Source organism: Eurosta solidaginis, chromosome 5, assembly GCF_040869045.1.
Source record: "Eurosta solidaginis isolate ZX-2024a chromosome 5, ASM4086904v1, whole genome shotgun sequence".
Classification (NCBI taxonomy): Eukaryota; Metazoa; Arthropoda; class Insecta; order Diptera; family Tephritidae; genus Eurosta; species Eurosta solidaginis.
This window is the reverse complement of record NC_090323.1, coordinates 198,375,743-199,382,028: the sequence shown is the minus strand read 5'-3', so window position 1 is coordinate 199,382,028 and position 1,006,286 is coordinate 198,375,743. Positions and strand designations below refer to the sequence as shown.

The 1,006,286-nt window shown below is 37.7% G+C and overlaps 10 protein-coding genes across 17 annotated transcripts; 6 read left to right on the top strand and 4 right to left on the bottom strand.

Annotated features, from left to right (window-relative positions):
* The first annotated feature begins 33,264 nt into the window (after nt 1–33,264).
* Nucleotides 33,265–40,665, top strand: RhoGAP68F (Rho GTPase activating protein at 68F). 4 transcript variants are annotated; one of them, XM_067787427.1, is made up of 9 exons: nt 33,265–33,389; nt 34,275–34,430; nt 35,962–36,087; nt 36,157–36,192; nt 36,269–36,342; nt 37,575–37,705; nt 37,766–38,523; nt 39,087–39,193; nt 39,877–40,665. In XM_067787427.1, exons 2-9 carry the CDS (start codon nt 34,385–34,387, stop codon nt 40,072–40,074), a joined length of 1,476 nt encoding a protein of 491 aa, XP_067643528.1. In that variant the 5' UTR covers nt 33,265–33,389; nt 34,275–34,384; the 3' UTR covers nt 40,075–40,665. The 4 variants fall into 4 exon arrangements, with proteins under 4 accessions (XP_067643528.1, XP_067643530.1, XP_067643529.1 ...); XM_067787429.1 differs by lacking the exon at nt 33,265–33,389 and adding an exon at nt 33,396–33,596; XM_067787428.1 differs by lacking the exon at nt 33,265–33,389 and adding an exon at nt 33,396–33,601.
* Nucleotides 40,666–41,449: 784 nt separating this feature from the next.
* On the bottom strand, nt 41,450–43,588 carry eIF3l (eukaryotic translation initiation factor 3 subunit l). The gene is made up of 4 exons (XM_067787426.1): nt 43,431–43,588; nt 42,808–43,286; nt 41,773–42,745; nt 41,450–41,709 (listed from the first exon to the last, which is right to left on the bottom strand). Exons 1-4 carry the CDS (start codon nt 43,458–43,460, stop codon nt 41,575–41,577), a joined length of 1,617 nt encoding a protein of 538 aa, XP_067643527.1. The 5' UTR covers nt 43,461–43,588; the 3' UTR covers nt 41,450–41,574.
* A 16,364-nt stretch (nt 43,589–59,952) lies between these two features.
* On the top strand, nt 59,953–60,933 carry ND-SGDH (NADH dehydrogenase (ubiquinone) SGDH subunit). Its single transcript, XM_067792181.1, has 4 exons — nt 59,953–60,117; nt 60,212–60,438; nt 60,496–60,602; nt 60,670–60,933. Exons 1-4 carry the CDS (start codon nt 60,033–60,035, stop codon nt 60,806–60,808), a joined length of 558 nt encoding a protein of 185 aa, XP_067648282.1. The 5' UTR covers nt 59,953–60,032; the 3' UTR covers nt 60,809–60,933.
* On the bottom strand, nt 60,694–61,930 carry Atg12 (Autophagy-related 12). The gene is made up of 3 exons (XM_067792182.1): nt 61,776–61,930; nt 61,578–61,714; nt 60,694–61,510 (listed from the first exon to the last, which is right to left on the bottom strand). Exons 1-3 carry the CDS (start codon nt 61,822–61,824, stop codon nt 61,388–61,390), a joined length of 309 nt encoding a protein of 102 aa, XP_067648283.1. The 5' UTR covers nt 61,825–61,930; the 3' UTR covers nt 60,694–61,387.
* A 1,163-nt stretch (nt 61,931–63,093) lies between these two features.
* Fitm (acyl-coenzyme A diphosphatase Fitm) lies at nt 63,094–69,393 on the top strand. Its single transcript, XM_067787424.1, has 3 exons — nt 63,094–63,229; nt 63,294–63,997; nt 66,933–69,393. Exons 2-3 carry the CDS (start codon nt 63,493–63,495, stop codon nt 67,607–67,609), a joined length of 1,182 nt encoding a protein of 393 aa, XP_067643525.1. The 5' UTR covers nt 63,094–63,229; nt 63,294–63,492; the 3' UTR covers nt 67,610–69,393.
* On the bottom strand, nt 69,228–80,237 carry Gdap1 (ganglioside induced differentiation associated protein 1). Its single transcript, XM_067787425.1, has 4 exons — nt 79,844–80,237; nt 70,683–70,875; nt 70,432–70,614; nt 69,228–70,156 (listed from the first exon to the last, which is right to left on the bottom strand). Exons 1-4 carry the CDS (start codon nt 79,985–79,987, stop codon nt 69,666–69,668), a joined length of 1,011 nt encoding a protein of 336 aa, XP_067643526.1. The 5' UTR covers nt 79,988–80,237; the 3' UTR covers nt 69,228–69,665.
* Nucleotides 80,238–87,408: 7,171 nt separating this feature from the next.
* Nucleotides 87,409–90,842, top strand: DEF8 (differentially expressed in FDCP 8 homolog). Of its 2 annotated transcripts, XM_067792179.1 has the most exons (3): nt 87,409–88,205; nt 88,400–88,444; nt 89,872–90,842. In XM_067792179.1, the coding sequence occupies exons 1-3, from the start codon at nt 87,506–87,508 to the stop codon at nt 90,615–90,617; spliced, it is 1,491 nt and encodes a 496-aa protein (XP_067648280.1). In that variant the 5' UTR covers nt 87,409–87,505; the 3' UTR covers nt 90,618–90,842. The 2 variants fall into 2 exon arrangements, with proteins under 2 accessions (XP_067648280.1, XP_067648281.1); XM_067792180.1 differs by lacking the exon at nt 88,400–88,444.
* Nucleotides 90,843–178,139: 87,297 nt separating this feature from the next.
* On the top strand, nt 178,140–181,519 carry LOC137254480 (homeobox protein Hmx). The gene is made up of 2 exons (XM_067792178.1): nt 178,140–179,220; nt 180,984–181,519. The coding sequence occupies exons 1-2, from the start codon at nt 178,140–178,142 to the stop codon at nt 181,517–181,519; spliced, it is 1,617 nt and encodes a 538-aa protein (XP_067648279.1).
* Nucleotides 181,520–184,108: 2,589 nt separating this feature from the next.
* LOC137252129 (probable ATP-dependent RNA helicase ddx42) lies at nt 184,109–186,286 on the top strand. The gene has a single exon (XM_067787407.1). The coding sequence runs from the start codon at nt 185,263–185,265 to the stop codon at nt 186,277–186,279; it is 1,017 nt and encodes a 338-aa protein (XP_067643508.1). The 5' UTR covers nt 184,109–185,262; the 3' UTR covers nt 186,280–186,286.
* A 136,186-nt stretch (nt 186,287–322,472) lies between these two features.
* On the bottom strand, nt 322,473–971,313 carry RhoGEF64C (Rho guanine nucleotide exchange factor at 64C). 4 transcript variants are annotated; one of them, XM_067787395.1, is made up of 9 exons: nt 968,531–971,313; nt 834,135–834,180; nt 723,129–723,247; nt 512,642–512,741; nt 502,051–505,543; nt 347,325–351,283; nt 341,482–341,877; nt 327,417–327,644; nt 322,473–323,594 (listed from the first exon to the last, which is right to left on the bottom strand). In XM_067787395.1, exons 5-9 carry the CDS (start codon nt 505,532–505,534, stop codon nt 323,463–323,465), a joined length of 8,199 nt encoding a protein of 2,732 aa, XP_067643496.1. In that variant the 5' UTR covers nt 505,535–505,543; nt 512,642–512,741; nt 723,129–723,247; nt 834,135–834,180; nt 968,531–971,313; the 3' UTR covers nt 322,473–323,462. The 4 variants fall into 4 exon arrangements, with proteins under 4 accessions (XP_067643496.1, XP_067643498.1, XP_067643499.1 ...); XM_067787397.1 differs by lacking the exon at nt 834,135–834,180 and having other exon boundaries at nt 968,531–968,661; nt 968,854–971,313; XM_067787398.1 differs by lacking the exon at nt 834,135–834,180 and having other exon boundaries at nt 968,531–969,545; nt 970,291–971,313.
* Between the last annotated feature and the right edge of the window lie 34,973 nt (nt 971,314–1,006,286).

Here is a 1,006,286-nt window from a genome sequence, read left to right as displayed (position 1 = left end):
GCGTCCACTGCAAAACTCAAATATTTTCTCGTTTTAAAAAGATCGATCGCGATCGTTCGTTTGAAAATCAATATGATGTTGTAAAATAAATAATCTTTTAAATAATGGTGATGCAATATATTTGAGTTTTCCCTTGATAAGTTGAATAAAAAGAATATCAATTGTTTTTGTTTTTATCGGCCTATTGATAAATCATTCAAGGTTCGAATCGAGCTCAAGGCCAGAAAAATTATTGATATTGAGGATATGAGAACTATACACACACGAATATAGTTGGTAAGTTCTGGAAATGGAAAAGCCTAGAAGTATGCAGCGTAAACTATAAAAGCGGGGCGGCGAGTAAGAAGTAATTCAGTTTGAGTTGAGCAATCAATGAGTTATTGATTAAGCACGCGATCTGGCGGCCAATAGTAGAGTTTAATTTGAGTTATCAATCAGTTTGGTTATTAAGCCAGCGAGTAGCAAAGTATAAGTGTTATTGTGAAGTACTTTAATAAAGGCCATTTTTCCATTATTCAATATTGGAGTTATTTATTCAACAGTTTAGCGATACGAACTTAGCAGAGGATTGCAAATAAGAGGATTTGCAAGCAAATTCGTTACAATTGGTGTCAGAAGAGGAATTGTTGGATAAATTCTAGAGGACAACAAGGACATGGCAAAGTTCAGTGAATTGAAGATCCAGCAACTGAAGAAGGAGTTGGAGAACTTCAGGCACGGCTACGAGAGGCAATGGAAGCAGAAGGAATTGATGTGGAAGAGTATGTTTTTCATCTTGATGGCGAGGAGACAACGAAAATTGAAGAGAAAAACGAAACATCGCAGACGGTTAGCAGCACAGACTTGAACATGATATTGGCTGCAATATCTGCACAAACATCGACAGTAGCATCAATGTCGCCGCAACTGGCATCTCAACTGGAAGCACAAGAGGCACGTATAACAGAAATGTCATCACAAATATCCACCAATATGTCATCACAACTGGAAGAACAGAAAACGTATATGTCATCACAGATGGAATCCCAAGAGACACGTATTACAGCGAAGATTGAATCACAGGAGACACGTATCTCAGAAATGTCGTCGCAAATGTCATCTCAACTGGAAGAACAGAAGACATATATGGCATCGCAACTGGAAGAACAGAACACATATATGATATCTCAGTTGGCTCAGCAGTTGAAAGCGCAAGAGGATCGCATATCATCGCAGTTGGAGGGTTTTAGTGCACGACAAGATAAAATGGAAGCTGAGATGGATGCTTTGAAAGATCGGATTCAGCAGTTACAATTAAATCGTCCAACAGTTTCAGCGAGTAATCCAAAGGTAAAAACACCATCCTTTGACGGTTCTGTTCCTTTCCAGGTCTTTAAGCTACAGTTTGAGAAGACCGCAGCAGTGAACAACTGGAATGTGGAAGATAAAGTTGCCGCACTCTTCGTAGCATTGAAAGGACCAGCTGCCGAAATCTTACAGACTATTCCAGAGTACGAACGGAACAGTTATGACGCATTGATGGCTGCTGTAGAACGGCGATACGGAAGCGAACACAGGAAACAGATATTTCAAATAGAATTGCAAAACCGCTACCAAAAAGCTAACGAGACTTTGCAGGAGTTTGCTTTGGACATTGAAAGATTGGCTCATCTTGCAAATGTGGATGCACCCGTGGAATACACGGAAAGAGTGAAGATTCAGAGCTTTATAAATGGCATACGGGACGTCGAAACGAAGCGAGCCACATACGCGAACCCAAAGCAAACAATTTCTGAAACGGTATCCCATGCATTGACTCAGGAAACGGCGTCATTATTGAGTAAAGCAGCATACAAAGCTCATCGTGTGGAAGTAGAAAGGTCAGAGTGGGTAGACGCAATATTGGAGGTGCTGAAAGGATCGCAAAAGCGGAGTGAAAAAGTTATCAAATGCTTCAAATGCTGGAAGTCCGGTCACATTGTACGTCATTGCGATCTTGGTCCTAATAGTTCCAACAATGTGGATGACCGTAAACGCCTCACCGGCGGAAAGGTGTTCCAGCCCAATTTCGGTGCAGTTGGGAAGGCCCGTACAAAGTTGTGAAGAAGATCAGTGATACCATCTACCGTATACAAACCACTGGGAAACCACGGATTAGAAGGGTGGTACATTTGGAGATGCTAGCGGCGTTTAGATTGGGAGATATGTCTGATCGGGACGATCAGACTTAGGTGGAGGGCAGTGTTACGAATATTAGCAAAACTAAGGAGTGCTGCCATTTCCAGGCGATGCTAAGCAGTGACGTGAATTCACATCAATAATTCAATCATTATGTATCTACATAAACGAATCAATAATTGCGTCTACACATATGTACACATTCCGACGAGCACCATTTACATACAAGGCAGCGAGAGATGAGATGTCACACACAGATGAATTTACTTATACGATTATGTGTGTGCGGGAGACTGTAAACTACAAACTCACATATGTACATCTGAGAAGCGCTAAAAAGTGAACAATTGTAAACAAGTAGAAACTATATGAGAACTATACACACACGAATATAGTTGGTAAGTTCTGGAAATGGAAAAGCCTAGAAGTATGCAGCGTAAACTATAAAAGCGGGGCAGGCGAGTAAGAAGTAATTCAGTTTGAGTTGAGCAATCAATGAGTTATTGATTAAGCACGCGATCTGGCGGCCAATAGTAGAGTTTAATTTGAGTTATCAATCAGTTTGGTTATTAAGCCAGCGAGTAGCAAAGTATAAGTGTTATTGTGAAGTACTTTAATAAAGGTCATTTTTCCATTATTCAATATTGGAGTTATTTATTCAACAGTTTAGCGATACGAACTTAGCAGAGCATTGCAAATAAGAGGATTTGCAAGCAAATTCGTTACAATATAATACTAATAAGATTAAAAGCAATCTACCACGTATATATAACTTTTTTTCGACTGATTAAACTCAACTTTTTGCATTCGCATCGTAGGAAGAACAATCGCGATTGCTCAAAAATTCGATCTCTCACGATAAATGCCAAGTTCAACGAACGTTCGTTAAAATATTTTTCGTAGTTGAGAGATCGCAGGCAATAATTTTGTGTATACACATCGAAAACGAACGAGCGTACAAAGCGATCGATCGCGGCGGAAAGGCTGCTGTGAAAAGTTGTTTATCTAGTCTCTCAAAAACGAAAAAGGTATACATATATTGTTTTGCAATCGTTCGTCCTTATAAGTATTTATCGCGAGAAATCGCGAACGTAAAATGAGGTAGTACGAGAAAATCATGTTTTTGAGCAATCGCGATCGAATTTTTGCGCACCCTGATTTATTCTTTCCGCAAGGATTGTTTACGTTTTCGCTTCACCTTCCTCTACTCCGGCAGCTTGCTTTGACATATACATAACTAGACCCAACGAACAGACACAAATTATACCTTTATATTAAATCAATAGCCGCGGTATTAGTTGTGGAGTTGGAAAGCAACGCATACGAGAATGGCCAGGCTAGAATGGAAAGGCAAATATTGCGAGATTTGTGTAATCTATTTGAGATGAGTGAGGAATTGTAAGAAATTGAACTTAAAATTGTAAAGTTTAATGACTTATTTTCTTATTTAGGTTTTAAAAAATACTTTCGGTTTAATAAGAATGCTTTCAAGTATATGTTAGATACTTTTGCGGGGCAAATACGTCCAAGGACTTCGACATCGACTTGTTGTTTTTGATCTGGAAACATATAAAAAACAATCATCATCGAGCCTTTTACGTTTCTTAACAAGTTTTACTTACATTTTTGTTAAAATTCTGGTATAAATTAATAAAAAAATAAAAAGAACATATTTTTCCAGCAACAAATTTGCAACTTAGAAAAACGGAACTACGATCGAAATGCAGAATAAAAAAAATCGAACGATTCGAAGTTGAATCGAAAGAGATTGGAACTCAGAATACCAAAATTGCCAAATCGAAAAAATTCCAATCCAAGTCGAAATGCAGAATAGCGCTGACTATTAAATTGCTGCGCATAAAATTAGTACTACTAAATTTCAATACGCATTATACTCAGATGGAACTGAAATATGTGTCTATGTTTCACCTCAACACTAATTCTATGTATCAACCCTAAAAATGGTGTGTATCCACTATTCATCGCAACCGATTCAGCTATATGTTATACACAATGGCCACCAGAGGTTTGTGTCGCCGATTGCTAGATGGGTCTCCTAAGCATTATATAAGCGAGGATAACCCTTTTTTTTATGCGCAAACGTAAACGTAAACGCTTGTAAAAAAACACGGCTAATGTAATCGATGGATTAACAACAAAACCCCGTCATATGAATTCCCCTACAAGAGTACTGACTATCATATGACTATCATCTGATTGTCAGCAATGTCAACCTAACGATCACATTCTGATATCGGTTATCGAAGCATAAAGACGCGCCTTTTTGGAAATTAAAATTAATAAAGAAAAATCTTTTTAATAAAATTAAATTGCAATCGGGTGTGGAAACTGAGCAAAAACAGAAAGGAAAGCGAATATTTAAAATGGATAGTGATACGGGAGAAGAACCTCCCAAAAAAGAAAGAAAAAAGAAAAAGAGGGGCAACAGAGACAAATTGGAGTCGGAGACTAAAAAAAAACCATCTGAAGATAAATCGAACGAAATTATGGATGATTCAATGGAATCCGAGCAAGAAAATGGTAAGGTAAAGGAGAAACCAGTAGACATACAAGAAAATACACTAGAATACGGAGAATACCATAAGGGTCCATTTATAGTTTATATTGACAAAAACGAAAAAAAACCTATAAACAATGTGACTTTAGCCATGCTTTGCACGAAGCTAGGTATAACCAACATAGATGTGAGCAAAGTTGGATTTTGACGTTGTAAAATAGTCGCAAAAAGTGCAAAAGCAGCAAACGACATCAAAAGCCACCCCGGATTTAAAGAAAATGGCTACGAGGCAAAAATACTAGAGCACCTAACCTCAAAAGCAGGTATCATCTATGATATTCCTGTAGACATAACAGATGAAGAACTGAATGAATTCATAAAATCAGACACTCCAATAATAAAAATCCAAAGACTGTTAAAGGGACCAAAGGAAGATAAAAAACCCACGGAAAGGGTTAAAATTATATTCAAAGGCAATGTGCTACCAAAATACATCGTTTTCGCATCAACTAGAGTTACAGTAAAACATTATATAATGGTACCACAGTGCTACAAATGTTATAGATATGGACATTTTGCTATGCACTGCAAACAACAACAACAAACGTGTTATAAATGCGCAGAATATCACGAAAACAAAAACAGTGCAGACTGTACAAACACTAAATGTGCAAACTGTGGCCAGGAACATGTTGCAATAGCTAAAACCTGCCCAGCCAGAGAAAAAGAGTATGCAATCAAAAAAGCAATGATTGCTGAAAACCTGACTAGAGAGATTGCTAACATATACAGTACAATTAAAGAAGCAGTTAAAAAACACACAATAGTAATACCAGCCAACAACAAATATGTTCCAAAACATTGGTGGGATGAAGAGTGTACGAAATTAATAAGGCTACGAAATGTAGCAAGAGCGAAATTTTTACAAGAAAATAGTATCGAAAACGGAAATGCCTTGGCTGAAGCAATAAAGACAGTCAGAAAACACATAAAAGAAATTAAAAAGAATAAGTTTATAGAAACTTTAAACGAACTTTCAAATCCCACAAGTATTAGTCAGTTCTGGAAAACTTCCAAAAACATTGCGAAATACAAACTCATGGACAGACCAACAAAAATACGATTTTCTTGAAACCATTGCTGGAGATAACCCTCCAAATAATAATTTGCTAAATATACAATGTTTTAAAAACAATACAATGCCCGAACCATCAAAAGAAAGATTTAACAACTTCATTAGTAGCAGGAACCCAAATTCGGCCAAAGGACATGATGGGATCAGCTACAAAATTATCCAAAACTTAAGGGAAGAAAGTAAAAAAACATTATTTGACTCAATAAATGAAGTATGGAAATCAGAACGAATTCCAAAAGACTGGAGAACTGTCAAAATTGTACCAATACGAAAACCGGGTATGGACCCGGCAGTACTTACGAATTACAGACCAATAAACCTCTTACCAATATTTTTAAAAATTATGGAAAACCAAATTAAAGAAATAATAGAACAACTCATAACAAACCAACTACCGGAACAATCATATGCATTCAGAAAGAAAAGGTCAACTTCCAATTGTATAAATCATGTGCTACTAGCAGTTGAAGAAGCTAAAATGAAAGGGCATCAAGTAATGGCAGCTTGTGTAGATATAAGCAAAGCATTTGAATCAGTAGATATAAGCATACTAGCAAACATACTTAATGAGTACAGAATACCAAAGAAAATAATTACCTGGATATGGTCATTCCTAAATAACAGGGTCCTGAAATTAGAAAACATATATACAACTACAAGGCAAGGGTTATGTCAGGGAAGTGGTCTAAGCCCACTTCTCTTCAACATTTACACAATTAGTCTACATACACTAAACAACGAAAACTGCAACATCTTTCAGTACGCGGATGATTTTTTCATAATATATCATCACTACAACTTACAGCAAAAGATATATTACAAAATACAGTAAATCAATTCAATGAAAAATGCAGGGCTATTAAACTCAAAATAAATCCAAACAAATCCAGCGTTACACATTTCAGTCGACGTCAAGAAGCGATAAACTGTCAAATTGAAAACAACACAGTGCAGCAAGTGGCAACAGTAAAATATCTCGGACGTATGATCACAACAAACAATTCCATAGCTGAACACGTTCAAAAAATAACAACTCATATAAACAAAACAGGTAACTTTACAAACATTATTAACGGGATTAAATATGGAGCCCACCCGGCTACTGGTTTACAGCTGTATAAAGCTATAATCAGACCTAAAATTGAATATGCAGCATCATCATTCTCAAATATCAACAACACAGCACTATCCAAACTAAAATTATGTATGAATGTACAACTTAGAAGATGCTTGGGCCTCATCCGATCAACTCCTACAAATATACTATACCACATGTCGGCGGAACTACCACCACATCTAAGGTTTCAGTTCGCAACAGCTAAAGAAATTGCAAAATGTTTTGCATATGAACTACCAGCTAAAAGATTTTGGAAAAAAATAACTTTATGAACACAAGCTACTACAAAGTATACCAGGAATATAAAGATATATTTAACAGCATAGAAGTAATAAAGACAGCATCAGATCTAACAAAATAAGTTTCACACTAAACTTCTTCCCAAGAGGGAAACAAAAATCTTCAACATCAACGGATATTATCTTTCAGATATTCAATCAGAAGTTAGAAAGACTTCATAATGAAGGATTTACAATAATTTTCACGGATGGTTCAGTGAAAGATAACATCACCGGAGCTGCTTTCCATTTGGAATCAACAGACATAACACACAGCTTTTATGTAAACCAAGAATTATCATCAATGACAGCAGAACTGATCGCTATAGATCAAGCACTAAACTATATAATAGAAAACAACTACACAAAAATTGCAATAATAACAGACAGTTTGAGCGGGCTAACGGCCATTAAAAATAACAATGCTTCAAATTTCATTATCTAATATATCTAATATCTAATCTAATATATATTATAAATATATTATAAATGGCAAAGTTTGGATGTGAAGATGTTTGGATGTTTGGATGTTTGTCCAGACGTTTGTCTTTGTGACTCAATCACGCAAGAACGGCTGGACCGATTTGGATGAAATTTTGCACACATATAGCCAATAGTCTAGAAGGATCTACTAGCTATATATTTTTCAAAAGGGGCGTGGTCCCCGCCCCCTAGGAACAGTTATAATTTAATTATTATATTTTTTCGTCTTTGCGACTGAATCACGCCAGAATGGCTACACGGATTTTGATGAAATTTGGGACACAGACAGTAGTCTACTAGCGAAATTTTTTTCGAGCATGGAAAGAGGGGTGGGGGTCCCACGACCCCTTCGAGAAATTATTTTTCATAATTTTTACACATTATAACTTTACGTATACTGGCCTTCACCAATATCACAGACTCAAGGGGTCAAATAAGTCGAGGGCTTACAAAGTAAGCAGTGACACCCTCCGCCCGCCCCCCCCCCCTTTATCTCCCCCTCTGGTGTAAAATCCATAAATTGTTATAACTCAATCTAAATTTTCTCCTAAATCAATAATTTTTGGTATCTGGTACATACAGAACGAGATATAGACAATTTTGGAGGAACGATCAGTAGTACTCTCCTCTACTCCACCCATCCGCCCTCCATCAATTGTTTTTATTAGCACGCTTTTATTAGCTTTACCTGTATGTTTCTATCTAACTTTTTATTCGCTCCAATGCGCCTGCTGCCTTATTAACATGGTTTTATAATTAGCTTCACCTTATTTGTAATCCCGTAAGGGTCATATCGAGACCCTTCCGGGATCATTTCTGGATGGTTTTCGGGATCGGTCCGGGATTACGCCGGGGTAATTTCGGGATCATTTGGGACCCTTCCGGGATCATTTCTGTATAGTTTACGGGATCCGTCCGGGATCCCGTCGGGGTTATTTTGGAACATTTTCGGGACTATTCCGGAATCATTTCGGGACTATTTCGCGATCATTTGGGGACCCTTCCGGCATCATTTCTGGATGGTTTTCGGGATCCGTGCGGGATCTCGTCGGGGTCATATGGGGACTTTTTCGGAATCATTTGGGGGCTCTTCCGGCACCATTTCTGGATGGTTTTCGGGATCCGTCCGGGATATCGTTGGGGTCATTTGGGGACTTTTTCGGGATCATTTGGGGGCTCTTCCGGCATCATTTCTGGATGGTTTTCGGGATCCGTCCGGGATCTCGTCGGGGTCATTTGGGGACTTTTTCGGGATCATTTTGGGGCTCATCCGGCATCATTTCTGGATGGTTTTCGGATCCGTCCGGGATCCCGTCGGGGTCATTTCGGGACTTTTTCGCGACTAATACGGGATCATTTGGGAACCCTTTCGGCATCATTTCTGGATGGTTTTCGGGATCCGTTCGGGATCCCGTCGGGGTCATTTCGGGACTTTTTCGCGACTAATACGGGATCATTTGGGAACCCTTTTGGCATCATTTCTGGATGGTTTTCGGGATCCGTCCGGGATTCCATTAGGGTAATTTCGGGACTATTAGGGGATCATTTGGGAACCTTTCCGGCATCATTTCTGGATAATTTTCGGGATCCGTCCGGGATGCCGACGAGGTCATTTCGGGACTATTTCGGGATCATTTGGGATACCTACGGGCATCATTTCTGGATGGTTTTTGGGATTCGTCCGGGATCCCGTCGTGGTCCTTTCGGGACTTTTTTTCGACTAATACGGGATCATTTGCGGACCCTTTCGGCATCATTTCTGGATAGTTGTCGGGATCCCGTCACAGTCATTTCGGGACTATTAGGGGATCATTTGAGGACCTTTCCGGCATCATTTCTGTATTGCTTTCGGAATCCTTTCGGGATCCCGTCAGGGTCATTTTGGGACTATTTCGGGGCTAATACGGGATCATTTGGGGATCCCCTAGGGGTCGTTTCGTGACTTTTTCTGTTTTATTTCGGGATCATTTGGGGACCCTTCCGGCATAATTTCTTGATGGTTTGCCGGATCCATCAGGGTCATTTCGGGACCATTTTGGGATCATTTGGGGACCCTTCCGAGATCATTTCTGGATCCGTCCGGGATGCCGTAGGAGCCATTTCGGGATTTTTTGTTACTTTTCCGGGATAGTTTTTGGACCCTTCCGGGATCATTTCTGGATCTGTGCGGGATCCCATCTGGGTCATTTCCGGACTATTTCGGGATCATTTTGGGATCCTTCCGGAATCATTTCTGTATGGTTTTCGCGATCCGTCGTTGATTCCCTCGGAGCCATTTCGGAACCTTTTCTGGAGTATGTCGGGGTCATTTGGGGACTTTTTCGGGATCATTTGGGGCTCTTCCGGCATCATTTCTGGATGGTTTTCGGGATCCGTGCGGGATCTCGTCGGGGTCATTTGGGGACTTTTTCGGGATCATTTGGGGGCTCTTCCGGCATCATTTCTGGATGGTTTTCGGGATCCGACCGGTATATCGTCGGGGTCATTTGGGGACTTTTTCGGGATCATTTGGTGGCTCTTCCGACATCATTTCTGGATGGTTTTCGGGATCCGTCCGGGATCCCATCAGGGTAATTTCGGGACTATTAGAGGATCATTTGTGGAACCTTCCGGCATCATTTCTGGATAATTTTCAGGATCCGTCCGGGATGCCGACGAGGTCATTTCGGGATTATTTCGGGATCATTTGGGATACCTACCGGCATCATTTCTGGATGGTTTTTGGAATTCGTCCGGGATCCCGTCGGGGTCATTTCGGGACTTTTTCTCGACTAATACGGGATCATTTGCGGACCCTTTCGGCATAATTTCTGGATAGTTGTCGGGATCCGTTCGGGATCCCGTCACGGTCATTTCGGAACTATTAGGGGATCATTTGAGGACCTTTCCGGCATCATTTCTGGATAGTTTTTGGAATCCTTTCGGGATCCCGTCAGGGTCATTTCTGTTTTTTTTCGGGATCATTTAAGGATGGCTTTCAGGATTCGTCCGGGAGCCCGTCAGGGTAATTTCTGGACTTTTCCCAGACTATTTCGAGATAATTTTGGGACCCTCCCAAGATCATTTCTGGATGGATTTCGGGATCTGTCCGGGATGCCGTCAGGGTCATTTTGGGACTATTAGGTGATCATTTGAGGACCTTTTCGGCATCACTTCTGGATGGTTTTCGGTATCCGCTCAGGATCCCGTCGGAATTATTGCGTGACTTTTTCGGGATCATTTGGTGTCCCTTCCGGCATCATTTCTGGATGGTTTTTGGGATTCGTCCGGCATCCCGTCGGGTTCATTTCGGGACTTTTTCTCGACTAATACGGGATCATTTGCGGGCCCTTTCGGCATCATTTCTAGATAGTTGTCGGGATCCGTTCGGGATCCCGTCAGGGTGTTTTCGGAACTATTAGGTAATCATTTGAGGACATTTCCGGCATCATTTCTGGATAGTTTTCGGGATCCTTTCGGGGTCCAGTCAGGGTCATTTCGGGACTTTTTCGGGATCGTTTAGAGATGGCTTTCAAGATTCGTCCGGGACCCGTCAGGGTAATTTCTGAACTTTTCCGAGACTATTTCGGAATAATTTTGGGACCTTCCCAAGATCATTTCTGGATAGATTTTGGGATCAGTCCGGGATGCCGTCAGGGTCATTTTGGTATTAGGTGATCATTTGAGGACCTTTCCGGCATCACTTCTGGATGATTTTCGGTATCCGTTCGGGATCCCGTCGGAATCAATGCGGGACTTTTACGGAATCATTTGGGATTCCTTCCGGCATCATTTCTGGATGGTTTTCGGGATTTGTCCGGGATCCCGTCGGGGTTATTTCGGGACCTTTTCGGGGCTAATACGGGATCATTTGGGGATCCTCTAGGAGTCGTTTCGTGACTTTTTCTGTATTATTTCGGGATCATTTTGGGACCCTTTCGGCATAATTTCTTAATGGTTTGCCGGATCCATCAGGGTCATTTCGGGACCATTTTGGGATCATTTGGGGACCCTTCCGAGATCATTTCTGGATCCGTCCGGGATGCCGTAGGAGCCATTTCCGGATTTTTTGTTACTTTTCCGGGATAGTTTTTGCACCCTTCTGGATATGTGCGGGATCCCATCTGGGTCATTTCCGGACTATTTCGGGATCATTTTGGGATCCTTCCGGAATCATTTCTGTATGGTTTTCGCGATCCGTCGTTGATTCCCTCGGAGCCATTTCGGAACCTTTTCTGGAGTATGTCGGGGTAATTTGGGGACTTTTTCGGGATCATTTGGGGCTCTTCCGGCATCATTTCTGGATGGTTTTCGGGATCCGTGCGGGATCTCGTCGGGGTCATTTGGAGACTTTTTCGGGATCATTTGGGGGCTCTTCCGGCATCATTTCTGGATGGTTTTCGGGATCCGTCCGGGATATCGTCGGGGTCATTTGGGGACTTTTTCGGGATCATTTGGGGGCTCTTCCGGCATCATTTCTGTATAGTTTTCGCGATCCATCGTGGATCCCCTCAGAGCCATTTCGGAACTTTTTCTGGAGTTAGTCGGGATAATTTAGGGACCCTTCCTGGATATTTTCTGGATGGTTTTTGAGATCCGCCCGGGAGCCCGTCAGGGTCATTTAGGAACCTTTTCGGGACCATTTTGGAACACCTTCAGGGATCATTTCTGTGTGGTTCTCTGGATACGTCTAGAATCGTGTCGCTCTCATTTCGGGTTTTTTTGGGACTATTCGGGGAACTTTTGGAGACCCTTTCGGGGCATTTATGGATGGTTTTCGGGATCCGTCCGCGATACCGTTGGGGTCATATCGTAGCTTTTTCTGGATAATTTCGGGATCATTTGGGATCCTATCAGGTTATCAGCTCATTTAGTTCTTTTTTTTACTCAATTACAAAAATAAAATGCATTAGACAGAAAACAAAATTTTAAACAGATAATAAGCAGGCTAACGCTGACTGAATCACGCCATAACGGCTACACGGATTTTGATGAAATTTGGGACACAGACAATAGTCTGCTAGCGAAATTTTTTTCGAACATAGAAAGAGGGGTGGGGTTCCCATGACCCCTTCGAACAATTACTTTTTAATTATTTTTACACATTATAACTTTACGTATACGGGCCTTCACTAATATTACAGACTCAATGGGTCAAATAAGTCGACGGCTTACAAAATGACCAGTGACACCCTCCGCACCCCTCTCCCCGTCCTCTCCCCCTATGGTGTAAAATCTATAAATTGTTAAAACTCAATATAAATTTTCTCCTAAATCAATAGTTTTTGGTATCTGGCACATACAGATCGTGATCTAAACAATTTTGGAAAAATGAGCAGCGGTACTTCTCCTCCCGCCATCCGCCCTCCATCAATTGTTTTTATTAGCACGCTTTTATTAGCTTTACCTGTATGTTTCTTTGTAACTCTTCATTCGCTCCAACGCGCCTGCTGCCTTATTAAAATGGTTCTACAATAAGCTTCACCTTATTTGTAATCCCGTTAGGGTCATATCGAGACCCTTCCGGGATCATTTCTGGATGGTTTTGGGTATTCGTCCGGGATCCCTTTGGGGTCATTTCCGGACTTTTTCGCGACTAATTCGGGGTCATTTGGGGACCCTTTCGGCATCATTTCTGGATGGTTTTCGGGATCCGTCCGGTATTCCGTCGGCGTCATTTCGGGACTATTAGGGGATAATTTGGGGACCTTTCCGGCATCATTTCTGGATAGTTTTAGGGATCCGTTCGGGATCCCGACGGGGTTATTTCGGGACCATTTGGGGTACCTACCGGCATCATTTCTGGTTGGTTTTCGGGATCCATCCGGGATCCCGTCGGGGTGATTTCGGGACTGTTTCGGGACAATTTGGGGTACCTACCGGCATCATTTCTGGATGGTTTTCGGGATCCGTACGGGATCCCGTCGGGGTCATTTAAGGTCTTTTTCGGGATCCGCCCGTGATCCCGGAGAGGTCATTTCGGAACTATTTCGGGATCATTTGGGGTACCTAGATGGATGGTTTTCGGGATTCGTCCGGGATCCCGTCTGGGTCATTTCAGGACTTTTTCGGGATCATTTGGGGTATCTTCCGGCAACATTTCTATATGGTTTTCGGGATCCGTCCAGGATCCCGTCGGGGTAATTTCGGAACTTTTTCGCGACTAATGCGGGATCATTTGGGGACCCTTTCGCCATCATTTCCGGATGGTTTTCGGGATCCGTCCGGGATACCGTCAGGGTAATTTCGGGACTATTTGGGGATAACTTGGAAACCTTTCCGGCATTATTTCTGGATAGTTTCCGGGATCCGTCGGGGATCCCGTCAGGGTCATTTCGGGACTATAAGGGGATCATTTCATCTTTCATCTTTCTTTAGAGGGATCATTTCACCTTCCGGCATCATTTCTGTATACGGGGTCATTTCGGGCCTATTTCGGGATCATTTTGGGGTACCTACCGGCATCAATTCTGGATGATCCGGGATCCGTCCGGGATCACGTCGGGGTAATTTCGGGAATTTTTCGGGATCATTTGGGGTTCCTTCCGGCATCTTTTCTGGATCGTTTTCGGGATCCGTCCGGGATACCGTCGGGACCATTTCACTACTTTTTTGGGATCATTTGGGGTCCATTCCGGCATAATTTCTGGATGGTTTTCGGGATCCGTCCGGAATCCGTCGGTGTCATTTCGGGACTTTTTCTCAACTTATACAGGATCATTTAGGGTCTCTTTCCGCATAACTTCAGGATGGTTTCCTGGATCCGTCCGGGATCCTGTCAGGGTCAATTCGGTACTATTAGGGGATCATTTGAGGACCTTTCCGGTATCATATCTGGGTGGTTTTCGGTATCCGCACGGGATCCCGTCGGGGTCATTTCGGAACTCTTACGGGATCATTTGGGGTCCCTTCCGGGATCTTTTTCGGGAATGTTCCGGGATCATTTGGGGATCCTTCCGGTATAATTTCTGGATTGTTCTCGGGATCCCGTCAGGGTAATTTCGGGACTTTATCAGGCCTATTTCGCGGTCAATTTCGAACCCTTCAGAGAGCAATTCCGGATGGCTTTCTGAATCCACCCGGGATCCCTTCGGTGCCATTTCAAGACTTTTTCGGGATCACTTTGGGACTCTTCCGGGATCATTTCTGGATCCGTCCGGGATCCCGTTGGGGTCCTTTCGGGGCTTTTTCGAGACAATTTCGGGATCATTTTGTGAACCTTCCGGGATCATTTCTGTATAGTTTTCGGGATCCGTCCGGGATCCCGTCGTGTTAATTTTTTTTACTTTTTTGGGAAAATTTCACGGTAATTTCGAAACTGTTCCGGGATCATTTGCGGATCCTTACGGGATAATTTCTGGATTATTTTCGGGGTCCCTTCGGCGTAATTGCGGGATTTTTTAACAACTATTTCGGGGTCAGTTGCCCTCAAAGATCATTTCTGGGTGGTTTTCGGGACTATTTCGGAACATTTTGGGACCCCTCCGGCATAATTTCTGGGTGATTTTCGGGATCTGTCCGGGATCCCGTCGGAGTTATTTCGGGGTAATTTTAGGACCCTTCCCGGATAATTTCTTCATGATTTTCGGGATCTGTCTGAGTTTTTTCGTGACTTTTTCCGGGCTATATCCGGATCATTTGCTAACCCTTCAGAAATCGATTCTGGATGGTTTTCGGAATCCCGCCAGGGTCATTTCGGGTCTATTTCAGAATCATTTTGGGACCTCTCCGGGATAATTTCTGGGTGATTTCGGGATCTTCCGGGATCCCGTCGGAATCTTTTCGGCACTTTTTCCGTACTATTTCGGGATCATTTGCGGAACCTTGAGAGATCAATTCTGGGTGGTTTGGGGACTTTTCCGGGATCATTTGGGGATCCCTCCAGAGTTATTTCTGGATGGTTTTCGGGATCCCGTCAAGGTCATTTCGGGCCTTTTTCGTGACTATTTCGGAATCATTTTGGGACCCCTCCGGGATACTTGCTGCGTGATTTTCGGGTTTTGTCCGGGATCCCGTCGGAGTTTTTTCGGGACTTTTTCTGGACTATTTCCGGATCATTTGCGGACAGTTCAGGAATCAATCCTGGATGGTTTTCGGGATCCGTCGGGACCTTTTCGGGGCTAATACGGGATCATTTGGGGATCCTCTAGGAGTCGTTTCGTGACTTTTTCTGTATTATTTCGGGATCATTTTGGGACCCTTTCGGCATAATTTCTTAATGGTTTGCCGGATCCATCAGGGTCATTTCGGGGCCATTTTGGGATCATTTGGGGACCCTTCCGAGATCATTTCTGGATCCGTCCGGGATGCCGTAGGAGCCATTTCCGGATTTTTTGTTACTTTTCCGGGATAGTTTTTGCACCCTTCTGGATATGTGCGGGATCCCATCTGGGTCATTTCCGGACTATTTCGGGATCATTTTGGGATCCTTCCGGAATCATTTCTGTATGGTTTTCGCGATCCGTCGTTGATTCCCTCGGAGCCATTTCGGAACCTTTTCTGGAGTATGTCGGGGTCATTTGGGGACTTTTTCGGGATCATTTGGGGCTCTTCCGGCATCATTTCTGGATGGTTTTCGGGATCCGTGCGGGATCTCGTCGGGGTCATTTGGAGACTTTTTCGGGATCATTTGGGGGCTCTTCCGGCATCATTTCTGGATGGTTTTCGGGATCCGTCCGGGATATCGTCGGGGTCATTTGGGGACTTTTTCGGGATCATTTGGGGGCTCTTCCGGCATCATTTCTGTATAGTTTTCGCGATCCATCGTGGATCCCCTCGGAGCCATTTCGGAACTTTTTCTGGAGTTAGTCGGGATAATTTAGGGACCCTTCCTGGATATTTTCTGGATGGTTTTTGAGATCCGCCCGGGAGCCCGTCAGGGTCATTTAGGAACCTTTTCGGGACCATTTTGGAACACCTTCAGGGATCATTTCTGTGTGGTTCTCTGGATACGTCTAGAATCGTGTCGCTCTCATTTCGGGTTTTTTGGGACTATTCGGGGAACTTTTGGAGACCCTTTCGGGGCATTTATGGATGGTTTTCGGGATCCGTCCGCGATACCGTTGGGGTCATATCGTAGCTTTTTCTGGATAATTTCGGGATCATTTGGGATCCTATCAGGTTATCAGCTCATTTAGTTCTTTTTTTTACTCAATTACAAAAATAAAATGCATTAGACAGAAAACAAAATTTTAAACAGATAATAAGCAGGCTAACGCTGACTGAATCACGCCATAACGGCTACACGGATTTTGATGAAATTTGGGACACAGACAATAGTCTGCTAGCGAAATTTTTTTCGAACATAGAAAGAGGGGTGGGGTTCCCATGACCCCTTCGAACAATTACTTTTTAATTATTTTTACACATTATAACTTTACGTATACGGGCCTTCACCAATATTACAGACTCAATGGGTCAAATAAGTCGACGGCTTACAAAATGACCAGTGACACCCTCCGCCCCCCTCTCCCCGTCCTCTCCCCCTATGGTGTAAAATCTATAAATTGTTAAAACTCAATATAAATTTTCTCCTAAATCAATAGTTTTTGGTATCTGGCACATACAGATCGTGATCTAAACAATTTTGGAAAAATGAGCAGCGGTACTTCTCCTCCCGCCATCCGCCCTCCATCAATTGTTTTTATTAGCACGCTTTTATTAGCTTTACCTGTATGTTTCTTTGTAACTCTTCATTCGCTCCAACACGCCTGCTGCCTTATTAAAATGGTTCTACAATTAGCTTCACCTTATTTGTAATCCCGTTAGGGTCATATCGAGACCCTTCCGGGATCATTTCTGGATGGTTTTGGGTATTCGTCCGGGATCCCTTTGGGGTCATTTCCGGACTTTTTCGCGACTAATTCGGGGTCATTTGGGGACCCTTTCGGCATCATTTCTGGATGGTTTTCGGGATCCGTCCGGTATTCCGTCGGCGTCATTTCGGGACTATTAGGGGATAATTTGGGGACCTTTCCGGCATCATTTCTGGATAGTTTTAGGGATCCGTTCGGGATCCCGACGGGGTTATTTCGGGACCATTTGGGGTACCTACCGGCATCATTTCTGGTTGGTTTTCGGGATCCATCCGGGATCCCGTCGGGGTGATTTCGGGACTGTTTCGGGACAATTTGGGGTACCTACCGGCATCATTTCTGGATGGTTTTCGGGATCCGTACGGGATCCCGTCGGGGTCATTTAAGGTCTTTTTCGGGATCCGCCCGTGATCCCGGCGAGGTCATTTCGGAACTATTTCGGGATCATTTGGGGTACCTAGATGGATGGTTTTCGGGATTCGTCCGGGATCCCGTCTGGGTCATTTCAGGACTTTTTCGGGATCATTTGGGGTATCTTCCGGCAACATTTCTATATGGTTTTCGGGATCCGTCCAGGATCCCGTCGGGGTAATTTCGGAACTTTTTCGCGACTAATGCGGGATCATTTGGGGACCCTTTCGCCATCATTTCCGGATGGTTTTCGGGATCCGTCCGGGATACCGTCAGGGTAATTTCGGGACTATTTGGGGATAACTTGGAAACCTTTCCGGCATCATTTCTGGATAGTTTCCGGGATCCGTCGGGGATCCCGTCAGGGTCATTTCGGGACTATAAGGGGATCATTTCATCTTTCATCTTTCTTTAAAGGGATCATTTCACCTTCCGGCATCATTTCTGTATACGGGGTCATTTCGGGCCTATTTCGGGATTATTTTGGGGTACCTACCGGCATCAATTCTGGATGATCCGGGATCCGTCCGGGATCACGTCGGGGTAATTTCGGGAATTTTTCGGGATCATTTGGGGTTCCTTCCGGCATCTTTTCTGGATCGTTTTCGGGATCCGTCCGGGATACCGTCGGGACCATTTCACTACTTTTTTGGGATCATTTGGGGTCCATTCCGGCATAATTTCTGGATGGTTTTCGGGATCCGTCTGGAATCCGTCGGTGTCATTTCGGGACTTTTTCTCAACTTATACAGGATCATTTAGGGTCTATTTCCGCATAACTTCAGGATGGTTTCCTGGATCCGTCCGGGATCCTGTCAGGGTCAATTCGGTACTATTAGGGGATCATTTGAGGACCTTTCCGGTATCATATCTGGGTGGTTTTCGGTATCCGCACGGGATCCCGTCGGGGTCATTTCGGAACTCTTACGGGATCATTTGGGGTCCCTTCCGGGATCTTTTTCGGGAATGTTCCGGGATCATTTGGGGATCCTTCCGGTATAATTTCTGGATTGTTCTCGGGATCCCGTCAGGGTAATTTCGGGACTTTATCAGGCCTATTTCGCGGTCAATTTCGAACCCTTCAGAGAGCAATTCCGGATGGCTTTCTGAATCCACCCGGGATCCCTTCGGTGCCATTTCAAGACTTTTTCGGGATCACTTTGGGACTCTTCCGGGATCATTTATGGATCCGTCCGGGATCCCGTTGGGGTCCTTTCGGGGCTTTTTCGAGACAATTTCGGGATCATTTTGTGAACCTTCCGGGATCATTTCTGTATAGTTTTCGGGATCCGTCCGGGATCCCGTCGTGTTAATTTTTTTTACTTTTTTGGGAAAATTTCACGGTAATTTCGAAACTGTTCCGGGATCATTTGCGGATCCTTACGGGATAATTTTTGGATGGTTTTCGGGGTCCCTTCGGCGTAATTGCGGGATTTTTTAACAACTATTTCGGGGTCAGTTGCCCTCAAAGATCATTTCTGGGTGGTTTTCGGGACTATTTCGGAACATTTTGGGACCCCTCCGGCATAATTTCTGGGTGATTTTCGGGATCTGTCCGGGATCCCGTCGGAGTTATTTCGGGGTAATTTTAGGACCCTTCCCGGATAATTTCTTCATGATTTTCGGGATCTGTCTGAGTTTTTTCGTGACTTTTTCCGGGCTATATCCGGATCATTTGCTAACCCTTCAGAGATCGATTCTGGATGGTTTTCGGAATCCCGCCAGGGTCATTTCGGGCTTTTTTCGGGTCTATTTCAGAATCATTTTGGGACCTCTCCGGGATAATTTCTGGGTGATTTCGGGATCTTCCGGGATCCCGTCGGAATCTTTTCGGCACTTTTTCCGTACTATTTCGGGATCATTTGCGGAACCTTGAGAGATCAATTCTGGGTGGTTTGGGGACTTTTCCGGGATCATTTGGGGATCCCTCCAGAGTTATTTCTGGATGGTTTTCGGGATCCCGTCAAGGTCATTTCGGGCCTTTTTCGTGACTGTTTCGGAATCATTTTGGGACCCCTCCAGGATACTTGCTGCGTGATTTTCGGGTTTTGTCCGGGATCCCGTCGGAGTTTTTTCGGGACTTTTTCTGGACTATTTCCGGATCATTTGCGGACAGTTCAGGAATCAATCCTGGATGGTTTTCGGGATCCGTCCGGGATCCCGTCAGAGCCATTTCGGGACTTTTCGTGACTACTTGGGGATTATTTTGGGACCCTTCCGGCATCATTTCTGGATAGTTTTCTGGATTTGTCCGGGATCCCGTCGGCATCATTTCGTGACTATTTTGGTGTCATTTAGGAACCCTTCCGGGATCATTTTAGGTTTCTTCGAAACCGGTAATTCAGCACACATGGCCGTGGATTTACTGCAAATTATTCGTAATTAAAATTCGGTATGTTTTACCTTTAATATCTAACACAGTTTTTCGTTCTATTTTTAAATGAATCCTGTAACGAACTGTTACAACTATAATTACAATTTTTGTAATATTTTAACCAACTAAATACCCGAAAAAGCAACACTACTTTCATTTAAAAAATTCTTTTTGGTTTTAGCTAATTGAAGTTTCACTCCTTTGTTCTATGAAGAGTAATTCTTTCACCCCCGTCATATCAATTAATTTAACTTAAAAACAAAATGTATGTTTTTTTTAATTCGAAAAAAGTGTATTGTACTATTCATGTAAGCGTGCCTATCAGCTCATTTAGTTCTTTTCTATTAAAAAATAAAATACATTGACAGAAACAATTTTTAAACAGACAAGTTGATAAGCAGGCTAACGTGAATTGCACATATATTTTATTTTCTCCTTGCGGACGGGGCCGCGGGTAAAGGCTAGTATATTATAAATGGGAAAGTTTGGATGTTAAGATGTTTGGATGTTTGGATGTTTGTCCAGACGTTTGTCTTTGTGACTCAATAACGCAAGAACGGCTGGACCGATTTGGATGAAATTTTGCACACATATAGCCAATAGTCTAGAAGGATCTACTAGCTATATATTTTTCAAAAGGGGCGTGGTCCCCGCCCCCTAGGAACAGTTATAATTTAATTATTATATTTTTTCGTCTTTGCGACTGAATCACGCCAGAATGGCTACACGGATTTTGATGAAATTTTGGGACACAGACAGTAGTCTACTAGCGAAATTTTTTTCGAACATGGAAAGAGGGGCGGGGGTCCCACGACCCCTTCGAGAAATTATTTTTCATAATTTTTACACATTATAACTTTACGTATACTGGCCTTCACCAATATCACAAACTCAAGGGGTCAAATAAGTCGAGGGCTTACAAAGTAAACAGTTACACCCTCCGCCCGCCCCCTTTATCTCCCCCTCTGGTGTAAAATCCATAAATTGTTATAACTCAATCTAAATTTTCTCCTAAATGAATAGTTTTTGGTATCTGGTACATACAGAACGAGATCTAGACAATTTTGGAGGAACGATCAGTGGTCCTCTCCTCTACTCCCGCCATCCGCCCTCCATCAATTGTTTTTATTAGCACGCTTTTATTAGCTTTACCTGTATGTTTCTATCTAACTTTTTATTCGCTCCAATGCGCCTGCTGCCTTATTAACATGGTTTTATAATTAGCTTCACCTTATTTGTAATCCCGTAAGGGTCATATCGAGACCCTTCCGGGATCATTTCTGGATGGTTTTCGGGATCGGTCCGGGATTACGCCGGGGTAATTTCGGGACTTTTTCGGGACTATTTCGGGATCATTTTGGGACCCTTCCGGGATCATATCTGTATAGTTTACGGGTCCGTCCGGGATCCCGTCGGGGTTATTTTGGAACATTTTCGGGACTATTCCGGAATCATTTCGGGACTATTTCGCGATCATTTGGGGACCCTTCCGGCATCATTTCTGGATGGTTTTCGGGATCCGTGCGGGATCTCGTCGGGGTCATATGGGGACTTTTTCGGGATCATTTGGGGGCTCTTCCGACATCATTTCTGGATGGTTTTCGGAATCCGTCCGGGATATCGTCGGGGTCATTTGGGGACTTTTTCGGGATCATTTGGGGGCTCTTCCGGCATCATTTCTGGATGGTTTTCGGGATCCGTCCGGGATCTCGTCGGGGTCATTTGGGGACTTTTTCGGGATCATTTTGGGGCTCATCCGGCATCATTTCTGGATGGTTTTCGGGATCCGTCCGGGATCCCGTCGGGGTCATATCGGGACTTTTTCGCGACTAATACGGGATCATTTGGGAACCCTTTCGGCATCATTTCTGGATGGTTTTCGGGATCCGTCCGGGATCCCATTAGGGTAATTTCGGGACTATTAGGGGATCATTTGGGAACCTTTCCGGCATCATTTCTGGATAATTTTCGGGATCCGTCCGGGATGCCGACGAGGTGATTTCGGGACTATTTCGGGATCATTTGGGATACCTACCGGCATCATTTCTGGATGGTTTTTGGGATTCGTCCGTGATCCCGTCGTGGTCCTTTCGGGATTTTTTTCGACTAATACGGGATCACTTGCGGACCCTTTCGGCATCATTTCTGGATAGTTGTCGGGATCCCGCCACGGTCATTTCGGAAATATTAGGGGATCATTTGAGGACCTTTCCGGCATCAATTCTGTATTGTTTTCGGAATCCTTTCGGGATCCCGTCAGGGTCATTTTGGGACTTTTTCGGGGCTAATACGGGATCATTTGGGGATCCTCTAGGGGTCGTTTCGTGACTTTTTCTGTTTTATTTCGGGATCATTTGGGGACCCTTCCGGCATAATTTCTTGATGGTTTGTCGGATCCATCAGGGTCATTTCGGGACCATTTTGGGATCATTTGGGGACCGTTCCGAGATCATTTCTGGATCCGTCCGGGATGCCGTAGGAGCCATTTCGGGATTTTTTGTTACTTTTCCGGGATAGTTTTTGGACCCTTCCGGGATCATTTCTGGATCTGTGCGGGATCCCATCTGGGTCATTTCCGGACTATTTCGGGATCATTTGGGGATCCTTCCGGAATCATTTCTGTATGGTTTTCGCGATCCGTCGTTGATTCCCTCGGAGCCATTTCGGAACCTTTTCTGGAGTATGTTGGGGTCATTTCGGGACTTTTTCGGGATCATTTGGGGCTCTTCCGGCATCATTTCTGGATGGTTTTCAGGATCCGTGCGGGATCTCGTCGGGGTCATTTGGGGACTTTTTCGGGATCATTTGGGGGCTCTTCCGGCATCATTTCTGGATGATTTTCGGGATCCGTCCGGGATATCGTCGGGGTCATTTGGGGACTTTTTCGGGATCATTTGGGGGCTCTTCCGGCATCATTTCTGGATGGTTTTCGGGATCCGTCCGGGATCCCATCAGGGTAATTTCGGGACTATTAGGGGATCACTTGTGGACCTTTCCGGCATCATTTCTGGATAATTTTCGGTATCCGTCCGGGATGCCGACGAGGTCATTTCGGGATTATTTCGGGATCATTTGGGATACCTACCGGCATCATTTCTGGATGTTTTTTGGGATTCATCCGGGATCCCGTCGGGGTCATTTCGGGACTTTTTCTCGACTAATACGGGATCATTTGCGGACCCTTTCGGCATAATTTCTGGATAGTTGTCGGGGTCATTTCGGGACTTTTTCTCGACTAATACGGGATCATTTGCGGACCCTTTCGGCATAATTTCTGGATAGTGTGCGGCCACCGTGGTGTGATGGTAGCGTGCTCCGCCTATCACACCGTATGCCCTGGGTTCAACTCCCGGGCAAAGCAACATCAAAATTTTAGAAATAAGATTTTTCAATTAGAAGAAAATTTTTCTAAGCGGGGTCGCCCCTCGGCAGTGTTTGGCAAGCACTCCGGGTGTATTTCTGCCATGAAAAGCTCTCAGTGAAAACTCATCTGCTTTGCAGATGCCGTTCGGAGTCGGCATAAAACATGTAGGTCCCGTTCGGCCAATTTGTAGGGAAAATCAAGAGGAGCACGACGCAAATTGGAAGAGAAGCTCGGCCTTAGATCTCTTCGGAGGTTATCGCGCCTTACATTTATTTATTTATTTATGTCGGGATCCGTTCGGGATCCCGTCACGGTCATTTCGGAACTATTAGGGGATCATTTGAGGACCTTTCCGGCATCATTTTTGGATAGTTTTTGGAATCCTTTCGGGATCCCGTCAGGGTCATTTCGGGGCTTTTTCGGGATCATTTAAGGATGGCTTTCAGGATTCGTCCGGGAACCCGTCAGGGTAATTTCTGGACTTTTCCGAGACTATTTCGGGATCATTTTGGGACCTTCCCAAGATCATTTCTGGATGGATTTCGGGATTTGTCCGGAATGCCCTCAGGGTCATTTTGGGACTATTAGGTGAGCATTTGAGGACCGTTCCGGCATCACCTCTGGATGGTTTTCGGTATCCGTTCGGGATCCCGTCGGAATCAATGCGGGACTTTTACGGAATAATTTGGGATTCCTTCCGGCATCATTTCTGGATGGTTTTCGGGATTTGTCCGGGATCCCGTCGGGTTATTTCGGGACCTTTTCGGGGCTAATACGGGATCATTTGGGGATCCTCTAGGGGTCGTTTCGTGACTTTTTCTGTATTATTTCGGGATCATTTTGGGACCCTTTCGGCACAATTTCTTGATGGTTTGCCGGATCCATCAGGGTAATTTCGGGACCATTTTGGGATCATTTGGGACCCTTCCGAGATCTTTTCTGGATCCGTCCGGGATGCCGTAGGAGCCATTTCGGGATTTTTTGTTACTTTTCCGGGATAGTTTTTGCACCCTTCCGGGATCATTTTTGGATCTGTGCGGGATCCCATCTGGGTCAATTCCGGACTATTTCGGGATCATTTTGGAATCCTTCCGGAATCATTTCTGTATGGTTTTCGCGATCCATCGTGGATCCCCTCGGAGCCATTTCGGAACTTTTTCTGGAGTTATTCGGGATAATTTAGGGACCCTTCCTGGATATTTTCTGGTTGGTTTTTGAGATCCGCCCGGGAGCCCGTCAGGGTCATTTCGGAACCTTTTCGGGATCATTTTGGAACACCTTCAGGGATCATTTCTTTGTGGTTCTCTGGATACGTCTAGAATCGTGTCGCTCTCATTTCGGGTTTTTTTGGGACTATTCGGGGAACTTTTGGAGACATTTCTGGATGGTTTTCGGGATCCGTCCGCGATAGCGTTGGGGTCATTTCGTAGCTTTTTCTGGATAATTTCGGGATCATTTGGGATCCTATCAGGTTATCAGCTCATTTAGTTCTTTTTTTACTCAATTACAAAAATAAAATGCATTAGACAGAAAACAAAATTTTAAACAGATAATAAGCAGGCTAACGCGAATAGCCCATATATTTAAAATTTTCCTTGCGGACGGGGCCGCGGGTAAAGGCTAGTTATATTATAAATGGCAAAGTTTGGATGTGAAGATGTTTGGATGTTTGGATGTTTGTCCAGACGTTTGTCTTTGTGACTCAATAACGCAAGAACGGCTGGACCGATTTGGATGAAATTTTGCACACATATAGCCAATATTCTAGAAGGATCTACTAGCTATATATTTTTCAAAAGGGGCGTGGTCTCCGCCCCCTAGGAACAGTTATAATTTAATTATTATATTTTTTCGTCTTTGCGACTGAATCACGCCAGAATGGCTACACGGATTTTGATGAAATTTGGGACGCAGACAGTGGTCTACTAGCGAAATTTTTTTCGAACATGGAAAGAGGGGTGGGGGTCCCACGACCCCTTCGAGAAATAATTTTTCAATAATTTTTACACATTATAACTTTACGTATACTGGCCTTCACCAATATCATAGACTCAAGGGGTCAAATAAGTCGAGGGCTTACAAAGTAAGCAGTGACACCCTCCGCCCGCCTCCCTTTATCACCCCCTCTGGTGTAAAATCTATAAATTGTTATAACTCAATATAAATTTTCTTCTAAATCAATAGTTTTTGGTATCTGGTACATACAGAACGAGATCTAGACAATTTTGGAGGAACGATCAGTGGTCCTCTCCTCTACTCCCGCCATCCGCCCTCCATCAATCGTTTTTATTAGCACGCTTTTATTAGCTTTACCTGTATGTTTCTATGTAACTTTTTATTCGCTCCAATGCGCCTGCTGCCTTATTAACATGGTTTTATAATTAGCTTCACCTTATTTGTAATCCCGTAAGGGTCATATCGAGACCCTTCCGGGATCATTTCTGGATGGTTTTCGGGATCGGTTCGGGATTACGCCGGGGTAATTTCGGGAATTTTTCAGGACTATTCCGGAATCATTTCGGGACTATTTCGCGATCATTTGGGGACCCTTCCGGCATCATTTCTGGATGGTTTTCGGGATCCGTCCGGGATCCCGTCGGGGTACTTTCGGGATCATTTGCGTACCTTCGAGAGATAAATTCTTGATGGTTTCCGGGATCATTACGGGACTTTTTCGGGGTTATTTTGGGTCCCTTTAGACATCATTTCTGGATGGTCCTCGGGATTCGTCCGGCATCCCGTCGGGGTCATTTCGGGACTTTTTCGCGACTAATACGGGATCATTCGGCATCATTTCTGGATGGTTTTCGGGATCCGTCCGGGATCTCGTCGGGGTCATTTGGGGACTTTTTCGGGATCATTTGGGGGCTCTTCCGGCATCATTTCTGGATGGTTTGCGGGATCCGTCCGGGATCTCGTCGGGGTCATTTGGGGACTTTTTCAGGATCATTTGGGGGCTCTTCCGGCATCATGGATCATTTGGTAACCTTTCCTTCATCATTTCTGGATAATTTTCGGGATCCGTCCGGGATGCCGACGAGGTCATTTGGGACCATTTCGGGATCATTTGGGATACCTACCGGCATCATTTCTGGATGGTTTTTGGGATTCGTCCGGGATCCCGTCGTGGTCATTTCGGGACTTTTTCTCGACTGATACGGGATCATATGCGGACCCTTTCGGCATCATTTCTGGATAGTTGTCGGGATCCCGTTACGGTCATTTCGGGACTATTAGGGGATCATTTGAGGACCTTTCCGGCATCATTTCTGTATTGTTTTCGGAATCCTTTCGGGATCCCGTCAGGGTCATTTTGGGACTATTTCGGGGCTAATACGGGATCATTTGGGGATCCCCTAGGGGTCGTTTCGTGACTTTTTCTGTTTTATTTCGGGATCATTTGGGGACCCTTCCGGCATAATTTCTTGATGGTTTGCCGGATCCATCAGGGTCATTTCGGGACCATTTTGGGATCATTTGGGGATCCTTCCGGGATCATTTCTGGATCTGTGCGGGATCCCATCTGGGTCATTTCCCGACTATTTCGGGATCATTTTGGGATCCTTCCGGAATCATTTCTGTATGGTTTTCGCGATCCGTCGTTGATTCCCTCGGAGCCATTTCGGAACTTTCTCTGGAGTATGTCGGGGTCATTTGGGGACTTTTTCGGGATCATTTGGGGGCTCTTCCGGCATCATTTCTGTATGGTTTTCGGGATCCGTCCGGGATCCCGTCGGGGTCATTTCGGGACTTTTTATCGACTAATGCGGGATCATTTGGGGACCCTTTCGACATCATTTCTGGATAGTTTTCGGGATCCGTCCGGGATCCGGACGGGGTAATTTCGGGACTATTTCGGGATCATTTGGGATACCTACCGGCATCATTTCTGGATGGTTTTCGGTATCCGTCCGGGATCTCGTCGGGGTCATTTGGGGACCTTTTCGGGATCATTTGGGGCTCTTCCGGCATCATTTCTGGATGGTTTTCGGGATCCGTCCGGGATGCCGTCGGGGTCATTTCGGGACTTTTTCGCGACTAATACGGGATCATTTGGGAACTCCTTCGGCATCATTTCTGGATGGTTTTCGGGATCCCATCAGGGTAATTTCGGATATATTAGGGCTCATTTGTGGACCTTTCCGGCATCATTTCTGGATAATTTTCGGTATCCGTCCGGGATGCCGACGAGGTCGTTGCGGGATTATTTCGGGATCATTTGGGATACCTACCGGCATCATTTCTGGATGGTTTTTGGGATTCGTCCGGGATCCCGTCGGGGTTATTTCGGGACTTTTTCTCGACTAATACGGGATCATTTGCGGACCCTTTCGGCATCATTTCTGGATAGTTGCCGGGATCCGTTCGGGATCCCGTCACGGTCATTTCGGGACTATTAGGGGGTCATTTGAGAACCTTTCCGGCATCATTTCTGGATAGTTTTCGGAATCCTTTCGGGATCCCGTCAGGGTCATTTCGGGGTTTTTTCGGGATCATTTAAGGATGTCTTTCAGGATTCGTCCGGGAACCCGTCAGGGTAATTTCTGGACTTTTCCGAGACTATTTCGGGATCATTTTGGGACCTTCCCAAGATCATTTCTGGATGGATTTCGGGATTTGTCCGGGATGCCGTCAGGGTAATTTTGGGGCTATTAGGTTTGCATTTGAGGACGTTTCCGGCATCAGTTCTGGATGGTTTTCGGTATCCGTTCAGGATCCCGTCGGAATAATTGCGGGACTTTTTCGGGATCATTGGGGTCCCTTCCAACATCATTTCAGGATGGTTTTTGGGATTCGTCCGGCATCCCGTCGGGGTCATTTCGGGACTTTTTCTCGACTAATACGGGATCATTTGCGGGCCCTTTCGGTATAATTTCTGGATAGTTGTCGGGATCTGTTCGGGATCCCGTCAGGGTCTTTTCGGAACTATTGGGAGATCATTTGAGGACCTTTCCGGCATCATCTCTGGTTAGTTTTCGGGATCCTTTCCGTGTCTCATCAGGGTCATTTCGGGACTTTTTCGGCATCATTTAAGATTGGTTTTCAGGATTCGTCCGGGATGCCGTCAGGGTCATTTTGGGACTATTAGGTGATTATTTGAGGACCTTTCCGGCATCACTTCTGGATGGTTTTCGGTATCCGTTCAGGATCCCGTCGGAGTAATTGCGGGACTTTTTCAGGATCATTTGGTGTCCCTTCCGGCATCATTTCTGAATGGTTTTTGGGATTCGTTCGGCATCCCGTCGGGGGCATTTCGGGACTTTTTCTCGACTAATACGGGATCATTTGCGGGCCCTTTCGACATCATTTCTAGATAGTTGTCGGGATCCGTTCGGGATCCCGTCAGGGTCTTTTCGGAACTATTAGGGGAACATTTGAGGACCTTTCCGGCATCATTTCTGGAAAGTTTTCGAGATCCTTTCGGGGTCCAGTCAGGGTCATTTCGGGACTTTTTCGGGATAATTTAGAGATGGCTTTCAGGATCCGGTCGGGGTCATTTAGGGGTGCGTTCGAGATCCCGTCAGGGTCATTTCGGGACTTCTTCGGGACTATATCGGGATCATTTCTGGATGGTTTATGGGATCCGTCCATGACCCCTTAAGGGTAATTTCGGGACTATTAGGTGATCAATTGAGGACCTTTCTGGCATCACTTCTGGATGATTTTCGGTATCCGTTCGGGATCCCGTCGGAATCAATGCAGGACTTTTTCGGAATCATTTGGGATTTCTTCCGGCATCATTTCTGGATGGTTTTCGGGATTTGTCCGGGATCCCGTCGGGGTTATTTCGGGACCTTTTCGGGGCTAATACGAGATCATTTGGGGATCCTGTAGGGGTCGTTTCGTGACTTTTTCTGTATTATTTCGGGATCATTTTGGGACCCTTTCGGCATAATTTCTTGATGGTTTGACGGATCCATCAGGGTCATTTCGGGACCATTTTGGGAACATTTGGGGAACTTTCGAGATCATTTCTGGATCCGTCCGGGATGCCGTAGGAGCCATTTCCGGATTTTTTGTTACTTTTCCGGGATAGTTTTTGCACCCTTCCGGGATCATTTCTGGATCTGTGCGGGATCCCATCTGGGTCATTTCCGAACTATTTCGGGACCATTTTGGGATCCTTCCGGAATCATTTCTGTATGGTTTTCGCGATCCGTCGTGGATCCCCTGGGAGCCATTTCGGAACTTTTTCTGGAGTATGTCGGGATAATTTAGGGCCCCCCCTGGATATTTTCTGGATGGTTTTTGAGATCCGCCCGGGAGCCCGTCAGGGTAATTTCGGAACCTTTTCGGGATCATTTTGGAACACCTTCAGGGATCATTTCTGTGTGGTTCTCTGGAAACGTCTAGAATCGTGTCGCTGTCATTTCGGGTTTTTTTGGGACTATTCGGGGAACTTTTGGAGACCCTTTCGGGGCATTTCTGGATGGTTTTCGGGATCCGTCCGCGATAGCGTGGGTGTAATTTCATAGCTTTTTCTGGATAATTTCGGGATCATTTGGGCTCCTATCAGGTTATCAGCTCATTTAGTTCTTTTTTTTTTACTCAATTACAAAAATAAAATGCATTAGACAGAAAACAAAATTTTAAACAGATAATAAGCAGGCTATCGCGAATAGCCCATATATTTAAATTTCTCCTTGCGGACGGTGCCGCGGGTAAAGGCTAGTAAACGAAATAATCAAAAAAATACACAACAATCTTGATATCGCGGAATTCCACTACATTCCTAGCCATCGTGGCATAATGGGAAACGATACAGTAGACAAAGCAGCAAAGAAAGCTCAAGAAGAAGGAACAGAAAAACACTATAAGATTACATTGAAGGACAGTTACAATATCATTTACCGAATATTTAAACAAAAATGGCAATCCCAATACAGTGAGCAATCACAAATAAAAGGAAGACAATATGGAACTATTCAACCCAACATAACAAGTAGGCCATGGTTTTCGCATAAAGTATTCAAAACCATGAAAGCAACTGACATAAAGAAAATAAACAGAATCTTAAGTGGACATGGCTTTTGCAAAGCCACTTTGAACAAAATGAACGTTACAGAAGAAATAATCTGCGAAAATTGCAACGTACCTGAAACCATAGATCATATCATCATTTTCGATTGTTCAAAATACAACACTACCAGAGATAAGTTTCCACCTTTAATGCAATCAAACTCAATTGTCAATTACATGAGCACATTTAACAATCAGCTGGTACCTTTAATAAAATTTGTTAAAGAAACCAAGCTAGACATCTGAAAGATTCACAAAATAAGAATTAGTTATGGCGTTATAGCTTCTAAGTAAGCCGGGCCAAGGTAGTCTTTCATCCAAATAAATGAATGGAAGCAACTTAAAACAAACAAACAAACAAACAAACAAAAACCTAACGATGAGCGCCTCACACAAACTTTCTATCACAAACTTAAGGGGACTTGCGCAAATGTGATGTAAACAACTGTGTACGTGTGAGTTTTTGTCTCCGTCTTATACACCAACATCGCCTACTGATTAAGTATATAGCCGTACTGCTCACTCTCATTCCTTTTCATGAATCAGTGCTGACACTCTAACTATCAAAAAGTGTCATGAATGATAGTTTACTGTAGATATCAGGTTTGACTGTTATACTCTCATAAATGACAATTGTTATATTCCGCCAAAAATGAAACAATGCTTTTTGCTTTTTATTTACTTTATTTCATTACGTTTTTAATTTTGTACGTGATAAAAGCATACGCGTTTCTTATTTGTTTAAAATAAATAGTTTTATAAGAATTCGAGTTCAGAATGTTCAATTTAAATTCAGAAAATAACAAAACAACAGAATAGCGGTTTTCTCTTGCGGAAACACATTTAAAAATGAATCACCACTAACCACTATTATTTTTCGCGTATCAATTTTTTTAGTGCGCCCCATACATTCCGAGAGCTTTTGGTATTTTTTAATATTATTTTCGATTTTTTTTCTTTTAGCATGGAGCTTTGAAATGCTCTCTTTTTCATTTTTTAAACTTATTTTTTATATGGTTTTCGTCGGTTGAAAATGGCGGAATTTAAAAAATAACAAAACAACCGTGATAATCATTTGATTGTCATATGACAGTCAGTAGTGACAACATGATTAAATCGGATAAACTGTTCTCGCATACATACAACTCCGTTGAGAATTATGTATCTGTCTCACATGCATAATGGTATCTGCTGTATGTTCTTTTGTTCTGTACCAGGTGTCCGAAGCTTTCCCAGTTTGAGTCCATGTGTGAGCGATTAAAGGAACATGTAAATTTGAGTATCAATGTTTACGTCATCGCAGGATCAGCATTGTCAATTACAAGTGTGAGTGTATTAGTAAAACTATCAGCGTTTCTTGTAGGGTCATAATGCAGTTGAATCCGCATGCAACTCTCGCTCTGCATATTTTTTTTTTTTTTTTTTGTGAGATTTGATTGCATGGAGGAGGACCTTCTTATATTTGAAAGTCCCAGTTCCAGGTTATTGTCCAATGCATAAAATTATTAATTTCTGGATTAACTTTCCAAAGTATGTAAGTAATTTAGGCTCCACTAGTACACAATGGTAATACCAACTGGCCAGAACCATGTGTAGTAGCTTGCTATTTGTATTTAACTATGTGCTTTGTAAACTAGTTTTTTCATGGCACCACGCCAGGTTATTTTCAAATTACAGTTATATGTATGTTTGTTATTTATTAAATTTGTGTTTATGTCCAATTTAATTTGGTAAAGGTCTTTAATTTGTTGATATTTTTCCAAATCTTCATATCACAATAGTTTCAATTTTTGTTTATTTTCAATTTAAGTTGGTATTTTTGTCCACTTTCTTTGTTTAAATTTTCCAATCTCCAATATCACTTTATGGTTGTATGATTCAAACCCAGTAATTTGTATAATCCGGTGAGTTTTAATATAATATATACAGATGCCCTAGTCCATTCAATTGTGGTAATTATTTTTCGTTTATTTCATTTTTGTAAAAGTATTTTCGTCTTATCAGGTGTTATATTTTATATTTATTCTGGTTATGTGTACATGACTGTACATTAGTATATAATACGGATATTTTCAATCCCGTTATTAGTTCTTTTGCAATAAAATTTGTAGTTGGATGTATGCAACGAAACTGCATAGTACATATGTTAAACAAGCATGCTTTTTCAGCATCAATTATATACACTCCGTTAAATTGTTCCGTTTATTTTCGAGAATTTTATTTCCATTAGTATGTATGTATATGAACATTAATTTTCAGTGGCCTGTTGCCAAGTGTCTTCAATGTTAAATTTAATTTTGCACGATAGCAATTATATGTATGTTTTTGCACAAAGTGCATGTTTTATTTTAAAGTTTTTTAGGATTTTTGCCCGATAGAAAATGATTGTCATTTTTTGCACAATTTGCATATTTTTACGATACAGCGCACAATTCGTAAGTATTTTTAATTAATTTTTGTCATTTCAACTCCCGCACTATCCGCCATTTTATTCTCAAACCGCGTGAGTAAAGCCCCTTAATAACACGCGGTTGAGTTGTAAGGAAAACCGAACTTGACGCGACAACGTCAGAAAACGAAGTGTCGCTCTGCATAACTATTTCGCTGTTAACCCTCTATCAAGCGCAAATATAGAAACTGGCAGCACTGTTCTTTGTTGAATGTCAAAAAATAAAACGAAGGCGTAGCAGAAGTCAGAAAGTCAAACAAAAAAAAACCGAAAACAAGCAAAACGCAAGGTAAAATTAAATACAAAATTTAACAACTAATAATTTTATAGTTTTCGTCGATCACTCTGGTGAAGCATAGAACAATTTAATCGAAAAATGCTACATTAATTGCAATGGTGTAATGGCTAGATATAAAAAAACACCAAAACATGAAAAACACCCAATCTCAATACCACAAAAAAACCAAGGCAACAAAATATAACAAAATTTTGATAAGCAAAGTACGTTTATAAAAAATAGTAGAGAAAAATAATATCGCTGTGTTCTTTAGCATTGGGAGGTCGTTCAATTAGCCGCGCTTAATAAACACCAAAAAATGTTTTCATGAACTTACATAAAGGTTATCCAATTAGAAGCCTATATATGTACAAAAATACTACATTGTTTACGACTTAAAAAGGAAATACCATATATAACTTTTCCATGATCTCCGAAATTGGTATGACGTCATTGTTTTAAACAAACGCTTCAAGAAAAGTGAAGTGCTAGTTTACTATATTACATACATATGTACTAACTATCAACTGCAGACCTTGATGCAGACATTAGTACCTTGCACAATTCCTGGTGTGCATATACATATTCTGTGACTCAAGTTTGTACCTTCTAATATCCCCCTGATAAGTCCAAGTGTTTTTATATAGGTGTGTGTGTAACAATAACAACCTTGTTACGTAGTTGCCTATAACATAAATGTTTTTAAAGGTGGATACATTATCTTTATACACTATTCATTCATGATAAACGCCTGTTATTATTTCCAGTATTTATCTATATATATATATATACATATATATATATATATTTCGCTATTGGCATATGCGCCATTCTTGTAAATATTTTTTAAGTACCTACTTATTCTTTTTATAACCAAATAATTTCATTCTTTTTCAGTACGCCAACTTAAATTATAACAAATACAAGTTATATTTGTGAACTGAAAACGTATGTAGCTGGGTAATTAGCTGTAATTTAAACGGTAATACTAAAACCACAGGCAGACAATGGATTCTACATTGAGAAATGCGCATATCAAATCTCGTCTTCCTGGTAAGTATGTATATGTAAATATCTGCACATCTGTAGCTTTATACATTTGTAAAATGCTATCTAAAACCCCGATTAAGTTTTATCCATAAAATTAAAGCTGTTTTTGTTTTGTTTATACATATTTGCATGTGCAGGGCTAGTATTAGAATTTGAGAACCCTTTGAACAACTGTTGATAACGTCTTATTCTGGAATTTAAATCGGTTTCCACCTTCCAACGGAGTGAGGGCCGTCCTCTTCCTCTGGTTCCATAGACGGGTCCCGATAAGAGTACCTTTTTTTTCGGGGCAACACCTTTTATTCGCATAACATTGTCTAGCTAGCGTAGCCGCTGTGTTTAAATTCGCATAGCCGCCGCATCTGATGTTGTCAGAGTCCATGCCTCTGCACCTATAGCAGGGCGGGTACGATGAGTGCCTTGTAGAGCGTGATGTTCTTTTGCCGAGAAAGGTCTTTATTTTTCAATTGCCTACCTAGACCTACTCCAAAGTAGTATTTATTGGCAAGAGTGATTTTGATTATGCTTACGTAGGCGTGCTAAGAAATTATTTCTTTGTTAAAAATAACTTTAAAATGCTTCCTGGAAATTTTATGAAAAATATTTATCATGGAACTTGTGGGTGGGGAGGGAGGGGATGGCCTGAAGGTTTAATGTGGCCACATAAATCGTTCCCGAGATGGTCGGGCTAGCACCTTAATGGTGCTGTGGTACCGGAGCGTACCGGATCTGTATCCGGCAAAGGACCATTACATCGATAACACTCCCCAAAGCCTTCGGGGAGCAACCTTACCGCTACAACAACAACAACAAACCTGTAGGATCTGTTTATTTCCGGATCAGCACAGTATACCGCAGACCCTACTCCTTCCACTACTTGCGAACCATCTGTGTACACATGTATCGCCTCGTCCGCCATTTGAGCACTCTTGCGCCAACCGTCCACCTCTATTGTGGCCAATTTTGACTGTTACTTTTAGTTTATGCAACCGAAGTGAAAATCTTAAGATCAATTTAATCTTAGCTGTAGCTAATAAACTCGCACTAAAAACTTGGTCTAAATGCCGCATGCCTGATATTTTCATATAATTTGCATGTATTTTGTGCTTCCCTACGTATTTCCCCACGAGTTGTATACAGGGTTACTGAAAATATTTTCATTTGCAAAGCCTAGCCCTAAAACTGGACACTAATTTTTTTTTCGAAATAACGTCCGGCAAAATCAGTCTTCAACTGGCCATGTCGTAGGTCTTTATGTGAATCTTTAACAAAGAATCGCAAAAAGTAACCCTGTATATTTAAGCAAAAGTTCTATAATGTGAGGTCGTTTTATATATTCATACGCTTCCTTGCTTAATGTTTGTCAATTTCTTAAGGTTTCTATTAAATAAAATGAAAAACTTTCTCTTTATTAATTAAAAACGTCACAAATATTTCTTGCCGCGTAAAGGCTAAAACATTAATTGTAAGATAACTTTACCACTTAATCATAATAATTATTTATAGAAATAATGCTTTTTTCGTATCATTCTAGGGCCATCAATTAATACCGTAGTTGAAAATTCAGAAGAGCCACAGCCAAGTCTTTCAGATTTACATGATTTTGAACCGAAACTAGAATTCGATGATACAGAATTATTAGCACCAGCCACGTTGCCAAGTAAATGTGATGCTTACCTATGTATTTGCCTTTGTACTATTAATTATCATATTTTTTTATTTACTATAGAGGATGTTATTGTTGACGATTTTGTATTAGCTGAAGGTGGGTCAAACAAAAAAAATTATAAATACAGAGTTAAAATATATATTTATTCTATAAAATATATTTACAATTTTAGACGAATACATCGAATCTGCGGACATAGTAAATACGTTAGAAGACGAAGATGATTTTGAGGATCAGCTGCGCGAGGTTTGTTTGTTTTTGAATTTCTTATGCCTACCGTATCGGACAAAACGTTTTAGATGGAACATGGCAGTTTTAAACCATATGTATACAATTTTATAGAAAAAACAAGTAAAGGTGTCTAAGTTCGGGTGTAACCGAACATTATATACTCAGCGTGCGCTTCAATTGTACATTTTATTTCAGATAAATTACTTATCCACATAACACGTGTCACCGCCCGTTTAAAAAAAAAAAATCTCCCCATTCCCTCTTACAGTAAAACTTTATAAGTGAAATATCATTGATTCAAAACTATTTTTTGCTAAGTTATAGCTTATTATTCTAGTCTACGACCCTTTTAGACTTGTTTTATATCTAAGTTGCCGTGTTCTTTAACCGATCCCGTCCATTTTTATTAGAAGATTTGTGTACCCAATTTTATTACGATCCGTTAATTTTTCTTCGGTGCCACAACCATCTTCAAAAATTTTAGTGTTTATCAATTTAATGTTATAATTCAATTTAGAAAGTAAAATTCTATTGACACAAAGCTCTTTTTCGCTAAGATATAGCTTATTATTTTCGTCTACGACCCTTTTAAAAATCTTTTATATAAAAGTGGGCGTGGTCCTTAATCGATTTCGTTATTTTTTTTTTTCAAAGCATTCCTTATAGTAAAGGCAACCTCTCTGCCGAATTTTGTTACGATAGGTTTAACGATTTTTGATTTATGATTAATAATATTTGTAAAATTGATTTTATCACAAATGGGCGGTGCCATGCCCATTTTAAAAAATTTTCCAAATTTTTATCAAGAGTCTGAATATCCATATGTCAAATTGCAGCATTCTAGGTGCATTATTTACTAAATTATCAGGTTTTTGTGTTTTCCAAAATTTTATATATATATATAAAGTGGGCGTGGTTATCATCCGATTTCGCTCTTTTTCAGTGGCAATCTATTCTGGGTCCAGATAAGCTAGTGTACCAAATTTACTCAAGTTATCGTGCTAACGGACGGACAGACATGGCTCAATCAATTTTTTTTCGATACTGATGATTTTGATATATGGAAGTCTATATCTATCTCGATTCCTTTATACCTGTACAACCAACCGTTATCCAATCGAAGTTAATATACTATGTGTGCAAAACACGCTTTTAAAATTTACAAAAATCGAAATCATAAAATAAATTTGTGTTCAATGCCTCAATTATGTTTCATTGTGTAATTCTAATCACTCCTCATTTTTTAGGAACAAGCGGAGAGTATTGTAAGCGTTAGAACCAAGTGCGATTTTCTTGGTACCGATAAACAAGGCAGACATATATTTGCCATTTATGCATCAAGATTTCCAGAGAAATCACAAATGGAAAAATTCATTAGGTAACAGAGTTTAATATGTATGAATATATATAAGCCAATTATTATATATTTTAATTGCAGTGATGTTATCAAGGAAATTGAACCTTTTGTAGAAAATGATTATATTCTCGTCTACTTTCATCAAGGTCTGCAAGAGCATAGTAAACCATCAGCACAACTATTGTGGAATTCATATAAAGAATTGGATCGTAATTTTCGTAAAAATCTAAAAAATCTCTACGTCGTCCACCCAACTTTATTTATACGGTTTATTTGGAAATTTTTTAGTCCCTTCATAAGTGAAAAATTTCGTCAAAAACTTGTCTATATATCCAGTTTAGATGAATTACGACAAGCATTGGGTTTATCAAAGATAAAAGTGCCCGATAGTATATGTGATTTTGATGAACAATTAAACGTGCGTAATAAAGCTAGTTCAGGTCCATTTGGCTACGGCGGTTACGGTAGTGGTAGTAGTAGTAGTAGCGGCAGTAGCACCAGCAACGCAACAAAACAAATGGCCATAACAGTGCAATTTGGCGCACCTCTTAAATTTATTGTATCCAATAGTCCATGTCTAAATTCCATTCCACCAATTGTACGGAAGTGTGTGGATTTACTTTCCATGACTGGCATGATCGATACGGAAGGTATATTTCGTCGGTCAGGTAACCATACGGAAATCATTGCATTAAAAGAACGTGTGAATCGTGGAGAAGATGTGGATTTATCCAAAGTTAATGTACATGTAATCGCTGGTCTATTAAAGAGTTTCCTTCGTGATCTTAGCGAACCACTACTTACATTCGAGCTCTACGATGATATTACAAGCTTTTTAGGTAAGTGCTTATGTTCTTAAATTTTTATTATTATTCAGTAGGAGTTCTTGGAATCGAATAAATACCAGGCGCGATAACCCCCGCGGAGATTTTAGGTCAAGCTCCTCTTCCAATTTACCTCGTGCTCCTTTTAATTTTTCCTACAAATTAGTGGGATCTATTGGCAGGAGAAAAATACGTTTAATACTTATTGTTAAAACAGCTAGGTTTTTCATTAAAGAGATGTCAATGCCATGCCAATTATAGAAGTAATATTCTAATCAATGCCAACAATTTCTGATTCTTCCACATATAAGAAAAAACTTATATATGTGTGGGTGGGAGGTATGTTCCAATCGTGGGCTTTATCCCGTCTTCCACAGTGAGAACTTCTTTATGCTTTAATGACAAGTAAACTCAACGAGGTTTCGGTAAAGGTCACCTATGAATTTCGGTAAATCCGCTACTTCCACTTTTGAATTTTGTATGGTGTTGGTAACATTTAAGTGTCGAGTTTTATTTCTGGGTTTAAAAACTTCCAGATTTAATAAGGCAAAGTACTAACATCTACTTATCCATTGCAGATTGGCCGAAGGAAGAACGTTCACGGAATGTGACCCAACTTATAAGAGAAAAATTACCTGAAGAAAACTATGAGCTTTTCAAATACTTAGTAGAATTTCTTGTTCGTGTAAGTTTGTCGACCTTGAAGCGTATTACGATAGATAGAAAACATCTTGCAAATGTGTTCGCCGGGTTTTAACAATTACCTTATGAGTTCAAAAAAAAAATACAGTTAAGACATCCTCTAAAAGCAGCGACAGCAGACTATTTTTTATGTATTACAAATGTCATTTATTTAATCAGAGAATAACGTTCGAATGTAATCTAAAGCTATTTAACTTTATTCTGAGGCCATCATTCTGTATTGCGAACGATAACTCAGACGAACGATTCGCCTCCAAACGATTTCGTCTAGCAATGGTATCCTCTATAAGTTTCGTTCCTCCTTTACATTTCTAACTCTATGTCATACAGGAAGGCCAAAAGCAATTGTCAAATGATATGTCAACATCGTTTAACATAGCGCAATACACTTGCGATTCGTCTCTGAGGCGAAACGAACGTTTGTTTCGTAATACGGAATGACGCCCTTAATTTTTTTTTTATTGAAAGCAGTGATGAAATATTTAGGCTATAAAAAAACTAACTTCGCTGTTTTTAAAGGGCGGTGAAAAAAAATATTTTTTTTTTTTATTTTTGAAATCTTCACGAACCCGGGGCACATTTGCTACTGTTTTTGGTGATAAGTTCCAATGTACATATGCATATAAATCAAAAATTAGTTTACATTACTGTTACATCTCCTTGCAGGTTATGGAGTGTGAGGACCTCAATAAAATGACATCTTCTAATTTAGCCATTGTTTTTGGACCAAATTTCCTATGGTCCAATAGAAACACCAGTTTAGAAGATATTCGACCAATAAATGCATTCATTGATTTTGTGCTACAAAATCATAAAGGCATTTATCTAATCGATGTTAACCAACGTATTGTACCTATCGGCTGAGGGATGGGGTTGAAATGAATCATTAAGTGCATAACGCACAAAAATTATTTTAAACTGTGGTTTTACTAGGATTTAAAAATAAATTGTATGAAGACTAGTAGTATTGGCGATGCATGAATTTTGTATTATATACTAAAATTTGAAATAAGATTTCGTATTGCATTAAATTTATAATAGCAAAAAAAAAAAAGAAGTTATAATGAAAAAACAAAAAAATCAAGCACTCCATAAGTATATTTAGTATGTGTGTAAGTGCTCTGTTGAATGATAAATAGATACTATATATTTACAAGATGTCTAAGAAATAAATATGTATGAAGAAATTTTGATGTTGAAATTCATGCAATACACTTTAGACTTGAAATTCCTACATATTAATTTCTTATACATGTTTTAAAAGGAAAGTTATTGGCACAAGAATTGATGCTAATTTTTGTACAATGTTAAAAGATCATATTTAATATTTTGTTAGTGTATCATTTAAAATATCATTACATTTTATTTTACTATATAATTTTAACCAAAGAGAATGAATATTGTAATTGGTGAAATTTTATTAAAATAATAAAACGCAAATTCATTTTTATTCAACTTTGAAGCCATATATATTTATGATTCTATGGCTGGGAATTCGGTTCGTCCGATATTTTAAAATTTCCTTATAAGACGCAATCGCCACAGATTTCGGATAGGGCTGTTTGTTTTCCCTAAGACGGCAAACCATTAAAAAAGTTCGGTTCAGTCGCTCGCGTTAACTAAGAATAGCTTGACACGTTTTGTGCGTTAGTAAACTGCCGCACATAGTATTATCATTCAAAATTCTCTTGAGGTCGTGATATTTTTAAATAAAGTTTTTCAGTCTTAAAAGGACATAGAAATTTGTATATTAGGATATTATTACTATATTCTTGATTATAATGAAATCTACTTAAGAGGAACCGTCCAAATTGTTAATTATTGTATTAAATTGTCGGCTGTGCCTGATCGAGGTTTTAGAATGCTCTCTTTTTGAAAATCTTAGCTTAGATTTTGGTGCAATTTAATTATAGCTGTACGACTTCTACGCTTATTTTAGATTTGAGCCCTAAGTGCTCCCAGTTGGCATCAGTTATTCCAAAGTAGGTATAACTGCCGTAACTTGTTCGGCAGTTCTACTAATTTTGAGTAGTAACTTTCAAGTTTAATTAAACTTTTAAAATTTAATTTAATTAACGGTGAATTTTATGATAAGGTTCTTTTCATATACAAAGTAAACGATTTATATTAAATAGTATTTTATACGCACCTGCACATTGTAAGATCTTTAAAAAAAAATCCAGATAAAAAAGCGCAATCCGATGTGTTTGAATTTCTTACATGAAAAGTGTATAGAAGATAGTGTGGAGACGCGATATTTATTATAGTTTCTTTTTCTGAGCCAGAAATTATACAATTAAAAAATATTTTTTTACTGAAACGCATAATATAATTCCTAAATATGATTTTTTGATGCCCAGTAGCTCATATGTGAATATTTTTCAGCTTGCGATTTAGATCATTGAATTTTATTATTTTACGCACAAAGAAGTCTCCATAACGATGCGAGACTTTTGTGTCGGCAATGTGAATCATGTCATCATCAATATAAAAGTCCAACTAGAAAAAATATTTATAACCGTTTTAATAAACTGCAAAGTTTATATACCAAATAACCCTCACCTCAGAACCAGATTTAAATTTTCCTTCTAAACCGCTGGAACCTTTAGTCCAAACCAAATTACGCATTTTATGTTTAAAACAAAGCAAGCGAATAAGTAATTTCGATATATCATCCTCAGTAGCATTTGGATCAATAAACGAAGCCAATTGAGCCAATGGCAATGTGGTATACAATTTCAAATATGAACGGGTTGTAGGCAAATCGTTTTGTTGACGCACTTCATCCATAAATACCATTAGTTGATGTTCCATTGGATCTTTAACGTAGTCCTCCAATGGCGCATCGGCAGCAGGTGGACATGGGCTGACAAAACGTGGACATGCGAAAATGTAAAACGATTTGAATACTTCCAAGTCACCGCATTGCATCTTAAACATAGCATCATGATAGTTTTTCTCACGTAACACCTGTTGTATGGATTCATCAATGCATTGTGGATGCAATACTAGGCAAATTGCTAACAAATGATACATTTGTTCAGCTTGCTTATTAATTTGATCATTCTGATACGAACGTGTGCTATACAATTGTTTAGTACGTTGAATGTACAACAAAATTTCAGAGAAAGTGCGTATAGCATCAGCATAACGACGCATCATCATGTAGGCGAAGCCAACGTAATATGAAGTAGATATTTGGCAGGCAGGTATATGAGAATACTGTGACTTTTTATGTATTTCAATTGGTTCCAACACTTTGATGGCTTGATAGTAATCTCCTAATAGAGAATGTACGCGCAATAATCCCACCAGCGAGAAATAGCCTAACATTTTGTAAAATGACAACTCTCCAAATTCACCAGCAACAGCTTGAGGATCATTACCTTGTGATATTGCTTCCAATTGCTTTTTAATGTTGGAAATATCGACGAGCGAGTGAAGTACATTTAAAATGCAAAGTATACTCCACACATTGCTATGATTCACGCAAAGTTGTTGTATCTCTTCCTGGGTTTTATCAGTAAGACGAGCCCTGTATAAGTTAAGTGTTACTTTTAATTTAAGGAAATAAGATATTTAATATGTGCAGCCTACCTGTATTGCGCGAAATTCTGAAATTGATAAACAAATTCATCAACCAACTCCCACAGCCAGATATCAGGCAATTCCAAAGAGACTGGACTTTGGGCAGAAATAATTAAATTAAAGAAGTCACAATAATTGAAAAACGAATTAATTCTCTGCTCCAACTTCGGACCACCAGGTATGCGTGCATGTATATGACGATAGTACAATTCCTTATAGAGGATAAGGAAAACTTTATCATTATCTACAATTGCGGCAACTTCTTGCTCATCAGGCCATGCAGTTTTGTCGAAGTGATGATCACTTATTTGTGGAAAAGTATTCTCGTACATATTTTGTATGTCGAAAAGTACACCTTCTTTGATGGATTGACAAAAATTTTGCAAAAAGAATTTGACATTGTCAGGCATGCGGCTTGCATAGTATGAGCGCTCATACTCCAAATCCAATTGTGGATCACCAGTGTGTCCATAATCATCATAGTAGTCCTTAGGATTGAAAATAAAAACAATTATTTGGTTTCGCTTTTTTCGAGCGTACTGCTGTCACTCTGCGCCGAAAGTGTGGTTATGTTATACTTGGTCAGTGCAAACTAGTCGTGCAATCTATATTTTAATATATTTTTCACTTACAACATTTCCATAATCTTCAGCATTGTACATTATTGAGTTTTACACAATCTTTTAGTAAGTAATCGTCAAATTTCCAATGTTTTCTCACAAAGAACAACACGCCTGCGATAAACTCTGCCACGAAAAAAAAACTTTCTGGTTGTCAAACAAAAGCTCTGTTCTTTTTTATCGCCACTCTTGTCAAAACTCATTAGGGCTGACATTCAATACGCCGTCTAAAGATCACAACCACAATGAAGCAAAACTTGACAACCGTAGCCAAGCATCGGCTTCTTGATTACTTTGAAAGCCGGAGACACCAATATAAACTACAGTAAACGGTAGCGACAACCTGACTAGGCCATTCTGACATAATCGGTTTAAGGGCTAGCGGGGGGAGATCTCATCGGCAGCGTCTGGACACCTCTAGGTGCGGCTGCAAGCGGGCGTCTGTCTTGGAGCAAGCGGCTCGCTATATAAACGTGCCAAGTAATATTTTCACCCCCGCTGAGCGGGTTGTGCGCTGGGCTTGGGACCCGCCACGTAAAACCATACTCCAATGAAATATAACAACAAGCCTCGGATAAATACACTCTCTATTGATGACGACCATGGCAAACGTTTGAAGGACAATGAATTGAGGGCATGCACCTGGAACGTCCGCTCCCTGAATGGGATTGGTGCAGATGGCCGGCTGGTTGATGTCCTCGTCAAAGCAAAATCTGACATCACCGCCATCCAAGAAATGCGTTGGACGAAGTAAGGAAGAAAGAAGATCAAAAATTGTGACATATATTGGATTGGCCATACGAATAAGCGCAGTTTCGGCGTCGGATTCGTGGTGGGAGAGAGACTTTGTCGACAAGTGCTGGCGTTCACGCCTGTGGACGAGCGTCTAGCCGCTATCCGAATTAAAGCAATTTTTTTTAATATATCATTCATCTGCGCCCATGCGCCGACAGAGGAGAAAGACGATGAGGTGAAAGACACTTTTTATGAACAATTAGAATGCACAACGAGCGCTGCCCCCGTCATGATATAAAAGCCGTGCTTGGCGACTTTAACGCCAGGGTGGGCAAAGAAGGTGTTTTTGGCCCTACAGTCGGAAAGTTCAGCCTGCACAATGAAACTTCTCCTAACGGACTGAGGCTGATTGACTTTGCCGGTGCTCGAAACATGGTCATATCCAGCACGAGGTTCATGCATAAAAAGATACACCATACATGGCTGTCTCCTGATCGAAATACTCGCAATCAGATCGATCACGTTGTGATAGACGGACGGCATGCCTCCAGTGTTTTAGATATGCGCACGATCCGAGGACCTAACATCGACTCGGACCATTATCTCGTTGCAGCCAAAATACGCACCCGCCTCAACGTGGCTAAAACCAAGGAACAAAAAACACAAGGAAAGCTAGACGTCGAAAAGCTTCAAGCACAACAGACTGCCAATGATTTCGCAACTCGACTCTCACACCTGCTCTGAAAGCACAACTCATCCTGAAGGAATACAGGAGCAGTGGGAGCATATCTCCAAAGCACTTCGTACTGCCGCCGAGGAAAAAATTGGTTACCGGCGGCCACGAAAAAACAACTGGTACGATGAAGAATGTCGCGTTGCAACCGAAAGAAAAGACGCTGCCTACAGGGCTACGTTAAAAGCGAGCGCGACAAGAGGAGTGAGTGAACGCTATCGTGAGTTGAAAAGGGAAGCGAGGCGCCTTTTCAGGAAGAAACAAGCAGAAGCAGAAAGGCGTGAGTGCGAGGAGCTTGAGCTGATAGCCACCAGGAATAACGCCCGAAAAATCTACCAAAAAATACGGCGACAGACGGAAGGGGGCAAACTCCTGTAGGAATGAAAACGACGACCTTGTAACTGATGCCCAGAGAGTGCTTAGATTATGGAGGGAATACTTCTCTGCTCTCCTAAATGGAGGCAACAATTCACCGCGCAGAGATGAAGAACCCGATCCCGCAATCGATGATGATGGAATATATGTCCCCCCGCCCGATTATGACGAAGTTAGAATAGCAATAACCAGATTGAAAAACAACAAGGCCGTGAGCTCTGATGGATTACCTGCGGAGCTATTCAAGTTCGGCGGCGAGGAGTTGGTAAGGCGCATGCAGCAGCATCTTAGCAAAATATGGGCGGACGAAAGCATGCCCGACGGTTGGATTGTAAGTGTTCTTTGCCCAGTCCACAAGAAGGGGGATACTGCAAAATGCACCAACTATCGTGGAATCAATCTTCTTAATATCGCATATAAGGTCCTTTCAAGTGTATTGTGCGAAAAATTGAAGCCTATCGTGAACCGGCTGATTGGATCTTATCAGTGCGGCTTCAGACCTGGTAAATCTACCATCGACCAGATTTTCACCATGCGCCAAATCTTGGAAAAACCCCGTGAAAAGAGAATCGACCCACATCACCTCTTCGCCGACTTTAAAGCCGCCTTCGACAGCACGAAAAGGAGCTGCCTATATGCCGCTATGTCTGAATTGGGTTTCCCCGCAAAACTTATACGGCTGTGCAAAATGACGTTGAACAACACCATCAGCTCAGACAGAATTGGGAAGGACCTCTACGAGAAAGTAAACGAGGTTTCAGACATCGTGACCCCCTATCGTGCGATTTCTTTAATTTGATGCTGGAGAAAATTATACTAGCTGCAGAACTTAACCGCACTGGAACAATATACTATAAAAGCGTGCCATTACTGGCATATGCTGATGACATTGATATCATCGGCCTAAACACCCGCGCTGTTAGTTCTGCTTATTCCAAACTGGAAAAAGAAGCGGTAAAGATGGGTTTGATGGTGAATGAGGACAAAACGAAGTACCTGCTGTCATCGAGCAAAGAGGCAGCGCATATGCGCCTTGGCAACCACGCTACTGTTGGCAGCCATAATTTCGAAATAGTAAAAGACTTCGTTTATTTGGGAACCAGCATCAACACTAGCAACAACATCAGCACTGAAATCCAGCGAAGAATCAATCTTGCCAATAAATGCTACTTTAGACTAGGTAGGCAACTGAAAAGTAAAGTCCTCTCTCGGCGAACGAAAATCATACTCTACAAGTCACTTATCGTACCCGTCCTGCTATATGGGGCAGAAGCATGGACCATGACAACAGCAGATGAAGCGGCTTTGGGAGTGATTTATGGACCTCTACGCCTTGGCGATGGCGAGTACCGAAGAAGATTTAATGATGAGCTGTACGAGCTATACGCAGACATCAACATAGTCCAGCGAATTAAAACGCAGCGGCTGCGCTGGCTAGGCCATGTTATGCGAATGAAAGATGATGCTCCGGCCAAGAAAGTGTTTCTATCGGAACCCGCCTATGGAAGCAGAGGTAGAGGGTGGCCCCCACTCCGTTGGAAGGACCAGGTGGAAAACGATTTAAACTCCCTTGGTGTGACCAATTGGCGCCGGTTGGCGGAGCGAAGGAGCGACTGGCGCGCCTTGTTGGATGGCCATAACCGTTTAGACGGTTAAGCGCCAATTAAGTAAGTAAGTAAGTAAGTAAACGGTAGCTAAAAATTTAGAAAAAATATTAATTATGTTTAAAAAACGCCCAAAAGAATGATTTTAGATTTTTTTCTGCTATTTGCTTCTATTTTAGTTTTTATTGACAAAACAAAAAGGACGCCACTCACTGTCGCTTCCAAAAAATAGAATTAGGTTTAATCTGGCTATAACAGCTTTCGTGATTGATTGTCGTGCTGCTCTGTCGCGCCGAAAATAACGACACTCATAAGAACATGTGTAAAAATAATATGACAGATTTGGCGGCGAAACGCCGTCGTGAATGTAGTCAGCCCTATTGAAGGCCTTTTTATACTCAGTTGAGCAGAGCTCACAGAGTATATTAACCAGGCATGCTTAACCAACGAACCGATATTATTTCGTTACGATAATCAACGTTAATAAACTAAACAAAGTCATTTCGTTTCGCTTATTAACGTTAAGAACGTCAAATTAACGAAATGATTTTGTTTCGTTTTCTGCCATATCAAAACGAAATCAAATCGTTTATGTTGATTATTAATTTCAAACTATGCTGGCAAAGCTGATTGATGGGCGGAGTCATTAAAGGTGAAAGCATTAGCCAAGCTGATTGCAACTTTTCTAATGAATTTTGACAGTACGACCATTTCTCAGAGTATTTTTGACATTACCACCAACGAATTACACAAACAAATTACATAGAGTTTGTGTGTGTATGTCCGCTCGCTGTTACCACCTTACGGCTTCACCATGGCTATAGCATTGCCAGCACAATTCAAACATAAAGTATCACGTTTTTGTTAACGTTTTTAACGTTAACGAAAACTTCGTTTCGGCTAAAAACGAGATACAATTTATCTTGATAATTTCTTTATCGATAATATTTCGAAGTGTTTCAACGGAAACGGTGGACATTTTTTGATAAACGATTAGCTTAACGTTAAGGTGCATCCCTGATATTAACTTTGATTGGATAACGGTTGGCTGTACAGGTATAAAGGAATCGACATAGATATAGACTTCCAAATCATCAGGATAAAAAAAAATTTGATTGAGCCATGTCCGTCCGTCCGTTAACACGATAACTTGAGTAAATTTTGAGGTATCTTTATGAAATCGGGTATGCAGGTTCCTGAGCATGATTTTTAACCACCGTTTCCATAATTTTTTCATCTGCGGTCAGCGTATTAATTGGGCGCAGTTCCTCCGGCCTTACTGTATTTTTGACTTTTTCAACAGGTACTATAGTTGATACTTTTCAGCAATTTGGAACAATGCTACTGTTTGTTGATTCGTTTATTAATTCCTTGTAGAAGTGAGCAATGTAAATCATGGCATCTTTAAATACCCTCTCCGACAAAAGCTTTTTTCCACCATATTTGTTTCTAAAAGATTTAGTAATGTTCGTTATATCATCTAACTCTACGTCGGTGAATTGAAAGGTGTCAATTGCATTATTTACACTTGTTTCTGCCGCATTCGGAATTATTTCAATGCTATCATTAATGTCAGCTATGCTCTGTACAAAAAATGTATTTAGTGCATTGGCTATATCGTATTCCTTCTCAAAGCATTCACCGTTAATTACTATTTTGCTAACGACCTTTTTATCATCGGTGAGCTCAGCAAGATCTTTTAAAGACTTCCCCATCCGCTTCATGTCTCCTTCACTATCGAGCACTTTATCTTCCATGTATTTCTTTTTTTATACATAGCAGTTTTTTTATATATTTTTTTAACGCCATTATAATCCTCCCAGTTGCCAATATTTCTGGAAGTATTATATGATTGAAGTTTTCTTTTGTGCAGTTCCCTTAGCTCACAGTCACACCACTTATTCCTCAGTTGTATTTGGATCCTCTTCTCATACGTCAGTGCTTGCATAGCTCCAGTTAAAATATTGTTCAGGATCTCAGTTCTACTTTCTACTCCTACACGAGACACAGAGCTAAAGTCGCATGTTCGCGACAGATTTAAAAGATATTCTGCACTATAGTACTCCCAATTGGTGACAGTAGCAAATTTTCTCATTTTTCAGTATTTAGCTGTTGGTACTTTAAAATGAATTGTTTCATGATCGGAAATTCTATATTCACTTACATGTTCAGTTTTAACTTGCTCGTTCTATTTTCGTAGAAGAGTGCTCAGTTATTATTGTATTGAAATTTATCCTTTGTACCATAGCCATTTGTGCAAATAAACTTATAAGCTGGTTTGAGTATTTTGATGATATATTCATATTAATACTAAAATCTCCAACTATTATAATGTTGTCAGATTCCCTGAGGTGGTCATTGATGATATTGTTTAAGTATGTCATGAAGTCAGCATCACTGCTATTTGGTGAGTGAAAGAGTACACCAATTTGCCTTTTTAACGCACATAATGCACCACACATTCCTTTCAATAGCTTTATTACACACTATGCTATATTGTAAATTTTGATGTACATACATTAGAACACCACATGTATGTCTACTGTGGGAATCGCAGCGGATGAATTTATATGTGGAAATATATAGCTCAGAATCCATGATTATATCTGTTGTTATTGTTTCCGCGCATAAAAAATGCTGTTTTTTTTTTATTTCAATAAGATGTTCCAGCTCTAGCTTATTTGCTGTAATACTATTAATACTAAGATATATACAGTCCAAGTTGAGCACTTTGTTACGCAGGTTTGTATTATTTTTTTACTTATGTTTTGTGGTTACAAATTCCCTCATTGGGTGCTAATAGCCAATCTTCCTCTTCCTTGCCATGAGCTTTTGTTGATACACAGGACACGTTGTGTCCATGAAATCGTGATTTTCGTCCAGTCCCAGATTTAATTCTTTATTTGCCCTGATGCAGTTGATGCATTTAATTATTGCTTCTTTATTGCATACCACATATTTATGCTCACCCAAGCATTTTGTGCATACTTCTTTTTCTTTGCAGTCACTGGCTTTGTGATTGAAGCTTATGCATTTGAAACAACACAATACTTGCACTGCATCATATACTCTGCACCGCTCCCAGCCTACATTGAGCCTTTCTCCGGCTAGTATATTCATAAAAGCTTCAACCTCCACTTCAAGTACGGCATTGTAGTAAAATTTCTCTTTTTTTTTTAACTTCATACTGCTTGATAATTTTTATATCTGTTTCAGATAGACAATTATTTTGGCGTTTAATTCTCTGGATAAGCTCATCATTATCATACTTGAAATTTATACCAGTTACAATAACGGTTGGTTTCACTTTCATAGGAATCTTCACATTGTAATTATTTCCGAGGCTGTTCTCAACAGCATTTTTTATTTTCTCACGATCATGGTCATTTGCACTTCCTACAATCACTACACCGCTTTGTCTTGCTACTATATTTGTAATTTGTAGCTCCTTTAGATCGACTTTCAAGTTCAGATCATTTTTGATTTTTTCAGCACATTGCTTTGTATTTGGCTTAACTATTAAGGGAAAAGCTTTTCTGATCTCTGGCAATGTTTTTGTTACAGCTGCATACGATGCCTCGGCTTCAACATTGCCGTTTCTCTTTATTTCTGTGCATATTTTTTTATTTTCATTACTAATTTTTTCAATCATTTTCTTATTGTCATTTTTATTGCTTTTTAACTCTTCGCATGGTTGCTCACTGCTTCGCTTGAACCCTTCTGCTATTTCGCGGATTTTGTTTACTTCTTTCGCAAGACTCTTGAGCTTTTTGCATTGCTTTGATTCTTTCACTAAATGCTACTTCCACGGCTTTAAGTACGTGTTTAATCTCTCGCTCATTTTTCTTTAGTAAATTATCAAACTCATTTGTAAAGCGGCAGTTACCCACCGACGTGTGCCGTATGTAGGTAGGTTGAACTGGCCGGTTCATGAGGACCTCACATAGATTGATTGAGTCCGTAGTGTTACCAGAAGTTTGTTTTAACGACCAAGCTGAAAAACCCTATCAAAAACCAGGACCTATGTTATAAAATAACTCCGTCCTCTTGGCAAATACTAGAAGCTTTCTAGGACTTAAGCCACTTGCTGCTTCTAGATCTGACAGCTGTATCACTCCTAATAGCTGGAGTCTTAGCCTGGCAAGTGCAGGGCACGAGCACAGAACGTGCTCAATCGTTTGCTTCTCCAACCCGCACTTCCTACATCTGCTATCACTGACCAAGCCTAGGTTAAAGGCATGTGACGCCAGAAGGCAGTGTCCAGTCAGAATACCCGCCATGAGTCTACAGTCCTCTCTTTTTAATGATAGGAGCAACGGCCCCGCGCTTGAACCCACGCCTTTCCCGCTTGGTCGATCATGTGCACCTCTCGACTTCGCTCAATCTCGCCCAATCTAATTGGGACATCTACGGAGCAAGCTTCAAGGGATGCGCCCTTTTTAGCTATTTCGTCCGCTTTTTCATTCCCATCTATTCCCATATGCCCTGGGACCCAATATAGATTTATGCTTCTCCCTGTCTCGATTCTCTCCAGAGACTGCTTACACTCTAACACGCATTTAGATGCCATGCTATGCGAGATTATTGCCTTAATTGCTGCTTGACTGTCAATATAAAAGTTAACACGGTTGCAGCTTAAGCTATTCTCTTCCAGGGTTTCTACTGCTTTGGTTACGGCTAATATTTCCGCTTGGAAAACGCTACAGTAATCCGGCAGCCTGTAGGATCTGCTTATTTCCGGATCAGCGCAGTATACCGCAGACCCTACTCCTTCCACTACTTTGGAACCATCGGTGTACACATGTATCGCCTCGTCCGCCATTTGCGCACCCTTGCGCCAACCGTTGTTGTTGTTGTTGTTGTAGCAATGCTCGCCCCACCTAATAGCCGCGACCGATCACAAATTGTCATCAATATCCTCTAACGGGAGTCCAAGGAAACTTGCCGTTTCAACAGGGGTGGACCATAAGGAAAGGGGCGTTAGAGGCGTTGGTTCCACATTACAATTGAAGAGATGGTTGGTGTCATGTGGGGACACATTGCAAGCGGGGCATACATTTTGTATGTCGGGGTTGATTCTGGATAGGTAAGAGTTTAACCTGTTAGAGTATCCAGAACGAAGTTGAGCAAGAGTGACACGCGTTTCCCTGGGGAGTATGCGTTCCTCTTCCGCGAGTTTTGGATAATTTTCGTTAAGTACTGGATTCACCGGGCAATTCCCGGCATAAAGGTCCGAAGCCTGTTTATGGAGTTCACCAAGGACCTGCTTGTGTTTTTTCACTTCATACGGCTGGGTTCTCAGGTGCCATATTTCCTCAAAATGCTTACGGAGATTACGCCTTAAGCCCCTAGGCGATGCTGGTTCATCAATCAGATGTCTGTTGGGATGCCCAGGTTTCTGGGTATTCAACAGAAACTTTTTGGTCAGCATCTCATTTCTCTCCCTGATGGGGAGTATTCTCGCCTCATTATGCAGATGGTGTTCTGGGGACATAAGAAGACAGCCCGTGTCGATTCTGAGAGCAGTATTTTGGCAGGCCTGTAGTCTCTTCCAGTGGGTGATTTTTAGGCTTGGCGACCATATGGGTGACGCATAGCACGTAATCGGCTGGCTAATTGCTTTGTATGTAGTCATGAGAGTTTCTTTATCTTTTCCCCAAGTACTGCCAGCGAGGGATTCGAGGATTTTGTTATGGCTCTGAATTTTCGGAACAATTGCGGCTGCGTGCTTGCCAAAATGTAGATCCTGATCAAACGTCACACCCAGGATTTTGGGGTGTAGGACAGTCGGTAGCATAGTGCCATCGACGTGGATGTTCAAAATGGTCGGCATTTGGGACGTCCATGTTGTAAATAAGGTCGCGGAAGATTTAGTCGGTGATAATGCCAGGTTTCGCGAGGCGAAAAAACTGGAGTGATCAGGGAGGTAGCCGTTTATTTTGTTGCATAGCGCATCGATCTTAGGGCCTGGGCCTGTGGCCATTATTGTGCAGTCATCGGCGTAGGAAACGATTGTGACTCCTTCCGGTGGTGAAGGTAGCTTAGATATGCAGAAATTAAACAAAAGTGGGGATAGGACACCGACCTGTGGCACCCCTTGTTTAATTCTCCTTGGTTTTGATGTTTCGTTTCTAAATTGCACCGATGCCTGCCGACCACCCAGATAATTTGCGGTCCACCTTTTAAGACATGGGGGAAGGGTAGACCCTTCCAGGTCTTGCAGTAACGAGCCATGGTTGACCGTATCAAAAGCTTTTGATAGGTCTAGCGCTATGAGTACTGTTCTATGGTGGGGTATTGATTTAAACCGCAATTTATCTTGGTGCTAATGGCATTTAGCGCGGTGGTAGTGCTATGGAGTTTTCTGAAGCCATGCTGATGAGGGGCTAGCTGCAAATTTGCTTGGAAATAACGGAGCAAAATGGCTTCAAGCGTATTTGCCACTGGCTGGTTTCCCAGGCTTTAGTAGCGGGACCACCTTGGCCATTTTCCATTTCTCAGGTATGACAAAGGTGGAAAGAGACAGGTTGAAGACATGCGCTAAATATTTGAAACCCTCTTTCCCTAGGTTTTTAAGCATCGGCATGGCTATGCCGTCTGGGCCCACTGCTTTGGATGGTTTAGCACGACCAATGGCGTCCTCAACCTCTTTAGCGGTGATGGTGATTGGTGACGCGCTGAATTTGTGTTTATGTGCGTGTCTATTGGCTCTCCGTCTATCTTTGTCGACCGTAGGATGCATTATATATTGTCGGCAGAAAGCGCTCGCGCATTTTTTCGCGTCCGACAGCACTTTGTCGCCAAAGGCGATGGAAACTTTGTCTTTGTGCTTAGCCGGATTCGATAGGGACTTTACGGTGGACCAAAATTTACCCACACCGGTAGAGAGGTTACAACCTCTTAGGTGCTCCTCCCATTTCGCCCGCTTGTGTGCATCCACAAGCAATCTGATGCGTTGGTTTATATCCCTTGTTTGGGGGTCGCCTGGATCAAGCTGTCTTATAAGGTCACGTTCTCTCGCTAAGTTTGCGGCCTCCGCCGGGAAGTGGGCCGGATTTCGGGAACTCTCCCGGCGGGAATGAAATGTGCCGAGGCGGATTCAATGACCTTGCGGAAGGCACCCTCCCCTTGGCGGGCATCAGTCGGGATAGGGAGGGCAGCAAAGCGGTTGTCTGTAAAGGATTTATATTCTTCCCACTTTCCTTTTTTGAAGTTTATGAAAGTGCGTTTTTCAGTGACGATGAAGTCGGCGGTACGCTCAAGCGAAATAAGTATGGGCAGGTGGTCGGATGCCAATGTTACCATCGGCTGCCAGTTCACGCAGTTTACGAGTTCTGCGCTCACGATTGAGATATCTGGCGAGCTATGACAGCTTTCTACCATACGTGCGGGGCGTCTCCGTTTATTGTGCAGAACGTCGTTTCTTCTATTTGATCCGCCAACATCTCACCCCTACTGTCCGCCCGCAAGTTTGAATGCCATAGATCATGATGGGCATTGAAATCGCCTAAGATAATGCGATTGTTGCCAGTGAGTAAGGCCCTGATATTAGGGCGGTATCTACTGGGGCAACAGGTGGCAGGAGGAATGTAGATGTTGATGATTTCTAGGTTTGCATCGCCTGACCGGACAGATAGGCCTTGACGTTCTAAGACATTGTCCCTGCGGTCGATGCCAGGACCAAATATATAATATTGCACAGAGTGGTGTATGATAAACGCGAGACCGCCTCCATTTCCGCTCTCGCGGTCTTTCCTGTGGACATTATACCCATCTGCAATGCAGAGCTTGCTGTGAGTTTAGTCTCTTGAATCGCTGCAATGCGGATGTTGTGCCGCTTCATGAAATCGACTATCTCCGTAATCTTCCCAGTTAGTCCATTACAGTTTACTTGCAGAATTCTGAAGTACATAAGGGGAGACGCCGCCACTCTGGGGGTAACTGACGGGTGAATACGCCTGGGTTGTGTGTGCCAACCGTTCACCTCTATTGTGGCCTTAAGATCTCCCTCGAAGCGCAGATAGGGAATCATGTAGTCTGTTCGTCTTGTGATTGATGACGCTATACTACTATGGCCATATGGTCGGCGCTCAAGCTGTCCCGAAGCACCGAGCCTGATTCCGGTCGTTAACGCTTTGTTCTTTGCTACCAGCTCTACAGGTGGGATGTGCAAAATGGAATACAGTGCAGCCGTCGGGGTTGTTTTCAGGGCTCCCGTAATGCTAAGCATCTATAGTCTGCATACCCCCTCTAATTTTTTGAGGTATGTTGTTTTTTGTGTGGCTTTCCACCAAACAAGAACTCCATAGTATAGAATAGGGCTTACAATCGCTGTAAAAACCCAATGAGAAAGAGAGGGCGATAGGCCCCACGTACACCCCAGCATTATTTTACATGCATAGAGTGCCGTTGAGGCCTTCTTGACCCTCTTCTCCACGTTGAGCTTCCATGACAGCTTACTGTCTAGGATGATTCCTAAATATTTTGTGCAAGGTTTCTCCTGTAAGGTCACCCCTCCTAACTTAGGCCTGGTCCAATTTGGGACCTTGTACCTCTTTGTAAACCAGATCATATCCGTCTTCTCCGCATTGACTTTCAATCCGACATTAGATGCCCAGGTGTGAATATCGCGAAGCGCCCGATCCACCAAAGAACTAATCGTTGGAAGGCACTTTCCACTTATGACAATTGCAACGTCATCTGCGTAAGCCGTAAGTTTTACGGGTCCCTCATCGAATTGCCTGAGCAGTTGGTTGATGACCAGCGTCCACAGCAGAGGTGATAGCACCCCTCCCTGCGGCGTGCCCCTGTCCACTGATTTCGTGGCCTCGTACAATCCCCATTGTGATGTAATTGTGCGTTGTACGTACGGACGTTTGTCGTACGTAAAGCGGGAGTCATTGGTGCCATATGTTGTATCGCTTTAGTCGCATCCCTAACGTAATCAGCTGTTTATGGTTACGACGGTAAACCAAAAACCAATTGATTGGCTACGATACGGTTACGGCCTTAGCGGCACCAATAATCGATTGCATTGATTCCCATAAAGCTGGAGACATTGGTGCTTTATCGGTAACCGTATCGGTAACCTTATAACAGCTGATTCGACCAACCTTATGAGAATCAATGTAATCGATTATTGGTGCCGCTAAGGTCGTAACCATATCGTAGCCAACCAATTGGGTTTTGGTTTACCGTCGTAACGATAAACAGCTGATTACGTTAGGGATACGACTACAGCGATAAGACAAACGGCACCAATGACTCCGGCTTAGCGGCACCAATAATCGATTGCATTGATTCTCATAAGGTTGGTCGAATCAGCTGTTAAAAGGTTACCGATACGGTTACCGATAAAGCACCAATGTCTCCAGCTTAAGGTTGGTCGAATCAGCTGTTATAAGTTACCGATACGGTTACCGATAAAGCACCAATGTCTGCAGCTTAACGCGTTTGACCGAACCCTCAAGCCCGTAGGAATCAATGTGTGCCTCTGTGTACATGTACATAACATATTTGTGTGTGTATTGTTTAGAGCAAAGCACTGTTGCAATTGGTTTGATTTCTCCGTTCTGGGCTACGTACGTACGTGCGTTGAACGTTGGTGAGTTTTCGTTTACAATGCACACTCATAAGTTAGGTCGTGTCAGCTAACACGTTTTTTCTACGTACGTTCGTGAGTAACTGCCGCATTAAACTCTGCTAATTGTTGTCCATTTTGCTTTACCACCATTTGCATATCTTTCAGGATGTCATCAACGTTATGTACATACTGTACACAGTCAGCACACATAAGCTATCATCCGGTGGCAAAGTCCTGAGCCAGATAAATAATTTTGCATGTAAATGCAACAACAACGATTTGAGCCAGATAAATCCAGACAGAAGTCTGGTTCAATTTGTGAGCCAGATAATTTGTTAATTACTTCTTTTTAGGTTGGAAACGCGGCCTTTAATATACCTACTTTTTCAAAAGTAGATGTCGCTGTTTAGCCTTTCGCCGTATGAATTAAATGAAAAACAGCGGCGACATCTGCCTATCACATTTCACGTGTGCGAAAATTTCACGACATCTGCTTCTCAAGTCTCTCAATAATCCAGAGCTTTCCCGTGAAAATTGAGCGTGAGGCGGAGCTGTAAAACTCACTGAAAGACGGCAATAAACCTAAAGGCCGTGACACAATGACATTTTTCATAAAGATGCGCTTAACACAAGCTTATGCATTCCAATAACATCGCCACAATCAACCAAGATGCTGCGTTTGTAAATATGACGGAACTTCAGACTTGGCAATTGTAGTTTATTACGCCTTGCCCATTCACATAAAAAATTTCGCGAAGCACTGTTTTAAATATTCTCCCTATACAACAAAAATACTTGCCAACATATTTTGTGTCGTATTAGATTGTTATATTGCAGTTTTCAATTGCGAAAAATGTTAGAAAATTTACCAACCAGTGGGAAAAATTATTTCACTTGCAAAGTGTGCCAACACCCTTAGCCAAAGCAAATGTCAAATTCTTCTTCTTATGATTTCCTTGGAACAAAATTTGGGAGACGGCTACTTTTCAATATCAGATGGCGCCAGTGTCGCTCATTCTACCGTTCTCCATAAAAATGCGTGCAATCTACTCATAATGGTAACGCTTGTGTTTAAACTCATCTATATTAAAAAGTGCTTATGTGTTGGGGCTTTAAGCATCTCACATTCTTCAAGTTTGGTGACGCTGTATTGATCCAAGCCTGAGCATTTTGTTGTTAAGTGGTAATATTTACCACACACCCCTTCATACCGAATTTTTGTCGCTTCTCCTCGTATATTACTTTTGCATTTGTCACATTTTTTCTCCATTCTTCTTTCCACATATACAAAATTTATTATAAAAGTAGTTTACAATAGGGGGACTCATGTAACCGTATAAATGCCTTATAAAGTGTGTAAACGTATAAATTTATATAGTGCGTAAACGAGCTGTCAAATTTTGTATGAAAAATCATTTACACAATTTGTATAAATTTACGCGCACATTTCATTGTGTAAACGCGATAAATTCAAAGGAATGCAACTTTGCAGACATTACAGCAGGCATTTTCATCAGAAATCTCCAACATCAGCAAGTAAAGGCGTTTTAGTTTTGATTTTTCACTTAATCTTGGCATTTTTTAATTTGTATAACAATCAAAAAAAATTTGTTTGGCAGTAATACAGCTGATAAACAATCAAGTTTATCAAGAGTATTACTAGGTGCGTTCATATAACAGCGTGTGTGAATGGATATAATTTTATACCTTATAAGTTTATATGCTTTCATGAGTCCCCCTAATGTTTTTGCATCAAATAACTGCAGAACATTTATGTCCGCTAATTGTAGTTGAATTTTAGAGTTTTTTTTTGTATATTTTTCACAAATATTAAGTGCGTATAAATAATTTAAAAAGATTTTAGAATATGCGCATATTTTTCACCGCTTTCTTTCACCTATCCAGTGAGGCTAACATGCCAACCTAATAAAACCGCACTGCGTTTTTTTAGCGCACGCAAACAACCGGCGGTTTTTGCCCTAACCCAAATAAGCATGCGTTGCGACAATGTAAAGCATGTGTGCAAACGTCAAATCTAAATGTCACGCAGAACAAAAATTGGAAATCGAGTTAGGTTTTCACGCAGCAAATTCAATTTGGGTTGCTTTCATAAAAGTTTTATTTGCATGAGACATTTTTGACAATAATGGCCACAGGCCCAGGCCCAGAGATCGATGAGCTATGCAATAAAATAAACGGCTATCTCCCTGATCTCTCCAGTTTTTTCGCCTAGCGAAACCTGGCATTGTCACCGACTAAATCTTCCGCGACATTATTTACAACATGGACGCCCCAAATGTCGACCATTTTGAACATCCACGTCGATGGCACTACGCTACCTACTGTCCTACACCCCAAAATCTTGGGTGTGACGTTTGATCAGGATCTACATTTTGGTGCGCACGCAACCGCAATTGTTCCGAGAATTCAGAGCCGTAATAAAATCCTCAAATCCCTTGCTGGCAGTACCTGGGGAAAAGATAAAGAAACGCTCATGACCACATACAAAGCAATTAGCCAGCCGATTACGTGCTACGCGTCACCCATATGGTCGCCAAGACTAAAAACTACCCACTGGAAGAAACTACAGGCCTGCCAAAATACTGCCCTCAGAATCGCCACGGGCTGTCTACTTATGTCCCCAGAACACCATCTGCATAATGAGGCGAGAATACTCCCCATCAGGGAGAGAAATGAGATGCTGACCAAACAGTTTCTGTTGAATACCCAGAAACCTGGGCATCCCAACAGACATCTGATTGACGAACCAGCACCGCCTAGGGGCCTAAGGAGTCATCTCCGTAAGCATTTTGAGGAAATACGGTACCTGAGAACCCAGCCGTATGAAGCGAAAAAAACACAAGCAGGTCCTTGGTGAACTCCATAGATAGGCATCGGACCTTTATGTCGGGAATTGCCCGGTGAATCCAGTACTTGAAGAAAAATATCCAGAACTCGCGGAAGAGGAGCGCATACTCCCCACGGAAACGCGTGTCACTCTTGCTCAACTTCGTTCTGGATACTGTAACAGGTTAAACTCTTACCTATCCAGAATCAACCCCGACATACAAAATGTATGCCCGCTTGCAATGTGTCCCCACATGACACCAACCATCTCTTTAATTGTAATGTGGAACCAACGCCTTTAACACCCCTTTTCTTATGGTCCACCCCTGTTGAAACGGCAAGTTTCCTTGGACTCCCGTTAGAGGATATTGATGACAATTTGTGATCGGTCGCGGCTATTAGGTGGGGCGAGCATTGCTACAACAACAACAACAACATTTTTGAGAGAAAATGACTTGCGTGCGTTTATATTAGGTTTGCATATAATTTAAGCTTGTTAAAAAGTGGCGCGTACCGTGAAGTCGCTAGATATGTGTTTTTCCTAAAGATTTCCGACCACTCGTTTGTTGCTTCATTGAATCGCGACATTATAAATGCACTCTCTTAACGACTTTTGCTGTCAAGTTTTGATAGGGTTTGACTGGTTGTTTTTACATTTCCTTATCATTGGATATTTTGATTTTTCACATTGCGATTTTCGTCCGCAAAATAATATTGTGAGAATAAATTCGGGAAATATGGTGTCTTGGAGCAGCTTTTCACGCCCTTTGGCGGCTTTTGCGCAATATCGTAGCATATTACAATCACCAGTGTGCAAAAAAGGTGGATAAACGTGCATAAATCCAATAAAATCTTGCAGATTCCATTACGCAACCCGATTGTAATAAGAAAAATATACACATGATTATTTTTACAGCCATACAGATGCAAACACGCAATGCTGGGGACCACGGACATCATCAATTTCATATACAACCCTCACGTTTTCAGTGGCACAAATTCAAAGATCTTTTGCACTATTATACGATGTTAGGCCTTATTCCAATCACAGCTATAGTTTTGTATGTCAACATTTTCATTGGCCCTGCTGAACTAACAGAAATACCGGAAGACTATGAGCCGAAATATTGGGAATATCATAGGGTTAGTTATTGGTTATAATTTTTCTATAATTTATACTAAACTTGCTTATATTTACAGCATCCCATTTCTCGCTTCATCGCTCGTTATTTGCATACAAATCCACAACAAGAATATGAAAAGGCTTTACATAATTTTTACGAAGAATGGGAAAAATCCCTTTTGAGGTATACTCTAGTCATTCACAAAGAAACTGTTCTCTTCTAAACATATCTTACTTTCACCAACTTTTAGAAAACTTGAGAAGGACGTTAACGCTAAAATGTCTGAGCGTCATGATTACAAATCCCATTATTATCGCCCTGCCATCGCAAAATACCACAGAATTTCTAAGGAAGTTGCCGATGAGCTGGAGGAATTGCGTGGCAATTAAATTATATTGATTACTGCGTTTTTAAAGTAAGGCAGTTGATTAAGTTTTTAGAATTGCTGACAACTGCATATTGAGAAAAACTTGTAGTAAAGAACTAATAAATTTAACTCATTCAGTTTAAAAAAGTTTTATTTCATATGCTTAATGCATTTCTACATAAACTATCTAAATATCGTCGGTGGTACTGCAAGAAATCTTTGACTTTTTGTGGCGATAACAGTTACCTCTGGGTGCCTTTCGAGGAGGGTTCTAATCGATTCGAAAAACAATTGCTTAGAATTTGAATTTTAACAATAATTAAGATGTTTAAACAACTTATTAAACTGAAATCCACTACTGCTTTGTCTCAAATCAATCGATTAACCAGAAAAAAGGAATTTCAATTAGAATATGTATTACAGTAGACGAATTTTTAGCCTGCCTACTTCTAAAAGGTGCAATTAAAGCACATGCAACAATTAAAAATTAACAGATTGCAATGCAATATCACCGTCGATACGAGAGCTGGAACACGATACAGAAATACCTAACTCTAAGCTTTATATTCTAACTTGAATGCATTCAATGTATTCTTCAGCGTTAACCCCAAGCTTGATTCTTGCAATAGTACAGCACTAACTTCCCATTTGTCCCATGACATTCGTACAGATTCCTAATAATCTGGTCAGGTGCAGGCGCAAAAGTTTGATTCACATACAGAAACTAGAAAATAATACACCATAGTTAAAAAATAAACCCAATATACATGGTGTATTGTGTGGGAACTTACAATTTGTTCGCTGGCATCTAGCTTGAGGTATTGGTGTATGAATTTCTGTATCCAGCTTACAGTTTTGCTAGGATCAACTGTCCATTTGCGCTTCTTAATGATTGGTACATTGCCAGTGGCATTTAATAATATACAAACTGTCGCGCAAATAAACAAAGCAGTGATGATAAAGATGTATTACAATAAATAAATATTTACCTTTAGAATTATCTTTATCCGTTATAGATGTATCATCGGTATCTGCCATTGTTTATTGTAATCTCAGAGTTAATAGTTGTTTTCAACCAGCAATGCTAAAAATGTATAGGCAAATAGGCAATATCGAAAAGCCAAAATATAAATGAAAAATACATACAAACCAAAGATGTGTCAAAGAATGTAGGCAACGCGGTACAGCGATTAAGGCTCATTTATAAACATTTTCACAGCATATTTCTTCAACAATATTACATTTGATTTAAAGCCTTAAGCCGGAGTCATTGGTGCCGTGTGTCGTCTCGCTGTATCCGTATCCCTAACGTAATCAGCTGTTTATCGTTACGACGGTAAACCAAAACCCAATTGGTTGGCTACGATACGGTTACGACCTTAGCGGTACCAATAATCGATTGCATTGATTCTCAAAAGGTTGGTCGAATCAGCTGTTATAAGGTTACCGATAAGGTTACCATTAAAGCACCAATGTCTCCAGCTTTAAGCTGTAGATATTGGTGCTTTATCGGGAACCGTGTCGCTTACCTTATAACAGCTTATTAGACCAAACTTATGCGAATCAATGCAATCGATTATTGGTACCGCTAAGGTCGTATCCGTATCGTAGCCAACCAATTGGTTTTTGGTTTGATGTAACGGATACAGCGATACGACATACGGCACCAATGACTCCGGCTTAAAATAAATATGCAGCAGAAGCGCTTAACAAGCCAACCTAATATAAACGCACGCAAGTTATTTTCTGTCAAAAATGTATCATGCACATATAACTTGCATGAGAGCAACCCAAATTGATTTTGCTGCGTCGAAACCTAACTCGATTTCCAATTTTTGTTCTGCATGACATTTAGATTTGACGTTTGCACACATGCTTTACATTGTCGCAACGCATGATTATTTTGGTTAGGGCAAAAATGCCGGTTGTTTGCGTGCGCTAAAACAACGCAGTGCGGTTTTATTAGGTTGGTTTGTAAGTGGCTTCCATAGGGCGGTCGAAGTTCAATCGAAGATATAGCGAACTTTGGAATCATTGGCGCATAGTCAATTCAAATTACGTTGCGATGTCGAATTCTTCTTCGTACGCTTTACATGTAGCAAAGGTTGAAGATGGCCAAAATTTGTATGTCAGATGGCGCTTGTGTCCCTGAATCTGCCGTTCTCCATAAAAATACGTGCAAACTACTAATCGCTCGTAATATTGCTATGAACGCATCTATATCAAATCGTTGATTGTGACGCAGCCATGCGCGTCATTTTTTTCGGTAGTTGGTCACCCTTTACATATTTTAACAGAGCTCTTGTATTTACATAGGTAATATAACAGAGAGCGTTGACGTTTGTCTTGTCAAAATTTAAGCTCCCAAAATAAAACAGGCGATTACGGATTATAAGCAGGAAAAACAGCTGGTGAACTCATTTCCATAATTTGTGCAAAAATGGTAAAACATGTTTTATTTTCACACGAACCATTAATTAAATTAAGATTTAAAAAAATATTCACAGATATATCGCGTCTTGTTGAAACAAATGGGTTAACGGCTATGCTGCAAATAAAATAACCAGGCCAAGTGAATTTGTAATCATTGCTTATTGAACTTTGACACACGACAGAGTTGCAGCATACGTACATTGGAGCTTTCACTCAAATCTAGCAAAACGAAAAACAAACAAGAACCATACCTACAAAATTAAGCAAAAAGGAATGGCTACGAAACGACGACCATTGCGCCCAACGCCTAGTTCCACTAATATGAATTTTAGACCAGGCGGCGCTGATGTGAACAGAAATGAGTCGAAAGGTACACGTCCAACTGCGCCTCCAAGTAGCGTTAGAGAAATACTTGTTATGATGATAATGTATGCATGCAAGAAAACTATATTCTTCGATACAAATTTAAAGGTGGCGCTATATTTGGGCAGCTTATTTTTGGTATCATTGATTGGTGATTTTATACCATATCCTAAAACATATTTCGCACGTTCAGATAATTTATTTAACGTATATTTTGTAAAAGTTGGTTGGGGCTGGACGTTATTAATGACCGTTCCATTTCTTGCCATGACATCTTATACTCTGTGTTGTGGTGATATTAAGAAAGTGCTACAGCATCACATGCCACGCATTGTTATTGCAACATTCTTTTGGTATTTTTGGACCAAAATGTTTAACGTGATTGAAACTTCATATGGACGTTGTACAGTAAAAGGTATGCAGTTAAATATTGATACATTGTTTTCATTTTCCCACTTGATGATTCCAGCATTACGCAGTAAAGTTCTAGACATTCCAATATTAAATGGCGTATCTTTTTAAAGTAGGATTGCTGCTTTCCATCTTGTTTCAAGCGCGTATAGGCGCAAACATTGCCCAGGCGAAACACGGCTCCAAAGGAATGTGGTGTGCAATGCAGTTGCTGGTCTAGATTAATACCTTTCACTATCAATCTTTGCTTTTCGCTTTGGCAACGTTAACACCTATTTAATTTTTAATTTAATTTAATTTATTTATTTACGATCTTGAAGATCTATATAATTTAATAAGGTACAAAGTATTTTTAATGTTTACATATTTGTTTCAATTCATTGAATTTCTTTGACTTCAACTATATAATAATCTATAAAATATTTACTAAATAAATTTAACTACTTTACAGGTAGCGCTTTACAGTAGCTGTATAATAACTTTCTGAATTTTTTGGTATTATTACAGTTTTTAATATCAATTGGCAGATCATTATATTCTCTAATTCCTTCGTAGTATATACTTTTTTTATCGAATTCAGATCTCACTACCGGCAAGTAAAAGTTGTTATTGTGTTGTTATTGTGTCTATTGAGCAATGAAATGAGATGACGAAGAAGATAAAACAAATCGTTCCAACACGAATATTCCGATCTGTATGACCTTTAATGGGGTAAGCTCCCAGTCGCTAACTGAAACAGTTGAGCTTTTTGCGGAATTCTTTAAATCTAACTTTGATGATGCCAATGTAGGTTTGGCTGGCTCTCATTCGCGCTCGGGACTTTGTGATCAGATTGATTTTGGCTCCCTCATTATCTCAGAGGATGATGTTCGCAATGCTATGCTTTCCCTTAAACCCTCGCTAAGTTGTGACACTGATGGCCTTTGCGCCTTTGTACTGAAGCACTGTAGTTTAACTCTCTGCGCTCCCATTTGACATATCTTCAATTTATCTCTGTCCTCCGGATCTTTTATCGATTGATGGAAAAGGAGCTCAATTTGTCCTATTTTTAAATCTGGTAATAAAAATGACATCTCTAACTATAGGAGTTGTCTTTTATCATTAAAAGGGTGATTGACCCGCGTCAACATGGGTTTGTTGCTGGTCGCTCTACTGTCACTAATCTAGGGTCGTTTTCTGATTTCTGTATCTCTGCATTTAAGGATGGCTGCCAGGTTGATACCAATATACCGACTTCTCAAAGGCTTTTGATAAAGTTTCACATCAAATCTTACTATCTAAACTGGAGTATATCGGATTTCACTCTGTATTCTTATCTTGGTTAAAATCATATCTATCGAACCGAGGGCTGCAAATCCCTACATTTTTATGCAACGTCTGGAGTTCCTCAGGGTAGCATTCTCGGGCCTTTGTTGTTTGTGCTTTTTATAATTGATATTGGTTCCTGTTTTTTTCGTCCTCTTTCCTTCTATATGCAGATGATTTAAAGTTATATCATAGAGTTAATGGAGAGTCGGATTCCCTGCTCCTACAAAATGACCTAAATAATCTTATTGAATGGTGTAATGCCAATAATCTCTTCCTCAATGTGAATAAATGTTTCCACATGTCTTTTACTAAATCATCTAACTTATATTCTACCCTCTACGATATCGCAGGTGCTCGACTGGTTTCGGTTAATGAATTTATTGACTTATGTGTTGTTTTTGATTCCTCTTCTTTTTTTGTCAATCATATCTCTTATATGCTTCCCAAGGCTTACAGAAACCTTGCCTTTCTTCGTAGATATGCAAAAGACTTTTAGGAACCTTATACAAGGAAGGCTCTTTATACCTCTCTCGTTCGTTCAAAACTAGAATACACCTCAATTGTTTGGAATCCTAACTATAGCTGCAATGCTGCCAGAATTGAAAGGGTTCAAAGAAAATTGACTCGTTTTTGTCTATTTTCACTCAACTTTGACGACCCAATTCTATCCTATCACTCGCGCTGCTTACTCATAAATCTCCAACCTCTCGAATCTAGAAGGATAGAACATCTGCTAATGTTCGTCTATGATCTAATAGTTGGCTCTCTTGATTGCCCAGTTCTCTTAGCGAAGGTGTCATTTAATGTACCTAATCGGAGTCTTCGAACATTTTTGCCATTTTACATGAGTGCTTGCAGGGCTAATTATTGTAATTTTGACCTAATTTTTCGGGCACTAAATGAATTTAATAGACTCTCAAGGAGGTTTTTTATTGATTTTTCTTTGTCGAGAAGCATCTACAAGTCAACTTTGCAAGAGTTCCTATAATCTTTACTTGCATTATCTTTTTATTTTTTGTTTTCGCTAGTCATGTTACTTACGTTATTCGTTGTGGTTTTCAGTTGATTATTTGTTTAAGTATTTATTTGCTTTTGTATTCTAGTCTGTAAGATTGTTTAATCATAGACTGAATAAATTATACATACGTACATACATACATACATGTATAGTGGTAGTATCCTTGGCTACTAGTACTGGAGAATATCGGACTCATATCCGAACAAGGATTGTTGTACCAGCAGCACACCATGAAACATTTGCGCAATTCACAAGTCTGCCATTCGTTGTAAAGTTAAAATTTTAAAAAATTTTTTTCCATGGTTTCCAATATAAAAAGTTAATTGAAATAAAACACATACAACGAAATTCCGCCACACACAAAGTCAAGAAAAATTAAACAGTGCTATTGGCTTTATATCACATTGGGGAACATCCTCTTATGCCCAGCACGAAGCGAATTATTTTTTGTATGTCTCCTAAACAAACTCCTCGAACACCAAACATCTACATTGGGATGATAACAAATGTCTGAATGCGTTGTCTGATCAGGGTTAAAAGTTGCAATAACAATAATAAACCTTTTAATTTTGGCTTTTAACAAAATAATTTCCATTTCCTAATTTCTTTTTAGGTTTTGGCACAAAATCAACTTGTCTTAAAGCAGGTTACCTCTGGAATGGTTTCGATATATCTGGACATGCATTTATATTAATACATTCAAGTTTAGTTTTAATTGAAGAAGCACGTCCCATTGTCAAGTGGGAATGTATTAAAGATTACTTACGTAACGAAATGCATGATCGTAGCGTTGCTGAACACTCGAGCACAAACCCATTGAGGAATCTCTCCGAGGAACAAATTACCAATCTAAAATTTCTCTATGGACGTCTTACACCCGTTATACGTACTTTATTCATTGGTATGGCTATGTTACAATTATTATGGGATATTATGTTAGTAGGCACTATGCTCTATTACCATCATATGATTGAAAAAGTAGTTAGTGGTATAATTGCAATACTTACTTGGTATTTTACTTATCGCTTTTGGTATCGTACTAGTTTGCTACCAGATCCGGCAGGTAGTGGCGCATTTTTTTACCAACGTGAAAATAGGGAAACATTTATTTATACACGTCGACCAACGATGACAACAGCAGCACCTTCCACCAGTGTTGGTTGTCGTTGCAATGTTCCTGGCGGTTCTTCTGGCTTGGCAGCGCCACCCACATTTATGGGTATGCCATTATATACCAATCCAAGTAGCCAAGCGAGCACAAGCAATCGAGGTTTAGAGATGGACTCCTAGTGACTTAGAACATATTTTATTTGGTTATATTATGGTTGTTTGTTTGTCAAAAATTTGAATTTTTTGCTTTAAACATTGTTTTTTTTTAACCAGTCGTGCGGTTATATGCGGAAAATTCTGACCAATTGTCTGTTTGTCTATTAAACAGGTAGTCGAAACTAGTTTCGTGATCTTGTTTTAGTAACGTCAAATGCACTCAACGAACTGTAAATGTCCCTGATCTCTCCAGTTTTTTCGCCTCGCGAAACCTGGCATTGTCACCGACTAAATCTTCCGCGACCTTATTTACAACATGGACGCCCCAAATGTCGACCATATTGAACATCCACGTCGATGGCACTACGCTACCGACTGTCCTACACCCCAAAATCTTGGGTGTGACGTTTGATCAGGATCTACATTTTGGTGCGCACGCAACCGCAATTGTTCCAAGAATTCAGAGCCGTAATAAAATCCTCAAATCCCTTGCTGGCAGTACCTGGGGAAAAGATAAAGAAACGCTCTTGACCACATACAAAGCAATTAGCCAGCCGATTACGTGCTACGCGTCACCCATATGGTCGCCAAGCCTAAAAACCACCCACTGGAAGAAACTACAGGCCTGCCAAAATACTGCTCTCAGAATCGCCACGGGCTGTCTTCTTATGTCCCCAGAACACCATCTGCATAATGAGGCGAGAATACTCCCCATCAGGGAGAGAAATGAGATGCTGACCAAACAGTTTCTGTTGAATACCCAGAAACGTGGGCATCCCAACAGACATCTGATTGACGAACCAGCACCGCCTAGGGGCCTGAGTCATCTCCGTAAGCATTTTGAGGAAATACGGCACCTGAGAACCCAGCCGTATGAAGCGGAAAAACACAAGCAGGTCCTTGGTGAACTCCATAGACAGGCGTCGGACCTTTATGTCGGGAATTGCCCGGTGAATCCAGTACTTGAAGAAAAATATCCAGAACTCGCAGAAGAGGAACGCATACTCCCCAGGGAAACGCGTGTCACTCTTGCTCAACTTCGTTCTGGATACTGTAACAGGTTAAACTCTTACCTATCCAGAATCAACCCCGACATACAAAATGTGTGCCCTGCTTGCAATGTGTCCCCACATGACACCAACCATCTCTTTAATTGTAATGTGGAACCAACGCCTCTAACACCCCTTTCCTTATGGTCTACCCCTGTTGAAACGGCAAGTTTCCTTGGACTCCCGTTAGAGGATATTGATGACAATTTGTGATCGGTCGCGGCTATTAGGTGGGGCGAGCATTGCTACAACAACAACAACAACAACTGTAAATGTGAGCAGTTGCCGAGTATTAACTCAGTACTAGCTCGATTGAAATGTTTAACCGATTTATTAGCAGACACTTCACAAAAATTAGTATATAAATGATTTATGCTTAAAAATGAGAAATATGTATGAGCTGGTTTTAGGTCAGCTCATCAGGATATAGCTTGGTTTTCATGTATTACAATATGAGCGCATTGGCTCTCTTCAAAAGTTGGATTCTACCGAAACCCACGACTGGGATTATTATTTTCGGTACTACTGAATATTTTATTTCTTACTTGTTGTTGTTTAGTATTAAGATATTAGAAATTATAAAGGTATATAACTGAGATTTCCCGTAATATGGTAACGGCGAATACGTATATATTCATTAAGTGCGAACTATTTTAGAATTAAAAAAAAAAACTTAAGATCTATGCCGAATATGACACAATTAATTACTACTTTACTTAGATCAACACTTGGCTCTGAAAAAAAAAAAAAAATAATAAATATCTTTTATATGATTTGGTTAAAGAACTGTGCTTTATTAAGATTTGGATAGAAACCCCTTTTTTAATGCCATTTTTTAACTTAGTTATGTACAGGCCGACGATTTCAAGATCTCCTAGCTTATAATTATTTATTTTTTTTTTTATACCTTAAATAATTGTATTTTGAAACGCAGTGACCGGTAAACATATATGTAAAACTCCTTTTTTGTAGCAATATAGGAGTATTACATATATGCCGGTAAAGCTTAACTTAACTCAAAATATGTGCAGCTATTTATGTGCAAGTGCGGCAAACATTGCCATACCTAATACTCCAGCCCCAGCACCTATCTTATAATTAGCTGGCGTATTTTGCCAAATATCTTTGAGTATTTTAAAATTACTTGGCATTAGTTTTTGATAGGCAGTACGTTTCTTGAAACGCAAAAAGTAACTCTCCACATATGGCATTTTACCATATGACCAATAATAGTTTTCGAATCCCAATTGATATAGTCGATGTAATAATAAACCAAAGCTAACATCAACTAAAGAAAATGCATTTGAAATCAACCATTCACGTTCAGCGTTGTCTTTGAAGTCATTGTCGATGTAGCGCAATACATTTTGGATGGCATCGAGTATTTTCTGAAACTCCACACGTGACTGCACCAATCGTTTGCGTCTATCCTGTAGATCCAGTTTACGCAATAGACTTGCTTTATTCGTTTCCGTGTCGTCGATTGATCTTTTTAGTATTTCATGAACCTTATCGTTATTCTCTGTAAGTAAACAAGAATTGGATATAGAGGGCTAATGGAAAATGCAGTGCATCGGGGCCAAAATTGTTATAGTGCAGGTATTTAGAAGAAAAATATTACGGACTTTCATCGGGGGCTTTGCACATAAGCTCCTTCAACAAGCCGTACACTAGCTTTTCCAAGCATAAACAATTTGTGTCTAAAACCACCTCAGAAAAAAATTTGCTCTTTAAAAAGTTTTACTTGTCCAAGCTAACTTTGGTTTTGCCCAGCAACGAATATCATCATCTACTTACTCAAACAAGATTTGCGTATTGGTCCAATAAATGGTGGTTTCGGTGTCAATTTTAAATCTTCATGAATGAAAGAGCCCAAACTGAGCGCACCCACTGGCAGATTGTTAATGATACTTTCGAAGAATTCAATTTTTTTGAATTCTGCGGGATTGTTGCAGCGCGGTCTCAAGGCGTTATGTATATCTATTGTGAAATGTACATAATTCTTAGATGAGACATTTAACTTTTTAAGAACCTAAATTCATACCGACCTCCTCTATATTTATTTTCCACATAACCTATAATATGACTCGAGCCTGGTATGACGAAGATCCCATCTTGTAGTACAGGTACGTCTCCTTTTGGATTAATGTTGAGGAACCATGTTGAATATTGCTCGCCATTAGCTAAATCAATTGCATATGGCACAAAGTCTATATTTTTCTCGTAAAGTATGAGGATGACCTTAAATGAAAATTTAATAATGAGTTAAAATCTTTATAAGCAGATGTTTTTGTTTACATTAATAAAAAAAAATTAAAATTAAGTAAATAAAACTTAAAAAACCCCTAATATCGAATTTTTTATTCAGAACTAAACTTTAAAAACAACCCTATAACAAATCCACACCTTATACCTTTCGCTTGATTCTTTTATTGTAAAAACACTTTCTAGCGCTGAAATAAAATGAATTCCTTGTAACAGCCAGGCCAATACCTTTCATTTTATACCAAATCGGATTCCGGAATACCCTACTCTCTTTTTTTCAACACACTCGAAGCCTATCCGGGTTCATGTTTTGAGTCTCAAGACCCCAGTGACCCAGCGGCTTGAAATATATTTTAAATTGTGGAATGAATTATGTAGAGAGAAGTGCGCGTGCAAGCATACTTTTATTTTACTTTATTTTAGCTTAATTTTATTTCATTTCGCTTTATTTTATTTTATTTTTATTCCGTTGTATTTCATTTCATTTTATTTTATTCTATTTCATTTTATTTTATTTTATTTTGTTTTATTTTATTATTTTATTTCTTGTTTTATTTATTATTTTATGATGTTTTTTTTTTATTTTAATATTATATAATATTATATCGACGACCGCCGTGGTGTGGTGGGTTTAAGCCCTGCACAAAGAAAGACCGAAAAGTATGAAGCAATTTTTTCAATTAGAAAAAAGGGTTTTCTAAGAGGGATCGCCGGGATGCGCGTACAAGCATACCTTTATTTTACTTTATTTTATTTCATTTTATTCATATTTTTTGTTTTTTAATTTTGTTGTATTTTATTTTATTTTATTTCATTTCATTTTTTTATTATTATTTTTTTTGTTTTATTTATTATTTCAGTTATTATGTATTTATGTTATTTTATTTAAATTAATATTTTTTCTTTTATAATTTTTTTACTTAATTTTTTTATATTTAATTTTATTCCACTTTATGTTTGCTATGTAAAATTATAATAAAAGGGCAGCTGGGGTTATTCCTAAAAGTAACGTCTCCTGGTTTAATTTCTTTTTCTTTCATACGCCGGCTTAAAAACCGCAGTCGAAAAAGGAAATTAAAGTCGTCTATCTGGAAAATAGAACATACTAGCTTATGCCCGTGGGTTTTACCCCACGTTTCTATAAAAATTTGCAAGCTACGCGTAACTGGCCATCGGTAAAACATGAGTTAGTAAGATTGACTTCTGCTACAGCTAATGACTGTTGTTGTATGATATAATCATATTTGTAACAGGATTCCCCTCGCGTAGGTGAGGTTGACAATTGAGTTGCAGAAGCTCTAAAGCTATAAAGGTTTGTATTGCGCTCATCAATAACTTAATTCGCAGCTAATGATCGTCCTTGAGCTTCATTGATAGGGATAGGAAATTTGAGGCATTTAAAATTGAAAAGACAAATCTATCGTTATCAATGGAATCCTTGGTTTTAAACTTTTTGGTTTTCGAAATTTTCCGATAAAATGAATTGCTTCAATGACATTCGTAAAAGTTTTCTGATGAAAAGCCTTGTCCCACTACATAAGCGTGGAGATTCGAAATACTTACTTACTTACTTAATTGGCGCTTAACCGTCTAAACGGTTATGGCCGTCCAACAAGGCGCGCCAGTCGCTCCTTCGCTCCGCCAACCGGCGCCAATTGGTCACACCAAGGGAGTTTAAATCGTTTTCCACCTGGTCCTTCCAACGGAGTGGGGGCCGCCCTCTACCTCTGCTTCCATAGGCGGGTTCCGATAGAAACACTTTCTTGGCCGGAGCATCATCTTTCATTCGCATAACATGGCCTAGCCAGCGCAGCCGCTGCGTTTTAATTCGCTGGACTATGTTGATGTCTGCGTATAGCTCGTACAGCTCATCATTAAATCTTCTTCGGTACTCGCCATCGCCAACGCGTAGAGGTCCATAAATCTTTCGAAGAACTTTTCTCTCGAACACTCCCAAAGCCGCTTCATCTGCTGTTGTCATGGTCCATGCTTCTGCCCCATATAGCAGGACGGGTACGATAAGTGACTTGTAGAGTATGATTTTCGTTCGCCGAGAGAGGACTTTACTTTTCAATTGCCTACCTAGTCCAAAGTAGCATTTATTGGCAAGATTGATTCTTCGCTGGATTTCATTGCTGATGTTGTTGCTAATGTTGATGCTGGTTCCCAAATAAACGAAGTCTTTTACTATTTCGAAATTATGGCTGCCAACAGTAGCGTGGTTGCCAAGGCGCATATGCGCTGACTCTGCTCGATGACAGCAGGTACTTCGTTTTGTCCTCATTCACCATTCGAAATAAGGAAGCATAAATATTATGATGTTGTTGTTGTTGTTGTAGCAGTGCACAAATTGTCATCAATATCCTCTAACGGGAGTCCAAGGAAACTTTCTGTTTCAACAGGGGTGGACCATAATGAAAAGGGTGTTAGAGGCGTTGGTTCCACATTACAATTAAAGAGATGGTTGGTGTCATGTGGGGACACATTTCAAGCGGCGCATACATACAACCCCATTTAATATTATGATATTATGGGCCCTTTTTAAGGATCAATCGATGAGGAGAAATTTCTGATGGCTCAAAAGAGCTAATAAACTCAAATGGATATGCACAGCTTGGGACTCTTCCACGACTATGTTAATAGAGTGATAAGTTGTCTTGGTTCTAGTTATATTAACTTCCTCATTTTAAGGTGCCTAAAGTGCCTTTTCTCAAAGCCATTTATAGTTTGTAAAGATAGATTTAATATTTGGAAGAAGCATTAGCTATTAAAGCCTCAGGTGATGTCATAATTTCTCAAAAACTTGCAGGAAAAGAAATCAAATCTGTTAGTAAAGGAATAGGAATTTTGCCATAATTAATTTCAGGAAGTTGTTTAGCAAAAGCTGCTGCTGAAGTGTTTCCGCCAAATTGCCTTCTAATATTTCTAAAGAGAGTCAATTTTTGTACGTAAAGCCGTCTAAAGACGAAAAAGCACGCATTTACTTCAACTGCGGCTGTTCCAGCAAGTAACAGCACCACCTTTGGGATGATAATTACACCTTAAATTCTTAAGGGTTCGGTCTAAAACTTGCAGCGACTGTTTATGAGTCATGGTGCACACATCGCACACCCTCACTTTGGCCTGACCGTTTGCTTATGTTGCACATCGGTGTATCAGATGTTTGCAGACAGTGGTCATTTAAATGCGGAGTTGTACGTCCACCACACAAAGGGTATCCCCGGTATATGAGAATGCAACTGCAATTGTGATTTGCTCTTACATCAATTATTCAAATTAAACAGAAATGTTTTTTTTCCCGGTTTCTCCAGGCGTATCCAAAAATAACAATCCTAAAGATAACATGAAAGAATACTAAAGGAATAACGACGAAACCCAACTCTGGAATCAAACTTTACGTGGTGAAATAAGCTAAGTTTTTAAGACAGCCATAGTTCTGAAAGTCCCATTTGTCTAGTTTTTTTTTCAATTCCATATATTACTGGTGCTGTTATTACTTAACGTCATATAGCTCCTTACCAATTTTCATTATTCCATTTGTATGGTAGGTGCCACCCTCTTGTTTTATATTGAAGTTATGTTTAGCCTATGACAATCTTTGGAAGGTTTCTAGTGGGTGATTCAAATTTAGTTGTGATCGGCCGATCTGTTTAAGACGCAACCCGATTCATACCTACATACAAACATTCATAATTTTAACTTGAAGTTAACAAAAAATTTAACGGCGGAAGATTACTAAACATCCAAAAGGAATAACAGCCAAAGAACTCTGTAGTCAAACTTTAGCTCTTATATTAACTTAAGTTTGGACGGCAGCCATAGTTCTGAAAATCACATTTGTAAGGAAGGTGCCACGCCCCCTTTTCCCCAATTCCACATTTTACTGGAGGTGATAATTTTCATTATCCTACCATTACTACATCCAGAGATATGCAGAATGAAAAATTCCATTTATATGGGAGGTGCCACGCCCCCTTCTCCCCCAACCCCACATTTTCTTGGGGGTGTTAAGGATTGACCTCATATAACTCCTTACTGAATTTCAATGTTCTAGCATGAATACCTTCAGAGTTATGTAGTACCAAATATTCATTTTGTATGGGAGGTGCAACGCCTCTTTTATATATCGATATTATTTTTAGCCTATGACCATCCTTGGAATGCTTCTAGTGGGTTGTGCAAATTTGGTTGTGATCGGTTGATTCGTTTAGGACGCAACTCGATCTATACCTACATATGTACATACATACATACATAATTTGAATTTTATATATGTGACCCGGTCTATGAAAAGGTGGCTTATGACTCAAAAAAGAAATTGCGAGAAACAGCTGTTAAAGATAAACAATGCATTTCTTCAGTTTCTTAGTAGTAGTAATTTTTTTGAGTCATAAGCCACCTTTTCATAGACCGGGTCACATATCTAGATTAGCAGAAATAATGAGTTAAAATCTTTATAGGTATATGTTTTTGTTTTCATTAATAAAAAAATGAAAATTAAGTAAATAAAACTTCAGAAACCCCCAAAAATCCAATTTTTTATTCAGGGCTAAACTTTAAAAACAACCCTATCAAAAATCCACTTTATACCTTTCGCTTGATTCTTGTATTGTAAAAACGCTTTCTTGCGCTGAAATAAAAAATGAATTCCTTATAATAGACGGCCAATACCTTTCACATATCGTACAAAACGGATTCCGAAATACCCTTGATATACATTTTGGCCTAGATCTTTTAAACGGGTTGGTATATCGCAACATAATGTACTCTCTTTTGTTCAACACACTCGAAACCTATCCGGGTTCATGTTTTTGGTCTCAAGACCCCAGTGAATCCAGCGGCTTGAAATATATTTTGGACTGTAAGTTCATATAATGGGGAAAGCTGCATTAAATTATGTACAGCTGTAATTTATTTTAACTTAATTTTATTTTATTTCGTGTTATTTCATTTTATTTTTATTCCCTTGTATTTCATTTCATTTTATTTTTTCTATTCTATTTTATTTTGTTTTATTTTATTTTTTATTTTATTGTTTATTTTACGATGTGTATTTTATTTTAATATTATATTATATATACATTATATCGTCCGCCGTGGTGCGGTGGGTTCAGACCCGCGACAAAGCAAGATCGAAAAGTAAGAAAAACGTTTTTTTTTTTCAATTAGAAACAAGTAAGGACTGGCACAGCCGAAGACTTCATACCTTTCATGAATGGGGCTGAACAATAATCTTATCTCATTCATAATATCCGCCCCAGCGGGTTAGGGGGTTAGAATATACCCGCGGTAGGTATGCCTGTCGTAACCTTTTCAGGTTGCCAGCGCAATATATAGCTTCTTCAAACCCAATTGTCAACCTCACCTTCGAGCGGCGAATCCCGTTTCACTAACAGACGAGGCTCAGGCGACCCCAAGCTCCTCATGGAAACTACGAAAAGTTTCTTATCTGAACAATCGGTTGTATGAGATATATACTATATATATTACCGATCTATACAGCTTTTTCAGACAACACGAGTGCTCTATACGTAAGCATTTGGTGAAATTTGAAGCTTCTAGCTGTGAAAATGGGGCAGAAATTACGAAAGGTTTCTTATCTGAACAATCGGTTATATGAGACATATACTATATATACCACCGATCTATAAAAATTTTTCAGACAACAATTAATGCCCTATACGTAAGCATTCGGTGAAATTTTAAGCATCTAGCTGTGGAAATGGGGCAGAAATTACGAAAAGTTTCTTCTCTGAACAATCGGTTGTATGAGATATATACTATTTATATTACCGATCTATAAAATTTTTTCAGTCAATGCCCACTCAGCATTTAGGTGATTAAATTTTGAATTTCCCTACATTTCAATACAATTTGATTACTCTTTCTGACTAAATAATGTGTTATCATACAACTGAACAAAAGAAATAATCAAATATGAATACTTTTGATGATCAAAAACTGAATATAGTTTTTCAATCACATTTTGGAATCATATTTGAATCAAATGTCTTTACTTTAGGTGATCAAAAATTATAATCATTTTTCATTCAGCTTTCTGAATCTTTTCTGACAATTTATGTTGACTGAATAATGAATTTTATACTTGTTAAAATTGTACTTTTCATTGAAGATCTTATATTTTCATATACACACATTTTTTCAATCATGAAGTTCAGACAAAATATATTAAAATTTTATTCTTCAAGACAAGAAATAATGTATATACTGCTCCTAACAAAAGATGTCCCCAACCATTTCTTCACCATCGGCTTCCCAGAAAATACAAATTATACCATTAGACAATACAAAGGTTATGAACTATTTGAACCCCAGGTAAGTGAAACTCTCTTGACATATGTACCTGGATATGGCTTCAACATCCCGTACCATATCGTATTTTAAGATGTTGACGATCATAGCTGATGCTGGATTTTGTAGTCGCAGGTGTATATTGGTCTAGTTTGTTTGCGAATTACCTTTTGTTCAATAGCTCACTTCCGCATGCTTTCTTCCCCTTGAAATAAGATTACTATGTAGTATCTTATTTTGTATGAGATATGAAGAATAAATGCATGATAATCGCATTCAAAAATGATTCAAAAATCTCAACCAAAATGATTGAAATATGTTCACGAATATGATGAAAAAATGACCGTGAAAAGCATTCAAATATTACTCTAAAACAATTAAAGCCCAATTTTACAATGATATCAGATATGAACAAAAAGCGTTTCCAAATATGAATCATAAATGATTATTCAAGAATAATCACATTTACGGTACATTTTCTCCCGACGATACGTTAATTTTCGAACAGAAAATGCTTTTAAATGTGAACATTTTTAATCATCTGGGGGTATGATATTTGAATATTTTTTGATCAAAATTTTCAAAAAATGCTGTCTGGGTAATGATTGCTGTATACGTAAGCACTCTGTGAAATTTGAAGCTTCTAGCTGTGAAAATGGGGTAGAAATTACGAAAGGTTTCTTATCTGAACAATCGGTTGTATGAGATATATACTATATATACCACCGATCTATACAATTTTTTCAGACAACAATTAATGCCCTATACGTAAGCATTCGGTTAAATTTGAAGCCTCTAGCTGTTAACATGCGGCAGTAATTACGAAAAGCTTCTTATCTGAACAATCGGTTGTGGGGGATATATGCGACCGATCTCATCCATTTTTTAGACAATAATATGTGCAATATACCAAAGCATATGATGAAGTTTGAAGCTTCAATCTGATAAATTGAGAAAGATATGACAAAAATCCTCTTTTCTGAAAAATCGGTTATATGAGGGATATATGCTATAGTGGTTCGATCCGACCGGTTCCGACAAATGTCTAATCGGACACCACCCGCTCACCAAATTTTATGAAGATATCTCAAAAATTGAGGGACTATATTGCATACAAACAGACAGACGGAGATGGCTAAATCAAATCAGCTCTTCATCCTGATAATTTCGGTATACTTAATGGTGAGTCTATCTATTTCCCTTTAAGGACTTACAATTTTGAGATTCGTGATGAAGTTAATATATCATTTCATTTTCATGAAAGGTATAAAAAGGGGTTTCTAAGCGGGGCCACCAGAATGCGCCTACAAGCATACTTTTATTTTACTTTATTTTATTTCAATTTATTTTTTTTTTTTTTATTTTGTTGCATTTTATTTTATTTCATTTAAATTTTTATTTTATTTTAAAAAATTTTTTTTTTCTTTTATCATTTTTTTTTACTTAATTCTTTTTTATATTTAATTTTATTCTATTGTAAAATTATATAAAAGGGCGGTATTCCTAAAAGTAACGACTCCTGGCTTAATTTCTTTTTCTAATGGTACATACGCCGGTTTAAAAAACGCAGTCGAAAACGGAAATTAAAGTCGTCTATCTGGATATTAGAACATATAGCGTAAGTAAAGTTAGACTCAGGGACGAGGTTAAGGGAAGGTGGGATTTGCAGCAGAGGACAGTAAAGTCCGCGACCGTGTGGAGACAAAATGGTGGAGAAAAGCGCATAACATTTTCTCTTCTGAATATAATGTCGCCCCGTTGGTTCTACTCAGAATTCTCGAAATTTTCTACATTCCTTTCACAAAATATTTCACACTGAATAATAAAAGGGGTAACATTACCTACAAATTCAGCATTTTTTCAGAGACCTTGGTGACCTATTGCAAAATGAAGGTAACTTTTTTTCAGAAATGAAAACGTCATTAATTCTGTGGTCACAAGCAATAATCGCCTAAGTCCTATCCTTTTACACAGGACTTAGGCGATTATTGCTTATGACCACAGAATTTTGCGTTTATTAATGTTGAAGATACGATAAAATTTACTTTATTTGGAATGGTCGTTGGTTTGTAATGGTTTCGGCCTTTTTATCCGCCAAAAAAAATTTTATAGCAATTTTTCCCCCTGATTTGAGACAAATAGCGCTAAAATATTAACAATAAAATGTAAACTTTGGGAACTTCAGACAGATTTACATATTCTAGACCGGGCGGTAGAAGCTGCTAACTCCAAAAAGCAAAATTGTACAGTGGAAGAAAAGAACTCAATTAAATGAAAACGTCACTCAAAATTCTAAATTTGCAAATATATTAAAAATAGATGAAGTTAACATTTTTCACAACTTTATTGGAGTTAGCAGGTTTTATTTTATGTTCAGTAATTTTAAGTGATTCTGGTCAGTATCAAAAAGTTAGTTTCAGCGAAAAGTGAATTTAGCAGCTTTTAACGCGTCGTCGTTGTTGTTGTTTATATAAGCGCCAAGACTGTAATTAAATTAGTTTGCGGTTAATTAGATATTTTAATTTATTATTATTGTTGTTATGTTTTTTTTTTCGGTTTTAGCATTGAACTTATACCTAAGTGTGAAAAATATGAATGCAATCACATGACCAAAAATATATTTTATACGTACTTTTTGTGATTGAAAATTATATGGATGGAAGTAAAGTACTAAAGTGTCGTCCTTAAATTGTGGCGCTTTAAATTCCTTCACAGGTGGAGTTGAAGGAGCTGTAGAAATTACATTATCAACGGTATTAACGGTATTCTCACTCATAATTTTTCTTTTATTGAGTCAACTTCAATTTATAAAGCTTTTAGTTAAGCAAATACACCAACTGTTATAATAATTATTATTTGATTCGTGGTATTAAACTGCAGAAGTTCGAATGTACTTAAATTTATTTAAATTTTATCACATGCTCGGCTTTTCGGCTATCTGTGCAGTATGTTTCCCTCGAATGTGTGAAGTGGACTGAGCGCGATCGAGATGTGTGTTCGACTGTTCGGCGGCTGGTATTTCGGTTAGCTACATACGTAAGTACAAATTGTATACAGAGAATTTAAAAAAAGTTAAGTTAGTTATTTGTAATTGTTATTATCTAAACAAACATACAAACACTAAATCATATTTATTCAGATACAAATACATTAACACTTATGAACAATTTTAGATTGCGTGTTAAAGATTGTTAAAATTGGGCCTTTGAAAATAACTCATCTTTCTCGTTTGTAAACAATTAATAGACACACGGGGTTAGAGATTAAAACAAACAAAAAATTGTGATGAGTCTGAAATGTACATACTTCCACGACATATCTAATTATTTAAAAATTTTTTTTGCAAACAATCACCTTTGACAGTTCCCAAATAGGAGTAGGCAGAGTTGAATCCGCTTTGAAGGGCCAAAATCTGTGATGGGGCTTGTGTTTAAGGTCGGTCGCGGGACCAACAAAACTCCTTGAGGATCATCACTATCATCATTAGTTGGCGCTTTACTCTGCTTCGGAATAATGGGTGTAAACTGGGGGTACCAAAAGAATTAAAGTCTTCTTCCATCTGTCTCCCAAATAAGTTCTGGTCTCCTTATCTGCTGGAGCATCTGCGTCAATTCGCATAACAGCAGCTAGACAGAAAAGCTTTTAGCCCTTTACAACCTTCGATACACGCCGTCGGCATTACGGACATGACCATATATCTGCCAGAGAAAGTTGCTCTCGGATACATCAGGCTAGGTATTTTTTGAAGACCGTGAATTTTGATCATGAGATTTGATGAGGTATATACTTTTATGGTAAGAGTTATTCTTCGATTAATTTCTTAGTTGACATTATTTTTCAGGCTGATAGAAGCAGTTCTGTGGTAGGTTCCCTAGAGAAACTAGCGGAGTCTTCAAATAAGGCCAATCTTGCCGGTAACATCCCGATATATCTACGTTTCCTAGAAGTTTAATTTACAATAGTGAGGTGATTAGAAATCAAGTCATAATTTATTCATAGCCGGGATTACTCGGAAGCTTTGATGAATTCGGCGGCCGCCGTGGTGTGATGGTAGCGTGCTCCGTCTACCACACTGAAGATCCTGGGTTCACACCCAGTGCAAAGCAACATCAAAATTTTAGAAACAAGTTTTTTCAATTAGAAGACAATTTTTCTGAGCGGGATCGCCTCTCTGCAGTGCTTGGCAAGCACTCGTATTGTATTTCTGCCAAGAAAAGCTCTCAGTGAAAACTCATATGCCTTGCATATGCCGTTCGGAGTCGGCATAAAACATGTAGGTCCCGTCCCGCCAATTTGTAAGATAAATTAAAAGGAGCACGACACAAAGGAAAGCTCGGCCTTGGATGTTATCGCTCCTTACATTTTTTTTTTAATTTTTGCTGAATTCGGCCACAATATTTTTGAGCGTTTAAGCGTCATTTCGGGCTGGTACCTAAACGTATTGGGTTTATATCCGAAAAGTTCAAAAGGGGGAATATCCATAAAATAAGTGAGGCTCATTTTACAGCTTTTCTGTTTCGATGTGGCTCGGATTTATTTCGACTAGAGCAGGAACACGCTTTCCACCTGGTTCTTTTAACAGAGTAGGGTGCTTTCCTCTTCCTCGGTTTCGATATGTATAGGTACAGAAAAAATACTTCCCAGGCCATATCATTTTATTTTATTCAAATCATATGGCTTAGCCAGTCTAGCTGCTGTATTTTAGCTCGTTAGATTATGCTGACACCTTTATAGTTCTTGAACAGCTCATACATATTTACCTTGCGAGGCTCTGGTGACCCGAAACTCTTATGGAAACAGGCGTTACGTTTTGGATCCACATCCGGTAAAGAACCCTCAAAAAACCTTCGGAGAGTGTCTGTACCGCTAAAACAACAACAAAAACAACGAGTACGAATTCTAAGGCGTTATTCAAACATTTTCTAATAGAGGGCGTTTTCAAACGGCAGCCGAGATAGGGCGATATTTCCATTTGCCGAGAGAGTGCTTTACTTTTCAGCTTTTACTCAGTCCAAAGTATAATTTGTTGGCAAAGGTTAGCAGATTTACCGCGTCTGAAGCTGCGCTTATAAGGTCCAACCAGCCAGTACACGGTCGGCTGCAATCTTTGTTGCTGTTGCAGCGGTAAAAACACTTCCCGAAGGCCAATGGGATGGATTATCCATACACAATTTCGCTAACATTGGAACTACAATTCTGTGGATACGCCCCACCTGGCCATTGCCTCTTGGTACACCAGTCGCAGTTACTAAATGCTGAATAAAGTGTACCCTGCAATATTCCTCAAAAACCCCAGCCGTAAATGCTGTTCCCCTATCGGATATTATTCTTTTTGGATTACCAAAAACCAATGACAACTTTTCCAAACTATCAATAACTGATGCAGCTTCTGTTGACCTTACTGGGTACACCCAGACGAACTTAGAAAACCCATCAACAACTACCAGAATATATTTGTACCTTTTAGAAGTCAAATCCAAAGGACCTACATGATCTATGTGAAAAGTTCCTAAAGGTGCATCTTCTTTATCGATTGGAGAGAGAAATCCTTCCTTCCTGTTTTGCCCTCCGTAATAATACACTCAACACAATTTCGAACTACCCTGTCTACTTTTGAACGTAATTATGGCATATAAAATTCTTTCTCCAAGCATTCCTGCGTTGTCTTTACGCCAAAATGTCCTTTACTATGCACAATCTTAATTATCTCTTCCTCTATAGCAAACGGTACTACCAACAGTTCCGTCGTTGGATCTTTATATAATAAATCATATTTCACAAAAAAGTCTGAATACTGCTCCCTCTCAAGTAATTTCCGTATTGTCTTAATCCATTCATCGCTCCTCTAAGCTCCTTTAAACGATGCCTAATTGAATCTTCTACTAACAAACACGCGACACGACTTAATGCATCTACATGTTTCATCTTTGTTTCAGAACGGTGTTCAATTGTAAAATCAAAATCCTGAAGGAAAATAGCCCACCTTGAAACTCTAAGTGGAACCTCAACTTTCTTCATAGTTTGAGTGAAAGCATTACAATCTGTTACTAGTTTGAACTTAAGCCCCATTAGGTAAATACGCCATTTTTTAAGTGCCTCAATGATAGCAAGAACCTCCAGTTCATACGAATGGTATTTTTCTTCTTGTTGACTTGTGCGACGACTCATATACTGAACGGGATGATATTGCTGATCGGTAGTATCCTTCTGCAATAATACTGCTCCGTACCCATACATGCAAGCATCCGTATGTACTTCCGTCACTGCTCGTGGGTCATATATCTTAAGTACTGGGGCACTTACTAAGGCTGCTTTTAATTGTTCAACAGCCAAACATTCTTCTTCACTCATTTTAAATTTTACATTTTTCCTTAATAAATCAGTAAGAGGCCTAGCTTTAGAGGCATAGTCAGGTACAAATCTTCTAAAGTAGGATGTTAGTCCTAAAAAACGTTGTATTTGCTTTGTATTATTTGGCATAGGGAAATTAGTAATAGCGCGAGTTTTCTCGACAGATGGTTTTATTGTTCCATTTTCTATCAAATAACCCAGAAATGATACTTTTCTTTTCAAAAACTGACATTTGTCCCATCTTATTTTAAGACCGTATTCTGAAGCACTCTTTAACACAATTTTCAAGCTTTCAATATTGGATTTTTCATCCTTTGTTGGAATAATAATATCGTCCATATAAACAACAATGGTACGATTTGGAATAAGATCTCTAAATACTGAACTAACAAATCTACAAAATACTGCTGGAGAGTTCGATATACCAAAGGGTACGTATAAAAATTCAAACTGTCCACTATGAGTAACAAAAGAAGTATATTTTCGAGAATCCTTATCTACATGAAAAAATCCATTTGCTAAGTCTAAAGTTGTAAAAACATTTGAACCCTGTAATCGCTCAATTACATCATCGATCAATGCCATTGGAAAATTATCCTTAATTATTTTTTCATTCAATTCGCGATAGTCACAGCACATTCTTTTGGTACCATCTTTTTTAGGCACCAAAACTATTGGTGAAGCATACTCAGATATACTTGACTGAATTATTCCATTTTCTAACCATTCGTTTATTTGCTTTTCAATATAAACCTGATCAATACGAGACGTTCTTCTAGGAGTAGTGTACACTGGTATATCATCTTTAAGTACAATTTTCATAACAACAGGACTTTCTCTTTCCTTTACTGACTTATATGTATTCACTGTTGATGACACCAAACATGCATTTTCCCTACTTAGGTGTTCTAAGTCAAGTGATATTTCGTTTTTCTTGAACTCTTCTACAGACATGGAGATATGATCAAACTCACTAAACAAATCGCAACGCTCATTAAAGATTTTAGCAAATCTTTTAAGGAAAATTGCCTCACCTTCTCTAACCAACATGTCCACGTTCTTCAGAACACAATTACCTATTATAGCGGCATAACGCAAATCTACTTCGTTTACGACATGAAATGTAACGTCCATGATTACATTATCAATGTCAACCTTCACATCCAAACTTCCTATAGTGTCAATGGCACTTTCCTTCAAACCCATTAGTCGACGTCTGTCGCTATTTAATTTAATTTCATTATCCATCATATCTAAGATATCTTTACGGATAATACAAAGATCACAACTTGTATCTAATAAAGCAGAAAATTTATACCCACATAATTGAATATCTTTAAATATTAATCCACACTTGTCACGCAAAATATTAACACTCTGACCTGTCTTAATAGCATTGTTTTTTGATACTACCTCGTTACATTCGAAGGATCTGTGTCCCATCCTATTACATTTGTAACAACGATATTGTTTCCCTTGACAATTATTAGCAAAATGAGATGCATCTCCACATTTAAAGCACTTTTTTGATTCCGTATTTAAACCACTTGACTTTGATTCAATGCGTTTTACTGGTGATGAAAATATACCTCTTTCTGCGTTTGTTGGGTTTGACTAACCTTCTCATAAATCTTAATTTGTCTTCTTAATTCACTCACATCTTTGGCCTGATATAAAACTGATTTGTTTATTTTAGAGTCAGGTATCCCATTCATAAAATAGTCAATTATGCTTTCACTATCTAAACTGATAGGCTTTCCTATCTCTATAATAGAGTAAAGATATTCAAGAAATGATTCATTATGTTTTTTGCGACGATTTCGCAAAAGCTTGTGTACCTCTGATGAAGACAACTTCGCTCCAAATTCATCTATAAGAGCCTTTTTCAATGAGTGCCAATCTCGTATATCCCTAACACCCCTAATATACAACCTAGCTGCACCTTTTAATAATTGCTTGGCATAAATGAACATTTGCAAACTATTCCATCCTACAATAGTTGCACTATCTTCAAACTCACGCACTGATTAACGTCAAGTGAGTATACACCTGTAAAAGAGGATACACTATCTTCAATATCCTTAAGGGTAAAACGTGAAACATTCCGGGTTTGTAAACCCACTTCAGCAGCTTCCTCGTACCGACTAACACTCGATTCAACATCACTATCTTCGCGATCAGAAAGGCCGAAATGTTCGATTAAGCGCAACTGCAAATTCGACTTATTGCCATCTGTGGTTAAACCTAACTCCCTAAGCTTTTCCCGCAATACTGCTACAGTTGCACTTCTAATAGTTTGAAGAGATCCATTTCTTAATATGTTTTTTTTTAAATCAACTAAGCAAAACTAAACCTAAACGCCGGTTACAAATATTTGTTTTATGTAATACAAAAGTTAAATACAAATAATATATGTATGTTTTTACAAAATTAATTACGATATGAGTTGAAAAGTATTTTCAAATAAAATTTTTTTATAATATTTCCTACTGGCTTGAATAATTACATTAGAATATTTAGAAACATTGTTTACATTTTTTGTTTTGTCTTCTTTTTTTAAATCGGTTTTAATTATTGTCTTTTTGTTTATACATCATTATTGTCATTGCATACTCACAATACTGATTTCCTTTTTTCTCAAAAATGCAAAACCAACTTTTCTACGTATCTGGCCCTTTAGATGTTCGATATGTTTTCTGCTTCTTCTGCCTTTTCGGTACACGTTCTGCTTTCTGTTGCTTTACATAATTAGTGATAGTCTTCCTCAATTTGGTGCAAACCCATTTTTATTTTGATACCAGAGTAAATTGTTTCATTTTTTTTTTACTTCCAATGGTGGTATTTCACGCCGATTTTCAATAGAATTAATTTGTTTGAGTTGAAGTATTTCTTACAAACAACGTTTGGATTGAAATTCAAAACTTTTATTTTTGATTAGTAGATGAATTTTAGAAAATTTTTCTTTCAATTTATTGTTTTTTGTTTTGCTCAATATCTTTTCATGAGAGATTTACACATGCAGATATTTTTAAAAATTTTCCGCAAATGTTCCATGCACACACATACGTATATTTATGATGAGATCGTTTTTCAATTTAAACGGATTATCGCACACATATAAACGAATAATATTGCTGCGGTTGAGACCCCAAAGATGTAGCAACATTTGGTTTTAACACATTTTTTATATTTAAATATTTATTTTAATAATTATGTATACTAAATTAGTACATGAAATTGTTCTTTTTTTTAAAAGATTTTAAAAATTAATTTAAATTAAGGTTTTGTGTGTTCCGGCGTAATTATTTTTATATTTTTTCTACAACTGAACTGATCTGATTTTTTCTATTCCATTTATACTATTTTCCCTGAGTTACCTTCTTTGTTTCTTCAGAAATAGATTACTTTGTTTTAGTATTTTAGTACTTGAGTTGGTACTATTCCTACATCTATATTGGGTCCCAGGGCATATGGGAATGAAAAAGCGGATGAACTAGCTAAAAAGGGCGCTTCCCTTGAAGCTTGCTCCGTAGACGTCCCAATTAGACTGGGCGAAATTGAGCGAAGGCGAGAGGTGCACATGATCGACCAAGCAGGAAAGGTGTGGGTTCAAACGCGGGGCTGTAAAGTGTCGACGATTATGTGTAGGTCTTTCAACCTTAGACTAACAAAGTAGCTTCTATCATTAAAAATAGAGGACTGTAGACTCGTGACGGGTATTTTGAATGGACACTGCTAAAACCTCACCCATCTGAAAGCAAACGGTGCTGCATAAAAAATCGTATGTGTCGGGCCTATAATATCTCTAAGGCCACTCTGCTGTGTCAGCTGTTTTTTATTTAGGTTTTGTGTTTGATGACAACCAGTTCAAAATAGTTTAATAGTACATATTTGTATATTTTTGCGATCTAATAATGTAAACACTTTGACCTCAAAACAAAAGATGAATTCCGTACGAGGAAGCTTAGCCAGTATACCTGGAGCATTGACCAATTTTATCAGCGAAAGTGCTTCCAATTTGTTACCACAAAATAGCTTCACAGGCAGTGACAGTGGTGCTGTTGGCAGTGCAACAACAAACAATGACGATGACGTTAGCTCAACAGCGTCGCAAAGTGATAAATCCTATCCAATACCAGCCTCTTTGGTAAAAGAACAATGGCGTTTAATATTCACATCCGACGCAAATATACAAGATTTGGAAGCAGCTATAGCGCACTGTCGTGATTTGGTAATGTTATCAGATGAGTGCAGTGAGGAGAGACGGTGGTTGGTACGCCATTTGGTCGATTTACGCCTCTCCCTTAAAGAATTGGAATCAGCACAGGCTGATCCGTTGGAAGTAGCGCCTCAAGTAAAAACAGTCGTGGGACATCATTTCAATATACAAAGAAGTGGTCATATTGCTGCACGACAATATTGTGATCATTGTAGTGGCATTATATGGCGTATGATACAAACAAGTTATATATGTAGCGATTGCAATTTTATGGCACATCAAAAATGTTTAGACAGTGTTGTGCGTATATGTGCGCATGTGATTGCGTCGGAACGTCGCTATCCTGTTGATGAAATTTGTCCAGAAATTGGGTTGGCTGCTCAAAATTATAAATGTGCGGAGTGTGGAACGCTGTTGAATTTTAGTGAGTTTCTATATACCTATATGCATAGTATGCGTGTAGGTATGCACATCGGCATACAGTCATACATACATACATATATTTTTGCTGATAAGATAAATTATACTAATTCGAAACATTAGCTTGCAAATAGCTCGCGGCTATAATTTCATTCATTTTTATTTTAAATTTTAAACAATTTTTTAATTTTATTTTAGCACTACCTGAGTCGGTTAGCTGTTTTGGCTCAAACAAAAAAGCGGGTAAAGACTATCAGTTATAAAACGCTTACACCAGGGAAATTTATTTGAAATAGCAACCATTGTGTTTTTTCAAAAGAACTGGCTATTCATCCGGAAATTATTCTGTACTGTCCAAAATAAAGTAAGAAGACCAAAAAAACCAAAAAAAAAAAAAAAAAATTGGAGAACTTTGTGCTGAATTTTCCAGACGAATAGAGGCAGCCGTTATGAAAAAAAACTTGCACTATAAAACAAAACAATTGCATTGCTATCAACAATATCATTAGTATATACTTTTCCTTACTTGAACACTTCCTATATTTCTATATAGTTCCCTTTGCGCCATATCAGTGCTCTCCAGACATGAGATGTAAGGATAGATCGAAGAGCAAAGCTTTCGACTCTATAAATTTTGAAAATCTTGTCAAAAAATCCCTGTGGAGGCAGATAATGTTCAAGAAACACAACATTTACAGGAACCATTTCCCAGGCTTGTACTTCATGGAGCTTCACAAATTTGCCATTCGTGGCACGTCAATTTGGCTGCTAGTCCGGCCATCTCAAGAACCTTTTAGGTCTGTGGATTTTAGACCCTACTTGCAATAGGCATGGTTAACGCGAAGATATTCTAAGCTACGCAATCCACACCCATTTATAGGCTTGAATGAAACGACAGCCTGTGGTCGGTTAAAACGTAAGTCACCCCATTTCGAAGAAACGCCGTAAATAATATACTTCATGTACTTGGGGAATGGTCCAGAAAAGTTGTTAATGATACAAAAGACAATAGGCAAATCGATCTTGTTTTATCCGTCGTTATACCGTCTTCTGCCCTCAATGACTCACTGTAGGAAGTGAAAGGCTTCCAGACCTCCGTACTCAAAACTATCATACGGGTGTCTCCTTGTGACAGAAGAAAGGAACGATAGAAAGCGATATGAAGAGCTAGAGCAACTACAACACAAACTGGTCAAACCGTTGGAAAATGTTGACCGGTCATTGCCGAGCGCATTATGTCGTGTAATCGACTGCCAGCATCTTTATTTTTATCGGAAGAGGAAGGTCTCGATATCATATCAGTAGTAACTCAGTTAAAGTCATTCTAATCATAGTTTTATTGTCAATAACCGCAACGTCTCATTACTAGCTCCACCTTTAGCAATTAAAGATGAGGTTATGTCTTGTGGTACCTATATAGATCGGAGCTCGCGAACAGTATGATTTCTGAATATGACTAACGTTTTAAGGCACTTAAGCACTATAACCATAAAAATAGTGGTAGTGATCCATTTTTAATGTAAATATTTAACACTACATACATAACTTCCACCTTCATCGCATATTAACCTTATAAGACAAGAGAAATACATAATATATCTAAACAATAATTCATACATTGTATATTATATATTATTAACCCATTCTTTCTTGTTCTATCACTATAATAGAAAACTCCTGGATTGAACCACGCTTGTGTGACTATAGTGGACTATATTTTTGTCCGAATTGCCATTGGAATGATAGTAGCATCATACCTGCCCGTGTCGTGCATAATTGGGATTTTACACTATACAGGGTGTCACGTGCCTCGCTTCAAGAAATCACACTCTTCTACGATAAACCTTTGATAAAACTAGAAGAGGCTAATCCAAAACTTTTTATATTCCTAGAAAAGTTAGGTAGCGTCAAAAAGTTACGTCAAAACTTATTTCATATGAGAAAATACTTTCTAAAATGTCGCACAGCTAGCGAAGAGAAACTTTTGGATAAGCAATTGAGTGCTCTATTTATGCAAGATAATTTAGGCTCCAACGATTTACGTCACCACCTAATACAATCCACCGAATTTTATTCAATCAATGATTTAGAATTAATAGAGAAAGGAATTTTATTTGATTATATGCAGAAGCTATTTAATGCCTTCGATCTGCATATACGCCACTGTGAATTGTGTCGCGCCAAAGCGTATATCTGTGAGATTTGTAGCAATAATGAAGTGATATTTCCATTCGATGATGGTTGTATTATGTGTGATAAATGTAATTCAATTTATCATCGGGTTTGTATGACACGCAAGAACATGATTTGTCCGAAATGTGTTCGCATACAAGAACGTAAAAATCAATTAGACAGTAATAATGGTGCGAATGATGATGATGATGCTACAAATGCTAGCGAAGAAATTAATAATTAGCTAAGATTTTAGAATTAATCAAATAACGAATGAGTTTATGTATTTTTCTAATTACGCAAAAAGTCGTATGTAATAACTAATTTGGGCTGAATAGTTTGCCAAACAATTTAATGTACTTGTATATACTATAATTTAAGTATATCAAAACACGCCTGCTTTGAATGCAATTTATTTTTATGTAACATTGACTTTTCATAATCGTAAATAAATTGAGATTTTGAATCCCGAAAACATGACTAAGAAATGTTTACTAAGTGGAGACTGGCCCTGATACAATGTTCTTATATTTGGAAAATTGTATAGAAAGTTTTATACAACATTTTGTCTATTTTATGAATAAGGGGGTAAATTTATGTTGAGGGTGACCTTGAACAATTTTTGGATTTTTCTGATTCTCGTACCTAAAATCAGTCGAAATTGTTTTTGGTTGGATGACATCCAATTTTAAAAAAAGTCTGCAGCTTCCTCGATAAGGCGTAATTTATACTCTGCCGCTAACGACTTTGGTAGTCAACTGCATTACCTGAAGGTGCATTGGGTAGATAATACAGTATAATCCCTCTATTATCCTGTTATCGTAATTTTATTACATTTCCCTTTGCTTTTAGTAACTTTTGGAGACATTCAATTAAATTTCCCTTTAAATCAACAACAGCAGTAGGTTGAAATTCTTTTTGTAGTGGTGAATCTTTGGTGGTGATAAAAACACTCCCCATTAATTTTGGGGAGTGCTCTTAAGGTACTAGCCCTGGCCTTTTTTAAAGTACTTCACAATAACACTTCTACTGCTCGACAAATAGCGTGCTTAAATCAAACTGATTCTGTCGTGCCTCAGCTGCTGCTGCTTTTATACTTTTTGGTTTCCTCGTTGACATATTTCTAGGCTTTTCTATTTCTAGAATTTGCTACCAGCTATAACATAACTACAGATGCACGTTATAGCTTCTCATATGCGCGTGTATATATGAATGATACTTCCACAGATAATTGCCTACTTTTGGGAGCATCTCAGATAAGATATATGCATGTGTTCGTACGTCTCTCTCCGCTACGTGTACGTACATATGTGTAAACAATTGATTCGTTTATGTACACAAGTGACTGCCTGCTTTATTGTTGTTGTGGCTTCATTTACTTAGCATCAGACTAGTGATGTGAGTATCACTTAGTGTCACTAATATTCGTCACAATATTCTCTGTTGCCTCGTTCGCATATCTCTTTAAGGGTCTAGACTTTTTGGAACAGCTGCTATTTATCTCTCCTATATGTATCTGATATTCACATTTTCTTGTTGTTGTTGTTGTAGCTATAAGGACACTCCCCGGAGGCCTTGGGGAGTGTTATCCATGTTGATGATCCTTTGCCGGATGCAGATCCGGTGCGTTCTGGTAACAAGCACCATTAAGGCACTAGCCCGACCATCTCGGGAATGATTTAGTATGACCACGTGAAACCTTCAAGGCCATACCGCTCTCCCACCCCCTAGATCCATGACGAACTTGGGGTCGCCAGATCCTCGGCTGTTGAAGTAACAGGATTCGCCACGGGTAGGTGAGGTTGACAATTGGGTTGAATAAGCTATATTTTGCGCTGGAAACACCTTAAAAGGTTTGTGCTACACACCGCCCGAATAAGTTTGGTATTTTATTTAATTTCGCCTCAGGCATACCTGCCGCGGGTACATTCTGAGATCCCTAACAAGACGGGGGCATTCACATTTTGTCTTCTAGTTATATGTGAGTAATAAATTCTGCTTTTAGCTGCTGCCTACTTGTATGTGAAATATTCTCTTTGCTGTTACTTCGCTGTTTACATGTATTTGTGGCTGCTTGCTTTGATGTTTACATGTACATATGTGTGGCTGCTTGCTTTATTGTAACGACATGTATAACTTTCTAGCGCAGACATCGTGATTTGGGCGCTGAAATATTGTAATCCCACAGACTAAAAGTTACAACCTCACCTACATACATACATGAATGCTCTTGGTGCTAACTTTTTGATCACCTGCAGTACTTAATTTAACAAGTAAATTGTTGCACTTCACACACTAATGTATGTACATGTACCTTGCTAAAACATATGATATCCTCAGTAGGCTAAGTTTTCAGAGTGTTGAACTGTAAGATACGATTTTCCATTATTCCAGTCAAATTTTGTTAATAGACAATCCGGTTGCTGTGTTGTACTATTTCCACAGCCCTTATTACCTTCCTTCCTGGCTCGCCTTTGGGGATAAGTTGTCTTCCTTGGTCATCAATTCGAGTAGATGGGAAATCCAATATGAGAACTTGTTCATGCAAACTCGGCAACAAAATCAACTTTGGCAAAGAATGTGTTAGCCAAACTGTGTGTTGTCTTGAGCGCGGCAAAAAGAGGTGGGATTCGTTGCTGCCATTTCAGAGTATTCAGTTTCATGACTTGATGTTGTAACCCGTAACCCACAACGGGCTTAGATATTATAGCGGTAAGGTAAGAATGTCGTCAAAGGTGACAAAAATGCATAGAACTTAAGGTTCGCGGTACCGTATTCATATCCGAAGAAGTACTGCCCATACCTGTAACACTCTCCAACATAATAGATAACCTCGCCTCTGTGAGATGATTCCAATATGAATGCATACGCACACATCTTTAGTAGATAAGGCAGGTTTCTTAAGAAAGGAGAGGCAGGGATGACATAGTTTGACTGCCACAGGTGATGTGGATTTGTAATGTGGAACCGAAGTAAAGTACTTCGGGGTCATCTTTGAGATAAAGCTCCTACAGCATTACTCATTAATTCCACGTCACCTAGGGCCACGAAGTCCATAATGGTATGTCAAGGTCTAGCAAATTATGTGGCTGCAGCCAACATGTGCTGAAGTGAATGTATTCAATGGTGGTAAAACCCAATACAACCTATGGCTCGGTGGCCTGGGTATCGAGAACAACGACGAAGATGCAATGCTAACAAAACTCCAGCGACTGGCGTGTGTATGCATTGCATTATTCCACAACACCGTTAAAAGAAAATATGAATGAATAAAAGCCACCACACGTAGCGATGGATCAGTCGCCCAACCGAACCTTCCTGAACTCCGCAAATGACATATATTTTTGGAAGAGAGAGAGAGAGCAAAGAGAAAAATAGTGTTGGGGGTCTATAGTACAAATCGCTACGGAGCGTTCATAGGCCTCTCGAAAAATAAGCAGTTATTCTTACAGGGTCAATAACCGCATAGATAAATTATAAATTGAGAGCACATTCGAGTGATACTTGCCAGTTCTGTGAACAAGCAGCGGAGACGGCTGTACATATCTTCTTGGAATACGACGCAGTCTCAAGACGTAGAAAAAAGTTTTTGGGGTCCTCATGGGCAGAGCATTCGCACACACGAGCTCTCAAGCCAAAATAGTTACGTTACTTAATCAGGGAAGTCGATTGAATGAGTTACTGTGAAAGGGATGGGGCACAACAGACCAATGATCGCAGTGCAGTCCGCAACACTTATCTTTCTATATATGCTATTAACTTAAGATGATATTTCCGGGCGTACCGAATCTATATTCAGCAAAGATATATCAACATCGATAGCACTGTCCAAAAAGATATGACGGCGGATAGGGCCGGCTATCTTCAGCGGGTGATAGAAAGAGATACAGATACTAGCCCGCTGGTTTCGGTAGCGATTTACATGAGAAATTTTTGTATAAGTGCGTCGGGGCCGTCAGAAGGGACTGGTCTGGATAAGTTGATAAATTACAAAGGTGCATATTAATTGCGACTGAAGAAAACAAACTCGGTGTGGTTGACAAGAACTTCAAGGTGAGTCTTAGCCGTTACAGCAACAACATCAGAGATCCATAAAGTAAATTATAATAAAAAAAATGGGTTCCTGCTATATTCCTGTCCTTTTACTGGACGATTTTACGACTATGCACTTGGCCGCTAAAGACATTGGCGCCTAGAAAAAATCTATAAACTTACCACAGCAGGGGGTTCTATGCGTCGGATTTGTCCTGACCATAGGCTGTTTTTTCACTGTAATACTATTCAATTTATAGCGCTTTGCTAACAAATTATCCTTGGAGCAGCATGCTGTAACTCGAGTGCTTCATGCTCTATTGCTCCGAAAATCTACCAAACCTACATAGTTTTGGCCCAAGAAGGTTGTTTTCCAAGCGTGTCTCGTACTAAAGATAGATGCATCTAACTGGGTGTTATGGGTTTGTTCCCAATACACTACCTGCAATTTCGGTTCTCTTCTCAGCCAACTTCAATAAGTAACCATTGTTTTTTCGAGTAGCTCAAACTCCTGCTTCCTTGAACAACAATATCTGTAGGTTCTATAAAAACAACGCCTGTCACCAGCCGTCTCCGCCTCATTTTCATGAACGATGCCACTGACGGGTATACATATTTGCTGTGTTCTTCTGTCAATCCACATATCGAACAACACTGGGCACTCCAACATTGAGGCCCAGTTCCATGACTGCAACCGAACACGTGACCTATACCTATACCATCAAGGAACACTCTTCTGTCCTTGACCCCCAGGTTGACGACCTTCAAAGCTTAACTGCTAAGATTACAAAAGTAACCGCTAATTTGCGATGGTCACAACGTCCACCGTGAGCTAGGAAAATGGAGGCAGTATCGCAATATTACTCATCACAGCGTGCAATATAGCTTATTTGATCTGACTTCGCCATGTCAACCGCAAAGACAAAAACATCTATGTACTTTTGATCATATTTTGAAAATCGTATTGTTCACAACGACTTTAAAGCATACCAAGAACTTTGGCATTCTAGTTTGCCTGCTGGTAGGGGACAGGACCCTGCAGTGAAACGACGTTCAGCGAGATGAACTGAAATCATCTCACCAGAGGCGTGGGAAATTGTGATTGATAGCCATATATCTAAATCGTAAGGATATTTAAGCTGCGTTGAAAGGATATCGATGCCAACACTTTCATCTGACCACCTACCCCAACTTCTATTACTAGATCCTTCATTAGCGAATAACTACTGATGGGCAACAAGGTGAGCATGAGTTTCGCAACGTCATCGATTCGCCTAGATTGATACACGTTGATGGCATTCAAGAAATGCAGCCGAACTTACCAACAGAAGAAGGGAAGCCTTAGCCATTGAACGTCATCTTCTGGACAGCTAAATACGTGGTACCCTTAAATAGCGGAGTCAAATTCCAAGGCAGGGGGTTTGTTGACGAAAATAAACGAGCCAAATGGGATAAGCATCTTAGGAGCTGCAACCTCTGTGCTGGTAAACTCAGGCCTACATGACAAGAAATAACTAGAAAGCAATAGCTTTTGGCGACCAAGTTTTATCGGATCCGAAGAAATACGGGAGTGCTTATCTGCGACAATTCGTGATGCATCGTTCGGTTGACAAGGTTAAACCAGGAGCCATAAGGCTCGTGTGCAGACATAAAAAGGACTCCGTGTTCATTACGATTACGGATATAGAGGTCCACGAAGCCATCAATAAAACTGTTCTTTGATAAATCCTAGCTCACCAAATCAGTAAGCCCAGACGGTATAGTCCACTCCTTTAGTTAATATCCCTTTAGCCATTCCAAAGCCGCGCCAACGTTACACCTACGCAGTTTGACAAAAATGTAAATATGTTCTTAGAGTCCATGAGCCAACTTGTACAGACAAGGAATAAAATAAATGAGCATTGTTTGACAAGTCTTCTTTCTGGGTAAAACATAATCGTTATGCTATGGTTTGATAACAGTTGAAAAGTACATTCTTTTTCTTAACTTAAGCCTAATAATCCAAACATGTTCAACTAATAATAACATAGAATTTCGAAGTAATACTTCCGAGGGCAATGAGGCGAGAAAACTCCCCATCAGGGAAAGAAACGAGATGCTGACCAAACAGTTCCTGTTGAATACCCAGAAACCTGGGCATCCCAACAGACATCTGATTGACGAGCCAGCACCGCCTAGGGGCTTAAGGAGTCATCTCCGTAAGCATTTTGAGGAAATACGGCACCTGTAAACCTAGCCGTATGAAGCGAAACACCACAAGCAGGTCCTTGGTGAACTCCACAAACAGGCGTCGGACCTTTATGCAGGGAATTGCCCGGTGAATCCAGTACTCAAAGTAAAGTATCCAAAACTTGCGGAAGAGGAACGCATACTCCCCAGGGAAACGCGTGTCACTCTGGCTCAACTTCGTTATGGATACTGTAACAGGTTAAACTCTTACCTATCCAGAATCAACCCCGACATACAAAATGTATGCCCCGCTTGCAATGTGTCCCCACATGACACCAACCATCTCTTTAATTGTAATGTGGAACCAACGCCTCTAATACCCCTTTCCCTATGGTCCACCCCTGTTGAAACAGTAAGTTTCCTTGGACTCCCGTTAGAGGATATTGATGACAGTTTGTGACAGCGTGCTTTGCACACAGAGTATATTAACGTTGATTGGATAACGGTTGGTAGTACAGGTATAAAGGAATCGAGATAGATATAGACTTCCATATATCAAAATCATCAGTATCGAAAGAAGAAATTTATTTAGCCATGTCCGTCCGTCCGTAAAACCGATAACTTGAGTAAATTTTGAGGTATCTTGATAAAATTTGGTATGTAGGTTCCTCGGTACCCATCTCAGATCGCTATTTAAAATGAACGAAATCGGACCATAACCACGCCCACTTTTTCGATATCGAAAATTTCGAAAAACCGAAAAAGTGCGATAATTTATTACCAAATACGGCTAAAGCAATGAAACTTGGTAGATGGGTTGAACTTATGACAAGGAATAGAAAATTAGTAAAATGTTGGACAATAGGCGTGGCACCGCCCACTTTTAAAAGAAGGTAATTTCAAAGTTTTGCATGCTGTAATTTGGCAGTCGTTGAAGATATCATGATGAAATTTGGCAGGAACGTTACTCCTATTACTATATTTGTGCTATATAAAACTTAACAAAATCGGATGACGAACAGCCCACTTAAAAAAAATTGAAAAGTCAAATTTTAACAAAAAATTGAATATGTTTACTAGGGTGGTCCTTATTTTTGAACTTTAAAAAAATGGTCGGGGCACCCTGTCATATGATTCTCCTCAGAAAAAAAATTAATACGTATTTTTTTATTTTAGTTTTAGAAGCATTTTAGAGGTCGCTATCATGCATCAAAGTTTTGGAAAACGACTTTTGAAGAGACAAAATACCTATGAATTCATAATATTATCTAATGGCATGCTTTTATTAGTATATGTATTAGAGCGATTCAAAAAAATTGCCACCCCTTAGGGTTAAGTTAGAGCACTAATTTTTTCCAAGGCTAATATTTTCCAAGGCCTAAAGTTTCAGGGGGTAAGACCGAAAAAACAAATTTTTTTTAATTTGAATCACCCTAATGTATATATTCAGTTGATATTGAAATCAAAAAGTAAGAACTCATGTTATTATTGAAAACATCGAATCTGAACTTCTAAATAGTAGCATGCTTTGATATGTTTATAAGTGAAAATAAGTTTTTAAATTCAAAAACTAGGTGGCGTTGCATGGCCGTGAACTACATTTTTTTTTAAATTGTAACCCGAGTTGGCTTTGCACACACCTTTCTATACATTGGTTTGTGTTTTATAAGTGAAGTCAGCTGTTGAAACATTTTTCAAATTGAGAACCCAGTAGGCGCTGCATGGCTGTAAGCAAAATTTTTTTTTAAATAGTAACACGAGTTGGCCTTGAATCTTTGCATTTAGTTGTAACTTTTCTGTATTTTAAAGTGTACGGGTTGCCTGTTATAAGTTATCATGGCGTCTACAAGTAAAAAAGCTAGTCTATCAACTAGAAACAAAACCAATATTTGGCTTCTCGGACAATCAATACCAAATCTCAATCAGTCAAAGTTGCCTTCTTTTGGCGAAGTGTTACGTTTATTCTTTTATAACAAAAATGAAGAAAAAAAATGTGCGGGATTCTGCGAATCTTGCCGCATGTGAAGTCATAAAGTTATGGGAAAAGGCCAGTATACCAACAAGATTGAAAAAGCATGTGATCAATAAAATAGAAAAACTCTTCAATGAATGGCGTAATCTAAAAAAAAAATAAAGAAAACAAAAAAAAAAAAACGTTCGAAGAAGTTACAACAACAGGAACAATCCTGGCATCGTAACTTAGAAGATCTGTTTGATATCGCGCATTCTGAAGCTTTGATTATTATGACAATAGAAGAGGATAAACAGTTCTTACTAGCACAGCGACAGCAAAACCGACCGGGTTTAATTGGCTCTGTAGATAAAAAAAAAATAAGGAAATGTGATCAGATAAAAAAGAAAGCCGAACACATGCAACAATTGCGTGAAAAGGAAAATAAAAGCATCTCGGATATGACAGAAAAGGTCCTACTTTCTTTATCGACCACAAGCGAAGAATCGTCTGGATCTGATTTCGAAAGACGTTGAAGTCAAAACCCCCCAAAAAACGAGCTCGTCAAAATTTAATCAGTAGCTACCTATCTGCTAGCCTCGATGTTGCTAAATTAAGTGATAGAAAAGCCACTATGGTCGTGTCGTCTACCTTAAAGAGTGTTGGTGTCAATCTTTCAGAGTTTAATGTGAATAGGTCTTCAATACGTCGAAATCGTATAAAAAATCGGAAAACACTGGTGGAATCCCTTAAAAGAGAATTTAAACCTGACGTACCACTTACAATTCATTGGGATGGCAAAATTATTGAGGATATAAGTGGGCATGAAACTGTAGATCGGTTACCAATTTTGGTATCTGGGGTTGGTATTGATCAGCTTCTGGGGGTTCCAAAACTTGAACATGGAACAGGCGCAGCATATGCCACAGCTGTGCACGAAACAATAAAGTCATGGAGTTTAACAGATAAAATTAAATGTGTTCGTTTTGACACTACATCTGTTAATACGGGCCTAAAAAATGGTGCTTGTATTCTTTTGGAGCAAAAAATAGAGAAAGATATGCTTTGGCTGGCTTGTCGTCATCACATAATGGAGATTTTATTGGAAGCGGTAGTGGTACAATCCTTGGGCCCCTCTAGCGGACCTGATATTCAGTTATTTAAAAGATTTAAGAAGAACTGGCATAGAATCAACCAAAACGAATATACCACAGTAATTAATGACGCAAATTCATCACACATCATTAATAATTTTGCGGCAGACATGCTTTCTTTTGCCCAAAAACATCTCCTAGCATATCCACCCCGAGATGATTATAAAGAGTTGCTGAACCTTACTATAATTTATTTGGGAGGAGTCCCTGAAAAAGGGGTTTCTTTTAGAAGACCTGCTGGGCTACACCGTGCTAGATGGATGGCAAAATCTATCTATTGTTTAAAGATTTTTCTATTTAAAGACCAGTTTAAGCTAACGAAACAGGAAGAAACAGCAGTGAAAGATATATGCCTTTTTACAGTTATTATTTATATTAAATACTGGTATGAGGCTCCTGTAGGATCCTCCGCACCAAGAAACGATCTACAGTTATTAAAAGACCTTGCATCGTATGAAGTTGTAAATGAAGCAGTAGCCAAAGTAGCCATGAAAAAAATACTTGGGCAGTTGTGGTATTTGTCGGAAGAGTTAGTGTCTCTTGCTTTTTTGACGATCAAATTTCAATACAAGAAAAGAAAAAAATGGTGGAGGTGCTGGGAGTCGAAGGCTTAGAGGACTGCCCAAAAAGAAAACAAATCAACATCAAATACATCTCTGACATGGGTATAGAAGATTTTGTAACCAGCAACTCTTTACGATTTTTCAACATAATGGGCGTATCGTGTCAGTTTTTGAGAAAAGATGTGCAAACTTGGGAGGATGATCCAGAATTTGAAGCTGCGAAGAAAATCGTTCATTCCATGCGGGTAATAAATGACATAGCTGAACGTGGTGTCGCTTTAATGGAAGAATATAATAAGTTATTAACAAATGATGAGAGCAAAAGCAATATCTACTTTTGTTGGTGAAAGATTACAGAAAGAAATATCCAGATACAAAAAAATCAACTCCTCTTAATAATTGGTTATCTGCTTAATTATTAAAAGTATTTTTATTTTGAAATTGTTACTTTTGCGAATCCTTTATAATACTAAATAAAAGTTTATACTTAACATTTTTATAAAAGTTCAAACGTTGGTAGCGACCCCTAAATATTTTAGAATTTTTTTTTGTTTTACTCAAAAATTAGTTTCTCGGGATAGAGAATCGAATGAAAGGGTGCCCGAAAGAAATAACAAAAAAAATTTTTTTTACCCATATAACGACCACCCTAATGTTTACAGTATATAAGTAAATTATGTCAACATTCAACTCCAGTATATGGTGCAACAAAATACAAAAATAAAAGAAAATTTCAAAATGGGCGTGGCTCCGGCCTTTTTAATTTAATTTGCGTAGAATACTTTTAATGCCATAAGGCGAAAAAAAACTTTACCAATCCTTGTGAAATTTGGTAGGGGAATAGATTCTATGACGATAACTGTTTCTGTGAAAATGGGCGAAATAGGTTGAAGCCACGCCCAGTTTTTATACACAGTCGACCGTATGTCCTTCCGCTCGGCCGTTAACACGATAACTTGAACAAAAATCGATATATCTTCACTAAACTTAGTTCACGTACTTATCTTAACTCACTTAATCTTGGTATTAAAAATTTCGAAAAATGAAAAAAATTCCATAATTCTATACCAAATACGAAAAAAGGGATGAAACATGATGATTGGATTTGCTGTTTTGACGCAAAATATGACTTGGGAAAAAACTTTGTAAAATCGGTGTCTCACCTACCATATTAAGTAGAAGGAAATGAAAAAGTTCTACAGGGCGAAATCAAAAGCCCTTGGAATCATGACAGGAATATTGTTCGTGGTATGACATATATAAATAAATTAGCGGTACCCGACAGATGATGTTCTGGGTCACCCTGGTCCACATTTTGGTCGATATCTCTAAAACGCCTTCACATATACAACGAAGGGCCACTCCCTGTTAAAACCGTCATTAATACCTTTAATTTGATACCCACATCATACAAACAATTTCTAGAGTCAATCCTGGTCCACCTTTATGGCGATATCACGAAAAGGCGTCCACCTATAGAACTATGGCCCACTATCTTTTAAAATACTCTTTAATACCTTTCATTTGATACCCATGTCATACAAACACATTGCAGGGTTACCCTAGGTTCATTTTCTTACATGGTGATTTTCCCTTATTTTGTCTCCAAAGCTCTCAGCTGAGTATGTAATGTTCGGTTACACCAGAACTTAGCCGTCCTTACTTGTTTGATATAAATTCACTGAACGACTTCCTAAATCACTGCCAGTTGTCCCAGGATATGAAGAACAGACCGGTAATCGAACTACCACCACAAAAAAAGGGATTCTTCTGAATGATGGTTACATAAACATCTTTGTTAAACTGATTTCACGAAAAAGAACTAATAAACGACAAGGAAACATTCCAGCTTAATGAGAAACAAAGTTACATCGTGTTTGTAAGCATGTGTGCTGTGAAAAGGGTTCAATAACCATAAAGGATTGTTAAAAAAGGGGATGTTTTAAGCTACATCTTTATTTATGAGGCTACTCAACGCAGAATATGTTCAAGGTTTGTGTTTGAAAAAATACAGCGAATTCCTTGAGCATTATAATTATCTAATAGATATATCATGAACTTAAAACGCGTAATTAGGGGAAATGGTGGACGGAGCTGTTCTTATCCGCGTTTTCTTTCTTAACGTCTTAAGAAGCGTGTCTCCAACCCAGGGCACAACTACGATCACGGGCTTATCCTAACAAAACCTTCACTGGGGGTCTGCCATGACTGCCGAGGGATCAACGTGTTTGGTGCAGATGAAACGTAGTGGACTTTGAAGCCATGTTTCTCCATAAATACATCTTTTCCCAAGACAGGGAAACCAGCCATTTGAGTCCAAACTAATTGACTATTAATTCGAGCTACAAAATAAGAACCCCCATAGACTGGCAGATACATAGATATGGTGAGAGTTTCCCTGTGAGCACAGCCCTATGTTGCCCGGGTCTCGTTCAAACACCTCATTTAAGCCGACTTGCCGAAGGAAGTTTAGTATTCCCTTTGTCTTTGTTTTCATGTGCTAATACTCTACAGTAGGCTACAGTAAGCCCAAAAATTATTTCCTTTATCTGGATATGGCGTCGCATTTCTGGATGAAACTGTTGGAAGCCTCTTCTGGTGAGTCACAAAACCGGCATCTTATTAAAATTATAAAAAAAGATTCTTGGCTTTATTCGCCTCCAAAGAGATTTGGCAGACTTTCTCACCCAATATGCGACGTGCTTCTTCTTTTTTCTAACTGACAAGAGGTCTTTCTTAATTTTGATGTTGCTTTTCCCGGGACTTGAACCTAGGACATTCAGTGTAGTAAGCGGAACACGTTACCACCACAACACGGCGGCTGCCCGTTATAATTAAACTACTTTTTGAGAGCCTAATTCACACTCTATCGCGAATTGTGCTAAAACTTCCCAAACAGCAATTCTATACTAATTTAATTGTATTTGACTTCACAAGATCGCCTTGAGTGCGGCTTGAATATGGCTGAGTATGGCTACGATCTACTTAGAGTATGCACATCGTAGGCTTAGTTCAATACAATGGGTAATAGCAAGACAAATTCTTGGATAAATTCCCAAAGACACCATTATTCTGGTTTGCAGTCCGAAAATGCTGGCTGAAATTCTCTCTGGTGTTTTGAAGCATTCCCCAAACTGTACGATGTTGTGAGAGCCTTGGATGCTTTCGATTCTGCTGGGATTCCACGTAGACTTGTCTTTACTGACCCGAACTGCTCTGGTCCCTGGTATTATTTCAGCGATTTTCGTGCGAAGTAGTAAGTATATCTATCTTTGGATAGCTGTCTGTATAAACGTTTCCCTGAGGTGAAAAGTTTATTCTTTCATAAGATTTTGTATTAATGCACTGCCTCTCCTACTGGAACAAAGCAACGTGCGTTGACCTGCCACTACTTAGTATTTTTTTTCGCCCGTAAGGAAAAAAATCCAATGAAGGGGGGGGGGCGGCAGATCTGAACCAGGTTACAATCGAAGTCTTGTTTGGAGCTGTGTCCGTGCACCTACCCTATGTTGTGACTATATTCGTTCATCATCATTTGTTGGCGTTTAACCACCTAAGCGATTTTGGCCGTTTCGTAACAAGTCACGCCAGCTATCCTTGTCTTGCGATAACTGACGCCAATTGAGAGCACCAAAGGAGGCCAGATCTTCCTCCGCCTGCCTCTTACAATTCAATCGAGATCTTCTCCTTCCACTGTTTCCAAACTGGCGTGTCGACTGAAATACTTTCTGGCTGGAGCCTCTTCGTCCATTCGCATAGCATAACCTAGCCACAGACTGCCTAAAGCTCATACAGCTCATTATAACCACTTCTATACTCGCCGTCGGAATCACGTACAGGACCGAAGTAGTTTACTTTCGAACACTCCAAGAGCCATCTCATCTTTTCTCGACACCGTCCATAATTCCGAACCATACATCACGGAAGTTATGATGAGCGGCTTGTAGACCGCGATATTTGTTCGCCCTTGAGAGGACTTTACTTTAGAATTTCTTACTTAGTATAACTGTTGCCAACAGTTATTTTCCGTTCGCTCCAAGCTGGTATTGTTTTCGCTGTTAATGCTGGTTCCCACAAAGACGAGGTCCTTTGCAGTCTCGAATTTATATGCGTCAACAGTGACGTGCCTGCCAAGCGATGTGAGCGACATTATTCGTTGGTAAAGAATAAAATCCTTTAGAGGGAAGGCGCTAGATATACACTGGGTTGTTACAATTCAAGTCCAGGTTCGAATTTCTTCCGTAGGATTATAATGCCTAGTTTTTAGGTGCGAGTCTAAATTACTGTTAAACTTAAGCTCAGTTAAACCATCCTAGTTTAAGTGGCCAACGTTGAAGGGGTTAATTTTTCTGGAATTTAAATTTCGAAAAAAAAAAACCTAAGTAGTCCTTTGTCGTGCAACAGAATTATGATTCGGTCCGCAAGTATTTGGGAAACGTACGAAAAGTTCCACTGTATTAACAATAAAGTCCAAAAGTAAAAATTTTTACACTACACATGCATTTACGTATTTCCCGGAGTTTGCTGCCATAGGAACCGACATTGTACCATGTTAATGTTGTTGTTTTTGCTTTTGGAGTAATTTAGTCATCGGTCATCCATTAATTATGCACTCTTTACTTTTATGTTGATAAAGAACTTTGCTATGCAATTAAAATTTTGCATTGGACAAAAATCATTTCGTAGTGGACATTGTGGCAAATGAACAAAGAGAAACACTCATAATCCCACTAAATTGGATTAAGAGCTTAACATTTATGCAAATGCGTATGTTGTCACTTCACAACAACTGACTAAGAGCAAAAATAAATGTAGAAATAACAGTAATAAGTATCACCTCATGAGTTTGTAAAAAGTGTATTTATGTTATTAAAGTTTATTTTAGCCAGCTACAAACTCTCCAATCCGGTTGGTTAAAAACCTAGATCGTTATTAAGTTTGTAGTTCGATCATTAAAAGGTTAGTTAGTTTATGTCGTGGTAAGAGTAGCTCCAATTATAAATATCACATAACTTCCCCTCACCATAACAGCGACTTTATTTTTATGTATTCGGCTTAGCCGAACTCTATAGCCCCCGATTATGTAGAGGGAATTTTTCGGACAAGAACTGCCAACCTTCTATCGCAGGGTGTGCGAAATATGGCTTACCACATCAAGGGGCCTGTTATGGCAGACATGTATTTGTCCCCACATTTAATAATAAACTGCTGAGCCCACCTTGTCGCGCAGGCAGTCGTACGACCAAGATGAACTGAAAAACTTTAAGACAAAGGAAGGATGAGAAGGAAAAGGCAATAGCGTCGCAAGCCGGGGAAGAGGAAACCACTATCTACGATGATTCGGACGCGGATAGTGAGGAAAGTATGCAGTCTGCCAGCCGGGACGGAAACTGAAAGCTAAGAAGGGAGCTAAACGGAGAGTTTAAGAGAACCTCTCACAACATAAGACAGCAGTAAGAATTCGGTAGGGTCCATGAGACAGGGGAAGCATGTCAAGGGCAGTTCACTCACAAAGGCTTTGCTAAGAGCAATCGTTGATCGATGTAGCCGAAACGAGGAGGAAAAAGACCCCAGTGAGCAGAAGAGGCAACGTTCTGCTGGAGACAACAAGTATGTTTTTAAGAGGCAGGAGGGAGAGGCAATACGCCCCAGTCTTAAAATGACAAGGCAAGCTAGCCAGAATGACAGGATTCACACCTCTAAAGCTGCAAAGTCTAAGTAACGAAAAAGCTACAATGCAGAAAGAGGAGGGCAATAATGGAATACAAAGAAAAAACGAAAAAAACCTACGAAACATGGTACAATGGGGTTGAGATGGGATCTACAGCAATAACGCTATTTTAAAATTGCTGAAGAGAGCTTGTCGTGTCTTTCAAAGGCAAGAATGTGCACGGTTGAAGGTGATAGATAGATCACTGATTCCCACGGTACCAAAGTACAAGATTAGATACCACGTTTTGTAAAGCCGGGGGAGTCGCTTAACATGAGACAGCGTCAAAACCCGAAAATACCATTACGCTACAATCAGATTTGGCGAAAGTAAACGAAGGCAAGAGTTGCACAAAGAGGAGTGCAGACTGATGATGGGCAATCTTGCTGGACACTGCCTTCTTATGTCTAACGCTTTTAAATTATATCTCGCCAGATATATGGAGCGCGGGTTTCAGGTGACCAGACTAAGACTCCAGCCAAAAGGAGTGACACAGCTATCAGATCTAGAAGCAGCACTCGGGAAATGTCCTAGAATTATTTGATAAACGACTTTGTTATTTTTAACATAAGTTCTAATTTTTGAGAGAGTGTCTTAGTTCGGTCGTCATTTATGGTATCACTATGGGCACATTCAGCTTATGAGGTCGTTACGAACCGACCAGTTCAACCTAAAATAACCTTACCCTGCAAACTGACATCGGAAAGAACCACAATTACACGGCACAGTTTTCAAATGAAGGAATCGATTAGTTAGGGCCAGGCACTTGTTGATTTCAAATGGATGCTCCAGTCGCTGCTAGTTAAGGTGGGTCAAAATGTGTCTAACATAGCAAGAATATGTGCCTAGCAGCAGATACCAGTACTAGGGCCTCTCGCTACTTTTAAGACTTTGATCGACTTATAATTCGAAATTGACAAAAGCGTGGTCAGAAATTATTTTCAAAGTTCAAGGTTTGGGTTATTTCTTGTACTGAAACTGAAAAGAACCATGAGTGTTTTGTAGCGAGGAAACATCACATCTTTAGTTCGTCACAAAACCAACTTTGGTATAAGGAAGGTTCGTGAGAGAATATGCTCCTCTTTTGCTGTGCGTTTAGTATAGACTATGACAATTAAGTTTTGCGATGGTGTTACTGAAGTGGAATAATCTGTGCTGTCAATATTGCTATGTTCACATGTGCGTTTGTATTTGTGGATTAAGTTTCTCGATTCCCAAGAGTTTGAAGGCTTTTAATTATAACAAAATTGACTCAATTAAGAAGTGAACACACAGCGAGCTGAAGACACGATAAAAAAACTCTCCACATGAGACCACAAATATTGGTCATCCCATACTCAAGCTAGCCTTTGCATCAGTCCAGTTCAAACAATGAAAAACGACTAGTGTTTGTACTGAAGTCACAAATTATTTGTTCACATTTAGACAATGCAATTACTCATACAAGTTATTGTTATCATAAATCATACCTAACTATCCAATAACACCCAGGGTTCAAGTACTTATCAAAATGAAAAATTTCAGGTTGAATTCGCTAGCCACAAGGAAGTCAAAAAAATTAATAAATGCTTTAAAGGGAATTCCTTTTCCAATTAATTCGATAATCGCAATATTCATGGCTAATTAATTCCACACATACACACCTACATACACACATCCATACATAGCGCGCCAATAAACAAACACATTGGCCACACAATGAACCCCACTACGGTAATAACTTGACAACTTAGGACGTAATTTTTTACAAGTGAATGAGCTACATATACAGACATATACACATAGATACACTCAGAGCCACCTGCATCCTTTCCACCAGCCGCATATTGAAGATTGAACAAATTTTTCAGTAAATAAACCACCCTTCAGATTAGCTGTAGCCTCAACTGGTAACGAGTACGACAAGTGGAACAAATTAATGTCACAAACATATTTTAACTTTGATGGGCATTTTTGCAAGGAAACGTAGTGGAACGATTCTTCCTGAACACTATTACATACATACATATATAGCATAGTAGTCATGAATATTCGTAAACAATCTCAACCCCTGTTGTTGTTTGTCTCATTATCGCATTAGAGCATCGACCAAATTGAAAGAGAGTGTGGACCAACAAGCACAGTTGGATATATCAGTGACTGGTTGTATTTTATAGTTAAAATACTTGCCTTGGAGACCAAACTAGGCTTGGAGTAAAACATGCAATATGAGAACCTCATTTCGCCCTCCTTCTAAGCATAAAGTAAATAAATCCTTTGGATGATATGATTTTTTCCGTTAAATAGATGGAAGGCTCCCTTTTCGTTGAATCCAGATGCAAACGCCGATAAGAATACCATCCGATCCGGGTAGTTTTTTTCCATTCTCATAACATAATGTAGCCAGCGAAGCCTTCGTGTTTCTTTATTCCGACAGGACTATCAACTTTCTGGATAACTTTTCTCGCGAATTCTTCATTAGCCATCCCTTCTTCTCTTGACATAGTTCATCTCCCGCGTCACTATAATACTTCCAAACATTGCGCTTTCACTGCTCGACTATATTGCCAGATTAAAGGGCGGCTTTCGGTGCATTACTGCCTGCAATTTCATCTTGGCATATACGTTTCTTGCTTTCTTTGAATCCGAATGCGAATACTGATAATAATACTTTTCGAGCCGGGAAGTTTTTTCCATTCTCGATGATGTAGCCTGCGAAGCCTTTGTGTTTCTTTATTCCGACAGAACTTTTAACCGTCCGGATAACTTTTCTCTAGAATTCTTGACTAGCCATCCCATCTTCTCTGGACATAGCTCAGGTCAAAGATTGTTCGGCGACAAATTTTCAGTGCATTACTGCATGCACTTTCCTCTTGGCACGGATTAGTGGCTCGAGTCGATATTTGGGTCCAGTAAAATGCGTCCATGATACAGATATCGTGCCTGACGTGATCGATTTAGTTCCGTGTTCTTCGACAGCCAAGTATATAGGGTTGTCCTACTATACTGAAACCTGGTTCTGCATAAAATACTATTCCGAATTTCATATTATACCTTGGAAGCTGAGTTTTCCGACTATAGAACCAAATAGCAATGCTTTGCCCATCGCGGCTTTAAAGCCAACAGGCATGATTTTGATGTCATGCCGATGGTGGTTAATTTATGTATTTTTTAATTTCTCACAAAGGGCGTCGTTATCCACGTAGGCCGCATCATCTATAGGTGCGTAGGCGTGTCTTGATGCGGATCGCTGCTCTGAATTGCGTTTCTCTCCTCATGGAAACAAAGCTGCCTTAAAGGTCTTATGAGCTAATTTGATCGAATTGGAAATTGTACGGAAGTGGCGATCCCAGCTAGCGTCCAAGGAACATCTTTTCGTTTCTCGAGGCGAACACAACTGTAAGATCAACACAGAGTGATCCCATTAGAAAGGTAGAATAATTTTCTACGCCCCAGCCAGGGCGATTCCAAAGTCTGAAAGTCCAAACGACAATATTTGAATAGGCTATATTTGACCTTCTTTATCATACTTTAGAAATATGATGGGGAATACTATCGTGTCTCATTACGGAACATTGTGCTATCCAACCGTTGTTTCGTCGATGGCGTATAACAATTTTTTAAAGCGGCTTGTGGGGGCAAGAGACATAGAACTTTCGGAATTGATTAGGAATTGTCTGGTTGGATAAATGTGTCCCCTCCAGGCACTCACTAAGGGAACTCACAATGAACCAAAATGTCTTCGAATGGAAATGTGAAAGCTCTCACATACCGTCTCCGAACCTTACCTGACCAACGTCATATTCTATGATAAAAAACCGGCATATGACTCCACCAGTAACTGCAGCCCATCATGAGCCTCGAGCTTTCTCCCTTTAGAGATATGAGCCACTTTGTATGAGTTATATCGTAGGATTTGCACATTATATTAGAAATTTTGTAGTCCGGCGAGTGTTTTCACGACTTTCCTGGTTGATAGATGATATCCTACTCCTATGTATAGGTAACCTTTCATAATAGTGCATCTGTACCCTCTTCTATCTCCTTCGATGGGGACTTAGCACAAAAAACGTGAAATTCTTTCCAGTAGAAGTATCACAAATTTTGCATAGGTACCTGCCAGCGCTTTAAGTATTAAGCTTTTTCACATAAAGCTTTACAAGGACATACCTAAAAAAAGCTCTGAGGCTGGTTTAATCGTCAAAGAGCTGCACATGTGTGTGTGTGTAGTCATTACTGATTTAAAATAATGTCGACTTTATCCTTCTGTCCTCGTACTTTTGTCTAAATCCCAAAATAACTTTCACAGCTGATAAGACCGAGGACAATGGCATATCGTCGATTGTGTTGCCAATATCGTCGTTGGTTATTACTTTTCGTATGTCCTCATTTTGTCATGGCTATCCATAAGCTGCATAAGTTTTCAAATGTTATAATGCGTTTACAGTATTACAAAGTTAAATGTCGTTATAAAGGGTGACTTAATTTGGTTTTTTTAGTCGTTTACGCGACGAATTTGATTTTTGATTACAACCGCGAAGGCGAGGCATTTTGCTGCTAGAAGGGATGAATAGGAGGAAGGACGTTCTTGTGCCACACACAGTGATAAGCTGTGAACACGTGTTTGCTTTGTAATAAATATTTGTCAGTTTGTATTTGCTCTCATTGTTCATTGAAAGGACGACAATAAAATGTCAATTACGAAGAGTTGCAAGTCATTTTGGTGACATTAAGCATGTTTTGAGTATTACAAACTTAAGCGGATCTTTATGACATCAAAGCCAAGTGAAGTGAATTCAACACGCGCCAACAATTATCATACACTTTATTGGATACGTAACTTACAAGCAAATCAAGTTTTTATTGAGACTGTGACAGACCCTGTAGAAAAAAATTAAGCATTGCTAAAGAAAGCTCACAAACAGAGCTGTTCAAAAATGTTTATATGGAAGTGCAAATCACAATACATATAGAAAATAATATATACCCTATAACTTTTTTAAATAAAAAAAAAAATAATTTATATTAAATATTCAAAGAATAAATTAAATAAATTTAATGAATAAATTTTGAATTCAAATTTTTCTCAGTGCTACAATATTTAAATAAAAAAAAATTTGGTGTCAATTTGTTAGTGCTTTTTCTTTGCACTTTCATATGAAATTCAGGCACTTTCATATGAATCAAATTAATATGTGAGGGCATATGGGAGTGCTATGAAAATATTTTTTTATATTCGAAGTATGAATTTGTATCTGTGCCTATTCTTCAGGGCAAAACAAAACCAATAGTGCTTTAAGTGTGTAGGGGTTGAGCAGCTCTGCTCACTAATGCCCGAGTTTAAATTCCAGTTATAGTTAACTAGAGTTTAACGTTTCCACTTTGTTCGACAGAAGTTTAAATTCGCTCTGAAAAACCAGATAAACTAGTGGACAAGAGATTCCAAGGCGGAACTCACTTATAGCTAACTACAAAAAGCCAGCTATTAGTTGGTTGGAAAGTCATACAGCTTTGCCATGGTCACCACGGTAAGTGCGAAATTAAAAAAGTCGAATCAAAATAACCGGGATGCCTGGTGTTTCAGTGAGAGTTTAGAATCTAGTTAAAGTTGAGTAGAGTTTAACTTTGTCACTTTGTTCGATAAAATACAATTTTGCTGCTCATATCAGCTTAAGCGGCCGAAGTGGCAGGGTTGAACTCCAGTTAACTTTAACTAGAGTGAAGTTTAACTAGAGTTTAAACTTGCCCGGCATAAGTCAGACATTTAATTGTAAAAATTTTAAAACGTAGGAAAATTAAGGAAATTGACCCAGTCTCCTATTCGTCGTATGTGCTATACTTCAATCATATTTTATATTAGAAACCGTGTAAAAAACTATAAACATAAGATTTTACAATAATCACGACACTCTTGTGAATTGCCCAACTATTTCCTGCTGGGTAGTTTCAAGTTATATACACGTGCATAAAATTTTTTTTTCAAATAAGAAAATAACTCAGTTTAAATTGTAGACATACTTTCTTTACAAAATTGGAATATACATTTGTATGTATGTAAGTATTTCAAGTATACTAGGTAATTGTAATCTCTTCACAAAACTTTTGATTAAATGAAAAAAGTTAAGTAATCCAGTATTGAATATAAACAGCTTATTTGTAACTTCATTACCTGTTTGTTGCCTCGGCTGCATGCATACATAAATTTCCGCTTCTTCATTTATTCTGAAAATTTTTAGGAGGTTTCAGAACGTAGTAATATCAGTTAACGCCACTCTGAGTACCCAAAAAACTAAACTTCAAAATCAGACAGATACGTGTCATCGCTAGAAAGAAAATCGTTATCATTAAATGGCCCCTAGCAACCCTGAAGGGAAATCAGTAACTAGTGATACAAATTTCTGGTTCGCAACTAGACCTCAAGTGCCAAATAAATACTAGTTCGTTAGTAGCTAGATGTTCTTCAGCTATAAAAAGGGCGGCTGTCGTGGTTGTTGTTGTTGTAGCAATAAGAACACTCCCCGAAGGTTTTGCGGAGTGTTATCGATGGTGATGGTCCTTTGCCGGATGCATATGCGGTACGTTCCGGTGATCAGCATCATTAAGGTACTAGCGCGACCATGGCCAGATGAAACCTTCTAGGCCGTACCGCCCTCGCACCCCCTAGATCCATGAGGATCTTGAGGACGACAGAGCCTCGTCTGTTAAAGAAACTGGATTCGCCAAGGTAAGGTGAGGTTAACAATTGCGTTGGAGAAGCTATATATTGCGCTGGCAACCCCCTTGAAAGGGATGCACTTTATTTTAGTCACCTCTTACGACAGGCATATCTGCCGGGGGTATATTCTAAGCCCCTGACCGGGCCGCCGTCCACACCGAAGATCCCGGATTCACGCCCCGGGCAAGCTTAGGTTAGGTTGAACTGGCCGGTCCATGAGAACCTCACATAGACTGAATGAGTCCGTAGTGTTACCAGAAGTTTGTTTTAACGACCAAACTGAAAAAACCCTATCAAAAACCAGGACCTTTGTTATAAAATAACTCGGTCCTCTTGGCAAATACTAGATGCTTCCTAGGACTTAAGCCACTTGCTGCTTCTAAATCTGACAGCTGTATTACTCCTAATAGCTGGAGTCTTAGCCAAGCAAGCGCAGGTCACGAGCAGATAATGTGCTCGATCGTTTCCTCCTCCAACCCGCACTTCCTACATCTGCTATCACTGACCAAGCCTAATTTAAAGGCATGTGATGCCAGAAGTCAGTCTCCAGTCAGAATACCTGTTATGAGTCTACAGTCCTCTCTTTTTTCTCAAGAGACTGCTGACACTCTAGCACGCATTTATTATATGTCTTAGTTGCTGCTTGACTGACAATATAAAAGTTAACACGATTTGCAGTTTAAGCTATTCTCTTCCAGAGTTTCTACTGCTTTTTTTACGGCTGATATTTCCGCTTGGAAACCACTACAGTAATCCGGCCTGTAGGATCTGTTTATTTCCCGATCAGCACAGTATACCACAGACCCTACTCCTTCCACTACTTTGGAACCATCCGTGTACACATGTATAGCCTCGTCCGCCATTTGAGCTCCCTTGTGCCAACCGTCCACCTCTATTGTGGCCTTAAGATCTCCCTCGAAGCGCAGATAGGGAATCAGGTAGTCTGTTCGTCTTGTGATTGATGACGCTAAACTATTATGGCCGTATGGTCGGCGCTCAAGCTGAACCGAGGCACCGAGCCTGGTTGCAGTTGTTAATGCTACCAGGTCTACAGGTGGTGCACCGGGCAAAGCAACATAGGAATTTAAGAAACAGGTTTCTTTATTTAGATGCCGTTCGGAGTCGGCATAAAACAAGTAGGTCCCGTCCCTCCAATTTTTAGGAAAAGTTAAAAGGAGCACGACGCAAATTGGAAGAGAAACTCAGCCTATCTTTATCTTTTGTATTTATATTATAAAAACGACAGTTTGGAATTTTATATTTCATACTTAACATATATTTTAGAAATAGGCCATCAACAAAAAAACTGCTACCAGCTCTAAGGAGCTTCAACTATGAGTATGTGTTTTCCCCATAGTTCTCCACCAGTTCGGAACTATCGAAATATGAAATGATATCGTACTGGAAGCAACATGCAGAGTTTCGGTCCGGCTCTTAGCCAACGGAATATAACCAAGAACAGAACTAGATCTCAGCTGAAAACCTTTTACACTAGTTCGGAAGTATCGAAACAGCGCCGAAAAGAACTAGTTATAAATTTGAGATTTGCATCTAGTTCGGAATTAGTTAAAAGGTAGTGCAGCGCGCACAATTTCCACCGCATAGAATATCGCAATATTAAATTCGCCAGTTGAAGGCATGTAAAAGAATGTTCTAGATGCGCACTAGTTTTGAACTAGAGGTTTTCCCTACAGGGAACTTATCCAATTCATGTCATCCCTTCTAAGTGACAACTGAGGTACTAGCACCCATAAAGACGAAGTATTCATCAATCACGAGAGTTATACTCCTTTCTCTTGAGCGAAAGTTGGGACCAAAATTGGTTCTCTCTATCTCATAAAAAGAAGCCTTTAGGCTGTGATTAATTGCATTAAGTTCACATCTGCATAGTACTCCTATAGTTTACTATTAAATTTTCGTCGATTGTAATCTATATTTGGAATGGACCATATATTTTTCGGGGTCTAGGACAATTGATAAATGATCTGATAAATCCTCTGATTATGGCCCGGTTTTTCAGTACAAGTTCAACTCGGTTTGGCAGTTAAACTACGCTTAAACTTATTTTGCAGTTTTTCAGTCTACTTTAACTGAAGTTTAAGCTCGAGTTCGCCTATCAGTTATTTGCGTTTGTACGAAATGGCGTTGAATATACCCAACAAGCATTTGGGCTTGAGTACCATTAGAGCTCATGTTGATAACTACGCAAACTTCTAAAATCTCAAGAGTTGTTTCGAAACAGTGGCTCAACTGGAGGGAACTTTTTATAAGGCAAAATATGCTATTGCTTAAGTTGAAAAAACGTAATTAACAACTTGTGGTTCTCTAACTGGACTCAAATGTATGATTCAATAATGTTGATGTAGGACCTTCGGTGTGGCAGCCGAGCACGCTTCCATCACAACACGGCGGCCCGCCTATATAATTTATTCTTGATTAATTACGCTTCATTACTGCTATCAACCAGGTGCTTATTTCTCACAATATACAGCTGTTGGTTTTGGTGGTACCACCTTGGAGATTTTTTTCAACTCTACCTCAACTCGATATATAATGTAAGATATCAACCTGAAAAATGGGTTGAATATTCATTTGAGAACTGTATATTTCTCAAAATCTCTCGAAATTAGGATAATAATTGAAAATATTAATGACGTTGGAGATCAACTCGAAAACTTATAATTTTACAAAATTTCTCAAAGGTTGGATAGTGACTGGAGAATGAAGTTGGATATCAACTCGAGAACTATCTGGTTTAAGAACAATTAAATAATGATGTTGGATATCACTTCCAGAATGAGATATATATTTCGCCGGAGAAATTTTTTCCATGTTTGTTGGGTAAACAAAATGCAGCTGTTGCCGTATCTACAAATTATCTAGATAATAAACCAATGTTGCCGCACAAAACAGCATACCCCAAAGGCGGCCTTAAATTGTGACTGAAAAACTGCTCAATAGTTTAACTGGAGTTTAAATTTGACTAGAGTTTAAGCAAGCTTAGTTTAAGCTTAGCTTAACCAACCACTGATAAACCGGGCCTATGAGTCATATATGAGAACACAAATGAAAACATACTTACAGTACGTTTTCCTTGTTCGCCGGGAGAGCACTTTCGTTTTCAATAGCTTGTTGCATCTTTCACGGCCTCGAATCTGTTAACAATATCGGGACTGCCAACACGTGAATTATCCGATTTTTTCATTGAAGACAGCAAGTACAATGGCTCCTCTTCGTTTACCGCAGAAACCGTTTCATTGTACCGCAAAGGTACAATCTTCGAATACGACGCTTTATATTTTCTGTTCATTTTACGTTAGGTGGAATTGTTAATTCAAATATTAATAACAGATAAACAAGGAGAGTCGAGCCAAAGGTTGAAAATGTCAAATCGCTTCAATTATGTCAGAAAGTAAGTAAGAATCGCTCTAGCTCCAAACTCTCCTATTAAGAGGCGGTCCTAGCTGTAGTTCTGCTCCTTCGCAGTGCTTTCAGCCTATACTTTTATTAGTGGATGCAGAAGAAAACAACATCTAAAACTTAGAAACAAGCTTTTTCAATTTGAAACAAATTTTCTAAGTGGGGTCGCAGTGGTTGGGCAAACATTCCGAGTGTAGAGTTTATTATCCTTGAACTTTTAACGATCTGTCTTATTATTTTTTGCAGGTGAGGCTCGCTTTTAACAACTAAAGGGAAAACGACTATGTCGAATGCAAGTTCTGGAATTATAAAGCATACTGAGAAGGCGACTAAGAAGGCATTTAAGCAGGTATGGTTACTAAGCAGGCCAATGGCAAACATCGGAGGAGCAACAGAAGGCAAAAAGAAAAAGCTGATGGACATCACCCTATCCAAGTTACTGTACGGGCCGGAATTGTGGGCAAACGCACTGAGTAAGAATAATCGTTATAAGCTTCTAACAGCTGCGCAGCGAACAGCAGCTCTGAGAGTAGCCTCCACTTATCGCACTGTATCAGGATCAGCCGTACAAGTGATTAGTGGAACAAACCCCCCGACCTATTAGTGCTGGAAAGAAGAAGGTTATGGGAAACAAAAAGGCAAAATGAAAGTCGTTAGGAAAGAGAGCATGGAAGAAACCTTTAGGTTGATGCAAGAACGGTGGGGAAATAAGCAACGAGGCAGATGGACAGCGCAAGTCATAACAGATATTGAAGCATGCAACGCCAGAAGATTTGGCAACGAAATTACTACGTAGCCAAATGTTCTCCAGGGACGGGTACTTAAAAAATATTTGCACAGAATAAATAATACCTAATATCCTAAGTGATTTTATGGCGATGTAGACGAGGACGATATTGAACACGCATTTTTTAATCTTCGCCAAAAACGACTATTGCTCGAGAAAAGTGTTGGCCAAATCACTGTTGATAATGTAGCAGCAAAAATCCTCAGAAAGCCAGAAGAGTGGCAACAAATCAGTGTCCTTGTATAAACCATACTCAAAGCAAAAATGACCCGGACGCAGGAACAACGAGAAATATGTAACATCACCCTGAAGTTATGCGATAGTAGTCCCGGAGTGGGCGACGGCTCCAAATGGGATAGTTTTTAGTTCATGGACGCAGGTTCAATATAAAATGTATTCCTACAACTAGTTTTAGTGTGACCGATAAACTACTGATCCAGGATGCTTTATTTACTGCAAAGGGGCAATGGCTTCCTTTGCCATAATTTTAATCGCATCATAATCGTGAAATACATATATTTGTTGAGTATCGAGCTCGAACTAATTTACGATAAATTGTTTTCACCGCTGACATATATGTATGTAATTAGCACGCATAATAATTTCCCTGCAAAAAATCGTGCGATATATCCATAAAGAGAGCGGTCTGCGATTGATATCTGTTGTCTACAATGGCGTATAATTGATCCCCTATAGTCCTTTTTGGGTTTATTGGCATCAGTCAGTTTGAATTGGCGGCCACCGTGGTGTGATGGTAGCGTGCTCCGCCTACCACACCGTATGCCCTGGGTTCACACCCCGGGCAAAGCAACATCAAAATTTTAGAAATAAGGTTTTTCAATTAGAAGAAACTTTTTCTAAGCGGGGTCGCCCCTCGGCAGTGTTTGGCAAGCGCTTCGAGCGTATTTCTGCCATGAAAAGCTCTCAGTGAAAACTCTTCTGCCTTGCAGATGCCGTTCGGAGTCGGCATAAAACATGTAGGTCCCGTCCGGCCAATTTGTAGGGAAAATCAAGAGGAGCACGACGCAAATTGGAAGAGAAGCTCGGCCTTAGATCTCTTCGGAGGTTATCGCGCCTTACATTTATCAGTTTGAAATTAGAGTTTAAAAATTATAACATCCGTTAGAAATTCCGTACGGGTAGAAAGAGGACTTGTCCGACAGTACCCATAGGCGAGCAAAAGAGACTTGTGTGATCCTGGATGTAGAGGCCCGACACTACCCGTTCAGGCATAAACACATACAATTGGTCTCTCAATAGGACATGCTCAAACAAAAGGGACCACTCCAACCCATCTAAAGAGATCTGAACTGGCTATAGTCGCATACTCCTTTGCGATTCTTCCCGGATTCATCCTAGACTAGTCGCATTTTTGCAGGGTTATTTTTATACTCAGTTGAGCATATCCCACAGAGTATATTAACATATTTAACATATTTATTAACATATATATTCATCCTGACACAACAATTTTGAAAAAATTATTTAACAGTGCCAGTCACGTGTGATACAATAAGGTATTCTGATAATTAAAAATACTTACCATAAAAAAGGGGAGAAGTAAAAAAATGAGAAATAGGGATACATTATAAAATGAAACACAAAGGGGGGGGGGGGGGGGGAATGAGGTATAAATATTATGAAAAAATGAAATATAATATGTAAAAGTTCACATTCAATAATATAGAAGGTAATTAAAATAGAGTTGTAGTGGTTAACAATCATTGTAAAAAAATAAAAACTTTATTTGTAAATTGCAGTGTATTAGTGTGAGTTCCAAAGACATACCGCGTTGATAAAAAATTGACGTTCTGATGTCAGAGTTTTGTGTCTAGTGTAAATAAGCAGTGCCAACCTTGACGATTGAAGAAACTGAAGCCTCTGGTATAAATAGTTTGGCTCCTGCGTATGAATAACCTTATGTATGAACAACAATGTTCTGAATTTTAACAAATTTTCAAAAGAAATATTTAACAACTTTACGGCATACGCAGACACATGGTCAAGTCGTTTTAGCCTAAATACGTATCTGGCAATGTTGTTATAAACAACATTAAGCTTAGTTTTACATACAGAGTCGCAATTAGTATAAATCTCACAGCCATACAGTAGCGTAGGTATTAAGTACGCTTTTGCAAGAAGAAGTCTAATGTGTAAAGGAGTGAAAGCATTCCATACACTTTACCTACTCTACTAATGATATGATTATTCCATGTCAGAATTTGATTAAATACCAAACCAAGGTTTTTCGCTGAGTCAACATATTCAATAACTGCACCGTCTAGCATTACCTTGTCTAAGTTTCGTGTATCGAAGGCGAATGACAATACATTTAGATTTGGCAGGATTAATTGATAAACCATTCGCAGATTCCCATGCACTTACATTCGTCAATTCAGAGTTAATATCATTAATACACATGCCAACACGATCAAGAGGACAGCACACATATTGTTGAACATCATCAGCATAAATATGAACATTACAATATCTTAGCGCATTGGGTAAGTCATTAACATACAACACAAACAACAAAGGGCCCAGGATTGAACCTTGCGGAACACCCCTGAGTACAGGTACAAAATTAGACCTATTGCCACCAACATACACAGCCTGAGATCTATGCACTAACTTTGATTGGATAACGGTTGGTTGTACATATATAAAGGAATCGAGATAGATATCGACTTCCATATATCAAAATCATCAGTATCGAAAAAAAATTTGATTGAGCCATGTCCGCCCGTCCGTCTGCCCGTTAACACGATAACTTGAGTAAATTTTGAGGTATCTTGATGAAATTTGGTATGTAGGTTCCTGGGCACTCATCTCAGAACGCTGTTTAAAATGAATGATATCGGACTATAACCACGATATCGAAAATTTCGAAAAACCGAAAAAGTGCAATAATTCATTACCAAAGACGGATAAAGCGATGAAACTTGGTAGGTGAGTTGAACTTATGACGAAGAATATAAAATTAGTAAAATTGTGGATAATGGGCTTGGCACCGCCCACTTTTAAAAGAAGGTAATTTAAAATTTTGCAAGCTGTAATCTGGCAGTCGTTTAAGATATCATGATGAAATTTGGCAAGAAAGTTACTCCTATTACTATATGTATGCTTAGTAAAAATTACGACCACGCCCACTTTATAAATAAATTTAACATCTTTACAGTAAATAAGTAAATTATGTCAACATTCAACTGCAGTAATGATATGGTGCAACAAAGTACAAAAATAAAAGAAAATTTCAAAATGGGTGTGGCTCCGCCATTTTTCATTTAAATTGTCTTGGATACTTTTAATGCCATAAATTGAACAAAAATTTACCAATCCTTGTGAAATTTGGTAAGGGCATATCTCCTATGCCGGTAACTGCTTTCTGTGAAAAGGGGCGAAATCGGTTGAAGCCACGCCCAGTTTTTATTCACAGACTACCGTCTGTCCTTCCGCTCGGCCGTTAACACGATAACTTGAGCAAAAATCGATATATCTTTACTAAACTTAGTTCACGTACTTATCTGAACTCACTTTATCTTGGTATAAAAAATGGGCAAAATCCGACTATGACCACGCCCACTTTTTCGGTATCGAAAATTACGAAAAATAAAAAAAATGCCATAATTTTATACCAAATACGAAAAAAGGGATGAAACATGGTAATTGGTTTGGGTTATTGACGCAAAATATAACTTTAGAAAAAACTTTGTAAAATGGGTGTGACACCTACCATATTAAGTAGAAGAAAATGAAAAAGGTCTGCAGGGCGAAATAAAAAGCCCTTGGAATCTTGGCAGGAATATTGTTCGTGGTATTACATATATAAATAAATTGGCGGTATCAGATGATGTCCTAGGTCACCCTGGTCTACATTTTGGTCGATATCTCGAAAACGCCTTCACATATACAACGAAGGGCCACTCACTTTTATACCCCTCACTAATACCTTTCATTTGATACCCCTATCGTACAAACAAATTCTAGAGTCACCCCTGGTCCACCTTTATGGCGATATCTCGAAAAGGCGTCCACCCATAGAACTAAGGCCTACTCCCATTTAAAATACTCATTAACCCCTTTCATTTGATACCCATATCGTACAAACAAATTCTAGAGTCACCCCTGGTCCAACTTTATGGCGGTATCTCTAAAAGGCGTCCACCCATAGAACTAAGACCCACTCCCTTTTAAAATACGCATTAACACCTTTCGTTTGATACCCCTATCGTACAAACAAATTCTAGAGTCACCCCTGGTCCAACTTTATGGCGGTATCTCGAAAAGGCGTCCGCCCATAGAACTAAGACCCACTCCCTTTTAAATACTCATTAACACCTTTCGTTTGATACCCATATTGTACAAACGCATTCTAGAGTCACCCCTGGTCCACCTTTATGGCGATATCTCGAAAAGGCGTCTACTCCCTAAGCTAAGGCCCACTACCTTTTAAAATACTCATTAACCCCTTTCATTTGATACCCCTATCGTACAAACAAATTCTAGAGTCAGCCTTGGTCTACCTTATTGCGATATCCCTAAATGGCGTCCACCTATAGAACTATGGCCCACTCCCTTCTAAAATACTCTTTAATACCTTCCATTTGATACACATGTCATACAAACACATTCCAGGATTTCCCTAGGTTCATTTTCCCTTATTTTGTCTCCATAGGTCTCAGCTGAGTATGTAATGTTCGGTTACACCCGAACTTAGCCTTCCTTACTTGTTGTTTGTGCTTTTATTTACATACTCGCATATACATACATGCGTGTGTTTTCGATTTTATCCGTATATCTCCTTTGCTGCAAGATTTGTTGGTGTATTCGTACATGCATAAATAAATATGGCTGCGGCGCAACGCTCTGTTGGATGGATGGAATTTACTACGAATGCCTTTGATCTTTTCAACCGAATGAGTTTTTAATAATCTTTTTTATCAAGAAATTTTTATTGTATTTTGACATTTTATACCATAGCAAAGAGTTTTTCACAGTTAATAAAATTGTGCGCCTCTTTAAAATTTGTGGTTCGAAAGTCCCTCACAACTATTCAGTGTTAACCAGTGTTGTTTGCCTTTTAAATGCCACTTTCGATTTCATCTCTCCCATCCTTATGATTTCATCAACATCCTACGGGCAACGGATGTAATCGTCTACTTTACTCTCCATTTTTCAGCTTATTCTTGTCCATCCCTTATTCGATTTATCTCCCTACGACCACCACTCTCAGCCTCTGTCCCAATCCCCCTCAAACTCTCCATCTTACTCTTACTCTCACAAATGGCATATATCCAGAATACTATGGCTTAAACAGATAAAATACGTCACCGTCACGAGGTACTCCATTATCCCGCTGACAGAACGGATATGACGGATGCAAAGACTGATATGTCGCTTTTTTGTGTTTACCATTAAAATAAACAGAGTTGTCAGTTTCTTCATTCTCCGCCAAATAAGTGACGTATTATATCTGTTTAAGCCATCAGATAGGGCCGGTCAAGTTTCAGGATAGAAGCTTGCAGGATAAGCTAAAACATAATACGAACGGGCACTGCAATTTTCTGCCAGTAAGCCGGAATTAATTGACATTTTCGGCAACAAAATATGGTGCCTTCATTCATTAACTTCACAATACTACCTAATCTAAACTTCGATAGAACGTAACTTCAAACCAGTACCAGTAGAATCTGAAATAAATCAAGGTGAGCAAACAGCTGGCCCTTCTTCTCACATTGAGCTATGTATACCGCGCCGAACGTGGAGGGCCCACCAAAAGAGTTCAAACATCACAACGCCTTTAAAGTAGGCTATGTAAGCTAGGAGATGAGTCCTTTGATAATAAATATACTGTAATGTATCTCACGAAAAGCTAGTAGGAATAATGTACCTGTACATTTGGGCCACCATCCTATAGTGTGCTTGAAATCACATTTAGCTCTGAGCATTATACATCAAGGTTATGGAGGGCCTCTGATGGCCCTACCGTCTCGAACCACGCAATTGTTGCAAGTGGGGAAATTTCATGATTGCCCTTCACCTTGGATTGACCAGTACGATTTTTTTGCGTATGGCTGAAGCAGCTTATGACTTTCGACAGCTTACGTCTACGTATACCCTAAGTACCACCTTTAGGTGGTGAGTTAATCTAGGAGGCGACAACTTGGTAAGACCACTGCAATATAATCCCTTTGAGCGCTATCTGGAAAATTTTATTGGCTGGTCCTTATCCCTGTGAGGGGGGCTGTAAAAGTGCGTATGTCTGTGATCAAGCGGTTTAATTAACAAACGGTCGCTGCCGGTAGGTGTGATTCAGATTAACCCAGTTTCGGTGTTGGAGTAGTGGTGACAGTGAAGGTGTGCGGACTCCGCAATTTAACTCTTTGAGACACAACTCAACGATTCGGTATGCCTGCAATGCATGTGGAAGCAATCTCCAAAGTACTTCGTACTTAAAGCCACGTTGCAATCAAAAGAAAGGATGTTGGATCCTGCAACAGAGCCACGTTGAGATTGAACGCAACAAAAGGAGTGTGCGAACACCGTGGATTAGAAGGTTAACAGAGGCGTCTTTTTGATTAAGATTCACATTTTTATTTAGATTTGGATTTAGATTTACATTTAGATTTAGATTCACATTTCGATTTGGATTTACATTAAGGTGTCCACTCAGGTCTACATTTGGATTTAGATTTAGATTTGTATTTCGATTTAGGATAAGATTTATATATTGAATTCGGGTTAGTATCAGACTAAGATTTAGATTTAGATTTAAGTTTGAATTTAGATTAAGATTAAAATTCAGACTTAGATTTAGATTTCCATTTGTATTTAGATTAAGTTAAGCATAAAGTTTAGACTAAGATTTAGTTTTAAATTTATATTTAGATTATTATTTGTATTTAGCAATTGTTCTTGTTTTATCGGAATATTGATAAAGGATTGCAGGTCCGATTCGGGCTCAAAGCCTGTGACATTAATTTTTATGATAATTTATATTTAGATTAAGATTTGGATTTATGTTTAGCTTAAAATTTAGATTGAGATTTACAAATTTAAATTTCAATTAAGAATTATATAGCGATTGAAAATTTAAGCAAAAAATCGGCGAAATGCGAAAGGCTTCAAACTCGGTGACCAGGAGTTGATCTGCATCAAACACCATGCAGAGTATGGTTGTCCGAAAGCACGTTCTAAAATTGAAATATATATTGTCTCTGCCCCATTTACAAGAAAGCAGATGGTGTGCCAGCTATCACTGAGTCAGCCGTTTAAGTATCGTAAACAAGGTTCTATCAAGATTATTGTGCGAGAGATTGCAGCTTACTCTGAGTCGACTGATTCGACCTTCTCAGTGGGGCTTTGGAACTGATGAGCTTATCATAGCCTAGATTTTCATTATACGCCAAATATTGGGAAAGCTTGCGTAATACATCACCACTTCGTCGGTTTTTAAGCCGATATGTCTGAATTTCCTCGCAAAACTTATACGAAAACGCCGCCAGCTCTGTGAGAAAAGGTAGGGACCCATTCGTGCCATTCGGAACTTAAAAAGGTTGCTGAGAAGTAACCGCCTGTCATACTATTTTTTTTCCGATGCTGCAGAAAATTATACAAACTGCAGACTTGAGCCACTTTGGAACAATATTTTATAAGAGCGTGCAATAATAGCCATGTCGGCCATCATTTCATAATGACTCATTTTGTAATATTAATTAGAAACTACTACACACCTACAATTATAAAATGTGCAAACATATTTACACACTTTGTAATTTACAAAAAACCAAATAAATTTGCAATTAAAACTTGAATTGTTTGTGAAACAAATAAATATCAATTTAGGTGTACTTTTGAAAAGGACGCGACGGTCCCGCGCAGTGCAGCACCAAAAGGTGTATGAATTAAAATCAAAACGCTGATCTAATTCATTTTCGCCAAATTGGTTGCAGTCAAATTAATTTTCGTTGCCACAAAAACAGCCATTATACACATACCTATGTATAAAGATATGTATATATCCCGACGGGGTTCTGGCATTCGTATGCCATGGATACCACACTTTTACCGCAATTCTATGTATGAATTGAGTTGTTGTTTGGTGTAATAATTGTTTGCTTTTAATTAAATCCTTGGCGAAATTTTAGCTGCAATTTGAAAGTCGATGAGAAATGAATTTTCAAATTTCAAAATAGATCAGCAATTATGCATATTTTTGATGAAAATGTAATAATCGAAGTTATACATACATATAAGTATACAACAGAGTGTGCAAAGAAATGCACTAAGTGTAAGAGGGGCAAAGGAGAGGAGTTTTAGGCCGAGCTTCTCATCCAATTTACGTCGTGCCTCTTTTAGTGTTCCCTACCAGTTGGCGGGACGTGGCCTAAGTACATGCATGGCAGCTGAACTTTTACTGATAAGCTTTTCATAGCCGAAATACACGTGGAGTGTTTGCCAAAGTACTGCTGTGGGGCGTCCCCGCTTACAATTTGTTTTTCTAATTGAAAAAACTTTTTTTTCGGTGTGTAGGCGAAGCACGATACGACCACATTACGGCTTTCGCATATATATGTACATGCACATGTTAACAATTGGCGCAGTCGTAAGATCACAAGGTTTTGTCCTCTTTTCGCGACGGCCCTGCTCGCTTGGTAGTTCGTATGCTACAAACCTATTTTGTGTTTTTTTGGCAAATACTAGAAGTTTCTTGTACCTAGATGAATTGCTGCAACAAGATCTGGTAACTCTGCCACCCCTAATAGCTGGAACCTTGACCTGGTGAGCGTGGGATACGAGCACAAACACTTTGTGAGTCTTTAATAGTAGGCTGTGCACATGATGTTAGAAATTTTGCAGCCCCGCACTTCTGTGCACGCCTTTCCTGCTTGATTAATCATTTGCAATTCCTGTCTCCTTTTGATTTCTCCCAAACGGATTGGGACGTCTATCGTCCAGCTCATCGACCTTTTCTTTACCTTCTACCCCTTTCCATTCCAGAACACTTCTTGATAAAGTACTGTCTGATATTATTGCCTTAGTCACCGCCTGACTATCAATATATAGGACCCGTCCTATGAAAAGGTGGCTTATGACTAAAAAAAACTACTACTACTAAGAATCTGAAGAAATGCATTATTTATCTTTAACAGCTGTTTCTCGCAATTTTTTTTTTTGAGTCATAAGCCACCTTTTCATAGGCCGGGTCACATATTATGTTTATGTACTTTAGTGGCATATTGCAATAACAATAACCACGTTTCTCACAAATTATTATAGCGACAAAATTTCTCAATTGTGCGGTAGCGTACAAATACAAAACAGTAGTAGCCCAGTGGTTGGGTGAATGTAAGTTTCAGCGAGTTATCAGCGATTCGAACTACGTGTTCTGCGAGTTCTGGGTATTTTCTTTAAAAACTGGATTCGCCGGGCAATTCCTAGCATAGAGGTCCGGTGCCTGTTTGTGTATATCATTGAGAACCTGCTTGTGCTTTTTGCTTCATACGGCTGTATTCCGAACAGAAACTGTTTGTTCAGCATTTTATTTCTTTTCCTAATGGGGAGTACTCTCGATCCATTGTGTAGGTGATGTTCTGGGGCAAAAGCCGTAGCGGTTATGAGGGCAGTGTTTTGGCATGCCTGTATTTTCTTCCAGTGTGTAACCTTTAGGCTTGGCGACCATATCGGGGACACATACCATGCAGTCGGCCATGCTTTGTAAGTGGTAATGAGCGTTTCTTTATCTTTATCCCAAGTGCTGCCGGCAGGGGATTTGAGGATTTTGTCACGGCTTCGGATCTTAGGTACAATTGCGGTTGCATGCTCTCCAAAATGTAGATCCTGATCAAACGTTATACCCAAATGGTTTGGGGTGTAAGACATGTAACGAAGCTTTTTCGTGCCCCGCTGCTTCTTTGATATTTGCTGGGGTATACTCGCCGTGCCCAGGGTTCGTTTACAATAAATTTGTATTAAAGGGGCACCTTGCAAATCGATTTAATATAAAAAGACTTCACTCTCTTTATTGGTTCTAAATTCTATAATATAAAATAAAACGTGTTTGTATACTTCATTTTCAATTTCACTTGGATTATCTTGCGGTATCCTTGATTGCAGTGGCGGGCCTTAGCGGTCCGGCCGTATTCCGTTAGCTGGGTCCCGTTAGTATGTGGCGTCGGTGCCTTGACGCGCCTTATGATGGCGTCTCTCTCTGCTGCGGTGCTCTGACGCGCCTTACTAGGCGTTTACTTGTATTACTTTGCTGCGCCTTGCGTCGGCGTCTATTTGCATTGCTGGTTGCTGGGTAATTCTCTGCCACGCCTTGCGTCGACGTCTACTCGTATTTGCTGGGCGATATTCTGTCGCGCCCTACGTCGGCGTTTACTTGTATTGCTGAGGCGATGCTCTGTCGCCGTGTTCCGTTAGACGGATCCCGTTGGTATGTGGCGTCGGTGCCTTGACGCGCCTTACGTCGGCGTTTACTTGTATTACCCTGCTGCGCCTTGCGTCGGCGTCTATTTGTATTGCTGGTTGCTGGGTGATTCTCTGCCACGCCTTGCGTCGGCGTCTACTCGTATTTGCTGGGCGATACTCTGTCGCGCCCTACGTCGGCGTTTACTTGTATTGCTGAGGCGATGCTCTGTCGCGCCCTACGTCGGCGCTTACTTGTATTGCTGAGGCGATGCTCTGTCGCGCCCTACGTCGGCGCTTACTTGTATTACTCTGCCGGTGTACCTCTGTTGCGCTCTGCCGCCGCGCTTGGCGCTGGCTTACCTCTGCTGTCGTGGTTCGCGCTGGCTTACCCTGGTTACGTTGTGCGTCGGCGGACCTCTGCTGCGCTTTGCTGCCGCGCTCTGCGCTGGTTTACGTGCGTTGCCGCTCTGTTGCGGCCTCTGCCGGCGTACTTCTACTGACGGAGGTGAGCGGGTGTCACCTGTCGATGTTGCGCGTTACTGTGGCGGGGCCTTTGGTCTTTGGGGGGTGATGCGTAGAGAAGGTCAACCGCAATCACCATTCCACGACTCGCTCCTATTAAGCGGATTCCTATTGCATAGAGAAGGTCAACTGCAATAGGGATATACTTCGCTAGTAGCTCTGGTCACGACCACAGCTCCGTGCTGACTGACTTTGCTGCCGCGCTCTGCGCTGGTCTACGTGCGTCGCCGCTCTGTTGCGGCCTCTGCCGGCGTACTTCTACTGACGGAGGTGAGCGGGTGTCACCTGTCGCTGTTGCGTGTTACTGTGGCGGGGCCTTTGGTCTCTGGGGTTGATGCGTAGAGAAGATCAACCGCAATCACCATTCCACGACTCGCTCCTATGAAGTGGATTCCTATTGCATAGAGAAGGTTAACTGCAATAGGGATATACTTCGCTAGTAGCTCTGGTCACGACCACAGCTCCGTGCTGACTGACTGCTGTGCTGCTGTGTCGCTCCTTTTATGGCTGTTATGTTTTGTGTTGCTAGCTCAAATGGTTGTGTGCGCTCGTTGTGTTGCTGAGATTTGTTAGTTGGCCGTGTTGCTGTTAAATGTTGCGACCGCTCGTTGTGTTGCTGAGACTTGTTGGTTGATCGTGTTGCTAGAGCCTTTTGTGGCCACTTGTTGTGTTAATGTCGTGTCAAATATGTTGTGGGGTCGTTTTGTGTGGGCCAAATTAATGAGGATTTATTTCGTCCTCACACTCCCCCCCCCCCCCCCCCCCCCACACTTCAGAAATTTTGCCCTCGGTGCCCAGTATTCGTATGCGGGCCCTGCCTTTTACCACCGTGACGGTGTATTTCCGTGTGCGAAATTTTACGCGGGAGCGTTCTTTGCCTTCGGCGATGCGTCGGAAAATGTCTCGCACGCGCTTAGTTGCACGCGTGTTCCTGACGTCGGCGCCAGTAGCGCTTGGTGGTGTAACGTTGCGTGCGACGTCAGCGTACGTGTTTGTGCGTGTGGTTCCACGCGTGTTGCTGACGTCGGCGCCGGTAGCTCCTTCCAGCAGTACTACCCTGGGGCGCTTTGCTTCCTCCTCCTCGTAATGCTGGCGCATACGCTTGACGCTCTTGTTTAGTTTGGCGTTATGGCTCTCCATCTTGGGTTGTTGGGTTTTTTTGGAAAAGAAATTCGTAGCAAAAGAACGAGTTGTCACCTCGGTGGTTTGCGATAGAATGACCGGTGCTTGCTTATCCTCCCATCCTTGATATTAATTAGATTATTTTCCCTGAATTTATTTTAATTTCCCGCGATGGTCTCTGCTGCATGATATGGCTTTAGCTCCCCAATATTGACCGTTTTCTCCTTCCCGCCGTTGGTTTTTCGTAGTTTGAGTATCACTGGTGATACATATCCTAGGATCTGGTAGGGTCCGTCATAATTGGGGGCCAACTTTGCCGCGAAATTTTCGCCGGCCTTGGAGAGATGGTGTTCCTTTGCGAGCACTAGTTCGCCGGCTACGGGGGTCCATTTTCTCCGCCGTAAATTGTAGTGCCGTGCTTGATCTGCCGCCGCTCGTTCCATGTTCTGCCTCACTATTCTGAATGCCTCTTGCATTCTGTCAGATTTCTCTTCTGCCGTTGTGGTAGCTGTGCCCATCCCCAGGTTGACCTCGTCAAACAATGCCCCTGGTAGTCGCGGTTCCCGTCCCTGTACGAGGAAGGCTGGACTGTATCCTGTGGACGCGGTCACACTGGTGTTGATGGCCAGCTCGATTTCTGGGAGACGGTCGTCCCATCTGTTGTGCTGTGATCTGGTGAGTTGTGCTATGATTCTCTTGATTGTCCTGTTCGCCCGTTCCGTCGGGTTTTCTTGCGGGGTGTAGGGCGCCGTGAATTGTTGTCGTATCCCCATTTCCCTGAGGTAACGCTGCCACATTTTGCTGGTGAACTGGACGCCGTTGTCCGATATCAGTATCTTGGGAGCACCAAATCTCTGAACGCACGGCGTAGGCCTTCTGCTGTCGCACGCCTCATGGGGACCAGTTCCACCCATTTGCTGAAGCGGTCGAAAAATACTAGTAGCATCGTGTTCCCGTGTGTGGATCGTGGGAGTGGTCCAACGAAATCGACGCATACCTAGGCGAATGGTTCTTGGGCCACTTGTGTGAGCATCTTTCCGGCCGGCTTTTGCTGTGTTTCCTTGTACTTCTGGCAACACTTGCACTGTCGTACGTGTCGACTGATGTCCCGAAACATGCCGGGCCAGTAGTAACGGTTGGCAATCCGCGCTACTATCCGGCGGATGCCCATGTGTCCAGCGCTTGGTATATTGTGATTTTCTTCTAATACTCGTTGTCGCAGTGGTGTGCGTACACAAAGTTTCCAAGGTACCGCTTCCTCATCTTGTGACCGGCAGGGAATATGGCGGTACAGTTGTCCATCTTGTATCATGTAGTCAGAATATTTCTCGGGGTTAGTGCGCACTTCATTCACGCGCTTGTGCCACCACTTACATGGTCGCTCTGTTGTCGTTGCCAGTCGTAGGGTCTCCAGTGGCTGTCGTGATAGTGCATCCGCTACCAGGTTCAGCTTTCCTTTCCTGTACTCTATGTCGAAGGTGTGCTGCTGAAGTTCCAAGGCCCATCGTGCTATACGGCCGGAGGGGCTTTCGATGGAGTTTAGCTACTTTAGAGACATATGGTCCGTGATTACCCTGAATCGGTACCCTTCCAAGTATGGCCTCATCTTGCGTATTCCCCAGGCGATCGCGAGGCATTCCTTCTCGGTAGGCGAGTAGTTGGTTTCCGCCTTGTTGAGTTTCCTGCTGGCGTAGGCGATCACCCGTTCCCCGCCTTCCAAATCCTGTGTCAATACGGCGCCTAGCCCAAAATTGCTTGCGTCCGTTTGCAAGGTGAAGGTCTTGGTGAAGTCCGGACAGGCCAGTATCGGTGCTTCCGTTAGTTTTTGCTTTAAGACAACGAAGGCTTCCTGTTGTTCGGCTCCCCACTTCCAGTGTTTGTCCTTTTTCAGCAGGGTTGTGAGTGGCTTGCTGATCGTCGCGAAGTCGGGCACGAATCGTCGGTACCAAGATGCTATACCGAGATACTGACTCACCTCTTTCGCGTTCGTTGGTGGTTTCAGGTCTTTAATGGCTGCAACTTTCTCGGGGTCGGTGTGAATTCCCCTGTCGCTTACTACGTGTCCTAGGTATCGAATTTCTTTCTTGAAAAACTCGCATTTCTCCGGATTTATTCTGAGGTTGGCGCGCTGTAGTTGTAGCATCACTTCTTTCAGGTTGCGAATGTGCTCCTCCAAGGTGGATCCTATAATGATTATGTCATCGAGGAGGCGAAAGCGTAGGGTTCCATTTCAGGCCCAATAACGTGATCTAGTGCTCTTTGAAACGTTGCGGGTGCAGAGTGTAGGCCGAAAGGCATAACGCGCCACTGGAATAATCCGCGTCCCGGTACTGTGAAAGCTGTGTAGGGCCGGCTCTTGGGATCCAGTGGTATTTGCCAGTAGCCGTTCTTCAAGTTCAAGCTGCTGATATACTTCGCTCGTCGTAGTTTGTCCAGGATGTGTTGTATTCTGGGTAAGGGGTATGCGTCGGGTACGGATCGGGCGTTGAGCAGCCGATAGTCCACGCATAACCTCCACTTCCCGTTTTTCTTCTTGGCCAGTACGATCGGTGCGCTGTGTGGGCTACAGGATGGCTCGATGCATCCTTTCTGGAGCAATTCGTCAACTTCGCTGTTGATGATTGTCTGCATGGCTGGGTTGCGTGGGAAGTAATGTTGCTTGATGGGGCATTCGTCCGTCAGGACAATCTTGTGCTCGGCTATTGTCGTCACTCCACTCATGCTCTCGAATTTTCGGAGTTCCTTTGCCAGAAAACTGCGCACTCGTTCCGCTTCTTCTTGTATGTCGTCGTCGTTGTTTTGCATAATGCCGTCGTGCTTGAAGTTACTACTGCTCGGTGCTGTTACACTCTGAATGGTTCCAGATGGGGCTCCGGGGGTGTCGTACCCGGCGTTACCCTTTCTCGCTCGTGTTATACTCTGATTAGTCCCCGGGGTGTCGTACCTGGCGATATCCGTTCTTGATGATGTTGAATTTTGAATAGTCCCAGGGCTGTCGTACCTGGCGATATCCGTTCTGGCTGATGGTGTACTTTGAATAGTCCCAGGGCTGTCGTACCTGGCGATATTCGTTCTTGCTGGTGTTGTTCTCTGAATAGTTTCTGGCGCGGCTCCAGGATTCGGTGTGTGTTGGGCAAGGGGTCTGGTTAGCACGAGGTGGCCTTCTCCACATGATATGGTGGCTCCCATTCTTCCTAGCGTATCTAGGCCCAGTATGATGTCGTCGATCGCTCCGGGTATGACGTGTAAAACTGTGTGGAGTGACGCTTCTCCGAGGCGTACCTCAGTCCTTATGGCGTCGAAGATGGTAGTGCTAGTCCCGTTTGCCATCGTTATTTTGATGGCCACTCTCACCATTTCTCCGCTTCCCGAGTTCACCACACGTTCTGCTTAGCTGCTCGAGACGAAACTTCTTGATGCCCCTGTGTCGATGACCGCTTCGGCTGATTCCGCACCGAGCTTGGCTACGGCGTAGAGGCGACCATGCTCTTGGTACATTGTTACTGCCGTTTCAGCGCTGGGTTTCTTGGGAATCGTTATTGCCGTTTCGGCGCTAGGTCCCTGACGTCGGCGGCAGCATTCGATGGTTCGTATATCGTTGCGGCCACATTCCCAGCAAAAAATTTTCTGTGGGTTTCGGCACCTATTGGTGTCATGCCCTCGTTCGCCGCATCTCCTGCATACGCCGTTGGGGTCGTATCTCTGATTGCCTGGAGGCGTGTGGTTCGTTAGATTCGGTGGTGGTGGTGGTGGTTGTGTTGCAGGTTTTGATGGTGACACCCGGGTTGTGTCACTGGCGATGTGTCGCGTAACTTCGCGGTGATGTCCGCCTGATGATCTTCGATAGTCCTCGCGTATGTTCTCGTATTCTTCGGCAAGTGTCAGGAGCTCTGCGAGATTAGTGAAGTCCCTCCGACGGATGTAAAGTTGGTAATCGGGGTGGCTGTTACGGAAGATTCGTTCCAGCCGCTGTTCGCTGGTGTACCCTGCGTGTCTCATCAAGCTCTGGATTCCTAGTACGTAGTCCTTATACCTCTCCTTGTTGTGCTGCCTTCGTTGGCGTATGTCGTCGTCGAGCCGCTCGAAGTACCTGGCTGGTAGGAAGAAACGTAAAAAATCCTTTTTGAAGCTTGTCCACTCTCCCCAGTGCGCATTGTTATTGCGGTAACATTGTAGCGCGGCGCCCCTAGTAGCTCGGGCATGGTTTTTGGCAGGAGGTCCACGTTTAGCGCGTATACTTCGGCTAACTGCTCTAACCGTTCGATGAACGCTAACGGGTCCCGTCCCCCTTCATACTTTACGGACCACTTTCTTACCTGGTCGATGATGGGCGCGAACACCACGGTCGGTGCTTGAGTTACCTGGCATGTATAGTTCATGGCTGGTGCCGTCATTCCCGCTGGTAAGTACGGTTGCGTGGGTTGATATGTGCCGGTTGATGGTGCCGTAATTTCTGATGGTACGTGCTGTTGTGTGGGTACTGTACTCCTGGGAGGTGCCTGAGATGTACCGTTGGGTGGTACCGCTATTCCTGGTGGTAAGTACTGTTGTGTTGTACGTATTCCTGGGAGGAAACGCGAATTGAGTTTGTTCTACTGTTGTAACGGCGACCTTCGGTGTGCCTCCTCCGTTCGACGGAGTCGGTGTCTTAACCTCATTTACGTCGCTCATGTGCGTAGTTTCCTTGTAGGTGGTTTGTAGGGATGAAAATTTTTCGTGGATTTCCGAGTCCGTATTTGCCTTTGAGGCCAGTGCTGCTATGCGCTTTCGGATTTCTCGGGTGGTACCTGTCTGCTCAATACCCAATTCCTGTGTGATGGATATCAGCTGCTCCTTTGAAATTGTGTCTAACCACGTGGTATCAATCTGGTCGGCCATTTTACGGTTAGGTTTATAGTCAGGAATGTTCCTTCTGACGTGGTAACGATTTGCAGGGTCCCTGCTCGGGCGCCAATTGTAACGAAGCTTTTTCGATTCGTTTACAATAAATTTGTATTAAAGGGGCACCTTGCTAATCGATTTAATATAAAAAGACTTCACTCTCTTTATTGGTTCTAAATTCTATAATATAAAATAAAACGTGTTTGTATACTTCATTTTCAATTTCACTTGGATTATCTTGCGGTATCCTTGATTGCAGTGGCGGGCCTTAGCGGTCCGGCCGTATTCCGTTAGCTGGGTCCCGTTAGTATGTGGCGTCGGTGCCTTGACGCGCCTTATAACGGCGTCTCTCTCTGCTGCGGTGCTCTGACGCGCCTTACGTCGGTGTTTACTTGTATTACTCTGCTGCGCCTTGCGTCGGCGTCTATTTGTATTGCTGGTTGCTTCTCTGCCACGCCTTGCGTCGGCGTCTACTCGTATTTGCTGGGCGATACTCTGTCGCGCCCTACGTCGGCGTTTACTTGTATTGCTGAGGCGATGCTCTGTCGCCGTGTTCCGTTAGACGGATCCCGTTGATATGTGGCGTCGGTGCCTTGACGCGCCTTACGTCGGCGTTTACTTGTATTACTCTGCTGCGCCTTGCGTCGGCGTCTATTTGTATTGCTGGTTGCTGGGTGATTCTCTGCCACGCCTTGCGTCGGCGTCTACTCGTATTTGCTGGGCGATACTCTGTCGCGCCCTACGTCGGCGTTTACTTGTATTGCTGAGGCGATGCTCTGTCGCGCCCTACGTCGGCGCTTACTTGTATTGCTGAGGCGATGCTCTGTCGCGCCCTACGTCGGCGCTTACTTGTATTACTCTGTCGGTGTACCTCTGTTGAGCTCTGCCGCCGCGCTTGGCGCTGGCTTACCCTGGCTGCGCTATGCGTCGCCGCGTTGACGTGACCTCTGTCGGCGTACCTCTGCTGCCGAGGTTCGCGCTGGCTTACCTTACTCTGGTTACGTTGTGCGTCGGCGGACCTCTGCTGCGTTTTGCTGCCGCGCTCTGCGCTGGTTTACGTGCGTTGCCGCTCTGTTGCGGCCTCTGCCGGCGTACTTCTACTAACGGAGGTGAGCGGGTGTCACCTGTCGCGGTTGCGCGTTACTGTGGCGGGGCCTTTGGTCTTTGGGGGTGATGCGTAGAGAAGGTCAACCGCAATCACCATTCCACGACTCGCTCCTATGAAGTGGATTCCTATTGCATAGAGAAGGTCAACTGCAATAGGGATATACTTCGCTAGTAGCTCTGGTCACGACCGCAGCTCCGTGCTGACTGACTTTGCTGCCGCGCTCTGCGCTGGTCTACGTGCGTCGCCGCTCTGTTTCGGCCTCTGCGGGCGTACTTCTACTGACGGAGGTGAGCGGGTGTCACCTGTCGCGGTTGCGCGTTACTGTGGCGGGGCCTTTGGTCTCTGGGTGTGATGCGTAGAGAAGATCAACCGCAATCACCATTCCGCGACTCGCTCCTATGAAGTGGATTCCTATTGCATAGAGAAGGTCAACTGCAATAGGGATATACTTCGCTAGTAGCTCTGGTCACGACCACAGCTCCGTGCTGACTGACTGCTGTGCTGCTGTGTCGCTCCTTTTATGGCAGTTGTGTTTGGTGTTGCTAGCTCAAATGGTTGTGTGCGCTCGTTGTATTGCTGAGATTTGTTGGTTGGCCGTGTTGCTGTTAAATGTTGCGACCGCTCGTTGTGTTGCTGAGACTTGTTGGTTGATCGTGTTGCTAGAGCCTTTTGTGGCCACTTGTTGTGTTAATGTCGTGTCAAATATGTTGTGGGGTCGTTTTGTGTGGGCCCAATTAATGAGGATTTATTTGGTCCTCACAGACAGCGTAATGTAGCGTAACGCTATCGACATGAATGTCCAATATGGTTGATATTTACCGTGTCCATATTGTAAATAAGGTCGCCGATGATTTCGTCTGTGACAATGTCAGGTTTCGCAAGGCGAAAAAACTGGAGAGATCATGGAGATAGGTGTTTATTTTATTACAAAGCTCATCGATATGTGGGCCTGGGCGTTTGGGCATTATCATGCAGTCATCGGCGTAGGAAACGATAGTGACTCGTTCTGGTTGTGAAGGTAGGATCGATATGTAGAAGTTAAACAAAATCGGAGAGAGGACACCACCCTGTGGTACCCCTTGTTTAATTCTTCTGGGTTTAGATTTTATGTTCCAGAATTTCACCGATGCTTGCCGATCAGACAAATATTTTGCGGTCCAACTGTTTAAACATGGAGGAAGGCAGGTCCCTTCGAAGTCTTGCAGTACCGTGCCGTGTTTGACCGTATCAAAAACTTTTGCTAGTTCTAGCGCAACGAGTACCGTCCTATGGTGGGGTTTTTGATTTGTTATGTTCATGCATCCTACTGTGCGACACATAAAACAATAAAGGATTCCGGTCTTTTTATCCTGGTATGAGCGTGAGTCGTTGAATATTTTCAACGGCCCATAAACTGCACATTTAACATAGTGGAATCACCGGGCGGTAGGTAGGTTGAACTGGCCGGTCCATGAGGACCTCACATAGACTGATTGAGTCCGTAGTGTTACCAGAAGTTTGTTTTAACGACCAAACTGAAAAACCCTATCAAAAACCAGGACCTATGTTATAAAATAACTCCGTCCTCTTGGCAAATACTAGAAGCTTCCTAGGACTTAAGCCACTTGCTGCTTCTAGATCTGATAGCTGTATCACTCCTAATAGCTGGAGTCTTAGCCTGGCAAGTGCAGGGCACGAGCACAGAACGTGCTCGATCGTTTCCTCCTCCAACCCGCACTTCCTACATCTACTATCACTAACCAAGCCTAGTTTAAAGGTATGTGACGCCAGAAGGCAGTGTCCAGTCAGAATACCCGTCATGAGTCTACTGTCCTTTCTTTTTAATGATAGGAGCAACTCTGTTAGTCTAACGTTATAAGACCTACACATAATCTTCGACACTTTACAGCCCCGCGCTTGAATCCACGCCTTTCCCGCTTGGTCGATCATGTGCACCTTTCGACTTCGCTTAATCTCGCCCAATCTAATTGGGACATCTACGGAACAAGCTTCAAGGGATGCGCCCTTTTTAGCTAGTTCGTCCGCTTTTTCATTCCCATCTATTCCCATATGCCCTGGGACTCAATATAGATGTATGCTTCTCCCTGTCCCGATTCTCTCCAGAGACTGCTTACACTCTAACATGCATTTAGATGCTGTGCTATGCGAGATTATTGGCTTAATTGCTGCTTGACTGTCAATATAAAGTTAACACGGTTGCAGCTTAAGCTATTCTCTTCCAGGGTTTCTATTGCTTTGGTTACGGCTAATATTTCCGCTTAGAAAACGCTACAGTAATCCGGCAGCCTGTAGGATCTGATTATTTCCGGATCAGCGCAGTATACCGCAGACCCTGCTCCTTCCACTACTTTGGAACCATCGGTGTACACATGTATCGCCTCGTCCGCCATTTGCGCACCCTTGCGCCAACCGTCCACCTCTATTGTGGCCTTAAGATCTCCCTCGAAGCGCAGATAGGGAATCATGTAGTCTGTTCGTCTTGTGATTGATGACGCTATACTACTATGGCCATATGGTCGGCGCTCAAGCTGCCCCGAAGCACCGAGCCTGGTTGTGGTCGTTAACGCTTTCACCGGGCGAGATAAATAAAAAAAATACAGAAGATGTACGCTATCTGAAATTGTAGTGATGTATTTTCAACGGTCAGAAGAGGTAGTATTTTTACACGCTTTGAAAAAATAGGAGTAGAAAAATAAATACCTTGCTACGAAAACCATTACAGAAACTCTTTTTTCAGCATATCAGTGTCACCTAACGCCAATGAAGAAGAGATACCCAGGACCAGTGCGAGTTTACATAATGTTTGTCATCGAATCTAAATAAAAAACTTAAACCGTGATGAGCAGTAAAATTCAATGAATGCGTCTAAAGTATACTGACCTCAAGTTCAACTGCAGTTGAAACTTTCATCGAAAAACCGGACATAAAAGGGGGAGGTGTTATCTATTATTTAAGTGAACTGTAGTAACTTTGCGCACTTAAATGGGCTTCGGGTTTGATGAAAAGTTTTACAGTCCGATTTGAAAGTGATCGTAATACTTTGAAATGCGTGTCTATCTCTAAAAATACATTCATATTGCCATATGCTCTGTTTATTTGTCGTTAGGAGTCGGAAGTAAAACCTATCTCCTTCTAATATAATATACAATTGAGCAGAAGATCCCCAAAAAACTCTTGTCAGTGAATCCATGTTGTATTACCAATGTTACCAAGTCATTATTTACTAAAATATGTCAGGGGATATACTAGCCCCGGGGCAGTCTGCCTAAAACAAGAAGATGCTGATCCGATCGAGCCGGATTCATATATTCTAAATTACAATCCATAATTGTAACATTCCACTTATCTTAGGCCCGGTTTTCCAGTAGTTGGTTAAACTAAGCTTAAACAAAGTTTGCTTAAACTCTAATCAAATTTAAACTCCAGTTAAACTACTGAGCAGTTTTTCAGTTACAGTTTAAGGCCGCCTTTGGGGTAGAATTTTTGTGCGGCAACATTGGTTTTTTATTATCTAGATAATTTGTAGATACGGCAACAGCTGTTTACCCAACAAACATGGAAAAAAATTTCCCCAGCCAAATATATCTAGTTCCGGAGGTGATATCCAACATCATTATTTAATTATTCTTAAGTCAGATAGTTCTCTAGTTGATATTCAACTTCATTCTCAAATAACTATCCAATCTTTGAGAAATTGTGTAAAATGTATAGTTCTCGAATCTCCATCGTCGAAACCTTCCTTAAGACATCATTCTTAAATTATTTTCCGATCTTTGAGATATTTTAAGAAATATACAGTTTTCAAATGAATATTCAACACATTTCTCCAGTTGATATCCTACATTGGAAATCGAGTTTGGAGTTAAAAACAAAATCCCAAATCAGGTACCACCAAAACCAACAGCTGTTTACTGTGAGAAATAAACACCTGCTTGATAGCAGTAATGAAGCGTAAATAATCATAAATAACTTGTATATATTTTACTTTATTTTCGTGAAAATACTGTGGTATGGAATCTTTTATTCGAGTCCAGATAGAGAACCACAAGTTGGGAATTAAATTTTTTCAACTTAAATAAAGCATTTTTTGTTTTATAAAAAATTCCCTCTTTTGCTGAGTACGCCATGGTTCTCAAGCTGAGCCACTGTTTCGAAACAACTCTTGAGATTTTAGAAGTATGCCTAGTTATCAGCATGAGCTCTAATGGCACTCAAGCCCAAATGCTTTTTGGGTATATTCGACACCATTTCGAATGAATGCAAATAACTGATAGGTTAACTAGAGTTTAACACAGCCAGATCGGCAGCTTAAGTTCAGCTTAAACTTCAGTTAAAGTAGACTGAAAACTGCATAAAAAGGTTAAGCGTAGTTTAACTGACAAACTGAGTTGACCTTGTACAGAAAAACCGGGCCTTAGTGGTCTGATTTTTAGAATTCCATTGTTTTAGCGAAGTTTTTGCATAAGTAAGGTGTAATACGACAGTTATAGTGTTCTTCTTGTAGGAAAGGCAAAAATATTCCTCAAAAGTCTTCAGTAGCGCTGCATAGGTGAAAATCCTTAGTTGGGTATGACGTGAATGCAAATAGTTTGTTTTAACAAATACCTGTTTTTTGGAACAAATTAAATATACATAGATATATGGATGTAATAGTTTAGCACGGCCTTACTTATGGAAGCCAACACAAAAAATAACCAAAAGATGAATTTCTGTAATTAAATCCAATAAATTACCATCGATATGCAAAAAAATACTAAAACTATCAAATTTTACTCCTGAAAAATGCAAAAAAAACAAATTTTTTCGTGGACAACATTGGTGAAAAATTTTCAGTTAGCCGAATGATAGAACAAAGAAGAATTTAGAGCAAGACAATTGACGGCTTACTTCACCTGGTTATTCCACCATGACATCTACAATACAACTTTTTTAAAAGTTATAAAAGCGTTTCTCTATTGAAAGATTTATTAGTTTAACAACAAGTTGAATTAATTGTCTTCTGCTTGATTGAGATAATAACAAGAGTTTGGCGAAATTGCGTAAAAAAAAAAAAAAAAAAAAAAAAAAAAATAGCGCCAACACCCAATCTTTAGTTTTTTCTACCACTCTCTGATGGTAGTAAACTAATGAATAATACAAATATTTACCTTTCAGTAATGCGGTATTAATTAAACAAAAATATACCTACATAATTAAACTAAAGATATAAAACAAAAAAATTTTTAAGTTAATTGCAAAGTTGATTAGTTTTTTATTGGCACGCTAATTGTAATTAATTTTGCTTACATTTTTTGCTCGTTTTTTAATGACAAATTTATTTATCTGAATTATAAAATTTGTATTTAGTAGGGCTGTGAACTGCATGCGGATTTTTCAGCTATCCGGATAAACCGGATATTCGAATAACCGGATAGCTAAGCAAAAAATCCGGATATCCGGATAACCGGATTCGTAAATGAAAAATCCGGATATCCGCTGTTCCGATATCCGGATACGTAAATGGAAAATCCGGATATCCGTATGTCCGGGTACTGGAATATAAAAGTTGAATATATGCATATGAGAATTGAAGGAAGCAAACATAGAAAAATTATTCACAAAATATTTTTGTAGATTATTGAATTAACGTCAAAAATTAAAAAGCTACAATAAAAAAAAAAAAAATAAAAAAAATATATAAAAATTTTACAAACATCAACAATTTCACAAAGCGTCAATTTAAACTAATAATGAGTGCTAAAATGGTCAGCAAGATTTGAGATCATTTCCAAAAAAGTGAAAATAAGAACAGTACCATTTGTTTATATTGTGAAAAAAACGCTACAAAATACAGGATCGACATTAAGTCTACGGAGCTACTATCGGTTTTTCTGTCTTCAAGAGAACGGTATAGGCGCAGCTTTTCTATCTGAATCTGCGCCAGAATATAAGCCGAGTAGCAGTTCATCACAAATTAATTTTGATCACAATTCGGAATGTTCAGAACCCACAATGAAGAAAGTTCGAACATCACGCGTAGCTCAAACTTTTCGCAATAAGTATATGTCGAAAGAACGTCAAGAGATAATAACACAAGCCTTGGCTAATATGATGGCTGTTGACTTATTGCCTATTTCATTGGTGTAATGTGATGGATTCAAGAAGTTTGTTAATGTCCTCGAACCAGAGTATGTAATTCCTTGTCGCAAAACAATTTCCGGTAGAATTCAAGCCATGCATAACCGTGAAATAGAGAAAGTTAAGAAAAATCTCAGCTCAGCATATGATATAGCTTTGAATACTGATTGCTGGACATCAAAAGCCACCCTATCCTATATGGGACTTATAGCGCATATTTAGATTCTAATTGGACTCCTCGCTCTTTTAATTTGCTCACCGAAGAAATTACTGTAAGCCACACTGCTGAGAATATAAAAGACTCGTTTCGAGATGGCATTGGAAGAATGGGATATCAAAGAAAAAATCACAACTATTGTACACGACAATGCGAAAAATATAACAAATGCTGTTCGGCGCTTGAGCCCTGACATAACCAGTCATCCATGCAGTGCACATACACTTCAATTGAGTGTTAATTTAGGAATGAAACTATCGGAATGTTGTGGAGTCATCCAAAAGGTTTCGAAACTGGTGATGAGTTTCAATCATTCGAATAAACGCATAAAATCATGTGGAAAAAATGTGCAATAAAATGGTTACTGCTGATATGAATGCCCAAGAAGAAGCTCCGGAAAACAGTGATCTCACGGCCATGGATATACTCCTAAATGATAATGACAGTGACACAAGGGCGGAAGACGAGTTTCAGCTCTACTTATTCGAAGAACAAATAAACCACAATCTCAGTGCCAGCAATTGGTTGCAAGACCATGAAAAAATATATCCCAATATGGCGAAAATCGCCAAAAGATATCTTGCGGTACCTGCCACTTCAACAGCTTCTGAAAGGGTATTTTCAAGTACTGGAAATGTAGTTCGTCCCACACGAAACTGTTTGAGTCTGGAAATGGTATCGGCACTTGTTTTCTTACACCAGAACAAGAAGAAAATAGTTTAACATCATATATTCACTATTAATTAATTTAAATGCGCCACGAATTTGTTGTTATTAATGTTAAATAAACATATATGGTACGTCAATTTGGTGCTTACACTGGATTTCCAAAAATACGGTTATTAACCAGATCTTCATATATCCGGATAGTCTCACAGACGAATATTAACCGGATATCCATGCCGTCCGGATTTTATCCGTGTCAACGGATATCCGTAAGGATATCCGGATATTCGAATATGCGGATAGTCCCAGCCCTAGTATGTAGGTTTGAACCCCACATATTCTTATGTATAGGTATACATACATACATACATAAATTTGCATTAATTATATAATAGGTATTTGCATAGAGGTTTGATGAAATTATATGCACATCACAAAGAAATCATGTGCACGTAGTTCTATTCATATACATATGTATGCACATACTTGTGTATGTATATGTACCATGCTATATCAAATTTCAAAAAAAGGTCAAAATTTTATTTGTTAAATTTCAATAATCTCCACCTGTGCAATATAAATATCCTATCAAATATTTGCTGTGATTTTATTTTCCTTTTATTCCTTTGCCGCAATAATTTATTCTATAAAACCTCAAAACAACCCCAGCAAAATACACATTTTTTATTACCTCAAAAGAGCGATGATGATGTTCGTTAGCAAAAAATAATATAATATACAGCATATCGCTTTGCCAACAACACCAACAAACATACATACATATTTATACATAAATACCGGGCGATCCCAGTCCACAAAGTCAAGAGCTAAATATTGCATCAGTGAAGTTTATAAATGTCCATGGAAGGCAAAAAAAAAAAAAGAAACAACGGAAATAAAAACGAGCAATGGCGGATCCTGCCCTCGAACTCATAGTTATGAATATTAACAAATATGTATGTATGGAAGTGTAATGTAATATGCAAGTAATAAGCTCATAAAACTGTAAAGGCATGCCTTTTTACAAACATTAACAAATAAACACAACGTGAATATGTATTTGTGAGCATATTTATCCTGCGCATGCGCCAAGCGTTCCTTGTTTATGTAAGGACTACCCTTAATAATACGTGTAAATTCAAACAAACACTAATTCGCATATACATATATGTATATATGTAATGCTATAGGAAAAAGAGAGAAATTCACCATATTCTCTTGTATCAAACAGAATATTATGTTATCCCTGTAGGAAACATTTTCAGTAAATACGTTTAGCGTACGTACGGAGGGATATTGAATAAGAAATGTAAAGCATATGAGCTGACTAGGAAAGACACGACTGCCTACATCATATGGCCTTTTTTCAAACTTGTACAAATGTGTACACTAGACTGGGTCGATTTATTAACCGATATCGCGCCATCGATTTTTCGATAGAATTTGAGCTCAGGAAAGAAAAGTTCCATTACGCATACCCAAAAAAATAATTTTCGAGCCTTCGAAAAAAAGGCGAAAGGGTAAATTTTTCGACCAAAACACTCCCCAAAACCAAAAAATATTTTTTTTTTCAAAAAACTATTATCGCCAACATTTTTACAACAAAATAATTTTCGAGCCTGCAAAAAAAAAATAGCGAAAGGGTCAATTTTTCGACCAAAACACTCCCCAAAATCCAAAAATATTTTGTTTTTCAAAAAGCTATTATCGCCAACGTTTTTACAACAAAATAATTTTCGAGCCTGCGAAAAAAAAATGGCGAAAGGGTAAATTTTTCGACCAAAACACTCCCCAAAACCCAAAAATTATTTTTGCTTTTCAAAAAACTATTATCGCCAACATTTTTACAACAAAATAATTTTCGAGCCTGCAAAAAAAAATAGCGAAAGGGTAAATTTTTCGACCAAAACACTCCCCAAAATCCAAAAATATTTTTTTTTTTCAAAAAGCTATTATCGCCAACGTTTTTACAATAAAATAATTTTCGAGCCTGCGAAAAAAAATAGCGAAAAGCTAAATTTTTCGACCAAAACACTCCTCAAAACCCAAAAAATATTTTTTTTTTTTTCAAAAAACTATTATCGCCAACGTTTTTACAACAAAATAATTTTCGAGCCTGCGAAAAGAAATAGCGAAAGGGTAAATTTTTCGACCAAAACACTCCCCAAAACCAAAAAATATTTTTTTTTTTTCAAAAAACTATTATCGCCAACATTTTTACAACAAAATAATTTTCGAGCCTGCAAAAAAAAAATAGCGAAAGGGTCAATTTTTCGACCAAAACACTCCCCAAAATCCAAAAATATTTTTTTTTTTCAAAAAGCTATTATCGCCAACGTTTTTACAATAAAATAATTTTCGAGCCTGCGAAAAAAAATAGCGAAAAGCTAAATTTTTCGACCAACACACTCCTCAAAACCCAAAAAATATTTTTTTTTTCAAAAAACTATTATCGCCAACGTTTTTACAACAAAATAATTTTCGAGCCTGCGAAAAGAAATAGCGAAAGGGTAAATTTTTCGACCAAAACACTCCCCAAAACCCAAAAAATATTTTTTTTTTTCAAAAAACTATTATCGACAACGTTTTTACAATAAAATAACTTTCGAGTCTGCGAAAAAAACTGGCGAAAGGGTAAATTTTTCGACTAAAACACTCCCCAAAACCAAAAAAATATTTTTTTTTCAAAAAACTATTATCGCCAACGTTTTTACAATAAAATAATTTTCGAGTCTGCGAAAAAAATGGCGAAAGGGTAAATTTTTCGACCAAAACACTCCCCAAAACCCAAAAAATATTTTTTTTTTCAAAAAACTGTTATCGCCAATGTTTTTACAAATGTTTTTACATGCGTCGTTCTCCTTTAAATTTTTCCTACAAATTGACGGGACGGGACCTATTTGTTTTGTCACCACACCGAACGGCATCTGCAAGGCAGATGAGTAGTCACCGAGAGTTTTTCATGGCAGAAATACACTCGGAGTGCTTGCCAAACAGTGGCGAGGGGCGAGCCCGCTTAGACAAATTGTCTTCTAATTGAAAAAACTTGTTTCTAAAATTTTGATATTACTTTGCCCGGGGCGCGAACACAGGATCTTCGGTGTGGTAGGCGGAGCACGCTACCATCACACCACGGCGGCCAATCGCGAGTTTGGGGTTGGAATAAACCTTTATGATTGCTGCAGCAACTGTAGATGTATTAAGATGGACCAAAGTGTGCAGGATTTGCTAAGCCAATGACCGCCATAAAGCAGACGACGGTAAGTTACCCTAGGTCAACTATTTCTCAGAAATCGTACGGAGGTATCCAATAGGTAAATGTGCCCTTTGGCTTATTAAATATGTTTAAGTCTCTTTTTTTAATGTATTGTTTCGGTCCTCTCGGTCGCTTTGCAAGTTTGCAGCTCAATGGTTAGCTTCTTAAAGCCTGATCGGAATCTTTCAGCCGTTTGGTAGGAAATTTCTATATATCTTAGGAGGCACCCGTATAAATTGGTTTCCCTACCTACACGCATTGTAATGAAGTTTACAGTGCATTATAATGGTGGTTTCAGATATTAAGTTTGCAGCTTAATGGAAAGTTTCTAAAAAATTGATCGTAAAATTCCACCCGATCTGTACGATTTTGCTAAATATCAAGATCTGTTCGACACCACTGCTCTGTTTGACATGGATTCTCTTTCCCAGCTAGCATAAGTTTTTTTCTTGGTAATGCTTTTTAATATATCTTCAAGAAGTCATATTAAAAGTTTCAGCTATTTAACATATCAGGAAGTTAATTAAAACTCCATAGCAAAATTTTCGTATTCACCTCGTGTTGCATTGTCATTGCGTCTTGGGTATGCTCCAATTTCCAGATTCTAGCTACACGGAAAAATTTTCAAAAATCTATTGCGAGATTCCCCCTCTGTTCGCTATGGGCTAACTTTTACAACTATTTTTCCGATACGAAATAAAATGGTTGGAAAATCCGCTTATAAACAAAATTTAGCTCTTTTATCCTTCATACCTCCGAAATTATTTTTATTATTATTCCACATCCGATTTTCAAAATTTATATATAATTCATTTGGTCTTGATAAGCTTTATTATTTATTCCAATGACACTATCAACGTAACCTTCAAATTTGGTACAGACTTTTCTACACTTTTTTCGACCGTCTAATGTGCCTGCTTCACCCACCAAAGTAGAGGAAATGAAAAATGTTGGCTAATTTAAGAGAAACCAAAACAAGCGTGGTGGAGATTTTGGATGTGAGCAGAATATTTAGGGGAATGTACTCTCCTTTGAGAACGTTTGATAACTTGTATACCTTCCCAGTAGACAAAACTGTTACGGAGTAGACAAATTAAAAGGCCTCAAAAAGTAATGAGTAGGGAGTTATGATTGTTGCGTTCTATATCGATTCATCCGATCACAATGAATTAAAAGTTTATGAGCGATATTTTTTTAACGTTTTAATTTATATACTTCATTTTCTCCAGAGTCGCTCCTCGATTTGGCAAACACTTCGAGCGTAGCAATAAAAAACATCTCAGCGAAAATTCATCTGCCTTTCAGATGCCGTTTGGAGTCGGTAGAGAACATGTAGGGGACCTACCGCCAATTTGTATAAAAATGTTGCACAACGAAAATGAAAAGAAAAGCTCGGTATAATTTTATATTTTTATTTGTTCATATCTGCGCAAAGCTCATACAGCCTCCTCCAATATTATTAAGTATCCTAACATATTCTGTAGATTTTCAATTTATTCAGGCAATTTTTTTTATCAAATTTCGTAAACTAAATTCTTCTTTTTTAATTTCGACAGTTTAAGAAAATGCTTCCATGAATTTTGTAAATGAAATCTATAATATACAAACCAAGCTGAATGCAGTTTTCGGAAAATATCCAAAATTCGAGAAAACTTTATGAAAGTTTTGTACTTTTAATTTAGTTTTAAATCAAAAAAGTACAAGTAATAAGTCTCAAGTTTTTTAGAATGGTGTTTCAGATTTTTTTCCATTTAAAAACCTAAAACCTGCGGAAGGAAATATAAAGTTGATTGTGCTAAAAAAGAAATTCAGAAGTTAGTTTCATTTATAAAATTTCAGGAAGTATATTCTAAAAATATCGAAAATAAAACAAGAAGGAATTTAATAAATAATTGGCCCTAGGTGCTATTGGACGCAAACTAATGCCCGACATTTCTTGACTTAAATATTCACTACTGGGATATGCTTCAAAACGTGAGCTCATGGTATACACAAGTTTATATACGCCAATATATTTGTATATATATATATATTCATATAAATGTACATTTGAGTATGTGTTCACACATACATAATCACACAAGAACCATTTTACCAAATAATGAAATCCAAAATACCATTTGCGCTCCCGGCATTGTGTCTCAGAACTCTTGAAACCTAAATCAAGAGCTAAACACCCCTAATATTTGTGGGTACATTAAGACTAATGATGATTGAAATGTGCTCGATGGCGTTCTACACCTTGCGAAATATGCGTACAGCTTACATACTTTCAAGGATACATACATACATACATATGTATGTTCGTACAATGCTGTACGTAGATATTTACGAATTTAATGAAACTCCATTTGCTTTGAGGCAATTATTCTTATGTTTATTTTACCATAGATTATTTCGGTTAACATATTTTTTGAAATGTGCATGTCTACGTTTGATGTACATTAATGGCTGTCTCATCCCAAAGCAGGCCAATCATTCCTTCTTAGCGATAGCTGGCAGCAGGCGGGAACACCAAAGCAGATCAAGTCTTCTTCCTCATATATCGCTCAAACCAGCGAAAGTCGAATCCTCCTTCTGCTGCTAAATTGGGTACGAATAATAGTCTCACATACCAGTGGAGAATATGGAATGGACCCCGAGAGAAGAGTCCATCGGAAGATTTAGGTTCCTTACCATGAGTTAATGGTAAGGAAGTGTAATGATAGTAATTGTAGGAGGAATGCACAACTGAGTTGAGGGGGACTATTGTAGGAAGCCTGTTCTCTATTGGTACTCCCTATTGGCGCCAGCACCCTTAGACCACCTCCATAACTAAAGTACACTTCTCCCATATATTACCAGGTCGTCATTTTAGTTTTTGCAGTAATTTGCCACGGCCTTGAATCTTTTTAATAGCTGTCAGATTTTCTGTTAGAATTTTCGGGTATTAGCACAGGGCAGCATCAGAAACTCCTTGAAGTCATGTCGTTGGGCTAAACGTATCTTCGTTTCATCGTCCCTCTTCTCTTAATGACAATGCCCAAAAATGCGATTAAGCAAGTTGGTTACCCAAGTTGCTCTTCTGGCTTCGCGAAAATGCTTTAATGCAATTTGTAGCGATACCTAGTGAGTGAACAATGTGCTCGCAGTGCTCGCCTACATCGGCAGGGCGCACGCAGATTGCTCTCAGCGAGCAGGTGTGAGACCTGGAGGGAACTAATAATCAGCCGCCAGAGTCGTGTCCAGCTGCCAACCTTTGCTTGTGTTATTGCGTACATTTTCGTCGATGTATAGAGGCGTGCTTTTAACTTGACTGGCACAAGATAATGGTTCGAGTCTATATTTTGACCTCGTTAAGTGTGTCCTGCTAGAATAATGATTCCTTTCTGTTATCGCTCACGACGTGATCAATTTGGTTACGTGCTTGTGATGCAGATTCTTATGCTGTGGTCTAGTGCTACAGATTACCATATTTAGAGCTGCGCGAAGTACCTTGCACATCAACCCCGATCTATTGGGAGATGTGACATTGCGAAATTTTTCCAGATACGAAAGCAGAGACGCGTTAAAGTCGGCAACCATGATTTATACATCCTGGCGGGGGCAGACAGCGTATGTCTTTTGTAGTTACCCACAGGAAGAATCCATAGCCCCGATAAATGTTATCGATTTACTTAGGTACTTAGTCAACTGGAGCTTAACAGTCTAAACGGTTTTGGCCGTCCTACAAAGCACGCCAGTCGCTTTTTAGCTGCACAGCCGGCACCAATTGAAATACCAAGGGAACTCAAATTGCTTTCCGATAGTCCTTCCAAGTGGGGTTGGGTCTCTTCCTCTGGATATAACCGATGACGGGAGTTTCCAACGTACACTAAGATTAAATGACTCGCTATCTTCAACAAGGTAAATAGCGTCCTGATGAATAATTTTGTGGCACACTGTAAACGCCTGATTGAGGTCGTTTATTAAGACATCGAAACATATTAAAACAATATTAAAATGTTCATTTAAAATTCGTATAAATTTTTCATTCTAAAAAAATAAAAAAAATATCAAACCATACATCAAAGACTTTTGTGAATGTTTGGGTAGAGCTTAATTGTGCAAAGCTAAAAGGACCATAAATACTTGCTCCATTTCGGATACTGTTTTTAAACTATGCTACAAAAGAAGATATTTTGATATGCGGGAAAAACAATAATAACAATTTTCAGTAAGTTGTTTAAAAATAATTGTAGAATTCATGCCGAAATAAAACCAGACAGTGAGATCATTAGTACAACAACAATAATTTGACGGCCTAAATAATTCGGTCATGAATTTAAAAATGTTTGGTACTCTTTTGCTAATTTTCTACTACCTTAAGAATGTACTTTGCAGAAGAAAGCCAAACTTGATATATCTTCACAATAGGAACTGGGACATGAAAGAAAAGAGGAGAGGATGAGAAAAAGGGAAGGAAAAGTAGAGAAATTGGAAGAAAAAGTAGAGAAAGTTGGGAGTAAGTGAGAAAAGTAAAGAAAAAAACAGGAAGAAGGAAAGTAAAAGTAAGAATAATGGTAATGGTTTGAGACAAAGTATGAAAAATGAGGTTAACAGGAAGTGTTAGAATAACATAAGGAAAATTTTAAGAGTAATAGTGATAGTTAGACTTGGCTAAGAGCAAGGGCAGGACGAGTAAGAGGAATAACGGGAAAATTTACGGAATAATGAAAGGAATGGGGAAGTTGAATTGACCGATTAAGGTAAACTTGAACATGCATAGAGGAGAGTAAATTAGAGAGGGAGAATAGGGTTAGCCATCGCAGAGACAAGTGGATAGATGGAGAAAGTCGGAACCAGTTTGTCGGGTTTAATCATACGGCTATTTCATGTTTGTCTAAATGTTTCCAGTTTAGGTAAGATTCTGATAAGCCACATATTTCTTGTTTGCCATCAATGAATTTTTTATAAGCTCTGCTTTTTTGAAGCAACATTGCTGTTAAACCTAAAACTTTTCCATTACCACTCAGGAAAAGTAAATAACACCCTCCCACAAAACGAAACAGAGACCAAAGGCGTTGTTTTCCTGTACGTTACTTCATATTTCAGAAAGGCATTAATGTAGAAATTTTTTATGATACTGAAAAATCATTGCTGCAGATAAGTCAAGAAGCAACACTGAAAAATAATTGTTTATAAAAAAGTTAGCCACCAAACTAGCCGTAAAGTCATGCAACGTTGCCATAGAAGTAACCACCGCTAACTATTTTTTGGTTTTCATGTCATGCAGGGATAACCAAACCTGACTTTTTCAGCCAAAAAAAACAATTAGCTCCTTTCAAAGAATATAGTCAATAAATGCGGTCTTCAGCTTATAGTTAACTAGTAGTTAGCTTCTTATAAGTTCCTTAGTAATAACATCACCATAAATTTTTTAAAAATATATAAGCTTCTGAAGTTAAGCCTTCAACACCGAGGAAAATTGATAAGAAGGAAGAGCTGCGTAAAAAAAGTTTGTACATTTGGACGAATAACCCCAATGTTGGTTACAGAAAGGTGACATAACTTACAGGATTATCCTAGGATTTGGGGAGGACAAGGCGGGAAGTGGCCATCCAAAGGGATCAGCAGACGCACAGTTGGAGAAAAAATGTCATATCCCTTATTAGGAAAAACCCATACATGTCAACAAGAAAGGTTGTCAAAATAGCCAAAGCCACACTTAAGCAAGACACACAAAGCAAGCATAGAAATTCCATTAAAACGTACAAAAAAAGTAGTTACAAAACGGAGTGCAAAACAGACGTCAAAAAGCATTTCCCTTGCACGCAAACTCTATGAGAACAAAATGGCAAACAAAAATGTTTATGATTATGTACGATGAAATGTATTTGAAAATGGACCTGAGAAGGTTGCCCGGTACCCGGTTCTACTGCTTACAGTCTGGAGAGAACATTCCAATTCGAAAAAACCACCTTGATAGAATAGCTTCTACGTTAGAAGCCATTTACTCAGAAATTTACATGAAAGAGTGCCTCCAAAACCCTCTTCTGCCATTATTTCTTCGCCATAATGGTAAATCTACGTTTTGGACAGACTTGGCTTCTGAACATTACGCACATGCCACCCAAAAGAGGTTCTAAGATAACAATGTACATTATGTTAGAAAAAACTTGAGTCCAGTCAACGTGCCTCAGGTCAATAAAACAGTTGTACAAAACTTGATGTCGGATATTTCCAAAAAAGTTGGGTCACGCGGAAAGTAACAAGTAAAATCAAATAAAATGATAAAAGTTCTTTATGTATTTCCAGGTGGTAACGCTGTCATCACGAAAAAACTCACCAGTGTCTTTGGGGAAATTTAAAATAGATTACATACATATACTAGCAGACCCGGCAGACGTTGTTTAATAAGCTTTTTCCATCCTACTCTGCCCTCCCCCCTCTTAACTTTTTCCTAATCCTTTCATTCATTCCTCCCTCCCTCTTTTTCGCTTCATCTATCTCCATCTTCCTCTTATTTTATCACTTTCTCGGTCTCCTTCTTTCTTCTCTCAAGTTCTTCTCATTCTTCTTCATCCGTTATTGCCTGTCCCAGAGGGCGATATGTATTTTGTTCCAGTCCCAGTCTCAGTCCCACTCTGAGTCTCAGTCCCAGTCCTAGTCCTAATCTCAGTCCCAGTCCGTCTCTGGTATACTTCCCCGAAAAAAGGATTGTAAATACTAATATAGGCAAATTTATATACCAAATTTCAAGCAAATCGAATAGGACGTATGTAAATAGGTATGTGAGTATTAGGGCGGGTCGATTTAAAAATCGCTCATTGCTCTGCGAAAATCATATTCTAGGGATCAAAAAAAGAAACTTTGCCGAAGGTACCATACCTCTAAAACGAATTCTGATGCCCCCCCCCCCCCCATTTTGGGTCGAACTTTTGGGTAGGGGCAAATTTTGAAAAATCCCACTTTGACCCATTTAGAGTGCTCCAATCGAGTCCAAATGTATGACCGACCCCCACTAACTTTCGAGGCTCGACCCTGGAACCCCCCTGGGGGTATGGTGTATGGTATGGAGCAATGGGCGATTTTTTTGCCTCCCCACAAATCGACCCGCCCTAGTGAGTATTATTAATTCATATCTTTATTTCGGCTTCGCATGCATATTTATCAGTTTTCCCGGTTGAGCTTAGAGCTCTCAGCAACAGCTTTCATTTGATAGCCATATTACGCACATCGAAATGCAGATATTCGTTGCTTTTGAAATTATGCTTAAAAATTGCACATGGTACAACTAAAGACTCTCCTGAATTAAAAAAAAAATGTCATAGTACCTGTAAATCGCGGGCCCCCTTAGAAACCACGGCCCGGGGCTAATCCCCAACTGTCCCCCCCTCTCGGCGGGCCTGATGATGTGCTATACTTGATATCGTTCACTATAATATTTTTTATTGAACACCAACCAATTACACCGAAGTATATCCGCACCACCTGAAAATATGAGTACCGGTGCGTATATGTAACATTTTATTATTACGTTTAAACATATAAAAAAATTTGCAATAAAATAATATTGCGACTATAAACTGAGATATAGCCTATCCTATATTTCAAACTAGATCAAACTATACACGGGGTGCAAAACAAATTCTAAATCGGTTCAGTAGTTTAGGAGTCTATCGCGGACAAACAACGTGACACGTGATTTTTATATATATAAAGATAAGTGCGTAAACAAACAATAAAAGCGGCAAAATGAAGATGAACAAGTAAGTCAATTCTGTGGGCAAACGAAAATGATGCTTGAATGTAGCACAGGGATGGTTCATGGGATCACTATTGTCCCGAAGTCTCCTCAAATTGTGGCTTCTCTCCAATATTTCTTCCTCTTCAATAAGTAGTAATAACAATAAACTAGATATTTTGTTATATATATATATATATATTTTTTATTGTTAAACCGTTCAAATTCCACTACAATTCTGTTATGCGCTTAAAATATTTTATTTATTTTTCCAATCAACAGCTGTTTTGTGTCGTTACATCGATGTTACCACCTATTTTAAGGGCCAATTAATAGTGACTTATAACCATAAAACCATGACCAAATAAAATAGCTGATCGAACCTACCTTATGGAAATCGACGTAATCGATTAATGGTGCCATACCATAACGCTAACACCATAACCATACCATAGCCAACCAATTGGTTTATGATTTCTCGCCATATCCATAACCTAAAAATATTTAAGTGGTGAACTTAATAACTTTTTGTATATTTTATTCATTGTTTTGGATACGTTATGACTAAGAGACTTATTTTTTGTTGAATATGTTTGTAATTTTTTTCGTTTTCACTATTTTTAGGTTAAGGCACCATTAATCGATCACATTGCAGATGGTTATAGATATGGGTATGGTTACGACTATGGCGTTAGGGTTTAGGAAGTTTAATTTGCCCTTTAGTGGGTAAACAATTATCCGGCTACTTTCGTGGGCAGAATAACAAAAGGGTGCAAAAGTTGCCACATGAAAAAAGTTGCCGTGGTGAAGAAAGTAGTTACCACATTAGAATCAGGCGCTTAGGCTCAAACTTTCAACCATGAGCAGATTTGATTCTTTGTGTCGAAAAAGTTAGAGAAGTGAAATTTCTCCTGAAGAAGAAATGTGTACTGCTTTTGGAATGCTAAAGCAGCCAAAATATGACGAAAGGCGCTCCTGTTAATGAGCCGGAAAAGTTCGTTTTTTTTCTGTATGGCAGTATAGTTTTATGCGTTTGCTACACTGAAATGATTTATGATGTAACATGGATTTCAAATTATTTCAAATTATATAGAAATTACTAAACAACTAAGTGGTGAAGTAAGGTTAGGTTGAACTTCAAAAAAGACTTCACATAGCCTGAATGTGCCCATAGTGTTACCAGAATTTGTTTGACGACCTAACGGAAGAACTCCAATCAGGTGCCAGGATTTATATTATAGAATAACTCTATACTAAAAGTTTTCTAGGACCTAGCTTAATTGTCGCCTCGAGATCTGTCAACTCTGCCGCCTCTGATAACTGGAGCCTTGACCTTGCGAGCGCAGGACATGAACACAGAATGTGCTCAACCGCTTCTTCCTTCAGCTCGCACTTCCTACACCTGCTGTTACAGCATGTGACGCCAGAAGGTAGTGTTCAATTACTATTGTTAGTGAGGCTTTGCATGAATTTTAGTAGTAGAAGTTTCATTTAATTATGTAAAAACTTTCCCTTTAAAATGTCACTGTTGCACGGTGTAATATGTATGTATGTTGCTGGGGTCTATGTGTACATTTTACGGTTAATCATAATTTCGCAGCCTTTTGTATTGTAACCGCCATATTATTGCTTTATTATAATCTATACATACATACATGCATATGTATGTATATGTGCTACATCATTATTTATATGTATTTACATTAAGGCCACACGGCTTAAATGAGCGAGAAAACATGAAATAACAATTTTAAAAGTTTTTTTATTATTGTTGTTGGATTCGTCTGAGTACAATAATGGTGGTTGCTCTTGTGTGCATCCACACATACGCACATACATACATATGTACACCCAACAAACACTGAAAACAAAAATCTCAAATGTTTGAGAAAAACATTGATTCTCAGTTTGATATTCAACATTATTTATCATTTGAAACAAAATATTTTCTCGACTTTTTCTCAAACGTAGAATATGTTTTTCTCTCAAATGTTTGAGAAAACATTAATTCTCAGTTTGATGTGCAGCATTATTAATCATTTGAAGCTAAATATTCGCTCAAATTTTTCTCAAAGGTTGTTCTTCAACTTGAGAATAGTTTGAGATATACTTGCATTTGGTTGAATTCTGGTTGAAATCCATCGATATCATGGAATATTTTCTTTAATAATAGTATGAATACTCTTTGTGCCAATGTGTCCAAATTTTAAAGTACATAATAAGTGTTCATGAAACCCAAAAATAAAATAAAACAGAGTACAACATGTTTATTTTACATCAATGCTATCGATAGTGTCGTCGATAGTGCCGTTGATAATTCGTCGATCTCTAGTTTGCATACTTTAGCTGGAAATGTAAACAAGCGATTTGATTGAGTGAAGTTGAACATAAAGTGAAAAAAATAAGGAAGTATTTATACATTTCAATAATATTAAGTGATATTGTACTACATTATGCATAAATCTAAACGAGTTAAAAGTGAAGAGAGGCAAATAATAAATTTGCTTACCGAAAGTGGCACAACAGTGGATTCCATTTTGTTCCGCTTTATTCTCGTTTGAGAAAAAGTTGAGAATCCAAAAATTCTCAATTTGAAAATAAAGAGAAATTCCATATTAAAAATGTGCCTTTTAGCTTGAGAATGCTATCAACGGTTATTTGAAATGCATTTGAAAACTAACGTTTGAAATGTGAGAAATGGACTGATTCTCAAATGTATCTCAAACTGAAAATTGACAAAAATGTTTATTGGGCAGTTTCCAATGGTAATGGCGTCTGCAATGTTAATAAGTTGATATTGGTGGTGGTGGTGTTGGTGGTGTTGGAAGGCAATAATAACTTGCATCATTTTTAAATACCCTGCAGTCAAAACATTTAGCACTTAACTTTAGAGATACATCGGAGCTAGTATGAGTTGCAAAAGTCACACTTTTCCCCCCAACAGAAGCAACATGTATTTATGTCATTATTGTTATCTAGTACTTACGTTGTCGTGGTTGTTGTAGCAGCGATTCTTTTTTAGTGGCGAGGTGGTTTTTCAGTGCGAGTTTAAACTCCAGTTAAAGTTGACTAGAGTTTAACCCTGCCACTTCGGCCGCTTAAGCTGAGAAGAGCAGCAAAATTTTACGTTATCGAACAAAGTGGCAAGGTTAAACTCTAGTCAACTTTAACTAGAGTTTAAACTCGCACTGAAAAATCCGGCATGAGAATTCTATAATGATGTGCGATGCTTGATAAAATTCTGATATTCACTCAATGTTGAAAAAGCAAGGCACTTCATCTTTGAATTTCTTCTGCTCAGGTGAGTCGAACTTCGACACAAAGCTTATGTTCCAGATACTTCCACAATGCATTGCCTTCTTTTCACCACCAACACCATTTTTTCCTGCCGTCATACTTCAAAGCTATGCATGATGCCCTTCTCCATATTTTACATGGAAATAAAACTGTTCACCTCCACCCTCACCTATACTTAGACCACTTAGATATATATTTCATTGCAGCTTTATGTCTTCCAACATTAACATTTTTCACTTCCTCATTTCTTGCCTTTTAGGCCGTTGGCTGGACTTTCAGTCCCTCCAACACTCGTGCAAACCCTTGGCTTGGGTAAGGCGATCCTTCGTTGAAATCAATGACTGAGTAGCCTGCCTGCCATATAAGGATTTGTCTTCCTCACCTCGAGGATGGCTCCTATACCGCGATAGCTTATTTGGTGTTCAAAGCCAAAAGAAACTTCAAGGTTGTTTAAAGTTATAATGCTTCCCCTCATATTGTAATGTCACATTCAGCCAAGAAATGTATGGCAATAATGACTTCGCCAGCAATATACGGCCCGTTTCCGCAAATGAAGATATCACTCTGTGCTTTCCAGGCTAGTTTCCGTTACCTTCATGCAATTAGTTTCTTGCTTCATTTCGCCTAGCTTCAAGTTATAATATACCTGAGGTACTGGCGCTTAAGACTTAGTTGCCTTTTTTTTTGCCTTGCATTGGAGCTCTTACACCTGATGTACTGTTCCTCAATTTCGGCAGTTCCATTTTTAATGCCGTTCTTTTGAAGAGGAGCTTTACAAAATCGAAATTACTTCCTGCATTTGGAAATACAAACCCGTTTCAATAAATGGCTCCTTTGGATATTCGTAGGCAGTGCGTTCCGTACCTGCAAACCATTTCCTTTTTTTGATACTTTAAGTTTTCACCAGCCCAATGTCCTCCTCACCAACACAGCAGATTTCTTCCTTAAGTCAAAACCCGTGCAACTAGTTTTCAGAACCATTTTTGAACCATTGCAGTAGTGGAAAACAGACTTCCTAGGTGAACTTTCATCTGGATACTTTAACGGGCTAATCTTTTACTTATCCCAGCTCAACCCGAATCATCATCTTTTCAACTGTAATGTGGAACCAATGCCTCTAACAGTAACTTCTCTATGATTAAAACCTGTTGAACCCGTTAAATTTCAGGATATCTTGTTAGAGGATTTTGATGACGACTGTTAGGTATTCTATTCCATTCGATCGTGCCAAATGGCGCTAGTGCAACAGCGGAAGGTCTTATTGTAATCTGCCGTCACCTTTGGTCTAATCTAGTGGTAAAATTCCCGCTTAGCATCGCCTGTTTCACATTGCACGTATTCATTGGTGGCAAGCGATTCTGAGATATTGGCAACGGGATCGGTTGAAGGACTTCGATGGAGGATTGCTGCATCTTTCGAAAACAAATGAAAAACAGTTTGAAAGAAATGATATGTCTCAATTTATAGGTTTTGCTGAGACCTTGAGCACTCCAAACTTGTTGTTGGCACAATTCTGTCTTTTTAGGACTACTCTCATTCCATTGATAAATTCTGATTGTATACTACATTCATACATACGTTTTATTATACTCAGTTGAGCAGAGCTCACAGAGTATATTAACTTTGATTGGATAACGGTTGGTTGTACAGGTAAAAGGAATCGAGATAGATATAGACTTCCATATATCAAAATAATCAGGATCGAAAAAAATTTGATTGAGCCATGTCCGTCCGTCCGTCCGTTAACACGATAACTTGAGTAAATTTTGAGGTATCTTGATGAAATTTGGTATGTAGGTTCCCGAGCACTCATCTCAGATCGCTATTTAAAATGAACGATATCGGGCTGTAACCACGCCCACTTTTTCGATATCGAAAATTTCGAAAAACCGAAAAAGTGCGATAATTCATTACAGAAGACAGCTAAAGCGACGAAACTTGGTAGATGAGTTGAACTTATGACACAGAATAGAAAATTAGTAAAATTTTGGACAATGGGCGTGGCACCGCCCACTTTTAAAAGAAGGTAATTTAAAACTTTTGCAAGCTGTAATTTGGCAGTCGTTGAAGATATCATGATGAAATTTGGCAGGAACGTTACCCCTATTACTATATGTACGCTTAATAAAAATTAGCAAAATCGGAGAAGGACCACGCCCACTTTTAAAAAAAATTTTTTTTAAAGTAAAATTTTAACAAAAAATTTAATATCTTTACAGTATATGAGTAAATTATGTCAACATTCAACTCCAGTAATGATATGGTGCAACAAAATACAAAAATAAAAGAAAATTTCAAAATGGGCGTGGCTCCGCCCTTTTTCATTTAATTTGTTTAGGATAATTTTAATGCCATAAGTCGACAAAAATTTACAAATCCTTGTGAAATTTGGTAGAGGTTTAGATTTTAGGACGATAACTGTTTTATGTGAAAAAGAGCGAAATCGGTTGAAGCCACGCCCAGTTTTTATACACAGTCGTCCGTCTGTCCTTCCGCATGGCCGTTAACACGATAACTTGAGCAAAAATCGACATATCTTTAATGAACTTAGTTCACGTGCTTACTTGAACTCACTTTATCTTGGTATGAAAAATGAACGAAATCCGACTATGACCACGCCCACTTTTTCGATATCGAAAATTACGAAAAATTAAAAAATGCCATAATTCTATACCAAATACGAAAAAAGGGATGAAACATGGTAAGGTAATTGGATTGTTTTATTGACGCGAAATATAACTTTAGAAAAAACTTTATAAAATGGTTGTGACACCTACCATATTAAGTAGAAGAAAATGAAAAAGTTCTGCAGGGCGAAATAAAAAACCCTTAAAATCTTGACAGGTATTCCATATATAAATAAATTAGCGGTATCCAACAGACGATGTTCTGGGTCACCCTGGTCCACATTTTGGTCGATATCTGGAAAACGCCTTCAAACCACTCCCTTTTAAAACTCTCATTAATACCTTTAATTTGATATCCATATCATTCTAGAGTCACCCCTGGTCCACCTTTATGGCGATATCTCGAAAAGGCGTCCACCTATAGAACTAAGCCCCACGCCCTTTTAAAATACTCATTAACTCCTTTCGTTTGATACCCATATTGCACAAACGAATTCTAGAGTCGCCCCTGGCCCTCCTTTATTGCGATATCTCGAAACGGCGTTCACCTATGGAATTAAGGATTACTCCCTTTTAAAATACTCATTAACACCTTTCATTTGATACCCATAATTACAAACAAATTCTAGGGTCACCCCTGGTCCACCTTTATGGCGATATTTCGAAACGGCGTCCACCTATATAACTAAGGCCCACTCCCTTTTAAAATACTCATTAACACCATTCGTTTGATACCCATATTGTACAAACAAATTCTAGAGTCAACCCTGATCCACCTTTATGGCGATATCCCTAAATGGCGTCCACCTATAGAACTATGGCCCACTCCCTCATAAAATACTTTTTAATGCCTTTCATTTGATACACATGTCATACAAACACATTCCACGGTTTCCCTCGGTTCATTTTCCTACATGGTTATTTTCCCTTATGTTGTCACCATAGGTCTCAACTGAGTATGTAATGTTCGGTTACACCCGAACTTAACCTTCCTTACTTGTTTTTCTGAACTGTTTGATGCTTAACGGAGTTTGTATTAATGTTGAAGCTCGTGATATGTTTGTATGTATGTATGTATTGTTGAATCACTGAAGCATATGAAGTGGGTGGTGGTGAAAAACGCTATTACGATTATGATGTTATTTATTATCATGCCAACATTCAAACACACATGTACACAGCTAACACATACTTACATACATATATGTGTACATTCATGCTTATGAACATATAAAAGCATTATTGGAATCCTTTTAGCTGCGTGTGGGGTGGTAGGGTATATGTATGTACATGTGGCTCAATCTAAACGGCTGAAGCGCTGAGATTTAACGATAGCCAATTTTAGAACTCAGTCGAAAAGGATATTCAGCGCTGTGAGCATGTACGATATAATCGCGAATTAGATTTAACGGTATTATAATGACTTTTATGCATTTTCACTTTGACAAATGCCGTCGGTAAATGATTATTTAAAGTTTGAAAAAAAGTGATATAAAAAACTTAATTGAGAAAAATATTGCAAATATTGCAAAACACAAAAAAAATTGTTTAAAGGAAGGCTTAAAGGGTCATTAGTGAAATAGTAAAAAAAAAAACCAACCAAGACATGCTCTTTATTACACAAAAGGTGAATGTGTATTACAGATAAAGCTGATTTTATAGAATCGGTGAGTGTTTAAACAAAAAAGTTTATAAAAATTAAAAATGAGTTTAATAAACCTTTGGCATGTGATACTGACAATTAGTAAAGATAATAAATCTGTAAATTTCGATAAATAATTAATAAATACTTAAACGCATCTTTAGTAACAATATCCTTCGTTATGAACTGTTTTCCGTCGGCGTTATAGTTGTGAATGTTTTTGAAACAGTCTGGCCTCCCCACCTATGCCAAAGGCTGTCTCGGAATGGTAACGTGCCAACGCATAAATCACTTTTTTTAAACCTCTTCATTATATTAAGTGGACTTACATAAAGTAACAAAAGTAATGGGTAACATGGCTTACTTAATTGGCGCTTAACCGTTTAATCGATTTAAGCTGTGCAACAAGTCGAACCATTCGCTTCTTCCACTGGCGCCAATTGGTAATACTAAGGGAATTTACACCGTTTATCGCCTGGTCCTTTCAGCAGTCTGGGGGCCGCCCTCTTTCTTTTGCTTCCACAGGCGGGTTCCACAAAATACCTTCTTTCATTCGCCTAAAAGCTTGTCAAGCTCATCATCGCCGACGCCAACGAGGAGAGGTCCTTAAATCTTTCAATGAATTTTTGCAGGGCCGGATTAACAAATAGGCAGAATATGCAGTTGCCCCTGAAATTGGGGGCCCCCGAAAAATGAAAAAGACTTCTAAAATTTTCTTACAAATATAAAATTCTAGAGAGTGAAAGAAAAATATAATCAGAACTGAAAATAATTTTAACTCAAATAAATAAAACTCAATTGACCGCATTCAAAAGGCGACGACCGACGAACTAGACAAGGTTCCTAAAAAGAACATTTCCGTCTCATTTGACAAATTGTATTAGCGTTCAAAGAAGTGTATTGAAGTGAAAGGAGAGTATATTGAATAATAACAAAGAATTATCTCAAAAGATACACTTGTTGTTTTTATTTTGAAAAATTTCGGTTATTTCTGGAACAGAGGGTGTAGAAGCCTTCAACTCTATTTTGACTGCTATGCGTTCAGTGAGTCAGTCATTGCAAAGTGAAAAAGCAGATTTGCAAACTTGTGCTTTTTTGTACGGATCGTTAGAAGAGATTTTAGTTTCATTCCGTGAAAAGTTCAATGACTTCGAGGAAAAAACAAAACAATTATTATCTGGTGTAGGTTATACAGAAACCGTAAAACGTACTCGTCGTAGAAAAAAAAAAAAACAACCTAAAGACGGAAATGCTCCAGAAGTAGAATTTTCGCCTCGCGATGATTTTAGGACAAAAGGTTTCCTCGAAATCATCGACAATCTTCACAGTGAAAGTATATTTTTCGTCAACTTTTCTCTAAGTGATGGAGACCTCCACGAAGCTATAAATAACTTAGTTATTTTTTATTTAAGAGATTTTGAAGAATTTTTCATTGAAATGAAACAATTCCAAAGTTACGTGAACTCCAGATACACTGATGCACAAAAAACTCATAGTCATTTGTATAAGATTCTAATGGAAGATCAGTTAGCCGATGTATTTCCTAACACAGAAATAGCTCTTCGGATTTTTTTAACATTAATGATCACAAATTGTTCTGCCGAACGATCCTTCTCGCAGTTAAAAAGAATCAAACCTGCTGAAAGAGCTACAATGCGACAAGAGCGACTCGAGATGTTAGGTATACTTTGCATTGAGTCAGATTTATTGAACAAAATCGATATTGATGATATAATTGATGAGTTTGCCGAAAACAAACGTAGAAAACGACATGTTTGAAATGTAGATAGTAATTTTATTGATATTATTGAATTGTGACAATAAAATGTTTATGAAAGATATAAGTTTGTATTTTTTAATCGAAAAAAGAAGGGAACGGACGTGAAAAAAGACCCCTAAATTGATGGTTGCCTAGGGCCCCGTTGAGGGTTAATCCGGCCCTGAATTTTTTTCTCTTGAACGGTCACAAAAGCGTCATGGTCCATACTTCTGCTCCATATACAGCACTTATACGAGAGGTGACTTGTAGAGCATGATTTTCGTTCGCCTAGAGAGGACTTTACTTTTCAATTGACAACCTATTCCAAGGTCGCATTTATTAGCAAGAGTGATTCTTCGCTGGATTTCCAAGCTGACATTATAGTTTGTGTTAATACAGTTTGAAATAAGCAAGACTTAACGGCGGTGATATTCGCATAGATCTCGTTTAAAAAATTTGGCTGACCTGATGGTGTTGTTCAAAGTTATTTTACATAGCTTCATACATATATACGCGTAAGTTTGACAGCGAAACCAATATCAGACATAGTGACATATAAGCAGATCCTTTTCGTGCTGTCGAAGGTGGCTTTAAGATCGGCGAACAGTAAAATGTATTTCCTTGTCTCTTCCAAGCGGAAGTTCTTGATATAGAGAAGGCGTGTACGCTCTGGTCGGAGGACTTGGGGGGGGGGGGGGGGGGGGAGGGGAGAGGGCGCTGGCGCGAGGTGTGATTTCACTCAGATAGCTCAGCAGTATTCATGGAGCTTAACTCCCCCATCACTTCGAGATGCTTCGTCCACTTACAACAATTAAAACTAACATACATAGCAGATTCAAGGTGTTAGCTGTCTTCAGCTGGTATTCCTCGGAAACCTGCAGGATAACCAAGCAAACGTGACCGAATTACGACAGTAAGAGAACAGAGGACCTACTAAACCGGGCAAGCAAAGAAATCTTTATGATCACTGCCACAATAACGGAACACTGCCACATGACCTGTATGCTGAAAAAATGGGAATCCATAAATTCCCAACTCTAACAAACACTAGGTTTCTAACTATGTGCAGGTATATACTGCCGGAACTTAAGGAAGTACCTAAATGCTCTGTAAAAGATATCAGTAGGTTCATCGTCCGTTCCACATGGTTCGAACGGAGCACCAAGTAGCCATACGATAACAGCAGCAATTGGTTCCAGAAATGTGCAACGAAATGGTGCCCCGTGTGCTACTTGGGCTCGGATCTTTGGTATCCGGGTGGCACAACAACCAACCAACCAATAAGATATGTGCCAATTCTTCCTTGCTCAGGTTCTTTTTCAAGATTTGGCGCATAGTGAAAATCTTGTCGATAGTAGATTTACCAGCTATGAAGCCGCATCGATAAGGCCAATCAGCCGATGCACTGTGATCTTGAATCTTTTTTGCAATATACCACTTGACGGGGCCTTATATGCGATACTAATAATTCCGCAATAGTTCATGCAGGTTGCAGGATCCCCCTTTCTGTGGACTGGGCAAAGAACACTACGATTGCAATCCTCAGGCGTACATTTGTTGGAACATGTTTTACACAGAACCAAAGCCAGACTTTTTGCCACTGTGACTTTCTCATAGTGGGGTCGGGTGACTTTCATTCCATCATCATCGATTGCTGGCTCATCAGCTTCTATTTTACTCTAAAAAAATGGTTACAGTACACTGTTAAAAATTTGAACCTTAATTCAAAATCGTGCAATTTTCGAAAACTTTTTGTATTAAATTGTAAGTTTCCCAATTTACCACTGTATTTTTATACTCAATTGAGCAGAGCTCACAGAGTATATTAACTTTGATTGGATAACGGTTGGTTGTACAGGTATAAAGGAATCGAGATAGATATTGACGTCCATATATCAAAATCATCAGTATCGAAAAAAAATTTGATTGAGCCATGTCCGTCCGTCCGTCCGTCCGTTGACACGAAACTTGAGTAAATTTTGAGGTATCTTGATGAAATTTGGTATGTAGGTTCCTGGGCACTCATTTCAGATCGATATTTAAAATGAACGATATCAGACTATAACCAGCCCACTTTTTCGATATCGAAAATTTCGAAAAACCGAAAAATTGCGATAATTCATTACCAAAGGCGGATAAAGCGATGAAACTTGGTAGGTGAGTTGAACTTATGACGCACAATAGAACATTAGTAAAATTTTGGAAAATAGGCGTGGCACCTCCCACTTTTAAAAGAAGGCAATTTAAAAGTTTTGTAAGCTGTAATTTGACAGCCGTTGAAGATATTATGATGCAATTTGGCAGGAACGTTACCCCCATTACTATATGTATGCTTAATAAAAATTAGCAATCTCGGAGAACGACCACGCCCACTTTAAAAAAAAAAATTTTTAAGTCAAATTTTAACAAAAAATTTAGTATCTTTACAGTATATAAGTAAATTATGGCAACATTCACCTCCAGTAATGATATGGTGCAACAAAATACAAAAATAAAAGAAAATTTCAAAATGGGCGTGGCTCCGCCATTTTTCATTTAATTTGTCTAGGATACTTTTAACGCCATAAGTCGAACAAAAATTTACCAATCCTTGCGAAATTTGGCAGGGGTTTAGATTCTAGGACGATAACTTTTTTCTATGAAAAAGGGCGAAATCGGTAGAAGCCGCGCCCAGTTTTTATACACAGTCGCCCTTTGTCCTTCCGCTCGCCCGTTAACACGATAACTTGAGCAAAAATCAATATATCTTTACTAAACTCAGTTCACGTACTTATCTGAACTCACTTTGTATTGGTATAAAAAAGGGCCGAAATCTGACTATGACCACGCCCACTTTTTCGATATCGAAAATTACGAAAAATGAAAAAAATGCCATAATTCTAAACCAAATACGAAAAAAGGGATGAAACATGGTAATTTGATTGGTTTATTGACGCAAAATATAACTTTAGAAAAAAACTTTGTAAAATGGGTGTGACACCTACCATATTAAGTAGAAGAAAATGAAAAAGTTCTGCAGGGCGAAATCAATATTACATATATAAATAAATTAGCGCTACCTGGCAGATGATGTTCCGGGTCACCCTGGTATACATTTTGGTCGATATTTCGAAAACGCCTTCACATATACAACTACCACCACTCCCTTTTAAATCCCTCATTAATACCTTTAATTTGATACCCATATCGTACAAACACATTATAGAGTCACCCTATCCCTAAATGGCGTCTACCTATAGAACTATGGCCCACTCCCTCCTAAAATACTCTTTATTACCTTCCATTTGATACACATGTCATACAAACACATTCCAGGATTTCCCTAGGTTCATTTTCCTTATTTTGTCTCCATAGCTCTCAGCTGGGTATGTAATGTTCGGTTACACCCGAACTTAGCCTTCCTTACTTGTTTTTTTTTTGTTTAAATTTGTGCGGTTCTGATTTTAAACCAAAACGAAAAAGTTTAAACTTGTATGTACTTGGAAATTTAAAAATAAAAAAATTGAATTTGTGAAAAGCACTGCGAGTCATAGATTTTTTATGACAGTGGAACTAGCGAACCCTCCTTAGCTTTGCTGTGGTTTAGCCCAGTCTAAAAATAGTTCGAAAGTAATCTAAGCCATTGCATAGTATTTCAGTCTGCTTTTCTACTAATCTGTCTTCCTATTTTCTTAGATCTTGCTTTAGCTCTCTTCGGTTCTTCTTTTTTATCTCCTTGTTTCTTTTACTTTTCGGCCTTCAAATCCGATTTCTTCTCATTTTTCGGCATCCCAGTCCCACTACCTTCCTTTCTCGTCTTCCTCCTCCATTATCCCTCTTCCTTTTTTCGTCCACGTCAGGTTGGGTTAGGTTGAACTGGCCGGTCCATGAAGACCTGACATGAGTCTGTAGTACTGCCAGAAGTTTGTTTAACGACCAAACTTAAAAACCCTATCAAAAACCATGACCTTTGTTATAAAATAACTGCTTCGTCTTGGCAAATAGTAGAAGCTTTCTAGGCCCTTCGCCCTTAGCTGCTTCTAGATCGGACAGCCGTGTCACCCCTAATAGCTGGAGTCTTAGCCTGGCAAGCGCAGGGCACGAGCACTAAATGTTTCTTCCTCCAACCCCTTTCTAGATCTGCCATCATTGACCAAGCCTAGTTTAAAAGCATGTGACGCCATCAGGCAGTGTCCAGTCAGAATACACGTCATGAGTCTACAGTTCACATAAACTTCCACTTCTTTTTGTCTGCCTGTTCATCTTTCTCTACCTATTAATCTTTTTTTCATATCGATTGTGATCCTCATCCTCCTCTGCACTTCTCTCTCTTTTTATACCCTCACCCTAACCTAACCTAACCCTTTCGCCAGTGGGTATCCTACCTATCCTATTTCTTCTCACTCCCTTTCCCTCTGCATTTGCTTTATCTCTGAATTTTTCTTTCCCTCTGCCATGTACTTTTCCCTTTTAGTTTCCATTTCATCTCCACTTTCTTCTTCCCTTTACGCCGCCACCTCATCTCTCCCATCTTTTCTACTTTCCTATGTGCCTTCGCCTACTACTCACTTCCTTCATATGAAGGATCACTATATCAAGTAAATATAGCGGACGGCGACCGTTTGGAAAACACTCCGAGTGTATTTCTGCATGAAATACGTCTAGGCGAAAATCCATCTTCTTGCAAATGCAGTGCAGAGTTGAAATAAAAGATGTAAGTAGCGTCCCGCCTGTTTGTAGGAAAAAACAAAAAGCAGCACCGCGCAACTCATATTCTTAATTTTTATCTCAACAGGCATTGTAAACTTTTCAGAGATAGTCATGGTATGAAAACGAACTATGTATTTTGATAATTATAAATTATTTGTTTCATATTGCATATCTCTGGAAATCGACTACTGACTAGAATGTCACCCTATCTCGGCTGCCGTTTCGAAAACGCCCTATCTCAAAAAACTTTGAAAAAACACCCAATTTCAGAATTTGCTTCAAAAATATCTTAAATTCAAAACATTTTGACATTAGCTGGGATGTTTATACCATGGTTCAACTATATGGTTGGCTCATCTGTAAAGCAACAAAATATGTCTGTGCAAATTGTCAAAATCTGTGTATTGATGTTGGTGCGAATGGTATGGAATGAAAACGTAAAACTTAGCAGTTTTTGTATGTCTAAGAAAATGTTGCCAATGTGTTGGTTTCATTTTGAGTTTGCCATCTCCTTTTGACAATCCCTTCGGCCATGCAATGAAATAAATAAAATCAGCTGATGAGATGAGCCAACCATATAATTGAACCATGGTTTATACAAACATTTCAGAGCTAGACCTATTTTTAAGCAAATTCTGAAATAGGGCGTTTTCGAACTGGCAGCCGAGAAATATTTATGATAAAATAATGAAAATTGGTAAAGAGGTTTGGAAACGGGTGTCGGGAGAGGAGTGTGGGAGAAAGGTTGAAGGGAAAAATTGTGAATTAGTGAGAAAGCGGGGATGAGGTCAAGAATGAGAGGAATAAAGGCATGGGTTGGGCGAGGATGATTTTTAAATCCATGAACCCAAATTTCTGGCAGAACAAAGTCTGTCGTATCCGCTTGTTTAAAATAGATATAGAAGAAAAAGTCATGATCTAAGACTAGTGAAAGTTATGCTGCAACGCCTTCCAACGATTAGCTCTTTGATGGATCGGGCGCTTCGGGATATTCATACCTGGGCATCTAATGTCGGGTTGACAGCCAACGCGGAGAAGACAAAGAGGTATAAGGTCCCAAATTTGACCAGGCCTAAGTTAGGAGGGATGACCCTACAGAAGAGACCTTGCGCAAAGTATCCAGTAATCATTCTAGGCAGTAAGCTGGGATTTTTACAGCGATTGTAAACCCTATTCTACACTATGGAGTTCTTGCTTGGTGGAAAGCCACACAAAAGACAATCCACCTCAAAAAATTAGAGGGGATATGCAGAATAACAAACTGGAGCCCGAAAACAACCCCGACGGCTGCACTGCATGCCATTCTGCACACTTTGCCTGTAGACCTGATAGCAAAGAACATAGCGTTAACAACTGCAACAAGGCTCAGTGCCTCGGGGTAGCTTTAGCGCCGACCATACGGCAATAGTAGTATAGCGTCATCAATCACAGGACGAATAGATTACCTGATTCTCTATCTGCGCTTCGAGGAAGATTTTAAGGCCACAATAGAGGTGAGTGGTTGGCGCAAGGGTGCTCGAATGGCGCGAGGGGATACATGTGTACACAGATTCCAAAGTAGTAGCGTCTGCGGTATACTGTGCTGATCCGGAAATAAACAGATCCTACAAGCTGCCAAATCACTGTAGTGTTTTCCAAGCGGAAATAGTAGCCGTGACCGAAGCAGTAGAAACACTGGAAGAGAATAGCTTAAACTGCAACCGTGTTAGCTTTTATATTGACAGTCAAGCAGCAATTAATGCAATAATCTCGCACAGCACAGCATCTAAAAGTGTGTTAGAGTGTAAGCAGTCTCTGGAAATAATGGGGACAGGGAGAAGCATACATCTATATTGCGTCCCCGGGCGTATGGAAATAGAAGGGAATGAAAAAGCAGATGAACTAGCTAAAAAGGCGCATCCCTTGAAGCTTGCTCCGTCGACGTCCTAATTAGATTGGGCGAGATTAAGCGAAGGCGAGATGTGCACATGATCAACCAAGCAGGAATGGCGTGGGTTCAAGCGCGGGGCTGTAAAGTGTCGACGATTATGTGTAGGTCTTACAACCTTAGACTAACAAGGTTGCTTCTATCATTAAGAAGAGAGTATTCTGACTGGACACTGCCTTCTGGCGTCACATGCCTTTAAATTAGGCTTGGTCAGTGATAGCAGATGTAGGAAGTGCGGGTTGGAGGAGGAAACGATCCAACAGTTTTTGTGCTCATGCCCTGCACTTGCCAGGCTAAGACTCCAGCTATTAGTAGTGATACAGCTGTCAGATCTAGAAGCAGCAAGTGGCTTAAGTCCTAGACAGCTTCTAGTATTTGCCAAGAGGACGGAGTTATTTTATAACATAGGTCCTGCTTTTTGATAGGGTTTTTTCAGTTTGACCGTTTAAACAAACTTCTGGTAACACTACGGACTCATTCAGTCTATGTGAGGTCCCCGTGAACCGGCCAGTTCAACCCAACCTAACCTATGTTGCAAATGTGGAAATTTTTAAGAATTTTTAAAATATGTTTATTAGCAAGTAAATTTAGTTCAATAGAGGAAAGTTCACATCTTAAGTGTCATCTCGCATTAGTAATTGTCACATTTATAATAAATAACATAACATAACTGTTTATTTATTGTCATACATATATCTATGTCTTACCATATACCTACATACATATATAATGTTTAAAATATCTTACAGTTATCCCTAATTTACACTTTGGTCAAAAACAAGGTGAACGTGTCAGGCATCTTCATTTATCCAATTCCTGCACTGAATGAAATCCCATTCATATATTCACATTATTTACTTGATTGTGTGCTACATTTGTACCAACATACATATATTCATTCATATGTATGTATTTCATAGTACACTTAATCATTTATTTCATTCGCTGCATTCACATTACCGGTCACTTCATAATGGGATTTAATTACAATTGCAATTCGTTCAAACTTGAGTGCCACAACAGCCGTAAAGGTATTTGCACCGAAGCAAATAACTTCCTCTAAGACGTATTAGATGACCATTTACATACTATGTATACGATTATAAACATGCTAATGTATTTATATAGAATGCATTAAATATAGTAAACATGCACATTAGGGCGGCCCTTAAACATCATATTACCGATTTGTTTCCAGTCCCATCCCTTCACGGTAATAATTAATCCCAAAATACCATCCTTTGTAAAAAGGGTCAAAGTCAAGATTTCTTTATAGTGTAACGAATTTAGGGTATTTCTGCTTATTTGCAACCTTCTACTAACGTTCATATCGCTAAATTGTTGAATAAATAATTCCAATATTTAATAATGCAAAAACGGTCTTTATTAGACTACTTATACTTCGCAACCAATAGCGTGCTTAAATCAAACTGATTGCTGCTTACTCAACTTTCGCTCCTTTTATACCCTCTGCTGTCTCATTCGCATACTTCTGGGCGTTTCTTCTTATAGAATTTACTACTTAGTTACCAGCTATAAACTTACTACCTATAAACTGCAGATGCACGTTTATGGCTTCTCGCATAGCCATATGCGCGTGTATATGTGAGTGATACTTCCACCGATGATTGCATACTTTTGTGAGTATCTCAGATATATGCATGTGTTTGTGCGTATCTCTCCTCTGCTTGTATGTACATATGTGTATACATAATGATTGATTTGTTTATGTACATACAACTGACTGCTTAGTATCGGCTTAGAGATGATAGTATCCCTTAGTGTTGCTAATATTCGTCACAAGAGAAATTCTAAAAATTTAAATTGAATTTTTTGATTTCTAATACTCAAAATCAATAATAAAATGAATTGAATTTTTTGATTTCTAATACTCAAAATCAATAATACCATAGTTGGCACTATCGCAACTAAATTTCAACATTCAGTATTCATAAGGTAATCTGAGCTTGGATCCCAGTATAGCACACCTTCAACGTTTCAAGTCGGGCCCAAAATTTATTTGTAATAGGACTATGTTCAACTGCTGTATTATTGATTTTGGGTATTGAAATTTGAAAAATTTAATTTTAAGCAATGTGGAATTCGACCGGGAATACAATTCATAAGTGATTCTTTGACCTTCTGAAGATGTGAGAATGGAAAACATCGTTTATTTTATTTATTAGGAACACCCTAATGCATATGCGTATGATAAATATATATACACATAGACATCTCAAAATGTAGTGACTGTAACCTGGTCATAGTCAAAACATATTAAAGATACAATAAGCAGCTTTCTAATGACCACCTTTATAGGTATAAAAGGAATTTCCCAAATATCTCGTCCCGTTAGAGCTTAGAAGGATTTTCTCCTTAATGTTGAATCGTCGCAAGCTCACAAACAACGTTCCAAGTTTTAAGTGAGTGTGTAGCTTACCAATAACAATACATCGATCGTAAGAATCTTCCTGTTTGTGTTGATTGCATGTTTCCAAACATCGTTTTAAAAAATGTTCAATTATCTCAAACCGAGCGAATTTGTTCTTCAATATATGTTTTTTGATTGAGAACTATGGACTATGCGCTTAAAGTATCCAATTTATCGGGAAGATGCATTCAGTTCTTGACCATCAAATCGCTTTTTCTTTTACTGGGTAGCATTACCTATGAACAATGTTTGAAGTGCCTAGCACAATGAGAAGGTACTTAGAAACCCCTGCAGTGAATATGAGAGACATTCACGCCAAGTGACAGTTTCGCAATACTGATTTAATGACTACTTCTGAGCTGCTGCTAATCTGATGCAGAGCCAAACAGTTGGCAGTCATCCAACAGTGCTTTAGTCTGAGCGATCAATCAAAGGCAGCGACTTTTCCAAGAATCATCTTTCCGAACGCGTTCAAAAGGCCATTTCGTTGGACATCACAACGTTAAAACTGTCACTTGACAGCAGCGTCTCTTAAATTCTGTGCTAGTTCGGAACCAGTACGATCCTCTGCAGAGCCGTTAAAAGCAAACTTCATCTTTGAAAAGAAAATAACGATAGGCAAATCGTAATTGGTGGTTTAAATGATTCTAGTTACTAAATATGGTTTGTATGGGTCAGTGGTGAACACGAGAGCTTTCCAGAGCTTTGAAAAACTATTCGGCGGTCACCTAAATGTCGCGTGAGCGCAGTGGCGGGGATTTAAAAAAGCAAGCAGTCTATGCTTAATCATTTTAATTGTACACACATCATACTAAAAAAAAGTTGCATTTGTATTAGAATAACGATTTAAGAAAATGGTTCCCAGGAGGGACTAATAATCCAGAGATAGTCCTGATATTATCTTGAAAAAAAAAAAAATAAAAAATAACGAAATCGTATCGAAAAGCATTACAAAATACATCCAAATGATGCTTGTAAAGTCGCAAGATGCTTACGAATACAATTCCAAAATGCTCAGAAAGTATTTATGATCCGGAGACAGCTCCAAAATGATGTAGAAAAGACCCTAAAACAGTTCCGAAACGATACCTAAAATAACTGTGATATAAACTTATTAATTCTTAAAACAATCCCGAAATGGTTGTTATTAAATAATCCCGGAAGGTAATAGTACCGAAATGAACACGAAAAGAATTTTGAAATTATAATGAGATGGCTCCAAAGCAGTCCCGAAAATAACACTGAAAGAGTCCGTAAATAAATTATTATGTTGTTCCACCAAAACAAACTCAAAAGTGGATGACTTTTCAAACAAGTTCACGTCCCGGTTTGATTTACACCATTGCCGCTAATCGCAAATTTAACGAACATACTTAATCAGATTGAAAAGATGGGACAATATCTCATTAAAGAAATTGATTACTCCTTTCGAAGACTGTCCTGTTTTTACTTGCTTTTATTACAGATCACGGAAGGCTATAGTTCTGTGTTTAGAAAGATATGTAGATAATGATGTATATCGGAACGATTTTGGGTCACCCCTTGTCAAATTTGGGTTCTCTCTTCGAGAACGAAAATCGACACTGATGATGGCACAACGTCGAAACCGGTTTGCCTCGAAACCAAATTTGACAAGGGATGACGGAAAATCGTTCCAATATACTTCATTTATCCACCCTGTCTGAAAATCAACAAAACAAATTAATATGTAGATTAACCTGGGTCGATTTGTATGGACGAAAGTTAACCGATATCGCGCCATCGGTTTTTCAATAGGATTTGGGCTCAGGAAAAAAAGTTCTACTACGCATACCCAGAAAAATAATTTTCGAACCTGCAAAAAAAACATGACGAAAGGGTAAATTTTTCGACCAAAACACTCCCCAAAACCCAAAAAATATTTTTTTTCTTCAAAAAACTGTTGTAAAAACGTTGGCGATAACAGTTTTTTGAAAAAAATATTGTTTGGGTTTTGGGGAGTGTTTTGGTCGAAAAATTTACCCTTTCGTCATTTTTTTTTGCAGGCTCGAAAATTATTTTTCTGGGTATGCGTAGTGTAACTTTTTTTCCTGAGCGCAAATCCTATCGAAAAATCGATGGCGCGATATCGGTTAATAAATCGACCCAGTCTAATGTAGTCTAATGTAGATACTTCAACACAGCCGAGTCGTATATCACTTTGTTTTTAGTAATTCAATTTATGTAATTTTAAATGCCAACAGTAAAAGGCAGCGAACCAAGATGAAAATTGTTTCAAAGATGACAGTTAAGTTCACTTGACTATTAACATACCGTGGCTGTGGTTCGTTGATATTTAACACCTCTTAATGCGTATTTAAGCAGCCGTAAAGTTTTATGAATGAATGAAATTTTCATTCATGCCCCTTATATATAAATGTAACTAAATTACTTATATGCAACAAAAAGAATAATTAACATGAAAAAGAGTATCTTTTAAATAGTAAAAAAAAGAGAATGGAAAAACATTTATAATGATAAGTCTGTGGTCATAAACTATTTGCTATTTGTGGTTTTATGCTATATTGCAATAAAGTCACTGTATAATTCATCGTTGTGGGCGTGACCATAAACTGATTGTTCCCATTTATTTTCAGATGCATATTCCAAATAATGAAATGTCATGATTATCGAAGTGAACTTTACTTAGTGAAATATTTCTCGAAAATTCGGATAATTATATCCAAAGAAGATCTCTTAGCAATCGAAGACGTACCGAGTTTCTATATGCGTGCTTTTATAATGTATTATGTATTTTGCTTTAACAAAAAAAAAAGCTTAATATAGTTTTAGTTCAATGTATGGGTAAAAAAGCGTGTGTCATGCTCGTAGTTTTTGATAAAAAGGGCTCAAGCTGCTCAACAAAAAAATTAACTAAGATAAAATAGATATGGTCCTTCAGCGGCGTATTCAGTCTTTGGGGAAAGGGTAGAAGTCATTGTCATTGTAATTGAAATTGTCATAATCATTGTCATAATCATTTTCACTGTCACTGTCACTGCCACTGTTATTGGCATTATGGCTGTCACTGTCATTGTTATTATCATTGTCGTAATCGTTGTCACCGTCATTGCAAAGGAAATTTTCATTGTCACTGTTACTATCTTTGTTTTTATACTCAATTGAGCAGAGCTCACAGAGTATATTAAGTTTGATTGGATAACGGTTGGTTGTACATATATAAAGGAATCGAGATAGATATAGACTTCCATATATCAAAATAATCAGGATCGAAAAAAAATTTGATTGAGCCATGTCCGTCCGTCCGTCCGTCCGTCCGTCCGTCCGTTAACACGATAACTTGAGTAAATTTTGAGGTATCTTGATGAAATTTGGTATGTAGGTTCCTGAGCACTCATCTCAGATCGCTATTTAAAATGAACGATATCGGACTATAACCACGCCCACTTTTTCGATATCGAAAATTTCGAAAAACCGAAAAAGTGCGATAATTCATTACAAAAGACCGATAAAGCGACGAAACTTGGTAGATGAGTTGAACTTATGACGCAAAATATAAAATTTGTAAAATTTTGGACAATGGGCGTGGCACCGCCCACTTTTTAAAGAAGGTAATTTAAAATTTTGCAAGCTGTAATTTGGCAGTCGTTGAAGATATCATGATGAAATTTGGCAGGAACGTTACTCTTATTACTGCATGCACGCTTAATAAAAATTAGCAAAATCGGAGAAGGACCACGCCCACTTTAAAAAAAAAATTTTTTTTAAAGTAAAATTTTAACAAAAAATTTAATATCTTTACAGTATATAAGTAAATTATGTCAAGATTCAACTCCAGTAATGATATGGTGCAACAAAATACAAAAATAAAAGAAAATTTAAAAATGGGCGTGGCTCCGCCCTTTTTCATTTAATTTGTCTAGGATACTTTTAATGCCATAAATCGAACAAAAATTAACCAATCCTTTTGAAATTTTGTAGGGGCATAGATTTTATGGCGATAACTGTTTTCTGGGAAAATGGGCGAAATCGGTTGATGCCACGCCCAGTTTTTATACACAGTCGTCCGTCTGTCCTTCCGTATGGCCGTTAACACGATAACTTGAGCAAAAATTGATATATCTTTACTAAACTCAGTTCACGTACTTATCTGAACTCACTTTACCTTGGTATGAAAAATAAACGAAATCCGACTATGACCACGCCCACTTTTTCGATATCGAAAATTGCGAAAAATGAAAAAAATGCCATAATTCTATACCAAATACGAAAAAAGGGATGAAACATGGTAAGGTAATTGGATTGTTGTATTGACGCGAAATATAACTTTAGAAAAAACTTTATAAAATGGTTGTGACACCTACCATATTAAGTAGAAGAAAATGAAAAAGTTCTGCAGGGCGAAATAAAACACCCTTAAAATCTTGCCAGGTATTACATATATAAATAAATTAGCGGTATCCAACCGATAATGTTCTGGGTCACCCTAGTCCACATTTTGGTCGATATCTGGAAAACGCCTTCACATATACAACTACCACCACTCCCTTTTAAAACTCTCATTAATACCTTTAATTTGATACCCATATCGTACAAACTCATTCTAGAGTCACCCCTGGTCCACCTTTATGGCGATATCTCGAAAAGGCGTCCACCTATAGAACTAAGCCCCACACCCTTTTAAAATACTCATTAACACCTTTCTTTTGATACCCATATTGTACAAACAAATTCTAGGGTCACCCCTGGTCCACCTTTAAGGCGATATCTCGAAACGGCGTCCACCTATGGAACTAAGGAATACTCCCTTTTAAAATACGCATTATCACCTTTCTTTTGATGCCCATATTGTACAAACAAATTCTAGGGTCACCCCTGGTCCACCTTTATGGCGATATCTCGAAAATGCGACCACCTATACAACAACCACCACTCCCTTTTAAAACCCTCATTAATACCTTTAATTTGATACCAATATCGTACAAACACATTCTAGAGTCACCCCTGGTCCACCTTTGTGGCGATATTCCGAAAAGGTGTCCACCTATAGAACTAAGCCCCACACCCTTTTAAAATACTCATTAACACCTTTCTTTTGATACCCATATTGTACAAACAAATTCTAGGGTCACCCCTGGTCCACCTTTATGGCGATATCTCGAAACGGCGTCCACCTATGGAACTAAGGATTACTCCCTTTTAAAATACTCATTAACACCTTTCATTTGATACCCATATCGTACAAACGCATTCTAGGGTCAACCCTGACCCACCCTTATGGCTATATCCCTAAATGGCGTCCACCTATAGAACTATGGCGCACTCCCTCATAAAATACTCTTTAATGCCTTTCATTTGATACACATGTCATACAAACACATTCCAGGGTTTCCCTCGGTTCATTTTCCTACATGGTTATTTTCCCTTATGTTGTCACCATAGCTCTCAACTGAGTATGTAATGTTCGGTTACACCCGAACTTAACCTTCCTTACTTGTTGTCTTTGTCGTTGTCTTTGCCCTTGGCAATGGAGCTAACCATACCGAAGCTCCTGAATTGAAGTTCCTAGATAGCATCAAAATTACTTGTAAAAAAGTTCTTCTGACAGGTGTCGCACCCTGCCAGTGGTTTGGTGAATACTTCGAATGATTTTCCGAAATGAAAATATTTTCATCGATAATTCACAATAAACAAAAAAATGCGTGAGTACCAAGGGCCCTTGAAGTTTGAGATAATTTTAACTGAGACGATTAATTTCGGCCAATTTGAGAAGAGTTTCACCAACTTTTTTTCGATAACAACCAACACCTACAACCTGTTGCTTTAGCATTTATCGTCGATAATCCGATTTGTTTTTGATCGATTTTATACTGAATCGATTAGTTGCCGATAACAAGTTGATAATACGCCGATAAGTAATTTATAATTTTTCGATAACAAATCGATAACGTTTGGATAACATATCGATAATTCTTCGATGATAGACCGATAAGTTTTCGATAACATAAAACTGATAACTGTTCGATAACATATTGACGATAAACAGTCAATACCTTTTCGATAACATGTCCATAACTTTTTATAAGAAATCGATAACTTGTTGATAGTAAATCGACAAATTTGCGATAGAAAATCAACAACTCGTCGATAAAAAATCGACAACTCATTATTAAACAGAGATTATCGAAAATAAATTTATAACATTTCGTTAAAAAATCGTGTTTCGTCTTTGTCTCGTCGACAAGACACCTATGACAATGCGATAACTCATACCGTGAGCAAAGATGCTTACACATCAATCATGTTTTCGAGTGGAGCATGTGAAACTTCCATAAATGCCCTTTGAAACTCCTTATCCTTCGGCATTGATCGCCATTCTTCTAGTTTAAAAAGCTACAGCTGCATGAGGGCCCTTTACCAATGAGAAGATTGCCATCGGTAGCACACATTATTATTTCAGGGTACGTCTTTGAAAGTGGTATAGTGCGACCATCGTGGCCCCACCTCTTCCTTGCCCCTGTCCGTAAACTATTGTTTTAATGTAATATACACCAATTTAACACTTTGAGCTCAACATTCAAATCTGCCACTGCAAATATGCCACTATACTCAACTCATTACATTTTCTTTTCTTGTTTTTCCATTTACAGGCCCATTGTTCCGGCTGCGTCGGTGCCAGCAAGTACGTTGACCACAAAAACAAAAAAAGATTGTCGCACAATTAAACGCAGACGTAGGAACGCATTGTTGAACTGAGCAGCACTGCTGCCACAAGCGCCGCGTTGCAAGTGCATCATAAACTGCGAGGCATTTGAGAACGATCAACTTAATTGCAACTTTCAAATACGATTGTGTCGTTAAAGTGTTTGCAACAAAAAGTTTGTACTGATTTAAGCGCCAACAAAAAGTGAAGAACTTTTTATCAAGGATGTTGCAGAATCCTTCAAAATATCATCCAAATCCATTTTCCCACTTGTTAGCCTTGCACAGCACTCAAGCTGTGGTGAATAATAATAACGGTAGTTTAGTCAATCACCATCAGACGCATTTATCAGCATTGCCGCCCGTTTTCGCAGCTCAAAATCATTTACAACAATTACAGCAACACCAGCAGCAACAACAACAACATCAGCAGTATCACAATCCACACGCTGGAATTTTTGCTACCAATCAACAGCACAATAATAACAACAACAACACTTTTCTGTTACAAAATCAACCACCACGTCATCAACACCAACAACAGCAACAACAGCAACAACACACCAATCATCACCACCCACATTTGAATGCAGCAACTACAACAACAACACAAACACGTGCACAAGAGCTTTTGGATACGACGAATACCTCCCTCGATATGGGCAAGTCCTTCACGATTGCCGCCATTTTGGGTTTACAAAAGAGCGCCATGGAGAATAGTCGTAAAGATTACAACAATGCAATTAATTTATCGTTGAATAGCAGCAATAGCAACGAAGATGGCAGCAAAGAGTCATATGTTGGACGAAGCACACGTAGTAATCAACAAAATTTTAGTGACGATGAATCCGAGAATAACGAGCAACAATCACAACATTTGCAAATGCCGAATAGTGGTAGTGGAGGGAATGGCGGCGGCAGTGGCCTTAAGGCATTGAAATGTGTCAGAAATAATAGTAATTTGTATCATCAAGGTGCTAATCATTTTGTCGACTGTAACGGCAATGCTAGCGCTGCATTAATACACCGTTATTTACCAATTCCTGTCTCGGCTAAACCAACAGCAGCTTCCCCATTTGTGGCAGCAGCTGCCGCCGTTACACAACATCATCAGCTACAGCAGCAGCAGCAACAACAACAACAACATCAACAGAATTTATTATTGTCACATGTGCGTTCGGTTGCGTCTGCCGCTGCTGCCGCCTCATCAGGTACATCGTCTGCTTTGCAAAGCTTACAACAACTGCACCAACATCACGCGGCTCAACAAAGTTCCATAAATCTGCAACGTGAGAAGCATAAATCTGGTGAGTGAAAACAGTTTTTGATGTGTGAAATATGGTTGCCAGAATATTACGTACTACCGAGGCTCTTCCCTTTTTTCCTCTTTCCATCACTCTATCCTTCTACCTCTCTCTTACATATCCGTCTTCCCCTCCACTCCTTATCCTTTACATATATCCCTTTTTTATCTCACTCGATCATCTCACCTTCCCACTCTCTGTTTCGAACTATAAATACAATTTTTTAGAACAGGTCCCAAGTGTGTACCAAATTTCAATCAATTCGTACCATGAATCAGTTTTTTTTTTAATAGGTCAGTCTCTGGCCCATTTCCCGAAAGAAAGTATCCTATTTTTAACCTGTGTAGAAAATTTCCTGGAAATGGTGCAATAAATACGATTTTTATTTTGAAATAGGTCGGTTCGTGGTCCTCTTCACTTAAGTAACATTTTTTATCCTGTTCCAAACGAGACAAATCCAAATCTTATTTAGTTGCTTAATTAGCGCCGTTGAAACGGTTTTAACCATCCAAAAATTTGTGTCAGTCTTTCCAGCGGAGTGGGGCCTCCCTGTTGTTATTGTTGTTAGCGATAAAGATACCCGCCGAAGGTTTTAGGGAGTGAAATCGATGTTGCTGGCCCTTTTCCAGGCATGGATCCGTTACTTTCCGGTAACAAGCATCGTTAAAGTATAGGCCCGACCATCTTGGGAACGATTCAATATGAACAGAGCCTCGGCTGCGAAAGAAACATGATTCGCCACGGATAGATGAGGTTTACAATTGGATTGGAGAAGCTATAAATTGCGCTGACAACCTTTTGAATCATTTGGATATTTTAGTAGCCTCTTACGACAGGCAAACCTACCGCGGGTATATTCAAATCTCGACCCGAAAAACACCCGAAAATTTGCGGGCATTATTCCTGGTGCAAGCAGCTCAAGTTTCTCGCGCTCACGTCTTTCTGCCACCCTTTTTTCTCCCCCTTTTTCCTTTTCAACTCGCGGTAGCGTTCACTCACTTTTCTTGCTGCGTTTGCGTTTAACGCAGCCCTGTAGGTAGCGTCTTTCTTTCGGTTGCAACGCGGCATTCTTCACAGTACCTTTTTCCGAGGTCACCAGTAACTGTACCATGAAGTGCTGTACACATATGAAGTGTTTAGAGATACGCTCTCACTAGTCCTGCATTCCGCAAGATGTCTTGCGGCCTCAGAGAGCAGGTGTGAGAATTGCGAAATCACAAAAATAAAAAATTGTTTAAGTCGTTCTTAGGTCATAAGCAATGTGAAACTTGGCTGTAGGTCCCTGAGTGACTAGGTTCCTGGACTTAAAGTATAACAACTTGAACATCTTCATATATTTTGTCCTCCTGTTGTGATATTTAAAAACAGAAGTTCCTAAAGTTTTAGAAAACTCGCAGCTTCAACGGGGTTGGACTCAAGTAAAAGTTTTGTCACAAGAGTTTCTTACACCCATTAATCGCAAAAATGATATCATGCCCTGTAAGGAAGCAAACACACATTTGATTGGTCTGGGTTGGTTTAGTTTAAATGGGTAAGGGCTTATCCTATTATAGTCTCCATAGTGGTTCGAGTCACATTAAGTAAGTCTGCGCCCTTCACTTCTTCATTGTGGTGACTTCTGGCCTGTTTTCTGTTCTACTAGAAGCGAGTTTTGGTTCCAATGAAAACGCTAAAGAGCCTCTTCCTGTTATATTAAATGATTTTTCTATTATTTGAGCACCGAGTTTGGGTTCTGTATTTCAAAATCTTTCTTTACATCATTACAGATAATAATACCAAAAAATCGTCATTAAAAAATAAACGTGTTCGCACAATCTTCACACCCGAGCAGCTAGAACGTTTGGAAGCCGAATTCGAACGACAACAATATATGGTTGGTCCAGAGAGGCTTTACCTCGCACACACACTGCAATTGACCGAGGCACAAGTGAAGGTGTGGTTTCAAAATAGACGCATAAAATGGCGAAAGCATCATTTGGAAATTACACAACAACGCCTCGCACTCTTACGACAAACTCAAATGCCCGCTACAACAGATCCTGTCCCAAGTGGTGCTGTTGCAATGGCAGCCGGAACATTAGCGAACCCCACAGTCATGCCAAGCAATGCAAAATCAAATAATGATGCACGCACATCATCACCGATTAGTTGTGGTGCCGACGATGCGGATGAGCTGAGTAAACATGGTGAAGAATATCATTCATTGAGTCGTGGCAGTCATACGAGCTCTGAATCTGATTTATCGATCTGCAATGATTCCAATGATGCAGGAAGTGCGGTGGATGGTATTCAAGATACATAAAATTTGTGATGATTGTGATATTTCTGTTTGGTGTTTGTACATACTTATATACATGTAATCTAATCTAATAAATAGCCCTAGTTTAGAATATCAAATAATAAGGATTACAAATAAGCAAAAATTTAGAAAATGTTGTATTGTGTTTTTGTTTCTAAAACATTTTTGAATGCATTTAAAATAAATATCTTACTGGTATATAAGTAAATTATTTTCATATTATGTATAATTAACGGTATATATTATGTAGTTGTGTTGTTTTTATTCATTCATTAATAAGCCATTAAACTATTTAAGTCGTCTTGTTGTAAACATGGTCCCTTTTAGGCGTAAACACTAAGGGAGACCCAGTCACCTTAAATCTATCCTTTCCAACTTCGAGGGGACTTCGCCATTCCTCGTCCAGGGTGTTAGTATGAATACATTCTTGTGCCGAGCGTCTCTTTCCATTTGGAATTTTGTTCTATTCTCAGTATCAAACCAAATGTCACTCAATTTGGACTGCCTTCACTGAATGTCATATAAATCTCGCTTTCTACGAGGGTCCAGTACCTCAGTATCGAAATTCACGGCAAGCTTTAATGGAAGTGAAACCGGAATAAAAAGATGATAAAAAAATTTTAAGGACTACCTTTATATAAATGGACAAAAAAATAGAAGGCAATTTTTCCTTTAATACAGACATAATGTTGTTGAATTTTGACTAAAAAACTTTAACAATAGCTCTTGTAAGAGAATTTTGGGATTTAAAACTATAAAGGTGGAGCGCAATCTTTCAAAATAAGGCAAACCATGTACTTGGGATTAACTAGTTGATAATTTAAAATTTAAGCACGCACTCTACCTTTATAATTTTAAATCCCAAAATTCTTTTATAAGGCTATTGTTAAAGTTTTTTAGTCAAAATTCAACAAGATTATGTCTGTATTAAAGGAAAAATTGCCTTCTATTTTTTGGTCCATTTATATAAAGGTAGTCCTTAAAATTTTTTTATCATCTTTTTATTTTCACTTTTTTAGTGCTGCCTACAAAAGACATTTGGAATTTTGGGTCCTCACTCACGGCCCAAGCTTCAAGTCTCTAGCTCATCGGGAAGTTACTTAAAAATCGATTGCAAGATTCCCCTAGCTTTTTAAGGATTTGCAGTTATCTTGACTAGCCCGCCACCTAGCGGAAATTTGTTTTCATAAGTTGTATTGTCACTAGGTCTCTAACTAAGTTCCAAGTTTCAAGTCTCTAGGTAACCGGGAAGTTAGTTAAATATGGATTGAAAAATTCCCAAATTAAAATTTGTTTTATTACCATCTCGATCCGCGTGCGCCACCTAGCGAATTTTTTTTGCTCAAGTGTTGTATTGTCACCGGGTTATGACCCCCGGCCCAAGCTCCAAGTCTCTAACTCACCGACAAGTTACTCAAAAATTGATTGCAAGATTCCCCTCGTTTTTCAGGGATTTGTAGTTATCTCAATTAGCACGCCACCTAGCGGAATTTTGTTTCCTACGGATTGTATTGTCACAAAGCCTCGAACTGTGTGTCAAGTTTCAAGTCTCTAGGTCACCGGGAAGTTAGTTAAAAATGGATTGAAAGATTCCCAAATCAAAATTAATTTTCTTAATATATCGATCCATGCACCGCCTAGCGAAATTTTTTTGATCAAATATTGAATTATCACCGGGTTCTGTCTCCCGGCCCAAGTTCCAAGTCTCTAGCTCACCGGCAAGTTACTCAAAAATCGATCGCAAGATTCCCCTCGTTTTTCAGGGATTTGTAGTTATCTCAATTAGCACGCCACCTAGCGGAATTTTGTTTTCTATAGATTGTATTGTCACTAAGCCTCGAACTGTGTGCGAAGTTTCAAGTCTCTAGGTCACCGGGAAGTTAGTTAAAAATGGACTGAAGGATTCCCAAATCAAACTTAATTTTCTTAATATCTCGATCCATGCGCCGCCTAGCGAATTTTTTTTTCATCAAATATTGCATTATCACCAGGTTCTGACTCACGGCCCAAGTTTCAGGTCTCTAGCTCACCGGGAAGTTACTTAAAAATCGATCGCAAGATTCCCTGCATTTTTTCAGGGATTTTCGTTTATCTCGATTCGTCTGCCACCCGGCGCCATTTTGTTTTCCACGAATTGTAGTGCCATCGACTCGCAAACTATGTGCTATGTTTCAAGTCTCTGGATCACCGTTAGTTAAAAGTCGATCGCAAAATTTCCACTTTAAAATTAATTTTCTGTATACTCGATTCGTGCGCCACCTAGCGGATTTTTTTTCAATTGCATTGCAATGTCTCCCATATCTGAACTATGCTCTAAGTATCAAGTGTCTAGCTCAACGGCAAGTTATCGAAAAAGACTTTTCTGTGGGTCAAGAATTCGTATGGAAATGAGGGAACAAACATGAAAGCGACTTAACGTAAAGGTAAAAGGTATAAAGGTATAAAAAACAGTATAAATTGTATATAGTCACATACCGACACATCCTCTACCAATAATTATCATTAGTCACATACTGACACACCCTCTACTAATAACTGTCATACTCTTCTTACTTATACCATTTCCTCTTACACCTTTCCTTCGCTTTCCATATCCGCTCACTTATTAGCTATATTTCCGTAAACAACTTCCAATAAATAAATCTCTTTCTCTTTATTCGCAATTAACAACAACATTACATATTACAGTTACTATTATTAGTTTTAAGCTCATTTTTGTGAACTTAGTTATAAGCATTGCAGAAATTTGGAGATCATTAATAAAGTTTCATTCGAAAAGAACGGACTTCTTATTGGCGCAGTCGCACGCGAACTAAATACGCAAAATCCCACTACGTAAAAAAAGTTAAAATTTTTACTAAAAGCAGTTAACACGTCTCAAAATACGGAGTGTTTTTGAAATAAAGAAAAAGAAGCAGAAACTTGTTTCATAAAAAGTTAAAATTGCGAAAAAAAAACGAAAAAAAAAAGAAAAAAATCGTTTATTAATACGTACATACGTACCTAAAATCAAACGAATAAAAACTGTAATAAGAAAGTTTGGAAAAGTTCCAAAGACATGTGAATTCGTTAATATAAATATTTAAGATATTGGCTTATACCTAGACATTTTTTGAAAAGTGTTTTTTTTCTTTTTAAAATTAGACTGCCTATATATGTACATATGCATAAAACTGTACATGTGTAGAGAAAAAAACTGTAAACAGAAAAATTGAAGCAGAAACGATTGAGAAGATAATAAATCAGTTAAGGGTCATTTCAAAGACATTTGAAACCAAAACGCATACGAATGAGAAACAAAATTACCAAGAGAAACAGCTTCCGTTTCTACACAATCAAATTTACATATAAGCACAGTAAAAACTGATAGACACAACAACAACTTCCGTTCCAACAGAAGCAATTCAGCAAGAAAGTGTAATGAGTACTTAGAGCAGCAACTTCCGTTAAGCATAAGCGATCCAGTGAGAGAGTGAAGCGAGCTTTAAGAGCAACATCAAGAACTTCCGTTCCAACGCAAGTAAACAAACGTTAAAGTAAAGTGAGTATTGAGAGCAGCAGCGACAACTTTGTTTCCAACTCAATGCACCAAAAAGCTCAGTCACTAGTACGAGCGACAACATACGTATATACAACAACAGAATCTACATAAATCAATGTATATATACATATAAAAAAAAAAAAAACAAAAAAAAAACACTTTTAAGTATTAACATTCAGTTTAGCGAAACAAGACAAAATTAAAAATGGATAATTTTGATGTTAGTGCTAAATTTAAGCTTATTTCAACTAATCTTAATAGTGTTCCACCGTATGATGGGAATGAAAACGCCTTGCTAGGGTTTGTAGAGCGAATAGATTTGATGATACCAACTTTAGAATCTTTTCCGGATGATTTACAAGTTTTACTTATAGGAAATATAAAAGATAAAATCGTTGGTAACGCTAGACGGTCATTGTTAATTAATGGCAATCCTCATACTTGGGAGCTAGTCAGGAAAGTTCTAGTAGATAATCACGGAGAGAAAAACTCTGTTGATGAAATTATTGATAAAATTAGGTCTTGCCGATGCGAATCAACAATAGAACATTTTTATAATCAACTTAATACATTATTATGTCGTTTAAATAATGCCTTGCAACTCAGTAATACTAAGATTGCTGGTATTAATTATGAAAGTAATGGGCGAATTGCTTTGAACTCTTTCAAGCACGGCTTACCAGAGCCAGTCAAAAGTATTATAGTTAGTCGAAATCCCAAAGATTTGAAAAGTGCTTACGATATTATAAAATCTAATGGGTACTTAAAATATAATGATCGGCATAGTTTTTTTAATAATAATAATAGTAGATACAAACAACAAAATAGAACAAACAGATTTTCGAGCGAGTTGTACAATACAAATAACAGTAACGTACAAAATAATATGAGTAACAAAAACGACTTACAATTCAACAACAATGTTAGCAGAGGTCATTATTACAATAATCATAATGATGCCCGTTTTCAACAACAATTAGGACAGCATAGTAGGAATGGCTTGCATCCAAATGCTTCAGTACAGTCGAGGTTATATTCTAATAGCAGTGGTCAAACAAATCGATCACAAAATCCATATCGTGAAAGTTCTTTTATTCCGAATACTATTAAAACGCAATTTAATGGAGATCCTGGGCAGGCAACAGTCGAACCAATGGAATTGGGTGTTAATGAAAATAATCAGGATTTTCAACTAGCCCCACAAGAAAATTACCTTATATAGTTGTACAAACACGTATAAAACCACTTAGATTTATAATAGATACGGGAGCAGAATTTAGCGTAATTAATCCCAAAATATGCAACCCCAAATATGAAATAAAACCCACAGTATTTTCATTGCGTGTTTTAGGAAGAAAAATATTCACAACAAATGAATTTAGAATACCGCTTTTTAAAGAGTTTAATAAAAATCCCTACTTTGTACATTTTGTAGAATACCCTTTTCACTTTTATTTTGACGGTATTATAGGGAATAACATTTTACTTAATCTAAATGTGATAATCGATTATAAAGGTAGGAAAATAATAACAGAAAATGCAACAATACCTATATATTTTAATGAAGATGAAGAAATTTCACTAGAAGATTACACAAAAAATGAAGACTTGCAGATATTTAGTTACGAGGAGGAACTAGAAATAAATCCAGTTGAAAGGTTTCCCAAACATTTAAATTGTAAGGATAGAGAAATTTTGACGACAGTTTTGAATAACTACCAGGATATTTTCTATAAAGAAGGAGAAAACCTACCTTTTACCACCGAAATTCAGCACAGAATACTCACTAAAACTGATACCCCTATATATACCAGACTCTATAGATATCCCGTAGTACATCGCGCGGAGGTAGACCGGCAGATTAAGGAAATGCTAGCCCAAAAAATTATCGTTCCCAGTAATAGTCCATATAATTCCCCTTTGTGGGTTGTACCCAAAAAGGCAGACGCAAGCGGAAAACCTCAATGGCGCGTAGTTATTGATTACCGGAAATTGAACGATCAGACAATTGATGATAAGTTCCCAATTCCAAATATGCAGGACTTATTTGACAAATTGGGAAAATGTAGCTATTTTAGCACTATCGATTTGGCGAAGGGATTTCACCAGATTGAGGTACACCCTAATGATAGAGCCAAGACAGCATTCTCAACAGCAGACGGTCATTATGAGTTCACGAGAATGCCTTTTGGGCTGAAAACGGCACCAGCAACTTTTCAGCGATTAATCAATTATGTTTTAAGGGACCATATAAACAAAATTTGTATTGTCTACTTAGATGACATACTAATTTTTTCTACAAGCTTTGATGAGCATATTCTTTCTATTAAAAAAATTTTCGATACATTGCGTTCAGCCAATTTAAAAATTCAATTCAGTAAATGCCAATTCGCTGATTTAACCACAAAATTCTTAGGGCATATTATTTCAAAAGAAGGTATAAAACCAGATCCGTCAAAAGTAAAATGCATAGAAAATATGATACCCCCAAGGAATGTTAAAGAAATAAAACAATTCCTTGGAATGACAGGATATTACCGCAAATTTATACGGGACTACGCAAAAGTAGCTTACCCTATGGTTCGCCTGTTGAAGAAAAATGCGATTTTAGACTTCCAAAATATTGACTTTTTGAACGCTTTTAATACTTTAAAGAAACTGATAACCAGCGAACCAGTTTTACAGCCCCCTGATTTCAATAAAAAATTCATACTCACGACAGATGCATCCCAATTCGCTATTGGTTGTGTGCTAAGTCAAAATAGTCACCCTATATGTTACGCTTCGCGAACTTTGTCGGATCACGAAATTCGATATTCTACTATAGAGAAAGAAGCTTTAGCTATGGTTTGGTCCGTGAAACATTTACGTACTTATTTATATGGGCGAAAGTTTGTTATACAAACGGATCACAAACCATTGACGTGGTTGCATAACATCAAGGAGCCAAACATGAAACTTCAGAGATGGAAAATTCTTTTAAATGAATATGATTTTGAAGTAACATATATTCGAGGAAAAGATAATGCAGTTGCGGATACCTTAAGTAGATTTTTTGACCAACTTGATGATAATTTAGAATGTAGATATATACAACAACATAGGAGATGGTGAAAATAAAATCGAAAGTCAGGAAGCGGTAGATGATGACTTAATGTCAGTGGATGCAACGGCGCATAGCGCATTAGAAGATAACTTAAAATACATATTTACAACAGAGAGATGCATTAATTGCTATAAAAACCAAATTTATTTGAGCTATGGCCAAGAGGAAAAATTTTACATTAAAATAGTAAACAAGAAGTGTCAAACTCATATTATAGTCACTGAAAATTCCGATTTAAAAAGTATCATGCAGAAGTGTCTAATAAATAAAGGTGTTATGTGTATTTACTGTGAAAGTACTGAGCTTTTTGTAAAATTTCAGTATTTGTATGTAAATTTCTTTGAAAATAACAACCTTAAGCTTTACAAATCAGTTGTAAAACTTAACGAAATTACAGACAAAAATGAAATTTTAACAATTATAGAAAACGAGCACCAACGTAACAATCATAGAGGAATACAGGAAGTTTTCCTTGAATTGAAGAATAAATATTTTTATCCAAAGTTATATAAACTGATAACGTACTTAATAAATAATTGCTCAATTTGTCAAATAGCTAAGTTTGATAGAAAGCCAGCCAAAATTCTTTACCAAGTAACAGAGACGCCCACTCATTTTAACGACATTGTACATATAGACATTTGGTTTCCGTATAGGAATACCATGTACCTCACAACTATCGATAAATTTTCAAAATATGCTACCTTTCATAGAATTAATGACAGAAATTGGATAGCAATTTTAGCCGCTTTGAAGCAACGAATCCAATTTTTAGGTAAAATGAACAAAATTGTGTTTGACAACGAAAGGTGTATTTTACACAGTGCTGTTCGTTTGTTTTTAAAAGAACAGAACATTCAAACACATACGACAACAGCATACCTAAAAACTGGAAATTCTGACGTAGAGCGACTTCACGGAACTTTGAATGAACATTTACGATTAATGGAAGCCGATATTCAAAACAAAGATCTAGATTTAGACGAAAAGCTTTTTAAAATTTTCATATCTTATAATAATACTATTCACTCGACAACAAGGAAAAGACCCATAGATTTTATAATAAAAAATTTCAGTAAAGAATATATTGATGAACTGAGTAAGCTATATGAAAAAGAAAAAGCCGAAAGAATTCAAAAGTTAAATAAAACTAGAGATCAGGAACCAAAGGAGCTCGTAGATAACATTGTTTGCAGTAGAAAAATTGCTAAAAATAAGCCTAAGTATAAAAAACTAACTGAATATAATAAAAATGGTAATTATGTTACTGATAACTCAAATAATCGAAAGCCTAGATATTATAAGACACAACTAAAAAGACGTTACAAATTTCAGGAGTAGTATAAGCATTAGCGTCATTATAAGAGATTATTTCAATTCGTATAATTAAGGTTCAGAGATGTGCTTCTTATTTACGAGGACGCAAATGTCTTAGGGGCGGAGGAGTCACATACCGACACATCCTCTACCAATAATTATCATTAGTCACATACTGACACACCCTCTACTAATAACTGTCATACTCTTCTTACTTATACCATTTCCTCTTACACCTTTCCTTCGCTTTCCATATCCGCTCACTTATTAGCTATATTTCCGTAAACAACTTCCAATAAATAAATCTCTTTCTCTTTATTCGCAATTAACAACAACATTACATATTACAGTTACTATTATTAGTTTTAAGCTCATTTTTGTGAACTTAGTTATAAGCATTGCAGAAATTTGGAGATCATTAATAAAGTTTCATTCGAAAAGAACGGACTTCTTATTATATTAAACTTGTTTGAGTGGTAGAGTAGCGTAGAAACGACATTGTTTCCAATAAGACCGATTTCGACCCTGGAAAAATCCTCTGGTGTTCCAGATGAAGACAAGACGAATCATAATATCTCGTGGCTAGACAGTCAATCATGAAGTTGCTCGATGATTCAACCACATCACCACACAGACGAACCTCGCTACCATGAGAGAGTAGTATCTGTCTGTCTTTTGTTGTAGCTTTTCGGCGAAAGAAATCCGCTTAAAAGACGCACGGGATACCGCTATGGTCTGGGACTTAGATAATCCCAAGAATAAAATAGTTCATTGCAATCGCAAGTGTGATAAGGCACTCTCAGAGTAGTCCCATTCGCCACAGAGTTGAGATCAGATGTAAAATTCTCCAAGTAGTAGCACTGAATAGCATCCCATCCTAAAAACGATTCAGAGGATTGTGTAGCGTAACCCTTTCAAGGCATTGCCAGCGCAAATTATAGCATCTCCGGGCACATTTAGCAGGCGGGGGTTGAATGACTTAGAAGGTTCAACGTGGTCATATCAAATCACCAGTATTTAAATGGTGTTATTTTCCGGTACGTACTGGATTTGTATCATTCAAATTATCATCAACTTTCGGGAAAGCTCTTTATCGCCACAAGAACGAGAAGAAAAAGATCCCATCCATTATATTGATGAAAAACTCTTCCACCACCTTTTATTTTAAGTTTGACTCATATGTGAATCATTTAACTATCCTACAGATCCATATGAATTCCTGTCCCAAGTCCGTTTGCATAACTGGAAAGAAAGTTGTTAGGAATGCTAGAGTGACCTAAGTCAGAAAGCCCGCGATGATCATATAATGAAGCCTGATGAACGACCGCTGACAATTACCTCCACTGTCCGTAGCACTGACACTAAAATTTTTTTAATGTTCGCCGTGCCCATTTCCTTCCAACAGACCAGCACTCCATAGAGCAAAATCGGTTTGTTTGCCATCTCATAGAGCCATTGAACAATACTTGGCGAGAGTCCCCAGTTCATACCTATGGCGCCAGCAGCTGTACAAGGCAACCGCGACTTTCCTCGGCCTATCCCCCTCTATTTAAATCAAGACAGCACTGCATGCGGGGATCTTATATGTCCATTTGGCAAGAACTTACATCTAAAGCATCGCGCACGGTACACAGAAATTTGCCAGTGACCTAGTTATCTGGTCGTGGTTGTTGTTGTAGCGATCAAGACACTTCCCTATAATTTTTAGGAGTTCTATTGATGTTGATGGTCCTTTCGCGGTTATAGATCCGGCACGATGTAGTAACAAGCCATAAAGGCCGACCATATTGGGAACGATTTAATATGCGCTTATAAACCCCTTTTGTCCCAAGGTCAGGCCGTCTGCGAAGGAAACCACTTGTCAGCAAATTGATTTTATTTCACTGAGTAGGCAACTGAAAAGTAAAGCCCTATCTCGACGAACAAAGATCACACTCTATACTCTATAGTATATAGATAGTTAAATTCAGTTTTTAAGTCAACTTCTCGAAGGTGATCATGTAAAATTGTATGCCGAAATATCCCGCTACATTTTGAATTATCCCAGAATTATTTTTCGTTTTGAAATAATATTAATTTTTTACAGGAGTATTAGTCGCAGTCAGAAAAATTTTGTGTTGATTTTCATTACAATAATACATTTCTTTAAATGAAAGACGTATCGATTTTTTCGGTAGGATATCAACAAAAATAACTAGGCGCTACCACCGATCACGTTCATAGTGGCTACGGAAGAAGTCGGAATTTTTTCTCGTGAATTTTTTTGCCGAATTTGCTTTTTTTAAATTTTGTGTTCATTTTCGAACCCGTTTCATTATTTCTTGTTAGCAAAACGAATTTCAACGTCTGCAATACCGTCGGCAAAGTAGATAACTGTGTCAAAGGAACTGCACTTTATTACCGACGCTCTTACTAACATTGGCTCTGCCACTGCATTTTCGCTCAGTTTTATTTGGAAGTGCCTGACGCGTGTGTTTGCTTATTGTTTCGTGCGCGTTTAAGTGATCGGTAAATTTAACAAAAGTGTTTAAAAATATATTTAATTGTGTTTTTTTTAGTAATAAAAGTGCGGCTGAAGTGAACGAAAGTAAAAATTATAATTTAAATAGGTATAATATCAAAAAATTGTGAAGTGAAAATCTAAGCAATGGCGGCCATTGCTAAAAATTGAAAGCGGAAGGAAATGTAAGTACATAACATAAGTTCATAACAGAGGCTATAAAGCTTTGAGGATTTTTTCCCGAAATGTACGAATTTCATACTCCGAAAGCTTTCTATTTTGATAATGCCTATTCAGCATTGGAAAATATGTAAATAGATACTGCACGAAAATTCATTTCATTTAAAGCCAAAAAAGTTGAATTTTTTTAATTTCTTAATTTCAACTTCTTTGATAAAGCCTTGTATTACATATACATATGGACATACTTCGAGCTAATTTTGGTGGGTGAAACCGATTTTTTACTGTGAAACTAAATCTTTCAATAGCTTCAAATAATTTTCGCTCGTGTATAAAGCACTAATCAGTGCTACTGGACTTAGCGAAATATACAGGCTTCATACAGCTTACTATATTTATAAATTTCCCTACAAGAATACTGACTATCATCTGATTGTCAGCAATGTCAACCTAACGATCAGCGCCTCATATAAACTTTCTATCACAAACTTAAGAGGACTTGCGCAAATGTGATGTAAACAACTGTGTACGTGTGAGTTTTTGTCTCCTTCTTATACACCAACATGGCCTACTGATTAAGTATATATCCGTACTGCTCACTCTCATTCATTTTCCTGGATCAGTGCTGACACTCTAATTATCAAAAAGTGTCATAAATGATAGTTTACTGTAGATATTAGGTTTGACTGTTATACTATCATAAATGACCATTGATATATTCCGCCAAAAATTAAACAATGCTTTTTGCTTTTTATTTACTTTATTTCATTACGTTTTTAATTTTGTACGTGATAAAAGCATACGTGTTTCTTATTTGTTTAAAATAAATAGTTTTATAAGAATTGGAGTTCAGAATGTTCAATTTAAATTCAGAAAATAACAAAACAACAGAAGAGCGCTTTCCTCATGCGGAAACACATTTAAAAATGAATCACCACTAACCACTATTATTTTTCGCGTATCAATTTTTTGAGTGCGCCCCATACATTCCGACAGCTTTTGGTATTTTTTAGTATTATTTTCGATTTTTTTTCTTTTAGCATAGAGCTTTGAAATGCTATCTTTTTTATTTTTTAAACTTATTTTTTATATGATTTTCGTCGGTTGAAAATGGCGGAATTTAAAAAATAACAAAACAACCGTGATAATCATTTGATTGTCATATGACAGTCACTAGTGACAACATGATTAAATAGGATAAACTGTTCTCGCATACATAAAATTCCGTTGAGAATTATGTATCTGTCTCACATGCATAATGGTATCTGCTGTATGTTCTTTTGTTCTGTACCAGGTGTCCGAAGCTTTCCCAGTTTGAGTCCTTTTTCATGATTATAGGCTGTCGTTGGGAACATGCTGACATGCGTGAGCGAACAAAGGAACATACATAAATTTGAGTATCAATGTTTACGTCATCGCAGGATGAGCATTGTCAATTACAAGTTTGAGTGTATTAGTAAAACTATCAGCGTTTCTTGTAGGGTTGTTGACAAAAATTGCTTGCTGATGAAATTTAGTCTCTCTATATAGGAAGCAGGGATGGTTGCTAACTACAAATTTGGATAACCATTGACGATAAAATAAAAAATTAATTTTTAATCATTATTCAAGAAAACTTGTGTGACGAATAACAAGGTATTTTTTTATTCAAGCATTTCTTGAATAATGAATAACATTTTCTCGTTATTCAAAATATTCTGATTGGTGATAACCGCTCATTCTTATTTTTGTAAATTTTGAGTAAAGGGTTAAGTTAATATTCATTATTTAAAAGCTATGGAATAACAATAAAATTTACGTAACCAGTTCGCGTGTAGTTATAAAGCTTCCTAGGTTAATACCGAGATGATTTTGGGGAGTATTCGAGGGGTTTTTTGGGGGCATTTGGGGGTAATTTCCGGGACAACCTGAGGATCCTCCCGCGGTCTTTTGGGGTCATTTCGGGGGCTCCCTCAGTATCTTTCTGGGGTCGTTTGGGGGTTGTTTCGGGATGGTTTTTAGACTCCGGGATGTTTTCGGGAACTCCCTCGGGATCATTTGGGGGTAATTCCAGGATGTTTTTGGGGACTCCCACGTGGTCATTTAGCGGACATTCCGGTATGGTTTTGAGTACTCCTTGGGTTCCCCCTGGATCATTTGGTGTCGTTCGGGGTGGTCGTTTGGGGCTTATGGGGACTCCATCGGGGTCATTTGGGGGTCTTTCCAGCATAGTTTTTGAAACTGCCTCGGGGTCCTCCAGGGGTCAATTGGGGGTCGTTCCGGGATATTTGTGGGGACTCCGTCGGGTCCTCCCGTGGGCATTCGGAGGTAATTTCGGGATGTTTTGAGGACTTCCTCGGGGTCATTTGGGGTTAATTCCGGGATGGATTTGGGGTCTCCCTCGGGGTCATTTGGAGATCGTTTCGGGATGTTTTTGGGGGCTTCCTCGGGGTCATATGGGGGTAATTTCGGGACGATTTTGGGGATTCCCTCGAATTAATTTGGGGATCGTTGCAGGATGTTTTTGGGGACGCTCTTGGGATCCTCCCGGGGTCATTTGGTGGTCGTTCTGGGATGTATTTGCGGTTTCCTTCGGGGTCATTTGGGGATTGTTCCTGGGTGTTATTTATAAGTCGGGATATATAATTCATGTATTATTTAAAAAAAAATGTATGTATACATAGATACATACAAACATATGTATAAACATTTTACTTCAAATGATGAAAATAAAAAAAAAAAAACGGCGAATTTAATATCAAAGTGGTACAGATCTTAGACAATAAAGTAAGTAAGAACGTCTTAGATTACATTGATAGGTAGATTTTTATTTATTTATAATCTTTTTTTAAGAATGATTTTGCTTATATATGAGATGTAGACATATGTATGGGAAACATGTAAACAAATATTCTTGAATTGAATTGGTTATCAAAATTTTTAAAATTAAAACAAATATATGTACATACCGAATAAAAAGTTTTCATTGATTGAATAATGAGGGAGTAACTATTGTGACTACTCTCTTTTTTATTTATGTGTATAAGTGTGTTATTTTGCATAGCCGGTTTTAGTGGCCAGCGGCTTTTAGCCCACCATCCTACTGATTCCATAGACATTTTCCTCAGTTGGAAAAAACATTTTTTTATGTAGTTCTTTTTCTTATCATTTCATGTAAGTGTTTTTTTCTGAGTGTAGGTTGATTGAATTTACTATTCACGTTCATGCCAGTTTAGCGGCAATTTTTAGAACTATTACATTTTGCAAGAACGCGTGTTTCAAAATTATGGTCCTTAAGCCTATTATATCGAGGCAAGTTGTGCACCGTTGCGTATGAAAAAAGCCTCTCTACCGCTGCTGAGGAAGGCAACGGGGTGTTGTATTTAAGGAAAATTTGTTTCACAACCGGATAAAAAACGACTGCTAAAAGATTATTCGTTACAGGTCGTGTAAATATTTTTTTACCTGAAGTTGCGTTCCAGTGTTACTGAAGATATCAACTTCACTAGAGCTAGTGCTGAAGATGTTACCGAAATCAAAAAACTCATCTATCTTGTTTGTTGGATTTGTCGTTGCTAAAACTACGGCTTCCGCATCCGTTGCTGCAGTAAATTTTTTCTGTGTTTTGGTCGAGAATTTGAATTACGGATGGATTGCAGCTGCTAAAACTGCCCATTTTCCGCAATCCTCAACTTCAAAAATTTCCTTAAAAGGTGCTCCACTCTTTCAACCAAATAATCGACAACATCAATGCAAAATGTTGTTTCGACGTTGGTTTTGACAGCTAGCAACTTTCTGCGCAGTGTTATGATACACGGCATCAAATACCCATAGGTGCAGTTTTTCTCACCTTGCAGTTTATTCAAGGTATCAATAAGGGGCCGTGTGCAGTTCAAATAGTCTTCTAAATATTCAAAATCAGTATCTTGCATGGTGTTTATTATTCACACCGACTCACTGAGGGGTTATTTTTTTATTTTTGAATAACTGAATAAAAATTGAAATTTTATTGTTATTCCATATTTTTTAAATAATGAATATTAACTTAACCCTTTACTCAAAATATACAAAAATAAGAACGAGCGGTTATCATCAATCAGAATATTTTGAATAACGAGAAAATGTTATTCATTATTCAAGAAATGCTTTAATAAAAAATAACTTTTTATTCATCAATCGGAAAATTTAAAGTGATGAATAATTTTTTATTTTTTATTTTGATTTGTTTTATTTCAAAATGACTCAACCCTGATAGGAACTATTGCGGCACTCCAGGGAAGATAGTACATTGTGGTCAGTTTCGTAATTGCTCAATTTTTTTTCAGTCCCAATATATTAATAAAATAATTAAAAAAAATGTTTTTAAGTTAAACGGTTTTACTGAAAACATTACTTACATGAAGTAATAATAATTCTAAAGCTAGAAAATAATTAGGTAGGTCCTAGGTACTAGACGTCATACTCCTCATCAATCTAGGGCGTTGACCAGACAATTAAATAAAAGCGTTGGACGCGTCAAATTTCTATTGATAGTCATATATAAGACCAACTGAACCTTAATCAGGTTATGCTACGCCTCACATTTTTAGAAATTTCACGCGCCCAACGCTTTTATTTAATTGTCTGATCAACGCCCTATATTGATGATGAGTATGATGACTAGTACCTAGGACCTACCTAATTATTTTCTAGCTTTTAGTATTATTATTACTTCATGTGAGTATTGTTTTCGATAAAACCGTTTAACTTAAAAAAATTGTTTTTAAATTATTTTATTTTCAAGTTTTTAGTCTTTATTTAATTGCCTATTATTTCTCATTCTATTTAGTTCATTGAGTGACTCATTATTACAAGGACTCTTTCCTGACAATTTGTTACAATTTAAGTCCTCAACACATAATCCTTCCAAAGACTTTACTCGACCCGGCACACGTATGCTTGTCTCTCCTCGAACTCCAAAATAGTTTGATGTCACTTCTACCGGACTGTATGTAATATTTGTTCCAAATATGAGCCAAATCGGACATCATAGGTTGCTTTCTGTTCATGTATGTATTATGTGTTCCAAATATGGACCAAATCGGACCACAAATACAAAAATTTTGAATATCTCGATCTTTGCGCCACCCAGCGGCGATTTTTTTCACAGGCCGCTTTCTATTCATGTATGTATTGTAACGAATTACTGCAATTCCTCTTATTTCAAATTCTCTGCTAAGTTCGAATCACTAACCTGTTGAATAAATAACTCCACTTTTCAATAATGAAAAATGGCCTTTATTAAATCAAACTGATTGTCGCGCCTCTACTGTTGCTGCTTTTATACTGTGCGATTTCCTCGTTGCATCTTCTAGGCGCTTCCAGAATTTACTTAGTTACTGGTATATAATTATAACTACAGATGCACGTCTGTAGCTCTCATATGCGCGTGTCTTTGTGAGCGACACTTCCACAATTACAATTGCATACTTTTGGGAGCATCTCAGATAAGATATCTGCATGTGTTTGTGCGTTGCTTCTCCGCTGCGTGTGTACATATGTGTAGACATAATGATTGATTCGTTTATGTAGATACATAATGATTGATTTATGGATGTGCATACAAGTCACTCTTAGCATCGGCTTAGAGATGATAGTATCCCTTAGTGTTGCTAATATTCGTCACAGTATTATGTGTTCCAAATATGAGCCAAATCGGATCACAAATACGATTTTTTGAATATCTCGATCCTTGCGCCACCTAGCGGCGATTTTTTTTAAATATGTCGCTTTCTATTCATGTATGTATTACGAGTTCCAAATATGAGCCAAATCGGACCACAAATACGATTTTTGTGAATATCTCGATCCTTGTGCCACCTAGCGGCTTGTAGCTTATCGGGAAGTTACTTAAATTTCAATTACAAAATTCGTGCCAACCAGCCAACCAGCCAGCCTGTCAAAATAAAACCACTTAAAAATATATATAGCCTCAATATACTGAGGAAGAAGAATTTAAAATTACTATAAATTGAAATAAAAAAGACAAAATATTGCTTTTTATAAAAAAAAAAAAAACTAAAAACAAGTACCAACTTTGTTATTCATGAAAATTAAATATTTAAAAAATATTCAGAAGTTCTTTCTTGGGTACTAACTAAGAAAACCTGTACTGGTAATATGTAAATTTCCTGTTATATAACCAAATAGGTGTAAAATTGCATGAATAAACTGAGTCGGTCCGTGTGGAGCTCACGTAAGTATACTTAAGAGGTCCATAGGATTACGAGAAGTTTACTCAACGACCAAAATGAAAAACCATATGAAAAACCAGGAGCTATGTTATAAAATAACTGCGTCGGCTTGGCAGATACTATAACCCTTCCAGGACCTATGCTCCTTTTTTTTCTGACAGCTTTGTCAGTCCTTAAAGCTGGCTTCTTAAGCTCGCAAGCGCGGGACTTACTTCCCACATCTGCTATTACTGACAAGGCCTAATTTAAAAGCTTGTGACACCAGAAGGCAGTGTCCTGTCAGAATATCATGTGCCTACAGTCGTCTCGTTTTAGTGATAAATGTAACCTTTTTAGTTTACGGTCGTAATACCTGTGCATGATCTTCGATACTTTGCAGCCCCATGTTTGGTTCTACGCCTCTCCTGCATGATCGATCATGTGCAACTCTCGCCTTATTTTGCTGTCGTCTAATCTCATTGGAACCTCAATTCCGCTCTCATCCGCACTTTCATTTTCATTTATGTCCGCGTATCCAATATGGATGTACGTAAGTATATTTCTCTCCCTAACACATTTTTAAATGTTGTACTATATGAGATTATCGCCGGAATTGCTGCTTGACTGTCAATATGAAAGTTGACGCCGCAGAAGTTTAAACTCTTTTCCTCTAGTGCATCTACTGCTTTGGTTTGGGTAGTTGCAGTTGTTGATGGTATGTTCTTCACCACCATCGCCTCATGTTTAACCATGGATTTCCCTCTGAATCTTCTAAAAGGGAAAAGCATTATATACGCAGCCATCAGCGTCTGTGATAGAAAGTTAATAGATTAATCAAAGCCTGGAAGCGTCTTTGGGTTGTCAAAGTTTTGCGATACAAGGACAGAATTCTTTGGCCACTTTACGACATAGATGAGAACCGAAATTTCGACGACACAAACAACATCGCGGAAAAATTGCAGCCGAAAACCAGAAATCTGGCTATATGTGTTTTTTAAATATTAAACTAATTGAGATGAAATAAAAATAAATAAATGCGAGGCGCGATAACCTCCGAAGAGATTTTCCAATTTGCGTCACGTTCCTTTCTATTTTTCTCACAAATTGCCGGTAAGGGTCCTCTACTTCTAACGGCATCTACAAGGCAGATGAGCTTTTCATCGCAAAAATACAGTCGGCCTGTTTACCTAATGCCTGCTGAGGGGCGACCTGGGTTAAAAAAACTTGAAATTTTCTAATTGGAAAAACTGTTGGCAACTCATGTATTTGATATTGACTTTTGAAGATACATGGCAAGCATACATGTGACGCTATGTTAGTTAACACAGATAATATTCAAGAATGTTCTACATTGCATGACAAAAGCAAATTGCAATATTCATTATAGCAATGTTAAGTTTATATGCTATGTAAAACTTAACATTGAAAGATTGATTCAGTTTTGTAACGCCGGTGTGACAAGTTTTCTGAAAGAATTAAATAAGAAAAGATAAAAGAAATTTAAGTGGAATCAATAAATTTTGATAAATAGCTAATGTGTTGTGATTTTTATTGTCTCTGTACGATGGTGTACAAAGTGTTCCTTAAAGTTAGATTATTATAAAGGAGATCTTAGTTGCTGTTGTTGTTTCTGTTGCATAACGGATTTGCTGGCTGTGTTGGTCTGGTTGCTGTGGAGGATTTGTCAATTAGGATTGCGGTGTCCTGGTTTGGTGTTATATAATATAAATTTAATAAAAACTCCAGGAATTCTGTTTGGGAACGTAAGGAAATAAAGGTTCTGTGTGAGATAATCTCCAAATTAATAACAATCTAGTGCGTGCAACCCGGAAATCACCCTTAACAAATGGGGTGCGTGTTACGCTTCAAAGTGGTAAGACATTTCTTATGGTAAGAACTAAGCTTTGTAAACATACAAATTAATAAATGTAAGGCGCGATAACTTCCGAAAAGATTTTAGGCCGGGCACCCCTTCCAATTTGCGTGGAGCTCCTTTTTGTTTTTCCTACAAATTGGAGGGACCGGACCTACTTGTTTTATGGCGGCTCTGAACGGCATCTGCAAGGCAGATGAGTTTTCACTGAGAAGCTTTTCATGGCAGAAATACAATCGAAATTTTTTTAGTTGAAAAAACGTGTTTCTAAAATTTTGAGGTTGGATCTTTGGTGACTTTTAAGTTAATAACATATAAATGTACCCAATAACATTATTTATGTTGTATAGAAAAATCTTTGTGATCCTTTGCAAATTTACCACGTACTATACAAATGAAAGTATGCCTTTATATGCGTAACATATGGCAGTTAAAATCTTTGAATGGCTCTACTGGAAAATTGTGGGTTTTTTGAGTTATGACACCACTGAAGTAAATGAGCGATATGTACTGGAATTTACCCATCATTCGGTTTACCGTTGTGTGCAGTGACATAGGAAAAATATATGACCCCGGCAGAATGTCCAGCTCAATTTTGCCAGGAGCTAAATATACTAGATTTCCCCTCCTATTATTAACGGCCCTCTAAGAAAACCATATCGTAACAGTTTGTTGATGCCTTTTACAGATAGCCCCAGCTAGTGTTGCTTGTCTAGGTGCTGCCTAGTTTTTTTTACATCTTGACAGTTTGTTATAATCTTCTACGGATGGCCCAGTTAGTGTTATCAAGGTGGGCGCTGTAAAAGATTTCCTAGGTAGGCTAGCCAGAAAAGTATAGGCTGATAGTTTATTAGCGCCCTGTTAGCGTAACCATTGAAAATACTCCTTAACTACCTAGCGACGCAGTGATGAAAAAATTACACAGAGCCTTTCAGTGTATAATAAAATTTTGTATAAAGGCAGATATAGTCCGCATATATGTAGTTTTGTTTAGAAAATATGAATGATGCCTCTACTGTACATGGATAACATTTTCTACTCAGCCAGAACCTTCAGTAACTAAATATAACTTACTATTCAGCCAGAACCGGGAAACCTAGGCAGGCCGCATTCAGCACCTAGACTGAGTTTGATATTCGGATATTACATACATATGTACATAGCAGGGATGCACCTTAACGTTAAGCTAAAGGTTTATCAAAAAATTTCCACCGTTTCCGCTGAAACACTTCAAAATATTATCGATAAAGAAATTATCAAGATAAATTGTATCTCGTTTTTAACCGAAACGAAAAGCTTTCGTTAACGTTAAAAACGTTAACAAAAACGTGATCTTTATGTTTGAATTGTGCTGGCAATGTTATAGCCATGGTGAAGCCGTAAGGTGGTAACAGCGAGCGGACATACACACAAACTCCATGTAATTTGTTTGTGCAATTCGTTGGTGGTAATGTCAAAAATACTCTAAGAAATATTCGTACTGTCAAAATTCATGAGAGAAGTTGCAATCAGCTTGGCAAGTGCTTTCACCTTTAATGACTCCGCCATCAATCAGCTTTGCCAGCATAGTTTGAAATTAATAATCAACATAAACGATTTGATTTCGTTTTGATATGGCAGAAAACGAAACAAAATCATTTCGTTAATTTGACGTTCTTAACGTTAATAAACGAAACAAAGTCGGTTCGTTGGTTAAGCATGCCTGGTACATAGAGAGATATTAGCCGTGCTTTTTTTCACACGCGTACACGTTTTCGCGTAAAGAAAACGCTTATCCTCGCTTAGATAATGCTTAGGAGACCCATCTAGCGGCAGTGGTTAAATAACTACAGTGGTTAAATGCTACAACACAGGGTGTACCGAAAAGCGGAGACACAACCCTCTGATGGCAATAGGGTATAACATATAGCTGAATCAGTTGTGATAGATAGTGGACGCGCATAGAATACATGGAATTAGTGTAGAGGGTGAAACATAAACACATATTTCAGTTACATCTGAGTATTGAAATTTAGTAGGAAAAATTTTATGCGCAGCAATTTCAGAGGTGTATATAAAGTTTGTCGCCTAGCAGTCCATATAAAGTTTAAGCGTAAACGTATATAGAAGTAAAAAAAACCAGGCTATTTTAATAGCCGTGTTTTTTAACACGCGTATATCCGTTTACGCTTCAACTTTATATGGACTGCTAAGAGACAAACTATAAATACACCTCTGAAATTGCTGCGCATAAATTTTGTCCTACTATTTTTCAATACGCATTATACTCAGATGTAACTGAAATATGTGTCTTTGTTTCACCCTGTACACTAATTCTATGTATTATATGTGTGTCCACAATTCATCGCAACTGATTCAGCTATATGTTATACCCTATGGCCATCAGAGCGTTGCGTCTCCGCTTTTCGGTACACCCTGTTGCTGTAGCTAGTTGTTTTACCACAGCCGCTAGATGGGTCTCCTAAGCATTATCTAAGCGAAGATAGGCGTTTTTTAACACGCGCAAACGAAACGTATACGCGCGTGTTAAAAAACACGGCTAATATCAAACTTGCCATCCGTCGGCAAAGTCGATAAAATGTTGCGAACGAAGTGCACTACATTACCAACGCTGTTACTAACATTGGCTCTGCCATTGCATTTTCGCTCAGTTTTATTTGGAAGTGCCGGGTGTGCGTTTGCTTATTGTTTCGTGCGCGTTCAAGTGATCGGTAAATATAACAAAAGTGTTTAAAAATATATTTAATTGTGTTTTTTAGTAATAAAAGTTAAAAATTCTAGTTTAAATAGGTATAATATCAAAACATTGTGGAGTGAAAATCTGAGCAATGGCGGCCATTGCTAAAAACTGAAAGCGGAAGGAAATGTATATATATATACTAGACGTTGTCCTGCCCTAAATTTGGCATATCTGTATACATTTAATAAGCTGCCCTCCCCCCTCTTCACTTTTTCCTAATCCTTTTATTCACTCCTCCCTCCGTCTTTTTCGCTTCATCTATCTCCATCTTCCTCTCATTCTTTCTCTTTCTCAATCTCCTTATATATTTTCTCTTCTCTCAATTCCTTCTCATTCTCCTGCATCTCTTATTGCCTGTCCCAGACGGTGGTATGTATTTTATTCCAGTCCCACTCCGAGTCTCAGTCCCAGTCCTAGTCCTAATCCCAGTCCCAGCCCGTCTTTGGATAATATATTACTCTGTACTAAAGCACTCATCAACAGCTTTCATTTGTTATCCATATTCTACAAACACATTCTAAGGGTACTCGGGTCCACGTCTCGGCCTATAATCGACCGACGCATCCGACCGACAACACCGGCGGCCAACTAACACACATTTAGCCTTTCTTTTTATACTCAGTTGAGCAGAGCTCACAGAGTATATTAAGTTTGATTGGATAACGGTTGGTTGTACATATATAAAGGAATCGAGATAGATATAGACTTCCATATATCAAAATAATCAGGATCGAAAAAAAATTTGATTGAGCCATGTCCGTCCGTCCGTCCGTCCGTTAACACGATAACTTGAGTAAATTTTGAGGTATCTTGATGAAATTTGGTATGCAGGTTCCTGAGCACTCATCTCAGATCGCTATTTAAAATGAACGATATCGGACTATAACCACGCCCACTTTTTCGATATGGAAATTTCGAAAAACCGAAAAAGTGCGATAATTCATTACAAAAGACCGATAAATCGACGAAACTTGATAGATGAGTTGAACTTATGACGCAAAATAAAAAATTAGTAAAATCTTGGACATTGGGCGTGGCACCGCCCACTTTTAAAAGAAGGTAATTTAAAATTTTGCAAGCTGTAATTTGGCAGTCCTTGAAGATATCATGATGAAATTTGGCAGGAACCTTACTCTTATTACTATATGTACCCTTAATAAAAATTAGCAAAATCGGAGAAGGACCACGCCCACTTTTAAAAAAAAATTTTTTTTAAAGTAAAATTTTAACAAAAAATTTAATATCTTTACTGTATATAAGCAAATTATGTCAAGATTCAACTCCAGTAATTATATGGTGCAACAAAATACAAAAATAAAAGAAAATTTTAAAATGGGCGTGGCTCCGCCCTTTTTCATTTAATTTGTCTAGGATACTTTTAACGCCATAAGTCGAACAAAAATTAACCAATCCTTTTGAAATTTGGTAGGGGCATAGATTTTATGGCGTTAACTGTTTTCTGTGAAAATGGGCGAAATCGGTTGATGTCACGCCCAGTTTTTATACACAGTCGTCCGTCTGTCCTTCCGCATGGCCGTTAACACGATAACTTGAGCAAAAATCGATATATCTTTACTAAACTCAGTTCACGTACTTATCTGAACTCACTTTATCTTGGCATGAAAAATGAACGAAATCCGACTATGACCACGCCCACTTTTTCGATATCGAAAATTACGAAAAATGAAAAAAATGCCATAATTCTATACCAAATACGAAAAAAGGGATGAAATATGGTAAGGTAATTGGATTGCTTTATTGACGCGAAATATAACTTTAGAAAAAACTTTATAAAATGGTTGTGACACCTACCATATTAAGTAAAAGAAAATGAAAAAGTTCTGCAGGGCGAAATAAAAAACCCTTAAAATCTTGGCAGGTATTACATATATAAATAAATTAGCGGTATCCAACAGATGGTGTTCTGGGTCACCCTGGTCCACATTTTGGTCGATATCTGGAAAACGCCTTCACATATACAGCTACCACCACTCCATTTTAAAACTCTCATTAATACCTTTAATTTGATACCCATATCGTACAAACTCATTCTAGAGTCACCCCTGGTCCACCTTTTTGGCGATATTTCGAAAATGCGACACCTATAGAACGAAGGCCCACTCCCTTTTAAAAATACTCATTAACACCTTTCATTTGATATCCATATCGTACAAACAAAGTCTAGAGTCACCTTTGGTCCAGAAAGGCCCACTCCCTCTTAAAATACTCATTAACTCCTTTCGTTTGATATCCATATTGCACAAACGAATTCTAGAGTCACCCCTGGCCCACCTTTATGGCGATATCTCGAAACGGCGTCCACCTATGGAACTAAGGATTACTCCGTTTTAAAATACTCATTAACACCTTTCATTTGATACCCATATCGTATAACGCATTCTAGAGTCACACCTGGTCCATCTTTATGGCGATATCTCGAAAAGGCGTCCACCTATAGAACTAAGGCCCACTCCCTCTTAAAATACTCATTAACTCCTTTCGTTTGATACCCATATTGCACAAACGAATTCTAGAGTCACCCCTGGTCCACCTTTATGGCGATATCTCGAAAAGGGGTCCACCTATAGAACTAAGCCCCACGCCCTTTTAAAATAATCATTAACACCTTTCATTTGATACCCATATCATACAAACAAATTCTAAAGTCACCCCTGGTCCACCTTTATGGTGATATCTCGAAAAGGCGAACACCTATAAAACGAAGGCCCACTCCCTTTTAAAAATACTCATTAACACCTTTCATTTGATACCCATATCGTACAAACAAAGTCTAGAGTCACCCCTGGTCCACCTTTATTGCGATACCTCGAAAATGCGTCCACCTATAGAATTAAGGCCCACTCCCTCTTAAAATACTCATTAACTCCTTTCGTTTGATACCCATATTGCACAAACGAATTCTAGAGTCACCCCTGGTCCACCTTTATGGCGATATCTCGAAAAGGGGTTCACCTATAGAACTAAGCCCCACGCCCTTTTAAAATAATCATTAACACCTGTCATTTGATACCCATATCATACAAACAAATTCTAAAGTCACCCCTGGTCCACCTTTATGGCGATATCTCGAAATGGCGAACACCTATAAAACGAAGGCCCACTCCCTTTTAAAATGCTCATTAACACCTTTCATTTGATACCCATATCGTACAAACGCATTCTAGAGTCACCCCTGGTCCATCTTTACGGCGATATCTCGAAAAGGCGTCCATCTATAGAACTTAAGTCCACGCCCTTTTAAAGTACTCATTAATACCTTTCATTTGATACACATGTCATACAAACACATTCCAGGGTTTCCCTCGGTTCATTTTCCTACATGGTTATTTTCCCTTATGTTGTCACCATAGCTCTCAACTGAGTATGTAATGTTCGGTTACACCCGAACTTAACCTTCCTTACTTGTTATATACATATATAGATTTTTATTTTTCACACTACACTATAATAATAAAACGGAATTCAGATTTTTGTTGCATTTGAAAATCGGCTTAAAAATTGCACATGGAACAACTAAAGGCTCTCCTGAATTAAAAAAAATGTCATAGTACCTCTAAATCACGGCCCCCTCAGAAACCCCTGGCACGGGGATAAACCGCCCCCGCCCCTCCCCCCACACCCACCTTCTGGGCGGGCCTGGTGATGTGCTACACTTGATATTATTCGCTATAATATTTTTTATTGATAAGGACGTTGTTTAATTAAAGCGACGGCAACAACAGGGCGACGGAGCGCGTACCAGTGGCGTAGCCAAGGCGAGGTGTCGGTACAAACGTTCTACCTGATTACCTTTTAGGGGGGTTACCAGTAGCGGCGGTTGCGGGTGGCGGCTTCCTGCGAGGACGCTGCCTCAGTGGCGGCGGCGGGGGAACCTGCGAGGAATGAATAGAATTGTGGTTAGTGCCGGTCCGCTAGCTGGACACCACCGCCTCCATGCCCGCACGATGACAGGGCTGGACGCGGAGTTATACCAGCCGGAACTCCGTAGGTCGATCCGTGGGCTGAGGGGAAGTGCACCTTACGGCACAGCGGTAGCCCCTTTAGCTGCTGGACCGGTCTACGGCCGGAGCCGGGGCCCAGGGGAAAAGGGCCGGAAGGTCATAAGGCGGCGAGGAGAAACTGGGCCCGAAAGCACCACGCTACAAAGCTATAGAACCGGGTCGGCTGGAGCCTTAGCTGAGAGGAAGGGGCGGGGGAGCCCTAAAGCAGCGAGTCCCACTTACTTAGCTGGGACACGGGCGAGAAAACCATAAAGGCGACAAGCCGTTGTCCCCGCAAGCTAGTCAGGAGGAGTGACTGGGTTGCTTAATAAAGCACCCACTTCCTCTGACTAACCTGCGAGGAATGAAGTGACAACAGCAAATGCATTCTCTTTTATACTGCTTCTGCTATGATGCGAGTGAGAAATGAACCGCTAAATGGGTACTTAAGTTTGCCAATTACTGTGAGTTGGCGTACTGTGTGCATATTATTGTTATCGCCAAATGCTATTCGCATGCATTGGTATGTAGCTGCCGCTGTTTGCTACCTGTTAATGTACTATGTATGTATACTCTCAGTCGTAGGTGAACAAGGGTTAGAGGGGGGTCTCAGGCGTAGGAGAAAAAGGGTTACAGTGGGGGTCATACTATTGTAACCGTCTGTCCTTCCGCTCGGCCGTTAACAAGATAACTTGAGCAAAAATCGATATATCTTTACTAAACTCAGTTCACGTACTTATCTGAACTGACTTTGTATTGGTATAAAAAATGGCCGAAATCCGACTGTGACCACGCCCACTTTTTCGATATCGAAAATTACGAAAAATGAAAAAAATGCCATAATTCTATACCAAATACGAAAAAAGGGATGAAACATGGTAAATGGATTGGTTTATTGACACAAAATATAACTTTAGAAAAAACTTTGCAAAATGGGTGTGACACCTACCATATTAAGTAGAAGAAAATGAAAAAGTTTTGCAGAGCGAAATCAAAAGCCCTTGGAATCTTGGCAGGAATACTGTTCGTGGTATTACATATATAAATAAATTAGCGGCATCCGACAGATGATGTTCTGGGTTACCCTGGTTAACATTTTGGTCGATATCTCGAAAACGGTACAACTACCACCACTCCCTTTTAACATACTCATTAGCACCTTTCATTTGATACCCATATCGTACAAGCAAATTCTAGAGTCATCCCTGGTCCACCTTAATGGCGATATCTCGAAAAGGCGTCCACCTATAGAACTAAGGCCCACTCCCTTTTAGAATACTCATTAACACCCTTCATATGATACCCATATCGTACAAACAAATTCTAGAGTCAGCCCTGGCCTACCTTTACGGTCATATCTCGAAAGGCGTCCACCTATAGAACTAAGCCCACGCTCTTTTAAAATACTCATTAACACCCTTCATTTGATACCCATATCGTACAAACAAATTCTTGAGTTAGCCCTGGTCCACCTTTATGGCGATATCCCTAAATGGCGTCCACCCATAGAACTATGGCATACTCCCTCTTAAAATACTCTTTAATACCTTCCATTTGATACACATGTCATACAAACACATTCCAGGGTTACCGTAGGTTCATTTTCTTACATGATGGCTTTCCTTATTTTGTCTCCATAGCTCTCAGCTGAGTATGTAATGTTCGGTTACACCCGAACTTAGCCTTCCTTACTTGTTTTTTTATAAAATTAATAAAGTACAATGAATTTAAATAAAGTGTTCCAAGTCGAACATATTTTTAAATTGTACTCAAGTTGTTAAAAAAGCAAGTTAACCGAAAAAGGTGCCGAATTTTATATCCCGATTGTCTGAAAGAATAAGCGAAATCAGTGATGCAAAATCCTTTGGTAGGCTCCAGTAGTTTAAAGTCTCCTATGAAAAGATTCACAGCTCATGCTTAAGTTGCATATATCTTCAACATGTATGAGAAGAGTTTGATAAATCACTTTATTAGCTGAACTATAAAATAGCGTATGAAATCTTAATTTTGATTACCATACTTCATCATTCAAGACCCAAGTCTCCCGGTTTGACATTTCCTAAAGTTGGCGGCCATTCAGATTTCATCTTTTCGGCTGTGTGGACGTGCAGTGTCATGCTCGGTTCAACTGCAATAATTTTGGACTTTTTCGGTTGAGCTGAAAATCAAAATAGGCCTAAAGGTTGGCTTCTGTGCTCCATGCTGGCGTTTTGACGGAGTTGGGAGGTGCAATGCTTCCCTGACTTGGTTTTTTGCACTCCTAACAGGAATCAGTGAAAATTAAAATCTGGCGTGGTGCCACATAAAGACCAAACGTTTTTTATATACGTAACGTAACTAACTAAATAGTGAAAAAAGACATGGCTACAAGCCACTAATTGGATTCTGAAATACATATTACTGATTTTGTGTCTGGCGTGGTGCCAATAAAAAAACAAAAAAAATTTACATTACGGGAAATAACGGAATTGAATAACGAAGCCACTGTGAATAACGTAGCTTTTGTGAATAACGGAGGAACAAGTGAAATGAAACGACAAATTGACTTTGAATAAAATTAAGATAACCTGGCATTTTAAGGGCTCTTTTAAGCACCTTGCCATTCGACGCTTGCGAATGCAGTGCCAATTAAAACCAAAAAAAAAGTTGGCGGCCCTATCCAAAACTAGTCCCTTCGAGCGAATCACATTGATTATAGCCTATCAACCTAGTTTAAATATCACCTACAGGTTACGGCTCCTTTTACAAATGTGAATACGTAGACGCATATACATATTTACCAGGCGAGGCTTTGTCCTTCACAAGAACACTAAAAGTTGTGAAGCAAAAGCTTTTCCAAGACAGTCGAACTAATGGCCGTGTGTGCTACTACCCTAACGTAGTGGACAGTCGAACTAGTCTGAAAACTGAAGCTAGGCGGTCATCCATAATGAGCTCTTATATCATATCGCCGGAAAACAGCAGTTAACATATTATACTCAACTGAGCAGAGCTCACAGAGTATATTAATTTTGTTCGCATAACGGTAATCCGTAACGGCATAAACTAATCGAGATAGATATAGACTTCTATATATCAAAATGATCTGGGCAAAATAGAAATTCATTTATCCATGTCCGTCCGTCCGTAATTACGGTGAGTCAATTTTGAGGTATCTTAATGAAATTTGGTATGTAAGTTCCTGGGCACCCATCTCAGATCGCTATTTAAAATGCACGAAATCGGACTATAATCCCGCCAAATTTTTCGGTATCGAAAATTTCGAAAAACCGAAAAAGTGCGATAATTCATTACCAAAGACCGATAAAGCGATGAAACTTGGTAGGTGGGTTGACCTTATGATACAGAATAGAAATTTAGTAAAATTGTGGACAATGGTCGTGGCCCCGCCCACTTTTAAAAGAAGGCAATTTAAAAGTTTGGAAAGCTATAATTTGGCAGCTGAGTATGTAATGTTCGGTTACACCCGAAATTAGCCTTCCTTACTTGTTTCAACTTAAAATCGGTCGACTTTCATTCTAAAATATCGTTTTAATTTAACGAAGACTCTTGAAATTAATGTTGTGAACACAAACGTCTGCAAACTTTGGTCTAGATTTTAAAAATTTTATCCAGGGTCCTTGCAAAAATTTAATTATGTAGATGCGCCGAGGATTATACGATTTTAACCCATGAGCTACGAAATGACATCCACTTATACTGCTTATGATTTCCAGGGCGGCATCCTTGGCCGAATAGTCACTCCCCACTCAAGGTGTTTCTCTGGTGTAGCTCGGCAGCATAGGGCGAAAAAACATCCGTTAGAAAGTATTCGGAGCTACACCTAGAGTTTCTAGGAAACTGACGTCGACGAAGGTACATATGATTTCGAAGTCGCAGTCCTATAGTTTCTGTGCTGGCATATGGTGTGAGGGTCAGGAGAAGTGGTAGCGACTGGTGGTTGGGATTGCTAGTGTTCGCACATCGGGATTTGTAGCTCTTAATCATCTGGAATTGTAGCTCGAAAAAACTGGATGGGCCCTGTCATGGGTATTAATAGACCATTAATAGCAACCGTAAGTCGCATTTGTGCGTGACCGCCAAGAAGCCTCAAATGATTTAAAGGAATTGTGTTCGCGACGATTATTAGGACTTAACCCCAGGCGAAACTACGCTTTGCAATAGATATGCAGACAAAAGTGCGACCATTTTATGTATCTCTATTTCTTTTAAGCAGACGCAGCAGTACCAATTCCAAAGACTGGGGTTAAGTTCGAAGCCTCTGTGGAGTAAGTGTACGGGGACAATCCCTCCATAAGGAGCTACTCCTGAAACATTTTGAACGATCTGCGAGATTTTGAGGCAAAAACCCCGCAATGGCCAAAACGTTGATTTCCTTAAATACATACAAAAAAAACCTTTCCTAAATATTATTTTTTTTAATAGAAAAATCAAACTTTTTAAAGTAAGAACACCGGCGTACGACGGTGCGCCGCCCACGCCGCCGCCACCGATAAAGTGATCGGCGTAAACCTGTATATTGTACACATAACACATGATCGTTCTCAAGTTAATATATCAATTCAGTTGTGCAAATACTTACAGTGATGGAAAAAAGAATAGGGACAATTGACTGCAAAACACTAAATCAATAATATCAGCAGGTGTTTTTATTTTTTTGTTATAGGTGTACCACTTATGCAGGTCTATGATTGTGTGGATTTGATTTTGCAACTCTTTTCACAAGGATTTTTAATGTATAATTTTTTTTATACTCAGCTGACCAGAGCTCACAGAGTATATTAATTTTGTTTGCATAACGGTACCCCGTAACGGCATAAACTAATCGAGATATAGACTTCTATATATCAAAATGGGCGAAAAAAAGTAATTTTTTTAGCCATGTCTTAGTTGGTGGGTTGGACAATGGGCGTGGGTCCGCCCACTGTTAAAAGAAGGTAATTTAAAAGTTTTGCAAGCTGTAATTTGGCAGTCGTTGAAGATATCATGATGAAATTTGGCAGCAACGTTACTCCTATTACTATATGTATTTTAATATTTAATATTTAATATTTATTTATTTGAACATATTTGTACAAGTAAGACTATGTCTTTTAGATAGTACATCAATTAGATCTTACAACTACAAATTACATATAAAAAGGAGTTTTCTTGAAGAATAAAAGGTAAAGAAGACAATAACATTTAAAAAAGAAAATCTGTTAATTTTTATATGTACATTATGTGAAAGGAGCATCCTTGGCCCATTAGTTGAATAATCAATGATAGAATTATATAATTTAAAGTAAGTTGATAGAATTATATAATTAAGATAAGTTATGGATTAAGGAAAGATATTACTGCTAGTTTGAAACATCTGGCTTTTCTAATTGCTTTCGTCTTGGAGGGTAGTGAGTTCCAAAGACGGATTGTACTGACAAAGAACATTCTGGAGGATGTCACGTACTTAAAGTTAGGGATCAATAGATTCAGAGTCCGAGTAGACTGATACAAAGTTAGTTTATTAAATAAGTAAGGCGGATATTGAAAATGTAGTAGTTTGTGTAAGAAACATAAATTTCTAATTTTTAGGAAAGTACGAACGTCGCTTCCGAGAATTTGGGCAGCGTACGAAGATATATGGTCAAATTTCCCCTTAGAAAATACGAACCGAGCAGTATTGTTTATGGCTAGCTGCAATTTATTAAGCGACAGCGAATCAAGGCTACCATAAATAAGTTCTCCATAAGAAATGTGAGGTATTATAAGAGCTTTGACTAGCTTCATTTTAGCGTCTCGCGGTAATAAATAGGCAGTTCTGTATAAGTTACGAAGGATATTATAGATTTTACCAACCACAAAGTTGATATGGTCAGTGCAGGTCAGATTTGAATTGAGTTTGAATCCTAAATTGGTGCCAGCATCGTGAAAAAATATTTTATCGCCATTAAGCATAATTTCAGGAAGGCTGCTTAAATCATATGTTATGTTCGATATTGTCATCGCCTTAGATTTTGTAGCATTCAGAGACAAGTTATTTAAAAGAGCCCAGTTCCCGATGCGTATTAAATCATCATTCAGCCTAATAAATAAATCTTCCGAAAGCCCGATCGGACGAGATATGTAAATTTGGGTATCGTCAGCATAAAGGTGAATAGACACATTATGGCAGCAAGTGACTATATCGTTAATAAACAGAGTAAACATTATTGGGCCTAGGATAGATCCTTGCGGAACACCAGACATTATGGGCTTCAAATCAGATAACTTATCATCGCACTGAACTTGCTGAAAGCAGCCAGTGAGATAGCTTTGCATTAACTTAATTGCGAAAGGGCTGAAGTTATATGCTGTTTCAAGCTTGCGACGAAGTAATATTTTATAATCAACCATGTCAAAAGCTCTTGAGAAATATAGAAGCACTAGAACTGTGAGTTCATTATGGTCGTAGGCTGGACGTATGTCCTCAATAATTTTTAACATAGATGTAGCACAACTATGCCCTCTTCTAAATTCAGATTGAGCCTCAGATAGTAAACGGTTATTATAAACATAGTCAGTTATCTGCTTTGATAGTAATTTCTCGTATACTTTGGATAGCGCAGGTAGCAAGCTTATTGGTCTAAAGTCTTTGCATGAAACCGGAGTCTTTGATTTAGGAACTGGAATGACATTAGCCCTTTTCCACTGAGTAGGAAACCCACAGGATGTGATTGAAAAATTAAATATATGCGTTATCTAGGAGATTACATAAGGAAGAAGAAGCTTGATAAAACGTACGCTAATGCCATCGATTCCTACTGCATTGGACCTAATAGCCAAGATAGCATCCACCACATCACCCTCTGTTACTACTGTGAAATCAAAAATATTGGTATTCGGTCTATCCTTTACCGCAATCATATCTTCGTTATCCTTATTGACATTAGCATTAGGTGTACTATGATTTGTATGATCACACAAGAAATGTGCATTCAAAACATTTGGGTCTACGTTGCATTGCAGATGATCATTTTTAGATATTCCGAAACAGCGTAGATTTTTCCAGAGAATTTTGGAAGGAAGTTTGGAATCAAATCTAATGCTGAAGTAAGCTACCTTAGCATTTCGGATGCAGAGGTTGGTTTGGTTTCGTAAGAGACGGTAGGCTTCCCAGTGGTAATCATTCTGGCATCGTTTCCACACCCTGTAAGCTCTCTCTCGTTTTTTTTTATTAATTTCAAGATCTCTGATGTAAACCACGGTTTTTTATGGCTCTGGATTTTTACGGTCTTTAGCGGGACGTATTTATTAAACAGGTAATTAACGTGGTTATTAAAATATTGTAATTTTTCGTCTAACTTAGAAAATGACAAACATCCACACAAGTCAAGACGAGAAGCCTCTTCACTAAGGGCTTCTAAGTTTACACCATTGTAATTCCCATACGTTATTTCAAAGCCGGGTTCTTTTACATTGAATTGCAAATCATATGATAAGAACATCATTTCATGGTCAGATATACCTTCCATAGGGAGTTGGTCAAAATGATTTACGTAATTGGCATTGTTAACACAAATTAGGTCAAGCAAGGTAGGCTTACTGTTATTAGCAAAGCGAGTTGCTAATGGATTTTTAATATTTCACACGCTTTAAAGTTATTTATAAGGGACTTACTTCGGGAGTCATTATTAAGAATATCTATATTAAAATCCCCGCATATAATCACATGCTCATAATATATAGAAAATTCCGACAATTTCTGAAATAGGACTGTCAGGTCATTGGACCTATTAGGGTTGTAGACACCAGCAACAAAACATTTTACCCGAGCGTCACCTATCTCAATAAAGATGCTCTCAACTTCACTTTCATGCTCTGACCGATACAATATTTTTAGATGTAAGGAAGCTTTACAGTACAACAGTACAGTTACAACACCTCCACCTCGAACGTTGCGTTTCCTGTCGTTTCTCAATAACACATAATTACCAATTTTGTATGCGTGATCATCAACATTGAATCTAAACCAAGTCTCCGTAATACAAATCAAGTCAATGTTGTGGCCATCAAATAAATACGAAAGGTAGTCCAATTTATGTGCCGTAAGAGTACGAGTATTTAAATGGCACATATTAAATGTTTTATGACTTTTGCAAATTTGACCCAAAATACACCTCACATGCCCACTGTCACCACAATCATTATTCAAATTACCTATAAACATAACAAATAAGCGAGATGTTATCAACAAAGCAGTATGAGATTATAAAGAGTTTTGGAGAGAGGAAGAATACGGTAAGAGGAATAAATAAAGAAAAATTACCAATAACATAAATTGAAAATAATCTATTTACTACAGAGAAAACCATTGTATTAGAATGCAACTTAACTTTCACACGAAGCGCGAAAGGTTTTTAAAAAATCAACCGTCTTGCTTGGTGGTTCAAATCAAATCTAAAAATCTTTATTGATCTTCTCTTATTTATAATTTATTTACTTACCACTACATAAAATTGCTTCGCGCTTAAGTTCTAAGTAATGTAAAGCTTAAATGTTTACTTAAAACCAATTTCATCATTTGATGAAATAGGTTTAGCCTTGAAATGGCTTGCCCTTGAAAAATCAATAAAAATAGCCAAATTAATTTTTGAGTCATTATTTACTTTAGCTTTTTCTGTTTAGATTAAAAATGCAGAGCTTAGGATATTTGAGATATTATTTAATTTAGCTCTTCCTGTTTAGAATCAAAATGTGTGGTTACTAATTGGCAGTGTAGCAAAGACACATCTGACTCATATGCCTAAGTGTTTCAATGAAGCTATATTTGTTTACTTGGTGAGTAAGTACTATGGGTGAATGGTGGCGTTAACTCCCCCTCTTCTAAATCGAAGCGTCCCGTCTTCGAATATATAGTTGTAAGGTGATTTATTTGATTTGACAATTTCATCAATATTTTTTCCTGTTCTATACAATTTTTCAACTTAATTTTAAAATCAATACATATGATTAATTTATAAATGAAATATATAATTATACTAATGAACAAAAGAGTAGTAAATGACCACCAAACGGGATTCCTTTTTATTTCTTGCTTAAGTGGCGTTAGTACATTAAAATTGTTCTATCTTAGATCTATATTTTTTGTTTCAACATACTGTTTCACAAAATATGGTTTAAACTGTCCATCTTTTAGGTATTTTCAAATTTTTCCTGAGGGATTTTCATATCTTACATTATCTATCATAACCAAATCTTGAAAGGTTATCAAACAAACACCCTGTAGAGTATGATTATTAACTTTATGTTCTCCTGCAATTATTATAGCTCCATCTTTTACTATTCTTATGGGTTCATTCGCTTCATTCAGCTTTGTATAGTTTGCTGGTTTATTATTCAACAAATTTGATAAACATGTGAAATTTTTCTCTATCATACAAAAAGCATTATTTAATTCTCTTTTACAAAATTTAACGGAATAAAATTCATTGTAAAATTTTATTATTTCATTTTCAATTAGCAATTTTCCATAATTTTGTGCTATAGCTATTGTTTTATATAATTTACACATCTTATTTACTTTTGGATATTTAATATAAACAACTATTAAATGATTACTTTGTGCGATCTTAAATTCTGAAACATCTATGACGTCTGTTATCGTTACATTAATCTGCTCTTTACTTATTATTTCTTGAATTTCCGACATATCCAAAATTAAAGGGTCCAAAATTCCTGCTTTTGACAATGTAATAGTCTGTATTGTGTTTTCAAGTTCAGTGATTATACGTCTGTTTCTTTGTATTAAAAAGGTCACTTCATTAGAGCTACCTTGTAGTTGTTTTACTATTTGTGTTAATTCCGTTATTGTTTTAAATATTTGAGAATTGGTTGTAAATTGTTTATTACTAATATCTATTAAATCATTTACTTTATTTGTTATTTGCATAAAATCGTCATGGTCAGGTGTACCTGTAATCCACTACCACACTGTTATCAACTCATTAATCCCATTTTTTGTCTATTATTATCAATTTTTAATTGGTTTAATAATGTTTTTATCATTTGTATTTCAAAGTCCATTCCCAAATCATCAATTAATTTCTCGTCAGATTCATATTTTTCCACAACGTCATGAAACTATGATAAATTTGTTAAGTGATATATTGTTCCATAACTTTCAAAAATTGCTGCATCTTCCTCCTCCACCAATATATAATTTTCTCTAGTGTAATCAATTATGTCCGACGTGACAATAGTGAGATTCAAAAATGTCAATAAGATTTGTATGAGTTTCTTCATCCCTATAAAATAACGTATTTAAACTTTAATATTATCCTTATGAATTATTCTGTTTCTATTTTGTATTTTAACTTTATTCCCCAAATCTTCTACTACTACCTGCTTTCTGTACTTCGGTTTTAATTTATTTCTTTCTCCATATTTTCTTCATATATAACCTCACCCCTGTGATAACTTTTCTGAAGCCTTTTTTTATTATGATGCTTTAGCATATTTTCCTGCACCGATTTTAGTCTATCCCTTATATTAGCGTGAGTTTCTTTATTGAATAAAATATTACAAGGTTGTTTACCTGTCAAGGAATGTATTGTTTTATTATACTGCTGTACCGCCCTCATAATTGATTCTAAATCACTTATTAGGCTGTGCTCCTGTTTGAAACAACGGGAAATTTCTATGAGTGTTGAATGAACTCTCTCTATTTGGCCATTGCTAGTGCTGTGGCGTGGCGTACAGTAATAAATTTGTATATTTAAACTTTCCATTAGAGATTTGAATTGTATCGTACTCAAACCTGGTTCATTATCTAAAACTATACTTCTAAATAAATACTTCTAAATAAATAAATAAATAAATAAATAGTTCTAAAACCTTATCTTCTAATTTTACCATATCTTCAATGTATTTCACCACCAGGTACTTAGAATAAGAATCCACACATATCAGAAATTTCAATTTCTGCGCAAAAAAAATATCAACATGGAGTTGTTCCCCTTCTTTTTCTGGAATGGGTGCCTCACCTATCGGAATAAGTTTTGGCTGTCTTTCATATTTATTATTATTACATATATTACAATTTTTTACATATTGCTTAAATTGTTTTATCATTAACGGCCAATAGTATTGCTGTCTAATTTGAGCTACATTTTCTCTGTAATTCCTATGTGCCCTATTACGAGTTTGTTCAATAATTATTCCTTGATCCTCTCTATTGATTATATCATTCGGAAACGACTTCGAATATAGAAATTTCATCGTAGGGTATGCCTCCCTTAAAACATGTTTAATCTCATAAAGCACCTCAGGTGTGCAAAATATTCCTGTTACTATTTTTGGATTTAAATATTCCGTCAAAACTGGAGTTATATTTTCCGGTAAGTCGTATTCGATCAAAAAACGCTTGTTACCAAATGAGGAGATGGTTTCCAACGTTGTAATTCTTGCCCCTTTATCAATTAAAATCTGCTGTTTAAAATGATTTAATGGTTTTTTTGTTGCATGAATTTGATATTCATCACTACTCTCTGCGGAATGTTGGGTACACGTTAATGAATCACCCGAATTACTTGATTCTTCTGAAGTAGATAAATTATTTAAAATCTGTCTTGATAATGCGTCTGCAACGACATTTGTAGCCCCTGGTTTATAAACAATCTTTGGCGAATATTCTTCAATAAACGCTCTCCATCTTTTGAATTTAATGGTCGGATTTTTTTCGGAAATTGCAAACGACAATGGCTGATGATCGGTATGAATTTCCAAATCATTCACTCCATAAATATAATTACGTAAAGCTTTTAACGCCCACACTATAGCAAGCAATTCCTGCTCATTAGTAGCATAATTCAATTCTGTAGAGTTCAATGTCTTTGAAATAAACACAAATAGGGTTTCCTTCCTGTGACAATACGGCCCCTAAAGCCACATTCGAAGCATCAGTGATCAACACAAATTTTTTGTTATAATCAGGCTGTGTCAATTCTATATGTTGAGATAATAATCTTTTTAATTTTTTGCAAGCAGCGATGCCCTCTTCATCAAGGTTAATAATTTTCTTTTTGACAAATGCTGCGAAATTCTTCCATTTTCGCCCTGTAAATGTTTGGTTAATGGTTTTGCTATTACTGCGTAGTTTTCCACAAACTTCCTATAATAACCCGTCAATCCCAAAAATCCTCTCAACTGACGTAATGTTTTTGGTGTTGGGTAGTTTTGTATTATTTCAGTTTTTCTTGGATCTGTCTTAATGATATCTTTTGCCACTACATAACCCAAAAATTCTACCTCTTCTTGGTAAAACTTTGACTTTTCTGAAGATATTTTCATGTTTGCTTTTTTAAGTATTTCAATTACCGACCTCAAATGTTTTTTGTGATCCTCCAAATCCTTTGAAAAAACTATGACATCGTCGACATACACATTGCAAAACTTTCCCACAAATTCCCTCAACACATTATCCATAGCTCGCTGAAAAATACTCGGTGCATTTTTCAACCCAAACGGCATTCGTAAAAATTCATATTTCCGTTATTCACTGAGAATGCCGTTTTCTCTATGTCACTTTCATTCATCAATATCTGGTGAAATCCAGACTCCAAATCAATAGTGGAAAAATATTTAGATCTTCCCAAATTTACAAGTATTACTTCCGGATTAGGCATTGGATATCTATCTGATACTGTTTTTTCATTAAGTTTTTTAAAATCAATTACCAGTCTTAATTTTGGACTTCCATCTTCATTCATGCCCTTTTTTGGAACAACCCACACTGGAGAGTTATATGGACTTTTACTTTCCCTAATTATGCCGTTTTTCAACAAATTTTAAATTTCTTCATTAACAAATTTGTTCACTGACATAGGATAAGGGTATTGCTTTGACCAAACTGGTCTTTTTTTAATGGACCTTGTGGCAGCGCGCTGCCCTCAAGTGGCCCAATGAAACCAGGCTAATCCTGTTCACGCGATCGATTTATATATATATATATAATAACTTTTTTTTTTTTATTTTGCCGAGTCTTTGATGGGCAGCGGTTTGTCAAGCGTCACGATCTGAGACTGCTCAGCTACAGAAGAAATTTCATCAGCCAAGCGTAATACTTAAAGAGAACAGAAGCAAACGTATTATACATTAATTAAGAGAGGTGAGAACAATCTTTTTTATAGAAAAACGGGACTCCGAGCTATCAAATGTGTTTGAGTGAGAGTTATAATCTTGGCATAAACGCCGAAAAGGTCCATTTTGTTCGAAATTCGTTCTACAATGTTTCAGCAGAAGAGGTTTGAAGTGTCTCGATGTCCGAGAGGGAACACTTAAGTTCACTTCATTCAGAAGGAATGGGCTCGAAATTGATCCATTTAAAAGTTTTGTCATAAATATTACACCAAGCATTTCCCTTCGGCTAGCAAGAGTTGGAAGATTGATAAGCTTTAATCGATTAGTATAAGGTGGAAGATTAGTTAAAGGGTCCCATTGAAAATTTCTTAAGGCAAATAGTAAAAATTGTTTTTGTATTGATTCGAGACTGTCTGCATGGACTTGATAACGCGGATTCCAAATTATCGAGCCGTATTCTAATACTGGCCTAACTAATGTTGTAAAAAGTGCTTTATTTATGTAAGGGTCGTTAAATTCTTTTGACCACCGTTTAACAAATGCAAAAACACCTTTGCCTTTATTCACTGTATCATTAATATGAAGATTGAAACTAAGTTTGGAATCCATCATGACTCCCAAGTCAATAAAATTATTTACAGTTTCTAGACTATAGTTGTTAATTGTATATGAAGCTGGTGGCGAAACTCTCCGAGAAAAACACATGAATTTACATTTTTTGAGATTGAGCGGCATATAATTTACATTGCACCAGGTAACCAAGTGATTTAAATCCATTTGAAGCAAGGAATGTTCCTCAACCGAGGCACATGATTTGAAAAGTTTTACATCGTCTGCGTACATCAAGATTTTTGAGTATTTAATTGTACCAGATATATCGTTTATGAACAACAAGAACAGAATCGGACCAAGATGGCTGCCCTGAGGAACACCAGAAGAAACATTGATGACCCCAGAAAGTGTATTTTTAAAGATTACTTTTTGCGTACGATAACCAAGATACGAAGAAATCCAACATATAAGACGGGGTTGAAAACCGAGCTGACTGAGCTTATGAATAAGTAATGGGCGTGATACTTTGTCGAAAGCTTTACTGAAATCGGTGTAAATTACATCAGTGTGAAGGCCTTTTCTAAATCCATTAGAAACGTGGGTGGTAAATTCTAGTAAATTGGTGATAGGTGATTTGCCCTTACAGAACCCATGCTGCGAGCTTGCAATTATGGGGGAAATAGAGAATGTTAGGTGGTGGGTAACAATAGCCTCAAATAACTTTGGGATAGCGGATAACTTTGCTATGCCCCGGTAGTTTTCTATTGAAGACCTGCTTCTATTTTTATGAAGCGGAATAAGAAAAGATTCCTTCCATATTGTTGGGAAAACGCCATAAATTAAAGATAAATTAAATAAATCTGTTAGCGGCTGATAGATGTTTGCAGCACATTTTTTAAGAAAATGTGTCGGGATCCTGTCTGGGCCGTATGAATATGATACTTTTAGAGTTTTTAAATAAGATAATACATCTTCTGAAGATATAAATGGAGCTCTGATTGAATAACATGAATCAATATCGTATGGGTATTCATTAGGTGAAACGTTGGTCTCAATAGAATAATTTGATTTGAAAAATTCCGCAAAGAAGTCGGCGATCTCTTGATCATCGCTGAAAATATTATCCTGGAATTTCATGGATGATGGAAACCCTTTCACCCTGCGTTTAGAGTTTACGAATCCGTTAAATGCCTTCGGGTTGCAAGTTATATTTCTTTTCATTTTACAAAGATAAGCTTTGTAACACTTTTTGTTCTTTCCTCAATTGTTCGTATTTCCGCTTTGATGTCAGTGCGAAAGGGCAAATTTAAATTCAAATCACTATGTGCTGTGCTAACTTCTTTTCTTATTTTTTCCTGCAAATTTTTTACTGAAGCTTCCTCTTCTTTAACAACCTCGTCTCTATTTTCCTCGATAGATAACCCCGAAGCCTCCAAACACAGATTATTCAGTATGTTTCCGGATTTCAAAAAAATTTTTCCAATACTTCCCTGTTTGTTTTTTAATTCAACTCTTTATTTTGGATTTATTTGGATTTATTTCGGTTGGTGCTTTCAAAATTATATCTTCTGAAATATTTTTTGTGGGATATTCGTTTCCCATATTGCCGGTATCACCTTCGGCAGTCGCTTTAGTACATTCCTGTTTCAAGGAAGAAAAATATTTTTTTAATACTATATTTCCGGTAAAATCTTCGGCGGGAGCCTTAGGATTTTTGTATCGCAAGGGGTTTAAATTCTCAAATTTTTTACTTTTCTTTTCATATTTTTCTCTTTTGTTGCCGGTAGGTACATCGGCGGGCGCCTTAGGACTTGTATATCCCAAGGGGTTTAAATGTTTACTCTTAACAGTTTTCTTTGTATTTTTAAATTTGTTTGCTTAAATTTTTTTGGTTTTGCCGGTAAAAGCTTCGGCGGGAGTCTTAGGACTACTGTGTCCCAAGGGGTTTAAAATTGCATTATTGTTGCCGGCATTTTCACTGTCTGCCATTTCAGATTCAATATCCGAAATAATTATGGTTTCTTCTCTATTATTATTTATTATTAATTTTTTATTTTCAAAATCCACCACCGCATTAATTTTTCTTAAAAAATTGAATCCAATTAAGAGATCCGATTCCAAATTATCGATCTCATAAAACATCTGTTTTATACCAAACAAATGTATTAGGTGGTAATATTTTATTATGGTATAACCATTAATGGTTTTTACTCTTTTATATATGGCAAGCTCATTTTTATTTTTATAAATTCCTGCTTTTATGTAGCAACTTGTTGCTCCAGTATCAATTAAAATTTTAAAATTTTTACATACAGCTTTGTCATATTGCAGGATATATGGCAAGCTTAGCTTTGATCTAAAAAATGGTCCTCATCAATATTATTAACTCGTTGTGCTTTGTTTGGTGGTTGAACACTTAACTGTGCACTAGCATGTGGTCTTTTATCAGCCACATTGCTCTGATTATTTTTAAAGCACTTATTTCGATAATTACTTTGAATATTATTTGGCATTTGTTGTGGTCGGTTTTGAATCTGGATACTCAGATCGACATCCATAGGTGTCGGTCGAGGTTGATCATGCTCTTGAACCGTCCTTTGGTTGTAATCAATTTGTGGTTGGCTTCGCCCCAACCGTAAATTATTGCCAAAGTTATTTCTTCGAGGTTGGCTTTGTGCAAATCGTAAATTATTATTAAAATTGTTGTTAAAATGATTTTGTTGCCTACCCTTAACTATGTCCGAAAAAGTTGGTGTTTTTCCAAACTGTAATGCGAAATTTGCTCGCATATTATTTGATTCAAGCTGTTGAGCTTTCGCAAGAGAATTTGGCAAATCACTTGGCGAAAATGAAAACAATACTTGGGACAAATTGCCATTTAATCCCGTAATAAATATTCGTAACGCATCGCGTCTATTTTTAGAATTTAATTCTTTGGTCACCGCACTATCTGATCCGTACGTCATTATAGTTTTATTTATAAGTAAGATTAACTTTTCATTCACTTTATTATAATATTCAATGATAGTGTTATTGCCCTGACGCAATATACTCATCTCCTGCTCAATAATATGAGCAGGTCTCTTCAGCATACGCGAAATCAAGGCGGGCCAATATAGCGTCAAAGTTCAATACTGTGCCGTGATTTGAAAGTATATCATTTGCTTCATTAGTTACCTTGTTCCTCAATATTGTCAAGGCAGCGAAATACTTACGGCTACCCCTAATGTACAAGCTCATTGTATTGTTAGCTGACTCCCTCCAGCTAACATACTTGGTTGGTTTACCACTAAATTCCGGTAAAGATTTTATGACATCCAAAGATTCATCGCAATGAATCTGGGGATCTATTTCTTCTGTCCTATAATCCGTCACTGTTGCTGTCCTTGTAAGGTTCTCGATTTGTCTTTTCAAATCCGAGACCTCCAATCTAAGAGAAGCATTGGTAGCTGCTATTAATCTGGCTATAATTGCCTCATTATCTCCATTTACGGACATCTTAGAAAAACTCTCTATCAAACTGTCCAGAATGTCGCACAAAACAATAAAATAATTTCCTCCTTAATTTAATTCAAATTAATAAAATGGCTTTCTCTTAAGTCTTTGGTTATTCTTTAAATACAGAACCTTTTTTATTTCATGGTTATTACCACAATAATTGCAATAGTAAAGAATCTCGTAACGGGGCAGACTCGGTGTATTGCCCATACAAACATTTAATTTGTTTTAAAATTTTGTGAAAATATTCTTAGTTATAATTCCTAGTTTCAATGTAAATACATAACTTATAAATAAACAGCGACTCACTGTAGTTGTCTTCTACTACGCTATCAGTTTCATCCTTTGTTGCTGCTACTGGTGTTCTTGTTGCTGCTATTGATGCCCTCTTGTAATTTCGTGGCTTTTGGTCTATATTTGTTTTATCACTCTCTTATTTTATTTTGCTAATGCCGATTAGATGTTCGTTTTCACTTTGTCTCGTAATCGAAACTTATAGAGTTTAAAAGTCTCTTGATTTTGTTTAACTTTTCTCGTATTTTATACGATACTTGTTTTTATTTTGATTTGGTAACTAGAGATTTATGTCTCTTTTTATTGTTACCTTTAGGAGATTTTTTTAAAAAATTGCTCCTGGGTTTGTTTTACTTTTCTCATATTTTATATGGTACTTGTTATACTCAGTTGAGCAGAGCTCACAGAGTATATTAAGTTTGATTGCATAACGGTTGGTTGTACATGTATAAAGGAATCGAGATAGATATAGACTTCCATATATCAAAATCATCAGGATCGAAAAAAAATTTGATTGAGCCATGTCCGTCCGCCCGTTAACACGATAACTTGAGTAAATTTTAAGGTATCTTGATGAAATTTGGTATGTAGGTTCCTGAGCACTCATCTCAGATCGCTATTTAAAATGAACGATATCGGACTATAACCACGCCCACTTTTTCGATATCGAAAATTTCGAAAAACAGAAAACGTGCAATAATTCATTACCAAAGACAGATAAAGCGATGAAATTTGGTAAGTTAGTTGGACTTATGATGCAGAATTGAAAATTAGTAAAATTTTGGACAATGGGCGTGGCACCGCCCACTTTTAAAAGAAGGTAATTTAAAATTTTGCAAGCTGTAATTTGGCAGTCGTTGAAGATATCATGATGAAATTTGGCAGGAACGTTACTCATATTACTATATGTACGCTCAATAAAAATTAGCAAAATCGGAGAAGGACCACGCCCACTTTTAAAAAAAATTTTTTGTAAAGTAAAATTTTAACAAAAAATTTAATATCTTTAAGTATATAAGTAAATTATGTCAAGATTCAACTCCAGTAATGATATGGCGCAACAAAATACAAAAATAAAAGAAAATTTCAAAATGGGCGTGGCTTCGCCCTTTTTCATTTAATTTGTCTAGGGATACTTTTAATGCCATAAGTCGAACAAAAATTTACCAATCCTTTTTGAAATTTGGTAGGGGCATAGCTTTTATGACGTTAACTGTTTTCTGTGAAAATGGACGAAATCGGTTGAAGCCACGCCCAGTTTTTATACACAGTCGTCCGTCTGTCCTTCCGCATGGCCGTTAGCACGATAACTAGAGCAGAAATCGACATATCTTTACTAAACTTAGTTCACGTATTTACCTGAACGCACTTTATCTTGGTATAAAAAATGGCCGAAATTCGACTATGACCACGCCCAATTTTTCGATATCGAAAATTACGAAAAATGAAAAAAATGCCATAATTCTATACCAAATACGAAAAAAGGGATGAAACATGGTAACTGGATTGGTTTATTGACGCAAAATATAACTTTGGAAAAAACTTTGTAAATGGGCGTGACACCTACCATATTAAGTAGAAGAAAATGAAAAGGTTCTACAAGGCGAAATCAACAGCCCTTGGAATCTTGGCAGGAATACTGTTAGTGGTATTGCATATATAAATAAATTAGCAGTACCCGACAGATGATTTTCTGGATCACCTGGTCCACATTTTGGTCGATATCGCGAGAACACCTTCACATATACATCTAAGGGCCACTCGCTTTTAAAACCCTCGTTAATACCTTTAATTTTATATCCATATCGTACAAACACATTCTAGAGTCACCCCTGGCCCACCCTAATGGCGATATCTCGAAAAGGCGTCCACCTATAGACCTAATGCCCACTCCTTCTTAAAATGCTCAGTAACACCTTTCGTTTGATACCCATAACGTACAAACATTCTAGAGTCACCCCTGGCCCACCCTAATGGCGATATCCCAAAAAGGCGTCCACCTATAGACCTAATGTCCACTCCCTCTTAAAATGCTTAGCAACACCTTTCGTTTGATACCCACATCGTACAAACATTCTAGAGTCACCCCTGGCCCACCCTAATGGCGATATCTCGAAAAGGCGTCCACCTATAGACCTAATGCCCACTCCCTCTTAAAATGCTCAGTAACACCTTTCGTTTGATACCCATAGCGTACAAACATTCTAGAGTCACCCTTGGTCCACCTTTATGGCGATATCTCGAAAAGGCGTCCACCTATAGAACTAAGGATTACTCCCTTTTAAAATACTCATTACCACCTTTCATTTGATACCCATATCGTACAAACACATTCTAGAGTCATCCCTGGCCCACCCTAATGGCGATATCTCGAAAAGGCGTCCACCTATAGACATAATGCCCACTCCCTTTTAAAATGCTCAGTAACACCTTTCGTTTGATACCGATATCGTACAAACATTCTAGAGTCACCCCTGGCCCACCCTAATGGCGATATCTCGAAAAGGCGTCCACCTATATACCTAATGCCCACTCCCTCTTAAAATGCTCAGTAACACCTTTCGTTTGATACCCATATCGTACAAACACATTCTAAAGTCACCCCTGGCCCACCCTAATAGCGATATCTCGAAAAGGCGTCCACCTATAGACCTCACGCCCACTCCCTCTTAAAATACTCAGTAACACCTTTCGTGTGATACCCATATCGTATAAACATTCTAGAGTCACCCTTGGTCCACCTTTATGGCGATATCTCGAAAAGGCGTCCACCTATATAACTAAGGATTACTCCCTTTTAAAATACTCATTACCATCTTTCATTTGATACCCATATCATACAAACACATTCTAGAGTCACCCTTGGCCCACCCTAATGGCGACATTTCGAAAAGGCGTCCACTTATATACCTAATGCCCACTCCCTCTTAAAATGCTCAGTAACACTTTTCGTTTGATACCCATATCGTACAAACATTCTAGAGTCACCCCTGGCCCACCCTAATGGCGATATCTCGAAAAGGCGTCCACCTATAGAACTAATGCCCACTCCCTCTTAAAATGCTCAGTAACACCTTTCATTTGATTCCCATATCGTACAAACACATTCTAGAGACACCCCTGGTCCACCTTTATGGCGATATCTCGAAACGTCGTCCACCTATGGAACTAAGGATCACTCCATTTCAAAATACTCATTAACAGCTTTCATTTGATACCCATATCGTACAAACATATTCTAGAGTCACCTCTGGTCCACCTTTATGGCGATTTCTCGAAAAGGCGTCCACCGATAGACCGAAGGCCCACTCCCTCTTAAAATGCTCAGTAACACCTTTCATTTGATACCCATATCGTACAAACAAATTCTATAGTCAGCCCTGCTCGACCTTTATGGCGATATCCCTAAACGGCGTCCGTCCATAGAACTATGGCCTACTCTCTCTTAAAATACTTTTTAATACCTTCCATTTGATACACATGTCATACAACCACATTCCAGGGTTACCCTAGGTTCATTTTCCTACATGGTGATTTTCCTTATTTTGTCTCCATAGCTCTCAACTGAGTATGTAATGTTCGGTTACACCCGAACTTAGCCTTCCTTACTTGTTTTATAGTCATTTGAACAGAGCTCACAGAGTATATTAAGTTTGATTGGATAACGGTTAGTTGTACAGGTATAAAGGAATCGAGATAGATATAGACTTCCATATATCAAAATCATCAGGATCGAAAAAAAATTTGATTGAGCCATGTCCGTCCGTCCGTTAACACGATAACTTGAGAAAATTTTGAGGTATCTTGATGAAATTCGGTATGTAGGTTCCTGAGCACTCATCTCAGATCGCTATTTAAAATGAACGATATCGGACTATAACTACGCCCACTTTTTCGATATCGAAAATTTCGAAAAACCGAAAAAGTGCAATAATTCATTACCAAAGACAGATAAAGCGATGAAACTTGGTACGTGAGTTGAACTTATGACGCAGAATAGAAAATTAGTAAAATTTTGGACAATGGGCATGGCACCGCCCACTTTTAAAAGAAGCTGTAATTTGGCAGTCATTGAAGATATCATGATGAAATTTGGCAGTAACGTTACTCCAATTACTGCATGTACGCTTAATAAAAATTAGCAAAACCGGAGAAGGACCACGCCCACTTTAAAAAAAATTTTTTTTTAAAGTAAAATTTTAACAAAAAATTTAATATCTTTACAGTATATAAGTAAATTATGTCAACATTCAACTCTAGTAATGATATGGTGCAACAAAATACAAAAATAAAAGAAAATTTCAAAATGGGCGTGGCTCCGCCCTTTTTCGTTTAATTTATCTAGGATACTTTTAATGCCATAAGTCGAACAAAAATTTACGAATACTTTTGAAATTTGGTAGGGGCATAGATTTTATGACGCTAACTGTTTTCTGTGCAAATGGGCGAATCGGTTGAAGCCACTACCAGTTTTTATACAGAGTCGGCCGTCTGTCCTTCCCCTCGGCCGATAACACGATAACTTGAGCAAATATCGATATATCTTTACTAAGTTTAGTTCACGTGCTTATCTGAACTCACTTTATCTTGGTATTAAAGATGGGCGAAGTATGACTATGACCCAATTTTTGGATATCGAAAATTTCGAAAAATTAAAAAAATGCCATAATTCTATACCAAATACGAAAAAAGGGATGCAGCATGGTGACTGTATTGGTTTTTGACCCAAAATATAACTTTAGAAAAAACTTTGTAAAATGTGTGTGACACGTACCATATTAAGTAGAAGAAAATGAAAAAGTTCTGCAGGGCGAAATCAAAGCCCTTGGGATCATGGCAGGAATACTGTCCGAGGTATTACATATATAAATAAATTTGCGGTAACCGACAAATGATGCTCTGGGTTCCCCTGGTCCTCATTTTGGTCGATATCTCGAAAACGCCTTCACATATTCAACTAAGGGCCACTCCCTTTTAAAACCCTTTTTAATAGCTTTAATTTGATATCCATATCATACAAATACATTATAGAGTCACCCCTGGTCCACCTTTAAGGCGATATCTCGAAAAGGCGTCCAGCTATAGAACTAAGGCCCACTCCCTTTTAAAATATTCGTTAACACCTTTCGTTTGGTACCAATATCGTACAAACACATTCTAGAATCACCCCTGGAACTAAGGCCCACTCCCTTTTAAAATACTCTTTAATACCTTCCATTTGATTCCCATATCATACAAACACATTCCAAGGTTACCTTAGGTTCATTTTCCTACATGGTGATTTTCCCTTATTTGACAAAGGATGAAGGCAAATCGTTCCAAAAAATGTCACCCTTGGTCTACAATTTGGTCGATATTTGTATGTAATATGGAATTAAAAACCTCTTATAAACCATCTACGAAACCCTACGAAACCAATGCAGCTAAGTTTTCAGCTGAGTATGTAATTTTCGGTCACACCCGAACTTAGCCTTCCTTACTTGATTTAAATATAAATATGTATTTATTTGTAGCGATGTAAATTCAATTTCTATATTCCTGTAGATGCCGCCTTAAGGTCATACATTTTAACGAATATGTTAAAGAAGAACACACATTTAATTCGGTAGCAAATTAAAATCCCATTAACACTTAATAAAAGATCTTGATTATGTCAACCCACTAGGTTTCGAGTAGTGTTGTTGTTAAAAATTTAGTGCACTATCCCCAACTATGGTTTTGTGGTAGGAGAATACAATAGAAATAATTAGCAGTTTGAAAACAGATAGAACCAATTAAGTATACCCTTTGTACGTTGGTCTGTTTGTTCCTTAAAAATACAGTTATTGTACACATATCACATGACCGTTCTCAAATAAATAAATATATTTGTTCAATTTTTGTTATATCTGAAATTTTATGAGGTAATTTACTCACTACCTCAAATGAGAGGGGGAGTGAATAAAGTAATTAGCATTTACTTCAATTCATTTAACCTTGATTAAAAAGTATTCTTATTCCTCAGGTCTAGAGGAAAAATCTTTTGTTTGTTTTTCATTCACACAAACAAATTTTTTATAAACAGAACAAATTCGCAATTGCGCAGCTTTTATTTTATCCACGTGGTTTTAATTTGGAAACACTGGATATGGATATAGTCGTGATAAAAGTGAGTGCACCCTTCTCCGAGAGTCAATAAATAAAGAAAAAATATCACTTATTTGGCGCTTTGTGCCATATTTTTCGTAAACCGAGCGCCTGACACTTTTGTCAAAATAATACTCGTATTTTTCGTTCATTATTGTTTTAAACTTATTTTGAAAATAATTTTTAACTTCTTTGTTTGATATTATTCAAAAACGTGTTTTTTTTTGTTTTTTCACGCTATATTTATTTATTTGTAGCGGTGTAAACTCCATTTCTACCTTTCTATCTTAAGCTCTTTAAATTTACCGCATGTGTTAAAGATGAACAGACATTTAAATCGGGATCAAATTAAAGTTCCATTAACACTTAATACAAGATATTGATTATGTCAACCCACAAGGTTTCGAGTAGTGTTGTTGCTCAAAATTTAGTGCACTATCCCCAACTATGGTTTTGTGGTAGGAGAATACAATAGAACTAATTAGCAGTTTGAAAACAGATATAACTAATTAAGTATACCCTTTGTCCGTTTGTCTATTTGTTGCTTAAAAATACAGTTATTGTACTCATATCAAATAATCGTTCTCAAATTAATATACCAACTCAATTGTGCAAATACTTACAGTGATGGAAAAAAGAATAAGGACAATTTACTGCCAAATACTAAATCAATTATATCAGCAGAACTTCAACATCTTCCTTGGAATAGTGCAGCCTATAAAATAACATTTAAAGGTTATTTAATTAAATTACATTTTATGACTAAATAACCTATATTGCTATTTTAATTTACTTTACATGGATGATCGCCTTGGTGTTGTTATTATAATCAGCTGTACTTGTATACAGGGTATTATAACTTTAATTGGATAAATAAATAAATATAAACTTCTCTATATCAAAATCATCAGTATCGAAAAAAAATTGGTTGAGCCATAACCGTCCGTCCGTCTGTCCGTCCGTCCGTTAACACGATAACGTGAGTAAATATTGAGATATCTTCACCAAATTTGATCTGGACTCAGAATAGATTGGTATTGAAATTGAGCGAAATCGGATGATAACCACGCCCACTTTTTATATATATAACATTTTGTAAAACACAAAAAAACCTGATTATTTAGTAAATAATACACCTAGAATGTTAAAATTTGACATGTGGACTGATACTGAGACTCTTGATAAAAATTTGAAAAAAATTTTTAAAATGGTCGCGGCACCGCCCACTTGATACAGAAGTAATACTACATCTCCAGACTCAAGCAGAAAGTAAAAAGAAGCGAGACGTGCACAATATATAAGCAACGAATTAGTTCGCAAATAATGGTCGCTATGCTTCGAACGTGCCAGTTACTCGGTGTCCTTTAACATAACCAGCGTTGACTTCGCTGGCCTATTTATGGTGAAGACGTCCCCCTTGCGACGAGCTAGCTACTCAAAAGCATACGTTAGCGTATTTGTATGCTTCTCTATTAAAACAGTCCATCTCGAATCTTGCACAAGTTAGACAGCTGAGGTCTTCAGAGAAGCCTTATCTTGCTTCGTAGGACGATGCGGATTACCCCACAAAGTAATGTATGATAATGGAAAGGCATTCGTTGGGCTTATACTTATTTGCAATTAAAACAAGAGTTGTGGCGCGTTTTTATTTATTTTATTTATATTTTCTTATTGCTCCATACCCCATACGAGTGCAATTTTATAGGGCTTTATTAGAAGCTTCAAGAACGACGTTTTTACCCGTAATAACGCAAAAATATCAAGAAACACGTTTTGTCCCTATTATTTTTTCCAAGCCGAACTTCTACTGGTTCATTTTTTCGCAAAAAAACCACCTTAAATTGCTATTTTTATAGGGTGCACTATTCCAAGAGAGATATTGAAGCTCTGCTTATATAATTTATTTAGTATTTTGCACTAGTTGTCCCTATTATTTTTTCCATCATTGTATATAAATAAACAAATAAATAAATAAATGAAAGGGCGATAACCTCCGAAGAGATTTAAGGCCGAGCTTCTCTTTCAATTTGCGTAGTTTAATTTTTCCTAAAAATTGGCGGGACTGGGCCTACATGTTTTATTTCGATTCCAAGCGGCATCTTTTCATGGTAGAAATACAACCGAAGTGTGTGTCGAATCCCTTCCGAGGGGTGACCCCACTTAGAAAAAAAAGTTTTCTAAATTTTTGATGTTACTTTGCCCGGGAGTTGAACCAGAGCCCTCGGTGTGATAGGCGGAGCACCCTACCACCTACCACACAACGGCGGCCGCCAATTACCATATATGTCATACTTCTATATTGTTACTAAAGCTGCGTACACTCGCAAACATCGTGTTAAAATTTTTGTTTTGTATTCAATAATCGAATTTACCTAAATTAAATTTTTTTCTTGTCACACTTATGCTGCTACAATCACAAAAATTTAGTAGGCTGTCTTTTTTCCAATCCTAAACTCATTTTTATTTACACACCAAAATTTTGTATAAATAGCACCTACAAATTTCAACTTCCTTCACTTTAAACTTAAAAATCAACGCAAAATCTTTAAGAAAAATGAATTTAGGCAGTTCTTTCGTGATACTTTTTTTCTTCCTTAGCTGTATTTTTACTAACACGAATTCGGAATATCGCGTTGTTGGTGGCAGTGATTGCGATAGAAAGGATAGTCCATATGCGGTGGGAATATTTATTGACAAGCAATATAGATGCATGGGTGCTTTAATTACTTGGACGAAGGTGCTTACATCTGCCTTTTGCTTGGGAAATTACGATGCGCCTCGTATCACTATTAAAACTGGTGCAAGCGATTTACGTCACGCAAAAATAGTTCGAACTGGGGAGGGTATAATTCGTCCGAGTGATTTTACTACGAAACCGGTAGAAATGGATTTAGCTGTGATTCTTTTGAATAATCGTATCAATTTTAACAAGCTACCATCATTATCACTTTGCGAAATTGAATTAAACCCGGGCGAAAAATTGCAAATCAGTTCATGGGGTTCGAAAACTGGAATGGATTTGGAAGTTTCTCATATACTCCAATCTGCAGAATTTGAAGTAATACCAACCAACGAATGTAAGGAGCAATATGAGGTTCATTATGCTGTGGAAAGGAGAACTCTCCCACCAACAGCAATTTGTTTAATGGATACGCAGCATGGAAAGAATACGTGTTGGGGAGATGCTGGTGCACCGGCCTTTAAGGATGGAACACTTTGTGCGATGGTAGCAGGTGGGCACCAACATTATCCGATTATATACACAAGTATGAGGAATTTTTATGTTCGAAATTTTATAGAAAGTGCGAAAAAAGCGCATTCCAAGGGGTTTTTTTAAATCGACTGCTGAGTTTACCTAACTCGGCTGAACGCCCCATCTGAGAACTTTTTTAATAAACATTCTAGCTCACGTCAAAACACAGAATTTATGCTAAGATAGAGCGTTTTCTGAACGCCAGCTGAGATATGGTGATATGTCAATAAGCAGTCCAAATGGCAACATTTCTTTTTGTGTTATTTACAAATAAATAATAAAAAATGTAATTACGAATTAAGAAAAAAACTTTGGTTGTATTTAATTAAAGTGTGACGCATGCAAATGCCTTAGGATGTGAGATCAAATTTTAAACATAGCTTTAAAGTTCCCACGTTTATGAATGTAATATGAGACGAAAAGAAAATAACGAAATAAGTGAGGCAAACTTGACCGATCCATATCTGTATAAAACAGTTGATCCAACCAACCTTATGGAAATCAATGTATTTGTTATTGATATCTTAGCATACCGCCTTTGTCATAACCTTACCATAGCCAATTAATTAGTTTTTGGTTTTCAACCATATCCATAATCTATAATTTTTGCTTTCGCGATTTTATTCACATTTTGGCGTTATTATTTTTTGTTCTGAAATGTTTTGGCTAAGTAAGTAAGTTATTGATTGTGTAGCTTGTGAACAGTTTCTTTTGCATTTTTTTTCTATTTTAACACGCTTTTATTAGCTTGGCCTGTATGTAACGGAACTTTTGAGCTTAATTTTCACCGGTTTCTAGAAGTCTGATTAATTTGAAACTTTGCATACGTATCAAGGACCGATGACAATGCATTAATGTGGTGGTGTGGTGACAGAAGGTCAGCGGCCATAAGGTCAATTGGCCTTATTACCACTTTGAATGGCCATACGTTTGATTGACACTTTGCACAAGTATCAAGGCTCGATGACAATGCATTAATGTGATGGTGTGGTGACATAAGGTCAAGGGCCTTAAGGCCAATTGGCCTTATTACCACTTTGAATGGCCATAAGTTTGATTGAAACTTTGCACACGTATCAAGGCTCGATGACAATGCATTAATGTGATGGTGTGGTGACATAAGGTTAAGGGCCTTAAGGCCAATTGGCCTTATTACCACTTTGAATGGCCATAAGTTTGATTGAAACTTTGCACACGTATCAAGGCTCGATGACAATGCATTAATGTTATGGTGCGGTGACATAAGGTCAACGGCCATAAGGTCAATTGGCGTTATTACCACTTTTAATGGCCATAAGTTTGATTGAAACTTTTCACACGTAAAAAGGCTCGATGACAATGAATTAATGTGATGGTGTGGTGACAAAAGGTCAACGGTCATAAGGTCAATTGGCGTTATTACCACTTTGAATGACCATAAGTTTGATTGAAAGTTTGCACACGTATCAAGGATCGATGACAATGCATTGCACAAGTATCAAGGCTCGATGACAATGCATTAATGTGATGGTGTGGTGACATAAGGTCAAGGGCCTTAAGGCCAATTGGCCTTATTACCACTTTGAATGGCCATAAGTTTGATTGAAACTTTGCACACGTATCAAGGCTCGATGACAATGCATTAATGTTATGGTGCGGTGACATAAGGTCAACGGCCATAAGGTCAATTGGTGTTATTACCACTTTTAATGGCCATAAGTTTGATTGAAACTTTTCACACGTAAAAAGGCTCGATGACAATGAATTAATGTGATGGTGTGGTGACAAAAGGTCAACGGCCATAAGGTCAATTGTCGTTGTTACCACTTTGAATGACCATAAGTTTGATTGAAAGTTTGCACACGTATCAAGGATCGATGACAATGCATTAATGTGATGGTGCGGTGACATAAGGTCAACGGCCATAACGTCAATTGGCCTTATTACCACTTTGAATGGCCATAAGTTTGATTGAAACTTTGCACAAGTATCAAGGTTCGATGACAATGCATTAATGTGATGGTGCGGTGACATAAGGTCAATTGGCGTTTTTACCACTTTGAATGGCCATAAGTTTGATTGAAGCTTTGCACACGTATCAAGGCTCGATGACAATGCATTAGTGTGATGGTGTGGTGACATAAGGTCAACAGCCATAAGGTCAATTGGCGTTATTACCACTTTGAATGGCCATAAGTTTGATTGAAAGTTTGCACACGTACCAAGCCTCGATGACAATGCAATAATGTGATGGTGGGGTGATATAAGGTTAACGGACATAAGGTCAATTGAACTTGTGACCACCCAAATGACCATAGATTTGAAACCTTGCACATAATGCGAAAAACGCATTCCTTTATTAATGATAGAAGTGGATGCATGGCACATCTACGAAAGAGCATACTAGAGCCCTTTTTAACACGCTTTTATTAGCTTGGACTGTATCTATCTTTGTATCTATGTATCCATGTATGTATGTAACGGAATCTGGAGTGGAGCCGAGAGCCTCGGTAATGCAGAGCTCCGAACTCCCTTGCACCCTTTGAATCATTTTAAGATAGGTACTTTTAGTTGGTGCAGGCCACCAGACCAAGGCAGCATAAAGAAGAATCGGGCGCACAATGGCTGTGTAAATCCAGAAGGTCAACTTAGGGGAGAATCTCCAGGAGGTGCCAGTTGCCCTCTTGCAGGTGAACAGCTCTGCTGCTGCCTTCTTGGATCGGTCCACTATATGATCACTCCATAATAGCTTCCACTACCTTGAGGCGCGCGGATATACCACCCCTATCAGCGTGACGGCGGCCCTATAGAGGTTTACCGACCTGGCGTCGTCACAGGCAATTAGCTTGACATTGCCCTGGAACCACCCTGCATCGAAGTAAGATGGTGGTGTACCAGGGTTGTCTTTCGTAACCTTAACGGCCACCGTAGCGAGCGCGGCCTCGATCCAGTTCCACTGTTGTTTCGGGATCCTGCCATCTTCGCTGCTCTCGTCTATAATGCCAATGATCTGCCGACCCTTGGCAATTTCGGCGAAAGACCGCGTCCAGCCTCCCTGCGTCTTGGCCCTTTTCGGTGCAGTGGGGTTGGATTCATCCATGGACCGCTGGCGTTTCGAGGCTTCATCACTCTCGACTAAAACTTTTAAAATTACTTGAATTAAAAAACTAAAAATAAATAATAGTTAAAAAAAACTAAAAAACACGCTTTTATAGCTCACCGAACTAAAAAATAGAAAATAATTTTCAATCAAAAAGAGTTTATATAACAGTAGTAGAAGGTCAAACACTCATTTATAGTGAATCACCTCAAAATAAAACTATAATAAAATTTAAGTTATTAACAGAATAATTTAATTCATAGTAAAATCGAGGGGTGCAGTACAATCATTCTATTGGCAACTATCTGAGAGGAAAGATATGAAATGTAATCAAATGCACCCCACGCTTTTTAATCTGAATTAAATTATTCTGTTAATAACTTAAATTTTGTTATAATTTTATTTTGAGGTGATTCACTATAAAGGATTGTTTGACCTTCTAATACTGTTATATAAACTCTTTTTAATTGAAAATTACTTTCTATTTTTTAGTTCGGTGAGCTATAAAAGCGTGTTTTTTAGTTTTTTTTAAAATTATTATTTATTTAATAAGTTATTAAGTTATAATTCTTTATGCGCCTTATGAAAAATTGTTGAGAGTGAAATTTTAACGAATTTGGCACAAAAGTGAGTTTGTATGTATGTTAGCTGTGAATTGCACGCGCAGAATTGTTTTGAGTGGGATGTACATTAGACCGGATTGGTTCCCATTAAAACAAAAAGGTGTGAAGTCCGCCTTTTAATTTCAAGCTTACGCTGAGAGAGTTTCGCCGAAATTGATTTTTTGCTTGGATATTTGACATTCGATTTTTTAATTTATACGTCATTATTTTGGTCTTGGAAATCTGCATTTTTGATTTTAATGTCATTTCGGGCTATGGAGGTGTTTTCACTTGATTAGGTCCCCGAATTGTGTTCTATCACCCCTAAAGTACCTATTTGTTTTACCCTTGTTCTTAAAATATAAAGTTAGTCGATCAGGTGCAGTTGGCACTTGCGAAAATTGTATAATCAATGAATGTTTTTCGTTATTTAGTCGTGAAAATGACCCCAGATTGAAGTCGGAAGATCGGCAATACAAATAATTCGAAAAATATATATATATTGTATATATATATATATATATATATACATATTGTTTAGACACATTTGCTTTTTTTATTAAACATATGTATTAGGGCGGGAAAAATTGTATGGGGAAAAAATTCCGGTGCACATCCAGTTTCTGAATCTATGGGTCATATTTAGTAATATTGTCCGTGGGACCATAGGTCTGAAATAAATTTCGAACCTCCCTAATTTTGTTTGAAAATATTTTTTTTAGAAATTGCTATTATTATTTTTGTTAGATAATATTTTGGGCTATTTAAAAATCGAATCTGCAATATGGAAAAGTAAAATATTCGTCGGTTTTTGCAACAAATTCGTCAATTTCCCCAAAAAGGAGCGATAAAATGCGAAAAATAGTAGGAAAGCGCCCTATAGCGACAACTATTTTACTTTTCCATATTGCAAATTCAATTTTTAAATAGGCCAAAATATTTTCTAACAAAAATAATAATAAAAATTTCTAAAAAAATATTTTCTAACAAAATTAGGGATGCTCGAAATTTATTTCAGACCTGTGGTCCCATGGGCAATATTACTCAGTATGACCCATAGATTCAGAAACTGGATGTGCCTTTTCAAGAATAAATTTGACCCACCCTAGTATGTATATATTGGCCTACAGCTCAACCATACCTTGAAGAAAAGAATTATTTGCATGCAATTAAAACGTATTTTTAATGATGACAAAGAAGTATAACTTCTCACGCAGGTACATAAGTACACACACCCCTTTTTATACTCAGCTGAGAAGAGCTCACAGAGTAGATTAACTTTGTTCGCATAACGGTACCCCGTAACGGCATAAACTAATCGAGATAGATATAGACTTCTATATATCAAAATGATCTGGGCGAAAAAAGAAATTCATTTAGCCATGTCCGTCCGTCCGTAAACACGATAACTTAAGTACATTTTGAGGTATCTTCATGAAATTTGGTATGTGGGTTCCTGGGCGCTCATCTCAGATCGCCATTTAAAATGAACGAAATCGGCCTACAACCACGCCCACTTGTTCGATATCGAAAATTTGAAAAAACCGAGAAAGTGCCATAATTCATTACCAAAGACGGATAAAGCGATGAAACTTGGTAGGGGCGTTGACCTTATAACGCAAAATAGAAAATTAGTCAAATTTTGGACAATGGGCGTGGTACCGCCCACTTTTAAAAGAAGGTAATTTAAAATTTTTTTAAGCTGTAATTTGGCAGTCGTTGAAGATATCATGAAGAAATTTGGCAGGAACGTTACTCCTATTCCTATATGTGTGCTAAATAAATATTAGCTAAATCGGATGAAGAACACGCCCACTTAAAAAAAAATTTTTTGAGTCAAATTTTAACACAAAATTTAATATTTTTACAGTATATAAGTAAATTATGTCAACATTCAACTCCAGTAATGATATGGTGCAACAAAATACAAAAATAAAAGAAAATTTCAAAATGGGTGTGGCTCCGCCCTTATTCATTTAATTCATCTATAATATTTTTAATGCCATAAGTCGAACAAAAATTTACCAATCCTTGTGAAATTTGTTTTCTGTAAAAATTGGCGACATCGGTTGAAGCCACGCCCAGTTTTTCTACACAGTCGACCTTCTGTCCTTCTGCTCGGCCGTTTACACGATAACTTGAGCAAAAATCGATATCTTTACTAAACTTAGTTCACGTACTTATCTGAACTCACTATATCTTTGTATAAAAAATAGCCGAAATCCGACTATGACCACGCCCACTTTTTCGATATTGAAAATTACGAAAAATGAAAAAAATGCCATAATTCTATACCAAATACGAAAAAAGGGATGGTACATGGTAATTGGATTGGTTTATTGACGCAAAATATAACTTTAGAAAAAACTTTGTAAAATGGGTGTGACACCTACCATATTAATGCCCAGTCTTTTTGGAAAAGTTTTAAGTTTACGTCGCGATTTAAAGCTGCTGAATTTAGATTTTACCCAAAATTGGATTTTTTTAGAGATTTCATTTTTTTACGACACCGTTTATAACAACACTAAGTTTAAGCCTCAAATTTTTTAAATCGGAAAAATTTGTGATTTAAGCACCTTACGCCGAGATTTATACAATATTCGATTTATTTATAGACATCCGTATGTCATATTTTTGTAAAAAAAATAAACGTGAGATATAAAAAACAATTTTGTTTCAAATTTGGTGGGCAGAATGTATCATGTTCCAGTTTCTAATTGGATCAGTGATGATAGTGACAGAGAGAGTGATGGTGAAGAAGATGGTACCGTTGAAATAGTACCACGCCAATCCTGCACATTCTTTCGCCGATTTAACATGAATTGGCTTAACGATGATGAATTTTTTGCACGATTTCGGTTGACGAAAGGAACAGTCGCCAGGTTTGCCGTTCAACCCAACTCGGTAAATTTTACAAGCAATATATTCCATTGAGATACGTTCGTGATTAACCCGTAAATATTAAAGTTCTTATATGAAGTTCACGGAGTATAACACCTTTGAACCAGTTATTAATCGCGCTACGATTTTTCGCAAGCGGAAGTTTTCAAATCACCGTTGACGACTTTATTGGTTGCAGTCGCACGAGTTTCTGCATTATCAACTACTTACCAACAGATGGCGCTTAGGGAAGTAAATTGACCTTCAATTAAAGTAACTGATATTTGCCATTCGTGACATTTACAAGTTTTTGTAATGTAATAAAATTGTGATACTGACATAGTGTATAACTAAAAAAAATGTTTGAAATTAATAATTCGACGCATGAAGATACTCGACCTAAATAACTTAGTTCTCGATTTCACTAATTGTCATAACAATCCCTTATACTATAGGCTGGAATTACCCATTTCAATTTTTCATTCCAGTTCATTTTGCGGTTAGTGTTTGATAAGTTTTTGAAATCTATTTTTAAGGAAATCAAATATTGGTAAGTAAAAATATATAATACTAGCGGCCCGGTACGTGCTTCGCTACGTATAAAGTGAAATATTAAATCAACCTCATTTATTACAAAAAAAGATATTTTAAAGCTTAATCAAAAACATTTGGATAAACAGTATTTTTTATTTTTCCATTTTGAGCAGGAATAAACAAACGGCTGGGGATACCGACTCTGGAACAGACAACATAAAGTTGGCAATGTGAAAAAAATTATTTCTCCAAATTCACACCACAAACGTTAAGTGTTTGCCTTTGGGCTTTGTTGATGGACATCGCAAATGATAAACGCACAGGATATTGTAATCGTTTGAATTCAAATGGCATACCATTTGGAATCATAGGGATACGCGATATTAAACAAACTTCTCCTTTTGATTTACCAGTTAAGATCGCAGCTTCAATCAAATTTGGCAAAATATTTTTCACTGTCAATCTGGTGCCATTACACAGTTTTGGTGGATAAATATTTCGCAATAATATAATCAAAGAACACACTTTCAGATTCAAACAATGCGGTGGCATACCAGCCGGTACTAATGAATTTAAAAGTTCAATTGGATAATTCATTGCCTCATCTTGATTCATAGCACTGTCAATTGATTTATATGTCGTGACTATACCTGGGAGTTTTTATTGAATTTGAAAATTAATAGCATTGATATGAATGTTCTTCGGTGCTGAAATGGTGCGTTCTCTCAACCAATCATGATTTCTGTAATTCTGAAGAATATTTGGAAAAACACAATTCATCTATCGATTTCGTAATTGTACAAAAATTGTTCGGTACAGTGATCAATCCGTAGGTTCTGTCGATTTGTATTTTGCCATCACCAATCTCTAACAATTGTTTTGAAAACTCATGGGCAGCTGGATCATTTTGTTGGTGAACATGCATTTTAATGTTCAGTGTCAATTTTTGTACATATCTCCAAAGAACTGATGACTTCAAATCAATCTGATCGAGGAATTACAGGCAATGTTTGTCGAAAATCCCCTGACAGTAATATCAAAGCACCACCAAAAAGCTGTTGATTACCACGTAAATCTTGCATTGTTCGATTAAATGCTTCTAGTAATTTTTTATTCGCCATTGTACACTTATCCCATAAAATAATTGACGTTAACCGCAGAACTTTTGCCATAGCAGAGTTTCTTGAAATACTGCAAGTTGGAGTTTCAATCACCTGCACATTCAATGGCAATTTTAATGCAGAGTGTGCTGTCCGACCACCTTCTAATAATGTAGCAGCAATTCCCGAAGATGCAAATGCCAATGCAATTTTCTGTTCCGATCGAATAGCCGCTAAAATCAGTGATATAACGAACGTTTTGCCTGTACCACCAGGTGCATCCAAGAAATACAATCCACCTGCATTTTTGTCAATGGCTTGCATGATTGTGTCATATACATGTTTTTGCTGAATATTCATTTTGGTTATATTCGATTGTACAAATAAACGCTAGTCATTAGAACTGAATTCCTGCTCACGTTGCAATTCACGATCAAACAGATCATGCATCTCACGATTTGGTGCGACCATACCCAATTGTATTAATGTTTTATTTTCAATCGTTAGACACATATCTTCAATTATTATCAAACGAACATTTCCAAAGTTATCAACAAATCAGGATTTCTTGCATGATGACGCATATGAATTAAAATATCTTCTGCAACATAATGTTTATATTTGTTCCATAATTCAAGTGGATTTAATGGCATACATGTTGATAATATAATGGCAAATAGCATTCGTATTCGTTGAGGATGAGCCGAAAGAGATGCATCATGAAGTGTTGAATCCCAATGTGCATCATCCTCCAACAAATGCAAAAGTTGGCATGCTTCACGGTATGTTTGACACAAATGACCGTTGATTGTTCTCAATTCTTGAAATGATTTTGGGACATTCACGTTAACTAATAACAATCTCAAATAAAAACACTCAACATTGTTTGGATGTACTATATATATTCTCCCAATTGCATCTGTTTGGAAAATGCCAGAATGCACATGAACTGCTGTTCCTTGTTTAGTTTTTGAAATTTTTTCGAAGACACATTCCATGTGTAATACTGAGGCTCTTCAGAATATAACAAAGTTATCGCAAATGTATCAGTTTCGCATAATTTGAAAAAAGCTGTTAACGTAGTTGCTGGTGGTTGTGCTGCTCTTTCCAATACATTTGCTACATTATAATATAAACACGTTGGCCATTCTAAAGATGTACAGCCAAGTGAACAACCGCAGGATGTCTTTCGTGCATTGGAAATGACATAATCCTCCAGACAGCTTCATTGCTACTAATATAGCGCCCCATTTGATACTGAGTAATTTCATCATTTGTATTATCACCAGCAACACCGAAAATTGCCATATCGCTCCCTTTATTTACATACTTGCAAATACATATATTTAATGGATTTGACAGAATTACAATATTCCACATTTATATGAGCATTGAATATTTTCTATAATAATGGACAATACGGAACCACCCAACGATTATCAACTTAAACTTCCTGGTTATGCATTCTAAGGGTTGCCGTTTTGCCATTATCATTAGGTGATCTACGTTGATACAACGGATATCCGTCATTGCCCATTATTGTGTCTGAAGTAAATTGCCTTGGGTATCGTTTCGAACACTTTTCATCAATCATACATGGTGAATTCACATTTAGTTCACCGCACGGTCCATGTATCATGTTTTTAACGACAACTTGAAATAACTCAGGATCAGCAGTGTGTTCAGAAATTTCAGATGATATAAGGTTACCGATTTGATCCGGAGTTATTTTATGTACCAGCCAAATTAGTATATGTGCGTGCGGCAGTCCCCTTTTCTGCCATTCGATGGAGTAAATATGGCAACGCACATCCCCAAATACATATAATTTCACAATTAAATCCATAAGTGCTATACATTTATGCCGAAAAACACGCGAAGTAATGTCATGACGATCGGTTGTCGACTGTCCTGCAAATAAATTGTTTTTGATGTCATACCACTGCGGATTACATGTAAATGTAATGAACAGATCCGGTCGACCGTATTTTCATACATAACACATTGCGTCTTGTGTATATTCGTTCATATTCCGTGGGCTACCAATACAAGAAGGTGGCAATATAGTTAAATGTCCGATGTCATTAATATTAGCATCATTCGCTATCGCATCTTGCAAATTAATATATTGTTCAGATCTTAATTTTGCTTGGTTGAAACGAATAAAATTAAGACGTTCTCTTTCTATTTTGACATACATATCAACGATATACTGATGATATAGTTTACCACATCTCAAGACATAATTTTGTTTTTGTGGACGAACCATCAATGGAGACGAATAAAAATTCATGGCATTAATTTTTTCTGTACATGTAGACCTGAAAATAAGTGCATAATGTGACTTAAGAAATTTATACAAATGATGAAATGTCAACACACTGAAAATATTATTTACCTGTTCGTGGATCAATCATTGGTATATTGATATGGTAGCGATCGTCACCTTTCCAATGCAATATTGGGTATTGTAATGCGTCGTAACTACGATGAAGTTCCGAAACACGTTGCAATTGCTCATTTTTGCAATGAAGTATAATATCACGGGATTGAAACTGATCACCAAGAATTACAATTGCAACCTCATCAATTGTCGGTGCATTGAATCGCCATCAACAATAAAATAAATTTGCAAACATTTATAATCAGCGTCGGGTATGGCAATTACGAACTAGCTTGATGATAAATTTGGCCCTGAATCTGCCACATGTATGCAATTTTAGGTATATGCATAATAATTTTTAAAACTATAGAATACGTCATTTAAAATGCCGAATTGTATTGTTGAATATGACTCAAAAAGTGCTTTGAATTTTCAGAAGTCCCAAAAATTCGGGTGGAATTTCTAATGCTGGCAATATCACTTTGCCATTACCACAACACATGCCGGGCGTTTCGCCTGGAAATTTAGCCGCATCCCAATGTGGACATATTGCGTCCATTATTCCAATATATCCGTACATACTGTAATCAGTCTGACTGTTGTAATTGCAGCACGCATAATTTCAGGTACAACAGATCTATTTCGTGCATTACGTTTACGCTGCGATGCATTAGCTTGTGCTCGTTCATCTGGAGTCTGTGATCGCCTTTGTAATGCCGCAGCATTTGCATGACGCGTTCGGAGACCTATATTTCCTCGTGTGGGTCGTGGCATTTTTCTTTCAATTAAAAAAGAATAAATTAAATTTAAAAAAATGCCTACATTAATAGTGGTACACCATATGTTTTTTCAAATAAGGAAACACACATGCATTCGTGAAATTCACTTCAACAGTTCAAAACTTACCGTTTTTTGCTCGGAAATTCGCTTTGCGCTATATTTCTTCTTTTCACAAATTCACACAAACTTCAATACTTATTAAACAAAAACACTATTTGCATTTTTATGTAATAATTTGCACTGCGGTAATTTGGGACACTACTGAGCGTATTGGGCTGCTTCGTTTATTCTGCTAACGGATGGTGTTGACAAAACGCTCCAGAGATATTTACACTCCAATGTCATTTATTCTCCTAATTTGAATTTTCTTAATGCTAAGAGCCAAAGCTCTATATATCTATCTATACAAAATATTCATGAATTTCTCTATGCAAAACAAAAAAAAAAAAAAAAAAAAATGCACCGTAATATTGTTCGATGTCTTTTCAAAGCCTACTTTGTTTGTCGATCTGCCTGCTACATACATACATCTAATATATAAAATTCTTCTGTCACGGTTTTAGAGGCTGAACTCCTCCGAAACGGTTGAACCGATTCGCATGAAAATTTGTGAGCATATTGGGTAGGTCTGAGAATCGGCCAACGTCTACCTTTTTTTCAAAACGTGGACCCGGATGAAACTGATTGTGTCTAGCTTAAAAACCAAGCATTTTACCTTCATTTTTATTTGTTTAAAGTTTTGTAATTAATTACACAGCGTATCATTATCTAATATACTTAGTGATGTAAGTACGAACCCTAGAATGTGCTTATACAATATGGATATCAAATGAAAGCTGTTGATGAGTACTATAGTACAGGATAATTTTCATACAACTGGGGAGTGCTATAGTACAGGATAATTTTCATACAACTGGGAGGCTAGAGTCTCGAGATAAAGCCCAAAACATGGACCCGGGTACCCCTAGAATGTGTTTATACAATATGGATATCAAATGAAAGCTGTTGATGAGTGCTATAGTACAGGATAATTTTCATACAACTGGGAGGCTAGGCTAACGTAAGACGAAAGTACATACATTTTGAGAGCGAAAAAGCGTAGCTAAGTAGGTAGCAAATCGTTTAGTAAATGATTAAACTATTATTGATGTATGTATGTTAATATGAAAACGTATAATCCGCTGGCTAAGTTGGATGGGTCTGACCAAACAAACGGGTTTTTGGTGTGTATTTCAAAATAATTTCACCATACATTGAGCGCTTTTCAGCGACTTCAGGTAAAAAATTATATTGTTATGAGATCGAATATACCATTTTAACTGGTTGTAGTACATAAGAATGCAATCTCTTAACCTGAAGCCGAGTTCCCAATTGGTCTATATCTCGAGTCCTTAGTTACCCAGCGAAAAGAAAAGCCCTCTTTTCATTAGCATTTATCAACAACTTAGAATGTATACTCATGTGGTTCAACCACATCCTAGGGTTATCCGGGTCCACATTTTGGTCTATATCTCGAGACCCTAGTCACGGAGGGGCATGAAAAATAATCTATACTATAGCAATCATCAACAGCTCCCGTTTGCTACCCATATTGTGCAAACACATCCTAAAGTTATCCGGGTCCACGTTTTGGTCTATATCTCGAGACCCTAGTCACGGAGGGGCATGAAAAATAATCTATACTATAGCAATCATCAACAGCTCCCGTTTGCTACCCATATTGTGCAAACACATCCTAAAGTTATCCGGGTCCACGTTTTGGTCTATATCTCGAGACCCTAGTCACGGAGGGGCATGAAAAATAATCTATACTATAGCAATCATCAACAGCTCCCGTTTGCTACCCATATTGTACAAACACATCCTAAAGTTATCCGGGGCAACGTTTTGGTCTATATCTCGAGACCCTAGTCACGGAGGGGCATGAAAAATAATCTATACTACAGCAATCATCAACTGCTCCCATTTGCTATCCATATTGTACAAACACGTCCTAAAGTTATCCGGGTCCAGGTTTTGGTATATATCTCGAGACCCTAGTCACGGAGGGGCATGAAAAATAATCTATACTATAGCAATCATCAACAGCTCCCGTTTGCTACCCATATTGTGCAAATACATCCTAAAGTTATCCGGGTCCACGTTTTGGTCTATATCTCGAGACCCTAGTCACGGAGCGGCATGAAAAATACTCTATACCAGAGCCGGCCACACAAATACGAGAACAATTGCATAAGTGTGTGTAAAAATTGAGTGAAAAATCCCCACAGTGTGCTCAAAGAAAATGTGGACTGTGAAGTTTTAAATTAAAAAGGACTTTGGCTATTTGATTTCAAGCTAATGCTGACTATATTTACTTATATTCGTATAACTAAGAACGCGGAGGTCGAGCTAGTCAGATAAAACTTTTTTATAAAAGAAGGTAATGCAAAATTTGCTTAAAAAAATTTACTTTTTCATTAGGAAAGAACTATAAAACAAAGTAAATGTAAAGATAGAAATATATATTTTCAAAACTTAAAGTTATTCAATAAAAAAAATGTATGAAAATTAATAAAACTAAGTAGAACGTATAAAAATATATTTATATTAAATTGTCAATATTTATTAATAATTAATTAATTATTACTAATTATTAATAATTAATATATAAATTGTCAATATTAATATGTACTAATATCGACTGTGGTCGAAATTCGACCAACGTGTATTTTTTTCAACTCAGTCTATGCATCGAGGGTTGGAAATATAGCAAACTTACTTAACTTTTTCTTTAAAATTTTGAATTTGAAAAACCCTGTACTTTTTGATTGTATTTTCTTAAATTTTCTACAAACTTTTCACGTGTAATTATAACGTTTTGGTATGGAGTTCCTTAAACAAAAATATAAAAATTATGTAAAATCAGATGAAGTTGACATAGAATTATGGTGAAATTACTTGAAATTGAATTGAAAAATAGGGTTTTCTACACCACCCGGAAGTTCCCCGTTGGCGCGCTACCGAAGTTAGTTTTGGGAGCTCGGTTCCTCAGTAGGCCTATATAACCCATATACATATATCGCCCATTTACTTCAATAGTGTCATAATTCAAAAAGCACGAACTTTTAGTTAAAAACGAAGAAATTTGCTAAAGGAATGTAGCCTATTTCACGCCACCCGTTTAATTTTGTATAAATACATATATAATATTAAGTGTGACACAAAACAAAAATTTCGAGTAGAATAGAGGATACCTTCATAAAAAATAAAATAAAAATATAAAAAAATTATGTAATGAGAAAGAAAGCAGAGTTTACTAAAAAATGTTTAATTAAAGAAAAAAATAAAGTACTTAAATTGCGAAAAAATTAAGTGAAGTGAACAAACAGTTCCATATAAAAACGCAATAAGTGCACTTAGACTTTTTCCGGGGTTTGATGTGATCATTGTGGAAATATGAAGATTCTAATGTTCGGATATTTAATGTTGGGATTCCCATTCAGATCTATGTACGTAATTAATTTGTATTAAATTTGTAAACACTCCATTTCATAAATATATATGACCATATCTACCATAAAATATCGTCTGTGAACAATACAATACTAAGATATAAAAAAGCAGAATAAATTAGAAAGAAAAGAAAAACAAACAAAAACATTAAAGTTATTCACGTAAACATATTTACTAAAATAAAATTGATTTCATAACTTTAAGCGACATAAAAAAATTAGGGTTATGGGATCTAAGCATCCGATTAATGGATACATAATCCAACAAAGTTAGCCTAATAATAAATATAGTGGGTAATATACTGACTATGCACGCTATGATGCCGGTTGCCGTTTTGACCTAAAATCAAAGACGTTTTTGGGACGTTTTTTTGTTTCGTTTAATATGCATCGTGAAATTTTCCGATTCATTCAAGTTGCAGTTAAATAATAATAAACCAATTTGAAATAAGAGAATATATAATAAAATAAAATAAGAACTAAAATAAATTAGCATAAAAGGCAATATAAAAAATTTAATGTTATATTTTTGTGACTTTTTTTTTCGTTCAGTATAAGACGTACTTTATCTAAAATGAGGATTAAATCTGCAAATGCAAAAACATTTTCGGGCAACTTTGCCATTAATTGTTATAAATAAATTAGTTAGTTTCAACTAAAGTTAACTCATTATTTGTGATTTCATGTTTTTTTGAAAACAACTAAAATAAAAAACAAAGAATCTGTTAAATAAAGACTTATGTATTTACGTTTAACTGAAATTTGCCACAAAAAATGGGCCGGTCAAAAATTAATTCTATTAAAGATTTTTTGGTACGCTACAAATTATTTTGGAACAATTTTTTAGGATTTTGGTAGAGACTATTATAGGTAAGCGGCTACAATGGGGAACCATATTTGTATGTAGGTGAATCATTTGTGCTTTCGAATTTAGCGAGTATACATAAAATTTGAAATTCACATTAGAAAACTTAGACAATTGTTCCCAAAGATGGCGCGCTTGTGCAAGAAAATAACTTACGATATTTGTATGAATTGTTCGAATTTACAAAAAACTTTTTCTATTAATTATAAACAAATAGAGTAATATTTGTTAACAAAAATAGGTCTATGCACTGCGGCTGATCAATACGAATCGATTCATATAACTTTTATATGATTTTACGTATGCTAAGTATGCGAAACAGCCTGTCAATTGATTGTATGGAAATTTTGTTAGCGTATTAATACATATATAGATGTTCGAACGAACTTAATAATACTAACTAACGTATTAAAAGTCACTTTAACATTGCAGCATAGTAGCACGTACTTTTCCTTTTGCATTCACTGTTGATTTTAGTGAGTGACAAGCGAAAGCAAACGATCGTGATCACACATTGTTAGTGTAGGTGTGAAAATACGAACTTATATTGCACAATGTGCAACTTTTGGCCGGCTTTGCTCTATACTATAGCATTCATCAACAACTTCCTTTTGATACCCATATTGTACAAACACATCCTAGGGTTACCCGGGTCTACGTCTTGGCCTATATCTCGAGCCCTGATATCCGATTCTTACAGAACAGACAGTCAGAACAAAGCCTAAAAATTTGGTTTGGATAGGTGAGCCCGTTCTTTAGTTATAAAATCACAACGCAAAATGGCATTCATTTCTATTAAACGGTTTTATTGAGCTTGACTTGACAGGCAGGCCGCACGGTCGCATGGCCGCATGCACGGCCGTTGTGAACGAATTTTGAAATTGAAATTTAAGTAACTTCCCGATAAGCTGCGAGCTTGAAACCTGGCATATAGTTCAGAACCCGATGACAATGCAATAATAAGAAAAAAATCGCCGCTAGGTGGCGCAAGGATCGAGATATTCTCAAAAATCGTATTTGTGGACCGATTTGGCTCATATTAGGAACACATAATACATACAAGAATAGAAATCGACCTATGAAAATAAATCGCCGCTAGGTGGCGCATGTATCGAGATATTCACAAAAATCGTATTTGTGGCCCGATTTGGCTCATATTTGGAACACATAATACATACAAGAATAGAAAGCGACCTATGAAAAAAATCGCCGCTAGGTGGGGCAAGGATCGAGATATTCACAAAAATCATATTTGTGGCCCGATTTGGCTCATATTTGGAACACATCATACATACAAGAATAGAAAGCGACCTATGAAAAAAATCGCCCCCAGGTGGCGCATGGATCGAGATATTCACAAGAATCATATTTGTGGCCCGATTTGGCTCATATTTGGAACACATAATACATACAAGAATAGAAAGCGACCTATGAAAAAAATCGCCGCTAGGTGGCGCAATGATCGAGATATTCACAAAAATCATATTTGTGGTCCGATTTGGCTCATATTTGGAACACATAATACATGCAAGAATAACAAGTAAGGAAGGTTAAGTTCGGGTGTAACCGAACATTACATACTCAGTTGAGAGCTATGGTGGCAACATCGGGGAAAATAACCATGTTGTAAAAAGAACCTAGGGTAACCCTGGAATGTGTTTGTATGACATGTGTATCAAATGAAAGACATTAAAGAGTATTTTAAGATTCAGTGGGCCATAGTTCTATAGGTGGACGCCATTTAGGGATATCGCCATAAAGGTGGATCAGGGTTAACTCTAGAATTTGTTTGTACGATATGGGTATCAAATGAAAGGGGTTAATGAACATTTTAAAAGGGAGTGGGCCTTAATTCTATAGGTGGACGCCTTTTCGAGATATCGCCATAAAGGTGGACCAGGGGTGACTCTAGAATGTGTTTGTACGATATGGGTATCAAATTAAAGGTTTAATGAAGGTTTTAAAAGGGAGTGGTGGTAGTCGCCATAAAGGTGGACCAGGGGTGACTCTTGAATGCGTTTGTACAATATGGGTATCAAACGAAAGGTGTTAAGGAGTATTTTAAAAGGGCGGGGGGCTTAGTTCTATAGGTGGACGCCTTTTCGAGATATCGCCATAAAGGTGGACCAGGGGTGACTCTAGAATGTGTTTGTACGATATGGGTATCAAATTAAAGGTATTAGTGAGGGTTTTAAAAGGGAGTGGTGGTAGTTGTATAGGTGGTCGCCTTTTCGAGATATCGGCATAAAGGTGGACCAGTGGTGACTCTAGAATGCGTATGTACAAAATGGGTATCAAACGAAAGGTGTTAATGAGTATTTTAAAAGGGCGTGGGGCTTAGTTCTATAGGTGGACGCCTTTTCGAGATATCGCCATAAAGGTGGACCAGGGGTGACTCTAGAATGTGTTTGTACGATATGGGTATCAATTGAAAGGTGTTAATGAGTATTTTAAAAGGGAGTGATCCTTTGTTCCATAGATGGACGCCGTTTCGAGATATCGCCATAAAGGTGAACCAGGGGTGACCCTAGAATTTGTTTATACGATATGGGTATCAAATGAAAGGGGTTAATGGGCATTTTAAAAGGGAGTGGCCTTAGTTCTATAGGTGAACGCCTTTTGAGTTATCGCCATAAAAGTGGACCAGGGGTGACTCTAGAATGTGTTTGTACAATATGGGTATCAAACGAAAGGTGTTAATGAGTACTTCAAAAGGGCGTGGGGCTTAGTTCTATAGGTGGACGCCTTTTCGAGATATCGCCATAAAGGTGGACCAGGGGTGACTCTAGAATGTGTCTGTACGATATGGGTATCAAACGAAAGGTGTTAATGAGTAATTTAAAAGGAGTGGGCCTTGGTTCTATAGGTGGACGCCTTTTCGAGATATCGCCATAAAGGTGGACCAGGGGTGATTCTAGAATGTGTTTGTACGATATGGGTATCAAATTAAAGGTATTAATGAGGGTTTTAAAATGGAGTGGTGGTAGTTGTATAGGTTGGTCACCTTTTCGAAATTACGGCATAAAGGTGGACCAGGGGTGACTCTATAATGTGTTTGTACAATATGGATATCAAACGAAAAGTGTTAATGAGTACTTCAAAAGGGCGTGGGGCTTTGTTCTATAGGTGGACGCCTTCTCGAGATATAGCCATAAAGGTGGACCAGGGGTGACTCTAGAATATGTTTGTACGATATGGGTATCAAATGAAAGTGTTAATGAGTATTTTAAAAGGGAGTGATCCTTAGTTCTATAGGTGGACACCGTTTCGAGATATCGTCATAAAGGTGGACCAGGAGTGACCCTAGAATTTGTTTATACGATATGGGTATCAAACGAAAGGGGTTAAGAGCATTTTAAAAGGGAGTGGGCCTTAGTTATATAGGTGAAAGCCTTTTCGAGATATCGTCATAAAGGTGGACCAGGGGTGACTCTAGAATGCGTTTGTACAATATGGGTATCAAACGAAAGGTATCAATGAGTATTTTAAAAGGGAGTGGGCCTTAGTTCTATAGGTGGACGCCTTCTCGAGATATAGCCATAAAGGTGGACCAGGGGTGACTCTAGAATGTGTTTGTACGATATGGGTATCAATTGAAAGGTGTTAATGAGTATTTTAAAAGGGAGTGATCCTTTGTTCCATAGATGGACGCCGTTTCGAGATATCGCCATAAAGGTGGACCAGGGGTGACTCTAGAATGCGTTTGTACAATATGGGTATCAAACGAAAGGTATCAATGAGTATTTTAAAAGGGAGTGGGCCTTAGTTCTATAGGTGGATGCCTTCTCGAGATATAGCCATAAAGGTGGACCAGGGGTGACTCTAGAATATGTTTGTACGATATGGGTATAAAATTAAAGGTATCAATGAGGGTTTTAAAAGGGCGTGGGGCTTAGTTCTATAGGTGGACGCCTTTTCGAGATATCGCCATAAAGGTGGACCAGGGGTGACTCTAGAATGTGTTTGTACGATAAGGGTATCAAAATAAAGGTATTAATGAGGCTTTTAAAAAGAGTGGTGGTAGTTGTATATGTGAAGGCGTTTTCCAGATATCGACCAAAATGTAGACCAGGGTGACCCAGAACATCATCTGCTGGATACCGCTAATTTATATATATATATAATACCACGAACAGTATTCCTGCCAAGATTTCAAGAGTTTTTTATTTCGCCCTGCAGAACTTTTTTCATTTCATTCTACTTAATATGGTAGGTGTCACACCCATTTTACTAATCCAAATACCATGTTTCATCCCTTTTTTCGTATTTGGTATAGAATTATGGCATTTTTTTCGTTTATCGTAATTTTCGATATCGAAAAAGTGGGCGTGGTCATATTCCGATTTCGGCCATTTTTTTACCAATATAAAGTGAGTTTAGATAAGTACGTGAACTGAGTTTAGTAAAGATATATCGATTTTTGCTCAAGTTATCGTGTTAACGGCCGAGCGGAAGGACAGTCGGTCGACTGTGTATAAAAACTGGGCGTGGCTTTAACCGATTTCGCCCTTTTTCACAGAAATAAGTTACCGTCCCAGAATCTAAGCTCCTACCAAATTTCACAAGGAATGGTAAATTTTTGTTCGACTTATGGCATTAAAAGTTACTAGACAAATTAAATGTAAAAGGGCGGATCCACGCCCATTTTGAAATTTTCTTTTATTTTTGCATTTTGTTGCACCATATCATTACTGGAGTTGAATGTTGACATAATTTACTTATATACTGTAAAGATATTCAATTTTTTGTTAAATTTTCTTTTAAAAAAAATTTTTTTTTAAAAGTGGGCGTGGTCGTTCTCCGATTTTGCTAATTTTTATTAAGCATACATATAGTAATCGGAGTAACTTTCCTGCCAGATTTCATCATGATATCTTCAACGACTGCAAAATTACAGCTTGCAAAACTTTTAAGTTACCTTCTTTCAAAAGTGGGCGGTGCCACACCCATTATCCAAAATTTTACTAATTTTCTATTCTGCGTCATAAGTTCAACTCACCTAAAAGTTTCATTGCTTTATTCGTCTTTGGTAATGAATTATCACACTTTTTCGGTTTTTCGAAATTTTCGATATCGAAAGAGTGGGCGTGGTTATAGTCCGATATTGTTCATTTTAAATAGCGATCTGAGATGAGTGCTCAGGAACCTACATACCAAATTTCATCAAGATACCTCACAATTTACTCAAGTTATCGTGTTAACGGACGGACGGACGGACGGACGGACATGGCTCAATCAAATTTTTTTTCGATCCTGATGATTTGATATATGGAAGTCTATATCTATCTAGATTCCTTTATACCTGTACAGCCAACCGTTATCCAATCAAAGTTAATATACTCTGTGAGCTCTGCTCAACTGAGTATAAAAAGCGTCTTATGAAAAAAAATCGCCGCTAGGTGGCGCAAGGATCGAGATATTCACAAAAATTGTATTTGTGGTCCGATTTTGTCCATATTTGGAACACATAATACATACATGAATAGAAAGCGACCTATGATGCGCAATTTGGCTCATATTTGGAAAAAATATTGCATACAGTCCGGTAGAGGTGACATCAAAATATTTTGGAGTTGGAGGAGGGACAAGCATAGGATAGGATAGGTTAGGTGGTAGCTGCCCTGATAAGGATAGCTCACTTGGACAACACGAAGGTCCGTTGTGATACCACATACACCAAAAATAACGGTGACTTAGATCTAGCTACTTAGAGAATCGTTGGGTAGCAACGATAAAGCTCCGAATGATACCGATCTCAACTTTGGATATATCCTCGGGAGATCCAAGTGAGTCGCGACCGAAGTACTTTCGCCTAATTCTGGCAAAAGCTGGACAATCAAGCATAAAGTGATGTGGTGATTCCACCTCATTATCCTCCATACAGCTGCAGGAGGATGGAGTTTCCAGTATATTGAGACGTACCGCATGGATACCCATGAGACAGTGCCCTGACAAAACCCCAATGACCATTGATAGGTGAGCCTTAGTGAACCCAATTATTTCAGCAGACCTCCTGTCAATCACTTTTGGCCAGAAAGATCTTGCTACCCTTCAAGACGTGGTATCCGCCCAGCGTTTGCTGAGCTGATTCGAGGCCCAGCTATGGAGGAGCAATCCACAGGTGGCCAGCGGGATCCCGAAATCCCTACAGCCATCTTCATCCGGTTCAGTTGTACCGATGCGGGCTAAGAGATCCGCTTGACAGTTACCCGGGATATCACTATGGCCCGAGACCCAGATAATCTTAATTGTAAAATAATTCGATGCAATCGCAAGCGAGGTCAGGCACTCCCAGACCACCCTCGATCGCACTGTAGTTGAGCTCAAGGCCTTGATAGCCGCTTGGCTATCAGAGTAGCTGTTAAATTCCCTAACCGTGGTAGCACTGGATAGCATTCCATCCACCGCATCCTTAATCGCAGCAATTTCCGCTTGGAATACACTGCAGTGATCAGCCAACTTAAACTTGCGGCTTAAATTTAGCTCTTGACAAAAGACCCCCCACCAACCTTTCCATCCAGCTTTGACCCATCCGTGAACAAGTTAACCGGTCCCATGCCCCAGATAATTCCTCTTCCCCAATCCTCTCTCTCTGGAATAACTGGGGTGAAGGTTGTATAGGGAGCAGTTATCGGCATACAGTAGTCCGTTCTGTCCGGGATGAAGTCGAAACTGGTAAGAAGGCTAGAGTGTCCGCGATCAGAAAGTCTATATCCCATATCACGAAGCCCGACCAACGACCTTGCCGCGGCCGCCTTTCCCGCAATATCTACTGGGTATATGTTCAGCATGACGTTCAGTGCCAAGGTAGGTGTTGTTCTGAGAGCGCCACTGATACCGATCAGCGCTGTCCGTTGCACTGACACTAACATTTTGGAGGTGCTCGCCGTGTCCAGTGCTTTCCACCAGACCAGCACCCCATATAGCAGAATCGGTTTGACCACCATCTCATAAAGCCAGTGTACTATTCTTGGCGAGAGTCCCCATCTCTTTCCGATAGCTCCTCTGCAGCAGTACAAGGCAATGGCGGCCTTCCTGGCCCGATCTTCCACATTGGGTCTCCAGGACAATTTCTTGTCCAAAACAATCCCCAAATATTTAACCATATCAGAAAGTACCAGCGGTAACCCTTCAATCGAGGGAGTTCTGAAATCGGGCATCTTATATCTTATTTTGAAAAGGACCAATTCCGTTTTTCCCGGGTTGACCGCCAATCCACATGATTCAGCCCACCTAGCCACAGTATCCAGGTAGCCCTGAAGAACATCGCGCAGGGCGCCCAGAAATTTGCCTCTGACTAGGATAGCGAGGTCATCTGCATAGGCAACCACCCGACAACCATTGGCTTCCAGCTCCACAAGAAGCTCGTTGACTACCACAACCCAGAGGAGAGGAGATAGGACACCCCCCTGTGGCGTGCCCCTGCACACCTTCCTCTTAATTATGGGCCCTCCCCACTCCGCTGCGACAATTCTGCCGCATAGAAGTTTGCTAATAAATTCAACCAGAGCCGCCTCGACTCCTAAACCCACCAGAGCTCTTTCGATTGCCCCCGGTAAGACATTGTTAAAAGCTCCCTCGATGTCTAGAAAGGCACCCAGAGCATACTCTTTGTGTTCTAGGGACCCTTCTATTTGCTTTACAATCGAATGGAGAGCCGTTTCCGTCGATCTGCCCTTGCAATACGCATGCTGTGAAGCCGACAGTAACCCCCGAGGTATCCTTTCCCGTAGGTACAGTTCAATCAACCGCTCAAACGTCTTAAGAAGAAACGACGAGAGACTGATTGCCTGAAATCCTTAGGTGATACATGAGAGCTTCTGCCGGCCTTCGGAATGAAAATAACCCTAACCGTGTGCCAAGACTTCGGGATATAGTTAAGCCTGAGGCAGTTAGTATATATGATGGCCAACCAGCGGCAGGAAATCCCCAAAGACCTTTAAAGCTGCGCAGGAATGATTCCATCCGGGCCCGGAGACTTATAGGGCTTGAACGACGCTATAGCCCAGGTTATTTGACTTTCCCGTATTGGAATGGCAGGCACTTCTGCATGGCCAACGACCGCCGACCATGCAGGCAAAGATCCCTGCGCAACTGGGACATCGGGAAAATGATTGTCCAGTAAAAGCCTTAGGGACTCCTCGCTACTCATCGACCAGTCCCCACCATCATCTCTCAGATACCCCAGGGGAGCGGGGTTCCTAGAGACTATTTTTCTAAATCTCGCGGTTTCATTGCAGCCTTCTACGTTTTCGCAGAAGCTTCGCCATGCATCTCGCTTGGCTATCCTTATTTCATATTTATAAATTCCCAGACTCACCTTATAGAGCTCCCAGTCCGAGGGTAATTTACTCCTCCTGGCTCTGTTGAAGAGCCGCCGACTCGACGCTCTTAGGTCGTCAAGAGAATCCGACCACTAGGGCGGCTTGCAATTCCCCCTGTAAGTTTTCAATGGGCAGGACAGCTGAAAGGCTTTATTGCTGGCGGAGGTGAAGTTTTCCACCAGAACGTCTATCTCAGATTCGGACAGGCCCGAACTAATGATAGGCACCGCAGGCAGTAGCTCTCCCAGCTTCCTACACTACAAGTCCCAGTTAGTACTTTTAGGGTTCCTAAAAGATATTTTACCGGGACGTTCTTCGTTCACTGAGAACTGAATAAATCGGTGATCAGAGAAGGAGTGCTCGTTGAGAACCCTCCATCCAGATATCCGACCTTCCAGTTCTCTACTAACCAGGGTGAGGTCCAGGACCTCCTACCTTACCGCAGTAATAAAAGTCGGGTCATTCCCCCTATTACATATACAAAATTCCTCATCTACAATAAAAGTAAATAAAGACTCACCTCTAGTGTTGGTATCCGAGCTTCCCCAAATGCTATGATGGGCATTAGCATCGGCACCGATGATCACGCCAACACCTTTCCGCCTTGCTTCAGCGGTGATTTCACCCAGTATCGCAGGTGGTGGTCCCACTACGTCCCCGTGGGGCATGTACGCTGAGACCACCCACAGTTCATTACTTCCTCGCTCGAGGCAGACCGTGGTTACGTCAGCATTGCTGAAATTAGAGAGAATAAAAGCTTTAATCTCTTTTTTAACAAGGACACAGGATCTAGGCCTACTTGCCTCCCCATGCACCAAGGTGTTGAATTTTCCAGTCCTTAATCCAGAAATCTTACTGCCGTTACTACTCAGCCACGGCTCCTGGACAAGGACTATATCCACTCCGCATTTTTCAAGGCAGAGCAACAAATTTGCGGAAGCCGCCTTAGAGTGCTGAAGATTGATTTGACGGATTTCCATCAAAAGCGCTCTTCTTTCGCACCCCATCCTTGGCGGATTCGTATTAGTCTTGTCCATTCTAAAAAAAAAAAAAAAGTCCCCCCTCAAGGCCGCTCTCCGGAGCCGATTGTGTAGTCGCCCTTTAACGGTCTCGTGGTTATCTATGCTACGCAGAGAGGCCACGCGAGGGTTGACGCATTACCTATGAGTAATGCGTTCAGAGCCAGACCGGACGCGAAGCGGGAAAATCTTCAACCGAACCTACACCACCAACTTAACGGCGACGGAGCCGGAACGTACCTTGAGGCCCGCCACGGTTTTAACGGGACGTGGGCAGGTGCAGCATTAGCCTACCAGCCATTTCGGTAGGGTTTCACCCCGACCTACTAAAGTGGCAGAATACCGCACTACCAGCCCAAAGTCATCAAGTCAAAATGTAATGTGAAATCAAAGTCCTAAAACAGTCCAGTTCGTCACCGTTGTGTACCGATCTTGACTCTTAAAGAGTCCTCCCTCCCCTGAGCTCGGCACAATGACTCAGGGGGTGCGGGTTTTATCGAGTTGTCCTCTCTAGATCCGCCATTATCAGTAGAAGCAGGGGCACCTCGTGCAGGACGTGATAATTAATCACGCGTGACATTCGTCACTATGGCCGGTCTAAGACTGATATCAGTACCTGATCCAGAGCCTGAAACCACTTATGATATCCAAGCCAAGTATCTTAGCCCCCAGGGACAAGCATACGTGGCGCAGAGTCGAGTAAAGTCTTTGGAAGGATTATGTATAGAGGACCTAGGTTGTAACAAATTGTCAGGACTAATAATGAGTCACTAAATAGAATGAGAAATAGTAAGCAATTAAATAACGACTAAAAAACTTGCAAATAAAATAATTAAAAAAAAATATTTAAGTTAAGAGGTTTTATTGAAAACAATTCTTACATGAAATAATAATAATACGAAAAGCTAGAAAATAATTAGGTAGGTCCTAGGTACTAGTCATCGCACTCCTTATCAATCTAGGGCGTTGATCAGACAAATAAATAAAAGCGTTGGACGCGTCACATTTCTATTGATAGTCATAAGTAAAACCAACTGAACCTTAGTCAGATTATGCTACGCCTCCCATTTTTAGAAATTTCACGCGCCCAACGCTTTTATTTAATTGTCTAATCAACGCCCTAGATTGATAAGTAGTGTGATGACTAGTACCTAGGACCTACCTAATTATTTTCTAGCTTTTCGTATTATTATTATTTCATGTAAGTATTGTTTTCAATAAAACCGTTAAACTTAAAAATTTTTTTAATTATTATATTATATATATAGATATGTGCATATAAAAAGGTAGATTTTGATTAATGATGACATATAGAACAAAGTATATTATGGGGCATACTCGAAGATTGCCGAGCAAAGCTCGGTCGCCCAGGTACTATAGTTTAAAGAAAAAACTAAAAAAACACGCTTTTAAATAATATCAAACTCAGTAGTTAAAAATAATTTTCAAAATAATTCCAAAACAATAATGATCGAAAAATACTAATAATATTGTGAAAAAAAGCGTCCGGCGTTCGATTTACGAAAAATATGGAACTAAGCGCCAAATAAAGGATATATTTTTTTATTTTATGAGTCTCGAAGAAGGGTTCACTCACTTTAATCACAGCTATACACAGAATCCCCCATTCCCCCATCTCTCGTCGAGCCCGGCTATATCCATATCTAGTGTTTCCAAATTAAAACCACGTGGATAAAATAAAAGCTGCCCAATTGCGAATTTGTTCTGTTTATAAAAAATTTGTTTGTGTGAATGAAAAACAAACAAAAGATTTTACCTCTAGATCTGAAGAATAAGAATACTTTTTAATCAAGGATAAATGAATTGAAGTAAATGCTAATTACTTTATTCACTCCGCCCATTATAGGTTGAGGAAGTCTTTGGGTAAATTACCTCATAAAATTTGAGGTATAATAAAAATTGAAAAAAAAAAAAACAGATTTATTTATTTGAGAACGATCATGTGATCATGTGTACAAAAACTGTATTTTTAAGAAACAAATAGACAAACGTATTCTATTTGTTTTCAAACAGCTAATTAGTTCTATTGTATTCTGCTGCCATAAAACCATAGTTGGGGGCAGTGCACTAAATTTTGAACAACAACACTGCTCGATACTAAATGGGTTGACATAATCAAGATCTTGTATTAAGTGTTAGCATCTTGTATTAAGTTTAAACATCTCTTCATCTTTAACACATTCCGAAAATTTAATGAGCTTATGACGACATCTATAGGAATATAGGAATTGAGTTTACCTCGCTACAAAGAAGAAAAGGGTGCTTGTACTTATGTTCGCGCGTGTGAAGTTATACTTCTTTGTCATCATTCAAAAATAGTTTTTGATTGCACGCTAATAATTAATTTCAATAAAACAATAACGGGACTTGAAAAACATTGTCAATAAAGTTCAGTTTAAATCCGAAAAATTTTATAAATAACAAGTAAGGAAGGCTAAGTTCGGGTGTAACCGAACATTAATACTCAGCTGAAAGCTTTGGAGACAAAATAAGGGAAAATCGCCATGTAGGAAAATGAACCTAGGGTAACCCTGGAATGTATTTGTACGACATGGGTATCAAATGGTAGGTAGAAGAGTATTTTAAAAGGGAGTGGGCCATAGTTCTGTAGGGGGACGCCTTTTCGAGATATCGCCATAAAGGTGGACCACGGGTGACTCTAGAATGTGTTTGTAGGATATTGGTACCATATTAAAGGTGTTAATGAGTATTTGAAAAGAGAGTGGGCCTTAGTTCTACAGATGGACGCCTTTTCGAGATATCGCCATAAAGGTGGACCAGGGGTGACTCTAGAATGTGTTTGTACGATATTGGTATCAAATGAAAGGTGTTAAAGAGTATTTTAAAAGGACGTGGGCCTTAGCTCTATATGTGAAGGTGTTTTCGAGATATCGACCTAAATGTGGACCAGGGTTACCCAGAACATCATCTGTCTGCAGAACTTCTTCATTTTCTTCTAGTTAATATGGTAGTTGCCACACTCATTTTACAAAGTTTTTTTCTAAAGTTATATTTTGCGTCAAAAAATCAATCCAATCATCATATTTCATCCCTTTTTTCGTATTTGTATTTTGTTGCACCATATCATTACTGAAGTTGAATATTGACATAATTTACTTATATACTGTAAAATAATCCAATTTTTTGTTAAAATTTTACTTTTAAAATTTTATTTTTTAAAGTTGGCGTGTTCGTTATCCGATTTTGCTAATTTTTATTTAGCACACATTTAATAATAGGAGTAATGTTCCTGCCAAATTTCATCATGATCAACGACTGCCAAATTACAGCTTGCAAAACTTTTAAATTACCTTCTTTTAAAGGTGGGTGGTGCTACGCCCATTGTCCATAGTTTTACTTTTCTATTCTGCATCATAAGGTCAACCCACCTACCAAGTTTCATCGCTTTATCCGTCTTTGGTAATGAATTATCGCACCTTTTCGGTTTTTCATAATTTTCGATATCGAAAAAGTGTACGTGGTTATGGTCCGATTTCGTTTATTTTAAATAGCAATCGGGGATGAGTGCCCAGGAACTTACAGGAACTTTAAACCCCCCCTTTCCCTAGGATCATTTGATTTTTTAGGTCGTTACAATGCAAATATTTGATGTTTTTATGTCTATGTTAATAACTTTCTTTAAAATTCTGCTACGTATTTACTTTGTTGGTGATATTATATTTTTAATATGCAAGCATATGTATGTACGAAGTGAACACTTATATTTTAATCATATTCTGTTTCATAATAGTTCTGCAATTTATTAAATATACAAATGTAGATGTTAACTTTTACCATAATTTCATAAAGTTTCCTTATAAATTTGCCTAACGAACATCTACATACATATTAGAGGTTTACGCCGATCACTTTATCGGCGGCGACGGTGTAGGCTCTATTATATACCGGCGGCGGCGGAGTGCCGGCGTACGCCGGTGTTCTTACTTTAAAAAGCTTGATTTTTCTATTTAAAAAAATAATATTTAGGAAAGGGTTTTTGTATGTATTTATGGAAATCAAGATCTCGCAAAACGTTCAAAAATTTTCAGGAGTAGCTCCTTGCTGAGGGATTGTCCCTCGTTCGCTTACTCCACAGAGGCTTCGAACCTAACCCGGTCTTTGGAATTGGTACTGCTGCGTCTGCTGAAAAGAAATAGAGATACATAAAATAGTCACACTTTTGTCTGTATATCTCGTGCAATGCGTGGTTTCACCTAGGTTTAACTCCCAATTATCGTCGCGAACATAATTCCTTTAAATCACTTGTGGCTACTTGGCGGCCCCGTAAAAAGGCGACTTACGGTTGCTATTAATGGTCTATTAGTACTCATGACTCTCGTGGCACAGGGCGCCTCCAGTTGTTTCGGCTGTTTTTATGAGCTATTCCCGATGTGCGAACAGTAGCAATCCCGACCACCAGTCTCTACCACGCCTCCTGACCTTCATACCATATGCCAGCACAGAAGCTTTAGGACTACGACTTCGAACCTTCGATACCCTTGTTGACGTCACTTTCCTAGAAGCTCTAGGTGTAGCTCCGAAGACTTTCCAACGGATGCTTTTGACGCGCTATGCTGCCGAGCTACACCAGAGAAACACCTTGAAACGTTATGAGGTGACTATTCGGCCAAAGATGCCGCCCTCGAAATCATAAGTAGTCTAAGTGAATATCATTGCCTAATGGGTGAAAATCGTATCATTTTCGGCGCATCTATATAATTAAAATTTTACAAGGACCCTGTATAAAATTTGTAAAATGTAGACCAACGTTTGCAGACGTTTGTGTTCACAACATTGATTTCAATAGTCTTCGTTAAATCAAAACGATATTTTAGAATGAAAGATGACCGATTTTAAGTTGAAAGATGTTAACTTCTGTTTTCCGGCCTTATGATATAGGAGTTCATTATGGATGACCGCGTATATTCAGTTTTCAGACTAGTTCGACTGTCCGCTACGTTAGGGTAGTAGCACACACGGTCCTTAGTTCGACTGTCTTGGGAAAGCTTTTCCTTCACCATTTTGAGTGTTCTTGCGAAGGACAAAGCCTCACCTGGTAAATATATGTACCTACGTATTCACATTTGTAAAAGGAGTCGTAACATGTAGGTGATATATAAACTTGGTTGATACGCTATAATCAATGTGATTCACTCCAAGGAACTAGTTTTGGATAGGGCCGCCAAATTTAGGAAATCTCAAACCGGGAAACTTGGGTGTTGAAGGATTAAGTGTGAAAATCAAAATTAACATTTCAAACCCTATTGTATAGTTTCGCAAATAAACAACAGATGTTTGAATGTCAGCCCAAGTGATTTTTCAAACCCTTATACGTACATACATATATCCTCAACTTAAGTATGAGGTAAGAATCATTTCAAAGGAGTGTGTACGCCCCTAGAACCTACTAAAGGATATTGCGTCACTGATTTCGCTTATTCTTTCAGCCAATCGCAATATACATTTTTTTTTTAAATCGGCACCTTTTTTGGTTAATTTGTTTTTTTAACAACTTCAGGACTATTTGAAAACATGTTCGCCTTGGGTCATTTTATTTGAATTCATTTTTCATTATTAATTTTTTGAAAAAAATATGCAAAGTGAGCATATAAATTTATTATATAACTTTTCTTTTAGTGTTTTGTTTTAATAACTTGGTGAATTGGGTGATGGAAAATCCGTGTTAAGCTGACATCGAAAGCGCCTGTTTTTTTAAATTACTTTTGAACAGTTAGGAATATTTAAATTTCGCAATTAGTTTCTTATAACTGGCAGTATTGCGCATCCGTTGATGCCACTTTCGACCATATCCGACTAATTTTCGACATAAACAATAAATGGCCTATACAGTCTTAAACGAGTAGAAAATATAGTAACGCGCCGGACGCCGCCGCCGCCGCGCCGATATTTTTGACATTCGGCGGCGGCGGCGTTTATCGGCGGCGTATATCTCTAATACATATCAGAGAACAGCAAAAATCGAACAAAACAACGTTCGATTACATTCGGCAACATGATCGTGTTCAATGATCCAACTTGCTTAAACGAACATAATCGACATTGATTTAAAATCAACCAACTTATTGCATGCGTGAATATAATCAATTCAGGCGTTTGCTCGTTTGCCTCAACCGCGATTCCATTCATCGGAATGAAAAGGCAAATATGAAAACTCCATGGGTCTGAATATTTGCATGATTCTTCTGTTCTTACGTCACGGCGACAAGCTACATATAAACATTGCTTACGGTTCGGTTTGTTTGTCGAACTAAACGATACTAATGGTGATTTCTTTTCTAGACGAAAATGTCGCCACTTTCAGGGGCAAACATTTTTAAGATTCTCCTTCGCCCTGTGAAATTGTAGCCACTTAAAATGTTCAGTGCCACCCTGAATGACTTGAAAAGAAAAAAATTGTAAACATTTTTACAAAAAATGCAGTTCGTGTATTTGTTCGCTGTCAACTGTGATCGCAAATTGCTTTTGAATGACGCATGATGCGACACATACGTATATATATAGCATTCGCTTCAGCTTCGTGTGATTCATAAGCTAATTGACATGGCTGTTTTCTGCACAGTCAATGGCAGCGAGGGCAAGTAATGTTAAATTTTTGGCCATTTTTTGCAAAACTTTTAAATTACCTTCTTTTAAAACTGGGCGGTGCCACGCCCACTGTCCAAAATTTTACTAATTTGCTATTCTTCGTCATAAGGTCAACCCATCTACCAAGTTTCATCGCTTTATCCGTCTTTTGTAATGAATTATCACATTTTTTGTCTTTTTCGAAATTTTCGATATCGAAGAAGTGGGCGTGGTTATAGTCCGATATCGTTCATTTTAAATAGCGGTCTGAGATGAGTTCCCAGGAACCTACGTACCAAATTTCATCAAGATGCTTCAAAATTTACTGAAGTTATTGTGTTAACGGACAGACGGACGGACATGACTCAATCAATTTTTTTCGATACTGAGGATTTTGATGGAAGTCTATATCTATCTCGATTCCTTTATACCTATACAGATAACCGTTATTCAATCAAAGTTAATATACTTTGTGTGGAAAGCAGGCTGAGTATAACAAACAGTGGTTCACATGCTATTTTGTGCAGCCTTAGAAAAAATTACTCTGTCCTCAAAATGATTTTCCATAGATTCTTTGACAAGAGTACTTTTAAATTGCTGGTTTTGCCGTGTAGTCGATTCAAAAATGTACACCAATTTTCAATGATATTTAAGGCGAGAGATTGTGTAAGTGGATTCATGAGGTGTTGACAGTTCCATATTACCTGAATAATACCGGATTAGTGTTACGGGTATTTGTATTGGTTATTGCGAAATCGATCACGTACAACTAAATTAGGGGCACCTTACAAAAAATTGTTTTTTCGTAAGGTTAAATACAAATTTTTGTCCATGTGGCATCAAAGGAAGTTATTTTGCCAATTCCATAGCCAAGTAGGCCCACACCCATCACACTTCCACCGCGATACCATTCAGTTGCCTTCAAATTTTTATTTTTGAGTTCTGAAATGCAGGTCATTATGGAACGTCATACATAGTATTTTATTGTTTCAGACAGTTCGCTGTGTATTGTCATAGACGTCGTATGTCCAATATTTCTACATTTGCCACGCCTATGTCGTAAATAGGGTGGCCGAGGACGCGCTCGCCTATGGAAGAGCGATTCATTTTTCAACTTAACCCATAAGGCAAGGTTAGTCGTAATGTTTACAAAAAAATAGACTTCAAAAAATTTCGTTTTATGTCAAAATTTTTAAATGAACTTACCTTGAAATTCCTCTACCATGTATCAAACTTCAATAAAAACACAAAAAATTGGTCTTTATAAGAGACAAAAAAAAAAAAAAAAAAAACAAAACGGAGCACCAAATTTCGTTTCTTTAACAATTTTTTATTCGCGAATATTAAGTAACTAATAAAAAAATTCAGAAGTTCGTTCTTGCGTAATCACTAAGCACTGGTTGCCACACCATTTTTCATTTGGACCCAAAAATTCATCGAAAAAAGGACCAAGTCATCAAATGAGATCTTAGATTTAAGGTTGTTTCCATGGATTACTATATCAAATTTGGTCAAAAGAAAGCACATACAACAAATAGGAAAACTTGAGAATGTGTACTTGAATGTGTTCTAGTTATAAATGACAAATACTAGAAGCTGTCTAGGACTTATGCTACTTATTTCTTCTAGAACTGATAGCTGTGTCAGCCCATAAAGCTGGAGTCTTAGGCTGGAAGCACGGGGTACAATATGTGTTCGATCGTTTTTAGCTGCGACCGTCACTACTCACATTTGATATCATTGACAAGGCCTAATTTAAATGGCTGTGAAACCAGAAGGTACTGACCACCCATAATATCATAAGCCTACAGTCGTCTTTTTTTAGCGATAATAATAACTTTGTTAGTTTAAGGTCGTAAGACCTGCATACGATCTTCGACACTTTTCATCTCCGCGTTTGTTTCTGGGTCTTTCCTGCATAGTTTATCATGTACAGCTGTCACCTTCGCTTACTCTCGTCCAATATCATCGGACCCTCTACGAGAAAAGCCTAGAAGATGCAATATAGATGTATGTTTCTCCCTTAGGATAGGCTGACAATACCCAAGACTCAGCTACCGTTTCACTATGCCGCTTCTACTTAGTTTAAGCGTTTATTTTACACCTTCTACTAAAGTTCGTATTGCTAAATTGTTGAATAAATAACTCGAATATTCAATAATGCAAAATGGTCTTTATTAGACTACTTTGAAATTACTTCACAATATCACTTATACTTCGCAACCAATAGCGTGCTTAAATCAAACTGATTGCTGATTACTCAGCTTGTGCTGCTTTTATACTCTCCGCCCAAATGTCTAGACGTTTCGTCTTCTAGAATCCTCTATCTGGTCACCAGCCATACGCGCGTATATTTGTAGTGTGTAACCATATGCGTGTGTATATGTGAGTACTACTTCGGCTGATGATGACATGCGTTTGTGAGTATCTCTCTGCTGCTTGTATGTATGTGTGTACATCATGAACCAATAAACAGATCCCGCATTAAAAATGAGAGAGCACAAAAATCATAGTTGGCTGGAAAATAAATGTTCTCGGTGTGACGTCACGCTTTTGACAACATGTTTCATTGCTGACACAGTGTTCAGACTTTATTCCAATCAGAGTATTTTGCTACACTCTTACCTCCTACTAGTAAATAGTATTACTACTTAATATCTTTTGGTTGAAGTTTTCATAGCATACGTATGAAAAGCTGATTGTTTACAAGTGACGATTAGATGAAATGACGCGAATTCATTGTTCGTGTCTTAAGACATGTTTGTTTACATTTTACTCACAGTTTTTGTACTTTTTTCGTACGGAATGAGAATGGAAGGAGTACAATGTAAGTAAAATATGTGTCCGGGCGCAATCTGTAAAGTCTGCCAAAATTCACATACAGCACTTATTGAAGTTTTATATAAAAATGAAGCACGTTGAGTCAGTGAGGACATCTAACCCTGTTTTGCGATAACAGTCGCCAATTGGGAGCACCAAGGGAGGTCAAAGCTTCCTCCAACTGTCTATCCCAACTCAGTGGAGGTCTTCTCTATCCTCTGATTACTAACTGTAGGAGCGTATTCGTTCATCCGCTTAACATGACCTAACTAGCGGAGCTTTCTGTTTTTATTCGCTGCACTATCGATATATATGTGAAAAGCTCATATAGCTCATCATTCTATCTCCTTCGATACTGGCCGTCGACATCACGGATAGGGCTATAAATCTTCCGGAGAACTTTTCTTTCGAATACTCCAAGAGCCACCTCATCTCCTCTCGACACCTTCCATGATTCCGAGCCATACATCAGGACAGGTATGATGAGGGACTTGTAGAGTGAGAATTTTGTTCGTCGAGAGAGAACTGTACTAATTGCTTAAAGAAGCACCTGCTGGCAAGAGTTATTCTCCGTTTGCTTTCTAGGCCGACATTGTTTTTGCTTTTAAAGCTGCTTCCAAAATAGACGAAATCCTTCACAGTCTCGAATTTATATCCGTCAACAGTGACGTGGCTGCAAAGGCCACGATGGCAGCAATTACTTCGTCTTGTCCACATTTAGTGCCAGACCCACTTTTGTCTGCTTCTTTATCTTATACCAACTTTTCGCCTCCACATTTGAACACCCCGGCGGGTATCCCGTCATTACTTGGCGCCTTTTGATTTTTTAACCGTGATATTGTCATTCTCCCTTCTCCATACTTGGATGCCGGAGTATGTTTTTCATCATCGGAAATCGGGGTATCGGTTTCGTCTTCCCCCACGCTCTGTACGTCAGCTACCAGATCGTCATTATCATTCCTACATGAATCTGCCCCGGTCTTGAAACCTTTTGTCACTAAAAGAGCATGAAATATGTATGGTAGAGCGAAAATAATAATATTTTTTCGCGATAAATATCTGGGGAGATAGAGCCCACTTTTCTTCCAGAATGTGGTGTGCTTATGGGAGCATTAATTAGTCATCCTACACGTTTTAGGCCGACCCCATGCGCATCTGATAAGGCAAATAACTTTTTTGCTGAGAAACATTTCATGGCAAAAACACAATCGAAGGGATTGCCTAGCCACCAAATCAATTTGATGTTAGTTGTTCGCCCGCTTTCAAAAAGGAAGAAAAAATATACTACGAAAATTTAATTTTTTCTCCAGCGTAGTCGTTTACTCAGGTAATAGTTTTAAATACTCCGAACATTGGTAGCGAAATATGAGAGAAATGTAATAAATCGAAAAACTTCAAAAGCGCTACGTCATCAAACGTTTTTTTTTTTCAAATTCGATTACAAATACAACAATTCCGAAATGCCAGATCTTGGCTCATTTGTTTATGTGTGTACATGCTGATTAATGTGTTTATGTACACAGTGTGGTTCGCTTCAATGTTTTTTTGTGTTGGGAGTTTATTACTAGTGTAATATTTGTCACAATATGTATAAAACTATTTTTTCTTTGTTGTAGTAAAATTTGCTCCAAGTGCTACCAAACGCCCCGATTCTAGTGTGGTAACAACATTCTCCGCCACAGTAACGAAATCATGTGGCAACTTTTACACCCTTTTGGTATTCTACCTGCGAAAGTAGCCGGATAATTTTTTACCCACAAAAGTAGGTGGTTACATCGAAATAAACACACAACAGCTGTTGTTCAGAAAAGGGCAAAACTGAGAAATAAAGAATTGTAAGCGCAAATAAGTAAAGATAATAGTAAAAAAGAGTTGCCTCTTGCTATACATATTTGTTTACATTATGTAGTTTCACAGAATAAATTAGAATATACCCATGTAGAAACTTATCATGCATAATATGCATATACACATCGTCCCGTTTATTCGTTAACCTCGTATCTTCAAGTGAAACATTTTCGGTAAAGCGAACACGGTTGCCACACCATGTTTTCATTTGGGACCAAAATTCATCGAAAAAAAGAACCAAATTTTTGTTTTATTTTATTAGTATAAAATACAAAATTTTAGGATGTTTCTATATAAAATTTGACTAAACATAGTGAAGACTTTCAATTCAAGCTGAACAAACAAATATAGGGGCATGCAATCAAAAAATGGTACTATATTTTGACATAGGATAAGTATATGGCTTTCACCAACCAAACGTTGTGAACCTAGTTTTGGTCAAAAAGCTCTTGGTTCCAGCATTATGTTGTGGATTGCAATGAAATAAAATGTATGGTGCAGTTAGGTTTTAGTAAGAAACGGTTCAAAATTTGCGTTCTAGTGTTGCCGAACTATGTATGTGGAAAACTCAGTAAATCATAAATGAAACTAGGCAATTTTGTTGGTGCTATTTTTATAGATGCTTACCTTTTCTCTTAGCGTTTAAACTTAATATCAGATCCTAGATTCAGTAAGTGTGAGTTTTGATCCCAGGAGTCAGGGATTCTGCTAGCACCTACGGAATAATTTTATACAAAACATTTCGGAAGGAAATCAATCAAATCTCTTTTGCATTTGCTTCCTTCTGTCTTCGAGTTAAAATATTTATTGTTCGAAGATACTTAGTTTTCAATTACCTTGTGTGGCTTAACACCACAATAGTCCTGGAATTCCTTGAACTCATTGAGCTGGGTGAGAAAGATTTAAATATCAAATTTCCAAACGAGAAGTAATGCATCGAATTTCTTTGTATAAGTTTGAAAGTATATTAGGCGAGAAGCAATTTTTATTTTCATATATTTTACATAGCGTTGTATAACCGATCGAAATATGTAGCCGTTATTAATATTATTATAAAACAAGAGTTGTTTTTTTGATTAGTCGGTTATTTCATCAACAATTAACGACAATTTGTTTACCAATACTTTTCTTTTTAATGCCTGGCTTAATTATATCCTAGGTGAAATGTTATTGTTCTGGTACATTTTACTGACTGAGCAATTTTTTATGGTGAGGGTTCCATTGAAGTAAATTCAAAATTTTATGGGGGCTAACGAAAGTGTGGCGAATTTTTGGGCAATACTGTGAATTTTTACCAGAGTGAAAAAGAAAGAAAAGTACCAATCGTAGCTACTGCCTAAAAAAGACCAAAATTGGAGAAAAGGAACCAGCGGACCAAATGGGGTTGGAAGGGACCATTTTTGGTCCAAATGGACCAAAGTGGCAACCGTGAAAGCGAAGAAAACTACCATTCAAATTTCTCCACAGACACTGGTGAGTTTTTTGGTGATGGCAGCGTTACCACTTGGGCCAGAATCGCGAATAAAAGAACTGGTAACGATATTTGGTTACATAATGTTCTGGGAACTATTTTACCGGCAACGCTCAGAATCGAGGCGTAAGAATACTTTTAAGAAATTTCCAGAGAATTTACCCAAAACAATTCATTACTAGTTTTTTAATTTTTGGTAAGCGACTTATTGGAAAAGTGCCTACTGAGCTGAGGCGATATCTGGGAGAACTTAGGAATTAAGAAGATGCTGGAAACTACAATGCTTTCTTGTTTTTTGTCACAGTCCGGCAGATCCGATGAGAATTTCAGTAGAGGCGCCGTTAAAAATTCGAAGTTTTATACCTTTGGTGGCGATGTTAACTTCAGAAAATCTCCTTGGAGTGTATGAAGAAATAAACGTTTTCGGCATGACAGTATTCGAATTGAGTATTGATACCAATGCTGTGTGTGGCACCGAAAACTTCGCGGTGGGTGTTATGATGCTAAATGGTTACAGCAGTACTCGGGCGGCGGCCGCCGTGGTGTGATGGTAGCGTGCTCCGCCTACCACACCGATGATCCTGGGTACACGCCCCGTGCAAAGCAACATCAAAATTTTAGAAATAAGGTTTTTCAATCAGAAGAAATTTTTTCTAAGCGGAGGCGCCCCTCGGCAGTGTTTGGCAAGCACTCAGAGTGTATTTCTGCCATGAAAAGCACTCAGTGAAAACACATCTTGCCTTCATAGTCGTCCTACGATCTCTTCGGAGGTGATCGCGTCTTACATTTAATTATTTAGTACTAGGTCAGATAACTGCAGATGGACAATATTATGCTGAGCATAGCTCAATACTGTTCGATACAAAATTCTTATGGGAAGAAATAATCTGGATAGACATAAGTACAGGATTTTTCATAAAGATGTTAATGCTAAGGGTAAGATATAGGATATACACCGTCTTCGGACGCACTACGAAAAGCTTGCTGATTGGTTTAAGAGAGAAGTTTATCTAGTGAATTACAACCCATTGCAGTTCAGGGAAAAGTTTTGCAGACGTTGTGGCGGCCAAGACAACATCACGCTTTTTTGTTCGCTGCAAAGTGCCCAGTAACATAAGGAAAGTTTGCCTTCGAGAAGCTACTCGCCTGACGATTACTCCATTTGCTCCCACGCCTAAGCACAGTGAAAAATTTCAGTGTCACGATGTAACAGAGCAGTGAGAAATGTACTCACTCGGCCAGTACCGTCGTGGATTTCATAGGGTTCCTGATAGCCAAACAATTGGTGTATCGATGAATGTCCTGTTGCCTCAGATAAGAAGGACACTGTCCACAGAGCTACGACAGATGACGGAAGATTTCAAAATAAATTACTGCAGGAATTACAAGGGCAACCTGATAACTGATATACAGAGCGCATATAAGTTAGAGAGGGAATAATTCTAAGAAATGCAAGATAACAAGCGAGATGACGAATGATGAAATATATAACCAAGCGCAATTAATCACGGACTACCGGCCAAGTTGTTTAAACACTGACGCGAAGGTTGGTAAAGAGCATGCAGCACCTCTTATGCAAAATATGGTGGGACAAGTACTTGCCTGAGGATTGGATTTTGCCCTGCCCGATTCTCAGGAAAGGCGATCTTGTAAATAACATTAATTCCGCTGTATTAGTCTATTTAATATGCGATTTTATCTAGCCTACTGTGACAAACACTGAAGCTCAAAGTCAATAAAGAGATTTGACTGTACCAGTACGTCTTCAAATCAGGAAAACCTTCCACAGAGTACCTGTATGCTGGTTTGTCGGAATTTCAGTTCCCAGCAAACTGAAGGCTAGCTAGGACGTAGACAGAGTTGTCTGTGAAAGGGCATAACTGAGCAGAGCATAACTGTGCAGATCCATTAATTACTTATTTATTTAAATCGTTTTCCACCTAGTCCTTCCAGCATAGTGGGTGCCGCCCCTTCCTCTGCTTCTGCAGGTGGGTTCCGATAAAAATACTTAGCCTGAGCATCAGCTTGTATTCGCATAACATGGCGCTGGACTATGTTGAGTTCTGCACTTTCCCCACTTTCGTAGACGTCTACACATGGCCCCACCCTCCCTCATACTCTACAAGTCACTTATCGTACCCGTCCTGCTATATGGGGCAGAAGCATGGACCATGACAACAGCAGATGAAGCGGCTTTGGGAGTGTTCGAGAGAAAAGTTCTTCGAAAGATTTATGGACCTCTACGCGTTGGCGATCACGAGTACCGAAGAAGATTTAATGATGAGCTGTACGAGCTATACGCAGACATCAACATAGTCCAGTGAATTAAAAGGCAGCGGCTGCGCTGGCTAGGCCATGTTATGCAAGTGAAAGATGATGCTCCGGCCAAGAAAGTGTTTCTATCGGAACCCGCCTATGGAAGCAGAGGTATAGGGCGGCCCCCACTCCGTTGGAAGGACCAGGTGGAAAACGATTTAAACTCCCTTGGTGTGACCAATTGGCGCCGGTTGGCGGAGCGAAGGAGCGACTGGCGCGCCTTGTTGGACGACCATAACCGTTTAGACGGTTAAGCGCCAATTAAGTAAGTAAGTAAGATTCTGCGATAGTTGGCGCACTCTGGCAAATACCCTTTCTTGTGGACAGGGCAAAGAACGCAGATTCCAATCATCCTACCATATTTTGCAAAAAAGGTGGTGTATGTGCCTTGCCAACTCCTCGCCGCCCTATTTGAATAGCTTCGCAGGCAATCCATCAGCAACCGCGGCCTTTTTGTTTTTTTAATCACGCTATTGCTATTCTGACTTCGTCATAATCTGATTGGGTTCATCAACTGAGAAGTGTTCCCTCCATAATCTAAGTACTCACCGGACATCTTCTAAAAGGCCGCCGTTTCATTCTTACAGGTGTTTGACCCGGACTTATAACCTTCAGTCTGTGGCGGAATTTTTTGGTAAAATTTGCGTGCGTTATTCTTTGTAGCTAGCAGCTCAATATCCTTGCACTCAAGTCTTCTCTACTTTTTTCTCTCTGTAAAGGCGTCTAGCTTCACTTTTCAACTCGCGGCAACGTTCACACACTCCAATTGTTGCGCGCGCTTATAACGTAGCCCTGTAGGCAGCATCTTTCCTTTCGGTTGACACGCGGCATTCTTAATCGAACCAGTTGTTTTTGCGGTCGCCAGGAGCCAATTTTTTTTTTCTCGGCGGCAGTACGAAGTGCTTTAGAGATATGCGCCCACTGCTCCTGCATTTCGTTGGGTTGACTTGTACTCTAACAGAGCAGGCGTGATTGTCGAGTTACGAAATCATTGCTAATTTTTGTCTTTCGACGTCTGGCGAAGTCGATCAGCCTCAGCGCATTAGAAGAAATTTCATTGTGTAGGCTGAACTGAGTTAAAATGCCCTACAAAAATCCGATTAGTGGATGATCCAGGATGATCAAGGATGGTCATTTAGGTTTTAGAGTAAGAATAGTGTATGGAAGTGGTTTGCTATATGGGGGAATAAAGAATGTCAGCGTAAGTGTAAGTAGCATTATGTGGATACAATGATGGAGGGGAGCTGATTTGAGCAAAATCAGGCAGCAAATCAGGGCAAAGGAAAAGAAAAGAAAAAAGGAAGGGAGAGTAAAGAAAAGATTGAAAGTCAATTTCGTAGCTGGAACCGAAACCGGACGGCGTATTATCAATTTGCATAGTGTTATCTATTTGCTGCCGATTAGTTTTAGGTTTGTTGTGGGTGTGTTCTCTACGAGGTAAAGATGAGTTATCAATTTCTTATCAAAGTGTGCGAAATTTGCTATCGATACCAAATGCTAGTGACTTTTTATCGACAACTTGTCGATTTTTTAATGGGAAAGTTATTGATTTATTATCGGAGTGTTACAAATTTGTTAACGGCACGTTACCGATTTCTTACAGAAAAGTTCTCGAAAGTTATCAACTTGTTATCAAAAAAGTATCGGTACGTTATTGAAAATTGGTAACGATTTACTTTTGAAAAGTTATTCGTTTTTTTATCGAAAACTTATCGTATCGCAATCAATCAGGATCATTTTAAATTTGTTGTTGGCGACTTACCGATTTGACATCGAAGACTCAACGATAAGGACGCGAAGCCGATGATGCGGCTGTAACAGACCAGTAGCAAACCAACAACTCGACCAGAATTCGCTATCGGCCGATAATAAAACAATAAATTGTCGGTTTCGGTTGTTATAGACAAGAAGCCGACGAAGGTCTTGGTAAAAAGCCCGAAAAAAGTTATTTTTTAAACGATTTTATTTAGCTTGACTCTGTGTAGCGGCCGGCCGTTGTTAACGAATTTTGTAATTAAAATTTAAGTAACTTCCCGATAAGCTACAAGCTTGAAACTTGGAATATAGTTAACACCCCAATGACAATGCAATAATAAGAAAAAACTTCGATAGGTGGCTCATGGATCGAAATATTCCAAAAAATCGTATTTGTGGTCCGATATGGTTCATATTTGGAATACAATACATACATGAATAGAAAGCGACCTATGAAAAAAAAACGCCGCCAGGTGGCGCAAGGGTCGATATATTACAAAAACTCGTCCGATTTGGCTCATATTTGGCACAAATATTACATACAGTCCGGTGGAAGTGACATCAAAATACTCTGGAGTTCGACGAGGGACAAGCATACGTGGCGCTGAGTCGAGTAAAGCCTTTGGAAGGATTATGTATTGAGGACTTGGATTGTAAATTGTCAGGAAACCCTCCTTGTAATAATGAGTCACTAAATGAACTAAATAGAATGAGAAATAATAGGCAATTAGGTTAGGTTAGGTTGGGGTGGCTGCCCGAGGGCACACTTAGGCCAGTAGTACTAGGCCCGTTGTGATACCACGAAAAACACCGTTACCTCTCCTCTTCGAACCATTTTGAGGACCTGATGAAAGCTACCAGGTCCTTGACGTCATTCTCCACAACCTGACTCATAGTATCAAGAAATGGAGCTCCCAGAAAGCGCTGCCGTGCTCCGCTTAGCGCTGGGCAGTTGCAAATGAGTTGAACCACCATTTCCTCCTCCTCATCTTCTTTACAACTCCTACAGCAACGACGATAAGGCGCTCCTAGCCTTTCTGCATGCCTACCTATGAGGCAATGACCCGTTAGTGCCCCCACAAGTGTGGAAATTGTATCCCTTCTTAGGTTGTACACGTGACGGGACCTTTTAGGATCCCATTTAGGCCAGGTTACTTTCGACGTTCGACATCCCGGTGTTTGTAGCCATCTTTCGTCGGCTTGACGATAGATGTGCTCTTTTAGCATTAGCTTGCATGTGGACAGGGGCATGCCTAAGCGTTCTTGTGCAGGAAGAACCTGCTTGGTTGTACCCTGCCTAGCGAGTTCATCTGCAATGCAGTTTCGCTCGATATCCCTATGTCCAGGGACCCATGTGAGGTGTACACGGTTCTGTTGAGCCATCTCTTGAAGAGATCGGCGACAGTTTAGTGCTAGTTCAGAATTGAACGAGTGGGAGCCCAGAGATTTTATGGCAGCTTGGCTGTCGCTGAAGATAAAAATTTCTTTGCCGACAATGTTTGTCCCTATCCTAGCTGCGGCTTCCATTATGGCTGCAACTTCTGCCTGGGATACACTGAAGTGGTCGGGTAGTCTGAATGAGAGCTGGAGGTCAAGGTCCCATGAGTATACTCCACCCCCAACTCTCCCGTTTAGCTTGGAGCCGTCCGTGTATATGGAAATGATGTTGCCCATAGAAGGCACTTATCCGACTCCGTCCAGTCATCCCTGCTGGGTATGTTTATCTTAAAGTTGGTTTCCGCAACTGTTGTGGTCGCACAGCGATCTGTGCTAGGAGGGAGAAAACTGTATTTGTTTAGTATACTTGAGTGTCCTGTGGTCCTGTTGTTCCAGCACGACAACTCCCTTAGACGCAGGGATGACGTTGCCGCTGCTTGATGACCAGCCAGATCCAGTTGAAAGATGTCAAGAATGACCTGAAGAGCTTCGCTAGGCATTGTTCTTAGAGCCCCGCTTATGCTTATCATGCTGGATCTGTGGACTTTACCCAACAAGTTTAGGTTTGACGCCTTGCTCAAGGCTGACCACCATACGACTACCACATACAGCAGTATGGGTCTGATAATCGCGGTATAAATCCATCTGCATATGTTGGGGGTGAGTCCCCATTTTTTGCCAATGGCTCTTTTACACGTATATAATGCAATGTACGCTTTCTTTTGTCGCTGGATAACGTTGTCCTTCCAGTTCAGCTTTTTGTCCAAAACTACGCCTAAAAATTTGGCTTTATCTGCCAGGCTTAGGCGCACCCCATTTAGTTCTGGTAGGTTCAACGATGGTATTTTGTATCGTTTGGTATATAAGACAAGCTCTACTTTATCGGAGTTGATGCAGAGTCCACATCGGCAAGCCCACAAGGAAACCTCTCGCAATGCTACCTGCATCAAGTCGCACAAAGTTTGAGGGAACTTGCCTCTGTAGATAATCGCTAGGTCATCAACATATGCCACGACCTTCCCGCTCCCCCAACTAGTATCTCTTAATAGCGAGTTTACCGTTAGGTTCCATAGTAAGGGGGAAGGGACACCACCCTGGGGCGTGCCCCTTGCGACAAATCGTGTTATCTCGACCTTCCCGAGTGAGGAAAGCACTTTCCTTCCCCTGAGCAGTTGATCAATTAGTCCCACTAGGGGTCTATTTACGTCCAGATCAGTTAAAGCAATGTTAACGGCGTCTGGACTTATGTTGTTGAATGCTCCTTCAATGTCTAGGAAGGCCACAAGACAATAATCCTTTTCGAACAAGGATGTTTCTATAGTAGAGACTAGGCTGTGTAGCGCAGTCTCCGTAGATTTACCTTTGGTGTACGCGTGTTGATAGTCCGAAACGAGATTCCTATCAATGCCTGTAGTGAGAAAATCGCTAACTATTCTCTCTAGGGTCTTGAGTACGAAGGATGAAAGACTGATAGGTCTATAGTCCTTCGGCTCGTAATGAGAGGCTTTGCCTGCCTTAGGAATGAATATGACCCTGGCGCTCCTCCATGCACACGGAATATAGTTCATAGCCAAACAAGCGATATATATGTGCCGCAGCCAGTTGGCTGATACCTCCAAAGAGTAGATAAGTTGAGCGGGTACAATCCCGTCTGGTCCAGCAGCCTTAAAAGGTTTAAAACTTAAAAGGTTTTGACTGCTCACCTCACTCTCTCCTCAGTGAAGGGTATATTCACAACTTGGTTTGCTGCAGGTACTTCCGGTGCGTTTGTCATATTTCCCGGGAAATGTGTGTCCAGGAGCAGCTCTAGAGTTTCCCCTTCTGTGCTGGTCCAGGTAACATTCGGTCTCCGCAGAAAGCTAATAGCTGTTTGCGTCTTAGAAAGCACGCACCGTAGCCTGGATGTGTCCACGACACTTTCGACTCCAGTGCAGAAGTTTCTCCATGAAGTTCTCTTCGCTTGTCTCAGGAATTTTTTGTAGGTTCTTAGTTTGTCCTTGTATTCTAGCCATTGTGACCTGTTATCAAAGAATTTGGCTTTGTTAAACTGTTCTCTACAGGATTTACGAAGTAGGTCCAGATCATGGGACCACCAGTGAGGTTTACGCTTACCGCGCGGTTTTGGCAATGGACAGGCCTGTTCTAAGGCTTTTGAGAAAGCCGATGTGAAGGTTTCTACCAGACCCTCTAGCTCCATCGTTGATGAGGGGCTTTGTGGGGGCAGTTCTGGTAGTTCTCTTGCTAACAGCTCATTATGTAGTTCCCAGTTTGTATTACGTGGGTTACGTCTCGCAATGGGCTGATCGACGAAGAACTCTAACATTACTTCAATATAACGGTGGTCTGAAAAGGAATGTTCCTCAAGAACACGCCATTTTTTAACCCACCCATAAACGCTTTCGCTACAAATAGTGAGGTCAATAACCTCTCTACGGTTTTTAGTAATAAAAGTTGGTTCATTACCTACATTGCAAACTACAAGGTTAGTTGTTAAAAGGTACTCAAAAAGTGACTCACCCCGAGAGTTTATGTCGGAACTACCCCACTGCACGTGGTGGGCGTTTGCGTCTGTCCCAATTAGCAGATGGCCTTTGCTTGAGTCGGCCACCAGATCCTTTACCGTCTTTTGCGGAGAAGGTTCCTCTGCGTCGTACGGCATATAAACGGAGGCTAGCGTTAATTGGGTGCCTCCGCTTGCCAAGCTGGCCGCTGTGACGTCACCATTGCTATAATTAGGCAAGAGAAAGATATTTAGCTCAGACTTTACTAAAATGCATGTTCTCACTTTACCTTCATCTGCAGCTCGGATGAGCTTAAACCCAGTGGCCCCCAATCCGCAAATCCTTGAGTTGTTCAACCAGGGTTCTTGGATAAGGACCACTTCGACGTCTCCTTTAGAAAGGCGACTGATGAGAGCAGCCGAGGCTGCCTTACTTTTGTGCAGGTTTATCTGGAGCAACCTCAGCATGAGCTTGCTCAGACTCCCCTGCCTCCATCACCGTGATGTTGGGATCCTCTCCGTCGCTATCCAGCAGAGCATCCTCCATCGACAAATTGCCCAGAGCCCCTGCGCAATTTGACGTGGCGGAAACCAGGCTTTCGGCGTCGGAGATTTCCGCTTCCACTTCGGGTGCCTCAATGTCCGTGTCCAAAGAGGCACTCGAAAGGGATGCGCGCTGTGCGTCCCCACGGTATACGTGAATTACGACCTCCCCGAGGCCGTAAAACACTCTTCCTTTGCTCCGTCTAAGGGGCTCGAGAGCTTCCTTATTCAGGGCTAACACGACCTGTCTCCTAGGTCCTACAGCGTCCTCGACTTGGATGACACCCCAGTCCTGCGTTGGGAGAGCCGGGTTCATCAGTTGCAGCATCCTGAGAATTCTCTCAGGTTCTGCTGGAACCGCTGGAACCCATGCCCTGTCCCTTGGCCGAGCCGGAATGTCCTTCCAGTCAACGACCTCGATAATCGCCCCGGTATAGACTTGTCCCAGCTTTGCGGCTGCTGCCTTGTACAGCGCAACAGACCTTGCGTCCTCGCAAGCGAGTACCTTGATTTGGCCCTGGTACCATCCTGCATCAGAACCTCGCGGCGGACTACCCGGAGACTCCATCAGCACGTCGAGAACGGCGTTACCGATTTCATTCCGGACGTACGGCCACTGGTCTTTAGGGATTGCACCACGGTCATTCCCTCGGTCCAGGATTCCTATAAGGATCCGGCCCTTGGCTACCTCGGCAAAGCTGGGTTTGGCTACCGCGGGGTGATTCTGGTGCCTTTTCGGCGGTGGTTTGATGTCCTCATCGGACCTTTGACGTTTATATGGGGTTGCGCTTGTTGGCGGAGAACCCCGAAAATTCGGCAGTAGAGCTCGCGGCCTTTCCACCGAATTCCTGGCGTTCTCTGACAGCGTTTCCAGCGGAACACCCTCATACCTTGACAGGACTTTTGCAGCCCTTCTTTTGTTCCTGTGGAACGATCCCTTGTGGGACTCTTCTTAAGAAGGGGTCCGACCCGTAGTTGCCCTCGCGGTCGTACCCCCGGATGATGTCTTCATTATGGCTCCTTTCTCCTTTGGCTCAGTGTGACCAGATCGTGGAACCCCTGTCACAGCCGTGGGGAGAACAGTCGCCATACCGGCGTCAGACGGGCGCCCAACATCAGCAGGCGCGTCAGTGTTCGCCGTTGCCAGCGCAACTACCTTCGCCGCCATACTGGTGCTTGCCCCCGTCCGATCACCTAAGACTGTGTTGACTGAGGTTGCCCTCTTGTCGTCCATGGGGAGCCGACCCGTCGTTTCCAACGCAGTCGCTCCCCCGGTTAAAGTAGCTGTAGCGGCTTGTTGCCCCGTAGGCAATTAAATAAAGACTAAAAACTTGAAAATAAAATAATTAAAAAAAACTTAACTTAAGTGATGAAAAATACCACAACATGAACAAATTAATTATAAAAGCCATCCTCAAAGCGAATGATTATCCGCCAAAACTGGTTTCAAGATTAATAAATCATTATAAAATGCCCATCAACAACAAAAACACCGTCCCAATATTAACGAACACCAACGCCCAACAACAATCAGCAGAAATTAAAACTATGACAATTTCATATTTCCCGTATGTTACAAAATGAACAAATTCAAAGAGTTCACTGCCAACGTCCGTTTTGCGTACAAAAATAAAAACTATGTTGGGAAAATGTATAACAAGATTAAAGACAAAATACCAACAAAGAAAAAAAAGAACGTTGTATACAAAATAGACTGCATCGACTTCCAGCGAAGAAAAAGTTACATAGGCACTACATCCCAACATTTATACAAACGCCTAAATCAACATAGAAAACTGTTGAGAAGAAAGAAACAGAAAAAAGTGCACTCGCCCTCCACGCTATTACTTTTGGACATAGATTTGACTTTGAAGGAACTAAAGTATTGGCTAGAGAGAAAAGTTGGGGAAAAAGAATCCTATTAGAAGAAATATTTATTAAAGCTGATAAAAACTGCGTTAATAAAAGAAGCATACAAGCTAAAAACATCAGCAACATATACACGTGTATTTTCTAACTATGTCAGCAATCATCAGCTGCTCTACATAGTCCATCAAGCACGAACCGGCTGACAAAATATCAACAAACGTCAAATACGTATATATATAGTTTGTTGTTTAAATTTACACTGTATTCATTTTACTACTTCTTTCTTTTCAATTTTATTCAAATTTATAAAATACTAATCCCAAAGCCCTATAATTTAAAACTTTATATATGACCATTTCTGCACAATGCAGAAAACAAAATATCTATACAAAACAACTGGACAAGGAAGAACGCAGTAATTTCGAGTAAGAATCTGTGATTTCAATAATAGTGTTATATATGTACTTTTGTGTGTATATGTAATTAATAATTATTAACCCTCTTTGCAATGCAAGGCCTTATATACTAAGTTTTATATTTTTTTTGTCATTACGCCCTGAAGAAGACCAAAATAAAAGGTCGAAACGTTGGCGAGAAAATAAAAAAGGCGTTTTTCTGATTTATTGGACTGTAAACCCGAAACCAAAAAACAAATTTACAATAAATAAAGAAAACAGTCGGTAGTACAAAAAAAATTAAAAAAAAATTGTTTAAGTTAAAGGGTTTTATTGAAAACAATACTTATATTAAGTAATAATAATACTAAAAGCTAGAAAATAATTAGGTATGTAGGTAATAGGTACTAGTCATCACACTCCTCACTAATCTGCAGCGTTGACTAGACAATTTAATAAAAGTGTTGGACGCGTCAAATTTTTATTAATAGTCATAAGTAAGACCAACTGAACCTCAATCAGGTTATGCTACGCCTCACATTATTTGAAATTTCACGCGCACAACGCTTTTATTAAATTGTCTAGTCAACGCTGTAGCTTAGTGAGGAGTGTGATGACTAGTACCTATTACCTACATACCTAATTATTTTCTAGCTTTTAGTATTATTATTACTTAATGTAAGTATTTTTTTCAATAAAACCGTTTATCTTAAAATTTTATTTGTTTAATAATTTGGGAAAAATTTAAACAACGTGACATCAGGACACATCAGGACGGACAAAGCGACAGCTGTTTCCATTATACCTTGTAAATCTCTTTAAAGCCTTTTCTCCCGGTAGTGGGATTTGAACCCCCACTCCTACGATGGTTGAAGTGTTACAAACAGCTGTCGCCTTGTCACGTTGTTTAAAATTTTCCCAAATTATTAAATAAAATTATAAATTAAAAATTGCTTCAAATAAATGTTTTCATACATTTAAAAGCAATGAGGGCAGTCCCTTCTTAATTCATATACATTTTTTATACTCAGTTGAGCAGAGCTCACAGAGTATATTAACTTTGATTGCATAACGGTTGGTTGTACAGGTATAAAGGAATCGAGATAGATATAGACTTCCATTATCAAAATCATCAGTATCGAAAAAAAATTCGATTGAGCCATGTCCGTCCGTTCGTCTGTCCGTTAACACGATAACTTGAGTAAATTTTGAGGTATCTTGATGAAATTTGGTATGTAGGTTCCCGGGCACTCATCTCAGATCGCTATTTAAAATGAACGATATCGGACAATAACCACTCCCACTTTTTCGATATCGAAAATTTCGAAAAATCTAAAAAGTGCGATAATTCATTACCAAATACGCATTAAGCGATGAAACTTGGTGGGTGAGTTGAGCTTATGACGCAGAATAGAAAACTAGTAAAATTTTGGACAATGGGCGTGGCATCGCCCACTTTTAAATGAAGGTAATTTAGAAGTTTTGCAAGCTGTAATTTGGCAGTCGTTGAGGATATCATGATGAAATTTGGCAGGAACGTTACTCTTATTACTTTATGCCTGCTTAATAAAAATTAGCAAAATCGGAAAAAGACCACGCCCACTTTAAAAAAAAAATTTTTTTTAATTCAAATTTTAAATGAAAAGTTAATATCTTTACAGCATATAAGTAAATTATGCCAACATTCAACTCCAGTAATGATATGGTGCAACAAAATACAAAAATAAAAGAAAATTTCATAATGGGCGTGGCTCCGCTCTTTTTCATTTAATTTGTCTAGGATGCTTTTAATGCCATAAGTCGAACAAAAATTAACCAATCCTTGTGAAATTTGGTAGAGGTTAGCTTCTAGGACGATAACTGTTTTCTGTGAAAAAGGGCGAAATTGGTTGAAGCCACGCCCAGTTTTTATACATAGTCGACCGTCTGTCCTTCCACTCGGCCGCTAACACGATAACTTGAGCAAATATTGATATATCTTTACTAAACTCAGTTCAGGTACTTATCTGAACTCACTTTGTATTGGTGTAAAAAATGGCCGAAATCCGACTATGACCACGCCCACTTTTTCGATATCGAAAATTACGAAAAATGAAAAAAATGCCATAATTATATACCAAATACGAAAAAAGGGTATAAACATGGTAATTGTATTGGTCTATTGACGCAAAATATAACTTTAGAAAAAACTTGGTAAAATTGGTGTGACACCTACCATATTAAGTAGAAGAAAATGAAAAATTTTTGCAGGGCGAAATCAAAAGCCCTTGGAATCTTGGAAGGAATACTGTACGTGGTATTAGATATATAAATAAATTAGCGGTACGCGAAAGATGATTTTCTGGATCACCCTGGTCCACATTTTGGTAGATATCTCGAAAACGCCTTCACATATACATAAAAGGGCCACTCCCTTTTAAAACCCTCATTAATACCTTTAATTTGATACCCATATCGTACAAACACATTCTAGAGTCACCCCTGGTCCACGTTTATGGCGATATCTCGTAAAGGCGTCCACATATAGAACTAAGGCCCACTCCTTTTTAAAATACTCATTAACACCTTTCATTTGATACCCATATCGTACAAATAAATTCTAGAGTCACCCCTGGTCCACCTTTATGCCGATATTTGGAAAAGGCGTCCACCTATAGAACTAAGGCCCACGCCTTTTTAAAATACTCATTAACACCTTTCATTTGATACCCATATCGTACAAAAAAATTCTAGAGTCACCCCTGGCCCACCTTTATGGCGATATCTCGAAAAGGCATCCACCTATAGAACTAAGGCCCACTCCCTTTTAAAATACTCTTTAACACCTTTCATTTGATACCCATATCGTATAAACAAATTCTAGAGTCCCCCCTGGTCCACCTTTATGTCGATATCTCGAAAGGGCGTCCACCTATAGAACTAAGGCCCGCGCCCTTTTAAAATACTCTTTAACACCTTTCATTTGATACCCATATCGTACACAAAAACTCTAGAGTCACCCCTGGCCCACCTTTATGGCGATATTTCGAAAAGGCATCCACCTATAGAACTAAGGCCCACTCCCTTTTAAAATACTAATTAACACCTTCCATTTGATACACATGTCATACAAACAAATTCCAGGGTTACCCTAGGTTCCTTTTACAACATGGTGATTTCCCTTACTTTGTCTCCACAGCTCTCAATTGAGTATGTAATGTTCGGTTACACCCGAACTTAGCCTTCCTTACTTGTTTTATTTTTGAAAAAGGCAGCTCTGATGTGGCTTATCTTCAACCCATGGTCAAGCTCTCATTAGTTTAAAAACATTAAGGCAATTCTTAAGATCTCCTATTCGCTGAATGTGCTACCCATTAATCTTTTTTATATTGAAAACAAGGGAAGCAACTCAATTCTTAAAATTTTACATGAATACGATACTTGTCAATTGCTCGATTTTCTAGATGAAAGCGTGTATGGTTTACCACTTCACGAGTACTTGGTACTCAGAGTTTTTTTTTTTTAAGATTGAGTAATCGAACTATCCCATAAGGGACTAGTGTTGATTCACTATAGAGAATTGTCGACGAGAGGGACACATATGAACATACAATATAAAGCCTTCCACCATTCATATTACAGAGTAGTTAGTTAGCATGCAGGTACTACATATGCACATACATACATGCGAAAATTTCCGGTTAATTTCGAAGGACGAAAAGCTTATTACAAAATATTATGTCGAATTTTCGCATATCCTTTAGCTTTAAGCTTTAAAAATGTGGTGAAAAGCTCTAGCACTGACTGCTTTTTCATTATTCCGCCTGGGGAAAAATGGTGTCATTGTCACTAAGTCGCAATCAGCAACCCAGTTTACTCACCAGGCAAACGAACCTTGCAAGCAACTAAGTTCTCTTGAGTGATTTTCTTCATTAAATTAATATACTCTAGGACGCATGTCCTGCTATACTTTCTCTTTATTCCGCTAATTTTGAAACGAATTTTGGCAAGAGCAAATGTGAGTTCGTTAACCAGCCGAACTAAATTTGACACACTGAACTCGTGAGCTCAAGTTTGATTCCCTTGCGGGTTTCGGGTGCTATGATGTATAAGTACATATGCATAATGCTCTCGTACATCAGTCGTCCAGACAAATTTGTACGGTGGCATTGCAAGTTAATGCCAATGAATTATTGCTGTCGATGCTTTTACCGTTAGTCACGTGTTTGACCATGGCAAGGTACTAATTGTAACGGCAAGAGCAGCGGAGCGACAGTGTCAGTAATAAACAGTAGCTCCACCACCGTATGTATGTATGCATGTACCTGACCTTACTTAACCCAGAATGCAAATGTAAGTGTGCGGGTGTGTGACTTACGGGTTGATTGAGTTTTGCGAATGCGTTGGGATGGTGGGATGAATTCATTGTCTTTAACATATGACATATAGATTTTGATTTAAAAAATAAAAATTTTATTTTATTTTTAGTATGCATTTGTGTAATTTCTGTAGAGGTTTCAACACTCTGTAGGAGAGTAGTAGGTAGTGTGACGTCTTCCGGGTACTGTAAATCGGCCGTGGGACGTGTGAAATACGCTCGACATGTAATCAAATCAATGTAGAAAGGCAGCGGCATCTCACATACAAGGCCTGACAGACAATCAGTGAATTGTACGAATGAGTGATTGGTAAATTGACAGTTGTATGAAGAGTAAAAGGAAATACGGATGAGCAAATAAAGTTAAGGAGGTAATTTGTGCAAACTTTTATGGTTGTTAAGAAGTGGGATTGATGTTATATGCTAATATAGTTTTAATGAGATTGAAGGAATTTCTAAGGTCATATTCAATTTCCGTTAACAAAAGACGGCACGGGTTAGGCTCTTTATACAATGAGGGGTTGTCGTTATCTGGAAAAATCTTGGCCTGCTTTCTCCATTAAATATAAGTATCTAAGCTCTATAAGGATTCCAAATAAAAGCTTAACTGGAAAAGATGTGTTAAGCAGTTGGTCTACCATATTCTCAGCTTTGATTGATCATATCTGCGACATCCGATGTTGTATATAGTCAAATTGCACTCCTTCAAAGTGAGCATGCATAGTCTAATCCGCAGCGAATAGCTCTGTTGCCTTTGTATATCACATTTAGCCTTTTTTGGAACAGGATTCTTCCTCTCTTAAATGTACGTGCACAGAAACATATCTTCAACGTCCTTCCAGCGGAGAACCCTACATGCACTGAAAACGAAATCGATTTGGGTATAATTTATTAGCAGACAGCTTGAATGCCAGAGCGATATTAAAGAAGTAAACGGGGAGCAGCGGCTCAGAGAAAGGTGCGAAGAGGTACGCTACAGAGTGTGGTCTTTCCCAATTGATTCGATCAATGGTTGTGAATAACATGCTTCATGACCTCGAGGGCGGTGGTTGCCAGGTAGCTGTCTATGGCGATAGCCTTGTAAGCCTTGTGAGGAACGTTCAACTGTACTACCTATATGTCATGTTCAATCTTGATAAAACGTAGAAGGCCTTTTTCCCTACAAGTTACACGATCATTGAATTTAGACCCGCCCCAATTGGGGAAGTGCCGCTGCTGCTTTCTGACGTACCTTAGTATCAATCAATAATTCTTATTGGCTAGTGTTGTTGTGCTGCTCGGACATTTCGTGAAGTTCTGACAGTATATAACTGTCCATAGTTTTAAACCTAGTGTGTACTAGACATGGGCATTTGCGCTGGTAGTGAGTTGCCGCACTTCTGCAAATACTGTCAGAAATGAATATCTCTCACGTTCTCACCGACAGCAACGTACAAGCCCTGTCTATATCGTGAAACTCTTGAAAGTTACTAGCCAAATCGGGAAGACGGACTGCAGTGAGACCATCCCCAGTCACCTCTTAAATGGAAATTCAGTTTGTGACACCTGTCTAAGCTTAGCATGTGATAATAGGATCACGAAGTCACACATCGGAAGGCTTTCTGAGGATACCACTGGGACCATAAAGGCTCGCGTAGTCTTACTGCTGAACAAGTTGCAATTTCTTCAGAGTTAAGGTAGTTGGCTTAGAAGTACATTTATTGCAGTGCATCAATTAGACTCGACCTTAGTGCACCTGTTACCCCTTGGAAGGCGCTAGCTCTACTCTATCCATGTTTTTAATATTTCATAATTTATCCATGGACGGCCTCTATACTTTAGCTCCATATTTTAGTATTGCTTTGATGGTTGCCGTATATAGTGCATCAGGAGTATGGGTTAAAGACCCAAGTTTCTACTGACGAATAACGAATAGAAGGCTTTATAAGCATTTTTGACCATAAGTTCGATGTTGGTTTGCCGGCTTAGTTATATCTCGGTGATCAGATATTGCACTGTTGTAGAGTGAGAGAAAGGGTTCATTTAGAGAGGGCAGTCGAAGCTGTGGTATTCGCTTCTGTCAATAAACAGCTTTAGCTCCGTCAAAATAGAGTCTGTGTTGAGGTCTCTGTTGGCTGTTGGACCTGATACATTGGTAAAGATGTCGTCTGTGTATGCGACTACCTTCACTCCATTTTTATTGAGCTCCCCTCCCTGGGGAGTTCTTTTGATCATGAAGCGGGTAGTATTTATTAGGTCTGTCGGCAGTTGAGCTTGGCTCAAACTGGTGTAATATCGAAAATCCCCGAAACAGTTATTATTTATTTATTCTAAATACCATCCTTCCTCGGTGGGAATGCGAAGAAGAGCCTGCCCTTTAGTTCGCTGCAAATTTGGAGCTTCCTCAACTACGGGATCTCCAAAGTTGCACTATATGTACGATAGGACATGGTGACCGATAGGGCAAAGATTTAATAATCTCTTCTAAAGTTATACTCACTGTATATTATACGGGATGCCCTTTAAGCTCGTGAGTTGTAACTGCTATTTTAATTACAAAACCTCGTAAGCAAGCTCGTTGAGATGTCCTTTATACACTTTGGATCAGTTGATATTAACAAATTATTAGCATCGAACCCACAAAACTTTCGGATACGTCATTTATTGCTAGTACATTAAAAAACCGATGGTTTTGGCGCAGCTCCTTTATTGCCAAGTACTATGATTTCCTCTATTTTGTAACAATTTGAGGATACGCAACCGACTTGACCGTACTCTTTAGTGAATAAGTTTCTTGTGTCACCAGAACGTTTCAAATTCGTTGTTGTTGTTGTAGCAGTGATTCGTCCCATCCAATAGGTTCAACCAATCAATGTCCTTTAACGCGAGCCCAAGGAAACTTGATGTTTCAACAGGGGTGGACCATAATGAGAGGGGTGTTAGAGGCGTTGGTTCCACAATACAGTTAAAAATATGGTTGGTGTCATGTGGGGACACATTGCAAGCAGGTCATATGTTTTGGATAAGTAAGAGTTCAACCTGTTGTGGTACCCAGATCGCAGTTGAGCTAGAGTGACGCACGTTTCCCAACGGAGAGTGCATTCCTCCTCTTCTAGTTTTGGGTATTGGAACCACATATAATTTCAAATTCGTCTCAATTGATTCTTGGCCTTCAACGAGATGTTCTGTTTATCGGGCACTTTGTACTACTAACCTAAGAATCCTAAAAGCTATTCTTACAGGACACTGTAGACTGAACAGCCACATGCAGAAGCTGGGCATACTATTGAACACCACATGCCGATTTTGCGATCGATCAGCGGAGAAGGCGGGTCATATCCTCCTGGAGTGTGACGCAATCTTAAGACGCAGGGCGAAGTTTATGGGCTCATCATGACCAGAGGATTCTCACATTAAATCCCTCAAGCCAGGTGAACTGCTAGCGTCGATCAGAGATGTCGGTTCGGATGAGGTCCTGTGAAGAAGCCGAGGGCACAATAGACTAATGGTTATTTTGGCTTAGGGAAAATTGTATCTTTTTCGAAAAGTTTTTTGATAGATGTTATCCTGCTTATCACAAAGTAAATTGTTTTCGGTTTACTTTAAAATTATGAAAATTAAGCATTTTATTTAGGTGATTTAGAAATTCTTTTTCAGCTCTGCGTTGTTAATTTTTGTTGCCCTTTTCTGTTTGCTAAGTTGATTTGTCGCATACATGAGGATATGGCAAGATACACTGTACGAAAACTGCTGGTAGAAGGTAGTCCTTTCTCTAATTTTCCGGCTATTTATGATCGTTTACTTTCAACTTTCAATGTGATCGCTCAGGAGAAGTGCGATTGTTTCAATTTGAAAAACCGCCAAAAACTTCTTTTCTTACGCCTTTTGATATCAAACTTAACTCCCGTATCGGGAAAAGAAATATTTTAAAGTCAAAGTGGAAATCTTGTCCGCCCATTATCATCCTGTTGCGTATAAATATTTGAGAAACTCTCCGGGTTTCATAACTTTGAGTTTTTACCTGTAGTACAGTGTTTTTATCGCTACAAGAATAACAACAACTCGTTGTATGAGACAACTATAATTTACAGACATGAAAGTTGAATGAGAAAAATAATCGTTTCCGCGGCACCCTAAACAATGTCTAAAGACTCACGGCTACCCTAGCCTTTACATATCCCCTGGATGACGGGGACTGCGCATTTAAACACATGTGGTGAGCACATGTCGTTTTCGATTGGCCTAAGAAATTTTAAATGCCGAGCCTTCAAACGAGTTCACATTCGAATCCTTTCTTGTAGGAAACCAAGTCCCGTAGGTTATACCATCGCATGCCAAATGAAATATGCTTTTGATAAAAAAATAAGGAGTAAATAGTGATACCCTTTTAACAGGGATGCCGTTTCACATCACATTTAGAGCTTCCATAAGCTATGATCTTCATGCTTCTGTACCCCTTCCATACTACTCTAAAACGCTGAAGCTGTAGTTTAAGATATATCGATCCAACGATTTTTACTTCCACACCGAGAGCTATTACCTCAGAATCCATTTTGCCACATTTCCTTTGCAGGATAAAAGCCCCTTTAACTCTATATTCTTTAGTAAGTCTCCAGTACAGCCTAGGGTATCAAAAAGACTCCTAGCTTAGTAAAATTATCAGAAAGGCTTTGTTGTGGCTGATAAAAGAAGGCAACTTTAGTTTTGCTGGTTAAGAAAAAAGCAGATTCTACAAGCTTCCAGAGTACTGTTGTTTGTTTCTTAACGGCGCGTTATCGGCGGGTTTCAGATGTGTCAACGATTTTATTCTAAAGTTGTATCGGTATCTTTCTCATAATGAATTGATGAGTGGTCGATAACAAAGCGACAACACGCCGATAACAAATCGATAATTAACCAACAACACGTAGATAACGTATGGATACATTTTCGATAAATAATTAATAACCTTTCGAAAACAAATCAATACGATTTCTGTAATAAATCGATAACATTTCGAAAACCAGTTGACCAAGTTTCGATTACAAGTCGATCACTTTTGGTTACATATAGATAGCCTTCGATACAAAATCGACAACTTTACGATAAAAATCCTATAAGTCATAGACAGAAAATCGATTACTCATCGTTGTTTGTTATCGATTGCAAGTTTATAACACTTCGATAACAAATCGATTATTCGTGTATAAGTATATGTACGTTGCTGAAATTGATAACACTCAATCAGTCTATGTGAGGTGCTCATGGACCGGCCACTTCAACCTGTCGATACAAATGATATTTCATCGATTACAAATCGTTACCGTATCGAAAACAAATGGATAATATGCCATCTGCCCCCCAAATTCCAGCTTTCGCTAACACTAAAACTTCATCGCCAAAATATGTTAGTATCAAGTGCTCAGAAAAGTATGTAACATTTAGTACGACGTGGCCATAAGGAATACTCGACAGAGTCCTGTATAAAAGTATATGAGTTAGGCTGTTATTCCTTGCGGCAATATGGTACTAAATGTTGACAATACTTGTTGATCGAGAAGTTCAACCTCACCTACGTCGCTGAGTGCAGTAACATTTCTTTGAAGCAGCTGCTTTGGATTACAGAATTTGTAAACGCGATACAGCCTGTGTCTTCCGATCTGTCGGTGTCTTTACATTAAGTAACCGAGTTTATTCGATTGAAGCTACTGATTTTTGTCCATGTATAACACATAATATACAAAAGTGTCCTCACATAAAAGCTTCTGTCTTCCTATGTACGTAAGTTGCTTGACACCACCTTAGGCAGTCCTTCCATTGCCACATCTTCAGTTCATGCGATTCATATTATTTTATTTGGCACAATTTCAATTCAATTTCTTCTTTATTTTTTTCAAAATTTTTTTTTTAGTCCAAGCCTTTACTACTTACTACAAAGTTGCTCGATTTTTCTGAAACATTGAAGAATATGGTTGAACATAAGAAATTGTATGAATTTTGATTATTTTTATACTCAGTTGAGCAGAGCTCACAGAGTATATTAACTTTGATTGGATAACGGTTGGTTGTACAGGTATAAAGGAATCGAGATAGATATAGACTTCCATATATCAAAATCATCAGTATCGAAAAAAAATTTGATTGAGCCATGTCCGTCCGTCCGTCCGTCCGTCCGTCAGTCCGTCTGTCCGTTAACACGATAACTTGAGTAAATTTTGAGGTACCTTGATGAAATTTGGTATGTAGATTCCTGGGCACTCATCTCAGATCGCTATTTAAAATGAACGATATCGGACTATAACCACGCCCATTTTTTCGATATCGAAAATTTCGAAAAACCGAAAAAATGCGATAATTCATTGCCAAAGGCGGATTAAGCGATGAAACTTTGTAGATGGGTTGACGTTATGACGCAGAATATAAAGTTAGTAAGATTTTGGACAATGGGCGTGGCATCGCCCACTTTTAAAAGAAGGTAATTTAAAAGTTTTGCAAGCTGTAATTTGGCAGTCGTTGAAGATATCCTGATGAAATTTGGCAGGAACGTTACTACTATTACTATATATCTGCTAAATAAAAGCTAGCAAAATTGGATGAAGAACACGCCTACTTTTTAAAAAAAATTGTTTTTAAATTCAAATTTTAACAAAAAATTTAATATCTTTACTGTATATAAGCAAATTAAGTCAAAATTCAACTGCAGTAATGACATGATGCAACCAAATACAAAAATAAAAGAAAATTTCAAAATGGGCGTGGCTCCGCCAATTTTCATTTAGTTTGTCTAGAATACTTTTAATGCCATAAGTCGAACAAAAATTTACCAATCCTTCTTAAATTTGGTAGCGGCATAGATTCTATGACGGTAACTGTTTTCTGTGAAAATGGGCGAAATCGGTGGAAGCCACGCCCAGTTTTTATACACAGTCGACCGACTGTCCTTCCGCTCGGCCGTTAACACGATAACTTGAGCAAAAATCGATATATCTTTACTAAACTTAGTCCACGTACTTATCTGAATTCACTTTATCTTGGTATAAAAAATGGCCGAAATCCGACCATAATCGAAAATTACGAAAAATGAAAAAATGCCATAATTCTATACCAAATACGAAAAAAAGGATGAAACATGGTAATTGGATTGGTTTATTGATGCAAAATATAAATTTGGAAAAAACTTTGTAAAATGGGTGTGACACCTACCATATTAAGTAGAAGAAAATGAAAAAGTTCTACAAGGCGAAATCAACAGAGTTTGGAATCTTGGCAGGAATACTGTTAGTGGTATTGCATATATAAATAAATTAGCAGTACCCGACAGATGATTTTCTGGATCACCTGGTCCACATTTTGGTCGATATCGCGAAAACGCCTTCACATATACATCTAAGGGCCACTCGCTTTTAAAACCCTCATTAATACATTTAATTTGATATCCGTATCGTATAAACGTATTCTAGAGTCACCCCTGGCCCACCCTAATGGCGATATCTCGAAAAGGCGTCCACCGATAGCCCTAATGCCCACTCCCTCTTAAAATGCTCAGTAACACCTTTCGTTATTTACCCATATCGTACAAACCTTCTAGAGTCACCCCTGGCCCACCCTAATGGCGATATCTCAAAAAGGCGTCCACCTATAGACCTAATGCCCACTCCCTCTTAAAATGCTCAGTAACACCTTTCGTTTGATACCCATATCGTACAAACATTCTAGAGTCATGCCTGGCCCACCCTAATGGCGATATCTCGAAAAGGCGACCACCAATAGACCTAATGCCCACTCCCTCCTAAAATGCTCAGTAACTCCTTTCGTTTGATACCCATATCGTACAAACATTCTAGAGTCACCCCTGGGCCATACACCCTAATGGCGATATCTCGAAAAGGTGTCCACCTATAGACCTAATGCCCACTCCCTCTTAAAATGCTCAGTAACATCTTTCGTTTGATACCCATATCGTACAAAAATATTCTAGAGTCACCCCTGGTCCACCTTTATGGCGATTTCTCGAAAAGGTGTTCACCTATAGAACTAAAGCCCATTCCCTTTTAGAATACTCATTACCACCTTTCATTTGATACCCATATCGTACAAACACATTCTAGAGTCGCCCCTGGCCCACCTTAATGGCGATATCCCGAAAAGGCGTCCACCTATAGGACTAAGGATTACTCCCTTTTAAAATACTCATTACCACCTTTCATTTGATACCCATATCGTACAAGCACATTCTAGAGTCACCCCTGCCCACCCTAATGACGATATCTCGAAAAGGCGTCCACCTATAGACGTAATGCCCACTCCCTCTTAAAATGCTCAGTAACACCTTTCGTTTGATACCCATATCGTACAAACATTCTAGAGTCACCCCTCGCCCACCCTAATGGCGATATCTCGAAAAGGCGTCCACCTATAGACCTAATGCCCACTCCCTCTTAAAATGCTCAGTAACACCTTTCGTTTGATACCCATATCGTACAAAAATATTCTAGAGTCACCCCTGGTCCACCTTTATGGCGATTTCTCGAAAAGGTGTTCACCTATAGAACTAAAGCCCATTCCCTTTTAAAATACTCATTACCACCTTTTATTTGATACCCATCTCGTACAAACACATTCTAGAGTCGCCCCTGGCCCACCTTAATGGCGATATCCCGAAAAGGCGTCCACCTATAGGACTAAGGATTACTCCCTTTTAAAATACTCATTACCACCTTTCATTTGATACCCATATCGTACAAGCACATTCTAGAGTCACCCCTGCCCACCCTAATGACGATATCTCGAAAAGGCGTCCACCGATAGACCTAATGCCCACTCCCTCTTAAAATGCTCAGTAACACCTTTCGTTATTTACCCATATCGTACAAACCTTCTAGAGTCACCCCTGGCCCACCCTAATGGCGATATCTCAAAAAGGCGTCCACCTATAGACCTAATGCCCACTCCCTCTTAAAATGCTCAGTAACACCTTTCGTTTGATACCCATATCGTACAAAAATATTCTAGAGTCACCCCTGGTCCACCTTTATGGCGATTTCTCGAAAAGGTGTTCACCTATAGAACTAAAGCCCATTCCCTTTTAAAATACTCATTACCACCTTTCATTTGATACCCATCTCGTACAAACACATTCTAGAGTCGCCCCTGCCCACCCTAATGACGATATCTCGAAAAGGCGTCCACCTATAGACCTAATGCCCACTCCCTCTTAAAATGCTCAGTAACACCTTTCGTTTGATACCCATATCGTACAAACATTCTAGAGTCACTCCTGGCCCACCCACCCTAATGGCGATATCTCGAAAAGGTATCCACCTATAGACCTAATGCCCACTCTCTCTTAAAATGCTTAGTAACACCTTTCGTTTGATACCCATATCGTACAGAAATATTCTAGAGTCACCCCTGGTCCACCTTTATGGCGATTTCTCGAAAAGGCGTTCACCTATAGAACTAAAGCCCATTCCCTTTTAAAATACTCATTACCACCTTTCGTTTGATACCCATATCGTACAAGCACATTCTAGAGTCACCCCTGCTCACCCTAATGACGATATCTCGAAAAGGCGTCCACCTATAGACCTAATGCCCACTCCCTCTTAAAATGCTCAGTAACACCTTTCGTTTGATACCCATATCGTACAAACATTCTAGAGTCACCCCTGGCCCACCCACCCTAATGGCGATATCTCGAAAAGGTGTCCACCTATAGACCTAATGCCCACTCCCTCTTAAAATGCTCAGTAACACCTTTCGTTTGATACCCATATCGTACAAAAATATTCTAGAGTCACCCCTGGTCCACCTTTATGGCGATTTCTCGAAAAGGCGTTCACCTATAGAACTAAAGCCCATTCCCTTTTAAAATACTCATTACCACCTTTCATTTGATACCCATCTCGTACAAACACATTCTAGAGTCACCCCTGGCCCACCTTAATGGCGATATCCCGAAAAGGCTTTCACCGATAGACCTAAGGCCCGCTCCCTCTTAAAATGCTCAGTAACACCTTTCATTTGATACCCATATCGTACAAACAAATTCTAGAGTCAGCCCTGGTCCACCTTTATGGCGATATCCCTAAATGGCGTCCATCCATAGAACTATGGCCTACTCTCTCTTAAAATACTCTTTAATACCTTCCATTTGATACACATGTCATACAACCACATTCCAGGGTTATCCTAGGTTCATTTTCCTACATGGTGATTTTCCTTATTTTGTCTCCATAGCTCTCAACTGAGTATGTAATGTTCGGTTACACCCGAACTTAGCCTTCCTTACTTGTTTCTTTTGATATCAACACGATTACTCGTACAACTTTTTGTTTGTCTCTTATGTCCGAGCAGATTGTGATCGTTTTGAACAAGTGAGCATAATGGTATAGGCCAAAAATGGTTGCAATGGTTGCTAGCAGCCAATAGCTAAAAGTAGTTACAACAACAACTAAATTAGTATGTAGATATTTGTACAATGCGTTGTTGCATTTGTTGCCGAAGATGCTTTGGGTGCGATTTGCTTCTGGTGTTTTTTAAGGCACTTTTCAAAACTCTTCAGAAGTCAATGTGTGGTGATGGTGGGGTCGTTTATGAATTTGGCATTCGCATTGGTAGAGTAGCTGCAGCACTGGTTAAATACCGTAATGAAGTCTGCTTGTACAATATAATGTTCCATGTTTGCCTTACGTGCTTGGGATGTGTTATTTTCATTTCAAATTCATGCATCTGGCGCTGCAGGCGTTTACATAAACGTTTTTCTTGCGTCGTTTTTTCTAACTTCATTTTGGTATTGCATTTCTTTGGATTTCCGATTTGGTTTACTTGGTTGAATTTCCAGGTTTGGGTCTTGCTTGAAATCTTAAGTTGTAAAGTGTTTGCATGTATGTACATTAGTCCGTATAAAAAAAAACCAAAAGAGTATGCAGCACGTGTCTAAGATCAGAGTCGGCGAACCTTTATCCAAGGCTGGTAAATCTTTATAAATATTTCTATGTACCGGAGTAACGAGGAGCAGTAATTTCGACGTAATCGCTTTTAGTTGCCCCGTACTATTCAAGAAGTATCATCCTCGGAGCAGGCTTGAAGGCCTAGGGAAGGCGCCGAACCTAACCTTGGACAAAGAGGTTGGTACTACTGTGGCTGCCGAAATATATTTATTTAAAGCGGTCACACTTCTTATGTTGTTGTTGTTGTAGCGTGTCATTCCAAGAAGGTTTTAGGTAGTGTTATCGATCCTGATAATTCTTTGCCCGATATAGATTCGGTACGTTCCGGTAACAGGCACCATTAAGGTACAAGCGAGAACATCTCGGTAACGATTTAATGTGACCAAATTGAAATTTCTAGGCCATTTTTCCACTCACCCCCTAGTTCCATGAGGAACTTGGGGTCGCCAGAGCCTCGCTTTGACAACTGGGTTGGATAAGCTAAAAGTTGTGCAGGAAACTGCTTTAAAGGTTTGCGCTACACAACACCTTGGATGATTTAGGTATTTTAGTTGCCTCTTACCACAGGCGTACTTGCCACGGATAAATTCTAAGCTCCCTAACACGCTGGGATGTCAAATTTCTATCAGTGTGCCACGTGAAAAGCATGATTGCATCAAATGGGTTGCTTTAGACTTACCCCCAACACTCATCATATAGTTACAAATTCCTACCACCAGCCCTTGCCTACGTCTCCTCCTTACTTTTCGGGCTCAAGCACTCGTGAAAGACGGGATAAAGTGATAGCCTTCGAAATCATAAATATCTATCTTCCCCCTGCAATCTGGTTTTGCAGTGTATACCACCCCTGTAATCAGTGCTGGTTAAAGTTGTATAATCCTCGTTAGCTTTAGTGCTCAACAGAACCTCTGACATTCGAATTTAATAGCTGGTGACAGAAAACAGGACCTTGCAAGGCAAATATTTGACAAGATGGTAAGCGCGGTGATTTTAGGCGGCAGTTTGTTATGTATCCTTCGGTTACAAAGGTAAGACTGACGTACTAACATAAAAAAAAAACTTTGCGTCTTTCATCATTAAGACAGCAGAGGTTAACGAATCCATTCAAAAAGCGAAGTCCTCAAATTCAGTAGGCCCAGGCCGCGAAGCCATTTCGATTCCAAGCAACTTGGCAATGAGGGAGGTCCATATTGTATCGGTCGGCAGTAAAAAGGCGATTAACTTATATAAAGAACAAGGTTAAAAGCAGAGGGGCTAAAAACAGATATGCTAACAGCGAAATATCCACAAAAGTGTGGGAAAAGAAATAAAGGGCAGTTAAAACGTTTATTTCATTAAAACGAGGGCACCATTTTTTTCCCATCATTCAATTCACTCAATTAAAACTTAACACACCATATTATACCAAACAAATAAGGAAGGCTAAGTTCGGGTGTAACCGAACATTACATACTCAGCTGAGAGGTAGGTAGGTTGAACTGGCCGGTCCATGAGGACCTCACATAGACTAATTGAGTCCGTAGTGTTACCAGAAGTTTGTTTTAACGACCAAACTGAAAAACCCTATCAAAAACCAGGACCTATGTCATAAAATAACTCCGTCCTCTTGGCAAATACTAGAAGCTTCCTAGGACTTAAGCCACTTGCTGCTTCTAGATCTGACAGCTGTATCATTCCTAATAGCTGGAGTCTTAGCCTGGCAAGTGCAGGGCACGAGCACAGAACGTGCTCGATCGTTTCCTCCTCCAAGCCTAGTTTAAAGGCATGTGACGCCAGAATGCAGTGTCCAGTCAGACTACCCGTCATGAGTCTACAGTCCTCTCTTTTTAATGATAGGAGCAACTGTGTTAGTCTAAGGTTGTAAGACCTACACATAATCTTCGACACTTTACAGCCCCGCGCTTGAACCCACGCCTTTCCCGCTTGGTCGATCATGTGCACCTCTCGCCTTCGCTTAATCTCGCCCAATCTAATTGGGACATCTACGGAGCAAGCTTCAAGGGATGCGCCCTTTTTAGCTAGTTCGTCCGCTTTTTCATTCCCATCTATTCCCATATGCCCTGGGACCCAATATAGATGTATGCTTCTCCCTGTCCCGATTCTCTCCAGAGACTGCTTACACTCTAACACTGCTTACACTCTACTCAGCTGAGAGCTTTGGAGACAAAATAAGGGAAGATCACCATGTGGGGAAATGAACCTAGGGTAACCCTGGAATGTGTTTGTATGACATGGGTATCAAATGAAATGTGTTAATGAGTATTTTAAGAGGGAGTTAGTTCTATAGGTGGACGCCTTTTCGAGATATCTATTTTACAACGTTTTTTCTAAAGTTATATTTTGCGTCAATAGACCAATACAATTACCATGTTTCATCCTTCTTTTCGTATTTGGTATAGAATTATGGCATTTTTTCATTTTTTGTAATTTTCGATATCGAAAAAGTGGGCGTGGCCATAGTCGGATTTCGGCTATTTTTTATACCAAAATAAAGTGAGTTCAGGTAAGTACGTGAACTAAGTTTAGTGAAGATATATCGATTTTTGCTCAAGTTATCGTGTTAACGGCCGACCGGAAGGACAGACGGTCGACTGTGTATAAAAACTGGGCGTGGCTTCAACCGATTTCGCCCATTTTCACAGAAAACAGTTATCGTCCTAGAATCTATGTATTTTGTATTTTGTTGCACCATGTCATTACTAGAGATTAATGTTGACATAATACGGTAAACATATATACTGTAAAGATACTCAATTTTTTGTTAAAATTTGACTTAAATATTTTTTTTTTTTTAAAGTGGTCGTGTTTTTCTTCCGTTTTTGCAATTTTTATTTAGCACATATATAGTAATAGTAGTAACTTTCCCTTCAAATCTCATCATGATATCTTCAACGACTGCCAAATTACGGCTTGCAAAACTTTTAAATTACCTTCTTTTAAAAGTGCGCGGTGCAACGCCCGTTGTCCAAAATTTTACTAATTTTCTATTCAGCGTCATAGGGTCAATCCACCTACCAAGTTTTATCGCTTTAGCCGTCTTTGGTAATGAATTATCGCATTTTTTGGTTTTTCGAAATTTTCGATATCGAAAAAGTGGGCGTGTTTATAGTCCGATATCATTCATTTTAAATAGCGGTCTGAGATGAGTGCCAGGAACCTACATAACAAATTTCATCAAGATACCTCAAAATCAAAGTTAATATACTTTGTGTGCAAAGCACGCTGAGTATAAAAAGGGCTCCCCTCCCCTTTGTATAATATGGTGTGCTCAGTGATGTGCATACTTATCAATTATGCAGGACTTCGATCAAAGTTTGGATGAGATGAAATTACATCGTTTATTCTGAGAACATTTTAGGATTACTTCGGGAACGTTTCCTGAACATTTCGAAGCGAATTCAGAAACACTCCGTGATTATTTGAAACTATTCGGGTCAGTTTTTAGGAACACTTCGTGATTATCACTTTGGCACAGCTTTTGGCTTACTTCTAGACGATTTGACTTTGCGCCGTCCTCAGTACCATATTTTGCTCCGATTCGTTTTTATCGTTTGTACGAACTGTAAATACAAGAAACCATTTTGTCTACAAATCAAATTTGACTCGAGATAACGGCAAATCGACTATTGTGCCTCACAATTTTTTTCGAAAATGCCTTGGCAGAATTTTTCGAAATAGCAACTATTTCCTGTTTTATACTGTCTAATGTATATATTTAAAAGCAAGTGGAAGCACTATTTCTTTATTCTCTTTTCCTTTAACTATAACTCTAAAGTAGATTTTAAAAGAAATAACAGAAAATTAAGCAAACGCATTTAAAGGTTTAAAAAGAAAATAAAAAGCAAAAAAATTTAAACGACATCACGTGACCAAAATATAAGAATAAAATGTTGTTTGTGCAGCATAATTGCGTTCAAGATTTCAAGTTCATGTTTGTTCGTCTTTGGCCGAGTTTTCATTGCGTCTTCGTGCTGCTTGGAATATTTTTTGAAACAGTGTCTCTTATCCAAGGAATAGAGTATATAGCAAGAATTTGCCTCATCCTGGGAACGGAGAAGACCTAACAAAAATAAGAAAAGTGTACTGGTATTCAAGTTCCTGAACCAGTTCTCACTTAAACCCACAATCGCGCTGCCACTCCACTTCCTCAATTTCCTTAGATATAGCATCTTTTTACCAAATATGGAATATCGGCTTCACCTGATCTGCCGATTTCAATATCTTTATTTTTATGAAACTAACGTGGGTACAATTTTTAAAATCGCATTCACCATATACACACGAGGTGTGTTCAAAAAGTATCGCGAATTTTGTGTTTTTTTCAAAAATTATTTTTTTATTCATGAATATCTATTTTGTCCACTTCAAAGTAATCCCCATGAGATATTATACACTTGTGCCAACGGTTTTTCCAATCTCCGTTGATAAAAATCGAATGGCACAAGCCAATCGATATGGCTAGCTCCTCAGCAACTTCCCTAATGGTGATTCGACGATTGGCCAATACCATTTTCTTCACTTCATCAATTTTTTCCCCTGTTGTTGAAGCGCTCGGGCATTCGGCACGCTCTTCGTCGTTCACATCTTCTCGGCCTTTTGACAACATTTTGTACCACTGATAAACGTTACTTCGGTCCAAGGTAGCTTCTCCGTATGCCACAGTCAACATTTGCATCCGCGCACTCAATTTCGTTTTTCGCACAAACAGGTTCTTTGATCCATTTTTTTAATAGGTAAAATTCGAAGACGAGCTAAAACACGTGCAAGCAAAGCAGCTGTCAACAATTAAGTGAACATTCAAAATGGCCGAGCTTGTCGGCATAAGTGAGTTACATGAGTACCAACATAACACCACAAAAAGAAATCGAATTTCGAATAAACGTAACGTTCCCCTGCCTGATAGAACTTCTCTATCTATCTACTTGCCCATTAAACAGATGCATTTGCCATATTGTAGCATCTGCAAAAAAAAAATTTGTATTCCCCTTAACAAGTTTGAGCTCTGTCTCCCCTCGTATTCCACCCTTTTATTTTATCTATTTTTTCTTCTAATCTTATTAAGTTCTCGTCCTCAACCCCCATCTATTTTTCTTCATCTCCTATCTTCCCTTCTGACTTTCTACATTTGAATCCACATTTTCCACCCCACTTTATTTGCTATCCCTCACCCCCTCCCTATTTTTTATATAACTCTCCCTTCCCTCTCGCTGTTGTACCCACTACCTTTTGCTCAAAACCTCATTCAAACATTCTATTCGATACCCATTTTGTTAAATCACATTTTGGTCTATAACTTAGCGAGGCTCCACATATGGATCTCAAACCCACTTACAAGCCATCTACGAAACGATCTTGAGTTGTCAAGTTACCAATAGACTTCGCATTTGCTTTTAAGTATATGAGATTAATCTATCCGAAAGTCTGATTTAATATTACAACTCGCACCGTCCCGATCTACTTTCCGGAAAGGAATGGTCCCAAATATTAAGCTTGCCGAAAAAGAGCCTGTGTACAAAACTTCAAGCAAAGCTTGATGAAGAGGTGAAACCATATCAGTAACCAGGGCCTTCATACGTTATAAAATATATATTGCTCTTTCTAGATCTGATAACTGTGCCACTCTTAGCAGCCGGAGTTTTAGCCTTGCGAGCGTAGGGCATGAGCATAAGACGTGCTCAATGGTTTCCCTCTCTAACCCGCCCTTCTACATCTGCAATCACTGCCAAAGCCTAAAATTTAAAATCATGTGACGCCAGAACGTATTGTCTAGAGGAAATAGCCATCGTGAACTAACATACCCCCTTTTTAAATGATTAGAGTAACTTTGTTAATCAATGGTTTGAAGACCTGCACATGATCTTCAAATCCAGCGCTTAGTTGTCATGCTTGCGGCCGCCGTCTATTCCATATGCACCATATGGACATATTTCTATAGATGTATATTGCTGCTGGCTGTCAATGTAGACTCTACGCGACTGCAGTTTAAGCTATTTACCTCCAGTGCTGTCAGTTTTCTCAAAATTTTTTTTTAATCAAAATTTCTTATTTGCTGTTATAGTTATTGCCAAAAAAAATGCTCAAATTTTTTAAGTATTTGAAAAGTGAAACTTCTCCATAGGAATATAAAAATAATAAAGAGAAGTAAAACTGTTTGATACAGATTTATTAAAATAAAAAAAATTCTCACAAAGCATTAAAAATATAATATATATATATATATATATATATATAATTCTAGTTACAGTATGTAAAGCTTCTTTTATGAGACAATCTGGAATGAACAGCCGGATCAGAGTCTCTTTGCAAATTCCACCTTCCCTGGTACCGATTCTCCATAATCTTGATATCTTGGTGAAACCTTTCTCCTTGCTCTTCGCTTAAATTACCCAAATCGGTCCAAGTGACTGTGCAAATAATGGATTTTAATACTCATGTTGCAGCCAAGGTCTCTGAACTTATCCAGCATATTCTCCACTAATTGAACATAATTTGGAGCTCTATTATTTCCCAAGAATTTTTTTATAACTTGCACGAATGATGCCCACGCATTTCGTTCAGTTTCGGTCATTGACTTATCAAAATCGTTGTCATTCATAAACTGCCTTATTTGGGGACCGTCAAAAACTCCTGCTCTAATCTTATCTCTACTTAGATTAGGCATTTTGCTGCAAATATATGCAAAACATTCCCCATCGCGATTCAGAGCCTTAACAAACTGCTTCATGAGTCCTAATTTGATGTGCAACGGTGGTAGGACGATCTTTTCACGTGGAACTAAAGCTTCATTTAAGATATTTTTATCGCCAACAATAATTTTTTCGCTCTTAGGCCAATATTTTTGCCGGCAATGTTGTTGCTTGGATCTGCTATCCCAGAGACACAAAAAGCAAGGTACTTAGTATAACCACTCTGTTGTCCAAGAAGAAAATTGACCATTTTAAGATCAACACAAATGATCCATTTGGTATTTGGTCTTAGTATTTTATATTTTTCATCACTAATGCAATGTTGTTATATTCTTCTTTGTGCGCAATTGGAATTGATGCATACACATTGCCATTGTGCAATAAGACGCACTTCAAACTTCTCTTGGAACTGTCCACGAAGAGACGCCAATCGCTAGGTAGATACTTGGATAGCCCCATTTCCCGCATAAGACCATTTATATTATTACAAAACACCAGATTGTCTTCCTTAGTAAAAAATGTTAAAAAAGCTTTATCCCTGGTGCGGTAATAAGTTATTTTTGTTCCACGTTCTAACAATTTTTTATCATTTAACCTCGAAGCTAACAGTTCAGACGCTTCTTTTGATAAGACCAAATCTCGAATTAAGTTATTCAACTCGCATTGATTAAAACGTTGAGGAATATTTTCTGTATCTTCGAAAACACTGTCGCAATCACTTAGATCATTAGCGGCATTATCTTCAAACTCCGAACTCGGCTCTGGAGAATCATTCAGTTTTGAAATGGGAACATCTTCGGAATGGGGAATTGGACGGCGTGCTGACGGTAAATCGGGATACTGCCATTTATTTCGATTTTTCCTATTAATACCAGCAATACTCACTAAACAGAAGTAACAGTCGTCCAAATGATTTCTGGGCTCTCTCCAAACTATCGGCACACCAAACTTAAGCCTATTTCGTTTTCCTTGAGTCCACTGTCGCAAATTTACACAGCAAGTATTGCACACGATGTGTGGAGCCCAGTTTTTATCTTGGTCACCAAGATCTACTCCAAAGTAATCTAAATACGATTTTTAGCAAATTCCGAAATAGGTCTTATGTTTTCTTTAAAGGTGTATTCTCCACAAATGTAACAAAATGTGTCAGCGTAATTTTTACACCGTCTTCTATTGGAAGTCATTTCTATTTAGATCAACACTTTTTAATAAACTTTGCCAACTGCAATAAACCACTTCTTACAAGCAACTAACTTCCGATATGCAATTGGAGCGCAATAAGAAAAAATAACGTTCTCAATAAAAAGGGTGATCCCTTACACCAATTTGACAGTCAGAAACAGTTACGGACTAAAAGAAATTACAGCCAGGTGATCCCGTACGCCACTTTTCTGACTGATGAGAGCAGAAAAAGAGAGTAAATTGAGCTCTCTCCAGTCAGAGAGCTGCAGGTTTTAGTCAGAAGAAGGCAATCCCGCACCTTTTGGTGTTGCTCTCGCACTGAGAGCGGATTTGTTAATTTTGGCAGTTTTACTAGTTTTGGTCAGAAAAGTAATGGATCACAGCTAATATTATACAAATAAAATTCCCGTTAATCAGCTAGCAACTACACAAAAAATAATATTTTCGGAAACTGCTTGTACCGAATTTTATATACCATCCAGTAAATGAGTTACTAAGTTAAATTAACCGAATTCATCAAAAAAGCATATCTTAAGCGAACCGGTTTGATACCTATAAGTTGACTGGAAGGTAAAATATACTTATGAAATGAAAAAAATATTTGAATTAAAAAAAAAATGTTAAGGTAAGCATTTTTTTTGGCGAAATTTTTTTTTAGGTCATAAGTTTAGTGGAGGGTATAAAAAAGCTATGTATATCATGGAAACTAGAGCTGATAGAGAGAAATTGATTACAGATTTGAATTCAGCGCTACCAAATTAACTAGAATCAGTAGATAAATTCAAAGAAGCAATTTTTAATTTTGTCGGGCTGTGTTTGTATATGGCAGCTTGAATGATTTTTTATTTCCGCATGCGCACAGTATACCGCAGACCCTACTCCTTGGCATTACTTTGGAACCATCGGTATACACGTGTATCGCCTCGTCTGCCATTTGGGCGCCCTTGCACCAACCTTCTATCGTGGCTCTAAGAAACCCATCGTATCGCAGGTAGTGACCTAAGTAGTCTTATCAAGCTGCCGTGAGGCATTGAGGCTCCTTGCAGTTGTCAACGCTATCTTTTTCTCTACCAGGCCTACAGGTTGAATACGCAGAAAGAGATACAGTGCAACTATGGGTGCCCACATTGTGCTAAGCTTTGTTAGCCTACATACCGTCTCTAAGTTTTTTTAGTACGTTCTTTTTTGAGTGGCCGTCCATCAAACAAGGACTCCTTAGTATAGGACGGACTTTACAAGCGATAGAACCCACATACAGCCCAGCATTATTTTGCATGCATAAAGCGCTGTCGAGGCTTTCTTCACTCTCTCTTCCACGTTGAGCTTCCACGACAATGAACCGTCTATAATGTTTTTTGGATATTTCCCCTGCAGGGTCACACCAGGTCGAGGAGGTACCCTGTGATAAATTTCAATTAACTCGCGCCATAAATACGAATTTTCAGAATAGATCGGGTATTGCTCCACTTCCCGGTACGAAAAGCTTCTCATATACTAACACGGCCAAAGAGGTGCCCCTGTACGAAATTGTAAGCAAATCGCACCGTAAACTACATATTTCGGAGGTGATCTGTCTCTGGTCCACTTACCGTAAAGAACTTTTTCTAAACTAATAAGTCAAATGAGTAACCCTCTATAAAATTTCAAGGAAACCGCGCCATAAAATATTTTATTTAGAACAGCTCCGCCAATCTTGCATTTACCGCAAAAACGGAAAAAAAACTGTAAGCGGATGCCCCTCATCTTATATATTATTTCTAATTGCTGTTTTTATGCACAGGCCTCGTTTTCGCTGTTATTTGGAATCCAAATCTATAAATTAAGTTTTGGTTGTAAAGATGGAGATTCGTGCTATTGGCGAGCTTTGGGCATTATTAGTCGCAGTGCTTTTGTTTAGCTATATTTTATTAAAATAATTTATTAAAAATAAATGATTGTGAGCACACAAAGAAATCTATTTGTACTATGGTACTATTGTAAATATTTTATTAGAACTAACACTGCATTACCGGCAGTTGCTAACATTCGCCAGATGGCAGCGCAGGCACATGTAAGGTTATAAATGTTTGATTGATAGAACAGCTGATTTCTGTTGATATTTGGTATGAATATATAATATAATAATGTGACGAATATAACCAACACTAAGGGATAATATCATTTCACTTGTATGTAAGCAGTCACTTGTATGTAGATAAACAAATCAGTCATTATGTCTACACATATGTACATACAAGCAGCGGAGAGATACGCACAAACACATGCATATATCTGAGATACTCACAAAAGTATGCAATCATCGGTGGAAGTATTACTCACATATACACGCGCATATGGGTATGCGAGAGGCTATAAACGTGCATCTGTAGTTTATAGCTGGTAACTAAGTAGTAAATTCTAGAAGAAGAAATGCACAGAAGTATGCGAACGAGACAGCAGAGAGTATAAAAGGAGCGAAAGCTGAATAAGCAGCAAGCAGTTAGATTTAAGCACGCTATCAGTTGCGAAGTATAAGTGTTATTGTGAAGTATTTTGAAAGTAGTCTAATAAAGACCATTTTAGCATTATTGAATATTGGAGTTATTTATTCAACAGTTTAGCGATACGAACGTTAGTAGAAGGTTGGAAATAAGCGGAATTTCACTAAATTCGTTACAATAATTTGAAATTCGGGGTTCAGTGTTATAAATTTCTTAAAAAGGCTTTTTGTTTAGTTGGCGGCCACCGTGGTGTGATGGTTGCATGCTCCGCCTACCTCACCGTATTCTCTGGGTTCACACCCCGCGCAAAGCAACATCAAAATTTTAGGAATACGGTTATTCAATTAGAAGACATTTTTATAAGGGGGTCGCCCCTCGGCAGTGTTTGACAAGCGTTCCGGGTGTATTTCTGGCATGAAAAGCTCTCAGTGAAAACTCATCTGCCTTGCAGATGCCGTTCGGAGTCGGAATAAAACATGTAGATCCCGTCCGGCCCATTTGTAGGGATAATAAAGAGGAGTACGACGCAAATTGAAGAGAATCTCGGCCTTAGATCTCTTCGGAGGTTATCGCGCCTTAAATTTTATTTTTGTTTGTTTTTTTTTTGCTTAGTTGACCACGACAACAGGATCGATATGCGGAGAAGGATTATGCGCTATAAGAACCAGGATGTACCACTCAACTTCAGTCTGGAGAAAGGGTTCAGCAGTAAGCGAGTGCTGATGGAGTGGAGAAAGACCACCAATGTCAAAGGCAGTAGATCGGGCAACGGTTGGTAGATGGAATGGGCCAAACAAAGCAAAATCAAGGATACCTGCGAGAGAAACACTGGCATTAACAAGCCCAAATGGACGCACTAAAACGAAGGAAAGAATTTCCCAGAAAGAAGGAGAGGGTAGTTTCAAGCCAGGGCGCACTACTGTTGGGAAACGTGGGAACGATACTGATTATGCGAAGCCAATCCGTCAAGCGCAAGCTCTACGAAGCAGTTCATTGGTCAAACAACAGGGTGTGAGGGAACGAATCAGGATAATGAGTACTAGGATGAAACACAGGTACGACAAGGACAATAATTCGGAAGGTTTCCGGGAGGGAGATTTGGTACTGCTATACAACCCTACCGGCGGAAAGGTATTCCATCCAAATTTTGTTGCAGTTTGGAAGGCCCGTACAAAGTTGTGAAGAAGATAAGTTATACCATCTACCGCATACAAACAATTGGGAAACCACGAAATAGAAGGGTGGTTCATTTGGAGATGCTAGTAGCAGTTAGGTCGAGAGATTTGTCTGATCGGGACGATGGTGGAGGGCAGTGTGACGAATATTAGCAACACTAAGGGATACTATCATCTCTAAGCCGATACTAAGCAGTCACTTGTATGTACATAAACAAATCAATCATTATGTCTACACATATGTACATACAAGTAGCGGAGAGATACCCACAAACACATGCATATATCTGAGATACTCGAAAAAGTATGCAATCATCGGTGGAAGTAGTATTCACATATACACGCGCATATGGCTATGCGAGAGGCTATAAACGTGCATCTGCAGTTTATAGCTAGTAAGTTTATAGCTGGTAACTAAGTAGTAAATTCTAGAAGAAGAAATGCATAGAAGTATGCGAACGAGACAGCAGAGAGTATAAAAGAAGCGAAAGCTGAGTAAGCAGCAAACAGTTTGATTTAAGCACGCTATCAGTTGCGAAGTATAAGTGTTATTGTGAAGTATTTTCAAAGTAGTCTAATAAAGACCATTTTTGCAATATTGAATATTGGAGTTATTTATTCAACAGTTTAGCGATACGAACGTTAGTAGAAGGTTGCAAATAAGCGGAATTTCACTAAATTTGTTACAATAATTTGAAATTCGGGGTTCAGTGTTATAAATTTCTTAAAAAGCCTTTTTGTATAATTTTCACAATTTTAAATGAAACTGAAAAATACTCGAAGATATCTTCGAAATCAACGTTCTGAACTTATCTATACTTCATAAAACATTTTTTCACTAGTTAACTGTATTTTTAATTTCCGGTATATCAACATGCACAGTGGAACACCGCCAAAAAATTTCACTGCCAAAAAGTTTCCAAGTCAATAAAAGTTTTAAATTAAAATCTTTTGAGATTCCTGGCATTCCATTTAATTGCAAGTGATTTTCGTATGTATGTATGTACATGTGTATGTATCTAGATATCAGATAAAAAAGCAAACCAAATGCTTCGTCGTCTATTTTAGTGAGTTGTCAGTTGGCAATGGCAGTAATGGTGTTATAGAAGCTTCCAAATGTCACCATATTTATTGTAACAACCATTTTGGGTTTTTCTTTTTGTTGCATTTTATATTCACGACATTGTCAACACAAATGTTCTGTTGAAATATCCATTTTCTGTTAAAATCGAAAAAACAAATGAAAGCACTAAAAAACAAAAAATACCTGCAACAATTGCAGGTAGGCAACTAACAAGCAAATGCCCTCACTGACAGCCGGTGTTGACAAGTTCAACTACAACTACAATAAAAAAAGAAAATAAATAAACATAAAAACATCAAAAGTGTGAGCAATTGTTGCAAGCGACAATGTTTGTGTTTTTTTTACGTTTATATAGTTGTTGCTATCGGTTTTGCTGCAACAGCGCCACAATTTGTTATGACGCCTGAAAATATGCAACGTGTTAAATGACATTTATGAATGTTCAAGTGAAAAAAACTAAAGAATGTGTCGGACATGAAATGCTGATGGCCAACGCGTTAATACGATTGCCGTTGATGGCTTTGGTGTGAAGTTTAAAGCTTTAGTGTGTTGTTGTGTTGGGCCAAGGGCGCTTGTCTGTTTTGTACATATGTATTAATTATTGTTGTACTGGGAAATGTATTTAAATAAATATATACCTGGAAAATAAAGGACATTGCACTGGCTGATCTTAATCGGTAGATGTTAACATGTGAATCAATTTGAGGGCCAGGTTTAACTGTCCGGTCAATAAAAACTTCACAAGGGGTTTTTATTTATTAAAAGTTCTGTCATTAAATATGAGCAAATTATGATTGCATAGCATGGCATGCGGTATGCTGTGCTGATCCCGAAATAAACAGATCCTACAAGCTGCCAGATCACTGTAGCGCTTTCCAAGCGGAAGTATTAGCCGTAACTAAAGCAGTAGAAACACTGGAGGAGAATAGCTTTAACTGCAGCCGTGTCAACTTTTATATTGACGGCCAAGCAGCAATTATGGCAATAATCTCGCATAGCACAGCATCTAAAAGTGTATTATAGTTTAAGCAATCCCTGGAAAGAATCGGAACGGTGGAAACCATACATCTATATTGGGTCCCAGGGCATATGGGAATACATAGATGGGAATGAAAAAGTCAATGAACTAACTAAAAAGGGCGCATCCCTTGAAGCTTGCTCCGTAGACGTCCCACTTAGATTGGACGAGACTAAGAGAAAGCGAGAGGTGCACCTGATCGGCCAAACAGGAAAAGCGTGGTTACAAGCGCTGGGTAGAGTGTCGAAGGTTATGTGTAGGTCTTACAAGCTCAGACTAACAAAATTGCTTCTATCAGTAAAAGGAGTGAAGTGCGAAGTGCGGGTTGGAGAAGGAACCGATCGTGCACGTTTTGTGCTCGTGACCTGCGCATGCCAGGCTAAGACTTCAGCTATTAGGAGTGATACAGCTATCAGATCTATATGCCGCAAGTATCATATGTCCTAGAAAGCTTCCAGTATTTGCCAAGAGTACGGTGTTATTTTATAACATAGGTCCTGGTTTTCGATAGTACCTTAATAGTGCTTGTTACCGGAACGTACCGAATCTATATCCAGCAAAGGACCATCAACTTCGATAACACTCCTCAAATCCCTCGGGGAGTGTCTTTATCGCTACAAAAGATCTAAGGCCGAGCTTGTCTTCCAATTTGCGTCGTGCTCCTCTTGATTTTCGCTACAAATTGGCCGGACGGGACCTACATGTTTTATGCCGACTCCCAACGGCATCTGCAAGGTAGATGAGTTTTAACTGAGAGCTTTTCATGGCAGAAATACACTCAGAGCGCTTGTCAAACACTGCCTAATTGAAAACCCTTTTTTCTAAAATTTTGATGTTGCTTTGCCCGGGGTGCGAACCCAGGGCATACGGTGTGGTAGGCGGAGCACGCTACCATCACATAATAACACCACGGTGGCTTTAGCTTAGAAATATTTTAGGTCTTAATGAACAGTTCAGGCCTTCTTCTCTGTCATCTCTATCAGAAAAGAAAAGGAGAGCAAATGCATTAACGCGCTTGTTATGTCGGAACAAACCAGGTCATGCATTTGATTTTGTTCAGCGATTGCTGCTCCTTGCGATATCTCCGGCCCCAGACTAATTAGGCTTACTTGACAACTAGCACCACATGATGAGTACCCCATTGTAGTAAAATGGAGTAGTGCGCGAAAAATCTTTATTGCTTTGTTACGGTAGCTTTTGACGTTTGACGTGAGGATTTCGTTCAGTGAGGGCTCGAGCATAAAGATCGTAATCGCATATCCCACAGAGGGAGAACCTTAAAATTGTTGCTGTTCATAACTGGAAAAATAAAAGTATTATCAACATTCAGAAGATATGCATCGAGTACCAAGGACATAATACAAAAATATTATCTAGTTAAAGTCCGGTTTTTTGAGGATGTGAAGGAAATACAGTGGGCTATTTTGGAAGAGTTGAGAGACAAGATGGCGCTATGAAGCCTACCACTTCACCACTGCTGAACATACAATCACACAATTATACGTCTACGGTCTGTGCATATGATGACTTGAGGGCTAAACGAAAGGGAAAGAGGTGACAATATGGCTTTGTAAAGCTTGCCTTGGCGGCTGCACAACTCGCCCTTACCGGCTTACCGGCTATGGCCACAAAGCTGGTCCCGTGGGAAGGTGCGTTACAGAAAGTTGCAGAAAGAAGCGGATGCAGCACACCGCACATTAATTAAAGGGTAATTGATAGTGGATAACCGTCCTCAAACGGGGACATTCTGAGGTTAACTCAGGCCCAAAATAAAGTCCTGATGAAACAATCAGGTAGCGAGTTTATGTTCCTTTCTGTGCGGTAAGAGTAAACTATGATCTAAATTTACACCACCCCTGACTGTGGTGGTTAAAAATGCTGAAAAAACTTACTGGTCAAAGTCCGTGTTTATAACCAGAAGGCGATTACCAATGCAACGCCTTCCAAGGATCCGCATGTTATGGGCGGTCACTAAATCACTCAACTCAATAAACTCAAGATGAGCCTAAATTAACATCCCGGATTAGCGTAGGAGCCGCTCATAGCGTCCCTGTAACCCCCGACAGAGAAACCAACTGGCCGCCAAAATCATTGCCGAGCGGGGAAGATCGGTTATGCCGAAGCATCAATCCCCCTCACTCAGGCTGTCCGCGTAGTAGATATGCCCGAATACAACATCTCCTACGGACTGACCCAGGGAGACTCCGTGGCCCCCTCAGAGTGCATGCCCTATCGTTGGCAATCACCGCCCTCTTCATACAACGTGAGCGGTAGTGCGCCTACACTTGCCGTGAAAGATGGCTCTGTTGGAGGTGGGATAGTGCTTAAAGCAAACCTGTTCCCCGCTAAGGTATCTTTAAGTCAAGGCCATGGCCAAGCGTTTAGGATTATATGTATCTTTTCCACGTGTCTAGCCAGCGGAGTAGCTATGTGTGAAGACAATATCTCTGACTGACTCACCTTGGGAGACTGATTTGAATTTGGAAAATCTGCATATTTATATGCCAATGCTCATCAACGATAGAAGAAGTAGATCGTTATTTCTCTTGCTTGCACTGTTGGTGACATTTTTTAAAAAATCTGTTTATAACCCATTTGGTATGTCTTTGCTGTTTTGTTTTTAGTATGGTTGATCCATTGGTGGATCGTGGTATTGTAACGCTTTGTTACACAATTTTGCAGTTCATACTGTCTGATTTTGTAGCAGTTTGACAAACTATGAATCTAAAGAAGCAGTTCTGGCTTCCGCATACTTTTCACGACATGTGATATGATATGACATCACATCATACTTCTATGATATAATCATTTGTGATATGATAGTTTTTTTCATGATTCCTGTCATTCAAGTTAACGAGTCATCTGCATATCCTTGTCCTGAAGGATTCACGAAGAACGAAGCGAGTGTGTGTGTTTGGAGGACATCTCCTACTGATCACAATGAAATCAGTCATCCCCTCCATCCCCACATTGAATTTTCTGCCTTTACCATAGACAGACCCCCAGGTCTACAACAGCTCCCATTGATAACTAATTTTAAAAATAACTAATTTAAAGAATATAAATTTTGTAATATTTTCAAATAATAAGAAACATTGTACATAGTTTTTTTCGCATAGGCTCTTAGCTACACGTTATACGTGCGCAAAGCTGGCAGACCCAAGTGCTCAAAAATAAGTTTAAGTTGTTTGATAATTAAGTGCATTTTAGGTGCTATTTAGGGCCACAAAAAATAATTTAGGTGCTCATTTGGTTTTTGAGATATGCGCACAAAAAGTGACGTTAAGCTAGCAGACCCACAATTTAAATTTCATTTTATTTTAAATAAAAAATATATCAAAATTAGGAGCTATTTAGGTGCTTTTTTAGGAAACAAAAGATAATTTAGGTTTTTATTTCGTTTTCGAGATATTCGCAAAAAAGGGCTTAACGTCAAGCTAGCAGACCCACAATTTAAATTTCATTTTATTTTAAATAAAAAATATATCAAAATTAGGAGCTATTTAGGTGCTTTTTAGGGCCACAAAGATAATTAAGGTTTTTATTTCGTTTTCGAGATTTTCGCAAAAAAGTGCTTAACGTCAAGCTAGCAGACCCACAATTTAAATTTCATTTTATTTTATATAAAAAATATATCAAAATGAGGAGCTATTTAGGTGCTTTTTAGGGAAACAAAAGATAATTAAGGTTTTTATTTCGTTTTCGAGATTTTCGCAAAAAAGTGCTTAACGTCAAGCTAGCAGACCCACAATTTAAATTTCATTTTATTTTAAATAAAAAATATATCAAAATTAGGAGCTTAACGTCAAGCTAGCAGACCCACACTTTTTTGCGAGTATCTCGAAAACTAAATGAAAACCTAAATTATCTTTTGTGGCCCTAAATAGCACCTAAAATGCACTTAATTTTCAATCAACTTAAACTTACTTTTGGGCACTTGGGTCTGCCAGCTTTACGCACGTACACGATATCCTTGTACACGTAACATCATGGAAGTAGACCACGAAAATTTTTATAGCTCACGCCTAACAGCAGATTTATCATAGCTTAAGTTATTTTTATAGAATAAACTCATAATAGATACAAAAAACTCTATTGTAAACTTAATCATTTGCATTACTCAACCTGGTCACATAGTCTTAACCTCAGCCTATTTTTTTTCTTATCGCTCTATATATTTTGTACCCATGTAACGTCAAACCCAAGTTCATATATAAATCACGATATTTTGCAAAAAATAATAAAGCTTAATAATAAGATTTATAACTAATTCAATGGAGTTTAGCATACGATGAAACGTGAAAAGGGACGATATAGAATGAATAGCTACATATATTAAATATACACACATACATAAAAATATACGTGTGTGTATTGTTATGATAAAAAGTAAAAGTAGAAAACAAAGAAAGCGAAAATCCATTATGTTAGAAATCCATGAATTGAAGTGGCCGAGAGGTAATAAAAATATGGTGATTGCTAGGCGCGATTGGCTCACCTTTTGAGAATAACCTTCTCACAGGCAATTGAGTTTTATGGATGCGCATTAAAGGAACAAAATATGTTTACATATAAACTTACATATTGAAGTATATAGACGTATTACAATTACTTTAGTAGTGCTGCAGCGATACTTCAATATTGCCGTTATTATTTTTCTTTTAGAAATTTCTGAAAGTATAAGAAATACTAACAAGTAAGGGTATCTAAGTTCGGGTTTAACCGAACATGGAGCGTGAGTTTCAATTGTACAGTTCATTTCAGATAAATTACTTTTCTAATCCTATAAAAGAGTGGATATCTTTTAGACAAAAATGGGCGTGGTCCTTAACCGACCCTGTCCATTTTTTTGATTAAATATTGAGATATCTTCACCAAATTTGGTAAACGCGCTTATCTGGACCCGGAATAGATTGGTATTGAAAATGAGCGAAATCGCCCACGCCCACTTTTTACATATATAACATTTTGGAAAACACAAAAAACCTGATTATTTATTAAATAATACACCTAGAATGTTGAAATTTGACGTGTGGACTGATATTGAGACTCTAGATAAAAGTTTGAAAAAATTGTTTAAAAGGGGCCTGGCACCGCCCACTTGTGATAAAATCAATTTTGCAAATATTATTAATCGTAAATCAAAATTCGTTAAACCTATCATAACAAAATTCGGCAGAGAGGTTGCCTTTACTATATTTTATCAATGGGACTCTTCATTTAATCTTCCACCTTATATTAATCGATTAAAACTTATCAATCTTCCAACTCATGCTAGTTGTAGAGGAATGCTTGGCGTAATATTTATGACAAAATTACAGAATGGATCAATTTCAAGCCTATTTCTTCTGAACGAAGTGAACTTTAGTGTTCCCTGTCGCACTACGAGACACTACAAACCGCTTGTATGAACGAATTTCGAACTTAACGAATCTTTCCGGTTTTTGTGCCAAGATTATAACTCTCACTCAAACACATTTGATATGTTATTATTATTATTATAAGGATTGCTTTGGCGAAACATTAACGAAATCGGTTAAGAACCACTCCCACTTTTATATAAAAGATTTTGAAAGAGTCGTGGATGAATAAAATAAGCGATATCTTTGCAAAAAGAGTTTTATATCAATGGTATTTCATTTCCCACGTGGATTTATAACAATAAATAGGAAAATCTTCAAATTTTAAAAAGTTGGCATGGCACCGCCTCTTTTATGACTAAGCATCTTTCTATGTTTCGGGAGCCATAACTCGAAGAAAAATTTGTTCAGAATAGGACCATATGTATACGTAGATATTATTGCGCAGCCTTGTAACACTATTAAGCACACAAAACAAAGAACAACAGCATTTGAGGTGTACAGCTGGGTATGTAATGTTCGGTTTCACCCGAACTTAGATTTCCTTACTTGTTTTTTCTATTAATATTTCATGCTATAAAAAAATATGTATTACCAGTTTTATTACGATGCCTTAATTTTTCATCGAGTTATGTCTCCCGAAACATAGTAAATTGCTTAGTAATAAAAGGGGCGGTGCCACGCCCATTCGCAAGAATTTGAATTTTTCCTATTTCTAGGTATAATTCTACGTGGGAAACGAAATTCCATTGATATAAAGCTCTTTTTTTTTACAAAGATATATATTATTTTATTCGTCCACTAATATTATAAAAAGGTTTTATATAAAAGTGGGCGTGGTCTTTATTCGATTTCGTTAATTTTTCTTGGAAGCATTTCTTGTAGTAAAGGCAACCTCTCTGCCGAATTTTGTTATGACAGGCTTACTGGTTTTTGATTTACGTTTAATAATATTTGAAAAATTGATTTTATCAGAAATGAGCGGTGCCAGGCCCCTTTTAAACAATTTTTTCAAATTTTTATCATAAATCTCGATATCAGTCCACACATTAAATTTCATTCACATTCTAGGTGTATTATTTACCAAATAATCGGGTTTATTTTTGTTTTCCAAAATGTTATATATGTAAAAGTGGGCGTGGTTATCATCCGATTTCGCTCAATTTAAATAGCAATAGGAGATGAGTGCAAATGAACCCATATGCAAAACACGCTGAGTATAAAAAAAATTGATGATATAACAAATCCAAATATATACAAATCTAAAGCTTTTGAGTTGAGTCTAGCAGCCTCTCATAATGTAAATACAAACCAAAGAGATGTCGTCTAAAATGTTCTCTGTAGCTAACTAAGTTTCACCATCTGGTTTCACCTCAATATTATGCTTCATGGATCACTTCACGTTTTCTATGAAACCGAAGTATTTAACAATTTCTGGTAATACAAGCGAGACTTCGTTCAACAGTAAATCCAGAAGCAATGCCTCAAGAAACCATAGAGGACTATCTCATCGACAGCATGGCTTATGATAAGATCACTCTACAATAAACGCAGAAGTGCAGAAGTGTTGAACGTAGTCAAGGCAGCCGAAACAGCGTCCCACCGAGCAAGACCGGTAAGTCTTGCTGGTTACGTTAGACGTCAAGAACGCTTTTAACTCAGCCAGGTACGATACCATACTTCAGTCATAAGAACGCTATTTAGGGAACCTCAATACTTGCTACAAATTATGAGGGACTGCTTACAGATCAATCGGAAACCATCCACGGTCAAAGAAAGTTGAAGATAACAGGCGGAGCATCCCAGGGTGGGCATGCAAGAAAGTGCATTCCTCATTGTTTTTGCAGACGGCGGGCACCTGTCATAACAACACAAAGCTGTGAGCTGGCACAGCTCAATCTAAATCTAAACCAGGTCATAGCAGTATTAAAAGAGGGATAGCCGTTGTCATTAGCATGACGGTTGGAGGCCAGCAAATAGAGTAAGCTCACCCTCGCAGAGCACATCCAAGGTGCTTGCTGAAGAACTGCGCACACAATGGCGAATCTCAGAAAATTATTGGCAAGTGATCTAAAGTCATGTACAATGAAGCTGCTTGCATCATTATTTCCGTAAATATCTCCACAGCATGGGTAAAATTTAACTCCCGAATACCTTTTTCGAATGCGAGAATTTCATCCAACAGGAAGGTATAATAGATCCTTGGCCACCTTTCCCCGAGCAGTGTCAGCAATAATAACGTCTCTTGAGCTAGCCCAACCTTTTCAGCCCAATCAAAAAACGAGACCGTACTAAATTGTACAACGCTTTTTACTAATTTAGTACCGGTTAATTAAATTTATTACCCTTCTATTTTAAAAAATACTGAGGGTTGGGCTAGCTTAAGTTTAATTGCGCATATGGGTTGGGCTATCTTAAACTTGATTGTTTTTTGATTGATCTGAAAAGGTTGGGCTAGCTTAAGAGACCTTCAATAATACATATATGAGGCATATACTTCTCACAAAACGAGAAGTTGTCTAGCCCATTGGCGTGAGGGTAACCATGGAGATTTCGCAGCGGACCTAGGTTGAACTGGCCGGTCCATGAGGACCTCACATAGACTGAATGAGTCCGTAGTATTCGCAGAGGACCTAAGTAATGCTAAATGTTGTCCCAGATACAGATCGGTGGAAGGAAAACAAAAGAAAACCTAAATGGCACCCTTCTACAGTACCTACTACATTGACACCAGAGGTCTGCTTTGAGTACTAATAAAGTTAGTGCACTTAGTCATGAGCCAAAAAATTGTGTCTAAATGTGTACTTAGTCAAGTACAGACAAATACTATGAGTGATTAGCACATAAAATAGAAAATACATACGTGTGCCCCGCAACACATATGTCCCATACATATATGACATTGTTGAGTATAAACTGAAATCATAGTCGCTTTAACTCAGTAATATGTTGGTTTCGTGTGTAATACACTGTACACTTCGTTTATTATCGGTTTTTTCTTTAGCGCTGTATTCAGTTTAGTTTCGTGTACATCGTTGTGTTGCTAGCGTCAGAAGACTGATATGACTATATTCATTTTATTGTAATGTTAGTCATAGTGATTCAAATTACTCTTTTCGTATAACACAGTTGACTTTCTTGCTCAGTAAGACAATTGAGTACTGAGCTGCTTCGTGGCTTATGAGCGGTTATTCATTTTACGAAGCATGACTATGTAAATGTGTTTTAGTGGATATAAGTGCTTGATATTCTTTGTTTGTGTACGCACTGATACTAATTTTTTGGTTAGTCCACTAATAACCTTAAAACATGAATAATTGCAGCTCACTGATTGACACTAAACTCGATGATGAATTTTTACTCAGTTAACATTATAATACATAATTGGCGGAAAGAATCTTTTTAGGACGGTCACACTCTTGTTAGTGTGTCACGTGCAAGGGATGGTTGCATCGGACAGGATGTTCTGGGCTAGACCCCAAAACCCGAAGCTCCGGTAACTTTTATAAATCGTTTGTGGCTCCTTGCTATTTACGCCCAAGGGCGTCCGGTAGTCTGCGCCTTAGCGCCCCAACTACCTTCTAGCTGCCCCACTGCTCAGCAAGCCACAACAACATTCTGCAGTTAAACTGTAATGGGTTAACTGGGAATATCACGGAGATAGTTCATTTCATGAAGCGGCATAACATCCACATTGCAGCGATCCAAGACACCAAACACACAGCAAGATCTGCTCTACAGACGTGCTCTGGACATAACGTCCACAGAAAAGAATGCGAGATCGGAAATGGAGGCGGTCTCATCTTAATCACCCACCACTCAGTGCAATATAATCTATTTGATCCCGACATCGGCATCACGCTACCGACTGCCTTACACCCTAAAATCTTGGGTGCGACGTTCGATCACGATCTACATTTTGGAGAGCATAAAACTGCAATTTTACTGAAAATTCAGAGCCATAATAAAATTCTCAAATCTCTTACCCACAGTACTTGGGGTAAAGACAAAGAAACGCTCATTACTACTTACAAAGCAATTGCCGGCCGATTGCATGCTACGCGTCCCCGATATGGTCGCCAAGCCTAAAGGTTACTCACCTGAAGAAAATACAGGCCTGTCAAAACACTGCCCTCAGAACCGCTACGGGCTGTCGTCTTATGTCCCAGAACACCACGTACACAATTAGGCGAGAGTACTCACCATTACGGAGAGAAATGAAATGCTAAACAAACAGTTTCTGTTGAATACCCAGAAACCTGGGCATCCCAACAGACATCTGATTGATGAATCTGCACCTCCCAGGGGCTTAAGGGGTCATCTCCGTAAGCATTATGAGGAAATATGCCACAAATTTCATACACTTCCCTACCGCCAAAAGCAAATTTTAATCATGTTTGAAAGCAGCTATGTGCTTTAAAACGGCGCAAATATTTATCACGTTGTTATGAGTTAAAAAATATGATTTTTTCTTTCACACATCTATAACAGGCTTTCCACAAAATATTTCAAAAATACGACATTTGCAAAATTTTGCAAATGGACACCAGAAATAAGTTTTTTTGGTCTCCCGAACAGTTACTGAAAAATACATAACAGTTTTTGTGAGCGCAGCGACGATATGCTAAGCAGAGCTGCTCAACCCCTATACACTTAAAGCACTTTTATTTTTGGTACAGATACAAATTCACACTTTGAATATCAAAAAAAAATTTCATAGCACTCCCACATGTCCTCACATATAAATAAAATTATTAAGGAAGTTTTTGATTTTCATATGTAAGTGCAAAGCAAAAACAATTTCATATGAAGCCAAGGCACTTCGGTATGATATTAATATTTACACTAACAAATTAACACAAACATATTTCACAAATATTATAGCACTGAGAAAAATTTTAATTCAAAATTTATTCATTAAGGGGATTAACAAAATTCTGTAAACATTTAAAATAATGTTTTATTTTATTTCAAAAAGTTTCAGTGTACATAAAATTTTGTATATGTATTGTGATTTGCACTTCAATATAAAAAATTTTTAACAGCCATGATGCTTATGATCATAGTTTGCGAATGCGAACCAGTGAGCTGCAATTATTCATCTTTTAAGGTTATTAGTGGACTAACCATAAAATGAGTATTCGTGCGTATGCAAATAAAGAATCGTATTCACTCGTATCCAAACACACATCTACATAGTCATACTTCGTAAAATGAATAACCGCTCATAAGCCACGAAGCAGTTCAGTACTCAATTGACTTATTGAGCAAGAAAGTGAACTGTGTTATACGAAAACACTTATTGGAATAAGTAAGACTAACAGTGCCATAAAATGAATAAAGTCATATCAGTCTTCTGACGATAGCAACACAACGATGTACACGAAACTAAACTGAATACAGGGCCAAAATAAATTCGATGATAAACGGAGTATACAGTGTATTACACACGAAATCAACGTGCTACTGAGTTAAAGCGACTATGACATCAGTTTATACTCAACAATGTCATACATGTCTGAGACATATGTGTTACGGGGCACTCGTATGTATTTTCTATTTTATGTGCTAATCACTCATAGTATTTGTCTGTACTTGACTAAGTACACATTTAGACACAATTTTTTGGCTCATGACTAAGTACTCAAAGCAGATCTCTGATGCGAACAACCGTAACATCCCTAACATAGATTTGTAACATTATGCCTATCATTGGGGAAAATATAGTGCGAAGAGATGAATTTTAAGTGTACCTGCAATTTTTATGCATTGCTATTTTGTTTGGAAAGACAAAGAAAACAAGAGAGGAAAAAACAATTTATATGTAAAGAAATTGAAAGCTTCTATTTTTCGGATTATTTATTTTATTGCTTCGTTATTAAAATTTCATACATATATTGGTTTATGTATACAGGTGTTTGTATATGTATGTGTGTGTAAAATAAAATTAATTCATAATCGTGTAAGTAAATTGTATACGCGTAAGTTTAATAATAAATGTCTGTAGATAGGCATATAATAAATGTGTTATAAGTAAATATGTATGTATGAACGAAGAATATTAGAGGTTGTCCTCTTGCTTTTTAGTATAAACTAATTTTCATAAATATATTTTTAAAAATATTTTTTGTAAATATGTATTTCATCAATCGATAAGAATAAGATAAAGAAAATATTTATTTTGAAAATCTAAAAATATCTAAAATTAAATTTTAAGAACTAATGGCTGCTATAGAGAGCTATTCAGTTTATGTGTATTAAACATAAGCATAAAAAAAAAATTAATAAATCAGCAACTTTTAATTTTATTTAGATATATTTTTTGCAAATTTACATACATACGCCCTGCAAAAATTGTTTATTATTGTTTTAGAGAGAGGAATGCCATCCAACAACATTTCTAATTTAATTGTATGCAGTAAATATTAATTAACACTTTTTATATATAACAAAAATTTTTTTTCAGACTACATTTAAAGTTTTTGTCAATCTTTAAATTTTAAATTATTTATTTTCTAACATATCAACGAAATATCTTCAATAATATTTATTATAATGCTAATTTGCGTTATTATTATTTTTTTAATTTACCTTTTTTGATGTTTCTACTTTACACATTTTTCTGAAACCTGCTGTTTCATATTCTATATAACTTTATTCCGTTTATTCTTATTTTTCGCTTATAACTTTTCGTTGAAACTCGTTTTTTTATTTCAAATTCTCGTTCGCTTTATCTATGCTGCCTACTTTTATAGGAATTTACTTAAAATTATTTCAGCTAGCCACTTGCTAGCTCCACCTCTCCCCTTAGGTGCGCGTTAACATTCCATTGATCATAATGTTGGCCAAAGCATTCCTTCGTTTACGCCATGCGCCCATGCCTTGTGCGTGATATTGCAGTTGTGTGTACCATTGTTTCGTGCGAACACCATCTTCAGCCTAAAAATATGCATGAATATTTGTGTGAATTGTTTTAAAATACAAAAGTATTAGGCACGGGTTTCAATGCAAGTTCAATGCAGTTTGTCAGTTAAACTACGCTTAAACTTTTTCTTATGTTTTTCAGTCTATTTTAACTGAAGCTGAGCTTAAGCGGCCGATCTAGCAGGGTTAACCTCTAGTTAAACTATCAGTTATTTGCGTTCATCGAATATACCCAACAAGCATTTGGGCTTAAGTACCACTACAACGCATGTTGATAACAAGGCATACTTCTAAAATCTTAAAAGTTGTTTCGAAACAGTGACTCAACTTTAGAATAATAACGTTCTGAGCAAAAAAGAACATTTTTTTTAACGGTTTTAATTAGCTTGAGTTGATAAACTGGCACGAATTTTGTAATTGAAATTTAAGTAACTTCCCGATAAGCTACAAGCTTGAAACTTGGAATATAGTTCAGAACCCGATGACAATGCAATAACAATAATGAACAAATCACAAATCGCCCCTAGGTGGCGCAAGGATCGAGATATTCAAAAAAATCGCATTTGTTGTCCGATTTGCTTCATATTTGGAACACAATACATACGAGAATAGAAAGCGACCTATGATGTCCGATTTGGCTCATATTTGGAACATATAATAAATACAGTCCGGTAGAAGTGACATCAGAATATTTTGGAGTTGGAGGAGGAACAAGCATACGTGGCGCAGAGCCGAGTAAAGTCGTTGGAAGGATTATTTATTGAGGCAGGCCCAAAGAGAGGGGGGATGAGGGGGTCATTTACCCCGGGCCCGGCCTTGGAAGGGCCCGGGAATCTCAAAATGCTATCCAAGCTTTTTGCGTACACACAATAAACAAACCACACCTTTAATCACCTTTCGTAGATAGCAATTATGTTAAATTTCAACAAATTTTATAAATCTCATAACGGGTCTGCACCCCGCATAAGGTGTTGCTGTTTTTGGTGTTGTTGGTTTTTGGCGTCGGCTTTGTAGCATAAAGTTGAATTCGTTTTTTGTTGCAGCAGAAAAATTCGGAATGATGCAAATTCCTATACAGCGATATGCATTAGACTGGGTCGATTTGTTAACCGACATCGCGCGATCGATTTTTCGATAGGATTTGGGCTCAGGAAAAAAGTTCTACTACACATACCCAAAAAAATAATTTTCGAGCTTGCGAAAAAAAAATGGCGAAATTTTTAAATTTTTCGACCATCACACTCCCCAAAACCCAAAAATATTTTTTTTTGTAAAAAACTGTTATCGTGAACGTTTTTACAACAGTTTTTTGAAAAAAAAAAAAAAAATACTTTTTGGATTTTGGGGAGTGTTTTGGTCGGAAACTTTACCCTTTCACCATTTTTTTCGCAGGCTCGAAAATTACTTTTTGGGTATGCCTAGTGGAACTTCTTTTTCCTGAGCCCAAATCCTATGGTGCGATTTCGGTTAACTTACGTCCATACAAATGGACCCAAGTTAATATACATGTATGCATGTATACGCTTAAACATACACGTATACAAATGCATATAAATATGTAAAAGGTGGTAATTTTGATTTTGAGAATTTGTTCATTTTAGTATGGGGCCTGTATTTTTTTTGCCCGCGGGCCCGGATTTTCTCTCGGCAGCCCTGCTGTATTGAGGACTTAGATTGTAACAAATTGTCAGGAAAGAGTCCTTGTAATAATTAAATTAAATAAAAAAAAAACTGCTGTCAACCAGGTGTTTATTTCTCACAATAAACAGTTGTTGGCTTTGGTGGTACCACCTCGGGGAAGATTTCTTTTCAATTCACCTAAACTCGATATCCAAAGTAGGATAAAAACTGGAGAAATGTGTTGGATATGCGTTTGAAAGCTGCGTATTTCTCAAAATCTCTCAAAGGTCGGAAAATAATTTGAGAATGATCTTGGAGGCCAACCCGAGAACTATACATTTTACAAAATTTCTCAAAGCTTGGATAGTAATTGGAGAATGAAGTTGGATATCAGCTCCGGAACTAGATATATATTTCTCTAAGGCTGGATAAATATTTTTTCAATGTTTGTTGGGTAAACAAAATTCAGCTGTTGCCTTATCTACAAATTATCTAGAAAATAAAAAACAGTGTTGCCGTACAAAAAAGCCTACGCCAAAGGCGGCTTTAAACTGTGACTGAAAAACTGCTCAGTAGCTCAACTGGTGTTTGAATTTGACTAGAGTTTAAGCAAACTTAGTTTAATCTTAGCTTAACCAACTACTGGAAAACCGGGCCTTAGAGTTGGGGGAAAAGTTGCAAAATACCGCTCCACAAAATAAAGCTTATGCTGAGAGGGTCTTGGAAGTGTTTTAATTTTTACTTATCCTTCTTAAAACACCACAAAATTGTCTTTGTTGTAACTTGGTTATTTGACATAATATTTTTGAAATTGCTGTTGCTGTTTTTGTCATCAATATTCTTCAATGGGAGTTCAAGGAAACTTGCAATTTCAACAGTGGTGATCCAGAGTGAAAGGGGTGTAAGAGGTGTTGGTTCCACATTACAATTAACGAGATGATTGTGTCATGTGGGGACACATAGCAAGCAGGACATACATTATGTGTGCCGCGGTTGTTTCTGGCTGGGTACTAGTTTAACCTGTTACAGTCTCCAGATCGAAGTTACGCTAGAGTGACGCTCGCCTCACTTGGGAGAGTGCTTTCTTCTTCTGCGAGCCAAGAGAGAGTTCGAAAACCCCAGCTTCGAATTTAAGGGGAAGTAGAAAACTTTTAAGGCGAACTACAATGTATTATTTCCGGTTAATTTTTAAGCGAATACTTATGGATATTCTTGAGCGATTAAAAATTTGCTGTCAAGCTTGAAGCATTTTTTTGTAGCGAATAAAAATATGCTTGCAAATTTCAGAATTTTTGATGAGCACCAAGGCTAATTCAGTAAGAGAGGCTGATTGATTCTTGTTGTTGTTGTTGTAGCATTAAGGACACTCCCCGAAGGCCTTGGGGAGTGTTATCGATGTTGATGGTTCTTTGTCGGATGCAGATCCGGTACGTTCCGGTTAGAGGCACCGTTAAGGTAGTAGCTCGACCACCTTGGGAACGATTTGGTATGACCCCATGAAACCTTTTCGGTTATACCGCCCTCCCACCTCCTAGATTCATGAGGAACTTTGGGTTGCCAGAGTCTCGGATTTTAAAGAAACAGGATTCGGGTATGTAAGGAGAAGCTATATATTGCGCAGCCAACCTTTTTAAAGGGTTGCGCTACACAACACCTTGAATCAATTTGGTAGTTCAGTCACCTCTTGCGACAGGCATACCTGCCGCGGGTATATTCTAAGTTCTCTGGGGCTCTGACTGATTCTTCTTAATATTTTCCATAAAATTCCTTGGTACAACAATACGTCAGTTAATCGAATCCAATGCAAAATTTTTTTTGACTTGACATTCTCCTGTGCGGCGAATTGGGTTGAAATTGTTTTGCAGTAGCTTGTATGGATTCGCCATGTGTGAGTGCCAAGTTGAAAAAAAGTTTTTGGAAACATTTTAAGGCGAATTGAAATTTGTTGGGAAATTTCCCTACCGAATATAAAGATGAAAGTTTTAGTTTGAGTTAATTCCATGGGGAGCTCATTTGAGCATATTTGTGCAAGTTTTTTCATAGTAAAAGCGTAAATTAAACTAAGTTCAAATTCTTTTTCTATTCTATTGCACATACCGACATATTTTTACAGATATCGACTTATTCCACTGTTCACTTTTCGACCTCAATTATTTCACTTTTCTACCATATTAATTTGATTTATTCATTATTTTATTATCTTTCTCAAATACTCACTTTGAATATGAAAGTGTCCTTCGATGAGATTTCCTGCACCTCGAAATAATCATCACAATCCGCTTCGCTGCACACAACACACCGATCCAAATACAATGGCTCACGTATCAACGTATAACGTCCGCACTTCTCCTTCACCACCAATAGCGAGGCCTCTCGTATGCCAGTATGTTTCGGGAAATTCAGTTTATCTGACATAACTTTTTCTGCTTTGTAATTGGCACTTGGCTGCAAGCAAGGAATGGCATACACGATGTAAATGTGGATATTGAATGCGGAATGCGAAGCAAGTAGTTATTTGGATTTCGAAAAAAGTTAGTGTAGAGGCAAGTAAAGAGAGAAAAAAAGAAAAATGTATTGAAAAACGTGTATAAAACTTTTTTTTTGTTCCTGTTAAACGTACAAAAGTCAACTTTAGAACGGGAGTAGCCTTATGCGCTTATAGATTTCCATGAACACACTCACACACACACACGCACGTGCTTAGAAAGCCATACAAGTGGTGCTGTTGTTATGTGTTAGTGTGAGTAATAGTTGCTAGTTTTTTTAGTGTCCACAGTTGTTGGCTTTTGTAAATTTTAAAACATGCACTCAATGCGTGAGCGTTGCACTACAACGCACCTTAAAACAAGAACAAAAAATTCAAGCGAAATTTCATACGAACTCTTTACGCTTTCTCATGGAGAAAAAAGTCTAAAAACATCGATTGTGTACTCCATTCATAGTTTGAGGCATTCATATGCTCGATCTTTTTTGATGTATGTTACTGTGAACTAAATTCCTTGTCGCTTAAAATCTCCTTGTGGATGTTGTATAAGCCATCACTTCATAAAAGATAAAGCTGTTAGATACACGTTTGTATGTGTTTGTGTGTATTTGAGATTTATAAAGCTGCAACGCCAATCCATGAACGTAGGCAGGTAAGGAGGGGGGGGGGGGGGGGGGTGGGGGCGTACCGAACGGACAAGAATGATTGGATATTCAATCTAGAGCCGCCAAAATAATTTAGACCTAAGAATGCATGCAACTTGTGGTACTGCGTCAGAAAAGACGAAGTTTCTGTGGGAAAACACTGCTTTTCTTCTGAGGAGAGGTTTTTAAAGCCACCTGCAGGATTAAAAGGAGCGGATGCTTGTAAATACAGAGCGGAACTTAGTAAATATTGCTGGTTGCTCCGGTAAAGGCACCAATGTCCTTTCAATGCCACAAGACTCCAATCACATTGCCTGTATTGGGAAGATTCTTTAATGCTGATTTCGCTGAGATTCCATACTGGATTCATTACTTCTATCTTTTAGGACAACTTAAGGTCAGCCTTTGCGGTTTTTATTGAAAGCGATGTTGACAGTTTTTTTGGTAGTATACTTCGGTCTTCGAAGCTGAGCTAATAACAGTTATAAGGCTTTGGGCTTATATATATAACACCATCAGCTCAGTCAGAAATGGAAAGGACCTCTCCGAGCCGTTCGAAACTAAACGATGCTTCAGGCATGAAGCATGAACGCCGTCAACATTTGGTAAGGCGGCTCTAGAAGTGTTGCAGAGAAAAGCTCTTCTTCGCGTTGGTGACGGCGAGTATCGAAGAAGATTTACTGATGAGCTATTCGATGATGTACTTTTATCGGATGCGATGAAAGTACTTTTATCGGAACCCGCAATTGGCAAGCTCTTTAAAATTTGTTCGGCAATGTATGTTGCGGAAAACATAAGGCGATTACCCTTATTTGGATACCCAGCTTGACAAGAGTTTCTGAAATTAACAGAGGCTTGGCTGACCATTTAACAAAGCTGGGCACTTAAACAGAAATCTTACTTGGACTACACGCTCGTGGAAGCTACGATTGAACACTGCGTAAAATGTTTGCTCTACTGCAACTTGTGCAGCATAAAGAGAATGAATTAGAATAAAATTCTGGATGATCTTAACAGACAGAAGGAACTGCGTTTCACTCACGGGATAGACGAAAGATTCTCCTTACATTTTAAGTTCACTTTATTCATATCAGCATCCACAATAACCCAATTTGCAATTTATGTCTTGAGAAAGTAGCAGCGTCAGCTTTTTCTGTACTGTTTGCTGTGGGCTGGCAACTCATTCTGAGTGCGTAACAGAAGAGTTCGTGAATGAGATGATGGAATTAACTTTTTTCTATGAAACTGTAGCGCTAGTAGAAGAAGGAAGGTCGGTCATCTCCCCTCTCGGAAGGTTTACTGAAACCAATTTTCGAGCCATTTTTAATAACATTACAAGTTTTCATGGCTATGGTACTCACTACTTACTTCGTTTCGCTCACCCAACTTGTTGTTAGCTAAAACACTTCGGAACACCAAAATTTTAGATGGGCTTATTGGCAAAGGAAGTGGGTGACTGATACTCCAGTCTTCAATAATAACCACCTCACATAAGTCGTCGTTATTTCCGGGAGACTTCGATGAATACCAACGGCGCGTTTGACAAAGTACAAATTTCCACTTTATTCGGGCTTAGGCATCAGCATGAATACATATCCAGCCAGTAATTACCATTATGGCAGCGCAGCAGTAGAATTTGACTTCGTATTCTCTTCCCTAACATTTTCCATAATTATGAATTTGTTAAAAAAAGGGCCGACATTGGTAACTCGAAGTGTACTGTTGTTGAATTTGTTGTTTAGTTTTCCCTCTCACTCACTCCCTCTCAGTCTCGGATACGATTTGGTAAAATGAAATTTGCGCAAGGAATTGTTGATACATATCATCGGATTTCACTGAACTCAAAACCGACAGAAGCGTGTCATATCGGAGGCATTCCTTGACACCTTTGGGGAACCTTTTTTCACTTCCTCCACTATTACAAGAACAAAAATAAATGATACTGGGGTACACTTTAGAGACGTTTTCTCTACCCACGGGTTTTCGTACTAAACGATGTACTATACGAATTCATAGTATAGACAAACAATGTAATGAAAGCAGTACCAGGACATTTTCCCTACATGATATGCGATGTCCTAAAAGGGGCGCATCAGTCGCATGGTCCCGGTTCTACTGTACAGTAACAAAAGCAAAATCTCCAAATTTCGACTAACCTTAGAAACGGTGCCATACTGACACTTTCCCTAAGGGTAAAGTACCTTGGTAGTTGAAGCTCACATATTTGCACCTAAGACCAAAATTTATAAACTAGGCGATAGTATGCCGCTAAGCACTAGGCAAGCAATAAAATGCCAAAAGCTCAGCAAGACAAAACGGCTTGTCTACGAAGATCTGATGGAAGCATATAGGTGATTTCGGTTGACAGCGCTACACGTAATCCTGAACAAGACAGCGCTTTAACTTCATATTCAATTTAAATGGGCTTAATACAAAGGGAGTCCGGGTGATGAGATTGAAAGCAGTATGGTCAAAACGGAATCGTTACAGAGTTTCCGTATAAAGGTACACCATCGCAATCTATCTCCCGACTTCACGTAAACTTTGATGTGCATCACCCCTCGAGGAGACACTATATAGTCGAAAAAGTTTGCAAAGTAGTGGTAAACATCTCTCTACCATATGGCTGACGACGATAGTCTGTGGAAAAGAAAAGGTTTGAAAAGAGAAGATAATTTCACTCAATAAAAATGAATCTATTTTGATTTCAAATGATTATGGGTAGCACGGTACATGCGCATCCGAAAATCAGTTTGAAATCTCCATGCAAAAGTGAGTGGTATCGCATAGCATAATTGATCTAAATTAAGGTCTCAGTATCTCTACCGAAGAGAATAACGTATTCAAGTTTTATGGAGGTGAAGCAAAGGAGGGCGTATACCGTATAACCAGGGTCCAATGGCTATAGATGAATACTGCATAGCCTATTTGAGAAAGAAGTGTACTTCCGGTATATTTGTGGGGTAGATGTTAGAGAGTAATGAAAAATGGACAAGGGTGTGCGAAGTGATGGCAAACATAATGAAGTGGCTAGAACACAGCCTTTTCCACAGCAGAGGAAACAAATAATGGTTAATTAGTGAAGGATTAGCTACGTAGTGGAGAAACGACCTCTTCAACAGTTGTAATAATGACTCAGAAACGAAAATGCAATACTTCCATATGAAGAAGCGAAGGCACGGAAGGAATACATAGCCTCTTGAACCTGCTGATATGTGCATCCTAAGGTTACCGTGAATTTCTCAAGAACCTACAAAATACATCCTTTACTGGTCAACACATAAGTACAGTAAGCAAGGGTAGAAATAGAGTGGTGTATATATATACGAGCTTTAGCTCTAGCTCATCAAGCGCCGTGCGACTACGAAAATAAACTGCAGCATGACCCCACAGATGTAGAGCGTAACCAATACCAATCTTCTGCCGGAATACTGGACGGTAGTATCGGACGCAAAGGATACTTGGACGGTAGGAAGTTTAGTGCGGGTTTCACCACACTTGCTTTGAGGCTTTTGCTGCTTTTTCCTTGGTAAAAATTAAAAGAAAAATACCCCTCCCACAATCGAAACTATTATCGCGCCCATACACATACATACACACTATGAGTGGAAAATCCGCCAATTGTACAACTTGTGTTGCGTTTTTGTGTCTAAAATCAATTCACTCAAAATGACAGGAAAATGATAGGATATACGACAAGAGGCTTTATAATAGATTTCATTTCCTACGCTTATCTTTGCAAATTCGATTGTTGTAGCTGTATGCTGTGCTTGAATGAATGAAATGTATTTGCACAGTCGATTGATTATAATGGCTTCTACAAAATTTTATACACATACATACATACATATATACCACCATATGATAGCATCTAGAAGCATACAAAAACAATACAAGTTTAAGTTAAACTTTCGACATGCTTAACGGATATGAAAGTTCGACTTTTATTGTAAAACTTCTACTACGTTTGTTACCTGATTTTTTTTTTTATGAATACTAAGCGGCTTCCCTTAGATTTTACCTTTCAAAATTTAACATAATTTCAAAACTTTGCGTTTAAACTTATTTATTTATTTTTATACTCAGTTGAGCAGAGCTCACAGAGTATATTACGTTTGATTGGATAACGGTTGGTTGTACAGGTATAAAGGAATCGAGATAGATATAGACTTCCATATATCAAAATCATCAGGATCGAAAAAAAATTTGATTGAGCCATGTCCGTCCATCCGTCCGTCCGTTAACACGATAACTTGAGTAAATTTTGAGGTATCTTAATGAAATTTGGTATGTAGGTTCCCGAGCACTCATCTCAGATCGCTGTTTAAAATGAGCGATATCGGACTATAACCACGCCCACTTTTTCGATATCGAAAATTTCGAAAAACCGAAAAAGTGCAATAATTCATTACCGAAGACAGATAAAGCGATGAAACTTGGTAGGTGAGTTGAACTTGTGACGCAGAATAGAAGATTAGTAAAATTTTGGACAATGGGCGTGGCACCGCCCACTTTTAAAAGAAGGTAACTTAAAATTTTTGCAAGCTGTAATTTGACAGGTGTTGAAGATATCGTGATGAAATTTGGCAGGAACGTTACCCCTATTACTGTATGTACGCTTAATAAAAATTAGCAAAATCGGAGGAGGAAAACGCCCACTTAAAAAAAAATTTTTTTTAAGTAAAATTTTAACAAAAAATTTAATATCTTTACAGTATATAAGTAAATTATGTCAACATTCAACTCCAGTAATGATATGGTGCAACAAAATACAAAAATAAAAGAAAATTTAAAAATGGGCGTGGCTCCGCCCCTTTTTCATTTAGTTTTTCTAGGATACTTTTAACGCCATAAGTCGAACAAAAATTAACCAATCCTTTCAAAATTTGGTAGGGGCATAGATTTTATGATGCTAACTGTTTTCTGTGAAAATGGGCGAAATCGGTTGATACCACGCCCAGTTTTTATACACAGTCGTCCGTCTGTCCTTCAGCATAGCCGTTTACACGATAACTTGAGCAAAAATCGACATATCTTTACTGAACTTAGTTCACGTACTTATCTGAACTCACTTTATCTTGGTATGAAAAATGAACGAAATCCGACTATGACCACGCCCACTTTTTCGATATCGAAAATTACGAAAAATGAAAAAAATGCCATAATTCTATACCAAATACGAAAAAAGGAATGAAACATGGTAATTGGATTGGTTTTTTGACGCAAAATATATCTTTAGAAAAAACTTTGTAAAATGGTTGTGACACCTACCATATTAAGTAGAAGAAAATGAAAAAGTTCTGCAGGGCAAAATAAAAAACCCTTGAAATCTTGGCAGGTATTACATATATAAATAAATTAGCGGTATCCAACAGATGATGTTCTGGGTCACCCTGGTCCACATTTTGGTAGATGTCTGGAAAATGCCTTCACATATACAACTACCACCACTCCCCTTTACAACCCTCATTTATACCTTTAATTTGATACCCATATCGTACAAACGCATTCTAGAGTCACCCCTGGTCCACCTTTATGGCTATATCCCTAAATGGCATCCAGCTATAGAACTATGGCCCACTTCCTCATAAAATACTCTTTAATGCCTTTCATTTGATACACATGTCATACAAACACATTCCAGGGTTTCCCTCGGTTCATTTTCCTACATGGTGATTTTCCCTTATGTTGTCACCATAGCTCTCAACTGAGTATGTAATATTTGGTTACACCCGAACTTAACCTTCCGCACTTGTTTTGTATTGCATTCGTTGTTAGTGTAGAATTTACTTTCCGTTACTGCTTGATGCTAATTTAGTTAGTACTCCGGAATGTAATTTTATACTGAGAATCAACTATTCAACGCATGTGAAAGTTTGATGCTTTATTGCTAATTTTAAATTATTTCATTTTGAACAACAGAAATATGTAATAGTATTAGTTGCGACTCTAAATGTTTTTGTTATTGTGACAAAATTTGATTTAAGGCCGGGTTTTCAGTACAAGTTCGACTCAGTTTGTCAGTTAAACTACGCTTAAACTTATTCTGAAGTTTTTCATTCTACTTTGACTGGAGTTTAAGCTGAGCTTAAGCGTCCGATTTGGCAGGGTTAAACTCTAGTTAACCGATCAGTTATTTGCATTCGTTCGAAGTGGCTCAACTCGAGAATCATAGTGTACACAGCAAAAGAGGGAATTTTTTATAAAGCAACAGATGCTATTACTTAAGTTGAAAAAATTTAATTAACAACTTGTGTTTCTCTAACTGGACTCATATGTAAAATTCTCTACTGCAGTATTTTTACGAAAATAGAACGAAATACATTGCAATGAATTTACTGAAATTCCACTTCTTCCAAATCTTCTACTAACGTTCGAATCACTAAATTGTTGAATAAATAACTCCACTATTCAATAATGCAAAATGGCCTTTATTAAAGTTCTTCACAATAACACTACTATTGCTCGCCAGATGCACCTTAAATCAAAACTGATTGTCGCGCCTCTACTGTTGCCGCCTTTTATACTGTCTAGTTTCCTCGTTGCGTAGTTCCAGGCTTTTCCAGAATTTACTTAGTTACTCCTATATAATTATAAATACAGATGAACGTGTATAGCTCTCATATGCGCTTGTATTTGTGAGCGACACTTCCACAATTATAATTGCATACTTTTGGGATCATCTCAGATAAGATATCTGCATGTGTTTGTGCGTCTCTTCTCCGCTGCGTGTACGTACATCTGTGTAGACATAATTATTGATTTATTGATATGCTGACAAGTCACTGCTTAGCATCGGCTTAGAGATGATAGTTTCCCTTAGTGTTGGTAATAATAAATGGCTGTTGGTTTTGGTAGTACCACCTTGAAATTTTTTTTCAACTCCACCTTAACTCGATGTCCAATGTAGGATATCAACTGGAGAAATGTGTTCAATATTCATTTGAGAACTATACGTTTCTCAAAATATCTCGAAAGTTGGATAATAATTGGAAAATTTTAATGACGTTAGAGATCCACTCGAAAACTCCTAATCTTACGAAATTTCTCAAAGGTTGGTAGTGATTGCAGAATGGAGTTGGATGTCAACTTGAAATTTATCTGGTTTAAAAATCATCAAATAATGTTGTTGGATATCACCTCCGGTACTAGATATATATCTCGCTGGAAAAATTTTTTCCATGTTTATTGGGTGGGTAAACAACATCCAGCTGTTGCCGTATCTACTAGATAATAAAAAAACCACAAAAAAGCCAACCTCAAAGGCGGCCTTAAACTGTGACCGAAAAACTGCTGAGTAGTTTAACTGGAGTTTAAATTAGACTAGAATTTAAGCAAACTTAGTTAAATCTTAGCTTAACCAACTACTGAAAACTGGGCCTAAGTGTTATTAAAGCTGGAAAGAAACTTAAGTGGAAAGTTACGTATACACCATGTGAAACACGAACGGAATTCAAAGCTGAAACTCAAACGAATTTGAACTGTGAAATTTGAATACACTCAACAAGAGGTTTAGACCAAAAAAATGTTATACATATATTTAGGAAGTAGGGAGACTGCTAAAAAGTAAGGCAAAACTTCATAGCTAAGGAGAGGTACAGAAACTTTCGCAAATTTAGAACTCCCTATAAGTTTTTTTTGTAATGAAACAGTATGCTTTGAACAAATTATTATGAATTCGTGTTTCATGACGTTTTTAAAAATATACATATAAGCTTCTAAAGTCAAGCCTTCAACTACATCAAAAATGAATACAACCGAAGAGCTACGTAAAAAAAAATTTCATATTTGCACGAATGCCAGGTTAGGTTGAACTGACGGTCCATGAGGACCTCACGTAGACTGAATGAGTCAGTAGTGTAAACATAAGTGTGCTTAATGACTGAAAAACTCTATCAAAAACCAGGACCTATGTTATAAAACAACTTCGTCCTCTTGGCAAATACCAAAAGCTTTCTAGGGCCTATGCCACTAGGTGCTTCTAGACCTGATCGATCGTTCCCTCCTCTAACCCGCAATTCCTACACCTATCTCTGACCAAGCCTATTTAAAGGTGTGTGATACCGGAAGCTGGTTACTGCCGAATACCTGTCATGAGTCTACAGTTCTCTTTTTTTAAATAAAAAATGCCAATGTTACTTACGGAAAATGCACAATAGATCTACACAAAAGTCGCAGTGCATCCAGGCCTAGTAATAATAATAATCTCTACTTACGGAAAGCTAGCGAGACCCATAGAAGCATCCTATTGTACTGCCCAAAGTTTGGGTTTGCGCTTCAAGGAAGGTTGTTTAGTGAAGGACAAGCCAAGAAGTGACCGCCCAAAGGGATCAGCAGACGCCCAGTTGGAGAAAAATATCCTATGCCCAATTAGGAAAACCCCATACATGTAAACCACACACATATGTTGCCAAAAATGCCAAACCCACATAAAAACGTACAAAACGAAAAAAGTTCCAAAACGTGAAAACGTACATACGTCAAAAAGCATTTCCCTTGCACGTTAACTCTGTGAGACCGAATTAGCAAACAAAATTTTTTGTGTGATTATGGACGACGAAACATACTTGAGAATCGAACTAGGAACGTTGGCAGTTTAGAGAGGACATTCCATGGTTCGGGAAAATTCAAATAAATAGAAGGGTTTGGCAGAAAGGTTCTGATTTGACAAGCTATTTGTAAACGCGGGCATAAATTCACGCCGTTCTTACGTGAAAGAGTGTCTTCAAAAACATCTTTTGCCATTCCGAAATCATTGTGATGGTCCAACTTATTTCTGTGGAACTTGACACCAGCATATTAGCCAAGTGTCACCCAAAAGTGGTTTGAAGATAACAGTGTGAATTATGTTAGGAAAAACATGAATCCACCCAACGTGCCTGAGTTTCGGCCAATTGAGCAGTATTGAGCTCTGATGAAAGCAAAACTTTTGAAAATAGGGAAACAAACAAAAACCGTAGCGGAAGACCAGAGGTATCGGTATCGGTAAAAGTGAATAAAATCGTTGTACAAAATTTAATGTCTCTTCAGAAAAGTTGAGTTCGTAAAAAGCTGAAATTCTTAACTAACAAAGGACAAAAGAGCCAATTTGCTGTTGGCTGAAATATCAAGAAAAGAAACTAAAAAAGGCTACGTTCCGATTCTGCTTTCGGTTTTGGTTTTGTTTCTCGAAAATTCGAAACCAAAGCAGATTTCAATTGATAGCGAATGCAAATGATACTAACATCATTGGCCTTAATCAACGCGTCTAGGTTCTGCCTTCTCTGATAAGTATAAAGGGGCAAAAAAAAAAAAAAAAAAAAAAAAATGGGTCTTGTGGTAAACGACGAAAAGACGAAGCACTTGCCCTCATCCAAGAAGAATCGGCGCCTTGGCAGCCACGTCACTGTTGACGGATATAAATTCTAGAGCGAGATGGGCTTCGTCTATTTGAAAACCAGAAGTAAAACGGATAACAAACAATGCCAGCTTGGAAATAATGCGCAGAATAAGTCTTTCCGACAAGTGCTTACATTTTTTCTTCCCATTTCCCCTTTTTTCTACAGTCTATTTCTTTCACTTGCTCTTCTTTCCCACTCTACTTCTTTCCTTCCGTTCCCATCCTTTCCCCTTTTCTTTACCTCTTCATCTTCATCTTCCTCTTACTTTTCATTTTCCTTTTCCTCTTACTCATCCTCTTCCAGTTGTTCTTCCTTTTTCTCTTCGCTACCTCTTCCTCTAGTCTTCTTCTACCCCTTCCATTCGCCTGCTGCATTATCTTCCTTTTCCCGTTTCAATTTTTCTTCCTCTCCTTCCTCCTTTTCTTTTTAATCTTCCTTTTCATCTCGCATTCCTCCTTTTCTTCCCCATCCTCTTTCTCTCGTCTATCTCTCCGTTGTCGCGGCCCATTAACACATCTTCTCCGTGTCCAAGTTCCTTTTCCTAAACTTCTCCTTCTCCAATTTCCCTCTGCTTTTTCCTTTACTTTTGCCTATTTTTTTTTCTCATTCATTCATTTTCACCATCTTCCCTTCCTCGCTAGTTCTTCTCACTCATATTTCCTCCATTTTTTTCTTCATCTTCGCTCCGCTCTCATCCATATCTAAGATTACTATACCAAATATTCCAACCAATATTGCCCGAATACTGGTTTTATTTTTTAAAGAGGATCGAGATCGTCGCCCCCCGCTCTGATCTGGAACTTATGAAAATTATAAAACTTTGCTTTAATTACATATAAAATTTTAAAATTTTAAGCTTTTATGTATGTATATTCTATAAAATCGTCCCCGCTCCCTCCCAAATCGTGCAGGATCCGCCCCTAGATTTATATGTGCCTAAATTGACAAGGAAGTTGGGAACTGGATTTCTTAAGAGTTCACGATTAGTTGTAATTTCAATCAGCTAATACTTCTAACTGATGGTAAAAGTGGACAGAAGGGAACTTGCCTCATGTAGGATGTCTCTGTGAAGGTGGACCTTGAGATAGTTAAGCAGGTTTAGCAGTGAATCCATTTGTTTTAAGGGCTTTCTTATGTTTTCTTCTGATAATTGGGGATTTTACTAAATTTTAACTAAATTCCAAATCTTAAAAAAAATCTATGATATAAGCACCGACACCCACCATCTCTTTTTGGTTTCCTGGAATATTCGGTTCTAAATCAAAATTTTTCCCATGCAGCTACAGCAAATGACGTTGAAGACCTGACCCAGCGCCTTTAAGTATAAGGGGTATTCAGAAGAATTCATCTGCCTTTTCGGAACAAACAACAGCGCAAAAATGCTGGTGTTGTTGCTATTGTTTTTTTATTTTCTAACAAGTAAGGAAGGCTAAGTTCGGGTGTAACCGAACATTATACTTTCAGCAGAGAGTTATGGAGACAAAATAAGGGAAAATCACCATGTAGGAAAATGAACCTAGGGTAACCCTTGAATGTATTTGTATGACATGTGTATCAAATGGAAGGTATTAAAGAGTATTTTAAGAGGTAATCGGCTTTAGTTCTATAGGAGGACGCCTTTTAGAGATATCGCGATAAAGGTGGACCAGGGGTGACTCTATAATGTGTTTGAACGATATGGGTATCAAATTAAAGGTATTAATGAGGAGTTTAAAAGGGAGTGGCCCTTAGTTGTATATGTGAAGGCGTTTTCGAGATATCGACCAAAATGTGGACCAGGGTGACCCAGAACATCATCTTTCGGGTACCGCTAATTTATTTATATATATAATACCACGAACAGTATTCCTGCCATGATTCCAAAGGCTTTTGATTTCGCCCTGTAGAACTTTTTCATTTTCTTCTACTTAATATGGTAGGTGTCACACCCATTTTGCAAAGTTTTTTTTTTAAGTTATATTTTGCGTAAATAAACTAATCCAATTACTATGATTCATCCCTTTTTTCGTATTTGGTACAGAATTAAGGCATTTTTTTAATTTTTCATAATTTTCGATATCGAAAAAGTGGGCGTGGTCATAATCGGATGTCGGCCATTTTTTATACCAAGATAAAGTGGGTTCAGATAATTACGTGAACTAATTTTGGTAAAGATATATCGATTTTTGCTCAAGTTATCGTGTTATCGGCCGAGCGGAAGGACAGACGGTCGACTGTCTATAAAACTGGGCGTGGTTTCAACCGATTCCGCCCTTTTTCACAGAAAACACTTACCGTCCTAGAATCTAAACTCCTACCAAATTTCACAAGGATTGGTAAATTTTTGTTCGACTTATGGCATTAAAAGTATCCTAGACAAATTAAATGATAAAGGGCGGATCCACGCCCATTTTGAAATTTTATTTTATTTTTGTATTTTGTTGCAACATATCATTACTGGAGTTGAATGTTGGCATAATTTACTTATATACTGTAAAGATATTAAATTTTTTGATAAAATTTGACTTTAAACTAATTTTCTATTCTGCGTCATAAGTTCAACTCACCTACCAAGTTTCATCGCTTTATCCGTCTTTGGTAATGCATTATCGCACTTTTTGTGTTTTTCGAAATTTTCGATATCGAAAAATTGGGCGTGGCTATAGTCCGATTTCGTTCATTTTAAATAGCGATCTGAGATTAGTGCCCAGGAACCTACATACCAAATTTCATCAAGATACCTCAAAATTTACTCAAGTTATCGTGTTAACGGATGGACGGACGAACGGACGGACGGACATGGCTCAATGAAATTTTTTTTCGATACTGATGAGTTTGATATATGGAAGTCTATATCTATCCCGATTCCTTTATACCTGTACAACCAACCGTTATCTAATCAAAGTTATTATACTCTGTGAGCTCTGCTCAACTGAGTATAAAAATATTTGAGAATGTTGCTAAGGTCTGCTGTCATTTGCTGGTATTAACATCATCAAGGGAAAATGTTACTAAGATGGTAGGAGGTTTAGTGCGGTCAAGGTTCATACTTTGGGGCTTTCCATGCTTCGTCCCTTAAAAAACTAACTACCACCATCAGTTAAAAGGCCAACTGTATGATTTAATAGCACTACGCGAAAGCCTACAGCTCGTTCTTTCTTGCGGAGTATTTCTTGCCAAATAAGTGTAGGCAAATCTGTTATATATATTGTTTGTTCAGTGGAATATAGCATTCCAGTCGGAAGATTGGAATTACAGGAAATGGCTAACACTTAAGCCATCAAACTAAACAATATCTTATAAAGCCTTACACAACAAATTGTTATTTCAACCAAATTATTTCTTAAAGCTAAAATTCAAGGGCAAACAATTTTTCCACTTCATTTTTATGTAACGAGTAACAATTCTGCTATCTTGCCATCTTTCTCCAAACGCATATACATATGTACATACCGAAAAAGACTATTCATAACTAACCCAAAATCCGATTGAACTTCTGAATGGCATTGATTACTTTGTGCACATCTACTTACATACATATATACATACAGGCACTCTATACATCATCTAGAGAATACAAAACTTGTATACCGGACATACAATCCACACTCACGCACGCATACACACACACACACATCTTCATTTTCATACTCATACAAATTCTATTAACTTTGTTTAGTATTAGTTATTTTGTTGTTGGTTAAGTGGTTAGTTTTCAGGTGACTGAACGTTTGAACGGTTCATTGGTTTATTGGGTTCATTTCATTTACGTAGGCATTTTATTAACGCCTCACCTTTCCATTTGTAACAAGTAATGCATTAACTGGCGTCAATTTGATGGTGCGTGCCTTCTTCCAATTACTATCCGTCGGTTGGGTAAATAACAATTTACCCTCCATAACAAAACGTACTTCATCATGATTCCATTCGAGTATATCGATGGCCATTTTCCTAAGTTTTATATTGATCATATCGATTTCACAGGAAGCACGTCGATTTGGACTTGACGACGATATGCGACGCCATAGTTTTGTAGGTACATCTTTGGCTTCCTGGTTAATGTGGTTGAGATGCAATTCGATTTTCTCTTGAGCCTGTTTGAGTTGGTCACGTCCTTCGAGATGAGTTGGTGTTACTTTGTAGAGACGAGCAAGTAAGAGTGGATATTTGGTAACACGTTGTACGGGTACCTGAAAATATAGAGAAAGCATATTTAGGTGACAAATGAGATTGAGTGAGTGAGGAGTAAGTGTTTTTATTATAGAATTGTAATTTTGAATGGTTAGTTGTTGTTGTGTATGTAAGTTAAGCAAAGATACATTCATATGTGTGCTGGTTTTTGCATGTGTTTAACAAGTCGTGTAAATATGTGACATGTGTGACCAAAATTCATTTTGCAAGAAAAAATATGAATGAAATTCTATAAAATTTTCTGTAGAAACTGCAAACATATGGGTTCGAGGAAGTTGATTCATGCGAATCAGCAACGTGTATCAGCAGTAAGCTCGTGCTTCTGTGTAGGAGTAAAAATGATGCGGTCCAAACAGGCGATAAAGTTATGTAAACGAAAAACTCATTATAATATAGAATAAGAAAAGAAGTGCAGGGTGATTGAGTGTAGCATCTTTTATTTTGAATAGTGTCCCAAGGTCTAAGATAATAAGTAAACTGTGCTACCCTTGGAACTTATGTATATTTTAGGACTGTGTTTTCTACAGGATTCTTTGCAGTTCCAGATATTTATTAATGCACTTAAGCTGAATTTAAAAAAGGTAAGGAAGGCTAAGTTCGGGTGTAACCGAACATTACATACTCAGTTGAGAGCTGTGGAGACAAAGTAAGGGAAAATCATCATGTTGTAAAAAGAACCTAGGGTAACCCTGGAATGTGTTTGTATGACATGTGAATCAAACGGAAGGTATTAAAGAGTATTTTAAGAGGAAGTGGGCCATAGTTCTATAGAAGGACGCCATTTAGGGATATCGCCATAAACGTGGACCAGGGGTGACTCTGGAATTTGTTTGTACGATATGGGTATCAAATGAAAGTTGTTAATGAGTATTTTAAAAGGGAGTGCGCCTTAGTTCTATAGGTGGATGCCTTTTCGAGATATCGCCATAAAGGTGGGCCAGGGGTGACTAGAATTTTTTTGTACGATATGGGTATCAAATTAAAGGTATTAATGAGGGTTTTAAAAGGGAGTGGCCCTTAGTTGTATATGTGAAGGCGTTTTCGAGATATCGACCAAAATGTGGACCAGGGTGATCCAGAACATCATCTGTCGGGTACCGCCAATTTATTTATATATGTAATACCACGAACAGTATTCCTTTCAAGATTCCAAGGGCTTTTGATTTCGCCCTGCAAAACTTTTTCATTTTCTTCTACTTAATATAGTAGGTGTCGCATCCATTTTACCAAGTTTTTTTCTAAAGTTATATTTTGCGTCAATAGACCAATACAATTACCATGTTTTATCCCTTTTTTCGTATTTGGTATAGAATTATGGCATTTTTTCATTTTTCGTAATTTTCGATATATAAAAAGTGGGCGTGGTCATAGTCGGATTTCGGCCATTTTTTACACCAATACAAAGTGAGTTCAGATAAGTACGTGAACTGAGTTTAGTAAAGATATATCGATTTTTGCTCAAGTTATCGTGTTAAAGGCCGAGCGGAAGGACAGACGGACGACTGTGTATAAAAACTGGGCGTGGTTTCAACCGATTTCGCCCTTTTTCACAGAAAACAATTATCTTATCTGAAAAAAGGCGGAGCCACGCCCATTTTGAAATTTTCTTCTATTTTTGTATTTTGTTGCAACATATCATTACTGGAGTTGAATGTTGACATAATTTACTTATATACTGTAAAGATATTAACTTTTCTTTTAAAATTTGAATTTAAAAAAAAATTTTTTTAAAAGTGGGCGTGGTCTTTCTCCGATTTTGCTAATTTTTATTAGGCAGACATATAGTAATAAGAGTAACGTTCCTGCTAAATTTCATCATTATATCTTCAACGACTGCCAAATTACAGCTTGCAAAACTTCTAAATTACCTTCTTTTAAAAGTGGGCGGTGCCACGCCCATTGTCTAAAATTTTACTAGTTTTCTATTCTGCGTCATAAGTTCAACTCACCTACCAAATTTCATCGCTTAATCCGTATTTGGTAATGAATTATCGCACTTTTTCGATTTTTCGAAATTTTCGAAATCGAAAAAGTGGGCGTGGTTATTGTCCGATATCGTTCATTTTAAATAGCGATCTGAGATGAGTGCCCAGGAATCTACATACCAAATTTCATCAAGATACCTCAAAATTTACTCAAGTTATCGTGTTAAAGGACATACGGACGGACGGACGGACGGACATGGCTCAATCGAATTTTTTTCGGTACTGATGATTTTGATATATGGAAGTCTATATCTATCTCGATTCCTTTATACCTGTACAACCAACCGTTATCCAATCAAAGTAAATATACTCTGTGAGCTCTGCTCAACTGAGTATAAATACACAACCAAATCGTCCATGTTGCTAAAGGTGGACAGCCCGCCCACAAAGTTTTAGATATTCGCACGATTCGAGGTCCCAACATCGAGTCCGATCACTACATCGCTGCATCTCTCTGAGAGCACTTCGAGCTGACGTTAGAGAATCTGGTACGATAGGGGGAAAAACGCTATCATCCGCGTTGGAATCGTATACATCAAGAGAGGCGTTTGAGTGCAGCCTCAAGTTGAAAAAAAGTCGAAAAAGAAAAAATTAGACGCAGAAATACGTGCTTGAGAATAACTAGCCTGAGCTACTAGCCAAGGGACTTTATCAATAAATTAGGTGAAGGAAGAAATGCTGCATTCCTGGGATGGTTTCCTATAGAAAACTGACTTCGTAACTCATGTCTACAATTTGCATACATTACGGAGGCAACACTTTCTGGCCCCTTTGGAGAAGGAGGCTTTGAAGGACCCAAAGACTATTTAGTAGCCCACAATGAGATGAGGCATTGCCTGCGTATATGCTCAAATATTACGACAAACTGCACTAAGTGTCGTGGAATCAGCCTTCCAACTGATTGGACCTTTTTAGTGCTGCTTTAGTCCCTGTTATTCTACCACGTATCAGATTTTCGCTGTGCCCCAAATTAGCAAAAAAGACGGTCAAAAGAAATAGGACACCTCATCACGGCGTCGATATTAAAGCGTCCTTCGAGAGCAATCATTTTTTCTTTTGCCTATATGCTGCTTTGTCTGCACTTGTTTTCGAAGAAATATTTGTACGGCTAAGCAAACTGGCACCACCTGCTTTGCCAGAACTAAACGAGGTTTCAGACATGGACTAACATTATAAATAAAGCCTAAAATTACTCCTGACTACAAATGCTACTTCTTAAAAAAAATGGACAATGGGAAGATTGCGCCCGCAAACGAAAGTCTGACTCAAAATGTCTCGCTTCGTTCCCGTTCCACTACATAGTGAAGAAGTATCCTCCTCCATCAGTCACTTCACCCCGGCAAAATTGATGTTAAGCTTTTCAAGCCATTGTGGCACTGAGCAACATTCCATGCATCATATCCCTAAATGCAGCTACTCTACAGTGATCAGCGGGCTTCAACTTACGGCTTACTTCGAGGTCGTCAAAGAACATCGATACCAATCTCTTCGTGAAATTCGTCCCATCTGTGAACTGTGGCCGACTGTCTCAGTTGGGTGCCTCTCCCATTTCCATTTCGTAGGAATTAAGGTGTTGCATCTCGCACAGGAGCAGCTGTCCACATAAATAACAACAGCAGTACCCTACTTGGGGTGAGAATGCCTGTGTACCCCAAGTTGGAGAGCCAAAAGTCCATATTAAGGTAGTCTTTGCTTTGATGAAAGTTGGTGTCATCTTTTCAATTTTTTGTAGACAGGAAATTCATTAAATTTAATACGAATTAGGACGACCAAATATGTAAAAAGAGGAGGGTGGTTAGGTTTTTTAATTCATCATCCAGCAGATAATGCGCATGTTTTCCACAAAGAGTTAGAAGAAAATAGCCATTAGTATCTTCAGCTAAATGCAGTAATTTGTACGGTATTTGTGATGGAGATGTTTTGCCTTGCACACACCAGCGCCATCCGAAAACGTCTACTCGTAGCTGCTTGACGCCTTCCACAGCGCTGGAGCAGAGTGTTCTCATGGAAATACCTGGTAACGCTCTAGCGGCGAACTCTAGCGGCGATATTTGCTCTCCCAAGAGCCTTATTTCCTTTCTTCTCTCACCTTCCATAGCTGCCACTTTACACTTAGTCTCAGTCACACTTTCTTGAGACCGACCAAGACCGACCATATATGATGATTTGCCACACTGTGCAAACAGGAGGTAATTCCTTTTTTATCGATTATGGCGGATCCGAACCGTTCCGTGGGATGGAACTACGTTAGTGTATTTTATTACGGTGGCCGCCAGAGACCTGACATCCTCTGTTTGCAATTAGTCTTACTGAAATATTGGGAGCTGTGTCCCAGCTGCGCTACTTTCCCCCTATATTCGTGTGTACATATATGCAAGGCAAGGAATTGCTTGTCGCCACAAATGCGGAATAATCCCCGCCTGACGTGGAGTTGGCTTATCAAGAGTTTTCACTGGATGAATCTCAATCGGAAATCTAACCAAGGTTTCTCGCCTCCTCAGGCTGACCTGATAAACCTGGCTAAGCATGATCAGCTCAGTGATGCTGCTTGTAAGCGGCTAAAGCGACATCTGGCTATGGCGATCAGATATGGCGAAATTAGAGAGCTCGCCAAGGAACCTTATGGATCAACCCAATTAAAAGAGGCTGCTGCGATAGCGCAAATTCACTTGAGAGAGCCGAAAATATTGGCAAGAGCTGTGGAAAGCTGTCTCCCATCGCGATGCAATATCTAAACAGTTCGCTTCTGTCCTCAGCGGGGTTATGGTAGAAAAAATCGCCTCATCCTACCATTGTACTGCAAAGAGGATGAATTTCCCTTAAACGCGGGCACATAAAGATTGGTTCAGGCAAAAAATATGAGCTTGAAGATGAATTAGTTGTCACTCCCAAAAAATCATGCGCACAATTAACCTAAAATAGCATCCATGCTTACAGTAGGCTCACAAAAACCAATTGAGGCAACGGAAGCTTGCAAATCGTGGCTGATAAGGTCAACTTTTTCTAGGAAACACACACAGGTGAGAGGGTACAGGAAGGAAGGAAGCCGTTATGTTGGGTAGCAACAGGGCGAGGAAGATGGCTACTCATGGCCGCAAAGACCACAAGTAGTGTCTCTCCTTACATTAAGTACCAACAAATCATATCAGGGCGTCTTAAATGCCTCCAACCCTCACCACGCCAAGTCAGCATCAGATGCCTTCTTGCATAGGATTAACTCTACATAGAGCCTTAAAAGGCCTAAACAGCACTCATGGTAAGCTCATCGATGTAACCAGCTCTCGCTAACGATTGGCGATGCTTTTAAGCAATAAACTAAAGTTTCTATCAGTTTTGCGGTCTGTAATGGCTGATTTCAAGCTCTAACTCCAGCAATAAAAAAATGTGCAGGCTAAGTTTTGACCAATCTGGTTAACTCACAAAAGCATAGGCCCAGCTTCGTATGTTGATCATTCACTTACCATTAGAAACGAATTAAGATTCATGCGACGCAAAACGGCATTCTCCATTTGTGAAACTTTTAAAAATATACGCAAAAGTTCTTTCTCCTTTTCCAAATTAGCCAGCAGCAAACTGGCACCAGCCTGTCGCACACAGTAACTCTCGAACGCGTGCAACATCTGCGTGAATTCGAGGAATATCTTACCGATGTTCACCGTCAGCAGATCGTCGTCACCTTGCTCGAGAGCAATATCGAGCGCGTCACGCATACGCTCCGCCAGTGTCTGATTGTTCTCGAGCAATTCTTCGGTATTTAAGAAGATTGCAGAGAGCTGCTCCTGTGTCAGAAGACCGGCCACTAGCATTGGATGACAAAACTCTTCCAATATAATTTGTAAGTCGCGGCCATACTTTTCCTCTGTCTCAACAATTTCGGTTATAATTTCTTTACGTTCGACACGCTTCTTACCACATTTACGACAGACGAGTGGCGCAAACATAATACCCGATTCAGTGACTTGTGTTTCCACTGGTCCATCACAGTCTTCGCACAAGTGTATTGGACTATCCTTTGATAGTTGTGCGTTTACAGTTGGTAATGGATTTTGATATTTACTGCGCGAACTTTTACTTGTCTCCGAACCAACACCCGAATCATTGCGTTCAATATCGCTGGAAGCGCCTTTGTTGCGTTGCAATAAACTCGGCTGCAGGCTGCTCAAGAAATTGTTAGTAGGTGGTGATAGTGAGCTCATCATGCTTTGCGCATCCTCGCTTGAATCGCTCACAACGGAGGCGCGTGAACTCAAGTCGCGAATTGTATGCCGTTTTCCCAACTCGCTAAGCGTATCACAAGCTTCCTCTTCGATAATTATGGGATTCGAGCTATTCAGCGGACAATCGAAACCTTCCTCACGCACTACACCACGTTCTTTTGCGTCGACGAGATACGAAAGTATATCATACTTGGAGGCTCCCTCAAATATGGAACGCGCAGTTTTCTTCTCCAAATCTGCATCATTGATGGGTGGTGCGCTGAGTGGCAAGGGTGGCGGTACGTCATGTATTTCTTCGTAAATTGGATCGCCATTATTACGTATCGACTCATAATGATGACTGCCCATATCTTCATCCATACTTGAAGACAATTCAATTTCGGCTAATGTGGCATCAACTAACATCTGATAGAATTTTGAACGCGTAGTCGCTGAGCTTAAGTCATCATCGCCTGGCGATGTTATTTCGCTGGAGCAGCTCTGATAACAATCAGATTCGTTAGCGTCAAAATCAAATAACTCATAATTGTTATTGGCTGAGGCAAAGCTATTGGCTGAACTGATGCTGCCGCGATTCGACAGACCATCTTCATCTTTGGTGGGTATGGTAAGGTGGGTGGCACTGCTGTTGGAAGTGGTGGCGCCGGTGGTAGGCATCAACGCATTAGTGCTTGTTGCAGACGCAACCGCCGTGCTTGTAGTAATAGCAGCGCTAGTTAGACCAGATTTCGAAGCGTTGGACGCAGAGTTTGCGCTCTGTCTTTCCTCCTTGATTTTCTGTAGCGATAAATTAATTAAGCGATTCATATCATCGCTATCTTTGGTACCAGATATATCCACGCCATTGCGCGTCTCTCGCAAACGTTTCAAAGAGTTCTCGATAAGCTCCGCAACCGTCTCTGTCTCCAAACCTTCAGCAACTTGACTTAACATCGGATCCTCAAGCAATTTTGTTATGAATGAGGTTTTCGAAGTGTTGGTTGCGGTATCGTTAGTAGCAACGTGCTCGAGAGGCTCTTCTGTTATTGTCGTAGTCTCCGATTTTGCAGTTTTATTGCCGCATGCAGTATTCGGAGCCTTCCTCACCAGCTCTTTATTTTTGCTACTATCCTTCATTTTGAGATTTCTTATTGTATCCTGCTCGCTCACGACCTCGTTGCGCCCACAAACATGTGGCACCAAATTTCTTTTCACAGCCTCAACGGGGTTGCGCAATATCTTCAGCAGCTCTTCCTCGTGCGCCTGCAACTCTGTGGTCTCTGTAACAGTCGCAATTTTAACACTACTCTCTGTTTCTTGTGGCAAGACTGTGGTGCTTTTTTCGGGCTCATAATCCAATTTGATTAGCGTACGTCCACGTTTTGTGGTTGCACTGCTGCCAGTCGCACTATCACTGCTGCTTATGCTGGTCATTGAACTTGTCGATGTTGAGGACGTAGACGATGCTGAACGTTGTAGATTTACATCAGCCGATCCCTTAATTGGTATAATTGCGCGTCCACCTTTGGCTATGCCAGCAACCTGCCGACTCAGCATTGTATTGATTTTATTATGTTGATAGATAAGTTCTTCCGCCGAACTACGTGAACTGCCGACATTGATGGTTACGGTGTTGGCTGTGTTTGTGTGGACTTTGAGTCCATTGTAGTTGTTGCTGCTTCCACTATCTTTTGTTGTATCTTTTTTATCCTCCTCCGCTGCTGTGCTCATTTTTGTACTCCAATCGGCCACAACCACAGAAGATTGGTAGAGTGGTGTGCTGGCGTCATCGCAACTCAAATTCATTGTTGAGTAGCAGTCATCACCGTTAATTAAAATTGAAGTTTTCTTTGACGTCGTGTGGTCAGCTGCCATGGCGGAGCCATAGTACGTTGAACCGTTTATTCCATTGTAGTGGAAATTGTAGCGTGGCGATGTGGGAGACTTAAGCGGTGAGGTTGGTGATAACTTATGCAAGGACGATGCTTGGTTAGTCGGTGCTGGTGAAATATGTGCTTCATCCTGCTCTTTATTGTCGCCATTATAGTCGGTGTGACTTATTTTGAGACGATGAACTTCCGAAGTGGTTTTCGTTTTATTAAACGGTGCAACGCGTACGATAGTACGTTGTTGTTCTTGTTGCTGCATTGACGGCGAGGTATTTATTTTAATATGAACATTAGCGGATGTAAAGGATGATGATAAGGACGACGGCGACAAACTATTGTCAGTTGTTGTTGGCGTTGAAGTTGTTATCGCATATTTTGTGGTCTCCCAGGTCTTCGTTGTTTGTGGCGCATTTGTTTTGTGCACATTTTGTGTTACCATTTGTTGCATGCCACATTGTAGGCTATCTGTGTGGCAGCCACTCGTTATCAGTTGCGTTTGCTTAGTATCCTTTAATGTGTCTCCTACCCTTTTCTGTTGTTCTTGTTGTTGCTCCTCTAATCCATTTGTGCTGACTTTGTTTGTATGTGCGCCTTTTACATTTTCCAACAACATTGTTGGCGCCCGCAGAGTTATTGTAGGTGACTCCGTCGCCAGCCCGTTTAGCAGCGCAACGGCTGGCTCGCCTTTTGTGGCAAGTGCAGTTGCGGCCTTGTTATTGTTGCCCTGTTTGTTTGTGTTTGTGGTGGCGGTCGAGGTCATTTGTGAAGTAACAGCACCTGCTGCTGTGTCAGCTCCTGCATATGCGTTAATGACTGTGCCAGCCGTGAGTGGTGGCGGCGGTGGTGGCTCGCGCGGACGCGCAAATAAATCTCGACTATCGTTGCGGTGCAGCTTGACGCGTAATGCCATCGTATCTTTAAAACTCAAAATGGCCTCTTCGCGTTGGTTGCTAGCTTTTCTACCCATATTGCTGTTGTTCATGTGCTGTCTGCTGCTGTTGCTTCTGGCGGCACTAACGGTTGCCGTAAAACGCAGATCGCCATTTGTTGTGTGGTCCTCTAGTTGATGGCCATTTTTGTTGTTCTCACTATTATTGTTATTGTTATTTTTGTTTGCTGTTGTTTTTGCTGTTATTCCTTCAACTGCTACAGTGCGTGTTATATGCCGCTCACTTTGTGAACGTCTGATGGGATATCGTGATGGTATAGCTTGCTGCTTCTGTTCATCTTTGTTTGCATTTTTCACTACAATGCTCTGTTCTTCAACGCCTCCTCGCTTGCGCGCTGCTACATCACAAGCACCCTTCGTTGACTGAGTATTCTGTGCTCCAGCGCCTGAAAGTAGACAATACAAAGTAAGCGTAAGTAAGATGAACGGTGATTGGCGTTTGAATATAAGGCGTTGTTGTAAAATTATATTACATAAGAAAAATGTAAACAAATTTATAAAATAAAAATAAAAAAATAAAATTTTATAAATTTCTTGAAAGTGACACCCTGAAGTGCTAAAAAGTGCCACTTTTCCAAATTTTTGTAAAAATGCAATTTTTGTGAGGAAAATAAATTTAATTTATATTTTATTTCTTCCAAGATGAGTGGCATTTTTCTTAGGAAGATATACGTATCACATATAAACACACAGGCATGTACTTGGATGGCCTTCCTTTGCAAAGCCATTGTCAAAAAAAAGGTTCGTTTTTATACCCAGTTGTGCTGATCCATAAGTTGGAGTATGCCTGCATTCAAGCAACCTTGCAACCCAAATAACTGGGAAAAGTTTGCTGTGGGAAGTTTTCAGAGACAACCCGAGTACAACGATCTGTGATAAAAAAAGTAAAAGCATATGTTTTGGTTAAGCGGGAGTGGCTCCGACGATAGGGGTACAACATTTTAAATTGTTACAATAAAAATTGTACTAAATGGCTTAGACATATTATAAGATGAGCAAAGATGTGCTAAGAAAAGTCGGCGTGGCATCCCTCATTGGCGCAAAACCTTTAAATATTATTTTTGAATGAGAATATAAGTCGCGTCATGTTGGGACTGGACATCATACTTTGTTATGAAGATACTCCCATACACATGATTACAGGAATGATGATTAACACACGAGGTCATTGTAGCCACTTCCATTATCATCTCGAAGAGTCTCGAAACCGTTCCAACGCCACTACAAGAAAGTGAAAAAATTATTCAAATTGCCATTCCTAAAGTTATATTAAATGGTATCGTAATAGTCTTTAAGTAAATCCGAAATAGTCCTGAAGTTATCCTTACAGCTATCCTAAATAAAATGTTTTCGAAAAATATCGAATAACTCCAAAAAGAAATCCCATCCCTCAATGATCTTGAAATGTAAGTGAAATCGTTATAAAAAGATACTGAAATAGCTAAAAAAAAATTACGATATAGACTCGAAACTCATGCCGGAATGGTTCCAACTTGCTCCCGTAAAGATCCCAAAGTTATTCCAAAAGGCTTCCCGAATAGATCTAATTGATTTAGAAAGAGTCCCTAAATGATTCCACAGCCGTTCAGAACTAATTCCAAAAAAGTAATGAAATGGTTTCGAAAATTTTCCGAAATATACTCGTAAATCATCAACAAATGATTCTAAAATAAAAGTCGACTAGTCCCGATGAGAAGTGATCCCGTAATAGTTCCGAAAGCTATCCCATATGATCCCAAAGTTGCACAGAAATGATTTCGATATAGCTCCGGAAACTTTCTTAAAAATCATCGGGGAATGGCCCCGAATGGATCACAGAAGTGATTCGAAATTACTTCCAAAGTTATTCTGAAGTAGTTCATTTGGAACTATCCCGAAATGATCCTGATAAATGGACCCGAAATGCTGCCGTAAGAGTCCTTAACTAATGATTTCGCAACATACACGACAACCATCACGAAATAATATTAAAATGGATCCGAAACGATAATGAAATCATTCAAAAATAATTCCGATATAGACTCAAAATCGGTCTCGGACTGAAAATTATTCCCAAGGTCCCGAAATAGTCCTGAAAACCATCGCAAAATGACTCGAAAGTGGTATTGGTATGATCCTGAAATATATTCAAAATAGTTTCAACATAATGCAGGAATGGTTCCAATATGATAATGAGAGCGATCCCTAAATGATTCTGAAGCGGTCCAGAAATATTCGAGATACTGTCATGATAACTATGTCTAAGCAGATCTTGCATAATTCTGAAACTATTTCATGATGGATACCAAAATAACCCCCAAAACCTATTTGGCAGTGGTTTCAAAATAGCCTCATATGTAATGATCTTGAGGAGTTGATCCGAAATAGTAAGGAAGGTGTCTCAAACGAATGATCCTGAAATAGCCATCGCGAAAAGCAAATATGGAAATTTTTCTAAATATGGGAGAGCAAGCTACGCAATTGGCCATTTGTACATAAGAGAAAAGAGCTCTAGTTGCCATTGGTTTGTACGTGGTGGGTTCATAGCCCATTGCAGAGAAAGGGAAATTTGTATATGGGGTATTCCATCCCATTTCGACCAATTTTGAACCGGACCCCTTTAGAATTTTTTCTTTTTTTTCTAGCTTACGAAAGACGTTTTTCAGAATTTTTTCAAATTTTTTCGTCCAACTCAAAAAAAGTTATGAATTTTTAAAAAAACACCGTTTTTGTTTTCAAAATGCTATAACTTTTTCAAAAATTGACCGTTTGGGTTTTTTTTTTTTTTTTAAATTTGTTTTTTAATGGACTTTTCGTAAAAAATACAAAAAAATTTTAAAGTTTTTTTTTGCAATTTTTCAGTTTGTCGAGATTTTTCGAATTTCGCCATTTTTTTTTTCTCATAAAAAACTTCAATCAATTCTGCAATCATCCCCACTAATCCCGGAGTGGGCCGATATTATTATTTTTTTTTAATTGAAAAAAACTTTAAACATTTTTTTTATTACAAATTTTGATTTTTGGCGACAAAAACAACAACAACTTGTTTAATTTATTGACCTAGAGCCAGTTTGAAGAAATAATTGTCATTTTTTTTATTTTTTCCGAAAAGTACATTTAAAAATAAATTAAAAAAAAAGATCCCAAACGGTCAACTTTTGAAAAAGTTATAGCATTTTGAAAATAATACCGTTTTTTTTTAAATTCATAACTTATTTTGAGTTGGACACCGTTTTTGTTTTCAAAATGCTATAACTTTTTCAAAAATTAACCGTTTGGAATCTTTTTTTATACTCAGTTGAGCAGAGCTCACAGAGTATATTAAGTTTGATTGGATAACGGTTGGTTGTACATATATAAAGGAATCGAGATAGATATAGACTTCCATATATCAAAATAATCAGGATCGAAAAAAAATTTGATTGAGCCATGTCCGTCCGTCCGTCCGTCCGTCCGTCCGTCCGTCCGTCCGTCCGTCCGTCCGTCCGTCCGTTAACACGATAACTTGAGTAAATTTTGAGATATCTTGATGAAATTTGGTATGTAGGTTCCTGAGCACTCATCTCAGATCGCTATTTAAAATGAACGATATCGGACTATAACCACGCCCACTTTTTCGATATCGAAAATTTCGAAAAACGGAAAAAGTGCGATAATTCATTACAAAAGACCGATAAAGCGACGAAACTTGGTAGATGAGTTGAGCTTATGACGCAAAATAGAAAGTTAGTAAAATTTTGGACAATGGGCGTGGCACCGCCCACTTTTAAAAGAATGTAATTAAAAACTTTTGCTAGCTGTAATTTGGCAGTCGTTGAAGATATCATGATGAAATTTGGCAGGAACGTTACTCTTATTACTATATGTACGCTTAATAAAAATTAGCAAAATCGGAGAAGGACCACGCCCACTTTTAAAAAAAAATTTTTTTTAAAGTAAAATTTTAACAAAAAATTTAATATCTTTACAGTATATAAGTAAATTATGTCAAGATTCAACTCCAGTAATGATATGGTGCAACAAAATACAAAAATAAAAGAAAATTTAAAAATGGGCGTGGCTCCGCCCTTTTTCATTTAATTTGTCTAGGATACTTTTAACGCCATAAGTCGAACAAAAATTAACCAATCCTTTTGAAATTTGGTAGGGGCATAGATCTTATGGCGATAACTGTTTTTTGTGAAAATGGGCGAAATCGGTTAATGCCACGCCCAGTTTTTATACACAGTCGTCCGTCTGTCCTTCCGCATGGCCGTTAACACGATAACTTGAGCAAAAATCGATATATCTTTACTAAACTCAGTTCACGTACTTATCTGAACTCACTTTATCTTGGTATGAAAAATGAACGAAATCCAACTATGACCACGCCCACTTTTTCCATATCGAAAATTACGAAAAATGAAAAAAATGCCATAATTCTATACCAAATACGAAAAAAGGGATGAAATATGGTAAGGTAATTGGATTGTTTTATTGACGCGAAATATAACTTTAGAAAAAACTTTATAAAATGATCGTGACACCTATCATATTAAGTACAAGAAAATGAAAAAGTTCTGCAGGGCGAAATAAAAAACCCTTAAAATCTTGGCAGGTATTACATATATAAATAAATAAGCGGTATCCAACAGATGATGTTCTGGGTCACCCTGGTCCACATTTTGGTCGATATCTGGAAAACGCCTTCACATATACAACTACCACCACTCCCTTTTAAAACTCTCATTAATACCTTTCATTTGATACCCATATCGTACAAACAAAGTCTAGAGTCACCCCTGGTCCAGAAAGGCCCACTCTCTCTTAAAATACTCATTAACTCCTTTCGTTTGATACCCATATTGCACAAACGAATTCTAGGGTCACCCCTGGTCCACCTTTATGGCGATATCTCGAAACGCCGTCCACCTATGGAACTAAGGATTACTCCCTTTTAAAATACTCATTAACTCCTTTCGTTTGATACCCATATTGCACAAACGAATTCTAGAGTCACCCCTGGTCCACCTTTATGGCGATATCTCGAAAAGGGGTCCACCTATAGAATTAAGCCCCACGCCCTTTTAAAATAATCATTAACACCTTTCATTTGATACCCATATCATACAAACAAATTCTAAAGTCACCCCTGGTCCACCTTTATGGCGATATCTCGAAAAGGCGAACACCTATAAAACGAAGGCCCACTCCCTTTTAAAAATACTCATTAACACCTTTCATTTGATACCCATGTCGTAGAAACAAAGTCTAGAGTCACCCCTGGTCCACCTTTATTGCGATACCTCGAAAATGCGTCCACCTATAGAACTAAGGCCCACTCCCTCTTAAAATACTCATTAACTCCTTTCGTTTGATACCCATATTGCACAAACGAATTCTAGAGTCACCCCTGGCCCACCTTTATGGCGATATCTCGAAACGGCGTCCACCTATAGAACTAAGGCTCACTCCCTTTTAAAATACTCATTGACACCTTTCGTTTGATGCCCATATTGTGCAAACAAATTCTAGGGTCACCCCTGGTCCACCTTTATGGCGATATCTCGAAACGGCGTCCACCTATGGAACTAAGGATTACTCCCTTTTAAAATGCTCATTAACACCTTTCATTTGATACCCATATCGTACAAACGCATTCTAGAGTCACCCCTGGTCCATCTTTACGGCGATATCTCGAAAAGGCTTCCATCTATAGTACTTAGGTCCACGCCCTTTTAAAATACTCATTAATACCCTTCATTTGATACCCATATCGTACAAACGCATTCTAGAGTCAACCCTGATCCACCTTTATGGCTATATCCCTAAATGGCGTCCACCTATAGAACTATGGCCCACTCCCTCATAAAATACTCTTTAATGCCTTTCATTTGATACACATGTCATACAAACACATTCCAGGGTTTCCCTCGGTTCATTTTCCTACATGGTTATTTTCCCTTATGTTGTCACCATAGCTCTCAACTGAGTATGTAATGTTCGGTTACACCCGAACTTAACCTTCCTTACTTGTTTTAAATTGGTTTTTAAATGTACTTTTCGAAAAAAATACAAACAAATTTTTAAAGTTTTTTTTCAATTAAATAAAAAAAAAATCGGCCCACTCCGGGATTAGTGGGGATGATTGCAGAATTGATTGAAGTTTTTTATGAGAAAAAAAAATGGCGAAATTCGAAAAATCTCGAAAAACTGAAAAATTACAAACAAAAAAATTTAAAAAATTCTTTTGTATTTTTTCCGAAAAGTACATTTAAAAACAAATTTAAAAAAAAAGATTCCAAACGGTCAATTTTTGAAAAGGTTATAGCATTTTGAAAACAAAAACGGTGTTTTTTTTTTAAATTCATAACTTTTTTGTGTTGGATGAAAAAATTTGAAAAAATTCTGAAAAACGTCTTTCGTAAGCTAGAAAATGAAGAAAAACTTTCAGCCTATTCTAAAGGGGTCGGGTTCAAAATTGGTCGAAATGGGATGGAATACCCCATATATAAACAAACAAAATTAAAGAAGTAAAGTGAAAAGAGGTGGTTGCAAGTAAGTGGCATGTGAAGACGCGTTTAAAGAGATAGGTGAGGATGTAAGAAGAGAGAAGGGATTATATAGAAATAATGAGAGAGAGACAGGGCGATGAACTAAGACAAAGATGGAGTGCTAACACTCATAGAAAGAGCTGAGTGATGCCTATGGATGATGGTGACGTTACTTCCTAGTCTAGTTTCTCCGCCGTCGCGTGGTTGTGGTGAAAAGGAGCTTGCTGTTTTTATGACTCCGCCGCACCTTCACCTAGCTCGCAATCGAATCACAGGTTGATGGGTGAACACCAGGGGCTACCGCAATGCCTTTAGTGGGCACTTCCGCTCAAAGTACGGAGTTTCGGATGGTGCAGCCCTGCCTTCCGTTCCGGCACCTTTCGTAAAGCGTGCAATTATGGAGATGATTTTTTGTTGTTGTTGTAGCAGTGAAAAGTTGTTTTCAATTAGAAACAAAGCTTTTCAGCAAAAAAACCTTTCATCTCATTTCAGCCTGTGAGACGATTTTTTGCTGAGAAGCTTTGTTTCGAATTAAAAACAACTTTTTTCTAAAGATTTTATGTTGATTTTCCCGGGCCATAAACTCGGAACCTTTGGTGTGGTAGGAAAGTACGTGACATTATTGCAGTCGCCTTAACCGCTCCATGATTGTCGTAGCTCGAAACCCTCTGGCGTGGCTATTGACACGCATTCAGTCTATCCATCGCAGCTATTCGATATTTCGCTATTAATAATACAACAGCTAAGATGCTGCCCAACTGCTCTTGTGAACCTTACGTCACATTGCAACTCTTGTTTCGCAACTGCTTCCGCCAACCGGTCAACTCACAACTACTCCATCCGTTTTGTAGCGGTGCCGAAATATGCTGGGCTGGCGACGTGTGTGATCCCCACTTCAGCCTGCAATGACTGAGTGCTATTTCAGCCTTTTATTAAACCCATACTTGATGGAGAAATTCTAGTTCAGAAAATAATAGACATAAGACATGCGCTATAGTCTCTTACGCAACAAAGAAAAGGAGAGATATCTTTGTTTTCAACGTTGCTTGTTTATTGCAAAAAAGGAACACCTCTCAAAAGCGTATATCCGAGAGAAGATCTCACCTCAAATTGTGTGTGAGAACTTAAATTTAGTCATTAACTAAACGGCATACCATAAAATTTCACAGCTCGGTATAAAAATTGTTGCTTTTACCAAATTTTAGATTTTTATGCTTCTTCTTTCCCTTATCGTAAAACTGTGCAACAACACGCTTGAAATGCAAAAAAAGAAAATCCACATTTTCCCTACAAAATATAAATTTTTTCTCTTCTTGCCTTGATATTTTATTTATTTGCTGGTCCATAGCGTAAACGTCCTCCGAAATATAGTTTCCCACTTGACAGTCACTTAAAGATTGCTACTTAGCGATAAGTTGTTTTGTTTAGCATGTATGTTTGTGAGTGTGCAGCTACTTTCTTAAGTTTTACTACAACAACAATGTGCGCTTTTACAGCTAGTAAGTTTTATAGCATGGGTTGTGTGTGAGCAAGATTTTTCTTTTGTGCCTTGTAAAGCGCCATTCGTTTTACTTTTATTCTGTTGCCTAATATTATTTGCCTGAAATTAGGTGATTTACGGTGTGGCTGATAAGCGACCACACAGCATACAAAAAGTGAAAGAAAGAGGAAAAATTTTATAAAATTTGTTTGTTAGTGTTGTATGCAAACAATAAAGTGAGAAGTTGACATGAATACATACATATATTCGTATTTATACACATATATAATGAGTATGTGTGTTTATGGATTACATTTAGTGATGCGCCTTTTTCTTATAGTTAGGTCTTCAAGTGTCCTTCGGAAATAATTTGAATATTTAGTAGGGTAAGCGTGACTGTTTGGTGTTTTTGATAAGCGTTGCTTATGTTTTGTTGTATGGTTGACATTGGTTTGATTGCTTATCTTTGGGTTTATGTGTTGAAAGCATTTTAAAATTTTACTGTCGGCTATTTGATAAACAATAACAAATTTTGTTTTGTTTAGTTTTTCAAGCTTATTTTAAAGTGATTTTGTTAAATTTTGCCTGAAGATTTGTTTAAGGAAAATAAATTGTTAAAAGAAACGTGTTTCAGTCATTTGTGTTCCATACTCATCTCTATATGGGACTGTGCGTTATAACTACTTTTACATTTTTAATGAAAATTAAATCAAACAAGTAAGGAAGGTTAAGTTCGGGTGTAACCGAACATTACATACTCAGTTGAGAGCTTTGGAGACAAAATAAGGAAAATCACCTCGTAGGAAAATGAACCTAGGGTAACCCTGGAATGTGGTTGTATGACATGTGTATCAAATGGAAGGTATTAAAGAGTATTTTAAGAGAGAGTAGGCCATAGTTCTATGGATGGACGCCATTTAGGGATATCGCCATAAAGGTGGACCAGGGCTGAATCTAGAATTTGTTTGTACGATATGGGTATCAAACGAAAGGTGTTACTGAGCATTTTAAGAGGGAGTGGGCATTAGGTCTATAGGTGGACGCCTTTTCGAGATATCGCCATTAGGGTGGGCCAGGGGTGACTCTAGAATGTGTTTGTACGATATGGATATCAAATTAAAGGTATTAATGAGGGTTTTAAAAGCGAGTGGCCCTTAGATGTATATGTGACGGCGTTCTCGCGATATCGACCAAAATGTGGACCAGGTGATCCAGAAAATCATCTGTTGGGTACTGCTAATTTATTTATATATGCAATACCACTAACAGTATTCCTGCCAAGATTCCAAGGGCTGTTGATTTCGCCTTGTAGAACTTTTTCATTTTCTTCTACTTAATATGGTAGGTGTCACACCCATTTTACAAAGTTTTTTTCTGAAGTTATATTTTGCGGCAATAAACAAATCCAATTACCATGTTTCATCCCTTTTTTCGTATTTGGTATAGAATTATGGGAATTTTTTTAATTTTTCGTAATTTTCGAAATCGAAAAAGTAGGCGTGTCATGGTCGGATTTCGGCCATTTTTTAATCAATACAAAGTGAGTTCAGATAAGTACGTGAACTGAGTTTAGTAAAGATATATCGATTTTTGCTCAAGTTATCGTGTTAACGGCCGAGAGGAAGGACAGACGGTCGACTGTGTATAAAAACTGGGCGTGGCTTCCACCGATTCCGCCCTTTTTCGCAGGAAACAGTTATCGTCCTAGAATCTAAGCCCCTACCAAATTTCACTAGGATTAGTAAATTTTTGTTCGACTTATGGTATTAAAAGTATCCTAGACAAATTAAATTAAAAAGGGCCCATTTTGAAATTTTCTTTTCTTTTGTATTTTGTTGCACCATATCATTACTGGAGTTGAATGTTGACATAATTTATTTATATACTGTAAAGATATTAAACTTTTTGTTAAAATTTGACTTAAAAAAATTTTTTTTTAAAAGTGGGCGTGGTCATTCTCCGATTTTGCTAATTTTTAGTAAGCATACATATAGTGATAGGAGTAACGTTCCTGCCAAACTTCATCATGATATCTTCAACGACTGCCAAATTACAGCTTGCAACAATTTTAAATTACCTTCTTTTAAAGTGGGCGGTGCCACGCCCATTGTCCAAAATTTTACTAATTTTCTATTCTGCGTCATAAGTTCAACTCACCTACCAAGTTTCATCGCTTTATCCGTCTTTGGTAATGAATTATCGCACTTTTTCGGTTTTTTGAAATTTTCGATATCGAAAAAGTGGGCGTCGTTATAGTCCGATTTCGTTCATTATAAATGGCGATCTGAGATGAGTGCCCAGGAACCTACATACCAAATTTCATCAAGATACCTCAAAATTTACTCAATTTATCGTGTTAACGGACGGGCGGACGGAATGGCTCAATCAAATTTTTTTCGATACTGATGATTTTGATATATGGAAGTCTATATCTATCTCGATTCCTTTATACCTATACAACCAACCGTTATCAAATCAAAATTATTATACTCTGTGAGATCTGCTCAACTGAGTATAAAAATACCGAGCTGAAACCGATATCAAGTGCATGACTGGGTTCCCGGTCATAAAGGGATATAAGGTAACGAAAAGGCCGATGAGTTGGCAAAGGATGGTGCAACACTCGCTGAGACGACGATAGACGTCCCAATCCGTTTAGGTGAAATCAAAGGGAGATAATGCGTGAGGCTGAAAAATTTCTAAGATCATGTTCAAAGCCTACGATAACTATTAGACTCACAAAGTGGTTCATATGCCTGAAGAGAGAGGACTTAAGGCTCACAATTGGCATACTGAGAGGACACTGCCTTCTGGCATCACATGCTTATAAGTTAAGTCTCGTCAGTAACAGTAAGCGTTGGAAGTGTGGTCTACAGGAAGAAACGGTTGAGCATGTTCTGTGTTCATGTCTTGCGCTCGCCAGGTCAAGGCTCGAGCTATTAAAACCGGCAAAGTTGCCAGATCTCGAGGCAGCAAATAAGCTGGGTTATAGAAAACTGCTGGTATTTGCCAAGAGGACGGAGTGAGTCTATAACATATGACCTGGCAACTGATTGGGGTTCTTCCGTTTGGTCGTCAAACATATTCTGGTAACACTATGGACACACTCAGTCTATATGACGTCTTTATTTACGTTCAATCTATCCTAACTTCTTGTAACGAATTTAGGGAAATCCTGGTTATTTCTGCACCTTCTGCTAACGTTCGAATCGCTAAACTGTTGAATAAATCATTCGAATATTCAGTATTGCAAAGTGCTCTTTATTTAGATTATTTTGGGAGTAGTACTTCACCAATAGCGTGTTTAAAACAAACATATCCGTTATTATACAACTTGCGCTGCTTTTGTACTCTCTGTTGCCTCGTGCGCATATTTCTCCAAAGTTTTAGACGTTTCACCTTCTAGAAATATTGTATCTCCTGCTTGGTAATTTAGTCATATGCGTGTGTATGTGTGAATAAGAACTTCAGTTGATGATTACATGCATGTGTGTGAAATATCTCTTCATTTCGAGTTATGTGTGTACATGTATTTCTCGTCGCCTTCCATGTGTGTGTGTATGATGATTGATGTGTTCATGTAAACAGGTATGGCTTGCTTTAATGTTTTTGTGTTGTGATTATTTACTAACATCATAGTGATGCTAATATTCCCCACATTATTATAAAGCGTACCTGCTAGCTTATCTGGTGCTCAACCGTTAAAATGGTTATGGCGCGCCAGTCACTTCTTTGCGCTGCTGGCTGGCGTCAATTGGTTATACCATTTATAAGTCATTTTCCTCCTGATATTTCCAGCGAAGTGGTAGCCACCTTCTTCGCCTACTTCCATAGGTGGGTTCTGATAAAAATAATTTCTTAGCCGGAACGTCATCTTACATTCGCATAACATGACCTAGCCAGCGTAGCCGCTGTTTTTTAATTTGCTGGATTATGTTGACGTCTGCTCACAGCGCGTTTAACTCATCTTTGAATCTTCTTTGATACTCGCCGTCGCCAACGCGTAAATGTTTTTTCGAAGAATTTTTCTGTCGCACACTAGCCGATTCATCTGACGTTGTCATGGGTCATGCTTATGTACCATATAGCAGGACGGGTACGATAGGTGACTTTTAGATCATGATTTTCGTTTGCCGAGAGAGGATTCTACTTTTCAATTACGTGCCTAGTCCAAAGTAGCATATATAGTCAAGAGTGATTCTTCGCTGGGGTTCAGAGCTGATGTTGTTGTTCGTGTTAATACTGGTTGTCCCTGAGAATATTTTTACAAGGTTGCCACTTATTTGAAATTAATAATAGAAAACTCCACGAGATATGCCAATATGGGTATTAAACGAAAGGTATTTTAGCCCGCATTCCAATAGAGATATTTTTAAGTATAGTTGCCATTTAGGGTTGCCCCCTCACCTAATTTAATACGTATATTACTCTCTTTATCCAATACTATCTCGGAAGCGGATCAACCATTTTGGGTGAAATTTGGTACTTCGATGGTGTGTTAGATTCCTAGAGTTCTCGTCTAGATGTTGTCACTAAGGATTTTGGCTTGACCTATTTGAGTAAAATTTCCTGAATAGGTTTGAAATTCAGATACGAAAAGTAATTGACAGAAGTTTGTATTTATTTTGAACTATTAAAAAATTAGTAATGCGACTATGCGAATATACTTACTCACTTACTTAATTGGCGCTTAACCGTCTAAACGGTTATGGCCGTCCAACAAGGCGCGCCATTCGCTCCTTCGCTCCGCCAACCGGCGCCAATTGGTCACACCAAGGGAGTTTAAATCGTTTTCCACCTGGTCCTTCCAACGGAGTGGCGGCCGCCCTCTACCTCTGCTTCCATAGGCGGGTTCCAATAGAAACACTTTATTGGCCGAAGCATCATCTTTCATTCGCATAACATGGCCTAGCCAGCGCAGCCGCTGCGTTTTAATTCGTTGGACTATGTTGATGTCTGCGTTTAGCTCGTACAGCTCATCATTGAATCTTCTTCGGTACTCACCATCGCCAACGCGTAGAGGTCCATAAATCTTTCGAAGAACTTTTCTCTATAACACTCCCAAAGCCGCTTCATCTGCTGTTGTCATGGTCCATGCCTCTGCCCCATATAGCAGGACGGGTACGATAAGTGACTTGTAGAGTATATGAGAGAGGACTTTACTTTTCAATTGCCTACCTAGTCCAAAGTAGCATTTATTGGCAAGACTGATTCTTCGCTGGATTTCAGTGCTGATGTTGTTGCTAGTGTTGATGCTGGTTCCCAAATAAACGAAGTCTTTTACTATTTCGAAATTATGGCTGCCAACAGTAGCGTGGCTGTCAAGGCGCGTATGCGCTGACTCTTTGGTCGATGACAGCAGGTACTTCGTTTTGTCCCAATTCACCATCAAACCTATCTTTACCGCTTCTTTTTCCAGTTTGGAGTAAGCAGAGCTAACAGCGCGGGTGTTTAGGCCGATGATATCAATGTCATCAGCATATGCCAGTAATTGCACGCTTTTATAGTATATTGTTCCAGTCCGGTTAAGTTCTGCAGCTAGTATAATTTTCTCCAGCATCAAATTAAAGAAACCGCACGATAGGGGGTCACCCTGTCTGAAACTTCGTTTAGTTTCGAGCGGCTCGGAGAGGTCCTTCCCTATTTTGACTGAGCTGATGGTGTTGCTCAACGTCATTTTGCACAGCCGTCCAAGTTTTGCGGGGAAACCAAACTCAGACATAGCGGCATATAGGCAGCTCCTTTTAGTGCTGTCGAAGGCGGCTTTAAAGCCGACGAAGAGGTGATGTGTGTCTATTATTTTTTCACGGGTTTTTTCCAAGATTTGGTGCATTGTGAAAATCTGGTCGATGGTAGATTTACCAGGTCTGAAGCCGCACTGATAAGGTCCAATCAGCCGGTTCACGGTGGGCTTCAATCTTTCGCACAATACACTTGAAATATATTCCATCATCATCGATTGCGGGATCGGGATCTTCATCTCTGCGCGGTGAATTGCTGCCTCCACTTATGAGAGCAGAGAAGTATTCCCTCCATAATCTAAGCACTCTCTTTACATCAATTACAAGGTCGCCGGTTTCATTCCTACAGGAGTTTGCCCCGGTCTTAAAACCTTCTGTCTATCGCCGTATTTTTTGGTAAAATTTTCGGGCGTTATTCCTGGTGGCTAGCAGCTCAAGCTTCTCGCACTCACGCCTTTCTGCTTCTGCTTTTTTCTTCCTGAAAAGTCGTCTCGCTTCCTTTTTCAACTCACGATAGCGTTCACAAACTCCTCTTGTCGCGCTCGCTTTTAACGTAGCCCTGTAGGCAGCGTCTTTTCTTTCGGTTCCAACGCGGCATTCTTCATCGTACCAGTTGTTTTTTCGTGGCCGCCGGTAACCAATTTTTTCCTCGGCGGCAGTACGAAGTGCTTGGAGATATGCTCCCACTGCTCCTGTATTCCTTTAGGATGAGTTATGCTCTCAGAGAGCAGGTGTGAGAGTCGAGTTGCGAAATCATTGGCAGTCTATTGTGATTGAAGCTTTTCGACGTCTAGCTTTCCTTGTGTTTTTTGTTCCTTGGTTTTAGCCGCGTTGAGGCGGGTGCGTATTTTGGCCGCAACGAGATAATGGTCCGAGTCGATGTTATGTCCTCGGATCGGGCGCACATCTAAAACACTGGAGGCATGCCGTCCGTCTATGACAAAGTGGTCGATCTGATTGCGAGTATTTCGATCAGGAGACAGCCATGTAGCTGGATGTATCTTTTTATGTATGAACCTCCTGCTGGATATGACCATGTTTCGAGCACTGGCAAAGTCAATCAGCCTCAGTCCGTTAGGAGACGTTTCATTGTGTAGGCTGAACTTTCCAACTGTAGGGCTAAAAACACCTTCTTTTCCCACCCTGGCGTTAAAGTCGTCAAGCACGACTTTTATATCATGACGGGGGCAGCGCTCGTATGTTCATTCTAATTGTTCATAAAAAGTGTCTTTCACCTCATCGTCTTTCCCCTCTGTCGGCGCATGAGAATATGCGACTAGGTTACTAAGGCAATGGGTAGACGCATTAATACTGCGTTCTACATACACATATTCTATTGAGGCTTTTAAGAAGCACATTAAAGTTAAAATCACCAAGACTCCGGGTTGTAATTTACCGGATAAAATTTTACTTTTAGCGGTTAGTGAATATGTTTAGAAATCTATTTTAAAAGAACTCAATAGTAGGTAAAAACAAACGTAATCAAGAAGTTGAATATCTATAATGACGACATAAAGAACAAAGTATTGTAACTAATTTTGGGCAGTTCCTGATAATTATAAGCTCTGCTAACATTCAAATCGCTGAACTGTCAAATAAAACTACTTTGAGAGTAATACTTTACAATAATACTTCACTAATAGCGTGTTGAAATCCAACTGATCGATTATCGCTTTCACCGCGCTACTTTTATACTCTCAGTTAGCCTCGTTCACATATTTCTCCTAAGGTCTAGACATTTCACAAACATGCCCTCTAGAACAGTTGGATGTCATGCTGGGTTATTTAGCTATATACATGTACATATACATATATGTAGTTTATGTTTCTCTTCTAGCCATATGCATGTGTATGTGTGAGTAACAACTTCTGCTCTTAGCTGCTGGCTACATATATGTATGTGAAATAATCTCTCTGCTTCAAGCTGCTGGCTATGTGTATGGAATATTCTTCGTTGCCTTGTACATAGGTCTGACTGCTTGATTTAATGTGTACATACACATAAGTGTGGCTGCTTGCTTTACTGTTTTTGTGCATGTATTTAGTAGCAGCATAGTGATGTACACAGTATATTATGCGGATAACCGAAGAATACCGAGCAAAGCTCGGTCGCAGCACTACATAGATTAACTATATTAAATTTCTAAAATCGAAAATTCTGAGGAAATTCACCTGAATACTGTTTCCAATTGAAATGACTCGGAAATCTCATGCCAATCCGTATGTAGATGATGGAGATGTTCTTAAATATTGTCACGGATATTGGCATCGCTGAGCTGTACCATCACTAAGGCGATGCTAAGGCCATGCCAAGCAGTATTTACGTCAATAATCAAATCATATATACACATATATAAGGCAGCCGAAAGAGATGTCACACACAGATGCATTTACTTATGCGCCTATGTATGCGCGAGAGACTGTAAACTACAAACATTCACATCAATAATTCAATCATTATGTATCTACATAAACGAATAAATAATTGCGTCTACACATATGTACGTATACGAGCAGCGGAGCGGCAATGCACAAACACATGCATATATCTTATCTCAGTTGTCACAAGAGAGGGCAATAATTTTTGCACGTAGTTGTGGCTGGCGATTTTGTAGCCGAAATAACTAGTAAGTTCTGGAAATCGAAGAGCCTAGAAGTATGCAGCGTAAACTATAAAAGCGGGGCAGGCGAGTAAGAAGGAATTCAGCTTGATTTGAGTTGTCAAGCAGTTACGACTAAGACGATATCTAGCGAGCAATAGCAGTATTATTTTGAAAGTCAGTTTCATTTAAGCTATCAGTTTGGTTATTAAGCTATTCGTTGCACAGTTTGAGTGTTATTGTGAAGTATTTTAATAAAGGCCATTTTTTTCCATTATTCAATATTGGAGTTATTTATTCAACAGTTTAGGGATACGAACCTAGCAAAAGGGCAAATAAGAAGATTTGCAGCAAATTCGTTACAATTGGTGTCAGAAGAGGAATTGTTGAATAAATTCCAGAGGACAACAAGGACATGGCAAAGTTCAGTGAATTGAAGATCCAGCAACTAAAGAAGGAGTTGGAGAGCCGTGGATTGAATACAAGCGGCGTTAAACTTGAACTTCAGGCTCGGCTACGAGAGGCAATGGAAGGAGAAGGAATTGATGTGGAAGAGTATGACTTTCATCTTGATGGCGAGGAAATAACAAAAATCGAAGAAACACCGCAGACAATGGCGAACACAGACTTGAACATGATTTTGGCTGCAATATCTGCTCAAACATCGACAGTGGCTTCTCAACTGGAATCGCAAAGGACAGATATAACATCTCAACTGGCATCTCAACTAGAAGAACAGAAAACGTATATGTCATCTCAACTAGAAGAACAGAAGACGTATATGGTATCCCAGATGGAATCACAAGAAAACGCGTATGTCAGAAATGTCGACACAGATTACATCGAAGATGGAAGCACAAGAAACGCGTATATCCGAAATGTCGTCGCAAATGTCATCTCAGCTGGAATCGCAGGAGAACCGTATAACAGCGAAGATTGAAGCACAAGAGGCACGGATATCCGAAATGTCGGCTCAAATTTCAGCACAGATATCATCGCAGATCTCTGCTCAACTGGAAGAGCAAGAAGGACGTATTTCCTCGAAGTTGGAGGCGCAAGATACAAAAATTTTACAGTTTGAAGAAAAAATCGAGGCCGAGGTGGATGCTTTGAGAGGACGTATCGAGCAGTTGCAACTGAATCGCCCAGCAGTCTCAACTAGTAATTCAAAGGTAAAAACACCATCCTTTGACGGTTCTGTTCCTTTCCAGGTCTTTAAGCTACAGTTTGAGAAGACCGCAGCAGTGAACAACTGGAATGTGGAAGATAAAGTTGCCGCATTCTTCGTAGCATTGAAAGGACCAGCTGCCGAAACCTTACAGACTATTCCAGAGTACGAACGGAACAGTTATGACGCATTGTAGGCTGCTGTAGAACGGCGATACGGAAGCGAACACAGGAAACAGATATTTCAAATAGAATTGCAAAACCGCTACCAAAAAGCTAACGAGCCTTTGCAGGAGTTTGCTTCGGACATTGAAAGATTGGCTCATATTGCAAATGCGGATGCACCCGTGGAATACACGGAAAGAGTGAAGATTCAGAGCTTTATAAATGGCATAAGGGACGTCGAAACGAAGCGAGCCACATACGCGAACCCAAAGCAAACATTTTCTGAAACGGTATCTCATGCATTGACTCAGGAAACGGCGTCATTATTGAGTAAACCAGCATACAAAGCTCATCGTGTGGAAGTAGAAAGGCCAGAGTGGGTATATACAATTTTGGAAGCTCTGAAGGGATCACAACAGAAAGATGCCGGAGTTATGAAATGTTCCAAGTGCGGTAACCCAGGTCACATTGCACGTCATTGCAGTAGCAATTCCAATAGTTCCAACAATGTGCGTGGCCGTAAACGCAGAGCTGAAGGAGACGAGCAAATCTCCAAATCCACTCAATCGTTAAACTAAAGCGAGTCAGCCGCAAGGGCGACAGCTGGCTCCCTCAATTGAATGCCCCATAATCTTTATCTCGCAAATTGGAAGAAGGTCAAGCAATCTTACTGTCGGAGGACATGTGGATGGAAAGGAACGTTTACTGACTGTAGATACGGGTGCATCCCATTCCATCATTCGATCAGATTTAGTCAACAAGAAGATAAGACCATTGCTTGGAGCAAGATTACGTACAGCCACGGGAGAGGACACCCAGGTAATTGGAGAAGTAGAATGTGAAGTAGCAATTGGGAACGTCTCGGTACTTCACAATTTTATAGTGGCAGGTATTGTTGATGAAATCATAATTGGAGTGGACTTCTTAATCAACCAAGGCATCAAGATCGATATGCAAAGCAAGACGATGCGATATAAGAACATGGATGTGCCACTTAATTTCGGCTACGAGAGAGGCTACAGCAGTAAACGAGTGCTGGTGGAAGAGAGTCAGCGAATACCACCAAAATCCGAAGCAGTCATCTGGGCAAAGGTTGATGGAGATTGTGGGACAAACAAATTGTGGGTTGTCGAAGCAGCAAACAAATCAGCACTAAACATACTTGTAGGAAAAACCCTGGCTATGACAAAACAAGATGGACGTATTCCGGTAAGAGTACTCAATGAGTTCAAGTCACCACTCAAACTGACTAAAGGAGCTATTTTGGGAAGATGCCAAGAGGCTGAAGTAGTTACTAACTGTGAACAGCTCCAGGAACACGTTTCAGCTAGTAATACTGAGGCAAAACAACTGCTCCTAAAGTACGCGAACATATTTGACCAGGATGATTCTAAACCAGGCCGCACCAACGTTGTGAAGCATCAAATTGACACTGGAGATGCGAGGTCGATCCGTCAAGCTCCACGTAGTGTTCCACTGGCGAAGCGGGAAGTTATGAGTCAAATCATTCAAGAAATGAGCGACAGCGGCGTCATCGAACCATCAGCTAGTCCATGGAGCTCACCGGTAGTACTTGTAAAAAAGAAGGATGGAAAAATGAGGTTTTGCGTGGACTACCGGAAGTTGAATGACGTAACGAAAAAGGATAGCTACCCATTGCCAAGAATTGACGACACTCTGGACTCGGTATCTGGTACGAAATGGTTTTCCACGCTGGACTTGAAAAGCGGCTACTGGCAAGTGGAGGTGAAGGAGGAAGATAAAGAGAAAACAGCCTTCAGTGTCGGTGATGGTCTTTGGCAATACAGTGATGCCTTTTGGACTTTGTAATGCACCAGCTACTTTTGAGAGACTCATGGACCAGGTACTGAAAGGACTACATTGGAAAACATGCTTGGTGTACCTGGACGACATCATCGTATTGGGCAAGAACTTTGATGAACATCTTAAGAACTTAGAGGAAGTTTTCCAGAGAATAGCTGGCGCTGGTCTGAAGTTAAGTCCCAAAAAGTGTGCGCTGTTTAAAAAGGAAGTCAATTATTTGGGTCACAAGGTAACGACAGAGGGCATCTGCACTGCGAACGAAAAAATAGAGGCTGTACAGGATTGGCCAAGACCACAGAACCTACATGAATTGAGAAGTTTTCTTGGGCTGTGCACATATTACCGCCGATTTGTACCAAATTTTTCCAGCGTAGCCCATAGCCTCCATGAGCTTACAAGAAAAAACAAAGCTTTTGAATGGAAGAAGGAGCAAGAAGTGGCTTTCCAAACATTGAAGGAGCGTTTGTGCACTGCCCCAATGTTAGCATATCCGATTCCAGGAGCAACATTTATTCTAGATACAGATGCAAATGGATATGCTATAGGAGGCGTTTTATCACAACTGGTCGATGGACAGGAGAAGGTAGTTGCATATTACAGCCGTTCGATTGGAAAACCAGAGAGGAACTACCGTGTTACGCGGAGAGAGCTGTTGGCATTGGTAGAGTGCATTAAACATTTTCACAAATACCTCTACGGCCAGCGATTCCGTGTCAGGACAGATCACGCAGCGTTGAAATGGCTTCTGCAGTTCCGTAATCCGGAAGGACAATTGGCACGGTGGATCGAGCGACTACAAAGCTATGACTTTTCCATTGAGCATCGGAAAGGTAGTACCCATGGAAATGCTGATGCAATGTCACGAAGACCATGTAGTTTGGAATGCTTGCACTGTTCAAAGGCCGATGCTAGAGAAGACATTATAGATGTCCGGCTAATGACTATAACGTGTACGGATGAATGGGACAAGGAACAATTAAGAAAGTGTCAGCTAGAAGATACAGATCTGTCACATGTTATGCAAGGGCTCGAACGAAACGAAAGACCAAGTAGAGAGGATATGTCAGCAGAGAGTCCCATTGCGAAGTCATATTGGGCACAGTGGAACAGTTTGGAATTGATATCCGGTTGCTTGCATCGAGTATGGGAGAGTGAGGATGGTCAATGCAAGAAGAAACTGATAGTTGTTCCCAGAAAGAGGATTCCTGACGTGCTCAGCGAGTTGCACAATGGTCCAAGTGGAGGCCATCTTGGAATAACGAAGACACTCGAGAAAATTAAGCAGAGATTCTATTGGGTTGGTTGCCGTCAGTCGGTCACCGAGTGGATTGCCAATTGCGAGGTATGCAACAGAGCGAAAGGCCCAAACCCCGAAGTCGTGGCCAGATGAAGCAGTATATTTCAGGTGCACCATTTGAAAGGATCGCCATGGATGTCGGAGGCCCATTTCCTACTAGCAACCGCGGAAACAAATACGTACTGGTGGTTATGGATTATTTCAGTAAATGGCCAGAGGTATACCCAATCTCAAACCAAGAAACAGAAACAGTAGCAGAAGTGGTTAAAAACGAATGGGTTGCAAGGTATGGTGTACCAATGGAGTTACATTCTGACCAAGGCAGGAATTTTGAATCAGCTGTGTTCCAAGAACTGTGCAAGAAGTTGGGCATTCGAAAAACACGGACAACTGCATTGCATCCTCAGTCCGATGGTATGGTGGAACGTTTCAATAGAACATTGGAGGAGCATTTAAGGAAAGTAGTCGACAAGTACCATAAGGACTGGGACACACACATATCATTATTCTTGATGGCCTACCGATCGGCAGTACATGACACAACGGGCAAAACTCCTTCAAAGGTAATTTTTGGCAATGACCTTCGACTGCCAGCTGATTTGAAGTATGGGATAGATGCCGATGCGGAGAGGAATGTCAAGAAATCCACTGATGTCTTAGAAGAAGAGCTGAGAGAGATACACGATCTGGTAAGGCAACGAGCAAAGATTATGAGTGACAAGATGAAAGCGAGGTACGATAAAGCAATTAATTCGGAAGGGTTTCAGGAAGGAGATTTGGTGCTGCTATACAACCCACAACGAAAAAAAGGTTTGTCCCCGAAATTGCAGTGTAACTGGGAAGGCCCATACAAAGTTGTAAAACGGATCAACGATGTAGTGTACCGCATACAAACCACTACCAAACCACGAACCAAAATGAAAGTGGTTCATTTGGAGAGATTAGCAGCGTTTAGATCGAGAAATTTGTCTGATCGGGACGATCAGACTTAGGTGGAGGGCAGTGTCACGGATATTGGCATCGCTGAGCTGTACCATCACTAAGGCGATGCTAAGGCCATGCCAAGCAGTATTTACGTCAATAATCAAATCATGTATACACATATATAAGGCAGCCGAAAGAGATGTCACACACAGATGCATTTACTTATGCGCCTATGTGTGCGCGAGAGACTGTAAACTACAAACATTCACATCAATAATTCAATCATTATGTATCTACATAAACGAATAAATAATTGCGTCTACACATATGTACGTATACGAGCAGCGGAGCGGCAATGCACAAACACATGCATATATCTTATCTCAGTTGTCACAAGAGAGGGCAATAATTTTTGCACGTAGTTGTGGCTGGCGATTTTGTAGCCGAAATAACTAGTAAGTTCTGGAAATCGAAGAGCCTAGAAGTATGCAGCGTAAACTATAAAAGCGGGGCAGGCGAGTAAGAAGGAATTCAGCTTGATTTGAGTTGTCAAGCAGTTACGACTAAGACGATATCTAGCGAGCAATAGCAGTATTATTTTGAAAGTCAGTTTCATTTAAGCTATCAGTTTGGTTATTAAGCTATTCGTTGCACAGTTTGAGTGTTATTGTGAAGTATTTTAATAAAGGCCATTTTTTTCCATTATTCAATATTGGAGTTATTTATTCAACAGTTTAGCGATACGAACCTAGCAAAAGGGCAAATAAGAAGATTTGCAGCAAATTCGTTACAATATTTTTGCAGATTAAAGCCCAAGAAAAATTACACACAAATTAAATTAACAGGAAATATCCCAAGGCACTCTAATCAAATATTCAAGTTTTATGCGCACTTTCTCTTAGCTCCAACTGAGTCATTTCTGATATCTTCACTACTACTACAACTAGCTGGCGTTTACTTGCTCCCTTTAGTCATTTCCGCTTTTGTTTTATACTACGTGAATTTCTGTATAAATAGCTTCATTTAGCTGCTTGAATTTGATTTGTTTGCATTTTCCATTTGAGTGCGTTTTGTAAATTCAACTGAACTTTAACGTCGTAAAAATATTATTACATATCCGGGCATATGAATGTATGCACCTCAATGCATTTGTGTATGTGTTGCGCTCTTCTATGTACGTGCTAATATATGTTAAGGTGTTCTTTGTTGTTGGTTTTTCTCAGAGCATATACATATATATATATACTTTAATCTAACGAGTCACGTGTTGCTGCCGAAAATCTTTTATGACCTTCCCAAAAATTTAGCACAACAAATAAACTTAAAAATTCGGCACTCTTTAGCGCATTGTTTTGCTTCAGCGTATCCTATGTGGTATTTGTTCTTGTGTTTTTATACCCATCTGTACTTGTACAGAGGGTATTATAACTTTGATTGAATAACGGTTGGTTGTAGATGTATAAAAGTATGAAGAGGTAAATATAGACTTCGATATATGAAAATCAACAGTATCGAAACAAATTTCACTAAGCCATATCCGTGCGTCCGTCTGTCCATTACCACGATAACGATGAGCTTTGCAACAATTTAAATAGCTCTCTCCTTGATCCATTAAGTCTCTGCGCCTCGCGAAACCTGACATTGTCACTAACCAAATCATCGGCGACCTTATTTGCAACATGAACACGCAAAATGTCGACCATATTGAACATCCACGTCGACGGCATCACGCTACCGACTGTCTTACACCCTAAAATCTTGGGTGTCACGTTCGATCACACACAGGAATTGGCCGGCCGATTGGGGCATGCTACGCGTCCCCGATATGGTCGCCAAGCCCGAAGGTTACTCAGTAGAAGAAAATACAGGCCTGCCAAAATACTGCCTTCAGAACCGCTACGGGCTGTATTCTTATATCCCAAGAACACCATCTACACAATGAGGCGGGTGGACTCCCCATTAGGAAGAGAAATGAAATGCTAAACAAACAGTTTCTGTTAAATACTCAGAAACCTGGGCAAAAAAGCACAGGCAGGTCCTCAGTGATATCCACAAATAGGTGTCGGACTTCTATGCCAGGACTTGCCCGCCGAATACAGTACTCAAAGAAAAATACCCAGAACTAGCAGAGGAGAAACGCGCACTTCCTAGGGAAACGCGCGTCACTCTAGCTCAATTTCGACCTGCTGACCTGATTTGTGATTGGTCGCACCTCTCGGATGGGGCGAAGCATTGCTACAACAACGATAACTTAGCAAATATTAATATATCTTCACCAAATTCCGTATACGAGCTTATTTTGGCCCAAAAGAAATTGGTTTTGAAAATGAGTGAAATCGGACGACAAACACGCCCAGTTTCTCAATATCAAAAGTTTAGAATAATGGAAAAACTGAGATAATTCACAAACGAATACCACTAAGCTAATAAAAATTTGGTAGGTGGATTGTTTGTATTTATGATGCAAACAATTTTGCAATATTGGCGTCGCATCAACCACATTTAGAAGAAGATAATTTGGAAGTTAAACCGTCAATCAAAAACAGTGTGAGATATTACATTGAAATTTTGCAGAGACACTGTCCTTGCCAAATTATATAGACTGAGTGAAGATAATCAAAATTGATTAAAAACCACGCCTACTTATTAAAGGTCCAACCTTAATAAAGTTTGCAATAACTCTATGGCATTTAACTACATTTGACTGATATTCTACCACAGTAGTGGTTTGGTTGAGCTAAGAACAAAACTTAAAAAATTTTTGAAATAGGCGTCACGCCCCTTATTTTGCTACTCTTTCCAAGGTACTTTTTATGCTATAAGTTCAAGAAAAATTCTCGAAATCCAAACGGAATTAGGCATAAAATTTTTTTTCATAGTTTCAACTGTTAAAGTGTACTTTTACCCGCTCAAATTCATTAGTGTTAGCCTCTGTATTCTCTTTGCTTCTTTTGAGCGAAAATGAGTTTATAATAGAGCCATGTATGTATTGTCACGAGCTCCGATTATTTTTGCGCCTCCTACTAACGTTCGAATCGCTGAACTGTAACTCCAATATTAAGCATTGCAAAATGGTCTTTATTTAGACTACTTTTGAGGGTAGTACAATTATACTTCACAATTTATTTACCCGCGTGTTTCACTAAAAGCGTGTTAAAATCAAACTGATTAGTCATTCCTCAGCTTGCCCTGCTTTTATACTCTCTGTTGCCTCGGCCGTATATTTCTCCTAAGGTCTAGATGTTTCGCCTTCTAGAACTGTTGTACTCCTGCTTGGTAATTTAGCTATTTGCATGTGTATGTGTAAGTGACAACTTTTGCACTTGGGTGATGACTACATATGTGTATGTAAGATATTATTCGTCGCCTTGCATGTGTCCATGTGCATAAGTGTAACTGCTTCCTGTTTTTGTTGTTGTGATTATTTAATAACAGCGTAGTGATGCTAATATTCGACACAGTATTATTGCGCAGCCTTATTACGCTATTGATCATACAAACTAACTGATTCAGACTAATTTATCCACTATCTGCTCTCCGAGGGCGATCTTAAGGCCACAATAGAGGCTGGCGGTTGGCGCAAAAGTGCTCAAATGGCGGACGAGGCGATAAACGTCTACACAGATGGTTCCAAAGTAGTGGAAGGAGTAGGGTGTGCGGTATACTGTGCTGATCCGGAAATAAACAGATCCTAGAGGCTGCCGGTTTACTGTAGCATTTTCCAAGCGGAAATAGTAGCCGTAACCAAAGCAGTAGAAACCCTGGAAGAAAATTACCCAAGCTGCAATGGTGTTAACTTTTATATTGACAGTCAAGCAGCAATTAAGGCAATAATCTCGCGTAGCACAGCATTTAAATGCATGTTAGAGTGTAAGCAGTCCCTGGAGAGAATCCGGACAGGGTAAAGCATACATCTATATTGGGTTCCAGGGCATATGGGATTAGATGGGAATGGAAAGGCGGATGAACTAGCTAAAAAGAGCGCATCCCTTGAAGCTTGCTCCGTAGACGTCCCAATTAGACTGGGCGAGATTAAGCGAAGGCGAAAGGTGCACATAATTGACCAAGCAGGAAAGGCGTGGGTTCAAGCGCGGGGCTGTAAAGTGTCGAAGATTATGTGCAGGTTTGACAATCTTATACTAACAAAGTTGCTTCTATGATTAAAAAGAGAGGACTGAAAACTCATGACAGGTATTCTGATTGGACACTGCCTTCTGGCGTCACATGCCTTTAAATTAGGCTTGGTCAGTGATAACAGATGTATGAAGTGCGGACTGGAGGAGGAAACGATCGAGTACGTTGTGTGCTTGTGCCCTGCGCTTGCCAGGCTAAGACTGCAGCTATTAGGAGTGATAAATCTGTTAGATCTAGAAGCAGCAAGTAGGTTAAGTCCTAGGAAGCTTCTAGTATTTGCCAAGGGGACGGAGTTATTTTATAACATAAGTCCTGGTTTTTAAGAGAGTTTTCAGTTTGTTCGTTAAAACAAACTTCTGGGAACACTACGGACTCATTCAGTCTATGTGGGGTCCTCATGTACCGGCCAGTTCAACCTAACCTAACCATATAAAGCAAACAACAAGAGCTATGCACATGAAATAGCTGAGTATGTAATGTTCGGTTTCACCCTAACGTAAACTTTCTTATATTTTTTTTTTTATTTTTTTCTCTAACGTGCTTTGCTACAACATCCGGCTTTATATCTTTCCAGTTTTCTTTCTTCATCACAGAAATATGATCAGTAACATAAGCTTCTCATATTTGCATAGTAAAAAATTTAATCTTATTTGAAAATTGCAATGTCAATATTTTCACGAATAACTTTATACGATATGCAAAAGGTGTGAGATTTTCAAAACAAATATACTTAACTGCTATAATACTTCATACATATAAACATATGTACGTTTATTTAAATGTCTTGTACGGTGTGTGTAAGAAGCTGAAGTCTGAAACTGAAGTTGTTTATTCTTGTATGCGAAGAGATTCACAAAACGAGCTAATAAATGCATAAACTAGGTTAAGAGTTCTGCTCGTATTCTCATCAGCAATTTTCGATATAAAACAGCTGAAATAGTAAAATTTTGATTTCTTCCTTATTGTTGTATAATGTGATTGAATGTGCTGCAGCAAAAGTTGTTGCAGTTGAGATGAATTTTCGTTACTTGCATCAAAACGAAGCTGAAAGTCCTTTTCCCTTTTATGATTGTGTAATAAAATTTGACATGCCGATTTCGAAATGAATAACAGTAAGTAAAGGCGCATTATTGTAGGTTTGGTTGGACTGAAAACAAAATTGGAGAGTTTCGCAATCGATTAAGTGTAGAGCTTACGAAGTTTAATTTTCGATTTCTCGGGTCTCAAAATTCTCGCTTGTACTCAAGAAGATATTATAAGCTCTAATTTAGATCAATGAAATATGCAGAATCCCTTACAACCCGTTGACAATGCAACATGAGGAAAAAAGTGTCGTTAAGTCCCTCAAGGATCGTGATGTTTACTTGAATACTAGTTCGAATTTGGAAATTTCGGCGTCGAGTTTTAAATAAGTTTCCAGTAAGCTAGATACTTTAAAATTTGTGCAAAGCTTAGAGACCTATTTTAATGCAATATCTAGGATAGAAAGGTTTACGAAATGGCACGGGTGTCGAGATATTTAGAGATATTTGAAAAATCTTCACTGAGCAAGTGAAATTTTGCTATCGATTTTTTAATTAACTCCTCATAGAACTAAAAACTTGAAACCTTAATAATATTTGGATATATATATTGTGACAAATATTAGCAACACTAAGGGATACTATCATCTCTAAGCCGATACTGGGCAGTGTCTCGTATGCACATAACCAAATTAATCATTATGTCTACACATATGTCCATACAAGCAGCGGTGAGCAACGCACAAACACATGCATATATCTGAGATACTCCCAAAAGTATGTATTCATTTGTGCAAGTATCACTCACATATCAACGCGCATGGGCTTTGAGAGAAGCTATAAAATCGTGCATCTGTAGTTATAGCTCAGAAATTTATAGCTGATACCTAATAACTAACTAGTAAATTCTGGAAATAGAAGCACCTAGAAAGATGCCGGCGAGGAAACCGGACAGTATAAAAGCGGCAAAAGTTGAGGCACGACAAGTCAGTTTGATTTAAGCACGCTATCTGTCGAGCAATAGAAGTGTTATTTTGAAAGTAGTCTAATAAAGACCATTTGGCATTATCGAATATTGGAGTTATTTATTCAACAGTTTAGTGATTCGAGCGTTAGCAGAAGGTTGCAAATAAGCGGAATTGCACCAAATTCGTTACAATATTTTTTTTAACTTCCCGCCAAGCTAGAGACTTAAAATTTTAAACGTATTTCAGACGTCAAAAGGAGTGCAGCACCTATCACATAAAGTGCCGATAGGAGGTGCGCAGTAAGATTTATTTGGCTGGATTTGCCTTGACTGGCTTTGACTTGACTTGACTGGAAGTGAGTCGATTAAATTTGACTTGAGTTTACTGGATGTGACTCGACTTGGCTTGATTTGGCTTGACTTGGTTTGACTTGGATTGATTTGAATTAACTTGACTTGATTTGACTTGACTTTACTGAAAATGAGTCGACTTGAATTGATTTGGCTTTACTTGGCTTGACTTGGATTGACTTGATTTGATTTGACTTAATTTGGCTTGACTTGATTTGGCTTGACTTGATTTGACTTTACTTGACTTGGCTTTATTTGACTTGACTTGAGTTGACTGGAAGTGACTCGACTTGGCTTGATTTGGCTTGACTTGGCTTGATTCGATTTGAGTTGATTTGACTTAAGCTGATTTGAATTGACTTGATTTGACTTGACTTGACTTGAGTTGACTACACTTGTATTGATTTGACTTTCCTGCCCTTTGCTGTCTGATTTCGCTCATAACAACTCTGCCACATGTATTATACCTAAAATTACACTAAAATGCATTGATTACTCTTACGCTTGCATTTTGTATGCCCCTATATATCATACAACTTTTAGAGTCTACGCTTATACTTACCTTATGCTTACATATTGAACTCCCCCATGCCGTGAGCAATAATGGCATCAAAATCTAATTTAAAAATTTACTCAAATTACGCCTTTTTTTGTTACTTTACTTAACTTCAAATGACCTTCTTTAAAGCACTGATTACATAACTAAAATCTATTGTGGTAAGTTCTATGGTCAAACACATTACCGCATTTGTACGTGACAACATGTTCAGCGCCAGACGTTTGCCACATTGTTCATCTATCAAATAACTTCATGTGAGCCGACTGCTTATTTGTTTGCATTCTACAGGAAAATGGCATGAAAAAGGTTACGTTTACTATTCGACGACACATTTTGTACGGCCCACACGTAGTCGTGCGCTTTTCAAAACTTAGTTTGTTGTTGCTTGCCACATGAACTTCATGCCCGTTCTATTCATTCAACAACAATACCTAATTCATGAAATACTTCAACGTTACAAATGGTATAAATAAATACATACATATATATTAAATGTGTTTGTATGTATGTACGTAAATTCAACTCATTTGAACACGTAAAATTTACTGAAACATCCACGCTTCAATCGGTTGTATATTGTATGGAATATACATAGTTCATGTGTATGGCTTTGCTTATGTGTTAGTATGTTTGCCTGTGTATGTAGGTGTTTGTCCACCGTTGCGCTATTCACCAGGTCGTATGTGTTGGCGCGCTCATTTCAACCTTAAGCAGGCACTTAGTGGCAAACATAAATCTGTGCAGCAAATCCAAACAATTAAATGTGCCGTAATTTAGGCTAGGATCGCCATACAGGAAATAACAAAAGCAAGCATAACAACAATACAAATGAATATAAGCAAGTGGAATTTATATGTATTAAAACGCACGTGCCGCAAAACAGAGAAAAAATTTACGAAAATTAAGAAGAAAGCAGAAGGAGTATGCGTTTACGTGCCATCTATTGTGCCACATTTCAGCTGCCCTCCCTTGAGATGACACTTTATTTGCACAGCTATTTCGCCAAATATTTTATACGTCTTATTTGCAATCTAGCATAGATGTATGGTGAGTAGCTATCAACATTGTTGGTCTATTCGTTTTATCATTTTCACTTGATTTTCTTTGTCATATTTTTCATTGTACTCCGCAGTTTTCCTTGGCAACTAAGGCGATTGAGGTATGCGTACATTGCTGAATCTCTTAATACGCAATTAGGGTATCATATATGCGTATAAAATTATTTAATATTATTACCTTCCATTTAGAATAAATTAAATGCTACTTGTTCAGTTTATTGAGTTATCTTTGCCATGACAACGTTGTTTATTATTATACGATTCATGAAAATGAAATCGTATTTTAAGCATGTCAACAATCTTAAAATTGTAAGTCCTTAAACGAGAAGAGATAGACCCACCAATAAGTATACTGAAAAGATCAGGATTGCGAGATGAGTTCATTCAGCCATGCTCGTCAGTCTGTCTCTCCGTCGGCCCGTTCGTCCGTCTGTCTGTTTGAACGAAAACTAGTCTCTCTTGATGAAATTTGGTGAGCTAGCATATTTGGGTGTCCAATTAATCATTTGTCAGAACCGATCGGATCGGACCACTATAGCATATATCCCCATACAACCGATTTTTAGAAAAAGAAGGTTTTATCATTTATTCGTCATTTAACTGCTTGAAGATTCAAATTTGACAAGATGTTTACATATAAAGCATACATTGTTTTCTAAAAAAATTATTAAGTTTAGTCATGTCTAATATATATCCCTTACAACCGATTGTTCAGATAAGAGGTTTAGCGCAATTTCTTCTTCATTTTTAAATATAGAAAATTGAAATTTCAGAAGATGCTGACATATCGGGCATATATATTGTGACGAATATTAGCAACACTAAGGGATACTATCATCTCTAAGCCCATGCTAAGCAGTGACTTGTATGCACATCAATAGATCAATCATTATGTCTACACATATGCACGTACACGCACCGGAGAAGAGACGCACAAACACTTGCAGATATCTTATCTGAGATGCTCGCAAAAGTATGCAATTATAATTGTGGAAGTGTCGCTCACAAACACGCGCGCATATGAGAAGCTATACACGTGGAACTGCAGTTAACTAAGTAAATTCTGGAAGAGCCTAGAAGTATACAAACGAGAAATCAAGGACTATAAAAGGCCGCAACAGAAGAGGCGCGACAATCAGTTTGATTTAAGAAGGCACCTGGCGAGCAATAGTAGTGTTATAGTGAAGAACTTTAATAAAGGCCATTTGGCATTATTGAATAGTGGAGTTTTTTATTCATCAGTTTAGTGATTCGAACGTTAGAAGAAGATTGCAAATAAAGGAATTGCAGTAAAATCGTTATAATATTGTAACGAATTTACTTGCAAATCCTCTTATTTGCTTTTTCTCTGCTAAGTTCGAATCACTAAACTGTTGAATAAATAACTCCAATTTGTAGTAATGCAAAATGGCCTTTATTAAAGTACTTCACAATAACACTCCAACTGTACAACGAATAGCTTAATAACCAAACTGATAGCTTAAAGGAAACTGACTTTCAAAATAATAGTGCTATTGCTCGCTAGATATCGTCTTACTCGTAACTGCTTGACAATTCAAATCCAACTGAATTACTTCTTACTCGCCTGCATCGCTTTTATAGTTTACGCTGCATACTTCTAGGCTCTTCGATTTCCAGAAGTTACTAGTTGTTTCGGCTACAAAATCGCCAGCCACAACTACGTGCACAAATTATTGCTCTCTCTTGTGACAACTCAGATAAGGTATATGCATGTGTTTGTAGTTTACAGTCTCCCACACACACATAAGCGTATAAGTAAATTCATCGGTGTGTGACATCTCATCTCTCGCTGCCTTGTATGTAAATGTTGCTCGTCGGAATGTGTACATATGTGTAGACGCAATTATTGATTCGTTTATGTAGATACATAATGATTGAATTATTGATGTGCATTCACGTCACTGCTTAGATCGGCTTAGAGCTGGCAGCACTCCTTAGTTTTGCTAATATTCGTAACACTGCCCTCCACCTAAGTCTGATCGTCCCGATCAGACAAATCTCTCGATCTAAACGCTGCTAATCTCTCCAAATGAACCACTTTCATTTTGGTTCGTGGTTTGGTAGTGGTTTGTATGCGGTACACTACATTGTTGATCCGTTTTACAACTTTGTATGGGCCTTCCCAGTTACACTGCAATTTCGGGGACAAACCTTTTTTTCGTTGTGGGTTGTATAGCAGCACCAAATCTCCTTCCTGAAACCCTTCCGAATTAATTGCTTTATCGTACCTCGCTTTCATCTTGTCACTCATAATCTTTGCTCGTTGCCTTACCAGATCGTGTATCTCTCTCAGCTCTTCTTCTAAGACATCAGTGGATTTCTTGACATTCCTCTCCGCATCGGCATCTATCCCATACTTCAAATCAGCTGGCAGTCGAAGGTCATTGCCAAAAATTACCTTTGCGGGAGTTTGGCCCGTTGTGTCAAGTACTGCCGATCGGTAGGCCATCAAGAATAATGATATGTGTGTATCCCAGTCCTTATGGTACTTGTCGACTACTTTCCTTAAATGCTCCTCCAATGTTCTATTGAAACGTTCCACCATACCATCGGACTGAGGATGCAATGCAGTTGTCCGTGTTTTTCGAATGCCCAACTTCTTGCACAGTTCTTGGAACACAGCTGATTCAAAATTCCTGCCTTGGTCAGAATGTAACTCCATTGGTACACCATACCTTGCAACCCATTCGTTTTTAACCACTTCTGCTACTGTTTCTGCTTCTTGGTTTGGGATTGGGTATACCTCTGGCCATTTACTGAAATAATCCATAACCACCAGTACGTATTTGTTTCCGCGGTTGCTAGTAGGAAATGGACCTGCGACATCCATGGCGATCCTTTCAAATGGTGCACCTGAAATATACTGCTTCATCTGGCCACGACTTCGGGTTTTGGGCCCTTTCGCTCTGTTGCATACCTCGCAATTGGCAATCCACTCGGTGACCGACTGACGGCAACCAACCCAATAGAATCTCTGCTTAATTTTCTCGAGTGTCTTCGTGATTCCAAGATGGCCTCCACTTGGACCATTGTGCAACTCGCTGAGCACGTCAGGAATCCTCTTCCTGGGAACAACTATAAGTTTCTTCTTACACTGACCATCCTCACTCTCCCATACTCGATGCAAGCAACCGGATATCAATTCCAAACTGTTCCACTGTGCCCAATATGACTTCGCAATGGGACTCTCTGCTGACATATCCTCTCTGCTTGGTCTTTCGTTTCGTTCGAGCCCTTGCATAACATGTGACAGATCTGTATCTTCTAGCTGACACTTTCTTAGTTGTTCCTTGTCCCATTCATCCGTACACGTTATAGTCATTAGCCGGACATCTATAATGTCTTCTTTAGCCTCGGCCTTTGAACAGTGCTTGCATTCCAAACTACATGGCCTTCGTGACATTGCATCGGCATTTCCATGGGTACTACCTTTTCGATGCTCAATGGAAAAGTCATAGCTTTGAAGTCGCTCGATCCACCGTGCCAATTGTCCTTCCGGATTACGGAACTGCAGTAGCCATTTTAAAGCTGCGTGATCTGTCCTGACACGGAATCGCTGGCCGTAGAGGTATTTGTGAAAATGTTTAACGCACTCTACCAATGCCAACAGCTCTCTCCGCGTAACGCAGTAGTTCCTCTCTGGTTTTCCAATCGAACGGCTGTAATATGCAACTACCTTCTCCTGTCCATCGACCAGTTGTGATAAAACGCCTCCACTCGCATCTGTATCTAGAATAAATGTTGCTCCTGGAATCGGATATGCTAACATTGGGGCAGTGCACAAACGCTCCTTCAATGTTTGGAAAGCCACTTCTTGCTCCTTCTTCCATTCAAAAGCTTTATTTTTTCTTGTAAGCTCATGGAGGCTATGGGCTACGCTGGAAAAATTTGGTACAAATCGGCGGTAATATGTGCACAGCCCAAGAAAACTTCTCAATTCATGTAGGTTCTGTGGTCTTGGCCAATCCTGTACAGCCTCTATTTTTTCGTTCGCAGTGCAGATGCCCTCTGTCGTTACCTTGTGACCCAAATAATTGACTTCCTTTTTAAACAGCGCACACTTTTTGGGACTTAACTTCAGACCAGCGCCAGCTATTCTCTGGAAAACTTCCTCCAAATTCTTAAGATGTTCATCAAAGTTCTTGCCCAATACGATGATGTCGTCCAGGTACACCAAGCATGTTTTCCAATGTAGTCCTTTCAGTACCTGGTCCATGAGTCTCTCAAAAGTAGCTGGTGCATTACAAAGTCCAAAAGGCATCACTGTAAATAGCCAAAGACCATCACCGACACTGAAGGCTGTTTTCTCTTTATCTTCCTCCTTCACCTCCACTTGCCAGTAGCCGCTTTTCAAGTCCAGCGTGGAAAACCATTTCGTACCAGATAGCGAGTCCAGAGTGTCGTCAATTCTTGGCAATGGGTAGCTATCCTTTTTCGTTACGTCATTCAACTTCCGGTAGTCCACGCAAAACCTCATTTTTCCATCCTTCTTTTTTACAAGTACTACCGGTGAGCTCCATGGACTAGCTGATGGTTCGATGACGCCGCTGTCGCTCATTTCTTGAATGATTTGACTCACAACTTCCCGCTTCGCCAGTGGAACACTACGTGGAGCTTGACGGATCGGCCTCGCATCGCCAGTGTCAATTTGATGTTTCACAACGTTGGTGCGGCCTGGTTTAGAATCATCCTGGTCAAATATGTTCGCGTACTTTAGGAGCAGTTGTTTTGCCTTACTCTGATATGCTTTCTCTAGCCCCTGCATCCATGCCGTGATGTCATTTGAAAGATCAGTATTACTAGCTGAAACGTGTTCCTGGAGTTGTTCACAGTTAATAACTACTTCAGCCTCTTGGCATCTTCCCAAAATAGCTCCTTTAGTCAGTTTGAGTGGTGACTTGAACTCATTGAGTACTCTTACCGGAATACGACCATCTTGTTGTGTCATAGCCAGGGTTTTTCCTACAAGTATGTTTAGAGCTGATTTGTTTGCTGCTTCGACAACCCACAATTTGTTTGTCCCACAATCTCCATCAACCTTTGCCCAGATGACTGCTTCGGATTTTGGTGGTATTTGCTGACTCTCTTCCACCAGCACTCGTTTACTGCTGTAGCCTCTCTCGTAGCCGAAATTAAGTGGTACATCCATGTTTTTATATCGCATCGTCTTGCTTTGCATGTCGATCTTGATGCCCTGGTCGATTAAGAAGTCGACTCCAATTATGATTTCATCAACAATTTCTGCCACTATAAAATTGTGTACTACCGTGACGTTCCCAATTGCGACTTCACATTCTACTTCTCCAATTACCTGGGTGTCCTCTCCCGTGGCTGTACGTAATCTTGCTCCAAGCAATGGTCTTATCTTTTTGTTGACTAAATCCGCTCGAATGATGGAATGAGATGCACCCGTATCTACAGTCAGTAACCGTTCCTTTTCGTCCACATGTCCTCCAACAGTAAGGTTGCTCGATCTTCTTCCAATCTGCGAGATAGAGATTATGGGGCATTCAATTGCGGGAGCCAGCTGTCGCCCCTTGCGGCTGACTCGATTTAGTTTAACGAATGAGTGGTCTTGGATATTTGCTCATCACCTTCTGCTCTGCGTTTACGACCACCCACATTGTTGGAGCTATTGGGACCGCTGCTGCAATGTCGTGCCATATGACCTGGGTTGCCACACTTGAAACATTTAATAACTCCGGCATTTTTCTGTTGTGATCCCTTCAGTGCTTCCAAAATAGTGTCTACCCAATCTGGTCTTTCCACTTCTACACGATGAGCTTTGTATGCTGGTTTACTCAATAGTGAGGCCGTTTCCTGAGTCAATGCATGTGATACCGTTTCAGCAAATGTCAGCTTTGGGTTTGCGTATGTAGCTCGCTTCGTTTCCACGTCCCGTATGCCATTTATGAAACTCTGGATTTTTACCCTTTCAGTGTATTCCACGGGTGCGTCCGCATTTGCAAGATGAGCCAATCTTTCAATATCTGAAGCAAACTCCTGCAATGTCTCATTTGCTTTTTGGTAGCGGTTTTGCAACTCAATTTGGAATATCTGTTTCCTATGCTCGCTTCCGTAACGTCTCTCTAAAGCGCTCATCAATGTTTCGTAATGGTTCCGCTCGTACTCTGGGATGGTCTGTAAGATTTCCGCGGCAGGCCCTTTCAGTGCCACGAACAGAGCTGCAACTTTATCTTCAGCATTCCATTGGTTCACTGCTGCGGTCTTCTCAAACTGTAGCTTAAAGACCTGAAAAGGAACAGAACCGTCAAAGGATGGTGTCTTTACCTTTGGATTACTCGCTGAAACAGCTGGGCGATTTAGTTGTAACTGCTCCATACGACCTTTTAAATCATCTACTTCTGCCTGAAATTGAGCGATTTTTGCATCCTGCGCTTCCAGCTTTGATGTTACCCTTGCTTCCTGTGCTTCTAACTGTGAAGACATTTGTGCCACCTGCAATGATAAGCGCTCCTCTTGTTCTTCAATCTTTGATGTTATACGGGTTTCCTGCGATTCCAGTTGTGAAGAAATTTGTGTCGACATTTCTGAAATACGTGTTTCTTGTGCTTCAATCTTCGATGTTATACGGTTCTCCTGCGATTCCAGTTGAGATGACATATACGTTTTCTGTTCTTCCAATTGTGATGCCATATATGTCTTCTGCTCTTCCAGTTGTGATGACATTTGTGACGACATTGATGCTACTGTCGATGTTTGAGCAGATATTGCAGCCAAAATCATGTTCAAGTCTGTGCTGGTAACCGTCTGCGATGTTTCGTTTTTCTCTTCAATTTTTGTTGTCTCCTCGCCATCAAGGTGAAAGGCATACTCTTCCACATTAATTCCTTCTGCTTCCATTGCCTCTCGTAGCCGTGCCTGAAGTTCGAGTTTAACGCCGCTTGTATTCAATCCACGGCTCTCCAACTCCTTCTTCAATTGCTGGATCTTTAATTCACTGAGCTTTGCCATATCCTTGTTGTCTTCTGGAATTTATTCAACAATTCCTCTTCTGACACCAATTGTAACGAATTTACTTGCAAATCCTCTTATTTGCTTTTTCTCTGCTAAGTTCGAATCACTAAACTGTTGAATAAATAACTCCAATTTGTAGTAATGCAAAATGGCCTTTATTAAAGTACTTCACAATAACACTCCAACTGTACAACGAATAGCTTAATAACCAAACTGATAGCTTAAAGGAAACTGACTTTCAAAATAATAGTGCTATTGCTCGCTAGATATCGTCTTACTCGTAACTGCTTGACAATTCAAATCCAACTGAATTACTTCTTACTCGCCTGCATCGCTTTTATAGTTTACGCTGCATACTTCTAGGCTCTTCGATTTCCAGAAGTTACTAGTTGTTTCGGCTACAAAATCGCCAGCCACAACTACGTGCACAAATTATTGCTCTCTCTTGTGACAACTCAGATAAGGTATATGCATGTGTTTGTAGTTTACAGTCTCCCACACACACATAAGCGTATAAGTAAATTCATCGGTGTGTGACATCTCATCTCTCGCTGCCTTGTATGTAAATGTTGCTCGTCGGAATGTGTACATATGTGTAGACGCAATTATTGATTCGTTTATGTAGATACATAATGATTGAATTATTGATGTGCATTCACGTCACTGCTTAGATCGGCTTAGAGCTGGCAGCACTCCTTAGTTTTGCTAATATTCGTAACAATATAATATGTATCTCATACAACGGATTGTTGAGATAAAACGTTTAACGTAATTTCTTCTGAATTTTAGCTGCTGAAAGATTGAAATAGGGCATACATTGTTCTATTAAACTAGTAAAGAAGGCTAAGTTCGGGTGTAACCGAACATTACATACTCAGCTGAGAGATTTGGAGACAAAATAAGGGAAAGTCACCATGTAGGAAAATGAACCTAGGGTAACCCTGGAATGTGTTGTATGACATGGGTATCAAATGAAAGGTATTAAAGAGTATTTTAAAAGCGAGTTCTATAGGTGGACGTCTTTTCGAGATATCGCCATAATGGTGGACCAGGGGTGACTCTAGAATGTGTTTGTACGATATGGGTATCAAATGAAAGTGTTAATGAGTGTTTTAAAAGGGAGTGGGCCTCAGTTCTATAGGTGGACTCCTTTTTACCTCTATACAGCAGCGAACAGAAAAGTAGCAGTTGCAATATTTTTTTCCTATTTCGTCACTTATTTTTTTTCGGTATGCTAGGAAAATCCTTCCACAAATTTTATAACTGAACGTTTTTTGATAACCGAGACAATTTTACGAAAACTTTTATTTGGGGTTCCCAGAACGTTTTTGGAAAAAGTGAAATTTTTTTTATATGAAAAAAATTTTTTTTCGAAAAAATCAATGCTAATTTTGAGAGACCTAGGATTGTTACTTTGTTAGATGAAAATTGATTGGGCTACAAAACTGCATACACAAAAAAATTCAGAGAAGAATTTCGAAAATTTCATGAAATTTTGCAAATTTTCGACAACGTTTTTGAGATTGGTTTACATAGTGTCACACAAGGCAAATCCGTACAGGATGATGGCAAAGTGAATTAAATGCTATTCGCCGTGCAAAGGAATCTCAATTGAAAAGAAAACTAGCATTGATTTCAACTAACTGATATGTTGCTGAACCAAGCCGTTGCTTGGAAATTATCAAGAAGAAGCAATCATATGATGGGAAAACACCAACTGGTACTGATTTTGCCTTGGCTTCAATCAACGCTAATTAAATAAGGAAGAAGGGAAAATGGAAACACTTTGTTGTTGCACGAATTCTTACTTCAAAAAGTTGTTATTATTTATGGGTCTCACGAAAATCGCTCGTTAAAGTCGCAAAAGGTATTATTACAGGTATACAGACTTCTTTGACCACTTCTGGTTGTGAACCAGAGTTATCAGGGCGAATAATTTTAGAAAGAATTGTAAAGGAGCAACACTCTTGCAACACTACTGCAACTGCGAACTGACTAGAAATGAATTTAGATCCTTATTCCTTATAGATTTATGTGTTTTCGAATATTCGAGGGATAGCTGTTCGAAAAGTTTATGAATCTTTGCATCCGAGAAACGGCGCGTATGAAGATCTTTCGCCACCTGTCAACAGTTTTCATAGCGCAACTCAATCCGAAAGTAAATTTATTCAATTTGGGTTTAAGGGATAATCGATAATAAGACAGTTCGATGATCTCCAGCATGCTGGAAGCGACTAAAAATAAAAGACAAAATACAAAAAGGTTTCAGGAGCCAAGCAAATATATCAAGGTTCTAGTATCGCAGCGCTCAATATTCCAGGCATGTTTTTGTAGCTAAAAGAACTCGAAATTGTTAACTTAGTAAGTGAAAGAAAATTAACGTTAATACATTTAGGTAATTCACAAGGTCTTCTATTCGCCGTATTTGCTAAAAAAAAATGTATATATATAAAAATGTCCGAAGAGATTTTAGGCCGATCTTCTATGCTTCAATTAAATTTTGTATTAACAAGTAAGGAAGGTTAAGTTCGGGTGTAACCGAACACTACATACTCAGTTGAGAGCTATGGTGACAACATAAGGGAAAATAACCATGTAGGAAAATGAACCGAGGGAAACCCTGGAATGTGTTTGTATGACATGTGTATCAAATGAAAGGCATTAAAGAGTATTTTATGAGGGAGTGGGCCATAGTTCTATAGGTGGACGCCATTTAGGGATATCGCCATAAAGGTGGATCAGGGTTGACTCTAGAATTTGTTTGTACGATATTAGTATCAAATTAAAGGTATTAATGAGAGTTTTAAAAGGGAGTGGTGTTAGTTGTATATGTGGAGGCGATTTCCAGATATCTACCAAAATGTGGACCAGGGTGACCCAGAACATCATCTGTTGGATACCGCTAATTTATTTATATATATAATACCTGCCAAGATTTCAAGGGTTTTTTATTTCGCCCTGCAGAACTTTTTCATTTTCTTCTACTTAATATAGTAGGTGTCACAACCATTTTACAGAGTTTTTTCTAAATTTATATTTTGCGTCAATAAACCAATCCAATTGCCATGTTTCATCCCTTTTTTCGTATTTGGTATGAAATTATGGCATTTTTTTCATTTTTCGTAATTTTCGATATCGAAAAAGTGGGCGTGGTCATAGTCGGATTTCGTTCATTTTTTATACCAAGATAAAGTGAGTTCAGATGAGTACGTGAACTAAGTTCAGTAAAGATATATCGATGGTTGGTCAAGTTATCGTGTTAACGGCCATGCGGAAGGACAGACGGACGACTGTGCATAAAAACTGGGCATGCCTTCAACTGAATTCGCCCATTTTCACAGAAAACAGTTAGCGTCATAGAATCTATGCCCCGACCAAATTTCAAAAGGATTGGTAAATTTGTATTCGACTTATGGCATTAAAAGTATCCTAGACAAATTAAATGAAAAAGGGCGGAGCCACGCCTATTTTGAAATTTTCTTTTATTTTTGTATTTTGTTGCACCATATCATTACTGGAGTTGAATGCTGACATAATTTACTTATATACTGTAAAGATATTAAATTTTTTGTTAAAATTTTACTTAAAAAAATTTTTTTTTAAAGTGGGCGTGGTCCTTCTCCGATTTTGTTAATTTTTAACAAGCGCACATATAGTAATAGGAGTAACGTTCCTGCCAAATTTCATCATGATATCTTCAACGACTGCCAAATTACAGCTTGCAAAACTTTTAAATTACCTTCTTTTAAAAGTGGGCGGTGCCAAGCCCATTGTCCAAAATTTTACTAATTTTCCATTCTGCGTCATAATTTCAACTCACCTACCAAATTTGATCGCTTTATCTGTCTTTGGTAATGAATTATTGCACTTTTTCGGTTTTTCGAAATTTTCGATATCGAAAAATTGGGCGTGGTTATAGTCCGATATCGTTCATTTTAAATAGCGATCTGAGATGAGTGCTCAGGATCCTACATACCAAATTTCATCAAGATACCTCAAAATTTACTCAAGTTATCGTGTTAACGGGCGGACGGACGGACGGACATGGCTCAATCAAATTTTTTTTCGATCCTGATTATTTTGATATATGGAAGTCTGTATCTATCTCGATTCCTTTATACCTGTACAACCAACTGTTATCCAATCAAACTTAATATACTCTGTGAGCTCTGCTCAACTGAGTATAAAAACAATTCAAAGCTTAAAATTTAATATGAATACGACATTCTCGTGAACTGTCCAATTATAACGTGCTTATATGTAGTACCAGTACTATACGTCGTATACGTAATCAATGATCCGTGGGTAGTGATAGAACTTTAAAAAAAGTATCGATACCGTTACTCATATAAAATACTCGGATCAAAGTATCGATGCTAATACTCATACTCAGTAAAAGGTGTCGAATTTACTTGAATCCTAGTGAGTTCTTCGGAATTTTTCCAAAAGTGAATAATTTTTTTTTTCAAAAAGATCGTATGTTTTGAATTTAGAAGAAAAGAAGTAAGGCAGTTTAAGCTTGGATGTAACCGAATATTATATACCCATAAGCGTGTTCGTACCAATATTTTAACGATACATGTAAAGAGAAACGTGACGAACATTAAATGATTTAAAAGATCTTTAATCGACTTTTGGAATTTAAAAAAAAATTTCAGTTAGAAAAAAGTTTTTAAAAGCTCGGTCTAAATCTCCTCCGAGGTTAATCGCGTCAAATTTTTATTTATGTCATTAACCGTTTTGTGGCGACATTAACCATAGGATCAGAACGATTTTTCTCTTAGATTTTCCACTTTATCCGTATGCTTTAAGTTCTTTTTTTCCATTTTTGAAAGTGAGCGGGGATATAATCTGATTTCGACCATTTTCAATACCAATATATGGTCGACGTTGCTGTAAAAGCTGCTGTAATTTCACAGTAGAACGAAAAAGCTCTACTGCATGACAAGTTAAAATGTATTGAAATTTTACGGAGTTAGCAGCTTTTCATAACTTTTTTGGAGTTAGTGATTCTGAACAATAAACACGAACTTTTCTTTTACCACCATATACAGAAATCGTCTCCCATTCCACCGTTATCAAAAAATCGTTTTAAGTTGAATGCGGAGCTTTTACTGCATCGTCGATGATCTCAGTTTATGCTCATGCTATGGTGTTAATGGACTGAACTTTGTTGATTTTAAACACGTAGACCATCGGCACTTGGTAAACTTACGGGGAAAAGTATCGATAATTTACTCAGTACTTGGAAAAAATCATCGAGTACGAAATATTGGGGTATTTTTTTGAAAAGTATCGATACTACTCACTCAGTAGTCGTATAGTTCTATCACTATCCGTGGGCCTATCGTTAGCACGGCCGAATTTAATTTCACAGTAAAACATTACACATTTTTTCTTGCAACAGAGTAACGACTTCCATCAAACGAACTTCATATAAATGGTTTGATCGCTGAAAAAATTATCGTCCCACTTGTTTCAGTTAGTTTTTATTTCTATTATGTAAATATCGAGCAGTCACAACAGCACTTTGAACAAAATATATAAATAAATGCAAGGCTAGATTTCTCTTCTAATTTGCGTCGTACCCCTTTAAATTTTTTCTACAAATTGGCGGGGTGGGACGTACGTGTTCCATGCCGGCATCTGCAACGTAGATAGTAGTTTTTACTGAGAAGCTTTTCATGGCAGAAACACGCTCTGAGTGTTTGCAAATCAGTGCCGAGGGGCGACCGCGCTTAGAAAAACTGTTTTCTAATTGAAAAAACATGTTAATAAAATTTTGATGTGAAGATCCTCGGTGTGGTAGGCGGAAAATGCTGTCACCCCTCTACCGGGGCATTTTGATTAAGTTGCAATAAATCTGAAGAAGTTACAACCTTCGTGTCCTAGGAAATATTGCACACTGTGCAAAGCTTAACTTTTCATAATAACACTTCCACCCTCCACCATTATCCCTCGCATCGTATTTTTTACTTTACTTACGCTAAGCGGTTTAAACGGTTATGACTGTACAACAATTCGCTTCTTTACTAGGCTATATGGCGCCAATTGGTCACACCTAAGCCTCTTCCGTTCCTGCGTAGTGGCACCTGCATACTCGGAAGCTGCACTCATTGATTACTTTTATTTCATTATCTGATTAAATTAGTAATCAGTACGATATATTTGTTTACCCACCACATTTAAGGGATGCTACCAACCTTTTCTATAAAGACGGCCCAACAATGTCTGATGGTGACTAAATTGTAGCAAACAAACTATTTTTGCTTCGACATCGTTTTTACTAAACGACGAAGGCTGTGGCCAACTTTTTTCAAAGTAGGCTAAAGTAGTTTGATACTTTTCGAGAAACAAGATAAACCCTGGAACACTCATATAGTTGTCGATTGTGTTCAGCATTTATTTGTTCAGCATCTTTAAACCATTTTGTATATAATAATAAAGAGATGTAACCAACCTTTTCGTCTGCTCTTTAAAGGGGTCAGTTTAGAATGCTTAAGATTTTTGTTTGAGACAAGCATCGTGACCGATTTTTCCTGGGTAAAATAAACCACGAAAGAATTTATTGTCAACTTAGTTGTCTCAGACGTCTATGATTGAACTCTCCCCACATATGTGGCAGGTACAGTCACCGCAAAACTTCCCATGAAAGGGTCATGCTCATAAACTGGATATCAAACATGCATAAAAGTATACAGTCATACCTTACTTATTTACAAGTTACCGCTGGGCTTCCAGCTTCACACGGCATCAGTTTTTATAGACCATGGTGGGTCGCACAAGAGATATACAACGTTGCAGCTTGCGACCTTTGGCAAGTAGTGCAGAAAAAACCAAAGCTGAAAATTATTTATTTATTTATTTATATATATTTAGTCTGTGGTATTACAGACCTTACAGACTAGACAACAATGTCTTATACATTACAATAAAACTTGACCTACAATTACAAAAAACTTGAAACAAGCGAGGACCTAGAAATTTAAAAATTGTAAAATATGTCCACATGAATATTATTATAACAAAGTGAGTGTTATTGGCTCATGTTGTTGTTGTTATTGGCTCATACTGAGCACAATTGCCCCTACAATATTCAGTATAAAAGAAATCACAGTGACGTGAAGATTTACATGGAACAATAAGCTTTATGAGTTCTAGCAAAGAAGGGCGATCAATATTTCCATTGAGTAGGCCATGCAAGAATATGAGTGCAGAAATCGTCCTTCTAACCTCAAGAGTTTGCAATTTAATCAACCTACATCGATAAATATATGACGCAATAGGTAAGACAAACCTTAATTGGAACAAGGCAGCTTATAGTAAGCTGGTCTTTAGGCCCTTATGCTGATGGCTACGTAAATTAATAATTTCTACATCCCAATTCATATCGGATGAAAAAATAAGAGTGTGACTGTAGCTCGTATTAAAACCTAAATTTTAATATTGAACCACTATGTGCCGAAGGCAAAAATAGAATAAATGTAGCTCACTTTTTAAAAATTAAATTCGGTTCCATATACATACATACCTCGAATTCTGAACACCAAGCAAAACCGACTAGATTTTTGACTCCATTAGGCACTCGATAAAATAATAATGAAGTAAATAAAAATTTGATTTTGATAATGGCTTATGTAGAGAAAACTGGACTAATTGTTTCATTAACTCTCTGTGTGAAGTTGATATGAAATTTTAATTGACTTAATTTTAATCTTTATCCTTACGCTTACTTACTTACTTAATTGACGCTTAACCGTTTAAACGGTTATGGCCGTCCAACAAGGCGCACCAGTCGCTCCTTTTCTCTGCCAACCGGCGCCAATTGGTCACACGAAGGGAGTTTAAATCATTTTCCACCTGGTCCTTCCAACGGAGTGGGGGCCACCCTCTATCACTGCTTCCATAGGCGCTACATTGCAGACATTTTTACTCAAGAATCGTATGTAAGATTTTCCATTTCTTACTAAAAACAGCAAACAAGCATGAAAGCGCCTGGACAAGTAAATGTGCCCCCTCAATTCAATTACTTTCAAACTAACCTCTTAGTAAATTTTAGTTATCGTTTTAAACAAATCGTTGCTCTTGTTTCACAAAAACAAGACCACAAACATAAAACATATTCACACCCACATACGCCTACTGTCTTCATGATTTCTACACTGAAGCCAAAACTAAATAATTCAAACAATTAATTCGGATTTCTTACACATCACTTAAGTGTTTTTCGAATTGCATATTCATGGCAAAGTACTCTTGTGAATTGGAGTATAAAATATAAATGGGAGACTGGTTGCTCTAAGCGTCGCTTGAATGTCGCTTTGCAACATAATTTATTTCGCATTAGAATTTGAATGTGAGTTGATATTTGTGTGGGTTAAAGAAAACAAGGAAGTTCATAACTATGTATGAGCGCATTACATAATATATTAACTGGAAGCTAAATAAATGTTGATAAAATTGTTGTTGTATAGTGTGAAATTAAGACAAAACAAGTAAGGACAGGACTGTCTTCGGCTGTGATGAAGACTTCATTCCTTTCATGAATGGGGCTGAACAATAATTTTATGCCGTTCGTAATCTCCAAATAATCGGATATATAGTGAACAGATGTACATACCTAAACGATTTTTAAGATAAATATAAAATAAAAAATGGCAAAAACCCCCCTTATCTGAACGATCGGTTGTATGTGATATGTATTATATATAGCTCCGATCGAAATGATTTCCTCATGAAATCTTCTATGATATATTAGAATAAATATCACCAAGTTTAACGTTTTTACGTTGGCAATTAAAGAATTCTATCTGAACGATCGGTTGTATGGGATATATACCATATATAGCTCCGACAAATGTCTAATATAATACAAAAATATATCCTTGTGCCAAATTTCATTGAGATATCTTAAAATTTGAGGGACTAGTTTGCGTTCAAACAGACAGACGGACGGACAGGCGGACATGGCTATATCAACCCAGTTCGTCGCCCTGATCAATTCGGTATACTTAATGGTGAGTCTTTCTTCTATATTTCTCAACGTTACAAACATCGGACTAAAGTTAATATATCATTTCATGTTCATGAAAGGTATAAATAGCAACTGCTAATTAATTACTAAAGAGCGATAGCGGTGAGTGCTTGAACTATAAGTAGTTAAGGGATATAAAGTGGTCCTCTTAGCTGGTAAATCTATTTGCAAAGACTTGTTATTAAAAAAGGTTATAAGGTGAGGATGTAGCTGGAATACCCGAACCCTTTTAGGAAAAAATATCGCTGCCAGGCTGTTTCGGTGATTGATGTTCTTTTCGCGGCGAAGGCTGACATAACCGCAATACAGGAAGCACGATGGACGGACTTTGCGAAATCTCTCACAGCGAACATTTGCGCAACACGAAGCCAGGGTGTTAATATTATTGTGGGAATGAAACTTCGCCACCAAGTATTGCCACTAGGGGTTATGAAAGAGCGTCCAGCCGAGATCTACATTAAGCCGAAACTCTTCAATTTATCGTTATATGCGCTTAAGCATGCTCCTACAAGCCTTGAGCTAGTGTATGGTGTAGCTAGCGCCTTTATTGCTATTTGGCTGTCAGAAATGCTGGAAACCTCTTCATTTCTTTGTTGGTACCTTAAGTGATGAACAGACTTTCCGAATCGTGAGGACTTCTGCTTGAAACTCACTACAGTATGACGACAGTTTGAATGACGACAATAGCTCTGCAGAATGCGAATGGATCCCTATAAGACATCTGAGTACAGTTTCGTTATTAATTGGAACCTCGCCCTTCTGCTAATGATATCTACTTGGAAGGATAGCACTAACGCTGCCCTCGAACCACAGTTTGTCGGGAATAATAATCCATTTTGGAATCGATGCGAACAAGGTTTTCATATGTGAAAACCTAATTTTGTTGTTCAATAAGTACGATCACACCCAAAATATTTTTAAGGGAGTCCAAGGAAACTAGTAGTTTCAATAGGATTTGACCACAGGGATGCAGCTGTAAAAGGCGTAGCTTCAACATTACGATTGAAAATATGGTTGGCGTCATGTGGGGACACGTCGCATGTAGGACATGCATTACGTATGTTTGGCTTGATTCTGGACAAGTAAGAACCTGTTGCAGAAGGAAGTTGCGCTAGGGTGATTCGTGTCCCTCGTAGTAGACTATTTTCTTCTTCTACAAGGGTTTGATAGTGCGTATTGATAACAGGTTTCACCGGGCATGACCAAGCAAATGTGTCTGCCGAGGCTTAGGGCCTCCTCATAGTGCTTACTGAGATGTTCCCTAATCCCTCTTGGTGGCTTAGGGCCTACTTATGCTTATCTGGTTCAAACGGCTGTGTAGCATGTGCCCGATCTTATCATAGTGCTTATGGAGAAGTTTCGCTATCCCTATTGGAGGCGGGTGTAGATCAAGCAGTTGTGCTAAATAAAGTTTCGGGCAAGACAAAGTTTATCTTGTCCGCTAGTAGCTAAGCGTGGGGCAGTTGAGGGCGAGCAGTTTAGTGTGAGTTATAAGGGAGTAATTTGATGCGCTTGTAGGCGTATGAGTCGTGGCACAGTGGATGAAGTTCCCGACTCACACGTTTGGGGTTGTGGGTTCAAAGCCCACTGCAAGCAAGCATTTTTTAAATTTTTTATTTTATAAATTACTATTTTAATGGACTGTATGTTATTTTACTTTGTTTATGGTGTATTTAAAATACGGGACGATGCAAAGCATCGGTACACCTTATTTATGATATCTTTATTTTAATGTATTTGTTTGTTATTTTTGAATTTATTTGGAGAGAGGTCACTATGTACCTGTTACACCTTTTATTTATTCATTGGGGGCGAGCACTGGGGGCTCCAAGGTATTGGCTGCGGGATGAGACACCTTGTTTTGCTTTGAAAACCCCCTTGTATTTATTCATTGGGGGCGAGCACTGGGGGCTCTGAGGTTTCGCTCTAATGAGCCACCTCATCTTCTATTTGAAGAACCTCTTGTATTTATTCATTGGGGGCGAGCACTGGGGGCTCTGAGGTTTCGCTCTAATGAGCCACCTCATCTTCTATTTGAAGAACCCTTAAAAAATGTGATATGGAGGCGAGCACTGGGCTCTGAGGTATTGGCACCCCATCTTCTACTCGAAGAACCTCAATTTTAAATTAAAAACTAAAACTATATCTTTAGAATATTTCACTAAGAAGTTGAGAATTACAAGCACACTCAATGGCTAAAGAAACAAACGAAAGAAAAGAAGTCATAGTTTAAGTCGCTTAAACAGCTAGTTTCATTTAACAATTTTGCTCGCAAGGTGTACATATAAACACATACATACATATGTATGTATATAAATATGTGAGTAAACGAAAAGGGTTAATTTTTGGCTTACAGCAGCCAGTTAACAAGCAAGTGAAAAAAGAGTAGCCTTCCGGGCAGTAAATGCCAGCTGGTTCACACTAACCCACACACGCATAGACATATATATTCAATTTGCAATAGTCTCATCTACATAGCATAAATATTTATGCATGGATAATATGCAAACGATATATGAGTATTTAATTGAGATTAGCATGTGTATGTGTGCGTGTCTGTGTCTGTGTGTGCGGCATCTTAGCTCCCAAAATGCAAACGGATATTCAATGCCTCCGGGTTATGCAAAGGTTATGACTTGGGGTTGCATCTTTTCGGACATTTTGCCAGCAGCTTCCTCGAGAATGTGTGCATGTGTGCGTGTGTGCGTGTGTGTTGTGCATGCTCTCAAATTCTTGTTTGTGTTTGTGTGGTTTTTGTGTAAATTGCACGCTGTTGGTTTGCATAACTGCTACAACATCTATTTTATTGTTGCTGTGGTGGTTGTATTTGTTGGCTCTGTAGTTGCTTCAGGGCTTTTGTTTCAGATGCTTTTGTTCTGCAGCTTTACGATATTAAATATGTTAAAGACAAGAGCAGCGTTAAAGTTTTATGCTAAAATTTAAAGGCTTCCTTTTAAAAAATTTTTTGTTTTCTTTATTTTCACAAAACCGTTTCCGAATTTGTGTAGATGTGTTGATTAGCAAAGTTTATGGGTTAGGGTTGTAACAATAGCAATTTGTTTTTAGCCTTTCTCTTCTCCAATGTCGAAGTGTTTTAAAATATGTTGGAAATGACAAAAACTAATTGTTCTTGCTTTCCGTTGATTTGTTGTTGAAAACTGTGTTGACAGTTTGTGGCTTGTGTTAGATGGTGAGTGAAGATTTGACCTTTAAAAATTATTTGATTTTATGTGGAAATATGCGTAGATGGTGACCTTCCTAGTAGTTCTGAACGCAAAACTAGCTTTGTGGGAGCAATAGATTCACTTTTTCAACCGCTCTCAGACTGTCGAGAAAGCATGCGCCCAGAAATCGGGGTCATTTTCAATGCAGCCCTGAATATTGGCAGAAAAAGTGATGAATCGAATTTTCTCTCTTATCATCTTAACAACTTCTGCAGAGGGAGCTTGTTGATATGCGGCACCGTCGGAGTATCGGTGATATAGCGCAATCACCTGTAATGACACCCGTAAGTACTCTCAATGCAGATTTGTTTAGCTTGAGGAGGTAGCTAGTTTCTTGATTGTTTCAGGAGATAACCTAGCGGTGTTCGTGCAGAGCTATCCGTTTCGATTATATTCATTTCAGAACCTTTATCGGCAATCTCATCTGCAAATTCCCAGCAAAGAAGATACTGAGATGGCATATAGATGCAAGCTTGGATGAATACCTCCACTTATGCCAGTAAGGCGGTCTGGCTGTTAACAAATATCGTTACATAGGATAAACCTCCGACTGTATGACACTGCATGATTCAGGAAGCCGGTACGGCTGATTTACTTACAGATGTTTTTGGGTTGAGTTCGGCTTCAGTTCCCCTTTTCATTTTGGAACCGGCTATCCTCAATTCGTCCTTCCGAGGATGTATCGAAAATTTATCGATTTGTTATTAGAGTGTTACAAACTGTTTCTATAAAGACTGTCGCTATTTTTGTCGACAACTGATGATTTTTTTATCAAAAAGTTATTGATTTGCTATCGAAAATTTATCGATTTGTTAACTGAGCATTAAAAACTAAAATGTTATCGATTTTTTACTGACGGTTACCGAATTTTTATCAAAAAGTTATCAAAAATTTGTGGATTTGCTATAGGAGTGTTGCAAACTCGACAGCAAAAGTTATTGATGAGTTATCGACTTTTTATCGGCAAGTTACGAGAATTTCTTATCAAAAGGTTATCGATTTGTTATGAGAGTGTTACCAGTAGTATAACGGCGTGATATATACTTATTATTATGGCAAAATTATTGATTTGACCGCCGTGCTGTGATGGTAGCGTGCTCCGCCTACCACACCGAAGACCCCGGACAAAGCAACATCAAAATTTTTGAAACAAACCTTTTCAATTAGCAGAAAATTTTTCTAAGCGGGGTCGCCCCTCGGCAGTGTTCGGCAAGCACTCCGAGTGTATTTCTGCCATGAAAAGCTCTCAGTGAAAACTCATCCGCCTTGCAGATGCCGTTCGGAGTCGGCACGAAACAAGTAGGTTCCGTCCCGCCAATTTGTAAGAAAAACAAGTAAGGAAGGTTAAGTTCGGGTGTAACCGAACATTACATACTCAGTTGAGAGCTATGATGACAACATAAGGGAAAATAACCATGTAGGAAAATGAACCGAGGGAAACCCTGGAATGTGTTTGTATGACATGCGTATCAAATGAAAAGCATTAAAGAGTATTTTATGAGGGAGTGGGCCATAGATCTATAGGTCGACGCCATTTAGGGATATAGCCATAAAGGTGGATCAGGGTTGACTCTAGAATGCGTTTGTACGATATGGGTATCAAAAGAAAGGTGTTAATGAGTATTTTAAAAGGGAGTAATCCTTAGTTCCATAGGTGGTCGCCTTTTCGAGATATCGCCATAAAGGTGGACCAGGGGTGACTCTAGAGTGCGTTTGTACGATATGGGTATCAAATGAAAGGTGTTAATGAGTATTTTAAAAGGGAGTAATCCTTAGTTCCATAGGTGGTCGCCTTTTCGAGATATCGCCATAAAGGTGGACCAGGGGTGACTCTAGTGTGCGTTTGTACGATATGGGTATCAAATGAAAGGTGTTAATGAGTATCTTTAAAAGGGAGTGGGCCTTCGTTCTATAGGTGTTCACCTTTTCGAGATGTCGCCATAAAGGTGGACCAGGGGTGACTTTAGAATATGTTTGTACGATATGGGTATCAAATGAAAGGTGTTAATGAGTATTTTAAAAGGGCGTGGGGCTTAGTTCTATAGGTGGACGCCTTTTCGAGATATCGCCATAAAGGTGGGCCAGGGGTGACTCTAGAATGAGTTTGTACGATATGGGTATCAAATTAAAGGCATTAATGAGAGTTTTAAAAGGGAGTGGTGGTAGTTGTATATGTGAAGGCGTTTTCCAGATATCGACCAAAATGTGGACCAGGGTGACCCAGAACATTATCTGTTGGATACCGCTAATTTATTTATATATGTAATACCTGCCAAGATTTTAAGGGTTTTTTATTTCGCCCTGTAGAACTTTTTCATTTTCTTCTACATAATATGATAGGTGTCACAACCATTTTATAAAGTTTTTTCTAAAATTATATTTCGCGTCAATAAAACAATCCAATTACCTTACGATGTTTCATCCTTTTTTCGTATTTGGTATAGAATTATGGCATTTTTTTCATTTTTCGTAATTTTCGATATCGAAAAAGTTGGCGTGGTCATAGTCGGATTTCGTCCATTTTTCATACCAAGATAAAGTGAGTTCAAGTAAGCACGTGAACTAAGTTCATTAAATATATGTCGATTTTTGCTCATGTTATCATGTTAACGGCCATGAGGAAGGACAGACGAACGACTGTGTATAAAAACTGGGCTAGGCATCAACCGGTTCCACCCATTTTCACAGAAAACATTTAACGTCATAAATCTATGCCCATACCAAATTTCAAAAGGATTGGTTAATTTTTGTTCGACTTATGGCGTTAAAAGTATCCTAGACAAATTAAATAAAAAAGGGCGGAGCCACGCCCATTTTGAAATTTTCTTTTATTTTTGTATTTTGTTGCAATACATCATTACTGGAGTTGAATGTTGACATAATTTACTTATATACAGTAAAGATATTAAATTTTTTGTTAAAATTTTACTTTAAAAAATTTTTTTTTTAAAAGTGGGCGTGGTCCTTCTCCGATTTTGCTAATTTTTATTAAGCGTACATATAGTAATAGGAGTAACGTTCCTGCCAAATTTCATCATGATATCTTCAACGACTGCCAAATTACAGCTTGCAAAACTTCTAAATTACCTTCTTTTAAAAGTGGGCGGTGCCACGTCCATTGTCCAAAATTTTACTAATTTTCTATTCTGCGTCATAAGTTTAACTCATATACCAAGTTTCGTCGCTTTATCTGTCTTTTGTAATGAATTATCGCACTTTTTCGGTTTTTCGAAATTTTCGATATCGAAAAAGTGGGCGTGGTTATAGTCCGATATCGTTCATTTTAAATAGCGATCTGAGATGAGTGCTCAGGAACCCACATACCAAATTTCATCAAGATACCTCAAAATTTACTCAAGTTATCGTGTTAACGGACGGACGGACATGGCTCAATCAAATTTTTTTTCGATCCTGATTATTTTGATATATGGAAGTCTATATCTATCTCGATTCCTCTATATATGTACAACCAATCGTTATCCAATCAAACTTAATATACTCTGTGAGCTCTGCTCAACTGAGTATAATAAAAAGGAGCACGACGCAAATTAGAAGAGAAGCTCGGCCTAAAATTTCTTCGGAAGTTATCGCGCCTTACATGTATTTATTTACTTTATTGATTTGATATCGTAAAGTTATAGATTGATTATCGCATTATCAATTTTTTGTGTAACAGATACCTATAAAACTTTAAGGTAAAATCGATAACACATCTTTAACCCGTCGAAATAAGAAATTAATAGGAAGCCAATGACTCGGCGATAGAAATCCGATAACAAACTTTTAACTGGCCGATAATTTCGCACTCCGTAGCTTGTCTGTTGCCGGTTTATCGATAAGAAACCGACGAAGCCCTTCTCAAATAACTACATATCTCTCTTGAGGTAATGCTTGAACGCCTAGGCGAGCTCTAGTTAATTTAAATTTTTAGACGTACATACACCAAACTATACGATTACTTACTACACGGTGAAAAATTCAAGTTTATATTTTAAACCTAGCAAAGCTTACTGCTGATTTTAAGCTTTTTTATGGTACTTTTAAAACCACTAAATAGTTTTAAGCAATTTGCAAGCTCTGCATTTAAAACCAAAAAAAGTTTGGGCCATATATGTAGACCAAAAAGTTTAAGATTTATACTAAAATTTTCAACCGTGTACTCACGACTTATGACCAGATTATGTATGATGCTTGTGACACTCTACGTCGCAGCCACTCACATTTACAGTCTCTGTTATATAATACCAAAAATTTCATAAAAGTATTCAGGTTTACTGTTGTTGTTGTTGTGGTAGCAATAAGGACACTCCCCGAAGCCCTGGGGAGCGTAACCGATATTGATAGTCCTTTGCCGGATACAGATCCGGTACATTCAGTTGACAAGCACCGTTAAGGTACTAGCCAGACCAGCTCGGAAACGACTTGGCATGACCACATGAAACCTTCTAGGCCATTACGCCCTCCTACCCTCTACATCCATGAGGAACTTTGGGTCGCCAGAGCCTCGCTTGTTAAAAAAACAGGATACGTCACGGGTAGGTGTGGTTGTCAATTGAGTTGGAGAAGCTATACATATATTGCGCTGGCAACCACTTGAATCAATTTGGTATTTTAGTCGCCTTATACGATAGGCATAGCTGCCGCGGATATATTCTAAGCCCCCCAATCTGCTGGGGTGTTAGGTTTACTGTTATTCACTGAAGTGAATGAATGCTATTATATGATAGGACTTTTGCTTCGCACGAGAAAAAATGACTCGCTGCGTCATACATGATTCGGCCCTTAGTTTTTTACAATTCAACCTTTGTATAATGCCATTACGAGTATGAATGATGAAATATGAGCTGTTTTTATTATTCGTTACTGAGCCATAATCGCATTAATGCACCACTGAAAGGTTTATTATTATCATTTCTTCATTGTACTTGCATACTTATTCGTCTGTCTTCATTTCACCTTTTTGTAATTTATTTCAGCTTCAAAACAATTTGCCCTTTCTTCAAGTGCTTAAACTCTTTCATATCATTCATCTAGTTTTATTTATTTGAATATTTTATTAACTTACCTTAACCGCAAATATGTCTGACCGAATCCTTAACAATCATCAATTATAGCATAGAGTGAAATATTTATAAATGTGTCACTTTTGGTAAATTTATTGTGACAGCCATTATAACGTTCAAGTAAGCAGACAAGTAGTTACGTTTTGACAATTGAAAGGGACGAAATTCAAAAAAAAAAAAAAAAAAAAAAAAAACAAAAAAATTAATACCTACAGCGATATATCTCCAAAGAGATTTAGATTGAGCTTCTCTTACAATTTGCTTCATGATCGTTTTTATTTTTTCTCACAATTTGGCCTCTGGCGACCTCGGTTGGAAAAACGTCTCACAAACAATGGTGAAATTGCTTTCGCCCGGAATTGAACATAGGACCTACGGCTTAGTAGGCAAGCATGCTGCCACCATACCACGGCAGCCGCTGTTAAATTAGCTCTTGTATGACCTAAAATTACCTCTTCACCAATTCCAGTATTTCACTCTGGATATCAATCTCAAATTTCTTCTTTTCATATTACTGCAGTTGATGTTCTGCTGTCGATCTCTAAGCTGCCAAGTACAGCAAAATCAGATTTTGAGGGATTTTCTCCGTTATTCTTTAAAATATGTTCGAACACCATCGCGGAGCCTCTGGCGCTTCTCTTTCGAGTATGCCTGAGCAATGGAAGTTTTTTAGACTCATGGAAATTATGATCCATAAATCCCGTATATAAATCTGGTAGCCGCAATGATATATGCAACTACAGACCGATTGTTAATCAGATTACTTTGGCAAAAGTATTCGATCATATATTGCATGGTAAACTATTCGATTACATCGGTAATGCTATAGTTGAGTGCCAGCATGGATTCTTTCCTGGAAGGTCCACTTCCGCTAATTTAGTTTTAGTCACCAATCAAATTGTCGGTGCATTTGAGAGCCAAGAGCAACTTGATGTTATTTATACGGACTTCTCCAAAGCGTTTGACAAGGTCGATCATTCTATACTGCTACACAAGCTGGCGATGTATGGTGTCAATGGTAACCTGTTAAAATTCTTCTCAAATTTTTGTAAAAAAAGGATGCTATATGTGTCAATTGGAGCCGATAGGTCATCCTTGCTTATCATCACCGGGTCAGGAATCCCTCAGGGTACCCATTGCGGTCCTTTACTATTTCTAATTTTTATCAATGATGTGCCTCAGCAATTCAAGTTCGCTAAATGTCTTATGTTGCAGACGACGTCAAGCTTTTTCTAAGAGTCCACTTAAACTTACAATCCGATCTCAATTCTTTTGCTGAATGGTGCTCAAACAATAACTTGCTCCTAAACACAAACAAATGTTGTGTTATTTCATATTATAAAAAGACAACCACAACATATTTTAATTATAAACCAAATAACAGATCTCTGAATCGCTGTCATAAGATTAAAGATCTGGGGTGTGATTTTTGATCCTAAACTTTCCTTTTCAAGTAACATTGATTTCATTGTCTCGAAGTCTTTTGCAATGGTTGGATTTATTACACGTAACACAAAAGATTTTAAGGACCCTATGACGTTGAAGGCACTTTATACCTCATTGGTAAGAAGTCGTCTGGAATACTGCTCAATAATATGGAATCCGTTTCATGAAGCTAACTCGCACAAAATTGAGAGAGTTCAAAATTTTTTACAAAAATTGCATTGCGTTTGCTTCATTGGTCCGATGGTCTCCCATCGTACACTAGCAGGCGGAAATTGCTCGGTCTTCAGGCTTTGTGTGACAGAAAAACTTGTTTCTCACTCACGTTTGCCTATAATGTTATGAACTCTAACATCAGCTGTTCCTACGTAACCAACTTATTCATTCCGTATGTTCCTCCGCGTTATCTACGGAATAATAGACTATTTATGGAAGCAACTCATAGAACGAACTATGCTATGCGGCCGCCGTGGTGTGATGGTACCGTGCTCCGCCTACCACACCGTATGCCCTAGGTTCACACCCCGGGCAAAGCAACATCAAAATTTTAGAAATAAGGTTTTTCAATTAGAAGAAAATTTTTCTAAGCGTGGTCGCCCCTCGGCAGTGTTTGGCAAGCGCTCCGGGTGTATTTCTGCCATGGAAAGCTCTCAGTGAAAACTCATCTACCTTGCAGATGCCGTTCGGAGTCGGCATAAAACATTTAGGTCCCGTCCGGCCAATTTGTAGGGAAAATCAAGAGGAGCACGACTCAAATTGGAAGAGAAGCTCGGCCTTAGATATCTTCGAAGGTTATCGTGCCTTACATTTTTTTATTTATATCCAAGACTATACATATAGCAAATCGATATAGCAGTGTTCTTAATTTTAATAATAGCTTATATAAGTTTAAGCTTGAACTCTTTTCTATTTTTAACTAGTCTGTAAGAAAGCCTGTACTTTTTAGACTGAATGAATAATAAATAAATAAATGAAATTTAAAGCTATTAATATCATGGTTGACGTACGTTTTTCACTTCCCTTTCATTTGTAGCTTTTCCCTTCCAGCACCTGTAGATTCCTCGTTAATTTCTTTGCATACGGTTGAGAGTTATTGCTGTTGGGGAGTTTAATGTGCCATCAGCTCTCGTCCAAATGTTATTGTTTTGTCACATGACGTGGTATTCAGGCAAAACTCTGTACACCTTGCATGCATGAATTACCTTGCGGTTGTTATTCTTCCTGCAGAAAATCGCACAAGTTCCGAACGAATGCTGAACTGTAAAATTCAGAGACGGTACTAATTCTAGTTCTGTTCCGCCGAGTGCTTTCAAGTGAGACTTTAAGAACAAGTTTTTGATAGGCTCAGTCGTAGCTGGTTCTAAGATAGTCGCACAAATAAGAACTAGTTCTATTATTTGCATAGGTAATATGGAAATTCTAAGAAAGTTTTAAGAAAACCAAGGAAAGAACTTATTCTTGGAACCAGCTTTAATAAAGTTAAGAAACTGTATATCTCATATAAACACGCTACGCTCCCAGAATTCCAAAAGTGGACTTGCAAAGCATTTCTAAATATCTCTGCTTTCGATACTTATTTCTTTGTTGCAATTGCCACTGCAATATCCACCTTTTCTGTAGGCGTGTTGGTTGCTTAATGATCAGCAAATATAGTCTGTCTATTAATATTATAAAATGAAGTACACAAAAGGTGACCGCGCAATTCATTAAATTTTTAATCACGATGGTGAGTGTGCAAAAAAAAAAATTGTTTAAAGTTATGCAGCTAAGGTGGAACACGTTCTGTGTTCGTATCCTGCGCTCGCCAGGTCTTAGGGGCAGCAGAGTTGTCCGATCTCGCGGCAGCAATTAAGCTGAGTCTGGTCTGGTACCTGATTGGGGTTCTTCCGTTTGGGTGTCAAACAAATTCTGGTAACACTATGGACACATTCAGTCTCTGTGAGGTCTTTATTGACCGGCCGGTTCAACCTAACCTAAACTATGCAGCTAAGGAGGCGCTTAAATCCTACAGAAACATACACACACCAATAATGTCGCTTTGATTTCCTTGCTGTTGATGTTGTTGTTGTAGCGATAAAGACACTCCCCGATGGTCTTGCTAGCAGGACCATCTTGGAAACAATTTAGTATGACCACATAAAACATTCAAGACCATCCTGCCCTCCCACCTCCTACATCCATGAGGAACTTGGGGCCACCAACGCCTAGGCTGTTAAAGAAACAGGATTCGCCATGGGTAGGTGAGGTTGACAATTGAGTTGGAGAAGCTATATGTATGTATATTAGGCCGGGTCGATTTGTGGGGAGGCAAAAAAATCGCCCATTGCTCTGTGAAAATCATATTCTAGGGATCAAAACAAGAAACTTTGCCGAAGGAACCATACCTCTAAAACGAATTCTGGTGTCCCCCAATTTGGGTCGAACTTTTGGGTAGGGGCAAATTTTGCAAAATCCCACTTTGAAATGCCTATGTTTTTTTCTTTTTGGAGTTTATTTTTTTCTTTAGAAATTTATTTAGTCAGAACATATGTAAATGAAAAAAACGAATTTAACTTAGTAATAGAAAAGAAATTAAAAAAATTATTAGAAATTAGCGTTTTTACAACCCTTTTAAAACCAAGGCATCACTGTGATGCATTTGCATGTCGTAAAATTGCTTGTGTTGTTTTTTTAAGCCACCACAAGACACAGCAGGTAGAATTGAAATTGCCCCTACCCAAAAGTTCGACCCAAATTGGGGGACATCAGAATTCGTTTTAGAGGTATGGTTCCTTCGGCAAAGTTTCTTATTTTGATCCCTAGAATACGATTTTCACAGAGCAATGAGCGATTTTTAAATCGACCCGCCCTAATGTGTATTGTGTTGGCAACCCCCTGAGAGGGTTGCGCTACACAACCCCTTGAATCAATTTAGTATTTTGGTCGCTTCTTACGACAGGCATACCTACCGCGGGTATATACTAAGCCCCTTAATCTGCTGGGGTTTAAATTCCTTGCTGTGCTGCCCCTTTGCTTATCAATGCAAACACATTCGAATACGTAAAAGCATTCTTAGAGCAGGACATTCACCCCATCATATTATGCGGTACAGACCGACATATTAAATTATCTTATAGATCTTATGGACTCCGAAACTACCCGTAATCCTATTCCGACCCATTTGAACAAATTCTATGCACGGTTCGATTTGCTGAAAATTTGGCATGTGGATATCCCTTTGCCACGATTAGTATTTACGACACTTTTTTCGGGAAGTGGATCAGGGACCGATTTATTAGACTAAATTCTGTGCCTAGTTCGATTTGCTTAAAATTTGGTATATGTATAAGTAGTCCTTTCCTAAGATTAGTATTTACGATCAGGGAAGGGGACCATGGACCGACTGGAACTGGGGCTGGATTTGTAACTGGGACTAGGAGTGGGACTTGAACTGAGACTGGGACTAAGACCGGTACTAGAACTAGGACTGGGCCTTGACTGAGACTGGAACTTGGACTGGGACTAAGACTGGTGCTAAGAACGATAGTGGAACTAGGACTGGGACTAAGACCGGGACTGGGACTGGGACTTGAACTTGGGCTGTAACTGGAACTGGGACTGGGAATAAGCGATGGAGAAGAATAAGAAGAAGTAGGGAGAGTAGAAAAGAGGGAAGGAGAAAGAGATAGAGTTAGACGAAAGGATAGGGATTGATGAAACGAAAAAGCGGTGAGTGAGAAAAAGACGCAGAGAAAGAGAAAGGCAGAGTGAGGAGTGTATTATTGGAAAAGGAAAAATGGGGAAAAAGGAGAGGAAGAGGTCAAACCTTTTTAAAACTTATGCAGATGGACCAAAATTAGGGTAGCACAACATCTGCAGGGACTGCTAGTAAACTTATAAATCTGTGCTCTAGATTCTCTTAAAAGTCTCGTTGTCTTCTGTTCGTTATTATATTGCAAGATAGCTCTTGCTATTGCACAATAATGACGCTTTTCACTCTTAGGGTGCTTTGTTCATACATACACGTTTAAAAGTTAGAGCGGAAATTTAAAAGGAAAGGATCTTTAACTTGCAGAACTTTTCACAAATAAAAATTTTTATTTTAAAATTTTCAGCACCAAGTTTCATCTCTTTAAAAGCACACGTGTGCTCAAATTTTTGTCTTAGTTTCAAGCTTTAGATTTTTGAAACTTTTTAGGTTTTGTTTTAAAACAATTTCAAGATATTAGACTTATTGTTCAGATAAGTTTTAAATAATAAAATTAAAAAAAAAAAAGAAACCAGAAGTAAACTGAGAGATTTCCAATTTAGTGTCAAATAGTTTAAAAAATTGCTTAAGCCGATGAAAGGTTTGAAAATTTGGCTCAAATTTTGTTATAGTATCACAACGGACCTTCAGGCTGTTGATGTGAGCTTTCCCTACCAGGGCAGCTTGCACCTAACCAAACCTAGGCTAAAATTTCTAAGGATATGTTTGCCTGCTAAGATATTGGCCATTCCTTCTGTAAGCCCATACATATCTGCTCACTACCAGAGTATTTTAGTAATGCTCTCTGCTTTGCGAAATGCAGTTTTTGATCAGCTGCAGTAAACGGCAAGAAAGTTTCACATTCTAATCAAACTGCTGACGTATCGGCTTTTCATAAGCTGCCGCAGTTTCGTTACTACTGTGATAAATAATGGGATCAATTTTTAAATAATTTCTATGATCCTATTATTTCCACTTATAGGTTAGTTAGGTACGGTTGAACTGGCCGGTCAATAGACTTCACATATAGTGAATGTGTCCACTGTGTTACCAGAATTTGTTTGGCGATCAACAGGAAGAACCCCAATCAAGTGCCAAGACATATGTTATAGAATAACTTGGTCCTCTTCGCAAATACTAGACGTTTTCTGGGACCTAGCTAACTCCTGCCTCGATATCTGACAACTGTGCCGCCCCTAATAGCTGGAGCCCTCGACTTGGTGAGCGCAGGACACGAACACAGAACCTGCTCAAGAGTTTCTTCATGCAGCACACACTTCCTACATCTCCTGTTACTGCCGATATCTAACGTATAAGCATGTGATGTCAGAAGGCAGTGTCTAGTTTGTATGCCCATCGTGAGCCTTAACTCTTCTGTCTTCAGAGTCTAATATTGTAGGCTTTGCAGATGATCTATGAAAATTTTGCAGTCCATGCCTTTTTTGCTTATAGGCTCATATACAACTTGTTGTTGTTGCAGCGATAAGGGCACTCCCACTACCCATGGTCCTTTGCCGGATGCAGATCCGGTACGTTCCGGTAAAAAACACCATTAAGGTATTAGCCCGACCATCTCGGGAACGATTTGATATGACCACATGACATATTCTAGGCCATATCGCGCTCCCATCCCCTAGGTGCATGAGGAACCACGGAACCAGAGCCTCGGCTGCTAAAAAATCAAGTTTCGCCACGGGTAAGTGAGGTTGACAATTGGGTTGGAGAAGCTATATATTGCGCTGGCAACCCCTTCAAAGCGTTGCTCCTTGAATCAGTTTGGTATTTAAGTCACCTCTTACGACAGGCCTACCTGCCGCGTGTAAATTCGAAGCTCCCTAACCCGCGGGGAGCATCCTATGCAATTCCTGTCTACTTTTTATTTCTCGCAAACGGATTTGGACGTCTATTGTAGCTTCAGCGAGTGTTACACTTTCTTTTGCCAACACATCGGCCTATTCCTTACCTTCTATCCCTTTATGACCGGGTACCCAGTATAGATATATGGTTCGACCTGAGTGAAGTTTTTTCAATACTTCCAGAACACTCCTTGATGAAGTACTTTGTGCGGTTATTGCCTTAATCGCCTCGTGACTATCAATATAGATATTGAAGCGAGTGCAGCTTAAGCATGATTTTCCAGAATCTTCGCTGCTTTCTTAACGGCTATACTTTCCACCTGATCTGGTTTTCTGGATTGATACAGTAAACAGCGGACCCGAACTCCTTCCGTTATTTTTGAGCCATCTGTATACATGTCTGTCATTTCTGCACCCAGGCCCCAACCCTACGGCTCAATCGTGACCTCCAGAACTCTTTCGAAGCTCAGGCACGCGAGCATATATTCCGTTTGCCCAATATAAGATGGCGCTGGTTTGTTTCCACCACGGCCCAAGGCTATATCTACAAGATCAGTTCCAAATCGAATAGTGTTAGGCAATTGCATCAACGACCTGATTAGGATACATTGAAATTCGACAAATGATATTTTTGAGTTGGACTTTTGTTTAAAAATGTAGTACGAGTTCCAAACCGCTACATCTAATAAGTGGAAGATAACTTTTTTGTACCAGCGAATGGTCTTTCTGGGTGACGAATAGTACGACGTCATTTGGTCTACTCTATCAATTCCAGCCATATGGTTGTTATAAGCAACAATTTCTTTTGGTTTGTTGATTGTTCGACCCCATCTACGCGTAGTTTGAATAAGTTCGGGATGACTTGCAGTTGTTATGCAAAGCACTTCTCGCTTATCACACCATTTCGAAACATACACTTGGCCTTGTAGACGCCATATGTAATCTCCTTTAGAAAGTTTAGTTCCAGTTACAATCTTAGGATTACCTTTACGGTTTGCTCGTAATGTACCTGTGACATGCGTTTTGTATGATAGGAATTCCTTAGAGAGTTCAACGCTGTTGTAAAAGTTGTCCATGATGAGGTGGTGTCCTTTATGGAGGTATGCGGACATAAGACGATTAACGATATTTCCGACTTTTGACTTTTGCTTATCGTGTTCTGCTCCTTGATATATTTCAATGTTCAAAACATATCCATCGCTTGTTGTTAACTCGTACAATTTAATACCATATTGGGCCTTTTTTCGTTTGATATATTGCCGAAACTGTAACCGTCTCCTGAAGAGTAGAAGTGATTCATCTAACGAAAGGTATTCTCCGGGATTCAAAGCATTTTGAAAACTTTGGAGAAAAAGCGTCAGCAACGGCTTAATTTTTCTGAGTTTGGTTTCATCTCCACTTTCTTTTGAGCAACTCATGCAACGTAAAAGCTGCTCAAACCTGCGACCACTCATCGTATGCCTAAATATAGGATGGAAATACAAAGGATCGCGTGAAAATAAGTCACGAATTCTCGGAGCTTTCACTTGACCCTGAAGCAAACAAACTCCCAAGAACTTGTACATTTCTTCAATATCTGTAGGTTTAAAAACAGTAAAACGTGCATTTCGGAGACATTTGGGGACGACTAATTTCACAAAGATTTGACCCATATGCATTTGTTGAATCAACCAACATTTCCGTTATATCGGACGTCATTATCTGATCAAAAATATTTCTTGGAGTCCAGTTTTCTTGAACATTAATTTTCACTCCACAGTTGCTAGAATCAAAATTGAATTGAGGTATATCTCTTACATTTTCAAACCACTCGGCATCAGACTCTGTCTCATAAAGATCTGGCTCCTCTGCTGAGGTATCATCTGAGCTCTCATCGGAACCTACACCTGCGTCATCGAGAACACATAAATCAACATCATCCTGTCCAATTTCATCTTCACAATTTTCAGTAATTGCAACTCTCGAAGTGCTACATTGTGGTCGATTTTCCTTATCGGACTCGTCATCAGAACTTCGAGATCCTTCACGTTCATTATTTGGCACATAGTCCGGATCATTTCCATACTCTCCGTCATCGCTGAAAGGATCCACTTCTGATTCACCATCAGAATTTAGTTCTTCAAAAAGCTTAAGAATCCGATTTTGTTGCTTGTTGTATCCGTCCATTTTTTTCTATAATAACACAGTGCACAATTCACAAATTTGTTTACTTATTCAACAATTTAGATAATTATTTATTTTTTTATATATTTATTAATTATTTTCACTTTACTTACTTTTATAAATTTTTATTCGCACTCTGAAAAACTAAACCGCTCTGGTAGGACGCAACTCACTGAATGCATGCAAAAACTGACGTGATATGACGCATTGATTCTACGAAAAAGTGCATGTTCATGTTTGCGTAAAACAACCGTTACACCGTTTCTGTTTAACTTAGATCTGAAATGACTAAAATTTATAGGGACATACATTTTGTGAATTTGTACATTATATTCGAATTGTCTGCGGGAGCTACAGGTTTTGTTTGACGGCATTTGCCGTTTTGTCCGCGAAAGGGTTAACTGTAGTTTTCCTTTGTAAATCAAAATCTTTTGCAACTCGATTACAAAAGAATGCGGCCATGTCGTACGTACTGCATGCTTACCAAAAGAGTTAATTAATAAAATTAGCATTTTGTTTTTGCTTAACGTAAATCATACGAAAGCTTGAAGTGCGTTTAGAAAATACTAAATTTATGATTTTATGTGGCAGACTGCAATACTTCAATGGTATTCATATTTACACATATTGATATGTAAACATTTTCAAACCAAAGCTAATATTTACAAGGAAACAATTTTTTTTTGTTTTTTTTTTTTTGAAATGTAATTTATTTGAAAGTAATTCTTTAGAAGTTAAATTGAGCGAGGTATGTGCAATATTTATGTTTCCTTTTTATGTACATATGAGTATATAATTTATTTAAAAGCTACGAAAAAGGAATTCGAAGCAAAGTGAGCGGAATAGGAGTAGAAAATTTATTATCATACAGACATATGTATATATTTTATATTATTTTTTATTGCCAAAAATATCTGATTTTTGTTCACATTAAACCAAGCTGTTGTAGTTTTTATTGTTTGTTATTGTTGTTAAAATACATTTCGAATTTTAGGCGACAAATATGCCTGCTATAAAAATTGCCTGATCCTTTGTAACAAATATTCAATTTCTGAAAATTCAGTTTTTCCCACAAAATCTTTTTTATATTCCGAAGTAGATATTTTGTGCAATAAATTGTGCTAAATATTGGCGAAAATTGTTTGAAGTTTTAGTCGGGTTTTTTATGTTTACTTGGGTTGATAGCTTTGTTTGCAAATTCTAACGATTAAACGCCAACAGTTATTCAATTTTTTATATTCCAATGCTTTGCATGGCAAATACATAGTAAAATATAACAAGTAGGGACGGCTGTGATGCAGACTTCATATCATGCATGTATTATGAATCTCTTATATGAATAATATATGACGAATACGTATGTAATTGATGAAATCTGCACTTCTAGCTGTTAAAAGTGAGCAGAAATGACGAAAAGCTTCTGATGTGAAAAATTGGGGGTGTTTGGGTTATTATACTATATACACGACCGATTCTTATGATGTTTGCAGACAACAATGTATGCCCCATACATGCACTGAAAGAAAAAGACTGGTAAAATCAACCGAAATACGGGTCAATTCAACCGAAATTTCTGTCAATTTTTATCCATCGCAACAAGATGTTGCATCAACTGCGCACAAATCGTTGATTCGTAATTGACCGTTTAAGTAGTCAAATGAACAAAACAAGTTATTCTGAAAACTTTGTACGAAAGTACCTATGTTGCCATATACATACGTAAATATGTGAACACATAAATACGCATGCTTGCTTCATATACACACATATGAACGCACTTACTAACCGAACTTCAATTGTGCGTACATCAAATATCCTGCACACATTAAAAATTATACACTTTATTATTTTGTTTAATTAAACGTACTTTCACCAAATTTTTATATACAGAGTATATACAGAGTATATTAATTTTGTTCGTATAACGGAACCCCATAACGGCATAAATTAATCGAGATAGACTTTTATATATCAAAATGATCTGGGCGAAAAAAGAAATCCATCTAGCCATGTCCGTCCGTCCGTCTGTCTGTCTGTCCGTGAACACGATAACTTGAGTATATTTTGAGGTTTCTCGATGAAATTTGGTATGTTGATTCCTGGGTACTCATCTCATATCGCCATTCAAAATGAATGAAATCGGACTAACCACGCCCACTTTTTCGATATCGAAAATTTCGAAAAACCGAAAAAGTGCGATAATTCATTACCGAAGACGAATAAAGCGATGAAACTTGGTAGGTGGGTTGACCTTATGACGCCGAAATGAAAACTTTTAAAATTTTGGACAATGGGCGTGGCACGGCCTACTTTTAAAAGAAGGTAATTTAAAAGTTTTGCAAGCTGTAATTTGTAGTCGTTGAAGAAATCGTGATGCAATTTGACAGGAACTATTACTATATGTGTGCCAAATAAAACTTAGCAAAACCGATTACGAGCACGCCCACTTAAAAAAAAATTTTTTTTAAAGTCAAATTTTAACAAAAAATTTAATATCTTTACTGTATATAAGTAATTTATGTCAAACTGCAACTCCAGTAATGATATGGTGCAACAAAATATAAAAATCAGAGAAAATTTTAAAATGGGCGTGGCTCCGCCCTTTCTCATTTAATTTGTCTAGGATATTTTTAATGCCATAAGTCGTACAAAAATTTACCGATCAATTTGAAATTTGGAAAGAGCATTGCTTTTATGATGATAACTGTTTTGTGCGAAAATGGGCAAAATCAGTTGAAGCCACGCCCAGTTTTTATACACAGTCGACCGTCTGTCCTTCCGCTCGGCCGTTAACACGATAACTTGAACAAAAATCGATATATCTTTACTAAACTTAGTTCACGTACTTATCTGAACTCACTTTATCTTGGTATTGAAAATGGGCGAAATCCGACATGACCACGCCCACTTTTTCGATATCGAAAATTTCAAAAAATTGAAACAAATGCCATAATTCTATTCCAAATACGAAAAGAGGGAAACATGGTGATTGGATTGGTTGTTTGACGCAAAGTATACATAGCTTTGGAAAAAATTTAGTAAAATGGGTGTGACACCTACCATATTAAGTAGAAGAAAATGAAAACATTCTCTAGGGCGAAATCAAAAGCCCTTGGAATCATGGCAGGAATACTGTTCGTGGTATTACATATATAAATAAATTACGGGACCCGACGGATGATGTTCTGGGTCACCGTGGTCCACGTTTTGGTCAATATCTCGAAAACGCCTCCACATATACGACTAGGGGCTACTCCCTTTTAAAACACTCATTAATACCTTAAATTTGATACCCATATCGTACAAACACATTCTAGAGTCACCCCTGGTCCACCTTTATGGAGATATCTCGAAAAGGTGTCCACATATAGAACTAAGGCCCACTCCCTTTTAAAATACTCATTAATACCTTTCATTTGGTATCCATATCGTACAAACACATTCTAGGGTCACCCCTGGTCCACCTTTATGGCGATATATTTTGCACAGTAAATTCAAAAAAGGGGTTTTTCGTTTTGTATTGATAACTGAAAAACTAGTTTTTTGTTGTTTTCCCATTTTGTGTGTTTTTCGATTTGGTGGTTTTCTTATTCTGGCGTTGTTTTTTTTTTTAACAAGTGGCACCATTGTCAAATTAGAGAGCGCAGTGAGCGTAAAATTCCTCTTGAAATTTGCTCATGTATTGACTGTTTATCGCTGTTGAAATGAGCAAAGAGAGCAGTTGTGTTAACAGAAAAATCAGTTAGATTGACCAGGAATCTGTCAATTTTACAGAATTTTGTTAACTTAAGAGCGACAATTTCTCTTCTGTTGAAACGACTAAACTGATTTGTTCGCTTGACAAAGAACTCGGTCGAATTAACTATAATTCGATAAATTTCAGAACAAAAATGTATGCCCTATACCTAAGCATTTGGTGCAATTTGAAGTTTCTAGCTGATAAATTGCAGAAGATATTTCAAAAAAACCTCTACTCTGAAAATACGCTTGTATGGTTGATATATTCCATAGTGATCCGATCCGGTCGATTCGGCCAAATGTCTAACACGACACCAAAATATACACGCTGACAAAATTTAATCAAGAAATCTCAAAAATTGAGGGACTATTTTCAGCACTGTAATACAGGGATTTAGAAATTCACGGATTTTTTATTTTTAGACTAGGAGATTTTGTGTGCTTTTGCTCTGGCAAAAGGTCTGCCAAGAGTTCTTCCGCTTTTTCGAGTAGTGATATCGCACTTAAAAAGAATATGTCACAGAACCGACAAAATACTCTCCATAGGATGGCCAGATTATGCATGTGGCTCCTAAATCTATCGATTTATATCATTTTATATTAATCATATCGTCAATTGATTTGATTGCCGCAAGCCGGCCAATGTGCCTCTTTAAGTACCTTATGCTCTTCCGTGAGTTAGTTCCTGGTAGTATGTGGACAAATTGAATAAATAGTTCAAATGTAAGGTCCTTGTAGTCACTGATTTTCTGGCTAGGCTAGCTATTTGCTTTTTGACCTCCAAACCCTTACGGCCCTTGGGTACTAGTCTCTATGTTCAGCTCTTCACACATTCTCGGTCTAGGTGAAAGTAGTGCCCTGAGCTTAGTTGTCGCTTAGTATTGTGATTGACATTTCTTGATTGCGATTATATCTGTTTGAAATATGTATACCTCAAAACCTGCACAGGGACAAAGAGCAACTTCGATGTGCTTAAGTGTTTTCGACCTATCGGTGTACAACGCAAGCGATTGGGCTTTGTAGATACCATCTACTCTAGAGGTATTCCAAAATTCCTTGCATTTCAATTCCATTTAGAACTCTTTCACAGGCGAACCCTTTAGGAAAATTGTCTGGTTCTGTAATAGTACAGTTCTAATGCATTCGGTACCACTACTAGGTAGCCCTGAATCTCTTGGACATGCTTTTAACTGGAGAATATAGCAAGCGATGTCCTGGGCGGGGAAAAATGTTTCCCGTTGCAAAATCTTTTTTATAGTTCTGAACAAGTGAAAATCTAGAAACTGTCGAAGTAATTCTTATATGGTTCTTTAGGTCTAGTTTTGAATCAGAAATTTGTATGGCTCGTTACTAACTTCCCTACACGCGATGAATATGATTTGGAATTGCCATATGTTGTTGTTGTTGTTGTATTAACGATAAAGACACTCCCCGAAGGCTTTGGAGAGTGTTATCGTTGTTGATGGTCCTTTGCCGGATATAGATCCGGTATGCTCCGGTAACAAAGCACCATTAAGGTACAGGCCCGACCATCTCGGGAGGCCATCCCTCCCTCACACCCCCTAGTTGCATGAGGAGCTTGGGGTACCCAGAGCCTCGTCTGTTAATGAAACATGATTCGCTGAGGGTAGGTGAGGTTGATAATTGGGTTGGAGAAACTACATATTGCGCTGGCAACCCCTTGAGAGGGTTGCGCTACACAACCCCTTGAATACCTTTGCCATATGCTCGAGGCTGAAGATACCGACTGTCATGCCAAATATGTATGTACCTCTACCTCTCTCGCGCTGTACGATTCCATCAGTTTTGTTTTCTAAACTCTTAAAGAAGTAGACTAAACTGTTTGGTTCTTCTTTTCTATATATCGCATAGCATTGCTGATATTTCTTCGTCACATTTTACCTCAACCTTCCCATCTCTAACAGGTCTGTAATTTCACTCTTACATTTAAGAGTAATCAACCAGGGGCCCTTATCACTTAGAAGGCGCGTACTTTGGCAAAAAGAGTGATTAACTGTGGTAGTTGCTCCAGGTTTTCATTCAAACTATTTCTTGCGCTGAGCGAGTCTAAAGGCCAGCGCAAAAGGCGGGGCTTTGAGGCAGTGTATGCTGGATTTGCCTCATTGAACCGCGTGTTCTTTCTCAAGCTGCCCAATATATCCAAGTGGAAGATCTATTGATAGTTTTCGTTCCACTGGTGCAATAAAAGCAGAATCAACACGAGGGAGAAAAACTTAAAATTTTTAGATCGCCTGCTTGTGTTTGTATTCTGCAAATACCGAGCAAAATAACTTTACTTGCCCTTTAAGTAAGATAAATAAACTTGCGAGCATTTGCACATATTTACACAATCAGAACCTAGTATTTCATGCATGATCTCTGCAAAAACTGGTTGATAGTTGCGGTGACGTATTTCAAGCACAAGCCAGCTGAGCTTTACTCAAATGCGCACATATTCATTTACATTACATGTAAGCGTTGTAAGTTTTATTGAATTCAACAAAGTTGTAAAAGTGGTCAAAATGCTGAAGCCATTTGAATGTTGGTTGCCAACAGCGTGATTTAAATGTGAACACACATAAAGATATTCAGATAGATTTCTATTCCTATATTCGCACTGGTAGATGTTGGGGGGTGATTGTTGCTCAGTTATTGTTGACAGGCTATTTCATTGAACTTTAAAAAGTCTTCTTGTTACCATATGTGGCTAAGCCGCAATGAATTTTGCATGTAAAAAAATTCTAAAAGCATTTGTAAATCGGTGGAATTTTATTGTAAAATGGTCGAGTTCGCAGATCTCTCTCAGTAAATTTACATTTACAATGTCAGTATATTTCGAATAATATTCTTAAAAAATAAAATAGGTTTATAAAGCTGGTACAACTGGAAATTCGTATGGAAAGGTCTCTTAAAACCTTTCGTTATTTTGTTTAAAGGGGTTGTATTTTACAAGTCAGTGTAAAAGCAAATTTATAAGAGAAAATACATTGCACAAAAAAAAAAAAAAAAAAAAACAAACAACACTTTAGCATCAACTTTAGCTTCCTTACCCACCATGTTTTTCTTGAATATTAAGAGGAAGAAAAAAACCTTAGGTTGTACTTGGCTGAGATTTGTAAATATGTCGTAATATATTTAAGAATACAAGAGATGAAAAAATCAAAGCTTTAAATCTAATCTACGTACGAAACGTGTGCCGTACGAACAACTTAAATTTTGCACAGTATTTAAAAAATTTTTTGAATTGATGTTCGTAATAACTTTTAGTTTTTATATTTTATATTAATAAACTAGCAAAGGAAAATTTTATTTTTTGTTTAAATTATTAAATTTTCGTTGAAGTTTCACTTGCCTCGTTATAAACAAGAATCAGCGGGTTAAGGGATTAGAATATACCCGCGGAAGGTATGCTTGTCGTAAGAGGCGACTAAAATACCAAATAGATTCAAGGCGTTGTGTAGCGCAACTCTTTCAGGTTGCCAGGGCAATATAAGCTTCTCCAAACCCAATTGTCAACCTCACCTATCCGTAGTGAATCCTGTTTCATTAACAACCGAGGCTCTGGCGACGCCGAACTCCTCATGGATCTAGGGGTCGGAAGGCGGTATTGCCTGGAAGGTCGCATGTGGTCATAACAAATCGTTCCCGAGATGGTCGGGCTTGGTACCGGAACGTACCGGATCTGTATCCGGTGAAGGGCCATAAACATCGATAACACTCCCCAAGGTCTTCGGGGAACGTCCTTATCGCTACAACAATAACAACATCAACAACAACAGGTGAATTTATGTTGTCCTGTGCAAATTCATAACCTTTTTGGATTTTTCACCCACATATACAAAATTTTTAATGCCAAATTTGTATGTCAATGTAATGGTTTGTCTTTAGTTAAGGCCGAAACCTGTAGGGCCAACTATATTTCTAAGGTATAAACATTTACACGTACTACATGTATTGAAAGGTCATCTCATGTGATTGTTCGCACCTACTGGATGGGCGAAGCACTGTTACAACAACAACAAAAGTCGTCATTGAAAAAATGTCAAAAAAGTTAAATATGGTGCTTTAGTATCAATTTTAAAAATGACACCACTACAAACGCCAAAAATGTATTTTAAATAAGAGATTATGTTGGCACTCACACTACGGATGCTACGTGTGCTTGCTTTGCTTAATATCATAACTGTTTGTTGAGAAAACTAGCAGGCCTCATGAGAACTAACTGAGAATTTACCAACAGTTAATCTTGCGAGAAAACGGGGAAGAGTGTGCACTTAATTTTCTGTTGAAATAATAGCGCTCGAATCAACAAGTATGATAAAACGTGTAATTTTCTTTGCTGATATTTATAGTGTTTACCAGATCAAGTGAGATTATTTAAAATGAAGTTGCTTGAATTTGTTCCATTGCATACATTTTTTTGGCTGCAACAATTTTGTATTCTAATTTGTTAATGCAAATAAAAATAAAACAAAGTAAAATAAAAAAACTAAAACAAAGCACAATAAAAAAACCCGTAAAATAAAATTAAATAAAATTGAATATAATAAAACAGAACAGTAAAAAATAAAATGGAATCAAATAAAATAACACAAATTAATATAAAATAAACAGAATCATATAAGACAATAAAACCAAATAAGGAAATCTAAGTTCGGTGCCACACCCATTTTTTAAAATTTGAAGTTTTTCCCATTTATTATTATAAATCCACTTGGGAATTGAAATAGCATTGATATAAAGCTCTTTTTTGCAAAGATATAGCTTATTTTATTCGTCCACAACCCTTTAAAAAATCTTTTATATAAAAGTGGGCGTGGCCCTTAACCGATTTCGTTAATTTTTCTTTAAAGCATTCCTTATAGTAAAGGCAACCTCGCCGAATTTTGTTACGATAGATTTAACGATTTTTGGTTTATGAGTAATAATATTTATAAAATTGATTTTAGCGTAAGTGGACGGTGCCACGCCCATTTAAAAAAAAATTTTAAAATTTTTATCAAGAGTCTCAATATCAGTTCACATGTCAAATTTCAACATTCTAGGAGTAGTATTTACTAAATAATCAGGTTTTTGTGTTTTCCAAAATGTTATACATATTGTGACAAATATTAGCAACATTAAGGGATACTATCATCTCTAAGCCGATACTAAGCAGTGACTTGTATGCACATCAACAAATCAATCATTATGTCTTCCCATGTGTTCATACAAGCAGCGGATATTAATGTACAAACACATGCATATATCTGAGATACTTCCAAAAGTATGCAATAATTTGTGCAAGTGTCACTCACATATACATGCGTATGGGCTATGAGAGAAGCTATAAATCGTGCATCTGTAGTTACAGCTGGGTAATTTTAAAGCTGATAACTAACTAGTAAGTTCTGGAAATAGAAGCGCCTAGAAATATGTCAACGAGGAAACCGCACAATATAAAAGCAGCAACAGTTGAGGCACGACAATCAGTTTGATTTAAGCAAGAAATCAGTTGCGAAGTATAAGTGTTATTGTGAAGTACTTCAATAAAGGCTATTTTGCATTATTGAATAGTGGAGTTATTTATTCAACAGTTTAGTGATTCGGACGTTAGTAGAAGGTTGCAAATAAGAGGAATTTCAGTAAATTCGTTACAATATATATAAAAAGTGGTCGTGTATATCATGCGATTTTGCTCATTTTCAATACCAATCTATTCTGGGTCCAGATAAGCTCGTGTACCAAATTTGATGAAGATATCCCAATATTTACTCAAGTTATCGTGCTAACGAACGGACGGACGGACGGCTCAATCAAATTTTTTTTCGATACTGATGGTTTTGATATATGGAAGTCGATATCTATCTCGATTCCTTTATACCTGTACAACCAACCGTTATCCAATCAAAGTTATAATACCCTGTGTACAAGTACAGCTGGATATAAAAAGAATATAATAAAATAAAAGAAAATAATATAATATTAGAGTAAAATTACAAAGTTTGCAAGCGGCGATGGTTACTAGGACATGTTTCTGAATTTCACTTCTTCAACAGCTAGCTTTTCGGGAGCTGAGTATTGAACTCGAAATCTCCAACATTTATACTTTATACCAGTGTAAAGGCAGACGCTTTTATCCACTCAGCTATACGAATGCCCAGCTGCTCGCTTTGGAATTGATCTCTATTATTATTACTATTATTGCTAGGCCTAGAAGCACTGCGACCTTTGTGCAGATCTATTGTGCATGAGCTTTCAGCCAAATTTTGTGGAAGTGAATTAGTCACTAAGTATTGCCTATTTGTTGGTGTTCCTTTATACACCATTAGGTACATACTAACTCTATATGTTTTTACACTCAGTTGAGCAGAGCTCACAGAGTATATTAACTTTGATTGGATAACGGTTGGTTGTACAGGTATAAAGGAATCGAGATAGATATAGATTTCCATATATCAAAATCATCAGTATCGAAAAAAAATTCGATTGAGCCATGTCCGTCCGTCTGTCCGTTAACACGATAACTTGAGTAAATTTTGAGGTATCGCTATTTAAAATGAACGATAACGGACAATAACCACGCCCACTTTTTCGATATCGAAAATTTCGAAAAATCGAAAAAGTGCGATAATTCATTACCAAATACGGATTAGGCGATGAAACTCGGTAGGTGAGTTGAAGTTATGACGCAGAATAGAAAACTAGTAAAATTTTGGACAATGGGCGTGGCACCGCCCACTTTTAAAAGAAGGTAATTTAGAAGTTTTGCAAGCTGTAATTTGGCAGTCGTTAAAGATATCACGATGAAATTTGGCAGGAACGTTACTCTTATTACTATATGTCTGCTTAATAAAAATTAGCAAAATCGGAGAACGAAAAGGCCCACTTTTTAAACAAATTTTTTTTTTAAATCAAATTTTAAAAGAAAAGTTAATATCTTTACAGTATATAAGTAAATTATGTCAACATTCAACTCCAGTAATGATGTGGTGCAACAAAATACAAAAATAAAAGAAAATTTCAAAATGGGCGGGGCTCCGCCCTTTTACATTTAATTTGTCTAGGATACTTTTAATGCCATAAGTCGAACAAAAATTTACGAATCCTTGTGAAATTTGGTAGAGGCTTAGAATCTTGGACGATAACTGTTTTCTGTGAAAAAGGGCGAAATCGGTTGAAGCCACGCCCAGTTTTCATACACAGTCGACCGTCTGTCCTTCCGCTCTGCCGTTAACACGATAACTTGAGCAAAAATCGACATATCTTTACTAAACTCAGTTCTCGTACTTATCTGAACTCACTTTGTATTGGTATAAAAAATGGCCGAAATTCGACTATGACCACGCCATAATTATATACCAAATACGAAAAAAGGGATGAAACATGGTAATTGTATTGGTCTATTGACGCAAAATATAACTTTAGAAAAAAACTTGGTAAAATGGGTGTGACACCTACCATATTAAGTAGAAAAAATGAAAAAGTTTTGCAGGGCGAAATCAAAAGCCCTTGGAATCTTGGAAGGAATACTGTTCGTGGTATTACATATATAAATAAATTAGCGGTACCCGACAGATGATGTTCTGGATAACCCTGGTCCACATTTTGGTCGATATCTCAAAACGCCTTCACATATACAACTAAGGGCGACTCCCTTTTAAAACCCTCATTAATACCTTTAATTTGATACCCAAATCGTACAAACACATTCTAGAGGCACCCCTGGTCCACGTTTATGGCGATATCCCGAAAAGGCGTCCACCCATAGAACTAAGGCCCACGCCATTTTAAAATACTCATTAACACCTTTCATTTGATACCCATATCGTACAAACAAATTCTAGAGTCACCCCTGGTCCACGTTTATGGCGATATCCCGAAAAGGCGTCCACCCATAGAACTAAGGCCCACTCCCTTTTAAAACACTTATTAACACCTTTCGTTTGATACCCATATTGTACAAACAAATTCTAGAGTCACCCCTGGTCCACCTTTATGGCGATATCTCGAAAAGGCGTCCACCTAAAGAACTTAGGACCACTCCCTTTTAAAATTATCATCAACACCTTTCATTTGATACCCATATCGTACAAATAAATTCTAGAGTCACCCCTGGTCCACCTTTATGGCGATATCTCGAAAAGGCGTCCACCCATAGAGCTAAGGCCCACTCTCTTTTAAAATACTCTTTAATACCTTTCATTTGGTACCCATGTTGTACAAACACATTCCAGGGTTACCCTAGGTTCTTTTTACAACATGGTGATTTTCCCTTACTTTGTCTCCACAGCTCTCAACTGAGTATGTAATGTTCGGTTACACCCGAACTTAGTCCTCCTTACTTGTTAATCCTAATTTCGTGGAATACTTATAGGTTCGATATCGAAAGCTTAGTATCATTGGGTTTATAACAGTGATTTTATAAGCAGTACTTCCGCTGTTCACTATTATATCAATATTAATGTAAGTATTTAATTAGCGAGACATTCTCATATTATTTTATACAATTGGTCTTGTTGTTCATATAAGAGAAAAATCACAAAGTGTATAAACGGCGATTGTTACTACTTACTGGCATAGACACAGTGTAAGGGCAGATAACTTTATCGACTCAGCCATATGATATTATTATTGATATAATGAACCATTCCTTGGTTATAGGGCGGACTTTTATTCTGTCCTTAAAGCTAAAATTCCAAATTTACCCTTAACTTTAAAATTGGCCCCATTGCACTTAAGTAGAGATAATCTTATCCTTATCTACTTTTTGCTACAATTTTGATCATAATATCAAAAATGTTTGTATGGTGAACCCCCAGGGGGGTTTCATTGGGGTGTGCCACTGGCATCGGTGGGTCGGGCCTCCAAAGTTAGTGGGGGTCGGTCATACATTTGGACTCGATTGGAGCACTCTAAATGGGTCAAAGTGGGATTTTTCAAAATTTGCCCCTACCCAAAAGTTCGACCCAAATTGGGGGGGGGGGGGGGATTCAGAATTCGTTTTAGAGGTATGGTTCCTTCGGCAAAGTTTCTTATTTTGATCCCTAGAATATGATTTTACAGAGCAATGGGCGATTTTTTTGCCTCCCCACAAATCGACCCGCCCTAATATATAAGCTTCAATTACACTAAAAGCAAAAATGATTATCAGATCTTTGAATTGTGCAGCATAAAATCAGTAATTGAAAGCTTAAATTCAAATTTTCGTTGAACAGCTGAAGGTAACATTTGCTACCATTAAATGTTACAAAGTGGCTGTGAAATATAAACGTGCAAATATGTGCCACATGCAATTTAGTATAAAGTGTTATGTTGCCATCAAAATGCTGCTTTAGCATTGCCACAACTTTAAAATGAACATCAACACTATGAAAGTCATCAACACCAGCCATGCCACCGAAGTCATCAACGTCAACGTTACAAAGCCATCAAACAAAATGATATTATTAAAGTAATTTGAATACTAAATACTGCGAATGATGAGCCAAATGCTGGTAAGCAGGACTGTGGCGACAGCAATGGTGGCATATGGCAAATTGTTGTTGTATTACTTATATTGAATGTAAATACCAAGCAATGTACTATTGCTTTTGTAGTAGGTGAGCTTTTCGATTTTCAATTTCGTGCAATTTAATTTAATTTTTTTGCAATAAAATAATAGCATTTCAATTGCACAAATTTGTTTTTTTGTGGTTCTAAAAAAAAAAATAATAATATTAAAAAAATTTAAACTTTGAGCTGAAAAACTTTATAAAAGCAACAACAAATCCACTTTTACACTCTGCTATCATCATCGATTCGCTTTATTTCTTGTCGGCAATGCTGATTATAAAATTCCAGCACAATTTGCCCTTTTGCCTCTTTTAGCGCTGCTACGGCCAATTATAGCACTGCCACCGCATTTGCACACACGTTTTGTGCACTAATACAAAGTTGCCGCTTTTGTTGTTGTTGAGCTGCTATTGGTATTGGTTTGGAATTTGACTTTTGACATATGCCGTTAATGCGAACCACAAGCGTGCGCTCAATCTGCCGACTTTGATGGCTACATTTATTGTGTTTTTTTTTGTGTGCTGTTATTGCTTCTTATACCAGCAGCAACCACATCAAAGGGATGTGTTGTGATTATATAATTCTCAATTTGTCGTTTTCTATTTGAAATGCGAGTACCTAGTCGTATACACCTTCTACTTTCAATAAAATGTTGCTCTCATGTCACAATCCACTTGTTATCTATTTTAAAAAATTTCCCTATCTAAATTTTCAAATCAAATAGTGTGCAAATTTCTATATAGATGAGTATGTGTGCAATTGATCTAACTTCAATTTGTTATTGTTACTGCCTTTAATAGCTTCCCTGATGTGTCTGAGTTACCGTGTGACACGTTTGAGTTTCCCACAGTTTCTGCACGAGATTGCCTGGGAAGCAAAGTTAAAACTACGTGATATGTATGTATGTATGTGTTTGAGTTGCATTCAAATAAGGGTATATATGCGGATTTTCGAATAATGGAAATTTAAAACCACAAATACTGTGGCTATGCATAGATAGGTATATTTAAATTGCCAGAAATTTACAATTGGAGGCATATTTAAAAAAATTACACAGAAATTACCCCAAAATGGTCCTGAAAACGATCTTCAATAAGTAGCAGATATAAAAGTTTCGATATAGTCCTTAAAACAATCCCAAAAATATTCCGAAACGCCTGACAAATGATTCCGACATGAGTCCCAAACAGGAATGAAAATAACGCTGGAATGATTAAGGGATGTCTCCGAAATGATCAAACAAGGAGTTGAAATGATACTGAAGTAAGCACTAAACTATAGCAAAAATATTCCCACCATGATCTGAAGGTATACCTGAAATGCTCTTAAAATGGTACGAAGTAGCTCAGACGTGATCCTTAAAACATTCCCGAAACTGTCCCGTAAGATCTGGTAGTGGCCCTTAAATACCTCCAAAATTGGTCGAAGATAGTCTCGTAATAAAACCCGAAATAGCTGCAAAATCTTACGAATATGATACAGCCTTCAAACTCTAGCGAAAATAATCCCGACATGATCTGAAGGTTGACCCGAAATATTTTAAAATAATGATCCTTAAAACAACCCCGAAATAATCCCAAAAGATCTGCTAATGATTTCGAAATAGCACCGAAATTGGTTGGAGATAGCCCGAAAAAAATGCCGAGTAAGCCAAAAATATGACCAACATAGTATAGCCTCGACGCTATAGTAAAAACAGTCTGGACATGATCCGGAGGTGGACTTGAAACAGTTTAGAAGCGGTACGTAATAGCTCAGATACGGTTTTTAGAAGAATTGTGAAAAAGTTCTAAAAATATCCCGAATGATCTGGAAATGGTCTCGAAATACCGCCGAAATGATTGAAGATAGTTCCGAAGGTCATTCGAAAATGAAGTTTTAAAAAATAACAATATAAATCCGGAAAAAGTTAAAAAATTTCCCGAAATTGCCCTTAAATATTTTTGGTAGAGCCGATATATATCTCGAAGAAAGTCCCAAAATGATGTGAAGATAGTTGATTTATCTCCCAAAAATTAAAAAAAAAAAAATTCCGAAAACAATAAAGAATTAAATTTGAACTGGTCCAAAACCAAAGCCGAAGTGGTACGTAAATAGTCTAGAAAGCATCCGTAGATAATCGCAAATTGCTCTGGGAAAAATCCCGAAAGAGAACCATAATAACTCCAAAGTCACCTTGAAAAAGCGCCAAATTGCAAACAGATTCAGTGATAGTTTCTAAATAGTCCCGGAACAGTTTCGACTTTACCCCGAAAAGAGTACAGAATTATTCGAAATGGCAAAACCATTCCGTATCATTCAAAACTAAAATGATTCGATAATGGGAGTCCAAAATTGATCCCTTAACAGTAACCAATTGATCCTAAAGTAGTCTCAAAATCATTTCGAAACAGTCTCAAAAGAATTCGGAAACTATTCCGTAGTAATACCAAAGAGCTTCCATAGATTACACTATCTGAGTACGAAATAGAACCTGACGGTACTTCAATACGACGCGGGAGACTCTGACCGCATTTCCAAAAGTGCCTAGAACATGATCAACATGACTCAAATAACAAGTACCATTAGTATAAACAAACAGGACTCTACAATACAATTAATCTAAGAAGAGCAGGTTTCCATACCGGGTCGAATTTTCGCAGAAGCAATAATGGATACAAGGGCAACCGACGTTTGGAATGTACTTTAGCTATGAAGAGAATATTTTCCTTATAAATAACAAAGTTCTATGTTGAAATCGGCAACACATCCGACAGATCAAATCGTTAACCGAATAAACTTAGGGCAGTTGATTTACGTTTCACACAATCACACCCCCTGCCTCTACAGCACTGAATTGCGTGCGTTCGTAGCAATGCGTAGTGTAAACAACATTAAAACTTCATTATTAAATGTTTCTTCCGAATCTCGAAAATTGTAGGTCCTTAAATAGAAAAGATGTGCCCACCAAAAATATACCGAAATGATCAAAATGCCAAGCTGGGCTGATTTAGTCAAATCCGCCTGAATGTCTGTCTGTCGCTTTGAATGCAAACTTGACCCTCAATTGTTAAGAAAATTTGATGAATTTTTAAGACGATAAAAACTACGTTTCAACATGCGGTAACGAAATAGTGATAATGGCAATATGCTGGACGGGTAGTAGCAGAATACAAGATGACATCACCTACCCAGATTGAACTATGAACCATCCAAATTTAGCGATCTACCATGACTGTCGTAGATGCCGAACTAAAGTTAAATTTTTTCTTTTGCTTCAGAATTGTTTTCCTAAATTTTGTTCTCTTTTTAATTAACTTTTAAAGTAGCAGCCGCCAACTATCTGCTTTCCATTGAAATGACCAGTTTTAAGCTAGAAGCTTAAAATCAGTTTCGTATTTTCCCATATGCCTCTTTATTTTCTCACATACATATTAACATTGTACGTATTATTCCTTTCCTCTATTTGTGGCATATAATTCTAACTACTTGACTACTTGCAACAAGTAATTTACGATGCTGAACATGTCTACAACGGATTGCAAATAAGTAGCAGCACAAAAAAATCTTAGGGGATTTAATTCTGAAAAAAAAAAAAGCAACAGAAAACAATTTCAATTTCTATCGCACAACAACAGTAACAATAAATGCATACAAACCGTAAACGCAAAGTACAGCTGCTTCTGAATCCAAGCCACAAGACGAGATCGAAAGAAAGGAAACGGCTAGAATGGAAATTGTTTGCTTGCTGGTAAATATAAAAGTTCGGCTGAAAGTATCAATTCTATCGAGTATCCGTATGAATGTACAAACACACAAACAAATAAAAGGTACAGGTTGTGCAATGTGTAACGAGACAGCTAACTATTTTTGAGTACTAGTTGACTTGATTTTCCTGACTACGTCATGATCGATGAGGGACATAGCATGACTATACTGAATAAGCGTACTCATGAGGTCCAGGTATCAACTCGGACCGTATTGTCTTATCGGTGCCAAGATACGCAGAGAAATTACAGTCGGTGGAACAAGAAAAAGTGACGTTGAGCAACCTTTCTCAAAACAGATGGTTGATGATTACGCCAATCAGCGCTCAGACCTGCTCACTGAGGGAAATCTTCGACCTAACAATGTAACCTATCAATAGGAGCACAGTGCTGAGTGCACGTACTTACGATGCGGACAATATAGGGTTTCCGGTAGCTTCGAAAAGGTATACGCTGCCCTTCAGGACCACATAACGATCACAGCATCGGGATGTTTATGGGAGCGTTATTTGTAATATGAAGAGAGAAAAGATACGCCTACTTTGAAAAAGCACGGAAGCTGCTTCAGATAATGGGTGATAGGAATAATTTGCTAAAATTTTATTGGAAAATCCAGCCGATAACGGAAGACATCAAGATCAGGGACCATAAAGGCCTTTTCGTAAACTCACAACGCGGCTGGAAAACCTTTTAAGAATACGAAAGTTCGAATTGACCAAAGGATTTTATAAAAAAAAAAAAACTAGCAGATGGTTCTTCTGTTGTAAGTTGCTCCAGACAGTTTTTCCCTAGAGTAGAAAAGTATGATTGAGGTTTGTTCATGAAATTGGAGATGAAGTCGAAACTCCATGGCCTGTGTGACTCACGGACCAAATTTAAAATTCACGCAGTGACCGGCTTTAAAAAGGTGCTCGAAAATATTCTGCAATAGTTTAGGAATATATATTATCCAGTTTTTCTCCAATAGATACTTTTCTAATTCAGACCATGTTTCAGCTGTAAGCTGCTTTTACAATAGTCACATTTCTTGATACAAACTGATAGATTAGGTGAAATTAGTCTAATGAAGTCTGCAACGGGATGGGTAAAGCTAACTTGAATATCTAAAAGGTCTGTTGTAATGCCAAATAAAAAAATGAAGAAGACACCCGTAGAGAGACTTGCCTAGGTTGTGTCCCCCACTGAAAAGTGCCCTTAAAAACACTAAATAAAAATATGACCTAGTAAATTCATCGAGTTGACGTGATCGCCTTCCATCCTCTCCTCGCACCTAGTTCTCAGATATCAAAACCGCTCAAGAAATTCTAGTTACAATTGCCAGATTATTAATGGACCACGACCCCAAATATATTTATCCTAAAATAAATCAAGGTAATCGAAATCTGCAGCCACACTATAGAAAAGTTCAGAATCATAGTCTAGGATTGACTTTAGAAGTAAATATTGATCCCTCGAATAGTTCTGAGTAGCATCCCATCAACCTCATCCTTAATCGAGGCGACCGTCGCTCGAAAAACAATTAAGTGGTCTAACAATTTGAGTTGGCGGATTACCTTTTGTAGCTCAAAGGAACACCTCACAATACTTTTTATCGCTAAAAAAACAACAACCAGCTGAGCTTCCAAATCTTTTGACTATCGTATTTAATTACCATGACACGTCTTTGCCTACAATTGACTACGAAACTTTATTTTGGACCGTTCTTTTTGAAAAGATATTATTTACGGCATAATTTCCTTCAAATTTGGTGAGTAGGTTAGCTTTTCTACGTCGCTTAACATAAGGGATCATGGACGCAGGTATTCGGAAAAGTGGTTCGAAACGGATAGGGAAAATGTGGGAGTGTAGATGAGAGAGGAAGCGAAGAGAGAGGACAAAGGTGGGGAATGGGGGAGAGTTATTGAAAAATTACAGGTAAGGGGTAGGAAATGTATAAAAAAGAGTTGAGATTTCTTGAAATTATTTTACATAGGTAAATATATAAAGGTCCGGCAGGAAAGCGTCTTCATGACTCTGCTCATATAGCCAGCATATACAGATAATCCTGCAACACATCGAGTAGATGAACGAAAAGTTTCCTTATATATAGGAAGGTCGTCTGCGTGGTTTGTCTTTGAAAGTCATTGGATTCGAAGTAAAAGATAATCACATTTTAGCCACTGTCTACGGTCTGGAGATTTAAACCGATATTTATAATTTACTAGCAGACCCGGCAGACACTGTTCTGCCCTAAATTTGCTTATAGATATTTTTAATAAGCTTTTTCCGCCTAACTCTGCCCTCCACCCACGCCTCTTCACTTATTGACTCCTCTCTCCGTTTTTTCGCTTCATCTATCTCCATATTCGTCTCATTCTATTTCTTTCTGAGTCTTCCTCTCTATTTTCTCTTCTCTCACGTTCTTCTCATTCTTCTTCATCCCTTATTGCCTGCCCCAGAGGGTGGTATGTATTTTGTTTCAGTCCCAGTCCCACTCCGAGTCTCAGTCCCAGTCCTAGCCCTAATCCCAGTCCCAGTCCGTCTCTGGTCTATTTCCCGGAAAAAAGGATCGTAAATACTAATATAGACAAATTTATATACCAAATTTCAGGCAAATCGAATAGGATGTATATAAGTATGTGGGTATTATTAACGCATGTCTCTATTTCGGCTTCGCATGCATATTTATCAGTTTTGCCAGGTTAATGCGATTAAATCGAATATCACAATGAAAATTACTTTAGAGCTCTCAGCAACATCTTTCATTTGATATCCATATTACCCACACATTCTAGGGGTACCTGCGTCCACTTTTGAACAAAATCAACCGACGCATCTCTTCAAACACCGGTGACCAACTAACACATATTTTAGAATTTCCTTTTATATATATAGATTTTTATTTTTCACACTTCACTATAATATTAAAACGAATTGCAGATATTCGTTGCTTCTGAAATTCGGCTTAAAAATTGCATATGGAACAACAAAAGACTCTCCTGAATTAAAAAAAATGTGTTCGTACTTCTAAATCGCGGGCCCACTCAGAAACCCCGGGTCCGCGGGTAATCCCCCCCCCCCCCCCCCCCCCCCCCCCCCCCCCCTCGCACAGCCAGGTGATGTGCTACACTTCATATCATTCGCTATAATATTTTTTATTGATAAGCACGTTGTTTAATTAAACACCAACCAATTCAACGGAAGTATATCCGCACCACCTGAAAATATGAGTGCCGGTGCGTATACGTAACTTTTTATTATTAGGTATAAACATATAAAAAATTTGCAGTAAAATAATATTGCGACTATAAACTGGGATATAACCTATCCTATATTTCAAGTTAGAGCAAACTACACACGTGATGCAAAACGAATTCTAAATCAGTTCAGTAGTTTAGGAGTCCATCGCAGACAAACAATGTGACACGTGATTTTTATATATAAAGATATCGGCGTACTAAATGCCATGCAGCCTTAAAGAGTAGGCAGGTACCATGGTTTATAAAGGAGATATCCTTTATGGCAGAAAGTAAAAATCAGGGCTTATATTTGAATTAAGCTCTTATCTCAAGATCATTGAGGTATTTCGAACTTTTTGGTGCACACTGTTAGGCAAACTGTATTTCATACACTTTTTGTGCTGCAGCGTTGAACGATTCGTCACTGGCTGATGCATCAGCAATCTGCGGTCAATCTGTTTTATGCCAAAATGTTACGATGCGTTGAAATCATGTAGGGGAGGCGTTAGGTCACTACAGGCGTTAGGTCACTACAGGCTCTGTATATATTCACAGCTCCATTGATATTCTACTGCTACTATTTTATACGGCAGCAGGCACAGTAGCTCAGCTCTTAGGAGATATTACATTGACGTTGTTGTTGATGCTGTTGTTGTAATTGCTTGGTGCAGGAATGAAAAATGCATAATTCCCAATGAGAAAATTCCTTTTCCTCCCTATTTCTCTCAAGCTACTTTTGGTGTTCCTGTTGTTGGAACTGTTTATGCTGTTAGTATGTTTTGTTGCTATTTCGACAGCTGTTATAGCTCGCGGTTTGTTGTTATCTTACTACATCCATGACAGCGAATTGCAATTTTCTTTCGACTGAACACCCAGTGCACAGCAAATCTCGATGAAACACAATCACTGTCATCTACGAATGGCAAATGTACCCAGAGCAATCTTTTACGCCTGCCAGTTAGCGTGCATGCATGTAGGTTTGTGCATTATAACTCTTCCTTACGTATGTATGTTGCAGTAATATTTGCAGTAGTCAATAGCAACAACAACAGCACGCTATCAATTTGTGCTAAATCAATTTGCTATGAAGAATTTTCCTACCGAATTTTAAAAAGTATTGTTCAGTTAGATCGAAAAAAAATTTGTTTGATTGCTACTCGTAGATTTAGGAACTGCCAGGAGTCGCGATAAGTAGCACATATATAAGTATGTATGTGAGCGAAGTTGTGGTAATGGAGACGATTAGGCGCTGCACTTTGAAATTTTTCTTGTTGATTTTTTTCGTTTTTGCAGTCTAAAGGCTAGATGAACTACTTCCCTTCAGCATAAATAGTGGCGAACTTGGATTAAGTTAGGGCTTGATGACAACAGGCAGGTACATTGTGGTAGAGGCCTTTCTTCCAAACAAAAAAATTACATACTTCGTGTGCCCAATGCAGCGCATAGCGTCCTCTCTTTCAGGGAGAGCTGGATTTGCTAAAGATTCGATGAAGTATTTGCTCAGGCATTGCAAGCGTGTTTTAGCCAGAATAGAGCAAATTATTCTCATTAGACAGTAGTGTCTTGTTAATACCCAAATTAGTGAACCGACGATTAACATAAATTAGGAACTCGGTTTTCTTCGCATTAATACCTTTTGGCGCAATACACAGGTGAACCACAGGAACCGCGATGTCAAAGCTAGGCTATGCAAGAAAGGGATCCTTGGTCCTACACACAACATATTTTTTCTCCACGTTGTAAAATCCCTAAGCGGGGAAAGCTGATTACTTCTCCACGGCTCGAAACATGATATCTGCAGTAGCAAGATCTAGCATATTAAGATACACAAAGCTACTAAATTATAACCTGATCGAAGGAAACGAAAAAATACGATGACGTCTTAATCGACGGTAGGCTTAGTTCTATTGCCCTGGATGTGCGCATTCTAAGTGATCCAAATATCGACTCGGACCACTTCCTTGTGGCAGCCAAGTTACATATGAACATGCCTCTGTGCAGCGAAGAAATAGCGCAAAGTTACACAAGACAAGTTTGCTGACGATAAGTTGGTCACAAAACAGTCAGGTGGTGTTACTCCAATCGTCTCTGATACCTGCTCTACCTGATGATATATGTAGGTGGGAGCATTTTTCATTCACATTCCATAGATTTCCAGCGATCCCGCAAAAATAATTGATACGATGAGTGTGGGCGCGAGTATTGGATCGGGATGGGAAGAAAGAAGAGCCATGCCAATTTTTTAGAAAAAAAAAAACCTGAGGCAGAAACGCGAGTGCGAGTAGCTTGGGAATCTGGACAATTCCAGTAGGAATGATAATGGCGAACTGCTATTTGACGTACAGAGTATACCTATGTTGTGGAGTGAACGCTTTCACCGCATTGCTAGCTAGCGTGGGAGAAGACGAAACCGATATCCTGATCGCTGATGATGGCAAAAACGTAGCGGCACCAGACTAAGATTAAGTGAAAATGCACACATCCCGACTAAGTAATAACATGCCGACGGAAAACGACGTACTACCAGCCGAGCTGTACAAACACGGAGGCGAAGAGTTGATAAAGAGCATGCATTACATAATATGGTCGGCTAGACGAGCGAATGCCTCCAAAAAAAAAAAAAACAATCCCGCAAGATGCGCTAATTACGGCGACATCAGCCAGATTTACAACGCGTATTAGGTTCTATCTTCCATGCTGTATGAAAGACTGGAACCTATAGTCAACGAACTGACTGGACTTTATCAGAGAGGCTTAAGAGCTTGTAAATGCACTATCGACCAGATTTTCGTGGTATGCCTGATTATGGGGAAGAATAATCAACACTCATCATATTTTTTGTCGACTTCAAAGCAGCCTTTGGCAGCGCGAAAAAAGGCTGTTTGTATGCTGCTATGTCTGAATGCAAGTGCCCTGCAAAGTTAATAAGGCGCAGCCAAATGACGTTGAGCAACACCACCAGTTCCGTAAGGATTGCGAAGAACCTCTCCGAACCATTCGAAAACAAACGAGATTTAGACAATGCGATTATCTTTTCGACGATTTATTCAACATAATGCTGAAGAATATATCTCTAGCAGCAGGTGCAAACCGTAATGATACAATCTATTATAAAAGAACGCAATTGCAAATGATATTAATATTTCTGGTATTATCAAAGGCGCCCTGAGTTCTACCTTCTCTGGATTAGATAAAGAGGAAAAAGGATGCGGTAAATGAAGATAAGACGAAGTATTTGCTATCACTCAACAAATCATCGGCAGCCACTTCACTGTGGACGGATATAAACTCGAGCCTCTGAGGGATTCCGTCTATTTAAGAACCAGCATTGAAATCACGCTCTACAATTCGCCCATCATACTTGTACCGATGCTTTACTCGGAGTGTTCGTACGAAAAGCTCTAGGCAAAATTTAAGGTAATGTCCGTGATGCCGACAGCTAGTTTCGGAAGGAGATTTAATGATGAGCTGTATTATATTTACTGAGATATGGAGAAAGTGCAGCGAATGAAAACACAAAGGCTTCCCTGGCTAGGTAAAGTATACGTATGGACGAATGCGTTCCGGCCAGGAAAATATTTCAGTCGACACCGCAGTTCGAAAGCAGAGAAAGGGGAAGATCTCCACTCAATTAGCGACTACATGAGGAGAAATAATCGATTTCCCTTGGTGCTCACAATCGGCGTCAGTTATAGGGAAACAGAGATAGATGGCGTGACTTGTTGCCAAAATCAGTTAGGCGACAAAGCGCCGGTTAATGATGATGATGATACGTGTGGGTGTTCTGTACCTCCCGTTCTTAAATGTATACTTCTCTCATCTGCGAAGCAGTGATTGTACAATATTTAATGCCATAAGTTTAATACAACGTACCCGGCTTTTGTTATAAATTTCTTATTAAAATCTAAATTTTTTTTGTTTATGGTTGATGGACAAAACACATTAAAAATAGAATGTTACAATAAGGCACTTAATATTATGAAAAAAACAAAAAAAAACAAGTAAGAACGGGACTGTCATCGGCTGTGCCGAGGACTTCATACCTTTCATGAATAGGGCTGAACAATAATCTTATCCCGTTCGTAATCTCCAAATAGTTGGATGTATAAGATAAGAAATATATAGTGAACAGATGTACATACCTACACTCAGAGAAAAAATCGTTCTAAAACGAACGAAACAAGTTCAAAATTAAGAACAATCGTTGACAAAAGACTGTTAAGTACGTTTTTTCTAAACTCGTGACCGATGGGCTTGTTTTAAGAACAGGTTTTCCAAGCACACCGTTCGTATTTTATGACCAGTTTGGTATTGATGAATAACCTTCTGTGCTCATTTCAAGTACTACTTGGGCTTGATTTAAGATTTTTCGTTCTCACGCTTCGAGAACGATTTGGGGTCGATTCAACGTTTTACGGTCTCAATTCAAGAACGGTTCGTGCTTGATCTTTGGTGGGAGGGGAAAGAATTTTTTTAAATAGGTACCCATTCATTTTTTATTAATAATAATTTTTTTGTCATAAAAAAAAATATTTATAACAAAAAAATTTTTATCTAAATTCAAAAGTTTAAGGAAAAATGCATAATATGCATTTTTGATAGATTTCTCTTATTGAGAAATTATTCTTATTTGAATACGTAAACTGCATATATACTTAAAACATTTCATAACAAGTTTGAGAATTACCTGTGCATATGTGAATGGAACTGAACGAAAAATAAGAGTTATAAAAATAGAACATAAAAAAATTGTTTTAAAAAAATTCACACGATCGCAACCACAACATCATACCCACTGGGCCACTACAACTGCTTGGTAGCCCGTGCCGAATGTTGTACTTAACATTGTAATGCACACGAATTGTACCGTTTCTCTTTTGGTTGAACTTAATTTAAGAACATCGCACTTAATTTGAGAACATTCGTTCTCATTAATAGAACATTTGTTCATAATTTAAGACCAGTCGTTCTTTTTTCAAGATAATGGTGTCAGTTCAAGAACAATGTTGCTGTTTTAAGAACAGGTCGTTCGTTTTTCAAGAATAAAAAAGTAAGAACATGAAGAGCTTGAATTGAGTCCTGTGGTGCTGGATTTTAGAACGGCGTTTTTCTCTGAGTGTAAACGATTTTTAAGATAAATATAAAATAAAAAATGGCAAAGAACCCCCTTATCTGAAGGATCGGTTGTATGGGATATAAATTTATATAGCTCCGATCAAAGTGATTTTTTCAGGGTATCTTCTATGATATATTAGAATATATATCAATGAGTTTCACGTTAATACTTTATAAATTACGGCAGGAATGTCCAAAATCGTCTTATCTGAACGATCGGTTGTATGGGAGATATATGTTATAGTGGTCCGATCCTACAGATCCGACAAATGTCTAATATAATACAAAAATACATCCTTGTGCCAAATTTCATTGAGATATCTCAAAATTTGAGGGACTAGTTTGCGTTCAAACAGACAGACGGACGGACAGACGGACATGACTATATCAACTCAGTTCGTCACCCTGATCAATTCGGTATACTTAACGGTGAGTATATCTTCTTTATTTCTCAACGTTACACACATCGGACCAACGTTAATATACCATTTCATGTTCATGAAAGGTATAAAAATCATACTCTCGCCGTACAAAAAAGTGACTCTTACATATGCACACATAGACCATGTACTTGCATAGACCCTGCTGTAACGTCAATAATTCGATAACTGACCCGTAATCGATATTTTTGTGTAGCTATCCCACTTCTAATCAGCTTCAACGGAAAGCTTTTTGTACTGATAGGCATTTAATTTATAACCTGTTTAGGTTAGAATGAGTAAGGTTTTGCTGGCTGGTCCGTGAGAGCCACATGAATGAGTCCGTAGTTTTACCAGAAGTTTGCTCAACAACCATTCTGAGAAACGCTCTCAGAAACTGGGACCAAATATTGGAAGCATGCTAACATCTATGCAATTCGCTGCTTCTAGATCTGATAGCTCCCTCTTATAGCTTAAGTCTTAGACTTGTGAGCGCAGGTCACGAGCACAAAACGTACACGATCGTTTTCTTTTCCAAGCCGCACTTACTACATCTGCCGTTATTAGCTAACTCATCCGCTTCTTCATATCCACATATTCCCATATGAATATTAATATTATTTCTAGATCAGCGCACCATATCATAGACCCTCTTCATTTCATTATTCATCGTCATTATATGGAAACATGTCCATTGCTTTGTCTACCATTTGAACACCCTTGCGCCAGCCTTCCACCTGTATTGTGGCTCTAAAAGACCCATTGAAGCTTAGGTGAGGAACTAGGTAGCCTGTTCGTCCAATATTTGATGACGATTTGTTACTATGGCCCTCTGCGCTCAAGCTGCCCCGAGGCTATGTGTTTCCTTGCAGAGGGCGATATACACCACGTGCACCGAAGTATTCGTTTAATCGTACATAAATTGCCCCCCGACGCTTTCTCTACTCTCTCTCCACTAGGTTGAGCCTCCATGACAACTAACTATCTAGAGTGTTTCCTAGTTATTTTGTAAAAGATTTATTCTGCGAGGTCACGCCTTCAGCTAATGACTAGTGCAATTCGGAGCCCTATACCTCCGCGTGGCCTCTGAACCCGATATTAGATGCCCAGGTATTCATATAACCTGTTAAGAGAAGAAAGATTCTCACAAGAAAACGTGAAAAGTTTTTATGATTTCATGCGGGTGTTTAGATTTTAATCGCAGGTTCAAAAAAATTAAAAAAAAAAAGTTTGAACACATGTTTTTACGCTGTCGTATTGCGAGGAAATTTTATTCAACGAGCAGTTGACATAATTGTACGCAGACAATTTTTTGTCCGCTTTAATTTAAGTTGTACTGGTAATTTTATACATGCGGTTTTTTCACACATTTTTAAATGTCAGCAAATTTTGTAAACGTTATCTTGTTTTAGGCCATTAACCACAATGCTGTTAGTAAATTTTTAAAAACTTAAATATTTAAGTAAATGAAAATTTCATGTTGAAATAAATAAAGTCGGTAGCATTTTTTCATTTGGACAAATTTAAGCTGCAAAGGGGGCGTATGGCGTAGAAACAATGAAATATTGCATACTTTTAGGCGTTCGGGGATGGGTTTCGAGCATTCCATAGAATCACAAATTTTCGCCGATTTTTAAACTGGTCTCCGCATTAATTTTTAATACCAATATACTTAAAATATATCACACTTCACTACACTGAAGAAGAATTTAAAATTTGTATCAACTTGGAAAACAAAAATTATTAAAAAAATATATTAAAACAATTTGTACAAAAAAAAAAAAAATAAATAAATAAAATAAAATAAAAATTTTCAAATCATGAATCATCCTAAGTATCGACCACGAATTGAAGACGTCGTAGAATAAGCTGGAGGGCCAGAAGCCTGGGCATACCAACAGACATCTGATTGAAGAATCCTCTCCCAGAAGTCATATCCGTAAGCATTAAAAGAAAATACGGCATGTAGAAGAAAATTACAAACAGATCCCCAGTGATATCCACAAAAAGGCGTCGGACATCTATGTCAGGAATTGCCCGACGAACCCCGTTCTTAAAAACAAATTTAATGAGCTCGCAAAAAAGGAAATCCTTCTCCCTGAGGAGACGCACGCCACTCTAGCTCAACTTCGATCTGCCTACTTTAACAGGTGAAACTCTTACCTATCCAGAATCAACCCGGGCATACATAATGTATGTTCTGCTTACATCGTGTGCCCACATGACACCAACCATCTTTCCAAGTTTCCTTAGATTCCTGTTAGCGGATATTGTAGACAATTTGACAGTGGTCGCAACTATTGGATGGGGCACCTCTTTAACAAAAACAACAACAAGCTTAAGGACTGTCACCAAGACAGCATGGCTTCAGGACCCAAATGCACTTTAGACGGAATTGAAAACATTCTTCAAGCATATAAATAGCACAGCGATGTAATGCTCAATCCAACTACTGCTTGCAACTTTAGACGTAAGGAACGCTCTCATCAGTGCCAGGTGGGGATACGTATTTTCCGCCTTCGAGTAGCGATTTCAAATACCATACTTCCTATGGCTCGTGATCGGAAGCTACCACATGGATCGCATCTTTATAAACCAAGATTAACAGGGTCCGCGTACCATGAAAGCCCGAAACACAGAAGAAGCACACATTAAACTCAATCTAGTAACAATACGATCAAAAGAGCGAGCTGGACATGCGCGGGCTACAGTCGGCAGCAGAAGAAGTTAGCTTTGAAACCTTCTCGGAAAATATAAAATGAAAGAAAGTAGTCAACTATTTAGGAGTAGGTTTAGACTCCCAACAGGAATCTATTAAGACTGCTGACAAACATTGGAGGACCAACAGAAAGCGAAAGGAAGCTGCTGATGGGCATCACTTCATCCACGTTACTGCACGGCTTCGAAATATGGGCAAATACACTTCGTAAGAAGAATCGTTGTATGCTTCTAACAGCTATACAGCAAACATCAGCTCTGAGAGTAAGCTCCGTTTATCGCACTGTATAGGGACCAGCCGTACAATTTATAAGCGGAATAATCCGAATCGATCTAGTAGCGCTGGAAAGAATGTTATAGAAAACAACAAAGCACAGGGATAAAGACTGCATTAAAGTCGTCATCGAGGAGAGCAGGAAAGCAAGGTTTGATTGTGGCATGGAGCTCCAGAAGCCTTAGTTAGGTAAATTTCTACGTTACCCAATGGATCTCTGGATACAGGTACTTTACAAAACATATTTGCGCAGGATAAAAAAACTCGGAACATCCTGAGTGCGTTGCAGACTATGATGATGTTGAACACATTTTCTTCAAATGCTCGCGATGGAGCCAGAACAAACTTGCGGATAAAGTTGGCCAAATCACTGTTGATAAAGTTGCAGCAAAAAATGCTCAGCGACCTAGAAGGGTGGCAACAAATCAGTAACTTTCTAGAAATCACACACAGAGCCAAAAAGAGGGACCTGGGCGCAGTAACAACAGAAGGCTCTCAGAAAAACGAGAAATATAGAAGAGCACACTGAAGTTATGCGCAAGCGGTTCCGGGGCGGATGACGGCTTCATATGTGACGGTTTTTAGTTTACGGACACGCAAAAAAAAAAAAGTTAAATGTGAAAAATAGAAGGCCAGTTTTGTGTTCCCCTCAATCTCGTTGCATATTAACTCGTTAGGAATATTTGTGCTCTAAAAAATTACAAATTCAATTATGTTCCACTTTTTAGTTGCCAGCAACTAAAAAATTTTCATGTTTCTTTCTTTAATTTTTTTGCTGATCTCAAATTCACGTTGGTACATTTATTCATTTGATAGTGTAGTATTTGTTGTTGTTGCTTTTATTGTTTGCCATTTTAATGCCATTAGTGTTGCTTGTTGCATTTATGTCATTTTCGTTTAGGCGAATTTGTTTATTTTAATTCAATTTGTTTAGTTTGTTACGCCTTTCCATTAACTCAACATCTACTAAGTGATTTGTGAGTGCTTTTGCTTCTAGATTTTTCTTTGTAATTTGCTATATTTTGTTTTGTGTGTTGCATTTTGTATTTGGCCGCTCTCTCCCATTGGAAATACAAGTCGTTTATCTTTCGTATAAAATTTGGGAGTTTCACAATGCAGTTTCGTAAACTCCCATTGGACTAGAGCTGTGGTCGGCAAAAATTAAAATGTAAGTGTATTAGTGAGAACGAGAGCATAGCAACCCAGAAGGAAACTAAAGTTAAAATTACAACATGCAGAGGATGCATTTATACCAAAAATTTTAGAAAATTTCATTTTTGATTCAGAAATAGTTTGAAATATTTTAAACTCCCTCAAGTAGCTTAAAAAATCATATTTCCATGACTTATGCATTTGCCGCAACCGGAGAAATACAAAATGTTTAAAAAATATATAGCTGATTTAAAAAACAAAAACATGAAAATACATTCATGTCAATTTTTTTACAATTTCGCTAGGTTTGTTTAAATATTCCATAGTGGTTTTTTGCAATTTTTTTTGGCGAGGAAAAAAGGAGTTCAGAATGAAATTTTTACAAATTTTGTTAAAATAACTTTAAAAATTCATATTGTATTGAAAAGTAAAAACCCAAACTTAAAAATATGATTGGTACATATGGAGAGGCCGTCATACCAGTTATGTTATCCCATCGTAGTATTTTTCACAGGGAACCTTATCATTTTTGCGACAGCCATTCGCAGTGCTTATTTTTTGCTGTCTCGCTAACGACTGACGATAGAGAGTAAGAATATGTGTTAAGCAAGTCTGGCTCAATTGCGCTGTGGCGCGCCTACCACTGTATTATAGCAAGTATGATGCTATGGCTCTTGTGGCTCTCTATGGCTCACAACAACATTATTTTGGCTCCGCTTGCCTACCAAAAACTATCAACTCGAGTTCGGTAAACTAATTTAAAAAGCTTACAAAACATACTTTGAATCGTACTGGCTTCGCACATTAGACATTACCGTCCGGGTGAAAGCTCTCGTGTATATGAGCGACAACTTCATGACCAAACCCCTGGGTGGTACCGCACTAAGAGAGTGGTACACTTGGAACATTTTGTCTCAGAACACATGGATTTTATAGTAAATTCCTAGGGAGATATAGGCTTGAAATGGGATAAGGTATTGAACTCGCAGGCGAATACTTCGTAGGTAGTTAGAGTATACTTTTCTTAAAATCCGGTTCCCGACACTTTTTTTATAAAAAAAATATACTTATAATATAAATGCAAGGCGCGATTACCTCCGAAAAAATTTAGGCCGAACTTCTCTTCCAACATCCGTCGCGCTCCTTTTAAGCTTTCCTATAAATTTGGCGGGATGGAGCCCACATGTCTAACGCCGACTCTGAACGGCATCTGCCAGCCAGACGAGTTTACATTGAGAAGCTTATTATGGTAGAAATACAATCGGAGTGCTTTCCAAATCACTACCGAGGGACGGCCGCACTTAGAAAACCTTTTATCTAATTTAAAAAAAACTTTTTTCTAAATTTTCAATGTTGCTTTGGATTGGGCTTGAACCCAGGATCTTTGATGTGGTAGGCGGAGCACGCCACCACCCCGCCACGGCGGCCGCAAAAACAGATGCTAAGTTGTGGGACATAGCGGTACCCTACTGTTGGGCCGTTAGTCGTTTTCCAGGTGATCCGTAGTTGACCGAGCAACACTGTTGCTTAGAAAAGACTTTCAAATTGGGAAAAAGAAGACCTCATAATATTATATGCAGATGAAACTTCCTCAGTTATTATAGCCCGAAATAGAATATCACTCTATCTCCGCTGCCTTTTCGAAAACGCCCCATCTCAGCGCTCGGTTAAAGAACGCCATTTCTTTTATAAACGCCCTAACTAATGTCAAAGTGTTGAGTTCAGATAGGGGCTTTTAAAAGAATACTGGGATAGAGCGTTCTTCTACCAAGTTCTGAGATAGGACGTTTTTTAAACAAATCCTGAACATCCAACGCCTAAATTAGATCGAATGGCACACATATGGCCCGAAAATATCAGACGGGATTGAAGCCACAGCCAACATATTAGAACCTTTCTGGAGCATACCATAAGGCAATCTAACCTGCAGTTAGGAGCATATAGTACCTATTGCTGTAGGGCAAACATAAGCCTTTCGCAAAATAACCGCAGAATTCTGACAGCTACGCCACATGCAGTGGAGATGGCGCAACATATCGTGTTGGAATGCGACGCAATCTTAAAACGTAGGGCTAGTTTTTGGGTTCGCATGTCCACATTCATATCCTCAAGCCGAGGGAGCTACTAATAGGTTTCATTAAGGAAGTTCGCCCTGGATGGATTACTGAATGGTCGCAGTATAATTCTCAACAATCATCTGTCGGTAGCAAGCGATAATGGCAAGTTATAGCCAGTTATTATCGCTGGTTTATCAGTTCATTATCGCCTTTTTATCGACAAGTTAGAGACGTCTTATTCGCGTCTATTTCATATCAACAAGTAATTGATGACGTTCTAATAAGAAATTTATAACTTTTTGATGATAAACAAAAATAATCGTTAAAACGTTGATAACAAATTGGTAATACTCCGATAACAAATCGATAACTTTTCTTGTTGTCTGGTTTCGTGTTTAGCAGTGTCCAAAAAATAAATGTCCTATTGAAGTTGAAAGTCATTATAAGAACTTTCCTCTTTAACTTCGCCTTCTTCGGACTATTGCGCTCCGACTGTATTTTTTGGAGGACATATCTCTGTTGGTTGGACTTATAACCGGCCACATAGCAATCGGGAAGCATGCACAACGGTTGGCTGCTCCCAAAAATGATTACTGCAGGAGCTGCAAAGACGAAGGGGAGATAGATACAGTCAAGCATTTTCTGTGTAATCATCCTGCGCTTTGGCGCAAAAGGAAGACATCTCTGGGATCTCCCTTTTTTGACGATCTTTGTGATCTGCCTAAGTTGGAACCTAAGAAATTCCTGACATTTGCTGAATCGACCTGTTGGTTAGAGTAGGGAAGAGATCCGCGTGGCATCACAATGGGACCTTTTTGGGCCTAAGTGTACTGGTGTGCGAGCACCGGTGGCCACTCTAATCTAACCTAACCTAACTTTGATTAAGCATTAAGGCCCCATTACTGATACTTAGCATAGACTTTACTTGGCTTGAGAACTGTCATTTATAGTTCTGTTAAATGAACATTGCATGTTACTGATTACTCAAAACTTAGCAACACTTAACTTGACTTAGAAGTCTGTTGAATTTTGATTTTCTATGTAAGTACTAACTAAGTGACGTTTACATTTTGGATGCCATTTGTTTGTTTCCATTTCATTTTAACATTTTGTCATACAAATTGACATTTATTGATTATGATGCCACTCTGTATGCGCTAAGTGGAGTATAATCTAGGCTAAATTGCCAAGTTTACGCCAAGTCAAGTCAAGTTTCTGCTAAGTATCAGTAATGGGGCCTTTAGCCACTGTATGTAGGAGTCACTGCTGGACTCGTTTGATATTGTCTTGGCACATAGGAGTATCTATATACAACATCTTGCATATTTAAATATCACAAACTGTCTGTTAGAATATTTAAAAATCATTCATTTTATTCACATTTCCGGCGCAATAAATGCTTCCAAGCAAATAAGAAATGGTCAGACTATTTGAAATGTAGGTGAAGTAAAAATTATATAGGAATGCTGCATTGGGGGCAATTTTCAAAACCAGATAGAACCAATATCAGCAACAGCAGCAGCAGCAGTGGAGGCGCATTGCAAACAAGTTCAATAAAATGATGAGGAATTGCAAACTAGAATGCATTTAGATAACGTAGATACCCGGCTCATGTCTGTATGTTCGTAATAAAATATTCAGCTCGATATGCTGCATTTAAGAGGGGACGAATGGGTTAAATTTAAAAGTGAAACACCACAGCAGTGATAGAAATATACAAATTTGCTTGCCACTGCAAAAATATACCCTGATAAATAAATATATTTACGTAGTGAAAACGGCTGTGCCAATGGTCATACAGTTGGCCAGTTGGTTGCGGCTCAATGGTCAGTCAGTCAGCGGCAGCAATGAATAAAGTGGGCATGCAAAGAGACCCTTGGCTTTATTATTTTTTTTTTGGTACTTGCAATCCTTTTATTTTCTATTTATATTTATTTTTTATTGCACACTTTTCATGTACCAAGTTTTTCATGCACATAGTAAAATATATTTATGCATATGTTGAATTTGTAAAGCACATTTGTGTGTCATGCGAATTTTTTTTTCTCATTTGCCAAGCAGTGGTCTTCCATTTCAGATTTGTAGTTTTGACGTAGAATACGTGCTGTTTAAGGAAAATATTGAGATTGCTGTTCCTGTAAGGTTAGCAAAAGCTCACTGAATGAAAAGTGATGAACTAATGTTTGGTAAATAGCTTAAATGACAAAGTATTACAAAAAATAACTTAAGCTTTAACTTTGTTGAGGGCTCCAAAACACAACAACAAAATTTTGGCTTCGCTTATTTTATCAAACCTTTCGGAATCTTATATATAAATAGACAAGATGAAAAAATGTGGAACCGTTTTCTGCTGAACTGTAATTCTAAGGTATACAAATTATATATGTGTTGATAGGAAATTTTGAACTGCACTGTTATCCATAAATAAAAAAAATTTGAAAAATCATTTTAATATAAAAAATTTAACATAAAATTCACACCACTACACTTGCACTTATTCATACTATAGACACGCTGTGTGTGTGTACTTGCTTTTTGTGTACTATGCTGAATCGTGAGCATGGCCGAGGAGTTGCTTTGTACACAATAAAAATTAAACAAAAATACATAGCTGATCATGCATCAAGTCTATTTCTTTTCATTCCTTTGCTTTCCTTTCTTTTCCATTCTATTCTTCTATTTTCCTTTCCTTTGTTTTCTTTTCTTTGCTTTCCTTTCCCTTCCTTTCCTTTCCTTTCATTTCCTTTGTTTTCGTTTCCTTTCCCTTCCTTTCCTTTACTTTCCTTTCCTTTCCTTTACTTACCTTTTCTTTATTTTCCTTTCCTTTCGTTTCTTTTAATTTTCTTTTTATTTCCTTTCTTTTACTTTCATTTCTCTTCCATTCATATGCCTTCCTTTCTTTCTTTCCTTTCCTTTCCTTTCCTTTCCATTCCTTTCCATTCCTCTACTTTTCTTTTCTTTCATTTCTTTTATTTTCATTTCCCTTCCATTGATTTTCCTTCCTTTCCTTTCCTTTCTTTTCATTTCCTTACCTTTCCTTTTCCTACCTTTTGTTTACGAGAAGCAGATTGATTGAATCATACCCTTCCTGCCAGAGCAATATAAAATTTCTCTATTTTGAGCTTACTTATTCATTATACTACCCATCGAATGTTTCTGTTATTACATTAAAATGACAAATTATATTTCTTTTATTTTCATTTCCCTTCCATTGATTTTCCTTCCTTTCCTTTCCTTTCCTTTTATTTCCTTCCCTTTCCTATCCTTTCCTGTCCTTTCCTTTCCTGTGGTTGAATTTCAACCACTAGGCGAACTCTAGTATACATAAATCTTAAAAAAATATAACCAGAGAAAAGGCAAAACACGGAAAAAAATTTAAAAACTGAAAAAATCTGGATTACGCTGATGACCTGAAGCTATTCTCAGCAATTAAAGGGCCTGATGATGCCTCAAGATTACAAAATGACATTAAAAACTCTATCGCTGGTGCGAGGAATCTCATCTTTCCTTGAACCCCGCCAAATGTTTCCACATAACTTATACGAAAAGAACTAGTACACTACATACGATTTACAGAATTTCAAATTATGAGCTTCAGTGTGTTAATGAGATTAAAGATCTTGTTATTATCTTTGAGAGTAAGTTCTCGTTTAACAATCACGTAAACTGTATAACTGCTAAATCATATTCTATGATTGGTTTCGTTAGGCGTAATATTATAAAATTCTCAGATCCATATACGATCAAGTTATTATTCACGTCCTTTGTTAGGTCGCGTTTGGAATATGCAGTTTTTATTTGGCGACCAAGCCAGCAGACAGCTGTATATAGAATAGAGCGTATACAGGAGATCTTTCTTAAATATGCTCTTCGACCCTTAAACTTCTCTGAACCCATGCCTCCTTTTTCTTCTCGTCTCTTGGTATTAAACCTTAAGTCCTTGTTGGATCGTAGATCTATTATCTGCTTAAGTTTCGCTTATAACATTATTAATGGGTTTATTTACTGCCCGTACTTGCTGGAGCGGTTTCGGTTTAATGTTCCTCAACGTTCTCTCCGAAATTTATATCCTTTTATGGTGACAATCTTAAAACTAATTATGCCTGTAATGCTCCTATTGCCAGTGCTATACGTGAGTTTAACTCACTGAGCGTTACGGTTTCCTTGGATTTTTCACTAGTTTTTTACATTTTACATTTTTAATTATTTTAAACTCTGCGTTTTAAGTTCTCCGGTCCATATATGTATATAAGTTTCATTAATTTAATTTATTAATTATTTAATTAATTTAAGAACTATTTAATATATTTAGTCTGTAAGGATTTATTCCATTGACTGCAAATAAATGAAATGAAATGAAATAAAACCTAGGAGAGTCGATAAAGATCGATTGATATGTTCGGCATTCCTAAAATCGACCATGTACCTAAAAATATGTGAACTAGCGTAATATATAAAGATTTAGAAAAGTGTGAAGATACCCATTACGACAAGCACTACTCACTGCCTTATTATCATGCCCAATATAAAGCAACTTCGGCGCATATTTCTAAAGGCATTTGGTAAACAATTTGGGAGATGTTGACGAAAAGTTACCCCAAAGTCTGCAGTGAACGACTGTGAGGATAAAGATGTGATATTTCTCAAGGCCTTGTATTTGCTACATGTGGCAGGATGCCATTTCCAATGTCATGCTAATGTTAAGAGGGCATACAATGTGTATCGGCGTGGGTCGTTCCTTCTTCAATTGGTATAAGAATTCTCATGCCTAGTGGCAGACCTGGAGAGCTACAGGGTAATAAGTAAACTACACATGCACACACACATGTATATAGTATGGCGAATATTAGCAACACTAAGGGATACTATCATCTCTAAGCCGATACTAAGCAGTGACTCGTATGCACATCAACAAATCAATCATTATGTCTACCCATATGCCCATACGAGCAGCGGAGAGTAACGCACAAACACATGCATATATCTGAGATACTCCCTAAAGTATGCAATCATTTGTGCAAGTATCACTCACATGCGCATGGGCTATGAGAGAAGCTATAAAATCATGCATCTGTAGTTATAGCTGAGAAATTTATAGCTGATAACAAACTAGTAAATTCTAGAAATAGAAGCGCCTAGAAATATGTCAACGAGGAAACCAAACAGTATAAAAAGCAGCAACAGTAGAGGCACGACAATCAGTTTGATTTAAGCAAGCTATCAGTTGCGAAGTATAAGAGTTATTGTGAAGTACTTTAATAACGGCCATTTTGCATAATTGAATAGTGGAGTTATTTATTCAACAGTTTAGTGATTCGAACGTTAGTAGCAAATAAGCAGAAATTTCAGTAAATTTGCTACAATAGCCACAGCGAATATGAGACGCGGAGGGATTGTGAAGTTCTTCTACCATTGTAGGGGTAAATAAAGAAATTTTGTTTGCGGATTATTTGAGTTTATTGATTCGACATTTCTGTGATTTGAGCTATAACAGAAGGTAAAGTATAATCGAGAATTCTTAAAATTCATACCGCTAAGTGTGAGAAAAATTAAAAAAGAGCACGACGCAAATTGGAAGAGAAGCTCGGGCTAAAATCTCTTCGGAGATTGTCGCGCCTTACATTTATTTTGTTTATTTTTAATTCCAGCAGCAGCATTCTATTGTCCAGAGCCCTTTTGTGGACTCACAAAAGCACACACCAGGGAAACTATAAGTAACAGGGACACAAAACAATTCACACGTCACTGGATTGACTGCTCAGGGCAAAGACAGGCCAAACTGTTTATACTTTCGGCAACGAAAGTATCAGCCAACCTCATTAATCTAAGCAGATAGGACCTACAAACTCTCACAGGGTACTATACGGCACACTGTGGTCTACGATATCACCTAAGTAAGTTAAATCTATCCGATACTCAAATTTGATGTTTCTGTGGGCTGCAGCCGGTCACATTCTCTGTGAATACGGGGATCTGGTCAGGCAGACAATCTAGGTGTTGTGACTCTTAATCCCTATTTGGATTAAAAAGCCTGAAGAGGTACTTAGATACATTAAAAGCCTCCACGTACATGCACAATAGATCTACACAAAGGTCGCAGTGCTTCCAGGCCTAATAATAATAATAATAATGTATTTTGTTTAATGGTGTGTTCAGTTTATACTTATATTTATATATATAAATAATAATAATAGTAATCATAAGAAACAGATACAAATCAAGACAGCCAAAGTTAGCGAGGAGTTATCGATTTTTGTCGAGTAATCTGTTTGTTATAGGAAAATTTTTGATTTATTATCGAACATTAACCGATATTTTACCGAAAAATTATTGATTTGTTATCAATGTTATCGACGTCCTATCGATTTGTTATTGATGGGTTATCGGAAGTTTATTGATTTGCTATCAAAAAGTATACAATATCTTATCGATTTAATATCGAAAATGTATCGATTATATATTAAAAAGTTATCGATATTTAACGATTTGTTATATGAGTGCTACCAACTATTTTATCAAAAAGTTATCGATTTGATAAAGAAAAGTTATAGATTTCTTCTCGAGGTATTATCAATTTGTTATCGCAATGCTATGGAAAATTGTGTTATCAATTTATTGTGGGTGTGTTATCGATTTGTTATTGACGGATATGCTAGTTATTTTGAAACAGATACCGATAAATCTTCAACATAAAATATAACTATGGAAAATTGTGTTATCAATTTATTGTCGGTGTGTTATCGATTTGTTATTGACGGATATGCTAGTTATTTTGAAACAGATACCGATAAATCTTCAACATAAAATATAACTTGACGGTATCGGTTGTTACTAATAACATGCCGATGACGCTCTTCTCAAAAAGGTTGGTTGTATTTGTTCATGGTAAATTTTAATCCTGGAATATTTTCCGATTGATCTTGCAACAGTCTAGAATTGACCTAAATAAAGTATTCCGATATGATGAATAATAAAACACAGAAATTTCCCGAAACAGTCCTAGAATTAGGCTAAAATAGTCATAGAATGATTGAAATCATCCCGGAAATAATACCGAAACAATTTTAAAACAATACCGAAACAATCCGCAAATAGTTCCGAAAGGATCCGAAACAGTCGTTAGATTATCCAAACAAGATTTATGTTGTTGCTGTAGTTGTTGTAGCGTTAAGGACCCTCCCCGAAGGCCCTGTGGAGTGTTATCGGTGTTGATGGCCCTTTGCCTGATGTAGATCCGCTATGTTCCGGTAACAAGCACCATTAAGATACTAGCCCAACCATCTCGAGAACGATTTGGATGACCACATAAAATCTTCTAGGCTATACCGCCCTTCCAACCCCTAGATCCATAAGGAACTTGGGGTCGCCAGATCCTCGGCTCTTAAAGATACAGGATTCGCCACGGGTAGGTGAGGTTGACAATAGGTTGGAGAAGCTATATATTGCGCTGGTATCCCTTGAATCAATTTGGTAATTTAGGGGCCTCTTGGGACAGACATACATGCCACGGGTGTACTATAAGCCCCCTAACCCGTTGGTGTGAAAAAAGATTTATGTATTAAACTGGAGACAGACATGTTAAAGCTTCCGATCTTTTCCATATCATAGTACTGAAAGTGTGATGGTTTCCTTTATATGTGGTCGGTGATGTATCACATACGTGCCAGTCCATTTGCATGCTGGCTGAAGTGACTGTCACTGTGGCACAAATAGGTCAGGATGCCCGTTGTGATATCACAAAAATACAACATTACCTCTTCCTTTCGAACCATTTCTAGAACCTGATAAAGACTGTTAAGTCCTTGATGTCTTCTCCAAGACTTGGCGTAGATTCTTCCGAAGGGCGGCGCTGTCTGGCACCACTTAATGCCAGGAAGTTGCAAATTAGGTTATCTATCGTTTTCTCCTCTTATAGGGCACTCCTAGCCTTGCTGCATGCCTAGAGATAGCTGCGTGCCTAGTTCTTGCTCCTACAAGAGTGCAAATATTACCTTGTAGCCATTTATCCTTGACCTGGCGGTAGATGTACTATTTTAGTTTTACCCAAGCGCCCTTTGTCAGCAAGATCTGCTTTGTCGTATACGGTCTAGCAAGTTCGTCTGCAATACAGTTTCCCTCAATATTACTGAATCCCGGGACCTACGTAAAGTGTATGCGGTTCTGTTAGGCCATCTATTGAAGATATCGGTGAAATTTTAGTGTGACTTCATATATGTAAGGGCAATAGGGATTTCGAAGCGGTTTTGATATCACTTGCAAGATATTAAAATAATCAGGTACTCTGAAAGAGAGTTGGAGGTCTCGATCCCTACACTAGCTACACCGTTTAATTTAGAACCCTTCGTGTATATGGAAATGCTGCCGTCAGCAGCGAAACACCGATCTGACTTCATCCAAACATCTCTGCTGGGAATGTTTTCCATAAAATTGTTCTCCAAAAACATTGTGTCCGCATCGGAAGGGCCACAAGGAAACCCCTCGCAATGCTACCACGTCACACAAAGTTTGAGAAGAAATTTGATTGTAAGCAATAGCTAGGTCAGCAGCATATGCCACAATTTTCCCACCCCGCAACTTGTATCTCTTAATTGAGAGTTTACCTTTAGGTTCCATAGAAGCGGAGAAAGAACAACTCCCTGAGGTGTGCCTCTTGTGACATAAACTGTTATAACAGTCTTCCCCAACGATGGAAGCTTTCTCCTCCCTTTGACTAGTGAATCAATTAAAAATAAAAAAAAATAAAAAAAAACGGTATCTTGGCTTACATTGTTAAACGCGCATTCAACGTCCAGGAAGGCCACAAGACAACAATCTTGTTTGACCAAGGATGTTTCAATAATACAATCGAGGCTGTGAAGCGCAGTTTCCATAAATTCACCTTCGATGCACACATGTTAGAAACAGTGGTGTGAGAAAGTCGCTAAATAATATAACGAATTACGAAATACTGAATCCAAATGGACCATTCTTGGTACAAGCGAACCAGACAGTGTGGCACAAGTTGTTAACCTAACTCATATACCATATTTTATGTTGCAATCTAACGGATTTGCCACCGACTTCACCCATAAGTCATTCTAAAAGCATTCGATAAAAATTTTTTGTTGTTGTTTGCCCTTTTACAAATTTTTTTAAAGCTGTCTGTTGGCACGATGCTTTTAATGTACTTCTGTTAAATATGAAAAGTTCATGCGATTATGGTAATTTTATTATTTTATATTTTAAATAATAAAGATATGCACATAACTATAATAATTTTATATACACACATACATATATATATATATATGCACATACACAAACAAAGAATAAATGAAAATAGCGTAAAGGGCAAATGTGGTAAGTAGATGCGAGGAAAGCAGAAAAAATTATACGAAAATTCTAGCGTGAAATATTAAAAGCAAAAGTAGCCACAAACAAAAAATAAAAATAAAAAATTGGCAGCAGTTATAATGGGGGACTGCACTAAAAGAGTGCAACTTGTGCACATTGGGCAAATTAAGTTTCATCTATGCGAAAGTGAATGTTAACAAATATATATATACTAGCAGACCCGGCAGACGTTGTTCTGCCCTAAATTTGGCCTATATGCATACATTTTAATGAGCTTTTTCTATATCCATCCTCGCCTCTTTCTATCTCTTTCTCAGTCTCCTTTTCCTTCCCTCCTTTCTCTTCTCTCAAGTTCTTCTCGTTCTTCTTCATCCCATATTGCCTGTCCGAGAGGGTGGTATGTATTTTGTTCTAGTCCCAGTGTCAGTCCTACTGCGATTCTCAGTCCCAGTCCCACTCCGATTCTCAGTCCCAGTCCGTTTCTGGTCTACTTCCCGGGAAAAAGGGTCATAAATACTAATATAGCCAAATTTATATACCAAATTTCAGGCAAATCGCATAGGACGTATGTAAATAGGTATGTGGGTAGTATTAGTTCATGTTTTTATTTCGGTTTCGCATGAATATTTATCAGTTTTTCTAGGTTGATGCGACTAATGGAATATCAAAATGAAAATTACTTTAGAACTCTCAGCAACGGCTTTCATTTGACATCCATATTAGCCACATATTCTAGGGGTACCCGTGTCCATTTTTCGGCCAATATCTCTAGACACTGTACGTCGATCGCAACCAAAGCTATGTAATAACCACCACGTGAGGTATACGCAACTTGTGTGAAAGCTAGAACAAAATCTACCGACGCATCTCTTCAAACACTGGCGACCAACAAACGCACATTTTAGCCTTTCTTTTTATACTCAGTTGAGCAGAGCTCACATAGTATATTAAGTTTGATTGCATAACGGTTGGTTGTACAGGTATAAAGGAATCGAGATAGATATAGATTTCCATATATCAAAATCATCAGGATCGAAAAAAAATTTGATTTAGCCATGTCCGTCCGTCCGTCCGTCCGTTAACACGATAACTTGAGTAAATTTTGAGGTATCTTGATGGAATTTGGTATGTAGGTTCCTGAGCACTCATCTCAGATCGCTATTTAAAATGAACTATATCGGACAATAACCACGCCCACTTTTTCGATATCGAAAATTTCGAAAAACCGAAAAAGTGCAATAATTCATTACCAAAGACAGATAAAGCAATGAAATTTGGTAGGTGAGTTGAACTTATGACGAAGAATTGAAAATTAGTAAAATTTTGGACAATGGGCTTGGCACCGCCCACTTTTAAAAGAAGGTAATTTAAAATTTTGCAAGCTGTAATTTGGCAGTCGTTGAAGATATCATTATGAAATTTGTCAGCAACGTTACTCCTATTACTATATGTACGCTTAATAAAAATTAGCAAAATCGGAGAAGGACCACGCCCACTTTTAAAAAAAAAATTTTTTAAAGTAAAATTTTAACAAAAAATTTAATATCTTTACAGTATATAAGTAAATTATGTCAACATTCAACTCCAGTAATGATATGGTGCAACAAAATACAAAAATAAAAGAAAATTCAAAATGGGCGTAGCTCCGCCCTTTTTCATTTAATTTGTCTAGGATACTTTTAATGCCATAAGTCGAACAAAAACCAACCAATTCTTTTGAAATTTGGTAAGGGCATAGATTTTGTGACGTTAACTGCTTTCTGTGAAAATTGGCGAAATCGGTTGAAGCCACGCCCAGTTTTTATACACGGTCGTCCGTATGTCCTTCCGCATGGCCGTTAACACGATAACTACAGCAAAAATCGACATATCTTTGCTTAACTTAGTTCACGTACTTATCTGAACGCACTTTATCTTGGTGTAAAAAATGAACGAGATCCGACTATGACCACGCCCACTTTTTCGATATCGAAAATTCCGAAAAATGAAAAAAATGCCATAATTCTATACCAAATACGAAAAAAGGGATGAAACATGGCAATTGGATTGGTTTATTGACGCGAAATATAACTTTGGAAAACACTTTGTAAAATGGTTGTGACACCTACCATATTAAGTAGAAGAAAATGAAAATGTTCTGCAGGGCGAAATAAAAAAACCATTGAAATCTTTGCAGGTATTACATATATAAATAAATTAGCGGTATCCAACAGATGATGTTCTGGGTCACCCTGGTCCACATTTTGGTCCATATCTGGAAAACGCCTTCACATATACAACTACCACCACTCCCTTTTAAAACTCTCATTAATACCTTTAATTTGATACCAATATCGTACAAACACATTCTAGATTCACCCCTGGTCCACCTCTATGGCGATATCTCGAAAAAGCGACCACCTATACAACTACCACCACTCCCTTTTAAAACCCTCATTAATACCTTTAATTTGATACCCATATCGTACAAACATATTCTAGGGTCACCTGGTCCACCTTTATTGGGATATCTCGAAAAGGCGACCACCTATACAACTACCACCACTCCCTTTTAAAACCCTCATTAATACCTTTAATTTGATATCCATATCGTACAAACACATCCTAGAGTCACCCCTGGTCCACCTTTATGGCGATATTTCGAAACGGCGTCCTCCTATACAACTAAGGCCCACTCCCTTTTAAAATACTCATTAACACCCTTCGTTTGATACCCATATTGTGCAAACGCATTCTAGATTCACCCCTGGTCCACCTCTATGGCGATATCTCGAAAAAGCGACCACCTATACAACTACCACCACTCCCTTTTAAAACCCTCATTAATACCTTTCATTTGATACCCATATCGTACAAACATATCCTGGAGTCACCCCTGGTCCACCTTTATGGCGATATTTCGAAACGGCGTCCACCTATAGAACTAAGGCCCACTCCCTTTTAAAATACTCATTAGCACCTTTCGTTTGATACCCATATTGTACAAACGCATTCTAGATTCACCCCTGGTCCACCTCTATGGCGATATCTCGAAAAAGCGACCACCTATACAACTACCACCACTCCCTTTTGAAACCCTCATTAATACCTTTAATTTGATACCCATATCGTACAAACATATTCTAGGGTCACCTGGTCCACCTTTATGGCGATATCTCGAAAAAGCGACCACCTATACAACTACCACCACTCCCTTTTAAAACCCTCGTTAATACCTTTAATTTTATACCCATATTGTACAAAAAATTCTAGAGTCAACCCTGATCCACCTTTATGGCGATATCCCTAAATGGCGTCCACCTATAGAACTATGGCCCACTCCCTCATAAAATACTCTTTAATGTCTTTCATTTGATACACATGTCATACAAACACATTCCAAGGTTTCCCTCGGTTCATTTTCCTACATGGTTATTTTCCCTTATGTTGTCACCGTAGCTCTCAACTGAGTATGTAATGTTCGGTTACACCCGAACTTAACCTTCCTTACTTGTGATATATATAGATTTTTATTTTTTACACTTCACTGTAATATGAAAACGAAATGCAGTTATTAGTTGCTTTTGAAATTCCGCTTAAAAATTGCACATGGGTCAACTAAAGACTCTCCTTAATTAAAAAAAAACGTCCTAGTACCTCTTAGAAACCTCCGGCACGGGGTAATCCCCCCCCCCCCCCCTCTCGACGGGCCAGATGATGTGCTATTCTTATAGTATTTTGTATTGATAAGGACGTTGTTTAATTAAACACCAACTAATTACACGGAACTACCACCTGAAAATATGAGTGCCGGTGCGTATACCTTACATTTTATGATTACGTATAGCCAAATAAAAAAAAAAAAATTGCAATAAAATAATATTACGACTATAAACTGAGATATAACCTATCCTATATTTCAAGTTAGATCAAACTACACACGGGGTGCAAAACAAATTCAAAATCAGTTCAGTGGTCTAGGAGTCCATCGCGGACAAACAATGTCACACGTGATTTTTATATATAAAGATATGTATCTATATACAAATGTCCATATAAATATGTATGAGTTTTTTTCCAGAAAAGAAAAAAAATTTGGAGTTCACTAGAAATGTTTTGATTGCTATAGAAAAATTTAATGGAAAATCTGTCTTGTAATTAGACGCTTTATTTATAGGTTTTAAATACACTGGTATATAACTTTTACTGGCCTTCAATAAACTACCGGACTAGGGTTGCGTCGGACGGTCAAGTTTACTCCCGACTCCTACTCCAGCATTACACACAGTGGACCAAGTAATATAGGTGCAGTATGCTGAAATAAACTTTTTTGATACCAATGGTCCACGCTACACGAGAAGAAGCCTACTACGGGTTACTCGGTCTAAGGGTTCACCGAGACATGCAGCATCCATGCAGTATGAGGTACAGCTAAATTCGAGTCGATAAATGCTTAACAGGAGTACCTGTCTCCGTAGACTTACCTCCGGTGTTAAACACAGATCAATGTCCGTTGATCTTAGGCCCAACAAGTTGGTACCAATCGGTAAGCTGTGGTGTTCAAGTCCACCAGCCTTGGTTTGGCCGAGGAGTACTATCCACCCTCCTCTTCCATTTTCGGGTAATTGTACCCGGTTGCACGGCAACTCCACCGCGAGTTCCGTGCTTGCCTCAATATCCCTCTTTCATTGATTTTATAATCTCGGGTATCTAATTGACAAGTCAATCAGATCGAGATTTGTGTTTTGTCGCAATTTAGGAATGTGACCAACCTTTTCTGTCCTGCAGTGTTACAACAATGTATAACACATTGTAAACGACGGAGCTGATTTTGCTCAGACATTGCTTGAAGGCGGCACCTCCCTCCAACGCTATGCACCACATGTTATGATCAAAAACGCCCGTTCTCCGTGAACCAACTACCGATGTAATCTATCAGCGCAAGTGTCTTTCCTTAATGAATAGCTACTTAAATGTTCCATAGAGTGTGAGTGTCATATAATTCCTTGTGAATAAAACTATCTGTCGCCAAATAACAGATAGTGATGCTCACAAGTACTTACGACACAAACACTCACAAGGTACATCTTCACTAATCATGGTACTAAACCACTTGCGCAACAAGACACATCTCGCTAGTCACAGGTACTTGTGCGTTTAAGATCATGTTGCAACTGAACCCAGCTAAACGTTCTATTCAGTTGTATGCAACTTTGTTCTGCATTATTTGCTACTTTATATATGCCCACATATTCATCGTTATTTGCTACTGTGGTATACAACTTCTAGTAACTCGCATCGTTGTATAATCTTCTTCATTATTCTTCAAATTACGCTCCGTTTTATTCCACATTTTAGGGCTGTGGCCAACCTTTTCAACCATAGACTTGTGTTGGGGGGCTTTCCCGCCTCAGCAATATATTTGCAACAGCAGCTTATCACACTGCAGTGATCTAACATCGTTAAATCTGCCACATTTTTGGATGTGGCCATCCATTCTGCGAACGCCTTCTATTCGCTACGCAGTCTAAAGCAGCCTCAAACATCTCAAAAGACGAGATGAGCACCGACCCACTCGTACAATTATCGATTGTTTTCCGGCTGACGATAGACATACGTTTCTTCTTTCACCGTTTTTTCCCGTCTCTCTCCGGTTGCCACAATTATGGGTTGTGGCCAACTCTTTCATCTGCCCCTCAGGGTCAGTTTCTCAATGAAATTAGGTATCTGTGACAAGCAAGAGACCGAATTCCCTTGGGTCTTGCGCCCCCAAGGGAAAATAAGTCTACTCAGAGCGTGTCATAAAGTGAACTCTTATTTGAAACCACAACCACCGCGATGCTCCCACAAGAGGGCCATCCCAGGACAGGAGGTGAGACCTGAGTACAAAGCATCGTTCGATGCAGTGCGTCAGGTCACACTTTCTCCTGCTCCCGCGGTAGCAGTATTTATAAAGACCTTGCCTAGGGTCACACACAGTGAAACCCGCGTCCACCCTGCTACCTTTCGAGTAAAACACCTTATTCATGGATTGGGTACCCATGGTATTATGGTCGCCTTTTACGACCGGTATACCTACCGTGGGCATATTCTAACCCCTAACCCACAGGGGGAAGCTAAATTCGAGTGACTGATTTAGGTAAAGCGGCTCGCCTTATAAATGTTTGGCTACTCACCAATTCCATAACCACGTTGTGCGCTGAGGTTGGAACCGCAACATAAAAATATGCATAAAAAGCTTGAATTAGAACTCCCATTCTCATTACCTCAAAAGCCTGGTATTTATAAGAGAGTGACGGCGGTTGCTACCAAAGCCTGTTACTTCAGCAGAACCGTGTTTGATCTATCTTTCTTACATACTTAATTGGCGCTTATCCGTTTAAAAGGCTATGATCGCCCAACAAGGTACGCCAGTCGCTTCTTCTCTCTGCCAACCGGCGCCAATTGATCACACCAAGGCAGTTTAAATCGTTTTCCACGTGGTCCGTCTAGCGTAGTGTGGCCGCCCTCTACCTCTGCTTCCTTAGCCGGGTTCCAATAGAAACACTTTCTTGGCCGGAACGTCATCTATCATTCGCATAACTGGGCCTAGCCAGCGCAGCCGTTGCGTTTTAATTCACTGGACTATGTTGATGTCTGCGTAGAGCTCGTACAGCTCATTGTTAAATCTTCTGCGGTACTCGGTCCATAAATATTTAGAAGAACTTTTCTCTCGAATACTCCCAGAGCGGCTTCATCTGATGTTGTCATGGACCATATAGCAGGACGGGTACGATAAGCGACTTTTAGAGTATGATTTTCGTTTGCCGAGAGAGGACTTTACTTCTCAATTTCCTACCTAGTCCAAAGTAGCATTTGTAGGCAAGAGTGATTCTTCGCTACATTTCAGAGCTGATGTTGTTGTTAGTATTGATGCTGGTTCCCAAATAAACGAAGTATTTTACTCTTTCGAAATTATGGCTGCCAACAGTAGCGGCGTCTATCACTTTCTCTGCCGATATCCAGAACTGCAAGCAAGAAAACTCAGATTTTACAGGCAGAACTTATTAAGTTGGATTTTCCGCTCCTATATAAGTTCATCAGAGAAAGCAAGTGGTTCATTAAAGGTCTTCGAGTGGAATTGTGGGAAATTCCGATACATGCTTTCTTAACCTAACCTGGAACTTATTACAGATATTTCTGCCAAAAAGGATTAGCGGGCTTTTTGTAGATGGTCAAACCCGTTAAAATTGTTAAAGTGTAGTCATGTATGTAGGTTTCGGAGTTTCTATTAAAAAGATTGACCAATTAGCCCTTAGTCTTTTAGAAAATATCCCTTAGTAAGTGAAAATTGTATCGCCCACAACAATGTGTAGAGTCATCTTATTAGATGCGCTAGTTTAAGGCCATATTATGCATTACGCCGTGACAATTTACGTCGCAGTTACTGGCATTCACCTTCACCAATATATAATACTAAAAATTTCACAATCGCAATGAAAGTTACTGTCACTTACTGAGGTGAATGAATGGTCTTACCCTACCAACCATGAGTGGATAAAAATTTGGGTAATCATATATTGACGCTACCCAAAAATAGGATAATAAGTTGGAAAATTTTGTTGGGCGAGGTGCCGATTTTATCCATGGTGAAATATGTTTTTTCGTGTACGTGTGATTTCCCATCCTTATCACACTTATTCAAAAACATAATATGGGAAAACGTATAGCTTCACTCCCCTAATACAAAAATTGCATACTTTCGGGGGAGTAACAGCTAGCCAGGGCTGCCACTCTGAAGAATTTTATATCCATAAAAGTTTATCCAAATCCTAACAAAAATATTTAATTTAGTTTTTCATCAATTTTTATTTTTCAATCAAAAATTTCAATATACAATAAAATTATTGAAAATAGATTAATAAAATAAAAAAAAAATAAGTAAAAAATAAAATAAAATAAAGTAAAATAAAATAAAATAAAATAAACGGAACTTTGAAGTGTCCATTGTGGACAGGACCCACTGGGGGGGTCTGGTACACGGATGGACCGAAATTAAATGACGGAAGAACGGGAGCTGGCATCTATGGGCCAAAAAATCGATACCAATGGGATGTTACCCCACCATATTTCAAGCAGAAATTCATGCAATTGGGGTCTGTGGTAGAGAATATTTGCGGAGAGGCTCAACAATGAAGAGCATCTACATTATGTCGTACATCCAGGCGGCATTGCGTGCCTTGCAATCCTACACAGTTACATCTAAGCTAGAGGATGAATGCACTGAAATCCTAAAGGATCTGGTAGCCAAAAACAAGGTGTTGTTAGGGTGGGCTCCTCGATATCAGGGACATTAAGGTAATGAACATGCAAATTACCTAAAAAAGCAAGGTGCTACAGCAGGATTCTATGGTCTAGAGCCCTTTTGTGGACTCACAAAAGCACATACCGAGGAAACCATAAGTAACTGGGAAACTAAACAATTCAGACGTCACTGGATTGATTGCCCAGGGCAAAGGCAGGCCAAACTGTTTATACTTCCGGCAACGAAAGTATCAGCCAAACTCACTAACCTAAGCAGGGATTACCTAAGAACTCTTACTGGGTACTAAACGGGACACTGCGGTCTGCGATATCACCTAAGTAAATTAAATTTATCTGATACCCAAATTTATCGTTACTGTGAGCTGGAGGATGAAACGCCGGTTCACATTCTCTGCGAATGCGTCGCTCTAGCTAGGCAGAGACTAACCCATCTAGGTGTTGGGACTCTTAATCCCTATGTGATATGGAGCAAAAAGCCTGACGAGGTACTTAGATACACCAAGAGCCTCCAGATATAAAATTAGGCTGAAAGGTCTTGCACAATAGATGTGCACAAAGGTCGCAGTACTTCCAGACCTATTAATAAAAAAAGTATAAAAACAAAAACAATTATGAATAATAATAATAAATAATAAATAAAATAAAATAAAATAAACAAGATTAAAGTAAAATAAAATAAAATTAATAAAAAACAAGTAAGGACGGGACTGTCTTCGGCTGTGCCGAATACCTCATACCTTTCATGAATGGGGCTGAACAATAATCTTATCCCGTTCGTGATCTCCAAATAATAGGATGTATAAGATAAGAATTATATAGTGAACAGATGTAGATACCTAAACGATTTTTAAGATAAATATAAAATAAAGAAGTAAGGAAGGCTAAGTTCGGGTGTAACCGAACATTACATACTCAGTTGAGAGCTGTGGAGACAAAGTAAGGGAAAATCACCATGTTGTAAAAAGAACCTAGGGTAACCCTGGAATGTGTTTGTATGACATGTGTATCAAATGGAAGGTATTAAAGAGCATTTTAAGAGGAAGTGGGCCATAGTTCTATAGATGGACGCCATTTAGGGATATCGCCATAAAGGTGGACCAGGCCTGACTCTAGAATTTGTTTGTACGATATGGGTATCAAATGAAATGTGTTAATGATAATTTTAAAAGGGAGTGGGCCTAAGTTCTATAGGTGGACGCCTTTTCGAGATGTCGCCATAAAGGTGGACCAAGGGTGACTCTAGAATTTATTTTGTACGATATGGGTATCAAATGAAAGGTGGTAATGACTATTTTAAAAGGGAATGGGCCTTAGTTCTATAGATGGACGCCGTTTCGAGATATCGCCATAAAATGGACCAGGGGTGACTCTAGAATTTGTTTGTGCGATATGGGCATCAAACGAAAGGTGTTAATAAGTGTTTTAAAAGGGAGTGGGCCTTAGTTCTATAGGTGGACGCCTTTTCGGAATATCGTTATAAAAGTGGACCAGGGGTGACTCTAGAATGCGTTTGTACGATATGGGTATCAAGTGAAAGGTGTTAATGAGTATTTTAAAAGGGCGTGGGTCTTAGTTCTATAGGTGGATATCTTTTCGAGATATCGCCATAAACGTGGACCAGGGGTTACTCTAGAATTTGCTTGTACGATATGGGTATCAAATGAAAGGTGCTAATGAGTATTTTAAAAGGGCGTAGGCCTTAGTTCTATAGGTGGATGCCTTTTCGAGATATCGCCATAAACGTGGACCAGGGGTGACTCTAGAATTTGTTTGTACGATATGGGTATCAAATGAAAGGTGTTAATGAGTATTTTAAAAGGACGTGGGCCTTAGTTCTATAGGTGGACATCTTTTCGAAATATCGCCATAAAGGTGGACCAGGGGCGACTCTAGAATTTGTTTGTACGATATGGGTATCAAATGAAAGGGGTTAATAAGTATCTTAAAAGGACGTGGGCCTTAGTTCTATAGGTGGACGCCTTTTCGAAATATCGCCATAAAGGTGGACCAGGGGCGACTATAGAATTTGTTTGTACGATATGGGTATCAAATGAAAGATGTTAATGAGTATTTTAAAAAGGAGTCGGCCTTAGTTCTATGTGTGGACGCCTTTTCGAGATATCGCCATAAACGTGGACCAGAGGTGACTCTAGAATTTGTTTGTATGATGTGGGTATCAAATGAAAGGTGTTAATGAGTATCTTAAAAGGGCGTGGATCTTAGTTCTATAGGTGGACGCCTTTTCGAAATATCGCCATAAAGGTGGACCAGGGGTGACTCTAGAATTTGTTTGTACGATATGGGTGTAAAATGAAAGGTGTTAATGAGTATTTTAAAAGGGCGTGGACCTTAGTTCTATAGGTGGACGCGTTTTCGAAATATCGCCATAAAGGTGGGCCAGGGGTGACTCTAGAATTTTTTCGTACGATATGGGTATCAAATGAAAGGTGTTAATGAGTATTTTAAAAGGGAGTGGACCTTAGTTCTATATGTGGACGCCTTTTCGAGATATCGCCATAAACGTGGACCAGGGGTGACTCTAGAATGCGTTTGTACGATATGGGTATCAAATTAAAGGTATTAATGAGGGTTTTATAAGGGAGGGGCCCTTAGTTGTATATGTGAAGGCGTTTTCGAGATATCTACCAAAATGTGGCCCAGTGTGATCCAGAACATAATCTTTCGGGTACCGCTAATTTATTTATATATGTAATACCACGTACAGAATTCCTTCCAAGATTCCAAGGGCTTTTGATTTCGCCCTGCAAAACTTTTTCATTTTATTCTAATTAATATGGTAGGTGTCACACCCATTTTACCAAGTTTTTTCTAAAGTTATATTTTGCGTCAATAGACCAATACAATTACCATGTTTCGTTCCTTTTTTTCGTATTTGGTATATAATTATGGCATTTTTTTCATTTTTCGTAATTTTCGATATCGAAAAAGTGGGCGTGGTCATTGTCGGATTTCGGCCATTTTTTACACCAATACAAAGTGAGTTCAGATAAGTACGTGAACTCAGTTTAGTAAAGATATATCGATTTTTGCTCAAGTTATCGTGTTAAAGGCCGAGCGGAAGGACAGACGGTCGACTGTGTATAAAAACTGGGCGTGGCTTCAACCGATTTCGTCCTTTTTCACAGAAAACAGTTATCGTCCTAGGAGCTAAGCCTCTACCAAATTTCACAATGATTGGTTAATTTTTGTTCGACTTATGGCATTAAAAGCATCCTAGACAAATTAAATGAAAAAGGGCGGAGCCACGCCCATTTTGAAATTTTCTTTTATTTTTGTATTTTGTTGCACCATATCATTACTGGAGTTGAATTTTGGCATAATTTACTTATATTCTGTAAAGATATTAACTTTTCTTTTAAAATTTGAATTAAAAAATTTTTTTTTTTAAAAAGTGGGCGCGGTCGTTCTCCGATTTTGCTAATTTTTATTAAGCAGACATAAAGTAATAAGAGTAACGTTCTTGCCAAACTTCATCATGATATCTTCAACGACTGCCAAATTACAGCTTGAAAAACTTCTAAATTACCTTCATTTAAAAGTGGGCGGTGCCACGCCCATTGTCCAAAATTTTACAAGTTTTCTATTCTGCGTCATAAGCTCAACTCACGTACCAAGTTTCATCGGTTAATGCGTATTTGGTAATGAATTATCGCACTTTTTCGATTTTTCGAAATTTTCGATATCGAAAAAGTGGGCGTGGTTATTGTCCGATATCGTTCATTTTAAATAGCAATCTGAGATGAGTGCCCAGGAACCTACATACCAAATTTCATCAAGATACCTCAAAATTTACTCAAGTTATCGTGTTAAAGGACAGACGGACGGACGGACATGGCTCAATCGAATTTTTTTTCGATACTGATGATTTTGATATATGGAAGTCTATATCTATCTCGATTCCTTTATACCTGTACAACCAACCGTTATGCAATCAAAATTAATATACTCTGTGAGCTCTGCTCAACTGAGTATGAAAATGGCAAAAAAACCCTTTATCTGAACGATCGGTTGTATGGGATATATTATATATAGCTCCGATTCAAATGATTTTTACAGGAAATCTTCTATGACATATTAGAATATATCACCAAGTTTCACATTTTTATTTTGGAAACTAAGGGAGAAATGGCCAATAATTTTCTATCTGAACGATAGGTTGTATGGGATATATATTATATATAGCTCTGATCAAAATGATTTTTTCAGAAAATCTTCTATGATATATTAGAATAAATATCACCAAGTTTAACGTTTTTATATCGGAAATTAAGGGAGAAATTGCCAAAAATCTTTCTATTTGAACGATCGGTTGTATGGGGTATATACTAGATATAGCTCCGATCAAAGCGATTTTTTCAGAAAATCTTCTATGATATATTAAAATATACACCACCGAGTTTCACCTTTATACTTTCTAAATTGCGGCAGGAATGACCAAAATCGTCTTATCTGAACGATCGGTTGTATGGGAGATATATGTTGTAGTGGTCCGATCCTTCCGTATCCGACAAATGTCTAGTATAATACAAAAATACATCCTTGTATTTCATTGAGATATCTCAAAATTTGAGGGACTAGTTTGCGTTCAAACAGGCAGGCGGACGGACGGACAGACGGACATGGCTATATCAACTCAGTTCGTCGGCCTGATCAATTCGGTATACTTAATGGTGAGTATATCTTCTATATTTCTCAACGTTGCAAACATCGGACCAAAGTTAATATACCATTTCATGTTCATGAAAGGTATAAATATACTAAAAGAAAATAAAATAAAAATAAAGTAAAATAAAATAAAAAGAAGAAAACAGATTAAAGGAAAATAAAAAAATTAAGCTGATCTTAGTTAAATAAAAGTAAAACAACAAAAGATATAAAAATCGTATAGATCGTAAAATAAGCAGGATGGTATCCTATCATTCGTTTACAAATCAGGCGATAATAAAACAAGAAAATTGAGGGCTCGATGGTGGACACGGATGTGACATTGTTGTGCGCAGCTCTAAAATAATCGGCTCTGCAACATCCAATTCTTCGTCTAAGTTCACCAACAGATAAGTTGCCACATGTAGCACTGCCAGCATAATACGAAGAAGCTACAAAAACTCCATCCCACTGGCCAAGGGTATCTGTCGGATATGAAATTCGCCAGGAAGAAATACATACATATCTACAAATATTTTATTTGGCACTTTTGTGTAAACTCCATAATATCCATCTCTGGAAGCATAAGCTTTCTAAGTATAATTAGTCTCTGCATATAATATATAGTACTTTCCAAGATTTATGGCTATGTAAATAAAAGTTTAGATGAAAAATTATCTGCGGCAAGAAATTTTCACAAAATAATTTATTTCAGCTGTCATAATTTTGTTTTTAAAACTAAAATCATACCAATTCATCTACACATTTTGGATTAGAAATGACGAGAAAACGAAATTATTTTTATTTCCGAATCATGGAGAAAAATCAATGCGAGTTGATGTTGGTGTTTCAGGTGAAAATGGCAAAAAGAAGGTAGCGTGGGTTGGCAGGGTATATCATACGAATTCTGGTTCACATGATAAAATATGACTTTAGATAAACACATAAGATTGGAGCTTTGAGTATGAGTATGACACATATTTCTCTAATTTCAATTGAATTACCGCTTTGTATTTCATACCCCCTTACTACCGATATCCTCAAGAGTACTATATTCACTTGATCGTCATCCGTGCATAACAGCATAACTAATAAAAGTCATAAAAGGTGTTAATTGCACAACTAATTTAGCAAACTTGTACAACTCTTATTTGTTAGTATTTACTCACATACATGCATACAATTACTGTAGTCGTATGCACTAGCTTCAAGAGACCACACTATATTACACATGCAACTAACGTATCTACTTTCAACAATTGCTCCAACTGTCACCAACAATGCAGGCGTTTGGCGCGATCAAAAGACAAGCAATTAATTAAAATGTGGCATGTGGCATGTAGCAACTCTTTAATAAACTGTTAAACTACATATGTATATTTGTGTGTATGTACAATGGCTACAAAAGTAATATGCGGTTTGTGTAACAATTAACGCCTACGCTTACGCCATAAGCCACTTTGTCTATTCAAAGTGAGAAAAAGCTTATAAAGTGACTGTAACGACGTTGGCAAAACCAAACTTTTTAATTTAATTAAATTTCAAGCATGAAAAGCTAGAAAATAGGAAGCAAATACTTTTGTTTTTCAAGCTTGCTGCTGCAATTTGTGTGCAAAAATTGTGGCAGCAGCAGCGAGCGCAAACGCGCTGTTACCCACTCAATTAGAAATATGCCGCAAGCAGCATAATGTCGTTCGACACAAATGTATACCCAGTTTCATATATATGAACAAAGGCCATCCAAAATGTTTACAATTTTCTCTGTGCTCCCTTAAAATTCATTTTGGAAGATAAAAAAGAAAACATTTTTAAGGGCGAGTAGCACAGGTCAACAAATTTCAGACACAGAATTTTTAAATTGGTTCTGGTTCTCCAAAGTTCCAAAACTTTTTTAAGTAGTACAAGACAACATATAAGATTTGAAAGTGCTTATATTTCGCTTGAAAATGGCGTTCTTCTTTTGGAAGGCTTCTCTTTCGATTTGCGATATTGTTTTTACTTCTTTTATATTAGTTTCGTTTGATGTTTTTCCGCTGATTTCCATACAAATTTAGAGAATCTATTTTTGAATAACTTCTTGGAGCGCTAGAGTCTTGAAACATAGAACACGCATCGGAGCCTAGTGACAACTTAACGTGAAAACTTTGCTAGTTGGTTGAGGGATCGCGAAAGCTCTAAAAAACGTCCGAACCTGGAAAATTTGCTTTCGAGCTTTAAGTAACTTCCCGATAATTCAGAGATCTAAAACTTTGAACGAAGATTTAGGCTCGGTTATGTTGTAATGTATATGATAAATGAGTTTTCTAAATGGAACAAGGATCGAGATATTTAGAAAGTCTACTTACAATATGTTGAACCTTGCCAGCGCTATTTTCATAACGTCCCGCAGAGTTATATTCTTGAAACTAAAAACATACTTTAGAAACCCCTGACAATGTAACATGAGGGGAAAGAATTGGTACTAAGTGGTACAGGGATCGGGAAAATTCAAAAATCTTCCGAAATTTTCCTTTCGAGCTTGAAGGCGCTTTCCGATAACCCTAAGATATGAAACTTTGGACGAAGTTTTGAGCTCTTCTAGGTTGAATATTTAGGATAAAAGAGTTTTCTAGATAGGACAGCGATCGAGATGTTAAGAGATATTTAGAAAGTCCACTTACAAAATGTGGAATATTGCAACAGCTATTTCCATAATTTCCCTAGATACTTAAAACTAAAAACGTACTTCAAAACCTCATGACAATGCTAGGTTGTTTGAGGATCGTGAGAATTCAAAAAATCTTCCGTGTCTAGAAATGTTGCTTTCGATGTTTAAGGAACCTCCAGGTAATCCAGTAACCTAAAACTTTCAACATAGCTTCGGGATTTACTACCTTGTTATATTTCGGATACAAATTTATCTTGATAGGACAGTGATCGAGATATTTAGAGATATTAAAAAGTCCATTTACAACATGTGAAATTTTGCGATCGCTGTATGAGTAACATCTCGTAGAGCTTGCAACTGAGAATTAAATTCAGAATCCAATGAAAATGCCTTATAAAGGAAAACAACTTAGCGATCTTAGGCGATCCAGAGACCGTGAAAATTCAAAAAAAAAAAAAAAAAAAAAAAAAGATCAAAAAAAGGTATCTTTTAACAAATACATAATCTTGTGAAACTTTGATATTAAATTTTAACATAACCGCTGTAAAAATTTAGATGAGGAACAAAAATATAATAAGAAGTAGATGAAGTACTGTGTGAGATTCAGTTGCTTTATTCACGGCTACAATTTCCTCCTCGCCCAAAGCTCGCTTTCGAAATTCAAGCTCGGGATCACGTAATCCGTTCGCCCCTATATTTATTGGCGCTTTACAACTATGGATCTTCGGCCTGCACTCAAGCCTTGTTGCGGTTGCTAGCGGTATATTTTTGGTCATTAGGTCTGCAAGAGGGATGCGGCATGCAAATGGCATGCAATGCTACTTTTTTTTTTTTTTTTTTTTTGCATTACTTCAGGGTGGCGTTCCATATTTCTCATTTTTTAAGAGCCTACTGTTGTCCCTGCGTCCAGGTTCCCGCTATTTGCTCTGAGTGTCCATTTAATCGCCACTGCTTCGCATCCGCATTTCTCTGCGCTCCCTCTCAGCATCCATCAGGCGTGTCATTACTATAAATGCCATTTTGCTCACTGCAGTCCAGCATTCTTTCCTGCTGCACATATGTGAAACTAAATTTCTCGTGGTAGGTTCCTCCCCAAAGACTCCATGCAAGGTGAGTCTTTCTTCGTGGAAACGGGGGCAGTAGAACATGACGTGTTCTGCGTTTTCTAACTCTGTGGTACACATTGGGCAATGAGGATCTTCCTCTATCCTACGCTTCCATAAATACTCTTTGAAACCGCCATGTCCACTCATTATCTGCGTGAGATGGTAGTTCAGTTCGCCGTGCTTCCGCTCATTCCATTGAGCTACGTTCCAAACTAGTGTGAAAGTCCAACGCCCTTTTCTCGAGGCCTCCCACCGTTCTTGCCACTTAGCTATTGTTTGTGTCCGTGCGCTTTTCTTGTCTTCTTCAGATGGTCGCTCGATATTAGTGTTATACAGATCGGCCATTTCGCTTGCCAGTAAGTCCACTGGGATTTTCCGGGTTAGAACCAGGATCGCGTCGTCGGACACCGTCCGATAAGCACTTGCTATTCTTAAGGAAGCAAGTCGGTACGCTGCTAATATATATTTTTGATGGGTCTGTTTAGATCCATACCACACTGGTGCTGCGTATAGTATTATTGAGCTGGTTACTGTGGACAATAGCTGACGTATAGCTTCGCTCGGACCACCAATGTTAGGCATTATTCGCATAAGTGATCCATTAACTTTGGTAATGTTCTCCCCCACCGCTCTGAAGTGCTCTTTGAAAGTTAACTTAGAGTCAATGTGCACTCCGAAGTATTTTAAGGAATCCTTTGAGGTGATTTGATGATCCCCGACAGTTAAGACTAACTCGTTCGCCGACCGTTTGGAGCTTACTAATACCACTTCCGTCTTTTGGCTAGCCAACTCCAGTCCTGTATTGGTCAGCCATTCCTTTATTCTTGCTGCGGCGTCATTACATAATGCTTGAAGCAGGTCCAGTTTCTTGGCCACTACTACCACTGAAATATCATCAGCATTTCCCACAATTTGCGTGTTTTCTGGTAGATCAATCTTTAGCACCCCGTCATACATTACATTCCAAAGCGTTGGACCGAGAATAGATCCCTGTGGGACGCCTCCTGTGATTTTGTACTCTTTAGCTCCTTGATCCGTGTCAAAAAGAGGTACTCTGTCTTTAAGATAGCTACCTATAATTCTGCGTAAGTAAGCTGGAGTGCCGAAGCTTTGCAGCGCTGTCATTATCTGCATCCAGTTCGCAGTGTTAAAAGCATTCTTGATGTCCAACATAATCAGTGCACAGAACTTCCTTTTATTTTGGCCTCCAGAGATAGCTTCTCTAGCTATATTGACGACTGTTTGTATTGCATCTACGGTGGATCTTGATTTGCGAAATCCATATTGACTATTCGATAAGCCACCTGGTCTTTCTAGAGTCAGCTGTAGGCGCTCACTAATTATACGCTCGAAAATCTTCCCTAGGGAATCCAGCATACAAAGTGGCCTATATGAGGATGGTTGGTCCGGCTGTTTACCACGTTTCAGCAATAGGACAAGTCTTTGTCGTTTCCACGGGCGAGGGAACACGCCTTCTTGCATACAGGCATTAAAAAGATCAGTAAATAATGTAGCCCTAGTTGTAATCGCGGCTTTAAGGGCTATGTTTGGTACTTCGTCGGGTCCTGGGGATTTGTTATCAGCAACTCTTTTTGCAGCGTCCAGCACCTCTTGCTCTGTAATTTGCGGAATTTCCGTACTTTCTAGATCCTCGCTTGGATAAGTCCAGCGATCTTGCGCCGGGAAAAGTGTTTCAACAATAATATTCATCAGTATCGGGCACGTAGGTTGCTGTGATATCGGTCCTTTAACTTTGGCCATCACAATTCTGTAGACTGATCCCCAAGGATCTAGGTCGACCTTATGCAGCAGTTCCCTAAAGCATAACTTCTTGCTCTTTTTTATGGCATTTTTAAGTGCCTTTCTTTGTGCGACATAGGTGCTGTGTAGCTCTGCATATCGTGGCGATGAGCGTGCCCTCTGCGCTATTCTTCGTGCTTTGTGGCATTTTCTACGCTCTTCCGCAATTTCGTCATTCCACCAATATACCGGAGTGCGCTGTGCTTTTCCGCGACTTCTGGGCATGGCAGCATCACATGCCATACATAGCAACTTAGTGATTTGAACCGACTGGTCTTCCGCATGCGATTCTCGTACTATGGCGTCCTTCCAGATAATGTCAAATATTTGTGGGTCGAAAAGGTGCTGTTTCCATTTCCTACTTTGTCGATGTCTTGCTGCTACCGTTCGTGGAGTTTCGAGCAGCTCTACGCTAATAGCTTTATGGTCGCTGTGTGTGTAGACGTTGCTTATGGGACCATTTTGCTCGTCTTGCTATTTCGCTGCTAGCGAAGGTGAGATCTATAATGGATCGTCTGGTACCTGTATCGAAGGTATATATCCCTGGTTCATTTAGGAGTTCTAGCCTCAAAGAAGTAAGACTTTCGAGGAGAGCTCTCCCTCTTTCGTTGGTTCGTCTACTTCCCCACACAGATGACCATGCATTGAAGTCTCCACACACTAAAAGCGGGTGTTTACCTCGTGCTTCAATGGTGATCCCGTATATCATGTCTTCGAACTCGGCGATGATCATGCTCGGAGGGGCATAGCAACTGAAGACGTATATACCGTTGATTTTTGCCCACGTGAATCCTGCTACCGTTGGCGTCATAATTTCCTGTGGGAGAAATTTCCCTGGTGCCCAAATTGAGGCTTTCCCTGCTGAATCTGAGAGCCAACCCTGCTCCTGGCGATTTTTGTATTGTTCAGAGAGTACCACTATGTCATATCCTCCTTCATAGACTGTTTGGGATAATAGCTCTTGGGCTGCCTCGCAATGGTTTAAATTGAGCTACAATACCCTCATGAGACAGTCATTTTGCTGCCCTCTCGTTGTGGGCATTTAAAACTGCCTGCTGAATGTTGTCCCCCACATAGCGCGCATTTCGGTGCATTTTCGCAACTTGCAGCCTTATGACCTTCCTGGCCGCATTTCCTGCATAGGCTAGACCTATCTACAGTCTCCTTACATTTCTGAGCTATATGCCCGTAGCCCCAGCACCTATAACAGCGTTTTTCTTGCTTGAGCTCTCTAATTCGGCAGGAAACCCATCCTACCCGGATTCTTTGCGTATTAAGAACCGCCTTGGCATCATCCGCTGTAAGGCTTATAAGTGCCGACTTCGTGCCACTGTACCCTGTGCGTATGCTTTTTATGGCGGCCACATCTGGAAGTTTGATGTTGCATTGCTGGTGGAGGGCGTTGCAAATCTCCTCGGGCGTAGTAATCTCATCGAGATCTCTGCACTGTAGCGTGACCATTTGGGACTTTGTTATAACTTTAGCCGAGTCCTTTAGTACCGCTTCAATTTCTGCTTGGTACGCGCTTGTTTTCCCATCTTGCGATTTTTTCAGCTCTAGTAACAGCTCTCCTTTCGCCGTTCTTCTAATCGTTTTGACGTCATCACCCAGGGATTTTAATTCGTCGCATCATCTCACTTTACGCAATATGTCGGCGTACGTCGCATCCCCCGCCTTGGAAATGATGATTGCATCCGGCCTAGCCTTAAGTGATTTTTTCTTGCTCTTCTTTTTGGCTAACTGCCACTCTCCCGTCTTTTGGGCTGCAGTTTCCTTTTTCCGCTCCGTCTTCTCTTGCGTTTCTTGCCGTCGTTTGACGTAGTAGTTGCATGCAATGCTACTGTCGGGGTAAATAGAATGATAGATTGTTGGGAGGTTATGCACTGCGAATTATTTGTCTCTTGTGCTCTGCTACCCTGAAGGTAGTTTTCCGGGCTCCCGTTATGCTAATCACGTCTCCCGTTATGTTAATCATCGACAAAATGCAATAAATAAAAATAAATGTAAGGCGCGATAACCTCCGAATAGATTCTATTCCAATTTGCGTCGTGCTCCTTTTAAGTTTTCTTACAAACTGGCGGGACGGGACCTACTTGTTTTATGCCGACTCCGAACGGCATCTGCAGGGCAGATGAGTTTTCACTGAGAGCTTTACATGTCAGAAATACACTCGGAGTGCTTGCCAAGGATTGCCGAGAGGCGACTTCGCTTAGAAACATTTTCGTCTAATTGAAAAAAATTTGTTTCCAAAAACTTGATGTTGCTTTGACCCGAGAATGAACCCAGGATCTCCTATATTAGCTCATTTACGGGTATGGACTTTTTTACGATTTTGTCGGCCAGTGTAGTTTTTAAGAGTTCCCCTCAATTAAACATTTTTTTACTAAATATTTTGGAGAAAAGTGATACAACAAGACAATTAAACCTTGTAAAACCCTCGAAAGGGGTTTCTCCCTTAAGTCCGGTTAAAACCCGCGCTCCTGCTATGATCGAAAGATTATACCAAAGCTACGTCTAGTTGTTGTACAACGTTTCCGCCATCGCCTCCTGCTTCACATAAACACCATAATATATAAAAAATTATGAGGATTTTTACTGAACATATTTTATGCATATTCCGTGTTATTTGTTGTTGTTAAGCAGGGATTCCTTTATAAATAAACACAATTTTAAAGCAATTTTCAATTTTATTTTTTTGCAGGTGTGAAAAAAGTATACAGGGTATCAGAAAAATATGCTAAAATTTCAAAGTGATTGTGAGATAAAAAAAGTTCAGTGAGTTACCAAGCCTCGATTTCAGTGTTTCCATTCAAAGTAAGTACTACTTAAACTATAAAAAAAATTTAAAAATTTCTATGAATTTTCCACAACGTTATGCAAGTAGACGCACGTGTCTGCTAAATAATATTTCTATAAGAGAAGGGTTTAGGCAGTGTTGTTTCCAGGTTTTACAATAAAAAATTTGATTAACATACATATGTGTAGCACCTTTGATGAATAGGAGAACTTGTGAATTCGGTACCGTTGTAAAGCATGAGGCTGGGTATTTGAGTTTTTTGAAGAGATCGAGCCATAAGCAAATAAGAATTCATTATCTTTTCTCAAAGTCAAACTCCAACATAGTTTTTGGTTTTCGAAGTTCGAAATTTCTACCTTTGGAATATTTTATAGTTAAAAGTGAATGAGTTTGCGTGTTTGTGTCCTAATGGTTTCACAGCCTTCGTCTTCTTCATGTAACGATAAGAATACATATCGATGGGTTTGGGTAGTTTAAACGATGTTGACGGCCCTTTGTCAGATACAGATCCCATACGTTCCGGAAGATGGCACCATTTACATACTAGCCTGGCAATGTCGAGAATGATTCGGCATAGCCACATTGAACCTTCTACGTCATTCAACTCCCTCCTTGCCAGAGATACATGGGGTTGCCTGCTAAATAAGCGACATCCGCCACGGGCGGGTAAAGTTGACAATTGGGATTATGTTGCGCTAACAACCCTTTGAATCCCAAATTTTCACAGCAGGTCCTGCTGTTTACCTGTTCTTTTCTAGCTTCATAAAACCAATATTAATTTCCTTTTTGCCCAACGTGTTTGGCTCAAACTATAAATATTTAAGTACGTTACTAAAACCTAAAGTTCTCTATGTCCCCGCAATTAATATGGCTTCCCTGTAAAACTTATACGGCTGAGTTTGATGGTGAATGAGGGAAAAATGAAGTACCTGCTTTCGTCAAGCAAAACCTCGGGGCAATTGTAACTTAGCAACCGCGCCATTGTCGTTAGCGATAATTAAAAGACTTCGTTTATTAAGTATTAACGCAAACAGCAACATCAGCTTTGAAATGCAGCGAAAAATCACTTCTGCCATCAAATGCTATTTCGCACTAGGTAGGCAATTGAAAGAGAACGTCCTCATACTCTATAGGTCACCTATCGTACCCGTCCTGCTATATAGTGCAGAAGCATGGATAATGACAACATCAGAGGAAACGGCTCTGGAAGTGTTCGAGAGAAAAGTTCTCCGAAAGATTTACGTTCGTCTACGAATTGGCAACGGCGAGTACTGAAGAATATTTAATCATGAGCTGCGCGAGCTTCACACACACTAACATAATACAGCGGCTACGCTGGCTGTTTCATGTTATGCACATGAAAGATGATGCTCCGGCTAAAAAACAGGAAGAGGGCAACCCATACTTTCGGGGAAGTACCAGGTGGGAACCGATTTCAATTTCCTTGGCGTGGTGAATTGGCGCTAGTTAACCCAACCCAACTCTTCCAATTTGCATCTTCCTCCTTTTTAATTTGTGACATAAATTGGCGGGATGGGACCTACATGTTTTATACCAACACCGAACGACCGCTGCAGGGCGAACGATTTTTCTCTGAAAAATGTTCATGGCAAAAATACACTCGGAGTGTCTGCCAAATCATTGCCATGGGGCGAGCCCGTTTTTTCGAATTTTCGGTAATGATTTTTTTCAAAGTGGGCGTGGTCTTTTTCAAAGTGATCGTGGTCGCTAACCGGTTTTGTTGATTTTCATAAAGTGTATGTATACTGCCAAGAACAACCTCCATGCCAAATTTAAACTCGATATATTCAAAGGCTTTTGTTTTACGCCATGAAAAATATTCTAATTTTACCCTTCCAAAAGTAGGCAGTGAAACGCCCTTTTTCAAAATTTTTCCCAACTTCTGTTTCTCGTCATAAAGTCAATTCACGTACGTTCATTTATCAATCTTTGGTAAGAAATTATCGCATTTTTTTATTATTCTAAAATTTGGATTATCGAATTAAAAGACGGACGGAAAAATTAAAAGACGGACGACATGGCTAAATTAAAATGTTTTTCGGTACTGTAATTTATCTACATCTATCTCGATTCCTTTATTCCATTTCGTTCTACCGTTATCAAATCAAAGTTATAGTACCCTTGAGTACAAGTACACGTTGGGTATAAAAAAAGTTTAGATTTCGAACTTCAAAAGCCCATAATTATGTCTTGAAAGCTAAATTCGAAAAAGTAACTCCTTCAAACATTTTTTGTTGTTATACCGGCCTTTTGATTAGTAAGATCGCGGGTTCAAATCGAGCTCAAGGCCTAACATTAATAATTTTATCATTATTATTGTTATGATACATTTTTTCTTAAATGAAAAAATAAAAAAAAAAAAAACAAGTAACGAAGGCTAAGTTTGGGTGTAACCGAACATTACATACTCAGCTGCCAAATTACAGCTTGAAAAACTTCCAAATTACCTTCTTTTAAAAGTGGGTAGTGCCACGCCCATTGTCCAAAATTTTACAATTTTCTATTCTGCGTCATAAGGTCAACCCACCTACCACTTCATCGTTTTATCCTTCTTTGGTAATGATTTATCGCACTTTTTCGGTTTTTCTAAACTTTCGATATCGAAAAAGTGGGCGTGGTTATGGTCCGATTTCGTTCATTTTAAATAGGGATCTGACACGAGCGCCTAGGAACCTACGTACCAAATTTCATTAAGATACCTCAAAATTTTCTCAAGTTATAGTGTTTACGGACAGACGTACGTACGGACGGATTTGGCTAAATGAATTTCTTTCTTCGCAAAGATCATTTTGATATATGGAAGTCTATATCTATCTCGATTAGTTTATGCCTTACGGGGTACGTTATGCGAATAAAATTAATATACTGTGTGAGCTCTGCTCAGCTGAGTATAAAAAAAAATTGTTAATACATCCCAGAGCACGGGGAAAAAGTGTCAATAAATAAGACACAATGGCATTATTGTCCAATTTTCACATCCATTCTGCAACAGATGTCGCAGCGCTGTGAATATCAATTGTCAAGAAATGGGATAGAAGTAGAAATAATGAAGACAAAGAAACAACCAATGTGATAGCTGAAAGATTACCCCAGCGGTGCCTAGACGTTGCCGATGAAGGAATTTAGCATTTCCCTAAATGGATCTATACAACGAGCTTTGGCAAATTTTCTCTTTCTTCTATTCTAATTTAAAATTTTTTTCAATTAAAAAAATGTATTATCTATATATTAATACGCTAACAAAATTTCCATACAATCAATTGAAAGGCTGTTTCGCATACTTAGCATCCGTAAAATCATATAAAAGTTATATGAATCGATTCGTTTTGATCAGTCGCTGTGCATAGGCCTATTTTTGGTAACAAATATTACCCTATTTGTTTATAATTAATAGAAAAAGTTTTTTGTAAATTCGAACAATTCATACAAATATCGTAAGCCATTTTCGTGCACAAGCGCGCCATCTTTGGGAACAAGTATCTAAGTGTTCTAATGCGAATTTCAAAGACCTAAACCTTTATACACAAGCGCGCCGTCTTTGGGAAAATTATCTAAGTTTTCTAATGTGAATTTCAAATTTTATGTATACTCGCTAAATTCGAAAGCACAAATGTTTCTCCTAAATTCAAATATGGTTCCCCATTGTAGCCGCTTACCTATAATAGTCTCTACCAAAATCCTAAAAAATTGTTCCAAATTATTTTTAGTGTACCAAAAAATCTTAAATAGAATTAATTTTTGACCGGCCCATTTTTTGTGGCAAATTTCACTTAAACGTAAATACATAAGTCTTTATTTAACAGTTTCTTTGTTTTTTATTTTAGTTGTTTTCAAAAAAACATGAAATCGCAATTAATGAGTTAACTTTTGTTGAAACTAACTAATTTATTTATAAAAAATTAATGGCAAATTTTCCCAAAATGTTTTTGCATTTGCAGATTTAATCCTTATTTTAGATAAAGTACGTCTTATACTGAACGAAAAAAAAAAGTTACAAAAATATAACATTAAATTTTTTATATTGTCTTTTATGCTAATTTATTTTACTTCTTATTTTATTTTATTATATATTCTCTTATTTCAAATTGGTTTGTTATTATTTAAATGCAACTTGACTGAATCGGAAAATTTCACGTTGTGTATTAAACGAAACAAAAAAACGTCCCAAAAACGTTTTTGCTTTTAGGTCAAAGCGGTTACCGGCATCATAGCGGCCGTATTGCATAGGCAGTATATTGCCCACTATCTATATATTAATACGCTAATCTATATATTAATACGCTAACAAAATTTCCATACAAATAATTGACAGGCGGTTTCGCATAGTTAGCATACGTAAAATCATATAAAAGTGATATGAATCGGTTCGTATAGATGAGCCGCAGTGCATAGGCCTATTTTTGTTAACAAATATTACTCTATTTGTTTATAATTAATAGAAAAACTTTTTCGTAAATCCAACAATCTCTCCAAATATGGATATTTGCTTTCTTGCACAAAAGCGCGCCATCTTTGGAGAAATTATGTAAGTGCTCTAAGACACAAGCCTACATAAGCGTACGCGCTACACGGTGAAAGATTAAAACATGGTTTCCCATTGTTGCCACTTACCTATAATAGCCTCTACCAAAATCCTAAAAAATTGTTCCAAAATAATTTGTAGCGTACCAAAAAGCTTAAATAGGATTTATTTTTGACCGGCCCATTTTTTGTGGAAAATTTCACTTAAACGTAAATACATAAGTCTTTATTTAACAGATTCTTTGTTTTGTATTTTAGTTGTTTTCAAAAAAACATGAAATCGCAATTAATGAGTTAACTTTAGTTGAAACTAACTAATTTATTTATAACAATTAATGACAAATTTGCCCGAAAATGTTTTTGCATTTGCAGATTTAATCCTCATTTAGAAAAAGTACGTCTTATACTGAACGAAAAAAAAAAAGTTACAAAAATATAACATTAAATTTTTTATATTGCCTTTTATGCTAATTTATTTTAGTTCTTATTTTATTTTATTATATATTCTCTTATTTCAAATTGGTTTATTATTATTTAACTGCAACTTGAATGAATCGGAAAATTTCACGTTGTATATTAAACGAAACAAAAAAACGTTCCAAAAATGTCTTTGATTTTAGGTCAAAACGGCAACCGGCATTATAGCGTGCATAGTCAGTATATTACCCACTATATTTATTATTAGGCTAACTTTGTTGGATTATATATCCATTAATCGGATGCTTAGATCCCATAATCCTAATTTTTTTATGTCGCTTTAAGTTATGAAATCAATTTTATTTTAGTAAATATGTTTGCGTGAATAACTTTAATGTTTTTGTTTGTTTTTCTTTTCTTTCTAATTTATTCTGCTTTGTTATATCTTAGTATTGTATTGTTAACAGACCATATTTTATCGTAGATATGGTCATAGATATTCATGAAATGGGATGTTTACAAATTTAATACAAATTAATTACGTACATAGATCTCAATGGGAATCCCAACATTAAATATCCGAACATTAGAACCTCATATTTCCACAATGATCACGTTAAACCCCGGAAAAATCTAAGTGCACTTATTGCGTTTTTATATGGAACTGTTTGTTCACTTCACTTAATTTTTTCGCAATTTAAGTACTTTATTTTTTTCTTTAATTAAACATTTTTTAGTAAACTCTGCTTTCTTTCTCATTACATAATTTCTTTATATTTCAATTTTATTTTTTATGAAGGTATTCGCTATTCTACTCGAAATTTTTGTTTTGTGTCACACTTACATATTATATATGTATTTATACAAAATTAAACGGGTGGCGTGAAATAGGCTAAATTCCTTTAGCAAATTTCTTCGTTTTTAACTAAAAGTTCGTTTTTTTTTGAATTATGACACAATTGAAGTAAATGGGCGATATATGTATATGGGTTATATAGGCCTACTGGGGAACTGAGCTCCCAAAACTAACTTCGGTAGCGCGCCAACGGGGAATTACCGGGTGGTGTGGAAAAACCTATTTTTCAATTCAATTTCAAGTAATTTCACCATAATTCTATGTCAATTTCATTTGATTTTACATAATTTTTATATTTTTGTTTAAGGAACTCCATACCAAAACGTTATAATTACACGCGAAAAGTTTTTAGAAAATTTAAGAAAATACAATCAAAAAGTAAAAGCTCTTAGATCAAATTCAAAATTTTTAGGAAAAAGTTAAGTAAGGTAGACCAGTTTGCTATATTTCCAACACTTGATGCATAGACTGAGTTGAAAAAAATACACGTTGGTCGAATTTCGACCACAGGCGATACTAGTAACAATAATAATGATAACACTATTATTGTTAGGCCTTGAGCTCGATTCGAACCCGTGCTCAAAACTACTTTATACCAAAATAATTAAACGAAAGACAATATTACGTATACGCACCGGTTCCCTTCTTTTCAGGTGGTATGTATATTTGCGTATAATTGGTTTAAAAAAAAAACGATTACTTAAAAAATGATTAATTTTGCTAATAGTTAAACTAAGTTTAAATTATGAAATTGGGTATATATATTTTTCTATATGGATATGTGTCTGCAACAATAACTGGATATTTATTTAAGCATCGCAACATACACATACACACGTCTATGCATTTGCAACTTATGCATTGTGAGGAGTAGCATGTATTTTGCATTGATATGTGTGTACTTTGTAGTAGGAAGGGTGTATGTATGTTAGTATGTGACATAAGAATGAAAATTCCTTAGTGCTAACAAATTTTGAACTGCAATTGTTACATGCACACATTTTCATTTGTGTATATAATTTGAGTCATGTGGGTATGCGATGCATAAGATAAACATACACTGATTACATACATACAAGGCACAAAACTACGACGTGTAACACAAATTTACGTTTACCCAATAAAAATATTATATCGAGTTTAAGAATCTTTGAATAAAACCAAGGAAAAGCATGCCTGCCGTATGAGACGAACATAATTCACAAACTAAAGATGCGTTACGCCGAAAGTTGGGTTAGTAAAATGAGCAGCTAGTGCTGTAGGTTACAGGATTTTTAGCCGGAATAGGACTGTCTTTTCTTACAACTCCTTTAGGCCTTCGGTACGATTACCACACAACAAACCAATAAAAACTGGAGTTTCCCTCAAAACGATTATATCTTGCAAAGTTTGCTAGCTTTCCTTGCACTGGCGACAATACATTTTGAAATGTTGCATGGTATAATCGCACATTTGTACCAACATAAATGCATGTCTTCTTGCAAGGCATTGTTGGCAGTCACACTTCGCCCACATAATGCGATTATGTTGTGTCTTAGGCCATGCAACAATGCCTTCGTGTGTGTGTCTGTGCCACGTATGTGAGCTTGTGTACCCAGCAGGAAAATACGCCAATTAACTGTAATGCTTGTAACAATTCAATATGAGTTGCTTTGTTATTATTTTAGCCTTTTAAATAAAATGATTACGTGCCATAGCTAAAACTGCCACAAATCTACATATATGTATGTTATAAATAAAGACTGAGGTTCCTGTTGCCAACCTCTGTTTTTTTTTGGCTACATAAAATTTGCAAAAAACAGGGTGCGTTTGGGTCAAACTCCACATTTGTAAGTACGCACACATTATTAATTTATCCCTATAAAATTCTGGAAAAGTAGGCGGTGCCACGCCGCCTATTCGAAATTTTTTTAATTCGCTTTATCTCACCAATTATTTGAAGCAGATAGCCAATATTTGGTATAGATACGTGGGAAATTGATGAAGAAAAAGAGGTAGTGGTAATGCTAGTGAGAATAAAAGTTGGAATGGTAGTGGTATTTGAGTGGATTTTGGAGTGGTACTGTAAGTTGGAGTACGAGTCTGTGTGTGGGTGGGAGTTTTGGTGGGATTGGAAATGAGAATAAGTTTTGCCATGGGAAGGAGGACTATAATGATAATGGAGACGAATAGAATAAAAGACAGGAATGAGGAGAAATCGAAGAAAAAGTAGGCGAGGATTGGATAGAGGGTGATAGGATGACAACTTTTTAAATAACGGAAAGACCATTTTCGGAAAGTACAACGTCTGCCGGTTATGTTTGTATATATATAAAATTGAATTGTATGTATGTAGATATGCACTGAATTATGTTCTTAACAAATCGAACAATAACAAGTAAGGAAGGTTAAGTTCGGGTGTAACCGAACATTACATACTCAGTTGAGAGCTATGGTGACAACATAAGGGAAAATAACCATGTAGGAAAATGAACCGAGGGAAACCCTGGAATGTGTTTGTATGACATGTGTATCAAATGAAAGGCATTAAAGAGTATTTTATGAGGGAGTGGGCCATAGTTCTATAGGTGGACGCCATTTAGGGATATAGCCATAAAGGTGGACCAGGGGTGACTCTAGAATGAGTTTGTACGATATGGGTATCAAATTAAAGGTATTAATGGGAGTTTTAAAAGGGAGTGGTGGTAGTTGTATACGTGAAGGCGTTTTCCAGATATCGATCAAAATGTGGACCAGGGTGACCCAGAACATCATCTGTTGGATACCGCTTATTTATTTATATATGTAATACCTGCCAAGATTTTAAGGGTTTTTTTATTTCGCCCTGCAGAACTTTTTCATTTTCTTCTACTTAATATGGTAGGTGTCACAACCATTTTATAAAGTTTTTTCTAAAGTTATATTTCGCGTCAATAAAACAATCCAATTACCTTAACATATTTCATCCCTTTTTTCATATTTGGTATAGAATTATGGCATTTTTTTAATTTTTCGTAATTTTCGATATCGAAAAAGTGGGCGTGGTCATAGTCGGATTTCGTTTATTTTTCATACCAAGATAAAGTGAGTTCAGATAAGTACGTGAACTGAGTTTAGTAAAGATATATCGATTTTTGCTCAAGTTATCGTGTTAACGGCCATGCGGAAGGACAGACGGCCGACTGTGTATAAAAACTGGGCGTGGCATCAACCGATTTCGCCCATTTTCACAGAAAACAGTTAACGCCATAAAATCTATGCCCCTACCAAATTTCAAAAGGATTGGTTAATTTTTGTTCGACTTATGGCGTTAAAAGTATCCTAGACAAATTAAATGAAAAAGGGCGGAGCCACACCCATTTTTAAATTTTCTTTTATTTTTGTATTTTGTTGCACCATATCATTACTGGAGTTAAATCTTGACATAATTTACTTATATACTGTAAAGATATTAAATTTTTTGTTAAAATTTTACTTTAAAAAAAATTTTTTTTTAAAAGTGGGCGTGGTCCCTCTCCGATTTTGCTAATTTTTATTAAGCGTACATACAGTAATAAGAGTAACGTTCCTGCATAATTTCATCATGATATCTTCAACGACTGCCAAATTACAGCTTGCAAAACTTTTAAATTACCTTCTTTTAAAAGTGGGCGGTGCCACGCCCATTGTCCAAAATTTTACTAGTTTTCTATTTTGCGTCATAAGTTTAACTCATCTACCAAGTTTCGTCGCTTTATCGGTCTTTTGTAATGAATTATCGCACTTTTTCGGTTTATCGAAATTTTCGATATCGAAAAAGTGGGCGTGGTTATAGTCCGATATCGTTCATTTTAAATAGCGATCTGAGATGAGTGATCAGGAACCTACATACCAAATTTCATCAAGATACATCAAAATTTACTCGTGTTAACGGACGGACGGACGGACGGACGGACATGGCTCAATCAAATTTTTTTTCGATCCTGATTATTTTTATATATGGAAGTCTATATCTATCTCGATTCCTTTATATATGTACAACCAACCGTTATCCAATTAAACTTAATATACTCTGTGAGCTCTGCTCAACTGAGTATAACAAGAAATCAACCAGGGATCGTTGTGGGTTAAAAACAATTGTGATATAGCAAGGGGCCGTGGCGCCTCGCATGGCAAGACGAAGTATTTGTTGTAAGTGGGAGTTGGAGTGTGAGCGGTGGTGGGAGTTATAGTGGGATTGGATGAGAATGGATGTAATGAGAATGAATGGAATGAGAATGGATGGAATGAGAATGAGTTATGGCATGGGAAGGAGAAGTAGAATCCTAATGGAGATGAATGAAATAAAAGACAGTAATGGGGAGAGATTGAAGAAAAAGTAGACGAGGATGGGATAGAGAGTGATAGGATGACAAATTTTTAAATAAAAGGAAAAAGCATTTTCGAACAGGACAACGTCTGTCGGTTGTACTTGTATGTATATAAAATTTAATTGAATGAATGTAGATGTACATCGAATTGTGTTCTGAACAAATCGACCAATAACAAAAAAATATAAGATATCAACTAGAAATCCTCCAGGGATCGTTGTGGGTTAAAAACAATTGTGATATATCAAGGGACCGTGGCACCTCGCATGGCAAGACGAAGTATTTGTTGTTATCAAAAAAGAATCATCGCATTTATTTTTGTTATATATAGCTTTTCAATTAAACTTCATCTGCCTTGGAGTTACCGTGCGGAGTCGGCTTAAAACATGTAGGTCCCGTCAGGAAAAATTAAAAAGGATCCTGTCGACATCCCTTTTTAGAAGCAAAGGAAGGCGGCGCTTTTAACCGGCTGGGATGACGGAAAAATCGCTTTAACTGTTAAGCGTCAATTAATGATGATGAAAGAAACGTGTGGCATGCCATAACCTATAAAAAGTATGGGGTGAGAGCTCAAATGCGGATAGGAATGTGAGTGGGAAAAGAATTAAAAAGGGCAGATATATAGAGAGAGGGAAAGGACTGGAGATGGTCAAAAGAACGATAACTAGGGATAAGGGAATGTAAATAAAATTTTGAAATACATGAAGGTTAGGTTAGGTTAGGTTGGTTTGAATAGGCACCGGTGCATTTAGGCCCATAAAGGTCTCGTTGTGATACCTGAAAAGTACATGAAAGCTAAGTTTCAGGTGAAAAGTTATACTATACTGTGTTTTCGGTAGATGACAGATGCGTTCGAGAGACTCAACTTATATATAAGGTAATGAAATGATGAATGCAAGGTTTCACAACCCAAGAGCTTGTCGAAATTTCCGATACCTGGTATTGTACTACCCGTGCGCTATGAGCAACTCAGGAAATTAAGTCATTTGCCTTATTAAACTTTCCTGATATAACTTGACAGAAAGTACCATTCACCCTTGAGGTGCTAACTAAAAGAACTAGGAGTGATATCCTATTAAAAATGACGAACTAACAAAAAACGGCAGGGTATAAAGTAGTAGAACTACACTGAAAAAAAGCTTGTGAAATCAACTGAATTTCAGGTCAATTCAACCAAAATGTATGTAAATTTTTTGCATTTCCTAATAGCTGTGGAATCAATCACACACAAATTTCTGATTCTGAGTTAGCCGTTTTAACAATTAAATTAAAAAAAGAAAATTTTTCTCACCTTACGCAAGCCATAGCTCTGTTAACTTAACAATTATTACTGACACCCCAATTTAAAATAGTAGTTTTTTGTTCATATTAAAAAAAAAAAAAAACAGCGAAAGTTGTTGATATTACAGAGAATTATCTGGTGCATTGGCATAATATTCTCAGTTTTGGTGTTTTTGAGTTTTGAAGTGATGAACGGAATCAGTTCTTTTAACAGTAAAATGAGCTAGATTGATTCAGAGTCTGTAATTTTTACAGCATGCTGTTAACTTGAGACTAACAGTTGCTCTTCTGTAGAATTGGTAGACAAAATTTGTTCTCTTGAAAAAAACTCGGTTGAATTATATATGAGGGGATACATTTAACCGAATTTTTCCTCAAAACTTGCTGAAATGTAAGAACATTCACAGCACCAGAATTAAAATATTTGCAAAAAAATATTCAAAAGTCTCAGATCACAAACAAATGCGGTTGTCAGACATGAAAGAATCGATAGTATTTAGTAAAATATGCTTAAGGTCAAGGGAAACGGAATATTTGCATTAGTATGAAAGGTATTCAACAAATCATCCCAATAGTTTTTTTTCAAACTTTTCTGTGATATATTGTACCAATCGGCTTAAAAAGGGTTAATTCATGCGCATTGTATATAAGGGTACACCATTCGTGTTTGATTTTCGCAAAAAATTATTGCCATGATCACAAGCCATAGACGGAAACGATAGCTGAGCTTTCCAAACTAAGCGGATTCAAAAAATATTGGGCGTTGCAACGTCGATAGTAAGCCTTTTGATTGAACGACATAAGCCCTTTGTAAGGTACACGTTTTATGTTGGATTTAGTTCGCATTTGGCGACATTCGTGTAGCATATAATATGTTCTTCGTATAAATGTGCTCCTGCAATAAACCGAGTGCAAGGATTGTCGCCAACAACTTACAATGCGGCAAGTTGTGGCGCCTCCATACGTACGCCTAGTGGTTAGCCACTCGATGCCGCCAGCAATTACGAAGTGCGCACGCAGATCTTGAGTCACCAACTAGTAATGCACATTTGAACCAAAAAAACCCCTCACCATGCCCTTAGATACCTGTGTGCATACACATATATGTACATACATATCTACAAATGTACACGTGCAACTTCAAATGTTCAAATAAATATTTAAAGGTATTTGGCAGCAGCATAAATTTGTTCCTTTATTCTTTCGAGTAATTTGTTGTTGTTTGTTGTAAAGACATAATGACAACAATGAAGTCACTTAAAACTATTTGATTTCTGTCACATTTTGCTGGTGTTGTTGTCATATACAAACAAAGCAATTATAGAATATCGCATCAAATGTCATAATTTGCAGGTGGTTAAAAGTTGAGATGCCATGGCGCGGATGCAAATTGTTGGAAGGAAATATTTGTATATATGTAACTTAGGGTATTTGAGCACTTTACGATCAGCACCATTTATTAAACCTGAGCGCTTAGACTGCTGCCAACTGGGATCATCAAAGGAGTTCACGTCCTCCTCGACTTATTGAAATCTAACCTGTACCAAGCACTCACATCTTCCCGAATGTATCCAAATCGAGTAGAGCCACTATTCTGAGACAGTAAAAGTATCCGCGCGCACGTACAATCATGTCTGCCCGACATCCCAAAGAGGGAAGCTTCCCGGAAGCTTTGCTGGCCTTCGCGTTTGGATGACAGGGGTTATCGAAAATGATTTTATGAGGGCTTATAAGATGATTAAACCGACACAGACGAACGTTCGTCCAGGAGTATGAAACTGTACAACAGCAATTTTGCAACAAAGTAGGTTACGTTAGGTTATGGTATGCCTCCCCCTGTTTCCCAGCAGGGTGGAGGATACTTAGGACAACTTGCCTATTGTGATACCACTGATCAACATTCCACCATTCTTATACATACAGCTTCCAGAAAATTAATTCGTTGGGATTCCAATCGTTCGGCGTGTAATCCCATCCAACAATGCCTCGTTGATATCCCGATCTATGGACCTAAAGAGAAACAATGAGATTGATAGTGAACATAGCCCTGTTCTCATTTATGCGAGGCCGTGTTTGTCGAGACACCTCACAGGTTGGTTCCAGTGCCCACTTGAAATTGGCTTTCTAGGTAAATGCGTACATGAAGAAGTGTTTGGTGGTGGAAGGCAAAGGATGATGTGCCTTAACTGAACTATTTCGGTCTGTTCAGTGCCTTCCCTCGCTAGGTCATCAGCAACACGGGTTCAGTTATACCACTGTGCCCGCCGAACTACATCACCATTGTAGTGGACGGAGCGGGTACTTCGTTTAGCTATCTGTAATCTATTGTAACCTTTGAGAAAGTGCTTCTGCCTTGTAGAGCTTTGCAAGCAGTGCAGGGTTCTTAACTGGTATCTATTGCGCATCCTCCTTTATGGCTGTTAGTTATGCCTGAAAGACGCTGCAATAGATTCATTACCTAATACGTAAGCAGAGCGAAAGATCTTAGTCGATACCACTGCTCACAATGCAAATAAGCTTGTAGCCATCCGTTTAAGTAGCTCAGAAGACGCTCCAGTTGCTTTTTCTTTGAGTTACCGCGCCTTAATTGGCCACACTAAGATAATGTAAATCGTTTTCCACCTGCTCCTTCCAGTGAAGTAGGAACCGCCCTCTTCCCCTGCTTCCATAGGCCGTCGCCAAGGCGCAGAGGTTCTTAAATATTTCGAAGAACCTTTCTCTGGAACACTCCCAGAACCGCTTCATCCGATGTTGTCATGTTCCATGCTTCTGCACCATTCCAACCTATATTGGTACTTATAAAATAAATACTTGAAAACTCCATCGTTTCTCACTTCACTAGTTTCTACCATTTTTCCCGAAGGCACCAGGTAGTTGCTGCGTGTAGCAGCAACTTATTGCTAAGGATTAAATCGGTCTTACGCTTTGGAGAGAAGGATATATTTGCTAGGACACCATACTTGAAATTGGTCCAGGTTTGTTGTAAGTTGAGCAAAGGCGTCATGTGACCCCTAAATATTAAAATCCAAATAAAAATTAACTCAGACGTGTTTGGATATAAGGTATAAGTATGTTCAGTACGAAGTTCGTTTTCTGAAAAACACTTTGTTTACTCTTTTGGAGGAAACCGTTCTAATTTTGTTGGATTGCGTTATTATCTGAAGAGAAGACTTCGATTATATTTGAAGGAGCAGATCAAAACTGACGTTCATTTGTGAAATGGCTTTCATCGTGTTGTTGTTGTAGCGATAAGGACACTCCCCGAAGGCCTCCTCGAGTAGATGGTCTTTTGCCGGATGCAGATCCGGTACGTTCCTGGAACAAGCACCATAAAGCTACCAGCCCGACCATCTCGGAATCAATTTTGTATGACCACATGAGATCTTCTAGACCGTACCTCCCACCCCCTAGATTCATCAGCAGTTCTGAGTCGCCAGGGCTCCGGCTGTTAACGAAACAGCATTCGCCACGGGTAGATGAGGTTGACAGTTGGGTTGGAGAAGCTATATATTACGCTGTCAACCCTTGAAAGAGTTCCACTACAAAACCCCTTGAAACAATTTGGTATTTTAGTCGCCTCTTACGACAGGCATACCTACCGCGGGTATATTTTAAGCCCCCTAACCCGCTGGGGGCGGCTTTCATCCTCTCACGAATTCATATTTAGGTATAACACATTTGAGCATTCACTCATTTCAGTGAGTATGATAAACCCAGCGCCTTTGTATAAAATTTGGTATTATATAGTTGTGAATGTGAAAGAAAGTCACTGCGATGCAAACGACCACACCATCATATAAAATCTGGCCCTTAGGTTTATGATAAATATTCGCATAACTTTGGAGTGAATTTCAATTATCGCAATGCTTCCTGTCATTACTTTTAGTTGTTATACAGATTATATCTACAAACGAAAAAGCGCTTTTAGAATTTTCGGCTTCAAAAGCTTAAAGTTATCTTAACGCATAATCAGTATACAGAAAATGTAAGTAAGTACTTGTGAGGAAATTTAACATATTCAGTGGACATATTTAAACTACAGGACTACAGGAAACTACCTCCTAACACTAAGTACATACAAAGCACATACACACTTACTTACTCAGATTATTTCATGTCAAGTTTCTTTCATCTTTACTTTATGCCGCTAGCCAAAAAATAAAAATAAAAAATTATACAAAACAAGTAAGGACGGGACTGTCTTCGGCTGTGCCGAAGACTTCATACCTTTCATGAATGGGGCTGAACAATAATCTTATGCCGTTCGTAATCTCCGAATAATCGGATGTATAAGATAAGAAATATATAATGAACAGATCTACATACCTAAACGATTTTTAAGATAAATAAAAAATAAAAAATAGGTAGGTACTATGTGTGAGGGTGCAAAGTTTCAGGTTTTTTGTGGTCTGCGTGTAAAAACTATGACTACGAATCACGTATTTAAACAATATATGACCTAAACGTAACTATTTGATGAAATTTGATGAATTTTGAAGCTTCTAGCCGTAAAAAAGGGCAAAAAAAAACAGTTTATATGGGGTATATAATATATATACCACCGATCTATATGATTTTTTCAGACAACAATATATGCTATATACGTAATCATTTGGTGAAATTTGAAGCTTCTAGCTGTTAATATGGGGAAGAAATTGCGCAAAGTTTCTTATCTGAACAATCGGTTGTATGAGATATATATTATATATACCACCGATCTCTATGATTTTTTCAGACAACAATATATGCTATATACGTAAGCATATGGTGAAATTTGAAGCGTCTAGCTGTTAAAAAGGGGCAGAAATTGCGCACAGTTTCTTATGTGAATAATCGGTTGTATGAGATATATACTATATATACCACCGATCTCAATGATTTTTTCAGACAACAATATATGCTATACACGTAAGCATTTGGTGAAATTTGAAGCATCTAGCTGTTAAAATTGCGAAAATATATATATATATATATACTATATATATATAATATATATACCACCATATATATACTATATATACCACCGACCTTTATGATTTTTTCAGACAACAATATATGCTATATACGTAAGCATTCGTTGAAATTTGAAGCCTCTAGTTCTTAAAATAGGGCAGTAATTACGAAAAGTTTCTTATCTGAACAATCGGTTGTGGGGGATATATACTATATATATGACCGATCTCATCAATTTTTTCAGGCAACAAGATGTGCAATATACGAAATTATATGGTGAAGTTTGAAGCTTCACTCTGTGAAATTGAGTAAGATATGACAAAAATCCTCTTTTTCTGAAAAATCGGTTGTATGGAGGATATATGCTATAGTGGTCCGATCCGGTCGATTCCGATAAATGTCTAATTGGACACACAAATACACCCGCTCACCAAATTTTATCGAGATATCTCAAAAATTGAGGGACTTGTTTGCATACAAACAGACAGACGGACAGACGGACATGGCTAAATCAACTCAGCTCTTCAACCTGATTATTTCGGTATACTTGATGGTGGGTCTATCTATTTTCCTCTAAGGACGTACAATTTTGGGTTTCGTGACTAAATTAATATACCATTTCATTTTCATGAAAGGTATAAAAATATGTATTCTTACACTTTTTCTATTTATGCGCGAATATTGGTCAGTTCAACTGCTATGTATATACAAGGTGTTACAAAATGTGTTATATACATAATTTAAAATATGTTTAAACTGTCTAAATATAATTGAGCTTTCAGATAAGATGAGAAAGTTTTTATTGGAAAATAGAGCTCAGTATTGGATCGAGCACGTTTAAAGAGGCGCGATTGAGATAAACTTATCACATAAGATCAAACTACGCATAAAGCTTCTACGAACCGAACTAGTTCCAAACTAGCGCAGAACTATTGCTTTTCAAGGCAGCACTAGTTTGAATTCTGTCTTCTAGCAGAGCAGTGACACAATAAGCATTGAAATGTCCTACGAAGTAGCAATTTCCACAATTTGCAGACCCGCTTAAATGGTTTTGTCGTAGGTGCTTCTAAAATAGTTGAGTTATTAATTTAATTGCATATATCTCAGATTTAGACGCTGTCGGTACTAGTTTGGCTACCAGTTCGATCTCTGTCCTATCTTTTATTGCTCAATGGTTGGGAAATATAAAAGTTATATAACGTATGCGACCACCGTGGTGTGATGGTAGCGTGCTCCGCCTACCACACCGTATGCCCCAGGTTCACACTCCGGGCAAAGCAACATCAAAATTTTAGAAATAAGGTTTTTCAATTAGAAGAAAATTTGTCTAAGCGGGGTCGCCCCCCGGCAGTGTTTGGCAAGGGCTCCAGGTGTATTTCTGCCATGAAAAGCTCTCAGTGAATACTCATCTTCCTCGGAGATGCCGTTCGGAGTCGGCATAAAACATGTAGGTCCCATCTCGCCAATTTGAAGGGAAAATCAAGAGGTACACGACGCAAATTGGAAGAGAAGCTCGGCCTTAGATCTCTTCGGAGGTTATCGCGCCTTACATTTATTCATTTTTTTATTTATTTATATAACGTATCAGTACAGAAGATCCTTTATACATAACTTTTGCAAAACTTTGCAAAAAATATTCGCACGACCCTGAAAATCCGGACTTAAGCTTTCCTTAATGAACTGTGTTAGTCTTCCACGCAAACAGGAGAAACGTTTTGTCTTGTCATGCTTAACTTCCACGCGAACAACGAATCGTGTTAGTCTTCCATTACAATTGGCACGTGTTAGTCTTCCATGGGAACAAATATAATCCATGCAAAGGTACACTCCTCAAGAGTAAAATAATGCAAGTCAGTACCAAAATCAAGTAGGGGGAGACGAGGTATTTATACGTTATTGTGCATCGCATTTCGCGAAATCTATAAAAATCTATAAAAAATTCACAAAAGTTCGGGCCTGTTTTTTTGGGTATCTAAGTACATGATAAAGGTTGAACTGGCAGGCCCATGAGGAACTCACATAGACTGAATGAGTCCATAGTGTGAGTACAAAAATATAAAAAAGCAAGCAAGGAAGGTTAAGTTCGGGTGTAACCGAACATTACATACTCAGTTGAGAGCTATGGTGACAACATAAGGGAAAATAACCATGTAGGAAAATGAACCGAGGGAAACCCTGGAATGTGTTTGTATGAAATGCGCATCAAATGAAAGGCATTAAAGAGTATTTTATGAGGGAGTGAGCCATAGTTCTATAGGTGGACACCATTTAGGGATATAGCCATAAAGGTGGACCAGGGGTGACTCTAGAATGAGTTTGTACGATATGGGTATCAAATTAAAGGTATTAATGGGAGTTTTAAAAGGGAGTGGTGGTAGTTGTATATGTGAAGGCGTTTTCCAGATATCGACCAAAATGTGGACCAGGGTGACCCAGAACATCATCTGTTGGATACCGCTTATTTATTTATATATGTAATACCTGCCAAGATTTTAAGGGTTTTTTTATTTCGCCCTGCAGAACTTTTTCATTTTCTTCTACTTAATATGGTCGGTGTCACAACCATTTTATAAAGTTTTTTCTAAAGTTATATTTCGCGTCAATAAAACAATCCAATTACCTTAACATATTTCATCCCTTTTTTCGTATTTGGTATAGAATTATGGCATTTTTTTAATTTTTCGTAATTTTCGATATCGAAAAAGTGGGCGTGGTCATAGTCGGATTTCGTTTATTTTTCATACCAAGATAAAGTGAGTTCAGATAAGTACGTGAACTGAGTTTAGTAAAGATATATCGATTTTTGCTCAAGTTATCGTGTTAACGGCCATGCGGAAGGACAGACGGCCGACTGTGTATAAAAACTGGGCGTGGCATCAACCGATTTCGCCCATTTTCACAGAAAACATTTAACGCCATAAAATCTATGCCCCTACCAAATTTCAAAAGGATTGGTTAATTTTTGTTCGACTTATGGCGTTAAAAGTATCCTAGACAAATTAAATGAAAAAGGGAGGAGCCACGCCCATTTTGAAATTTTCTTTTAGTTTTGTATTTTGTTGCACCACATCATTACTGGAGTTGAATGTTGACATAATTTACTTATATACTGTAAAGATATTAAATTTTTTGTTAAAATTTTACTTTAAAAATTTTTTTTTTAAAGTGGGCGTGGTCCTTCTCCGATTTTGCTAATTTTTATTAAGCGTACATATAGTAATAGGAGTAACGTTCGTGCCAAATTTCATCATTATATCTTCAACGACTGCCAAATTACAGCTTGCAAAAATTTTAAATTACCTTCTTTTAAAAGTGGGCGGTGCCACGCCCATTGTCCAAAATTTTACTAATTTTCTATTCTGCGTTATAAGTTCAACTCATCTACCAAGTTTCGTCGATTTATCTGTCTTTTGTAATGAATTATCGCACTTTTTCGGTTTTTCGAAATTTCCGATATCGAAAAAGTAGGCGTGGTTATAGTCCGATATCGTTCATTTTAAATAGCGATCTGAGATGAGTGCTCAGGAACCTACATACCAAATTTCATCAAAATATCTCAAAATTTACTCAAGTTATCGTGTTAACGGGCGGACGGACGGACGGTCGGACGGACGGACATGGCTCAATCAAATTTTTTTTCGATCCTGATTATCTTGATATATGGAAGTCTATATCTATCTCGATTCCTTTATATATGTACAACCAACCGTTATCCAATCAAACTTAATATACTCTGTGAGCTCTGCTCAACTGAGTATACAAATTGTTTACCATTTTAAAAATTTGGAAATTACAGTTGAGAAAAAATTTTAAATTTTTTGAGGACAATTCACGTATACAGAAGTTTCCGTTCATAAAGGGATAGAAGGTAGCGAAAAGGCCGATGAGATGGCAAAGGAGGTTGCAACACTCGCTCAATCGACGATAGACGTTCCAATCCGTTTTGGAAAAAAGAAAAAGTGACAGGAGTTGCTGATGATCTACCAAGCAGGAGAGGCGTGGACAAAAGCACGGGGCTGCAGAATTTCTAAGATCATATGCAAAGCTTACGATGTTGGGCTTACAAAGTGGATCATATCTGAAGAGAGGAACTTAGGTCTAACAATGGGCACACTAACTGGACACTGGCTTCTGGCGTCACATCTTTATAAGTAAGGCCTCGTCAGTAACAGTTGTTGTAGGAAGTGCGAGCTGCAGGAAGGACGTTCTGCGGTCGTGTCCTGCACAGGGTTGCCAGATCCCGAGACAGCAACTAAGCTATGTCCTAGAAAACTTCTGGTATGTGCCTGAATGGGGTTTTCCGATTGGTCGTAAAAAAAAATGTTGGTAACACTATGTACACATTCAGTCTATGTGAGCCCTTTATGGACCGGCCAGTTCAACCGTACCTAACATATACAGAATCTGGTTTGACGGGAACCAAATGTGGCAAGAAAAAGCAGATAACCCTTTACGTAATAATATAGTTTCAATTTTCGTATGAACTATCATCATTCAAAAATAAATAAATAAATAAATGTAAGGCGCGATAACCTCCGAAAAGATCTAAGGCCGAGCTTCTCTTCCAATTTGCGTCGTGCTCCTCTTGATTTTCCCTACAAATTGGCCGGACGGGATCTACACGTTTTATTCCGACTCCGAACGGCATCTGCAAGGCAGATGAGTTTTCACTGAGAGCTTTTAATGGCAGAAATACACCCGGAGCGCTTGCCAAACACTGCTGAGGGGCGACCCCGCTTAGAAAAATTTTAAATGTAATTCAAAAATAAGCATTTCATTAATATGGAATCGAAAGGATCATGCTCAGTTTCTTTTAGAGCAAGTCATACTACTTCCTTACTTCTGGTTGAATTGGTAGCTTACCGAGGCATGATGACGGAATTTGGACGTAAGTACTGCTTGCGACAAGGTTACAAAGACGCAATACGCTTTTTCCTAAAAAGTTAATGCTTCTTTGAGCTGAACTGGGATTTGAAAAGAAACACCATCTCCTGATAAAATCACGTTCTATAAGTTTCTCTTTAAACCTATCCTGATGTATGACTCGAAAGGGTGGACGCTGTCGAGGGAAGATGGGATGCCACTTAGAGTATCGGAAGGAATGTTTTTTGAAAAATGGATAAATGGTTCTTGCCGTTAAGTTTAATGATGAACTAAGCCAGTCTTACGCTGATGTGAAACGAATGAAAGCCAAAAGGCTTTGCTGGCTAGGTCATATTACGTGAATTAAAAAAAAAAAAAAAGAATTTCCATCGATACACGTGCTCGAGGAATAAGGAACACGTCCACTTTGCAGATGCATCAATTACCACCAAGAAAGGATGCTGGGTAGGCAGGTATAACGCTTGCGACCGAGGTCGCCAAAGTAGCTAATGAAAAGACGTTTTGATGCCATACAACTCGTCTGAACCCCTTGAATGCTACACAGGATATATACTAAAATCAGCCTGAGATGTATATAAAATCATGTTTAGAATCCCTACTTTCGAAAGTCTAGGAAAGTATTCCAAAAAGTGGCTTCCGTAGAATCTAAGACTTGTTCTAGCTAGAGTCTGGCATTCTCAACGAACGTGCTCTACAGTCTCTTTGGTAGTGACGTCTTTACAACGTCAGCAGTGATCATTATGCGCGATACTCATCTTTTTTGCATTGGTATCTAAAGGCCAATGACCAGTAGAAACCGCTATAAGCTTATGGGTGTCTGCTCTAGATCTACTAAGTAGACTCCTTGTGATTTTTTCAATGTAGTCTAGCCAGATAGCTCTAATATAGCACACAATCCATGGTACTCTTCCACTTTTGCTGAGCTTTGTTCACATAAAAATTACTATTGTCTAATTTCCTGTCACTAAGCCTCTATGCACCAGCTCATAAGCCATCTCGTTTCATTCGATCCCCTTATGATACACGCTCATCACCACGATATGCGGAGCTACACAGTACCTATGTCACACAAAGAAAGGCACTTAAAATTGCCATAAAAGAGAGCAAGAAGTTATGATTTAGGGAACTGCTGGATAATGTCGACCTAGATCCTTGGGGATCAGCCTACAGAACTGTGATGGCCAAAGTTAAAGGACCGATATCACAGCAACCTACGTGCCCGATACTGATCAATATTATTGTTGAAACCCGGCCCAAGATCGCTGGACTTATCCAAGCCAGGATCTAGAAAGTACGGAAATTCCGAAAATTACAGAGCAAGGGGTGCTGGACGCTGCAAAACGAGTTGCTGATAACAAATTCCCAGGACCCGACGAAGACCAAACATAGCCCTTAAAGCCGCGATCACAACTAGGGCTACATTATTTACTGATCTTTTTAATGCCTGTATGCAAGAAGGCGTGCTCACTCGCACGTGGAAACGACAAGGAATTGTCCTATTGCTGAAACGTGGTAAACAGCCGGATCAACCATCCTCATATAGGCCACTTTGCATGCTGGATTCCCTAGGGAAGATTTTCGAGCGTATAATTAGTGAGCGCCTACAGCTGACTCTAGAAAGACCAGGTGGCTTATCGAATAATCAATATGGATTTCGCAAATCAAGATCCACCGTAGATGCAATACAAATAGTCGTCAATATAGCTAGAGAAGCTATCTCTGGAGGCCAAAATAAAAGGAAGTTCTGTGCACTGATTATGTTGGAAATCAAGAATGCTTTTAACACTGCGAACTGGATGCAGATAATGACAGCGCTGCAAAGCTTCGGCACTCCAGCTTACTTACGCAGAATAATAGGTAGCTATCTTAAAGACAGAGTACTTCTTTTTGACACGGATCAAGGAGCAAAAGAGTACAAAATCACAGGAGGCGTCCCACAGGGATCTGTTCTCGGTCCAACGCTTTAGAATTTAATGTATGACGGGGTGCTAAAGATTGATCTACCAGAAAACACGCAAATTGTGGGATATGCTGATGATATTGCAGTGGTAGTAGTGGCCAAGAAACTGGACCTGCTTCAAGCATTATGTAATGACGCCGTAGCAAGAATAAGGGAATGGCTGACCAATACGGGACTGGAGTTGGCTAACCAAAAGACGGAAGTGGTATTACTAAGCTCCAAACGGTCGGCGAACGAGTTAGTCTTAACTGTAGGGGATCACCAAATCACTTCAAGGGATTCCTTAAGATACTTAGGAGTGTACATTGGCTCTAAGTTAACTTTCAAAGAGCACTTCAGAGCGGTGGGGGAGAAAATTACCAAAATTAATGGATCACTTATGCGAATAATGCCTAACATTGGTGGTCCGAGCGAAGCTACACGTCAGCTATTGTACACAGTAACCAGCTCAATAATATTATACCCAGCACCAGTGTGGTATGGATCTAAACAGACCCATCAAAAATATATATTAGCAGCGTACCGACTTGCTCCTTTAAGAATAGCAAGTGCTTATCGGACGGTGTCAGACGAAGCGATCCTGGTTCTAACCCGGAAAATCTCAGTGGACTTACTGGCAAGCGAAATGGCCGATCTGTATAACACTAATATCGAGCGACCATCTTAAGAAGACAAGAAAAGAGCAAGGACACAAACAATAGCTAAGTGGCAAGAACGGTGGGAGGCCTCGAGTAAAGGGCGTTGGACTTTCACACTAGTTTGGAACGTAGCTCAATGGAATGAGCGGAAGCACGGCGAACTGAACTACCATCTCACGCAGATAATGAGTGGACTTGGCGGTTTCAAAGAGTATTTATGGAAGCGTAGGATAGAGGAAGATCCTCATTGCCCAATGTGTACCACGGAGTTAGAAAACGCAGAACACGTTATGTTCCACTGCCCCCGTTTCCACGAAGAAAGACTCACCTTGCATGGAGTCTTTGGGCAGGAACCTACCACGAGAAATTTAGTATCACATATGTGCAACAGGAAAAAGTGCTGGACTGCAGTGAGCAAAATGGCATTTATAGTAATGACACGCCTGATGGATGCTGAGTGGGAGCGCAGAGAAATGCGCATGCGAAGCAGTGGCGATTAAATGGACACTCAGAGCAAATAGCGGGAACCTGGACGCAGGGACAACAGTAGGCTCTTAAAAAATGAGAAATATGGAACGCCACCCTGATGCATTGGGCATTTTTCAGCCGTCCCGCAAAAAAAAGACCTATAACTAATTGTAGGTTTTTCGAATCGCGAGGTCTTCTGCTTGAAACACACTTAAATATGGCAGCATTTTGAATAACGTAGGGATTTTTTAAGAATGCGAATATATTACAGCCTCCACACCTGAATCAATCTTGCAGCGATCGATATAGCAGAGATGAATGTCGTAACTGTATCGCCTAGATGGTTAAGCTCCAATTATTTGGAATTATCAGCTTTTGTAGTTAATTAAACGACAAATGATTTGGTGCAGTAGGTGTTGTGAAGAAAGGACTGTGAGCCATATAAAGACATAGATCTGATGTTGACTACCATAAACTTATACTGCGCTGCGGTTGTTCATTTCATAAGGTCGTATTAATAGCTACTGACCCGTCCTGAAAACAAAGACGGCGCCGACCTTCGTTTCCTATGGAAGCATGATAATTGAGAGTTGCTAACAGAACGCTTCACTACATCTGTCTTCAAAATACTCATCGAGCCACTTTGTAAATGCACACCCAATTCCCCGGCATGTTACATCATACAAGCTTTTATAAAACTTTCATACGCTTATGAGTATATTTATGAACCCGCCAAATTACGTTTACTGCACAGCACGAACAAAGCTAGCCATCACGCTGCTTGTCCTACGAACTAGCACAAGAATGTGGGAGACGCGCGTGTCCTTTGAAGGACACACACACACACACTTGTACATTTTATATCAATAATTAAAAGCTAACAAAGCGGCAAACATAAATATAAATGAACTTACCAAGAAGCTTCGCTTTTAGCACATCATCAACAACGGCTGATGCGGTTATTGGAGCAATAGGCATACTGCTGCTGCTGTTGTTGTTGTTGTTGACAACGTCGTGCACATTCAAAGTTACTGAACTGTTCATATGGGTACTACTACCACCAATACCACCAACATTGTTATCATCATCGTTTGCATCCACGTACACATCATTCTCATCATCGCTGCTATTCTCAGTATTATTACTTTCTTGGTTGTTGTTGTTGTTGTTGAGGTTGTATTGCCCATTAACGCCATCATTTTTGACATCGTCATAATCATCAAAATTGTTGTCATGTCGTATGACAAGTGACAGCAGAGGCGCAGTTGTTGATGATATTGGCACTGTGGTTGATGCGGTGTTCCTGATGCCGAGTGATTGAGCATTTGTGGCTGTTGTTGGTATTAATGATGTTTCTGCGCCAGCTGTTGTTGTTGTTGTTGTTGATGATGATGATAATGATGATGACGCTATTGCTGTCGATGTTGGTTTTATTGCTTTTATTGTCGTTGATGAATGCGTCAAACTGTCTGCATTTTGCTGTGTAATCAACATTTTCATGTTACTTAGTGAGACAATTTGGTCGGAGTTTGAATTCTCGTTGGCACTACTTTGCCGGTTGTTGTTGCTGCTGCTGCTGCTGTTGCTATTGTTCGCGCTGTTGGTGTTATTGTCAATGTTTATGAGATTTATATCCTCGTAATGCGTTGATTTTGTTGCATTGCTAGCATCAACCAAATTATATGCGTTGCTGTTGTTGTTGTTACTACTAGCTTGTGCAATCACCTGCGTCATCAAATCGGAATACTTTTGCAATTCGGCCAATAATGTATCCTGCGTCGGCAGCAATGTCGGCAATGTGACTGATATGCTTCGGGCTCCCTCACTTAAATTTGAGTTGGTGTTCATCATCGTATTGGTTACACTTCCTAGCCCTGCCAAACGTTGCTGTTCACGCTTACGATTGTAATACTCATAATTGGATTTTGATTTGAGCGTCTCACTTCTATCATCCACCAATGTCTGGCTGCTGTTGCCATCATCTTCTGCTTCCTCATCAGATACGAGCTCACGCATTTCGTCCGCATCAACCTCAAACGCCTCATCGCTACTGGTCGCGTCACTCTCCAGCGCGTGTACTATGCGTTCCTCTACTCGAAATTGTACTTTCTTTCTGGTCTGCGGTAATGGTATGTAAAATTGTGATTTCGCTGTTGGTGTTGTTGGCGAGTTTGTTCCATTCTGCTTTGCATCCGTACGACGTTGATTAGTTGGTGTTGCTGTTTTCCTGTTACTAGGGCTCGAGGGAAGATTAATCTCTTGCTGATCCTTATCAACCGTCTCTAACTCTAAACCGCCACTTTCTGTGGCTGCTGTTGACGGACGTTTGAGTATCGATTTGATATTTTGTGTGGGCGTGACTGTTAGCAGCATAACTCGTTCACCATCAATGATTGTAGGAGTTGTAAGTGTTGTTGATTTACTGTTATCAGCTTGCGTCACGCCTTGTTGCTCAGCTTCACTTTTTGTACTTTCTGTATTCTCAGTTGCTTCGGACTTTCGTATGCGCGTTGTACGCTTTGGTGCTTGTGCTGATGCTAATGAAATTGATGCTGTTGAGCTATCGAGTAATTTTATTTGCTTATCATCCACACTTTTCTTGACAACCAACTGCTTACTCATTGTCCTCTTTGTCACTGTTGTTGTAGTAGCAGTAGTAGCATTTTTCTCCAACGAAGCCTTCCCAGTCACCGTGTTCGCATTGCTCTCCCCCGCCATCACTGTGCTCCTTGTTTCCTCTGCGGCAACTATTATACTCTCGAAACTCGCACGTCCATTCTCACTTTGCTTGATTAATGATTTGGCTGTGGATTTGCCAGTACCCAAGCTAATGCGTTGTCCTGCTATAGCTTGTACATTACTATAGCCACGCTTGCTACGCCGCACTTCCGTATCATGTGAGCCGCTACTGGCAGCTTCCTCATTAATGTTTACATTGGCCACTATGTGCGTATCACGTCGTAGCGTCATGCTTCTGCTACTTTCTATCTTTGATGTTATTGTTACAGTTGTAGCCTTTGGCGTTTGTTGTTTCTGTGCAACCGCCTGCTTAGTCGTGAAAGCAAAGGGTGGCGCTTCTTCAGTTAGTGCGGCATCTGCCACATTAAAATCATCATTTTGCGGCATGAACTCATTTTGAGATGTGGCAACAATGCTTGCAGCATGTGTGGATAATTTATTGCGTGTTGTTGCCGTAAGAGTATTTGGTGCACAACTATTCGTTGGACTTGGCGATGCCGACGATGTTGAGTTGATTGAGATCAAATCATAAGGATTGACATTACAGCGTAATATAGAACGTCGTGTGCGATTTCCACTGCCACTAGACATAGCGCCGGAAACATTTAGTAGCGTATCAGCATCCTCCATGAGCCAACAGTCGTTTACATCTGCCATACCGCTACTCCTGCTGCTGATGTGTGCTTTCATCACAGGCGCTGGCAATTGCCCACGTTTGCGACTACGTCCACGCACAGGACTTTCACTTTTAACACGTCCACGTAATTTATCCTTATCACGACTACTGCTACCTGCATTACGTCCAACGCCACTACTACTACCACTAATCATACCCGGTTCGGGTGATAGCAAACGTGTGCGTCTCATTAAATCGTATGGATCCTTTTGTGGATCCAGTATGGTAGGACGCATTTTCTTTGTTGTGCTTATAACGCGTACTGTGGCTGCACCACTAGTAGGCAGCTTCGACATGGTGAACATACCGCTTGCAGGTAGGCGCATTGTGCCACCAACACCGATGGGCGTCAAAGGTAAGCGTGAACCTTTGCATTTTTTACAAACGCTCGCTTTTTTCACCTCCCGCTTCGTGCCATTCAAGTACTCAGGGCACGAGCAAATAACCACTGCAAGTGGTTGCATGTAATTGCGATTGGGCGAGGATGTAGATTGTGGCATAAAATGATGGTAGGTGGGGCGCGCGGGTACACCACGTACCGTACTATAGATCCATGGCTCGGCATATTTCATGGAACGTGAGAGTGCACTTGGTAAATACTCATAACCCACTCTTGCACCATTCGCCGCTGTGCTGCTACTACCGCCTTCGACAACGGCTCCCCCATTACCGCCACCATTGCTTATATGATAATCACTTAGTTGTAGTGTTGGTAAATGCATTGTTTTTGTAAGTGTGTGAAATTGTTGTACTTGGCTGTGACCAAAATTATTTGCATTATCTTGAGTTAATTTGCTTGTTGTTGTTATGAGTCTCGTTGTTGTTGCGGTCGCTGCTACTTTTTCAATTTGCCTTGTGCTTGTTGCAGTTGTCGTTGTTGCTTTTGACTCGGTAGCTGTGGATGTTGTTGTTGTGCTGTTACTCTCTGTGGTTTTCGTAATCTTGAGCCGTTGACTCCACGTTTTCTTTGATTTGTCGTACATCGGCGAATACTGTGAAGTAAGAAGATAATAAAAATATTAAACTATGAGATCTTTGTTTGTTTGTATTGTTTTCATAAAGGATATGTTGCACAGTGTGCCCTATTAATAAATCTAAGCGGTTTTTAAGAATTTATAGTATTGTGATGAATATTAGCAACACTAAGGGGTACTATCATCTCTAAGCCAATACTAAGCAGTGACTTGTATGCACATCAACAAATCAATCATTATGTCCATCCAATCAGCGGAGAGCAACGCACAAACACATGCATATATCTGAGATACTCCCAAAAGTATGCAATCATCTGTGGAAGTTTCACTCACATATACACGCGCATGGGCTATGCGAGAAGCTATAATATTCGTGCATCTGTAGTTGTAGCTGAGAAATTTATAGCTGGTAAACGAGTAGTAAATTCTAGAAATAGAAACGCCTAGAATTATGCGAACGAGACATTACAGAGTATAAAAGGAGTTAAAGCTGAGTAAGCAGTAATCAGTTTGATTTAAGCACGCTATCTGTTGAGAAGTAGAAGTGTTATTGTGAAAGTAGTCTAATAAATATCATTTTGCATTATTGAATATTGGATTGATTTATTCAAAAGTTTAGTGATTCGAACGTTAGCAGAAGATTGCAAATAAGCGGAATTGCACTAAATTTGTTACAGTATATAAATCGAGATATGGATAAATGGAGCTCATTTTTTAGACTCGAAGTTTTTCAACAATCCTATTTCCCCATTTATTTTTTTCTAATTTTACCTTCCTAGAAAACTTTGAAATAATATGAATAAAGTGCGCCTAAAGGTATTCGGCGTTAAATTATTTCTGTGTCTGCCAAAAATGGGTCAAAGTCCGGTTAAAAAGTAGATCCCGCGATAACGAAATATAAGCTAAGCAGTTGGCATTGCTGCCCTTTCTACAATGGCCAACCATTTTATATTTTTTTCTCCAAAAAACTTATCAGATCGGTCCGTATAGCACTAGAATCGAGGGAACAGCTAAAGACGTCAAGAAAAGTGAAGGTCACAAATAAAAGTTTAGGGGAAGAGCGGTGGAAGGAATCGAGGAAACGACTTTGGATGATCACGTTAGTTCGATATATATAAAAACTAAACTAACACCTCATCTAAATTTTGACTGAGTACGGTATTTGCAAAGAGTTTGTATACAAGCGTAGGATAAAGGATGACTCTTTTCGTCCACACTGCCCCACCGAATAGGAACCCACAGAGCAGGTAATGTTCCTTCGCTCTCATATTTGCACAGTATGGGGGAGAGGGGTGGTGCGGATAGGTTTAAAACGTTCTCGTGTTACTGAGGGCTTAGGATATTACGTCTCAGCCTACCAGTGTTGTCGTATGACATACGATGACATTAGAGAGAGTTACGGATATGGGCAGCTCATTGGCAAATATTCAAACGCGTTTTGAATATCATTTGTAGGCTAATAAGAGCGATGTCTGTGGACATACCCACTCATTGTGCTCGCAAGCATCAAATTGAACCCCATTTCCAAATTATCGATCTAATACCACAGTTGAAGTTAGACTTATCTAGTTTAAGACCTTCAAGAAGCGGGTTTGTTTGCCTATTTAGAGCTAGAAGAAGCTTAGAACTTAGAAGAGATTTTAGACCGATCTTCTCTTCCAATTTGCGTCGTGCTCATTTTAGGTTTTCCTCCGAATTTCCGCCAATTCGGATCTAGTTGTTTTATGCCGACTCCGAAAGGCATCTTCAAAGCAGACCAGCTTTAACGTAGAAGCTTTTAATGGCAAAAGGCACAGTGTATTAAAATGGCCAAAATGATGGTAGTTTACGAAAGTTTTCAAAATATAGTTGTGGTCAAAACCAGCGGAGTTTAAGTGAGAAACTTAGCGAACATTACCTTGTAGTGGTAGCGTTGCCGTAGCTTCAGTTTTTGTTCTTGCCCTTAAGAGCATTCATAAAACTACCAGAGGCCGTGATAGCCCATCGCGCACCGAGATTCGACTTTAACACTGAACTATACATTATTAGAGGCAAACCTATATCCCAGAAGTTTCTGTACATGAACCCTGTAAAAGCGAGTTAAAGAGACTTTCCTTAAGCAGAATTTACAGCTAATTCATCGCACAGAAACGCATTTTATTCGCCGCCTGCTTGATGAAACCCTCCTGTATATTAAAGGGACTTTCTTTCATTTCTTTACAAATTTGGGTTGTGGAGACACCGGTCTAGGCGTTGTGCCACCCTCAAAGCCATTTTACGTTGTGATCGGAAAAACTGCAGTAAGCCGGACGAAAAATGGCACCGAAAATATCACAATTCCGAAAGCGAGCTCCCCATAACCATAATTTATCGATATTTTATCGAATTGTTATCAAGCTGTTTTCGAAAAGCTAATGATTTGCCATCCAAAAGTTATTTATTTGTTGTGGAAAAGTTATCAATTTTTTATCAACGAGTTATTGGTTTGGTATCAAAATGTGGTAGGTTTGTAATCGATTATAACGCATTAGACAAATCATTGGATTGCACCGAAGCAGATACCTGTAACACTTTAATATAAAATCCACACAACATCGATAAATCTACGGTAGAAAACCCGATAATATTTTAATAACAAGGGACTCTAAATGATAATTTCGATATCAATATTAAGCCGATTACAAACCGATAACTCGTAGATATCCGTTTTTAGCGATATAAGGTCGAAAACAAGACGATAGTACATTGAAGACAAACCAATAACATGCCGAGAACAAGTTGATAATTCGCCGATGTTGCCTGTTATCGATAACATGGCGATAACACGTATATAATTTGCTAGGTGGGTGTCATCTAAGGCTGGGGTAGCACTAGGTAATCCAGAGTCAAAAATGAACCTAGTTCATATTTAATCAAACACAGGTTACTTTGTTGGTGGTTTTGGCTCAAACACACACACATACACACCCAATTGCAATAGTGATGGGGAACTGTAACTTAGCGGTAATTAATGGGAGAGGGGACATGCGTGGGGTGGATTGATAGCGTCCGGCTGATGTTGGAATTGGTGGGACAGGTGTCAGAATACGAGTGAATGGTTGATGGACACCCTGCTGTCCGGCGAGTCGCAGATAGGGAGTCGGTGGACTGGTGGGTGCCAGTGGATAAGGTTGCTGCGAGATCCGCTGGGCCGATTTCCAAGCAACCAATGGTTGGAAAAACTGCTACAAGGCGGTCCGAAAATGACGAGTCGGTGGATTGATATATATGGTTGGTGAGTCAGTGGGTCGATTTCCGAGTAAACCGAAGTTTGTTGAAATCAATGTGCACAAGAATACTTGCATCGATTTCCAAGCAACCAATGGTTGGAAAAACCGCTGCCCGGCGATCCGAAAATGACGAGTCGGTGGATTGATAGATATGTTTGGTGAGTCAGTGGGTCGATTTCCGAGCAAACCGAAGTGTCCACAAGAGAGAAAGGTGAATTGTTTTCCAAGCAACTGATGGTTGGTGTAATCGATGGCCGAGTGGTACTGGTGGCTGGTTGGTGGGAATATACCCAGATAATTCATTGGTAAGATGGCGGTAGATTCACCTGTGTATGAGGGAAGGTGAAGATAGCAACTTGGTTTCTCTCCGCCCAATCTCCAGACACACCAAAAGGTAGTGTGAGATCGAGATCACCTGCTGCAAATCAGAGGTGGAGGGCCTGTGCAAGGTAACGCATTACATGTGTTAACACACAATGTTTATGGTAAAGATTTACACTATGTTATTGTTGTTGTAGCGATAAAGGCACTCCCTGAAAGGTTTAGGGAGTGCTATCATTGTTGATGGTCCTTTGGCGGATATATCTACATCCGGTAAGGTCCGGTAACAAGCGCCGTTGTGGTACAAGCCCAACCATATCGGGAACGATTTAATATGATCACATTGAGCATTCTAGGCCATCCCACCCCCCACCTTTGGTTCCAGGGATACTTGCTGTCTCCAGAGCCTCGCCTGCTAAGTGAATTGAAGTCGCAATGGGTAGGTGAGGTTGACAATTGTGTTGGAGAAGCTATAAATTGCGTTGGCATCCCTTGCAAGAATAACACTACACAAACCTTTGTCGGGTATTTTTTAAGGCCCCGCTAACCCACGGGGGTGGCTTGGTGGGAGATTTACTGTTTCGTTAGTCGCGCTTTGTATGGGCCTTTCGTTCACTTGCTGATCATTGTTGTAGTGGGGGCGCATAAATGTAGTGGAAACTATATGAATGTCGGCTTGTGATGCTATTGAAACCGGCATTTAAAAATTACAACAAAAAAGTCACGTAATGGACCCGAAGAAGTTCAGAAATGACCTCAAGGTGGTCACGAAAGTAGTCCCTGCATAAACCCAAAATGTTGGTTCGGTATGCAGTATGATTGTTCTTTAAATAAATCAAATCTTTATTTCAGCCGTTCTGTATCTGAAAGGGGAAACTAGTCGAATAATAAATATATTATATTTCCGAGAGTTTCATCTTACAATTTCAATCTCTGCACGCGTCACTGTGCATTAGTGAACTGATCTGCCATTGCCATGTAATTGGTTGGCATTAATTTATAGAATATTTATTTTATTTTCGTATACGGTAGTATTTTGCCAGCAGTTTTGTACGTGTCGAAGGTGTTGCACGTGAAAACCTTGAACAAAAGCTGAAAACGTGGAAAATGAAAGTGTTTGCGTTTGAGTGTGTGTGTGTGTGTGGATGTGTAAGTGGAAGTTTCAGTAATTCGCTTCGGCTATTACAACTGAAGTACCATGTCAGATTGCTACTCTACCCCCACCGCATATGGAAGTACTGTAATACGTCAATAGTTCAGCCGCCTCTGACGTGGCAACCAATTGCTTTTTCCCAACGATGTGAACGATGGGAACGATGAGTTCCCTGTCAGTGGCTATGAGTATTTGTATGCATTAAGGTGGACCGAATTTTTGTTCGCTTATTAATAAGATGTGACATTGGGAGTGTAAAGGGAATTGAAGATAAAAAATAACTTTCAACTCTTCCTAAATAAAAAATAGCACTTGAAGAAATATGTGGTATCGATGTTTCCTTCTTGTCAGGGTCATTAAATTGTTGACAAAATTTACATTTGGTATCTTTATCCACTCTCAGACCAAGGGCTGTTATTTCAGTGTAACCCCATTTACTTTAACTCAAGGCAGTGCGGTCTTACAACCTTACACACTCTTTGGAGATATTCTAGCTAATGGATTACGCGACTTCTAAGAAAGAGAACTTCTATCATGCATTCAAGTAAGGAATTAAAAAACTTATAAAATGGCACTGTGGAGATCATCAGCAAACTGTACCATTAATCCACTCAGTTCACCTTTGCTATGGGCAGAATCCTCGTGGATCTGTTGAAAGTTTATGATTATTTGGATTTGCTAGCTAACCTCATTTCTAGGCAATGCGTTGTTGTACATATGCAAATACCCTTCTGAATGTGTACTATTTTCAGCTGATTTCCTTGAGAATGTTCCAGCTTCAACAGGCCAAAATAAAGCTTTAATCCCTCTTTCTTGACTATTGTACGTGAGCCTCAGATTTCTAAATTTCATAAATTACATACATAAATTATAGGTTAATTGATATAAAAAAACTTTACAAATATTAAAAGACCAAAATATGTCTAACTTGAGCAACCGTTGTGATTATGCCATTGGTCGGCTTGAAACCATCAAAACATGTAATGTTCTAATTGGAAAAGCTTAAATTTCACTTAAATTTTCATTTCGCTGTTAACTGCTCTGTTCGCTCTCAACTGTTTGTTGGATCAAACTTCATTTGAAATGCTAGTAACACCATCAGATGTCAGATGGCATGCGAGATGCATTCGCTGTCAAACATTTATAGGTTGCCTTGTGTGGTTGCTTTAAGGATTGGTTGTACTAAACTCTTACACTAGACCGATTTTTAGCAAGCCGTATTCATTGTGGCCTTTTCAAATTTTCATGCTACGCAGATTGATCTTAAGCTTCTTTGTGCTGAATGGTTGGTTTGAACAGCTGAAGATCTTTCTTTGTTCTTTTGGAACTTTTAGAACTTTATCACATGCGTGGGTTGCAATTCAGTACAATCAATGCCATATTCCATAGTGTCAATGTCCCAGGAATACACTTTCTCTGCATGCCCCTTCGCTAGACATGCTGTTGTGCAGCAGGAATGACGCAATGCAATCGTAAGGTCCACCGAAAGCGTACGGTTGGTACTGGCGGTGGCAAACCTTTTGATATAAACCTGGTCTCCATGATATTACTGTGGTATTAGCGATTAGGATACTTTCGAGGATTTTAGGAAGTACTAGCGCTTTAGATGGACTTGCGGATATAGGTTTGTTGTGCTCCAGATCTAAACCTGAAAGTACTAGCTTTACTGCGTGGGGAAAGATTTGATATTATGTTCACGTTGTACCTTAAATGTCATCCTACTCCCGTTCGCTCTCAACGTAGAAGTGAGGTTGAGAGTTGAATTTAAAACCTAAAGCTATAAATATAAATAATATGCACTTTGATTCTCATCTCGCCTTCTCAGACTGTGTTCTTGATATCTAATTGTGACAAAGTTATATTTACTGCCAGGAAGATCCCCTATCGCCTATAATACAGCCGCGTTTGGGTACAGTTGTTCTGACAGTTATATAGAATCAAGGAATAAATAACCTGAGTTAATGAACCATCGCCTTTGATATATTTTCTTCACTTTTTCAACTCCATCAATTTTCAAAGCTGATCTAATATCTGCATAATTAATTATTTTCACAAAATTTCGTATATGTCAGTCAAAATGCTTTCTTTATCTTCTGTTGATATGCGATTTATTCCTCAAAAGAAACTAAAATTTTTAACTGTCGTTTTTAAAGGTAGGCTAACAGTATTTATAACCCAAATATTCTTAGAAAATAAATAAGAGCTGATATCTTACAGTTCTTCGTGAAAATTCAGTGAACAAAACTGATTATTTCAATTTTAATATTAGAATCATGGTGGAATCAGAACATGCAATACGATTTTTAAATAAACTTTTAGTCTTACTATTTTGACCCGCTCTAATGTACATATCCATATCGCATTAACCATTACATTACGTTGTTATTTATTTACCTTGTTGTTTTTGCACACATAATCTCAATTTGAATAGCTCTTGTAATTTTTCACCGAGTCGTTGCCTTGAAGTAAATTGCAATCAACAACAAAAAACGCACTGAAAATAAAAACGAAAAGAGAAAAATAAGAAAAAGGTAAAAGTATAAGTAAAGTTGTATACAAGTTCGATAAGTTAACTTAAAATAAATAAATTTACTATTGTTTAACATTTACTTCTTTGTCTACAGAAATTGTAATATGCAATAATGTAGTACAGTTTATTAACATATGCATACATTTGCATATACAGTGAAACCTTGATGAAAGGAACTTTAATACAACCATTGAAATTTTCATCACAGACAAATCAAACAAAAAATTTTTCAGAATCTGAAAATAGAGATGATTTTTTAGTACAGAAATATTTTTGATGTGTAAACATCTTTGCCACGGTATGGGGAAATTCTTAATCTGTATGGAATAATAAAGAACGATAAAGCAAGTTTAGTCGGAGCAAGGCACGTGGTACGAAATCGCACAGAAAATCAAGTCAAGAAAATCAAGTCAAACACGTCACCTACATATATATTAATAAAGTGTTTGAGCAAATACATAATTTTTGTGCATGCAAGTGCTCGAGGACACTGCTCTGTTTGTTTTATTTTTTGTGAAAAAAAGTCGAAGATTTAATGGCAAATGTGTGATTTTTATTACTGATACATAAAGTGTTAACAAAAACAAACAGATTGTTAGGTATTCCGGTCCACCTTTTAGTTTATTTCTTTTTAGGGTTTCAATAAAGTGCAAACAAAGAGAAAATAGAAATAATTAAAAACTAATTGAGGTAAATAAACTGAAAAAATATTAACAAAGTTTAACTAGCATAAACTAAAATAAAATGAAAACAAAAGAAAATATAATAAAATTAAGTGGAATGAAATAAGACAAAACAAAAGAAAATGAAATTAAACAAAAGAAAATAAAATAACTTTGAAAAGAAATAAAATTATAAGAACTCAAAGGAGATGAAAATAAATAAAATATGATAAAATTAAAATAAATTAAAATTACTTAAACTTAAATAAATTAAATTAGATTAATTTAATTAAATCCTTTTTATCGACGACTTATCCGTTTTTAATCAAATGGTGTTGGATTCATAATCGAAAAATTATTGATATGTTATCAATTTATTATTAATTTTTAATCGGGGTCTTACTGATTTTTTATCGTCGTTTTATCAAAAAATTATCAATTTGCTATTAAAAAGTTATCGTTTATTTACCCACAGCTTGTAGATGTGTTTTCAGAATATTATCGAATAGTTATAAATTTTTTATCCTAGATTTACCGATTTGTTATCGATTTCTTATCGGAATGTTACCAATTTGTTACCGGCATGTTATCGATTTATTAACGACGACTCACCAGTTTGTTTTAAAACACATATGTACCTTCAAAACTTCAATATAAAATCGATGGCACATATGAAACCCTTAAATAGCAAGCCGATAAAAACCAATAAGAAGACAATGACAGGCTCAATAGCAAGCTTAAAACACATCGAAAGCTCGAAGATATTAATTCACTATAAATAATAAACAGATAATAAAACAATTACTTGTCTGTATCGATTTTTCCCGAAAAGAAGCGGATAGGGCTGTTCTCAAAAAGACCGAAACTATTTGTTTCTAGTAAAGTCACCACTTTAGTCCTTGGGCGAGCTCTAGTTAACTTAAAACCGTTATTTTATGTATACCTATACAACTTCAGGAGTACTTGGTATTCACGCCTTTTTTCTACCATTTTTTTCATAAAGAAGAAATTTTGATTAAAGAAATTAATAAAATAGCTACATACATCCTCCATACTTACCTTACCGGCAAGATTAATGAGTGTGACCATTGTTAGGCCTTTGAGAAAATAACTACATTCATTCATATCATTCATATCTAGGTGCCACTGTTCATCCAAAGATAGCTCTGTTGGTAACTTTTTTTTTTATTGCTGCAAATATTTATAACGATTTCAGTGTTTCTTTTACATTCTCGATAAGTTGTTTCTGATTTCGTTTTTTTTTTACTATACGAGTACGTAAACGTATTAAATTACGGAAGTGAGAATGCGTAGCGCCTGTTGGTGGGCTTACATTATTCTGCAATCAAGTTGGTAAAGTGAAATCATAAGGCAGTTTCATTCACTTCGCTTGCAAAACAAATATTGTGTTAATCGAAAATTGGCGGATAGCAATAAGAAACTGGAGTTCAAGGGTACTTTTGAACTGCAACTTAATGCACCGTTAAAAATTACGTTTTAATTTAAAAATGACTTTGTGTTTATTTTATTTATGGCATCTTAACAATCTTGAAAAGTTCTCTGGTGAATCTGGATACTTCTTCACCTTTAAATGAAGAGCTGTAATTTGTATACAGCTTGGGAGATTTTGTTATTTTGAAAGTTTAAAAAATGTAAAAGGTTGCAATAGCAGATATGCAATTTGCTTTCGATACTAGAATCAAAATTGAAACACGATGATAACGGGAAAACACTCTGTATCCCTTAAACAGCCAAAACAAACCTAATGCATTTTTGAAAAAAAACTTGATGTTCTGTTTGGATCAATGCGAAGGATCTTCGTAGCTTCGGTTAGTATTGCTGATACAGTAAGTCAACATGCTGTTAGAGTTTAGAGGCTCTAAAAGAAAGTAACTGAATGATATCATATTCTCACTTTAGTCTCTCTTTCTTGGCTAACAGATCGATAGCATACCAATAGAAAATGTATAATACTCTATTAGAAATCAATAACATTTCGATAATAATGCGATAGAATTCTGATAACATTTCGATAACTTAAGTAACTTTCTCATAACAAATCGATTATGCGGCGATAATATTGGTAACACTTCGATAATAAACCGAAATTTTGGAAACATATCGATAAAAAAGCAATAAATAATCGATATGCGTTTTTAGAGATAGCAAATGTATAACAATTTTATAACAAATAGATAAGGGAACTGCAGAATATGACAGTTCAAAAGCCCGGCAATAAGCTTAAAAGTATCAAAAAGGAGGCAATTTATTGAAAAGTACAGTTCTCTTCGCTTTTGTTTACTTGGATTCTTGCCAAAGGAAATCAAGACAGCTTACATTTATTTTAAACGTCAATGTTGCTGCAACTGTGTTGAAGTCGTCAAACGAACTAACTCAAACAACTCATTAGTTGTGGCTAGGCGACTCAGACATAATTAGTTTAAGAACTAGCTGGGGATCTCATCAGCAGACTAGAATTACTGACTTCTACCTACCTCAGTCAGCCGCACAAATCGATAAGTAAAAACCACCCTAGGTTCTGAACTAGTACTCAACACATACACACACTTATATACAAACATCCCCTTTGAAAAAGCCTAATCATGTACCTACGAACTATAAATATGTGCAAGACAAACGACAACAACAGATCAGAACAAAAATCGGCACTGAGGATGGCACAACGCCGAAGCCGGTTTGCCTCGAAACAAAATTTGACAACTTATGATGGAAAATGGTCCCAACATACACTAATATTCTAAGCCCCCTAGCCCATTGGGGACTCTCTTGGTGTTACCAGTTGCCGCCAGTTAGTCTTAGCGACTTGCGGCACGACCAAACCCGTCTAAACGGGATTGCGCCAATTTAGTAAGTAATAAATTATTACCTAAAGGAATTTGACATTATCTACTTCAACATGTTAACCTCGATCCAGCAGACAAGCAGACTACATGAATGAAAAGGGGGTATTCAGGGGTAAAAACAATTCCCCCAGTGCTAAGTTCTAATCCGATTTTGAAAATTTTTTTTGTTAACCTCATTTAACAGGAAAACAAGGGGAAACTTATTTTAATGCACAACACCTACAGCTTATTAACAAAATTTACAGGAACAATGCAACAATTGCTTGAAACAAACAAATAGAGCAAATCGCACAGTTGCAACAAAATCGTTAGTTCTTTTTTGTGGCACTTTCGAGAAACTTTATTAAATTGAGGGGCAAAGTGTGTCATGTGGCACTAACATAAAATTGTATTTCTCAAGTGTTGTTGTGTAAATTCGGAAATATAATCAACAATGAGGCGAAGAAAAATCTAACAAAATAGGGTAGGTGTAACAGCAATATTAGCAAATAACAAAAGGCACTCAACCCCAGATGCAAGTTGCAACAACACCAAAATGGCAGTAGCATTCAACATTTAACAAAGTTTTTGAAGCGCTGCACGTTCGGCGAAAAAAAAGATAGGACAAGTGAAAAACAAGGAGAAAAAATGTATTTAATAGTAACAACAACAAGTAACTTAACAAGAGAAATAACATTTACAACAAAAGCAGCATAAATGTGGTATGCAACAAACAAAATATAATAATAAATGCTGTGCAACGGCGAACGCAATAGCAAAAGCTGTCTTATATGGAAGAGGTGCAAAAATGAAGAATGAGAAGAGCAGCGAGGATTGACATGAAGAAAGCAAACTAAATTTACTTCAGAGACTTAGATGACAAAGTTTCGGGCCTTCAAGATGAAGATTGCAAGATATCAAAAAAAAAAAAAAAAATGAAAAGAACCCAGTGAGGGCACCACCACCGAAGATGACCCAAAAGTGTGTGTAAATGGGTATGAATTATGTGTAAACAAATAGAATAAGGGGAAAAAAGTGTGTGAATAAGCAAGTTGTGTATCCTGCATTTTGATTAATATCCGGCACACAGCTGCCAGCGTGTACCAGCTTCCGAGTGACTGAACATCATCAAGTGGGCGACTATCAGTGAGACGACAACGATGACTAACAAGCGGTAACCAAAGCGAAATGAATACAAAAGCGTTGGCAGCGGTGCGCACCCACGCTACAATATGTCACACAACAACGGACAAAGCGTGACCCAGCAATATTTTGTATAGCATTGTGGCACAAACATATGTACATACACAGAATACAACAACTAATAAGTGAAATAACAACAATAGCAACAAATAAAGCAGCTGAGAGAAAGACACCTTTTTGTTTGCAACTAGTTTTGTGAATTCAAAGAAGAAGAAAATAAACTCGCTAGAAAACTTGTTGCCAACGGTCATTCGTGCAACTTTATTGTGGAAAACTTTGTAAGTACAACAATAACAAGTAAGGAAGGCTAAGTTCGGGTGTAACCGAAAATTACATACTCAGCTGAGAGCTATGGAGACAAAATAAGGGGAAATCACCATGTAGGAAAATGAACCTAGGGCAACCCTGGAATATGTTTGTATGACATGCGCATCAAATGAAAGGCATTAAAGAGTATTTTAAGAGGGAGTAGGCCCATAGTTCTATGGGTGGACGCCATTTCGGGATATCGCCATAAAGGTGGACCAGGGGTGATTCTAGAATGTGTTTGTCCGATATGGGTATCAAATGAAAGGTGTTAATGAGTCTTTTAAAAGGGAGTGGGCATTAGTTCTATAGGTGGACGCCTTTGCGAGATATCGCCATAAAGGTGGACCAGGGGTGACCTTAGAATGTGCTTGTACGATATGGGAATCAAATGAAAGGCGTTAATGAGTATTTTAAAAGGGAGTGGGCCATAGCTCTATAGGTGGAGATCTATATGGTCGAGATATCGCCATAAAGGTGGACCAGGGGTGACTCTAGAATGTGTTTGTATGATATGGGTATCAAATGAAAGGTGTAAATGAGAAAGGAAGTGGGCATGAGTTCTATAGGTGGAAGCCTTTTCGAGATATCGCCATAAAGGTGGACCAGGGGTGACTGTAGAATGTGTTTGTAGGATATGGGAATCAAATGAAACGTGTTAATGAGTATTTTAAAAGGGAGTGGGCCTTAGCTCTATAGGTGGACGCCTTTTCGAGATATCGCCATAAAAGTGGATCAGCGATGACTCTATAAATTGTTTGTACGTATGGGTATCAAATTCAAGGTATTAATGAGGGTTTTAAAAGGGAGTGGCCCTTAGTTTTATATGCGAAGAACATCAACTGTCGGGTACCGCTAATTTATTTATATATGTAATACCACGAACAGTATTCCTGCCAAGATTCCAAGGGCTATTGATTTCGCCCTGCAGAACTTTTTCATTTTCTTCTACTTAATGTGGTAGGTGTCACACCCATTTTACAAAGTTTTTTCTAGAGATATATTTTGCGTCAAAAAACCAATCCAATCACCATGTTTCATCCCTTTTTGCGTATTTGGTATAGAATTATGGCATTTTTTTAATTTTTCGAAATTTTCGATATCGAAAAAGTGGGCGTGGTCATAGTCGGATTTCTGCCATTTTTTATACCAAGGTAAAGTGAGTTCAGATAAGTACGTGAACTAAGTTTAGTAAAGATATATCAATTTTTGCTCAAGTTATCGTGTTAACGTCCGAGGGGAAGGATAGACGGTCGACTATGTATAAAAACTGGGCGTAGCTTCAACCGATTTCGCCCATTTTCACAGAAAAGTTAGTTACCGCCATAGGATCTATGCCCCTACCAAATTTCACAAGGATAGGTAAATTTTTGTTCGACTTATGGCAATAAAAGTATTCTAGACAAAATAAATGAGAAAGGGCGAAGCCACGCACATTTTCAAAATTTCTTCTATTTTTGTATTTTGTTACACGATATCATTACTGGAGTTGAATGTTGACATGATTTACTTACATACTGTAAAAATATCAAATTTTTTGTTAAAATTTAACTTAAAAGAAATTTTTTTTTTAAAAGTGGGCGTGTCCTTTATCCGATTTCGCTAATTTTTATTTAGCACATATACAGTAATAGGAGTAACGGTCCTGCAAAATTTCATCATGATATCTTCAACGACTGCTAAATTACAGCTTGAAAAACTTTTAAATTACCTTTTTTTAAAAGTGGGCGGTGCCACCTCCATTGTCCAAAATTTTACTAATGTTCTATTCTGCGTCATAAGGTCAACCTACCTACCAAGTTTCATCGCTTTGTCCGCCTTTGGTAATGAATTATTGAACTTTTTCGGTTTTTCGAAATTTTCGTTATCGAAAAAGTGGGCGTGGTTATAGTCCGATATCGTTAATTTTAAATAGCGATCTGAGATGACCTGCATACCAAATTTCATTAAGATACCTCAACATTTACTCAAGTTATCGTGTTATCGGACAGACGGACAGACCGACGAGCGGACGGACATGGCTCAATCAAATTTTTTTTCGATACTGATGATTTTGATATATGGAAGTCTATATCTATCTCGATTCCTTTATACCTGTACAACCAACCGTTATCCAATCAAAGTTAATATACTCTGTGTGCAAAGCACGCTGAGTATAAAAATAATAATATCAATACTATGTCCCTTTGATGTGGGTGTTGTAGTTAAATGAAAAAATTTACAAAACTATAAGATGGCTTATATAATTTTATAAGTACAAAAAAGTTGGGAGGTATAATTTTGGGTTTATATACCCAGTAGTAGGGTTAATGCATATGTCTTTTTTAAATTGTTTATATGGGGGTGATGTTTACAACGATCGCGACATAGCCGTAAGGTTAATCGATTTTTAGTCGATTAAATAGATATTTGTTGTTCTTTCAGAATCGATATCTGAGGTGGCATTTTACTTATATATATTGTGCTTGTGTTGCTTTTCAGCGTTTTACTGTATGCGGAGGCTTTTAATATCTTTAAGCACTTTCTCAGGCTTTTGACTCCATATCGCGGTTTAAGAGTCAACCCACCTAGATGGGCGAATCTCTGCTTTTCCAGAGCGACGCATTCGCAGAGAATGTGAACCGGCGTTTCATCCTTCAGCTTAAAAAAGCTTACTCTGGGTTATATCGTAGACTACAGTATCTCATATAGTAACCAGTGAGAGTTGGTTGATAATCCCTTTGCTTGGAGTATAAATAATTTGGCCTGTCCTTCAATCCAGAATTGTCTGAACTGCTTTGTTTCTCAACTACTCATGGTTTCAATTAATAGCTTTGTTCGCAATGTGAGATCAAATGGAAGACCTTAAAGACCTTTTTGCCTTCGAATTTCAAAGCATTCTGTGGTTATTTTACTGAAATAAATTCGCTGTTGTATGGAGCCAACTGGAGCCGCAAAGAACCACTGCCGATTGCTTGTCTTGCAGTTCGTTTGATTGTGTCTCATGTTCGAAATTCAATGCTTTAGTTTAATTAAAATTTGAACGCATGCTGTGACTATTTCCTGGGCTATTCTACTGGAATTGATTCGGTTCTTGTTGGGAGCCATAAGCAGGCAAAATAATGTTGTTGGGAGCCAAACAGAGAAAAAAGAGCTATTGCGTGGACACCTTTCTCCCAAACGATTAAACGCCAAATAAGTATTATACTATTTAGCTCGATAGTAAAAAAACCAAAATAAAAAAAGAAAAAAACAAACAAGAACTCCACATATATAAAAAGGGCTTATAATGAAAAGCGGAGTCGCTGAAGCCATGCCAATGAACGATAACAAAATACCTTAACCAAAAATTGAGACATCTTTACCAAATGTGTTATACGGGTATTTCAAAATATATTATTACTAGAAAATGGCGAAATTGTGGCTCACTTGGACAGTTTAATAGTGATCCCTGATGTTACCACATACTCTAACATTCAAATTGGCTAACAGGTGTTTAGCAAAACGCTGCAAGACAACGACGAAGCTACGACTAAAGCTCACATCGATCTTGCAAATTTCATCCGAAGAGTGAAATACGTCACGACCGAGATATTAACTTCTCGCTCTGGCAAAGGCTGGACAACTGAGCATCAAGTGACTGAATGATTCCATTTCTTCGTTCTTCAAACAGCTCTTAGCTGTGTTAGTTGTTGTGCTGTTTAGAAAATTACAGGGTACCACATGGACTCCCATTGGGTTAACACTCTAGATGAGCTTTTGTAAACTTCAATAGATCCGCCGAACGCTCGAAGTCAACAACGGGCCAAAATGAGCTCGACATTCAGCACGAGGTAATGCCAGCTAAGCATTTGCTAAGCTGACTCGAGGCCCACCATTCCCGAAGCGGAGAGCAAATGGCCGCACGCTACTGGGTATAGGTTTTTAATTATTTTAAACACAACAGAACTTATACAATAACAGCATAAACAACACTGCTCTCAATTCTTGTAAAAAACTACGTGTACTTCAGCAGAGTTACTTACCAAGTTTTCGCTGTCATGTAAGCGAAAAAGGAAGTCTGTGGAAATAAAAAGGAATCCAACAAATAAAATAAATTGAAATAAAAAAGTTTAAAACGGTACAAAGAAGTATTTAAAAAATAAAAATCAAGCAACAACGTTTTTTTTTCGAATTGAATACTGCCGAATGAGTACGAGAAACGTGAGTGCAGATGAGTGTAAGAAGAGAGAGAAGTGTATAATGAAATTCGCAGGAAAATTTGTAATAAATTGAAAATCCAGTCGCAACGACAGCAGCAGCAGCTTCTACTTTTATTATCATTCTTTGTGTTGTTGCTGTTTTTGTTGTTCGTATTTTATTTGCCACAAACTCTTTTAGGTGAACTTTATTCATGTATTGAATATGAACAGGGCGGAATATATCAACAGTTTCTGATGTTATTTTCAAAGTGGCTGCAGTTATGCGGTTTACAAAGGGTAAAACGGTTTGGATTATGGAATGCAAAGTGGAAAACTGTTAACGCGAAATATTTTTAGTGAAGGAAATCAAATTTTTTCTCTTGCCTGTAGAGTACGATTAGGTTGGGGTGAACTGATGAATATTTATCCAAATTTTTTAATCGGTAGCTTTGGGTTTTCGTCTTAATATAGTATGGACAAAATTCGCAATGGTTGATTATAAAACTTTATTAATTTTGGCATCAAAAATTTCGAAATCGATAATTTTATTTTGAAATCGAGAAACCTAGAATGAATTCTAAATCGAAGAAAGAGTTTCGAAAATAGCCTTTCGTTATCGAGACTTTCGAAATGTCTAAAAATAGCATGGGAATAAATTTAACCTAGTACAATTTTGATGACTAAGGGGAAAATTATGTACAACGCTAGGCGATGTAATAAATAACTTTTTATCTTGCTATAACTTCAAATTATAAATTTCCAAAATCTTAAATCTCGAGAAACTCGTACCGAATAAATTAAAAATTAACTAAAATAAAAAAAAATTGATATCGAAAAAGTTTTCAGAGTGTGAAAAAAAGATTTCGAAATAGAGAAATCGGTACTGCATAATTAAGAAGTTTGCAAAAATTTACAAAAGTTGTTTTTCGATTTCGAAAATTTCGAAATGCCAAGTTAAATTTTGGTAACATAAAGGCAAATTATTTACAACGCCATGCAATGATTAACTTTTTTTCTTGTGAAAATTTCCAAAAAGAACAGGAGGAAAGGAAATCTTAAAAAAAAAAAAATGGAAATAGCTATAAATTAATATAAGGAAGGTTAGGTTGAACTGGCTGGTCTCACATAAACTGAACGAGTCCATATTTGAAAAAATTTTAAGATATCTTGGGATAAAGAAATTGCGGTAAATCCAAAAGATACCTATAAACAAATTCAAGCTATAAGCACAATTTTGATGAATAAGAGGCAAACTATGTATAACACGATGCGACGAGTTACTTTTTTTTGTGATGATATAAGAGAAAATAATCACTTTCATGACTTTTGAAAAATCTTTTTGAAAAAAAAAAAAACGAATATTGAAAAAAAAAACCATTTCGAAAATGTAAAAAAATGGAAAAGTTGGGAATAAATTTGAGCTAGAAGAGCAATTTTGATGACATGTAGATGATATGTAGATATTACAACGCAACGCAATGATTCACTTTTTCTCTTGTGATAGTTTCGCAAATGAAAAAACATTTCGAAATCATAAATAAATTTCGAAATATCAATAAATTAATATTAAAAAAACCTTTAAAACAGGTTTCAATATAAAAATTTGCTATAAATCGAGAAGTTGCCTTTGACGATGCTAGATGCTTGATGGTTAAGGGGCCAATTATGTAAAGTACTATGCGATGTGACGTGTTACTTTCTCTTTTGTGATAATATAACAGCATTCACTTACATAGTGACAGTGCTTTTTTGCGAATTATGTATGTATTTGGTATTGTGGCGAATATTAGTATTTCTAACATCACTATGATGTTAGTAAATAAACACAACGTCAGTAAGCCATTTACACACATACATAGAAGGTAACGAAGGTTATTTCAGACACATAACCAGCAGATTGAAGTGAAGAGATTATTTCACATACACATTTGTAGTTAAGAGCAGAAGCTGTTACTCACACACACCCACGCATATCTAGCTAAAACATAGAAAAACATAAACTACAGATATACATGTATATAGGGTATATAACCAAGTAACTTTCCCAGAATACATGTTCGTGAAAAGTCTAGACCTGAGGAGAAATAGGCGAACGAGGCTAACTGAGAGTATAAAAGCATTCGATAATCAATCAGTTTGATTTTAACACGCTGTAGTGAAGTACCAGATAAATGTGAAGTTCTACTCCCAAAGTAGTCTAAATAAAGAACGTTTTATTATACAGAATATATGAGTTATTTATTGGACAGTTCAGATATTCAAACTTTAAGAAAAGCTGCAAAATAATCAGAATTTCCCAAAAATTTTAACAGTATTATATATGTAGGGGTCCATGTTAACTTGACCGAAAGAGACGAAAGTGTTACGGTGATGTGAGTTTTTGGAACGATTTTAAAACTCTTACGAGAAGAATACAAAATATTCTCAAATAAAAGTCGTACCATATTGGAATAAGTTTGGGATCCGATCCGAAATACTTTGGTGCCTCATATAAACAGTAAACCAAATTTTTGACGTGACTTTGGACTCTTTTGAGATAAATTTGGCATATGCTCCTTTTAACTAAACAGTTGGTTATTATGACTGCACCTTTTGGGGGTAAATTTTTAGAATATTTCTGAATTATGTTCGGAATCATTTTTAGATTTGTTTCGGAACTTTGATCATATTTGGATAAAAATATTACGGGATAAATAACTCTGGTATCAAGACAGGAGCCCTTTAATGAAAAATTAGCCGCTCCAAAAAATAACCGATTTCAAAATTTTTATTTTAACTTTTTTAATGTCGCAACTTCTTTCAGAATTTTCAATGAACCAGCTAAGACTTGCACTCAGTAAACTCTCCGTTAGAGTAATTTTCCAACCCTGTGAAACATTTCTGTGCTAAAATAAATTGTGCGCCTTCATCCGCAGCAACCAAGGCGTATTGTAGTTGTCGTAAAGAAAGGTGAGTGCAAAACTTTTGCAATGATACCTTTTGACAAAGCAATTCACATACATATGTAAGTCCGTGTGTGTGTGCTTGCAACATAAATAGTAACAACATAAAGTAAATTGTGTGCAACAAATTCTCTTTTACACTTTACCGTCGTATTTGGTTGCAAGCCCTAATTGCGTTTGCTTTTTGGTATTTACTAACACTGGCCACTTGATTTGCACCGCCAGTGGCAGCAGCGGCCGCCGCCGCTCTCTGAGGCTGAGATAGAAGTACTTGCCACTTGCACAATTGAGCTAAATACAATTTGTCATTGTAAATTTACGTTTATTTGGCAGTATTTGTGTTGAACGAAAACTTGGTCCAATGCTTACAAATGACGAACTGTAGCAAGTGTAAAAGCAATGTTGCCACAAATGAGCATGCTGCAACGCCTTTGTATATTTGTTTGAAGGAAAGTAGGTTTATTTAGTCACGGCAATGCAATATGCCACCATAAGCTAGTGGAATATTTAGCTTTTAACGCTGATAGAAACTTAATTTTACAGCAAAACTAAGCAGACCCATAGCGGTCTTTAACACTTTGAATCCTGCAATCATTTTGGAGACTGGCAAGAGTTGCTTGTATTTTGGATATTTTTTGTTGTCCCGTTTTGTGACAACTTTAATAAACCGTTATGGATAAAATATTGCACGAACTACTATTATAATATTTGACTAACAGCTTAGTAAGAAAATTTCATTAATTACGATCACCTGATTGTGATTGCAATCAAGTGTAGAAAGTGCGCCAAAGATGCGTTTTAAGTTTTAGTGATGAAAACTAGGATCACTGGTAGCAGTTTTCTGCAGGGATGAGACGATATACTCTCTAAAATTTATTCACGATATTTCTGCACCATATCTGCGGATTTGGTGACAGCTCACTTCATATGGCATAAACACATAACTGTGTTCAAGATACATGACACCCCAACCTGTTATTCCTGCCCTAAGAAGGATAAGACGGCTGTGCATTTTTTGTACATCTGCTCCACCATCGCTAGGAACAGGTTTGAGGATTTTGGGATAGATATGCAGAGGAGCAAACATATGAGGCCTCTAACCCTGAGGTCTTTGCTTTGATCTATACGTCGATGCGGTGGGTTTAAGAAGAGAAAGAGCCTAGAGACTGCGCAGACCTAGCCTCGGTACTACTATCAGTACGTGCTTTTGTGTAGTTCAACCAATAAATAGAGTACTCATATCCGGATCCGGCCGTCCTGGTGTGATGGTAGCGTGCTCCGCCATCCACACCGAAGATTCTGGGTTCACGCCCCAGGCAAAGCAACATCAAAATTTTAGAAACAAGTTTTTTCAATTAGAAGAACTTTTTTCTAAGTGGGGTCGCCCCTTGGCAGTGTTTGGCAAGCACTCCGAGTGTATTTCTGCCATGAAAAGCTCTCAGTGAAAACTCATCTGCTTGCAGATGCCGTTCGGAGTCGGCAAAAAACATGTAGGTCCCATCCCGACAATTTGTAGGAAAAATTAAAAAGGAGCACGACGCAAATTGGAAAAGAAGCCCGGCCTTAAATATCTTCGAAGTTATCGCACTTCATATTTATTTATTCTTATTCATATCCGGATAATTTTAATAAAACTGTATGCTGTTTTCGAACTGATCCTAGGACTCTTAAGAAAATAATTGGTGATGGGTTGAAATTAGCTAAGAATATTAAGGAATATATATTGACAGCGCCGTATAACGATTTTGTGATGACTTCGGAAAAACTTTGTGTTAGGTTTTAGATTACTTTGGCAACTTTTCGGTTTTACTTTTATAGCCATTCCACGATTGTTCCTGGATTTTTTCTGCAGCATGTCGGGATTATTATGGCACCATTTTCTGGATCACCTTTCTTGTGATGATCATTAATTTCCGAGATTATTTTGAAGCCAATGATTTAGATACGGAGCAGAAAGTGGTGCCTAAAACGTACCAGGTGCCGAAAAATAACCTGCAGCCGAAAAGCGAATGGTCCTAAAAAGTAGCAGGAAGGTTATCAAATCTCCTAGCTCGTTCTCGTTGAAACTGGTTTCAAAAAAGTAACTGGATCCATAAAAATAAGCGATTTCAAGAATGTAATCGGATAAATAAAATAAATGCCTTCAAAAAGGAAACCGGAACCATAAAAGTAACTGGTTTAAAAAAATTAACTGGATAAATAAATGTAGCTGGTTTCAAAAAGACAACCGGTTTCAGAGAAGCAGGCGGTTTCCGAAAAGTAATCGGATTCAAGAAAGTTACTGGATCCATAAGAGAAACTGGTTTCAAATAAGTGATCGGATTCAAAAAAGTTACTGGATTCATAAGAGAAACTGGTTTCAAATAGGGGATCGGTTTCATATAAGTGATCGGATTCAAAAAAGTTACTGGATCCATAAAAGAAACTGGTTTCAAAAAGTGATCGGTTTTAAAAAAGTTTCAGTTCATAAAAAAGTAACCGGTTCGAAAAACTAACAGATTTTAAAAAAGTAATCGGATCCATAAAAGTAACTGGCATAAAAAGAGTGACCGGTTTCAAAAATGTTTCAGGTTTCAAAGAGGTTGCTGCTTTCAAAATTTTTTTCGAATTCAGGAAGCTAAAATGGATTAAAATGATAACTATCGTAACTGCGGCCGCCGTGTTGTGGTGGGAGCGTACTCCGCCTACTGCACGGAAGATCTGGGCTCAACTCCCAGCCAAAGGAACATCAAAAATTTAAACACTCCGAGTGTATTTCTGCCGTGAAAAGCTTCCAATTGAAAACTAATCTGTTTTTGCCAATCGGAGTCGGCGTAATTTGTAGAGAAACTTAAAAAAAGTATGACTCAAATTGGAAGAGAAGCTCGGCCTGAAATCTCTTCGGAGTTTATTGCGCTTTGCATTTATTTTATTTATTATTTTATTTATTAAACGGTTTCATAAAGTGACCGGCACATATAATTAGTGAATTATACGAAGGGCTTTTGCCAACTGCTACAACAACAATAAAAAGGGCTATTGCCATTTACCCTCGCAGTGGAAACATAAAAATATATGTTCCGTACCCAATAAAAGCAGTGTTGGGCACATTGTCGAAGACCGCGAATACACAAAAGGTATTCTGCTCAGATATACTAAGAATTGGGTCATTACTTTGGAATAGTCTTCGACCGTTTTACATTTACTTTGGAAAATATATTGTAACGAATTTTGGGAAATTCTGATTATTTTGCAGCTTCTGTTAACATTCAAATCTCTGAACTGTCGAATAAATAACTAAAATATTCAGTACAACACAACGTGCTTTATTTAGACTACTTTGGAAGTAGTACTTCACAATTGCAATTACCCTGTACTTCACTAATAGGTGTTTAAGTCAAACTGGCCTATTATTCCTTAGCTTGCGTTGCTTTTGTACTCTCTGATACCTAGTTTACCCATTTATGCTAAGGTCTATACTTTTTGCGAACAACTGCTTATTTATATCTCCTTTACTTATCTGATATTTTCGGTTCTGTATATGTGTGGTGCATGTATATGTGTGAGTAATAACTTCTGCTCTTAGCTGTCGACTACATATATGTATGTGAAATATTATCTTTGCTGTTAACTTAGCAGTTTACATGTGTATGTGTGGCAGTTTCCTTTGCTGTTGTTGTGCATTTATTTACTAGCAGCATAGTAATGTGTCGAAATTGCTAAAATTCGTCACAATATTTTCCATTTCCGCTCTCGGAATTGTGATTCTGGCTCTAAGACGATTTCTTTGATATTTTCTCTCGAGGATGTGTACTAGTAGTTGTAAGCTAAACTGAAGAATTATCATCTTTTGTACGTCACCGGATCTCTTGACAGAGTTAATTTGGGAGCAGAAACATTTTCAACTGAAGGAAATCTTATCTTGCGAAGTCGTTTTTGGCAACTTTCAAAGTCCTCTTTTTACTAATTTTATAATGTTCAAATCAGTCAGCTTTATAGTAGTCTATGCGGTAAGTCAGGTAAGCTATTTGAAGTCTTTGAGAACTAGTATATCTCACACAAGCTTGCCAGACTTTTCTCTTTCTGACTAAGTTGCGTAAGGAATTCGTGACGCTTTCCTCCAACGAACATAATATATATTTTTGACATGGCACTGTCATTAAAGATACAACAAATACTGAGCGCCACCCACTCGTGTATCTCAAATCAACATCCAATTTTCTTCATAATACAAAATTGCACAACTATCTCCTCCCATCCAAAAATAGTTTCAAGTCCTTTAGTATCTTTAATTGTTGAAATAAGAAACCAAACAATAAAGACTAAGAAAATAACAATAAGAAAACAATTCGAGGTTGAATAATTAAAAAACTTTGTTAAAGTAACTACATTTTGGTCATTTGTTTCTAAGCTTTTATAGTCATAGTTTATAATTATTATTGTTGTTCATGTGGGTTTGCATGCGCTACAAAATTGCAGGCGATGTTCCCAGTGGTTAAAGCTCAAATATCTTTTAGTATTATTATTATTGTAGTTGTTGTAGTCATAGTTGTAGTTGTTAAAGTTTTAACAAGATCAACAATTTTAATAAATAACAAGTAAGAAAGTAGAAGTTCGGTTGAAGCGGAATCTAGATATATCCTAGCTGTGGAAAGCTATCGTTTTCCATGTTAATCATAATTTGCCGTCAAGAGGTACAGTGGAGAATGACGAAGCATAAACGTTCCCGAAAAAGCTCTAAACTACCTGTCAATTATCCCGAAATTATCCCGATACAGGCCTGAAATGTTTAGCGAAGAAAGTGGTCCTGAAATAGTCCCGACACCGCCATACAATAATTCCGAAAAAGTTCCGAAATTATCGCTAAAACCATATCGCCCACTATTCCGAAATTAAGTCTAAATAGTCCCAACATCTGAAGTCGCAAAATGTTAACGAAAAACATTCCGAAATATTGTGGAAATAGGAACGAAGCGATCCAGAATTTATTCCGAAATAGTCATAAAATAGTCACAGTAAGAGTGACAGTAGCCGCTGCTGTGTTCATGTCCCAGAAAAAGCAACTTCATCATAGGAATAATTAAAAATTTGGACGAGAAGCTCTATATAAATCTCCTTAGAGGTATATGGCACGATGTATTTATATATCAGCTGTTTGTTTTTTCATCACACAATAATTTGGAAAATAGTCTCAAAATGCTCCTGAAACTGTGCCGATGATTCCGAAAATATTCTTGAATAGTCCTGAAATGATTCCGAAATATGTAGTTGATGCATGATTAAGAAAATAATCTCAAAATGTGCCCGAGAGTGAGTTCCAAAATAATTGCGAAGTGTAACTGAAAACAATCTCGAACTGATTAAGAGTGGGTATCGATATTATCCTTATATTATCCCATAATATCAATAAACTTCCCAAGATTAATCAGCTTATCAGTACTCGTTAATACAGATGCCTTTATTTCTATTGAAAATTTCGATTTCGAAAAACTGGACATGGTCATCATCGATCGAACAAGCGGGAGGACATGACTTAATCAACTATTCTTTTTATGCCGGGGACTTCGATGCAAAGGAGGCTGTATCTCAGTATCAATTTATGTTTCAGCTCAACTCACTTTAAGGCAAGGTTAGCTTAAGTGGCAACCACCTCAGCAGGGGAGGCTAACTTGGACTACTTGAAAGTCCGTTGCGATAGCGGTGAGATACGCCAGAGCTACTTAGCGAAGCGTTGGGAACGATGTAGTTTCTACTAAGACCGGCCCCGATCCTTGATAAATCCTTTGGAGATACTAATGACTCAGAACGAAATACTAACAACTAGTTTTTGCTCATGCTGGACATTCAAACATGAGATATTTCACTGACTTCACCTTAACATCCTCCAAGCATCTGCGGAAAAAAAGCGGTATTCCAGTATGTTTAGAATTATCACACTGACTTCCATTGGGACAGCAAACACCGTATCACTGTCATTAAGTGAGCTTTGGTGAACCCAATAATTTTAGTAGATCGCCTGTTATCCACTTAGTAGGATCGCGATACCATTCAATTGGTAGTGTCCTCCCAGCTTTTTCTAAGCTAAGTCGAGGCCCATCCACAGAGTAGCAGATCACAGGTTGGTAGTTGTTCTTCGTATTCCTTACAGCTATCTACATTCGGTTCATTTTTACCCATACGCGCTAGTAGATCCGCGTGACAATATTCGTAAGTCCTGCGATCAAGATGATGTTGGTAATTAAATAGTACGATGCAACCGCACGCGAGGTCAGGTATTCCCTCGATCGCACCACAGTTGAACTTTGGACTTTAATAGCCGCTTGGCTATCCGAGTGGATGTTGTGTTCTCTAGCCGGAGAGCATCCCATCCACCGTATCCATAGTTGAAGCCACCTTTGCTTGAAAAACACTACAACTAACAGTTAGATGATTAAAGTTTTAATACCTTCTATGGCAAGCGCAACTTGGTATAAAAAGCATTTCCACTCAGATAGTGATGAGCGCGCGGGCGAGTCTAAAGCTGGCTGACATTGTACTAATTGTTGCTGATTTAGTTTTGTTAGTTAGTTGCGTTGTTATATCGTTAGCTGCATTATTGTTGTCAATTCTGCTGCTGCTGCTGTTGTTACTCTATGTTGTTGCTATTATTGTTGCATATGCAATGCAAATACTGCTTGTGTTGTGCACATTGCCACCACGTCACTAATGACTGCTGCGACGTTGCTAAGATTCTAAAGCAGAATTAATACATTCAATGGCACGCAAAGAAACCACAAACTTTATTGGTATAGCTGTTGCTGCAAAAGATGTCGCCGCTGTTGCCGCTCGTTAGCACATCCCGTAATATCTTGCAGTGAGCTGTTATGTACATAGGAAGTTCTGGCCTGCAACCTACTACGCTGTGTTTGTATATATGTTTGTATTGAGTACTTGCAAATAAAACTTGCCTTCAGCCCTTTCTCTCTAGCCCACATAGCCAACGCAAAACTCATTCATTTCGTGTACACTGTGGCAACTTACCTAAAATAGGACGAACTGCCAGCATGTTGCATGCGGTTAGTTGCAGTTTCTTGCCACTTTTGCCGCCAACGCGGTATGCCACAACCGCAATAATATTTGTGCTTGTACATACATATATATGTAGGTATATGTATTAGTATTGCTCATGTGCTTCCTTATGCGTTTGTCTGCGCTGTTATTTGCATGTCATCTTATTTGTTTGTTACTTCTTTTGCATTTTCTTCATTTTTCAATTACTGCTACTTTTGTATAAGTGTTGTTGTTGTTGTTTTTGTGGTAGTAGTATCATCTGCATGTTTACTTATATAGTAAACTTTTAGTAGCTATCATCGTGGCTTTATTTATGCGCTTCACTAAGTACGTAAGTATGTAATTTGGAGTGAAAAAAATATATCTTTTAATTAGTTTGAAAAAGTTGTGGAAGCAACGCAGGGTCGCATGCTGCTGTAGTTCGTGTTTTTTTTACAATTTAATATATTCAGGCCTATTCTGAAGTCCGACTCGCTCTGAAATGTAAAATGATGCTGAATCAGAGCCGTTTTCCTGATGGTATTCTCAATTACGATTTATTCGAATCGATGTTGTTGTTGTTGTAGCGATAAGGTTGCTCCCCGAAGGCTTTGGGGAGAGTTATCGATGTGATGGTCCTTTGCCGGATACAGATCCGGTACGCTCCAGTAATACAGCACCATTAAGGTGCTAGCCCGACCATATCGGGAACGATTTATGTGGCCACATTAAACCTTCAGGCCATCCCTCCCTTCCCACACCCCAAGTTCCATGATGAGCTTGGGGTCGCCAGAGCCTCGTCTGTTAGTGAAACAGGATTCGCCTCGGATAGGTGAGGATGACAATTGGGTTTGGAGAAGCTATATATTGCGCTGGCAACTTGAGGATTGCGCTACACAGCCCCTTGAATCTGGTATTTTAGTCGCCTCTTACGACAGGCATACCTACCGCAGATATATTCTGACCCCCTAACCCGCTGGGGGTATCGAATCGATATCTAATGGTTTTCATATCTACGGTTGGAGCGCTCAACTGGGAGTCGTGAGATCGGCGGTTTGAATCCTTCGAAAACTACTTTTTTAATAAATAAGAATAGTATGTGGCGGAGTATCTTAGCTGCTTGTCCCTTCTCCACGACATAAGAAGGCGGCCGCCGTGGTGGGGTGGTAGCGCGCTTCGCCTACCACACCGAATATCCTGGGTTCACGCCCCCCGGGCAAAGCAATATCAAAATTTTAGAATAACAAGTTTTTTCAATTAAAAGAAAATTTTCTAATTGGGATCGCACCTCAGCAGTGTTTGGCAAGCACTCGGAGTGTATTTCTGCCATGGTAAGTTTCTCAGTGCAAGCTTATCATCGTTCGGAGTCGACACAAAACAAGTAGATCCAGTCCCGCAGATTTGTAAGAAAATGTAAAAGGAGCACGACGCAAATCGGAAGTGAAGCTCGCCATAAAATCTCTTTGAAGTCAATAACAACAACACCCTATCCATAGTACTTGGGAAGCCATGTCTATTAGATGATTGCTGCTGCTGTATTCGACCGAAGCCTTTCCTAAACTGTGTCGCCTCTGTAATTATTGGTGGCCCTATCTGTGGCAGATGCGCCATATTGACGTATGGTTATTCTTCCTTGTTGAGCCCTGTTCAGCACGTCATTACACGACTAATAAGTATCACAAAAAATCTAACGAAGATATGAAGAACAAGGTTGCAAGCAAGGGAAGTTGAAAACGCCCCAAACGATGAATCAAACGATAGTAAAGAAAAGTCAATAAGCTCGGTCAGGAAGCGTTAAGCTGATACGAGCAGAGCTGAAGAGTGGTAAATGGTATGAAGAAGAGAAAGTAAAATAGTCCTCACAAAGTACAAGGCCGCACTAAAATTTGTCTCGACTTGGTAGCCTTGGTCAATATAACCGACCGAAAGAGCAAGCACTCGACATGTGCCTGCTATGCAGTAAAGAGATGTAAAAGGCAATTCGTGAGCAAAGAGCTTTGCTGCATGATTCCTGTTATTCTTCAGCCGGGCTGGGGAGGAAAGAAGCTTCGGGCGGAATGAAATGGCAGCATCCGCTTAAGCGATAAACCTTCTTATCAGAGGCAAAAAGGTCGTACTTCCAAAGTCATGAGCAGAGTCCCCAATATTGTGAAAGACGTAGCGAAGCAGCGCTTGTTGATCGCGGCAGTCCCCTTGGGTATTGGAGATCAGTAAAAAATCGAAACTCTAATGCTCCAAGGGCGCAGCCAGTATTTATCTGCGCCTCTGTGAGAGATGTCCCATAACCACAACCATAACACGCTAGAAGCGGGCGAGGCAATAAGGGACCGCGAAAGCTCTAAATCAAGGGGACAAAAAGAGAACGTAGACTTAACTAGGAAGGTGTAGTCGGTGTATAAACAGTGCACGAAACATACTAAAGTAGCCAGTTTCTATGAAGTCTGCAGGATAACAAATGAAAACTTCGCAAAGATTTTGGTTTAGAAAAATCATAACATGGGCATCAAAGCTTAAGATAACGCTGCAAAAAATGCTGTAGGTTTTCATTTCCTAATCTGGTCCAATGACTTTCACAATATTTAGTATAATTAGGGATCATCTATCTAAATTTATAAGATGACAAAGGGAAACTTGGAGTAGCAGTGGTAGATTGAGTGGAAATGGGAGAGTGGAAGGAAAGAAGAGGAAGTAAAGTGAAAAGAATAGAAAATAATAAATACTGTTACGAATATTAGCAACACTAAGGGGTACTGTCATCTCTAAGCGATACTAAGCAGTGACTTGTATGCACATCAACAAATGAATCATTATGTCTACCCATATGTCCATACAAGCAGCGGAGAGAAAACACAAAAACACAAAAGTAGGCAATGGTTTGTGCAAGTATCACTCACAAATACACGCGCATATGAGAAGCTATAAACGTAGTATTTTTATAGCAGATAACTAACTAGTAAATTCTAGAATAGAAAAGCCTAGAACTATGCAACGAGGAAACCAGACAGTATAAAAGGCATCAACAGTAGAGGCACGACAATCAGTTTCATTTAAGCAAGCTATTGGTTGTGAAGTATAAGTGAAGTACTTTAATAAAGGCCATTTTGCATTATTGAATATTGGAGTTATTTATTCAACAGTTTAGTGATTCGAACGTTAGCAGAAGGTTGCAAATAAGAGGAGTTGCACTAAATTCGTTACAATTTAGTTTCAAGAAAACTTAAAAACACGAAAATATGGTGCCGTTTTCGTATATACAATGCACTTAGATATTTGATGTTGGTAGCACCATAGCACAGAGTTCATATCTCCTCTACTAAGCACAACTCGTTTTGCAGCGAGTTATTTAACCACTGCTGCGAGTCTTCAATAATTACCGCTAGATGGGTCTAATTCTTCTTTTCGCGCCTAGCCTAGATAGGTACAAAGAATAATACATACAAGTGAAGCTAATATAGGCGTGTTAAAAGCGGACGAAGAACGAGTAAAAGGGGAAGGGTAAGGAGAAGTGAATAGCTCTTAAAACAGCAAAATGGCAAAAGTGGATTTTCGACGAGAAAGCTTAAAAAAGATTGACACCGTAAAGAGATTATCGCATTTATTAGAAAAAAAAATTTAGTTAGGTGTAAGTAGGTCTGTTTAATGAATCTAAAATAAATGCAATGTTGCTCAGAGCAGAACATTTGTCAAAAACAAAGAGGGAAAGCTGGTTTTATTCAGCACAATTGTTTTAAGAAACGCTTTTCAAACAAAAATCGCAAATGAAAGGGATTGGCTCAATAAACAAATTTTTAGCCGAACTCAATTTTCAATGTTTTGATTTTTATATTGTTACTAGAAGACCCGGCAGACGTTGTCCTGACCTAAATTTGGCCTATCTGTATACATTTTAATAAGCTTTTTCCGTCTGCTGAGTGACACTGCGTATAAGTATAATATATATTGTGACTATAAACTGAGATGTAACCTATCCTATATTTCAAGCTAGATAAAACTACACACGGGGTGCAAAACAAATTCAAAATCGGTTCAGTAGTTTAGGAGTCCATTGGCCTCAAACCTGTGACACGTGTTTTTTATTATTAAGGTGTTTGCTATAGTATTTCCCGTACTTAAACGGCTCGACCATATGCAGAATTGCCTTCAATATTCTCTAGCTGAACTACTCGAAAAGAAGTCTCGATAGGCTTAGACTACAGTGAGGCTACGCTCAGGGGGTTTAATAACGCTGAGCAGTTGAAAAGATAGTTAGAGTCGTGGATGAACGTGCACGTCAATCATTAGGTCTGTCAGGGATTCACAAACTGTACTTATTTCAATCGCACTTTCTTCCGTAATAGTTTTGTAGCAGTCTTAGTAAAATATTCTAGATTGTAAGATTCTGATAAAAAAAAATCGCGAAATTTTTAGCGGGTCGCCTTAATGTACAAATTTATGTACGCATATTGAAATGAGTTTAATAATCAACTGCTGTTTTGCAGTTACTATTTAGCGCAGAGACATAAATAAATAAATTTACACAACTTACTTTACTACCTTTTTCATGTTTTGTGTTTTAAATTAAATAGTTATGCAATTGTGTATGTATGTATATATGAAGGTAAAGTCACTTTTTTAAACGCCTGTGAATAAATTACAACGTAAAAATACTCATTTATATTTGAGGGGGTATTGCTCTCTCCCTTTGAAACTATTTTATATTTATTAATACTTGAAATTATTTTTTTATTAAACTTTATGGGCTATAAAACACTTTGGTACAAATATGTGTACAAGTATGTATGTCACTAAAGAATGATAAAATAAAAGAAAAACATTTTTTCAACATTGCTATTCGCAACCGATCGTAAATGTTTACGCATTGCAGCTGTAAGACCGCACTGGTTCATATGATTGAAAGGTCCTTTCGTTCTTGCAGATTTTTCATATGCGCATGGTTGATTTTTTTACCCAAAGATAGGGTGGTCAATTCATACAATCACAAATGTTGTAAGAAAGAAACCGAAATTAGAACCCGAACAGATGTAAAAATTTAAATGGATACAGCAAGTGAACCCTGAATGAAAATCAAATTAAAGCGAAAATAGGACCAGAAGAGAAAGCGAAATCGAAACTCGAAATGGATACGAAACAGAATTGGGACATAGAACCGAAACTAAAACCAAAAATGAAGCAGAAACCAGGATCAAAACAGAAACTGGAAACAAAATAGACATCGGCACCAAAATCGGAGCAGAAGCTTAAACCGAAACTAGAACAAAAACAGCAACTGAAAGTAAACAGGAAGCGCGAGTCATAATCAGAGCAGAAACCGAAACCGAAAATGAATTAGAAACCGGGTTCGAAATCTTATCAGAAACTGGAAACGGAGCAGAAACTGAAAACACAAACGAAACAGAAACCTTAACTAAAAGTGGAATAGAAACTGGAAACAGAATAGAAATCGAAACGAAAAACGAAACAGAAGCCGGGACGGCACGCTGTGCAGAAACTGGAAATGAAACTAAAACCGAAATCTTATCAGAAACTGGAAACGGAGTCTAAACTTAAACCACAAACGAAACAGAAACCGAAACAAAAATCGGATTAGAAACTAGCAATACAACTGGAAACAGAAGAGAAACCGAAACTAAAATCGCAATAGAAACTGGAAAGAGAACAGAAACTGAAACCGGAAACCGGAACCGAAATCTTATCAGAAACTGGAAACGGAGCAGAATCTGAAACCACAAACGAAACAGAAACCTTAACTTAAATCGGAATAGAAACTGGAAGCAGAACAGAAATCGAAAACAAAAACGAAGTGGAATAGAGATCAGAATCAGAACGGAAACTGAAATCGAAACTTACACCGAAACTGGAACCGGAGCAGGAAATGAAACGACAAGCGAAGCCAAAATCATAATCAGAACTGAAATTGATTCCAAACACGCAAAAGAAACCAAAATCGAAGCAGAAACTGAAACCAGAAACGAAAAAAAAGCGCAAATGGTAACAGAAACTGAAAAAAAACTGAAAAAGGAACAGTAACTAAAACTACAAGTAAAACAAAATCCAAAATCCGAACGGAAAGCGGAATAGAAATCGGAGACAGAATAGAAACTGAAAGTGAAACCAAAAACGGAACAAGAACCGGAACCGAAAATCCGAACGGAAAAGAATCGGGAACTGAAACGGGAACAGAAACTGGAAGCGGAACACAAACTGAAAGCCGAGTAGAAGCTGGGATCATAACAGAAGCTGAAATGGTAAACGAAACAGAGACCGGAACCGAAATCGGGTAAAAAACTTCAATCAAAACTGGAAATGAACCGCGAATTGAAACGGCAAACGAAGCAGAAAACACGATCAGAACAGAAACCGAAACAAAAAACGGAGCAGAAGCCAAAATCAAAACAGAAACTGAAAACAGAATCGAAAAAGAAACCGAAATCAGAACAGAAACTGGAAACAAAACTAAAAACAGAACAAAAACTGAGACCACAAACGCAGCAGTAACTTAAAACAGAATGGAAATCGGAACAGAAACTGAAGCCAAAAACGGAAAAAGAAGCGCAACTGAAATTCGTAAAGGAAGATAAACCTGAACTGAAACTGGAAATGGAACTTAGACCGAAATTGGAACCGAAACCAAAATAGGAGCCAAAACAGAAACTGCAGCAGAAGCTGAAATTTTAATCATGACCAAACCCGGAACAGCAGCTGTAACCTAAAGCGGGAACGGAAGCTGAAATCGCAAATAAAACAGAAACCTGAACCGAAATTAGAGATGGAGCGCAAAACGAAATCGAATCCATAATGAAAACTTAAACCTGAAATGGAGTATAAACCAGAATCAGAACAGAACTTGTAACGAGAACAAAAGCGGAAACTGAGCATAAGATGGAGTCGAAACTGAAATCGTGACCGGAATTGAAACCGGCTAGTGGCGCAAAGGGTGGTGATGTGCAATTCTACCCTCCAGCTGGTTAGGGAGCTTAGAATTTACCAGCGGCGGGTATGCCTGACGCTAGAGGATACTAAAATACCTAAGTGATTCAAGAGGTTTGTAACGCAACCCTTTTGAAGGGGTGGTCAGAGCAATTTATAGCTTCTCCAATTCAATTGACGAACTCCTCTACCCGTTACGAATATTGTCTTTTTAACAGGCAAGGCTCCGTTCACCCCAAGTTCCTTATGAAAATATGGGCTTATGTGGGATGGCCAAGAAGGTTCAATGTGGTCATATTCAATCGTTACCGAGATGGTGCATGTTGACGGAACGTACTGGATCTATATCCTACAAAGGACCATCAACATCTATGACCCTCCCCAAAACCTGCGAGGAGTATCTTTATAGCTACAACAACAACTTGCAACACTTATGCTAATTTCACTAAGTAACATTTTTACTGCTTTTCGGGGTTTATCAGTAACCAAAGAATTTTGTGTAACCCAAAGTGCCACCTTTATACTATAAAAATGAAGGATATACATATAAATTTTTATCTGTATATGTTTTCTGTCGGATGTTGGTACTGCTTTGACTTAATTCAACGCAATGTGAGTTTGTTCGTACACAAACACTGCAGGAATGTCAAGTGTGGCATTAATATTTCAACGTTTACGACACGCATGCTGTGCATTAATGTGATTTAAAGCCATAGTGTGGCATGCGACACAACACATATGACAAATTCAATTAAATAATTTTTTTGTTTTATTATTATTATTATTATATATAAATTAAAATATTACACACAATATTGTATGAATATATTTATTTGCTTGCTTGAGTGTACGTGTAAGTGCGTGTGAGTGGGCGTAAATACTTATTGGCTTACAAGTATAGGCTTACAAGTATCTATGAGTACACTTAAGTGCGTGTATGATGTTATATAAAATGAGTTTTACATGTACGGCCATGAAATCAAGTACAGCTGTGCCTGTGCGTACTATAAAGAGATTTTAATATACAAACAAAGGTTTTAGCATATATTTATTATTATTATTATTAATAGGTCTGGAAGCACTGCGACCTTTGTGCAGATCTATTGTGCAAGACCTTTCAGCCTAATTTTGTATGTGAAGGCTCTTGATGTATAAGTACCTCTTCAGGCGTTTTACTCCATATCACAAAGGGATTAAGAGTCCCACCATCTAGATGGAATAGTCTCTGACTAGCTAGAGCGACGCATTCGCAGAGAATGTGAACCGGCGTTTCATCGTCCAGCTCACAGAAACGACAAATTTGGGTATCAGATAGATTTAATTTACTTAGGTGATATCGTAGACCGCAGTGTCCCTTGTAGTACCCAGTAAGAGCTCTTAGGTCCTCCCTGCTTAGGTTAATGAGTTTGGCTGATACTTTCGTTGCCGGAAGTATAAACAGTTTGGCCTGCCTTTGCCCTGGGCAATCAATCCAGTGACGTCTGAATTGTTTAGTTTGCCAGTTACTTATAGTTTCCCTGGTGTGTGCTTTTGTGAGTCCAAAAAGGGCTCTGGACCATAGAATGATGATGTACCACCCTGCTTTGCTAGGTAATCTGCATGTTCATTACCTTCATGTCCCTGATGTCCGGGAACCCATCCCAACAAAACCTTGTTTTTGGCTCCCAGGGCATTAAGGATTTCAGTGCATTCATCCACCAGCTTAGATGTTACTATGTAGGATTGCAAGGCACGCAGTGCCGCCTGGCTGTCCGACATAATGTAGATGCTCTTCGATGTTGAGCCTCTCCGCAGACATTCTCTACCACAGACCTCTATTGTATGAATTTCTGCCTGAAATATGATGGGGTAACATCCCATTGGTATCGATTTTTTGAAGTTTGGCCCATAGATGCCAGCTCCCGTTTTTCCATCATAGAATTTCGATCCATCCGTGTACCAGACCTCTGAGTCAGGATCGTTATAAAGATTACCTATTTCCCAGTGGATCCTGTCCACAATGAACACTTAAAAGTTCCGTGAGATTCTGTAATGAGGGATTTCCTATGAATTTTCTTATTACTTTCATGCCTTTAGCATATATTGAAATTAATATCTATATTTTTATATAGAGATATGAAACAATTTAAGCACATACTTACGTAAAAATAAGTACATGGACATTTCCTCTAGTTTGATGCAGCTTCTAAACTTTCAACTGAATTTTGTTTTCCCAAGATTGTCTCATAATTTGTATGGGAAATTGAAAAGTACTTTGCGGGCGACTTTAATCAGGGGTGACACGGAACATCATCTGTCGGATACGGATAACTTATTTATATATGTAATACCACGAACAGTATTCCTGCAAAGATTCCAGGGGCTTTTTATTTCGCCCTGCAGAACTTTTTCATTTTCTTCTACTTAATATGGTGTCACACCCATTTCACAAAGTTTTTTTTTAAGTTATATTTTGCGTCAAAAACCAATCCAATCACCATGTCTCATCCATTTTTTTCATATTTGATATAGAATTATGGCATTTTTTCATTTTCGAAATTTTCGATATCGAAAAAGTGGGCGTGGTCATAGTCGGATTTCGCCCATTTTTAATGCCAAGATGAAGTGAGTTCAGATAAGTACGTGAGCTAAGTTTAGTAAAGATATATCGATTTCTCCTCAAGTTATCTTGTTAACGGCCGAACGGAAGGACAGACAGTCGACTGTGTATAAAAACTGTGCGTGGCTTCAACCGATTTCGTCCATTTTCACACAAAACAGTTATCGTCATAGGAGCTATGCCCTTACAAAATTTCACAAGGATTGGTTTTTGTTCGACTTATGGCATTAAAATTATTCTAGACAAATTAAATGAAAAAATCTTATAAAACGTCGATTTTGAAATTTTCTTTTATTTTTGTATTTTGTTGCACCATATCATTACTGAAGCTGAATGTTGACATAAGTTGAAATTACATAATTAAATTTTTTAAAATTTGACTTTTAATTTTTTTTTTTAAAGTGGGCGTATTCGTCATCCGATTTTGCTGATTTTTATTAGAACACATATAGTCATAGGAGTAACGTTCCTGCCAAATTTCATCATGATATCTTCAACGACTGCCAAATTACAGCTTGCAAAACTCTTAAACTACCTTCTTTTAAAGTGGGCGGTGCGACGCTCATTGTCCAAAATTTTACTAGTTTTCTATTCTGCGTCATAAGGTCAACCGACTTACCAAGCTTCATCGTTTTATCCGTCTTGGGTAATGAATTATCGCACTTTTTCGGTTTTTCAAAATTTTTGATATCGAAAAGTGGCCGTTGTTATAGACCGATTTCGTTCATTTTAAATCTGTAGTGAGTGCCCAAGAAATTACATACCAAATTTCATTAAGATACCTCAAAATTTACTCTAGTTATCGTGTTTACGGACGGGCGGACGAACATGGCTAAATGAATTTCTTTTTTCGCCCAGATCATTTTGATATATAGAAGTCTATATCTATCTCGATTAGTTTATGCCGTTACCGGGTACCGTTATGCGAACAAAATTAATATACTCTGTGATCTCTCCTCAGCTGAGTATTATAAAGCTGCTACATATACAATGACAATGCGAGCACAAGATAACGAAAGCTAGAAATACACATTCAGCCAGAAATTTAGGCAACAGACGCCCGAATATTAAAGAGAAGTAAAGTGACCTCTGAATGTGAGCACACACGTATTAGATGCAGGCTACTAAAACTGCGTTGAAACGAGTTATGGCAATCTGTTTAATTCAAACGAGGTGTGAGTAAATTAACGTACTCATTCGTTTCTACTTTGTAAGTTTTCAAAATGAGTGTGAATTTTCAAAAGATTTCGATGCATGCGCCACCTAGGCAATATCTTTCCATCTATGTCATTGGTGTTAGAACAATCTTTCGAATTGAATGCCTCAAGGCTCAGGGTACTTAAACATCGATCGCAAGATTACACAGTTAGAACTCTAAAAAAAAATTGAATCACAGTTTTGTGTTAGGTAATCTGTTTTGCTATTTGTGGAAGCACTCATATACATATGTATGTACATGCGTTTGAATATGTATGTGTGCATATTTGCATTAATTTCCAAACAACTCGTAGTGCTTCCAAAATTTTATTTAGCATGAAAGAATTTAATGTGTTAAAAATCAATTAGTCACACGATTAGTTATTCAACAATTGCCCAAACTATTTCCGGATTGAAAATTTAAATAAGCCAAAAAACGCACATACATATGTACGTATACACTGAAAGAAATGGTGCTAGAAAAATCAACAAATCGGTTCTGTTGTTCTTGACTTAATGGAGATTCGGTGAAATTGATCGAATTATGGTTAATTCGACCGAGTTCTTTGTCAAGCGATTAAATTAGTTTAGTTATTTCAAAAGAAGAGAAATTTTCGCTCTTAAGTTAACAAAATTCTGTAAAATTGACAGATTTCTAATCAATCTAACTGATTTTTCTGTTAACACAACTGACCTCACTGGTCATTTCAACAGCGATGAACAGTCAATACATGAGCAAATTTCAAAGAGAATTTTATGCTCACTGCGCTCTCTACTTTGTAGTTATGACGATGGTGCCATTTGTTTAAAAAAAATACCAAAATTAAAAAAAAACACCAAATCGAAAAAACACACAAAATGGGAAAACAACAAAAAACTAGTTTTTCAGTTATCAGTACAAAACGAAAAACACTTTTTTGAATTTACTGTGCAAAAAATTACGAGATACCGGGACACCTATTTATCGGGTACAATTTTACAACTTCTCCTCCAAGCGAAATGCAAAATTGCGCCATCTTGTTGCAAAAGCTTTGTTTGAACGAACAGGTTTTTTTCAAAAGTTAGTCAACATTTTATTCAAGTTTTTACGAATTTTCACTCACACGAACGAATCTAATAAGATAATAAAAAACATCTTTTTTAATGTTGATGTTTCCGACAACATAAAAGTTTGAGTTGTTTTGGAATCGTTTCAACTTAAAATGTTACGAAAATTAATCTTGCCAAATTACATGTAAATTTACTCCAGTGGTGAAATAACTTCTAGCGATTTGACTCTTTACTTTTCTATAACTTACTCTATTTAAAATGTTACGTCAAACATTTATACTAAAAGTTTTGTTCGAAACAATCAAGTGTGGCAACTACATGCGAGAGAAGAAATTGAGAATGAGCTGAGCTGCAACTGAAATAATTGAGAATCAGTTTTGTGACTACTATTTTCATTTTTTTTGCAAAGCGAAGTTCAAAACTCTAAATTAAATAAATTATAAAATACAAAACTTGGTGAAAGTGCGTTTAATAAAGCAAAATAATAGTGTATAATGTTTAATGTGTGCCAGCATATTTGATGTAAGCCCAATTGAAGTTCTAACCGAACTAAGTGCGTACATATGTATGTATATGTAGCAAGCATGCGTATTTATGTATTTGCATATTTACGTATGTATGTATATGGCCACCGTGGTGTGATGGTAGCGTGCTCCGCCTGCCACACCGTATGCCCTGAGTTCGGACCCCGGGCAAGGCAAGATCAATATTTTAGAAAGAAGGTTTTTCAATTAGAAGAAAATTTGTCTTAGCGGGGTCGCCCCTCGACAGTCTTTGGCAAGCGCTCCGAGTGTATTTCTGCCATGAAAAGTTCTCAGTGAAAACTCGCCTGCCTTGCAGATGCCGTTCGGAATCGGTATAAAACATGCAGGTCCCGTCCGGCCAATTTGTAGGGAAAATCAAGAGGAGCACGACGCAAATAGGAAGAGAAGCCCGGCTTTAGATCTCTTCGGAGGTTATAGCGCCTAACATTTATTTCTTTATGTATATGGCAACATAATTACTTTCGTAGCAACCTGTTCATTTGACTACTGAAACAAACGGTTACTTACGAATCAACGAATTGTGCGCAGTTGATTCAACATCTTGCGATGGATAAAAATTAACAGAAATTTCGGTTGAATTGACCCGTATTTCGGTTGATTTTACCAGCCTTTTTCTTTCAGTGTACATATACATGTACTAGGGTGTTTCATGTACAGGCGGTGCTTTTGATATGTAGATATCTTTGCTCACATTATGGAGGAGTTTTGAATGTTAGCATAAAGTAGTTGTAAGCGTGCTGTGCTATATGGCGGTATAACGTATGTAAGAGAGGCTAAGCATACGCGTAGTGTGCAATTGGTATGCTATATGGAAGAAGAAGTTGTTGATTTGTTAAAAGGAAGGCTAGCATTTAACGATACTTTATCAAAAAATTATCGGGTTATTATCGAAAATTATTTATTTATTATCGAAAAATATCGATTTATTTTCAGATTTATTAAAAAATACATTGATAGTTTTGAGAAGATTAAACGATATGTTATTTATTTGTCTATGATAACAATCTGTAATTGACGTGTTGCCGATATTTTACCGATTTGTTATAAAAAAGTTATTGACTTGTAATCGAAAATTATCGAGTTGTTATCAAAAGGCTATCGATATCTAATGGGTGTATCACCAATTTGTTATCGGCGTGTTATCCACCACTCATCGGTTTATTCTAAAACAGATACCACTAAAACCTTAATTTTTAATCGATGTCGCATCTATAATTCGTCGATGACTTGAACTACCTTGATCGTTTCTTTTTTGTATACATTTTTAACTTATAATAACGGGAGAATACTTTAAAAATCAAAACTGTGTGAAACACTGGGTATCTGTCTTATCCAGTATCCCTTAGATTGACATTAACAATTTTTTCGAATTTATTATCTAATACTATTAGTGCTGAAAGTGTCAAGTACTTTAATATCGATATCTTTGGGAATCGGGTACTTCATAAAATGTTTTTCTGTTTTATATCTAAACGTAAAGGTATATTTTATCACATTTTTCTGGTCGATTTTCAATCAAAGTTATAAATAATTGATGGCTGAACGTCGAAAAGCGACCTTTGACTGGCGAGAAAAGGCTGTTTGTCAATTTTGAAGTAATGGCTCCGAAAGCAGCAATTTGAAAATATTGTGGCGAATATTATAAATAAATGCAACAGCAACATCAAAAAAAGCAGCCACACATATGTACATGTAAACATCAAAGAAAGCAGCCACACATACATGTAAACAGCGAAGCTAACAGCAAAGATAATATGTCAATTTCATTCTCGTTTTCATGTAGGTAGCAGCTAAGAGAAGAAGTTATTACTCACACATACAGACGCACACACAAGACAAACGAGAATATCAGATACATAAAAAAGAAATAAATAAGCAGCAGTTCACCAGAAGTCTAGACCTTACGAGAATTATACGAACGAAGAAACAGAGAGTATAAAAGCAGCGTAAGCTGAAGAATGAGAAATCAGTTTGATTTTAGCAGGCTTTTAGTGAAGTACGCGATTATTGTGAAGTGCTACTACTACAGTAGAGTTGTAAATAAAGGAGATATTGTTATACTGAATATTTGAGTTATTTATTCAACAATAGCAGAAGATTGAAAATAAACAGAATTTTCGAAATATAGTTACGATACTATTTAAACAGACTACTTTTTATTTATAGGAGGATGTGTACAGGTGAATGAAAGCCTTTAATTTGACATTTAACCTTTCTGTGCTTTGCCAAACTGTCTCTTAACTACCGAGTAATCAAATACAAATAATATATGAGTATGTACGTTTTAATAAACAATGTAGCCAGTTATGTATTTATGCAGGTTGTTTAATATATATTGTAGACTAGCATGCTCGTAGTATTAGGGTATGCCATATTTGTATGTATATACATATTTTTTCCGAAGGTCAAAAAAGGAGTTGTTTAACTTACATACAGAAGGCTCCAACGACTTAAACTTTCAGAATACACTAGAGATATTCATAGAAGGTGAAGTATAGCGTTTTCAGTTGGGTTTGTTATCTTTGTAACTACACGTAACGCGTTACACTTCGCATCCAAAGAAATGTTTTGGGTATCGATGCAAATAAACAAAGTGTATTAGTTTTTAGGCCCATAATCTAATTGTGATAGTCTTCGGTGAAAGCAAAGGAAATTTCGTAGCCACAAAGCTGACTGTGTTAGTTAGAATTGTATGCAAGCCGTCCTTGGGACCGACAATAACACTACAAGTTATCTTCATAAAGAGAAAGGTGATATTTTCACGAATTTTAATTAATTATGGCAGAAAGTCAAGTTCTGCCAAAACCAGTTTTTGCATTTCAGTAAATGATCTAAGTTGCTGCCGCGTAGGAGTATTAAGGTGGTACTTATGCATAGATTGTTACGAACGGTTCAAATCTAAATTTATGCTATAGTTTAAGAGATGGCGACCTTCTGTTTACTTTTCATTGTGTAGTGCTTTCTCGAACATCTCCAGCGATTAGATTGTTGCACGTTTTTAAAAAGTATTGTAATTTGTAGTAAAATTAAAACTGGGTGGTAACCCTGCTAAAAATATTTTTTTTTTGTTAAAAAGTTTCAAGTTTGTGGCAAATTTTGTAAACATTTATTGACAGAGCTAATGCATTTATCAAATTACAACTAAATCGGCTTAATTGTTCTGATAGAAATAATCGACATAATTAAAAAAAACTTCAAATGGGAGCCAAATTTGTGAAAACTTCGGAGAGGCTACACATGACAAAGTATCACATATATTTCGTCGGAATGAAGGCGTTCCTTTTTGCTCTCCTTATCAGTCTCATTCCTATTTCTATATAATTAATCTTCCATTTCGTGTTCTTAATCCAATCCTCTCCTTGTGACCTCTATCTCCCTCCAACTCCCCTTTCCCACCTCACACTTCTACTCCTACAACCAGTTTTTCTCCTACTCTCCCTATCACTCGAACTCCAAATCCCATTAACTTTCACTCACCTCACATTAAAAGTCCCATACTCATTCTTTCTTTTTGTAGCACGCCAATTTCATTATGTACATATGGGTCTCTATGCCAAATATTTGATATATGTTTCAAATAATCATGAATATAAATTGAATTTAGCATTTTCTGAATAGAGACGTGGCACGCCCAAAGGACACACATTTAGCGAACACTTTTTGCAATTGTTTGGCCACCGTGGTGTGATCGTAGCGTGCTCCTCTTACCACACCGTATGCCCTGGGTTCACACCCCGTGCAAAGCAACATCAAAATTTTAGAAATAAGGTTAGACGAAAATTGTTCTAAGCGGGGTCGCCCCTCGGCAGTGTTTGGCAAGCGCTCCAAGTGTATTTCTGCCATGAAAAGCTCTCAGTGAAAACTCATCTTCGGAGTCGGCATAAAACATTTGGGCCCCGTCCAGCCAATTTGTAGGGAAAATCAAGAGGAGCACGGCGCAAATTGGAAGAGAAGCTCGGCCTAAAATCTCTTCGGAGGTTATCGCGCCTTACATTTATTTATTTATTTATTTTTGCTATTTTTCTGATTGGAAGCCCCTGGGCATTATTATTGTCCGTTACAAAATTGTAAGTCCTTAAAGGAAAGTAGATGGACCCACTGTTTAAGCGACTTAAACTATGAGTTTTTTTCTTTCGTTTGTTTCATAAGCGCTGAAATTCTCATCCGGCTTATGAAATATTCTAAAGACATAGTTTTAGTTTTTAATTTAAACCAGAGGTTCTTCGAGTAGAAGATGGGGTGCCAATACCTCAGAGCCCAGTGCTCGCCTCCACATCACATTTTGAAAGGGATCTTCAAATAGAAGTAGAGGTGGCTCATTAGAGCGAAACCTCAGAGTTCCCTATGCTCGCCCCAAATTAAATAAATAAAGGTATACCAGTGCCTTTTGCATCCTCCCATGTCTTAAGTACACCATAAATAAAATTAAAAATAATAAACTTAATAAATTGAATAAATTAAAATAAAGATATTATAAATATATAGAGGTGTACCAGTGCTTTGCACCCTCCCATGATTTAGGTACACCACAAACTGAATGAAAATAAAATACAGTCAATTAAAATAATAATTTATAAAATAAAAAAAATTATAAATTAAAAAAAGAAATGCTTGGTTGCAGTGGCCTTTGAACCCGCAACCCCAAACGTTTGAGTCGGGTACGTCATCCACTGTGCCACGACTCATACGTCTACAAGCACATCACATTACCCCCTTATAACTCACATTAAACTGCTCGCCCTTAACTGCCCCACGCTTAGCTACCCACCATTAAGTATACCGAAATAATCAGGATGAAGAGCTGAGTTGATTTAGCCATGTCCGTCTGTCCGTCTGTCTGTTTGTATGCAAACTAGTCCCTCAATTTTTGAGATATCTTGATAAAATTTGGTGGACGGATGTATTTGGGTGTCCGATTAGACATTTGTCGGAACCGGCCGGATCGGAAAACTATAGCATATATCCTCCATACAACCGACTTTTCAGAAAAAGAGGATTTTTGTCATATCTTCCTCAATTTAACAGATTGAAGCTTCACCTTTTCACCATATACTTTCGTATAATGCACATATTGTTGTCTGAAAAAATTGATGAGATCGGTCGTATATATAGTATATATCCCCCACAACCGATTGTTCAGATAAGAAACTTTTCGTAATTACTGCCCTATTTAAGAGCTAGAGGCTTCAAATTTCACCGAATGCTTACGTATATAGCATATATTGTTGTCTGAAAAAATCATAGAGATCGGAGGTATATATATTGTAACGAATTTGCTTGCAAATCCTCTTATTTGCCTTTTTGCTAAGTTCGTATCACTAAACTGTTGAATAAATAACTCCAATATTGAATAATGGAAAAATGGCCTTTATTAAAGTACATCACAAAAACACTTATACTTTGCAATTAGCTGGCTTAATAACCAAACTGATAGCTTAAATGAAACTGACTTTCTAAATAATACTGCTATTGCTCGCTAGATATCGTCTTAATCGAAACTCAAATCAAACTGAATTACTTCTTACTCGCTTGCGCCGCTTTTATAGTTTACGCTGCATACATCTAGGCTCTTCTATTTCCAGAACTTACCAACTATTTCGTGTGTTTATAGTTCTCATATAGTTTCTACTTGTTTACAATTCAGCGTCTCTCAGATGTATGTGAGTTTGTAGTTTACAGTCTCTCGCACACACATAGGCGTATAAGTAAATGCATCTGTGTGTAAAATCTCTCGGCTGCCTTATATATGTGTATACATGATTTAATTATTGACGTAAATACCGCTTAGCATTTAGCATCGCCTTAGTGATGGTATAACTTAGTGATGATAATATCCGTGACAATATTATATACCCCATATAAACTCTCATTTTTGCCCCTTTATTACGGCTAGAAGCTTCAAAATTCATCAAATTTCATCAAATAGTTATGTTTACGTCATATGCTTTTAAAATACGTCATTCGCAGTCATAGTTTTTACATGCAGACCACAAAAAACGTGAAGCTTTGCATCCTCACACAAAGGACCTACCTATTTTTTTATTTTATATTTATCTTAAAAATCGTTTAGGTATGTACATCTGTTCACTATATATTTCTTATCTTTACATCCGATTATTAGGAGATTACGAACGGGATAAAATTATTGTTCAGCCCCATTCATGAAAGGTATGAAGTCTTCGGCACAGCCGAAGACAGTCCCGTCCTTACTTGTTTAATTTTCAATTTCATAATTTTTCTTTGAATTCTTATTCCTCCACTTTTACTTGCTTTATATAACCTCTGTGATTTTTTTCTTGTTATTGTTGCAGCGAAAAAGCCACTCCACGAAGGCTTTGTGCGGTGTTATTTACATTTATGGTCCTCTGCCGGATATGTTCCGGTAGAAGTACTATTTTTTTTGCCTCGGAATTTTTGGCAGCGCACTGCCCTCAAGTGGCCCGATTAAACCAAGTTAATCCTGTTAATTTTGTTGTAATACATAATTTATAATTTTAAATTTTTATGGTTACCGATTCTTTGAGAGGGAGTGGCTTCTTAAGCGTTGAGATCAAACTCCTCAGCTACAGAGAAACTCATCAACTGAGATATATAGATACACAAATACAATAGATTAAAAGTATACATATGATTTTTAATTTATAAGAGAAGATAGAATCGTTCTTTTCGTGGCAAAGAGCGAGCCCGAAACTTCAATTATTCTCGATTGAGTGTTATAATCTTCACACAAACATAGAAAAGTTCATTTAGTTGGAAGTTGATACTGCATTGTTTAAAATTATAGGTTTATAATGCCTTGAAAACCGGCAAAAGAAATTAGCTTAAAATCGATCCATTTAGTAGTTTAGCCATAAATATTACACCTAGCATTTCTCTACGACTTGCAAGGGTAGGAAGATTTATTAATTTTGATCGGTTAATGTAAGGAGGAAGATTATACGAAGAGCCCCATTGAAGATTTCTCAAGGCGAAAAGTAAAAACTCTTTTTGAATTGATTCTAGCCTATCCTCATGAACTTTATATCTTGAGGTACAAGCACGACCATCTCGGGAGCGGTCTTATGTGACAACATTGAACCTTCTAGGCTGGGAAGGGAAAGGAAATTAAAGAAAAGAATAATTAGGGAAGAGAGGTTAGGTTAGGTTAGGTTGAACTGGCCGGTCCATGAGGACGGCACATAGACTGATTGAGTCCGTAGTGTTACCAGAAGTTTGTTTTAATGACCAAAGTGAAACCCCTATCAAAAACCAGGACCTATGTTATAAAATAACTCCGTCCTCTTGGCAAATACTAGAAGCTTCCTAGGACTTAAGCCACTTGCTGCTTCTAGATCTGACAGGCGTATCACTCCTAATAGCTGGAGTCTTAGCGTGGAAAGTGCAGAGCACGAGCACAGAACGTGCTCGATCGTTTCCTCCTTCAACCCGCACTTCCTACATCTGCTATCACTGACAAAGCCTAATTTAAAGGCATATGACGCCAGAAGACAGTTTCCAGTCAGAATACCCGTCATGAGTCTAGATTCCTCTCTTTTTAATGATAGAAGCAACTTTAATCTTCGACACTTTGCAGCCCCGCACTTGAACCCACGCATTTCCCGCTTGGTCGATCATGTGCACCACTCGCCTTCGCTTAATCTCGTCCAGTCTAATTGGGACGTCTACGGAGCAAGCTTCAAGTGATGCGCCCTTTTTAACTAGTTCGTCCGCTTTTTCATTCCCATCTATTGCTATATGCCCTGGTACCCAATATAGATGTATGCTTCTCCCTGTCCCGATTCTCTCCAGAGATTGCTTACACTCCAACATGCATTTATATGCTGTGCTATGTGAGATTATTGCCTTAATTGCTTAATTGTTAAACGTTAACACCGTTGGAGCTTAAGCTATTCTCTTCCAGGGTTTGGTTACGGCTAATATTTCTGCTTGGAAAACGCTACAGTAATCCGAAAGCCTGAGAAGCGAGGGTAAAGAAATGTTTTTAATTTGGTTATGGACGAGCTATAGAAGAGTTATCGATTGCAAATTATACTCGTTTACTAAGGTTGTCACCGAGTTATCGATTTTTTATCGACGATTTATCGGTTTCTTAATGAAAAATACCGATTTTTTTCGAGGACTAATCGATTTACAACGATAAGCTGTATATAGTTATTGATTTGCTATGGAAAAATATCAATTTGTTAAAGACAATTTATTAACTTTTTTGTAAAAAAGTTATCGGTTTATTATCGATTTATTGTCTAAAATTTACCGAAAATTTATCGATATGTTTTCAGAAAATTACTACTTTGTTATCCAAAAGTTATCGAACTCTTACCAAATAATTATCGATTTAGTATCGAAAGTTCATCGATTTGCTATCGGAGTATAACCAAGTTGTTATCGGCCTTTTATCGATGACTGTTTGATGGTCGGTTGGTTTCAATGCAGATAAAAGCGGATAACTAACCGATAATAAGACGAAAAATTTATGTTTACACATCGAATTTTACGAGTACTTAGTATGCATGCCTTTTATAAGAAACACTTTTTCAAAAATAGGTAGACCCTAATCTGCACTAATATCAAAATTTCGAGATTCCAATATGAATAAGTAGTTATGTATATCGCCTTTCATTGTTACATCAAAATGTCTGCTGCATCATTGTTGCTCATTATTGTTTTCAACTTTGCATAAGTAATTTATAGCCACATAGTTGACCCTCCAAATTAGTATTTGCAACATAAATTCCAATTAATCTACACGTATTTACTCAAATTTAAATTACAAATGCAGTGATTAACAATTGTAACAAAAACCAAATAAAAATAATTAAATCGATCTAACAATGAATGTTATTTATAAGAAATTGATACGTGAAATTTGCAGGATGTCTATATAAGAAGATGTAATCTAAGTTTATGCTTATCTGAATCAATGCAGCACGTTTTAAATTTATGTGTGAATGTATATGTGAGCTAAGAATTTATGCATCACTTGGTTAGTACAAAGATTAATCTTTGCTGACTTTAAAAGCCCACAAATTAAATTAATATATAAATATTCAAAATGTTAAATTGATATTACTCGATGAACAATTAAGTTTGGCATTTATAACAAAGGCTGTCATACTTCTGCAGAGCACAGAAAATTTTGTAGGTTGATATCAATATGAATCTGAAACGGTTATACAAGGCTGTTCATATAGATAGACTTTTCATATTATTATTACCTTTATGTTAAGTCCCTTTCATGTTTGTTCCCTCATTTCCATACGAATTTTTGAACAACGGAAAAGTCTTTTTCGGTAACTTCCCGTTGAGCTAGACACTTGACACTTAGAACATAGTTCAAAGCTGGGAGACGTTACAATGCCAGTAAAAAAAAAATCCGATAGGTGGCGCACGGATCGAGATATACAGAAAATTAATTTTAAATTGGAAATTTTGCGATCGAGTTTTAGCTAACTTCTCGGTGATCCAGAGACTTGAAACTTAGCACCTAGTTTGCGAGTCGACGGCACTACATTTCGTGGAAAACAAAATGCCGCCAGGTGGCAGACGAATCGAGATAAACGAATCTCCCTGAAAAAACGCAGAATCTTGCAATCGATTTTAGAGTAACTTCTCGCTGAGCTGAAGATATGAAACTTGAGCCGTAAGTCAGAACCCGGTAAAATGCAATACTTTGTCCAAAAAATCCGCTAGGTGGCGCATGGATCGAGATATTAGGATAATTAATTTTAATTTGGGAATCTTTCAATCCATTTTTAACTAACTTCACGGTTACCTAGATATTTGTAAATTAGCACATAGTTCGAGACCCGGTGACAATACAATTTACAGAAAACAAACTTCCGCTAGGTGGCGCGCTAAGTGGGATAACTACAAATCGTTTAAAAACGCAGGGAATCTTGCAATCGATTTTTGAGTAACTTCCCGGTGAGCTGGAGATATGAAACTTGAGCCGTAAGTCAGGTCCCGGTGACAATGCAATACTTTATCAAAAAAAGAAAATCGGCACGGTGGCGCGTGGATTGAGATATTAGGAAAATTAGTTTTAATTTGGGAATCTTTCAATCCATTTTTAACTAACTTCTCGGTCACCTAGAGACTTGTAATTTAGCACATAGTTTGAGACCCGTTAACAATACAATTTATAGAAAACAAAGTTCCGCTAGGTGGCGTGCTAATTGAGATAACTACAAATCCCTGAGCTAGAGACTTGAAACTTGGGCCGTGGGTCAGAACTCGGTGACAATTCAACAAAGTTTAATTTGGGAATTTTCAATCCATTTTTAACTAACTTCCCGGTTACCAAGAGATTTGAAACTTGGCACATAGTTAGAGGCCTAGTGACAATACAACTTATAGAAAACAAAGTCCCGCTAGGTGGCGCGCTAGTCAAGATAACTGCAAATCCTTTAAAAACGGGGGGAATTTGCGATCGATTTTCGAATAACTTCCCGATGAGCTAGAGACATGAAACTTGGGCCATAAGTCGGAACCCGGTGGCAATACAATATTTCATCAAAAAAAATCCGCTAGGTGGCACATGGATCGAGATATTGAGAAAACTTGTTTTAAATTGGGAATCTTGCAAGCGATTTTTAACTAACTTCCTGGATATCTAGAGACTTGCAACCTGAAATATAATTTAAAACTCGGTGACAGTGCAATGTTTGATCAAAAAATTTGAGCTACGTAACACACAGGTCGAACTATTTAGAATATTAGGCAATACCTTCATGGCTAGCCTCCAGAGTGTTGCAGGGGGTGTAGAATTCCACCTCGTTGAAGGCCCAACTCAATGCGCGTCCTTGGAGACTTTTAGGCGTACGCGACTTTCACCACGATTCTTTTAGACTTTCAGGCGTATGCGAATTTCACCACGATTTTCAGCTGTGCAAATTAAGTAGCTGACAAACGAGGTTGAATTCTCTTGTTATGATGTGAGGTGGAATTCTGTTGTTTTCGCCAGCTTTGTCAGCAAAAATTGCACAAATTCTATTAAATCTTGCTATTTTGAACAAGTAAATAAAGATAAGAATTTTCACTTAGGAATTACTTAAATTACTAATCGAAGTTGCAACTGCCTTTTGGTAGCAGTACTAAAAATTTTAAAATAAAAAGATGATAAAAAAATTTTAAGGACTACCTTTATATAAATGGACCAAAAAATAGAAAGCAATTTTTCCTTTAATACAGACATAATCTTGTTGAATTTTGACTAAGAAACAACACATACAACAATAGCTCTTGTAAAAGAATTCTGGGATTTAAAATTAGGTAAAGCGCGTGTTTTAATTTTAAATAATCAATTAGTTAATCCCAAGTACATGGTTTGCCTTAAGTTGAAAGATTGCGCTCCACCTTTATAGTTTTAAATCACAAAATTCTTTTACAAGAGCTATTGTTAAAGTTTCTTAGTCAAAATTCAACAAGATTATGTCTGTATTAAAGGAAAAATTGTCTTCTATTTTTTGGTCCATTTATATAAAGGTAGTCCTTAAAATTTTTTATAATTTTTTTATTTAATAAATTAAAATTTAAAAATTTCTTAAAAAATGTTTACATACATCAACTACAAGTATTCATTGGTTAATTATTCTGCTTCCAAAAAAAGCACAAGACAATAAGCCGTTCATAAAGAACTTACCAAAAACAAAAAGCGTAGCTTTGGTACTAGCCAACATAAAAAGATTGTAATTGCACAACAACAAAGGCGTGGCATTGATCGAGTCTGTTTGTCAATACAGGAAAAAAGGCTTTGAAGGGATTAAAAAGTCATGCTCGTCCTGATGTCGCGTTGTTTAAGTTTTTCCCAAACAATTTTATTTATTTTGGTTAAGGTTGATCTGGTCGTTTAATAAAAGCCAAGCATACATTGCATGCGTTCATCGCGCTACGAAAATTTGTTCGATCGCCAACTGAAATAACTCAATTTAAAAATACCTGAGCTTATTTATCGAGTTACTGTATCGTCGTGGCAAATATTAGACATTATCTAGAACACAGCTACTTCGAGATCTGACAACTCTGCCGCCTCTAGCAGTTGCAGCCTTCACCAAGCAGAACATGAATACAGAATGTATTCTACCTACAATATGCGTTTTCTCTATCTTCTCTTACTGACGATGTCTAATTTATAAGCGCCTGACACCAGAAGACACTGTTCTGTAAACATTTACACAAAGAGTCTTAAACAATTTTACTTCAAAGGAACTCGCCCGGATTTCCATCGCGATTAATCTCAAATGGCTTCGTTCAGTATTCGTTCTGCTTTCGGCATGCCTTCTACTACGCTGGAAAGATACTACGTGATCTGGTAATTTGTGGGATCTGCTTGATTTTGAAGTGACATAGAATACAAAAGAAATTGCCTCCTCAGTTAATTTGGAACCACCGGCATACAAATATACCACGTCTTACATTATTTTCGCACCGTTATTGAAGTGAACCATTATTGCCTAGCTCAGCACCTGGTTCATGTCTATCCTATTCTAACTTACGCTATACATCTACGGCCATGCAGGCTGCGCTCAGGCTACCCCGAAGTCTCAAGCTTTAGTTGTTATGTTGTTGTTGTTGTTGTTGTTGTTGTTGTAGCGATAAGGAGAGTTCCCGCAGGTCAGTCTATATAATTTGCCAAGGATAGTGTCTGCCAAATTTCAATGTAATATCTTAAATCGCTTTTGATTTGCGGCTTGTTAAACTTCCAAATTTTCCTCTTGTAAATGTAGGTGGTTCCAAAATGTTTGGCAATTTATGGTTTGCGTCATAAAACCACTCCAGTCATCGAATTTCATAAGCTTAGCGGTTTATTAATTTTACAATTAATTAAAAGTTTAACATTATTATGCAGCAAAACTATAAGGGTATCTGCTTTGAATTATGTAATTTTAAAATTTTTCTAAATTTTTTATATCGAAAAAGTGGGCGTGGTTATCGTCCAATTTTGCTCATTTTCAACACCAATCAATTACCAATATAAGCATGTATACCGAATTTGATGAAGATATCTCAATATTTCCTCAAGTTATCGTATTAACGGACGGACGGACGGACATGGCTTAATCGAATTTTTTTCGATACTGATGATTTTGATTTATAAAAGCTTATATTTATCTAGATTCCTTTATCTGTACAACCAACTGTTATCCAATTAAAGTTATAATACCTTGAGTACGAATATAGCTTAGTATAAAACAGCAAAGGTATAGTTTAAATTAAAAGCTTCCCTTCCTTTATATACTTCCTTTATCTACATAAATTCCTCTGAAATCCATTAATTTCAACGCTTTCCAAACACTGACGGCATATTGAAACTTTAAAGTGCCATTAATGCTACTTAAGTCTACCCCTTAATCGCAAGTATCTGCCTTTCTTTAATCTCGGCATTTTTAAGCTTTCATAGTTTGCGCAAAACTTTTCTGACCTAAGGCGCCGCTTGTCGATTGTTGTTGAGAGTTGTAGCAGCGTTGTGGCAATGTAGCAGCGCGCTGTCAGCGATTGACAAGAAACTGTCGCTAAGACATTTATTGCAATTTCCCGTATGAACGGTAGCTCAATCGCGCTTCAAATGCCGCAATCGCGCCACAATCACCATTGTCATAATTTCGTAATTTTTAACTTTTTTATTTTGTTCATCTATCCATTCTTCTATGTTGCACAAACAAAACAAAATCAATAGCGCTTGAGGGTTAAGATAGCGTTAACATTTCAAGTAGAACGAAAAAGTATGGCTTTCTAGTGAAGCGTAAAAAAGTAAAGCGCATCGTTGAAAGTTTAAAGAGCTATCCAAGTTGATGAGGAGCGTCAAACGTTTTTGTTTCAATATTTTATGCTGTGATTTTCTTGTTCTAGTTTTTCTAATTCTTTTACACTGCTTTTACTTGTCATTGTGCAGTTGCTCAAGTTTTGCAGTTCACACAAAGTTTTTGAACTATTTATAAAAACATACAAATAAACAAAAATATTTATGTTGAAATATCAGTTATTATATTCTTTAGATTTCTTTATAACTGTTAAATTATGTCATAGTTCAAAAAGTTTCTGAGCGTGCCGAGATAAGGCAAAATGAAGTGTGCATTGCGTATACGCCATGGTGTACCAGAAGCACTTCCATTTCTTTTATTTGTGTGCAATTGCAAAATAGTTGACACATTCGGATATGCGTCTAGAAAGTGTAATAAAAGTATAAAACAACTGTGAAAGTAATATTATTGTTGTGCTGTTGTATTAACATGTCCAAACGAACGTGAAAATGAACTTCCGATTCGTATATCAGCTGGCGAGTTCCATTTTACTACGATTTGGGATACATTCTGTGCTCATAGCTTGCCATCGATAGCGCTCCGCTTACTACACCTGTAAAAATAACGCTACTCAATTGAACATATTGGTATTGTTGTTAATTCAACCGTGGTTTTTACCAAGAGCACAAATTTGTTTAGTAATTTCAACATAAGAAAAACGCATTCACTGTAATTCTATATTGATGGAAATTTGTTATTTTAACAGTGGAATAGTTAATTCATAATCAAAAATTTGTGCGAGATGGATTCAGCAGCTATTTGCGATGGATAAAAATCGTGTATATTATTTCTAATTGCTGTTTTTATGTACAGGTCTCTTCTTTGCTATTATTTGGAATCCAAATCTACAAATAAAGTTTTAGTTGTGAAGAAGTGGATTCGTGCTATTAGCGAGCTTTGGGCATTATTAGTCGTAGTGTTTGGGTTAGCTATATTTTATTAAAATAATTTTTTAAATATAAACTGGCACTATTGGGAATATTTGATTAGAACTAACACTGCATTATCGGCAGTTGCTAACATTCGCCAGATGGCAGCGCAAGCGCATGTAAGTTTATAGATGTTTGATTGATAGAACAGCCGATTTCTGTTGATATTTGAATTTGCTTGTAGTTTGATTGATTTTACCGACTTTCTACTATCAATTGAAAACTCGCATAGATATCCTAATTCAAAGCAGCGATTCAGTCTTACCTAAAAATTTCTAGTATTCCCTGGAAACAGACTCATTTTATAACATCAATCCTATTTCAAGCCGGCTATACCTGTTTCGCAATAGCTGACGCCATTTGGAAGCACCTAGAGAGGTGAAGTCTTCTCTTCCGCGGTGTCGACTGAAATAATTTCTTGGCCAGGGCGTTTTCGTCCATTCGCATAACATTACCTTTTTTAGGTTTACCAGCGTAAAACTCATATAGCTCATCATTATACATCCTTTGTTTAGAACACTGCAAGAGCCACCTCATCTTCTCTCGACACCGTCCATGATTCCGTGCCATAAATCAGTGCCGTGTCAGCCAAGCCGCGAATGCCCCGATTCTTTCCGACAGCAAGGATTTTGTCTTATCCTCATTTATACAATCCCGATTAGACGGAACTCACAGCGCGTTTATTCAGGCCAATTCTATTTATATCTTCCGCACACGCCAGTAATTTAACGCTCTTACATGAGATTTTACCACCACGGTTTGGTTCTGCTGATAAAATTTTCGTCTCCAGCATTATGTTAAAGAAATCGCATAAAAGGCAGTCGCCTTGTCTGAAGATTCGTTTGGTTCCGAATGGTTCGGAGAGGTAGTTCTCAATCCTTACGGAGCTGGCAGTGTTGCTCAACGTAATTATGCGTTCCCTTGCTCACTCCCCTTTTGGAGGGATGGCTGTTCTGAAGCTTGCACAGGGGCAGTTGGTGGCACACTGTAGTCTATCTTGTTGTTGGTAAAAATGCTGGAATGCCATAGATGAGAAAGCCAATGGAACTCGCCCAATTGACTCAGTGCACGTAGTCATCGAGCGCTTATATACAGGTCAATAAGCCATGGAATCCTTCGTGACAGCCCTTACTGGATTTTGAAATAAGAAAAAAAATAATAATCTTGATCTGGTTATTTGTTGAGAAACGTTAAAAATCGCCTAGGTCGTAAAGCGTCAACAAGAGCACATGTTCTGTTATTGTTGTAGCAGTGCTTCGCCCCATCCAATAGGTGCGGCCGATCACTAATTGTCATCAATGTCCTCTAACGGGAGTCCAAGGAAACTTGCTGTTTCAACAGGGGTGGACCATAATGAGAGGGGTCTTAGAGGCGTTGGTTCCACATTACAATTAAAGAGATGGTTGGTGTCATGTGGGGACACATTGCAAGGGGGGCATACATTTTGTATGTCGTGGTTGATTCTGGATAGGTAAGAGTTTAACCTGTTACAGTATCCAGATCGAAGTTGAGCTAGAGTGACTCGTGTTTCCCTGACTAGTGTGCGTTCCTCTTCCGCAAGTTTTTTGTACTGTTCTTTGAGTACTGGATTCACCGGGAAATTCCCGGCATAAAGGTTCGACGCCGCATTTCCTCATAATGCTTACGGAGATGACTCCTTAAGCCCCTAGGCGGTGTTGGCTCATCAATCAGATACCTGCTGGGATGCCCAGGTTTCTGGGTATTCAACAGGAACTGTTTGGTTAGCATCTCATTTCTCTCCCTGATGGAGAGTATTCGCGCCTTATTATGTAGATGGTGCTCTGGGGACATAAGAAGACATCCCGTTGCGATTCTGAAATCAGTATTTTGGCAGGCCTGTAGCTTCTTCCAGTGAGTAGTTTTAAGGCTTAGCGACCATAAAGGGGACGCGTAGCATGCAATCGGCTGGCTAATTGCTTTGTAAGTAGTAATGAGTGTTTCTTTATCTTTTCCCCAAGTACTGCCAGCAAGATATTTGAGGATTTTATTACGGCTCTGGATTTTCGATACAACTGCGGCTGCATGCTCACCAAAATATAGATCCTGATCAAACGTCACACCCAAGATTTTGGGGTGTGGGACAGTCGGTAGCGTAGCGCTATCGACGTGGATGTTCAAAATGGTCGATATTTGGGATGTCCAAGTTGTAAATAAGGTCGCGGATGTGACATTTAGCCCGGTGGTGGTACTATGGGTTTCCTAAAGCCATGCTGATGACAGGCTAGCTGCAAATTTGCTTTGAAGTAGGGGAGCAAAATGGCTTCAAGCGTCTTGGCTACTGGCAATAGGAGAGATATCGGGCGATCTGACTCTCCTATGTTAGCTGGTTTCCCAGGCTTTAGTAGCGGGACCACCTTGGCCATTTTCCATTTTTCGGGAATGACAAAGGTAGAAAGAGACATGCGCTAAATATTTGAAACCCTCTTTCCCAGGCTCTTAAGCATCGGCATGGCTATGCCGTCTGGGCCCACTGCGTTGGATGATTTAGCGTGACCGATGGCATCCTCAACCTCTTTGGCGGTGATGGTAATCGGAGACGCGCTGAATTTATGCTTAAGTATGTGCGTGTCTGTTGGCCCTCCGTCTATCTTTGTCGACCGTAGAATGCATTATATATTGTCGGCAGAAAGCGCTCGCGAATTTTTTCGCGTCCGACAGCACTTTGTCGCCAAAGGCGATGGAAACTTTGTCTTTGTGCTTAGCCGGATTCGATAGGGACTTTACGGTGGACCAAAGTTTACCCACACCGGTAGAGAGGTTACAACCTCTTAGGTGCTCCTCCCATTTCGCCAGCTTGTGTTCATCCACAAGCAATCTGATCCGTTGGTTTATATCCCTTGTGTGGGGGTCGCCTGGATCAAGCTGTCTTATAAGGTCACGTTCTCTCGCTAAGTTTGCGGCCTCCGCCGGGAATTGGGCCGGATTTCGGAAAATGAAATCTTGCGATAAATTTTTGAGATACTTCACATCGAACAACAAACTTAATACCTCGTTCATGGTTGGGAACCTGATCACAGTTAATTGAATATGCGAATAAACTCCGGGCCGAGGTTTTCAGAATTTTGTCACAAATGCGGGAACTGCGCGACTAAGTATCAAAAAACTTTTCATTGCGCCTTAAACTCTAAACTTCAAACATATTTTAGAGAACTGAGGAAATATTGTAAAAAGAGAAAAAACGCAACTATGTGGGGCAGTGTTCGAAATATTAACAAAATTCATATGCAATTTGAAATCTTTCGATCGATTTTCCCGCAGCTTCCTGGATAGGTAGAGGCCTCAAATTTTAAAAGTAATGCTGAGGTGAAGGGAACGCGATGATCGTGGTACTTAGAAAATTGTCTGAAAATAGTGTAGGGGGAAGTGCGATAAATTTTTAAGAGACTTGCCATTGAGGCACGTTTACAGATTAAGGTAAATTAATATCTCCACGAGAATTGTTCTGAAAATCCCACGACAGCTTGGAATTGGCTTTAACAGACCCTTCCTAACTATGAGAAGTAGTTTAATCAATCTTAGTTTTATACCGAACTACAGACACACTCATAATAATTGCCATAGTGACTTTTTTACACAAAATTGCTTCGAATTCTGCAATTACTCTCACAATGATGCATTTGATTCTTACGAATAGCGAAAGTGGAATATCGCATGTAATCAAAGTACATATCTATAATTGTGGCTCAATTAGAAATGAAAATCTTTTCTTATTGAGCAATATCCTTCAACTAATTCATGCTCAATGGTAGAGTAATCAAGAGTAGAAAAATGAAAATTAGTTAAACAAGTAAGGAAGGCTAAGTTCGGGTGTAACCGAACATTACATACTCAGCTGAGAGCTTTGGAAACAAAATAAGGGAAAATCACCATTTAGCAAAATGAACCTAGGGCAACCCTGGAACTTGTTTTTATGACATGGGTTTCAAATGAAAGGGTTTCAAATGAAAGGTGTTAATGAGTATTTTAAAAGGGATTGGGCCTTAGTTATTAGGACGCCTTTTCGAGATATCGCCATAAAGGTGGACCAGCGATGACTCTATAATATGTTTGTACGATATGGGTATCAAATTAAAAGTACTAATGAGGGTTTTAAGAGGGAGTGGCCCGTAGTTGTATATGCGAAGAACATCAACTGTCTGGTACCGCTAATTTATTTATATAAGTAATACCACGAGCAGTATTCCTGCCAAGATTCCAAGGGCTATTGATTTCGCCCTGCAGAACTTTTTCATTTTCTTCTACTTAATGTGGTAGGTGTCACACGCATTTTACAAAGTTTTTTCTAAAGATATATTTTGCGTCAAAAAACCAATCCAATCACCATGTTTCATTCCTTTTTTCGTATTTGGTATAGAATTATGTCATTTTTTTAATTTTCGATATCGAAAAAGTGGTCGTGGTCATAGTCAGATTTCGGCCATTTTTTATACCAAGATAAAGTGAGTTCAGTTAAGATATATCGATTTTTGCGCAATTTATAGTGTTAACGGTCGAGCGGAAGGACAGACGGTCGACTGTGTATAAAAACTGGGCGTGGCTTCAACCGATTTTGCCTATTTTCAGAGAAAACAGTTATCGTTATAGAATCTATGCCCCTACAAAAATTTCACAAGGATTGGTAAATTTTTATTCGACTTATGGCATTAAAAGTATTCTAGACGAATTAAATCAAAAAGGGCGGAGACACACCCATTTTGAAATTTTGTTTTATTTTTGTATTTTGTTGCACTATATCATTACTGGAGTTGAATGTTGACATAATTTACTTATATACTGTAAAGATATTCAATTTTTTGTTAAAATTTTACTTAAACATTTTTTTTTTTTTAAGTGGGCGTGTTCGTCATGTGATTTTGCTAATTTTTATTAGGCATACATATAGTAATAGGAGTAAGGTTCCTGCCAAATTTCATCATGATATCTTCAACGACTGCCAAATTACAGCTTGCAAAACTTTTAGATTACCTTCTTTTAAAAGTGGGCGGTGCCACGTCCATTGTCGAATTATTTACTAATTTTCTATTTTGCTTTATAAGTGCAAAGCACCTACCAAATTTCATCGCTTTATCCATCTTGGGTAATGAATTATCGCAATTTTTCGGTTTTTCCAAATTTTCGATATCGAAAAAGTGGGCGTGGTTGTAGTCCGATATCGTTCATTTTAAATAGCGATCTGAGATGAGTTCACAGGAACCTACATACCAAATTTCATCAAGATACCTCAAAATTTACTCAAGTTATCGTGTTAACGGGTGGACGGACGGACATGCCGAAATGAATTTCTTTTTTCGCCCAGATAATTTTGATATATAGAAGTCTAAATCTATCTCGATTAGTTTATGCCGTTACGGATTACCGTTATGCGAAAAAAGTTAATATACTCTGTGAGCTCTACTCAGCTGAGTATAAAAACATTTCTCAACTTTCACTTAGTTTTGCGTGATGCGCCCAAATGAAGATTTACTTGTTTTTTGGAAAACAATGAAAACAACAAAAACAATATTAATAAAAAAATTCTCCTTTCATACAAATCCTTTCAACGTAATTTTCTTCTATTGGTGTTCCACTTAGTAAGCACAAATCTTAAGCTTTGCATGCTGATTTAAGTCCAGGCAAGCATGCAGAAAGTAGGCAGACTCAGGAGGATGCGCGGCATTCCCAAGCGGCATACGATTTGTGTAGCATATTCAAATAAGTGCATCCCTGCGCAAAAAGGGAAAAAAGTACCATGAACAAAAAAGATAAAAGCACCAACAAAAATATATTTATTAATTTTGAATAACTTTTCAAGTGGCCAAATGAAGCTCATCTTTTTTATAATTTTTTTTTAGCTTGGCATACTACTGCTCCTGCTGCTGTGCTGTGCTGCATAACAAATGTCGAAAGTTCTGAAAATTAAACAGCGTTTGCTGTTGCAGTTTAAAAACTTTGTCCTTTTAACGTTGACATACACAAAAGTTTCTGAATCAGAAAAGTAATTTGAAAATTTGTCGCCTCCACAAAGCACATTCCTACTGGATGGTTCGTATGCTGCTTTTCATCTGATACATTTCGGTCACGTTCCAATTTTAAGTCGCAGTTTGTTTGTCAAGCCACGAAACGGAAATGCATTTTGCAAGCCGAATTGCCATCATTCTAAAGGCCGCATATCCGGTTTGTTCCCAGCAGCTGCTAGTGCAAAGGCAGTGAGGGAGTTTATTTGCGAGTTTCTGCAAGTTGTGGGCGGTAGGGCATTTATGCTGATTGCAATATTTTAACTTCTTTGCGGTTGAATGAATAATATGGTTGTGTGTGTTCGTATTTATTATAGACAAACAACACATGACAAGCAATATTGGCCGGTGAGTGTTTGGAGATCATAAAAGAATGACTATCGGACAGTGTGTTATTTGCGGAACTGTCATAAGTCTTAAAGTAGAACTAAGCAGCTGTCTACAACACTCCCAGTTGTAAATGATAAAGCGTCAGATGGAAATATAAAAGCGTGATATGAAAATGAGAATAGTCGATTATTAACGGAAAGCGTCCCTTCGATATGGGAACAGTCACTTGTAAACGAGAAAGCGTTAAATGGCATATAGAAGGCATCAATTGTAACTGGGAACAGTTAGTTTCAAATAAAAATAGTTAATAGTAAATGCGAAGCGTCTTATGGAAATAAGAATAGTAAATGAGAGAGCTTCGAAAGGAAATCGAAAGGGGCAATTATACTTGAGAATACTCAGTTTTAAATGAGAATGGTTAATGGTGAATGCGAAAGCCTCATTCGCAAATGAGAACAGTAAATTGTGAATACGAAAGAATGAATTCGATATGAGAAAAGTTAGTTGTAAATGAAAAATAGCCAAAGCGTCAATTTTATTTGAGAATTGTCCTTTGAAAAATTGATTAACCAATTGAAAACGGGAAACCGTCACATCGAAATGAGAGTAGTCAATTGTAAATGCCAAAGCGTCACTTCGATATGAGAACAGTCAATTGCAAAGCTTCAAATGAAAATACGAAAGCGTCATTTGTAATCGAGAATGGTCAGTTGTGAATGAGAAAGTGCAACTTAAAGTTGAGAGCAGTTAGCTATAAATAAGACAAATTCAAATGTGAATGAGAAAGCGCCCTTTGCTTCATCCACTTATCGTTTTAGATATTGGATCCATTGCCCCAAAACATACCACTGTCTTCTTAATGGTAATGTGTTCCTTCGCAAACGATGTTAATTTTCTCCAAACAGTCTTGTTTTTGAACAGCATTGAGGGGGACTGTGCTAAACGTAGTGACTCCACTAATAATGCGATTCTCAAATGGCATGTAGCTGCAACTTAATGTCAAGGCTACTATATCAAATTAAAAATGTAATGATATCCGTCATACAACTGTCAAGACAAACTATTTGCAGATGTACAGCAACAGTGGTAAAGTCCAGGCCAAGGAGTTTGGATGATGCGGGTATTCGGATACTTATTTCAGCAAGACAAGAGAATTTGCAAATTGCGTTAATTGAGGTCAACCAATCAAGTGATTTACTTTTGATGAGGAATGTAAAGGTCATCGGTATTCGATTGTGGTAAATCGTCTAGGCGTGGAAGGGCGGAATCGCCTAGAAGTTTCAATGTATCTTAATGGTGCTTGTACCCAGAGCGTACCGGATCTATATCCGGTAAAGGACCACCAACATCGATACATATCCCCAAAACCTTCGCACAGTGTTTTTCATCTAAAAACAACAATAGAGCGTTTCTTAACCAAGATTTTGACGCGGATATGAAGAAGATTCCGAACACTTGTAGCCCCACGAATTATCACCATAACACCAGTATGTTATTCAGTGATCGAAACCCACATAATTTTTGGAAATTCAAATGGATACCACCAGTTCGGAAAATTAAGTGCGTGGAAAATAGAGGAAAATTGTAAATAAAAAGTTAGATATTTTTGTAAAACTGTCTTGAATTTTTCAAAAATATGTTCGAAGATGGTTTGCGTAGGAATTTAGCATGATTCAATTACTAGATGTTTGTTCTTCAATGACGGCAGAGCTCTGACACTCCCCAATTGAAAAATCTGGACGGGTTGCCTTCACGAAGTAAGGAAAACGGGCAATAATTCAATCCCCTTTAGCGAAAATTGTAGTAGAAAAGTACATTTAGTAGTATATTAGTAGTGATAATAAATTTGTAAATGCCAACAGGTTTTGGAGGAAATAATTCATTTTCTACTAAATATTTCATGAATTTATAAAGAGCTATGTTGGTTTAGAATTTTATTCAAAAATACACTATCACAATTTGTTTCAAAAACCCCCTATATGAGTATAAGTTCAATGCATTTTGACATAAGAGGGAGTTAATGAAAAGCATTCTGAGGCTTTCTTCAATCTAATTCTAATATAGGACGTTTTTGTGACAAATCATGAAATGGGAAGTTTTTGAAAAATATTTTGAGATAGGACTATATTGAAAAGGCAGCCGACATGGTCTGCCAAAAAAAAATGTAAAAGAACATGGCTTATTGTCTTAGAACTTTATATTCCGGTCTTGACTTTGACAGAAGAGTTCAGCTTTTATGTGGCCCTGCTACACAGGGAGTATTCACCTCTTTACTCTGAAATTTCGGAAAGCTCTTTTACGTTGAGTATTCATGGAAGTCTTCCGTTAATTTAGAATATTTGGAACACGTTCCTTTCATACTACCTCACGGTGTTCGAATATATCAAATAAGTATATACTACATAATATTCCAAATATAAACCGATTCCCCAAATTCTTAAATGGGGACGAATTTTCCGAACATACGGAATGAATAAGTTAACATGCTCAATGAGTACATTTTATTATGGCATCTCCGATATTTACTAATTACATTTTTACGTAAATCGATTTACTAGTCGAGTTTTTGACATTGAACGATGCATTTTGAAGTGGATTAGGTTTCGTCTGTTCATAGGTTTACGAGAGTGCACGATTCCTTGATGTCCGTAATTTTCAAAAAATTAACTATTTTCAGCCACACTAATAGATCATGGCATAGTTAATAAATTCATCATAAAATTAAAATAAATGTTCTAAGAAATTATGCAGCTCAGTACTTATCGGGGATTTGTAAACTGATTGCTTCCTTTTTCTACTACTAATATTTTTCGAAAAATTGCAAAGAAACAACACAGTTAACGGATGTCAATTCTATTTGGGAGCAAATTGGCTCCAATTGTCAAAAAATTCGTCTGTCGAGCAAACTTCTTCTGATTGAATCATGGGAATTTAGTTGTCGAAATTTAATAAAACTTGCCATTGCTGTTTTTGTTTCGCTGCTTAATATTTGAAGTCTACTGAAAGTAATTTAAAGCGCTACTTTATTTAAATGGAGTTAACAACATTTTTTACCAATAAATTTTAAGCCAAACGTATCAGCGATTCACTCTCGGTATTTGAGCGCTGAGAAGTCATTGCAACATTACATGAATTAAATTGGCTTTAGCTGCCAACACTCTGTTGCATTGATTTCTGATATCCATTTTTGCGCTGCCCTGCACTTTTTATTTTTCTCAAACATGTTATTCTTCCCTTTAGTTAAGCTTACATTTTCCATTTCAGTTATCACTGTAAAAGTATAAATATGTAGCATTATTGGCTTAACTTCCTTCAACGGTGGCAATTTCAACGCATCAACAACATTTCATGCAACAGTCCGTAACGCATTGGTGGAACCGTTCCACGTGGCCACTAACCACATATGTACTACGTATACTCTGGGATATGTATGTATGTATACTTTCAACATTGAGTGCACTCTTTTTTTATTGTTGTAGTCATTCAAGTGCAACGAAAACTAAATCCTCAAATCAACCACAATTGCTATTGCTGCAATGTCGCACTGTTTGACTGCTGTCTGCGGCTTAAGTTGCATTTGTGCTTCGTAAGACTTTTTGGTTTGCATCTAAACTTCTTGCTTGGCTTGAATGTTGTGAATGTTGTTGCTGTTATTGTTGTTGATTATCATGGGTATGTAAGAATTTTGCTGAGTTATAGTTGTCGCTTTACCCCTTTCTTAATCTTATGCTTTTACTTGTTGTACGTATTAGTGGGCTTTCGCTTCGACTTTTGCAACTTTACGAGCTTGCAAGCCAATTCCTTGGCATTTATTATACTAAGAATCTGCGATGTCTTATCTTTTCCGGAAATTTAAGTATAATTATAGACAATTTAACTCCGTTTAAATTTACATGTAAACATTGGATGCGGTAGGAATAAGTGCCATATAGTCGATAGACATATATTGATTATTTGGAATATTCGTCCCAACTTTCTTGAAAGAAAAGAAGTGAGTACCAAGTACAAGTACAGGTTTACGCACAGAAAACTAATGTCTTTAAATTAACTAGAGCTGGCGCAGAGATTAAAGTTGAAATACAACAGAGGAAACTTTAACAGAAGCAAGTAATTGTAGGCTTTTCAAGCAGAGTTTCGTCGGCTTCTTATCTGTAAGCATCAATATCGACAAGTTGTTGTATTATTATCGGCTTTTTATAACCGGGTTTTATATCTGTCATCCATTTTAGAGTGCAGTTGTATTTGTATTTGTTTCATAACAAATCGATGAGTCTTAGATAACATAACGATAACTTTTGGATAACAAATCGATTAATAACCAATTGGTATTATCCCGTTAATAAATCGTGTACATTTCGAAAAAAAATACGGTAATAAATCGATAACTTTTCAATAAGAAATCCATACGATTTTGATGACATATTAATAACCTTTCGATAAATAATCTTAAGTTTTCGAAAATGAATTCATAAATTTTTGATTAAAAAATGATAACAAATCGATAAGTCGCCGATAATTGCGAACACTTCGATAGCAAATCAATAACTTTTTGATAAATAATCGATAACTCTGCGATAATAAATCGAAAAGTTTTTGATAACTCGTCGATAAAAAATCAATAATTTACCGATAGCATTTGCTATCGACAGGCTTTCCTTTACTTTGCTTTCTTTGGCTTTCGCACATACATTGTTCCCACATTACGCTACAGTGTTGTGTCTTTACTTAGACTTACATGCTGTAGTCTGACAATTACAAGGACAAAAATTAACTTATTGCCATATTGAAATCTTTTAAGGATGTAGTAGTAGATTAGAATTCATGGGTAATCAAGTTCAACTAAGTTGTTAAGTAGCTTTCTACTCAACTTCTTCCGGCAGGGTGTGAAAGTGAACAAAACTGTATTGTAAACGGCTTGCAATGTGAAGCGTGCTTCGCTAGATCAAACCTAATCTACGTTGTCAAATTAAAGATTAAACAGTTTTCTTGTTTGAACAGGGATGGAGATATTTAGAGATATTAAAAAGTCCATTTAGAACGTGTGGAATCTTGCGAGCGCTATTTGAGTAACTTCTCGTTGAGTTAGATTTTTGAAACTGAGAATATATTTCAGAACCCCATAACAGTGCAATATCAGGCCAAAATATTTTCGCTATGTGGTCTAGGGATCGTGAAAATTCAAAAAATTGTACGAGCTGGGAAATTTTGCTTTTAAGTTTCAAGGAAATTTCCGACAATTCAGTGACTGGAACTTTAAGCAAAGCGTTGGGCTGTGTAAGTTTATAATATTTAGGATAAAAGGGTTTTCTAGATAAAACAGTGAAAATTCAAAAAAACTGTCCGAAATTTGAAGTTTTCAAGAAGACGAGTTTAAAAAACTTTGAAGGAAACTTTGGTCTCTATCATGCTATAATGTTTAGGATAAACGAGTTTTCTTGATGAGACAGGGATCGTGATATTTAGAGGTACTAAAAAGTCCATTTAGAATTGTGGAATCTTGCGTTGGGTTTTTAAGTTACTACTCATTGAGCTAGAAATATGAACAACAACAACAAAAGGAGAAAATATAAAGAAAATAAACAAGTAAGGAAGGTTAAGTTCGGGTGTAACCGAACATTATATACTCAGTTGAGAGCTATGGTGACAACATAAGGGAAAATAACCATGTAGGAAAATGAACCGAGGGAAACCCTGAAATGTGTTTGTATTACATGTGTATCAAATGAAAGGCATTAAAGAGTATTTTATGAGGGAGTGGGCCATAGTTCTATAGGTGGACGCCATTTAGGGATATAGCCATAAGGTGGATCAGGGTTGACTCTAGAATGCGTTTGTACGATATGGGTATCAAATGAAAGGTATTAATGAGTATTTTAAAAGGGTGTGGGGCTTAGTTCTATAGGTGGATGCATTTTCGAGATATTGCCATAAAGGTGGACCAGGGGTGACTCTAGAATGAGTTTGTACGATATGGGTATCAAACTAAAGGTATTAATGAGAGTTTTAAAAGGGAGTGATGTGAAGGCGTTTTCCAGATATCGACCAAAATGTGGACCAGGGTGACCCAGAACATCATCTGTTGAATACCGCTAATTTATTTATATATGTAATACCTGCCAAGATTTTAAGGGTTTTTTATTTCGCCCTGCAGAACTTTTTCATTTTCTTCTACTTAATATGGTAGGTGTCACAGCCATTTTATAAAGTTTTTTCTAAAGTTATATTTCGCGTCAATAAAACAATCCAATTTCCTTACCACTCAATGAGAGAAAATAATTTTAAAAATCTTATATTTGACTATTTTAGTGATCAAATTGCATAACACGGTTTTTATAAATTTGTGTATCTTATATTTTTAATTTTTATATAAGTATTTTCATATACATAAGTTTTATGTTTGTATTGCGCAATACAATATTTTAATTTTAATGTGCTAATGTATTAAAACTAATAACTAATAAATGATGAAATGATGATGATTTTTCATCCCTTTTTTCGTATTTGGTATCGAATTATGGAATTTTTTTAATTTTTCGTAATTTTCGATATCGAAAAAGTGAGCGTGGTCATAGTCGGATTTCGTTCATTTTTCATACCAAGATAAAGTGAGTTCAAGTAAGCACGTGAACTAAGTTCATTAAAGATATGTCGATTTTTGCTCAAGTTATCGTGTTAGCGGCCATGCGGAAGGACAGACGGACGACTGTGTATAAAAACTGGGCGTGGCATCAACCGATTTCGCCCATTTTAACAGAAAACAGTTAACGTCATAAAATCTATGCCCCTACCAAATTTCAAAAGGATTGGTTAATTTTTGTTCGACTTATGGCGTTAAAAGTATCCTAGACAAATTAAATAAAAAGGGCGGAGCCACGCCCATTTTGAAATTTTCTTTTATTTTTGTATTTTGTTGCACCATATCATTACTGGAGTTGAATGTTGACATAATTTACTTATATACTGTAAAGATATTAAATTTTTTGTTAAAATTTTACTTTAAAAAAATTTTTTTTTAAAAGTGGGCGTGGTCCTTCTCCGATTTTGCAAATTTTTATTAAGCGTACATATAGTAATGGGAGTAACGTTCCTGCCAAATTTCATCATGATATCTTCAACGACTGCCAAATTACAGCTTGCAAAAATTTTAAATTAACTTCTTTTAAAAGTGGGCGGTTCCACGCCCATTGTCCAAAATTTTACTAATTTTCTATTCTGCGTCATAAGTTCAACTCATCTACCAAGCTTTGTCGCTTTAGCTGTTTTCTGTAATGAATTATCGCACTTTTTAGGTTTTTCGGAATTTTCGATATCAAAAAAGTGGGCGTGGTTATAGTCCGATATCGGTCATTTTAAATAGCGATCTGAGATGAGTCCTCAGGAACCTACATACCAAATTTCATCAAGATACCTCAAAATTTACTCAAGTTATCGTGTTAACGGACGGACGGACATGGCTCAATCAAATTTTTTTTCGATCCTGATTATTTTGATATATGGAAGTCTATATCTATCTCGATTCCTTTATATATGTACAACCAACCGTTATCCAATCAAACTTAATATACTCTGTGAGCTCTGCTTAACTGAGTATAAAAATTTGTAAGTACTTCCTTCATATAAATGTACCAGATAGAATGAAATATGTCTCTTTTAAAAGTATATTTATTGCACTCCATCTCCATATTTTTGTTCCTCATAAAAATTTGTATAGCGGTTATGTTAAAATTTGAATATCAAAGCTCAACTAGATTATGTCTTTGATTAAAGAGACGTTTTCTCGCTTCTTCTGGTACATTTATATTAAGAAAGTAGTTAAAAATTTTGTATCCTTTTTTATTTCTATTGTTTCCTTTGTACTGTAATTTGTGTTTGATTAATTTGTCAGATATGCCAATCGTTTGAAATTCAATGGGAGTATTTAAAATATTTTCCTGTTTCTGTTGTTGTTGTTGTTGTAGCAATAAAGACACTTTTCGAAAGTTTTTGGGAGTGCTATCGGTGTTGAAGGTCCTTGGGCGGATATCTATAGATCTGGTTTGCTCCGGTAGCATGCACCATTAAGGTACAAGCTCAACCTTCTCGGAAACCATTTAACATGAACAGTTTGAACCTTCTAATTCCATGGAACTTGGGGTCGCCATAGCTTCTGCTGCTTAAGGAACAGGATTCGCCACGGGAAGGTGATGTTGAAAGTTAGGTTGGAGAAGCTATAAACAGCGCTGACAACCCCTTGAATCAATTTGGTATTTAAGTCACCTCTTACGACAGGTATACCTGCCGCGGCTATATTCTATGCGCTCTAGCCCGCTGGGGGGGGGGGGGGGGGGGTGTTTTTCGACTTTGAAACGCTGCACAACCGTAGCCATTAGGTTGTTTATTGTTTAAGCGAGCTGTAATCAATTCACGTATATCAACTAGGTAGCTTACTTTTTGTTGTTGCTTCTCATATAATTTCAGAACCTACTTAGCATTCCTGTCAAGGTAACTCGCAATAGATTACAGCTAATATTAAATATTAATATGAGAACGATAAATGCAACTCTTAATTGCTTGTAAACTACTTAATTTAAAATAAGTATGATATTTTGTACATACTTAATATGTATTGTTAATTTAAAGTAAACATCAATATATACACAGCTCTGTGTTAGTATTGCCAATTAAATTTTATAAGCCGGTCTATCGGTCAGTAGCACTGAACACATTTCGAGTTTCAATAAAAAAATGCCATAAGATAAAAAACTTGTTAAGCAATGTGCAAAAAAATAAAATATAATAAAAAACCTTCTTTTTGGTAGAGAAAAAATATGTAAGAAAACAAAAATCTAAGCGAAAATATCAACGCACATAGAGCTTACCTAAGCCGCTTAACACGTTAATGCCATATATTTATTTACCGGCTTTGTTGTCGGTCAGTGAGGTAAAAGCAGTCGACCAGTTGATTTGATAAATATCTAGCTCGTTTGTTAAACATGTACAAGAAGTAAGGAAGGCTAAGTTCGGGTGTAACCGCACATTACATACTCAGCTGGGAGCTTTGGAGACAAAACAAGGGAAAATCACCAAGTACGAAAATGAACCTAGGGCAACCCTGGAATGTGTTTGTATGACATGAGTATCAAATGGAAGGTATTAAACAGTATTTTAAAAGAGAGTGGGCCTTAGTTCTATATGTGGACGCCATTTCGGTATATCGCCATAAAGGTGGACCAGGGGTGACTCTAGAATGTGTTTGTACGATATGGGAATCAAATGAAAGGTGCTAATGAGTATTTTATAAGGGAGTGATCCTTAGTTCTATAGGTGGACGCCTTTTCAAGATATCGCCATAAATGTGGACCAGGGGTGCCTCTAGAATGTGTTTGTACGATATGGGTATCAAATTAAGGGGCTTAATTGGAGTTTTATAAGGGAGTGGCCATTAGTTGTATAATGTAGGCGGTTTCGAGATATCGACCAAAATGTGGACCAGGGTGACCTAGAACATCACCTGTCGGGTACCGTTAATTTATTTATATATGTAATACCACGAACAGTATTCCTGCCAAGATTCCAAGGGCTTTTAATTTCGCACTGTAGAACTTTTTCATTTTCTTCTACTTAATATGGTAGGTGTCACACCCATTTTACAAAGTTTTTTCTAAAGTTATATTTTACGTCAATAAACCAATCCAAATACCATGTTTCATGCCTTTTTCGTATTTGGTATAAAATTATGTCATTTTTTTCGTTTTTCATAATTTTCGATATCGAAAAAGTGGGCGTGGTCATAGTCGGATTTCGACCATTTTTTATACCAATACAAAGTGAGTTCAGATAAGTACGTGAACTGAGTTTAGTAAAGATATATCGGTTTTTGCTCAAGTTATCGTGTTAACGGCCGAGCGGAAGGACAGACGGTCGACTGTGTATAAAAACTGGGCGTGGTTTCAACCGATTTCGCCCTTTTTCACAGAAATAAGTTATCGTCCCAGAATCTAAGCCCATACAAAATTTCACAAGGATTGGTAAATTTTTGTTTGACTTATGGCATTAAAAGTATTCTAGACAAATTAAATGAAAAAGGGCGGAGCCACACCCATTTTGAAATTTTCTTTTATTTTTGCAGTTTGTTGCACCATATCATTACTGGAGTTGAATTTTGACTTAATTTACTTATATACTGTAAAGATATTAAATTTTTTGTTAAAATTTGACTTAAAAAAAATTTTTTTTTTAAAGTGGGCGTCCTCGTTCTCCGATTTTGCCAATTTTTATTAAGCATACATATAGTAACAGGAGTAACGTTGCTGCCAAATTTCATTATGATATCTTCAACGACTGCCAAATTACAGCTTGCAAAAATTTTAAATTACCTTCTTTTAAAAGTTGGCGGTGCCACGCTCATTGTCCAAAATTTTACCGGTTTTCTGTTCTGCGTCATAAGTTCAACTCACGTACCAAGTTTCATCGCTTTATCCGTCTTTGGTAATGAATTATCGCACTTTTTCGGTTTTTAGAAATAACCGATATCGAAAAAGTGGGCGTGGTCGATTTAGTTCATTTTAAATAGCGATCTGGGATGAGTGCCCAGGAACCTACATACCAAATTTCAGCAGGATATCTCAAAATTTACTCAAGATATCGTGTTAACTTACAGACGGACGAACGGACGGACATGGCTAAATGAACTTTTTTCGCCCACATCATTTTGATATATAGAAGTCTATATCTATCTCGATTACTTTTTGCCATTACGGATTGCCGTTATACGAACAAAATTAATATAATCTGTGAGCTCCGCTCAGCTGAGTATAAATCTTAAACACTTATGTATGTATGTATTTGTTGTGTACACGAATTCTTTTCCATAGAATCTAAATACCTATCTGTCTACTGTATCTCACGCAATTTTACGTAGCACATTATTAACTCATTGGTTATCATGACTATTGTATTAGAGCTATATACAAAAAAGTTGTTTGTTCATTTGCAACATGTTGTTGAACAAAATTATGCTCAATGAGTTTGCTTATTTTTGCCTTGTGGCAACATTTCGTTGATCTGGTTTAACCACAATTGTAAGAGCATCATCAATAACATTGACTTGGCATTATTTTCATTATTATTATCTTTTTTTCATTGAGCTTTAGCTGTGCGTTTAATACGGTATTATTGCACTTTTGCTTTTTATTTTTCCCGCAATTCAATTACAGCACCTATTTTAGACATCATTACCGTACGCACACCGACATGATTCGGCATTTCAATTATTATGCTTGGCAGTGTTGTATTTGTTTTTCTTTTTATACTCAGCTGAGCAGAGCTCACAGAGTATATTAATTTTGTTCGCATAACGGTACCCCGTAACGGCATAAACTAATCGAACCTATATCTATGCTTCTATAATTCGAAATAATTCGGGCGAAAAAGGAAATTCATTTAGCCATGCCCGTCCGTCCGTCTGTCCGTCTGCCCGTAAACACGATAACTTCAGTAAATTTTGAGGTATCTTAATGAAATTTGGTATGGAAGTTCCTGGGCACATATCTCAGATCGCTATTTAAAATGAACGAAATCGAACTATAACCACGCCCCCTTTTTCGATATCGAAAATTAAAAAAAAACCGAAAAAGCGCGATAATTCATTACAAAGGATGGATAAAGCGATGAAACTTGGTAAATGGGTTGACCTTATGACGCAGAATGGAAAATTAGTAAAATTTTGGACAATGGGCGTGGCCCACTTTTAAAAGAAGTTAATTTAAAAGTTTTGCAAGCTGTAATTTGCCAGCTGAGTATGTAATGTTCGGTTACACCCGAACTTAGCCTTCCTTACTTATTATTTGAATGAATTATGTTTTATGGATTGAGCTTATATAGACAAAAGGTTCGTAAGGTAAGGATCATAATTTTTACAATAATCATCAGAAATAACTTTTTTGGTAGGAAGGCAGGGCCCGACTTCATATAAAGATTAATTTTATACCTTCAATGCAAACAAGTCTTTTAAAAAAATGTGAAGACGTTTTTACTTCTAAATTTTTCTATTCGTCTCCTACTAAGCTTTTACCAAACTTGCCCAATCTTTCTGAACAAAACCAATATTCTTATATTATGATTGTTTAGTGACCTATTAAATGTCGCCCTTGAAGACGATTACCGACGTGTAATCGAAATATATTGGCACAAAATATAAACACCTTGTTTTTATTTATATGACCTCGAGCCAGCAAGTAAAAAGGCAATATTCTTATATAATTTTAAAATCAGGCTTCGTTTTGTTGCAGTTGCTAACGGGATGTTCTTGGCCATTAGATCTGCAGGTGGTATGTGTAGAATGGTATGCAATGCTGCTGTCGGGATAGTTTTTAGTGCTTCCGTTATGCTAATCATTGATACTTTGCATATCCCTCAAGTTTTTTCGTTGTCGTACCTTTTTGTGTGGCTCTCCAACAAAGGCCTGCCTGACAGTACTTGTAGGTTATAAACAAAAAAGATCACATCAACCTACATAAATAGTTCAAAATGGATATATCCTAAAACAGTCGAATTTTTCGAAGAGTATTGTTCGGACAGCACAGATTGCAAACATACAGAAATCTCAAATGAAAGGCAAATGGTGTGGCGTTTAAAACATTTAGGAGGGTGAAATTGCCAGAGTCAAAAGCTACACTACACTGCATCAATATCTATTTACAAACGGAACCAAAATTCTGATGACCGAAAGAAAGTTTACCTTGCCCCACATTTGTATTGAATCAAGTGATAAGGTCGGTCAGGGCTCGATGAACATTTTATAGCTGGATTCTATATGACAGCAACCCCAAGGGAATAGCAATAAAATGTAGAGATGAAATGTGAGCGCAGGCATCGAGGAAGCGTTCGCTGAACAAGTATTTTAACGTTTGGTTTACAGCGAACAAACGCATAAACTGGTTATATTTTAATGTTAATTTTGTTAAAAGAATCTTGGTTATATGAGAAGCGAACCATATTTTTTTTTTGATGCACATCGAAAAGTAAATATTTCAAAGTTTATTAGCAAATAAGAAATTTTTGAATTAAGTGGCTCGTTTTTGATTAACTTACGACCAGTTCTTCAGTACAAGTTTAACTTAGTCAGTCACAGTTAACGTATTCTGCAGTTTTTCAGTATACTGCAACTGAAGCTTAAGCTGAGCTTAAGCGGTTTAAACTCGAGTTAACCTATTATTTATTTGCGTTCTTTCGAAATGGCGTCGAATATACCCACCAAGCATTTGGGTTTGAATACCATTAGAGCTCATGTTGATAACTAGGCATACCTACTTCTAAAATCACAAGAGTTGTTTCGAAACAGTGGCTCAACTCGAGAAGCGTAGCATACTCAGCAAAAGAGGGAATTTTTTATAAAGCAAAAAATGCGATTAATTAATCGTCCTGTTCATGAATAATTTTTCTTCTTAGTTCGCATGGCTGGGTACACGGGTACCACGAGAATGTTCGTGAGAACTAGTAATAAAAATCTAATTATAGTAATAAAAAACTAATTTATTATAAAACCTTATTTATGAAAGTATATTTGAAAAAATTGTCTCTCCTTTTTGTAGAAAACTTATTCCCATAGGATGCCACAAAATTTTAACTTGTTTGTATTTGTAGATTACGTAAAAACGTGAGAACTACGAGTGGTACCTGGGTATCCCAGCCATAAAAAACTAATTTATTAAAAAAATCATCTTTATGAAATTATATTTGAAAAAATTTGTCTAGAAAACTTAATGCCATACGATGCCACAAAAGTTTAACTCGTTTCTATTTGTAGATTATTTGAAAATGGCTTTTGAATACGCAAAAAGTACCCGGGTACTCATCTAAGCACAGGACGGTTAAGTTGAATAAATTTTATTCCTAACTTGTGGTTCTCTAACTGAGCTCAAATGTAAGACTCCATACTACAGTATTTTCACGAAAATAAAATAAAATATGTATAGTTTATATTTATATTCAACTCGATATCTAATGTAGGATATCAACTGGAGCAATGTGTTGGATATTAACTTGAGACCGGTACATTTCCCAAAATCTCTCAAACTTTGGATAATAATTTGATAATAATAATAACGTTGGAGATCAACTCGAGAACCGTAAATTTTACAAAATTTCGCAAAGGTTGGATAGTGATTGGAGAATGAAATTGGATATCAATTCGAGAACTATCTGTTTTAAGTTAATTATATAATAATATTTGATATAACGTCCGGAACTAAATATATATTTGGCTGGAGAAATATTTTTTCGATGCCTACGCCAAAGGCGGCCTTAAACTGTTACTGAAAAACTGCTCAGTAGTTTAAGTGGAGTTTAAATTTGACTAGAGTTTAAGCAAACTATGTTTAAGCTTAGCTGAACCAACTACTGAAAACCGGGCCTTAAAGTTGTGTAAACAACAGTTCTATGATTTAAAAAAATTCTATGATTTTGGCCATGATAAATCAAATAAGAGAGTCACAACAGTAGGAGCGATAATGATATCAAGAATTTTCATTTCTTTTTTTTTTCAATAGTGTTTTATAATTCAAAGTTTGTAACTTAAAGCAGTTAAAGGCGGCCACCGTGGTGTGATGGTAGCGTGCTCCGCCTACCACACCGTATGCCCTGGGTTCAAACCCCGGGCAAAGCAACATCAAAATTTTAGAAATAAGGTTTTTTAATTAGAAGAAAATTTTTCTAAGCGGGGTCGCCCCTCGGCAGTGTCTGGCAAGCGCTCCGGGTGTATTTCTGCTATGAAAAGCTCTCAGTGAAAACTGATCTGCCTTGCAGATGCCGCTCGGAGTCGGCATAAAACATGTAGGTCCCGTCCAGCCAATTTGTAGGGAAAATCAAGAGGAGCACGACGCAAATTGGAAGAGAAGCTCGGCCTTAGATCTCTTTGGAGGTTATCGCGCCTTACATTTATTTTTTTATAACTTAAAGCATTTTTCCACAACTTCAGTAATACCTAAGCCAATTCCTTCTTTTATTTGCAAATTCAAATGAAAATAGCAATCTATCATATAGCTCATTGCTATTAGCTTCGTTGGAAAATTAAAACAAACAAAGGTCGAAAAATTCGAATTCAATTTACATATTTCAATTGAGAAAAAGAAGAGAAGGGCAAAAGAATATTTTTACTACTATGAAAGTTAAACTGAAGCAAAATTAAGAAAAAAAATCGTTGGTAAACTTGTGTAAGAGTAACCAATTTTCTACCTATCAACGAAAGTTAGACACTGCAACAGCGGGAGGGTAATGAAGCGGCAGCAAAGTGCAATAATATAAAAGGGTTTTAAGCAAATATGCGCAAAGCACAAAACAACACCTAGTACATAGCATATTGTTAATAAAAAGCGGGTAAGCAACACATTCAAACAACAACAAAAAACACCAAGCAACTATGTAGTAAGAAAATAAAAATGCTAACGCATTGCAAATGAAGCAGAGGAGGCTGCACATATGCAAAATGCTTTCAAACACATTTCTATGGAGAAAGAATACAATAAAAGACTGGGTTTTTTGTAAAAATTGCACAAAAGACAAGCAATCGTGGCAAACAGGTGTTCTTGACATAGCAATTTTGGGTGAAAACACCGAAAATAACAATAAAGAAGTAATTGGTTGCTCGTGGCTGAGCTCTTTGCTTTCAATTTGATATATAAAAGTAGTCTTACTATATGAATGTAACTGTTTAAATACATATGGATACATTTTAATGTATTTGTGTGCTGCAGATGAATACTTTTACCTTACTTAAGTTATACCTGCTTTAATGGAAAATTTCATCAATCGTTCAGTTGCAATTATACGAATAATTTAAACAGATCAGCTATTCGAATGGTGAAGATCGATTATAACTCTAAAATCGAATAATCGTATTATTCGAATAATTTTAAGAGCTCTAACTTACTGCTTTCTTTATATTCAATGATAAGGTGCAACGCAGTCAAACTTATCTGGTGTAACGATAAGTGAATCATGTATAGCTAAAATTAGTGATTCCTCCAGAGACGAGAAGCGAGCGTGTACTTTTAGGTAGTGGATGAAGGGTTGATCGCCATGATAAAAAGCCCGAGGTAGAGATCCAAACTTCGATTATCTGGACATGCATTTGGAGAATACTTCGCTTAACGCATGGCGCCGGAAAGGATAACCATAACATTCTTCAAGTCAGCAAGTAGACGTAGTATATGCTATGACCAAAGTTCCAAGGACGAAAATAATAATGCGAGGAAGAAGGGTAGAAGGAGACCTTTAAACTAGCGCCGCTCAAGAGTATATTACAATCACTGTGACTAGATCAAAACATCGATCAACTACAAAAATCGCTATGTTCCGAAAACTTCAAAAACTGTCTACCGCTTTTATATGCGCCAAAGAAAATTTTATTTTTTATAAAGCCTTTTCTCAATAATTAGTAGAGGTATTATTAAATCGAGTAAATGCTTAGGTAGGTATTGAATTAGGAAGTTCGGAGGCATTCATGACTTTTGATTTTAAGATTTTTGACTTCGTTCAATATTGAGTGGTGCGCTCGAGAACTTCGTAGGGCTTAGGCAAACTATTCGGCGTTCTCCTTCATGTCGTATGGGTGCAGCGACAGAGATTCAGTGAAGCAAACAGTCAACCAGTTTTAGCTTGTACTTCAAGCTGTAAACATATCATGCACGAGTTTTATGGTAAAATATTCTCCATGTACACACATACTAGCTGTATTTTTTTACATCTATAGACGTTTACGCTTAAACTTTTTATGGACTCCTAAGCATCAAACTTTAAATACACCTCTGAAATTGCTGCGCATAAAATTAGTACTACTAAATTTCAATACGCATTATACTCAGATATAACTGAAATATGTGTCTATGTTTCACCTCTACACTAATTCTATGTATCACCCCATAAAATAGTGCGTGTCCACAATTCACCGCAACTGATTCAGCTACATATATGTTATACACTATGGCCATCAGTGTGTTGTATCCCCGCTTTTCGGTATACCCTGTGCTGTAGCTAGTTGTTTAACCACTGCCGCTAAATGGGTCTCCTAAGCATTATCTAGCGAGGATAAGCGTTTTTTTTACGCGCAAACGCAAACGTACACGCGTTAAAAAAAAAAAAAAAAAAACACGGCTACTACTACAAAAAGTTGCGTTTCGAAGCTCTGCTGGCGTTGTGCACCATTGATCTAGATCAGTCGTCACCAAAATTGAAACGTTAGCTGTGTTAGTACGACTACTGAAATCATCGTAGTGCTAGTGGTTTAGTTGTTGATAAAAAAGCATTGAGGCATGTCTGTTAGCACACAAAAAATAATTCGTAAATATGCCATACAAATACTACTTTATTGTTTGAGTCTAAGAAAAAATTTAAACAAAGCAAATTGTTAGCATTAAACCATGAAAACATTCTGCGCATGAGCGTTTGTTTGTAAAATATCTTTTCGGAAATGCGCAAATACACAATAGCCTTAGCCGATGTTGCTACTATGCTTGTTCAGCGACGACTAAACGAAAGAGAATAATCATTGTAAAGGTCTACAAGTAGGATATGTAGCAGCACGCAATACACAGCCACGCTCACCTGATAAAATGCTTGTTCTTGTTCGTTTTTTTGTGGATGATATTTGGCACTGTTGTACTTCTTAGATCCAAGAAAAGTGTAGTAGCTGCTAACGAAAACCACGTAAAATTTTTATCGTAAAATAACAAAGAAATGTCCTTATTTACTTTCAAATGAGCACCTAATTACATCTCTCTTTAAAATCCATATATTTTGGACAATTTTAATTAACAAATTGTGATACTTTATTACCGGGGACGATTGCTAAGCCACGACCAAAACCATCGGGGAGGTATTAATAGACGCGTTTTTGCCTCGCTTCCAATAATTCGAACGCCGTTTCGCCTTTGGACTATTGATAACAGAACAAAACGCGTCTTTTTATTTCTCTTTCCACCATTTTGGACGGTTTATTGCAGTCGACCTCGGTTTCAAACTTTTTTTCGCGGAGAATTTTTGAGCGGGTAAAAAACTTAGCACCCGTGTTTGTATTCTTAATACTGGAATAACTACGCGTCCTCAGATACCCCAATTCAAGAATTTTATAAAATTTTATGTAGGACCCATATAGGTGTACTACGTTTTCATACTAAATTTGTGCAAAAAAATTTACCATCACAGCAACCCATATCTGATATTCCGCTGCTTTTTTTGTTTCCCTGCGTCGCTTTCCACGACAGCAACCCCGGTAATTTTGAGTTCAGTGTCAAACGCATGTTCCACAATAATTTGACACTGGCCGAAGTGTCAACCGGCAGTGTGTTAGAAAGAGAAAGGAATTGTTTCCTTCTCATACATATCATCCTTGTAAACCTGTACTATGGAGAATAATAATCGGGCCTGTTCTGAATTCCGATTCTGATCAATTTTTTCGGAATCGAAACGGATTGGTGTTCTCAATTTCGATTCCAACCAAAAATTATCGGTTTGAAAAGTCCGGATGCAGTCCGGAGCAGTCGGAATGAAAATTAATTGACAGATTATACACAAATGTTGCGATATTTGTCTTTCAAATAATTTTTTTTTAATTCTTCGTTTTATTTGGAAGAGTTGTGTGTATTTTTTTGTTTAAATTTGAGTTAAATTGGCATAATAAATCTTTCTTTAAAAACTTCTATCAAGAAATCTATTAGGCAAACACATCGATGCTGATCGAAATGAAGTCGACCTGTTCTGAATTCCGATCCAGAGCATTTTTACGATTCGCACGCAAAATAGCACGTTTTCTTGCGTCTGCGCATTCCAACACCATATCTGCAGGCATTTTTTAATTAAAATAAAATTTTATGATACTTAAACCAAAACACATAAACAAAAACAGCTGATTAAACTGGTTGCCGAATCGGAATTAAACCGATTCGAAATCGACTTCTGTATTGTATCTTATTTTATATTATTGTATTGCTTTTACCGCTGATGATTGTTGCTTTGATTACATTCCGAAGAAGCATGACTGGTGAGTCAATTTTCTAAGTTGATATATACGCAGGCATTCCTTTTGGTTCTAAGGAGTATAGAAATTCATTTGGATAATTCATAATTTTATCTTCATCTCTAACTGTGTCGATCTATTTATATTTCGTCACTTCACCAGGAAATTGATTTCGAAAGCGATCATTGATTTTGTTAACATGATCATTTTTGGGAGCTAAGATAGTTCTTTCGCATAGCCAAAAAACAAAAACATTTGAATTTAAAATTCTTAATTCTGAAATATGAAAAACTTTCTTCTTGATCGAAGGAACCTCGAGCCAAAATTTGGTGATGATCGAAGTATAGCATACACGTTTTCATAGGGACACACACACAGAATTTGATTTTTATAGAAGATGTAGATAGACTGAAGCTAAACAATTTTTTTTAACAGCGGAATATTACTAAACGTCCAAAAGGCATAACAGCTAAACTCAACAATGCAATCAAACTTTAGGTGTTAAAATAACTTAAGTTTGTACGGAAGCCATAGTTTTTCCCCATTCCACATTTTACTGGAGGTTTTAGGACATAACGTCACATAGCTCCTTACCAATTTTAATTATCCTACCATTACGACATCCAGATATATGCAGTATAATATATTCCATTTGTAGGGGAGGTGCCACGCCCCTTTTTTCCAAATTCCATATTTTCTTGGTGGTGTTAAGGATTGGCCTCAAATAACTCCTTATTGAATTTCAATGATCTGGCAAGTATACCTTCAAATTTATGCAGTACCAAAGATTCCTTTTGAATGGAAGGTTCCACGCCCCCTTTTTCCCAATTCTGCCTTTTCTTGGTGGTGTTAGGGATTGACCTCATATAACTCCTTACTGAATTTCAATGTTCTGGAATGTATACCTTCAAAGTTATGCATTACTAAAGATTCCATTTTTATGAGAGGTGCCACGCCCCTTTCTCCAAATTCCGCATTTTCTTGGTGGTGTTAGGGATTGACCTCATATAACTCCTCATTGAATTTCAATGTTCTGTCATGTATACCTTCAAAGGTATGCAGTACCAAAAATTCCATTTGTGTGGGAGGTGCCATGCCCCTTTTTTATATCGAAATTATTTTGAGCCTAAAACCTTCCCGTTGATCGAAGGAACCCATAACCAAAGTTTGGTGATGATTGATGTGTGGGAAATACGTTTCCATAGCGAACACACACACACAGAATTTGATTTTTATATATATATGGCTAAACCGATTTGGGATTTCAAAATCAGCTAACCATCCTTCCTGTATCTTTACTAAAAATTTCATGGCAATCTGTCGAGCCGTTCTCGAGTTATGGAGTGACAATCAAAATGTACACTTTTTTTATATATATAGATATTGTGATTGTTGGAAAGAGGATGAATTGCTTAATTAATACGATCCTTTAAAACAATCAAAAATACCTTATGAAAATGGATAGAAGCAATTTAAAAATTACCTGTCAAATGGGACATTACAAATAAATTTCGCTAATTGTATAAACTGACGTCTCTTATTCTATCTATCCTCTCTGATTTCCCTAGCTGACCATCACTGTTCTAGATGGTCGATCGTGCTGTCTGCTCTCAACTCGCAAACTTTGCGTTGAACTTTTCATTTAAAAAATCAAGCTTGAAAGTCCTGATGTATCTTGAACTTTTTGCACCACCCTGTACTAACTATATTGCGTTGCACATTCGTACATTTTGGTTGCAACTTCTGCATCAGTAGTGATCGTGGAATTATAATTGGTGCGCTCATTCGTTTAGCTAAAAGCAATTTTTGTTGCTGTTCAATGTTGTGGTTTGCTGTGTTTTTGATATATGTACATACATTGATGTGAAGGTTAGGTTAGGTTAGGTTGGGTGGTAGTTTCCCTGATAGGGGAAGCTCATTTGGACAACATGACGGTCCGTTGTGATACCACATATAATAAACTAAACTAACGGTGACGTAGATATAACTACTTAGATAATCGTTGGGTAGCAACGATAAAGTTCCGAATGATCCTGATCTCAACCTTGGATAGCTTCTCGGGAGATCCAAGTGAGTCTCGACCGAAATACTTTCGCCTAGTTCTGCCAAAAGCTGGGCAATCAAGCATAAAGTGATTTGGTGATTCCACCTCATCATCCTCCATACAGCTGCAGCAGGATGGAGTTTCCAATATATTGAGACGTACCGCATGGATACCCATGGGAGAGTGCCCTGTCAAAACCCCAATGACCATTGATAGGTGAGCCTTAGTGAACCCAATTATTTCAGCAGACCTCCTGCCATCCACTTTCGGCCAGAAAGATCTTGCTACACTGCCAGACGTAGTGTCCGCCCAACGTTTGCTGAGCTGACTCGAGACCCAACTATGTAAGAACAATCCACAGGTGGCTAGCGGAATCCGGAAATCCCTACAGCCATCTTCATCCGGTTCAGTTGTACCGATGCGGGCTAAGAGATCCGCTTGACAGTTACCCGAAATACCACTATGGCCCGGACCCAGATAATCTTAATTGTAAAATAATTCGATGCAATCGCAAGTGAGGCCAGGTACTCCCAGACCACCCTCGATCGCACTGTAGTTGAGCTCAAGGCCTTTACAGCCGCTTGGCTATCAGAGTAGATGTTAAATTCCCTAACCGTAGTAGCGCTGGATAGCATTTCATCCACCGCATCCTTAATCGCAGCAACTTCGGCGTGGAATACACTGTAGTGATCAGCCAACTTAAACTTGCGGCTTACATTTAGCTCTTGACAAAAGACCCCCCCGCCAACCTTTCCGGCCAACTTCGACTCATCCGTGAACAAGTTAACCGGCCCCATGCCCCAGATATTTCCTCTTCCCCACTCCTCCCTCGGGGAAATGACTGGGGTGAAGGTTGCATAGGGAGCGGCTATCGGCATGCAATAGTCTGTCCTGTCCGGGATAAAGTCGAAACTAGTAAGAAGGCTAGACTGTCCGAAATCAGAAAGCATATAACCCATATCACGAAGCCTGACCAACGAACGGGCCGCGGCTGCCTTTCCCGCAATATCTTTTGGATGTATATTCAGCATGACATTCAGTGCCAAGGTAGGTGTTGTTCTCAGAGCGCCACTGATACCAATAAGCGCCGTCCGTTGCACTGACACTAACCTTTTGGAGGTGCTCGCCGTGTCCAGTGCTCTCCACCAGACCAGCACCCCATAGAGCAGAATCGGTTTGACAACCATCTCATAAAGCCAGAGTACTACTCCTGGCGAGAGCCCCCATCTCTTTCCGATAGCCCTCCTGCAGCAGTACAAGGCAACCGCGGCCTTCCTGGCCCTTGGGCCTCCAGGACAGCTTCTTGTCCAGAACGATTCCCAAATACTTAACCCTGTCAGTAAGTACCAACGGTACCCCTCCAATCGAAAGAGTTCTGAAATCGGGTATCTTATATCTCCTTGTAAAAAAACCAATTCTGTTTTTCCCGGGTTGACCGCCAATCCACATGATTCAGCCCGCCTAGCCGCAGTATCCAGGTAGCCCTGCGGAACATCGCGCAGGGTGCTCAGAAATTTGCCTCTGACTAGGATAGCGAGGTCATCTGCATAGGCAACCACCCTACAACCATTGGTTTCCAGCTCCACAAGAAGCTCGTTGACTACCACAACTCAGAGCAGAGGAGATAGGACACCCCCCTGTGGCGTGCCCCTGTACACCTTCCTCCTAATTATGGCCCCTCCCCACTCCGCTGCGACAATTCTGCCGAATTGAAGTTTGCTTATAACTTCAACCAGAGCCGCTTCGACTTTTAAACCCACCAGAGCTCTTTCGATTACCCCCCGTAAGACATTGTTAAAAGCCCCCTCGATGTCTAGAAAGGCACCCAGAGCATACTCTTTATGTTCTAGGGACCTCTCTATTTGCTTTACAATCGAATGGAGAGCCGTTTCTGTCGATCTGCCCTTGCAGTACGCATGCTGTGAAGCCGACAGTAACCCCCCAGGTATCCTTTCCCATAGGTGCAGGTCAATCAGCCGCTCAAACGTCTTAAGAAGAAACGACGAGAGACTGATTGGCCTGAAATCCTTAGGTGATACATGAGAGCTCCTGCCGGCCTTCGGAATGAATTGATGTGAAACAAGTAAATAAATCAAATTTAATGTTGCAACAAAATCCGTTACTACTAAATTTTATGTATGAGATTTTTAGTACGTGTTTTAAAATTGTAGCTTTGAATAGAGGGAGATGTTTGTGGTTTGCACTGCATTGTTTGTTGTTTAGTGGGTTTAATTTAAAAAAAAAAAAAAAAAAAAAACAAACATACACGTATATTTTGGTTGAGCTATTAAAGAGCCTTTGGTTTGGTCAATTGCCGGTTGTTATTACTAAATTGAGTGTGAGCGTTTAGTTTTTGTTTGAATTCATATATTTACCACCGCTTATGGGCATCATAATTATAATTCTGTTTGTTGTTGTTTTTTCTTAAGCCAACATAAACACTATTTTTTGCTCATTATTAATAATTTACCATACCAGTGTATATTTTGGAGTGCCATTCTTTCAAAAACGAATATTTGTACATACACAATTTTAATAGTTGCACGACCGCTGAATTGCCAGCAGCAACAAGTGGCATGTTGCACGTCTCAAATGTGTATTTATTTAGTTGTTGTTACGGTTTTTGCAACCACATTATTCAATTTATTTATATAACTAGAAAAAAAAAAAAATACGTCTGGATGAAAAACAATTTGAACTGGTTTCAACAACGCTCCTCTATCACAGTTTTCTTTGCTTTGTTATTGTTTGTGAACAGCGTTGCCATATGAGAGCATTTAGTTTCAGAACTAATAAAATCTTTGATATAAAAATGAGTCGCTTAGGATACTTCCCTAACTAGCTCTTTAATTACAATTTATCATTTGATCATTTGGTATCAATAGAATAGTCGATCCATGTCAGCATATTTTTATTGCAAGACGTTCGACTGTCACAAATCTGGCTGTTTTCTCCCAGTTTTGTGTCTCTGCGTTTAAGGATCCGATATATGCGGATTTTACAAGCTTTTATTTACTTTCACTTGGCTGTTGTCTGTAATCAAATCTTGCATGTTAAATTTGATACACTTCTCGGTGTCCGATTGAGCTGAAATTTTGCACACATGGATAACTCCGATGACAATGCAATATTATTTTGCAAGAATTCCGTAAAACGAGTGTTATCGGTAAAGATTTGTGTTCACAAGGGAATAAAAGCCTAAGTCCTTTGTTTAGAGGGATGGTGAATAACCTACTGCGGCTCAAGAATGAAGTAACTTCGCTTTGTTTGTGTATACAATGAACGTAGAAGTTACAAACCAACATAAACACTATTTTTTGCTCATTATTAATAATTTACCATACCAGTGTATATTTTGGAGTGCCATTCTTTCAAAAACGAATATTTGTACATACACAATTTTAATAGTTGCACGACCGCTGAATTGCCAGCAGCAACAAGTGGCATGTTGCACGTCTCAAATGTGTATTTATTTAGTTGTTGTTACGGTTTTTGCAACCACATTATTCAATTTATTTATATAACTAGAAAAAAAAAAAAATACGTCTGGATGAAAAACAATTTGAACTGGTTTCAACAACGCTCCTCTATCACAGTTTTCTTTGCTTTGTTATTGTTTGTGAACAGCGTTGCCATATGAGAGCATTTAGTTTCAGAACTAATAAAATCTTTGATATAAAAATGAGTCGCTTAGGATACTTCCCTAACTAGCTCTTTAATTACAATTTATCATTTGATCATTTGGTATCAATAGAATAGTCGATCCATGTCAGCATATTTTTATTGCAAGACGTTCGACTGTCACAAATCTGGCTGTTTTCTCCCAGTTTTGTGTCTCTGCGTTTAAGGATCCGATATATGCGGATTTTACAAGCTTTTATTTACTTTCACTTGGCTGTTGTCTGTAATCAAATCTTGCATGTTAAATTTGATACACTTCTCGGTGTCCGATTGAGCTGAAATTTTGCACACATGGATAACTCCGATGACAATGCAATATTATTTTGCAAGAATTCCGTAAAACGAGTGTTATCGGTAAAGATTTGTGTTCACAAGGGAATAAAAGCCTAAGTCCTTTGTTTAGAGGGATGGTGAATAACCTACTGCGGCTCAAGAATGAAGTAACTTCGCTTTGTTTGTGTATACAATGAACGTAGAAGTTAGGCTGTGATCGCTCAATGTTGCATACTATTCTGCGCACTTGATTTTGTTTTACAGATTTAACACACTGAGCAAAGATCTGCAATGAGTAGTTGTAAACTGTCGCGTTCAGGCCTAATTCATAGGCAAAGTCACAATAAAATATGATCTGAAGTTAGTTAGCACTGTTTGACACAATTTTATAGTCACATTTTATTTCGATTATGAACATGCCCCAATATATTCGCATCATGATATAAAAAATTGTGTACTGATACTCAGTCAGGGTTATTTAAACGTAGCGATTCCTATCAGTAATTTGGTTGAGAGTCTTTTTCATCCTGACACCGTGTTAGCGTTGAACGCGAAAGATCTACTCCAAAAGCACAACTGCTGGCGAAGTTGATTAGTGATAACTTCTTGGAACGCACAGTTGCAACTTTACGACAAATTACTTACTTACTTACTTAATTGGTGCTTAACCGTCTAAACGGTTATGGCCGTCCAACAAGGCGCGCCAGCCGCTCCTTCGCTCCGCCAACCGGCGCCAATTGGTCACACCAAGGGAGCTTAAATCGTTTTCCACCAGGTCCTTCCAACGGAGTGGGGGCCGCCCTCTACCTCTTCTTCCATAGGCGGGTTCCGATAGAAACACTTTGTTGGCCGGAGCATCATCTTTCATTCGCATAACATGGCCTAGCCAGCGCCGTCGCTGCGTTTTAATTCGCTGGACTATGTTGATGTCTGCGTACAGCTTGTACAGCTCATCGTTAAATCTTCTTCGGAACTCGCCATCGCCAACGCGTAGAGGTCCATAAATCTTTCGAAGAACTTTTCTCTCGAACACTCCCAAAGCCGCTTCACCTGCTGTGTCATGGTCCATGCCTCTGCCCCATATAGCAGGACGGGTACGATAAGTGACTTGTAGAGTATGATTTTCGTTTCGCGTAGAGAGGACTTTACTTTTCAGTTGCCTACCTAGTCCAAAGTAGCATTTATTGGCAAGATTGATTTTTCGCTAGATTTCAGCGCTGATGTTGTTGCTAGTGTTGATGCTGGTTCCTAAATAAACGGAGTATTTTACTACTTCGAAATTATTGCTGCCAACAGTAGCGTGGTTGCCAAGGCGCATATGCGCTGACTCTTTGCTCGATAACAGCAGGTACTTAGTTTTGTCCTCATTCACCATCAAACCCATCTTTACCGCTTTTTTTCTAGTTTGGAGTAAGCTGAAATAACAGCGCGGGTGTTTAGGCCGATGATATCAATGTCATCAGCATATGCCAGTAATTGCACGCCTTTATAGTATATTGTTCCAGTGAGGTTAAGTTCTGCAGCTAGTATTATTTTCCCCAGCATCAAATTAAAGAAATCGCACGATAGGGGGTCACCCTGTCTGAAACCTAGTTTCGAACGGCTCGGAGAGGTCCTTCCCAATTCTGACTGAGCTGATCGTGTTGCTCAACTTCACACAATTATTAAATCTTAAAATTTATATCACAGTCCTAATCGTTCTAAAAAAAACGTGTTAAATTTTGATGGTATAATTAAGAACATTTAGGGCCTCCTTTTCTTGCTATCACAATGTAGCACGCTTTCATTAGATCAATTAGAACTGTGACATAAACTGTAAGATTTAATAATTTAGGTGTAAAATTTTAATGTTCAAAATATATAATTATGTACTATATGGAATTTTTTTGTCGCAGGTGAAGAAACCTAATTATCGTTAAAGGTTGCAATGAACTTATAAAGTGTTATATTTCTTTACAGTCAATTTATTTTTTACTTTTTAATTAATTTTATTAACCAATAATAAAAGCTCATTTTTAAAAAAGTTTTTTTTCTTTAATTTTATTTCTAAGGCTTTTGACACAGTTTCGCAAAAATTACTTCAGTGGAAATTTGAAAATTTGTTCTATTGGAATAGAATCTGTTTTGTTGAAATCGAGAAAACTAAGTCTTATGAATTTTCAGCAACCTCGCGTGTACCGCAAAATAGCATTAATGGTCCTATTTTTTTCTTACTATTTATTAATAATGTTGGCTCATGTATAAACAATTCGAATTATTTTCTTTATGCTGACGATTTAAAACTCTATCGGAGGATCTCCTGTACTTCTGATGCATTGCGTCTGCAAGAAGATTTGAATGCTATTAATAATTGAACCTTTCAAAATAATCTGCGACTTAATCTTATATATTATTTCTAACTGCTGTTTCTATGTGCAAGCCCCCTTTTCGCTCTAATTTGGAATCCAAATCTATAAATAAAGTTTTGGTTGTAAAGATGGAGATTCGTGTTATTAGCTACCTTGGGGCATTATTGGTCGTAGTGCTTTTGTTTAGCTATATTTTATTAAAATAAATTGTGAAAAATAAACGAGGAAATCTATTTGTACTACGGCACTATTGTGAATATTTAATTAAAACTAACACTGCATTACCGGCAGTTTTTAACATTCGCCAGATGGCAGCGCAAGCACATTGAAGTTTTTATTGATAGATGATTCATAGAACAGCTGATTTCTGTTGATATTTGATATGAGACTTTTGTATTTCGTTGCGCAAGATGCGCACGGTTCCGGCTAGTATTAATAAATGCTGTTACATAACGTATACTAAGTCTATGAATTTGGTTTTTTTTTAGCGTACTCTATTTCTCTTGCGTCAAATAATGAGTTTCGATATATTGCCGTAATTTTTGACTGATCTTTTACTTTTGATAATCATGTGAACTTTCTGATACCAAAGACTTATACCAACTTAGCTTTCTTGCGACGATATGCTAAGGATGTCAAGGTCCCATATACCAGGAAAATATTATACAATGCCTTAATGCGTTCTAAGCTAGTGTATGCTTCAGTTATCTTTAATCCGATATACCCTTCACACTCTTTAAGAATTGAAAGAATTCAGCGCAAGTTATCAATGTCTTGCCACTTGAAGTTAGACGTTTTGTTCAAAACGTAGTGTTTATTTTTGACATAATATCCGGTGCCATTGACTGCTCAGAACTACTTGGGCATTTGATTTTCAATGCCACTACCAGAACTCGCCGCTTTCACAGTAAATTCCGCGTTGAATTGCTGCGTTCGAATTAGTTTAGTTTCACACCTCTCCTAAGAGGTCTTCTAGAATTTAATCGCCTATCCAGAAGCCGTGACCTGGACTTTGCCATGCCAAGTTCTTGGTTTAAGGCACGTATTGTGTCTTATTACTTATCTCAGTAAATTGTTAAACTAGTACAAAGTTAACTTGTAATCTAGTGAGTAAGGTTGTTACCATTTGACTTAATAAAGATATATATGAAATATTTGAGAAAGCTTTCTTTCCGGGACCTGAACAAAACACCTCCTTATTCCAAAAAATCTTACTTATGGTGAGATTCGTTTGATATTCGGTACATGGGTACCTCTTTGCCAAAGATAATATTTGAGAAATATGTTTGTTTCGGGAAGTGGAACAGGGGTCTATCTATATCTATACCTATTATGAAATTTCCTATGTCTCACAACCCTCCCACATATTTATCTTGACTGGTGAACTGATAGAAGTGTTAATCTAGCATATTCTTCTATCATTCCAATCGTATACCGTAACTCATGTTGTTTTTTTAGAAAACTAACCTTAAATACTCAATTATAAATCTGCTTGATCAAAGTAAAATTTACAGGCCCCACGTTGGGCGCTATATTTACATAGTATGAAAACTTGTTAAATATTAAAAGTTAGACGCTTCTTAGCTTTTTCGACTTCACCTCTAACAAAAACGCCGGCTGATAATCTCAAACTTCTTATACCCTATATGGGAGGACTTCGATGGGGACCTCTTTTTTAACGAATACATCCAAGCTGTATTTGACAGTTAGTTTCAAACCTCGTATATTCTCTAGGGAGCACTATAATGAGGACCTAATTGTTAACGAATGCATTCAAGCTGGATGGAAAGGAAGCAATGGGAATGTGTTGCAAGGAACTCAGGGTCAACCATAAATTTCGAAGGTTGCCGCCATCAAGGATGCGTTGGATGGGATATTATTTATTGTGTTATTGTTTTAGGAGATTTAACATATTTGAGGACAGTTAGTCGCTTATCAAAGCGCTGGGCCGAAAACTGTTCAAATTAGTTTGAGCGGTTAGTGTCCGAAATCGTTCACGATCGCAGCGAAATACCTTTCGATAAAAATTGTCTTGCATCAAGGCATGGCGATATTCCTGGCGACATTTCTGAAAACTATTATGCAGATATTTTAAAACGTGGTGAAACTTGTGAGCTGGAAGTAAATGACAATGAGGAGATTCCAACTGGACACTTTTGGTCTACTAATGGGAAGGTTGGTCTCGGATCAGCCAAACAGCGTTGTGCTGACAACACTTTTTTCGAATGTCATCTTCCTGCTGTGCGGTTATTTATGCCAAGATCTCAGCGGAGCTGCAAGAGCTCACTAAAGTCATATCTCAGTGGTAATTTAAGTATTGGGTGGCCTCTGTTTGATGGAAATCCATGCAGCTCTATACTCCGGACAACCACAGATGTATTACTAGCATAGAATGTAGAGTTATTTAGTCATTTCACGATTAACTATACTGTTCTCATAAATACACGACGTAAAGGGCACAATATGTATATGAATCAGCGCAGGAAATATCATGGAACGATAATTGTGTATCCGCCTTTACATCGCTGTACACATTCAGATTAGATTCTTAGATCTTTATCAAAGGGTCGAGATTTTTGTGGAGATTTTTTTGCCGGGACTATGTATTGTCGGGATTTGGTTTTGTATGAATTATGAATGCTCAAGATTTTGACGTGTCTGAATTTGGTCATAACTGGATTACAAGTTGCGGGCTTCTGTATTTCGGGATTGCGTAGGTTGGAACTGTGTTATACACTTCGTTAGGAGATCATTACATGAGCTTTTGTTAAGAAACCTATAAGCAAAGATTGGGTTGTTTTAGATTTTCAAACTACTTCCCCTGGCAACACTGCTTTGCCTAAGGTATGCATGCACTGTTTTTGTTATTGTTGCATGGGTGATACAGCCCAAGTGAAAGGAAAAGTGCTCCATAACTTGTTTACTTTAATTTCTTTAGTGTCACTTTATACGAGTATGCCATATTACTTATTACCCATATGCGCATGTGTCGCTTAGACGTCTGGTCTGCTTGTTTTTATTGCTGGTATTGGCTCACCTGTCTTTAACACAGTTCGTGCCCCCTTTCACAGCTGGTCACATACCAAACTAGATAGTCGTTTGTCCAATATTGCACTGATCGAAATAGTTGCGCGCGTGTGCGTGTGTGCGATACAACCAAACTGGGTTAATGACACCGGCTGGCGAATGGCGAAAATTGAAAATTGAAAATTCGTTTGCTGTAACAATTGCATTGCTGATTGCTTGTATAGAAAGTGAAATTTGTTTATACAAAAAGTAAAGAAAACAAGTAAGGAAGTCTAAGTTCGGGTGAAACCGAACATAACATACCCAGCTGTACACTTGAAATGCTGTTGCTGTTTGTTTTGTGTGCTTAATAGTGTTACAAGGCCGCGCAATAATACATATACATATGGTTCTATTCTGAGCTAATTTTCGTTTAAAAGAAGCAAACAGGATAAAGAGGCTAACACCAATGCGTCGATGAATGCGATGTGGTCGACTCCATTCTCTCAACAAGTCAAGTGCCGTTGGCATTGATGTTGTTCATCCTAAGCTCGTAAAATGTATCCTGCCAAAAATTCTTTCATATATCGTTTACGCTTTCAACTCCATTTTAACTATATCGGTTTATCCTATATGCTGGAAAAAAGCTAAAATTATTCCTGTTCAGAAACCAAATGGTGGCTTTCGACCTATTGCTATTCTGCCTTTTCTTTCTTAGGTTCTCGAACGCGTGATGCATCACATATCTTTAATAAGCCCGCATCAGTCGGGATTTAGAACAAGCAGGAGCTGTATCACAGCGCTATTAAGCGTTTCAGATGATATTGAAAGAAATATGGATAAGGACCATGTAACGCTCCTTACTCTCTTGCACCACTCCAAGGCATTTGACTTAGTTGACCATGCTTTATTATGCTTAAAACTTAAAACGCTTTTCAACTTCTCAGCACCAGCCTTGTACATATATTCTTGAGAGATATCAAGCAGTAAGCATCGGTAGCAATGTCAAACTTTCTAAGTGTAGCCAAAGGAGTCCCCCAAAGATCTACACATGGACCCTTATTATTCGTTCTATATATAAATGACCTGCCTGAAATTCTTAAGTATAGTAAAGTGCACGTTTATGCAAATGACGTCCAAGTATTTTTAGGTGGGCCCTCAGCCTCCATTAATAACTGCGTACGGAATTTAAATTTCGATCTATGTCTCATAAATAAATGGGATAGTGATAACGGGCTAATCTTAAACCCAAGTAAGGCTCAATGCATTGCTTTTCATAAAAAAAACATTAACATAGATCAGTGTCCCAAAATAGCACTGAACAATGCTCCGATAAAATCTTGGTGTCATTTTTAACAGAACAGTAACTTGGAATTATCATATCTTTTCTACAATAGGCAAAGTATATGGCATATTACGAACACTATGAACCACACAACACTTCATACCAGTTAAAATTAGATTGCTTTTGGCAAAGTCTTACTTGTTACCATCATTGCTGTATGGCTGCGAAGTTTATGCCTATATATTTATGGTATACGTCCTTATGAACATATTTCCGAATATGCTCATAAGATATACAATATAACATTCGACAAACTGCTTAAATTTAGATGCATCTCACTCCCTCATAGAATAGTGTTGTTTATCGGGCCCGCCTATCTATACGAAAGACTTCAGTTTGCACGGTCCGTGCGATCAGCTCAACTACTGCATACAAAATATGGCTCACGAATTTCTGAGCGTCATTTTTTTGTTATAACAGTACGTCTCTGGAATGTTTTGCCTTTGGAGATTAGAAGCATTTCTAACATAATACACTTCAAAAGGAAACTATTGAGTTATCGTGCTTAACATGTTGAAATAATTTCGAAAATCCTTCACTCTTTTTTCTTTTCTCTTCACCTTTCAAATCTTATACCTTTCTCCCTACAAGCTTTACATAACCTCATTTAATATTATGTTACTTTCACACTAGACACTGTAAATAAAACGTATAGTTGTTGTGTTTGGAATTTATAAATAAATAAATATAAATATAAATATGAGGATTTCCCTACTGTTTATTTTAAAATAATGATATAACAGAACAATAAACATAAACACACAAGTGCCATTGTACTAATAAGCATTATTACAAACAAAAGGGCAGGATTAATGAAATTTTCAAACTTTTACTAGAGATAGCTTATTACCTGCATCTACGCACTTTTAAAAAATTGTTTATGGGCGATGCCACGCCCATTTTAAAAATTTCAACATTCTAGGTGTATTATTTACTAAATAATTAGGGTTTTGTGTTTTGCAAAATATTATATATATAAAAAGTGGGCGTGTTATCATCAGTTTTCGCTCATTTTCAATACCAATATATTCTGGGTCCAGATAAGCTCGTGTGCCAAATTTGGTGAAGATATCTCAACATTTACTTAAGTTATCGTGTTAACGGACATGCAGATGGACAGACGGACGGACATGGCTCAATCAAATTGTTTTTCTATACTGATGATTTTAATATATGGAAGTCTATATCTATCTCGAATCCTTCACTGAAAGAAAAAAAAAGGTAAAATCAACCGAAATACGGGTCAATTCAACCGAAGTTTCCGTCAATTTTTATCCATCGCAACAAGATGTTGAATCAACTGCGCACAAATCGTTGATTCGTAATTGACCGTTTTAGTAGTCAAATAAAAAAAAAAGTTGTTGCGACAGCTTTGTACGAAAGTACCTATGTTGCGGCATTTTCAGGGCACATGAGTTTTCACTGAGATCTTTTCATGGCAAAAATACACTCGGAGTGCTTGCCGAAAAGTGCCGAGGGGCAACCCCGCTACCATCACACCACGGCGGCCGCCATATACATACGTAAATATGTGCACACATATAGTAACCAGCATACATAAGTACAAAGTAGAGAGCGCTGTGAGCGTAAAATTCTCTTTGAAATTTGCTCATGTATTGACTGTTGGTCGCTGTTGAAATGACCACTGAGATCAGTTGTGTTAACAAAAAAATCAGTTAGATTGATTAGGAATCTGTCAATTTTACAGAATGTTGTTAACTTAAGAGCGACAATTTCTCTTCTGTTGAAATGACTAAACTAATTTGTTCGCTTGACAAAGAACTCGGTCGAATTAACCATAATTCGATCAATTTCACCGAATCTCCGTTAAGTGAAGAACAACAGAACCAATTTGTTGATTACACCAGCACCATTTCTTTCAGTGTTTATACCGGTACATCCGCACGTTATCCAATCAAAGTTATAATGCCCTGTATGCAAGTACATCTGGGTATAAAAATTGCTCTAAAATGAGTATATTAACTATTTTATTAATGGATAGGTTATGCATTAATGTTATTGAAAAGAAATGTAAAATAAACTAAAAAGTCCTACATATGCAAAATATGTTTAAACATACAAAAAGCGATCTGTCGACTTTTGACGTTTGACGCCGTTCCTTTTTTAGACTCAGACTAAAAGTTATGGTTGTAAGCATGTTTCCAAATGCAAAAGAGAAAGCTAACACCCTTCAATATTTGCTAGTTATAAAAATTTGCGACGCAGAAAAACAGTAAAAATTTACAGTGTTATAAAAGAAGCGAAACTGAAACTATGCAAACCAATCTCAAAAACTTGTTCGAAAAAATTCGAAACCATTAAGAAAATTTCGAACGTATTTAGGGTTGTCTGAATTTGTTTGAGTATAAAGTTAGCTAGATAGTGTAAGATATGGCGAAATGTGAAAAACTTTTAAGTGGAATTAAATCTGAAACACTTTTGTGTAAAAAAAATTGTCAAAAAGCAATACGCATTTTCAGACATTTATAACTTTAACTTTGTTATAATTATTGCGTCTTCGCTCCTAATCTCCAGAGTTTCCTTCAACATCGCAACTCCAATTAATATTTTCGAAAGTTTTGCAAAATTTTCTCGAATATTCGAAAATTAGCTTATAGCCTTGAAGTATCCCTTGAAAATATTTTTTAAAGAAATTTATCTCGGTTTTGCTGGCTTGCTTACAACTCTATTTTATATCAAATAATACAAAAAAAAAAAAAAATAAATGTTATCTATACGCATCGGTCGGTACCCTTCTTTTTTCAGCTGGTATGGATCTTGCGTGTAGTTGGTTAAGTTTTAAAAGTAAAACGTGCTTATTATAAATATTTTTTGCTTAAACCACGCCAGAATGCATGTAATTTGGAACACAGATAGTCAATAGTCGACGGCCTATATATTTTTTAACAAAGGGTGGTGGGGTCGCTACACCCTCTGGGAACAGTAATTTTTGTATCTTTCATAATTTTTTAATTATTTTTATTCGTGAAGCTGTATAAAATGTGTTGACCATCTGTTCTATGAAGTTTCTAGCGCACATAAATCGAGGTCTAACCATTTGGGAAGTGCCATTACCCTATTTTGGAACTACCTCATGAATATTTCGTTTTCGTAATTATCGCCTCCTTCCTTTGGGAACAGTTTTTAAAAAGTTATTCGACTTAGACCATCAATCTGTGGTATATCGGTCTTAAATCGGTTTTTTATCGAAAATGTTTTGATTTATTACTGAAAAGTCATCGACTATTTATCGGAAATCTAACAATACTTTATCAGAAATTTATCGACTAGTAATAGGAAAGTTGTCAGCTTGTTAAAGGCGAGTTATCGATTTTTTATCGAAAAGTAATCAATTAATTACCGATAAGTTATTGATTTGTTTGCCTAATAGTTATCGATTTGTGATCGAAAAGTCATCGACTTGTTATCGCCAGTCGTTGAATCGTTAACGCGAAGATTTAATATACAAGTGAATTACACTGTATCACGTATCACGTGCATGGCGTGTTCTGGGCTTGATCACAGCATTCGCCAACCATGTCCCTTTTACAAATCTTTTGTGGCATATTGCTGTTCACGCCCAAAGCGTTGCGTAGTCTACGTCTTAGCGTTCCCCACTACCTTCTGGCAGCTCCGCTGCTTATCGTGCCTTACGGCACCTGCCGCTCACATGGCCGCTACAACCCAAAACTACAATCTCTGTACCATGCAAGCAATTAGCAATGCCAAGTATCAGCCTCTGAACCCGTCTTCTCCATCTCTCCGGCGCAAGCCCACGTGTAGGTCAGGGAAACAGAGTCTTAGTCCCTATCACCCTGCGCACCGTTTTCCAGTACAGAATCTTTTATTCTTGCGACATCTGACAAATGCAGTTCCTGACTCGCTGAGTTGTGCCAAGGAATTCTAATATGCTCATAAAATCTCAATAAATCCATAAAGCAAATATTGCTCTATGTTAGACATAATTCTGTTCAAGTTACGGCCCTTTTTTTAATGGTCTTACAATTTTGAATTTTGTCTTCCACAAAATCTTAAATTTTAATAATTAGCAATTGCTGTAAATGAAATGATTCCAAAGTACAATATTAATATTAAATATTTGCATAAACTCAACTGTGGATTGCTCAATTCGCCAAACCAAACTTTGACGTGCTATGTTTAAATTTGTGTTTGTAAAATTCTTTGGCACAGTTGTTAATTGCAGTTGTTAATTTGAATTAAAAGCAATTTGTCTGAGGAATTCAAATTTGTGTGCGATTAAACCATATTTCCCCAAAGTGAAAGCGCGAATGGGTGGATGCAGATGGATAAAGTGAATTGTTGGCGACATGACAGTCACACCAGTTTAAGCAAAGTTTAAGATTACAACAAAAGAAAAAAGTATAAGAATAAAAGCAAACAGCTAAGCCGTTAAAATAGAATTCCCTAGCAATAGATAGAGCAATCGCCAAAGTACGACGACGAACTCGTACAGCAAACTTAATTAAGCAAAAGTGCTACAAATAGAAATAGTTGTTATATGTAGTTGTAGTAATTGTAGTTACAGTAATAGTTGTAATGCTATAAAACATGCTGTGCAGCCAAGTAGAAAAGTACTAAATGCAGAAAATACATCAACGCTAAAAGTTTTTCCTCTTGAACTTCCTTGGCGTTGGGTTTTTTTCATATACATTTTTTTGTTTCCAAGTGTCTGCTGCGATTTGTTAAGATTCAACGGAATGCTGTAATAATGCAATGCTGTAAATCTGATGAGAATTCTTTCTGTTTTTTTTTTTTTTGATTTTACAGCAATAGTTTGTATTCTCGTAGCTGAATTGACGGTGAATATGCGTAACATTTAAGTGCGCTGAGTTAATGCAAAAGTAGTCACTAAAACATTTTACCTTTAAAATGTTATAAATATGAGTAGAACAGTGGCGGCTACTATAATAGAACTGCAGCATCAAAATGGAAAAATGTAGTCCAGTGACTCGTTACGCCAAACGACCTACTAAACAAATGCTGTCTTAGGTTTCTTTAATCTTCATACACAGCTTCGGATGAGATAAAAGGCTAAACTTTTACTGTACTAGGAGGGAGCTAGGCAAAACTTTATTGTGCATTAGGTTTTACTTCTTTATTTCAAAATATTTGTGAGGCGTTTTTATTACATGTGTATACATCTACATTTGCGGCAAAATAAAACGCTTATCATCAAATAAATAAAGTTTAGGAGACCCATCTAGCTGCAATTATTGAAGTGGTTATATAACTCGCTACAAAACGGGTTGTACTTAAAAGCGGATACATGCACCTCTGCTGGTCATGGTATATAACCTGAATCACTGTCATGGTATATACCCTATAGCTGAATCAATTGCGATGAGTAGTGGATACAAACCCAATTCGGTCTTGGAAGTGAAGAAAAGTGTAGAGATAAAATGGAGATAAACATTCCAGTTGTATAATGCATATTGAAATTTAGCAGTACTAATTTTCTCTGCTTTAATTTCATAAGTGTAGATAAAATTATGCACTTAAAAGTCCATACAAAATTTAAGTGTATATGTATATACATGTAAAAAACAATGCGAGTTGATTTTTATCACCTTTACCATGTTACTGAACTTTTATCGACAAGTTGTAGATCTGCTATAGATAGGCTGTCGGTTTATTATCGAAAAGTTATCGAACAGTTATAAAATGCTATCGGAAAGTTATAAATATTTTACCAAAAAGATATCGATTTGTTATCGAAAAACTGTCCGCTTGTTGTTGGACTACTATCAATTTGTTACCGTCGTGTTACTGATTTTCAATCGATAAGTTAGGGATTTGATATGGAAATGTTATCGATTTACTATAAAAAAATATGGGTTTGCTATGAAATAGTTATAGAATTATCATCACAAATTTATCGATTTGCTATCGAAAATCTATCCTTTTGTTATAAGCTATACATTTGTTATCGGAGTGCTACCAATTTGTTCTCGATTGTCATCGAAGACTTTTTCGGCTTGTTCTGAAATCTGAGTTTACTTGATTACGGTAAAGTTGCAAAGCTAGCTCTAGTTATTTTAAAAACATCAGTTTTCTAGATGCACACCTGTTCACGAGTACATGGTGCTCACACCTTTTTTCTCGAAAGTTCCGAAGTGGAGTTTACACCTGCCCTCCTAATTACTTAGTTAGTCGAGACTGAATAGTGCAAATCATTTCCAAAATTGTTGCATAACACGTTTATCGAAATTTGTATTACAAAAAAAAAAATATTCCTACAAAATTGAAAAGAAACATTTTTATTTGTTTTCTGAAAAATGATAAGTGTTAATACCGGAGTTCAAAGGTCTTTTTTATTAAAAAAATATGCAAGAATTCTAGGTTCGAATTCGAGCTCAAGGACAGAATAATAATGTGTTAAAAAATAATTTTTCAATTGTGAAAAAAAAAAAAAACAATAATTGTTATAAAAAATAAAAAAAAAACAATAATTGTTATAAAAATAAAAAAAATAAAAAATTGTTATAGAAAAAAAAAAAAATAAAAACAATAATTTTCTTAAAAATTATTGTTCTGGCCTTGAGTTCGAATTCGAAAGTGGAATCCTTTATCGGCCGGCCGATAAAACAAGAACAAAAATCTAGTAAATTTTCGGGACTATTCCCGAAACTATTATGGAACCTCTTCGGGATCAGTGCAAAACACCATTTCTATATTCTCCCAGGAACACTTACGAATAATTTTCGAGACTATTTTGTTATCATAATATTTGAGAACTAATGAGCTTGACACCGTTAAATAATATTTGTTTTTCAATTAATATTTATATTTATTTGGGAACACTGAAGAGAAGGAAACATTTACATGCAATTTCGTAATTTTTTTTTTTTTCAAAGGTTTCACCGAGATTCGAACTACCACTAGCTCCCATCTTATCACATATGGATAATTGTGGGACCATTTCGGAACCAATTCATATTTATTTTCAAACTACTTCGAAATCATATCGGAGCTATTTTGAAATAATTCCGTCATTATTCTTGATAGTTATAAGATAGTTTCGCGTTTATTTCAGGATGCTCTCTAGAATAAATCAAGGCCATTTCGGCACTCTTCGGATACTATTTTCGGCATCATTTTTGGCCTGTTTCAACACCATTTTAGAATAACATTTTTATTGCTATATCCTCATTTCGTTGTTGGTCCCAAAATAAGTCCTAAGTAACCTTAAAACAGTACCGAAGAAGTTTGAAGCTATCTCAGAATTAACGCTTAAATGAGGCGAAGATATTCTCGAAGTAGTTTCGAAATTATATTACAAACAATGCAGAACATAAAGGAAATAGTCTTAGCATATTCCCTGAATAATTATGAAATAGGCGCGAAGAGATAGCAAACTGGTGCCTGAAATTGCCAATGGTTTCAAAACTACAATATCTGAAAACAGATAATAAAAGCTAACGCCTGCACCCTCCTCTTCCGTAATTGCTAGCACCTCGACTTTCATAGATCATACACTATTAGCAATAAACTGTCTCCGGGGGGGTTGGGATTCCCACAGGCTATTGACTATCGGTGTGCCGCATTTCATACAAAAGCCGTTTATCCATTCTGGCGTGAATTAGTCCTAAATCCGCTTCTTCTTGGTTTCCTATCAGCCTGCATTGACGGGTTGCAGATGTGTCATCGATTTTAAATTGAAGTTTTATCGGTATCTGGTTTTTTTTACTGAAACGCTGAATTGTCGATTAAAAATCGATTACAAGCTGTTAAAAAACTGACCACACTCCGCTTTAAAATCGATAAGTTTGCGATAACAAATCAAAAACTTTTTCTTAATAAATTGATTGATTTTCAATAACGCTCTCCGATAACAAATTGATAAATTTTTGACAACATATCGATAATTTACCGATTCATAGTTGATATCTTTTTGGTAATAAATAAAAATCGATACCTTTTTGAGAACGAATTGGCAACTTTTGATAAAAAATTAATAACTTTTTTAGAAAATAGCCGATAATATTATAACTCTCCGGTAACAAGTCGATAATTTTTTTCTTCTAGAGAAATAATTCTAATGAGTGCCGCGAAAAACGTGGTAAACGTATCATATTCATCCATTATTATGATCTTTATCAATGTAGTTTTTATTTTAGAAGAGATATATCGATAAATATTTTTAATAAACGACATATTTTTGAACACTTTGGGAACTTCTTCAGGAAAATGTTAAAAAGTCTTATCATATTTCTTTATACGCGTTGTTAAATATGTTTTTTCCTTCCTGAAATTTTGTAATTTAGGCGGTAACAACGTGTTTCGCATCATTCATTCAATTTTGCCGTAGAAGTTAGTAAGTACCAAAACTTAAACCTGCTGTGAAATAATTAATCGTGAAAGCGATATATATTATTATACATTTCGTTTAGTAGTCACTGAACAAGCAGAGCATTTCAAGAAAACATGTGTCGTAAACAAAAGCTCATGCGCAGAATGTTTTAATTGTATAATGTTGGCAATATATTTTGTTTTAATTCTTTGTTGGACTTAAGCAAATAGGAAATATTCTTTAATAGAATATTTACGAGTTATTCTTGGAGTGTTAACAAACAAGCGTGCATGCGTATTACTTCGTTGCTCGTTAATCAACGACTAAACGATGATTTTAATCTTACCAACACAGCCACAGTTTCAACTAACTGGCATCACTTACTGGATGAAAATTAATCGATATCGCGTCATCGATTTTTCGATAGGATTTGGGCTCAGGGAAAAAGGTTCACTATGCATACCCAAAAAAAATAATTTTTGCCCCTACGAAATTTCATTTTTTTGACTTTTTTCGACTTTGATTTTTAATGTTTTTTTCATGACCTACTAAAAAAATTTTCATCTCTGTACCCTGTCCGACTCAAAAATGTCCGCTAAAAACGTTGTCGACAACAGTTTTTTGAAAAAAAAAAAAAAATATTTTTACAATCAAATGAAAATTTTTTTAAGTAGGTCATGAAAAAAACATTAAAAATCAAAGTCGAAAAAAAGTCAAAAAAATGAAATTTCGCAGGCTCGAAAATTATTTTTTTGTGTATGCGTAGTGGAACTTTTTTTTCTGAGCCCAAATCCAATCGAAAAGTCGATGGCGCAATATCGGTTAATAAATCGACCCAGTCTAATACATATACTGCAGCTTGATAGGCAAACTTTGGAGGCAACACGAGGAAAGCAACTGTTGAATTTATGTATATGTACTTACGTATGCAAAAGATTAGTCAAAGGACTTTTTAGCAATGACAAATGCTAAATGAAACGCTTGACAATTACCTGCAAGTAAAAGAAAAAGAAGAAGAACAATGAAAAATTAATAAAAATTTATGATGAGCATGATGCTTAAGCTTAAGTTTGAAAATTTTCGCTTAAATACAAAAAAAAAAAAAAAAACAGAATCTTTCATTCAAGAAATGAAAAGAATGTGACACTTAGTTACATACACAAACATACGCCTATATACACACACATAGATACATTGCTTTTCATATGTTTTTACGCATTCATCCATGTAACGAGGCATAAACGATTTTAATTTGAAGGTACTCATACTCATTTTATACATGCAAAAGCATCGTTAAGTCAAAGGATGTTGCAGTATAAAAGATACATAATTACATGGCTAATGTCACAGGTTAAATATGATGAAGGATTCATAAATTCCTGCTGTTGCCACATGCAACTGCAACATTGATGTTAGAACTTTGAACTGTATACAAAGTCTGTACACTTGCATGCATGTGTAAAATGAAACTTGTAAAAAAAGTTTGCATAAAACTGCTGGGAAGTTTAAAGGCTGGTTTTCATAGAACTTTACTACATTTAATATGCTCCGAAACTAGCACCTTAAAGTACTAGCCCGACACAATTAAAAATGGATTGATATTACTACAATGAAGCTTTTGGAACAAACTAGAGCCATTGTTGTTGTCGCAGCGATAAAGGCATTTCCCGAAGGTTGTGTGGAGTGTTATCGATGTTGATAGTCCTTCACCGGATATATATCTGGTACGTTCCGGAAGGGTTTAAAGAAAAAGCAATTCTTCATATATGGTGCAGTTGTCGGAGATGGTAGGAATTGAGGGTAGAAATTGTACTAAGTACTATAGTAAAAAGTTTTGTACATTTTTCGAAAAATTTAGTGATCTGTTACTGCGTATATTTTTATTAACTTCACATGAACTTAACTCCAAATTTTGACAATTCTTTGTGGGGCTCCTGAAACAAGGTCTTGCACTCGTCATTCTATAGTTAAACATTATATTTTTGATAAAAACCGATGGCCCACAAGATAAATAAAATAATAAAAAAATTTTTTATAAAAATAATACCAAAAGCTAGAAAATAATTAGGTAGGTCTTAGGTACCAGCCATGATATTCCTCATAAGGCGTTGATCCGACAATTAAATAAAAGCATTGGACGCGTCAAATTTCTATTGATAGTCATATATAATACCAACTGAACCTTAATCAGGTTATGCTACGCCTCACATTTTTACGTCAAACCGATAACCCATCGTCAATGATTTGTCGGGAGTAAGCCGATAACTCGTCGATAACACGCCATCCCGTTTCATTTTTGTTTTGTTATCCTTCGTTTCCTCTTCCCTCATTGTATCTTCCATTGGCCTTAAAAAGCGAAAGCTCAATATCGATAACATGCCGTTTACAAACTGGAAACAAGTAGAGCACTCACGGATAATACGCCAAAAAGAAATCGACAAATTTTTGAACAAAAAATCGATAGCTTTTCCATAAAATATCAATAATTTTTTATAAAAAATCGATTTTTTCGATAATAAATCGAAAATCTGTCAAAAACTAACCAATAGCTCATAGATAAATAATCAATGGCCCTCCGTATAAAAACCGAAAACTCGTTTTCGATAGTGTGTCCAGAGCAATCTGATAACCTGTCGCTAACGGTCGTTATCGATAACAAACTCTTAACACTGCGATAACACGCCGTTCGGTTTCGTTTTTGGTTTCAAGTCTTTATTTTCCTGAGCAGAGCTCACAGAATATATTAATTTTGTTCGCATAACGGTACCCCATAACGACATATACTAATCGAGATAGATATAGACTTCTATATATCAACATATAGACTTCTATGTAAACACGATAACTCGAGGTATCTTAATGAAATTTGATATGTAAGTTCCAGGGCACTCAAGTCAGATCGCTACTTAAAATGAACGAAATCAGACTATAACCACGCCCATTTTTTCGATATCGAAAACTTCGAAAAACCGATAAAGTGCGATAATTCATTTCCAAAGACGGATAAAGCGATTAAGCTTGGTAGGTGGGTTGACCTTATGACGCAGAAGAGAAAATTAGTAGAATTTTGGAAAGTGGGCGTGGCACAGCCCACTTTTTAAAGAAGGTAATTTAAAAGTTTTACAAGCTGTAATTTCGCAGTCGTTGAAGATATTATGATGAAATTTGGCAGGAACGTTACCCCTATTACTATATGTATGCTTAATAAAAATTAGCAAAATCGGAGAACGAACACGCCCACTTAAAAAAAAAATTTTAACAACAAATTTAATATCTTTACAGTATATAAGTAAATTATGTCAACATTCAACTCCAGTAATCATATGGTGCACCAAAATACAAAAATAAAAAAAAATTGAGTATGTAATGTTCGTTTACAACTTAGCTTTCCTTACTTGCTTTTTCGCTGGATTTCCTTTCTTCCCACCAACCTCAGCGTTTTCACCTTATTATATGTATATAATCCTTTTTTTGTATGTTACTATTTTTAAGATAGGATATTAATGTAAGTTTTTAAAATGTTTTTTATGAATTATACAGATAATCATATAAGGTTAGGTTGAACTGGTCGGTGAATAAAGGCTTCGCATAGACTGAATGTGCCCTTACTGTTACCAGAATTTGCTTGACGACCAAACGGAGGAACCCCAATCAGGTGCCAGGACATATGTTAAATCATAACTCAGGTCCCTTAAGCTAGCCCAACCTTTCCAGCTCAATCAAAAAACGAGACCGTACTAAATTGCACAATATTTAATGCTAATTTAGTACGGGTTAATTAAATTTATTACACTTGTTTTTTTTTTAAATATCGAGTTTTAGTTTAAGCTAGCCCAACCCATATGCCCAATCAAAAAACGAAAACGTATTTAATTACAGCATATTTAATGCTAATTTAATACGGGTTAATTAAATTTATTACACTTGTTTTTTCAAAAATATCGATTTATTACACATGTTTTTTAAAAAGGGACCTGAATAACTCCGCCCTCTTGGCAAATACTAGCAATTTTCTAGGACTCAGCTTAATGGCTGCCTAGAGGTCTTGCAACTCTGCCGCTCCTAATAGCCTAACTTATAAGCCTGTGACGCCAGAAGGTAGTGTCCAGTCAGTATGCCCATCGTGAGCCTTATGTCTGCTCTCTCCAGAGATATTGTCCACGCCTTTCCGGCTTGATGGATCATATACAACTCCTGTCTCCTTTTGATCTCTCCCAAATGGATTGGGATGTCTATCGTCGACTCAGCGAGTGTTGCACCCGCCTTTACCAACTCATCGGCCTTTTCGTTACCTGACAATCATATCAAATGAAGATAGATTTTTTTATTCAAAATGTGTATATAATCTAGTATATTATATGTATTACGGCGGGTCGATTTAAAAATCGCTCATTGCTCTGTTTTTCTAGGGATCAAAATAAGAAACTTTGCCGAAGGAACCATACCTCTTAAACGAATTCTGATGTCGCCCCTTTTGGGTCGAAATTTTGGGTAGGGGCAATTTCAATTCTACCTGCTGTGTCTTGCGGTGGCTTAAAAAAACAACACAAGCAATTTTACGATCTGCAATTATGTCACAGTGATACCTTCATTTTTTAAAACGGTTGAATAAAAAACCCACACAACTATGTTTACGACATGCAAATGCATCACAGTGATGCCTTGGTTTTAAAAGGGGGTTGTAAAAACGCTAATTTCTAATAATTTTTTTTAATTTCTTTTCTATTACTAAGTTAAATTCATTTTTTCATTTACATATGTTCTGACTAAATAAATTTCTAAAGAGGAAAATAAACTCCAAAAAGAAAAAACATAGGCATTTCAAAGTGGGATTTTTCAAAATTTGCCCCTACGACCCAAAGGAGGGGGGGACATCAGAATTCGTTTTAGAGGTATGGTTCCTTCGGCAAAGTTTCTTATTTTGATCCCTAGAATATGATTTTCACAGAGCAATGGGCGATTTTTTTGCCTCCCCACAAATCGACCCGGCCTAATATGTATATATGTACTTTATATCGTGTAGCTGTAGAACTTCTACGGTAAATTTAAGTCATGTCTATCCAAACTGCGATACTTGCATACATTGGTCCTTTGATTTTATTTTACGAAGTTAATATCTTTAAAATCAAAGTTTACAGAAAATTACAAAATCTCTTACCTACACCAGGCAGCGGTATCAATGCAACGTGCCCAAAGTATTGAATCGCCCCTACTCATTACTTTACAAGTAAAATACCGTTATAAATTCAAAATATACCAGCCATAAATTTAGATATTTTAAATACACATAGTCGCTATATAAAGTTGTGTGCCTCATCGGTACTAACCACGTCAAAGGTCATTCGAAACCGCACTGACCACCAACTGTTCGTAATGTTCGGCTGTCACAGTCATCAACGTTGGACATCGATGGCCGCAACAAAAAGGAATAGGAAGCCAATGGGCCAATCGTCCGGCAACCCATATTACCACGCAACCAGCCGACCCATAGACCAAACACCTGCAATGAGTTATTTAATATCCTGATTGTTTGGCAATGAGCAGTCAGCTTTCGATATCCAATAGTATATTTTCACTCTTAGCCAGAACATTCAGCTATCATGGCACGCATCAGGTGCTTGATAAATGTATTTCGTAAAAAATTAACATATGTACATACACAAGTTTTTATGTATATTCATAATTAAACCATGTAGAGTGTGTGTACAAAACGTTCATTAATAAAGGAAAAAACTTTTAAACAATTTTACAGCAATATTAAAAACGCAGTACATATATGTAAATAAAAAATTTACACAAAAATGTTCAAGTTCAGTTAGCAAAAAGTTAAGTTAATACATAGTAGATACGACGATCCCGGTTGTTGTTATAGCTGAAGCAGCGCTCCTTTAAGGGGAGTCCGAGTAAACGTGCAGTTTTAACAAGGTTGGACCAGAGAGATAACGGTGTAAGAGGCGTTGGTTCTACATTGCAATTACAACCGGAACATACATTGGGTATGTCCGGGCTGATTGTGGATAAATAAGAGTTTAACCTATTGCAGTATCCAGATAGAAGTTGCACTAAAGTGGCACACGATTTCCTGAGGAGGTTGCTTTTCTCAACTGCGAGTTTAGGGTATTTGTCTTTAAGAACGGAGTTCATCGGGCAATCTCTGGTTTGGTAGTCCAACGAATTTATGTGGATGTCTCTGAGGGCCTTTCGTGTTCCTTTTCTTTATACGGCATAATTATTGAGGGCTGTATTTTTTTGTAATTTTTTAGGAGATGACTTCTTAAGTTTCTCAGAGGTGGAGCCTCTACAATCACATGTCTCTTGGGATGTCCAGGTTACTGGGTGTTCAGCAAAAACTCTTTGTTCAGAATTTCTTTTCTCTCCTTGATGGGGAGTATTCTCGTCTCACTGTGTAGATGATGTTCTGCATAAATAAGAAGACATCATGTGGCAGTTCTGAGCGTGGTGTTTTAATAGGCCTGCACTTTCCTCCAGTGTTTATCTTTTAGGCTCCGCGACGCGGGACGCGTAGCATACAAGCGCCCTGTCCCAAGCTCTGCCGGAAAGGTACTTGAAGATTTTCTTACGGCTCTGGACTTTAGCTACATTGCGGCCACACCCACTATTTTTTGATGTAAGACAGTCGGTAGCGTAATGCCATCGACGTGGCATATAGAATATGGTTGAAATTTTCCATGTCCACGTTGTAAATAAGGTTGCCCAGGATTTGCTCAGTGACATTGTCAGATTTGGCGAGGTGAAAAACTGAAAAGATAAGGGAGATAGTCGCTGATTTTATAGCATAGCTCATCGCTGGATGGACCGGGACCTGTTGCCATCATCGTGAAGTCATCGGCGAAACACACAACTTCTGGTGGGTAATGGAGCTTCCATATAAAAAAATTTAACAAAAGTGGAGATAAGACACCACCCTGTCTCAACCCTTGTTAAATTCTTTTGGGCTTTAATGTTAATTTCCTGAACTGCACCGATACTTAAGTACCGTCCACATAGACAATTTGCGATTCACTTTTTTTGTACTGGGAGGAAGGGTGGATCCTCTCAAATCTTGCAGTGACGTGCCGTGATTGATTGCATCAAAGCCTTTTGATAAGTCTAGTGCTACGAATATTGTTCTATGGTAGGTAGATTGATTTAGTTCACAATTTATATGTGTGTTGATGATGTTTAGCGCGGTGATGGTGCTATGTCATTTTCGGAACCCAGGCTGATAATTGGCAAGCCGAAGATTTGCGGCGAAAGAGCGATGACGGTACTAGTCTTTTTTAAGTCCCAAAAATCTCGGATGTTCAAACCTTAAAGTACAAAACGCCTGGTTTCCAGTACGTATAACTTCTACAAAGTTTTTTTGATCGTTATTCTACGCAAAAGTGTCACCCCCAATCGTCAAAATTCATGTAAGTTTATTTGAAAATCTTTCTGCTTTTAAGAAATCGTCTAGTTGTTGTACCTGTGGTACAAAATATATGTTCCATGCTGAACATGAATCATTGCTTACCTTTTTTAGTGGAAAAAAAAAAACATATAAATTAATTTCATTGGTGGCTTTGTATTATATCTACATATGTAGGTATATATGCGTTGAAATTTTTCACAAAAACCACAAAGTAACCTATAGACGTTAAATTTCGGGACAATTCCGGCACTGAAGCTTCAATTCCCGAAAATACCGAGAGGCAAAAAAGTCCCGGAATTTGTCATCCCTAGTAGTAGTCTATATACTATGCATGAATGCACGATATATATCTACACCAGCTCACACAGACACGATCCGTTGCTCTACCACATTATCTAACGATGATGACGTTGTGGTGGCCGCCGTGGTAGTAACGTTCTCGTCCGAACACACTGAAGATCCTGGCTTCAAGTTTAAAATTTATAAAATAAGTTTTTCAAATTAGCAACAAGTTTGCCTGAGCATGCTCGTCCCTTGGCGGTGGTGTCGCCAAAACTCCGACACTATTGATGCAATGCCAAATTCTCAGTGAATTTACATCAGCCCTGCAGCTACCGCAACAGCACGACTCAAATTGGAAGAGGAGTTCGAGCTTGATCTTCTCGATGGTGAATCGCGTAATTTTTGATCCAAAACTTCATTATCTCATAATTTTCCAATTTATTTGAACATTTTCATAAAAAGAACTCATATAAAGATACAAAATTTCGAGATTCGGGTACAAATTATGATCGGCAGAGTTTGATGAAATAAAATGTTCAATTTGTCTCCTCTACAATTGATTGAGCTACAAAACTGCATATTCAAAAAATTCAAAGAACTCTTAATAAAAAGTTAGAAACTTCATATTTTTTCTTTCAATTTTCAAATTTTTTTGAAAATTTTTTAGAAATTGGTTTGCATTGCTTCAGTTACAAAATTCATGAAAATTTTCATTAAATTATCAAAAATAGAAAAAGCAAAGAATTTAATTGGCCATAAATAAAAAGTTGAATGTTATGTAATATTTTATCAAATTAACGAGTTTTTTCTAAATAGTTTTTGGTATGGGTTTGCATAAGTTCAGTTATAAGAAAGTTTTTCTTCGTATTTATGTATATGTTTTTCCATTCGAAAGGCGCAAAGCTTAATTTTTTATATGGAAAAGAATCTGAAAAGCCTTACGAAAAATTTTTTCGAAATTTAATTCGAATTTCGAGAGGTCTTTTTTGTTAGTTGGCATAGTTTCAGTGACAAAAATTCACGAAATTTTTCTTCTTGTTAATTAATTTTTTTTTTTCCAAAGGGGTGTTTTATATTTCTTTGCATTCGAAAGGCGCATTGCGGAATTTTTCATATTGAAGAAAACCTGAAAAGCCTTCGGAGATGAATTGTCAAAAATCAATTCGAATTTCTAGGGGTCTCTTCCTTGTTAGATTATAGTACATTGAGCTACAAACCTGCATAGGTACTCGAAATATTCAGACAACTCTTAATCAAAAGTTCAACACTTCGTAGGATGTTTTTGAATTTTCGAATTTTTTCGAAAACGTTTTCGATATTGTTTGCATAGCTTCAGCTACAAAGTTCATGACATTTTTTCTGAAATTCAATAATTAATAAAATAAAAAAAGAACGATTTGATTGGCCCCAATTGATTGGGCCAAAAACTTCATACTCCAAAAAGTTTAGAAAACATGAAATAAAAATTTCGAAATTTTATCAAATTTTTGACTTTTAAAAAAAGTGTTCGAAATGGGTTTGTATAGTTTCAGTTGGAGCTTACGAATTGTCGAGTTTGTTCGAGCAAAAATTTATCCACAGTCTCGGCTTCTCACAAGTTTCTCGAATCTCGAAATACTCGTATATTAAATTTTTTCACTGCACTGGCAGATTTACCCGTGTATGTATATAGGGCTTACTTTTGGAGCACATGCGAAAATTTTTATAAAACCACAGATAAAAACACCAGAATACATGGAATACAACTTCTACAGCGACCAAATTGAATGTCGAGAAGCTGGCGAGATTTACGAGTGTTTCGAGAGTCTCGCGAGAAGCCGAGTTCTCGATTTCTCGGGTCTCGAAATTCCTGTTTGTGTTCGAAAAGAAATTGTTAGCTCTAGTTTCAGTTACAAACAATTTATAAAAGTTGTTCTTATATTATCGAAAATAACAAAAAAAAATTAAAATTTAATGGACGAAATTTCATAAAAATTTCTATGGCTATATTTGTGTTATATACCTTACGAACATACATATACACATTTTTTTAGACATAACCCTGCAAAACCTGCGATTAGTCTAGGTTGAAAGGAGTAAGCGAACAACTTCTTTGTATGATTTGAACTGTTGCCTTTTGTTTGAACATATCTTATAAAGAGACTAATTATACCCATTTATACCCGAAAAGTACCGATAGGATCAATCCCCTTATTATCCATATGGGTAAATATGAAGACTTGTCCCTTTTCGATTCAATAACACTATGCGACAAAATCAACTTGTTTCTGGGTATTGGAACAAACCAACTTTTTTGAGGAGATTGAGGCTTAAGTATAAAAAGTACTATCTCCGTTTTCCTATGTTAGCCTCCAAAAAATAGATATGGGCTTTCGAATTTCGAAATTTACATTTCGAAATTTTATTTTATTTTTGACAACGCGTTCAGCAAATTAAAAAAGTAAAAATGTGGTCGTGGTCCACCCTTTTCCCTTATTTGGAGGCCTGAATTCTTTTTTTGAAAAATTTTGTATAACAGCTGTTATACGAGGTGAAAAATCAGAACTTCGAAAATATGAAAAACCTGAGCTGCTGTTCAGCTGTTCTCATTTACTCACTTTAACAGCATCGCACACTTGATGACCATCATTTGTTGGGAAGCACAGTGGATACAAGTACTGTTAAGAGCTCACAAGTATTAAAACGCAGTGCTTTGATTTGAAAATAGCATGGTTAAAATACATTTTTGGTAAAAAAAGGAATTTTTTGCGTAAACAGGGGTTTTGCCAAATTTTTCTTCATAAAGTTTAAATATATGCATATCAAAATATAGGGCATTTAACCACCTTCACAGCAATATTAAGATTTTTTATATGGGTTGCGAAAATTCGGAAATATGAGGTTTTTCATATTTTCGAAGTTCTAAATTTTCATCCCGTATAACATACAAAAATTTTCAAAGAAAGAATTCAATCATTCAAATAAAAGAAAAAGGCGGACCACGCCCACATTTTTACTTTTTTAATTTGCTGAACGCATTAACAAAAAAATTTTTTTCGAAATGTAGAATTTCGAACTTCGAAAGCCGATATCTATTTTTTGGAAGCTAACTTTGAAGAACGGAGATATCACTTTGTCTGCTTAAGCCTCAGTGTCTACAAAGAAGTGGGTTTGGTCCAATATACAGCCGGCTGTTGCACAGTGTACGGACTCAAATAGGGCGCATTTGCATTTTTCATGACAGAAACCCAATCGAACGATTTGCCAAGCCACCAAATCTATTTGATGTAAGTTGTTTGCCTGCTTTCAAAAATGAATACAAAATATTCTTAGATAGTTTAACCCTAACTCCGGCGTTGTCGTTAAGTCCTAGAAATTTAGGTTCCAAAGTTTTCTTAAATAATTCGATTCAATCACTTGTAATATTTTTTATTTTACACATTTCAATGCCGTTGTTTTTTACATTTCTTAAAATGGGTAGATTTGCAACTGACTAATTCCAACTGTACCCGAAAGGGTATCAATTATACCCAAATGTAGACAAAAGAGTTCAATCGGAGACTAGTCCCTTTATGGATTAATCGCACGATTTTTTGCAGGAAAATATTTACAACACATTTATCAAGAAAAACTTTCATTAAAATAAAACACGCATAAGGCTGTTCGTCTTTGCTGATGCAATGAATTCCCATTGATGCTCTGTCGCTGTTAGCAACTGCTTTATATAGCCTATTCCATAATTATAAACGCACTCATAAATATTCACAGCTTTAATTGACTTCATAATTTTTCGCAGTGAAATTTATGTTAGGAGCCGTATATAGTAATCTTAACTTTTAAATATTGTACTAAGTTTTAAAAAAATTTAACAAATGAAACTTTTTTCATGTCAATCTTAGTGGGCTTATAACTATGGAATGTGGTGTATATGTAGGTATATATGTTCATATATGTATATGCATTTACTGCAAGTTCATGAATTTGTATAGCTACCGCCGCAAATAGAGCATAAATCACATGCTATGGGCAACTCGCTTCATTCTGCTTGACTTGCCAATATTGGCGGAAAATGTGTCATTTAGCGGCCCGACGCAGTGTCATCTGCTGTCACCTTAATCCCTTTCATCGTCACATTCGCATAATTGCACGCAATGCAGCCGATGGGTATTGTTAACTTTTGCGAAAAAAAACAAAAACAAATACAGATGTACGATATTGTTTAAGTTCAATTTTCATACAACGGCATATAAAAGCTGCCTTTAATTTCCACGCAAAATTTTTTAATCGTTGACTTCACATATACATACATGTGTAGTATGTGAATATGTTAATTCTTTAAAAAGCACCTACATGTATTAAAATGCCATTGACCGCATTTCAATTTTATTAATTTTTTCAATTTACTTAATTTTTTAATGTACCTACATTAATATTTTAACGAACTGCAGTCGCAGTATAAATAAAAATGACATGTGCTTTTGAGGTAATTAAATTTTAATCAGTGCGAAAATGCTATGAACCTGCTTTTACGTAAATATATTCACGATTTTCAGTTGCAGTAGCGTAGTAAGTTAAATGCTTGCTTTACACCTTGGAGGTTCTTGGTGCAAATATCAGTAATAATAAGTTTTTGAGCAAAATACAAGAACTCGGTACTGAACTCCCCATAAATTGAAGAAGAAGCTTGGCCTTCAAATCGACAGAGTAGGCTTTGCCACCGATAATACCATTTTTTGTTAATATTTGAATGTCCCAATTAAATAAATTTCGGCTCATGATATTTACATGAATATTAAGGTAATTCAATCATAAAGATAAGCATATGAATGTATCTTAAGTACATTCTTTATACTGTTTTCACACAGAAACTTAATGATCTCATTTCACCTTCTAATGAAATCGTAAATTGTTTGCTTTCACACAGAAGTAACTGCTCGATTAGTATGAAGGATGAAATGTCAAGCGAATAAAATGACAATGCTATATGACAGACAATCATGGCGGAACGATACAAGGTGGCAGCATGGTGACATACCTACAAACAAAAAAATTCCATGTACTTGTAAATTTGATGGACAAATGTCAAAATCGTACTGCGCCGGTAGTTGTTGTATCAAATCAAATAAAAAAGGTTATAATCAGCTGTTCGATGCGGCCACCTTGTATCGTTCCGTCATGCAGACAATGACATTTACTTTGACAAATGACATTTTTAACCACTGAACACACCAAAAACTAAGAAGCGGAACGCTGCCAATAGAGTTGCATTGTGCTTTTGACTTCATTAGGCATTCGATGAGCTACTAATGAAATAATTATAGATTCGAATTTTGTAGGGAAGATTGAGCTCAATAAGCATCTTAATGTAGAAAACTGCCTTTATTATTCAATAAGCCGTCTGTGTGAAAACAGTATTAGGCCCGGTTTATAAGTAGTTGGTTAAGCTAAGCTTAAACTAAGTTTGCTTAAACTCTAGTCAAATTTAAACTCCAGTTAAACTACTGAGCAGTTTTTCAGTCACCTCTTTTGGGGCATGCTTTTTGTGCGGCAACATTGGTTTTTTTATTATCTAGATAATTTGGAGATACGGCAACAGCTGGATTTTGTTTACCCAACAAACATGGCAAAAATATTTCTCTCGCGAAATATATATCTAGTTCCGTTGGTGATATCCAACATCGTTATTTAATTATTCGCAAACCAGATAGCTCTCGAGTTGATATCCAACATCATTCTCCAACCACTATCCAACCTTTGAAAAATTTGTAAAATTTAGAGTTCTCGATTTTATCTCCAACGTTATTATCATTATCGGATTATTTATTTATTTAATCAACAAACAGGTATTTACAGACGGTTAGTGTAAAAAACTTGAAGTTTACATAGCTTATATAAAAAGTATAGTTAACTTTATGACAAGTGTCTTATAATCAGGTTCTTAAATGTAAATTTACTACAACTAAAACCAAACGCCAAGCAATAGGCATAAGCATTAAATTGAGAAAGTGTCCTCCTAAGGGGACCATACGTTGCATAAACCGTTCCAGCAAAACACATATAAAACAATCTTTGAGATTTGGGGAAATGTATATCCAACACATTGCTCCAGTTGATATCTTACATTGGATATCCAGTTGAGGTGGAGTTGAAAAAAATCTCCATAGTTATCAACATGAGCTCTAATAACTTGTATTCAAGCCCAAATGCTTATTGCGTATATTCGGCGCTATTTCAAACGAACGCAAATAACTGATAGGTTAACTAGAGTTTAACCCTACCAGATGGGCCGCGTAAGCTCAGCTTAAACTTCAGTTAAAGTAGACTGAAAAACTGCAGAATAAGTTTAAGCGTAGTTTAGCAGATAAACTGAGTTGAACTTGTACTGAAAAACCGGGCCTTAAAGTGAAAAAAAAAATATCAAACTGGCAACTATTACACTTTTTCTAGCCTTTAGCCTGTAGCAGTGTAACCCCACGGGCGGGGTGTTATCAATTTGTTATCGAGAAGCTATCGGTTTGTTATCGACGACTAATAGGCGTGTTTTCCCTTACTAACCGACAAGTTCGCGTTTTTTTAGGTGTGTTATCGACGTGGTATATATGAGTTATAGAATTGTTATCGAAGTTTTATAAATTTGCTATCAATAAAAAAAAAAAAAAAAAGTGTCAATAAAATATGACACTATGGCAGCATTGCCAACAAACAAGTCCAATTTTCACAGCTATTCTGCAACAGATGTCGCAGTGGTGTGAATATCAATTGGCACGAACCAGAATAGAAGTAGGATTAATGAAGACAAACAAAAAACCGCTGTGGTGGCTGAATGGTTATAGCAGCGGCGCCTAAACGTTGCCGATGAAAGAATTTAGCAGTTCCCGAAATGGATCTATACAACGAGCTTTGGCAGTTGTCTAAAAATTTTTTCTTTCTTCTATTCTAATTTAAAAATTTTTTCAATTAAGAAAAAATTTATCATAACAATAATAATGATAAAAAATTATTGTTAGGCCTTGAGCTCGATTCGAACCCGCGATCTTAAAATCAGTAGGCCGATATAACAACAAAAATTGTTAATACATCCCAGAGCACGGGAAAAAAAAGTGTCAATAAAATATGACACTATGGCAGCATTGGCAACAAACAAGTCCAATTTTCACAGCTATTCTGCAACAGATGTCGCAGTGGTGTGAATATCAATTGGCACGAACCAGAATAGAAGTAGGATTAATGAAGACAAACAAAAAACCGCTGTGGTGGCTGAATGGTTATAGCAGCGGCGCCTAAACGTTGCCGATGAAGGAATTTAGCAGTTCCCGAAATGGATCTATACAACGAGCTTTGGCAGTTGTCTAAAAATTTTTTCTTTCTTCTATTCTAATTTAAAAATTTTTTCAATTAAGAAAAAATTTATCATAACAATAATAATGATAAAAAATTATTGTTAGGCCTTGAGCTCGATTCGAACCCGCGATCTTAAAATCAGTAGGCCGATATAACAACAAAAATTGTTAATACATCCCAGAGCACGGGGAAAAAAAGTGTCAATAAAATATGACACTATGGCAGCATTGCCAACAAACAAGTCCAATTTTCACAGCTATTCTGCAACAGATGTCGCAGTGGTGTGAATATCAATTGGCACGAACCAGAATAGAAGTAGGATTAATGAAGACAAACAAAAAACCGCTGTGGTGGCTGAAAGGTTATAGCAGCGGCGCCTAAACGTTGTCGATGAAGGAATTTAGCAGTTCCCGAAATGGATCTATACAACGAGCTTTGGCAGTTGTCTAAAAATTTTTTCTTTCTTCTATTCTAATTTAAAAATTTTTTCATGTTTTCAATTAAGAAAAAATTTATCATAACAATAATAATGATAAAAAATTATTGTTAGGCCTTGAGCTCGATTCGAACCCGCGATCTTAAATTTGCTATCGCTAATAAATGAGATCAAGAAGTTACCGATTTTTTGGGGAGAACTATCGATTTGATATCGAAAGCTTATAGAAATGTTTTTTTTATCGAATGGTCATCGATATGTCACAAAAAAGTTATAGATTTTTTACAGAGAATATTACTAAATTTAATACCTGCGTTTTATGTATTGGTTATCGGAAATTTGTCGATTTGATATTGAAAAGTTATATTGATTATGTGGTTTATTTATCCACATATATCTGCCGTTTTTTTGTTTGATATTACCTGTTTTCTGGAGATAATCATTTTATGTGCTTCTTCTTCTTTGACGGCTGTCAATATTAAGATTTTAGTTATATTGTGTTGAAATGAAATTATCGATTTCTTATCTGAAATTTATCGATTTTTTATTTAAAGTTTGTTATCAAAGATTTATCGATTTGCTATAGAAAATGTATGGATATGTTATCAAAAAGTCTATCAACTTAGATATCGAAAAGTTATCGACTTCTTGTCAGACTATCAATGTGTTGGGGAGCAGGTACCGATAAACTTCAATATAAAATCGTTGACACATTTGTAACACGTCGATAGGAAGCGAATAAGAAACCAATAAGAAGCCGATGACTTGGCGATAACAAATCGACAATAAAAGCATAACTTGTCGGTATCGGTTTCTACCGATAAAAGGCTGCGAAGCTCTTCTCAAAAAGCCCAAATTATTGGATCTGGTAAATTTACCTCTGTAATGGTTTTTATTTAAGACCCCTGGGTGAGCTCAAGTTATCTTAAAAATATTAATTTTCTAGGAGTACACCTAAATGTTTACACATTGAACTTCACGAGTACTTGGTAGTCAGAATTTTTTTCTTCTGTTACTCGAGATTATTATATTCTACTCGGCGATATATATATCCATTGCCCATTCATACAATCAGATATTCCCTAATTATTCTCCTAAAAATACACTTGCATTCACATATGAACCAGACCCTCAAAAACGGTAATCTGAGTCACAGTGCATGCATCGCTCCCATTTCCTCTTCATCCTGACAGATACAAACCGAGCTTGTTAGTATACGCCATTATCGAAACATATGCACAGGACCAGGCCGCTAAGTTTTATCGCTGAAGATATGTTTAGGTTGAGAAGGAACCCCTTCCTTTTCTTACGCAAACAGAACGTTAATTGGCAACTAATGTGTTGCTCCATTTAGCTCACAAATATTGGTGGTCGTTTCAAGCTGTTCGATTTGTATATATCCATTTCAGAATCTTTTTTCCTGGGCTTATTAAATTATTTCTCTTCAATACAGCTGTGTTGGTTTCCAAAAAAAGAGACATTGAAATGCCACTTAATATCTGCGAGACTAGAAACCTTCTCATATTCGATTTCATCAAATTACTCTCGCCTCATTGTGTAGATGATGTTCTGGGGACATAAGAAGACAGCCCGTAGCGGTTCTGGGGGCAGTATTTTGGCAGGCCTGTGTTTTCTTCCAGTGAGTAACCTTTAGACTTGGCGACCATATCGGGGACGGGTAGCATGCAATCGGCCGGCCAATTGCTTTCTATGTGGTGATGAGCGTTTCTTTATCTTTACCCCAAGTGCTGTAGACAAGAGCTTTGAGGATTTTATTACCGCTCTGGATTTTCGGTACAATAGCGGCAGCATATTCTCCAAAATGTAGATCCTGATCGAAAGTCAAACCCAAGATTTCAGGGTGTTAGACGGTCGGTAGCGTGATGCCATCGACGTGGATGTTCAACATGGTCATCATTTTCTCGTCATTTGGCGCGATTATTTGGTCGGGGACAATATCAGGCTTCGCGAGGCGAAGAAACTGGAGAGATCAGGGAGTTAGCTGTTTATTTTTTTACAAAGTTCATCAATCTGTGGGCCTGAGCCTGTGTCAATTATTGTGCAGTCATCGGCTTAGGAAACGATAGTGACTCCTTCTGGTAGTGAAGGTAGCTTTGATATGTAGAAGTTATACAGAAGTGAGGATAGGACACCACCCTGTGGCACCCCTTGTTTAATTCTTCTTGGCTTGGATGATAAGTTAATGAATCGCACCGATGCTTGCCGACCAGACAGATAATTTGTGGTCCACCTTTTGAGACTTGGGGGAAGACCCTTTCAGGTCTTGCAGTAACGTGCCGTAGTTGAACGTATCAAAAGCTTTTGACAGGTCTAATGAAACGAGTACTGTCCCATGTGGGGGTTTTGATTTTACTCGCAATTTATCTGAGTTCTTTGTACTAAACCATCAGTCGATTTCACTTTGTGTCTTTTACCAGACTTGAACGACATACGTAATTATCATTCGAATGATTGTATTATTCATATTGTGACGAATATGAGTGAAACCAGGTGATACTCACATTCCTAGTCTGATGCTAAGTAAATGAAGTTACAACAACAATAAAGCAGACAGTCACTTGTATCTACATAAACGAATAAAACATTATGTTTACAAATATGTACGTACACGCAGCAGAGAAGAGATGCTCCCAAAAGTATGCAAATGTAATTGTTGAAGTGTCGCTCACAAATACACGCATATGAGAAGCTATATACGTGCATCTGTAGTTATAATTATATGGCGGCAAATAAGTAAATTCTGGAAGCGCCTAGAAGATGCCACGAGGAAATCAAAGAGAATAAAAGCACCAGCGGTAGAGGCGCTATAATCAGTTTCGATTAAGACGATATCTAGCGAGTAATAGCAGTATTATTTTGAAAGTCAGTTTCATTTAAACTATCAGTTTGGTTATTAAGCCAGCTAATTGCAAAGTATAAGTGTTATTGTGAAGTACTATAATAAAGGCCATTTTTCCATTAACCAATATTGGAGTTATTTATTCAACAGTTTAGTGATACGAACTTAGCATAAAGGCAAATAAGAGGACTTGCAAGCAAATTCGTTACAATTGGTGTCAGAAGAGGAATTGTTGAATAAATTCCAGAGGACAACAAGGACATGGCAAAGTTAAGTGAATTGAAGGTCCCGCAACTGAAGAAGGAGTTGGAAAACCGTGGATTGAATACAACCGGCATTAAACTCGAACTTCAGGCACGACTACGAGAGGCAATGGAATTAGGAGGAATTGATGTGGAAGAGTATGTCTTTCATCTTGATGGCGAGGAGACAACAAAAATTGAAGAGAAAAACGAAACATCGCAGACAATTACCAGCACAGACTTGACCATGATATTGGCTGCAATAACTGCTCAAACATCGACAGTAACATCCAAGATGGAAGCGCAAGAGGCACGTATAACAGAAATGTTATCACAAATATCCACAAATATGGCATCCCAACTGGAATCGCAAGAGACACGCATAACATCCAAGGTGAAAACTCAGCTGGAATCACAGAAGGCACGTATTTCAGATATGTCATCGCAAATGTCATCTCAACTGGAAGAGCAGAAGACATATATGGCATCCCAGCTGGAATCACATGAGACACGTATTTCAGAAATGTCGACACAGATTACATCAAAGATGGAAACACAACTGAAAGAGCAAGAGGCGCGTATATCATCAAAACTCGAAGCGCGTATGAACGAGAAAATAACGCAGTTTGAGGAAAAATTCGAGGCGGAGGTGGATGCGTTGAGAGGTCGTATACAGGAATTGCAACTTAATCGGCGGGCTGCTTCAGCGAGTAATACGAAGGTAAAAACTCCATCTTTTGACGGTTCTGTTCCTTTCCAGGTCTTCAAGCTACAGCAGCAGTGGACAACTGGAATGCGGAAGATAAATTTGCTGCACTGTTCGTGGCATTGAAGGGGCCAGCAGCGGAAATCCTACAGACGATTCCCGAAGGAGAGCGGAACAATTATCAAGCATTGATGGCTACTGTAGAACGACGTTATGGAAGCGAGCATAAAAAACATATATTCCAAATTGAGTTGCAAAACCGCTACCAAAAAGCAAATGAGACATTGCAGGAGTTTGCTTCAGATATTGAAAGATTGGCTCATCTTACAAATGCGCACGCACCCGTGGAATACACTGAAAGGGTAAAAATCCAGAGTTTTATAAATGGCATTCGAGATGTGAAAACGAAGCGGGCTACATATGCGAATCCAAACCTAACATTTGCTGAAACGGTATCGCATGCACTGACTCAGGAAACAGCCTCACTTTTGAGTAAGCCAGCGTACAAGGCTCATCTCGTGGATGTGGAAAGGCCAGACTGGGTAGACGCAATTTTGGAAGCATTGAAGGGTGCGCAGCAGAAGAATAATGATGCAGTCAAATGCTTTAAGTGTGGGAAGCCAGGGCATATTGCGCGTTATTGCAACACCAACCCTAACAGTTCCAACAATTTGGGTGGTCGTAAACGCAGAGCAGAAGGTGATGAGCAAATCTCCAAGACCACTCAATCGTTAAACTAAATCGAGTCAGCCGCAAGGGGCGACAGCTGGCTCCCGCAATTGAATGCCCCATAATCTCTATCTAGCAGATTGGAAGAAGATCGAGCAATCTTACTGTTGGAGGACATGTGGACGGAAAGGAACGTTTACTGACTGTAGATACGGGTGCATCCCATTCCATCATTCGAGCGGATTTAGTCAACAAAAAGATAAGACCATTGCTTGGAGCAAGATTACGTACAGCCACGGGAGAGGACACCCAGGTAATTGGAGAAGTAGAATGTGAAGTAGCAATTGCGAACGTCACGGTACTACACAATTTTATAGTGGCAGATATTGTTGATGAAATCATAATTGGAGTGGACTTCTTAATCAACGAAGGCATCAAGATCGACATGCAAAGCAAGACGATGCGATATAAGAACATGGATGTACCACTTAATTTCGGCTACGAGAGAGGCTACAGTAGTAAACGAGTACTGGTGGAATAGAGTCAGCAAATACCACCAAAATCCGAAGCATTCATCTGGGCAAAGGTTGATGGAGATTGTGGGACAAACAAATTGTGGTTGTCGAAGCAGCAAACAAATCAGCACCGAACATACTTGTAGGAAAAGGCCTGGCTATGACAAAACAAGATGGACGTATTCCGGTAAGAGTACTCAATGAGTTCAAGTCACCAAACTGACCAAAGGAGCTATTTTGGGAAGATGCCAAGAGGCGGAAATAATTATTAACTGTGAAAAGCTCCAGGAACACGTTTCATCTAGTAACACTGATCTTTCAAATGACATCACGGAATGGACGGAGGGGCTAGAGGAAGATTATCAGAGTAAGGCAAAGCAACTGCTCCTAAAGTACGCAAACATATTTGACCAGGATGGTTCCAAACCAGGCCGCACCAATGTTGTGAAACATCAAATTGACACTGGAGACGCGAGGCCGATACGTCAAGCTCCACGTAGTGTTCCACTGGCGAAGCGGGAATTGGTGGGTCAAATTATACAAGAAATGAGCGACAGCGGCGTCATCGAACCATCAGCTAGTCCCTGGAGCTCACCGGTAGTACTTGTAAAGAAGAAGGATGGAAAAGTGAGATTTTGCGTGGTCTACCGGAAGTTGAATGAGTTACGAAAAAGGATAGCTACCCATTGCCAAGAATTGACGACACTCTGGACTCGCTCTCTGGTACGAAATGGTTTTCCACACTGGACTTGAAAAGCGGCTACTGGCAAGTGGAGGTGAAGGAGGAAGACAAAGAGAAAACAGCCTTCAGCGTCGGAGATGGTCTTTGACAATTTACAGTAATGCCCTTTGGACTATGTAATGCTACTTTCGAGAGACTCATGGATCAGGTATTGAAAGGACTACATTGGAAAACATGCTTGGTGTACCTGGACGACATCATCGTATTGGGCAAGAACTTTGATCAACATCTTAAAAACTTAGATAAAGTTTTCCAGAGAATAGCTGGCGCTGGTCTGAAGTTAAATCCCAAAAAGTGTGCGCTGTTTAAAAAGGAAGTAAATTATTTGGGTCAAAAGGTAACGACAGAAGGTATCCGTACAGAGAATGAAAAGATAGGGGCAGTAAAGGATTGGCCAAGACCACAGAATCTTCATGAATTGGGAAGTTTTCTTGGGCACATATTATCGCCGATTTGTACCAAATTTTGCCAGCGTAGCCCGTAGTCTCCACGAGCTAACAAGAAAAAATAAAGCTTTTGAATGGAAGAAGGAGCAAGAAGTAGCTGTCCAAACATTGAAAGAGCGTTTGTGCACTGCCCCAATGTTGGCATATCCAATTCCAGGAGCAACGTTTATTCTAGATACAGATGCGAGCGGATATGCTATAGGAGGCGTTTTATCACAACTGGTCGATGAACAGGAGAAGGTAGTTGCATATTACAGCCGTTCGATTGGAAAACCAGAGAGGAACTACTGCGTTACGCGGATAGAGCTGTTGGCATTGGTAGAGTGCATTAAACATTTTCACAAATACCTCTACGGCCAGCGATTCCGTGTCAGGACAGATCACGCAGCTTTAAAATGGCTTCTGCAGTTCCGTAATCCGGAAGGACAATTCGCACGGTGGATCGAGCGACTACAAAGCTATGACTTTTCCATTGAGCATCGAAAAGGTAGTACCCATGGAAATGCCGATGCAATGTCACGAAGACCATGTAGTTTGGAATGCAAGCACTGTTCAAAAGCCGAGGCTAAAGAAGACATTATAGATGTCCGGCTAATGACTATAACATGTGCAGATGAATGGGACAAGGAACAGATAAGAAAGTGTCAGCTAGAAGATACAGATCTGTCACGTGTTATGCAAGGGCTCGAACGAAACGAAATACCAAACAGAGAAGAGATGTCAGCAGAGAGTCTCATTGCGAAGTCATATTGGACACAGTGGAAGAGTTTAGAATTGACATCCGGTTGCCTTCATCGAGTATGGGAGAGTGAGGATGGTAAATGCAAGAAGAAACTGATAGTTGTTCCCAGAAAGAGGATTCCTGACGTGCTCAGCGAGCTGCATAATGGTCCAAGCGAAGGTCATCTTGGAATCACGAAGACGCTCGAGAAGATTAAACAGAGATTCTATTGGGTTGGTTGCCGTCAGTCGCTCACTGAGTGGATTGCGAAATGCGAGGTTTGCAGCAGAGTAAAAGGGCCCAGAACCCGAAGTCATGGCCAGATGAAGCAATATAACTCAGGTGCGGCATTTGAAAGGATCGCTATGGATGTCGCCGGTCCATTTCCTACTAGCAACGGCGGAAACAAATATGTACTGGTAGTTATGGATTATTTCAGCAAATGGCCAGAGGTATACCCAATCCCAAATCAAGAAGCGGAAACGGTAGAAGAAGTGTTTAGAAACAATTGGGTTGCAAGGTATGGTGTACCAATGGAGTTACATTCTCATCAAGGCAGGAATTTCGAATCAGCTGTATTCCAGGAAATGTGTAAATCATTGGGCATTCGAAAAACACGGACAACTGCATTGCATCCTAAATCCGATGGTATGGTAGAACGATTCAATAGAATATTGGAGGAGCACTTAAGGAAAGTAGTAGACATGTACCATAAAGAGTGGGATACCCGCATACCATTATTCTTGATGGCTTACCGATCAGCCCTGCATGAGACAACGGGCCAAACCCCTGCAAAAGTAATTTTTGGCAATGACCTTAGACTGCCAGCTGATTTGAAATTTGGAATAGATGCCAATGCGGAGAGAAATGTTAAGAAATCCACTAGTGATTTGGAAGAAGAGCTGATACACGATCTTGTAAGGCAACGATCAAAAAATATGAGTGACAAGATGAAAGCGAGGTGCGATAAAGCAATTAATTCTGAAGGGTTTCAGGAAGGAGATTTGGTGCTGTTATACAACCCACAACGAAAAAAAGGTTTGTCCTCGAAATTGCAGTGTAATTGGGAAGGCCCATACAAAGTTGTAAAACGGATCAACGATGTAGTGTACCGCATGCAAACCATTGGCAATCAACGAACCAAAATGATAGTGGTTCATTTGGAAAGGCCTGCAGCGTTTAGATCGAGAGATTTGTCTGATCGGGACGATCAGACTTAGGTGGAGGGCAGTGTGACGAATATGAGTGACATCAGGTGATACTCACATCCCTAGTCTGATGCTAAGTAAATGAAGTTACAACAACAATAAAGCAGATAGTCACTTGTATCTACATAAACGAATAAAACATTATGTTTACAAATATGTACGTACACGCAGCAGAGAAGAGATGCTCCCAAAAGTATGCAAATGTAATTGTTGAAGTGTCGCTCACAAATACACGCATATGAGAAGCTATATACGTGCATCTGTAGTTATAATTATATGGCGGCAAATAAGTAAATTCTGGAAGCGCCTAGAAGATGCCACGAGGAAATCAAAGAGTATAAAAGCACCAGCGGTAGAGGCGCTATAATCAGTTTCGATTAAGACGATATCTAGCGAGTAATAGCAGTATTATTTTGAAAGTCAGTTTCATTTAAACTATCAGTTTGGTTATTAAGCCAGCTAATTGCAAAGTATAAGTGTTATTGTGAAGTACTTTAATAAAGGCCATTTTTCCATTATTCAATATTGGACTTATTTATTCAACAGTTTAGTGATACAAACTTAGCAAAAAGGCAAATAAGAGGATTTGCAAGCAAATTCGTTACAATATCATCATGGATCATATAAAGCGACAGTCGTCATATTATCGCTAAGGTCTTTTAATAATCTATCTATACTATAATAAATCTCTTGAAACTCGTGTCTGTACATCCAAGATTTCTAAAAAAAATAAGTGTACTTGACGTTTGAAATGTCGTAGAATCCATCGGCACCACTTTTTTCTGTTTGTCTATTTGTCGGTTATAGATAGATAGCCTGTAATCCAGAAGGGAATCTAGAACTTATTTCATTAAAATCGCGTGAGAAACAAAAAAGATATAGTTGTTTAAGCTATAATTAAGCTACTTTTAAGATTTTTTTTTTTTGAAAAACGAAGGAAAATGCACTTAGTTTCCAAACAAATATCAAATAATGCCTTTGCAAAGTTTTTTTTCAATTTCATATAAATTAAAAATCAAATTCATGAATAGATACAGTGGCGTACTAAAAAAAATTATTTCACGCTGACATATTACGATAATAATCGGTTAAAATGAGGTTACCTAAAACCTCTAAATATGCGTACAATATGGGCATCAAACAATAGAGGAAGGTCACAGGTTTCATTTGAATTTTGTGATATTTCGATAAATTAATCGATAACTGAGTTATCGGTCAAAATGTGTTTGCTCCAAAATCTATAAATTTACCTACAATATGAAATACTTTTAGCTAAGATTTTAAACCTTTTACACGCGTTTATCTATTCGCTGACAGGTGGCGCAAAGTTTTCAGGTCTATGGAAACTCCTTCCGAAAGTGATGCGCGCCGACATATTGATACGGAACGCCATGCTTTGTCGCACGAATTGGAAGCACCGCACGAAAGAGAAATTCGTCTTAGTTGGCAGCAAGTTAGGACTAATTTAAATCGATTTTTTGAAAGCAGTGAAGGTCGACATACACGACTCAGCACTGACCGAGAGCACCATGTATTGTCTCGAAGTTCTGATCCTGTTGTCGAGAGAGAGTCCCGGCTAAATGATCAGCGTATCCGCTCCGCAAATTTAAGGTCACAGGAAACAAGTGACCAAAGGGACAATAGGCAGATGGCTGATCGTGAAAGTCACGCGCTGTCTCGCGAATTAGAAACCTCCCCTGAGAGAGAAATTCATTTAAGTACGCAGCAAGTTAGGACAAATTTAAATCGCTTCTTTGAAAATGAAGAAGAACAACTTATACGACTCAGCAATGACCGAGAGCGCCACATATTGTCTCGAGGTTCTGAACCTGTTGTCGAAAGAGAATGCCGTTTAAATGATCAACACATCCACTCAGCAGACTTAAGGTCACGGGAAACAAGTGACCAAAGGAACAATGGGCAGATGGCTGATCGTGAAAGTCACACCCTGTCTCGCGAATTATAAACCTCCCCTGAGAGATAAATTCGTTTAAGTACGCAGCAAGTTAGGATAAATTTAAATCGCTTCTTTTAAAATGAAGAAGAACAAGTAATACGACTCAGCAATGACCGAGAGCGCCACATATTGTCTCGAGGTTCTGAACCTGTTGTCGAAAGAGGATGCCGTTTAAATGATCAACGCATCCGCTCAGCAAACTTAAGGTCACAGGAAACAAGTGACCAAAGGGCCAATAGGCAGATGGCTGATCGTGAAAGTCACGCCCTGTCTCGCGAATTAGAAACCTCCCTGAGAGAGAAATTCGTTTAAGTACGCAGCAAGTTAGGACAAATTTAAATCGCTTCTTTGAAAATGAAGAAGAACAACTTATACGACTAAGCAATGTCTCGAGGTTCTGAACCTGTTGTCGAAAGAGAATGCCGTTTAAATGATCAACGCATCTGCTCAGCAAACTTAAGGTCACAGAAAACAAGTGACCAAAGGGCCAATAGGCAATTGGCTGATCGTGAACGTCACGATCTGTCGCGCGAATTAGAAACCTCCCCTGAGAAAGAAATTCGTTTAAGTACGCAGCAAATTAGGACAAATTTAAATCGCTTCTTTGAAAATGAAGAAGAACAACATATACGACTAGGCAATGACCGAGAGCGCCATATATTGTCTCGAGGTTCTGAACCTGTTGTCGAAAGGGAGTCCCGGTTAAATGACCAGCGCATCCGCTCAGCATGTCCAAGGTTATGCCAAACAAGTAATAAAAGGGTCGATATGTTGAACGCCGATTGTGAGCATAGGACATCCGAAACGTTTTCGCATCGTGAGGAACGTTTGATAAATGATATACATCGCCATAACATTACTAGAATGCTGGAAAGAAGCAACCAAACACGCAGCAGTATAGTTATGACTGCAGAAAATTTCGAACGCCTACGTGAAGATAAAGAAATATACAGGGCCAACGAGAGGGAAAGAATATGCGGAATACGGCAGTTGGAGGCAGAGGAAAATAGCCAAGTTCGCCTGCATGTTGACCGCGTGCGACATATGCTAAATAGGGAACAATATGACTCTGAAGAGCTTCCCCCAAATACTGATGTAGGTAACGGCTTACTCTCCTGGATTACTAAGACAAAAAGTGCTTTTGCATATAACCCTTTAGTAGATTATGCTAAATACTCATTAATAGGCGAAATGAATTTGAAATGCAGATTTTATGAAGCCCTTAAATTCCAAAAAAGAAACGGTTGGAATGTGTTGTTCCAATGGAAAGTTCAGTTACGAAATTTTCCTAAATCCACCTGAAGTTTTGAAAGCTCTACTCAACGGTGATCACTCGCAGTCAAAGCACTTTTTAGAAAATATTCGTGCGTATAACAGTGCATTTCAAATGACATCTTTTGGAGCAAAACAAGTGACGGAAGGACCTTTTATTCCTACCTTCAAAGTCCAAGGACAGGTTTATCGCCTTATTGGTTCATTGTTACCCGAGAATGAGCCAAAGTTCCTGCAAATATATTTCGTAGCGAATTATGAAAATCAGACGGCTATTAGAAACGAAAACTTTCCACAACTTAATCGTAGTCTGATATCTATTCTGCAAAAAATTCTACATGATGTAAATCCATACGTCGCGATTTTAAAAACGCCCTTGATTTTGTTCCCGAAGAGCAAAATAATAATTATAAATTTGTAATATGTGCTGATAAAAGGCTCGCAACAGAACATCCAAGAAGGTACAATCCTCCTACTACAAACGAAGTTGCAGCTGTTTTAGTTGACCAAGAGTGTGAAAGGCGCGATATTGTTTTGCGCACTCATGACGATCGTCTTTATCGTATATACGAGACACATCGATCATACGATGCGCTTCAATGCCCATTGATTTTTTGTCACGGGGAAGATGGATATAACTTTGAATTACATCAAATTAACCCTACTACTAGATTGCCAACCCCACATAAAAAGTTGTCGTCACAACAATTTTATGCATACATGCTACAGATAAGAGCAAACAGTTTTGTATACTTGCAAAGATTTCGTGGACTATTTAATCAGTTTATGGTCGATATGTATGCTAAAATTGAAACCGAGCGTTTGGTTTACATACGGACTAATCAAAGACGGTTTCGTGCTGAGGAGTATGTGCACTTACGTGATGCTATGCAACAAGATGGAGGTACAGAAAATTTGGGCAGATAAGTAATACTTCCGTCCAGTTTTACGGGAGGTCCACGATACATGCACGAACGTACACGGGATGCTTTTTGCTACGTTAGAAAATATGGAAAGCCTGATCTCTTTATAACGATGACAACAAATCTGAAGTGGGCTGAATTTACACAGCAACTTTTGCCTCGTCAAAATGCATACGATCGGCACGATATACTAGCTAGAGTGTTCCACTTAAAACTTAAAGCTCTAATACGCCTAATTACAAAGGAGAATCTGTTTGGGTCAGCTTTGTGCTTTATGTACAGCGTTGAGTGGCAAAAACGAGGTCTACCACATGCACATGTACTTCTCTGGTTGGAAGACAAAATACGCCCTAACGATATTGATAATGTGATAAGTGCCGTATTTCCAGACAGCAACACAGATGCCACACTATTTGACATAGTAAGAACACACACGGTCTATTGTCCTTGCGGGATATTAAATAGCAACTCTCCATACATGCAGGAAAGATTATCCACGGGCACTTATAGAACACACCATAACGGGAGAGGATGGATATCCCTCTTACCGGCGACGGTCCCCAGAAAAAGGTGGGTTTACTGCCAGTTTAAGATTACGTGGTGCAGATATAATTTTGGACAATAGATGGGTCGTACCATATTCATCTGTATTCTCCAAAACGTTTCAGGCCCACATCAACGTGGAAGTGTGCAGTAGTGTATCATCCATTAAATATATATGCAAGTATATAAATAAGGGCAGTGACCAGGCAACGTTTGCGTTAAGGAATGAGAATGACGAAATAACTAGATTTCAATCAGGCCGTTATATAAGCTCTTCAGAGGGCGTTTGGAGAATATTAAGCTTTCCCATTCATGAGCGATATCCCCTTGTAGTGCATTTGGAGGTTCATCTAGAAGGAGGGCAAAGGATATACTTCAATTGCGAAAACGTGACAGATCGAGTAGAAAACCCGAGGCAAACCACTTTACTGGCATACTTTCGGCTTTTCGAAAGAGACAGGTTTCCGAGGACATTAATGTATGAGGAGGTTCCCTCTTATTACACGTATGATAAGCAAAGAGGTGTTTTTAACTGCAGGAAACGGGGCAGATCTGTAGATGGGGAGCCCGGCATTTTTAAGGAACATGTCATTGGACGTGTATATGTGGTTCATCCTAACAATGCCGAGTGTTTTACTTGCGGTTGTTGTTGCATACAGTATGAGGACCTATTTCCTTTTCGGACCTTCGCACTTTTTTGGGAGTTGAATATCTCACTTTCCGCGATGATTGCCGAGAACGCCACTTACTTGACGATGACAAGCATTGGGATGATGCTATATCCGAAGCAAGCATTAGTGACAGTCCAAGCCGGCTGCGACATTTGGTTTGCGTTTTAGTGGTATTTTGTTCTCTATCAAATCCTATGGCTCTGTAGGTAAAACACAAGGATAAGCTGTCAGAAGACTATCTCAGAAGCATGCGACGCCATATTGAAGGGGAAATAACAACTTAATGCGGGACAGATCAGTTAATCAATGCTTAATCGAACTTCAGAATACAGTTTTGTCAATGGGGGGGGGGGGGGGGACTTACTGTCCCAATACGACTTACCCGAACCATCTATAGACGGTGAACGCGTGAACAGAGAATACGCAAGCGAAATTTCGTATAATCCTACAGAACTTGCGGACCCTCTACGTAATGGCATTCAACGTTTAACGGATGAGCAAAGAGGAGTATTCGAACGCGTTTGTTATAGTGTCGATAATGAAGTAGGTGAGATTTTGTTTTTAGATGGACAGGAAAAACTTTCCTAACTAAAATTGTTTAGGCAAAGGTCTGAGCTCAAAGCAAAATAGCTCTGGCGGTGGCTTCATCTGGTATAGCTGCAGCTTTATTACCTGGTGGTAAAACTGCCCATTCCATGCTCAAAATCCCCATACACTTAGATATCAATGAATATCCAATGTGCAACATAGCAAGAAATTGCGAAAAAGCCAGCGTTATTCGTGACTGTGTGTTGGTAATATGGGATGAATGCACCATGGCGAACCGGACAGCCGTAGAAGCTGTGGACATAACGCTGAGGGATATACGCCAAAATGAACAAGTTATGGGTGGTGCTACTTTTCTCTTTTGTGGAGATTTTCGGCAGATACTACTGGTCATACCACGCGGTACAAGAGCAAATGAAATACGAGCGTGTTTGAAGAGCTCATATTTATGGTGTAACATTAAAAGAATGCATTTAACAGAAAATATGCGCGCTCGAATCGGAGGCAACATAAATGCGCTGAACTCCTCCGAAACTTTGCTATAGATTGGAAATGGTACATACCCCGAAGAAGAGGGCAAAATTACACTGCCCGATAATTTGTGCCGTACCGTAAATTCTTTGCAAGAACCAATTTCTACGTTTATAATGATCTAGGAGTCTGTCATGATAACTTTTGGCCTTGCGAGAGGGCTATCTTGACGCCACCAAATGACCAGGTTTTGAAAATCAATTCGTATATACTCAACGATATTCAAGGAGAGGAGGTCGAATACTTCTCAATCAACAGAGTTTTGGAGCAAGATGACTCAACAAATTTCCCTGTGGAGTTTTTAAATAGCCTTAGTGCACCTGGACTTCCATCCCATAAAATTATTTTGAAAATCGGCGCACCAATTATTCTGTTGCGTAACCTAAGCCCACCAAAATTGTGCAATGGAACGAGGCTCAAAGTTATTTCTCTAAAACAAAATATAATTGTAGCAGAAATTTTGACAGGCAGTGGCAGAGGAGAGAGAGAGTCTTTATACCACGTATCCCCCTTATACCAAACAACTTTCCCTTTAGATTTAAACGTGTTCAATTACCGGTGAGCCTTTGATATGCTATGACAATCAGCAAAGTACAAGGCCAGACGATGAGTGTTGTGGGCGTTGATCTGACTGTGAGTTGCTTTTCTCATGGCCAGCTTTACGTGGCGCTCTCACGTGTTAGTGAAGCAGACAAATTAATCGTCTATGTTCCTAACACTTCCACATCAAACGTTGTTTATAAGGAAGCATTATAAAGCAATTCTTTTTTTTAAATAAGCATTAAAAATGTTAAATTTTGTATTACAAGTAAACTCTCCACACATACACATACATTCACACTGAAGGGCTTGGAATAATTTTGTCCTGTGTGCTAAGTATGTAAGCATTCACCTTTATAACAATCATAATGCTATATATGTCTATGTATGCGCATAAGTTATTCTATAACAGTTTTATATAATTCGCCTTAATGTATGCAACATTTAAAAACGAGAAAGTCGTAAAAAGCTATCAAAATGAATTCTTTTAAAATTATTCACTCAACAAAAAAGTATTATTTTTTCCAACCTAATTTGTAAAAACTAACAATTTTAAAAATGTGTACGTAGTTTTTTTTTGTGAAACTCAACGATTTTGCAAGCGAAATAAACATGTATGTACCCATATATAAAAAAAACTTTCTTTTATTCTGTGGTATATCAACAGGATCTGTAAGTATTTTCTGTTTTATATTTTGAATGTGTATGTATATCCATATATGTATGTAAGTTAGGGCTTATAACTTTTAACCGATTGAAGCAATATTTACTGATTTTATTGCATGCTTTAGCGGTAAGCTTAGACAAAAGAACTGAAAATAAGATATGGAAATAGAGATGTGGGGGAAGAGTGAAGAAAATACCGAAAAGAGGTTGAGCGCGAGATAAGAAGAATGAGATCGCCAGAAAAAGGCACAGAGTAAAGTAAATGGGATGGACCAAGCAATAAAAGGGGAGGAGGGATAATGTGGGAAAATAAATATTGTTTTATATAAACGGAGCCTGCACATGGTTTCGTGATTTAGGTTAGCAAAAAGTTTTTAAAATTTGTTAAGTTAAAGACCCAAGATATCGATATTTAAAAAAAAATAAGGGCCACTTTAATATACATACGCATCCCGAACAACGTCGGGCACCCTGCTAGTATATAATATAGTAAACCATATAACCTTTTATCAATGCAACTGTTATTTCACAAAGAAAAATTATCTTGCAAAGAAAAAAAAGAAACAAAAATAAAATATCTATACGCCAAACATTGAATTGACGGATTGAAAAAAAAAACTTAAACTTGTATCTTGCATTTGCTTGGAGTTACGCAATAATCACGCAAATTATTTATATATTATTTCTGTGAAAAAAAAAAACAAAAAAATGTATGTTTTCCAAATGTTAACAACATCAGGCGCGTGGGAAGTCGTGGCAAAATTATATTTCATTATGTTGTTAACACGCTATGTCGACAGTTAAATAACAAAAAAAAAAAAAAAAGTTATCCCAGAAAAAACTTAAAAACAGAATTGAAAAAATCACATCACAGGAAACAAAAAAAAAAGAAATAAAACACAAATCACGCATTAACAAAATCAAAATCATGCATTAAATAATAACAACAGCAATTACATACGTACATATGTTTTTGTGAATAAAACAATGGAAATATTACCACAGATTAATTATTAATAAAAAAAATGTGAATGTGTCTGCAAAAAAATATATGCTGCAATACCGCATACAATACCGTTGTAGATTTCCAAACAAATAAAAATGTTTAAAGAGCTATAACAAGATAACTGAAAAACTAAAATAATGCCTGTTTAAAATGTGTGGGTAAACATACTTTAAATCTTTATATATAAAAATCACGTGTCACAATGTTTGTCCGCGATGGACTCCTAAACTACTGAACCGATTTTGAATTTGTTTTGCACTCCGTGTGTAGTTTGATCTAAACTGAAATATAGGATAGGTTATATGTCAGTTTATAGTCGCAATATTATTTTATTGCAATGTTAAATGTATTAATAAAATGTTACGTATACGCACCGGCACTCATATTTGCAGGCGGCACTTCCGTGTAATTGGTTGGTGTTTAATTAAACAACGTGCTTATCGATAAAAAATATTATAGCGAATGATATCAAGTATAGCACATCATCAGGCCCGTCGAGACGGGGGAGTGGAATGGGGGGATTACCCCCGGGCGCGGGGTTTCTGAGGAGCCCCGCGGCTTAGAGGTACTAAGACATTTTTTTTAAATTCAGGACAATCTTTAGTTGTTCCATGTGCAATTTTTAAGCTGAATTTCAAAAGCAACGAATATCTGCATTTCGTTTTAGTATTATAGTGAAGTGTGAAAAATAAAAATCTATATGTATATAAAAAGAAAGGCTAAAATGTGTGTTAGTTGGTGGCAGGTGTTTGAATAGATGCGTCAGCCGATTTTGTTCAAACTTTCACACAAGTTGCGTAAACCTCCCGCGGTGGTTACTACAGGTACAGGGTCTGGAGATATAGGCCAAAACGTGGGCCAGTGAATGCCTAGACAGTGTTTATACAATATGGATATCAAATGAAAGCTGTTGGTGAGTGCTTTGGTACAGAGTAATATATTACCCAGAGACGGACTGGGACTGGGATTAGGACTAGGACTGGGACTGAGACTCGGAGTGGGACTGGGACTGGGACTGGAATAAAATACATACCAACCTTTGGGACAGGCAATAGGGGATGAAGAAGAAGGAGAAGAAATTGAGAGAAGAGAAAAGAGAAAAGAGAGAAGGAGAAGGAGATTGAGAAAGAGAAAGAGATAGAATGAGACGAAGATGGAGATAGATGAAGCGAAAAAACGGAGGGAGGAGTGAATAAAAGGATTAGGAAAAAGTGAAGAAGGTAGAGTTAGACGGAAAAACGTTTATTAAAATGTATGCATATAGGCCAAATTTAGGGCAGAACAACGTCTGCCGGGTCTGATAGTAGTTCTATATAAACCACTGGCCATTAGACATAAAAAGAGACTGGAAAATATTTCAGACAGTTATACGTGAAAAAGTTGCAACTCTTTTAAAAAGTGGGCGTGGTCTTTAACGAATTTTTTTCAGATCTAAACATAATACTAAGAGCCATAATTTTGTAAAATTTCAAGGTGATACTAACGGCATATAATTTACGCTTCTTCAATACCTTTTCACTAACGACTGGGAAATCTTACCAAACTTCAATTTATCGTCATAAATTCAATCCGCACATAAAGTCCATCGCTTCATACATCTTAGGTAATGTATTATCGTATTTCTTCCCTCGTTCATTATTTTCGATAACGAAAAAATGGGCTTGTTTTTCGTTCGATTTAGTCCAGCTTAAATACCATATTTCGTAAAGATATCTCAATTTTTATTCATATTATCGTATTAACGAATGAAGGGACGGACAGACAGACATCCCAAGGAGGATCCCGAGACAGTTCCCAAAATTATTCAGGAATGACCCCGAAATGACCTTGGGAGGACGCCTGGAAAGTTCCCAAGATCAAGCCGAAATTATCCCGCTTGGACCCCGAAAGAATACCCGAAATAATCCCGAAATAGCCTTCAAACTACCCTGAAGTGATTCCGAGAGAGACCTCAAAATCATTCCGAAATTATTACAGAAGGAGCTCGATAGGGTCCTCGAAGTCCGAAGGAGTCCCAAAATCATCCAGAAATGACCGCCAAATGAACCTGGGAGTATTCCAAGAAAGTCCCCAAAATCATCCCGAAGTTACGCTCAAATTACACGGTAAGACCCCAAGATTGAAAATGAGCGCGGCAATATTTCGAGGGAGTTTCCAAAATATTACCGAAATAAGCCCTAAATTTCATCGGGAGAACCCTGAGGAAGTCACAAAAATTATCCCAAAATTAAAAAAAGGCTTCAACTGATCTCACTTTTTTTAAACGAATTTAAAAAGGATAGTAGACGAATATAATATACATTATTTTTCCTATGAATGTTATTACTTTCAAAATGCATCCATAACATGAAATTGGAAAAATTAAAAATATTTGGAAATGGGTGTGACACTGCTTTCTTTTCATCTGCCAGTCTTTTATGTTTTGGCAGCCATAACCGGAAGAAGAATTAAGCTAACGTAAAAAAACTACGTACAACATTTCTAATAAAACTGGGAAAAATTATTCAGTAAACACGCCAGATTTAGTTAATACTAAGTTTCAAAAACTAAAGCTAAATAAATTGTAGAGAGAAGTTCTCAGCTACGTTTATAAGTTTTTTTCTATAAGATATCCGCTGCGGGTTTTTTATAAAATGTATACTCTTTTTTATTATTATTTGCATCACATCACATTATATAAGATTACTACATGATTTGATATCACATCAGTTAGCATAATATCACCAATATACCAATGAATTTAAAAAATAATAATAACAGTAATTATGATTCACACAAATTAGTATAGGGACAGAATGTCTCATGTGTTAGCATGATAATGAGAAAAAGCTGTAGTAAGCGAGATGCAAACAAAAGTAGCTAGCTATGTGGAAAATCACTGCAGGTTTCGCGGAGTCAACCTTGGTTCAAATATTGGTGAAACATATAAAAATTTATTTAAGGAAATTGCCGTATTATGATGATATGTTGGTTTTCTTAGTTGTACTGTCGCATGTTTCTTTCTTTTTCTTCAGTTTGTCTCTAATAATAAAATATAATAAACGCCCGCCGTTGAGTTCACTAATTTCTAATAATCAAATAAATAAAATAATGTTAAGAGTTTCTTTAATCAGATGTTAATGCTAACTTCATACCTTCCGATGTAAATGAATTTTCCAAAAATCAAGCATCGTCGTTTATTTTAATTTATCTGCCTCAAAGTTTTCATACATATTGTAACGATTTTACTGCAAATCCTCTTATTTGCCCTTCTGCTAAGCTCGAATCACTAAACTGTTGAATAAATAACTCCAATATTGAATAATGGAGAAATGGCCTTTATTAAAGTACTTCACAATAACACTTATACTTTGCAACTAGTTGGCTTAATAACCAAACTGATTGATAGCTCAAATGAAAACTGACTTTCAAAATAATACTGCTATGGCTCGATAGATAGCGTCTTAATCGAAACTGCTTGATAGCTCAAATCAAACTGAATTCCAGCGCCTCTACATTTGCTGCCTTTAATACTCTCTGATATCAACTTCGCATCTTCTAGGCGCTTCCATTTCCAGAATCTACTAGTTGCCATCAGCTCTCAAACTTCTCAGTTGTAACTACAATTGCACGATTTTATAGCCCTCGCGCGATTTACCTCCAAGGAAATTCAATATGCTTTAACGTGAGTACCTAATGGAAGACTCAACCTCTGTACTTCGTAGCCGAAACTTGTAGTCGGGTGTTTCAATCTTATCTTGGTATGATATGGAATCTATGCCAGCTCCCACCATTTTAAGGATAATGGCATCCGGTTGCAAGGCAACTCCACCTTCAATTCCATTACCATTCTATTCCAAACACAAATATTTCGCTGTAACATGTTCTAATGCTAGGGCTCATTAGATACATGATACAATTCTACAATTCTACAATTTGAATACAAAAACAAGTAAAGGTGTTTAAGTTCGGGTGTAACCGAAAATTATATACTCAGCGTGAGCTTGAATTGCACATTTCATTTCAGATAAATTACTTTTCTACATAACACGTGGCACCGCCCGTTTAAAAAAATGTCTCCCCATTTCCTCTTACAAAACTTGACAAGTGAAGTATCATTGATTCAAAACTATTTTGTGCTAAGTTATAGCTTATTATTCTAGTCTACGACCCTTTTAAACTTGTTTTACATCTAATTTGCCGTGGTCTTTAACCGATCCCGTCCATTCTTACTAGAAATATTTCCTGCTATAGGGAAAATTTGTGTACCCAATTTTATTACGATCCGTTAATTTTCCTTCGAGTTATGGCTCCCGAAACATAGAAAATTGCTTAGTCATAAAAGGGGCGGTGCCATGCCCGTTTTTTAAAATTTGAAGTTTTTCCTATTTATTGTTATAAATCCAGTTGGGAAATGAACTACCATTGATATAAAGCGCTTTTTTGCAAAAATATAGCTTATTTTATTCGTCCACGACCCTTTTAAAAATATTTTATATAAAAGTGGGCGTGGTCCTCAACTGACTTCTTCAAAGCATTCCTTAAAGTAAAGGCAACCTCTCTGCCGAATTTTGTTACGATAGGTTTAACGAGTTTTGATTTATTATTAGTAATATTTGTAAAATTGATTTTATCACAAGTGGGCGGTGCCACGCCCATTAAAAAAAAAATTTGTTTAAATTTGAATGAAGAGTCTCAATATCAGTCTACACGTCAAATTTCAACATTCTAGGTGTATTATTTACGAAATAATCAGGTTTTTTGTGTTTTCCAAAATGTTATATATATAAAAATTGGGCGTGGTTATCATCCGATTTCGCTCATTTTAAACAGCAATCTACTCGTGCACCAAATTTGGTAAAGATATCTCAACATTTACTGCAGTTATCGTGTTAACGTACAGACGAACGGGTGGACGGATGGTTGGACATGGCTCACTCAAATTTTTTTTCGACACTGATGATTTTGATATATGGAAGTCTGTATTTATCTCGATTCCTTTATACCTGTACAACCAACCGTTATCCAATCAAAGTTAATACACTCTGTGTGCAAAGCACAGTGAGTATAATTAAGGGATGTAAACTACCTGTTCTGAGCATCAGGAATAATAATAAACTTGCATCACAATTAAGGGACTGTAATTTCGACCTTGCGAACACATCATGATTGAAATTTCCGTTCACTGTAAAAACTACTTGGAATAATCTGATCAAATCCTCGGCCCTTGACAAAGCTTCTTCATTAAGTACAGCTACTGATTACGTTTACTCAATATCAGATGTCATCGGTCAGCATAGTCCAACGCAGTTTCAAACATCTAAAAAGAGAAGCGTGAACACAAACCCACTCTTACAATTATCAACTGTAATCAACAAACGAAAGGCAACTGCTTTGCCTTAAATTTCCTCATCAGGTTACAACAAGTTAAACAACGGGTCACAAGTTTGGGGTGTGATCAATCTTTTCTTTGAGCTTCCGCAGAAGAGTCTTTGAAACATTTATGCTTAGGTTAGAATAAGTAAAAATCTTACTCTTTACTTATCATCGTGGGCGGTCCAAGAGTATACTATAAGCCAACTTTCCAACGAAGAACCCGCATTACTCCGAAGGAAATGCTTTATTGCCAACTCCAACGAAGAAGAGATTGCATAGCTTCGTTAAGTATGCTTTATTGTCAACTTCCACGAAAGTGAACTCAGCGCGCTAAGAAAATATCCGAAGGAAAAATGCCAAAATACGTTATGAAACCACAATCCCCGCGATTCATCCGAATTCTGAAGCAGGAATCAAGACCTGAATGCAAGCATCTGCGATACATTGCATCAGGTCACGACTGGCTTGTCCTGCTTCCCGCGGTACAGTTTCTAACGGCTGTTATAGGGTCGCGCAGGAGATACACTACGTCCACTCTGCTCCCTTTCGAGTAAACACCACTCCAGGATTAGTTAGCCTTGTTTAAAAGCATCACTAGTGCGATTACGTCAATATGATACGTTTTAAACTCCACCAATAAGATAACGGACACTTGTTACATGGTATTATAATCGCATTTACGATCGGTATACCTACTGCGGGTAAATTCTACAGCCCCAAGCCGGAGGGGAAGCGTGCGAAGAAATATAATAAAAGCTTCTCTTCCAATTCGCATCGTGCTCCTTATTAATTTTTCCTAGGAATTGGCTGGACGGGACTTAAATTTTGTATGCCGACTTCGAATGGCAGCTGCGAGGCTGATGCGTTTTTACTGAGAATTACAAACATTTTTCGGACCAATTGCCACTTACATTTTTATATAATGTCAAAGTATTTAAAGTTTTAAATCCAATTGTGACTATCATCGGCAACACACTTCAAAATGTCAAACGTTGGAAAACTTTACGCAAAACTCTTCTAACATCCTTTTCTAAAGCGCATCGGGGAGGCAGTCATCACTCTGGGAGTCAGAGATGGGTGAGGGCGCCTTGAAGGATATAGGCTTTGCCGGGTGCGTTGCCAATTGCTGCTGGAGTACCTGGTGTCGACGAGTTGGTACTAGTGTTTTGGCAGCAAGGTGCAACGAATGTACCGGCCGGACGGTTGCCGTTTCCAGGCCCAGAGCATCTATGAAGGTGGCATCGACCAAGGCATGGACTGGATTGGACCCATGTCGCTATCGTAAATATTTTAAGCTGACATACGGAACACACGCTGTGGGCACTAGGAGTTGATGATTCCTTGTTGTTGTTGTTGTTGTAGTGATAAGATTGCTCCCCGAAGGATTTGTGGAGTGTTATCGATGTGATGATCCTTTGCCGGATACAGATCCGGTATGCTCCGGTACCACAGCACCATTAAGGTGCTAGCCCGACCATCTCGGCAACGATTTATGTGGCCACATTAAACCTTCAGGCCATCACCTCCCTCCCCACCCCCAAGTTCTATGAGGAGCTTGGGGTCGTCAGAGCCTCGTCTGTTAGTGAAACAGGATTCGCCGCGGATAGGTGAGGTTGACATTTGGGTTTGGAGAAGCTATATATTGCGCTGGCAACCTGAAGGGTTTCGCTACATAGACCCTTGAATCTGGTATTTTAGTCGCCTCTTACGACAGGCATACCTACCGCGGGTATATTCGGACCCCCTAACCCGATGTGGAGGGACTGGGATAAAAGCTGGTGCTCGACATTGTCCAGGCTACGTAGGTTGTAGTGATAAATTGCAGCGGCCCTTTAAGTGATGGCGCTATTTGGAGCGAGCAACAGCGGACAGTTGGTGTGGCTATGTGGGGAAGTCCAGCTGCCAGGAGCTGCTCCGAAGATGACAATTTGTGGGATGACAAAAAAATTAAATGTGGTTACACTGAAATGACAGCCCTTTGTCGGGAAAAAAATTCCGAGTCTCTCGGGTATATAGAACCGGCTGCAGTGGGATGCGCTCTCCCGTGTCGATGTGTCCCCACATGACACCAACCATATTTTCAATTGTAATGTTGAACCTACGCCTTTAAGACCCATTTCCCTATAATCCGCCGCAGTTAAAACAGGCAGTTTCCGTGGACTCCTATAGAGCATTTTACCGACAATTTGTGAGTGGTCATGCCCATTGAATGGGGCGAAGCACTGCTAATACAAATACAACATCCTTTTCTATACTTTACATTAATTTTTATTTGGCGGCGTTATATTCCGTTGTTTTACGTAATGAAACCTCTTTTCAGAGTAAACTTTGTATAAAGGAAACATTTCTATTGTACCACTGGCGGCACAACCAATTAACCTGTCATGCCAACTTTCATATGTGATCACATTTCATCAGCATTGCATACGGTCGATATTAATGGAATTCGAATTTTAATTGCAACAATTTTCGAATTTTTAATTTATGTTCACAGTTATGAGGCAATGCCTTATTAAATCGATACATAAAATTTAAACCACGTGAGAGGTAAAAAAAAAATCGAAATCAGTTCTATATAAAATGCTCTTCAATTGTCGGCTAGGTTAGGTTAGGTGGCAGCTGCCCTGATAAGGATAGCTCACTTGGATAACACGAAGCTCCGTTGTGATACGACATACACAAAAAATAACGGTGACTTAGATCTAGCTACTTATAGAATCGTTGGGTAGCAACGATAAAGCTGCGAATGATACCGATCTCAACTTTGGACAAACCCTCGGGAGATCCAAGTGAGTCGCGACCGGAGTACTTTCGCCTAGTTCTGGCAAAAGCTGTGCAATCAAGCATAAATTGATTTGGTGATTCCACCTCATCATCCTCCACACAGCTGCAGCAGGCTGGAGTTTCCAGTATATTGAGACGTACCGCATGGATACCCATAGGACAGTCAAAACACCAATGACCATTGATAGGTGAGCCTTAGTGAACCCAATTATTTCAGCAGACCTCCTGCCATCCACTTTCGGCCAGAAAGATCTTGCTACCCTGCAAGACGTGGTATCCGCCCAACGTTTGCTGGGCTAACTCGAGGCCCTAAGGCTACTAAGAAGCAATCCAGAGGTGGCCAGCGGGATCTCGAAATTCCTACAGCCATCTTCATCCGGTTCAGCTGCACCGATGCGGGCTAAGAGATCCGCTGCACAGTTACCCGGGATATCACTATGGCCCGGGACCCAGATACTCTTAATTGTAAAATAATTCGATGCAATCGCACGCGAGGTCAGGCACTCCCAGACCACCCTCCATCGCACTGTAGTTGAGCTCAGGGCCTTGATAGCCGCTTGGCTATCACAGTAGATGTCAAATTCCCTAACCGTAGTAGCACTGGATAACATTCCATCCTCCACATCCTTAATCGCAGCAACTTCCGCTTGGATTACACTGCAGTTATCAGCCAACTTAAACTTGCGGCTTACATTTAGCTCTTGACAAAAGACCCCCCTCACCAACCTTTCCGTCCATTTCGACCCATCCGTGAACAAGTTAACCGGTCCCATGCCCCAGATAATTCCCCTTCCCCACTCCTCTCTCGGTGGAATGACTGGGGTGAAGGTTGTATACGGAGCAGCTATCGGCATACAATAGTCCGTTCTGGCCGGGATAAAGTCGAAACTGGTAAGAAGGCTAGAGTGTCCGCAGGCAGAAAGCCCATAACCCATATCACGAAGCCTGTCCAACGACCTTGCCGCGGCCGCCTTTCCCGCTATATCTACTGGGTATATGTTCAGCACGACGTTCAGTGCCAAGGTAGGTGTTGTTCTGAGAGCGCCACTGATGCCGATCAGCGCCGTCCGTTGCACGGACACTAACATTTTGGAAGTGCTCGCCATCGGCTAATGTACTAGTGAAATTCTAGTTACTATCGAACCAGTTATTATTCCGAATTTCGGCTCTAGTTCCTAACCAAATATTTTTAGTCATAAACTATTGACTTCTCTACAGGGTATGTATTAGTACGTAATAGATGTTGGTCTCTGATGTGCGACCGTTGGCTGTCATTAACGGAATACATACATTCAAACTTATACTCATATGTTCATATTATTGGTGTGCACTGATGCTGTATGATGATTACGTTAATACAAAAGGCATGGCAGATGGCATGACGCGCGACTAACGGAGCCACATTTGCAATAGCAATCATCATTTGAAATGGCAATCACGTTAGCAGTACGCCGCAGTTTTACATGCTACATATAACTAAGTCCATTCATACGAACTAGTAGAGCTTTGTGCCGCTTGTCACCATTTAATCACTTTATTGGTTGTGACATAAAACATAACCAACAACAATTAAAACATCAGCAGTAGGAATAAGCGTAACTTACAAAGAAGACACAACGTATAAGAAATATAAGCTTAAAGTGGAATAGTACAGTATATACCCAGTAGTGAGTTATAAAGTCGTGAAAGAGAAATATTTCTCATTTGAATCACCAAACCTGCTGCTGTGCCGGTAATCACACAATGTTAAGATTTAAGTTTGCTAAGAGCATGTGCACTAAACTAGGTTTAAAGCGTCATCATCAGGCCCATAATGGCCATAGTAGGATATTTGTCGAAACTCAGTGAGGTGCACGAGGTAGACATTTACTATGACAGCCAAACAGCACTAATGGTGCTTAGTTTCGTTTCCTATCACGTCGTTCAAGCTCAACAACAATTGCATGAGGTAGGTTTTGCTGAAGAATGAGGTGATACTCAGTCAATCCAAAGTCAAGTAAGGTCCCACAAACCCTAACACACACAGTATTTAAGTGCTAAATGCGAGCACACACGCACAGCTTGAGGGGATAGGAGACAAAAGCATCCCGTACCAATAGAGGGGAAAACTGGAGGGCGAGTTGGTCTGGTGTGATGGATGCGATGGTTGAGGACGCACTGTAACGGAGATTGTCTCTATGGTGGGACGATCAGTGATCGGCAACTGTGTAACTGAGTAAACAATACTGAAGGTGGTCTAATAACAGATTGAATCGGGACGGAATCAGCAGGGCGGGCGCCACGACTGAATAACCGAGCTATCAACAGCGGCAGCAGGGCGAAAGAGCAATTACCAGTTGCTGAATTTTCAAGTGTGGTCTAGGGAAGGGGCTCGTCCAAGAGGAAAGTTATTTTTAATCTGAAATGCTACTTTGGATAGAGTAGGCACTTAAAATGTGGAATTCTCTCTCGACAAACAAAAACCACGCTCGTCGCTTATCATACTTGTCCTAACATATTTCTGGAAATGATGAACGGTGTCGAGAGAAGACGGCTTTTGAAGTATTCGAGAGAAAAGTTCTTCGGAAGATTAATGGTCCTGTCCGTAATGCCGGGTGGCGAGTATCGAATGAGATTTAAAGATGAGCTGTAGGAGCCTCACGCACAGTTGGCGATAATGCAGCGAATAAAAATCCAAAGTTTTCGGTCAGGTCATGTTATGCGAACGAACGAAAACGCTACGGCCAACAAATTATTTCAGTCGACACCGCAGTTTAGAAGCTGAGGAAGGTGGAGGCCGATGGTGCGAGTGGCAGGTGGAGGAAGACTTGACCTCCCTTGGTGCTCTCAACTGGCGTCAGCAATCGCGAAACAAGCATAACTGGCATGACTTGTTACGAAACAGCCAAAATTGCTTAGACGGTTAAGCGCAAATTAATGATGATGATAATAATGATGAACTGCGAAGGCTCGGGCTAGTGCTGTCACACTCACTGGACACCACAGTATAAAAGGTGACAATATTGAGAGCAGATTTCTACCATCCGGACTTCGTAGACCGCTCCCAGGAAGACGAGTAAGATCAGCTTAAATGTTGCGACTATTCCTATAGGGGAGCAAAGGGGTCGTAAGCCCCTTCATCTGGCTAATTAGCTTTCATCCATTATTTCGGGAGGGTGGTGTGCCAGCTCCGCACTGATCAATCACGGTACAGATGTTTTTACTAAGTTTTCAAAAAACGATAGCAAAGTCGTCTAAGTACCGCCATTACGATAAGAAATATTTATGCCCCTGAAAATGCTATCTCGCTTTGATATTTTTATTCTATATCATGTTAACCAACGATGTTGTGAAATATCAAATATCTTTACGACTAAAGAAATGTAAGGCGCGATAACCTGCGAGGATATTTGAGGCCGAGCTTCTCTTCCAATTTACATCGTGCTCCTATTAATTTTTCTACCAATTTGCGGAACGGGACCTACATGTATTATGCCGACTCCGGGCGCCATCTGCAAAGCAGATGAGTTTTCACTGAGACACTTTCCATGGCAGAATTCCACTCAGAGTGTTTGTCAAATCATTGCCGAGGGGCGACCCAGATCATAAGTTTGAACAAAAGATCTGCGGAGCACGCTAAACCGCACACCACGGCGGCCGACACCTTGCGACTATTGGGTATAAAGTTCATAGGGACTCAAATTTTTTATGATAGCTAAATATCGCTGGTGTGTTGTTGCAACGTGAACTTACTTGAATGTCATTAATTCATATCACCAACAAACATACATACATACAAATTTATCAGCCAACATCATCAAGCAATGCTCAGAGCAACTAAAATGGCAAATTTAGTATGTGAAAATATAGTAATTAATTATATGTATGTATGTATGTAGTACATTTGCAACAGCCAACAGAGATAGAGCGGGAAAACAAAGCTAAGCTGGGCGGATGATGAGGACGTTATGTTTTTAAGTTGAGCGGAAATTGATGTAAGCGCTTATCTTATATAGGTATTTTTGTGCACGTATGAACGAATGTATCTAGCATCACCATAAAATTGCTGTTAATTTTTTTCACTTTTCATAACAGATTGAATGTTAGTCTTGTGGCTGTTGTTGCAATGAAGTTTTTCTTTTCAAGCCATTTTTGTCATGCCTATAATACAATGGATATCGCACTTACATATGTATGTACAAACATACATTTTGACGTGTTGTTAGGCCATTAAAAAGTGAAAAATTAAGTAATCAAAATGTGTGAAGGCTTTTCATGCTGGCAATTTAATGACACTCTTTATTAAGAAGAAAAAATATTATATTTATTATATATGAATACTGTCTTTAGATAATAAAATGCTGTAGGTATGTATATATGTATATATTTATGTGTATGTATATAATTTGCTTAGCGCAAATATTGCAGCCGAATTCTGAACGTCGCACGATGGGTTATTTGATCAATCTAGTTGGCCAAAAATCGATTTTTCCAAATATATTACAATCTTTTTAAAATATATGTGTTTGTTTCAAAGTTTATAACAAAAACGGCTGCACATACCCGCGATTTTTTGAGTGGTGATCTATTTTGCAATGGACTGATACCCTTATTGGCATATCTCACGTAATTTTTAAACGGTTTTATTTAGGTTGACTTGACAGGCTGCACGGCCAGCGCGAATTTTGTAATTCAAATTTCAGTAACTTCCCGATAAGCTACAAGCTTGAAACTTGGAATATAGTTCAGAACCCGATGACACTGCAATAATAAGAAAAAAATCACCGCTAGGTGGCGCAAGGATCGAGATATTCACAAAAATCGTATTTGTGTTCCGATTTCGCTCATATTTGGAACACATAATACATACATGAATAGAAAGCGACTATGAAAAAAAATCGGCGCTAGGTGGCGCATGGATCGAGATATTCACTAAAATAAAAAAAGTATTTGTGTTCCGATTTGGCTCATACTTGGAACACATAATATTTGACATACAGAAATAGAAACCGCTTTAGTAAAAAAAATTCACGCTACGTGTCGCAAAAATTGAGATATTCAAAAAGCTCGTACTTGTCTGTCCGATTTGGCTCTTTGAACAAATATTATATACAGTCCGGTAGAAGTGACGTCAAAATACTTTGGAGCACATAAATTCAAATTTTGCTAATGAAATTTCAGTATAATAAAAAAATAAAAATAAATTTTAAGTTAAACGGTTTTATTGAAATCAATATTTACATTAAGTAGTAATAATACTAAAAGATAGAAAATAATTAGGTAGGTCCTAGGTACTAGTCATTACACTCCTCATCAATCTAGGGCATTGATCAGACAATTAAATAAAAGCGTTGGGCGCGTGAAATTTCTGAAAATGTGGGCGTAACATAACCTGATTTAGGTTCAGTTGGTCTTTCTTATGATTATCAATAAAAATTTGACGCGTCCAACGCTTTTATTTAATTGTCTGATCAATGCCCTAGATTGATGAGGAGTGTGAAAATTAGTACCTAGGACTTACCTAATTATTTTCTATATTTTAGTATTATTACTACTTAATGTAAGTATTGTTTTCAATAAAACCGTTAGCTTAACAATTTTTATACTCAGTTGAGCAGAGCTCACAGAGTATATTAACTTTGATTGGATAACGGTTGGTTGTACAGGTATAAAGGAATCGAGATAGATATAGACTTCCATATATCAAAATCATCAGTATCGAAAAAAAATTTTATTGAGCCATGTCCGTCCGTCCATCCGTCCGTCCGTTAACACGATAACTTGAGTAAATTTTGAGGTATCTTGATGAAATTTGGTATGTAGGTTCCTGGGCACTCATCTCAGATCGCTAATTAAAATGAACGATATCGGACTATAACCACGCCCACTTTTTCGATATTTAAAATTTCGACAAACCGAAAAAGTGAGATAATTCATTACCAAAGATATAAAAATTAGCAAAACCGGAGAACGACCACGCCCACTTTTTAAAAAAATTTTTTTTTAAATTCAAATTTTAAAATAAAAGTTAATATCTTTACAGTATATAAGTAAATTATGTCAACATTCAACTCCAGTAATGATATGTTGCAACAAAATACAAAAATAGAAGAAAATTTCAAAATGGGCGTGGCTCCGCCCTTTTTGATTTAATTTGCCTAGGATAATTTTAATGCCATAAGTCGAACAAACATTTACCAATCCTTCTGAAATTTGGTAGGGGCATATATTCTATGACGATAACTGTTTTCTGCGAAAACGGGCGAAATCGGTTTAAGCTACGCCCAGTTTTTATACACAGTCTATCGTCTGTCCTTCGGCTCGGCCATTGACACGATAACTTGGGCAAAAATCGATATATCTTGGTATAAAAAATGGCCGAAATCCGACTATGACCACGCCCAATTTTTCGATATCGAAAATTACGAAAAATGAAAAAAATGCCATAATTCTCCACCAAATATGAAAAAAGGGATGAAACATGGCAATTGGATTGGTTTATTGAAGCAAAATATAACTTTAGAAAAAACTTTGTAAAATGGGTGTGACACCTACCATATTAAGTAGAAGAAAATAAAGAAGTTCTGCAGGGCGAAATCAAAAGCCCTTGGAATCTTGGCAGGAATACTGTTCGCGGTATTACATATATAAATAAATTAGCGGTACCCGACAGATGTTGTTCTGGGTCACTCTGATCCACATTTCCGTCGATATTTCGAAAACGCCTTCACATATAAACTTAAGGGCCACTCCCTTTTAAAACCCCCATTAACACCTTTGATTTGATACCCATATCGTACAAACGCATTCTAGAGTCACCCCTGGTCCACCTCTATGACGATATCTCGAAAAGGCGTCCACCTATAGAACTAAGGATCCCTCCCTTTTAAGGTACACATTACCACCTTTCATTTGATACCCATATCGTATAAACACATTCTGGAGTCACCCCTGGTCCACCTCTATGGCGATATCTCGAAAAGGCATTCACCTATAGAACTAAGGCCAACTCCCTTTTTAAATACTTATTAACACCTTTCATTTGCTACCCATATCGTACAAACACATTCTGGAGTCACCCCTGGTCCACCTCTATGGCAATATCTCGAAAAGGCGTCCACCTATAGAACTAAGGCCAACTCCCTTTTAAAATACTTATTAACACCTTTCATTTGCTACCCATATCGTACAAGCGCATTCTAGAGTCACCCCTGGTTCACCTTTATGGCGATATCTCGAAAAGGCGTCCGCCTATAGAACTAAGACCCACTCCCTTTTAAAATACTCATTAACACCTTTAATTTGATACCCATATCGTACAAACACATTCTGGAGTCACCCCTGGTTCACCTCTATGGCAATATCTCGAAAAGGCGTCCACCTATAGAACTAAGGCCAACTCCCTTTTAAAATACTAATTAACATCTTTCATTTGGTACCCATATTGTATAAACATATTCTAGAGTCACGCGTGGTCCACCTTTGTGGCGATATCCCGAAATGGCGTCCGCCTATAGAATTATGGCCCACTCACTTTTAAAATACCCTTTAATACCTTCCATTTGATACCCATGTCATACAAATACATTCCAGGGTTACCCTAGGTTCACTTTCCTACATGGTGATTTTCCCTTTTTTGTCTCCATAGCTCTCAACTGAGTATGTAATGTTCGGTTATACTCGAACTTAGCCTTCCTTACTTGTTTTAAATTATTTTTTTTTTAATTTAAGAAAGTTGCCAACCTTGTGAAAACATCCTCAGTTGCAACATCTAGGTGAAAATCTTAAAATGTAGTACCATATCCATATACCAAATTTGAATCAAACCGGTTAAGCCGTTTCCGAGGTGGTAGTGGATATACAAACAAATATAAAAAAGATCAAAAGACCTTTCGTTTGATATCTATATTGACGTATCTCATATAATGCCTAAAAATGACCCCGGGTCCATCCGAAACCGGGGGCCCGATCCCTAGTACTACTAGTTAAATAAATGTAAAAAACAAATGTAAGGCGCGATAACCTCCGAAGAGATTTTAGTACTACTAGTTGCTGTCAATTATTTCCTTTCGTAACAATGAAGTGAGAAAACCACTTTGTGAATAGAAATAACTGCTGTTTTAATTTTGGCCAGCTAGATTGATCAAGTACCCCATCGTGCGTCGCTAAAGCTATTTAAATCTCCATCGCCCAAAACCGGTAAGGGCATTTTGACCCTTTATAGCGAATTTTTCGTTTCCAGTCAAAGAAAGTGTCCTAAAATCTAAATTTGTATAGGCTTATTTCAGCTATGAACGAAATAATTAACGATAAATGAAGAAATCAATCAGACAAAGTAATATTTTTCTGGTGCGCTTATCTTGAAATTTGGTACAGAGACATCTCCCTGGATACGTTAATATTTCAGACACGGGTAGCTGACTACTGGTACTTAGGTAGCCTTGCTTAAAGGTACATATCTGGAATTATTTTTGTTCCGAGAAGTCGAACAGGACCAGTTTTATTTTAAAAAAGTTCAGCTGAAAAACAATAGGAGAGGGAGGGAAATCGATCGGTAGAAAAAGAGAGAAAAAAGTATGGACAAGAGGAAAATTTACCTCTGAAATCATTTACAACAAAATTTTATATAGCAATATCGCAATGTCTCGCTAACCAAATACATAAACCTAAATAATATTGATATAATATTGAATAACGTAAGCATTGCTAATAACGCACTGCTAAAAATACCAATGTTACAAGTCAAGTTCTGTTGAACTAGCCTAAAATTATTCCACACAATTTGAACAAAAAACACGGATATATATGTACGTAATAGCAAATTCACGAATAGCATCAAAAAGGGTACGTCGGTATTAGAAAGCGTGTAGGGGCGTTCATATGACTGTCAGGATGGCGGCATCTGCTTTTACACCACTATTAAGTACGAATGTTGGAGATTTGGAGTTCAAAACTCAACTCCCGCAAACTTACGGCTTACGCGGGATGACGTTGCAATTGTCATAAGTGGAAAGTGCCTTCCATCGACTAGCTCTTTGATGGATCGGGCGCTTCGGGATATTCATACCTGGGCATCAAATGTTGGGTTGAAAGTCAACGCGGATAAAACGGATATGGTCTTGTTTACAAGGAGGTACCAAGTCCCAAATTGGATCAGGCCTAAGTTAGGTGGGGTGACCCTACAGGAGAAACCTTGCACAAAGTATCTAGGAATCATCCTAGACAGTAAGCTGTCAAGGAAGCTCAACGTAAAGGAGAGGGTGCAGAAGGCTCCAACGGCAATTTATGCATGTAAAAGAATGCTGTGGTTTACGTGGGGCTTATCGCCCTCTCTTTCTAATTGGGTTTTCACAGCGATTGTAAGCCCTACCCTATACTATGGAGTTCTCGTTTGGTGGAAAGCCACACAAAAAGCAACCTACCTCGAAAAATTAGAAGGGGTAAGCAGACTATCAATGCTTAGCATTACGGAAGCCCTGAAAACAACCCCGACAGCTGCACTGTATGCCATTCTACATATTCCACCTGTAGACCTGGTAGCAAAGAACATAGCGCTAACAACTGCAACCAAGCTCGGTGCCTCGGGGCAGCTTGAGCGCCGACCATACGGCCATAGTAGTATAGCGTCATCAATCGCAAGACGAACAGACTACCTGATTCCCTATCTGCGCTTCGATGGCGATCTTAAGGCCACAATAGAGGTTGACGGTTGGTGCAAGGGTGCTCAAATGGCGGACGAGGCGATACATGTGTACACAGTTCCAAAGTAGTGGAAGGAGTAGAGTCTACGGTATACTGTGCTGATCCGGAAATAAAGAGATCCTACAGGCTGCCGGATTACTGTAGCGTTTTCCATGCGGAAATAGTAGCCGTAACCAAAGCAGTAGAAACCCTTGAAGAAAATAGCCCAAGCTGTAATCGTGTTAACTTTTATATTGACAGTCAAGCAGCAATTAAGGCAATAATCTCGCATAACATAGCATCTAAATGCATGTTAGAGTGTAAGCAGTCCCTGGAGAGAATCGGGACAGGGAGAAGCATACATATATATTGGGTCCCAGGGCATATGGGATGAATCATAGATGGGCATAGATGGGAATGAATAAGCGGATGAATTAGCTAAAAAGGGAGCATCCTTTGAAGCTTACTCCGTAGACGTCCCAATTAGACCAGGCGAAATTAAGCGAAGGCGAGAGGTGCATATGATCGACCAAGCAGGAAAGGCGTGGTTCAAGCGCTGGACAGTAAAGTGTCGAAGATTATGTGCAGGTCTTACAACCTTAGACTAACAAAGTTGCTTCTATCATTAAAAAGAGAGGACTCTAGACTCATGACGAGTATTCTGACTGGACACTGCCTTCTGGCATCACATGCCTTCAAATTAGGCTTGGTCAGTGATAGTAGATGTGGGAAGTGCGGGCTGGAGGAGGAAACGATCGAGCACGTTCTGTGCTATTGCCCTGCGCTTGCCAGACTAAGACGCCAGCTACTAGGAGTGATACAGTTGTCATACCTAGAAGCAGCAAGTGGCTTAAGTCCTAGGAAGCTTCTAGTATTTGCCAAGAGGACGGAGTTATTTTATAACATAGGTCCTGGTTTTTGATAGGGTTTTTCAGTTTGGTCATTAAAACAAACTTCTGGTAACACTACGGACTTATTCAGTCTATGTGAGGTCCTCATGGACCGGCCAGTTCAACCTAACCTAACCTCCCGAAAAGTTACCTGATGACGTGAAGTGAAATTCAGAAACATGTTCTAGGAAATATCGCCGTGTGCAAATTGTGTCATTTTTACCTAATCAATAACATAAAGATTGTATAAAACAATATGAGCTTGTCGCACTAATTGAGTAAGTAGGGAAAAGAGATGTAGTGGGAGAAAACCGAGAGAGAGAAAAAAATCTGCGATGCGCCAAGCATTTTTTATATTATAATCATTTTCTTGTCCTTTTAAGAGAAAATATTTTACTTGAGGGGTTGACTACTAAAACAACTCCAAAAATTACGAAAAATATCAAAAGACGCGTTTTGAAAACGCTTAACTTCTTTCTGCAGTTAAAAAAAAAAAGATCGGTGGACACGATACACCTTTCCTCAATTTTCTCTTGGCAGAAGAAATATTTTTATTTTCCGTTTCAGGGTATTTGATACCGAGGCCATGACAAATCTTGTGATACCTCTCTAGCGAATAGACGACGCATTTAAATCAAAACTAGACTTCTTGAATTTCAGAATCGCCATTTATCGAAATCTTCCAAAATTCTGAGTGTTTATTTGACTTAGGATTTTAGCATATTTTAAACTCTGTATCCAAATAATAAGAAAACGGCCAAGAAATTCGTATATTTCCCCTTAAAAGCCAAATACTCTTCAGAGGCTATCGCGCCTTGTATTTATTTATTTTTTTTAAGCCAAAACTGATTTTTTTTATTTAAGGGTACGCATTTTACTTTATTTTTATTAATTTTCTTTACAAAACTACGTTGAATCGCGCAAGGATTTCTCAGGAATTTCTTCAAGGGTCCATGAATGAAAATTAATAGTAAAATAGGAACATACATTTTTACAAAGTAAAAATTTTCAAATTTGTCTTACAAGAGGATAATAACAAAAACTTCTTGGCGCCACCGTGGTGTTATGGTAACGTGTTCCGCCTACCACACCGTATGCCCTGGGTTCACATCCCGGGCAAAGCAACATCAAAATTTTAGAAATAAGGTTTTTCAATTAGAAGAAAATTTTTCTAAGCGGGGTCGCCCCTCGGCAGTGTTTGGCAAGCGCTGTGAGTGTATTTCTGCCATGAAAAGCTCTCAGTGAAAACTCATCTGCCTTGCAGATGCCGTTCGGAGTCGGCATAAAACATGTAGGTCCCGTCCGACCAATTTGTAGGGAAAATCAAGGGGAGCACGACGCAAATTGGAAGAGAAGCTCGGCTTTAGATCTCTTCGGAGGTTATCGCGCCTTACATTTATTTATTTTTATTCTTGAGCGTTTTCTTGTGATCTGCAAACCACGCTTTAGCATTTAGGCAGTGGCGATTGCTGGAATCTGGCTGCTGGATATTATTATGCCACGGGCTCGTACATATCTATTGATACCAACTAATCCAGTTTTTGCTCAGCAATCACTTTCTTTGACAGCATTGCTTTTCTTCTGTTACCTGCATTTAAAAAAATCAATTATAATAATATTTTTCAATTTTTATTCCAGGATATGTCTAGTTTTTGCTATGTTGGCTGCATGTGACATAATAATTTGATAATTGCTAGTTTGGCTGGTTATCACGTCATACATATGTAATTATTAATGTTACATAAAATATATACATAAATTGCCTAAAGACTTTTTAGCTCTAACGTTATAAAATCTTATGTAAATTGTTCGCTGATTAATATCTTTTATTAAATATTAATGACATAAGCAAACGCTATACAATTTATGTCACATAATAGCTAATAGCTGGAGAGCCAGCGCAACTATTATGCAAGCATTTTCTAGGTATGATATTTTAAGATCTTATTATCACTTCAAATGCTAACAAGGTCCATTTAAATTATGATCATATTATATGGTTACAATATCAACCAAATTTACATTTTGTAACGAATTTTGGGGAGTTCCTGATAATTATGCACCTTATGCTGAATTTCGAATCGCTGAACTGTCGAATAAATAACTGATATCATACCGCAACTTAATATCTAAAGAGCGCTGATGTCACATGTCGCACGTTTAGTTGTAAACAGTTCCAATTAAAAAAAATCATAATTTAACAAAGCATCGGTTGTACTCGGATTTATTAAATGATGGGCTAAAAAATTTGATGATCCTTATTTAACCAAGCCCTTTACATATCATTGGTACGCTCAATACTTGAGTGTTGTTCCTGTATGTGGTCCCCGGGGTAGAAAAATCATATAGATCGAATTGAATCGGTACAGAAGCAGTTTCTAATCTTCGCTTTACGCGGTCTTAACTGGGAATCAAATCTTCTGCCTTATAGAAATATACTTCTTCTCATTAGTTTGCCAACTTTAGAGAATAGAAGAACATTACTCGGGGTATTGTTCCTTCATAAACTGATTATCGGCGAGATATACTCCACTGACCTTGTAAGCAGACTGTATTTTTCTGTACCTGCGAGAACTACAAGACACTATGTTCTCTTTCATTTACCCATTCTACGGCGTAATTTTGCCAAATATAGCCCTCTTCGCAATTGGTGCTCGCGCTATAATGAACTGTACAACTGTATTAGTTTTGAGTATTCGATTGCTGCTATGCGTAAGGAAATACTCTCACGTCTGGCATGATATTTTTTAAAGTTTTTTAAATAAGATGTCAATTTGATTTATGTATTAATTAAAATTTAATTAAATTAATTCGATTGTTTATTATTTAAGTTTTTACTTTAAATTTTGTTTTTACACTTACGTTTTTATACCTTTCATGAACATGAAATGGTATATTAACTTGCGTCCGATGTTCGTAACGTTGAGAAATATAGAAGGTAGACTCACCATTAAGTATACCGAATTGATTAGGGCGACGAACTGAGTTGATATAGCCATGTCCGTCTGTACGTCCGTCTGTCTGTTTGAACGCAAACTAGTCCCTCAAATTTTGAGATATCTCAATGAAATTTGGCACAAGGATGCATTTTTGTATTATATTAGACATTTGTCGGATCCGGTAGGATCGGACCACTATAACATATATATCCCATACAACCGATCGTTCAGATAAGACGATTTTGGTCGTTTCTGCCGCAATTTAGAAAGTATAAACGTGAAAATCGGTGATATATAGAAGATATCCTGAAAAAATCACTTTGATCGGAGCTATATATAGTATATATCCCATACAACCGATCGTTCAGATGGAAAGATTTTTGGCCATTTCTCCCTTAATTTCCAATATAAAAACGTTAAACTTGGTTATATATATTCTAATATATCATAGAAGATTTCCTGTAAAAATCATTTCGATCGGAGCTATATATAATATATATCCCATACAACGGATCGTTCAGATAAGGGGGTCTTTGCCATTTTTTATTTTATATTTATCTTAAAAATCGTTTAGGTATGCACATCTGTTCACTATAGATTTCCTATCTTATACATCCTATTATTTGGAGATTTTGAACGGGATAAGATTATTGTTCAGCCCCATTCATGAAAGGTATGAAGTCTTCGGCACAGCCGAAGACAGTCCCGTCCTTACTTGTTTTTCCTTGTATTTGTATTGTATCTTATATCCATTAGTCGAACGCTTTGTGTTGAATTTAATAAATAAATAAATAATACTTCATAAAACTCTTAATTAACCGGCTGATCAGATTTTGGAGGTGAAGAGTACTCCAGGTTACAAGAATAAGGTAAATTGGTGTTTTTGAAATTGAGGTCAAAAGTTGGAAGTCAAGCCAAGCATGTTTCAACTTAGACTGCCTTATTTGGTTATTATTATTATTTTATAATTCGCTAGTGTTAGTTCTTAACAAGCCTTCATTCAGTTCCTTAAGCAATCACAAATCTGAATTTTTACCTAAACCCTACCAACCAATTTCAACGCTGGGTTCTTCGTTCGGCTAACTGTCATATTTTAATTCTAAGTACCCTTACTAAGTACTCCAAATATTCCAATAATTGATAAAAAAAAAAGTGCGTGTACTTATGGACGCGCGTGAGAAGTTACATTTGTTCATATACTACATTATTTTCTAAAAGGAATTTGCGGAATGCGCGGAATTCGAAAGAATCCCTGAAATCTTTCTGAAATAGCCCCAAACCGACCACTAGGTGATCCCCAAGTAACCCCAGAGGATCCTAACATAATCTGCAAGGTATTTCTGAAACCAAGAAAGGAAATATATATGTGTGTCAAGCTGATATGGAATGAAAATACATATATATGTACATCCATGTACAAACGTCCCACTCAAAGCAAGTTAGTTCGTACAATTCACAGCGAATATACACACGAACTTTAAAATTTCACTCTCATCATTTTTAGAAGTTTTAGTGTGATCATACTTAATCGTTCCCAAGATGGTCGGGATAGTACCTTTATGGTTCTTTGTTACCGGAACGTACCGGATCTGTATCCGGCAAACGACAATCAATATCGATAACAATACCCAAAATCTTCGTGAATTGTCTTTATCGTTAATACAACAACAACAACAACAACATTCTTTGAACATACCTGTAAAGAGAAAAGTAAACAATTATTAAGTTTGCATAAATACTACTTTAATACATAAAATACATATAGAGGGGAGAAAACTATTTTGATATTTTGTACTTATTGTAAAAAGTACTCTGTTCTTAAAAACGACCCAATTTTTAAAATGTACCCGGATCTAAAAAGGAGCCAGTTTTAAAGAGCATCCGGTTCAAAAAGTAACCGGTTCTTAAGAAGTGTCCGGTTCTGTATATTTCGCTGATATATTTTAATAGTATCAAAACCACCAAAAAGACTATTTTTACATATACATATATTTACATATAAAGAGAGTCAGCAAAACCGAAACTTATATCCGTAATAGTGAGGTTAACGAAAAAAGGGCAGTAAAAACGAGACTTATCATTTTTCCATATGAAAAGGACGTACCAATTCTTTCAGCTGAAGATGGGCACATTGTGTTGTTGTTGTTGTAGCAGTGCTTGGCCCCATCCAAATGGTACGACCGATCTCAAATTGTCATCAATATCCTCTAACGGGAGTCCAAGGAAACTGGCAGTTTCAAAAGGGGTGCACCATAGTGAAAGGGGTTGTTACAATGCAACCGGCAGGTGTCGTTGTAAACAGCGAAATTGTCGTTTAATCCCATAAAATGCATACCTGCATAACAATTCTGCGATTAGGTTTGAGTAGATAGCAAATGCAAAACTTTGCTCTTTTACATCAAAGACATCGCCGAGTACAAATCAACGGGTGCGCTCAAGCACAAATGTAAGTAACCGAATAATGATAAGTTGTTATTGTAAAATACCGAAATAAAATGAAAATGTAAAATAACATTGTAAATGAACTACAAATTGAAACGAAAGCGAAATAAAACTATAATTTACAGATTTTCGCGGACATCAGCGCAAAATATTGCTTTTATTTGATTGCGGCACCAGGATTTACAATAATCGAAAATATTTGTGATTTCACACTCAGCGGTAATATTTTCCTGAAATAATTAACAAGGTTGGAAACGTAAATCGTAATGGCTTCTCCACAACCGACAGTGACAGCAGGCAAAGAATTCGTGACAGAAATTGAGACTCCGCCGGCGACGACCCCTAATTTGAGGTTAGGTATTCACCCCTAATTTGAGGTTAGGACTGCAATCACCGGAGCGGCAATCAACATGTCTTACACATTTTGGGACACCAAATTCTGAATGTGCTACATCGGCCGATGGGTATGCACCGATAGAAGGGTATATGGTACAAAATGTGAATAGGTTTGCGCTTCAAGATGTTACACAGTCGCCGTGTGCCACTTTCGGCGATAGCTACGCACCGCCTATTACAAACATGGGCAACATAACCTCGACATTTCATACTGGAATACATCGTGGCGTTGCAAGCTACGAGTTGTACTCATACCCGACTTCCAGTGCTACTGCGAATGATCATAATCGTAATAGTTATAACATAACAACGTGGGCAGCACATCCAGTAAACACCAGCTGCACCGCTACGAGAATGCATGCGCAGTTTTACAATCACTCAACCTCAAATTGCATAACGATGAGTGACAACGTTTTGCCGTCATTAGTATTTCGACAGGAAGAACCACCTCAGCGTTTACATACCCAACTTCACTCGACGTCTCTGCATGCCCAGCCTCCTCAGGTAAACACGTATGGTAATTTCGCAAATTCCGCACAGGGTTTGGGCGGGTATTTACAAATGAACTCAGCCTCGACTGGTGCGCCGGAGGCGCGAACAAACCAATATAATTCTGGGATATCAAATTGCTACGATAGCCGTCGACATTGGCCGCAAATATCTAACGGCTATACTCCCACCGTGCCACCTATGTCATCTCAAATGAGGCTAACCTCTACACAAGTAGCTTCGCGTCAGGTCATAAATAAAGACCTTCCGACATTCACTGGCAAGTCAGAGGAGTGGCCGCTATTCATTGTAAGCTTCGAGCAGTCTACACAGCAATGCGGCTTTACGGATGCTGAGAATCTCATTCGGCTACAGCGTTGTCTAAAAGGTGTAGCGCTAGAAGCAGTAAGGGGAAAATTAATGACACCAGCAACCATATGGCAGGCCCTTGATACTCTACGTATGCTGTATGGACGCCCAGATGTTATTTGTCACTCGTTACAACGCAAGCTGAGGCAAGAACCTCTTGTTAAATATGAAAAATTAGATACTCTGATTCAATTTGCGTTGGCTGTGCAAAACTACTGCTCCACTATGAGAGCCATAGGCCTTTCCTCGTATCTAAATGACCCGATGCTACTCTCTGAGCTAATTTCCAAATTGCCAAGTGACTTAAGGTTAGAGTGGGGTCGTCATAGAGTATCTTTGCCTCAGGTAGATATCGGGGAATTCGACTCTTGGCTTTTTAAATTGGCTATGTGTGCCAGTCAAGTAGTATCAGGAAGTAACTCCGGCGAAGAAGGCAAAGGCAGTAACGCTCAGATAAAGAAAAGGGTGCTTTTACACGACGTAGCTCGCAGTAATAGTACTGATGTAACTAAAATAGTGTGTGTTAAGTGCAATGGTGAGCACAAACTTGACACATGCAAACAGTTTTGCGCTCTGTCTATCAACGAAAGGTGGAGCTTTGTGCGAAGTAACAAATTATGCATCAGATGTTTTAAGAAACATTTTTTAAAAAATTGTCGACTAAAGAGTCATTGTGGTGTCGATGGTTGTACACGACCACATCACGTTTTGCTCCACTCGTCTAATTACCCGACATCAAAGGACGATGCATCCGTGATGTTACATAAAGGTGAATATACGACAAAAACGTTGTTGCGTTACGTTCCAATTATGCTTTATGGCAAATTGAAGTCCATAAAAACATACGCGTTAATAGACGAGGGTTCCACATGCACACTTTTAGAGCACCACATCGCCGATGAGCTTGGCTTAGAAGGCCCGTCAGATGAGCTATGCCTAAGGTGGACGGGCGAAATAACGCAGATAGAGCCTGAATCGAAAGAGGTCACTGTAGGAATCTCACCCACGTCTGGCACCACTCCGATGTTAAGTCTTCGCAACATACGCACTGTTGCTAATCTCGATCTACCCAAACAGTCGCTCACACGCGACGAGATTTCGTTGCATCCGCATTTACATCGGCTGCCAATCGAACCGTATACTGAAGTACGTGCCACACTGCTACTCGGTGCGGATAATGCAAAGCTCGGTGTTCCCCTCGAAGTGAAGGAGCTCCATGGTGATAAACTCATAGCGACGAAATGTCGTCTCGGCTGGTCGGTTTACGGGCGAGGTGAAGAGGCTTATGTTTCTGCAAATAGGGTGATGCACATATGCTCCTGCGTCCCAACGGAGCACCTGGATGAAATTTTAAAAAACAATTACTCACTAGAAGCGGTTGGTATAAGTAAGCGTGAAGATCCATTACGATCCAAAGCAGACGAACGGGCTTTCGCTATTATGAAATCGACTACTAAATACCTAGATGATCAAAAGCGTTGGGAAACCAGCTTGTTATGGAAATTCGATGAAATTAGCTTTCCGGATTCGTTCTCAATGGCATTACGACGACTCAACTGCCTGGAAATTCGAATGACACGAGATCCAAATTTAAACCAATTTCTAAACGAACAGATGCGTGCCTACGAACTAAAGAGATACGTTCGTAAATTAACGAGAGAAGAGGTATCTTACGGCGGTCGGGCATGGTTCGTTCCAATATTTACAGTTACCAATAAAAATAAAAACAAAACTCGATTGGTTTGGGACGCCGCTGCCGCTGTCGACGGTGTCGCTCTCAATACTTATCTACTGAAAGGACCTGACCTCTTAGCCTCTCTCGTTGGCATTCTTCTCAGATTTCGTGAGCGACCATATGCCATTACTGGAGACATTCGCGAGATGTTTCACCAAATTTGGGTGCGAGAACAGGACCAATGCGCGCAACAATTTCTGTGGCGCTATGGGGATCGCTCTAGAAAACCTTATATTTATGTTATGACAGTGATGACCTTTGGCGCTGCATGTTCCCCGTCTCTGGCGAATTTTATAAAAAACGAAAATGCATCGCGGTTCATTATCGACAATCCGGTCGCAGTAGCGGCGATCCATCAGAATACGTACGTGGATGATTGGTTACAGAGCGTTGACACGGAGAAAGAGGCAATGGACCTAGCGTTGCAAGTCAAGCATATACACCGCGAGGGCGGATTCGAAATGCGTAATTGGCTTTCGAACTCGAACAACGTACTGCAGGCTATTTCCGACACCATGACCCAAACTAACAAACTTCTGCACGACCCTTCTACCATGTATGAAAAGGTATTAGGCATCTGGTGGCGCCCAGATACGGATGAATTAACGTTTTTGCTAAACTTGATAAACTCGGTCTAGACGGGAGCACATATGCAACAAAACGAAGCATTCTTCGAGTAATCATGTCTGTATATGATCCTCTAGGTGTGATGGGTTTTTTTATGATTCAAGCTAAAATCGTGTTTCAAAACATTTGGAGGTCTGGTGTTACCTGGGACACGCCTGTACAGGAGGAAGAACAAAAATCTTGGCAATCATGGGTCCTCACCATGGAACGAATAAGGAACGTTTGTATACCTCGGTGCTACCCCTTAGCCAGCCGCAGCCAGAATATTCAGCTGCATGTATTTTGTGATGCAAGCAATGTAGCTTACGCAGCTGCTGCCTATCTAAGAGCCACTGTGGGGGATGAAGTACAATGTTGTTTGATAGCTTCGAAATCGAGGGTGGCGCCACTGAAATTCGTTTCTATACCGCGCTTAGAACTTATGGGTGCCATTTTGGGTCTAAGGTTGTCGAAATTTGTTAAAAATGAGTTAACCTTACCGATCAACGAGGTAGTATACTGGACGGATTCAAAAAATGTTATCTACTGGATTCGCTGAGACTCTCGCAAATTTAGCCAATTCGTTGGCGTGCGAATAGGTGAAATTCTGGAATCCTCTAGAATAAATAGTTGGAGGTGGGTACCATCAGCGAATAACGTGGCCGATGATGCTACGAAATTAAAGCAGTGGGCAAATTTAGATGGGGAATCGAGGTGGTTCCGAGGTCCTTCATTTTTAAAACTGCCTGAAGCAGAGTGGCCGGAGACAATTTTGCATGAGCCAGCGGAACCGGAATCGGTGCATCATATTGAGTACGCTGGAACAATAAGTGATATATCCTTTACAGAAGTAATACCTGACGTGACAAGGTTTAGTAAGTGGGAGAAGCTGCGGGGTGCAACAAGATATGTTTTGCGGTTTCTCAGATCAGTAAGCAAAAGGTCGGTTGAATCAGCATTCGCTCAAATGATGCTACAGGACACCACGATCAATAGCGCCGAAATTTTGATTATTCGTATGAGCCAGAGCATAGTCTTTGGCGAAGAAATAAGATGCCTACAACAAGGTCAATTCGTAAGTAGGAAAAGTTCTATTTTTAAATGCTCTCCCTTTATAGACGAGTACGGATTGCTTAGAATCAAAGGTCGAATAGACGCGATAGAGGGCATACCTGTTAACCTAAAGAGACCAATAATTTTGCCTTCAAAACACCCGGTAACACACCTTATTGTCGATTTCTTCCATCGCAAATATCACCATCACCATTCCGAAATAGTGGTTAACGAAATTCGCCAAAAATATTGGGTAAGTGGATTGAGAGCATTGGTTGGCAAAGTTTGCCGAAAATGTCGTGTTTGTAAAATTCGGAAAGCAGCACCGCAACCACCTGAAATGGGTTCATTGCCACATGAACGCCTCGCCTTGAATACTCGACCCTTCACCTATACCGGGGTGGACTTCTTCGGACCGATTGACATCGTTGTTGGCAGGCATCGCGAGAAACGCTGGGGTGTCCTATTTACCTGTCTCACCGTGCGCGCCGTGCATATCGAAATCAGCCACTCTCTTTCCACAGATGCGTTTTTGCTTGTATTTAAGCAGTTTATCAGTCGCCGGGGCGTGCCTCGTAGGGTTATTTCAGACAACGCCACTAACTTTCGAGGTGCGAGTCGTATTCTGCGAGCAGAAATGGAGAGGATTTCGTCCGATGCTATTATGCATAAGTACCCGGAGGTGGAATGGCGCTTTATACCGCCAGCTGCACCGCATATGGGCGGAGCTTGGGAGAGAATGATACGGTCCGTAAAATCCATACTGTCAGTTATTCTATCTGATACCATCACGCATGAGTACACATTACGCGCAGCACTCGCAGATGTCGAGAACATTCTCAATTCAAGACCTCTAACATACATTCCTCTAGATGCACACAACGATGAGGCACTTACTCCTAATCGGCTGGGTGGCTCAAGTGGACTCAGGGAGCGCAGCATCGAAGGCAGCAGCGGTGTTACACTTCGGAAAAATTCTAGAGTAGCGTCACAGTTGGCTGACCAGTTTTGGAGACGTTGGATTAGGGAATATCTGCCTCATATAACCAGGCGCACAAAGTGGTATGAACCTTCCGCATCTCCTGTAAACCTTGGTGATATAGTTATCATCGTAGATGAAAACAGCAAGCGCAACACTTGGAACAAGGGAACCGTGGTCGACGTTCTACGAGCAAAGGATGGTCAAGCCCGTAGTGCTGTAGTCAAAACCGTAAACGGCCTGATCACTCGGCCTGTTGTTAAATTGGCGAAACTAAATCTGTCTGAGTAAACTTGACGACAGTCATCAAGTTTACGAGGGGGGGAATGTTACAACGCAACCGGCAGGTGTCGTTGTAAACAGCGAAATTGTCGTTTAATCCCATAAAATGCATACCTGCATAACAACTCTGCGATTAGGTTTGAGTAGATAGCAAATGCAAAACTTCGCTCTTTTACATCAAAGACATCGCCGAGTACAAATCAACGGGTGCGCTCAAGCACAAATGTAAGTAACCGAATAATGATAAGTTGTTATTGTAAAATACCGAAATAAAATGAAAATGTAAAATAACATTGTAAATGAACTACAAATTGAAACGAAAGCGAAATAAAACTATAATTTACAGATTTTCGCGGACATCAGCGCAAAATATTGCTTTGATTTGATTGCGGCACCAGGATTTACAATGGGGGTGTTAGAGGCGTTGGTTCCACACTGCAACAAAAGAGATCACTGGTGTCATGTGGGCACACACTGCAATCAGGACATACATTTTGTATGTTGGGGTTGATTCTGGATAGGTAAGGGTTTAACCTGTTAGAGTACCCAGATCGAAGTTGAGCTAGAGTGACGCGCGTTTCCATATGGAGAGTGCGTTCTTCGTCTGCTAGGTCTGAATATTTTTCTTTAAGAACTGTATTCGCCGGGCAATTCTTGGCATAGAGGTCCGTCGCCTGTTTATGGATATCACTGAGGACCTACTTGTACTTTCTTGCTTTGTACGGCTGTGTTCCCAGGTGCCGCATTTCCTCGTAATGCTTACGGAGATGCCCCCTTAAGCCCCTGGGAGGTGTTGTCTTATCAATCAGATGTCTGTTGGGATGCCCAGGTTTCTGGGTATTCAACATAAACTATTTGTTCAGCATTCCACATCTCTCCCTAATGGGGAGTACTCTCGTCTCATTATGTAGGTGGTGTTCTAGGGACATAAGAAACAGTCCGTAGCGGTTCTGAGGGCAGTATTTTGACTGGCCTGTATCTTCTTCCAGTGAGCAACCTTTAGGCTTGGCAACCATATCGTAGACGCGTACCATGCAATCGGCCAGCCAATTGCTTTGTAAGTGGTAATGAGCATTTCTTTGTCTTTGCCCCAAGTGCTGCCTGGAAGAGATTTGAGAATTTTATTAGAGCTCTGGATTTTGGGAATAATTGCGGTTGCATGCTCCCTGAAATGTAGATCCTGATCGAACGTCACACTCAAAATTTTTGAGTGTAAGACAGTCGGTAGCGTAATGCCATCGACGTGGATGTTCAATATGGTCGACATTTGGCGCGTCCATATTGTAAAAAAGATCGCCGATGATTGGATCAGTGACTATGTCAGGTTTCGCGACGCGACGAAACTGGATAAGTCTGGGAGATAGATGTTTATCTTATTACAAAGCTCATCGATGTGTGGGCCTGGACCTGTGGTATTATTGTGCAGTCATCGGCCTAGGCAACTGTAGTGACTTTTTCTGGTGGTGAAGGTAGCTTCGATATGGAGAAGTTAAACAGAAGTGGGGATAGGACACCATCCTGAGGTACTCCTTGTTTAATTCTTCTTGGTTTGGATGTTATATTCCTGAATTGCACCGATGCTTGCCAACCAGATAGATAATTTGCGGAAGATGGGCACACAATGACATTCCGTAAAGATAAGATGCGCGTGCGTATCATACAATATGTAGCTAAGTGCCACCTTTGTCCATGCGTAACGCAATAACGCACTTCGATCATATTTTGAAAGGATGCAATTTTTATACTCAACGTGCTTTGCATACAGAGTATATTAATTTTGATTGGATAACGGTTGGTTTTACAGGTATAAAGGAATCGAGATAGATATAGACTTCCATATATCAAAATCATCAGTATCGAAAAAGAATTTGATTGAGTCATGTCCGTCCGTCCGTCCGTTCGTCTGCCCGTTAACACGATAACTTGACTAAATATTGAGATATCTTCATCAACTTTGGTACGCGAGCTTATCTGGACCCAGAATAGATTGGTATTGAAAATGAGCGAAATCGGATGATAACCACGCCCACTTTTTATATATATAACATTTTGGAAAACACAAAAAACCTGATTATTTAGTAAATAATACACCTAGAATGCTGAAATTTGACACGTGGACTGATATTGTGACTCTTGATAAAAATTTGAAAAAAAAATTTTAATATGGGTGTGGCACCACCCACTTGTGATAAAATCAATTTTACAAATATTATTAAACATAAATCAAAAGATGTTAAACTTATCGTAACAAAATTCGGCAGAGAGGTTGCCTTTACTGTAAGGAATGATAAAAGATTTTTAAATGGGCGTGGACGAATAAAACAAGCTATATCTTTGCAAAAAAGAGATTTATAACAATGGTATTTCATTTCCCAAGTGGATTTACAATAATAAATAGGAAAAACTTCAAATTTAAAAAAATGGGCGTGGTACCGCCCCTTTTATGACTAAGCAATTTTCAATGTTTCGGGAGCCATAACTCGAAGAAAAATTAACGGATCTTAATAAAATTGGGTACACAAATTGTCCCTATAGCAAGAAACATTTCTAGAAAAAATGGAAGATATCGTTTAAAGACCACGCCCACTTTTATATAAAAGATTTTTAAAAGGGTCGTAGACGAAAATAATAAGATATACTTTGGCGAAAAAGAGCTTTGTATCAATAGAATTTTACTTTCTAAATTGAATTATAACATTAAATTGGAAAACACTTAAATTTTAAAGAATGTGCGTGACTCCCCCCCTTTTTTGTCTAAGCAATTTTCAATGTTTCGGGAGTCATAACTGGAAGAAAGATTTACATAAAAACAAAAAATGTAAGGCGCGATAACCTCAGAAGAGATTTTGGGCCGAGCTTCTCTTCCAATTTGCGTCGTGCTCCTCTTTATTTTCCCTACAAATTGGCCTGACGGGACCAAAATGTTTTATGGCAACTCCGAACGGCATCTAAAAGGCAGATAGGTTTCACTGAGAGCTTTTCATGGCAGAAATACACTCGGAGAGCTTGCCAAACACTGCCGAAGGGCGACCCCGCTTAGAAAAATTTTCTTCTAATTGAAAAACCTTATTTCTAAAATTTTGATGTTGCTTTGCCCGGCGTGTGAACCCAGGGCATACGGTGTGGTAGGCGGAGCACGCTACCATCAGACCACGGAGGCCGCCAATAAAAATTCACCGCCAAAAATTTACATGTCGTAACAAAATTGGGTACACATATTTTCCTTATAGCAGAAAATATTTCTAGTAAATATGGACGGGATCGGTTAAAGACCACGGCAACTTAGATATAAAACAAGTTTAAAAGGCTCGTAGACTAGCATAATAAGCTACAACTTAGCAAAAAATCGTTTGAATCAATGATATTTCACTCATCAAGTTTTACTGAAAATGGAAATGGGGAGACATTTTTTTTTAAACGGGCGGTGCCACGTGTTATGTAGAAAAGTAATTTATCTAAAATGAAATGTGCAATTGAAGCTCACGCTGAGTATATAATGTTCGGTTACACCCGAACTTAGGCACCTTTACTTGTTTCGTATATTCTTGGACCATTTTGACATTTTGGAAGTGTTTCGTGAACATTTCGGGAGGATTTCAGGAACACTTCAGGATTATTTTAAAGGTCATTTTGAAGCTATTGGATTCTAACAATTTGGAAGTTTGTCAGGATCATTTCGGAATTATTTATGTTATAATTTTTATTTTTGGAATAATTTCAGATAATTTCTGGATTGTTTGGACGCATTTCAACCCGAACTTATTTAGATGTCAACTGAGTATTATTTTCTTAAAGAAATAAATTTATTCGGTTTCTTAAAAAAAATCACATCCCACCTAAGGCTGCTGTCACACTTTATTTCGAAATAGCATCAAAATGATTCTGAAGTTTTCCTGAAAGTATTCCTTAAATAATCCTGAGTTACCCCAAAATGTGCGCTAGAAATTAGGGGGCGACTTAAGATATTAAAATGACAAAACTTAAATTGCGTTTAGCCATCTGTCAACAGTAAAACATCCGATATACATATTTGTTTTCTATTGAGAACTTATACGGTGTACACCCAAACCAAGCAAATCAGCCAAATGTAAAAATCAATTTTTTTCTTAGTACCCAAAAATCTTTCCATTAATTTCATATTAATATCTTCTTGGTTAAATATAATTATATGAGTTGCCGAATGTGGGTCGAGCAGTATATTAAGTTGAACAAAAAATAATATAATAAGAAACCTGAACGTTAAGACAACGGTACATAATTAATTAATATAATTAAATTTTTGACGCAAGCGGGCAATGGCACAACCAGTAAGAGCTATAAAAGTACAAAACTCGCCAATCATCAATAAGTATTTTGGCAATGACATATGATTCTTTCTATATTTGGTAGCTGCCTCTGCAATGTAGGTTGATGAGCTATTTGATGAAATACGTTAAAAATTATGACAAGAATAAAAATAAATCATAACCATTTGGTAGAAATATGCCGCATTAGCTGTAAAGATATAGAAATAGAAATATAGAAAGAATACGGTTTTTGGATATGAAATTTAGGCAGAAAAAAAATGTGACTCGTCATGCATCATTTGGGTGTAATGAACTTGCAAACGGTAGTTCAACCGTAGACATATTGGGAATGAAAAGCAATTAGTTATTTGTTCATATTTTCAATTTGCACCGGAAAATATTGTAGGTAACGAAAGAGATAAATATGTTTTTAGCGTAGATCTACACATTTACACATTTATAAAATTTGAGAATTTGACTTAGCGTAGCACTTTGCACGTTCTATATTTTCTGTTGTTATACTCAGTTGAGCAGAGCTCACAGAGTATATTAACTTTGATTGGATTACTGTTGGTTGTACAGGTATAAAGGAATCGAGATAGATATAGACTTCCATATATCAAAATCATCAGTATCAAAAAAAAATTGATTGAGCCATGTCCGTCCGTCCGTCCGTCCATCTGTTAACACGATAACTTGAGTAAATTTTGAGCTATCTTCATGAAATTTGGTATGTAGGTGCCTGGGCACTCATCTCAGATCGCTATTTAAAATGAACGAAATCGGACTACAAACACGCCCACTTTTTCGATATCGAAAATTTCGAAAAATCTAAAAAGTGCGATAATTTATTACCAAAGACCGATAAAACGATGAAACTTGGTAGGTGAGTTGAGCTTGTGACGCAAAATAGAAAATTAGTAAAATTTTGTACAATGGGCGTGAACCCGCCCACTTATAAAAGAAGGTAATTTAAAAGTTATGCAAGCTGTATTTTGGCAGTCGTTGAAGACATCGTGGCAGGAAAGTCACTCCTATTACTATATGTATGCTTAGTAAAAATTAACAAAATCAGAGAACGACCACGCCCACTTAAAAAAAAATTTTTTTAAGTCAACTTTTAACAAAAAAGTTTATATCTTTTCAGTATACAAGTAAATCATGTCAACATTCAACTCCAGTAATGATATGGTGCAACAAAATACAAAAATAAAAGAAATTTTTAAAATGGGCGTGGCTCCGCCCTTTTTAATTTAATGTGTCTAGGATACTTCTAATGCCATAAGTCGAACAAAAATTTACCAATCTTTGTGAAATTTGGTAGGGGCTTATATTCTAGGACGATAACTGTGTTCTGTGAAAAAGGCCGAAATCGGTTGAAACCACGCCCAGTTTTTATACACAATCGACCGTCTGTCCTTCCGCTCGGCCTTTAACACGATAACTTGAGCAAAAATAGATATATCTTTACTAAACTCAGTTCACGTACTTACTTGAACTCCTTTGTATTGATATAAAATATGGCCGAAATCCGCCCACTTTTTACGAAAAATGAAAAAAATTACATAATTCTATACCAAATACGAAAAAAGGGAGGAAACATGGTAATTGGATTGGTTTATTGGCGCAAAATATAAGTTTAGAAAAAAACTATGTAAAATGGGTGTGACACCTACCATATTAAGTAGAAAAATATGTAACAGTTCTGCAGGGCAAAATCAAAAGCCCTTGGAATCTTGGCAGGAATACGTTCGTGGTATTACATATGTAAATAAATTAGCGGTACCTGACAGATGTTGTTCTGGGTCACCCTGGTCCACATTTTTGTTGATATCTCTTAAACTCCTTCACATATTCAACTACCACCACTCCCCTTTAAAACCTTCGTTAATACCTTTAATTTGATACCAATATCATACAAACATATTATAGAGTCGCCCCTTTATAACGATACCTCGAAAAGGCGTCCACCTACAGAACTAAGGCCCACTCCCTTTTAAAATACTCATTAACACCTTTCATTTGATGCCCATATCGTACAAACAAATTATAAAGTCAGCCCTGGTCCACTTTTATGGCGATATCATGAAACGTCCACCTATAAAACTATGGCCCACTCCCTTTTAAAATACTTTTTAATACCTTCATTTGAAACCCATGTCATAGAAACACATTCCAGCGTTACCCTAGGTTCATTTTGCTAAATGGTGATTTTCCCTTATTTTGTCTCCAAAGGTCTCAGCTGAGTATATACTGTTCGGTTACCCCCGAACTTAACCTTCTTTACTTGTTTTATTTTTTGTTTGTCTATGATGGAAAGGCAGCGTACGTGGATATGCACATCTTACTAAAATAATTTCCCAATAGGCAAATAAAAAAGATCACATCATCGTCGCTCGTAAAATGTGTGACGCGAAGACGCGGAGAAGAAGATTAATAGGAATAGTCGAGTGGTTTATTGCATGCAAATTGAAATTTTTGCTAAAGTATCTATGCACTTTTAGCTGTAGGGTGACTAACAAAAGTTCGGTGGTTGTTGACACTTATCTTATATATTATTTCTTATTGCTGTTTTATGTACAGGTCCCGCTCTTATATGGAATTCAAATCTATCAATAAAGTTTTGGTTGTAAAGATGGGGATTCGAGCTATTAGCGAGCTTTGGGCATTATTAGTCATAGTGCTTTTGTTTAGCTATATTTTATTAAAATAATTTGTTAAAATTAAATAATTGTGAGCACATAAAGAAATCTATTTGCACTATGGCTCTATTGTGAATATTTGATTAGGACTAACACTGCATTACCGGCAGTTGCTAACATTCGCCAGATGGCAGCGCAAACGCATGTAAGTTTATAGATGTTTGATTGATAGAACAGCTGATTTCTGTTGATATTTGATATGAGACTTTAAATTTGTTGCGCAAGATGCGCACGGGCCCGGCTCGTATATATATCTTTAAAAAATCGAAAATACCTAAACATGTCTTGTTATAAGCTACATTCAGCCTATCAGCCATTTCGTGTTCTTCTTATTTTTGTAGCGATAAACAGACTTCTTGACGATTTTGTGCAGTTTTAACGATATTGAAGGTCCTTTACCGGATATTGATTTAGTACTAGCCCGTTGATCTCTAAAACGATTTGATATTAACACGTTAAACTTTCCAGGCTTTCCAAACAACTTCTGAAAGTGTTACGCTATAAAAACCCACAAAGAGATAACGTCCTTCCTCTGCTTTCTTTTTCTTCTTCACTCTCGGGGGATTCTTCCTTCTCAGTCTCATTTGTCAGCGTAATTTCTAAGTCAGCGCATTGTTTCACACTCAATGCCAAGCGTTCGCTTTGCGGGCGGTTTAGTCTATTTAAGAAACTTTTTTAGGATTTCGGAAATCAATTGAACGGGAGACAAAAATGCACAAATTTCACTCTGTTACGGTCGAGCGCAGAATTAAAACCATTAAACATAATTATATTCATAATGATCGGCTTTTCTAATCCAAGTAGACAGCTTTTTCTTTGTAGCTCTGCCCTAAATTTAAAATATGCTTCTAGTGGGTGATTGAATCTTTCAATCAATCTTTCCAAGAAAAGTATCTTAATCCTGCTAATACTACCATAAATCAACAACGAATCACTCGATTGCAATATTTCTTAGTTGCAATTAGGTCTTAAAGTTTTAACATCTTTGTGATGGCGGCAAGGGGAGGGGGGAAGGGGAGAGAAGAAGGATGTGCTAAAAATATTGGGAGAGAGAGAAAGAAAGAGCGAATAAAAAGAAGAGAAAAATAATTCTTTAAGGTCATGGAGATTTACCAAATTTAGAGCAGAAAAACGTCAGCCGGGTCTGCTGGTCTATCATAAATCTAACGGTTCGGCACCAAATACAGCTACCCAAAAAGCCGCATACCCTTTTTTGGCGAGTGAGAGAGAAAAGAGTTCTGATCCGTCACTTTCTTCTCACCTCAAGAGGGCAATAAAGAGATGGATCGATAGACTAACAGTTGAAGTAAATAAACTTAAAGAAAAGGTTCCACACAGCCACACGGACTTAATTGATACTGATCTTGCCTCCAATTCCAAGTTAAATTATTTACTTATGTAGCCATTATCTTTTCCAAATATGAACAAAATTTATTGATGACTATGATTATTAGAATATCGCGGCCACTGGGCTATATCGTGGAAAAGGTAATCGTCCACTATACAAAAAAAAAAAACGGTATAAGAATAGACTGAACGTAACTTTTTTAATGGCCATATTAAGTAAAGACATTCTAGTGATTCTCCTGGTTCAAAAATTTGGTCTACATATCGAAAGCGAATTGCGAATTGTTTTATACTTAAGTTATCAGTACCTGGGCGACCGAGCTTTGCTCGGCAACGTTTCGGCATATCTCATGCAATTTTTTTTTCATTTCGAATAGGTGGCAACCCTAAACGGCAGCCCTACTCAAAAATGTCCCTATTGAAATGCGGAGTGTAATACCTTTCGTTCTATACCCATATCGGCACATCTCATGCAATTTTTTTTTTATTTCGAATAGGTGGCAACCTTAAAAGACAACCCTACTTAAAAATGTCCCTATTGTAATGCGGAGTGAAATACATTTCGTTTGATACCCATATCGGCATATCTTATGCAATTTTTTTAAATTTCGAATAGGTGGCAACCCCAAATGGCAACCCTTCTCAAAAATATCCCTATTGTAATGCGGAGTGGATTACCTTTCATTTGATACCCATATCGGCATATCACATGCAATTTTTTTTAATTTCGAATAGGTGGCAACCCTAAAAGGCAAACCTTCTCAAAAATGTGCCTACTGTAATGCGGATTGAATTTTTTTTAATTTCGAATAGGTGGCAACCTTCTGAAACATTCTGAGTGGCAACGCCTAGGTAGAAAGTCTTAGAAGGTGATATATTATCTCTGTGCCAAATTTCGTTTAAGTCGGTGGAGCCGTTCCCGAGATTGTTCGACTATACAAACAAACAAGAATTGCTCGTTTATAGTTATAAGATAACCAACTTTCATTTAATATATACTTTCGAAGGACTACCTGCACCACTCTTTAGTCAGGTCGAATAACGGGATGAATTGAAGAAGAAACCTATTCACACACCTAATAAATATATGAAATAAATTTTAAGAATTCGGCCAAAGGCTTAAACCATAGTTCTATGTTTTTTTTTTTACGATTTTATTTAGCTTGACTTGACAGGCAGACCTCCCGGCCGCATGCACGGCCGTTGTTAATGAATTTTATAATTGAAATTTAAGTAATAATTTCCAGATAAGCTACAAACTTGAAACTTGGAATATAGTTCACAAACCAATGAAAATACAATAATAAGAAAAAAATCGACGCTATGCGGCGCAAGGATCGAGATATTCCGAAAAATCGTATTTGTGTTCCGATTTGGCTCATATTTAACACATAATACATACAAGAATGGAAAGCGACCTATGGAAAAAATTGTCGCTAGGAGGCGCAAGAATCCAGATATTCACAAAAATCGTATTTGTGGTCCGATTTGGCTCATATTTGGAACACATAATACAAACAAGAATGGAAATCGACCTATGAAAAAAATCGCCGCTAGGATGCGCAAGGATCGAGGTATTCACAAAAATCGTATTTGTGTTCCGATTTGGCTCATATTTGGCGCAAAGAGCGAGATATTAAAAAAATCGTATTTTTGGTCCGATGTGGTCCATATTTGGAACATATAATACATACGTGAATAGAAAGCGACCTATGATGTCCGATTTGGTTCATATTTGGAACAAATATTACATACAGTCCGGTATAAGTGACATCAAAATATTTTGGAGTTGGAGAAGGGACAAGAAGCATACGTGGCGCAGAGCCGAGTAAAGTCTTTGGGAGGATTGTGTATTGAGGACTTAGATTGTCACTAAATGAACTAAATAGAATGAGAAATAATAGGCAATTAAATAAAGACTAAAAACTTTAAAATAAAATAATTAAAAAAAATGTTTAAGTTAAACGGTTTTATTGAAAACAATACTTACATGAAATAATAATAATACGAAAAGCTAGGAAATAATTAGGTAGGTCCTAGGTACTAGTCATCACACTCCTTACCAATCTAGGGCGTTGATCAGACAATTAAATAAAAGCGTTGGACGCGTAAAATTTCTATTGATAGTCATATATAAGACCAACTGAACCTTAATCAGGATATGCTACGCCTCACATTTTAAAAATTTTGCGCGCCCAACGCTTTTATTTAATTGTCTGATCAACGCCCTAGAATGATGAGGAGTGTGATGACCTTTACCTAGGACTTACCTAATTATTTTCTAGCTTTTATTATTACTTCATGTAAGTATTGTTTTCAATAAAATCGTTTAACTTAAAATTTTTTTTTTTAATTATTTTTTTTTTTTTTGGTCAACTTAGCGAATTTTTGTTGGTCCTGCCGTACCTATGAGGCAGAGTGAAGAAAGTGCAAAGAGCAAAAATTCAATTTAAATACAGCATAGTTTAAACATATTTTAGTTTTTCAAGGAACGTAAAGTAGAAAGGCGATTTATGCAGCTGGAAGTAGGACCGATGAGTACCAAATACTCATGAACTTAAATATGTAAACATAGAGGTGTACGTTTCGATAACTATTTTCACTTTTTTTCTTAATGAACTAGAGCTGGCCTAGTAGTAGAATTTAAGCCACAACTATATCACAGAGAAAAATACACATACGCCCCGATTCTGGGCGTTAACGGTAAAATAGTACCCAGAACATTATGTAACCGAATATCGTTACCAGTCCTTTTATCCGCGATTCTGGCCCAAGTGGTAACGCTGTCATCACCGAAAAACTCACTAGTGTCTGTGGAGAAATTTGCAAGGTAGTTTTCTTCGCTTTCACGGTTGCCACTTTGGTCGATTTGGACCAAAAATGGGTCCTTCCAACCCCATTTGGTCCGCTGGTCCCTCTTCTTCAACTTTGGTCCTTTTTAGGCAGTAGCCACGATTGGTACTTTTCTTTCTTTTTCACTCAGGTAAAGTTTCACAATATTGCCCAAAAATTCGCCACACTTTCGTTAGCCTCCATATAATTTTGAATTTACTTCAATGGAACTCTCACCATAAAAAATTGCTCAGTCAATAAAATGTACCAGAACAATAACATTTCACCTAGGATATAATTTATGCCAGGCATTAAAAAGAAAAGTGTTGGTAAACACATTGTCGTTAATTGTTGATGAAATCATCGACTAATCAAAAAAACTCTTGTTATATAATAATATTAGTAACGCTAGATATTTCGATGAGTTATACAACACTATGTAAAATATATGAAAATAAAAATTGCTTCTCGACTAGTATAGCTTATAGCGAGCACTCTACCGTGAGCCTAACACTTTCAAAGCTTATACAAAGAAATCCTATGCGTTACTTCCCGTTTAGCACGTTGATATTTAAATCTTTTTCACCCAGCTCAATGAGTTCAAAGAGTGGCAGGACTATTGTGGTGTTAAGCCTCGCAAGGTAATTGAAAACTAAGTATGTTTGCACAAGAAATATTTCAACTCGAAGACAGAAGGAAGCAAATACAACCGAGATTTGATTTTGGAAGAAATGTTTTGTATAAAATGATTCCCGTAGGTGCTAGCTCAGGGGTTCCTGGGATCAAAACTCACACTTACTGAATCTAGGCTCTGATATGAAGTTCAAAAGTTAAGGGAAAAAGTTAGCATCTATAAAAATAGTACTAACAAAATTGCCTAGCTTCATTTAAGATTTACAGAGTTTTCCACATCATAGTTCGGCAACACCAGAACGCAAATTTTGAACATTTTCTTACTAAAACCTAACTGCAATATACATTTTATTTCAATGCAATCAACAATACAATGCTAGAACCAAGAGCTTTGTGACCAAAACTAGGTTCACAACGTTTGGTTGGTGAAAGACATAGACTTATCCTATGTCAAAATATAGAACAATTTTTGGTTGCATGGACATATTTTTGTTTGTTCGGCTTGAATTAAAAGAAAATCTTCACTATGTTTAGTAAAATTTTATATGGAAACATCCTAAAATTTTGTGTGGTAACCGTGTGCGCTTCACCGAAAATGCCACACTTCTAGATACGAGGTTAACAAATAAACGGGACGATGTCTATATGCATATTACGCATGATAAGTTTCCACATTGGTATATTGTAATTTATTTTGTGAAAGTACATAATGTAAACAAATATGTATAGCAAGAGGCAACACTTTTTTATACTCAGTTGAGCAGAGCTCACAGAGTATATTAACTTTGATTGGATAACGGTTGGTTGTACAGGCATAAAGGAATCGAGATAGATATAAACTTCCATATATCAAAATCATCAGTATCGGAAAAAAATTCGATTGAGCCGTGTCCGTCCGTCCGTCCGTCTGTCCGTTAACACGATAACTTGAGTAAATTTTGAGGTATCTTGATGAAATTGGGTATGTAGATTCCTAAGCACTCATCTCAGATCGCTATTTAAAATGAACGATATCGGACTATAACCACGCCCACTTTTTCGATATCGAAAATTTCGAAAAATCGAAAAAGTGCGATAATTCATTACCAAAGACGGATAAAGCGATGAAACTTGGTAGGTAAGTTAAACTTATGACGCAGAATAGAAAATTGTTAAAATTTGGGACAATGGGCGTGGCACCACCCACTTTTAAAAGAAGGTGATTTAGAAGTTTTGCAAGCTGTAATTTGGCAGTCGTTGAATATATCATGATGAAATTTGACAGGAGCGTTACCCCTATTACTATATGTATGCTTAATAAAAATTAGAGAAATCGGAAAACGACCACGGCCACTTTTAAAATTTAATTTAATTTAAATTTAAAAAAAAAAAGTTAATATCTTTACAGTATATAAGTAAATTATGACAACATTCAACTCCAGTAATGATATGGTGCAACAAAATACAAAAATAAAAGAAAATTTCAAAATGGGCGTGGCTCCGCCCTTTTTCATTTAATTAGTCTAGGTCATAAGTCGAACAAAAATTTACCAATCCTTGTGAAATTTGGTAGAGGCTTAGATTCTAGGACGATAACTGTTTTCTGAGAAAAAGGGCGAACTCGGTTGAAGCCACGCCCAGTTTTTATACACAGTCAACCGTCTGTCCTTGCGCTCGGCCCTTAACACGATAACTTGAACAAAAATCGATATATCTTTACTAAACTCAGTTCACGTAATTATCTGAGCTCACTTTGTATTGGTATACAAAATGGCCGAAATCCGAATATGACCACGCCCACTTTTTCGATATCGAAAATTTCAAAAAATAAAAAAAATGCCATAATTCTATACCAAATACGAAAAAAGGGATGAAACATGGTAATTGAATTGGTTTATTGACGCAAAATATAACTTTAGAAAAAAACTTTGTAAAATGGTTGTGACGCTTACCATATTTAGTAGAAGAAAATGAAAAAGTTCTGCGGGGCGAAATCAAAAACCCTTGGAATCTTGGCAGGAATACTGTTCGTGGTATTACATATATAAATAAATTAGCGGTACCCGACAGATGATGTTCTGAATCACCCTGGTCCACATTTTGGCCGATATCTCGAAAACGCCTTCACATATACAACTAAAGGGCCAATCCTTTTAAAACCCTCATTAACCCTAGGACTTATACCCAACTTTTAGTACGACTTCTTACACCCGGGTACAGGTGTGGCCAGTAGCCTGTTTTACCCGTTTTTTCTAATTTTTTCTGAGAAACAAGTAATTTTTTTTTAATGCAGTGTTGTAGCAGACTGTCTTACGAACATTTTAATACTTTAACCACCTGGCCCACCTTTATGGCGATATCTAGAAAAGGCGTCCACCTATAGAACTAAGGCCCACTCCATTTTAAAATACTCATTAACACCTTTCATTTGATACCCATATCGTACAAACAAACTCTAGAGTCACCCCTGGTCCACCTTTATAGCGATATCTCGAAAAGGCGTCCACTTCCTTTCTCATTAACACCTTTCATTTGATACCCATATCGTACAAACACATTATTTAATAAAGTAACACATTTTTTCCATAAAGTAGTATATATGAAAAAATGCATTTCTCCACAAATATTTATATAGCAAACAAGTAAGGAAGGCTAAGTTCGGGTGTAACCGAACATTACATACTCAGTTGAGAGCTATGGAGACAAAATAAGGAAAATCACCATGTAGGAAAATGAACCTAGGGTAACCCTGGAATGTGGTTGTATGACATGTGTATCAAATGGAAGGTATTAAAGAGTATTTTAAGAGAGAGTAGGCCATAGTTCTATGGATGGACGCCATTTAGGGATATCGCCATAAAGGTGGACCAGGGCTGACTCTAGAATGTGTTTGTACGATGTGGGTATCAAATGAAAGGTGATAATGAGTATTTTAAAAGGGAATGGGCTTTAGTTCTATAGGTGAACTCTTTTTCGAGAAATCCCCATAAAGGTGGACCAGGGGTGACTCTAGAATATGTTTGTACGATATGGGTATCAAATGAAAGCTGTTAATGAGTATTTTGAAAAGGAGTGATCCTTAGTTCCCTATGTGGACGCCGTTTCGAGATATCGTCATAAAGGTGGACCAGGGGTGTCTCTAGTTGTACGATATGGGAATCAAATGAAAGGTGTTACTGAGCGTTTTAAGAGGGAGTGGGCATTAGGTCTATAGGTGGACGCCTTTTCGAAATGTCGCCATTAGGGTGGGCCAGGGGTGATTCTAGAATGTGTTTGTACGATATGGGTATCAAACGAAAGGTGTTACTGAGCATTTTAAGAGGGAGTGGGCATTAGGTCCATAGGTGGACGCCTTTTCGAGATATCGCCATTAGGGTGGGCCAGGGGTGACTCTGGAATGTGTTTGTACGATATGGGTATCAAATGAAAGGTGGTAATGAGTATTTTAAAAGGGAGTAATCCTTAGTTCTATAGGTGGACGCCTTTTCGAGATATCGCCATTAGGGTGGGCCAGGGGTGACTCTAGAATGTTTGTACGATATGGGTATCAAACGAAAGGTGTTACTGAGAATTTTAAGAGAAAGTGGGCATTAGGTCTATAGGTGGGCGCCTTTTCGAGATATCACTATTAGGGTGGGCCAGGGTGACTCTAGAATGTGTTTGTACGATATGGGTATCAAATGAAAGGTGGTAATGAGTATTTTAAAAGGGAGTAATCCTCAGTTATATAGGTGGACGCCTTTTCGAGATATCGCCATAAAGATTGACCAAGGGTGACTCTAGAATGTTTGTACGATATGGGTATCAAACGAAAGGTGTTACTGAGCATTTTAAGAGGGAGTGGGCATTAGGTCTATAGGTAGACGCCTTTTCGAGATATCGCCATTAGGGTGGGCCAGGGGTGACTCTAGAATGTTTGTACGATATGGGTATCAAACGAAAGGTGTTACTGAGCATTTTAAGAGGGAGTGGGCATTAGGTCTATAGGTGGACGCCTTTTCGAGATATCGCCATTAGGGTGGGCCAGGGGTGACTCTAGAATGTTTGTTTGATATGGGTATCAAAGGAAAGGTGTTACTGAGCATTTTAAGAGGGAGTGGACATTAGGTCTATAGGTGGACGCCTTTTCGAGATATCGCCATTAGGGTGGGCCAGGGGTGACTCTAGAATGTTTTTACGATATGGGTATCAAACGAAAAGTGTTACTGAGCATTTTAAGAGGGAGTGGACATTAGGTCTATAGGTGCACGCCTTTTCGAGATATCGCCATTAGGGTGGGCCAGCGTTGACTCTAGAATGTGTTTGTACGATATGGATATCAAATTAAAGGTATTAATGAGGGTTTTAAAAGCGAGTGGCCCTTAGATGTATATGTGAAGGCGTTCTCGCGATATCGACCAAATGTGGATCAGGTGATCCAGAAAATCATCTGTCAGGTACTGCTAATTTATTTATATATTCAATAACACTAACAGTATTCCTGCCAAGATTCCAAGGGCTGTTGATTTCGCCTTGTAGAACTTTTTCATTTTCTTCTACTTAATATGGTAGGTGTCACACCCATTTTACAAAGTTTTTTCCAAAGTTATATTTTGCGTCAATAAACCAATCCAATTACCATGTTTCATCCCTTTTTTCGTATTTGGTATAGAATTATGGCATTTTTTTAATTTTTCGTAATTTTCGATATCGATAAAGTGGGCGTGGTTATGGTCGGATTTCGGCCATTTTTTATACCAAGATAAAGTGAGTTCAGATAAGTACGTGGGCTAAGCTTAGTAAAGATATATCAGTTTTTGCTCAAGTTATTGTGTTAACGGCCGAGCGGAAGGACGGACGGTGGACTGTGTATAAAAACTGGGCGTGGCTTCCACCGATTTCGCCCATTTTCACAGAGAACAGTTAACGTCATAGAATCTATGCTCATACCAAATTTCAAAAGGATTGATAAATTTTTGTTCGACTTATGGCATTAAAAGTATTCTAGACACACTAAATGAAAATAGGCGGAGCCACGCCCATTTTGAAATTTTCTTTTATTTTTGTATTTTGTTGCACCATATCATTACTGGAGTTGAATTTTGACTTAATTTACTTATATACAGTAAAGATATTAAATTTTTTGTTAAAATTTGAATTTAAAAAAAATTTTTTTTAAAAAGTGGGCGTGTTCTTCATCCAATTTTGCTAATTTTTATTTAGCACATATATAGTAATAGTAGTAACGTTCCTGCCAAATTTCATCATGATATCTTCAACGACTGCCAAATTACAGCTTGCAAAACTTTTAAATTACCTTCTTGTAAAAGTGGGCGGTGCCACGCCCATTGTCCAAAATCTTACTAATTTTCTATTCTGCGTCATAACGTCAACCCATCTACCAAGTTTCATCGCTTTAACCGCCTTTGGCAATGAATTATCGCATTTTTTCGGTTTTTCGAAATTTTCGATATCGAAAAAGTGGGCGTGGTTATAGTCCGATATCGTTCATTTTAAATAGCGATCTGAGATGAGTGCTCAGGAACCTACATACCAAATTTCATCAAGATACCTCAAAATTTACTCAAGTTATCGTGTTAACGGACGGACGGACGGACGGACGGACGGACATGGCTCAATCAAATTTTTTTTGGATCCTGATTATTTTGATATATGGAAGTCTATATCTATCTCGATTCCTTTATATATGTACAACCAACCGTTATCCAATCAAACTTAATATACTCTGTGAGCTCTGCTCAACTGAGTATAAAAATTGTGACATGCAAATAACTTTCCACACACAGCTTCAGAAGACGTCGAAACAAAACTGCCGAGCTCACTGGCCCCGCAGTAGCTCGCAAATTTGTTTTATTGCCATTTCGTTTGCACTCTGCATTGGATTTTTTTTTGCATCTACTTAATCAGGTAACTCCCATTTTCTCACCCACTTTAGTTCATTTGCTTGCTTTGGTGTATTTATTTGTTTGTGTATAATGGCTCTTTGTTTGTTTTCCTTCATACTTAATGCCACATTCCGTTGCATCCCACACGTTCAACATTTTACGTTACGTCTGCCCGACTTTTAGCACCATATCTAATTTTATGTGGTATATGCAAATTACTGTCTTGCCATTTTTTCGCGTCCGCCCATGTCTATGGATTGTAGATAAGTATAAATGTGATAGTTTTGTGGCATTTTGGATGAGTGAAAATTTTTTCATTTTTCCATTTTTCATGATACACAAAATTTTTTTTGATGCGAACTGTTGGCGAATGAGCGCAAAACTTCAGCTAAAGGGCAAAGTAACTTCAATTATACTAGGCTGCTCTCCCTAATGCATTAGTCAAGCGACTGTTCGGCCCACTAAAATGCCATGCCACGCGAATGAGTAAATTGTAAAGATTTAAGCCAGACAAAAATGTGTTTGATTATAGTGCTGGAAAAATTCACAGCTACATTTTTTAGAAATGTAATGGTTTAAACGCCTACTTAAGTTTGCTGGTAATTTTTTAGATTGCAGCTGGCCTTTGTTGGCATTGCTATTTTTATATCTTTCATGAAAATGACATGGTATATCAATTCTGTCGCGACCCTCAAAATTGTAAGCCCTTAAAGGAAAAGAAATAGATCTAACAATACATATACCGAAATGATCAGGATGAAGAGCAGAGTTGATTTAGCCATGCCCGTCTGTCCGTTTAGCTGTTTGTATGCAAACTAGTCCCTCAGTTTTTGAGATATATTTATAAAATTTGGTAAGCGAGCATATTTAGGTGTCAGATTAGATATTTGTCCGAACAGGCCAGATCGGACCAATATAGCACATATCCCCCATACAACAAATTTTTCAGAAAAGAGGCTTTTTGCCATATCTTCTTTAATTTATCACATTGAAGCTTCAAGCATCACCATATGCTTTCATATATGGTACCTACCTAAAAATGAATTAGATCGATCGTATATATAGCATATATCCCATACAACCGTTTGTTCAGATAAGAAGGTTTTCGTAATTACTTCCGCATTCTAACAGGTGGAGGCTTCAAATTTCACCGAATGCATATATTAAATATAGCACATATTTTTGTCTGAAAAAATCATAGAGATCGGTGGTATATAGTATATACCCCATATAAACTGTAATTTCAGCCCCCATTTCACGGCTGTAAGTTTCGAATTTCATCAAATAGTTACGCCCACGACGTATATTGTTGAAATAAGTTATTCATAGTCATAGCTTTTTCATGCAGACCAAAAAAAAAAACACCTGAATCTTTGCATCTTCACACAAAGTGCCTACCTATTTTTATACTCAGCTGAGCAGAGCTCACAGAGTATATTAATTTTGCTCGCATAACGGTACTCCGTAACGGCATAAACTAATCGAGATAGATATATACTTCTATTTACCAAAATCATCTGGGAGAAAAAATAAATTCATTTAGCCATGTCCGTCCGTCCGTCCGTATGTCCGTGAGCACGATAACTTGAGTAAACTTTGAGGTATCTTGATGAAATTTTGTATGTAAGTTCCTGCGCACTCATCTCTGACCGCTATTTAAAATGAAGGAAATGCTCGTGAAATTTCTAAAAATGTAAGGCGTAGCATAACCTAATTAAGGTTTAGTTGGTCTTATATATGACTATCAATCGAAATTTGATGCGTCCCACGCTTTTATTTAATTGTTTGATCAACGCCCTAGATTATTGACGAGTGTAATGACTAGTATCTAGGACCTACCTAATAATTTTCTAGTTTTGGGTATTATTATTATTTAATGTAGGTATTGTTTTCAATAAAACCGTTTAATTAAAGAAATTCTTTTTTATTATTTTATTATTATTACTATTATTTTATAAGACGACGTGTTTATCAAAGGTTGCTAAAAATTACAAAATATACGAAGGGTTAACTCAAAAAAACCAATGTCTTTTGCAGATTACTAGTTAGGTTAAGTTAAGCTGGTCGGTCAATAGTGACCTTGCATAGACTGAATGTGAATATAGTAATACCAGATTTGTTTGACGACCAAACAAAAAATCCTCAAACAGATGCCAGGACTTATGTTATAGAAAACCTCTGTTCTTTCTAGGACGTAGCTTGGTTGCTGCCTCGACATCTGACAACTCAGCCGCCCATACAGCTGGAGCCTTGACCTGTCAAGCGCGGAGCATGAACAGAGAACGTGCTCAATCGTTTCTTCATGCAGCTCGCACCTCCTACATCTTCTGTTACTGATGAGGCATAACTTATAAGCATGTGATGCCAGACGGCAGTGTACAGTTAGTATGCCCATCGTGAACCTGGAGCTTTCCCTCTTCATAGATATGAGCCACTTTGTGAGTCTAATGTCGTAGGATTTGCACATGATATTAGAAATTTTGCAGACCAAAGGCTTCGGACGTCTACCTTCGATTCAGTGAGTGCTGCACCCTCCTTTGCAAACTCATCGTACTTTTCTTTACCTTCTATCCGTTTAGAGCAGAAACCCAGTATAGATGTATGATCCAGCCTTAAATAAGTTTTTTCCATGCTTCTTTGCTTTACAGAACAGTTCTTGATGAAGTACTGCGTAAGATTATTGCCTTAATCGCCAACTATCAATATATATGTTGACGCGACTGCAGCTTAAGCACGCTTTTTTTTGAATTTCTGTTGCTTTCTTCACCGCTATTATTTACGCCTGAAAGACGCTACAGTAATCTTGCAGCCTGTACGATCTACTTTTTTTGAACTGACACAGTAAAAAGCAGACCCGACCCCTTCCATTAACTCAGAACCATCCATATATACACGTGTAGAGTATGTTCTGTTTTTTCTGCACTTTAACGCCAACCCTCCGGCTGAAGTGTGGCCCCCGCAATATTTTCGAAGCTCAGGCACGGGACTATATATTCCGTTTGTTCTATATTAGATGGCGCTATACTCACTGGAACAATATTCTATAAAATCGTGCAATTACTGGCATATGCTGTTTACATTGATATCGTCGGCCTAAACACCCGCGCTGTTAGTTATGCTTACTCCAAACTGGAAAAAGAAGCGGTAAAGATGGGCTTGATGGTGAAAACGAAGTACCTGCTGTCATCGAGCAAAGAGTCAGCGCATGTGCGCCTTGGCAACCACGCTACTGTTGGCAGCGATAATTTCGAAATAGTAAAAGACTTCGTTTATTTGGGAATCAGCATCAACACTAGCAGCAACATCAGCGCTGAAATCCAGCGAATAAATGCTACTTTGGGCTCGGTAGGCAATTGAAAAGTAAAGTCCTCTCTCAGCGAACGAAAATCATACACTACAAGTCACTTATCGTACCCGTCCTGCTATATGGGGCAGAAGCATGGACCATGACAACAGCAGATGAAGCGGCTTTGGGAATGTTCGAGAGAAAAGTTCTTCGAAAGATTTATGAACCTCTACGAGTTGGCGATGGCGAGTACCGAAGAAGATTTAATGATGAGCTGTACGAGCTATACGCAGACATCAACATAGTCCAGCGAATTAAAACGCAGCGACTGCGCTGGCTAGGCCATGTTATGTGAATGAAAGATGATTCTCCGGCCAAGAAAGTGTTTCTATCGGAACCCGCCTATGGAAGCAGGGTAGAGGGCGGCCCCCACTCCGTTGGAAGGACCAGGTGGAAAACGATTTAAACTCACTTGGTGTGACCAATTGGCGCCGGTTGGCGGAGCAAAGGAGCGACTGCGCGCCCTGTTGGACGGCCATAACCGTTTAGACGGTGAAGCGCCAATTACGTAAGTAAGTAATACTGCTACGGTCATACGCCCTGCATCCAAGCTGCCACGAGGTTTAAGCCTTGTTTCAGTTGCTAATGCGACATTTTTGGTCAGAAATTTTGCATGAGGGATGTGTAGGATATCAGAGTAGTTTTAAAAACTCCCGGGGACTCAAAATTACCTTGCTTGAAAAAATTGCTACTTGTTGGCTGAAACTGGGAAATACTGCTATAAATAAAAGGACCCATCCCCTTACTATCCCGTGTTCAAAAATATGTCGACATCTCCTTCTAAAATTTTCAAAGTGTTCTAATAAATTTTCAAGATTTTCTCGACAACTGACATAACCATCATCCCACTTTATGCCATTCCTTCTTTTTACCAAAACTTAAAAAAAAAATAATAATAATAATATATGCAATGACAAATGCATCTCCGTATTTACATTTTTACATACAAACATAATAGCTGTGACACATAAGCACTTTTTCATATAGATGAGTTTAACACAAGCTTAAGCATTATGAGTAGATTGCACGCATTTTTATGGAGAACGTTAGAATGAGCGACACTGGCGCCATCTGATATTGAAAAGTAGCCATCTCCCAAATTTTGTTCCAAGCAAATCATAGGAAGAAGAATTTGACATTTGTTTTGGCTAAGGGTGTTGGCACACTTTGCAAGTGTAATTATTTTCCCATTCGTTGGTAACTTTTCTAATACTGTTTTCACACAGAAACTTAATGATCTCATTTCACCTGCTAATGAAATCGTAAATTTTTTGCTTTCACACAGAAGTAACTGCTCGATTAATATGAAGGATGAAATGTCAAGCGAATAAAATGACAATGCTATATGACAGACAATCATGGCGTAACGATACAAGGTGGCAGCATGGTGACATACCTACAAACAAAAAAATTCCATGTACTTGTAAATTCGATGGACAAATGTCAAAATCGTAGTGCGCCGGTAGTTTATGTATCAAATCAAATAAAAAAAGTTATAATCACCTGTTCGATGCGGCCACCTTGCATCGTTCCGCCATGCAGACAATGACATTTACTTTGACAAATGAATTTTTTAAGCACTGAACACACCAAAAACTAAGAAGCGGAACGCGGCCAACAGAGTTGCATTGTGCTTTTGACTTCATTAGGCATTCGATTAGCTACTAATGAAATAATTATAGATTCGAATTTTGTAGGGAATATTGAGCTCAACAAGCGTCTTAATGTAGAAAACTGCCTTTATTATTCAATAAGCCGTCTGTGTGAAAATGGTATAACATTTTTCACAATTAAAAACTGAAATTTTGTATGTGAATGGGCAAGGCGTAATAAACTTAAATCGCCAAGTCTGAAGTGCCTTCATATTTACAAACGCAATATCTTGGTTGATTGTGGCGATGTTATTGGAATGCATAATTTGTGTTAAATGCGTCTATATGAAATGTCATTGTGTCACCGCCTTAAAGTAAATACATAGATATTTCCATATACGACTGCTTATGTTGAGGCCTTTCCGGTGAATGAGATATTTTGCAGTTTTAAATGCGCATTTGTACGGTTTTGCATAAATTCTTGCAGATTGTTACAAAATATGCATTGGATTATGTTGCAACAAGTTCTCTGTAGCTCAATATAAGTATATATGTAGGTATATTGGCATTTGGTGTCAAGTAATGCACACTGACAGATATACCACTTTAGTGGATATGCATATGAAATGCAAATGCAGATAGATGAGCTAAGATGCATTCCAGTGTTTTTAGCACTTTTAGGCAAATTCAATGTAAAAGTGCCGCTGAAATATTGAAGAAGAAGCGAAATATATGTTTCCAGATAAAGATACAAAATTTGCATATTTGATGTTTGCTCTCTATCTTTGTAAGGAATTGTTGGCTGCGCTGATGAAGGCAAGCATAAGAATTGAAAATGAGTTTATTTTCAGTAGAAATGCCGTATGTCTCTGACTTATATGTATATGTATATGTGCTTTCGTATATACATAAAATAAGCGTTTATTTACTAAAAGGCCAAAGGCAATTAAGTACATACATTGAAATTTGCATTCCCTCACTTTCAAACAAACAACTACATTCACATTGCCAGACAAAAATACAAATTTGCAACTCTAACGATCAATTTGCATTCAGTTTACATACAAACACATAAATCTATATATTCATGCATCTACGTATATATAGATAGCGTACTCAGTCAGCCAAAAGGTTGCCGTACAGTTAGTGCAACAGCTGTTACCAACTGCTTGCAGCGACTACAACAATCAACACCTATCATCGGTTTACCACAAAAAAATTTGCAACATTTTATCGTAAGGCTTATGCTAATATGAAACCGTTATTTTGATTTGATACCAAACACAATGAAAACTCCTTCAAATATAGAAAGCAGTTTTAAATGTTTATGCTGAAGTTAAAAGCTTTTCTGATTCTAACCAAAGTAGAAACTCAAATAACTTCCAAGGTTTGGTAAGATTGAACTGAACACTGAATGTGTCCACGGTGTAACCAGAATTTGTTTGACTACCAAACGTAAAACCCCTTATTAGGTATCACGACTTATGTTATAAAATAACTCAGTCCTCTTGGCAAATAGTAGAAGTTTTCTGGAGCCTTGCTTAATTGCTACCTCGAGACCTGGACCCTATGTCGTTCTTGACCTCGCTAGCGCACGGTCGCCACGTTCTATGTTCGTGATAGAACGCGGTTAATCGTTTCTTTCTGCAGCTCGCTTTTCCTGCATCTACTGTTACTGACGTGTACTAACTTATAAGCAAGTAACACCAGTGCCCAATTAAAATGGGCATCGTGAAACTCAAGTCAGTTTAGAGATTGGGGAGCCTTTGTGAGTCCTACGTCATAGGATTTGAGCATCAACTTAGTAATTTTCAATGTTCACGCCTATCTTACTGGACAGATCACAGCCACTCCTGTCACCTTTTGAGATCTCCCAAATGGATTGGGACGCCTTCTATCGGTCCATCGAGTGATGCACCTCCATTGTTAACTTTTTGGCATTTTCGTTTCCTCCTATACTAGCCTTATGTCCGGGAACGCAGTATATATGTATGGTCCGGCCTGAGCTAAGTCTCTCCAATGTTTCTTTGCGTTCCAGATACTTCTTGCTGCTTTCATAACGAATATAGCTTTCACCTGAAATACACTGAATTGATCTGAGAGCCTGTGGGATCTACTTACTTCTGTATCAATACAGTAAACCGCAGGCCCGATCCCTTCCAAGCAAAGCTCAGCTAAACAGCCAATAAAGGGCTTGTTTAGATATTCCATGCGTATTCTGGCTAGAGGAAGCCGTTCGGTGGGATTCCCCTGCGTGCACCGTGTACTCCTACCAGACAGTGTCACATTAATATCTCGATCAATGGACCTAAGGAGAGGCGATTAAGATTTATAAGAAAATACAATTGAGATTGATAAGAAGCTTACATAGTTCAGTTCTTTTTTACCCTAGGCGATGGTGGGTTCCAAGTGGAAAACGATTTAAACACCCTTGGTGTGACAAATTGGCGCCGGTTGGCGTAGAGAAGGAGCGACTGGCGTGCCTTGTTCGACGGCAATAACCGTTTAAACGGTTAAGCGCCAATTAAGCAAGTAAGTAAGATGGTGGGTTCCAGGGTCCATCTTACAAGAGCCTTTTAGGTAAATGTACAGCCGACGAAGTGTTTGAACGTGGCAAGAGAAGGAACGTGCCTTAACTGAATCCCGAATCACCTCCGAAAAACAAAATCGAAGTTTTTTCGAACACCCCTGATAAAACTGAAGGAATTTGCAAAGCCGAAGCCGAAACAGTCAGAGAAATGGACACCAAAACCAATTCAAAACAATTGACAAAAACAAAACTGAAGAAATTTTGGGGAGCGAAAGCAAAAATAAATTATTTTGAAATTTGATTTCGAGCCCATACCAAAATGCAAAGCCCAAAAATTTAATACCGCAAAAAATTGAAATCAATTAAACTTTGAAGGACGAAACCGAAATTTTGCATAACACAAACTGAATATATTTTAAGGAATGAAACAAAAACCAAAATTAAGAGGAATAATTTTAAAAACAAAACCAATACGTAGATAATGTTACATCACCTCTCCCGGTGTTTGTTACCAGAACGTAACGGATCTGCATATGGCAAAGGACCATCAACATCGATAACACTCCCCAAGGCATTCGGGGAGTGTCCTTATCGCTACAACAACAACAAGAGGTCCACGGTTTCCTACATCTTTACAATTCCTACAGCATCTTCGGAAAGGCACTCCTAGCTTTTTTTCATAGCTACCAACAACACAGTGCCCAGTTAGTACTTTTACAAAAGTGGAAATCGTATCCTTTCTTAGGGTGTGCATGCTATGGGGTCTCTTAAGATTCCGTTTTGAGCAAATTTGCTAAGATGTCCGACACCAGGGGGTTTTTAGCCATCTATCGTTGGCTTCACAGTAGATAAACTCGTTGAGCACAAGTTTACATATGGCAAATCGTACACCTAAGCATTGTTAAGAAGAATATGCTTTGTGTGCCCTGCCTAGCAAGTTCGTCTGCAACAAAGTTTCCCTCAATATCGCTGTGTCCCAAGTCCCACATCTCACAAGGTTACTCTTGAGCCTCGTCTTGAAGCGATTTGATAGCACACATACTTACACAATTTTTTGTTATGTCAACTTTATTGCAAATGCACTTATAACGCCATAGTAAATCGCCGCTATTGCTGTGATGGTTATAATAACAATAACCATTAGCAAGAACAACAACAGTGAAGTAAATTTAAGCGATTGAGAAAGGCTAGCAGCAGCAATACCAAATAAGACAAATGGTCAAACAAATACTAAACGACAGCTTCTAGTAGTTCAAATAAGAGAGAAAAACATATTTAAAATTGAACTAAGTTTGTGTTGAATCAAATATTATATACCCAGTTGCAGACTTGAGCGCAACGAGCCATGGTAAGATGAGGAGCGTCATGCCGATTTGAAAAGGAAAGTGCGCCACGTAATTTTATGGAAGCAAAACAATGGTGATTTTGAAATTTACAACCAAAGCTTGCTTGATTTTTGAAGGAAATACTGCGTAATATTCTATGCTGGGTTTCTGGTCATAGGGGGATTGAAGGTAATGAAAAGGCCAATGAGTTGCGAAATGAGGGTGCAGCACTCTCTAAAGAGATAATACTTAAGGCTCACTATGGGCATATTAAGTGAACGGTGCCGTTGAGAGTCAAGGCTTCAGGTACTAGGGGTGGCGGAGTTACAGATTTTGAGGTGGCAATTAACTTTCCTGTACTCGCGCCAATTATTGTAACATCTATACTCGGGCACGGTCTCACAGACCGATAGTTCATATCCCTACAATATATTTTTTAGATACTTTTTTTTAATATTATAATTATTTTAAAATTTAGGGCATAATGAAACAAAATAATGTGCATAGTACTTCATTTATTAATTATTTTACAGACTTTCAGTCTATCACAACTCATTCTTCAAATTTGGGATATTTTTCTTATGTAATAGGAAAACAAAAATAAAATCTTAACTTCTTCTTAAAAACAAAATAAACTTATTAATAATAATAAAATACATATTAGAGTATATATTTATCTATGTTTGGCTTAGTTTTGAGCCTCACCATAACAATCAGGGCATACACGCGTCAGTCTCACGGACCGATTGGCGCCAAATGCTACAACACGTACGCTTTGCACGAACGCACAGCGTGCCCCAAAACGAAGTAAGCGACAAATCTGATAGTTAGCATATAGTTCGGCTTCTCCAGGTTATCGTGCATAAAAAGATTTACGAAAATCTGTTTCGTCAGTCTCAGAGACCGATGCGGGAATATAGGAAGGTTAAGCTAGAAAACTTGTAGTATTTTGTAGGATGGGCATACCAACTGGAGACTGCCTGTTGGCGGCCCTTGCTTAAAAGTTAGGCCTCGTCAGTAACAGAAGATATAGGAAGTGAAAGCTGGAGGAAGAAATGGTTAAGCACGTTCCGTGTTCGTGCCCTGCGCTCGCTATGCCAAGGCTCCAGCTATAAAGGGCAGATAAGTTGTCAGATCTCGAGGTAGCAATTAAGCCTGGTCCTAGAAAACTTCAAGTATTTACGAAGAGGACGGAGTTATTCCATAACATATGTCTTGGCACCTTATTGGGGTTGTAATTCCCTAAGAGGGGGTTTTCATTGCAAAAAATAAGTTCCTGTACCTAAATGGGGTTGTTTGGTCCGTTTCGTCATAAAAAAAAGTTTTGTACCACTATTGACATATTCAGTGAAATCTTTATTGACCGACAAGTTCAACCATACTTTGGGTTAAACCAAATATTATATCATCACTTGCAGAATTTATGCCAACGAACTTTGGCACGATAAAGAGCGTCGTGTTGGTTTCAAAAGTAATAACGCCACGTAGGTAAAACCCTGAATATGCTGCGAATAATATACTTATATGTCGACGGGTTTGTGGTCCAAAATAATGATCAGTATACCACTGGAAACTTATAAATTTACAGCTTACCTGCGTAGTTGAGTTTCATTGGGCCGTGTCTCATCATCATTGTGCTGGTTGTATTTAAAAGGGCATACTTTGCTAATTTAGCAGGATTGAAGTTCAAACTGTAACTTATGCGGGTGAAGTTGTAGCCCTGGTAGCAAGTTTGTATATTGAAAGTCATCATGGAACACTGTTGAAGCGGGGTGTTTCACAATTTTTAAAATATAGCCTATGGCTTTGAGCCAACGAAACAGGATCTTCAGCCATTATTAATATTAACTGAGCGAATATATCCAGATTACGCAGTGCTAGACTATTGGAGCTTATGCGAAATGGATGAGATTGGAATACGTCGCAATTGCAATCTCATGCTGGCGGAAAACATGGTGAAGTGCAGGAATTTTTCACCGCATTGGGTACAAAACGGACAATGTAATAAGTTAAATCTATCCGATGCACCAATCTGCCACTTTTGTGAGCTGGAAATTGAAATGCAATGTAAATGTGTGCAAGGCAGATACTCCTCCATATGGGTAGCGTCGCTCCCAAGTCCCGCGTGATATGTATGTAGCCAGAGCCAATATAAGATACAGAAAAGAGAAATAAATAAGCAACTATGAGACACAGAAACGAGAAATAATTCAGCAACTACTCGAGACGGCTGTTCGGGGAAATTCTAGATCGTAGGAGAAATAGGTGATTGAGGCAAACTGCGTTATCCAAGTGATGGTCCCTCCGTTTGATTTTAAAACGTTGTAAGTAAGGTACGCGAGTAATTGAATTGTGAAGTACTACTACCGTAGTAGTGTTGTAAATAAAGAATATTTTGCCATACTGAATAGCGATTCGAACAATAACAGAAGATGCTGAGTAGTCTAGAGTTTCTTAAGATTCGTTACACTATACATAGAATTTCTCTTTCCCTGTATGGAAGCACTACTAGGTATACAAGTGGGCAATTACTCACTCAAATGTGAAAACCAAATACAACCAATATTGAGTCAAGTACTCTAACTAACGCTAGCTGGCGTACCTTATTTGAGCTTCTAGGATATAAACAAACAAAAGCGAAGAAGTGAAATAACCAGAAAGCGTTAACTTATTTATGACCTTTTCCTTTGCCCTTCGCTCATATACATACATACATATGTATCTCTTTAACGTTTCAATAGCTGTTAACCACAGCAAAGTTGTGAGCACAAAAATATTTAATATGGCAACACTCGGCGCGCGTTTTCCTGTTGTACCATGCAGAGCGCTGCAATCCGCGAACCTATCGAACGTTACATTTTATCGTTATAATTGTTTTTGCTGTATTTGTTAATGTTATTTATATTTTTATGCCTTTCATGAACATGAAATAGTATATTAACTTTGGTCCGATGTTTGTAACGTTGAGAAATATAGAAGATAGACGCACCATTAAGTATACCGAATTGATCAGGTCGACGAACTGAGTTGATATAGCCATGTCCGTCTGTCCGTCCGTCTGTCTGTTTGAACGCAAACTAGTCCCTCAAGTTTTGACATATCTCAATAAAATTTGTCACAAGGATGTATTTTTGTATTACATTAGACATTTGTCGGATCCGGTAGGATCGGACCACTATAACATATATCTCCCATATAACCGATCGTTCAGATAAAACGATTTTGGTCATTCCTGCCGCAATTTAGAAAGTATAAACGTGAAATTCGGTGATATATATTCTAATATATCATAGAAGATATCCTGAAAAAATCACTTTGATCTTAGCTATATATAGTTATATCCCATGCAACCGATCGTTCAGATAGAAAGATTTTTGGCAATTTCTCCCTTAATTTCCAACATAAAAACGTTAAACTTGGTGATATTTATTCTAATATATCACAGAAGATTTCATGAAAAAATCATTTCGATCGGAGCTATATATAATATATATCCCATACAAACGAACGTTCAGATAGAAGGATTTTTAGCCATTTCTCCCTTAATTTCCAAAATAAAAACGTGAAACTTGGTGATATATATTCTAATATATCATAGAAGATTGCCTGTAAAAATCATTTCGATCAGAGCTATATATAATACAAATCCCATACAACCGATCGTTCAGATAAGGGGGTTTTTTGCCATTTTTTTACATTTTTCTTAAAATCGTGTAGGTATGTACATCTGTTCACTATATATTTCTTATCTTATACAGCGAATATATATAGGATAAGATTATTGTTCAGCACAATTCATGAAAGGTATAAAGACTTCGGCACAGTCGTCCTTACTTGTTTTTGTTTTTTTTTTTTGTTTTACTTCTTGTTTTGATGTCACAGCTCTGTTTTTTGTTACCTTTTTTTTGCATTTTTTATTTTATGCATTTGTAATGTATGCTAAAACCGCACTAAAATACGGTTCAATGAAATATGGCCACCGGATCGGTTGCATTTCAATTTTCCGTTTCACTCTTCCCATTTGTTGCCACAGCAATATATCGCGCGTTTTTATTTTAATGCATTTTTTTATGCGCTACCGGCTGTGACACAGTACACATAATTGTATCGAAATGCTTCTGAAAAGCTTGGAAACAGTTTTATGTTGTGAGAAAGTTTGTTACTATTTAGTTACAATTTTTTTTTCTTTGCAATGATAGCTTAACAATTGCTGAACATAATACTTCCCGTTAAATGGGCAGGAAATTAAAAAAAAAGTAAATTTTATGCTAAACTCTTAGAAAACTTTTTAAGCTTAGGTCGACTCATAAAGTCTTTCCTTAAAAAAATATTGCAAGCGCTGAGTATGAGTTGAGTTCCTGGAAATGCCGAACCCATCCTCTCTTTTTACGCGTATTAGTAAAACAAGACCATCGTTATATATTTCATATTAAATCTTATCTTATATTCCAACCAATATACTTAATAGAGTACCCGGCAAAGTTTTTTCTGCCCGAAAATTTGCTTTGCCTACATATTAAAAGTGACCCTCGCTTCCCCCACTCAATCTCTATAACATTTTCTTCTTATTTTTGTCCATCTTTCATTATATGTATCTCCCTCCCATTCCTGAACCACTCTCACTCACTTCCACTCCGCTTTGACTCTTCATTTCACTCCCACTCCTCTTTCCACTTCCATTCCTACTCCCACACTCACCCCTACTCCCATTTTCACTCTTAGTCCCGCCCCCAATCCTACTTCCACTCCCATTTCCTCTACCGCATATATGTAAGATATTTATAGATGATTGAGACGTTCTCCTGCTCTCTGCGAAATATATACTTCCCCAGTATATAGAAGAATTTCGTCACTTTTATTCGTTAACCTCGTATCTACAATTGAGACATTTTCTGTAAAGAGAAGGAAACTACCTGAAGAACTTGCGTATTGCATACAAAAATTTAAATTCGTGGTAAATGAAGGAGCTTAAAACCATGAAGCTAATTTATTTTAACAAACTGACTATGTTATTGCGTTTATCGATGCCTTATCAGTGTTTTCACGTAAAAAAACTGTTTTCCTAGAAAGTGTTGTTACGCGGTTAACGATTAAGCGGCACCATTTGTCATAATGTAGCTTCTCCAAAAAAAAATTTTATCTTATTACAACTCTCTCCTCCTCTCCATGTCTGATGCCAGAATAATCGAATAAGCTTCCTGTTTGGAATCAGAAAAAAGGGGAGACCTCTATAAACTGCTTTCAAATGGCATCAGTCAGGCAACTGTCTTCCGTTGAGACTTGCCCTATAAAAGGCAAACACCGGAGGCGCTTTCAGTCACATCCTCATTTGCACTGAATGTCATTCCGACTTTGCATTCGGTGGATGTTGCAAGCAAGGTGGCTGTAGACCGATTTAGATTTCGCTTCTTTATATAGTCTATGGGCTTTCTGACGACTGACACTGAAATATTCGCCTCTATGAAAGCAAGGATGTTAGACTGGTAAAATTGTATATATGGTTCTCCTTTCTTCCAAATGAAGTCGCTGTAATTAAGTATACATTAGTTCGGGTACTATACAGTGTTATTCTCCTAAGAAAAAAAAAGCTGAGAACACATTAGCTCCTTAAGTATATCGGCATATCTTCTTCACTGGGCTAGCTTATGTTCGTTTCACATATCATCCACCAAGGATTTACAGCTGCCATGTTATATTAGTTTTATTCTTGCCATACTACAGGTCCCAGACCCAATCAAGTCAGAACAAGTAACATCAAAAATACCTTGAAAATTATTTATAAACTGACTTTCCACTAAGCAGTGGTATGGCCAGTCCTCCCAATTTCTGTCATCTAGTATTCAGGTACCTTTCAGGTTCGCCAATTTGTAGAAAAAATTAAGAATCAGCACACTACATATTGAAATACAAGCTCGATCTTCATCATATCCGACATACGCGAAGAGGGTGCTGCGATTATATTGTATACTCGCAATTCCCATGGTCTATTTAAATCGGACCACTGCTGGAAATTAAGTTGTAAGCAAAAAGTATAACGTGATCTCACATTTATATCACACATTATAGCAATTCTTAATCACTGTTCCACCGTTAAATTTTGTACGAGTTGTTACAAAGTTGTTTGCTCCACTAGATTACGTCAAGCTGTGACCGGACAAACAGAATGGCATTTGGAATGAGTCACTTACTATAAGAGTTTAGAGTACATAAAACTATAAATAGTTGTATGCATGTAGGTTTATGTTTGTAAGTAGTTTAGGTATATATTTCGTACATATTTGAAGCATAGCATGTTTGTGAGTTGTTTCCAAGACCACATACCGGCGCTAATTTCTTAATACTTCATCAATTAACAGCTGGTGATTGGGAGCAAAAATAGTCACTACTATAAATAATAAATAAATAGCGAGTTCCGAGTGCTATAAGAAGTATACACTGTAGAGTTGCAGTAAACGGTGCTTATATGTATGAAAAGCTATATGTGACCCGGTCTATGAAAAGGGGGCTTATGACTCAAAAAAAATGTTTCCACTTTTTTCTGGTTTTGATAGTTTTTGAGACTCTCTTTCACGTGGTGAAAACTAGAAAGTCCTAACTTGCTTAGAAGTGTACTAAAAATGTAGAGAAAGAAGAGCACAAATGAAAGACGATGAAGCCTTTGGTTCCTTCGATGCCACTTTGGTGGCTGGTGAAGCATCCTCAGATTTTTTTGAAAGCATCTTTTTCGATGGCAATGGAGCCAAAATATCGGTCAGCAACTGGTTTGTGCTTTGCCTTTTGAGCATGGCTGTTCATAATGGAAGAAAAGAAAAACTACTAACAAACTGAAGAAATTCATTGTGTATCTTTAACAGCTGTTTCTCGAAATTTCTTTTTTGATTCATAAGCCAACTTTTCATAGACCGGGTCACATATATGTATATACAAAAAATATTATTATTTGAAGGGTAATATATTGGAAAGGGGTAAGCTCGGACACTATATACTAATTAACAGATAAGGATACACTTTTCTTAAAAATATGCTTATGTTAAGGTCTACAACGATAGCTACCTGAAATAAAAATCAGTTCACCAATTCCCGATACATCAATGGGTTTTCTTCACTACGCACAGCATTGTTCGACGAACGAACTTTATCACCAAGAAGTGTAACTCTGTGAGTCGTAAATCAACTGCCCTTAGATAATTAGAATGCGTGTTTATGTGTGTTGTTTACGCTCAAAATAACTTCAGCTGTTTGAGTACTTGAAAACGAAATAAATAACAAAGTTAAAAAGAGAGAGCGGTTTGTGACCACGTGTCCTAATAATATGAATGGTATATAGACTAATTGGAAGTATACCAAGAGATTATGTTATTTGTACCGGAAGACAAGGGTTTGCGTGGATTGGGCTCAGTGAGCTTGCGAAGAGATTGTAGTCCTCAAATAATGTGACAATTATCCACAGAGGTTCGAATGGGTGTTTTATGGAAGTTTAAAGTCGGACGTCTTATTTCCCTTGGAGATCCCCTTGATGTTCGTAGGAGAAGACTCAGCTCCCGCGAAATGCATAAATAACACCAACAACAACATCCAAGCATTTCTTTTGTTGAGAATGAAAACATTACCTTACTGCAAAGATTTGATTTGAAATAATCCAGTGGCGGTTTTCGGTGTAGTACAATCCTGTAGTCTACCCCCAGTGTCCTAAAAATATACTGCATCCAACACAGAGTATGTTTACTTGAGGATTCAGATTTGTACTTTGGTCGCAATCGTGATTATAAGTCTTATGTATGATGAGCGAACTCGCTGGGCACTGCCTTCTCTGTTCGTGTCCTGCAATCGCGAGGTCAGGGCTCCAGTGATTTGGAGTGGCAGAGTTTTAAAATCTCGATGCAGCAATAAAGCTAGGTCCGAGAAAACTTCTAGTATTTGCCAAGAAGACGGAGTTATTCTATAACATAAGCCCCGATACCTAATTGGAAGTTTTCCGTATGGTCGTAAAACACACTCTGGTAATACTATGGAAACATTCAGTCTATGTAAGGTCATTATTGACCGGTCACTTCAACCAGCCTAACCTTCGATTCAGAGTCTCCAAAAAAGCAGCAGTTCGATTCGAAACCGGTTCGTGGCCTGGGAATTAATCTTATTACTATACGTACTTTCATATGTGTATCATACATACATCTCATATACGCATAAACCTACTCGTTACACACTTAAAACCGTTAAATTGATTTGCATGCGCGATTAAACACTTTTTTATTATAATTGTATGGAACATATGCATTTATTTATGCATACAAATGTAAATAATTTATAGGATTTACTTCGTTATTTATTCCAACACTTTTATCGTCTCGTTGTAGGTACGCGTCACTTTTCACTTTTATTTACTTGACAAAAATGCGCAAATAGACTTTAAAGGTCAACTTCCTTTCACTTTGTGGCCATGTTGTTTCAGTTGTAGGCATAACAAAGTGTAATGTAAATATCTTTACATACTTACATATGAGTGCTCATGCAACGCAGCTTAAACGAAAATAAACTGAATAAAAATTAAAAATCACGCAATAAAATACATAAATAACAACAACAATAATAATGTCTAGATGGTGTGAATGTTGCCAACAAATTAACATGTGACAAGTTGTTGTTTCGCTTACAATAAATGCAGTTACCGATAATGTTGATTTTTACCTGGTTTGTTGTCTTTTGTGTTGTTGGTTTTATTGCTGGTGGATTACGGTAAAATTATTGTGAATACGTCTCACACTATACAATATTAAATTTGCATAGACGATAAAATCTAAAATTAGAAATTATTTTTTCTACATTTTCTATTAGAGATCGCAACTAAAATTACCGAAAACCGAAAATTTTAATTTAAACAGATATTAAATGACAACTTTTAAATAACAGTTAAATCTCGGTACTGTCGTTTTCTGCTTCTCCCAGGGAACGACCGTTTTACAAGTAAAATAAATGGAGAAGGAAGAAATGAACGAAAATAACTAACTACCGAAAAAAATAAATCACGTTCTGTTTAAACGAATATATACATATGTAAGCCTAGATATTTGTGTGCTTTCATAATGGTGTGGAGAGGAGAGAAGTGAAGCCGAGTGGAGTGGAGTGGAGAGGAGAGGAGAGGATAGGAGAGGAAAGGAGAGGAGTGGAGTGGAGAGGAGAGGAGAGGGGAGGAGAGGAGGGGAGAGGAGAGGGGAGGAGAGGAGGGGAGAGGAGAGGGGAGGAGAGGAGGGGAAAGGAGAGGGGAGGAGAGGAAGGGAGAGGATAGAGGAGGAGAGGAGAGGAGAGGAGAGGAGAGGAGAGGAGAGGAGAGGAGAGGAGAGGAGAGGAGAGGAGGGGAGAGGAGAGGAGAGGAGAGGAGAGGAGAGTAGAGGAGAGGAGAGGAGAGGAGAGGGTAGGAGAGGAGAGGAGAGGAGAGGAGAGGAGAGGAGAGGAGAGGAGAGGAGAGGAGAGGAGAGGAGAGGAGAGGAGAGGAGAGGAGAGGAGAGGAGAGGAGAGGAGAGGACAGGACAGGAGAGGAGAGGAGAGGAGAGGAGAGGAGAGGAGAGGAGAGGAGAGGAGAGGAGAGGAGAGGAGAGGAGACGAGAGGAGAGGAGAGGAGAGGAGAGGAGAGGAGAGGAGAGGAGAGGAGAGGAGAGGAGAGGAGAGGAGAGGAGAGGAGAGGAGAGGAGAGGAGAGGAGAGGTGAGGAGAGGAGAGGAGAGGAGAGGAGAGGAGAGGAGAGGAGAGGAGAGGAGAGGAGAGGAGAGGAGAGGAGAGGAGACGAGAGGAGAGGAGAGGAGAGGAGAGGAGAGGAGAGGAGAGGAGAGGAGAGGAGAGGAGAGGAGAGGAGAGGAGAGGAGAGGAGAGGAGAGGAGAGTAGAGGAGAGAAGAGGAGAGGAGAGGAGAACAGATATAGCCATAGCTTTTCGATAATATTTGTTATCGATAATTGTCCGATAACATGTCGATAACAAACATGCTGAAACAAAACGATAATAATAATAGGCCATAAGTTTTCATATTCATAAATCTTTCCGGAGATGATTCCGAAATAATCGCCAACGTTATCATGAAACAATCTCGAAAGGGCACTAGAATGACCCTTAAGTAATCCCATAACTATCTCGAAATTGTCTCGCCATAATCCCATGTTAGTACCGAAATCATCCCCAAATAGTCGTGCCAATAGCCTGTGACAATTTGACAAAGTGATCTCGAAATAGTGTCTAAAATAATAACGAAAAAATTCCGAAATGATTTCAAAATAGTATCAGAACGACCCCCGAACAATGATTTCAACAGTTCCTAATCACAGCATTATTTTACTTTTACATTTTACTTTTATAACAGTAGGCGAGAGATTTACCATTCGCGAAACTTATTTCAGTCGCAAAATAACAGTTTTGCTATGAAAGATAGAACAAATTCGAAAACAAACATATCTCACTGAGAAAGTTCTTTTTTGTTTTCGAACAGACCGAATTGCCTTTTCTGGTTAACCGTTAAACTCAATATTCGATTTCAATACGAAAAAAATTAAAAACGTTGCGCTAGGAATTTAAAAAATTAAGGAAACCGATAACTATTTCCGTTCGGTTAGAAAGAAATCCTGACCAACAGCACCTCCACAGTACTCGGTCAAGTAAAAAGAAGACCACCTGTCAGACAATACTCGTAAGGCTATAAAAGAGAGTGGAATTATGACTTGTCCTACACTACCCTTTCAATCATGTACCTGCTGTTGTCTCTCCATAGGACACTCAAACTAATGGGAACACTCATACCCATATTAAGAGATGAAAAGTGGCTATTGTCCCATATTCGTTTGCGACCTATCCCGGACTCACCCTAGACTAATCAAACTTCTTTCGGGTATTATTTTGAACATAAATAACTAAGAATAAGCTTATCTCATAACTTGATGTTTTGGCAAATACTAAGCTACAACTTTCATTGCTCTGGTCTGCATAAGTTAAAATCGATCGAGGTTTGGCCTCTGTACTGAAAGTACGGCTTACATCGCAATGACTATGGTCATTATTTTTTTTTTCATAATTTTTTAAATAAAAGTTTTGTTACCTGTTTAAGTACGATCAGTTCATTTAAGTAGTTATCAAAAAATCAGACGTGATTTTTCAAGCAAACTAAATTAATATACTTGAATTATAATTTCATTGTTATTTAATTAGTTCACAATGTCAAGTCGCCTCTATAAATTTGTCTTTGTACATTGTCGTTCTAATTAACTACCCATTCAGATCAAAATCAATGTCAGGTCAAGTGTTTTTTTTTTTTTCAAATCGATAGCAAGCTGATAACAAATCGGAAACCTTATGCTAAAAATTTGTATTGAATATAACAATAGCTTATCGGTATCGGTTTTTACCGATAAGAAGCCGACGAAGGTTTTCTGAAAGAGCCCAAAATTATTTGTTTCTGGTAAAGTGACATTTGTTCTTCGAACTTAACGACTCACGACTTTTTTTTCGATAGTTTTAGAACAAACTACCATAAATGTGTTAACTGAAACTATGCAAACCAATCTCAAAGCGTTTTCGAAAAATATCAAAATTTTGAGAAAATTTTCGGAATATTTCGTATTTTTTATTTAGAGTTTTCTTAATTTTTTTGAGGACGCAGTTTTGTAGCCCAATTAATTTTTTACCAGGATAACGGTCCCTCAAAATTTGTACTTATTTATGACAATTTTTTTAATCAAAAATAAATTCAGAAAAAAGCTTGAAATTTCATTTAACTTTTGGATATTTGTAAACGATTTTAAGATTATTTAATAATTTGGGAAAAATTTAAACAACGTGACATCAGATTTTAAGATTAATTTGCATAATTTCAGTTCCAAATTTCAGTGAATTTTTTTCTTAAATTATCAAAAAAAAAAAAAAAAAAATTAAAAATACTTCCGCTATATATTTTGTCTGAGTTCGCTTTGCTACCACCGTGCAAACATTCGTCTACTTTCGAAGGCTGCTGCCCAGTAATACATACACTCAATGATTACTTTCTTCACATTTTCACCCAAAAGGTTATTTTTAACACGCTTTTATTAGCTTGGCCTGTATGTAACGGAATCTTTGAGCTTAATTTTCACCGGTTTCTAGAAGTCTGTGTAATTTGAAACTTTGCATACGTATCAAGAACCGATGACAATGCATTAGTGTTGTGGTGTGGTGACATAAGGTCAACGGCCATAAGGTCAATTGGCCTTATTACCACTTTGAATGGCCATAAGTTTGATTGAAACTTTGCACACGTATCAAGGCTCGATGACAATGAATTAATGTGATGGTGCAGTGACATAAGGTCAACGGCCATAAGTTCAATTGGCCTTATTAAAACTTTGAATGGCCATAAGTTCGATTGAAACTTTGCACACGTATGAAGGCTCGATGACAATGCATGAGTGTGATGGTGTGGTGACATAAGTTCAACGGCCATAAGGTCAATTGGCCTTATTACCACTTTGAATGGCCATAAGTTCGATTGAAACTTTGCACACGTATCAAGGCTCGATGACAATGCATGAGTGTGATGGTGTGGTGACATACGGTCAGCGGCCATAAGGTCAATTGGCGTTATTACCACTTTGAATGGCCATAAGTTTGATTGAAACTTTGCACACGTATCAAGGCTCATGACAATGAATTAATGTGATGGTGCGGTGACATAAGGTCAACGGCCATAAGTTCAATTGGCCTTATTAAAACTTTGAATGGCCGTAAGTTTGATTGAAAATTTGCACACATATCAAGGCTCAATGACAATGCATTAGTGTGATGGTGTGGTTACATAAGGTCAACGGCCGTAAGGTCAATTTGCCTTATTACCACTTTGAATGGCCATAAGTTTGATTTAAACTTTGCACACGTATCAAGGCTCGATGACAGTGCAATAATATGATGGTGGGGTGACATAAGGTTAACGGACATAAGGCCAATTGAACTTATGACCACCCCAAATGACCACAGATTTGAAACCTTGCACATAATGCGAAAAACGAATTTCTTTATTAATGATAGAAGAAGATGCATGGCACATCTACGAAAGAGCATACTGGAGCTCTTTTTAACACGCTTTTATTAGCTTGGCCTGTATCTATCTATGTATCTATGTATCCCTGTAATATAGAGCTCCGAACTCCGTTGCACCTTTTGAAGCTTTTTAAGATAGGTACTTTAAGCTAGTGCAGGCCACCAGACCAAGGCACTATAAAGAAGAATCGGGCGCACAATAGCTATGTAAATCCAGTAGGTCACCTTAGGGGAGAATCCACAGGAGGTGCCAATTGCCCCTTTGCAGGTGAGCAGCTCCGCTGCTGCCTTCTTGGATCGCTCCACTATATGGTCACTCCATAATAGCTTCCTATCCAGAATGACTCCCAAATACTTGAATTTATCGCTAAACGCTAAGATAGTACCCCCAATGGTGTAAGATTTGGTACTTTGTACATCCTCGTGAAGAGCACAAGCTCGGTTTTATCCGTTTTGACTTCTAAACCTGTGGCGGGTTGTACTCCTGGAGCAGCTCCAGGATGTCAGCTGGGTTCGTCCGTTGGCCTCCACTACACTGAGGCGCGCGCCCGGATATACCACCCATATCAGCGTGACGGCGGCCCTATAGAGGTTTACCGACCTGGCTTCGTCACAGGAAATTAGCTTGACATTACCCTGGAACCACCCTGCATCGGTGTAAGATGGCAGTGGACCAGGGTTGTCTTTATTAACCTTAACGGCCACCGTGGCGAGCGCGGCCTCGATCCACTTCCACTCTTGTTTCGGGATCCTGCCTACTTCGCTGCTCTCGTCTATAATGCCAATGATCTGCCGACCCTGGGCAATTTTGGCGAAAGACCGCGTCCAGCCTCCCTGCGTCTTGGCCCTTTTCGGTGCCGTGGGGTTGGATTCATCCATGGACCGCTGGCGTTTCGAGGTTTCATCACTCTCGACTAAAACTTTTAAAATTACTGCTTAATATTGAATGTTAAAATCATTCTATTGGCAACTATCTGAGAGGAAAGATATGAAATGTAGTCAAATGCACCCCACGCTTTTTAATCTGAATTAAATTATTCTGTTAATAACTTAAATTTTATTATAATTTTATTTTGAGGTGATTAACTATAAACGATTGTTTGACCTTCTACCACTGTTATATAAACTCTTTTTAATTTTCTATTTTTTTAGTTCGGTTAGCTATAAAAGCGTGTTTTTTTTTGTTTTTTTAAACTATTATTTATTTATGTCAATCATTTTTTAAAACATATCACCTCTTTGACATTATTATTGTCAAATTTATCAATATAGTTTTATTATTTATTTAATATTTTATTTTATGTGGACTTGTTATTTGTCACCTCACTTTTTTCGACCTGATTTTGTCTTCTATTTTTTTTGTTTTTTGACAGCCTTGAATGACAAATTGACATTGTGATTGCAGTGAGTGCCAAATATAACATGCTGCCCAAACACTTTTAAATCAGTGCTTTACAAAAGCAATTACTATAAAATCAGCATTTTTGATCTAAAATAAACCAAAGTAAATGACAAATGGATATGATTTGTAAAAAATACATATGCATGTATGATGTATTTTAATGTAGGCTGAAAAATATTTCACTTTTGACAGTGGACAAGTACGAATTGAACAACTGAAAAGTTATAAAAATAAAATAAATAACAGTAAATTTGCTGCTTGACATATTTTTGAAATTAAATAGACATAAAATATTGGGCTATTTGAACAAACAATTCAAACGAAAGTCATTTATACAAAGTAGTAATTTGTTCTTGGAAAGGCATATGTAGTAGTTTATGAAACATATTTTTAAAGACCGTTAAAATGTAGAAAACTTCATTCATACACTCAAAAAAATACTTGCTTTAAATAATCCCTGCTTTGAGGCCATAAAAAATTACCGATTTTACTTTTTTTGTTTTTTCAAAACAGTTTTTTTCTAAAACTAACGAATATTAGTATGAGAAGATAAGATATGGTAAGTTTTTTTATGGTTTTTGGTCGCAGGTAGAGAATAAGAACTACTCCGAAATATTAGAGTCATTCATAAAAACCACTGAAATGAATCGCGAATAGTGCAAACCTGGACAACTCATATTTAAACTTGTTTTGTTAAGGATATTTCCATGGTTACTCAATTCTTTTACAGTTATGCCACTATGGTAATTTTAAGGACTAACTCTTTTGACCTATAACAGTTCTTTCACAATAGTACTGGTAACAAGATGGGTTCCGTCAACCCATCACCCAGCCACTATAGTCTCTAAACGGTAGCAAATGGCTCACGCCCAATGGCAACTCCATATTAGAGGTGCTGGTCTTTTTCATATCAAAGAAAACGAAATTTTGATGAGTTTGTTTTTGTTTTTTGGTGATCTATATGCGACCAGTCCCCCTGCCTGCAGAGTTATTATCCGCATCACCTAAAAAGTTTTTCTCTCACCAAATATTTATAACTGTATCCTTAAAATTATACAGTGCATAATTTTGGCAAGTTTATTGTTAGAGCTATGTAAGCGTTTCTTATTAGGTTTTACCAAAATTGGCGCGTAAAACTTAATTCGCTATCAGCCTTCATTTATTAAAAAAATAATAAGTAACAAGTAAAGGTGTCTAATTTCGGGTGTAGCCGAACATTATATACTCAGCGTGAGCTTCAATTGTACATTTCATTTCAGATAAATAACACACTTACTTAATTGGCCCTTAACCGTTTAAACGGTTATGTCCGTCGAACATGGCACGCCAGTCGTTCCCTCTCTCTGCCAACCGGCGCCAATTGGTCACACCAAAGGAGTTTAAATCGTTTTCCACCTGGTGCTTCCAACGGAGTACGGACCGCCCTCTACCTCTGCTTCCATAGGCGGGTTCCGATAGAAACACTTTATTGGCCCGAGCGGCATCTTTCATTCGCATAACATGGCCTAGCGAGCGCAGACGCTGCGTTTTAATTCGCTGCACTATGTTGATGTCTGCGTATAGCTCGTACAGCTCATCGTTAAATCTTCTCCCGTACTCGCCATCGCCAACGCGTAGAGGTCCATAAATATTTCGAAGAACTTTTCTCTCGAACACTCCTAGAGCCGCTTCATCTGCTTCTGCCCCATAAAATGGGACGGGTACGATGAGTGACTTGTAGAGTATGATTTTCGTTTGCCGAGAGGATTTTACTTTTCAATCGCCTACCTAGTCCAAAGTAGCATTTATTGGCAAGAGTGCTTCTTCGCTGTATTTCAGAGCCGATAAATTACTTTTCTACGTAACACGTGGTACCGTCCGTTAAAAAAAAAAAATCTCCTTATTTCCTCTTACAATAAAACTTGATAAGTGAAGGATTATTGATTCAAAACTATTTACTATAACTTATCAGCTTATTATGCTGGTCTACGACCTTTTTAAACCTTTTAAACTGGTTTTATATCTACGTTGGCGTGGTGTTTAAACGCTCCCGTCCATTTTTAATAGAAATATTTTTTGCTACAGGAAAATATGTGTACACAATTTCATTACGCTATGTTAATTTTTCTTCGTGTTATGGCTCCCGAAACATAGAAAATTGCTTAGCCATAAAAGGGGCAGTGCCACACCCATTTTCAAAAATTTTAGTGTTTTCCAATTTAATGTTATAATTCAATTTAGAAAGTAAAATTCTAGGGTCTACGACCCTTTTAAAAATCTTTTATATAAAAGTGGACGTGGTTCTTAACCGATTTCGTTAATTTTTCTTTAAAGCATTCCTTATAGTAAGAGCAACCTCTCTGCCGAATTTTGTTACAATAGGTTTAACGATTTTTTTTAGCGGCAGACGCGCACCTCTGTTGGCCATAGTGTATAACCTATAGCTGAATCGGTTGCGGTGAATAGTGGACACACACCATTTGGAGAGGTAAAACATAGACACAGGGCCGAGGAGAGGAGGGTGGGGGGAGGGCAGCCAGGGCAATTGCCCTGGGGCCCGGAAGGTTTTTGGGGTCCCGGCAAGGCAAAGCAGTATTGACAGTACTCTAGGATTCATGGATAGGATTTCATAGATACATACACATTTTGTTGCTATAAAAATTATTTTAAAATTGAAAATCACTAAACTAAAATCATAAGCATCCAATCAAATACTATGGGGCATAGTCATAGTCGAAATAAAATGTGATTTTAAGTTAGATAAACGTTTTTGACGCAATTTTATAAGAGATATCTGTCAAAAATGCTTCAAATTAGTTAAAATCACATTTTATTTCGACTAAAACTATTCCCCTATCGGTTTGGTCGTAATGCTTTTTCATTTTTGTAAAAGCCAGCGACATCTGTAGATACAGGCTGATAATAAACTAGAGCGTTAATTTGAAAAAATTAGCACACTTGACTTGTTTTGCGACACGCCAATTTGTGCAAATATATGCGTACGCCGTAGATAAGCTTACATAGGTCAGTTTAGCGTTAATTGTTGCAAGATTCGTATTTCTTTTGTCAGTGGTGCAATTATTGGTAAATTTTTTAATGTGCTGAAGTCACCACATTTTTCGGTATTATGCAGAAATTTTATAATATCTTTAGCGCAAGCCTTCTGAGTTCAGAAACAATACAGGATTTGAAATGTGTTGAAGCATATATGGGGAAATGTGAGTGTATTCTCTTAGCCTCCATTTGGCTCAAAGTGTTGACGGTAATCAACCGTCGAAATCTGGTACTGCAAGCTAGAAATGCCACACTGGACGCGGAAACAGAAAATATACGTAGCCTGATTGATGAGTTGAAGAAGTTCAGGGATCAATGGTCGATCATGCTTCAAGTATGTAAGGTTCTGGCACTTTCTTTTGGTCTGCCTGATTGGTAACATGACACGACGTTTCGAAGCCATAAATGACATGGCATCGATACTTCTACGGATCTAATAGATGAAATCATTCATTTCAAAGCCATCCACTTAGCAAATTTGGGATGTGATTCGCTGCCACCATTTCAACTTCTGAACAAATTTCATGACTTGAAGATGGAAGTATTATTTCCTAACATCTGCATAGCATAAAAATATTTTACACAATTCCAGTCAGTGTGGCTGAAGGGGAGCGTTCTTTTAGTCTATTGTCTCGCGTGAAAAATTTTTTACGTTCTACTATGAGCGAAAATCGCTTGACAAGCCTTGGAACATTGGCGTTGTAGTCCAGCCTTGCTCGCAGCATTAGTTTTGAATCGGTAATTTCCATATTGGCAGACCAAAAAGCACGGAAGGTTTTCTTTGGCTGATTCAAGCTCTTAAAATGTACATATTTAGAAAATGTTAATGTAAGCAAATGAAAGAATGAAATCTAACATTTCATTTATGTAAGTGCTTCAGTAAATCTTATTTTATATGAAATAAAACCGACAATGTGAATTGAAAAATGTATGTATGTTATGTTACTTTTTTTACTGGGTTGCCTTTTTTTTTAGGGGGGCCCGTAAACGCGAACTGTCCGAGGAGCCCCGCTCGGCTCTCTGCGGCCCTGCGGACACACAATTCAGTTACATCTGAGTATAATGCGTATTGAAATTTAGTACTACTTATTTTCTGCGCAGCAATTTCAGAAGTGTAGATAAAGTTATGCACTTGGCAGTCCATATAAAGTTTAAGTGCATATGTATATAGATATAAAAAAAACACATCTAAAATCTGCTTAAACTCAAAAAATTATCTGAAAAATTATGTGATTATTTTAACATAATAAAAATTTTTTGGCATATTGAGGTGATTCCTAAGATCTCCCGTTCATAATTTTTTTCTTTGTTTCAATCAAATTTTATATTGGAAACCATTGTAATAACTAAAAACTTAAAACTTTAAAATGAATACGAGACTTTAGTGAATTACCAAATTATTTTCCGGCTTCGAATTTGTTCGTTGTGGTTGCCATTGCAATCTTGCATGACCCTCCTTCAAGTTAGTAGTTGACTTACTGAATTTATAGAAGTTAAATGCTTTCTTGATAACGGTAGAAGTCAACTCTTAGGTAGCTTTTTTAGGAACCGAGAATCAAATATCCGTATTATTTGTACGTAAATATTTGTACGGCAATATCCCTTTTATAATAGTCAAACTGTTGAAGGCAACATCTTACTTGTTGGATTGGCTAGCATGGCCAATATAAATTGGTGGAATGACCTTCGGTGTGACGCATGATTATTTGAGTAGGTTGTTTTTATTTCTTCGCACATTTGTAAATATCTTTTATACCGTTAAAGCGTTTACTACTCTTTACTATATTCAGTGTTAATTTATGTTAATATTTCGTGTCTTTTGTTTGATTTCGGATTTATTTATGCGTCTAGTCAAAAGCGTTTTTTTGTATTCGCAAAAAATTTTACACAATTCGCTTGAAAAAATGGTTTAAATTAATTTCGATGCTGAGAGCGTGTAAGCAATTATTTACTAAATTCATCGGTTGACATGTGTACAAGCACAAAGATAGCAACAACAAAATAAACCATAGAATTATTGTTAGGTGAAATGATAAACTTTGGTGTTAATTGCTATCATTTGTAATATTTTATGTAATAAATAATTTAAAAATTAATATAAAATTAGTTTATATAACAAGCTATCCATTCATAGCATACATTTTATTATATTTATTATATTAAAAGGATTAGATTTAATTAGCTCGCTATTAAAAATGCCAAATTACATTATAATCTACAAAGGTCGTATAAAAAAAATGCGATAAATAATATCAATTTTGTCATTCTTAATTGCCAGGAATTTCCTCAATTGCATAAAAGTTATTCCGCATGAACTCTGACCAAGACGTAAACGAAGGGTGTGGAGAATTAAAGTTTAACGGTCGATAAAATTAAATTGGTTATGTAATGTACGTCATTAAAATTTTTTGTTAATATCTATTACAGAAAGGCATAACAACACGATATTTAAACGGATTCATAAATTTTATAAACTTAAAAACTATTTAGTTAAAAACAAAATTAACGCATTAATTAAATGAGTATTTAAATTTGACTTTCTAAACATAAAATGTTTAGCGGAATGTGCAAATTATAATGACTTGCTAGCCAATTTTTAATTGCATGTACAGTGGGTCTTATTGGTTAAAAGTGCAAGAGTGTAAAGTTATTAAAAAAAAAACAACAAACAAAATCTGCACCTAGAGATGCTAAAAAGAGCTAACTGCCACGCATTTATTTGTGTATCAGTCGAATCACTACTGTTGTTGTTGTTGTACAGATAAAGACAGTTCCCGCAGGTTTTGAGGAGTCTTATCGATGACGATTGTGCTTTGCGGATATATAGGCCATAACACCCATAACTTCCTTCGATAACAAATCGATGACTTTTCGATAGCAAATCGATAACACCCGATAACAAATTGATGACCCGCCGATAACTAATTGGTAATATTCCAATAGCAAATCGATAACATTTCAATAATAATTCTTTCATTTTTTATAAATTTTGGTTAAATGATCGATAACTTGTTTATACAAAATTTTAGATAATTTTTTGTCCATTATTGGTAACCTATCGATAAATCTTCAGTAGATAATCGATTAGTGCGTCACTGATAACTTTTGTTATCAAAACAAATATATTTCCGGCCGATAAGAAAACGGTTAGGATTACGGTTACGATTGCGTTATTAAAGACATCATAAAGACTAATGGTTACGATGACGCTTCCTCTACGAAAACAGTTACGGTCACAAATACTTGCGGTTGAGGTTAGTTTAAAAAACTGGTTACTAATATGTTAGGAGTTATGGATTCGGTTATGGGTGATTCATATACAGTCAACTATTACCGTCAACCCTTGTAAAAGTTGATTTGGATATGAACTGGCTTCGGCGTTGTGCCATCTTCAGTATCATTTTTCGTTCTGATCCGTTATTGTCGTTTGTCTCATATTTATAGCTCGTAGGTGGTTTTCATTGATCAATTTGCGTTGTTATCTGAGGTAGGTAGAAATCAGTAATCATAGTCGTTTGACCTTTTTGTGTTTGTTGATTTGGTATTTTTTTTTTTTTTTGGTATATTTTTGCTCACTGCTAAATAGCGAATGTGATTATTATCTTGAAAGCACAATAGAGCCCATGGAATTAAAGTTCCACCAATCCCATTATTCCATGCAAAATATTATCGTGGAATAAGTCTCAGCTTTCTAAACACTTCAACAAAAATGAAGGAAACTCATAGACAGCAAAATGCTGTGACTTAGCTTAAGTTAGGTTGATAGAGCAAATTTGGGAACTTCCTATACTTTCACTCCGAGACATTTATAGTGAGTCCAGCCGGATTACCTCATAGTAGTCCTCTACGAAACACTTGCTCTATGTAATAAACTTATGTAGGGGCAAAATATTCCCTTTCCCAACATCTGCCACACCGCCGGAATACCGGAAGTTCAGAAATCTGAGCCATCTTGTATGCTGTCCTGGATTTATGATGAATCAACTCGTTTCCTCCTCTTTATCCTGATACCTTCTGCAGAGAGAGCTTGTTGGTATGTATCAACAATCGCAATAATCGCTTTTAGTACATAGCAACTCCATTGGTATATTTTTTATTTTCCTCCATTTTTCTAAGGACACAGCCTAGTGGCTGTCATGCTGCGATTTCCGCTTTGCTTTTGTTCATTTCGGAACCTTTCCTATTCATCTTATTTGTAAATTCGTTTCTTTTAAAACCGCTGTGCCCTGTGACCGAGTAAAGGGAGACATTTAGATAGCTTGTGGACGCCAGCGAGGTTCGACACTTTCACACGATATCCGACTTTATCACGTAGGATTCAAATGCGTTTAAGGAGGCCTGGCTGAAGACAAAGATCGTTACATTGATGTCATTACGCCTTACGTATGCAGGCATTATTGCTTTTGCACCTACCTAACAATTTTGGTTGCCCTTATTTTCTAGCACCTTCCACCAGACAAAGGGTTGTACACGCTATGTGTTCCTTTTCCTTTTTTTTCGGACGCGAGTATCATACCATCCGTGTAACAAACTAGACTTGGCGTGAGTAAAATTCTGTTTGTATAAACCTAACGTTCTCAGTCAAGCCCATAAAAATAAAAGTGACTTTCACGTTGTTGCACTATGCCAAACAATACACCGCGCTTTCCTGACGACTGGCAAATGTGGGTGTTAACTCGTTTGAAAAAGTAGCTACGTTTACATATAAAACAAAGTGGAACCATAATAACAATTATGCATTACCAATAGTATAAAGAGAAAAAACTGTTTAATATATATGTTATGTATATCTTGTACTCTTGTATATAGCACATCTGCTTAGTCCGCCAAGTGCCCGCGGCGTCAAATCATCGCATTCAACGAAGTTGAGCAAGAACAAAAACCATAAAAAAATCAACTAACTAATTGTTTAAGCCACAAACAATTAAATAACCATGAACATGCCAAAGCTTCAACAATATCTATAACGATTTGGGAATCGAAATATTGAAGCATCTGCCGGCCAGACAAATATTTTGTGCTCCAATTGAATGTCGACTTGGCAAACATTGTTTTGTTTTTCTTTTTTTTTTTTTACATTAAAGGCCAAGTAAAGTGTGGTAAGGCGCGCCATGGCGGGTTATAAGATGTCTGCCCATCTTCTTTTTTTTAATTTTTTATAAATTTTTTGTTACGTCTGCAAATGTTGCGTTTCGACTGTTTGCAATTCTTCCATTGTTTGCTTATTTTACTTCTTTGGCTTTCTTTCCTGAAATTTAACTCTTGGGCGTTGCTATTGAAGATCAACTGTCAAAAATGAAAGTATTTATTGTATAGTTATTGCTTTTGCTGATAATGTTTTTCTTCTAGACATGCGATACACAATAGTGTAATGAATCGTTTAATGAAAAACTGGCGTTTTTAAGCAATAAGCTAAAGAACAAATTCTCTCAATTATAACTAGCTATGCTTAGCTTCGTTTAACATAAAGCAATATAAGCATCTTCAAAAAATGTAACCTATTCGATTCAATTGTACGAACTATTTAAGAACAAGTAAGGAAGGTTAAGTTCGGGTGTAACCGAACATTACATACTCAGTTGAGAGCTATAGTGACAACATAAGGGAAAATAACCATGTAGAAAAATGAACCGAGGGAAACCCTGGAATGTGTTTGTATGACATGTGTATCAAATGAAAGGCATTAAAGAGTATTTTATGAGGGAGTGGGCCTTAGTTCTAAAGGTGGACGCCTTTTCGAGGTATCGCAATAAAGGTGGACCAGGTGTGACTCTAGACTTTGTTTGTACGATATGGGTATCAAATGAAAAGTGTTAATGAGTATTTTTAAAAGGGAGTGGGCCTTCGTTCTATAGGTGGTCGCCTTTTCGAGATATCGCCATAAAGGTGGACCAGGGGTGAATCTAGAATGTGTTTGTACGATATTGGTATCAAATTAAAGGCATTAATGAGAGTAATACCTGCAAAGATTTCAAGGGGTTTTTATTTCACCCTGCAGAACTTTTTCATTTTCTTCTACTTAATATAGTAGGTGTCACAACCATTTTACAAAGTTTTTTCCAAAGTTATATTTCGCGTCAATAAACCAATCCAATTACCACGTTTCGTCCCTTCTTTCGTATTTGGTATAGAATTATGGCATTTTTTTCATTTTTCGTAATTTTCGATATCGAAAAAGTGGGCGTGGTTATAGTCGGATTTCGTTCATTTTTATACCAAGATAAAGTGCATTCAGATAAGTACGTGAACTAAGTTCAGTAAAGATATGTCGATTTTTGCTCAAATTATCGTGTTAAGGGCCATGCAGAAGGACAGACGGACGACCGTGTATAAAAATGGGATTGGCTTCAACCGATTTCGCCCATTTTCACAGAAAACAGTTAGCGTCATGAAATCTATTATGGCATTAAAAGTATCCTAAACAAATTAAATGAAAAAGGGCGGAGCCATGCCCATTTAGAAATTTTCTTTTATTTTTGTATTTTGTTGCACCATATCATTCCTGGAATTGAATGTTGACAAAATTTACTTATATACTGTAAAGGTATTAAATTTTTTGTTAAAATTTTACTTAAAAAAAATTTTTTTTTTAAAGTGTGCGTGGTCGTTCTCCGATTTTGCTAATTTTTATTAAGCGTACATATAGTAATAGAAGTAACGTTCCTGCCAAATTTCATCATGATATCTTCAACGACTGCCAAATTACAGCTCGCAAAATTTTAAATTACCTTTTAAAAGTGGGCGGTGCCACGCCCATTGTCCAAAATTTTACTAATTTTCAATTCTGCGTTATAAGCTATTCATCAAGATACCTCAAAATTTACTCAAGTTATCGTGTTAACGGACGGACATGGCTCAATCAAATTTTTTTTCGATCCTGATGATTTTGATATATGGAAGTCTATATCTATCTCGATTCCTTTATACCTGTACAACCAACCGTTATGCAATCAAACTTAATATACTCTGTGAGCTCTTATACTCTATGTGCAAAACACGCTGATTATAAAAACAACATCAAAATAAAAGTAAAAGCGACCTACCTAGCTTACTACGCTGGTCGAACAAATCCAGTAAAAACTGATGTTTCAAATTCAAGTTCATCGCGTGTCCTTGCACAGCCATTATAAGACTCATATTGGCTTATGTATTGTAACTAGCAGCAGTTCGTAGTTTAGCCTTCCCTGAATTTTGGCAAAGAAAAGAAAAGGTGGAAGACTAAGAAAGCGTAAAGAAAACAATCCCACGTTACATCAATGGGTCAAAAATAAACTAGAGCTAAAGTTTTCCCTAAGAAACTGAAAATCTCGCCTCCAGCCCGTTTCCAGACTACGCTCATATCTTCAGTTTATCACTTCAAAGCGGCAATAATTGGTCTGGAGAAAAATTTAGGGACGCGAATAATTAGCTATTGAGCCGGGTTCCGAGTAACCCTAGCAGCCGTCAGTACTGCTGGATATGACGTCTGTCGTCCACCGCACAATTGTGCTTGCATTGCGAATGTGAAAGGGCAATTACTTTAAATTTTGAAGGCCCATGGCCAAGGCCGTACATTTCGTACAGAATTTGATATTACAATTTTGAACTTAGGATACCTGGGTCACCCCGTTAACAATGCACATAACGACCACCTGCATCCCGAGTGCCCCGTTCCATGCATATTATTGAAGCACTATATACGTTTTTTAAATTTGTTTACCTATTTATATCATTTGTAGGACTTTGGTTAATTTATGAAGTCTCTGGCATCTATTTCGATTGTTGACGTATTCTGTCTAAGCATCGATAAAATTTCGCTAGACCTTAATAGTTCAATAGCTGTTACTACCGATTTCATGAATCAGTCTTTATTTGAAAAATCCATTTTAGTGAACTACACAGTCGTGATTATCCCATGATCCCTCCACTCCTTATTTCTCTTCCCTCGCTATTCCCAGCTTCTGCTATTCTTTATCCATCCCCACCTTCGAACCATCCGCTTCCAAAAAGGAAAAGTTTCACAAATGTTGTTGAAGTGACATTAGGTCAATGGCTAAAATTAAATTCATGTTATGACAACTGCATATGGCCATAAGATCAATGAGCTTTATGGTCAATTCAATTGCTCAGATTCTCAATTGACTCAATTGACGTTATGACGTTTCTTTATCTGAATTTGTGACCATTTAGGAACTTTAAGTTTAAGGTTATGGGGATTTTAAAGACCATGAACTCAAGGACTTCGTTAGGGAGCTTTTCATTAGATTTTTCAACAAAAGGGGACCAAAATATAGGAAAACGAGCGCTGATTCCCAAAATTTTAATTAAAAAACTTCTCTTTTAATTCGACTGCACAAAGATATAGAGAAAATAATAAAACGTAAATGTAGTTAAAAAGTTGTTAGCATTTCACGACTTAAAGGAGCGAAACAAAATAATTGACCTTATGACCAGATGAAAAAAAGAGTTGACTCTGTGGTCATGGAAAAGCATGATGGTCATAATGCCAATATTGTTGAAATTTGACGTCGTAACCATTTCATATAGGCATAACTTCAATATAATTTGTGGCTGTTTGAAGCGATAATAAGGTCAATTGGTCTTATTGTCGTTGACCTTATGTCCCTCTCCCATATTAATTGTAAGATCATAAATGCAACCATGTCAACTAATTAATGGAATAAGGAAAAATACATCACTGTAAAGGAAGAAAAGGGAAGATGGTGGACTTCCGGTTGATTATTGGATTGACGACTGAAGAATAAAGTATTAAGATAATTAATCCGGACGTTTCTGCTGTTTTATTAACCATCGAGGGTAGAAATTACATTTCAGGTGTGTTAACCAACCTCGCGCACTAATATAAACAACTATTTTGTAAAATGGATGCTCCACAGAACATTGTCAAGGTTTTAACTGAAAGTAATGTGGATTTCCCTCCTACTGCCAACATTATGCAATTACGCAGATTACTGCAAAATATAGTTGGCGTGGTAGATAATAGCTACGCAAATACGATGAATACCATTCCGAACACAAATATATTGGAGAACATTCTGGGCAAAATAATTGAGATAAACGCTGCCGTTTCTATTGTGTCCTCTGCCGCCATTGCCGTTACCGCCGTTCATGCTGTCGCCACTGCCGTTCCAACTGTCTTTACTACCGATGTTTTGGTTGAATTGAAATCAACACCTGCCGTTCACGATGCTTTTGCTGCCGCCGCTACCGTCTGCTCTGCCGCCACTGCCATTCCAACTGTCTTTACTACCGATGTTTTGGTTGAATTCAAATCAACACCTGCCGTTCACGATGTGTTTGCTGCCGGCACTGCCGTCTATTCTTCCGCCGATACCGTCTGCTCTGCGGCCGCTACCATCCACTCTGTCGCCACTACCGTCCACTCTGTCGCCACTACCGTCACCGCCGTTCATACTGCCCCTACTACCGATATTTTGGTTGAATTCAATTCAACACCTGCTGTTCACGATGTTTTTGCTGCTGCCCCATCAAACTCTGCCCCAATTGACGCAAGAGCCACGACCACAAGTGTGGATGATGAACTGGTGGCGCTACGAAAACGTATGGAAATATTAAAATTAATGAAAGAAATCGACGAGCTAAGAGCTAGTACTGGGGTACAACAGCAACGTAGACTGGATTTTGCCGATATAGAGCATGCTATGCCCAAGTTCAGTGGTGATGATATATCAGTAACGGTGGGAAATTTTCTTCAAGATTTTGAAGAAGTAATGGAGTCGTCAAGAGTAGACGAACGATTTAAATTGCTAGCTTTTCGTCGCTGCCTGGTGGGAACAGCCAAAGTTTTCCTTACCACCACCAAAGTGTTAAGCTATGCCGAGTTAAAAAAGGCTCTCACGACGGAATTTGACGTGCCGATACAGAGGAACGAAGTTTATAAAATGTTGGCAAGACGCAAGTGGGACAAAAAGAGCAAGTCATTACATTGCTACGTTCTATTCATGCAGGCAATAGGAAAACGGGCAAATACATGCGAAACAGAAATCATCGATTTCATAATAGATGGCATAGGCAATCTAATACCAAATGCACATCTACTGTTACCGGCCAAAACACTTGATGAGTTGAAGGTATTAGTGAGCCGTTTTCAAAGAAAATATTTCACAGCACAACCAGACTAATATTTGTTAGAAATTAAGTTAGTAACTCTGAACACAAATAGCGAATTGTATCGGATTAAGAAATATGTGACGGTAAAAATAGAAATTAAGATAATGTATTGAGATCGATACAGTTTCAGGCTGGCCGAGTTGTTGTAAGATCATAAATGCAACCATGTCAACTGATTAATAGAATAAGCAAAAATACATCACTGTAAAGGAAGAAAAGGGAAGATGGTGGACTTCCGGTTCATTATTGGATTGACGACTGAAGAATAAAGTATTAAGATAACTAATCCGGACGTTTCTGCTGTTTTATTAACCATCGAAGGTAGAAATTACATAATCTCTTAAAATTTCAAAAAATTGGTGAGTACAAGAAAATCAACAAACAGCTTGCTTTTGTAAATTTGTTTGCCTTGCGCTTAACTGACAGTCGATATTACATCATAGAATCATACATAATATTTCTAATTGCTGTTCTTATGTACGGGTGCCTTTTCCCTCTTATGTGGAATGCAAATCTATAAATAAGGTTTTGGTTGTAAAGATGAAGATTCCAGCTATTAGCGAGCTTTGGACAATTTTGGTCGTAGTGCTTTTGGTTAGCTATATTTTATTAAAATAATTTGTTAAAAATAAACGATTGTGGGCACACAAAGAAATCTATTTGTACTATGGCAGTATTGTGAATATTTGCACTGCATTATTGGCAGTTGTTATTGTACGCTAGATGTCAGCGCAAGCTGTATTGTACGCTAGATGGCAGCGCAAGCTGTAGGTTTTAATTGATTGGGGGCAGCTGCTATTATACGCTAGATGGCAGCGCACGCTGTAAGTTTTAATTGATTGATAGAATAGCTGATTTTTGTTGATATTTGATATGAGACTTTTATATTGGTTGCGCAAGATGTGCCCGGGGCCCGCTCGTTTCAATAAATAATAGATTTCTGAATAACTGAACATAGCGACTAATCTCTGATTGCAGAGATTTTCATGAAGAAAATTTTTTATTGTTTATCGATTGTTTACAATTTACAGATCTTATTCGATTTTTGTATAGTGTCCACACGGCACCGATTTGAAAGTTGAAATTATACACGAATCGATTATAGACTTCACCTGTACGAACGATGCATTCGTAATTCAATCGCGACTCTTTTGGCAGCAGAAATTTTTTTTTTTATTACCGAGCATAGCTTTTGTGTGAAATTCGTAGTAATTGGACTATTCATTGGAGCTGAATGACGCATGGGCGTGTGAACCACGAATGAGATACATACATATGTATGCAATGCAGACTGCACATTAGGCTGCTTAAAGACTTCTATCTACATTTGCTTATATCGAGTATGGCCTTGTTCGCGATATCTGCTCTAAACATATTATGTAGCTAAAGTATCCGATAGGTATTCAACTTTAAAAGACATTTCCGTATATTTCCGAATGAAAAGTTCCCCCAAATCATAAGTATTCACGTTTAAAGGAGCGTACTGCCATTTATAACCAAATGAGTGTCTACATAAAGAGGGTGTGTCAATTTGTTCATAAATTTATATCTACAAGTTTATGTACATTCACTTACCTTTCGATTTTTCAAACGTTGCTTTGCGCCAATTTTCTGAATTCACTTTTCGTTTTACTAATATTTTCGTATGTACGTTAGTGTTTTATTGAATTATGTAGTCCAAAAAATTAATGCAGCTGTAAAGAGAACGTAAAAATGTATTTAAAGTTATTATTTTTAAAATTGTTTGCTGAAGAAATTGAAAGCATAGCTTTTTATGTTTGTATGAAAATGTGTGTGTGTGTGTGTGTGTGTGTGTGTGTGTGTGTGTGTGTGTGTGTGTGTGTGTGTGGTATGTGCATAGTAAATTTGTTAGTCACGATTTTTATATAATTAATGTGAGTGTCGATAGGCTTCAAAGTGTGTATTAATTTTCGCAGATTTATATATATTTTTTTGGATAAGCGGATTTAGTAAAAGCACAGTTTTCTTTTGACAAAAATAAACAAGCCGAAGAGGACCAGCTAATGAGACATAAACAATCCGGTAAAAACATTAAGACAATACAGCAATGAGCCTATAAGGAGCCTATCTATGTGTGTGAATAAGTTAGGTTGGGTTAGGTTGAACTGGCCGGTCCATGAGGACCTCACGTAGACAGAATTACTCCGTAGTGCTACCAGAAGTTTGTTTTAACGACCAAACTGAAAAACCCTATCAAAAACCAGGACCTATGTTATAAAATAACTCGGTCCTCTTGGCAAATACTAGAAGCTTCCTAGGACTTCAGCCACTTGCTGCTTCTAGGTCTGACAGCTGTATCACTCCTTATAGCTGGAGTCTTAGCCTGGCAAGTGCAGGGCACGGGCACAGAACGTGACCGATCGTTTCCTCCTCCAACCCGCACTTTCTACATCTGCTATCACTGACCAAGCCTAATTTAAAGGCGTGTGACGTCAGAAGGCAGTGTCCAGTCAGAATACCCGTCATGAGCCTACAGTCCTCTCTTTTTAATGATAGAGGCAACTTTGTTAGTCTAAAGTTGTAAGACCTGCACATAATTTTCCACACTTTACAGCCCCGCGCTTGAACCCACGCCTTTCCTGCTTGGTCGATCATGTGCACCTCTCGCCTTCGCTTAACTTCGCCCAGTCTAATTGGGACGTCTACGGAGCAAGCTTCAAGGGATGCGCCCGTTTTAGCTAATTCATCCGCTTTTTAATTCCCGTCTATTGCCATATGCCCTGGGACCCAACATAGATGTATGCTTCTGCCCTGTCCCGATTCTCTCCAGAGACTGCTTACACTCTAACATGCATTTGGATGCTGTGCTATGCAAGATTATTGCCCTAATTACTGCTTGACTGTCAACATAAAAGTTAACACGGTTGCAGCTTAAGCTATTCTCTTCCAGGGTTTCTACTGCTTTGGTTACGGCTAATATTTCCGCTTGGAAAACGCTACAGTAATCCGGCAGCCTGTAGGATCGGCTTATTTTCGGATCAGCACAGTATACCGCAGACCCTACTCCTTCTACTACTTTGGAACCATCTGTGTACACATGTGTCGCCTTGTCCGCCATTTGCGCACCCTTGCGCCAACTTTCCAGCTCTATGGCCTTAAGATCTCCCTCGAAGCGCAGATAGGGAATCAGGTAGCCTGTTCGTCTTGTAATTGATGACGCTTTACTACTATGGCCATATGGTCGGCGCTCAAGCTGCCCCGAGGCACCGAGCCTGGTTCCGGTTGTTAATGCTATGTTCTTTGCTACCAGGTCTACAGGTGGAATGTGCAGAATGGCATATAGTGCAGCCGTTTGGGTTGTTTTCAGTGCTCTCGTAATGCTAAGCATCGATAGTCTGCATACCAATATTTTGAGGTATGTTGTTTTTTGTGTGGCTTTCCACCAAACAAGAACCCCATAGTATAGAATAGGGCTTACAATCGCTGTAAAACCTAATGAGAAAGAGAGGGCGATAACCCAAGTACACTCCAGCATTCATTTACATGCATAGAATGCCGTTGGCCTTCTCGACCCTCTTCTCCACGTTGAGCTTCCATAACAGCTTACTGTCTAGGATAATTCCTAGATATTTTGTGCAAGGTTTCTCCTGTAAGGCCACCCCTCCTAACTTAGGCCTGGTCCAATTTGGGACATTGTACCTCTTTGTAAACAAGACCATATCCGTCTTTTCCGCATTGACTTTCAACCCGACATTAGATGCCCAGGTATGAATATCCCGAAGCGCCCGATCCAGCAAAGAACTAATCGGTGGAAGACACTCTCCACTTATGACAATTGCAACGTCATCTGCGTAAGCCGTAATTTTTACAGGTCCTCATCGAATCGCCTGAGCAGTTAGTTGAACCGGCGTCCACAGCAGAGGTGATAGCACCCCTCCCTGCGACGTGCCCCTGTCCACTGATTTCGTGGCCTCGTACAATCCCCATTGTGATGTAATCTTCCTGCAATTCAACATGCAGCCGATCCATCTGATTAAGGAGGGATGTACTTTAATGTAATTAAGACCATCCATAATGGCCACTTAAAAATATTATTATATTATAATAATAATAATGTTAATAAGTTAAGCCCGCATGGAAATAAAAATTAAAACTCGCTTGGTTATATGGGAAAAGGCTCGCCAAGACAGTGCAGGTATGAAAAAATATGAACAACATTGATGATAGTGCCAAGGTGGACGTGACGATAATGGCCTGATTTGGAACCACAGCCACATATATATATTGAATGAACTAGTATGTATATTAAGGTATCCGATTAGCCATACAAGCATAAGAGGGCCCTAGGAAAAATCCACACAGAATCGGTAAACACCTTTGCCCGGTGAACCCTGTTATCAATATAAAATATCCTGCTCAGGCAGAAGAAGAAAGCACACTACCAGGGAGATATTAGTCACCCTCGCCCAACTTCGTTCTGGATATTGAATAGGTTAAACTCTTACAGAATTATGCATGACACCAACAATCTTTTCAATTGTAATGTGGAACCTACGTCTCTAACACCAATCTCCCTGCTGCCGGATCCTGTCGAAACTGCCAGTTTCATTAGACTTTCGTTAGAGGACTTTGATGAAAATTTGTGAGTGGTAATGCACATTGAATGGGGCGAAGCACTGTTAACACAACAACAACATTACGTGTCGTATATAGTGAGAGTTTGCAAGTACTCCCTGCATAGATTAATGAGTTTGGCTGATACCATCGGTGCTGGGGGCATTAACAATCTGGCCTGTCCTTGCGCCGGATACTCAATTAAGTGTTGTCTGAACTGCTTTATTCCCCAGTTACTTATTGTTTCACTAGGGTATGCCTTTGTGAATCTACAGAAAAGCACTGCTGCAATAATACATTGCTTGGCTTCCATATCATTTAGGACCTCGATGCATTCATCCACTTGCCTATAAGAAGCTGTGCAAAACTGCAAGACAAGCAAGATGGTCCGACTCTCTGACATAATAAGGATAATCTCCGCGCATAGGTGTCTCCGTAGACATGCTCTATCACAAAGTTCTATTGCATGGATTAATACCTGCAAAATATTAGGGTAGAATTCTATTGAATAAGCTTTCTTGAAGTTCGGCCTGTGGATATCAGTTCTTGTTTTTTCGTCATCAAATTTTGATCCAACCGTTTGGTTTAACAACAATACTAAATGGCCAGTATACAATTTTGGGATATTGCGCCCATAATTTGCTATAGAGTCGAGTGCAAGCGAAGAAAGCTCCTGTTGTTGTTGTTGTTGTAGCGATAAGATTGCTCCCCGAAGGCGTTGGGGAGTGTTATCGATGTAACACAGCTCCAAGTGCTAGCCCGACCATCTCGGGAACGATTTATATGGCCACACTAAACCTTCTGGTCATCCCTCCCTCCCCACCTCCAAGTTCCATGAGGAGCTTGGGGTCGCCAGAGCCTCGTCTGTTAGTAAAACGGGATTCGCCGCTCGAAGGTGAGGTTGACAATTGGGTTTGGTGAAGCTATATATTGCGCTGGCAACTACAACCCCTTGAATCTGGTATTTTAGTCACCTCTTACGACAGGCATACCTACCGCGGGTATATTCTAACCCCCTAATCCGCTGGGGATAGCGAAGAAAGCTCTTGTTGCTTAAGGTATCATTTAGCTGAACATTACACGTATGTATTCCGCCCAGTGTTACCCATAGGTTTATTGCTTTAATTGAAAAAAGGATTTTAGTAGCATCTAGAGATCGTTCTGGCAAGTTATGGCGCTAGTTTCGAATGTGGCGAGAAACATCTGTGGTACCTTTGCACATGTGGTACCTTTGGTACATGAACGAACTCTCAGTATTTAGTCCAACTAAGTTAATGGTACACAACGCGGTCGAGCTTCGAATACAAACGAAACTTTTTTGTAGTAGTCTTTGTTTATGAGGTCCCTGTAAAAAATAGTGCGACTAATCCGTAAAGAGAGCGGTCTCCGATTGATCTCTTTTGTCTACATTGGGGCATAATTGATGCCCTCTAGTCCGTTTTGGGTACAGTTGGGATTAGTCAGGTTGAAATTTATGTAGCCAATTTTAAGAAACATAAAAAACGGCACCCGAAGTGAGTTAAATAAAAAAAATTATGGGTGAATGATTCGAATTACTTAAGAAAAATGCGGAGCCCTATACCGAACCTAAATGACTTAGACCACATGTTTCATTATCGTCGACCCATATCTCTTGGAATGAGCCCAACTATTTTTTGCAAGTTTTAATATTGCGTTTAAAATGTGCATAACCTCTAAGCATACGAAAACTCACAATTTTTGATGAGAAAAGAGGTTAGTCTTCATTCGTCCCCATATGGATACAGAGGGGATTGGTGCTATCGATCCCGTTCGGTTATAAATGGGTACGATTAGTCTCTTCATAGGACATGATCAAGGAAAAGGAACTGTTCCAACGTATACAAAGAGATCAAACCTGGCATTAGTCGCATACTCCTTTGCGACTCATTCCGGACTCATCTTAGACTAACCAAATTTTTTTCAGGGTGTTTACTGCTTGAAGTACAAGCTAAAACTGATTGACTTCTTGCTTTGCAGAATCTCTGTCGCTGCGCTGACTGGACATGTAGGTGAACGCCGAATACCTTTCCGAAGCTCTCTAGTGAACCACTGATCTAAGTACGTATTATAATTTACTATGATAATACCAATCGTTAATTTATTCACCACTTTCAATTGAACACACGCTTCTTTAACATTTACACATTTTTCGCTCCACCAAATCACTTACGCATGCGCTCATTATTCCCCCTACGTTGTGTTAAATGATTAAGTCACAGCTGGGCATTGGCCCGTAACAAATTTAAAACACTTTATATACTCAGCTGAGCAGAGCTCACAGAGTATATTAACTTTGTTCGCATAACGGTAATTCGTAACGGCATAAACTAATCGAGATAGTTATAGACTTCTATATATCAAAATGATCTGGGTGAAAAAAGAAATTCATTTAACCATGTCCGTCCGTCCCTCCGTCTGCCTGTCCGTCTGTAAACATGATAACTAGAGTAAATTTTGAGGCATCTTGATGAAATTTCGTGTGTAGGTTTCTGGGCTCCCATCTCAGATCGCTATTTAAAATGAACGAAATCGGACTGCAACCACGCCCACTTTTTCGATATCGAAAATTTCGAAAAACCGAAAAAGTGCGACAATTCATTACCAAAGACGGATAAAGCGATGAAACTTGGTATCATGATGAAATTTGATAGGCGATTTACCCTATTACTATATGTGTGCTAAATAAAAATTAGCGAAATCGGATGACGAACACGCCCACTTTTAGAAAAAAAAATTTTTTAAGTCAAATTTTAACAAAAAATGTAATATCTTTACAGTATAAGAATAAATTATGTCAACATTCAACACCAGTAATGATATGGTGCAACAAAATACAAAGATAAAAGAAAATTTCAAAATGGGCGTAACTCCGCCCTCACTTAATTCGTTTAGAATACTTTTAGTGCCATAAGTCGATCAAAAATTTACCAATCCTTGTGAAATTTGGTAGGGACATAGATAACTGTCGATAACTGTTTTCTGTGAAAATTGGCGAAATCGGTTGAAGCCACTCCCAGTTTTTATACACAGTCGACAGTCTGTCCTTCCGCTCGGCCGTTAACACGATAACTTGCGCAAAAAAACGATATATCTTAAGTAGAAGAAAATGAAAAATGTCTGCAGTGCGAAATCAAAAGCCCTTGGAATCTTGCCAGGAATACTGTTCGTGGTATGACATATATAAATAAATTAGCGGTACCTTTCACATTTACAACTAATGGATACTCCCTTTTAAAACCCTCATTAATACTTTTAATTTGATACCCATATCGTACAAACAAATTCTAGAGTCAGCCCTGGTCCACCTTTATGGCGATATCCTTAAGTGGCGTCCACCTATAGAACTATGCCCCATTCCCTCTTAAAATACTCTTTAATACCTTCCATTTGAAACCAATATCATAGAAACATATTCCAGGGTTACCCTAGGTTCATTTTGCTAAATGGTGATTTTCCCTTATTTTGTCTCCAAAGCTCTCAGCTGAGTATGTCATGTTCGGTTACACCCGAACTTAGCCTTCCTTACTTGTTAATGTACCACGTCAACTGGTGGAACCGGAAAAGTTGCATAGCGGTTAACTTATTTACTTGTACTTTATATGTATTGACTATCATAGGTGTATAAAATGTGGCCAATGAGAGCAAATTTGTCATTCATCACCCAAACTAAGATAAAAATTGATTTTATTCAAATTCAATGCGAATTTTAAAGCACTTTTTTACTTTTTGTATTGTTTTGTGGATTTTGTGTATGCAGAAATGAAATTATGTGCGGTACAACGTTGTTGCTAAATTTTCTTTTTATCGGTTTGCCATTATTTATTTTGATATTTGTATATATGTATTTATGTACATATATGTTTACTTTGTGGTATTTGTTTGTTGTATTGTATTGTTGTATTTTGTCAAACGCAATTGGGTCGTATGATTTCGTCTTAGTGGGACGCACACAATTAGCATTTGATGACTTTTACAACACAATTTATAAAATTTATGTACAAATGTTCTTTTCAATGCTTCGTCTAAGTGCGAAAGTGAAAATTTTGTGACGCGTAAAATAGTAATTGCAAAAAAGCGGGAAGTTTATGTTTACTATGCAAACAGTTTGTAGCAATGTCACGCTTTCATTCAACAAGTAAAAGATTTGCAGACAAAATAGTTTTAAATATTTTTTTCCTCTTGTTTTTGTGTTGTATGATCAATTTTATATAATTTCTAGGTTCATATGCATTTAATGGGTTCTAGTTAGGTAAACCGTTGTTTCGAATAATTGCGGCAATCAGCTTAGGATCTATGCAGTGCATACTGGAAATTTTTACAATAAATCATTAAAGTGTCATAATGCGGATCACCTCAGCTGCCCTAGTTCTACCTTTTGTCTAAGGTACTTGCAGAATGCATAACTGTTTAGGCTTCCATTCTAAAAATTATGTAAGTTTGAGGCTCCCTGAGATCTTCAAAATTAATGATATCAAAGCCTCTCGGATCATATTTGAACCATGAAGAAAATTTATGATATACAAACTGAGTTAAATGAACAACAAAATTCTAGCTTTTGCTTCACGTTTAAATATAAAATCGAAAAGTGGGAGAAATATACGTGGTGCAGTTGATATGAGCGAAATCAGACAGCAAATCATGCCAAGGCAAGGGAATCAAATGAAAGAAAAGGAAAAGAAAGGAAAAACGGAAAAGAAAGACGAGGCAATGAAACGGAGCGATACGAAACGAAAGCAAGATAATTTAAATGAAAAGAATGTAAAGGAAAGGAAGGAAAGGAAAGGAAAGAAAGGAAAGGAAAGGAAAGGAAAGGAAAGGAAAGGGAAGGGAAGGAAAAGAAAGGAAAGGAAAGGAAAGGAAAGGAAAACAAAGGAAAGGAAATGAAAGGAAAGAGAAGGGAGGGAAAGCAAAAAAAGGAAAAGAAAGGAGGGGAAAGAAAAGAAAAAAGGAAAGGAGAGAAGTTGGTTGCTATAGATGGTATGGACAAGGTATATAGGTGACCACGATTGTCGATGAATAACTGACTTTTTGTTGACGAGCTATCAGTTTTATATCGAAAAGTTATCGATTTGCTATCAAATTTTTTATTGGCGTATTATCAATTTGTTATCGAACAAATATCGATATGTTGTTGAAAAGTTACCGAAAAGTTATCATTTGTTAAACAAAAATATCGTTATGTCATTAAAAAGTTAACATCTTGTTATCGAAGTGCTACCAGTTTTTTATTGGCGATTTACCGATGTGTTATCGAAAATTCATCGATTCGTTATCCAAAAAGTTATCGATTTATTATAGCAGTTACTTGTTAACGCTAACAGCGGCTCAGCGGTGTGCTATGAAACAGATACCGAAAAGCTTCAACATTGAACCGATGACACATCTGTAAGCCGTCGATATAATACCTATAAGAAACTAATTAGAAACCAATAACAAGCAGATCACAAATCGATAGCACGACGATGTTATTTCGTTGTCGATAACAAGCTGATGATTAAAAAGCAATGCAGAGTTATCTGAACATAGGCCGTAACCAAATAGGGACTGGAGGCCAAAAACCCAGCCCGCTCAGCTTTAAAATATTGTTAACTATTCGGTCCGCGACATTCTATGTCTTTTTATTATTATTGGATAATTAATTGGCTTTATTTATGAAATTAAATACAAAATAGCCGGCAGGAATAGCGCCCGTTAATTTAACAAAAAAATTTGCAGACATCCGGATTGCCTGAAGCTCGCGTTGAATTCGGTTAAGAACTAAAATTGCGATTGGGTAACCGATGTTCACAGACTGCTTAAATTATGGAGGGACAATTTCTTTGACCTTTCAATAGTGGCCAGAGCGAAAAGGCTGCCAGGAAGCGAAAAAGCTATCAGCCCGAATCCAAAATGCTAGGCTATGCAATTACTTTTCCCGCCTGTTTAAGGCGACTTAAGAATAGCAAATATCAGGGTTACGAATAAAAAATCCGATCATACAATTACGGTGGAAAAAGTTTTTTTTTTGCGAGAAGGAAGCATCAAAAGGTTGTAAAGAATATGACTCAACTTTTGCGTAAAGTATGGTTGAATGCTTCCAATCTTTCCGAATGATTGGAAGTTAAGTGCTCCCTGATCAATCCCATAAAACCCTTACACATCTTTCAACCATGCAGGACAATGGTTTCAAAAAGTTTGAAGTGTTTGTCCTTTCGTATACGCAATGAGAGCATAACTGTGCTTTGGAATGCAGATCCTGGACTAGAGTGAGCATGTGGGCCGATTGGTTGGACTTGAGCAATGTTGATTAAACCGCGTAAACATAATAAAATATGATATAAGTGCCGTGCCAACAGAACCATTACTGCAAGTGCGTTTCGATGCTCATTCACCAGAAAAAATATCTTATAGGGCAAAACCGAAAAGGCTGTAACTTTTTTCTTTCTTCTTGTAACGATAAATATACACCTCGAAGGTTTTGGAGAGTACTATGCACGATGACGGACCTTTGCCAGATATTGATGAGGTACGCACCGGAAACGAACGTCAATAAGGTACTAGACCGATCAACTCGGGAAGGATTTGATATGTCCAGGCATGGCTACCACGGGAATATTCTTTGTTCCTTAACACGCTGGGAGCTGGCGCCTTTTTTCCTGCTGTGTTTGTAGATGAGTTTGTCTGTGATTATTTAAATAATTTTTTGTTTGTGATACTCCTTATTCGGAGAGAAATGGCCAATAGTTTAAGCCTCTTAAACAGCCAGGGTTTCTTGCAGTTTGAATGTGTGTTGCAGTATTTTATTATTCACCTGTATTTAATTCCGTCATTTTCCATATAATTATTTATTTCACTTTAAAGATTTGTTCAATATGTATTCTTGGTATTTTAAATGGCACCACGCCAGCTATTAATTTGTTTCATTCGCTTTCGAGAATTTTCTTTCATCTCATTTCGCGTTTTGTATATAACGTTTGGTATTTTAAATGGCACCACGCCAATTATTAATTTACTGATTCCTGTTAGGAGTACACAAACACCACCCTAACTCCAGATCAGGGAAGCCTTGCAGCTCCCAACTCCGCCAAAACGCCAGAATGGAGCACAGATGCCAACCTTTAGGTATATTTTAATTTTCAGTTCAACCAAAAAAGTCCGAAAATATCGTAGTTGAGCCGAGGATGACACTGCACGTCCACTCTGCCGAACAGACAAGAACGGAATGAATTAGCATGCTTAGGAGCTCATTAGTGGTGTAATTAATAATGCAAAAAATTATGTTTGGACATTACCAAATCCAATTGTAATAACAGATAATGCGGTGAAATAGAAAGATTTTTTTTTAATCAGTCTAATATACCTACATACATGTACCAACAAAATGAACCAAATCAAAATAAAACACGTTTGTATGTCGCTGCCTATATTCCCATGTCAAGTTGTGTTAGGCCGAGCTTTGCACATCCACCAGCTAATGCATCATGCAGCTTAGTCGGCTGTTCGCCTGGTCTAGTCAGCGTTTATCTAACAAAAATTCAAACTGGTCTGGTTTTTGTTATATATGTGTTTGTGTAAGGCATACCCAGCAAAAAACCGTATAAGCGATTATAAAAAAGTGCAAAGCTTCTTGCACACGTAAGCGTGCAATTTTAGAATCGTGTCATAATATCTAATGAAATAGTTAACTTTTTTTTGTCAATTAGTGAAATTTTCGTAAGTAAAATCCTTTTATAAAATTTTCGTTGCGTGGCCTATCAGTTTTATACATAAGGCTGTGTTTCAGGGATTGCATATTTTTTGGCAAACGCAATCAGATTTACGGGCATATGGTGCATATTTCTTGGCGGGCATGTTGTCCTTTCTTTTCATTACCTTCAAGTTGCTATGATTGTGTGTGAGTGCGGATGCTAGAGATAGGTGCAATTGCTTCTATGGTTCTTTTATAAAGTTATAGTTCCATATGCACGAAAGTACCTATGCATGAAAACACGCGAGTGGTTAAAGGCATTCGCATGTAATATAAATATGTACTATGTAGCTTGTGGCTACGCAATGCATCCATATGTCCCTTACAAACATACATATGTTTGTATTGCGCTAGTCAGCTTATGTACAAAAGCATGCGTTTCGCTACAACCTTATGTTAGTTAGCACACCGCACATATAGCTTTAAGAGGCGCTAAGTCAAATATATTGATTTTTGAAATCATACACACTACTGGGTGACCGAGTGCAAATCTAATTGATTTAGATAGTCGTTTCACTGAAAATATCACTTCTTACGGAGAAAAATAAATGCAAACATTTAAAGACTCCTTTGGTACACCTTAAAAAACATTATTTTTTTCACGTTTTTCAGTTGATCGCTTTTCAAGTCTAACAAGTTCTGCCGTCATTCTTCCGCAAATGTTTAAAAATACATTGTAAGCCAAACTCACTTGGCCGGTTTATGGATTAATTGCTGCATGATGATTTAATATGAAAACAAAACAACAAAAATATTGTGTTTCGAATTTGACTGCTGTAATAGTAAAACTTTAAATACATTTGCGTGAGGCTCAAGGTATTAACTAATTTAATAAAACCCAGAGTATTATAGAATTTATTATAAACATTGATTCGTATGGATTTGTGTACTTAAATATATTTTTTAATCATATTACTTTGAAAGAAATGTGGAAAATATATGATGTTATTGTATGGTTGCCATACGTCCCCACTTTCGGGGATTTGTCCCCGATTTCGACGATTTGTCCCAGCGTCCCCGCTTATACTCTAAATGTCCCCGCTTTTACGATTTACCAGCGCTAATGTAATTTAACAAAGAAATTATGTGCTTTTGTTGCTGACAACACGAATACGAATTTCGGAGGTGTCAATCGCAACGGAAAAAAGAACATTTTTCGCAGACCGTAAATATTATAAACAATTCGGCCCATCATGGATTGGAGCAGTTTGTTCTATTTGATATCAATTGTAAATTGTACACTGTTCAAACAACGGAATTGAAATCCTTTTGCGAATTCATTGAGACATATTATACAAATCTGCTCAATCATTGTAAAACGCGCTGGTTAAGCCTTTTTCCTGCAGTCGAGAGGATTTTGAAAATGTTTGGGGCCTTGAAATCTTATTTTTTATCTCAAAACAAACCACCTGCAATGATTGAGCGTTTTTAATAATGACCTCAGCGAAGGTTATCTATTATTTGTCCATTTATTTATGGCTTTGTTCCATTCAAAAATCGCTTCTATTAAAAAAAAAAGACAATATCGTTTTAGATATAATATCAGTTTACGATTTAATTTTTTATTCCATTACATGTAAGGACGAATTTGGCACAGTTAAGAAAAGATGGAAAGGACCATGCCCGCGACGAATTTTTGGCAAAAATCGATATTGTTTATTGTGAAACAATAGAATATCTGAAACTTTGGACGTCAGGGTTTTCGGAATTCAGAGTTTTCAAATGGTTGGATTTCAAAACAGATCAAAATTTGCAATATAGTGTAGTAGAATCATGCCGCTTTTATTTGCTTGAAAAAAAAAGTGACCATCAATAATTCTTTGTTACATGATCAAATAGTAAATTTGAGAAAATTTTTGGAATCCAAGGTCACGATTTTTTTGCACAAAAATCTGCAAGCGCCAAAATGGCTGCGTTCTGTTCAGCTAATAAAGATCTCGAAGGATATTCGGAAGTGCTCAATTTTGCTATTCGATACCATGTCACAGTGCGAACTGCGAAAGAATTTTCTCCTTAATGAGCTCGCAATGGAGAAAAGAAAGAAATCGTTTTACTGTTGAAAATGTTGGGCACATCCATCGAGTGAAGTTTAATTTTTCAGATTTTACATGTCTTGAATTCCAAAAAAACCTTAACCCTTCCTGAGGATGCTGAATTTTGAAAAAAAAATTAACAATAAAATAAAAATATGTCGGGAAGTGCTGACAGAAAAAGAGCACCAGATTCTTGAAATTAGAAGTAAGAAAAAAATGTATAAATAACTATCTGTAATAAAGGACATATTTGTGCGAATTGTTAAATTATTTTCAATATTTCCCTACCATTTATAAATTTTTTTGCAGTTGTCTGGGTGAAATTGCCCGTCTTCGACTTCGTTTAGAAGGTTAAACCTGGTCAAACTTTTTACTATTGAAATTTGATTACCTTTTTTGTTGGAAGTGTCCCCGATTTACATCCCGTGGATCTGGTAATCCTAGTTATTGTAATGCATACTATGTCTCAAGAATTTAAATGCATTGCGCGAGGATAAATAAAAATGGATATATGTTTGTGTGTATTCTAAAGGCGTCCAAAGTACCTACTCAACCGATAATAACAAAATCTTCAGGGTAGCTTCACAAGATCACCAGGTATTTTTCTGGCTACACACGTGGAACTATTTCAATTCTCTATATCTCCGTATGATTAAAGCAGTGGCAGTGAGAGTGGGAATGGGGCGGAGAGGGGATTGGGAGTGAAACTAGAAATATATTTGGGAGTGGGAGGGAGAAGTTGAATGAGAAAAGAGTGGAAATAAATGGAATAAGGGAAGGACAGAGATAAGAAGTAGAAATATGAGAAAAAGTGGTAATCAATATGATGATTAATAATTAATAAAATAAAATAAAATAAAATTTAAAAAATTTAAAAAATTAAATTAAGTTAAATTAAATATTAACAAAAAAAAAAATAAAATGAAAAAAAATTAAATAAATTAAATAAGATAAAATAAGGTAAAATACAATAAAATAATATAAAATAAAACAGGATTGAATAAAACAAAATAAAGTAAAACAAAAAAATAAAATTTAATCAACTAAATTTAACTAAAATAAAATAATATAAAATAAAATAAAATGAAATGAATTAAAAGAAAATATAACAAAATGAATTAAAATAGAATAAAATAATATGAAAAAATAAATAAATTTAAATAAAATAAAATTGAATAAAAAATAAATATAATGAAATAAAATAAAATAAAATAAAATAAAACAAAATATAACGAGACGAAATGAAATACAATAAAATAATATAAAATAAAATAAAATAAATTAAAATAAAATAAATGGAGCTCAAGGAAGAAATAAAATAAAATAAAATAACATAAAATAAAACAAAACAAAATATAATAAAATAAAATAAAATATAACGAGACGAAATGAAATACAATAAAATAATATAAAGTAAAATAAAATAATATAAAATAAAATAAATGGAGCTCAAGGAAGAAATAAAATAAAATAAAATAATATAAAATAAAACAAAACAAAATATAATAAAATAAAATAAAATATAACGAAACGAAATGAAATACAATAAAATAATATAAAATAAAATAAAATAAATTAAAATAAAATAAAATAAAATATAATAAAATTAAATTAAATTAAACAAAATAAAATTTAAAAAATAAATTAAAAAAGTTAATAACAAGAGATTAAATAGAAAAAATAAAATAAACTAGAATAAATTAAAATGAAATTAAATGAGTGAAATGATATAAATTGAAATAAATTAGAAAAATGTGTAATTTAAATTAAAATAAAATTAAATTAATCTTACAAAAAAACAATGTTTTGCAGAATAAAATAACAGTATGAACAAAACTGACTGATAAAATAAAACTAAAATAAGATAAAGTAAATCTAAATTAAATAAAGAAGGTAAGTGAGGTGAATTAAAAGATTAGGGTTTGGATGGAAATCTGCATAGTGTTTTGTCTTGTCTTGTCATACGGTGATAAAATCCTCTTATCTAAACTCAAACCATAAGAATGAATCTGTAGGCAAGTATCCTGTTTGGCCCAATCGTTTTCAATGTTTGAGTAGTTGAACAAACCCGAATATTTTTTTATGTACTTTAGTTTATATAGATATATCTAGATTAAGTAAGTTTTTTTTTTTTCAATTCCGAAATAAGCCCCTTGTGTCTCGCGTGCTCAGCTCTGGTAGACTCGTTAACGAAAGACTTAGGACACGAACCTACTCTATGGAATAATAAATATTAGCAATTCGATTAAAAATTCACTTAGTCGTTTCAGCCGATACATAACTTTCAGAAATATTTTTGATATAAAAGATTACAATGCTTGATAACATATAGAGAGGAAGGCTGTAAGTTCTATGAAGATTGCCAACCAAAGTCTCCAAAGCCGAAACGCGTATATTTTTTATGAACGCATTTCTCGGAAAAAAATTTTTTTTTTCGCGATACAAAAAATGTTATATCTGTGTAGCCGATTAAATTCTGAAACTTAAATAAGCCAAAAGAATCTTTCCATGATCAAAAAATATATGAATATGAAGTAATTGAAAAAAAGGAGAAAAAAATTCTCAACAGATCGAGTAAATTTTAAATATGTATAGAAAATATACATCAACGCTATGTAAATACAGAAACGTCTTTTATAGGAATAATCTTCTGTCTAATCAACTAATTTCTTCGAAAATGGATTCTGAAAGGACACAAATTTACATGTAGTAGTATTAACCTTCAAGATAACGGTCCTCCAAAGACTACTGCTTTCATATATGAAATGCTCCCATACACATTGTGGTTACTCATGTAGCCTTCTACGGTAGACTCAATCAGTTGTAAGCGAGATGTTTTGTGCTTAAAGTGCTAATTTGCGCATGGATGACGCGACGCATGCCTATATCTATTTAACCGGTACCAAACGTTATCATGCCGCCACCCAGCTACTGCCATCCTTAAACTCCTCGCTACTGCTGCGGTTATTAGCTGGCCTCTTTCATACCTCCGCTGAGGTGGAACCAAAATGTTGCTGCCCCGGTACAACCCCTGCTTACTGAGGTCCCTGACCAACCTCGGTTTTTCGTATTTTTCGTTCGCTTGCCATCTGTTGCTTACCACCGATCATCTCACTGTAGAAGCAATTTCTCCCTCTTCATTCTCTTGGAATGGAAAGCTGCTGTACCCCAAATACATCAAGCGGTGTGTGATTTAGGTTGTTGGTTGTTTGTCGACCTCTTCAAGACCCTGGATGGACTAAGTGCTTCCTCTACCTGACTCGTATGAGAAAATATTTGACCGGTAACTATTTATTTTCAGACTTCAGCTATGTCATGCCTCTAACCAGCTCATATGAGATAATTTTTATTCCTTTTGTTGGAGTAGGAAGTTTTATTTTTTAGTTATGGTTCATTCTATTCAATCCTGCTATTATATATTCACAGCACTAGTCCATTTAAAGTCACTGAGTTCTCTGTTGTGTTGTTATAGTTTTTTCTCGGCGAATCATGTAATCAAAACAGCCGCCATGATTTGGAGCGTTCGGATCAGAAATTAGCTTCATATTATGATACTTAACTACAAAAAGCATCATTCTCCTTGATTCAGTTACGCAAATCGTTAGCTAAAACTTAAAGCGTAAAATTTAAAAAATGCTAAACTTAATGCAGAGCATAATCTTAGCCTTCACCTCATCTATGTGTAGAGCGTCGCAGTGTACCAATAACAAACTCGACAGAGTTCACAAACCATAAGTCACTAGGAACTTAAGCACAACCTCAAATATCATTGACTCACTCCATGACGTTATGTTTGTCACTTTTGTGTGCGCTTATTTTAATAACATACATTTGCACAAAACCAAAACAGAAATTTAATCTGACGTTGTAATATTAACTTTAATGCAAACTTGTAACTTCTCAAGCGAGCTTCGGCTAGCCACATTTGCTGGTTTCATTTTGTAGATTTTGTGTTTTCACTTAAGCAAGAGTTCAATAACGTCAACTTTGCTGCCAAATCGAGTGACCAAAGCAATTCATAAAGGTGTTCATTCGGGTTGCTGCCGCTTTTGCGTCGCAAAAAGATGAAGCGCAGATACAAAAAGAAACAAAAAACAAAACGTAACAGAAAACCAAAAATAAAAAAAGAAAAACAGAAAAACAGAATATCAAAAAACTAAAAGCAAAACATAATTTGACCTACATCAAGTTTGTGAGGTTGATCTTTAAAGTTTTGCATTGCACACAATCTCGTTCACTTGTGTGTATGTAGGTATGCTTGTGTTAGTGTATCTCTCCCCCACTGTGTCGCTACAATACAAAATTACAATTTGTTACTCCAAAAAGCTTGAACATAAATTTAGGCTTGGCCTTTTCACAGACAGACGTTGATGTTGACCGAGTGCTCCATAATTAATTGTAACTCATTATGTTGTTGTTGCTTTTTTTTATGCGCTTCGACAACACGAATTTGCCTGTTGGATAAAACTATAGCCCAAGCTTCATACTTTTATGTTGGATAGATTGGTCGATTTATTTTGCACCTACGCATTTGTGATTCTATGATTCACACGCTTTTCTAGTCCAAAGTTACTTAGCTATTTCAAGACATACACACATACACCAATATATGCATCCAACCTTAAGCATGCTGTCTTATAAAGAATAGTGAATGGTCCATCGACGCAAATGCACCTTAATGTCCAAACAGCCGTGAAGGTCTTCCACATATGTATAATACCTGAGATGTGTATTGTAATAATGCACAAAATTAAATTATTTATGAACTTGTTTCGTATTTTGATTGATCACAAAAATATGTATCTAATTTGTTTTTATAAGCACTAATCGTTTTGTTGCTAACGTGGTTCGTCTCTTAAGTCTTTTGTTTATATCAAAGACGTGTGCAGATACGCTAATTGTATGTGGGCTGACAAGTGTGAGAGATGATTTGTTAAAAATTTGTATATGGGGTATTCCATCCCATTTCGACCAATTTTGAACCCGACCCCTTTAGAATTGGCTGAAATTGTTTCTTCTTTTTCTAGCTTACGAAAGACGTTTTTCAGAATTTTTTCAAATTTTTTCATCCAACTCAAAAAAAGTTATGAATTTTTAAAAAAACACTGTTTTTGTTTTCAAAATGCTATAACTTTTTCAAAAATTGACCCTTTGGGATCTTTTTTTTTAATTTGTTTTTAAATGTACTTTTCGGAAAAAATAGAAAAAAAAAAAATTTTAAAGTTTTTTTTTTTTTTCAATTAAATACAAAAAAAAAAATCGGTCCACTCCGGGATTAGTTTGTTTTTTGTTTATGAGAAAAAAAAATGGCAAAATTCGAAAAATCTCGAAAAACTGAAAAATTACAAAAAAAAAAAACTTTAAAACTTTTTTGTATTTTTTCCGAAAAGTAGATTTAATAACAAATTTAAAAAAAAAGATCCCAAACGGTCCGTTTTTGAAAAAGTTATAGCATTTTGAAAACAAAAACAGTGTTTTTTTAAAAATTCATAACGTTTTTTGAGTTGGATGAAAAAAATTGAAAAAATTCTGAAAAACGTCTTTCGTAAGCTAGAAAAAGAAGAAAAACTTTCAGCCAATTCTAAAGGGGTCGGGTTCAAAATTCTGAAAAATGTCTTTCGTAAGCTAGAAAAAGAAGAAAAACTTTCAGCCAATTCTAAAGGGGCCGGGTTCAAAATTGGTCGAAATGGGATGGAATACCCCATATACATACATACATAGTTGAAGTTTATTTGACTTGTGTTATATTTTCGAGATTTTTATAAGAAATGCGAAATCTGTTCAACAGGTTTATACTAGTTTGAACTTCAAAAAATGTTTAGGGAGCATTTGCATAATTGTTAAAGAATTTCAAGAAGTTTCGACGTCTCTTTCTTCTCAGAGCATCAGCTTCAGCGACAGTCTCAAGATGTTAGAAAAAGGGGAATGAACGCGACCAAATTCGAGTAACATTAAAAACCCAAAGAGGTTGCTACATAAGGGGAACTGAGGGAATCTAGTAACTTCGTAGTAAAGATGTTTATGACTGCTTATATCAGAGCTTGCCCTCTAAGAAGATTCAGGGAGAAGAGAAGATGCCATGTTGGAGCTAGATGTTGAAACTTTTTAGAAGACAGTTAAAATAAATATTTAAGCTAGCAAATATCACTAGAAGCGAAGCAGCCAGGGACCAGTATAGGGATCTGTTGATAATCTAGGAGCGCGAAAGACGGCGAAAAGAGTTTCATGGGAAAATGTTAAAGTAGTCAAGTAGTATAGTCCATTGGCTAATAAAGAAAGACAACCGAAAATGGTCGCCGGTAGTGAAGGGTGGTTTGAACGCTTCCCAGTACATATTTTTCATCGAAAGATTATGCAAAAGTGCCAGCAGACAGCACCTATACTTCGATCACGAAGCATGAAATGCCGAGCTTGGAGACTGATAAAGCGGTAGTGGAAATCAAATTGGAGTGACGACGACTTTTAAGGCGAGCATTTCTAACTATATTTCCCAACAAGTTAACCTTAAATTTGATCTTCGGCATTATATTGCATTTTGAACACTGTTCATTGCAGAAATTTGCTTGTCCTTGCCGAATGGCTACCCTAGAAAAATATTTCCAACGTTTGATGATATAAGAATATTACGCATACCGGCCGCCTTCATTAGTGATTCCAAAATCAGTACTTAATCTGCTTAGAAACTGTACGAATTACACTGAAGGTAGTCTCGTTTTTATCCTAAAATAACAATGAAAGTATTCCCGAAACAGCGGCAAAATAGTCCTAAAACGGGTCTGCAATAATACCGAAGTTGTTCCGACATATTTCCGAAATGATCCCGAATACTAGTGCAAAGTAGTGATGATCCCTAAAGCAATTCAAAATTATAGCGATATTGAAGATTACGAGAAATTGTTGAGAGATGATCCTGAAAACAGTAGTCCTGAAAATATCTACAAATTATCTTACCTTCATCAAGGAAACTCTCTAGAAATGATTTCCAAATTATCAGCTAAGAGATCGGGAAATAGTTCCGAAACCATCTCCAAACGGTCTCGAATTGATCTCAAAATTCTCGCAAAATGATCCGAAAATAAACTAAAAACAATTACGCATATATTTAAAATAGCGCCCGAAATATCCAGAAACGGACTCAAATCGTCCGGAAATCGACCAGAGAATCTGCTAATAGAAACTGAAGACAATCCTGACCCTGCCTAGAAACTGTATTATAGTGAATGCCCAAAACACCCTCGAAAGCCTTGCCATATTAAGGGTGAAGGAATCCCGAAGCTGGTCTGAAATAATATCGAACCGAACCCATAATGGTTCGGAAATATTTCCAGAGGTAGTGTCAAAATTATACCTAAATGTTAACCTCTGAAATAAAAACCGTAATCCAAATCGAAAGATTGTGACTTCCAAAATTATCTCGATATAGTTCTGAAATCATACCGAAGTAGTCTAGAAATAACTTTATTACGCTAAGCATCCCCGAATGTATCATATCCGCTCACTCTTGCAAAATTGTTTAGATCTTCATATCGTCCCGTTTAATCGTTAATCACGTATCTACAATCCAGACATTTTTAGGAAAAGCGAAGAAAACTAACTGAACATATTGCGCATTGCATTAAAAAAATTTTATAAGTGGTAAATAAGTGAGCTTAAAACCATGAAGGTAATTTATTTTGACAAGTAGACTATCACAAAAAATACCGATATTCTCGAAAAGTGTGGTTACGTGGATAACGTATACTCGTATACCAAATATCTTTGATGCATTGATCAAATAGAGCTACAACGATTTAGAAAAACGTTTTTAGCTGTGCGAAAGGAGGCAGAGGTTTAGCGCAGATATGCTCAGCCTAGAAATTCTAGAGTACTGATAATATGTGTGTCGAATTTCACCAAAATCCATCCAACCGGTCTGGCGCGATTGAGTCAGAAATACGGTTTGAAATATAACTAAAAAGCAAATCTTTGCTGACGTCATGGGAGGCAAACATCAAACAAGAGAACATAATTACCCTTTCTTCAATTTATTCTGTTAAAGGTTATTATTAGTTTTTCAAACCGTTTTTTTTTTTTGTTTTTCCTAGAGAACCCGGCCCACTTCGTTCTGCCGAAAATTAGTTTTCCTACATTTCAGAAGTGAGCTTCGCTTTCCCTCTTCACTTTCAATACCATTCTTTTCTACTCCTCTGTGGAATCTATTTACCCAATATTGAATACCTGCTTCAGCTGTCCAACCGACTTCGATAGTTTTTTCTTCTAAACCGTTACGAAACTACATGAAATTAACGCAGGTACATCTTAAAAATAGCACTATTTCATATATTATATACAAATGGTAGCGCTCCCTGCTATTTATGTACTCTCCCAGTAAACAGAGCCATTTGTAATATTGTAGATTCTGCCAAAAAAAAAAAAAAAGTACTTGTATCTTATTGCCTCTCACTCCTCCCATCCATGTTTGATCCATGTCTTTCCTTCGTACTTTTTCCCTTTCACTCTTTCGTCATCTCCATCCCTTCTCTTGCTTCTCATTCTTCCTATTTTTCCCTTGCACTTTCTTCACTCTTATATTTTCTTCCAACTCGCGCTCAGTTTCTCTCTATTTTTCTTCCACTCCATTTCTCCTTATCCTTCTCTCCGATTCCTACTCCTATTTCTAATTTTCGTTCATCTGTTTTTCTACCTATGGTATTCCGTATAACTCTCCCTTTCCTTCTCGCTCGTTTTATTAACCACACTTTTTTGTTAATGCCCTGACTAACACATTCAGTTTGAAACACATATTGTGAAAACACATTTCATAGCCACCCCGGCCTTCACAAAATCCACTTACAAACCACCTACGATCCTTAGTTACAAAGTTTATAAAATGTATTGCATTAGTTTTTATACTCAGTTGAGCAGAGCTCACAGAGTATATTAACTTTGATTGGATAACGGTTGGTTGTGCAGGTATAAAGGAATCGAGATAGATATAGATTTCCATATATCAAAATCATCAGGATCGAAAAAAAATTTGATTGAGCCATGTCCGTCCGTCCGTCCTTTAACACGATAACTTGAGTAAATTTTGAGGTATCTTGATGAAATTTGGTATGTAGGTTCCTGAGCGCTCATCACAGATCGCTATTTAAAATGAACGATATCGGACTATAACCACGCCCACTTTTTCACCAAAGATAGATAAAGCGATGAAACTTGGTAGGTGAGTTGAACTTATGACACAGAATAGAAAATGAGTAAAATTTTGGACAATGGGCGTGGCACCGCCCACTTTTAAAAGAAGGTAATTTAAAAGTTTTGCAAGTTTGGCAGTCGTTGAAGATATCATGACGAAATTTGGCAGAAACGTTACTCTTATTACTATATGTATGCTTAATAAAAATTAGCAAAATCGGAGAACGAACACGCCCGCTTTTTAAAAAAAAAAATTTTATGTCAAATTTTAACAAAAAATGTAATATCTTTACAGTAAATAAGTAAAATATGTCAACATTCAATTCCAGTTATGATATAGTGTAAAAAATGCAAAAATAAAAGAAAATTTCAAAATGGGCGTGGCTCCGCCCTTTTTCATTTAATTCGTCTAGAATACTTTTAATGCCATAAGTCGAACAAAAATTGACCAATCCTTGTGAAGTTTAGCAGTGGCATATATACTGTGACGATAACTGTTTTCTGTTAAAATGGGCAAAATTGGTTGAAGCCACGCCCAGTTTTTATACACAGTCGACCGCCTGTCCTTCATTTGGCCGTTAACATGATAACCTGAGCAAAAATCGATATATCTTTACTAAACTTAGTTCACATACTTATCTCAACTCACTTTATCTTGGTATAAAAAATGGCCGAAATCGGACTATGACCACGCCCACTTTTTCGATATCGAAAATTACGAAAAATGAAAAAAATGCCATAATTCTATACCAAGGTTAAAAAAATGAATGAAACATGGTAATTGGATTGGTTTATTGACGCAAAATATAACTTTAGAAAAAAACTTTGAAAAATGGGTGTGACACCTACCATATTAAGTAGAAGAAAATGAAAAAGTTCTGCAGGGCGAAATAAAAAACCCTTGAAATCTTGGCAGGAATACTGTTCGTGGTATTACATATATAAATAAATTAGCGGTACGCGACAGATGATCTTCTGGGTCACCTTGGTCACATTTTGGTCGATATCTCGAAAACACCTTCATATATACAACTAAGGGTCACTCCCTTTTAAAACCCTCATTAATACCTTTAATTTGATACCCATATCGTACAAACGCATTCTAGAGTCAACCCTGATCCACCTTTATGGCTATATCTCGAAAAGGCGACCACCTATAGAACTAAGGCCACTCCCTTTTAAAATACTCATTAGCAACTTTAGTTTGATACCCATATTGTACAAACGCATTCTAGAGTCACCCCTGGTCCACCTTTATGGTGATATCTCGAAAAGGCTTCCACCTATAGAACTAAGGCCCACTCCCTTTTAAAATACTCATTAACCCCTTTCGTTTGATACCCATATCGTACAAAAAATTCTAGAGTCAACCCTGATCCACCTTTATGGCGATATCTCGAAAAGGCGTCCACCTATAAAACTAAGCTCACGCCTTTTAAAATTCTCATTAACATCTTTCATTTGATACCCATATCGTACAAACAAATTCTAGAGTTAGCCCTGATCCACTTTTATGGCGATATCACTAAATGAGGTCCACCTATAGAACTATGGCCCACTCCCTCATAAAATACTATTTAGTGCCTTTCATTTGATAGACATGTCATACAAACACATTCCAATGTTACCTTCGGTTTATTTTCCTACATGGTTATTTTCCCTTATGTTTTCACCATAGGCTCTCAATTGAGTATGTAATGTTCGGTTGCAGCCGAACCTAACCTTCCTTACTTGTTATAAATAAGATTTGCCTATTCAGAAGGCTGTCAAAATAATAAATTGCAAACAAATCATTCGGACTCTGGGTTTCAAAGGGTTTCAAATACTAAGCTTATCGAACAGAAACCTCTCTATTAAGCAAATCGCCCAATAAGCAAGAGTTTTCGAAAATGTCGGGCCCTGGTTTATTTCCCGGAAAGAAAAGCTTCATCAATATGAAGCTGTACCAAATTTTAAACAATTCTAGCCATAAATTATTTTCTTCTAGAAAAGATCGTTCCTTCGTCCGGTTATCGGAAAGAAAATTTTCTCAAACAATAAGCTAGTCAAGGAAGTACTCCTTGGTACATTTCAAGCAATTCGCACCATTAAATATATGTTCGCTGGTCCGTTTTTCCGGAAAGAAAATTTTTTAACCAAAATGAAAAGCTTCTCAAACGTTGATTTGTTCAAAAAGGTACCCCTGTAGCGAAATCACACCATAAATATGATTTTTCGGAAAAGCTCGGTCCCAGGTCACCTTCCCGGAAAAAAGGTTCTCAAGTTACAAGCTAGTGAGGGAAGTACCAAAATCCCAAATAAAAGGAAATGGCATCATAAATAATTTTTCTTAGAATTTTGTATTTTGTATTTATTTAGTAATTAAACATTAGTAAAATAAGACTTAGTCTTTTATAGTACAACAGCAAAATTATCAAAAATATAAATGCTTGGGGAAATAATAAAATAGAGATATCGGATACATCATATCTTAAAAGTAATGCAAATCAGCAACCCCACTAATCTTGGCTAGCTAGGACCGATAAAATAAAAAATTAAAAATAGAACAAAATTTCATAAAATAAAATAATTATAATTACGTTAAGATTAAAATGTGTATGACAAAGATTACAGATTGAAATTAAGTCACTTTTAAAAATATAATGATTCATTGACTAAGAGAGAAGTGACTGTAGATCAGTTGTTTGAAGTCGCCTTTGTTAAACTGGCTTTTTACAGAATAAGGAATTGAATTCCAAAGACGAACGGCGTTGATGAAAAACATCCTCTCGGAGTTTTTAAACTAAAATGTGGGAAGTATTAACTCCAAGGAGCGCTCCGAACTGGGGAATGTGAGTTTATCATATAGGTACCGAGGTGTTTTGCAGTGAATAAGCTGATAAAGAAAATACAGTTTCTAGATTTCATATATTCAGAAATCTCACATCCCAAAAGAAAGACTCTCCACGCAGAAATATGGTAAAGTTTACGCAATACATAAACATATCGGGAAACGTGATTAAATAGAACGTCTATTTTGTGAGAAGAACTAGAATCAAGTCTACTATATACTAGTTCAGAATATGTAATAATAGGTAAAATCAACTGTAGCGCCAGACTACGCCTATTAGTAAGCGGGGTGAATTGTGTAGATTGTCTCAGGTTCCTCAGAGTCGCATGAAATTTGCGCATTGTCGACGTGATATGATCTATGCAGCTAAGAGAAGAGTTGATTACGAATCCCAAGTTGGTAACTTTACTGACTAGCTTTAGTGCAGAATTGTTCAGAGTAACAGCTGGAATATCTTCACCCATCACTTTCCGACTATGTATCGGCAGGAGATATGATTTTGCTGCATTTAGGCTAGGATAATTCTGAGTAGCCCAGCGAGAAATGGATTCTATATCTTTGTTTAGATTTTCAACAACCACACTAATGTTAACAAGGGGGCCTGAAAGATACAGCTGAATATCGTCCGCATACGCGTGGTAGAATATTTGCAAGTCAAAAATACGTCATTAACAAATATACTAAATAGCAAGGGACCCAAAATAGAGCCCTGGGGAACACCATACTTCAGGGGTTTAAGTTGCTAGGCTACTGATCTGATTTTTACCTTTTGAAAACGACCAGATAAATAGTCCTTTAAAAACATCAAAGCTGATTCACCAAACCCGAAATAAGATTTGAGCTTAGAGCAAAGCAGAGGATGGTCAACTGAGTCAAATGCTTTTGAAGCAAGCAAACATAAGAGAGATAATTCACCCTTGTCAAAGCAAATTCTCAAGTCGTCCATTATTTTAACCATTTCAGTTGAGCATCTATTCTTTGCTCTAAATCCCGACTGCGGAGGATATAATAAATCATTTTTAGATAGATGCGTAGAAACCTGCCCGGCCATTAACAACTCCAGTATTTTCGACATAGATTGAAGAACGCTAATTGGATGAAAATCACTGGGGGAAAAAGCAACTTTACTTTTCGCCACAGGACACACACAAGCGACTTTCCACGAATCAGGGAAGGAGGATGTGGTGAAACAATGATTAATTACACGAGTTAAGGGGAAAATCACCTTTATAAACTTAATAGGTATTACATCATCGCCAACAGCATTCGATTTTATTTTGAAGATAGACCTAGCCACATCAGCTTCAGTTACGGTAGAAAATTCGAAAGGAGCTCCAGAGTACATAGCAGATTGACTTGGAATGAATTCAGGTGAAATATCAGTCAATGAGACACTGTTTAGAAAGGTACTGTTCATTACATCAACATCTAAAGTACATTCTGATTTGCCCTTTGACCAAACTCGAAGCTTTTTGATATTACGCCACAAAGTTCCACGCGGTAGAGCGGGGTTAAGCTTAGCAGAAAAATACTTCAGTTTCTCACTCCTTATTATTTGCGTAACTCGATTTCGAGCCATGCGAAAACCATTCCAGTTAGCACTATTTCTATTGGACTTCCAAACACGATATGCCTTACTGCGAGCTTTAATGGCTTTCTGGACATTGCTTTTAAACCAAGGGCAAGGATTTGGTTTTTTTTATGTCGGATTGAGATGTGGGTGTCAAATGCAGTTAGCACGCGGCAGTTAAGAAACTGTAGTTTTTCACTAGCGGTGGGTAGGTACCAGCAGCCACGCCTGTCAATTCTATTAAGGTCAGATATAAGCGCATTCATATCACACGAACGAAAGTCGCGGTACGTTAAGATATGATCAGAGGATGGGTGGTTAAAGTGGATATCAAATGCACAAGGTCGACCTCTGATTCACTTCCCGGAAAGATAGAAAGAAACCGGACCAAAGTGTGAATCTCAAGCGCCCTCAAATTCCCTTGAACATAAGCGCGAAAGTTCATCAAAATCGGCCCAGTAGTTTAGGAGAAGTTCAGTCAAAAACACACTTACAGAAAAAATATATACATTATTACATATATTACACTTTGACCCATTTAGAGTGCTCCAATCGAGTCCAAAAATTTATGGTGAACCCCCAGGGGGGTTTCAGGGGGTGTGCCACTGGCATCGGTGGGTCGGGCCTCCAAAGTTAGTAGGGATCGGTCATACATTTGGACTCGATTGGAGCACTCTAAATGGGTCAAAGTGGGATTTTTTAAAATTTGCCCCTACCCAAAAGTTCGACCCAAATTGGGGGGGGGGGGGGGGGGGGGAGGGCATCAGAATTCGTTTTAGAGGTATGGTTCCTTCAGCAAAGTTTCTTATTTTGATCCCTAAAATACGATTTTCACAGAGCAATGAGCGATTTTTAAATCGACCCGCCCTAATATACATATACTAAGATTTGCTCTGTTTTAAATGACATCTCAGTTGCACTTTTCTCATCACCGATAATTTAGCTTTTCTTCTATTTCAACTCTTTTTTGTCCATTCCTTTCTGATGTCGTCGCTTTGAGAAGTTAACTGCTGCTTGCACTTAATATCCGTAGTGGCACTCAAAAACATCATCATTTGTTATGGACATTTGTTGTTCATTGCATTGATTGAGTTTGAATGATTTCAGTATTGTCTTTTAGTTATTATAAAGAGCTCTTTTTTCTTCCTATTCTCCTGCTTTACTTGTGATGAAGAACCGTTCGTAACTTCCCTGTAGTCAAAAGCCAAAGTAGTCAGCAAAGATTCTAGTTCATTGACTAGAATTTTGTGGGTTTATTAATACTAGTTAGTATTTAAATAACTCATTTCATTAGAATTTCGTCTGTCGGCTCGAGGAAATGCGCGAGTGTTTTCTGTAGCCAATTTGCAATGCATACTTCAGTCGACAATGCTAGATATCGTCCAAATCAACGGGCACATAAACACAATCATGACGAGTCAACCATCAACGTTACCTCAACAGAGGTTAAAGAAGTTATTGAAAAGGCCAAGCCTTCCATATCAATAGTCCCAGACGGAAGACCTATACCGATGCCAAAACACCTTCGCCATGAGGGCATCAGTAGCCTAGAGCATTTTTCTACTTGTCGTTAAAAGCCTATGCCTTTCCAGAATAACAGAGAAAGACCGGAAACCCAGTAACGTCAGTAACGAAAACGTTTAAAGCCGTTATGATTCCCTCAATTAAATGAAATTGTTCGGTTATCCAGCCATAAGCATGACTTCCGTAAAGTGCATATCACTACCACCATTCTGAACTCCATTAACACTTATAACAGGACAGCGCTATTGCAGCTTGGCCTGTTTTTAGACAGCCAACCACTAATGGTTCGTTCCTTCTCCGTTAGATAGATAGACAATTTATTGAGGATTGCAATGCGACCTTTGGTCAGCACCTCATCCCATCCGAATTCCATGATGAACCCTAGCAGTTCTCTTGGCTTGAGGGATTTAATGTGTGAATGTTCTGGCCATGGTGAACGCATAAACTTAGCCCTTCGTCTTGAGATTGCATCACATTCGTGTGTTATTCCGTTACTTTTTAGTTTTCATATATATGTACGTATTTTTATTAAAATTTATTCCAAAGTATAATGTATTGAAGTGATAAATTTTAAAGTTTTATACATACCCTGCAAAAATCGCGAGTACTCCATGCATGCATGTATGAAGTACTCGCTATGGACCAACCGAGTGCTCCAAAATTAACCACAATTCATACAAAAAATATGGTCCAATTAGCATTGCGATGTCCTAGGACTGGACCATATACTCCAGCTCCGCATTACATCAGAGTAATCCATGGTGTACCCACAGTCCAATAAACATCGTGTAGTGATTACAATCGTTAAAAACGAGCAATGATCGGCTTACAATATGTTCGTGTAGAAACATGAGTTGGTCCATTGCTGCATTACAGTGGAGTATAATGGTAAGTACTCCAGTGGACCACATGATCCAACGATTTTTGCAGGGTATGTATATATATACATACCTTTTATATATATGAAATATAATGAATAACATAAATTTGAGCTAATTTATCAATTTTCAAGTAATTTTTCAACCCAACTGAGACTAGTATATTGAATAGTAGGATGCTGATGCAAATATCGACTAGTATGTCAACTGTTATTACATTGATGCATAGACGGAGTAGTATGCCATCTGGTATGATGTTGGTGTATATAATGACTAGTTTGTCAATTGGTATGATGCTGATGCAGAGGCTGGCAATTGATATTTCGTAGGAAATCGCCTTGTTAAAAATATTAGTTGCCAATATGGAAAAAAGACAGAACTCATACTAGTTGAGATTTTTGGCAAACTAGTATTCTTCTAGTATACAACTAGTTGGTTTGACTGCAGGGTTAATTCTTTCCAACTGTTTAGCTTTTAGCTATATTTTTTTTTGATTTTTTCATATTTCCTTAACTAACGTTCAAGGTAATTGATGATGTTTTAAAAGTTCCGCTTTCAGTATTGTTTGTTTCTAGTTAACTTATTTTTGTGAATGTATATTTTGTGGTATGCTTTTCGGAATTTTTTTCTATGCATTCCTAAGTATGAATTTAGTTAACATTGTTCGTACGTGTGCATATATTGATAACTACATATAAATATTTAAATATTTGAACATTCATTATTTATTTTTGTACTAGATGCATTATTGCAGCTTTGGAAATATTTCGAAGTTAATTAATTTGATCAGAAATAAAAGATATTAGCTACGCTCGCCGTGAGCTTGGCCCACCCTCTAGCTAGGAAGTCTTCTATAAACTATACTAATAATGACTTCTAAGATATGATTCTGGTACAAAAAAATCAAAAATGTAATTCTTATTCACATTTAAAATGTTCTGCAACAAAAAAAACCTTTCGACTTCAATTTTAGCTTACGCCCGTGCGTTTTACCCCACGTTTCTATACAAGTATGCAGGGTACGCGTGATTGGCCATGGGTGAAATACGAGTTGGTAAGATGGACTTCTGCTACAGCTAATGACTTTTGTTGTATTATACATTTATATTTTGTAACAGGATTCCCCTCGCGTAGGTGAGGATGACAATTGGGTTCCGGAAGCTCTGAAGCTATAAAAGTTTGTATTGCGCTTAACAATCCCTTGAATCCCAGCTAATGACCGCGCTTGAGTTTCATTGATAGGATTAGAAATTTAAGGCATTTAAAATTCAAAAGGCATATCTACCGGTATAAATGGAATCCTTGGTTTTAAACTTTTTTGTTTTCGAAATTTTCCAATGAAATTAAGTGCTTCAATGACATTCGTGAATGTTTTGTGATGAAAAGCCATGTCCGACTACATAAGCGCGGATAATCCAAATAACGAAGCATAAATATTATGGGCCCTTTTTTAAGCATCAATCGATGGGGAGGAATTCCTGATGGCTCAAAAGAGTTAAGAAACTCAACCGGATATGCACAGCTTGGGATTCTTCCACGACTGTGTTCATAGAGTGATAAGTTGTATCAGTTCTAGTGATATTAACATCCTCATTTTAAGTTGCCAAAAATGCCGTTTCTCGAAGCCATTTATAGTTTGTAAAGATAGATTCAAGATTTGGAAAAACATTAGCTATTAAGGCTTCAGTTGATGTCATAATTTCGCAAAAACTTGCAGGGAAAGAAATCAAATGCGTTCTTATATGTCTAAGGAGAGTAAATTTTTGTACGCAAAGCCATCGATAGACGAAAAAGCACACATTTACTTCATCTGCGGCTGTTCCAGCAAGTAAGAGGAAAGCACCACGCTTTTGATGATCATTACACCTCAAATCCTTAAGGGGTCGACATAAAACTTGCAGCCACTGTTTAAGAGTCATAGCGCACGCATTTCACATACTCACTTTGGCTTGAACGTTTACTTATGTTACACATTCGTGTATCAGATGTCTGCAGACAGTGGTAGTTTTAATGCGGAGTGAGCGGTACGTCCACCACGAAAGGTATATATGCGGTACCTGAGGAAGAAATTACCTTAGTGATTTCTCTTTTTGCTCCTACATCAACTAATGAATCAAACTTTACGTGTTGAAATAACCTAAGTTTTTACGGCAGCCATAGTTCTGAAAAATCCCATTTGTCTTGTTTTTTTCAATTCCATATAATAGTGGTGCTTTTAGGACTTAACGTCATATAGCTCATTACCAATTTTCAATTTTCCTACCATTACTACATCCAGAGATATGCAGTATGATATATTCCATTTTTATGGGAGGTGCCACACCCCCTTCTCCCTCGCCCCACATTTTCTTGCTGGTGCTAGGGACTGACCTCATGTAACTCCTTACTGAATTTCAATGTTCAAGCCTGAATACCTTCAGAGTTATGCAGTACCAAAGATTCCATTTGTATGGGAGGTGCCACGCCCCTTTTATGTATAGAAATTATTTTAACCTATGACCATCCTTGGAAGGTTTCTAGTAGGTTGTGCAAATTTGGTTGTGATCGCTTGATCCGTTTAGGACGCAACCCGATCTATGCCTACATACATACATAATTTGAATTTTATATATATACATTAAGCTGGGTCGATTTATTATCCTATATCGCGCCATCGATTTTTCGATAGGTTTTGGGCTCAGGAAAAAAAATGTCCACTAAGCATACCCAAAAAAAAAAATTTCGAGCCTGCAAAATTTGAGTTTTTTGACTTTTTTCTTTGATTTTTAAGGTTTTTTCATGACCTACTTAAAAAATTTCCTTGGATTTTAAAATTTTCATGTATACCCTTTCCGACTCAAAAATGTCCGCTAAAAACTTTGGCGATAACAGTTTTTGATAAAAAAAAAACTTTTTGGGTTTTGAGGAGTGTTTTGGTGAAAAAATTTATTTTTTCGTCATTCTTTTTTTAAGGGTTTCTTCAGAAACGTGCAAAACGGTTGCCGATGAAAATGAATTTGTCTCATAGTTCCTTTCCCACTTAAAATTACGCGATAAAAACGTTGGCATTAACAGTTTAAAAAAAAATTTTTTTTTTTGGCCTTGTTTGGTCGAAATCGATTTTTTCATTTGCAAGGCTCCAAATCATTTTTTATGTATATGTTTCCGTTAGACCCACCAATAACTATACCAAAATGATCAGAGGACGAGCTGAGTTGATTTAGCTATGTCCGTCTGTCCGCCCATCCGTCCGTCCGTCTGTCCGTCTGTCCATTTGTTTGAACGCAAACTAGTCTCTCAACTTAACTTTCGTCCATGCAAATCAACCCAGCTTAATATACAGAGATGTATATTGCTTATGAACTCAAGTCTATGTTAGCAATATATAATAATTATTTTTGAGATGTAGAAACTGCACCCAACCATATACTGCAAATAAATAATTTAAAACAAAATTTTAAGCCAGAAACCCAGACTGTATAAGAAAATTCCTTCAAAAGAAAAAAAAATATTGTAACGAATTTACTTGCAAATCCTCTTATTTGCAATCCTCTGCTAAGTTCGAATCACTAAACTGTTGAATAAATAACTCCAATTTGTAGTAATGCAAAATGGCCTTTATTAAAGTACTTCACAATAACACTCCAACTGTACAACGAATAGCTTAATAACCAAACTGATAGCTTAAAGGAAACTGACTTTCAAAATAATAGTGCTATTGCTCGCTAGATATCGTCTTACTCGTAACTGCTTGACAATTCAAATCAAACTGAATTACTTCTTACTCGCTGGCGCCGCTTTTATAGTTTACGCTGCATACTTCTAGGCTCTTCGATTTCCAGAAGTTACTAGTTGTTTCGGCTACAAAATCGCCAGCCACAACTACGTGCACAAATTATTGCTCTCTCTTGTGACAACTCAGATAAGGTATATGCATGTGTTTGTAGTTTACAGTCTCCCGCACACACATAAGCGTATAAGTAAATTCATCGGTGTGTGACATCTCATCTCTTGCTGCCTTGTATGTAAATGTTGCTCGTCGGAATGTGTACATATGTGTAGACGCAATTATTTATTCGTTTATGGAGATACATAATGATTGAATTATTGATGTGCATTCACGTCACTGCTTAGATCGGCTTAGAGCTGGCAGCACTCCTTAGTTTTGCTAATATTCGTAACACTGCCCTCCACCTAAGTCTGATCGTCCCGATCAGACAAATCTCTCGATCTAAACGCTGCTAGCATCGCCAAATGTACCACTCTTCTACTCCGTGGTTTCTCAATGCTTTGTATGCGGTAGATGGTATCACTGAGCTTCTTCACAATCTTGTACGGGCCTTCCCAACTGCACCGAAATTTGGATGGAACAACTTTCCGCCGGTGAGGGTTGTATAACAGTACTAAATCTCCCGCCAAGAAACTTTTCGAATTATTGTTCTCATGGTACCTGTGTTTCATCGTACCACTCAATACCCTGGTTCGTTCCTTTACACTCTGTTGTTTGGCCGATGAACTACTTCGTAGAGCTTGCGCTGGACGGATTTGCTTTGCATAATCAGTATCGTTCCCACGTTTCCCCACAGTAGTGCGCTCTGGATTGAAACTACCCTCGCATTCCTTCTCGAAAATTCGTCGCTTCATTTTCCTGCGTCTTTTAGGTTTTGTCAATGCCAGTGTTTCTCTCGCAGGTACTTTTGATTTTGATTTATTTGGCCCATTCGATCTATCACCCTTTGCCTTCGACTTTCGTGGTCTTTGTCGAGTCTTTTCCACCAGTACCCGATTACTGCTAAACCCTTTTTCCAAACTACAGTTAAGTGGTATGTCCTGGTTCTTATAGCGCATCACCCTTTTCTGCATATCGATCTTGATGTCATGGTCAACCAAGAAGTCCACTCCCAATATGACTTCATCAACGATCTTCGCCACAACGAATTTGTGTAAAACCATGACCTTCCCAATCAGTACTTCACATATCACTTCTCCCTGGACTTGTTTATACTCGCCTGTGACCGTACGCAACCTTGCTCCAGGTAATGACTTTACTCTCCTGTAGACCAAATCAGATCGAATCAAGGAATGAGATGCCCCCGTATCTACAGTCAGTACACGCTCTTTACCATCCACATTCCCTCTGACGGTAAGACTGCTTGATTTCCTTCCAATTTGCGACACAGATATCACAGGACATTCAATAGCCGGGGCAAGTTTTCGTTCTTTACATTCGACACGCTCTTGATCATTTCCGCCAGCTTTGCGTTTACGGCCACCCACATTGTTGGAACTATTAGCACCAAGATCGCAATGACGTGCAATGTGACCTGGGTTGCCGCACTTGAAACAGTTAATAACTCCGGCATTCTTCTGTTGAGATCCCTTCAGTGCTTCCAAAATTGTGTCTACCCATTCTGGCCTTTCTACTTCTACACGATGAGCCTTATATGCTGGTTTACTTAATAGGGAGGCAGTTTCCTGAGTCAATGCATGTGATACCGTTTCAGCAAATGTCAGTTTTGGGTTCGCGTATGTAGCTCGCTTCGTTTCCACGTCTCGTATGCCATTTATAAAACTCTGGATTTTTACCCTCTCGGTGTATTCCACGGGTGCGTCCGCATTTGCGAGATGAGCCAATCTTTCAATATCTGAAGCAAACTCCTGCAATGTTTCATTTGCTTTTTGGTAGCGGTTTTGCAACTCAATTTGGAATATCTGTTTCCTATGCTCGCTTCCATAACGTCGTTCTACAGCAGCCATCAATGCTTCATAATTGTTCCGCTCTCCTTCGGGAATCGTCTGTAGAATTTCCGCTGCTGGCCCCTTCAGTGCCACGAACAGAGCTGCAACTTTATCTTCAGCATTCCATTGGTTCACTGCTGCGGTCTTCTCAAACTGTAGCTTAAAGACCTGAAAAGGAACAGAACCGTCAAAGGATGGTGTCTTTACCTTTGGATTACTCGCTGAAACAGCTGGGCGATTTAGTTGTAACTGCTCCATACGACCTTTTAAATCATCTACTTCTGCCTGAAATTGAGCGATTTTTGCATCCTGCGCTTCCAGCTTTGATGTTACCCTTGCTTCCTGTGCTTCTAACTGTGAAGACATTTGTGCCACCTGCAATGATAAGCGCTCCTCTTGTTCTTCAATCTTTGATGTTATACGGGTTTCCTGCGATTCCAGTTGTGAAGAAATTTGTGTCGACATTTCTGAAATACGTGTTTCTTGTGCTTCAATCTTCGATGTTATACGGTTCTCCTGCGATTCCAGTTGAGATGACATATACGTTTTCTGTTCTTCCAATTGTGATGCCATATATGTCTTCTGCTCTTCCAGTTGTGATGACATTTGTGACGACATTGATGATACTGTCGATGTTTGAGCAGATATTGCAGCCAAAATCATGTTCAAGTCTGTGCTGGTAACCGTCTGCGATGTTTCGTTTTTCTCTTCAATTTTTGTTACTTCCTCGCCATCAAGATGAAAGTCATACTCTTCCACTTCAATTCCTTCCGCTTCCATTGCCTCTCGTAGCCGTGCCTGAAGTTCAAGTTTAACGCCGCTTGTATTCAATCCACGGCTCTCCAACTCCTTCTTTAGTTGCTGGATCTTCAATTCACTGAACTTTGCCATGTCCTTGTTGTCCTCCGGAATTTATTCAACAATTCCTCTTCTGACACCAATTGTAACGAATTTACTTGCAAATCCTCTTATTTGCAATCCTCTGCTAAGTTCGAATCACTAAACTGTTGAATAAATAACTCCAATTTGTAGTAATGCAAAATGGCCTTTATTAAAGTACTTCACAATAACACTCCAACTGTACAACGAATAGCTTAATAACCAAACTGATAGCTTAAAGGAAACTGACTTTCAAAATAATAGTGCTATTGCTCGCTAGATATCGTCTTACTCGTAACTGCTTGACAATTCAAATCAAACTGAATTACTTCTTACTCGCTGGCGCCGCTTTTATAGTTTACGCTGCATACTTCTAGGCTCTTCGATTTCCAGAAGTTACTAGTTGTTTCGGCTACAAAATCGCCAGCCACAACTACGTGCACAAATTATTGCTCTCTCTTGTGATAACTCAGATAAGGTATATGCATGTGTTTGTAGTTTACAGTCTCCCGCACACACATAAGCGTATAAGTAAATTCATCGGTGTGTGACATCTCATCTCTTGCTGCCTTGTATGTAAATGTTGCTCGTCGGAATGTGTACATATGTGTAGACGCAATTATTTATTCGTTTATGGAGATACATAATGATTGAATTATTGATGTGCATTCACGTCACTGCTTAGATCGGCTTAGAGCTGGCAGCACTCCTTAGTTTTGCTAATATTCGTAACAATATTTTAAAATTTGTAATCTTTTAGCCCAAAAGAAATAATTAAATCCGGACTTTTATTATAATAAGGACAGAACAAAATCTGACCCTCATACAGAATCCTTTTTATTTTAACGGAAAGCTGTGTGTTGGCGGCCTCCGTGGTGTGATGGTAGCGTGCTCCGCCTACCACACCGTATGCCCTAAGTTCACACCCCGGACAAAGCAACATCAAGATTTTAGAAAAAAGGTTTTCCAATTAGAATAAAATTTTCTAAGCCGGGTCGCCCCTCGGCAGTGTTTGGCAAGCGCTCCGGGTGTATTTCTGCTATGAAAAGCTCTCAGTGAAAACTCATCTGCCTTGCAGATGCCGTTCGGAGTCGGTATAAAACGTGTAGGTCCCGTCTGGCCAATTTGTAGGGAATTCAAGAGGGGCACGACGCAAATTGGAAGAGAAGCTCGGCCTTAGATCTCTTCGGAGGTTATCGCGCCTTACATTTATTTATTTATGTGTATCAAGTTTCACGGCAATATCTCAACAGGATCAAACTTAATGGCGAAAAAAAGATGCAGGTTTACTATGGAAAAGTATATAAGTTGGTTTTGACTGCTTGCTGACAAATTTCTTATATAAGTAACACAAAGATAGGTTTCAAATCCAGATATTTAGAAAAATTTATTAGTAGAAATGCGTTTCATTTGGATGAGGCATTCCTTAGTTATAGGGCCAGATTTTCATTATATCCTTAAAAAATCCGGATTTAACTTTTCTTGCATTTGTGGATTTTTTCGTAAAAAGTATGAAAAACAAAAAGGATGCATGATTCATCATGAAAATGCTATGGGTATCCCATAAACTTTCACCTTGGACAATTTTTTTAAACCGACTTTTGCGACTCAAAAAACAAAAATAAGTTTAAAAAATCAAATTGGGACCCAGTTTTAAATAATAAGAATCACCGAAACTGTTATACCTCTCAAGAACTCAGACTAACATTCTCGAGTGCAACATTTAAACCTGCAAAAAATTACATTTTCCGCTTGTGGAATCTTGAATGCAAATTTTCTTTGCTTTCGTATATTTCTCATTATCAAAGTTCTTCATTTTATATGTATTGCACTGCTTCTTTAATTTCTTTTCTATGGTCATTTTCATAAATAAATGTCATTAACACTTAATTGAACACACTTTTGAAAACCACAAGTAAATAATAAAAATTAAGATTTTTCGCTCAGTTTTTACGATCCGGCTTAAGGTCGATTTGTTATCAAAAAGTTGTCGATTTACTACTAAAAAGTTATGGGTTATTTATCAAAAAGTTATCTAGATGTTTTCTAACAGTAAGCGGTTTTTAGGGTTTTTTTTAAATATGATCAGCGTTATCGATTTACCGTCGAAAATTTATCGATATGTTTTAAAAGTTATCGATATATTTTAAAAGTTTTTGAGTTATCGATTTGTAATGGTAAAATTATGGATTTTTTTTCAAAAAGTTATCGATTTTTTATCGAAAAGTATTCGATTTGCTGTCACACAGTCATCGATTTCTTATCGTAAAGCTATCGTTCTTCTATCAAAATTTTATCGATTTGTTATCGAAAATGTATTGCCAAAGTAAGAGAATGAAAAATACCACTGATGATGGCGCAACGCCGAAATTGGTTTGTCTCCAAAAAAATTTGACAAGGGATGACTGCAATTCGTTCCAATATACATCAGCTAAATTACTACTTTATTGATGGAATGTTACTAACACTCAAGCTGTTGTTGTTTGAATAACTATTGATGATCAATAGATTGTCAATATTTCATTCAACGAACGTTGCCACAGCTGCTCAAACTTTGCCGTAGAACATGAAACTTTAACATGAAAAGTAGCATTAATGTAACAGCTGCAGATCGAATACAATTATGTATTGATTTTTTGTAAAAAAGCTTTCAATTTGTTATCGGTGTCGTGCCAATTTGTTATCGGTGTGCTATCAATTTGTCGGCGATCAATTATCAATTTGTTAGTTCAGTTTTGATGCTTTGCGTATCGAGAATATTTGACTCGAAACTTTTGGGTTTCCGATACTGGCAGAGAGATACCTTGCATTCGATATTGAGTCCTTTTGAATAGGAAGCCTAATTTATCGTTGTGGTGAAAAAGGGTCTGAGATTCCGAAAAATTTGTAGAATAACAAACGCATAGGAGACAGAGTTATTTCTTTGGGGTTTATAAATGTAGCAATACAGGTGAAGAAAAATCTCTAACGGTGGAAAGTGTAAATATCATGCGAGGATGATTAAAATAACACGTAAATCAATACAATTAACACATAACAATAATACATTACATAGCCTAACTTACTTACGTACTTAATTGGCGCTTAACAGTTTAAATGGTTAACTGACATCAACTGGTCACACCAAGGGAATTTAATTTGCTTTCCACCTGGTCCTTTCAGTGGATTGGGAGCCGCTCGCATTCCCTACTACCATAACCGGACTCCGAAAAGAATACTTTCTAAGCCGAAGCATCATCCTATATTCTCATAACGCTGGCTAGGCGTAACCACTGGACTATGTTGATGTTTGCGTAAAGCTCGCACAGCTCATCATTGAATCTTCTTCGGTACTCGGCGTCGTCAACGCGCAGAGGTCCGTAAATAATGGTAAAGCGAGCCGGACCCGTACGCATCTTGCGCAACCAATATAAAATTCTCTTATCAAATATCAACAAACATCTGCTCAGTCAGCTGTGCTTGCGCTGTCATCTAGAGTATGATAGCAACTTCCAGTAATGCAGTGCAAATATTCACAATAGTGCCATAGTACAAATAGATTTCTTCGTGTGCTCACAATCGTTTATTTTTAACAAATTATTTTAATAAAATATAGTTAAACAAAAGCTCTATGACCAAATTGCACAGAGCTCGTTAATAGCCCGAATCTGCATCTTTACAACCAAAACTTTATTTATAGATATGGATTCCAAATAAGAGCGAAAAAGGGACCCGTACATAAAACCAGTAATTAGAAAGAATATATATGATATGACGAATTTACTGAAATTCCGCTTATTCCAAATCTTCTGCTAACGCTCGAATCACTAACTGTTGAATAAATAACTCCAATATTGAATAATGCAAAAATGGTCTTTATCAGACTACTTGAAAACAACACTTATACTTCGCAACTGATAGCTTGCTTAAATCAAACTGACTTGTCGTGCCTCAACTGTTGCTGCTTTTATACTGTTTGGTTTCGTTGGCATATTTCTAGGCGGTTCTATTTCTAGAATTTACTAGTTAGTTACCAGCTATAAAATTACCAGCTACAACTACGTTTATAGCTTCTCATATGCGCGTGTATATGTGAGTGATACTTGCACAAATTATTGCCTAATTTTGAGCGCATCTCAGATAAGATATATGCATGTGTTTGTGCGTTTTCGAACGAAAATCATACTCTACAAGTCACTTATCGTACCCGTCCTGCTATATGGGGCAGAAGCATGGACCATGACAACAGCAGATGAAGCGGCTTTGGGAGTGTTCGAGAGAAAAGTTCTTCGAAAGATTTATGGACCTCTACGCGTTGGCGATGGCGAGTACCGAAGAAGATTTAATGATGAGCTGTACGAGCTATACGCAGACATCAACATAGTCCAGCGAATTAAAACGCAGCGGCTGCGCTGGCTAGGCCATGTTATGCGAATGAAAGATGATGCTCCGGCCAAGAAAGTGTTTCTATCGGAACCCGCCTATGGAAGCAGAGGTAGAGGGCGGCCCCCACTCCGTTGGAAGGACCAGGTGGAAAACGATTTAAACTCCCTTGGTGTGACCAATTGGCGCCGGTTGGCGGAGCGAAGGAGCGACTGCGCGCCTTGTTGGACGGCCATAACCGTTTAGACGGTTAAGCGCCAATTAAGTAAGTAAGTAAGTAAGAGAAAAAATTTGTCTGAGCTCTTAAAGGGTAATTAAAATGTAATTTCATAAACATACATACATAAGTACTAAATAAAATTTTTTTAAATACATTTCTCCAAATTATGTAAGTATATGCACGCGAATTATATTCAATGCGATTGCGCATGCGTAGCCTCATTTAGTAGCATAAACAGAACTACATACCTAAAGCTAAAAACATATGCCCCAAATGCGTGTACACAACAACACGAACTTATAATTTATTGTATTTTGCCAACAAAAAAATGTGATTGTTAATTGAGAGCCATAATGGCCATCTGTTAATTTTCAACGCTTCAGCTACCTATGACATTTGATGAATTTTATTGCTTCCCTTGAAAATATTTTGATGGTCAAGATTTTTGTAGTTACCAATGTTGTTGTCACTGGTTTATGATTTAAATTGCACGCAAGCAAAAAAAAAGTAAGTACGAATTGTAGTGGCTCAGGCAAGCGTAGGTAATGCGCACATGGCCATAGCTTCTACCAAAAAATCATACATAACGACACTCAAGCAGATAACCATCAAAAAATAAAATCAACATAAAACAAAAAGTTGTCTATTAGTCAACGAAAAATTGAAAATAATTCATTGGCACTAAGCGTGAACGCCCACAAGCATAAATGCGCATGCGCACACGATTTCTACAAACAATGTTAACAAGATTAACAAATAACAACAATAGTGTGAATAGCGACATAACGAGTGTTGACAAGTTCTGTAGTGCTGCATATTTATTTACAACTTTTTTCAATTCTAACGAAATAATTAAATACTGCACGAAAACTTCGTGAAAATAAAAGTACAATCATACAACTTTGTTTAATGGTTTTAATGTTTCTTTACAACAACTTCAATGTACATCCAAAAAACCAGATTTAACAAGTAAGGAAGGTGAAGTTCGGGTGTAACAGAACATTACATACTCAGCTGCCAAATTACAGCTTGAAAAACTTTCAAATTACCATCTTTTAAAAGTGGGCGGTGCTACGCCCATTGTCGAAAATTTTACTAATTTTCTATTCTGCGTCATAAGGTCAACCCACCTACCAAGATTCATCGCTTCACCCGTCTTTGGTAATGAATTGTCGCACTTTTTAGGCTTTTCGATATCGAAAAAGTGGGCGTGGTTATAGTCCGATTTCGTTCATTTTAGATATCTGAGATGAGTGCCCAGGAACTTACATACCAAATTTCATTAAGATACCTCAAAGTTTACTCAAGTTATCGTGCTAACGGACATACGGACGGACGGACGGACATGGCTAAATCAATTTCCTTTTCCCACAGATCATTTTGGTATATAGAAGTCTATATCTATCTCGATTAGTTTATGCCGTTACGGGGTACCATTATGCGAACAAAATTAATATACTCTGTGAGCTCCGCTCAGCTGAGTATAAAAATCTCAACGCTCTGTGAACGTTGGCACTTATCACGAATGTAAGTAGTAGCTCATTAGCAATCACCTATTTTGGGCAGATAGGCATTTTTAAAATATGTACATAAAGGTGTCACACCAAAAATAGTTGCGGTTTTCAATCGGAGTCATAAAATGGAGTTTATTTATTGAGTATATTTGAAACATAAGAAATTAGCGTTTCAATGAAAAACGGAAAGCGTGATGTTTTCTAGTTTTGCTATAACGAAAGAATCAGAAGCTCACAAAATTGTAAGATATCCATTGTGGGCAGAACTCCTTAGGAAACTGGGAATCGATTTACTGAACCAGTATCAGAGGTCTAGTTCAATGATGAATTAAAATTTGATAACGGAAAACTTAAGCTGACTTCTATGGACCAAACTCCAAGAAATCGATACCAATGTGATGCTTCCTAATATTTTTCAAGCAGATATACATGCAAAAGAAGTTTGCGGTGGAGAATGTCTGAAGAGGGGCTTATCCAAGATGATTTTCCACTTTATGTCAGAGACAGGCAGCCTTGCGTGTCTCGCAGTCTTACGTAATTACTTCTAAGCTAGTGGATTAATGCATAGGAGTCCTTAATTATGTGGGAACCTTGTACAAAGTTAGTGTAGGTACATGGGCAACAGGGACCGAATGAACATGCAGACTACCTAGCCATGCTATAGAGGCATTCTATTGTCCTTCAGTGGACGCACACAGCCGCAGAGTAGGGAAAGCATAAATAACTGAGAAACGAAGCAGTTTAGACAACACTGGATTGAATGCGCAGAGAAAAGGCAGGCCAAATTGTTTATACTCCCTGCAGCGATAATAGCAGCCAAACTTATTAACCTAATTAAAAAGGAGCTACCAGTTCTCTCTGGGTACTAAACGGGACACTACATTCTATGATATCACCTAAGTAAATTAAATCTATTCGATACACAAATATGCTGCTTTTGTGAGCTGGCGGATGAAACGCTTGTTCACATTCTCTGCAAATGCATGGCTCTGGCAAGGCAGATACTGTCCAATCTAAGTGGCATAACTCTTTATACCTTCGTAATATTGAGTGAAAAGCCCCAAGAGGTTCTTAAATACATTAAAAGCCTCCACATACAATGACAAGCTCAGCATCGAGCCCTAATAATATTAATATACATCGAATGAAATAACGAAGATCAGGAAATCGATTTTGTTGTTTCTGAATTAACAGAGATTCGTTCAAATTAATCCCATTATTATTACGCAACGGAATTGTCGCGGCAGCGGGCAGGGGTCATAATCGAGTGAATGGTTTGCAGAGGCATGCCACGGGGGGTATTCTATCACCACTACATTGGGTTGTGGTAGATAGCAAGCAGTGGATGCCGATTAGTGGCCTACTATGGAGAGGAGATACAAGATCCTTCCACAACACCCTCGAATGGAGGAATACCATTGTTACTCTGTGATAGAGTTACGTACAGTTACAGAAGACTGTCCTGGATAGAACATGCGGAGGATAGGGCTAGACAGGCTTCAGTTGCCTTGCTTTGGACTCCCGGTAAAGATATTACTATGGCTTTACCAAATGGTAGTGAAGCCGACCTTGATCTATGTGCTGTTGCTCTAGTGGGACGCACTTAACTTGGTGACTATTACCAAAATGTTAGTTTCAGTATAGCGAACAGCGCTGGTTGGTATCAACGGCGCTCTTAGAACAGCACCTACCTTGGCATTGAATGTAATGCTGAACATACATCTGGTAGCTATTGCGGATGAGGTGGCTTATTGGCGCTCTGATGAATCGAAGTTGGACGGAAAGATTAGATGGGGGTTTTTCGATCAGGAGCTCGATGTAAACTGCAAGTTAATGTTACCTGATCTCTGCAGCGTCCAGCAAGCGGAGGTTGCCTTAAATAAGAATGTAGTGGATGGGAGGTACAACTGAAACTAATATAGATGGCTGAAGGAAATACAAAGTACACCTGTGGTCTGCTCCGCTCTATATTGACTTTGAGTCAGCTAAGCAAATTCTGAGGGGACTCTACCCCTTGCAGAGTAGCGAGATCTCTTTTGACTGAAGTGGATAGCAATTACAGGTTTCACCTTGGCTCTTATATTATTGGTGGTTCATCTCAACGTACTGGAAAACCCTACCTATCGGTCGTATTTGAAACTACCTCGTTGGCACGCAACTTTTCTCAAAATGGCTATGGCTTTATGTTATGTGGTATCACCACGGATCTTCTTAGAGCCCAAGTGAGCTTCCTGTATAGGGGTGGCTACCACTCATCCTAACTTCAGCTCAGGGCCACATTTATGTTTTTGGATTACCATGATTTGGGCGTAAAATGAAATTGGGCATAATTTGAAAACACAAAATGGCCTTAACATTTTTTGTAAATTTGTTTTTTGGTTTCGGGTTTACAGTCCAATAAATCAGAAAAACGCTTTTTTTATTTTCACAAACGATATTTGAGATTATGGTAAAGTTATGGCCCGCAAGTAGAACTGATGCTGGAACTCAACTGAAATCATTAAGAGCTAGCAAATTCGGAGTTTCATTCGATATTTAGTGGTTACCGTATTAGGTCTCCATGTAATAGAAGATTAAAGGTTTATCTCGACATATTGAAATATTTATGAAAATGTACTACATATGCACAAATGCTTGTCGCCACAAAAGCTTGACTGAACCTCTGCCATTGCATACAAAAATACCAAACATATTGTCGATTTATCTGTTGACACGTGAATGCTGAGACAGAATCCGCTTCATCACAGGCAATAAAATCTCAAATGACTTTTCACTTTCTGTTGATATTCAAGCGCTTTGTGCAGCGTCCGTCTACGCGTCTATTTGTTGGTGTCCTCATTATGAACATAAACTTAGCGATAAGAGCTTTGAAAACAAAACGGATAACAAAATGCTGTTAAGTATGATATAGAAACGAAAGACTATGGAGGCGCATTTCCATGGCTTGATCACATACATATGTATATGTGAATGTATAAATAGATATGTATCTCGTGACCCAGATTAAAAACACCCACATACACTGATATATATGTATGTGAATATGTATTTTGGTGCACAAATGCAGGTTAAAATAAAGCAGAGCGAAAATTTAAAATGAATTTTGATTTCATGTCTAAGATGATGGATTTATTTACAAGGTTGCATGTATGTACAACATGTAAACCAATGTTGCTATGTACATATGTATGTGGCTATATGTGAGGCTTCATTTGCTAAGGAAAGTTTCAAAGTAATCAAAGAACATAATTCTGCTGCGATTTTTCATAGTCATTGTCGTTTAAAGAGAATTATATGCTTAGCAAGCTCGAGTATGTTTCTAAGTAAAAAAAAAACGGCTTGGTATATACATATGTAGCCTAACTTGCACATTTCTTCAAAGAAAAGTATATATATATAGAAGTTCAACGATACATATGTACATATGTATGTGGCTCTTAAATTTATTCAGCTTTAATGTTTTGTTTTCATTCGCATCTCCTCATTGATGCCCATTATTTCACATCCATGTCAGATATGACTGTGATGAGAGGAAATGTTGTTGGAAATATGAAAATCCGCATTGTTATAGTATGTCCATACATAAAGACATATGAACATTGTAGCGCGTATTCTACCTATGTATGTATATGCAGTCGGCAAAACTTAATTCATGACCATGAAAGAATAAATGTACTTTAAGCCTATATGTGTAAATGTCTGTACATTAGATCGTATCAAAACAAAAAAGTTCATCATTCTGGAAAACGTTTTCGGAAAATCTAAAAAACTACGTATCGAGTTCCTCGTGCAGATCTGTAATAAAGTGTGTTTTACAAAATTATTATTAGCTCATGGGAACAATGCATTTTGAAAATACGACGAAGAATCTAGAAATATTTGTGTATTGGGGAGGCTTTGGGGAGAATGATCGATGTTGTCTGATATATTTACATATCCAATACGTTTCGGTATCAAGAACAGTTAAGTTGTAAGACCGACAATCTTGCGTACGATTTCTTATGGGCACATTGAACCTTCTAGGTCATCGCGTTGGCACATGAAGAACTTGGGGTTGCTAAAGTCTCTCCTACTAAAGAAACTGGAATGGCTACGTTACTCAACCTCCTGAATAATTTGATTGTTTTAGATGTCTGTTATGACAGGCATAATTGCCTCGGGTATATTTTAAACCATCTTACTCCCTGGGTCTCATATTCCCTGTCGAATCGCTATTCCAGGATAACTTTCGTCTGCTAGTGCTTCCGATGCGTTGTGATACAGTGATTTACAAAAGTTATCTAAAACTTTTCCCTTTTCTTTTTCCAGTTATTTTTGCTTTTCAATCACCCTTCCCTCTCCCTTTCACTTTCACTTTGCATTTTCGTTTAATTTTTTCCCTTCCATTTCAGTTTTCAGTTTGGTTTTCTTTTCCAGTTTTGTTTTCTTATTATTTTTCCTTTTATCTTCCTTTTAATTTTTATGCTCCTTTTCCTTTCCTTTTAATTTTGCTTTTTTCCTTTCCTTTTTCCCCTTCCTCTTTAACCGTTTTACATTTTCTTCCCTTTACTTCCTCTTCACCTTCCTGTTCGCAGTTCCTTTCCTTTTCCTTATGCCTTTCTTACGTTTTTTCTTTTTCCTTTTCTCCTTTTTATTTTCATTTTCTTCTGCCTTTGCCATTTTACTTTTCACTTTCCCTTTCCCTTTAACCTGCCTTCTACATTTTCCTCTACCTAAACTTTTTCATTTATTTCTTCCTTTCCGTTCCTTCTCTCTTAGCTTTTCCCTTCTCTTTCCTTCCCCCTCTCCTTCTCGCTATCTATAAAGGCTTACCATAGCCGGACCTGCATTTAATCTCTTAAAACAGCCAAACTCATTCGCCTCAAAGTCGAAATATTAAACGAGTGACGGAAATTCGAGTGTAACTAACATATTACCTGGTTCGCAGATGGACCGAAGTTGGATGGGAGGTTTAGGATGACAGCAACCTTTTGCTGCCAGGAGCTTAATGTGAGCCGCAAATTAAATATGCCTAATATCTGAGGGAAATTAATGTCTCGGGCAAATATGACAGTGTTGGTAAGCTCGGTGACTCCAGTGAACGATGGCCTTGCCATTTAGTTCCAACCAAACAGACAAAGGATCCGCGGTTCCTGCTTTTAATACCGTCTAATATCGTATTTACTTGCACCGACTATTAATGTTGAAGTGCTCGTATTTAACGTTCTGACCATTACAGAGCAAAAGAGATTGGCGTATCGCAACGTGTAGTTTTTGTTGTGCTTGCATTGTAGATGCAATTCGTAGCAAAAGTCACAGATATGTATTCCTGATGTACATACGATGGCATTTATTCAGCGTATAAACATACATATGTACATTCATATATAGACAGTAGTACCAGCATAAAATTTTATTCTCATCTAAGGTTTATTGCTCATTGCTATTTGCTCCAGTTTGGAAGTATTATGCTATTAAGTATCTGGTATTCGTTATTTGTATCAAAAATTTAACGATTTATTATCAAAAAATTATAGAATATTTTTTGAAAAACAATTGAAGTTTGACAACTTATTATCGATTAATTATTGTTTGTTTTGCAAAATTATCGATTTCGTATCGAAAAGTTGTCGATTGTTTTACAATGTGTTATCGACATGACGTCAAGCCTCTATCGATTTTTTGTCTAAAATTTATCGATTTTTTATCGAGAAAATATCGATTTAATGTAGAGGACGCGGATTGCATATAGAAATATAACACTGCGGAACAAAATTATGCTGTCGGAGATTTTTAAGTCGATTAAAGGTAATTTTGCGGGGCTGATTACGAAAATAATATCAGTTTTGTTCAAATTGGCTCTAGTTTTTGAGATAATGACTTTTAAATATTTCACGAAAAAGCCTAATTAAAAATACCAATAATTTTCATATGTTTTTATTGAGCGCCTGTAGAAAAATATTACAAAAATAAAAAAAAAATATATTCCTTTCATTAATTAATTTTAAAAAAATTACAAAAAAGATTTTCTGTAGGACCTCTTATAATGTTGTTGCTCAGAACAATCCCGTAGTAAGTTCCAGCAGTAGTCTGCCATAATCGTTCCATCGACCTTGGTATCTTTCCTCCATTATTTTTATGTCCTGGTGGAACCGTTCACCTTGTTCCTCACTGTAATCGCCTAGGTTGTCCGGAAATTTGTCCAAATGACTATGTAAATAATGTAATTTAATGCGCATTTTAGATCCCAGTTTGTAAAATTGAGAAGCATATCAGCACCAAGTTTTGCATAGTCTGGTGATTTATGATTTCCCAAAAAATATTTGACTACATTAACAAAGCCAGGCTTCAGATTCAATTTGTGACATATGGTTTAAGAATTCAGTGTATTTTATACACTGAAAAAATGGTGCTAGTAAAATCAAAAAATCGGTTCTGTTGTTCTTGACTTAACGGAGATTCGGCGAAATTGATCGAATTACGGTTAATTCGACCGAGTTCTTTGTCAAACTAACTAATTAGTTTAGTCATTTCAACAGAAGAGAAATTGTCTTCTTAAGTTAACAAAATTCTGTAAAATTTACAAATTCCCGGTCAATCTAACTGATTTTTCTGTTACCACAACTGATTTCAAAGGTCATTTCAACAGCGATCAACAGTCAATACATGAGCAAATTTCAAAGAGAATTTTACGCTCACTGCGCTCTCTACTTTGTACTTATGACGATGGTGCCACTTGTTAAAAAAAAATACCAAAATAAGAAAACCACCAAATCGAAAAAACACACAAAGCGGGAAAACAACAAAAAACTAGTTTTTCAGTTATCAATACAAAACGAAAAACCCTTTTTTGAATTTACTGTGCAAAAAATTATGAGATACCGGGACACCTATTTTTGGGTACAATTTTGCAACTTCTCCTCCAAGCGAAAAGCAAAATTGCGCCCTCTTGTTGCAAAAGTTTTGTTTGCACGAAGAGGATTTTTCCAAAGTTATTAACATTTTGTTCAAGTTTTTACGAATTTTCACTCACGCGAATGAATTTAATAAGATAATAAAAAACATCCTTTTTTAGTGTTGATGTTTCCGATAACATATAAGTTTGAGTTGTTTTGGAATCGTTTCAACTTAAAAACTTAAAGTGTTACGAAAATTAAACTTGCCGAATTTAAAGCTACTCCAGTGGTGAATTACCTTCTAGCGATTTGATTCTTTACTTTTCTATAACTTTCAAGTTATCTATTTAAAATGTTATGTCAAACATTTATACAAGTTTTCTTCGAAACAATTTAGTGTGGCAACTACATGCCAGAGAAGAAATTGAGAATGAGCTGAGCTGCAACCGAAAGAATTGAGAATCAGTTTTTTGACTACTTTTTTCATTTCTATTTGCAAAGCGAAGTTCAAAACTGTAAATTAAATAAATTATAAAATATAAAATTTGGTGAAAGTGCGTTTAATAAAACAAAATAATAAAGTGTATAATATTTAATGTGTGCCAGCATATTTGATGCTCCGCCTGCTACACCGTATGCCCTGGGTTCGCACCCCGCGCAAAGCAACATCAAAATTTTATAAATAAGGTTTTTCAATTAGAAGACAGTTTTTCTAAGCGGGGTCGCCCCTCGGCAGTGTTTGGCAACGCTCCGAGTGTATTTCTGCCATGAAAAGCTCTCAGTGATAACTCATCTGCCTCGCAGATGCCGTTCGGAGTCGGCATAAAACATGTAGGGGACCTATTTGTAGTGAATTCGGCCAATTTGTAGTGAAAATCAAGAGGAACACGACGCAAATTGGAAGAGAAGCTCGGCTTTAGATCTCTTCGGAGGTTATCACGCCTTACATGTATTTATTTATATGGTAACATAGGCACTTTCGTACAAAGCTGTCGCAACAACTTTTTTTGTTCATTTGACTACTAAAACGGACAATTAGGAATCAACGATTTGTGCGCAGTTGATTCAACGTCTTGTTGCGATAGATAAAAATTAACAGAGATTTCGGTTGAATTGACCCTTATTTCGGTTGATTTTACTAGTCTTTTTCTTTCAATGCAAGGGTACGAATTTGAGGACCATCGAAGACTCCCGCTTTTAATTTTTCCATACTAAGGACTGTAGATTTTTTGCACACATATTCGAAACAGTCACCTGTATTATCAAGGGCTTTGATGAACTGTTTCATTAGCCCAAGCTTGATGTGGAGTGGTGGAAGAATGATTTTTTCTCGGCTTATTAGTTGGTCATGAACCACATTTACTGTTCCTACCTCCATATTTTTTCTCACTGGCCAGTCCTTTCTAATCCAATATTCACTTCTTGCACGACTATCCTATAAACATATAAAACAGGGGCATTTAGTATACCCACTTTGTTGGCCCAATAAAAAATTCACCATCTTCAAGTCCACGCAAACTAACCACTTATGTTGTGCATACAAAATTTTTGCTAAAACAATTTTTACACATTCGTATTCTTCTTTTAGTTTGGTATTATGAGCGATTGGAATCGAAGCAAGTTTATTTCCATTGTGTAGCCATACACATTTCAGACTTCTTTTTGAGCTATCTGTAAAAGCCTCCAATGTTCGCGGTTATATTCGGGAAGCACTATAGCATTTAAGAGTCCAGAAATATTGTTACAATATAAAAGATTGTATTCTTTGGTGAATTAAGGCAGAAGGTATTGCTCTCTGTTCCTAAAGACTGTAATAGCAACACCTGGTTGTAGACAAGATTTTTGTTTTAGCCTCGAAACCAGAAGTTCAGACGATTTTTTCGATAAATTCAAGTCACGGACCAAGTAATTGAGCTCTTCTGTAGAAAATTCCTGTTTCGTACAACTACTTTCTTCGAACTCACTTTCACCGCTGTTTATCGAATTTTCTAGTGTTTCTGACATTTGAACTTCATCACAGTTTGCGGTAGATGGTGATAAAAATACTGGAATTGGCAAATCGTGACTGTGCAATACGGGGGGCTTAGCGGATTTTACATTAGAATAAACCCAAGTACGTTTTTTTATTACTGTTGATACCTTTTGCGTTAACTGTACAAAATTAGCAATCATATAGATGATTAGTTGGCTCAGTCCATATCATCGGAACTCCAAAATGAAGACCTGTACGTCCTCCTTGGCTCCAGTATCGCAAAGATTCTACACAAGACTTACACACGATATTGGGCACCCAATATTTATTCTTTTGTAGAAGGTTTCTCCCAAAGTATGCTTTGTAGTTATTTTTCACAAACTCTGTATTGGGTTTCTTTGCGTTTTAAGGCGAAATTTCCCACATATATAGCTAGCAAAAATTGTTGGAGTCATTAACACTAGGTTTACATTTCGAACTCATATTTTTGAAGACAAAACGAACTATAATACTCGAAATAAGACTCGAACTGATAACGTTAAGGTCAAAAAGCAGATAAATGAAAAATAAATAATTAAACACGTGAATATATAACAAAACTTATTGCGGAATAATGAAATTAGTACAACTGGATGGGTCATATAATTTGTTTTATTAATTTCTTAAATTTCGTTTATCTCAAGAACTAGAGCCAAACCAAATAATGTAAAAACACAGTTCGTAAGCCTACTACTAGTGTTAATAAAAACCATTAACAAAATCGTGACCGCACATTATTTTTAAATTTTTGTTTCGCAGTGTTATCGATTTACTATCAAAATCTTCGGCTTATTTTCGTATTTGTTATGGAAAAGTTATTGATTTGTTTTCAAAAATATATCTATTGTTGTCGGAAAGTCAAAGATTACATATCGACAAATTATAGATATGTTATCAAAAACTATGATTTGGTTTCGTATGTGTTATCAAAAAACTATCGATTTACCATCGAAAAATTATTAACACGTAACCAAAAGTTTTCGATTTGTTTCAAACAAAAAGCTATAAAAAAAGCTATCGACATGTTATCGAAAAGTTATCAATTGTTTATATAAAATTATTTATATAATATTAATAAGTTATCGATTTTTATCAACCAGTTATCAATTTACACTCAAAAAACTATCTTTTTACTATAGCAAATTTATTAAAGAAAATAATTCTCCGAAAAGTTATTGATAAGTTTTTAAAACTTATCCATTGTTTAGCGAAAATTTATTGATTTGTTATCATAAAAATATCTTTTTTAATCGATAAGTTATCGATTATTTAAAGTTAGCGATTCGCTATCAAAAAGTTGTTGATTAGATATCGTAAAGAAATCGATTTTTTATCGGAGTGATACCAATTTGATATCAGAGTGTTATAAATTTTTTTGCTGATTTTATTATTCCTTATTAAATACAACTACTTATAGAAATATTTTGGGGGTATAATACATATATTTATACTTAAAATAAAAGTAATTGAATCATGAAAAGTGCAATTTCTTTCGACAATTTTGCCTTTTATTACCCCCTTTCTTTCAAACGTAATTTAGCTTGTCTTTTACTATATTTTTTCACTTTTAATATTGCAGCAGCGGCACGTTCTCTTTTCTGTTTGTTGCGTTCTTTGCGCATTTTTCTTTTAAATACGTTTCGTGTTTCCCTCTTCTTCTTCTTCTTCTGCAATTTATTTATTTATTTGTTGCAATTGCAGCAATACATCGATGAAATTCCTTTCTTTTTCATCCATAAAGTCAATTTCTCACTTATTTGCCTTTCAACGTCGCTCATTCATTCATCCATTGCCAATGGCATTGATTTAAATTCTCTGTCTTGATTTTCCTGATTTTCTCTTTGTGCTGTTAAATGACGCTGAACTGTTTGCAAGTGGAAATTCGTAATTATTTATCAGCGAATGTTAACTCGCGTAGGTATTTGCAGTTTTTCATGCCATTCTCGCGTTTACTGCCTTTAACTATTTTTACTTGCATTTATTTATTTATATATTTGTGTTTTGTTTTTCTTTTTGTTGTTTTTTATGTGAAATTGTTTTACAGTAGTTGCATTGTACTTACTACGAAATCTATTCGAAGCCTTCTTAAATCAAATTAAATTAAGGCATAAATTGAAATAATTTGTTTGAAGATTCAGTCGAGATTGAACGGAACAGATTCGCCTTAAGAAAAGTTAGATGACAATGCAAAACAATTTCTTACCTAACACTTTAGATATTGTTACGAATAGTAGCAAAACTAAGGGGATCTGCTATCTCTAAGCCGATGCTAAGCAGTGACGCGAATTTACATCAATAATTCTATCATTATGTATCTACATAAACGAAACAATAATTGCGTCTACACATATGTACCATGTACGTATACGGGCAGCGGAGAGTCAACGCACAAACACATGCATATATCTGAGATACTCCTGAAAGTATGCAATGAGAAAAGCTATAAAATTGTGCAATTGTAGCTACAGCTGAGAAGTTTGAGAGCTGATGAACTAGTAGATTCTGGAAGCGCCCAGAAGATGCGAACGTTGAAATCAAAGAGCATAAAAGGCAACAAGTGTAGAGGCGCTGGAATTCAGTTTGATTTGAGACTTCGATTAAGACGCTATCTAGCGAGCAAGAGCAGTATTATTTTGAGTAGTAGAGTTTCATTTGAGCTTTCAATCAGTTTGGTTATTAAGCAAGCTATTCGTTGCAAAGTTTGAGTGTTATAGTGAAGTACTTTAATAAAGGCCATTTTTTATTATTAAATATTGGAGTTATTTATTCAACAGTTTAGTGATTCGAACTCAGCAGAAGATTGTAAATAAGGGGAATTGCAAGTAATATTCGTTACAATTGGTGTCAGAAGAGGAATTGTTGAATAAATTCCAGAGGACAACAAGGACATGGCAAAGTTAAGTTAATTGAAGATCCCGCAACTGAAGAAGGAGTTGGAGAACCGTGGATTGAATACAACCGGCATTAAACTCGAACTTCAGGCACGACTACGAGAGGCAATAGAATTAGAAGGAATTGATGTGGAAGAGTATGTCTTTCATCTTGATGGCGAGGAGACAACAAAAATTCAAGAGAAAAACGAAACATCGCAGACAATTGCCAGCACAGACTTGACCATGATATTGGCTGCAATAACTGCTCAAACATCGACAGTAACATCGAAGATGGAAGCGCAAAAGGCACGTATAACAGAAATGTCATCACAAATATCCACAAATATGGCATCTCAGCTGGAATCGCAGGAGAACTGTATAACAGCGAAGATTCAAGCACAGGAGGCACGTATTTCAGAAATGTCATCGCAAATGTCACCTCAACTGGAAGAGCAGAAGACATATATGGCATCCCAGCTGGAATCACATGAGACACGTATTTCAGAAATGTCGACACAGATTACATCAAAGATGGAAACACAACAGAAAGAGCAAGAGGCGCGTATATCATCAAAACTCGAAGCGCGTATGGACGAGAAAATAACGCAGTTTGAAGAAAAATTCGAGGCAGGGGTGCATGCGTAGAGAGGTCGTATACAGGAATTGCAACTTAATCGGCCGGCTGCTTCAGCGAGTAATACGAAGGTAAAAACTCCATCTTTTGACGGTTCTGTTCCTTTCCAGGTCTTCAAGCTATAGTTTGAGAAGACCGCAGCAGTGAACAACTGGATTGCGGAAGATAAAGTTGCGTCACTGTTCGTGGTATTGAAGGGGCCAGCAGCGGAAATCCTACAGACGATTCCCGAAGGAGAGCGGAACAATTATGAAGCATTGATGGCTGCTGTAGAACGACGTTATGGAAGCGAGCATAGAAAACAGATATTCCAAATTGAGTTGCAAAACCGCTACCAAAAAGCAAATGAGACTTTCAGTAGTATCTCAGATATATGCATGTGTTTGTGCATTGACTCTCCCCTGCCCGTATACGTACATGGTACATATGTGTAGACGCAATTATTGTTTCGTTTATGTAGATACATAATGATTGAATTATTGATGTGAATTCGCGTCACTGCTTAGCATAGGCTTAGAGATAGCAGCACCCCTTAGTTTTGCTAATATTTCTAACAATATTTAAGAAATCCAGAAAATTTAAATTAAGTACCAGAACAACAGAAATCGTTCCTTAGAAGAATGAGAATGCGGAGTAAAAGAAGTATAGCTCTTAGAATGTGGTTTTATAATGTTATCCAAAACCTCTGCATACGTCTGACAGCAACTAGCCCAGCCATTAGACTTAGCGGTATCCTAAGAATGCTCCGTAATGTTGATGCGAACAGGTTACCCATCCGCCACATTGAACTTTGACAAAAATATCAGTGTGAGGTTTCCCTCAAGAATAGATTGGCCAGCCGACAAATTTTACAGAGGGCGTAATCTGCCTCAACACCGACGGTGCCTGCGGTTTTGGTGCGGGGGTTTTCTCTGAACAGCTAAAAGAAGCAATACTCAACCGTCTGCCAAACTAAGCTAGTATGTTCCAAGCAGTAATGCTAGATATAGAGAGGGCTGCCTTTTCCTATTGGAGAATCGGAAAAGCGACGAGATACCAATATACTCGGATAGCCAAGCACCGCTCAGAACACAATATTCACCAAATTCGTACATTCTCCAAGGCTGTTGAAAATCGTAAGAGAACGCAACGCAAAACAGCAAACCTCACGCCCATCACGCTCACTTGGGTACCAGGTCTGTGAAGAATGTGCGTGCAGTGACACAGAATGTCTTCTGTCGAGTAGCTGCTCATATTTCACTGAAAAGTGGTTCATGTCTCTGAAGAGAGTAAATCGAGGCAGTAATTAATCTATGTCCTAGAAAACTTCTAGTATTTGCCAAGAGGACCGAGCTATTCTATAACAAAAGTCTTGGAACCTGATTGGGGTTCTTCCGTTTGGTCGTCAAACAAATTCTATGAATACATGGAGTCTAAGTGAAATCTTTACTGACGGGCTAGTTCAACCTTACCAAACCTAGGCCTTCCTTCCATTCCTTGCTTGAGGAATATCTTTTACCTGGAAGTCACCAACTGCCGTAATATCATGTCCTCTAATATAGTGGCATATCCGTATTCGACTGATTACTACAAGTTAAATTCTTTAAGGCTTATAAAATCTTTCTCCGCCAAACCCACGGCACAAAACGTGTAGAGGTATCAAGTGAGAAATGACATCGAAACCTCGGTGAAGTACCCTTCTGACTATCCCTGGCATGCTGGTCATTACACCTTGCCAACCCTCTGTTGTTGATTTCTTACGTCCAGCACCTTCCACTAGCCAAGAGCTTCATATCATATTAGCATCGGTCAAATAACTGTTGTAGAGACCATGGATGATAGTACTTGACTCAGAATATGAACGTGAAGTGACGGCTGTGATAGGCAAGCAAACTACTTTTACAAAAAATGGATGTGTATAAATCAACAGGAATCGGTAACGAGCACTACGAAGGCGTACAACAAACAACGAAAACTTTCAAATTAGAAGAGTACACTGAAGATGACACAATATTCAACCGGACTTTTCTCCAAACCAAAATTTAAAGACTTTTTGCTTTGGGAATTATCAAAATTCAAAAAAGTTTAAATATAATTACATACATAGCTCGGAGCCCAAAAAACAATCTCGACGGCTGCACTGTATGCCATTCTGCAGATTGCACCTGTAGACCTGGTGGCAAAGAACAATGCGTTAACAACTGCAACAAGGTTCAGTGCATACCACCTGATTCTATATCTGCACTTCGAAGGGTCTCTTAGGGCCACAATAGAGGTGGATGTTTGGTGAAAGGGTGCCCAAATGGCGGACGAGGCAATACACGTGTACACCGATGGCTTCAAAGTAGTGGAAGAAGTGAGGTCTGCTGTATGCTGTGCTGACCGGGAAATAAACAGATAAACAGACAACTGTAGATCTGACTAGATCACTGTAGTGTTTTCCAGGCGGGAGTAGTAGCCGTAACCAAAGCAATTGAAACACTGGAACTTGATAGCGTAAGTTTTTTAAAATGTAATCAATCGGTACAGGGATAACCATACATCTCTATTGGGTCCCAGGGCATATCGGAATAGATGGGAATGAAAAAGCGGATAAACTAGCTAAAAAGGTTGCAACCCTCGAAGCTTTCTGCGTAGATGTCATAATTAAATTCGGCAAGATAAAGAGTAGGTAAGAGGTGCACATGATCGACCAAGCGGTCTTACAACCTTGGGCTAAACGAGTTACTCCTATCCACACATGCCTTTAAATTAGGCTTGGTCAGTGAAGGCAGATGTGTGAAAGGCGACTTGGAAGAGAAAACGATCGAGCACGTTTTGTGATCGTGCCCTGCGCTTACCAGGCTAAGACTCCAGTTATTAGGAGTGACACGGCTGCCAGATCTAGAAGCAGCAAGATCTAATATTTGTCAAGAGGACGGATTTATTTTATAGCATATCTCATGGTTTTTGATAGGGTTTTTCAGTTTGGTCGTTAGTTAAACTTCATGTGTCACTACGGACTCATTCAATCTATGTGAGGTCCTCACGGACAGGCCAGTTCAAACTAAGTTACATAAATAGCTCACAACTTCGCTCTTTTAAAATTAAACAGTTTTGAATGGCAATCTCCTCACTTAGGGAACTGAGCACAAACAAATTAACTAAAGTAAGAAATAAGCAAAGATTGATTTTGATTTATGTTTCCAACCGCCATTGAAAGCTTACCTGCAAAGAACACAATCTTCACGGTCAATTAACGATTTAATTCTTGCTAATTGCGTTATTATGACTTAACATGAACGCCACAATTAAGCGGTAAATCAATGGGCGCTGTAGAGAAAACTAAAACAAATCTCAAAAATGTTATTGAAATTCTTCTTTTATTCCATTCTTAGTTTGCTGCATTTGTTGTTACCCTTCCTTTTCATATTTTGCTTTGACTTGTTTTGTATTTACTTCAGCGAAATTTTTCTGTTTGGTTTACCTTTTTAATCCCAGCATTTTAACTGTTGCTTATTGTTCTACTTGCAGCTGTCATGCTGTGACGCTAACCAATCTTTAACTGTATCCTACCAAGCCTTTCTGCAATTCGCACCAATCTACCATGACTTGAAGCTGACAAATGTTTTTAAGCCTAATTAACTTTCTTATATTTCATAGCAGAAGTCTGTCTTGAATGTTTAACGTTCTTCTTTGATCATTTGTCTGTGCATTGTTTATGTACCTTTTTCACTTCATTCTTATGTTTGTTGTTTTTATAGTCAGTGGGGGTAGTCTGTTAAAACTTCGGACAAATAAAGGTGGTCTGCAATTGCACAAGGGACTTTCTTTTGATATAGACTTTCCAGTATCAAAACGCTCAGATTGAAAAGAGATATCTTTGGATCATGTCCGTTTGTACGACTGCGGTAGATAATGGGATTTGATCAAATATTCAAAGACAGATAAAGAGGTTCGGTTGAGCATTTCTTGCATACCTGACTCAAAGGCCCATTAAGGTTTGCAGCATCTGTTCCTTAAAAGATATTCCTAAAAGCTTCATGAGAACACTTTACAAACCGCAATCAATGACAATTAAACAACTCATATCTTGAATAGTACCCCTCTTTGATTATACCGAACATTTTAAAATTTTTGCGAAAGATACGTCTTGGCGATGTCCCCGTGTATGCAATATCTAAAATCGGAGTCATAAGCTAAGGACGTTGATAGCGATAAGCATAATGCTCTGAACTTCCGTATTTCTATAGTGGAAATGTAGCTCAGAGATAAAAAAGCGTGGTGCTAAAATAAGTATTATATGGACGGCACCCTAACTTCTTTCGATTCAAAGCAAGAGCATTTTAAATGACAGGTTCCAGCATAAAAACCCATCAAAACAACTACGCGTGTTATATTCCAAAAGCTCGAAGGATATTTGGTTACATCGTGATCGATGCTGGACATAGCTTTAGACTTCTGTATATACGAACAGTAGAAATGTCGACTCGTGTCGTCATGGGTTTCAAAATGTTCTGAGAAGAAATTGCAAAAGAGCTAGCAGGTAAGTCATCCACTTGGATCTCACAACATCACTCTGAGAAGTGACGGTTAAGTTATACTAACGACCAGATCTTTACGCTATTTCAAGTTCTAGGAAATTCCTTTGATGCAGGAGTGAACAGTAACTGCTTTTATGCTGAAATGTCTACAATTGCCCCCACCATGCGATTTCTGCCATGAACTTTATGGAAAATCTGAGGCGAGATCGGAAATTCTGGCATCGTATTATTTAAAAGAGCTTTCGAAAAGAAGTAGTACACAACTGACTAGGGACACATGACCCCATTAGATGACTCGCAAGAGGACGATAGAACAGTGTCACAACTGATGTAAAGTCAGTCATGGACGTGGATGATATTGGCAGTGCAAGTGCTATACGCTGAAAAAGAAAATTCGGATGGGGAAGCGCTCTAAGCATCTGCGGTTCTATCAGTCCTGCCTGCTGCATGACTCTTGCAATGTGCTCGAAGTGAAGGTGGGAGTAGCTAGATTGATGCTCTCAGAAAAGTGTCAGAGTCAAAGAGCGCTTTTCATTGCATAAATACACGCGGAATGTTGCGAAATCACTGTAGAGGGACGATCCCTTTAAGGAAAAACTTGTCTAATGTATTTTAATCTTGCTTGGTCAGGGACTTGAACCCAGAACCTTCAGTACAGTACGCGAGCACGCTACCATCAAATTGCGGTGGTTTCCATGGTTTAACAATCCAACCTAACACAGTAAATTTGAAGATAATGAATTTCCTGATTGGTTCGCTGTTAGATAAGGGCTATAAACCAGCCGATATAAGTTATACCATCACTAGATTATCTCCTGAGGAAATTAGTGCAATACATTACGGGCGCAGCAAACATTCTATGGCTCAACAGGGCGTAGTGTGAGCCCTCAAAGCCATTTTGAGCTTATTTGCATGAAAAAAGGAACAAATCATCATTAAGAGTAATTAAGGCCAACGTCTCAGCTCCTTGTGCTATGTCTTTGATACTTCAACGGAGGCGTATGCCAGAAAGTTGGCTCTACAAAATGTGATGACCAGAAGAAAGGAGAATTTATTCATCACTTTCCATTTTTCCATCTATTTGAGAAAGAAGAAATTGATATTTCGCTTCATATCAAGTTCATATGGAAAAGAAATTGGTTTAACGAATGATAATTAGGATTTATCAGGTTGGACGAATGTGCCACACCCCGGCACCCCAAAAAATTATACATTGACAGCATACAATAATGGTGCTCCCGTATACGTTATCTCAACCTCCTTGTAAGCCAAACCACTGTTGATGGGTTCATAATGGAACTCAACAGTTTAAGGAGCAAATCGACGGAGAATCACTCTTGAGCGCTTGCCTAGACTGGAAGGAGAAATAAGTCATCGCTCGATGACAAAAAAAAACGCAATATTTTGGTGGGATATGCCTCCGAGCAGATTAAAGCCGAGCTTCCTGCCAATTTGTCGTATGCTGGTCTTTAATTTTTCCCATAAATTGGTGGAAGGAGCCATTGGTTTGCGAAACTACTACTGACGGACAAACTCTCTTCCAAAAACTTTTTTTAAAGTATTTTGATGATGATTTTCCCGAAACCTGGACGCAAGATCTACGGTGCGGGAGGCGAGCTTTCTCCTCACTATACCGGGTCTTATCTCTAAGTTATACCAGTCTCGATCTGCGCTCTTAATTCTAAAATGTCCTTAGTTTGTACATAGTAATAACAAAAACCAAATACATCATTGAATAGGCCACTTTGAGCTAATGGGAATGTATGAAGACGCACTAGCCCTGTAGTTCCTATGGACATTTCCTGAAACGGCAGATCTAAAAGCGCACAAGCAATTACCTGCTTATTAATTAATGAATAAAACCCACCACCGGGTATATAATATAGGTTTTGTTGTGATCTTTGGCCTACTTTGTTGTTTTCTTTCCTTTCTCACCGCTATTCTACTGTGCCAGCAGTAGTGGCGAGAAATGTTAGTTATGGTTGTATGGTTGTATGAATGCTGTAGACTTCATTTTTATTATTTGGCATTTTAACTTCAACATAAATTTTACCTCAGCTAAACAGAAGCTCCATTGAGGCGATGGTTGAAGCGATAGTGACCAAAGTAATAACAACTGATGACAGCACCAACAGCGTTTAGTAAATCTCTGTGAGCGCCCACAACAACAAAGATAATAACAATTTTGTTAAAAAGTATCAACAGCAAAACCAGATATAAACAACAGCAACAACAAGAACAACGAATGTTGTAAATAGCAATATTAGCAGTTTAAACGTGATGGGCAACATCAGCTAATAAGGTGAAAAATAGGTGAATGTTAAAGCTACAGTAAACAACAACAACAACATTGACAGTAGTAAATGTACTAACAAGAAGTAGAAATAAACAAGTCAAGAACAGAACAGTAAAAACAACAGAGGTAAAAATAATAAAATATAAAATAAATAGTATGTGATAATGAAGCAAAACATGTTGATGACTGCCACAAATTGGTGACAGCTACATACACTAACAAATATCACGACAGGTGTTCTCAAACTCTTTTCTGACCGCAGGAAGTCTTGAGAGTGTAATACCTATCTTTAGACAAATGTAAGTCGGAACCTTTGATGTTTGGGCGAAAAAAAGAATGCAAGGCGTTGAACCATGCGCGGGGCTGCAAGCTGTACAAAACTAGACCAACAAAGTTACTCTTATCATTTAGGAATAATAACAGTACACCACCTTCGGGTGTCAAATGCTTTTCAGTATGGCTCTAGAGTGATATTAGCTGTAGGAGTTGAGGGTTGAAAAAGGAAACGATTCAGCACGTTCCGTGGTTTTAAAGCTTCAGCTAATAGGAGTAAATCAGTTTTCACAAGTTGAAGCAGGGGAAGCCTTAGAATCATATATATTATTTCTAATTGCTGTTTTTATGTAGGGGTCTCTTTTCGCTCTTATTTGGAATCCAAATCTATAAATAAAGTTTTGGTTGCGAAGATGGAGATTCGGGCTATTAGCGAGCTTTGGGCAATTTTGGTCGTAGTGCTTTTGTTTAGCTATATTTTACTAAAATAATTTGTTAAAAATAAACGATTATGAGCACACAAAGAAATCTATTTGTACTATGGCACTGTTGTGAATATTTGCACTGCATTACCGGCAGTTGCTACCATACGCCAGATGGCAGCGCAAGCTGTTAGTTTTAATTGATTGATAGAACAGCTGATTTCTGTTGATATTTGGTAAGAGACTTTTAGATTGGTTGCGCAAGATGCGCACGGGTACGGCTCGTACTTACATAATTTTCCAGTTATTTTATAACATAGTCTCTAGTATTTGAAGTGGTCCTTCAAACTTCTGGTAACACAACGGACTCATTCAGTCTATGTGAGATCCTCATGGACCGGCCAGTTCAACCTAACCTAACCTTGGTCGGTCACCAAATAAATGCAAATTCCGATAGATATAACCAAAGCTTCTCTTAATGCAGATGAATTCCCGCTGAGAAGCTTTTCAGGGTAGAAATACATCCGGATTGTTTGCTACACCACCGCTGCGGGCCGACCCCTTTTAGAAATATGTTCCTAACTGGAAAAAAGCGTTTTTCTAAACATTTTTTTGCTGATTTCCCTGGGCCTTGAACCAATACCATAAACATATTCTGCCTATGTCAGGTTTTTAGGGGCCGGGAGGCCGAACTAATCTAGTTAAGAAAACAAGGGGTGGGGTTTTTGGTGGACATGCCGCTCTGTCAGAAAGACCGAGCCCAAGTAGCAATTGGTTTGATGTCCTTATCCTTCGACCAATTAAACCTTTGCTATTTTTGTGGGCCTTATAGCCTTATTGCAGCATTTTGACACTTCTGTCACTTTAGACAACACAAAAGTGCCTATGTTCTTAAACTTTATAGTAGCTTGAAAATTATACTTACAGAGGAGATGAGTGACCATTTCATTGCACAAAACTGCTGCACCCCTCATGAAAGTGGACTCAATACTGCACTGACATTGCCTATGTTGGCCGCGCCGGAAAAAAGACCGCATCAGAGAGGAAACCTTTTCACTATGACTACTCTATATTCAACATATACATAGAATTGTAAGTTCGTCAGCTATTGGTCACAGTAACCAGCTCGATAATACTATACGCAGCACCAGTGTGGTACGTATTTAAACGGACCCATAAAAAAGATATATTCGCAGCATACCGACGTGCAGCTATAAGAATAGCAAGTGCTTATCGGACGGTGTCCACCGACGCGATCCTTTTCCTAACGGAAAATACCAGTGGACTTACTGGCAAGCGAAATGCCCGATCTGTATAACACTAATATCGAACGACAATCTGAATTATCCAAGTAAAAGAGCAAGGACACAAACAATAGCTAAGTGGCAAGAACGGTGGGAGGCCTCGAGTAAAGGGCGTTGGACCTTCACGTTAGTTTGGGACATAGCTGAATGGAATGAGCGGAAGCACGGCGAACTGAACTACCATCCCTCGCAGATACTGAGTGGGCATGGCGGTTTCAAAGAGTACTAATAGAAGCGTAGGATAGGGGAACATCCTCTTTGCCCAATGTGTACCACGGAGAAAATGCAGAAAACGTCATGTTCCACTGTCTCCGTTTTCACGAGGAAAGACTCACCTTGCATAGGGCTTTTGGGAAGGAACCTACCACGAAAAATTTGGTATCACAAATGTGCAACAGGAAGGATTGCTGGAATGCAGTGAGCAAAATGGCATTTGTAGTCATGACACGCCTGATGAATGCTGAAAGGGAGCGCATGCGAAGCAATGGCGATTAAATCGACACGCAGAGCAAAAAGCGGGAACCTGGACGCGGGGACAAAAGTAGACTCTCAAAAAATGAGAACTATGGAACGTCATCCTGAGGTAATGCGAAAGTGGTACCGGGGTGGGCGACGGTTCCTACACGGTGCTGTTTTTTAGTCTAGGGACACACGGTTGCTGCGACGGTAGCAAATATGGTGCTTTGGGCATTTTTCAGTCCTTCCGCAAAAAAAGGTTGGAAGATTTTGTAAAAATATATGCCAGCCAACAGCACAAACTTTGGAAACCGCCGCCATCAGGCTAGAACAGAAATGGCGGCATAAATAAAACTACAATGCTCTCAGCATCTAAACAACAGACATGAATATGATAATGAACAACTTTGTTTGTGGCTAACGATTATCCACAGAAGTATGGAATATAAACATCTCTACTTGCACATTACGACTAGTTAGCGTGCGGATAACGATAATGTGGATCATCAATGTTATTGGTAATAATGAATTGAATACTTCGTTCTCATTGCTGCTACAAAGCTCATACATTTAAGTTCATACTATACACAAATTAGAAAAAAACAAGTAAGGAAGGCTAAGTTCGGGTGTAACCGAAAATTACATACTCAGCTGAGAGCTTTGGAGACAAAATAAGGGAAAATCACCATGTAGGAAAATGAACCTAGGCTAACCCTGGAATGGGTTTTTATGACATGGATATCAGATGGAAGGTATTAAAGAGTATTTTAAGAGGGAGTGGGCCATAGTTCTATAGATGGACGCCATTTAGGGATATCGCCATAACGGTGGACCAGGGCTGACTCTAGAATGCTTTTGTACAATATGGGTATCAAATTAAAGGTATTAATGAGGGTTTTAAAAGGGAGTGGTGGTAGTTGTATATGTGAAGGCGGTTTCGAGATATCGACCAAAATGTGGACCAGGGTGACCCATAACATCATCTGTGGGTACCGCTAATTTATTTATATATGTAATACCACGAACAGTATTTCTGCCAAGATTTCAAAGGTTTTTTATTTCGCCCTGCAGAACTTTTTCATTTTCTTCTACTTAATGTGGTAGGTTCACACCCATTTTACAAAGTTTTTTTCTAAAGTTATATTTTGCGTCAATATACCAATCAAATTACCATTTTTCATCCCTTTTTTCGTATTTGGTATAAATTATGGAATTTTTTCATTTTTCGAAATTTTCGGTATCGAAAAAGTGGGCGTGGTCATAGTCGGATTTCGGCCATTTTTTATACCAATACAAAGTCAGTACAGATAATTATGTGAACTGAGTTTAATAAAGATATATCGATTTTTGCTCAAGTTATCCTGTTAACGGCCGAGCTGAAGGACAGACAGTCGACTGTGTATAAAAACTGGGCGTGGCTTCTACCAATTTCGTCCTTTTTCACAGTTATTGTCCTAGAGTCTAAGCCTCTACCAAATTTCACAAGAATTGGTAATGTTTTGTTCGACTTATGGCATTAAATGTATCCTAGACAAATTAAATGAAAAAGGGCGGAGCCACGCCCATTTTGAAAATTTCTTTTATTTTTGTATTTGGTTGCACCATATCATTACTGGAGTTGAATGTTGACATAATTTACTTATATACTGTAAAGATATTAACTTTTCTTTAAAAATTTGACTTTAAAAAAATTTTTTTTAAGTGGGCGTGGTCGTTCTCTGATTTTTTTGATATTACTAAGCATACATATAGTAATGAGGGTAACGTTCCTGCCAAATTTCATTAAGATATCTATCAAATTTTTTTTCGATACTGATGATTTTGATATTTGGAAATCTATATCTATCTCGATTCTTTTATACCTGTACAACCAACCGTTATCCAATTAAAGTTAAAATACTCTGTGAGCTCTGCTCAACTGAGTATAAAAAGAGAAAACGTAATGGCAAACGGAACTTGTTTACTGAAGTAAAAATAAGTTGAACAGTTGTCTAAATAAAAACCGCTGCTTACAACAGGTCAATGCGCTAATTACTGTACCGGAAGTGGTAATAGAAAAATGAACTAGAAAACGATTTTCAAAGAGTTGAAAAATAAGCGAAATAAGGCATAAGCAAAACGCTACAATGTGATTAGATAATGTGCAAGAACAAGAACGTATGTAAGTATATGTATATGTAAGTTACTGAAGAGTCCCTTGAGGTGGTTCTCGACGCACATTTTTCATAAGGTGATGATGCAGTAGAACCAGCAGACAACACTAACACTTCGATGGACGGGTACTGCTAGTATTGGGGACTGATAAAAAAAGATCGGTGAGCTGTGAAGACTTTTTTTAGGTTTACAAATTTCGAATAGAGTGAACGTGGATAACTGCTAATTTTGTTTTCATACTCATTCGTGGGGAAGATCAGTATATGTATCCCAAAGAGTACAGACCTGCTCAAAAACTTTAAGAGGCTAACAGAGGGGTATATAAAGTCCAACATGGATGAAAAACTGTTCTGCAAAACACAGCATGCGTATACTAAAGGCAAGTGGGTAGACGCGGCACGGCACACAGCGTTTCGACTATGAGGCGGCAGGTGGAAAAAAGTCATAGTGACAGATAAAAGCGAAAATGTGTTTATGTTAGAGGGCAATTACTAAAAGTCGTATATGCAAAATTTCCGATAATTAGCTGCCACCAATCTTCGACAAACGGTGCATTTGTGTGGAAATTTGTGAAATCTGGGTGATATTGATTAATCGGTTTAAGTGCGTTTAGCGGTAATAAATTTAATATAAACCGTAATTTTTTAAACGATATCTATTCAGTACGAGTCATAGATAATCCAGGTAAAATTTGTATCATTAATTTTGGATTTTGATGTTTTTTTTTTAACAATAAGGAATTGTAAATTTTTTAGATTGTTAGCAAAAAAAAAGTGAGTACCCCTTAGTAACTCAATAAAAGTAGATTCATATTGTAGAGAATTTTATCTAGTTTATGCTCACATAAGCCGATTGCAGCGCACGGATTTGCAAAAATGTGTAATTTTTAACTTTTTAATTTTTTAAATTTTTCGATTTTCAGTTTCATCTTATATATGTAATTTCACGAAAATAATTTTCCAATTGTGGCAAAGCTACCCTAAAAATGAATGACTTGAAAAAATATATAGTAACATACTTACAAAGATTAACCTTTATATAGCCGATAATGCGAAAGATGAACTAAAAATAAACATATAATTATTGATGTTGAAAATTGATAGGAAGCGGAATTTCGCTGGTAAATGGATTAGGCGGTTCTCTTCTAAGTATAAGCAATGGTTTAGTGGTGAGGATATAGTTTTTCTACTGGAGGAACCAGATCCTCCTTCGTATACTGCTGAAGAAACTTTTACAAAAGAACTACAATTCGGTCGACCCTCAAAGGACTTCCAAGACGGTGTGACACGCTGCTTTTTTGTTACTCTTTCCAAAATACTTTTGGTGTCATAAGTCGAAAAAAAATCTCCCAATCATAACAAAATTTGGCATAAACATTTTTTTTATTGCTTCCACTTTTAAACTGCATTTTTACCCGCTCAAGTTCATTAGTGGTACCCTATGTATCCTTTTTATTATTATTACACAGCCTTATAACGCTATTAACTACACAAAGCAAACAGCAACAGCGTTTCAAGTGCGCAGCTTGGTATATAATGTTCGGTTTCAACCGAACTTAGACTTTCTTACTTGTTCCTATTCTTTCTTCTTAGCCTCAGGAAAACGCTCCAATATATCGCACACTGCCGCATCCGTGCGAAGCGTGGCTCTTTGAAACGTTCTTTTTTTCTGAGGCAGCGCAGTTGTATTAATAAGTTTTATATAAGACACACAGTTTTTGTTAGTTGTAAGCATTGTGCAAAAAAAAAAATATAATTATTTTTCTTGATGCCATTAACTGCCAAAAACTTGTAAAAATTACTAAGAGTTAGGTAACAATAATAAAGAAGTTATGTCAAATAAAACTTTGATTCCGACGTAATTTTATCTCGTGTTATACAAAAGAGCGACCTACAAATATTATACCCTGAAATATTTAAAAAATGTGCTATAAAATTAAATTTATTTGTGAAAAAAGTGGTATGAGAAATAAAAAGTTTTACGATGTTACTAAAAATGTAACAAAATAATTGCGGTCAAATATTTTTACCTTTGGATCATTTCGTTTTCATTTAGACAAAATCATGTTCAGCTCATGCGGAAGTAAGTTGTCCTAATTTTTTGTATGGAAAATGATTTAATGACAGTTTTGTGGTTGGATTTACATATTTTATTTTATTTATTAACATCTTAGTTTTTGGAGTGGATTTATTAAGTCAAACCATGCTTTATAGATGTCTGAGATTTCCGGCCCATCTTAGATATGCTTAACAAACAGAAAAGCATTCAATGCATAAGGTTCATAATTTGTGTTTCCGGTTAGTTTTTTTATCTTATTTTTATTTTTTAACTTGAGAATACGTGTATATACAAATGTATATTTATTGAGTTGCTAGACATTTTTAACTTGACATCTAATATTTCTATTTTGATTTATTGGCTTTAAGTGAAAGTTTTCATATTTCCATGCACTAAAAAATCTTTCATGAAAAGTTACTTTCATAAAGAACAAGAGACCGTGACTGACAGAAATATTGAAAATTGCCTGACTAGGTGTTCGCACTACGAAAAGTGTCGAAGACAATATGTGAAAACTTCCCTTTACCCGAGTTCTGTTTCTCGACGTCACAAGATGTTTTGAAATATTTCATACTAACAAATTTAAGTGCGTACAATCGCGGACGTATGCGAATTTTTATTTTTATACTCAGCTGAGCAGAGCTCACATAGTTTATTAATTTTGTTCGCATAACGGTAATCCGTAACGGCATAAACTAATCGACCTAGATATAGACTATATAGATATATCAAAATGATTTGGGCGAAAAAAGAAATTCATTTAGCTATCTCCGTCCGTCCGTCCGTAAACACGATAACTTGAGTAAATTTTGAGGGATCTTGATGAAATTTGGTATGTAGGTTCCTGGGAACCCATTTCAGATCACTATTTAAAATAAACGAAATCTGACCATAACCAAGCCCACTTTTTCGATATCGAAAATTTCGAAAAACCGAAAAAGTGCGATAATTCATTACCAAAGACGGCTAAAGCGATGAAATTTGGTAGGTGGGTTGAGCTGATGACACAGAATAGAAAATTAGTAAAACTTTGGACAATAGGCGTGGCACCGCCCACTTTTAAAAGAAGGTAATTGCAAAGTTTTGCAAGCTGTAATTTGGCAGTCGTTGAAGATATCATATTGAAATTTGGCAGGAACGTTACTCCTATTACTATTTGTGTGCTAAATAAAAATTAGCAAAATCGGAGAACGACCACGCCCACTTTAAAAAAAAAAATTTCTAAGTCAACTTTTAACAAAAAATCTAATACCGTTACAGTATATAAATAAATTATGTCAACATTCAACTCCAGTAATGATATGGTGCAACAAAATACAAAAATAAAAGAAAACTTCAAAATGGGCGTGGCTCCGCCCTTTTTCATTTAATTTGTCTAGGATACTTTTAATGCCATAAGTCGTACAAAAATTTACCGATCCTTGTGAAATTTGGCAAGGGCATAGCTTCCATGCCGGTAACTTTTTTCTGTGAAAATGGGCGAAATCGGTTGAAGCCACGCCCAGTTTTTATACACAGTAGGCCGTCTATGCATCCTCTTGGCCATTAACACGATAACTTGAGCAAAAATCGATATATCTTTACTAAGCGTAGTTCACGTGCTTATCTGAACTCACTTTATCTTGGTATTAAAAATGGACGAAATCCGACAATGACCACGCCCACTTTTTCGATATCAAAAATTTCGAGAAATGAAAAAAATGCCATAATTCTATACGAAATACGAAAAAAGGAATGAAACATGGTGATTGGATTGGTTTTTAGCGCAAAATATAACTCTGGAAAAAACTTTGTAAAATGGGTGTGACACCTACCATATTAAGTAGAAGAAAATGAAAAAGTTCTGCAGGGCCAAATCAAAAGCCCTTGGAATCATGGCAGGAATACTGCTCGTGGTATTACATATATAAATAAATTAGCGGTACCCGACAGATGATGTTCTGGGTCACCGTGGTTCACATTTTGGTAGTTATCTCGAAAACGACTTCACACCACTCCCTTTTAAAACCCTCATTAATACCTTTAATTTGATACCCATATCGTACAAACACATTCTAGAGTCACCCCTGGTCCACCTGTATGGCGATATCTCGAAAAGGCGTCCACCTATAGAACTATGGCCCACTCTCTTCTGAAATACCCTTTAATACCTTCCATTTGATACCCATGTCATACAAACACATTCCAGGGTTACCTCAGGTTCATTTTCCTACATGGCGATTTCCCCTTATTTTGTCGCCAAAGCTCTCAGCTGAGTATGTAATGTTCGGTTACACCCGAACTTAGCCTTCCTTACTTATTATTATTAGGTCTGAAAGCACTGCGAACTTTGTGCAGATCTATTGTGCATGACCTTTCAGCCTAATTTTGTATGTGAAGGATTTTGATGTATCTAAGTACCCCTTCAGGCTTTTTATTCCATATCACATAAGAATTAAGAGTCACACCACCTACCTAGATGGGATAGGCTCTGCCTTGCCAGAGCGACGCATTTGCAGAGAATGTGAATTGGCGTTTCATCTTCCAGCTCACAGAAACGACAAATTTGAGTATCGGATAGATTTAAATTACTTAGGTGACATCGTAGATCGCAGTGTCCCGTACTATACGTGAGAGTTCTTAGGTCCTCCCTGCTTAGATTATTGAATTTGACTGATACTTTCGTTGCCGGAAGTATAGACAGTTTGGCCTGTCTTTGTCATGGGCAGTCAATCCAGTAACGTCTGAAATTTTTTGTTTCCCAGTTACTTATGGTTTCGCTGGTGTGTGGTTTTGTGAGTCCACAAAAGGGCTCTGGACCATAGAATGCTGCTATAGCAGCCTGCTTTGCTAAGTAATCTGCATGTTCATTACCTTCATTTCCTGATGCCTGGGAACCCTTCCTAACAAAACCTTATTTTTGGATCCCAGGTCATTAAGGATTTCAATGCAGTCATCCACTAGCTTAGATGTATGTAACTGTGTGGCATTGCAAGGCACGCAGAGCCACCTGGTTGTACGACATAATGTAGATGCTTTTAGAGGATGAGCCTCTCTGCAGACATTCTCTACCGCCAGCTCCCGTTCTTATCCGGCGTAGAAAGTATTTCAGTCGAAAAAGCAGTTTGAAGTCGGAGAAACGGGGGACTCCTGTGAGTTAGGAGAGGCAGGTTATGGAAACTTGACCTCCCTCAGTGATCTCAGTTGGCGGCAATTATCTCGAAACAGTAATAGTTGATGTGACTTATTACAAAATGACCAAAATCGCTTAGGCAAATAAGCCCCAATTAATGTCGACATTTGGAAACCAACATTAACACAAATAACAACAATCAGCTCTGAAATCCAGGGAAAAATAACTCCGGCCAATTAGTGCAACTTCGGACTTGGTAAACAATTGAAAAGTAAAGTTCTCTCTCGGCAAACGAAAATTATGCTCTACAAGTTTCTTATCGCACCCGTCTTGCTACATGGTGCTGAAGCATGGAGCATAACAACATCAGATGAAGCAGCTCTGTGAGTGTTCGAGAGAAAAGTTCTTCGAAAGATTTATGGACGTCTACGGGTTGGCGATGGCGAGTACCGAAGAAAATTTAATGATGAGCTGTACGACCTTCACGTAGACATCAACATAGTTCAGCGATTTAAAACACAGCGGCTACGCTGGCTGGGACATGTTATGCGATTGAAAGATAATGCTCCGACTAAGAGAGTTTTCTATGGGATCCCGCATATGATAGCAGAGGAGGAGAGCGGCATCCACTTCGCCGGAAGGACTGGGTAGAAAACGATTTAAATTCCCTTGGTGTGACCAACTGCCGCAGTTCACATAAATAAGAAGCGCTTTTATGGACGGACGCAACCGTTTAAACGGTTAAGCGTCAGTTAAGTAAGTAGGTAATGTTGAAAGATGATCATGAAGAATTTTAAAGGGGACACCTTTTCTTCTCTAACCAATTTTTAACGTTTTTTGTGCACAGAAGCCAGAATGTTAGATTAAGATTGGTGTATGCGTAGGCGTAGTCTGTGGACGTGGTATTTTGCATGGTGAAGTATAGAATGCGTATTTAGGTGCAGTGTTTGGGATTAGTATGTTGTATGGTGGCATATAGAATGTAAGAGTAAGTGTAGTGACTACACTGCAGCCTAGTATGAAAACAATCTTATGGTAGAGCAAAGTGAGCGAAATCAGACAGCAAATTAAGGCAAGACATGTTATCAATTGGTTATCGAAGTGTTAGCGGTTTGTTATCGATGAGTTATCGGTTTGTTATAATTGTGTTTTAGACGAGAGTGGGTGAGTTATCAATTTTTTAGTTTAGTGTAATAAATTTGCTATCGTTACCGAAGGTTATAAATGAGTTACAGAATTTTTGGCGTCGAGTTATCGGTTTTTTATCGATTTGTAAACGGACATTTATTGATATGTTATCAAAATATTATCGATTTGTTATTTACAGTTATTCTAATTCTTATTTTTCTTACTTATGTTTTATTTATAATTTATAATTTTATTGTTACCGAGTCTTTGACAAGTTATATATATTTTATCGAAAAATTGTCGTTTTATTTTAAAAAATTTAGAGTTTATGAATTGAAAGGTTATCGAAAATTTATAGAAAAGTGATATATTTTTTGTAACAAAACATGGATATCGATTTCTTAGCGCAGTATTGCCAACTTTTTTCGCCCGATAATCGGTTTGTTATCGACGACTGATTGGCCTTTTCTGAAGTAGCTACCAAAAAAAGCTTTAATATAAAATCGAAGAAATATCTGTAACAAGTCTTATAACAAAGAGCTTTACTTTTGTTGCTTTTAATTTAAAACCGCGTGTGCAACGAATTTGTTGTGTTTCAGTCTATGTGAGGTCCTCGTGTACCGGCTAGTTCAACCTAACCTATCCTAGTGCAGGCGGAAAAACGTTATACGGTGACACAGATCTTGCAGAAATTGTGAAAAAAATTCGACATACTTATGAACCTCTTTATCTAAGTTAGCCAAACCATTGCCGAAAATATTTTGTTACTTGCTAGTTGAGAAATTTAAGCGCTATTAATTGAATGTATATTTGATTGTTCCAATGAACCGACCGTCAGTATCGCGCCTGCTTTCCATACATATCTATTGTCATATGGCAAAGTAATCGCACGTATAATTTCCGGTATAACCTTGATGTCACACAATGTGTAGATTGTGTCATCTGGCTACCCATCTTTACTAAACAATTTCGAGTTGTTTTTCTTTACGATCGTAATTTATACTGCAACTATTTAGTACTTTTTCAATAAAACATCTGCACAACCGGCTTCATAGCTTAATCAAGAATAATAAAAAGGTGAAGGTACTAAGAAAAATAAACTCATAACGCTAAAGCAACTTGTTTTGCTCAGATTACATGTGATTCCCATTTGTTGTTATAAAATGTAATCACACAATTTTATAACTTCCTTTGTATCTTCTTTTTCTACTCAGAACTATAAACATTTACATTTACATATATATTTAAAGTTTTTTGTAACTTTTGCTTTCCGCATGCTTTATTATTTAATTAAATAAGTTCACTACACCGCAAGTACATTTATTAATACAACAACAACATATTTGCTTACCCCACAGGAAAACCTTGTGTAAAGTGTAAATATACTATAATAAAAAGTAAGGAAGGCTAAGTTCGGGTGTAACCGTACATTACATACTCAGCTGAGAGCTTTGGAGACAAAATAAGGGAAAATTACCATGTAGGAAAATGAACCTAGGGTAGGTTAGGCTAGGTTACCTAACCTAAAGCTAGGGTAAACCTGGAATGAGTTTGTATGGCATGGGTATCAAATGGAAGGTATTAAAGAGTATTTTAAAATCGAGTGGGCCATAGTTCTATAGGTGGACGCCTTTTCGAGATATCGCCATAAAGGTAGACCAGGGGTGACTCCAGAATGTGTTTGTACGATATGGGTATCAAATTAAAGGTATTACTGAGGGTTTTAAAAGGCAGCGGCCCTTAGTTGTATATGTGAAGGCGTCTTCGAGATATCGACCAAAATGTGGACCAGGGTGACCCAGAACATCAATTGTCGGGTATCGCTAATTTATTTATATATGTACTACCACGAACAGTATTCCTCCCATGATTCCAAGGGCTTTTGATTTCGCCCTACAGAACATTTTCATTTTCTTCTACTTAATATGGTAGGTGTCAAACCCATTTTACAAAGTTTTTTCTAAAGTTATATTTTGCGTCAAAAAACCAATCCAATCACCATGTTTCATTCGTTTTTTCGTACTTGGTATAGAATTATGGCATTTTTTCATATTTCGAAATTTTCGACATCGAAAAAGTGAATATATCGATATATGCTCAAGTTGTCGTGATAACGGAAGAGCGGAAGGACAGAAAACAGTTATTGTCATAGAAGCTATGCCGTTACAAAATTTCACAAGGATTGGTAAATTTTTGTTCGACTTATGGCATTAAAAGTATTCTAGCCAAATTAAATGAAAAAGGGCGGAGCCACGCCTATTTTGCAAATTTTCTTTTATTTTTGTATTTTGTTGCACCATATCATATCATCGAATGTTGATATAATTTACTTATATACTGTAAAGATATTAAATTTTTTGTTAAAATTTTACTGTTAAATTTTTTTTTCAAAAGTGGGTTTGTTCGTCATCCCATTTTGCTAACTTTAATTTAGCACACATATAGTAATAATAGTTACATTCCTGTCAAAATTCATCATGATATCTTCAACGACCGCCAAATTACAGCTTGCAAAACTTTTAAATTACCTTCTTTTAAAAGTGGGCGGTGCCACGCCCATTGTCCAAAATTTTACTAATTTTCTATTCTACGTCATAAGGTCAACCCACCTACCAAGTTTCATCGCCTTATCCGCCTTTGGTAATGAATTATCGCACTTTTTCGGTTTTTCGAAATATTCGATATCGAAAAAGTGGACGTGGTTATAGTCCGATTTTGTTCATTTTAAACAGCGTTCTGAGATGAGTGCCCAGGAGCTTACATACCAAATTGCATTAAGATACCTTAAAATTTACTCAAGTTATCGTGTTTACGGACAGACGGACGGACGGACATGGCTAAATGAATTTCTTTTTTCGCCCAGATAATTTTGATATAGACATATAAGTGTATATCTATCTCGATTAGTTTGTGCCGTTACCGGGTACCGTTATGCGAACAAAATGAATATACTCTGTGAGCTCTGCTCAGCTGAGTATAAAAAAAATTGTTCACACTGTGAAATACAATATTGTATCGTTTTACTTAAATAAGTAAGAACCAGTTAACCGCGTCGCTGTCATTCTTTACTTTATTACTTACTTACTTCTACATATATTGCAAGTAGTTAACGCAAAAAGTAGTACGAATCAGTAAGTATACAATAAGCCATATACACATACACACCTATACGTTTGCATGTGAGAATGAAGGCCGTTTCAAAAATGCGTATCAGCAAAATCCCAGAGCACAAAAAAATTCAAGTATTTCTAGAATAACAAACCAGAATATTTAGCAAAATGACATTTCAAACTCAAGGCTTCGATTAAGCGGCGATAAAAATTGCAAGCAAATTAAAATAAATTAAGTATTTGAGGTTATTACTGTTTAAGAACAGAATTGAGAGTCATGGAAAAACACAAATTTTCAAACATAGATGCATGTTGCTTTCTTATTTTAAGCTAAAGTTCTTGATTTTGTTCGAACATATGCGAACACGGTGCGCACATACTTAAGAAACCTCGATTGGTGAGGGCTACATATTTTCTTTTGAATCGAACTTGCGAGAAGTAAGGGCAAAAGTTAAAGCCTTTTCTTTCAGGAGTATTACTCGAACCCGCACTCCTGCGATGAGGGATCTTTTAACAAACTGTCTCGAACAAAGCCACGTCTTTACACTTGCTACACATTGTCTTCGGCTGCATATATTGACACTGCCGTACAGAGATGATGCTGTGGCCAAGAAAGTGTTTTTATCGGAACCCGCATATGGAGGGCGGCCCACACTCCGCTGGAAGGACCAGGTGGAAAACGACTTAAACTCCCTTGGTGTGACCAATTGGCGTCAAAAGCTCACAAGGCTGCATTTGCCATTGCTGGCACATAAGAATAAGGTTTGAGCTGGTGGAATATCCCCTCGGCTCAATAACATCTACGGGGCAAAATATTAGCCGCGATAGCGACGTTACACCCGCTGCTATGGGATTTTTTTAGTGTCAAAACCAAGTTCTTGTTCAAGGGAATCCTTAGTTTAGAAAAGAAATAGAATTGAGTATGAAACTTTTCTATCCCCGAGTATATTAGCTGGCGAGCTTGCGAGAACAGTCGCCTCTAACTGCAACTAGTGCTCACACTCCGTTTTAATATCATAAGATTCATAATCAACTTCCTACACTAGTCGGCCCGTCTTAAATTTATCGTCGCAGACCTGGGTAGTGCTTTGTAATCCTCCTGGAAATCGAAAATATCCATCGGAAATATAAGACGCTTCGATCGCCCTACCAGCAGGTTGTTGAACTAACCCTATTTACATATTTAGTCCATTTCGATTGCCATTTATGCACATTCTATGCGAAGTGTTAAAAAACGGAGGTCTGATGAAGTTAAGGCCAATCATATCAGAAGAGCTCCAAGGTATTTTGAATTATCAGAAAGACTTAGCTCATGAACATTAAGAAATGGGACCCCAAAACTTTGAAATTTCATAAAAGTGGTGAGTAGCACCCTAGCGTATTTCAGGGGTTATTATTAAGTCATGTAAACTTTGCCCATCTAATCGGCTTACTCAATGATCCCTACATGCACTCGCAGACCATGCCGGGTCATAGACCAGCTCACCATATAACGTTGTCATTTTCTTAGGGCAATACTTGAATCCAGAGTATTTAAGTTGGCGAATTGTACTATTTAAAATGCAATGGTGAGGGATCAAGGCGGAGTCCCCCTCCACAAATCCGACGCGACTCACAATCCGCGAGCAATTCAGGATTATCATACTTATACGCATAGGACATCTTCTAGAGCTTTCTGCCAAACGTTATACGGCTCTTCTGGAGCTCGGCTTAATTGTTTATTATAAATGGAGTCATCATCTCCGTTCACCAAATAGCGTGATCTCTATTTATCGACACTTGTTATAAGCATGTTAAGCTGCTAATATTTCGCAGCAACTAGCTACTGCGAGTATAGACCTCCAGTCATATTTTAAGAAACTATAATGGGTTTAAGTTTCAAGCCCTCCTTTACTGGACTTTCAAATGAAAAGCAACCTTGCCCCACTCAGGCATAATTTAGCTGAATACAGAAAAAGAGGTACGTTCTCGATAAGTAACCTCAAGCGAGAAAGTTGGTCTTTGTGCAAAGCTAAAAAAATTTAATTCGGACCAGGGGATATGAGTTGCCCAATCAATCTAATTGGCTTTACCTGTTAATTTATTAGCTGAATTGCGGCTAATACTACCCCATACTTCCTTGGTTTCTTTTGGCTGGTAATTCAGTCCACAATTTATTGTATTTCTTTAAAAAAAAATGGACATGATTTTTAGTTTGCGAGAATATTCCTAGACAATTTTTTGGTGATTGAATCGATGACAAAAAGTTTTTAGAAATATTCAGCTAGCGTATTTTGGACGGCTTTTAGTAGCATTCTCAGTGGATTACAATAAGAACTGCAATCTTACAAGTCAAATCAGGAGCTTTACTTGTATGTTTGAATGTATTTAGCTCTCCTTTGGGCTAAAAGCTAGTGCCTTATTACTGTAATTATATTTCTCCAATTTAAGTGCGTTCGTTGATATAGTGGCTTATTCGGTTTTATAAAAGTAGACTGTTCTCAACAAGTACCCGGTTCTAAAAGAACCCGGCTATAAAGAATTACCCTTCGCAAAAAACTACCCGGATCTAAAAAAGTATGCGGTTCTCAAATGGACCCGGCACTAAAAGAGTACCCGTTCATAAAAATACGCGGTCCATAAAAATTACGCGGTTCTACAAAAGTTACCAAAAATAACAAATAGCTGGTTCAAAGAGTAACCGCTTCCGAAATTTACACGGTTCTTATAAGTACCTACCCAGCTCTAAATATTACCCATTTAAAAAAGAACGTGGTCCTCAAAAAGTGCAAGGTTCAAAAAAGTACGTGGCACTTAAAAATACCCGTTTCGAAAAATACTCGATCCCATAATAGGTTCCTTTAGAGAGTACCCGGTTCCAACAAGTACCCGGCTCTAAAAATTTGCCATTTGAAACAAGTAACCCGGCCGTAAAAAGTTACCTTTTCGAAAATTTATCGGCTCTCTGAAGAAGTACTCTTGTCTTAAAAAGTGTCCGGTTCCGAAAAAGTATCCGGCTCTTAAAAGGTATGCGGTTCGTAAAAGGACCCGTCTCTAAAAAGTACCTGGTTATGAAAAAGCACCCATTTTAATTCAATAAGCTTTAAACGCATATTTTTTAGTTATTATACTCAGCTGAGCAGAGCTCACAGAGTATATTAATTTGATTCGCATAACAGTACTCCGTAACGGCATAAACTAATCGAGATAGATATAGACTTCTATGTATATATCAAAACGATCTGGGCGAAAAAAGAAATTCATTTAGCCATGTCCGTCCGTCCGTCCGTCCGTCCGTCCGTCCGTAAACATGATAACTTGAGTAAATTTTGAGGCATCTTAATGACATTTGGTATGTAAGCTCCTCGGTACTCATCTAAGATCGCTAGTTAAAATGAACGAAATCGGACTATAACCACGCCCACTTTTTCGATTTCCAAAATTTCGATTCATTACCAAATACGAGTGAAGCGATGCAACTTGTTAGGTCGGTGACCTTATGACGCAGAATAGAAAGTTAGTAAAATTTTGTACAATGGGCGTGGCAATGCCCTCTTTTAAAAGGAGGTAATTTGAAAGTTTTGCAAGCTGTAATTTGGCAGCTGAGTATGTATTGTTCGGTTACACCCAAACTTAGCCTTCCTTACTTGTTTTAATCTATATTTATTTTGATTTTATTTAAAATTACTAAATTACTTACATGCTATTGCTTTCATACATTCATTCAGACGAACATAAGTAGTGAGAGGGATCTTGAATCATATTTACCTTCGTTTTTGTGGCAATTTAGTTTCCATCTTACCTGCAAGTAAAATTCCAAAATTTAATTAACACAACATCCAATACAGAATTTTCATTTTCTAGAAATTTTGAAGTACTTATGTAATATTTTCTAAAAGTTAATCTTCAAACAAAATTTCTTCATATATGTACCTAGTTTTATAAATAAGTGTTTCACAAAATTCACAATATTCACTCAATTACCCTCTCCTACATCTCAACAGCTCAAGTTTATATATAGGTACTTAAACATCCTTCGTAATCTAAAACGATTAAAATGCTGACTTACCAGCAGAATGTGTAACATATGTAAACAAGATTATTAAACGCTTACAACGACTTTACCATTCCACTTGTATAATATGTATGTAGTTACATTTATATCGCATTACATATGTTACACTTACCCTTGTAACCACATAAGTGCTAATACACACGTACATACACACTTACACATTTGTATTGTTGTATCATTAAATAAATTTGGCACTTAGCGCGTGAAAAGCTCCTTCTAATCATCAATTGACTTAGCCTTAGCCAAAGCAGATGTTGCTTGTCAGCAGACAACATTGGACGTATGTATGTATGGATGTATGTACAACTTAATGCCACCATTAAGACCGCCGCAGTGACAACTATACGGCTATTCTGATACAACAACATAAGCAAACACTAAATACTTATATACATACATATCTTTAATGCTACCATCATCCTGTTAATTGACCTTATATGAGAATATATACAGGTTGCAGATATTATGCCAAACAGATAAACATTTATATGTACGCACCTAATAATGGACTTAATAGCTTGTTAGCTTAAATCAATGCCACATAAACTGAACCCAAGTATTTATTTAAACTCACATGCACATCGAAAAATATTATGATTATGTCAATACAAGTAGGCTTTGTGTTCTAAATATGCATAAATGTGCAAGACATATATATTTTGAACCAATTTTGGTAACCAGAATGTGGCTCATTATATGGTAATTAAATGCTTGGTAGTACACTGAGTAGAAAACGCTAACACAGTGTACCTAAATCTAGAGGTGCAGTAAGATGAACATATGAATATGGTGTTACCAGAAGTTTGAAACCCTCTATTAGAATCCAGGACTAATGAAATAAAATACAGCAGCGAACAGAAAAAGAGAAGGGACAATTTTTGTCAAATTTCATCATTTTTTTTTTTTTTTTCGATAGCTTGAGAAAAAACTTCTATGAAAATTACAATTGAAACTATGCAAAACAATCTCAAAAACCTTTTCGAAAAAATCCGAAAACTCAAGAAAAAAATGTCGAAAATGTCAAACTTTTTGGTTGGAGTCCTCTTAACTTTTTTTGAGTATGCAATTTTGTAGCCCAACTTATTTTCGATATTTTAGGAAAAAACTCATATCGATTTTGTAATTGAAACTATGCAAAGCAATATCAAAAACATTTTCGAAAAAATTCGATAAAAAAATTTCGAAAGTTTAGAACTTGAGAACTTTGAGAAACCTTTAACTTTTGGTTTGTCATTCTAAAATTTAAAGGGCTATAAAACTGCATACTTAGAGTTGGGATTCTACCGGGTATTTACCATTTTTATGGGTAAATACCAGGAATATACCCGAAATATTCCTCTTATTTATCTTTTTTTGGGTATTTAAAAATCATTTGAATCGAGGCTGCTTGGAATTACAATTCAGCAATTAAATTTATACGTCATTTGAAATTAAAAAATTTTCGTTTTGATTTTAAACAAAGAACCCAGAAAGCACTAGGTGTCAACAATTAGTCTGAAAGTAGTCCAAACATTGGATCGTTTGCACTTATTATGAACTCATTTACGAGCCTGAAGCGAATTCTATATGCTCATATTTTGCCTCTAACATAAGTCTTATACAGGCCTCCTTCCGATATCATATATGGGCCTTATTGGCGTCATATACTGCTAATTTTAGTCTTTTAATGACATTACTTCAGGGTTTTTAGGAAGAATTTTTTACATATATCCGAAGCGAAAATATAGGAGAGAAGATTGTTGTGACAAAACTCCCATGAGAATAAGATAGAAATGAAATAAGTATTAGTTGAATTAATTATTTATTAGAATAAATTGTCGCAGAAAAATTTCCGAGTTTTAATTCCGGAGCTGCTTAGTTTACTGATTTTAATATTTTTCGTTTGTTCATAATTTCATCAAATTGGAGTCATAAAAGGCTCTAAGGTGATAGTATTTCTGAAGCTGATATTTTTCGGACCCATATTGAACTCCAGAAATCTAAGAGAATTTTTATAGGGTACACATATTTACGCAAACAAAGCTACCCCTCAAACATGCTCACGGCGCTCATAATTTAAGAATCCGAAACGAATCCAAAATAAGTGGGCAATGTAGGAATCAGAAAAGCGTCGAAACGCGTAATAGAAAGAAAATTTTATTTTTGCCTTTTATTTAACGGCCTAAAAGCTCCTAACATAGCGTGCAAAAATTATCATTTATCAACTATTTATGTTCGTCACAGCGAGTTTGGAACAAATTTTGAAACCTTGTTACGACAATTTTTCATTTTAATACAAAATGAATTACATTTGTACATTTTATTGTTACCCTTGCTATTCTTTTTTTGTATAAGCATCGACGTTTTTCTGCGCATGGACGCTTCTTGACATCTTTAATGTGACCGCAAAGCGCCACGCTCTGTTCAGGTGTGTCGAACTATATATGACCCAAATAAGCGCTGACGATGGCTTATAAAGAGGCCATATAGGTCCCAGATAATCAGAGTTTATTAGAGTTAAAAATGACGTCGGAGAGTTCCAGTAGAGTATAATATGAGCTGTTTAAACCCCTTTTAAGACTTACTTATGACTTATAGGAAATACATTGGTTACGGCATCCCAAATGAGCACATACCGACTGTAAACGTTCCGATTTAAATATTTTTCCGACTCTTGTTTGACTTAAAATGTTTACTGGGTAAACTTAAATTTTTGCAACGGATGTATTATTGGCTAAATATTTTTGAATAACGCTGGATTACAGATTAAAACTGATTCAACCGATAGCTTAATGGATAACTAAGCACCAATATAGGACAAATTGGGTACATTTTGGATTGAATTGGTGTGTTTGTTTCCCATATTTTCCACAAGATTATTTTTACCCTTCTTTTGGGTAAATATTTGGGTATTTACCCATTTTTACCATATATACCCAATTTACCGGGTATTTACCATTTGGGTATTTACCCATTTGCCATCTCTATGCAAACTCGGTTGAGGGAATAAGAAATAAAAAGTTTGAGATTTTTGTTTTAGAATTTTTTCGAAAGTATTTATTGGAGTTGGATTGCATTGATCCAGTTAGAAAATTCATAGAAGTTTTTCTTAAAGCATCGAAAATAAAAATGAAAAAAAAAAACTAAATGAACGAAATTCGAATATAATGCCACTCCAATTTTCTGTTCGATGCTGCAAAAAGTGTTTCCCATCCTAAAACTCTTTGATAAGGCGTTTCAATAGAGGATGGTTCTATAAGGTTGCCACTTATTAAACATTTTCTCATTGAACAATTTAAGACACAGCCGCTAACTCTTTTCAAATGCAGCCATGCATCAGCGATTATTCAACAGTTACTTTTTGGGTATTGGAACTCGATATTATATGGCAACATGATAGCCGTTGGTAAATTTGCCTGTAATCTCTCGGATAGCATGCCTGTGTTCAATTTCGTTACTTAGTGCTATTCTTTAATATTTCCTATTATTCACTCCTCCGTTTCATATATTCGATTAGATCTCTACAGTAAATGTGGAAAATTATTTTTATGGCATTGTTCTTTAGAACAAATTTTTTTTACTTATCATGAAATTCACATTACTGGATTAACACAGGGTTTAATAAAATAAAACAAGTAAGGAAAGTTAAGCTTGGGTGTAACCGAACATTACATACTCAGTTGAGAGCTATGGTGACAACATAAGGGAAAATAACCATGTAGGAAAATGAACCGATGGTAACCCTGGAATGTGTTTGTATGACATGTGTATCAAATGAAAGGCATTAAAGAGTATTTTATGAGGGAGGGGGCCATAGTTCTATAGGTGGACACCATTTAGGAATATCGCCATAAAGTTGGACCAGGGCTGACTCTAGAATGTTTTTGTACGATATGGGTATCAAACGAAAGGTGTTAATAAGTATCTTAAAAGGACGTGGAGCTTAGTTCTATAGGTGGGCGCCTTTTCGAGTTATCGCCATAAAGGTGGACCAGGGGTGACCCTAGAATATGTTTGTACGATATGGGTATCAAATGAAAAGTGTTAATGAGTATTTCAAAAGGGCGTGGGGCTTAGTTCTATAGATGGACGCCCTTTCGAGATATCGTCATAACGGTGGACCAGGGATGACTCTAGAATATGTTTGTACGATATGGGTATCAAATGAAAGGTGTTAATGAGTATCTTAAAAGGGCGTGGGGCTTAGATCTATAGGTGGACGCCTTTTCGAGATATCGCCATAAAGGTGGACCAGGGGTGACCCCAGAATATGTTTGTACAATACGGGTATCAAACGAAAGGTGTTAATGAGTATTTTAAAAGGGCGTGGGGCTTAGTTCTATATGTGGACGCCTTATCGAGATATCGCCATAAAGGTGGACAAGGGGTGACTCTATAATATGTTTGTACGATATGGGTATCAAATGAAAGGTGTTAATGAGTATTTCAAAAGGGCGTGGGGCTTAGTTCTATAGGTGGACGCCCTTTCGAGATATCGCCATAAAGGTGGACCAGGGATGACTCTAGAATATGTTTGTACGATATGGGTATCAAATGAAAGGTGTTAATGAGTATCTTAAAAGGGCGTGGGGCTTAGATCTATAGGTGGACGCCTTTTCGAGATATCGCCATAAAGGTGGACCAGGGGTGACCCCAGAATATGTTTGTACGATACGGGTATCAAACGAAAGGTGTTAATGAGTATTTTAAAAGGGCGTGGGGCTTAGTTCTATATGTGGACGCCTTTCGAGATATCGCCATAAAGCTGGACCAGGGGTGACCCTAGAATATGTTTGTACGATATGGGTATCAAACGAAAGGTGTTAATAGTTATCTTAAAAGGGCGTGGGGCTTAGTTCTATAGGTGGACGCCTTTTCGAGATATCGCCATAAAGGTGGACCAGGGGTGACCCTAGAATATGTTTGTACGATATGGGTATCAAAGGAAAGGTGTTAATAAGTATCTTAAAAGGGCGTGGAGCTTAGTTCTAATGGTGGACGCCTTTTCGAGATATCGCCATAAAGGTGGAGCAGGGGTGACCCTAGAATATGTTTGTACGATATGGGTATCAAATGAAAGGTGTTAATGAGTATCTTAAAAGGGCGTGGGGCTTAGTTCTATAGGTGGACGCCTTTCGAGATATCGCCATAAAGCTGGACCAGGGGTGACCCTAGAATATGTTTGTACGATATGGGTATCAAACGAAAGGTGTTAATAGTTATCTTAAAAGGGCGTGGGGCTTAGTTCTATAGGTGGACGCCTTTTCGAGATATCGCCATAAAGTTGGACCAGGGGTGACCCTAGAATATGTTTGTACGATATGGGTATCAAATGAAAGGTGTTAATGAGTATTTTAAAAGGGCGTGGGGCTTAGTTCTATATGTGGACGCCTTATCGAGATATCGCCATAAAGGTGGACCAGGGGTGACTCTAGAATATGTTTGTACGATATGGGTATCAAATGAAAGGTATTAATGAGTATCTTAAAAGGGCGTGGGGCTTAGTTCTATAGGTGGACGCCTTTTCGAGATATCGCCATAAAGGTGGACCAGGGGTGACTCTAGAATATGTTTGTACGATATGGGTATCAAATGAAAGGTGTTAATAAGTATCTTAGAAGGGCGTAGAGCTTAGTTCTATAGGTGGACGCCTTTTCGAGATATCGCCATAAAGGTGGACCAGGGGTGACCCTAGAATATGTTTGTACGATATGGGTATCAAATGAAAGGTGTTAATGAGTATCTTAAAAGGGCGTGGGGCTTAGTTCTATAGGTGGACACCTTTTCGGGATATCGCCATAAAGATGGACCAGGGGTGACCCTAGAATATGTTTGTACGATATGGGTATCAAACGAAAGGTGTTAATAGGTATCTTAAAAGGGCGTGGGGCTTAGTTCTATAGGTGGATCCCTTTTCGAGATATCGCCATAAAGTTGGACCAGGGGTGACCCTAGAATGTGTTTGTACGATATGGGTATCAAATTAAAGGTATTAATGAGGGTTTATACAACTATCAATATGTGAAGGCGTTTTCCAGATATATACCAAAATGTGGACCAGGGTGAACCAGAACATCATCTGTTGATACCGCAAATTTATTTATATATGTAATACCACGAACAGTATTCCTGCCAAGATTTCAAAGGTTTTTTATTTCGCCCTGCAGAACTTTTTCATTTTCTTCTACTTAATATGGTAGGTGTCACAACCATTTTACAAAGTTTTTTTCTAAAGTTTTATTTTGCGTCAATAAACCAATCCAATTACCATGTTTCATCCCTTTTTTCGTATTTGGTATAGAATTATGGCATTTTTTTAATTTTTCGTAATTTTCGATATCAAAAAAGTGGGCGTAGTCATAGTCGGATTTCGGCCATTTTTATACCAATACAAAGTGTGTTCAGATAAGTACGTGAACTGAGTTTAGTAAAGATATATCGATTTTTGCTCAAGTTATCGTGTATAAAAACTGGGCGTGGCTTTAACCGATTTCGCCCCTTTTTACAGAAATAAGTTATCGTCCTAAAATCTAAGCCCCTACCAAATTTCACAAGGATTGGTAAATTTTTTTCGACTTATGGCATTAAAAGTATCCTAGACAAATTAAATGAAAAAGGGCGGAGCCACGCCCATTTTTAAATTTTCTTTTATTTTTGTATTTTGTTGCACCATATCATTACTGGGCTTGAATGTTGACATAATTTACTTAACTTTTATGTTAAAATTTGACTTAAAAAAAATTTTTTTTAAAAGTGGGCGTGTTCGTTACCCGATTTTGCTAATTTTTATTAAGCATACATATAGTAGTAGTAGTAACGTTCCTGCCGAATTTCATCATGATATCTTCAACGACTGTCAAATTACGGCTTGCAAAATTTTAAATTACCTTCTTTTAAAAGTGGTCGGCGCCACGCCCATTGTCCAAAATTTCACTAATTTTCTTTTCTGCGTCATAAGTTCAACTCACCTACCAAGTTTCATCGCTTTATCCGTCTTTGGTAATGAATTATCGCACTTTTTCGGTTTTTCGAAATTTTCGATATCGAAAAAGTGGGCGTGGTTATAGTCCCATATCGTTCATTTGAAATAGCGATCTGAGATTAGTGCTCAGGAACCTACATACCAAATTTCATCGAGATATCATAAAATTTACTCAAGTTATCGTGTTAACGGACGGACGGACGGACATGGCTCAATCAAATTTTTTTTCGTTCCTGATGATTTCGATATATGGAAGTCTATATCTATCTCGATTCCTTTATACCTGTACAATCACCCGTTATCCAATCAAAGTTAATATACTCTGTGAGCTCTGCTCAACTGAGTGTAAAGATATGTTCAGCAAAATGAACGGTTTCCACTTCCTTAAAAGTGTGTATCTCAAAACCTTTTTGTATTAAGGGACTTTATATATGAATCGCTCATTCATAAAATTAAGTAGGAAATATTTCAATCGTATAGTTCGTTCTTGATCGTTAGCCTTGTAAAGTAAACTTTTTTGATTTCTTACCACATATTAGCACTTTGCCACGCCCCTATTATAGATTTCTGCAGGTTATATCGAAATTAACAATCACATAGAGCGAAGCTTTAAAATGCAAATAACCGTTTTGGAATCGAATATTTTTTGCAAAGTTTTTGCATTAAACTGAAATGTATCTAAAGACTTTATTGTACTCAGCGTGTTTTCTAGAATTGATTTAGCCATGTCCGTCCATCCGCTTTTCTGTCTGTCTGTCCGGCCGTTTGTCTGTGCAAACGACAACTTGAGTAAATACTGAGTTATCTTTTTGAAATTTGGTATATGGGTTCCTTGGCACTAATTCCCCATCGGTATATAAGACGAGATCAGATGATAACCACGCCCACCTTTTACATATATAGAATTTGGAAAACAGAAGAAACCTGTTTATTTCGGGAAAAAATGAACCTAGATTGTTGAAATTTGTTGTATGAACTGATATTGATAAAAATTTTAAGATGTTTTTTGAAAATGGGTGTGGCACCGCCCACTTGTGATAAAATCAGTTTTACAAATATTATTAATCATAAATCAAAAACCGATAAACATATCATAACCAATTCCAGAGAGGCTGGGTTTTCTATAAAAAATGTTCCGAAGAAAAATTACTGAAATCGGTTAAAGACCACGTCCACTTTAATATAATAGATTTTTAAAAGGATCGTGGCCGAGTAAAATAAACTATATCTTTGCAAAAAAGAGCTTCATATTAATTTCTCAAGAATATGTAACAAGAAAAAAGAAAAAATTTAAACTTTTGAAAATGGGCGTGGCACCGTCCCTTTTATGAACAATTTTGTATGTTTCGGGAGCCATAATTCGTAAAAAATTAACATATCGTAATAAAATTGGGAATACATACTTTACTTATAGCAGGAAATATTTCTAGTAAAAACGGACCGGATTGGTAAAAGACCACGCACTATTTTATATAAAAGATGTTTAAAAGGGTCGTCGCCTAGAATAATAAGCCATATTTTAGCGGAAAATAGTTTGGTATCAATAATATTTCTCTTACCAAGTTTTATTTTAAGAGGAAATTGAGAGAAATTTTTGTATGGGCCACTGTTCCGAATAACAACATTTATAGAGCCCCAAAAAAATAAATCCCTCGTAACAAATCTCTTCGAAAAATAATTTATCTGAAATTAAGTGTACAACTGAAACTCACACTGAGTATATAATGTTCAGTTCCACCCAACCTACTTTAGCTGGTTTTTATAGTTTGGCTTAAAGTTTATCGATAAATGGGTGAAATAATATTACACGAAAATTTAAATAAAATCGACAACGTATGAGAAGTGACACCAATAAAGCAGTGAAAGCCGCAAAATAGGATATGCCTAAAATACTGATAATAAAATATATTTGTTTTAATTTTTTTAGAATTTATTGTGATAATATGTTTTCAATAGCAAGTGACAAAAACTATAAACTAAACAGGCATTTTGACTATATTTCGTATATTAAAAGTAATGAGTTTAATTAGTAATATATAGCTTAACTGATCTTATTTTTTATAATACCACAAAAAAATAAAAGACTAGAAAAAATAATTATATTTCAAACACTATTTCAAACTCGCGTCTCATTTTAATTCGAAATTGTTTTATCACATTTTTGAAATTCGACCTTTGCTACGCCATCATCATCTCTATTTGCAACATTGACTTCTTCTCAGCATCACACTGGTGCGTTGATTATTTGTTGAGGTCATACGCCCATCGCTTTCGCTTCTTTCTACTCCATAATCTAACTTTCTTCTCTTGGAGCACTGCACGCTTTGTTGTTGCTGTTCCACAAATTTCCTTTTTGCAATTTTAACCACGTCCTCTTTTTGTTCCAAACTCATCATATACCAACTCATCATACGATGTAGTTCCTGTTTCAAGCGATAACTATATGATTCCTCTCGTTCTAATATGAGTATTTCATCTATGTCCAATATGTAGCTTTGTGCATTTTTTCTTCTCTCAACAGCGATCAATTTATCGGTAACTCGCATTTTCGATCTCGTTAGGCATAATGAGCGATTATAACGTCCACCACGCTTTTTAATTTCGTTACAATGCAAAAACAAATAATAGCAAAGTGTCGATGATAGTTGCGGTGGAAACATAGCGAATGGTTTTGAAGATTTTTGTGTTTTTTGATTTTTAATCATTTTTAAGAAAGGTAATCACGCTTCAAGTGCACTGTTGCTCTAATTTTTATGTAATGAAGTTAGGTTGCAAAATTTTGCAGCTTATATAGCAGCGATCTTCAATCCTTTCACCATAAGGGTAAGTTATCTCTGCCAGAATTTAAGTTACCTAATCGATCTGCCCAAATTCTTACACAAAACTGCTCGTTAGTAAAATTTCGCACATTTAACGAGATCATTTAAATCATAAGCGATGGCTACCTAATATATGTTTTATTACTAATCACACTCTCCAACTGCTACCTACCTATTAAGTATGTGCTTAGCACACCTCAGGTAGGTGGTTGGTTCATTATTAAAAATGCTTGTGTTCCTTAGAAATTGTCGGTCGACCGCGCATAGCTGTTTGTTCTTTAGGTAAACAAATATTTTAGCAATTTTTTATTTTAGTGGCTAATTTGTGTCCACCGAACGTTTTTTAGACAAGCGATATCTTTTATCTTATAGCAGCGACCTTGTAATTTTTTTCCCACAAATTTTTGGATGTTGGAAAAATCATAGAAAATCCACAAAATTTTTGCTGGAATAAGAATATCGGGGTAAATTCATTATACCTACGTCGACTTCGAAATCGTTCTTATCAAAAATTCGTTAAGTAATTGGCAAACACAGCTGAGTTCATGCTTATTCTAAAATTTAAAAAAATAGATTTTGATTTTATGGATTTAAAATTTCTGTCGTTTATTATCTTTCTGCTATTTGTATTAAAATTGGATCCTCAGCGCTTAACAATTTAAACGGGTCTGGCGTGCACGCAGGCCTCATGCAAACGAAAATCTCGCAAGCAAATGATCAAAGAGTGGGTCGATTTGTATGGACGAAAGTTAACCGATTACGCGCCATCGATTTTTCGATAGGACTTGGGCTGAGGAAAAAAAAAGTTGTACAACGCATACCCAAAAAAAAAATAATTTTCGAGCCTGCGAAAAAAAAGGCGAAAGGGTAAATTTTTCGACCAAAATACTCCACAAAACACAAAAAAAAATTTTTTTTTCAAAAAAAGGTTGTAAAAACGTTGGCGATAACAGTCTAATCGATGGGCGATATGGTTAATAAATAGACCCAGTCTAGTGTACATATTTCTTTTGTTAGAAGTATGGCGCGAGAGTCAACAAATATTAGTAAATCTATAATTTTTTGTGCTGATATTCAAAGTATTGACAAGTACAAACGAGAATATTCAAGTTGAAATATTGGTTCGTGTTATATATGGTCCCGTGCCTGAGCTTCGAAAGACATCTTTGGGCCAAAATTGAGCCGGATATTTTGGTTTTTGGGATTCGCGCTATGTAGATCATAACTAACAATGATCTAGGAGCCCAGGAGCAACTTCTTCTTGCAACATCAAGCCGCTGTATTGCCGCGTGCCATCATTTTAACCACATTATAACATCCCGCCGAATCGAAGGACGGAAGCGATTCACTCGATTTGCTCTGTAACATCGTGATCATGAAATTGAAAACTTCCGTTTCTGCTGATCTCAACTGCTCGACAAACAACTACTTAACGAGACTACCACGATCAATTAGCGCTGCCTCACCTAGTACTTCATCGACTAGAAAATGGTCCATGGTCACAGTGTTTGACAGCTCTTCCTAGCGCAGATCAATTCTTAACTCTTAACTTCGTTCCCTCCCCCGCTCTTCTACTACTTTTGTATTTGCCTGCGACTTCCTCATCGTGCTCGTTGATTTTTCGTTAGCGGTCTCAACTTCTGTGGTTCGCAAAACTATTTCTCTTGTCTCCATATTATTATCTTGGCTATCTTTTGAGCTAACCATCTTTGTCGTGCCTATCCTATTAGGTATGGGAAAAAGAACCAACCACCGTTAAATCCCGTAGCGGCCCAGAATCGAAAAATCTCCGTTCGAATACATTCAATAACCCCTTGCAGTTATTATATATTAGGCAGTTCTTGGCCTTCCTAGCGGAAAAGCGAAGGTGCAAGCAACTAAACCACTCCGTCATATACAATATTGACCTTGCCCTTCCATCAACGGCAAATGGCGATCCCCTAGCGAGTGCCGTCTGCATCAGGGTAATGAAAGTTTTTATTTTGGAAATATTTCAATTTAAAAAAATATTTATTTAAATATTTATTAAAAAAATTTTGGAAGTATTCGAACCGTCGACCGCTCGACTGCGTTTCGAGCACCCAAAGAAATGAAAACGAGTCGAAAAGAAAAGGACTTATGAAATATATAAATGTGAGGCGCTATAGTCTACGAAGAGATTTTGGGGTGATCTTCTCTTCCAATTTTCGTCGTGCTCCTTTTAATTTTTCCTACAAATTAGCAGGGCGGAACCTACAACCTTACCGAACGGCATCTGCAAGGCAGATGAATATTCACAGAAAAGCTTTTTATGGCAGAAATATACTCGAAGTGTTTGCCAAATTACTGCCGAGGGGCGACCCCGTTTAGAAAACTTTCTTTTTCTAATTGAAATCCCTTTTTCATAAATTTTCGATTTTGCTTTGGCAGGGAGTTTAACCCACGACCTTCGATGTGGTAGGCGTAGCACGCTACCAGCATACCGCGGCGGCCTACACATAAACCACTCAAAATAGAGTTTCTGAGAGAAGGCGCAATCGGTGTATACTCTTTATAATTAAAAACCGGGAAAAGTCGGCCTGCTCATTGTTACGCTCGGGGTGCAGAAGTGAAAAAGTAACTATGTGGTCACATATGTATGTAACGTAAGTTAAAAGTTCAGAGACAACAACAATTGCTAAACTTATGTTTAGTGAACACATCTTCAGGCATTTTTTGTTTGTTTTTTTCTTAGTCTCTTAACAGCATGCAAACAAAAGTACATGCGTGAATGGTATTGGGGCAAAGTAAAAGTGTTAAGTGCTCACGCATTTTTCATACACACATCTGTATGTAGCATTCAATATAAAACAAGTAAGGACGGGACTGACTTCGGTTGTGCCGAAGACTTCATACCTTTCACGAATGGGGCTGAACAATAATTTTATCCCGTTCGTAATCTCCAGATAGTCGGATGTATAAGATAAGAAATATATAGTGAACAGATGTACATATCTAAACGATTTTTAAGATAAATATAAAATAAAAAATAGGTAGGTACTTTGTGTGAGGATACAAAGTTTAAGGTTTTTTGTGATCTGCGTGTAAAAACTAGGACTACGAATTACGTATTTCAAAAATATATGACGCAAACGTAACTACTTGATGAAATTTGATGAATTTTGAGGCTTCTAGTCGTAAAAAAGGGGCAAACATGACAGTTTATATGGGGTATATAATATATATACCATAGATCTCTATGGTTTTTCCAGACAACAATATATGCTATACACGTAAGAATTTGGTGAAATTTGAAGCTTCTAGCCGTTAAAATGTGGCAGAAATTGCGCAAAGTTTCTTATCTGAACAATCGGTTGTATGAGATATATACTATGTACACCACCGATCTCACTGATTTTTCAGACATCAATATATGCTATACACGTAAGCATTCGATGAAATTTGAAGCCTCTAGCTCTTAAAATAGGGCAGTAATTACGAAAAGTTCCTTATCTGAACAATCGGTTGTGGGGGTATATACAATATATACGACCGATCTCATAAATTTTTTCAGAAAACAATATGTGCAATATGCGAAAGTATATGGTGCAGTTTGGAGCTTCAATCTGTTAAATTGAGGAAGATATGACAAAAAACCTTTTTTTCTGAAAAATCGGTTGTATGGAGGATATATGTTATAGTGGTCCGATCCAGCCGGTTCCGACAAATGTCTAATCGGACACCCAAGTACACCCGCTCACCAAATTTTATCAAGATATCTCAAAAATTGAGGAACTAGTTTGCATACAAACAAACAGACGGACAGACGGACATGGCTAAATTAACTCAGCTCTTCATCCTGATTATTTCGGTATACTTAATGGTGGGTCTATCTATTTTCCTTTAAAGACTTACAATTTTGGGTTTCGTGACGAAATTAATATACCATTTCATTTTCATGAAAGGTATAACAAGTGACAGGGCATTTCATACCTGAAGATAAAATGTGCGACAAAGTGATCCATCCACGGCGCACGTAATTTAAGAAAATTTTTTAGTAACATTGCGTGAGCAAAAGACAAAGTATCCATTGGAAATTCGAAGATGTCTAAAAAAACCCGCTCTTCACAAAAATGAAAAGTTTAAACAAAATATATATAAAATATTGTTTATGATCTATTTTATTACCTTCTTACTTTATGTAATACATTTAATTTTACTGTTATTCACACAACTACATTTTTGCTTCGATTGCCTAATTTTATGATGTTTTTTTATGTTAATATTTCTAAAAACTGTTGGAAAGCATGTTGCACAAATTACCGACAAGAAATGATAGGCGACGGATGTAGTAATATATTAAAATCCAACATGCGTCGGAAATATGTACATGTATACATATGCGTTATGCAAGGCTATAAAAGATGCGCACTAAGGCAATAAACTCATAGACCATGGTGTTGCGCATGCGCGCTTACAGTCGGTACCTACACCCAATTAAAAATCGCTGCAAAAAAATATCGCGCAAAACAATGGTGGTGAAAGGTTTTTAAATGTGTTGGTAGCATCTCTCATGCTACCTCAAACATAACTTTTGTGTGTAATAAGACTAATTTTCGCACAATTAAAATGCTTTTTATATCGCTTTGGTTATGAACTGAAAAGATGTACTACAAATCGCTAAAACATGATATTTTTAAAGCTGCGGCAAAGTGCGTAGAACTCTTTGTATTTTGAAATCCGTGATACGCCCCTAAGCGTGCTAGTAACACGACCTTTATATGATTTTGCATTTAGCAAAGCGATGCACACTGTTTCGTGTAGAACAAGCTAGCTGGACAAAATTATTTTATGAGATTTTCCATTTCATATGCAGTCATTTATTACAACTACGTCATTTTTTTCAGCCATATGTTCTTTTTTTTTATTTTTTTTCCAAAATTTTACTTCATATGCATACATTTGCTTATTTCATATACAGTAACTCATGTGAATAAGTGACATAGATCCAAAAAAAATTTAAAGGACTTAAGAATATTACTTTATTGTACTTAAATTGAATGGAATACAAATCTTAATACTCTAAACAATTTTAAAAATTCGGAAAAAAAAATTAAAATTTTTTATGAAAATTCGTCGAATTTTTTAAATATAATTTAGTTTTTGTTATAGATCGTGACAAATTTTCTTATAGGAAATTAGTTAAAATAAATTTTCGAAAGCGAAAATTGTAAGAATTATCCAAAAAGGGGTGTCTACTTATTTATGTGAGTGACTGTACATATGTACATACATATATTGTATTTATTTGAGTATTTATCCTGGCACTACAATTTTTACAGAATTATTTTATAGTACCAGTCAGGAATGTAAAAGTGAATTACAATAATAATAATAACAATGTAAATAATTAAATTAATTATGTGAAAATTACTTATTACAAAAACTTAAAAGTAAAGTATTATACAAAGTAGAAAAGACAATAGATTTAAATTGAATAAAACCTGATCCAACAAAAAGTTATAGGGTAGGTTATCTTTTATAATTATGTTATTATTCGCTATCATCACTTTCATTCGATGATTCACTTGTGAAATAGTCATGAACATCAGCAACACTACTGTGAAAGCTTGAAACAACTGGACTATTTATTGACTCCTCAACATTATCGGTGGACAGTAAATTTAAGACTTCTGAAGTCAGACTTTTAAATTTTTTCTTAGGTATCTCCCTAAAACTGTTAACTAAAGGATCCGATGTTACAAGCAACATATTCATAAGATCTCTATTTGTGGCTTCACGCGACTGCTTTTGTGTGTTATCATCCCTGAATCGTCTCAAATCTTTGTTACGGGCTTCCTGTGCTTCCTCAGAAAGTTGAACAATAGGTAAAATTGCTGATTTTATAATATCAGTACTATGCACTAAGAATTTATGAACTGTAACAGGCATATTAAACCATGGATAGAGATCTATGTATAGTTTGTTAGTCTCGACCGCAAATTTTTCAAATTTTTTGATATTTATATTTTACCCAGATGCTAATGCGCGAAGGAGAGTGTCGAATCGTTTGATGAGCGTTGCATCCAATCCCGTCATCTCAGCACTAGCCTCAGAATTTTCGAAAAACCTACGAGCAGTGTTGCCGTCATTAGTATTGCCGAAACCTGGTTTTGGTTTATCTTCATCAATCCATTGTATGTACCTGTTTTTATGCCTTGGTGACTGGTGCGGTAGGTTGTGCAGGTTGAAGTCAATGATCTACGCCTTTTTGCTTTTGGTGTGATCTTGTTGACCTTGCGCGTTTATTTTTGTATGTTTTATGGCTACGTGTTTGTTCCCTGTGCCAGGGAATTTGTTTTGCCGTTTGTAGATCAGCTTTAAAGGTTCAAATATCTCGTCGGAGCTGGTACGTACATACATCCTATTTGATATGTAGAGATAACTAAATCTACAAAAAAAAAAAAAATTTAAAATAGATGTGCAAAGAATTCGCAATGGTTTTTTCTTTCGACTATTAGAGAATACTTACGACTATAACATATGTAAAATTTAGCTCGGATGTCCGCGGATGTATGTAACTTTTTTTTTTCCTAAAGTTAAAAATATAGAGAAAAAATACCTTTTCTTAATAACGGAATGTTAAATATATTGAAAATACTCTTATTGCGAAAGAATTACTATTAAAAAATTTTACTTACCTTCGAGCTTAGAATCCATCAAAAAAATTATGTAAAAGTGTTCACTTAAAAGAAATATGAATCTTAATATTCAACAAGAATTTTGCAAATTAATCAATGCATTTTACGGCCACTCCTGCCTTCTTACTTCAATTATTCAATATATTTGAGCAAAAATATCAAAAAAAAAGCAAAAATCTCGTTATTTTGTTTGTTTTCTTTCATTTCTCATTACACTTTTCTTGGAACTTTATTTTTGTCCAGCTAGCTTGTTCTACACGAAACACTGTGCGATGCATGTACTTATGTATGTATTTACATATGTATGTGAAATGCCAGTCGCAAAAGGGGAAGTCCTCTACCGAGCGAAGCCTTTTTGTATTGCGGCTTGTGGCAAGCAGCGGACATTTCTTAGATATTTGTCTACTCTTGGTTTCAGTAAGTTAACCATATGCTAACACTAAATTGAAACAAATTCACATATGAACGTTTTTATATAGTTTAAATAGACACATGTACAAACAATTACCTGGTACTACATATATATCTTCTGTACTTGTGTTTGTGACTGAACACCTCCTAAAAGACTGGGTCGATTTGCGTGAAATATTGTGTGTGGTCTGACATCATCTTCAAGCTTTAAATTCTCAATTTGTTCCTTTTTTCCTATTTTTCGGAAAGTGAACCAAGGGCCGACCTCTTTCAAAAAAAAAATTTATTGTGCGATATGCTCGAATTTTTTTGAAATGGTTATTTCCTTGACTATCCTATTATTTGAGATCTTTTTTCGGGAAGTGGACCGACCTATTAAAAAAATCGTATTTGTTGTGTGATTTGCTTGAGGCAAAGGGGTACCTCTTTCTCAAGCTTAATATTTGAGAAGCTTTTCTTCCGAAAAAATGTTGAAAATTCATTATTTAGACAACCTTTCAAATAAGTTAATTTTATATATAAAATTTAATAAAAAATCTGTTGGTAACTTTAAAACTCAAGATAGGAAAAAACGCTTAAAAATCATAGCTGTGTTTATTTCATGATGGTTTATAAGAAGGTTTTATTTAGATCCATATCTGAACCCATTTCTAAGATATAAACTAAAATTGTGGACCCGAATGATCCCAGAATGTGTCCCCACAATATAGGTATCAAATAGGAAATATCAGTGGTTTGTTGTTGGGAAGACGAGCGAGAGAGAAATAGCGAGTTATGGAAAAAGCCATAGACTGAAAGAGAGAGATAAAGAGGGTTAGGGAGAGGAAAAATATTGGAAGAAGCAAATCGAGATACAAATGGAGAAAATTCGAGGAGAAGGTAGGAAGAAGACAAACCTAAAGAAGCAAAGGAGGTAAAAAAAAGAGAGGAATGGGACTAGAAGTTGAAGTAGGAATGGGAGTGTTAGTGTTAGTGGCAGTAGAAGAAGGAGCTTGATTGGAATTTGGAGTGGTAAAGAGATTCAATAAAGCCGCCTTCGACAAGAAAGGAGCAGCTTATGTGCCGCTATGTCTAAATTTGGTTTCCCCGCAAAACTTATACGGCTATGCAAAATGACGTTGAGCAACACCATCAGCTCAGTCAGATTGGGAAGGACCTCTCCAAACCGTTCGAAACTAAACGAAGTTTCAGACAGGGTGACCCCCTATCGTGCGATTTCTTTAATTTGATGCTGAAGAAAATTATACTAGCTGCAGAACTTAACCGCACTGGAACAATATACTATAAAAGCGTGCAATTACTGGCATATGCTGATGACATTGATATCATCGGCCTAAACACCCGCGCTGTTAGTTCTGCTTACTCCAAACTGGAAAAAGAAGCGGTAAAGATGGGTTTGATGGTGAATGAGGACAAAACGAAGTACCTGCTGTCATCGAGCAAAGAGTCAGCGCATACGCGCCTTGGCAACCACGCTACTGTTGGCAGCCATAATTTCGAAATAGTAAAAGACTTCGTTTACTTCGGAACCAGCATCAACACTAGCAACAACATCAGCACTCAAATCCAGCGAAGAATCAACTCGATGGCAATTGAAAAGTAAAGTCCTCTCTCGGCGAACGAAAATCATACTCTAGAAGTCACTTGTCGTGCCCGTCCTGCTGTATGGGGCAGAAGCATGGACCATGACAACAGCAGATGAAGCGGCTTTGGAAGTGTTCGAGAGAAAAGTTCTTCGAAAGATTTATGGACCTCTACGCGTTGGCGATGGCGGGTACCGAAGAAGATTTAATGATGAGCTGTACGAGCTATACGCAGACATCAACATAGTCCAGCGAATTAAAACGCAGCGGCTGCGCTGGCTAGGCCATGTTATGCGAATGAATAATGATGTTCCGGCCAAGAAAGTGTTTCTATTGGAACCCGCCTATGGAAGCAGAGGTAGAGGGCAGCCCCCACTCCGTTGGAAGGACCATGTGGAAAACTATTTAAACTCCCTTGGTGTGACCAATTGGCGCCGGTTGGCGGAGTGAAGGAGCGACTGGCGCGCCTTGTTGGACGGTCATAACCGTTTAGACAGTTAAGCACCAATTAAGTAAGTAAGTAAGTAAAGAGATTCCATAAATGAAGAAATTTATGTGAGAAAAGTGAGAGAGGGTGTGGAACTGAGAATGCTAGTGCCAGTGAAATTGGACTAGAAGAAGTGTTAGTGGGAGTGGGATTGGGATTGGTAATGCGAGTGGGTGTGAGTGTGGAATTGCGAGGAAGATGAAATGAAATAAAGAATGGACAAGAATGAGAATAAAAATGGAAAAGAAACTAGAACAGAATGGGATGAAAAATTAAGAGAAGTAGCGGGGCTCACTTTTAAAATATCGACAAACGAATTCTTGGGCGGAAAAAGTGTGCCGGGCAGTGTTGTTCTGTATATATCGTCAAAGGAGAGAAATATGATTTTTAATAATCGGGGATTGCCCATATTGCTTTTTTTTTTTTTTTTTTTTTTTTTTTTTTTTTTTTTTTTTTAAATGTATGAAAACATTTATTTGAAGCAATTTTTTAATTTTTTTATAATTTATTTAATAATTTGGGAAAAATTTAAACAACGTGACATCAGGACGGAAATATCAATGAATCTTGCTAGACAATTATCACGCCGTCTTAGAATGCATCAAAAAAGCTAGATGGGGTTATAGTGAAGTTACACAGATAATTTTTTTCCTTCTTTTCGAAAAAACATTGAACCCACATGCGCTCGTTTTATTCCCGCTGAATTAATGCCGTAAACTTTACGAGCTAGCGTGAACTTGTGAGACAACATAACCTTGAATATCAGGTGGCTGAAATGGGAGGAACCTCTAAATCAGTGGTCTACATTCCATATCACAAATCAGCTATGATCAACCGTAAGGTCCCTCTCAAATCCGACAAAGCTCTAAGGCAAAATTTTCAACACCTTTGAAACTCAAGTGCTGTCGTATGTGAAGAAAAGCGGGTGCGCTTTCTGTCGGCAATACGTAATGTATTTCCCGGATGAAAAATCAAGAAGGCAGCCCAACAGACACGCACATGAAAGGAAACACAATATGTTTCCTATTACCATAACTGCCAAAGAGGTTTAAGAAGCCATCAAACCTTCTAGCCATCAGGAGGAGTGATGCTTAAAACATTGGCAATGGAGGATTCAGTTACCTGGCTCTTTTCTTCAGCCTATTTTTCTCCACTATTGACATCCCTGAAAAATGGAAAAAGGCGATGACGGTACTACTACTTATTCCACCGCAAATCTGCGACTTGCCATCCCCAGCATCGCTTCCGAAAATTCCATAGCACTCTCATGGCGATAAACGCCATCTACTCACAAATTCACTGCGGATTGAACTAAGAAATCGACCATAGAGGAGTATTCGTAGCGCTAGATAATCAAAGTACAACCAATCAAAGCGCATTACTGCAAGACTTGGAAAGGTGTAGCCTCCTACGCAGTCTCAAAATATGGACCGCAAGTTGTTTGGGTAGTAGGTATGCATTGATCCAGTAAAAAAACTGAACATCGTAGCCAAGAAGAATTTAATATAGGGGGCCGCCCGTTGGTGTCCTATCACCATTTCCCTCGTCGGTAACTACTCGATAATGGCTAAATAGGTTCATTGATGAGGTCAAATTAGCAACTATATCGCTAGTCTTGTTTGTTTTTTCGCCTGTCGTAACTTGACACCTTCCCCGGATAAGGCCCCGGCGACCTTATTCATAAAGTGGAGAAAGCAAATACTGACAATTGAACATTCACGTCGATGGCATTATGATTCCGACTGTACGTCACCAAAAAATGATGGGTGTGATGTGCGATAATGAGCTACAGTTGCAGCTGAAAGTTCGTACCGAAAGTTCAGAGCCATAACGAAATCCTTAAATCCTTCGGTGACTGCACTTGGGGCAAAGACAATGAAACACTCATAGCTAATTATAAAGCGATGGGCCGGCCGCTTGTATGCTACGCGACTCCTATATGGTCGCCGAGTTTGGAAGAAGCTACCAGCATGTCAAAACACCATGCTCAGAAGTGTCACGGTGTGTCTTTTTATGTCACCCTCTCATCATCTACACAGTGGGAAGAAATACATATTCCCCGTACAGAAATAAACGAAATGCCAATCAAACAGTTTACGTTAAATACTCAGAAAACTGAGGACCTTAGAAGACATCTGATTGGAGAAGCTTTGGATATAAGGAGTTACCTCTGCACCATGAAGAAATCCAGCACACCAGAGTTCAGCCGTTTAAATCAATAGTGCATAAATAGGCCTTTTCGGCACAAAAAAAAGCGATAAAGTCTTACGCCTATAAATGATCTGTGAAATAAAAATCATGCTCTACGAGTCACTTATCGTACCTGTCTTGCTATATGTTACGGAAGCATGAACCATGACAACATAAGATGAAGCAGCTCTGGAGGTACTACAGCGAAAAGTTCTTCGAAATTTTTATTGATCTCTGCGCGTTGGCGATGGCGAGTACCGAAGAAGATTTAGTGATAAGCTGTACGAGCTTTACGCAGACATCAACATAGTTTAAAAACCCAGCACCTACGCTGGCTAGGCCAGAAAGTGTTTTTTTATCGGAACCCGCCTATGGAAGCAGAGAAAAAGGGCTGCCCCCACTACGTTGTTAGGACTCGGTGGAAAACGATTTAAACTCCCTTGGTGTGACCAATTGGTGCCAGTTGGCAGAGCGAAGAAGCGACTAGCGCGCCTTGTTGGATAGCCAAAGCCATTTAATATTAAGCGCCAATTAAGTATGTAAATAAGACCTCTGTTCTCAGTTGCCAAAATCCGAAGCTCGCAAACTAAGATATTATTATAGGTTAAACTCTAAATTAAACAGAATCAGTTGCGATGAAGGAAATCTATACCTCGCATCTAATAAGTCCCCTCATAACACCAACCATCTTTTCAATTGCAATGTGGTACAACGTCTCTAACGCTCATATCTCTCATGTCCAACCATATTGAAACTGCAAATTTCCTTCGTTAGGTTAGCTTAGTTAAACTGGCCGGTCCATGAGGACTTCACACAGACTGAATGAGTCCGTAGTGTTTCCAAAAGTTTATTTAACGACCAAACTGAAAAACCTTATCAAAAACAAGGAACAATGTTACAAAATAACTCTGTCCTCTTGGCAAATACTAAAAGCTTTCTATGACCTCTATCAATCCTTATATCTGGAGTCTTAGCCTGGCAAGCGCAGGGCACGAGCATAAAACGTGCTCGATTGTTTGCTCCTTCAAACGTACTTCCTACATCTGCTACCACTGACCAAGCCTAATTCAAAGGCATGTGACGCCAGAAGGAAGTGCCCAGTCAGAATAATCGTCATAAGTATGCAGCCCTCTCTTTTTATTATAAAAGTAACTTTGTTAGTCTAAGGTTGAAAGACCTACACATAATCTTCGAGACTTTACAGCCCCTTACAGCCGTTAAACTTTGTGTGAGGATTACCAAAAATTATGTATTTTACATTTATCGAAAATATCGCTTATATCTGAGCTCTATGCTATATTTATCTTATACCACTGATTGTTCAGATATTAAAAATTTTCAAAATTTGATTAGTTTTTTCATATTCATATTCAGTTTATTCAGTCTATGATTTACATCTTACAGACTAAATATAGAATTTATATAAAAAAAAAAAAATTGTAAAAAAGTATAATATGCATTGATAAAAGCTAAAGAAAGTATATGCATAATAATAGAAAAAAGTTAAATTAAATATCTAAATGTAAATGCAAAAGTATTTGGGACTTGAAAACATCCCTCGACTGAGAGAAATCAATATTTAGCCATCTCGAAAGTTTATTGAATTCTGTTAGAGAGCGAAGAATAGGATCGAAAAGGACATAGTTCATTCTGAAAGAGGCCACATAAAAAGGTAGGGAAAAACGAAGTGATCTACTGGGCAAATTGAACGTGATTTTCCCGAGCAGGTCAGGGCAGTTTACCAAACCTGCCACGAGATCAAACACGAACATAAGCCCGTGTAGGGTTCTCCTAGAGTGCAGGGGTTGTAGGTTAATTAACGTATACCGAGATAAGAAGGTAGCGGATCCACGAAATGGAGAGATCCAAGCCCAAACCGAACAAATTTCCTTTGAACCCTTTCAATTCTAGCCGCATGACAGCTGTAAATAGGGTTCCAAATAATAGAAGTATACTCGAGCTTTGAACGAACTAAGGAAATATATAAAGTCTTCCTGGTATAGGGATCCTTAAAGTCCTTAGCATAACAGCGCAGGAAAGCAAGGTTTCTATAAGCTTTCGCAAGCACATAACAGATATTATTAACAAAAGAAAAATTAGTATCAAATACAACACCAAGATCAACAAATTCATTGGCTGCATTCAAGAGACTGCTTTCTAAATAGAAATGTGAAACAAAATTAATACTGGACTTCGAGAAAGACATGTGAAAACATTTTTTAATGTTTAGGTAGAGCATGTTGGTATTACACCAGTCAGCTAGATTATTCAGGTCACGCTGCAAAAGGAAAACATCTGATGGACTATCAATCCTACGAAAGATCTTCACGCCATCAGCATAAAGTAGAAAATTGGAAAACTGAAAGCAAGCACCAATGTCATTGATAAAGAGAACGAACAAGAGCGGCCCAAGGATACTACCCTGAGGAACCCCAGAGGTTGCCACAAAAGTGTGCGACCTACAATTCTCAATATCAACACAAAGGGATCTATTAGACAGATAAAACTTCAACCAACTCAAGAATACCGATTGGAAACCAATGAACTCCAATTTCTTCAGTAGAAGCTGATGAGACACATTGTCAAATGCCTTGGAAAAGTTTGTATATATGGTATCCACCTGCGAACCGACTTTAAAGGCTGATATGCAAAAGTTCGAAAAAGAAGCCAAATTAGTGACTGTAGAGCGACCAGAAACAAACCCATGTTGGCGCGGATCAATAATGCTCTTAACAACAAAGAAAAGTTTTTCCTTAATAATTATTTCGAAAAGCTTAGAGCAAACTGAAAGCTTAGCAATGTGTCTGTAATTAGAGACATCATTCTTATTTCCAGACTTAAAGATCGGCGTGATTGACGCGGACTTCCACCTGTCAATAAATAATCCAGAATATAGAGCAAAATTAAATATTTAGCAAAGCGGAATGCATAAAGTTGAGCCACAATGCTTCAGAGAAAATGCACACAGTCGATCAGGATCACATTTTAGCGCGGTCTTTCACATGCAAATAGCTTTACTGACATCCTGCACAGATAAAGACAGCGAACCGAAATCTATGCATTCAAATAAGTATGAGCTAGAGTGGAGGGTATCCTGAATAGTAACTTCATTTTCGAAATTAGATTTGAAAAATTCTGCAAAAAATTCAACAGTGTCATTTAGAGACTGTGAGCAATTGTCATTGTACTTCATGCAAATAGGAATATTGGAAGAACCACGCTTGGACCGAATAAAATTCCAAAATGCTTTTGGATTTTCTTTCAACTCCGATTCTACCTTACTCCTATACCGATTATATAAAAATTTATCAAGAACATTGAACTCCTTCACACTGTTTAAATACTGATCTCTAAGAGCAGAATTCGAAGAGTCAGCCTTGTACAATTTTTCATATTTATTACGTTTGTTTTTCAACTTTTTGAGAGTAATATTGTACCAGGGTAATTTATGTATTTTGTGGACCCGCCGAGGCACCTTATCAGAAAAAACCTGAGCCAACGTCCCCAAGAAAATCTCGAAACAGACACTAACATCAATAGACTGCAAAATAGTTTCCCAGGGTATATCACCAAAAGTATTATTTAGTTCACTAAAGTCAGTTGACCGAAAATTAAAAGAATGGTTACTTAGATCCGTAGAGATCGGGATGGAATCAATATTAAAAAGGGTAATGACGAGCGGAACATGATGCCTATCATGCTTTCAGAGAGGCTAAAAATCGAATTCTCATCAACAAAAACAAGATCTAAAAACTTAGCAAGTGCATTAAATACATTATTAATTTGAATAAGATTACAACTTAAGAGGCTATCTATAAAATTTATATAAAGAGTACGCGTAACATTAGCCGGAAACATAATACCATTATTTTGGAGATCTAACCAAGTAAAATCGGGTAAGTTAAAATCTCCGAGAATACAAAAATGAGCATCACAGTTAGTTTCGCAAATATTAACAATATTTTCAATGTGAGAGTTATATAAGCTTTCCGCACTATTTGGTGGAATATAAGATACACAAATGAATGTAGATCCAGCGGAACCGATTATGCGAACACAGAGTTGGTCAATTAACGAATCGTTGTGTAAAAGTTGATATTTCGAGTAGCGTAGATTTCTCTTTATGTTCACTTCTATTCCCTAGAGTTATTATCGTAAGACAGTCCCCTCCTTGATTGCTCTAACTACAATAATGACTTTAGAACGGTACTACAAGAATGCGAATACTGCCATGTGCACGCAACTTTACAATAACAAAACAAAAGAGTCTTAAAACGTGTTGCAAAGCTATGAAATAAATTTATTTGAATGAACCTGTCCATCGGTCAACCTTGTTTTGCCACCATTCATAAACCGTTTGGCAAATTGTTGTATTCTATGCTTTAACAAGTTTTTAAAGCATTTTGTTAGTGCCACGCCTACCAAACCGATTCACCGTTTTAGCTCATTTCATGCAAACGCACGAAATTCATTAAAAGCGCGTTCTTTCAATTATTTTTACAGCGTTGTTGATGACTACAAAAACAAATACAACCTCTAAGCGCAAATACACACACATATGCATACACGCGCAGCAACGCCTTAATGTACATTTGTCTATGCGTCTGCATGATTCCATTTGTTTGTCCATCCGGTTGACTTGCCACATGCCACATCAATGTACTACTAGGCACGCAAAGTGCATCCAACATCGTCATGTCATGCCAGTTGTGCTCCTCTACACATCCAAGTCTTACCAACAAAAGCATCATGCAACAACTTCTCAAGCTACTACTTTGTTGATTTTATGAGACGATGATTTTTCTTCTTATTTCTCATTTCTTTTTATACTCAGTTGAGCAGAGCTCAAAGAGTATATTAACTTTGATTGGATAACGGTTGGTTGTACAGGTATAAAGGAATCGAGATAGATATAGATTTCCAAATATCAAAATAATCAGGATCGAAAAAAAATTTGATTGAGCCATGTCCGTCCGTCCGTCCGTCCGTTAACACGATTACTTGAGTAAATTTTGAGGTAAATAGATGAAATTTGGTATGTAGGTTCCTGAGCACTAATCTCAGATCGCTATTTAAATGAACGAAATCGGACCATAACCACACCCACTTTTTCGATATCGAAAATTTCGAAAAACCGAAAAAGTGCGATAATTCATTACCAAAGAAAGCTAAAACGATGAAACTTGGTAGATGGGTTGACCTTATGACGCAGAATAGAAAACTAGTAAAATTTTGGACAATGGGCGTGGCACCGCCCTCTTTTAAAAGAAGGTAATTTAAAATTTTGCAAGCTGTAATTTGGCAGTCGTTGAAGATATCATGATGAAATTTGGCAGAAATGTTACTCCTATTACTATATGTACGCTTAATAAAATTAGGAAAATCGGAGAAGGACCACGCCCACTTTAAAAAAAAAATTTTTTTTAAAGTAAAATTTTAACAAAAAATTTAATATCTTTACAGTATATAAGTAAATTATGTCAACATTCAACTCCAGTAATGATATGGTGCAACAAAATAAAAAAATAAAAGAAAATTTAAAAATGGGCGTGGCTCCGCTCTTTTTCATTTAATTTGTCTAGGATACTTTTAATGCCATAAGTCGAACAAAAATTTACCAATCCTTTTGAAATTTGGTAGGGGCATAGATATTATGACGTTAACTGTTTTCTGTGAAAATGGGCGAAATCGGTTGAAGCCACGCCCAGTTTTTATACAAAGTCGTCCGTCTGTCCTTCCGCATGGCCGTTAACATGATAACTTGAGCAAAAATCGACATATCTTTACTGAACTTAGTTCACGTACTTATCTGAACTCACTTTATCTTGGTTTAAAAAATGAACGAAATCCGACTATGACCACGGCCACTTTTTCGATATCGAAAATAACGAAAAATGAAAAAAATGCCATAATTCTATACCAAATATGAAAAAAGAGATGAAACATGGTGATTGGATTGGTTTATTGACGCGAAATATAACTTAAAAAAAAAACTTTGTAAAATGGGTGTGCCACCTACCATATTAAGTAGAAGAAAATGAAAAAGTTCTGCAGGGCGAAATCAAAAGCCCTTGGAATCATGGCAGGAATACTGTTCGTGGTATTACATATATAAATAAATTAGCAGTACCCGACAGATGATGTTCTGGGTTACCCTGGTCCACATTTTGTTCGATATCTGGAAAACGCCTTCACATATACAACTACCACCACTCCCTTTTAAAACCCTCATTAATACCTTTAATTTGATACCCAAATCGTACAAACATATTCTAGAGTCACCCCTGGTCCACCTTTATGGCGATATCTCGAAAAGGCGACCACCTATAAAACGAGGGCCCACTCGCTTTTAAAATACGCATTAACACCTTTCGTTTGATACCCATATCGTATAAACAAATTCTAGAGTCAACCCTGATCCACCTTTATGGCGATATCCCTAAATGGCTTCCACCTATAGAACTATGGCCCACTCCATCATAAAATACTCTTTAATGCCTTTCATTTGATACACATTTCATACAAACATATTCCAGGGTTTCCCTCGGTTCATTTTCCTACATGGTTATTTTCCCTTATGTTGTCACCATAGCCCTCAACTGAGTATATAATGTTCGGGTACACCCGAACTTAAGCTTCCTTACTTGTTTTCTTTCAGCTGCAGTCAATGATTCTGCTGCTTCTTTCCTATAGCTGATTCTTTTACCGATCTTTACCAGTTTGAATGAGTCGCGCTGTGTGTGTGTGTGTTTGTTCTTTGGTTGAGTTTGGTACTCGCTATTTGTTGGTTTTTCAAGATGGAGGCTTTCTGTTTATTTGTCCCAATTCTTTTTGGTAGTCCATGCAGAAGAGACAAATTTATGCTTCTCTGGAGATGAAACAACTTGCGACTTTGGCTTTGTTTGTTTTCACGTTAATGATGAAAACAGGTGAAGATGATGATGAAAAGGCTTACTTTGCCCTTAAAAATTGTGTCTGTAGTCATTCGTATTAAGGAGCCTGCTACTCTGATGCAGTCAGTTTATCTCAGATAAGTGATAAGACTTACTGTGGACTTCGAAGGCAAGTTTAAAGTAAAATCCCCTCTCGACAAATGAGAATTACAGTCTTTAAGTCTCGCATCATAACAGTACTGGTACATGGCTAGGACTTATGAACGGTGCCGAAAGAAATTGGGTTGGCACTTGGAGTGGCCGAGAGAAATATTCTCTGGAAAATAAATTAAAGATAACAAGTAAGGAAGGTTATGTTCGGGTGTAACCGAACATTACATACTCAGTTGAGAGCTATGGTGACAACATAAGGGAAAATAGCCATGTAGGAAAATGAACCGAGGGAAACCCTGGAATGTGTTTGTATGACATGTGTATCAAATTAAAGGCATTAAAGAGTATTTTATGAGGGAGTGGGCCTTAGTTCCATAGGTGGACGCGGTTTTCGTGATATCGCCATAAAGGTGGACCTGGGGTGACTCTAGAATGAGTTTGTACGATATGGGTATCAAATGAAAGGTGTTAATGAGTATTTTAAAAGGGAGTGGTGTGAAGGCGTTTTCCAGATATCGACCAAAATGTGGACCAGGGTGACCCAGAACATCATCTGTTGGATACCGCTAATTTATTTATATATGTAATACCTGCCAAGATTTTAAGGGTTTTTTATTTCGCCCTGCAGAACTTTTTCATTTTCTTCTACTTAATATGGTAGGTGTCACAACCATTTTATAAAGTTTTTTCTAAAGTTATATTTCGCGTAAATAAAACAATCCAATTACCTTACCATGTTTCATCCCTTTTTTCGTATTTGGTATAGAATTATGGCATTTTTTTCATTTTTCGTAATTTTCGATATCGAAAAAGTGGGCGTGGTCATAGTCGGATTTCGTTCATTTTTCATACCAAGATAAAGTGAGTTCATGTAAGCACGTGAACTAAGTTCATTAAAGATATGTCGATTTTTGCTCAAGTTATCGTGTTAACGGCCATGCGGAAGGACAGACGGACGACTGTGTATAAAAACTGGGCGTGGCATCAACCGATTTCGTCCATTTTCACAGAAAGCAGTTAACGTCATAAAATCTATGGCCTTACCAAATTTCAAAAGGATTGGTTAATTTTTGTTCGACTTATGGCGTTAAAAGTATCCTAGACAAATTAAATGAAAAAGGGCGGAGCCACGCCCATTTTGAAATTTTCTTTTGTTTTTGTATTTTGTTGCACCATATCATTACTGGAGTTGAATGTTGACATAATATACTTATATACTGTAAAGATATTAAATTTTTTGTTAAAATTTTACTTTAAAAAAAATTTTTTTTAAAAGTGGGCGCGGTCCTTCTCCGATTTTGCTAATTTTTATTGAGCGTACATATAGTAATAGGGATAACGTCCCTGCCAAATTTCATCATGATATCTTCAACGACTGCCAAATTACAGCTTGCAAAATTTTTAAATTACCTTCTTTTAAAAGTGGGCGGTGCCACGCCCATTGTTCAAAATTTTACTAATTTTCTATTCTGCGTCATAAGTTCAACTCATCTACCAAGCTTTGTCGCTTTATCTGTCTTTTGTAATGAATTATCGCACTTTTTCGGTTTTTCGAAATTTTCGATATCGAAAAAGTGGTCGTGGTTATAGTCCGATATAGTTCATATTAAATAGCGATCTGAGATGAGTACTCAGGAACCTACATACCAAATTTCATCAAGATAACTCAAAATTTACTCAAGTTATCGTGTTAACGGACGGACGGACGGACGGATATGGCTCAATCAAATTTTTTTTCGATCCTGATTATTTTGATATATGGAAGTCTATATCTATCTCGATTCCTTTATATATGTACAACCAACCGTTATCCAATCAAACTTAATATACTCTGTGAGCTCTGCTCAACTGAGTATAAAGAGTGTAAAGAATAAAAGTATTCGCTGTACTGTATAGGACATGTGATGTGATTGGATGTAGTTACTCCAGATAAAGAAGTAACTACAAGATGTAAGATGGAAAAAACATTTGGAAAAGCACTTGATCTCCCTTAGGGAACACAGTTGGTGCCAGTTATCGCGAACTGGTTGATCAATACAAACCTCATCTGAAATGTGTCCAGACTGTTACTAGACATTTTTTGACTAACAAACGAAAAAAACTTATAAGATACTCGAACTTATGTTATAAAATATTTCCATCCTCCTGGCAAATACTAGACATTTTCTAGGACGAACCCTAATTGCGTCCTCGTGTTATGACAACTATGCCGTTCCAATAACTGGAGCCTTGACCTCGTAAGCGCAGGACACGAACACAGACCGTGCTTAGCTGTTTCTTCTTACAGGCCGCACTTCCTACATCTGCTGTTACTGCCAAAAAGCTGTGTCCAGCTGGTACGCCCTTCATGAGCCTTAAGTTTTATCTCCTTAGATATAAGTATGAGCAACTTTGAGAATCTAATATCGTAGGACTTGCACATGATCCTAGAAATTTTGTAGGTCCACATTTCTGTGCACGTCTTTATTGCCTGATAATTTATATGCAACTCTTGTCTCTTTTGCTCGCTGCCAAGCGGATAGGCACACGTCTGCCAGAGATTCATCAAGTGCTGCGCTCTCCTCTGGCGATTCGTCGTCCTTTTCGAAGCCTTCTGTCCATTTACGACCGGGAATCCAGTATAGGCATACAATTCAGACTGAGTGAAGTCTAATCTTTCACCAGGAAACTTCTTGTTGAAGCGATCAGTGAGAAGATTGCCATTATGGACTCATGACTTTCAATTTACGTGTATATTGATGCGACTGAGTATTAAATAAATCAATATAATTTGCTTGTAGTATTTAGGGTGCGGTAATGTCTCGGTTGCAGATAACTGGTTTCTTTGTGCCATTCTCCAAGCATGCGGAACGTGGTTCAGATGTATGCAACCCTCAAAGATTTTTCTTAGCCTTTCAACAATTAAGTCACCTGCCATCTGCAACAAATCGGGGAATGTCACATTTAGAATCGGTGATTAAAACTTGGTAAAAGTTTTTTATCGCCCATTAAATTTTGGTATTTGTCACCAATTTTGTTACTACTCGCTCCGTATTAGGAGTACTGATGTTGTTACACAACTCTTCCGCATCATCTCTTTATAGGAAGTGTGTTTTAATTAGCCCTTTAAGAGATCCTTTACTACCACGTGACCATTCTCCGTTGTCCTTTTTATCAGCCCTTGAACTCTCATCTCCCTTAGATAGAACTTTTCTTAGTCTCGCCGCTTCGCTAGTGCATTCTATGTCTGTAAACAAAATTTTCATGAGACTCTCTTCTCCCTGCTATTTCTCAACAGATCCTTAAATTTATAGATCGTCAACAAATCTATTTACTCGTCCCATCACTTATCCGCAACATAAGCCAGCTTGGAGATCTCTTTTAAGCAACAAAAATCAGCTCCTTAATTCACAATATTGGCATTGCTTTTCCATCGAGACTACTTAGAAAACAAACTTTGACGCAGCTGTGATAAAGATAAAGAGACGGTAAATGAAAATTAAGGGAAAGTGTGAGGAAAAGAGAGGGGAAAGGAAAAAATATTGAAACAGAAGAAATGCAAAGTTCGAGAAGAATGAAACTTGTCACGGGTTCAAATTTATAGCTTCTCTAACCTAAATGTCAACCACACCTACCCCTGGAGATACATTTTAATTAGAATTTTGGACTCTCGCCTAGGGATCCTTATGGGAGGAGATAGTTGGATGACCTGAAAGGTTCAATGTGGCCGTATTAATCCATTTCCGAGATAGTCGGATTACCGTCTCAGTTGAGCTATTTTTAGGAGCATACCAGATCCGTTTTCCTCAAAGGCCAATCAACACCGACAAAACTCCACTAAACTTTCGGGGAGTCTCCTTATCACTACAAGATGGATTTGGAATTTCGTTTTCAGTTTCGAGAATGCCAAAGAACCAATGTGCAAAACATGTGAGCCGCAGGTGGCTTACGAAACTAATACAATGTCATAACTAATCTCAGAACTGTTATTAATCGAATGCAAAGAACCGGTCAATTTGTCTGATTAATTGACTATTTTACTGAACAACTTTTGCTAATCGACTAGTCGATTATTCGATAATACGAATAGTCGATTAATGGGAGCTGTAATATTTGAAAATGAACTGAAGCATGTCTAATTATTTAAAGCTAATTACCTTGGTTATTATCAAGAATCCGGACATTCTTTGATTTCGAACATACCTGAAAATAAAGAAGAATTTTAATTTAGTTATTTTCAAATATTTGTATTTTTAGTCCAAAAAGTAGTCTAATAATCAAATCATAATTAAAAACAAAATGAAATCTGTGCTTTACGAATCTTTTGTTTTCAACTTAATTGAAATATATTTCGAATCACCCTATCCTCTCCGTTCTCATCTCCCCTCTTCCTCACACTCTGTATCTCCTTCGTCCTCTCTTTCTATCTCCGTCCTTCCCAATCTCCACCCCTTTCCGTTTCCTTCCCTCTCTTCCTCACTCACCCCCTCTTCCTTACTCGTACCTCTACCTCTACCACTGCATCCTTTTGAGCACTAAGTTATCACTCGGATGCTGAAACCTCAAGCACCACACTGATTAACTTGCTCACACATTTTCTCAATATATGTATGTATTACATCCACACCTACATACATCTGTGTAGTAGGTGGGCTGAAATCTGTCAAACAGTCATCCGCCTGAGTTTAACAAAAAACGGTGTAAGTTGCTGATGCTGCATACTATAAAAGTTTATGTTAAAAACATTTACAGACATTTTATTTAATGATATGGACAAACGGTCCATAAATCAACAATTTTTATTGCAATTTCTCTAGCCACTTCAGTCATACTTCCTAGTTTTTTATTGCTTTGACGCCTCCTTTACCTACTTTGGTACAAGCCAAAGAGTCTCAATAGCAATTTATAACATTTTTTTTTCACTTGGAAATTAATGTCAACTAACCATATGCAATTTGAAAATGAGCTCCTCATAATGTGCTGCATTACCAATAACAACACCAACAAAGCAATATAAATTAGATGTTACAATGGAAGAAACAAGCGTTTAAGATACAGCCACACAATGTGGAACTTTTTCTGGTGGTCGCGTATGACAACATTCTACGCATTCACCCAGCAGTCGAGTCAACTAGTTCGAAAGAACTTCGCAACTTATTCTTACTATGTAATTAGCCATTTATATGTGTTTTCCCATACAAACGTCTGACGTTTTTGGTGCTAGAATTCTCAGATATCGATGGCAACATGCGGGTTTTATAATCTGATATATTATTTGTAATTGCTGTCTTTATGTGCAGGTCCATTTTTCGCTCTTATTTGGAATCCAAATCTATAAATAAATTTTTGGTTGTAGAAATGAAGAGTCGTGTTATTAGCGAGTTTTTTTGGTCGGGCATTATTGGTCGTAGTGCTTTGGTTTAGCTATGTTCTCTTAACATAATTTATTAAAAATAAGCAATTGTGAACACACGAAGAAATCTATTTGTACTATGGCACTATTGTGAATATTTGATTAGAACTAACACTACATTACCGGCAGTTGCTAACATTCGCCAGATGGCAGCTCAAGCGCATGTAAGTTTTTATTGATAGATGATTGATTGATAGAACAGCTGATTTCTGTTGATATCGACACTGATGATGGCACAACGCGGAAACCGGTTTGTCTCGAAACCAAATTTGACAAGAGATGACGGAAAATCGTTCCAATATACAACGTTTATATTTGCTGCGCAAGATGGACACGGGTCCGGCCAGTTGTTTATAATAGACAAAGATGTATCAGTCCATATTGTAATTGTCGAAAATATATATCCTTCTAATATTTCAAAGATAGACGCTACAAAGCCATCTGTAGCATAGTTTTTAAGCGTTCACATCACATTTGAATGCTACTATGTCCCAGCCCTATTGCCGAACACATCAAAAAAGGATTGACTGTTTTGTTTTAACCCTGGAAACTCTGGTTCATCCTTAAGTTTCGGCTTCAGAGTTGTGAGTAGTTTGGTTTTTTGGGAGTAGTTTCCTTTTACTCTGTCACATATTGAAATATTATTATACTCAGCTGAGCAGAGCTCACAGAGTATACTAACTTTGTTCGCATAACGGTAATCCGTAACGGCATAAACTAATCGACATAGATATAGACAATATAGATATATCAAAATGATATGGGCGAAAAAAGAAATTCATTTAGCCATCTCCGTCCGTCTGTCCGTAAACACGATAAATTGAGTAAATTTTGAGATATCTTGATGAAATTTGGTATGTAAGTTCTTGTCACAGATTGCTATTTAAAATGAACGAAATCGGACCATAACCAAGCCCATTTTTTCGTTATCGAAAATTTCGAAAAACCGAAAAAGTGCGATAATTCATTACCAAAGACGGCTAAAACGATGAAACTTGGTAGGTGGGCTGAGGTTATGACACAGAAGAGAAAAGTAGTAAAATTTTGGACAGTAGGCGTGGCACCGTCCACTTTTAAAAGAGGGTAATTGCAAAGTTTTGCAAGCTGTAATTTGGCAGTCGTTGAAGATATCATGATGGAATTTGGCAGAAACGTTACTCATATTACTATTTGTGTGCTGAATAAAAATTAGCAAAATCGGAGAACGACCACCCCCACTTTAAAAAAAAAAATTTTAAGTCAAATTTTAACAAAAAATCTAATACCGTTCCAGTATACTTGTAAATTATGTCAACATTCAACTTCAGTAATGGTATGGTGCAACAAAATACAAAAATAAAAGAAAATTTCAAAATGGGCGTGGCTCCGCCCTTTTTCATTTATTTTGTCTAGGATACTTTTAAGCCATAAGTCGAACAAAAATTTACCAATCCTTTTGAAATTTGGTAGGGGCATATATTTTATGACGGTAATTGTTTTCTGTGAAAATGGGCGAAATCGGTTGAAGCCACGCCCAATTTTTATACACAGTCGTCCGTCTGTCCTTCCGCTCGGCCGTTAACATGATAACTTGAGAAAAGATCGACATATCTTTACTAAACTTAGTTTTCATACTTATCTGAACTCACTTTATCTCGGTATAAAAAATGGCCGAAATCCGACTATGACCACGCCCACTTTTTCGATATTGAAAATTACGAAAAATGAAAAAAATGCCATAATTCTATACCAAATATGAAAAAAGAGATGAAACATGGTAATTGGATTAGTTTATTGACGCAAAATATAACTTTAGAAAAAACCTTGTAAAATGGGTGTGACATCTACCATATCAAGTAGAAGAAAATGACAAAAGTTCTGCAGGGCGAAATCAAACGCCCTTTGAATCTTGGCAGGAATACTGTTCCTGGTATTAAATATATAAATAAATTAGCGGTACCCAACAGATGATGTTCTGTGTCACCCCTGGTCCACCTTTATGGCGATATCTCGAAAAGGCGTCCACCTATAGCACTATGGTCCAGTATCCTTTAAAATACTCTTTAATACCTTCCATTTGAAACCCATGTCATACAAACACATTCCAGGGTTACCCTAGGTTAATTTTGCTAAATGGTGATTTTCCCTTATTTTGTCTCCAAAGCTCTCAGCTGAGTATGTTACACCCGAACTTAGACTTCCTTAATTGTATTTTGCTATGGTATTTTTTTTTTTATTTCGCTTGTGGTATATGTCATACAACTTTTAAATACCTGTAGGTATGTATTTACATATGTATCTTCGTAAGTATTTATCTTTGTCACACAATAAACGGTTTAACAACATTTTCTCAACTTCATTAGGCGATTTTTCCTTTAGCTGGAAATGTAAGTATAAGCATGGAGTGAAACCGAAATGGTTACCTTTACTGTCAAAAAACAATTCACTTTTCAATTCCGAAGTTGATACCTTTGATTGATTTGGAAAAGAGCGTAAATGTAGTGGTTTCTATCGCCGACACCGATTACAACAATTAACCCACATGCAGCTTGTATTGAAGAGACTATTCAGAATATTTTCTTAATGGCGGCGATCGACGAGCTGAATACTTTCCACTTATCGGGAAGCTAGACCGTTTAATGGGCCTGGAAATACTAACAGAGTTCGCCTCGCCTATGTAACAACCGTGCGTGAAAAAGTTCACCAATCAACTACTCAAGATCAGAAGTCTATGTACGTATTTGTGCATAGAATTCGCGTATGAGGGTGCTTTAAGTACAAGCGAAAACTGGTTCACTGGCAGTTCTGTTGAATCTCAATCGGTGCGCTCACACGAAATGCATGTGAAGGCTGACTTTATTTCCGATAGTCTTCTGGATACGTCCGCTCTAGATAAAGGCCCTGGCAAAATTGTCATATCTATATCCATAAAAAACAGCTGATCCAATCAAACGTATGGAAATCAATGTAGTTGGTAAATGATATCTTAGCCATAAATATACAATCGCCAATCAATTGGTTTTTGTTTTTTCCTCATATCCACAACTAATAAATATTTGAGTTGGTGAAGTTTTCAACTTTTCGGACATTTTGTTTTTGGTTTTTAAGATATTTAACTTACTTACTTAATTGGCGCTTAATCTTTTAAACAGTTATGGTCGTCAAAATTTATGCGCTAGTTGCTTCTTCGCTCTGCCTACTGGCGCCAATTGGTCACACCAATGGAGTCTAACCCGTTTTCCACCTGGTCCTTCCAGCGGAGTGGGGCCGCGCTTTTCCCTTGATTCCATACTCGGGTTCCGATAAAAATGCTTTCTTAGCCGGAGCGGCATCTTTCATTCGCATAACATGGCCTAGCCAACACTTCAGCTGATGTTCTTGATTATGATGATAATCCATTCGTCTGTACTATATAGCAGGATGGGATCGATAAGTGATTTGTAGAGCATAATTTTCGTTTGCCGAGTGGGGGCTTTAATTTTCAATTGCCTACCTAGTCCAGGGTAGCAGTTATTGGCAAGAGTGATTTCTTGCTGGATTTCAGAGCTGATGTTGCTGTTTGTATTAGTGCTGGTTCCCAATTAAACGAAGTATTCTACTATTACGAAATTACGGCTAACAACAGTAGCGTGGTTGCCAAGGTGCAAATGCGCTGACTCTTTGCCTGATAACAGCGAGAACTTCGTTTTGTCCTCATTCACCATCAGACCCATCTTTTCCGTTTCTTTTTCTAGTTTGAAGTAAGCAGAAAGCATGACGCAGGTGTTCAAGCCGATATTATCTATATGATCAGCATATGTCAGAAATTACATGCTTTTATAAAATATTGTTCCAGATCTGTTAAGTTCTCCACAACGCTACTTATTATTTGTGCAATTTAATTGTAATACTTTGCAATCTAAACAATTTTTGAACGATCACGGTTCGTAAAACACGACACGGGCTCTGTTTTAAAAAACTTAAAACGACGGCTTTAAAATGGCGGCCGAGGTTCCCAAAAGATAACCTGATTTGACCGAAATTGAGTATGTCGGTAGCTCAGAAGTCGGTCATGACGAATCAAGACTAATTTTTGTAAAGACTACCAGCCAGATGCAAATTCTTTATATTTACTACAAACATTACTTGTTTCACAACAAAAACAATTTATTGAGCTAATGAACAATTAATACGCGTACCAAAAAAAAAACTTCTCAATAGTTTGGTTGACAAATTTTTAACTTTTTGAAAAATCTTTGAAGGCCTTTCAAACCCAATCCTGCCAAATGTTTAGTCTTAGTTCGTGTACAATTAGGAGCATGACTAGAAAAAGCAAAATATTTTGCATTTCTTGAATTTTATGTTTATATCCAATTAAAGAGTCATAAATACTGTTAAAATTTGATTTCGGAACCTAATAAACAAACTATAATTAAAATTTTTGGAAATATCTACTGTCAGAAATGTATACAACTTCTCCGGTTTTTTCGTGCATACCATATAAGCAATAGTGAAATTCGAGTAACTTTTCCAAAACACCCATATAATTACCCAATCAGAAAAAAATATGGAATAAATAGGTTTTACAATGCTCACATCTACACTTTTTTTCGCCTTGGAACCACTGTGCGCCCAACGTAATTGGTTTCATTCCTTGATCATTGATATCCGTTCATCGCTTAGGAGCAGGTGCAAATTTCTCGGGGAAAGCATTAAATGTTGTTGTTGTTATTATAACAAATAATATTAACACAATTGTTGTTTAATCTTTTTCATTGAAATTTCAACATTTTGTTTGTTTTTTATTTTGTTGTCCATATTAATAGAAACTGCATGCAACCACCTCAATGAAAGACTCAGATGCATCCCCACTATCAGTGAGTGATGACAAGTGTCAGCAGCTGCTACTGCAGTAGCCCGTGCCGCGAAAAATTACATGCTGTGCTTTATTAAAAAGTATTTTTATACCTTTCGTGTACATGAAATTGTTTGTTTGTAAGTACCATTAGATGAAAACAAATTTGTCATTATTGCATCCATTTCTGAATGAAGAGTAGTAGTATCTCATTATTTGACTCATCTTAACTAAATTTATCCCCAATATAACAGATGTACATATATTGAATTGTATCATTTCTGCTGCATTAAAGCAACTAAGAACCGGCGCTGTAGTTTCTGGGTCCATAAACAGCACACAAACATGAATCCTTTGTTTTAAATGTATATAGAGATAGATAGATTAAATCTCCCTAGCGCAAAAAAGTTAGCACGTACATACAAACTTATCAAAAAATGGAGCTTTTGAAGATATTAACGAAATGTTTAAAATTTTTAACGAAAGTGTATTTTTCAAGAGATGTACGTGTTCTTAACTACTTATGTTGCATTAACTAGGAAACACACCTAAAAATTTACATACATACCTATAAGTGTACTCCCGAAGTCAAATAACGTTAGCACTTGCTGGATTTTTTCACCATTCGATCTAATTCAACATGTATGTGGGTATGATTGTGACGCTGTCCCACTCAAAGAAAGTTTGTTCGCACAGCTCACAGCGAACAAACACAGACATTGCGCTTTTTGGGGGAAAAATTTTCTTTGATTAAAACAATTTTGCAGAGTGATGTGAATTGTGTAATTCTAATTAATGTGTTAATGTTTGTTTTGTTTTATGTTATATTTTATGATAAATATAAAGTCTCCCTGATGAAGATGAAAAAATTTCATCGAAATGCGTAGGAGGAAAAGATACACATTGTGTTTTGTCTTTATTTTAAATTACAATTTTGCTCATATTAGAGAGGAATCATTCATTTATTTATGAAGAACGAAGGTACATAATTCAAGCTTTTAAAGCAAAGAAGAAATATTCCAACCGAACCAACAGTTTTGAATTCATAGCTGTGTAAACAAAAATTTTACAATTTTTCATTAGATTTTGGCAATTTTCCACTCCCCTATAATATACACCCTCAAATTATATTGAAAATGTCCATCTAACGTAGCTAAGCTTTCAAATGCAAAAAAACCGTTTTAAAATTTGAGCATTTTATGTGAAGTGATGGGCGTACAACTATATTTAGCGGCTTTATTTTATAAGATATATAGATATAGCTGTAGTACAAACCCCATACAATAGCTTTCGGAGATATTGGGTTTTTCCTTTAAACTTATGGATGAAATATGAGGATTGCGCTCTCTTAGCCACTTTGTTGCTTCTCAAATTCCATCTGAATATAGCTTAGCGATATTCGTAAATGGTATAACATATTCGCCCCCTGTTTACATGGTTTTGTTTCTTTTTGAATAAAATTGTATTTGAACATACGAATGAGTATACCCGTAGTACAGGTAGATTGGAAATACGATTCATACGTCACAACTTAACATCTTAAGTGAACACTTTTCATCTAAGATAGCTACGTTTATTTGTAAGCTCAGCAGGGCATTACAATAAGAGGCGACACACAGAAATAAATAGAAAGCAGTATAGTCCATACTTACTAATTATGTACATAGAAACAATCAAACACATTTTTTTAAAGCTACTATTGACTTTACCCTTGAGTTTATCGTCTACATGTTTTGATGTATGTACATATGTATGAACGCATCTAGTGTGTGTATCACGCGCAGTAGACACGGAACAAGAAACAATCATCGTTACTTATTGACTGTTAACAGATCAGTAGTACACCCTGACAATAGATAAAAGTTTTAAATATCAACATCGACTCTGGAACATATTCTGTATTTGGTCACTATTAATAAACAAATAACATCAGTTCGTTTTCCCTGTCTCTGGCTACTCGGACTGGGTCATAGTAAGAGTCTTTAGGTTAGATAACTCAGGCCAGTAGCATTCTCCTTAAACAGTTGTATAAAACTCAAAACCAGAAACCCTTGTTAATTATTATTTCAAACTTTGTTGCCCGAATCGAAAAACGTTGACTTGAAATAATTTTCAAAACGAAAATACCAGTATTTTTTTATCAAGAAGAATTTCCGAGCTCTAGGCCACACATTATATTGTCGACAAGGTGCATTCACAAGTCACTGAAGATGATTTCTAATTGAAATCGAAATGTCGACAAAATAAATAAATACAACATATATGGTATAATTAATTGCATTTTTATTACTAATATATATGTGAGGCCTAGAGCTCGGAAATTCTTCTTGATATAACTTTTGAAAGGCTGAAAATAAAAATAAAAACAACACCAGTATTTTTTTTAAATAATAATTATAAGTAAAAGTTTATTTTTTACTTTGCTTGATAATTGTTATGAGAGCTGCTCAACCCCTATACACTTATAACACTTTTATTTTTGTTTTGCCTCGAAGAATATGCACAGATTCACACTCTGAATATAAAAAAATTTTCCTGGCACTCCCATATGTCCTCACATATAAATTCGATTCATATGAAAGTACTTGTATTTCATATTGTAACGAATTTACTGGAATTCCTCTTATTTGCAATCTTCTACTAACGACTAAAATGTTGAATAAATAACTCCACTGTTCAAAAATGCAAAATGGCCTTTATTCAAGTAGTTCACAATACTAATACTTCTCGACAGATAGCGTGCTTTAATCAAACTCATTACTGATTCTCAGCTTTACCTCCTTTTATACTCTGTGATTTCTCGTTCGCATACTTCTAGGCGTTTCTATTTCTAGAATTTACTTCTCGTTTACAAGCTATAATATTCTCAGCTATAACTACAGATGCACGATTTTATAGCTTCTCGCAAAGCCCATGTCCGTGTATATTTGAGTGATACTTGCACAAATGATTGCATACTTGTGGGAGTACCTCAGATATATGCATGTGTTTGTGCGTCTCTCTTCGCTGCGTGTACGTACATATGTGTAGACATAACGATTGATTCGTTTATGTAGATCAGGGCCATTCAAAACTGAAAGTGCATCTGTATTAGTGAGAGCGCAATCGTAGCGATGATCGTGCGGGTGAATTGATTTTTCATTTAGTCGCTTACTAGCAAGCAACGAGCATGTGTATCGCGCATAATTTTTCATACATATTTTGATACCTATCTGCCGATACCCACCACTGATGTTGCTACGCCAAGTGCCAAGCGACGACTAACTCAATTAACGACGACAGAGCGAATCATATGCGTGTGAATTGAGAGGGCACAATTGTGCTATGAAATGAATGGCCCTGATGTAGATACAAGTGACTGCTTGCTTTATTGTTGTTGTGGCTTCATTTACTTAGCATCAGACTAGTGATGTGAGTATCACTTAGTGTCACTAATATTCGTCACAATATGAAAGTACTTGTATTTCATATGAAAGTGCAAAGAAAAAGCACTTCCATACGAAGCCAAAGCACTTCGGTATGATATTCAAATTTACACTAACAAATTGACTAGAAACAATTTTTCAAAAATATTGTAGCACTGAGAAAATTTTTAATTCATTAAGGGAACCATCACATTAAATATTTAAAATAATTTTTTTTTAATTAAAAAAGTTTCAGTGTAGATACATACATATAATTTTGTATATGTATTTTGATTTGCATTTCAATATACAAATTTTTGAACAATAGAAAAATAATTTGAATATTTTTTTTCTTTCTTCATAATAGATAAAAAAATAAAATAAATGTAATGCGCGATAACCTCCGAAGAGATCTAAGGCCGAGCTTCTCTTCTAATTTGCGTCGTGCTCCTCTTGATTTTCCCTACAAATCGGCCGGACGGGACCTATATGTTTTATGCCGACTCCGAACGGCATCTGCAAGGCAGACGAGTTTTCACTGAGAGCTTTTCATGACAGATATACACCCGGAGCGCTTGCCAAACACTGCCGAGGGGCGACCCGGCTTAGAAAAATTGTCTTCAAATTGAAAAACCTTATTTCTAAAATTTTGATGTTGCTTTGCCCGGGGTGTGAACCCAGGGCATACGGTGTGGTAGGCGGAGCACGCTACCATCACACCACGGTGGCCTTTCTTCATAATAGTGTTGCTAAATAAAGATAATCTATTGCATGAGCAGAGCATGCTGACCATTTGTTTGTCGAATCACATTTTCTAAGGATTGGAAAAAGCACGGGGGGCATGCGATCGTGCGACCATATTTTGCAAAATTAATTCACGCTTCTAACCAACTGCTATCTCCTTGCTTGAATATATTGGCAAGTAGTGCACAGATTTCTGGGCCAGTGTTCTTTGGCAACCGAAATATTACAATATTTATTATTTCATAGTCCGAAGATACCTCTTATGGAATTGGGGAATCGGCCTTATAATCATCCTTGCCGCTTAACAACGAGAATACACTCTGCACATCGGTCGTGAGACCTTCCGTCAATTGCAGAATTTTGTTGTTTCATTTTCGTGCATTGTTCCGATCAGCCTCCAAATCATGGCCCATGCGATTTTTTTTAGTTCTTGATGCTCAATATATGTATACATCTACATTTGGACGTCATTGATTAATCATTGAACCATAGTTTCCGTTCCAGCTTTTTGATCGGGACAGAGCCAAGTAGGTTAGCCGATTTCTCCGATCAGGTATCTGCTTTTTGTAACTTCACTTTTCAATTGCATACTTAATCCAGTTACCAGGTAAAGTCCTTTCCTTTTTCGAAACTATGGAAACCAACTTCAACGTTGCTACCAAGACTAGATTTTTATGATTCTTTTCATAATGAGTCTTTACATAGTGTAAGCCTTGTCTCAAAAAGCCTAATGTATTGCAAAGGCAAACTGGAAATGAACCAATTGTCTTCATACTGAAAATCTTTGAGGGCATTCACCATCTTGCTCAATGTAAAAGTAGATAGCGAAAACGAGCTGCTTATAAACCGGCATATCATCTTAAATTATGTAAAATAAATGAAAGTTCGAAGATTTTCCTGGATAAGCGATCTTGTTGCACTCGGTGGTAGGTCTGACTAACTGGAATGAAGAGGTTATTACAAACTCGGCTTCCCGACTAATCAATAAGCTTCAGAAAAAAAAAATTGCTGAGGTACTTTGTTATGTGCGGACAATAGCGTTTCTACCAGCATTGTAGACTAAAAGCTATAAATTTTTCAAGTTTCATTAAAACTAAACAAAAAGGCAATACTTGGAGAGAAATTGCAAAGCGAGCAGCGGGAAGTTTATATGGCTGAGTGGATAAAGGCTTTTACACTAGTATAAAGTATGAATGTAGGAGATTTCGAGTTCAATTCTCAGCTCCCGAAAAGTTAGCTGATGATGAAGTGAAATTCAGAAACATGTCTTAGTAACCATCGCCGTTTGTAATCTTCGTAATTTTTCTCTAACATCAATGATAAAACTTGTAACTATTATGTCCCCGCTAAAAACTCAACTTGATCCCAGAAATACTCGGGTAAAGTATTGAAACGCAATTTATGGATTACTCTGTACTCAAGGAACATTAGTGCCCATCATGATGTACGAAGACAAAAAAGCTAAATTCTTTACAGCGTAGTTGAATATTTACCTTAAGAGAATGTCAAAAATTGTTGCAGACTCTATTCCGTCATCCTATGAAGTTGAATTAATATATCCGGAGGAAAACTATCGTTTATGGGCTCCTGAAACTTTCGTACAAAAAATGCGTTTCATCCAGCTTGTGGCAACAGAGTATACTTTCTGGAAATTCGTATTCCATTCAGTTTACGTTCCTTTACAATAAGGTAATGGAAAAAGCGTCTCCTATTCCTTTTACTTGTAAAGCTCCTCGAAACAGTTGCGCTCTTTAAGGTCACTTTTTAACGAACTTTACAAATTTTGTAGGCTTCGCTCTGTCATGTGTGGTGAATATCTTGTTAGTTTTTAAAGGCAGACTAATAAGAAGCTTTAAATGGCAGAAATATGCTCTGAAGGCCTTCCAGAGAATAAAAAATTACACGGAAGATGGCACAACGCCGAAACTGGTTGGTCTCCAAACAAAATTTAGTTTAGATTATTTCAGCAACATACTGTTTGATGATATATTCATGTATATACACTTCAGTCATGCACAAAGTCAGCAGAGCTCCGAACTCAAACGTAACAATTTTTGTAGTAGTATGGGTGTGCAAGGAGAATGGGGAAAGAATTAGAGCACAGAATTTACGAGTGAAATTTTAACTGTTTGACAGTCGCTCACACGACATGTACATACATAGGTGAAGGGAATGTAACAGGTCTCCTACTTTTCAATGGAATTATGGGAGCGAGATCATTGAAATTGTTAATGAGTACAAGTGCTTGGGAGTTCTATTGAACTACAAATTATCGTACATAAAGCACCTTGAGGCGAAACTGGCAGAGGTTAAGACAGCTATAAATGCTACATGGTTAAAATACATAAACAACCCTCGCATTTGTATCTCAAAAAAGATGAAAACTTTTGACGCCGCATGTAGGTCCATCATGTTTTACGGTGGCCAAATATGGGGTGTTGATAAGTTTGAATGCGTAGAGAAACTTCTCGGTTTCTTTGTAAAAAAGTTAATCTTTCTGCCATCTAACACACCAAATTATATGTTAATCCTAGAATCAGGTTTATGCTCCCTATTCATACATACTTTGCGTACACACATGCTTTATATTTCACGCTGTTGTAGCAGGGGAAGCAGTAAGGCAAGGTTCCTACTGGGTCAAAAAGTGGAAAAAACATTTACGAAATTGTTAACATGTTTCCCCAGTCGGTCTTCTCCCACGCATCGCTCCAGCTTAGTATTCCAATAGTACTAGAAAAATTGATTCAAAAATAGTTTGATAACTACACCGAAAGTGCACGCCAGTCTAGGTCACATGACCTCTACTGCGGCTTGATTCCTACGGACTACACCTATTTTAATGATACGCATTTTGCGTATGCCATAAGTCTGATCTTCCGGGCAAGGGGTGGCTTGCTAAATCTTAATGCTAGAACTTTCAAAAACGTTGCTTCCGTAAACTGCTCTATTTGCAATCTAAATGCTGTTGAAGAAACATGCCATTTCATTGGCATATGTCTTATACATATATAAGATATTCGGTATAATTGTTTTGGTGAGAAAATTTTAGATCTGCAGATGGTAATAAATATCCTTAAATGTTGTAACTGTCATTCGCTTTACGTTTATATAATTAACTGTCTTAAATATAGAAGTCTTATTATGAACGAATTTTCCTAAATGTTTGTTTAGCTATAAGTGATATTAACATACAACATTTATTGTTATTGTCTAAAAAATTTTTATTTATTTTATATCTAGTTCAGGTTAATTTTGCTTTTACTTTTGTAATTCCATTTTAAAAGAAAATAAATAAACCAGGCATGCTTAACCAACGAACCGATATCATTTCGTTACGATAATTAACGTAAGTAATTTCGTTTCGTTTATTAACGTTAAGAACGTCAAATTAACGAAATGATTTCGTTTCGTTTTCTGCCATATAAAAACGAAATCAAATCGGTTATGTTGATTATTAATTTCAAACTATGCTGGCAAAGCTGGTTGATGGCGGAGTCATTAAAGGTGAAAGCATTAGCCAAGCTGATTGCAACTTTTCTCATGAATTTTGACAGTACGAACATTTCTCAGAGTATTTTTGACATTACCACCAACGAATTACACAAACAAATTACATGGAGTTTGTGTGTGTATGTGCGCTCGTTGTTACCATCTTACGGCTTCACCATGGCTATAGCATTGCCAGCACAATTCAAACATAAAGTATCACGTTTTTGTTAACGTTTTTAACGTTAACGAAAGCTTTTCGTTTCGGTTAAAAACGAGATACATTTTATCTTGATAATTTCTTTATCGATAATATTTCGAAGTATTTCAACGGAAACGGTGGAAATTTTTTGATAAACGATTAGCTTAACGTTAAGGTGCATCCCTGAAATAAACTAATACTACTACTACATAAGTGAAGGCCGTATAGTTTGCCGATTCTCCACGAAGCTCCAGCGAGCATCTCTGTGTAGATACTGTAGATCAGGGATAACCAAAATTGAAACTGTGGCTGTGTGAGTAAAACTAAAATCATCTTATCGGTGGTGGTTTATGCGGCAATTACCCACCGACGTGTGCCGTACGTACGGCCGTTTGTCGTACGAAGCACGTTTGACCGAACTCTCAAGCCCGTATGAATCATTGTGTGCGTCTGTGTACATGTACATAACATATTTGTGTGTGTATTGTTTACAGATAAGCACTGTTGCCATTGATCATTTTGCATGCATGTTTATGGAAACATCAACTTTTTCCAATTTAATTTTTGATGTTGTGAAAGGCTGGAATTAATATTAATTAAATATAAACAGATTACATATTTCTAGTCTGCACTTTTACATAATTATTTCGAATTATTTTCAGAATTTATCAAACTTTAATTAGGTGTTTTTGTATAAGATTGCAAACGGTCAAAAATTAGCGCACAAAAGTTTACTGGGCAACTCTGTCTAGCGAGAGAGCGATCAGCTGACACGTTCTTACGGAAAAAATCAAAATTGTTTTGATTTCTACGTTCCGGGCTACGTACGTACGGGCGTTGCACGTCGGTGAGTTTTCGTTTACATTGTACACTCATAAGATAGGTCGTGTTAGCTGACACGTTTTTTCTACGTACGTTCGTGAGTAACCACGGCTTTAGTTGTTGATGAATAATCAATGAGGTAGGACGTATGCACGCATGTTTGTTAACACGCAAAAAGTAATTCGTAAATATGCCATATAAATACTACTTTATTGCTTGAGTCTAAGGGAAAATTTAAACAAAATAAATTGCTAACATTAAACCATGAAAACATTCTGTGTGCCAAATATCTTTTCGCAAATGCGCAAATAAACAATAGCTTCACCCGATGTTGCTACTCTGCTTGTTCAGCGACAACTAAAGACGAAAGAGAATAATAATACGTGTGAAGTGGCGCCAATAATTATTCAACTAAATGGTTATCCCTGCTATAGATATATGTATGTATATCTAGTTAAGTGATGCAGAAATCTTCGTACACAAAGCAAATTTTTTAAAAGAAATATGTGCATGCGGCGGTCTCCTGGTAGCATTGCTCCGCCAATCACACCGAAGGTCTTGGGTCCAAGCCCGGCCAAAGCAACATCGAAAATTTAGAAAAAAGTGTTTTCAATTTGAAAATGTTTTCTAAGCGTAGTCGCCCTTCGGCGTTCATTGGCCAAACACTCCAAGTGTATTTCTGCCATGAAAAGTTTCTTAATGAAAATTCATCTGCCTTGCAGAAGCCGTTCGGAGTCGGCATAAAACATGTAGGTCCGGTCCCGCCGATTTGTATGAAAAATAAATGAAGAACTATGCAAATGGGAAGAGAGGCTTGGCCTTAATCTCATCTGATGTAAATCCGGTCAAGAATTTTTTCATGTCTCTGCAATGCTTGCTCTGTGAAGCTGTTGAATCAAAAAAGAGAGATCCGAAACGACTTTTTTGGAATCAATTCTTGCTATAATTTTTCATTTTATACGTAACACCATATGATGGGATATTGAAAGGTACCAATTTTAATGTAAGTTCTCCAATGATTTTAAAAGACTTTAATTTGGTATTTATTAAATAAAATTTTTTATTTACATGAATATCTCTATTCATTATAATTTTTGAAATTTCATGTGCTTAATTATCTTTTGTTGTTGATTTTTTTATGTTATTTACAAAAAATTATTTATGCTAATATGAACTAAATGATAACTCATGGTAGACCATTCGTCATTTCCTGCAACCGCATACAATAGCTTGTTCGAGTTAAGCACAAGAGCTCAGTCGCCCTTATTGTCGTTAACTAACAGTTTAAGATACCAAGTCAGGTGGTAGTAAACTTAAGTAAAACCTTTCACGGTAGGCGTGGCATACACTTGCCTGTACTTCCAAAAGCATCTTTCGGTACGCATTAACCAGAGCTGGGCAGAATCTGTTCATGAGCGCGGAATGCCGCGTCGTGCTGTTTGCCTGTGTTATAAATGTTGAAATTGTACCCGCAATTTTCAAGCAGTGCTCCTTGAGTTGCATATACCCTTCGCACATTCACTTTCATCCTGCCCTTACTTTGCAATTTCCTATTATAACCAAGTGCTTGGTATATTTTCTGCCTTTTTAATGCAATTATCCTTTACAAGCTCCATTCGCACCGCAAGTTCATCTTTGAAATCCACTTGACGATTTATCGCTCTCAAATCCTCAGCGCCATAATTATTGAGATATTGGAGATTTTGATCAATCAATTGCGTTGTCAAATCTACTTTGGTCTTAATACGACGCACCAAGTGTCTTCGTTTGGGACTTGGATGTTGTATTTCTTCTTTATAAAGAAAAAGTTTATATGTTAGCGAGGTATTTTGTAAATCTTCAGCCATGGTTTGCGCGTATTTTTTATTTATTTTTGTTTTTTTTTGCATAAACGGGAAATTCCGCTAAATGTTATTACAAAATTCACGTTTGCTGTCGTCAGAACAAATGATATCCTTTCGTCAAGCTTGTGTTGCTTTTATACCTCTTGCACGTTATGAGTGCAGGTGTTAAGTTTTACCTGATCTCAAATATCTAACATTCAACTCAACAACTATTTAACGCTGAGCGGGCTAGATTTCGAACCGCCTACTTTACTTTTTTTAAATTGCATTGTTTTACCTTTTTGTTTATATTGAAATACGAAAGGATATTAGGAATGTAAATATGCACGTAGATACCTTTTATAAACAAAGTTACGCCCACACAAAACGTTTAACACTTTTATTGGAATATTCCATTAAAAGGTGTCGACCTTGAAGGCCGTTAGTGCAATGCTCAATTTGCAGTCGTTAGTGATGCTGTTCGTGATTTTGCAATTTTGCTTCTCCAGGTCATTTCGTGGAAGCGTGATCGTGAATTGACATGTCTTCAATGTTGCTCAGTAGTTCTCAAGAAGCTTTCGTTTTTCGGCGTGAAGTAACTGAATATTTACTAATTTTTCTCATTTTACTCATTCCAGAAAAAAGAGAGCGAGTCTCAAAACCTGTGAAGTAATTAAATATTTCTAACTGAATACTTACTCGTCTTTCTCTTCTCTTCACTCATTCCAAAAAAATGAGAGGGACTCTTAAAATCTCTTATATATAAAACACTTCGTCCAATAGCCCGGACGGTGTTAGCAATTTATTATGGAAGCGTTATCGACGATTTATCAGCTTGTTATTAATGGGTTAAGGACGTGATAGAAACAGTTTTTCGGCGGAAAGTAACTGAATATTTACTAATTCTTCTCCTCTCTTTACTGAATCCAGTAAGGCACTCTCAAAACCTGTTATATATGAGGCAGATGCTTACCTACAGGAAGATCCCCAAAAAAAAACACTTCGTCCAGCAAACTGGACGGTTTTAGAAATTTGTTATGGAAGTATTATCGATGAACTATCGATTTGTTATACATCGGTTATGGGCGTGTTATTCCTTTCATAAAGATGAGTTATCTCTTTGGCATGGATATATTATCGACGATGTATAGACGAGTTATCGACTTGTAATAAATTTTCTATCAATACCAAATGTTAACGACCACTATGATGTAACATGCTACTCCTTCCATACAAAAGGTTCTGGGAACAAGGCCCAAGAAAAACAACACTAAAATCTTTAGAAAGAAGATTTTCAACCAGAAATAAATTTTCTAATCGGGATCGTCCCACCGCAGTTCTCTGACAAACACTTCTAATATATTTCTGTCATGAAAAGCTTCTAAGTGAAAACCCATATGCCTTACAGCTGCCATTCTGAGCCGGCATAAAGCATGTAGATCCCATCCTGCCAATCTGCAGGATAAAATAAAGAGTAGCAACGCGCAGCGCAGAAAAGCTCTGCCTCAATGTCCTCAGAGGCGTAACTATTGCGTCTTCCTCTTTTTAACGCAATCCCTCAAAGAGTTACCGATTTGTTGTTGAAAGTTTATAGATTTACAACCGAAAAAATATCGATGTGATACCAAAAAGTTAAAAATTTGTTATCAAAAAAATATGGATCGGTACGTTATCGAAAAGTTATTGATTTATTATCGAAATTTAACGATGATTTATCGAAAATATATCGACATCATATCAACAAGTTATTGATTTCTTAACGCCGTTGTTGTTGTTGTTGTTGTAGCGATAACGTTGCTCCCCGAAGGCTCTAGGGAGATTTATCGATGTGATGGTCCTTTGCCGGGTACATATCCGGTACGCTCCGGTACCACAGCACCATTAAGGTGCTATCCCGACCATCTCGGGAACGATTTATGTGGCCACATTAAACCTTCAGGCCATCCCCTCCCTCCCCACCCCCAAGTTCCATGAGGAGCTTGGGGTCGCCAGAGACTCGTCTGTCAGTGAAACAGGATTCGCCGCGGATAGGTGAGGTTGACAATTGGGTTTGGAGAAGCTATATATTGCGCTGGCAACCTGAATCCCCTTGAATCTGGTATTTTAGTCGCCTCTTACGACAGGCATACCTACCGCGGGTATATTCTGACCCCCTAACCCACTGGGGTATCTTAACGCCGTGTTATAAATTCATGATCGGCGTGTTGTCGATTTGTTATCGGATTGTTGTAAATTTACTGTCGAAAAGTTATATATTTGTAATCGATTTGTTTTTGAAAAGTTATCGACTTTTAATTTAAAAGTTATCGAATTGTTATACAAAAACTATCGATTTGATATCGAAAAGCTGTTGAGTTTTTATCGAAGTATATCGAATTTGTTTTCGGCGTTTTATAGTTATGTTATCGACAACTCAAACGCTTGTTTTGAAACAGATATCGATAAGACTTCAATATAACATCGATGACACATTTGTAGCCCGTCGAAAAAAGCTGATAGGACATCAATAAGAAGTCAATGACTCAGCGATAATAGGGCGATAAAAAGCCGATAATTACCGGTCGTTAATAAGCGAATGTTATAGCAATAACTTGTCGGTATCGGGGATCCATTGTTACCTATAAGGAGCTCTTCTCAAAGGCCCGAAATTATCTGTTTCTGGTAAAGTTACCCCTGTTTTGGTTTAAGTTCAACCCCTCGACGAGCATCAATTATTTTAAAAACTGTTGGAGCTCACGCCGTTCGTTTGCTTTAAAAGCCCTTTAATTACCAGTTTCGCTTTCAAAACCCGTATTTTCACAACCATCAATGAGTATTAGCCAACTCTTGTCTATGACTTCTTTTAAATCGCATGTACATCAACGCCACTGCAATCTCTTTCAAATCGTTTCTCCATTTAATTAGAGTATCAATTTTGTAGAATTTCAAAACGTTTCCAAACAAATAGAACGGATGTTGCACATTGAATGATGATGCCGATCGCCCACCCACGTGCCCTCCTATCGATGATATGGCTTGCATCAAGAGCAAAGATGAATCTCCGTCATGCAACTGCGTAAATATTGACAAACACAACCACAGACTTGGGTGGATGCGGAATGGCGAAAAAATCGTATTGCTATTCAAAATTTGTATGTACATATGTTTGCTTTTATACTGTCCAAATTTGAAAGTATGTATGTGTGTACAACTACCCATCACCCCCACTGCCGTCGACGCCGCCGCATAGACAAAACAGTGGCTTTTGCTATTCATTGCAATGTTTGATTGCAATCATCAGTAATAGCAATGGCAACAATCGTAACACTCAGCCCCTCTGAAACAATAACAACATAGCTGCAGCAAAAAAACAAAATAATTCAAACAGCGCAGCTTATTTAACAATGCAATTGAATGCAATTGAAACTCCACTGTTGGCCATATGTACCTATGCGTATGGTAAGTTGTTATGTCATTTTCGGGATCCCGTCGATTTCAGAGACTAAAATAAATATTCCATAATGCGGTCAGCTTGATAATTTAATGGTGTCATGAAAAACCCACAACAGCTTAAGACAGTCAACTAGGAATGATTTAAAATTTGACATCCTTCTCAGGCGCATTTCCTCCTTGACTACTGGGCAATGATAACTTCAAATTTCTTCCGAATATTTGACAATGTTTTGATCCTCGCACGCACGACTATAGGTCTCGCTTTTCTTCATGTTGCTTTAGAGATTAAATTGGGTTAATTTAGGTTGAAAGGTAGCCACCCAGACAGGGGAAGCTCACTTCGACCACATGAAGATCCACTCTGATACCACATAAGATAACGACTATAGCTATAATTAGTTACAGAATCTATGCATAGCTAGGATAAGCGCTTTAGAGATCCTAGTGAGCCAACACAAAAATACTTTTGCTTAATTTTGTCAAAAGCTGGACAGTCCAGCGTGAAGACTCTTGATGACTCCACCTAGTCACTCCACCGTGCAGCTGTAGCAAAAGGGGGCTTCTTGTATGTTGAGACGTAATAATTGGACCATAGATAGATGACCCCTGGTGATGGGAGAGCAGTGAACCCAATACTTTTAGTACATTTCCTGCTACCCACTTCCGTCCAAAAAGAACTCGCTATTCTGTAAGAAGTTGTGTTTACCCAGCGTTTGTTAGGCTAAGTCCAGGTCCATCTAGAAATGAGCAGACCACAAGTGCCCAGAAGTAGACCGTCTTACCTGTAGCCATCTACATTCGGTTCAGTTGTACCCATACACGCTAGGCGATCCGCGTTACAATTTCCACGAATATTACTATGACCCAGTTCCCAGATTATCTTAACCTTAAAAGGTCAGACATTACAATACCATAATTTATTGCACCACAGTTCAACTTAAGGCTCTGAAAGCCGCTTGCCCATTGGATTAGATGCTAAATTCTCTAATTGCAATAGCACTGGGCAGCATACAATTAGTCGTATCCGCTCTGAAGTGATCAGTTCATGTAAACCTGCAGCTTACATCGCGCTTCTGACATACAACCTGTCCTTCCCGTTCAACTTAGGCCAATCCTTCAACAAACTCAGCCGTCCACTGCCCGACATTAATTTCTTTCAACACTCATCTAGAGAGGAGTTAATCCTATCATAAAAAAGAAGGCTGTAGACTCATGACGGGTATTCTGATAGGCCAATGCCTTCTGGCGTCACATGTCTTTAAATAACGCTTGGTCAGAGATAGCAAATATAGGAATTTCGGGTTGGATGAGGAGACGATCGAGCCTGTTTTATATGGGATGAAGTTAAAGTTGGTAGGAATGCTCCGGTAACCGGTTCACCTTTCGAAGTCTATCTTACCTTTTCCTTCCCTACACGCTCCGTTGGCCCAGAACCCAGAGGAGTTAGCTTAAAGTAACCGCCTTCGCTGCCCATACCACGAAGGAGCCCTTGTTTTCCTTTTTCGGAACGTGGTTCATATACCCACGAAGCTAAACCAGCGCTTATGCCTAATACAGCGCAGAATTTCGTTTATATTTGCGAATTCCATCTCCGCAATGCACCCAAATAAGTGTCTATAGACACATCGGTACCTGCTCTACATTTTCTATCTCTTCTCCTTCCTTCAGCTGCGGCACAAGAAATTTTTTGCAGGCCCATATGAGCCTCATGGGCGCCCATAAGACAGGGACCGATTAGAATACTAATTTATGGGCTAATTGAGAGGCGATTCAGAAGTATGACCGATTGCGATCTCTTTTCATCCAGCTTGGGCCAGATTTGCCTGGAAACCCTACATGTGGGTTCCATGGCCCATATCGCGATAACTTGTTCCGTAAAGGGAGATCGCAGACAGTTCTTGCAAGTATTCAGAGAACGATTCACCCAGCTAGCAGAGATGATTTTTGCAAGCTGGTGTCTCTCTTGCTAGCTCATCAGCAGCACAGTTTTCGGAGATGTAACTGTGGCCTGGGACCCATATTATGCTTAGATTTCACTTATTAGCTTAGAGCTTTAGAGCTTCCCTGCACTTTGACGCTACTAGTGACATGTATCACTGCAGGTATTTTTTTGGCAGCCTGGCTGTCGGAAACAGAGTTAGTCAGTGGCACGTAAATAAGATAGAGAGCAGCTTCCCAGATAACCATAATATAAATTTCAATGCAGCGGTCTGGTAAGCGTAGGCTCTGATTTATATTGAGCTTACTTGTGAATATTCCACTGCCAACTCTGTTGTTCAGTCCACGTACCGTTGGCCCGAAACCCAGACCAGTTGGTCTGTGGTAGCCCGATTGGAAGCTTTGAATTACCAGCCATGTGCTGATTATATTAAGTACTGTGGACTTACGATTATCGAAAACTACGGTAGTTTCCCTATTCCAATAAACTCCCTGATGGAAGGTATTTAGGAAAGCTCCTAGGGTTGCATTCGCTATGAACCATGAAGCTCTATGAAGGCTCCTGGGCTTTCCATTTTATGGAAATAACCCGCTGCTGAAGATCGTTTCTTTTAAGTTTACCGCTTGACAGGTTTGACTTTTATTTTACAAAACTCAAATTCTGAAATCATTAGCATCTATTGGCATCGCTCGACGCCTTCATAAACGTCCAGCATCATAGGCGCTCTAGAACACAGCTGCGCGCTGCGCCGGGACGTACCTAGAGGCAATAGGATACGGATATCTACATTTTTTATCTACTAGTGGTGCCACGCTCTCTTCTCAAAACTTTTTTGTGTATCCTACCTACTTATCGTACCATAGATTTTGGTGCTCGCCGTTTGATTTAAAAAAGTTTGTTACTTTGTTTTCTAAAATTAGATGGAAATATACCGCAATTATGATATCAGCAATTAACTCGAAAACTATCATCACTAGACAATAGCTAAGGCATTAAAGTTTACAATATAATAGACTTCAACTGCAGCGGAAAATGCACCCCAAAGCGTGCATTTGCAACAGTTGCGGTTACCTTTACCAGCTGGCTGCTCGTTGTTGTGTTGTTGTTGTGCGCCGTAGAGTTGCATGAAAAATGGATCTGCTCCAGAAGATTTCAGTAATCTCATTCGTCACACTTGGTTGCTCAAGTACGAATTTATGATTTTTTTTCCATATACAAAATATATGTAAGTTGGCACTGATGTATGTATTTGGTTTGTGTTTTACTAATACCACACAAGCTTTTTCCTTAATATTTGGACTTAAGCGGAACGCTACTGAAAAGTGCCTGCTTATTAGGGTGGTCCTTAACAAAATCAAATTAAGGAATTTTCTTGGTCTCAACACTTGAAATGGTTAAACCGCAACAAATATTTTTGAGTCCGGTGTCTAAGGCGTATCTTATAAGGGTCAGAGTTCAGATTTCGCTACAGGGACTCAAAGAACTGAAATTATTATTTTTTGCTTAGTACCAAAAATCGGTAGTACTATAGCCGATAGTATAGGAGGTTCCAGTTTGAACATACAAAGTGAGTCTTCAATAGCTAGTCTGAAATTGTACCCCTGTGCGACACAGCGTGGATGAAGCTTGGGTAGAAGTTAAGGCAAAACAAAGAAAGGTTTACCTGAAATAAATAATTTCGGGTTTCTTAAGAGGTTCGTCGGATTTTTATCAGTAAAAGTTCTTTTTTATTATCGTTTTATTATCGAAAGTAAAATAATCGTAGATAAAAAATCGATAACACTCCGATAACTTTGTAATAGGAAATTGATAACTTTCAATATAAAACCGATAAATTTTTAATTACAATTCGATAAATTTTCGTAAAAAATCGACAACTTATTTAAAAAAACCAATTATAAATCGATAACACGCCGACAAGAAATTGAAAAAATTTCGATAGCAAAGCGATAGTCTTTTGATGACACAGCGATCACTTTTCGATACATAATCAACCACTTTTCGATAATGGATCGGCCACCTGTCGATAACAAACCGACAACTTTTTTGATTAAAAATAAATAAACTATCGCCAACCTTTGGTATCGATTGCAGGTTTAGATAACTTCGATAACTCGTCTACATCTCATCGATAACATACCTATAATCATCGATAATACACCTATACCCCGTCGGTAACAAATAACAAGTCGACAACTTATTGATAACAAAGCTATAACACTTTGATAGCAAATTGTTAACACGCCGTTCGGCTTCGCTTTCTGTTTCTGTTTCAAATTCTTTCTATTCCTCTTCCCCCAACCCCCCTCCCCCCTTTCTTTTCTTGTTCATGCTTTTCCTACATTGCCTAATTTTTCCAACCGTGACGATAATCATAAGCATCGTTGGTGTCATCCCCATCATTATCGACCTTGTTGTTATGCTATTATTTTTAACTGCACCTGTATGTTTGTTTGTATGTAACCGACGCCTTTGAACTCAATGTTGGCTGACTTTAAACGAACATATTTAATTCAAACTTTATACACTTTTCAAAGACCGGTGGCAATGCAATTATATGATGGTGGGGTGACAAAGCGTCAACGAACACAAGGTCAGTTGACCATAAAGTGACTTTTAACTTTGCGCACGTATCAAAGGCCTATGGCAATAAAATAATTTTATGGTGAGGTGACTTAAATTTAACAGACATAAGGTCAATTGACCTCATGAACACTTCTAATGGCATTAAGTTTAGTCGAAACTTTACACATATATCAAGAACCAATGACAATGCAATGTAAATCATGCTGGAGTGACATAAGGTTAACGGACATAAGGTCAAATGACTTTCCCCCATACAGTGAGCAAAGATTTTTTTACATCAAAACGAATGGATTTAATTTTGAAGGATCCCCCTAATGATTTTATTGAAATGCACTAACATATGTATGTGTGTCAATATGCATGTTAGTTGTAAATGCTGCTGTTACCCCCTTCCTTATGTGTATATGTATTTATATAAGCATGTTTATATGTACATACATATATGTGATGGGCATTGCGAATAGTTCTTTAGTTAGCTTAGTTGATTTATAGAAACCTTAGAAGAGTTATGCAGACGTACGACCTGTTGCTGTACTTTGATGTAATTCGTTACAACCAACGTGTGTACAAACATACATACACACTTAAGTATAAACAGCTAGAATAATATTTTGTCGCTTAGACTCACACTTGCTTAAGCCATAGAAAATTTTGAAGTTACTACCTGTTTTGTAATTATTGCTACTTTTTTTAAGAATCTACCTTTATTTTTGCCTTTAGGTTCATACATACATACATTTACAAATATACATAGCTGCACAGCAATTTTATAAAAAATAATAAAACAGTTTACGGCAGAGTACCCACAATATTTGTATGAATATGAGTTCGTAGGTTGATATCTGCAGATGAGGTTGGGCTATTTTTATGAAACCACCTTCGTTTTTTGTTTGTTTTTATACTCAGTTGAGCAGAGCTCACAGAGTATATTAAGTTTGATTGGATAACGGTTGGTTGTACATATATAAAGGAATCGAGATAGATATAGACTTCCATATATCAAAATAATCAGGATCGAAAAAAAATTTGATTGAGCCATGTCCGTCCGTCCGTCCGTCCGTCCGTCCGTCCGTCCGTTAACACGATAACTTGAGTAAATTTTGAGGTATCTTGATGAAATTTGGTATGTAGGTTCCTGAGCACTCATCTCAGATCGCTATTTAAAATGAACGATATCGGACTATAACCACGCCCACTTTTTCGATATCGAAAATTTCGAAAAACTGAAAAAGTGCGATAACTCATTACAAAAGACAGATAAAGCGACGAAACTTGGTAGATGGGTTGACGTAATGACGCAGAATAGAAAAGTAGTAAGATTTTGGACAATGGGCGTGGCCCCGCCCACTTTTACAAGAAGGTAATTTAAAAGTTTTGCAAGCTGTAATTTGGCAGTCGTTGAAGATATCATGATGAAATTTGGCAGGAACGTTACTACTATTAATCTATATGTGCTAAATAAAAATTAGCAAAATTGGATTAAGAACACGCCCACTTTTTAAAAAAAAAATTTTTTTAATTCAAATTTTAACAAAAAATTTAATATCTTTACTGTATATAAGTAAATTAAGTCAAACTTCAACTCCAGTAATGATATGATGCAACAAAATACAAAAATAAAAGAAAATTTCAAAATGGGCGTGGCTCCGCCCATTTTCATTTAGTTTGTCTAGAATACTTTTATTGCCATAAGTCGAACAAAAATTTACCAATCCTTCTCAAATTTGGTAGGAGCATAGACTCTATGACGGTAACTGTTCTCTGTGAAAATGGGCGAAATCGATGGAAGCCACGCCCAGTTTTTATACACAGTCCACCGTCTGTCCTTCCGCTCGGCCATTAACACAATAACTTGAGCAAAATCCGATATATCTTTACTAAACTTAGCCCACGTACTTACCTGAGCTCACTTTTTCTTGGTATAAAAAATGGGCGAAATCTGACCATAACCACGCCCACTTTATCGATATCGAAAATTACGAAAAATGAAAAAAATGCCATAATTCTATACCAAATACGAAAAAAGGGATGAAACATGGTAACTGGATTGGTTTGTTGACGCAAAATATAACTTTGGAAAAATTTTTGTAAAATGGGTGTGACACCTACCATATTAAGTAGAAGAAAATGAAAAAGTTCTACAAGGCGAAATCAACAGCCCTTGGAATCTTGGCAGGAACCCTGTTAGTGGTATTGCATATATAAATAAATTAGCAATACCCGACAGATGATTTTCTGGATCACCTGGTCCACATTTTGGTGGATATCACGAGAACGCCTTCACATATACATCTAAGGGCCACTCGCTTTTAAAACCCTCATTAATACCTTTAATTTGATATCCATATCGTACAAAAACATACCAGAGTCACCCCTGTCCCACCCTAATGGCGATATCTCGAAAAGGCGTCCACCTATAGAACTAATGCCCCCTCTCTCTTAAAATGCTCAGTAACACCTTTCGTTTGATACCCATATCGTACAAACATTCTAGAGTAACCCCTGGCCCACCCTAATGGCGATATCTCGAAAAGGCGTCCACCTATAGACCTAGTGTCCACTCCCTCTTAAAATGCTCAGTAACACCTTTCGTTTGATACCCATATCGTACAAACATTCTAGAGTCACCCCTGGCCCACCCTAATGGCAATATCTCGAAAAGGCGTCCACCTATAGACCTAATGCCCACTCCCTCTTAAAATGCTCAGTAACAGCTTTCGTTTGATACCCATATCGTACAAACATTCTAGAGTCACACCTGGCCCACCCTAATGGCGATATTTCGAAAAGGCGTCCACCTATAGAACTAAGGATTACTCCCTTTTAAAATACTCATTACCACCTTTCATTTGATACCCATATCGTACAAACACATTCTAGAGTCACCCTGGCCCACCCTAATGGCGATATCTCGAAAAGGCGTCCACCTATAGACCTAATGTCCACTCCCTCTTAAAATGCTCAGTAACACCTTTCGTTTGATACCCATATCGTACAAACATTCTAGAGTCACCCCTAGCCCACCCTAATGGCGATATCTCGAAAAGGCGTCCACCTATAGACCTAATGTACACTCCCTCTTAAAATGCTCAGTAACACCTTTCGTTTGATACCCATATCATACAAACATTCTAGAGTCACCCCTGTCCCACCCTAATGGCGATATCTCGAAAAGGCGTCCACCTATAGACCTAATGCCCACTCCCTCTTAAAATGCTCAGTAACACCTTTCGTTTGATACCCATATCGTACAAACATTCTAGAGTCACACCTGGCGCACCCTAATGGCGATATCTCGAAAAGGCGTCCACCTATAGAACTAAGGATTACTCCCTTTTAAAATACTCATTACCACCTTTCATTTGATACCCATATCGTACAAAAACATTCTAGAGTCACCCTGGCCCACCCTAATGGCGATATCTCGAAAAGGCGTCCACCTATAGACCTAATGCCCACTCCCTCTTAAAATGCTCAGTAACACCTTTCGTTTGATACCCATACCGTACAAACATTCTAGAGTCACCGTTGGTCCAGCTTTATGGCGATATCTCGAAAAGGCGTCCACCTATAGAACTAAGGATTACTCCCTTTTAAAATACTCATTACCACCTTTCATTTGATACCCATATCGTACAAACATATTCTAGAGTCACCCTGGCCCACCCTAATGGCGATATCTCGAAAAGGCGTCCACCTATAGACCTAATGCCCACTCCCTCTTAAAATGCTCAGTTACACCTTTCGTTTGATACCCATATCGTACAAACATTCTAGAGTCACCCTTGGTCCACCTTTATGGCGATATCTCGAAAAGGCGTCCACCTATAGAACTAAGGATTACTCCCTTTTAAAATACTCCTTACCACCTTTCATTTGATACCCATATCGTACAAACACATTCTAGAGTCACCCCTGGCCCACCCTAATGGCGATATCTCGAAAAGGCGTCCACCTATAGACCTAATGCCCACTCCCTCTTAAAATGCTCAGTAACACCTTTCGTTTGATACCCATATCGTACAAACATTCTAGAGTCACCCCTGGCCCACCCTAATGGCGATATCTCGAAAGGGCGTCCACCTATAGACCTAATGCCCACCCCCTCTTAAAATGCTCAGTAACACCTTTCGTTTGATGCACATATCGTACAAACACATTCTAGAGTCACCCCTGGCCCACCCTAATGACGATATCTCGAAAAGGCGTCCACCTATAGACCTCATGCCCACTCCCTCTTAAAATGCTCAGTAACACCTTTCGTTTGATACCCATACCGTACAAACATTCTAGAGTCACCCCTGGCCCACCCTAATGGCGATATCTCGAAAAGGCGTCCACCTATAGACCTAATGCCCACTCCCTCTTAAAATGCTCAGTAACACCTTTCTTTTGATTCCCATATCGTACAAACACATTCTAGAGACACCCCTGGTCCACCTTTATGGCGATATCTCGAAACGGCGTCCACCTATGGAACTAAGGATCACTCCTTTTCAAAATACTCATTAACAGCTTTCATTTGATACCCATATCGTACAAACACATTATAGAATCACCCCTGGTCCACCTTAATAGGGACATCTCGAAAAGGCGTCCACCGATAGACCTAAGGCCCACTCCCTCTTAAAATGCTCAGTAACACCTTTCATTTGATACCCATATCGTACAAACAAATTCTAGAGTCAGCCCTGGTCTACCTTTATGGCGATATCCCTAAATGGCGTTCATCCATAGAACTATGGCCTATTCTCTCTTAAAATACTCTTTAATACCTTTCATTTGATACACATGTTATACAACCACATTCCAGGGTTACCCCAGATTGATTTTCCTTATTTTGTCTCCATAGCTCTCAACTGAGTATGTTATGTTCGGTTACACCCGAACTTAGCCTTCCTTACTTGTTGTAATTCCTTTTGTTTTGTTTTTTCAGAAAATTCTGTTCATTATATCTCACACATACAGGCAATTAATAGTTTTGGGTCGAACGAATGTGTTGCAAGTATTATCGCGTTTTGTGGTAGTGTTCTATGTTTACACAACATGTCATTCAAATGATGAAATGAAGGAAAACCTATAATTATACATGAAAGAATATGTACAGCAGCGAATAAAAAAATAGCAGTGGCAATTTATTTTTAAATTTCTTCAATAAAATTTTCCTTTTTTTGTATTCGATATTTTAAATTTCGTAACTGAGACTATGCAAAACAATCTCAAACAAATTTTCGAAAAAATTCGAAAACTCGAGAAAATTTAACGAAAAGTTCGAATTTCTTTTTAAAGGTCTCTTAATATTTGCGAGCATGCAGTTTTATAGCGCAATCAATTTTAGTCTCTCAAAATTCGCTTGGATTTTTAACAATTTTTTACAGAAAGGTGTTTTATATGGAAGAAAACCTGAAACATCTCTCGGATAAAGATTGTAAAGAATTTATGCGAATTTCGAGAGACCTATAACTTGTACTTTGTTGGACTGAGATTCATTGGGCAAAAAACTGCATACTCAAAAAAAACTCAGAAAATTTTTCGTAAAATGTTCTCGAATTTTTTTTTTCAAAACTTTTGGATAGTTGCAATTGCAATATTTATAGAAGCATTTTCTTAAACTATCGAAAATAAAAAAATAATTAAGTTGACGAAATTTGGTAAAAATTGCCACTGCTATTTTTCTGTTCGCTGCTGTATGCCTGCAAAAATGTGATAAAATCACATAAGCGCTAGGCACTAGCTCTTAACAACTGAGTTTACCAGTTCCTTAGAGTAGGCACCTGTACATACCCCATATAAAATGGAGTTATCCTATGAATCGACGAAATCTTTCGATCTACCACTAGCACTAATGCCGAAGCCAGCACCCAAATCGACAATGGTATACAAACCCGCTGCGGAGAAAGTATTTTCACTTTAACACAGTGGCGTTTTTATATGACAACCTGTTTTTAAACGAAAATAAAGAATACCTAGTTCAATGGTAAGAAAATGAGTTAACTCAGACTTAAAAACAATATTAGTTTTGACAGTCATTCGGTAAATTTTCTGTTGATAATCGATAAATTTTTGATAATAAATAAATAACTTTCCGATAGTAATTCTATACATTCATGATAACATATCGATAACAAATGGATAACTTGACAAATAAAAAATCGACAACAAACCGATAGGGTTTTGATAACATATCGATACATTTTCTATGAATAAGGTATACATTTTCGATAACGAACCTAAAAGCTCGTCGACAAGTAATCGATAACTCATCGAAGACCTTTGTTATCAATATCAAACTCATAACACTTCTATAAAAAATATATAACTACTTCAAATCTATAACACCTCGTCGATAACACATCAATAAAAACCGATAACTCGTCGATAAGAAATGGATAACACGCCCTTAACCTGTCGATAACAAACCTTTATCTTATCAATAAAAAAAACCTTGAACAAATTGATAAGACGCCGTCCGGTTACGGTTTATTTACCCTTTCCTTCTCTCCCTTCCCTTTTCTTTTCATTTACGGCGCCGTTTCAGGCTTTAATTTTGGTATCGTTAGCAGTGTCAGTTTCTATTTTAATTTCGATTTTGATTTCAGGTTTCAGTTTGGGTATGACTTCCGTATTCGGCAATCGCTTGCGGTTTTGGCACCGATTTCGATGTCACATTTGGAGTGGCTTTCGTTACCATTTTGGTAATGGTTTCGGTTTGGGTCCGGATTTTATTTCGGCATCGGTTCCAGCCTAATTTCAGGTTTGATTACCTGTAAGAGGAGACCACAGGTGGCCAGCGGAACTACGAAAACCCTACAGCCATCTTCATCCGGTTCAGTTGCACCGATGGGGGTTAAGAAATCCGCTTGACAGTTGCACAGGACCGACATAATCTTATTCATAAAATAATTCCATTCCATCGCAAGCGAGGTCAAGTACTCCCAGACCACCTTCGATCGCACTATAGTTGAGCATGACTATACAAGCAGATGTTCAATTCTCTAACCATAGTAGCACTACCTATATACACTCAAAGAAAAACGCCGTTCTAAAATCCAGCATCACCGGACGAAATTCAAGCTCTTCATGTTCTTAATTTTTGGTTCTTGAAAAACGAACGACCTGTTCTTAAAACAACAACTTGTTCTTGAACTGACACCATTTTCTTGAAAAGAGAACTGCTGGTCTTAAATTATGAACAAATGTTCTATTAATGAGAACGCATGTTCCTAAATTAAGTTAAAAAAAAAGAAACGGTACAATTCGTGTGCTACAACGTTAAATGCAACATTTGGCACGAGTTACCAAGCAGTTGTAGTGGCCCAGCGGCTATGATGTTGCGGTTGCGATCGTGTGGCGCGAGTTCGATCACCGTCAAACTCTGAATTTTTTTTTAACAATTTTCTTACGTTCTATTTTTATACTCAGAGCTCACAGAGTATATTAAGTTTGATTGGATAACGGTTGGTTGTACATATATAAAGGAATCGAGATAGATATAGACTTCCATTTATCAAAATAATCAGGATCCAAAAAAAAAAATTGATTGAGCCATGTCCGTCCGTCCGTCCGTCCGTCCGTTAACACGATAACTTGAGTAAATTTTGAGGTATCTTGATGAAATTTGGTATGTAGGTTCCTGAGCACTCATCTCAGATCGCTATTTAAAATGAACGATATCGGACTATAACCACGCCCACTTTTTCGATATCGAAAATTTCGAAAAACCGAAAAAATGCGATAATTCATTGCCAAATGCGGTTAAAGCGATGAAACTTGTTTGATGGGTTGACGTTATGACGCAGAATAGAAAATTAGTAAGGTTTTGGACAATGGGCGTGGCACCGCCCACTTTTACAAGAAGGTAATTTAAAAGTTTTGCAAGCTGTAATTTGGCAGTCGTTGAAGATATCATGATGAAATTTGGCAGGAACGTTACTACTATTACTATATATGTGCTAAATAAAAATTAGCAAAATTGGATGAAGAACACGCCCACTTTTTAAAAAAAATTTTTTTTAAATTCAAATTTTAACAAAAAATTTAATATCTTTACTGTATATAAGTAAATTAAGTCAAAATTCAACTCCAGTAATGATATGATGCAACAAAATACAAAAATAAAAGAAAATTTCGAAATGGGCGTGGCTCCGCCCATTTTCATTTAGTGTGTCTAGAATTTTTTTAATGCCATAAGTCGAACAAAAATTTACCAATCCTTTTGAAATTTGGTAGGAGCATAGATTCTATGACGTTAACTATTCTCTGTGAAAATGGTCGAAATCGGTGGAAGCCACGCCCAGTTTTTATACACAGTCGACCGTCTGTCCTTCCGCTCAGCCGTTACCACGATGATTTGAGCAAAAATCGATATATCTTTACTAAACTCAGTTCATGTACTTATCTGAACTCACTTTATCTTGGTATAAAAAATGGCCGAAATCCGACCATAACCACGCCCACTTTATCGATATCGAAAATTACGAAAAATTAAAAAAATGCCATAATTCTATACCAAATACGAAAAAAGGGATGAAAAATGGTAAGGTAATTGGATTGTTTTATTGACGCGAAATATAACTTTGGAAAAAACTTTGTAAAATGGGTGTGGCACCTACCATATTAAGTAGAAGAAAATGATGTTCACGAGTTTGTCTTTTATCCTGATGGGGACGAAACAACAACAAAAATTGAAGAGAAAAACGAAACATCGCAGACAGTTACAAACACAGACTTGAACATGATATTGGCTGCAATATCGGCACAAATGTCCGAAATGTCATCACAAATATTCACCAACATGTCATCCCAACTGGAAGAACAAAAGACAAATATAACATCCCAACTGGAGTCACAGAAGACATATATGGCATCCCAACTGAAATCACAGGAGGCACGTATTTCAGAAATGACGTCGCAAGTGTCATCTCAACTGGAAGACCAAAAGACATATATGGCATCTCAATTGGAAGCGCAAGAGGCACGTATATCTGAAATGTCGGCAGAAATTTTGGAACAGGTATCATCAAAACTGGAAGTGCAGGATGCAAAAATGGCTCAATTTCAGGCAGAAGTAAATGATTTAAAAGGTCGTATGGAGCAGTTACAACTAAATCGCCCAGCTGTTTCAGCGAGTAATCAAAAGGTAAAGACACCATCCTTTGACGGTTCTGTTCCTTTTCAGGTCTTTAAGCTACAGTTTGAGAAGACCGCAGCAGTAAACCAATGGAATGCTGAAGATAAAGTTGCAGCTCTGTTCGTGGCACTGAAAGGGCCTGCCGCGGAAATCTTACAGACCATCCCAGAGTACGAGCGGAACCATTACGAAACATTGATATGCGCTTTAGAGAGACGTTACGGAAGCGAGCATAGAAAACAGATATTCCAAATTGAGTTGCAAAACCGCTACCAAAAAGCAAATGAGACATTGCAGGAGTTTGCTTCAGATATTGAAAGATTGGCTCATCTTGCAAATGCGGACGCACCCGTGGAATACATTGAAAGGGTAAAAATCCAGAGTTTCATAAATGGCATACGGGACGTGGAAACGAAGCGAGCTACATACACAAACCCAAAGCTGACATTTGCTGAAACGGTATCACATGCATTGACTCAGGAAACGGCCTCACTATTGAGTAAACCAGCATACAAAGCTCATCGTGTAGAAGTGGAACGACCAGATTGGGTAGACACTATTTTGGAAGCACTGAAGGGATCACAACAGAAAAATACCGGAGTTATTAAATGTTTCAAGTGCGGCAACCCAGGTCATATTGCACGACATTGCAGCAGCGGTCCCAATAGCTCCAACAATGTGGGTGGTCGTAAACGCAGAGCAGAAGGTGATGAGCAAATATCCAAGAAAACTCAATCGTTAAACTAAATCGAGTCAGCCGCAAGGGGCGACAGCTGGCTCCCGCAATTGAATGCCCCATAATCTCTATCTCGCAGATTGGAAGAAGATCGAGCAATCTTACTGTTGGAGGACATGTGGACGGAAAGGAACGGTTACTGACTGTAGATACGGGTGCATCTCATTCCATCATTCGAGCGGATTTAGTCAACAAAAAGATAAGACCACTGCTTGGAGCAAGATTACGTACAGCCACGGGAGAGGACACCCAGGTAATTGGAGAAGTAGAATGTGAAGTCGCAATTGGGAACGTCACGGTAGTACACAATTTTATAGTGGCAGAAATTGTTGATGAAATCATAATTAGTGGACTTCTTAATCGACCAGGGCATCAAGATCGACATGCAGTGCACGACGATGCGATATAAAAACATGGATGTACCACTTAATTTCGGCTACGAGAGAGGCTACAGCAGTAAACGAGTGCTGGTGGAAGAGAGTCAGCAAATACCACCAAAATCCGAAGCAGTCATCTGGGCAAAGGTTGATGGAGATTGTGGGACAAACAAATTGTGGGTTGTCGAAGCAGCAAACAAATCAGCACTAAACATACTTGTAGGAAAAACCCTGGCTATGACAAAACAAGATGGACGTATTCCGGTAAGAGTACTCAATGAGTTCAAGTCACCACTCAAACTGACTAAAGGAGCTATTTTGGGAAGATGCCAAGAGGCTGAAGTAGTTATTAACTGTGAACAGCTCCAGGAACACGTTTCGGCTAGTAATACTGATCTTTCAAATGACATCACGGCATGGATGCAGGAGCTAGAGGAAGCATATCAGAGTCAGGCAAAACAACTGCTCCTAAAGTACGCGAACATATTTGACCAGGATGATTCTAAACCAGGCCGCACCAACGTTGTGAAACATCAAATTGACACTGGAGATGCGAGGCCGATCCGTCAAGCTCCACGTAGTGTTCCACTGGCGAAGCGGGAAGTTGTGAGTCAAATCATTCAAGAAATGAGCGACAGCGACGTCATCGAACCATCAGCTAGTCCATGGAGCTCACCGGTAGTACTTGTAAAAAAGAAGGATGGAAAAATGAGGTTTTGCGTGGACTACCAGAAGTTGAATGACGTAACGAAAAAGGATAGCTACCCATTGCCAAGAATTGACGACACTCTGGGCTCGCTATCTGGTACGAAATGGTTTTCCACGCTGGACTTGAAAAGCGGCTACAGGCAAGTGCAGGTGAAGGAGAAAGATAAAGAGAAAACAGCCTTCAGTGTCGGTGATGGTCTTTGGCAATTTACAGTGATGCCTTTTGGACTTTGTAATGCACCAGCTACTTTTGAGAGACTCATGGACCAGGTACTGAAAGGACTACATTGGAAAACATGCTTGGTGTACCTGGACGACATCATCGTATTGGGCAAGAACTTTGATGAACATCTTAAGAACTTGGAGGAAGTTTTCCAGAGAATAGCTGGCGCTGGTCTGAAGTTAAGTCCCAAAAAGTGTGCGCTGTTTAAAAAGGAAGTCAATTATTTGGGTCACAAGGTAACGACAGAGGGCATCTGCACTGCGAACGAAAAAATAGAGGCTGTAAAGGATTGGCCAAGACCACAGAACCTACATGAATTGAGAAGTTTTCTTGGGCTGTGCACATATTACCGCCGATTTGTACCAAATTTTTCCAGCGTAGCCCACAGCCTCCATGAGCTTACAAGAAAAAACAAAGCTTTTGAATGAAAGAAGGAGCAAGAAGTGGCTTTCCAAACATTGAAAGAGCGTTTGTGCACTGCCCCAATGTTAGCATATCCGATTCCAGGAGCAACATTTATTCTGGATACAGATGCAAGTGGATATGCTATAGGAGGCGTTTTATCACAACTGGTCGATGGACAGGAGAAGGTAGTTGCATATTACAGCCGTTCGATTGGAAAACCAGAGAGGAACTACTGTGTTACGCGGAGAGAGCTGTTGGCATTGGTAGACTGCATTAAACATTTTCACAAATACCTCTACGGCCAGCGATTCCGTGTCAGGACAGATCACGCAGCGTTGAAATGGCTTCTGCAGTTCCGTAATCCGGAAGGACAATTGGCACGGTGGATCGAGCGACTACAAAGCCACGACTTTTCCATTGAGCATCGAAAAGGTAGTACCCATGGAAATGCTGATGCAATGTCACGAAGACCATGTAGTTTGGAATGCAAGCACTGTTCAAAAGCCGAGGCTAAAGAAGACATTATAGATGTCCGGCTAATGAATATAACATGTACAGATGAATGGGACGAGGAACAGCTAAGAAAGTGCCAGCTAGAAGATGCAGATCTGTCACGTGTTATGCAAGGGCTCGAACGAAATGAAAGACCAAACAGAGAAGAGATGTCAGCAGAGAGTCCCATTGCGAAGTCATATTGGGCAGAGTGGAACAGTTTAGAATTGATATCCGGTTGCCTTCATCGAGTATGGGAGAGTGAGGATGGTAAATACAAGAATAAACTGATAGTTGTTCCCAGAAAGAGGATTCCTGAGGTGCTCAGCGAGCTGCATAATGGTCCAAGCGGAGGTCATCTTGGAATCACGAAGACGCTCGAGAAGATTAAACAGAGATTCTATTGGGTTGGTTGCCGTCAGTCGGTCACTGAGTGGATTGCGAAATGCGAGGTTTGCAGCAGAGCGAAAGGGCCCAGAACACGAAGTCATGGCCAGATGAAGCAATATAACTCAGGTGCGCCATTTGAAAGGATCGCCATGGATGTCGCAGGTCCATTTCCTACTAGTAACCGCGGAAACAAATACGTACTGGTGGTTATGGATTATTTCAGTAAATGGCCAGAGGTATACCCAATCCCAAACCAAGAAGCAGAAACAGTAGCAGAAGTGGTTAAAAACGAATGGGTTGCAAGGTATGGTGTACCAATGGAGTTACATTCTGACCAAGGCAGGAATTTCGAATCAGCTATGTTCCAGGAAATATGTAAGTCATTGGGCATTCGAAAAACACGGACAACTGCATTGCATCCTCAATCCGATGGTATGGTAGAACGATTCAATAGAACATTGGAGGAGCACTTAAGGAAAGTAGTAGACAAGTACCATAAAGAATGTGATACCCGCATACCATTATTCTTGATGGCTTACCGATCAGCAGTGCATGAGACAACGGGCCAAACCCCTGCAAAAGTAATTTTTGGCAATGACCTTAGACTGCCAGCTGATTTGAAGTTTGGGATAGATGCCAATGCGGAGAGAAATGTCAGGAAATCCACTAGTGATTTGGAAGAAGAGCTAAGAGAAATACATGATCTGATAAGGCAACGAACAAAGATTATGAGTGACAAGATGAAAGCCAGATACGATAAAGCAATTAATTCAGAAGGTTTTCAGGAAGGAGATTTGGTGCTGTTATACAACCCACAACGTAAAAAAGGTTTGTCCCCGAAATTGCAGTGTAATTGGGAAGGCCCATACAAAGTTGTAAAACGGATCAACGATGTAGTGTACCGCATACAAACCATCGGTAAACCACGAACCAAAATGAAGGTGGTCCATTTGGAAAGGCTGGCAACGTTTAGATCGAGAGATTTGTCTGATCGGGACGATCACACTTAGGTGGAGGGCAGTGTCACGGATATTACCACCCCTAAGTTATCCCATCACTAAGGCGATGCTAAGGCCATGCCAAGCAGTATTTACGTTAATAATCAAATCAAGTATACACATATATAAGGCAGCCCAGAGAGATGTCACACACAGATGCATTTACTTATACGGCTATGTGCGCGCGAGAGACTGTAAACTACAAACATTCACATCAATAATTCAATCTTTATGTGTTTACATAAACGAATAAATAATTGCGTCTACACATATGTACGTATACGAGCAGCGGAGCGACAATGCACAAACACATGCATATATCTTATCTCAGTGGTCACAAGAGAGGGCAATAATTTGTGCACGTAGTTGTGGCTGGCGATTTTGTAGCCGAAACAACTAGTAACTTCTGGAAATCGAAGAGCCTAGAAGTATGCAGCATAAACTATAAAAGCGGTGCAGGCGAGTAAGAAGTAATTCAGTTTGAGTTGAGCAATCAATCAGTTATTGATTAAGCCAGCGAGTAGCAAAGTATAAGTGTTATTGTGAAGTACTTTAATAAAGGCCATTTTTCCATTATTCAATATTGGAGTTATTTATTCAACAGTTTAGTGATTCGAACTTAGCAGAGGATTGCAAATAAGAGGATTTGCAAGTAAATTCGTTACAATATTCTAGAGTCACCCCTGGTCCACCTTTATCGGGATTTCTCGAAAAGGCGTTCACCTATAGAACTAAAGCCCATTCCCTTTTAAAATACTCATTATCACCTTTCATTTGATACCCATATCGTACAAACACATTCTAGAGTCAGCCCTGGTCCACCTTTATGGCGATATCCCTAAATGGCGTCCATCCATAGAACTAAGGCCTACTCTCTCTTAAAATACTCTTTAATACCTTCCATTTGATACACATGTCATACAACCACATTCCAGGGTTACCCTAGGTTCATTTTCCTACATGGTGATTTTCCTTATTTTGTCTCCATAGCTCTCAACTGAGTATGTAATGTTCGGTTACACCCGAACTTAGCCTTCCTTACTTGTTTTAACTCTTATTTTTCGTTCAATTCCATTCACATATGCAGAAATGTTTTAAGTATACATATATGCAGATTACGTTTTCAAATAAAAATAACTTCTCAATAAGAGAAATGTATGAAAAATGCATATTATGCATTTTTCCTTAAACTTTTGAATTTTAATAAAAAAATTGTTGTTATAAATATTTTTTATTTATGAAAAAAAAATTTTTATTAATAAAAAATAAATGGGTACCTATTGAAAAAAAGACTTTCCCCTCCCACCAGAGATCAAGCACGAACCGTTCTTGAATTGCAACCGAAAAATGTTAAATCGTTCTCGAAGCCTGAGAACGAAAAATCTTAAACCAAGCCCAAGTAGCGCTTGAAATGAGCACAGAAGTTTCACACATCAATACCAAACGGATCATAAAATACGAACGGTGTGCTTGGAAAAACTGTTCTTAAAACAAGCCCATCGTTCACGAGTTTAAAAAAACGTACTTAACAGACTTTTGTCAACGAATGTTCTTAATTTTGAACTCTTTTCGTTCGTTTTAGAACGATTTTTTCTCTGAGTGTAGCCCACATCACGAAGCCTTTCCAACGACTAGAACGCGGCCACCTTTCCAACAATATATACTGATTGTATGTTCAGCATGATATTTATTGCCAAGGTAGGTGTTGTTCTAAGAGCGCCGCTGATACCAAACAGCGCCGTCCATTGGACTGACACTAACATTATGCCAGGCCAGTACTCAGTAGAGCAGAATCGGTTTGACTACCATCTCATAAAGCCAGTGTACTGCAAGGAAATCTCGGCCTCTCTGGCCCAATATTCCACGTTGGGTATCCAGGACAGTATTTTGACCAAAATAATGCCTAAATACTTAACCCTATCAGAAAGTATCAACGGTACACCACCCAGTGGAAGGAGTTCTAAAAGAGTGCATCATATACACATAATATGGTTCGTGCCACCTAGCAACAGTGACAAGGAAGCCCTGCAAAACATTGTACAAGATGCCCAGAAATTCGCCCCTGACTAGTCTCATCTGCCTGGGTAACCACCCAACAGCCATTGTCATCCAGCTTCACAAGAAGTTCGTTGACTATCACAACCCAAAGCATAGGGGATAGAAAACTCTCTGTAGGGTTATCTACTTTGTAAAATATACATTAATTTTGTAAATTATTTTTATGTTATTTTACGTTTAATCTTATTTCAAAATGAAAATTTTCTAGTTAGTTATTTTTTAAATTTTTAAATAGTGAAAATAATAAATAATACATAGAATAAAATTATTTAAATATATAGCTTAACACTATATATTTATGGTGATCCGGAAGAATCTGGAAGATTCTAATTATATATTCAACTCACCCCGAGTGATAAGACATTTTTTGAAGATCATCATCATGATGATGATAACCAAAACGGAGATAAAAAACTTTTACCAACAAATTGTCTTACTGTCCAATATTTAAAATTAAAACATGTTGGCAGCGCATTTTATCCTGAAGACGTAAAAGATATCTACAATTGTGAACTTTTAGAAACCAATGATCAATACTCGATCTTTCAATTTCCCGATGAAGATACAAATCGCTACTTGTTGCCCTTTCACAAAAGTCCATTACATCGTTACCAACAAATATAAGTGATCGATTTAGTGAATTTTGTATGTATTAATAAAGCCGGGGATGAGACACATATTAAATTACCACTAGATCTAATGGTATATCAAAATGGAAAATTCTATATGGTTGATGACTTGCTACTAACTTGCTCGGCAAAGCGTTTAGAAAGTTCAGAGTATGCGACACTCCATTATGCTGAAGTGAGATCCACAAGGCGTTCAGATGGTCATTTAAATGCTATAATATTTAGCGTTTACATATCGGCTCTGAGCTAATAATGATCATCATTATATTTCTTTTAACGAAAAATTACATAAAAATTTTATGAACAAATTCAAATAGTTCGAAAGAAAACTTTGATCAGTTATAATATTTACGCGTCCATATATTAAAAAAATTAAAAATATTTGTGGTGGACAATGTATTTTAAAATTAAATATATATAAAAACAATTATTTTTAAATTAAACGTGGATATTAAGGATATCACGATATACTTAAAACCTTTTTCATAGGATCTTCTATTTTGAATTTAAATATTATGAACAAACTACTCAAATGAAACATCAATTATCAAAATTTACAAAGTATTCAATTTATATTTTAATACAAATTATTTATAAAATTTTTAAATATGTTCAAAAATGTAATTAGTTTTCCTAAATAATATTTTCATTAAGAGATTTTTAATTATGTGCACTCCTTCTCCAGTTTATTTTCAAAAATATTTATACACAATCATTATCATTTTACAACAACGACATACAAACTCCACAATACAAATAGATTCATATTTAAATAATAACTTCATTTTAAATTCGAAAATAACACAAAACAGAGCAATAACTTTGATTTTTAAAATAAAATCAAACAAATTTTTACAATTTTAAAAAATCTCTAAAAAATTCTTCTTTTTCAAACTACAACACAAAATTCTTACAGTAATCAATATACACTATAAATTAACATTTAAAACATAAAATTTTCGTTTCACTGGAGGGGGAGTATATGTAGGGTTATCTTCTTTGTAAAATATACTTTAATTTTGTAAATTATTTTTATGTTATTTTACTTTAAATGTTATTTCAAAATGAAAATTTTCAAATCAGATATTTTAGAATTTTTAAAATGTGAAAATATTTAATTTGACTGTGAAATAAATTTTTAATAAAAATATAGTTTAACACTATACCCTCATGTAGCGTGCTTTGCACACCTTCCTCTCGATTATGGCTTTTAATACATTTGTAAAAGAAAACAAGTAAGGAAGGTTAAGTTCGGGTGTAACCGAACATTACATACTCAGTTGAGAGCTATGGTGAAAACATAAGGGAAAATAACCATGTAGGAAAATGAACCGAGGGAAACCCTGAAATGTGTTTGTATGACATGTGTATCAAATGAAAGGCATTAAAGAGTATTTTATGAGGGAGTGGGCCATAGTTCTATAGGTGGACGCCATTTAGGGATATAGCCATAAAGGTGGATCAGGGTTGACTCTAGAATGCGTTTGTACGACATGGGTATCAAATGAAAGGTATTAATGAGTATTTTAAAAGGGCGTGGACCTAAGTTCTATATATGGACGCCTTTTCGAGATATCGCCGTAAAGATGGACCAGGGGTGACTCTAGAAGGCGTTTGTACGATATGGGTATCAAACGAAAGGAGTTAATGAGTATTTTAAAAGGGAGTAATCCTTAGTTCCATAGGTGGACGCCGTTTCGAGATATCGCCATAAAGGTGGGCCAGGGGTGACTTAGAATTCGTTTGTGCAATATGGGTATCAAACGAAAGGAGTTAATGAGTATTTTAAGAGGGAGTGCGCCTTAGTTCTATAGGTGTTCGCCTTTTCGAAATATCGCCATAAAGGTGGACCAGGGGTGACTCTAGAATGAGTTTGTACGATATGGGTATCAAATTAAAGGTATTAATGAGAGTTTTAAAAGGGAGTGGTGGTAGTTGTATATGTGAAGGCGTTTTCCAGATATCGACCAAAATGTGGACCAGGGTGACCCAGAACATCATCTGTTGGATACCGCTAATTTATTTATATATGTAATACCTGCCAAGATTTTAAGGGTTTTTTATTTCGCCCTGCAGAACTTTTTCATTTTCTTCTACTTAATATGGTAGGTGTCACAACCATTTTATAAAGTTTTTTCTAAAGTTATATTTCGCGTCAATAAAACAATCCAATTACCTTACCATTTTTCATCCCTTTTTTCGTATTTGGTATAGGAATATGGCATTTTTTTCATTTTTCGTAATTTTCGATATGGAAAAAGTGGGCGTGGTCATAGTCGGATTTCGTTCATTTTTCATACCAAGATAAAGTGAGTTCAGATAAGTACGTGAACTGAGTTTAGTAAAGATATATCGATTTTTGATCAAGTTATCGTGTTAACGGCCATGCGGAAGGACAGACGGACGACTATGTATAAAAACTGGGCGTGACATCAACCGATTTCGCCCATTTTCACAGAAAATAGTTAGCGCCATAAAATCTATGCCCCTACCAAATTTCAAAAGGATTGGTTAATTTTTGTTCGACTTATGGCGTTAAAAGTATCCTAGACAAATTAAATGAAAAAGGGCGGAGCCACGCCCATTTTTAAATTTTCTTTTATATTTGTATTTTGTTGCACCATATCATTACTGGAGTTGAATCTTGACATAATTTACTTATATACTGTAAAGATATTAAATTTTTTGTTAAAATTTTACTTTAAAAAATTTTTTTTTAAAAGTGGGCGTGGTCCTTCACCGATTTTGCAAATTTTTATTAAGCGCACATATAGTAATAAGAGTAACGTTCCTGCCAAATTTTATCATGATATCTTCAACGACTGCCAAATTACAGCTTGCAAAATTTTTAAATTACCTTCTTTTAAAAGTGGGCGGTGCCACGCCCATTGTGCAAAATTTTACTAATTTTCTATTTTGCGTCATAAGCTCAACTCATCTACCAATTTTCGTCGCTTTATCGGTCTTTTGTAATGAATTATCGCACTTTTTCGGTTTTTCGAAATTTTCGATATCGAAAAAGTGGGCGTGGTTATAGTCCGATATCGTTCATTTTAAATAGCGATCTGAGATGAGTGCTCAGGAACCTACATACCAAATTTCATCAAGATACCTCAAAATTTACTCAAGTTATCGTGTTAACGGACGGACGGACGGACGGACGGACGGACATGGCTCAATCAAATTTTTTTTCGATCCTGATTATTTTGATATATGGAAGTCTATATCTATCTCGATTCCTTTAATATACTCTGTGAGCTCTGCTCAACTGAGTATAAATATATTAAACTTATTCGAGGCCAGTTTAAACGAGACAACAACTCTTAAATTAGGTGCAATTGCAAACAATTAAAACCCATTCGGTGAAAATTTAATTCGAAGAAAAATCGATATCAATTTTATATGATCATATTCAAATGCATTGAAACCACCACCCTTAATTGGGTAACGAATCCAAAATGAGCCAAATATCTGCATGTACACACACACACACACACACACACACCTGTTACTATGATTTATCAAATGAAAACAATGCATTTCAAAATCTATGGCTTCATTCATAGTACACGCGCTATAGTCATTAATAGATAATTTTTTTCATACATTCATATGAGTGATTAGGCAAATGCAATTGATGCTGTAAAGAAACAATTTCATCTGTATCAACAACAACAATAATAGCAACATTACTACATATCATTTAAAGCTTTGCTAACAATACAAAATTTATAATAACGTGATGCTGCTTTATCGAATTGCATTGAATTTGCCGATTTACTGTGGTTCCTAATGCTACTACGAGTATATGAGTTCGTACACATGTGTGTATGTGTATGTATTAACCTTAATCGCAGTAGCGCTTTTGACGGCGATGATGAGGTTATAGGCAAAAGCAAAAAACAAAAAATTGGTGAGCTCATTAATTACAACACATACATGGATTATCATATGCCACATTGAATAGAAATTAAATTTTAAATGAAATAGTACGAAAATACGAAACCTGAAAACGATGTCATGATAATGAAAGCAGTTTAATTGAAGTGAACTGAATAGTTTTTGGTTGCAGTAACAATATTTTAGCCCCATACAGTAAAACCTGTCTTGGACGGACATTCACCGTCATCAATTTGTTGTCTGCCCAAGCAAGGTGTCCGCTCAAGGGAGAGGGTAGCTATTTTACATTCTTTTTAACTAGCCATTAAATTTAGTAATCACAATCTCCTTTTTTAAGCACTATTTTTTATATAACTCTGTTCTAAATATTTGATTTGGTTAAGTTATAAGAATGTCAATAGAGTTGGAACGGTGGCAAGAGCGCCGAAATGCCAAAAATACCATACACGATACGAAAATGGAGTCTGGGAATAGAATAGGGATCCCAGTGCAATATATAGCTTCTCCAACCCAATTGTCAACCTCACCTACCCGAGGCGAATCCTGTTTATTTTACAGCTGAAGCTATGGCGACCCCAAGCTCCTCAAGGATCTAGGGGGTTGGAGGGAGGATGGCATAGAAGGTTTTATGTGGACATACCAAATCTTTACCGAAATGGTCGGGCTAGTTCCCTAATGATTCTTGTTACCGGAACGTACCAGATCTGCAACCGACAAAGGACCATCAACATCGATAACACTCCCCGGGGCCTTCGGGGAGTGTCCTTATTGCTATAAACACAACAAAAGCTGTACATTATCAACCAAGTAGCATTGTGAAACCAAGCATAGGGCTGCACGGTGTCAAATATCATGCCAAATCGAAATTTTCAGGTCAAAAATTCGCTAGTGGCTATGCTGAGAGAAGCTACTTTTATTCTTATATATTTTTCTTCTAATATACATATTTGACAAGCTTGAAACGTTTATGGCACTACGTTAGCTTTTAAAATATCCACACGAAATCGTTAACGTAGGTTTCGGTCTTTGTATTATTGCAACGCTTCTTCCTTCCACTTTGTCGTCAGCTTAAGTAGCGACGGAGTATGACATTTCTTAAGCTTAAGTACTTATTTATTTAAAGCAGAATTGCTTTAATCTGGCAAATACATTCTATCACTTTGAGTTCGCGTCCCATCAAGCGAGGTTTTCGATCGATTTCTTACGAAAACAGGCCTCAGTGACCGCTGACAAGATGGATCGTGTCTACAAAGTAGAGGTTTTTCATCCTATAATATAGCAAATAACTGTACCGAGTACGGCCAAAGGAAGTGTCCGTTAGTAGGGGCCTCTCTGTACATACACTTGCAAACGCTAAAATGACAGTGACAATTTTGATAAAATTTCGTCCAATATTTTATTTTCGATTGTTATAGATAAAACTTTCACGAATTTTGTAACTGAAATTGTACATACCAATCTCAAAAACGTTTTAGAAAAAATCGAGAAAATTTTATGAAAATTTTGAATATTTTTGAAAATTGTTTTGTGATTGGTTTGCATAGTTTCAGTTACGAAATTCATATAAGTTTCTTCTTAAATTATCGAAAAACAAAAGATTTAATTTAATAAATTTTAGAAAAATTAAAATAAAAAAAATAAATAAATGTAAGGCGCGATAACCTCTGAAGAGATTTAAGGCCGAGCTTCTTTTCCAATTTGCGTCGTGCTCCCTTTAATTTTTCCTACAACTAGCGGCATGGGACCTACTTGTTTTATGACGACTCCGAACGGCATCTGCAAAGAAGATGAGCTTTCACTGAAAAGCCTTTCATGGCAGAAATACACTCGGAATGGTTGCCAAACACTGACGAAGAGTGACCCCGCTTAAAAAAATGTTCTTCTAATCCAAAAACATTGTTTCTAAAATTTTTATGTTGCGGCGGAGCACGCTACCATCACACCACGGCGGCCGCAACTGTGAGTAGATGGTATTTGTTCGCGGTCGTTTACTGCCACTTCTGGTGTACCCCAAGGGAGTGTGTTGGGTCCCTTATTATTTGTTATCCTTATTAATGACATACGTCATTGTTTCAGTTATGCTGAGTTCTTATTGTTTGCTGATGACTTGAAAATTTTTGCATCAATCACTACTCAATCTGAGTCCACTATGCTCCAAGCTGATCTTGATAACGTAATGGACTGGTGTAGACGGAATCGTCTGCTTTTAAATATTAGTAAATGTTTTAGTATTACCTTTGCTAAAACTCGAAATGTTCTTTCTGTTTCTTATCATTTTGGGGACTCTACGCTGAGGGTTGTTGATGAAATATCAGATCTTGGTGTAGTCTTTGATGCGAAGTTTCTATTTCACAGTAAGATTAATTATGTCATTGCGAAGTTTTATTCCACACTCGCGTTCATTCGCCATTTCAGTATGGATTTTAGTGGTCCTTGTACTTTAAAACTTTTATTTACAACCCTAGAGCGGTCTGAACTAGAATATGCTGTTTTCATTTGGAGGCCGTACCATGCCTGCCATATAGACCGACTTGAGCGTATTCAAAAAATATTTTTGCGATTTGCCCTCCGCTCTTTGCGTTTTCACGATCCTGTTCCAACATACAGTTCTAGGTGTCTTTTAATTAACCTTAAATCTTTAGTGAGTAGAAGATCAGTGCTTTCGTTTTTCATGTTTTTATATGATATCAATGGGACGGTTGACTCGCCCCATCATTTAGAACGAATACGGTTCAATGTACCATCGCGAACCCTTCGCTGTCACGATTTTTTCTGGTTAGATAGATTTAGAATGACTTATGCTTCCAATTCTCCAATTGCTAGGGCAATGAGGGAGTTTAATTTGCTGTATTCTATAGATATTGATTTTGCATTAAATAAATTTAGGTTTAAACTGCTATTGAATGAAATAATTTGAATATTTAATATTCATTAGTTAAGATATATTAATAAATAGTCTGTAAGGAGGTTCTGATTGTCCTAGACTATAATATGAATAAATAAATAAATAAATAAATATATCTACATAATTTTATTTTATTGTTTTTCTTACATACATATATAACTAATTTTCTGTCATATTTTTAGAGCTTACGATTTCTTCTCGAACACAAGCGAGATTTTCGAGACCCGAAAAATCGAGAACTCGACTTCTCGCGAGATTCTCGAATATCGAATTACTCGCAAAGCTAGCAAGATTCTCGAATCTCGAATTACTCGTAAGGCTTCCGAGATTTTCGAATCTCGAATTACTCGTAATACTCGCGATCTGCTCGACTTTCATTTCAATCGCTGCATTGCCAATATTCTATACATTTCGAGGTTTTTAGTTGTGGTTTTGCGGACATTTTGGCTTGTGCTCCAGAAGAAATCGTAAGCGCTATATAAAACAACCAATGAATCGATTAAGTTGAGCGTCGAGAATCGCGCGAGCCTTACGAGTAATTCGAGATTCGAAAATCTCGTGAGAAGGCGAGACTCGCGAGAAATCTCTTCTCGAACATGTTCGAGAAATCGTAGGCTCTACATATTTTACATGCTGATTTACGATATGAGCTATTCAAATTTGATTACGTAGTATTAGTTAGCATTATTTTTTTAGTGAAGGTATTACTAATTGTTGACAGACAACGATAAAAAGTTTTTAAGTTTTTTATATTGCTTAAAAAATAAATAGCATAATTATGTGGCGAATATTAGCTAGTATGAAGATCACTATCTATATCTTATATATGGACTATCAGAAATAAAAGCGAGTATCAAGGTAGAGAGAATACATATTGTTACGAATATTAGCAAAACTAAGGGCTGCTGCCATCTCTAGGCCGATGCTAAGCAGTGACGTGAATTCACATCAATAATTCAATCATTATGTATCTACGTAAACGAAACAATAATTGCGTCTACACATATGTACCATGTACGTATACGAGAGCGGAGTGGCAATGCACAAACACATGCATATATCTGAGATACTCCTGAAAGTATGCAATGAGAGAAGCTATAAAATCGTGCAATTGTAGTTACAGCTGATAAGTTTGAGAGCTGATGGTAACTAGTAGATTCTGGAAGCGCCTAGAAGATGCGAACGTTGAAATCAGAAAGTATAAAAGGCAGCAAATGTAGAGGCGTTGGAATTCAGTTTGTTTTGAGCTATCAAGCAGTTTCGATTAAGACGCTATCTAGCGAGCCATAGCGGTATTATTTGGAAAGTCAGTTGCAATCAGTATGCAATGTACTATAAGAACGTACAGTTTCTGTCATATGCTGATGATATTGATATAATTGGCCTTAATAAATGCATCGTAAGATCTACATTTTAAGGACTAGCAGTGAAGAAGATTAAGGCGAATTATGTGGTACCTTCAAAGAAGTAATCAGCGTAGCAGAGAACGCAACCTCGGCACTGCAGACGGACATAAATTTTGTCCTGTAAAAGACTTTGTTTATTTGGGAAAAAACATCACCAGCGAAAACAACCTTCCTGTTTATGAATAAGAGTAGCTGAGCTTATGAGTGAAAGGTAGTCAACTATTTAGAAGTAAGGCTGTACTGAGTCTTATAGGCTCTCGACTAACATACTGGGCATAAAGTCAACATGCGACTGAAAAGGTATCTAAACAAATATCGTTGACAAGCAAGTTGATAGCAAACATCGTAAGGCCAACAAAACGCAAAAGGAAGCTGTTGATGACCGCTGTCTTATAAACGTTACTGTACGGCTCCGAACTGTTGATAAAAACACTCCAGAAAATTCGATGTAAGCTTCTAACAGCTGTAAAGCGACCAGCATCTCTGGGAGTGGCATCCGCTTATCGCACTGTACCATTATGCGCCTTACAAGTTATCCCCATAACAATCCCCATCGGCCTTTTGCAATGGAAAGAAGAAGGTTATGGGAAAAAACGGAGGCGTATAAAGAGCACATAAAAGTCGTTATCTAGGAGACCAGGTATGGCACGTTAAGCATGGAGCAGTAGAAGGTGCGGCAAATTATTACGTCACCCAAATGGTCTCTGGGCCCGGGTTTATCAAAAATACCTGTACGAATAAAAAAGGTCAAAAAGGAGGATGCTGAAAACACTTTCTTCGAATGCTGCAAAAAAGCGGTACCTGGACGCAGGAACAACATATGCAGCTTTCATCCCACCACGCAAAATAAAAACTTAGGAAGCATGGCAGCAGAGCAAAAGGGTGACCCCAATCCGCCGGAAGAACCGGTAGGAAAACGAGTTACCACCCCGATCAGGTATAATCCGGCTATCTCAGAAATAATTTGACAAACTCAACTTGAATATTCTAAGTCATCCATTTCACCCCTACCCATTTTTACTTCAGGACACAAAGCACATGTACCACATTTTCATATCTATTAGATGATTTACCTCGTTTAGGTGAGGTGAGCAAATGGGTGGAAGAAACTGTATGTTAAGACATATAGTAAGCACAAGCAGCCCTTGAATTACATCTGTGTCACAGGAAATCGTCCCTCTCTCTATTAAATTCGTATCCTTTTCTCCTTCCGTTTCACTTTTTCCATTTGTTTTTTTTCATGTCGTCTTTTTCTCTTAACCTCTCCATTTCCCTTTTCCGTCCCTCTCTCACTCCTTCTCTCTCTTCCTCTCACACCCCCTCCCACTCTCCTCCATCTCTGTCTCGATCCCTCTCCTTTACATTCTACTTCTCCTCCTTTTACTTCTACTTCTCCCTATCCCTTTCATTTTCAAATCCTCGCTCCCTCTTTCTTTCTCTTTCCCTTCGGCTTCACTTCTCCTCCCCTTTTTGGGGGAGTAGTGGAATAAAATGAGCTTTGCCACAAACGCAAATGAAAAGCCAAGTAATTTATTTATAGGGTGCACACTTCGCTTTAGCATCCAAACTTTTTGAGTTATAATTTTGTTCCTTGATGCGGAAACCAAAGTTTTCCTATAACATCTTTTGAGAATTTCTGGTACCCGATTATCCTTATGAAATGCAAAGAACCAAAGATAGGAATCATACTTTTATGGTAAGATCTTCATTAATTTGCGTAGCTGCACCTGACTTTCTTATCTCAAAGCAGTCTATCTTTTGAATTTTTTACCAAGTTGGATTTCTAATTTTCCAAGACGAAAGACGTAATGAAATCCAAAAGCATGTTCGTTCATACAAGAAAATGAAGAAAAAGAACCGGCTATGTTGTTTCCGGGTTCTTCAGCTTGGCTAATGCGAGCTTGCAGATCCTGTGATGAGCAAACTCTCCATTCCCCCAAAAGGCAAAAAACTATTTCAAAAACTTTGTGGTAATAAGTGCTGACAAACCTTTGCCAGCTACCTACCAATAATTGCTGGGTCCATAAAAACGCTTTATAACATCTCAAAGATTGCGATTTGTACCAGATTAGTAATTAAGTTCGATATATAAAAACTACAGAATATCACAATCGCTACTCTACCCTAAATGTCACTGGCGAATCACAGGACAGATTGTATGCTTGAGTATTAGCCAGCACTATCTACTTACCTAAGACTACTCACTATAAATATATCCGTGATGTCAATAGAAATCCTTTACAATTTGCTGTACTCAGCTTAAAAGAAAAATAATTTGCTTCGTTTAGAATCCATAATACTTTGAGGTTGATGCGAGTTAATTCCAAAGTCTTTAAATGGATTGAGCACTGAATTCGCCATTAAAACATTTGAATTGCTGTTAATTAGTAGTAATAAAAAATAAAATGATAAATTGTTGAGGGAAATCTGTAAAGGGAGTTCCCACTTATATCCTGAGCTTATTTAGCTGCTACATACTTATGTGCTTTTGAACAACAATACAACAAAGTGCATAGATACTTAAGTGCTTGTTGTGTGTTTAGTTTCCAAATTACACAGTTCAGCTACATTAATTGTTGTTTGGAATCGCATTTAAGTACATAACTACATATTAACAAACTTGTTACTGATATTTAACAAAGCTCACGCAGAGGCGTTCTCAAGATTACGTCAAGGGGGTGCAAGAAGTAAATGCTGAATAAAAAGGTAGATGAGATTTTGTGGAGAAGCTTTTGATAGCGGATATACAGACGGAGTGTTATCCGAACCACTGCAAAGGCGTATAAAAGCTTTTTTAAATATTTTGATTCAACTTTTTCCCGCACTTGAACTTATGACTTGCGGTTTAGAAAGCAGACCCAAGTCAATACTGAAAATTTTGGGACCAAGCTTCTCCCAAAGTAGGAGTGTGCTACTTTGAATTTTTTTTTCTATAAAATGTTAGGACTTTCAGTTTTATGTTGACTAGGAATGGCATGTGCTAAGGCTGAGTAACACAGCACTGTGCTGTGTTATTGTGTTAACACTCAGTAATGTGCGGCACGCACAAGCACACTTACCGATTAATTTATAACACAGTGGCACACTCGATGGCACAAAGCTGACGGTTTCTATAGCACAGAGAATGACACTCAGATCGTAAGTGCACATTCATACATACATAGTCCATTGTGCTTGTGTTTTGCTTGTGTGTTGATTGTACTCATAATCTTGCCTGTGTTTTACGGTTAAAAGATGTGGGCACAAAATGTATACTCTAAGTTGAAAATGTTCAATTTAAACAAAAGTTGTGGTTATATAACATAGATTCCCTAAACATGGGAGTGTGAAAGAAGATAAATGTTGCCATGATTTACTTTTCTAAATGGCGTCAAACGTGGCGTTAGAGGTAAGTAACACAGTACTGTGCTCTAATATTGTGCCAACACTCATATCGACTTTCGATAATCAGTTATAACACAATTGTGTCAACACAATGTGTTAACACTGCAAAGTGTGCCTGTGCTACTGTGTTAACACTCAAAAAATAGTGTCATTACCCACCACTAGCATGTGCTACCCCGTTGTAATTTTATTGAGCTGGTATTCATGGCAGATATATATTCAAGGGATATGTTGACCACCTTCGAGAAAGTCCTGAACACTAAAGGCCATTGGCAATATACAAGAGAGATAATTGAGGTATCAGATCAACTGAATCATTGAGATATTACTCCAAGCAGCAACAATGGGGTATAATATTCCAATGGGTTCCTACATCCTCGCTACATATAGAAGTGCCATAAAAGGGCATTTGATGTGCATCAAATGGAGTCACATTTTATAGTGTTACACTTAAATCTCGATCTTTGAAGCTTATATCGGTAACGAGCTAATAAAAGTGAGTCAATTGCTAAGATAGACTAAAGCCTACCTGTCAAAGAAATATTTACAAAAAATCCTGGCCGTTGGTGTTGTTGTATTAACGATATCTTTATAGTTAATACAACAAATAATCCTGGGGCTTGACGTTAACGTTCCCTTTTTAGAAATCTATAAAATTTTTCGGCAGTGTTTGGCAAGCTTCGAGTGTATTTCTGCCATGAAAAGCTCTCAGTGAAAACTCGGCTGCCTTGTAGATGCCGTTCGGAGTCGGCATAAAACATGTAGGTCCCGTCCGGCCAATTTGTAGTGTTACGGCAGTAATAACGAGCGAGCGAAAATAAAACAACGCATATCATAACATGCCATTTATTGTGTACAGCAAAGTTTTAATATCTATAAGATAACATATGGTATAATAAAGAAAAGGTTTTGGCAAAACTAGAAAACTTACTCTTCGTTTGATTCCTTCGCACATTCGTTATAAAATGAAATTAAATGTATGGAATACATATGTATAAGTGATGCTTCGTTAAATTTTATATATTAACGAAATTAACTATAGTGATGCCATCTTAAAATAATCAAAGTTTTCAAAGTATACTATCTTAGCAAATATCGATAGAGAAATGTATAATAAAATGTAAATGTAAGTTTAATCGGCAACATGTAGGGAAAATCAAGAGAAGCAGGACGCAAATTGGAAGAGAAGTTGGGCCTTAGATCTCTTCGGAGGTTATCGCGCTTACATTTATTTATTTTATTTTATGTTTATTTATCCAAACTATTCGGTCGGACAGGCACAACTACTACTGATAGTATTAAATTACGCATTTCGAAATGATTTCTTATTCTTGTTTTCTGAAGCCATAAGGAGAATCTTCGAATGTTTTTGTAGAGTTTTATCGATGTTGATAGTCTTTTGTCAGATATTTATTCGGTTTGTTCCGTAGAATGACATCATTAAGAAACTAGCCCGGCCATCCTACTTTGAGCAACTTGGGATAGAGCCTCGCATGCTAAATAAAAAGGATTCGCCACGGGGAGATGAAGTTTAAAACTGTATTTGAGAAACTTTAAATTGCATTGAAATCGCTTTGAAGAGGTTGGTTTTAAGTTAGCTAGAGCTCAAACAGGGGTTAAAATCGAACAAGTAAGCCACAACAGGGGCAAATTTACTAGAAACAAGTAATTGGGGGATTTTTTGAGAATAGCTACATCATTTTCTTATCGGTACTAGTCGAAACCACCTAGTTTTTTAATATAATCAGCTTATTATCGATAGCGAATTGTTATCGTCGAGCTATCGAATTGTTAGCGCCGAGTCATCGCCTTCTTATTGTATTCTTTTCGGCTTGTCATCGACGAGTTAAGGATAATCGATTTTATAGTAAAGTTGGGTCGCTATCTGCTTCATAACAAATCGAAAACATCTCAATAAATATCAAGTTGATAACTTTTTGATAATAAATTGATAAAAAATGTATAGCTCTTTGATAAAGCATCGATCGGAAACAAAACGATATCAATCCGGTTGCAAGCTAGTAACACTCCAATAACTTTTTGATATATAGTCGTCAATTATTCTGTGGTAAATCGATAACAAATCGTTAACTTTTTACAACAAATTGATAACTTTTCGATAACAAATCGATAGATGCTGATAGCAAATTCATAGCATTCTAATAACAAATCAATAATTTTCGAAAAAAAATTAATAATTTTTGGTAACATATCGATAACTTTGCGATGAATAATCGTGAACTTTTCAGTAATACATCGATAACCTCTGTTATCGATATAAAATTTATAACTCTATAATAACAAATCAATAACTGTCGTTTAGAAATAGAAACGCTCATAACCCGCCGATAACAATTCCTTTTCGAACCCTTTCTCTCATATCAACTTTATCCCGTGTGCTTGTTGTCCCCACACCTTGCTTTAGTATAGCGACTACACTTACGTCTACATTCCGTATTCACCCACTGCCAAGGTATGCCCTTACGCTAACACTTACCTTCAGCCTACGTTCTGAATTCCCCCATACCATGAGCAAAGATGTTTGCTCAACCATCTCGAAATTATCCCTAAAACAATCCTGAAGCCATCTTGAAACAATTTCGAAATTATGTTGAAAGCAAAGCAATTCTGAAGTTACCCAAAATGCCTACCAAACAGTTCCTAATTGATCTGAAAATATTACTGAAAATAGACCCTGCATGATCTCAAAAATATACGATCTGGCCCTAAAATACGATTTTTTTGGTACATGTTTTGCAGACCCTTATAATAGCAAAATGTTAATCATAAATTATGTCAAGTTTAAAATAGTAGACGAGTGAGTACATTCCAGAGAATTCTCCAAAAACTATATTTCGCTGATAAAGCCCTTGGACATTAGGGCTGTAATCTGTGAAAACCGAAGCTTTTAAAACAACCGGCCGCCGTGGTATGATGGTAGCGTGCTTCACCTACCACACCAAAGAGCCTGCGTTCACGCCCGGACAAAGCAACATTAAAATTCTAGAGTCAAGTTTTTTCAATTAGAAGAAATTTTTTCTAAACGGGGTCGCCCCTCGGTAGTGTTTGGCAAGCACTCCGAATGTATTTCTGCAATGAAAAGCTCTCAGTGAAAACTCATCTGCCGTTCGTAGTCGGCATAAAACAAGTAGGTCCCCCCGTCCCGCCAATTTTTGGGAAAATTTAAAAAGGAGCACGACGCAAATTAGAAGAGAAGCTCGGCCTAAAATCTCTTCGAAGGTTATATCGCCTTACATTTTTTTTAATTTTTTACAAAAACAACGACCCTATTTACCCCCATCCGAGTACGTCCATACTAACAGACACGCACGTACTAATATTGCACATCAATTATGGTTCGCTCATTACTAGCGCTGCTGAATCGTCTATAATTTCTATTGTACGCCAAGTGAATGGTTGATTGATTCAAAAATTTTGGCGCATTTCTATATTACATGAATAAACAAACAAACATACACAAATACTACGTAAGTATATAATATGCAAACCATAAATGGAAAGTTACTGGTGCTTTGGGTGCTTCGGCGATTTTATAATTAGGGACATTCATTGTATGCATAATGACAATAAACGTAAATTTGTTTGCATTTGCCTGTAGGTGGTCGAGTTTGGATTAGAGAAAATCTACAAATTACATATCCACTTTATTATTTGTATTCGATTTAACAGCGATTTAGACAGTGAACTTTGCTAATTAACTAAAATGTTTTATAATATTTTTTTTTTTTGCAAATTTGCAAAAATTTACTGAATTTCTATTATTCCTTTGTTGTAGCCAAATTGCACTTCAATTGGAGTGAGTAGGAAATATGTAGGATATCTGGAATATTCACATACTTTAAAATTTACACTCGATGGTGTGTAAGACCCTTTGTAAGTTTTTTCTGCGTTCGCTACTCATATTGCTTTTCAAAGTAAATCTTTTATTCTCTTTTTATTGGGTACAACCACCAACGGCACTTAGTGCAACCAAAATGTAACAGCGAACTGTTTAAAATAACAGCAAAAATAAAAGTAGTAAAAGTGCTGTAACTTGAAGCCTATAATGCACAGTAGGTGGGCATGAAATATTTTTTCCTACTTACTTAATTTGTGATTAATAATTTAAACTTTTTTGGCCGTCCAAAATATGCCACGCCTGCCGCGTCTTGGCTGTGCTAAATCGTTTTCCACCCGTTCCTTCCAGCGGAGTAAAGCTCCCACTCTTCCTGAGCTCCCGCGGGTGACGACAACAATACACTCAAAGCACCATTTTTCATCCGCATGACGCGGCCTTGCCAGCAGAAGCGATGTATTTTACTTGATGGACTACGTTGCTGTCTGCGTAAAGCTCGTACAGCTCATTATTCAATCTTCCTTGGTACTCGCCGTCGAAAATGCTTAGAGGTCCGTAAATTTTTCGAAGACATTTTTTCTCGTACGCCTCCTCTTGAGATGGTATCAGCCTCCATGCTTCTTCATCATATTTCAGCACAAGGTACGATAAATGTCTTGTAGAGTATAATTAGGTTTGACGTGAGAGAGCTTTACTTTTCAATTCTCTAGCCACTCCAAAGGAGTATTTCACGGCATGAGCGACTCTCCACTGGATTTCAGTATTTAAAAAAATTTTCTGAACTTTTTTTCTCCTTTTCAAGGACTCTAAATCTATGGAAAACATACTCAGAAAAGAGTATTCGTTATATTGCAAAAATGTAACTACTGAACATATTTTATAACCTATAGCAGAATCGATTGCGACGAGTAGTGGACTCACACACTTTTTGGTCATAGAATGCGTACCGAAATTTATCAGCACTAATTTTATGCGCAACAATTTCATACGTGTAGATAAAGTTGCGAACTTAGCAGCCTATATAAAGTTTAAGTACATATGTATATACATGTAAAAAAAAAGCTAATGTTAATTGTCAAATGTTAGCTACAAGGACCAACGAAGTATATTTGTGAAATATTTCCTGGGGTTTCTACATTTTTTATACCCAAACAAAAGTATATTTGAATAGAAAATGTATAAATGTAGTTGAAAGTTAGTGATGAGACTCGTGACGGGTATTCTGACCGGACACTGCCTTCTGGTGTCACATGCCTTTAAATCAGGCTTGGTCAATGATAGCAGATGTAGGAAGTGTGGATGGGAGGAAGAAAATATCGAGCACGTTTTGGGCTCGTGCCCTGCACTTGCCAGGCTAAGACTCCAGCTATTAGGAGTAATACAGCTGTCAGATCTAGAAGCAGCAAGTGGCGTATGTCCTAGAAAGCTTCTAGCATTTTCCAAGAGGACGGAGTTATTTTATGACATAGGTCCTGGTTTTTGATAGGGTGTTTCAGTTTGGTCATTAAAACAAACTTCTGGTAACACTACGACTCATTCAGTCTTTGTGAAGCCCTCATGGACCGGCCAGTTCAACATCACCTAGCCTAGTGATGAGTATTGTATATTTAGTCCAGTGCTCGTGGAATATTACTTACTTACTTAATTGGCGCTTAACGTTTTAAACAGTTATGGCAGCCCAACAAGGCGCGTCATTCGCTCCTTCTCTCTGCCAACCGGCGCCAATTGATCACACCAAGGGAGTTTAAATCGTTATCCACCTGGTCCTTCCAACGAAGTGGGGGCCGCCCTCTACCTCTGCTTCCATAGACGGGTTCCGATAGAGACACTTTGTTGGCCAGAGCATCGTCTTTCATTCGCATACCATGGCCTAGCCAGCGCAGCCGCTGAGTTTTAATTCGCTGGACTATGTTGATGTCTGCGTATACCTCGTACAGATCATCGTTAAATCTTTTTCGGTACTCGCCATCGCCAACGCGTTGAGGTCCATAAATCTTTTCAAAAACTTTTCTCTCGAACAGTCTCAGAACCGCTTCATCTGCTGTTGTCATGGTACATGCCTCTGCCCCATATAGCAGGACGGGTACGATAAGTGACTTGTAGAGTATGATTTTCATTTGCCGAGAGAGGACTTTACTTTTCAATTGCCTACCTAGTCCAAAGTAGCATTTATTGGCAAGAGTGATTCTTCGCTGTATTTCAGAGCTGATGTTGCTGCTAGTATTGATGCTGGTTGCCAAATAAAAGAAGTCTTTTACTATTTCGAAATTATGACTGCCAATAGTAGCGTGGTTGCCAAGGCGCATATGCGCTGACTCTTTGCTCGATGACAGCAGGTACTTCGTTTTTTCCTCATTCACCATCAAACCCATGTTTACCGCTTCTTTTTCCAGTTTGGGATAAGCAGAACTAACAGCGCGGGTGTTTAGGCCGATGATATCAATGTCATCAACATACGCCAGTAATTGCACGCTTTTATAGAATATTATTCCAGAGCGGTTAAGTTCTGCAGATAGTATAATTTTCTGCAGTATCAAATTAAAGAAATCGCACGATAGGGGGTCACCCTGTCTGAAACCTCGTTTAATTTCGAACGGCTCGGAGAAGTCCTTCCCAATTCTGACTGAGCTGATGGTGTTGCTCAACGTCATTTTGCACAGCCGTATAAGTTTTGCGAGGAAACCAAATTCAGACATAGCGGCATATAGGCAGCTCCTTTTCGTGCTGTCGAAGGCGGCTTTAAATTTGACGAAGAGGTGATGTGTGTCGATTCTTTTTTCGCGGGTTTTTCCAAGATTTGGCGCATTGTGAAAATCTGGTCGATGTTAGATTTACCAGGTCTGAAGCCGCACTGATAAGGCGCGTGGAATATTATTAACGTTTAATACGCTTCCAAGACTGGGAGAATAGCACCAAAGTTTTCTTCTCTAAATTTATATAAAAAGTGTTTTAAAAATGGATTCATTCAACTCCTACAACACTGTAAATCTGAATAAGACCATGCATTTTCGGGAATGACCAAACCGTAAAAAATAAAATGAGTAACAAACAACGCTTAACCAAACCGATAACGAAAAAAAATAAATTACGAAATATATCAAAATGCCGCAACAAAATGAACCCACACAACACCACACACACATCACAATGAACCATCGTAAATGTACGTGCGAAAAAATTGCAAACTACCATCTGCAAAGATTATAGCAACAACAAATGGAATAAAAAGCAAAGGCATGCAAGAATTCAACAATCAAATGGAAATATGCAAATAAAAACAACGAACTCAAATAGGAAGTAACAAACTGGCAAAAAACAGCAATAAAATAATGAAGATCATGCAGGCGGTAATCATCAAAGTAAAAAGTTAGCAATATATAAAGCAACAAAAAATGTTAATAATAAATGAAATATAATCTATATCTATTTATATAGTACCTATTTATGAAAAAATGAAAAGTATATAGGAACACAGTTATATAAAATATATTCATAAAATTAAATATACCAAATTGACGCAATACATTCAGAACTATTCCGGATTGGTTTAAGGCAAACATCGCAACATTTGCCAATATAGGGCGCTGTGTCATGTTTGGTTTTTTTTGTTTTAATAGTTTTTTTATTTTTTACTTTTCCAATATTATTGCTTTCCTTATCCTTGTAGGCCATTCAGGGTTCACAATCACCAATTTGTTTTTACTTGTATATACATATGCACTTTAACTTTGTATCGACTGCTTTGTATGTAACTTTATCTACATTTATGAAACTGTTGTGCAAAATATTATTCCTGCTAAATTTCAGTCTGTATTGTTATCAGCTGCAACTGAAATGCGTCACTTCATTTTATCTCTATGCTATTCTCCACTTCTATGACCGAAAAGTGTATGAGTCCACTATTCATCGCAACCGATTCAAATATAAGTTACACACAATGACAAACAGAGGTGTATGTTTCCACTGCTCATAACAACCCGTTCTGTAGCGAGTTATTTACCACTGCCGTGAGTGCTCAGTACTTGCCGCTAGGTGGGTCTCCGTAACATTATCTAAAGGCGTTTTCTGTTCTGATAATAATGTCGCCCTGTTGGTGCTTAGCTCTCTCGTGAACTTGTTTGTTCCTTTCACAAAATATTTTCCACTGAATAAGACAAAGGTCTCATTACGTACCAATAGAGCCATTTTGCATAGCGCCAGGTTACCAAGAGTTCAACGTGGGTTTAATATTTTTTCCAGAAAAGAAAGCGCCATAAGTGATGAAAAGCATTTTTTTCTAACCGCGAATGCAGTTGCATATGCATGTAAAGAAAACACGGCTAATACTTATGGCGTGTTTGCCTTAGGCTTTACAGTCAGTGGTCACAGCACACGCTAGTATAGTCTGGTAAAAATGGCAGTTGCCGTTCCTCTTGGTTAAATCATATTTAAATTCATCACCCGAATTTAATTGAAGCAAATTTGTTAAATGTGGTATATGTATCCTATTTATTTACCTATCTGTAAATACTTTTAGGAAAACTCGGCTGTACCCTAAAAAAATTTTATTTCAATTTAATATAAGTATAATTTGGTTCAGATGAATAAGTCCTTTCGAATTTTTCCACATATCGTTTTAGTTTTACATACATGATTTTGGTCTTTAGCCATTGAGCAGTTTGTGTGACAAATCTTTCCTGCTTCGCATAAACTGATGCTCTTTGGGAGCACGAATAGAGATGCAGCTTTCCTGCATCTTTCTCTCTCAACTCATTAGAAATATCCCGCTTTACTACTGTCACATACGGGTTTTCACAGGAAAACTTCCTGGGTGATACTTTTTTCAACAACTATTCATATTCTTTCGGAAACGCACATCACATCGGGACTATTCCAGGATAGATTTAGACTATTTTAGGGGCGTTTCGGGACTATGCTCGGAATCTATTATTGTATATTTCACGATGGGGGCTGTGTTTTGAGAAGTGACTTTTTCAGGACTGTCTAGGACATTTCGGGATTATATGGACGGTTTCGGAACAATTCTAGCCACTGTGATCGGAATCTTATCGGGGCTGTTTCGCATCAATTTATAGGTAATTTTCATATAAATATCACCGAGGTTATTTCGTGACCATTTCGGAATTGTCTTTATATTATGTCGAGTTCGTTATCAAGACTTTTTCTAGATTATTTTGGACCGTTCCGAAACGGATAGTTGTTTGAGAATCATATAGGTATTGCCTTTGGATATTTCTGAACTATCGCCGGATTATGTTGGCACTGTTTTCGGAATTATTTTAAAACTATAACATAATCAAAATGTCAAAAAGGCAATTGGGCCCTACCTTACAAATAAGTACCCAAGATATATGATGTATATTGGAACGATTTCCCGTCATCAAATTGTAGTGTCAAAACTGATGCTCATTTCGGTGGGGTGGGTTTTAATCATCGATTTGTGTGGCTGACCGAGGCAGGCTGTTTCGATGTCGGGCTGACCAGTAGCTACCTTTGTGCTATAATTTTTTTACGTCGGAAATTGAAATTATGAAAGAATGTTACCAAGCCATGTATGCGGTTTCTTAAAACATATAGAATTTTGAATTACTTATACGAAATAATTGGTACTTGAATGTAACTGCCGTAATCTATCCTCCACTGAAATATCACCTATGTACGTATCTTATCTTATAACTTTAAACGAGCAATTCTTGTTTGTTTGTATAGCCGAACGATCTCGGGTACGGCTCAACCGATTCAAATGAAATTTGGCACAGAGATAATGTATCACCTTCTAAAACTTTCTGCCTAGGTGTTGCCACTCAGAATGTTTCACAAGGTTGCCACCTATTCGAAATTAAAAAAAATTGCATGAGATATGCCGATATGGGTATTAGACGAAAGGTATTTCACGCCGCATTACAATAGGGTTGCCATTTAGGGTTGCCACCTATTCGAATTTAAAAAATGATGTGCATGAGATTTGCCGATATGGGTATCAAACGAAAGGTATTTCACTCCACATTACAATAGGGACATTTTAGAGTAGGGTTGCCATTTAGGGTTGCCACCTTTTCGAAATTAAAAAAAATTGCATGTGATATGCCGATATGGGTATCAAACGAAAGGTATTTCACTCCGCATTGCAATAGGAACATTTTTGAGCAGGGTTACCATTTAGGGTTGGAGTAGTTAGACGAAATAGGATTCTACTTACTCATATTCTATTAAAGGTTTAAAGGAGAACATTAAAGTTAAAAATCTTCGTAAAAAAATCTTACACATGATTCGACTTAATTTTCTTAATTTCACACACGCTAATAAAATTGAAATGCAATATCAAGGCACCGTGGCAAATTCCAGCAAAATATATTAAAATAAATATTTTTGGCAAATATCAAATTAACAATTGCAATTTCTCACATATTACTATTAGAAAGATTTCTCACCATAGCAAAAAGATATCTCACCATGGTAATTTGCTACCGTTGAACACTAGAGGAATATGTTCAATTTGAAAACGACATCTAAACATTTTACTACTTACCAATAGATGGCGCTAGGGAAGTAAGTTGACATTTAAATAAACTAACTGATAGTTGTCATTCGTGAAATTTACAAGTTTTTGGAATGTAATAAAATTGTGAGACTTTCATTGAAGATACTCGAGAAACGTTGCCAGCACAACGAAACGTTGCCGAGCAAAGCTTGGTCGCCCAGGTACTGTTGCTTAAGCCATTAACGTAGTTGATATGCAATACCATTGTCGTCACAAATAATATGACATTTTTTCTCATTTCTCACATCTTTGAAATCTCAGAACATTTTTCAAAACACCCATTCATACCTTGAGCATAACTGTGCATCTTTGTCGGATATCAGATGGCACAGTTATTGCACTGTGTATAAGTAATTCTGTACTTAAGCCTGTATTTGTCTTCTGGTCTGTTCATGCATGCATGAACATTGTTTTTGTTGCTATTGGTTAACTAGTAATCTAGTTTCGATATATGCATATCCGTACAAACTTACTTTGGTGCCTGTAAAACCAGAAACAATACTGTATCTATGTATGTACTTATGTACATCGTATGTGTGTATATGAAGTTGGTATGTGTGCATACAAAGTTGCAATTCCCACGCCTTACTAAAACACACACACTCAAACTTTAAAACTTGTATATGCTGTGTTGTGCTATGTTGTATCACCTTGCGTTTGTGAGCATGCGGTTAGTCTCATTACATTTCTACCAGGCAATGATGCATGAGTACCTTCAAACACCCTCATCCGCCTCTTCAAATATTTTATTTCAATTGTAGTCGGTGTCTTAACATTGTCACAAACTACCTCCGCAATCTCCCTTTCACCTTTGTCCCCCACCTTTTGCGATGTTTCTTGAGCTGATTTTGTCACTGCAATTGGTCTGGTTGCTGCAGATTTTGCTGTAAAACTTCGGTATTATTTATTTTATTGTACTTACACAGCAAAAAAACTTTGCGTGACAAATACATTTCGGCTCATATTCATCAAGCATGAACTATACTTGGGAGATTGATGAGCAAGAAGTTCACCTCCTCTGCCGGATCAGGGCAAAAGCTATTTTGTAATTATACTTATTGTGACGATGTAAACGAGTTCTCAATTTAGTATTATCGGTTTGTATCACTGATTCGCAAGAAAAATATACAAACCAAACTTTGACTACCGCACCTATAGATTTCTCTCCAGCCTTTGTTCGTTCAGTCACTTTTGATTCCTTCAAAACTTGAAATCATAGACACTGCCGTTATTGCTTCAGCTCATGCACATTTGTGTTTAATTAGCCATCGTTATCCGTCCTGCTGTTGTTGTTGTAGCGATAAGGACACTCCCCGAAGGCCTTGGGGAGTGTTGTCGATGTTGATGGTCCTTTGTCGGATGCAGATCCGGTACGTTCCGGTAACAAGCAACATTAAAGTACTAGCCCGACCATATCGGGAACGATTTGGTATGACCACATGAAACCTTCCCACCGCCTACGCGATGACAAATAATAAACGCAGCTCTGCAGTCGATACTGTAGGTATCGACTGCATATAGTGAGTACAACTATACCGATACACCTCCTCAGTGGCAGAAAAAAAACGATAAACATAACATGATAGAGATAGGTAGAGAGGATCCCTCATGCGTGCTCGGGCTCAACTAATTCGTGCTTGATATCAGCATATAAAAAATAGTGATGTAGAAAAGCAATAAAGGTTATTTTTTCCGGAGCTGTAGATGTGGCTGAGGTTATTTATTTATTTATTTATCAGTCTACAAATTAAACAATTACACAGACCAAATATAACGGCACTTAAATCTCAGATGTAATATATGATATAAACAACATAAGCAGTCATCAATTTTAAAGTAATATTTAAACAGTATTGAACCAAACGCTTGACAATTTCAATTAAAGACTTAGAAGTAAGCAAAAGATAAAATGTTGTAAATGTGTTAAAATGTACTCATGAAGGAGCTAGTAAATAATAATTTATGAAATTGACAATAAAGCAAATTAATAGTAGATACAATATATACAGAATAGAATTTATACAGAATTTCATTACATATAAAAATAATGATCACTACGCAATTTTGCAAACAAGTTTCAAGTAACTGGTGCTTCAAATTTGAAACAGAGGGTTGAACAGTATATCACGGTTTAGCGTTCTTTGCTTCATTTCGAATTACAAATTTAATGTAGTTAAAAGGTATTTTTTAATACCAAGGAACGAGTCGCTGACGTCTAAATTTTTACAGTGTTTATTAAAATCACGACATAAACAGTGAAGTGGTTGGTGCATTTCATAATTCGACCTGCATGTAGCTACAAAAATTGATTGAAAATGTCTAGATGGCATAATAGGTACGTTAAAATTAATTTCGCCAAGCAAAAATGGACTATTTATTGACCCTCTTATTAATTTAACAATAAATAAGACGCCAAGCATCTCCCTGCGGCTCTGCAAAGTGGGCAGCTGTATTAGTTTTAACCGGCTGCAATAGGGGGAAGATTTTTAGAAGGGTCCCATGGTAAGTGTTTTAAAGCGAAAAGCAAAAATTGTTTCTGGACCGATTCCAGCTTGTCAGAATGAACCTGATAACGCGGATTCCAAATTATTGACGCATATTCCAAAGTAGGTCTGACCAATGATGTAAAAAGAGTTTTTGTAACGTATGGGTCATTAAATTCTTTAGACCAACGTTTAACAAAGGCCAAAGTACCTTTAGCGCTATTCACGCAAGTTTCAATATGAAGTTTAAAATCGAGTTTTGGGTCCATAGTAACGCCTAAATCAATAAACTTAGTGACTTGCTTGATTACATAGCCGCCAATAACATAATCATGGGATTGGAAGGACTTCCTTGTAAAACACATGAACTTACATTTAGGTAGGTTTAGTGACATGGCGTTTACATTACACCAGTCACCAAGACTATTCAGATCAGCCTGAAGACATTCCCTATCCACGGGTGAGCGGATAGGCATTACAAGTTTGACATCATCAGCGTACATCAACGGCTTGCAGCTCTTCAAAACACTAGGAAGGTCATTAATGAACAACAGGAACAAAACCGGACCAAGATGGCTGCCTTGAGGAACACCAGAAGTTACGTTTATGAACCGAGACCGAAAATTATTAAATATAACTGTTTGTTTTCTTTCCTTCACATAAGAAGAAACCCAAGATATAAACAAAGGAGGAAATCCTAACCGATCAAGTTTGAGTAAAAGTATAGAATGAGAAACTTTATCAAATGCCTTACTAAAATCAGTATAAATAACATCGACTTCACAATTAGTCTTAAAACTGTTGGATACAAAGGTTGTAAACTCGAGCAAGTTGGACACCGTTGATTTACCCTTGCAAAAGCCATGTTGTGAAAAGTCAATTAATGAAGATACTCTAAAAGCAATCTGTTTTGTGATAATCAATTCAAATAGCTTAGGAATTGTGTTGAGTTTGGCTATTCCTCTATAATTTATAACACACGTTCTGCTTCCATTTTTATGTAGTGGTATGAAACCTAAAATTTGGGAGGCCCTTAACGTTGGATGTTTCGATCCATGCCTTTCCTGCTAGACGGAGCATATGCTACTCCCATCTCCTTTTTATATCCCAAGCAGTCTACTGTCGATTCATCGAGTGCTGTATCCATGATGTATTAACATCTGCGTTTTCGTTACATTTGCCATCTTTCAGTGAGTTTAACAGCTCCGGCTCACGCCCAATTCTCACGGGAATGCTCTGCATCATTAAGAGACTTGAGAAGCAGATGTCGTGAAATTTTCGCACACGTGAAATGTGATAGGCAGATGTCGCCGCTGTTTTTCATTTAACTCATACGGCGAAAGGCTAAGCAGCGATATCTATTTTTGAAAAAGTAGGTATATTAAAGGCCTCGTTGCCAACCTAAAAAGAAGTAATTAAAAAATTATCTGGCTCACAAATTGAACCGGACTTCTATCTGGATTTATCTGGATCAAATCGTTGTTGTTGCATTTACATGCAAAATTATTTATCTGGCTCAGGATTTTGCCACCGGATGATAGCTATTATATCCCTTTTGACTGGAAAACCCGTATAAATGTATGATCGGGCTGAACAAAGTCTCTCTAATGGTTCTTTGCAAGTAATGTGTGCGATTACGCCTCCTGACTACCAATTTACGTATATTTTGTTGCGACTTCCACTTAGCATGCTGCTTTCTTCACGGCCACAATTTCCACCTGAAAGGCATTACAGTGATCTCACAGCCTCTAGGATCTACCTTTTCTGGATCGACTTGTAAACAGCAGACCAGGTAAAATGTAAGGCGCCATAACCTCCGAAAAGATCTTTCTTCCAATTTGTGTCGGCCTTTTTTAGTTTTTCCTACAAATTGGCGGACGGGACCTACTTGTTTTATGGCGACTCCGAACGGCATCTGTAAGGCAAGGTTTTCACTGAGAGCAGGCCCGACCCCTCTGTTAATTTGGAGCCATCGGTATTCACGTGTATAGTACGTTTCGCCATCTCGGCACCCTTGTGGCAACCCTTCGGCTCTATTTTGGCCTCAAAATCTCTTTCGAAGTTCAGGCACGGGACCATGTAGTCGGTTCGCCCTTTATTAGATTGCGCTATATTGGTTTGGCAATGCAGTTGATTTTTTTTTCTTCTATATGTTTTGGTGCTATTTTACATTTTCGTAAGAAAGTCTGTTTATTGGTCAAAACCGTAAAACAATAATGACATGGAACAAATTTGCAACTTCTATTTAAATAGAAAATATGAATTGTTAATTTTTTAATAAGATATCTTAATTACTTTGATGTTTTTTATTTGGCTGTAGAGTCATAAGCAAATAATGAATTTCCCTTTTATCTGCCTACTAAATAAATAACAAATATCCTTGAAGAAGATAAACAATGTACCGAAACGCGTACTAGGACTTAGAGGGCCCATAGATGACAAAAAAGCCATGCGCAAATATAAAACGATGAAATTTGTGCAAATGAAAATTTTGACATACACGGCTCAGAAATACTGCGCAATATTCATTTTTAAAGAAGCGCAACAAATGAAACATGTATTTTAATTGTAAAAAAAAGGCATTAGTTGTATAAAAAAAAACACTCTTTATTTTCCACAGTGCTGGTAATTCACGATATACGTCGAAAAACGCACCAAAAACTGCACGTGCAAATTGGTAATTGGCACAAGGATACTTGAGCCGTGTAATTGGCGTATTAGGAACCCTTTTTATACTCAGTTAAGCAGAGCTCATAGAGTATAATAACTTTGATTGGATAATGGTTTGTTGTATAAGTATAAAGGAATCGAAATAGATATAGGCTTCCATATATCAAAATCATCAGTATCGAAAAAAAATTGATTTAGCCATGTCCGTCCGTCCGTCCGTTACCACGATTACTTGAGTAAATTTTGAGTTATCTTGATGAAATATGGTATGTAGGTTCCTGGGCACTCATCTCAGATCGCTATTTAAAATGAACGAAATCGGACTGCAACCACACCCACTCTTTCGATATCGAAAATTTCGAAAAACAGAAAAAGTGCGTTAATTCATTACCAAAGACGGATAAAGCGATGAAACTTGGTAGGTGAGTTGAACTTGTGACGCAGAATAGAAAATTAGTAAAATTTTGGACAACGGGCGTGGCACGGCCCACTTTTAAAAGAACATATTTTAAAAGTTTTGAAAGATGTAATTTGGCAGTCGTTGAAGATATCATAATGAAATTTGGGAGGAACGTTACTCCTATTACTATATGTATGCTTAATAAAAAAATCGGACCACGCCCACTTTAAAAAAAATTTTTTTAAACTCAAATTTTAACAAAAAATTTTATATCTTTACAGTATATTAGTAAATTATGTCTACATTCAACTCCAGTAATGATATGGTGCAACAAAATACAAAAATAAAAGAAAATTGCAAAATGGGCGTGGCTCCGCCCTTTTTCATTTAATGCCATAAGTCGAACTTTTAATGCCATAAGTCGAACAAAAATTTACCAATCCTTGTGAAATTTGGTAGGGGCTTAGATTCTAGGACGATAACTGTTTTCTGTGAAAAAGGGCGGAATCGGTTGAAGCCACGGCCAGGTTTTATACACAATCGACCGTCTGTCCTTCCACTCGGCCGTTAACACGATAACTTGAGAAAAATTGATATATCTTTACTGAACTCAGTTCACGTACTTACCTGAACTCACTTTGTATTGGTATAAAAAATGGCCGAAATCCGACTATGACCAAGCCCACTTTTTCGATTTCGAAAATTACGAAAAATTTAAAAAAGCCATAGTTCTGTACCAAATACGAAAAATGGGATGAAACATTGTAATTGGATTGGTTTATTGACGCAAAATATAACTTTAGAAAAAAACAAGTAAGGAAGGTTAAGTTCGGGTGTAACCGAACATTACATACTCAGCTGAGAGCTATGGTGACAACATAAGGGAAAATAACCATGTAGGAAAATGAACCGAGGGTAACCCTGGAATGTGTTTGTATGACATGAGTATCGAATGAAAGGTGTTAATGAGTATTTTAAAAGAGAGGTGGTCTTAGTTCTATAGGTGGACGCCTTTTCGAGATATCGCCATAAGGGTGGACCAGGGGTGACCCTAGAATTTGTTTGTACGATATGGGTATCAAATGAAAGGAGTTAATGAGCATTTTAAAAGGAGTTATCGTGTGAACGGCCGAGCGGAAGGACAGACGGTCGACTGTGTATAAAAACTGGGCGTGGCTTCAACCGATTTCGCCCTTTTTCACAGAAATAAGTTATCGTCCCAGAATCTAAGACCCTTCAAAATTTCACAAGGATTGGTAAATGTTTGTTCGACTTATGGCATTAAAAGTTCGACTTATGGCATTAAATGAAAAAGGGCGGAGCGACGCCCATTTTGGAATTTTCTTTTATTTTTGCATTTTGTTGCACCATATCATTGCTGGAGTTGAATGTTGACATAATTTACTTATATACTGTAAAATTATAAAATTTTTTGTTAAAATTTAACTTTAAAAAAAAAATTTTTTTAAAAGTGGGCGTGGTCGTTCTCCGATTTTGCTAATTTTTATTAAGCATAAATATAGTAATAGGAGTAACGTTCCCGCCAAACTTCATCATGATATCTTCAACGACTGCCAAATTACAGCTTGCAAAAATTTTAAATTACATTCTTTTAAAAGTGGGCGGTGCCACGCCCATTGTCCAAAATTTTCATAATTTTCTATTCTGCGTCATAAGTTCAACTCACCTACCAAGTTTCATCGCTTTATCCGTCTTTGGCAATCAATTATCGCACAGTTTCGGTTTTTCGAAATTTTCGATATTGAAAAAGTGGGCGTGGTTATAGTCCGATATTGTTCATTTTAAATAGCGTTCTGAGATGAGTGCTCAGGAACCTACATATCAAATTTCATCAAGATACCTAAAAATTTACTCAAGTTATCGTGTTAACGGGCGGACGGACGGACGGACGGACATGGCTCAATCAAATTTTTTTTCGATCCTGATGATTTTGATATATGGAAGACTATATCTATCTCGATTCCTTTATACCTGTACAACCAACCGTTATCCAATCAAAGGTGTATACTCTGTGAGCTCTTCTCAACTGAGTATAAAAATTTGTAAAATGGGTGTGACACCTACCATATTAAGTAGAAGAAAATGAAAAAGTTCTGCAGGGCGAAATCAAAAGCGCTTGCAATCTTGGCAGGAATACTGTTCGTGGTATTACATATATAAATAAATTAGCGGTACCCGACAGATGATGTCCTGGGTCACCCTGGTCCACATTTTGGTCGAAATCTCGAAAACGCCTTCCAATATACAATTACCACCACTCCATTTTAAAACCCTCATTAATACCTTTAATTTGATTCCCATATCGTACAAACACATTATAGAGTCACCCTTGGTCCACCTTTATGGCGATATCTCGAAAAGGCGTCCACCTATAGAACTAAGGATCACTCCCTTTTAAAATACTCATTACCATCTTTCATTTGATACCCATGTCATACAAACACATTCCAGGGTTATCCCAAATGGTGATTTTCCCTTATTTTGTCTCCAAAGCTCTCAGCTGAGTATGTAATATTCGGTTTCACCCGAACTTAGCCTCCTTAGCTGTTTTTCAATAAGATTTGGTCGTCAAAAAGACTTATTATAAAATACAATAAATATTAATACTTTTACAGTGTATCATATTAGTTTCAAGTACGGTTGAATGTAAGAAATGCGAAATCCAAGGACATCATCCGCATGCAATACAATTCGTTTGACTTTTGCTCACTTTACATTAACGATCATTTGAGTTCAATTTAAATATTGCGAAAATGATGCATCTGAAAAATGATGATTAGTAATATGAATACAAGTTAAGCGGCTCGTTTTACTAACCCCTTCACAGTTCGTGGTACATATCTTTGCAGCACGTAAGAGCTCCTACAACCAATTTAATTATGTACAAATATTTCTTTATTTTCGGCTCTCTTTTAATGTAAACCTTCAAATTCGTGCAAAAAAAAAACTACTTAGATGGGTACACAAATTGGCTTCCTCAAATAGCATGGCTACGTTTATTTGATCGGACTAACACTACTAATTTTATTGTTGCTTATGTAATTGCGGTAGTAAGAAGGAAATGAAAAGGCGATTAAAACTGTACAACACACAATTTTTGCAAAATTTCAGGTTATGCTATATTTGTTTACATGTATGTACATTTGTACTTATGTTTATAAGTAAATGGCTATCGAAGGTTGGCTCACTTCAAAGTAATTTAAAACCTTCAACGAAAACAAAAGATAAATAAACGCTAACATAATTATTTTGTTATTCTTGCAATTTGAAGGCGAATGCTTGAGTAGCCAGACTATTTAAATTTACGCCTCAACAATTGTTTATTTCCGCCTGCATTTGCATGAAAGGGTAAGCTTAATACTTGAGCAGGTGCAAAAATTGATCCAATTAGAGCTTTTGTTTTGACCATTTAAGAGTTCAGCTGATTGCATTATTCTCAGTTTTTAGGAGTTTGGAAAGAAACTTTTGATTTTGGAAAAAATTCTTACGAAAATGCTAAGGTGTTTCGCTTTATTGTGCAATAGATAGGTTCTCCCAAATTTTTGTTGCCTAAACAAATAAGCTTATAGACATTTCCAACACACTTTATTTAATAAAGGGCAAAGTCTTTCAGAGCTGTGTGAGTTTATATGAGAGTCTGGATTGTTTTTTTTTCTAGGATAAAGATAAGATCGGGAGTTTGCTCTCTAGATAACAGTACAATATGTGGCTGCAATAGCTATTGTTCCTTTTTTTGCATCTTGCAAGATACGGACAGGGGCGTATGCCATCACCTCATATTGACCATGCTAAAATGGAGCGACGTAAGAGAGTTTCTTCTTTCTCTTTGTGCCACTGGCTCCACTCAGCTAATCAATGTAGATTCACGTCTATTTAATAAGTCGAAAACCCTTTGGGATCATCCCCACAAAGCATGAACGTGAAGTAAGCGAAGCACCTTTGGCGGATCAAAAAATTAAAAGGTCGTTTGTTAAAAATTATTCGCTAATTAATTCCGCAGAGAAAAAATTGTAAGTGCTTATCTAAGTGCTTTTTTATTTTATTTTAATTTTAATTTTATTTTATTTTATTTTATTTATTTATTTACAATATTTATTAAATCACATTTTAGAACTTATCTTATAGGTAAGGTTTTAAATATTCATATAGCCTACTTTTAAATACATAACTTTCTTCACAACTTTTTATTTCATTAGGCAAATCATTAAAGTTTTTAAATCCTTTATGGAAAATGTTTTGTTTATCCACTTCTGTTCTATAGAGTGGCAGTTTAAAATCAATTTTTCTACGGGTATTAAAATTATGGGGTTCGTTAATATATACAAAATTATTTGTTAAGTATTCAGGTACATTTCCTTTTCGTATGTTGAAGATCATTTTTATAGTAAAATAAAAAATAATTTGTTTGACACTTAACCATTTTAGTTTTATTAGCATGCCGCTTATCGACGCATCTGACTTTTCCCGTAACACAAATCTCATACACCTATTTTGAAATATCTGAAGGCTATCTATTTTTGTATCTGGTATAATGAATAAGACTGATAGGCAATATTTAAAATGAGATTCAATCCGTGTTTTGTATACAATATCCTTAAACTGTCTATTTATAAATTTACAGGTTCTTTGCATAAAACCGACTTGTTTAGCTATCTTTCCTATAGTGTATCGAAAATGTTCATCAAATTTGAGTTTGTTGTCAATTCCAATCCCTAGATATTTTATTGATTTTAGTTGCTCTAACATTTCTTCTTTCACCCTGAGCTCAATAATCGCAACTTCGCTTTCGATTTTTCGGCTAATAACCATATATTTTGTTTTACTCACGTTAAGTTTAAGTCTTCTACCACATAGCCATTTATATAAGCTATCTAAGTCACACTGCATTTTCGTCAATGCAGTTGTTAAATTAGTTTCACTTATTCTAAGCAGAGCATCATCCTCAAACAGTTTGATGTTACAGTATTTTACAGCTTTAACAATATCATTAATATAAATCAAAAATAATAAAGGAGCCAATACAGAACCTTGCGGTAACCCTAATGGGACCGAAACTTCGCTCCATACTTCATCACCGATTATGGTTTTTTGTTTTCTGCCAGTCAATTATATTTGGAACTACTTTAATTCTTTACCCTAAATTCCCATGACTTTCATTTTCTGGAGCAAAATGTCTCGGTCCACTGTTTCGAATGCCCTTTTCAGATCCATGAAAACGCAAACAGTGTCTTTTTTGTTATTTAGATCTTTCTTCCAGTTAGAGATCACGATATTCATTATTAATTTATTGTCTTCCAAGTAATTTTCTAACTTATTTTTTAAAACTGTTTCCATAATTTTTTCATCACATGGTAGTGTATTTATAGGTCGCATTTCCTCAGGTTTATACGAATTTTTTATTTTTTTGACTGGTATAATGGTCGATGTTTTCCATCTTTGTGGTACAATGCCCGTTTTCATGCTTTCATTTATAATTTTTGCATAAAAATAAGCTGTATATTCTATTGAATCTTTTAAAACTCCTTCTGATAAAAGATTTTTGCCACCAATTTTGTTCTTGAATAGCCAAACTATTTTGACAATGTCATCTGCTACAACTTTATTAAATTTAAATGTCGAACTGCCCTCAGATACTGTTAAATTTAAATCAAAGTGTTCGATACTTTGGTTTATTTCTAATACACTGTTTACGAAAAAGTTATTTAGCTCATTCGCAATTTCAAACTTTTCTTCGATTTGCTTATCTAATATTTGAATTTTTTTGATTTCTTGATGATCTTTTTCAGGTTTATGGTTTGCTTTAGGTTTTTCCACATTTCTTTGCTATTATTTTTATAACTTTCATGAAAATTGAAGTCCTTAAAGGAAAATAGATAGACCCACCATTAAGTATACCGAAATAATCAGGTTGAAGAGCTGAGTTGATTTAGCCATGTCCGTCTGTCCGTCTGTCCGTCTGTCTGTTTGTATGCAAATTAGTCCCTCAATTTTTGAGATATCTTGATAAAATTTGGTGAGCGGGTGTATTTGGGTATCCGATTAGACATTTGTCGGAACCGACCGGATCGGACCACTATAGCATATATCCTCCATACAACCGATTTTTCAGAAAAAGAGGATTTTTGTAATATCTTACCCAATTTAACAGATAGAAGCTTCAAACTTCACCATATACTTTCGTATATTGCACGTATTGTTGCCTGAAAAAATTGATGAGATCCGTCGTATATATAGTATATATCCCCCACAACCGATTGTTCAGATAAGGAACTTTTCGTAATTACTGCCCTAGTTTAAGAGCTAGAGGCTTCAAATTTCCACGAATGCTTACGTATATAGCATATATTGTTGTCTGAAAAAATTATAGAGATCGGTTGTATATGTAGTATATATCTCATACAACCGATTATTCAGATAAGAAACTTTTCACAGCCGAAGACAGTCCCGTTTTTACTTGTTACTAATTAAAATCTTGTTTTTTGGCGTACTTTGCTCAGTTCCTCGAAGTTAGCGGGCACCCTCGTAAAAACTGTCTCCTTTAACACTGATCGAAACGTGAGTTAGCTGGTATTTTGTTGCGTATTAGTCGCTTATTACTTGCGAAAATAAAAATGTGGTCACTCTCTTTTAAGAATGCTCTTTTCGCTTAGACAAATTATCGTAGTACCCTCGTAAAACTGCTACCTTTTTCCAGATTTAAATGCGATATAGCTGCTACTTTTTTTTATTGTTGCCACTCTGTTTTAAGAGCTTTTTGCTTGGGGGCTACGCTAAGTAGACGTGAACTTACGAATAACCCTCCTAAAAGCTGACACCCTCCACTGATTTAGAAGCGATTTAGCTGGAATTTTCTTGCGTATTATTTCTAGTTTGAAGCACGGGAATGCAAAATTTTTAAGATGATGTGCAAATATTGGACTTATAAAGTTTTTAAAGTTATAAAGTGTCTCATATTTCTAAAGAGAGAACAGCTTACTAACAATGGATATACTAACCTAGCCCTGCCATATATGCTCATAAGTTAGGTCTCGTTAGCAAAAGTAGATGTAGTAAGTGCGAGCTGCAGGATGAAACGGTATCCAGCGCCCGTGAAGTCAAAGTTCCAACTATTAGGGGCTGCATAATTGCCAGCTTTCAAGCATTAATTAAGCCAGGTACTAGAAAACTTCTAGGATTTGCCCAAAGGACGGAATTGATCTATAACACAAGTCCTGGTATCTTACTAAAGATTTTCCGATTGGTCGTCAAACAAGTTCTGGTAAATGATGTATATTGGAGCGATTTTCTTTCTTTCGTTCTGGTAACACTTTGAGCACATTCAGTCTATGTAAGATCTTATTTGACCGATGAATCCTAACCTGCTGTAAAATTATTGCTATATAGTGTAGTAATAAAATGAGTGGCACAAGATTAAAAAGTTAGCGTCATTGTCTAATCATTTAGCATTAGATATTAATCACAGAGACAAAGACATTTAAAATAATGTTTATAATCTACTCGAACAATATCATTGTTGATAGAAAAAATCAGTTTTTGTTATTAGCTAATAGCTAATGAACAGACATATTCAAAGAAGATATGAAAAGGTAAGGGTATTTACAGTTGTTATTGCGGTACCCCAAGCGCAGCATATAGTGGCGACCAGCGGTATCTGTTCCTGAAATGATCGGGGTGGTACCTTTATGGTGCTTTGTTACCGGAACGTACTGGAACTATATCGGGCAAAGGACCAACAACATCGTTAGCACTCCCCAAAACCTTCGGGGAGGTTTTTTGTCATTAATACAACAACAACAATACAGCGGTATCCGTACCGTCACAGCACATGGAAATTAATCTCAGAATGTTGACCCTATATCAACTTCACGAAAGCTGACTGGAAAAGTTTTCTACAATTTTTATTTTGAACGAGTGTGACTTATCATTATCGCTTTCCGCAACAGATAGAATACCATAATTTTGTTGCACTCTACTAACATAAGCGGAAACCACCAAGATGTAATACCATAATCCACATATTTGGGTATCAATGTGGAAATTGAGCGTCTTTAAAACATTCCCTGTTCTAGGAAATACGAAACAAGTTCTAGAATGTCCATGAAACAATTTCTGAGAACTCATATTTAGAAAAGAGTTTTTGAAAAGCTCTTCTCACAAATACTTTCAGATGGGCATTTTCAAACCGATGAGCTTATGAAGTAAAATATGTAGCTTAAAAAGCAATCAAGTATAGAATAATATAAATAATTACCCAGGTCACCCACTAGCCACAGTAATTATCATACATAACTACTACCAGACCTCGATGCACTGTGATCTTTACTTAGCTCTATTGTGCTTGACCTTTCAGCCTATTACTGTATATAGAGGCCTTTAATGTATTTATGTACCTATTCAGTATTTTTGTTCAATATCTAAGAGGACTAGAGTCACATCACTTAGATGGGAGAACCTGCGTTTGATCCACCAGCTCAAGAAAGCGATAGATTTGTATATTGGATATATTCAACCTACTTAGGTGATATCGTAGACTAAAGTGCTCCTTATTAACCAGTGAGACTTCAAAGGTCCTTTCCGCTTAGATTAATGAGTTTGGCTGATACTCTCCTTTCTGAAAGCATAAAAACTTTGGCCTATCTTTGCCCTGGACATTCAATCCACTGTTGCGCGTACTGATTTATTTCCCAGTTACTTATGGTTTCCCTTTTGTATGCCTCTGTGAGTCCACAAGAACGTTGTGCTCCATAGAACGTTGCTATAACACCCTGCATGTTTCTAATGCCATCTAACGCATACTAACAAACCATTGTTTTCAGCTTTTAGATTATTTATACACTAGCTTAGAAATAGTTGTGTAAGACTGCATGCCCAGCAAGGCTGCCTGGCTCTCTGATATAATGAGGATATCCCTCGAAGATAAGCCTATGTATTCGTAGACTTTCCCTACCGCAAACTTTTACTGAATGGATTTCTGTCTGAAACATGGTGGGATAGCATCTAATTAGTACGATTTCTTGAAGTTTGGTCCATAGATACTGGCTCCTGTTTTTCCGTTATCAAACTTCGATCCATCCGTCAACCACACCTCTGATTCTGGGTCAATATATCTGTTTCCAAAAATATGTATCCACAACGCACAGCTTAAGGTCACATAAGATTCTGAGAGTGGTTGCAATATGGGATTTTCAATGAATATTTTTATAACCTCCATATGTCCTGTCATGTTTCCATTATCTAGCTCAGAAGCTTAACTTTTATTAAAAGCTTAATATATATAATAAAATTATTGATGATACAAAAAAAAAAAAAAATATTTCAAAAAGTTGTTTGCATTGAATTAAGCAGTCATAGAAGCAGAAAAAGTGGCAGCAACTGTGATGACAACAAAGTTGGTGACTTTATCAAACAAGTGTGCATATATGTATGTGTCTATGAATTGTATATGCGTGAGCATACGGGAATTTGAACAACAATGATTATAAAACTTTTCTCAAAATAAACAGCTGAGCTTTAAGTAAAGAACTAAATTGTGACAGTAGTTAAAACATTTTTTAAACTATGTAGACAAAGAAAATCAAATAACTGACTTCCCAAACATGTTTGATATTACAAAAAACAAAAAAAAAAAAAAAAAAATACATCGAAATAAATAAAGCTTAAACAAAATACAGATACAACAAATAAGAATATAAAAAGATGATAAAAAAAATTTTAAGGACTACCTTTATATAAATTGACCAAAAATAGAAGGCAATTTTTCCTTTAATATAGACATAGTCTTGCTGAATTTTGACTAAAAATTTTTAACAATAGCTCTTGTAAAAGAATTTTCGTGTTTAAAACTATAAAGGTGGAGCGCAATCTTTCAAATTAAGGCAAACCATGTACTTGGGATTAACTAGTTGTTTATTTAAAATTTGAACACGCACTCTACTTTTATAATTTTAAATTCCAAAATTCTTTTACAAGAGCTATTGTTAAAGTTTTTTAGTCAAAATTCAACAAGACTATGTCTGTATTAAAGGAAAAATTGTCTTCTATCGTTTGGTCCATTTATATAAAGGTATGTATGTATGTATTTATTTAATGATCAAAATTATTAGTACAATAAGACTTGAGGTATTTTATAGTACAAAAAGAAAATAAACAGTTACATGATACTGATATAAACAGATATATATATCTGTAAGCCTATCCATAAAAGCTAATTTGTAATTTATTCTAGTATCTTGATCAAATACACGGCCAGTCTACATACCATTATCAGAAAAATAGTTATAGATAACATTCTTATAGTTGCTCCTACTTACACTATTTCTTATAGCGTGGGGAATAGAATTCCAGGTACGTACAGTGTTCACGAAGAATAGTCTAGTCGACTCAACAGAGTTAAATGTGGGTACTATAAGGTCGTTTGAACGAGCGGATCTTGTGAAAGAAATCTTATTATAAAGATATAAGGGCGTCTTAGTGAGCATGAGTCGGAAAACAAAAATGCAGCTCCTGGCTTTGAGATAGTCGGATATTTGACATCCCAGAAGGCTATATTTCCAACGGGATATGTGGTCGAACTTCGAAAGTCCATACACATAGCGTATTATATGGTTAAAGGCCACGTCTAACCGATGAGCCGAGTGCGCTTCTAGCTTATTATATATCAACTCCGAAGATGTCAAATAAGGTAAAATTAATTGGACAGCCAATTTATGGCGGATGTTACGAGGAGTAAACATCGCCGATAGCCTCAGATTTCGCAGTGCGCCATACACCCTTCCTATAGCCTGGTTATCGTGGTCAACACGAGTCAAACTGGAGTTGACTACAAAGCCAAGGGCAAAGGTTTGTAATTTTACTCACTAGTTTAATTTGGTCGGTACCAATACAAATCGGTGGAATGCCCGTCTCAGCCAACTTTTTCTTTGATATAGGTAAGACGTAAGTTTTATTTGCGTTAAGCTGAAGCCCGTTGTGATTAGCCCAATGGAAAATTTCTGAGATGTCAGCGTTAAGTTTAGAACAGAGATCATCTACGTTATCAATATGGCTAGAAAGGTAAAGCTGAACATCGTCTGCATAAGCGTGAATAGTAACAAATTTGCAGACTGTAAAAATGTCGGTAATAAATAAGCTAAACAGCAACGGCCCAAGAATTGACCCCTGAGGCACACCGCAGATTACTGCACTAAGTCGTGACATTTGGGACCCAATAATTACCCGTTGGTATCGGTTGGCTAAATAACTTTTAATTAACGCTAATGAATTGTAACTAAAACCAAAGTACGACTTCAGCTTAGCGCAGAGCAAATCGTGGTCAACTGAGTCAAATGCCTTGGAAAAGTGAAGCAGACACAGCAACGTTAGTAAGTTTTCATCGAAGTGACTACGAATATCGTCGAGGATCTTAAGCATAGCTGTTAGTCCTTAAAATTTTTTTATCATCTTTTTATTTTCAATTTTTTAGTACTGCCTACAAAAAGGCAATTGTAACTTTGATTAGTAATTTAAATAATTCCTATGTGAAAATTCGTATATTTATTTATTTGTTCAAAATAGCAAGATTTAATAGAATTAGTGGAATTTTTGCTGACAAAACTGGCGAAAGCAACAGAATTCCACCTCGCATCATAACAAGAGAATTCCACCTCGTTTGTCGGCTTCTTAATTTGCTCAGCTGAAAATCGTGGCGAAATTCGCATACGCCTGACAGTCTAAAAGTATGCAAGGACGTGCATTGAGTTGGGCCTTCAAACGAGGTGGAATTCTACAACGCCTGCAACACTTAGGGGGCTAGCCATGAAGGTATGGCCTAATCCTCTAAATAGTTCGACTTGTGCGTTAGGTAGCTGAATTTTTTTGATAAAATATTGCATTGTCACCGGGTTCTGACTTACAGCCCAAGTTTAATGTCTCTAGCTCATCGGAAAGTTACTCGAAAATCGATCGCAAGATTCCCCCCGTTTTTAAAGGATTTGTAGTTATCTTCCTTATTGCACCACCTAGCGGAATTCTTTTCTTTCTGTAAATTGTATTGTCACTGGGTCGCGAACTATGTGCTAAGTTACAAGTCTCTAGGTAACCGGAAAGTTAGTTAAAAATGGATTGAAAGATTCCCAAATTAAAATAAATTTTCCTGATATCTCGATCCATGCGCCACCTAGCGGAATTTTTTTGATAAAATATTGCATTGTCACCGGGTTCTGACTTACGGCTCAAGTTTCAAATCTCCAGCTCACCGGGAAGTTACTCAAAAATCGATTGCAAGATTCCCTGCGTTTTTTCAGGGATTTTCGTTTATCTCGATTCGTTTGCCAGCTGGCGGCATTTTGTTTTCCACGAATTGTAGTGACATCGACTCGCAAACTATGTGCTAAGCTTCAAGTATATGGATCACCGAGAAGTTAGTTAAAAGTCGATCGCAAAATTTCCTTTTTAAAATAAATTTTCTGTATATCTCGATCCGTGTGCCACCTAGCGGACTTGCATTGCATGCAATGTCTCTCAGATCTGAACTATGTTCTAAGTATCAAGTGTCTAGCTCAACGGGAAGTTACCGAAAAAGACTTTTCCGTTGGTCAAAAATTCGTATGGAAATGAGGGGACAAACATGAAAGCGACTTAATATAAAGGTATAAAAAAAAATGAAATAAAAAAATTTTAAATATTTCTTTTATATAAATGGACAAAAATTAGTGAAAAATGTATCCTTATATATAGACGTTCCGTACGATTTTTCTTAATATCCCAATCCGTGCACCCTCTATAGAAACTTTTTGTATTATGTTTTATACTGTCATCGGCCTCTGAATTAAGTTTTAAATTTCAAGTCTCTAGCTCATCGAGAAGTTACTTAAGAGCCGGTTTCAATTTTCCAAATTCTCATCTAATTATTTCGATCCGTGCGCCACCCAACGGAATTTTTTCCTTTTGTTCTTGTGTCGGTGTCTTAGGAGTTACTTAGAAGACTATCTCAAATTTCCTAGAGACGTAAAAGGTTGCAACAGGGTTTATGTTGTCACAAAAGTGTTGCTCCTGTTCTACAGTATTTTAATTTTATATCATGGCGAAAAGTGTTCAGTTCAGAGTTATTGATTTTCATTAAAAATTTAATTTATTACATGGGGTTACTCCTCTAAGTGTAAAAAGCATAGAAAACGTAGAGTTTTTCAAATTATTTTTATTTTATTTAAAAAAAATTAAATATTTTTTATGATTTCTGAATTTTTGTACCCAGGTTCGTTATATTTGTGTAGTACAATAATCTGGTAACAGCTTTTTTAAATGAAAAAACAACAATGTTACACGTGTGGCGCTTTATATTTTATTAAGTTTTTCTAGAATTTTTTTACTCTAATTTAAATAAATTTTGCTATGTCCGTATGTTTCCGCATTGTTGGAGGCTAAAAGTCTTCTATTATTTATATTTCCATGGAAATATATGCAACTATTTCAACTGTAAATACTAAAAAGTTTCATTAAACTATCAAATGCAACTCAGCTTAAAGTACACGTACGTACCAAAAATGCAACTCTAGACCTGAGATTTGCATCAGGTGAGCGAGGCTGTCTGTAATTTTGACGTTTATCGCTTAGTTGACACACTTGGAGAGAATATATGTGAAGCAAGTCTGGCTCAATTAAGCTGTAGCGCGCCGACCACTGCCTTAGAAAATGGTGTAGAAACAGTTTTCGAAATTTTAACGAAGATGGTATTGTCAAATCCATCCCATATACAGATGTTAACACAAAAATTGCACGGCAATTTTATATCGAATTGCGTCATCCACATTTCTTCTTTGATTTTTAATAATCTAAGAAAAAGTTAAATGAATTTGGTTAATGAGACTTTGCATATTAACCCTACCACATTTTTGCAATAATTCGAAAATCAATTTTACTTCGCCAAGGTACATGTTTTAGGTTTCTAGAAATTCGTACTGATTTTTTTCCTTATAAACGATAAATCTATGTGCCCTTCGTATGGACGAAAATATAAAACATCCTTCAAAAAATAAATGTCAAAAATCAATACAAATATTTAGAAACCTATTACTCACTTTTGTAGGACAAACTATGATTGCGCTACAAAACTGCATACTCGAAAAACTTCTAAAAACTATAAAAAAAAAATTATTCAAAGTTTCGAAATTTTTCGAAAACTTTTTTTAAGATTGATTTTCATAGTTTCAATAGCAAAATTTTTAGAAGGTTTTTTTTTTTAAACTATCGAAAATAAAAAAGAATAGTTTAACTGACGAAATTTGTCAAAAGTTGCCACTGCCATTTATGTGTGCGCAACTGTAGATATAAGTCAGCAGTGTGCTAAGAACCGAGAACAGAACTGTATGCTGACCGTTTGAAAAAAATTACAGATGGAGTGTTGGTGTAGATAAACAGACATACTTACATAGCAAGTACTTAAACATAAAATTGGAAAATGTTGTTTTTTTACTAACAAAATATTTTTACTTGCTTTTTTATTTGAAAAAACTGTGGGCTCAACAAATCCCAGTAAATAAGTAACAAAAGAATGCTTCTATATAAAGCAACGAGTTTTGAAACATTTCACTGAGTTTGTCCACAAAAATATATACACAAACATACATTTTTAAGTACTACTACATTTAGACATTTCGCAAATTCACATACAAATGGTTATAATAAACTTTGGTTAAAAAAAAAGAAACACAGATACTGTCAAAAACTTGTTATTTGTCCAAAATAAGAACATTAAACCCCTTTCAACCGACAATTTGCATATAATGCCAAAAAATATTTTCCATTAAAAGTCCAACTGAATCGATTGAAATGTACTGCAATGAAACAAATGGTTTAAAAATGTTGTATATATGAAAATATATTAAACACATACAGGGTGTGCGGATTATTTGAGGTAGCACACATTTCTCCCGCAGTCAAAAAGACTAGTTGGAAACTAGTTTGAAATTAGTATGTGCAATAAACATAATTTCATATAAAAGACTGATATTTCCAACATAACAATGTCATGCGAGAAGTTCATTTTCATGTTTTTAGCAGACATATATCAGCAGTGTACTAGTCCCAGAGATTCCGGAAAGGAACCCACTTTAAGTTAACTCCAAAAACCATTAGCTAGTTGAAAAGTTATGCAATGTTGCCATGGCAACGAAAGTTATGATTATTATATTATTAGGTCCCGATGCACTTTTGCTACCTTTGCTACCTTTATTTAGATCTATTGTGAGAGGCTCTTTATGTACATAAGCTTCTCACTTTATATCACGAAGGGATCAATAGTCACGAGACCTATATTCATAGAGAATTTTAACCGGCGTTTCATCCTAAAGTTGCATCTACAGAAGCGACAGATTTGTGCGTCGGATAGGTTTAACTTACTTAGGTGATATCGTAGACCACAGTATCCCCTTATAGTACCCAGTGGGCGTTCGTAGGTGTTCTCTGCGTTGCTGGGAGTATAAACAATTTGGCATGCCTTTGCCCGGGGCATTCAATTCAGTGTTTTCTGAACTGCTTTTTTTCCCAGCTACTTACGGATTTCCTAGTATATGCCTTTTTGAGTGCACAGAGGGGCTCTGGACCATAGAACTCTGCTTGGTTTGGTAGTCTGCATGTTTATTGCGCTCATGTTCCTGATGCCAGGGATCCCATCCTAATAAAACCTAGTTTTTAGCTCCCAGATCATTTGAGACTCCTATGCATTGATCCACTAGCTTAAAAGTAATTGTGTAGGACTGCAAGGCGTGCAAGGCTGCCTGGCTGTCTGACATAATCAGGATAATCTTCGAGTATTATTCCCTAATATATGCCTTTGTGAGTGCACAGAAGGGCTCTGGACCATAGAATTCGACTTGGTTTGGTAGTCTGCATGTTTATTGCCTTCATGTTCCCGATGCCAGCTTAAAAGTAATTGTGTAGGACTGCAAGGCGTGAAAGGCTGCCTGGCTGTCTGGCATAATCAGGTTACTCTTCGAGTATAAGCCGCTTGGTAGATTTTAACTACCCCAATCTTTTAGTACCTGGGCTTTTTGCCTGAAAAATAGTGGGGTAGCATCCTATTTGTATAGATTTCTTGACGTTGACTCATAGATGCCAGCTCCCGTTTTTCTATTATCAAGTTTTGGTCTATACGTGGACCATGCCTCTGAGTCTGGGTTAGTTTATCAAATCCATGTTTCTCAAGGAGTTCTGTCCCCAATGCACAACTCAAAATTCCGTGAGATTAAAATTTTTTCGAGGCCAAAGAAACTGGCAGTCCTCTTGAAATGACTCCGATTGAAAATCGAAACTATTTTTGGTGTGAGACCCTTATGTACATATTTTAAAAATGCCTATTTGTACAAAATAGGCAATTTTTAATGAGCTACTACTTACATACGTGTTAAGTGCTAACGACCACAGAGCAGTGAGCTTTTGAAATCTGGTTTTTGGATGTACATTAAATCTATTTTAAAAGAATATTAAAGCCATTAAATAAAGTTGTGAGTCAAGATCAGTATTTGGATTAACTTTTTCACAAAGAGCTCTCTTCACAATGGACATCTCAAAATTCCGGGAGGCTCTGAGTATGGGTGCCTTTACATCAACTAGTTGCAGCACGGGATTTTCTCTGAACTTTCTTATTAATTCTTATGTTTCCGCTTTTTAGCTAAAAGATATTTGGAAGTCTAAGTACATCAGCAGCGGACATCCCATCGCACTCGTTATGCCAATACATACTAGTCGATGCAGCTTGCTTGATTTTGCTTTTGTAGTTTTTGCGTGGTATTCGGCCCCAAACTAAGGAAGCATAGGTGGTTGATGGATTCACAACACTATTAAATGTACAGTATACCATTTTGGGAGAAAAACATGGGGACTTGCCATTGAGTCGAGTGCAGGCAAACAAATCTTCTAAACAAAGCATTCAGATGAGCATTACGCGGTTCTGCGGGTTCTGTCCTGTGTAACGCCTAGGTATTTTGTTTCCACTGAAGATCTGATCTTGGTGCCACCCAGGGATGGTGCTGGCATGGATAGTTTTCTTCTCCTGGTAAAAGCACAATTTTTTTAGGATTGACAGACAGTTCTTTGCTGCCACGCCACCTTGCTATGGTGCGCAGATTCGATTGGTTATTGTTCTCTCGTGCATCACTATGATGCAGATGACAACGAAAATTATTCTTAGTCAAAAAATAAATAATTAACAAGTCATTTGATGACAAATAATGTAGAAATAACCACCTCCGACTATTTTTCGCACATTGCCATACAAACTTATTTATCCTTATGCGAAGAAAATTACAAAAAAATACTTCGCCTGTTTTATTGGAAACCAACTTCTTATTAGCTTGTGGTTAGCTTTTTTTCTTCCTGTGATTTTTCACAAATTTTAAAAGCACCCTGTACTTTAGTTAAAAACGAGTTTACTTACATGTGTACTTACCTGCCCACACCTCACGCTGCATTTCAATCAATTAACAGGACAGCGACTAACCCGAATTTAAAAATTATTCAAACTTTTTTTCTGCTTTTATTTATCTTTTTTGTTCATTAATATAATTATCGGTGTTAAGTCACATGAAACTGGTTCATTGCATACATTGACCACAAAATGGACATCAGTAAATATGAACCCATAGAAGGTATGGTTTGCAATTTCGAACGAGGCTATACAATTTATATAAAGAACATAAAACAGGAAACAAAAGCAAATTAAGTGTTAAATAAATTAGGGTTGAAAGTTTTGTTTGTCTCAAAAAAAATTTCCAAATATATCGCAATGTTTTACTGTTCATATAAGGTAAGTAATTTTTAAGAAAATGAGTGCGCAACACAGTGAAGCAAATTTGTAATATTTAAGATAAAAACTGTCAACAATTAAAACTCAGTTTATAGTTCATATCTGAGCACTAAGAAAGTTGCGGTATACTATAGGTTATTCACTGAAATAAAAAAAGCTACATAGTAAAATCAACCGAACTACTGGTCGATTCCACCGAAATTTCCATAAATTTTTATTTATTGCAAATAATTGTTGAATCAGCTTCGCACATACTGTTGATTCTGAACTTATCGTTACAACAGTCGAATCAACAAAAAATAAATTTATCATATGTGAGCCATAGCTCTGTTAACCTATCATAGTTTCAATCAACATAACAATAACAATGGAAACTGTTGCATTAACAAGTTTCCGTCAATATAGGAATAACCGTGAATGCTGTTGTAATGACAGAGATTTCTGTCGCACCATAGTCATTAGAACAAAATAATGAGTGAGGCGAGCGTAAGTTTCTCTTTTCAATAATCTTTGGCATTTCCATGATAATAATATTGCTAGCCGTTCGCTGTTGAAATAACCAAATCGTTAGCTATTTTAACAGCAAAATCATTTAGATTGATTTAGTATATGTAATTTTTACAGAATGTTGTTAATTTAAGCCCAACAGTCCAACAGTTCTTCTGTTGAAATGACTAAGTAAATTTGTTGTCTTGAAAAAAAAATCGGTTCAATAAACCATAATGTGATAAATTTTACTGAGTTCCTGTTATTTCAAAAACAACAAACTCGATTTTTATACCCAGCTGTACTTATACACAGGGTATTATAACTTTCATTGGATAACGGTTGGTTGTACAGGTATAAAGGAATCGAGATAAATATAGACTTCCATATATAAAAATCATCAGTATCGAAAAAAAAAATTTGATTGGGCCATGTCCGTCGGTCCATCCGTCCGTCTGTTCGGTAACACGGTAACTTGAGTAAATATTGAGATATCTTCACCAAATTTGGTACACGAGCTTACCTGGACCCAGAATAGATTGGTATTGAAAATGAGCGAAATCGGATAATAACCACGCCCACTTTTTATATATATAACACATGGAAAACACAAAAAACCTGATTAGTAAAAAATACACCTAGAATATTGAGATTTGACATGTGGACTTATATTGAGACTCTTGATAAAAATTTGAACAATATGTTTAAAATGGGCGTGGCACCACCCACTTGTGACAAAAGCAATTTTACAAATATTATTAATCATAAATCAAGAATCGTGCAACCTATCGTAAAAAAATTCGGCAGAGAGGCTGCCTTTACTATAAGGAATGCTTTGAAGAAAAATTAACGAAATCGGTTAAGCACCACGCCCACTTTTATATAAAAGATTTTGAAAAGGGTCGTGGACGAATAAAATAAGCTATATCTTAGCAAAAAAGAGCTTTATATCAATGGTATTTCTTAAGTGGATTTATAACAATAAACAGGAAAATTTTCAAATTTTATAAAATGGGCGTGGCACCGCCCGCTTTTATGACTAAGCAATTTTGTATGTTTCGGGAGCCATAACTCGCAGAAAAATTAGTTCATAATGGAACCATATGTATATGTATTATTGCGCAGCCTTGTAACACTATTCAGCACACAAAACAAACAACAACAGCATTTCAAGTGTACAGCTGGGTATGTAAAGTTCGGTTTCGCCCGATCTAAGACTTCCTTACTTTTTAATTTGATTAGTGTCATTTTTTTTTCGGTGAGTATTTTAGGTTATTGTTCTGCTAAAATATAATCTTTCGATTGTAGAGATAAAAGGTGACATTGATAATGGCTAGAATTTCGGCTGAATAACTTCATGACATATCCTTTTTCTTTGATCAATTTACCGTCATAAAGACATGGTTTTCGAGATCAATCCGAGAACAAAAAATTACACTGATAATAGCGCAACGCTGAAAGCGGTTTGTCTCCAAACCAAATTTTACAAGGGATGACGGAAAATTGTTCCAATATACATCAATCTACTTCTTGTTTATGACCGTTCCTTGACTATTTTGGTATCAATTTTGAACTATTTCGTGATTACTATGGCTCAGTTTCATGTTTACATTTTTGTAATTTCCAGTAGATTTCGAGATTATTTTTAAAGTCAATTAATTGGTATATTTCAAGAAGTTGCTCCTAAATATGTAAGAAATTACGACGAAGTAAACCCAAAAGCTATATTGAGATGACCTTAAATTTAATACGCAGGTATTCGGAAATTATTATATAATATTCCCGAACTTGGCCCGAAATGGTTCCGCATTGAGTGCTCAAAAATGATCCCAACATGACCCCAAAACTATACAGTTGGTACCCAAAATACAATCTAAAGTTGTTTCGTAACCACCCACGTAGTCCCTAATAAACTCTATCTAAGAAATTACTCAATAACGCCCACTCCTTTAATGGGATACGCTATTGGGTAATTCACAATTCTTATTCATTGTTCATGGTTTTCAATAAAAAAATTTGATTAATACATATCACATACGAAGATAAGATAGGCAGGCGATTCGTCTATGATGGCTTTTACTAACTTGACTAGTCTCCTCCTTTGATTAGGTTTAGTAAGCGTAAACATTTTCTTACCAAAAACTTCCTTGAATATGAAAATATACTCATTGATTATTTTCAATAACTGTTTTCTCTATTTTTCGCAAACAAAGAAAATAGGTCTCATAATCCAATTCGATTTTAAATTAAGCACGATTTGAACAGTAAAAATTTAAAAACAGTAAACATATTGCAAAACTAATAGAGAAACGTGATAGAAACCAATTAATGAAACAAAGGTCAAAGCCATGACTCTCAGAATTGAACAATTGAAATCATTAAGTAATCATTTAAAATAAAATATGAATATAACAAACAGTAAGATACTAACAAATGTTCTACCAGTTGGTAATATTTGTTGATGTACCTAAAACATCTTTGGTGACGGTGTGAGGAAATACTGAATGCTTACCTTACTTATTTATACCTTACACGTAAACTTTATAAGTGATATGATATACACATATATTCCTTATATATTTATAAATAATGCAAATTCAGGCGTAGTGTGCAATATTGGTGTATGTACTGTATAGAGTACTAAAGAATGTGTAAGCGCAGTCGTAGTGTGCTGTGTATGCTTGAGGGAGTAGTAAAGAATGAGAGGGTAAGTGCAGTCATTACACTGTAGCGTAATATGGGAACATGATGCATGGTAGACTTGATATGAGCGAAATCACACAACAACACAAGGTTCACACGTTACTTACATGTAAATAAAGGTATCTAAGCATATACACGATATCTATGCAGGCAAATGCGCGAAGAGATGTATACACTGCTGTTATGTGCAAATACGTGATTTTTATTACTGAAACAGAACGTGTTTATAAAAACAAAGCACGGGATTGGGTAACTAGGTATGTTAAAGTTTTGTTGGTTGGAACATATTTGTAGAATATTTGGTTAGATTTATATAAAACAAAATATGCACAAACAAAAAATAAAATAATTAAAAAAAATTCAATTAAACCATATGAAAAAACTAATAAAAAAATTGTATTTAAAAAAATATATAAAAATAAATTAAAGTAAAATAAAATAAAATAAAAATAGTAAAATAAAATAAAAGAAAATAAATCAAATAATTTAAAATAAAATAAAGTGAAATAAAATAAAGTAAAACCAAGTGAAATTTAATAAAATATAACTAAAATAAAATAAAACCAAATGAAATGAAATAAAAAAAGGTCAATTAAATTAAGTTAAATTAAAATTAACTAAATAAAGTTAAATTAACTTAAGTTAAAATAAAATAAAATTTATTAAATTAAATTAAAATAAAATACAAAAAATTTAAAAGACATAAATTTAATATATAAATAAATAAATATAATAATAATTTAATATATAATAAAATGAAATGAAGTAAGATTAAAAAATAAACATAAAAATAATAAAATAAAGTAAAATCAAATAATTTAAAATAAAATAATATAAAATAAAAGACAATAAAGTAAAGTAAAATAAAATAAAGTAAAATTGAATAAAATAAAATTAAATATAACTAAAATAAAATAAAACGAAATGAAATGAAATAATAAAGTTTTGTTAAATTAAATAAAAATATATCATAATTAATTAAATTAAAATAAATTAGTTGTAATGTATCTTTATATACTTTGCATGTATACGTGTTTTTTTTTATTTGTGGACGCCAGAAACTCAGCGCAATATTTTTTTCTTCACATTACATATTCTTTGGATCCTGAACTGTATTTTCCAGTTCATTAGTAAGTTTAGTATACATTTTTCGTTCTTCTTCCTAAACGTCCCAAAAGTTTTGCCCAACAAATTGAGGCCCACAAATTTTGGGGCATTATTCGAACTTTTGTTAGCTCTGCCGCAAATGCTAGGGAGAATAAGCTAGGCGCCGAAACTTTGGGATTTAGTTTTGTTCTCAAGAGAACGTATAATCATGGCAGTTTAGATTTAGATCGCGAGTTTGAATCGAGCTCAAGACCTAACAATAATTATTTTATCATTATTATTGTTATAATATATTTTTTCTTAATTGAAAAAATGTTTAAATTAGAATAGAAGAAAGAAAAAATTTAGACAACTGCCAAAGCTCGTTGTATAGATCCATTTCGGGAACTGCTAAATTCCTTCATCGGCAACGTTTAGGCGCCGCTGCTATAACCATTCAGCCACCACAGCGGTTTTTTGTTTGTCTTCATTATTCCTACTTCAATTCTGGTTCTTGCCAATTGATATTCACAGCACTGCGACATCTGTTACAGAATAGTTGTGAAAATTGGACTTTGTTTATGGCGATGATGCCATAGTGTCATATTTTATTGACACTTTTTCCTCGTGCTCTGGGATGTATTAACAATTTTTGTTGTTATATCGGCCTACTGATTTGTAAGATCGCGAGTTTGAATCGAGCTCAAGGCCTAACAATAATTATTTTATCATTATTATTGTTATAATATATTTTTTTTTAATTGAAAAAATTTTTAAATTAGAATAGAAGAAAGAAAAAATTTAGACAACTGCCAAAGCTCGTTGTATAGATCCATTTCGGGAACTGCTAAATTCCTAAATATTTACCCAGCTAACCTAGAGTTAAGCGGATAATTTGTTAATATATCCAAAAGCTTTTAAATGAGTAAATGGTTTGCTGGCCGTAACTCAGGCCTTTTCGAATTTTTTATTCTAACAGTTATTTATTTTTGTGACACATTTGTTTCATGATAGTAACGACAGATAAGTTGTGGTGTTATATGGTCGATACTCACCAGAGATTTTATCATAATATTTCCACCCTTCAAATGTGACAGAAATATAATTTCCTATTTATTATGATCATTTCCTTATTTTCTTATTCGTATGGTGAAATCCATTGGTCTCTAGATCCCATAAAATTTCTAAGCAAAATTGGTATCACTAGCAAAATTATCTTAGTTGGCAAATGAAACGTTAGCTTTAACATTTGCACTCTCCACGCCCCTCACTTAGGCTCGCTCCAATCCCATTATTTTACCTCTAGCGCTATGATCTTAAATTGCTTTTAATAGCTTTAATGATTGCCAATTGAATCTGCAATACAGAACGCACATAAACACACACCACATACATATACATAAGTAGATACATACCCATATACAAGAGCTTATTTCAGATCATTTTTAAGTAATTCAACAGCTTAACTACACTGCTTTAGGAATCAATACTTAACCATTCTTTTTCGTTGGGTTCATAATGGTTTTTGTTTTGCGAATATGTATGTATATGAATCAGGGTTCGTAAAGGTTTCTAATTGTTATTCATGCATTTAAATGTATAAATAATTTAAATGTATAAAATTTGAAGCTATAATTGGCAAGGATAAAAGCCCAATGATCATTCGCTGGGTGCTAGCCATGCTAAAAAGCAGTATTGAGATGGGAGGGACAACTGAGTCAATTTTGATCGTTAAAATCTCAAGAAATTTTTTAATGTTCACAGTCGACAGCACTTTTTGGGAAACAAGGAGTCCTTATATTGACCCTAACTCATAGGTCTGGTTCACGGATGGATAAAAATTTGATGACTAATTTAAATAAATAAGTCCAATGATATGCTCCACCGTGGTCTGATGGTAGCGTGCTCCGCCTGCCACACCATATGCCCTGGGTTCGCACCCCGGGCAAAGCAACATCAAAATTTTAGAAATAAGTTTTTTCAATTAGAAGAATAATTTTCTAAGCTGGGTCGCCCCTCGGCAGTGTTTGGCATGCGCTCCGGGTGTATTTCTGCCATGAAAAGCTCTCAGTGAAAAGTCATCTGCCTTGCAGATGCCGTTCGGAGTCGGCATAAAACATGTAGGTCCCGTCCGGCCAATTTGTAGGGAAAATCAAGAGGAGCACGACGCAAATTGGAAGAGAAGATCGGCCTTAGATCTCTTCGGAGGTTATCGCGCCTTACATTTATTTATTTTTTTTTTTAATCCTTGTTGCTCCCAATATTTTTCAGGCAAAAATATATGCAATAGAACTTTGCGGTAGAGAATGTCAACGAAGAGACTTATCCTCGAGGGGTATCTTTATTATGTTAGACAGTCAGGCAGCCCTTGGCTACTTGCAGTCTTACACAACTACTTTTAAGTCAGTGGATGAATGCATTGGAGTCATAAATGATCTGGGAGCGAAAAATAAGATTTGGTTAGGATGTGCTCCCGGGCATCAGAGAAATGAAGGTAATAAACAGACTAATTAGCCAAGCACATTAGGGAAACCATAAATATCTGGGAAACAAAGCAGTTCAGGCAACAAAGCAGTCCAGGGCAAAGAGAATCCAAATTGCCTGTACCCCCAGCAATGAAACCCGAATTCATTAATCTAATCAGGCTACGATGTCACCATCTATCCAATACACAAATCTGTCGCTCTTGTGAGCTGAAGGATGATATGTCAATTCGCATTCTTTGCGAATGCGTCGCTCTGACAAGGCAGCGATACTCCCATCTAGACGACGTGACTCTTAAGCGCTTCATAATGTGGAATAAACAAATACACTAAAATCCTCCGTACACAGCTATAGGTTGATTAAAGGCAATTTTTAGTAATCTTTAGACTAACTATTATTTTGACTTGATGATCAAGCAAATATTTTTCTTTCATTATATTGTGGCGAATATTAGCATTTATAAATGCACAACAACAATAAAGCAAGCAGCCATATTTATGTACATGAACACGTCATAGCAGGAAGTCACACATACACATAACCAGCAGCTTGAAGAAAGATAAACAATCACACATAATGTTATCATCAGCTAAGAACAGAAGTTGTTACTCACCCATAAACACGCATATAGCTAAATAACCAAGTATCAGATACAACTGCTCCAGAAGATATGTTCGTGAAAAGTCTAGAGTCTATACCTTAGGCGAAATATGGGAACGAGGCAACGGAGAGTATAAAATCAGCACAAGCTGAGGAATAATCAATCAGTTTGATTTCAACACGCTTTAGCCAAGTACGCGATTATTGTAATTGTACTACTCCCAAAGTAGTTTTAATAAAGGCCATTTTGTCATATTGAATATTGGAGTTATTTATTCGACAGTTCAGAGTTCGAACGATAGCAGAAGGTGCAAAATAAGCAGGAATTTCGCAAAGTTCGTTACAATATATGTAGTAGTTTTAAAACCATAGACAATTTTGAAAGTTTAAATGTTCCCTAGCGTACAAAGATTCAGTTGTTGAATTAAAAAACTTGTGTGCCTATATGTGTAGAACTCATTCCATTTGCCCATTGGAATTGAAATATCTAAAGTAACTTTTTTTTCGGTCCCTGATGCTGACTGGTGAATATGTTTTACTTAACAAAGTACTTATCTGTATTTACTTACTTACTCACACAATCACACTTTTGTTTTGTTATTATTACCTTTGTTACCTTTATATTGTATTATTTCTTTCAATGTATACGAACCGTTCTTTTGATATTTATTATTCGTATTGAAGTTGCCAGTCCTTTGGCCTTTGATGCTTAATCGGATCATATCAGTTAGATCAACGGGCGTCAATAATTCAAGAACTTTTGACATTTCAACAATTATGTTCAACTGCGTTTGCTCATTTTCAACGCTGGCGCCATTTAAGTGTTGTTGTAATTGAAAGAAAAAACTTTAATTTATAATTAAAATAACAAACTCTGGCTGCTAATTAGTTGCAATTTATTAGCAATAGTTATAGTTTGTTATTAATTGCCATTGTGTTCTGATTGTGGTTTTACGGAAATCAGCTCAATGTCTAGTAAGCGATATTGAACAGAGAGTTTGGTGACACGCCTTACAATGTCGTGAGAATAGATGTATTTTTAGTACACTTTAGTACCTTAAATTTATTTTCAGACATATATACAAAAGTACATGTAGGAACTTAAATTCAAATTTTTGTAAAAAAAAAGAAATCGGGAAACTTAATTCAAAGAGTAAGTATTTGTATCGAATCTGTCGGAAAGAAAAGATTTGTGGGCTTCACTAAGCCTTAGAGGGCTAGGTTAGGTTGAACTGGCCGGTTCATGAGGACCTCACATAGACTGAATGAGTCCGTTACCAGAAGTTTATTTAACTGAAAAACCCTATCAAAAAGCACGACCTATGTTATAAAACAACTCCGTCCTCTTGGCAAATACTAGAAGCTTTCTAAAACATATGCCACTTGCTGCTTCTAGATCTGGCAGCTGTATCACTCCAAATAGCTGGAGTCTTGGCCTGGCAAGCGTGGGGCTCGAGCAAAAAACGTGCTCGACCGTTTCCTCCTCCAACACGCACTTCCTACATCTGCTATCAAAGACCAAGCCTAATTTAAAGGTATTTGACGCCAGAAGGCATTGTACAGTCAGAATATCCATCATGAGTCAACAGTCTTCTCTTTTTAATGATAGAAGCAACTTTGTTAGCACCGTGCTTGGACCCACGCCTTCCCTGCTTGGACGATCATGTACACCTCTCGGCTTTTCTTAATCTCGCCCAATCTAATTGCGACTTCTACGGAGCAAGTTTTAACAGATGCGCGCCTTTTAGCTAGTTCATACGCTTTTCTTACTTACTTACTTAATTGGCGCTTAACCATCTAAACGGTTATGGCCGTTACAAGGCGCGCCAGTCGCTCCTTCGCATACGCTTTTTCATTCCCATCTATTCCCATATGCCCTGGGACTCAATATAGATGTATGCTTTCCTGTGCCGATTCTTTGCAGAGATTGCTTACACTCCAACACACCCTTAGATGCTGTGCTAAGCGAGATTATTGCCTCAATTGCTGCTTTACTGTCAATATAAAAGTAAACGCGTCTGAAGCTTAAGCTATTCTATTCCAATGTTTCTACTGCTTTCGTTACGGCTAATACTTCAGCTTGGAAAGCTCTACAGTGATACGACAGCTTGTAGGATCTGCTTATTTCCGGACCAGCACAGTATACCGCAGACCATACTCCTTCCACTAGTTTGGAACCATCTGTGTATAGATGTGTCGCCTCGTCCGCCATTTGACTACACTTGCGCCAGCCATCCACCTCTTTTTTGTGGCTTTGAGAGCCCCTAAGGTGGATTCGCTTTGCTTTGCAAGGTGCACGGATTGCACGGATTGATTATATCCTATCCAATATAAAGAGATCATTCTATTGCGTATTTGTAGAGTGCATCACCAACAGGCGTCAAAATATAGGCAGAGCAAAAAAAAAAAAACACGGTACAACGAAAAATCATAAAACACAATTGCTTAATTTATTCGTAAGCGAAATAAAAGGAATACAGTTGAAGCAGAGTTGCATTTTCATTTCCTACAATTCGTTGCACGTAAATATACATAAAGGGAGTTCTGAATTTTTATAAGGGAGTTCAGAATTATGTGCAAATTGTCTAGCATCATTGCATTGCAAACTTGCGTAGCATATTTTTTACTATACACTAACAAAATACACGGCTATGCATTTACTACGTTACTGCAATTACGCAACATCTAAATCCATAGTTTATTTTTTCAATATTGAATAGCAGATCAGCAAGTGTCAATACAAAACAAAATGTGGAAAGACAAAAATGAAAATGAAAAAATTTGCTTACGATCCTTATTATTATTATGTTTCCAACGCCAAATTCACAAATTTCCGAACTCCCTTATGATTTTTTATGGCATCGCAATAAAATTTGTTAGCATTTTGTTTAAAATATACTACAACAGTTTGCAAATCCAACGATTTTGGTGCGGCTTTACAATTCTTGCAATATATGCATTCAGTGCAATCGTTGCAAGACAAAGCGAATCCCCTTATTGAACCAAATAGCAGAGTCATTCTTTTCTCTACTCCTATTATATACAGTATATTCTTGTTACATATATTTTAAGATTTTGATCTACAATTTGATATACTGCCTCACATTACATGCATACGTTCATACATATGTATGTACGCATTTTTACTTTTACCACTTTCATTGAAAATATTTCTTTCTCATAGCAGTCATAATCAGTCAAAATGAAAATGAAAGGAAATTATGTTCAACTTTTCAACTTTATAATTTACAAAACTATATTGTAGGCTTAACACAAACGTGATATGTTCACATTCAGACACACCTTTGAGTAATTTGAAAAATTATGTTTGTTTATATGAAAGTACATATGTATATATGCTTGTACAAGTTAATTTGATATTATGTTGGCCTATCATAAATTTATGATACAACTGTAAAAACCGGTCAAATACAAAAGAGCAAAAAGGTAAAACAGGTGCTGCTCCGACTTAAGCTTTTTCTAGTTATTTAAGCTTTAACTAAGAAATCGTTAGATATACTCACAAGCAGTATATTAGAGTTCAAGTAAACACAAATGTAAAATATAAGTTAATAGGGGGACTCATGATAGCATATAAACTTATAAGGTGTAAAATTATATCCATTTACACACGCGGTTATATGAACGCACCTAGTAATACTCTTGATAAACTTGATTATTTTTCAGCTGTATTATTTCCAAAAAAATTTTTTTGATTGTTATACAAATTAAAAAATACCAAGATTAAGTGAAAAATCAAAACTAAAACGTCTTTACTAAGATATTCTTGTAAATTACTTGCTGATGTTGGAGATTTCTGATGAAAATGCCTGCTGTAATGTCTGCAAGGTTGCATTCCTTTGAGTTTATCGCGTTTACACAATGAAATGTGCGCGTAAATTTATACAAATTGTGTAAGAGATTTTTCATACAAAATTTGACAGCTCGTGCGTAAACTAGATAAATTTATACGTTTACACACTTTATAAGGCATTTATACGGTTACATGAGTCCCCCTAATATAAAAATAAAAGCAAAGGGATAAATTTAAACAATTCAAATATGTTTGTAATTGTTGTTTTTGTTATTGTAGCAGTGCTTCGCCCATCCAAGAGGTGCGACTGATCACAAATTGTCATCAATGTCTTGGACTCCTGTTACAAAGAAACTTGCAGTTTCAACAGGGATTGACCTTGGTGAGAGGGATGTTAGAGGCGTTGGTTGAAGAAATGGTTGGTATCAAGTGGAGACACATTGCAAGCAGGACATGCATTTTTATATCGGGGTTAATTCTGGAGCCATGAACCGGCTGATTGAACCTTATCAATGCTGCTTCAGACCTGGTAAATCTACCATCGACCAGATTTTCACAATGCGCCAAATCTTGGAAAAACCCCGTGAAAAAAGAATCGACACACATCACCTCTTCGTCTACTTTAAAGCCGCCTTCAACAGCATGAAAAAGAGCTGCGTATATGTCGCTATGTCTGAATTTTGTTTCCCCGCAAAACTTATACGGCAGTGCAAAATGACGTTGAGCAACACCATCAGCTCAGTCAAAATTGGGAAGGACCTCTCCGAGCCGTTCGAAACTAGACGAGGTTTCAAACAGGGTGACCCCCAATAGTGCGATTTCTTTAATTTGATGCTGAAGAAAATTATACTAGCTGCAGAACTTAACCGCACTGGAACAATATACTATAAAAGCGTCCAATTACTGGTGTATGCTTATGACATTGATATCATCGGCCTAAACACCCGCGCTGTTAGTTTTGCTTACTCCCCACTGGATAAAGAAGCGGTAAAGATGGGTTTAATGGTGAATGAGGACAAAACGAAGTACCTGCTGTCATCGAGCAAAGAGTCAGCGCATACGCGTCTTGGCAACCACGCTACTGTTGGCAGCCATAATTTCGAAATAGCAAAAGACTTCGTTTATTTGTGAACCAGCATCAATACTAGCAACAACATCAGAACTGAAATCTAGCGAAGAATAAATCTTGCCAATAAATGCTACTTTGGACTAGGTAGGCAATTGCAAAGTAACGTCCTTTCTCGGAGAACGAAAATCATACTCTACAAGTCACTTATCGTACCCGTCCTGCTATATGGGGCAGAAGCATGGACCATGACAACAGCAGATGAGGCGTCTTTGGGAGTGTTCGAGAGAAAACGTCTTCGAAAGATTTATGGACCTCTACGCGTTGGCGATGGCGAGTACCGAAGAAGATTTAATGATGAGCTGTACGAGCTATACGCAGACATCAGCATAGTCAAGTGAATTAAAATGCAGCGGCTGCGATTGCTAGCCCATGTTATGCGAATGAAAGATGATGCTCCGGCCAAGAAAGCGTTTCTATCGGAATCCGCCTATGGAGGTAGAGGTAGATGGCGGCCCCCACTCCGTTGGAAGGACCAGGTGGGAAACGATTTAAACTCCATTGGTGTGACCAATAGGCGCCGGTTGGCAGAGCGAAGGAGCGACTGGTGCGCCTTGTTGGACGGCCATAACCGTTTAGACGGTTAAGCGCCAATTAAGTAAGTAAGTAATTCTGGAGAGGTAGGGTTTAACCTGTTACATTACATAGATCGAAGGGAGAGTGCGTTCCTGCTTTAGTGCTTTATCCTTTTGCCAGCACCATAGCTTCCTTATCTTTATCTTTCTTAGTCATATATAAAGTTAAAGACCCTATCTTGCTTAGAGCAAAATAGCCGATCTGCTACGTCAATTTTCGGAATTCTAGTCTTAAAATGACATATCTATGCCCCAGATTTACATAAATTTCAAGTTTAATAATAAGCAGACGTAAACTTTACCAATTTTGAAATTTATAGCATTTAGGAGACGTTATTTGCAGTAAATAAAATTTTCCCTAACAGTCAAGTATTAAGCTATTTTTTTCTATATTTATCTGTAAAATTGATACAAATATTGAAGGTTTATTGTACAATGCAACTCTGCTCTTCTTCACTCGACTGCATTCATTTGCCGCATACCATTCAATTCGCTATATACACAACCTCAATTTAAGCTGCCAAGCTACATAGTTAACAATGAATACGAATAGCAGCATCGAAAAGGGCTATTGTTTATTTGCGCATTTAAAAAAAAAAAATATTTTTGTATACAAACGCTTATGAGTAATAATTTAATTATTTAATGTTAGCAATATATTTCATTTAAATTTTTTGTTAGACTTAAGCAATAAAATAATATTTGTATAACATGTATACGAATTGGTTTTTGAGTGTTAGAAGGAACGCGTGCATATGTCTAACATCGTTGCTAGTTAAACAACGACTACTAACACAGCCGCAGTCTCACTTTTGATAACCACTATAGTACAGAAACCAATTACGCAGTTGACCCCTACATATATGGCCGCCAACGAAACTCTTTTACCGATTGGTTGGTGAAAGAGCGAAAAATTATACTTAAGTATGGCTAAAGAGGTACCCGGCTTCCTCACCCCAACGGGAGTTTAAATTGTGCGGGATGCAGAATCAAAGCGGTGGGAAAAGGAGACTGGAAGGGAGTGGAAAGGGATGGGGACGTGAATACGGACATAGAGAGGCAATGGCAGAACCAGATGAAGGGATGAAGCAGGTGACGAAGGGGAGGGATAGGTATAATGATAGAATTAGAAGAAATAAATGAAATAGAAGAAAAAACGAGTGGGAGAAAGGAAATGGAAAGGGAAAGAAAAGAGTAGCGGCCAGAGATAAAGTTAGCATTAAACCAAATAGTTTTACAAAAAAAATTACATCGCCGGAATTATTTTAACATTAAAAATATTGATAATGCAAATTACAATTTCCAGAATCTAAGGATAATTGTATGCTATCTAGATATCATTAAATTTGCACTATGTCATGGTGTTAATGGGTTAATGGGCCAAAAAATACAAAGGAATAAGCTGTATTGGCTTAAATCTTTTGTCTTATTTAAATATCCTACTGATGTCCACGGCCTGATCTTCCACAATTATCTGTATAAATTTTCTACCTTTCTGGGGCTTCATCTACTAAACATGTGTAAGATGCATTAATATTTGTAACAGGATTCCGCGTAGGAGAGGTTGACAATTTTGTTGCGGAAGCAATAACCTCGGCCGTAACTGCTGCTTGAGTCATTGTGTTCCAGCGCGTTTGCTCAAAAGTGAGTCAATTCAATATTGTGACGAATATTAGCAACACTAAGGGATACTATCATATATAAGCCAATACTAAGCAGTGACATATGCACATCAATAAATCAATCATTATGTCTATACATATGTCCATACAAGCAGCGGAGAGCAACGCACAAACACATGCATATATCTGAGATACTCCCAAAAGTAGGCAATAATTTGTGCAAGTATCACTCACATATACACGCGCATATGAGAAGCTATAAACGTAGTTATAGCTGGTAATTTCATAGCTGGTAACTAGCTAGTAAATTCTAGAAATAGAAACCCTTAGAAATATGCCAACGAAGAAACCAACCAGCATAAAAGCAGCAACAGTCAATCAGTTTGATTTAAGCACGCTATTTGTCGAGAAATAGTAGTGGTAAATACTTGAATAAAGGTCATTTGGCATTATTGAATAGTGGAGTTATTTATTTAACAGATTCGTGATTCGAACGTTAGTAGAAGGTTGCAAATAAGTGGAATTGCAGTAAATTCGTTACAATATTATAGTGTTATAGACTGATTGCAAAACAAAAAATGTTCTCAGTGAAAACTCATCTGCCTTGCAGATGCCGTTAGCGGCCATCAAAAAACAAGTATGTGCCGTCCCGCCAATTTCTAGGCAAAACTAAAAGGAGCACGACGCAAAAAATAAATTTTTCTTTTTATTTATAGATTGAAAGGCCGACAAAAACAACAGTTTGCCCATTTACTGTATTGCAAACAAGTGGAGTGAACTCTCACTATAATGAAAGAGCTCTACGTGTTACCAAAAAATTTTTGACGACCAAACAAAAAAACCCAAAAAGGTACCAGGACTTATGTTACAAAATAACTGCGACCTCTTACAAGTTTTCTGGACTTAGCTTGAAAGCTGGTGTAGTATATCTAAAGCCTTGAGCTAGCGTGTGCCAGAGGGCAGTGCCCTGTTAGTATGCCCATGATGAGCCTTAACTTTCTCTCTTATAAGATATGAGCAAATTTTGTAAATCTTTGCAAATGATCTTAGAAAATTTGCAGCCCATGCTTCAAAAAAAGCTTTTTTTGCTTGATGGAATGTAACTCCCCCCTGTCTCCTCTTGATTTCTCTCTAGCGGGTTAGGACGTCTGCCGACGATTTGTCTAGTGCTGCACCGTACTTTGCCAACTCATTGGCCTTTTCGTTATCATTGGGAGAGTGGATTTGGTTTTCTTTTTTTTTTTATGAAAAACAAGGGAGAAATTTGAAAAATTAAAACTTATTTGTTACTGTTCTCTAATTTATATAAAAACAAGTAAGGACGGGACTGTATTCTGCTATGCCGAAGACTTCATACCTTTCATGAATGGGACTGAACAATAATCTTATCCCGTTCGTAATCTTCAAATAATCGGATGTATAAGAAAAGAAATATATAGTGAACAGATGTGCATACCTAAACGATTTTTAAGATAATATAAAATAAGAAATGCCAAAAAACCCCTTATCTGAACGATCGCTTCCATGGGATATATATTATATATAGCTCCGATCGAAATGATTTTTACAGGAAATCTTCTATGATATATTAGAATATATATCACCAAGTTTCACGTTTTTATATTGGAAACTAAGGGAGAAATGGCTAAAAATATTTCTATCTGAACGATCGGTTGTATGGGATATATATTATATATTGCTCCGATCGAAAAGATTTTTTCATGAAATCTTCTATGATATATTGGAACAAATATCACCAAGTTTAACGTTTTTATATTGGAAATTAAGGGAGAAATTGCCAAAAATCTTTCTATCTGAACGATCTGTTGTATGGGATATATGCTATATATAGCTCCGATCAAAGTGATTTTTTCATAAAATCTTCTATGATATATTAAAATATATATCACCGAGTTTCACGTTTATACTTTCTAAATTGCAGCAGGAATGACCAAAATCGTCTTATCTGAACGATCGGTTGTATGGGAGATATATGATATAGTGGTCCGATCCTACCGGGTCCGACAAATGTCTAATATAATTCAAAAATTCATCCTTGTGCCAAATTTCATTGAGATATCTCAAAATTTGAGGGACTAGTTTGCGTTCAAACCGACAGACGGACGGACAGAGGGACGGACAAACGGACATGGCTATATCAACTCAGTTCGTTGCACTGATCAATTCGGTATACTTAATGGTGAGTCTATCTTCTATATTTCTCAACGTTACAAACATCGGACCAAAGTTAATATACCATTTCATGTTCATGAAAGGTATAAAAACTATCCACCTTAATATATTTCTATCGGTATGCATGTTCATATGTGAATATGCATACGGTCAAGCTCATGAACTTCGCTAAGCCCAGTAATACGCTTGACGCCCTTTCCTATCTATTTTGTTTAGTTTCTTCTCGCTGTAACTTTTATTCATGCCCATTTTTATTCTTCCAAACACAATTTAAGCATGAGAAATAAATTAAGGTGAACAAGTAAGGAAGGCTAAGTTCGGGTGTAACCGAACATTACATACTCAGTTGAGAGCTATGGAGACAAAATAAGGGAAATCACCATGTAGGAAAATGGACCTAGGGTAACCCTGGAATGTGGTTGTATGACATGTGTATCAAATGGAAGGTATTAAAGAGTATTTTAAGAGAGAGTAGGCCATAGTTCTATTGATGGACGCCATTTAGGGATATCGCCATAAAGGTGGACCAGGGCTGACTCTAGAATTTGTTTGTACGATATGGGTATCAAATGAAAGGTGTTACTGAGCATTTTAAGAGGGAGTGGGCCTTAGGTCTATCGGTGGACGCCTTTTCGAGATATCGCCATTAAGGTGGACTAGGGGTGACTCTAGAATGTGTTTGTACGATATGGGTATCAAATGAACGGTGGTAATGAGTATTTTAAAAGGAAATGGGCTTTAGTTCTATAGGTGAACGCCTTTTCGAGAAATCGCCATAAAGGTGGACCAGGGGTGACTCTAGAATATGTTTGTACGATATGGGTATCGAATGAAAGCTGTTAATGAGTATTTTGAAAAGGAGTGATCCTTAGTTCCATAGGTCGACGCCGTTTCGAGATATCGCCATATCAAACGAAAGGTGTTACTGAGAATTTTAAGAGGGAGTGGGCATGAGGTCTATAGGTGGACGCCTTTTCGAGATATCGTCATTAGGGTGGGCAGGGGTGACTCTAGAATGTGTTTGTACGATATGGGTATCAAACGAAAGGTGTTACTGAGCATTTTAAGAGGGAGTGGGCATTAGGTCTATAGGTGGACGCCTTTTCGAGAAATCGCCATTAGGGTGGGCCAGGGGTGACTCTAGAATGTTTGTACGATATGGGTATCAAACGAAAGGTGTTACTGAGCATTTTAAGAGGGAGTGGGCATTAGGTCTATAGGTGGACGCCTTTTCGAGATATCGCCATTAGGGTGGGCCAGAGGTGACTCTAGAATGTGTTTGTACGATATGGGTATCAAATGAAAGGTGGTAATGAGTATTTTAGAAGGGAGTAATCCTTAGTTCAATAGGTGGACGCCTTTTCGAGATATCGCCATAAAGGTGGACCAAGGGTGACTCTAGAATGTTTGTACGATATGGGTATCAAACGAAAGGTGTTACTGAGCATTTCAAGAGAGAGTGGGCATTAGGTCTATAGGTGGACGCCTTTTCGAGATATCGCCATTAGGGTGGGCCAGGGGTGACTCTAGAATGTTTGTACGATATGGGTATGAAACGAAAGGTGTTACTGAGCATTTTAAGAGGGAGTGGACATTAGGTCTATAGGTGGACGCCTTTTGAGATATCGCCATTAGGGTGGGCCAGGGGTGACCCTAGAATGTTTGTAGGATATGGGTATCAAACGAAAGGTGTTACTGAGCATTTTAAGAGGGAGTGGACATTAGGTCTATAGGTGGACGCCTTTTCGAGATACCGCCATTAGGGTGGGCCAGGGGTGACTCTAGAATGTTTGTACGATATGGGTATCAAACGAAAGGTGTTACTGAGCATTTTAATAGGGAGTGGGCATTAGGTCTATAGGTGGACGCCTTTTCGAGATATCGCTATTAGGGTGTGCCAGGGGTGACTCTAGAATGTTTGTACGATATGGGTATCAAACGAAAGGTGTTACTGAGCATTTTAAAAGGGAGTGGGCATTAGGTCTATAGGTGGACGCCTTTTCGAGATATCGCCATTAGGGTGGGCCAGGGGTGACTCTAGAATGTGTTTGTACGATATGGATATCAAATTAAAGGTATTAATGAGGGTTTTAAAAGCGAGTGGCCCTTAGATGTATATGTGAAGGCGTTCTCGGGATATCGACCAAAATGTGGACCAGGTGATCCAGAAAATCATCTGTCGGGTACTGCCAATTTATTTATATATGGAATACCACTAACAGTATTCCTGCCAAGATTCCAAGGGCTGTTGATTTCGCCTTGTAGAACTTTTTCATTTTCTTCTACTTAATATGGTAGGTGTCACACCCATTTTACAAAGTTTTTTCCAAAGTTATATTTTGCGTGAATAAACCAATCCAGTTACAATGTTTCATCCCTTTTTTTGTATTTGGTATAGAATTATGGCATTTTTTTATTTTTCGTAATTTTCGATATCGATAAAGTGGGCGTGGTTATGGTCGGATTTCGGCCATTTTTTACATCGAGATAAAGTGAGTTCAGATAAGTACGTGTGCTAAGTTTAGTAAAGATATATCGATTTTTGCTCAAGTTATTGTGTTAACGGCCGAGCGGAAGGACAGACGGTGGACTGTGTATAAAAACTGGGCGTGGCTTCAACCGATTTCGCCCTTTTTCACAGAAAACAGTTATCGTCCTAGGAGCCAAGCCTCTACCAAATTTCACAAGGATTGGTTAATTTTTGTTCGAATTATGGCATTAAAAGCATCCTAGACAAATTAAATGAAAAAGGGCGGAGCCACGCCCATTTTGAAATTTTCTTTTATTTTTGTAATTTGTTGCACCACATCATTACTGGAGTTGAATGTTGGCATAATTTACTTATATGCTGTAAAGATATTAACTCTCCTTTTAAAATTTGAATTAAAAAAATTTTTTTTTAAAAAGTGGGCGTGGTCGTTCTCCGATTTTGCTAATTTTTATTAAGCAGACATAAAGTAATAGGAGTAATGTTCCTGAAAATTTCATCATGATATCTTTAACGACTGCCAAATTACAGCTTGCAAAACTTCTAAATTACCTTCATTTAAAAGTGGGCGGTGCCACGCCCAATGGCCAAAATTTTACTAGTTTTCTATTCTGCGTCATATGCTCAACTCACCTACCAAGTTTCATCGCTTAATGCGTATTTGGTAATGAATTATCGCACTTTTTTGATTTTTCGAAATTTTCGATATCGAAAAATTGGGCGTGGTTATTGTCCGATATCGTTCATTTTAAATATCGATCTGAGATGAGTGCCCAGGAACATATATACCAAATTTCATGAAGATACCTCAAAATTTACTCAAGTTATCGTGTTAACGGCCAGACGGACGGACGGACGGACGACTGTGTATAAAAACTGGGCGTGGCATCAACCGATTTCGCCCATTTTCACAGAAAACAGTTAACGTCGTAAAATCTACTCCCCTACCAAATTTCAAAAGGATTGGTTAATTTTTGTTCGACTTATGGCGTTAAAAGTATCCTAGACAAATTAAATGAAAAAGGGCGGAGCCACGCCCATTTTGAAATTTTCTTTTATTTTTGTATTTTGTTGCACCATATCATTACTGGAGTTGAATGTTGACAGAATTTACTTATATACTGTAAAGATATTAAATTTTTTGTAAAAATTTTACTTTAAAAAAAAATTTTTTAAAAGTGGGCGTGGTCCTTCCCCGATTTTGCTAATTTTTATTAAGCGTACATATAGTAATAGTAGTAACGTTCCTGACAAATTTCATCATGATATCTTCAACGACTGCCAAATTACACCTTGCAAAAGTTTTAAATTACCTTCTTTTAAAAGTGGGCGGTGCCACGCCCATTGTCCAAAATTTTACTAATTTTCTATTCTGCGCCATAAGTTCAACTCATCTACCAAGTTTCGTCGCTTTATCGGTCTTTTGTAATGAATTATCGCACTTTTTCGGTTTTTCGAAATTTTCGATATCGAAAAAGTGGGCGTGGTTATAGTCCGATATCGTTCATTTTAAATAGCGATCTGAGATGAGTGCTCAGGAACCTACATACCAAATTTCATCAAGATACCTCAAAATTTACTCAAGTTATCGTGTTAACGGACGGACGGACGGACGGACGGACGGACATGGCTCAATCAAATTTTTTTTCGATCCTGATTATTTTGATATATGGAAGTCTATATCTATCTCGATTCCTTTATATGTGTACTCTGAGCTCTGCTCAACTGAGTATAAAAATATATGTACGTTTTCATATTAGTGAAAGTTTCTAAAGCACATTTTGGCTGTTATGTTATTAAAAATTTTGTCGATCAGCTGTTGGTTTATAGGTGGGTTAGATTATAGATAAATGCAGTATATGCACGTACACACCTAACACATATCTATTAATGGATAGTTATATGAAATAGCAAACAAAAACTTTATTCATACAAACCACTAAAGTTTAGTTATATTTAGTTATCATAACTTATACTAATTTTGCTTCTTCCTGCACAGAGCTCATGTCATTCGCATCACCAGATATCACAGATTGATGCATATGATTTATTTTCTTAATTTGTATATTTGACATAAGTAGCTATTAAATCAAAATGCATAAGCTCGCGTTTACATTTATTTTTGAATTAAATAGCGCCGTTTACTTATATCAAGACATCGCAGCGCTCGTTAATGTGATTTATTTTCAAACTAACAGAGCAAACAATGGATAAAAAGTTCACTTTCACTCTCTACTTTTTTCTCCTCTATTGCTTCGTGGTACACAAAACTTTTTCACAGCAGCCAAGATCGAGTATCTATCTGTAGACGAGCGCATTCACGTCACATCTCGCTTCCGTATGCATTCATTCTTGCTCAATGGAGAAAGAAATTTGGTTTATGAGAAAACAAGAAAAGGAGAGGGATAGAGAAGGGGACGGAGAAGGAGAGAGAGAGGAAGAAGGATAGAGATAGGGATAGAAAGAGGAAGAGGATAGGGATAGGGAAAGAGAAAGGAACAGGGACATGAGGAGGGATAGGAATAGGAAGAGGAGAAAGAGAGAGGAATAGGAATAAGAGTAGGGTAAAGAATGGAAATGTGAATATGAATAGAAGTAGATATAGGAAGAGGCATATGACGGGGAATATTAATATTGCCAAAAATAGGAAAAGGAATATGAATAGGATAAGGAATAGAAATATGAGTATATATAGGAATTCAAATAGAAATTGAAAGAAGATGATAAGGAAGATAGAGTCACGTCCAAGTATATTTCTGCCATAAAAAGCTTCTCAGTGACAACTAATTTTCCTTCCAGATGCCGTTCTGAGTCGGCATTAAACATGTAGGTCCTGTCCCGCATATTTGTCGGAAAAATTAAAAGGAGAACAATGCAAATTGGAAGAGAAGCTCGGCCTAAAATATTTCCGGAGGTTATCGCACCGAATATTTATTTACTTTTTATATTCTATGAAATTTTAGCACCTAACCCGGACCATCTAAGGAGGTTTCGTTATGGAGGATGAAAATAGTCACTAATAATGGTACAATGTTTCCCCCTGCCTGTCGTAAGAAGAGAATAAAATACCCAAATGACTCAAGGGGCTGTGTGGCGCAACCTTTTCAAGGGGTTGCCAGCGCAAGTAATATCTTCTCCAATGCAATTTTCCACCTCACCTAAATTTGGCAAATCCTGTTTCTTTAGCAGCTGAGGCTCTGGCGACCGCATGTTCCTCATGGAAATAATGGAAAATTGTTCACGGATAATTCGAAATAGGGCAACTGTCTCAACAATAAGACTTCGTAAGTCTGTTTATTCAAACTTTGCAAAATGAGAACTCAGCGGTATCCTTACCAGATTTCCAGGTGTGATAAAACATGAGATCTACACACTTCTAGCTTGCCAATAACTTTTAAGTAAGTTTCGGATCTGGAATGGTCTTTTTCTTCATTCACGTGATCTCACTACGTCTCATATTTGCGAAGCACAAGGTATGGGCTAATAGAGAGCCTGTAAGTTTTTATCGGCAGACTTCGGCTGGCTGCAAAGGGGGTATATACTCAGGTAGTCTCAATGGCATTCTTAAACCTATTTTCCTACTTTACATTGTCCAAAGCCGTCAGTTACTACAAAAAAATGTTTTGAGCATGCAAGCTCCTCGACAGAAAATTTTGAAGGCAGAGGGCGTGCTGTGAATCTCACATCTCATCTTTCACAACATGTATGGAGCTGTATGCTCTGCAAACCGTGCGTTTTAAATAAAATTAAAGAAAAAGACTACGCTCAATAAGTTTCTCATTATACCCGTCAATGAGAAAAGAAATGAATGCAAAAAAGTTCACAAGGAAGATTTATGATAACTCACTCCATCGATTTCATCCAAGATCAAGTGGATAACTGCTTTCACCCTTTTGATGTTTCCTACTGGCGTTAGTTGTCGCAAGTCGTTAATGTTAGATAACTTAGCGAAATCGCCTCGGCAGTTATGTGCCAAATGACGAAGAAGCAGGTCTAAAGATATATCCTCTTGAGAGAGGAAAAAAGGACACAAATTATGAATAAACAAGCTCCACTGCTTGGCTTGAAACCAGGGATCGGAACAACTGTAGATTTTATAACTTAAAAGATTCGCAATATTTTGTGACTTAAATTTTACTGACTTAAATAATCGTTACTTATCATATCGATGGTTGAGTGAAGTATTATCTCAGCTGCCATTTCGAAAACGCTCAATCTTAGAACATATTTTGAAAACACCCTATCTCAGAATTCGGCTAAAGAACGCACTATCTTAGAATTTGTTTCATAAACACCCCAGCTAATGTCAAAATGTATTGAATTCAAACTCAGATAGGGCATTTTCGAAACGAATTCTGAAATAAGTTGTTAAGATAGGATGATATTCCACTCAGCAGTCGATATTTCGTTGGAGTTAATCCTTAATCCAAAAATTCTTAACATAGTGAGAAATAGAAAATATATTTGTGTTTGCTGGGTTGAGCACATATGGTCAAAAAATTAAAACACAGTTGTTGTTGTTTTCCCGACGTGTTTCGACGTTCTTTTTTCTCACGTCATCTTCTGGGGATTTCTTTAATGCTAAATATGTAAAAATAATATACCTATTAATATTTGATACTTTTTTCTAACAATAAACATGAAACTAACACTTCACACAAATTTTTCTTTTTTTTTTTTTTTTCTTTTACTTACATTAATTATATTACAATTAAATTATAAATTGCACTTTATTTTAAACAAACATAAAGAGTTTGCTCTTGCATTTTTTTGTTTACTTCGATTTGCATCTCTGAATAAAATCTGAGTAGCCGCTGTTGATGTTGTCAAAGTCTTCTTTAAAACTTAGTGTGTTGTGTGTTTGTTGTTGTATTCTTATGCTTTCTAGAGACATTCTCGTTTTTTCTCTTTTCTCAATATCTAATATTTCGACATTTGAGAAGTCCGCTATATGGTTGCTCCTTGTTAAGAGATGAGCTAAACCGGTGTTCGTTTTTTTGTTTGCTGCGTCTTTTTGGTGTTCATTAATACGTATACCCAGTTGTCGTTTGGTTGTTCCAATATAACATTTTCCACATTTATCATCATCGCGCCCATTGCATGTTATTTTATACACCACATCATTTTGTTGATCTTTTGGAATTGGATCTTTGATTTTAGTAAAAATATAATTAATTGTGTTGTTTGGCTTGTGCGCGTAGTTAATATTTTTGTTGTTTATTATTTTATGTAGTATTTGAGTGTCAGTAAGGCCCGGTATGTATGTTACACCGATGTACTTTTTATTAGTGTTGTCCGGCGGTAAATTGTCGCGGTTTTGACTAATTCTGTTTATTGTGTTTTAACTAGTCTATCAATAAATGTGCTTGGATAGATATTTTTGAATAATATATTCTTTATTTTCTTCATGTTTTCTTCAATTTACTCTTCATCACTGAGTAGTGCTACTTTTCTTATCATACTTATTGCCGTGTTAAGTTTTTGCTATATTTTGATATTTCATGCTTAATATATAAAGGAGCTTCAACTTCAAACATTTTTGTTTTAAACTAAATCACAGCATTTTTCTTTCTCTTAAAACCCCAGATCGTCTTCTTTCCTTCATTGGATGACTGGGATGTTTCTTAGCTCCAGATTTTAAAATCTTACGTTCTTTATTCAATATTTTCTGATATCACAAACCATAATTAACACACGTCAAATGTGCTGTACTGCACAATTTAATATTTTGTATTTTTTCCATAATAAGATACGTTGTTAGTTGCACTTTTGTTTTGTTAAGACGCAGTCGATTTTGCTTTGAACGTCGCAATTCTGCCAAATGCATAAATAAGCGATAAGTGAATGATGTATTTGTTATGTTGTGACGTTTACTAGCCATCTCTTAAGATTGATTGCTGTCGACGATGGCAATGGTGCTATGACTAGGCAATATTTTGCTGTTAGCTTTGATGTTGTTGTTGACTTTTAAAATTATTATTGCATTTTCTTTTTTTTGCGCTGATGATAAATGTTTTTCTATGATTGCTTTTACGCTTTAACTAGGTAAGAAGAGTAGAGAATGTTAGGATTGAGTGTATGGGCAGGATTTTTATTACGCCTTTGGTAAGTTAAAAGGATGTAATTAGCTGCATTTACCTTTAGCCAATATACATATTTAGCGAACACTTTAGTGCGTGATTTGTGAGGCAGGTAATGCATGTTCTAGTAACGCTTTTCATTAACTTTTGTTATTTGCAAAGTATGAAATTTGGGATGCATCGCATGGTTGCAGTGTCAGCAGGCAGGCTTTGTTTATCAGACTGTTTAGGACTATAGGACATATTGTATCTATACTTTAGCAGTTTCTTATTCAACACCCAGATATACACTGATAATATCGGCTGTGACGATATTTGAGAAAATTAGATTTAGGTAGCTTATTCTAAGATGTACGTTACATATGTATTATTAAAAGAGCCGAAAAGTATCGTCATTAACTGTTCACCAGGAAATATAAGATACCTGCGCTGCAGTTGCCGGTGCTAGCGGGTATGACCCTGATGCTGAGGGAATCTGCCAAATACATAGGAGTAATTTTGGATAGGAAACTATCGTGGAGGGAAAACGCTCAGGAGCGTGTGAAAAAAGCAACGGTGGCACTGTACAGCTGTAGGGGAGCTGTTGCGCGAAGATGGGGATTACCACCGGATATTACCCTGTGGCTCTAAACCGCTGTGGTAAGACCAATTCTCGTATACGGGGTGGACGAGCTTAGATACTAAATTAAACGTACGGGTATTCCAGAAGGTACAAATAAGTGCTCTAACCTGCATGGGGGTGCCCTGCGCACCACCCCTGCGGAGGCGCTGGTCACTATTTTAAATGTGTTGCCAATAGATTTAATGGCCAAGCAATTTGCGGCCTTTTCTACTCTGCGGCTGCGAGAGTTATCCGGATGGAGAGACAATGTGGATGGCCATGCAGCTATCCTTAAGTATCTGGACTCGCCTTCGTCGGACTATTGCGCTCCGACTATATTTTTCAATATGAAATACCAGGTTATTATCCCGGATAGGGATTATTGGTTGAAGGAGCCGCCGAACCTGAGCGATAGGCTGCAGATATATACTGACGGCTCCAAACTGGATTATAAGGTGGGTAACGGTGTCTTTGTACCTCAACTAGGGTGGAATCTATCATTTAGCCTGCCCGATCATTGCAGCGTCTTTGAGGCGGAGGTGGCTGCTATAAATGAGGCCGCTGATCACCTGGGAAAGGCTGCTCATGGCTATAACCAAATTTGTATTTACTCTGACAGCCGGGCTGCACTAAACGCACTTGGAAATATCGGGCAATGAGATGGCTGACGAACTTGCAAGACGGGGCACCTCCGTTCCGCTTTCGTCGTCCTGGAAAGGATTGAGCATGCCGCTCGGTAGCTGTAGGCTCATTTTGAAAGCGATTTTCCTTAGGGAAGCGGGTGTGAGATGGAGCAATCTTGAATCCTGCTACCACTCCAAGCTCCTGTGGCCTGAATTTCATTTCATTTCATTTATTTATTACGGCAAAAAAGCCTAATTCATAAATTAAATTATATTACAATTTACTATCTTATTGCTAAGGTTTTACAATATTCATAAAGTTTTGCTTTAAAATCTACGATTTCATTACAACTTTTTATATCTATAGGCAGTTCATTGAAATTTTTTAGACCTTTATAAAAAATATTTTGCTGATCTATTTCAGTTCTGAATAAAGGCAGTTTGAAATTGTGTTTATTCCTTGTATTAATGAATGGGACGCGAGACGCACAAAAAGTCTCCTTCTTGGTAGGGGTGGCATATCTCTGGTGGTTGGACTTATAACCGGCCACATAGCAATCGGGAGGCACGCACAACGGTTGGGTGCTCCCTATAATGATTACTACAGGAGCTGCAAAGACGAAGACGAGATAGAAACACTCAAACATTTTCTGTGCCATTGACCCGCGCTTTGGCACAAGAGGAAGAAATCTCTGGGATCTCCCTTCTTTCACGTTCTTTGTAATCTGGCTAAGTTGGAACCTAAGAAACTCCTGAAGTTTACTATATCGAGCTGTTGGTTTGAGTAGGGGAGATATCCACGTGGTATCACAATGGGACCTTTTTGGGCCTAAGTGCACTGGTGCTCGCACCGGTGGCCACTCTAACCTAACCTAACCTAACCTAAATGAACAAGCTTCCAATATCACTTTGGTGCACTCCTTCAATTATTTTTCCTGCAATTCGTTTAGTACCGGAGTAGAACTGAAAATTGCAGAGTTGTGTTTTCCCTTGCTCTCACCCTTTTTTCCCTTTTTACGTTGGTAATTAGGTAATTAAAAAAGAAAATATTTTTGACTTAATCAAATGGAAACTCAACATGATGTTCAATGTCCTTTAATATTAATGGGAAATATTTGCTCTTCCTTGTTTGCCATTGTCTCCAAAAGCTTATATGAAAACTAGGGCTTATGATTTCTGCTCGAACACAAACGAGACAGCAAAAATGCCCTAATGATCCAAGGGGTTGTGTAGCGCAACCTTTTCAAGGGGCTGCCAGCGCAATTTATAGCTTCTCCAACCCAATTTTCAATTTCACCCCGATAACACTACCTTCGCTACAAGAACAAATGCGATACTCGAGAAATCAATAGCTCAGCTTCAAAGCAAGAATCTCGACAGTCATTCTCAACATTGGTTCGCCAAGGTTTTGTGTTGAAAATCTTACAACTATACAGCTGCCGCGAAAAAATTCCAAGTAACAACCCTATGTCAAGTTCAGTTGGTGTAATCACAACAAATCGCTTAGCCGCCTTATACAACAGATGTTTTAATATGTTAATACACGATATTTTAATATTCCGGAAAGTGCACTAGGGACCGACCCATTCTAAAGAATCTTATTTATTCTGTGATTGATTTTAAACTTGACGAGTGGGAGAGGAATAGAAATAGAATAGAAAAAACCACCCCGTCGATGACTGTGGGAAAGAGAGGTGAAGAGGAAGTAAGACGGATAAAGGAAAAGTATAAAGAGACAGGGGAAGGCAGAAGGAGGGGAAGAGAATAGGGATTGGAATGTAGGAAGAGAGGAACATACAAAAATAGGACGAGAGATAGGGTATGAAGATACAGTTATGAGAAAATTGAGAGAAATCAAGTAAAAGAAAGGAAGTTGGAGAGAATCAATCATGAGCTACAACTAAATAAATATTAATTTCTGAAAGTCCTTTTTCTTGCGGAAAAACACGCCGAGTGAAAGTTGGTGTAAATGCTACCGAAATGTTCTAAAGTTTATACCTCTCGATTGGCTGGAAGCCTTTATTTCTAAAAGTCCGAGTTTAACTAGTTCTATCGGACTCAAAAAATAAAAATACATATTTTACTTTTATATGTGGACTTTTATGGAAAAATTTCGAAAAATAAAAAGCATGCATGATTCGACATGATATTGCTATAGAGATACCTGGGAACTCAAACATTTCCACCTAGGAAAATTTTTTGACCTGGACTTTTTCGACTCCAAAAAAAAAAATTATTATTATTTTCCATCTCTGCTCTGTAGTAAGATTGCGTACGATAAGCCCAAGCCCACCCCTGTATATAATGATATCTATATGTGGCCCAAAGATTGCATCCTTAGTCGCTGTAGTTCACTTTGGCAAAATCCTAAGATTTCTATAGTTCTGGTACTGCTCGCTCCTTATTTTCAGTATAGGCGTTGTTACACAACTCTTCCGCATCATCACCTGATGGGAACTGTTTGTTAATTAGCGCCACAAGGAACTCTTCACTACTGTGTTACAAACCCTGTCGCATATTTTATCAGTCCCTGGACTGTATCTCCCTTAGATAGGGCTTTACTCAGTTTCGCCGTTTTGCTGGAGCAATTTTTCACATATCCAGATCCTCAACAGATCGTTTTATTCGTCCAATAACGCCCCGGTTTTCGCAACCCAAACGAACAAATAGTTTGATATAAAATGAACTGGTGATATCAAAATAGTTCTTATTTACCGCTAACCTCAAAAGTTAGTATACTCTTAAAAATTTAGCAAAACTCAAAGAAATTTCAAGCTTTTTACTAAGAGTTTTTAGAATTTTCTGAGTATGCATTTCGTTTTATTAAGCATACTACAAATTGGAGGAGAAATTAGGACACAAGCTCTGCCGAGGTATATCCTTCCAGTCTGTTTGTTTTTCTAGTAATAATAAACGCACTATTACAATCATATCTATGTACAAACTGTACTTAGCAATACAGCAATACATTTTTTACCTTTAGCGCATAGGCGCAGTTCCGCATTTATCCTCGGGGAAACCCCGCTAATTACATTTTCACCTTTAGAATTTGCATACCTAAATAATTCTTCTCAAAATTGTATTTTAAGGACATTTAAATGTCATTGCATTGTTCCTATTAAAGGTGGTACTCATATTTACATATTTTATTGTATACGCATAAACTAAGTATGTATGGTTCTATATACATATGAAAGTGTGTACATATGTATATGCATTCGTATATATATATGTATGTACATATGTTTAAAGGTAGTTTATGTTACAAACGGTAGGCGTTTGAGTCGACAGGTCTACAGCAGAAAGTGAATGAATTTTAGGCGCTTGCTAAGCAAAACAAAAAAGAAAATGGAAATCCGCGTGAACGACAGAGGCCACAAAACAGTAGAACAATGAAAATATTGACACTACATCCGGAACACAATCTAATCCGCGGAGAATGTACATTTGCATATGATCAGTATGTACAGTGTCGTGAAAAAAAAAACTACTTTAACATGAGGCATGACTCTTTTTGCTCACTTTTTCGCACTTTCAGACACAGCGAAGTTAGGTTAGGGAGACAAATTAAGGTTCTACACTTTTTATACCTTTCATGAACATGAAATGGTATATTAACTTTGATCCGATGTTTGGAACGTTGAAAAATATAGAAGATGGACTCACCATTAAGTATACCGAATTGATCAGGGCGACGAACTGAGTTGATATAGCCATGCCCGTCTATCCGTCCGTCCGTCTATCCGTCCGTCTGTCTGTTTGAACGCAAACTAGTCCCTCAAGTCCCTTTGAGATATCTCAATGAAATTTGGCACAAGGATGTATTTTTGTATTATATTAGACATTTGTCGGATCCGGCAGGATCGGACGACTATAATATATATCTCCCATACAACCGATCGTTCAGATAAGACGATTTTGGACATTCCTGCCGCAATTTAGAAAGTATAAACGTGAAACTCGGTGACATATATTCTAATATAATAAGGGGTTTTTTGACATTTTTTATTTTATATTTATCTTAAAAATCATTTAGGTATGTACATCTGTTCACTATATATTTCTTATCTTATACATCCGATTATTTGGAGATTACGAACGGGATAAGATTATTGTTCAGCCCCATTCATGAAAGGTATGAAGTCTTCGGCAAGTGACAATTCAAGCATAAAATTTTCAATTTAAATTCAGATAATTGCATTTCAAGCCCAAAAAATTACTTTCCAATTTAAGTTCAATAAATTACAGGTTAAACTCAGAGTTTCCAAATTAAATTCAGGTAATTTCATTTCAAGTTCAGAAAGTTACAATTCAAGTTCAGACTTTCTAATTTTAGTTCAGTAAATTACAACTTAAATTCAGAATTTCCAAATTATTCAGATAATTGAATTGCTAGTTCAGAAAGTTACAACTGAAACCTAGTTTTTCCAATTTAAATTCAAAAAATTGAGATTCAAATTTATGGTTCCCAAATTGAATTCAGATTATTGCATTTCAAGTTGAAGCTTGCCAACTTTAGGTCAGAAAATTGCATATGAAACTCAGAAAGTTACAATTTAAGCTCAATCTTTCCGTTTTATGTTCAGAAAACTACAACTTAAGTTCCAAACTTCCAATTTAAATTCAGATAATTGCGATTCATTTTCGGAAAATCACAATTCATGTTCAGAATTACCATCTTTAGCTCAGAAAATTACAATTTAAGTTTGAAAGATTTTCAGGTAGTTTTTCTTTTATTTGTTTTCTGAATCCCATCCAATCTGTGTGAAATTCTATAAATACTAGGCATAGTTAATGAGTTGCACAAATGATTCACCAAAATACTAAAAAAAATTTTATAAAAAAATTTTAATTCAAAAAACTTGAAAATTTTTGCTTAGCCTCAAGAAATGTTTGGTCCCAAAACACCCCACTCACGTATCGAAAACTCCAATCTGCACATATTGCTGTTACTGTTTTAACAGTGCTTCGCGCTATACAAAAGGTACGACCACTCGCAAGTTGTCCTGAAAGTCCTCTAAAGATAGTCCCAACAAGCTTATAGTTTCAACAAATTTGGATCATAGGGATGCTAGGGACACATATTGCGTAAGTACATAGGTTTTAATTCCGGATAAGTAAAATTTCGTCAATATCCAAAACGAAAATGAGCCTGGGTGATATATATTTTACTGAATAGTCTGATTTCATGTTCGGCAAGAGTGGCATAATGTATATTGGGCGCGACACGGCAAAGGTGTCAACCAACTCTTTGTGGATAAGACTTAGGGCCTCCTCGTGCACTTCTAGATTAAAATACAGTGTTGATAAGTTGATAAGTCATCGTTCCGCTTACGGGGATGTCTCTGTAATGCCTGCCTGTTCTTCATCGTCGTGACTCTCATGCACACGAACCCATCCCAACACAATCTTGTTTTAGCGATCAAATCGTTGAGGATGCGAATGCTTTCATCTACGAGCTCAGAAGCAGAAATGTGTGACTGAAAAGACTATTCGACCGTACTGTTGAATGCATTTTAGCTTTTTTAGAAACATGTTCTGGAACTTACAATTTCTTCGCGAATACAAGCGAGAGTTAGGGACTCGAGAAATCGTAAACTAGGCTTCTGCTGCTTAATTTTTTTTTTTTTTCAAAACATTTTTAGAAAATTTCAGTCAACTAGAGCTTTTGATTTCTTCTCGAACATAAACGAGAATTTCGAGACTCGAGAAATCAAGAACTTGACTTCTCACGAGATTCTCGAATCTCAAGATACTCGTAAAGTTTGCGAGCTTCTCGACGTTCAATTTAGTCATTTCATTTCCCTTCATTACCAGTATTATATGTGGAGCATGCAATTTCTTTTCAAAACACTCACTTATTTTCGAGGCCTAAATTTAGTACTGGAAATTATGCGACAAAATTGAATGTGAAAAAGCTAGCAAGCTTTGCGAGTATTTCGAGATTCTAGAATCTGGCGAGAAATATCTTCTTTAACAAATCCGAGAATCATGTGCTCGTTAATCCTCTTAAGTACCTCGCTTGCAAATTATCCAAATTCATCAACACTTCGTGCTGCTATTGTACAGCGCAGCACTGTATCTGCACATGTGTGCATGTATGTTCACACAGACAAACTTTTGCAGATATTCATTGTTTTGATGGCGATACGACGCCATCGCTAATAACTGCTGATATTCCGCGAAATCCGGTCGATCGGATGCAAATCAATGCATCCGTTCGCTAAACCATTTTTGGTTTATATTTTCAAAATATGTATGCATACATACTTTTGTTTTTAATACATTGAAACTTTTCCGCTACGTCTGCTGCTTTTACCCGTCACTACGCTCTAGAAACGCCCCTTTTTGCTGAATTTCAAAACGATTTAAAGGTACAAAGGATCAAAAGGCATGCTATCATGTCATTCGCGTGAATTGCATAGGCAATAGCTACACGGCTACAACAAAAAAAGGAACTAACAACACAGGTGTGCCAACAATATAGTGTGCGTGTGTATGTGCGTTTGCTGTTCAAGTTAAAAAAGATCACAAAGGACGATTGCAGGCAGTCACAAAGGCAGGCAAACTAAAGGAAAAAGGTCGACGCTGCAGGCATCGCGGGTTAATATAAAAACGCACAGCATGCAAACAAATGCTCATCATTCGTTTATTAGTGTCCAAAGTGTGTCCAGTCGCTCTACAGGCTGTTTTCATTTGATAAATATTAATATTTACATTTGAAGTTAATACATTTTAATAACATACACGAATACAACATCATCATCAACGAAAATGGGTTCATTAGCTCTGAACAACTTGTACAACAACAGTGGCAGCAAAAGTGATAAGAAGAAGCAAAAATCCATTCACTATCAGCTGTTTATGTACAATCAAGAGTTGCGCCGACCCAATACACGTCAACTACGCATCGCCAAATCAAAAATATCACTCACCGATACCTTAATCACCCATAATGTACAGCATTTACATGATGCCACAATGGAAGATTTGCACATAATAAGCCGTGAAATGTCCTTTAAACAACATTTACAAAAACAAGTATCTCGATTTAGTCGACTCGCCGCATTGGGTATAAACGTAAATAGTTTGAATATAAAAAATAGTTTAACAACAACAAGCTTATAAGGAGAGTTCAACGAGTTGTAATCACATAGAGATAGTGGATTGTGCTCAAAATGCTTCTAGTTTTGTATAGTGTAACTTATTTATTTTGTTTAATATTTATACTGACTTTTAGTTGAGTTAAGTACCCCTGTGACTAAATATTTATTTTGTATGTAAATTAATTTTTAATAGAGTTTTAAGCAAAAATATGTGAGTAAAGAGACTTGATTTAGATGATAGAGCATTTTAAGATTGTTTTAATTGTGTAAAAATAAATAAATTGCTTGTATCAAGTACTAAATTTAATTATTTGACTATCTTTTATTTGCGTTTTTATAATCGTGACGCTCGATTCTGGTTCTTATAAATCGATGAATATTGGGACGATTTTCCGCCATTCATCTAATAAATCGTGAAGTGATAAAAATTACCGCTGATTACGTTGCAAACATGTTTCCGTTAGTTGAATAGGAATTCTATGAACGGGGAGTTGAAAAAATTTGCCAAAGAATTAATTATTCTCACATGTTTAGTACAAAGACTTTCACCATTCAATAAAATGTTAAATGAATAAATTACTAAAATAAAATTGAAATAAATGCTTGCAACAAATGTTTAAAAGCAAATGAAATAATAACTAACGATCATAGCTAGTTGTTGTTGTTCCTACTTCAACTTACGGAGCTCTTTCAGCAATCACAACTGATTATGATACACTGCAAACAGTCAGTTGAGTCATAGAAATTGTTGTTTAAGGGCGGCGAGTTTAGCCAACTGCAAATTATGTAAGATAAAGATATAGAAAAATCTTCAAGAACTGATTTTAAAGACATTTTAAAAATTATTGTATTAAAGAAATTTTCGCGTGACAAAATAAAATAGGTATCATTTTAAAGGAAAAATATCAAGCTTTTATTTAAAAATAAAAATAAAAACAAAAATATGAAAAATGCCCCTCTTTGAAAAAAAAAAAAATTAATTTAATAAAATTTTACTAAAAAATTTTTTTATATTTATATTCGAAAAGAATGAAAAAAATACTTAAAAAACCGTTTTATTCATTTCTTCTTAGAAAGCCAATTACATGATTTATGATTTATAGAAAAACGCTTCCACAAAAAAAATTGAGAATTCAGACGCTTATATCTCCGTAACCATCCAAAATTTTGGAGCGAACTTAAGTGAAATTAACATTACTATATAGCACAGCATTTTCACCAAATTTCATTCGATTCGAAGCGATGAAGCTTTTTAAATGGAACGGTTGATATACTTTACCCCATATACCGCATGCATCAAGTTGATAGCACAACGACTACACGTCGATAAAAAGCCGATAAAAGACCCATTTTTCATCTGCTCTGACAACGCAATACGTCAAGTAGCCTGCTATTATACCGAAAAAAATAAAAAATAAACAATAACGATACGGTGAGTTTTTAAGCGAGGATTACCCTTATTGCTTTTAGATGTATGAAAACATTTATTTGAATCAATTTTTAATTTATAATTTATTTAATAATTTGGGAAAAATTTAAACAACGTGACATCAGAACGGACAAGGCGACAGCTGTTTCGATTATACCTTGTAAATCTCTTCAAAGCCTTTTCTCCCGGGAGTGGGATTTGAACCCGCATTCCTACGATGGTTGAAGTGTTACAAAACGCATTCAGCCACGTCATGCCTTAGTTGTTGTAAACCTTATCCCAATTGCCTTCTTCGCATATTTTCTTTATTCATAGTCCATACGAAGTATGGTAAAGTTGTGCGTTGATAAGGCGGTTTTTCAAAGAAACTTGGTGTTGGTTTTGTTCTATTATAGAACTACAACGTATTAACCAACGTTATCTATTTGTATGAGTTTTTAAGCGGGGATTGCCCTTATTGCTTTTAAATGTATGACAACACATTAAACATTATACACTTTATTATTTTGCTTTATTAAACGCACTTTCATCAAATTTTATATTTTATAATTTATTTAATTTATAGTTTTGAACTTCGCTTTGCAAATAGAAATGAAAATAGTAGTCACAAAACTGATTCTCAATTCTTTCAGTTGCAGCTCAGTTCATTCTCAATTTCTTCTCACGCATGTAGTTGCCACACTTGATTGTTTCGAACAAAACTTGTAGTATAAATATTTGACATAACATCTTAAATAGAGAACTTGTAAGTTATAGAAAAGTAAAAAATCAAATCGCAGGTAGGTAATTCACCACTGGAGTAACTTTACATGTAACTCGGCAAGTTTAATTTTCGTAACACTTTAAGTTGAAACGATTCCAAAACAACTCAAACTTTTATGTTGTGGGAAACATCAACATTAAAAAAGGATGTTTTTTATTATCTTATTAAATTCGTTCGCGTGAGTTGAAATTCGTAAAAACTTGAACAACTTTGGAAAAATCCTGTTCATTCAAACAAAACTTTTGCAACAAGAGGGCGCAATTTTGCATTTCGCTTGGAGGAGAAGTTGCAAAATTGTTCCTGATTAATAGGTGTCCCGGTATCTCATAATTTTTTGCACAGTAAATTCAAAAAAGGGTTTTTCGTTTTGTATTGATAACTGAAAAACTAGTTTTTTGTTGTTTTTTCGATTTGGTGGTTTTCTGATTTTGGTGTTTTTTTTTAAACCAGTAGCACCATCATCATAAGTACAAAGTAAATAGAGCAGTGAGCGTAAAATTCTCTTTGAAATTTGCTCATGTATTGATTGTTGAAATCTGTTCAAATGACCAGTGAGATCAGTTGTGTTAATAGAAAAATCAGTTAGATTGATAAGGAATCTGTCAATTTTACAGAATTTTGTTAACTTAAGAACGACAATTTCTCTGCTGTTGAAACGACTAAACTAATTTGTTCGCTTGACAAAGAACCCGGTCGAGTTAACCATAATTCGATCAATTTCACCGAATCTCCGTTAATTCAAGAACAACAGAACTGATTTGTTGTTTTTACTAGCACCATTTCTTTCAGTGTAACAGTTAAAAAATAGCAGAAGTGCGGATTCGAATTCCACTCCCGGGAGAAGTCTTTGATGAGATCGAAACAGTTGTCACAAAATGGTTTCATATAATAAAGCAATAAAAGGCTTAGTAATACAAATTTTTACTGTTTTACCACCCAAATTTTTTTTGTTTGTATAACTAAAATAGTTATATATTTCATAGAGGTTTAAATATGAGCATTTCCCCTGTTACTTTAAAACAGTGGAATTATCATTTCTTCTTTACGTCATAGCTTCTCAACGGGTAAAGATATTTAAACCATTTTCATTTTGAATAAATCGTTGAACTCTGTACCTTAAGCACAAACTTTTGAGTTTTTGGTAGGGATACTATATTCAGTATTTAACAGCTTTTTATGCAAATTCACGAAAAGTCGTCATCGCCTCAAATTTTCCCAAAAGTTAAATTCTGCTGTACATCAATTTAAAAAATAAAAATTTAGTAAACTCTTATGCTATAGAAATGACAAGAGATTTTTAAATGCCACCTAGAATAATACCACATATATTTCCGTAAAAAAAAAATTCACTTTGTGCTCTTCAAGAGAGCGAGTGGAGTATTTCGAGTCAAAAAATGGGAAAATGCTAATATTTGACCGACTATGAAACAGGTTAAATATTTAAGTTATCCAAGTTTAAGTTATCATAGTTTTAGTTGGTCCGCTTTAAAAGGTTTGTTCCCACCGTGAAACACCGCGCTTTCAGTGCCCTCCATCATGAAAATGATTTAGTATAAGAGTTGTTAGTGCATATTTTAATAACCAAGTTTACTAGTTTACCCTACAGTTACTAAAACAACAAATTTTAGTTATTAAAAAAGCAGTTGCGATATTACCTTGAATTTAGATATACAAAGCTTTAACCAACTGATTTTATCAAAAAAAACCCCATTAGGTACCTATGTATGTACATATAATTCACTAAATAGTTATAAATGCTATGACAGATTTCTGCAATTATATCTTAGATAAATAAAATTATCTTATCTTTATACTAACAAATCAGTCTTGCTAAAGTTTGCAATATTTACAGCTTCCAAACGGTGTCAAATCAGCTAAAGTCTAAAACGCTAAACTGTTGCTACGTGCAACCCTATGGTATAAAAATAAATACAAAATTGTTTTTGCTGATAATGACTTACATAAAATGTAGGAGTGGAAATTCCTGTTCTTATCGCATTGCCGTCACATTTAACGAGCCAACGAACTGGCCAAAACAAGCCAAGCAAAGACATCAGTCAGCCAATTGTATGCCGGTTTTGTTATAGCAATGAATGTCTTTCAGAGAGTTTGCAAGCAAAACAAGTCAAATAATTCTAACTGGTACTTGTAAGATAAGTAAGATATTGAGATCATATTAACCTGTGCTAGAATTGAACAAATGAAGTTAATATTATGTTAATGTATGTGCGTTTGAATGACTGCATGGAAATAGAAAAATGCACTGCGTTTAGGTGTAACTGAAGAATTAAAAATAAAAAACATGTAAGGATCGGACTGTGCTCGGCTATGCCGAAGACTTCATACCTTTCATGAATGGAGCTGAACAATAACCTTATTCTTAATATCCAAATAATCAGCGGTATAAGATATGAAATTGTACATACCTAAGCAATTTTTAAGATAAATATAAAATAAAATAATTAAAAAAAACTTTACGTTAAACGGTTTAATTGAAAACAATACTTACATTAAGTAATAATAATATTAAAAGCTAGGAAATAATTAGGTAAGTCCTAGGTACTAGTCATCACACTCCTCATCAATCTAGGGCGTTGACCATAGAATCAAATAAAAGCGTTGGACGCATCATATTTTTATTAATAGTCATAAGTAAAACCAACTGAACCTTAATCAAGTTATGCTACGCCTCACATTTTTGGAAATTTCACGCGCCCAACGCTTTTATTTAATTGTCTGATTAACGCCCTAGATTGATGAGGAGTGTGATGTCCAGTACCTAGGACCTACCTAATTATTTTCTAGCTTTTAATGTTATTACTTAATGTAAGTATTGTTTTCAATAAAACCGTTTAAATTAAAAAAAAATTTGTTTAACTACGTTATTTTCAAGTTTTTAGTCTTTCTTTAATTGCCTATTAGTTCTCATTCTATTTAGTGACTCATTATTACAAGAACTCTTTCCAGACAATTTTTTACAATCTAAGTCCTCAATACATATTCCTTCCAAAGACTTTACTCGACTCTGCGCCACGTATGCTTGTCCCACCTCGAACTCCAAAGTATTTTGATGTCACTTCTACCGGACTGTATGTAATATTTGTTCCAAATATGAGCCAAAACGGACCACAAATACGAGTATTTTTAATATATCAATCCTTGCGCCACCTAGCGGGAGTTTTTTTTTCAGAAAGCGATTTCTAATCCCGTATGTAATTTTACATTCCAAATATGAGCTAAATCGGACCACAAATACGACGTTTTCAAATATTTCGATCCATGCGCCATCTATCGGAGTTTTTTCTTATTATGGCATTGTCATCGGGTTCTGAACTATAGTCCAAGTTTCAAGCTTGTAGCTTAAGGGGTTTGTTACTCAATTACAAAATTCTTTTCGTCGCACAGAGTAAAACTAAATAAAACCGTTTAAAAAGGTAGGCACTTTGTGTGAGGATGCAAAGTTTCACGTTTTCTCTGGTCTGCATGAAATAGATATACGTAGGTATTTGATGAAATTTGAAGCTTCTAGCCGTTAGAAAGGTGGCAGAAATGACAATTTATATGGGGTATATTTTATATATACCACCGATACGTAAGCATTCGGTAAAATTGTTAGCCTCTAGCTATTAAAATGGGGCAGTAGTTACGAAAAGCTTCTTATCGGAACAATCGGTTGTGGGGGATATATGCTATATATATGACCGATCTCATTTAATTTTCAGGCAACAATATTTGCGATATATGAAAGCATAAGGCGAAGTTTGAAGCCTCAATCTGATAAATTGACGAAAATAAACAAAAATCCTTTTTTCTGTAAAATCGGTTGTATGGGGGATATATGTTATAGTGGTCCGATCCGGCCTGTTCCGACAAATGTCTTATCGGGCACCTAAATATTCCCGCTCACAAGTTTTATCAAGATATCTCAAAAATTAAGGGACTTGTTTGCATACAGACTGACGGACATGACAGGCTAAATCAACTCTGCTCCTCATACTGATCATTTCAGTATGCTTATTGGTGGTTCTATATCTCCTCTTTAAGAGCTTAAGAAGAAAACTAAAAGAAAAAACTAAAAGTTTATAATAACATATTTAGAGAAAATTTTTAAAGAACTTATTTCGTTATTTTAGCATGGACAAGACTAACACGAATCCGCCAAGCGTGGGGTGCGGAAGAAGAACGCTTTTGATGGAAATCCGTCAAATCAATCTTCAGCACTCCAAGGCGGCTTCCGCAAATTTGGTGCTCTGCCTTGAAAAAGGTGGAGTGGATATAGTCCTTGTCCAGGAGCCGTGGCTGAGTAGTAACGGCAGAAAGATTTCTGGATTGAGGACTGGAAAATTCAACACCTTGGTTCATGGGGAGGAGGCAGGTAGACCTAGATCCTGTGTGCTTGTTAAAAAAGAGATTAAAGCTTTTATTCTCTCTAATTTCAGCAATGCTGACGTAACCAAGGTCTGCCTCGAGCGAGGCAGTAATGAAATGTGGGTAGTCTCAGCGTACATGCCCCATGGGGACGTAGTGGGACCACCACCTGTGATACTGGGCGAAATCACCGCTGAAGCAAGGCGGAGAGGTGTTGGCGTGATCAGCGGTGCCGATGCTAATGCGCATCATAGCATCTGGGGAAGCTCGGATACCAACACTAGAGGTGAGTCTTTATTTACTTTTATTGTAGATGAGGGGCTTTGTAGATATAATAGGGAGAATGAACCGACTTTTATTACTGCGGTAAGGGATAAGGTCCTGCACATCACCCTGGTTAGTATAGAACTAGAAGGTCGGATATCTGGTTGGAGGGTTCTCAACGAGCACTTCTTCTCTGATCACCGATATATTCAGTTCTCGCTGAACGAAGAACGTCCCGGTAAAATATCTTTTAGAAACCCTAAAAGTACTAACTGAGACTTTTATTGTAGGAAGCTGGGAGAGCTGCTGCCTGCGGCGCCTACCGTTAGTTCGGACCTGTCCGAATCTGAGATAGACGTTCTGGTGGAAAACTTCACCTCGACAAGCAATAGCGCCTTTCAACTGTACTGTCCATTGAAAACTTACAGGGGGAAGGGCAAGCTGTCCTGGTGGTCGGATTATCTTGACGACCTAAGAGCGTCCAGTCGGCGGCTCTTCAACAGAGCCAGGAGGAGCTGTTGCCTGCGGCGCCTACCGTTAGTTCGGACCTGTCCGAATCTGAGATAGACGTTCTGGTGGAAAACTTCACCTCGGCAAGCAATAGCGCCTTTCAACTGTCCTGTCCATTGAAAACTTACAGGGGGAAGGGCAAGCCGTGCTGGTGGTCGGATTATCTTGACGACCTAAGAGCGTCCAGTCGGCGGCTCTTCAACAGAGCCAGGAGGAGTAAATTATCCTCGGACTGGGAGCTCTATAAGGTGAGTCTGGGGATTTATAAATATGAAATAAGGATAGCCATGCGAGATTCTTGGTGAAGCTTCTGCGAAAACGTAGAAGGCTGCAATGAATCCGCGAGGCTTAGAAAAATACTCTCTAGGAGTCGCGCTCCTCTGGGGTATCTGAGAGATGATGGTGGGAAGTGGTCGATGAGTAGCGAGGAGTCCCTAAGGCTTTTACTGGATAATCATTTTTCCGATGTCCCAATTGCGCAGGGATCTTCGCCTGCATGGTCGGCGTTCGTTGGCCATGCAGAAGTGCCTGCCATTCCAATACGGGAAAGTCAAATAACATGGGCTATAGGGTATTTCAAGCCCTATAAGTCTCCGGGCAGGGATGGAATCATTCCTGCGCAACTTACAAATTCTTTGGGGACTTCCTGCCGCTGGTTGGCCATCATCTACACTAACTGCCTCAGGCTTAACTATATCCCGAAATCCTGGCACACGGTTAGGATTATTTTCATTCCGAAGTCCGGCAGAAGCTCTCATGTATCACCTAAGGATTTCAGACCAATCAGTCTCTCGTCGTTTTTTCTTAAGACGTTTGAGCGGTTGATTGACCAGTACCTACGGGAAAGGATACCTCGGGGGTCACTGTCGGCTTCACAGCATGCGTACTGCAAAGACAGATCGACGGAAACGGCTCTCCATTCGATTGTAAAGAAAATAGAAGGGTACCTAGAACACAAAGAGTATGCTTTGGGTGCCTTTCTAGACATCAGGGGGTTTTTAACAATGTCTTACCGGGGGAAATCGAGAGAGCTCTGGTGGGTTTAGGAGTCGAGGCGGCTCTGGTTGAAATTATTAGCAAACTTCTATGCGGCAGAATTGTCGCAGCGGAGTGTGGAGGGGCCATAATTAAGAGGGAGGTGTGCAGGGGCACGCCACCGGGGGGTGTCCTATCTCCTCTGCTCTGGGTTGTGGTGGTCAACGAACTTCTTGTGGAGCTGGAGACCGATGGTTGTCGGGTCGTTGCCTATGCAGATGACCTCGCTATCCTAGTCAGAGACAAATTTCTGGGCACCCTGCGCGATGTTCTGCAGGGCTACCTGAATACTGTGGCTAGGTGGGCTGAATCATGTGGATTGGCAGTCAACCCGGGAAAAATGGAATTGGTTCTTTTTACAAGGAGGTATAAGATGCCCGATTTCAGAACTCCCACTATTGGAGGGTTACCGTTGGTACTTTCTGATAGGGTTAAATATTTGGGTATTGTTTTGGACAAGAAACTGTCCTGGAGACCCAATGTGGAAGATCGGGCCCGGAAGGCCGCCGTTGCCTTGTACTGCTGCAGAGGGGCTATTGGAAAGAGATGGGGACTCTCGCCAGGAGTAGTACACTGGCTTTATGAGATGGTGGTCAAACCGATTCTGCTATATGGGGTGCTGGTCTGGTGGAAAGCACTGGACACGGCGAGCACCCCCAAAATCTTAGTGTCAGTGCAACGGACGGCGCTGATAATCACAGCGATTTTTAATATGTGACTTTGACTGAACAGTGATATACCAGTATGAGCTAAATCGAGTGCACAATCACACTTACACTTAATCTTAATCACAGATCAAATTAGAAAAAACAGAACACATCGGTTGGGTTCTAGACACAAAAATGCTCAATCACCAGTAAATTTTGTGCGATTTTTAAGTTTACGACCGAACTACCCTGTTGTTGTTGTTGCTGTTGGGGAGTGTTATCGATGTTGATGGTCCCTTTCCGGATACAGATCCGTTACGTTACGGTAACAAGCACCATTAAAATACTAGCCCGACCATTTCGGGAACGGTTTGGTATGACCACACGCAACCTTCTAGGCCATCCCACCCTCCTACCCTCTAGATCTATGAGGAACTTGGGGCTCGCCAGAGCCTCGGCTGTCTAAAAAACAGGATTCTCCACGGGTAGGTGAGGTTGCCATTTGTGCTGAAGAAGCTATATATTGCGCTGCCAATCCCTTGAAAGGGTTGCGCTACACAAGCCATTGAATCAGTTTGGTATTTTAGTCGCCTCTTACGAAAGGCAACATGCCGCGGGTATATTCTAAGCCCCCTAACCCGCTGGGGACAAACTACGACCCTTCTGGTTTCCCAGAGCACAGCTCCAAATAGGATATTTGTTATACTTTTAGGCAGAGTGTTATTAGTTAGAGTGATTTTTTATCGATTATTGGTTGTTATCGAAGGGCTTTTTATTTATTATCGTTAGATATCGATTATTAGATTATGGTTATTAATCAAAAAGTTCTCAAATTATTATAAATTTGTTATCGAACATTTATGAATTCGTTATTAAAAAGTTATCGATTTGTTATCAAAAAGAGTGCGATACGTTATCAATTAGCCCTTTAAAAGTGAGCGATTATTTATCTGAAAGATATCGATTATTTGTCGGTATATTATCACAAAATTTATCGATTTCTTATGAAAAAACTATCGCAAATATATCAAAAAGTTATTGATTTCTTATCAGAGTGTTTCAAATTTGATATCGGGCTGTTTCGATTTGTTTTGACGACTTATCGGCTTGTTATGAAACATAACCGATTAAGCTTCATTACAGAATCAAAACATATTTATAACCTGTCCTTTAAAACGCCAATAAGGCTGCAATGAGAAGCCGATGACTCGGCGAAGGGATGCATATAATAAACCGATAACACGGCAATAGTAATAAAACAATAACTTGTTGTATCGGTTGTTCCTCAACCGCTGGGCGAGTCCTTTTTACTCAAAATAATGGTTTTCTAGACGTCATCTGCATGTCTACACATTGAACTTCAAGACTACATGGTACTGGCGCCTTTTTTATCTCCAAGTTAAGCCGCCTTTGCGATTTTCCTTTCAACACATCCCTACTCGACTATGCCTTTCAAAGATATCATGTATGTGATCAGGGGCAAGAATGATTTATTTTAAATGTATTTCGCAGTATACATTTTTTAACAATCTTGTGTGTTTTCTTCATTTGAAGGGCCTCTGCAAGAATTGGGGTTAAAATGAAAAATCTCAATATTCTTTTTTTATTTTTTTGCATCTCAAATTATTGCCTAGATAAATGTAACCATATACATTTGGCAACACTGATTGCAATGCAAAGCTAGAAGAAGCTGTAAAAGTGCCATATTCTGTTGCAACAAAGATGAGATGCCTGAAAGCAACCACAGTGACAATGCAGTCAAAAGCAGTCGCAGCAACAGCAACAAACGTGCATCATTTTGTATGCAACAACAGACAATGTGGGTAAATACCGATTTCGGGTGATTGGAGAATGGCAGTGGAGCAGCCAAGCAAACGACAACAACAAAGTAAGTTAAAGGCAGTGAATGAACAGCAACAACAACATAAGAGACGTAACAACGCAATACTCACACGGCATATTCCCACGAAACGTGATTTGTGTTTGTTCGTGTTGATAGTTGTCGTTGGTGGCATAGTTGTTGTTGCTAGTTTGCTATTTTGTACTAAGTTTTTCTTTCTTGTTGTTGCTTTTTTCTTTTTTGTTCAACTTAGATATGTAAGTTATTCTAAGAAAAAATAAACAAAGTTACACATACTAGTCTGCTTTGCTGTTGTTTTTGTTTTTTTTTTTTTTTTTTGTACTTTGTATTGTAAGTTTTTCGACTTACTTTGTCTTCTTCCCCACCCTAATTTTGTTTTTATTGTTTATGTTGTTATTTTGTGAAAAATCCACTTGGCATTTTGCTCAGCACCGCCATCACCTTCACCAAAATGATCGTCTTTCTTGCTTTGTTTGTTACTTGGAAGGGGCTCGATTACAATTCTGTATGTTATAATGTACATATGTACGTACATATGTATATATTTATTTACCCTCGCGCGTCTGACTCAATACTGAACAGCCTGTCTATGTAATAAAAGTGGTACAAGTACGGGCTTGTCACCACAAGAATGTTGCTTATGGATCAGAGGGTATAGAAAAGCTCTTTTGGTTGCTTGCTAAAAAGTTGCTAAAGGCGACTGTCTTTTTTAATAGTATTTTGTATAAAAGGCGCGGCTGTCATTAGTTAGGACAACTAACATGATCAGTAGGGATCTACTTCACTCTCAACTGGTATATGCACAAAGAGACACAACTTTAAACAAATTTCAGGCCGGTTACGAACTGACCGAGAAAGGTACGTAAATGGATAAAGCTGCGGTATACAATTTTCGACTTCAGCTCTGGTTCATCTACACGAGGATTTTCGTAATCACAATCTCCTAAATACTAAAGAAAATAAGCTCTCAAAGCTTTGGCAATCTCATTTAAATTCGATTGAGAAGCTAAAGTTGCCTAATATACACGCTCACAAAATTTCATCATGATATCTCGAAAATTGGGGGACTAGCTTGCGTTCAAACAAAGAGACGGAAAACTAAGCGGGCATGGCAAATTCAACTCATCTTGTCTTGCTGATTATTTCGGCATACTTATAGACTTATCTCTTTGCTTCAAAAGACTTGTAGTTTCGAGATGTGTACCAAACTTGATATAGCACTTCATAATCATAAAAGGTATTCAAATAGCTTGGTAATGTACAGATACGGCCAAAGAAGGTAATGGGCGCGCCGCTTAGAATAAATAAATACTAGGCGTGATAACCTCTGTAGAAATTTAAGGCCGAGCTTATCTTCCTATTTGCGTCGCACTCCTTTGATTTTTCCTACAAATTGGCCAGACCGGACCTGCATATTTTACGCCGACTCCGAACGGCACCTGCGAGGCAAAGTGTTTGCCAAAACAATGTCGACGGGCGACCTCGCTATAATAGAAAAAGTTTGTTTTTAAGTTTTTGATGTTGCTTTTCCAGGTAGTTGAACCCGGGATCTTCGGTGTGGCGGCCGCCGAACGCGACTTTTTACATTTGGTAAATTGTCAGGAGCAAATTTCCATTCACCATTATTTGTATGCCCCTGTGGGTTATGGAGGGCTTAGACTATAAACGCGGTAGGTTGGCCTGTCGCAAAAGGCAACGAAAATCCAAATTCCGCCAAGCTCGGATACTGGCACGTAAATCTGCCTTCCAAAAAATAACAAACCTCGGATGATAACGATTTTTATCAGATACGACCACGGCAAACGTTTAACTTTTAGGAGACGGTACCGATGCCCGGCTGTTTCGGTTGGTTGATCAAGGCAAAGGCCGAGATCACCACCGTAAAGGTAGTACGATGAACCGGGCAAGACAGAAAGAAGGCGCTTACGCACCAATAGCCAATGCAGAAAAAAGTATATATACTCTTTCTAAGAGAAACTGGTATGAACATATGTACGATGACTGTCCACGCTGCTGATATCATAGGTTTCCAGCGAGCCCGCAAAACAACTGACGAATACCTCGCTGTCTATGAAAAAATGGCGCTACATACAGGACAACCCTGCAAACTGGTGCGGCAATGTGCGGTATATTAAAGCGTTGTCCTGATGCGACGAAGGAAGATATACGCCTATTTAGAAGGAAAAAACTTAATGGAGAAAATAGAGGGTGAGAGCAGCTTCAGATGCGGGCTGATAGTATGATGATCTAAAATTCTAGAAAAAAATCCGACTTTTGGAAGATATAAATTGAAGAGTATGAAGGATTCCTTTTATCTGTGAACCAGCATTGACAGCGAAAACAATGCCAACTATAAATCGAATGGATACTAGCTTTTACGAGTAAGTGCTACTTTGGACTGAGAAGTCAAGTAAAAAGTAAAGTCCTCTCTCAGCAAACAAAAATCACACTCCACAAGTTGCTCGTCATACCTATCCCGATGTATGGCTAAGAATCATGAACGAGATGGGGTGTAGTGTGTTCGAGAGAAAAGTTATGGTCCAGTCCGTGATGCCGATGGCGAGTATTGAAGAGGTATAATGATGATCTGTATGAGCTTAACGCAAATATGCAGAAGTGCAGCAAATAAAAGACCGAAGGCTTCGTGGGCTAGTTTATATTAAGCAAATGGACGAAACATCTCTTGACACCGCAGTTTTGAAGCAGAGAAAGCGGCAACCCTCCGCAGTTATCGCGAAACATCCATAGCTGATGTGACTTTCTGCAAAGCGAACAAATTCGCTTAAACAGTCGAGCATAAATCAATGATGATATAGACTGTCCAATTTATTAAAAGTACTGCCATCTTGTTTTTATTACTAGCTTAATGGACAGTGCTTAAACCTTTATTCGCAAGGTTCCATAAGATCTAATAGATTCGGGCGATACCTAAGAAAGCTGTTGTCATATGTGTTAAGCTGTTATTGAACTTTGAACCACGTTTTAAATTTCAGGCTTCTAGCTCGCTTAAGCTCTGATCACATAATTCCAAATCTCGACTCCTCCTATCTCGACTCGTGTGCCACCTAGTGGACATTTTTCTGCTTTTGTTGCATTAGACCTGATTTAAGTGTAAGGTTTCACATATTTAGTCCAATGAGAAGTTACATAAATATCGATCGGAATATACCTCACGTTCTGAATAAGTTTTCCAAATATCTTAATCCCTGTTCTATCCAGTTAAATTTTAGTTTGCTTAATATTATACATATGGGGTATTCCATCCCATTTCGACCAATTTTGAACTCGGCCCCTTTAGAATTGGCTGAAGGTTTTTCTTCTTTTTCTAGCTTACGAAAGACGTTTTTCAGAATTTTTTCAAATTTTTTCATCCAACTCAAAAAAAGTTATGAATTTAAAAAAAAACACCGTTTTTATTTTCAAAATGCTATAACTTTTTCAAAAATTGACCGTTTGGGATCTTTTTTTCAATTAAATAAAAAAAATAGCGGCCCACTTCGGGGTTAGTGGGGATGATTGCAGAATTGATTGAAGTTTTTTATGAGAAAAAAAAAATGGCGAAATTCGAAAAATCTTGAAAAACTGAAAAATTACAAAAAAAAAAACTTAACAAATTTTTTTATATTTTTTCCGAAAAGTACATTTAAAAACAAATTTAAAAAAAAAAAAGATCCCAAACGGTCAATTTTTGAAAAAGTTATAGCATTTTGAAAACAAAAACGGTGTTTTTTTTTTTAAATTCATAACTTTTTTTGAGTTGGATGAAAAAATTTGAAAAAATTCTGAAAAACGTCTTTCGTAAGCTAGAAAAAGAAGAAAAACTTTCAGCCAATTCTAAAGGGGTCGGGTTCAAAATTGGTCGAGATGGGATGGAATACCCCATATACAAAAGTCCATTTTCATATACTTAAGTTGTTTTCTTAACTTTTCTTACCTCATTCTAAGTTTTTGCAATCTCGCTTTCAGAAACTTTACCACCTTCGTTTTTTTTCTTTTTGTCACTTTTATATAATATACTTTACAGCTTCAAATGTTGCGTGCATAAACATTTCCTATCTTCAATCACTAAATGTCACAAAGTGTAAAAATAATTATTGCGCAATAAAAACATACACGAAGTAATTATAGCTGATGATATGCAATTGAGTATAATCTCGTTTATTTTTAAATACATTTTAACGATATAAGTAATTGCTTTTCCTGAAATTGCAACCCAGTGAAGATTTCGAATAGAGATTTTCATGCAATTTTACTTACTCGGAAATTCTCAATGAAAGTATTTTGCAAAGTAAGCAAATATGTTTGAGCTAAATGCACAATTTTGCGTATTTTCTTTTCTTCAATAACTTTTAAGCATTTTCTTTTGAATTTTATGAAATTGCATATTTTTCAAGGAATGACTTAACACTTTTTTTTTGCATTTTCTCAAGGTTTAGTAATCAGTAAAATTTATTATATAATTATTTTATTGCACAATATGGGGTTATGAAAAACGAATTGTTATGTTGAGTTGCAATTTTTTGCACTTTTTGATGTGTCTTCGTATAAAATTTGCTTAAGTTGCATAATTCTTTTAACATTGCTCTTCCTTTTTTTCAATTTATCTTTAACTGAAACTTTTTTGCAATGCTTTTTTATTTTGTTTTTTATGTTTTGATGGAAAATTGTGTTAAGTTATAACATTTTTCATTTTGTTTGAATTTATTCTATTTTTGTATAGAATTTTTTAAGTTGCAAAATTCTTTCAACTTTGCTTGCCAAATTTTCTATTCTTTTTTTTATCAAATTTTGTTAAATTTGAATTTCTTTTTTTTATTTTGATAGAAAATTTTGTTAAATCACAAAACTTTTTAACTTTTCCCGAGTATTTTTTTTTTGCGTTTTTGTATTAAAAATTGTTTTTTTTTTTTTTTCATTTCACTTGCTCAAGGTTTAGTAAATAGTACAATCTGTAATATAATTATATAATTATTTTATTGCACAGAGTTAGGAAAAACTAATGCTGAAGAGCAATTTTTAGCGCCTTTTAAATAAAATTTGCTTAAGTTGCATAATTCTTTTAACTTTGCTTGTCCGTTTTTCCTATTTTTTTAGGTTTTTTATATTGGAATTTTGTTACAGTGCTTTTGATTTTTGTTTTTTCATGTTTTGATAGAATATTCACTTTTTTCACTTTGCTATAATTTTTTCAATTTTTTTAAGTTGCAAAATTCTTTCAACTTTTCTTGTCAGTTTTTCCCTATTTTTTTAATAAATTGTTGTTAAATTCAAATTTCTTTTCACAATGCCTTGAATTTTGTTGTTTTTTTTTTGGTTTTGATAGAAAATTTAAACGTTTTTTTACTTTTCTTGAGATTTTTTGTTTTTTTTTTTCAAATTTGTTTATTATTATTTTTTATTCCTATAAATTCTAAGTTTTTCATTTTTTTTTTTTTATTTTTATATTGTTTTATTTGTTACTTCAAATTTTTTTAACATATCCACTTACAACTTTGTTACCATTATCACTCCTTCAAATAAACATTCACACATTACACATTTTATGTTTGTATGTAAGTAAGTATCATCAGTGTATATTTTGAATTAGAATTGCAAATATATTTTTTTATGATTTTTTTAGACGAAATACGATTTATAAAACATAAAATTTATTTTTATATATTTTTTTTTTTTAACAAAATCGTGTAATCTCACCAAAGAACCATTCGCGCAACAGCGCGTCTATATAATATGCGCCTGCGCCCAGCGCAAAAGCCAAACAAGCGAAATCCAATGGACGTTCGTATTTGTGTAGATTGGCTAAGACAACGATCGACACCAATATGCGCAATGCGAAGACCAATGTAGCCAGCATCACCAAACGGCTGTCGCACGCCAAGCAAGAGCAAGAATGCAATCAGCAACAGCGAATAGCAAAAAATGCAACCAACCAAACTGGCGAATGCACCCAAAAACAATTTGCTAGCGGCGTTCTGTTTAAATGCGAAAACGTCAACGAAAATGAAATGCAGAATGCAGAATGAAGAATTACCGAATTGAAATTCGTTTTACAAGTTTTGCAGTAAGCATGTAAGTGTATGCTTATTTGTGCACGACGATACACCAAACGAAGAACTTCTAAAGTCAGCAATACACAATTTTTTTTTTAATATTTTTGTTTTTAATTTTTTTGGGTTTCAAAAGTTGTTCAACACTGCCGATGGCGGAATTACTTACAAAAAAAAAAGTTAGCACACGTAACTGAAAATATTCAAATATTTTTTTAATTCCCACTAAAGCAATGTCGTGCACTCCAAACTGCATTTTCATTTTCAATTTAGTGAGAATTTATATACAAATAATCTCCAGAAATGAAAATTCAAAAAGTAACAAATTCAATTTTAAATAAATAGCTCACTCTTCAAACGTAAAATAGGCCAACCCAATCATTTATGTAGAAAGCAAAAGACATACATTAATTAAGTCAATTGCACATAGTGTTATTCACACATACAGGCACACACGCTTAAGCTTTGCTGAGCCCCTCTTGCTCTTCACTTCACTTTACGATCGAACGCCGCGTACACGCAAGCTTTTTTGTTAAAAACTTGAACCAAATATGCACGATCACGCGATCTTGTGCGCTACGTTCAAACACGACAACGGTTCACTAACGAATGCTGCAACTCTTTACAGCAGCAACTCTAAGTTCTGACCAATTTCGAACTTCGAAAGACGACAACAACGACGACGATCGCTTTAAACACCTAAAAGTGTACACGCAAAGAGTCAGCTGGCCAAACACTTCTTAAGCGCATAAACAAAAACCAGTTGGTTTACTCCAAATTCAAAATATAAAAAAGCGAAAAAATGTATGTAAACCTCATTCGTGCCGGAGATAAAGCCAAAAAAGTGCACAAATGCAGAAGAGAAAGGCATAAAGGCGCAAACAGCAAATTTGTTGTACTGTGCGCACGCCGGCTGTTTCGAGTTTGTTGTTTAAGTCTTTCGTGTCTAGCGAGCTACACCAAGAGAGAGTGTGAGCACGATTGCTAGAAAAGAGAATGTGAACGCTTTTTTGTTTGGTTAGTTTCATTAAATATTGTTTTATTAGTTTGTGCAGCTGTGTGTTTCTTTTTGTTTGCTTAAATGAGTAATTTCTTCTTTCTTACTAACTGTAAAAATTTATCGAAGTTTGTCTATTTTTTAACTCGTGACTTTTTTTTCATGTTTGTAAGCGTTAAGCTAACAATATTGTTTACTGCCAGTTTTATTTACAGTGTAAATTTTAATAGCAAATAATAGCCGTGTTTTTTAACACGCGCGTATACGTTTCGTTTGCGCGTGTAAAGAAACGCCTATCTTCGCTTAGATAATGCTTAGGAGACCCATCTAGCGGCTGTGGTTAAACAACAAGCTACAGCAACAGGGTGTACCGAAAAGCGGAGACGCAACGCTCTGATAGCCATAGGGTATAACATATAGCTGAATCAGTTGCGATGAATTGTGGACACACATAGAATACATAGAATTAGTGTAGAGGGTGAAACAAAGACACATATTTCAGTTACATCTGAGTATAATGCGTATTGAAATTTAGTAGGACAAAATTTATGCGCAGCAATTTCAGAGGTGTATTTATAGTTTGTCGCTTAGCAGTCAATATAAAGTTTAAGCGTAAACGGATATATGCGTGTTAAAAAACACGGCTATTGTTGAGTGTATTTATTTAAGAGTTTCTTTTTTTTCGTCTTTTTAACTGATAAAAAATTAAAATTTCTTTTTCACCAAAAATCTTTCAGAAAAGGGAAAGAAACAATTTTTTAATGGAAAAATGGGAATCGTTCTTGATTTTGCGGTTATAGTAGCAGCGTTTAGCTCTATTGAATCACACGTATACATAAAAAAAAAATAAAAATAAATGTAAGGCCCAATATCCTCCGAATAGATCTAAGGCCGAGCTTCTCTTCCAATTTGCGTCGTGCTCCTCTTGATTTTCACTACAAATTGGCCGGACGGGACCTACACGTGTTATGCCGAATCCGAACGGTATCTGCAAAGTAGATGAGTTTTCAATGAGAGCTTTTCATGGCAGAAATACACCCGGAGCGCTTGCCAAACACTGCCTAGGGGCGACCCCTCTTAGAAAAAATTTCTTCTAATTGAAAAACCTTATTTCTCAAATTTTGATGTTGCTTTGCCCGGGGTGCGAACCCATGGCATAAGGTGTGGTAGGCGGAGCACGCTACCATCACACGACGGTGGCCTCCAAAAAAAAAAAATATTTAAATAATCATTTTTTGAATGGGAACCAAATAGAGGGTAGATCAGGTGTAAGAAAGATTGTGGAGAGTTGTTTCATAGCTATAGGGTGGAGGCTCCAAATATTTATGTTACGTACGTTAAAGCGCAATACAAATGGGCTAATGACCACTACAAATGTTCATAAGGTCAATTGACTTTATGTCCTTTTTATACTCAGCCCCCCCCCCCCCCCCCCCCCCCCCCCCGTAATGACATAAACTAATCGAGATAGATATAGACTTCTATATATTAAAATGATTTGGGCGAAAAAAGAAATTCATTTCGCCATGTCAGTCCATCCGTCCACCCGTATGTCTTCGAACACGATAACTTGAGTAAGTTTTGAGGTATCTTGAAGAAATTTGGTATGTAGGTGGGCGCTCATCTCAGATCGCTGTTTAAAATGAACGAAATCGGACTACAACCACGCCCACTTTTTCGATATCGAAAATTTCGAGAAAACCAAAAGTGCGATCATTCATTACCAAAGACGGATAAAGCGATGAAACTTGGTAGATGGGTTGACCTTATAACGCAGAATGGAAAACTAGTAAAATTTTGGACAATGGCCGTGGCACCACCCAGTTTTAAAAGTAGGAAATTTAAAAGTTTTGCAAGTTGTAATTTGGCAGCTGTGTATTTAATGTTCAGTTTCATCCGAACTTAGCCTTGCTTACATATTATACTCAGTTGAGCAGAGCACACAGAGTATGTTAACCTTGATTGCATAAATGTTGGTTGTACAGGTGTAAAGGAATCGAGATAGATATAGATTTCCATATATCAAAATCATCAGTATCGAAAAAAAATTTCATTGAGCCATGTCCGCCCGTTAACACGATAACTTGAGTAAATTTTGAGGTATCTTGATGAAATTTGGTATGTAGGTTCCTGGGTACTCATCTCAGATCGCTATTTAAAATGAACGATATCGGACTATAACCACGCCCACCTTTTCCATATCGAAAATTTCGAAAAATTGAAAAAGTGCGATAATTCATTACCAAAGACGAATAAAGCGATGAAACTTGGTAGGTGATTTGAACTTATGACGCAGAATAGAAAATTTGTAAAAGCTTGTACAGTGAGCGTGGCAACGCCCACTTTTAAAAGAAGGTAATTTAGAAGTTTGGCAAGCTGTAATTTGGCAGTCGTTGAAGATATCATGATGAAATTTGGCAGGAACGTTACTCCTATTACTATATGTATGCTTAATAAAAATAATGGAAATCGGAGAACGACCACGCCCACTTTTAAAAAAATAATTTTTTTTAATTCAAATTTTAACAAAAAAATGGATATCTTTACAGTATATTAGTAAATTATGTCAACATTCAACTCCAGTAATGATATGGTGCAACAAAATTCAAAAATAAAAGAAAATCTCAATCTGGTTCCGTCCTTCTTCATTTAATTTGTCTAGGATAATTTTAATGCCATAAGTCGAACAAAAATTTACCAATCCTTGTGAAATTTGGTAGAGGCTTAGATTCTAGGACGATAACTGTTTTCTGTGAAAAAGGGCGAAATCGGTTGAAGCCACGACCAGTTTTAATACACAGTCGACCGTCTGTCCTTCCGCTCGGCCGATAACACGATAACCTGAGCAAAAATCGATATATCTTTACTAAACTCAGTTCACGCACTTATCTGAATGGACTTTGCATTGGTGTAAAAAATGGCCGAAATCCGTCTATCACCACGCCCACTTTTTCGATATCGAAAATTACGAAAAATGAAAAAAATGCCATACTTCTATACCAAATACGAAAAAAGGGATGAAACATGGTAATTGGATTAGTTTATTGACGCAAAATATAACTTTAGAAAAAAACTTTGCAAAATAGGTGTGACACCTACCATATTAAATAGAAGAAAATGAAAAAGTTATGCAGGGCGAAATCAAAAGCCCTTGGAATCTTGACAGGAATACTGTTCGTGGTATGACATATATAAATAAATTATCGGTACCCGACAGATGATGTCCTGGGTCACCCTGGTGCACATTTTGGTCGATATCTACGCCTTCACATGTACAACTACCACCACTCCCATTTAAACCCCTCGTTAATACCTTTAATTTGATACCCATATCATACAAACACGTTATAGAGTCACCTCTGGTCTACATTTTTGGCGATATTTCGAAAAGGCGTCCGCACACAGAACTAAGGCCCCCTCCCTTTTAAAATACTCATTAACACCTTTCATTTGATACCCATATCGTACAAACGCATTCTAGAGTCACCCCTGGTCCACCTTTATGGCGATATCTCGAAAGGGCGTCCACCTATAGAACTTAGGCCCCCTCCCTTTTAAAATACTCATTAACACCTTTCATTTGATACCCATATCGTACAAACAAATTCTAGAGTCACCCCTGGTCCACCTTTATGGCGATATCCCTAAGTGGTGTTCACCTATAGAACTATCGCCCACTGCCTCTTAAAATACTCTTTAATACTTTTCATTTGATACACATGTCATACAAACACATTCCAGGGTTACCCTAGATTCATTTTCCTACATGGTGATTTTCCCTTATTTTGTCTCCATAGGTCTCAACTGAGTATGTAATGTTCGGTTACACCCGAACTTATCCTTCCTTACTTCTTTTATTTAGAAAGCTTTCGTTTGGCCTTACGACATAAAGCTTTATAACTTCAGAGCTTCCGCAACGCAATTATCAACCTCAACTACGCGAGGAGAATTCTGTTACAAATATGAATGTATCATACACATATTAAGCAGCCGAGCCTCTGGCGACCCCTAGTTTCTCATGAAACTAGGGGGCATGGGACGGCATGGCCTAGAAAGTTTAACGTGGGTATGCTAATCGTACCCGAGATGGGAGGGCTAGTACCTTAATGGTGTTTGTTGTATCGGGTCTATATCCGGCAAACGACTATCAATACCGTAAAAACCCTCAAAACCTTCGGGGAGTGCCTTTATCGTTAATTCAACAAAAACAGTCATTTCAGGATAAAATCGTTTATAGGAATTTTAGATCAGCACGAAAGCAATAAACTTCCGCAGAATGGGTAAGACATTAAGTTCAAGATGTTCTTCTTATTTCAAAGGAATTCGCACCAGCAATGATTTTAATGTAATTTTGCACTCCAAAATTAGGAAAATTAGCGCCGAGGCGAAACTGTGAAAAATCGCGCGAATTTGTATTCCCAATTTTCTCTAAGCTTTGGGTTGAATAAGTTATTTTATCTCAGATAGGATAGCGGCAACAATAAAACGTTACTGAATTCTACAGTTATTTATATTTTTATTTATTAATTATTAATTAATTTATTTATTTATTTCAGTCTAAAGAGTACAGGTTTTCTTACAGACTAGTTAAAAATAGAAAAGAGTTCAAGCTTAAACTTATATAAGTTATTATTAAAATTAAGAACACTGCTATATTGATTTGCTAGATTTATAGTCTTGGATATAGGCTCATTCATAGCATAGTTCGTTCTATGATTTGCTTCGATAAATAGTCTATTATTCCGTAGATAACGCGGAGGAACATAAGGAATGAATAAGTTGGATACGTCGGAACAGTTGATGTTAGAGTTTATAACATTAAAGGCAAACATGAGTGAGAAACAGGTTCCTCTGTCTAATAAGCCTGAAGACCGAGCAATTTCCGCCTGCTAATGTACGATAGGAGACCATCGGGCCAATGAAGCAAACGCAATGCAATTTTTGTAAAAATTTCTTGAACTCTCTCATTTTGTGCGAGTTAGCTACATGAAATTGATTCCATATTATTGGGCAGTACTACAGACAACTTCTTACCTATGAGGTATAAAGTGCCTTCAACGTCATAGGGTCGTTAAAATCTTTTGTGTTACGTGTAATAAATCTAACCATTGCAAAAGACTTCGAAACAATAAAATCAATGTGACTTGAAAAAGAAAGTTTAGTGTCAAAAATCACACCCAAATCTCATGAAAGCGATTCAGAGGTCTGTCATTTAGTTTATAATTAAAATATATTGCGGTTGTATTTTTAGAATATGAAATAACACAACCTTTGGTTGTGTTTAGGAGCAAGTTATTGTTTGAGCACCATTCGGCAAAAGAATTGAGATCGGATGGTAAGTGTAAGTGGTCAGAAGTGTCACGGACTCTTAGAAAAAACTTGACGTCGTCTGCAAACATGATTAAACATTTAGCGAACTTGAATTGCTGAGGCAGATCATTGATAAACATTTGGAATAGTAAAGGACCGCAATAGGTACCCTGATGGATTCCTGACCAAGCGTTGATAAGCAAGGATGACCTATCGGCTCCAATTGACACATATGGCATACTGTTTTCCAAAAAACTTGAGAAGAATTTCAACGGATTACCATTGATACCGGACATCGCTAGCTTGCGTAGCAGTATAGATTGCTCGACCTTGTCAAACGCTTTGGAGAAGTCCGCATAAATAACATCAAGTTGCTCTTAGCTCTCAAATGCACCGACAATTTGATTGGTGACTAAAACTAAATTAGTGGAAGTGGACCTTCCAGGAAAGAATACATGCTGGCACTCAAATATAGCATTACCGATGTAATCGAATATTTTAACATGCAATATATTGATCGAATACTTTTGCCAAAGTAATCTGCTTAACAATCGGTCTGTAGTTGCATATATCATTGCGACTACCAGATTTATATACGGGATTTATGGAGCATAATTTTCATGAGTCTAAAAAACTTCCATTGCTCAGGCATTCTGGAAAGAGAATCGCCAGGGGCTCTGCAATGGTGTTCGAACATATTTTAAAGAATAATCTGATTTTGTGCTACTTGGCATCTTAGAGATTGACAGAAGAACATCATCTGCAGTAATATCCAAAGAAGAAATTTGAAATTGATATCCAGAGTGAAATGCCGGAATTGGTGAAGAGGTAAACTTTGAATATTCCTTCTGAAATGATTTACCAAACAAGTTACACGTTTCTTGCATATTGCTGGAGACTTCGTCATCATACTCCATGGTCATGGGGAAGCCATTAGTCTGTCTCTTGGAATTTATAACCGACCAAAAACTAGACGGATTTGTTTTCAATTTCGATTCAAATTTAGTCATATATTGAATAGAAACTTATTAAGACGATCGAATTGCCTTTTAAGTGTAATTTAATTAAGTCGACAAGTTTCATTAGAGCTATTTCTATATCTTTTGAAGGTTTTATTTTTCCTATTTTTAATATTATTAAGTTTCGTATTATACCAGGGTGGTCTCTTACTAGAACTACTACGTTTTAAAGGTACGAAACTCGAAATGGCTGATAGAAGTATTTCCTATAAAATTTCGTAAGAAGACTGTGGTTCATTGGAGGAGTTCAAGAAAGTCCAATCAGTGGCTAAGAAAAGCACACGGTCGGCCTGAAAATAGTTATACACCAACTTAGATTTAGTCTGTATTTTCTGAAAATTATAAAACTCGAAATTTTTAGCCAAGGCACTGTGGTGTAAGCTATTATCTAAAATTGGAAATAGATATTCTCCACATGATATGCCACTTGGGAAGCAAAATAAATGACCTTATGGTTAACTGAGCAAAATGAGTTGACCTTTTGACCATTTCGGAAAAGCAGAATAGTGATAATATGAATTTCGTTGGCATTGTAGTCATTCGAACTGCCGACTGCCTACACTGTCCATTGCACGAATTTAGACGAAATTTGACACACATCTAGCCCTCCCGTCGGAGCACGGTCACCAGATTACGACTCCAACTGAAACAGGAATAGGCAGTGCCTTCATAGTTTTTAGTATTTGCCAAGGGGATGAACGAATTTTATAATATAGATCCAGGACTCTGATGCAGTTTTCCCATTCTTTTAATGGTAATGAGTGACACGTCGTGATTATTTTTATGTACGCGTCTGTTTGCACGACATCTGGTCTACTGAAGGATGCATTATAAATTGTTGCAAAAGGCGCTCGCGCATTTCTTCGAATCCGATAAAGTTTTATTGCCGAAAGGCTGAAAGTGATGGATGCTTTATCATTGTGTTTTGTTGGATTGGACAAGGATTTGAAGGTTGACCAGAGTTTACAAACACCCGCGGAGAGCAGAGAGGTTGGAGTTCTTTAAATTCTCCACCTATTTGGCACGTTGTAGTGGAGTGGGATTAGGATTGGAAGCGGGAACAAGAATGTGCGCGTGTTTAGCGGAAGTAGGAGTGGGTGTGGAAGCAGAACTGGGATTGTTAGGGGAGGCGGGGGCAGACAAATGGATTAAAGAATAGACAGAATTATAAGAAAACAAGTAAGGAAGGCTAAGTTCGGGTGTAACCGAATATTACATACTCAGCTGAGAGCTTTGGAGACAAAATAAGGGAAAATCACCATTTAGCAAAATGAACCTAGGGTAACCCTGGAATGTGTTTGTATGGCATGTGTATCAAATGAAAGGTGTTAATGATTATTTAAAACGCAGTGGGCCTTAGTTCTATAGGTGGACGCCTTTTCGAGATATCGCAATAAGGGTGGACCAGGGGTAACTCTAGAATGTGTTTGTACGTTATGGGTATCAAAATAAAAGTATTAATTAGGGTTTTAAAAGGGAGTAGCACTTAGTTGTATATGTGAAGGCGTTTTCGAGATATCGACCAAAATGTGGAACAGGGTGACCCAGAACATCATCTGTCGGGTACCGCTAATTTATTTATATATGTAATACCTGGAACAGTATTCCTGCCAAGATTCCAAGGGCTTTTGATTTCGCCCTACAGAACTTTTTCATTTTCTTCTATTTAATATGGTAGGTGTCACACCCATTTTACAAAGTTTTTTCTAAAGTTATATTTTGCGTCAATAAACCAATCCAATCACCATGTTTCATCTCTTTTTCATATTTGGTACAGAATTGTGGCATTTTTCGTATTTTTCGATATCGAAAAAGTGGGCGTGGTCATAGTCGGATTTCGGCCATATTTTACACCAAGATAAAGTGACTTCAGATAAGTACGTGAACTAAGTTTAGTTAAGATATATAGTTTTTTTCGCAAGTTATCGTGTTAATGGCCGAGCGGAAGGACAGACGGTCGACTGTGTATAAAAACTGTGCGTGACTTTAACCGATTTCGCCCATTTTCACAGAAAACAATTATTGTCATAGAACCTATGTCCCTACCAAATTTGACAAGGATTGGTAAATTTTTGTTCGACTTATGGCATTAAAAGTATTCTAGACGAATTAAATGAAAAAGGGCGGAGCCACGCCCATTTTGAAATTTTCTTTTATCTTTATATATTGTTGCACCATATCATTACTGTAGTCGAATGTTGACATAATTTACTTTTATACTGTAAAGGTATTAAATTCTTTGTTAACTTAAGAAAAACATTTTTTTTAAGTGGGCGTGTTCGTCATCCGATTTCGCTAATTTTTATTTAGCACACATATGGTAATGCAAGTAACGTGCCTACCAAATTTCATCATGATATCTTCAACGACTGCCAAGTTACAGCTTGCAAAACTTTTAAAATACCTTCTTTTAAAAGTGGGCGGTGCCACGCCCATTGTCCAAATTTTTCTAACTTTCTATTTTGCGTCATAAGGTCAACGCACCTACCAAGTTTCATTGCTGTATCCGTCTTTGGTAATGAATTATCGCACTTTTTCGGTTTTGCGAAATTTTCGATATCGAAAAAGTGGGCGTGGTTGTAGTTCGATATCGTTCATTTTAAACAGCGATCTGAGATGAGTGCCCAGGAACCTACGTACCATATTTCATCAAAATACCTCAAAATTTACTCAAGTTATCGTGTTTACAGACGGACGGGCGGACGGACATGGCTAAATGAATTTCTTTTTTCACCCAGATCAATTTGATATATAAAAGTATATATCTATCTCGATTAGTTTATGCCCTTACGGATTACCGTTATGGGAACAAAATTAATATACTCTATGAGCTCTGTTCAGCTGAGTATAAATATAAGATAGAGTAGAAGAGAATGGGATAGATAATGAAGGGTCGGAGTGAGACTCAATTTTTAAATGTAGGCAAACCAATTTTTGTACAAAACAAGGTCTGTGTGGTACTCTAGTATATTTAATATCATAAAGCAAAATAAGTCACTAACCCAAATTCTGCTTTGAAATGTTAAACTACAAAACTATTCGATTTGCTCGTCAACATTTATGTATCTATATTCAGTTGATTCCATAAGCATTTCTTCCTGTTCATGTTTTTTTTTTTTCTTTTTTTGTTTGGTTTGCTTCCATTCTCATTTTTACAATTGACTATTTATTACCTTGGCGTGAATGGTCGTTCATTTGTTAGTATTTAGTTTAAAGTGAAATGTGAAAATTATTTTATGGTCTGTCTTTTATTTATTTTCTGTATTTACTTGTTGATGTTCTAGCTATTAGCGCTTACCTCGCGCTTTCTTCTGACCTACTTTAGCGATAGAGAAAAGCGTTGCTTATTGAAATAATATTACAAATATAAACATACATTCATACATATAAGTATATAGATAATATGATAATTTGCAATCGAAAAATATAACATTTACGTGTGAAATATTCTTTTATGTGTTTATATAATAACGGCTAATTTGGTGTTGATCCGGTTTAAGAAGTAGCTTTTAAAATAAATCTTTTTTATTTCATTTTTTTGTATACAAACAAACATTGAAACCTGATGAGTGTGATTAAAATGCATTTTTGTTGTTGGTATCTAAGAATGAATATTTAAATTTTTGCTCGTGTTTAAATAACTTAAAATTTTTGATAAAAAGTATGTCGATAGCCAAACCGATAGCAACAACATCGGGCTTAGTGACTTTACTGCAATAGTGGGCAAGGAAGGTCTAACTTACTTTCTTAATTTAAACGGTCTTAGTCACTCAGCAAATCGCTTCAGTCGCTTCTTAGTTCCGACACTTGGTGCCAATTGAAAATACCAATCGATCTGAGCTCCTTTTGCACCTGATACTTTCAAAGGAGTTTGAAAATACTCTTACTCAACTTCCATAGGCAGGTGCCGCTAAGAATACTTTCTTGGCCTACCCAACAGAGCCCGGAAGGTTAAACGGATCATTTTAAATCACCCCCGAAATGGAAGGACTCGTATCTTAAGCCGTTGTGTATTTACCGCTACAAGATGACGGGTAAAATAAATGGATTGTGGAGGACAGGAGGACAAGTCGAAAGCTCTCGCCAAGGAAAAGTTCAGTGCATTTGGCGAAAATTGCATTGCATCTCAATACCCTACTCACTCTGAAGTATGATTTGTTGACAAGATAAGTTCAACCATCAGTTTATTACCATGCAAGCGAACTGAACTTTTCCTTGGCGAGAGTATTTAGTTCAACTTTTTCTCCTTTCCATGAAACCAACTTTTTACGGTTCTTTTCCAATCTTGCACGAAAGAGGAGTTAGGCTTCGGGTGTTTAGTTCAATCAGGTTAACATCATCACCGCATGTAAGCAATTTTCTGCTCTAATAAAGTGTTGATAAAGAGCTATTAAGTTCTACAGTGTGTCCTCCAGCATTAACGGCACTGAGGGCTCTTGCTCACTCCCAACGGATTAGGGGGCTTATAATATACCAGCAGCAGTTATTCCTGTCGCAAGAGGCAACGAGTATTTATTAAATTATTCATGGAGTTGTGTAGCGCAACCCTTTCAGAGGATTGCCAGCACAGCTTATAGCTCCTCCAACCCAATTTACAACCTCACCTACCCTTGGCGAATCCTGTTTCTTAATAGCCGAGGCTCTGGGGACCCTAATTTTCTCATGAAACTAGGGGGTGGGGAGCGGAATGACCAAGAATGTTCAGTGTATTCATATTAAATCGTATCCGAAATGGTCGGGCTAGTATTTTAATGGCGCCTGTTACCGGAACGTACCGAATCTATATCTGCAAAGGACCATAAACATCTATAACCCTCCTCAAAATCTTCGGGGAGTGTTTTTATCGCTACAACAACAACAACAATAACAACAGGACTCTTTCTCAATTCAGACTAAGCTAATGCGATTGCTCAACATAATTCATATAAAGCGGCAGCTCCCGTCAGGTCGATTAAGATGTATAATTTGTGAAAGTGTATGCAGTCTCAATAATGATCCGGTCAGCCGATCTATGGTGAGGTTAAATATTTTGCAAAATATGCTTAACAGTTTCCTTTCATGTGAACACTTAGATTTCAGTCAGGTAGCTAAAATCTGCAAAAGAGTCTTAACAAAGCCGCCGTATATGAATAGATCCGCAGGTAATCCCTCCGCGCCCGTGGTTTTTTGTTTTTTTTTTTTTTTTTGTTTTTAACACGCTTATATTAGCATCATTTACATGTTTGTATGTATGTTATTCTTCTTTGATGGACGCCGTGTTGTGTTAGTAGCATGCTCTGCCTACCGCACCTAAGCGTCTGGTTTCAAGTATTCCCTCGGCAGTGGCTTCGTCAACAGTCCGAGTGTATTTCTGACATGCAAAAGATGCTCTGCCTTGCCCTTCGTAGTGGCGAAAAGTAAAGGAGAACGACGCAAGTTGGAAGAAAAGCTTGGCCCAAATATCTTGGGAGGTAAATCACGCAAATTATTTATTTTTTTTATTTAACTGTCCTTTGGACTTATTACCGTTAGTATATTCCACTATAAGTGCCATTGACTGAGTGACTTACCCGACTACAAAAACAGTACTCGATTCAAAAGTACCCAGTTTTGAAAATTTGCCCGGTACCCGTTCCTAAAAAAGTTAATGGTTCTTAAAATACCCTTTCTTAAAAATTCCTGGATTCTTAAAGCTATCGAGTACTCGGATCCCTAAAAGCATCTGGTTTTAGAAGTACTCGGTTCTAAAAAGGTACTCGAATCCGAAAAAGTACCCTGTTCTAAAAAATTACCCGTTTCCGAAGAGTACCCGGCTCTGAAATAGTATCCGTATACGAGAAAAGAAACAGTTCGCACAAAACACCCTGTTTTACAAAGGCACCCTGATCCGTTCTGGCTCAATAAAACTACCCGGTTTTGGAAAAGGGCCCACATGTTTTATAAAATATCCGGAACCGAAAAAGTAATCGTTTCTGAAAAAATACCATGTTTTAAAAAAGAACGCGGCTCTAGAAAAGTATCCAGTTATAAAAAAATTGCCCGGCTCGGAAGAAATACCCGAATTTGAAAGGCTACACGGTATTCACTTTAATGTTAGTTTTTCGGATTCTGGTCCTTTTTCAGTTTCTTAAACTATTTATTCAATCTGGATATTGCTATTCGTACCTCGCTAAAGTAGTGGAGGAACGTACGATTGTTTGCTCGGCTTAATCATCTTTCTTGTGTACAACCCCGATGTATTCGTTTAAGGAGGCATAAATATTTTCTCTCCATAATTTTGGCACTCTCTTAGCCAGAATGTCGCTTTATTTCTCACCGGAATTTACGCATTCATTGTTCGGTATTTCTGTCCCATCGCACTGCTTTGATCTGATACTTTTTACATTGTGACGTTCTACGAAATGGCAATTACTTTTCTTGGCCGATCTTCAGCACGCGTTCTTAACTATTTCGGCTTTAGGTATCTGTGATAAACTCGCCGTATTAGATTGACTAATTTAAATACATAAGCTTAGACTTAAACGACCGATCAGCACCAGATCGGAGGTAGTCATTAAACCTGTGGAGCGAAACTGACACCTTGCATGACTGTCTCCCGTTTTTTCTGCAAGGTATGCGTTGCAAGCAAGCATTTTTCAATAAAGCGAAGCACGTGCTTGATTGTAGCGATCAAACCTTTACGAATAAGATCAAATTTAAAGCAGCTTATAAATGTAAATAGATCGCTATATTTCCCTGACTAAGATATATAAAAGTTTACAAATGAGCACACCTCTAATAAGAATACTTACAACAGTTACCCTCAAACTTGCCTGGCGCCTAAATACATGCTAAGATTTTAATTGCTGCTTTGATATACTAGCAAATGTAGAAATTCCTGTCGCTTTTTAGGCGTACGTGTTATTATGTATTTATTATTATGTAGGTACCCTGTAGGGAAAACCTCTAGCACTGAATTAGTGATCTTGCAAAGATTTTGGAGCTTCTACAATTCATCATTTATCTCTTTCTCAGGCAAACTAAGTAACGAATTCATCAGGACGATGTCCAAAGGATTGGAAATTGGCATCTCTTTTATAATTTCGAACTAAACCTTTTGCAAATATATTCGAAAATAATAATGCCCACATCCGGCCCAATCGGCGCTAGGGCCTCATCCGCATAAGGTACGCTTTTATTCTGCATTGCTTCTAAAGGCAGTGTTTTGCAAAACGAAGAGCCCTCAAACACTAAATCTAAACCCTTCCTTGGTTGGAGGGCGTGTGCAACGGAGGGAAGGGGAGTGTTCTTTTTCCCCTGTTGTGGTAATAAATAACCTCTTCCAGGAACTTTAAGGTAAGGGCTGCCAAGTGGTGGCTTAGGCCGATGACATGGCAACTTTTTTTCAGTTGGAAAATTTCTGAATATACTGACGTTTTACAGCGTTAGGTGGGTGTCGTCGACAGGTGGTCCAAATCGTGCGGAGGTACCAGATTCCTAAACGGTAGTTCCGCTGGTACTGTTCAATCAGCATAAAGAACATAGGACTATTCTTTACAGCTAGCTAGAAGATTTATTTGGAGAACAGGGGTTTGTAGGTTTCAGTTGTCGTTTACTGCTGTTGATGGACAATTAGAAAACACTGAGGCTTTCTGCAAGGGTGGAACATCGGTTGTGCAATATGCTGGTGAAGCCGCTTCTCTTCTATGGCGTTCTCATCTGGTAGGGAATGCTAGTTACTGATTCAATGGGCTGGAAGCGTTGTAGCGTAATGCTAAATCTGTACCCATTACAGACCATTATGCGCCAGCTTTCGCTCTTATTGCCATTCAAAACTGCCATTCCCTCAAAGGAGGATTAAGGTGGAGAGTTAGTAATATGAGACAACACTCTGATGACCCTGTTCACGAACGAATCCAGGCTGGACGGACGGGTTGCAGTTGGAGTATTGTGCTCGGAGCCAGGTATAAGCCGGAAGTTTAGGCTATACGATCACTGCAGCATCCTCGAAACGAAGGTCGCTGCAATAAGCGATGCGTTAGATGAGATGATATCCACCGGTTTTTCTGTTGGTGATGTACTTGGAAGGTTGTCACCTATTTGGAAAAAAAAATTATGAGATAAATAATATGAATGACAAACGAAAGGAATATTATGCAATATTTCAGTAGACATAGTCTTATATCCTTTTTATATACTGGTGAGAAAACGTTAACGGCGTGTTATCAAATTTTCGAAGTGCTATCCGTTTGTTATAGAAATTTATCAACGGGATATGGGCTTGTTATCCATTCCTTATAGAGAAGTTATCAACATGTTATTAAAATGGTATAGCTTGCTATCGCTTTCAAAGGTTACCGACGAGTTATCAATTATTTCCTTACAAATTATCGGTTTGTTATCGAATTTTTATCGAAAAGGTATCTATTATTTATCAAAACTCTTTCGATATGTAATCAAAACTATATCGATTTATTTTTGTTATCGGCAAGCTATTGATAAGTTATCAAAAATGTATCGATTTTTTATCAAAAAATAATCGATTATTTATCGAAGACTTATGGATATGTTTGCAAAAATTCATCAGTTTGTAAAGGTGTAGAACGAATTTGTTATCGGCACGTTGTAGATTTATTATCGAAAAGATTTCGAATTGTTATGAAAAAGTTGTCGCTTGGCTATTATGTCGATTTGCTATCAATTGTTATCGGACTGTTAGCAGTTTGTTATAGAAACTTCAATATAAAATGGATGAAGTATCAGTAACATAACCGCTCTGGAATAATATTCTATAAAAGGGTGCAATTACTGGCATATGCTGATCGGCATAAACACCCGTGCCGTTAGTTCTGCTTACTCTAAACTGGAAAAAAGGCGGTATAGATGGGTTTGTTGGTGAATTGGGACAAAACGAAGTACCTGCTGTTATCGAGCAAAGAGTCATCGCATATGCGCCTTGGCAACCACGCTACTGTTGGCAGCCATAATTTCAAAATAGTGAAAGACTTCGTTTATTTGGGAACCAGCATCAACCCTAGCAAAAATATCAGCTCTGAAATCCAGCGAAGAATCACTCCTGCCAATAAATGCTTCTTTGGACTAGGTAGGCAATTGAAAAGTAAAGTCCTCCCTCGGCAAACATAAATCATACTCTACAAGTCACTTATCGTTCCCGTCCTGCTATATGGTGCAGAAGCATGGACCATTACAACATGAGATGAAGCGGCTCTGGGTGTATTCGAGAGAAAAGCTCTTCGAAAGATTTAAGGACCTCTACGCGTTGGCGATGGCGAGTGCCGAAGAAGATTTAACGATGTAGCTGTACGAGCTCTACGCAGACATCAACATAGTCCAACGAATTAAAACGCAGCGACTGCGCTGGCTAGGCAATGTTATGCCAATGAAAGGTAACGCTCCGTCCAAGAAAGTGTTTCTACCGGAACCCGCTTATGGAAGCAGAGGTAGAGGGCGGCTCCCACTCCGTTGGAAGGACCAAGTGGAAAACGATTTAAACTTGTTGAACGGCCATAACCGTTTAAATGGTTAAGCGCCAATTAAGTAAGTAAGTAATTAGTAACGCGTCGATAACAAACCAATAACGCGAGGAGAATTTTGCTTTCGTTAACAAACCGATAGTGAAACAATAAGTTGTACGGTATCGGTATCGAATTCGTGGTACGAATACACTATGGAGCTGCTGCTAAAATTTTTTTGAAGATTGCTCCTATTTGAAATTGTTTAGTAAATATTTACTGATACTCCGAATGTTATTTTACATTGTATTTTTACAAAAAAAAATGGAATCAGGGTTGCCACCTGATTTTGTTATTTATATTTTTAATGCGTTTTTGAGGTCTCTTACTTCAAGCTTTCTAATCAGGTTATTTTTACAAGGATTATGGTCCTAAATCGTTGCATAGTGAAAACAACATGACAAAAATATTGCGACGGTATGAGCCGATTTATGGTTTATCCTTCAACAATTTGCTTGCATTTTATGAAACGTATCACAAAAGAGATTAAAATAAACAAGTAAGGAAGGCTAAGTTCGGGTGTAACCGAACATTACATACTCATTTGAGAGCTATGGAGACAAAATAAGGGAAAATCACCATGTAGGAAAATGAACCTAGGGTAACCCTGGAATGTGTTGTTTGTACTATATGGGTATCAAATGAAACGTGTTAATGAATATTTTAAAATGGCGTGGGCCTTAGTTGCATAGGTGGACGCCTTTTCGAGATATCGCCATAAAGGTGGACCAGGGGTGACTCTAGAATTTGTTTGTACGATATCGGTATCAAATGAAAGGTGTTAATTAGTATTTTAAAAGGGAGTGGGCCTTAGTTCTATAGGTGGACGCCTTTTCGAGATATCGCCATAAAGGTGGACCAGGGGTGACTTTAGAATTTGTTTGTACGATATCGGTATCAAATGAAAGGTGTTAATGAGTATTTTAAAAGGGAGTGGGCCTTAGTTCTATAGGTGGACGCCTTTTCGAGATATCGCCATAAAGGTGGACCAGGGGTGAATCTAGAATTTGTTTGTACGATATCGGTATCAAATGAAAGGTGTTAATGAGTATTTTAAAAGGGAGTGGGCCTTAGTTCTATAGATGGACGCCTTTTCGAGATATCGCCATAAAGGTGGACCAGGGGTGACTTTAGAATTTGTTTGTACGATATCGGTATCAAATGAAAGGTGCTAATGAGTATTTTAAAAGGGAGTGGGCCTTAGTTTTATAGGTGGACGCCTTTTCGAGATATCGCCATAAAGGTGGATCAGGGGTGACTTTAGAATTTGTTTGTACGATATGGGTGTTAATGAATATTTTAAAAGGGCGTGGGCCTTAGTTCTATAGGTGGACACCTTTTCGAGATATCGCCATAAAGGTGGACCAGGGGTGAATCTAGAATTTGTTTGTACGATATCGGTATCAAATGAAAGGTGTTAATGAGTATTTTAAAAGGGAGTGGGCCTTAGTTCTATAGGTGGACGCCTTTTCGAGATATCGCCATAAAGGTGGACCAGGGGTGACTTTAGAATTTGTTTGTACGATATCGGTATCAGATGAAAGGTGTTAATGAGTATTTTTAAAGGGAGTGGGCCTTAGTTCTATAGGCGGACGCCTTTTCGAGATATCGCCATAAAGGTGGACCAGGGGTGACTTTAGAATTTGTTTGTACGATATCGGTATCAAATGAAAGGTGTTAATGAGTATTTTAAAAGGGAGTGGGCCTTAGTTCTATAGGGGGACGCCTTTTCGAGATATCGCCATAAAGGTGGACCAGGGGTGACTTTAGAATTTGTTTGTACGATATCGGTATCAAATGAAAGGTGTTAATGAGTATTTTAAAAGGGAGTGGGCCTTAGTTCTATAGGGGGACGCCTTTTCGAGATATCGCCATAAAGGTGGACCAGGGGTGACTTTAGAATTTGTTTGTACGATATCGGTATCAAATGAAAGGTGCTAATGAGTATTTTAAAAGGGAGTGGGCCTTAGTTTTATAGGTGGACGCCTTTTCGAGATATCGCCATAAAGGTGGATCAGGGGTGACTTTAGAATTTGTTTGTACGATATGGGTGTTAATGAATATTTTAAAAGGGCGTGGGCCTTAGTTCTATAGGTGGACGCCTTTTCGAGATATCGCCATAAAGGTGGACCAGGGGTGACTTTAGAATTTGTTTGTACGATATCGGTATCAAATGAAAGGTGCTAATGAGTATTTTAAAAGGGAGTGGGCCTTAGTTTTATAGGTGGACGCCTTTTCGAGATATCGCCATAAAGGTGGACCAGGGGTGACTTTAGAATTTGTTTGTACGATATCGGTATCAGATGGAAGGTGTTAATGAGTATTTTTAAAGGGAGTGGGCCTTAGTTCTATAGGCGGACGCCTTTTCGAGATATCGCCATAAAGGTGGACCAGGGGTGACTTTAGAATTTGTTTGTACGATATCGGTATCAAATGAAAGGTGTTAATGAGTATTTTAAAAGGGAGTGGGCCTTAGTTCTATAGGGGGACGCCTTTTCGAGATATCGCCATAAAGGTGGACCAGGAGTGACTTTAGAATTTGTTTGTACGATATCGGTATCAAATGAAACGTGTTAATGAGTATTTTAAAAGGGAGTGGGCCTTAGTTCTATAGGCGGGCGCCTTTTCGAGATATCGCCATAAAGGTGGACCAGAGGTGACTTTAGAATTTGTTTGTACGATATCCGTATCAAATGAAAGGTGTTAATGAGTATTTTTAAAAGGAGTGGGCCTTAGTTCTATAGGCGGACGCCTTTTCGAGATATCGCCATAAAGGTGGACCAGCGGTGACTTTAGAATTTGTTTGTACGATATCGGTATCAAATGAAACGTGTTAATGAGTATTTTAAAAGGGAGTGGGCCTTAGTTCTATAGGCGGACGCCTTTTCGAGATATCGCCATAAAGGTGGACCAGGGGTGACTTTAGAATTTGTTTGTACGATATCGGTATCAAATGAAAGGTGTTAATGAGTATTTTAAAAGGGAGTGGGCCTTAGTTCTATAGGCGGACGCCTTTTCGAGATATCGCCATAAAGGTGGACCAGGGGTGACTTTAGAATTTGTTTGTACGATATCGGTATCAAATGAAAGGTGTTAATGAGTATTTTAAAAGGGAGTGGGCCTTAGTTCTATAGGCGGACGCCTTTTCGAGATATCGCCATAAAGGTGAACCAGCGGTGACTTTAAATTTGTTTGTACGATATCAGTATCAAATGAAAGGTGTTAATGAGTATTTTAAAAGGGAGTGGGGATTAGTTTTATAGGTGGAGGCCTTTTCGAGATATCGCCATAGAAGTGGACCAGGGATGACTCTAGAATTTGTTTGTACGATATGGGTATCAAATGAAGGTGTTAATGCGTATTTTAAAAGGGAGTGGGCCTTAGTTTTATAGGTGGACGCCTTTTCGAGATATCGCCATAAAGGTGGACCAGGGGTGACTTTAGAATTTGTTTGTACGATATCGGTATCAAATGAAAGGTGTTAATGAGTATTTTAAAAGGGAGTGGGCCTTAGATTTATAGGTGGACGCCTTTTCGGGATATCGTTATAAAGTTACCAGGTGTGACTCTAGAATTTGTTCAACGATATGGGTCTTAATGAATATTTTAAAAGGGCGTGGGCCTTAGTTCTATAGGTGGACGCCTTTTCGAGATATCGCCATAAAGGTGGACCAGGGGTGACTCTAGAATTTGTTTGTACGATATGGGTGTTAATGAATATTTTAAAGGTGCGTGGGCCTTAGTTCTATAGGTGAACGCCTTTTCGAGATATCGCCATAAAGGTGGACCAGGGGTGACTCTAGAATTTGTTTGTACGATATGGTTATCAAATGAAAGGTGTTAATGAGTATTTTAAAAGGGAGTGGGCCTTAGTTCTATAGGCGGGCACCTTTTCGAGATATCGCCATAAAGGTGGACCAGGGGTGACTTTAGAATTTGTTTGTACGATATCGGTATCAAATGAAAGGTGCTAATGAGTATTTTAAAAGGGAGTGGGCATTAGTTTTATAGGTGGACGCCTTTTCGAGATATCGCCATAAAGGTGGACCAGGGGTGACTTTAGAATTTGTTTGTACTATATGGGTATCAAATGAAAGGTGTTAATGAGTATTTTAAAAGGGAGTGGGCCTTAGTTCTATAGGTGGACGCCTTTTCGGGATATCGTTATAAAGGTGGACCAGGGTTGACTCTATAATGTGTTTGTACAATATGGGTGTCAAATTAAAGGTATTAATAAGAATTTTTAAAAGGGATTGGTGGTAGTTAAATATGTGAAGGCGTTTTCGATATTTCGACCAAAATGTGGACCAGGGTGACTGAGAACATAATCTGTCGGGTACCGCTAATTTATTTATATATGTCTTTTGATTTTGCCCTGCAGAACTTTTTCATTTTCTTCTACTTAATATGGTAGGTGTCACACCCATTTTACAAAGTTTTTTTCAAAAGTTATATTTTGCGTCAATAAACCAATCCAATTACCATGTTTCATCCCTTTTGTCGTATTTGGTATAGAATTATGGCATTTTTTTTCATTTTTCGTAATTTTCGATATCGAAAAAGTGGGCGTGGTCATAGTCGGATTTCGGCCATTTTTTACACCAATACAAAGTCAGTTCAGATAGTTATGTGAACTGAGTTTAGTAAAGATATATCGATTTTTGCTCAAGTTATCTTGTTAACGGCCGAGCGGAAGGACAGACGGTTGACTGTGTATAAAAACTGGGCGTGGCTTCAACCGGTGTCGCCCTTTTTCACAGAAAACTGTTATCGTCCTAGAGTCTAAGCGCCTACCAAATTTCACAAGGATTGGTAAATTTTTGTTCGACTTATGGCATTAAATGTATCCTAGACAAATCAAATGAAAAAGGGCGGAGCCACGCCCATTTTGAAATTGTCTTTAATTTTTGTATTTTGTTGCACCATATCATTACTGGAGTTGAATGTTGACATAATTTAATTACATACTGCAAAGATATTAAATTTTTTGTAAAAAATTTTTTTTAAAGTGGGCGTGGTCGTTTTCCGATTTTGCTAATTTTTATTAAGCATACATATAGTAATAGAAGTAACGTTCCTGCCAAATTTCATCATAATATCTTCAACGACTGCCAAATTACACATTGCAAAACTTCTAAATTACCTTCTTTTAAAAGTGGGTGGTGCCACCACCATTGTCCAAAATTTTACTTATTTTCTATTCTGCGTCATAAGTTCAACCCACCTACCAAGTTTCATCGCTTTATCAGTCTTTGGTAATGAATTATCGCACTTTTTCGATTTTTCGAAATTTTCGATATCGAAAAGGTGGGCGTGGTTATAGTCCGATATCGTGAATTTTAAATAGCGATCTGAGATGAGTTCCCAGGAACCTACATACCAAATTTCATCAAGATATCTTAAAATTTACTCAAGTTATGGTGTTAACGGACGGACGGACGGCTTTGGCTCAATCAAATTTTTTTTCGATCCTGATTATTTTGATATATGGAAGTCTATATCTATCTCGATTCCTTTATACCTGCACAACCAACCGTTATCCAATCAAAGTGAATATACTCTGTGAGCTCTGCTCAACTAAGTATAATTATAATTACAGTCTTTTCTAAATATGCACAGTAGAAAATGGATATGTCAGCATTCAATTTTATTTAAAATTTAATTAAAACTCGTAGTCCAATACCAAATGAAATGCAGATTTTCAAAAACCACAAAACTCTGATTGACCACCGATGGGCCTGCATTACGTTGCAGCGAATCAGGTACTAAAATAGGAGGATTTGGAGGAATGTACCGCAAGCTTTAATTGAAATGCCAATTACAAATTATGTCAACGCTAATAATAATGTGTTTTTTTCCCCAATAACAGTTATGTACTTACTTATACAAATAAAAACACAATAAACTAAAATTTAGTTGACAATGGCGAACGTTAATGCAAAAGGGCTGATTGTGGAGATCGAAAAGCGAAAGCGGTGAGAGAGGGCAAAAGTAAATGTGAGCAAATATGTGCACATATGTACTTATATAAAATCTTTTTAATATATGTATGTAGGCATTTATATAGGTAAATAATGAGGCCAATATGTAAAGTGTTAATTTTTCAATTACAAATAAGTTTGAGAGCAACTGCACCGACCACCGTAAAAAAACCAGTCAAGGCCGCACTCAATTACCAATCCAATGAAAATTAAAATTTTTACCAACAACAAAAATACATTGAAAAACGTTTCAATGCTTATTGGTATTTCATTCTGGAAAATTATGTTTGTATTTAGCCAAGTAGCTATACAAAGTATTACAACTATGGTTCTAAAGGTTGATGTGGATGGCAAAAAATTGGCAAATTCTATGTGCCTTCAATTGGCTCAAATGCTAATAACTCATCCGCTTGCTGCTATGTAACACTTTTGCTAGCCAATTTATTTTCAGAAGCTGTGAAAATGACGAACGTGAAATATTAATTAACGCTGCTTTGCTGAGTGTTTTGCAATCACGACTTGCTTATTTCGGCAAAGCTCTGATGCAGATAGTGGCGCAAATGAAAACAAGTAAGGACGGGACTGTTTTCGGATGTGCCGAATACTTCATACCTTTCGTGAATTAGGCTGAACAAAAATCTTATCCCGTTCGCAATCTCCAAATAATCGGATGCATAAGATATAAATATATAGTGAGCAGATGTACATACCTAAACGATTTTTAAGATAAATATAGAATAAACAAGTAAGGAAGGTTAAGTTCGGGCGTAACCGAACATTACATACTCAGTTAAGAGCTATGGTGACAACATAAGGGAAAATAACCATGTAGGAAATGAACCGAGGGAAACCCTGGAATGTGTTTGGATGACATGTGTATCAAATGAAAGGCACTAAAGAGTATTTTATGAGGGAGTGGGCCATAGTTCTATAGGTGGACGCCATTTAGGGATATAGCCATAAAGGTGGATCAGGGTTGACTCTAGAATGCGTTTGTACGATATGGGTCTCAAATGAAAGGTGTTAATGAGCATTTTAAAAGGGAGTAATCCTTAGTTCCATAGGTGGAAGCCGTTTCGAGATATCGCCATAAAGGTGGACCAGGGGTGACCCTAGAATTTGTTTGCACAATATGGGCATCAAACGAAAGGTGTTAATGAGCATTTTAAAAGGGAGTAATCCTTAGTTCTATAGGTGGACCCCTTTTCGAGATATCGCCATAAAGGTGGACCAGGGGTGACTCTAGAATTCGTTTGTGCAATATGGGTATCAAACGAAAGGAGTTAATGAGTATTTTAAGAGGGAGTGGGCCTTAGTTCTATAGGTGGACGCCTTTTCGAGATATCGCCATAAAGATGGACCAGGTGTGACTCTAGAATGCGTTTGTACGATATGGGTATCAAATGAAAGGTGTTAATGAGTATTTTAAAAGGCAGTAATCCTTAGTTCCATAGGTGGACGCCGTCTCGAGATATCGCCATAAAGGTGGCCCAGGGGTGACTCTAGAATTCGTTTGTGCAATAGGGGTATCAAACGAAAGGAGTTAATGAGTATTTTAAGAGGGAGTGGGCCTTTCTGGACCACGGGTGACTCTAGGCTTTGTTTGTACGATTTGGGTATCAAATGAAAGGTGTTAATGAGTATTTTTAAAAGGGAGTGGGCCTTAGTTCTATAGGTGGACGCCTTTTCGAGATATCGCCATAAAGATGGACCAGGTGTGACTCTAGAATGCGTTTGTACGATATGGGTATCAAATGGAAGGTATTAATGAGTATTTTAAAAGGCAGTAATCCTTAGTTCCATAGGTGGACGCCGTTTCGAGATATCGCCATAAAGGTGGGCCAAGGGTGACTCTAGAATTCGTTTGTGCAATAGGGGTATCAAACGAAAGGAGTTAATGAGTATTTTAAGAGGGAGTGGGCCTTTCTGGACCACGGGTGACTCTAGGCTTTGTTTGTACGATTTGGGTATCAAATGAAAGGTGTTAATGAGTATTTTTAAAAGGGAGTGGGCCTTAGTTCTATAGGTGGACGCCTTTTCGAGATATCGCCATAAAGATGGACCAGGTGTGACTCTAGAATGCGTTTGTACGATATGGGTATCAAATGGAAGGTGTTAATGAGTATTTTAAAAGGCAGTAATCCTTAGTTCCATAGGTTGACGCCGTCTCGAGATATCGCCATAAAGGTGGGCCAGGGGTGACTCTAGAATTCGTTTGTGCAATAGGGGTATCAAACGAAAGGAGTTAATGAGTATTTTAAGAGGGAGTGGGCCTTTCTGGACCACGGGTGACTCTAGGCTTTGTTCGTACGATATGGGTATCAAATTAAAGGTATTAATGAGAGTTTTAAAAGGGAGTGGTGGTAGTTGTATATGTGAAAGCGTTTTCCAGATATCGACCAAAATGTGGACCAGGGTGACCCAGAACATCATCTGTTGGATACCGCTAATTTATTTATATATTCAATAACACTAACAGGATTCCTGCCAAGATTTTAAGGGTTTTTTATTTCGCCCTGCAGAACTTTTTCATTTTCTTCTACTTAATATGGTAGGTGTCACAACCATTTTATAAAGTTTTTTCTAAAGTTATATTTCGAGTCAATAAAACAATCCAATTACCTTACCATATTTCATCCCTTTTTTCGTATTTGGTATAGAATTATGGCATTTTTTTCATTTTTCGTAATTTTCGATATCGAAAAAGTGGGCGTGGTCATAGTCGGATTTCGTTCATTTTTCATACCAAGATAAAGTGAGTTCAGATAAGTACGTGAACTGAGTTTAGTAAAGATATATTGATTTTTGCTCAAGTTATCGTGTTAACGGCCATGCGGAAGGACAGACGGACGACTGTGTATAAAAACTGGGCGTGACATCAACCGATTTCCATTTTCACAGAAAACAGTTAACGCCATAAAATCTATGCCCCTACCAAATTCCAAAAGGATTGGTTAATTTTTGTTCGACTTATGGCGTTAAAAGTATCCTAGACAAATTAAATGAAAAAGGGCGGAGCCACGCCCATTTTTAAATTTTCTTTTATTTTTGTATTTGGCTGCATATCATTGCTGGAGTTGAATCTTGACATAATTTACTTATATACTGTAAAGATATTAAATTTTTTGTTAAAATTTTACTTTAAAAATAATTTTTTTTAATAGTGGGCGTGGTCCTTCTCCGATTTTGCTAATTTTTATTAAGCGTACATATAGTAATAAGAGTAACGTTCCTGCCAAATTTCATCATGATATCTTCAACGACTGCCAAATTACAGCTTGCAAAATTTTAAATTACCTTCTTTTAAAAGTGGGCGGTGCTACGCCGCGTCATAAGTTCAACTCATCTACCAAGTTTCGTCGCTTTATCGGTCTTTTGTAATGAATTATCGCACTTTTTCGGTTTTTCGAAATTTTCGATATCGAAAAAGTGGGCGTGGTTATAGTCCAATATCGTTCATTTTAAATAGCGATCTGAGATGAGTGCTCAGGAACCTACATAACAAATTTCATCAAGATACCTCAAAATTTACTCAAGTTATCGTGTTAACGGACGGACGGACATGGCTCAATCAAATTTTTTTTCGATCCTGATTATTTTGATATATTGAAGTCTATATCTATCTCGATTCCTTTATATATGTACAACCAACCGTTATCCAATCAAACTTAATATACTCTGTGAGCTCTGCTCAACTGAGTATAAAAATGGCAAAAACCCCCTTATCTGAACCATCGGTTGTATGGGATATATATTATATATAGCTTCGATCAAAGCGATTTTTTCAGAAAATCTTCTACGATATACTAGAATATATATCAACGAGTTTCACGTTTATACTTTATAAATTGCGGCAGGAATGACCAAAATCGTCTTATCTGAACGATGGGTTGTATGGGAGATATATATTATAGTGGTCCGATCCTACCGGATCCGACAAGTGTCTAATATAATATAAAAATACATCCTTGTGCCAAATTTCATTGAGATATCTCAAAGTTTGAGGGACTAGTTTGCGTTCAAACAGACAGACGGACGGACGGACAAACGGACATGGCTATATCAACTCAGTTCGTCGCCCTGATCAATTCGGTATACTTAATGGTGAGCCTATCTTCTATATTTCTCAACGTTATAACCATCGGACCAAAGTTAATATACCATTTCAGGAAAGTTATAAAAAGTTACGCAAAGGTTTGCGCTAGGTAAAGCTATTTTTTGGAGTGTTTGCAGAACCAGCGATTAACTAGAATGAAAAAATAAGTAATTTATGTAGTTATTGTACGGAAAATCTTGAAATATCCATACTCGCTGGGTCTTCCTCTCCTGAAAAAAAAAAATTGGATACGGACGGCTAATCGATGGCCTCTATCGTTTTTTCGACAAACCTCGAAAAACTCAATAGGCATCGTCTACTGATTTTTTTGGTACACTCAACCAATCTTTTTCCATAGCCACTACCGATTTTAGGTAATAAAAGAAATCTGTTGCCTCAACAGAGGAAAATAGTAGCTTCAATCAATAAAAAAAATGAAAGTTAGCAATTTCTTTGCTAGCGGTATTGGAGGATTCCAGAATGTAAGCGTGAGATAAGTGTTATGCTTAATTGCAGGCGTAATGTGCGTGGAATAAGGGATGGAAAGGAAAAAAGAAGAGTATGAAGTGGAAAAAAATATGAAAAACCAAAACTGGAACTGAAGCGAGATGGCGCGTTATCGATTTGTTTCTAAGTTTTCACAATGCATTATCGACGACAATCATTATTATCCATTTATCCAGTTATCCATTTCTTCTCAACAAGTTACCGCTTTGTTTTCGAAAAGTTATCGATTATTATTGATATGAATCAGAGTGTTGCCGTTTTTTTATCGATTGTCGGCGTGTAGTCGATTTTTTACCGATGAGTTATTGGTTTGTAACCGCCGTGTCATCGATTTGTTATCGATGAGTTAGAGCTGTTCCCAATAGGCGTCAGTTACCGAGAAAGATAGAAAGCAGGCGTGACTTGTAAATCACTAAAGCAGTTACGCGCCAATTAATAACGATGATGGTGATGATTTATTGGTTTTTTATAGAAGTGTAATCGGTTTGCTATCAAATATAGTATACCAATCACATTTCAATATAAAATAAATAAAATAGAAATAAAAATAAATGCAAGTCACGATAGCCTCCGAAGAGATTTTAGGCCGAGCATCTCTTCCAATTTTTTCCACAAATTGGCGGACGTGTCATACATGTTTTACGCCGACTTCGAATGGCACCTGCAAGGCAAACGTGTTTCACTGCCTTTTTTGGGTCTTGAACCAACGATCTTCGGTGTGGTAGGCGGATCAGGCGGTCGCTATCGAAATCGAACCTATAACTCGACGATAAATTCGCTATAGATTTCAATATAAAATCGATAACACATGGATAACATGTCCATGATAAGCCGATGACTCGACAATAATTTCGCTATTGTCGTAATCGGTATCAATCCAATTAAGCTCTTCTTAAATATCCCCGAAATCATATCGAAGTGGCTCTAAAATAATTCGCAACTTGGCTCCAAAAAAGTCCCGAAATACTTTTGAAAACAAATAATCACGAATTTTACCTGAAATTACCCTGCAAATAGAAGAAAAGATATCCAAGTAGGCCAAGAGTTCATTGCAGAATTGTGCCAAGGTTAGGTCGGTATACCAGCCAGGCCAGCTGGCTCATTCACTGAATGAACTAATGACCTTCTCTTTTATACATAAAAAAAAGTAATTTTTACATATAATGTAGGGCAGCATGCCTTCAATTTCAGCTGCGCCAACCAACCAATATGCGTCATTAAGCACAGCGAAGAAGCGACTGGTACGCCTTGTTGGATGGCCGCAACCATTTAAACGGTTAAGCGCCAATTAAGTACGTAAATAAGTAAGTTTCTTCGAAACAGATCACAGGTGAATTCCAGCGCCCATCTGACAATGGCAATCAGGTTCAGCGGATTTCCTAGCTGAACACTGATATATAGCATTTTTGAAGAATGTTTTGAAGTAAGACGTTTTCTAAACAAACTCATAAAGCAGCCGAGTTAGGATGGTATTCATGGATATGGTTTGCAAAGGAATGAAATAACAAGTATTTGCAATATCTTACCAGCCGAATACATGACTGTGATAGTCCAGAAATTAAAAAAGTAGCAAAAAACGTCTCTATAATTATGTTAAGAGGGTCTAATAATTACCAATCTAGGATTTTACAAAAAATTTTGTGACACATTTTTTTTCCCTCAAAAATTATTTTTCATTTTTATCATATCGTTAGCTTAATGTGAAAATGCGCTAAGTCACTTTTTTTGAAAAATTGTATTTTAATGCTGTTTTAAAACTGAATTCAAAATACATCGATCACAAGAAAAAAAATATTTAAATTTTTACGTGCTGTTTGCAATGATGTGTAAATGTGCTGAATCGTCAACTGTTCAAAAAAAATGTGCTAAGTCAGTCAGTCAATAATATCAATCTGAATTACTAGTCATTTCTTTGTGCGCGCATTTTGTTTATGTATTTAATTCATTCAGTCTAAAAGTACATGTTTTGTTGTTGTTCTTGTTGATTAACGATAAAGACACTTCCCGAAGGCTTTGGGCCGATGTTGATGGTCCTTTGCCGCATATAGATCCGGTACGTTCCGGTAACAAAGCACTTTTAAGGTACTAGTTCGACCATCGCGGGAAGAATTTATATGACCACATTAAGCCTTCTGGACCATCCATGAGAAACTTGGGGTGGCGAGAGACTCGGCTGCCAAAGAAAGAGAATTCGCCACGGGTAGGTGAGGTTGACAATTGGGTTGGAGAAGCTATATATTGCGCTGGGAACCCCTTGAGGGAGTTGCCTACACAACCCCTTTAAATTGGATTCACCCAATTGGTGTGTGATAAATGCTTTGCGCTGATTATAATCTACTTCAATTGTTACATGTCGATAAATACATGCTTTGTTAGGATAGGATAGGTTAGGTGGTAGCTGCCCTGATAAGGATAGCTCACTTGGACAACACGAAGGTCCGTTGTGATACCACATACACCAAAAATAACGGTGACCTAGATCCAGCTACTTAGAGAATCGTTGGGTAGCAACGATAAAGCTCCGAATGATACCGATCTCAACTTTGGATATATCCTCGGGAGATCCAAGTGAGTCGCGACCGAAGTACTTTCGCCTAATTCTGGCAAAAGCTGGACAATCAAGCATAAAGTGATTTGGTGATTCCACCTCATCATCCTCCATACAGCTGCAGCAGGATGGAGTTTCCAGTATATTGAGACGTACCGCATGGATACCCATGGGACAGTGCCCTGTCAAAACCCCAATGACCATTGATAGGTGAGCATTAGTGAACCCAATTATTTCAGCAGACCTCCTGCCATCCACTTTCGGCCAGAAAGGTCTTGCTACCCTGCAAGACGTGGTATCCGCCCAACGTTTGCTGAGCTGATTCGAGGCCCAGCTATGGAGGAGCAATCCACAGTTGGCCAGCGGGATCCCGAAGTCCCTACAGCCATCTTCATCCGGTTCAGTTGTACCGATGCGGGCTAAGAGATCCGCTTGACAGTTACCCGGGATATCACTATGGCCCGGGACCCAGATAATCTTAATTGTAAAATAATTCGATGCAGTCGCAAGCGAGGTCAGGCACTCCCAGACCACCCTCGATCGCACTGTAGTTGAGCTCAAGGCCTTGATAGCCGATTGGCTATCAGAGTAGATGTTAAATTCCCTAACCGTGGTAGCACTGGATAGCATTCCATCCACCGCATCCTTAATCGCAGCAATTTCCGCTTGGAATACACTGCAGTGATCAGCCAACTTAAACTTGCGGCTTAAATTTAGCTCTTGACAAAAGACCCCCCCACCAACCTTTCCATCCAGCTTTGACCCATCCGTGAACAAGTTAACCGGTCCCATGCCCCAGATAATTCCTCTTCCCCAATCCTCTCTCTCTGGAATAACTGGGGTGAAGGTTGTATAGGGAGCTGTTATCGGCATACAGTAGTCCGTTCTGTCCGGGATGAAGTCGAAACTGGTAAGAAGGCTAGAGTGTCCGCGGTCAGAAAGTCTATATCCCATATCACGAAGCCTGACCAACGACCTTGCCGCGGCCGCCTTTCCCGCAATATCTACTGGGTATATGTAACATAACATGCTTTGTTACAGACTAGTTAAAAATAGAAAACAATTCAAGCTTAAACTTATATAAGCTGTTATTAAAATTAATAACACTACTGAATCGATTTGCTAGATGTATAGTCCTAGGTTCATTCATTGCATAATTCGTTGTATGAGTTATTTCGATAAATAATCTATTATGCCGAAGATCGCGCAGTCGAATATATGGAATGAACAAATTAGATAAATCAGAGCAATTCGTGCTAAAGTTTATTACATTATAGGCAAGCATGAGTGAGATAAAAGTTCTTATGTCATGTAAAGCCTGAATACCAATCAATTTGCACCTGCTGGTATATGATGGGAGGCCGCCTGGCCAGTGAAGCATACGTAAAGAAATTTTTGTAACAATTTTTTGTACTTCCTCAATTTTATAGGAGTTAGTGTCATAGAATGGATTCCATATTATTGAGCAATATACAAGACGACTTCTGACCAAGGATATATAAAGTGCCTTCATCGTCTTAGGGTCCTTAAAGTCACTGGTGTTGCGTCTACTGAACCCAACCATTGCAACAAATTTTGAAACAAAGAAATCAATGGTATTAGAAAAAGAGAGTTTGGAGTTAAAAATTACACTCAAGTCTTTTCTCTCTTGACAACGGTTAAGATATTTAGTATTTAGTTTGTAGATAAAGTATGTGGCAGTTATCTTTTTGGAATAAGCCACAACACATCATTTGTTTGAATTTAAATATAAGTTATTGTCTGCGCACCATCCGGCAAAAGAGTCCAGATCAGAACCGTTAGAAATAGTTTGACAATTAGATAGTAATTTTTGTGAAATATATAGTTTTAGTTTTTTATTTCAATCATTAAAAGTGAGGAGAGATGGGAAAACATATTGAGTAAAAAGTGCTAAGTCAGGAAAAAAATTTGTTATGAGTGCCGAAATTGTGCTAAGTCATAAAATAGCTGCTGGGTTGGCACACTTGATTTTTATTTATCTTTTTCAGAGCTTCTACACTCAAAAGCATTGCAATTAAGGTATCCTCATTCACAGTTTTGAAAAAAGAAGGTTATTTTAAAAATTATTCAGTTTTTTTCGTCTCCTGTAAAATTCGTAAAAAGTGGCTTAGCACATTTTCACATTAAGCTAACGATATGTATTAATAAAATTTTAATTGTACTGAAATTGATATCAACAAAAATTGTTTATACATAGCCCATTTTTCGCAACCCTACTTATATGTTATATACATATGTATGTATTTTGTATTTCATATACATATAATTATTAAGTATTTGAAGGATAATTAGTGCTAAGTGTCGTAATAAAATTAAATCTGTCAATATATTTATGAGCTTATTTAATAACAATTCAATTATTTCTCCTTTGAAATATTAATAAGTATGGTTACGTAGACGTGCAGAATTATTATATTTTTACACACAAATATAAATCCTTACATATGTATATATATTGGCGGCCACCGTGGTGTGATGGTAGCGTGCTCCGCCTACCACACCGTATGCCCTGGGTTCACACCCCGGGCAAAGCAACATCAAAATTTTAGAAATAAGGTTTTTAAATTAGAAGAAAATTTTTCTAAGCGGGGTCACCCCTCGGCAGTGTTTGGCAAGCGCTCCGGGTGTATTTCTGTCATGAAAAGCTCTCAGTGAAAACTCATTTGCCTTGCAGATGCCGTTCGGAGTCGGCATAAAACATGTAGGTCCCGTCCGGCCAATTTGTAGGGAAAATCAAGAGGAGCACGACGCAAATTGGAAGAGAAGCTCGGCCTTAGATCTCTTCGGAGGTTATCGCACCTTACATTTATTTTTATATATATATATAACCTCCGAAGAGATCTAATATATATATATATATCTGTAACTAAAAGTCAATTGATTGTTATGCAAAACCTTTTGCTGTAATATTACTTGAAATAAATATTATGGTCATCATTATTTACGTAACATTGAATGTTAAGTCAGACAATGAACGCTAAATGGCACCAGTTGGAAACACCAAGGGTGATAGAGTCTTAATCCTCCTGTTGTTACGTAGTGAGTCTAAATCGTATTCCCATTCCGTGCTAAACCTCTTTCCTTGGAAAGGACCAGGAGCACTTTTCTCTCGAAAACTTCAAGAGCCAACGACACTCCAGACACTAATATTGCGCCGAATAAATGAATGTACTAGCCTCTTGCAATTAGAAGTGGCACTTTCTCGTATTTAGTTTATGCTTTCTCATATGATGCTTTCTGATTTACAATTGACTATTCTCATGTTCAAATGACGCTTTCTCATTTAAAATTGACTATTTTCATTTCCATATGACGCTTTCGCATTTACATCTGACGCTTTCTCACTGCCAACTAACTATTCTCAAATACAAAAAACGCTTTCGCATTTTCATTTAACGCTCGCTCATTCACAAATGACTATTCTCATATCAACGAGACGCTTTTGCATTTACAATTGACTATTTTCATTTTCATATGCCATATCTAATTTACAATTTACAAATATTGTTTCCAACGGACGCTTGTTCATTTGCAAGTGGAAATGGTGTAGGTTGCCACGTTCTAGTTTTTCAAAAAATATTTCATTATCATTTTCCTTAAAAATATTTTTTAACATATATCTCGCTTAAGATTTAGCGACATTTGCTGACAGGAATAAGACCCATCGCGGACCGTATAATATTCCACAGTCTGGCAACCACGACACTTATCGCATAATATGCAACTGCCTGGCAACGGTGGCACTCATACTTGAAAAGAGAAGCCATCTCACGGAAGTATATCCGCACCACCTGAAAATATGAGTACCACTGCGTATACGTAACATTTTGTTATTACGTATAAACAAATAAAAAAAATTGCAATAAAATAATATTGCGACTATAAACTGAGATATAACCTATCCTATCTCTCAAGTTAGATCAAACTACAGACGGGGTGCAAAACAAATTCAAAATCGGTTCAGTAGTTTAGGAGTCCATCGCGGCCAAAAATGTTGTGACAGGTGTTCTTTATATATTAAGATTACTATTTTAAACTAAAACCAGTCGGTCTGTCATTTTTTTGGCCCTGCATTTTTACATAGGAAATCTATCTTGGTCAACCATCCAAAATCGTGTTAGCTGATTAATTTTTTAGCTGATAAGCAGTCATCATCTTGTCAAACTAAAAACAAAATGTAAGTTAGTAACTTGGAGTACCTTTCGTATAGATATATCACTAAAACACCTGTATTGAATTGACAGTTTAGTTCAAGTCAGTGTTTTAAATCAAAATCCTGTAGGCACCCTGTCAAAAATCGTGCAATTAATCCCTAAAAAAGTGATTTTTTGGTCTGTATTTGGGTATAACTTGGGATAGTCAGTTCGAAATTTTAGGAAAGAATAAAAAAGGGTAACGAAATGGGTAAAATAAAAAACTTTGAATACCGAGCTTAAAATACTACGTGATACCCTATGTCATATTAGGGGGACTCATTAAAGAATATAAATTTATAAGCTGTAAAATTATACCCGTTTAAACACACTATTATAGGAATGCACCTAGTAATATTCTTTATAAACTTCATTGCCGATCAGGTGTATTATTTTCAACAAGAAATTGTGATTATAATACAAACAAAAAAATGCCAGGATTAAGTGAAAAATCAATCAATAAAATATCTTTACAAAGATATTCTACTAAATATTTTGCTGTTGTTGAAGATTACTGATGTAAATGACGGCTGTTATGTCTGCAAGGTTGCATTCCTTTGAGTTTACCACGTTTACACAATGAAATGTGTGCGTAAATTTATACGCACTAGATAAATTTAAACGTTTACAAATTTATAAAGTTGAATGAGTCTTCCTATTATCGTTGAATTTGTTCTGTTTTATTTTTCTACAACACCAATATGAAGAAAATTTTAAAATAATGTATTAGAGTTTAAAGAAATATTAAATCGGTTAGAACTCCTGCAAGACTAGAAAGAAGAACTGTCTGACAGTACCCGTAGTGTACGAGGAGGATTTATACTACAGTACTAGAAGTATACAAAGAGAACTTGTCGAATAGTACTCGTAAAGGCATGAAGGTAGAAAAGGACCCTTCCGACAGCACCCTTAGTTGTATAAAAATATCCAGTCCGACCACCGCTCCAGGCATAAACAGGTACAATTGGTATTTTCATTGGACATGATCAAACAAAAGGGATCACTCCAACCCGTATATGTGGATATCAAAACTGGCTATAGTCACCGCATTTCTAGCAGAGCATATTTCTTTAACAAACACTCAAATATGTGCAGTGCATAGATGACATACAATGATGACGTATTGGGGATCACCACCTACAGTTACTATTCGCCATATCAAATATTAAACAAAGGAACTACTACTACTAAAAAGGAAAATTTGATATTTGTCTGTATATGTGTGACTTTTGTTGATTGTCACGAAATTGCTGAATATTGTACTGCATTCTTATATTTAATAGTAAAATTAAGTATTATTTACATACCAACTATTTATATTATCATAATAACAATTTAACCTATTTGTGTATAGTCACACTAGACACACCACACCAAAAGCAGATTTTACATACAAAATTTACAACCACAATTGACTTGTTTACGATTCATTCATTAAAAAAACCTACAATTTTTATCGCATGCGATAAACCGGTAACCA

What these genes read in the sequence shown, in the direction of transcription:
- RhoGAP68F (XM_067787427.1), top strand. Translation starts at nt 34,385, where the DNA reads ATGGATTCTACATTGAGAAATGCGCATATCAAATCTCGTCTTCCTG. An exon ending in TTGAGGATCAGCTGCGCGAG is followed by an intron (nt 36,343 to 37,574) that starts GTTTGTTTGTTT and finishes CTCATTTTTTAG; the next exon opens with GAACAAGCGGAGAGTATTGT. An exon ending in CAAATGGAAAAATTCATTAG is followed by an intron (nt 37,706 to 37,765) that starts GTAACAGAGTTT and finishes TTTTAATTGCAG; the next exon opens with TGATGTTATCAAGGAAATTG.
- eIF3l (XM_067787426.1), bottom strand. Translation starts at nt 43,460, where the DNA reads ATGTACAATGCTGAAGATTATGGAAATGTT. An exon ending in CTGAAGATTATGGAAATGTT is followed by an intron (nt 43,287 to 43,430) that starts GTAAGTGAAAAA and finishes TTCAATCCTAAG; the next exon opens with GACTACTATGATGATTATGG. An exon ending in CAGAATTTCGCGCAATACAG is followed by an intron (nt 42,746 to 42,807) that starts GTAGGCTGCACA and finishes TAACTTATACAG; the next exon opens with GGCTCGTCTTACTGATAAAA.
- ND-SGDH (XM_067792181.1), top strand. Translation starts at nt 60,033, where the DNA reads ATGGTGTCTTGGAGCAGCTTTTCACGCCCTTTGGCGGCTTTTGCGCAA. An exon ending in ATCACCAGTGTGCAAAAAAG is followed by an intron (nt 60,118 to 60,211) that starts GTGGATAAACGT and finishes TTATTTTTACAG; the next exon opens with CCATACAGATGCAAACACGC. An exon ending in AATATTGGGAATATCATAGG is followed by an intron (nt 60,439 to 60,495) that starts GTTAGTTATTGG and finishes TTATATTTACAG; the next exon opens with CATCCCATTTCTCGCTTCAT.
- Atg12 (XM_067792182.1), bottom strand. Translation starts at nt 61,824, where the DNA reads ATGGCAGATACCGATGATACATCTATAACGGATAAAGATAATTCTAAA. An exon ending in GGATAAAGATAATTCTAAAG is followed by an intron (nt 61,715 to 61,775) that starts GTAAATATTTAT and finishes TTTGCGCGACAG; the next exon opens with TTTGTATATTATTAAATGCC. An exon ending in TAGATGCCAGCGAACAAATT is followed by an intron (nt 61,511 to 61,577) that starts GTAAGTTCCCAC and finishes ATTATTTTCTAG; the next exon opens with TTTCTGTATGTGAATCAAAC.
- Fitm (XM_067787424.1), top strand. Translation starts at nt 63,493, where the DNA reads ATGGCTACGAAACGACGACCATTGCGCCCAACGCCTAGTTCCACTAAT. An exon ending in TGGACGTTGTACAGTAAAAG is followed by an intron (nt 63,998 to 66,932) that starts GTATGCAGTTAA and finishes ATTTCTTTTTAG; the next exon opens with GTTTTGGCACAAAATCAACT.
- Gdap1 (XM_067787425.1), bottom strand. Translation starts at nt 79,987, where the DNA reads ATGAGTGAGAATACCGTTAATACCGTTGATAATGTAATTTCTACAGCT. An exon ending in ATAATTTTCAATCACAAAAA is followed by an intron (nt 70,876 to 79,843) that starts GTACGTATAAAA and finishes TTTTCATTTAAG; the next exon opens with GTCATCCTCATACTTTACGA. An exon ending in GGAAAATAAATATAGAGGAG is followed by an intron (nt 70,615 to 70,682) that starts GTCGGTATGAAT and finishes ATTTCACAATAG; the next exon opens with ATATACATAACGCCTTGAGA.
- DEF8 (XM_067792179.1), top strand. Translation starts at nt 87,506, where the DNA reads ATGAATTCCGTACGAGGAAGCTTAGCCAGTATACCTGGAGCATTGACC. An exon ending in TGGAACGCTGTTGAATTTTA is followed by an intron (nt 88,206 to 88,399) that starts GTGAGTTTCTAT and finishes ATTTTATTTTAG; the next exon opens with CACTACCTGAGTCGGTTAGC. An exon ending in TGGCTCAAACAAAAAAGCGG is followed by an intron (nt 88,445 to 89,871) that starts GTAAAGACTATC and finishes TCACTATAATAG; the next exon opens with AAAACTCCTGGATTGAACCA.
- LOC137254480 (XM_067792178.1), top strand. Translation starts at nt 178,140, where the DNA reads ATGTTGCAGAATCCTTCAAAATATCATCCAAATCCATTTTCCCACTTG. An exon ending in ACGTGAGAAGCATAAATCTG is followed by an intron (nt 179,221 to 180,983) that starts GTGAGTGAAAAC and finishes ACATCATTACAG; the next exon opens with ATAATAATACCAAAAAATCG.
- LOC137252129 (XM_067787407.1), top strand. Translation starts at nt 185,263, where the DNA reads ATGGATAATTTTGATGTTAGTGCTAAATTTAAGCTTATTTCAACTAAT.
- RhoGEF64C (XM_067787395.1), bottom strand. Translation starts at nt 505,534, where the DNA reads ATGTACGACAAATCAAAGAAAACGTGGAGTCAACGGCTCAAGATTACG. An exon ending in ATCTTAATTCGTTTCTAATG is followed by an intron (nt 341,878 to 347,324) that starts GTAAGTGAATGA and finishes CTATATTTTCAG; the next exon opens with GTACCCGTACAACGTGTTAC. An exon ending in AGGACACTTTCATATTCAAA is followed by an intron (nt 323,595 to 327,416) that starts GTGAGTATTTGA and finishes GCATATTTTTAG; the next exon opens with GCTGAAGATGGTGTTCGCAC.